The following is a 1,153,433-nucleotide window of genomic DNA, read 5'->3' as shown; positions in this document are numbered from 1 at the left end:
CATATAGACAACTTCCACAGCTCTACTTTCATCAATCACTATTGTCACCTCCTTGAACTACTCAATCAAGTTAGTAAACATGACTTGCCCTGCACAAAGCAATGCTGACTGTCCCTAATTAGGTCACCGTTTTCCAAATGCAATTTATGCATGTATATTTATTTTCATTTCAAGACTATCTCCTTCTGTATATTGTTTACTTGCCATTTTTAAGTTATATTTGTATTGGTGTAAGTGTTGTTTACCAGTGACTGGTGAGATCAGCCTCACCTTAAAAAATATCATGTGGCAATTGTATTGGATGCAACATCACATTTGCTAAAGTATTGGATAAAAAAATTTCTGATAAATATTTCAGATAAAGATGCTTGTAATCCATTTTGGTTTATTTGTCTATTTCCCCTATTCTTAGCTTGAGAGCTAGAAAGACATACCAACACAAATGTGAGAATGTTGAAAGTTCCTTTCAAAGGGCTGAATTACTTCTTCCTGTGTTATATTGCTCTACCATTTGAAATACATCAGATACAAGGTTATCACAATCAAAGTACAAGCTTAAATCAAACACCTTGAGAGAGTAAACATCAAGGAGATAGATAGATTGACAGTAGGGATTGGATCTCATGGTAAATGTCCCTCAAAGTACATAGAGGTTGTGAAAATACTACAAAATATGGAATTTATTTTATTTTTAAGTTTGTCTTTGATTACAGCACAAATGAAACTTGAGAATGCATAGTAAATATTTAATCATAAAAAAGTGGAGACTGTCCAGTTAATGATATTTTAACAATTTAATGACAATTACTTGCAGTACTGTCATTACTTTGAGTTGTCAAAAAGATTGAACCAAAATTGTTGTTAAGTGCTAATCTAATATTAGCTCAATAGAACCAAGTAAAAGTAAACACATTCTACTCTCAAAATTTGAGTCATTGTTGAACAGGATTTTCATTTCTTTCTGTCATGAATTAGCTTTCGTTTCTCAAGAGTTTACTAATCCTAAGTTCAAGAGGTTAATGGAACAAAGCTGTTCATTGTCTTCAGTGTGGGAATCAACTGACAGGTACAGGAAATTGCCTTTTTTTAATCAAATTCTTATCACGAATAAAGTGGGTTGAGGCATATAACCAGGCAAAGAGCAGTGTTGGATACATCTCATGAAAATGTTACCATAAAAATGTGATTTACTTGTCCTCTGTGTTCCGAGTTATGGGTCTAATGACAGACTCATAATTGAAGTACATCTGTCTAATAATAAATTCTATTTTTAGAAAATTCAACATGGGATTGTACTGTATTGAGTGCTTCTTCTACTGTACTACGTTAGCTTATATACTATGCTGCATCAGCTTATATAAGCATGAAGCATTAGAGAACACAATGCATGCACAATGACTGCACTGACCCAAGACGTGGGGCATGAGAATGCCAGTGCTCTTTCAGGACTATAATTCACATTTCTGAGACTGGCCTTGCATTTCTTGTATGCTGTCCATTGCAAGTCCAAGACTCATCTTTCTGCAATAACTTAGGAAGAAGAATTAAGGCGATGGTAATTTGAGGTAAAACTTAAACATATTATTGGAGCAACGTAAGGAAAGCTCAGCCCTCTGTAATGTTATTTGGTTCCCTCACATTCAATACTGTGGCCACATTCTCTTGCACTGATCTCAGTGCTTATTTACAAGTTTGAGGTCCAAGTATATTCTCTGGCTCTGCAGGAAAGTGCATTTGCTTCACTTCAAATGAACATTATGATGTTGCACCCTCTTGAGTGTTTATTTTAACATTTTAGATGCTCCTGCTTGGTCTTCGTCACAACTAATATAGCACACTGGTTGTTTCCTGCAATATTTTCCAGACTGATTTCAACCTATATGGCACCTTGTGTCAATGGTTATTTATAACTTAATCACATTGATGGTTTTAAAATTGCTGCAGACTTCCATTTGCCTGCCAGCAGCTGGGCAGATGCCACTGCTGTGAACACCCTCTCATCTGCCTTCAGTTCACAATAGTTAGAGTGCGCCTACATGACCACTTGCACCAATAGCCACAGGAGACTTTCCCACCTCTCAGTTATATGTGACCTGTTGGTTTCCTGCCTATAGAATCCTTTGAACATTCACAAGATCAGGTCCCAATGAGGAAGATGATAACGATATCATTGCTGCATCTGCAGCCCTTGGGTCCCTGCACTCTGTACTGACTGAAATTCCCTGTCCTTCTTCAGTGCCTTCTCCATTTCAACAGCATATTGTTATGTTTTGGTGAAATTGGGGTCCGATCTGCCTAAAAGCTCCACTTGTCAATGAGTCCGCACACCAGTCTGTCCCTCAACAAAGACCCAGGAATGTTCCAAAATTACACTGTTTCATTGAGTCTCTCAAATTCACAATGTGCACACTATTTGCCTCCTCTGGCATCTGATTAAATGTACCAGATTTGTAGCTTTGAAATATTTCAAATGGTGCTGGATCAAAATGAGTCTTTAATGTCTGATTCACCTCATTAGATGGGACATCAACCATTGTGCATGACGTCAGTAAGTTGGCTGATGTCTTGTTAGTATCCGAGCTAACTTCTACTAATAATATGGCATTCTTTTGCTCAGTGTGTTTTATTCTTCAGCATTTTAATCTGTAAAATGTTATTTGCTTCAAAGAATATATGCAATGATTCAAGTCAAATGTCAAAAGACTCTTGCATTTGAGCATAATTACTGAGTTTTTCATGAGCCTCTTCTGTGTCATTTTTGCCATCTTATCTTGAGTGCCATTTACACATGCCATGGCTTACTCTAGCAATACACAATCTGCTGGTAGGTTTCCATTCTTGACACCAGTGTAATGAGTTCTTCTCGTACTGTAATGTGGATTACTACACAACTCACTTAGATTTGGAGCATTAGGAAATACTATTTTTTCTTGTGGCAGCCTATTTGCTGCAAATTTGAAGCATGGTGAACATAAAGTTGCAAAAGTTAACCACATGAACAATTTTCTTCAAGTGATAGTGATCAATGTTAAAGCAAGGCTGAGAGACATGGAAAAGGAGGTTAACACTGACATCAGCACTTGATAAGCTCAATACCATCATGTCTGTTTGGCTTATATTTTGCCTGCTCTCCCACCAGTGCACAATGTTTGGAATAAGAATCTTCTATAAGAAGTGCTTCAGCAATTCACTAAGGCATCTTCAACAGCAGTTTCCAATCCTGCAATCTCTTCCACCAAGAAGGATAAGGAAATATATGAGAACACCCACCACCCCACGGCTATGCCTGCAGACCCAGTGTTGTGTTTGTGCATGTGCCTCACTCAAACTTGCTATTTGAAGCACAGTTCTTCCCAGATTCCAGTTATTTTATTATAGGGTGATTCAAGGTGATGGGCAGGGGAAGGGAGATAGGTGATGTGGAAGGAGCAGTTCTTCAAACTCAAAGAAGGTGGGGACTTTAGTATTTTGTTATCCCTGGATGGGTCCCTTTTGTTTATTTTCCAACATAAAGAGGCTGAGTGTCAGATTTGGAAAAAAAGAAAGGGGTAATACCAACAGGCAGAAGAATGTTGAAGTAGGATCTCAGAGGGTGTTTGGTGGCATAATTACAGGAGTGAAAGTTTGAACCAAGAAAGACTTCTGTCAAGGGAATTCTAGAAGGGGACGAGGATGATGTTGTAGAAAAGCCAGTAAGAGTGCCAGTGGAGGGATTGGATAACATTGATCCCAGTGAAGATGAGGCAAAGGAGGAGGAAGTGCTGGAGGAAAAGGAGCAGTGGAAGAAGAGAGCTAGAAGAGGAGGAGGAGGGGAAGAGGAGGAAGGGTAGCAAGAGAGGAGCAGCTGTGGCTTGGGATGTGCAAAGGAATGGACCAGGATTGTTGTAAATTTGGTCACAGTGAAGTGTCAGGAGTTACCATGGTATGAGGAATTAGGGAGATTGTCACTCAGGCAGCGGAGGTGAACCACAACAAAACCTATTGAACAGGGAAATTAGAGACACCAAACATCAGAGATACCCAAGAACTGGTAGCTACAGAAGGTTACAGGCAGCAGGTGGATCCTTAGGGAACAATGGTAGGGGTAAGAGGGGAGAATCTGCATAATGTTCACTGGCTAGATGACTTTTTCATCACTCCACAGATGCTGCCTGACTTACTAAGAATTTCCTATATCCTCTTTTTATTTCATTTTTGATTTTTTGAGATGATCATCTTAGTTTTAATTGATGTGAATGGATGAAGTAGTTGGCCCACCTGGTGTGTTTGCAAGACATATTCTGGTAGCTGGAGGTTTATAGCACTGGCCAGCCAGATTTATTTCTTCAGATACTGACTAGACTATTGCTCTGAGGAATCAAGGAAGTTCTTCCCTTGTCTTTGGCTAATTTATACTGAAATTAATATCGTCTTGCAAAGTGGAACTGCAGTCCTGATGCAGGGTCTCAATCAGCTATTCTTTTGCCTCCACATATGCTGCCAGACTTGTTTTCTTCCAGCAGCTTGTTTTTTTTTATTTAAATAAACTATTTATTAAAAGAGAAACAAAGCATCATATCAATTTATAAATCTTACAGTTTTATTCATAATAGTCAAATCATTTGCATGGTGTTTCAAAATATTGCACCACATGACAGAATTTCAAGGCCACTATCTTTTTATACTTCAATGGATGAGAAGGCTACATTCATGCACAATACACCTTCTGGAGGTGTTTGCAACACCTTCAGCCAAAAAAATTAAGTGGATAATTCATCTTGGCTCTCTTCTAAAGTCCCCATCATCACAGAAACCAGTCTTCAGCCAATTTGATTCACTTCATCTGATATAAAGAAATGGTAGGAGCACCAGATACAAGAAAAGCCATGGGACCAGACAACATCCTGGCTGCAGTACTGAAGACTTGAACCCCAGAACTATCAAACCTTTTCCAGCACAGGACAACACTAGCATTTGCCCAACCATGTAGAAAATCGTCCAGTTTATAGTGTCCACAAATCTAGTCTTGCCACCAACTCATAATTCTATCTTAACTCATCAACAAAGTGATGGAGGATGCCATTGACAGTGCTATCAGTTACTACTTACTCAAAGCTGTCTCAGCAAAATCCTCTAAATCCACTGGCAGTATAAGCAAGCCCACATCAGTTTCATCACTTAAGCTAACATTCCCAACATGAAGAAGTTAATTATAGACAGTCTGATCCACTGAACAGGTCATGTTACTCATTTGCCTGACACTAGACTCCTGAAACAAACATTCGATTTTGACCTCTTAATAGAAAGAAATTACCAGGCATGTAAAGGAAAAGATTTAAGAATGTGTTCAAAGTCTCCTTGAAAAAATGCCTCCTTCCGACTGATTCTCGGGAGCCTCTGGACCATGACCATTCAAAGTGGAGAAGGAACATATGGGACGATACTGAGAACCCTGAGTCCATGCGATGGAAGTACACAGAAGCCCTGTATAAATGGCAGAAGGAGCCTACTACCTCACCAACTACAGACCTGCGCACCCTGCTGGGTACCATCTGTGGCAGTCGGAAGTTCCCACAGTGGCCTTATCAAGTCAGAACCCACAGAATCAGAATGGAAGCAAGTCATCCTCGAGGAACTGATCAAGAAGAAAAAAATCACCAATAACCTGCTTTGTTTCATTTTTTTCCAGGATTACTTGACTCCCAACCCATTATAGTCTGAACAGACAAGGTGAGAGTGTCACCAAGAAGAATTTGAATGAGTTTGATCCAAAGTCATGGCATCTCAATGCTTCAATTTTCTTGACAACTCAAGAACAGGGCAACAGATTTTTTTTTTCTAATATCGAAAGCTAAATCCTGTATGTTGTGCATTTGCACCAAGGAAATTAGTTATTTTTAGCTTTGGTACATAATGAAAAAGTTGGCACAATTCAGCCGTCTCCAAGGGATTTAACTCCAGTAAAATTAATCTTTCTTAATCTGCTCCCATAGTCAGTGCTCTTTACAGTTAAACATGGACAGATTTATTTGTGAAGTTCAAAGTTCAGACCAAAGCCTCCTGTTTCATAACCCATGTAAAATGGATGCCAAAAGCAGTTTTCGTGGGAATTGGCAATCTCTGAACAAACTCATTAAAAACCTCTTTGCATTGACAAGCAAGCTGCTGCATTGATACAGGACCAGACCAAATGGAAATTTCTCAGCATATTCAAATTTTATATGGTCATAGAGGACATTTTGTGTGATAGCTAGTGAGTCAAGGCCATCCCATGTTAAAGGAACTCACCCATTTTGATGAGGCTGTTTATAAGTTTACCAACAACATGAAACTGGGTGGGATTGTGAGTTCGGAGGCAATTGTGAGCAAGGCAATTTAGACAAGTTGACTGAGTGGACAGTTTGGTGGCATTTGCAGTATAATGTGGAACCCAGTTCAGTAGGAAAACCAAAAAGGCAGGGTATTCTTTGAATATTGATAGATTGGGAATTGTTGATGTACAAAGGAATCTGGGTGTCCTTGCACTCCAGTCACTGAAAGCAAACATGCAGGTGCAGCAAGCACTGAAGAAGGCAAGTAATATGTTGGTTTTCCTTGAAAGAGGTTTCAAATAAAAAAGTAAGGATGTCTTGCTTCAATTGTGGAGGGGTCTGGTGAGATTACACTTGGAATATTATGTGCAGGTTTGGTCTCATCATAAAGTGATTTTTTTATTATCTGTATTTTCTGTGGAGGCTACTGAAGAATTAGGCCAAGAAATATGCACAAAAGGGAGTCACAATAGTTAATATGATTAGTCTTAAGTCTTTAGAATTTTCTTTGTGAATGCTCTGATTTTAATATATATATATTTTTGATAATGAAGCCATTACTATTTACTTTTGTGGCTTGTGCTGCAGAGGTTCTCAGAGGTAGCCACTGACAGGAGCAGGGGAACTGAGTCAGCATGTGGTTTAATGTTCAGAAGTAATTGGGAAAGCTTAGAACATCATGCCATCGCCATCACCTTGGTAATTTTCCATATACTGCTGTGAAGACAGTGACTTGGTGCCCTGTTGGTGTTATTCCATATACTAATATAATTCCAATAAGCTCATAGAGTGGAAAATGGCCATCATCAAGTTCTTAAATATCAACTGAAGTTAGGGCAACTTCCATCTGATATAGATGTTTGTGCCATGTGCTAGATGGTTGCTATTGTACCTTGTGACTGCAAATTCAAAAGCCACATGGTACCATGGTCGGGATTCATTAACTATGAAAATGCCTCCCTGCCTGGGAGCAGAATCAGTAGAGTGGGGACCTCAAGAGAATCTCTGGGCTATGTAGAACATGCCAAGCACAATCAAAAAGGACATATCTCCCTCATCATCTGCTAACATGGTCTTCCTACCCCTTCTCCTCCTCTTCCTTCTGCTGTGACTCTATCCTCAGTATGAACAGATTGTGGAGTGCACACCAAACAAACATTAAGTATAAAACTCTCTATGGAGACGACTAAAGGAAACCTCCCATATCTATCCTCTTACTGAAACTTTATCTCAATAATCCATAAGGCCTCTTGGACCTCTGCAATGAGATCAGGACCCTGCATATGAACGAGGACCCAAGTAAGGACGGAGGGGGTAATCTTTGTCCCCAGGAGCTAGATCTCTCTTAGGTGAATATGATGGCCACTGTGGATGGCATGAAGATGAAAGATTCACTTGATTAACCTGGATACATGGCATCATTCATGAGGATCTTTGCCTTGCATTTGGAGAGGAACTGTATTTTCAGGGACTGATGGCCTTTGTGCATCCCAGTTGGGACATCAGGTGAAGACAGTCTCAATCCCTGAATCTTCAGGGAACCCACACTCCTGGTAAATTCAACAACACCCACCAGTCTCTACCCAAGGGGAGTGGTGCACTGCAAGCTGGACTATCACCTGGAAGTGGTTCAGCCAGCTGGCACAACCCAGAGGATATGAACTTCAGGGTGACAGTGATCTGCTTCTCTACAGGCAGAGCAGCCTAGGCATTTGAGTGTGCCTGGAGCTGTTACTGCAGATCAGATCTCCATCACCACAAACATAGAAAACCTTAGCCTTTAGATGGAATGCTCTTGGGTGACTCTCCTCTCTCAGTACAAACCTGCCTTGGCTCTGGGCTCTTCTGTTTCTCCTGTTTGTGCAGCATAACCAGCAAATAAACCACCGAAGCACCCATGGCAAAAAAGGTGATGCTGTGAAATGTTGTTCAATGCAAGCCAATACTCCCAGTGCAGTTGCTGTGAGATTCTTGTTGCCCCCAAAATATCTAACATGAGACATAGTTAATTAAGTAATCACAAAACACAATAGGAGGTCCTTGTTGTGAAGTCGGGATTTGAGTGCAGATGTCAATGTGTTTGTCCTCCTTAACTTCCTAGGTTTATGATCATTCCAGACAGCCATGGCTGACCTATGCCATACATTAGGGGGGCCTTTGATGCTCTAAACTCAGGAGACAAAACTTGACTGAAATACTGTTTCTTAGTCAGGAATGTAGAGTCCAATTTCAGTGGGGAGGTGGTGATTCATGTCCATCTGTGTACTCCCTTCACTTCCTCTGTTAGCTCATCACACACCAGGAGATGCCAGCAATACTTCTTCGCACTGTTTGAAGCATGCTCTTGTAACTTTGTTGAATTTCCATGCCATTCTGTTATTTCATGAGTTGACTCATGATGGTGTTAGTAGTTGCACAGCAAAGGAAACTAATGTTTTAAAACTGTGGTGAAAAGGCAATATTTCAGGTCGGAGACCCTTTGTCAGAACTGGAGCATCTGTGGAAAGAGAAACAGAGTCTGAGAAGGGGATTGTCACTTGAAACATTGATTCTGTTTCTCTTCCCACAGATGTGGCCAACCTGTTGAGTATTTTCAGCATTTTCTGATTTTGTTTTAGTATAGATAGGGACTTGATGGTCAGCATGGACATGGGGGGAATTGGGGTCTTGTTGCTGAAGGACCTGTTTCTGTGCTGTATGATTCTATGTCTCTCTATGACTTTAAAATTGTCCAAGAGAGTAATGAAGGCTTGAAGGCATTTGATTAAACTAGGACTGTTCCCAATTATAGTAAACTTGAAGACAAGAAGGGTTGGTTTTGTTGGTTTATAGTTCAATTAATGATTAAATTATTGCAAGAAACACAATCTGTCTTGTGGTATGTATGTTTGAGATTTCATAATTAGTCATCACATTGAAATGTGACTCACAAAGACAGTGCTTGCAATTTGAACATTTTGGTAATGATAAAATTAAGGAAGGGGATTATCTGGTTAATGATATTGGTAGCCAAGGCACTGAATTTTGTTGCAATGTTTCCCCTTTGCCCTTCATCTATTTTTCCAAAACAACCTGACTTGATATATTTGTCAGATAAATATCCTAAATAAGTAAACTTGTGGTGCCCGTTTGCACAGTAAACACTGGAACCAGTTCAATGTGTTACATACATACATGTCAAAGTATCATCTTCCAAATGAAAGGAATCCAATTTCTGTGGCCTATTATCCCACATAACCGCCACAACAGTTCCCATACATCTGAAGTACATTTTTCAAACCATTCAAAAATATTGGCAGCAACAACAACGATAAAATAAAATGACCAGTTGGATAGATAAAGCAGTTAATTTTATTCAAAGCTTCTTTCATGAACTTAGAACATCAGTGGCCTCCCCAATATACAGCACAGATCATTCATTGCTGATTGGAATGAATCTAGACTAGGATGTTGAGAGTGACAGACACTTTGACCTCTACAGTCAAGTACTGCCTTCATACAGAGGACTTACTATTGTCATGTAACACTACCCTCAAGCTAAATGGGTCAGAATTGATCTGGCAACTCAAAACTGGTACGACTCAATACGTAACTGTGGATCACAATCAGCAGCAGAAGCATATATAATCAGTGACCTTATGGCCTGACATATCCCTCACAACCATTACAATCAAGCCAGGGGATCTGGTCCAGTGAGGAGTTCTGAAGGGCATGCAGGGAGCAGCATAAGCATACCTGAAAATTAGGTGCTCATCTGTTGAAGCTGAAGCTCAGGATTTGACTTAATATTTAAGACTAGCTACATCTTTAGCCAAGCAGGTCCAATACAGTAATAAAACTGACATCTATCCAACAATGTGGAAACTTACCCAAGTACATTCTGTTCACAAAAAATGGGACAAATCCAATCTGGTTATTTACCACCCAATCAGTCCACTCTCAATCATCAAGGAAGTAATGGAAGGTTTTTCCAGCAATGCCAACAGGTAATACTTCTTCACAATAACCTACTTACCGATTGCAAATTGGACAAAAGAAATGAATATTGAGGTAGGAGATCACTTGACATTAAATGTTAATTAAGCAGCCCTGATAATACTGAAGTCGATCAACTTCAAAGAGAAAAGACTCAATTGTTGGAGTGCCTCAGGACATTGTCCTAGGCCCTGTTATCTTTAGCAACTTCTTCTTTCCATCATTGTGTGTGACTTCATGGAACTCCCTCAGTTGTGCCTCTATGTGGCCAGATAGCACATTTCAACAAATGATTTGCAGTCAACAGGGGAACTGATGATACTGAGACATAGCTAAAGTTCCCCTTAAATGCATTCCACCTCACAGGAGGGTACTGAAAGGGCACTTTATTGCTGGAAGGCTAAAGGATCAGGATATCACACAATGTATCATGTGACTAGGAACAACACTTCAGTCATGCACTGAACACTTTTGTTGCTATGAAACCAAATCACTGTCTAGAATTTGCTTTGCAAATCAAAAAGATAGCCCACAGAGCATGGCTAAGGAAGTTTGATCGCTGAAAGGGTTCTTAAAAAAATATAGTTCCACCTAGAGTGAACCCACAGCGGCTGCAGTCACTGGCATTTTGCGTCCAGCAAAGCCCATTGCTTCATTGGGATAAAGTGTTGCCATCAAGGGATCTTAAGCTATCACATCAATCTCGCACTGATCAATAAACAGCTCTGAGAGGACCTTCTCTGAAAGATGACTGATTTCTTGCAAATGCCCATCACTGATTTTCATTGATATGGTGAGTCGTGAGATTCAGTTAATGCAATTGCTCTTTTTACTGCCAACTGAAAGCAAGTATGCAACAAATGATTTGGTTGAAAGGCCAATCCCAACAATGATAATATTTTTCTCACAAATCAAATGGCACTCCACCTTGTACAAAGATCTCTGTGAAATTAATCCCATTTGTGTTGTCCCTTTCTCATTCCTGGTTCAGAACTCTTGTTCTCTATCCCGATCAGTGTCAGGGAGGGAGAAGGACAGCTTTCATCAAACCTTGATCACTGCACTCAGCCTCTTAGAGAATAGCATTGTTAATACCAATTCATTGCAGTGCCTTGAGGATGTTAATACTTTTACAGTATCTTGTTTGATGGATGAATGTGGATGGGGGTCATCAGACTTAGAACCTCAAGTATTTAAAATGTGCCAGCGGCCATTATTGTGTATAGATTGGGGTTGAATTTCCTCTGAGTAACAAACTTCAAAGTAACTAAACCCACAGTCAGATTAAACTGTTGCTGCTCATACCAGAGATCCACATAGTTGATGTAGATATGTAAAATGGGATGAAATAACCAATGATGAATGACCAACCTTGAAGATATCAACAATGGCATCATTTGGCAAAGGCAGATGTGATACAATGTGATGGTACAAGTCATCACATGACTTTGATGCCCTTCAATCCATGGTATAATGAGATGATGAGCAGAGGAAATACTTTCCCCAGTTTGGTTGAGAATAGAAATATTATTTTCATGTGGCACCTACTCGACTATAACAAGGCCTGATCATATTTCTGATGGAAAGGTGGTCAGTTAGCTCTTGTATAATATTTATTTGGGCTTATCTTTCAAAATATAAAACCACAAGCAAGCATTTGAATGACAGGCAAATGTGATGTTCTGGGTGCTCTTATACAATTCAATAGTTACTCTCATTGATATCCTTTTTTGTATCTGGCTTTTTTGTGTTGTTGCAAGTACTATCACTTAGACTAGACAGCTGAAAACAGAATCCTTTTTCTGGGGCCAGTTGCTCTCAACTAAACAGCAAAAGCTGTCATAGTCATACAGTATCTGTGTAGTAGACTCATGTAAAGATGCACTACACTACTTCCACATTTTAATAAAGTAATAAATCTATAAAAAGAAAACTATCAACTTATTAAGTACATAAAATTATACCATTGTTTAATTATTTACAGCTGAAATTATGTAATTAATTATTTAGAGATATACATAAAAAAACACAAAGGAAATCAGGGTCTTAGTTTTCCCAACTGCAATACTCTTATGAATTGTATGTATCATGCCTGAAGTATCATTCCAGATATAGATAATTCCAGTAAATCACTCTGTATTATTGTTCTTGTATACATTTGTTCTCGCATTCTGTTCTCTTGTTGTAGCGGTGTAATTTGTCCATAAGTTTAAACACACTACTTATTCTAGATCATTACCTTTTGGTGTCAGCTGCATGTAATTCGTAAGCCTTAATATGGACACATAATAACTTTCATAACTATATCAAATACAATATCTTTTGAATGCTATTGAATCTCATGAACGTAGTGATAAGAGACTACTTTTGCTGCATTTTGAATACACTCTGTCTTTTTGCCTCTGTTGTCATGCCATCTTGCTTCCTCTTCCAATTCCTAATCTGCATATCTCTCTATTCCTTTCTCTTACCCCTTGCTTTTAAGGCAATATTTTGGCCCTCCTGTAATGGGGCTTCAACACATTGAGAGGACCCATGATAGGATGGTTGCTCAGTGCTTCATCCTTTAATGCCCAATCAATGAATAAAATTACCAGTCCATTCTGCTTGTGGATTAAGTGTTCTCAAGTAATATGATAATACATACGTGACAAGTAACTTGAATGATAGTAGTGACAGTCCATGATCTCTTTAAACTACGCTTTCTCATTGTTTGTCTCTTCCTTACACCAGTCTTTATCATTAACATCCTTCCCACACTGACATTATGTTATAGACTTCATTCAAGTCCTGGGTGTACTACATATCTGTACTTATTTGAGTCTTGATTGCTTTTAGACCACTTTTGGCCATGACTTGTGGTCACCTTCAGCACCTCTGCCTCTGCTTCCATCTGGTGCTGTGCATGTTTATGTTCAACATCCCAAACTCAGTGACATTATGGATTCTGTGGGTTTCTTTGGTTTGGCTTCAAGTACCATCACTAGGCTAAGGTAGAACTAACAACAGAATATGGAGAGACAAATCTGGAGCAACCATCAGCTGGAGGAACTCAATGGGTCGAGCAGCATCTGTGGGGTAAAGGAATTGTCAACATTTCCAGTCGTCGACAATGCTGCTTGACCTGCTGAGTTCCTCTAGCGGTTTGTTTGTAACAACAGAACGTCCTTTTGCTGAGGGCAGTCATTCTGAATCTAAACAACAGTGTTTGGTGCAATAATTTATCAAGGAAAGGCTACCTGGAACACAGTCCTTTAAAGTTAACTACATTCTTAATTACTTTGATGAAACAGATAATAATCAATAGAATTTTTAATGTTTATATTTCACTTTTTATTCATATGGATTAACTTAGACATCTTAACATAGATTTCCTTTGCACATGATGTATACATGTAATGTTTGTACATAATTACTAAACATCCTGGTGCCCTTTGTATTCCAGCTTGGAGGAGCAACACCTTATGTTCTGCCTGGGTAGTCTACAATCCAGTGGTGTGAATATTTAGTTTTCCAATTTTAAGTAACACCCTCCCCCTTTTCATTTTTTTTCCCTCTCCACCCCACCTTCCTCCACTACTTCTGATCCTCTGGTCCTCCCAGTTTTGCCTCCCTTTCCACCTCCCCGCCAGCCCCCATTCACCCATCTTTGTACCCTTCCCTGTCCTGGCTCCACCCACTTCACACACAGTTCCCCACCCCACCCCATCGGGTTCCAACTGTTGTTCACCTCTCCCCATTGGGTCTCAATCTCACCTCCTTTACTTATCTGAATCCAACTCTGGTAGTGCTGTGTTCCTGCTTATCTCCCTCCAGTAGCCGTCTCCCATCTTCACACTCCCCTCCCCCCACCTTGCTCCATCTGTTGTTTTTTCTTTTTCCTCTCTCTTTGTCTGCCTCCATCTATCGTTCACCTGCCACAGTCTTCCAACTCCACCACCTCTCACCTCCCCTACCTGGCTCTACCTGCCTGTCATCTTATATCCCTCAGTCCACCAATCGCCTCAGAATCCTTTCTTGCCACTCCCCTTCCCGTCTCTATGCTGGCCATCTCGCCTCTTCACCCTCAGTCCTGATGCAGGGTTTTGACCTGAAATGTTGACAGTTTCTTTCCTCCCACAGATGCTGCATGACCCGCTGAGTTCCTCCAGCACATTGTTTGTTGATATCTGAGCAGTACTTCACTTGTCCCCACTCTCAGCTGCCTAGGGTGCAAAAGTTGCCTGCATGGTGCACATAGAGGAATGTTCCAACATAATGTAAAGTGACTTACTTCATAACTGGGTAAATTGATGTGGAGTTCTGCTTATCCAGTTTCCCCTGTTTTGGTAGAGATGTGGGCTGAGATGCTGTGATGGCTTCCTCAGAATGAGAATGCTGCCTCACCGCAAATATTGAACATGTTTACCATAGAACAGTACAGCACAATACAGGCCCTTCGGCTCACCATGTTGTGCTGACCTTTAAACCACGCCTAAGACTATCTAACCCCTTCCTCCCACATATCCCCCTATTTTAAGTTCCTCCATATGCTTATCTAACAATCTCTTGAATTTGACCGATGTATCTGCCTCCACCACTACCCCAGGTAGTACCCACTTACTTGAAGTATACAAAAGAAACAATTCATTTCAGTCAACCAATTATTTTACTAAATTGCTGGCCCCTTGTATGGGTTGCTGCTATGAGTGAGAGAGAGTATTCTTGAGTGTTGAGAGCTCCGATACTTGGGTTGAAGTACTGGAGCTCTCACCAAGATGTTTCTTGTGTGGTGTGATAGCTTTTTTCCTGTATTACTCCTTGCACCTCGGAGTCTGACTCTTAGGGATCATGTGTCCATAACCTTCTGCCAATCTCTCATGGTAGTAGCTTATGAGGACCTCCTGGTCCTTGGACATAGGACCTCCCTCCTGGCCTGCACCTCACTGACCAGCATTTCAGGTTTGCAGTCTGTGAATCTTGATGCTTGCTCTCTTTACTCTTCTGCCTTTCTCTCCTTCATGGCAGCCATGGTATCTTTTGCTTCTGGTCTTCAAAGTCCACCATAGAAGATGTCACTTTATGAGTAGAAACCCTGCCATAATTGCTGTCTGGTTAACTGTCTGCATGAAACTTATGACTAGTGTTGACCTTGGCACTGTTTGCCACATATGCAAGTATTGCTCAAGAAAAGGAATACACTTGTTCTGTTGCACTATGTACACAATCATGAAGCACAGAATTTTTTCAGCATGGAGACACTGAGTAATGATTATTAATGCTCCAAAACTGGAACTAGTGAATTTCTTTGTAGATATATTTTCATGAGATCGGGAACACTATTTCAACGCAGTTTGGCTCATTTTAAACACTAAGTGATTATATCACTCCTAATTCTTGCATTGATGTTGTGTTGCTTCAGCAAGAAATATATAATAAAAGCATAAGAACATTTAGGCCATAATAAAAGATACATTTAGTAACAAATTTATAACTGTGCTTGAAATAATGATTTAACAGCAATTTATTAAGCATATCCTGCAAACTACTCCTCAGTCTACATTTTCCCTGAATAAAGTGCTTGGAAAGCATCACATATTTTGCTCACATCTGCAATCCTGAACATAAATCCTGTCAGGAAATTGGAATGAAGCAATTTAGGTCACTCAGAGAAGTGAAGTTTACTCTCTCACTCACTGCAAGTATAATCAATGAATGAATAATTGTAATAATCTAATTGAAAACATTTGTAAAAAGCGAACATGAAGTCATTCATCCCATCTTAAACAGAGCTTCCGTTTCGGTGCAGTCAGCAGCCTTGATTTAATTTATGCCTAAAATCAAATTAGTTGGAGGTTTCTTGTTCTCAAGTTTTCACTGAAGTCACTTCTGTTTGACCAAATATAAAATCTGTCATGAATCAACAGGGGCAAAAGAAGAAGATGAGGCAACCTGAAGACATTTTGATCTCCATTATCTTTGGCTTTATTTACCCCTTCATGGTCCTGATCCCGTTTACCTCTCCAATCCCAATATCTTTTGGCCACATTTTCCTGGATCTTGCCCACAGACCCACATGGCCTTCTCTTTGGCAGACATGGACGTCAAAAAAAAATGATATTCTTACAGCAAGACAATTTTGCTTAAAATCATATTCTGAAACATGTATCTTGAGCATAATTTGAACCCAGGCTGCTGACTGCACCAAAACAGAAACTCTGTTTGATATGAGGGTGAATGCTTTCTAAGGTTCAAAGAGATGAGAAAATATATCTGTTGAGCAATGAGCCAGCAACTAACTAGAGAGTAAAATCTGATATCAAGATGACCTAAAGAGCATTTTGCCAGTTCAAGAAACTTCCACAAGAAAAAGTGGAAGATACAAAATTTGTAATAGTTTTTTTGTAATAGTTTTTATTTGAAAAAGAAAAGAACACAAAGATGTGGAAAGTAATACAGAGGAATGATACTCATTAAACAGTTGTCAGAGATACGTGATAGGTCTGTATGTAAGAAATTTTGACTGTAGGGCTGTGAAGAAGTTCACAGTGCAGATTCTCCACTTTGTTAAAGCTGCCCTACACAACTCAAAGCCAGCCTGAGTTATGGATGTAGATGACACTCTATAACTGAAGATGACCTGGAAAATATTCACAATATGAAAGCAGGCTCCAAGTCCTTCCATGGAGACCTGGTGAAGAGGAGGTGAGATGTTCTGCTTCCACAGATAACCAGGGGAACCTCGACCCGCTGCAATTCACCTACTGCTAAAATAAGTCTACAGCAGACACCATCTCCCTGGCTCTACACTCATCTCTGGAGCATCTGGACAGTAAAGACTTCGATGTTAGACTATTGTTTGTTGACTACAGCTCCACCTTCAATACTATAATTCCAGGCAAACTCATCTTCAAACTCCTAGACCTGGGACTCAACACCTCCCTTTGCAATTGGATCCTTGACTTCCTGACCAACAGATCGCAATCAGTAAGGATAGGCAGCAACATCTCTGCCACAATTATTCTCAGCACTGGTGCCCCACAAAACTGCGTCTTCAGCCCCCTACTCTGCTCCCTATACACTCACGACTGTGTGCCAGATTGTGCTTTAACTCCATCTACAAGTTTGTAGATGATACCAACATAGTCAGCTGTATCTCAAGTAACAATGAGATGGAGTACAGGAAGGAGCCTTGTGATATGGTGTCATGACAACAACCTATGTTTCAGTGTCAGCAAAACAAAAGACCTGGTCTTTGACTTCAGGAAGGGAGGCAGTGCACATGCTCCCATCTACATCAATGTTGCTGAGGTTGAGAGGGTTGAGAGCTTCAAGTTCCTAGGAGTGAACATCACTAATGGCCTGTCCTGGTCCAACCACATAGATGCCATGGCCAAGAAAGCTCATCAGTTCCTTTACTTCCTCAGGAGGCTGAAGAAATTTGGCATATCCCCTTTAACCCTCACCAATTTTTATCGATGCACCATAGAAAGCATCCTATCTGGATGCATCATGAGCTGGTATGGCAATTGCTTTGTCCGTGACCACAAGAAACTGCAGAGAGTTGTGGACACAGCTCACCACATCACAGAAACCAGCCTCCCCTCCATAGACTCTGTCTACACTTCTTGCTGTCTCGGTAAAGCATCCAACATAATCAAAGATCCCACCCACCCCAGACATTCTCCCTTCTCCTCCCTCCCATCGGGCAGAAGATACAAAATCCTGGAATAAAATACCACCAGGCTCGAAGACCAGCTCCTATCCCACTGTTGTATGACTATTGAACAGTCCCCTAGTACGATAAGATAGACTCTTCTCCTCACAATCTACCTTGTTATGGCCTTGCACCTGCATTTTACCTGCACTGCATTTTCTCTAACTGTAACGGTTTATTCTGCATTCTGTTAGTGTTTTACCTTGTACTACCTCAAAGCACTATCATAGTGAAATGATCTGTATGAACGGTATGCAAGACAAATTTTTGACTGTACCTCGGTACGTGCCAATAATAAACCAATTTACCAATTGAACATTTAGAAGTCTGTGGGAGGAGGTAAGTCATGTCGGGACTTAAGCCCTGAGAACCTGGATGACTTGTTGTAAAGGTTCAATGACTACATACTGTTCAAATTAATGAATGCATTTTCAAGGTTTCTGTGTCACCAACTGCATGATTGGACTTAAGCAGCACTTAATGCATCACACCACACTACCATTACTCACTCACCAACAGTCAATGTGGCTTTGTACCTGACATTCATCTGCCCGGTCGCACAAGTCACCTTGTCACTGAGGGATTATGATCCTTCATAGTTGCATTGCATCTCCTGAGTTGATATGACATATGCAAAATGATATGCCTTTAGTGAAAGATACCTGGCATCATGGTGATGCTTGCAATCCTTATCAATTCTTCTTCCACGTGCCTCTACTAGCTGACGTAAATGTACTCAGCTTTCTTGTAAAGTTACATGAAATAAATTAGGCTTATGTTGCCTCTCATTCCTGCAATCTTATTTTCAGTGAATACTGTCACCTGAATTATTAAATTGCAGGGAAACAGATCTTTATTTATACCAGTATTCTCCTTAAATTTAGATTTTACTAAAAAGACATGAAGTGTTGTTTAGTTTATACATGTCCAATTCCATTACATAGGTGCAAACATTCAGAAGCAGTTGACTTAGTTTAGACTGTTTACATGTAAAGCAGGGACTGACATAGCATAGAAGCAACTCTGTTATGAAGCCATTCGCCTTTTGGCATTATTGTCAGATACCAGCTGTTGCTTTCCATTCAGGGAAAATGTATTTGGAATGATTTAAATGCTTTGCATATGGTGAGACCACTGCATTTGTGACTCATAGGAAATCATCTCCTTCCATGTATTTCCTTTTTTTTATCTAATTGGAATTGTGTAAATTGGTTGGCAGTGATGACTTGAGAGTCTGCAGTCTCTTTTTAATCTAAATTTCCAAATGAGAATCTACCTTTTTAAATTATTAATGTACCTTTTAATTGATCTATGTGTTCTGAAGTGCAGAAAAATGGATTTTCATGATAAATTACGAGGAGCTCAGATGATTCATAAGCTACAAAAGCAGAAGGTGAGTGTTATGGGCCGATAGCTGGAAGTTTGAGTGAGGTAAACTTTTCACTGAATTCGAGGGACATATTCAGGGCCCATTGTGTAAAATACCACCAGGTTGGAGAGTTAAGGCTAATGGCTGATATCTTTGCCCCTGATTTTTTGCCAGTTTACCATCATAAATTCAGAGGTCAGGACCAAGCATTCTGTCAGATTGTGGGAATTACTATAATTACACTGAATCATATGACTTTACATCATAGAGAGAGTCAGTTCAGTCTGTAGTCCAGAGGAGACACAAGAGACTGCAGATGCTGGAATCTGGAGCAACAAACAAACTGCTGGAGGAACTCAGCAGGTTGAGCAGCATCTGTGAGGGGAAAGGAATTGTCAACAGTTTGGGTTGAGACCCTGTGTCAAGACAATAAAATGCTTGTAGCTGGAATTTGTTATGCTTATTAACAACCTACACTCCAAATACTAATAACTGCCAACACCAACATCACTTTAGGAAATAGACATCCTTTAATGTTTGAAATCCTTCAGGGAAAATAAAGATGTCATTTATTCAGATGATTAATCCATCCAATATCAATAAATATTTATCTGTACACAAATGATTGCAATACAGTTCCTATAACCAATTCTTTTTAATTACCACATCTGAATTTATCTAAACATCAGATATTTTGTTTTACTGTAATCCCAATTATCTATATGCATCTGTTTCCACTTGTTCTGACCGGTTGTAATTACTAAGGGCTGACAACTACCGGTACTGTCTGTTCCTGAGGCTTTATTATTTTTGTTTGGCATCTGGCCAATTATGATGCACAAAGTCATGGTTCACAATGATATCTCAAATGCTTTTTCTCTACTTTGAGTGGTTGTGGGACAAGAATTCCCAGGATTAAATGGGGATGATTTTTTTCATGGAGGCTTTGAGAACATCCTCAGATCTTTTCTTCTGTCCACCTGGTAAACTCTCCCCGAGGCAAGAGCTCAGAATAGAGTGTCTGGTTTGGGAACCTGGTGTTCGGCAAGCAAATGACTTGGCCTGCCCATTGAACCATAAGAGTGGTATCTCTTTAGCATCTTGAGGTGCCTGATCTAGAGAGCCAAATCTCAGAAGTACATAGGAGCACAGAGATCATTGCTGCCTGGTAGACCATCAGTATTGTGCCAGGTTTGAAATCCTAATCTTCAAGTGTGCTGTGCTAGTGCCCTGATGGTGGTGGCGAATTTCATTGATCTCTGTCTTCATTGACAGGTGGATCCAGAGATGTACAAAGTGATTCCCAATTTTCAGCGTCTTCCTGTGAACATTCATTTTCAAGGGTTGCTGTTGCAAGTTGGTAGCACACCTTTGACTGGCAGACATTGAGTACAAAGCCCATCCTCTTCCAGTTGTTGGTGAATGAGTCGGTGATGAGTTACAGTTCAACTCTGGAACGTGCAGCTCAACTACAGAAGTTGTGGTGACCTTGGTTCAGGAGTGAAGGCAATGTAGATGAACAGTTTTCTATTAGTCCTGTAGATCAACTCTACTATAGCGTGAAGTTTGCGGGAGGTGGGTGCAGAATTGAGGCAGGAAAGGTTACAAATTAGAGCAATGATGCAAACTCTGTTTGACATGTTATTGCACTAGGAAAAATTCATGTTAATGAGTCAAAGTCACGTAGTTTTGTGAAAAGGAAATCATGTTTGACCAATTTATTGTAAGTCGTTGAAGTAACATGTACTGTGGTTAAAGGGAAACTGATGGATGTGCTATGCTTAGATTTTCTGAAACCTTCTGAAAAAGTGCTGGATCAGTGGTTATTGGAGAAAATATTTCATGGTGTTGGAGGCAACGTATTGGCAGGGACAGAAAATTGGCTGGCTAATAGGAAACGCTTAATTGGTCTTTTTTCTGGTTGCCACAGGGATTGGTGCCATCCCCTGAAAGATCAGTAGGAAGCTAAGTTGTGAAGAGCACATAAGGGGGATTTGAGATAATATAGTTAACAGAGTGGGCAAAGTAAATAGAGTATAATAAGACAAAATATGAAATTGCCCATGTGGTCAGAAAAATTAAAAACAAAAGTACATTGAGCGATTACAGAACTCTGTAATGTAGATGAATTTACTGTCCAGTGTACGATTTGCAAAAGACTAGAATGTAGGTGAAGTAAGTGATTAGGAAAGGTAACATAATATATCATTTATTCCTAAGGTAAATTAGTACAAAAGTAGGGAGTTTATGCTTCATTTATGTCGGGCATTGGTGAGATCATCTATGAAGTACTGTCTCTGGTACTTGTGTCCTTATCGAAGGGAAGTTGTCAATGGATTGGAAGCAGTACAGAGAAGATGTACTAGGCTGGTACCTTGAATGGGTGGATTGCCCTATGTGGAAAGGTTGGACAGGGTGGACTTGCATCCACTGTATTGAACAGTAAGAGTGGATTTGATTGAAGGATTCAAAAGATTCTGATGGGTATTGACTAGGTGGATGTGGAGATTACGTTGCTTGTTGTAGAACAATCGAGAACCAAGGCTCAGTGTTTAAAATTAAGCGGTGGCCTATTTTAGACAAAGGCAAGACAATTTTTTTTGACTCTTTGGATCTCTCTTCCTCATTGGATGGTGGATCCAGAGTCTTTTAATATTTTTAAGACAGAGATAGATATATTGTTAATAAGCAAGAGAGTGAAAGTTACCGTGCGAATGCAGGAATGCATATTTGAAGTTACATTCATGCTAACAATAATCTTATTAATTGGACAAGCTGGCTCAAAGGGCCAAATGGCTACTTCTGTTCCTAATTCATATGTTCATATGTATGTTCAGTCTACACTGAGATTAATTCTGTTGTGGGCCCACTGATTAGGATCATGACCACTTAAACGTAAGAAGATTTTTAAAGTTTTTCATAGATTAAATGCTCAGATTATTTTTGTTCAGGAGGCTCACATCAGGAAGAAAGATAATCAACGTTTTTTTAGATTTTGGAGGGGTCAACAGTTCCATTCGAGTTCACAGGCAAAGGTGAAAGGAGTTTCTATTTTTATAGACTCCTCAATTTCGTTTGTTCATCATGAGACAATATCAGACCCAAATGGTAGATTTTTATTAATTACTGGTCTGCTTCATAATAAAAAAGTTGTTATGGTTAATGTTTATGCACCCAGTGTAGATCACCCTGAATTTTTTAAACATCTATTTGCATTTTTTCCTAAGTTAAATGAATACACTTTGATTATGGGTGGAGATTTTAACTGTTGTCTAAAACCTTCCATGGATAGATGTGTCAAATCCTGCACTTCCAAACAAATCTGCTGTCTTTATTAATTCCTTTTTAGTTGAATCTGGAATTTTAGATGCTTCGAGATTTCTACACCGATATGATAAAGAATTTTCATTCTTTTCTCACGTTTACCATAACTACTCGAGGATTGATTATTTTTTTATTGATGCTAGGTTAGTTCCACTTACTATGGACTGTAAATACGATGCAATTGCCATTTCTGATCATGCACCATTCACTTTATCAATTAAATTACCAGATGTATCCTTTGATGTCAGACAATGGCGATTTAATCCTTCTCTATTACAAGACCCGGATTTTGTCCAATTTATCAAAGAACAGATTTCATTTTTCTTTTTAACTAATTTTACTGAAAAAATTTCCAGTGGGATAATATGGGATACTTTTAAAGCATATATCCGTGATCAAATTATTTCATATTCCGCTGGTTTGAAAAAACAAACCAATAATGAAATACGTATATTGGTTGACAAGATTAAAGAAATCAGTAAAAAATATTCTGATACTCCGAATCTGGAGTTTTTTTTGAAAAGAGAATAGAACTCCAATTGCAACATAGTTTATTATTAACATCTTCAATTGAAAATCTACTACTTAAAAACAAAAGTCAATTTTATATACATGGTGACAAATCCAGTAAATTATTGGCCAACCAATTGAAAGCTACTTTATCTAAACGTCAGATTAATAAAATTCATAAATCAGATGATACCTACACGATATATCCTGTTCAAATCAACAAATCCTTTCAAGAATTTTATTCTTCTTTATACCAATCAGAATCCCCTGAGGATCCTACATTAATGTATGAATTTTTAAGAGATCTGAAGATACCCCAACTATCTTTAAATGAATGCTCTACATTAGATGCTCCCATTTCGGAGGAAGAAGTAAAGAAAGTAATATTTTCAATGAATTCGAGTAAAGCACCCGACCCTGATGGATATACAGCTGAATTTTTAAAATCCTTTTCTGATATTCTTGCTCCCTGGTTAGCCAAAATTTTTAAAGATGCCCTATCAGTGGGTAAACTACCACAATCTTTCTATGAAGCAACTATTTCTTTAATTCTTAAAAAGGATAAAGATCCCACTGATTGTGCATCTTATAGACCTATTTCTTTATTAAATGTAGATTCAAAAATATTTTCCAAAATATTGGCCTTTAGACTGGAAAAGGTTCTCCCACAAATTATCTCTGAAGACCAGACAGGATTTATTCAGAATCGTTATTTACATTTTAATATTAGGAGATTAGTGAATATTATATATACCCCTTCATCCCAAATTCCAGAATGTTTTGTTTCACTAGATGCTGAAAAGGCGTTTGACAGAGGCGAATGGGAATATCTATTCACTACACTTCAAAAATTTAATTTTAGCCCTAAATTTATATCTGCGATTAAAATGATTTATTATACACCTATGGCTTCAATACTTACTAATAATCAAAGATCTCCTTTGTTTAGACTTTTTCGAGGTACTAGACAAGGTTGCCCGTTAAGCCCTTTATTATTTGCTATTGCTTTAGAACCCTTGGCTATTGCACTTCGGGACTCTTCAAATGTATGTGGCATTACTCGCAGACAGTTGATTCATAAGATATCTCTCTACACAGATGGCCTGTTATTTTATATTTATAATCCGGACGAATCTATCCCTGCAGTACTATCACTACTAGATCAGTTTAGTGTTTTTTCTGGCTATAGATTAAATCTTAATAAGAGCGAACTTTTTCTATTGAATATGCAAACCCCAATTTATAGCCAATTACCTTTTAGATTGGTTAATGACTATTTTATGTATTTAGGTGTTAAAATTACCAAGAAACATAAGGATTTATTTAAAGCTAATCTATTGCCTTTAATTGACCATGTTAAACAATTATTTACTAAGTGGTCTCCACTGTCTTTATCATTGGTAGGCTGAATTAATGCGATTAAGATGAATATTTCACCAAAATTTTTATATTTATTTCAAGCGATTTCAATTTTTGTCCTGAAATCTTTTTTTGACACTATTGGTTCTAAAATTCTTTCATATATTTGGCAGAATAAAAACCCAAGGTTAAGTAAGAAATATTTACAAAAGCTAAAAAAAGATGGTGGTTTGGCCTTGCCTAATTTTAGATTATATTATTGGTCAATTAATATCAGATATTTAATTTTTTGGATACAAGATTCTGATGTAATTCAATGCCCCAAATGGGTATGCCTTGAGCACCAATCAGTTCTTGAATTTTCATTAGTTTCTATTTTAGGTGCTTCACTCCCTTTTGCACTTACCAAATTAAGTAAACATACAACTAACCCAATTGTTAAACATACAATAGGAATATGGTTTCAATTTCGTAAATTTTTTGGATTGAATAAATTTAATTTGTCAAGTCCCATTCAATCTAATTTTTTCTTTCATCCATCCAGAGCTCTGGAAGGGAATAGTATGTTTTCGTGATCTATTCATTAATGACTGCTTTTCATCTTTTGAACAATTGCCTAATAAATATAATTTGCCTAGATCACACTTTTTTCGATATTTGCAGATAAGAAATTTTTTTAAAAACTACTATACCCTCTTTTCCGACACCTTACAAAATTGAAACTACGGAAAAAATTTTAGGCCTTAATCCTTATCAGAAGGGCTTGATAGAAATAATTTACAATTTAATTATGAAAATACGTCTAGAATCATTAGACAAAATTAAGAATGAATGGGAAAGTGAACTCCAGACATCTATACCTATAGAGACTTGGAAGAAAATTCTTCATTTAGTCAATGTGTGCCAGACACTCGTTGTTACAGTTTAAGGTAGTCCACAGGACCCATATGTCCAAAGATAAGTTAGCTCGTTTTTATAACCATATACATCCTATATGTGATAGATGTAAATCGAATGTGGCTTCTTTGACACATATGTTTTGGTCCTGTCCTCTTCTGGAAAAATATTGTAAAGACATTTTTAACATTATTTCAAACGTATTGAAGATTGATTTACAACCTCACCCTATCACTGCAATTTTTGGATTACCAAGGATAGAGTCTGGCCATTTATCTGATTCCGCTAACCGTATGATTGCCTTTGTTACATTGATGGCCAAACGATCCATTTTGCTTAAATGGAAGGATCCAATACCCCCTACTACTTTTCAATGGTTTTCCAAACTATATCATTGTTTAAACTTGGAAAAAATTAGGAGTGGTACTGTTGATCCTTCACTTAAATTTGAAGATATTTGGAGTCCATTTATTCAATATTTTCACATGATGTAGATGCCCTTTCAATAACTTTCCAACTTGGAGGAATGGACTTGACAACATAATACTGCTCTGTTTCTACTGAGAAATTTTAGCCCAGTTTTTTTGTTCTTTTTTTTGGTTGTTTTTTTTTTAAAAATAATTTTTTTGTTTAGTTTATATTGTTTACAATTGTTCTTACTGATTTGGTTTTTTTTTAAAATTTATATAATAAATCTTTTTCTTTCCTTTCTTTTACATTATATTTATTTACTAAGAGAGCATTGGATCTACAGATTTTTTAATATATTTTATTGTTCTGTATGATTATCTATGCTATGATTGTTATCCTGATCTCTTTGTATTACATGTATAAATATTGATGCTATATATCAATCTGTATTAATTTGAAAACTGATAAAAAGATTGAAAAGGAAAGAAAGGATCATGATAATCCTAATGCTATCATGAAGCAAATATAACATTGAGATGAATTTCTGCAGGCAGCCAAATATGTGGAGGGTTCCCCATCATTGCTTCCAGCTGATAGAGTCAAAGGCTTTAATAGGGTCTATAAAGGCCATGTACAATGGATGGTGCAGTTCCCTGAATTTGCCTTGGAATTGTCACACGGTAAAGATGTCTGCTCATCCTCTTGATGGATGGAATCCACATTGTGATTCAGACAGCAGTTCTTCAGCCACTGGCAGTAGGTGGCTGAGGAGGATCCTGGTGATGACTTTTCCTTGGAGGACAGCAGGGAAACCCCTCAAGGTGGACTTGTTTCCTTTCTTGAAATGGTGATGGGTATACTTCTTCTGGAGGGCAAACTGGAAAAACAACACTGTCTCCATGGAGTGGATTTCGCTGAGAATAAGCTGGTCTGACATCTCAGTGTCTCCCTCACAGAATCATTAAGCACCTCATGACTATTTGACTCCATCTAACGTAGAATCAACACACTATGGTCATTCAGTCCATTCACCGCAACCCTCAAATCCAGTTGAGGACAAGGAGGACTTATACTCTGCTCTTGAAAGAACTCTGTTCCACATTACAGAGCCAGGCAAAATAAGTCATCTGGGCAAAATCAGTGCCAGGGTGTTTAGGGACACAACCCTCTGGCTAGGTGTGATTGGCAAGGAAGGACTCCAATGGGGTCTTTCTCGTAAAACACAGTCTTGTCAAACACAACATCCTGTTTCATCAGAAAAACAAGAACTGCTTGATTGTGTGGCGACATTACCCATTAGACTATAACGTTGTGTGAGCAGAGGACTGGAAGGAATGTGGCTGTAAGAAAAACTATGTCAAAGCTCTCAAGGACCCTACAATGGTAACTTTCCTTAGAAAGCACCTCACAGACAACTGTTGACTCCCAGCCAACTGGAGCTGCAGAAGGTCTACATTGCCTGAAGTGCCTTGAAATCAACCATAATTTGTACCTGTGAGAAGATTCTTGACTTCCCCTTTGAGTAAAAACAGGACTAACTTGTTCAGAATGACCAGGAAATACAGGAAGTAATTAACCCCAACAAAAGACATTGCTGGATTGGAGGCTCCACCATTTCTCAAAGGAAAAGAAACAGTTCTAAGGCAGAAAAGTCCAGCAGAAAACTTTTGACCTAAAGAACAGGTGATGGGTGGAAAGAATGCATGAACTCATGATATATATAGGTTTTTCAGCACCATCAAGGCCACCTGCTGCCCAAATGCCCAAGGCCTCACCCCACTGTGAACCAAAAATAGATGTGAACTTATGAAGTAACAAGCAACAGCCATTGCCACTGAAAGAAACACTTCAAATATCTCCTTAATTGTGATTCTGTCCTTGACATGAGCACCCTTGACTTCATCCCACAGCAACCTATTCTGTCCAACCTTGTCATCACTCTTTAACTGACAAGAAATTGAAAAGGCCAAATTCCAACTAAGAAAACAACACCACCTCAAAATCATAGAGCATCCATCATGAAGTTCTAAAACTCAACTGTGAGGAACTTCACCTGGGAAAAGGAGAATGTACAGAGGACCCCAGAGATGAGACTAGCCAATAATATGCAGTCTAATACCTTCTATTCAATCAATGGTTCCAGAGTACATTGCCATTGCTTGTTTCACATCATCCAACTCTGCTTCAGATTTACATATTTCTCTGGTGATTGGACGTAATCTAAATCAGGAGACTGAAATTCAGAAAATAAATCTAAAGAGTGTTTCTGTATGAGCTAAGCATGGCATATATTTGTGAAATTTTGGGTTAATATGGAGCCTATAATTCTTGTAAGTTAATGAAATGGAATTTATGTTAGCAAGCGTCAGTTTTGTTTGGTATGATAGAATAATAAGAGCCAGAGTTAGAGAATGGATGTTAGACTGACTAAGTAATCTGTTTTGGTGGTGTTGATTCAGGAGTAAATATTGGCCAGACAATAACTCCCTTCTTGCTCTTCAAAACATTGGTGTGGAATCTTTTATTTTCACCTTAGACAGGAGATGGGGATTTGATTTGTCCTTTCAGCTGAAAGACCATCTCCTGAGTATGGATAAGAGCATTAACCTCAAGGCCTCAAATTTTGTCTTAAACCCAGAACACTCTGATTTAGAGACTAAAATCCTATCAAGTAAACCTTACAGGACATTCTGTTAGAGATCTTGGGGCTAATTGTTGTCTACTCCTCCTAGTTTCTGGCCAATTCAACTAATTTAGAAATCAAAATGACAACCATCTGATTGATGAGTTTCTTCCACACCTGTACTTGTCTCAATTTGACTAATGTGGGAGCCCGAGATAATTATTTTCCAAGATAATTGTACATTTCAGTACATGTAATAAACTTGTATTTGGGGTCTTCACACTGGTTCTAAGACTTAAGATGAACATCATAGAACAAACATTCTCTTCATTAGACTGAAGTGGACAATCTGCGATACATTTTTTCTATATTTGGGGAGAGGAGTCATGCCCCCTTGTTATAGTAGTCAGAACATGTATATTGTTCATTTAGCTATTGTTCATTAAGCATGTAATCTGTGCTTCTCAACAGATTACATGGATCAAACATTTTAGGTTCAATCCTTGAGAACTGTATTAATTACCACACCCATTATTTCCAACTCATTTAGTCTGATGACTATGTACTTAATCTAGCATCCCAATTGAAAGTCTGAATCAACATCCCTATTTGGAATGATCAAGATGTAATTTCACAACAGTATTATAACAGAGGTTAATCTCAAAATCACTGTGAAGTCAACTATTTAAATATCTTCAAATTTAGTACATACTGAAATAGAGTATTAGATAAATATCTCTAGTCATTACTAGAATTGAGCTCAAAGGTTGCCTGCAATTTAATAGGATTTCTAATCAACCTTTTTGAGTGCTACCTGATAGAATGACATCAATGACTCTGCAGTCAGTATGATTAACATAATTAGCAATCTTTGTTTGACAAGAACCAAGCCTAACACTTAGATTGGAAACCTTGACTCATGAGGCCACACTATATGTTTCTGTAGGTCTTGACAACTAATATTTATCAACTCTGTGCCAAACCAGCTAAAACTAATCCTTAACAAAGACAAGAAGGTCTCAACAAAACTATTGACGTTGTCTTAAGCACTGGCATCATTTTGAGCTGAAAATGAAGAAAATTTAATAATCAAAAACTTTTGTATTTCCATTAACAAAAACAAATGCACCATGAACATGAGTGTGTTAATTAAAAACAGTAACTACATAGAGAAACTGAGTTGGTATCAAGAAACTCCTTTTAATTTGCTTTATTAAAAAAATAACATTTAGGAAATGGACACTGGACAATGAAACTGTTCAAATCTAATCATATTGAATTCTACATGAATCTATTCTTATAATTCAGATTATTTTAAAATAGTTCATAACATTCACTTTACTATTTATTTTAAAGTTTTTTTAAATGATTACTCATAAGATTGTAAATTTTAAGCTTAATGAGAGGTCACTGATAAAATATGGTATGAAGCCAAATGTTTTTAGTCAATTCATTGTTTTGCTAGAGTCCATATTAAGTACGGTACACCACTGTGCCCACCTATCACAAAATGAAAGTGGCTCAATTATTAAAGCAATAAATTTGAATTACTTCAGCTGCTGGGTCCCTTAAATGAGCACTGCCCACGCCATCAGGTGCGAGTAAAATTCTCTTCCATTTTCTTTCATGTGCTGAATCTCTGTGACTGAGGCCAGATCCTGATGGTGTGGGGAGCAAAATCAGTGGTCAGGATTGGGGTCACATTGGAGTCTCAATTGGAGATCAACGAGATTTTGTTTGGGGGTCGGAGACTGGGTTAGATTTTTGGGGCTGCCTCGGGAGTCAGTGATCTGGGCTATGTTCGAGGCTGTGAGTACTTGGATGGCAATTGGGAGATTAGGGGCAAATGGGTGATTTGGGGAATTGGAGTTGGTGCTTGATTGGCATTTTGGGGTGGGTGGCATCATTGGGTGACTGGGGAGTGTCAGGGCCAGGGTTGGAGGACATCCTTTGATTTGGTGGGTTAGTATTGCCATGCAGAAAGGGGTAGTACTTTGGTGAGAGAAGGTAGCAAGGAATAGGACTCCAAAAGAGAAGAGTGACCTTGTCTGAGTGAAGTGGTCAGACTTAATTTGGGACCTGCTCAGGGAACAATGCTGTTAAATTGTGATTGTTTTACCAATGACAGGTACACTTTGGAAAAACATGACGAAAAGAAACTTTGCTGGAGACAGGCATAATTGAAAATTGCATTGCTGGTGCAAATGCAATTAACAATCAGATGTGATCAGCTGAATTTTTGGAGGGCTGCAATTTGACTTGAGAATCATCACATTTGTTTTATGCTCTGGAAATTAGAAATTTTTCAAATGTGAAAAGGTGATAAAACAGTTCCTTGAGCATTGACTTTATGTAATGTACCTGTCAGCTGAAAATCATTGACACATTGAGAAAAGGTTCAGTGGTTCTGCAGCATAAAAAAAATCATTCATTAATTGCTGTCCTCAGCACTGTGAATCTCAGCTTTACTTTCAAGCTGTCAGTTTTGTGCCTTTGTATTGGAAGTCTAACACAGAAAGCTAGTATTTTGCCCAATAAGCTGAAATTAGACTCTCTTCAATATCATGCAACATTGTTTAAACATCATCATTTGAGAGAAATCTTTAAAACTCCAGTTTAAGGTGTGAGGTCTAGATAGCTATGCTCCATGTGGATCTTTGATAGTACCCATTCACAGCTTGTAATCCATATAATGTTAATTGATGTTTCCAGTAGGAACACTTCTTGGTAGCACACTCTTTGCTCTCATTTATACTTATTATTGTACCACTTCCTTAATTTCTTGGTGCTGGTGAGCCATTTCCCATAAAGGACTTGGTAGCAGGGAACCTCTAGACAGCACTCTCAGGCAGGTTGAATTGCTAAGAATGAATCTCCTCCCCCTCCTTCAATTGTCCTGAAATTCCACGTGGACTTCCCTTGATAACAAAGCAAATTTGTTAAAATTGGAACCCTGTGCCTGAACCGTGACAGTCTCTTGGCTCGCAGTATCAGACTTCCAATACACAACAAAAAGGCACAAAACTGACAGCTTAAATGCAAAGCTAAGATTCACAGTGCTGAGGGACAGCAAACTAATGAATGATTTTTTTATGCCACAGATATACTGAACCTTTTTTCAACGTGTCAATATTTTTCAGCTGACAGATTACATAAAGTCCATACTGAAGTTATTTTTCCATATCGAATGGTGATTCATACACCATGTCATTCAGTGGTAGTTAATTTTTCCACAAGCTATTGTCAAGAAGAAAGTACCTTAAAAGAATATCTAAGACCAATAAATTGTTTTAGAAAACAACTAGAAGATACAAGAAATTCCTATGGATTTCCAGCCCACCCAATTTCTGTCTTTGGCACATCCACAGTTAGAATCCTGACAGTCTGACAGGCTATAGGGTGTTCTTATTAGTTGAGAGTGAAAAAAGTTTTTCACCTGTTACATACTTACTTTATCCTAATGTAAGTTTGGAGCCATGTGTCACAACCAAAATAGCACATGTCATAAACAAGATTAGTAACAGGTGCAAAGTTTAGCTTAATGTACTATCCTGTTTATCCCACATTAAGCTTTTTGTGTAAGTTTTTAACTCAAAAGTTTTTTCATTGTTTTCTTTCCCCTAGCCAAATGCCAGAGAACATACGAAATAGAAGCAAGAATAGGCCACAAGGCTCATCATGCCTGTTCTGCCTTTCAATAGGATTATGATGAATATTTTACCCCAGCACCACTTTCCTGCATTAACTCCATATCCCTCCATTCCCATAATATTCAAAAATCTATAAGTTTCTTTTCTGCCCCTACGTGCAATTCAAAGATGAGAAATTTTAGGAAGGGCATTGTACAGAGATTTTAAATCACTTTAACCTCAGCAAATCCCATGCTGCTGTGGCCAATCCTGCCACCTTGTGTTGTGGAGGGTCATGGCTGTCACGTGACAACACTGACCCCATCTGGTCGGATGACAGCACTGCTCATCACCTGGTCGGAAGACACACCACTGTCAATCAAGGTTTGGCTCCACCCCTGCCCCTCAGGGCACACCTGACGATTGGTCACTTTAAACACCTTGGTACCTGGCCTCGGGTGATTGGCCTGTTTGAACTACCTGGGCTGGACCCCCCACCCCAGCCCTCCAGCAGTATAAAGGGTGCCACATGCTCGGTTCTGTCTCTTTTTTTTTGTCTCCAAGGGATGCCGAGGCAAGCTGCGCACTGCTTAACAGAAGTTAGTTAGGATATTCCTCGAGCGTAGATCCGTGCCTGCATTGAATCAAGGGGTGGCAGGTATATTGACTGTTCCTTTATTGTATGTACCCAGTTTGTTGTGTGTGTTTGTGTGTGTATCTTACCCTTGTTGCGATTCTCCATGCTCGCTATCACCGGTGCGCGTGTGTGTGTTGCCCCCGCTACCTTTTCCCTGCATTTCTCTTTGTAAATAAATCATTTTAACTCCAAAGGTTGTGTCCAGAGTCCTTGCCCTTCAGACCTTTCGAACTTGTTTCACAACACACCTTTCCTGACATCTGATAACTTTGCATAAACAAGAGACTAAATCAAGAACTTTTCTGATTTGCACAGTCCCAAATGGAGCAGACCTTAATAAAATAGGTGAGTGAGAGGAGATCAATCAACTTAATATAAAAGGGACTGGATTTCCTTAGTAACTAAGGCAGAGGTCATGTTCTTTCATTTTTGGCCAGATTAGGATCTTAGGGTGACTCAAGTGAACTGCTGGGTGCTACGACAGTCTGTGCTGTCAGATTAATGGCAAGTGTCATTGAGACCCCCTTGCAGGTTTGGACATCCCGATTCCAATATATAGATGACCCAGTCCCTCTCCACTCACATGGCTGCAATCCAAGTTTGAAGAAGAAATTGACTTCTACCAATGAATCACCAACTTAGATCCTCCAGAGATAAAAGGTATACTTTTGGGCCATTGCTCCAATTTGGGGAAATTTATAGGTGAAATTGAAATACTATTGTTTATAAATCTTAACTGGGAGCAGGACGAAGCTATGTGATGAAACTTGTAAAGCTCAGTCTGAATCGAAGTTATCAACATATCTTTTTGTACAAGTGATGTGGCCTGACCTTGTGCAAGGAAAGTAGTGCCTGGAAATCACAGTCAGAGAGTCATACAGCACAGAAACAGGCCCTCCTGTCCACCATGTCCATGCTAACCATGAAGTAGCTATCTATGATATTCCCTTTTAACTATCCTTCGTCCATGGCCTTCTATGCTTTGGTGATTCTAGTGCTTATTTAGATACTTAACTGGTTCCATCACCCACTCAGGATGTGTGTTCCAGGACCCTGCTACAGTTCTCTGACTGGTGATCAAGGGATTCCAAAGGATTTTAGGACTGCCTTGTTTAATGTTTTTCCCATTAACCAGTCACACACATAAAACAAAGGTACAAGGTGTGTGTCAGCAAATTGTGTTGAACTGCTTTTTATTAACCTCACTTAAAGGGAGTTTTCAAAATTGATACTTGTTGCAGTCCTTATCAAAGGTCAAAGGTTACAGGTGTATTGTCCCAAATCTATTTTAGGACAGTGTAAATATACGTGAGATGATAGACTGTTTCCATTCCTTACTAATAAGAACACCCTACAAGCCAGTCAGATCTGTCAGGATTTTGACTGTGGATGTGCCAAAAATGGAAATTGGGTGGTATGGAGATTCATAGGAATTTCTTCCATCTTCAAGTTCTCAAAAATACTGCCTTGATTTTCTTTTAAAGCATTTTCTCCTTGCCAATAACATATCACTCACAAACTAAAGGAAGTAAAAAAAAAGTAAAGGCAACTCCAAGGTATAATGATAAACCTGAAATGTTCATTGTTTCTCTTTCCACAGATGCTGCCCGATCTGATGAGTTTTTCCAGCATGTTTTGCTCTTATTTCAATGGGAAAATGTCGTAAATGAACTTTTGTATAAGTGTTTTACATTTCTAATTCCATTTACGTTCCACATTAACCTGTATAATCTTAAATACTCTGATGTACCATCATCATCATGGTGCCATTTATCATGGGTTCTATTATTACCTCTATCTCCACTTAGCTTTAACTCAGCATAGAACCTTTGCTTTAATCAGAAAGGCTATTAGATTAAAAGGAATTGTAGATGAGATGGGCAGTTGGGAAAGGTGTAAATATGCCAGTTATCACATGCCAACTAATATCGTTTTAAGAAACAACTTGAATTCACATTTTTTCCTCCAGTGTGTTCTCTCACTTTTCTAGGGTTAACCCAGTCCTTGGGTTGATGTTCTGGGACAGCTGGTTACCTTCTGTTAACTAGTCCAAGTTGCTGTCATTTATATCTGAGCTTTGAATGTGAGTTAGCAGAATTTTCATTGATGGAGAAAAGCAAAGCTCTATGCTACCATACCCAAGTCCACATACACATCCTTCCGGCATTCTCAGCAATGTCAATGTTATCAAAGAACGTCTCAGCAATGTCAATGCACATTCTACTGCCGACCCCTAGAAAGGTAAAGTTGGACAACGTGGCAAAAGGAGCCTGTGATTAAACGGCAGTGATGAGCATCTGTTAAAGGAAACTTGGCATGTCTACCTGAAGATTTGGATGTAAAAGAGAGGCAGCTTGAATTGCTTGTCAGAATCAGTCCTCCTCTCTCAATTACACAAACTGAATATGTCACATATGATTATACTTGAGTCATATCCAACCCAGCAGAAGTTGGAATATGAGAATGATTACAGTGGCACATTTAACATAAGTCCATGTGCGAATTGCATTTCCACCCATGTACAGGTAAAGTAAGCCACCTGTGCCCACTGCTGAAAGGAAAGACTAGGAATGGAAAGAGTGGAATTTTTTGAATGTCAACACAAAGGAAGATATAGACATGGAAGCCACAAGGCAAGTGGGTTTTGTTTGCAAAACGTGAGCTTATCTCTTGGTAATTACTCTGAAACTAGAATTTTCAATGCACCCAGAATTTTATTTGCAATGTTATGAATTTTGAGCAGCAAAGGTAAGCACAGTGATTCCTAGGATCTCATCCTTTACCTGTCAGCCATCCTGTTTATTATTTATTAACTTTTAAAGCAAAGGTTTATTTGATTAATTGAACGGATTCAGGATTTCAAAGCAGATGCAAGAGCTTGTACAAATTCCCAATAGATGCGAGCCTTGAGCTGAGTGATCATGTGTTTCAACAAGTGAAGTGACCAAAGCTGCCTGCTGTTGCCTGAGCTGTTGACTCCCTTGTGACACCCCAGTTTGCCAACTGAGAGAAAGTACAATCAGCTCCTTGTGTCTGATGGGCCCATAAATTAAAGGTCTCATTAGCCATCTTAAGCAATGCATCCAATGTTCATAGGACAGGATAGAGACATACTGCAATACTGAAAAATCTCCAGATCATTGATGTTTGTTGTTAGTACAGTGGAACTTATCTGGACCTAGCAAGAGACTAAAGGAAAGAAACTACTGTCTGCTAAGCAAAAGTCAGAGAAGACAGCCTGTCAGACTAAGCTAAGCAAGCTAAGCAACACATGTTGTCATAATTGCAGATACCTATGCTTCAGCAACAATTAAAATTTGTTTCCCTCTTCACATCATCCTTTTTCCTACTTCTGAATGAAGGTGAAACATTATCAGAATGCTATTTGTAACATTGTTCCCAACAGTCCTATAAGTATACATATCCACGCACTGTGCGTGAAGCCATCCACCATGTTGCTGTACCTGTTGCCTACTGTACTTGTCCAAGCAGATGACAAATGATGTTTTTGGCTGCCTAATCTCATGTTTCTCTCAGGGAAGCCCGAAAACATCTGTCAATTAGGTCTTTAAGATAGCCACCTGTGACCATGGAAACTCTTCATTTCTGTCAGCGTGATCTTGCCTCCTTTTCTGATGTAATTCTCCAAGGTAATGGAAGTGTCAGGAGCATCATCCGCTGTGCTGTCCATCCAGCTCCAGCCAGAACTTAAGCCTCGATGTGGCTGTCTGTAGGTGTGCAGATGAAAAGGAGGCATTGTGACCCTGAGACTGTTAAAGATATTTTTCATTAAACCAAGCTGCTTGAACAATCTGTTTTACAGGACGTAACATTGCAAGCCAAGGCCTGAATGGAAGCAAACAAAGCATTCAGGAGAAATGTAAAGGTATGTACAATCATTGCTACAAAATTCTAAGCTGGCAAGATATCTCAACAGATGCTGTTCACTCAAGGATATTACATATTTATGAAATTTTACATTTGCATACTTTGGAATCCTCTACACTCACCTCTGTCCCTTGCAAGTGCCTCCACAATGACTGTGGCTCATATGTATTCAAGAAGCATCATCTTTCTTCCAAATGGAGAGCCCAGTTACCAACCATAACTCAAAGTGGTTCTTCTTCCTCTTCACGCATCTATGTTTTGTGGCACAGTCTTTGTTACCTTTAAACTTTTCACAGGAAAATTTGACTTCCTCTTCATTTCTCCCAACATATCTTCAGCCCTCAATGCAGAGTAACTACTTCTCCCTGTAGCGCAGCTGGACAACACCCAGCTTTGTTCTTCCTAATGGAAGAGAATAATAAATGCTGGAAGAGATGTATTTTCATACAGAGCTCAAGCAAGGATTCAAATGTGTGGACACAAAGGTAAACTGTACACTGCTGGAGTTAAAAGAAAACCTTGGAACAAAGACAGACATACACCTTTGTAAGCAGGAAGTCTCGCTTGGGGTGAAAACATATGCCAGTGGAATGTTTGATAAGTTCCTTTTAAGGCTATCAAAGGGTTATGGAGTGAGACAATAAAATGGAGCTTAGATGCAAAACCACCATAATCTAATTGAATGGCAGGGGTGGCTGAGGAACTGAAGAGCTTGTTCCTGTTCCCACATTCCACAGATGCCACATGCACCTGCAATACAACAACCCTAATCACTCTGACTCAGAAGAAAGAGCGTGTTCAATGTTCATCCAGTAGAATACACCTCTAGTGCACTGACCTGATGTGCATTCAGCCCAGGCTCAAGTGTGTTAGCGCTGGATACAAATATCGACAGACAATACGGTGTTAGAGAAGAGTGACTGCAGAATAATTTGGAGAAGCTGTGAAAATTTCATGAATTAAAGCTCAAATGGCACTTGTTTCATGTCTGAATATCAATCTAATTAATCATCGCTGTCTGCCTATATTACATAGCTTTTTATGACAGAACTTTACACATAGGATGGCAGTAGAATTAAATTAGGGACTGTCATCTGATTGTTTCATCAATCATACCTTTTGATAAAACTCCAGGAAAAATGACACAAATCTGTTCAATATCCATTCAGTGTGGTTACAAATTAATCAGAACTAATGTGAACATGCCAGCTTTAAAAGTAACTGATACGTCTCTTGTCATGAAAGGCAACTAAATGATTGGTGACTTAGATTTTAAATTTAATAAAGATGAACAGAGTAAAGTCAACTTGATGCAGATTTTCTTTGAAAAGTTTTTGGTGACACTTTGTCAAAGGACATCAATAGAGAATTGAACTCCTTATAACAAATCAAGCTATAGGCATCAACTTCATGCATCTCTGAAACAGCTAGAACATGAGCAAGGTGTAGGTTAAAGCTCCCTGAACTTTGTACCAACAGTATTCTTTAACTGTAACCTTAGAACTGTTAGGAAATACTGGGTTAACACACACTTCTTAGACAAAATCCTAATTCTCATTATCCCAGCAACATTAAGGCTGATTTGGACAAACATGGGTGAAGCTGCACCAACATTTACAGTCAAATGCCTGCTCCTTTTGTTGAATAGGATACAGGCAGAGGAATGGAGGAACGTAGTCTGCTGGATACGTGCTGTGGACTCCAAACCTTGACAAAGGAGCAATTTCTTGATGAGCTGCAGCTGGTTAAAAGAGCAGAATTGATAGTGGTGGGAAAGTGTGAACTAATTGTTCACGGTAGCAAAGCTGCCTTGAGAAGTATATGATTCCTTTACTATTTAACATGACCTTGGCAGTGAAGGGCATTGCCAAACTTGTTCAGTAGCATTAGTTAGTCCCTTGTAATGTTGTCTTACATATCTCATTTTGGAGATGGTCTCAACCCTTTGTTCTCCAAGAACCTTTCTTATTTTTTGGGAGATATTGTATAAAAGCCAGCAAAAACCAGAGTTAATAAAAGTATCAGTGAGTAACTCAAAAGTGCAAAAGTGGAAGTGCAACTGTAAAAACACAAAAAAAAATTGGATGTATGGACAGCTAACAGTACCTGAAAAAGACAGGAATAAGCACTTCTCTAAATTAAGTCCCAGAATCCGCATGATTCTGGGACTCTTCCTGCATTGTGTCCCAGTACCAGCCAATAATTAGCCACAATATTTGCATATAACTTATTCATCAGAAAACAGAATGCACCACAACATGAGAATACATACATCATTTCTCTATCCAGATTCATCTGCGCTGTCCCTCAAAATATCATCCATAGATCTGTCTCTAACAATAAGAACTCTATTCCAGAGGATGTAATAGATGTGGCATGAACTTCACATTATTTCAAACACGGGCTACAGGGATAACTGATGTAGAAGTATGTTGTAGGTATTGTTAAAGCATTTGTTGGATCAGTGTACAGGGAATTTTACACTGCATCCAACACATATGGCATTCATTCATCATGGCATCCTTACTTAAAGCGTAATGACTGCTAGTTCCTTGAATACCTTTACTGAGAAATAATGTGGTCAGTTGGTAGATAATTTCCTACAGGCCCGTTTATTTATTTATCTTCTATCTCACCCTGCAGGTACTGAGATATGCAGGACACAATGTTTCTAATGCACTCTCAGCCTTGCTTATGCCTAATAATTTCCATATGAGTATCAGGAGTATCTGAGTGTTGATTTTGTGTCTGAGCCTAAAGGTTCCCTCTTGCAATGCAGGCCAAGAACTTGCAATAAGTAGTTATAGACCTGCTATAATGTTGTTGCATTGTACAGCAACAACCTGAGTCATGGACCTGCTATTCCAAACTTCATGGTGTCCTTGGCCTCAGGTGCTGCTGAATCTGCTTTATATTTTTTTCTTTTCAGTGAGATGCACCATCCAGGACTAAGCCCAGGTAAGGGGGAGATTAAAAACCGGCAGCTGAGGTGTGAGTGCAGATTGGAGCTTCCATCAGGGATATTGGATAGTTGAGTCATTCGGATCTTGGGACATTAGAAGATTAGTACATCAAGGCAATTGGAGAATGGAGGATTGGTTGTTTTGGGTTTACACCTAGGCTGATTGTGGAGATTATGCATGTTGGTACAATGGTGAGGGATAGAAGTGTGGTTGAGAGAATGGTGAGGGCAGCATAGAAAATAAATATGGAATTATGAGTCAGACCTTCATGGGGTTCATTCTGATACAAGGAAAATAAGGTTGCCCAGGAAGTGATCAATGCTGGTTGTTTACAGGCCAATGTGGACAGCATTGGTCTAAGACAACCATTGTGCAGTGATGACATCGCTTGATGTACCTCTGACACTTAACTGCACTAGACTGAGCGAGCTAGGGCTTTTCTCTTTGGAGAGAAGGAGGATGAGAGGTGACTTGATAGAGGTCTACAAGATGATAAGAGGCACAGATCAAGTGAAAGCCAGAGACTTCTTCCCAGGGTGACAATGGCTAACATAAGGGGACATAATTTTAAGGTGATTGGAGGAAGGTATAAGGGGGATGTCAGGGGTAAGCTTTTTACACAGAGAGTGGTGGGTACGTGGAACGCACTGCCGGCAGAGGTTGTGGGGGCAGATACGTTAGGGACATTTAAGAGACTCTTAGATAGACACATGAATGATAGAAAAATAGTGGGAGGGAAGGGTTAGATAGATCTTAGAGCAGGATAAAATGTCGGCACAACATCGTGGGCCGAAGGGCCTGTACTGTGCTGTAGTGTTCTATGTTCACTCCATCCAGTGCACTTGAAATCATATCTCACTAAAAGAAACTGCACAAAGCAAGCACATTTTTATGACACACAGTTTTCATTATGCATGATAATTTACAGTGAAGGAAGCGGTTTTCGGGTTATACTTCCTACCCCTGAGGAAACCATACCTCTTAAATGTGCCTTTGTAGGCAGTACCTGGACATAGGGCCAGCTTCAGCTAAAATTGGCCCTGATACATTTTATGCTTCGAAAACTCACAAGCCCTAATTCTCAGGTCATGAATAATAAGTGTGAAGCATAAGAGAACTGCCTGCATACATGGAACAATATTCCCAGTGTGAGTTCATGTCTTCGGTAGAAGAGGATTCAAAGATTGAAGGAAAAAAGTTAGTACAATAGCCTCCCTAGATATTTGGTAACTCATTCACTGTGTCTTTTGATTCTGTTGTGAGATCATTACCTGTTTGCGCACTCCATAGCCAATTATCCCAACATGCTTCTGTAGTGGACAGTGCTTGTCTTCTCTTTTAGAGTAGTTTACACTTGGCACAGAGTACAGGTATCGATCTTTAACAGGAGAAAGCTTTGTTTGTTTAGATGTAGATGTTTAGCTTTATTGTTTAGCTTATTTATCAGTTCAGCTTATTGAAAACTTTTTTGATCAGCAGCAAAGGTGACAATGCTTATTGCTGATCACAAAGAAACCATTTGCAAGAATGATTCGGCTCTGCAGCATGAATGTCATCTTTTCCAACTGTATTTGGTACCCGTTGGAGATTCATGGGTGTCAGCAACAGTAATGTCATTAGGCAAGCAGGGCAACCAATCAGATTGAATGCTTAACACAGCTGAACTCCAGGAGCTAAAACACCATTAATTTTATTTTAAAGTTTTAGACATTTTGCAGAATGTGAGATATAGATTTGAATGTACTCATGGGATTAAGGTAGAAACTGAAATGTCATATACAAATTGAAAACAAAATATTATTTTATTAACTACAGAATTTATTAAATTTTATTCTGTAGGTATGACAGCCATGTGTAAAATTAATTAAACGGCTAGAGAGCTTTTTTTTGTTATCAGAAAATATGTCATAGCTTGTATAAAAATCAGTTGCACTTCATTCAATATTGCTTAACGTTGCAGTTTTACAGTGAAAATAATGCATTAAAAGTTGAAATCAAAATTGTTCATTAAAACTTTTTACCACTTGCCCCTTTGTTCTCTCTCTTAATCCTATCTGCATTTCTCAATCTTTATTTTGCTTTGTGTATTATTTGAATATAAGTTATATTTCCTGTTCTTCATGGTTCAGAGATGATCCTTCAATCTGATTGCTTAAAGAACCTTGTCAAAGATCCCCTGTCTAGGGTGGTGTATTGGAGCAGATGCTGATGACAGGAAGTGTATAGACTAAGCCTGGTCTAATTTTTTGTGGGCAGGTGCCAGTAAGTGAAACATGAACCACAATCCTTTGCCACTAAATGCAAAATTAAGTCCCCTCAGAACATGAAACTGCTTTTTCCGGTGCCAAGTGCTCCATGCACTGGAAGTCTGCCTCTGACTGATGCACTTCAATCTCTGGTGGCGTACCAGTGCCCTCTTTACCTCCAGCTCAGAGACAGAGATTCAGGTAAGTGCTTGCACTGTCAAGGTAGTAGGCCTGACCCCAGTCTGTGTAAACCAGAGAAGCAGCAGCAAATGCTGAGACAACTCCTAATTTTATAGTTTATCAATGAGGAAAAAAAAACTTCAATGAGAATTTTATTTGGTCAGAGAGTTATACTGCACAGAAACACCCCTTCAGCCCACTGCATCTGTGCCGACCATCAAGTAATATCTTAATTAATCCTACGTTAACCCCAACTTTCCTCTTGCATTCCCATCAGCTTTCTCCCCCCCCCCCCACCCCCCGCCCCCCACCTCCATTCTCCTGCCTCCCACCTGCACTAATGGCAATTTACAGGGGTCAATTAACCTACCCACCAGCATCTCTTTGGGATGTGGGAGGAAACTCGAGCACTGGGGGGAAATCCACTTGGCCACAGCAGAACGTACAAACTCCATGTAGTTGCGGCAGAGGTCAGGATTGAATTTGGGTTGCTGGAGCTGTGAGGCAGCAGCACTAACAGCTGCACTACTGCACTGCTCATTCTGGTTTTCAGAATGCCAGTTTTGGAATTAGGTATATATATATACCTATGTTATTCTATCATTCGGTTATTATAAGGTTACAATAATATGTTTCTAAAAATTGATTAATGAGTTTGCTGATTTAAATGATCCTGGATTCACATAATTCTTTTAAAACATAAGCATCAGAAACAGGGGCAGTAATGAGCCCATGTAGTCCCTCAAATTTAGCTAATCTTCTGCAACTCTACTTGGTCATCTAATCTATACCTTTTGATTCCCTTAGTGCCCAAAACTGTCAATCTCAGTCTTGAATTTACCCCAGTACAAGGTATCCACAATTCTACAGATATAGAATTCCAAAGGAAACTTTTCAATGCTTTATTCATAGAAACTGTTTTTATTAATATTTACCATTATTTTGTTTTGTGAGTGCAACATAACTTTTCCATTATTAATACCTGAGGGAATTGTTCTCAAGGAAATAAATATTTATTCATCCTTTCATTACTTCTTTGACTTTTGTCACTATTCCAGCTTCATTTTGGAGAACATGACAGTAGATGTGTTTTCCTAATTCCATAAAGAATATTCAGCATGGACCATATTCTGCAAACATGGCACATGCATCTCCTCATTAATCAAAATCTTTTATAAAATCAAATACTAAGTCCAGCAGTTTAAAAAGTTGAATATAGGGTTCTCAATAAGAGTGAACTGTTCCCTGGGTCAGTTTTTATGTTGGTTTTTGTTTGCCCCAGTTTGACTGTTATTTTAGGTTTCATGTATTGGGAGAAGATCAGTCAGGAAGATAGGTTAGTAAAAAGAATAACCCAGAGATATACAGTCTTAAACCGTCTTATTGCTCACTGAGCTTCACAATTTTTGTTAGCACAAATTAAATTTTTGGTCACCAGTTAAACTAATGAACTTGAATCAGTAACACATTTTAAATATGTCTGTATGGCAAATATATACTCAAGAATTTGCTTGGAGGAGAAAATAGATGAATCCTGAAAGTAAGCGTGCTGCACACACAGTGTGCTTGTTGTGTTGCGGCCCAATCTTGATCCATTGAAAGCTCATATAGTCATTTACAGAATTGTCTCATGTATTCATCTGCCTATTTTCAGACTCAGTCCATCCTTTTGAAGCTTTTTCTCATACAATACTTATTTATCAAGAGACCTTCTTCTGTCTTCTCCACTATCTCCTTGCCATAAGTTGAAAATCCTTATCTACCACTCTCATTGTGAAGACCATATTTTCATATCCTGCTTCTGAATTCTCATGTGTTAAATTTGACTACACATTTGCAATAACATTTTACATTGAAATTCTATTTTTAATGATATTGAGATAAGGGAGTGGGTCACCTTTTCATCTTCAATGCAGCCATTGTCAGAAGTGTTGACTCAGGACCAAGAGTTGCTAAGAAAGGCCTGTGGTTTGGACCAAAGTCAAAGCTTTGCCCAATAGGAATACATGGGATTTTCTCAATTCCTAATTCTACTTTTTTTTCAACTTAAGCTTTGTTTCAGTGCATGTGATTTTCATTACATCGCCTTGCAACATACACAAAAAGTGCTGGAGGAACTCAGCAGATCAGGCAGCATCTATGGAAAGTAGTTTCCAACCTGACAGCCTCAACATCGATTTCTCTAACTTCTGGTAACCTCTCCCCTTTTCTCCCCCGCGCCCTTTTATTCTCCCTTTTTTTATCCCCCCCCCCCCCCACTTTGTCTTCCCTCATTCCTGTGGCCCCCTCCCCCTTTATCTTTCCCCTTCCCCTGTCCTCATGACCTGCCCATCTATTCCCCACCTCCTTCCCTTTATTCCATGGTCCACTGCCTTCTCCTACTGGATTCCTTCTTCTTCAGCATTTTAACTCTTATACCTATCGCCTCTCAGCTTATTACATCTCCCCCCCCCTCCCCCACCCAACTACCTTCCCCCTCTCACCTGGACTCACCTATCACCTGAACTCACCTATCACCTGCCTGTGTGTGCTTCCTCCCCCTCCCACCACCCCCCCCCCCCGACCTTCTTATTCTGGCTTCTGCCCTCTTCCTTTCCAGTCTTGATGAAGGGTCTCAACCTGAAACATCGACTGTTTATTTCTCTCCGTAGATGCTATCTCTCCTGCTGAGTTCCTCCAGCATGTTTTGTGTGTTTTGCTTCATAATGATTTCACACCATAAAGGAGTAAAAACTCTTATGTATGTGAATTGTCAAATATTTCTGACTTGCTCATCCACACTTAGCAGCACATATACATGTGACAGGTACAACTTCATGAAAAACTGCTTCTGACAACTCTGCATATAGCTCCTGTGAAGTGGGCAAAGGATACTGTTCATCAACAGCTTGTTTCAATGTTACCATATAAACATCACAAAGTCAAACAGTTTTGTCTGCCTTTTAGGAACTATTGCAATTGATGTTGCGCAGTCATACTGGTTTGCCTTCACTGGAAGTCTATTCCATTCTATTTTGTCTAACTCTTCCTAAGAGCATGTCTAAATGTGGATTTGAAGCATCCATTCTGAACATCACTTTCCAGCCTGGCTTAATATTTAAAAGTCAATCTTTGTCCATCAATGTTGGACAATCACTGTAACAGCTCCAGTCATTGATTATTCCACTAAACATTTCACTGTACCCTTCATTGGAGGTGCTTGGCTGAATAGATATAGATTTGTGTCCTTGCCCATAATTGAGCAATCTGTTGCCATATGGATGCTCACGTTGATGCTTTGACCGTTTAATCATACTTTTGTTTTTAAGCTGTTCTGCTTTCCGCCATTGCTGTAGATGGTGTAAATATTACAGTCCAATTCACTTTGGGTTCAGTTCCAGATAGATATTCTCCCTGTGGCTGCTTGTTGTGAAAACCACCATTTTGTGAAAATAATACTTTACTAGAATTATTTTGATTCATTTGACTACCTTTAGACTGACATGCTAAGCATATACGACCTTTTATCTGACAGTTAAAACATTTTAAATCAACGTGCCTGTGATAGATGGCTTCTGTTAAACCTCTAACAGCCAGTCTCACCCATCTGCTTCTAATTCTTATCTTGAACTCCGGCCTTCACTTACACTCTATGAACGTAACGTACCATTGTACAGATCTTGCACTGGTTGAAATCCAATGTAAGTGGCCCAGAAGGACATTTCCAGCTACAAGCTACAACATGGGGGGGCATGCATTGAACGGGCTCAGATGAAAGGAGCCTTCTAGAAATAGAGCCAGTTAAATAGTTTAATTGGTAAGACTCACTAAGTTCAAATATCAACAGGTTTCTCATGCCAAGTATTTTGTTATGTCCTCCTGAGGGATGGCACAGCATAGGCTGCACAAGCAGTATCATACCATAATTACATCCTCTGAAGTGCAATTCTGCCACTACTGGAAAACACTATAATGTTAATTACATGGAAATCAATTTCCCATGCAATGCAAATTCCTGCAAAATTTCACATGCAAGATTTGAGATACATTGTGCAAGAACAAACAGAATATGGCCATTTACATATGTGTAAAATGTCCAGCATTAATCTCATTGTGAGACTTGTGGTGTCTATCGATTCTGAGGAATTTCATTAGTTTTTTTATTGTCCTTCTATTGTTTTCCCCTTGATCAACCATGAAGCCAAATAACAGCACTATATTGTCTTTTGTGAGCTCTTTTGTGTGAAATGTATATATTTCTCAAACTTCTCTGCAAGATTTTTCCAAGGGATCATTAATATCTTTGCATCAAATGGTGACATCAACCACGGCAACTTCTTAATCTTTTATGAAGATAAAGTCAGGTTTCCATAACATCCCAACAGGTAATGGGTTCTACAAATGTGGTCCATCTATACTTGGTGACCTTTTCTATTAGACAGTCACCAATTTTGCTGTACATTTAATATAGGTGTTTTAAAATCTCACACAGCTGCCTAATATATAGCCCAGAATTTCATTACTAAAATTACATCATCTACTGATTCTAGGTGAGTTTCTCTGGCATAGCTGGTCTGCATTTAATTGAATAAAGGTTGCATTTCAATGGAAGTATGTTAATAAACTTCTAGGACTTATATTTATTCCTATAATTCATCCTGGAATTTGAGAGCCTGACAAAAGAGAAGTGCTTAATCCTGGAGCACTGGCATGATAATTTTACCATTTCTGGAACTCCAAGTACTTCCACTACCATTTAGGTTAATGGGTTTTGGTCAATCTTGCACATAGCTTGTTACTCAGTTACGTACATGTGGTAGTTATGAGCTGTTTTGTTTTTGATTTCTTCAGAATTCCTTGATGTCACAGAAAACTTTTAAGCCTCTCAGATGCCTGATGTTATTTTTATTATTGCTGCCATACTACTGGAATGCCTGTAAGAACACAACTTTAGAATTTTCCAGGGATCAAGTTTCTTGATGATGACCGAGGAGATCAATATCTCCAATTTGGGCAAGTCCAGCCCCAATCATGTTTCCTTCTGAGATGCTACTGTTGATCTTTTCATTTGGAAGGTGGAGGATCTCCTCTACTGGAATCCTTGTAAGAACACAACTTTAGAATTTTTCAAGGATCAAGTTTCTTGATGATGACCGAGGAGATCAGTATCTCCAATCTGGGCAAGTCCAGCCCCAATCATGTTTCCTTCCGAGAGGCTACTATCAATCTTTTCATTAAGAAGGTGGAGGATCTCCTTTACTGCATCCTTGATAGAACTGCCTACCTCTCTCAAACAATTCCAGAGTGTGCCTCTCAGAATCAGATGATTATATACATAGGGAATCATATGTATATTGCGAACCTTGATCTGATGGGGTTTGAGCTTGACCACCTTCAGACTAATAAGCTGTTTCCCAGTCTTCTCACACTAATTTTCTTTAGCAATCCCCATCCAAAGTTCAATAAGGGCTTCCAGATACTTCTGGAGATACCTTGTTTAGTTCAGTTGACTATTCCAAATGTAGGTTTAAAAGTTACTGATCCTATGAGACCCACTTGGTTTGCTTGATATTAATTTTGAGGCCAGTTTTCTCACAGAAGGTCTGCATAATAATCATATTTCCCACCATCCTAGTGTAGGAGTCACTGATGATCGTAAAAACTAGTGCAGTACAGTATACTGGGAGGTGGGGGGGACATCAGATTGAAGTCAAACACCCATTTTGAGGGCAGGTAAGGGATTCTATGGTCATATTGAACAAGGTAGGCATGAATGTATCACCCTAATTTACTCCCCATTTCATTGAAATATGATCTGTCTTTTCTTTCCCAATCTCTATAACTGTGGTTGTATCATTATGTAAATCTTCCACCAGGTGGATAAATGTCCCCGACATTCTTCTGCTGTCTCCATTGATGTTGCAATTTGGATGCAAAATTAAATGTGAGATTCAATCTATTTAATAATTTGGATCAAATTTGTTCATCTATTAAGCTAAAAACAAGGTGCTGTAAGACATCAAATTTGCAGTGTCGACCCAGATCGTATAATAAGACAATGTGCTCACTGATGGTTTTGCCTGACTTCTGATTACAAGTTCCGAATTTGTAGCTGTCTACAATTTCTGACAGCTTAGCATCAAAAAGATCTTCTTGCTACTGGGCTATTTTTCTAAATGAAAGATCTTTTCCTTTCTGCGGTGTTAAATGATTTTCTAACGTAGTTTATGTTTCAGGGCCCATTTAAGATAGAAGGCTGGTTTTCTTGGTCTCCCATATAACATGCTGTATGCCTGTGTGCACTCAACATTGCTGTTATTTAATGTTTAAAAAAATATTGCATGTGTTCCATGTATGAAGTGAGGATCATGCACACAATCATACACAAAAGACTTCCTATGTATCTAAGCAATCGATTTTGTTCCATCCTGCTCCTGTCCCAGCTAAACTGATGATATCACACCAGAGAGAATGAAGTTTTCTTGCTTTTTGTTTAATTAGGCTAACCACAATGCTTTTCCCACGTGATCCCCACACTATTGGAACCACTGTTGCACACAGGCATTAGTTGGATACATCCAACCTGCTTTGTTATTCTCAGCAAGAATTGTGCCAGTCCTTGGCCAAAACACTTGCTAAGGAGCCTCTCAAGTTGCGGTGTTGCTTTTGTACTAATACCTACAAGAAGACTCGTTACTAAGACTACACAAACAGGACCAGGCGGCTGTACAGTAAGTGGAAGTCCACAATCCCAGAAGTCGACCAAAAGTGTGGCACCCACCCACCTCCCCCTGCACCCCATCCTTTCAGAGAACCAAGGTTCTGTGAAATGTACAGAACTATGAGAATAGAGGTGGAGGGGTGGGCATTGCAGAAAGAGAGTATGTCTGGATGTCTGGCTCCCTGTGGTTTTTGACTGTTCACAGAGTTATTACTATCCCAATATTGTCATAAAATAGGCTGCAAATTGTCAAAAACTATTGTTAGGAGCTTTTAAGAGAATAAGAAGCCCTCAGTAAGAGCACTTAAGTTATGCAAACAAACAGAACTGCTGTATTGAAGCTGTGTGTATGAATACACGCTACGAGTTTTCTCTTCCTGGAATGTACCCCATTTTAAAGGTGCAATTCCTTCAAAACTGTCCTTAAACTTGGAAACCCTATTAAGTAAAAAGTATAATCCCATTGAAATAGTGTTTGACTACCTGGAATATAACTCAGAAATAATGATTTTGTAAAATTAATAATTGTAATGAACAGTTGACCCAGAAACCCAAGGAAGGGAAATGAGCTGTAGCTTGTATGGTTAGGCCAGGTTGGGAAGCAGAGAATGCAAAACTTAAACCAAAATGAAAGCTGCAATTTCAATCATTTGTGGCCAGGGGAATTTTACCTTAAAAGTAAGACATTTCAGCCACAAGGGTGAACTGCACTCAGGAAAGATGTCCTGATCAGTCCTGGAAACCATGCTTGGTAACTAGTTTATTATGGTCGCAAGTACCAAGGTACTGTGAAAAACTTTGTTTTGCATGCCATCTATACAGGTCATTTCATCACATGAGTACATCGAGTTAGCAATATCAGAATGCAGAATATAGTGTTACAGTTACAGAGAACAGAGAAAGTGTAGTGCAGCAGACAATAAGGTGCAAGGACCATGACAAGGTAGATTGTCATCTTATCATACAAGAGGTTTGTTCAATCGTCTTATAACAGCGGGATAGACGCTGTCCTTGAGCCTGGTGGTATGTGCTTTCAGCCTTTTGTATCTTCTGCCTAATGGGAGTGGGGAGAAGAGAGAATGTCCAGAGGTGGAAGGAGTCTTTGATTATGTTGACTGCTTTACCGAAGCAGAGAGAAGTATAGACAGAGTCCATGAAGGGGAGGCTGGATTTCATGATGTGCTGAGTTGTGTTCACAACTTATTGTTGTTTCTTGCGATCTCGGGCAGAGCAGTTGCCATACCAAGTTGTGATGCATCCAGATGGGATGCTTTCTGTGGTACATCAATAAAAATTGGTGAGGGCCAATGTGGACATGTCAAATTTCCTTAGCTTCCTGAGCAAGTAGAGGCACTGGTGTACTTTCTTGGCCATGGAATCCACATGGTTGGGGCAGGACAGGCTGTTGATCATGTACACTCCAAAGAACTTGAAGTTCTCAACCATCTTGACCGCAACACCGTTCATGAAACCTGGAGTATGTGCACTGCCCCGCTTCCTGAAGTTAATGACCATCTTTTTTGTTTTGCTGACATTGAGGCAAAGGTTGTTGTCATGACACCATGCCACTATGCTCTCTATTGTATTGCTTCATTGTATTGTCAGCATATTGATTCCTGTGATGGTCTTGAGTGTGCGCAGACTTCAGCATACAGGACAGAGAGGTAGAAAAAAGGATGGGTATCTGAGTATCCACTGTTGTATTAAACTTGCTAATCTATAAAATAATATATATAAAAAATAAAATAATAAGCTATAAAATAATAGTATTTCACCACAGAATAAGAAATTTTGGTCTTTTGTCATTTACTGAGAGTTCTAACTCAGGATTTGTGCTCAGCGGGTGGGAATTGCATTGTAAATGTAGATAGGCAGGATTTTGTTGGTATTTTTTCATGCCTTCACTTACTGGTACATGCTCAGGGTTAGGCACTGCATATAAATTGAATTAAAACTAAATGCTGGAAATAGTAGGTCAGGAAGTATATATGAAGAGAAAAACAGAGTCAGTGTTTCATATTGATGACCTTTTAAGTTGAAGCTGTGAAAAGCAGCTTGTGAGTGAGGAAAGAGATGGGTCGAAGAGTGGACTAGAGGATCATGCCCATGGTGAACACAGGATGAGTCAGCTGTCCAGTAGGTGGCAGTCTGTACTCCACAATCCCAGAAATTGACCAAAAGCAGGTAATGTGCTAGCTACATTGAATCATGAAAGAATGTTGCCATAGAAGTGAGTCACAGAAGACAGGCTAAGGACAAGAACACAATGGTTAACTCCATTAAAGGGCAAGGAGAGGTCAAATGGTAGAAGACATTCCTCAGGCAGATCAATCATAATATAATTAGAATCTTCAACTAAAGGATTTGGTACTTCAGAAAAGAAGCCTGTGATAACCTGGTGAGGAGTGTGAATTATGGTTGAGCTATTTAGAGTTAGATGATAGGGATGGTGTTGGGGAGGGGAGGCATATGGTTGGTTATGGTACCTTAAATATGGAGTGAACAGAGAACAGGATTTAAAAGCAGAAAAGTTATGTTAACCTTGCATGGAAATGTTAAGACACATTTGGCTTGAGTGGCACAGTGGCCGAGGTTTGATCCTGAACTGTTTGTGAGGAGTTTGCATATTCTCCCTGTGACTGCCTGGGTTTCCCCTAAGTCTGCCAGTTACTCCCACTCTGTGCTGGTTGGTAGGTTAATTTGCCACAGTAAATTGCTCCAGTGTGTGGGTGAGTCATAGAATTTTGTGGAGGGAGGGGGGAGCTGATGGGAATGTGGGGAGAATAAAATTGGGCTGAATGTAAAATTAATGTAAATGGGTGCATAATGGTCACCGCAGGCTAAATTGGCTGAAGGACCTGTTTCCATGCTGTGCAACTCTTTATGACTCGATGGTGTACTGCAAACTGTTCTTTCCCTCTATTAAAAAAAAGGATATAGAAGCACTGAAGGAAGGATCTGCTAGAATGACATTTGAACTAAGATTAAGAAACCTGGTTTTCCTTTCTTTTGAGAAGAGTTCTGAGTAGTTGTGGGCATGGGGTGATGAGAAGTGGCAGTGGCTGAAGAGGTGTTTGCAGGCTGTGAAAAAAAAGTCAGATGATTTTTCTACAGAGGTGAGACCTGAAGAAACAGCCATAAGTGTGAAATAGTCACAGTGTTCCCTCCTTCACAATACTCGCTCCATTGGTCTTGTGACTCAGCATCAACCGAGTGGTTGAAATTAAGTCGGGCGTCTTCATTACAGCTAATGAAGAGATGGGTTCAATTAATGGACAAGTGTCACCGTTATTCTTTCTTCCATTTAGATTTTACAGTGACTGCCGCAATACACAAATGCAGGACAAGCCTGATTCAGCTGATTTAATTGCACCTCTGCCGTTACTAAAATAGCCAGGCTTATATTCTCTCTGCTGACAGTAGTTACATGACTGTCTTACATGCTGACAGGCTCTTAAGTGAATATTTTTTTAATATCTTGCTCCTAGTTTTCTTGTTTCTATCACAGGCATGTTCTGCCTTTTGATGATTTGTTGAGTAGATTACATGCTTGTTTCTCAGTACAGCAATGGAGAGGTATTGTTACTAGGCCATCAACAAGAGATCATAAGTTCAAATTATACCTTGTCAAGCTATGACACTGATTGCAGTAAGAACTATCCAAATGTCATAATATTCCAGCCATAGAGAAAGAAATACATTGGCCTTGTTCTCTGGCATTAGAGCTGTGATGTACAACTAGTGGGAATCTGTACTGCTGCCCTTAAAAAAGTGTAAGTGAAAGGCTCCTGGATTTATGTTTTACTTCACTATATGAGGATTTCAATCTCTGCAGAGGCATTGGACAAAGGGGTTGATAGAGTGAAGGCTTGTTTTTTCTAGCCTCAAACACATGGCCTATTTTTGAAAGAACTCTCAATTCTCTTACAAAGAATATTGCTTTTGACAATGTTGTAGCTCATCTGAGATCCGTCTGAGATCAACCCTACTGCCTCCCCAAGGCTCATCCAATGTGGAAGCCAGATAATATCTCTGCTGGACTGGTGAGCAGAAGTGTGATACCCTGTTGGTTTCTACCACAGACCAGCAAAATATTAATAAGGACAAGTCTTCAAAATGATCTGGTCTCACTCTAACACCAATGGCCTTTACATCTGTTTTGGACACTTTATAAAAATCAACTTCATTGGTCGTAGGATTTGTCATTACCTAGTTTTATGTTAATGAAGGTTCCTCCTTATAATGGTCTTTAGGAAGATAGGTAGCTGTGACTTGCTGACTCATATAAAATGGGCACACACTGCCTCTTCATTAGGAATTTCTTGTCAATGGGCTTTGTTGTCTTTGTTACATCTCCTACTAACTCTATTTTCTCTTCTTCATTGTGTACCTTCCTGCTCCTCAGTAGCAGACTCATCTCTTATCTGCAAGTATGGCCATAATGTTTTCAATTCAAGTGCAAGATCACGACAGGGCCTCTGTTTAATGTCCTTCCCTTGCTTGCAACCTTCTCCAAATTGTTGTAAAGCAGATGGAGGCAAGAAGGAAGGGTGAGGGTAGATAAGTTCTGTCAAAGTTGTGGAGGGAATTTTTCAATATTCACTTGTATTATAAGCATTTAAAAATATAGTAAACGTGCAGGATTTGCAACTGCAGCCAAAGTTTACAAGGTCAGGCAAGATACAGTTAAACTACATGCAATTAATTGGTGTTATGATCAAAACCTGTTTAAATAAGTTTTCATTGTTGTTCTAACAAGCTACGCATTGTCAGAAGAATGCAGTGTAATAAGAATTAGGTTGAGGTTTCCAAACCTAATTTCACTAAGGACCTTGACATAACCCTGGAGTAGTGATATCCTCAACAATTTTAACCAGATCATAAAGTATTATGGAAAACTGGTTACAGCAGTGTAGTGGAAAATATTTCCCGCCCTCCCTCAGCTATCAACTTCCAAAAATATAATTTAAGTAGCCAGCTTCCCTGTGTTGCCCATTTAGATTAAATAGGATGTTTTTGTTAAGTCTCATTTTCAGTAATGAGTGAAATAAAACTTATGTCAATTGGGGGCATTCTGAACCAAGTGTTATTATTATCTTGCAGTGAAAATGAGATGAATAGTTGTGGCAGCACCTTTAGGGTTGTCATCGCAACAGTGCTTCTCGGGTAGGAGGACTCAGCAATTGTTTTTACATTTTCAGTGCAGCATTTTTGCAATTAAAATGAGGTGTGTCAGAAGTACGCTTGTGCCCATGACTCACTGTATTAAGATCTCAATTTCTTACAAGCTTTGAGAGTACATGCAGAGTTTCAGGGGGAGCTGGGCACACCCTTTCATATTCAATCATTCCAAACTTGTATAGAAACAATATATAAAAAAATTGATGAAGATAGGGCAGTGAATGTTGTATCCATGGACTTCAGTAAAGCATTTGACAAGGTCCCTCAAGGTAGGCTGATCCAGAAGATTAAGATACATGGGATCCATGGTGAATTGGTAAGTTGGATACAAAATTGGTTTGGTCATAGAATCATAGAAGACAGGGAAATGGGGTATTTCTCTGACAGAAGGTCTGTGTCCAGTGGTGTTCTGCAAGGATCAGTGCTGGGACCTCTGTATTATATGTATATATAAATGTTCTGGATAAGAATGTAAGTGGTCTGATTAATAAGTTTTCAGAGGATCAAAAATTGGTGGTGCTGTGGATATTGAGGAAGGTTGTCAAAGGATACAGCAGGATATAGATCAGTTGAAAATTTGGGCAGAGAAATGGCAGATGGGGTTTAATCCTTACAAGTGTGAGGTGTTGCTCTTTGGGATGTCAGATCCAAGAGGAAATGGCAGGACACTTAGGAGCATTGATCTCCAGAGGGATCTTGGGGTGAAAGTCCTTAACTTCCTGAAAGTGGCAACACAAGTAGATGGGGTGGTAAAGAAAACGCCCGGCATGCTTGCCTTCATCATTTGGGTCACCGAGTATAAAGGTTGGGAAGTCATGTTGCAGCTGCATAAAGCTTTAGTGTGGCCCCATTTGGAGTAATGTGTACAATTCTGGTCGCCACATTAAAGGAAGGATTTGGAGGCTTTGGAGAGGGTGCCAAAGAGGTTCACCAGAATATTCCCTGTATTAGCTATAAGGACAGGTTAGACAAACTTCGATTGTTTTCTCTGGTGCATCAGAGGCTGATGGGTCACAAGAGATTCTGCAGAATCTGGAGCAACACACAAAATGTTGGAGGAACTCAGCAGATCAGGCAGCATCTATGGAGGGAAATAAAGAGTCGGCGTTTTGGGTCGAGACCCTTCATTGGAACTTGATGTGATGTAATGTAATGTAATGTATTAATGTAATGGAAGATAAAGGCCCCAACATCAATCTCTGGGGATCACCACTATTCACTATCCTTTAGTCTGAAAATTAAACCATTCACCACAACTCTCTGTTGATTGTTACTTAACGAACTTCATATACATGCCATCAATTTCCATTTTAGGCCGTGTGCTTCAACTTTGCTAATGAGCTTGTTGAGCAGAATATTATAAAAATACTTCTGGTATTCCATGTACACCATGTCGACTGCATTACCTTCATCAACTCTATCCATTACCTCATCAAATTTTTTTTTATCAAATTGGTTAAATAGAATTAATAAAATAAATCTGTGCTGGTTTGACTTAATTAATCCATGATCCTCCAGGTTCATGGATATCTGGGACTGTTAATTCTAACCGAGATCAATGTTTCTAAAATCTTTCCCACAACTCAGATTAAATTGACTGGCTTGTAGTTGCTGGGCTTTTTGAACAAAGGAGGAACATTTGCTACTCTTCAGTCCTCTGGCACCACCCCATATCCAAAGAGTATTGGAAGATTATAGTCTGTACCTCTATAATATCCTCCTGTATTTCCCTCCAAATTCTAGAATGTATCCCATCCAGTCCTGGTGATTTACCTAATTTAAGTTCAGGCAACTTTTCTAATAGCTCAATGCTATCAACTTTTAAAGTATCCAGTGTCTCAACTATCTTCCCCTTAATTATTATTTTGGAAGCATCCTCTTCCCTGGTGAAGACAGACACAAAGTACTCATTTTGTACCTTAACCATATCCTCAGCATCTATGCACATGTTCCCATGTTTATCATTCATGGGACTGTGTTAAACCCTCCTCCCAACCCACCCTCTGGCATCTTTGGCTTCCAGCTTTCCTGAGGCCTGACAAGCAAGGCATGTTATGCATTGATTAAAAATGAAATTTAAATCTGAGGAATGTTGTCATGGTTATTATATTAATACCAGACTGTTTCATGGGAGTGGATTAGATGTTTAGCAGATCCCTACCTTTTCCTGTCTCTGAAATCCATCCAGTCTCCGTTTAAAAAGGAATACAGGTTTGTATTGGGATCGTTTTAATATTTTAACACCCACCTGAAGGGATCCACGTGTTTTGTGACTTAACATGCCCTATTAATGTCTGCTGAGCAACCTGAATTATCCAGTTGTCTCTGCATGGTTTCCCGAATGGGTGAGCCTCTCGTACTCCCGTTAACCTTGCTTGCTGAGTACAACTAGGAAACTGATACATGTCACAGAGCACAGATTGCAACAGTGGTTGAGTGAGCCTCAGATTTAACATCTGATAACCCAGGACTCCAACATCCAAGGCAACATGGTGTTTTGTGCATGGGCCCATGGGTTGTTGAACAGAGTGAATTGTATTTACATTTTTTTCATTGGATTTTGCATCCAATGAAATAGTTTTGAAGGGTCATTGCTGTTCTCATAGAATCATAGAGTTATATAGCACAAGAACAGGCTGCTTGGCCCACTAAATCCACACAAACTATCAAACACTCATTTACACCAATCCTATACTAATCCCATTTATTCTTCCTACATTCCTATCAACTCCCCACAAACTCTACTGCTCATCTACACACTCATGGCAATTTACAGTAACCAATTAACCTCCCAACCCGCATGTCTTTGGGATGTGGGAGGAAACTGGAGCACCTTGAGGAAACCTACACTGACACATGCAAACTCCACATAAGAACACAAGATAATAAGAGCAGGAGTAGGCCACTCAGCCCCTCAAGCCTGTGCTGCCACTCAGTATGATCATGGCTAATCTATATTTTCCTCAACTCCTTTGCCAATCCCCATAATTCTTAATTCTCGAACTTTTGAATATTTATCTCCCTCCACCTTAAAAATATCTAATGATCTGACCTCCACCACCCTCAAGGACAGAGAATTCCAGAGATATACCACCATCTGAGAGAAGAACAGGCAGCACCGGAGGTCAGGATTGAACCCCAGTCACTGGAGGTGTGAGGCAGCTCCTCTATCAGTTGTGTTACTGTGCCACCTGTTCTAGTATTCAAATCTGCAAGCAGCAAGGAACCAGAACCAGTAATGATAAGCAGGTGGAAAACACTATGATGCTGAAGGAACTCAGCAGGCCAGGCAGCATCCGTGGAGAAAAGCAGGTAGTCAACTTGTCGGGTCAGGACCCTTTTTCAGAACTGAAGATAGGAAAAGGGGAAGCCCAATATATAGGAGGGAAAAGCAGAGCAGTGATAGGTGGACAAAAGACAGGAGGCAGGGTGGGTGCAAGGTGGTGGTAGGTAGGTGCAGGTAAGAGATAGTGGTAGGCAGGTGTGAGGGAGGGGAGAGCAGATCCACCGGGGGATGGGTCAAAGGTAAGGAGAGAAAGGAAAAAAAGGTTGAATAAAGGAGGCAAGGAAAGGGAAGAAGAAAAGAAGCATGGTGCGGGGGGGGGGGGGAGGGCAGGGTGTTGTGGAGAAGGCAGGTGGGGATTACTTAAAGTGGGAGAATTCAATGTTCATGCCGTTAGGCTGCAAGGTTCCATGATGGAAAATGAGGTGCTGTTCCTTCAGCTTGCGCTTGGAATTCTCCTGGCAGTGGAGGAGGCCAAGGACTGTCAAATCAGTGATAGTGTGGGAGAAGGAGTTGAAGTGACTGGCACGGGGAGATGCAGATCGTGGTTATGGACAGAGTGCAGATGTTCTGCGAAACGGTCAGCTACTTTGCGCAGGTAATCTATTCTAGTGATATTAATGGATCTCTCAAATCAGCTTGAGCAAGCAAAAGGGGTTTCCATTCAACATCTCAGCACATCCGACAGGGCAGTATTTCCTCAATATTGAGCGGCGGTCTGTTCATGTCTCTGGAGAGGAATTTGAACCCTCAATTTTCGGACTCGGGCAAAAGTACTATTTGCTAAACTACAAACCTGAGGCAAAGGAATAGGATAGGGTACAAGGAAAAATATGGAACATGGTCAACAGTCCAGTTAAGGGTAGATTATGTCTCAAATGTGAGATCCTTGATTCAGCATTTAAGCACCATCAATGGAGAAGCTAGGCAAATGACCCTCAGATTACCACTTCCTGTGAGCATATCTTCAAACAAGTCAGCCCTTGTTCAGGAGTATGAATTCAGATGCCCGAGCCTGTAATGCAGATCATCTTTAAAAAATTTTGAAAGACATCTGCAAAATACTCTGAATTTTTTGTCCTCTCATAATGCTATTTCTCAATGTTTCTATAAAATGATTCAAATATTAGCAACGCATCTAATTTGCCTGTTTTGCATATTATTTAAGACAGTGGACAGCAATGTAATATACCAGACTTTGTGGAAGCATTGTCTGTGTCCTCTGCTGTCTTTACTATGTATTAAAGATGAGTTCCATTTTCCATTCCATAGAGGTCAAGGTTTTACCATTGGAGGATGCTATGACATATGGCCTTCATTGTCAGAGTGTCCAAAAAATGCATGTCCGTGAGTTGAATGGGAACAAAAATTATTTCTATCATCCACTATTACATAAAATGAACAACTACCCTGATTTTTGTGTGTGGGGGGGGGGTGGGGTCAAGGATTGGGCTGCAGTGCAGAAAAGGGGGATTTGGTTAATTTAATAATTTTCTTCACCAGAATTTGCTATTATTTTGATAGGAAACTTGTTAAACTTTTTGTTTCACTAAGACTATAAAGCTGTCAAGTTCAAGCTTGGGATAAGTGATTTCCTGTTGCTTGCTTTCACTCTCCCCAAGGGATTAACGTCATAGTTCTTTCAAAGTCTAAGTTAGACAAATCTCCTTCCACTTAGATTTTTAGTAGCTTGGTGGAGTTTTGATTTGGTCTAACCAGACTGTTTAACACTGTTTACTATACATAGTAGACAATGCTTTCAATAACATCTGAGCCTGCCAACAATAGAAATTACACCATTTAAAAAGAGATAAACCCTGAGCTGAGTTATAGAACTATGAGTTCTAATGGTGGGAGTCAGGGAAATTGAGGTTGTGTTCGCCTACCACTTTTCCTTGACAGCTTGAACCCTCAAAGTCTGCACCTGAGTCTTCTGCAGCGGGGTCAGGCCACACTTTTGGGTCAGCTGGCCTTGGTTTTGGTATGGGAATTGTATTGGCATTCTAACGCATGCCCTTGATCCTAAACACTTGCAACTGTTGACTGTCTGCATGAGGAGCTCTCCTTTTTCTAAATCTTTAAATTATACGTAGTGCTAAACTCTGACTGAGCGCTTCATGTTTCCTTTCAGAAAGGCTGTCACGTGTTGATAATGGGAAGATGTGGCTGAGAACTCAGTTCCCAGAAGAGGCTCCAACATGGGGCTATACTATCTACTTGGACTTATCATTTACATCTTATTGGTATCACTATCTATACGAGGTCAGAGAATTGCCACATCAGATTGTTAATAGAGAAGTTAAGGAAGTTGATCTCCCCTCTCTACTCTCAGTCGTGATGCAAGGTTTCAACCTGAGACATCAGAAATCCCTTGCCTCTCACAGATACCGCTCGACCTGCTGAATTCCTCCAGCAGATGGTCTGTGGCTTGAGGAAACCTGTTTAAGCTGGTTCTTAAAAATTATACTATCCCTTTTAATCATCATGATCCATAGCTTTGGTTCTGTATCATACGATATTTCACATTTACAGAAGCTCTAATTGTAATATAAATTATAACTGCTCTATTAAACCTGTAGTTCTGTAAATTTTAGCAGATTTTTAAAAAATTGTGGAATATCTGATTCAGCTACAATGATGAACTTTCAACCAAATTGATTTAGTGGTGTTCAAAAGAATAGGACGACTTGTTCAAATGAGTCCTTTCCCTTTACAATTGTCTTAACATTATGTATTCGCCAATGTAAATGTTTCCATGAGTATGTGCTGTGTAGAGCAATGATGAATGCCCTAAGTATTGCAATAAGGACAGTGTTAATAAACTGCTGCCATTGGCTAATGTTCCACTGTTAATAGTAAGTCTGTAGAATGTGACAGAGCACAAATTAAAAATATATTGACTAAACCAAAGAATGACTGCAAGATGAACATAAAATGAAAAATATCAAGAACAAGTAGATGGAGTTCAATCAGAATATAAGACAGAAGTAAAATATTCAACTGCTTCAATTATTAATCAGGTTCATGTGCTGGATGTGGTTTTTAGATTTTCCCAAGCTTTATATCCCTCATTAGTTGATGCCATTTGTCAGCAATAAGTGCAATTATCCAAATTCTCCATAGACTCCAACACAGGAAGTTCCATACCAGAGAGAGAAGTTCTGTCCTCAATTTGAGTAATCACGCATCTCCTCTTCTCAGTTCTGGGATGATTTTCACAAAAACCAAACTTCTGCAGGTTCTTAGAACAACGGAAAAGACAAGAAGCTCTCAATGGGTCAATCGGCATCTGTGCAGAGGGAAACAGAGTTAATGGTCTACCCCGTTGAACTCTTGTTAGAAAAGTAAAACATTCTTACATCACCTCAAGTTCAGTTCAGCCCACATTTAGTGCAAAATGCATTTTGCATGAAATTCAAGGTTGCCCCAAGTTCTACTCCCTGATACCTGACTGGCTCTTCAAATGGGTGTCAACACCTGTTAAGGAGGTAGCACAGAATTATGAAGGTTGTTTTTTTTCCCTGAATCCATCTCCCACTATCAGCCAGCTGAATGGGAATAAATAAGGCATAGATGAGGATCTCAAATGCTACTAAAAGGCACTCTCATCACTTCATATTTATTAAGTGCACCTCTGAAATACTTTGGGAGCCCTAGGCCATTATGACAAGATATCAATAATGCTCAAGCAATATTTATTTGGGAATTCTCTTTAAACTTTACATAAAAGGAGTCTTCAGCCTTAATATGAGTAGCCAGGAAAGATGGGAGTGCTTGATCACAGCAGAATAATCCGGCACGGTAGTGTAGCGGTTAGCATAACGCTTTACAGTGCCAGACACCCGGGTTCAATTCCGGCCACTGTCTGTAAGGAATTTGTACGTTCTCCCCGTGTCTGCATGGGTTTCCTCCAGGTACTCCAGTTTCCTCCCACATTCAAAAGACGCACAGGTTAGGAAGTTGTGGGCATGCTATGTTGGCGCCAGAAGCATGGCGACACTTGCGGGCTGCCCTCAAAACACTCTACGCAAAAGATGTATTTCACTGTGTGTTCCGATGTACATGTGACTAATAAAGATTTTATCTTATCTAATAACATTTGCTACAAAAGAGAGGAACTTGGGTATATCTTGTCAGTCTAGGATACCTCTTCTCCTCCCAGACCTTTAGTGGACCAAGAACCTACATACATTCTTAAAAATGGACCAAAAGTAATCCATCTGGCCCTTCGAGCCTGCTCTGCAGATCATTAAGGTCATGGCTGATCTTCTACCTCAGCACCATTTTCCAGCACTGTCTCCTTAGCCCTTGATTCCCTGAATGTCCAAAAAATCTGTCAATCTCTGATTTGAATGAACATAATAACTGACCTTCCATAGCTCTCTGGGGTGGAAAATTTTAAAGACTCTTCACTGTCTGGGTGAAGACATTCTTCCTCATTTAAGTCCAAAGTGGCCTACCACTTACCCTGAAATTATGGCCTGGCCCTAGACCCCTCAGTCAAGGGAAACATCCTCCTTACATCTAGCCCTTTAAGAATTTTTTATGTTTTTTTCTCATTTTTCTAAAGGCTAGAGAATATGGTGCAAGTCAACTCAATCTCTACCCACACAGTAAAGCTGCCGTCCCTGGAATCAGTCTAGTGAATCTTTGCTACGCTCCCTCCGTGGTACATATATAGAAACATAGAAAAACCTACAGCACAATTCAGGCCCTTCGGCCCACAAAGCTGTGCCGAACATGTCCCTACCCTAGAAATTACTAGGCTTACCTATAGCCCTCTATTTTTCTCATCTCCATGTACCTATCCAACAGCCTCTTAAAAGACCTTCTCGTATCCACCTCCACCACCATTGCTGCCAGCCCATTCCACACACTCACCACTCTCTGAGTAAAAACTTACCCCTGACATCTCCTCTATACCTACTCACCAGCACCTTAAACCTATGTCCTCTTGTGGCCACCATTTCAGCCCTGGGGAAAAGCCTCTGACTATCCACCTGATCATCTTCTTATATACCTCTATCAGGTCCCCCCCTCATCCTCCTTTGCTCCAAGGAGAAAAGGCCAAGTTCCCTCAACCTGCTTTCATAAGGCATGCTCCGCATTCCAGGCAGCGTCCTTGTAAATCTCCTCTGCACCCTTTCTATGGCTTCTACATCCTTCCTGTAGTGAGGCGACCAGAACTGAGCACAGTACTCCAAGTGGGGTCTGACCAGGGTCCTATATAGCTGCAACAATACCTCCCAGCTCCTAAATTCAATTCCACGATTGATGAAGGACCATATGCCTTCTTAACCACAGAGTCAACCTGCGCAGCCACTTTGAGCGTCCTATGGACTTGGACCCCAAGATCCCTCTGATCCTCCACACTGCCAAGAGTCGTACCATTAATACTATATTCCTTCAACATATTTGACCTACCAAAATGAACCACTTCACACTTATCTGGGTTGAACTGCATCTGCCACTTCTCAGCCCAACTTTGTATCCTGTCTATGTCCCGCTGTAACCTCTGACAACCCTCTATACTATCCACAACACATCCAACCTTTGTGTCATCCGCAAACTTACTAACCCATCCTTCCACTTCCTCATCCAGGTCGTTTATAAAAATCACAAAGAATAAGGGTTCCAGAAGAGATCCCTGAGGTACACCACTGGTCACTGACCTCCATGCAGACTACGACCCCTCAACAACCACTCTTTGCCTTCTGTGAGCTAGCCAGTTCTGGATCCACATTGCAATGTCCCCTTGGATCCCATACCTCCTTACTTTCTCAATAAGCCTTGCATGGGGTACCTTATCAAATGCCTTGCTGAAATCCGTATACACTACATCTACTGCTCTCCCTTCATCGATGTGTTTAGTCACATCCTCAGAAAATTCAATCAGGCTCGTAAGGCAGGACCTGCCCTTGACAAAGCCATGTTGACTATTCCTAATCATATTACTTCTCTCAAAATGTTCATAAATCCTGCCTCTCAGGATCTTCTCCATCAGCATACCAACCACTGAGGTAAGACTCACTGGTCTATAATTTCCTCAGCTATCTCTACTCCCTTTCTTGAATAAGGGAACAACATCCGCAACCCTCCAATCTTCTGGAACCTCTCCCGTCTCCATCAATGATGCAAAGATCATCATCAGAGGCTTTGCAATCTCCTCCCTCACCTCCCACAGCAGCCTGGGATACATCCCATCTGGCCCCGGCGACTTATCCAACTTGATGCTTTCCAAAAGTTTCAGCACTGCCTCTTTCCTAATATCTACATGCTCAAGCTTTTCAGCCTGCTGCAAGGCCACACTACAATCCCCCAGATCTTTTTCCATAGTGAATACTGATGAAAAGTATTCATTAAATACCTTCGCTATTTCTTCCAGATCCATACACACTTTCCCACTGCTGCACTTGATAGGCCCTATTCTTTCGCACCTTATCCTCTTGCTCTTCACATATTTGTAGAATGCCTTGGGGTTTTCCTTAATCCTGCCCGCCAAGACCTTCTCATGTCCCCTCCTGGCTCTCCTAATTTCCTTCTTAAGCTCCTTCCTGTTAGCCTTATACTCTTCCAGATCTCTAACATTACTTAGCTCTCTGTACCTTTTGTAAGCTTTTCTTTTTCTTTTGACTAGATTTATTATAGCCTTTGTACACCATGGTTCCTGTATCCTCTTGTGACTCCCCTGTCTCATTGGAACATGCCTATGCAGAACTCCACACAAATATCCCCTGAATATTTGCCACATTTCTTCTGTACTTTTCCCTGAGAACATCTGTTCCCAATTTAAGCTTCCAATTTCCTGCCTGAGAGCCTCATAATTCCCTTTACCCCAAGTAAATGCCTTTCTAGTCTGTCTGTTCTTATCTCTCTCCAGTGCTATAAAGGAGATAGAATTATGATCACTATCACCAAAATGCTCACCCACTGAGAGGTCTGACACCTGACCAGGTTCATTTCCCAATACCAAATCAAGCACAACCTCTCCTCTTGTAAGCCTATCTATATATTGTGTCAAGAATCTTTTCTGAACACACTTAACAAACTCCACCCCATCCAAACCCCTCACTGTCTGGAGATGCCAATCGATGTTTGGGAAATTAAAATCTATCACAACAACTCTGTTATTATCACATCTTTCTAGGATCTGCTTCCCTATCTGCTCCTCAATATCCCTGTTACTATTGGGTGGCCTACAAAAACACCCAGTAAAGTTATTGACCCTTTCCTGTTCCTAGCCTCCACCCACAGAGACTCCGTAGACAGTTCCTCCATGACGTCTACCTTTTCTGCAGCCGTGACACTATCTCTGATTGACTGTGCCACTCCCCCACCTCTTTTGCCTCCCTCCCTGTCCTTTCTGAAACATCTAAAACCATATATTTTCTATGGGAAGGAGATATTGTACACAAAACATCAGTTGCATTAAGACTTCCTTATTTCTGTATTCAAATTCTCCCAGAATACAGCCTGACAAACCATTTACCCTTTTAATCGCTTGCTATATCTACATTATGTCCTTCAGTGATTTGTACAAGAACACCTAGTTCCTTTTGAGCATCCAATCTTTCACTATTTAAGAAGTAAATCTCAATCTGTAAAACGCACCAAGTGGATATCTCTGTACTACATCTTTACATCTGAAAGTCCAAGTGTCGGGCAATGAGAAATGAGCAAGTATACAAAACTTAACTCTCCGTCCAATCAAACACCAACCAGCCAGTAAGTCAATAAGGATCCAGCATGCATTTGCAAATCAGCCCTACCATAGCAACTGGGGCATGACTCAAACATGTCATGTTAAAAACATGTTTCATACATGAAATAAGAAGTAAACCAGAACCCGTAGATTTGAAAGATAAGGAGCCCAGTGACACTGGACACAATTTCACAATTAAGCATCTTTAACCTGTGTCTGATCCATCAACTGTAACTCTTTGTTAATTAACTAAAGCAAAGTGGGGCCATGTCATTTACTGATTAAATTGGTGTTCAATAGTTGGCCTCTTTGTAAATATAACTTCTTAAAAAATATTAAAAATTTTTAAGAAGAACCACAAAGAACCACAAAGCAGGTTAATGTTGATTAAATCATTTAGCATGTGAGGCATTCATGTAGAATTTCACTAGATCTAACCTGTGCTTGAAATTCCTTTCCCTTTACTCCAGTTTGGTGATTTCTCACCGTAATGATTTCCACTTAGGGCAGCAAGCAGACTTGAGAAACAGCGCACGATAAAATAATGTTTTCCTAACTGTTTTTTTTCTTGTTGGCTATTTATAAATTAAATCTCTGTCAGATAAGATATAATTTGAAAGTATATTTTCATGCTTCTTCCTTGTCTGACTTTCTCTGCCACTTTCTTACTGAAGCAGTTCCTTTTTTTTCAACCAAGAAATTGACATGATTGTTTTCTAATCCGGATATTATCACCTCTCCAAGAATCAAGGTTTGTTTCCCTTTTCTTCCTCACTTATCTGCTGACCCTTAGCAACATACAGAAATTGTGAGGTTGGCTTTCACATTTACACATGTGACACCAAGCTCTATCTATCGCTTCCTCTGCATTGTCAAATTGTTCTCAAACATCCAACCTTACTTGAGCTACAATCCGCTTCAGTTATGCATTAAGTCAATGAAAGCCTTTGGGTCTTTCTACAAACTCCAAGGAGTAGAAACTCATCCTTGGTTGCATATATAAAATAAGTCAATGGAATTGAATTCCAGATGTGCGCAAGGCGCGTGTAGGTGTTTAGGGGTGCCACTGAGAATAACACTTTATCCACGTCTCATCCAATAATCACCCACCCCTGCCACCACCTACCTCACCTACAGATGCACACCGCCAACGTCACATTCACCTACCAGTGGTAGTTACATCTTCACCTAACAAAGCCACTGCAATTTAGAACTTCCTCCTTTTAAGTTCCTTGAGGTGACTTTCCACAGCAAAGGCATGATTAGAATGCAAATTATTCTTGTTAAGTTAAAAACACATCAGACCAAGAGTTAATGTCCTGACCTGTCATAAGTGTACAGTCAAATGAACACATCATTATCATCTTCATCATCATCATCATCATCATCATCATCATCACCACCACTTGGGGAAAACAATTTTACCTGGAAATAATAGTTCTCTCTCCTAGCTCAATGTGCAAGTGTGCATATGCATGCATTCCTTGATTAATTGAGATGATTTCACTCTTGAAATGTGCTCTGGAAAGCAGTGCCCTGTAAAAATGTAATGCAGCAATGTCATTTCTACCTCAATAATGTGTTTTGCTTTGAAGCATATTACATCACTGGATTGTGAAAATAGCCTTGTATTAATTGTATATTGCAGAGTGATGGATGATATAATCTCCCTTCCCAGCTTTTTTATTAAGATTGGTCACAATTATTAATGTTCTAAATTGCATCCGTTCTGGAGATCAGCAAGTGTGTATAATTCAAGGAAGAAGAGTAACTTTCCATTGGGTAAAATTGTTTATTATAGTTTGAAATTTTACAGTGGTATTCATCTATTTTTCTCTTGTCTTGAAAAGATGCATATGCATGAATAGTTATCATTGGGCACCAATTTTTGATGTGAACTGTAATCTGAATGTCAATGAGGTCATGGAAATATATATGAATAAGCAGTTATTCAGAAATGTCATTTATTGATAAAGCTTCAGTTTATTAAACCTGTTTAATACCTCCTATGAAAGTTGTGTCATTTCCAGCCAAATGCCAGTTTAACAAATATGCCTATAATGGATTAAAAATAATCTCTTGCTGATGGTTGAATAATAAGATTCATAAACTGCATTGCTTATGGAAAAATATTTCTCAATGCTGTTTAAAAGATATTCTCTGTTGTCTAAAGACAGGTTTGATATGATACTTTTTTTGGTTTACCTTCAATATTTATGCCATGAATATAATCATGTAATTCACTTTCTCTTAACCATCATGCAGTTTTAAACCAGATAGGTTGATTATTTGCAAACATAATTAAAGATTTTACTAGTCCCTGTACATAGGCACACCAGATGTAATTATATAAACCAATCAGCACTTTTCCGAAAGAAACAGATCACATTTTTTGAGTGTGATCCTGATAACTACCTACAGCCCGTACAGAGTGTGAAAAGAATTACTGGAAAGGTTCCAGGGATGATGAATTGCAGCTGGAAAATTGGTATTGGACACAGAGTCATAGAGTCATAGAAAGAAACAGCACGGAAACAGGCACTCATTTTTACACCAATCCTACCCTGACCCATTTTATTTTCCCCACATTTGCATCAAATTCCATTTAGGTGCTACCACTCACCTACACACTTGGGGCAATTTACAGTGGTCAATTAATCAACTGACTTATATGTTTTGGGATGTGAGGACAAACCAGAACACCTGGAGGAAATCCATGCAGTCATAGGGAGAATGTACCAGATCCAAGTAGACAGCATCAGAGATTAGGATTGAACCTGGGTTGCTGGAGCTGGGTGCAGCATCTCTACTGGCTGCACCACTCAGTTCTCCTTGGATCAAAGAAGGTTGAGTGGAGGTTTGATGGAGGAGTACTGGATTGGGGAAGCTGTTCCCATTTGTGGATGGTTCAAGACCAAGAGACATTTTAAGTTTTAGGGAGAAGGTTCAAGTGGGATGCAGGGAAATACTTCTACATTCACTAATTATAATCAGGATGGAATTTACAGTTTGTAAGGATGGTGGAAACAGAGTTAACCTGGCCTATCAAAGGGGATTTGGGAAGGTAACTGAGGGGAAATAATTTCCAAGGCAATGGGGAAAGAAATCAATGGAATGGAACTTCTGCAGAATTATTGCTTTAGGAACTGGCACAGACTCATTGGCCCAAATGTCCTCCTGTATCACAACACCTACATAATTCAATTCCAGCACCATTTCAAAGACAAGTGAATAGTGCCTGCAAAGTTATGAAATAGGAGCTGGTTGGCCACTCAGCCCCTCAAGTCTATTCCATCATTTAATCAATTATAGCTGAACATAGCAATCAACATCAAACTGCAGACTAACATTCAATAAGATTGATGCTTCTGACCCATTATTCTGACAACTGACATTTATTCTGAAAGGATACCAAAACTACCAAAGTGTGAGGCTGTTCTGGAGATCATTCCTTATGGCAATGAATTGTTTAAGATGGGTAATGCACATCCAAACATGAAAAAGAACCAATTGTAATTGTTTGCCAATGTGATCAGCACTGACTTAAACGTTACCACCTGATCACTATTCTGAATGCATCATTAAGGGCCTTAATGACTATTGCCTGGTGGCTCTGACTTCCACCATCATGAAGTGCTACGAGAGGCTGGTCATGGCATGCATTAACTCCAGCCTTCCAGATAACCTCAACCCACTGCAATTCTCCTATTACCAAAACAGGTCTATAGTGGATGCCATGTCCCTGGCCCTATACTTACCTCTGGAGCACCTGGACAGTAAAGATACCTCTGTTGGACTATTGTTTATTGACTACAGCTCTGCCCTCAGTGCTGTAATTTCAAGGAAACTCATCACCAAACTGGAGACCTGGGACTCAACACCTCCCTTTGCAACTGGGTCCTTGACTTCCTGACCAACAGACCACAATCAGTAAGGATAGGCAGCAACACCTCCGCCACGATTATCCTCAACACTGATGCCCCACAAGGCTGCGCCCTCAGCCCGCTACTCTACTCCCTATATATTCATGATTGCGTGGCCAGATTCTGCTGTAACTCCATCTAAAAGTTTGGAGATGATACCACTGTTTTAGGCCACATTTCAAATAACAATGAGTCGGAGTACAGGAAGGAGATAGAGAGCTTAGTGACATGGTGTTATGACACCCACCTTTCCCTCAATGTCAGCAAAACAAAAGAGCAGGTCATTGACTTCAGGAAGGGGGGTGGTGCACAGGCTCCTGTCTACATCAACGCTGCTGAGGTTGAAGGGTTGAAAGCTTCAAGTTCCTGGGTAGGAGTGAACATCACCAAAGTCTGTCTTAGTCCAACTACATAGATGCTAAAGCCAACAAAGCTCACCAGTGCCTATACTTCCTAAGGAGGCTGAAGAAATTTGGCATGTTCCCTTTGGTGCTCATCAATTTTTATCGATGCACCATAGAAAGCATCCTATCCAGATGCATCATGGCTTGGTATGACAACTGTTCTGCCTAGTACCGCAAGAAACTGCAGAGAATTGTGGACACAGCTCAGCACATCATGGAAACTAGCCTCCCCTCCATGGACTCCGTCTATATTTCTCACCGTCTTGGTAAAGCTGCCAGCATAAACTAAGACCCCACCCACCCCAGACATGCTCTCTTCTCCCCCCTCCCATCAGGCAGAAGATACAAAAGCCTGAAAGCACGTAGCACCAGGTTCAAGGACAGTTTCTATCCTGCTGTTATAAGGCTATTGAGTGGTTCCCTAGTATGATAACTCTTGATCTCATAATCTACCTCCTTATGACTTTGCACCTTATTGTCTACCTGCACTGTAATTTCTCAGTAACTGCTACGCTTTATTCTGCATTCTGTATTGTTTTACCTTGTACCACCTCAATGCACTGTCTAATGAATTGATCTGTATGAATGGTATGCAAGACAAGTTTTTCACTGTGTACAAGTAACAATGATAATAAACTAATTCCAATTCCATATAAACCCAGAAACATTCTGTCTAAGCAGCGATGGAAACGAAACAGAAAAAAGCCTACATTGTCTTATAATCAGTTAACCTTTATGTAGTCTTGTGATGAAATGGCATCAGGAGGCAGATAAGTATTTTGGATTTTTAGCAGAGATGAACAAAAGAGGTTATGCTGCAGCGATAAAGTATTTGTACTCAAGGAAATGGTAACGAAATGTCAACCACAGTTTTAACCAACAAGACAGATTTGACAATGATTTATGTGGATCAGATCAGCTTTCGTGGCTCAGGGGCACCTCTCAGCTCTCTCAGCAGTGCTGAGTTTTAGACAGGAGCTGGGAACTTGCTTTGCTGAAGTGTTGGCAGGCTCAGGAAGTTTGGTTATTTTGGTTCATCCTTTGCTTTTTATCTGTTGCTTCAAACCACATCCTCCAGTAACTGAATTATGAAGTATCGAATATCAGGGTATGATGGTGGCACAATGGTTAAATTGCTGGGCCAGTCATCCAGAGACACGTGTTCAAAACTCATCATCGCAGCTGTATGATATAAATTTAGTTAACGATTGGTAATTAAATGAAACTAGTCTTTAATAATGATGACTTATGTTCACTAATGTCCTTCAGGAGTAGAAATCTACTATCCTTTCCTGGGCTGGCATTCATGTGACTGCAAAGCCACCAATATGGCTTAATCATAAGTGCCCCTTGGAATGGTTCACATTAGGGATGGACAATAAATGATGGTCCTTCCAGCTGTGCCCAGAACCTGAAAGTGGACAAATAACAAACATGATTTTTATCATGTTTGTTTACTAGTAAAAAAATGCACTATCAACCTTATAAACAACTCACTGCCTTAAGGAATGCTCCATAATCAGACTGACACACTGCAGGAAAGGTTGATTTAAAAAGAAGTTTTGTGGTGGAAAAGACCATAAGACATAGGAGCAGAACTAAGCCATTTGGCCCATCGAGTCTGTTCCACCATTTGATCATGGATGATTTATTTTTCACTCTCAAGCCCATTCTCCTGCCTTCTCCCCGTAACCTTTGATGCCCTGACTACTCAAGAGCCTATCAACCTCCTCTTTAAATATACCTGATTACTTGGCCTCCACAGCTGTCTGTGGCAATGAATTCCACAGATTCACCACCATCTGGCTAAAGAAATTCCTCCTCATCTCTGTTCTAAAGGAATGTCCTTCTATTCTGAGGCTATGTCCTCTGGTCCTAGACACTCCCACTACTAGAAACATTGCCTCCACATCCACTATATCCAGGCCTTTCAATATTCCTGTTTGATAACCCTTTCATTCCTGGGATCATTCTTGTAAACCTCCTCTGGACCCTCTCCAATGCCAGCACATCCTTCCTTAGATATGGGGCCCAAAACTGCTCACAATACTCCAAATGTGGTCTGACTAATGCCTTATGAAGCCTCAGCATTACATCCTTGATTTTATATTCTAGTCCTCTCGAAATGAATGCTAACGTTGCATTTGCCTTCCTTACTGTCGACTCAACCTGCAAGTTAACCTTTAGGGAATCCCGCACTAGGACTCCCAAGTCCCTTTGCACCTCAAATTTCTGAATTTGCTTCCTGTTTAGAAAATAATCTCTGCCTTTATTCCTTCTACCAAAGTGCATGACCATACTCTTCTCTGCCCTGTATTCCATCTGCCACTTCTTTGCCCATTCTCCCAACCTGTCCAAGTCCTTCTGCTTCCTCAGCACTATCTGCCCCTCCACCTATCTTTGTATCATCCACAAACTTGGCCACAAGCCATCAATTCCATCATCCAGATCATTAACATATAACTCGAAAAGTAGTGGACCCAACACCGACCCCTGCGGAACACCACGAGTCACTGGCAGGCAACCAGAAAAGGTCCCCTTTATTCCCACTCTTTGCCTTCTGCCAGTCAGCCAATCTTCTATCCATGCTAGTATCTTTCCTTTAATACCATGAGGTCCTATCTTGTTTAGCAGCCTCATGTGTGGCACCTTGTCAAAGGCGTTCTGAAAATCTAAGTAAACAATATCTACTGATTCTCCTTTGTCTATCCTGCCTATTACTTCTTCAAAGAATTCCAACAGATTTGTCAGACAAGATTTCCCCTGAAGGAAACCATGCTGACTTCGGCTTATTTTATCATGTGCTTCCAAGTACCCCGAAACCTCATCCTTAATAATGCATCTTACCAACCACTGAAGTCGGGCTAACTGGTCTATAATTTCCTGTCTTTTGCCTCGCTCCCTTCTTAAAGAGTAGAGTGACATTTGCGATTTTCCAGTCCTCCGGAACCAATCTTAAATCTAGTGGTTCTTGAAAGATCACTATTATTGCCTCCACAATATCTTCAGCTACCTCTTTCAGAACCCTGGAGTGTCCAGGTGAGTTATCCAACTTCAGACCTTTCAGCTTCCCAATCACCTTCTCCTTAGTTACAGCGACTACACTCACTTCTGCCCCCGGACTCTCTCAAATTTCTGGCATGTTGCTGGTGTCTTCCACAGTGAAGGCTGATGTAAAATACTTATTCAGTTTGTCCGCCATTTCTTTGTTCCCCATTACTACCTTTCCAGTATCATTTTCCAGCAGTCTGATGTCCAGTCTTGCCTTTCTTTTACTCTTTATATATCTGAAAAAACTTTTGATATCTTATATTATTGGTTAGCTTACCTTCATATTTCATCATTTCTCTCCGTATTGCTTTTTTAGTTGCCTTCCATTGGTTTTTAAAAGCTTCCTAATCCTCTAGCTTCCCACTAATTTTTGCAATATTGTATGCCCTCTATTTTGCTTTTATGCTGTCTTTAACTTCCCTTGTCAGCCACTGTTGCCTCATCCTCCCTTTAGGATGTTTCTTCTTTGGGATGAAATGATCCTGCGTCTTCCAAATTACTCTCAGAAACTCCCGCCATTGCTAGTCTACTGTCATCTCTGCTAGAGTCTCCTTCCAATCAGCTTTGGCCAGCTCCTCTCTCATGCCTCTGTAGTAACCTTCACATAGAAACATAGAAATATAGAAAACCTACAGCACAATTCAGGCTCTTCGGCCCACAAAGCTGTGCCGAACATGTCCCTACCTTAGAAATTACTGGGCTTACCTATAACCCTCTATTTTTCTCAGCTCCATGTACCTATCCAAAAGTCTCCTAAAAGACCCTATCGTAAGGGTCCCAGAACAGATCCCTGAGGTACACCACTGGTCACCACCATTGCCAGCAGGCCATTCCATGCACTCACCACTCTCTGAGTAAAAAACTTACCCCTGACATCTCCTCTATACCTACTCCCCAGCACCTTGAACCTATGTCCTCTTGTGGCAACCATATCAGCCCTGGGAAAAAACCTCTGACTATCTACATGATCAATGCCTCTCATCATCTTATACACGTCTGTCAGGTTCCCCCCTCATCCTCCGTCGCTCCAAGGAGAAAAGGCCGAATTCCCTCAACCTGCTTTCATAAGGCATGCTCCCAAATCCAGGCAGCATCGTTGTAAATCTCTGCACCTTTTCTATGGCTTCCACATTCTTCCTGTAGTGAGGTGACCAGAACTGAGCACAGTACTCCAAGTGGGGTCTGACCAGGGTCCTATATAGCTGCAACATTACCTCTCAGCTCCGAAATTCAATTCCACGATTGATGAAGGACAATACACCATATGCCTTCCTAACCACAGAGTCAACCTGTGCAGCCGCTTTGAGCGTCCTGTGGACTCAGACCCCAATATCCCTCTGATCCTCCATACTGCCAAGAGTCCTACCATTAATACTATACTCTGCCATCATATTTGACCTACCAAAATGAACCACTTCACACTTATCTGGGTTGAACTCCATCTGCCACTTCTCAGCCCAGCTTTGCATCCTATTTATGTCTCGCTGTAACCTCTGACAGCCCTCCATACTACTCACAATACCTCCAACCTTTGTGTCATCCGCAAACTTACTAACCCATCCCTCCACTTCCTCATCCAGGTCGTTTATAAAAATCACAAAGAATAAGGGTCCCAGAACAGATCCCTGAGGTACACCACTGGTCACCAACCTCCATGCAGAATATGACCCTTCAACAACCACTCTTTGCTTTTGTGGGACAGCCAGTTCTGGATCCAGAAAGCAATGCCCCTTGGATGCCATACCTCCTTACTTTCTCAATAAGTCTTGCCTGGGGTACCTTATCAAATGCTTTGCTGAAATCCATATACACTACGTCTATTGCTCTCCCTTCATCGATGTGTTTAGTCACATCCTCAAAAAATTCAATCAGGCTCTTAAGGCACGACCTGCCCTTGACAAAGCCATGCTGACTATTCCTAATCATATTATACCACTCCAAATGTTATAAATCCTGCCTCTCAGGATCTTCTCCATCAGCTTACCAACCACTGAAGTAAGACTCACTGGTCTATAATTTCCTGGGCCATCTCTACTCCCTTTCTTGAATAAGAGAACAACACCTGCAACCCTTCAATCCTCCGGAACCTCTCCTGTCTCCACTGATGATGCAAAGGTCATCGGCAAAGGCTCCGCAATCTCCTCCCTCGTCTCCCACAGCAGCCTGGGATACATCTCATCTGGTCCCAGCGACTTATCCAACTTGATGCTTTCCAAAATTTCCAGCACCTTGTCTTTTTTAATATCTGCATGCTCAAGCTTTTCAGCCTGCTGCAAGACCTCACTACAATCACTAAAATCTTTTTCCGTAGTGAATACTGATGTAAAGTATTCATTAAGTACCTCTGCTATTTCTTCTGGATCCACACACACTTTCCCACTGTTGCACTTGATAGGTCCTATTCTTTCGACTGTAACACCGATACATCTGATTTTAGCTTCTCCCTCTCAAACTGCAGGGTGAATTCTATCATATTATGATCACTGCCTCCAAAGGTTCCTTTACCTTAACTTCCCTAATCAAATCTGATTCATTGCACAACACCAAATCCAGAATTGCCTTTTCCCTAGTGGCCTCAACCACAAGCTGCTCTAAAAAGCCATCTTGTAGGCATTCTACAAATTCCTTCTCTTGAGATCAATTACCAACCTGATTTTCCCAATCTACCTACATATTGAAATCCCCCATGACCACCGTAATATTGCCTTTTTTACATGCCTTTTCTATCTCCTGTTGTAATTTGTACCCCACATCCTGGCTACCATTGTATATAACTCCCAACAGGGTCTTTTTACCCTTGCAGTTTCTTAACTCTACCCACAAGGATTCTACATCTTCTGATCCTATGTCACTTCTTTCTAAGGATTTGATTTCATTTTTTTACCAACAGAGCCACCCCAACTCCTCTGCCCACCTGCCTGTCTTTTCAATAGGATGTGTATTCGTGGATGTTTAGCTCCCAGCTGTGATCTTCTTTCAACAACATCTCTGTGATGTTCACAACGTCACACCTACCAATTTCTGACTGCACTATAAGCTAATTTACCTTATTTCGTATATTGCGTACATTCAAATATAACACCTTCAGTCCTGTATTCACTACCCTTCTTCTCAAATTTGTCTCCATGTTGCCTGAAGTTAAATTCTTATTCCTTTCTAAACTTTCTGTCTTATTCTTTATTCTGGAGACTTTAGTAACCTCTCCTGCACTCTCCTTGGAGATGAATCCTTGGAGCTTATCTTTGCATTCCAAGTAAATCTGATCACCTGGGAGCTCTGACAGTTCTTGATATCCCACTTGATCAACTGGCAATGAGAGCTGAGGAATTTAAATCAATTTTCTCTAATCTGCAGGATTCATCATTTATAATTTATATGTAATTTATAATTAATAGAAAACTAACAGATTTGATCTACTTATAAATCACTCTAGGCTCTTTTTATGGTTGGACTAATGACAGTATACTATAATGACTTTCAGATTCATTAACAGTAATTTATAAGGATCCATCCACCTGTCTCGACAGCTTGACATCAATTCATTGGTGATTTACAACAACCTTAGACTAGCACTAATCTTATCAAATGGCTTTACATTCTGCTTCCTACACCCAGTTGTAACTGACTGTCACTGTCCCTCTTTACATTTCATTCCAGAATTTAAGTTCACCTCAGAACAAGGGAATTGACATCCACAAACCTGTTGTCGATGATTCCATCGACATTGTGGTATGATGGAGATGGGCATGAAGGGCACTAGTATCTTTGCTCTTACTGATAAAGCTTCATTGCCTGGATATATCCAGTTTACCCTACTCGGACTGCTTTGATAATGAAGCCTTTATCTTGGAATGATACCTTGGTTTGTATCCTGACCCCTACTGCATCTACTTCAAGCATCTAGCCTTGTTCCATCTTTCACACCCTTCATTTAAAATATTCAGGCTAGAAATTATTGGGCTCCTGAAAGAGTGTTTCAATTTGAATGTCATGTTGGACATTGGAGTGGGGGGGGGCAAGGTCAGCCTTTAAATCAGGTTGTGGAGGTGATTCAATTTAGGTTATTTCCACCTGAAGTGGGTTCAAGCCCCAACTTCCATGGACTGAAGAAGATGGGAACCCAGGTGGAAAATGGTGGAATTCACACGCCATGAGGTAGTGATCTCAATGATCTGATCTTCCTTAACAAAAACTTGTTTGGAGAAATTCAGTCACATGGCACTTATAAACATTGTCATTATGCTGTTTCTGATAAATCACACCCATACACTCACTTTAATATTCCTAATACCTGTTCCCTGTTAAAATTACTCCCTTTACTCATATCATATTTTTCCCATTTTATATCTCTCAACTCTGTTCCCTTAAGTGCAAAGATGGTAAATTTGAAGGTAAAAAATTAGTTTAACAATCATTGCCAGATGTAGGTAAACATTTTTGGAATATGCTCTCCATTGTTTAAAGCTGATCACTAATTAAAGCTTACCCAGAAATGTAAAGAAAAGTTCTAAGTTTTCATCTCCATCACAAGTCTCCCTTTTGAATCAACCTTTCAACCTTTTGTGCTACTTGCCATCTCCACCCTCAAGTCCAACAGCAAGTGCAAGTCGATCATGGCTTTTTTTTATCAGAAAGATCAAGGTATCCATTTAGTTGCCTCTGCCACTTCCGTCTCTGTCCCCTCACCACTGGGCCAACCTTCCTATGTTCTCTGTTGTCTTGGATCTGAAATCACATCTACCTCCAGATTCTCTTCTATATCCATCCCAACTCCCTTCAACCTCATCATGTTGTTGAGTCTCATATCCTGGTCACTTGCTCCAAGTAATTTTTAACCCAATTATCAATGTCACAAATATATGTTATTTGGAATCTTGACTGTGATAAACCATCCCTCCTTGTCCATAAACACCTACAATTCTGCCTTTGATACAGTTAGCCACTCTACCTCCTCTCTTTTTTAATCCTCCTTTTGGCCCCATTCTTACTTACTGTGGCCTGAAATGACTCCCCATCCCAATCCCAAGACATTACTTCTGGAGTTCCCGAGAATTTTTCCCCAGACCCCTTCTATTCTTCATATACATTGATGTTCCTTCTTAACATATGATGATATCATTCAAAGGAACATCATTAAGTTCCAAGTGTACATTGTTGACATTCAAATCTTATATCATTCCATGAGAGGCACGACATGAATAAGACGTTTTTGTTGTGCAAGTGTGTGGGAACATCAATGTTCTTGAAGAACAATGTCATGAACCATCATTCACTTGTTTTGAGACCACAAAATAAAATTCTGTTTAAGATGTTCCAGAACAGATCTGGGAGTTTGATTATAGGATGAAGGATTCAAAAGAAACAGAAAAAACTTCATGAATACTTCAAGGTGGTTTTCCAGGCTTTTAATGGGAATCACATTAAATACTTTGGAGGTCCGCACAACATAAGAAGGGAAAGGCTGAATTTTCCCCCATGAAAATGCAGTTTGTGCAAACTCAATAGCATTGCTTTCATTGATTTCTGTATGTCGCTTAATTTTTGCCTCATGAGAATCTGGTGAGGGAACTGGAAGCAATAGGAGTAATTAATCAAATCTATGGACTTTATTGAGAATCGACAGACTCCACTTTTTGTGTTGGGGAGGATTATTATTACCTCATGGCAGAGTGGACATGTGTTAATTCAGCCTGGGTACAGTCCTTTAGAACCAAAATGAAGCTAATAGCAGTTTAAACCATCATTCCATGAGAGAGGAAAATATTACAAATGTTATTTTTCAGATTAATCTGTGGTCCTGTTCTTTAGTTTCCATTTCTGATATGCTGCTTGCAGCAATCTTATCTCCAGGTCAAAGGATTTGAGTTTAAGCCAAACTCAAGATTTGAGTATTTGGCCCAGCCTCATCCTCCGGTCCAGTACAATGTTCAGAAAAATTAAACTGAGGTTCTAATAGTTCATGAGGATGAATGTGATGATGTGCACGGCACTATTTGATGAGAAGCTGGGAGTTCTAAAGTTGCTCTGACCAACATTGATCAGCTCCATCAAAAACTAAGTAGGTATTTTCCCCATTTGCTGTTGGTGAGACATTGTTTTGCAGAGAAATAGCTGTTAGAAATGTCTAAATTTAAAAGTAAAAATAATTCATTGAACGTGAAGCTCTCTGCAATGTCCCAAGGACTTGTTTGCAGTATCTTCATAAATGCATTATGATACATAATATAGTTTTCCAAAGAGGTCGTGATTTGTTTGAACTTCACTTTATTCACATGCATGTTCCAGTCAGCATCATTGTTACAATGCAGTTGCTTTACATGATTCTTCTGTTCAGCAGAATCACAGTAATTCCACATGCACAGATATGCAGAAGATAATATGACTTTTCATATAGATACACTACACTACACTAATCCCTCTTTAAGAAAGGACCATTACCCCTTTTACACTTCTAACAGTGTAGTGTAAATAACATTCCATTATGCACATTGTTTATTGACTACAATACCATCTTCAATGCTATCATTCCAAGCAAACTCATCTCCAAACTCCTAAACCTGGGACTCAACACCTCTCTTTGCAACTGGTTCCTTGACTTCCTGACCAGCAGACTGCAATCAGTAAGGATAGGCAGCAACACCTCCGCCATGATTATTTTCAACACTCGTGCCCACAAGGCTGCGTCCTCAGCCACCTACTCTACTCCCTATACACTCACGACTGTGTGGCCAGATTCTGCTCTAACTCCATCTACAAGTTTGCAGATAATATCACCATAGTAGGCCGAATCTCAAATAATGATGAGTCGGAGTACAGGAAGGATTTAGTGAGCCTAGTGGCATGGTGTCATGACAACCTTTCCCTTAATGTCAGCAAAATGAAAGAGCTGTTCAATGACTTCAGGAATGGGGTGGTACACATGCCCCCGGTTACGTCAACGGTACTGAGGTCAAGAGTGTTGAGAGTTTCAAGTTCCCAGGAGTGAACGTCACCAAGAGCATGTCCTGGTCCAACCATATTGACACCACAGGCAAGAAAGCTCACCAGTGCCTCTACATCCTCAGGAGGCTGAAGAAATTTGGCATGTCCCCATTGACCCTCACCAATTTTTATTTATGCTCCATAGAAGTCATCCTGTCTGGATGCATCACAGCTTGGTATGGCAACTGATCTGCCCATGACCATAAGAAACTGCAGAGAGTTGTGGACACAGCTCAGCACATCACAAAAACCAACCTGCCCTCCATGGACTCTGTCTACACTTCTCGCTATCTTGGTAATGGTATCGGCAGCATGGTAGTGTAGCAGCTTAACAGTATTACAGTGCCAGCAACCCAGGTTCAATTCCTATCACTGTCTGTGAGGAATTTGTATGTTCTCCCCGTGTCTGCATGGGTTTCCTGTGGGTGCTTCGATTTCCTCCCACATTCTAAGAGACATACCAGTTAGGAGTTGTGGGCATGCTTTGTTGGCACAGGAAGAGTGGTGACACTTGCGGGCTGCCCCCAGCATATTCTCAGTAACACAGAAAGACTGTGTGTTTTGATGTACATGTCACTGATAAATAAATATCTTATCTTATATATTAAAGCAGCCAGCATAATCAAAGATCCCACCCACCCCAGACATTCTCTCTTTTTCCCCCTACCATCTGGCAGAAGATACAAAAACCTGAAAGCACATACCACGAGGCTCAAGGACAGCTTCAACAATAGCTGTTATAAGACTATTGAAGGTTCTCTAGTACAATAAGATGGACTCTTGACCTCATAATCTACCTCATTGTGACCTTGCACCTTACGGTCTACCTGCACTTTCTCGATACTGTAACATTTTGTTCTGCACTCTGTTATTGTTTTTACCTTGTGCTACCTCAATGCACTATTGTAATGAATTGATCCGTATGCAAGACACATTTTTCACTGTACCCGGGCACATGGGACAATAATAAACCAATTTACCAATTTACTAATTTACATTCACATAATTATAACTGATTTTCTCTTTTAAATCTACCAAGCTCTCATGCAACCTTTAAATATCACTGTGAGTATCAAGGGTATTATGCCATTTATTATATTATATGTGAATTTCCTGAGGTATTGCCTCTGGCTTTTTCCTACCTGTCAGTCATTGTCATAGTGCCTTCTTTTCTCTCACTTTCCCTTGTTCTTTGCTCAACCAGATCCCTTCTTTATTTTCTTCTTCCTGCTGCCTCTGATTTCCTCACTTTGTCTTGTACTTTTGAATGGGAGGTGGTGAGTGAAATGGGAAGGGATGGACTGCACTAAGAGTGAGCAGATGCTTTTTGTCAATGCTCGGTGTTTGAATAAATGAATTAAATAATAAATTAGAAAGCAGAAAATTAACAATTATAACAAGTACCTATTTATGGCATTTAAACAAAAGCACAGGGATTAAAGTTTACGTCGTGAGAGGAATACGTTCCACAAATAGAGTGATGGAGTGGTGCAGCAGATAGTGCAGCTGCCTAACAGCTCCAGTGTCTTGAGTCGTAGAGTCAGAGAGAGACACAATACAGGAGCAGGCCCTCTGGCCATCCAAATCTGTACAATCACCACACACCTATTTTTATACCAATCCTACTCTAATCAATTTTATCCTCCTCACATTCCCATCAACTCCCCATCAAATTCTACAATTCATCTAGACACCAGAGACAATTTACAGTGGCCAATTAACCTACCAACCTGCACATTTTTGGGATGTGGGAGGAAACCAGAGTATCCAGAGGAAACCCATATGGTCACAGGGAGAACATGCAAACACCACATTGACAGTACCTGAGGTCAGGGTTAAACCTGGAGCTGTGAGGGAGCAACTCTCCTCGCTATGCCACTGTTCCACCAGGGTTCAATCCTGATCTTGGGGTGCTGTCAGTGTGAAGTCTACATGTTCTCTCTGTGACTGAGTGGGTTACTCCTCTGGGTGCTCTAGTTTCTCCCCACATCCCAAAGACATACTGGTTTATAGATTAATTGGTATTGCAGGTGGGTGGTTGGAGAATTGGAGGGAGGAGATGGGGGCTGGAGATGTTGATCAACATCTGAGAGACAATAGGTAACGGGGATATTAGTAGAGGAATGGGATTGATGGGACCGACCTGAGAGCTGGCATAGACTCGATGGACCAAATGACCTCCTCATAAGAAATATGAGCAAAATGTTTCCTTTTTCTGAGTAGTTGAGTATTTCCAATGTTTTTTTTGTTCTTCTATTTTCTGTTTATACTTTCTGTTTTCCCAATGTTTTCTGCTTTTATTCTCATTTCATTGTGTTTGTATCCCTAAATTAGGGGGAATTATTAATATAAGGCATAGCCAGAAGACGAAGAAGGAAGAACTAAAATAATTTCTGTCCAAATTTTTGTGTTTTTAAGAATGCATTTAAAGTACCAGGAAACATATTTTGGATGCCATAAGAAGTGCGAGAAGGTAAGAGGGGCCTTGGACCTGGGGTTCAGCTGGAGTCCCTGGTGCCTCGGTGAATTTTGCAAATGCCTGAGAGTTCCCAGGTATGATGTACATTACCAAAAACTGATCATTTAGAGTCATAGAGATATACAGCATGGAAACAGGTCCTTCAGCCCATTGAATCCACGCTGATCATCAACTATGTTCACTCTAGATTAATCCCACATTCTCATCGACACCCCCCACACTCTACCACTTGCATACAAACTAAGGGCAATTTACAGTGGTCAATTAGCCAGCGCATCAACATGTCTTTGGAAACTGGAGCATCCAGAGGAAATCCACATAATCACAGAGAGAACATGCAAGCTGCTCACAGACAGCAACTGAGGTCAGGATTGAACCTAGGTCTCTGGCACAGTGAGGCTCAAGCTCTACCAGCTGCACAACCGTGCCATCCCAGCTCTTGCTCCTAATTTCTTCTTGCTGCATATTGAACCTTGACCTGTACTGTAATCCCTCAGTATGATAACAGTGACTGCAAAAGTAATTGCAAACATAATTTTGTTACTATAAGGCACTTTGGCATTTTCTATTAAGAAATATGCTAAATAACAACAGCAAAACCTTATATGGCAAATTTAATAGAGCAAAACATGTCAAGGTGCTTCATAGGAGGGTTAACAAAGAAAATATGATACTGAACCATATAGAAAAATTAGGACAGATAATCAAAGGCTTACTCAAAGGGTTAAGTGTTAAGGAGTGCCTTAAAAAAGGAAAGAAAATTAAAGAAGCAGAGAGGCTTAGGAAGGGAATTCCAGAGTTTAAGAGTTTGGAAGCAGAATGCATGGTCACAATGGCAGGGCAATTAAATGTTGGGATGATCTAGAGTTTGGACCTATAGAAATCTTGGAGGGTCATAGGAGTGCAGGAGATTATGAAGATGGGGAGGAGTGATGTCAAGGATGCATTTAAAAACATAGAAGCAAAGTAAAATAAGTAATCACCAATCCCAGCAACAGTGCAACATTAAGGTCTTACATTAAAATATTATAACTTACCATTCATGGAAAATATCGGCCAAATGAGGGAAATATTACCAATACCCTTTTTAGCTTTCCAAAACATTGAAGACCAATACAGAGCATGTCTTATTGATAATAGTTTGCGTCTTATATCTGTTTACTGTTATCGCCATGTCTCTCAAGGTTATACTTAGATTCATATTAAACTATAAAACTTTATTTATACAGCACGGTAACAGGCCCTTCCAGCCCAATGAGCCTGTGCCACCCAATTACACCCATGTTAATGTACTAACCCGCATGTCTTTTCTTTGGAGCTCAGAAGAATGAGAGGCAATCTCATTGAAACAAATCAAATTCTGAAGATGCTTTATAGGGTAGATGTTGAAAGGTTTCCACAAGTGGGAAAATCTTGAAGGAAGGGAGTTAATTACAAGATTAGGGGTGTTCATTTAAAAAACTTAGGAGTATAGGAACTTCATATTGCAGAGGATGGTGAATCCCTGAAATTCTCTTGAAGATGAGTTCCTGAAGAAGGGTCCTGACCCGAAACGTTGACTGCCTGCTTTTCTCCACGGATGGTGTCCCTCCAGCATCATTGTGTTTTTCATCTAGATTCCAGCATCTGCAGTCCTTTGTTTCTCTGGAATTCTCTTCCCTAGAGGGTTGTGGAGGTTAGATCATGAGGGCTATTTAAAGAGAAAGTGGATATTCTTCCTCTTTAAGAAGATATAGTAGAAAGTTCTGGGAATTGAGAATTATGGGGAAGTGGAACAAAAAAGAAGATGAGGTCTGGGACAGATATTGATGGTGGAGCAGGCTAAAGGAGCCAAGCAGCTATTTTCTGACATACATCTAGAGTAAGCCATTTTCTTTTGAGGATCAGACCAGCAAAAACTTTGAACAGCCTGACCACAGTTTAGTTAAAGAAATCTCCTGAATCAATATAATGTTATTTACTGGAATGTGTCATAATAGGCTACATAAAAAAATAGCATCCATGCAAAATGTCAACCACATTAGGGAAATATTACCGATACTCATTTTAGGTATCAGCTACAAATAAGGTCTATATTGAGCACGTCTTGGCAATAATAGTTAACATCTTATTCCTGTTTACTGTTTTCTCAATGACTCTCAGAGCTATACTTGGAAATCATTATGCATGCCACTTTGTGACTTTCACTTAACCAACTCTCCTTCCAAGTTTGAAGCCACCACAACTGCAATTTAGTTGGCATTCAGTGTGAAAAATAATGCTTATTTCTTTCAATAAGTAAGCATTTTTTGAATTTCAGACCCCCAAACCATCTGATAAGTATATGGTAAAACTGTTTAAATTCCCAGGACTGACATTAAGCATCTCATACTTATCATCTGGCTGAAGTTTTATAATGGTTTTGCAAGCACTGCAAATTCTCTTGGCAAATCAATGAAGCAGCACTGTTGAAATCTGTACAGATTTAAATAGCAAATCCAGAGTCTAATTTTAATTTTTCCTATTTTTTTAACTTGTCTAACTTTCCCTAGTTCTGATAAAAAGACATTGACCTGAATCATTAACTCTTTTCTCCCCTCCACAGATGCTGCCTGATCTGCTGAGTGCTTCCAGCATTTTCTGTCTTTATTTTGGATTTCTAACATTTGCATTTTCTTTTTACATTTTGATCTCAAGAATCTAATCATTATAACTAGCGAATAGTCTTAATTTAAAGACTACTTTGGAAGTAAACAAAGAAAACCAAGAGGATAATAAAACTTTTTTTTCCAATTGTTATGCATCTGAGAGCCATTATCCATTAATGTTGGCTCAGCTCTTAACCTCAGGAGTACAGTTTGCACTCCTTTCTTATAATAATTTAAATATAGGTTGAAGCATAGTGGTTTAAGTATTCAGAGGCCCAGACAATTGGTCTTGGACAATGAGCTTGAATCTCATATTGGCAGTTTAGGAATTTATTTGATGAAGTAATTAAATACATCTGAAATTGAAACCTGGTGCCAGAAAGAATGAAACCTCCTGATTGTTATAAAGAAACCAACAGGTTCAATACTTTCCTTCGGGAAAAGAATTCAGCTGTCCTTAACTTGATTGGTTTATATATGATGCCAGATCTATCAATGACACTTGATTCTTAGCTTTCATCTGAAATGCAGATTACAAAATTAGATTACAATGCAGCCTTGTGCTGCAGCAAAATCAGTTGCTTGTTTTGAGGCAAGAGCAGAAGTAGTCATTGGCAATGATTTTTGAGAGATTGTTGAAATATCTTTATGGCTAGATGCAGAAGTATACCAGTGCTTCATCAATGGAACTTGAATGCAAATAATTGACTCATTTAATTCTATCCAAAGGCACATGGAGATAACTCTTCACAGTGCTGTAATCCAAAGTACCGATTTTATCCTTTGCACCCCAATATTCATACTGGTACAGTAACTCTTCTGGTATCCACAAGTGCTCTGGTGGTTCTACTCCATGAAACTCCCGAAGATTCCTCTACTTCTTGCCTTTGACACTTGATTCTTAACTTTCTGAAATGACTAAGTTCAAAAGGCAATAAAGGATGAACAATAATTACTGGATTTGCTGGTGCCATCTACATCACATGAAAGAAAAACAAAATCACCATCTGGGTAAAATCTAAATATGGCTGAACAACTGCTGTACAACAGTTAGGCAAAGCCTTAAGTCAAAGTCAAAGTGGAGTTTATTGTCATATGCACAAGTACATGTATGCACAGGTGCAATGAAAAACTTACTTGCAGCAGCATCACAGGCACATAACATCATATAAGTAGCATTCACAAGAAAAACATAAATTAAACATAAATTATACACAATTTTTACAAGAAAGAACACAAATAGAATTAAAAAATACAAAGTCCATTTTAGTTCAAAGTGATCAAAGAGATCATAGTTTTGCTAAACCATAGTAATTAGGGTTGTGCTGTTTGGTTCAAGAAACAAATGGTTGAAGGGAAGTAGCTATTCTTGAACCTGGTGGTGTGGGACTTCAGGCTTCTGTACCACCTGCCCGATGGTAGCAGTGAGAAGATGGTGTGGCCTGGATGGTGGGGATCTTTGATGATGAATGTTGCCTTCTTGAGGCAATGCCTCCTGTAGATACTACTGATGGTGGGGAGGGATGTGTTTGTGATATATTGGGCTGAGTCCACTACTCCCTTTAGCTTCCTATCTTCCTGCGCATTCAAATTGCTGTACCAAACCATGATGCAACCAGTCAGGATAGTTTCAACAGTACATCTGGTGAAGTTTGTTGGAGTGTTTAGTGACAAGCCAAACTTCCTTAACCTCCTAGGAAAATAAAGATGCTGCCGCACCTTCCTTGTGATTGCATCTATGTTCTGGGCCCAGGACAGGTCATCCGATGTGTTAATGCCCAGGAATTTAAAGCTGCTGACTCTCTCCACCACTGATCCCCCAATGTAGAGTGGCGCATGTTCGCCCTCCTTCCCCTTCCTGAAGTCAACAATCAGCTCTTTAGTTTTACTGACATTGACCGAGAGGTTGATGTTGTGGTGTCCTATCTCACTCTATCACCACCTGTGAATCCTCCAACAACAGTGGTGTCATCAGAGAATTTGTATATGGCATTGGAGCTGTGCTTAGCCACACAGTCTTGTGTGTATAGAGAGCAGAGCAGGGGGCTAAGCATGCAGCTTTGAGGTACACTTGTGTGGATGGTCAGTGAGGAGCAACACACAAAACACTGGAGGAAATCAGCAGGTCAGCAGCATCTATGGAGGGAAAAGGACAGTCAATGTTTCAGGTCGAGACCCTTCATCTGGTCTGGACCCTATCATAAATTCCATCATTTTCTATGTTTGTTTTGGATATCCAGTGCCTGCAGTTGCTATGCTATGTCTGACAAATTCCTAAATTCATAAAGCTGGTGGATCTTCTCGACACCTCCTGCAGTTCCAAAGCCAATGTCACCTGTTTAAAAAGCAGAAAAGAACAGAATCAAACATGGAGTAAACAACTGCAGCCACTGGAAATCTGAAACAAAAATAAAAGATGCTGGAAGCACACAGCAGGTCAGGCAGCACCTGTGGGGAGACAAACAGAGTCGATACTTTGGGCCAAAGACCTTACAGGAAGGGTGTTTTAAGCTGCAGTGAAGGGAGGAGGTGGAGGGAACAGAGAAACAGAATTTGTGATTGGATCCAGGCCAAAGTTGTCAAGGTAACAATTCCTTTAAAAAGTGGCTATTAGGACAGAAGAAAATAAAGAAAGAAACAAATTGAAACAGAAAGATACAGCCACATCAATGGAGGTAGAAAGAAATACAGGGGTGGTTACATAAAATTGTTAAATTCAGTATTATATCCCCATGCAATGTTCCTGGACAGACGATGAGGAGCAGTTATGTTGTGTTATCAGCTTTCAGCTCTGAACAGAACAGTGAGTAGTGCTGAAGACAAGCCACAGACACTATAAAAGGCATAATTTCACATTAGGAATGCCCAGGCAAACATTCAGACTCATTTTCACACAAACTATATCTAGATTCCCTTTACTCAAAATCTTCATGTTAAATCTATTTCCAAATCGGGTTGTAATTTTAACTTTCATTTTGACTTTCAGCATTCTCTGGCAAAATGTTCCTTCCCACATCAAATAAGGGGCTAACTTTCAATGTCCTCTGCCATTTCTGGAAGCTGTGGATAAACTCTTATATTTTGCACTGTAAATCATAAACATTATTTCTACCCTTTTTTTTCTCTCTCCTCTTCCACACCTCTCTTAATTAATGTACCATCTTCCACAAATCCTTTTAGATAAGACTCTTCGCCTGACAAATGTCCTGTCCCCATCCCCTTTATAAATTTATGTTCCTGGCACAGTTATTTGTTATTCACTAAGAAGTTGATTTACCTGATTTAGGGGTGCTGTCAGTTGCTGTTACTTGTCTTAAAACACATGGTCCTTTTGGTGTCGCCAAATTCTACAGGAACTGAGTTTTTCCAAACCTTGTGTCCTTTAAAGGAATTCAGCTTTGTGATTCACTTCAAGACACATATCTTGGATCCCTTAACTATTCTTTCAAGGTTGTCTATTATATCTTGTACAAGCACTATTAATAGTTTTCCTGCTATTAAAAATTGCTATTCTACTTTAAGATAACTTAAATTATTCCACAACTTTACAGGTAATTGCTGTGTGTGAGTATTCATTAGATAGTCAATCTGTACTGAACATAGTTTCTCCTGCCCAGGCTGGCTCCTCCCCTGACTTCAGTTCAGCAGCTGCTGACACTGCACTACTGATATTCATACCTTTCTTCTCTTTATCCTTGTTACTTACTGCAGTGTATGATCATAATGAGGTTATGCCCTCCTGGTGCTTGATTGACCATTCATCATGACTACCTTGTCAAGTAGACCTAGGCTGTTAGCTTCTGTGAAGAGCTTTGTCTTCAATAAATTCATGGGCCCAGCTTAATCAGTGAAACCTTTCTATGTGCATTGTAAATTGTCTCTCAAGCAGATTCTGTGTCCTATTTGGGGTACTTTTTACCCCATTTTTATCCATTTAACCATTTGTAGCAGTAAAGATAATTTCAAAATATGATATGGGAAATTCTACACTGTGGAGAAGTAAAAAAAAACTGATGTTTGTCAATGTTGTTGCACTTTGAATTCTTTACAAGCAATGAAGACCTCTGACTTTCTTTTCCGAACTGTATTAGATCATTAATGTAAGAAGCAGATGTAAAATCTCTGGAATAAGGAAAAAAAGCATTGGTCAGGAACAAAGCAAACCTCTTCAGATGACAGTAATTGGTATATCTTAATTTATGAAATTTAACCTCCTTAATCAAATTTTAAGTTGTTTACCTTTTATCTCAGTGTAGGTCTAATGTTTTATTGCTAAACATGCTGTGGCCTAGAAGTTTGATCACTTTTCATTGGTATGTTTGGAGTTGCACTGACCAAGGCAAATGGAGAATATACTTTTGGAATACAGAATTGTGTCCTGCAAATGGTGGAAAAATTTTGTGGTCAGGGCATGAGTCATAATCTGACTAAAATTAAATAGAATTGAAACTCTGATTTAAAAAAAATGTATGCCAATCAACTAATCTATGACCCAGGGAATTTTCTTTCTTTGCCAGATTTTCACTGTTTCTCTCACATTCCATGGGATTCGTTTACATATCCTCTAGATCCATCTTTTACTTCTTTACTTCTTCCATTGTCACCACATTTTACCTTGTACAATTATCGTTTTCATCATTAATCATTCCTGCGCTTCACCCTCTTACATTCTCTTTTCTTCCTTGTCTGCATGCAGATTTTTTATGGCCCTGTATTTGCTTAAAAACTGTTTATCTAAAATGACTTACAGTTCTGATGAATGCTCACTGGCCTGAAATGTCAACTCCTGAGGCAGCACTCATGATTTATTTAGTTTACGACATATTAATAGTCTGAGTTATTGGATGGATGATTTTTAAAAATAGCCCCCATAGTTACCTTCTTCAGTCTTGACTCAAGTTAATTTTATAACAGCCACAAACATCAGGTGAATCCAACTCCCAAAAGGCCCATGCAGCCACTAGGATCAAAATATTTTACAAGCAAACTTTACAGATGCTTAGCAGATTACAAAATTGTATTACAATGCAGCCTTGTTGGGCAGCTACATCACTTGTGTGTTATGAGGCAAGAGCAGTGGAAGCCGTTGTCATTGATCCTCAAGATAATGTTGAAATATCTTTACAGGAAGATGCATAAGTATACTGGTGCTTCATTAATGAGACTCTGATGCAAATAAGTGACTCATTCAAGTCTATCCAAATGCACATGGTGATAACTCTTTGCAGTACTGTAATCCAATGTACCAGATTTGTCCTTTGCACTGCAGTATTCAAACTGACACAGTAACTCTTCTGGTATCCAGAAGTGCTCTGGTGGTTCTACTCCATGAAACCCCTGAGGATTCCTCTACATCTTGCCTATTGCCTGTTGCCAAAGCCCATGCTTGTTTTAGGAAAATGCCTTGTTTCAGACCATAATGGGAATTGTTATTCCCTTGCCTCAGCCCAGAAGCCACTTGCCATTACTGGAGTAGAAGGGATGTAACTGCCTGATACACAGTAAAGATAAGGGTAATGTAATGGTGTTCAGTATAAGAGGTTGATCTATAGGCTATTAAACAGTGGAGAAAGGGAAGACAAATGTGAAGCTTGTAATTTGGGGACAGCTTTACTCTCTGCTTGAAGTTAAAGTAGACAGGAGTAAGGTCAGAGACAGGACATTGTACAACCTGCATTCAGTGAGTTTATGCATCAGAAGCAAAGAATACCCATGTGATCATGAGAGGGAGGGGCTTCCTGCCAGCTGTGTGAATGGCTGTAGATTCTTTGTTAAGTTGTTCAGAGATAAGGTTAACATCTGGTTACATATAACCAGTGAGGTTACTCCATGAGGAGTTGGAGTATCATATAGTATTGCAGTTATGGACCTCAGAATTAATGTGAATAAAAGATTCTTGAAATAAGAAATATCATAGGAAGACAGAGAGAATCAAGTTCAATCAATAGTTTACTGATGGGAACTGAAAACAGTTTTCTAGATTCACAGTGCACATCTGGTTAAACCAAAACCAACACTTTTGAAAAAAATAATGATGATGCAGCTTGTTTCAATGTGAGGATCTTCCTGAAATTCCTACTAGATCAGCACTTTGCTGAGGTGAGAATATAACCAGTCATTAGGAATTGCTGATCGTGCTAAAAACTCAGGCTTTTGAAGCAAAAACTTGGCATTAGAATAATTTATGTGAAATTGGCTCCCTTCTCACATATGCACAGATGGAGTTTTATTCTCTATGCTGACCCTGACCACATGCTTCACTGGACAGTCAAAATTAGTCTGCAGCATTTAACATTTGCTCTATTTGTGTACACTGTGCTTGGATAACTAAATTTGAAAGAGTTTTACATTATATCTAGTTCAGGTTGTTTGATCCTGAAGATACATGATCAGGTGAGAGGGCCATTGATCTGCAGCGAATCTATTCTGTGTGTGATCTGGGGTAGAGTAGCTGGAGCTTTCTTTATTCAGTTTTCAAATGTGTTCTGTCTGACCAAAGAAAGTTTGACATGGCAGATCAGAGGAACTTCATTATAGCTCAAGATAGAAATTAAAGCTAAAATGGTTACAGTATTTGATACCCCTGATTATTCCTTCATGTTGCATGTGACATCCTTTTTTGGTAGAGAGAATATAGACTGGTTTTGAAGCATACCGTGATGGAAATATCACTGACGACCTCAGAACATCTTTCCTCAAATGCCCCATGCTGCTAGAGCTATAAAGAGAGGTTGGACAAACTTGGATTGTTTTCTCTGGAATGTCAGAGGCTGAAGAGAGACTTGATAGAAGTTTATAAAGTTATCAGAGGCATAGGGAGGGTAGACAGTCAAAGCCTTTTTCCCAGGGTAGAAATATCAAAGGGGGAAAGATTAAAGGAAGTGTACAGGGCAAGTTTTTTACACAGAGAGTGGTAGGTGCCTGGAATGCACTGTCCGGGCTGGTGGTGGAAGCAGATACGATAGTGGCGTTTAAATGGCTTTTTGATAAGCACATGAATATGCAGGGAGTGGAGGGGTATGGATCATGTGCAGGCAGATGCGATTAGTTTAATTTGGCATCATGTTCGGCACTGTCATCATGGGCCAAAGACCTGTGCTATGTATAAAAGTTGCTTAATTAAAATAAGGAGAAAATTTCCTTGTGTATAGAATAGGGGGGAAATTGACTAGTGTGACTTCATTGTTAGCAGATGGAAAAGAGGATTTCCAATTGCTAATTTTGGGAGCTTCCTGCCTGGACTTTAAGTGGATGGGAGTGGGTTCTGAGACAGCACTGGTTATACATCCTATGTTCTTGCTCCAGCTGCACATCGGGAAAAAATCCTGTCATGTGACCATGTAATTATGTTATAAAGCTTCAGCTACTTTATGACAGATCCTTTCTGTTTTGTAATAGGTTCTGTTCACTTTGTGATGTCAGTTGAATATGGATATGTCCTTGTTCACACACAATCAGAGGAATGATGTGCAAGCATATGGGGTTGGCAGCCAAGAGGGTGAATGATCTTAATCTATTTAAACAAGGGGAAGGGAAAAGAATAATTGGGTAAAAAAGCAGGTAATTCAATCAAAAATTATTAGTGACAAAATATTCAAATGAAACATTATCATAGTCACAAAAGCAGGTCTGAGAAAGATGGAGAAAGAGAGAGACGTCATGTTATCAAGAGAGAATGAACAAAGCTCAATGAGTTCACGGGTTTAAACTTATAAAAGAGGCTATGTTAATGAAGCAAAGGTAAGGAATGTTACTGAAATTACCATCCTGCCATGATGTTGCCGAGGTGCAATGTGACACGTTGCTGCAATTTCCTCAATAAAATCCATGAGATTCATGTTTTGATCAGATAATTTGGTATGTAAAACCATTTCATACATCAGCTAGGTGTGTTTGACACCAAAACATACAAGGATTTATGTTCTGTTTTCAACCCATGCTCAACCCAAGCTGGTGTAGTTTAATGGTGACAGAAGAGCTCTGTTCTAGTTAATATGTATTTATTGGCTTGGCCATGTTTGTTTAACTAATAAAGAATTAACTTTACGCTGGTTCTGACTCATGATGTCCCTGCTCTGTATGTGATTGACTGAACAGAATAAATGAACTGTTGCTTTGTTTCAAAGCCTTGGATATGTGTCCTGGAATTATCCAATTGCATAATGTGGAGATGACTTTACGAATTATTGACAATAATTAACACTCTTGCGGCTTCAGAACTTCTGTGACGTTAGTTGTGGTTGTTGTATGACTGGCTTCTTTGTGATGTCACAGAGCCACAGATTTAAGCCTCCGGTTACTCATAATCAGTGGGGATACTGCAGAGGAGCAGACAATGTGAGTGACTTCAGTCCATTTAAAAGAGAATTGGATTGAAAAGACAGATCTAATTTTAAAATATAATTAGAAATAATTATATTCAAATTGAACGGAATTATAGTCACCAAAATAATGATAGATGCTTGAATTAATATTAATCACTTTCATATTAAAAGATCTTTGAAGTGAATAGTGCCTCAGGAAAGTGGTGAAATAGGGGTTGCATGATTACTGCACTAATAAAGAATGGTCACTGGGTTCACACAGCACATCTGGTTGGACAAGGCCCCCAGATTTAAAGCTGAGTTAAAATCATTCACCTCTGTCATTGTGAAGGTGAGGAACATTACTGTGAATTCCTTAAAGATGACCATTTTGTCACCAAAGAGATACTAGCTACTAAAGAGACAGAGTCAGAACAAATAGGTGTTCTTCAGGTTGCAAGGACGTAATGACTTGTGTGTTCCAGAAGTCAGTTCTTGGCCCTAAATTATTTATATTAATGGACTGGAAGAGGCGGCAAAATGTAATGTGTCCAAGTTTGCTGAAGACATGAAAATAGGTGGAAGGGCATGTTGTGAATACAGTGAATATGCAACAGGATATAAATAGGTTAGGTGAGTGATCAGAAGTTTGGCAAATGGAGTTTAATATGGGAAAGTGGGAGGTCCTGCACTTCAATAAGTAGAATCAAATGGCAGACAATTATCTTACTGGGATGAGATTGCAAAAGAATGAAGCACAGAGGGATCTAGGTGTTCTTGTGTATAAATCACAAAGGTTAACACACAGGTACAAGAAGCAGTTAAGAAGGCAAACAGCATATTGGCTTTTACTGCAAGGGGGTTGGAGTTTAGAAATAAGGAAGTATTGTTACAGTTGTACAGAAAGTCGGTGAGACCACACCTGGAGTACACAGTTTTGGTCTCCTTATTTAATAGAAGATATGGTAGCATTGGAGGCCATCCAAAGGAGATTCACCAGGCTAATTCCTAGGAATGAGTGGATAGTCCAGTCACAAGAGGCCAAAAAAGTTGGAGGTAAAAGAATGAGGGGTTATTTGTTATTGAAACATGTAAGGGGGTATGACAGGGTAGATGTTGGGTGAGACTGTTATGCGATGGGACATATATGTACAAGATTTGGAGGTGATCACTTAAAACGGTGGTATGTAGAAATTTCTTGTGGGGTAATGAACCTCTGGAATTATCCAAACTGGAGGGTCATGAAGACAAGATCACTGGAGGTATTTAAAGTGGAGGTAAATCATTTTTTGAAAGATCAGGAAATTGATGACTATGTAGAACTGGCAGAGAACAGGAGTTAAGGCTTGGAGCAGAACAGCCATGATCATATTGAATGGTGGGGAAGACTTGAGGGACCAGGTGGCCAACTCCTGCTCCTATTTTTGTGTGTTCTTGTATACTGTTCTTTAGGTTCTGTCTCAGATGTGACAACATGTTTAATAATTTACTTTGTATGTTTACTGATCTGACTTTAATGAGTGTCAACAAATCAATGCACTGCTGTCAACGTTATACATTAAGAGAACCAGTTTAATTAGGGGTTTACATTGTGTCTAACATCTTGACTCTTACCTATTTGAGGTGTCAGGAAAGAGGAAAGTTGTTTTGATGGGATAATTAAGTTATAACTAATCCTTGCTGTATCTGTCCTCAGAATATTTGATGGGATAGTGTAGTTGGAGATATATCCCATCATGATCCCTGCTACTATGTTAAGAACTGTACTTGGGAGCACAGTGGCACAATTATAGAGTCACTGCCTCATGGGTCCAATGACCTGAGTTCAATCCTGACCTTCAGTGCTGTTTGTGTGGAGTTTGCATGTTTTCCCTGTGACCACATGGGTTTCTCTTGAGTGCGCTAGTTTCCTCCTACATCTCAAAGATGTGCAAGCTGGTAGATTAATTGGCCACTGTAAATTGCCCAGGATGTGCAGATGAGTGATAGAATCTTGGGGGAAGTTGGTCGGAATGTGCAGAGAATGAAATTGGTTGGGGTATGATTAGTGTAAAAATGGATGCTTGACTGACTCGCTGGGCTGAAGGACCTGCTTCCATGCTGTCTCTCTCTATGACTCTAAGAACAGGTAGGAAACTCGATATCACCAAGTCATCCTTTACACTATTCCCTGAAAGTATTTCTAATTTGCAGAGCAAATGGAATACAAACAATCTGATACAGGCTGTCATTAATAACACAAGAAGTGTTCATGGGATATATGGTATGGTAAAATCTTCCATCTGAAGGATGAGAGACAGAAGTTATTTGATCCTTGCTGGCAACTTCAGTCCAAGACTGTGCAAGCCAATGAGAATGCGCATCAAGTAAAGAGACTGACCAAATGACCACCTAACCTCTTGAATGAAGTCTTGACAGGCAATTATCAGTAAATGACAAAAACGCAGAATTTCTTATTCTGTTGTGAAAAACCTTTCCTTGATGTTGAGAGATTACAATAACCTTAATGCAACAGTTGTCAATTAGAAACTTTTTCATTTCTCTCCACTCTTCCATCTGTCAGCTGAACCCAGCATATACTCACAGCTGCCTCAGGCATTCCTGCAAGCATTGCTCCAGTTTCATTTAACAAATGTTGAACTGTGTGGAGAAACAACACTGAGGGCATGTTTATTGGATGTAGTCCATGCTAGTCCTCACCTGTCTGGTGGGACAGATGAGTGAATTTTAATCTGTATCCTATCCTTGCTTCTGGACTTGTTTGATGGGACTGTGTAATTGGAGCATTCTACAGCTTAGTATCATGGAATTATAGAGTTATACAGCACAGCAAAAGGCCCCATGGCCCACCACATGCATGCTGACCACTATACTTATCCACACTTGTACCATTTACTTGCACTTGGTCAATAGCTTTCTATGCCTTCAAGCGCTTGTCAAGATGCTTGTTAAGTATTGTGAGGGTACCGTCTCGACCATGTCCTCAGGCAATGCAGTCCAGATTCCAACCACTCGTTGTGTGAAAAGAAAATTCCCCTCAGAACTGCTCCTCTGTCTCATTTATAACTATGTCCTCTTGTTTTAGACACACTCTGGGTAAAAGATTCTTAATAAGAAACCCTTCATAATCTTGTCACTCCTCAGCCTCTTCTGCTCGAGAGAAAACAAATCCAGCCTATCCAATCTCTCTTTATAACTGAAATGCTCCAATCCAGGCAACATCCTGGTGAATCTCCTCTACACCCTGTCTAGAGCATTCACATTTTTCCTATAGTGTGGCAACCATAACTATACACAATACTCCAGGTGTGGCCTAACCAGTGGTTTAAAAAGTTGTAAAATGATGTCTGTGCTTTTATGTTCTGTGCTATGGCTGATGAAAGCTCGCATCTCAGATGTCTTCTTCACCACCCTATCTCTCTATGCTGTCACTTTGAGGGATCTTTAGACTTGTACCCCAAGTTCCTTCTGTTCATCAACACTCCCTCGGACCCTACCATTTATGTTTCTGTTCTACCAGTATTTGACCCTCCAAAATACATCACTTTGCACTTCTCAAGATTAAATTCCACCTGCATTTCTGAACTGCCTTAGGAATATTTGATGAAACAGCCTAGGACACCCCAATCTTGTCCATACAGTTCCTGCCGATTTATGCTTGAATGATCACATTCTCTGTTGCATTTGGAGACCCGTTCACTTACTATCTCTACAACCCCTTACAGCTACAGTAAACAGAGCAGAAAGGAAATTGTGATATCACCAGCTCATCCTCTGAAATATTCCCTAAACCTACTTCTCGCTGTTGCAGCAGATGGAACTCAAACAGACTGATATAGACTTGCTGGTATACAACACAAGGGAGGACAGTGAAGTGCGAGATCTCAAGTTGGAGGATGGAATTGATAACTTAAATGATTATTATGATTGTCCAATCTCTCTTCTGTACCTTTCAGTACAAGGGGGCAGTGTTGGGAACAGGACAGCCTGTGCTCATTTCCAATGGGAGTGCACATCAACACCTTAAGCCTGACCTCGTGACCATTTGGGAGGAGCTCCTCTTTGTGACATCATCCTGGCTCCATTGTGACTGGCTTGTGGCAGCTTTGCGAGGTTACACAAGGACAGGTTTAAACTCCTGGTTACCTGATCAGCAGAGTTAACTTGGAAAGAGCTGGATCTGGCAGTGGGCAGAGTAAGGTTAGTCCAGGTAAATTGGGACAGCGGACAGAAAGGAACAGTTTATCATCAAAAGATATCATCCAAACAGATACCATTTGATACAATTGTAATATTAAAATGGTCACACCATTACTGTTAGGGATTCTAGAAATAATCATTTATATGGTTAGAAAGATCCTTGAAGTGAATGGCAGGTAGGGTGAGAAAAACAGAGTGGCCATAGCATTGAATGAGACTAAAGGAAGCTCTTTGGATTCATAGCACAGCTGGTTGGACCAAAAACCTGCTTCAGAGAAAAGATTGTAAATACAAAGAACTTTACTGAGATTCCTGTTGGTCAAGGGTCTTGCTGAGATGAGATTATAATCAGCTGGTGGGAGCAGGAAGGTCAGCTGCAATTAGTTTTGATCATTAATGCAACGATTTGACATTAACTGAACTCCTGTACATAGCGAGCTCCTACTTCACTTGTAGAATGATTGTTATTCTGTTTCTTTACTTTCCTGCACCTGAACTATATATTTTATTTAAAAGCATCAGTGAGATGGTACATTTCTTGTAACGTATATTGTATCTGAGTTGGGTCTGTATTGTTTCTCAGGCATGCGGTTCCTTGTTGGTATTTGATAAGAGTAAGCTTTAATCTGCATTTATTCCATGCTATGTTGTCCTGAACTTGTTTGGTGGGACATTGTAGGGGGAGTTTTAGTCACTCCTATACAATTGTTTTAGATTGGGAATATTTCATGGGGCAGCTAGAATAGTTTTATTTAATTATTACCATTGGTGGTCCTGTCAATTAACTTTTTATCCCTGTTGATACTAAATATTGCTTCAAAATCCCTTGCTCTTACAGGAAGAGATTGGTTTTAGAATGCAAAGATAATTGAAATATAGCTAACTCACCCCATATATTCTTTCCGTAAACTGACTTGCTCTGTAATAATTGAATGTGAGAATACATAGCCAGTTGATGGTAGGAAGAATTCATAAATGGTAATTGTTTCTGACACACGTTGTTCCTTGTTTGTGGGTATTTGATGAGGATAAGCTTTCATCTGTATTTATTCCATGGTACTTTGTTCTGAAATGGCAATGGAATGTCTGTTCTCTCTGCCTAGAGTTTGGGAACACAGGAGTGGAGATGGAGAGAGGATTAATTGTACATGTGCAGAGAGATTGTCCACCATGAACAAATCTGGTCACCTGACACCTCAAGTGTGGATGGCTTGCTTTGTGACATGATTCCTAGTTCCCTTGTTATGTCACCTGATGAGTTTTACATCCCTGGTTGCAAAAATATTTGAAGTAACTGCAGGGCTGACAGTTGTGAGTGGCTTTGATCCAAATTTAAAAGAATAATTTAATATTAAGCAAAATCAAAAGTTATTAATTACAATTATATTCAAAATAAATACCTACTCAATTTAAAAAGTCTCACTGAACTTCAGTTAGAGATTCCAGAATTAATTTTACATATTTTTTTTAAATGTTGAATTGAACAATGTCTCAGGAAGATCGCAAGAAAGAGGACAAATTATCTGAAGAAATTATCTGAAGAGGTCAAATTCTCTGAAGAACTCATGCTGTGATAAACTGGGGCAGAAATGATTTGCTCACAAAAAAAAATCTGCCATTATGCTTGTCATGGTTCTATTCTATGCAGTTTCCCCCAATGTTAAATAACTATATTCTCTCAGGCAGCTTTGTGCCTCACTTACTCAGAGTTAGTTATCTTTTTTCATGTTTGATAAAACCACAGTAATGTCTAGAACTAAGTTGTCTTGGCAGAAGCCAAATCTGATGTCCATTTGATGAAGCCTGAGAGTAGACTGAAGGTGCGCCATTGGGCTAGCCGGATTGGTTCTGCTTTCTGTGGTGAGAGCTGATGGGACCAAGATCCCCAGTCACAAAGATGGAACAAAACAATTCACTTCAGCTATGATTGTGAAGGTGTGAAATTTTACTGAAATTCCCCAGCACCCCAGATATTACCAAGGTGAGAGAGTAACCAAAAATTGGAAACTCAAGCCTCACTATTTGATATATAATATGGAAAAGTTAATAGATATGAACTCTTATGCAAAGCTGGAAGAGGAGAGGCTGATTAAGGATGAAAGTAATTTACTGGGAGAAATATCAAGCATTTAGAAATAAAAGGACTGTGGATAACTTTGGGAAGTTGATGTGTAGAAAGACACAAAAGAATATCTTCAGTTTCTGAAGGATATAACTACATGAAACACAATCATAGGAAATAGACAGTTGTCATAAATGGGTCTTTTTCTGGTTCGCAAGATGTAACAAGCGGCATGTGTGCCGCAGGGATCAGTGTTATGGCCACAACTATTTACAATTTATATAACTGACTTGGATGAAGGCACCTAAGTTATGGTTGCTAAGTTTGCTAATGACACAAATCTAAATAGGAAAGTAAGTTCTGTCACGAACCAGCAACAAAAGAAACACACTGAGCATGATTCAGTGTTAAAAACTATTTTATTAATCACTACTTATGATAATACATAAAATAAAAGTTAAAAAAAATGTTAGTATGTTAGAATTCAAGAATGTTAAACCTCGAACGTTAACCCCAAAACTAAACTCTTCGTGTGTGTGTGTGACAAAGTCCAAAACTCCCAGTTCCAGAATGGTTCTTAAAGTTCAGTTCCGCAAGCCATAAGGTGAAACATGAGCAAGGGCTTCTTCAACAACCACCGTTGTCTGAAGATAAGATGTAGATGTAGAAAAACATAGAGAGAGTACATACGAAATCCAAATGTTCCACGATAGAACCCAAACGACACTTCAGTGTTTACTCTGTAGTGACTTCCTCACCCCGAAAAGCATCCGAACCGTGGTCGTCCACACACACATACCTGTTTCCTTCTACAGGTCAGCAACAAAGTGAACTCCACCGGATTACTTCGAACTTCCATACATGGATTTCTATGGCAAACACAGTTATTGTTTCTCATCCATCGATAGAGAAAACAAGCAGGCTGGTGTCTCTCTCCCTTCTCTCTCTCTCTCCTTCTTCTTCTTCTTACTTCTTCAACAACGTCATTACGTCCTTTATCTTCTATTGACGTAAGCACGCCCCACACACATTCACACACACTCTCTATCTTAAAGGGACTTTCACTGAGTCCATAACACCTCCCACCTAAAAAAAAATTTTCCCAAGAAAATTTTAACCGCGCATACAGTTAGTAATGTTAATAATTATCATGCTACACAACTACAGACTATCAGATTAGTACAGATACATGTTTCCCATTTAACATCGAGAAAGACAATCAGCAATCACATTATCTTTGCCTTTAATGTGAGTTATCCTGAGATCAAACTCTTGCAAAATTAAACTCCAGTTTAACAGCCTTCTGTTCTTGTTTTTGACTCGGCTCAGAAACACCAATGGGTTATGATCTGTATACACAGTCAATGGTTTCTGAGCGGTGCAAACATATACACTGAAATGTTGCAAGGCTAAAACAAGCGACAGTAATTCTTTCTCTATGGTGGAATAATTCTTTTGATGCTCATTAAATTTCTTTGAAAAGTAAGCTACAGGATGGTCAATCTTTGTAAGAAATTTTGCCTTTCCCACTCTGTCTATGCAATCATCCACCCTAGGAATAGGGTAAGCATCTGACTTTGTTACAGCATTCACTTTCCTGTAATCTGTGCAAAATCTAACAGTTCCATCAGGTTTAGGTACAATAACACAGGGCGAACTCCAATTTGAAGTAGAATGTCTAATAATATCATTTTCCAACATGTATTTTATTTCCTGATCAACAAGTTTACTTTTTTCCACATTCATTCGATATGGGTGTTGTTTGATTGGTTTTGCATCCCCAACATCAACATCATGGGTAATTATCGATGTTCTGTTTGGAACATCTGGGAACAGATTTTTAAATTTTAAAATTAATTCTCTCATCTGTTGTTTTTGTGAAACTTGTAAATGGTCCAACTTCGTTTCAAGGTTCTCCAGGATATTTTGGTTTTTTAGTTTCGATGGAACAATATTTGGTCTAAATTGGCCTTCCTCAACATCAACATCAGGCATTCTAGAAACAACCTTTACATCATCCACCAAGGCCACCACTGAATCCCTCTCATAATAAGGTTTTAGCATGTTTACGTGACAGAGTTGTGTTTTCTTGCGTCTATCTGGTGTTTTGATTATATATGTTAGATCAGTCACTCGAGATTCAATAACATAGGGTCCAGAAAAACGAGATTGCAAGGGATTATTTTGGCTAGGGAAAAATACCAACACCTTTTGCCCCACTGCGAATGTCCTAGGCCGAGCACGTCTATCAAAATATGTCTTCATTCTTATCTGGCTAGTTTTCAAATTCTCTCTAGCTAGCTGGCAGACTCTCTCCAACCGAGTTTTAAATTTTTTTTTGGACATGGGGAGGTCTCCATTTCCTCATTAACACTCCATTTTTGACATAGTATCCAGTTGGCACCTTTTCAATCTCCTCACATGAGAGAGCTTTTTCTTTCAATTCTGTCAATTCAGGGTCCCTTGTCTGTTCCACCATAAAATCCTTCCTTGACAAAGACAAATCTTTAAATTCAGGCTCACTATAAGGATGTTGATCCTCCAGTGAAGACAGAAAAGTCTCAGATAAGGCATCATAATTTTCTTCCTGTTTAGGACTGTCACAAGGAACTACATCAGACTGCACCGGACTGTCTGTCTTGGCTAATTCTTTAGCTCTAGCTCGAGTCACCGCACATGATGGGTAAACATCTGGATCATCCTCAGACTCATCAATCCTTGATTTGGTTGTTAACCGTACCACAGGAACAATTTCTCCATCTGCAAGGTCATTTCCCAATAACAAAGAAACTCCTTCCACTGGCAAACTAGGTCTTATCCCTATCTCGACTGGTCCTTCTACGAACTTTGACTTTAAAATCACCCTGTGAAAAGGGACAGACATGGTCTCACCTGTAACACCTCGTACTAGATTTACTTCACCAGTGTCACTTTCTTCACCAAAATTTAAAACACTGTCCAGCAAGAGAGATTGACTAGCCCCAGTATCTCTAAGAATTTTCACTGGCACCTGGGGTGACTCATCATTCAGTGAAACAAAACCCTCTGATACATACGAACGGAATTCTTTTCTCACCTCCTCCAACTTTTCCGCTTTTCCCTCTTGCAAGGACTGATCTTTAACAGCATCTCCTAAACCTTTTTGATTTTTAATTGCCTGAAAGCAAGCATTGGGCCCAGCTTCCTTCTTTTTCTTCAAAAGGGCACAATTAGATATCACGTGGCCAGGTTTCCTACAGTAATTACAAGTACGCTCAACAGGTTTCTCCAGCCCTGGCTTCTTTTCATCTTTTCCTTTTTGATTACCTCCCAATTTAATCTCTGGTTTACCTGGATTGTCTTTGTAACTCTTTTGAAAGGTTTTAGGTTGTCCCCATTTGGATTTATGGGTTAAAGCATAATCATCTGCCAACCTAGCAGTTTCTTGTAAAGTTTCCACTGCCTTTTCATTTAAATATGTTGTTAATTCAGCTGGAACACATCTTTTAAAGTCTTCCACCAGTATCAATTCTGTCAATTTATCGTAATCCCCATCTACATTTTTAGCCAGGCACCATCGTTCAAAACATATTCTCTTTCCATTGGCAAATTCCATATAAGTCTGATCTGCAGATTTCCTCAAGTCTCTGAATTTTTGTCTATAAGCCTCAGGGACCAATTCATAGGCCTTCAAAATAGCTTGTTTTACCTTGGTATAATCAGCTGCATCCTCAGCAGACAAAGCAGAATAAGCTTTTTGAGCTTTACCTTTAATCACACTCTGTACCATAAGAGCCCATCCTTTCCTTGGCCAGTTTGAACTCACAGCAACCTTTTCAAAATGTTGGAAATACTGATCAACCTGATCTTCTTCAAAAGGAGGGACTAATCGAACCTCTCTGCTGGCTGAAAAACCATCTTCAGAATCAGATTCCAAACTCCTACGCTTCATTTGTAACTCATGCTGCCTCTGTTTCTCCTTTTCCTCACTATCCAGCTCCATCCTCTTCAATTCCATCTGCTTCATTGCTAGATCAGCCTCTATCTTCATCTGAGTTAGCTTTTGTTCGGCCTGTAATTTCTCTCGCTCTCGTTCAGCTTCTAATTTCTTTTGTTCTCGTTCAGCCTCTATCTTTAACTGGGTTTGCTCTCGTTCAGCCTCTATCTTTAACTGGGTTTGTTCTCGTTCAGCTTCTATCTTTGCCAGCTGCACCTGTGCCTCAGAAATTGCTATTTCACTGCTAGGAAACTGTTTTAACACTTCCTTCTCAAACACCTTCTTTTCCACATAATGGCCAGCTATCAGTCTCTGAATATCTGCCTTTCTCATAGACTGCTTTACTTCTGTAAGGTTTAGCCTTGTAGCAATCTTTATCAAATCATCCTTTTTCGCCACCTCCAATCCCTTTTGGGTTGGTGACTCCAAAAATGCCTTAATATCCATTGCTGCTGGTTTCCACACACACAAGCCAATTAAAAAGAATTTATCAGACCTTCCTCAAAAATCTTTGGATTGAATCCCGAACAAATCTCGTCAATCTGGGGTACAATCCCAGACGACACTCGTTAACCTTGGGAACTATCCCGGACGAGCCCCCAATTTTGGCACGAACCAGCAACAAAAGAAACACACTGAGCATGATTCAGTGTTAAAAACTATTTTATTAATCACTACTTATGATAATACGTAAAATAAAAGTTAAAAAAAATGTTAGTATGTTAGAATTCAAGAATGTTAAACCTCGAACGTTAACCCCAAAACTAAACTCTTCGTGTGTGTGTGTGACAAAGTCCAAAACTCCCAGTTCCGGAATGGTTCTTAAAGTTCAGTTCCGCAAGCCATAAGGTGAAACATGAGCAAGGGCTTCTTCAACAACCACCATTGTCTGAAGATAAGATGTAGATGTAGAAAAACATAGAGAGAGTACATACGAAATCCAAATGTTCCACGATGGAACCCAAACGACACTTCAGTGTTTACTCGGTAGTGACTTCCTCACCCCGAAAAGCATCCGAACCGTGGTCGTCCACACACACATACCTGTTTCCTTCTACAGGTCAGCAACAAAGTGAACTCCACCGGATTACTTCGAACTTCCATACATGGATTTCTATGGCAAACACAGTTATTGTTTCTCATCCATCGATAGAGAAAACAAGCAGGCTGGTGTCTCTCTCCCTTCTCTCTCTCTCTCCTTCTTCTTCTTCTTACTTCTTCAACAACGTCATTACGTCCTTTATCTTCTATTGACGTAAGCACGCCCCACACACACATACACACACACTCTCTATCTTAAAGGGACTTTCACTGAGTCCATAACAGTTCTGAGGAGCATATAAGGCAGATACAAAATAAGCAATAGTCTGGCAAATGGAGTATAATGTGGGAAAGTGGGGAATTATCCATTTTAGCAGGAAAGTAAGAAAAGGAAGCATATTACCCAAATGGTAAGAGAATGCAGAGCTATGAGATGCAGAAGGATCTGAGTGTCCTAGAGCATGATTCGCAAAAGGCAAGTATATCAAGTAATTAGGAAAGCTAACAAATGTTATTGTTTGAAGGAGGGAATTAAAAACAAGAGTAGGGTGGTTATGCTTAAATCGTGTAGGAAATTGGTGAGATCACATCTGGAGTACTGTATACATTATTGTTTATCTTATGGAAGGATGTTAATACTTTGGAAGCAGTTCAGAGAAGGTTTACTGGACTGACACTTGGAACGGCAGGACGTCCTGTGAGGAAATGTTGGTTAAGCTAGGTTTATATCCGCTGAAGTTTAGAAGATTGAAAGGGGACTTGATTGAAACATATAAGATTGAGATGGGTCTTGACAGATTGAGTGTGGGGACAATATTTTATCTTGTGGAAAAATCTAGAACTAAGTGTCACTGTTTGAAAGTAAAGAGTTACCCATTTATTCTCTGTCTTAAGAACTGAGCTTAACTGTGGCATCACAGGTATTTATTTTCATATCGTCTAAGGCAGTGATTATAAATCTGATCCTGATACAAATAAATATCACTATTTCCAGCCTTTACATGGAGGGAAGGCTGTTAATAAGGCAATTGAAGATTGTTCCTCAGGCACTGCTCTAAAGAACTTGTGCTGTGATACCCTGGGGCAGAAATGATTTGCTCACACAAAAAAAGAACTTCCTTTATGCTTGGCATGGCTCGATCCTGTGCAGTGTCCCCTGATGTTAAATAACTATATTCTCTCAGGCAGCTTTGTGCTCCACTTGCTCAGTTAGTTATCTTTTTTTATGTTTGGATAAGGCCAGAGTATTGTCTGGAACTAAGTTGTCTTGGCAGAAGCCAAATCTGACGTCCACTAGATGAAGCCTGAGAGTAGACTGAAGGTATGCCATTGGGCCAGCCGGATTGGTTTTGCTTTCTGTGGTGAGGCTATTCCTTTTCAATTTTCCACATAAAGGCTAGTTATTTAACTTAAACAGATCACCTCAACTAGTTCTGAGCACACCTTCAGATTTCTAAGCACAGTATCGTCATGCATCCAGGGCACCTAACTATTTATTGAGTTATGAACAAAGGGACACTGTTACAAAATAAGGGGCCAGTCATTTAAAACTGAGGTGTCTGGAAATATCTTCTCTGAGGGTAGTGAATCTCTGGAATTCTCTGCCCTGGGTGGGGGCCAGATCATGAGATTTTTGTTTTCTTTTTCAATCTTTTTATTAATTTTCAAATTAATACAAATTACTACATATAACATTGTTAATTATACACGTAGTACAAAGAGATCAGGAGGACAATCATGGCGTATATAGTCATAAAGAATAAAAATATATTCTAGGCCCCATGGTTTCTTAGTAAACGAATATATTACAAAAAAAATTCAAGAAGAGAAAGAAAAAGATTTATTATATTTAAAAAAACCCAAATTGAAAAAAAATATAATAAAATGAAACAAACTTAAAAAAAAATTTCAAAAGAAAAAAAAACTGGACTGACATTTCTCGATGAACAAAGAGCATTATTATGTCATCAACTCTGCTCCTCTGAGTTCAAAGATTATTGAAAAGGGATCTATATCATATGAAAATATTGAATGAATGGACTCCAAACTTCCTCAAATTTAAGCGAAGAATCAACAGTGCCATTCCTAATTTTTTCCAAGTTTAAACATGATATAGTTTGAGAAAACTATTGAAAAGTAGTGGGAGGTATTGGATCCTTCCATTTAAACAAAATGGATCGCTTGGCCATGAAATATGTTTAAGATGGAGAGAGATAAATATTTGAAAGTTTCATGAATTGAAGGTTATGGGGAACTGGTATATATAAGGGATTGAGGTCAGTATAAATCAGCCATGATCACATTGAATGGCAGGGCAGGCTTGTAGGGCCCGGTGGCCTATTCCTGCTCCTGTTTTCTTCATAGGATATGGATATGTTGAAGGCTGGCACCTTTGCTGATGAGGGTCCTTGAGAAGAGGATGCTGAGACTGATGATAAACCCTACACTTCTGGTTAAAAATGGTTGCAAATATTTAATGCTTTTCTTTAGCAATCATTTGCCAAGCTTTGGTGTCAGTCATAATGATTGTGGAGCTTTCTGATCCCGCCAGTTGTTAAACTGGCCATTGGATTAACTCAGGATTATTTGTGGCAAGACTGATGACCCATATTGTCTTATAGGTGTCCAATTTTCAGCTTTAGATTTGTTCTTAATCTCTTGATTTAACACAGTGCCAGTCTCACACAACTAGATGGGCAATGTCCTCAGTGTGAAGATGGAATTTTGACTCCACTAGGACTGTATAATGACCAGTACAATCACGGTTGCATTGGCAGCAGGTTGGAAATCAAAAATACTGCAGATGCCAAAAATCTGAAATAGAAACACAAAATGCCTGCAACATACAGCAAGTCAAGCAGTGTCCGTAGAAAGAAAAGCAGCTAATGTTTCAGATCCGAGACCTTTAGTCAAAAACTGGGAAAGAGAAAAAGAACGAAAGTTAATTTTCAGTGGCAGGGAAGTTGGGAGAGGAATGGATAGAACAAAAGGGGAACATCTCTGATACAGTGGAAACACATATGTTATTGTAGCAGTTGGAAGCACATTATATTTATTTGTGTTATCTGTTGCTAATAATGCCATCCCAAATTCCCTATGTGACTCTCACACTGATCTACTTGTCTGTGATCTCCAGCACTGTTACAATGAGGTCCAATGCAAACTTGAGGAACAACATCTCATCTTCTGTCTGGGGATTTTGCAGCCTTCCAGACTCAATATCAAATTTTCTATCTTTAAATAACCCGCTCTTTCTTTATGTCTGAAAGAACTGCAGGGAATGAAAGTCACTTTCAGTAGAATATCCAGCTTTTGATTAGCCTTTCCAGCTATGGTTATTCTATGGTTATTCCACAATAATTATTCTATGGTTAGCTTAATTAATTTCTATCCATACTGATGCCCAGATCTGAAGAAATGCCATTGCTGTGGTGAGCCCATGACTAATTCTATGAAACTGAGTAATCTTCTTTTGCCTATGATAGATGAAGAAACTTAATCTAATCCCAGCTGCTACATTTACCCATTTGGTCTCACTGTGTCAAAAATATTCCCTTTGTTCTGGCCATCCATTTCCCACTACGTCTACTATGAAAACAAGCCTATTTTCTGTCTTTCCCAGTTCTGATGAAGGGTCCTGGACCTGAAATGTTAACTGATTCTTCTTCCACAGATACTGTCTGACTTGCTGAGTGTTTCCAACATTTTTTGTTTTTATTGCAGATTTCCAGCATCTACAGATTTTTTTGATTTTCTTCCATAAAAAGCTCTATTACTTTCTAAATTAAACATGAACATGTAGATTAAGAGTAGAAGGAAATTCTTCCTCATGTACTTGGCTTCCTCCAGCCTTTAAGGAAGAGTATTCCAAAGAATCACATGGCTCTTAGGGGTCAAAAAGTCCTCTCATCTCCTCCTTAATGGGGTGATCCCTCGTTTTTAGTTCTTCCACAAAGGAAATATCCTCTCCTCATTGATCCCATCAGCTATTGTGCTGGCAAATTTACTAGTGCTCTACTGAGGTAAGAGGACTGTTTGTAGTTAAACATCCACCAGTGTGCATCCATCCGTATTAATCCCATCTCCAGCACTTGGCCCGTAGCCTTCCACTTAGAAGGGATCTGAGGTCCTCCTATTATCCTCTAGTTTTATCTAACCCTGATATGGAGAAAAGTTTTCTGGAATCTATCCTATCCATACCCCTCCTGACTTTATATACATCAACCATCACCCCTCTTAACTCTTCTGCTCTAGGAAAAACAGACCTAGCCTCTTCAGCCTCTCATTATTAACTGGTGAACTTCCTCTGGACCGCCTTCAGCACTATCATATCCTTCCTATACCTTGGCTGCAGACAGTATTCCAGCTGAGGTTTGACCAATGTTGGAGCATTACCTCCCTGCTCTTGTATTTCTTGCCCTGACTAATGAAGGTAAGAGTCTCATATGCCTTCTTAAGAAAATTAAAACTGCATTGCCACATTCAAGGATCTGTTAACCTATTTGTGAACTCAGTGATCCTTATTTAGAGAATACAATGTATAAGTTGACAGTACCAAGACTTGCGATGGGGAAGTGGGTCTGGAGGGAATGGAGGTGATGGTGATGTGAGGAAAAGAATGAGGGGAGTGGTGTTTTTACAGCACGTCAGACAAAAGGAAATTTGGAGGGTTCTGACTTTTCAACTTGAACATGATTTTTTTCATGGTCAGGGTATTGAGCAACCACAATTACAAAGCAAGTTAAGATTAAGTACAGGGTTGGTGAGGATGGAAAAGTTGTACTGTGTAAAAAAAAAGTTCGATTTAATTTGTAAAGCAGGGGTATGAACCCAGTTTTTTATAAAAGGCTTAAAATGATTTCAAGCAAATTATACTGTCAGGCTTACAAAGTCACATTATAATACCCTGGATTTTAATTAATGTTTGGGAGCAATAGGAGTAGAAACTGTTGATAATTTATAGCATTTTGTATTTTCATATATATTATTAATAATATAAATAGCTAAGTATGTATAATTAAAAGTTTTAAGTGTGAGGCCCTCAGAAGTGAATAGTTGTTAATCCGGCCTCCAACCAAAAGAAATGTGCACTACTGGTGTGCAGAGTAAGAGGAGCAAATATACAATAACAAACAAGGATCTCAGAAAGAATTCCCATCCAACAGGTGCTATGTATTTGGTGTTTGCAAGGATAGTCATAAGGTGAGTCAGAGTGGCTCCCTGAATGCTAACCATGATATCTTGAAGTGTGAAACTGCCCAAGGGAGGAGGATAGTGAGAAGTGAAATGTCATAGTTCTAAGAGAGTTTATGCTTAAAGGGACAGAAGATACCATCCTTTACAAGCAAAGTAATGCCTTTGCTTGGATGGTTGCTGGTGCCAGAGTGAGATACCCTCTCCAACTGGTTTGAAAGCTTATTGGATAACTGGGGAAGAGAATTCAGCAGTCGTGGCTCATGTTGGGACTAACATCATAGGAATGAAAAGGCAAGAGGTCCTGCCTGGAGAATACCAGGAACCACAATCTAGATTAAAGGGACCCCAAGGGCAATAATCCCCAGAATATCATCCAACCAATAGATAAATGGGTTTAAGTACAGGATGGTAGCTGAGAGCATTAAATTGAGTAATCATTTGTTTTAATTTTGAATTTCTGGCTTCTTTTTTCACTTTACAATTGTTGGTTACCTAAAAGAAGAAAGGTACACATAAGGCTTCTGATGGGTGTTTAAGAAGTTCATATTTACAGTAACTGGTGCATATTTACAGGAACTGCAGCTTTCAAATGAGTAGAGATTGTGGGACGTAAGAAAGAAGATTATCTATGAAGGTGATTTCAATTTTAGTGACTTCATCTCTGTCACTGGTTGTCGAATCGATATGGGTTCGCCACTGACCAACAGGGTTCCATCCAAGTAATGGAACTTTGGTTTGACTACCTAGATCAAATATCTCAAGGTTCTGGAAAGATATCACCATTACTTCTTCCGTAAAATCCTCCAAATCCATGACAAGACCCTGGAAGATGTGGACTGCTTCCAATAAGAGATAAGGTAAGATATCTTTATTAATCACATGTACATCAAAACACGCAGTGAAATGGGGGCAGACCGCAAGCGTCGCCACGCTTCCAGCACCAACATAGCATATCCACAACTTCCTAACTCGTACATCTTTGGAATGTGGGAGGAAACCGGAGCACCCAGAGGAAACACACACAGACATGGGGGGAATGTACAAACTTCTTACAGACAGCAACTGGAATTGAACCTGGGTCACTGGAACTGCAATAATGTTAGCTGACCGCTACACTACTGTGTCTCAGGAGCTAACTCTTAGCAAATGTGGATATTGGAGATGAAATTCACATGGCCTTTAGTGTGACAGCACAGACTTGGAATAATTGAGGAAAAATGTGTTTGAAGATCAAATCTCAAACCTGGCACAAAACTCGTGCTGTACCAAGCATGATGAAGGATCCTGATGAAGGGTCTCAACTTGAAACATTGACTGTTTATTTTCCTCCATAGATGCTGTCTGACCTGCTGAGTTCCTCCAGCATTTTGTGTATACTATACCAAACAACAGTGATCCCTGCCCTCCTATATGCTTTTGAGATCTAGACTACCTACAGTAGACATCTCAGAGTAGTGGAAAGATACCACCAATCTTGCTTCTCCAAATTCTGTCAAACCCACTTGAGGATAAGTGAATCAATGTCATTGTGCTGTCTCAGGCCTGGGAATGTCTAGCCCATAACTGATGAAAATGGAGAAGGAGCAATCAGGGTGCTATTGAGAACCTTGAGTCCGTGCATTTGGAATACACAGAAGCCCTACATAAGTTGCGGAAGGAGCGCAATACCTCACATGTTACCTGTCTCCCTGCTGTGTCAGGTACCTTCTGCTCCATCATGAAGAGTCTACAGTTTCCACACTGTCCTCATCAGTCATTTCAGAACCCACAAAACCAGAGTGGAAGCAAGTCATCCTCCATCCTGAGAGGCTGCCTAGGAAGAAGATAATCAAATGGATAATCGAATCAACAGGAGGTTGGACCCATGTCCCTCCCATCTCTCTTACCCTCAGTCACACAGTTTCACTGCTTGTATAATTCACAGAACCTGGGTTATTGTTAACATACACTGAGATCCAGCACTTTTGGTCAGTTTTTGGGATTTGGGGGAATAAATGCTCTCGTATTGTATAGTGTCTTCACAGCTGCTCTGTCCTATTCGTCACTTTTTCAGCCAGCGTGGATACAGTACCTTAATCAGAAGGATAATAAATACTGGCCTTGCCACATCATGTGACTGTTTTCTTTCAATAGTATTATGTTTAAATGTTGGATGGGGGGATTGTTACGCAGTTTCGGTGAGTAACTGCGGTGTATTTTGGTCACAATAATACAAGAGGTAGACAAAGGTAAATATATACAATATCCAATGGTGGGTAAATTTTGCAAACACCATAAAAAAAGGTTATAGAGACCTATCAAATGTACAGACCGAAAAAGAACTCTTTGCAGGTCAGGCAGCATCCTTCATCAACATCTGTGTTTTTTTTATTTTCATGAACTGTTAAGCATGGAAGTTAGGGAGATAACACACTGATGAAGAGTTTTTTGCTAAAATTAGTTACTGCTGAGCAGGACGGGCACTGGACCAGTGAAAGGTAAAATGTTTTAAGTCATTACTGTGGTGTCAGAAACAGCAGGGAACTCCATGGGAGATACAATCACTCAATTGCTAACCCTCAGCCAATTCTATTTCCCCTTCCCATCACTAACTTAAGTTTAATTGCTGGTAAGGTAGATGACCTTGATATAAATCTTTGTTCATATCCAATGGACTTCTGTCATTGGTAACTTTGCTGGTGTGAGCAATTCCATTTAATATAAATCGGGAGCAAGGGGAGTTGAAATAGTGCTGCTTGCTCACATCTTTCTGACATGCCAGAAAAATCAAAGTGCAGCAGATGGGGGCACTTTTGCAATGAATTATAGCTTTAGCTACACAAACAAGCTATCATTAATAACATTGAGTCCACCCTGAACAGCAGAATATTATTGGAACTGAAGGCAAAAGCCAAGTCCCACGAAACAACTGTCATTGATCATCAACAGAATCGCGAACAAAATCTTTAAAGGGACCTTTCGTGGTAACAATGTGAGATCTAACCCAGCCCCAGGTTGGCCTATAACTAGGCCAAACCAGGAAGGGATGGCAGATTTGCTTTCCTGAAGGAGATTGGTAAACCAGATGAGTTTATAACAACAATCTAGTAACTCTGTCATCATCTTTACTAATGACTAGTTTGGTATTGGTATTTGTATTGGTTTATTATTGTCACTTGTACCGAGGTACAGTGAAAAACTTGTTTTGCATACTGATTGTACAGGTCAATTCATTACACAGTGCAGTTACATTGAGTTAGTACAGAGTCCATTGATGTAGTATAGGTAAAAACAATAACAGTACAGAATAAAGTGTCACAGCTACTGAGAAAGTGCAGTGCAATAAGGTGCGAAGTCATTACAAGGTAGATCATGAGGTCATAGTCCATCTCATTGTATAAGGGAACCATTCAATAGTCTTATCACAGTGGGGTAGAAGCTGTCCTTAAGTCTGGTGGTACGTGCCCTGAGGCTCCTATATCTTCTACCTGATGGAAGAGGAGAGAAGAGAGAATGACCCGGCTGGGTGTGGTATTTGATTATGCTGGCTGCTACACCAACACAGCGAGAGGTAAAGACAGAGTCCAAGGAGGGGAGGCTGGTGTCCGTGATGTGCTGGGCTGTGTCCACAACTCTCTGCAGTTTCTTGTGGTCCAGGGCAGAGCAGTTGCCGTACCAAGCCGTGAGACATCCAGATAGGATGCTTTCTATGGTGCATCGGTAAAAGTTGGTGAGAGTCACAGGGGACAAACCAAATTTCTTTAGCCTCCTGAGGAAGTAGAGGTGCTGGTGAGCTTTCTTGGCCGTGGCATCTATGTGATTTGACCAGGACAGGACCAGTTCACTCCCAGGAACTTGAAGCTCTCGACCCTCTCGACCTCAGTACCATTGATGTAGACAGGTGCATGTACACTGCCCTCTTTCCTGAAGTCAATGACCAGCTCTTTTGTTTTGTTGACATTGAGGGAAAGGTTGTTGTCATGACACCATTCCACTAAGCTCTCTATCTCCTTCCTGTACTCCGACTCATCGCTGTTTGAGATACGGCCTACAACGGTGGTATCATCTGCAAACTTGTAGATGGAGTTAGAGCAGAATCTGGCCATGCAGTCATGAGTGTATAGGGAGTAGAGCAGAGGGCTGATGACGCACCCTTGTGGGGCACCAGTGTTGAGAATAATCGTGCTGGAGGTATTGCTGCCTATCCTCACTGATTGCAGTCTGTTGGTTAGAAAGTGAAGGATCCAGTTACTGAGGGAGGTGTTGAGTCCCAGGTCTCAGAGTTTGGTGACAAGCTTGCTTGGGATTATTGTATTGAAGGCAGAGCTGTAGTCAATAAACAATAGTCTAACGTAGGTGTCTTTACTGTCCAGATGCTCCAGAGCTGAGTGTAGAGCCAGGGAGATGGTGTCCACTGTAGACCTGTTTAGGCGATAGGCAAATTGCAGTGGGTCAAGGTTGTCTGGGAGGCTGGAGTTGATGTGTGCCATGACCAACCTCTCAAAACACTTCATGATGTTGGATGTCAGAGCCACTGGTCAGTAGTCATTGAGGCATGTTACCTTGCTTTTCTTTGGTACTGGGATGATAGTGGTCTTCTTAAAACAGGTGGGAACCTGAGATTGAAGCAGGGAGAGGTTAAATATGTCTGCAAATACTTTGGCCAGCTGATCAGCACAAGATCTGAGCACACGGCCAGGGACACCATCTGGGCCAGGTACTTTCCTCGTGTTCACTCTCCGAAAGACTGATCTTACGTCCTCAATGGTGATCACAGGTTCAGTTGCATTGGAGGCTGTCAGGGTGGGTGGTGACAATCCACTTCCCTTCTGTTCAAAATGAGCATGGAATGTGTTAAGTTCATCAGGAAGGGATGCGCTGTTGTTAACTATGCAGCCCGTCTTCGTCTTGTAGCCTGTTATGGCATGTAAGCCCTGCCATAACTGATGCTGTTCTGGGACTCTATTTTGAGTTGGTAATTCCTCTTTGCATCCCTGATAGCTTTCCGTAAGTTATATCTCGATTCTTCTCTAAACTGCAGATTATTAGCTGAATTTCAACTCAGCCTAGGTGGGACTGGAACTCATGTCACTGGGTTATAAATCTATTAACTAGACTCCACTCTAATCTTTAAAGACCATCATAAGAAGATAGTAAAGCAAAGACAAGGGTATCCGGAAGTTAGCAAGCAGAAACTGAGGAGTATCAGTCAATGCAGTGGACATCAATGATGGAGGCCAATGTGTATGTAGCAACTAAGTACTATGCATCAGTGTTGGCCAGGGCAGCCAGAATTGTCTTACTGATGCCTGTCGTTATAATGCGATGCATCACTGGAAGACTTCAGTCCACTCCAACACAAGATTCTGTTCTGGCAAGTGGTGTTCCTACTTCCATACACTGTGAGCTGCGAAATCCAGCAAACTGGAAATAAAGCATCCATCTGCCCATTCACAAATACCTCACCAATGCCCAAGCAATACGCTTGAAATTCTACAAGCCCTTCTAGATCCCTGCATTCAATCTCCAGCAAGATTATTCCAATCTTGGTGAGGCTCAGGCAGCTGAATGGAGCTCGCAAAATGCCAAAAATAAACATCTTGGGTTTAAAATCCAGTACAGAGACCCTGGATTTGATGTCCCATATGGTGTACTGTCATTTTTAAATCACATCAACACAAATTATGCCAATTATGACAACTGAAGTAGAAACGTAAATTAGAAGATTCTCCAATATGTGACTGTGGCATTCAATAACAGACTGTAGAATAGATAACAACCCAGCATGCAATCCGTTGATGTAAAGGAGGAATCACAGCAATACACTCTGCAAACCACATATAATTAACTGGCTTCAGAGTCTCAGTACAAAATGGTAGCAGTTGTCCTGCAGTTACAGCAGATAGCTGTGCAAAACACAGAGAGAGTACTAGATTTCACCCAAAGGACACCTGAGAATTTCTCTACAAAAGTGTGTTTGAGGTTATTCAAACCACAGTCTGTAAGCTTCAGTTAATACAACTTGCTCCTCCTGATGTCAGGTGTACATCAAATGGAACCTGTGACTCTAATAGTATGGGTGATCATAGATCATCTGAGGTCATGTATGCATGAAACTGTGATAGTTCAGGTGTGCATGGGCGGGTCTGGATTCAGAAGATAATGTGGTTAATAACAATGTCCCCAGAGACTGGCATTTTCAGAATTTTTGAAACTCCAGGACAATGCTGGAGATTTTCCGAGATACTCAGTCAATCCTTGCAGAATTCTCATTTAGTTCAGTCTTAAAAGAAAACGGAAGTACCAGTACTGGCCCAGATTTTGCAAACAGCGGGCAGCCACCCACAGTTGTCTTTGCCCTATGACAAATGAGTGCCTCATATTGTCCCCTGGTGGGAACTTGCTGAGAGATGCTAGCTGCAACTGTTGCAGAGAACTCTGCACAGCAACATCACTCTATATGAAATAAATGGAATTCCTGTGGGATGGTGGAAATTTTGGAAGTCAGCTCAAGCCATGCCAATGCAAATAAAACTTTGATAAGCAACTAAGTCATTGCCCTGGCATAATTAGGCCAAAATTCAAAGCTGTCAAAATTCAAAAATGTATAAAAACTCTGTTCCAAATGACATCTTTAAAAAAATTAAAATTTAAGAATTTTAACCATTTTTTAAATATTAAGCTATTAAATCAACTTAAACAATTGAAAAAGTGTTAACAGCACTTTAGTTCCTAGCAGCCATTCTTCACTGAAGGCAGAAACTCGCTCTGTTCCAGGACTATGAAGCAAGTTATTTCAGTGGATTCTCACTATAAATTACATCAACTTCTTGCCCTCATATTGTACTCCATTAGAAGTACATTTCTAGATCATAAAGAATACCACAAACAGTTGATGGCAACATCCAAACATCTGCACCCAGTGAAAAACTCCAGTTGCCATGAGTTAAGCCAGAGATGTCAGCATATAGGTGGACGAATGTCAAAGAATCCCTTGCTTAACTTGGCCATTGTAGTTTGAACGCCACTAAATTGTAGTGTGTAGATCTTTTCAATTAACAATCTTATTTTGTTCCTTTCTTGTGAGTTCCCACTCCTGAACAATGAATGTTCTCATTTTTTGGAGGAAGTGGTTATTAAGCCAAATAAGGGTGAGCAGGAAAATGAGTCCTACTGAATCTGGTTCAGTCCATATTTGATGTTTGTTTTGAAATGTCAAATATATATTTAGTGTAGCCTGATAACACAGCTGTGGGAGTCAAACAACTATTATGGCTGTTGGCTCATTTGCAAAAAAATTTAGTTACTAACAGAGGCCAGGGCTCTCACTGGAGAGGACTGGGAGTTTCACATCTTCCGGGTGAGATATCTACCATCCAGTTCTGCTCTCCTGAAGTCAAGCTCAGAATATAGTTGATCACACAGCTGGAAAGGGGGGAAGGGAGTGAGGACCAAAACCCATACTTCAGAGGGGAATTCATATCAGGAGCTGGGAAGGTTCCCACGTTGCTATGGTGAGTTGGGGGGGGGGGGGTAAAAACAAAAATATGAACCAGCAGGTTACATGTGGGACCTGGGGGAGGGCATAGTCAGAGGCCAGGTAATTGTTATGGGGAGGGAGGTGGAAATTAGAAGCCAGGAAGTAGTGAGTGGGATATTAGATGTCAGGATTGCCTAAAATTGTATGAGTGTGGTTGAGGATTATGGACTTTGTCAGATTCATAAGTAGGGTTTGGAAACAGGAACAAAGAGTTGCTGGTCATGGGGTTGGGAGTGGAATCGTGAGGTCAGTGGGGTCTGCAGATCAACTGGTCAGGGCAAGCACCTGAAGACAGAGTGTTTTTAGTGTTTTAATGGGCAGAGGGCCCAGGGATGAAATCTACATTCCTTACACAAAAACCAGATTTTTGCAGTCATTTGAAGTCCATGTTGACCTGGGAGTGCCCTATGACAGGGTCCCTACAACAACTTGGACCAGCTTTCTCTGCAATGCTTCAAAAAGAGCAAGGCAATGGGAAGGGCTTGGCTGAAATTTCTCAGTGGTGTAAAACAATCTGGAAAAAAATTAACCTTCATCTGCATGACAGTGAAAATTAGAAATGTTATGTTATTTCTCCATGGTAAAAACAAAGGAGAGATATTCTTTGAGACCCTCACCCATCTCAAGCAGCTCCACACATGTCCACTAGGTAGATAAAAAAGATTCTTGGATGCTACTTCAAAAAAACAGTACCAGAGTTATCTCTGGTGTAATGGCCAACATTTATTCCTCAATCTCATCACTTCAGAATTGAAAGAATGATCAGAATAATCAAATTGTTATTTTAAGTTTGCTACTTTCCCAAAAATAGAATGATATCTACATATAAAAAAAGTGCATCTTTGCCAATAAAATGTGTAGGGACATCTTGAAAAGGTATGCTTTCTTAGTATATCATTTTTTGAGGTGAATTCAGGTAGTTAATTCCGCCTGAGAAATACGATGCTGCTATACTACAATTGGAAAAGTGCAACCAGCTGAAATGCTGTAAAGCTTAATTAGGATGGTTAAATCTCAAATCATTGGTAGTGAGTTCACAATGTGGGTGTTGTTTTCCTTAGCTGTGTTCTGTTACTGTGGAGAACACAGTTCTTAAAAAGCAATCACACTCTGTTTCAACAAAAATCAGTGCCAGTTCTGCAACAACAGACTATAATCCAGATTGAAGTTACTGAATTGATGTTGATGAGCATATTAACAACCCTTGGGAAAAGTAGCCTGCTACCTTTCAGTCTCTACACCAGTGGGGTTTTGAATATGGTTGTTTTCAATGCTGTTGCCTTATGGGTTTGGAAGGATTCACAGAATGATTTCAATTCTTTTCCCTTTCTTCTGACTTTATAGGATAGAAATATTAAACTACTTGCAATTTTTATTCAACAAACATCCTCGTTACATGAAGAATGACACAAGAAATTCAAGAAAATATTAAAGTTTCAGGTCTACAGTTTACCCCATGAGTGAAAATCAATTGGAAAAAAAAGCACTCTGCTGCAATGTGGATGTTCTACATCTGAAGACTGATACTACACTACAAATAAAGACAGGTAAAATTGACTCTCATTTTAAAATGGAAATATTATCTTATGTTTCTGGATGTTTCACATTCTGCTGTGTTGAAGCAATCTAACAGAATCCACTAAGGAATACCTTTTTCACCAGTTACATCCCAAATGTTCTTCTGCACCAGAATGCGGACAATATGTTGGGCCTTGTACCTTCATTGTTAGTTTGTCCAATTAGTTAGTTGGTTAGCTATCTTAATTGTTAAGACTGTATAACTTAATTGTTAGTTTATCACCATCATGCAATGCTTCTGAAATGTGCTGACACTGAAAGAGTTATAAAATCCTAACCAACATTTATATCTGTTATTGATAATTATATCTGTAAAAACGTGCTCCTTACCAATTTAACAGGTCTATATTTTTCAGTTTAGAACAAATACTTCCACAATGCTTTACATTGCTACTCTCTCACCCCATGATTCACCAAGACAAATCGAAAACATTCACACCACCTTCAATTAGATTACACTGAAATTGAACGATGGTAACTGCAACTTGGGCTATTAAATTGAGCATTTTTGAGTTTTCAGATCATCCTTCTTGAAAGGAGATCTGAAAGAGCTGAGCTGGGACCAACATTCTTGCAAAGGGGTTTGCAAGTGCAATGGGGGACGGTTTAACCTACCTTGGCAAGGGGATGGGAACTTCGCTGAGAATTCAGAAGAGAGTAAAGTGGGGTGGGAAAATTTGAAAAGTAGTAAGTGAAATAAATAGATGCAAAAGCAGCCAAGCAGCAAAGGGGGTCAAAGTACAGAAAAGTGTTGAAATTACAAAACTAAAGGCTCTGTATCCAAATGCCTGCAGCATCTGTAACAAGGTAAATGAATTAATGGCCTAAACAGAAGTAAATGGGTATGATTTTATTGCCCTCACAGAAAGATGGCTGCAGGGTGACCAAAGCTGGGATCTAAGTGTTCAAGGTGAAATTGTGTCTGTGATGTGGAATTCTCATTGGTGATCCAAGGATGACTAACAATGGTAAGTGGACAAGAATATGCAGAAGTAATATAATATTGAAAAATGTGAGATCATACATTTTGGTTCACATAAAGAGGAGTTTTGATAAATGCTGAGAGATTGGATAGAGTTGATATTCAAAGGGACCTAGGTGTGCTAGTACATGAATCACTGAAAGCCAACATGAAGGTGCAGCAAGCATTTAAGAGGGTAAATAATATCTTAGTCTTTATTATGAGAGAATTTAAATACAGGAGCAGGGAAGTCTCATTACAACTGTCCAGGGCCTCAGTTAGACTGCAAATAGAGTATTAATAGAGTTTTGTCTATGAAAGGATATACTTGCCCTCGAAGAAGTGCAGCAAAATTTCACTGGACTGATTCCAGGAATGGTGGGTTTGCCATATAAGGAAAGACTGAGTGTGATTCCATACTCCAGAGCTTAGAAGAATATGAGGGTATCTCATCAAGATTATTGAAGGGTTTGACAGGCTATATGCAGAGAAGATATTTCGCTGGCATTATTTCAGAAGAATGGGAATGCCCTTTTGATGAGATGAGGGGAAATTTCTTCAGAGGGCAGTGGACATTTGTGATTATCCATGAAGGCTCATTCATTGTGTTCATTTAAAACAGAGATCAACACGTTTTAAAGAAATCAAGGGATATGTGGATAGTGCTGGAGAATGGTGCTGAGGTAGAAGATCAGTAATGATATTAATGATTGATGGAGGAGGCTTGATGGGCCAGGTGACTTACTGCTGCTCCAAATTCTTATCTTGTTTGGTTCTTAAATTGTAAGTGCACAAATGCCTTCTTACTCAAGATTAAAACGGGCCCATGCAATTTTATATAATGCTGATGATTTGCCTTTTGAGAAGAGTGTTCTTAAAAAGTTTCTATTTTTGCAGTTTTCAAAGTCTGGAATGATGTTGGTCTGGAAAATCATTCCTTTCACACTATGCTCCTATCTATTGAAACAAATTTTGATGGCATTTATGCTAATCATGGAATCATAATCATCCTGTGTGTGTAAATAAAAATCCACGCAGACCTTCCAGGTACATTACATGCTTTCCCATCCAAGAGGTTAGGCAGGTAAGCACATTTATAGTGATATCATTCTTTGTATGATGCTCTTTTAGAGCATTTGCAGCTAAAATGTCGTAGTGTTCCTAACATACCATTTACTCCTGCTGTGCTGTTAAAAGAGCTGTTCAGTAAAGCAAAGCAGCCTGGGGACTTGCAAGGCTGTTACCCGTTGTCTCAGACACTCTGGATGAGATGAAAAGTTATTTCTGCAGTTATCATCTCTTTGTCATTTAGGAGGCAAGGCAAATACACTCGAAGATCATGGAAGAGATGTGAGAAGAAGGGACATATCCCCAAATGTATAAAAGAAGCCATGCTCTTTCTGCAGCTCTCTGAGGAACAACGTACCTGAATGCTAAGGTGTTCTGAGCCAGTGGTGACAGAGGCCTTTGACTTTCCACAGGCAGAGTTCCAGTTAGCTACATGTGCCAGGACTACTCTGCCAGAGGAGGTTAAGGTTGCCTGAACTCCATGGTCTCTGGATCACACCAGGTGGCAGAAGCCAATCAATGGTATATATCCTAGTTTGTTGTTTGTTCCAGCATTAGGGAGACCACTGGTGTTATCTTCTCTAAGTAAAAGGATTTTACCTAATTTTCCTTCAGGAGCAACTATTCAGCAAGATAGTTCTGTGAATTTGTGAGTGTTACAGCTTATCAAATGTTCATGGAGTTTTGGGCTGCGTCTGTGGCACTGACCTCCCTTTCGTAGTGCAGAGCTCTCCACAAATCATAAGGGCTAGCATTCTGTAAATGTTCAAATCCTATGCAAGCTAGCAAACAAAACCTCATGTGTTTCCACTGAGTTCACATCCATTTCTTCTCAGACAGTCTGCATGACCCACAATTTCTCATCTGAGTTCCACTTGACTGGCCAGATATCAGAAGGCAAGGTCTATTCCTTCTTTCCTGTGCTTCTGAATTCTGTCCCTATTCTGGTTAGTACCATGGAGTAGCAGAGGCATTGTGGAGAATGCCATTACGGTCCTCAAGTTGCTCTGCAGGCATCCTGCATCACCATGCAAATAGGATTGGACATTTTATCATTCCCTCCTGCATGCTTCATGACCTTACCAATTTGGGTGGCTCATCCTTTGAGGAAGCAGAAAACTGTCATTTGAATGTACGAGTTGGACAATATGCCAACGTCTTGCAGTGATGTAGTTCAGTGGACAGGTGCTCCTGATGACCTGGAACTTTGTATCAATTATTACATTAATAGACTAGCAGGTCTGCAGTATTGCAGTGCTGCTCATGATTAACTATGCATCATAGCAAAGAGCACAGTCACTTTCACTGGGATTGCAATGAACAACTACATCCCATCTTGACACTACTGATGTCTGTGTGGAACACCCAAGCCTATTTTGGAGAGCATGTCCATCACGTACATGTGCAATATTCTGCTAAAGCTGGTCCAAGCTGACCAGGCAAGCATCCACTCCCTGTCCAGCATGTAAGTGATCACATCCCTGAGCAGTGCAAGGCCGTCAGAAATCTTCCTGTCTGATATAGTGCAGGTATGTTCTGGTGGACCATCTGACCCAGAGCAGACTTGACTTTTTTCAGCAATGATTTTGGTCTGAATCTTATAATTTACATTGAACAATGGGAATTGATGAGTCAGGAGAAGGGTTGCCAATTTCTGATCTCCTCCCTCTTTCCCCTTCTGCTTGTAGATGAAAGTGGTGTTACTCTTCCTCATAGATTCTGCACTGCTGCTTGCCAGAAGCAGGAATACATCCAGCAGCTCTGGGCTCATGCACTCCCACTGAGCCCTATGCATAGGACTTTTCATCCACCCTAGAATCCACAGAACTGGAGTAGAAGCAAGTTATCCTTGACCCTAAAGGACTGCTTAAAGTGCTCATTTTTCAGTAAGAGTGAATTTCTGGGCTATTGTTCTTTGAAATGTGTACCCCTATGATGAGACACCTTGTATTTCAAGCATTAAAAATAGCTGATTTTGCACTAGTGCAAATAAGAGTTTTAGAGAATGGTATTTCAAAAAGTAACATACTTCAGTTGCAAAAGATAAACTGCTGAAAGAAGTTAGCAGACCAAGCAGCATCTGTGGAAGCAAAGGGATGTTTGACGTTTCGGGTTGAGACCATACTTGTCTCAACTCAAAACATTGACCATCCCTTTGCTTCCACAGATGGTGCCTGACCCGCTAAGTTCTTCCAGCTGTTTATCTTTTGCTCTAGATTCCAGCATCTACCATCTCTTGTGTCTCCATACTTCAGTAGTAATGCACCAAAATGAAGATCTAACATAGTGCATTACAAAGAGACATACGTGGATTTGGAACAAAATAGAAAATGCCGGAAAAACTCAGCAGGTCAGGCAGCATCTGTGGAAAGAGAAACAGTCAACATTTCTGGTCTGTGACCTTTCATCAGAACTGAGCTCAACCATGAAGGGTAGCAGACTCGAAACATTGACTGTTTCTCCTTCCACAGATGCTACCTAATGTGCTGAGTTTTTCCAGCATTTTCTGGTTTGTTTCAGATTTCCAGCATCTGCATTTTTGTTTGATTTTTATATAGATGGACATGTGCCTGAAATTCTCTAGAGCTGCTGAAAAAAGCAATGTCATCATTGGAAGACTCCACACAACGGTCAATCCATGACCATTTGAAAAGATGAAACATCAAGAGGAAATGCTCTTTGGATTAGCCTTGGTTATCTCCAATCTATAGAGAGCCATGAGCAAGGTGGCTACCCTTGGGCATGAAATGGGAACAGGCATAGACAGGATTTTTTTGATATCAGTATATCTTGGACTGAATTGGGAAGGATACCAAATTCCCAGACTGCTCCAATTTTCTCAAGATAAATGAGATAAACAGACTTCTGGAGAGAAGCAGGGGGAAAACACAGAATAAAGATGAAAGTATTTGAAGATCAAAAAAAAACCCTGCAGGTATAGGATATCTAAAATAAAAACAGAGCCCTCTGAAAATACTCAGCAGGTCAGGCTTCATCTTTGGGAAGAGAAACAGTTAGCATTTCAGGTCAAAGACCCTTCGTCACAACGCATACTTGTTTTGCTGGTTCCCCTTTTACCACATATTCTAGGCACTAATTAAATTAAATGGCTTTCAAATTGCTTTTAGCAGTGTTACTAATTGAATCCTTAAAATCCCTCTCCCCACTATTTTAACATATTTACTTGGCCTGAGTTGACATTATTGTTAAAAAAGCAAGGCGGGCAAACATATTATATTCAATCACTGCTTTGGCTAACAGCAATTTCTAGACTTAACCATTCTTTTGCTTTAGTCATTTCCTAAATAAAAGAAATCAAGTGAAATTAATATCCTAGAAATTGTTGTATTAGAGCAGTAGTTGCACATCAGCGATTAAATACATGGAATGGACTGATGCTCACATAACACAAGAGTGAACTCACTTGACTTGAAGTAATTAATTATCCAAACTGACCTATTAAAGACTAAATCGGACTGTTGTGGTAAACTTACTGCCACGTTATTATCCCACGCAGGTTGTAAAGATGATATCTTGTCACAGCACAGCAAAAGACTTCCATAAAATTCTGCTTTCCCAGGAATTAAAATTATTTATTGCAACCTAATTTTGCCATTTTGGACTTGATTACTATTTGTAGTGCTAAGGAAGAATAAAACCAAACATTTATTTATTCTTATTGTGCACATATTATGTGACTCATGCCTTTCTCATCAGCTCCCACTACAATAATTTGTACTGTTCTTATTTGACTGGAGATGACTGTTATGCAATGATGCATCAAATCTGGGGTAATCTGACTGAGGTGCTCAACATGTCAAAAGGGATGAGTAAGGTAGATGCAGAGAAACTATTTTCTCTGTGATATAATCAAAAATGAAATGCCTTAAAATTAAAGCCAGGTCACTCAAGAACATTTATTCATAGAAAGTAGAGTCAATGCTTGGAAATCATATGTCAAAACAAACCCTGAAGATTGTAATGAAACCTTGGATTTAGCTGACCCTGAGTTTAATGAAAAACAAAAACAAGTTTGCACAGTATTCTATCGCTTTTTGGAGACACAAGAGACTGCAGATGCTGGAATCTGGAGCAAAAAAGCAAGATGTAGCGAGTCAGGCAGCATCTATAGAGAGAAATGACAGTCAGTGTTTCAGGTCAAGCCTCTTCATCTGGACTGAAAGATAGAGGGGAGATAGCCAGTATAAAAAGGCGAAGGGAAGGGGTAGCACAAGAGCTGGCAAGCGATAGATAGATCCAGGCGAGGAGGGGTCATAGGCAGATGGAGGAGGGGAGAATGGAGAGTTTTTTTCTACAGCATTTTTCTTGTTTAGGGTGTACTTGCACAAAGATGTTGACAAAATAATACTAATACTTACAGTTTACTGCGGTCTGAAGTGGAATGTGATAATATCACTCTTCCTCATTTGGTTTCTTCTGGTGCTCTGGATGTTGCTGCAGTGGGCAATGAGTGCACATCAGTTGTACTGAACTGGGAAACACGGAAGATTTGAATGTTGCTGGCTAATGGGTTTCTCTCATTTAATGCATATCTCCTTAGCCTACCTTGTACGTCAGGTGAAAAAGATGTTACAGAAGCATTATGACTTAACTCACAGCATGGAAACAAATCAATTAAAAAATTGTTGAGAATTCACCTGCAGTGACCTTGGTTTCATATCCCAGTCAGTTTATACATTATTGGAGACTTGGGAGCACTGCAGTAAAGAGTGGACCTTTCTGGTTTATGCACATCTGCAATGGGTTTAGCTTGTATTTACTATAAAACACAGCCACGTCTTAACAGCCAAGGCATCTCAATATTTAGGCAGACAATGAGATGGAGTTTTTTTTCCCAAATCTAACAGTGGAGCACCACAACTTCTCGAAATTGGACTTAAATGTAGATATGCTCCTTGATTAAAATTGCTATGTCATTTGTCCACAAATAATGCTGAAGATCAGTAGCCTCATCCAGAACTTAGCCCAGTGATTTCAAAATGGTGGTGATAGAGGAAAACTTCGTGAGCACCTCTGGATTGTTCACACATGAATATTTGACCACAGACATGCTGTTATATGGGGCAGAAGGTGAAGATGTGGTCCTTTCAGCGACATTAAAACCAAAAGTATTATTAGGCTGTTATTGAAGGGATAGTAACTTGGTTATATTTTCTGTATTGAATGCAGAATCTGCACAGCACCTTTGTTTTGTTCAAGTCACAGCCAAATCCATTCTCTTCACCAACTCAAAAACAACGTGCTGCAGATATTGGAACTCTGAAATAACAAAAATACTGGAAATTTGCAGCGTTTGGCAGCATCTGTAGAGAGTGAAACATTTTCATCAGAGCCTGATGAAAGGTAATCAACCAGGAATGTTTACTCAGTTTCTCTCTCCACAGATGCTGTCTGTCCTGCTGACTATTTCAGCTTTTTATTCTTAACTGCTTGTTCAACTTCTGTTCAACCAGTTTGAGCTTGCTCACTATGGTCACAATGTTTTGTGTCCTTGGTGCTTAAATAGGTGTCTGGCATGCCCACCTGAAGATTGATGAAGGGGATAGGATTCTTTTATCCACAGGGCACAGTCATTCTCCCCAAGCCAGGGGAACTCTGGTGCATTTCATAAACTGCTAGAGACTCTGGGACAAATGTGTAGAGACCCCTGGCCTTTGCAACAGGTCTGAAAGACTGAATAACCTTCAGGTTATTCAGGTTCAATTCTTAATTTGCTGATGTGCAATCGGATTCATATGAAGACAGAATGCTCAACATAAATTGGTTGCAAACAGCTGTGAAATTACAAAAGTGTGTTCTGCCATGGGTTCAGATCAGAAAAACTAAACAATGCACATTAACTCTTCTCAACACACAATATCTTCGGAAACTTGCAGCTTTGTTGCTTTTCACTGTTTAAATCCCCTCCCCTCAAAGTGCCAAATTGTTAACAGAAGTCTCAGTTTTCCTTTTTCCATAACATGACATCAAAATTGTTGAGTTAAGAGCCAGACTTGCTTTCTCACTGCTATTCCAGTCTCATGGGTGATAGGTTGCAAATCAGCTCTTACAAGGCCATTGATGGAAGAGGGACTGACTCTTCAGCCTGAACTCCCTTGGTTGACAGTTCTAGCCGGCCAACCATTTATGGATGGGCGAAGATTCTTGGGTCATCGGCATTTAGCAGTTAGATACCCTGCTGGAATGTTCCCTGCCTATGCCAACAAATGTTTGCCAAATTTTTGACCCCTTCACCACAGCACTGTCCAGATATGCTTCCCATCCACACAAAGCCACTTCCCCATGTTATTCTGAAAACCTCATGAATTTGGTACAGGTCAATTCATTATGCAGTGCAGTTGAGATAGTAGAGGTAAGAACAATAACAGTACAGAGCAAAGTGTCACAACTACAGAGAAAGTGCAGTGCAATAAGGTGTAAGGTCACAACAAGGTAGATCGTGAGGTCAGAGTCCATCTCATCGTATAAGGGAACCGTTCAATAGTCTTATCACAGTGGGGTAGAAGCTGTCCTTAAGCCTGGTGGTATGTGCCCTCAGGGTCCTGTATTTTCTACCCGATGGAAAAGGAGAGAAGAGAGAATGACTCGAGTCATAAGGCAGCGAGAAGTATAGACAGAGTCCAAGGAGGGGAGGCTGGTTTCCGTGACGTGCTGGGCTGTGTCCACAACTCTCTGCAGTTTCTTGCGGTCCTGGGCAGAGCAGTTGCCATACCAAGCCGTGATGCATCCAGATAGGATGCTTTCAATGGTGCATCGATAAAGGTTGGTGAGTGTCAAAAGGGACATGCCAGATTTGTTTAGCCTCCTGAAGAAGTAGAGGCGCTGGTGAGCTTTCTTGGCCGTGGCATCTACGTGGTTGGACCAGGACAGGCTATTGGTGTTGTTCACTCCCAGGAACTTGAAGTTCTTAACCCTCTTGACCTCAGCACCATTGATGTAGACAGGAGCATGTACACCGCCCCCTTTCCTGAAGTCAATGACCAGCTCTTTTGTTTTGCTGACATTGAGGGAAAGGTAGTTGTCATGACACCATGTCACTAAGCTCTCTATGTCCTTCCCGTACTCCGACTCATCGTTGTTTGAGACATGGCCTACAATGGTGGTATCATCTGCAAATTTGTAGATGGAATTAGAGCAGAATCTGGCAATGCAGTCGTGAGTGTATAGGGAGTAGAGTAGAGGGCTGATGACATGGCCTTGTGGGGCACCAGTGTTGAGAATAATCATGCCGGAGGTATTGCTGCCTATCCTCACTGATTGCGTTCTTTTGGTCAGTAAGTCAAGGATCCAATTACAGAGGGAGGTGTTGAGTCCTCGGTCTCGGAGTTTGGTGATGAGTTTGCTTGGGATTATAGTATTGAAGGCAGAGCTGTTTATGGGTAGGAAATTACATTTGCACAATTAAGGCTGGAGTAAAGAAAACTGGCCAGAAATTGAATCACCCTGTTGGCATGGAGTAGGTTTCCATGGAGGCAGGGAGTCTCAAGCGCTTCTAATCAGATCTCACTTGTTGTCTCAAGGGATGACTTGTACTCACTAATTTTGGAGATGCTACCCTGGAATAGATTTTTGCAACCTGGTGTTGACCAGAAGGATTAAAATCTCCAAATCAGCTAAGTGAAATGAGCCAAAGACAGTGGAAGCAGACAAACTAAATATCTTTGTTCTTGCCACGTGGTCAAAGATATGGAGGCTGCCGTTTTGTGAGACTGTTCTTGCAGCCACCATTTTGTGAACTGTTTTGTGAACTGGTTCTTGCTCAGGAATGATCAGAGCAATTGAAATTGGACACAGTGAGGTCCCTGACAATGATCTGCTAAACCTGAGATCATTTTCAAATAAGAAGATACTAGTTTGATTACGTAGAAATGGCAGTCTTTTGGAAAGAACAGCCTGTGACCTGAAGTAACTTGAGCCCAGTGTTTGGCTGACCTGGCTAAAGTGGTTTGAACTGGTCTGACTCAGGGAGAACAAAGAAAGTGACATGAGGCACAAGTCTGGTGGAAGGGCAATAAAATAATACTGCTTGTAGCCTTGGGCCAGAGCCAAAGAAAAGCTGACACACGTGAGCCAGATAGGCCAGAGCCAACAAAATCGAAGCACAACAGTCTGAACTGATAAGGAAAGAGAATAAGAATGAGGGTCTTTGGATGCAAAGCAGTGAAAGCTCTGGAGACCAACCATTGCAGAAGTGGATGACCCCATGATGGAAATGTGGAGATTACATCAGGATCAAGAAGAATGCCTGGCCAGAGTAAACTCCTATTCCTGGGTATTACCCTTTCTATTCTTTGACTGTTCAGGGAGGGTCAGAGAAACCTAGTGGGTGTGCACACAGATATTTTGTATGACTTGCATGTTTGTTGTTAACCAAACCAATAAAGGTATTTGTCAGTTAATACAGTTTCTCTCTGTGCTTCATGAATTATTGTTGTTGAGGGTGAATACCTGCAACACTGGCAACAGACTGTTCTTCAAGGCTAGAGCATACAGTTATCCCCAGAGAGCAGACTGCTGCTAGGTAGAAGTTGATTGCCTGCATTAGAACAAGACATTAGAACATTGTCCACCACTGGGAGTTGCGCTGACACTAGAGTGGGAAAGTACTGTCCTTTCTCAGTATTAGAGTACTTGTCCTCCCACTACTATCCCTCAGGCAATTCCCTCACAGTGCCCCACAGCTATATCCCTTATGCTTCAATTCCGTGGTGAAGTCACCAAACCAGTCCCACCAAGGTAAAACTTGGTTGTGGTTATCCATTCACAGGCATCTGCAATGTACTTAGCTATAAGGAAGAAACTTTCCACAGTCCTGGACAGAGCCATAATTGTGGGCATTGTGTCAAGAGATAGGCCTAGCAAGCTTACCTGAAAGAGTCTCTTTAGCAGAAAATACGAGAGTGATTAGATTTTACCAATGCACAGATTGTAAGTTTCCTTTGCATTATTGTTTGATCACAATTATTCATTAAACATTTTAGTTAATTCATTCTTTTGGAACTTCCATGAAAAGTGAAGATGGAGTGACTGGGCAGAATTCTGAAAGATGGAATGATACATGCTCCAATGAAGTCAGCAGTCAATTTCTCAGTCAATTTCTCAGATGCTGGAATCTGGACCAATACACAAAAAGTGCTGGAGGAACTCAGCAGCTCAGGCAGCATCTATGGAGGGAAATAAACAGCTGACGTTTTGGGTCAAGACCCTTCATTAGGACTGGAAAGGAAGAGGGCAGAAGCCAGAATAAGAAGGTCAGAGGAGGGAGAGGAGCACACGCAGGCAGGTGATAAGTGAGTTCAGGTGCTAGGTGAGTCCAGGTGACAGGGGGAGGTAGGCGGGTGGGGGAGGGGGGAGATGTAAGAAGCTGAGAGGTGATAGGTGGAAGAGGCAAAGGGCTGAAAAAGAAGGAATCTGGTAAGAGAGGGCAGTGGACCATGGAATAAAGGGAAGGAGGTGGGCAGTAGATGAGCAGGTCATGAGGGAAAGAGAAGGGGGAGGGGCCACAGGAATGAGGGAAGATAAAAGAGGGGGGGGGGCGAGAGAGGGAGAAAAAAAGGAGGGCAGGGGTTACCGGAAGTTAGAGAATGATGCCTCAAGTCATTGGGTGGCCTGGTTCAATGTAGAGGGCTATATTTCCTTGTTAGTCTCCTTCAAGCCTTCATAAAGTCATGATGCAGATTGATAATACTGACCCGAATTCATGAAGTTGATCGTAAATATGGATGAGTGTGTCTAAATACTTGCATCACTGGCATTGATGAGCTATGTGAGGCAGAGGGTCCATTTGAAAGCAAGAAGGTTGTACACACATCTTCTTGTTATCAACACTACGTAGGAGATCAAGGAATGCTCTGTTTCTTGGTAGATAGCCCATGATCATGGTCAGCTTCATACATGCTTGTTGTGCATTTCACTGTGGATCAGAGCTAAGGCTTTCTGGAAAGCTTGAAGGGGAGGTCATCTGCAGTTGAAATTCAGAGTGCTGGTGGAGCAGTTATCATGGTACCTTGAAAACTGAAGGCTGGGTTTGTTTTATCATTTCCACATTTACAGTATAACCTCCCTGCCTGTGTGTGGCTCCCACAGAACAGAATCCTTAAATGGACCTGTAGCTAATTAGAGTTAGGTGTAACATTACATCAGAAGAAGGCCTCATCTCTGAGTACTGTTGGTGTCCTTTATTCCACTCTTGTGTATCACCAACTGCAGCTGATCCTGATTTTCCTCCCTCCTTCCTGGAGGACCTCAGTTCTCCTGATGAGCAAGCTTGTGCAACAGTGAGCAGATATGAAAGACTCTCTAGAGGCTACTGCAGGGTGCCCCAGACACTGGGACACAGAAAAGGATCCTTAAATATGAAAGCCTTTCTTGAGTGTATTGCAGGGTGCTGCAGACATCAAAACATGAGGGTCCTTAATAGAATCTGTAGTTTGATTGGTCCTGACTGCATATCAAGAGTGACACTGCCAGGCTCCTGGTCATCCAGTGACAGCAGTTGTAATGGTTCCCAGTTTCACAATCTGGAACATGGGCAGAGTTGGAAGCCAAGGAGCAAGAGGATAGTTCTTCCCATGAGATCCAATCCTTGGACTGGTGCAAGGGTTAAAGTGCAGCAGACAACATAGGCAGCTGAAGGACAAGTCCTGGATTTACGGCACTGATGCTGAGGAATTTCTTCTTTGATCAACTATGACCTGTACATTCAGGGAGTGCCAGTCGTTGTGATCTATGGATTCTCAAAGTACACAGGAAGGCAGCATCACATTGATCACAGTCTTCCAACCCTGAATCTTTGGGTAGAATGCAATGCTCACAGATCTGTGCACCCACTCACTGATGGTTTCTGCTCAAGGACGAGTAATTTCCTTGAACTGAGATATTCAGTGACATCTCCAACACTCTACACTATACCAAATATCAGCCTGAATCATCTGAAATGATAGGTGACTACAAAGCCTACGGTTACAGTGACCTTGACCACTACGGTCATGGCAGTCCAACCAAGGGTGACAGATGCTTGTCATCTAAACCTTGGTCTTCAGAAACATTGCCTCATGAATTCTCTTGGAGGATAAGACCTACAGGCTTGAGTCCTTCATTGCCATCTCCCTCAGGGTCTTGGGCATGCCTCTGACTCCTGCCCTGATGCTCCATCTCATGCAAAACACTCAGCTGGACTGCCAGGGAAGCAGTCACATTAAGGAGGCAATGAGGCCAAAATTCTGCTGGCAGATGGAATCTTGGAATCAGCCTGGGCACCACAAAGTCCTGCAGAATCCCCAGATCTCAGGCTGGGAACTCAGCTGCTGAGCTGTCGCCAGGTAAGAACTGGCTCCCATATAGCAAGCCCACTGAAGGGAATGGGGAAATTGCTTATTGCAGAGCAAAGTACAGTTTCATATTTGATTTAGATATATTAGTTTAAATGTATTAAAATACATTTTTAGTTTGTATTACTTTTGCAAAAATTCATAGATGTAAAGCCAGCCCATTTACACTTGGAGAGACTGCACTGTACTAGAGTGGGTGAGATTCTACACTGTACTACAGTGGGTGAGGCTCTGCACTGTACTACACTGGGAGAGACTGCACTGTACTACACTGGACAAGGCTAAGTCAACATGGTTTCATAAAAGGCAAATCATGTTCAAGAAATTTGGTCAATTTAGGATTTGAGGACTGGGTGTAATATAGAAGACAGAGAGTCAGAATAAATGGGTCTTTTTCAAATTGAAAAGATATAACTAGTGAGGTATTTCAATAACCAACCTGGCCCTCAATTATTTACTACCTTTGAAGCAACATATCCAAGTTTGCTGATAAAACAAAAATAGAATCATGGTCATTGTGTTATACAGCACAGAAACAGGCCCTTTGGCCCAACTCATCCATGCCAACCAAGGTGCCGATTTAAGCTAGTCCCATTTGCCTACATTTGGCTCATGTCCCTCTGAACCATTCTTATTCATGTATCTCTCATGTACCCTTTAAACATTGCAATTGTAACCACTATTACCATCTATCCTGGTAGCTCGTTCCATATCCCCATCACCCTCTGAAAATCTTGCCGCTCAGGTCCCTTTTAAATCTTTCCCCTCTTACCTTAAACCTATGCCCTCTGGTTTTTGATTTCCTTTCCCTGGGAAAAATATGGTGTGCATTCCCCATATCTATGTCCTTCAAGATTTTATAAGGTCACCTGCAGATGATAAGGCATATGCTATAATGAGGATATTTGGACTCTGCTACAGGATATAACAGGTTGAGTGAGTGGTCCAAAAATTGCCAAAAGTAATTGAATGTAGGAAAGTATGGAGCCATGCACTTCAGAAGGAGGAATCCAAAGGTAGAGTATTATCTAAATGAAGAGAAACTGAAATGAGCAGAATACCGAGGGATTGAGGTATTCTCATGCATGCATGAAACTCAGAAAGTTAGCACGCAGAGGAGCAAATAATTAAGAAAGTGAGTTGGAATTGGTTTATTATTGTTACATGTACAGAGGTACAGTGAAAAACTTGTCTTGCATGCCATTCATACAGATCAATTCATTACACAGAGCAACGAGGTAGTACAAGATAAAATAACAATGCAGGATATAGTGTAACAGCTACAGAGAAAGTGCAGTGCAGGTACACAATAAGATGTAAGATCATAACGAGTTAGATTGTGAGGTCAAGAGTCCATTTTGTTGTACTAGGCATATTAGTCTTTGTTGCTGGAGGATTGGAGTTTAAAAATAGAGAAGTATTACTAAAATTACACAGGACATTAGTAAGATGACACCTGAAGTTTTGGTCCCCTTATTTAGGAAAAGATATACTCATGTTGGAGGCAGTCCAGAAGGGATCCACCTGGCTAATTCCTGGTATGAAAAGCTTGTCCTATCACAAACAGCTATAAAAGTTAGACCTGTATTCATTACAGTTTACAAGAATGAGGGGTGATCTTATTAAAATATGTAAGATCCTAAGTGAGCATGACATGGTAGATGTTGAGATGTTCTGCCACTGGGCCAATCTCAAATGAGAGGACGTGGTTACAAGAGTAGAAGGTCTTTCCAGAACTGAGGTGCATAGGAATTTCTTCTCACAGGTGACGAGTCTGTGAAGGTTTCTACCCTGGAGGGTTGTGGAGGCTAGATCATTGGAGGGTATTTTTAAGACAAAGTGCATACATTTTTGAAAGATCAGAGAATTGAGAGCAATGTGGGAACTGGCACAGAAGAGGAGATGGAACCTGGGGTAGATCAACCATGATCACATTGAATGGTGGGACAGGCTTGAGGGGCAGAGTGGCCTACCCTTGCTCCTTTTTTTATGAATAGTTCTAGCAAAACCCAAACTGGGCGTAATGAACAGGTCATTGTTGAGTAAGTACCACTGGATAACACTGTCACTGATGGCTTCCATTCCTTTGCTGATGATTGAGAATAGACTGATGTGGTGGTAATTATTGGGATTGGATTTGTCCTGCTTTTGGCTAACAGGAGATTCCTGGGCAATATTCCACACTGTCAGGTAGATGCAATTGCTGTAACTGTACTGGAACAGTTTGGCTAGAGGCAGAGGTAGTTCTGGAGCATAGGTCTTCAGTACTACCACTGGGATGTTGTCTGGTCCCATAGCCTTTGCTGTGTGCAGTGCTCTGTGCCAACTCAGTTTACTCCATGTGACATCAAGAAATGGATGAGACATCATAGAAGCTTCTATGATGTGGCAATCTCAGAAAGAATCCAGGATGTATTATTGATTTGGCACTTCTGGCTGAGCATGGTTGCATTACACCGGGAGAGGTCTTCGGCTGTATAACACTGTGTCACACTTTGTTAGTAAGTTGGGAGTAGGTACCTGGACTGTCAAAAAAGCTGCAGATGCTGGAAATAGAAAATAAAAATAGAAAATGCTGGAAACACACAGGTCAGGTTGCACCTGTGGGAAGAGAAACAGAATTATTGTTAACTCTATTTCTCTTCCCACAGTTGCGGTCTGAGCTGCTGGGTATTTCCAGCATTTTCTAACTGTACCAGAGACCACGCCTGGAAAAACTACATGGTCCAAGTTTAGGCTCTCAGCAATCTTGTTACAGCAATAATCCACCACAAGAAATGGAGTTCTTCTTACAAAGTTCACTGCAGCCATTAGTGTCAGCCTCCAGAGAGGCCTGCAGCAAGCAATAGGTGAGTGTCAGTAATGTGGGTAGCCCTTTAAATTGTGTTTTATCAGTGAATGGTGTACTATGCAAATTGAGTTCCTATGAGTGACTGACAACTTGTCTAAGTGGAACTATAGGACATAGTTTGTTCCAATGATGACCGTTACACAAGGGATAACATCACTCTGCAATTCCTTCTTGCACAAGATCACAACTGGAAGTACTTGGTTGAAATTTCTTGACCTATACAATTGTCAATTAACTAATTTTGCATTCTGTATCACAGCAAGATGCCATACCATGCGATCTAGTCAAATATCCTTGCAAAATGTTAAATACTGTATGTAAGCAACAATGTGCCGTTCTGCAGTCAGTGGGAGTTATGTGCTTTCACATATCATCCATGTGGGATTTCTGCAATCTCTTCACACGAGATTTTAACTTACTGTGCAGTAAATTAGTTTCATAATCACTGCACAAGAGTAATAATTCTATTTTAACACCTAAGCAAGCAGGAAATGATGCACTTTGTCCTTGTAAATGAAGCAGGAATCATGACAAGAAGCCCCATTATAGTAAATAGCTGATTACAGAGAGGGATTTATTGCCACCGGGAGGGAATGATAATGGAAAAATGAAAATAATTGGCACCAGAGGAAGAAGTTTAGATTTCACAGGGTTATCTCTACGTATTGAGCTTTAATGAGCAATAAATGATAGTGTGGTGTTCGTTTGGGCTCATACAACTTTAGCTTATAGTTAGCTTTTAGTGAGGTGGATTATGGTAATATTTTGAAGGAGACATCTATATAAGAACCTGTGTATCTTGCTGTTGTGGGTTTCCATTGTTGGTCAGGAGTGCAGATAGTACTGTGGATGAGGTGATGGGTTGGTAGTCAGGTGGAGGGGATGGTGGTCAGACTTATCCCCCTTCTTGAAGATGTTCATGATTATGGCATCTCTCATATCCCCTGGCATTCTCTTCCCTTCCCAGATGAGGGACAACAGTATGAATTCTTGGCTTTTCTATCAGGAAATAAAACAAAAATGACTCGGAGATCCAGGAACTAATTAACTGCATGCACAAGGCATTCTTGGATTGGAGACATCATTATATCTCAAGGGGAGGGAAATCAGATCTACAGACTTCTGTAGCCCAAAGTCCAACAAAAAAAAACTTGTAACCTAAAGAGCAAATGCTTAGGGGATAGAGTGCAGGAGATCCAGCTACTCACTGAAACCATGATATGTGTGAATTCTTCATTGCTGAGGTGCAGGCACCCAAGGTCCCACCCAACTGAGAGCCAAGAGTACAGGAGAGCTTATCAAGCAGAGATAACAGTCAGCATAGATAACTAAAAAAAGTATCTCAGAGATCTCCTTAATTGAGACTGTCTTTGACAAGAGTGTCATTGAAATACAACCTCTGCTACAACCTCTGTGCTACATCAGTCAACCACAGATTGAAAGGCTGATCCAAAGATAAAAAACAGTAAAGCCTCTGGAATAGATGAAATCCCTGCTGGAGTTTTAAAACATGGTGGAGATTAACCTCCGATATGAATTCATGTCTCAACTCCCTCATTTGGGAAGAGGGGAGCATGCCAGGAGATTTCAGTGACACTCTAAGTGTGTCTGTCCAACTTGAAGAAAGGCTCTGTCTGACTGTTATTTACAGAGGGGTCATGTCTGCCATGGGGAAAATCATCACAAGGATCCATCTTAACCATCTCCAACTGGTGATTGCAGAGCTCCTTCCAGAGTCACAATGCAAATCGCACCTATAAAGAAATACAATGGTCGTTATTTTATTATGCAACAAATTCAAGAAAAGTGCTGAGAGCAGCACTAACCACTATAGAAGGTCTTTGTCAACCTAGCAAAAGCTTTCCTTTCCACCAACTGGGAAAATACTTCTTGGTTGACCTCAAAAATCCACTACACAATAACATTCAAACCATAATCCTAACCAATAAGTCCAGCAAAACTCAGTCAAGAAAGGCAATAGCCAATCCACCAACCTTCTTCCCAATCTTTCTCAGTCCAGTAGTGCACCTCATCTCCAACAAGTTTCTCACTGAATTGGAGGTAACCTACCGGACAAAGGGAAAACTGTTCAGTTATTGTTATCTGCACTCCGGAACCAAGTTCACCCCAACCTGGTTCATTCACTTACGGTATGTAATGATATGTGAACATTTGGAGGCCAAGCTCCAAATAGTCATTATGTTCTTCATTGAAGCAGTCAATGGATGGGTCTTACACTTAGTATCCAAAAGACAACAATTTTCTGCCAACTTGCTCCAGTCAGAAACACCACCATCCCCACCTCTCAACCAAAATCAAGACAAGACCCTGAAACACATGGACAACCTCCCATATCTCATGAGCGTCTTTCAATAAAGGCAGATATCAATGATGAAAATCCCCCTCACCTCTAATGCACCTGGACAACCTTTGGCCAGCTGAGGAAAAGAGTTGAGTCTTTGACGGACAAAACTTCAAACCTGATACCAAGTTCACCATCTACGTGGCCACAGTGATCCCTGACATCCTCTATTGATCAGGGCTTGGACTAACTACAGCAGGCATCTCAAGGCACTGAAGAAATACCGTCAATGCTGCTTCTGCAAAATCCACATACAATGACTGGATAAGTGAACCAATGTCAGCAGCCTCTCCCAGACACATGTATCAGTATCAAGGCTCTGACTACACTCAGCCATATGTGTTGGGCAAGTAACTTCACCCTCATGGCTAACGCCAGCCTCCTGAACACAGACAGTGTAATCCAATCTTGTCAAGAGATTTATGAGGAGAACAAAGAAATACTTCAAGGACATTCCCATCATCACCCTGAAAAACTGTAACATTTCACAAATTCATAGGAATCCAAGGCTGTGTCCACTGATAATGGAGGAGGAGAACCTGGGGACATCTGGAGACTTTGCAATGAGAGCAAATGAAGATCATGCTCAAACACCCCACCCATTCCTTCAACCACCGCCTACCCTACCTGTACCATGGTCAGTAGATCCCAGGCAGCACCCTCAGCCTTCTCAGAACTTACAGAGCTGGAGGTGAAGCAAGTCACCCTCAACCCCAACAGACTGTCTAAGGTGAAGCAGGAGTAGACTGATAGCAAGCTAAGATTGATAGAGCTAGAGGGAACTATCGCAGCAGCCATGCCCCACCCCCACCCGTCCCCGGCACACAGGCAGGACTCGAATGGCAACCATCTTAGGGATTCCACCGTTCTCATCTCCTTTCAGCTGCCAAGTTTCCCAAAGCCCAAAACAGAAATTAAAAGTAGAGTGACTGTTAAAATGAAAACAGGTAAACGTCATTATAATCTTCAAGTAAACAACCATCTCTTGTGAATGTCCTGACCATGGAGCCTATCTGATTGCCAGTCCTGCTAGCACCATTCACAAAGTATACAAAAAGCACTGCAGTTACGTACTCTACACAATCTGTGTACCATGAAGACTTGTAGTGGGTTGGATTCCTGTTTTAAACTTCTATCATTATAAAATTCTCACCTGAAGAAAGCCCAACTACAGGTTTTATAATTGCCCTTCAACATTCAATAATATTAGAAAACCAACAATAAAATATATTGCTTAAAAGCTTTCTATTTTTCCATTTATTTCTCTGGTGTGTCTATGGTTTAGGAATATCTCTTTATTATCATTCATGATTTTCTTTTTTGTTGATTCATATGTAGGGTATCTGGATGTCACGGACAAGGCCAATATTAATTTCTGTTGAGTGGATAATGGTGAGCCACCTTCTTGAAATGCTGTGATCCTTCTGGTAAAGGTTCTCCACAATGCTGATGGGTAGAGAGTTCTATGACTGAGGCTCAATGGTAATGAAGGACTAGTCATATACTTCCAAAATCTGTGCATCTTGAAGAGGAACTTACAGGTTGGTGTGTTCCCAAGTGCCTGCTGCCCTGGTCCATCTCGATAGTGGAAGTTACACATTTGGGAGGTGCTGTCGGATTATGTAGAGTATGTTACTGCAATGTATTTTGTATATGTAGTGAATGGTGCTTGAAGGACTGGCATCAGATAGATTTCCAGGGCCAGGACATGAACACTCCAGCTTTGACCCCAACAACCTATTACATAACTGATCCTTTTATTGCATGCAGCTGTATTATCATTAGTCAAGGTACAATTTGTGTCAGAATAACTTAGTATTATACTTCATAATCTTTAAAATCTGCACTTATCCTTCCTTGATGAGGTTAAGAGACATATTGGTCTGTTGCTTGTAAAAGCTGTGCAATCAGCTTTCCATTAACAGCACAATACTGCTTGCAATAAGTCACCCACACAGATTAAAGGGGTAATTCTCTGTCTCTATGTATCTTGTGGAATGGCCTACAGAGGGAGTAATGGTTGACAAATCACAGTCTCTCCTTTTCCAACCACATTGAAACATCTTTGCTGTGAGCATTAATCATCTCTAGAAAAACCTATTTGATCTCATTCTTGCCTGTCTACCTGTCACAGAAGTAAAGCCCATGATAGTTTTGGTAGGAGTGACCTCCGTACAATGCTTGTGGAGATGAAAGTCCTGTCTTCACAGTGAAAATACACTTCACTATGTCCTGTGGCAATACCACCATGCTAAATGAGGCAGACTGCAAACAGATTTAGCAGCTCAGGACTGGGCATCCATGGGCACTGTGGGCCATCAGCAGCAGCAGAATTGTACTACACCACAGTCTGCAACCTCAAGACCCAGCATATTCCTCCCTACTATCACCATCAAACCAGGGGATCCACCTTGGTTCAATGAAGAGTGCAGGAGGGCATGCCAGCTGCAGTACTAGGTATACCTCAGAATGAGGAATCAACCAGGTGAAGCTACATGACAGGACTATTTGTATACCAAGCAACATAAACAGCATGTTCCACAACTTGCTGCATCCTTGGCCAAGCTGTTCTAGTACAGCTACAACACTGGCATCTGCCTGACCATGCAAAATATTGCCCATGTATGTCTTTACCACAAGAAGCAGAACAAATCCAATCTGACCAATTAGTCTACTATCGATCATCAGCTAAGTGATGAAAGGGATAATCGATAGTACCAACAAGAGGCACTTGCTGAGCAACAATCTACTCACAGAAGCTCAGTTTGGGTCCCATTCACTCAGATCCTGACCTCATCACAGCCATGGACAATAGAGCTGGACTCCAGAGGTGAAGTGATTGTAACTTTCCTTGACATCAAGGCAGCATTTGATGGAGCGTGCCATCAAGGAGCCCTATCTAAACTGGAGTCAATGGGAATCGGGGAAAACCCTCCACTTTGGAATCATACCTAGTGTAAAGGAAGATGGTTGTGGTGGTTGGAGGTCAATCATCTCAGCCGCCGGACATCTCTACAAAAGTTCCTCAGGGTGGTTTCCTGTGCCCAACCATCTGCAACTGCTTCATCAATGACCTTCCTTCAATGGTAAGGTCAGAATTAGTGATGTTCACTGATGATTGCACAATGTTCAGCACCATTCGTGACACCTCAGATAATGAAGCAGTCCACAACCAAACCCAGCAAGACTTGGACAACATCCTGACCTGGGCTGATAGGTGGCAAGTAAAATTTGTACCACACAAGTGCCAGGCAATGGCAATATACAAGAGAAAATCCAGCTATCACCTCCTGACATTCAATGACATTACCATTACTGAACCCCCTACTATTAATATCCTAGGGTTTACCATTGACCAGAAACTAAACTGTTGTTGCCATATACACAATGTAGATACAAGAGCAGGTGAGAGGCTAGGAATCCTGTGACAAGTAATTCACCTCCTTACTCCTCTAAGCCTATCCACCATCCACAAGGCTCAAGTGAGGAGTGTGATGAAATCCTCTCCACTTGCCTGGATGAGTGCAGCTTCAACAATATTCAAGGAGCTCAACACCATACTGGACATAACAGCCCACTTTATAGGCACTCCATCCACAATTATCCATCCACTCCACTACCAATGCATAGATGCAGCAGTTTGTACCATCTTCAGAATGCATTGCAGTCACTTACCAAGACTCCTTAGACAGTACCTTCCAAGTCCATTACCTCCACCAGCAAGAAGGACAAGGGCAGCCAAAGAATGGGAACACTGCAACCTGGTAGTTGCCCTCCAAGCCACACAGCTTCCTGACTTGGAAATATATCGCTGTTCCTTCACCATTGCTGGGTCAAAATCCTGGAACTCTCTCCCTAACAGCATTGTGGGTATATCCACACCTCAAGGACTGCAGTGGTTCAAGAAGGCAGCTTGCCAAGGGCAACTTATGGATGGGCAATTAAATGCTGGCTCAGTCTGAGGAGCCCATTTCCCTTGAATCAATAAAAAAAATGAATTCCATGATTGGGTAATTAATCTTCAAAGATTAACCAGTTTTCTCTATAAAAGGAAATATCACATGGTTGCAATTAAGTCATATTTGAGCCATAAATGTGAATACCTCTAAAATTATCAAATTCTGTCCTTGTCTCAGGTCATCTGTTGCTGAAATCCTCATCCAATGCACAAATCCTCATCCAATCCTTTTCCAATGCACTTTGTGCTGGCTCACTTCTTATACCCTGCATAAGGCTGAGATCAGCCAAAGCTCTGCAGCTTGTGCCTGAGCTTGCACCAAGATCCATTTACCTCTCACCCCTGTTCTGGCTACTCCTGGTTAAGCAACAAGTTCACTTAAAGACAATTTCACCTCAGCTTTCAAATCCGTCCTCAGGCTCACTTTTTCCTTAGTCTTGTGACCTCCCATAACCATTTGGGATATGCAAGCTTCTACAATTCTAGTCTAATGTGCACATCTGATTTCAACTGCTTCACAATTGTTAGGTGTTTCATCGTCTGCCAAGATCTGTGGAATTTTTCCCTAAATTTTTTTCATTTTCTATGAGATGCTCCATAAAACATACCTCTGACAAAATTTTGATCATCAACCCTGTCTCAGTCAAATTTGATTTGATAATCCTCTGCTGAAGCCTCCCATGCAGAAAGTGTTAAGTGAGTAAAATTTATTATGGTTGTGGGTCCTTTTGTTAGGGTGAAACAGGTTGTCCTCTGCTGCATCTTTGGAATATCTTTGTCAACACCTGGTCTGATGAAAAATATTAGTTATTCAATGGCTTAGCCTGTTCTACACAGTGGGGGCAATTTTAGACCTGTGAGTCGGAAGGGGTGGCAGATGGGCAATCAATCTCTCCCTGCAGAACATATTTTCATTTTAACCACCTATTTATTTTATGCGGCCATTTTGGCCAAGTTTTCTGGGGTCTCGGTAAACCCAGTGCATTAGTGGATGCAAGAAGTATTGGGTTCTTCAGGAGGAGTGGGTCTGCGTGTTCTCCACACCCTACTCTTGCTTCTGATCTCCCTCTACCTCCCATACTTGTCCCCTTTATCATGACAACTCTACCCAAGATCACCATCTCTCCCTCAAAATAATCACCCTTCTGCTGTCCCTCAGCCCAGGCACAATCCTTGCCCTCATCCGACTACAAACTCATACTCCCTCAACCATGATCAATCCTCTTCACCACATCCTTTGCTGCCCCACTTCTCAACAGGATCACTTCCCTCCCACTTCCATACTGATCCCACTGGCCCCACCACAACCATGTCTCCTGACCACCATCCTTTCACATGTACATGATCTCCATTGCCTCTCACCACTGAGCACAGTCTCCTTCCCTTCCATTATCTCCCCCACAACTCCCTCCCTCATCATTGCTCCCATTCCTCTGTGCAGCCCTGGGCCACAGGCCCTGCCCCATAGCCTTGCAATCTGTAAATCAGGTTGGTTGTCTTTTTGGAAGATTGGTGAAAAAAATTAAAATACCTCCATCTGGTTTTCCCAGATGGAAATCATCCTGTTCCCTTTCTGCCTCACATTTAATTTTTGGGAGTTAATATTTCTTTTTGGTGTTTAAATCTTCAAAGGGGTGTTACCATATATATTTGGTGTCAAACCATGTAAGCTAATTCGCCTCCTTGAAGCCATCATCCAAAATAACTCAACCAGAATAGTATACCCTTTGATTCAACTTACTGTGAGAAAGTATTCAGCTTGTGCTTGACATAAATCCACTGATAAGGCATTAATTATCAATTTGGAGGTGGGACATCAGAGATAGCTTGCCCCCTGTTTTTTGATCCATTAAAAGATATTTAATCAATTTCTTTCTTTTGTCCTTGGCATTTTAAATTGACTGCACTGCATAACTAAATTATTTCCTGCAATTCTGTACTGTTCCAGTTAAAACAGACTCTGTTCCAAAGGGATTCACTTATGTCAGTCATGCTGCAAATGGATCACTTTCTTACATTAAAAGCAAATGGAAATTTGTGCATTTTAATCTAATTTCATAGCAGTGTAGTTTCCCCTTTGTTCCATACATCTTAAATTAAATCTGCATGGGTGAAGCTATTACACAAAGACATTTCCATTTCACATAGGAGAGGTACCAATATGCTCAATCCTCGAGTTTGGGGATAAGTTCTGAATGAGACATTAGGATTTAGTGGGGAAGGGAAAAATTAACTTGAATTTAGTCTCAATTTGACTGATCACCATTCAGACTTTTGTAGTCTTGTGCTTCATTTGCCAAAACAAATCCGGTAAGTTCTCAATGGCCTAATGTTTAGCTAATTTGGTAGCTTTATTCAAATTATATTGTTTTTAAAATGGCAGTAAAGTTAGGAAGAAGTCTAAAACTTGTCTAATGACAGAGAGCCCTAGTTTCTATCAACAGGACTGCGAGGGTGGATTTATTTTTCCAGCCTGTCTCTTCTTCATCTTATGACCACAGGGTGCGCTCTCTCTCTCTCTCTCTCTCTCTCTCTCTCTCATCCCCAAAGAGTTATAAAACTTTAGACCATGAATTGAATCCTGTCTGCCACTACTGCTGCTGAAGTCACTGTTTGCACCATGTAGGCATACTTGGAAAAGTAAGGTTAGAAAACGTCCAGTGCACATGGGTCTTTAGCTTACGTTATTTTAACTCATGAATGTTATTTGTTGACATCATTTCCCAGTCTTGCATATTTTGGTTACTGCCTGGCTTTCAACCTGGGTGGAATTGTGAGCCATGGATTAACACAAAGCAATAGGAGGGATATGCATTGCAAGCATGACTGTTTACAGGATTGGCTTGCACTGCAGTAAAGAGCGTGACTCTGAACTCTCCAGCTTGTGTTTCCTGTAGACTTGACCCCTTGACCCTTGTGAAGAGTGCAGCTCTCCACCACAATGTCAGGGTCTTCGAGCGGTGCATATTGGAAAGGCAGACCTGTCAAGGTGGCTAAAGTGCATCTTCAGCATGTCAATGGTTTGTTCAATGGCACGTCTGGTTGTCATTTGGCTTTGTTTGAACTGCCCCAGGCTTCTTTGGTTACATTTGTCATCAGTGCTGTTTTGAACATATTTTGCTTGTCTGTTGCTGCCTGACACAACACCTGTAGCCTCCTGAGAGACTATCACTCAAACATATTGAAGGTTACCCTCTGTCTACTCCATATCCAGCACATACTGATGAGAACAGTGCCAGTATAATGATTCCTTTCCTCCTGCATAACTAGTAGTGATAAGCAGTCTGTGACATTTCCTGAGGCCCTTGCTAGTAATTGGTCTAAGTTCCAAAGTATTGGAGTGTAACATTGTATAGAGACACCCATGCTAATGTGGTTATAAAGATCTACAAAATATAGTTCTCGTTTTCATCCCCAAAGGTTGGAAACTTAGCTGTAATTTTGCTCCAAAGTTTTCTAAATAACCTCCCACCACAATTTTTGAGGACAGAGCATATCACAGTCACTCACATAAGCAGCTGTGGGATTGGAATAATTAGTGCAAGATTTGTGCGTTAATGCCTCAGATCCTTCTGATATGGCCATGATCTCATCTTGTGTTTCCAGTGAAACTAGTGTGTCCAGGAAGCCTGAGAAACCATCTGTTCTTTCTTCCTTTTACTGGCATCCAATTATATTTCCTTTTCATTTCATCTAATCACTCTATCTTACTTTATCTTCATATCCCTACCTCAGCTATTAGTCTCCAATTTTCCCCACACCTTCTACCCAAAGTCAGCGACTAACATGCAGAACAAGTCTGGTATCTTCACTCAGTGCTCTTAGAACTAATGGCCAGGGTCGCTGATCATATCCTACTACTAATACATAATTTCCTGAAACAAGTATCCATTAAGAAGAATGAGTGTACTGAAGTGACTCACAGCACTCAGCAGTATGGAATTCTAGTCTATGACCAATGATAGTTCTTGAAGCAGAAAGGATGTCAAAACAAATGACTGTGTAGGCAATTAGGAGGCATATTTTACGAGATTATGTTCTCACATAAATTGGTTGAATGAACATAACCAGCTAACCTGTTGAGTAGTCCTTTGTTAGTGTCAGACCCTTCATTGACAGTATATTCTGAAGGGTTAACTGTTTCTCTTTCTACAGGTACTCCCTGGCCAGCTGAGTCTTTCCTGTGTCTTCTGTTGTACTTTCACATTTCCAGCAACTTTTGTTTTCCTTCTAATTTTCATGTGACATACAAAAAAATTCATGGGTTTGCAATCTAAATACCTTAGGCAGTTTGAAATGGATTGTCACCAGGAAATTTTACATTGCAACATGCAAATATTTTTGATACATTATCCTGACTCTCTTAATTGTACTCACAGTTATTGGGTTAGAGAAGCATAGAGATTTGGAGTATAGAAACATGGTTGGAACAGGCTTTTTTTGATTTGTTTTGCTAATGATTGGGTATAATTTGGATCCTTTTAAGTTGAAGAAATGGTATGGTAACCGTTTTGTAATAGAATGGTCAATGCGTAAATTTGCCTCGGTTGCAGACACTTAATAATTAAAGGTTACAAATCTAGTTTACAATGAAAGACAAAGAAATTATGAAATTATGGCAATAGACATCAGAGGGGTTGGTTTAGACATTCTCATGACATTGTGTGTATGGGAAGGGTTTTGGGAAGTTTAGTGAGGCAATTTAGAAAACAAAAATAACAGTCGTTAAAGATAAGGAGAACTGATAACTTATTATTCAGCAATGCACAAGGCTTTTGTGGAGCTACAAACAACCAGACTAGGTCCAAGGAAGGCTGTGCTGCAGAATTGTAGCTTCAAGAGGAATATATATTTCATATCAAAGCTGCTGACTGATGAAGGGCCTCACTAAATGATAGAGAACCAGCCTGAAACAGACTGTGATTGAAGAATCAGATCAGTCAAGAGGAAGTAGTCACTGTGGATGTATGGACACATTGTCACCAACATTTATAATCCAGTCTGGTCTGGTTACATTTTTCTGTCTGACTGACGTGTGTGCTTTAATTTGATGTATGTGTTATAAAACGGACCCGTTATTTGAATATACCAGTTCCAAGGATTTCTTCTCCACAAGTTGGTTTTCACTTCCAATTATTTTAGAAGCTAACAGCACAAACCACTAGAGTGGAAACATGGGTTAATCAGGGTATAAATAAAGCAAAGCAAACATTGTAGTTCATCTCTAGAGGGATAGAATTGAAAAACAGTACTTATGTTAAACTTGTATCTAACCTTAGAATGTGAACTGTGTATTTGTATTACAAAGAAAATGATAGCGACATTGTAAAAAGGCCCAAAACATTTTGCAAGGATGGTAGCAGAATTTGGAATATATACATTTCAAGAACAGCTGAATAGGTAAAGTGTAGCGGTTGCTACCGCAGAATAAAACAAGGCTCTACTCGGAGGATTGCCAAACAGAACTGGTTTATTTTCCCACCTTGTGCGGGCCCTTTAAGGGAGAATGTTCCCGCCCAAAACAACCGGCAATGACGAAAGTCCTACGTCATCAGGACTTGCCCGCGTGCGGGTTCTCCCCGTCGCTAGGAAAGACGAGGCCCTCCGCCATCTTGGGCCTCGTCACTCCGACGCCGCGCGACCCGACTGCCGAGCCAGTTCGCCCGACTAGACGGTGAGTCGCCACACAACCCCCCCCAGAACCGGCGAGACAGTCCCCAAGGTCCGTGGGCTGTGCCAGCTGCCGCTTAGGGGGGCGGCCTCTGCGTCGCGGCGTGGCAACCTCGACAGGCTGTTGCAGATCCAAATGGGCCGGTTTGAGGCGGTCCGCCGTGAAAACCTGTTCCCTGCCTCCAATGTCCAAAATAAAAGTGGATCCGTTATTCCGTATGACTCGGAACGGTCCCTCATATGGTCGTTGCAATGGCGCCCGAGGTGTGCCCCTGCGAACGAAAACAAACTTACAGTCCCGTAGTTCCTTGGGCTGGCAGGATGGGGCTTGACCGTGCCGTGAGGTGGGAATCGGGGCCAAGGCGCCAAGCTTCTCGCGCAGTCTTTGTAGGACTGCTGGGGGTTGTTCCCCTTGGTCCCGAAGGGCAGGTATGAAATCCCCGGGGACAACTAGTGGCGCCCCGTATACAAGCTCAGCTGATGAAGTGCGGAGGTCTTCTTTGGGGGCAGTGCGTATGCCGAGCAGGACCCAAGGCAGCTCGTCAACCCAGTTAGGACCCTTCAGGCGGGCCATCAAGGCCGATTTCAGATGGCGGTGAAAACGTTCCACCAACCCATTTGATTGAGGATGGTAGGCCGTGGTGGTGTGCAGCTGCGTCCCTAGCAGGTTCGCTAATGCAGCCCAGAGACTGGAAGTGAATTGGGCGCCTCTGTCTGAAGTGATGTGGGCCGGAACGCCAAAACGTGATACCCAAGTTGTGAGCAGCGCCCGGGCGCAGGAATCAGTTGTGATGTGAGCCAGGGGGGTTGCCTCAGGCCACCTCGTGAACCGGTCCACGATGGTAAGGAGGTACCGGGCTCCTCTTGAAACCGGCAGAGGGCCCACGAGGTCGACGTGTATGTGGTCGAACCTCCTACGGGTAGGCTCGAACTGCTGTGGTGGGACCTTGGTGTGTCGCTGGATTTTTGACGTCTGGCAGTGCGGACAAGTCCTGGCCCACTCACCGACCTGTTTGCGCAGGCCATGCCAGACAAACTTGCTGGCGACCAGTCGGACAGTAGATCTGATGGACGGGTGCGCCAACCCATGTACCAAGTCAAAAATGCGTCTCCGCCAGGCTGCAGGGACTATAGGGCGGGGCTGACCAGTCGCAACGTCGCAAAGTAGGGTCCTCTGACCTGGACCAACCAAGAAATCTCGGAGCTGCAGACCCGAGACTGCAGTTCTGTAGCTGGGCAGTTCGTCGTCGGCTTGCTGTGCGTCAGCTAGGGCCGTGTAGTCGACACCCAAGGATAAGTTGTGGATGGTTGGTCTGGAAAGTGCATCAGCAACGACATTATCCTTTCCGGAGACATGTTGGATGTCAGTTGTGAACTCGGAAATGTAGGATAAATGTCTCTGCTGACGAGCTGACCAGGGATCGGAGACTTTGGAGAAGGCAAAGGACAGAGGCTTATGATCGGTGAAAGCGGTGAAAGGCCTGCCTTCTAGAAAGTATCAGAAATGCCGGACCGCCAGATACAGCGCTAGAAGTTCCCGATCAAAAGCGCTGTACTTCAGTTCGGGTGGTCTAAGGTGCTTGCTGAAAAATGCCAAGGGTTGCCAGCGGCCTTCGAGTAGCTGTTCCAGTACCCCACCCACCGCGGTGTTGGACGCGTCTACCGTGAGGGCAGTCGGGACGTCAGTCCTGGGGTGTACCAGCATCGTGGCGTCTGCCAGGGCGTCTTTGGTCTTAACGAAAGCAGCCGCAGCCTCGTCAGTCCAGGTGATGTCCTTGCCCTTACCAGCCAGCAGCGAGAACAGAGAGCGCATGATATGGACTGCTGCAGGGATGAAACGATGGTAAAAGTTGACCATCCCAAGGAATTCCTGTAGGCTTTTGACTGTGTCGGGGCGGGCAAAATGGCGGATAGCATCCACCTTGGCGGGTAGGGGTGTTGTCCCGTCGCTGGTGATTTTGTGGCCGAGGAAATCGATAGAGTCAAGTCCGAATTGGCACTTGGACGGGTTGATCGTGAGGCCGAAATTGCGGAGGCGGGAATACAGCTGGCGGAGGTGGGAAAGGTGTTCCTGGCGGTTACGGCTGGCGATCAGTATGTCGTCCAAGTAAATGAACACGAAGTCCAGGTCTCGGCCTACCACGTCCATCAGCCGCTGGAAGGTCTGCGCGGCGTTCTTAAGGCCGAACAGCATCCGAAGGAATTCGAACAGGCCGAATGGGGTGATAATCGCAGTTTTGGGGACGTCATCCGGATGGACTGGGATTTGGTGGTATCCCCTAACGAGGTCCACTTTGGAAAAGATGCGGGCCCCGTGTAAGTTCGCTGCGAAGTCCTGGATGTGAGGGATGGGATAGCGGTCCGGGTTGGTGGCGTCATTCAGCCTGCGGTAGTCGCCGCAGGGCCTCCACCCTCCGGTGGCTTTGGGGACCATGTGCAGGGGGGAGGCCCAGGGGCTGTCTGACCTGCGAACAATCCCCAGCTCCTCCATGTGACGGAACTCTTCCTTTGCCAGGCGGAGCTTGTCTGGAGGTAATCGTCGTGCTCGGGCATGAAGGGGTGGCCCTGTGGTAATGATGTGGTGTCGTACCCCGTGTGTGGGCCTAGAATTTGTAAACGAAGGTGCCAAAATCGATGGGAATTCGGCTACGAGCTTGGCGAAATCATCGCTAGAAAGGGAAATGGAGTCCAGGCGCGGGGCTGGTGGGCTGATTTCTCCCAGGGGATAGGTCCGGAGAGTGCTAGAGTGGACTAACCGCTTCCTTTGCAGGTCGACTAACAGGTTGTGGGCCCGAAGGAAATCGGCTCCTAGGAGTGGTCGGGCGACGGTGGCAAGGGTAAAGGTCCAGGTAAAACGGCTGCCGCCAAAGTGTAATTGAAACGTACGGGTGCCGAAAGACCGTATCGTTGTACCGTTGGCGGCATTGAGTAGAGGACCTGGTGGCCTGTCACGAGTGTCGCGGCCTGTTGGGGGCAAAATACTGACCTCCGCTCCAGTATCAACGAGGAAACGCCGTCCAGATTTCTTGTCCTGAACGAAGAGGAGGCTCTGTCGGCGGCCAGCCGCCGTAGCCATCAGCGGTGGCTGGCCCTGGCGTTTCCCTGAAACTTGCAGGGTGGGCGGCATCGACGGGCCTCCGCACCCCACCTCTGATGGTAGAAGCACAGCTGGTCACCCATGTCGTCGTCTGCATTCCTGGGGCGTGGCTGCTCAGTTGCTGGGGCCGGGCGAGGTGGGCGTTGGGCTCGCGGCCTGGTGATTTGACTGACGGATGAACCGCTCTTGTGCTTGGCCTTCCACAGGACATCTGCCCGGGCGGCCACCTCACTGGGGTTGCTGAAGTCAGCGTCAGCTAACAACAAGTGGATGTCATCGGGGAGCTGTTCGAGGAAGGCCTGTTCGAACATCAGGCATGGCTTGTGTCCCTCGGCCAATGCCAGCATCTCATTCATTAGGGCGGATGGGGATCTGTCCCCCAGGCCATCCAGATGAAGCAGGCGGGTGGCGCGCTCACGACGGGAGAGGCCGAAGGTCCGGATCAAAAGGTCTTTGAAAGCCAGGTACTTATCTTCCTCCGGAGGCAACTGGATGAAGTCTCCAACCTGGGCGGCTGTCTCCTGGTCCAGAGAGCTAACCACATGGTAGTACTTCGTGGAGTCGGAGGTGATCTGCCGAAGGTGGAATTGCGCTTCGGCCTGGTCAAACCAGACGCTGGGCCGAAGTGTCCAAAAGGTGGGCAGCTTGAGGGCCACTGCGTTGGCTGCTGCGCTGTCGTCCATTTCGCGGGTCCAAAAGCCGTTTGGACCGTCGGGGTCACCAATGTAGCGGTTGCTACCGCGGAATAAAACAAGACTCTACTCGGAGGATTGCCAAACAGAACTGGTTTATTTTCCCGCCTTGCGCGGGCCCTTTAAGGGAGAATGTTCCCGCCCAAAACAACCGGCAATGACGTAAGTCCTACGTCATCAGGACTTACCTGTGCGCGGGTTCTCCCCGTCGCTTGGAAAGACGAGGCCCGCTGCCATCTTGGGCCTCGTCGCTCCGACGCCGTGCGACCCGACTGCCGAGCCGGTTCGCCCGACTAGACGGTGAGTCGCCACAAAAGGTTCTTTTCTCTACTAAAGAAAAGATGAAGGTCAACCTTTAAAGTCTTTTAAGATAATGACAGATCGTGTTTGATAAGGCAAACCCATGTGATAGACTTCCAACCTAAGTGTAATAACTAAAATATAAACTGCAATAAATTCTCACTGGAATTCAGGAATGCAGTTATATTAGCCAAAGAGTGGTAAGAACCTGGAAAGTATGACCACAAGTAGTAGGCAAATAGCATAAGAGAAGAAACTAGCAAGAACATGAGAAAGATGAAGCAGAGTCAGAGGAGGATCTTATTGAGTATAATAGACAACACTGAACAATTGGGCTGAATGGTCTTTTTAAGTGCTTTACACACAACCTAACATGACATAGTTGATTTTGGGATTGAAATATGGCAAACTATTCAAATTGCAGGCTTGGGAACACAACATTGCCATTGCACCAGTGATTTAGGAACCGTTATAATCCAGAGACACAAGAGATTCTGCAGATGCTGGAATCTGGAGCAACACACACAAAATGCTGGAGGAACTCAGCAGGTCAGACCTTTCATCAGGACACTCAACCCAAAACATCAACAGTTTATTTCCCTCCATAGATGCTGCCTGACCTGCTGAGTTCCTCCAGCATTTTGTGTGTGTTGTACCATTATAATCCATCCTATATGCTTATAACATTCAATAACATTATTAATACCGAGCTAATCATTAGATATGACAGCAAATGATTTAAATTTAGAAATAAGTCATTAGTTGGCTTTGTATCATTCTTTTTTGGAAAAAAAATGCTCAGTGTGTTTAAATAGGTTGATCTTTAAAACTCAAAGTTTCTTCACGTCTCTGTCTAACTAAACCTGTTCTCAACCTTTTCTTTTTAAATTAAGTTCATCAGCACTAGAGTTAATTGCTTCTGCTGGGAAGCTATTCCACAGATCCAGTGCTCTGTGAAAGGTCAGATAACCTTTTCCAATGCATTCTCCAGAAATTTGATGGTTTTTTTCCTTGCTGTTTCTACTCATACAATTCATGGAGTTTTCAAAGAAGTGTCTCAAGCTGCTTGAACCACTGAAATGTTATCTGTGAGAGGCAATTACTTTGAATAATGGATAGAAAGTAAAATATGCAAAACATGTCTTAAAATTTTCTGTTGGTAATTTGGAGCATACAGACATGCAAATCAAAAGCAGGAGTAGGCTACCTGGTCCATGGAGCCTGGACCACCATTCAACAAGATCATGGCTGAGCTTAAGATAACCTCAAATTTGTATTGCCACCTACCCATGGTAACCTTTTATTCCTTCACTTATCAAGTACCTTTGCACCTCTGCCTTAAAAATATTCACTATTCTTTGAGGAGAGAGAATAAGATTACTCTGCTGAGAGACAGCATGGGCCTGATGGGCCAAATGACTTACTCCTGTGACAGAGAAAGTAAGTAATTAAAAGTTTCAAAGACTCTCAACCCTGTGAGAGAAAAGATTTTGCCTCATCTCTGTTTTAAGTGGGTGGTTCCCTTGGTTCTAGATTCTCTGATGAAAGGAAACATCCTCTCCAAATCCACCCGCAGATATATTTCAACTGAGTCGCTTTTGACTTTTCTAAACCCCAGCAAGATTTTCCCTTGGATAGGACCTGTCAAATGGTGAATCATGGGTGGACTGCAGATTGACATTAGGCCAGAAATTCCTTCACGTAGTATGGTGACTTTGATCACAACGTGAATAAATTTTATCTAAAACCCGATTAGTAAATGGGATTTAGTTCTTGGTGCATGGCTGTGTGCCAACAGACATTTGTTCCGGGTCTCCCATGCTCAGGGTGGATGAAAACACAAAGCCTGGCAGGCAGGCACAGTGAAATGAATCTTCACATCGCCATGTGCAAAATTTTCTTGCCCTTTTGAGAGCTTTTTTGATATGCAGACCACTCACCCTGGAGGGTTGATGCCTGTTTAGTCTCAGGCCATTCCACTGCCTTGGAGCCTGAGGTGTTGAATTTCTTGCAGGTGGGTCTACCTTTAATTATTTTACTTAGTGTTTGCTCCCTCCCATCTCCCCCCCACCCCCACCAACAGTGCCTAGCTCCTATTCATCTTCAGCTAATGCCCCCTCAATGGACCATGGTCTGATCATGTGTCTGACTCCCCCCACTCCATCCCTGACTTCCAGTGCCTCTGCTCCCAATTCTTCTCCCTCTGCCTAAAAAAATCCCTATAAAAAAATCACCACAGTTAAGAGGGGCTTGGATGGGCACATGAATGAGAAGAAAATGGAGGGATATGGGCATTCTGTAGGTAGGAGGGATTAGCTACGTTGGCACAGCATTGCAGGCCAAAGGGCCTGTTCTGTGCTGTACTGTTGTATGTTCTATGTTCTAATTCCATGCCCAGTGCTCTCTACACCTTTCACTCACCCTACCGTGAGATAGAATTTAATTTCCAGGTGGTCGTACAGAAAACGGGCTCAATTTCTAGGCCCTATTTTCTTTCATTGTTAACACTTTATGTGTTCTCATTAAAATGGAGCTATTAGTACAGGCAAAGAGAAAAGGAGATGATTTTGTTGCTGGGTTTCCAAATCAAGAACTCCTAATGTGTACAGTATGAGTTAAATATCAAGCACTGCTCCATCTGTGCAGACAATATGGTATAGCTCCAGCCTCTGAGTGCTCCAGTCATCCTTGAAAGAGGTTGCCAATTTCTTCTGGAAGTGGGCTGAAATTACTAAAACTTAACTAATTTAAGATAGTTTCCAATAAGAAAAGGCTTTTATCCCACCAGCACGGGTTAGATTATACCCAAAATCCACTGTTAAAAGGATAAAGCACCAATAACTCAGGACACCACTCAAGCTGCTATATTGGTCAGAATATTCATTGGGTGCCATGACAGCTGAGCCACTCAGACAATGAACGCCCCAAGTTAATTCACCACACTGTGTTGATTAAGTTCACCTGAAGCAAATCAGTGACAAGGGGACTACAATTGGTTTTGATGTCTCTCAGTTCAGGGAAACAAAATAGGCAAGGTTCTTGTCCTGCAGTACAATTCAGTTGCTTGGAAATTAATTCCCCATCAGTAGTTCTAAGTGCATTGAATGGTCACATCAAGACATTGTCGTCTACCCCTGAAATTTGTTCCATTGACTGTACAGCACATATAGGCCCACCAAATAGGGCTGAATATCCAGGCTTGTCACCCCCACACTCCCCTGAGTGAAATAAGACATGAAGAAAAACTTGCTTATTGAGCATATTTCCCGACCTTAGAAAGTCTCATTGAACTTCACAACCTATGGGACAATTTTAAGTGTGATCACAGTTGTAAATACAGTAGCTTATTTTGCCCGTAGCAAGCTCTGACAAACAGCAAAGAACTAAGGCATGTAATATGCTTTAGGTGTTGGTTAAGGAACAAATATTAACAAGGACACCTCTTCATTGTGCAGTGCCTTGGCTCAAGTAGATGAGGAATGGGGGTCTTGATTTAACATCTCATCTGAAAGATGGCATATCTAGCAAAATGTGGAGATTCAATCACTGAGTTTATTCAAGACAGGGATCAATAGGTTTTTAGTTATTAAGGAAATTAAGGGATATGGGGTCATTGCTGGAAAGTAGAAGATCAGTCATCTTATCAAATGGAAATAAGGTACAAAGGGCTGAATGGCCTACTGGTACTCTTATGTTCTCTATTATAAAGCACAGATATTTCAGCTTAGCTAATAGCATGAACCCACAACTTGCTGATTCAGACACAAAACTGCTATGGCTTTTGAATTAAAGCATCTCTCTGTGATGTGATTAAATGAGGGCAAAATCATGTTCATTGCAATATTCCCTATATTAACTTACTAAAGATCGGCTTGATTTAGACCAAAAGATTACTGGTGTTTATTCAATCATACCCCAGTAAGGAGTAATCACCCTCAGGAGAGGAGGAGAAATCAATGCCTTCAGGAAAAAGGAAAGAGCGAGGGAAACAGAAGTGACTGTAGCCTTTGTCATATCGTCTGTAGCTAATTATAAGCTGTAAATAGTGAAATTTCAAGTGCCTGAAAATCAACAAAGTGCAGGTGCTGAAATCTGAAATAAATATAGAAAACGTTGACACACTCGGCAGGGCAGGCAGCATCTGTGGAAGCAGAAACTATTAACGTTTCAAGTCGAAGAACTTCATCAGAACTGGAGAAGTGAGAAAAGAAGTTCATTTTAATATGCAGATGGACTGGGGAGGAGTAAATAGGACAAAGGGAATGTCTCTGAAAGGGTGAGGCAGGTTTGTTCAGGTGATCCCAATGCTAACAGAAGTATCCAGGTAATAGCTTAATGAGGGCAGTCAGAGAGAGAAAGAAAAACAGGGAAGTGTTAAAGATTTGTGTGGCAGTTCAGATCTCTTGCTGAAACCTGAAAACAAGAGAATGGTGGAAATGCCCAGAAGATTAGGCAGTGTCCGTGGAGAGAGAAAATAGAGTTAAGGTTATAGGTGAGTGACTTTGCCTCAGAATTGGCCAGGAAAGTCTGGTTAGCTGCAATTGTTGAATTCAATAATGAGTCCTGAGGTTTGTAACATGGAGCAGTATAGGATACCACAGCAGATAGGTCAGAGTTGACGTACTGTAAGCTCAGGATCACCCTTACCAGAACAAAACAAACAACAAAACAAAGTCTAATTTATTGTCATATGCACAAGTACATGTATGCAATGAAAAACTTGCAGCAGCATCACAGGCACATGACATCAGATAAGCAGCATTCACAAGAAAGTATAAATTAAACATAAATTATACACAATTTTTACAAGAAAGAACACAATTAGAGCACAAGAAAACAAAACCTGTCGTAGTGCAAGGTGGTCGTAGTGTTGCCATGCTGACATAGTGATTAAGGTTGTGCCGGTTGGTTCAAGAACCGAATGGTTGAAGGGAAGTAGCTGTCCTTGAAGCTGGTGGTGTGCGACTTCAGGCTTCTGTACCTCCTGCCCGACAGTAGCTGTGAGAAGATGGTATGGCCCGGATGGTGGGGATCTTCGATGATAGGTGTTGCATTTTTGAGGTAGCGCCTCATTTCGATACTACCTTAGAGACTGAACAGAGGTGTTCTCCAAGTATTCACCCAATACAACATAGAGAAGATGATATCATGAGCACCTAATTCAGTACATTGGATTAGAAGAGGTGCAGTGGATCACTGATTCACATTTCTGGATGGTTTGAAAGAACGAGGTGAAAGAGTAAGTATTTCACCTTCTGAGCTTGTGTGGGAAAGTGTTAAGGGAAGGGGAGAGGTGGGTGGAGATGGAAAGATGGATCAGGGTGTGAGAAGGGGAATGGTCAGAATTCCAAAAGAGGAGAGGAGGGGGAGATGTGTCTGGTAGTGGAATCCTGTTAAAAGTGGAAATTGTGAATAAGGAGACTGGTGGGTGGAAGATAAGAATCTTCCTTGCTCTGGCCAGGACAGAGGGTGAAAATTGAAACACAGGAAATACATGAACTGCAGTAGAGGGCTCTGTCAGTCACGGTAGAGGGAAAGCCACAGTTATGGAACAGGATAACACCTCACATGCATTTTTGTGGAAGTCTCATCATCAGAGTCCACATGATGGAAACAGAGATTGGAATGGAGTCCTTGCAGCAGGCAGGGTGGGAGGAAATATAATTGAGGTAGTAGTGTGGCTTTTAGTAAGTATTGTTTGTGAACCTATCTCGAGATAAAGACACTGGAAGGGAAGAGAAGATTCAGAGATAGGCCCTGGAAAAGTAAAAGCTGGAGGAAACGGACAGCAAAAGTGAAGATTTAAGAAGAATTATGAGTGCAGGAAGCAGCATGAATATAGTTGCTGATGTATCAGAAAAAGAGTTGAGGGAGGTGGCTCAAAGACTGTTCCACATATCCCACAAAGGAACGGGAGTACATTGTGCTCACGCAAATTCCCATAGTTAACACCATTGACCTGAAGAAAGTGAGTGGTGTTAAAGGACAAGTTGTTCAATATAAGAGCAGAGGAATTGATTGGGCCTTTGTTCAATAAAGAAGCAGAGGGCCCTCTTGATGTAAGGTGGAGTAGAAGGGTTATACATCCAAGGTGAAGATGAACTGCTTGGAACCAGGAAGTTGGAAACTGTCAAAGTGGCAGAGGGCATCAGAGGTGTTACAGATGTAAGTGAGGAGAGCCTGGACCTGAAGAAAATGGATGGAGTCAAGGCAGGAAGAAATAAATTCAGTGGAGCAAGAGCAGGCTGAAATAACAGGTCTACCTGGACACTCCTGTTTGTGAATCTCAGGCAGAAGATAACAGAAGCTCGGACATTACAAGGCTACAAAATGTGGAAGATTTCTCGAGGAAAAGAGGTCAGTGGCTTTGGTTGCTCTGTGGCTACTGGCAACTGCCAGCTACCCATTGCCCTAAGATGTACAGTGATGTTTAGGAGGGAGATACATATTCACAGTGTGTTGTCCATTTCACTAAACCCCACAACTCATGAAAATCAGTTGGCAAGAGTCTACGTACTTTAGTCATGATGGAAATGACAAGGGCAATTTGGCTATCTGACCCTTCAGATTTTCAATCATAATTTCAATATAGAAATCCTATTGCTACAGTATAAACGGGCAATCAAATTATTTCATCCAATCAAAGGTTAGAAAGAAACATGTTAAAATGTTGCAGAGTTTTTTTTTGTTTACTCGTGGGATGTGGGTATCACTGGAAAGACCAGCATCTATTACCCATTTCTAATTGGGTTTTGGGAAGGTGGTAGTGAGCTACCTTCTAGAGTTGCTGCATTTCATGTGGTGACAGTGCTGTTGGATATGGAGCTCCACAATCTTGGTCCGATAATGACGAAGAAATGAGAATATATTCCCAACTCTGGGTGGTGCACAACTTTGGGGGAAAACCTGCAGATGGCAGCATTCCCTTGTGCCAACTGTCCTTGTCCTGTATGGTGGGTTCAAGAGGTGCTGTTGCAGAACCCTTGGTGTGTTACTGTAGTGTATTTTTTAAACAGTGCAGACCACAGCCATGGTGTGCTGGTGAGGCTGTGAGTGAATGATTGGGGTAGTGAATGGAATGCCAATCAAGCAGACTGTCTTGTATTAAATGGGTTTGCATTTCATAAATAATATTGCAGCTACACCCAATAGGATGATGGATTAAGTCTAAGGTTATAAATTGATTGGATTAATTGCTGAATGATTATTAATTCCGATTTTGGGATCATACTAACCATGGTTGAAGCAGAAACTAATTAAGATTTATCCCATGACACATTAGGGGATCTTATTTTAATAGTTTCACCAAGGAAAAGGATTAATTGTTGATTGGGTTAGAAGCTGAATGAGTCAGAGCATTATCGGAACATCTGGTGGTCCAAATTTGCTGTGAAAGCTGATTTGGAGGAAGTAAGCTTCAGAATAAGGGAAAGTAAATTTGTGACAAAGAAAGACAAATGAAGAGCTGGTGGGGAATATTTTTAATGTTGATCAATTACAGAAGAAATATATTTCTTGTAATAACAGGAACAAACTAACGTTCATATTAGTGAATGAAGGCAAAAGGATAAAACAGAGACTGAAGTATTTTCTAAGTACAATAAAGGATGAAAGATAGAATTCAAGATATGAAATCCAGACAAAGCAAAGAACTATTAAATTAAAATACCAAAAAAGAAAAAAATGAAATCGTTTAAAAGTACATTTATTACAAGATCAAAATCAAGAAAGGGATCAATATAAACTAACCTCACAAGTCAGGGCAGAAACTTTGCAGAAATATTGTATTTTGTATTTTGCCAGGGAGACAAATCAAGTGGGCATGACATTAGAAAAAAAATAAAATAAAAATTCAGACAGAATGGAGTGCGGTAATTGATAATGAATTGTAACTACACTCATGTAAATAAACTATGAAAGAGATAGTCGGGGCACTAATGCACTATCCCCAATATCCTTGGAAAGGATTACTGGACTGGAGGGCAGTTAATATGAATATAAATGCTAGGATGAACCTTGATTGTTACTGATGTCCATATTAAACTCTGATGAGATCTAATTTTCTTTGGAGAACGTATTTTAGATAGGACCTTAAGAATGCCTCTTCTGCATTTTGACAAGTGCAACATAAAGGAATACGTGCTGTTCTCTGCATTTTTCTCTTGCGATCACGGTGCCAAGGACGCTTCAAATGGAGAACATCAGATCTGGTACCCAGTTGGACTCTGAACAAGAATATGAAATCTTTTAAGCAAAACCTTCCCCATAACCTTTACACCTACACTGAGCAATGATCAACAATATCCTGCAATATTTCACCGTTCTTCTTTATTTTTATATAACTATCTTTCCCTCCTTCAATTCTTATTCTTCCAAATGCATTGAGAGTAAAGCTGTTGTCTCCAAGATTTTGCCTCCTGTCTCTAAAAGAGCTCTGGTGGATTTTGGATATCTCCTGCCGCTTCATTGTTCAATTTCTTTAATACATCTTGCACAATCATTGTCTGATCTAACTGGTGCAGTTTTTGGATATGCGCGGTGTTTTTCTTCAACTCTAGACCCCAATAATGTCCCATTCATCTACCAAATTATTATTGACTATCTTTATAGTACTCTTTTTATTTTTAAAATTTGCAATCTTTTTGGAAGTTGGTCTCAGTACCTCTTTTATGCCTCTTGAAAGTTCTGCAAAGAACATCTATTTTAAGCTGGCTTTGTACTTTGCTGCAGAGATCATCAAGGCTTTTTTGACTGTCGCCTTAGCATTTAAGTTTATAAGACAAATGTTGAAATAAGGCTAAACAAGCTTGCTTTATTCTTTCCTATGAGTGGAAGTGGCAAAGATTCAGATGCAGTGAACTAGTCAAGTTGTTTCTTTGTAGCTGTTCCAAATGTGGCTTTGACTGCTGACAGTTTCTGCTTTAAACCTTTCCCAATATAGCGTCACAGTGCACCTCAGTAGCTGATGAATTCCAGAGTCCAATTCTAGTGCACGTTTCCAAATACTTTATGCTGTGATTTTGAGATGAGGCATTTTTGTTTAGCATGATACCTAAATTAGTGCAGTTGTAACTTGCTCCAAAAGAGATCAGAATCAGTATACCAATCTGCACTATTCATTGAGCAAGCATGTAGTATATAACAGATATTGCCATAAGAAGATGAGGTCAAGCTGATGTCAATGTCCCTCATGAGGAAGCTTCCAGGTGATTTTTCCTGGAAAGCAGTTGGAACACATTACTCAAGGCCAGGCTGACCATTAGTGTTGAGGGCAATTGTTGGCAATCTTTGCCAATACCCAGAACAACAGGCTTGTATGGGAGGATATGTATAGAGGAGAAACACTGAATAACTTGTTCATGTGCTGTTGATGCATGGGCTACATCTGGTGTACTGATCTTTGCAATGACAATGCTGGCATCAAATTGGCTTACTCTGTTTACTTCCAGGCTTATCTTCTGCCCAGTTGGTATCTGATGCAACTTGAGCCATAAATATGTGTCCATGCACCAGATGCCATCTTGAAATCAATATGACACTTGTAGCACACACAAGCTCACAACATAGAGCTAAATTTTCCAGACAATTTCTATACTCCAGAAAATTCCGATACTGAAATTACAATCATGTTGCTCTTAAGCACAATTGATAGATTAAAATATTCTACAAAAACAATAAAATGTGTTACTTTAAAATGGGTGCCGAATAACATTGATACACCCCTGATGATCATACCCTGATCTCTCACTTCTCTTGTTTCATTTCCCAATCCGAAATATTGCAGGAGATCAAACGTATTCGTAATCTTGCTGCACGATGGTAAGAAACTAAAAATGACCTGAACAGGGTATTGCAAACAATCTGCTGCAAGAACTCAGTGGGTCGAGCAGCATCTGTTTGGGGAAAGGAATTGTCAACATTTCAGGACAGGATGTAGTCCTCATGATGGTTCTGACCCGAAACGTCGACAATTCATTTCCTCCTACAGATGCTGCTCGACCCCCTGAGTTAGGGCAGGCACGGTAGTGTAGCGGTTAGCATAACGTGATGACAGCGCCAGCAACCCGGTTTCAATTCCGACTGCTTACTGTTAGGAGTATGTACATTCTCCCCATGACTGCATGGGTTTCCTCTGGGCGCTCTGGTTTCCTCCCACATTCCAAAGAAATACGGGTTAGGAAGTTGGGGATATGCTATATTGGTGCTGGAAGCTTGGCGACACTTGCAGGCCGCCCCACTCTACGAAAGATGCATTTCACTGTGTGTTTCATGTACATATGCCTAGTAAAGATATCTTATCTTATCTTCCAACAGATTGTTTGTCGCTCCAGATTCCACCATCTGCAGTCTCTTGTGTCTCCGGGGTATTGCAAACATCCTGTACATTGTTTTGGAACACATGGTTAACTAAAAGTGTTCTATTAGTACAATTAAACCTTTGCTATTGAGAAAAGCAATAAAATGCCAGCATCGCACAATTTGAGGGATAAATAGAAGACTCTGACTCTTATTTGGAATGGTTTGGATGATGGTTGATGGCAAATGACATCACAGAAGAGACCAATGCAAATATATTTGACATTATTTTGAATTCCATTGATTATTGAAACTTTGGTGCACCGAAGAAAAAGGATGGATATATCATACAGAATTTATTGAAATATGGTAAAAGCATTTCAAGCCCAAGACAATTCTCACCACAAAACCTTTTCAGATTTCAGCATTGGCACCAGGAGGAAGGAGTTGTTGCTGATTACATCATTGCAGTGAAGTATCTAGCCGGCTCCTGTGATCATGGTGTGATCCTCGATGATGTCCCCCAAAATCAGCTTACACTTAGTCTCCGAAAGGAAGCTTTTCACGGCAGCTGTTCTCATCAGAGGATTAGACTTTTAAACCAACCTGTGATTTTGCACTGGCTTTGGAATTTACCTTTAAGGATACCAAGGAATTAGCCTGCCATCTTGACCCAAACAGGTACAGTTCAAAGAATCTACACAGCAGCAAGAGGCAACGTAAGTGCTAAAACATGAAGTGGGCCTCCTCCAAATTATCAGCAAATACAAAGTACTTTTGAAGTATGCTCCTCAAACAATTGCCAAGTGACCCAAGCAAGCAATGCCATTCTGGAAACCACCAACAAATTTCAGAAAACATGCAACAATTGTGAAAAAAAGTAGATGACTTACAGAGAAGCTGCAAAAATGCCAAACAACACTGCTCATACACAGTGTGTGATTGATGTCAAAGAGGACACTGAACCAGAGCAGGAGCAACCTGGGCCATTAACTGTCCATAAGACTCAAGGGAATGGAGGCGGAACTCACCTCCAGATGGATCCTGGCAGGAAAATAAGTGAGCATTTGGATAAACATGGTGTTAAGAGGCATATCAGCAACGCAAACACAGGCTTCTGAATAGTAAGTGGCTAGCACACTATGCTACAGAGAAACCTCTAAGACTAGCTTGTGATGCATCCCCATAAGAAGTCAATGTATCGCCTTCATGTGTATTGCCTTCAGATGTAGAACAGCCCATTGCCTTTATTTCCAGGACCCTGACACCAAATAAGTAAAATTATGCACAATTTGAAAAAGAAGCATTTGGTATAATTGTTGGGGTCAAGAGATTTCACAAATACTTGTATGGTTGACAGTTCAGCTTACTGACAACACAAATCTCTCTTAACCAAACTTGAACTAAAGTCAGCAACAGCAACCCTTGGAACATTGAAACTGCAGCACTGGCTTCTGACCTGTTTTGGCCTCTAACTACAAAATCGAGTACCGATGCCCTCAGGACCATGCAAATGATAATGCACTCTCTCAACTGCCATGCAAACATCATGGAGGGACCGATGATGAAGCAGTATTTCAAGTATTCCATATTGGGGACCTACCTCTGTCATCAAGTGATATGTGACAGAAACAAGAGGGGATCCTGTCTTTCCATAGGTCTTAGAATTAACCTTGATTGCCTAGGCCACAGATGCAACAATGCGTTCTTCCTTTGATAAAATGGACCATGGATCAAGGCTGTATTCTACGGGGTTCCAGAATCATAATGCCTCAATTTCAGACTAACTGAACCTGGCTGACCTTAATCAGTGTCGCTTTTGCCCTGGGTTACCTTAGCGGCCAGAGTGGATCAAGACATACAGAATTTTGTGAATCGGTGTGTGACTTGTGCCTACATCGTCATCTGTGCCTCTGGAACACTACACCATGGGAGCATATTCATGTTGACTATGCTGAAGTGAATAAACAGCATTTTCTGGTTATTACTGACATCCATGCAAAATGGCTGGACATGCTTCCCATACAACTGACCACTACTGATGGTACTGTTCATCTTCTGAGGCATTTCCTTCCACCTTATTTTTAAAAAGTAGTTGTTCATGACTGCCAAAAAGACAATGTTAAATATTTATAAACATTATCTTTACCTATTCAATCATCTTGTTTAAAACCATTCGTCTGAGTGCTTTACAGAGAAAAGCACTGGAGATATTACATTTTATACATTTTAGAAAATTGCATACTTAAGGATTAGACATCGATTTAGGAAGAATGTTTAAAATGTCTTTTTTAGATTGAAGATGGAAAATAGTTTAATTTATGTAAAAGTCCTTGTTATAATAATATGGAGAGAGACTAAGCAATGTGCTATTCATCTGGATATAGCCAGTGGTCCTCAGTTTGTTGAAAATAAATTTGGGCTCTTCCTGGAATGAAATGGAGTTGGCCATATTTTGTCCCCACTGGATCCTCCTTCATCTAGGGTGCAGCTAAGTGATCTGAACAAACCTTCAAGGATGCCTGGAAAGACAGGATTCTTAGTCTGATCCCACTTTCCAGTTCTTACCGGAACACATCTCTTGTGGTGACCTACAGCCAACTTGTTCTTAAAATGTCAACTTTGCACTCAACTGGCCTTATTCAAGACTGATCTGTCCTCCACAGTTTCCAAACATCAACCGTAGCAATTGAGAGCTCATGAAAAGATGGCACGGTCTGTCTGAATGTTGTACTCTGGAGATAGGGTAACACACAAAAAGCTGGAGGAACTCAGCAGATGACAATCAACATTTCGGGTCAAGACTCTTCATCTCGACTGAAAGATAGAGGGGTGGTAGCCAGTATAAAAAGGTAAAGAGAAGGGGTGGAGCTAGAGCTGGCAGGCGATAGGTGGATCCAGGTGGGGGGTGGGACGGGTGATAGGTAGATGAGGGAGGGGAGAGTGGGAATAGTCTCAGAAGCTGGGAGGTGATAGGTGGAAGTGACAAAGGGCTGAAGATGATGGAATATGATAGGAGGGGAAGGTGGTGCTTGGAATTCTAGGAGGGAGGTGGGGAGTGCAGAGGGGATCAGCAGGGGAGGGGAATCAGTGGGAGGAGTATGTGGGTGATGGGCAAATGGAGTGAGTGGGTGAAGGGGGAAGAAACAGGATGACAGGGACCAGGTGGATCAGAAGGAGAGAGAAAAGAGAAAAGGAGCAGAGGGGGAGCAGTTACCAGAAGTTGGAGCATTCAGTGTTCATGCCACCGGGTTGTAGGCTATTCAGGCGGAACATGAGGTGCTGTTCCCCTAGTTTGTGTTTAGCCTCAACTCGGCACTGGAGGAGGCTGAAGACAGACATTTCGGAGTGGGAATGGGGAGGAGAATTAAAATGGCTGGTAACTGGGAAATCCAGAAGGCCACGGTGGATAGAGCGAAGGTGCTTGGCGAAGTGGTCGCCCAGTTTGCGTCTGGTCTCACCGATGTAGAGGAGGCCACAATGGGAGCACCGGATGCAATAAATAATGCCGGAGGACTGGCATACGCCTCACCTGGAAGGGCTGTTTAGGGCCCTGGATGGTGGTGAGGGAGGAGGTGTAGGGACCATGTTACACTTCTTGTGATCACAGGGGAGGGAGGGAGACGGGTGGGGAGGAATAAGCAGACCAGAGCGTCACAGGGAGAGTGATCCCTGTGGAAAGTGGAAAGGGGAAGGGAAAATGTGGTTGGTGGTGGGATCCTGTTATAAAGGCAGAAGTTGCAAAGAACGTTATGCCAGATGCATAGGCTGGTGGGGTGATAGGTGAAAACCTATCTTTGTTCTGCCCTGGGGTGGGGGAGGGGGAGCAGATGAGGTAAAGGCAGAAGTGTGGGAAATAGAGAAAATGAGGCTTAGGGCTCCACCAATAACAATGGGGGTGGGGAGCCCCGTTTTCTGAAAACGGAAGACATCTCGGATGACCTACAGTGGAAGGCCTCATCCTGAGAACAGATGTGGTGGAGATGGAGGAACTGAGAAGACGGAATGGTGCCCTTTCAGGTGGTAGGGTGGGTGAAGGTGTAGTCCAGGTAGCTGTGGGAGTCAGTGGCTTTGTAGTAGATGTCAGTGGATACTCTGTCTCTTGAGATGGAGACAGTGAGATCAAGAGAGGGGAGAGAGGGATCAGAGATGGACCATGTGAATTTGAGGGCAGGGTGGAAGTTGGTACTGAAGTTGATAAAATGACAAGTTCTGCATAGGTGCAGGAAGCAGCACCAATGCAGTCGTTAATGTAGTGGAGAAAGCATTGGGGAGTGGTGCCTGTTATGTTTGTTCTTCATCAAGAGACAAACTTTGTGTGGGTTTAACATCTGTACATTTTATTAACCAACCTCAGAGTGGCTTGCTTTCCCTCTCTTTTTACAGCCACTTCTTGTTCCCCCATGTGACCCCTTGCATTGCCTACTGGGAACTGTAGTTCTTTATTATAACTACATAACAACACATAATAACCCATCTTCCCCCTTTAAAGAAAAACAAACATAATACTTTGTCCTTATAAACCTGCCAAGAACCCTTGTCCACTCAGCAGCTTTCAATCAGTCTCTGAGGTGGTTTAATTGTCCTTTTTGGTCTGATACTTGTTTTCGCAGGTGCGTTGCTTTCATTTGCTGCATTACTATTGGTGTTTTCCTGGGAACTCTGGTCCACATGTTCATTTTCTCCATATGTTGACCCCTTTGGTGTCCTGACAGGGGAAGGGTCACAGCCATGAGTTGGAGCTTGTGGTCGTAGATCCACGTGGTTCCTCCTCAGAGATGTTCCTCGCTTTCTCTGGATCTGGTATGAATATGGATTTACTTCCCCTTGCACAACTCCTTGCATGAACCATGTGCCAGAATCATGATCTCGGATTCGCACTTGATTCTCAGGCTTCAGAACTGGTAGGCTTTTCACTGTCTTATCATGAATCTGTTTCTGTTTTGCTTTCCCTTCCTCTTTAGCCTGTTTGACCTTGTGTGCTCCTTCAGGTGTCAACATGTTTTCATGTATTGGAAAATTAGTGTGTGTACATTGACCCATCAACATTTGGGCTGGTGAAAGGCCATTCTGCAGTGGCACACTTCTGTAAATCATTAGACTTCTGTGGAAATCCTCTCATCCATCTTGTGCTTTCTTCATGAGGCTCTTCACCACCTTAACTGAACTCTCTGCTAGGCCATTAGATTTTGGGTGATGTGGGCTTGAGGTTATATGCCAAAACCCCCAAACATTGGCAAAGGATTCAAATTCACAGCTCGAAAATTGTGGACCATTGTCTGATACTACTTCACATGGAACTCCATGCCTCGCAAACACAGTTTTCAGGAACGTGATAACTGCTTTGCTGGATGTTGATTGCAGTGTCGCAACCTCTGGGTAATTGGAAATGTAGTCTGTTACAACAATATGGCTCTTCCCATTACAGTCAAACAAATCCACTCCAACTTTGAAATACGGCCTGTCTGGTACAGGGTGTGGTGTAAATGGTTCTGCTTGCTGCTTTGGTCTGTAGGTAAAGCAGTGGTCCGGCTGATGTCTTGGTTCATTCTTGACAAGTACATCACGTCACGTGCTCTACGTTTACGTTTTTCCTCCCCAGGATGCCCTTCACGTATCTTCTGGAGCATCTCCTTGCATATTGACACTGGGATCACAAACCTGTTCCCTTTGAAGACCATATCTTTCACTACTGACAGTTCAGCTCTGCATGCCCAATAATCCCGAATACACATTGGACAGTCATCCTTTGCTGCTGGCCATCCTTTCCGTATTGTATGATTGAGTACTTTCATTGTTTCATCTGCCTCTGCTGTTTTCCTAATCTGCACTGTTCTATTTGGATATACTGGAAGAGAAGTGACAATCATGTCAACATAGGTCTGTATATCTGCATTAAACGGTTGGTCACTATTTTCTGTCTTGTCAACTGCTCGAGACAGCACATCAGCAGCAAACATATATTTTCCCGGTGTGTAGATCATCTTCACATCATATTTCTGCAGCCTTATCAACATGCGCTGTATACTCATGGGGCTGTCATTCAGTGGTTTAGACATAATTGAGACCAATGGTTTATGGTCTGTCTCCACTTCAATAGCTTGCCCATAGATGTACCGTTGGAACCTTTCACATGCATATGTACTGGCGAGAAGCTCTTTCTCTATCTGTGCATAGCTGGCTTCCATACACTCGTTAAAGCCCTTGATGCATAGGCCACAGGTTGCCATGTGCCATCATGCTGCTGAAGTAGTACTGATCCAAGGCTGTGCAGGGGCACATCAGCTGATATCCTGATACACCTTTCCGGATCATAAAACTTCAGCACGGGCTCTTCAGTTAGAACCCTTTTCAATGTCTGGAAACACTCTTCTTCCTCGTGACCAAATCCATTCATTTTGTCGCTCAAGGAGTGCCCTAAGTGGTGCTGACACTGTTGACAGTCGTGGGATGAACTTAGCCAGGTAAGTCAACATCCCTAAGAAACGTCTCACCTCCTCTTTGTTTTGAGGCTTCTCCATGTTTTCAATAGCTGATGTCTTTCTTGGGTCAGGCTTCACTCAGTCTTCAGATATGACATCTCCTATAAAGATCAGTGTCTTAACACCAAACTCATATTTCTCTTTATTTAATTTCAAACAGACTTTTCTTGTCACGTCGAGCACTTGTCTCAGTCGAGTATCATGTTCCTCCTTGGTGGACCCCCAGACAATGATGTCATCCATCATGGTCTTGACACCAGGTATGCCCTCAAAAATTATATAGATGGTCTTATGGTAGACTTCTGGTGCGGACAGGATCCCATACGGCAGCCGAAGATAGCGATATCTTCCCTGTGGTGTGTTAAAAGTACACAGTCTTGAACTTGCCTCATCAAGCTTCATCTGCCAAAACCCAGACGATGCATCGAGCTTGCTAAACCATTTGGCACCTGAAAACCAGGACTTGATCTCCTCCCGTGTTGGCAATTTAAAATTCTCTCTCTTGATGGCTTTATTTAGATCTCTTGGGTCTAGAAATATCCGCAATGCTCCATTTTTCTTTTGCATAATGACCAGTGAACTCACCCAATCTGTTGGTTCTTCAATTTTCTGTATGACATTCATTCGTTCCATGCATGTAGTTCTTGTTTAAGTTTATCTCTAAGTTGAAATGGAACTTTCCTGCATGCATGGACAATAGGAGACTCTGCCTCATCTATGTGAATTTTGTGTACACCAGGTAAGCATCTGAGCCCCTCAAAGACATTTGCATACTCTTCCATGAGTGTTGTGTGGTCATCTTTGGTATGTGAAGCTACTATGAAAACACTTTTCACTAGGTTGAGCTTTTCACATGCACTCAGACCTAATATTGGCTGTACTCTCTTTTCTACAACCAGTAGCTGTGATTTTAAATGCTGCCCTTTGTGCTTAATGGTCACCATACAGCCCCCTTTTACTTGAACTTTCTCTCCAGTGTAGCCTGTCACTTTTAACTTCACAGGGTAAATCTTACTCTTTACCGTGAGAGTCTTATAATCATCTATGGATAACAGATTCACCTGAGCTCCAGTGTCAAGCTTGAATAGAATTACTGTCTCATTCACAGTTACTGGAACAATCCACTCTATTTTACCAGCAGCCACAGTCTGTAAAGAATCCACAAAGAACTCCTCCATTTCTAAAGACGTATGGGTAGGTTAATTTGGAGTTTAAAATGGGTGGTGTGGACTCGTTGAGTCAGAAGGGCCTGTTACCACGCTGTAAATAAAATTTTTTTAAAAATTAATTTCCTCATCAACTGTGTGCACCTTTCTCTTGTTAGCCCCAGCTTTGCAGCACCTTGCAAAATGATTCTTCTTCCCACAGCTATTAGAGAACTTCCCATAAGCAAGACACCTCTTTGGAATGTGTCTAACTCCACATCTACTGCATTTGCTGTTTGAGCTTTCCTCTTTGCTTTGCTATAGTTTTCAGAAATGCCTTCGTACTGCTTCTCTGTTTTCACAGCATGCACTGTTGTGTCTGCCCTGTGCAGCTCCTTAGCTTGTGCTCGTGTGGTTTCTGCTGACCTACGCATAATCACTGCCTTTTCCAGGGTCCAATCTTTTTCATGCAACAGTCTTTCTCTGAGTCCATTATCTGGAATTCCACAAACTATTCTGTCTTTAATTAGCGAGTTTCTCAAATCTCCAAACTCACAAGACTTACTCAATGTGTGAAGCTCAGCTAAGTATTGGTCAAAGATAACACCTTGTTTCTGGTCACAGGTAAAAAAATTATATCTCCTAAATGTGATGTTTTTACTTGGGATGAAATACTCCTCAAATTTTTTCAACGAAGTGCTCAACTCAAAAGCTGTCTCATCAATTTGAAAGCTGTTATAGAAGTCCAAAGCATCTTCGCCAATCATGTGCAGAAAAATAGATGCTTCCAATTTTTCATTGTTCCCTCCCGCTCCACTAGCATCTAAATATATGTTAAATCGCTGTTTGAAGTGTTTCCAATTATCGGTTAAATTGCCAGTAAACTGTATAGGTGTGGGAGGACTTAGCTTATCCATAATGGGAACCCTCAGTCTCTCACCGGAATCTCTCTTAGCAGATCCAGTGACTGCTGAACTTCAGGAACAATATGCTCCCTCGCCACGCCAGCCAGCTTTTTCTCCATCTTATTACAGCTTTTCTTTCGTACTCACTGAGTCTCTTTCTCAATTGCACACAGTATTCATCTACTCTCCCTGTTCAGATCTCATACCAACTTCTGACACCATGTTATGTTTGTTCTTCATCAAGAGACAAACTTCGCGTGGATTTAACATCTGCGCAATTTATTAACCAACCTCAGAATGGCTTGCTTTCCCTCTCTTTTTACAGCCACTCCCTGTTCCCCCATGTGACCCCTTGCATTGCCTACTGGGAACTGTAGTTATTTATTATAACTACATAATAACATAGTGCACAGATAGGTTTGGAACATAGACTGTTCCACATAGCCAACAAGAAGGCAGGCATAACTGGGATTCATGTGAGTGCCCATGGCTTTGATTTGGAGAATGTGGGAGAAGCCAACAGAGAAGTTGTTGAGGGTAAGCACAAGTTCTGCCAGATGGGGGAGGATGTTGGTGGAGGGGAATTGGTTGAGTCTGTGTTGCAAAAAGGAACAGAGAGCCCTAAGGCCTTCCTGATGGGGAATAATCTCCAAATTTCTTAAAGCTTAATCTAAGGAGTAGGAGTGTAGAATAATGAGTTGTGCAATTCTTTGTGTGTGCCTGACTTTGGGTTAATGTGGTGTTGACTTTGCCAGCAAGGGGAGTCTGGAGGGGGGGGGGGGAAATAAAACAAAAGTGGCTACACCCAGATGAACAGCACATTGCTCAGTCTCTCTCCATATTACTATAACAAAGGATTTTACAAAATTAAACTATTTTCCATCTTCAATCTAACAAAGTTTTTTAAACATTCTTCCTAAATCGATGTCTAATCCTTAAGTATGCCACTTCCTAAAATGTATAAAATGTAATCTGTCATTGACCATTTTCCAGCGTTTTTCTCTGTGAAGCACTCAGCAACTGGTTTTAAACAATATGATGGAGTAGGTAAGGATAATGTTTATAAATATTTAACATTGTCTTTTTGGCAGTCATGAACATCTACTTTCTAAAAATGTCTTGTAGCTACTTCATTGAGCTGAAGACATTATTTATTTCAGGTACCTAACTCACCTTAAACTTGCATCTTGGTTGGGTGGGTTTTGATCATGTTTTGCTTATAGTAATTAATTATTGTTCTGATTCATTCAATTTTTAGTTGAATTTGAATACATTTCTACAAGGCTGAGGACAGATGTGGTTCTGACAACATCAGGTACACTGAGCTATTAAAATACAGTACAGTGAAGACTGATGCAATAGAATTGACTTATCTGCCATTTCTTTGTTTTTTTGTTATTAATTCACTGGCCTTGTTCTCTAGCCACCACATCTACCTTAGCCACCTTATTCCTATTTATACATCATAGAAATTCTTACTATTTGTTTCTGAGCTCAGAAAAGCCACTTGCCACTGCATATTTGTGAAATTTCCATTTCACGAGAGCAAACCACTCCCATTGATTTTCTGTGAACCCTGAAGTCAGAATTAGAGCTATTTTGATACTGTTTGACCCAATCAAATGGGAAACAATATGGACCTATTAAAACTCACTTCACATCAAAATGTGTCACGCTGACCGATATCATTAGTCGAAGCTAGATTCAAATGTAAGTCCCACAAATGAAGCTTCTGGCCGTGCACTGTGATGGCAAATGTGAGATATCACAGTCACCACCTCATTGAAGTGGCATTTTCTTGCAACTCGCTGAAGTGGATAACTGCTCCCAAAAGTCATTGGGTGCTCAGAGCGTCTTGCTGGGATCCCTTTGCTCTCTCCGCCTCCATCCCTTTCTACTAAGTTTCCTGCTCAGCAGCATCCCTCATCATTTCTCTCTGTCATGCTGCAGACCCAGAGGGACATCCATCACTGCCCCTGTTTCTGGCAGAAACAAATTTAAACTAAAGCGCAAATCTAATACAAGCCACCATTAGGACTCCAAAGTTATCCGAACAGCATATTTCTAGAACCTCCTCTTCTTCCATTCATTTACCAACAGACCTGCATGCTGTTGGCAATCGCTTTAAATAGTGCAAGTGTGGACATTCTTGTTGCTGCCATTAGATGAGTTTTCAATGTGGGCAAAGTGTGTCATGCTAACTGGAATATCAAGGTCCCATTTGCCAGTGCTGGTGTCAATTTAATTTGTCTTCCTCAATTTGGCAATTATAAATATATTCAGATTTGTTTTGTAAAATTCCAGCTAAACTTTCACCTGGGGCATACAAACAATGAATATTTTGAGCCCAATTCTATTGCTTCAGTCGCATGTACCTTCCAGTTGTCTAAGTGTTGCACTCTGTTTTCCTAAGTTTGTTAAATGTTTACGTGCAGATTATCCACTTCTCTTGACAGTTTAAATACCTGAAACTTGTCTTGCTTCAACCTGCTTTCTGCTAGTGAAAATAAGTTCAGGAATGAGCCTTCAGCATTTTAAATATGTTTGGTACTGTTCATTGAGCTCTGTCCAATCTGGTTAACTCCCTATTGAAGTTAGAATATTAGACCTCAAACTATATTGAAAAGACTGTTTTGCTTCAGTGTTTATATGCAATGATCAACAGCTGGGCAATGCAAGAGTGTATTGATCCAATGTATCTTTAAAACTCTGTGGTAAAGGCTTGCAAACTTTAACTCTGGCTTTCCAAGAGGGATTATTAAGAATTCTTTGCACCTTCCTTGTAAGTTTAAGACTATTATCTGTGCATATTGTGTTGCGAAATGTCTAGTCATGTAGTTCCTTTATAGAAAAAGTTCCAGTCAAAAAACAGTAATGAGTGGTTTTTCAGTACCCCACCCAGACTGTAAGCATTTCAAAAGAGGTAAATAAATGTTTGTAATTGGTCAGGAATGGGCTTAAGTTCATAAATAGGGCTAAGGGGAGGGATGGTGGGAAGAATGAGAAATTTGGGAGATGAAACCTTGTTGTTTAGACATTAGATGAGGTGGGGGATATTTGAACCACAATTTATGAACAGGAAATTTCACGGCAAGTTTGAAGCAATGGTAGAACCAGCTGCTGTAGAGCAAGGACCCTTCCTGCGTGATCTTTCTGCTTCCATTGCTCTCAATGCTCCAGCTGAAAGGACCATAAATGCTTGGACAACCTCAACCAGTGTTAACTAACAGATATTATTTTATTTAAGAGGGATTATTCTTAAAATCTAAGATTTCCTATTTGATCAGGGACAGCAGAACCATTTACCACTGCTTCTTCTACAACAACTTTTACCTTTCAGGTGTACAAGAGATCTTCACTTGTACTGTACAACTTAGCAGGAGGAATGTTAGAGGTCATAAAGTATATTGTGACCACACCACACATCACTAAACATAATGCTTAACTGCAAATAGTCTGATATTTGTGAGACATAAAAAATTCTGCAGATGTTGGAACCTGGAGAAATACACAGAAAGTGCTGGAGGAACTCAGCAGGTCAGGCAGCATCCATGGAGGGAAATAAACAGTCGATATTTGGGAAATGTGATTAAAGGCAGCCAGCTTGGATGCAATTCGTTGTGTGAAAGATGGGTTCATTCGGAATTGCTATTTCAGCCATAAAAGGTCTTACAAATGGTACGTTCCAGAAGTCAACACCTTCATCCCATGAAAAAAGAATATTGACCCAACTACATATCTGTAAAGGTGGGGTTCTGTAAACTCTAAGCATTATTAATCACAAACTTCAGCCATTTGATATACCTAACTGGTTAGTGATATCCACCAGGATACTTGCTCCAGATAACTGTTCAATTGCCTCTATTTATGCATTGTTGTTATTAAAGGACAGTGATTAGACTTAGCTGTAATAGACCACTGACCAGAGAGTGCTTTCATCCTAAACCCCTACATTCATTTTTGGTGGTTGATGAAGGTGCAAGTTCCAAAATGGATCTGGAGCTCAAAACAGTTATCAGCATTGTTTCATTTCTGTGAAGTGCCTAAACACTTGAGTTTGGTGTACTGTTTAAATAGTGAATGGCTGATGTAACTAATCTACTCTGAACATCCTCTATTTTAACACATAACCTGAGCCATATGGCTATATTTTGGCATTAATTGCCCATCCTTAGCAGTCCTTGAGGAAGTGTGATGGGTCTTTTGGGACTTTTGCAGGCCTTATGGAAATGATCCCCTTGCAAGGCTGGTAAGGAAGGAGTTCCAGGACTTTGACCTACTCACAATGAGATGAGAATGAGAAATATAAAGTTAGGTTGGAGAGGAACTGGGAAGTTTGGAAGAAGAAGACCTTTAGTTTAACAGAGACTATTATTGCTACCAAAGATAAGGTATTTCTCTGCAGTTGTGTGACCAGCTGTGGTAATCAAGAGACACTTGGACTCAGTGTGTACTATTGTACTGAAAATGAATAAGTAATTGCATTTGAAACAGCACCATCTAGTATGCTGGAGGGCTACTCCGTTATAATAAAGAAGGCCGCACATGTCAGACCATCTTACATTGAAATGGGATGTGTTGTTTCCAGGCATCAATTGAATGTTCCCCTTCTAAACCTTGTCACAGGCTCATCCCCTTTGTGTGAATCATGTCCAAGTAGTCAGAATTGAACCAAGAACTTTCAGGATCATCAGCTCCACATTTATAAATATTCTCCCATACCCCATTCTTATAATGTAACCTGACATTTTAATAAAATGACCTAAACAAATACAAATGAATTGGGCAGATCATCAAGTGGTTACTTAAGGACCCAAATCAATGATTTTACCAATTAATTGATTAGATGTTTATAATTAATTTCCTAATACTCAACTCAACTCAACTGACAAACTGACAATTGCAGAAGATCATGTGATTATGTTTGCTGTGTGCTTTTCATTCTGAATCTCAAAGGGACCCCCAATGAATTGATGTTAATTTGTGTGGAAACAGACACTGGGAAGCAGTGAGATTATAAACTCCCCTGCTGTGAGCTTCAGCACACTACATGGAATCACAGCGAATGTATTGCACAGCTTCAGGCCATTCCACCCAGCCGACCTGTTCTACGTGTGTCCTCTGCCACCCTACTTTATCTAAACTTCTCAGGATATCTTTCCACAGCTTTCTCTCCAATGTTATCCCCCTTAATGAAACTGTGAACCTGAAAACTGTTCAATAGTTTACCACTAAGGAGAGGTTTTTCCTGAGTACTTGTTGGATTTATTGTGACTATCTTATAATTTGATGCATTAGTTTTGAGGCTGTCGCACAAGTGCAAAAACCTTCTGTGTACCTGACTAAGCCCTTACACAAGTTTAGAACTTAATTAGGCCAGGTTGATAGGTATATGGACTGAGCTGGTAGAGACACATATGATTACAATGTTTAAAAGATATTTAGAAAGGTACATGGAAGGTTTAGAGGGATATGGGCCAAACGCAGGCAAATGCAACTAGGTGGGCACCTTGATTGGCATGGAGGAGTTGGGCCCAGGTGCCTGTTTCCATCCAGTGTAACCCTATGACTCTTGACTCTATCTCATCATCCCCTTGCTAGGGAAAGGAGCCCTAGGCTGTTCAGCAATTCTTAATACCTTTTCAGTTTTGGGAACGCTTTGATGCAGTCCTGTACATTATGTTCCCTGTCTTCCAGAGCACCACTGATTATATGCATACAAACTAAACCTTGAAGTAATTGAATTGAAGCTTTGATTAAGATGTGGAAATTTATGTTCCCAGAAGTGACATGCAATAAAATTGACAGTGCTTCAAGTGCCAGTGATTGGGGAGTTCAGATTGTTTTTGATATTTCCAAATATTTGAGAGGAGGCTCCTCTTCAGAAGTTAATTAATCTGCTTGTAGTTAGTAGCCTTCTGAAAATATCAGGGGTGATGAGATCATTGAGAACATCCTGTCCCTAAACATAGCCCTTACCTTTTTATTGATTCATCTAGGACTTGTGTGGCAAATCAGGTATATGAAACCACTGATTAGGAGCAGTTGCTGGAGTTATATCCATGAGCTCAATTTGCTCATTCACTTCACAGAGACTATATCCTAAATAGATTCTTTGAACTATTGATTTCAAAGAAATAAACAGTTCATTTACAGTCTATTTTAAAAATAGTAATGTGAACTGTTGTGGACAGAACTCATGACTGAAATTATAGAAACTTCTGATTTTAAAAAATATGTGATTTTTCAAGCAATACAATGTGGAAGATAATTGAATAATGCCAGTTACAGGCACATAACCAGTCTGTCACTTTATTAGGCATATTAAGTGGAAAATTTTCATCCATTTAGGGAACACTATACATAAGTGAATGTATGTTATGGATTAAAATTAAGGATATGCTTAGCAATTCTTTGATATAAGTTATATGATATTCTCTCTTAGAATACCACTGGAGTATTTTTTTTTCTTTTTATCATTCTTCTTGACTTTAATTTCCCAACTATTGGAAACATTCCATTAGTTTTTGGTCCCTTTACCTAAAAAGAAGCAGTAACATTGGAGGCAGTACAAAGGAGATGTACCAGGCTAATTTCTGGGATGAAAGGGTTTCCCTACCAAGAGAATCTACACAATTTGGGCCTGTATTCTTTGGAGTTGAGAAGGATGAGGGGTGACCTTATTCAAACATATAAGATCCAAAAGGGGCTTGGCAAGGTCGATGTTGGGATGTTTTCATCAGTGGGAGAGTCTCTAACAAAGGGATATAACTACAAAATAAGGGACCAGTCATTTAAAACAGAGGTATGTAGAAATTTCTTTTCACAGAGACTGGTGAATCTCTGGAATTATCAGCCCTGCAGGCGATGGAAGCTGAATCATTAGAAGTATTAAGGTGGAGGTTGATAAATATTTGATAGATTGAGGAACTGAGGGGTATGGAGAAATGGCACAGAAGGGGAGTTTGAGGCCAGCATAGATCAGCCATGATCATATTTAATGGTGGGGCAGGCTTGAAGGGCCTGATGGTCTACTCCTGCTTCTATTTTCTCCTATCTTGGTGCAAGAAGTGTATGGGAATATCTTGTGTTGTGGAGGGCCCAGAAGACCACCTAGTTCTGAGCTGAAGCAGCAGTGCTTGGAGATCATCAGAGAGACCAATGTCCTTTCCCTGAGAAGCTGGTCCCCATGCCCAAAGAAAAATTGACAACCTCACATGTGGCCAAGATCGTGCGGAGCATCAAAAAATGCCATCCACTATGACTGATTTCCACTCCACTGAAAAATATGTAGCTATGGGAACCCATTGTACTTGTCTTTTTATAGCAGTAATAGAACTTTCCTTCTTGCAGTCTTACTTGTGTCCCTTTCCTCACCTCTTTACATATGTTGATGCTGGTCTTGGTGTCTCTTCACCTCACATAAGGCAGACTCTTCCTTGCCGTTCTCAACTTTATGACCTCCATTTCCACTTCCTGCTCATAGACGCCCACAGCTACATTAACTGCACTGCTGCCATCCTGATTCCTGTGAGGATTCCATTCATTGGGGCGTCGCAGTGGTGCAGCTGGTAGAGCCGCTGCCTCACAATGCCAGGGACCCATTTTCAATTCTGCCCTCGGGTACTATCTGTGTGGAGTTTGCATGTTCCCCCTGCTACCGGTGGGGTTCCTCTGGGTGCTCCAGTTTCCTCCCGCATCCTAAATTACATGCTGATTGGTATGTTAATTATACAATGTAAATTGCCCCTAGTATCTAAGTGAGTGGCAAAGTGTGGAGACTGTTTACGGGAATGTGAGGAGAATAAAATTGGACTAATGTAGGGTTGGTGGAAATGGGTGGTCGATGATCAGTGTGGACATGGTGGGCTGAGGAGCCTGTATCTATGCCGTATCTCTCTATGACTGTGATTCTAATTCTCCCATTTTCTCTGTTACATGCTGATGGCTCTATCCTCCACATTGGTCCTGTGACTGTCTTCCTTTTTTTCTCTAATGTGGTTTCTCCTCAACGTACTGTCCTATCAACCATAGTTGACACGGTTCCCAACTGCATCAGTCCCATTTCCCACAATTCGGCTCTTGTATCTTCTCCCCCCCACCCGGAAGAAAGACAGGGTTCTCCCTGTCCTCGCCTTCCACTCACCTGCCTCTAGAAGTACCGGAATGTTTAAGGAGAAGCAGTAACTTACTTGCACCATTTGGTGCTCGTGGTGTGGTCTCCTCCATACATTGGGAAACCAATTTGCAGATCGGGTGACCACTTTACAGAGCAGCTCTATTCAGTTTGCAGCATGATCCCAAGCTTCTAGTTGCTTGCCAGTTAGATTGTCCATCCCATTTGCATGCTTTGCCAGTCAGTTAGCCCTGTTGGTGAGGGCATTGTTCTGATAATGCCAACGGTTCCATACCCATATTGTGCTGCCTGCTCTTATCATGAGGCAGCCCTGATGTTTAAGGAGGTGCAGAGATGGAAAATTCCTGGATCAAATTGTAGATAATTATTGAAATGATTTTACAATGAGTCGGTCGTTGCACTTTCATTGAGAAATAAATATTTCACAAGAAGGATGATCCATCCTTGGTCAACTAAGGAAGAAAAGAATGGTATCAGATTAAAAGAAAAGACATAACATTGTGAAGATTAATGTTAGGTCAGAGGATTGGACAAATTTTACAAACCAGCAAAAAATGATTGACTATAAAGATAATAAAGAGAGAAAAAATCAATAAGACCAAATTAGTAAGAAAGATTAAAGACAGAAAATTAAAGCTTCCACAAATATATAAAAAGGGATATCAGTTAAGCTAAGCATTTGTCCCTTGAGAATGAGACTTGGAAATCAGTAATAGGAAATGAGGAAATGGCAGAGACTTGGAACAGATATTTTGTTTCCATCTGCACAACAGAAGGTCCTATAAGTGTCCTAGTAACAGAAAATCAGGTGGTAAAAGTAGGGTTGTGGAAAAAGAACTTAAAACAATGACTTTCATTTGGAAGTGTGCACTAAATTAACTAGCAGAACTAAAGGCTGACAAGATCCCTGGACCTGATGGCAAGTGTCCTCTGGACTTAAAGAAAGTGGCTGTGGATTAAGTTGATGCATTTATTATGATCTTTCAAAGTTCCCTAAACCATGGAAATGTCCCAGAGGACTGGGAAACTTTAAATGTAACACGCCTTGTCAAGAAAGTTATGGGGGAATTGCTGGTGGGCTGTAGGAGAAACCAGATACATTGGCTTAATTGGAATCATTGTGAAAATGTTGAAATCCATTTTAAAGGTGCAGCAGCAGGACATTTGGAAAACCATAATACAACTGAACAGAGTCATCATAGTTTTGTGATAAGGAAATTGTAGTTGATAAATTTACTAGAGTTATTTTAGGATTTAAAGGTGATAAAGGGGAAGCAGCAGTGTTTTTGAATTTCCAAATGGCATTCAACTAGTTACCACGCATGGTAAAAACTCATTGTATTGAATAATATCAACACAGAAAGAGGCTGTAGGGTGGGTTGCCATGGTGATCAATGCTTGGGCCTCAACCATTTGCAAATTAGTGACTTAAAGGATCCTTGTGCATCAAAGCCAGATTTGTTGCTAGTACAACAATAGGTGGAAAACAAAGCTTTGAGGAGGACACAGAATATTTAAAGGAGTGTAGGTAGATTAAATAAGTGAACAAGACTTTGGTAGATGGAGTATAACTGTGGTTGTCCACCTTGGATGGAATATCAGGAAAGAAAAGTATTGTTTAAATGAAGACAGACCAAGGAATTCTGCTGTACAAAGTGATCTGATGTCCATCTACAACCATTCCAGTCCATGGGATCAGTACCAATTTGGACTGAACCCATGAAGGGGAGCATGTAGAAGGCAGGTAATAATAGAATCAAGGCCAGGACAGGATTGATTAGTCATGGACTGTATAGTGTTGATATTGACTAAATAATTAAAAATATATGTTTGGGTGCTTCGTTCAGCTGCTTGGTCCTGGCTTCCATGATTTCATAGAGTAAGACAACACAGAAACAGGTCCTTCAGCCCAATGTATCCATGCCAACTATTAAGCATCCACTTACGCTAATCCAATACTAATTCCATTTTATTCTCCTATATTCCTATCAACCATCCCCAGATTCTACCACTCACACATAAAGTCGGGGAAATTTACAGTATCCAATTAACTTACCAACCCATATGTGCTTGGGTTAGTGCACCTGGGGGAAGTCCACACAGTCACAGGGAGAACCTATGAACTTCACATGGAGAGCACTGATGGTCAGGATTGAACCCGGGATCACTGGAGCTGCATCACTCTGCTAGCCACCTATGCAGAAAAGAATATTGAGATGATAACAAGTATGCTGCTGTGCAGATTTAAATATCTTTTTAACCATTGCTGCTTGGAGGTGGTGGGGCAGCTGGGAGGTCAGAATTCACTACTTATCCCTCATTGCTATTGAGAGGAGAAAAGACCTCACTTCCTGACCCACTGAGGTGCTTGCACTAAGGGAAGTCCAATGTTGCTGTCAAAGGGGCATCTACAGCCCAGTCAATGAATGCACACACCCTGTTTGGCTCCTGCCACCTCCCGTTGGAAAATGGGGCACACCTCGGACATGGCTTGGTTGGTTCATAGGGTTGGCAGTGCAGTGGACATCCTCGTACTGAGTGAGATCAAACATTGTCCATCGTTGGGAAAAGTATAGAGATTTCTTTAGCATTTTAGATGGTGAAATCACCTGGGGATGTAAGAAGCTTAGACTTTCACTGGAATTTGCAGATCTTCAAATGCTTTTCCAGTCCAGAAATTAATTACCTGACATGGTAATTTTATGGTCAATGGTGATTTTCAGGATATTTCAATCAGGCATTAGTAATGCCATTAAGTGTCAAGGAGAAATGGTGAAACTCTTGATGGAGATAGGCATTGATGTGTATTAATGAGGGTAAAGACACTTAAATATTCTTATGATTCCAGTCCATATATTGTCAAGGTTTTACTGCATTCAGGAAAAGCCTGAATTGAGGGTGGGTGGGTGGGTGGCTGGGGGTGTTGGGGTGGGGGAAGGAGATTGTTGATGGGAATGTGAAGAGAATGAAATAGGATTAATAGAGGGTTGTTGTAACTGGTTGCTTGAAGATCAGCACAGACCTGGTGTGCCCGAAGGGCCTGCTTCTGTGCTGTATGACTCCTAAAATATTCGTGATAAACAGATATTCTGGCTACCCCAGGTTCTGCAGTGACCAGATTGAACAGGTGACTTGCAGTTAAGTCTTGCCTACCTGTGTGATCCACAGTTTCACAGGCAGCTGGCAGCTGGGCATTGCAGAGAGGTTGATGACACCTGTGTTTGTGCTACTTGCTGTGTGTAGTGAGGTCATGTGGCAACTGCCTACTGATGTTACAATACTGCAACACATGCAAAGTTAATTGCAAAACCAATATTGCAAAATTTCAAAGCCATGCAATACAATTGACTTTAGTTGGTAAAATTGATTATATAACACTTAAAAACATGTGTTATGTAATAGAACCTCTACCACTTGGTCTCTTCAAACAGAACAGCTGTGACTGATTAACTAATAAGGAATCAACGTTTACTGGTTGTGTAAACAGACTGATTAGTATAAATGTGTTGATTACAAATTGTGGTTCACTGTACTTCATTGCCAGAGTTGACATTCACATTAAAGAAAAGCTAGCCTCCAATTGGAGCTCATATTTTAGGTTGCAGTGAATTGTGTGAATGTGGTAATCTTGTAGGCCCAAGCTGACAAAAATGCAACAATTCATTTCATCCATATTGAAGAGCACTAATGGTGATTCCAATGGTATTCTGCTAAATAATCTAGAAACAGGTGACCTGCACAAACATGTAAGTGGGTCATGTACTGTTTTCTTTGCACTTTTCTACCAGGCAAGTTTTTCACACGGGGTGGTGGGTATATGGAATGAACTGCCAGAGGAAGTGGTTGAGGCAGGTACAGTTACGGCATTTAAAAATTCATTTGGACAGTTACATGAATAGAAAAGTTTAAAGGGATATGGGCCAAATGCAGGCAAATAGCCCTTGGTCAGCAAAGATAAGTTGGCCCAAAAGTCTTGTTCTGTACCGTATAGCTCTTGACTCTATGAAAAGAACAGGGCTCATTATAGAAGTAGTAATCTGTCCATAGACCCTGAGGACTGACATGAAGACTTAAATGAGAGAATATGGGGGTGGTGGAAACTACAACTTGCCATCATTTCTTTAAAACACTTCTAGTTATTGTCTGAAGTTCTTGAGTTCCATTAGTCCAAGTAAAAGTTAAAGGCAGCCCAAATATAATTGTTTGTTTCATGTTATGGCTTAATCTGGAATAAAGAACTACTTATTTTTGCCTGCTGGATATTGAATGGACTGTGACATTTTTAGTAATCACTTATGGATATTTCCATTCCAGTTCACAGGAGACTGATAAGACAATGCGAGAACCACAAACGCCCTCACAGTTGGGGGAGAAGGTGTCTAACAATATACTGCCTGACAGGATTTACTGGCATTGGAGGCAGTCCAAAAGGCATTCACTGGGCTAACTCCTGGGTGAGAGGACTGTCCTGTCACAAGCAGCTAAAGCAATTAGATCTATATTAGGGTTTAGAAGAATGAGGAGTGATCCTATTGAAAAATATAAGATACTAAGGAGGCATGACAGGGTAGATACTGAGATGTTTCCACTAGTGGGAGAGTCTCAACTATGGTCATTTAAAGCTGAAGTGTGTTTGAAATTCTTTTTGAAGAGGGTGGTGGATCTTTAGAATTCTCAACCCCAAAAGGCTGTGGAGGCTAGATGGTCGGGGTGTTTAAAGAGGAACTAGAAAATTTTCTTATTGAAAAGGGGACTGGTGCAGAATAGGAGATAAGGCCTGGGGCAGATCAGCCAGGAGCATATTGACTAGGGTAGGGGGGGGGTCAAGTTTGAGGTGCTGAATGGCCTATTCGTATTCTTATGGGATGGGTGGTTTGCAAGGTGGTGCACTCCTTCTGCCACTTACCCAAGGCTTCTGTGTTCTTCTGATCCATGGACTTAATTTCCTCAATGCCATCCCAAATGTTCCTTCTCCACTTTGAGTAGTCGTGTGCCAGGGATTCCTAAGAGTGAGTGGGGATGTTGCATTTATTCAAGGAGTCTTTGAGTATTGGTATTGGTATTGGTTTATTATTGTCACTTGTACCAAGGTACAGTGAAAAGCTTGTCTTACAAACCGATCGTACATCCTTGAATCTTTTCAACTGCCTACGTGGCTATCTCTACCCATGATAGAGCTCAGAACAGTCTGTTTCAGTTTGATGTCAGGCTTGCAAACAGCATGACCTGCCCAACGTGGCTGACTGAGTGCATTTAGGACCTCTGTGCTGGGGATGTTGGCCAGGAAGAGGCCATTAGTGTTGGACTTGTAGGCCAACATCATCCTAATTGTCACTAGGGACATGCAGCAAACCTGCAGCTTTGTGAACTTGAATCATTTAAGAGATGGGTAGCTGTCAGCTTTTGATTAAAAATTGAACCACAAGGGATTTTGGAAAGGAATCCAAAAGGCTGTACAATGTCACCTTGAAACCCTGCCTGTAAGTAGATTTATCCATTCAATATCAACACTTCTTTCTCAGGATGTTTCTAAAACCATTTATTTTTTATGTTAACTGCAGTTGAATTGAGAAGTTTATGGGAACCACACACTAAATATGTTTACTGGAATGAGTTCCAAAATTTCTGGTCACCTTTGGGATTATAGCACCAAATATCTAAAATAGATGTTGTGACACTCAGAAATTCTTGGAAAGAATGCAAGAGTGCATGATGTATTTTCTCAGAGGTTTGGCAGTCATTTTTTGTTTTGTTTTTGTAATTTTTGTTCAGCTTGCTAGTCACCAGCTAATTGAGAAGAGAGGTGTTAGCAGGGAAGAATTTTTGGCTTGGTCATGAAGAGAAACAATTTAATAGCTCAGCATTCAAGTCTAGGATTAATAATAAGTGAATTTGCCTTAAAATTAGTTCATGTAGCAATTTTTTTTAGTGATATAAATTTAACTTTGATGTGGTACATTTAAATTGTAAAACAAAATGCTTGTCCTGTGTGAATCACGCAGTTGAACATAAATGTTGTTCTCTTTGGTATGGAGAAGGAGCATTGCTGGCAAACTGCTCTCCCCTTCTTGCCCTTGTAGGTGGGGGTGAGATTCCACCTTGAACCACTGTGGTTGTTATGAAAGTACTCTCACAATGCTTTGGGTAGGGAGTTCCAGTACTGTGAGGAGAGTAGTAACAGAGATATAGGCAGGCTGCTGGAATAAGAGAACAGGTAGCAGAAGAAATTTCATGGTGAAAAATGTGAAGAGTTATGTTGCAGTTGGAGAAATGAGAAGAAATCATAATAACCAGAGCATAGTTTTAAAAGGTGTGCAAGAATAAGGAAATCGATGTGCAAGAATAAGCAAACTTCATTGAAAGGAGCAAGGCAAGTTGAGAAAGTGGTTAGAGACAAAGAGTACAAAAACAAAGAAATAATAAAACTGGTTCAGCCACAGCTGGACTACTGTGTCCAGTTCTGGGTACCGCATGTTTGGAACAATCTAAAGGCTTTAGAAAGGATAGAGCAGGCATTGACTAAGGTGGTTCCAGGGATGAGGGACTTTGCAGAGGAGATTCACTGTGGCCATTGTGGGGTTTGGTGCATTCCAGAGAGATGTGGTAAGCTGGGTTTGTTTTCTTTGGAACAGAGGAGGCTAAGGGTTATACCGAATTGAGGGTCATAAATGGGGTAGATGGTAGGAAATGTTTGCCATAGCAGAGGTGTCTCAAATGACCAAGCCTAGGTTTAGAGTAAGGTGTAGGATAAAAAAAGAAAAAATATTTAGTGGAGATTTGAAGAATTTTTTCACCTTGAGGGTGGTTGGAATTTGGAATGAATTGCCTGAGTGGCTGGTGGAAGCATGTGCTCCTGGAACATTTTAAGAAATATTGCCAAGCTATAGAAGTCTAGAGACCAAGTGCTGGTAAATGAGATTAGTAAAGATAGGTACTTGATGGTCAGTTTGGACATGATGGGCCAAAGGGCCTGATTCTGTGCTGTATGACCCCATGAATGAATGTTAAGCATGGTAAATGGTGTGCCAATCAAGTGGACTGCTTTATCCTGAACGGTGTCGAGCTTCTTGAGTGTTGTTGGAGCTTTGTCTCAAATTTATGCATGGGATAACAGGGTGTCCCAGACAGTTATCTGTCCACATACTTGTCTTAGTCACAACTGTTTGAGTTAAACTTGATGGACCAGCCTGTTTTTCCTGTCATTTTTTTTTTCCGAATCTGTTTTTTTTTAAAACTGAGCAAGTGACTTGTGTGAAAGGTCCTGACATTATCCAAATTGCTATACCCTTGAATACCCTGCAAATACCACCAGTCTGCCAGATATTGGAGCATTGTGGTGCCTCAGTGCATACATACAAAAACTTACTCGTGAAATTTGGTAACTTAACTATTTTTAGACTAACATGCTATGGACACTTGGAGCCAAAATTCCCTTTGGCAACGCATTCAGCAAACCAAGTGCAAATTCCTCCCAAGGTTTCTGCTCAAGCTCATTTCTATCTTACCAAATGTGTAAATGGGCAGTGTTTAAGAAATTTTCATAAGTAAAACAATCAAAAATCATTACTTGATGTATCCATGATTAGTAACCTGCTGTGTTTGATTAATGCAGCTGAAACTGAGTTTCACAAAATGCAATAAAACTCAGTTTGTGTGTGACCAGATTTTTAAATGACACATTCCAAAATAATATATCATGTCATTTAATTGTTGTGCAAAATTAGTTCTAAAAATTCTATAATGTGTATGTCAGTGCTCTTGCATTTAAAAAAAAGAACACATTTTGCAGATCTCCTGAAGGCCTGCAAATGAATGCAATCATGTCATGCTTGTTAGTGCAATATGAGAACATAGACAGTTTTCCAGGTAGGCTTAGCTTCTTGTGCTTTTTTTAAAATAAGGACAAAGAATTGTGGAAACTTAAACTATGTACGTTTAATGCTTAAAATCCTTTGAAATTTTGTACTGAATTTTTGTGATGGACTTTGCATTGGTTGGATCCTTGTAAATGGCAATATCATTGAGCAGATGCACCTTTACTAAGGCAATACTTTCTTCGAACATTGAACATAGAACAGTATAGCACAGTACATGCCCTTCAGCCCACAATGTTGGGCCAACTGATATAAACACCTACTCTATGATCAATCTAACCCTTCCCTCCTAAAAAAGCTGATTTCCCTCCATTTTTCTTGCATCCATGTGCTTATCTATGAGTCTTTTAAATTTCTCTATTGTCTCAGCCTCTATCACCATCTCCAGCAGTGCTTTTCAGGCACCCAGCACTCTGCATCTTATTTTTCAAAAAAAACACCTCTGACATCTCCCCAAAACTTTCCTCCTCTGACCTTAAACTGATGTCCTCTGGTATTGGCCATTGCTGCCCTGGGGAAAAGGTGCTGGCTGTCCACTCTATGCCCCTTATAATCTTATACTCCTTGACAAGCCGCCTCTCATCCTGCATTGTTCCAAAGAGAAAAGCCCTAGCTCGCTCAACCTTTCCTCATAAGACGTGTTCTCTAATCCAGGCAGCATCCTGGTAAATCTCCTCTGCACCCTCTCTCAAGCTTCCACAATCCTTCGTGTAATGAGGCAACCAGAACTGAACACAATACTCCAAGTGTGATCTAACCAGAGTTTTATAGAGCTGCAACATTACCTCGCAGCTCTTGAACTCAATCCCCTGACTAATGAAGGCCAGCACACCATACGTCTTCTTAACCACACTATCAACTTGTGCAGCAACATTGAGGGATCTATAGACTTTGACCACAAGATCCTCCACACTGCTAAGAATCCTGCCATTAACCTTGTACTCCGCCTTCAAGTTTGTTCTTCCAAAGTGTATCACTTCACACTTTTCTGGGTTGAATCCATTAAATTCTTAATATAGAGAAATGGATTCTATATTGGATTGACTATGTGCACTTAAAGTACGCTATTTTTAGCAGAATATATGATGAAAAAAATAGCAGAATTTACAACAAAGATCACTCTTGATGCAAAATAAAAGAGTTGACATACCTACATTAAAATTAGAACATAAGTGTTAACCATTCCACATTCAGAAGTAACTGAATAAACCACAATACAACCTGAACATAGAGTATGTGTTGTACTTTAATACCAGTGATGAAGTGTTAATCAGATTGTTGGCTTAGTTAAATGCAGATTTGGTTTTGTATATCCTGAAGCCTGACTTGAAGATCAAATTCTTTTTCTTCAGTTGCTATTGCATTAGATTGCCTTCTCCAGTTCAGTTTTGCACTAAGATAACAGTAGCAGTGCGCCACAATCATTCTAGTTAGCTCTCGGCTAAGTTGGTTGAGATGTATTGGAAAGTAGATGGAATCCCCATGACTGAATTTGAACAATTCACTTTCTCAGAGATGAAATAACTCTTGGTGGGTATTCACAATTGATGAAAGGCTAACTATATAAATGGAGAGCTGGAAGACTTGGTATATTCATAATGAACTGATTGAATGCAGATCCCCCAAGAACTTGTGGCAGTTTTAAGTTTGGGGATGCAATCCAGGCAAGATGGAGCAATATAAGGTTTGAGAGCATGAGGACACAAGAAGTAGAGAGAATGTTAACTGGGGAATAAGATTGGGTTCCATGACAATATTGATAGGCATTGTAATATTTGCAACTGTATTTCTGAGCCTGGCTGAGTGGAAGCAAGATTGGCTAGGAGAAAAATCTTTATTAATGGTAACAATATGTTTACATTAGAGCAACAGACTAAAAATAACAAAAGCTAAAATAACTGCACAGACAATTTATGAAGGAAGGTAGGTCATCACTACATTTTATGTGAAGCACAGAAGGTATCCGTTGTTAATCCTGACCCTATCTTTATATATTTCTTATTTTTAATTGCATCTAGTGGCAACTGGTAAATCATTTTACCGAGCATTAATGTTAAAATGAAATGTATTTTTTTTCTCTTGATCACCAGCTGAGGTAGCAGGAAACCTTATCTGATCAATTACCAGGTCAAAGCAGGAGGCTGCTTGTTTGCCTGACTGGACTTGTGCACATTGTGTAATCTTTGACATGTTCAGATATGCCAAAACTGCATGTTTTCCCTTGACAGTCAGCAGTTGCCTGAATTTGAGAATAAAATAACACATTTTTAATGGCCCTATATTTTGGTTCATAGTTCATTTACTTGTACTTCAACTTCACAGTTGTCCATGAAGGCAGAAATGCTCACTATCAAGAACAGAAGGAAGATCATCAAACATCGTAATGTAGGAAGGAGGCTCAACAAAGTTAGTCATTGGAGCTTGTCAGTAGTGTGGGAGAAGTCTGATCAAGCAGCAAACCTTCCCATAATGACTATAGGTCACCTCAGTAGATGGAGACTGGAGCACACTCTGCTTCCTGCATCATCTTCAGTCTGTGGCTTGAGTGTTCTGTTGCCTCCCTGAGATGACAGAGCTTGTCTTGGATGTAGCTTCTCCAGGGTGAGTGGTTATAAGTGTTGGTGGGAATGCTGTACTTCCTGAGATCTTTTTACTTTATTACTCTGTTGGAGCTTTGTTGGATAGTTCTTGATGAGATGAGATTTCTTTATTAGTCACGTGTATGTCGAAACACACAGTGAAATGCATCTTTTGCGTAAAGTGTTCTGGTGGCAGCCTGCAAGTGTCGCCACGCTTCTGGCGCCAACATAGCACACCCACAACTTCCTAACCCATTCATCTTTGGAATGTGGGAGGAAATCCACACAGACACGGGGAGAACATACAAACTCCTTACACACAGCAGCTGGAATTGAACCTGGGTTGCTGGTGCTGTAATAGCATTATGCTAACTGCTACGCTACTGTGCCTGCAAGTGTCCAATGTGACCTGCCTGTACTGTAGGCTAGTCCTCTCATGGATCTCCAGAATGGCGATTTGTTGGTGATAATTGTCCATGGATATTTCTGAGACAATGATACTGGAAGCTATTCAATCTCTATTACTGCTTGGGTCCATGATCAAGCTATTGCAACCACAATGCATGCTACTGAAGATGAAAACCTGACAGAGAGGCATGTTTTTTTTATCAGAGCTTGCTAGCTGATTGTTCCAGATACACAAGGTACATTTCCCAAAGTTGATCAAAGGCTTGCTGATTTTCCTACCAAGTTATCAATCAAGGTGCAATATAACTGAGAAGAGTTAAGATGAGAGAGTAGAACTAATCCATAGTGTCCACACACTCATTGATGTCACTTTTGTGCATTGGTGCACTGTGGAAATTAATACTGATTGCTGTTCTGAATAGAGTTACGCAGCACAGAAGTGGCCCTTCAGCCCACTAAGTCCATGCCAACCATAAAGCACCCACTTGCACTAATCCCATTTTATTTTCCCCAAATCAACTCTTATCAACTCCTCCCAGATTCTACCACTCACCCATACACTAAGGGGCAATTTACAGTGGCCAATTAACCTACCAACCCAACCATTTTTCCCAGATGAGGGAGGCAATTGTAGCCCCAGGGGAATCCCACATGGTCACAAAGAGAACAGGTCAGAACTGAACTCTTGTTGTCGGATGTGAGGCAGTAGCTGCACCACTGTGCCGCCCAATGTACTGCGTGATTATGTAAGCTTTTTCAACATGCTCCACAGGATTTCAGGTGTGTTTGGAACAAATTGCAGGTCATATGGGAGGACCAGATCCTGAAGAGTGAGTTAGGTGTTGTACTTTTTGGATGTTAGTCTGATGATGAATTAGCTGCCTCCATCCCTGATTCAATTGGTATGCCAGATCGATCGTTTCAAATAGGCACAACAGTAAAGTTGGTAAAGCTGTTACCTCACAGATTCAGCAACGTAGGCTTGATCCTAACTTCTGGCAATGACTCTGTGGAGTTTGCACCTTCTCTCAATGAACACGTGGGTTTCCTCTGGATGCTGTATGTTTCTCCCACACTCCAAAGACTTGTTTGGTTATTTGGTTAATTGTTTACTGTCAGTTATCTCCAGTTTAGGTGGATAGCAGGAGAATCTGGGTGGTTGTGGACACAGCTCAGCACAACATGAAAACCAACCTCCCCTCCATGGACTCTATCTACACTTCTCGCTGCCTCAGCAAAGTAGCTAACATAACCAGATCCCTCACACCCAGACATTCTCTCTTCTTCTTTGCCCCCCATCCCCCCCCCCCCCCCCCATGGGGCAGAAGGTACAAAAGGCTGAAAACACGTACCACCAGACTCAAGGACAGCTTCTATCCTGCTGTTATAAGACAATTGAACAGACTTCTTTTATGATAAGATGACAATCTATATTGTCGTGATCCTCATACATTATTGTCTGCTGCACTGCTCTCTTTGTTCTCTGTAACTGTAACACTATATTCTGCATTCTGATATTGCTTTTCTCGTATTACCTCATGTTCTGATGTGGTGGAATGATCTGTATGGACTGTGTGCAAAACAATGTTTTATTTTTCACTATACCTCAGAATGCGTGACAATAATAAACTAATTTACCAATGAAGGCTAACCCAAAGTTCACCTCCACCTCCTTAACCTGAAAGACTCTTGCTCTTGTACAATATCTCAATGTTCTAAAACATGTTTCTAAAATGATCAACTGGATGCTCATGATTTGTGCTATATGACTCAAACCTGCTTTAAAAGGACCCTGGTATCAATGATGGAATCAAAGAGACTCTCAGTCTAATTTGTAAACTGACTGCAAACCTGAAATCAAAAGGTGTTACAATGGTGTTGGCTATTGCATATTGCTCACAACAAGTTAAGAGCCCTAGTTAAGATTTAAAAATCAGTGAGTCATTTTGTTATCTGTAGAAAACTGGTTACCTGCAGAAAAATAATATTTTTTTTTGCTTTTGCATAATTTCCTCAAAACTCAAAGCACAGAACATACTTTAATATGACCTACACTGAGATTTCAATTATGAGGAAAGATTGGATAAGCTGGGTTTGTTTTCCTTGAAGGAGAGGAGGTTGAGGGGGGCCTGATGGAGCTGTACAAAATTATGAGAGGCATAGATAAGGTTGATAATATCAAACTTTTCCCCATGGCAGAGGTGCCTAAGATCAGAGGGTATAGGTTTAAGGTGAGGAATAAGAGATTTAGAGAAGGTAGTGGAACTAGGTACTTTTGCAACATTTAGGAAGGTCTGTACAAATACTTGAAATCACCAAGTTTACAGACCAACAGCTGGTAAATGGGATTAATATAAATAAAAACTTGATAGTCATTATGTACAAGGTGGGCCAAAGGGCCTGCTTCTTTGCCATTTGTTTCTATGACTCCAGATGGGGTGGGGGGAGAGTGAAAACAGCAACAGATTTTGAGGAGAAATAAGAATGATGAAGCCTTGAGGATTTTGTTTTCCGGTGCAATTGTCAATCGTAGCTCGATACAAGATATTTGCTAAAATTAGGATGTTTACTGAGAAAGATAAGCAAGGGAACTTTATTCTTTGAGTGCTTTCCTCATCTATATCTGGTGCTGCCATCTTGGTCATAGTTCTTGGAAATATGCCAATAGCCAATCCCAGACCTTAAATGAAAGTAACACAACTGATGACTTTAGCATCTGCTGATCTTCCACAAAATAAAATTAATGTGATAGGTCAACTTTCCTTGACTACTCCTGTTTCCTGAACATTGCATCTCTCTGCAAAAAATCTCCCGACCATTGTAAATCATCTTAAGGACTTGGTAAAATTTTTATCATTTAAAAGGACATTTAGGTGTACGTCAACCAGCAATTCACCCCCTCTACCATTTTCTAACAATGACAATCTACATTAAAACTTCTAGCACACTCGGGACTTTGGTGGTAGATTTTCTGAATTATTGGATGCTATTCTATTAATACCCCACACGCATTTAATTCACTTTTCTGCAGAAGATACACAGTAGGACAGTAAATTTTCCAATGAACCTGGTAAGTTTAAACCCAGGAGTGTGGGGGAATGGGGACTCCTGTGAGTTTCAAGGAAGCACAGGAAATGGGACAGAGTGAACCAGATGACAAACCATTAGGATTTCTGGAAAAAATTGGATGGCAAGTTATCAAAGTTTTACTGCACATGCAACTGAACCTAAAGCTGTTACCCAAGGAAAACTTTTCTGCGATTCAGCAACTGATTTGGATGTATCCATTACAAACATCATCTCTGTTTATAGAAAATCTGAGGTATTGAGTAAGAAGTCAGATTTGTATCCACCAGAAAATTAAAATCAAAGTACATCGTGAAAGCCTGACAACAAGATGAACATTTCAAACCCTGCAGCTAATTCCATGTACAATCCTCTGCATTTTGTGCTGAGACAGAATAATCAATAAGAAAGACATGTCAGCAACTAATACTCGAGAGTGGAAATAATGAACCAGAATTTGCAGTTGTAATGACAATGAACCTGTCAGGATTCTAAGCCAGTACATTGTGAAACTGACAGAATTTCTGACACCTGTACATAGAAAGTTAAACATGGAAATCAGGAAATCCTGGCCAGTACTGCTGCCAACAGGATGCTTTGCTGCAGACTTCATCACTGCAATCAGCACAGAATTGTTGGTTTGACGTGAACCTTTTATGTCACTCAGTTTTTTTTTCAATCTTTTTTTTATTAGTAGCTTCCAAATTAATACAGATTAATATATAACATCGATGTTTGTAGATGTAATACAAAGAGATCAGGAGAACAATCATAGCATAGATAATCATAGAGAGCAATAAAATATAGAAAAAAAATCTGTAGATCCCACGATCTCTTTGTAAATGAATATAATATAAAAGAAAGGAAAGAAAAAGATTTATTATGTATATAAAAGAAAAGAAAAAAAACAAATCAATAAGAAAAATTATAAACAATATATCAAACCAAACTAAACCTAAAAATTTCAAAAGAAAAACAAAAAAAGAAAAAAAACCGGACTGAAATTTCTCAGTAGAAACAGAGCAATATTATGTCATCAACTCCGTTCCTCTAAATTGGAAAGTTATTGAAAAGGGATTTACATCATGTGAAAATATTGAATAAATGGACTCCAAATATCTTCAAATTTAAGCGAAGGATCAACAGTACCACTCCTAATTTTTTCCAAGTTTAAACATGATATAGTTTGAGAAAACCATTGAAAAGTAGTAGGGGGTATTGGATCCTTCCATTTAAGCAAAGTGGATCATTTGTCCATTAATATCACAAAGGCAATCATACGGTAAGTGGAAGCAGATAGAAGGCCAGACTCTATCCTTGGTAATCCAAAAATTGCTGTGATAGGGTGAGGTTAAAAATGTCTTTCCAATATTTTTCCAAAAGAGGACAGGATCAAAACATATGTGTCAAAGAAGCCACATTCGATTTACATCTGTCACATATAGGATTTATATGGTGGTAAAAACGGGCTAGCTTATCTTTTGACATATGGGTCCTGTGAACTACCTTAAACTGTATCAAAGAGTGTCTGGCACACATTGAAGATGTATTAACTAAATGAAGAATTTTCTTCCAAGTCTCTGTAGGTAAAGATGTCTGGAGTTCACTTTCCCATTCATTCTAAATTTTGTCCAGTGATTCTGGACGTATTTTCATAATTAAATCATAGATTATTGCTATCAAGCCCTTCTGATAAGGATTGAGACCTAAAATTTTTTCCGGAATTTCAGTTTTGTAAGGTGTCGGAAAAGAGGGTATAGTAGCTTTTAAAAAATTTCTAATCTGCAAATATCGAAAAAAGTGTGATCTAGGCAAATTGTATTTGTTAGACAATTGTTCAAAAGATGAAAAACAGTCATCAATGAATAAATCACGAAAACATACTATTCCCTTCCTTTTCCATATGGAAAAAGCTAAGTCAACTCTGGATGGATGAAAGAAAAAATTAGATTGAATGCGACTTGACAAGTTAAATTTATTCAATCCAAAAAATTTACAAAATTGAAACCATATTCGTATTGTATGTTTAACAATCGGGTTAATCATATGTTTACTTAATTTGGTAAGTGATGTCACTCAGTTTTTAATGTCACACTAAGCCTTCTATTACTGCTCAACAACTTATCTAGCATTGTACTTCTGTGAGTGAAACCTTTTTCTTTCAGAATACTGATTATCATAATTCCCCGGGTTTTATCATTAAAAAAAATCTTGCCTGCTATTTTAGTCTGTGTATGCCTCAGGTTTTATTTCATCTTTATGGAATGTTTAAAGAATGTTATAAACAAAACCTGGTTTGCTGTCAGGCAGAATTCTTCAACCTGATTGGCTCGACAACTTAATAATGTTGATGTTGCTGGATATCACAGAGCCCTTCCAATGACACGAGAAAACACTTTGTGTAAAAAGATGTGGTGTTGTTCCTTCTGCATTGAATGAAAACCCAGACTGTTAATCATGATGCTCAGCAATAATGGGGCAGTTTTCATTTATTTATTTGAATCTGAGCATTGTTGGCCAGGCTAGAATTAAGCTGAGTGGTCTGTTGGACCACTTAAGAGCCAATTGCATTGGTGGGTCTGGAGTCACAGAGCCCAGACAAGGTAAACGATAGCAGATTTCACTGCCTGAATGATATTTGTGAACTGGATAAGTTTATATCAGAGAAGAAGGAACTGAGTTTAAATGCCATTATGGGATTTGAACTTGGATCTCTGGATGACTAGTCCACTAACTTGACCTCTGTGTCATGACTGTAGCCCAGTTTATTAATAATGAACAACACCGGTTTATCTTTGCAACCTATTACAGGGACACAAGCAATCAGGGTATTGGATTTGAGAAAGGGATGCTGAGAGACTGCTGTATTCTGACAGAGACATATAATACAAGAAAAGTGATGCATAAGCTGTAAAACATGACAAAAGAAGTTTAGGACATCATCTGTGGAAACTAACAGAAAAGTGGGGGGGAGGAGGGAAGAGTACTATGAATTAAATGTTCAGTTCTGCCCTCCAATCCCAATCCTTGAACTGGTCACAAATATCGTATTTTTTGCAAGAGGCCATTGATATTGTTCTCACTCACCACTATCCATTGCACGTGGTTACAAAGCTGTCATTGTGTTGTCTGTATTAACTATGGGTTCTTACCTTTTGGAACATTCCCCTGTGTAGGATCTTATCGGATGCCTTGCTGAAGTCCACATAGACTACATCAACTGCACTACTCTCATTAGCATACTTTGCCACATCCTCATAATGTTCATTCAAATTAATATCAGAGGTCTTCCCATAACAAAGCCATGATGACTATACTTAATTCCTGTCTCTCCAAGTGCAGATTAATCTAGACCCTCAGAAATTTTCCGGTAATTTCTATAAAACACGTGTTAAACTTGCTGTCCTTCTTTATCTAAAGGTACCATATTTGCTGTCCTTCAGTCATCTGCACCTCTTCTTTGACCAGAGAAGATTTGAAAACTTCTGTCAGAACCCTTGCAATCTCTTCCTTCTTTTCCTATAGCAATTTAGGATACGTTTCCTCAGGCCCTGGGGATGTATCCAACTTTAATTCCAGTAAGATATCTGATATCCTTTTCGCTGGTAATTTGTTCTGGAATTCCCCCATCCCCCTCCCTGAAATATCCAACTACAATATGCTTCTCCATAGTGAATACAGACGAGAAGTATTCATTGAAGATTTCATCTCAATGCTCTAGCTCATCACACAGATTGCCACTTTTGTCCTTAATGGGGCCCACTCTTTCCCTTGTTGCATCTTGCCCTCAGTATGCTTGTAAAATGCTTTAGGATTGTCCTTAATCTCTCCCACCAAGACTATTTCATGCTGTCTCTTTGCCCTCCTAATTTTTAAAAAAAATATCCCCCTACACTTCTGCTCTCCTGTCAGGTCTCTCCTGGTTTTGGTTCTCTATAATTGTAATGAGCGACCTTTCTTTTTTCTTAATCATTACCTAATACTCATGTCTCTTGACATCCAGACTTCTTTGAACTTTTTGGCTTGCCTTCCACCATTATGGGAACTTGCTGGCCCTCAACTCTCTCAATTTTATTTTTCAGTGACTCCCACTGGTCACATGGACTTCTACCTCACGTTATTTCTCCCAATCCCCTTTTGTCAGATCCTGTCTTGTATTGAAATAAACCCTTCCCAGTAAAGACATTATTTTCCAGTCTGTGCTGTCACCAAACAGTTCTCCCACTGACATTTCCTCCACTTGGCTGGCTGTATTCCCTACGATTACATCCTGTGCCACCCCTTTTCTTACAGGGATACCTAGGTACTGTATCAAAAAGCTCTCCTGGATGACCTTTAAAAGTTCTGTCCTCTAAACCATTGTCATGGAGTTATAGAAAGATACAACACAGAAACAGGCCCATCAGCCCACTGAATCTGTGCCAATCTTTAACCACTCCTTTATGCTAATCCTACAGTAATCCTTACTTTCATTCCCTCCCTATTCCCACCAACTCCCCCCAGATTTACCATTAACCTGCGCACCAGAAGCAATTTACAGTAGCCATTTAATCTACCATGAACATTGTGGGTGCTCATTTTCTTCAGTCAGATTAAGATTTTAGTTTGATAAGCCATTGACCTGAAATGTTAACTTTATTTCTCACTCCAAAGATGTTCATTTGACTGCTGAGAAGTACCAGCATTTTCTGTTTTTAAGGTTTTGTTTTACCATCTAGAAATTTGGTTCACCAACAGACTGTATGTGAAGCTGTTTACAGATTTATTCAAAACAGCACTTCCGCACCCACTGAGACCAGCTTGAGTGATGACTGTGTACTGACAGGCTAGCAGAACATCCAAAAGCTGCATCTAATCTGTCTACTAAAGACTGCTAACAATCTCTAAGGCTTTCTTTGCAATTAAACTCCAATGTTGAAATTCTTTCTTTCATTAGAATAATTACTTCTATTCTTTTTTAATTGGTCATTTAAAAAATTAATTAGGGCATCTCAGCTGTTTCATTTTTATTTGGTCACAGTGGTCTGTGCACCATTGTGACTGAGATTATATTTTTCCTCTTTTTATGTAAACAATTTGGCAGAAGTCCTTCTGTCCTTTCCAGTTTTCCTGTTTGCTATCCTCTTCCCTCTTTCCCATGAGTCTAAATTTCTTTATCTGAACACACTCCTTGATATTGGAATGTTCACTGAGACATAAAAGAAAATTGGATGATTTTGCCATTGGGGAGTGCCATTGATGAACTCTGGACATCTCAAAGTGCTTGACAGTCAAATAATTACTTTTAAAGTGTAGTCACTGTTGTAGGAAATGTAACAGATCAACTTGTGTTCAGCTATGCTCCATAAAACAGCAAAGAGACAATGACCACATTATCTGTCTTAATATTTTTTTGAGAGGTAGATGTTGGCAAGGACACTTGAAAGACTCCTCCTGCTTTTCCATGGATTCTTCAGTGCCTGCTTGGGAAGCCAATTATGATTTTGGTTTAACATCTGTTTCAAAAGCAGAACTTCCAACAGGCCATCACTCTGCTAGCCTGTGTCAGCCTAGATTTGTGCTCAAGTCTTCAGAATGTTGAGCTTCAAGGTGAGAGTGCTGTCTCTAAAAAGCCTTTCTTTACAGATGGAGGGCCTTCTCTGTCAACCAAAGGTCGGCTGCACTCTGTTGCTATGCAGTTTTCTTATTGGAAAAGAGGAGGTATCAAAAACATTTAAGGCAAAGAGCTATACCTTTTTATAATGCACTTGGTTTACTGTGTTTATAAAATGGATGCACAAATTGGGGAGTAGATAACCCATGCAGTCATGAAGGTTTCAGCTTTGACACCCATTCTTTGCTGGGATGCATGAGCGAGCAGAAGATAGTACCATTGGACCTATCTCTTTAGGTTAGGGAAGAGGGACATTGCTCAGTGTTTCTACTTCTGAACAATGCCGCTAGAGTATCTGTGCATTTCTAATGGAAGGGGAGAGAGGAGACAACAGTGTTTTCATGCTCCACTATTATCAATCTATATTCACTATGCAAGTTGGCAAATGCATATTGCGCACTTAAGAGTTGAATATTTCGCTTCCATATCCTAAGAGCAAAGAGTTGACATCCCCAGAGGAAAAAGTGGAATGGTTAGGGAAAAAGCTGAAGGGAAGAGAAACAAATTAATCCTGCTATACCAGGCCTGACAACCACTTCAGCAGCTGGGCTTCTCTTTAGAAAATGAGAAATTAATCTTTGCCCAACTTTGTCAGCTTTTGAAGTTATTGTCAAACCTTTTGCTAATTTCATTATGTATTGACTCATCAGTAACAGTGGTAGATTATGTCTAGAAAAGGAAGAATCCCCAGCGTATAAAGTGGAATTGAAGCATGCTTCAATACCCAGGAGTAACATTCCTGTCAGACTTTGAATTTTTGATATATGTGCAGATTCTGACATATTTCTTCATTAACCTTGATTTGGGTTACATGGAAGCGTCAAAGTGAAACCCATTTTAACAAGGAAATTATTCAAAGCATTTAAATTCAGATAATACTGCAAAACAAAAACAGTGGAAGCCAAGTTGTCAAGTATAACTTGGAGTAATTGAAAATGCTGGAATTTGATTTAAGCATCTGGAACTAAGTGTAATGTTTTGTCACTGCCTGTCTTCCCTTGCCAAAGGAGGTGAGATGGTAATTTTCATCAGTAAAAATGACGAACAAGAATTTTCTGACAAAGTTACTCAACCTGTGACAACTTAAGACAAAGAAAAATTAGAAATAGCTAAATATTGCTAGTTATATCATAATTGATCCAGCCTTTAATAAAGAAAAGGCCATTTTTATTGGCATGCTGTTACACAAAGCCCAGGAATTGCCAACCACCAATTTAAAAATTCATTTTTCACACATGACATTGCAATAAAATGCCAGCCTTGCATACAATTCTTGGTTAGCTTAGGATGTAGTAGTGAGTTGCAGCCCTGAATTCTTCATGTCAATGTACTGAGGGTTCTACCATGATGCTGTCAGGGAGGGGATTCCAGGATTATGAGAGATAATGAAGGAAAAGCATTGTACATCCAAGAGAGGATGATTTTCAGTTTACAGGAGAATATTACAGGAGAGGTGACAGAATTTCAGTGCTTTTGCTGCTCTTGTTTCTCTGGGCAGTAGAGATCAAGGATATGGAGGTGTTGCCAAGGGATCAAGATTTAGGCAGTTCATCTGAGAGTGGAGGTGCTGAATGAAATTCCAATTAAGTCTATTCCTTAGTCTTCAGAGACCTTTGACTTTTTAGTCTAACACCTATTGCATTGTTTTAACTGCACAGAACTAAACTGTCCAGCCCAACAGCTTTGTGTCAGTGAAGTTTGGGGTGGGACTATCACCATCAGTAAGAACAGAATGACTGAAAGCTTCAACAGATATATTACCAGAGATGGCCTACATGAATTTGTATTGGCCAAATCATGTCCAAGAAACCCAGCTGCATTTTGGTGCAGTTCACGAGCAAGGCAGATGAGTGTCTATGGATGTCATTTTAGGATGTTTAGTTGGCTTTCAGTAAGATTTGATGCAAGAGGCTTATCAGCAATAATGAAAATGCATGGAGCTGAGGGCAACTGTTGGTAATTAGTTTATTATTGTCACATGTACTAAGGTACAATGAAAAACTTTGTTTTGCATGCCATCCATACAGATCATTTCATCACAACAATGCATTGAGGGAGTACAGGGGAAAACAATAACAGAATGCAGAATAAAGAGAAAGTGCTGTGCAGACAGACAAGGTGCAAGGCTATAACAAGGGAGATTGTGAGGTCAAGAATCCAGCTTATCATTCTAGGGAACCATTCAATAGTTTAATAACAGTGGGATAGAAGCTGTCCTCGAGCCTGTTGGTATGTGCTTTCAGGCTTTTACCTGCTCATGGCAGTGGGGGGGGGGGGGGGGGCGGGGGGAGGGGGACTAGAAGAGAGAATGTCTGGGATGGATGGGTTCTTTGATTGTGTTGACTGCTTTACCAAGGCAGTGAGAAGTGTAGACAGAGTCCATGGAGGGGAAGCCTGGTTTCTGTGATGTGCTGAGCTGTGTCCACCACTCTTTGCAGTTTCTTGCAGTTTTGAGCAAGGCATTTGCCATACCAAGCCACAAATCATCCGGATAGGATGTTTTCTATGGTCCGTTCATAATAATTGGTGAGGGTCAAAGTAGACTTGGCAAATTTCTTTAGCCTCCTGAGGAAGTAGAGGTGCTGGTGAACCTTTTTTGACCATGGTGTCTATGTGGTTGGACCAGGACAGGCTATTGGTGATGTTAAAGCTCTCAGCCCTCTCGACCTCAGCACCGTTGATTTAAACAGGAGCATGTTCACCATTCCCCTTCCCGTTGTCATTGACAACCTCATTTGTTTTGTTGACATTGAGGGAAAGGTTGTTGTCATTGACACCGTGCTACTAGGCTCTCTAGTTCTTTCCTGTACTCCGACTCATCATTATTTGCAATTCACTCCACTATAGTTCTGTCATTTGCAAACTTGCAGATGGAGTTAGAGCAAAATCTGGCCATGCACTCGTGAGTGTATTGTGAGTAAATTAGGTGGGCTAAGGACTCTTGCCTTGTGGGGCACCAGTGCTGAGGACAATCTTGGCAGAGCTGTTGCTGCATATCCTTGCTGATTGCAGTTTGTTGGTCGGGAAGTCAAGGATCCATTTGCAAAGGGAGTTGTTGAGTCCCAGGTCTAGGAGTTTGGAGATGAGTTTGCTTGGAATTATAGTATTGAAGGCAGAGCTGTAGTCAACAAACAATAGTCTAATGTTGTTGTCTTTACTGTCCAGATGCACTAGAGATGAGTGTAGGGCCAGGGAGATGGCATCTGCTGTGGACCTGTTTCAGCGGTAGGCGAATTGCAATGGATCGAAGTTGTCTTGGAGGCTGGAGTTAATGCGTGCCATGACCAACCTCCTGAAGCACTTCATGATGGTGGATGTCAGAGCCACAGGGCAGTAGTCGTTAAGGTACGTTCCCTTATTTTTCTTGGGTACCAGGATGAAAGTGGTCTTCTTAAAGCAGGTGGGAACCTCAGAATGAAGTAGGGAGAAATGTCTGCAAATACCCCCACCAACTGATCAGCGCAGGATCTGAGGACACAGCCAGGACTCCATCCGAGCCAGATGCTTTCTGCGGATTTGTACTTCGGAAGACTGATCTGACATCTGCAATGGTGACTGTGGGTTCAGGTGCCTTGAAGGCTGTTGGAGCAAGTGGTGACATTTTGTTCCCCTTCTGTTCAAAATGTGCATAGAATGCATTGAGCTCATCAGGAAGAGATGTTCTGTTGTAAAGAGAACAAAATAAAGCTTGTGTATTCCAAATGGAAGTGGTCCCCTCAGGATCTGTAGCGGGGCCTCAGCTTTTCACTGCAAGTAACTTGGCTGAAATAATAGGGAATCAGACATCAACCCTTGTTGAAAATACCAAGCTAGATAACAGGGAAGCAGAAAACTGGAAAACAATAATGAATAGAGATGATAGTGACAGATAGGACTCAGTGTGGGAAGTGCAAAGTAAATACTTGGAGCTCAAGAAATAAAACATTTTGCTGAATTGTGAGAAGCTTTTATTCTGTGTGTGCAGAGAAATATAGATATCCCTGTAAAGAAATAACTAAAAACAATTGGAGATTGAAATACTAATTCAAAAGGCGAGTATAATGTTAGTATTTATTTCAAGGAGGTTGTAACACTCTGTAAATCAGAAGCCCAGTACAAATCACAGGTAACACCACTACTTCTCTCCCATCATTCCTTCTCTCTGCCTCCTACATCAAATTCTTTTCCATGTTAAAGTATTGCTTCTGTAGTACTGTGTGTTCAGTCCAAGTCAGGTTGCATGGACTTGCTTGTATCCCCTCAAGTATCAAAGATTAAATGGTGCAGTGATCTAAATGATGTGGTGAAGGTGATTAATGAATATGAAAAGTTAGGCAGAGAGAAGCTACTTCCTCTACTGATGAATAACTAGAACTGGATCATTTGATGCTGATGTCAGTATAAGAACATCGAACAATACTAGTTAGGCCAGAATGCAGTATTAGTTACACCACAGGTTGCAATCTGTGTACAATTCTGAGCTGATGAAGAAAGTTTTCTTCTATCAAAGTGTAGTAGAAATCTTGAACTCAGTGGCTTATCAGTCAAGGTTGGGTGAGGTGGAAACCCCCATCACATTTGAACAGTACTCAGATATGTGCTTGGATAGCTGTGACCTGCAGGTCTACAGACCCAGTGCTGGGAGGTCAGATTAGCTTTGACTGTCAGGCACATGATGGCATTGTGATTTTTCTATAATTCTATAAGGTGATGATGCCGATCACTGAGCCCCTCAAGCCTGCTCTGCCATTCAATAACATCATGACTGAGCTGATCTTGGCCTCTGCTCCACTTTCCTGCCTATTCCCATTGCCCTCGACACTCACATTGCTCTCAACTCCCTCACTGATCAAAAAGACTAAAAGTTATACCCCTTAGTTCTAGATTCCCCTCTCCTCCCACTTCCAGTGAGAGAAAGATCCTCCTCAGCATCTGCCTTCCCAAGCCCTCTCAGAATCTTATGTGTTTCAAAAAGATCATCTCCAATAACTCCAGTGATTATACAGTAACTTGCTCAACTCTTCCTCAGAAGATAACCCTTTCATCCTGGGAATTGACCTTCTCCTAACTGCCTACAATGCAAATATAACTCTTAAAAAGATGGCCAAAACTGTACACTGCATTCCAGCTGTGGTCTCACCAATGCCAAGTACAGTTGTAGCAAGAATTGCATACTGTTATATTCAGTTTCCTTCTCAGAAATGACCAATATTATGTCAATATTTTGGAGGAGCTACATGGGGCCCAACACATTGATGCAATCAAGAATATGGCACATCAGTGGCTGTACTGCATTAGGAGTTTGAGCAGATTCAGTATGTCACCAAAGACTCTTACAAATGTCCATAGATGTACAGTAGAGAGCATCCTGACTGGTTGCATCACAGCCTGATATGAAGGCTCCAACACACAGGATCGCAAGAGGCTGCAGAGGGTTCCAGACTCATCCAGCTCCATCACAGACACAACCCTTCCCACCATCAAGGATGACTTCAAGACCACTATCATCCCGTTACCAAAGAAAAGCAAGGTAACATGCCTCAATGACTACTGACCAGTGGCTCTGACATCCACCATCATGAAGTGCTTTAAGAGGTTGGTCATGGCACGCATCAGCTCCAGCCTCCCAGACAACCTGGACCCATTGCAATACTATCACGTAAACAGGTCTACAGCAGATGCCATCTCCCTGGCCCTACACTCAGCTCTGGAGCATCTGGGCAGTAAAGACTACAATAAACTATTGTTTATTGACGACAGCTCTGTCTTCAATACAATAATCCCAAGCAAGCTTGTCACCAAACTCCGAGATCTAGGACTCAACACCTCCCTCTGTAACTGGATCCTTGACTTTCTAACAAACAGACCACAATCAATGAGGATAGGCAGCAATACCTCCAGCACGATTATTCTCAACACTGGTGCCCCACAAGGCTGTGCCCTCAGCCCTCTACTCTACTCCCTATACACTCATGACTGTGTGGCCTGATTCTGCTCTAACTCTATCTACAAGTTTGCAGATGATACCACTGTTGTAGACCATATCTCAAACAGCAATGAGTTGGAGTACAGGAAAGAGATAGAGAGCTTAGTGGAATAGTGTCATGACAACAACCTTTCCCTCAATCTCAACAAAACAAAAGAGCTGGTCATTGACTTCAGGAAAGGGGGCGGTGTATATGCACCTGTCCACGTCAATCGTGCTGAAGTAGAGAGGGTTGAGAGTTTCAAGTTCCTGGGAGTGAACATCACCAACAGCCTGTCCTGGTCAAATCACGTAGATGCCACCGCCAAGAAAGCTCAGCAGTGCCTCTACTTCCTCAGGAGGTTAAAGATATTTGGTTTGTCCCCTCTGACCCTCAGTAACTTCTACCGATGCACTATAGAAAGGATCCTATCTGGATGTATCACGGCTTGGTATGGCAACTGCTCTGCCCAGGACCGCAAGAAACTGCAGAGAGTTGTGGACACAGCCCAGCGCATCACGGACACCAGCCTCCCCTCCTTAGACTCTGTCTTTACCTCTCATTGTCTTGGTGTAGCAGCCAGCATAATCAAAGACCCCACCCACCCGGGACATTCTCTCTTCTCTCCTCTTCCATCGGGTAGAAGATACAGGAGCCTGAGGGCACGTACCACCAGACTTAAGGACAGCTTCTACCCACTGTGATAAGACTATTGAATGGTTCCCTTATACAATGAGATAGACTATGACCTCACGATCTACTTTGTGTGACCATTCACCTTATTGCACTGCACTTTCTCTGTAGCTGTGACACTTTACTCTGTACTGTTATTGTTTTTACCTGTACTGCCTCAATGCACTCTGTACTAATTCAATGTAACTGCACTGTGTAATGAATTGACCTGTATGATCGGTTTGCAAGACAAGTTTTTCACTGTACCTCAGTACAAGTGACAATAATAAACCAATACCAATACCAAGAGGCAGTGGCTCAAAGATGGCATCCATCACTAAGGACCCTCTCCATCTGGGACAGGCCCTCTTCTCGTTACTACCTGCGGGGAGGAGGTACAGGAGCCTGAAGACTCACGCTCAATGATTCAGAAACAACTTCTTCCCCTCCACCATCAGATTTCTGAATGGTCCATGAACACTACCTTGTTATTCCTTTTTTGCACTATTTATTTTTGTAATTTATAGTAATTTTGTGTATTTCCACTGTACCGCTACTGTAAAACAACAAATTTCACGTCATATGTCAGTGATAATAAATCTGATTCTGACTCTATTGCATTTGCCTTCTTTATTACTTGCCATACTTAACATACGCTGCATATAATAGAATGCCTAGGCCCTTCTGTACTGCGGCCTTCCTATCATCTTGCTTCATTTAAACAATAATTCTGCTTTTCTTCTTGGCTGAAGTGGATAGCCTCACATTTTCATATATCATTCTCCATCTCCCATTTATTTGTTGCCTTGCTTAACCTATCTGTTTGTTTGCAGAGTCCTTTGAACTTCCTCACAACTCTATTTCCTAACTAATTCTGTACAGTCAGCACATTTAGCTGCAATAACTGTGGCTTCTTATTTGTTGTTCATATATGAATTGTTGAGGCCCCAGCATTGACCCTTGCAGCACCCCTTTAGTTATGGCTTGCCAGCCTGGAAATGATTGACTTATCCCAAATCTGTCTTCTGTTCATAAGCCAATCCTCAATCAATGTTAATATATTACTCAATGCATGAGGTCTTACCATGTATTGCAATTCAGCCAATCTATGTTATGTTCTTGTGTCCAAATATCATCATCGCAGTATGCAATCCCACCTATTTTTGTGTCATCAGTTTGCCCCTTTCTCCAAGTCATTAACATGGAAAATAAATGATTGAGAGCCAAGGACTCATCCTTGGGGCACTCAACTAGTTATATCTTTCCAATATGAAAAAGACCCATTTATTCTGACTCCCTATCTTCTAGATGCCAATCGGTCTTCAGTCCATGTTAACCCACTTTCCCGATCCCATGAGCTCTTTTATACAGCACTTTATTGAATGCCTACTGGAAGCATGAATACATTCATCTAACTGGTTGGCCTCTATCTACTCTGCCCATTACAGCCTCAAAGCACTCAAATAAATTTATCAAATATGATTGCCTTCTCATGAAAACATTTTGTCTCTACTTCATTATGGTATGATTTTCTAAATAATGTGTGAATACTTCCTTAAAAATGGAAACAGTCAAAAGACACATCTTCAGATGAATCATGTGGAAGTTGGGGATCCTCCTACAATGATAAATTAATTATTGGACTTGATTAATTGGAAATTTTACTGAAATTGTTGGAATTTTGTTAGGTAAACTCCACAGCACCCACAACATTCTTGCTAAGGCCAGATGTCTATATTGTGCACAGGGTCCTGACCATTTGTATTTGCATAAGCTTCAGTAATAAAGATAACAACTAGACCAAACTAATGGTCGTGCATGCCAATCATTTTAATCAGTCTAACTACCAACGGGTCACAAATTGTCTTCTTATTCACCCTATTAAATCCTCTAAGATTTTGCATCCCTCTTTCAAATTTCCTCAAGACTTTCTCTTGGAAGGACAACCAAAGTTTCAATTGTCCTTGTTTCCCAAAGTGTGTATCGTAACCCTGAATGAGGTCACAATGTCAGCTGATGAGGTTGAAGATCTCATGAACCACTCCTTTTTCATTATCTAATACCAAAGGAAAAGCTGCAGTATGTTTGTGCATCATTAATCAACCTTCATCAATTTCACACCCAGTATCTGGCAGCCTAAAGAATTTCCCTAAGACTTTGTTGGTCTTGGTCTGTTGGTACTTGAGGCATTAATCTCACTTTGTGCCACAGAATAGACGGAGGCCTCGAGGAAAGACTTTTACACTGTAAATCTCCATCTGATTTGACTCCTCGCAAATATCTCCTGACTATGTTTTCTAAACCAACTATCTGGGGCAGGATTTTCCACCCAGCTGAAGCTTTTGTAAAACTGGCTATGATTTCCTAAGTTTATTTGCCACAGTCACCTTTTAGAGACCCATTTGAGGGGATGAAGAGCCTTCCAGGCATGTTCTTTTGGAGCAATTAGTGCATCTTTTATGCTGTGGATTTTTGATTACGAGGAAGTAGTGCAGCATGTATAAATTATCTGCTTGAAGCCTTACTTTCATAGCATCACCAAAATCACAGCTTAGAAATTCACAGCCCCCCACAGATCACTCAATCCATTATGTTTATGGTCATCAAAATAAAAAATCTGGGCTAATCCCATTTGCCAGCTCTTAATAGAGAGCCTTGTAGGGTACAGCTAATCCAGGTGGTTTTGCAGATGGAACAAATGTTTCATTCTCCACTGCCCCATTTAAGCAATAAGTTCCAGACCTCCTACTATTCTTCTGGAAAAAAAAACCTTCAACTCTCCCCTAATCTTTCAATGACTTCTAGTAACGGACTTCCAGTAAAAATATTGTTTAGTGGCATTCCTTTTCGGTATCACACCATGGTCAAGCACACCCTGTCGAGAACTCTCTCCTCAAGATATTTAAAAGTGGATTAAATATTGATCAAGAGATTTTAAAAAAACTGGTGGAGGAACTCAGCCAGTTGAGCAGCATCTGTGGAGGGTGGGGGGGTGGGGAGAGAAATTCTTGATGTTTTAGGTCAAGACCCTGCTTCAGGGCATTTTGGCCTCAAGGGACTTCCCCAACAGCTGAGCCAACCTCTCCTCATGGTTAAGGTGCTTCAGCCCTGGCAAACCTCAAACATGATTGCAAGGGGCAATTACATTTTTGTTCCATTTTTTTACATGGTGAAAGGAAACTCCCTTTTAATTAGTCTTGTTGATGCACTGTGTGTTATATTTATTGTAGAAATTGGTAACAGCAGACTGTGTGATTAATCCAATCTCTTGGAGGCAGATTTTGCTCCCTGCTGTTTTCACTAAATTGATTTAATACTTTTGCAGAAATTCCATTTTGTTATTTTAATTGTATTAGCTATGATCTGTGTGGTAGCCTGCAGGTTACAGCACTAGACTGGCAAATTGCACAAGTTGAGGCATTAAATATAATAATTGTGATATTTTAGTTTGTGAGCTAACAGCAGGGAAAAATGAACATGGTAGAAATTCAGTCACTCTACCCAATGACCCTTGGCCCTGTTGCCATGTTGCTTTATAGGGTATGCAAATTAGTTGCCAAATTTTCTATGTCCCGGGGTGACCACACTTGATTGACTCTAAGCTACTACAGGACTTCCTTGAATAGTCAAAAGGCTCTATATAACTAAGTTTTATTTTACTATTTGAAGTTATTTTTCCCCTCACTTACACAACATTGAATGGGAAATTTGCCAGGAGTCAGTGTAAGTGTTTATTTATTTTAGAAGTATCCTGTGCTATATGTAAAGGAGCATTTGGTGAAAGTGGGTTATCACAAAATGACATTTATTTAGTGGTGTCTATTTGTTGTCTGTGGGTAACTCAATCTTAAATAGAAGTTACTAATAATTTTAAGATCTTAAGTGGACACAACTAGCATGGTGATTAATCTAAACTATGGAAAATCTGGTTTTTGAGGACAAGGTCATCTCCCAAGGCAAAAAATGGAAAATATCTTGCTTTGCATTGGATGTACCTAGCATTTGGAATTCTGTGTCATTTTGGAATCACTCAGCTGATTTAAGATGAATTGCAAAGACAAAGACAATGCTTCCAGCACCAATTCCAGGCCAAAGCTTTGACTCTATTTTAACTTTTACAAGCAACCTGAAATCTTTAAACCTGCAATGGTGTAACACTGAACATCCTGTCTAGCATAGCATCTATTTACAAATCTCCTTACATAGTCAGGGAAGTGGTAAATTCTTAATCATTGATCAGCGTTTCATAAAAATGTATTTGAAAGTGGTAGCTCATAACTAAACTAGAATGGAAATTTGGTTTTCACTGAAATTAAATTGTATGGTGCACAAAATGTGGTGCAATGCAATTTAATTTCTAGGCAATGATGTTTCAATTAGAAGTACAGTCACGGTTATAATATAGGCAAAAATCATTGCTGTGCATGAATTTGAAACAGCAAATCCCACGATGAACTGATAAGTGACTGATAACTCTGTTTTTGCTGGTATTGGTTAATGGATGAATGGTGGAAAGGTTCCTGGTGCAACTGCCTGCTCTCCTTCAGATAGAATCATTGAATCATTTAATGTCTAAAACAGATAGACAGGTCTTAAGTTCAACATTTTTATCTGGGGGGAAAGAAAGCATTACAGCAGTCCTTTGAAATATCCCCACAGAATACATGTAGACAGAACCATTGGACTCGCTGGTGAGAATGCTATTTCTTCCAAGCTGACAATTGATGTGTCCAACATTAGCTAAACTGTGAAAAAAAGAAAAGTCTAAGCAAATACCAAATGTAAAAATTGTAGCTGTTTCATAGTATATTCGAACATTTATCTATGCAAAGTTAATAATGAAATTGATGTCACAAAGTAAAGTTGCAGATCTGACAATGTTGTGATAAATTTGTCAATGGATTGGCATCAGAACGAAATGTCACCCTGCAGCATTCTGTAGGTCATTACTAATTAATCCATATGAAAGGTGCTGCTTTAAGATATATTGATTGTAATTATATGGCCTTGTTTCAAATAAGAATTTTTCATAGTTAAATCATGCTGGCATTGTAGCTAATTGCATTCTGCTTTATCCAAGTATTTTGGGTTTATTTACACAGTTTTGTGTATTGGTACTAATAATATTTCCCTGAAAGCAACCCACCAAAGTTTTACCTTCCCTTCAAAGGAACAAAATGAGTCTTCTCTACTTTATCGATAGAAAATGTGGCACAGCAGCTGCCTCATGGCTCCAGGTAACTGGGTTCAGTCCTGACCTTGACTGCTGCCTGTGTGGAGAGTGCACGTTCTCCCTGTGACTGTGTGGGTTTCCTGCAGGTGCTCTGGTTTCCTCCCACATCCCAAAGATCTGCTAGTAAGTTATTCCTCTGTTGAAAATGACCCCTTATTGCAGGTATGAGGCAAAATAATCAAAGGGGAATTAATGGGCACGTGAGAAAGAACAAGTTACAAAGATACAAGGAAAATGAGGAGCAGACGAGCTAAGTGGTCTGCCATGTTTTAATGAGTAAGTAAAAGAAACACTGTGAATTTCATTTTATTAGTATGTTTTCCCCGGCAGATTCATCCATAACCTTTTGATTAGTAAGCATTTCCTTGATTGTTTATAGGTTGCAAGAACTCTCAAATCTGCCTTTTTGTCTTTTTTGCCTGTAAACTGTATGAATGTTTACTTATTGACTACTTGTAACCTGTATTAGTCATGCCAGGAGTATGAGTGAGCTGACTTAAGCAGGCTATCAGCCATTTCAGGTAGGTCAGTCCCAAGCTTATGTGCACCAATTAAGTGCGAGACATGTTGAGTGACAAGACACCAGCACATCCAATATTCTGCTCTATTGTTTAATTCCATGAGGAATCCAGTAGCAGAATCTGATCGTGGAAAGCTTCTGTGTTTCAAGATGCATAATAAGTATTGCTTCTAATTTCACAGTAACACTGTAAATTTCAGTACAGTATCAATGCACACTAGTGATAATTAGCCAGAACCCATGCAATACAAGGCACATAATCCTCATCGTTTGATGGGGAGTATTTTGTGCCATCAACACAGCTTCAGCTCTGGTTTCTGAGTACTTAAAATGAAATTACTGTCTTGAAATAACCTAAGATCAACAATCATGAATCAGTGACGCCATGATCCTTTGCTTCAGATTGCATCCTGTGACTTGTTATCAGGTGTCTGTAATCTCTTCTGCAAGATCTAATACTTACTGTGATGTTTCACTACAAAACCCAATGATAATCTTTAAGCAGCAAGTGGAAAGTTTCAAATTGATTTCCAAGAATATCTTCAGCAAAATTATTCTTTTTATACACACACACACACACACACACACACACACACACACACACACACACACACACACACACACACACACATATATATATATATATATATATATATATATATATATATATATACACATAGCCAATTACATTAAAACTTCAGGATTTGCTTTTTGTTTGCTTTATTTGGGGAAGGAAGGGTGGGGGGGAAGCTTTATGTAGCTAGATTGCTGAAATTTATTCCCAAAGAAGTAAAATTGTACTGACTGCTGCCAGCTGAGTTGCTTTGTACTAGTTTCATGGTGAGATTTTAGTTGGACTTAAATGTAAAAACCAGGGTTTATAAGAATTTAAAAAACAGGGTTTATAGGAATTAAAAGTGAATCTTTCCATCATGTACATTTTTTCTCTGTTCTGATAAGCATTTATTGACTGATTACTGTTGTACTTGCATAACAAAACCAACAGTTGAGTACCTAAAATAAGCAACGTATTCTGATACTCAATAATTACTTCTAACTTTTGCTGCTGAGACAAGCCAGGATAGTTCACTATACAATAATTGTGATGCAAAGTTTTTATTTTATTTGGTTTCATTTTGATATCAAATTAGCAACTTTGCTGCTGATGTCAAATTTTCCACTTTCAATCTTTAAAACAAACTGGCCAATCAAATGCAAGCTTATTTTATTTACACAATGAATAAGGATAAGTAAAAATATGTCACATTGGAATAATCAATGTTGATTGATTGAGAAATAGCAATTTCCCTACATCATTTCTGTCAGACAATTTCTGCCTTCTCAGGGTATATTTTAATATAATACTTTCAAAAAGTGACCCTGAAGGAAGCAATGGACAAAGGACACGACCAACAATCTAAGAAATAGAGGAGAAAATCCACATTGTGTTCCACACCAGCTTCAAGTATGCTGTGTTTAACCACCTCCCATCAACAGTGTTAGCATCGCTACATTCCTCAATATCAACATCCTGGGGGTCGCTACCGCCAGAAACCTAACAAGATGAGCTGCAGGAAAACTGTGACGACAAGAGCAGATCAGAGGCTGGGTGTCCTTTGGTGAATCACTTGCTATTTGTTTCTCCAAAGCCTATCCACCATTGACAAAGCAGAAATCAGGAGTGTGATGGAGTGGTCTCCATCTGCTTGGATGAATGCAGCTTCAAAAATATTCAAGAAGCTTGACACCACCTGGGACAAAGAAACTCAATGTTAATCTTGATGTATTATGTTTAGGCAGCAAGTGGAAAGTTTCAAACTGATTTCCAAGATTGACAACCAAACCACCACACTAAATATTCACTCCCTCCATTTGTGTTCTATGTTACTACTTCCAAATGCATTGCAATTATTCACCTTGGCTTCTGTTACTGGACCTTGCAAACCCATGACCTCTGCCACTCAGGACAAGGTGCCTGGGAAAGCCACTACTTACAGGGTCCACTCCAAGTTGTACATTATCCTGTCTTGGAAATATAACACCAATCTATTATCGTCACTGGGTCCAAATCCCTCAACATCTGCAAGAGGGTCTTCTCTGGAAGAATGGTTCCAGATAAAGATGGCAGTCTACCAAGGCAATAAGGATGGTAAATAAACACTCAATTTTCCAGTGGGTTCATACACTTCATAAATGCATTAAAAATGGAGAGGACACCTTGCTCTTTAATATTAACTTATCCAGGCTTCCCTTACAACTCATCCATTGTAATCAGCTAAATCAATCAAGCTCCTAGCTGCTGATTGGCATTCAGTAACTTAATAATGAAAAAAGTTAATGTATGAAAATCATGTGAGAACTGAATACAATTTAAAAAAAAGAAAAAGCTTGAAACTCAACACAGAAAGCAGCATCAGACCAAAACAAAATGTTTTCAGTTTCCAAAACAGCAGAGTGATGAAGATTGCTGACACGTAAATTAAATTTTGGACAATTTGTAAGGGATAAAATCTCTCACAGATAGAAGCTGATCCACCTTCTCATTGTTTGGATCAATCTTAGAATATACCAGAAGTGTGAGAGGCAGGATCAAAAACTGAGCATCTTCCTTTGGGCCTTTCTGAAATCATTACGTTCTTAGCATGACCTCTTTGACTCTGGTCAGCATGTACTTGACCAAGTGCTCATTCACTCTGAGCTGGATTTTCATGGGTTGGGAGCAGGCGAAGGAGCAAAGGGGTTAAAACTGGAAATTGCCTCCAACTTTTGCATTTAACTGCAGCAGGTCAGATTGCATATGAGCATACCCTGAAACCAGGCAAGTTATCAATTTCAATATGTTAATCACTCAATTACAGTCAGCTTACAATTTAACTGTGATTGTAGGTTCCCAGAAACCTGCAGCTAAAAAGCAAGGCGATAAAACTATAGCAATTCATTGCTCCAAAGACATTCTTCTAAACTTGACAGAGTATAGGCCCAGTCTGCTTAATCTCTCATCATACAACAAACATTCCACCCCAGAAATTAATCTGGTGAACCTTGCTGCACTGCCTTTATCTCATTATAACCTTGCTCAGGTAGGGAGACCAGATCAGTACACATTAGTTCATTTGTAAGGCAGTTTCCTAAAATGGGCATGAAGGAAAAGTGGTAGGAAAAAGTAGTATTTATGTGACTCAAGTATAAAACCAAAATTTGCCAATCTAACACTGTAACACACCCCTTGAAAGTGAAAATCATTACTCTTCCTTGTTGAAAGCACTTCTGTATTGTTCATTCTCATTGGTATGAACAAAGGCAGAGGCAGGCAGATCCCAGCTCAGTCTGCAGAAAGCTTCTGGCCAAAGCCTTTTAAATTCATGACATGGGTTTGATTGGCCAGTCTTCTGAGATTTTTAAGGCAACTTGCATTATTCCACCTTCATTAGACACAAAGCTAGAATAGGTATTAATCAGGAGCAACATGGGAACAAAAATTTGACACCAATATTTTCGGCATTGTACCCATCTTTGGGTGTTACTGGGAGCAGGGCCAATATGAGCCAGTTAACTAGTTCAGTATGTGGCCTTCATGATAGTTGAAATAAAGAAGAATGTAATTAGGAAAATTGTCTTCCTCTGTGTGCAGATGGTGCGAGGGCAGATAATTGACCAGGCTGGAGCTCTAACTAAACTACCGATACAAATTATCAGCACCACATACACAAGCCACCGAGGACATAGTCCATACAAGCTCCATCAGGATTGTAACCTGAAAATTTTAACAGAGCATTCTCTCCTGAGATTGTGATAAATCTAATTTATTCGATAGGAAATAGGTTTTTGTCCTGCCTCTCTATTGAATGCAATTGACTCTGTAAATACTTTAGAAACCAAGACATCACTCCTAACTAATCTGGAACATTCATTTATTGTATAATTCAGGAATGATCAATTTGTCTGGTGTTTCAATGCTAAATTTTTCTCTTGAATAACAATTTAATTTCTGAATTAATAATCTTGCTTTTCACCAAACAGAAAGAAAAATAATCAATTTTGCAATCAATTTTAAAAGTTTACACCCCAAGAAATAGGATTCATAGGCTTAGAAGTTTATATTAATGATGAACTGCTGTTCTCAATACACGTTAACACAAAACACCGAACCTTGTTTCTGCCTATCTCATACATAGTATAAATAGTGAATGTCCCAGCTATATTAACAGATTTATCCTGAGCACAACTATGAACATATGCTGTCTGGAGAAATTATTTAAGATATTTATATAATATATTGTTATTATTGGCAAAAGGTTCCAGGTGTAAATATCCAAAGTAAATAATATTTGCTCAACCTATTTTTGCTCAGTTTTCATTCATTTCTTTTTTTTCCTTGGCATAATTTGATATTCACCATTTCCTTCTCCTGAACAAAACACAAGCAGCCAATTATTTTGTTCCTAGCCCTTTGCTAACAGAGATCACGTGGATTCTAGGATTTAATCTTAAATTATTTCATCCAACGTTATCTCCACCCTCTACATCCTTTCTCACCCTCATTCCAGCACCTGAGGGGGACTGACAGGGTGGATGTCAAGAGGAGATCTACACTCATGAGGATATAATTGAACTATGGGGCATTGTTTCAAAATAAGTGGTAATCCATTTTCAGCAGACTTGAGGGGGAATTTCTTCTCTCAGACAGTCGTGACTTTTTGGAATTCTCTAACTCAGAGAACTGTGTGGGTGCAGAGGTATTGAAGGTGGAGATTGATGGATATTTGAATTACAAGGGATTTAAGAGGTATGTGGGAGAGCAGGAAAGTGGTACTGAGGCCAAGACTGGATCAGCAGCGACCTTTATTTAATGATGGAAGAGGCTTGAAAGATCAATTGGCTAGCTGCTGCTCCTGTTTCTTGTGTTCTTTTCTGACACTCCCGAATGAATGTAGCATGCCAAAATGTACCAATTGCCATTTGGGGATGAGTACATATTTAAGAATTTCAGATTCAGATTAGTTTCCTGTCATATACACCAGGGTGCAATGAAATTCCTTGCTCGAGTGAAGGTCACAGAGTAGACAGTATGCATGATAATAAATACAGTGACAAGTGCAAAAACAGAAGAATGGTGCAAAGATTGTAGTGCAAACTGAAGCAGTGCAAAAAGAAATGCTGAAGTGACAATAACTGAACAATTGTGAGAGGGAGAATTAAGAGGTTGAGAATGTGGCAGCAACTCCGGAAAGGGGGTGTGAAAGAGGTGATTGGTTCAGAAATTTGATAGCAATGGGGAAGAAGCTGTTCTTGAGTCTGGGTATCTGGGCTTTCAATCTCCTGTGTCTTCTCCCAGATGGTAGAAGAGGAAACAGAATGGCCAGGGTGGCAGGCATCCTTGACAATACTATTAGCCTTCCATGGACTCAGCAGTGTTTATCACTCTCTGCAGGTTCAGTCGCTCAAGACCAGAGCACTGAAATGCAACCTGTCAGGGTATATTCTATAGCATATATGTAAAGTTCAAGAGAATCCTCATGGACAAGCCAAATCTTCTCAGGCACCTAGGAAAGTGCATGTACTAATGGGCTTTTTTTTAATTACCACATCAGTATGGAGGGACCAGGTGAAGTTACTGGTGATATGGATGCCTAAGAATATAAAACTCTCGACCATCTCTACATAGAACATAGAACATAGAACAATTACAGCACAATTCAGGCCCTTCGGCCCACAAAGTTGTGCCGAACATGTCCTTACCCTAGAAATTACTAGGCTTACCCATAGCCCTCTATTTTACTCAGCTCCATATACCGATCTAACAGTCTCTTGAAAGACCCTACTGCCTCAAAGCTCCAGTGACCTGGGTTCAATCCTGACCTTGGGTATCGCTTGTGTGGACTTTGCACATTTTTCCTGTGACTACGTGGGCTTCCTCTGGGTGCTCTTGTTTCTTCCCACCTCTCAAAGACTTGTGTGTTAGTAGGTTAACTGGCCACTGTAAATTGCCTCTGGTGTGTAGGTGAGTGGTAGAATCTCGGGGGAGTTGACAAAAATATGTGGAGAATAAGATGGAATTAGAGTAGGATTAGTGTAAGTAGATGCTTGATGGTCAGTGTGTTGGTGGTGGGCCAAAGGCCTATTTCTGTGCTGTAGGACTGTATGATTGTATGACACTTTCTTGAATGTATTCTTGACCAGAGAACTCCAAAGACTCTCTACACTCTGGATGAAGACATTCCTTTTCACCTCCAACCTAAATGGCCAACCTTGTTTTGTTTCTGTAACCCCTGGTTTTTGATACCCCAACCAGGAATAATAACCATCCCCACCCTCTTCACCCCATAAGAATTTTGTACATTTCAATGAGATAACCTCTCATTTTTATACAACAAATCCAACATACTTAGAATCAATGGGTGAACCTTCACAACACTCTCTCGTTTGCAATTCAATCCTTCTTTTGGGTGGGGAGACCAGACCCTCCTTACCTAAAGCTCAGCAACAAAGCTGTGTCCGTGATTGGCCCACCACACACATTGGTAAATACTGGGTTGGATCAAGCTGACCGATTGGTGGTGGTTCCAAAGAGTATTGCCAGCTATCTGCTTTTCCTGCCCCGGGAGTTTCAGATTTCTTCACCTGCATGGTCAAACCTGTGAAGCCAAAACTTCCCAATGATCAGATGCTGCCACATTTGCCTATTTTTTCAGTCACTGGAGTCCCCATGGAGCTCAGCATCAGAGCAAAGAATCCCTGAAGAGAAGGTCCAGATGCTCACCACTGTCCTGTCTTCAGCTTCATGCCAGGGAGAACTGTAAAAGGAGTAGCATGATAAACTGGGTGGGTAAATGCTAATTTTATTTTGATATCAGCAAGGTCTGCCCTCTGGCTCCTAAAAAATTTAGTATTGGCTGATGGAGAATGTAGGAGACAAGTGCGAGCAGTGGGCCTAGCCCAGAAAGATCCAACATAGTCATTCCCTTCTCCAGTGCTGTCCTGCAGCAACTCACCAGGGTTTCTTCATCACTCTCCCCCAGACTGATGATGTTTACCACCTGGAACCACAAGTGGATATGGGAAAGCTGCCAACTCAGAATTCCCCTCCAAGTCAAACACAACCTAACTTTAAAATATACTGCTGTTCTTTCATCGCTGTTGGGGATAAATTTTGGAACTTTCAAACAAACAGCTCCTTCAGAAGGAGTGCAGTGGTTCAAAAAGATGGTTATCACCAACCCCTCAAGGGCAGTGGGGAATGGGCAATAAGTGTTGACTCCGCCAATGATATCTGCATTTTAAATGAGAACAAAGAAATGTAAAAGCAAATATTGTACAAGAAATGTAGGAAATATAGGTAGGTTCCTTTGTTTGCCCAACTAATTGAGTGAAGTTAGCCACCTAAAGATTGGGGGAGAAGTAAAGCATTTGGCAAGGTCCCACATGGTAGGCTGGTCCAGAAGGTTAAGGCACATAATTAGATCCAAAACTGGCTTGGTGACAGCAGGAAGAGGAGTGGTGGAGGGATATTTTCAGATTGGAAGTCTGTGACCAGTGACGTACCACAGGGATCAGTTGTTTGTGATATATATTAGCAGCTTGGATGTGAATGTAGGAGGTATGATCAGTAAGTTTGCAGATAACACAAAAATTGATGGTGCTGTGGATGACGAGGAAAGTTGTCTAAAGTTACTGCAGTATATAGATCAGATGGAAAGTAGGGTGAAGCATTGACAGGTGGAATTTAATCCTGACAACTGCAAGGTGATGCATTTTGTGCAGTCAAATTCTGGTTGGACTCATACAGTAAATGTTCGGGCACTAAGGAATATTGATGAACAGAGAGACCTCAGAGTTCAAGTCCCTGAAAGTAGCAACACAGGTAGATAGGATGGTGAAGAAGGCATATGGTGTGCTTGCCTTCATAGGTCAAGGCATAGGATATAAAAGTTGGGATATTATATTGCAAATCTACAAAACGCAGGGTCGGCGCACTTTGTGTATAATGTACAGTTCTGGTCACCACACTAAAGGAAAGGTGTGATTGTACTAGAGGGAGTGCAGAAGAGATTTTCCAGAATGTTACCTGGATTAGAGGATTTTAATTGTGGGGAGAGATTGGATAGGCTGGGTTTGTTTTCCCTGGAGCAAAGAAGGCTGAGTGTTGACATGATACAGGTACACAAAATTATGAGAGACATAGATAGGGTAGATAGTATGAATTCTTTTCCTATGGTAGAGGTATCAAAAACAAAAGGGCATAGATTTAAGATGAGAGAAAGGAGTTTTAAAGGGGGTTTGGGGGTGAAGTTTTTTTTACATAGACTGTGGTTGATATCTTGAAACCACTGCCAGAGGAGGTTGGAGGTTGTGAAATCAGATACAATCACTGTGTTTAAGAGACATTTAGACAAGCATTTAAATAGGCAAGTGCCAGGCATAGAAGGATACAGAACTAATGTGCTGAAGTTAGCTTAGACGGTGGGCCAAAGTTCCCTTTTCTGTGCTGTACAACTCAATGACTCTATGACTCTAGGTTAGTCTTTGGGTACTAAAAGCACACAAAACTATCAGCTTTTTGTCAGTACATCTTCCCCAAAATCAAAGTACCTCAAACAAAAAAATCAAGAAATGGTAAGCAAAATTTATATTCAGCATAACTTGAGTTTCTACCATCTTTCGCATTACTTTGTGACAGGTTGCACTCAAAGCCACTCTCACCCACAAAACTGGAAGGCCTGATCACCACTGGGTGCTTCCACTAACAATGTTCCTTTGTAGGTCTTAGAGGAGACTCTCAAAATTAAAATGGTTCTTTTGAATGACAAGAATAAACTCATAAACAAACTTCTCAAAATGAGCAGTCTGTGCTTCAGTAGCACCAGGCTGCTGATTGTTCTAAAAGAAACTAAGTAACTTCTCCACCCTAGAACCTTGCTGGTCCCACCACCACCACTACCCATTCTGGGATTTCCCCGGCCATCCACCCCTGGGCCTCAGGCACACTTTGCAAACAAAACTGTGGCAAGCCAGCTATCTTTCAATCTCTTGCCAGCTTCTCCCAACGTAATATATAAAAAGTTGGTTGCATCATGGAATTTTCCTTTTACATCTGTGATGAGTCTATGCATCTTCTATATTCATTAGAGAAAATACATGGTGCAGCATTTTTAAAAATCTGCAATATATAATTTTTGTAATTTCTCAGCAAATTATATGGTGAGAAAAGCTGCGTCATGGGAAAATGATGACTTCACACATTTTTCTTTTATCAATTAAGTATTTAATAAATACTTTCTCCAGAATGGACTGCTATTGCAAGACAAATAACAACAGGGACTTGTATACCTTTCACAAAACAATATTTTTTTTATTATTTGTCCACAATTTTCTTGTGGGACAATATTGTCTTTCTGTGATGTGGAAATGAGGAAATACAACAAATTAAATAATTTCTCCATGTCTCATGAGGATGATGTCTAATATAATGTGAAGTTCAACTAATCAACAAAATGCAGTAAAGACAGCTTCAACTCTACTATCCTTCAACCTCCAAACTCTCTGAGTCAAGTCCTGTAACTCTCATATTATGAGTCATCATAGCTGTTCCTAGAGGATATATGTAATGTTGTATCCAATTTCAAAATGTTTTTAATCTTTTCAGCATTCAATTTTGGCTGATTAAATCCTTGTGTTAAAAGGGGAGTTATTCTGCTTCTAATACATACTAATATACAGTGTATATATTACACAGTATATATATATATATATATATATATATATGTGTGTGTGTGTGTGTGTGTGTGTGTATGTATATATATATATAGATATATATATACATACACACACATATATATATATCTATATATATATATACATACACACTCACACACACACATATATATATATATATATATATATATATATATAAAAATAATAATAATATAATAATGTAATGTGAAATGGACATTAGATCCCAGACTTTATAGTTTAAAGTATCGGGAAAGACTGGTTGTTTTTCACTTTAACACAAACCCTGAATTAAATGTTCTCCTAATCCCAACACTGAATGCCAATTCAGGGGCTGTTGTGTCTGTACAACTACTGTGGCTTTTCCCAACTGTTTTCTAGCAATCTCCATCCCTTTATTTTTATTTGGAATCCAATCATTCCTGTGCTCCTGGCAGGAAACTATAATCCTTAATTAGATCTGCTCCATACTAAGCAGCTATAACTTGCTCAGTTGGTTTGCTCTGCCTACTTATCAAATGTAACGCCAATAAAATAGACCAGAATAATTCAAACAGGCAAGGCACAAAAACAAAGGCCCAAAACACTTGAGGATCTGGGAAGTTGAAGAATTTTCATTAATCTTTCAAGTGTTAGCAAATTGCCTCTGAATTTATTCTTGAGCCCTTTATTAAAAACATTGTAATCAATAACATGCTGGAGCATTTCTTAAAACACATTAACAGCTGCCCAATGTGCCACCCTCTCATTATGCCCATTTCACAGCCAAGCCTCGTAAACAGCAGTAGATGGTTGAATGTTTATGATCCCTATGATGCTTTTTCATTAATTTAATGAAAGAAAATAATGTTTTTAATTTGATAGGGACAATGGTAGCCTCTGAACTCAGAGCTAAAAGAGTATTATCTTAAATTAAGCTACAAGCAAAAAATAAGGACACACAGATGGTAGTGGGATCCATGAGTGGCAGCTGTGTTCATTCAAATTAGTTCCAGGAGGAATTCCAAAGGCTGAGATGTAAAGGGGTGGAAAACATACAGGAATCCTAATGCGTGATTAACCTGTGTCAGTTTGAGCCAGTGCAGGTCACAGAGAAACCTTTTACTCTTATCGTTATGGTTTCAGCATCCAGTCATTGTTGACAGTCGATTGTAGCATTTAATCAAAGATGCTGAAAATTTGAAATAAAAACAAAAAAATGCTGGTAATATTCAGTGGGTCAGGCAGCATCTGTGGAGAGAGAAACAATTAAGATTTCAAATCTTGCATCAGACTTAAGAAACATTAGAAATTAGGGATATTTTAAATTGTAGAGAAGGGTAAGAGGTGAGGAGGACAAAGGGAATGTCTGGGATAGGGTGGAGACCAAGAGAGACTGCTGACACAGATGATGGTGCTGGTTGAGAGAAGGTGAAGAAGGCTTGCTAACTGCAGATGATCTGTCTGGAGGGGTGTAAATAGGAGGATATGAATGAAAACGGATATGGAAAAAGGAAAAAATAACAGTGTTGGGAGCTTTGAGATAAAATTAGTTGAAGAAACGGTGAGCTCTGATGTAAACTGGAAATGCTGTTTATCTGAGTCCCAAGGGCTTTAACAGGCCTGGAAAGAAGATGAGACACTCCTCAAGTTTGCGTTGAGCACCAGAGGCCAAAGATACAAAGGTCAGAGCAGAGAAGAGTGAAGAATTAAAGTGATAGGCAACTGGAAGGTTATGGTCTCCCTTGCAGACTGAATGGTGATGTTCTGCAAATCAGTCTCTCAATCTGTATTGGGTTTCTGCAACATGGAGGATTCAACACCAAATAGGGTGCATTCAATTGGAAGAGATGCAAATAGATCACTGTTTTGCCAGCTGCTTCAACAACATTGTATATTAACTTCATGCTTGCCCCCAGGCTCAATTTCATGAACAGTGTGTACCATTTGAAGCCAGACTGGCAGATGTTGAAGCCATATCTCCACCTATTATAACAGAGGTGCTTTGTGGCTGACGAGTGGGAAAGATGATTGAAAGTTTATTGGAGGCTATGACAGAAGATGGAGGCATCCAAAATTTCTGATTGTAGATGGTGGTGCCTTGCTCAACGATATAAGGAAAAGATGAGAGGTTCTCTACCCAGGGAAACTCAGGAGACCCTCCAGACAGATCACCAATTGGCAATGGAAGGAGATCACGAGTGAGCTCAATGCCAGGAGTAAAGACCCAGGGACACAGAATATCACAAAAATTTAAAAACCACGCAAGCTTGGTCCAGGTTTGTAAGTATCATCAAATTGCACTCCCTTGCATACAGCTTCGTGTATTATATCCACACCACTTGCTTAACAATGATCTCTATCAGTCTGGGCCCTCACTTAACATTTATGCATCGCTCCTCTCTTTTGCAAGCAACCAATTCTACAAGCTTCCTATGCATCTCTCACAGTTTCTGCACACTTCCAGTACTTCAGCAATGGCAGACCCATCACTCGTTACATTACAAAACACTCAGTTACACACTTCCCCCTCTCTTGCTGGAGCAGATCTAAGTTAACTAGTACCAGCAGAAGCAACCCATGGAGGATAAGCCTGTATCCTTACAGCATAAGTAGACAGTATTAGCCATTACTGAAAGTCAAAAAAAAACTGCAGATGTTGGAAATCTGAAATAAAAGCATAGAAAATAAAACACTCAACAGGTTGACCATCAGTGGAAAGAGAAACAGAGTTAAAGTTTCATTTCCATGATCTTTTGTCAGAACTGAAAAAGAGAGAAACAAAGTTAATTTTCATTTGTTTTGATGGTGGGGGAAGGATGGGTAGAGCAAAGTTAATATCTCCGATAAGACAAGACTAAATGTGTTAATGAGACAGTTAGAAGCACGTTATGACTCTTTATTTGTGTTTTGTGTTGTTAATAGCTAGGTTGTGGGATGTGCTCAGAAGGACAGGCTATACTAATGGAGAGAGAAAAATTGAGCCAAAGTCATAGATGGATGATGAGAAGAAATGGCCAGTTCCGATACAGTCAGAAGGAAAGGACAACTTATCTAAAGTTGGATAATTCACTCTTGAGTGTGGAAGACTACAATGTGCCCAGATGAAAGATGAGGTGTTGTTTCTCATGACTTGCACTGGGCCTTATTCTAACTGCGTGCGACTCTAGACAAATAGTCAATGAGATAGAGGATTACAATAACAGGCAATGGCAAACTTGGGGTCACTCCTGTGGACTGAATGCAGGTGCTCTGCAAAGTTATCACTCAATCTGCATTTAGTTTCTCCAAAGCAGAGGAGACCTCATTGTGAACAACAGATGTACTACACTAGATTGGAAGGAGTGCAAGTGAATTGCTCCTTCACCTGGAAACTGTTTGGGTCTCTGAAAGGCGGAAAGGGAAGAGGTGAAAGGATAGGTGTTGTCTCTCCTGTGAATGCACGAGGAGGTGCCGTGTAATGTGGAATGGTTGTGGGGATGGAAGAGCAGACCAGGGAGTCACAAAGGGAGTGATCCCCTTGAAATGAGGGAAGTATATGTCCAGTGGTGGAACGTTGTTGGAGCTGGTGGAACTGGCCATTTTTGTAGTGGTTGCTGCAGATACTGCCCACCAGCAGTGCACACATCATTGAAGATAACAGTAAACCCATATCAAATCTTCTCACAATACACTTCACCTTCGCTCCATTATCTCAGCTGATTTATAAACTGCGAATGGTGTGAGTATGCTCCTCTAACCTATGCCCCACACCTCTCAGTTATCCCAACTTTCTACCCTACTTCTTTCAGATTGCTAAGAAGGCCCATCTGATCAGTGGACATCAAAGCAGCATGCAATTGAAGGTCAAGGTATTACTCAATTTAACACTCACAGCCACCAGCTCAGATACTAACATCTTGTGTACTGTAGTCAGTAGCTTTCGGGGCAAGGACTGACTTACCAGGCAGGGGGAAAGGGTGGCCCAGGTGTGAGGACTGAAGCAGTAGGATCATGCCCAAATTCTGCTTCAGAGATGAGGATTTAATGGGGCAGCCTCCAAACGAATGATGATATGCATGCATAATGAAGCATTTGCCATTGGCAAGCTTGCCTGAAAGTATGTATTGAATGTCAGGAGCATCGGGAGAGTTCAGGTTCCTACAGCTTTTGTGATGGACATAGAGCCAACTCTTTCCACCATGGCTCAGTATGAACTCAGTGGGCCGAAGGTCCTGTTTCCGTGCTGTGTGGTTCTTTCACTCTGTGACTCGATGACCATGAAGTGGAAACTAGCTACATTTTGGCACTTGTTTTTGGCACAACCATCCAGCACCCAATGCCTTTGCTTCCATTACAGCCCAAGTAGCATGGCAAGCTCAGACTGCCTGAACCATGGTTCTGGGTACAATTGTTAATGTGGGGGTTTGAAGATTTCAGGCACTCCAGTAATCTGTCCTCCAACTGGGAACATTGAGGAGCTGTTGGGTGCTATCCATTGTCAGGATGTCAACATTTTGATCTCATCACTACCATTTCACTGGCTCTTGTTTGACAGCAGGTCAGCTAGGCCAGTTGGTGAGTGGGTCAGGGCTGAAGTCACGCCTTGTAACCCAAAACCACTCAAGGACATTATGCAATGAAATGTGCAGCTTCCTCCACTGCAGCCCAAAACTCTTCATGCTGCAACTTGTGGGAGACCACTGCACAAGACCAGGCACAGGAAAGGGTTGAACTATGCAGGTATTGAGTGTCTTCGTATGGGTAATGAATTGATATTTATGTATTTTTTGATTGCATGCATAAATGTTATCTGAAAAAATGATTTGTTATAGATCCGTTTTGGTTATAATACTCTTTGTGCTGATCAGTAAGAAGGGAAATAAAACAGGAACTGTGGCAGTATAAGAAACTTTTTTGGTTGGAAATTAGATCTATTGCTGTTCATTTTAAATGAGAATATAGTGCACAAAAGCAATTTAACTCAGGTTAGAATATTTTAGCAATCATTTCCGCATTAAATCACATCTTTCAGTAAATTCTGTGCTTTATTGTCCTTTGCTCAGTATTCTAAGCATCAGTTGCACAACTGGTGATGTCACAAGTCATTGCACCATGCATTTCATTCATTGCAGGCTTAAATTGGAGCTTTTGAGTGCAACTTACCATTTTTGATCACTTACAAGAAAACCAGGAGTACAATTGCCAATGGTATGTCAATTAACCTGTCTCCATGTCTTGTGCACAACATCTGCCAGTCTCAGTTCGCAATGCTCAGAAACCTCCTGAACAGTCCATAACTGACTGCAGCTTTTTCTATCAAGCACATCAGAGCTACAAGATTGATGCACCTCCTGATTGATCACCCCTCACTTCAGAGTGACCTTGACACACTCAGCATGGAAATCAATCAAGGCACATGACTGGCTTGTGGGTACACGGACACACTGTAGATTGTGGCCTAGCCCTTCCCTGGTGTTTTCCCTCACCTGTGGTGGTAATGTGGAGAGATCCTTAAAGGTCGGACCTATTTCCCAGTGATCAGCATGTCAGACATGGCAGCTGGAAGTTTTCATGAAATTCCTATGTTGGTGCTGTTTTAGCACAAGATTTTGAATGTAAACCACCACTATTCTCAATGTATTTTCGGCAACATTTATGATGATTGGTAAGACATCCAATAGGTATTATTACCATATATAACTCATAGGACCTTAAAAGTGAGAACTGCAATTTCTAAAAATGTTTCTTCAGAATTATTCACTCACGTGGTGTGGGTGTTACTGGCAGTTCAGCAATTAGACATCATCCCTTGAGAAGGTGGTTACCTTCTTGAGCCACTGCAGTTCTTTATAATGAAGGTTATCCTACTGTGCTGTTAGATATGGAGTAGCATGGGTTTGATCTGGCAATGATGGTGGGGTAGTCAGGATAGTGCGTGACTTGGAATGTAAACCTGTAGGTGGTGGATTCCCATGAACTTACGACCTTGTCTATTTAGGTGGTAGAACCTTGGTGTTTGGCCTAGTGGTGCTGAAGGAGTCATGGTGTATTGTAGCCATGCATCTTAAGTGCACCAGTGGTGTGAGAAGTTAACATTAGGGGTTGTGGACACCAGTCAGGGGAGCTGCTTTGTCCTGAACATGTCAAGTTTCCTGAGCTTTGATCAAACTGCAGTCATGCAGCTAAGTGGAGAGTGTTCCACCGCACCTGATTTGGGTCTTGTAGATGGTGGAAAGGAGTTGTGAAGTCATGAGTCAAGTCACTCACCACAAGATACCCAGAGTCTTATCCATTCTTGCAGCCACAGTATTTACGTGGCTAGTCCAGTTGAGTTTCTGATCAATGGCAACTCCAAGGATGTTGGAGGTGGGAGAGGGAGCAATGGGAATGCCACTGAATTACTTTTTTTTTGCTGGAGGTGGTCACTGCCAGCACTTGTGTTTTATCAATGTTACTTACCACTTATCAGCCCATATCTGAATGTCGTCCCAGTCTTGCACTTGCAGGTGTGGTCTACTTCATTATCCAAGGAGCAGGGATTCAGCTCAAGATTCCCCTCATGATTGCTCAGTCATAAAGGGTCTTCTCAATATTGTCCCTCCCTCTCCTGCTCCTCCTCTTCCTCCTCTGTACCACAGACAGCAGCCGACAACATATGATCACAAGTTTCTGGAGGATGCAGACAGTGGCAGGGCTGTGAGACCCCCCCAGATCTACTGTAGCAGCAGAAGAGAGGCTTGAACCCATTGACAGTGTCCTTGGTTACAGTGTAGATGCCAGAATGATATTGAAGGAACATTCTCCTCTTACGTGGGAGTTGGTTAGGGAGCCAGGAGCCAGCTGCACTGAGACTAGCCATGTGCACAAGAAGATATTCATTGTTCTATATATTGCTTGCTGCTGTCTGCACAAAGAGGGGAGAGAGGGAGAGGGACATACATATATACATACAGCAGTACAACAGGTAGTAGATCTCGGTCACCACCTCCTTCCTGAAGTAGCACAGACAAAATGCTGGAGGAACTCAGCAGGTCAGGCAGCATCTATGGAGGGAAATAACCAGTTGATGTTTCAGGTCGAGACCCTTCATCAGGACAGGAAAGGAAGATGGCAGAAGCCAGAATGAAAAGGTCAGCCCTTTGCCTCTTCCACCTATCACTTCTCAGCTTCTTACATCATCCCCTTTCATTCCCCCTCCCCCACCCCCTACCTTCCCCCTCTCACCTGGACTCACCTATCACCTGCCAGCTTGTGCTCCTCCCCTTCCCCTGAAGTTTTTTATTCTGGCTTCTGCCGCTTCCTTTCCAGTCTTGATGAAGGGTCTTGACCTGAAATGTCGACTGTTTATTTCCTTCCATAGACACTGCCTGACCTCTTGAGTTCCTCCAGCATTTTGTGTGTTGCTCCAGATTCCAGCATCTGCAGAATCTCATGTGTCTTCTTCCTGAAGTGGAGTTTTTGCTAAATGTGTTACTTATTGAGATGCAAATAGCACATCTGCTCTGCAGTCCCTACTCCTATCATGTTGAAAACACCAATGCATCCATTTCTGACAGGAAAAGGGTGTAGTGAGAGGATACAAGGAGGGACAAGCCCAGCCACACCTACGTTACTTTCTGAAGAGACTTCTGACAATCAGAATTCCCAAACCTTCTTCTTACCCCAAATCAGCCTTTTTTTTTGCTCCCAGTTGATTGTCAACAACCAGTCTGGACCCCTCAGACAAGGGTCGGTGACAAAATCTGCCAACTCTGCCTGCTCTTGGTGTGATTGAGTAATGCAGGTGCTAGGGTTAATAGTACTGTATTTGGAGGTAGTCTGCGAACCAGCCTTAAAGTGCTTGGAATTTCTAACAATAATTATGGCCAAAGATCTGAAGGACATGTGTAGTTTATTCAGACTAATAACAACCAGTTGTGCATACATTACATGTATGATGATGATGTTATGTGACATATGCCCATGGTTTATCAATGTGTTTACATACAAATATATTTCACAACCATCTCTTCCAAACCATGGCAACAGTGAGAGTAAAAAGGTTTTTTTTTCTTTGGATTGGAGTTTATTTCTGAGCCCACTAACCCAAGATTAACACTCAATCATTCCATTAACTGTCCAGTCATAACTCATTGAAAGAAAGTTTATTAATCAAGTAACACAGTGACATACTCCATCTTGTGGCACAGCAGGTTATTCTTCTGTGATGATATAACAAGTGGTTCCCTTGCTAATTAACAAAATAAGAACGTAACGAACAGAAGTGGGAGTATGCCATATGACCTCTCAAGCCTTTTCCACTATTCAGTGGGATCATGGTTGAATTTGTACATTCACTCTCTTTCCCAGGTCTTCTCCACATCCTTTTTTCTTTTTAGTTAGAGCTATGGCACAGTTACTTTGGTGCAATTTTAATGACCAACTTCTGCAGTCTGAGATCTATTTTTGCCTATGGTTGCAAGTATTTCTTCTTAGGGGTACTAGGATTCATTACTCCATCAGCTTGATGATGGTATCTAATAGTAACTCAACGGAACGGCCCCAGTGGTGATAGATTCAAATACGGTTGTAGACAGGATGATCATGCAAGTTCGATGGTGCAAGTTTTTGGCTGAGATTGAGTTAAAAAATGTAAGGACTTTCTCAAACATCGGCAACAGTATTGGTGCCAAGATCAAACCTAAATCATATATAGTTTATTTGTTTAAAAAGTAATAATAACTAATGGCCATCAAAGCAATTCACACACACACATTGAAAACAGGTCTGAGAGAATAGCAGCAATTATTCAGTGTTTCATTTTCTAATGTTTTTCCCCCAGAAAAAAAATGATATTATACAAAGAACATTGGGAAAATGCTAAAATATTATTCAATTTCTGAATGAATCTAGATAGATGCTTTCCTTCTAATTTCAGTAATGTTATTGCAGATTCCTGACTTTGATTTATTGTTAGTGTTCTGTGAATCACTTCCCAGCAAACTACAAATTAATTCTCCTTAACCCATCTGCCTCCATCTCACTGTGGTGATATTCAACAGTGTGACAACTTCCTGGAGAAGAGACTGTGGTTTGCCGTCTCAATATCAACAAATAGTGGGCATTACATTGGACAACCACCCAAAACAAATAAGCACGGGGATAGAGGTACTTGATTAACCCATGTCTATTCATTGTGTTTCTAGCAGCACACTAAATACAAGGTGCTTTAAATAATTGTTGTATGCAGCCATTGTTACCCACTGGCTACATGGAGCCCAATATCTTAGATGGCCAGTGTTACCTAAAGGCAGCTTGTATCTCTCAAATAAAAGGTATAATTTTGTTTTGAAGACAAGGAATTCATCTGGCTCTCTTACTTTGAGAAATGGCTGAATGTGTAAGAGAACAAGGAACAGTTTCTAATAATGCACTGAAGGACTTGGTCCAAGATCTGGAGAGAATGACGCAATGGGAAGAAATAATTTAATAACAGATTTGTTGCTTCAAGACCATGGATCCTATATAGCAAGCTACTGAGCAATATGACAAGAGCTGTCAAGGTGAGTTCATCCTCAAGTGACATGTAATACCATTTGTCATACCAGCTTCATCTATTGCTCAATTCACTGCAGCACCATGAAACAGCACACAATAATCTCTTCACATCTGCACTCAGCTCTCCAGTTCATATGTTTTACCCAACACCAATACATTTAGCACTGTTTCAAAACTCACCCGCAACTAACAGCTTGTAGTTACTAAAAGCTTTCCAATCTTGACACCCACATCACCCAGACATCTTGCGGGAACCTCGCTGACACATTTCCTGTCGTCTTAGAGAAAATAACAGGAGGCAGCAGGAAAGGCATGGAGGAGGACAAGGGCACCTGTATGTTTTAGCCTCATGGAGGGGATAGCATTGGCTATTGTGAGCAACAGCTCCACGAGAGCGATTGTTAGCCATAAAGTCATGGAGTCATAGTGAGATACTGCACCAAGTCCACATCAACTATCAACCACCTATTAGCACTAATACTACATTAATCCCATTTTTATTTTATTCTCCTCACATTTTCATCAATTCTCCCAGATTCTACCACTTGCTTACACACAAGGAACTGTTTACAGTGGCCAATTAACCTACCATCCTGCATGTCTTTGGAATGTGGGTGGAAACCCGAACACCTGGAGGAAACCCACAAGTTCATAGGGAGAACATGCAAACTCCACCCAGACAGGACCCAGCATCTGGCAGCCAGCACCCTCACTCAGCAAACCATTAGGGATGGACAGTTAATACCAGTCTTGCCTATGCTATCCACATCCTGTGAATGAAGAAATGAAAAGAAATGCTGCTTAAATCTCCAGAGACAGCCTGAAGAATGTCAAGCACATCAACACTGTAGATGAAGACCACAATCACAGTGTTGTTATTGACTTGTTGTGGGGCAACATTCACAGTGCAGCAGATTTTACTCTCTTTTGTGAAGATGACATCTGGTGCATTGAAGGTGATTCAAGAAAAATCAATCTCTGAAGCTCCTCAGCAGACTTGGCCTCCTCTTAGCAGCTTGTCTTGGTCTGCAAAGCATCTCTTCAGTTTTCCAGTCATGTTTGGTTCCAGGAGGAAATATTAATGGGCCATTTGTGTGTGGAAGCAATTTGCTTCAGCACTAGCTTTTAAATAAACCAAAGATTACTTCACCACCAGCCAGACCAATTATTCAAGGATATCCAAACATATTGAAAGTTTGAGAAACATGTACGGTTGTACCAGTAGCCTGAAACACAAAAGTTCAGCAATTGACCCACCACAGAGTTCATTTTAAATAGCATTGATGGGAATACCTTTATTCCATGTATCGTTTTGTTCCACTGAGCAAGGTTAAGACAAGAGCATTGGCTGAAGTGTTTATCTTGAACAATATACTATATGGTTTCAAATCAATTTGCGGAGTTATTGACATCCCAATTTTCCTACTTGGTCTGTTGCTTGTGGTCACTGGGAGAACACAGGGAAATTCTTTAGCAAGAAGGCATCCTTTTTCCTACTCCATGGAAGTGTGTGCCCACATTTGGGACCTCATTTCCAAGATTTAGGATTACGCTTAGTGCGTAAAAGCAGGTCCTTCAGGGCCCAGTCTCTCCCTCTCACACACTCACAGATTAAAACCTGTGTTAGGAAACATTACAGCACCGGGTAGCAACAAAAAAAGTGCAAGCTAAGAGTAGAGCTGAACAACCTTCTGAAAGTCATTTGAAGTCTATGGTGTAAAGAAGATGAAAGGAGATAGTCTATTGAAGAACATTAATAAGTCCCCAGGGCCTGATGGGATCTTTCCCAGTTTTTGAGAGACAAGAGAGGAGATTACTGTGGCCTTGACAAAGATCTTTGTATCCTCGCTAGCTCAGGCGAGGTCCCATTAGACTGAAGTAGCTAGTGTTGTTCCTTCATTTAAGGAGGGTAATAGGGATAATCCAGGAATCTAAAGGCCAGTGAACCTCACCCAAGTAGTAGGGAAGCTATTGGAGAGTGTTCTTAGGGATAGGATTTACTCACATTTGGAAAATCATGGGCCTATTAAAGATTGTCAGCATGGCTTTGTGCTGGGCAGGTCATGTCTTATGAACTTAACTGAGTTATTTTGATGAGGTGATGAAGATGATGAGAGTAGAGCAGTGGATGTTGTCTACATGGACTTTAGTAAGGCATTTGATGAAGTACCTTGTGGTAGGCTGATCCAGAAGATGAAGATGCATGGGATTCACAATGACTTGATAGATTGGATTCAAAATTGGGTTGGCCACAGAAGACAGAAGGTAGTGGTGGAGGAGTGTTATTCTGACTGGAGGTCTGTGGCCAGTGGTGTTTTACAGGGATTAGTGCTTGGACCTCTATTGATAAGGGCAAAAATGTGGATGGGCTGATTAGTAAGTTTGCAGACAATACAAAAATTAGATTTGTGGCTAGTGAGGAAGGTTGTCAAGGGGTACAGCGGGACATAGATCAGTTGTAGATATGAGCAGAGAAATGGCAGATGGAGTTTAATCTGGGCAAGTGAGGTGTTGCGCTTTGGGGTGGGTCAAATGCAAGGAGAAAATACATAGTAAATGGCAGGACTCTTAAGAGCATTGATGTGCAGAGGGATCTTGGGGTCCAAGTCTACAGCTCCCTGAAAGTGGCAACATAAGTAGAGATGGTGGTAAAGGCAGTTTATGGCATGCTTGCCTTCATTGGTCAGGGTATTAAGTACAAGAGTCAGGAAGTCACGTTGCAGTTGTCTAAAATTTTGGTTAGGTTGCATTTGGAGTTCTGTGTCCAGTTCTGGTCTCTCCATTACAGGAAGGATGTGAAGGCTTTTGAGAGGGTGCAGAAGAGGTTCTTCAGGATGCTGCCTGGATTAGAACCTGGTCAAACTTGGATTGTTTTCTCTGGAGCATCAGAGGCCAAGGGAAGACCTGATAGAAGCATATAAAATTATGAGAGACATGGTCAGGTTCTTTTTCCCATTGTCAAATACTAGAGGGTGTAGCTTTAAGGTGAGAGGGGGAATATTTAGAGATGATGTGCAGGGAAAGTTTTTTTTTAATATACAGAGGTAGATGTCTGGAATGCACTGCCAGGAGTAGTGGTGGAAGCAGACATGATAGTGACATTTCAGAGGCTTTTAGACAGACACATGAAGATCAAGGAATGGAAGCATATGAATCATTTGGCATCATGGTTGGCACAGATATCATGAGCTGAAGGGCAAGTTCCTGTGTTATACCATATGCCCTAATATAGAACAGAGAACATGATGCAACCTGGTGCCACAGATTATATGGATGTACAGATAACTGAAGGGGATTATGAAGGCAAGCTGAAATGAGACAATGGATGGATCTTGGTCAGTTTGATTTTAAAAAATGACATGATAGTAGATTAAAAAGCAAAAAATGCAGTTGAATGGGTGGGTTAGTAAATTTGCAGATGTCAAAGATTGGCGGTGTTGTGGATAGCATAGGAGGTTGACAAAGGACACAGCTGGATAGAGGTCAGTTGCAGATGTGGGCAGAAAAATGGCAGATGGAGCTTAATCCAGGCAAGTATGAGGTGTTGCACTTTGGGAGATCAAATGTAAAGGGAAAGAACACAGTTAATGGCAGGACACTTAACAGCATTGATGTACAAAGGGATCTTGAGGTTCAAGTCCATAGCTCCCTGAAAGTGGCCACACTAATTGATAAGATCAATATTATAATATTTAAATACTACAATTCCAAGCAATTCACTTCCAAACTCCTAGATCTTGAACTTAACACCTCCCTTTGCAACTGGATTCTTGACTTCCTGACCAACAGACTGCAATTAGTAAGGATAGTCAGCAACACCTCCGCCACAATTAGTCTCAAAACTGGTGCCCCACAAGGCAGCGTCATCAGCCCCCTACTCTTCTCCCTATATGCTCACGACTACGTGGCCAGATTCTGCTCTAACTCCATCCACAAGTTTGCAGATGATACCACCGTAGTGGGCCATATCTCAAATAACGATGAGTTGAAGTACAGGAAGAAGATAGAGAGCCTAGTGATGTGGTGTCATGATAACAACCTTTCCCATAATGTCAACAAAACAAAAGAGCTGGTCATTGACATCAGGAAGGGGGGGGGGGGGTGGTGCACATGCACCTGTCTACATCAATGGTGCTGAGGTTGAGAGGGTTGAGAGCTTCAAGTTCCTAGGAGTGAACATCACCAATAGCCTGTGCTGGTCCAACCATGTAGACGCCACGGCCAAGAAAGCTCACCAACACCTCTACTTCCTCAGGAGGCTAAAGAAATTTGGTATGTCCCCTTTGACCCTCACCAATTTTTATCAATGCACCATTAAAAACATCCTATCAGGATGATTCATGGCTTGGTATGGCAACTGCCCTGCACAAAACTGCAAGAAACTGCAAAGACTGGTGGACACAGCTCAGCACATCATGGAAACCAGTCTCCCCCTCCATGGATTCAGTCTATACTTCTCGCTGCCTCGGTAAAGCAGCCAGCATAATCAAAGACCCCACCCAGGACATTTTCTCTTCTCCCCCCCCCTCCTATTGGGAGAAGATACAAAAGCCTGAAAGGACCTACCACCAGGCTCAAAGACAGCTTCTATCCCACTTAAAAGACTATTGAACAGTTTCCTAGTACAATAAAATGGACTCTTGACCTCACAATCTACCTCATTATGACCTTTCACCTTATGGTCTACCTGCACTCCATTTTCTCTGTAACTCTATTCTGCATTCTGTTATTGTTTTATCTTGTATTACCTCAATGCACTTTGTAATGAATTGATCTGTATGAACTGTATGCAAGACAAGTTTTTCACGTACCTCAGTACATGTGACAATAATAAACCAATTTACCAAGATAGTAAAGGTGTATGGCATGCTTGCCTTCTTTAGTCGAGGCATGGAGTTCAAGAGTCAGGATGTTGTATTGCAGCTTTATAAAACTCTGGTTAGGCCGCATCTGTAATATTGCATTCAATTCTGGTCACCTCATTATTAGGAAGGATGTGGAGGCTATGGAGTGGGTGCAGAAGAGATTTACCAGGATGCTGCCTAGATTAGAGGGCATATGCTATGAGGAGGGTTAGGACAAACTAAGGTTGTTTGCTCTGGAGTGGCGGAGGCTGAGGGGAGACATGATAGAAGTTTATAAAATTGTGAGAGGCATAAATAGACAGCTGGTATCTCTTCCCCAGGGTCAAAATGTCTAATACTAGAGGGTATTATTTAAGGTGAGGGGGTAAAGTTCAAAGGAGATATGTGGGGCAGGTTTTATCTCCCACCATAGAGAGTGGTGGGTGCTTGGCATGTGTTGTCAGGGGTGGTGGTGGAAGCAGATACAATCAAGATGTTTAAGGAGATCTTAGGTAGGCACACGAATATGCAAGGAATGAAGGGATATGGATCATGTGCAGGCAGAAGGGATTAGATGTCATAAGCTTAATTAGTTTGGCACAACACTGAGGGCTGACAGGCCTGTTCCTGTGCTGTACTCTATGTTCTATTTAGCAGATCAGGTAGTTTCCACAGAGAAAGAAGTGTAAGAATTAGTTCAAGGAGATGACCTGTCATTAGAACTTCGGGTGAAATCTCATCTACCAGAAACATTTTGTTCTGTTTCTGTCTCCACAGGTACCATGTAACCTGCTCAGAAACCTTAGCATTTGTTGTTTTTATTTCAGGCAGGATGTAGATCTACAAAATGAAAGGGTTATTTCAACACAAGGGGATGCAGGAGAAAATACTGGTCATGATGTACTGAATGAGTTCGAATCTGTAGAGACTGAATACAAAAAAGCCTTTGAAAAACATCATAAATGTAGTTGTTAGCATGATTTACAAATATAAAATTAATTGCTTTGGTTATTTTTAGATAATGGGTTATTTAGCTGCTCACTCAATGCCAAGAGGAAAAATTATAACCCAACAATTTAAGTAATATTACTGGGAAGTGCTTTACCATAATAAATGTTTAATGCAGTCAACCAGGAACATTAACTAATTAACTCTGGCAGATGAAAGTCTCAGTTGTGATCACTAGTTTTTGCCTACTTTCATCCTACAGGAATTGATGGAACCATTGTAGTCATCTCAATGACTGTGTGGTGGGGAGGAGGAAAATATTCAGGAACTGCATGAGTATAAGTATCAGAAGAGAATCAGGCAGAAAAGTAATAACTCTCCCACTACCACCATCCCTTCAGCTCTTCCCACACTGCTTCAGGGAAAAAAAGGACAATGCTGTTTTCTTTATCAAGTCATACAGCATAGAAACAAGCACTTCAGACCAAGTTCACAGCAACCATCAAGTACCCATTTACAGGCCATCCCTGGTTACAAACACCCGACGTATGGATACCTCTCCAAACAAATGAGCTCCCATAATACTATTAAATTCAAAAGTCCAATATACGTACGTGCATTCATTCCTTTGAACAGCAGAACTAGATTCCTTTTTCGCCACTTTTAGTGATTGCTCTTTCTTATCAGCCTTATGCGCTTTTGATGCCATTCATTACAATACTGTGGAGATATGGTTAGCATATCAAGTGATTTTGTGTATTTTCTGACTTATGGTGGAAATCAATTTATGGACATCTGTATAAACTTAACCTATTCATTACCAGGGACGGCATGTACGCTGATCTTACACTAATCCCATTTTTATACTTCTAACACTCCAATCATCTCCACCACACACCAGAGGCAATATACAATGGCCAATTAACCTGCAAATCTTTAGGATGTGGGAGGAAACTGGAGCTCCTAGACAAATCTATGCAGTCAGAGGGAGAAAGTGCAAACTCCACACAGGCAGCACCAGAGGTTAGTGTTGAACTCAAGTCATTAGTACTGAGGCAGTAGCTCTACTAGCTTATCTACTGAAGTCTATTGAAGCTTAAAACCCTTGTTATGAGCATAATGAGTTGCATTGAAACCAGCCTTTACGATCAACATTTAGCCAAGCATAGTGTATTGGTGGGCACCTCCGAGACATCCTGTAGCAACATCTGTAAGGCAAACAAACATAAGCACAAGGCAAGGCCAGCTAATGTAGAGTGTACTCTTCGTACACAATCCCTCAGAGTGGGAGATGATTTACTTCCACTCCAGATCGATGGCGTCTGAGGTGACTGATGAAGCTAATGTGGGACCTGCAGATTCCACCACAGGTTGGGGCAGGAAATGCTCTAGGGGATGGGCAGGTAGGTTGTTCCTTCTGTCATGTACACTGAGCTCCTGTGTGGTCCTGATGTATGGTTTCAACAGTCTCAGGGCCATCCTGAATGCTCTTTCTCCACTTCAAGCAGTCCTGGGCAAAGGAATCCCAGGAATCAGTGGGAATGTTGAATATTTTTTCCAGGATGCTGACAACATTGTTGAATCTTTTCCTGTCTTTCTGGTAATGTCTTCCCCTCACAGAATTCAGAATGGAGCATCTGTTTCAAGAGTCTGGTGTCAGGCACGTAATTGACTGTTGTTTGCCACTCTGTCTCTAAAATGGAAACTTTTCCCTAAGTTTTCTAGAGTCAGGGTTTAGTTTACTGACTCCCATGAGCCTAATGATCCAGTTTTATTGAGTCCACTCCTATTTCACAAGCAGTCTTGTCATTACTAATAATACCAGTGATTTAGAGGATCATTGTACTTAACTCATTCTGATACAAACCAATGGCTGTTCTTTCCCTTTTTGTAATCAGGTGGCTCATCTTGCTGCAGGCTTGTAGACCTATTGGATTGTGAAATACTTAATTGGTCTCCACTGATGTGTGCCAGCTTCTTGTCCTGCAGCAAGGTGGTACAGGACAAGTGGCAGATGAAGACATTGGACTGTGATAGTGTGATGATTGCTGACTCTACTTTCTCTAGCTTGTCTTCTCAGCCAACTGAGTTTTCTATTTCTCCCCACCCCTTCTGATGCCTTTGTGGACAATCAGCTCACAGAAGTCTTGACCATTGGTGGGTATCTCCCAATTTTTCTGTGTTGATCTTTGCATGCCTCTTGCAGTTCTCCTTGTAGTTGAGGGATGCAGTAGGTAGTGACCCTATGGTCAGTTCATCATAGCAAATGTCCCTGGGATTATGGCCACCATTCAATTTATGAATGCAGCCAATTCAGCATAGCTAATCCCACACAAATGTTTTGTCTTATTAATGAAGGAATGCTGATGGATTTAGCACACTCCAGAACTCTAGCTGATGACGTTGTCTAGACAGAAGATGCCTTGGGCGTTTCAGTGGTCATTGGCATGTGGAATGACTTTGGAGAATATTTTTATTGCACTTGGGACTTTCAAACAGCTGGTATTAAAAAAAGTTAGACATAATTTCTGTAAATAAGCTAGCAGGCTTGATAGTATGAATAATAGCAAATAAAGAACACTGGAATATTCTCTTAAAGCAAGAAATTCACAGGATTGTAATAATGCCTATAGCACTGGAACTGTTACCTAAAATTTCCTATAATGTTACCTAAAATTCCTAACTAGCCTAACTGTCTTTTGCCTCCCTCCCTTCTTAAAGAGGAGAGTGACATTTGTGATTTTCCAGTCCACTGGAACCATTCCTGAATCTAGTGATTCTTGAAAGATCACTATTAATGCTTTCACAATCTCTTCAGCTAATTCTTTCAGAACCTTGGGATGTAGTCCATCTGGTCCAGGTGACTTATCTTCGGACCTTTCAGCTTCCCAAGCACCTTCTCCTTAGTAATGACGACTACACTCACTTCTGCCCCGACTCTCAAATTTCTGCAATGTTGCTGATGTCTTCCACAGTGAAGACTGATGCAAAATACTTATTCAGTTCATCTGCCATTTCTTTGTTCCCAATACTATCTCTCCAGCATCATTTTCCAGCAATCCAATGTCCACTTTTGCCTGTGTTTTACTCTTTATATGTCTGAAAAAAACTTTTGGTATCCTCTTATATTATTAGCTAGCTTACCTTCATTTTTCATCTTTTCTCCCCTTATTGCTTTTTAGTTGCCTTCTGTTGGTTTTTAAAAGCTTCCCAATCCCCTAGCTTCCTACTAATTTTTGCAATATTATATGCCCTCTTTTGCTTTTTCTGACTTCCTTTATCAGCCACAGTTGCCTCCTCCTCCCTTTAGAACTCTTCTTCTTTGGGTTGAACTGATCCTGCATCTTCCAAATTACTCCCAGAAACTCCTGCTATTGCTGCTCTGCCATCATCCCTGCTAGGGTCCCCTTCCAATCAACTTTGGCCAGCTCCTCTCTCATGCAACTGTAATACCAAAATATCAGATTTTAGCTTCTCCTCTTAAACTGCAGGGTGAATTCTATCATATTATGATCACTGCCTCCAAAGGGTTCCTTTACCTTTACCTTCTTAATCAAATCTGGTTCATTGCACAACACCAAATCCAGAATGGCCTTTTCCTTATTGTTACGTGGGCTCAACCACAAGCTGCTGTAAAAAACCATCTTGTAGGCATTCTACAAATTCCTTCTCTTGGGATCCAGTGCCAATCTGATTTCCGCAATCTACCTGCATGTTGAAATCCCCCATGACCACCGTAACATTGCCCTTTTTACATGCCTTTATCTCCTGTTGTAATTTGTACTCAACATCCTGGCTACTATTCGGAGGCCTGTATACAACTCCCATCTGGGTTTTTTTTTTATCCTTGCAGTTTCTTAACTCTACCCACAAGGATTCTACATCTTCTGATCCTATGTCACTTCTTACTATGGATTTAATTCATTTTTTGCCAACAGAGCCACCCCACCCCCTCTGCCCACTTGCCTGTCTTTTCAGTAGGATGTGTATCCTTGGATGTTTAGCTCGCAGCTGTAATCTTCTTTCAGCCACGACTCTGATGCCCACAATGTCATACCTGCCAAATTCTAATTGCGCTATAAGCTCATCTACCTTGTTTCGTAATAGAACACCTTCAGTCTTGTATTCATAACCCTTCTTATTAAATTTGTCTCCATGTTGCCTGAAGTTAAATCCTTATCCCTTTCCAAATTTTCTTATTATTATTTTGGAGAATTCAGTAACCTCTCCTGAACTCTCCTTCCCTTTTACTTTATCCATACTTTTCCAATCTGTTGAACCCACTTCCCTACTACTTAGTTTAAAGCCCTATCTGCAGCTCTAGTTATGCAATTCACCAGGACCCTGGTCCCAGCATGGTTCAAGTGGAGCCCATCCCATTGGAACAGCTCCATCCTTCCCAATACTGGTGGGAATGTCCCACAAATTCAAACCTACTTCTCCCACACCAATCTTTGAGCCACATATTTAACTCTGATCTTATTGACCATGTGCCAATTTGCTAATGACTCAGGTAGCAGTCCAGAGATTATTACTTTTTTGGTTCTGCTTTTTAATTTAGTCCCCACTGCTCAAATTCCCTCAGCACGACCTCTTTCATTGTTACCTACATGGACCATGACAACTAGATCTTTCGCCTCCCATTCCAAATTCCTCTGCAGGTCAGATGAGATATCCTGAACCCAGGCAGCAGGTAGACAACACAGCCTACAGGACTCCCAATCTTTGTGACAGAGAATTTTGTCTATTCCCCGAATCTACTATCCCCAATTTTGCTCAAGATTCCAGAATCTGCAGAATTTCTTTTGTCCCCAGTTACAACTACATTTCTCTTCTCTCCTCCCTCTTGAATGGCTCCCTGAACCACAGTTCAGTTTTTCATCCTACAGCCCCCACTCTCATCCACAGAGAGAGAATCTCAAACCAGTTGAACAAGCTCAAGGGCTGATGTTCCTCCAGCACCTCTTGGATCCCTCTACCTGCCTCACTCACAGTCACACCCTCTTATCCCTGGTCATAGACTGAATTTGTAGTTAATCTAATGGGTGTGATGGCCTCCTGAAACACAATATCCAGGTAACTCTCCCCCTCTCTGATGTGTTGCAGTGTTTGAAGCTCAGATTCAAGGTCATCGACATTGAGCCCAAGTTCTTTAAGCAACCAACACTTACTGCAGGAACCACAATGGGGTCTATCAGCTCCCACATCATGCAGCTACAGTACATCACCTGATCCTGCATCCTTACTTCATTTAATTAGTTGTAATTTGGTGTATTTTTATTTAACTACTATAAAAACCTAACCTGCAGCTCCTCACCAAAGCCTCAGATTCCCACTCGTGAACTGACCCACTCCAAAATGGCTGCTCCACTTTACCCTACCTTCCTTTTATTGGCTGAGTTGCCACATACTTAGCCAATCAGACAACTTTAAAAATAAAGCTGCTAGCTCCTCCCCTCTGCTGCTCCAGCTGCTACAACTGGAGAAAACTGGTAGACTTCAGTGGTTAGTAAGATGTTATTAAGTCCATTATTAAGGATGAGGTTTTTGGATACTTGGAAGCATATGACAAAATAGGCCGAAGTCAGCATGGTTTCCTTGAGGGGAGATCTTGCATGACAGATCTGTTGGAATTCTTTGAGGAAGTAACAGGCAGGATAGACAAAGGAGAGTCAGTGAATGTTGTTTACTTGGATTTTCAGAAGGCCTTTTACAAGGTAGTGCACATGAGGCTGATAAACAAGATAGGAGCCCATGGTATTACAGGAAAGGTACAAGCCTGGATAGAAGATTGGCTGACTGACACAAGGCAAAGAGTGGGAATAAAGGGGGCCTTTTCTTATTGGCTGCCGGTGACTAGTGGTGATCCGCATGGTTCGGTGTTGAGTCCGCTACTTTTCACGTTATATGTTAATGATCTGGATAACATAATTGATGGCTTTGTGGCCATGTTTGTGGATGATACAAAGACAGGTGGAGGGGCAGGTAGTGTTGAGGAAGCAGGGAGTCTGCAGAAGGACTTGGGCAGCTTAGGAGAACAGGCAAAGAAGTAGCAGATGGAATACAGTCCAGGGAAGTGTATGGTCATGCACTTTGGTAGGAGGAATATAGGTGTAGACTATTTTCTAAACAGGGAGTGGATTCAGAAACTGGAGTTGCAAAGGGATTTGGGAGTCCTACTGCAGGATTCCCTAAAGGTTAACTTGCAGGCTGAGTCGGTAGTAAGTAAGGAAGGCAAATGCAATGTTAACATTCATTTCAAGAGGACAAGAATATAAAATCAAGGATGTAATGCTGAGGCTTTATAAGGTGTTGGTCAGACCACATTTGGAGTATTGTGAGCAGTTTTGGGCCCCATACCTAAGGATGTGCTGGTGTTGGAGAGGGTCCAGAGGAGGTTTATGAGAATGATCCCAGGGTTGGAAGAGTTAACATATGAGGAGCATTTGATGGCTCTGGGCCTGTAATCGCTGGAGTTTAGAAGGATAAGGGGTGATCTCATCAAAACCTACTGAATATTGAAAGACCTGGATAGAGTAGATGTGGAGGAGATGTTTCCAGTATTGGGAGAGTCTAGGACCGGAGAGTACAGACTCAGAATAGAAGGATGTCCCTTTGGAACAGAGATGAGGAGGAATTTATTTAGCCAGGAGTGGTGAATCTGTGGAATTCATTGCCACAGGTGGCTGTGGAGCCCAAGTCATTGAGTATATTTAAAGCAGAGGTTGATAGGTTCTTGATTAGTAAGGGTATCAAAGGTTACAGGGAGAAGGCAGGAGAATGGGGCTGAGAGAGAAAAATAAATCAGCCATGATCGAATGGCAGAGCAGACTCGAAGGGCCAGATGGCCTAATTCTGCTCCTGTCTTATGGTCTAAAGATGGACAAATTACAGAACAGCCACAAGGTATAAACAGAGATAAAGAGGCCACAAGCTTGCTTCCAAAGCAATTAACCTCTGCAGGAAAGCAGAGAGAAGGGATAGATTTATGAACATATAATCAGCAGAGGGAATGTGGCTACTAATAATGGACCTACTGAGTAAAAGTGACCTTTGGAGGGATATGACATTGATTGAATCAAAGGGATGTTTTGTTATGATTGGATATTGACCAGAGTCAGGAGTTTCTTTGAGTTGGTCAAGAAGTAATAGTTAAATGTCTATACAATGTTCAAGAAGATGCTAATCACTCAGATTTTCTTATGGCATAAAGGGAGACCATTTGGGCCATCGAGCCTATGCCATCTCTCAGAGCAACCCTATCAATGCTATTCTTCTGCTTATTTCCCTGCAAGCTATTTCTTCACACATCCTCATCAACTCCCTGTCTCTCCTGCAATCCACTTACCCTTGGGGTTAGAAAACAGCAGCTAATTGACTACCAACCCCGTCAACCTCCCCCACATGTTTTTGTGATGTGGGAAAACCCACAGTCATTGGGAGAATGTGCAAACTCCACACAGGTAACACTGGAGATTAGGATCTAAGACAAGCTATAGAGCCGTTAGGCAGCAGCGTTACCTGCTCTGCCACAGTGTTGTCTCATCTGTACCACCTTATCTCAGATACAGGTATGATACAGATCAAGTGTAACCATGTTTAGGATATAATAATCACTGAATGAGTTGGGATTTTTAAGTAATTCTGAAACTCTTTATCTGAGTGCTTTCTTGTATATGCTCAAATGAAGTCATTACAGCCAGGTGTGGAGCAGATAAAAAACACTCAACAATTGACTGAGTGGCAGGTTTTGCAAGACCCATTTTAAGGTTGGAACAATGACCCACTTCAGACTAGAAGGTTGGTTAAAAAAAAAGACAAATTTGGACAGAATCAGAGAGACACAAGTTGGGTGAATCTCAAGAAGTGAAAGCCCTAAGTGCATGGAAAGATCAAATGAAAGCAAGGAATAAATGTAGCAGAGAAGGTAGAACTCAAGATCATAGAGAAACAGGGAAAATGGGGAAAAATGTCTCCTAACCTCACTCATAAACATAGAATCCATTCTGGCTTGTCTAAGAACTCACAGAGTTAACATCACATTTAAAATTATTTCTCCAACTGTGGCTTTCTAAATCAATAATCCTCTGTCTTTGCTGTTCCAGTCTTTGTTTGGTCACCATTAACTCTTTTTCCAGTAAGTCCAGCCTGCGATCTCTTTGCCAGCTTGATCCAGTTCAACAATTAATTGCTGTTGTTTAGCACTCTCTTGTACGAGTGTGGTCTGTCTGTCTTCGATATCTTTTAACAGCGTTTCCAAAGTGGCAAATCTCCAATCAAGCTTTTTATCCAGTTTAGAGATGCTTCCAAAGCGAGTTGAGGGTCTCCGTTACCCTTGCTATCAGCTCCAGCCTTAGCTCTGGTATTCAATCAGACACTTAGAAGTCAAAATCAATCTTGTAAAAGTATTATAAAAGTCTTATCAAAGGGTGGTGCATAAGGAGTTAAAAGGTAAGTGGAGCAGAGCCAAGATACGACCTACTCATGTAGTGCCACCAAAAGACTCCCATATTTAAAATTAAACAAGTTGAACAGAAGAACCATCAGTGGCAAAGATTAACTTCTCTCAAGGTGTATCTAATTTGACAGTATTTCAATGTATGGAGTATGGGTGGAGATAGAGAGATGGAAACAGAAGTTTGACGTAAAGGAGTCTGGAACTCAAGATTGCCAAATGAGAGATCTCCATTCCACAATTAAACATCTCCCTGAAGTGTGCACGATTGTGTTTCAAACCATCTTGTCTGTTTAACCTCTAAGTGTAAGTTAAGTTTTGTTTCTGATCTCATGGATGCTCTGTCAGACTTTAAATGTTGCAAGGAGCTTGGCAACTTTAGAGTTACACAAGAGTGTGTGTGAGAGAGTGAAGACTATTGGCACTTGTTAAGTTTATGTGGAAAGGAAACTTGAGTTAATCTTATGTCTTCTCTAGATAGAAATGGAAAACGTTGCAAAGTGTTTGAGTATGATGTGCTGTGTTTTGAAGGAACTGCATGACTATGAGAGCAGTGTGACATTCCACCTGTCTGCAGCTTAAGTTCAGAATCAATCATGACCTTGCTGAGCACTGATAGCTGTCAATACTTTTTGTAACAAAAACAAAGCATGTTGGAAAGTCTCAGCATTCATAGAGTTATAGAGACATACAGCATGGAAACAGGACCAATAAACAAACCACTGGAGGAACTCTGGGTCAAGCAACATCTGTGGAGGCAAAGGGACAGTTGACATTTTGGATCAATACCCTGTATCAGGACTGAAAGTGTAGAGGGAGATAGCCAGTATAAAGAGGTGAGACTGTCTCATCCCTCCTTATCACCTCCTTATACTGGCTGTCTCCCTTTTGCATTCTCTGTCCTGATGCAGTGTCTCGACCTGAAACATTAACTACCCCTTTATCTCCACAGATGCTGCTTGTCCTGCGGAGTTCCTCCAGCAATTTTTTTTTCCCTGATCCAGATTCCAGTATCTGCAGTCTTTTGCGTCTCCATGAAAACAGGCCCATCAACCCACTGAGTCAGCGCTGACAATCACCCACCTGTTGGCCAGTCGGATAGCTTCCGTGGAAAAGAAATGGTTATTGTTTCAAGTCCAGGTCCCTTCATCAGAACTGAAATCCCTGTAGTTGTTTTTTTGAAGTGTTCTCTTTTATCTTTCTTCTACAAGGTTGTGAATTATTTTCTTTCTAGTTATAAGTTACTTTTTTTTCCCAGTTACCGGAAGAAATCCAAAGGCACCTGAAGAGAGATGAGCAGTAGTTGTTATTTTCTGGGTTTTTCCTCTCTGCATCTACCTTCTTTTTCATTGACCTTAATCAACATTGGATGAATTATCATCAAAATTCCACAAGCATCATGCACAATTCAGTTCAACGTTGTGAGTTATGTGAGAATCTCTAACTCTGGAAATGACATTTTCCATTTCCATTTTAAAAATGGCAATTAGTGAATAATTTGAATGTGCATTTTGTGCAAAGTTTGGAACAATTGAGATGTGATCTTCCTTAAGGAGGATGCTTTCTTTCCCTCAGTTGACAAAGGTACTGTGGTCTTTGATGCTCTGTTTGACTTTGGATCCTTAACACAAACAGCAAGTTGTAAAAATCAAAAGGGATTATAAATAAATGGGTTTATTGTAACTACCCTCACTTCATAAATTGAAATGCTGCCAGAGAGAATAAATTTGCAGAGATGTTAATCTTTTCCACTGATTGTTCTTATAAAATAAATATTATAACTTTAAAGGTGATAAATTAACCCCTGGGTTTTTAAACTAAGCCATACTGGATTCTATTCTTTTTAAACAAATGACAATGACTTCTGAACTGCAAGAGGTGCAGCAACTTCAAGGATTTAAGAACTTGTCTACAAACATTGTGTTACTTTGGAAGTTAATAAAAAACTTGGTGGGGATTGCATGCTCTATTCTGAAACAAGATACACAAAGAGAAATTTATCTTAAATCTAAAAGAATGACTAATACAGAGAGATGTTCATTTTGGGATTTTGCTGCATATTTGTAATAAAATTTTAATGGGAAAACAGAGCTGAAATTTAACAGATCTAGAAAAAGTTGTTTATTTAGAAATGGGAAAACTGAACAAAGCACAACATACAGAGATATTTTTAGACGTCTTTAGGACTTAATAATCAAGGAACACTGCCAAATATTATGTGATTTTAAAGTTAAAGTCAGGAAAGGTATAGTTAAGTATAATTAATTATTCTCTTTCTTGGAGATGTTCTTGCCTTTGAGCATTTTAAGAGAACGGCATTTAATAACCTGACCACTGCCTGAGACCTTGTGAGAAAAGCCTTGATTTCCAGGCGCCATGTGTCATAGAACAGCACAGGAACAGGTCCTTCAGCCCACAATGTTGTGCTGAACTAATTACATTAGTAATAAAAATGCCCAACTGAACTAATCCCTTCTGCCTGCACTATGTCCATATCCTACCATTTCCCTCACACTCATGTGCCAATCAAAGAGCTCTTGAACACATCTATCATATTGGCCTCCACCACCACCCCAAGCAGCACTTTCCAGGCACCCACCACTCTGTGTAAAAGAAAAACTTACCCCCCATCACCTTAAATGCATGCCCTCTGGTAGTAGACATTTCAACCCTGGGAAAAAGATACTGGCTGTCTACTCTATCTATGCCTCTCATAATCTTATAAACCTCTATCAGATCTCCCCTCAGCCTTTGCTGCTCCGGAGAGAACAACCCAAGTTTGTCCAACCTATCCTCATAGCACATACCCTCTAATCCAGGCAGCATCTTGGTAAACCTCTTCTGTACCCTCTCCAAAGCTTTGACATCCTTCCTATAATGGGGTGACCAGAATTGAATCCAATACTCCGGATGCAGCCAAACTAAAGATTTATAAAGCTGCAGCATAACTTCCTGAGTCTTGAACTCAAGTGCCTTGACTAATGAAGGCAAACATACTATATACCTTCTTTACTGCCCTGTCAACCTGTGTATCTACTTTCAGAGAGCTGTGAACTTAGACCCAAAGATCCCTCTGTTCATCAACACTGTTAAGGGTCTTGCCATTAACAGTGTACTCTTTTTACATTTGATCTCCCAAGAGGCAACACTTCACATTTGGCCGGGTTGAACTCCATCTGCCATTTCTCCACCCATATCTGCAGCTGATCTACATCCTGCTGTATCCTTTGCCAGCCTTCTACGCTATCCACACCACCACCAATCTTCATATCATCTGCAAATTTACTAACACACTCATCTACATTTTCATCCAGGTCATTTAAATACATCACAACGAGCAGAGGTCCCAGTACAGATCCCTGAGGAACACCACTAGTCACAGACCTCCCCTAGAATAAATCCCATCGACTACCACCCTCTGCCTTCTTCAGAGCAAGCCAGTTCTGAATCTAAATGGCCAATTCACTGTGTATCCCATGCAACTTAATCGTCTGGGTGAGCCTCCCATGAGGGACCTTGTCAAACTCCTTTTTAAAATTCATGTAGACAACATCTACAGCTCTACCTTCATCAATCACCCTTGTCACCTCGTCAAAAAACTCGATCAAGTTAGTAAGGCACGACTTGCCTGCACAAAGCCATGCAGACTGTCCCTAATTAGGCCATGGTTTTCCAAACGCTCAGAAATGCTATCACTAAGAATCCTCTCCAGTAATTTCCCTACCGCTGACGCGAGACTCACCAATCTATATTTACTAGGATTATCCCTGTTTCCCTTCTTGAATAATGGAAGGGCATTAGCTACTTGCCAGTCCTCCAGGACCTCACCTGTGGCGAGAAAGGACAAAGATATTGGTCAAGGCCCCAGCAATCTCATCTCTTGCCTCTCTCAATAACCTGGGGTATATCCCATCAGGACCTGGGGACTTATCCACCTTAATGTTCTTTAAGATACCCAACACCATCTCCTTCTTTATCTTGAAATGCCCCAGCATATTAACATACTCCACACTGATCTCCCTATCCTTGGTAAATACTGATGCAAAATACTCATTAACGACCTCACCCACATCCTCCGCTTCCAAGCACATGTTCCCTCTTTTATCCTTGAATGGTCCTACCCTCTCTCTAGTTATCCTCTTACTCTTGATGTATGTATAGAATGCCTTGGGATTCTCTTTAATCCTACTTGCCAAGGACTTTTCATGGCCCCTCCTAGCTTTCCTAATTCCCTTCGAGTTTTTTTTCTGGCTTCTTTATAATCTTCAAGTGCTCTGTTTGATCCTAGCTTCCTAAGCATTACATAGTTTTCCTTTTTTTTCTTGACTAAATTCGCTGCGTTTCTCAACATCCAAGGTTCTCTTACCCTGCCATCCTTATTCTTCCTTCTTACTGTAACATACTTGTCCTGTACTCTGTGCACTTTGTCTTTAAACACCCTCCACATTTCAGATGTGGACTTGACCAAAAACAGCTCTTCCCAATTAATTCTCCCTAGTTCCTGCCTAATGCTCTCATAATTTCACAAGATCACAAGACAAGGGAGCAGAAGTAGGCCATTTGGCCCATCTGCCCTGCTCCAATTTTAATACTCTCCCGCAAGATCCTTACTTATCCTTATCTACAGCTGTCTTAAAACTCAAGGACTTGTGGTCAATGTTCCCTAACAGCTCTCCCACTGAAAGGTCAGTCACGTTGCCAGGCTCGTTACCCAACACCAGGTCCAGTACAGCCCCTCCTTATGTTGGACTATCTACATATTGATTTAAGAAACCCTCCTGGATGCACCTAAAAAATTCTGCCTCATCTAAACCTTTTACACTAAGGAGGTCCCATTTAAATTAGGGAAGTTGAAGTCCTCCATGACAACAACCCTATTAGTTTTACACCTTTCCCTAATCTGCCTGCATATCTGTTCCTCAATGTTCTATTGGCTATTGGGGGGTTCTGAAGTATAATCTATCAGAGATTGCACCTTTCTTATTTTTGAGTTCTACCCATATAGACTCAGTTGACAAGTCCTCCATTGTGTCCCCTCTGAGTGCAGCTGTAATATTGTCCCTGATTAGTAGTGCAATTTCCCCCCCTCCCCCCTCTTTTACCTCCCTATCTTTTTCTGAAACATTGACACCCTGGAACGTTAAGCACCCATTCCTGTCCCTCTCTCAACCAACTCTCTGTTATGGCCACAACATCATAGTTCCATGTACTGATCCATGCTCTAAGTTCATCACCCTTACCCATAATACTCCTAGCATTCAAATACACACACTTCAAACTGTCTGTCCCATCATGTCTAATACTTTGTTCCTGCTTGTGTTTACTGGCCCTGATATCTGCCTTCCTCTCAATCCCTCCACTTTCTGACCCAGTGCTCTAGTTCCCATCCCCCCTGCCAAACTAGTTTAAACCCTCCCAAGTAGCACCAAGTAAACCTCCTGGCCAGGATATTAGTTCCCCTCCAGTTGAGGTACAACCCATCCTTCTTGTATAGGTCACCACCATTGAAAGAGGTTCCAATGATCCAAGAACATGAAACCCTACCCCCTGCATCAGTTCCTCAGCCACTTATTTATCTGTTCTATCATCCTATTCCTGCCCTGACTAGCACGTGGCACCGGGAGTAATCCAAAGATTACTACCTTGGAGGTCCTGCTCTTCAGCCTCTTTCCTAAGTCACTATACTTACTGCACAGAACCTCTTCCCCCTCTCTATTTATGTAGTTGGTGCCAACATGCGCCATGACCTCTGGCTGCTCACCCTCCCCCTTCAGACTATTCAGCAGCCGCTCTGAGACATCCTCAACCCTAGCCCCTGGGAGGCAACATACCATCATGGTGTCTCTTTCACGGCCATAGAATCTTCTGTCTTTCCCCCTAACTATCGAGTCTCCTATCTCTATTGCTCTGCCTGACTTTACCCTTCCCTGCTGAGCCACAGAGCCAGCCACAGTGCTACTGACCTGGCTGCTACTGCTATGCCCTGATAGGTCATTCCCCCACCCCCAGCATTATCCAAAGGAGTATACCTGTTGCTGAGGGGTATGGCCACAGGAGTACCCTTCATTGACTGCTACCTCCCCTTACTTCTCCTGGTGTACCCTGGGTGTGACCACCTCAGTAAAAGTCTCACCTATGAGGTTTTCAGCTTCCTGTATGGTCCTGAGTACATCCAACTCCAGCTCCATTTCCTTGACCTGGTCTGTCAGGAGCTGCAGCTGGGTGCACTTCCTGCAGATGCAGTCATCAGGGAGACCATGAGGTTCCCTGACATTCCACATCTTACAGGAGGAGCATTCCACTGCCCTAACTGCCATCCTGCCTACACTGAATCAAGGTCTAAGGATTTACAGACAACAAAACAAAGACCTTACCTGCACCTTCTTACTGAAACCTTTTTGTTTAAAGAGCTGCTCACACTCCCCTCACCTAAGTCACTTACTCAGCGTCTTCTCACCAAAGCCTCAGTTCCCTACTCTAACACTGAACCATTCACACAATGGCCACTGCAAATTAGCTGCTCTGCTTAACCCTAGCTTCTTTCTATTGGCTATTGCCAATGATCTAATCAGCCAGTTATTACTAACAATATGCTAGTGTGCTCCTTTAAGGGTCCTGCTCATTGAAAATGGACACCAAGCACAGAGACTCACCTCTTTTGAAAACTTCCACCTCTCCTTCCAAGTCCCGGCATCCTTTTGGATTTCAGGTGATCCTCAAAGCCTGATTTGCACTGGATGAGAGGTGTGGCATGATGTTGGGGTACCTCAGTGAATGTGCAAATGTGATTAGTTGCGAGAGGGGCAACCTGCTGTGGAAATGCATGGTGACTTTTCACTGAAGAACGAAAGAACAGGTCTCAGACATGCACAGGTACTCGACAACAAAATGTCATGAAATAGTTAACATGGCACAGGAGAGAGATAACTGCCTGAACCATTGAGTTACTCACTGACAGATATCCCACAGAGAAACTGATTTTGGAGCAATTAAGCTATTATTGCAGAAGATGAGACTGGGCAAGTAATAAATCAAACATAAATGTATTTTTGAAAGGAATGAGCTTAAGAAACTTGGGAATTGCTATTTAGAAGGCAAGATCTAACAGAAGCATAAATGGCTGAGTGTAGCTTTACAGAATGTAGTGGCATTCATTGGGGGTGGGTTAAGGATAAGAAATGGAAGCTAGATAGATCAATGAATTTGATGACATTTTCTGCCACATCTTGTGTGGTTTCCTTTGCTCAGGATGTAAGGAATCGGATTGAACTTCTGCAGCACCTAGTGATCTAGGCCTCTGTGATTATGTGCCAACAGTGTATAAATATGGTTCAAGCAGGCTCGGTGATGCAGAATCCCAAGAAAGCCAGACATTGGCCAACGATAATGAATGCCTCACTAGGCCATTAGAAGATCTATGAGGAGTGTTAAGGGAAGCCCTCCAGCTCCCTCAAAGACAGATGGGGGTAATATGAGTTCAGGTTATGTCTGCATTCCTCAGAACAGTGTACCCAATCATCATTATGGGTCAGAGGAATCAGGGCGGAACTAGTTAGTGTTTATGTAGGCAAGTTGACAAGAACCAGAGGGGGATTTGTAGGGTTATAGGTTATTTTTGGAGAATACTTTTATGATATTTGGGACTTTTTACTTAGCTGGCAGAAAGCATGTTGTATCGCTCTTCTATGAAACAAATCAGACCTGGTTTCTGTCATTGAGCTAGCTGGCTTGGCAGTACAATAACAGCAAATGAGGCGTCCAGTCCCTGTACACTTCCATCCCCCATAAGGAAGGCCTCAAGGCTCTCCACTTCTTTCTTGATAATAGACCTAACCATTTCCCCTCCACCGCCATCCTCCTCTGTCTGGCAGAACTGGTCCTCACCCTTAACAATTTCTCATTTGGCTCCTCCCACTTTCTCCAGACCAAAGGTGTAGCCATAGGCACTCGCATGGGCCCCAACTATGCCTGCCTTTTCATTAGCTATGTGGAAAAATCTATGTTCAAAACTTACTCTGGTAATGATCCCCAACTCTTTCACCGCTACATTGACGACTGCATTGGTGCCGCTTCCTGCACCCGTGCTGAGCTCGTCAATTTCATCAACTTTGCCACCAACCTCCACCCGCCCTCAAATTCACTTGGTCCATCTCTGACACCTCTCTCCCCTTTCTTGATCTCACTGTCTCCATCTCCAGAGACAGATTATCCACCGACATCTTCTACAAACCCACTGACCACCACGGTTACCTTAATTACACCTCTTCCCAACCTGTCACTTGCAAGGATGCTATTCCCGTCTCTCAGTTCCTCTGTCTCCACTGCATCTGGTCGCATGATGAGGCTTTCAATTCCAAGACATCTGAGATGTCCTCTTTTTTTCAGAAAACGGGGTTTCCCTTCCACCACTATCAATGCAGCCCTCACCCGCATCTCCTCCATTTCCTGCACGTCTGCCCTCACACCATCCCCCCCACTGATATAACGAAGATAGGTTTCCCCTTGTCCTCATCCACCACCCCATGAGTCTCCATATCCAACATATCATTCTCTGCAACTTCCGCCACCTCCAACGGGATCCCACCACCAGACACACCTTCCCCTCACCCTCCCTCTCCACCTTCCGCAGGGATCGATCTCTCCGTGACTCCTTTGTCTGCTCATCACTCACCATCGATCCCCCTCCAGGTACTTATCCCTGCAACCGTGCTAAGTGTTACACCTGCTCCAACACCTCCTCCCTCACCACCATTCAGGGCCCTAAACAGTCCTTCCAGGTGAGGCAGTACTTCACCTGTGAATCCATCAGGGTCACTTATTGCATCCGGTGCTCCTGGTGTGGCCTCCTCTACATCGCTGAGACCCGACGCAGATTGGATGACCACTTCGTCGAGCACTTTCGCTCCGTCTGCTGCAATAGCCAGGATCTCCGGTGGCCAGCCATTTCAATTCCACTTCCCATTCGCACACTGACATTTCTGTACACGGCCTCCTCTACTGCCAAGCTGAGGCCAAACGCAGACTAAAGGAACAGCACCTGACATTTCGTCTTGGTAGTCTCCAACCTGATGGTGTCAACATCGATTTCTTTAACTTCTGGTAACCACTTCCCCTCATTTCTTCTTCCCACCACCCCCCCACCCCTCCCCTTCAGTTTTCCCTTCTCCCTATGACTCTTCACCTACACCTTCCTCCCTCAAGTTCCCCACCTCCTCCTCTTTATTCCATGGTCTACTGTCCTTACCTATTAGATTCCATCTTGTTCAGCCCTTTGCCTCTTCCAGCTTCTCACATCATTCCCACTTCCCCCCCTTCCCCCACCTGCCTACCTTCCCCCCTCATCTGTGTTCACCTATCACCTACCAGCTTGTGATCCTTCCCCTTCCCGCACCCACCCCTTTTATTCTGGCTTCTGCCCTCTTTCTTCCCAGCCCAAAACATCGACTGTTCATTGCCCTCCAATAGATGCTGCCCAACTCGCTGAATTCCTCCAGCATTTCGTATGTGTTGCTACAAATAAACCACCCACTGGAATTTTCTCTTCAAAATAACAACATCACAAGATTGCTTGTGATTGTAGTAATTGTAGTAATGTCCATAGGAATTGATCTGTTGGCTCCGACGAAAGAAATAGAGAGATCACAGGCTTGTTCCGAAAGCAATTAACCTCTGCAGGAATAGAGGGAGAGGTAGGGAGAGGTAGTGAGAGGAGGCGAAATGTGGCTACTAATAACTGGCCTGTTGAGTACAAATGACCTTTGGAGGGATGTGGCATTGATCGACTGAATCATAGGGATTGTTTGGTATGATCAGGTAGTGACCAGGTTTGATTAAGAACTATCAGTCAAGAAAATATTCATCTATGAATTGGATGATGCAGGTCACATGTAATATGCTTAGGATATAATGCTTACTGTCTTCAGCTGCAGTTTTTAAATCAACTCAGAATCTGCATCTGTGTATACTCAGATAAACTGATGAGGAAAGGAATTGGAGTTTTAGTTGATTAATGCAGGGTATGGAGGATAATTGAAATCACACAACAGGATTGATGGTAGAAACAGTTGATATATGTCTAACGTCTGGTGCCCACCTAATGGTCAGAGTGCCATTATAAGGCTAAATATAGAGCTGAGGTTAAGTTTTGCATTCAACTGGAATGATGTTAAACTAATCTAATCTCAGAGTTGCATTGCTATTGCCATATATACCAGAGTGCAATGAAATTCCTTGTTCGCAAGAAGCTGACAGGGTAAACAGTATACAAGCTAATAATAAATACAACAATAAATACAAAGACGAGCACAAAACAGCAGAATGGTGCAAAGATTGTAGTGTAATCTGAGGTAATGCAAAAAGAAATGGTAATGTGACAGAAATGGAATAACTGAGAGAGGTAGAGTTAAGAGTATGACATTGTAGCAGCACCACTTGGAAGGGGATGTGAAAGAGGTGATTGGTTCAGGAGTCTGATAGCAGTGGGGAAGAAGCTGTTCTTAAGTCTGGATGTCCGGGCTTTCAAGCTCCTGTATCTTGTCCCAGAATGTAGAGGAGAGAAAAGGGGGTGGCAGGCATCCTTGACGATACCGTTAGCCTTCCTAAAGCAACGCACCCTGAAGATGGTCTGGATGGAAGGAAGTGACGAGACTGTGATGAACTGGGCAGTGTTGATCACTCTCTGCAGGTTCGGTCAGTCAAGAGCAGAGCAGTTACCACAACAGGCTGAGATGCAACTCATCAGGATACTTTCTATAGCGCATCTTTAGAAGTTTGAGAGAACCCTCATGGACATGCCAAATCTTCTCAAATGTCTAAGAAAGTACACATGCTGATGTGCTTGCTTGATCACTGTATCAGTATGAAGGGACCAGGAGAGGTTGCTGGTGATATGGATGCCAAGGAACTTGAAGCTGCCGATCATATCTACAGCAGCTCTGTTGATGAGGCCAGGGTTTTGTTCACCTCTCCTCCCGCACCTCCCCCTCACCACCCGCCCCCCCCCAACACTTCCTTAAGTCAACAACCAACTCTTGTCTTGTATTCCATCATATCATTGCTGTTGATCCAGCCGACAACAGCGGTATGATCGTCGAACTTATAGATCGAGTTGGCACTGAACCTGGCCACACTGTCATGGGTATACAGGGAGTAGAACAGAGGACTGAGTGCACAACCCTGAGGAGCACTAATGTTGAGGGTCATGGTGGATGAAATGTTACGACCAATTCTAACCGACTGAGGTCTGCAGGTCAAGAAGTCTAAAAGCCATTTGCAGATGGTGGGCCCCCAAGGCCAAAGTCCAGGAGTTTAGAGATGAGCCTGTGGAAAATGCACAATCAATTGCAAGAACTATTTTGATTTTGTGATACTTTAGCAAGATTTAACCCATTACAAAGAACAGATGAGACTGCAAAGTACTGTTAGCATTTCTAACTGTACTGTCGAAATGCTGAATATTAATTAAAGGTCAAATATCAATATGTTATGTAAACCAGGTGTTGTCTTACTTATTCACAAGATATGGGCAAACGAGATTGCCCTTAGCATTTTGTGCTTTAATTATAAGCACATTTTGTTGGTTGTTTTAGACCAGAAAAATAATATGCTGGCTGACTTTAAGTTTCCTATCGTCACCTTCCCGCTTTGAAACCAGTGGGTTTGCAATCAGCAGGGTATTTGACCTGTTTAGTTTGTCATATCCCTTCCTCTTCCTCTTTGTCCTCTCCTTCCATATCCTTCTCAGCTCCTAGCCACATAACTAGTTGAAAAGGATGTGCCCTTGTGATAAGGTTGCACAGTTCAATATAAAATTGCACACTTGTTCTACACAGTCCTCCTGAGCTGCCTAAGCCAATGACCTGCTCTAAGATTCTTCATCCAGCAGCATGGCGCTTATGTGCTTGGGTTGCACACTGGATTCATCGGTCACGTTGTTTATATCCACGGGTATGGAAGTGGCAGGGAGCTCTTATCAACCTGAGTGCCATGGTACTCCTTTGCAAACATTGCAGACGTCCCATGGTCTGGAATGCTAATGAAAACATGCACATTTCTTTGAGGAGCCCACCTGTCAACCCTGCCTTGTACTGGGTCCAAATAAGTCCCACTATCACAGTGCCTATGTGGTGTGTGACTGTAGATAATGAAGCACTCAGGTCAATTCTCAGAGCCCCGAGTGCAGTCTTGATTCCTTCTACAATCCAAAGTGACACTAAGGTGCATATTCTCTCCATGGCGGTCTCAGGCAACAGAGAGTACAACATGGTCGTTCCTCTTTAGGGAGAGAAACATAAAAATGTAATAAATAAATCCTCTGTTCAAAACTTAATCAACTTCAGCCATAAATCTACTTAATGGACTGCCCCCTGAGGTACAGAAGCCCAAAAAATTATATCACACAGTGAAGAATTTCATCCTCATCTCATTTATTGATGATTGGAGCCATTATCCTAAGATTATGCCCCATATTCTAGAGTCTCTTGCAACAATAAATAATATCTTTGCATTTGCTCTGAGAAGCTTTCTCAGAATCTTAAGCTTCAGTGACATCACCTACGACTTCTTCTAAATTTTATACAATACTAGTCTATCTTCTTAATTCCATCCTTTCTAATTCCTCTTCAGAAGATAAATCCCTTTTCCGAGGAATCAACACAGTGAACTTTCACAGCGCCGTCTCTAAGACAAGTATATCCTTTTTTTGGCACAAAGCCAAACTGCAAATGGCAATCCAAGTATGGACAACTCATAGCTCTGAGCAAATGCACATTCCTCACACCTGGAGTCTGATACATTAGCTTTCATAATTGCTTTCTATGTTCCATGTACAAGGATACCTGAATCCCACAATATTATTTAGCAGTTTCTCACAATTCAAAAAGCATTACATTTCTATTGTATTAATAAGCCCATATTTCTCCACCTTTTCTTCCACTTGTTATCAGTTTTCTTAACATAAGTTTATCCCTCCCCCAACATTCTCCCACTAGCGTTGCAACATCGGCAAACTTGGATACATTAAATCCAGCCTCTATGTTTAAATGATTGGCCTGGATTTTGCTGGGCACTGCCAACAATTCTACCACTGAAATTCTGGTATTTACATGTCATAAGAGTCAGGAAGTAGCTTGGCAGGGTAGACTTTGAGATGGTTTTACTAGTTGGAGAGTCTTGAATATGGATTTGTCTTTGATTGCATCTTTGTTTTGTTTTGCACTAATTTCTTGCTTTTGCACAGTCTTTTTTTTGACTGTATGCAGTAATTTTGCAAGTCTGTCATTGTACCATTGTACCTCATCGTACTTATGCACATGACGTTAAACTTGACTTGAACAAGAAGACAATTACAAGGTAAGGGGCTGATCATTTAAAGCTGCGGTGCATAGGAATTTCTTCAATGAAGATGGCGAATCTCTGCAATTCTCTGTCCCAGAGGGTGGTGGAGGCAAGATTATTAGATATATTAAATAAATATTAGAAACTTTGAAGGATGTGGGGAACTGGTGCAAAAGAGGAATTGAGACCAGCATAGATCAGCTGTGATCATTTTGAATGGTGGGACAGGCTTGAGGGACTGTGTGGCCTACTCCTCCTATTTTCTGGTGTTCTTGTGCAAATGTAAAAAGTCACAAATTCGCTGCCTGAGCTAGACCCTGATGTTGAACCCTGCAAGAAACATGTCAGCTGAATGTGCTCCAGGTTAGAACTGGAGAAGGATAATTAATGTATCGAGTATAGTTCTGGTTGCCACACGATAGGATGGATGTGATTGCACTAGAGAGTGCAGAGGAGATTCACCAAGATGTTGCCTGCATTGGAGGACTTTAGTTCTAGAGAGATAGTCTGGGCTCGTTTTCCCTGGAGTGAAGGGAGCTGAGGGATATCCTGATAGAGGTAGACAAAGTTATAAGAGACATAGATAGAATAGGGTATCAAAAATAAGAGGGCATAGGTTTAAGGTGAGAGGTGAGGTGAAAGTTTTTTACACAGAGTGATTGATAACTGGAACGTGTTGCCAGGGGAGGTGATGGAATGAGATACAATCAATATGTTTAAGAGACATTTGGACAGATACTTGAATGGCAAGGCATAGAAAGATACGGACAAAAGGGATTAGCATAGTTGGACAAAAAATACATGGCTATTTCTGTGCTGTACTACTCTATGACTTTATGATAAGATTATAATTATTATTAGGTCAGGCATCATCTGTGGAAAGAGAAACATAGTTAATGTTTTAGGTTGAAGATTCTTCATCAGATAAAAGATTTTTAAACCGAAACTAACTGTTTCTCTTTCAACAGAAGTTGCATGTTTTGAGCACTTCCAGCTTTTATTTCAGATTTCTGGCATGTGCGATTTTCTGTTATTCTCATAACAATTAACATCTTTTTGAATTAAAAACATTTGTTCTAATATTTCTAACTGCTCAATATTAAGTGACGTAACTTTTTTCCTATTTTTAAAAATGTTTAACAAACTTGTTTAGCTGTTTAATTGATTTTATTGTTTTTTGAATGTTTATGAATATCAACTTGACACATTGGCATTTGGCAAAGGATGTGGACATGGCTTAGACAGCTGTCAAAGTTTTATTCACTTGTTTCAGGGGTGTCTTTTTCTCTCTCCCACCCATGTGATAACATTAATCCATGCCAGAAATGCTGCTGCCATTTAGTGTCAGGGACAAACTTACTAGCCAGTTGATGATGGCTGACCCCTAAAAGTAAATCTACAGTTGGTTTGTGTGCTGTGGGCAGCCCACTGCTGGTAACAAATCCTGGCCAATTATTAAAACTGAGAGCCCAGAGCCCAGCACTCCCACCTGCAAAAGTATGTTGAACCGAAAATGAGCCATTTATGCCAACTCTTTATTTTCTGTCTTTTAACCAATTCATTATCATTGCTTATATATTATTTTGTAGTGTTGATGTTATCTTTATGCTATGTTTGCTTTTTAAGAACACTCTATGTATTTCGTCTTTAAGACTGTGTCGAGTAATGGAGTTGACGACATATTATTGCTGTTTCTATTGAGAAATTTCAGTCCAGTTTTTTTTTCTTTTTTTTTGTCTTCTTTTTTAAATTTTCTCTTTAGTTTGTTTTACAATTTTTTATTGATTTGGGGATTTTTTTTCTTTTATATACACAATAAATCTTTTCTTTCTTTCATATTATATTCGTCTACTAAGAGATCATGAGATCTAAAGATTTTTTTTTATATTTTATTATTTTTTATGATTATACATGCCATGATTGTTCTCTTGATATTACATGTACAATCATCAATGTTATATATTAATCTGTATTAATTTGGAAACTAATAAAAAGATTGAAAAAGAAAGAAAGAAAGACTATGCATTGTTCTGAGCGTAGCTAATATCTCAAAGTGGAAATAAAGAAAGGAACTATTCTTTACCTGATGCACATGAGTGAGTCTGTGTAAGTAATTAGGTCAAACCATCACAGTTTACAGTGGCAATGAGAAGGAAGGACCTGGGAATGTGGTTGCAATCAGTTTAAACGGTTTGTGTGTGTGTGTGTGTGTGTGTGTGTGTGTGTGTGTGTGTGTGTGTGTGTGTGTGTGTGTGTGTGTGTGTGTGTGTGTGTGTGTGTGTGTGTGTGTGTGTGTGTGCGCGCGCGCACACGCGCGCGCATGTGACTTCTACGTGAAATTAACCTTTGTTTTCAATATTACATTCTTGGAGCTATGTCTGTAACTTAGTCAGTCTACCATTTAACATTGTGTCCATATCCTTCCATTTCCTGCCCATGCATGTGCCCATCTAAGAAGGGATTAGTTCATTTGGCCATTTGATTACTAATTTAATTAGTTCAGCACAACATTGTGGGCCGAACTGTTCCTGTGTTGTACTGTTCTGTGTTCTATGTTATTTGGTGTACAAACCAAGCCATCCTTGGATAAAGCAGCTGTGCATGTTTAAAGGAGCAGTGACAGGATTTGGGAGCACAGATGACATGTTAAAAAGCAATCCTATTACATTATGGTGATAAAGCATCATAGGCTATTTATGAAAAATTACTACCTACAGCTGAAGACTGCATAGTAGAACAAACTGCACTGGCTGCATATTTCACTCCACAGCAGAATGTAGTGTAAGAGACCATCATACAAGTTAATTTGGTAAATTGGTTAATTATTGTCACATGTACTGAGGTACAGTGAAAAACTTTGTTTTGCATGCCATCGTACAGATCATTTCAGCACATCAGTGCATTAAGGTAGTATAAGGGAAAACAACAAAGGAATGCAGAATAAAGTATTACAGTTACAGAGAAGTTGTCTGCCTGCACTGCACTAAGGTGCAAGATCATAATGAGGTAGATTTTGAGGTCAAGAGTCTATCTTATTGTACTAGGGGACCATTCAATAGTTTTGTAAAAGTGGGATAGAAGCTGTCCTTGAGTCCAGTGGTACATGCTTTCAGGCTTTTCTATCTTCTGCACAATGAGAGAGTGAAGGAGAGAGAATGTCCGGGGTGGGTTGGGTCTTTAATTATGTTGGCTGCTTTACCGAGGCAGCGAGAAGTGTAGACAGAGTCCATGGATAGGAGGTTGGTTTCCATAATGTGCTGAGCTGTGTCTACAACCCTCTGCAGTTTCTCGCTGTCTCAGGCAGAGCAGTTGCCGTATCAAGCTGTGATGCATCCTAATAGGATGTTTTCTTTGGTGCATTGATATAAATTGGTGAGGGTTGACAGGAACATGCCAAATTTCTTTAGCCTCCTGAGGAAGTAGAGGCACTGGTGAGCTTTCTTGGTCATGGTGTCTACGTGGTTGGACCAGGACAGGCTATTGGTTATGTTTGCTCCTGGAAACTTGAAGCTTTCAACCCTCTTGATCTCAGCGCCATTGATGTAAACAGGAACGTGTGCATCGCTCCCCTTCCTGAAGTCAATGACCAGCTCTTTTGTTTCGCTGGCATGGAGGGAAAGGTTGTTGTCATGACACCATGTCACTAGGCTCTCTATCTTCTTCCTGTACTCCAACTCATCATTATTTAAGATTCAGCCCACTACTGTGTTGTCATCTACAAACTTGTAGATGGAGTTATAGCAGATTCTGGCCATGCAGTCATGAGTGTATAGGGTGTAAAGTAAGAGGCTGAGGACTCTGCCTTGTGGGGCACCAGTGATGAGGATAATCATGGTGGAGGTGTTGCTGCCTATCCTTACTGATTGTAGTCTGTTGGTCAGGAAATAAAGGTTCCAGTTGCAAAGGGAGGTGTTGAGTCCCAGGTCTAGGAGCTTGGAGAAGAGTTTGCTTGGAATTATAGCTGTAGTCAATATGCAATCATCTAATGTAGATGTCTTTACTGTCCAGATGCTCCAACGATGAGGATAGGACCAGGGAGATGGCATCCACCATGGACCTGTTTCAGCAGTAGGCGAATTACAGTGGATTGAGGTTGTTTGGGAGACTGGAATTAATGTGTGCCATGACCAGTTAAGAAGAAAACGAAACAATTAATCAATACGGCACACATCTGAGACAACTCATTGCAGACTTTCTGATCTTGAGCGAGAGCTAAAAAAAACACGTCATTGAAGGATCAAGCCCTTGGAAAGAAGATCAAACTGTTCCGGCCAGCATAATCATTGTCACTCAAGGGTTTGCAGCAGTAGATATGATAGCATTACAAGCTACTCCCATGAGTGAAATCATAGGAGAAAATAAATACCAGGGCAGAATGTTTGGCTGGAAACCATTAACAGAGAACAATCAACAGGATCAGTGAAAAGAGCAGAGCTCAAAACATTGTTATTTTTGTAGTAATACACAAGAAGTGCTGGAGGAACTCAGCGGGTCAGGCAGCATCTATGGAGAGAAATAAACAGTCGACATTTCGGGCTGAGACCTTTCATCAGGACCGGAGAGGAAGAGGGCTGAAGCCAGAATTAGAAGGTGGGGGGAGGGGGAGGAGGACAAGCAGGTGATAGGTGAGTTCAGGTGAGAGGGGGAAGGGTGAGGGAAGGGGAGATGAAATAAGCTGAGAGGTGGTAGGTAGAGGAGGCAAATGGCTGAAGAAGAATGAATCCCTTAGGAGAGGGCAGTGGACCGTGGAATAAAGGATGGAGGAGGGGAGAAGAGGAGATGGGCAGGTCATCAAGGTGGGGGAAGGGAGCCACAGGAATAAGAGAAGACAAAGGAGTGGGGGGAAGGGGGAGAAAAAGAAGGGGAGGGGTTACGGGAAGTTAGAGAAACCAATGTTGAGGCCATCAGGTTGGAGACTCCCAAGGCGGAATATGAGGTGTTGTTCCTCCAACCTACGTCTGGCCTCAACGTGGCAGTAGAGGAGACCATGAATGGACATGTCAGTATGGGAGTGGAATGTGGAATTGAAGTGGGTGGCCACCAGGAGGTCCTGGCTGTTGTGGTGGATGAAGCAAAGGTGCTCGACGAAGCAGTCAGCCAATCTGCGTCGGGTCTCACAGATGTACAGGAGGCCACACCGGGAGCACCAAATGCAATAAATACCACCCTTGGACTCACAGGTAAAATGCTGCCTCACCTGGTAGGATGGTCTGGGACCCTGAATGGTGGTGAGGGAGGACATGTAGGGACAGGTGTAGCACTTGGTGCGACTGCAGAGATAAGTGCCAGGGGGGTTATCAGTGGGAAGGGACGAGTGGACACTCCATTGTCTTCTCTTATTCCTGTGGCTCCCTTCCCCCACCTTGATGACCTGCCCATCTCACCTCCTCCCCTCCCCCATCCTTTATTCCATAGTCCACTGCCCTCTCCTACTGGATTCCTTCTTCCTCAGCCCTTTGCCTCTTCTACCTACCACCTCTCAGCTTATTACATCTTCCCCCCCCCCACCCACTTACCTCTCTCTCACCTGGACTCGCCTATCACCTGAATTCACCTATCACCTGCCTGCTTGTGCTACTCCCCCTCCCCCTCCCCCACCTTCTTATTCTGGGCTTCTGCTCTCTTCCTTTCCAGTTCTGATGAAGGGTCTCGGACCGAAACGTCAACTGTTTATTTCCCTCCATGGATACTGCCTGACCTGCTGAGTTCCTCCAGCACTTTTTGTGTATTGCTCCAGATTCCAGCATCTGCAGAATTTCTTGTGTCGCTATTTTTGTCGTGATGCTTCTCATCACAAAAGCAGAATGTCCTGCTTTGGGAAAGCAACAGAAGTTGTGTGGATAACTGAACCACTTTGCAAAAGTTTGTTATTCAGCAAACCCAGTGCATCAGAACTCATCAAAGTGCAGTGCGTGTTTAAATTAAAAAAATGAACAAAACTTCTGGTGATACTGAAGCAACAAACAGTCTGCTGGAAGAACTCAGTGGGTCAAGCAGCAGCTTCTGTGGGGGGACAGGAATTGTCGACGTCTGTCACTAATGATTTTGAGTGTGCATTTGTTATTGCTCAGAGCACTCAGCCAAGGTTAAAAGTGAACATTTGCAGCTTGTGAATTGGTGTACACTGGTACCTCATTTAACAACCACGACACATTCTCAGGAAGAAAGTCACTTGTGAAATCAGTGCTGAAAGGGGTCATTATAGAATTGTGCCTAGAGGTGCTGGGAACCTGGCATCAATCCTTGCCCTCTGCTGGTGCTCTCCCCAGAGCAATGCATCTTTCCACAGTTCAGTTTGGAGAGGCTGCCTCTGAGAGCTGGTGTTGACTGGGTGTTAAGAGTGAGAAGACAGATTCAGGGGATCTCAAAAGTAAAGGACTCTGAACACAGTCTGGCAGGGAAGGATTTTATTTACAAAGACAAACAAGGGAAAATCGTAACGGGAATAACACACACACGCACAGTTTATAGTGAGCATGGGAAAATCGCAACAGGGGTAAAATACACACACACACACACACACACACACACACACACACACACACACACACACACAACGAACTGGGTACATACAATCAAGGAAAAGTCAATACGATACCCACCACCCCTTGACTCAGTGCAGGCACGGCTCTATGCTACTAGGGACACTAACTAAGATGCTCCCAACCCTTTTAACAGTGCACACCTCACCAATGATTTCTCCAGTGCCACCCCACGGTCCGCGACCTGGAATGAAGCAGGGTGAATCCCTCGGAGCAGACAAAGAGGCCGAGCCAAGCACATGTGGCACTGTTTATAGTGCTGGAGGGCTGGGGGGTCCAGCTCAGGTAATTTTAAAAGGTCAATGGCCAGGTGTGCACTGATGGGTGGGGTGGGGCCAAACCTGGATTGGCAGTGGTGTGTCTTCCGACCAGGTAGGAGCAGTGCTCTCATCCAACCAGGTAGGGGCAGTGTTGTCACGTGACAGCCATGACCCTCCACAATACAGTGGGTCAAAGTGAGTGGTGAGATGTGGGGCTCATGCCTGCACCCCGGCCAGTACAGTAACCGTGGGCCACTGCAGGGGACTGGCAGCAACTGTTTCATGTGTTGGCATCACACAGCACAGATCTCTCCAGCCTGGAGTTTTCTCTGTGGTAACAAGCTCAATGACTCTTGAACTTGTTACCATGGAGAAATCTCGCGGCTGGAGAGAGCAGCAGAGCCAAAGAAAGTGGTGTGGGGGGCACAGTCGGTGGGTGGGGGGTGCGTTTCTATCACGTCGTTCCAGGAGGGGGGTGAGACCAGTGGTTGGGCAAGGTGAAAATACATGAAGCAGCCACCGCTGGTCTCCAGCAATGACCCACACTCACTGGGCTGGCCATGGTGCAGTCTGAGCCCCATATCTCTGTGCTGGGTGACCACACCACTCACCCCAGCCTGCCCAACACCATCTCCCACAGGTAAGTTGCTCCACATAGCACCATGGGCAACTCTTCTTTGCTGTGGGATTACCAGAGGGATTTGCACTGGTTCCCAGCATCTAAATTCTCCTCGTTCTTTGAAAGAATGTCACAGTCCACAAGTGAATAGACTTTTGTCGCTGTCTCATCAGCATAGAGAGGTGATGCATGGTGAAGTAATCAGTGCCCATTCTAGGGATCAGAGCAGTCCAGTAAATTGTCCTCCAGTAGAATTTCAGGGTTGCTGATGTAACTCCTGATGATTGTCCATGTGACCAGGAAGGAAAGGTGTTCCTGGCACAGCAACATGCAGCTCAAGCAGGTATTCTCTTCAAATTTCAGAGAGGTGTGTGTATGGACTAGACCAACAGCTCAATAGTGAATCACTGCTCTGGGTTGAATCACTTAGTGGGGTATGACTCCACTGGTTCATTTGGGTGCATCCGTCAATGCGACAAGAGAACAAACCTCCAACCATCACCCTCTCTAACCTAGTGAAGCAGTGCTAGTGTATTTCCTATCTTTGAAGGTCCTGGATACATTTTCATTGAACAGAATATTCACTGTAATCTCAGGAAATTGTGATTCCTCATTTCAATTCAGTGCCAGCTCTTCCCCGATGTAGAGATCACGTGCAATGCCTGCAACCAACCTCAACAGCACAAAGGAAAGGTCACAGAACTGTATATCAACCATGTAAGGTGGTGATAATGAGTGAAAGCAAAGCTGCAATGAAGCAAGGTGGTGTTCTAGTACTGTGCATGGCAGCAATTCAGTCACAGTAATGTGGACGGGGCTGCAGAGAACCATGGTGCTGTTCTGATATAGAAAACGTGGATTTGGAATGGCCTAGATAATAGCTTGGACTAGCCAGCTGGGAAGGACGTTGGTAACATCCAAAGGCAGAAAGACAAATGGTGCCATCCTGAGAGAGAACTGTGGGTTTCTGCTCCACAGAGCGATGGACAATCATCAACCCTGAAAATCGACTGGAGGACAATTTACTGGACTGCTCTAATCCCTAGAATGGGCACTGATTACTTCACCATGCATCACCTCTCTGTGCTGATTAGACAGCAGCAAAAGTCTATTCACTTCTGGACAGTGACGTTCTTTCAAAGAACGAGGAGAACTATTTTAGTAACTAAAGTGATAATAAATGGCACTTCAATCTAATTCAGCAAAAGTGCATGGTATAAGATGATTTGCGATTTGGCAGTTTCTCAAATGTCAGTCACGTAGAGGCACACAGCTTCCTGTATCCACAATGATTTCACAGTATCGCCTCAGCTATTTCCTTTTCTCAGACAAGTCGGTGATAAGAGTAACGTATGTATGAGAAGGGTGTGTTACAAGGCAATTACTTACGTCCAGATACTCAGCCATTGGTTTAAAATGCAGACTCAGCTTGACGACATTAAATTTTAACAAGAAGTGAGTTGCTTCTCCATTAAATGTGTGAGTTCAACACCCAGCTAAAAACCAGCTTTAAAGAGGAAATGCAGAGATATTAGAATCAGGATCATATTTATTATCACCGACTGAGATGACATAAAATTTGTTGTTTTATAGCAGCAGTATAGCGCAAAGACTTAACGTTACTATAAATTACAAAAATAAATAAATAGCACAAAGGAAAGGAATAATGAGTTCATGAACCAATAATGGTTCATGGGTTCATGGACCATTCAGAAATCTGATGGAGGAGGGGAAGAAGCTGTTCCTACATCATTGAGTGTGAGTCTTCAGGCTCCTGTACATCCTCCCCATTGGTAGTAACAAGAAGAGAGCATGTCGCGGATGGTGAAGGTCCTTAGTGATGGATGCTGCCTTCTTGAGGCGCTGCCTTCTTGAAGATGTCCTCTGGTGGAGAGGGTTGTGCCCATGATGGAGCCACCTCAACATCAAATAAATCAAATAAAAAAATTCAGAAGCAAAGAAATGACCAGTGCTCTTTGGGTTCCAATTTCAGTCTCTTTGATGTCATGAATCATCATTGGGGAAATGCTATTTTAAGACTTGAGTTGTAACCTGATTTGTTTGAAATGGGGCTCAGAAGCTGTTGTTGTCAAGTACACAAGACTTGGAAGAAGCAAAGACTGATGCTGATGTTACACAGGAATATCATGCAGGAAATTTGAAAGTTGAAAATTACAACCAAACTCAACCTTGCTGAATCTTCAGCAGTCCACATTAATGCATTCTGAAACTCTGAACTTTAATATGCTAGATCCCATTGGATCAATTGACTTTGCTTTTGGCAATACTTGGCAAAAAATATTTCTCTCTACGTGCAAAGTGTGTGATCCAATAAAACCTATTCGGTAGGGACCAATTCAGGCCCTGTTTTACTTCAATGTAGAAGCTTAGTAACTCATGAGTAATTTAAAATATGTTTACAATTGTTATTTTTGCTGCAAATTGAATTGGAAATAAATTCATAAATTATGATTTTGTTTTCTAAAGAAGAGTTGGAATTTTCTGTACATTATGGGAAACTGTACTCTCAGCAGGAGGGAGGCTTTTTATTAACAAGGCATGAGAGTTTTATTTTTGCGCTGAGAATTAGATATTGGTTGAATCTCTGTATTCCCTCGAAGGGCTTGACATCTTCTTATGAATATTTTTTTTCTCTATTGAATGATGCAAACAAGAAAAAGCTTGAGATAAGCATGAAAGAGAGAGGAATAAAAGGACATATTCATTGAAAGGCGATAGGAGATTGGTATAGAGTATAAACACTACTGTGTATCAGTTGTCAAGAATAGCATATTTCTGCAAAATTCTACCTAATACTATTTAACCCTTTTTTTAAAATCTGTGAAGCTCAAATGTGGTAAACTGGTAAATTATCATAGGTTTCTGGGTTGGAAATCCTTTGCACTATCTCACCTTTACTAGCTGGATACATCAGGCTGCTATTTATCGATTACCACTCAGCATCCAATACCTTCATCCACTCAGTATTAATCAACAAGATTCAAAACCTGGGCCTCTATACCTCCCTCTGCAACTGGATCCTCGACTTCCTTATCGGGAGACCACAGTTAGTACAGAGCAGTAATAACATCTCCTCCTCGCTGACAATCAACACAGGTGCACCTCAAGGATGTGTGCTCAGCCCACTGCTCTACTGTCTCTACACTCATGTCTGTGTGGCTAAGTACAACTCAAACGCCATCTATCAATTTGGTGATGACACTATTGTTGGTAGAATTTCAGATGACAACAAGGAGGCGTACAGGAGTGAGATAGATCAGCTGGTTGAGTGGTGTCACAACATAAACATGCACCAACTCAGCTTCAGCAAGGCCAAGGAATTGATTGTGGACTTCAGAAAGGGAAGGTTGGGAGAACATGCACCAGTCCTCATTAAGGGGTCAGTGGTGGAAAGGGTGAGCAGCTTTAAGTTCCTGGCTGTCAACATCTCTATCCTGGGCCCAACACGTTGGTGCAATCATGAAGAAGGCACGCCAACAGCTCTACTTCGTTCAGAGTTTGGGGAGATTTGGTATGTCACCAAAGACTCTTGCAAGTTTCTGTAGATGTATGGTGGAGAGCATTCTGACTGGTTGCATCACAGCCTAGTATGGAGACTCCAATGCACAGGATTGCAAAAGGCTGCAGAGGGTTGTGGACTCAGCCAGCTCCATCATGGGCACAACTCTCCCCACCATTGAGGACATCTTCAAGAAGTGGTGCCTCAAGAAGGCGGCATCCATCACTAAGGACCCTCACCATCTGGGACATGCCCTCTTCTCTTTACTACCATCGAGGAAGAGGCACAGGAACCTAAACCTGATGCTGATTCCGATTCTGATTCAGTATATCCTTCAAGTGGCTGGTTGAATGGTAGTGCTGTTACCTGTGTCAGAAGATCATGGGTTTGAAACCTACTTGGAGCCATAAGTACAAAGTCTGGCAATCTTGTGCTGTAATGAAAAAGTGCTGCACTGTCAGGAGTGTGAAGTGTTAACCCGAGGCCGCCTCTGCACTTGAAGGTGAATGTAAAGGAGCCACATCCTATTTCAAAGGAAAGAAGTGGAGTTCTTCCTAGAATCCTGTTAAACATCCCTTTAAAAGCGCAGATTATTTGGTCATGATTATGTGGTTCGTGACACAAATTGGTTTTGTCATCTCTTACATTAATGGTACTGCTTTTCAAAGGAACTTCACAGTATGTTACACACTCTGGATTCTGATATTGTGAATGAAGCATTGAAAGTGCTTTACTTTCTTTTTATTTGAGGCTATTGTTGATATGTATAGCCACTGCTTTGTTTCACTTTCTGATTCCTTCCACATTTCCTCTTGTGTTCACCAACAAGTGGAAGATTGTTTGTTAAATGAAGGTAGTTTGTTAAATGTTAAATTATACTACACCACCACTTCACAATTCAGCTTCACACTTAATATTAAAGAACTATTTTAATCACTGTACGTTCAGAAATGCAGCCACTGGCAGGTTTCGGTGACAGCTGGTTTGAGACATACCTAGGACCTCTAGGTTGTGAAGTACCATTTTTGTCTGTTTTTAGATAATTATAAATCCTGTAGGTTAATAGTTAGATTTCTCTAATAGGTTCAAATTTCTTTAATGGAAGGAGAAAACAGATTTAATTATGTTTTGGAAAGGATCTAGTGTCCCTTTGTTGTTGCTGCTGTGCTTCATTCAAGCAAGTCAAAAATCTATGCTTCAGCTGCTCTGAGCTCACAAGACCTGTGGTACTTGGCTTCAGGTAAAACAAATTGGAATTTATGCTTGAATGCCCCTACATGTAGTCATAATGTGCATAACACTGCACCAAAAGATGTCCACTCGTGTTTGAGGAGCCAAAAATGCTCCTTTATTTCCCTGTGCAGTTATCTCACTGATCAGTCAACGGGTTAATCTATAGCAGAAAAAAAAACAAAGGAAGTGGACACTGTAATACTTTTTCTGAGAATAATTGCAATAAAGGGAAGGTTACACCTGTGATTTGGGAACTGTAAATGTACTCCTTTCTCTTCCACGTGAATACCAAGTTCCCAAATACTATTTTACCAACAATTTATGTCTCCACTTTAATCTTTCCCACTTTTTAAACATCACAATTCTGGAACAAAAGGAAGATCTGGAGCACCAGCTTTTTTTCTCTATCAAGATCTTGAATCTGAGTGGATCTCACTCTCTACACTCACAGCTCACATTCTCGTTCCTCTGCACGTACCTCCTCTGGATCTAGAAGCCTGTTGACACAGGGATTCCTGGAGCTGAGCATCCTCCAAAGATGTAACTGAATTAAGTGAAGGATCAGAACAAGCCCCACCCATAAAACTCCAGTGGCAACTTTCTTTGGATCCCCTAGCCTTGCCATCTGTCAAAGGTATGAAAGCTTTTCATTATTTCTGCAAGTCCCTGACGTTCAGAAATATTTAAAAATTATTAAAATGAAATGAACATTAAATAATTAGATAATACAAAAATATTAAAAATCATTAAAGCAATTTTCAATCATTAAAAAATTAAGCAAAAGACTGTCATTTAATAAATGTAACTTACAGTATTCTTTCCTTTCTTACCCTCAACCGTATAGTTCTAATTCAGCTTATTAATCTTGCGTTGGGTTTGTTGATGTGGATCCAAGAGCAGGTTCTCATCATAAATGCTGGGGAACCTCAGCAAGATGTTGCTCTACTTGATGACTCCATGGGGAGACCAGTGGCAGAATGCAACTTGAAAGTTATCAGCTGAGGTCATCCAATAAGTGTGGGACTTCTGCATTGTTCCAATAATTTCCTATCCTTGTGCTGAGACAGCCCAATGTTTCTATGTATGAAATTTCCAACAACATCAGGCCTTTATATGCCGGTCTCTCGCATCAGTTTTGCTGCCATCCTTTAGCCACCTGGCCAGGTGGTATAAAGGTGAACGCCTTGTTGTTTCATTTGATCTGCAAGAGTGCGGTGACTTTCCTTCCTTCCAATCTTGCTCTTTGCCCTTTTCCCATCCAGACCTTCTCTCCCTCCACCAGCCCCCTCCACCACCTCTCTGACACCCAGCCCATACCTATCTTCCCCAATTTCCTTCCAATTCAATCTTCCAGCACTGCAAACAAAATCTCCAATTGGATGCAAGAAGGAAAGAACTTCACAATTGGAATTAATATAATGAGTAGCCCAATTGAGAATTCACTAAGCTAATTGGTGACATAAATTAGCACAATGGGTGAAGACTCCAGTATTGTTTGTTGTGCTTAAAAAGCTCTTTTCCTAACATTTTTTGTTGTGGTTTTAATAAGTTCCCATTTTCATACTGCAGTCCTTCTGAAACCATGCATACAAATTCCCAGCACACTCTGGGGAGAAAAATTCTGCAGACACATACCTGCGGTTTCCAGTTCGTTTCTTCACTTTCCTCTGGTTTTTCGTCCTCTGCAATTGGAGCAAAGAACTGCAGATGCTAGAAATCCAAAAGAGAAACAGAAAATGATGGAAACTCCTGCACTTCTAGTCTCACCCCCTCTCCTCCCTGACACAAGTATCGGGTTCTCCCACCCACCTCACCAGCCTCCACACTCATCAGATCATCTTCCATAATGTCCAACATCTCCAACCCAACGCCAGCACCAGACTCATCTTCGCAACTCCTCCACTCCACTTTCAGCATTCCACGGGGATCATTCACTCTGTAATTCCCTGGTTCTCTCTTCCACCTCCACCAACCACTCCCCTCCCCACAGCACTTTCCCCTGTAACCCCAGGAGATGCAAAATCTTCCTTTTACCTCTTCCCTACTCACCATCCATGGACCCAAACAGCTGAAGCAGCAATTGACTTGCAATTATGCCAATTTAGTTTATTGCATTCGGTGCTCATAATGTAGTCTTCTCAACACTGGAGAAACCAAGCATGTATTACTTTGCTGCAGAGCACCTCCATTCAATCTGCAACTGTGACACAGCTTCCTGTCAACTGTCACTTGCATTTTCTGTCCCACTCTCACCTTGACCTCCCTGTCTTTGATCTCCACATTGTTCTTTAGCCAAGTTACTTCTGAAGCAACGTCAACAAATATTTCCCTCGGCCCAAAGCTTCAGCATTCACATTCTGCTTCACGTTGTATCAGACTCCCTACTGCGTCCTTGACAAATTCAGCGGGTCTCCTATTCCTCATGGCAATGAGTTCAACATCATAATCTGCAGACCAGTTCATGGTGTTGCCCTTCCCTACCTCGACAACCTCCTGTCCAGTCTGTGTACCCCCCACAGTTCCTGCTCTGATCCTGTTGCATTGTGTTCTTCACAATCCTTCTTTAATGCCAGGGCCTCGTCCTGTCTCAGTCCCAGAAGCTGAAACACTCTCCTCAAGTTCTTCATGTTGCTGCACAATTCCATTCGTAAAAAGCCTTGTCTAAACCTTCCTCCTCAATGATACCTGTTCTAAACCTTCTCCAGCTAAAGCTCAGTGTCTGCTGTTGTACTTCTACTAACCAGCTAGAAAGAATTTGCTACATTAAAGATCCTGTCTAAGCACAAACAATTATTGCTGCTGGGTTGTTCCCTCATCTTGCATTGGAAGGCATTCAATACCTCCACCTTTACAGCATGCTGAGATCTTTACCCTGCAACACCCAGATCTTTAACTAAGCACATCGATGAAGGGAGATCAGTAGATGTAGTGTATATGGATTTCAGCAAGGAGTTTGATAAGGTACCCCATGCGAGGCTTATGGAGAAGGTGAGGAGACATGGGACATTGCAGTGTGGATCCAGAACTGGCTGGCCCACAGAAGGCAAAGAGTGGTTGTTGAAGGGTCGTATTCTGCATGGAGGTTGGTGACCAGTGGTGTACCTCAGGGATCTGTACTGGGACCCTTACTCTTAGTGATTTTTATAAACGACCTGGATGAAGAAGTGGAGGGGGGGGTTAGTAAGTTTGCAGATGACATGAAGGTTGGGGGTGTTGTGGATAGTTTGGAGGGCTGTCAGAGGTTACAGAGGGACATAGATAGGATGCAGAGTTGGGCTGAGAAGTGGCAGATGCAGTTCAACCCAGATAAGTGTGAAGTGGTTCATTTTGGTAGGTCAAATATGTTGGCGGAATATAGTATTAATGGTAGGACTGTTGGCAGTTTGGAGGATCAGAGGGACCTTGGGGTCTGAGTCCATAGGATGCTCAAAGCGGCTGCGCAAGTTGACTCTGTGGTTAAGAAGGCATATGGTATATTGTCCTTCATCAATTGGGGAATTGAATTTAGGAGCTGTGAGGTATTGTTGCAGCTATATAGGTCCCTGGTCAGAACCCACTTGGAGTACTGTGCTCAGTTCTGGTTGCCTCACTACAGGAAAGATGTGGAAGCCATAGAGAGGGTGCAGAGGAGATTTACAAGGACGCTGCCTGGAATGCGGAGCATGCCTTATGAAAGCAGGTTGAGGGAACTCGGCCTTTTCTCCTTGGAGCGACGGAGGATGAGGGGGGACATGATTGAGGTGTATTAGATGATGAGAGGTATTGATAGGGTAGATAGTCAGAGGCTTTTCCCCAGGGCTGAAATGGTGGCCACAAGAGGACATAGGTTTAAGGTGCTGGGGAGTAGATATAGAGGAGATGTCAGGGGTAAGTTTTTTACTCAGAGAGTGGTGAGTGCATGGAATGGGCTGCCGGAAACGGTGGTGGAAGCTGATCCGATAGGGTCTTTCAAGAGACTGTTAGATAGGTACATGGAGCTGAGTAAAATAGAGGGCTATGGGTAAGCCTAGTAATTTCTAGGGTAGGGACATGTTTGGCACAGCTTTGTGGGCCAAAAGGCCTGAACTGTGCTGTAGTTTTTTCTGTGTTCTATGTTCTAAAACCTACTTAGACTCAAAACTTCAGATTGGATGTTCAGATCTGAACCCGGAGGTGATCCTTGCAGAACCAAGGATTGGTGTGTGGAAGGGGAGGTTGGGGAAGGCAGTACTTGTATTAAGATGCAGGTTAGACAAGATCTAATTGAATGCTAGAACAGGTTTGAGGGACTGAATGGCCCAATCCAATTAGGAAAAATACTGCCACCTTCTGGCAAAAACTAGCATAAAAGGCATTTCCATCAAAGAGCATCATGGACTCTACTAATCTCTGCCTGAATTTGAAATCTCATTAACATATCATAAACTGGGGAACTGCACTGTGAAAGTACTGAGCTTTATGTCAAAGTAAGCTTGAATAACCTCCTCTTCAAAGCTACAGATGGGTAAAATGTAAGTTATGGATGAGAACTGTGAGCTAAGAATACTCACATTAATCTTCAAAACAAAATTATTTTGAATAACTTGGGAATGAAGCATCAATGTCTACATTCTCCACCAATTTCCAAACTGTCCAACCATTTTTAGCAAAGGTAGAACAATCCCATTGTAAGGAATTTTAGGCATTCAGACACTCGCTTGGACACAAAGGTGCTGATCTTTCCTTTGAGTGTTCTGAGATAAAAACAGAAATTGCCAAGAATACTCAGAATGCCAGGCAGTATCTATGGAGAAAGAAACAGAGTTAACATTTCAAGTTGAAATCTCCATTCATAAGTGTGCCTCTACAGCCTGTGATTCACTATGAATAGTGAAATCAATTGGGTCTCGCAACAGGATTCCTTCCATTCTTAACTCAATATTGCATCTTATGAATGTGAATATTTCTAATTTTCTTCAATGGCAACTGAAAGATTTTGTGAGACAAGGCCAAATGTGCATGATTAAACTGCTATATTTAAGACAGCAGGTGAATGTGCATAGTAACAATTAAAAAAATCCACTTACATAGTTCAATCTCTCCCCCTCTTATAAAATGGCAAAATATAACTACTGCATGGCTAGTCACAAAAACGAAATGCTGAAATCAAAAATAGAGAATGCTGGAAATACTCAGTAGGTCAGACAACATCTATGGAGAGTGAAACAGAGTCAATGTTTCAGGTGGATGACCTTTCATTAGAAGTGGAATAAGGTGTAGAAAAGGAGCTAGACATTCTTCAGTCTGTGTTTTCAGATGCTGAAGATGAGCTAACAGGGGAGCAATGGGAAGTTGAAGGGGTCAGATGAGAAGTTCAGGGATATGGGTCAGTAAAAAGATTAGGAAGCCCATAGAAGGTCAAGGGGTACCAACCAGAAGATCATGGAGATGGAAGTGTCTGGGGTTAGGAAGTTGTGAGCATGCTATGTTGGTGCCGGAAGCGTGACGACACTTGTGGGCTGCCCCCAGAACACTCTATGCAAACGATGTATTTCACTGTGTGTTTCAACGTACATATGACTAATAAAGAAATCATCATCATCATCATCATCAAAGAATCATGTGACCAATCTTCCAGTGAGGCTTGCTACAATACTTGAAGCCCTGGCCATTCATGAAATGCAGGTGTGCAGGTAGAAGTCTTTGAGCATATGTGGACTCTCATTGGAGACCAAAGTCAGAGAGATCAGGGTGGGAAAATGACACAACATTAAAGTGACAGGCGAGCAGAAACTTGGGATCTCACTTGCAGACTGAACAAAGGTGTTCCCCAAAATGATCACCTGATTGCATTTGGTCTCGTACATGTAGAAAAACCAGTAATGATTCTGCTTCTACTGTTTAAAGCTCCTCTGGATATTTTTGTCTTCAGGTTCTGCAAGTTGCCTCCTTCTTTTTAACAAATCCTTCCTGCCAGTTAACGAGTTTTACCTTTCTCCTGTCCATCATTTCCCATGGGAAGTAAAACGGCAGCAACTCTGATGCCTCTCCTTTTGGTTATTTTGCCATTTTTTCTTCATGGAAACATTCTGGGTTAAGTTATACTTTGTAAAGTTTTAAACAGAATGAATTTGCACAAGCTACTAGTTGCACAAGCTACTAATTATCAATAAACCTTGAAGAGATGCACTAAAAGCAAATGTATCAAAGAATAAGGCCTATCAATAAAATTACTTAGCTGGCTTAGCTTCTGAGGGCATGGGTTTAAATATTGTCCAGTTTACTCAGCTGATGGGCTTGAGGTCATAACAGTTGACCTATGACATTACAGATATTTGGCTCATTTGCTTTCAGTGCACCTCTTCGATGTCTGTCAATTCATAGTAAAGAAAATGCTGTACAAATTAGCTTTGCTTAAAACTTTATCAAGCAAAGCTCCACCTAAAAGTGATTTCATGAAGAAAAAGTTATTTAATCTCAAACCATAACGTCCCAATCTCATCTATACCAAATATTTCACAAGACCAGTCAGAATAAAGGAGCTGAAGAGTTTTCTCTATGATATTGCCACTAGGAAACAGCCTGTGACTATTGAATTCTGCCTGAGGCTTAGATGTAATTGATACACAAATTGTTTATATCACTTGCCATTGATTGTGATCATTTCATTTTGAAACAGAATTGTTTGAATAATGTTTAGCAATGATAGATTTGGGAGAGAGGTGAAATTGTTATATGAGTGTAAATTGGAAGCAAAAGCAATAGGTTATTTTGGTTGATGAGGAAAGGTTCTTCAAGTAATTTCCTTGATTAAACTCCACTACTTCTTGCTGCTCTTGGGACTGTTAAATTTAATTTTACAGCATTTGTTTTAAGTTTAAGTATGTCCCTGTTGAAGAGTGGATTTATTGCCATTCATTTCCATCTGCAATCAACAAGCTGTAAATATTTCAAAATATAATTAAGAATCAACTCCATTTCTTATTTTTTCTTTGATTATTTATAACTTTTAATAAATTATTAAAGTGAAGTGAATGTTGGAATTAAGTGAATGGCAAAGTAATACTCATCCTGATACCCAGGCTGAGTCATAACCCCATCTCTGTAATAATGCCTGCTTCACCAGCAAGTGGACTAATTTGCTGATGGAACTCTCATTCATGCTATTATTGCCTCTGTGCTTAAATATTCCAATACTTTCCAAGCTATCCTTCAGAAATCTCAACTGCCAATACACTCCTCTCTATGCTACGATTCTAGGTTAAATTCCTTCATGGCTTTATCATTCCCTTTCCTTAACTCCATAATCTCCTCTATGCGTACAGCTACCCAAGAATTAGGGGCAGCACAGTGGCACAGCTCATAGAGAGGCTGCCTCACAGTCCCAGTGACCTGGGTTCAATCCCGACTTCCAGTGCTGTCTGCGTGGAGTCTGCATGTTCTCCCTGTGACTGCATGGGTTACCGCTGAGTGCACCGGTTTCCTCCCACATGACAACAACGTGCAGGTTGGTAGGTTGATTGGCCTCTCTAAATTGCCCCTAGTTTGTACATTCTCCCCGTGTCTGCATGGGTTTCCTCCGGGTTCTCCGTTTTCCTCTCACATTCCAAAGGCGTACAGGTTAGGAAGTTGTGGGCATGCTATGTTGGCGCTGGAAGCGTGGTGACACTTGCGGGCTGCCCCCCAGAACACTACGCAAAAAATGCATTTCACTGTGTGTTTCAATGTACATGTGACTAATAAAGATCTTATCTTCTCTTATCTTTATGTAGATAAGTGGTGGAACCAGGAGGGAGTTGATAGAAATGTGTGGAGGATAAAATGGGGTAAGGATTATGAGGTAGGATTAGTGTTAAAACAGGTCCTTTGTGGTTGGCATGGGCCGAAGGGCCTATTTCAGGGCTGTATCTCTCTGAGTGTATAACTCGATGAATTCAGTGAGGTAGAAAATTTAAAATGAAGACACAAGAGACTTGAATCTGGGCCAAAGAAAAAACTGATGGAGGAACTCAGTGGATCAGACTGTATCTGTGGAGGGAAATGGATGGTTGATGTTTCAGGTCGAGACCCTTCATCTGGACTCACAGTTAAAGTGTTATATGAGTAATTTATAGCATAAATGTAAGCGTACAAAAATTGGTTCAGTTAAGGTCAAAAGTTTTGCATTGGGTTCATCAAACAAAAATAAACAGGGAATAAGATAAGCTGACACAGTAAATTACTTGTCAATTACTTCACATCTTTTGTTTTGGAACTTTGCAGTATAAAATATTTTGCTTCATCATTTGCCTCCATTGCAAAAGTGGCTTTACTTAAAGTACATTATTGGTTTGAAGTGCTCTGGGACATTCTGAGTTTCTGAGAGCCAGAAGGTAGACGGCTTTTCCCTTTCTCCTATATTACTCTTTTGCCACCTTTAACTCCTTCTCTGCTTCTGCCTTTCTGTCCTTACCTGCCTTGCCATCATATGCATAAACCTGCTCACAGTGGCGGCACAGGTAATGCTACTGCCTCACAGCTTCAGGTCCCGAGTTCCATTCTGACTCCAGCTGCTCTCTGTGTGGAACTCACACTGAGCTCTCCCTGTGACTGAGTTCATCGCCACCTGCTCCAGTTTCCCTCATCCTAAAGATTTGCTGGTAGAGGTAACTGGCCATTGCAAAAAAAAAATCCAAGGGGAATCGATGGGCGCGTGTGAGAGAAAATAAGTAGCAGGGCTTAAGGGAAATAAGGAGATGGCAATAGGACTGATGGTATTGCTCTACAGGGAGCTAGCATGAAGCTGATGGGTCAAAGGCCCCTTTTGTGTTGTCATTAATAAAAGAAAGTTGTTCCTACCTATGAGGTAGTTGCTGAGCTAATTAATTTTGACAGGAGTTCCACGGTGCTTTAATAACACAACTAGCACCTACATGTTGCCTTCAACATAGCAAAGTGTTGCAAGGAATTCAGGTTATTATTCATGAACAAAATTTGGCACATTTAGGACTGGTGACCAAATAGAATGCCTTAAAATAGAGAGAGCTTGGAAGAGAATTCCAGATCTTAGCTTCTAATCACCTGAAGGAACAGTTGTTGAGGTGGTTAAAATCAGGCATATGCATAAGGTTATAGAGTCTGAGAGCACGGATACAGGCCCTTTGGCCCATCAAGTCCATGCTGACCATCTCCCCTCATTCCAGTCAGCTTTCCCTGCGATTCTAACACTCACCTACACACGAGGGGCAATTTACAGTGACCAATTAACCTACTAACCTGCTTGTCTTTAGGATGTGGGAGTTAACCAGAGCAACCTGAAGGAAACACACACGGTCACAGGGAGAATATTAAACTCTACACAGACAGCACCAAAGGCCAAGATTGAACCTAGGTTGCTGGAGTTATGAGATAACAGTTCTACCAGGTGCACCACTGCCAGAACTAGAGAACTGCAAAAACTCTGTGTTTTGGAAGTAGTATTTTTACAGTGTAGTTTAAGAGTGTAAAGTGGCAGGAGGAAGTTATGGAGATGTGGTGTAGAGATAATCAATAGACGGATCTGAAGACAAAGGTGAGCACCTTAAAATCTCTTGCCCTTGAATCTGCAGGGAACTGCCATGAACTCCTTTTTTAACCATTGCCATTTCCTTGGCTAAATGCCAACAAGTTTGGGCTTTCCATATTTGCATGTGGAAACATGTCACTCCCAAATGTTGAGACAGTTGTCTGCCCAGGAATCTTCAATGTACTTCAATAATGGACGCTTCATAGAGCTCAGTGGCGGAGTGTGAGGTAGTGGCAATTCCCCACCATTTACCATAGGGAATCTGCACGAATATCCTCCACAATTAGACCTGGTTCAGGAGCAGCCTCTTCATTCAAATGAATGAAAGCAAGGACTTTGAGGGACTAAGATGAGTATTAGCGGATTTGCAAAGATCTGAATTGTTTACGTTTACTTAATGCTCTTTTTTTACATATCTTGTTTCTTTGATTTTTAATGCTTTTTTCAAAAAATATAAACAGTTTGAATATTTATAATAATCTTGGTATGTCTTTGAATGTCAGTATCATTAAAAGCTTTTGGTTGCTGGCTAAACTAGATAGTGGGGGCTGGTGATGAATGGGAGGAGGATATGGTTGGCCGCCTGTCAAAGTGGCATCAGACCATGTCTCAAGAGGTAGCACTGTCTTTGTCCAGCAGCTTGCCCTCATATGCTCACACCAGAGTAAACTAGGTAAGGACTTAGTGTGGAAGGCAGAGTCAAGCACTGTTGCTCACTGCCATCTGCATATTCTGAGCCTGAGAGCTGTTACATCGTAATGAATCCCCCAGCAACTTGAATTACTCATGTTTCTCCTGGAATACCCTGCAGGCTTATATCATGTACTTTATTATGTTTGGAAATAAAGTTTTCAGCCACTTTGCCTTAATGGCACGATGCTTCTAAGATCCCAACATAACGCTCAGAGACAGATTGACAATTTTCAATGCAGAATTCTGTCCTTGGTGTGCCTGCATCATTAAAATTGTCCAGTGGAAGGATTAACAAACACAAAGAAAAATGCCTAAAAGCACTGTTTAGTAACATTCTATTTTATTTTAGACACCAGCTACTTTACAGTTAATGTTTCAGGTCAGGACAAACAATTGACTTGGAGCGATAAACTTTCCCATCTTCACAGATGCTGTCTGCCCTGCTGAGTACTTCCCATATTTTCTGTTTATATTTTGAATTTCTAGCTTCTGGAATATTTTGTTTGTATTGTTATAATGGAGATGAGGGTGAAGGGGGTTGTGGGGGGAGTCAGCGGTCTCTTGAAATGAAGGAGAAAGTGGGAGGTAGCTGAAGGTACATATATGTGTGTCTCTGTGTGTGTCTGTGTCTGTGTTTCTCTATGGCTGATTATTGGCAGCTATCTTAGATGTCCTTGCCATTGGACCAAGACATTGTTCTGTAAAGTACAGTCCTCCCCAGGTTACGGCAAGTTTCCATTCCTGTGAACTGTTCGTAAGCCAAAGAGTTTGCAAGTCTGAAATGTGGCTGTGAACTGAGTTCCCACATAGCAGAAGATGCCTGTAGCCCCACTGCAGCCAGCAAATCAAAATTACTATGTACAGGCTGTACACAAGTCAGACGTTTGTAACCTGGGGAGGATCTGCAGCTTGCATGCACCAGCCACTCTGTGTTAAACTCTTCACACACAGGCATCTTCCTCTCCTCAGAATTGTCATTGGAAGAAAGTCATCCTCAACCCAAAGTGATTGTCTCAGAATAGAAGCAGAATGTTGTTGTATCAAGCATTTCTGATTTCCTCATCGAGTCATGGAGTCAAACAACGCAGAACCAGATCTTTCAGCCCACTGTATCCCATGCCAGTCATCAAGTAGTGATCTACCCAAATCATATTTTCCTCCACTCAGCTCAAGTGCTGAAGTATTAAGTGCTAAGTACTGAAATGCTGTGAGCACACCTTCCTCCACCACTTCCTCAAGCAGTGTATTTCAGGTTCCAACCACCCTCTGGGTGAAAAGAGTTCTTCCTCAAATCCCCTCTAATCCCCTACCTCATATCAGAAAACAATGCACTCTGGTTATTGATGCTTCTGCTAAGGGAAAAGAATTCTCACAGTCTATTTCCCTCGTAATATTATATTTCCCATTCAGACTCCCCCCTTAGTCTTCTCAAAACAAAGTCCAGTGTCCAGTGTCTCCTCATAGCCAAAACATTCCATCCCAAGCAACATCCTGGTGAATCTCCACTGCACTCAATCCAATGCAGCTTCATTCTTCCTGTGGTGTGGTGAACAGAAGTGCACACAGTGTGGCCTAACTGATGTTTTATGTCATTGTAGCATAACCTCCTTGTTCCTATATTCTGTGCCTCAGCTACTGAAGACAAGTATCGCATCAGCCTTTTAGCCACCTTATCTACCTGTGCTGCTGCCTTCGGAGATAATTGGACATGTACACCAAAGTTCCACTTATTCCTCAGTAATTCCAAGGGTTATTGTGTATTTTATAGTCTTATTACTCCTGCCAAGCTGCATCATCTCATTTTTCAGATTTAAATTTCATCTGCTATTTCTCTGCCCATCGACAAACTCATCAATTACATTCTGTAGCCAAAGACTACCCTCCTTACCATCAATAATAGCAATTTTTATGTCAGCAGCAAACTTACCAATAATATCTCCTACATTTACTCCAGAATGGTAATGTATATAACAAGTACTATGTCAGCAAGTACGTAGAGGACTGTGTACCAAAGAGGTCAATCTCGGTGTTCCCAAACCGGAAACCATGGATGAACCGGGAGATCCACTCCCCACTGGAGTTCAGGACTGCAGCGTTCAAGTTGGGTAACCCTGACCTATACAAGAAATGGAGATACGACCTTCATAAAGCTGTCAGGGATGCCAAGAGACAAGAGTCAAGTCCCAGATCAGCTGTCAGTTGTGGCAGGGCTCACATGCTATAACGGGCTACAAAACAAAGTTGGGCAGCATCGCCAACAACAGCACAATCCTTCCTGATGAGCTTGATGCATTCTATGCATGTTTTGAACAGAAGGAGAATGGAATGTCACCACCCACCTCGACAGTCTTCAATGGAACTGTGCTCACAGTCACCATTGCAGACATTAGATCTGTCTTCCGGAGAGTGAATCCACAGAAAACATCTGGCCCAGATGGAGTCCCAGCTGTGTCCTTAGATTTTGTGCAGATCAGCTGGCAGGGGTATTTGCAGACATTTTTTACCTCTCCCTCCTTCAATCTGAGGTCCCCACCTGCTTTAAGAAGACCACTATCACCTCGGTAGCTAAGAAAAATAAAGTAACATGCCTTAATGACTACCACCCAGTGGCTCTAACATTCACTATCATGAAGTGCTTCAAGAGGCTGGTCATGGGACGCATTAACTCCAGCCTCCCAGACAACCTCGACCCATTGCAGTTCAGCTACCACCAAAGCAGGTCCGCAGCAGACACCATCTCCCTGGCCCTACACTCATCTCTGGAGCATCTGGACAGTAAAGACACCTATGTTAGACTATTGGTTATTGACTACAGCTCCACCTTTAATACTATAATTCTAAGCAAACTCATCTCCAAACTTCTAGACCTGGGACTCAACACCTCCATTTGCAACTGGATCCTTGAATTTCCTGACCAACTGACCACAATCAGTAAGGAAAAGCAGCAACACTTCCACCACAATTATTCTCTGGTTCCCCTACAAGTTTACAAATGCCACCACCATAGTGGGCCAAATCTCAAATAACAATGAGTCAGAATACAGGAAGGAGATAGTGAGCCTAGTGGCATGGTGTCATGACAACAACCTCTCCCTCAATGTCAGCAAAACAAAAGAGCTGGTCATTGACTTCAGGAAGGGGGGCAGTGCACATGCTCTTGTGTACATCAATGATGCTGAGGTCAACAGGGTTGAGAGCTTCAAGTTCCAAGGAGTGAATATCACCAATAGTCTGTCCTGGTCCAACCATGTTGATGCCACAGCCAAGAAAGCTCACCAGTGCCTCTACTTCCTCAGGAGGATAAAGAAATTTGGCATGTCCCCTTTGACCCTCACCATAGCAAGCATCCTATCAGGATGCATCACAACTTGACAATGGCAACTGCTCTGCCCAAGACTGTAAGAAACTGCAGAGAGTTGTGAGCACATCTCAGCACATCATGGAAACCAGCCTCCCCTCCATCGAATCTGTCTACTCTTCTCACTGCCTTGGTAAAGCATCCAACGTAATCAAAGACCCCACCCACCCCAGACATCCTCTCTTCTCCACCCCTCCCATCGGACAGAAGATACAAAAGTCTGAAAGCACGTACCACCAGGCTCAAGGACAGCTTCTATCCCGCTGTTATAAGACTATTGAACTGTTCCCTTGTACGATAAGATAGACTCTTGACCTCACAATCTACTTCATTATGGCCTTGTACCCTATTGTCTGCCTGCACTGCACTTTCTCTGTAACTGTAACACTAATTTGCATTCTGTTATTGCTTTTCCCATGTACTGTATGGATAGGATGCAAAACAAAGCTTTTCACTGTACCTCAATACATGTGACAATAATAAACCAACTTACGGTTTATAATCTACAAGTAACAAGCACTGATCCCTGCAGTACTCCACTGGTCACAGGCTTCCAATTTCAAAAATAACTCTCCACCATCACTCTCTGCTTCCTATCAGGAAGCCGGCTTTGGATCCACCTTGGCAAATTGCCCAGGATTCCCTGGGCTGTTACTTTTTCCTCAGTAACTATTTACATAATTTTTTTCTCTTTTGGTATCTTTTCATTACCCCACTCCACAGAGTGTCCTCTTCACTCTAATTTTTAATTAACCCATTAAACTATATCTCTTCCATTTCAACCTTTTACATTTTTAAAGATTTTTTCCCAGTTCACATATTTTCTAGTTTCGCCTCTGTAGAGAGCTCATAGCCAGAAATGTTTAGGTTTTTCTTTCAGTTTGCAGTTCTGGATGTACTTGTGAAATCCCAAATTTCCAGAATTTGTGCTTCCTTTTTAATTTATCACACCTATTGAAAATAGGAAAGGGTTAACAACATCTTCCTTCAAGCTTCTCTGAGAAGCAGATAGAGAACAAAGTGTCTATGATGGAGATGTATTAATATATACTTTAAACCTAAAGCCAAGAAGAGAGGGAGGCTAAACCATTCCATTAGTCAAAATGTTAGTGACACCTTTGGACAGCTTTGTGACTCATAACTTACTTCAGCATCGTTTTTATTCCCTCCAGGTTGAAATCTGCAGCTTTCCTGAGAGCATGTCACTCTCTGTGCAGTTTAGTTAAGTGTTGCAATGACTCTTTAATTGGAGAAAATCTGTATGAATGCAACAACGTAACCTGAAGTTAACAACAATGTACACTGCTTGTCAAAGAAAATTGGATGGAAAATGTTAACATTTTTTAAATATGCCTTGGGCTTTGCATGCAGCCAGTTTTCCTGAGGAGAACACTGCACTAATGTTCCGTCATCAACGTCAGTGCCTTGAAAGCTGCAGGAGAAGGATCCACAAGTCACCTGTTCCACTTGAAACCCCATTATTGGTGCAGTTACCTGGAAGTGTCTATTTAAAATATTTCAAATCAAGCAAACTCTAATACATCAAATGAATGCCTCTCTGTCACAGTGCCTCTGGACAAAATTAGATTGTTTTTTTGATGAACCTTATTTCAACATTCTCCTAAGAATTAATCATAAATATATCTGCAGCGTGCACTCACACACACACACACACACACACACAGACACACACACACACACACACACACAGACACACACACACACACACACACACACACACACACACACACACAGAGCAGCCATTCATGTGCATCTGTGCATACATTTGTAGACTTAAGGATCCCTCTGTGGCAGAAATAAAAACAAATGCTGGAGACAGTCCGCAGTCAGATTGCATCTGTGGAAAGAGAAAAAAACTTTCACATTCCAGGTCTGAAGGTTCTATTTCTTTTTGCACAGATGCTGCCTGACCAGTTGACCATTTCCAGAATTTTCTGTTTTTGGTTTAGATTTCCAGCATCTACACTTTGCTTGATTTTCCCTCTATAGCAGGCTACCTTAATGCTAGTTTACATTCCCCATCAAAAAAACTGTTATCATATTCTCACTGTTGCACATCTTTAAAAATAAGAACATGGAGAGTGTATCAGAATCACTTCACAAATATTAACAGCATTGCTTGGAGATCAGGAACACTGTTCAAACAGGCTATGATGACAAGGGTTTTGTATGTCTCCTCCACAGAGATATTATAAAAGTACTTAAATATATGTGGTAGCAAATGACAGCACATCCAGAGGAATCTCCTCTTTTGAGCAGGAAATTCATATAAGCTTGTTGGTCCCATCCACTTTACTTGATGCCTGCCACTTTAACTCTCCTTCACACTCCCACTCTGTCTGTGACTTCTTACAACACACCTTTCATCTTTGCGGGCTCAATACTGAATTCTCCAACTTCTGTGAACTTGTTTTCTATCAGAACTAGCCACTTCTGCTGTAAGTCGTCAGTGTGTGACATTGGTCCATCTTTTTTTCCCTCTCCATTAAGACAACCTGACCTGCAACATTATCCTCTAACCATAGACATTAACAACTCATCCAGACCATTGTACCATTTTATTAATCCCACTATGTAATCCCACCTAATTGCTTTTCACAACAATTCTGGGGGTCTCACAAAAATCTGGAATAAACTCTACCTTTAGCTCTTCATGTACACCAAAGTACACTGTATTTTCTTTCAAGGATTCAACATGAAAGCATTGCAACAACATACAATTAATTAATATCTTTAAAACATCCCATGAAACTTTACAAGAACATGATCTGATCTGAAAGTTAACTGCTTTTATTCAGAGGAAAATGGATATAATAAGTCATAAATTCTTAGAAACACATATGATTGAATCTTAAATAGAATGTACTATCAAAACAGAAAATGCCAGTACTGATGAAGAGTCTTCGACCTGAAACGTTAACTGTTTGTCTTTCCACTGATGTTGCCTGACCTGTTGAGATTTTCCAGCATTTTTTTTCTGTTTTTATTTCATATTTCCAGCATCTGCAGCTTTTTTTATGTTTAAACAGAATGATCTTCAGCGCCCATCTGCACAATCCGTAAGGTGAATAGATTCCTGAGCAAAGCCCACAATCTGCCCTGCCATTTGCCACCATGGAAGTGTACATGAAAATACCAGAACTAACTCTCATTTAAACTTTCATAATGAATTATGACTATAGCAAGGGTCATTGTATCATTGGAACAGATTGTTCCATCATGCACAGAAAACAACTAAAGTTCTCCAGCTTACCATGTCACATCTGCTGTCTTATCTTGTCCAACTGTTTTATTCTCACAAGTGACAAGTCATTCCTTGGATTTATTGCTGTAACCACCTGCCAGTAAAACAAATGTTGAACTATTTTACAAATGACAAGAAATCTAACAAGCTGCACTTTTAAGATAACAATACTCACAATAAGAGAGACAGGTGTATGAAGGGTACTTGACACGAGTCAATCAGACAATATGCAATGTGTTAATGTACAAAATGGGTATCACAGGTAGCATGAAACTAAATGAATAATCTTTTCATGGAGCCAGAGGTATGAATTCATCCTTGATCTTGGGTTCTGAGTGTGTGGAGTTTGCACATTTTCCCTATGATCCCATGAATTTCCTCTGCATTCTCCAGTTTCCTCCCATATCCCAAAGATGTGCAGGTTGGTAGGTTAATTGGCCACTGTAAGTTGCCCCTACTGTGTAGACGAGTGTAGAATCTAGAGGGAGTTGATGAAAATGTAGAGACCATAAAAAATGGGATCAATGTGGGAGGAGCATAAAAGGTGACTGATGGTCGACATGGACTCAGTGGGTCAAAGGGCTTGTTTCTGTGCTCTATCTCTCTATGACTCTATAACTGTCCAAATATTAACATACTTATTAAAAGGCAACAGAACATTCCCATCTTTAACAATTACTCCACTATTTTCCCCAGTGCTTTTGCTCTAACTCTATGGGAATCCAATGAATTCATAGAGTCGCCGATCCAAAACCAAGACGGAAGGCTTTATGACTATTAGTCATCTTTTTCCCTAACTCCCATAGAACTCATTTATTCCTGGATGTTCAATGATTAAACACAAACAAAGCAAATATCAACAGTAATTGTTAGATGGGGAAATGACCTGAGACGCATAAATTAACTCCGAAGTGCAACTTCAAAATTCAGAGATGATTGTCATAGAGTCATAGAGTACTACAGCACAGAAACAGGCCCTTCAGCCCATTTAGTCCATGCCGACCTGATCTTCTGCCTCGTCCCATCTACCTGCACCTGGACCATATACCTCCAAACCCTTCCCATCCATGTACCTATCCAAACTTCTCTTAAATGTTACAATTGAACCCGCATCTACCACTTCTGCTGGCAGCTCATTCCACCATCCTCTGAGTGAAGAAGTTTCCCCTCAGATTCCTCTTAAATATTTCACTGTTCACCCTAAACCTATGTCTTCTAGTTCTAGTTTCACCCAACCTTAGGGGAAAGGGCCTGCATGCATTCACCCTATCTCTACCTTTTATAATTTTATATACCTCTGTAAGATCTCCCCTCATTCTCCTGTGCTCCAGGGAATAAAGTCCTAACCTATTCAACCTTTCCCTATAACTCAGGTCCTCAAGTCCAGGCAACATCCTTGTAAATCTTCTCTGCACTGTTGCAAGCTTATTGATATCTTTCCTGCAGGTAAGTGACCAGAACTGCACACAATACTTTAAATTTGGCCTCACCGTCTTGTACAACTTCAACATAACATCCCAACTCCTGTACTCAATGCCCTGATTTATGAAAGGCAAAGTGCCAAAAGCTTTCTTTTTGACCCTATCTATCTGTGATGCCACTTTCAAGGAACTATGGACCTGTATTCCTAGATCCCTTTGTTCTACCGCACACCTCAGTGCCCTACCATTTACTGTTGTCCTCCCAAAGTGCAACACCTCACACTTGTCTGCATTAAATTCCATCTGCCATTTTTCAGCCCATTTTCCTAGCTGGTCAAGATCACGCTGCAAGCTTTGATAGCCTTCTTCGCTGTCCACTATGCCCCCAGCCTTGGTGTCATCTGCAAATTTGCTGATCCAGTTTACTACATTATCATCTAAATCATTAATATAGATGATAAACAACAACGGACCCAGCACTGATCCCTGCGGCACACCACTAGTCACAGGCCTCCAGACAGAGAGACAACCATCTACTATCACTCTCTGGCTTTTCCTGCTGAGCCAATGTTGAATCCAATTGGCTAGTTCATCCTGGCTGCCAAGCGACTTAACCTTCTGGACCAGTCTCCCATGCAGGACTTTGTCAAAGGCCTTCCTAATGTCCATTAGACAACGTCTACTGCCTTTACCTTATCGACCTTCTTAATAACCTCCTCGAAAATCCCTATAAGATTGGTTAGACATGACCTACCGTGCACAAAGCCATGTTGACTATCCCTAATCAAGTCCTGTCTATCCAAATACTTATATATCCTGTCCCTTAGAATACCCTCCAATAATTTACCCACGACTGACATCAGGCATCATAATTTCCCGGCTTATTCTTAGAGTTTTTCTTGAACAACGGAACATTAGCTATCCTCCAGTCTTCCGGCACCTCACCCTTGGCTAAGGATGTTTTAAATATCTCTGCCAGGACCCCTGAAATTTCTGAACTAGCCTCCCGCAAGGTCCAAGGGGACACCTTGTCAGGCCCTAGGGATTTATCCACCTTCATTAGCCTCAAGACAGCCAGCTCCTCCTCTTCTGTAATCTGGATATGGTCCATGACCTCACTACTCTTTTGCCTCAGTTCGATAGACTCTGTGTCTGTCTGCAGAGTAAATACGGATGCAAATATTAATTTAAGATCTCTCCATCTCTTTCAGCTCCATGCATAGATGACCACATCAATCTTCAAGAGGACCAATTTTGTCCCTTTTGCTCTCAATATAGCAATAGAAACCCTTGGGATTCTCCTTCACCCTGTCTGCCAGAGCAACCTTGTGTCCTCTTTTTGCCCTCCTGATTTCCCTCTTAAGTGTTCTCTTGCATTTCTTATACTCCTCAAGCGCCTCACTTGATCCTATCTGCCTATACCTTACATGTACCACCTTCTTTTTCTTTACCAGGGCCTCAATATCCCTCGATAACCAAAGTTCTCTAAACCTGCTAGCCTTGCCTTTTATTCTAACAGGAACATACAGTTCCTGTACTCTCAATATTTTACTTTTGAAAGCCTCCCACTTACCAAGCATCTCTTTGCCGGAAAACAGCCTATCCCAATCCACGCCTGCCAGATCCCTTCTGATGCCATCAAAATTGGCCTTACTCCAACTTAGAATCCCAACCCAAGGACCAATACTATCCTTCTCCATACTTATCTTGAAACTAATGGAATTATGATCACCAGATCCAGTGTTGCCCTACACACACTTCCATCACCTGCCCTGTCTCATTCCCTAAGAGGAGATCTAGCATCGCATTCTCTCTAGTTGGGACATCTACGTATTGATTAAGGAAACTTTCCTGAACACATTTGACAAACCCTATTCCATCCAATCCCTTTACAGTATGGGAGTCCCAGTCAATATGTGGAAAGTTAAAATTACCTACTTTCACAAATTTGTTCCTCTGAATCCCACACTGACTATTGGGACGTTTGTAATATAGTCCTATTAATGTGTTATCCCTTTCTTATTCCTCGGTTCCACCCATATTGCTTCAGTAGACGAGCCCTCCAGTATGTCCTCTCTGATCACTGCCGTGACATTTTCCCTGATGAGTAATGCCACCCCTCCCCCTTTAATACCTCCCTCTCTATCATGCCCAAAACATCAGAACCCTGGAATGTTAAGCTGCCAGTCCTGTCCCTCCTGCAGAAAATGTCTCACTAATGGCTACAACATCATAATTACACGTGTCGATCCATGCTCTAAGTTCATCTCCCTTATATACAATATCCCTTGCATTGAAATTGATGCACCTCAGAACATTATTCCCACCATGTTCATCAACCAGTCGATTTCTGTCTTTGATTGGGTGTTTTTAAGATTGTTTTGCAATGATGATTTTGAGACTGAAGTTGGGGACTGCAGAGGAAGAGTGTAGTTCTGACCCAGGTTTACTGGCAGTATTTAAGTGCATCCTGTATAAGTGGAATACTGGGGTGGAACGTGAGCAGCTAGAATGGCATTGGCGTTTCCACCTTACGTTTGTTTCTCCTCTTTGGATATGGCCATACACCATGAGTACACTGGGCCTTGCTCTTCCTGTAGATTCAACCTTGCCAGTGTGCAATAGTGCATACAGTGCAGCCTGCAATTCTGGTGCATACTTGAAGGTACCTCCGGATCTGTGCAAGCCCCTGAAGCATAATTTCAGCGAGCTGTTGGCCTGTTTGACCACTAACCTGCTGGTTATCTGGCATTGTCCAAAGTGCCCTGAGCTTCATTGGCCAGGTTTCAACTGAAGAGATAGCTAAGGTTATCTCTCATCTTCTATTGGCCATTTCTTTTGATCTGCTTACTAGTCCAAAGACAACAGAGAGATGGACATCACAACAACTCTGTGGTTACTTTGTAAACACCAACAGAAATACCTTCCATGCAATTGCACAACAGTTATACATGGAGTGTCACCACTTACGAGTAATGAACACTCCTTGTCGATCTGGGGGTCCCTGATTTGTCACTTGTAGGTAGGGATGATGCGTCTCACCAACAGGATGCCACCCCGAGACCCTGGCCTGTGCACCCACCCACTTTGACCAGCATTATTGTATTTAACCTTCAGATTTCCACCAATGCTCACAAGCAATCCATCAATTATGCACTTTCACACCTCTGCCTGATTGAACAGCAGGTCTATAACTCAGAAGAATCAGGATACAAACGAGATGAAAGTCATAGCCACTTCAACAGTCAATGGTAATTCACTCACAATAACATCAGATCCAGCAAGGAGCAGGACTTTTCACAGTGGGCTGCAAATATCTGCCACCAGCAGGTGTGACCACCTAAACATCTGGAAGGGCTGGTGTTCCATCAACTTAAGGAAAATCAACCTCAGCCTTAGGCACTGTCTTAAAAACAAAAAATGCTGGAAAAACTCAGCAGGTCAAACAGCATCTGTAGAAACAGAAACTTTCTCCTTCTACAGATGTTGCCTGACCTGCTGAGTTTTTTCGTCATTTTCTGCTTTTGTTTCAGATTTCCAGCCTCTGCAGTATGTTTTTTGATTTTCTTTGATCCTGTTTCACAGGTGATGTTCCCTCTGAGCTCTGTCCCTCTCCTGCCCCACTCCTCAAAAGCAGGTTGCTGCTAGTGCTGGTCACATTGATCCACATCTGATCTTAATTCCATGGTGTCCTTCATCCTTATCTGTTTGTGAAGACCTCCAGAATGTATTCCTAGCAAAACTACTGTGAGCATATGCTTTTCTACCAGCAGGTAATGGAGCAGTTGTATTTACTGAGTATTGTTACAATATTTGAAAGGGATCCAACCAGCCCTATAAATTGTTGAACTGTACTCACCTTGCTCTCAGTGGTGAGCTTCAGGAAGCCAGAAACCCCCAAATGCACCAATATAGTTGGGAGTGTATTAGAACAGCTCTCCAACTGAGGAATTAGCAAATATTAATCTGAGGGGTGTGTATACATGGGAATTGATGGATTGCAAACAGCTCACATTGTTACTTGGTTTTAGTACTCAAATTCACATGGTCTATCCATATTAAAATCAATATATCTATTCATAGTGATTGATGATTGGAAATGCAATTGAGTGTGTTCTTGGCTGCTTCCTGACTCACATATGGTCACATATTCACATATTAATCAGAATAGTGAGAAAAAAAATATAAGATCTTACCTGCCCTAATCTTGGTCCACATGTGATGTGACTGCATGAATAAATGTTATAAACTGACATGAAATAACTGTTAGCATTATACAGGAAATTCAATGTCATTGTATATTACTAGAGGTTCAGTACACTCAGCTGAAATCATATGTTGTTTACATCCATAATTCAGTAAAAAGAGATAGATCCAATTTAACTGTGTAAAAAGCAATCAAACATCCAAAAATATTCAGGTGTGAACAGCAATGATAACTGAATTTCCTGTTGCCTGTTGCAGTGGACAGGACTTCAACAAGAAGTGGCACAAATTCTTCAGAACAGGCAAAACATGCCTTTTATGTGAGAATATTAAAAAAAACAGTAACTGAAAGGTCCAATTTCCAAGCATTCAGTGCCTACTGTGAATTGCTAGGCTTTATTATCAGTACAATTGCACCTTTTCTCATTGAATAATGATATCTACTGATTGGAACTATATGTTGCTGTGTTTGGTTTTCAATACCATGATGCAGTGCTGCATTCTTTAGTGATTAATACTACTGTATATTGATATTGTTTTATATTTTAAAGCATCCTTGAGCTACATACATTCTTAACTTTATGAATGTTTGTATTCTCAGAAGGGAATTAGTAACCTAATATATCATTGTTATCAGTGCTGGAGTGCAGAAGAAAATAAGAGCATAGGAAATAGGTGCAGGAACAGGCCATTTGGCCCCTGAAGCCTGCACCACCATTCAATAAGATCTTGATCTGATCTACACCTCAGCTCTACTTCCTGCTTATTCCCCACCACCCTTACCTCCACACAGTTCAAAATCTACTTCAGCCTTGAATCAGGTTCCACAGTTTGCTGGGATAGGGAATTCTAAAGGTTCATGTCCTTTAAGAAATTCCTCCTCATCACCATTTTAAATGGGTGATCCCTTATTCTAAAACTATCACTCCCAGTTCTGGCTTTCTCCATCCTATCCGAAACTACCTCATTACAAGTTTCAAGCTGGATAGCCTCTCATTCTTCTAAGTTCCATGAACATCAGCTCATTAGACAACTCCTTCATCCCAGGGGAATCAATTTAGTGAATCTTTTCTGAACTGTGCAGTGGAAGTATGTTCCTTCTTAAATAGGGAGAGAAAATTGTGCACTGTACTCCAGCTGTGGTCTCACCAATGCTCTTCTCTACTTCTCTAAAAGTTCATCCCCTTTGAAATAAATGCCCATACTCTATTTGCCTTTCTAATTACTTGTTGTACCTGCATACAACTTTGTGTTTCATATATAAGGACTTCCAGATTCCTCTGTACTGCAGCATTCTGCTATCTTTCACCATTGAAATGATGTTCTGCTATTCTATTCTTCCCATTTGACAATACATCCTTGATACTTAATAACATTAAATTTAACTATGATAGAAAACTCCCACTGTTCTTTGTGGTTATTGGGACATCAGACTGCATTCGGTTTTATTGCCAGTCATTGAGCATCTCATTCATTGTAAGCATAACTTATTTTTGAAGGCAGGAAAATGAGGAAAGTGTTACTAATGACAAGTAATTGCTATCCAATGTCAGGGAGAATGATGGATAAAAAGATTTTGATAGTTTCTGCCAAATGTCAACGTCCTCCAATGAACTGCAACTTGTATTTGCAGTGCGATAAATTTTTAATCATGTTTAAAATGTACTGAAACAAAATACACACAATCACAGAGCAAATGATATCCTGTCAGAGAAAATAAACATTGGTTAAGCAAGAATATTTTCAGAATGTTTAACCCTCTCCACCGGTGTAGGTAGCAAAGCTTTCTAGTGCAGTTGCCAACACAATAGCAGATACTTTTAACCCAATCTATTCATGATCCATGGGACACAAAGGGCTTGAATATCCACAGCATTAAAGTGATACTGAGTGGCGGAGCCACTGCAGATTTGTACAAGGGCCACACATTCCCTCCACCTGCCCTGATAGTGAAATTCTACCACATAATACAAGGATCAGGAAATCATTCACACTAGATCAGCTAGGATCAGGAGTCAGAGTGGTTCATCTCAGGTTGGATATGGGGTGTTTTTTTATTTATTCATTTTTGGGGATCTGAGTGCTGCCAGCAAGATCAGCATTTGTTGTCCATTCCTAGCTGCCCTTGAGATGGAGGTGAGCTGTCTTGTTAAATCACTGCAATCCTTTTGATGCAGATACTGTACAGTGAGGCTAAGGAGGGAGTGCCAGGACTTAAACCCAACAGTGATGTTTTTTCCAAGTCAGGTTAACATGGGACGTAGAGGCAAATCTGCCAGCAGTGATGTTCCCACGCACATGGAGCCCTTGTTCTTCTTGGTGATGGAGGTCATGTGGTAAAGTAGCTGAGGTAGTTCATATTATGGATGATATGCACCACAGCCATGGTACACAAGTGGTGGAGGGAATGAATAGTTATGTGGGGTGGATGAGGTGCTACAAAGTGGGTGGGTTTGTTCTAGATGATGTTGAGCTTCTTCAGTGCCATTTAGCACCATACTCATCCAGGCAAGTGGACAGTATTTCATCATATGCCATGTTCTTTATAGATGGTGGAGAGGGTTTGGGATGTCAGAGGATGAGTCACTCACCACAGAATACACAGCCTCTGAAATGCTCTTGTAGCATTTATGCGACTGGTCCAGTTCAGTTTCTTGTCAATGTGCAGAAAAAAAATTACTAGGATGTTGCCTGGACTTGTGGGCCTGAGTCACAAGGAGAGGTTGTGTAGACTAGAACTTTATTTCCTGGAATGTAGAAGATTGAGGGATGACCTGATAGGGGGATATGAGGTCATAAGGGGCATAGACAGGGTGAAAGCACATAGTCTTTTTCTCAGGGAGAGGGTGCTAAAAACAAGATAACATAGGTTTAAGATCAGAGGCCAGAGATTTAAAAGGGACATCTATTTGTTTTTGGAATGAGCTGCCAGAAATAATGGTGGGCACATTAGCAACACTTAAAAGCCATCTAGATAGGTACATGGATAGGAGAGGTTTAGAGGGCAGCTAGGATCAAATGCGGGCAGATGAGGACTAGCTCGCTGGGCAACAGAATCAGCATGGACAAGTTGGGCTGAAGGGCCTGCTCCCATGCTGTATGACTCCATGACTATGACCCCAGGGATGTTTATTGTCAAGGATTAGGTGAAGGTAATACCATTGAGTGTCCAGGTTATGTGGTTAGACCCTTTCATATTAGAGTCAGTCATTGTCAGGCACTTAGGCACAAATGTTACTTGCCATTTATCAGCCTAGGCATGAATGTTGTCTAGCCTTGTAGCATCCTACATGGACCATTTCATTTGCTGGTGAATTGCAAAGGGAATTGAAAACAAATACAATGCAGATGCTGGAATCCGAAACAAAAACAGAAATGCTGGAAGAACTCAGCCAATCAACTAGCATCAGTGGAAAGAGAAACCAGCTAATGGTTTGGGTCAGGGACCCTTCCTCAGAATAGAACCAAGCATTGCGAAGCCATCAGCAAACATCCCCACTTCTGACTTTGTTGTGGAAGAAAGATCATTGTTGATTCAGCTGAAGAGGGTTGGGACTAGGACACCACTCTGAGGAACTCCTGCAGTGATATCCTGGGGCTGCGATGATCTCCTTAGTGCCACACTTGGTCAAATGCTGCCTTAATATCCTCCCATTGGGCAGAAAATACAAAAGCCTGAAAGCACATACCACCAGGCTCAAGGACGGCTTTTATCCCACTGTTATAAGACTATTGAACAGTCCCCTTGTATGATAAGATGGACTCTTGACCTCAAAGTCTACCTCATTATGCCCTTGCATCTTATTGTCTTCCTGCTCTCTGTAACTGTAACACGTTATTCTGCATTCTGTTATTGTTTTCCTTGGACTACTTCAATGAACTTATGTGATGAAATGATCTGTATGGATGGAATGCAAAACACAGTTTTTCACTGTACCTCGGTATATGTGATAATAATAAACCAATTTTTATCAATTTAGTGAGGAAGATCAGGATGGAGCACACATCATGAAAGCAAAAAATGGTGGACGTACTTAGGTGAGGATCATTGCTTGAACTCCACAACAATAGTCCAAATGATGTCGAGACTCTCTTAACAAAAGGCTGAAGCACTCTTCTACTCTCCACTTAAGGTCTACCATCCATACAGCTTATAGGCCTCCAGAAGAGTCAAGAGTTTTAAGCAAGTGACATAAGAGTATGTGTTGCATATCAGTCAACATCACTGAATGAATCGGGCAGTGTCCATGTTTGTGTGCATCATATCAACAGGTGGGCAGGAGGTGTGCTACCTGCAGCTAATTACCAAACCACTTTTGAAAAAATTCAATCACACTGTGCACAAGTACATTGTACTCCTTCTGGGCCCAGTATTTTAAAGGTCACTTCTTCCCATAATCATAGGTTTGGAAAACATGAATTGAGTTTGCAGAACAATACCCCCATGTAGCAATCTGATTTCAGATAGCATTTTCAAAATAATTTCTAGGTCATAGGCTTTTTAAGATAAGGTTTCTTTATTAGTCACATGTACATCGAAACACACAGTGTAATGCATCTTTTGCATAAAGTGTACTGGGGGGCAGCCTGCAAGTGTCGCCACACTTCTGGCGCCAAAATAGCATGCCCACAACTCCTAACCTGTACGTCTTTAGAATGTGGGAGGAAACCGGAGCACCCAGAGGAAACCCACTTAGACATGGGGAGAACGTACAAACCATTTACAGACAGCAGCCAGAATTGAACCCAGGACACTGGTGTTGTAATAGCATTATACTAACCACTACACTACCATGCCCGTCCTATACACTACCGTGCCTGCAGTGATTTGTCTATTTTGTATTGCTTAAATAAATCACTGAAGTACAGTTCAAAGTAGTTCATTGAACATGATGCATTTGAGACCTTGTTGGGAGATGTGAGCTGCTACGATCAATTTTTGTATGAACAAAATCAGTTTAGATAAAAAAAACAGAAAATGCTGGAAATACTCAGCAAGTTAGGCATCACCTGTGGGGAGTGAAACACAGTTAGTGTTTCTGGTCGAAGACCCATTCTGACAAAGGTTTTTCGACCTGAAACATTAACTCTGTTTCTCTTCCCACGGATGTGACCTGATCTGCTGGGTAGTTCCAGCATTTTCTGTTTAAGTTTCAGATTTCCAGCATCTGCAATTTTTTTTAATATTCATTATTTTAAATATATTGAGGTGTAATGGAGATTTTGATTTAAATCTGTGTTTGTTGACCAACATCTCCCTGTTCCATCAACTCTTCCCCTGTAGGTGGTAACTTATCTTCATGAGTCATAAATACTAAAAACTTGTGAGGATTTTCTTTACACATGATCTTATAAATAATGATGAGCAAGTTCCTGAAGCATTATAGCATCACAGTAATGAACCTTTCCTACTGGACTTTCTCAGGCTCCTGCATTTCCCATCTGGGAGAGATCAACAAAAGAAGCCCAGTCAAGTTCTCCCCTCCCTTCCCTAAGCTCTTCCTTTTAAAGTACCAGATTCACTGTCATCATGTTGTCGATAACCGCTTTGCTGTGTGCTGCCTCTCAGAATGCTTGTTAGCAATAGCTACAGCTTCCAGATATGCATTTGACCTACAATGTTTTTGCATTATCTGGCACCAGCTCAATGTTGTGCAGTCGCTTCAAAGACCTTAATGTCTGAATTTAAAACCACATGAAATATCAAAATTCCATAAAGACCTTTTCTCTATTTCCTTATGTCCAAGCATGTTCACTGATTAGGGCTTCCAAGGCTGTTCATTGACTAGGGCTTCCTATTGGCTGAATGGGCAATATCTTGTTGTATTCCTACTTTGCATCAGTTCACAGGCAATAGTTTCCACCTGCACAACGGCACTGTAAGTACAACTATGTCAGACACAGCCAGGAGCTGTCTATCTCTTGCCCCGTCTAAGGTAACAATGCTTCTGGAAGAGAGTTGTTCTAACGGTCAAACATGAGGGCCAGATGGCCATCTCCTACTTGTTAACTCTATGGGGAGTTTGCAACAGCTTTCTGGGAGTACTTCCCACCAAGCAAGTCAGGGGTTGGTGATGCACTTTCCCTACCAGTGAAACCTAATGGTGGATAATGAGTGACAATGTGAATCAATCAGTTGCACTTTTGGGGTTAGGTCATTTCAATTCTAAACCCTCTTTGCTAGAAAGTGTTGGTGTGACTAAGGTCAAATGTTATGAGAGTTACAATACAGAATGTATTATCATTGCATTGTGACTACCTTGTTTGACTAGGTCCATACATAAAAGGGTGGGTCTTCCAGGGTGGTGCAGTCGAAGCCCCTGCCCACCTGTAAAGCATGTTATCAAATGCATTCTTTATACGACACCTATTGCATTCCCCTTTCAGTGACTTCAATGACCACAATCGCTCATCATCTCAACCCCCAATCCAGCTATTGAATGAATCTGGGGTAATGCTCCACTGTGAATCAGAAACTGAGAAAACGGGGTAAAATGCAATGTTTGACATAACTAGTATGAACTTTGTAGTGTTGTTTCTATAACCATAGGGTTCTTTTTTTTCTCCCCAGTGTTTTTGGCATTGAGTAAGAATGGAAGGTTGGATTTGGAAAATACAGGACATCATTTGCTTGTTATTTCATTTTTCTCAGCTATGTTTGGTTCCATTTCTTCCCATCAAGTATCTTTGTGAACAGATATCGAGCCATGCACACTCATCCCTTGGCACCATGCACCAGTAAGTTTGCACAAGTAACATATGCTAATTATTACAACAAATTGACTTTGTAAGCTGTTCTGATGTAACTTCATATGCTACTTGCATGCCAGGCCTACATGCACTGTAATGCAGCCAACCCTTTGTCAAAACCATGGTAATTGACCCACAGCCATATCGACTGCATATCCCTCATCCATTACTTTTATCAACATCTCAAAAATTCCGGTAGATTCATGAGCCATGACCTATTACTTCTGAAACCATGGTTGTTCTCCTTTATGGCCTCTTGCACTTTCAGATAAACATAGATTGTTTTGAAGAGTACTTAACAGCTAACTGAGTCATAGTCCATTCTATCATTTTTAAGTTTACTCCAGTCCTCAGTGTCTGGCACGGTAGTGCAGTGGTTAGTGTAACGTTATTACAGCGCCGGCGACCCGGGTTCAATTCTGGCCACTGTCTGTAAGGAGTTTGTATGTTCTCCCCGTGACTACGTGGGTTTCTGCTGGGTGCTCCGGTTTCCTCTCACATTCCAAAGACGTACAGGTTAGGAGGTTATGGGCGTGATATGTTGGCATCGGGAGTGGCGACACTTGCGGGCTGCCCCCAGAACACTTTATGCAAAAGGTGCATTTTACTGTGTGTTTCGACGTACATGTGACTAATAAAGATATGTTAAATTGTAAACATGAAATCCCTGTAAGTATTAATTGCGATGTGTTTTGTGTAGCTTCTTTCATGCAATATGAACAGCTTATAAAGATACTCTGCACTTTTAGTGAGTAATAGAGTCAAAGAGCATGGCAAAAGGTTCTTTGACCCACCAATAAGCGCCAACTATCAAACACCAGTTTTCACTAATGTCATTTTATTCTGCCCACACTCCATCAACTCCTTCAGATTTTATTACTTACCTACATACTAAGGGTGATATACAATGGGGAATAAAGAAACTAACCTGAACATTTTTGGAACGTGGAAGGAAACCAGAGCACTCAGATGGGTCCAACATAATCAAACTCCACAAGGAATTGATCCCAGGTCACCGGAGTTGCAAGGCACCACAGTGCTGCCCTCTAGAGTCTTTCCAGATAAGTTTGGGACATGGTGAAATCAAATCCATCCTTCCACCTGTGCATGGGAACTTGTGGCCCATAAGAAATCAGAACAATAGTAAACTTGTAATTAAAGTTGGAAGGAGAGGGAGATAAAGATGAAGTTTAAATGTGCGCTTAAAATAAAGTTGGTTCATCTTCTATCATAATCTTGGAGTTGAACCAAAAGAAGCCATCTGTACCTACACTGTGGATATGTCTTTATGGCTAAATATTAACGCCAAGGAATAAAAGTATTTCTCCATGATCCATGCAGCAGAATTTGCTTCTATTTGCTTCTGATTTATAAAATCGTATTAATTGTCTTCTGCAAGGGAGAATTTTTAGAGATATTAAAGTCACTGAAGAACCTGCTGCAAAAAGTTTAACAAGTGCCACTAAGCTGTAGCCACAAAAAGGAGGATTCTTCAAAATTATCAATAATTTATCTTCCTATAGAATGGTGTCCAATGTGGAAGTTAAACGAGGAAGTGAAAGGATGTACATGCAGAAGCACTAGCGACTAAGAAGTTAGGGAGTGAGAGAGCAAGGTGATGTAGTGCAGAGAACAATTGCAAACACACAAGCCATAGTGGTTATAAAAATTAACTTCTGCTAATAAAACAGAGGACAGGATAATGACAGGTGAACCTAACCGTCAGCACTTCAGCACAGCCAGGAGGACCACAATCACAGGTGGAAACTCAAATACTTTTTCCCCTTTTATGCATTTCTTATCCTCAGTTGTTGTATCTAATGAAATCATGAATGAAAACTGCAGTTTCTTACTCTGTAACTCTTGATGAATCATGAGCAAAGAAATATCTACTTTGCTACATAAAATGTGTTTGACTTTTACAGTGTCTTTCAAGAGCACTTCAGAGTTAATCTTCCTTTTGAAGTCTCGCCATCGCTGTTTTGAGAAGAATTGACCAGTTAATCCCCTCTGGCAGTGTTGGTTGAGGATGAATGGTGTGGAGCTGTCAAGAGAACTTGCTCCTCCTTGGTAAAGTGCCATGGCACCTCTCGCATCGTTTGAGCACCAGATGGGGTATTAATTTACCATCTCATCTGAAAAAAGCACCTGTGGCAAAACAGCCCAATTCTCAGTGCTGCATAAAAGTCGATTAAATGTTCACAGAATATAACACTCAACTAACTGGCTCAAGGGTCACTGAACTAACCCTAGATAATATGATGTACTTCAGATGTTATCTCCAACTTTGGCTCAAAAGCCTTGAATGCTTAATTTGTGCTTTGCCCTAAGTCTACTATTGCTTCTCACTTTATCATTCAGTCGATGCTCCTCGACAAATTCTTTGAGTGATATTTATATGTAATAAAATAGATAGAATAGAAACCTTAAACTTTCAAGAAATCTATATTTTAGAAAATTCTCAGTCGATTTCAGTGCCAGGAGGTAAATTGACTTTAACAAAAAGGAACATTTTGGGGCATGGAATGAGGAGGAGAACCATAATGACCAGTTTTCTGCCTTGTAATGTAAGTTAAAATCTACGCTCTGCTGCGGTCGCTGAATTTTATATTCGACTGATCTGCTGGGACTAGACAGAATTATCCTAATGACTTCTCCTTGTAGTGCTGTTGCTTACAGATAAGGGACCATAAGTTCAAAAGATATTTTGTTGAATCCAAGTCCAATTGAGTAAAACTTCTACAGTTAACTTGAAGTCTGATGGTAGCCACAGTGGTAAAAGAGAAAGCTCTAAGGCTGCTGGGGAGGAAAGGGGTGAGTGGATGAGAGAGTGCAGATTCTTATGAGGATAAGAATGTGGGCTCCAATATACAGACCACATAAATGGACAGGATATTATGGTTAAGCAAAAGGTCTTTCTCTCTATTCCTCTGTGCATCATGTTTTTTTTTAGTTGGGAATAATGCCAAACTGTCAAGCAATCTGCTGAAAGCATGTTTTCAGCTCCCACTCTGGGCTTCCCATGAGGGTAGCTGAAAGCAGTAGCAGAATTTATTTTTTGAACAGTGACCAAGATGATTCAGGGCTTTAGGCTTTTAAAGTTCTCAGTAAGCAAAGTCCTGCTACGTGGTGACAGTGAGACACAATTGCCTTCTTTCCTTTAATGTATTCCAACATAAGAAATTGACATTACATTAAATAACAATATTGAAGCACATTTAATGGATGTTAATAAATGTTGCCAAGTGGAATATTGAAGAAGCTGAATTAGTGAAAACAGTTTGAGCTGGAAAAAGAGACAAGGGAAATTGCGCACACATCACAAATTAGAAGGTTTATGCTCATTCAAATTAATGCCGGGACAATGTGCAGAGTGCTGGAGTACACCAGTCTCTTCTAGAGTCTTTGTTGCCTGAAGAATGCTTTTAATGCATAGGAGGTGATGTAAATATACTTTGATACATTATTGGTTGGCTAATGTGGAGCACCTGGAGCAGGAATATGGCCACACTTAATGAGCAGCACAACAGAAGATGGGAGGTTTCTAATGTTATCTATGCTAAGGATTTTCAGCACTGGAGAGGGAGATTGGTCGCATGGACAATTTCAATATCAAAATCCCATAAAAAACCATGTGTGCCTGACCACCTCTGGTTTGGTTATGTTTTTCAACTGAATCTAAAAATAAATTGGTTTAAAAACCTAAATTAGTTCAAACTATCTTGGCATCAGGATGTCGTAAGGAGCTTTACGGCAAATTAAGTACTTGAGAAGTGTAACAACTGTTGTAATGCAGCTGGAACTGATGAGATATTAATACTTCATTTATACTGAAATGTTGGTTATGGAGACAACATTGTGATGTTCTCTGGTCCTCTGGAATTCTTGGATGAACTAAAAATTACTGACTATTTTCAGGACTAGAATGGCCGATGTAAATTAATGCAGTTCTTGGCTAAGTTGTGGGCTATGACAGCAGAATTAGGCCATTCGACCCATTGAGTCTGCTCCGCCATTCAGTCATGGCTGATTTTTTTTTCAATCCCATTCTCTCATCTTCTCCCCATAATCCTTAACCCCCCCCCCCCCCCCTTACCAATCAAGAACCTATCAATCTAACTTGGCCTCCACAGCCCTCTGTGGCAACGAATTCCACAGATTCACCACCCGTTGGCTGAAGAAATTCCTCCTCACTTCAGTTTTAAAGGGGTATCCCGTTATTCTGAGGCTGTGCTCTTAGATCCTAGACTGCCTACTAATGGAAACATCCTCTCCACATCCATTCTATCCAGACCTTTTAGTATCCGGTAGGTTTCAGTGAGATCCTCCCTCATACTTCTGAACTCCATCGAGTACAAGCCCAGATAGACATGTTAATAATGTTGTCTTTACTGCATGAGGAAGAAAAATGGACGGTTAATTGAACATTCATTGTATGACCACCAATATTCTCACATTTGGCAGGTAGTTGTGTTCATGGGACTCCAGTATTCATGTTTCAACGTGATAACTGAACATGTTCCTAGAATAACCTTGTGAGCACTGACAGACTTAAAGTACATACAGTCTACCATTTGAACTATTAATGTTTTTAATTTGAGATGACATTTCAGGAATTTAGCTGATCTATTCAAAATCTTACACATCCAGTTTGTCGAACCTGATGTGTCTTGTCTTAAATTGGCCCTAATATATCTTCCACTCCTCTCTCAAGCAGAGCCTGAAGTGGACCATTAAAGAATGGCATACATAGTGACTAACAAACTGCAATCCTTTTAATAGAAAATACATTCTGCAGATAACATCAAGGAAGATATTTCCACACTTGTTGGCATCACTAATGTGCCCATGTAACCATGTAAAACTGCTGTCTGGAGGCATTTTTAAAGCTGGCATTTTGCATATTCTGCTCTCGTGTGAACCTCTTGTGATATGCTCAGCTTGCTGGTTGTATTCAATCTCCCATAAATATCTGGCTTTGGTCTTCTAACCATCAGTTTCAAATTAAAACAAGGGATAACTGAGAGATACTAATAACAAAACAGTTTTGTTTCTTTTATAGAATGTATATTAAGGGAAAATTAGTATAATTCCCACCTGAAAATTTAAATTGTGCAGCAGAAAATTAGAGGTGACAGAGATAGAAAAATTGCTGATTGTACTCATCCATACACATTGGCAGAGATTAAAGCCTGAAATTAATAAAATTGCGAAACCTCCTTTAGATCATCAATTACTGAAGACAATTGTCTGCTCCTGTTAATTAACAGAAACTACTTTTTCAGTCAACTATGCTTATCTATCATGTTTACAATTTCTGTACAAAGACCTAATTGTATTCCAAGATGTTTTGTAAAGCTAAAAGTAGCTTGCCAAAAATGTGAGTCATGCATACTGTACACAGCAGAGGTAGCAATTGAATATTTCATTTGCACAAACATATTATAGATAATAATTAGATTTTCAAATATTGCTGTTTTCTTTCAGTGTGATTGAATTTGTCACATATCAAAGATAAAAAATTAGGAATTTTGTGCTGGGGTTAAGGTTATTTTCTTGCATTAGAAAAGCTTAAATCAGATCTACCCTTTAAATGCATAACAACAGGGAGGTGAATAGTTAAATGGATAAGTTGACGGAAATGATCACATGAAAAGAATCATAAACAGGCCTGCAGATAGAGAGGTGGATATCTATATTGGGTGGACACTCAGCCAAGCTGTTAAAGAATGAGGAAGCAAAGCAAATGAGAAATAAACGCAGATTGGCTGATGGATTGAATGGTAAATATCGAAGACAAGAATGGTAAGCAAATACAGTATCCACCTATAAGGTAATGCACTACAAATATGCAACAATCTTCCACAACATGTTGCTGAGGTTACTTACCAATTGCATGGTGATAGGAAGCACAGTCATTTTGATGGTGAAGGACAAGCTGAAAGTGAAATGAAAGTCCCCATCACTGCACAGGCAACATGAGAATAACCCTTTTTTTTTAAAAGGAATTGTTTACTCTGTTGCAATGTCAACAACAATTATTGGTTCATAAACCCACTCTAAATGTGGAACACTGCTGTGAAGGCAGCTTCGCGCAATTTCAGACTGCTTCAGTAATTCCACAGTCAGTTGTAGATCAACTGTCCATGACAAATTAAATCTCATCCAGTGCTTAGTTAAACTCTCCTAATCCAATGGTGAGTCATGAGTACAACTACCAAGATTTTCAATGTTCAAGCATTAGATGCATTCATCAAACTGGACACATTTTAGTTTTTGCTTAAACCACTTGCAAAAAACAAACAAGTTATCTGTAAGCTTTCATTTCACTGGTTTCCATCAAACATTCAGGACTTAATTGTCATGTTGCTTTCCTTTCTATGTTACAGTTTAATATGAATTAATCAACAGTTTCAGCCATTGTCAGATCTTTGAATCTGCTAATTCAAGTCTCCAACTATTGCACCATGATACATGTTCCACAGTGTTCCCAATGGAGACTGCTTTCTTACATCCCTAGTCACAGGGTAGGAGCAAGGTCACTTTTATAGCTAAAATATTATGACATATTAACAACTTCCCTAAAATATTGTCATATGACAAGCCTGCCATAATGCAGTTGTCTTACAAAATATTGGCTTTATCTCTTTTTTCAATAATTTAGTCCACCATTTCCAGCCCCTTCACAGTACCCAAGGCACTATCTATGTCTGATCTCTCAGAGGAACTGTGGCAATCTAAAAATTGCTTACAAAAAATTGTAAAACAAGTAAAAGAAACTATATTTACCCTCTCAGTAAACCTTAATCCTCTTTGAGGATGATAACTGGCAAAAAATAATTTTAGTTTTGGAGGATTAACAGGATTTATGTCATACTGTTGCTGAACTCACTGGAGAAAAACCAGAAGTGCTTTTAGAATTCTGCAGTATATTTATGATCATTCAATACATAGAATGTTAACACATAGAAATGGGCCACTCAGACTGAAACTTTTAGGCTAGTAGTTGTGTTACATACGAACCACTTACATTGTGCTTCATCTCACTTCATCAACATTTCTTTACATTTCCTATTTTCTTCCGTTCTTACTTAACCTCCTCTTAAATGAATCAGCAATATTGATTTCAGCCATTACACATTCCAACCACTCTCTTAGTAAAAATATTTCACTTTAATTCACTTTGAATTTATTTTGCATATTTTGCATACTTCAATCACTTTGTAGATTATTTTGCTTTTACAACTGAGTTCCTTGTGAAAGTGTATGAAAGGTATTGTCCCTTTGTGAATGGAAGTGCACTGCACAGTTGGGAAGTTTAGTGGATTGACGGGTTTGTTTTGTTCAGGTTGGAATCTTTTAGACAAAGAGGAAGCAAAGCACCAATAGGCACTGTATTGTATTCATCTAGATTTAGAGCACTTATATGGTTGAGCTCAGCAGAAAAATAAGTTATTGTGGTCATCAAATGTTTCTTTTGCAAAGCTGTGCATAGGTAAAACTGTTTCTGAAGAACTTGTAATAATTAACAGTACCTATTCAAGACAATTTGAAGTAAAAGAATTGGCAAATATGAAAACCTGTAGAAAAAGGATGCGGCCTATACTACTTTCAATGGCAATATTCTGATTTTAAAATCAAGTTGTGACATTAGGATCCATTCACCCTTTTACTTTTTACTCCAGAAAACATATTCTTGTTTGGGACATTGCTAAATGCAATCACATTTCATTTATAACCTCTGCAACAACTACAGTGTAACTTTCATATAATGTGCCTCGTTATATCGCAAATACGTTTGTGTTCCCCAGGACGGATATATTGTTATGTCTTTAGCGTTATTAACGTTATTGTATTGTATTGGGTTTACAAAGAGAAATGAACGGATTAAATTACTGTGCAGAGCTATGGCAAATGGATTTTAATACAGGCAAATCTGTTTATGGGGCCTGTACCCCAGTGAGAGTCAGTGTCTGGAACTGTACCCCAGTGAGGGTCAGTGTCTGGAACTGTACCCCAGTGAGGGTCAGTGTCTGTGAGACCCATACCCCAATGAAAGTCAGTATGTGGAACTGTAGTCTAATGAGAATCGGTGTCCCTGAGACCCATACCCCCGTGAGAGTCATTGAGTGGAACTGTAGCCCAGTGAAAGTAAGTGTGTGGAACACTACTTATCTACCTATGAACTCTACCTCTACCCTACTGTTAGTTTCGCTTTTCACGTGGATATTAAAGTCGTGCCCCAAAACCCGTATTAGATCGAGGTTCGCACTGTAGTAAGAAAGTGAATGGTCATCCGATATAGAACTACAGCGGGACAGTTTGCAGTCCAGAAACTGTGCTCTGCAATAGTATTCCGTCGAAACTTACTATATTTATATCAAATAACTTAGTCAATTTTGAAAAGTCATTAACCTGAGACCTAAAAACGCAATATTAAAATACTTGGGCAATATTGTACAGCATAATAATTAGCGTAATGATTTCTGTTTTACCATAAAATTTAAAAGGAAACATGAAAACTCTACGTAGTTAATGTTTATCCCTTGCAAATGACCTGATATCAGACACAATCTATACACACATCTTCAAAAAACATACTCATTGGTTCCGACATCTGTTTTTTTGAGCTGCATGACTGAACCCAAAACTCTGTAAATCCATTTCATCGCAAATGCCATTTCCTAGCAGACCGGCTCGTTCTGGTTCTACACTCCCTATCCTAGAATATCCGGCAAATATAAACACAGCATTGAGAGAAATTGTTTATCCGGGATTAAATGGCAATTTGCATTGCGTGAATCTACCTCAGATGCCATTTGAAGGTTCGAGTTGTTTGCTCTCCGAGCAACTACACATCTGGTGACACAACGCCAAACACCAAACGTCACCATTACTGCGATCAGAGAGCTTGCGGCCCTTTCCACGACCCCCACCAAAACTCAAACCGTTTTTTTTATAAACAAATTGTGCAATAAGTTTTCCATGTCAGTATTTCTATTAAACAATTTTAAATAAATATCTCAATTTTGCTCTTTTTCGAAGAAGAAAGAAAAAATCCAAATGAGACTTTAGGAGCAAATTTATCCCACAATGGCTTTTATTTTCTTTTTACATTAGCTTTAAACGTTTAAATATGGACAGCAAAATATCACAACAGCAGCACACATTAAGACAAGACATCCGATTTACATACAGTTACAAAGTACGCTTGTTCGTTTTAAAAATGATTTTCTTGAAGGCCTTCCTGAAGTCCCTGTTGAAGATTGTGTAGATGATTGGGTTCAGAGAACTGTTGCAGTAACCGATCCAGAAGAAAAAGTTGAAGAGGGGGTCGGGGATGGAGCAGCTGTCTCTACAGAGCGCCTTCAAGCTGTAAGTGAAGAAAAACGGAAACCAGCAAACCACAAAGACACCGATCACCACCGCCAGCACGAAGGTGAAGCGCTTCTCCCTCAGCTGGGCGACTTTGCTTTTGGTCAGGTTTGAGACGGGCCGTTTCCTCTGCTCGAAGAGCTGAGAAGCTTGGTTGTTGCTCCAAGACAAACGGTTCTGCAGCGCCGCGGGGCAGTAGCCGGGAGGTTGCAGTTTCCTTGGGTTGGACCCCCGGGAGTTTCTCGCCTTGGTCTCGGAGGAGAAGCTCTCCTCCAGGTCGATGTCCTCCAGCTCCTCCTGCCTCTGGTTGCTACAGGAACTCTGGCTGCTGGGACTCTCCGGGTCAACCTTCCCCTTGGAGGCGAAACAAGTCTCAGTTTGGGAAGGTCTCCCGTCCGACCCGTTCTTGGCCACCGACACCACAGACGTCCGCTGTTTAGCCACCCTGTAGATTCGGAAGTAGACCAAGATCATGATCACACACGGAGCAAAGAAAGACACTATGCAAGATGAGAGGATGTACCAGGTATCATCGTTGAGTTCACAGCATCCCTGCTTGCTACGATCAGTGTCCATAGTAACCAAAGGCGGGAAAGAGATGATTGCTGATATTAGCCACACTATGGCAATCATGCACTTAATTCGTTTGGGGGTCCTTTTTAGGTTATATTCTACCGCGCGAGTCACTGACCAGTATCTGTCCAAACTGATAGCACACAGGTGGACAATGGAAGAGGTGCAGAAGAGCACGTCAAGAGCTAGATAGATCCCGCACCAAACGCTCCCAAAGTACCAATAGCCCATCACCTCGTTGGCGAGGGAGAAGGGAATGACCAGGGCGGCCACCAGGATATCAGCCGAGGCGAGTGACACCAGGAACAGGTTCTGAGGTGGCCGCAGAGCCCTGCTGGTGAAAACGGCCACCACCACCAGGATGTTGCCCACGATGGTGAGGAGGATGATGAAGGTGACCACCAAACTGACCAGGGCGGTGGCGGCCGGGGTGTAGTGAGGGGCCAACTTCTGAGACTCGGTTCCGTTTGCCCCTTCGGATCGGTTCAGGTCAGGCTGGCCGCAGTGCTCCATGGCGATCACATCCTCAGCCCCAAACTTGCAGGCTTGTCGCTTGATCAAAGTACTGTCGGGACTCACCGATCAACCCTTCTGACTTCGGAGCATCTTGTCGCTCGCTCCCGTCCTTGCAGTCTCAGGCTCCGGCGAGAATGATCATCAATGCACCTCTCGAGCCAACGCGGCTGAAGCAAGCAATTGTGAACTGTGTCTGTCCGAGGGAGAGCGGTGCTTGGTGAAGTGAGAACGTCCGCACACCGTGCGCCCCAACCACCAGGGCGAACTCTCTGAAGTGTTCTTCCCTCAACCTTTACAAAGGTCCCAGACTTTGACGTCAACCCGCCGCCCAGCCACTCAGCGTTCGAGCTCTGCTGGGCTGTCCCAACACAACGTGCAAGCGGAGAGGGCAAGTCGGCCAGGACAAGTGTCCCCGGGTTCCGGCTCACACCCAAAGTTCAGCCGTACCGTGAGAGGCGCCTGGTGTTACAACAGCAAGTTATTTCTTTTTTTTTGGGGGGGGGGGGTTGTTTTATTTCGCCTGCAGAGCTGAACAAATGCACAGCACAAACATTTGGCACCAACTTTAATCACGCAAGGGTAAATGTCTTCAGAGCCAGCACCCACTCTTATGGACCCTGCTCACGACTTATTTCGGAGTGGTGGGCATATGTTAACTACGTCCAGCAGAAAGCTTGGTCTGTGTGTTTTGAATCTTGGGGTAGGAGGTGGGTGTCACGCTGCCCCGTGTCCGCTGCAGTCGGTGAAGTAGAATGGGGCTTGCTTTAGTTTACTAACAATCTTGCAGCGCTTGCATTAGTTAAACGTGGGCATTGGATTTGGACTGTTTCTAATAGTCTCGGGACAAGTACAAAGTCTCTCCGCGATATTTCTATTAACAGTGACAGAGTAGGAAGAAGAAAGAGACCAGCTTTGATGCAAAACAAAAGCCGTGGCAATATTAATTCATCTCGGACTGGAGCTTTGGTTAAAGGCTCAGTGCATCGACCTTCCCTTATAAACAACAAAAAGTGTTTATGTTTCTAACCCATTTCCGTAGATTCTCTGAAACCAGAAAGGTCACTCTTGTAATCTGAAAACAGGCAGTGCTGCGATATACAAAAGTCTTTCTTTAGATCAAACTCCAGGCGGATGCACCACTGAATGCATGATTTCCTCAGCAGCCGATTCCATTCGATTCCATCTGGAAAACGTGTTTGGTAACAATCTGTACGCCATCGCAAGGAAAGGATGTAACAACTGGAATTTTTGCAGTAGCTTTGGTCCAACCGGTGACCCTAATGGACCTCAAATTGTCCAAAAACACGAACCGAATAGGTTTGTTTTGGTAGGGGCTGGGGGAGAAAATAGAAAGAGGCAAGTTTTGATGAGGGCTACAGCGGAGAGAGTGCAGGGTTCGGTTGGATTAAATCAGATGAAGCGTGATGTTGGAGATACGAGTAGGAGCTGGAACCAAGAGTTCCAGAGGTGGGATCGAGGTGAGGATATTCCAGTCGGCTTTGTAAGCACAAAGGAGCATGGATTCTGAAGTCACCGCATTTGGGAACACGGCATCAGCGGCGAGTGCCAAATCTCGGGAAGAGGAGCGAACGCTCAGGACATGTCTCGCAGCACGGGACGGTGGTGATGGAGATTTAGGAATGTGTGGAAGTCGAAGCTTGGGAGACGGGCGGAGGGGTCTGTGGAGGGGGACAAGGGTGGGCAAGGCAGTGGAATTAGTCTGGGTGTTACTGTGGGATTGAAGCTGAAGTTAGACACAGAGTGTTCCGCAGGCTGAAACCGGAGACCGGGGGAAGGATGGGACGGAGCTTTCTCTTGTAGAAAAACGATGGCACTTCGTGGTTTCTTAGAAGCGCTGTTCAAGCAGGGATAAATAATGCATGAGAATGGGCTGCGACTCAAGAATAGCTGTCAGGTCGGAAAGGGAGGAGGTAAGTGAGCAAAGCTGGGTCTGGGTTGTGTGAAACTGTGAAACTATCAGATAGTAAGCAGGGCAGCCACCGAACATTAACCCCCACTGTCAAGGTTCAGTTCTGTTAACTGAAAACTGTTTCACTTTGTAAGGAACGACATTTCGGACTGAACAACCGTGTGAATAAAGTAGGAGCTGGTGGTAGATTAGTTCCTATATCCTGTTCCCCCAACAGTGAAGAGTCCAGATGCCTGTTCACAGCCTGACATCGGGGCTACCTGCTTCCGGAGGCTTGTTTAACCCCATCATGCATGATTTTGAGTCCCGCAGAGGGTCTAAGATCATAGTCTCTCCCCGTCGGATACCTTACCGTGATCAGTTGCCTCTCGTCCGGTTCGGTCGGGTGATGAACGGCGCTGTCGGACGTTGCCTGCTCCTGAACCCGCAGATCTCAATACCATCAAATTATTGGAAAATTGACGAGCGGCCAAACGGCCAGGCATTTGCGCCTTCGGCCACCGCCCGTTCACTCCCGCAGGTTCAGAAGTAGGTGCCAGAACCGGCGTGGTTTTCGGCGATTTAGCCGGCAATGTTAGATGGGGGCTCACGTCATCCCAAAGGCCAAATAAATGCACTTAACGACTTCAACCATCATTTTATTTCAAATTAAAGGTCTAGAAAAAAACTGTTTACAGGGCGATTCTTCTGTAAATACACACTGATAGTTCCTCATTAAGATTTTCTTTATAAATGCTACACCAACCAACGCCTTGTTATAACTTCCATTTTCTTACCCTATGCTGGTTTAAGATTATATTACTTTACTCCCTTCGGCCACGCTGCCCCGGTTTACAATGTCAGTTCCCAGTCCTTCCGAACCACCCACTTTACCCAATATAACAATCATCAGTATAGCCAGTTATCTACCCAATTCCTGCCTTCTCTCCTCCATGAACAAGGATGCATGTCGCATGGCCCTGGATTCGATGCAAAAGCTTTACATTTTATTTCCCCCTGTGGGTAGCTCATCCCACCATAAGGACTTCTTCAATGTAATTTGTCGGATTATACCAGCCTTTAGTTTATTATGTTCAGCCATCACTAGAGGTCATGTAAGGGGTCTCTGTGAGTATTTCCAAAAAAGGTTCATGAACAATTCAAATGTTCCATTGTCAACATAGGTTACACTTGAATGGTTATAAATGGAGCCAGCAGTAATCAAAGTTAAAGTCGAGTTTATTGTCATAGGCACAAGTAGATGAAAAACTTACTTGCAGCAGCATCACAGGCACATAACATCATATAAGCGGCATTCACAAGAAGAACATTACATTAGTACACAATTTTTACAGGAAAGGACACAATTAGAACAAAAGAAGTTCATTTTAGTGCAAAGTGATCAAAGAGGTCATAGTGTTGCTAAACTGTAGTGATTAGGGTTGTGCTGGTTGGTTCAAGAACCAACTGGTTGAAGGGAAGTAGCTGTTCATGAACCTGGTGGTGTGGGACTTCAAGGTTCTGTACCTCCTGCCCAGTGGTAGCTGCGAGAAGATGGCATGGCCTGGATGGTGAGGATCTTTGATGATGGAAAAATTATATGGTAATATAAATGGAACAATTACTACATTATCAATTCATTGTCATATTACTCCACTCCTTCACTTGAGCTCCAGAAAGATGGCTACACAATCTTTGACAATTTAACAATTTAATTTTTATTCATATGTACTAAGTTCCTTCTTCTGGGATGAACACTATTTTCAGAAATTCTTTGACATCTACCTATCACATATGTTTTCAGTTTCAGAATTCCCAATTTGTTCCAGCATTTGGATAAAAAATATTTACATGTGTAGGGTTGTGTAATCTCTTTAAAACTTTAACTCTGCCAATATTCGTGCTTTATCTTGTCTTGTTGAGAATCACATCTACATAAAGCAAACCAAGAAGCCTCCATAGAATTTTCTTCCATTTCAGGCACTATTGTGAAAATACATAATAATTATTATTCTCTTAATCACTTCCTGCTAGATCTTTAAGAAAATAGTTGCATTTTTGTAACCCCTAAGGACTTCTCAAAGTGACTTTCAATGAAATAATTTCTGAAGAGTAAACACTGTTGTCATGGTGACAAATACAGCAATTATTTTTTTTTCAGCAGACATCTACCATTAAATAAAAGATGATACAATCAAGTTATGATGGCATTAAGTCAGGGAGGAATATTGGACAAGACACCAGGAAACATCTGTTGTTGACAGTATTGTTAGAAATAACCGGTGCACAGTCCTTGTGGAGTAGAAGTCTCATTTTGACACAGAGGACACCACCTATTGCATTGTGTGATGTTACCATTGTGCCAAGATTTCAATCTGGCAATGCAAACTGGGCATCAGCAGAACCTTATCCCATCAGAACTCTAATCTTGTGGCCCGGAAAATCCCTCACTGCACTATTTCCATTAAACCAGTTATCAACCCTAGTTCAATGAGAAGTGTACAAGAGAATCTTAGATGTGGAGCTTAAAAATGAGCTGTCAACCTGGCTTTGCTGCAGCACATGACTATGTGTGTGCTAAACAGCAAAAGCAGCTCAAAATCCCACAACTACTGGATTAGGTCAGACGCTGCAGCCCTGCTGCTTGTGAAAGGTAGTTTGCAATCAAATAGCTATCAGGATGATGAGGATCCAAGAATATCTCCATCCTCAGAGATGGCAGAGACCAACAATGACAGCAAAAGACAAGGTTGATGTGTTTGTTTACACCTTCATCCAGAAGTGCCAAAAGGATGATATATCTTGGCTGTTTCTTGACGTCCTCAGCATAACAAGCCAGTTGGCAGCTAATTTAATTCACTACATATGAAATCAAGAGCACTGGATATATAAAAGGTTCTGGGAGCAGACATCATAGTAGTGGTACTCATGTGCTCTGGAATTAACCTGTAGTTTTAGAGTAGCTGCAGCTCGAACATCTACCTCAAAAAGTTATCCTGACCACAAAAATCTAAACAAATCAAATCCAGCCACTGACCACCTCGTCATTCTCCTCTCAATGATCAACAAGTAACCAAAGTGTATTGCTGCTATCAAGCTGTACTTGCTCACTGATGCTCAGTTTTGGTTTTGGCAGGTTCATCTGGTTCCAGATTTCATTACAGCAGTGGTCCAAACATGGACAGAGGAACTGAATTCCAGAGGTGATGTGAAAGCTACACCCTTAGGATCAAGGCAGCGTTTGGTCGAGTGTGCCATCAAGGAACCCTGGTAAAACTGAAGTCAGTGGGCATCAAGGGCAAGTCATGAAGGAAAATGTTCAACAGTAATTCAGAAAGTCTTCTTTGAGAATGCCTCTCAAACAAGCTTCTTCTGAAAAATCCTCTGTAACCCTTGACCCAGCACAATCTTAAACCATGACCTCCTCATATAGTACAACCAAAAAGCTATGAGCTCAGTAACACAGCAGGTAGAACTGCTGCCTCACAGCTCCGGAGACTTGTGTTCGATCCTGACCTTGGGTGCTACCTGTGAGAAGTTTGCAGATCCTCTCTATGAATGCATGGGTCCCCCCAGATGCTTCAGTTCACATGCTGGTTGTTATCCCAGTAGAGATGAGTGGCAAGAGAGTTGAGGTGAATTGATGGGAATGCAAGAAGAAAAAAATAGGATTAGTGTAGAATTAGTCTAAATGAGCATTTGATCGTTGGCATGGAAACAATGGACTGAAAGTCATATTCCATGCTTTATGACTCTATGACCATCATTATCAAGAAGTATTGGAGATGGAGCAGCAATATGTTTTGGATAGAACTTAATTCCATCATTAGAATAGTAATAAGATGGACACTTGAAGATGGGAAAATAAAGCCATCCTAAAACAACATGGTGAAGAGCTGTGGAAGCTAAGCTGAACAATTTGGGACAGGGGTGGAAGAGTTCAGCACCGTGCTAAATACCAGAAGAGCAATGGATAAAATATAAGAAAGTATTACAGAGATTGAATTTTGCAAGTTTTAAAATATTTATTTTGAAATGGACTCTTAGACTGGAAATGGCCATAAAACCCACTATTCTTCATTCTGTTGGAACAATATACTCTGTCAAAGAACAACCTGGCACATTTTTTATAATTTATCAGAGCACTGAATTTCTTCAAAGTATGTGAGATTTATATAAGTAACAAATTAAATGCCATTTCATTGAATATGAAATCTAAATATTTTTGAAAACATGTTTAAAATGTTTAAAACAGCCAAGTGGTTCATTAAAGGATTAGGAGAGAGTCAATGGCATAAGATATCTAAGACTACAACTGGCCAAAAAGGATCAGAGAGCTTCTAGAACAGTGTGGGCAATGGCTTGGTAGCATCACTCTTGTCTCTGATTAAGAAGGACGTGAGTTCACTCACACTGCAGGGATGTAAACAAGTAGTCCCTGCCGCCAATTTAACATAGTACTGCAGAAATACCTCACTGTTAGATGCATAATTATTCAGTTCAGACCTTAGAATGAGGTGACATCTACTCTGTCAGCTGGATTAAAAAATCCATGGCATTATTTCATAGAAGAGCAGAGGAATTCTTCCTGATGCTCTGAACCAATATTTATTCTCCATCAACATCATTAAAACAGATGCAGTAAACCCTGTACTTTCATGGAGGACAATTTTCAGAAATGGTTACAATTCATGAAAACCACAAATGCCATTTCCAGGCGATAATTTTATGGGGAGAACCCAATAAGAGCTTCATTTGCTGCAGGATTTGCTCTGATGCCTCTCAAGGTGGTAAGTTGTGTGGGTACAGGGATTAGCTACCAATCCTGGGTCATAGTGGGACATTTAATACTTTACTAGTCGTGGAATACCTGGGTGGGGAGGAATTCTGGTCCTCCTTGGTCAAAAATTTCACACATAAAAATAAAGGAGAATTCTTTCACCCAGCATTCTTTCAGGAACAAGCCTCCTTTGTTCACCTGACAGAGCAACAGTGTTTCCAGAGGCTATGGTTTTCAAAGGTTGCAGCAACACCTTCTTGAGCCAGGGTTCCAGCCTCAGAGTCATTCCTAAACGTCTGTGTCAGTGGCAACAGAGGTGTTAGCCTCAGGTAACTGTCTATGCAGCAGCAATGGGTGATATATGGTACTTGTCTTGTGGCAGCCCAGCTCTGCATTTGAGACTTCACAGAAGCTTACTACTCAGGGAGAGAGGAATTAACTTCTTCATTTTGCAAAGCATGCACAATCTGATTTATCCAGATAGTGGGCTTCTGGAAGTAATAGTGAAGCCATAGTGGGCTAACTGTTTCATGTAGCCAGCAAAACCTAAGCAAAAAGGTTATCCCTTCCTGAACATGGAATGGTGCAGAGACAATGGTCAGGATCCTCAAGCAGTACTTCAAATATTTGTATTGGGCTTGTAATTCCTTCCAACACAATCCAGAGACTGTCTTCCACTTTGTCTTTGTATGCTGCATACTTCATAAGAACATAAGAAAATAGTAGCAGGAATAGGCCAATTGGTCCCTCAAGTCTGCCCTGCCATTCAATGTGGTTGTGGCTGATCTGCCCCTGGCCTCAACTCCTCTTCCATGCCAGTTCCCAATAGCCCTCAATTCCCTGATCATTCAAAAATGTATGTACCTCCCCTTTAAATGCCCCCAATGATCTAGCTTCCACTCTAGAATTCCAGAGGTTCACAACCCTCTGCGAGAAGATATACATACACACCTCAGATTTAAATGATTGTCCCCTTATCTGTAACTATGTCCCTTTGTTTGAGACACTCCCACTTGTGAAAACATTTCAACATCTACCCTGTCATGTCCCCTTTAGGATCTTCTCAACTTCAGAGAATATGTCTAATTTTTTAACTGCTCATGATAGACAACCCTCTCAGCTCACGAATTAGTTCAGTGAGTCTATTTTGGATTGCCTCATATTCCATTGTGTCTTAAATAAGTGGACCACAACTGTGCACAGCAGCCCAGTTGTGGCCTCACCAATATCCTGTACAACTGTAACATTTCCCTATTTTGAAGATTTGACCTTCATGCAGACACAGTCCTTACTCACCGCAATTTGAGGAGATGGAGGAGGAAGATGAACATGAAGATGGCAGGCACAGTAGTGTACTGGTTAGCGTAATGCTTTACAGTGCCAGCGAGCCAGGTTCAATTCCAGCCACTGTCTGTAAGGAGTTTGTACGTTCTCCCCATCTCTGCATGAGTTTCCTCTAGGTGCTCCGGTTTCCTCCCACATTCCAAAGACATAACAAGTTAGGAAGTTGTGGGCATGCTATATTGGCGCCAGAAGCGTGGCAACACTTGCGGGCAGCCCCCAACACACTATGCAGAAGATGCATTTCACTGTGTGTTTCGATATACATGTGACTAATAAGGGTATCTTATCTTAAGATGAAAAGTAAAGCAGGATGTTACAATGAAGAATCCTGGACAATGTAAAATTGTTTTTCCTGCAAGTAGTTAAAGCAGCAAACAGAATGTTCTTGTTTATTGTTAAGGGAATTGAATACATAAGTAGGAATGTTGTTCTTCAGTTATAAAGGGCATTGGTGATACCACACCTAGAGCACTATGTACGTAATTGTTTCCCTGAAGGAAGGATGTTAATAAGTTGGGAGCAGTTCACAGAAGGCTCATTAGACTGATACCTGGCATGGGAGGATTGTCTTTTGAAAAAATTTTGGGCTGGCTCAACTTGTATGTGCTATAGTTCGGAAAAATGAAAGAGGACTTGATTGAATCGTAAGATCTTGAGGGGCTTTGACAGGGTGGATGTGGAGAGGATGTTTCTTCTTGTGGGAGAATCTAGAACAACGAATCACCCATTTGAGGCAAACTTTTTCTCTCTTTCCCAGTTCTGATGAGACATGAAATCCATTTCATTTTCCACAAATTCTGCCTGACCTGCTGAGAATTTCAAATATTTTCTGCTTTTGCTGCAGTATTTTGTTTTTATTTTCCTTTTCCTCTCCTGACTGTTCTCTCTACTTCTGCCTTACTCAACTTCTGACCAAGAAAGTCCTGAGGAGACCAAATGAACGCCTGTGTTGTCGCCACTCAATGTCTGCCCACAGATAGGCTTTCCTGACATGTCTCAATGGCTCAGGAACTTTGTCATCTTCCTGAAAGAAGGAATGTTGAGGCCACAATAGCACCTTCCTAATGCCCGTGTTCAGATCAGCCATTTTGTACTTATCTGCCTGCAAGCTCGAAGCTTTTCTCATTTGAGTGGTTCATCTAGACACAAAGGCTTAGGAGCACAATTTTATAGTCTCAATTCAATCCCCCTTTAAGTATAGACAAGGATGGATTTTAATTAGACACATGCTCTCCTTTTTAACAAAAAATACACAGATTCTATTGACATGGCCTATATTTTCAAAGAACAGCATTAAAACCTGGAAGACAGATCTTCAAATAATATTTCTGCATGTTGTTTTTAAAGATTTTTGAGGAATGAATCAGTGGTGATCAATAGCTGACAAACTGAAGGTTGCTGTCTAAATTGGTCCTTGATGTAGGATGGAAATTCATCATCAAGCTGTCGTGGACCCATGCCATGGAAAGAGGTTAAAGTTATTGTCAGACAAGCCATCAACTCTTGTTTATTGAGTTCATATGAATTCCAAGTTTTTCTCAGTGAACTGGGTCAGGACAACATGTGGCTAAACAATGCAAATGGTGCATTAAGAAAGCTGGAACTACTACCATCAATTTCCATTTGACAACTGGAAATGCTTAACACCAGTGACATTTCAAACCTATTGTTGGAGTGGGTGATGTCAGAAGCAATAGATCAGCACATGATTGATATTGGGAGCTGCGCGGTGCCAGTGTTAGGATTCAACTGATGCAGATCTCCTCCTCCTGAGGCACCAGTTGAATGGATCACACTCAGGGTAAGGATTGGGATCCAGATCCTAAAGCTCTCGGTTTCTGCCTCAGTAAAGCTTTGCCAAGAATTCCACTTACAGTCAAGTGAGCAATTCTTTCACGCATTTGCAGCATATCTAGAAGTTCTTTGGCAGTGTGCTGGACTAATCTTCCCCACCCATTACTTTGTCATGAGACCCAGTGGAACTCACTCCTGCTGAAAGCTAGGCTCTTAAGAAGGTCAAAGCCAGATCCTGGTGAAGTAGTGAATTATATATAAAGACCAGAATAGGTTTCCTTACAGGGAAATGAACTCCTGGTGCACTACAATTAAAAATTATCCAACATTAAATATGATTGATAAAGCTCTTCCAGAAATGCTATCTGGTCTTTTGTAACCCTTGACACGCACAGTGATGGCAAATGGCATTCAACACATTTAGATGACACTCAGTTTTCAAGTACACACAAGGATTTGATTGATGTGGGAACACTCATATTGAAGATGAATTTAAATAGAGGTGGGAAACCTACTCCGTGGTTAGTTGAAGATGCTCTACCTTAGTTGGTCCATTGTCAGAAACACTAAAATAGCCATCCTCCCCTTGTGGGTCTTCCTTTGAGTAGCTTTCCATTACCTTCCCCTTCAGTCACTGCTCATATACTCAGTGCCCAAAATGGCAAGTGACCCCCGTCCTGGACCCCGATTGCAGTCCCAATTAGAACATAGAACACTACAGCACAGTACAGGCCCTTCAGCCCACAATATTGTGCTGACATTTTATCCTAAGATCTATCTAAGCCTTCCTTCCCACATAGCCCTCTATTTTTCTATCGTTCATGTGTCTATCTAAGAGTCTCTTCAATGTCCTCTGCCAGCACTGCGTTCCATGCACCCACCACTCTGTAAAAAAAACTTACCCCTGACATCCCCCTTATACCTTCCTCCAATCACCTTAAAATTATGTCCCCTCTTATTAGCCATTGTCACCCTGGGAAAGTCTCTGACTGTCCACTCAATCTATGCCTCTTATCATCTTGTTCACCTCTATCAAGTTACCTCTCATCCTCTCTCTCCAAATAGAAAAGCCCTAGCTCACTCAACCTATCCTCATAAGACATGCTCTCCAATCCAGGCAACATCCTGGTAAATCTCCTCTGCACCTTCTCTGAAGCTTTCACATCCTTTCTATAATGAGGCAACCAGAACTGAACACAATACTCCAAGTGTGGTCTGACCACAGATCTATAGAGCTGCAACATCACCTCGCAGCTCTTAAACTCAATACCCCGACTAATGAAGGCCAACACTCCATACGCCTTCTTAACAACCCCATCGACCTGCGTGGCAACCTTGAGGGATCTATGGACGTGGACCACAAGATCCCTCTGTTCCTCCACACTGCTAAGAGTCCTGCCATTAACCTTGTATTCTGCCTTCAAATTTGATCTCCCAAAGTGTATCACTTCACACTTATCTGGGTTGAACTCCATCTGTCACTTCTCAGCCCAGCTCTGCATTCTATCAATATCCTGTTGTAATCTACAGCAACCTTCTACACTATCCGCAACACCACCAACCTTTGTATCATCAGCAAACTTACTAACTCACCCTTCGACATCCTCATCCCAGTCATTTATAACAATCACAAAGAACAGGGATCCCAGAACAGATCCCTGCAGAACACCACTGTCACCAACCTCCAGGCAGAATATACTCCATCTACAACCACCCTCTGTCTTCTATGGGCGAGCCAATTCTGAATCCACACAGCCAAGTTTCCCTGGATCCCATGCCTCCTGACTTTCTGAATGAGTCTTCCATGAGGAACCTTATCAAACACCTTACTAAAATCCATGTACGCCACATCCACTGCTCTACCTTCATCAATGTGCTTTGTCACATCCTCAAAGAATTCATTCAGGCTCGTGAGGCACGACCTGCCCCTCAGAAAGCCATGCTGACTGTCCCTAATCACCCTATGCTTCTCTAAATGCCCATTAATCCTGTCTCTAAGAATCTTCTCCAGTAATTTGCCCACCACTGAAGTAAGATTCACTGGTCTGTAATTCCCAGGGTTATCCCTACTTCTTTTCTTAAACAAGGGAACAACATTTGCCACTCTCCAATCATCCGGCACTACTTGTGTGGCCAGTGAGGACACAAAGATCGTTGCCAAAGGCACAGTAATCTCTTCTCCAGCTTCCAGTAATAACCTTGGATATATCCCGTCCAGCCCTGGTGATTTATCTATTCTAATGTTTTTCGATAGTTCCAGCACATCTTCCTTCCTCACATCGACATACCCCAGCATATCAGTCTGTCATACACCATCCTCACAAACTTCAAGGTCTCTCTCTCTCTGGTGAATACTGAAGCAAAGTATTCATTAAGGACCTCCCCTTTTATCCCTGATCGGTCTTACCTTCGCTCTAGTCATCCGCTTATTCTTCACATACTTGCAGAATGCCTTGGGGTTTTCCTTGATCCTACTCACCAAGGATTTCTCATGCCTCTTTCTAGCCCTCCTAAGTCCATCCTTAAGCTCCCTCCTGGCTACCTTGTAACTCTCCAGAGCCCTGTCTGATCCATGCTTTCTAAACCTGAGGTAAGCTTCTCCCTCTTGACAAGATATTCTACATCTTGTGTCAACCACGGTTCCTTCACTCCACCATCCTTACCCTGCCTCAATGGGACAAACTTATCCAGACCCCCATGCAAGTACTCCCTAAACAACCTCCACATTTCCACTGTGCACTTCCCCAAGAACATCTGTTCCCAATTTACGCTCCCAAGTTCCTTCTTAATAGTATCATAATTCCCCCTCCCCCAGTTAAAGACTTTCCCATATCATCTGCTTCTATCCTTCTCCAAGGCTATGGTAAAGGTCAAGGAGTTATGGTCACTATCTCCAAAATGCTCTCCCACTGAGAGATCTGAAACCTGATCAGGCTCATTGCCTAGTACCAGGTCCAGTATGGCTTCTCGTCTAGTTGGCCTGTCCACATATTGTGTCAGGAATCCTTCCTGTACACACCAAACAAACTCTGTCCCATCTATCACCTTTACATAAGGAGGTGCCAATCAATATTAGGGAAGTTGAAATCACCCATGACAACAGCACTGTTATTTTTGCACCTCTCCAAAATCTGCCTCCCAATCTGCTCCTCAGCATCTCTGCTGCTATTGGGGGGGCTGTAGAATACTCCCAATAGAGTGATCGTTCCCTTTCTGTTTCTGACTTCCACCCACACAGTGGACGATTCCTCCAGGACGTCCTCCATTTCTACAGCTGTGACACTGTCCCTGATCAGCAAAATCATTTCCCCACGTCTTTTACCTCAGCTCCTGTCCCTTTTGAAACATCTAAACCCGGAATATCCAGCAGCCATTCCTGCCCTTGCGACAACCAAGTCTCTGTAATGGCCACCACATCATAGTTCCATGTACTTAACCGCACCCTAAGTTCATCACCCTTGTTCCTGATACTTGTCGCATCAAAGTAGACACACTTCAGCCCATCCAACTGACTGCAATTTTGCCCTTTCAAGTGCCAAACCTTCCTCACAGTCTTTCTACACTCTGCATCTATTTGTACAGTAAATGAACCAAGCTCTGACCTATCACTCTGGTTCCCATCCCCCTGCCAAACTAGTTTAAACGCTCCCCAACAGTTCTAGCAAACCTGCCTGCAGGAATATTGGTCCCCCTCCAGTTCAGGTGTAACCCATCCCTTTTGTACAGGTCATACCTTCCTCAGAAGAGATCCCAATGATCAATAAATCTGAAAGCCTGCCCCCTGCACCAATTTCTCAGCCATGCATTCATCTCCAAATCATTCTATTCTTACCCTCACTGGCACGTGGTACAGGCAGCAATCCAGAGATTACTACCCTTGAGGTCCTGCTTTTCAGCTTCCCACCTAACTCCCTTTAATTCCCTTTTCAGGACCTCATCTCTTTTCCTACCTATGTCATTGGTACCAATATGTACCACGACCTCTGGCTGTTCACCCTCCCCTTTCAGAATGCTGTGGACCCGATCCGAGACGTCCCTGACCCTGGCACCAGGGCGGCAACATACCATTCGGGAGTCTCTTTCATGTCCACAGAATCCCCTATCACTATTGCTCTCCCCTTCTCCCCCTTCCCTTCTGTGCCACACGACCAGGCTCAGTGCCAGAGACCTGGTCACTGCAGCTTTCCTCTGGTAGACCATCCCCCCCCCCCCCCCCCAACAGTATCCAATGTGGTATACCTGTTATTGAGGGGAACAGCCACAGGGGTACTCTGCACTATCTGCCTATTCTCCGTTCTTCTCCTGACAGTCACCCAGCTACCTGCCTCCTGCAGCCTCGGAGTGACTGCCTCCCTGTAGCTCTTGTCTTTGTAATCCTCGGTATCCTGTAGGAGCCGAAGGTCATCCAGCTGCAGCTCCAGTTCTCTAACATGGTCTGTAAGGAGCTGCAGCTGGATGCACCTCATGCAGATGTAGTTATCAGGGAGACTGGATATCTCCCAGAACTCCCACATCTCACAAGCTGAACACACCACTGACCCTGGAACCATTACCCCAACCCCCCTCCCACCAATTACACATCTAATTGACTCCAAATCCTTCAGTCATATACAACAATCACCATAGCCAACCCCAGAAGTCTGATCCTATTTTTGACCAACTTCTCAGAATACCAATCCTCTTTGTAACCAACACTCCAGTGTTTTGACTTTACAGAACCCCCGGTTCCAAGCTCAATCCTCACTACTCCCAACCTCTCTCCAGCACCATCCAACCCCCACAGTCTGAGCCCAGTCATCCATGTCCCCTCACTGCAAAATGACACAGCAAGAAGAGGAACCACCTTTGTATGCAATCAGTGCACATAGCCTATTCTAGAATTTTGCCATTGGGATGCCTCCCAAAGAAGTGGTGCTAGTCTGCTGTTACGGACTCAGTAAAAGTCCCTTTAAGATAGAGAGTGTGTGTGTATGTGTGTGGGGCGTGCTTACGTCAATAGAAGATAAAGGACGTAATGATGTTGTTGAAGAAGAAGAAGGAGAAGAAGGAGAGAGAGAGAGAAGGGAGAGAGACACCAGCCTGCTTGTTTTCTCTATCGATGGATGAGAAACAATAACTGTGTTTGCCACTGAAATCCATGTATGGAAGTTGGAAGTAATCCGGTGGAGTTCACTTTGTTGCTGACCTGTAGAAGGAAACAGGTATTTGTGTGTGGACGACCACGGTTCGGATGCTTTTCGGGGTGAGGAAGTCACTACCGAGTAAACACTGAAGTGTCGTTTGGGTTCCATCGTGGAACATTTGGATTTCGTATGTACTCTCTCTATGTTTTTCTACATCTACATCTTATCTTCAGACAACGGTGGTTGTTGAAGAAGCCCTTGCTCATGTTTCACCTTATGGCTTGCGGAACTGAACTTTAAGAACCATTCCGGAACTGGGAGTTTTGGACTTTGTCACACACACACACGAAGAGTTTAGTTTTGGGGTTAACGTTCGAGGTTTAACATTTTTGAATTCTAACATACTAACATTTTTTTTACTTTTATTTTACGTATTATCATAAGTAGTGATTAATAAAATAGTTTTTAACACTGAATCATGCTCAGTGTGTTTCTTTTGTTGCTGGTTTGTGACAAAATTGGGGGCTCGTCCCAAGGTTAACGAGATTCATCCAGGATCCAATCCAAAGATTTTTGAGGGAGGTCTGATAAATTCTTTTTAATTAGCTTGTGTGTGTGGAAACCAGCAGCAATGGATATTAAGGCATTTTTGGAGTCACCAACCCAAAAGGGATTGGAGGTGGCGAAAAAGGATGATTTGATAAAGATTGCTACAAGGCTAAACCTTACAGAAGTAAAGCAGTCTATGAGAAAGGCAGATATTCAGAGACTGATAGCTGGCCATTATGTGGAAAAGAAGGTGTTTGAGAAGGAAGTGTTAAAACAGTTTCCTGGCAGTGAAATAGCAATGTCTGAGGCACAGGTGCAGCTGGCAAAGATAGAGGCTGAACGAGAACAAACCCAGTTAAAGATAGAGGCTGAACGAGAGCAAAAGAGATTAGAGGCCAAACAAGAGGAAAAGAGATTAGAGGCCGAACAAAAGAAATTAGAGACTGAACAAAATATAACTCAGATGAAGTTAGAGGCTGAACGGGAACGGGAGCTAATTCGGTTAAAGTTTGAGGCAGAGGAGAAGGAAAAACAGAGGCAGCATGAGTTACAAATGAAGCGTAGGAGTTTGGAATCTGATTCTGAAGATGGTTTTTCAGCCAGCAGGGAGGTTCGATTAGTCCCTCCGTTTGAAGAAGATCAGGTTGATCAGTATTTCCAACATTTTGAAAAGGTTGCTGAGAGTTCAAACTGGCCAAGGAAAGGATGGGCTCTTATGGTACAGAGTGTGATTAAAGGTAAAGCTCAAAAAGCTTATTCTGCTTTGTCTGCTGAGGATGCAGCTGATTATATCAAGGTAAAACAAGCTATATTGAAGGCCTATGAATTGGTCCCTGAGGCTTATAGACAAAAATTCAGAGACTTGAGGAAATCTGCAGATCAGACTTATATGGAATTTGCCAATGGAAAGAGAATATGTTTTGAACGATGGTGCCTGGCTAAAAATGTAGATGGGGATTATGATAAATTGACAGAATTGATACTAGTGGAAGACTTTAAAAGATGTGTTCCAGCTGAATTAACAACATATTTAAATGAAAAGGCAGTGGAAACTTTACAAGAAACTGCTAGGTTGGCAGATGATTATGCTTTAACCCATAAATCCAAATGGGGACAACCTAAAACCTTTCAAAAGAGTTACAAAGACAATCCAGGTAAACCAGAGATTAAATTGGGAGGTAATCAAAAAGGAAAAGATGAAACGAAGCCAGGGCTGGAGAAACCTGTTGAGCGTACTTGTTATTACTGTAGGAAACCTGGCCATGTGATATCTAATTGTGCCCTTTTGAAGAAAAAGAAGGAAGCTGTGCCCAATGCTTGCTTTCAGGCAATTAAAAATCAAAAAGGTTTAGGAGATGCAAGTTCTTGCAAGAAAGACCAGTTCTTGCAAGAGGGAAAAGCGGAAAAGTTGGAGGAGGTGAGAAAAGAATTCCGTTCGTATGTATCAGAGGGTTTTGTTTCACTGAATGATGAGTCACCCCAGGTGCCAGTGAAAATTCTTAGAGATACTGGGGCTAGTCAATCTCTCTTGCTGGACAGTGTTTTAAATTTTGGTGAAGAAAGTGACACTGGTGAAGTAAATCTAGTACGAGGCGTTACAGGTGAGACCATGTCTGTCCCTTTTCACAGGGTGATTTTAAAGTCAAAGTTCGTAGAAGGACCAGTCGAGATAGGGATAAGACCTAGTTTGCCAGTGGAAGGAGTTTCTTTGTTATTGGGAAATGACCTTGCAGATGGAGAAAGTGTTCCTGTGGTACGGTTAACAACCAAACCAAGGATTGATGAGTCTGAGAATGATCCAGATGTTTACCCATCATGTGCGGTGACTCGAGCTAGAGCTAAAGAATTAGCCAAGACAGACAGTCCGGTGCAGTCTGATGTGGTTCCTTGTGACAGTCCTAAACAGGAAGAAAATTATGATGCCTTATCTGAGACTTTTCTGTCTTCACTGGAGGATCAACATCCTTGTAGGGAGCCTGAATTTAAAGATTTGTCTTTGTCGAGGAAGGATTTTATGGTGGAACAGACAAAGGACCCTGAGTTGACAGAATTGAAAGAAAAAGCACTCTCATGTGAGGAGATTGAAAAAGTGCCAATTGGATACTATGTCAAAAATGGAGTGTTAATGAGGAAATGGAGACCTCCTCATGTTCCTGTTAATGAGGAATGGGAAGTTATTCATCAGGTTGTTGTTCCAAAAGTTTATAGGGATGAGATTTTAAACCTGGCCCACAGTATGCCTTTGGGTCGTCATTTTGGGGTGAATAAAACTGTAGGGAAGATCTTGAAACAATTCTATTGGCCTGGTTTGAGAAAAGATGTGGTGATGTTTTGTCGAACCTGCCACACATGTCAGATGGTCGGTAAACCAAATCAAAAACCCCCTGTGGCTCCTTTGAAGCCAATTCCTGCTTTTGGTGAACCCTTTTCGAAGGTGATTGTGGACTGTGTTGGCCCCTTACCAAAGTCTAAGACTGGAAATCAGTATTTGTTAACCATCATGTGTGCCACTTCTAGATTTCCAGAGGCAATACCCCTTAGAAATATTAAGGCCAAGACAGTGTCAAAGGCTCTTTTAAAATTTTTTACCTTGTTTGGTTTGCCAAAAGAAATCCAATCTGATCAAGGTAGTAATTTTATGTCAAAAATTTTTCAACAAATAGTCTATGAGCTGGGAGCAAAGCAGATTGTATCATCTGCATATCACCCAGAATCTCAAGGAGCTCTGGAGAGATTTCATTCTACTCTCAAAAATATGCTGAAGACTTATTGCTTTGAAAACACCAAGGATTGGGACGAAGGTATCCATTTACTTTTGTTTGCCGTTAGAGAATCAATCCAGGAGTCAATAGGATTTAGTCCGTTTGAGCTTGTATTTGGACATAGGGTGAGAGGACCTTTGGAGTTGTTAAAAGAGCAATGGGTTAATGAGGAAGTGCACTTGAGTCTGTTGGACTATGTCCAAAAATTTAAAAGTCGGTTGGAGAGAGTCTGCCAGCTAGCGAGAGAGAATTTGAAAACAAGCCAGATAAGAATGAAGACATATTTTGATAGACGTGCTCGGCCTAGGACATTCGCAGTGGGGCAAAAGGTGTTGGTATTTTTCCCTAGCCAAAATAATCCCTTGCAATCTCGTTTTTCTGGACCCTATGTTATTGAATCTCGAGTGACTGATCTAACATATATAATCAAAACACCAGATAGAGGCAAGAAAACACAACTCTGTCATGTAAACATGCTAAAACCTTATTATGAGAGGGATTCAGTTGTGGCCTTGGTGGATGGTGTAAAGGTTGTTTCTAGAATGCCTGATGTTGATGTTGAGGAAGGCCAATTTAGACCAAATATTGTTCCATCGAAACTAAAAAACCAAAATATCCTGGAGAACCTTGAAACGAAGTTGGACCATTTACAAGTTTCACAAAAACAACAGATGAGAGAATTAATTTTAAAATTTAAAAATCTGTTCCCAGATGTTCCAAACAGAACATCGATAATTACCCATGATGTTGATGTTGGGGATGCAAAACCAATCAAACAACACCCATATCGAATGAATGTGGAAAAAAGTAAACTTGTTGATCAGGAAATAAAATACATGTTGGAAAATGATATTATTAGACATTCTACTTCAAATTGGAGTTCACCCTGTGTTATTGTACCTAAACCTGATGGAACTGTTAGATTTTGCGCAGATTACAGGAAAGTGAATGCTGTAACAAAGTCAGATGCTTACCCTATTCCTAGGGTGGATGATTGCATAGACAGAGTGGGAAAGGCAAAATTTCTTACAAAGATTGACCTATTAAAAGGGTACTGGTGTGTTCCATTAACAGATAGAGGAAGGGAAATTTCAGCCTTTGTAACCCCTTCTGGATTGTATGAATACAATGTTTTACCATTTGGAATGAAAAATGCTCTGGCAACATTTCAAAGAATGATTAATTCAGTGATTCATGGGTTAAAACATACAGATGCCTACATTGACAACTTAGTGACTGGGAATGATACTTGGGAAGATCACATCTCTGCGTTAGAAAGGTTGTTTGAAAGACTTTCCAAGGCTAACCTTACAGTTAACTTGGCTAAAAGTGAATTTGGCCATGCCACTGTGACGTATCTTGGTTATGTTGTAGGTCAAGGCAAGCAAGCTCCTGTTCAGGCAAAAGTTCAAGCAGTATCTGAGTTCCCTATTCCCACAGGTATGAGGACTGTTAGAAGATTTTTGGGAATGGTTGGATATTATCGAAAATTTTGTAAAAATTTTGCTGGTATTGCTCTTCCCCTAACTAATCTTCTGAAGAAGGGAGTAAAGTTTGTTTGGACAGATTCTTGTCAAGAAGCATTTGAGAAGCTGAAAGCCATTTTATGCTACCATCCTGTGCTCAAAACACCTGACTTTGAAAAGCCATTTTCATTAGCAGTAGATGCCAGTGATGAAGCTGCAGGAGCTGTGTTGTTGCAGAAGGGTGACCTTGATGATATTGACCATCCTGTAGCTTACTTTTCAAAGAAATTTAATGAGCATCAAAAGAATTATTCCACCATAGAGAAAGAATTACTGTCGCTTGTTTTAGCCTTGCAACATTTCAGTGTATATGTTTGCACCGCTCAGAAACCATTGACTGTGTATACAGATCATAACCCATTAGTGTTTCTGAGCCGAGTCAAAAACAAGAACAGAAGGCTGTTAAACTGGAGTTTAATTTTGCAAGAGTGTGATCTCATGATAACTCACATTAAAGGCAAAGATAATGTGATTGCTGATTGTCTTTCTCGATGTTAAATGGGAAACATGTATCTGTACTAATCTGATAGTCTGTAGTTGTGTAGCATGATAATTATTAACATTACTAACTGTATGCGCGGTTAAAATTTTCTTGGGAAAATTTTTTTTTAGGTGGGAGGTGTTACGGACTCAGTAAAAGTCCCTTTAAGATAGAGAGTGTGTGTGTATGTGTGTGGGGCGTGCTTACGTCAATAGAAGATAAAGGACGTAATGACGTTGTTGAAGAAGAAGAAGGAGAAGAAGGAGAGAGAGAGAGAAGGGAGAGAGACACCAGCCTGCTTGTTTTCTCTATCGATGGATGAGAAACAATAACTGTGTTTGCCACTGAAATCCATGTATGGAAGTTGGAAGTAATCCGGTGGAGTTCACTTTGTTGCTGACCTGTAGAAGGAAACAGGTATTTGTGTGTGGACGACCACGGTTCGGATGCTTTTCGGGGTGAGGAAGTCACTACCGAGTAAACACTGAAGTGTCGTTTGGGTTCCATCGTGGAACATTTGGATTTCGTATGTACTCTCTCTATGTTTTTCTACATCTACATCTTATCTTCAGACAATGGTGGTTGTTGAAGAAGCCCTTGCTCATGTTTCACCTTATGGCTTGCGGAACTGAACTTTAAGAACCATTCCGGAACTGGGAGTTTTGGACTTTGTCACACACACACACACGAAGAGTTTAGTTTTGGGGTTAACGTTCGAGGTTTAACATTTTTGAATTCTAACATACTAACATTTTTTTAACTTTTATTTTACGTATTATCATAAGTAGTGATTAATAAAATAGTTTTTAACACTGAATCATGCTCAGTGTGTTTCTTTTGTTGCTGGTTTGTGACACTGCTGATTAACAGGGGTTGTGGAATATCTAACCAATTTAGTCCCATTGAGGGTCTCTGGTTCTCCCCTCAGAGCTATCAGGGGCTGTTCTAACTTCCTCGCTTCTTTGGCTAAGTTCCATTTCTTAACAAGGTGAACCACCTTTAACTATTAATCAAGTGAGTCCATCCTTGATGGTCAAAGCAAAAACCTACTCTACAGTGCTATCTCAAATGGAATTGGATAGGAAGAACATAAAAAAGATAGATGACACAGGAGAGGAAACTGAAATCAGTTCTAGATGAGGGAATATTCTCCTTTGTGACATTTTTGATGTCTTATCAATTGTTTTGGTACTAGGGGCAAGCTTACCATTTCACAAATTATCAATACATTTCAAAGTATCATTTAAATTTCAGTTTAGGTAAGCTTATAAGTGTTTAAGTACAATCTTAATGAAATTAACATGCAAAAATAAATAGGTAGAGTAATATTACAAATTTAACAATTAGTTCCAATAGACTGAGCACAAATTATATTGTTATGATTTAATGAATCCCCTTAAACAGCTGACTAGTGGCAGAACTACCAGAGATATAACAAGTTTTTATAACTTTCTCCTCTTTAACATTTCCATCTCCCGCACCTGCAACACAAGAACATTTTTCAGATGAGATAATGAAAAGATAATGTAGAAAACAGTAAAAAGTCTGGGTTGTGGATTTTGCTGTCCATGGGTCTTCAGAGGTAAAGGAGTTCTGCATGCAAGCCACAGGTTGTTCTGTATGAACAGGACAATGCTGCGTGCCAGCAGATTGCTACCCTGCATGAGCACAGAAATGCCATATATGAGCAGATCTCCCTGCTCCAAGAGCAGAGATATAACAGGTAGGAGCCCATCTCTCTTCTGCAGGAGCAAAGCCATACCCCTGTCCCCACACTCGTAACCCATAAGCCAAGTCCTATTCAGATTGTGCAGAGATCTTGTGTCTGAGGAGAGGAGTGAGAAGACCAGGGACCAGACCTTTATCATTTAGGGTCTGTAAGAGGGATCTGCTCCATCTCTGAAGGTTGAAGCAGTGGTGGAGTGGACTGAGTGCCAGCAGACCATTTCTACCCATTCCATGGGAGGTTACCTGGTATGCAGGTTCAGGGCATTGACATCCCCACAAGGTGTTGTGAGTGAGAAAATAGGTTCAAAGGGTCTCAAAAGCAAGGACTCTGAATACGGTCTGGCAGTAAATGATTTATTTACAAAAGACAAGCATGGGAAAATAGTAATGGGAATAACACACACACAAGTGCACAGTTTATAGCGAGTGTGGGAAATTTGCACTGGGGATAAAACACACACACAAAACAAACTAGGCACACACAATCAAGGAAAAACAATACGATACCCACCACCCCTTGACTCAGTGCAGGCACGGCTCTATGCTACTAGGGACACTAATTAAAATGCTCCCAACCCTTTAACAGTGCACACCTCACCAACGATTTCTCCAGCGCCATTCCAGTACTCGGCCTGGAGTAAAGCAGGGTGGTCCCTTGAAGATGGCAAAGAGAGTAAGCTGAGCACCCATGGTGCCCTTTATAGTGCTGGAGGACTGGGGGGGGGGGGGGTCCAGCCCAGGTAATTTACAGGGGACCAATGGCTCGGTGCCAGCAAGGACTAATCGATTACAAAGGCCAATGGCCCAAGGCCAAGTACTTAAAGGGGCCAATGATCAGGTGTGCGCCGATGGGTGGGCAGGGCCAAACCTTGATTGGCAGTGGTGTGTCTTCCAACCAGGTAGTGGACAGTGCTGTCATGTGACAGACAAGACCCTGCACAATACACAAGGGCAACAATTCACCTCCCACTACAGCATCACAGCAACTTACCAGTCAGCCACCCCAAAGCTCTCCTTCAATCGGCCATGGTAAGCAGTCTAAAGCCAACCCATCCAAAGCAAGAGCTTTTGTGGGTCATTAAGGGTATCTGTGGGCACCTGTCTTCCAGCAGCCAGACCACAGCCATGGGGGGACACAAAAATTCAGCACAGGGACATTAAAACCCACATAGACAATTGTAAAATGGGTGTTAAAGTTCTGCTCCAAATATTTTTATTTTTGAGTTTCATGTTTTTTTTGTTATAACTGATTCTGAAAGCACAGTCACTATTCAAATGTGTCCTCAATCAGTCAGATTACATTATTCATTGTGGAGAGATAAGTGACACTGGTATGGCAGCTGCTGGCATTGCTGCTGATCTTGGCTTGCCTCACCTGAAAAGATTGCAAATGGGATTCACGCTGAGGTGATCTTTGAATGAAATTATCAGCAGCTAAATACTCGAGAAAATGCTTCCTTTTAGCTGCAGCATACTGGGCTTTGGAAGGTGTTTGGACAGCTCCCTGTCAGCTCTGAAGCTGTCCAATCAGGTCAGCTATTATCAACAGAGTATATATAATATTGGCCATGAAAAGTAATTGTTGCTTTAAAGCTGTTACACATTACAAATTGTTTCATGTAACTGTTTTCTGGGCCACAGAGATGCTTATAGAAAATTTCAGGTCTGTGAAAAGCCCATGCTTAATTATGACCAATTTGTGCAAAAATTGATTTATCCCAAAGTTGATTAATTATTTCCAAGTGAAATCAACTGTACGTGCTTCGTTTAATCTCCTTGCGTCTTATGCACAGATGTCTGTACAAACTGTAGCGTGCCTTGTTATAAGTTAGGAAACTCACCGAGCACACAGACCTCACCATCAAAATAACAATAAAAGCAACAAGAAAGCATGATGAGCTCCTGGCTGTACTGAGATGGTTTCATGACAGTCATAGGTTGCAGCTTCAATTTCCAATTCATGATGGTAAGAGCAGAAAATTCTGTTGCCTGAATTGCAAAGTTAGTAAATAAGCCTGCGATGCTGGATGAACATCAGGTGTATTAACATAAATAGTACAGAGAGTGTCCAATCCAATTTTGTGTTCAGTATGAGTTCACTTGGAAATAAATGCTAGCATACTTTGGGTTAAATCATTTTTGTGCAATTTGTGCATAATTAAAAGAGGACTAGTTGATCCATTTTCTAGGCTAATACCTGTAAGGTTGCAGATCTGCAGGTGAATATACAGTATCTTGCATTTAACTTCCCCTTACTGTGAAATTTCTAGTGCTGTGTGATTACCTTTGGAAGGTATGTGGGACAGTGATGTGGGTGGGGGGACAGTTGGATGGCCAGCATGTGCTCTCACCATGTTTAAGGTTGTTACATCGAGTATATGAGAGAAGTATCTGCCCCATTTGTCTGATGAGGTGCATGAGACGAACCTTGATCCTTTCTTTGCATCCTTTCCTTAACAGGAATTCTGGTCTCTGAACATCCAGTGTGCTGTTTATGCTTGATGGGAGCAGAGGGGAATGGCAACCTCCGAACAACCCCAACTCCCCAACACCCTCAGTACATTTCACCCAGTGGTTTCCCTCGTCAGTAATGGAGTCAAGCTAATGACTAGACCATATGGGAAGAGACTTCACTGAACAAACAACCCCAAACCTAGTAAAGCTGTGGAGGAGATAGGTCATTCATGTTCCATTAAGGCTGGGATAGAAGGACAATGAGGAATGCACAATCTCTCCTTTTAAACAAGAGCACTTACTCAAGACTGGAGAGTGTAACTTGGTAGTTATGAAACTTGTATCTATTAGTCCGGCTTCCACCTCAATGCTAAACCTGGTATGAAATTCAAAATTAAAGGTGACTAGTTGTGCAACATGGATAAAAGTCCAATGTAGTCCTTATGTTGAACATTGTCCATTACCACCATCGTCTCTTAGTAGTTCTGCCATTATTCAGCTGTTTAAGGGGATTCATTAAATCATAACAATATAATTTGTGCTCAGTTTATTGCAAGTAATTGTTAAATTAGTAATATTACTCTACCTATTTATTTTTGCATGGTAATTTCATTAAGATTGTATTTAAACATTTATAAACTTAACTAAACTGAAACCTTGTTATATTTTCTTTCTCATGACTTGGATTTGTTTTATCTTCACTTTGGATCAATTACTCAAAGGAAATGTAAATCATACTTTGAAATGTGTTGATAACTTGTAAAATGGGCAGCTTGCCTCCAGTATCAAAATAATTGATCAGGCATCAAAGATGTCATGAAAGAGAATATCCCTCATCTAGAACTGATTTCAATTTCCTCTCCTGTGTCATCTATCTTTTTTATGTTCTTCCTATCCAATTCCATTTGAGATAGCACTGTAGAGTAGGTTTTTGCTTGGACCAGCTGGATGCTACACATCACCTAAAATGGGTGCAGAATAGGAACTTGTGTTGGGAAAGTTCTCAGGTTTCCAGTGGAGCTTGCAAGTTTTCCTGCCCTTGGTAGAGAGGTCAACAACAATGTGATTCAACAGACTTATTGATGGACGGATTGTAGGAGAGTTGAGGAAATTTCTTTTTCAGCAAAGATGTTGGGTTCTGGAACTCATACCTGAAAGGGCAATGGAGGACAAGTCTCCTTCACTTAAATAGAGTCTAGATGAGAACTTGGGGAGCCACTGCCTGCATGTTCGCAACCCAAGCTACTGGCAATGTAGGATTGGTGTAAGATAGATGGTTGATGGTGTGGAAGTTAGGTGAGTTATCAGGAGAGACTGGATAGACTGGCACTGTTTTCCCAGGAGCAAAGGAGGCTGAGGGGTGACCTTTTAGGGGTACATAAAATGATGCGGGGCATAGATAGGGTCGGTAATTATAATCTTTTTGCCAGGAGAGGACAGTCTAAATCTAGACGGCACTGGTTTAAGGAGAGAGAGGAAAGATTTAAAGGGGACCCAAGGGGCAAGTTTTTCACATAAAAGGTGATGGGTATGTGGAACGAGCTGCCAGGGGAAGTGGTAGAGGGCAGGTACAATTACAGTGTTTAAAAGACATTTGGACAGGTTGATGAATAAGAAAGGTTTAGAGGGATATGGGCCAAATGCAGGCAAATGGGACTTGCTCAGTTAGGCACTTAATCGGCATGGATGAGTTGGGTCAATGGGCCTGTTTCCGTGCTGTATAACTTTATGCTTCTTTGCTTTGTTCACTATTCAAGTCTTGTCAAAGAAAGACCTCAAAATTATCTCTTTACAGATCACTTTAACACGTCCCAGTATCTCAAAATGCCACAAGCACTCAGTATCCTGAAATACAGTGATTGCTATATTGACGAAGATAGCCACTATTCTGTGTACAGCAAGATCCCACAGAATTGCAATGAGACAAATAACCAGTCTGTTTCTTGGGGCTGCTTGCTGTGGAAGGGCACATGAAGAATTTCTTTCTCTTCTTTGAATAGTGCCTTGAGGTTTTCCTCATTGTCAGAAGTTGGTGTTTTAATGTCAGGTTTTCTTATCTTTGTATACTGTGTCTTTTCACTTTCTGCACCAAAACAAGTTTGCATAACACAAATGTTTTGCCTTCTATAATCTCTGTTAGGCAATTTGCAATTGTTCTGTTTTTTGATAACCATACCAAAATACTCAACCATCTACTGAGTAGATCAGCCATGATCTCAGTGAATCTTTAAACTGGAAAGAGTGCAGAGAAGATTTACGAGGATGCTGTCAGGACTCAAGGGCCTGAGTTATGGGGAGAGGTTGGGCAGGTGAAGACTTTGTTCTTTGGAATGTAGGAGATTGAGGGGTGACCTTATAAAGGTGTATAAAATCATGAAAGACATAGATAGGGTGCAAGTCTTTCTTCCCAGGGAGGGGGAACTAAAAAATAGTGGGCATAGGTTTAAGGTGAGAGGTGAAAGATTTAAAAGGAACCTTGAGGGACAACTCCTTCACGCAGATGGTGTGTGTATATGGAACGACCTGCCAGAGGAAGTGGTTGGGACAGGTGAAACAACAACATTTAAAAGACATTTGGATAAGTACATGGATAGGAGGGGTTTAGAGGGATATGGGCCAAACACGGGCAAATGGGACTAGCTTGGTGGGCACCATGGTTGACATTGATGAGTTGGGCTGAAGGGCCTGTTTCCATGCTGCACCTCTCTATGCCAACACTGTATAGTTTAAACATAGAACTTGATAACTCTCAAATGGTCATTCTCACTGCATATACAATAGTATAACCAAAAATGCATGGCTTGGAAATCACAAACATAATCTAATTATATTTTTCCCAAGAATGTAAATTATTCATAAAATGTAGTTATACATGTGAGGCATTGCATTGTCTTCATTTACCTTACTAAGCATATTCACTTACAATGTGTAATATATATGTCAACCTGTCATCAATTTTTCAGTCCCAAACACAAACTTCGAAAACTGTAGGAACCATAGAGCCACTGAAACTATTTGAGTAGGGTTGCAGCTTTTCATTGACTTAAATATTGGGAATTAATTTTCAATCAAGCACTTTGTAACATATTGAAATGGAAAAGACTCTTTAATATATTTCGCAAGTGGATTTCTCTTGTCAGGTACTCGATCTAGATTCAGTTGTGAAATACATGTCAGTCGGGTTCACAGATCATAAAACAGACAAAGGTAGGGTGCTAAACTGAGATAAAGTGGTTAAGCAACTTACAGCAGCCAACAAAATGTGATAAGTTTACTCTAAGATGAGCTACCAGTAAGAGTCCAGCAATGTTTCAATGTGGCCTTTGCCTCTTAATGGGTCTAGCTGGAGTCTATGCAATATTGCACCATAGCAACATCATTGAAATTAGAAAGAGGAGATGAAAGATCACATTGAAATGCTCAACTTTGAAGTACTTTCAACTGTTGCAACCCCTCGGCAGCTGAATAATCTTACTTTATGTTGAAAATCACATGGTAGTGCTCACAACATAGGCAGACAGATGGTAATTTGGAACTATTGCCACTAAACTTTGCATCTCTCTTTTTCAGTAGTTAGTGCAGCAATATTGTTGAACTGGGGAAATTTCAGGTAGGCTAAGCTACAAAAAGAACCCAATCCAGCATTCCACTGAAATGCACAACCTTGGTCACCAGGTTAAATTAATGCACATTTCAGTAATATCACTAAAACATTCTTTAAACAATAAATAAGTGTAATATGCTATGATGAAATCATTTCAGTTGGTAGAGTACCACTTGACAATGTCTCCTTAAATTGATAGTGTTACAGTGTGAAATGTGCTCTTATCTGACTAGTTATGCATGGACTCCAGGTTTTTCAAAATAAAAATGTTGTCTCTTCCTTAACAGAATGCATTTTTTTGATGTAAACATTTGATGTTAATCTTGTCAGCTCTTAATCAGAAAAAGAAGCTTCTGATAAGAGTTTAATATTGAACAGAGTCATAATCCCTTACAGAACACATCTGTCTATATATAGCATTGAATTTATTATGTTTTCAGTCAGGTTGTATCATCCACATTTAAGTAGCATTTCCTGAAACCAAAAGCTTACCAAACCTTTTATTATGTGAGAAAGAAGAACCATAAATTACACTGATATACATTGTACATTGGAAGTATATTTTCTGAGATCTATGTTTGTATGTTGTGTACTCAAATAGATATGGTAAAGATCAGAATCAGGTTTATTATCACTGCCTTAGGTGTCGTGATTTTTTTTGTTTTGCTGCAGCAGTGCAGTGCAAAGACATAAAAATTACTGTAAATTACAAAATAAGTAAATGGTGCAAAAAGAAGAATAATGAGGTAGTGTTCATGGGTTCATGGACCGTTCAGAAATTTGATAGCAGAGGGGAAGAAGCTGTTCCTAAATCATTGAGCACGGGTCTTCAGGCTCCTGTACCTCCTCCCCAATGGTAGTAATGTGAAGAGGGCATGTCCCGGGTGGTAAGGGTCCTTGGTGATGAATACCGCTTTCTTAAGGCACCGGCTCTTGAAGATGTCCTTGATGGTGGAATTGAAATTGGAATTGGCTTGTTTTGCATACCATTCATACACATCAATTCATTACAGTGCATTGAGGTAGTACAAGGTAAAACAATAACAGAATTCAGAATAAAGTGTAACAGCTACAGAGAAAGAGCAGTGCAGGTAGACAATAAGGTGCAAGGTCATAACGAGGTAGATTGTGAGGTCAAGTGTCCATCTTGTCGTACTAGGGAACTGTTCAATAGTCTCATAACAGGGTGGGGAGGGTTGTGCCTGTGATGAAGATAGCTGTGTCTATAACCCTCTGCAGCATCTTGTGATCCTGTGCATTGGAGCCTCCATACCAGGCTGTGATGCAACAAGTCAGAATGCTCTCCACCATATATCTACAGAAATTTGCAAGAGTCTTTGGTGACATACAAAATCTACTCAAACTCCTAAGGAAGTAGAGCTGCTGGTATTCCTTCTTCATGACTGCCTCAATGTGTTAGGCCCAGGATAGATCCTTCAAGATGTGGATGCCTAGGAACTTAAAGCAGCTCACCCTTTCCACCACTGATGCCTCAATGAGGACTGGTGTGCGTTCTCCTGCACACCAATCCCCACAACGTCCAGCGACCCTGTGATCTCTGTCTCAGAGGCTGACGTCAGAACATCATTCAAGAGTATGAACCCTCACAAGCCATGAGGCCCCAACAGTGTACCTGGCCAGGTACTGAATGCCGAGCTGTAATCGATAAACAGCAGCCTGACTTATATTTTGCTGTTGTCTAGATGCTCCAGAGCTGAGTGGAGAGCCAGTGAGATTGTGTCTGCTGTAGACCTGTTATGGCTGTAGGACAAGTTGCAGCAGGTCCAGGTCCTTGCTCAGGTAGGAGTTAATTCTAGCCATAACCAACCTCTCAAAGGACTTCGTCACAGTAGATGTGAGTGCTACTGGGTGATAGTCATTGAGGCAGCTCACCCTGCTCTTCTTGGGCACCGGTATGATTGGTGCCCTTTTGAAACAGTTGGGAACCTCAGACCGCAGCAGTGAGAGGTTGAAGATGTTCTTGAACACTCCAGCCAATTGGTCTACACAAGTTTTCAGTACCCGGCCAAGTACACCATCAGGGCCTGATGCCTTGCGAGGGTTCACACTCTTGAATGATGTTCTGACATCGGTCTCTGAGACAGAGATCACAAGGTCACTGGATGTTGTGGGGATTGGCTCAAGTGTTGTGTTATTCTCCCTTTCAAAGCGTGCATAAAAGGCGTTGAGTTCATCGGGGAGTGAAGCATCACTGCCATTTATGCTGTTAGGTTTTGCCTTATTGGAAAGTAATGGCATGCAAACCCTGCCACAGCTGTTGTGCATCCGATTGTGTCTTCACACAGTCGGATGCACACTACACACAGAATTGCCTTTTTGCTCGCACGGTGGCCTTCCGTAGTTCGTATCTGGACTTCTTGTAGATCTTCCGCAAGCACAGTTCTCTCTAACGTTTTCTGTTTTATCTCTTTTAGTGGAAATGATTGTGAATTTAGTTCCATATATCAACATCACATTCAATGAGCAAATTAATAAAGAATGTTAAAGCATTGTTTAGGTTGCAGGATCAACTAGTCAGCTCACTTTCAAGAAGTCTAAATATAGAGAATATAGTCAAATCCCATGCAATTGTCACAAAAGGGAAGAAATACAAAGACTGACATTACACAACAATCACACCCACATAAACTCACTCCACACTCCACACCTTAAACCCCTGGCTCTATTCCAAGCAGCATTGAAGGAAGAGAAGGAACAGAGGTATTCTATACAATTCACACTCTGACTTCAACACATTCAAACCACTTGGGTGGGGGAAGAAATGGTATGAAAAAGATACTGTGCCCTCTACTTAGTTTATTTTCACTGGTGCAATTGGACAGAATTGTTGTGTTTCAAGGAATAATTATGAGCAAAACTTGCTAGTTAGCATGATTTATTTAGTCTTACACGTTTTGCAAAGACTTGTCAAACATTTACCCCCCTCCCTCCCCCCAATTGAGTGAATATCTTTCTAAAGCATGAGATGGCATCCAGTGAAAGACTGCGGAGGTAGGTGGGGCAGCTAAGAGAGTCCGCTCCACCTACCTCCGGTGGTTTGAGTTGAACATGAAGTTTATCATAAGACTAAAACCTCCCTGGACAAGAAAATCAGCCCATTATCCTCACCATTTTAGTCTTTTATCTTCCTAGCCTACCCTCTTATAACAAATGAACCTTTCAAATACCATTACATTCACCACTTTAGCTGGCAAATCACTTGAAGTTTTTTTTTTGCCAGACATGTAATGACATGTTTGGGCTGCAGCCTATCTAACTTTAAACTTCTGAGGTAATCTGATCCATTTAAAATATCCAAATACTTAAATTAGATTGCTCCAAGAACACTTGGCCTCAGATCTCATTACACCCCTAGTCCACACATTGTTAGAGAAGCTGAATTTCAAAGATGAACTGAAAATGTGTGGCCCCTTGACATTAAAGTAGTATGTGTCTGAGGGAGGTGTCCAGGTGACCTCATAATACTGAAGTCAACCAAATGCTGGGCCAATTTCTCCACTGACTGGAGTCATACCCAACACAAAAGAAATGATTAAGGTTGGAGGCCAATCAGCCCACTCATAGAAAATCACTGCTGTAGTTCATCAGGGCAGTGTCCTAGGCTCAGTCACCTTCAGCTGCTTTGTCAATGACCTATCCACACTGGAAGGTTAGAATTGTCCGCTGTTGCAGTGCTCTGTTACAGTCATAATTCATTGGATCATGAGGCAGTGAAAGGTTATGGGATTGACAGGAAGAGGTTACAGTCAGATCAACCACAATCCTATTGAGTGACAGAATGGGCTCTAGGGTAAGAGTAGTCTTCTTCTGCTCCTAATTCATTTGTTCATAGCCCATGCCCACCAGCAGCAAGACCCGGACAACTTTCAAGCATATCTGTACCACACAGGTGCCAGGCAATGACCACCTCCAACACGGGAGAATCTACCTTGACATTTAACAGTATCACCATCGCCAAATTCTGGTGGTAAGGGTGGGGGAGTCACATTTGACCAGGTGCTTAAATACTGGTCTCCCCACTCCCCCCCCACCCCGATTTGCAAACATTCTCTTAACAAATCTTTGTCACAACAAAGGGTTTTATTTAACTTGTCACTTAATGAAGGTTATAATCAATGTAATCATAGGTATGGAACACATTTGGAGACACCTGTCTTTCAGAGACAGGTCCGGGAGAACCAGTAAAATTTAACAGTCTTTTTGACCGGGTTAATTGGACAGAGCTGTGAAATAAACAAGTGATTTGAGATGAGCACCTGCTCGCTTCCATCAGGCAACAATGGCCATTGGATGCACAAGATTCTGCAGATGCTGAAATCTGGAGCAACACACACAAAGAGCTGGAGGAACAGCAGGTCAGGCAGCACCTATGGGGGAAAATAAACAGTCGGCATTTTGGGTCGAGACCCTTCATCGGGACTCGTAAGGAAGAGGGCAGAAGCCAGAATAAAAAGATCGGGGGAGGGAGAAGAGTACAAGCTGACAGGTGATAGGTGAGTCCAGGTGAGAGGGGGAAGCAGGGGGTGGGGGAGGGGGAATGAAAGGGAGTGGTGTAAAAAGGTGAGAGGTGATAAGTAGAAGAGGCAAAGGGCTGAAGAAGAAGGAATCCTGTAGGAGAGGACAGCAGACCAGGGAATAAAGGGAAGGAGGTGGGGAATAAGTGGGCAGATCATGAGGGCAGGCGAGGGGAAAAAGAAGGGGGGAGGGGGCCACAGGAATGAGGGAAAACAAAAGTTGGGGGGTAAGGAATAAAAGGGGGGTGAAGAGGGGAAGCCATTGGATGAAACACGTTAATTTAAGCATGTCACGACACATGCTGTTTGCTCTCAATTTCTGCATCCTTACTAGGAGGAGATTGACTAGCTTCTGACTTCTTTTCTTATCGTCCACGGCAACTAGTCATACAGTCATGAAGTCATACAACAGAGAAACAGGCACTTCGTCCCACTGTGTCCACACCAGCCATGAAGCACCCACCTACACTAATCCTAAACCAATCCCGTTTCATTCTCCCCACGTTTTGGCATCCCCTGTGAAAGTTAAAGGTTTACTGTTCCTCTCATGATACACATTTTCATACTTTGTTAATCAAGGGAGACCTGTACTGTGAATTGTAGGACAGGTTGGACCTGATTTCTGATTCAACTTCTGACTCACTACCTTCCCCACAAAAGTTTTCCACCAGGTTTAAGATGAAAATCAGGAGTGTGATGGGATACCCTCCATTTGCCCGGAAGTGTGCAGCTCCATCAACAGTTTAGAATCTCCACATTATCTACAATAAAACAGCCAGTTTGATTAGCGCCCTGTCCAACATTCACTTGCTCCAATAGAGGCTTAGCAGAAATACAGTTTGTGCCATCCACAAAATGCACTTTAGGAGCTTGCCTTGTGTCTTCAACAACACCTCCCAAACCTGCAACTTCTACCCCCTGGAAAGAAAAGGGCAGCAGGCAGGTGGAAACTTTCCTTTCAAGTCACACACTATCCTGGCTATTAGCATTCCCTCATTATCCCTGGTTCAAAAGCTCAGTACTCTGCCCAACAACAATGTGGGAGTACTTCCAATGAAAGCATTGCAGGGGTTCAGGAAGGCAACCCACAACTCACCACCTGCTTCTCATACCTATTATGGATGGGCAATGCTGGACAGTCTTTGAGTGGGCAAAATTCAGTAGGTGGGAGTATAGAGTGGGGAAGTATGAAGCTCTTCCCTTTGAGAGCAAGAATAGAAAAACAGAACATTGTTCAAATGGAGAAAGACTGCAAAATGTGGGTGTACAGAGGGATCTGAAATAAAAACATAAAGTGCTGGAAGTACTCAGCAGCTCAGGCCACATCTGTGGGAAGAGAAACAGACTTAATGTTTCAGGTTGGAGACCATCCGTCAGAATTACAATTGAAATGTTAATTTTGATTCTCTTCCCACAGATGCAACCTGGCCTGCTGAGTATTTCCAGCATTTTATGTTTTTTGTTTTATATTTTCAGCATCTGCAGATTTTTGATTTTCATTTTCAGAGGGATCTAGATGTCTCTACACATGAAATACAAAAAGGCACCGTGCAGGTACAGTGTCCAAGTAGAAAGGTTAATGGCCTCTATTACGAAGGGGATTGAGTAGTGAAGAAGGGAAGTCTTACTTAAACTGTACAAGGTCACAGCTGAAGAGCTCAGTTTTAGTCTTATTTAAGGAAGGGATATACTTACGTTGGCAGCAGTTTGGAGAGGGATCACTTGGCTGATACTGGGATGAAGGAGTTGACTTATGAGGAAAGATCGAATAGATTGGAAATGTAGTCATTGGAGTTTAGAAGAATGAGTGATGATCTGATTGAAATATATAAGATTCTAAAGGGGCTTGTGGTAGCTAAGAGGATCGTTCCCCTGATGGGGATATCTCGAGGTAGGGAGGGCATAGTTTTGGAATAAGGGGCCATCCGTTTGAAGCAGAGATGAGAAGGAATTTCTTCTCATAGTGTTGTGAATCTCTCTCTATCCCTGATACCTGTGGACGCGAAATCATTGAAAATATTCATGATTGAGTTAGGTATAGGTATAGGTTTCGGTATAGGTATAGATATAGGTTTATTATTGTCACTTGTACCGAGGTACAGTGAAAAGCTTGTCTTACAAACCGATTGTACAGGTCAATTCATTACACGGTGCAGTTACATTGAGTTAGTACAGAGTGCATTGATGTAGTACAGGTAAAAATAACAGTACAGAGTAAAGTGTCACAGCTACAAAGAAAGTGCAGTGCAATAAGGTGCAAGGTCACAACAAGGTAGATCGTGAGGTCATAGTCCATCTCATTGTATAAGGGAACTGTTCAATAGTCTTATCACAGACAAAGTTTTGGCTATAGGAGAGTCAAAGATCATGGGGAAAGATAGGAAAGTGGGGCTCAGGCCAAGATCAGGACACCCAGGATCTTAATGAATGGCAGGGCAAGCTGCTACATCCCTATGACCTACTCTTGTTCTTATTTATTTTGATCTCATGTTGTTAAGTTCTGTCCTGGGAGACCAAAGTGATGGCCTCTCTCATGATCCAGGTTTCCTGGTGATGTTCCAAAGCAGCATTGCATGGAGAATAATTGAATCCTGATCAGCCCCAATGTGCCTGGAAGCTCCCACCAGTTTCTGGAGTGACAAAAGAGAATCTGAAAATAATCATCATTGCCTTTCACTCTGGAAAAAACAACAATTTTTTTGGTTGCATGTTACTGAAAGAAACTACATTTCTGAGCATCTTTACAATTGAAGCAAGTCTTGTTTAATCTCAGCATAATAAAATCTCAGCTAAATTTATTTAATCATTTTTTAGAATGAAGTGTGCCATTGACAAAGCTCTTTCCTACATAGCTGACCCATTATATTCCCTCTTGAGCTGTTTGTCAGTGACTGTTTGTTCCTGACCACCTCTGTATAATGAACTGATTTCCTGTTCCTGACCTGCCGCTCCCAATCTACTTCTGTTCTTGAGTAGGCTTGGAGCCTGAGAAAATAGATGAACTGTGTTTGTAGAAACTGTGTGTCCATTAAGAATTAGGAAAGCACTTCCTTGTGTAAAAAAATAAGAAGAACATAGTGCAATCACCTGCCACAGTCTTTCAACTCCACCCCCGCTCACCTCCCCTACCTAGCACTACCTGCCTGTCATCTTACACCCTCCCCCCCACCCCCCCCAGTCCACCAATTGCCTCGGCATCCATTCTTGCTGCTCCCCTTCTCCTCTCTAAGGTGGCCATCTCACCTCACCACTCTCAGTCCTGATACAGGGTTTCGACCTGAAACGTTGATAATTTCTTTCCTCGCAAGGATGCTGCTGGGCCCACTGAGTTCCTGCAGCAGATTGTTTGTTGATGCAATTGTATACGTTGGAAGCAAATCATTTCTTGAAATCTAAAGCAAAAACAGGAAGAAGCTTTTGCTCTTTTATTATTTAATCATGTATTGAAACGTGTGACTGCATCAGTGACAATGAGATACCATATAGACAGTGCTGAACAATGAAAAAAAGGGGAGAGTGCCCCAGAAAAATAAACTGTCCAGGAATCATGGCTTCTTAAGGGTATCTGCTGGATTTACTGGATGATCTACTATTAATATCTGTGCATGTGCTTGCACAGGATAGTTAGAATGTGATTTTTCCTTTCAAATCATGTTCTTTTAAGGTGAGAGGGGTAAGTTCAAAGGAGATGTGTGGGCAAGTTTTTTACACAGAGAGTGGTGGGTGCCTGGAATGCGTTGCCAGAGAGGGTGGTGGAGGCAGATACAATAGAGGCATTTAAGAGGATCTTAGGTAGGCACATGAATATTCAGAGAATGGAGGGATATGGACCACGTGCAGGCAGCAGGGATTAGATTTAATTAGGCATCACTGGCTCAATTAATTCGGCACAACATTGTGGGCAGAAGGGCCTGTTCCTTAGCTTTACTGTTCTATCGCTTGTGGTTTGTTCTCATTGTCATCAGTGCTGGAACCACTTTGAAGAGTGCACTTGCTTATGATGGACGCTTGGTGTTGAGTTGCCTTCTGAGGATTCAGTCTGAAGAGATTCCAAGGCACATTTATTCTTCACCTTTGTTGGATTATTTTTCAAGCATCAGGCTCAGAAATAATCCTTATTGATATGTAGTCATTTTGAACGTTTTCTCTAATGTCTTGAAAGAATTACTTCTGTGGCTATTGCAATGTCATTAGTGTTTATTAATTCTGTGTAATATTATCAAAGGGACATCACTACTATTTGCATTGAAAGGAAGAAGAGAAAGAATAGGTTTCTGGGGGGAGAATGTCATTGAGTACAGAGAGTCAGATCCTGACCTAACTCTGGACCAGACAGCGAGGGGTCTCCAAAGACAGAAATGAAAACTTAAAAAACCTGCAAAAGCTGGAAATCCAAAACAAGAACAGAAAATGGTGGAACACTCAACAGGTCCAGTGGGATTTTAAACTGAGTGCATCCAATGTTTTCTGTTTTCGACTCTAAATCAGGAAGTTTAACTCTGGTCTACCCTAGTCTGTGCAAGCCTCAACTCCCAGAGTGGACCCAAAGAATTTGCACTCGATCAAAGCCAAAATTGCTTTAAATTGACTCTGAAATATTTGTGTGAATGTACAAATAAATCCATTCACATCTGTCAGTTTTTAAAAGTACTGTTTGTGAACATAATTTTTTCAATCTTGTTCCACATAATTTCTATTTCTTTAGCAGCAGAACTTTTCCCTGTATCTTTAAACTAGGATTGTGAGTAAGACTTCTAATGCCTTGTTAAGGATAGGTCAGTCAGGAAACTAAAAATCAACCCTAATCATATCATTAAGAACACCTTCACTGAGATTTGACTGATTGGTTACTCAGTATCCATGGTGTCTGGGTTAAGGCCTCTAATTCGATCCTTGACATTGCCTGCTGTCAGAAGTGTTCAGTTCCTTCAGCACACTAAAAGCCAAGTTAATAGAGAGGCCAGATTTGTGACTGCCTCCCTTTCATCTTCATTAGTCCTATCCCTGCAACCTTGGTCATTTGCTTTCTTTAACAAACATTTCCAAGAAAAGACAGTCAGCTTTTAAGTATAAGTATGTGACCACCTATGAAGACAGGAAATAAATTAGATTTAGTTGAAGACTTTCCTATGTGCTGCAACCTTTTAAACAATCACTATTTAATTTCTCTTCTCAGTCATTTTAACTTGTCCATTCTTGAAAGCTTGATTTGTGCTGTGAAGGCTCCCATTGACATTTCTGAGGATCCATACAAGAGGCATTTTTTTTTGTGTTAGTCATAACTGTGTGCATAAAGTGACTTGGAAATGGGTAGCAGTGAGGCATGAATGTCCAGAGTTATATGTTCTTAAGTAGGATTCACTGATCAGAAATGATGATCAGGCTGCGGTTCTGTGCAGTTCTGGTCGCCGCATTACAGGAAGGTTGTGGAGACTTTAGAGAGGGTGCAGAAGAAGGTCACCAGGATGTTGCCTGGATTAGAGAGTATTAGCTATAGGGAAAGGTTAGACAGACTTGGATTGTTTTCTTTAGAGTGTTGGAGGCTAAGGAGCAACCTGATAGAAGTATGTAAAACTATGAGAGGCATAGATAGGGTAGAGAGAGTCTTTTTTCCCAGGATGGAAATGTCAAATACTGGAGGGCAGAGATTTAAGGTGAGAAGGGAAAAGTTTAAATATTTATGAGGCAAGTTTTTTACAAGGAGGGTGGTAGGTACATTGAACATGCTGCTAGAAGAAGTGATGGAGGCAGATACAATAACAACGTTTAAGAGGCGTTTAGACAGGCATGTGAACATGCAGGGAATGGGAGGGGTATGAGCCATGTACAGGCAGATGGGATTAGTTAGATTGGCATCATGACTGGCACAGAAATGGTGGGCTGAAGGGCCTGTTCCTGTTCTATGTTCTATGTCATCGTGGCATGGCATGGCAGCAATCCAGGTTCAATCCTGACCTTGGAGTTGCACGTTCTCCTTCAGGTGCTGCGACTTCCTCCCACATCTCAAAGATGTGCCGGTTAGTAAATGAATTGGCCTCTTTAAGTTGCTCCTAGTGTGTAGGTGAGAGATTGAATCTGGGGCTATGTTGTGAGAAATCCACATGGCTGTCACGTGACAGTAATGACACTGATCCCCGCTGACCGGAGGACAGCATTGCTCCTCTGAGCGGAAGTGATACTAATGTCAATCAAGGTGCGGCTCCACCCACCCCTCAGGTGTGAGAGTACCTTTTGCCTCTGAACCTGCCTGACCAGTATCCTTTGTCTGTGAACCTGCCTGACCATTGGCTGTGGCAGGAACCTTTGTCTTTGACTTCCACACCATTGGCTCATTTAAACCACAACAGTGAGGTTCCACCCAGCCTCCTAGCACCATAAAAAGGGCTGCTTCCCCTAACCCTTCCTCTTTTGATGACCCCAGGAGTAGTGAGACAATGCTGCAGAGATCATTGGTAAGAGTGCACCACCACATGGTCAGGGAATGTTTCACTCAGACTCAGGGAGCGTTAAGGGCCAATGCTAGTGTAGGACGGGCATTGAAGTGTTATATCCTGAAGCTGTACATTGTTATTGTGTGCTTGTTTGTATCAGTGTGTGTGTGTGAGTGTATTTTACCCCAGTTGCGATTTCCCTCTCGTGTTCGTGGTATCCTGTGCGTGAGTGAGCGTGTGTCTGTTCCCATCCATCCTGTCCCACGTTTGCCTTTGTGATTAAACTAGTTTTGGTCTACAAAGCTCAAGTCCAGAGTCCTTGATCCTTAAGACAGTTAAAAGAATGATTTCACACAACAGGGTAGTTGATGGGTGTATGAGGATAATAAAATGAGAGTGGTATAGAATTGGTGTAAATAGGTACTTGAGAGCCAGTATAGACTCGGCAGGCTGAAGGGCCTGTTTCTGTGCTGTATGACTCTATGATCTCTGGCTAGTATTTTCCTCCATATCCAAGGGTGAAAGTAAGCCAGTATGGTCCACTGGAGTGCAACAGTAGGGAAGTAGCTGATGCAATTAGTACAAAAGGGTTACATCAGTAATAACTATACCTGTAAGAAATTTAGGTTACTTTCACCCGTCTATGACTCACTTTACTGAACCAAACTACAACCATTAGCTGACTCATCAGACTTCACCCATGAGACCTGGGACTTCACTGCCCGCATCACTGAATGCATTTATGAATGCTGCCTTTACCATCTGGGCCATTAGCAGAACACACCCAGTATTTACATATTCACTTTTGGAATAGTGCAATTTGTTCATGAATTGAATGGTGTCAAGCTGCAGTTACAGGAAGGTCGAGTGGAGATTTAGTGCCCTGCAGTGCTGCCTGATTTTTATTTCTGTACTTCAATTTATTACTAATTCTTTCTCAGGATATGGACATCTCTAGCAAATTTATTGCTCATTCATAGTTAATTGAGTAGCTGGTGTTGGACCTTATTAAACTGTAGCAGTTCTTCAATATTAGTTTGAGACATCTAAAAGCTGAACATGATAGTTTAAGGGTCAACTAATTCCTCTCGCTTTCTACAGACCAATGGTATATCTATGGGCATTTGCATGGGCACCAGCTATGCCTGCCTCTTTGTTGGATACATTGAACAGTCTCTGTTCCAAGCCTACTCCGGCCCCATTCCTAAACTCTTTCTCTGCTATTTTGACGACTGTATTGGTGCCACCTCTTGTACCCGTGCAGAACTTGACAGTTTCATAAATTTCACCACAAATTTTCACCCTGCTCGCCAATTCACTTGGACTATCTCTGACACCTTTCTCTCCTTCCTTGATCTTTCAATCTCCATCTCAGGAGATTCCTTATCCTGCAATATCTTCTACAAACTCATTGACGCCCACAGCTACCTTGATTACAGCTCATCCCACCCTGTCTCTTGCAAGGATGCTATCCCTTTTTCTCAATTTCTCCACCTCTGCTGCATCTGCTGCCATGATGACGGTTTCCACCCCAGGACATCCGAGGTGTCCAACTTCTTTTCTAACCGGGGCTTCCCCCCGATAGTGGTTGTGAGAACTCGCACCCGTATCTCTGCCATTTCCTGCACCTCTGCCCTCACCCCCACCCCTCCCAGAACCAACAGGGATAGGGTCCCCCTTGTCCTCACATTTCATCCTACCAGCCTACTTATCCAACACATCATTCTCCACCACTTCCGCCATTTGCAACGGGACCCCACCACCAAGCATATCTTCCCCTCTCCACACCCTTCTGCCTTTCGCAGGGACCGCGTTCTCCACGATTCCCTTGTTCACTCCTCCCCCCCCCCCCAACCCATCCTGCTCTCACCCCAGGAGCTTTCCACTACACCTGCCCCTACACCACCTCCATCACCTCCATCCAGGGACCTAAACAGTCCTTTTAGGTGAGACAGAGATTCACCTGCACCTCCCTTAATATCATCTACTGCATTCGGTGCTCCAAGTGTGGCCTCCTCTACATTGGCAAGAGCAAACACAGCCTAGGCGACCATTTCACAGAACTCCTGCGCTCCGTCCGTAACCGCGACCTGCATCTCCCCTTTGCCAATCACTTCAACTCCCGCTCCCACACTATCACTGACAAGTCAGTCCTTGGCCTCCTCCACTGCCAGGAGAATTCCAAGCGCAAACTGGAGGAACAGCACCTCATTTTCCATCTTGGAACCCTGCAGTCTAATGGCATGAATATTGAATTCTCCCACTTTAAGTAATCCCCACACCCCTTCCACCCCCACCCCACAACCCCCCAACCATGCATCTTCTTTTCTTCCCTTTTCTAGCATATGTCTCTTTTTTCAACCCCCTTTTTCCCCTTTCTCTCCTTATCTTTGACCCATCCCCTGTGGATCTGCTCTCCCCTCCCCCCCCTACACCTGCCTATCACTATCTCTTGCCTGCATCTACCTATCACCACCTTGTGCCCACCCTGCCTCCCCTTTTTTGTCCACCTATCACTGCTCTGCTTTTCCATCCTATATATTGGGCTTCCCCTTTTCCTATCTGCAGTCCTGAAGAAGAGTCCTGACCCAAAACATTGACTGGCTGCTTTTCTCCACGGATGTTGCCTGGCCTGCTGAGTTCCTCCAGCATCATCGTATTTTTCAACTAATTTCCTGCAGCACTGGATTCACAAATTCAATGTGTTCCCACCACAGAGCTCAGTTATGTGCCATACAGTGTGATGGGTCATTGGAGGATATTTGTGTTGCTTTACTCCCAGAATTTCAGCCAAGTTTCAGGCAGAAGAAATGAGACAAATGCTGATTTATTTCAGTAACTTGGAGAGGACAGAGTGCAATGTATCCAGTTTTTGCCAGGGATATAAAGCTGTGAGGTGTTGACAGGTTAAGTGAGTGAGTGAGAGAGGTTGGAAATCAGAGTGTAATCTGCAGAAATGAAATAAATGTTTACTCTGATGGGAAGATTAAGATTTTTTAAAATGTGAGAGACTTATAACTTTTGTCTGTAGAAGTATTTTGATGCCTATATATAAATCAGCAATAAATTTGGAAAACAGACAGTACATCAGCCCTTGCTGAGGATAACTTTTGTGTACAAGAGTAAGGAAGCATTGCTGGAATTCTTCAGGGATTTGACAAGATCTTACCTGGAATATAGTCTGCAGCATTGTCTCCTTGTTTTAGAGTGAGTTCTGTGAAACTCATTAGATTTGATTCCTGGACTTGGCGCTTGAGGACAGATGGAGCAGCCGTTACTCTGTACTGTTACTGTTTTTACCTGTACTACATCAATGAACTCTGTGCTAGCTCAGTGTAACTGCACTGTGTAATGAATTGACCTGTACGATCGGTATACAAGACAAGTTTTTCACTGTACCTCGGTACAAGGGACAATAATAAACCAATACCAATACCAGTTCTCTGGAGTTAGAGAAATAAGAAAGGATCACATTGAAGAACATAAAATACTTGGAGGACCTAACTGGAAAGACACCAGGATGGTGTATCTTATGGCTGAAGAATATCAAACCTGGCCATTGTTAGAGACATGGACAGGAATTTAAATAGGTCTGTTTTTGGAAGGATGGAATAACATATGCATATTGTACACATATGAACGTGTGTGCATGTCTTTTGTGCATTTAGTGGTGGGGGTTGGAGGGTGCTGGTGTTCCTAGCTCCATCCACTTTCACTTGTCTGCACCTGGTTACAGTTTCAGGATGAAAATCAAAAATCTGCAGATGCTGGAAATGTGAAATAAATACAGAACATGATGGAAGCACTCAGCAGGGCAAACAGCATCTATGGAAAGTTATAGTTTTCGGACAATGGGTTGGGCATTTAGGTCCAAGATGAAGATTACTTCACGAAGATTGTTGGGTAGGAAAACCTGAAGGTAGAAAATCAACCACCACCTTATTAAATGGTAGAGAAGGTTCAATGGACCATATATGGTAATCCTGCTTCTAGTGGCCATGTTTTTATGCAAATCAGAATCAGGTTTATTATCACTGCCTTACATGTCGTGAAATTTGTTGTTTTGCAGCGGCAGTACAGTGCAATGACACAAAAAATTACTATAAATTACAAAATAAGTAAATAATGCAAGAGAAGGAATAACGAGGGTCATGGACTGTTCAGAAATCTGGTGGCAGAGGGGAAGAAGAAGTCCTTCCTAAATAATTGAGTGTGGATCTTCAGGCTCCTGTACCTCCTCCCTGATGGTAGTAATGAGAAGTGGGTATGTCCTGGATGTGAGGGTCCTTAGAGATGGATACCGCCTTCTTGAGGTGCCGCCTTCTTGAGGCACCGCCTCTTGAAGATGTCCTCGATGATGGAATTGGAATTGGAATTGGCTTGCCCTGCATACCATTCATACAGATCAATTCATTACAGTGCATCGAGGTAGTACAAGGTAAAACAATAACAGAATTCAGAATAAAGTGTAACAGCTACAGAGAAAGAGCAGTCCAGGTAGACAATAAGGTGCAAGGTCATAACGAGGTAGATTGTGAGGCCAAGTCTACAACCCCCTGCAGCCTCTTGCAATCCTGTGCATTGGAGCCTCCATACCAGGTGGTGATGCAACCAGTCAGAATGCTCTCAACCATACATCTGTAGAAATTGCAAGAGTCTTTGGTCACATATCAAATCTCCTCAAACTCCAAATGAAGTAGAGCCACTGGCGTGCCTTCTTTGTGATTGCATCAATATGTTGGGCCCAGGATAGATCCTCTGAGATGTTGATGCCCAGGAACTTGAAGCTGCTCACCCTTTCCACTGCTGACCCCTCAATGAGGACTGGTGTGTGTTCTCCTGACTTCCTTCCCCTTCCTGAAGTCCACAGTCAATTCCTTGGTCTTGCTGATGTTGAATGCAAGTTGTTGCTGTGACACCACTCAACCAGCCAATCTATTTCACTCCTGTACACCTCCTCTTTGCCATCTGAGATTCTACCAACAACAGTGGTGTCATCAGCGAATATATTGATGGCACTTGAGCTGTGCTTAGCTATGAATGTAGAAAGAATAGAGCAGTGGGCTAAGCACACATCCTTGGAGTCCGCCTGTGTTTATTGTCAATGAAGAGGAGAGTTTATTACCAATCTGCATTGACTGTGGTGTCCCGATAAGGAAGTTGAGGATTCAGTTGCAGGGGGAGGCACAGAGGCCCAGGTTTTGAAGCTTGTTGATTAATACTGAGGGGATGCTGGTGTTGAACACCGAGCTGTAATTGATAAGCAGCAGCCTGACGTATTATACATGTTATATTATCTCAGAGAACTCTGTAATTTATTAGAACTTAAATATGACCATATCGGTAATGTTTAAGTGTTTATTGAGGGACAATGTTATCCATTGGGCATATTTCCCTGTTCATCATCAGATGAGGTATTTTACATTGATTTAAGAGAGCGTTTAAAGGTCTCAGATGAATGTTTGGTATAAAAGACTGCACCACCCACATTGTATGATGGGCCTGGTCGTCATCAGGAGTGGAGTTTCAGCTTCCCACCTTCTGACTCACAGGTGAAGAATAAATAGAAACATCAGTATTGGTGATGCCAGCATGGATCTTACAAGCCTCATTGTTTAGGGGCGAAGGTAAGATCAGCAAAGGAATTCCACACATTGGAGGTTTTGAGAAAGAATGACTGTTTGGGAGTATTCTGGAGTTATGAAATTATGAATAGCAGATATTAATTAAAACGAGGACACCAGAGACTGTAGAACCTGTCTTTGGGAAATAAAACCTGTTCACAATTTAACTTTAACTGATGCTTTAGGGTCATCAAAACCAATTGTTGGGCATGGAGCATTCTGATTCTGTACCATTGAAACTATGCAGGGGAAGACAATAGATGAATGTTCCTGTTAATTGGTAGTAATTGAAAACTTCAGGATGAGATCAGGGAAGGCATTAAGTGGTCATCTCCTGTATTAACACATCATTAAAGACATATCCCTGCCAGTAAATGCACAGTTCAAGGCAGGTCTATTTTGTCACTTAATATTCTGGCGAGTTCAGAGTCATCCCTCAACATTGTAGCAACAGATGTATATTTTGGGTGTCTGGAGTTTGTGCTCAGAAGCTCTTGGACCAACTACTAGTGTTTGAATATTCAAAGTAATTCTGCTAATTCAGATGTGCTCCCATTGTAAATATGTAGTAATAACCACGTAGATGCCATGGCCAAGGAAGCTCACCAGTACCTCTACTTCCTCAGGATGCTAAAGCAATTTGGTATGTTCCCTTTGACACTCACCAGCTTTTATCAATGCACCATAGAAAGCATCCCACCTGGATGCATCACGGCTTGGTATGGCAACTGTTTTGCTCGTGATCGCAAGAAGCTGCAGAGAGTTGTGAACACAGCTCAGCACATCACAGAAACCAGCCTCCCCTCCATGGACTCTGTCTATACTTCTTGCTGCCTCGGTAAAGCAGCCAGCATTATCAAAGACCCCACCCACCCCGAATATTCACTTTTCTCCCCTCTGCCATCGGCCAGAAGATACAAAAGCCTGGAAGCACCTACCACCATAACTTAAGGATAGCTTCTATCTTACTGTTATAAGACTATTGAAGGTTCCCTGGTATGATAAGATGGACTCTTGACTTCACAAGCTACCTCGTTGTGGCCTTGCATCTTATTGTCTACCTGTACTGCTACTTTCTCTGTAGCCGTTACACTTTATTCTGCATTCTGTATTGTTTTACCTTGTATTACCTCAATACACTGTGTAATGAGTTGATCTGTACGAACAGTATGAAAGACAAGTTTTCACTGTACCTCAGTACATGTGACAATAATAAACCTATTCCAATTCCTAATATATAATTCTGCACAGTTACCTGTCTGCATTCAAAATGTTAAAGTTAAGTAGGCGATTATAGGCATTGAAACTGTAGTTAATCGTTTATTGTTATCTTTGTGTTCATAAAGTATAAAACATTGTGTGAGGAGAGCTACATTTTCTCCCGTACATCTGCTGTGTGAATAAGGATTTTTATATTTCCCAGTTACAGCTTCCATGTGGCTCAATTTAGTCAGTCACAACAATGACTTGGGGTACAGAATGTTCAACAAGAATCCAGGAGGAAGAAGGTTCTGCTGGAGGCATCTTAGTTCAGAGCACCAACAATTATCTTCTTCATATGCAGCCTATTAAGATCAGGGATGACTTCCTTCAACTTTAGTTTTGTCGATTCAGAAATGACTGGTAAGACCAAAGTGGGAACTGCAAATTCTTCTACTGAAGTACCTGGAGGGTGGTTAGTTTCTGGGGTGGGGCCTCCTTCTGCCTTTTATTGAGGGTTTCTGTTTGCTATCACTGTGCGGACTTGAGGTTCTCAATAAAACCAAATGTTCCTTCCCCACTTTGAGCAGTCATGGGACATGGACTCTCAAGAGTCGGTTGGGATTTTAAAATTGTCAAGCAGCACATCCCTGAATCTATTCCTCTGGTTGCCTGCTCATCTTTGCCTAGGACAGAGCATGGAATCTGTATCAGGAATCTCGTGTCAGGTGTGTGAACAACTTGGCCTGCCCGATGAAACCATAGTAATTTTAAGAAAATAAAACCAAGGGTAATTGTATTTGGAAGTCAGAGGGAAGAGAGATTGTTCATGTATTTACAGCAGAATATCCTTGTTAAATCTGTAAAGAGAATTTGTTTTTGCTGAATTAAATACATGATGAATGTCTTTCACATTATTTCCTGTTATCGTCATAACTCCCTGTTCCCAATAGAAGTGACTGTTCTATTATGATTTCTGAATATTTTCCATTCAGAACATTTAAAGGGATTCAGTAAAGAAAAATGTTTCAAAAATCTTTTAAAATTTATTGGCAAGGATTGTGAAATACTAATTGACTGACATTCAATAGATTTATAATTTGATCATAGCTGGAAAAGGTTAATGAGACGGATTCAATTCTCAGTCAGTTCTTATCACTAATTGCTTGTTTTGACAAAACGCACTCAGCCTCTTGATGCCGGAGTTCATTGGTTCTGTGATCTGCCATTCAGGATGCCAGTTACTCAAACCCTTAGCTAATAATACACTGCTCGTGATTCACTGCAGATTGATTGTGGTTTAAGTTGAAGAGTTTGTGTGACAGGATACAGAAAATCCTTTACTTCCAGGGAGGACAAACCAGAAATAACGGCTCATCCTGAAAACCATGAATTTCACTTTTACATTAGTATGGTGGACAAGAAAACGTAAGTATGTATGCAAAGTGTAATAAATAGTAATGTAATGCTGTTAATAAACTTGCTTAATATACAACAATGATCCATTATGGTTACTGCTCTTCGGCCAGGTCATCTACATCAGCAGTCGAGGCAGGAGAAGTAAGTGGGGGAGATGACTCCTGAGATAATAGTGAGGTGCATCTTGGAGGAAGAGAGAAGGCTGAAGATTTGGTATTGAAATTGGTATTGGAATTGGTTTACTATTGTCATATGTATCGAGGTACAGTGAAAAACTTGTCTTGCATATTGTTCATACAGATCAATTCATTACACGGTGCATTAAGGTAAAGTAATAACAGGATGCAGAATAAAATGTAATAGCTACAGAGAAAGTGCAGTACAGGTAGACAATAAAGTGCAAGGCCATAACGAGATAGATTGTGAAGTCAACAGTCCATCTTATCATACTAGGGAACCACTCAATAGTTTTATAACAGTGGGATAGAAGCTGTCCTTGAGTCTGGTGGTACGTGCTTTCAGGCTTTTGTATCTTCTGCCCAATAGGAGAGGTGAGAAGAGAGAGTGTCTGAAGTGGGTGTCGTCTTTGATTAGGCTGATTGCTTTACCGAGGCAGCGAGAGGTATAGACAAGAGTCCAGGAAGGGGAGACTGGTTTCCATGATGTGCTGAGCTGTGAACACGACTCTCTGTAGCTTCTTGCAGTCACGGGCAAAGCAGTTGCCATACCAAGCCGTGATGCATCCAGATATGATACTTCCTACAGCGCATTAATAAAAATTGGTGAGGGTCGATGGGGACATGCCAAATTTCTTTAGCGTCTTGAGGAAGTAGAGGCATTAGTGAGCTTTCTTGGCTGTGCCATTTATGTGGTTGGACCAGCACAAACTATTGGTGATGTTCACTCCCAGGAACTTGAAGCTCTCAACCTCCTCGAACTCAAAACCGTTGATGTAGACAGGAGCATATGCACCGCACTCCCCCATCCCCTCCCCTTCCTGAAGTCAATGATCTGTTCTTTTGTTTTGCTGACACTGAGGGAAAGGTTGTTGTCATGACACCATGTTACTAAGTTCCCTATCTCCTTCCTGTACTCCGACTCATCGTTATTTGAGGTATGGCCTACTACAGTGGAATCTTCTGCAAACTTGTTGATTGAGTTAGAGTAGAATCTGGCCACGTAGTCATGAGTGTATAGGGAGTAGAGTAGACTACTGAGGACATAGCTTTGTGGGGCACCAGTGTTAAGACTGCCTATCCTCACTGATTGTGGTTGGTTGGTCAGGAAGTCAAGGATCCAGTTGCAAAGGGCAGTGTTGAGTCCCAGGTCTCAGAGTTTGGAACATCGTGAAAGGCTGCTGTTTTCTCTTTCTCCAAAACTCTTTAAATATTTCTTGGTATGGGGACAGTGCATGATCTGTTCTGCTGCCGCCAATCAGTGGCCTCATCAGGAGTAGAAGGCACAGTGGGCAGCTAGTGGATCCACTGCCTCACAGCTGTGGTGCCCCAAGTTCAATCCTGACCTCCGCTCCTGTCTGTGTGAACTGTACACATTCTTCCTGTGATTACATAGGTTTCCCCTAGGTGCTCCAATTTCCTCCCTCACCTCACAGTTGTGCAGATTGATAGGTTAATTGGCCACTGTAAATTGCTCTAGTATGTAGGTGAGTGGTAGAATCTGGGGGGGTAGGAGTGATGGGAATGTGGGGAGAATAAAATGGGATCAGTGTACGATTAACTCAGATTTAGATTAGTTTATTGTCATATACACCAGTGTGCAATGAAATTCCTTGCTCAGGTGAAGCTCACACTGTAAGCAGTGTACATGGTAATCATAAATTCAACAATAAATAGTGATGAGCGTAGAACAACAGAACGGTGCAAAGAAAGTAGTGTAACCTGAAGCAATGCAAAAAGAAACGCTAAAGTGTGATCGCTGGCATAGACTCAGTGGGCTGAAGGGTCTTTTCTATGTCATATGACTTTATGACTTCAATGAATATTGTACTGGTAGGTTTTGAACCACGAATGTGTGAAACTAGGAAAGTTAAAATTTGAAGGTTTACTGTATTCAGAATCGATGGGTTTGTTTTGTTGCTTCAGAGTATAATCTGTTATTTCTGCCTTAGTTTTCTGCCTGGTTCAAAATAATTGCTGCAAGTCTAGACATCAGTCCTTTGAGCTGTCTGGCCTCTCCCCAGTTGTCTAATTTGATTAACAGCTTCCTTGAATGTGGAGAACATCTAAAGGAAGATCTGAAAAGCTTGTTGACCATACTAAATTAGATGGATATGCATAATTGAAGAAGTGTTGAAACATATGTTTAAGTCTTTATTCAAGCTTAAATTTTAGTTTTTAATATTTGTCAGAAATCACTATCTCATATGAAGTTAATGGAAACCCAAAATAAAGGATTAAAAACAGATTCAATGTTTAAGGGTAGCATAATGGCCTAATGGGGCAGCAATTAACACCACTCCTGTTCAGCTCCAGAGACCTGGGTTTGGTCCTGACTTTGGGTGCTGTTGGTGAGGAGTTTGCACGTTTTCACCCTGAATACATGGATTTCTGTTCGGTACTCCGGTTTCCTCCCACATCCCAAAAGCATGCTGGTTAGTGATGGAAAATTACCCCTAGGTGAAGATAAGTGTTCAATATATTATATGCCCATGAAAATGAGTTGCAGAGGTACAGGGTAAAAAGAAGGGCAGTGGGACTGATAGGATTGGTTCGTTAGGCCGAATAGTTTCCTGGTGTGGTAAATACAGTAAAATTCCAATAATTTGCTGTCTGATTTTTCAGAAATCCTGATGGTTCCACATCTGCCTCAGTCATTAGTCCAGAGTGTGAGCCAAGTGTCCGGTATGATGCTGGAGCTGGGATTAGGACTGGAGCCAACTGTGGACTGAGGTCAGGTTGAGGAACGTGGGTAGGTCTGGAGCCAGGGCTGGGGTCTGGATGGCTTCTTTTGAGGAGTTGAAGCATATAAGCTGAAACTCCTCAGGTTTTTGTCCTTTAAGCTCACTGGATTCTACTGAAGGAATTGTTATACTATTGTGTAACAGGTAAAAAAAAGTATCATTAAAGTATGTTGTAGTATCAATAAGATTAATATTCAATAGTACGGAAAAATCAGCAATTCGTGCACTTCCAACGTCCCAAGGGCACCAGATTATCTGAGTTTCATTGTAAGTGACAGGCAGATAGATGGTATGCAGGTGGAAGACAGTTCGGATGCTCAGCAAAATCAGCATGCACCAGCAGGAGTGGGTATGAGGAGGACTACCCAACCTCGCCCAGGGAACATATTGTAGTGAGTGCTGGCGCTAACCAACCTCACTGTCACCTTCATTGCCTGGGAACGGACACATAAGACAACACACACACACACACATCTAGAGGAATTGCCAAGGAAGAGCTACCTAACACCAGACGGAGGTTGGGGGAACAACACCCCGTATTCCACCTTGATAGTCTCCAACCTGATGACCTCAACATCGATTCCTCTAACTTCCAGTAACCCCTCCCTCCTCTCCCCCCTTATTTCTCCTTCCTTCCCCCCCTCCTTTGTCTTCCCTCATTCCAGAGGCCCCTCCCCCTTCTCTTTCCCCTCCCCCGTCCTCATGACCTGCCCATCTATTCCCCACCTCCTTCCCTTTATTCCATGGTCCACTACAATCTCCTACTGGAGAAGCAGTGTAGAAGCAGTTTGAGGGTTTGGCACTGACTAACCTTGGGATCCAGAGCTAACCCAGAAACTGTAAGAAGGAAACTACTGCTCTATGTATGCAGTTATCTTGCAATCTTATGGTGGCCCACACTATTGCAATAATTAATAAGTTAATCCTCTTTGATTGGTGCCTTTTCCTATGTCTAGGAAGAGGAGAACAGAGCAAGAGATATTCGAGATGCCATAATTGTGACTCAACACACACAAAAAGTGCTGGAGGAACTCAGCAGTTCAGGCAGCATCTATGGAGAGAAATAAACAGTTGACGTTTTGGGTCAAGACCTTTCATCAGAACTGGAAAGGAAGAGGGCAGAAGCCAGAATAAGAAAATTCAGGGGAGGGGGAGGAGCACAAGCAGGCAGGTGATAGGTGAGTTCAGGTGAGTGGTGGAAGGTAGGTGGAGGGGGGAGATGTAAGAAGCTGAGGGGTGATAGATAGAGGAGGCAAAGGGCTGAAGAAGAAGGAATCCGGTAGGAGAGGGTAGTGGACCACAGAATAAAGGGAAGGAGGTGGGGAATAGATGGGCAGGTCATGAGGACAGGGGAAGGGAAAGAGAAGGGGGAAGGGGCCTCTGGAATGAGGGAAGACAAAGGAGGAGGAAGGAGGGTGAAATAAGGGGGGAGAAGAGGGGAGGGGTTACTGGAAGTTAGAGGAATCGATGTTGAGGCCATCAGGTTGAAGACTACCAAGGCAGAATATGGGGTGTTGTTCCCCCAACCTGTGTCTGGCCTCAAAGTGGCAGTAGAGGAGGCCGTGGATAGACATGTCAGTATGGAAGTGGGATGTGGAATTGAAGCTGCCTGACTTGCCGAGTTCCTGCTGCACTTTTTGTGTGTGTTGGTCCAGATTCCAGCATCTGCAGAATCTCTTGTGTCTCCATAATTGTGACTGTCCTCTGGAAAGGAGACAAACATGACTACTGTAACTACAGAGGGGTCTCCCTGCAGTCTGCCATAGGGAAGCTCAGTTACATAATTTAGAGGCAAAGTGGACATAACCTTCATCACACAATAACCCCAGAGAAATGCAGGGAGCAGGACCAATCACTGCACACGGCCTTTCTTGACCTTATTAAAGTTTTTAACTCCATCAATCAAGGCAAACTGTGGAATGCCCTCCTCAAATTTGGCTGCCCACAGAAATTCATCTCCATCTTATTTCACAGTGGCAAACAAGCCATGATATTAACCAAAGAATCCACAATAGTTTCAGTCTTGGTGCAAACTGGTGTCAACAATGCTAATTCATTGCCCCAGCACTTTTCTCAATCTCTTTTGCTGCAATGTTGCACTTCACCTCCAACAAGCTTTTCAGCTGAGTGAAGCTATTCTACAGGACAAATGGGAAACTGTTCAACTGATGTCATCTCCACTGCAGAACTAAGGTCACCAGACCTGAAGACTTTTTGTGCAGATAATGCTTGTGTTACACACCTTCAGAGACAAGCTCCAAGTTAATATAAACATGTCCATTGAAGCATATGGAAAAACAGGCCTTATACTTAACACCCACAAAACATAGGTCCCCTCCCAACCACGCCCACTGCACAACACTGCCCTCAAGATTCACGACAAGACCCTGGGAAATGTGGGATGATTCCCATAATTCAGGAGCTAATTCTCAGCGAAGGCAAACATCAATGCTGAAATTCATCAACACCTACAGTGTGTTAGCACAGCCTTTAGCTATCTACGGAAAAGGGTGTCTGAAGATCAGGATCTCAAACATAGGACATAACTCATAGCCTATCAGGCAGCAGTGATTTCCTATCATCTTGTATGCTTCTGAGACTTGAACTATAGAACAGCAGCTCAAGCTACTTGAGATATACCCCCAAATCCACTGGCATGATAAGTGAGCCAGCATCAATGTCCTCTCCCAAGTAACATCCCCAGTACTGGGATCCAAATTACACTCAGTCAGCTAATATGGGCAGGCCACATTGTTTGTTTCCCTGATACCAGATTCCCAAAGCAGACAATCTATTGCAGGCTTTGTCACTACGATAGATTACTGGATGCACAGAGGAAAATACTTAAGGATGTTCTCAAAAACTCCTTGAAAAAAAGCAACATCTCCACTGACTTCTGGGAATCCATGGCCCCAAAGTTTTTTACACAGAGTGGTGGGTGCATGGAATGCCTTACCTGCAGAAGTTGTGAGGGCAGATACGTTAGGGACATTTAAGAAACTCCTAGATAGACACATGAGTGATAGAAAAATACAGGGCTATGTGGGAGGGAAGGGTTATCTTAGAGCAGGATAAAATGTTGGCACAACATTGTGGGCCAAAGGGCCTGTACTGTGCTGTAGTGTTCTATGTTATCTATGTTATGTAAAGTGTACAAGGAGGCTTTGGGATGGCACTTTGAGTCCACATAGCAGGAGCAGACAGAATACCAATGCAATTGCAGAAAAGGTACACCACCTCCCAAAGTAATGCTTCTCCAGCTGTGGGAGAGTCTGCTGGGGCCCACGTTCATCCTATTAACCAACCCAGAACCCACAAAACCCAAGTGGAAGCAAGTCACCCTCAACTCTGACGAATGGCCCAGGAAGAAGTAGTGAAGTCTACTGTTTGAAAGATAAAACTGGTAAATTATTGGCTAATCAATTAAAAACCTCTATAGCTAGACGGCAAATCAAAGAAGTTCACAAAGCCAATGGACAAAGGACAACAGATCATTTAGAAATAAATGATACTTTTAGAGAATTCTATTCTAAACTTTATAGTTCTGATTCCCCTAAAGAAGATACTGTAATGAACAACATTTTCGACCAATTAAATATTCCTCCACTCTCTGCTGATAACCGAAAACAATTAGTTAAATTTATTACTCATGAGGAAATCACCGAGGCTATACAATCAATGCACTCTGGAAAGACACCAGGCCCTGATGGATTTCCGGGAGAATTCTATAAGGCTTTCTCTTCATTGCTTATACCTTATTTAAGTTCTGTTTTTTTGGATTCTTTTAAATTGGGAAGGTTACCACAATCCTTTTATGAAGCTACTATTTCACTTATTCTCAAGAAGACTAAAAACCCAACAGAATATTCTTCATATAGACCAATTTCCTTAACAAATGTTGATGTTAAAATTTTAACTAAAGTTTTGGCTCGTAGATTAGAAAATATTTTACCATTAATTATATCCGACAATCAGACGGGGTTTATCAAAAACCGTTATTCCCATTTTAATATTCGTCATTTATTGAATATTATTTATTCTCCTTCTAACGAAATAACGGAATGTGTGATCTCTCTAGATGCTAAGAAGACCTTTGACCGGGTCGATTGGAGTTACCTATTTAAAACTTTAGAGGAATTTAATTTTGGGCCCAATCTTATTCAATGGATTAAATTACTTTATTTATCTCCTTCTGCCCGTGTTCTTACTAATTTTCAACTTCCTGAACCTTTTAAACTTCAACGCAGAACTAGACAGGGATGCCCTTTGAGCCCTCTGCTATTTGACCTAGTCCTAGAACCTTTAGCTATTGCTCTTCGAGAATCTACAGAGATTGCCGGTATCTCTAGGAGAGGTACCATCCATAAAGTTTCGCTCTATGCTAATGATTTACTGCTCTTCATTTCTAATGTTGACACTTCATTACCTTCTATGCTTTCTTTACTTTCCTGTTTTAGCCAATTTTCAGGATATAAATTGAATTTACACAAGAGCGAACTTTTCCCTTTGAACAATCTGATACCATTCGATATTAATCTTCCTTTTAAAACTGTAAGAAACCATTTTACCTATTTGGGTGTAACTATTACTAAGAATTATAAACATTTATTTAAAGAGAACTTTCTTGCCTTATTGAATTATGTGAAAAGGATCTTACCAAATTGGTCACCCCTCTCTATATCGCTGATTGGTCGCATTAATTCTATTAAAATGAATATTTTACCTAAATTTATGTATTTATTTCAGGCTTCACCTGTTTTTATTCCCAAGTCTTTTTTTGATTCTCTTGACTCAATTATCTCTTCTTACATATGGGAAAATAAACATCCTAGGTTAAATAAAGTTCATTTGCAGAAAGCTAAACCTAATTTTAGGTTATATTACTGGGCAGTCAATATACGAAATCTTACTTTTTGGTTACATTATATTAATCACGAAGCCTGTCCAGTATGGGTCTCTTTGGAAGTTAATTCTGTTAAAAAGATTTCTATTATTTCTTTGTTTGGCTCTTCACTTCCTTTATCAATAAATAAATTAACTGATAATTTGGTAGTTAAACATGCTTTAAGGATTTGGTTACTATTTAGAAAATACTATGGTTTATAGAATTTTTCTTTGTCTAGTCCCATTTTTGCTCATTTTTTCTTTAAACCTTCTATATGACTGATATAGTTTTTAAAGAATGGGATAGATTGGGTATTACTCATTTTCAGGATCTGTTTGTTGGAGGAAATTTCTTAACGTTTGAACAATTGGCAACTAAATATAATTTGCCAAAAACTCACTTTTTTCGATATTTGCAAATTAGAGGTCCCTTTAAACAAAATTAAAACAGCTTGGGAACGTGATCTGCAGATTTCAATTTCTGAGGAAACTTGGAATCAAATTTTTAAATTGGTTAATACTTCATCTTTATATGCACGTCACTCCCTCCTTCAATTTAAAGTGGTCCATAGAGTCCACCTGTCCAAAGACACGTTATCGCGTTTCTGTTCAGATATATCTCCTTATTGTGACAAATGCAATAATGGAGAGGCTTCCTTAATCTATATGTTTTGGTCATATCTGTGTTTGGAAAAATTCTGGATAGAGGTATTTCAAACTTTTTCTGTACTTTTTAAAATAAATATTAAGCCAAATCCTTTAACTGCGTCATTCGGGATTGTTGGAGAAAAAGATATAATTCTGGAGACTTCCGACTTACACATATTGGCCTTCCATTTTTCTTATAGCCAGGAGGGCTGTATTGCTTAAATGGAAGGAAACTATTCCCCCTACTCGTGCTCAATAGTTATGGGATGTTATGTCATATCTAAATTTAGAGAAGATCCATTGCTCTATTTTTGGATCTATTCTGAACTTTCAAATATTATGGGGACCTTTTTTGAACTACTTTCAAAACCACTGATTTGGTGCTAAATGTACATATATTGGCCAATACTACTATGTCTTTAGGATGTTACTAAACAGCTTTGGTTTTGGTAATGGGGTTAGATTTTTTTTAATAAAATTATTCCAATTTATCAATATCAATTGATTTTTTTGTTTATCAATATGAAGCATTGTGATTTCTTCTGTGATTCAATATAATCTATTTTGTAACATTTTCTTTTTTTCCTTTGTTTCATGCATTTTGTACTTCTTATTTGAAATTAATAAAAATATTGACAAAGAAAGAAAGCTGCCAGGAGCCTTGTGAAGGATATGCAAACTGATTATGTAAATTTGAGTGAGATGCACAATTATTTTCTTTAAATTATTGCCTCTTTGCCATAAGGTTAGGGTTAGTGATGGTCCTGTTGTGTATGCTGTAGAATGTCCTACAGCATGAACATGAGAAACCAATAGAAGCACTGTCAGTAATGAAGCCAGTGTATTGAAGAGATTTCTTTGTACTGTGAAATCAGCTCACTCAATTGTCATCCACAATATAAGTTCCTTTCCTTCTGCACAAACAACAAGTAAGGGAAAGGAAATAGGATACTGCTAGTTTACATATAATGCAAGCAAGGTCACTTCCATGTTATGACTGGTATCACATACATACATTAACTAAAGGCTAAAGGGTCCATACAATGCAAAAGAACCATATTTGCTGAGCTTTATCAACACCCCTGATGTCCATACCATTAGGGAGAGGACTCAGCAAACTGTATTAGGGCATACAAAAATGATGTAAAGTCTGTGGATTGTAGAAGGGAGGCCAGTGGTTGCAAAAATATTCCATGATTTATGATGCTGAGAAAGTACAATACTTGATTTCAAAAGAATAAAAATGCAGAATGTGAGAGAGGTATTTGAGAGATACAGGGAAAGTTAAAAACAAACTTCCTGCAGACAATCTCAGGAGTACAAATAGCCAAGTGACAGAGATTTCATCTGTTCTTTGTGGATGATTAAGAATTACCAGCAAGGTAAATGAGATTCTAGGCATGAAGACACTGCGAATCATGTTCCCTGAAGCAACTTGACTATCTCAGCAAAGCCTGACACATCAATCACAAGATTAAGAAACTAATAGATAGGAAACCTTTTTAAAACATTTTTCTAAAGCTCTGGCTAAAGAAAAGATGAAGAGGAATTATCATCCTAAGAGGTTGGTAATAAATGTTAGAGAAAAGTAGGAAGCAAATGGAAACACTCTAAACAGCAGCCAAGAACTTGATCTTAAAATCAAGCCTGACACTTCAGTGGATCAAAAGCTACATTACCAAAGGTAATGTCTTAAAGAGATGTCAAACTGAGGCCCAAGCTGTCAGTTAAGGTAGATGTGGAGGGCCCAAATCAGAGCAAGGAATGGTAACAGTGTCCTGCCTAATATTTATCTGTCATTCATTTTGAGGGAGTTGCAAGGATGAGGCAAGTGGAAGTCAACATTCACAGATTCTTCAAGGTGAAACGTCAAATTGATTAGGCAGGCAAGAAAGCATATGGAATACTTGGCTTTGTGAACAGGAGAATTAAATACAAAAATAAAACAGGGAATCCATGCCAACATTTTACAGGGGCAAGCTGGAATGTTGTGGGGAGTTCTGGACTACAGACTTTGGGATGGTGAAGCCTTGGAGAAGTTTAAAAATGTAGTGTATTTTAAGAACAGACAAGCTATTCTATGTGCGTCTTCATTACTGGACAGCAGAGTTCTGTGGTGTGTTTTCTTTGCCACACATTGTCACAAATATTCAGTCTGCTAGCTTCAAGTCTCACTTAAATAGAAAATGGAGTACATAGTGCAATGCAATTAACAGCAAGAACAGCAACCTATTACTGTAGCAAGCACTGAAGACAGGCCACCTTTAATGGAGAAGGACTGGCTGAGACAACTCAAGCTAGATTCCAAGAATGTTTTCGGTGTTGACTCTTCAACATCACACTCATCTAACAGGGTATAATGTGCACAATTGCAATAGACCAGGTGAAAAGTCAGTTTAATATAAGTCCAGATCAATATGCATGCTATAAAGAGTCCTGTTGAGAAATGGATTAGCCAAAATAAAATGACATGCTTGTGAACACCAACCAGACAAAAGCTTGCCTTTGTGTGGAGATCACAGTGTCACACTAAACTGAGCCAAAGACAATGAACAATATTAGTACCCATTTCACAAGACTTGCATGCAGAGCTAGTAGGGTTTATAGAATTGGATCTTTCCCATGCTCAAACATGACTGAATGTTGGGAAAGGTGTTCAGTGGTACCTGACCATTGACATGCATGGCGGGTTCTACTTAGAAGTTACCCTGTGAGGTGAGCTTTTCAGCCAGGATTTTTTTTTAATGGAAAAGCAGGGAGGAAGATGGACTTGGGCACACAGGAGGCGAGTGTCCTGATATTGGAGGAAGTGTTCAAAAGATTACATGAACACAATGTGAAGATGAACTTTTTGCATCTATCAGTGGGGTGCCTTAATTTGACAGCTTGTGACATGCAGCCATGGAGGAGGGAATGGAAGCCATTACCAAAGTTCCAAAGCCTGAAAATACAGCAGAGCTGAGATCATTCCTTGGCTTGGTGCAGTATTACGCATGATTCCTTTCTGATCTTGCGATAATACCATTGCTTTGCTAATTAGTGAATTTGAAATGGATATGGATAAAGGAGGAACATATGATGAATGCAAGACATGTTAGCAGGTGAAGCTCTTGTTCATTACATTACACTGTATGTTGAAGTTAGGATGTGATACATAGTGAAGATTCAGCTGCAGTGAAAACCACAGAGTGGATGAAGAAAAAGAGAAACCCATCACTTTTATGTGTTGCACTCTCACAAGGAGTGAATGCAATCATACACCAATTCAGAAGGAAACTCAGAATCAAGAAGTGAAATCAGTTTTTATTAGGCAGATCCTTTACCCTAGTAACCTCAAAGTCCAAATCATTGAACTATACTATGGTACATCAAATGTGCAAAGATGGGCAAGTCCTTCAGTCACAGTTTCATTGTTCAATCCAAGATAGGAACTGTGATTAGAATGATGTTGTGGAGACTCTGCCATGGCCAATGCATGAGAACTCTGATGTTGGAAATGGAACTCACATATTCAATGTAGTGGATGAAATCACAGACAACACTCAGAAGGACTCAGTGTTGAAAAGGATCCATGAATGGACATTGAAAAGATAGATGGAACCTAACTAATGTACAAATAGGAAACAAACTGCTCCACAACTGTCCCAGTGAGTTGTCACGTGAACAGCAGATGCATCAAGTGTACCTGTGACTTCGAGATAAAGATTTTGGAGGAACTTTGTTCTAAACATACAGGAATAATCAGTGCAAAGGCAGCAAAAGCAATCTTTCTTTACTGGTCCTATTTGGGCAGTAACCTTGAATCATCAGGAAACAAATACAGTATTTGCTAAAGCTGTTGGAACAAGCCACCAACAATTGCTTTGCAGTCATGGTCATGGTCATGGTCTGCTAACCTTTTTAGAGTGTGCTTGTGGACTTTGTGGAAAAGGGAATGGCATCTTCCAGGTACTGACAGATAGTCGCTTAATGTGCATTGAAGTGAATGTGTGTGTTCATGTACCACCACTGAACATACTGTGGATGAACCAATGTATATAATTGCATGTTATGGCTTGCAATGACAAGCTTGTTTCCTGACTGACCCTTAGTTTTGATCTATGCTGTTCTCAGACTTTATGAAATGGAATGTGATCTCTTCAATTAGAGCAGATGAGATGGTAGTTAGGATAGTTACACAAAGCTCTCCAGAAACAAGTGTCACTGGGATATTCAAAACTCAGCACTAACCATCACTTGCCTGACTTCACACTGATGGACAGTACAAATCTACATGCTAGCATGGAATACGCACCTGCAGAACTCCTGTTGAAGAGAAGATTGAGAACACACTTGAACTTTATTGAACCAAATTTTACTCCAAGATTTAAATGGAAGCAGTTGAGTCAAAAAACTATGACACTAACCAGAAAGAGTGCAGTTCAAGCAAAATGAGTGGTCATGTTCTGAACCCTGTCCCCTACCCTAGGCAAGTTAAAATCACACAAGTGGGAGATGGGAGTGGAAGATGGGAGTGGGAGTGGGGTTTGCCACAGTGGGAGTGGCAAAAGGGTGATAAATCATATGGTCAGTGCAATACAGCATTAAGAAAACTCATCAAAAGTTGTGAGTTTCATATAGTGATGCTAGATGAAGTACCCAGAGACAGACTGGTGTTTGGAAATACAGTCTCAAGCATGCAAGAACAATTGATTTGAGAGACTAGACTAGCCTGCGAAAACAGATGAAATTTTTCAAATGGCCGAAAGCATAGAGACTTAACTTAAAGTAATTAGTGAATCAATAAGACAGAAGGTGACCCTGTACGAGGACGAAGAGAATTTAATGAGTGTGACCAGAAGTGTCCTGCTCCAAGTGAAGCAACCAGCCCTGCGACACAGGTTTGACTCCCTGCAGAACGTAAACCCAAAGAAATCTCTATGGGTGACAAAGAAGAGCTGTAAGCTAAAACTGTAATAAACTCTAAAGACTTAAGAGTGTTGGAACTGCAAAAAGAAACATGAGTTCCATAGGAGAGAACTGAATCCTGTTTTTGATACAATACATAACGAGTGCAAAAGGAACATTCATTTTGTGAAGAAATGCTGTGGAAAACCATCAACTGCACAGAAATAGAGAGTCAGAACAATTGATAAGAAGCCAGCTTCAACCATTTTTGTTATTGTGAAGGTGTGCATCTTTGAAATTCTCTACCTAAGAGAAAAGTAGAGGCTTATTTGCAAAGTATGTTTAAGACAGAGATTGATAGAATTTTAGACATTAAATGAATCAATGGATATGGGATTAGTACAGGAAAGTGGTATTGAGGTAAAAGATCTTATTGAATGGCAGAGCAGGCACGAGGAGCAGAATGGCCCATTGCTGCTTCTATTTCTCATGTTCATGTCAATGAGGTCAATATTTCTGTTTGGATGACAATGTAGGGTGGTGCAGTGGCACAGCTAGTTAGTTGCTGCCTCCCAGCACCAGTGAGCTGAGTTCAATCCTGACCTCTGGTGCCATCCTTGTGAAGTTTGCACTTTCTCCCTTTGACAGTTGTGTGTTTTCTCTGGGTGCTCTGGTTTCTTCCCATATTCCAACAATGTGCAGGTTGGTGGGTTAATTGGCCACAGTAGATTGCACCTGGTGTGTAGGTGAATGGTAGAATCTGGGGGGAGTTGGGAATGTGGGGAGAATAGGTAACAGGGAAAAATCAGTTGGGAAATGGGATTGCTTTGTAAACCAGCATAAAATTGATGTACTTAATGGCCTCCTTCTATGTCCCATGGTCAAACGGAATAACAAATGGAATGAGGTCTGTGTTTGCATTTAGATTGCAAATACATATGGGAGACAATGTAATATAATTCTGTTCTCTTTTACAAGGAAACACCCAAAGATTTTAAATCTGCAGAGGTCGAATCACTTGAATCTGTGATTGTAGCTCATGGTGAAGCTCATCTCCCTGTTCAAGGAGGGGTTCAGGGTGGTATCTCTAAATGTAAGCTGAACCCAAAGTTTGTATAAAGTATATAGGGCAGAAAGGCATGTATGAGCATGGGTATTATCACATTTCATCCCCAGCAGCAGCGTAACAGAGGATTCTCTGATCTATGGGCTGTTCCCGGGGACACACACAGAGACGGACATCAACTGCTGCTGGAAGGTCATCAACTCGATGAAAGATGCCCTTTGGTCTGCCCGAAAACTGTTGGTTTCCCAGCACTGTGAGATGTCCGTAGGGGAATGCTGCCGACTGGCACATTCCAGGCTGCAGGAGTACGTGCTGAGGGACGCACTGAAGCTGGGTGCAGCCAGTGCGAGGGCTCGGTGGGGAAGGACGACAGTTTAGGGTTCTTCTGCCACAGGAGAAGGAGGGGCGGGGTCAGGCGAGGAAGCGGCTCAAATGTTGTAAATATGGGATTGGGGTATCACCCCAGGGAGCCACACATGTGGCATCGGTGCTGTGTTTTTTATATATAAAAAGGTAACACTAAGAATTGAACTGTACACGAATGTAAAGGTTTGAACAGTTTTAATATTGTATATAGTTTCTTTTATTATGAATAAAGTTTATTTTGAATAAAAAAATGGGTATTATCAACTATAATGATGATAAGGCAAGTAATAAAACACCATTTGCTGGAGTCATACTATGTGTGTTACCTAACCACAAGATTTTATCCAAAGAGTGTTTAATATAGAAATATCCTCCAAGGGTTTAGAGGTGGAATCTGACACCTTAAAGGAGAACACTAAATCATGACAAAGCCATCAATACAGTGCATTGTGCACTTCATCAGATGCCAGTGACTTTAAGGGATAAACTAATAGGAACATTAGAAGATCTGGTCTGACAGGCTATTCCAGTTCCAGTAACCCCGACAGCTTGGTTCAATGGTTGCATTATCAAAGAAAGATGACTCACTGTGTAGGGTATACAGGATGTTTAGATTCTAAAAAAATGACTAAAATTTGCTAACGATAACAGCTCACCTGCTGCTAAGATTTTCCATGACTTTGGATGAGTTTTAGCACCTGTGTTTGGATAAATTGTCATTATATGCAACCACTATTCTTTTAGGAAGTATGGTTGGAATGTGTGCCATTTGGGATCAGCTCTGCACTTAATGTTTTCCAAAGGGAAATATATGAGTTGGGGAAATAGAAGTCTTTACTGATTGCTTGTGACTGTAGGTTTTGGAGAATGGCTGGGATGCCTGATGTTAGACCAGCACTCTGGCACTTAGGTAGCCCCATATGGTCTTGCTAACTGTTGCTCTGTTGACATGACTAAACCTCCAGCATGTTCCTGGCTCAGTGCTGGTGTCCAGAATGCTGTTGTGTACAATGCAGCCAGCTGGCAGCTCTCTACAAACCAGTTAACCAGCCGTCAATGCAATCCTACCCATTCTCTTTCTGCTATACAATGGTTAAACAGCTTCATTCATCACATTGGACTACTTTTACGAGACAAGTTCATCGGACCTCTCACTCCGCCCCCAGACTCACTGTTGATTCCAAGAGCGTCCTGTTTGTTGCTGAATCATAGTTGCATTTTCATATCTGGCCCATTCATTTGGCTCTTTTATCATGGGCCTATGTATTTGAATAGGGCTGTTGACAATTATACAGTGGAGAATTAAAAAGGTAAGCCTTTTAGTTATATTTCTTTATTTCTATGTATGTTTATGTTTTAATTCACTTTTAGCAGTTTCATGCATTTTCAAGTAGATTTATCATCTTTAAAATTTTTAAAAAATATTTTATTCTTTTAACTATTTAACCTTTTTCTTGCTGTTTCTAAATGTCTCCGAACATTATAGAGATGTGGAAACAGTGGGAAGGCCTTTGGACTGCAGGAGCTGTCAGAGAGACAACAGGCTGGTGTGTGGTGGGGCTTCAGTTCCCAAAAATGTACTGAAAATCTCTGGCAGATTACTGCTGTTTTTCTTACTGTCTGTGGAATTCAGAACAGTCACCACAAACGGTCGACATTGGAAATGTTATGACTGGGTCCCGTATATGAATTAACCATGAGATTGCAGCCCGGGATCTAAAGTTTCAGGAACAATGCCATGACCTAGCGGGGTTGGTCAACGGAGGAATGTCAAATCTCTTCTCACTCTCAAGTAACAGTAGAGTGTTATGGATGAGAAGCTGCCTAAATCCCTTCCGAGACGCCAGAACAATATGCTGCAACGTATTCTCCATTGGGCCACATTAACAACTCCACAAAATTTCAATGAAATGACTGTTTTGCCTCTGTTCTAACTTGCCCCATCATCCATGTGCTTGCTGACCTACCTTCGTTTCTGGATCTCATGCCTCAAATTTAAAATTATTTTCCATATGTTTAAAACTCTCCCCAACTTTGACCCTCCATACCAGAGTAACATCCTTCAGCCCCACACTTCTCTGGCTTCCTGAGCATCTGTACCTCAGCTGACCCTCAGTGGTGGTGATCATGACTTCTTTCCTCCCACACCCAAACTCACGAATCCCCTTCTCTTTCAATGCTTCACCTCTCTCTTCCTTGGTATGTACATGCATGTTGTTATGTTATTGCTGTTGTGCCCAATGTTAAAGCCATGAATCAATCCAATTAACAACATCTCACTAACCACTTGTATGTACAGGTCTTCCCTGGGTTACGAACACTTGACTTATGGACACCCCATACCTACAAATGAGTATTTGGCAGACCGGCAGGATGGATGGGAATGGATTTATCGGCTGCTGCGGAACTGCAGGCATCTTCTGCCAGGTGGGAATGGGCCATTTCCATGTTCCTTCCCTCCCCACTCACCCCCTCCCGACGAGCCACAACAGACAGGGACTGGTTCGAACCAAGCAGAGCTGGGAGCGCTGAGCAGACTCACTCGCTCTCTCACTGGTCAGTGAGGCCAGTTGGCGTCTGCTCTCCCTGTGCCTGCTTGCTCTCCCTTCACAGCTGTTTCTGTGAATCTCTCCCACACATTGCTTCTGTTCGTTTCTGACTTACGAACAGTTCGGGTTACGAACAGAAGGAATGGAATCCTGTTGTAACCTGGGGACAGCCTGTGTTGCAGTCTCCTGGTATGGAGTTTCACCAATCTGCAGCAAATGAAAATTGTCTATGTACAGTATATCATAAACTACATACATGCATGGGTAATCACTCTGAAATATTTAAGTGTACATAGTTCATTTGATTCCTTGCCTTCTTGTAATTGTAAGTAGAAACTCGGCTTCGGCATTCAATGAGATTACCATAAAGCTTAATATTAGAGCACCAAACTTCCCTGCAGACACTCTAAATTAATGATGTTCCAGTATATTAGTACACTGGCTTAGCTGCTCCTTGACATTCAAACTTAACAAATATGTAAACAGCTCATTATTTTCTTATGAACTTTGGTAAACATTGAATGTTGGATTATATTAAAGAGAGCATGTCAGAATTCTCCCAAAATTCATCACAACTTCCTGCCAGAGCCCAGTAAATCTCGTCAGGATGAGCTGGAGGTCAGAAAGCTGCCTTTCATTGATTTATCATTACTTAGAGTCATAGAGTCATCCAGCATGGAAACAGGCCCTTCAACCCAATCAATCCATGCCAACCACAGATGCCCATCCAAGCAAGTCCCATTTGCTCACATTTGGCCCATAACCTTCTAAAACTTCTATCCATGTACCTGTCCAACTGTCTTTTAAAAGTTATTATTATACCTGCCTCAACCACTTCCTCTGGCAGCTCATCCCATATACGTACCACCTTCTGTGTAAAAAAAAATTGCCCCTCAAGTTCCTATTAAATCTTTCCCATCTCACCTTAAACATATGTCCTCTAGTTCTTTATTCCACAGCCCTGGAAAAAGACTGAGTGCATTCACCCTATCTATGCCCCTCATAATTGTATACACCTCTGCAAAATCATCTCTCAATCTCCTACAGTCCAAGGAATAAAGTCCTAGCCTGTCCTACCTCTCCCTATAACACAGTCCCTCAAGTCCTGACAGTATCATTGTAAATCTCTTCTGCACTCTTTCCAGTTTATTAACATCTTTCTGCATGTGTGTGCTCCTCCCCCTCCCCCCACCACCTCATTCTGGCTCCTGCCCTCTTCCCTTCCAGCCCTGATGAAGGGTCTCGGTCCAAAACATTGACTGTTTATTTCCCTCCATGGATGCTGCCTGACCTGCTGAGTTCCTCCAGCACTTTTTGTGTATTGCTCCATATTCCAGCATCTGCAGAACCTCTTGTGTCTCCACAATACTCCAAGTGTGGCCTCACCAGCAACTTATACAACTGCAACATAACCTCCCAACTTGTAGGATAGTTTTGGTACAGCTTTTGAAATGTTTCAGTCAGCAAGATGACAGATGGAAGAATAGGCTCGCAGGAGTTGGAGAAGCAGCTGCTGGTAGAAGAAGTGTGAGGGTCAAATGTTGCTTATCAAGGAAGAAGCACCCACCTAACCAGTTTTCAATATTAAACCGATGTTTGAGGAAATATGGTATTAGTATTCAGTGCACTCTCCACTATAAGAAATAGAGTCTAATGCAGAAATATGTTTGGTGTTCTCATGAGAAAAGTCAAAGATCTGGTGCCAATGCACTTGATGGAAAGTGCTTTTTATGTCTTCAGGACTTCCCAAAGCCAGTCATAGCCAATTACTTTTGAAGTAGAATCACTACTGAGGTGAAAGTACATTGGTTGTCTCTGTAGTATCTCTTCTTTCTAATCCTGATCCAAGTTAGCCATTTGCACACTCAGAGGGTGGCCTGTATGATAGCAGCTGCAGGGGCAAGTGCTGGAACAAGATTGCTTCTGTTGAATGTATTTAGCAAAAAACGTTCTCAGATTTAGAAGCAGCAAAAAATAAAGAAATGCCTATTATAATGCACAGAAATCAGACTGGCTTCTGGGTTTGGGTACTCCCGGGGTGGAAGAATTGAGAATAGAATTTCTCAACTATTGTAGAAATTCTTCCCTTTTGCACAGGGAAACTATACCAGTTGGGTGCAAGGCTGTGATGATATTCTATTGCACATGAAATACCTAGCCAACAAATCCCAGCTGCCTTGTATGAATTGAGTAGTCTCCATAATCTCCCACCTCTAGCTTTCTCTCTGTTACCCTTATCTCCTTCTCATCCTTCCTCAAATTTTTCATCAACCCACCTGCATATCTTCGCACTCCCTGATCATCTTCAATCCCCACTCTTCTATCCAATCCTCCAGTCTTCTGCTCAGTACGTTCTAACTATCCTTTGGCATGATCTTCCTCTATTTCTTGATCTTCTCCGTCATCGCCCACAATCTTCCCCCCTACTCATTCCTCCCTGTCACTACAATACCCCTCCCAACCTCTTCCCATCACACCCTCCCAAACATCTTTGCACAATCTTCCTCCTCCCTGTGATCTCATGATGATCATTTCCCCTCCCTTAACCTTCTTGGTGAGTCAAAGGCACTGAAGCCAGTTGCCCCATACCATGGCCCCATGAAGTGATGGATCATTTTCCGAGTGTGATACCTGGGAAAAAGTATTTGAAGGATTATCAAAGTCTCTTCCAACAGATTCTAGAGAACATCTGCTTTCTGAGAGCAGTAAATGTACTTTTAGAGCTGTTACTACTTGCAGTATTACTCAACTACTGATTGTAAATAGTATTAGTCATTTTACTGATATGGTATTAAAATGGAGGAGGTAGGAAGGAAAGATGCAGGCTTTTGGGAGGTGTGCTGAGTGAGACTGTTGTAGAGCTTGTCAGTACTGCATTAAATAAACTGTAGATGACAAGTGGAGCTTCAGAGCACGTCAGCTTTTTAATTGAAGGCTAGCTCCAAACTACCACCTATGCTTACATCACACATACAATTATGTCATTATGTTACATGTAATGACTCATTTACATATTTATATACACTGCTTCTACTCTGTACAGAAATTACAGGTTAGGCTTTTGACTGTCTTTGTTGTATATTTGTCAGCTAATACTGGGTCGGCACCTTTTTAAGACTTGCCCTTGTGAGCAACTACTCTCTACATATTGTGACGGAGTAAATGTTGAATGGGCTGGAACTGGTTTGATGTCTAGTAGTGGGCACTCAAGAAAGAATAGTCTCTCTTGGTTCCTTTGCTTAATAAGCCACTTTGTCAGGTTAACCTACCAGCCATTTGTCAGTATCTTAGACAGGGATACTGATACAATTTGGACTTTTTAAATCTGAAGTTCTGGTGTTGAAGTTACTGCTTGATCTGAAGAATGTATGATATTCACTGTCTACTTATATCTCCTCTTGTTTCTATATCCACTTCTGCAATAAATTCATCATCATATATTTGTTCAATATGAGCTGGTATATCATTTGCGACAAACATTTGGTCAATGCAGACTCTTCTGACTTTTCCTCCAAATCAAACAGGGCATCATTTTGATTTCCATCAATATCCCACTTCTGCATGTCATACTTGTTGGTTGGTCATATCACTCTCATCTGCGCTTTGCCTTTCCAATGAGTTGTTAGGATGCAAGTCATGCTTTTGCATTTATTTCAACTGCCTTCCTCCAAGCTGAGCTGTTCTAAATTAAACACGTTTAAAATCTACAAAGCATTGGCAGCTCCACTGGGTTGAAACTTGTGGTGGAATGTGGCATTGTACAATACATGAATAGGAAATTAGTTAAACAATAGTTCGTGATTAGACTCAAACTTGGAAAACTTATCTCTTTATAGCTTTCTTCAGAATGCATGCAGACCACTGGACCTACAGTGCCAGGGTGGTACGGGGAATTGACTAGAACTTGATACAGTTCCTCCGCTAAAGCGTTCAAACAGATATGACCTGAATTAAGGCCAACTGACACCAGCTACACCTTGAGTTCTGAAAATCACTCTCAGGTCCTCGTTTGTATGTTCTGCTGTTGTGCTCGATCCCACGTACAGAACTTTGATCCCTTTAGATTGAGTGTTGTTAAGATCTGAAATGTTATCCATTGAGTGCCTCCTTGAGATTGTCTTCCTCAGTAATGGAGACAATAAGAAGGCCATCCTAGTTACATAGGCAATTGTCAATGCTTGACATAAGACATAACAAATACAAGAAGGAGTGGGCTATATGGTTCCCATGTCTGCTTTGCCATTCAATAAAATGATAGCAGATCTGATCTTGACCTCAACTCCACTTTTCTACCTTTTCCCCATAAGTTTGACCTTTTGCTCCCCATAAACTAAGAATCTGTCTGTACCTTGCAGGATTTTGTCTATAGTTAACTGGAAAATTTTCAGTGATAGCTCAACTTCTAAAGGCAAGTTTGTGTAAGAGTATTGACCCTTTCGTGTAATGTTAATTCTCTTGGTTTACATTCATCTGAACATACATGTGCAAGAAGTCAGCCTTTGTGAGGAATTTGACTCTTGCCAGTTCTAACTTGTAAATTGATAAGTTAGTTTATTATTGTCACATGTGCTAAGGTACAGCGAAAAACTTTGTTTTGCATGCCATCCATACAGATCATTTCATCACATCAGTACACTGAGGTAGTACAAGGGAAAAGGAATAACAGGATGCAGAATAGTGTTACAGTTACAGAGAAAATGCAGTGGAGGCGGACAATAAGGTGCAAGACCATGACGAGGTAGATTGCAAGGTCAAGGGTTTGTCTTACATGGGGACTGTCCAAGAGTCTTATAACAGTGGGATAGAAGCTGTCCTTGAGCTTCTTGTCCTTGGTATGTGCTTTCAGGCTTTTGTATATTCTGCCCAATGGGAGGGAGGGGGAGGAGAGTGAATGTCTGGGGTGGGTGGGGTCTTTGATTATGTTGGCTGCTTTACCAAGGCAACAAGAAGTATAGACAATCATCTGTCAAGATCTTGTGCTGTCAGTAATGGGTACTGCTTAACATTAGTTGCCTGGTTAGGGGTTTCTTTAGCTGTTTTGTCAGTCTTCGGCGCTATGATGAAAGGGGTGTCTATTGACTTTGAGTCATTTTTCCTGAGGCTTTGTTCTTTTCTAGCTTGTCCAATTCTTCTTCCACCTTCTTGAAAATATATTATTGGTTAAAATTTAGAGTTTTGATGCAGATGTGTTCCCTATAGCCAGTTGCCAGTATAAGTACCCTGAAAGATTTAGAGTCATAGAGTCATACAGCACAGAAACAGGCCATTTGGCCCAGCAAGCCAAAACTGACCATCAACCACCCATTTAAACTAATCCTACATTAATCCACTTTTGCTCTTCCTACATTCTCATTAACGCCATCCCACATACAACCACTAACCCACATGCTAGGGGCAATTTACAGTGGCCAGTTAACCTACTAACCCATATGTCTTTGGGATGTGGGGGAAAACCCACATAATCACAGGGAGAAAGTGCAAGCTCCACACAGACAGCACCGGAGGTCAGGATTGAACCCAGGTCACTGGAATTGTGAGGTAGCAGCTCTACTGGCTGAACAACCATGTGGCTTCATATCTGTGTAACAGCATTTTCAAGTGTGGTTTTAGAACACCTACATGGATATAAAGTAATTCCCCAAATTATGTTTAATTCTTTAGTCATTCCCTCCCTAAAAATGTTGGTTGTTCAGTAAGTTAGCCATGGTTATTGGCAATTCCAACTATTGATCCTGATAACGCAGAACTTGGCTTACTACCTCAATATTTGCCTTGAAAGTATGTCACAAAATATGACTCAAGGTTAACTATAGTTTTGGTCAAAAGTAAATAGTTGAATTTCCTTGTGTTGGTATTCTCTACCCATGATGGGCAGTGCCCTGCTGTACCAATGTTCATGTCTACAGGCTGGTTGTCTGTTGTATCTTGATCTTAAAATCTTGCTGCTCCTCCCACTTCCCCTTGTGGTGTGATGCTACACAAGGTGAGTTCTGTTCTCTCTGAATCAAATTTTATGTTAAGGAGTCCCCCTCTTTCTATTTTCTAGTTGGATAAATTTGCTCCCTATGAGCGCTGCCCTGGTTACCCGTTTCAATTTTGGATTGACATGTCATTGCTATAGATCCCTTCTTCTGACGCAAATGCCTCCTTGAAGGAACAGATGTGTTGATTAGTGGCTACCAATATATCTGAAGCAAGGAAGCATGCTGCATTCCATCTGCCTGAAGCAGAATTTTGTTACAGAAATTGAGCTGTTGTTGCTGGCTCCTTGCAAGAATCCACAGCCATTCTTGTGCCTGATGAGGTACAAAACTCCTTGGCATTTTTTGATGCTATTTCCATCAAGGTTGCACTTTTATAACTCAGGTCAAATGTGGAATTATGTTTGCTTAGCAATTTTAACTGAATCTGCTGGTTGTTTAAGCGACAAACAAATATATCCTGCAGCACAATTTAGAATTCACTACAGCTGCAATGTCTAGGTAAATCCTTTAATCCTATGATATATTCGTGACTTTCTCCAGTTGTTCTCCTGCTGTTTGACTCCTTGTGCCAAATTTGTAACCTCCTCCATTTCAAGTGGCTGTGAACTGAGCTAATTGTACAACTTCTGCAGCATTCCAGTCAGTAGTACTTTAGTCCACAGCCAAGCAGGGACAGAAAATACTCAGCAGGTTAGACCCTTCATCTTTGACTTGAGCTGTTAACTCTGCTTTTCTTCCCACAGATGTGGCCTGACCTGCTGAGTATTTCCAGCATTTTCTGTTTTTATTTTAGATATCCAGCGTCTGCAGTTTTTTAAATAATTTTTGTCAGAGAGGGACATGTTTTCAGAGGATATGGTTATATCTCCCTCCCCCTACCCTATCTCTCAATATTGATCAGTTCCTGTGCTCTGCGTGGTCCCAAGACACTTGAGACATTAGCGCATTGGCCTGTAGTGATCATGGTATGTTTGAATCCTGAGATCATGAGCATTCACCACAATCACTTTCTGTGGGTCTCAGTAGCAGCGGCATAGCCACTACGCTGTCCACAAGCAGCTGCCTCTGGGAATTGCACAGGTTCTGTTTTAACACAGAAAAATTTAGCAAAGATACCCTTTCAAAGATAAATTTCAACAATATGCTACATTGACAATGAACACAGCACCCATTCAACACACCAGTTAAGAGTGAAATTCAATTACATTCAATTACAAGGCAACTGTGTCTTTATGAAGACATTCCAGACAGGTTGTGTGAACTCATTCATGGTGAGGGACTGGAAAACTTGGGATTATTCTCCTTAAAGTAGGGATGTTTATGGTTAAAAACTAATGGATAAATTCATAAATAAACATTGTTTTTTCAATGTATGGAGCTGGTCACAACTCAGTCATGGATAAAACAGCAGTGCCCTGTCTGCTTGTCAAATTTCTGCATATGCCATGTTTTATTAGAAGTTAAAATGTAGGCTGTCAAGTGTACAACCTTGTTCCAATTTCTAATGAAAAGGCAGAAGAAGTAAGCTTTGCATGTGTTTATGACATCATCACATATGCTATTGACACTGACTCTTGCGCTAAGGTGAGTCAGAACTGGAGGCATTCGGTCTGATTTCCCAATGGGTGGGATTTCAACTAGAAATGCTGTAGATCTAAATCATGCACAAAATGAATTTTATGCTTATTTTTGCATAAAACAGGTGCAAGTAGTTCCAATTTGTCAGCGAAAAGAGGTCATGAATTATATGCCAGACATCGGACTTAAACTACATACTGTCATGAACCAGCAACAAAAGAAACACACTGAGCATGATTCAGTGTTAAAAACTATTTTATTAATCACTACTTATGATAATACGTAAAATAAAAGTAAAAATGTTAGTATGTTAGAATTCAAGAATGTTAAACCTCGAACGTTAACCCCAAAACTAAACTCGTCGTGTGTGTGTGTGACAAAGTCCAAAACTCCCAGTTCCTGAATGGTTCTTAAAGTTCAGTTCCGCAAGCCATAAGGTGAAACATGAGCAAGGGCTTCTTCAACAACCACCGTTGTCTGAAGATAAGATATAGATGTAGAAAAACATAGAGAGAGTACATACGAAATCCAAATGTTCCACGATGGAACCCAAACGACACTTCAGTGTTTACTCGGTAGTGACTTCCTCACCCCGAAAAGCATCCGAACCGTGGTCGTCCACTCACAAATACCTGTTTCCTTCTACAGGTCAGCAACAAAGTGAACTCCACCGGATTACTTCCAACTTCCATACATGGATTTCAGTGGTAAACACAGTTATTGTTTCTCATCCATCGATAGAGAAAACAAGCAGGCTGGTGTCTCTCTCCCTTCTCTCTCTCTCTTCTTCTTCTTCTTCAACAACGTCATTACGTCCTTTATCTTCTATTGACGTAAGCACGCCCCACACACACATACACACACACTCTCTATCTTAAAGGGACTTTTACTGAGTCCGTAACACCTCCCACCTAAAAAAAAAATTTTCCCAAGAAAATTTTAACCGCGCATAGTTAGTAATGTTAATAATTATCATGCTACACAACTACAGACTATCAGATTAGTACAGATACATGTTTCCCATTTAACATCGGGAAAGACAATCAGCAATCACATTATCTTTGCCTTTAATGTGAGTTATCATGAGATCAAACTCTTGCAAAATTAAACTCCAGTTTAACAGCCTTCTGTTCTTGTTTTTGACTCGGCTCAGAAACACCAATGGGTTATGATCTGTATACACAGTCAATGGTTTCTGAGCGGTGCAAACATATACACTGAAATGTTGCAAGGCTAAAACAAGCGACAGTAATTCTTTCTCTATGGTGGAATAATTCTTTTGATGCTCATTAAATTTCTTTGAAAAGTAAGCCACAGGATAGTCAATATCATCAAGGTCACCCTTCTGCAACAACACAGCTCCTGCAGCTTCATCACTGGCATCTACTGCTAATGAAAATGGCTTTTCAAAGTCAGGTGTTCTGAGCACAGGATGGTAGCATAAAATGGCTTTCAGCTTCTCAAATGCTTCTTGACAAGAATCTGTCCAAACAAACTTTACTCCCTTCTTCTGAAGATTAGTTAGGGGAAGAGCAATATCAGCAAAATTTTTACAAAATTTTCGATAATATCCAACCATTCCCAAAAATCTTCCAACAGTCCTCGTACCTGTGGGAATAGGGAACTCAGATATTGCTTGAACTTTTGCCTGAACAGGAGCTTGCTTGCCTTGACCTACAACATAACCAAGATACGTCACAGTGGCATGGCCAAATTCACTTTTAGCCAAGTTAACTGTAAGGTTAGCCTTGGAAAGTCTTTCAAACAACCTTTCTAACGCAGAGATGTGATCTTCCCAAGTATCATTCCCAGTCACTAAGTCGTCAATGTAGGCATCTGTATGTTTTAACCCATGAATTATCGATGTTCTGTTTGGAACATCTGGGAACAGATTTTTAAATTTTAAAATTAATTCTCTCATCTGTTGTTTTTGTGAAACTTGTAAATGGTCCAACTTCGTTTCAAGGTTCTCCATGATATTTTGGTTTTTCAGTTTCGATGGAACAATATTTGGTCTAAATTGGCCTTCCTCAACATCAACATCAGGCATTCTAGAAACAACCTTTTCACCATCCACCAAGGCCACAACTGAATCCCTCTCATAATAAGGTTTTAGCATGTTTACATGACAGAGTTGTGTTTTCTTGCGTCTATCTGGTGTTTTGATTATATATGTTAGATCAGTCACTCGAGATTCAATAACATAGGGTCCAGAAAAACGAGCTTGCAAGGGATTATTTTGGCTAGGGAAAAATACCAATACCTTTTGCCCCACTGCGAATGTCCTAGGCCGAGCACGTCTATCAAAATATGTCTTCATTCTTATCTGGCTTGTTTTCAGATTCTCTCTCGCTAGCTGGCAGACTCTCTCCAACCGACTTTTAAATTTTTGGACATAGTCCAACAGACTCAAGTGAACTTCCTCATTAACCCATTGCTCTCTTAACAAATCCAAAGGTCCTCTCACCCTATGTCCAAACACAAGCTCAAACGGACTAAATCCGATTGACTCCTGAATCGATTCTCTAACGGCAAACAAAAGTAAATGGATACCTTCGTCCCAATCCTTTGTGTTTTCAAAGCAATAAGTCTTCAGCATATTTTTGAGAGTAGAATGAAATCTCTCCAGAGCTCCTTGAGATTCTGGGTGATATGCAGATGATACAATCTGCTTTGCTCCCAGCTCATAGACTATTTGTTGAAAAATTTTTGACATAAAATTACTACCTTGATCAGATTGGATTTCTTTTGGCAAACCAAACAAGGTAAAACATTTTACAAGAACCTTTGACACCGTCTTGGCCTTAATATTTCTAAGGGGTATTGCCTCTGGAAATCTAGAAGTGGCACACATGATGGTTAACAAATACTGATTTCCAGTCTTAGACTTTGGTAAGGGGCCAACACAGTCCACAATCACCTTCGAAAAGGGTTCACCAAAAGCAGGAATTGGTTTCAAAGGAGCCACAGGGGGTTTTTGATTTGGTTTACCGACCATCTGACATGTGTGGCAGGTTCGACAAAACATCACCACATCTTTTCTCAAACCAGGCCAATAGAATTGTTTCAAGATCTTCCCTACAGTTTTATTCACACCAAAATGACCACCCAAAGGCATACTGTGGGCCAGGTTTAAAATCTCATCCCTATAAACTTTTGGAACAACAACCTGATGAATAACTTCCCATTCCTCAGTAACAGGAACATGAGGAGGTCTCCATTTCCTCATTAACACTCCATTTTTGACATAGTATCCAGTTGGCACCTTTTCAATCTCCTCACATGAGAGAGCTTTTTCTTTCAATTCTGTCAACTCAGGGTCCTTTGTCTGTTCCACCATAAAATCCTTCCTCGACAAAGACAAATCTTTAAATTCAAGCTCACTGTAAGGATGTTGATCCTCCAGTGAAGACAGAAAAGTCTCAGATAAGGCATCAAAATTTTCTTCCTGTTTAGGACTGTCACAAGGAACTACATCAGACTGCACCGGACTGTCTGTCTTGGCTAATTCTTTAGCTCTAGCTCGAGTCACCGCACATGATGGGTAAACATCTGAATCATCCTCAGACTCATCAATCCTTGGTTTGGTTGTTAACCGTACCACAGGATCACTTTCTCCATTTGCAAGGTCATTTCCCAATAACAAAGAAACTCCTTCCACTGGCAAACTAGGTCTTATCCCTATCTCGACTGGTCCTTCTACGAACTTTGACTTTAAAATCACCCTGTGAAAAGGGACAGACATGGTCTCACCTGTAACGCCTCGTACTAGATTTACTTCACCAGTGTCACTTTCTTCACCAAAATTTAAAACACTGTCCAGCAAGAGAGATTGACTAGCCCCAGTATCTCTAAGAATTTTCACTGGCACCTGGGGTGACTCATCATTCAGTGAAACAAAACCCTCTGATACATACGAACGGAATTCCTTTCTCACCTCCTCCAACTTTTCCGCTTTTCCCTCTTGCAAGGACTGATCTTTAACAGCATCTCCTAAACCTTTTTGATTTTTAATTGCCTGAAAGCAAGCATTGGGCCCAGCTTCCTTCTTTTTCTTCAAAAGGGCACAATTAGATATCACGTGGCCAGGTTTCCTACAGTAATAACAAGTACGCTCAACAGGTTTCTCCAGCCCTGGCTTCGTTTCATCTTTTCCTTTTTGATTACCTCCCAATTTAATCTCTGGTTTACCTGGATTGTCTTTGTAACTCTTTTGAAAGGTTTTAGGTTGTCCCCATTTGGATTTATGGGTTAAAGCATAATCATCTGCCAACCTAGCAGTTTCTTGTAAAGTTTCCACTGCCTTTTCATTTAAATATGTTGTTAATTCAGCTGGAACACATCTTTTAAAGTCTTCCACCAGTATCAATTCTGTCAATTTATCGTAATCCCCATCTACATTTTTAGCCAGGCACCATCGTTCAAAACATATTCTCTTTCCATTGGCAAATTCCATATAAGTCTGATCTGCAGATTTCCTCAAGTCTCTGAATTTTTGTCTATAAGCCTCAGGGACCAATTCATAGGCCTTCAAAATAGCTTGTTTTACCTTGGTATAATCAGCTGCATCCTCAACAGACAAAGCAGAATAAGCTTTTTGAGCTTTACCTTTAATCACACTCTGTACCATAAGAGCCCATCCTTTCCTTGGCCAGTTTGAACTCACAGCAACCTTTTCAAAATGTTGGAAATACTGATCAACCTGATCTTCTTCAAACGGAGGGACTAATCGAACCTCCCTGCTGGCTGAAAAACCATCATCAGAATCAGATTCCGAACTCCTACGCTTCATTTGTAACTCATGCTGCCTCTGTTTCTCCTTCTCCTCACTATCCAGCTCCATCCTCTTCAATTCCATCTGCTTCATTGCTAGATCAGCCTCTATCTTCATCTGAGTTAGCTTTTGTTCAGTCTCTAATTTCTTTTGTTCGGCCTCTAATCTCTTTTCCTCTCGTTCAGCTTCTATCTTTAACTGGGTTTGCTCGCGTTCAGCTTCTATCTTTAACTGGGTTTGCTCTCGTTCAGCTTCTATCTTTAACTGGGTTTGTTCTCGTTCAGCCTCTATCTTTGCCAGCTGCACCTGTGCCTCAGAAATTGCTATTTCACTGCCAGGAAACTGTTTTAACACTTCCTTCTCAAACACCTTCTTTTCCGCATAATGGCCAGCTATCAGTCTCTGAATATCTGCCTTTCTCATAGACTGCTTTACTTCTGTAAGGTTTAGCCTTGTAGCAATCTTTATCAGATCATCCTTTTTCGCCACCTCCAATCCCTTTTGGGTTGGTGACTCCAAAAATGCCTTAATATCCATTGCTGCTGGTTTCCACACACACAAGCCAATTAAAAAGAATTTATCAGACCTCCCTCAAAATCTTTGGATTGAATCCCGAACAAATCTCGTCAATCTGGGGTACAATCCCAGACGACACTCGTTAACCTTGGGAACTATCCCGGACGAGCCCCCAATTTTGTCATGAACCAGCAACAAAAGAAACACACTGAGCATGATTCAGTGTTAAAAACTATTTTATTAATCACTACTTATGATAATACGTAAAATAAAAGTAAAAATGTTAGTATGTTAGAATTCAAGAATGTTAAACCTCGAACGTTAACCCCAAAACTAAACTCGTCGTGTGTGTGTGTGACAAAGTCCAAAACTCCCAGTTCCTGAATGGTTCTTAAAGTTCAGTTCCGCAAGCCATAAGGTGAAACATGAGCAAGGGCTTCTTCAACAACCACCGTTGTCTGAAGATAAGATATAGATGTAGAAAAACATAGAGAGAGTACATACGAAATCCAAATGTTCCACGATGGAACCCAAACGACACTTCAGTGTTTACTCGGTAGTGACTTCCTCACCCCGAAAAGCATCCGAACCGTGGTCGTCCACTCACAAATACCTGTTTCCTTCTACAGGTCAGCAACAAAGTGAACTCCACCGGATTACTTCCAACTTCCATACATGGATTTCAGTGGTAAACACAGTTATTGTTTCTCATCCATCGATAGAGAAAACAAGCAGGCTGGTGTCTCTCTCCCTTCTCTCTCTCTCTTCTTCTTCTTCTTCAACAACGTCATTACGTCCTTTATCTTCTATTGACGTAAGCACGCCCCACACACACATACACACACACTCTCTATCTTAAAGGGACTTTCACTGAGTCCGTAACAATACATGTTGATTCGTTAAGCCGACACATTGAATCTCTGACAGTGCAACGTTGCTGTAAAACAGGCATGTCACACATGTCATCTGTCCAATCTGGATGACAATATGAACTCACACATGGATACTGAGAGAACAATACATCTGTGCTTACATATATCCTGTTCCCTGTTCTTTTTTAACAACAGCTTTGAGGTACAAATTATTTACCAATCTACCCAAAAATTTCATGAAAACTATTAATCTAATCTAGTAAATGATTTCTGGAGTCTTCCTGATTTCCTTAAAGGTTTTGGTTTGGAATCAACTTTCAGACAGATTCTGGAACTGAACTCAGAGAAGGTTCTGTTTCTTGTCTGACATGCTTGGATTTAGTTCTTCACTTCCAAAAATCTGCATGGATACAACTTCATGATCAATTCTAGCAGAAATTACTTGATCCACTCTACATGAACAATTTAGATTCTGTCTCCAAATATCCCTTGGTTCCATAAGCCCCTATTATGGTCCCTATATTGATTTCTGTTTAGTTATAAGTTTAGTCACGAGTTGTCACAAAAGAGAAATTGATTTTATTTTAAGTAAAATGAAGCATCTACATTAAACTCTGGGAAACAAACACCTTTGCGGATTGCTTTGTGCTTGCTGCTTGACACACAGAGGTGCATTCAAAATCTTTCTGGAACAATGTAAACAAACAAACCTACTCATGTGATCTCACTGAGCACTGCAAAGGTGTTTACGATAAGGTCAAACATTTCACTCTAGGTCTCACCCCTGAAAAAATAAATTTCACTATTTAACCTAAACTAAACAGACATTCACAATAGATATTTAAAAAAAGGACATTGTGCTTGGTGCTTTCATGTTGATGATCAGTGACTTTTTTTAATACACAGCTCAGGTGATTCTCTTATTCTGATGAGTGAACAAGTATTTTCCTTAGTGGAATATCAAGACAAGGTATCTGTTGTAGGATGTCTTATCTTGTACCTCCAACCCATTAGTCTCTGTACACTGTTCTCATTCCTTCCCTTGGAGTATTGCACCAGTTCAGCAATGTTAAAAGTTCAGATCTACCACACTATCTGCATTTTGTGAAAAATCTCAGTGGAGTTTTGATAGGATTCTCAGCTTTACCAGTTGATTTTGGATATAAAGATAATGAAGACACATGCCAAAAGCTCCATGTCTTTACAAACCCTGCAGATTCTACAGATGCAACTTCTGGCCCATTATCAGTAACTGAGTTTTTTATTTGAAATAAAACAGAAGTTGCTGCAAATACTCAAGAGGTTAGGCAGCATCTGTGGAGAAAAAAATGTTATTTGAGGTTCTTTCAAAACACAGTTAGTAGCATTTGTCTAGCCACTTCAGTGAACATACTGTAATAATCACACACAAGTAGAGAAGTAAAGTATGATTGCGTTACACTTAAAGATCAGCACTAACCTTCACCATGTCTGATTAACGAAGGAGAACTTGTGCAGATATTGAGAAAGAACCAACAAACAGTGGATCCCTTCCACACTTGTGGGTGTAGGGACCTCTTAATTCATTCCAACTTTGATTGGATCTGCACAGAATCTGTGGCGTAAAGTAATCCATCCAATAAAACTTGTCTCTGACGTTTCATTTTAACTTTATTTATCACAACTACATCTTTGAAGAAATTCATGTAAATGTTTCTCATGGTCTCAAATTGCTTCACAGTTAACATTCTGGTGCATGAAGTTGTCAGGACTAATGGAAGATGGTACAAATAGGGTTAAAAAAATTAATACAACAAAGATATTATTTTAGCTTTTCTATTTCATCAACTCTTGAATACCATCAGAAGAAATCCAGCTTATAAGCATAAACACCTGGTCTGCAAGTAATTTGCCCGACTTTCATCACCCCTCAAGATGTTGGCTTTGTGAAGAATGCATGATTTATCGTGTCATCTGATTCAAATCTGGCAACAAAACATTGATCCAAAATCAAGATCAAATTCCTTCTAAAGGCTGAAATACAACATAATGCTGAAATTTGACATTTAGATATGAGATCAAAGGTTTAATATCTCAACGGTGTCCCCTTGAGAGGAATACTTCTCTGTTGAGACATAAGTGATACATTGATCAGATGTGGCTCACTGGTAACACTTTTACCTCAGAGGCTGGATGTTCTGGGTTTAAGTCCTGCTTCAGAGACTGGAGCATATTATACAGGATAACACTTCAATGCTCTGCTGAAGGGATGTTGCATTGCTGGAGATGTTGGCCTGGAAACTTGGTTGCATAGCACAATATTTTTGTATGTAACCCAATGGAATTTTATTAAACACAGATTCCTAAACACAATCGAGAACTCCAACCCATTTCTTGTAGGATATCAAATTTCTTCAGGGTCTTCTGTGAACGTGGCGGACTTATAGAGGAGCATGGATTTGCACAGCAGGATCCCACATTCTTCAGTCCCTGTGTGGCCTTTCAATGCCAAGGGCCATTCATGCAAATGCAAATTTTTAGAGTGCATGTGAGACCTGATTTAGTGCCATTTAAAGGGGAGGTACCTCATGTAGTCTGTCACCAAGGATCTTGCAGCTGGATCATCTTGTAGCTTTATTAATTTAATCTATCCTTTGCACCGATCCCTGCTCACTGTGGTTTCTCTTGGGCCCCCTGAATCAGACCAATCCCAGACCACCCCACTTCTGCATCTGAATACAACCTTCTCCCACTCCCCCAATCAATCATAATCCCCACTCCCCTATGCCCTAACCCAATTCTCAAGCTCCCAGTCCCTCAATGCTACCAGTGGAAGCTCTGACCTCCCTATCCTCCATCCAGGCTCTTTCCTCCAATGTCCCCTAATCCCTAACCTCATGACTCTTGACTCACAACCTGACACCTGCCTGAGTTCCTCCGTTGGGTCAGAAATAATGAAACAAAGAGAAGAAAAGATAATTATACATGGTTCAATCCTTCAGTGCCATTGAATATCATTGACCAAGGTGTACAAAATGTTGTCCACCAGTTACTTGTCTTAGAGGTTCGACTGCACGTCACGCCACTTGCCAAACCCTCGTCAGCCCTGATGAACTCTCAAGAGCATGAGAGTTCGTGTGACCAGGCTTCTTGCCCACTGACCATGCCAGCATTATTCGCAGCTCAAGAGAGTGTGGGTGCAGACAAGAGAGGCCAAATCAAAAACAGGCAGTTAATTCAGGAGACTCCAAAGGACACCCTGGAATTGGAATTGGTTCATTATTGTCACATGTACCGAGGTACAGTGAAAAGCTTTAGTTTGCATTCCATCCAGATGGATCATTCCATACTCTACTGATGGAGAGAGGTTTTCCCTGAGGAATGTAACCAGCACAATAATTGGAAACAGAATCAGCAATCATTTTCACAGGTGTCGATGGACTAGAGAAAGCCAGCATCAATTTGTTAAAGCAAATCATGTCTCACTAACTTGATGGAGCTTTTTAATGAAGTAACAGAAAGGCAGTGGTTGTGGAACACATGGACTTCCAAAGGTATTTGATAAGGCATCACATAATAGGCTTGGTGTCAAGACCTGAAGGGCATGGAATAAAAGGGGCTGAGATGGCATAGAAAATTGTTTAATTAACTGGAAACAAAGAGTAGCAGAGGTATGTTTATTGGGGACTGGAGGGAGATGTGTAGTGGAATTCTCTGAGGTGGATACTGACAAAACTTTTTTTTTAATACGTATTAATAATTTGGACTTGGCACAATTTCCAAATTTTCAGATTGATACAATAATTCAAAGTACAATGATCTGTGAGGAGAATAACAACGGACTTCAAGGAGATAGAGAAAGACTGGTGCAAAAGGCAGAGAGGTGGCAGATGAAGTTTAATGCTGAGAAATGCAAACTGTTCTGTAGGCAGAATGAGAAGAAGTGATTTACTCTAGAGGGCACAATTTTAAAAGAGGTATAAGGACAGAAGAATATGAGCATATTTCAATAAAAGTGGCAAGGCAGGTCAAGAATGTGGTTAGAAAAGTATATGGGATCCTGGATTTTATAAATAGAGGCGTAGTATACAAGAGCAAGGAAGTCATGATGGACCTGTATAAAACACTGGTTTTACACACTACTGTAGGAAAAATGAGAAGCTTTGGAGAGGTTGTAAAAGAGATCCACTAAAATGATTCCAGGGATGAGTACTTAAATTATGTGGACAGACTGGAGAAACTGGGATTGTTCTCCATGAAAAAGAGGAGATTGTGAAGGGATCTGATGGTGGTATTTAAAATCATAAAGGGTATAGATAGAGAAGAGAGAAACCATTCTTGTGGGTGGTGGTCAGGAACGGGGGAACACAGAACAAAAATAATTAGCAAAAGAGCAAAAAAGTGCTGAGGAACTTGGGGGATTAGGGTTTGGAATGCAGTTCCAGAAGGTCTAGTAGTGGAAGAACCACTAGTAACATTCAAGAGATGGCTGGATAAGTGTAGACAGAAAGAATCCACACAGAATCCGGAGTTTACCTTCAGTACAAACTTTCTCTTTATTACATGCAACGTCAACAGGGGAGTCCCTCATCTTGGACAAATACTCCCCTATCTAAAGATTCCATCAATCTTATACAATTTCTTATTTACTTTTTCCCCCAATATATCTACCCTGCATGCACTGTGTATACATAGAGTGAGGTAAGCCTTTTGCAGTGCCAAGCTTCAGCACCTATGTGCTTCGTGAGCTGTCCAACTTGAACACCTCGTGTGCTACATGAGCCATGAACAGTTCTGTCTTTGCCTTATATGTACAATGGCAAGCTTCTGTCCTGGAGTTTATGGGATTGTTGTAAGGCTGGTAACCAGACATAGGTTTACCACAGTTTGTCTTAGCCTGCAGTTTGTGGTTCGCGTCAGTTTGAACTGGTTCCAGACTTTCTCTGCCTGATACCAACCCTGCAGAGTCCCCCTTTATCTCTCTGCTACATGATCATGCACCCTGTTCTCTACTACAGTGATACAGACATTTCAGTATTCCCTACCACAATAAGTATCAGAAAAGAAAGAGCTTACAGGACTTTGGGGAGACAATGGGGGAGACAGACTACCTGAATTGCCGTTATATAGATCCAGTATAGACTTGATAGGCCAAATGGCCTCCTTCTGCATTGTGATCATCTCGCGATTCTCTAAAGACATCCCACCCCACCACACCCCAGCAAAAAAAAAACAGCTTTTCAGCCTCACAGGCACTGACAGCTGATTTCAACATATCATTATTGCTAATGGTATGACACTTCCCTTAACAAATCAATTAATTCACTCTGAACTCCACCAATTCACAGCAGCAGGGACAGCAGTGCAGACAAGTAGGTCACTTCTCGGGTAAGCTGGGGCCTGAATCCAAGTCAGTTTCTGCTCCAGCACTGTCGGTGGCAAAACATCAAAAGGAGACAGACACGGAGCAGAAAATAAACAAAATTAAATATTAATATTAGGCATATTTTAAACAAAGATATAGCCCTTTGCTTAAAAGGGAGGGGTCGTAGACAAAGCGCGATTGATGTGGCATTTGTAAATAGTCTCGTGAGCAACTAAACATCAAATAATACATCACTGAAAAACATCTTACACTGTCCTGGAAAATCCTTTGGCCCTCTTGGTGGTGTCAGACCACTAAATACAATGTGAAGAGATTCTGTGCTGTGCCGTGCACCAGACGAAACTGACCTCCAGTTGGGGGAACAGTAACCCATTTATTATTTCATTATTATTATTAGTAATTGCCTCTTTGTGTATTGAAGTGAAATGAAACTGTGATGATTGTATCAAGCCTTGTCTGATTTGCCATACACCAGTGCTCCCAGAAGAGCTGACAGATCTTGTAATCATCTAACCCACCTTCTTGCCATGAGCCTTGGTTGAATCAACCCTTTTTATTTAATGTCGAGTTTCATTTATTCAGCATGCTGTTCTCTTTCCCTGCCCTCTGCAGTTTCTTCAAGCTATGTTCTGCTTCATTTGCCGCAATCAAATCAATCTGCTCGCAGGCTTCTCAGGGCTCCACCAGCACCACTTTGTAGTCAGATTGAAGCGAGCAAATTGGATTATTCAGGCTGGGGAAGGGTGCCATTCTCTGAGTTTTTCCTCACTTCTGAAAACACCTAGCCAGGGACAGTGAGGTAGTTGTAATGTAAAATGTATTAAATGAACATAATAAAATGAGACTCATCTTCAGTGAGTGATTTAAGTAATTGGTCTACACAATGGTCAGCTGTAGAGAACTGAAATTAGAAGGTTTACTCATACTTGGAATAAGCAGGTTGTCTTGTGAGGAAAGGCTGGGCAGGTTAGGCTTGCATCCACTGGAGTTTCGAAGGGTGAGAGATGACTTGATGAAAGCATATAAGATTTTGAGGGATCTTGATGGGGTGCCTGTGGAGAGGATGTCTCCTTTTGTGGGAGAACCTAATGTTGGGTGTCACTGTTCAAATATAAAAACTCAGACAGAGATGAAGGGTTTTTTCTCTCTCGGAGGTTTGTCAGTGTTTTGAATTCTCTTCCTGAAAGAGCAGTAGTAGCAGTCTTTGAATGTCTTCGAGGCAGAGGTAGGTACATTCTTGATAACAAGGGGGTGGAAGGTTACCCTAGATGGGCAAGTTGAGAATTGAAGTTACAATCACCTGGCCAGCCTTGGTCTTATGGAATGCGAAGGAGGCTAGTGGGGTTGAGTGGCCTACTCCTGCTCCTAATTTAGATTGTTCAGATGAAATTTGTATTGGTATTGGTATTGGTTTATCATTATCACTTGTACAGAGGTACAGTGAAAGACTTGTCTTGCATATCGATCATACAAATCAATTCATTACACAGTGCAGTTACATTGGGTTGGTACAGAGTGCATTGAGGTAGTACAGGTAAAAACAATAACAGTACAGAGTAAAGTGTCACAGCTACAAAGGAAGCGCAGTGCAATAAGGTGCAAGGTCACAACAAGGTAGATCGTGAGGTCATGAGGACATAGGTCATAGTCCACCTCATTGTATAAGCGAACCTTTCAATAGTCTTATCACATTGGGGTAGGAGCTGTCCTTAAGTCTGGTGGTACGTGCCCTCAGGCTCCTGTATCTTCTACCTGATGGAAGAGGAGAGAAGAGATAATGACATGGGTGGGTGGGGTCTTTGATTAAGCTGGCTGCTTCACCAAGGCAGTGACTTTAAGTATAACAGTGATAGATTCAGAGAGCCATACAGCATGGAAACAGGCCATTCAGCCCACTGTGCCCAAGCTGACCAGTGGGCACTCATCTGTATTAATCCCAGCTTCCAGCACTTGGCCTGCAACCTTCTATGACTGAACAATGTAACTGTTCATCTAGACACCTTTTAAATGGTGTCAGCAACTCTGCTTCCATCACTCTCTCAGGCAGTGTATTCCACATACTCATCACTCTGAGTGAAAAGGTCACCCACAAAATCTCTTACCCCTTGCCCTAGATCTAAGTCCTTTAGTTTTGTTCACCTCTGTTAAGGGGAAAAGTTTCCTGCAGCCTATCTATACCACTCATAATTTTGTATACCGTAATTATATTCCCCTCTTAGCCTCCTCCTATCCAGGGAAAACAGACCTAGCCTCTCCAGTCTTTCCTCATAACTCAAATTCTCCATCCCAGGCACATTCTGATGAATCTCCTTTGCATCCTCTCCAGCAGTAACACACATTTCCTATAGCATGGTGAGCAGAACTGCATACAGACACTAGCTGAGGTCTGACCAATGTTTTATAAAGTTGGATCATAATCCCGCCTGCTTTTATATTCAATGCCCTGATTAATGAAGGCTGGTATCTCATATGCTTTCTTAACTACTTTATCTACCTGCACTGCCACCTTCAAGAATCTTTGAACTTGCACGCGAATGTCCCTCTGTTGCTCAATACTCCTTAGGACCAGACTATTTATGGTATATGTCCTAGTTTCATTAGTACTACAGCAAGCATAATCAAAGACCCCACCCACCCATGTCATTCTCTCTTCTCTCCTCTTTCATCGGGTAGAAGATACAGGAGCCTGAGGGCACATACCACCAGACTTAAGGACAGCTTCTACCCCACTGTGATAAGACTATTGAACAGTTCCCTTATACGATGAGATGGACTATGACCTCACGATCTACCTTGTTGTGACCTTGCACCTTATTGCACTGCACTTTCTCTGTAGCTGTGACACTTTACTCTGTACTGTTATTGTTTTTACCTGTACTACATCAATGCACTCTGTACTAACCTAATGTAATTGCACTGTGTAATGAATTGACCTGTACGATCGGTATGCAAGACAAGTTTTTCACTGTACTCGGTATAAGTGACAATAATAAACTAATACCAATACGAATACATTTGTCTCAATTAAATTTCATCTGCCATTTCTCAGCGCATTTCACCAACACATCAATATCACCCTGCAGCCTTAAACTACCCTCCCCACTGTCAACAACTCCACCAGTCTTCTCGTCCTATGCTAACTTACTGATCATGCCTCCTACATCCACACTCTAATGCATATTACAATCAGCAAGGGTCCCAGTACTGATCCCTGTAAAACATCACTGGTCACAGACATCCAATAACAGAAACAACCATTTGGATCACCCACTGTCTCCAATTTTGGATCCAATTTGCAAATTTGCCCTGGATCCCATGGGCCCTAAACTTTTGTACCAGTCTCCCATGTGAAATCTTGACGAAGGCTATACTGAAGTCCATGTAAACCACATCCACTGCACTGCCCTCATCAGTACACTTTGTTACATTCTCAAAAAATTCAATCAGATTGGTTAGACAAGATCTGCCCTTGACAAAACCATGTTGGCTTTCTCTGATTTGTCCCTGCCTTTCCAAGTAATCATTAATCCTGTCCCTCAGAATTTTTTCCAATAAGTTCCCTCCTACATATGCTAGGTTCACAGGTCTCTAATTACCAGGCTTTTCCCAGCTACCCTTCTTGAAAATGGGGGCCGCATTTGCCATCCTCCAATCATCCAGTACCTTCCTTGTGGCCAGCAAATATTTGAAAATCTCAGCCAGAGCCCAGAAATCTTTTCCCTTGCTTCCCAGAGCAGCCCAAGATAAATCTCATTTGGCTCTGGGGATTTATGCACTTTATAGCCCACTCAGGCATTCAGTACCTCCTCTTTATTTATGGATACTTGCACTAGAATTTCACGTTCCTCTTCACTGAGTTCTCCAACTACAAAGTCTGTTTCCTTCGTGAAAATCCATGAAAAGGACCTCACCTATACCTTCTGGCTCCACACACAGATTGCCTCTGTTGTCCCCAATGGACCATACTCTTTCCCTGGTTGTTCTTTTGTGCTTAATACACTTATAAGATGCCTTCAGATTTAACTTATCCTGTCTCAGCAATATTTTGTGACCTCTTATTGTCTTGCTAATTTCCTTTAAGCATCATCCTACACTTTTTATACTCTTGACAGGCCTCTCCATTTTTAGTTCTCTGTACTTACTATACGCTTCAGTTTTTCTATTAATGCAACCCTTGATATCTCTCAACATCCGAGGTTTTCTGTACTTGTTACCTTTGGCTTTCACCCTCACAGGAACATGTTAGAGTCACAGAGTCATAGAGTACTATAGCACAGAAAAAGGCCCATCGGCCCATCTAGTTTTCTGCCTAGTCCCATCTACCTGCACCCAGACAATAGCCCTCCATACGTCTCTCATTCATATACCTATCCAAACTTCTCTGAAATGTTACAACTGAACCTGCATCCACCACTTCTGCTGGCAGCTCGTTCCACACTCGCACCATCCTCTGAGTGAAGTAGTTCCCCCTCAGATTCACCTTAAATATTTCACCTTTCACCTGAAACCTATGACCTCTAGTTCTAGTCTAACCCAACCTGAGGGGAAAAAGCCTGCATGCATTCACCCTATCTATACCCCTCAGAATTTTGTGTACTTCTATAAGATCTCCCCTCATTCTCCTGTGCTCTAGGGAATAATGTCCTAACCTATTCAACCTATCCCTAGAACTCAGGTCCTCAAGTCCCGGCAACATCTGTATAAATTTTCTCTGCACTCTTTCAAGCTTATTAATATCTTTCCTGTAGGTAGGTGACCAGAACTTCACACAATACTCAAAATTTGGCCTCACCAACATCTTATACAACTTCAACATAACATCCCAACTCCTGTTCTCAATGCCCTGATTTATGAAGGTCAATGTGCCAAAAGCTCTCTTTACAACCCTATCTACCTGCAATGCCACTTTCAAGGAACTATGTATGGATCTGTATTCCCAGGTCTCTTTGTTCTACTGCACACCCCAGAGCCCTACCATTCACTGTGTAAGTCTTACCCTGGGTTGTCCTCCCAAAGTGCAACACCTCACATTTGTCTGCATTAAATTCTACCTGCCATTTTTCAGCCCATTTTCTCACTGGTCCAGATCACTTTGCAAGCTTTGATAGCCTTCCTCGCTGTCCACTACGCCCCCAATCTTGGCGTCATCCACAAATTTGCTGCTCCAGTTTACCATATTATCATCTAAATCATTAAATATAGATGATAAACAACAACAGACCTAGCACCAATCCCCGCAGCACACCACTAGTCACAGGACTCCAATCAGAGAGACAACCATCTACTACCACTCTCTGGCTTCTCCTGTTAAGCCAATATTGAATCCAATTGGAGAAACAAAGGATTGCAGATGCTGGAATCCAGATGAATTAAAACTATGATGCTAGAGGAACTCAGCAGACCAGGAAGTATCTGTGGAGAAAAGCAGGCGGTCAACGTTTTGGGTCAGGACCCTTCTTCAGGACTGAAGATAGGGAAAGGGGAAGCCCAATATATAGGACGGAAAAGCAGAGCAGTGATTGGACAAAAGAGGGGACGTGGGGTGGGCACAAGGTAGTGATGGGTAGATGCAGGTAAAAGATAGTAATAGATAGGTATGAGGGAGGAGGGGAGAGCTGATCCACTGGGGGATGGGTCAAAAGCAAGGAGAGGAAGAAAAGGAGTTAGAAAAAAGAGAGATAGGCTAGGAAAGGGAAGAAAAGAAGAGGCATGGTTGTGGGGGGGGGGGTGGGAGATGGGGTGTGGGGATTACTTAAAGTGGGAGAATTCAATGTTCATTCCATTAGGCTGCAAGATGGAAAATGAGGTGCCGTTCCTCCAGTTTGCGTTTGGAATTCTCCTGGCAGTGGAAGAGGCCGAGGACTGACATATCAGTGATAGTGTGGGAGGGGGAGTTGAAGTGACTGGCAACGGGGAGATGCAGATCGTGGTTATGGACATCACGATGGTAAATTGGTTTACTATTGTCACATGTACTGACGTACAGTGCGAAACATTGTTTTGCATGTCATCCATACAGATCATTTCATCACATCAGTGTATTGAGGTAGTACAAGGGAAAACAATAACATAATGCAGAATTAAGTGTTAGAATGACAGAAAAGTGCAGTGCAGGCAGACATTAAGGTACAAGGCCATAGCAAGGTAGATTATGAGGTCAAGAGTCCATCTTATCATACTAGGGGACCATTCAATAGTCTTATAACAGCGGGATAGAAGCTGTCCTTGAGCATGGCGGTACATGCTTTCAGGATTTTGTATCTTCTGCCCATTACAAAAGGGGGGAAAAGAGAGAACGTTTGGGGTGGGAGGGGTCTTTGATTACGTTGGCTGCTTCACCGAGGCAGCGAGAATTGTAGACAGTGTCCATGGAGAAGAGGCTGGTTTCCGTGATGTGCTGATCTGTGTCCTTGACTCTCCGATGTTTCTTGCAATCCTGGGCAGAGCAGTTGTCGTACCAAGCTGTGATGCATCTGGATAGGATACTTTCTATGGTGCATCTATAAAAATTGTTGAGTGTCAAAGGGGATATGACAAATTTTTTTAGTCTCCCAAGGAAGTAGAGGTACTGGTAGGCTTTCTTGGCCATGGCATCTATGTGGTTGGACCAGGACAGGCTATTGGTGATGTTCACTCTTAGGAACTTGAAGCTCTCAACCCTCTCGACCTCAGCACCGGCAACAACCTTTCGCTCAATGTCAGCAAAACAAAAGAGCTGGTCATTGACTTCAGGATGGGGAGTGGTACACGTGCTCCCTGTTTATATCAACAAGGTCCAGTAAGCTCCTTCCCCCATTGGTCTACCTACACACCGCGTCAAAAAGCTCTCCTGGACACACATCAAGAATTTCGCCCCCTCTGAGCTTTCTATGCTGGTGCAATCCCAGTTAATATTTGGCAAAATTGAATTTATATAATGTTATTGCAGTCAAAACACCAAATAGCACTGCTTTATGTTAATTTAGCCTTTTATCACAGCCAAAACATTCAGTGAGCTTCCACTAATTATTTGTGTATTCTGGGAAAAAGAATATTCCTTTTAAAGTTTTTTTTTCCCCATCAGATCACAACACGATGAATACATCCATTTTTAAATACACGTCATTGTTTAATTTTGGCTTTTTTGGCTGCTTCTTATTTGATGAGAGATGTCAATGGCCTGGAGAGAGAACAGCAGAGTGCATTGATGTTGCCAGGAATGAGAAATTTTTGTTATGAGAAGATTTTTTTAACAAGGTGTTGCCTTTCATTAGGACAATTTAATAATAAACCAGAGATGGAGTAAATAAGTACAATGCATCTTCAAAAAATAAGCTGAATCAGGAGTAAATCAGAATGACACAGTGATGCAGCAAGTAGAGCTGGTGTCTCACAACTCCAGCAACCCAGATTCATTCCTTACCTCCAGCTGTCTGTGTGAAGATTGCACATTCCCCCTATGACCATACAGTTTTCCTTCAGATGCTCCAGTTTCCTCTCACATCTCAAAGACAAGCAGGTTAGTAGGTCAATTGCCCCTAGTGTGGTAGTGGTAGAGCCTGGGCGAACATAACATGAGTTAGTTCAGGATGATCCCAGATGATCCAAGGGCAGGTCTGTTCCAGAAAAATCCAGGGGCAGGCCTGGTCCAGGATGATCTAGCACATTATTCTCTTGTTTGTGGGAAATTGCTGGAAATCTCAGCATCTCGTTTTGCACAATGCAATGACTAATTCATTGTAAAGTGCTCTGAAATCATCCAATAATGCCATTTAATTGCAAGCCGTGCTGTCTTTAATTTGATTTCCCTTTCGATGCTCTCCACACACACTTCACCTCACTGGGAACATTCAATCTTGCAGTCAGCTCTGAAAATTAAAATTAAAATTAAAATTATTTTATTGGTCCAAGAGGCAATGGCAGTATAGTACAAAATTAACTAAGGGACAGAGAGCAGAGTGGAGTGGTAAACAGTTGTTTATTATGTTGGTAGAAAGTACAGCTGGTCTCTCTGGGGATCAGTAATAGAGCCAAAGTGTGTTTTGATATATAATAGCAACCAGCACTAGGGTAGTCAGGGCGTAATTTCAATGTCCGCAGGTGTCATAAGCCTGAGAAACTGTGATATAGATCAAGAGGATGGAGGTGGCCTGATGGAAGGTGCAAGCAAAAGGCAGATTAAACTGAATTGAGAAGCATGAAATGATGGATTTTGGAAGGGTGAGTGAGGAGAGGAAGTACAAATTAAATGGAACAGCTTTAAAAATGATGCAGGCCAGAGAGACCCCTGGGGGTTTACATTCACAAGCCTTTGAAAGTGGCTTGACAATTGATAAAATTGTTAAAGAAGAAGCACACAGGATCCTTGGATTTTCCCTGAGGAATAGAGAACAAAAAGCAGGAAGATGTACTAAACCTTCGTAAGTCATTGGTCCAGCACTGGCTGCAGTGTTCAGTTCTGGTTAACCAATTTTAGAGTCATAGAGCCACAGAGAGATACAGCACAGAAACAGACCCCTCAGCCCAATGAGTCTGCACCGAAATAGTACTTTTATACCAATCCTACCTTAGCACATCTTATTCTCCCCAACATTCCCATCAATGCCTTCCAAGATTCTACCATTCATCTGTACACCAGGAGCAATTTACAGTGGCTGATTAACCTTCTAAACTGCACATCTTTGGGATGTGGGAAGAAAAAAAATCAGAGCACCTGGAGGAAATCCATGCAGTCACAAGGAAAATGTGCAAACTCGACACAGACTCAAGGTCAGAATTGAACCCAGGTTGCTGGAGTTGTGAGGCAGCAGTTCTACCTATCACACCACTGAGACAAATTTTAAAACCTTGATAGGACACGAAAGGGATTCACTTGGCTGAGGGAATGAAGTCGTGAAAATTAGGGGGGAGATCCAATAGGGATGGCCAAAATGATGAAAGATTTTGAGAGAATAGGCATATAGTACCCTGTCTACCAACAAGCGGATCGTCAATCAGAGATCATGGGCTTAAAACAACTTGCATCAGAACCAAGAGGGATAATGGAAAGCAATTCAATTGTGATTTTTTTAAAGAGGCTTGTGTGCATACTGGAAATGAAACTGCAGAACTCTGGAGAAAGACCAATTGGATGGTCTAAATGGATAGAGCTTGCACTGTTCCAATGGGCAGAATAGTCTCTTTCAATGACATGCATATCACAGCTTCTTGCTTTGGTTTAGGTTGCAAGGAATACACTTTGTAACTTTATTTTTAAACAAACTGTGCTTTATTGTTTGTATTCTTAAGAAGAATATCCAAGTCTTTTTTTTTGCTTTGTTGCAATAGAAGGGAAAGTTGGCATTAGGGCAGGAAAGTCAAATCTGTAAACAATGAAACCCTAAAATTTGGAGATAGGGAACACCTCACAGTCTCTTGGTAGTTATTGTCCTTCATTATTCTCAGCCTCCTTTACACCATCATGGACTAAAATTTGTGAATGCTTTGCCTCTGTGTTTCACAAAAGAGAAGTGCACAAGGGAGCATCCTGTCTAACAGTCTGATTAGTTCCTCTCAACCTGTGTGCTCCTCACTTTGAGATCACTCATCATGTGTTGTGTTACGGGATGAAGAGAGCTGCAAGGAAACTCCAGTTGGGAGACTTTGGTGCTTATAAAAGAAACATTAGAATTCCTTTCCATTAAACTTGATGGAAAGAACATCCAGTGGGTTCCATCAGGATTGACTAAACTTTCCCTCCAATGCTTGTGCGCTCCACCCCGGAATTCTGGTAATTTGCATGTCATGTGACAACAGCCAAGATTCTAGTTTTCAGGGGCAACATCCCTGAAAGGATTGGTGCAGAATATGATGTGAGAGAGGTTGACCGTGTTTGATGGTGTGGGGGCACAGGCCTGTAAACTCCTGCACAGTGGATACCCCTGAATGAACAAAGAATGTTTTCTGAGCAAATGTGGAAATAGCTTAGCTGAGTTACAGGAAGAGGCTACTTGTATGTGTTTCATTCATTTGCAAAAAGCACAGACTCAATGCAAATATTCATCTGTTGACAATTATTTTCAATAGAAAGTGTGCTGGTCAACACAAAGTCGAGTGATGAAATAACTATAAATTAGGATGACCATTGAAAATTGATGTAACAAGACCAATGACTCACAGTTAACACAGTTAAGCATCCTAAGCTTCTTCTCAGAAGCATTACAAAGTAAAATTTCATATCCACATTAAAAAAAGCAGATTTTAAGGCATGTCTCAGAAGAAGAGAGAAATGGAAAGGTTTAGGGAGGAATTTCTACAACTTAGGGCCTCAGCAGCTGAATGCACGGCACTGGTTGTGAAATGATTAAGATTGGGCATTGCCAGGACAAAAGAATTAGAAAAATGTGGAGACCTGTAGGGCTGGAGTGGATTACAGAGCTATGAAGAAGTGAAGCCTTGGAGAGTTCTAAAAACCAGGTCGAGAATTTTAAACTCGAAGCATTGCTTAACTAAAAGCCTGTGTGGGTCAACAATCAGAAGGGCTATAGGCTTGGAGCAAGTAGAGTTAGGGAGACATCAGGTTTACAGAAGGTGGAACAGGGCAGGCAACATAGAATAGGTATACTTGTACCTAGAGGCAGCAAGAGCACGGATGAGGGTTTTAGCAGTAAGTAAACTGAGATACAGTGAAGTTGGATGATACTACATTAATGGTAATAATTAGAGATGAAGTTATCTTTTCTGACATCTTTTATATGTAACATTCCAAGATTAAGGGGTGGTTTTATTGAGCTGTATAAGATAATTAAATATTAGGTTGGGTAGATAGAGGGAAATTATTTTCTCTGTTGATCTAAAGCAGAGGTCTCCAAAGTATGGCCTGCAGGCCAAATGCAGCCCAGTTTTTCTAACCACCCCTCCCACCTCACCTCCAGCCTCCAACATAGACTTAAAAGTAATTGACGGTCAATTTTATAAGCATTAAGGTACAACCCATGGAAATGGAAGAAAGAGTTGACCATGTACTGCCACTATCGTCATCCAACAATGACCTAAACTTGGGGATCCATTTACAGTCCTCAGTCCCCTCTCTTCCATACTCCTTCTACCCTCCCCAGCCCCCTCTCTCCTACACACACAAGACATTCTATACATACATCAATAGCAAGAGGATAACTAGAGAGAGGATAAGACCGCTCAAAGATAAAGGAGGGAACAAGTGTTTGGTAAACAGAGGATGCGGGCGAGGTCCTAAATGAGTACCTTGCATTGATATTTACCAAGGAGAAGGACATGGAGGATAATGAGATTAGTGTGGAGCATGATAATATGCTAGGGCATTCTGAGATAAAGAAAGCAGTGGTGTTGGGTCCCTTGAAGAACATTGAGGTGAATAAATCCTCAGGACCTGATGCAATATATCTCAGGTTATTGAGAGCGGCAAGAGATGAGATTGCTGGGGCCTTGACCATGATCATTGTGTCCTCTCTAGACACAGGGAAATAGGGATAATCCTGGAAATTATAGATCTCTCCAATAGATCCCTCTCCACGTGAGTCTCACATAGGGAAGTTATTGGAGAGGATTCTTAGGGACAGGATTTATGAGCATTTGGAAAACCATGGCCTAATTAGGGACAGTCAGCATGGCTTTGTGTGGGGCAGGTCATGTCTTACTAACTTGACTGAATTTTTTGAGGAGGTGACAAAGGTGATCAATGAAGGTAGAGAAGAGGATGTTGTCTACATGGATTTAGTAAGGCATTCAACCAGGTCCCTCATGGTAGGCTCATCTAGAAGATTAAGGTGCATGAGATCCACGGTGACTTAGCTATTTGGATTCAGAATTGGCTTGCCTATAGAAGACAGAGGGTAGTGGCCGATGGGTTCTATTCTGGCTGGAAGTCCGTGACTAGTGGTGTTCTATAGGGATCCATACTGGGATCTTTGCCGTCTGTGATATATGTAAATGATTTGGATGAAAACATGGATGGGCGGGTTAGTAAGTTTGTAGATGACGCAAAGATTGGTGGTGTGAATAGTGTAGAAGCTTGCCAAAGGATACAACGGGATATAGATCAGTTGCAAATATAGGCAGAGAAATGGCAGATGGATCTTAATCCGGACAAGAGCAAAGTATTGACAGAGTCCACAGAGGAGAGGCTGGTTTCCGTGATGTGCTGAGCTGCGTCCACGACCCTCTGTAGTTTCTTGCGGTCATGGGCAGAGCAGTTGCCATACCAAGCCGTGATGCATCCAGATAGGATGCTTTTTATGGTGCATTGATAAAAGTTGGTGAATGTCAAGGGGGACATGCCAAATTTCTTTAGTCTCCTGAGGAAGTAGAGGCAATGGTGAGCTTTCTTGGCCATGGCATCTACGTGGTTGGACCAGGACAGGCTATTGGTGATGTTCACTCCAGGGAACTTGAAACTCTCAACCTTCTCGACCTCAACACCATTAATGTAGACAGATGCATGTGCACCACCCCACTTCCTGAAGTTAATGACCAGCTCTTTTGTTTTTCTATTAAATGACCGGCTACTTATCTTGTAGTTATGTTCCTTTGTTCAAGCCTCTCCCACTGATGAAAACATCCCAACAACTGCCATGTCAGTCTCCTTAGGATCTTAGATGTTTGAATAAGTTCACCATTCATTCTTCTAAACTGCAAGGAATACAAGCCCAAACTATTTAGCCTCTCATGTAGGACAACCCTCTCATTGCAGGAATTAGCCTGGTGAATTTCCTTTGTACTGCCTCGTACAAAGGGACGGTAGTGTAGCAGCTAGCATAACGCTTTACAGCGCCAGCGAACTGAGTTCAATTCCAGCCACTGTCTGTAAGGAGTTTGTACATTCTCCTCATCTCTGCGTGGGTTTCCTCTGGGCGTTCCAGTTTCCTCCCACATTCCAAAGACATATGGGTTAGGAAGTAGTGGGCATGCTATGTTGGCGCCGGAAGTGTGGTGACACTTGCAGGCTGTCCCCAGAACCCTATGCAAAAAAGATGCATTTCACTGTGTGTTTCAATGTACATGTGACTAATAAAGATATCTTCTCTTATCTTATCTTATGTTGCTATATCTTTTGTTTACAAAACTGTGTGCAGTACTCCAGGTGAAGCCTCACCAAAATCCTGTACAAGTGCGACAAAACCTCTCTCTATTTTTAACTCCAACCCCTTTGCAATGAAGGCCAAAATGCCATTTACATTTTTAACCATTTGTTGTACCTGCCTGCTAGCTTCCTGTAATTGATGCTCTAGAACACCTGGATCCCTCTGCACTTCACTCACTTGCAGTCTCACTCCATTAGATAATAATCTGCCTTTTGATTTCTCTTACCAGAGTGCATGATCTCACAGTTCCCCATATGAAACTCAATTTGCCAATCTTTTGCCCACTTAATCTATCTTTGTCCCATTGCAGAATCACAGTAACCTTATCACAACATGCCCTTTCACCAGTTTTTGATTCATTGGCAAATTTGGAAACTTATATGCTGCTTCTTCCTCCAAGTGCAGGCCAGGGGCAGGCACAGTTCAATTCTGGCCACTGTCTGTAAGGAGTTTGTATGTTCTCCCCGTGTCTGTGTGGGTTTCCTCCAGGTGCTCCGGTTTCCTCCCACATTCCAAAGACGTACGGGTTAGGAAGTTGTGGGCACGCTATGTTGGCGTCGGAAGCGTGGCGACACTTGCAGGCTGCACCCAGAGCACCACGCAAAAGATGTATTTCACTGTGTGTTTCGATGTACATGTGACTAATAAAGATATCTTATCTTATCTTAAGAAATACCCACCTAACCAGTTTTCAATATTAAACCTATGTTTGAGGGAATGTGGTATTAGTATTCAGTGCAATCTCCACTATAAGAAATAGAGTCTAATGCAGAAACACGTTTGGTGTTCTCATGAGATAAGTCAAATGTTTTGATGTACATGTGACTAATAAAGATAACTTAAAAAATCTTAAGAACTGACACTTGCGGTACTCCACTAGTTACCTCCTTCCAGGTGAATATTTTTGTGTCACTCACTTAGATGAAATTATTTTCATGATACGTTAAGAACCCATTGCTGAAAAGAACCCATTTATTCCAACGGAGACACAAAAAATTCTGCAGCTGGTGGAATCCGGAGCAATACACAAAAAGTGCTGGAGGAACTCAGGTCAGGCAGCATCCATGTAGAGAAATAAACAATCAATGTTTCAGGCCGAGACCCTGAATCAGGACTGGTGAAGGGTCTCGGCCCAAAACGTCAACTGTTGATTTCCGTCCATGGACGCTGCCTGACCTGTTGAGTTTCTCCAGCACTTTTTGTGTATTGTGCCATTTATTGCAACTCTCTGTTTTCCATGAGAAGCCAGTTTTCAATCCATACTAACACACTTCTTCTGATACCATGGGCTTTTATTTTATGCACCAGTGTGGCACCTTGTCAAATGCCCTTTGGAAATCTAAATACACTACATCTACAAGTTCCCCTCTATCAACTCTCCCTCTTACATCCTCAAAGGATTCGAGAAAATTTGTCAAACATGATTTACCATTCATAAAACCATGTTGAAGAGGTTTAATTCTATTCAACTTTCCTAAAATGATTAGCTATTTCATCTTTAATTATTGACTCTCGCATCCTTCCAATAAAGGCTGTTAAACTAACTGGCCTGTAGTTCCCTTCCTTCAGTGTTTGTACTTATGTTTAACGAGGTAGTCACTTTGGAAGGTCTCCAATCTTCTGCTATCCTCTCAGAGCTTAGCAAGGTATTGGCCAACCAATGGGTCCAATATCCCTGCAGCCACTTCCTTTAAAACCATAGTGTGCTGTCATTCAGGTCTTGGCAACTGGTCCACCTTTAGCCCCCTGTGTTTTTCTAATACTTTATCCTTTGTAAATGAGATTTTTGTAAGTTCTACCATGTTATTTGAAATTGACCTGTCTGATATCTTCGTGATATTAGCACAGTCTTCCACAGTGAAGACTGATACAAATAATTTCTTCTACTTACTCCTTCTCTCCCCCCTGGGCCCTTCTCTCCCATATTCCTCCTATACTTCCCTCTCCCCTCTCCCCAGCAATCCAGTCATGTCCAAGAAAGAATTTGATACAGTATGTTGCAACTTTAGTGAAAAGTGGGAAGGTAATTATTGTTTGTGTCTCTCACTAAAATTATTTTCATGATACGCAAATAAAGCATTGCTCTTTACAAGGAATATAACATTAGAAGGCACTGCAAGACAAAACTCCAGGACAGCTCTCTGAATATGTGGGTCCATGCAGAAGGAAAAGTTTGAGCAGATGAAAAAGTCCTCTCAGGTGGGAGAAAACTCTTCAGAAGAAAATTTGAGGAAACCCTTGCCACTATTGAAGCCAGCTAACAAGTGTCTCAGATAATAGCAGTAGGCGGCAAGCCTTTTACAGAGGGAGAGTTACAAGTCATAAAATCATTGAGTCATGGAGTTGTACAGCACTGAAATAGGCTCTTCGGCCCACCACATCCATGCTGACCTTTTTGCCCATCTAGAGTAATCAAGGATATACACCCAAAAAAAATGAGATGTCTTCGATGCAGTTAGTCTGTCAGCTGTTAGCTATTAGAAGAGTGTGTGACCTGTTATACAATTGCAATGCTATGTACAAATCTCGAGCTTATTCCCATTGATTTGGAAAGAATAATGGAAGTGTAGACATATCTCAGTTGCTAGTAGTATTGACAAGTTGCTCAACGCTACCCAGGAATTCACAGGGCTGCAAAGTATGGAAGACACTACTCCATGGCTAGACATTTTTATGAGCTGCCTGTAAAATAAGTGAGTGCCTGAATTTAAATCTGAATTGTGTTACCACTGAAGGGGCAAGAAACATGATGGGGAGTAATGCTGAGTTAATGGGCAGAATTAAGAGCTATAAAGAAGCAACAAGCAGAGCAAAAGGAATTGGTTACATTGCATTATCCATCAACTATTATTTTATGGAAAAGCACAGAGCTTTGATGAGGTTATGAAAGTCATAGTGTCAACAGTAAATTTCAACGATTCTCCTGCAGACAATCACAGACATTTCCAAAGTTTTTTTTTGGAAGAAACTGATGCACTGTACAGTGACACATTCTACCACAGGAACTGTGACTCAGTTGCAATAGAGTGAACAAAAGATTTTTGTAACCGTGGACCAGAATTAACATGCCCCAACTGAAAAAGGAAGGCCTGTGAAAGAATCTTTTGATAGCCTGTGGCTCTGGAAGCTCACTTCTCTAACTGATCTGACTCAGCACATAAATGATCTCAACATTAAGTTGCAGGGCAGAGGGAAGCTAATCTGTGATTTATATAGCTGTGTGAAAGGGTTCGTGATAGAACTACAGCTGATTAATAAGCAGTTAGCTGAAGGCAAACTCAATTGTTTTCCAGCTTGTACAATTCTCAAACAGAGCTAAACTCTGGAACAGGATTTCCAAGGGACAAAGGGTTGCATTGCTACAGCAGCAGTTTTCCGAGAGGTTTCAAAATTTTCACCAACGTGCTGCTGACAAGTGGCTATTTGAAAATCCGTTTACTGTCAGTATTGATTCAGCACCAGAAACTCTACAACTGGATCTCATTGATCTCCAGACAAACATTGCTTTGAATTATAAATCAATGAAAGTGATTTGATTGCATTTCTGCAAGCATCTCCCAAGTGACAATCTTTCACGTCTGTAAGGAATTACATGGGGCTTCATTATATGTTTGTCAGCATATACATTCACGAACAAATATTTTCAGTGGTAAGCATTACTAATTCAAGGTATAGATCAAGGCTATCCAATGATTATCTACATGCTGGAGAGTGCATTCTTGTCTCGAATATGTCCCCAGATATTGACTGCTAAATCAATGAGAAGCAAGCATTGAGGGTTTCAGAGAACCTTCTCACCATCGGGCCCAAGAAGATGAGTACATGTTTGGTAAAGACCCTTTGGTAAAAAGTTCAGGAACCCCTGGTCTGGAGCAAGAAGACATAAACTTAACTTCAGAGCCAGTCCACACAGGGTGATGTCAGAAGGTCTTTCTCACACAGTGGCTGGTGGAAGTCTGATTCTTCTCTCTCAGTGTTGAGACTGGACAGCCTGTTACAAACAATCAACAATTTATAACATTGTTTTAATATTCATTCAAGGGATGTGGACTCCGCAGCTGTGCCAGCATTTAATTAGCCATCCTGAGTTGCACTTGAGAAGGTGGTGGTGAGCTGCCCTCTTGCTGCTGTAGTCCTTGAGGTGTGGATATACCCACAATGCTATTAAGAAGGGAGTTCCAGGATCTTCCCCTAGAAACAACGCTATATTTCCAAGTCAGGATGGTGTGTGGCTTGGAGGACAACTTCCAGGTGGTGGTGCTCGCATGTTTTTACTGCCCTTGTACTTCTAGCTGGTAGAGGTCATGAGTTTGGAAGGTGCTGTCTAAAGAGTCTTGGTGAGTTGCTGCAAGTGCATCCCGTAGTTGGTACAAACTGCTGCTACTGTGCGTCGGTGTGGAGTGAGTGAATGATTGTGGATGGGTGTGACTGTATGGTATCAAGCTTCCTGAGTGTTGTTGAAGCTGCACTCATTCAGGCAAGTGGAGGGTATTCCAACACACTCCTGACTTGAGCCTTGTAGATGGTGGACAGGCTTTAGGGAGTCAGGAGGTGAGTTACTCACCGCAGGATTCCTAGCCTCTGACCTGCTCTTGTAGCCACATTGTGTATATGGCTACTCCAGTTCAATCCCTGGTCAATGGTAACCCCCAGAATATTGATAGTAGGGGATTCAGTGATGATAATGTCATTGAATGTCAGGAGGTGATAGCTGGATTTCCTCTTCTTGCATATCATCATTGCCTGGCACTTGTGTGGCTCAAATGTTACTTGCCGTCTATCATCCCAGGTCTGCATATTGTCCTGGTCTTGCTGCGATATCTGAGGAGTCATGAATGGTGCTGAATATTGTGAAGCCATTACCAAACATCTCTACTTCTAACCTCACTATTGAAGGAAGGCCATCAATGAAACAGTTGAAGATGGTTGGGTCCAGGACACTATCCTGAGGAACTTCTGCAGAGATGTCCTGTTGCAGAGATGATTGACCTCCAACCACTACAACTACCTTCCTTTGTGTTAGGTATAATTCCGACCAGCGGAAAGTTTTCCCCCTTAACTTCTATTGACTCCAGTTTAGTCAGGGCTCCTTGATGCCATACTCGATCAAGGGCAGTCACTCTCACTCCACCTCTGGAATTCAGCTCTTTTGTCTATGTTTGGACCAAGGCTGTAATGAGGTCAGGAGCTGAGTGAATTAGTTGTGACCAATTAAATAAAATATCTTACTGCTGGCTCCAAAATCAAACCATTTTATTGCACAACAGATAATCTTCTAATAAATTGCCAGTGAGACAATTTATGTTGGATTTAGTTTCATCATTACCTTAACAAAAGGAAAAGTGCTCAGGGATTATCTTGCATCTGGATGAAGGGCCATTGGCAGTAACTGGAAATACTACGATTTGATCCATACAGTTGGATAGTTAAGAGATCTGCTAAGAAAACTAATGTATTGATCTGTGGTAGCTTACCTAAAGACAAAAAGAACTTAGATAAATGCAGATATTATTTAGATATTGGTATTTAGCTCAATTGAAGGATTATGCTACTGTGTGTCTGTTTTGTGGATTCAGTCCAGCCCAGACTGATGGTACTAAAGTGATTTTTCTGTGCCATCTGTGGGAAGGGATAAGAGAATCAAGAGTGATAGAGTCAAGGAATCTTTGCCTTGCAGCAAACCCCTATTATGTTGGATTCTGTAGGCAAATATTTTCACTTTGTTTTCAAATTTACAAATAGATATATAGTATTTTCTTAAATATATGTCTGGTATTTACTGTTGGACAAATGTTTTATTTAAAACAGGTAATATGTTTAACAAAATAACAAATACAGGAATGAATATGGAAAGCAGTCATCTAAAATTGGTGACAATAATCACTAGCTTTAGGTGTATAATTGCATCATATCATTAAAAGTATCAAGAACATGTCAAGTCACCATGCGCCATCATATAGGAACAAAGAAAAAGTTCTCATGTTATTGGCCAGTAAATCACCCTAAAAACTTGCATGCAATGGGTTTGATGGCATGGAATTCAAATTAATCTTCCTTTGGACTGCCCGGTTAAAGGCTGCCAGGGTAGCTATTGGTTGGGTTAGATACTGACCAAATCTTTTCCTCAACACCCTATAACATTTTGCTTCAATCACAACTAATTCTCTAGTGTTTTTATTAAATCTTTATAGACTGGTGTTTTTTGGAACTCTATGCTCAGCAATGGGACCTCAAACATTGAGCAGGACATTTCAATATTGTGTGTACTGAATGGAGTATTGAAACTGCACATCGATAAACTACCAAATTTGGTATAGGAGTTTCAGAAATTCCTCCCTCTTCTATTGACACATAATGCAACTGAGAGGATCAAGGACATTTTAGAACAATGGAAGCCTTTTAACCATGAAAGCACGTGCATTTATTCAGCGCCTTTCAAAGTACTTTGCAGCCAATTAGGTACTTTTGTCATGGTTGTTATGTAGGATATACAACAGCCAATTTACAAATGGAACCATTGAATTCATTTCCTACAGAAATTTATATTGTGTAAAGGAGACCATTTGTTCCATCGTATCCTTGCTAGCCAATCAAAAATCTATTTAGGTTAATCCCTGCTCTTGATCCACAGACTTGTATATTGCGATTTTCCATTTAATTTTTTAAAACATGTTGAGGATTTCTGCCTCACCATCTTTCAAAACTAGTGAATTCCAGAACTCCACTACTACATGGATGAAAACAAAATCCATCAACTCTCCTCTGACCCTTAAATACTAAAGTGCGTCTCCTCTTATTATTAACCTCCCTGCTGTCCCACTTACATCATCTGGGCCTCTCATATCGCTGCAAGGATCCACAGATGACAATAATCAACTAGTCTGATTTAGTGATGTCAACACAAGAATGAATATTAACCAGGAACTGTTAATGGTCTCTGCAAAAAACAGTATGAGCCAAGGCCATTATCAGGAATGCAGTTGCACATGATTCTGTCCCACATTCTGATGTTTGTTAATATGATTGGATGGAAAATTGTAAACCCACAAATTGAGGATAAGTCAATTGAATTCTTCATATGCACTGCTGGCAGACTTGTTCTACAATGGAAAGACAAGGAATGGAAAATTATCTCTGGGTCAATTTTAAGGAGACAAGATGACTTCTAGAAAATTGCAAGCAGAAAGCAAAGGAGCATTAATCTCAAAACTCAGTTGCTTAGGAGGAGGTTGTTGGTCTTCACTGTCAGCAAGTATTTAAAATGCAGATTCAAAATGACACCAATAAAGGAAAAAGGAGCTCATTGTCTTTGCTTGTTAACTGTCAATTGGTCTATTATGCAGCCCCTTGCAAATTGGTTGAGTCAGTTAAAGATACTCAGCAAGCAAAAATCAGTTATCTGAGAATGCAATAAAGACTGATATTACAAAATCAATTGAGACAGCAATGGCTGTGACTCTGAAACTTGATTTATGTTCATGTTGACTAACCATCTGATTTACAACTGTCAAATGGATCCTTACAGCTGAGCCTATCACGAGGCCAGAAAAAAGGTAAGAGCTTGAATTTGATGGCTTGCACAAATGACAATATATGTTCAGAATTCATGTGTTGTTCCATTCAAGAACATAAGTGAAAAATATGTTTGTGACCTGCTGACAGCAACAAATTAGTTGTTTGAAAGGTATTTGACAAGGTGCTGCACATGAGGCTGCTAAATAAAATAGGAGCCCACGGTATTACAGGAAAGGTACTAGAATGGATAGAAGATTGGCTAACTGGCAGAAGGCAAAGAGTGTGAATAAAGGGGGCCTTTTCTGGTTGGCTGCTGGTGACTAGTGGTGTTCTGCAGGAGTCAGTGTTGGGTCTGCTACTTTTCATGTTATATGTTAATTATCTGGATGATGGAATTGATGGCTTTGTGGTCAAGTTTGTGGATGATACAAAGATAGGTGGAGGGGCAGGTAGTGTTGAGGAAGCAGGGAGTCTGCAGAAGGACTTGGACAGGTTGGGAGAATGGGCAAAGTAGCAGATGGAATACAGCCTAGAGAAGTGTATGGTCATGCACTCTGGTAGAAGGAATATAGGTGTAGACTATTTTCTAAACAGGGAGTGGATTTAGAAAGCGGAGGTGCAAAGGGACTTGGGAATCCTAGTGAAGGATTCCCTAAAAGCACATTGCTGAAGGTAGAGCAGTGGGTGTGGTGTACATGGATTTTTAGTAAGGTGCTTGATAAGGTTCTGCATGGAAGGATCATTCAGAAAGTCCAGAGGCATAGGATCCAGGGAAACTTGGCTGTGTGGATTCAGAATTGACTTGCCCATGGAAGACAAAGGATGGTGGTAGATGGAGCATATTCTGCCTGGAGGTTGGTGATCAGCAGCGTTCTGCAGCGATCTGTTCTGGGACCCCTGCGTTTTGTGATTTTTTTTATATAAATGACTTGGATGAGGATGTGGAAGGGTGGGTTAGTAAGTTTGCTGATGATACGAAGGTTGGTGTTGTGGATAGTGTAGAAGGTTGCTGTAAATTATAACAGGATATTGATAGAATGCAGAGCTGGGCTGAGAAGTGGCAGATGGAGTTCAACCTGGCTAAGTGTGAAGTGATGCATTTCGGGAGATCAAATTTTAATACAAGGTTAATGGCAGGACTCTTGGCAGTGTGGAGAAACAGAGAGATCTTGGGGTCCATGTCCCAAGATCTCTGTTTCTGTTAAGAAGACGTATGGAGTGTTGGCCTTCATTAGTCAGGGTATTGAGTTCAAAAGCTGCAAGGTGATGTTGCAGCTCTATAGAACTCTGGTCAGACTACACTTGGAGTATTGTGTTCCGTTCTGGTTGCCTCAATATAGGAAGGATGTGGAAGCTTTAGAGAGGGTGCAGAAGAGATTTACCAGGATGTTGCCTAGATTGGAGAGCATGTCTTTTGAGGGTAGGTTGAGTGAGCTAGGGCTTTTCTCTTTGGAGAGGAGGAGGATGAGAGGTGACTTGACAGAGGTGTACAAGATGATAAGAGGCATAGATCAAGTGGACAGTCAGAGACTTTTTCCCAGTGCAACAATGGCTAAAATGAGGGGACATAATTTTAAGGTGATTGGAGGAAGGTATAAGGGGGATGTCAGGGGTAAGTTTTTTTTAGAGTGGTGGGTGTGTGGAATGCACTGCCGGCAGAGGTTGTGGGGGCAGATACATTAGGGACATAAAAGAGACTCTTGGCCCCCTATTTTTCTCTCATTCATGTGCCTATGTGGGAGGGAAGGGTTAGATAGATCTTAGAGCAGGATAAAATGTTGACACAACATTGTGGGCTGAAGGGCCTGTACTGTGCTGTAGTGTTCTGTTCTAAAGGTTAACTTGCAGGTTGAGTCAGTAGTAAAGAAGGCAAATGCAATGTTAGCATTCATTTCAAGAGGACTAGAATATAAAATTAAGAATGTAATGCTGAGACTTTGTAAGGCATTTGTGAGACCACGTATGGAGTATTGTGAGCAGTTTTGGGCTCCATATCTAAGGAAGGATGTGCTGGTGTTGGAGAGGGTCCAGAGGAGGTTTACAAGAATAATCCTGGGAATGAAAAGGTTAGCATATGAGGAGTGTTTGCTGGCTCTGGGCCAGTACTTGCTGGAGTTTAGGAAGATGGGGGAATCTCATTGAAACCTACCGAATATTGAATGGCCTGGATAGAGTGGATGTGGAAAGGATGTTTCTAGTAGTGGGAGAGTTTAGGACCAGAGGGCACACCCTCAGAATAGAAGGGTGTCCCTTTAGAACAGAGATGAGGAGGAATTTGTTTCTCCAAGTGTGTTCTAACCAGAGTAATACAGAGCTGTAATATTACCTTGTGGCTCTTGAACTCAATACCCTGACTAATAAAAGCCAATACGCCATACACCTTCTTAACAACCCTATTGACCTGCATTTAAAGTGGAGGTTGGTAGGTTCTTGATTGGTAAGGGCATCAAAGGTTACAGGGAGAAAGCAGGAGTATGGTGTTGAGAGGGAAAAATAAATCAACCATGATTGAATGCCAGAGCAGACGTGATGGGCTGAATGGCCTAATTCTGCTCCTGTCTATTGGTCTAGATGCCACCAACATTAACATATAGGCATAACTGTATTCTGTCTCACTCTTGGTATTGGGTTATTGTCACTTGTACCATGGTACAGTGAAAAGCTTGTCTTACAACCCAATCGTACAGGTCAATTCATTACACAGTGCAGTTACATTGAGTTAGTACAAAGTGCATTGATGCACATCTCGTCTCTTAAGTGGACGCAACTGATTCTGTGGCCCATTTCTGAAGAAAATCTGCTGAGTTCTCCCTGTTGTTCTGGCCAATATCTGTCCATCAACAAACATAGTGAAAACAGATGAGCTGATCGATAATATGTTACTGTTTGTGGGAAATTGTTCTGTGGGAATTGTTGCATTTTAGTACATTATAACAATGTCTGCATTTCAACTATTGTATAATTTTCCAATTGTAAACTCTGTTCAATGTACACAGCACTGCAAATACATTTACAGAATGAATTGAACAAATCTTCGCATGACCCTATTGAATTTTCAAGATGGTCTAAGTTCCTTATTTTTGAAAGTATTTGCCCAGTTCCATTAACTGTTTTCCCCACTGTAAGTTCCTATGCCTAGAAAATGCTTGCTCCTTGTAAAGGCACATCAGGCTGAGTGTCTGTGGCATGTCAGTGCACATTTTATTTGAAGAGAATGCTGGAAAATTCAGTGGTACAGTGTTCAAAGGCCATGTCTGTGGAAGAAGCTATATACAGTACATCTAAGGGTCTTCCTTAACATGCTCCAGCATTGCAGAGCATATGTAAAATCAGGACTGGGTTGTAACTGAATGCTGGGTGGAAAGGCTGTGTCTAAGTCCTAGGGGAGAAGGAATCTAGGGATATGCAGGAAAGTGTTTTACGAGATCAGCCAGGATCTTGTTGATTGGTGAATCAAACATGAGGGATTGAACACCTATATCTGCTTCAGTTTCTTGTGTTCTAACATATGTTCTTAGAATGGAAGGTGCAGCAATAGTTAAGATATCTTTATTAGTCACATGTACAGTACATCGAAACACAGTGACATGCATCCTTGCGTAAAGTGTTCTGGGGGCAGCCTGCAAGTGTCGCCATGCTTCTGACGTCAACAAAGTATGCCCACAACTTCCTAACCCATACATCTTTGGAATGTGGGAGGAAACTGGAACATCCGGAGGAAACCCATGCAGACATGGGGAGAACGTACAAACTCCTTACAGACAGCAGCCTGAATTGAACCCGGGTCACTGGTGCTGTAATTGTGTTACACTAACTGCTACACTACTGTGCCTGCCCAACAGTAGGGGCTTTGAAGTAACTGTTAGAGAGTGATTATCCACTGCTGGGTAGAATCGGTAGTGGAGTCCAGGCTTTGAGTAGGATAGATAGCAGAGGCTCAGTTTTTGGGTAGGATTGAGTAGGGGTATAGGTTAAGCAAGTCAAGGGGTTAGGTTTTGTAGTAGGCAAAACTGTTTTTTTTTCTAATAAGACATTTCTAATTGTGTTCTTGTCCAATTTTGTATAATTTGTTTTTCTTGTGAATGTTGTGTCTCATGCCATGTGTGTGATGCTGCTGCAAGTAAGTTTTCCATTGCACCTGTGCATACATGCATTTGTGCATACGACAGTAAACTCGACTTTGACTTTGACTTTGACTGTGAATGTGACTGCAGGATGGGGAGATTTAATCAGTAGCTTCAGCAGCACAGCTAGATAAACGTTGAGCCCCATACCCTTTTTGTATCAGTTGCATCCCGACATCACTTGATACCCCAATAAATGAATCTGATCAGCTGCTGTGGTGGTGGAGACTTCAGGGGGAGCTCAAGGTGGATCAACAACTCAGTAATGCTGCCTGAATATGATTGGTAACACCTCAGCCTTGTCTTTTGTGTTTGCTGTCTGTGCTGTGCTATCATTGAGGATGTTCCAGAGGCCGCCTCCTCCTTCACTTTATTATTTACTTGTTCACCTAAATTCATGACTGCATGTGGCAGGATCACAGAACTTTCATTGGGTGTAGGATCACATGGCTATTGAGTGTATTTTAGCTTAACCAGACTTTCTGGTAGCCCTGAGCTTTAGTAACAGTTGGGGCCATATGAGGCCTTAATAGTATTAGGTAACATTCTTGAAGTTTGATAAAACTCTGGTGGAACTCAAGGAGCTTGGCTGTTGCATGGATTTCATAAAAGAGAATAAGTAAGAAGAATTTTTAAGTTAAAAACTATCTTGAGTCCTATTTTTCTGTAATGCACACTCCCTGGTTGTCAGTGTTATCAGAAATGCCACTTCTATCACTTTCTTTCTCACTATGAACAATAATATTTGAAAACTGACTGATGTTAACAAGGGAGTACATATTTCAAAGACTGTTGTTTGAACTGCAAATTACTTGAATGAAATAGCAATTATTTTCTTAGCTAATTGAAACTGGAAAGATGCAGATCAATTTGGTCATTCTAATACCCTGTTTGAGAAGTATTTAAAAATACCCAGTTCTCCTGTGTATTGTGCACAATAAGCTGTTAGCAGTGACAATGTGTCATTCTTATTGTTTTCATGATGTGATGAGCCAAAGGACAGAGCTCATATTGTATACATTGAATTGATTTTTAATAACAAATCACTATCTTAAACTCACTACAGGGAATCTGTTGTAGAATAGTCATTGAGTTGTACAGCATGGAACCAGGCCATTCAGCCTACTATGTCTATGCTCACTATTGTACCTATCTATACTGACCTGCATTAGGTCCAAGCTTTTTCCATTTGGCGATTCAAGTGTGAACTACTTGTATGTGGAAGTTGACTTTGATGGTGATGCAAAAGTACAATGAAGATTGTGATGGAGAGGTTAGATCTATGTAGGGTCATGTTTGGTCAGACATCTTCACCCATTACAACACAGATGGCACCTGAAAATGTACTGTGGTTTAAACTTAGAAAAAATTAGGAGTGGTACTGTTGATCCTTCGCTTAAATTTGAGGAAGTTTGGAGTCCATTTATTCAATACTTCCATATGATATAAGCTGACCTTTTTCAGATCCCTTTCAATAACCCTTGAATACAGAGGAGCGGAGTTGATGACATAATAATGTTTTTTTTTCTTTTTAATTGAAGAAATAATAGTCCTGTTTTTTTTGAAGTTTTTGGGTTTTTTGGTTTATTTTCAATTTTTTTTTGATTTGGGGGTTCTTTCATATCATTAAATTTCATTTCTTTTCAATCTTTCCTTTTGTATTTGTTCACTTAAGAGAACAGGAGGTCTAGATTACTTTTTTTACTCCTTGTGATTTTATATAAATATTAACTGTTATTGTTATCCTGATCTCTGCACCATATGTATCATTACTAATGTTTTTTTTAGATTTTATTTACAGCGTGGTAACAGGCCCTTCTGGCCCAATGAGTCTGTGCCGCCCATTTTAAACCCAAATTAACCTACCTGTACGTCTTTGCAATGTGGGAGGAAACCGAAGCACCCGGAGGAAACCCACGCAGACATGGGAGAACGTACAAACTCCTTACAGACAGCGACGGAAATCAAACCCCGATCGCTGGTGCTGTAATAGCGATTTGGAGTACATTCCAGTACTCCAAATGATATAGGTTTAAGTACTAGCAATCTGTGTAAAGTTTCTGTATGGATGGACATACTGAACTCTCTGTATTTTTGTTTGTGGACATACTGTAATCCTGTTGGACAAAGGAGTGATTGGAACACTTAAGTCTGTAGCGGGAGCCTAAAGACACAACATGGATTTGAGTGTTCTGTCTTTGATCCTGTGGCTTCATGCATTTGTGAAGATATTCCCACCAGTCCAGGTCAGATTCCATTGAAAATGGTTCATATTCATACAACTAGTAGGAAAGTGAAGAGTTACTCTGAACCTTTCAAGTCCAGCACCCACAGTCATGTGTGTCAAATGTTACTGCATCAAAATGTAGCATGCAGCACCTACTCTTCATCCAACTTGTGCACAGGTAGATCTCACAGAAAGCTATATGATGAATGACCAGTGAATATCTTCATGGTAGTGCTGCCTCAGGTAAACATAAGTATGAATAAATAACTTGCTATTCTATAAATAATGCAGTCAGATTGTTGGCGTTTGCCTGAGAATCTTGATTTACTTTTATATTTCCTTTTTACATGTGTACAAAATAAATCATAATTACAGCCTCTCATAGGTTCAGACATATTCTGTTAAGGCCATCTAGTTGGTTGAAATTGTTATCCTCAGGGTCAATATATCATCCAACATTATATATTTGATCTACTTTGGAATCCTTATTTGCTAGTTAAAGAGAGAGGTTATTGACAGGAGCCAGAATATTTTCCCTCTGAAATGCCAAGTGTCAGTACAAGACATTTTCAATTGGTTCTAGCATTCCGCCTCAACAAGTAGCCTCAGCTATAACTGAAGAGGAACACTCACAGACCCTGTGTGAATATTCTCCATTTGCCTTCCCAGCTACCTTCTGCCTCTTTGAATGAAATTTCCAATTTATCACTAATTTAGAAAGCTGGGCACAGGTTTTGTTTTGTGAACTCATGTCACAAAGAAATGATTGAGGCTGTGTAAACACATAAATTTTACTGTTTATATCTAATTTGATTTCATATCTGTATGACAGCTATGTTTTACTCATAGTGAACCTGTTAGGTTCCAAAGTCTCCTGTGTTTTTCAATCCCCTATAATCCAACTGATCCCAATTATCAAATTCCATCAAATCTATTAATGCATCAACACAAGTTTGCCTTCAGAATGTAATTTACAGTGAATGAAAGTGAATACCCTGAATACATAATAAAGATTTTATATACTATGTTTCATTTAGCTCTTGTCACAACCATATGAACTAGGATGGTTAAAGATTAGTGAGGGACACTGAAATGTATCTGGTGAAAGAGGATTGATGCTCATTTCCACCCCTCCCCCCCCCACCAATCCTTTTTTTCTCTCTGCATCTTCAAATCAAATCAGGCATGTACTCACTTTAAGCAAACTCTAGATGCAAACAAGCTGTAAACTATTTCAGCACATTACCACCTTCCTGTGTCTTCTAAGGGAATTCCTTTTTTTATTGCCGATTCTCAGAAAGTGTTATCATAATTCTGCATGCTCGCCAGTGTCTGTGAGAAGGCTCCTGCTAATGAGACTTAGCCTTCCTTAAAACAGATAACACACAAGTGAGCATTTTGATTTAATGTTCTAATCTCTGGTTTCTTAATCTGGAAAGACAGCTGGATAAGTGCTGTTTATCAGTGTGTCTTGTGCCTAATATAATTTATCATCTATGTACCTCTTATATTCAAATAAGTCAGAATATTAGAAGAACAGAGTTTTGATTCTGTAGCCCCCTGGACATTGAGAGCAGGAGACTAGTGACAATCATGGCTTTGTTGGGGAAACCAGCAGAACTTGGGCTATCAGGTGGGAGACTAATGCCAGTGTCAAATTATTGGTCAGATCAATAATTAAGTCAGAAAGCTGGTGGAAATTGCAAAATCCTCCAACTTCAGTGGAGGGCTATGTGAACCAATGTCTGCATCCTCTCTCCAGCCAACAACCCCAACACTGAAGCCCCAGTTACATTGTCACTACACTGAATAGGCTCCCGTTCACATGCCTTACATCAAACTCCTCAAACGGACTTCTATTCCAAGCTCTGTCACTGGAAGAGATTAGCAGACAAGATACTTAAAGAACAATATAAAATAGTCACACAGCACAGAAACAGGCCCTTCAGTCCACCACATCCATGCCATCAAGTGCTCATCTATTCTAATCCCATTTACCAGCACTTGATCTGTAGCCGCCTAAACCTCAGTGATTTATAACATACTTAAGGAGAGTAAAAGCTTCAAGGACGTGTTCAAAGGCACTTTGAACAAATGCAAAATCTCATTGACTCCTTGGAATCTCTTGTGCATGCATAGGGAAAACTCAGAAGCCCTGCATCAACAACAGAAGGAGCACATCTCCCTCACAAACTACCTACCCACCCACCCACCCAACCTACTGAAGCTGTGGGGGGAAAGAAATCTATAGCCATCAGCCACCTCAGAACTCAAAACCAGAGTGGAAGGAAGTCACCCTCGATCCTGAGGGGCTGCTTTAAAGAGAAAAAAATGAAGTTGAGGCCTTAGGACCTGGACTTGAGGAAAGAATAATGCATGGTATTGCCACTTCACCAAATGCAGTGCACCTGGGTAATAGTTGCAACCTCTGATGGGAAACAAAGCAGCATTATTAACCCATTCAGCACATTCAAAGAGCCAGGAAGCACAGAACTTCGACAAGTTGTCTGATTGAGATGCAATGAATGCACGATTGACTTTGCACTCTGTAACTGGGCGTAATTTCAGACAGCAGTGTGCACGGAACTGCCCGGGGGCGTGCACACCCGACCGCGAGGATGGGATCCATCAATCCCAAAGAGATTGGGTCCTGATCATCTAATGCCAGTGGCTGCGGGAAGAAACCCTGTATGTCCTGACTTTGGGAGAGTCATTCTGCAACGGAATTTAGAAGGGAAGTGAAGATGTTGCTGAAGTAGAAATATACATAAATAAAGTGGGGGAGGGGGAAGGTGGTGGTGGAGGGGAAGGGGGTGGGAGAGGGAGGAATTTTAAAGGCATGAAACTGCCACTTGGAAACTGTCTTCCCCAGCAATTCAGCAATGATGTTCTTAGTTTGCTTGATTTTCGGCACAAATAAACAATTGTCTCAATGTTTTATCTTTGAAGAAATAATCCCAGAAACATTTGGGAAAAAATAAGAAAGGCATCAGGCTCATTTTCAAAATCTGCCCAAGCCTGATACTTGGGAAACGAAGATTTCTTCTCCATAATCACCATTCGTCTGCTGGTGGAAGAGGGCAAGAGGTTCACTTGCACTTGAGAACGGTGAGAATGGGAAAGGAGAGGAATGCAAATGCCCTGTCTTCCATCTATGGGCATTCTCTATCCTTATCGCAGAGCTGTGTATCTATCCTCATTCAAAAATGAACACATGAAGTTTTAAGACAGAAGCCCATTCAACCAATTGGAAATCAGCAAATGGGAGCAGCAGCGCGCAGCTGCTGGTTTGGAATTATTCTGCATGTGTTTCAGCTGAACTGGAGCTGGGATAAAAGTCACAGGCTGCCATCCAAGCCACTGAACTAGTGGGAAGGTTATGTGGGTAACACGGATGTGGTTACTGCATCAAAATAAACTACTTGACATTTAAATTTTAACAAGAAGAAATCAACTACCAACTGCTGCCTGAAATGGTGCAGAACTGAAAATCTTCTGGGATATTTTGTAAATGCTCCTAATCTTTGCTGGTTTTAAGGATATTGATAGCAGGAAGATGCAGAAGAGATGGGTCAAAGATGGAGAAAGGTGGGTTGCTGTATTCTTTCCTTTTAATTGGTATTGCAGTAATTGAAGGATTGTTGATCATAAGGCTGTCTATCAGACTAAGAGGTCCACCATCTCAAGCAAGGGTCACTGCGATGTTATTAGCAGATGTGCTTCTCAATCAAGAGGATCTGTCAAAGTCAAGTTTATTGTCATATGCATGTACATCTATGCCCAGGTACAATGAAAAACTAACTTGCAGCAGCATCACAGGCACATAGCATTAGATATACAACATTCACAAGAAAAAACATAAATTAAGCTAAGTTGTACACAATTTTTATAAGAAAGAACACAATTAGAACAAAAGAAACATCCAGAATATTGCAAAGTGATCATCGTGTTGCTCTACTGAGGTAGTGATTAGAGTTGTACAGGTTGGTTCAGAATGGTTGAAGAGAAGTAGCTGTTCTTGAACCTAGTGGTGTGGGACTTCAGACTTCTGTACTTGCTGCTTGATGGTAGCTGTGAGAAGAGGGCATGGCCCGGATGGCTGGGATCTTTGATGATAGATGTTGCCTTCTTGAGGCAGTGACTCATGTAGATACTACTGATGGTGGGGAGGTATGTGTCCCTGATGTACTGGGCTGAGTCCACTACTCTCTGCAGTTTCTTATGTTCCTGTGCATTCAAGTTGCCACACCAGACCAAGATGCAACCAGTCAGGATACATTCAACAATACATCTGCAGAAGTTTGAGTGTTCGATGACATGCTGAACCACCTTAACCTTCCAAGAAAGTAAAATGTTGTTCATGAAGTTAGCCATGGCAGCCACATTATCCCAGATCTGAAAGTGCTGTGGCCTGGTAACGTCAGACCGAGTTGTTCACCGTTTCTTTCAGCTTTTAATTTGCATGGATAAATAATGAAAGATTGCTTTTATTGATTAACAAAATAACATGTTTCTTACACAGAGCTGTTATGAAAGGTCATTTTTGGCAAATGGTTCTTGACACAGAGACTCTGATATGAATTCCACTTGCATTTGAGATAAAAACAAGACAATGGAGAAGAGCTATGGGAATAGCATCAGAGCACTGTAGATGGTTTCACTTGAAGACTCGTCTATTCTAACCCTACCTGGCATGATGTACTTCTTTTATGAACTCAGAGTACTCTAAATTGATACCTAAGGTCTGATCTTCTGTTTGTAGAAGATTTGAATTGACACTTCTGTGCAGTAGGAATGTAAGATCTGTACTCTGCCCCATCTCTGTCCTTTCCAGGATCCCAAGTTATGGAATCCCTGCCTGCTTTGGTCTTGCCTTCCTTCTAACCAATTAGAAGCTCTCGCACTGGATGGTTTTGCTGCTCGTTGAATGACGTAGTTTTCTCTTTTACTCTGATGCCTTGACCCTTCATTGGAGGCTAAGTTAAAGTACAGTTAGAAGTTTGATCTGTATCTCCTGAACAATTGGAATTGGAAAATTTATTGATGAGGACACAGTTGATTGTAGCAGCTTTTGCCACGTCAAATCTTCCCAGCTTCAGTAAGTGGTCTCTTGTGAGGGATTTCACATCGTAATAATTAACATCCATAGATGTTTTTAAGATGATTCAGTCAAACTAAAATTCAATCAGATAATCAAATTGAATCTAAGAATTGGTGCTTGATTGCTGTCATCTGAGTATAGTTTTATTTAATGATATCTATGTGACCTTTGAGAAGATTATTGGGCTATACAGCTTTTTCAGCAATTGAACAAGAACTGCCAAGATTGAGGGTCAATGTTAATTCCTATTGTTGACTTTAACTGAATATTAATAGCATTAAAATGGAGTTCGGAAGTTTTCTACCCTGCAAACACCAGCAAAGAGGCTTGTGAAACTTTCACAGAAGCCTGCTGCACAGTGCACAACTGTTTCTAGTGGTAGATGAAGGGCTTCAACCCAAAGCATCCACTGTCCATTTCTCTCCATAGATGTTGCCTGATCCACTGAGTTCCTCTAGCTTTTTGAGTATTGTTTCCAGTGGTACTTGCCTTCTAATATTTCAGGTTACAATTCCTACTGTGAGTCGGAAATGGTTGGAGTCAGTGTCCCGTGCATAGTCTGACCAGCTCTGTAAATAACCAGTTGTTAAGTCCTGTAAATGCCAACTCTAGAGCTGGCACTAGATACTGTTCAGGAGTGCAGCAAGATAATTTGCTCCACTCTACTTGTTCTATGGGAATCCAGAAACAGTCTGGTTAAACTAAACGGACACTTGGATTGCAATGTCACCAATATTATAAATTTAGCATGGAGTACAAGGCCAGTGACTCCAAATTGAGACTTTCTAAAATATGTATAACTTTATGTACATTATTCATGCACAGATAGTATACTTAAGACACATGATCAAACAATGTTAAACTAGGGCCCTACTCCAATATATTCCCCGTGTTCCTGCCACTTGCTAAGCTGTTAGTGACTTTTCAACATTGTGAGGAAGCATCATGGCAACATGACAGTGGACTGTTGGGCAGAGGCAAGGAAGGTGGAGTCCATCCATATCTGGATGATTGAATCATAGCATCAGAGGGTAATACAGCATAGAAACAGGCCAAACTTGACCATGTCGACCAAGATGCCCAACTAAGCTAGTCCCATTTGCCTGCGTTTGGTCTATATACCTCTAAACTTTTCCTGAAATCCACTCTGAATCTCTTACCCTTTATCTTTTATCTATGCCTTCTATTTATCCTATATAATCCCCTTATAATATAGTATACTTCAATCAGTTTCTCCCTCAGCCTTTGCTACTCCAAGAAAAACAAACCTAACTCATGCAGATTCTCTTCGTAGCTGATCCTTGAAGAGAACAATGTCAAAGGACCATTGTAGGATGGAAGGGTTAAATAGATCTTAGAGCAGGATAAAATGTCAGCACAACATCGTGAGCCAAAGGGCCTGTACTGTGCTGTAACATTCTATTAGGTGACCAGTATGAGTCTCAGTTTTTGAGAGATTTTTAAAAAAATCTCTCAACCACAGAAGAATAGATGAAACTTTAAATCAATTTATTATTGGTATATTTTAACATGAATGTCTGTGAATTTTAACATGCCCTATCTTGTCAATGAGGTCACATCACTGTTCTGGTTTGTAAAAGCAGGAGACTAGGTACTTCAGCAGTCAACCTTGGTAGAAATGATTATCACAGAACCTGTGTAATACGCCAGACACAGAGACAGGAATGAGGACAGACTCATGAAGACACTGATACAGGGACAACCAGACACTAAAGTGTTATTATGATATTATGAACGTAAAGGTATTTTTTTTAAACGTTCTTGGGATCCATGTGTGTGGGCAAGGCCAGCATTTATCATCCATCCCTAATTGCCCCTAAGAGGTGGTTGGGTGCTGCCTTTTTGTATTGTTGTAGTCTCTGTGTTGAACATTCACTGCTCCATGTGAGAAAATTCCAGGATTCTGACTTAAAGGAAGAAGTCCAAATACAGTGCAACTTGGAGGGAATGGAGAAGTGGTGGTGACTTGTGCGTCTGCTGGAGAGGTGGCTTTGGTAGAGGTTTCTAATTTGTCTTCAAGGATTCTCTTTTATTGAGGGAGAGCGAGTGGCTATATGATTGAGGCATGATCATCAGTGCACAGAAGAGAGTTTTATGGAGTTCTTCCACTAACAAGAACTGTTTGTTCCCCATTTGTGTCCAAATAATACAAATTGCAAAGGTGTTGTTGTGAAGGGGATAGGGGTGTGGTGGTTATTCAACATGTTCTGAAACAGCAAAACGTATCTTTAATTTAAAAAGACCATTGGTTTCTCAATTGTATTTTCTTCAAAGAACCTGGACCACCAAACCATTGTGAAGGACCTCTATTCCTGATCTTCATTCAGTGATATTAAAGAAAAATTGGGTACAATTACAATTGGCTACTACTTACATAAAGCATGCACATTAATCATCAAGAACTGAAAAAAAAATTGGATGAAATTTAGGGACAGCAGAATCTCAGTGTAGATCTGAGGAGGTGGGGGAGCTGGTGAAAATTAGCATCCATGCATTAGATCTGTACTTTGGAAACTTTTTGGGAAAATGTATCATTATCTCTGCTGATGTTAATCCAGTTCCTTTATATTTTTGCATACATTAACAGACAAACAAAGTCCTGTGTTAATATTAGCCTACCTATCAATGTAAGTTAGTTAACACAGGACATTCAGCTCACTCATAATGGACATTTCATGTGGATCAGGGCAAATTGGGTGATTGTTGTAAGTTGGTTCAGGTGAGGTGGGGAAACCTCTGTGTCACCTCAAGTATTTAATTACTTTTTAAAATATCTATAATAATGGAATATGCTACACTCCTGGGAAATTGATACAGGAAGTAATTCTGGGCAATTTGATGGGTTGACCTTTTGAGATTTGTCTATCTCAGTATGTTGTAAATGAGATGAGTCCCCTTGGAGATGGGTGCTCTAGACAGGGCACAGAATATACAGGGTCACATCTATAGGGTTGAAAACCGACATTTACCTTGCTCCCTTGGAATCAGGACTAGTTGAGACAGATGTCAGCTTGGCCCAGATTCTGTTTTCCTTAGTAGGTAATGACTTATTTTCCTGAGGCTGAATGCAACAAGGTTATATTAGAAAATAGAACAGTACGGCACTGGACAGGCTATTTGGCCCAATGATGTTGTGCCCTGGTAACCCATCCCAGACCACTCTCTGCCTTAAAAAAAACTTCCCCCTCACATTGCCTTTAAACTTCCCCCATCTAACCTAAAACCATGTCTTCTGGTGTTTGACATTTCTACACTGGGGAAAAGATTCTGACTGTCTACCCTATCTATGCCTCTCCATAATTTTAAAATCCTCTATCAGGTCTCCCCTCAGCCTCTGACGCTCTAGGGAGAACAACCCAACCTTTTCTTATCGCTCATGCCCTCTAATCCAGGCAGCATCCTGGTAAACCTCTTCTGCACCCTCTCCACAGTCTCCCTATACTTCCTATAATAGGGTGACCAGAACTGCACACAATACTCCAAGTGCAGTCTGACTAAAGTTATATATAGCTGCAGCATGACTTCCTTACTCTTATACTCAACACCCCTACCAATGATGACAAGCATGCCATACGCCTTCTTTACCACCTTATCCACTTGCATAGTCACTCTCAGTGAACTGTGGACCTGGACTCCAAGATTCCTCTGTACCTCAGTGCTATTAAGGGGCCTACCATTAACTGTATGCTTTCTCTTTTCACTTGACCTACCAAAGTGCAACACCTCACACTTGCCCAGATTAAACTCCATCTGCCACTTCTCTGCAAATATATGTAACTGATCTATATCCCGCTGTATTATTTGATAGTCCTTTACATTGTCCACGGTGCCACCAATCTTGGTGTCATCTGAAAATTTGCTAATCCACCCATTTACATTTTCATCCAAATCATTGATATAGATCACAAACCACAGAGGTTCCAGCACCAATCGTTGTGGAACACCACTGGTCACGGACCTCCAGCCAGAATAACAGCCTTCCACCCCTACTCTCCGTCTTCTATGGGCAAGCCAATTCCAAGTGCAAACTTGCGCTACATCCTGGATCCCATGTGTCTTTATCTTCTGAATCAATGTTCCATGAGGGAACTTAACAAATGCTTTACTAAAGTCCATGTAGATAACGTCCACTGCTTTACCCTCATAAGCACCTTGGTCACGCCCTCAAAAAAACTCAATCAAGTTTGTAAGGCATGACCTGCCCTGCACAAAGCCATGCTGACTGTCCCTAAGCAGGCTCTGCCTTTCCAAATGCGTAAAAATCCTATCCCTCAATATCCTCTCCAATAGCTTCCTTACCAACATTGTTGGGCTTTACAGAACAACGAAGGCTGCAGCAGCAGCACCACGTCCTCCTTCCCCATACCTTCCAACCGAGAGGAATCCTCCATTGTTCGTTGGTGGAGTGACCCAGATCAGGCATGTTCTCAGACCAACACAAAGCTTGTGCAGCACTCAAAATGGATTGAGCCTCCCGCAACTGGTTGGTTGCCTGAAATTCACTATCTTTAATGCATGCTCCTTGCCAACTTGTCAGGTCAGCTTTACAGTAAATCTATTCAATGAATTCAATAGAGAATTCAATATCTGCTGTGTTAGCCCAGAGAATTCTGATGGAAATTATTAAACAGATTCTTTTATCCATTTTTGAGATGTGGGTGCTGTATTAGTTTCTTTGTTCTTTGCATTTATATTCAAATATCATATCCCAAATCACACAATTCTAGACACAATATATTTAATATATAAAGTGACTATTAATGCAGCATGTTTGTTCTGCAAATGAGCATGACTTAATTTGAAATATAACGTGTTTCATTTTACATCTAGTCTTTTCATTTGTTGGAGAACATTACTTTGGGAAGGGAGCAATGGAGGGTCAGAAGACAGGTTCCCCATTACAATCTTTTTAATAGTCTTAGAGAGGCTTAGAATTTGATCTGTATCTCAGAGAAGCGTAAACCCAAGAAGGATTTAATCAATGTTTCTTTAAAAAAAATGGAGAGACCACACTTGATTTATGTGGACCAAATGATTTCAACTGGATAGTTTAGGGAAGCCCAATGTTTGTGTATGAATTATAGATGGAATTAGGCAGTTTTTTCATCTTTCAGAAAAAGGTGTTAACTCATGCAATTCACTGAATTCCATCAAAACAGCTGGGCTTGTCTCTGCTTAGGGCAGAGATCACCTTGCACAAGAGGATGGATAACCTGGTATATAAGTCAGGATCTATATATGATCTCCTGGACTTGTGATTACCTAAAAGACCTAGCAAGAATGCTTGCAGATTTCTTACACCAATTGTCTTTTTCTTATTATTGTTGGCATTATCTCATCCTTGTGACGTGCCTGGATGTTGCTTTGAGCCACTGATGATATTCTGAATAGAGCTTCTGAAATGGTTTTTAAATCTGATTATAATATTCATCCCTCCACTATACAATGCATTACTATGCCCAGCTCTTTTAAATGTACACTTTATGATTCACAGCTGCAGCAAAGTGAGTTGTGGATTACAATCCTGCATTGAAATGCAAGCCATGTATCTTAAAATGGATTTTTCAGCATAAAATAAATTAGTTCAGAATGGATTAATATAAAAAAAAACTTCCTTTGCGCTCATAAACCCAAACATACAATTAGAGAGAGAAAGCAGCTTGCAATCACTTTTTGTCCAAACTATTGAAATGAAATGATCACCAATTTCATTTTGACTGATGTCTTTTCATATCAAGCTCCATCTGTCAGTTCTGCCTTTGCTACACTTTAAATCACAGATTTGAACTGACACCCTTTTCATATGTAGGCTTTTTACTGTTGTGCATAAGCTATACATATTCTTTTGTGACCTTTTGCAGAGGTTGAAACTGGCAGAATTTGTCTTTCAGGAGAGGTCATCAAAGGACTTGGAGTATCTTTTTTCTTTCCTGTGCAATACATTAGAGTTTTGTGTTGTGTTACCACCCTGCTTCCGGAAGGCATTATTTGTGGGCTTAGCACTTCCAATTTCTGGTGTAAGTGGCCTTCTATCAGTGATGAATTCTCACAGCATAGGAAGGATTTGTGATTCCTGAGAGAACTGTTAACAGGGTGGTTACGCTATTGGAATAGAATTGAGGAAGCAGGACTAATGTGTTCAAATCTCAGCAAGAAAATTAAAATCAAAATTCTTAGATTAAAAGCAATCTGGAATGAAGAGACGGAATGAGTGAAAGAGAAACTATCTCCTCTATTGCTTGGGTTATGTGGAATATAGACATTGAGGGTTAGTTGCCCAATATTATATTACTTATATTGTTGAGCAAAATTAACCCATTATAAAGCCTACAACTTAACTTTCATTCTAGACTCTGCTAAGGATTTTCTCAGAAGTATAAAAATATAGGTTAGCTCTAAACAAGCAGAGTTGGCTGAAGCACTAAGCTTCTGAAGTACTTTCTACCTAGCTATAAAAAAATGAATGTGCAGAGATGAACTATAGCTAGCTGCTTATCACTCGGAGTACTGTGGAGCAGTGTATTTTCAGAGAAGATGAAATTAAATGAAAGATGAATCTTTTTCTGTTTTAATGTTGCTGTGTAGATCTCTCTCTCAACTCCATGTAAGCTACTTCACTGCAAGTTTATGCGTGGTCTTCTGCAATTAAAAATTATACAAAAGAGAGAGACTACACAAGGTGAAATTATGTGGGAGATATTTCCCACATTGTGCAAAACCTTATAACTGTGTTCTTTCTCTATTATCTAGCACCTTCCACAACTTCAGAATATCCTAAAGTGCTTTGAATTCCTGTCATTATTGTAACACAAGACAAATTTTATTGTACAGCCCTTCACCAAAGCTATTGACTTAAACGTAATTTCATACCCAGCCAGTGCTTGATCAGTTACCTAGAATCCTGGAATCACTAAAGTATGGAAGGAGACCAAGTGCCAACTCTTTGAGAAGCAATCCAATCAATTCCTTTCCTATGGACTTTCCTTCATCCCTGCTAATATTTCACCTTTAAATATTTATCGAATTCCATTTTGAAATTCGCAATCGAATCTACAAGCACATTACTTTCAGGTAGTGCACTGCAGGTCATAAGTACCCTGTACATCGACCAGCTTTTCCTCCCTTCACCCCTGGATCTGCTGCCAATGGCTTTACATCAGTGCCCTCTGGCCATGAGAACAGATTCACATGCCTACCATTTCAAAACTATGCCATCTCTGCCCATAAGATTTTTATCACAGAGCCAGTTCTTCCCGGAGCTCAGTGCTGTGCCCTCTTTATCCACCATGGCAGATCCCTATGGATCTCTCTCTCTCAGCAGTGGTAAGACACACATTCACTGTAGCTCACTTGTTCTTGGTACTTGGAGAGGGGCTTTTGTCCATGGGGTATGCTTAGAACATAGAACAGTGCAGCACAGGAACAGGCAGCCCACCATATCTGCTTCAACCATGATGCCAATCTAACTAATCCCAACTGCCCACACATGGTCTAATATCACTCTATTTCCTGCCTGTTCATTTGTCTGTCCAAATGCCTCTTAAGCAACACTATCGTATCCGTTTCTACCACTTCCTCTGGCAGCATGTTCCAGGAACTTACTGCTCTCTGGGTTTAAAAACAGAAAAAATATTTGCCTCGCAAATCTCCTTTAAACTTTATCCCTCTCACCTTAAAACTATGACCACTAGTATGACACTTCCACCCTGGGGAGAAAGACTGACTATCTGCCCTATCTACACCTGTCATAATTTTATATACTCCTATCAGGTGGCCCCTCAGCCTCTTCATCTGTTAGCTACCCAGTCCTTTAACACCTTTTCTTGAAACTCTTAGAGAAACCATAATTAAGGACAAATTAATCACTATTACATATAGCAAATCTGGAATTTTTAGAGAGTGTTTTTTTGCAGCTGTCCAGACATAATTCAGTAAATATCCCTTTTTGAAAGTTGAGGAGATTAATTGAAGCTTGCAATTATATCTAGGTGTCAGCTCCTCATACCCTTCATTTCTGGAAACCAGCAATATGATGTAACTAGATGGCCCCACTCTTGAATTATATGAATTCCTAAGATCTTCTAAAACATGTGTTGCTTACGTTGTGAATGTCTACCTAGACTGTCCCTTGGGTGTCAGTGTGCAGAACAAAATGCTTGAAATAGACTGGTGGCATAAAACTTGCATGTAGTCAGCATTTTCCCAGGGCAAATACCTTGGTGACATGTCTCCTTGCCACAAACTTGGCAGATTCCCAATTTATCTCCAGCCTCTTTGGTGAGGCACATTCTGCTCTCTACATAATATGCTGGTGGTTCTTTGCTAAACTTCTGGCTCCATACAATCCCATGCATATTATGGTTGTGGATCTTGTTACTCTTTGCTATGTGCATAACTGGATGCCATGACACACTGGTATATGCAATGTTATAGAGACTTCTTAAGACATTATAGTAATTGTAATGGTAATTATGACATTAGCTGGTAGTTATGACATTAGCTGGTAGTTACAGATATGAAAACAAAATAGTACAGTGATTCAAAAACGAGGGCATAGGTTTAAGGTGAGGTGAAGGAATTTTATAAGGGATCTAAGAGATAAAATTTTATTTTTACATAGACTTGTTGATGTCGGCAACGCACTACCAGAGGAGATGGTGGAATTGGATATAATTATTACCTTTTAAGGGGCATTTAGACAGACGCTTAAATGGACAAGTCAAAGAAGGATACAATTCTAACATTAGCAAATAGGATTAGTGTAAATGGGTAAAAAGGTCAGCATGGACATGGTGGGCCAAAGGGCCCGTTTCTGTGCAATATGGCTCTAGTAACTGAGGGAAGAAAAAGTCGGCTTGTTATTTTTAGTGAGCTATTTTCATGAGCACATCTGCAATGTGCATCTTTTCCATTGTTGGTTTATCACATTGTTTTGTTGAACCAATACAGAAATATTGCCTTTTAAGAGAAAAAGCAATTATACAGTATCTTCCACAGCCATTTGAAGTCCCAAAGTGCTGAAGTACTTTGTAAGTTCACTTACTGCTGTAAAGAAAGGAAACACTGCAAGATCCTTCAAATAGCATGAAGATCATTAACAATAAGTGATGTTGACTGAAGAATACATTGTTCAGGGAAACAGCGTATTCCTTTGTTCCTCCATAAATATTCTCAGGGAATCTTTTAACTCCAGGTGAAAGGCAAATGGAGCCTCAGCTTTTAATGTACAATTTGAAAGGCAAACTTCTTACAGTATAGTACTGAAGATTCGACCTAGATTATGTGTTCATGTCTCTGGAGATGGGGCTGACATACACATATCATTTGGTCTTCATTTATAACTGTGCAAGCTTGTTCTTTTAAGCTGCACAGCATCAAATGGTGAATTCTCCAAAGTATGCAGGAGAACAGCTACTTTGTAACTTTAATGTGTCGATAGCCACTGAAGGGAGAATATTGAGCTCCAATCCAGGAGAATCCCTGACCAATTAAAGCACAAACAATTCGATTCAGGATTTAAAGACAATTCCTTGCAATGCACTTAAAAGAAACCATCAGAAGTTATTTCTCATGATGGAATAAAGCAGTCTCGGTACAAACATTGCATGGTATCCTTTGCCTTCTCCTTCTGTTGTATGCTTTTGCTGTTACTAATATGTAACAGATCTGGCTCTCCAGCCATGTCAACCATGAAGACAAACTTAAAAGCTGAAGAATTTATATTTGTTGAATATTTCCAAAGTATATAAATCTGTCTGGTGGTTCAATGGACTCAAAAAAAACTTTGATTTTTTTTTTGTGTATCTGAAGATATTCTGTGGAAATCCAAATAAATTGAATGAGTGTTAATATTTTTGATGGCACTGGTAGAAAGAGAAAGCATGGCCCTGAAAATTCCCTGTCCTTCAGATAATGCCGTGGGATCTTTATTAAGCCTAAAGAGCAGATTTGTTTTACCCCTCTACATGAAATCTCATTCAACCTTTTCTTAATGCATGAAAGCATATTATCTACCAAATAAAATAATGACAAGTGTTCATCCTGATGTAAAAATGAACCACAGGATTCAGGAAGTTTGAAAGCAAGTCCATAGTCACTCCTGAGTTAGCTGGTTGAATGTGGGGTTTCAGTGGGGTGCTACAATTGGTCTCAATACTGAAGAGAATGGAAGATTCATCTTTCAGATTTTTTATTTTTCGTCACAGTTGTAAGAGTTATACAGCACAGAAACAGGCCCTTCTTCCCAACTCATCCATGCAGTCCGAGATGTATGTATGAACTAGTCCCATTTGCCTGCATTTGGCCAATAACCCTCCTTAACTTTTTCTATCTATGCATATCCAAATGTTTTTTAAATGTTGTAATTGTACCTGCCTTTACCACCTCCTCCAGCAGTTCATTCCATATACCCACCGCCCCCGTGTGGGGAAAAAAAAATTTCCCCTCAAGTTCCCTTTAAATTTTTCCCATCTCAGCTTCAACCTATGTCCTCCAGTTTTAGACTTCCCCACCCTGGAAAAAAATCTGTGACCATCCACCTACACTCCAGGGAAAAATTCCCCAGCCTATCCAGCCTCTCCTTATAACTCAAGCCCTCCAGTCCCAGTAACATCCTCATGAATCTTTTCTGCACCCTTTCCAGCTTAACGATGTCCTTCCTATAGCTAAGCCACCAGAACTGAGCACAGTACTCCAAGTGTGGTCTCACCAATGACTTGTATAGTTGCAACGTGACATCCCAACTCCTATTCTCAGTGACCAGCCTGATGAAGGCAAGCATACTATATGCCTTCTTCACCATCCTGTCTGCCTGTGTGTTGTCACTTTCAGGGAACTATGCACCAGTACCCCCAAGGTCTCTTGTCCTACAACACTCCCCAGGGCCCTATCATTTACTGTGCAAGTCCTGCCCTGGTTTAACTTACCAAAATGCAACACTTCACATTTGCCTGAGTTAAATTCTATCTGCTATTTCTTGGCCCACTTCCCTAGTTCATCTAGATCCTGTTGTCCTGGTTGATATCTAGTTATAAAATGCAGGTAGGAATTTTAAAGCAGCCGCAAAACCGTGCTAGACATGAATGAGGGCACCAAATCTATTCTCTCCTCAGGCATTCTCTTAGGGGTTGAGGATGACTTGCTTCCTCTCCAGTTCTGTGGGTTCTGAGGTGACCAATGTAGGACCCACATTTTCTGCCATTGGTGAGACATGCACTTTACATAGCAGATGGGTGAATGTCAAGAAGGTGTACACCAGGCTTTTGTATACTCCTGATGAAAAGACTTGATGAGTCAGTGGTGATGTTAGACTTTCTCAAGGAGGGTTTGAGGATATCCTTGAATTGTTATCTCGCTCCACCTAGTAATCTCTTAGTGTAATCTGTAATGAGTGAATGTTTCATGATCGTCCATCCACTGTTATCAGTGCATCCTCCCCAGCTCCAAAAGCTATGGGTGAAGATACTTATTCCAACCTCGAAGATAATACTGGCCCATATCATAGAGAGAAATAAGCTGGTGCTCCTGGGCAGTATGGTTCCATCCTGAAACCCCATACTCTATCTAAAGAACAGAAATGAATTCAGGGACGAACCTATCCCAGTTAGATCAACTAACTCAGTGTTGTCCAAAGTTTGTACATGACCAAAATGGTTCCAGGCTACATCTGACCTCACCATTATGCACTAGAGCATCAAGGGTGCTATAATTTAGCAATTCAAATGTAGTATATAATGTTGGCCTCTTTATATTTTCATTAGATAGTAAATTCTAATGTTGTATAAAAGAACAGAGCTTTTAGATCCTGTACACAGTATAGAATAGCAGACCTTTTCCACTTTGTAAAATGTAAGAGCAGTTCCAAAATGTAGGACAGAATAATATGTAGTATGTAATAACAGATTCATTATGTTTATCATGGACACAGTACAAAAATTAAGTTACACTGGACCAAGAGCTATTGAAAATCCTTAATTCTGCAACAACCTTTGAAAAACACATTCAACTTTTCATATTAATCAACATTTTGTGCAGTGTACATTAGAATTGAGATGTCTGGCAAGCGATATTCATGCTCTGACTCCAATGTACAAGGCATGTGCAGTGTAACACATCAAATAAGTAACCAGGTCATTTCACATTAAGTCTCATTACTAGTGGACTGTCAATACTCTAATCCTCATCAACTGTTGAAAATGAGCTTAAAATCATTTGAGGATCAAATGGGATTTTACACAATGACTTTAAGAAGTTATTTTGCTCAAATTGCAGGAACTATTGATTCTGTGAAAGAGTTTTAAAAGTTGACAGCAGCTGATGAAAGAACATACAGTTCAGCCGGATGATGTGAATTAGAACTTCCACTGTGCAAGCAATATTGGCGGGTCTGGAGTTCCATGAAAGCAATGAAACTGATACATTAATCAGTGTACTTAAGTCTTATTCACTGGGGCTGGAGGTTGATCCCTGACCTACGTCACCCGCAGTAGTTGCTCTTGTGTTCAGCTGTCTTTACTCTTCATCATTCTCCCCATAAATTTATGTTGAGCAATGAAGGGAGATTAGACTCTATTAAAAAATGAAACGCTGGAGTCACAGAGTCAAAGGTGCACACCGACCATCAACCACCTGTTTACACTAATCCTACATTAATCCCATCTTTTTAAATTCTCCCCTCATTCCCATCTACTTCCCCCCCCACCCCCAAACCCCCCTCCCAGATTCTACCACTCTCCTACACACTAAGGACAACTTACAGTGGCCAATTAACCTTCCAACTTACATATCTTTGTGATGTGGGAGAAAACCAGGGCACCTAGAGGAAACCCATAAAATCACAGGGAGAACATGCAAACTCCACACAGACAGCACCTGAGGTCAGGACTGAACCTGGATCTCCAGTGTTGTGACGCAGTGGCTCTACAAACTGCACCCACTTGTGACTAAACCTGTTTTATTTGGGATCTGGGCAAACTGTTGTAGTCCTTCTTGTGAAATTTCTCCCACACTACTATGGAGGAAGGGGAGTTCCAGAATTTAGATTCAGAGATGCTGAGGGACTGGTGATTATATTTCCAAGTCAGTTTGGTGTATAACTTGGAGAAGAACTTGGTGGCGGTGGTGTTTCCATGCACTTGCTACCCTTGCACTTCTGGTTGGTAGATATCACAGGTTTGGAAGGTGCTGTCAGAGCACACTCTGCAGCTTATATGCATCAGTGGTGGAGGGGATGAATGTTTAGGTTAGTTAATGAGGTGCCAATCAAGTGGGCTGCTTTACATTGAATGCTGCTGAGCATTTTGAGAGTTAGTGGTGCTGCACTCACATGGGCAAGTGCAGAGTATTTCACCACCATGCTGATTTGATGGAAAGACCTTGAGATATCCAGAGCTGAATCACTTGCTGCAGATTACTGAGCCTCTGACCTGTTCTTGTAGCTACAGCATTTATGTGGCTGCTCCAGATGAGTTGTTGGTCAATGGTGGTTCCCCTGGATGTTGATGGTAGGTGATTCAATGATAGTAATGCCATTGAATGTCAAGAGTAGGTGGTTAGACACTTCCTTGTTGGATATAGTCATTGCCAGGCACCTTTGTAGCAAGAATGTTACTAGTTGCTAATCTATCCATAAATCTTGCTCCATACAAGCATGGATTGCTTTTGCTAAGGAATTGCAGATAGAACATCCCTATTTCCGATCTTACTTTGGAAAGTCATTGATGCAACAGCTGAAGATGATTGGCCTAGGACATACTTTGAGGAACTCCTGTAGTGATGTCCTGGGACTGGGATTATTGAGATTGGAGATTATAGAAATATTAGTTATAATCAGAGCTGTTGAGTGATTTATTTAATTAATTGCTGTTTTAATTGCACTGTTAAACAATAACAACCAATGGGCTGGATTATACCCACCTTGGGTCTGTGGTTTTATAAACCACTTGCTACATTGTCTTCGGTGTATCTGACCTCCTTTCCACCTTTGGATTTGGCATCAAGTCCAATGGTTTAAAACTGACTTGCTGAGTTAAGGGCTCACAATCTACTCTGATTTGCAGGAGGAATTTTGGATGTGGAGGGTTGGCTCTGCCAGCCCTCTGTATTCTGATCAGGGCCCCGTAGGCTTGGACACTGGGCTAGATCCAGCACGATTCTGGCCAATATCTTTGAATGTCTGGTAGGGAATTACTGCCTGGTATCTCCAAATTTTCCAATGGAAAATGCTTTGAAAGTGCTTTGCAACCTTCAACGATAAGGAATTTCCTAGCCCAAAGATAAAGAGTTGCTGGGGGTTATTTAGAATTTCTCAAAACTGGGTGAGGGCATCAAACAAGCCAACAAGGCCAAATAAAGTTGAAGTATATGCTAGTTGTGATCTAGCTGAATTGTAGAGCAGGCTTAAGTTACTGAATATCTCGCTGTAATCCTTGCATAGCTGAAGGCATCTGCTTCCCACGCTGTTCTTCCCACAAGTATGCCTTTTTCAAGCTCCAGTATTTTTCTATATGAGATCACGTTAACTTTGAGTTGGGTGAGTTCAGCTCATGTAGATGTAGGAATACAATAAATGGTCTTGTAATCTCTCAGTGAAGATGGGAATAAAGTCACACAGGGTTCCAGGAAACCTTTGCCATGTGAATGTTGGTCTAGGACCAGAGCTTGGCCTTAATGATGTCTGATGACCTTTCTCCACATCACACTTGCTTGAAGAATGGCCTCTGGGACAGAGCAATGACAGGACAGGTCAAACTGCATTCCCGCATTTATTCAGAGTCTGTCAGAACAGGAGTACAAATTATGGAAGGAAACATGAAGGGAAACCATTAATTTCTCTCATAGCTTTTGTGGTCTAATTGCAATCTGATGGAGAAAGTCACTGTAATTTGGTTGCTTATAATGATTATAATAATTATCAATGTTTTGAATAATTACTATTGTCAGTGTGGGGTGGAGAAGTGTTGCTAATGGTTTCCTATTTCCACTCTGAGCTATGAGATGAAATATGACATGCTTAATCTTTGAAATATGGCAAAGTCATAGTCACACAGCACAGAAAGGGCTCTTCAGCCCACCGAGCCCACACTGATCATCAAGCACTCCGTTTCCAGCACCCCATGGCCGGTTGACAATACCATCTCTCGTGTCTTTGCCACGTGAGAGGAAACCAGAACACGCCGGGGAAACCCACATGGTCGCAGGAAGAACGCGCAAACGCCGCACAGGACCTGAGGTGAGGTTTGAACCTGGGTCTCTGAAACCGTGAGACAGCAGCTCTACTAGCTGCACTTCGGAGTATTGTGGAAGGGTGTGTTAGTAAGTTTACAGATGACATGAACGTTGGTGGTGGTGTGGATAGTGTAGAAGGTTGTCGAGGGTTACAATGGGACATTGATAAGATGCAAAGCTGGGCTGAGAAGTGGCAGATGGAGTTCAACCCGGAGAAGTATGAAGTGATTCACTTTGGAAGGTCAAATTTGAAGGCAGAATACAGGGTTAATGGCAGGATTCTTAGCCGTGTGGAGAAACAGAAGGATCTTGGGGTCCAAGTTCATTGCTCCCTCAAAGTTGCCGTGCAAGTTGATAGGGTTGTTAAGAAGGCGTATGGCGTGTTGGCCTTCATTAGTTGGGGGAATTGAGTTCAAGAACCATGAGGTAATGTTGCAGCCCTATAAAACCCTGGTTAGACCACACTTGGAATATTGTGTTCAGTTCTGGTCGCCTCACTATAGGAAGGATGTGGAAGCTTTAGAAAGGGTGCAGAGGAGATTTACCAGGATGCTACCTGGATTGGAGAGCATGTCTTATGAGGATAGGTTGGGCGAGCTAGGGCTTTTCTCTTTGGAGTGAAGGAGGATGAGAGATGACCTGATAGAAGTGTAGAAGACGATAAGAGGCATAGATCGAGTGGACACTCAGGGCGGGAATGGCTAACAAGAGGGGGCATAATTTTAAGGTGATTGGAGGAAAATACAGGGGGGATATCAGTTTTTTACACAAGAGTTGTGGGTGCGTGGAACGCACTGCCCGGCGTGCTGGTAGAGGCAGCTACATTAGGGACATTTAGGAGGCTCTTAGATAGGCACATGGATGATAGAAAAATGGAGGGGTATGTGGGAGGGAAGGGTTAGATTGATCTTGGAGTAGGTTAAATGGTCAGCACAACATTGTGGGCTGAAGGGCCTGTACTGTGCTGTAATGTTCTACGTTCTACTATGTCATTCACTAAGCTCCTTGGGGACCAATCATATTTGAAAACCAAAAATTAGATGTGTATTTAAAGGCAGGTTTATTGGATCAAATCTTTCTGGAGCAGAACATTTCACACTGTGAGCTGGGAGACTTCTTCTTGTTCCCTTCAGCTGTTAAGAACAATTAACCACCAGGACAAGTGAGATCCACAGCTTCAGTTGTTCAGTTTTTGGACCAGTCATAGAGTTGTACACTACAGAAACAGGCCCTTTGGCCCAACTCATTTATGCTGACCAAGATGTCTACTTGAGCTAGTTGCATTTCCCCACCTTTGGCCCATATCCCTCTAAACATTTCCTATCCATGTGCCTGTCTAAATGTCTTTTAAACATTATAATTGATTATCATTGCATTCCTATTTATCCCAAATTAGAAAGGTATTAACATTATTAGTTATTAAAGTTTGTGGCAAGGTTTCAGGCCAATGTTTTCCTGTAAGGGTGAAAGGTACAGATGGCAAGTCCAGGGAAACCTGGTTACCAAAGGATTTCAAGGGTTTGGTAATGGGGAGAAAAGGAAGCACATGGCAGGTATAGAGTACTGAAAACCAGTGAGGACCTTAAGGAGTATAGGATGTGTAGGGGGGTGCTTAAAAAAGAAAAGAAGTTAGGTGAAGAGGAGGCTTAAAATATCACTGGCAGATAAGATTAAGAAAAATCCCCAGGCACTTCATATGTATGTTAATCAAGGAAGGAACAGGCCTGTAAGGGACAAAAGGGGCAACAAGTGTATTGAGTTGGAGGACGTGGGTGAGGTCTTAAATGAACCTTTCTCGTCTGCGTTTACTAAGGAGAAAGACATTGTAGTTACAGATTTCAGGGTGGTGGATGAAAATATTCTAGAGTGTGTTAACATTTAAAAAAAGAGGATATATTAGATGTCTTAGGAGGCAGAAAGGTGGATGAATCTCCAGACCCTGATGGGATATGTCAGGCTGCTAGGGGAAGCAAAAAGGAGGATACTGTTGAGGCAACAGACTTTTAAATCTTTGCTGGCCCAGAGGTAAGGTACAAGATGACTGCAGGATAGCAAATATGGTACTTGGATTCAAAAAAGGCAGCAGGGATAAGCCAAGTAATTATGGCTAGTGATGGGAGAGTTATTGGAAAAAATTCAGAGGGACAGGATTAATCTACACTAGGAAAGGCAAGGGTTGATCAGGTATAGTTCTCACAGCTACGTTGGCAGGAGATCTTGTCTGACTAATTTGATTGTGTTCATTGAAGAAGTAACAAGATATATTGATGAGGGTGAGATTGACGTGATTTATGTGAACTTCATTACGGCCTTTGATTTAAATCCCACTTGGAAGGTTGGTCCAAAAGGTTAGCACCCATGGGACCAGAGTAAGTTTGATTCAAAGTTAGCTTGGTAAAGTGAGACAAAGAGTGATAGTGCAGGTTTGCTTTTGTGATTGGAAGACAGTGACCAGTGGTGTACTACAGTGATTGGTGCTGGGAATCTTGCTGTCCATCATGTACATTAATAGTTTGGAAATCAATGCAGGACGTATGATTACTAGGTTTGCAGATGACCCAAAAAACTGTTGTTGATGGTGAGAAGGATAGTCTTAGGTTAAAAATTATATCGATCAGCTGGTAAATTGGTGGAATGGAATTGGCAAATGGAATTTAATCCCGATAACTGTGAGCTGGGGTACTCTGGGAGGACTAATGAGATTAGTACATACACCATGAATGATAGGGTCCTGGGAGTACTGAGGAACTTGAGCAATCTTGGTGTACAAATCCACAGATCTTAGAAGGTGGCAGCACAGGTAGATGAGGTGGTGTTGAATGTGTGTGGGATGCTTGCCTTCATTAGCCAGGGTATAGAGAAGAATAGCAGGGAATACAGTTTTCTAAAGCATTGGTTAGGTCGCAGCTGGAATACTGTGTGCAGTTCTGGCTGCCACACTATAGGAGGGATTGATTGTGCTAGAGAGGGTGCAGAGGAGATTCATCAGGATGCTGCCTGGGATGGAATGTTTCAGTTGTGAGGAAAGACTCGATTACACTGGGCTTGTTCTTGTTGGAGTGGAGGAGGCCGAGAGGGGACCTGATGAAGGTATACAAAATTATGAGGGGCATAGAGAGGGTAGATAAAAACTTTCCCCCATAACAAAGATGTGTGACATGAGAGAACACAGGTTTAAGGTGGTGGATAAGAAGGAATCTGAGGAAAAATATCTCCCCCAGAGAGTGGTTACAATCTGGAACAGACTGCCTGAGAAGTGGTGGAGGTAGGTACTCTCGCAACATTTTTAGAAATATCTGGATGAGTACTTGAGTCACGGCATAGAAGGCTGTGGAACAACTGCTGGTAAGTGGGATTAGTGTAGATGGGTACCTGATGCTTGGCACGGCCACAGTGGGTGAAGGGTCTGCTGCTCTGCTGTATGATCCTGACTATGAATTCAAGATGCACAAAGTTCACAGTAACAGAAATCAGCCAGGCTGGCCAACGTGAATGAACTTAGTTGAATGGACAATGAATACGCAAATCAGTTTGTTCTTATAAACCATTGGGAGCTAAAAATGGAAAAAATTGTATAAAGCAAATGGCCTAGAGACTCTCTTCATCCTTTAAACTCATTAGCCAATTTGTATATGAACACCTGGACCATTCATAACACCATTATTCACACATTATTATTTTCCCAGCAAGCTCAGAAGCATTGTGCCCTTGCACAGAAAGAGAAACCATATATTAAGAACATTGCTGCTTCAATATAAACAGCTGACCATTGTGGTGCAGAGCTGGAAGGCCAGTTTCTTCAAACAGGGCTGTGGCCTCAAACTCTATTTCTAACCTTGTTCAGCTCTCCAAACAAACTAGAACAAAGTGTTGCCTCGTCAAAAGTCTTGAAGGTTACTTTGAAAAAGGGCTGTAGAATTTCCCTGGTGACCTGATCGTTGCTTAATGACCAACTATCTGTTTGGTTACTGCAATTTGTGGTATCGTGTGTACACAAGTTCAGCCAAGTGAGCTACATTATAAACGTGACCGTACTCTAGACACATGTCATGAGGTAGAAACTATTTTTGATCTGTGGCTGTTAAAAGTACTTTTGACTGTTTTTTCATTGTATATATCGGTTACCATTTGTAGGCAATACATTTTGGGTATTTGTGCTGAATATTTGCTTGTTATACATTTTATGGGAAAGCTTTTCTTTCAGTCCAAAGACACTATTGCTACTATAATTAATTTCAGAAGCATTTAAATATCTGGTGTTTTTTGCAAGATTTGAAATACTTGACAAGTTTTTTCCAGCTTTTTAATTTCTGGAGAATTTCTTTGTAAAAACCTTTGCTAATTATAGAAAGTCATATGCTGGCCATTCCAAATTCCAGATAACTCATCACCTGGAGGAAAGTTTCTCTGCTTGTCTTTTTGTATTAATAATCTGTATCAATATTAAAAGCTGTGCCTTGGACAGACCATTGTCGAAAATGGTGATGCATTTGTCTGACAGTTATTTGGGGATTCAGTTGGTCAGCCTATGAAGACATACATATGTAAGGAACACAAAGTGTGATTAACCTGTGTCCACTTAGTGTTATGCAGGTGCAGACCAGCTTTACGCTGTCTGCTAATTATGAAAGTTTCTGCATCCTGCCGGTGTTAACTCTGCCGTTTGCCAGCTGCACAACAAGTGGGGGGTGGGGGGGGGGGTCACCATGGATACAGTTTTACACTCCTTGAAGAGAGGTTGCATGGCATAAAGGAGACGTGTATTGTTGCTGCTGGGTAGCACCGTGGCACCACTAGTAGAACTGCTACCTAACTGATCCAGTGATCCAGGTTCATTCCTGACTTCGGGCACTTTCTCTGTGGAGTTCACATGTTCTTGTGACTGCAAAGTTTCCCTCTGATTCTCTCCCACATCCCACTGTAAATTGTGTGTGGGTGAATGGAAGAATCTGGACGGAATTGAGAATGTGGGGAGAATAACACGGGATTAGTGTAAAATGGGTGCTCGCCAGTCAGCATGGACTCAGTGGGCTGAAGGGCCTGAGATCAGTGGAAGTTGTGTGCTGTGCAACAATTATCAGGAGAAAGTTTCCAGCCACTGCACTGGAAGTCCAAGTGGAAGATGTTGAACGGAAGCAACTATTTGCATCAGCAGAGGAAGTAGTGTGTGGGATGTGAGGAGGAGGGGAGCAAAGGAACATGCTCACAAGTCACCAGCAAGAGATGGAAGGAAGAAATTGCCACAGGAATACAATATTGAATAGGGGAGAGGTGCATATGATCAGGCTCTGGGGTTTTATCCACCTTTTTGTGCTTTAAGTTTGACAACACTTTCTCTGTTGTAATGTGGATATCTTTAAAGACATCACTATCCTCTTCCTTGAATTGCTTAGCTTCCATGACCTTCTCTATGGTAACAGAGACACAAAATATTCATTTAAGACCTTGCCCGTGGCTCCACATATAGACAACCACATTGATCCTTAGGGGGCCCTATTCTCTCTCTAGTTACCCTTTTCCTCTTAATATACATAGAATCTCTTTGGATTCTCCTTTCCCTGTATCTGCCAAAGCTATATCATGTCCTTCTTTTTCCCTCCTGATTTCCCTCTTAAATGTACTGCTACATCTCTTGTACTCAAGGGATTCGCTTGATCCCAGCTACCTATACTTGTCATAAGCCTCCTCGTTCCTCATCAGAGCCTCAATATTCCTCATCATCCAGGGTTCCCTGATCCTGCCAGCCTTGCCCTTCACTCTAACAGGAACATGCTGGCCCTGAATCCTCCCTATTGAAAGCCTTGCCCCAATTTTAGGACTTTAACTTGTGGACCAATGCTATCTCGTTCTATAACTCTTTTAAAATCAATAGAATTACGGTCACTAGTCCCAAAGTGCTCCCCCACTGACACTCCAGGCACTTGCCCAGCCTCATTTCCCAATGGGCGGTCTGGTGTTGCCCCCTCTCTAACAGGGACATCCACATATTGCTAGAGATAACTTTCTTGGACACATTTAACAAATATCGCCTTAGCATTATGGCAGTCCCCGTCAATATTAGGGAAGTTAAAATCATCTACTATTGCAATCCTATTATTCTTACAGCTATCTGCGATCTCCCTACATATTTGCTCCTCTAATTCCTGCTGACTTATTGGGCCTAGAGTACAATCCCTTCAAAGTGATCACCCTTTTTTTCTTTGAGTTCTGCCCATATGGCCTCATTGGACGATCCACCAGGAATATCCTCTTGAAGTATTGCCGTGATGTTCTCCTTAATCAAAGAAAGCTACTTCCCCCTCCTCTCTTACTCCAACTCTATCATGCCTGTAACATCTGTACCCTGGAACATTGAGCTGCCAGTCCTGCCCATCCCTCAACCATGTTCCTTCTCATGACCTCCTCCTTCTCAACTTATGTTCCTTGGAAATGCTTTGTGCACTTATCCAGTGACCTCAGCAGTCCAATTTAAAGATTAATTGTAATTAGCTTCTGTTTTTCAATCTACGTTTGTGTCTTCTTGCTCCCATTCCACACCGTACTTCAGATTTGGTGCCGAATGAAACAACAAAAGTGAGGAAATGCCTCCCTCTGGTGGATATGGGTAAAATTACTGATTGTGCTAATTTTTGCTGCCTGGAGTACTAGTGGACTTGCATACATGAAACCATTCAACTATATTGGAAAAGAAATGGAATGAGAATGGAGTTAGTTTGCACCCAATGTTTCAAATTTCAGGTAACAGTCTCTTTAATCCCAAATAATAGTGTCAAGTGAACCTATTTGTAGTTGTAGTTTGCAGCCCTGTAAAAGAAACAACATTCTCCACAGAGATGCATATCTATTTCAGGATGTTTAATCATTTAAATTAGGAAGCTTTGATTTGTATAGATTTGTGCCTGAGGATTCTAGGATGCAGTGTGTGTTTTCAAGGAATACGTTCAGAGATATTAGCTTTGGCAATTCATTATTTTGTTGAGATTTGCATGGTTGTACTTCATGTAAGGAACGGTGCTGCTGGCTAGCTTTTCTCTACCCTACCCTCCTTTTGATCAATTCAAAGTTGGGCACCAGCAATGAACAAATTTTCAAGTCGTGTTCCAATGAGAAGTATTTTAACAGAAGCTGCTAATTGGTTTATTTTAAGTTGATGAAAAATAAAGTTTGTTGTGCATTCACAGATCCAGGCAATAGCAGGTCAGCCCAACATGCTTACAGACAAGTGTTTGCTGGGGCGCTGGCAGATATTTGTATCATCTCCAAGACTAAAGTTAATTTTAATGCAGTTTTAGAAGATTCTTTGTTGTCGGGGTAAGAGAGGGCTCATGTGGAGCACCAGCTCTGATAGAGACAAATTGGAACAAGTAGTCTATTTTCTTTCTGAGATTCTGTTGATGTTTGTGAACAGTGAACAGTTTTGATGCTCTGTCCCTGAGCTTTTTACACCTTGACAGTATCTTGAACCTTTGCCCATCACTCTAGTTGGCCAATTTAAATAGTGGTTTGGATTCTGTTTAAAACTACTGGACTAAATGGATATTGTGAGTTGTGTCCCACTTGTCCATATCTACCTAGTGGACTGCTTGTCCAAACCTCTCACACAGCACTTCCATTCCTCAGATTTTTTTTAAGGAAGTGTGTTTATGTGGATACAATAGATCTGGATTTTGATTTAATTTGCGGCTGTGGGAAATTAATATTCCCCAGGTCACAAACCTTGGATCAATTTTTCCCAAATATACTTCATTTCTAGTGTTAAATTCAGGCCACTGAACCTGCTTTTCATTTAATCTTGGCAATTCGCTCAGAGGTTGTCTTGTGACAAACAGTACAATTTTACAAGTCTGACAGACAGCCTCATCTTCCCTAGTGACACAGTTTAGTATTTTCTTATGAAATGCCTTGTGGCAGCAGGCTAATGTACTCACAATGGTCTGTAAATGTTCCTTTAACCCCTGTGAAAGCAGCCAGCGGGTGGTATTTAACAAGTTGAAGAAATAGTGTGCCTGCACTCATAAGGCAAGAATGTCATTTGCAGACTTATCTGTAGTGCTCCTAGTCACAAGGAATGGCTCACATTTGTGCTTTAATTTTTTAAAAATTTTATTTACAGCGTGGTAACGGGCCCTTCCGGCCCAACGAGTCCACGCCGCCCATTTTAAACCCAAATTAACCTACCCGTACGTCTTTGGAATGTGGGAGGAAACCCACGCAGACACGGGAGAACATACAAACTCCTTACAGACGGCGACGGGAATCGAACCCCAATCGCTGGCGGTGTAATAGTGTTGCACTAACTGCTACGCTACCGTGCCGCTTTGTGTACTTCACTGAAGTATTGGGCTGTAGTTAACATCTACAAATTTTCGTGACACCTCTTAATGATAAGAAGGCTATTTGGCTGCAGAATGAGATGAACAAAGGAATACCTATTAAGCAGTAAATTAACAGTAAGCTTGTTTGAAACAAAGCAATCCAGCACTTGTTTTTTGCCTTTTGAACTCTATCTGCAAAAATCAATATGAAATTTGCAACATCAAATTTGCCCAAATCAATATTTACGGAGTGAAGGTCCCATTTTTTGCTGCAATCTCATTCGCTAAAGTCTTTTTACTGTGATAGTAACTTTATTTCTGAATAGGGATTTGATCTCCCACTGGGGTGAAAGCAAAAAAAAATTCAGCTGGAGGAATCCTTGCATAACTAACTAGATTATCAGATCTGGCAACTTTTGAATCATGGGGAGTACTGTAATACAGAGGGACCTGGGAGTACATGGTTCCCTGAAAGTGGCATCGCAGGTAGACTGGGTGGTGAAGAAGGCTTTTGGCATGCTAGCCTTCAGTCAGGTCATTGAGTACAGAAGTTGGGCTGTTATGTTGCAGTTGTACAAGATGTCGGTGAGGCTGCATTTGGAATATTGCATTCAGGTTTGGTTACCCTGCTATAATAAAAAAAAATGGCATTAAGCTGGAAAGAGTGCAGAGGAGATTCACAGGGATGTTACTGGGACTGTTATGGAGAGGGTTGAATATGTTGGTTCTCTTTTCATTGGCACATAGGAGAATGAGTGATTTTATTGAGGTGTATAATAAAATCACAAGGGGCATAGATAGAATGAATGTGTAGTCTTTTTCCCAGGGTTGGGGTATCAAGAACTAGAAGGCACAGGTTTAAGGTGAGAGATTTAATAGGAACCTGAAGGGGAACTTTTTCATCCAGAGTGGTCAGTATATGGAATGAGCAGCCAGAGGAAGTGGTTGAGGCAGGGATATGGCCCAAATGCAGGCAAATGGGACTAGCTTAGATGGGAATCTTGGTCAGCATGGACCAGTTGGGCTGAAGGACCTATTTCTCTGCTGTATGACCAAGTCAGCTTGCTGAGGAAGCAAGATTAAAGGAACATAGTCTTGCTTTATCCTGGGCAACCTTCTTCCAACCAACATCAGTAAGAAGCAGATGAACTAATCATTGCAATGCGTATACAATAGCTGTGGCAATTTTTTAAATTCAGTTTCCAAGATATGACAACATCTGGAGGACATAATAAAGATTCACATCAACACACACTAAACCTTCTGCAACTTTTTATTTAGTAAACTCAATGTTTATTATCACTGGTTGCAGATCCTGGTGGCCTTCCTATGCAACGTATACAAGACCAACTCCATAACATTCTTTGGAGTTGATTCATTTTGGTACTGAAATGTCTCGTCCATCAAAATGGCAGGTTGAAGTCTTTCCTTTACAGTTTGTCAACAAAGAAATGGCAGCATTTGCCCATGTAGTAATTGTGTGCATTTATTTCAAGTAGCCTATCACTGGGTGGGAACAGGCAAACATATTTGAGCTTGTGTATTAATGTTCCATTCAAGCCTTCCTTCTCTGTTCCCCCTCCCCCTTCACTAAAGCTTGACACATCTCTCTAATCTTTCTCCCTCGTGCATCACTAGCTTCCCTGGGTTTATTAATAACTGACTTACTTTTATTTATCATTTTCATTCTACCCAATGAGAAAACCTCTTCCACACACCTCAGACTTGTAGAGGAAGGACCACCAGTGTTTAACCTCTTAGTTCTCGATTCATACTTGCAAATTTCATTTTTACAACTTCACTGTTCTCTTGTTTGTAAGATGAAGACCAGATCTGTGGACTATACAGTCCAAGTGATCTAACCAAAGTTCATGTTCCACATCCCTCTTGAAACCATGGTGCTCTACTTGCACTTTTGATAGTTTTGTTAATCTTTGATGATTTGTGAACCTGTATAACATATAGCCTCTTGTTCACGAGCCTGATCAAGGGGCTTTGGATATCATATGGGAGCCTTTTAATAGTCCGCAATATTGCATCAGCCTCTTCATCATCAGAATTCAACAAAATTTGTCTAGCATGACATTTCTGCAGGAGAGAGGGAGGTATTCTATGAATAAACCCCACCTACACAGCCAAGGAAGCAGCAGAGACTATGCACTAGTATATTTCTTAGTATTGACACCACAAAGCAAATCCAGAAGCCAACACGAATTGTTGAATTATTGAGAAGTTTTTAAACTAAGAATAAATGGGATACTGCCTGGTTCTTGTGATTTAAAGGATTAAAATAGTAATGCAAGCCAACAGATCTTATGAACTTAGTTTAAACTTTGTGGAGACAGTCCCCAAGCATTTACAAGAAAACATTTTTTGGTACTTACAACTTGAACACAGAGCAGCCTAAATATTAGTGTAATATTTTACAGTTGAAAGTCTGTGATGCCCAGTAACTTCACTGGGTTGTTTAAAGATGTTTTGTAACTTTCCTTGAATCAAATTAATATCAACAAATTAATGTGTGTTCATTTTAAAAAATTGGTTATCTGTGCCCTGTGAAATAATTTTGCTTCCCTAAGTACTCATCACACATGACCTAATATTCTAGAAAGCTGGATCTGGAACATTAATCTATCAAATATAAAGTTAGTTATCCACCTTAATTTCAACCAGGAAATCAAACAAAAAAACTCTTGTGGAACAAACAGGGTACAGAAGCCCAATCATTTCACTTTTAACTTTTATTAAAAAGAAATCACAAGGCTGGGTTTACTCAATAGTTTGTTGGAATTTAGTTACAACTTGGTACAATTAACAACTGGCAGCAGGAGTGCCATAAATACTCACTCTCTCTACTCTGCCACTCCCTCCCACCTACACTTCAACATTAGAGATAGAAGAATGAAATCAAACCTAAAAAAAAATCAAGAATTTACTCTGCATATAACTGATTGGATCATAAACAACTATTTGAAAGTGCCTGCATCTTTATCATCATTTCAGTGTAACAACTGTGTCTGATGCAACAGAGCCGAGATGGTATTTTGTCAGCCTTTTCAGTTAAACAGATCACTAGTAAACATCATTGTGTGTCACTTGAAGAAGCTGGATATTGACCAAGAGATGGTGCTGGTAATGAACAAATTACATGATAAAAGTGAAAAAGTTATTTTTAAGCCAGTCACCATCCAGCTGAAAGATGTGCAAGTTCATTTTAGTTGCTAAGGGCTCCCATAAATAATCTTAACAGGTTATACACAAATCTTTTTCCTTCAGATATTGGACTATTCGCTGTAGTTTTTATTTCAAGCATTAATAAGCCTTCTCTTTTGTGCAGAAGTCCTAAAACATTATTCTCCAGATTTATTCAAACAAGTGCTACTACCCATTTTACAGCTGGTGCCGTGAACAAAATGGTCTTCCATTACCAAACCAACCTGCTTACAAATTAAGACAGAAGCCAATGGACTACTGTATTTCACTGCCATTCCCCAAATAAAAGGAATTTACCATATGCTGCAAATTACAATCTGGCTGTCAACCAAAAGTTTATTTATTCTACCAGTCTGGCCCTTAGAGATGCATTTCTTACAACAAAGTAAATTAAGTCACAGGAATGACAAACCTGACATTTGTTAAAATGCAGACTCAATGCTGATACTATTACCTTAGAAAGCAAAACTATGTATAGGATACTGCAAAAACACAGTACAAGAATGAATATCGTGCAAATTCGCTCAGGAAGAAATTTTTGGCTGGTTCTGCTGCTCCCAAGCTTATGTCCCCTTGCCAGTTCATTATAGCAATTTCTACAAGGCCTTTTATTGTTTCTCTTCTTTCTTGTCACCACTTTCTGCATTTTCTGTGCTTCCCGAGCTCTCCCTCTCAGATGCCATCTGGAAATTAACAATTAAGCAGTTAAGTATGCATTTTTCCAAATTCTGTTCAGAGTTGTAACAAACTAGACTAGCTCCTTGTACAACTTCAGCATACAGAATTCAAATTAAGATTACATTGGATACCAAATATTAACCATCCTTTTGCCATATCTCAACTGTGTAGTGAACTTTAAAAATGTCAAGCCTTACCTTCTTGTATGCAATCTCAAAGAGCTTCAGTGAAGCCTGCTGTAGATTGGATGCTGCTGCTTTGATGGTTTCACCTGTCTCAGAATCCTTGCGTGCCAAGAGGTCCTTCACTTTGGTAATCTCTTCTCTCAATTTATCACACTAGGTTATATAAGACAACAGTCACAAACTGTTTTCAACTAAAAAAAGTTGTACATTTTTGACTTTTGCTTTGAGATTTAGTCCTTTTAGCAGCAGCCTAAAAAAAGTCATACCTCCTCTTTTGGAAGCTGATCCTTGAACTCTTCCATTTTAGACTCTGTATCATGAATAATTCCTTCAGCAGTGTTTACTGCTTCAACAGTTTCCTGTAAGGAAAAGCAACAGAATAAAACACCTTTCCACAACAACTCCAACCATTAATTAATTAACTGGTTATAGTTGAAATGCAAGGTACTGCAGGACAGAGTTTGCCCCTGTTACATTCATTTTTAGTTATCAAAATTATTCAGAAATAACCTAACTTTAAATGTACATTGTGAATAACTAATGAATGGGCTTTGTTAATTTAATTGAGAGTCTTGCCCCAGGTTCTGGTAGTCAGTTTTAAACATTTTAAATAGAAGGTAACTTATGCAAGAAATAGCTTTAAATTCAACACAAAATCATGTCGGCCTGTTGATTTTGTGCTGGTTCAGAGTAGACCTATCCCATTCCTCCAGCTCTTTGCCTTCAAACTGTTCTGTCCCAACTAGCTTCCATTTCCCTTTTGAAGTCAGCAATTGATTGGATTTCCACTCAAGTAAACTATTTTGAATAAAAGTCCCCACCCCCTCCCTCCAGGCTCAAGGGGCCTGGTTCTATTCCCAGTTCATCTGCCTCATCTACAATTTTGGAAATTCTACCTTCTACCCCATGACTAATGCAATGACTCTTGTGGAAAGCTATGGTCCTACCATTCTCTTAAGAAATCACTACTAGTTTTCTGCCTTCAGCCAAATTCCTCTCCATATTGTTATGACCCTTCAATTCCTTACACATCAAATTTTACCAACTTGCTTTTTGAACCACTTTAAAAATCTCTGTAGAACACATCAAATGCATTCATATCATCAACTTTATCCATAATCCCATCAAAAGATTCCATCATGGTAATCAAACACAATTTGCCTTCACTGAACAGGTGCTGCTGGCTCTTTCTTTGTCCATTCAAACTTTTCCAACTGCTTCTTTATTTCTCCAATAAAGAACTGGGAAATTATGGCAAGCCCTTCCACAATCTCCACCTTATCTCCCTAAGCAACCCAGGATGTATCCCATCAACAACCTAATGACTTGTTTGCTTCAAGCATAGCCAACCTTTCTAGTACCTTCTTGTCAACTTTCACATTATCTATGCCATCTCCCTTTCTAAGATTTTGGAGCTATTCTCTTGGCAAGGACTGATACAAAGTACTTGTTTGCAATTCCACCAAGCCTTCTGTCTTTGTGTGTAGTTCACAGGTCTTATTCATTTGGCTATCTTATCTTTACCCCTTGCAGAGAATCTCCCTGAAACATGCTTGTAAAATGGTCATCCATTGTTCTTTCAGTCTCACCCATTAATACTTAATTACAATTTTTTTTATTCAAGTTGGTCCTCCTATTTAATACTGCTATTTCCTGTCCTTCTCCATTACTTATCTAAACCTCGAGTCCACTTAGCTTACCTCAGAACCTAGAACTAGGTGGAACAATATCTCCTTTGCTGGATTGAAGACTTACTGATGACCGAAATTCTCCTTCAATTTTGATAAAAGGGATAAAGTAGCACCCAAATATCACCACTCAACAGCTCTTATTCAATACTCTGATATCCTTACAGATTTTCTTTTCTCTCTTACTAGATGGTGTCCTGTAGAACATATAGGGCCTGTTCTTTGGCCCACGATGCCAAATTAAACTAATCTGATCTGCCTGCACATGATCCATATCCCTCCATTCAATGCATGTTCATGTGCTTGTCTAAATTGCCCTACGCATCTGCTTTAAACCTTTCACTTCTCACCTTAAAGCTATGCGCTCCAGTCTTTGACATTTCTACCCTGGGAAAAAGATTATCTACCCTATCTATGCCTCTCATAATTTTATATAGTTCTATCAGGTCTCCCCTCAGCCTCTGATGCTCCAGAAAACAATCCAAGATTGTCCAATCTCTCTTTATAGCACATACTCTCTAATCCAGGCAGTTTCCTGGTGAACCTTTTCTGCACCCTCTCCAAAGCCTCCACATCCTTCCTGTAATGCTCTAAGTGCAACCTAACTGAAGTATTATAGCAAAGTAATTTTTTTGCTTTTCAATTAAATGGATTCCATATCTTTTCTCTCAATGACATCCTCTTCCCAGCACTGTAACATCTTCAATTGGTGCTACCACCTCACCACTTTACCTTTTACAATCAGAATCCTCTTCATTTCTAAGTGCCAAATTATAAAACTGTCTTACCTTCCTCCTCCTGTCTGCTTCAGCATATTTCTCTGCATTCTTGATCATGTTCTCAATCTCATCTTTGCTCAGTCCACCAGAAGACTGGATGACAACTGGAATGGAAAATAATTTTCAATATTTCCATTAGAAAAGTTGCAAGTTGTCCAAGATTAGTAAGACAATGACTTCATAGATAGTTCCCATTAATTCAAAAACTAAGTATGCAAATAGCCTATAAAATAACTCAATGCCCAAAAGATCTTTATTTCTTTGCATTCTTTACAGGTTTCTTCACTAGAAAAATGAATGATATGCTTCCCTTTGATACTTCTTTCTTAAGATGAAAAGACTAAAAAGTTAAATCAAATATTTAGGACTTCAGGTCTCATTTATTCCTCTGCATACATCCAATCTTACTTACTTTGCTGTTCGCGGCCTGTGCCCTTGTCCCTTGCAGAAACATGGACAATACCATTGGCATCAATATCAAATGTAACTTCAATTTGAGGAACTCCACGGGGTGCTGGGGGCATTCCAACCTAGCAAAACAAAAATGTTACCACTTCTAAATCAAGGAAATTTGAGGTCACTAACCCTCAAAAGCCCCAAAACATGTATCTAGCTTGAGCCGTAGAAGAATCCTCAGAAGGCTTTCAGGTACCGGTCCATCAATCGCAGTGTCTAAGTATCTTCAATGTAAAATGCATCGGCAAGGCTTTCTTGGCAGCATCCCCCAATCTGCAACCTCCGCTGCTTTGAACAAGGTCAGTATTCCTAACATGAACAACAATTTCCCTTTCAAATCAGAAACCATCCTAACATGAAAATATTTCTCCATTAGACAATACTATTGGCATTAATATCAAAGGGACTCCAAGGAACTCCTGACTCACAGCACCATAGAAGTGCCCTCAACTGGAGCAGTTCCATCATTCAGGATAATTAGGGATGGATGCTGGAGATCCACAACTTCTAAGAGGAAACAGTTTTAAAATAATTCTTCAGAACTCTTGTTACAGAAATACATAAGGAATTTTGACTGTATTTTCAGTACTAAGGCCAAACAAATTCTTCATGTAAATATATCAAAATGTTTTAGTTTAAAAGGGATTTTAACCTACACAACTTTTTTTTAAACCAAGTTCTCAACACAAGGTGATAAGAAATTACTGATAATGGATACCAGCAAAACTCACCAAGGTGAACTGCCCTAGAAGCTTGTTGTCAGCTGCCATCTCTCGCTCTCCCTGGAACACTTTGATCTCGACCTGCGTCTGTCCATCAGCAGCCGTAGAAAAGATCTGCCAAGCACATGAACAGCCGATACAAGACGCATTTAAATTCAGGTTTCCATATCTTAAAGCAAAAGCTAGATTTTTAAAAAAATATTTACGGTTTGACATGAGTTCACTATGTTAACACAGCAATCAACTACATGGAATGGAGAGTCTGGAATGATCAAAGTCATATTGCAATAAGCACGCAAATAATTATCCAGCCAGAAAATATTACACTTCATATTCCCCTTTCCAAGTATGATTATGAAGTACAGGTGTCCCTATTTATTATCTTGAAAATTTACTAAATTATTTAGTTTTGTCTTATGTACATATTCTGTGACATAGCAAGATTACTAAGCATGAAGCTAGACTGAAAACCAAAGATCTAAAAATCGGTATTTTTTTCTCCACTAACAGAAGCCAATGAATTTCTCATTGTACCTCTGACCAAATTAAGGTTCCTTATTTGTGAATGACCAACTTAATTCTCAGTGATACCAGTAAATTCATAAACATTTCTGAACAAAGTTGATTTATGTTGGAGTGAACATAAGGACTTTATGGCAGAGAAATAAACACATCTACATAATGCAAGTGGCTACTCAAATGTTACACAGGGACAAATCAAAAAAAACTATAGCTGCTCAAAAACACAAAACACTGGAAATACTCAGCAGGTCAGACCGCAACTGTGGAAAGAGAAACAGAGTTAACATTTCCAGTTGAAGACCCTTCGTCAGAACTGGGAAGTAGACAAAAGAAGCTTGTTAAGCTGCAGGGAGGGGAATGTCTCTGATGGGGTAAAACCAAGGTGACCATTATCTGGTCAATGCAGAGCAGACTCAATGGGCTGAATGGCCCAATTCTGCTCCTATGTCTTATGAGTGAATGGGAGCAGTTAAAGTGAGAACATAGATGCTCCCCATAATTTTAGGTCAGAATGTGTAGAGTATTACAACACAGTGTAATTTCAGACCACAATATTTAACATACTCCATTTCCCAAATAAAACTGACTTTTGCTCAACTACATACCTGGCCTTTCTTTGTTGGAATTGTAGTGTTCCTGTTGATGAGCTTGGTGAAAACACCACCCAAGGTTTCAATACCCAGTGACAAAGGTGTAACATCAAGCAGCAACACATCTGTGACATCACCAGCAAGCACCCCACCTTGGATGGCAGCACCGACAGCTACAGCTTCATCTGGATTCACTGACTTACTGGGGGAACGACCAAAGAGCTCTTGAACTGTTGCCTGAACCTGGAGAAGGGAACAAATTAAAGATTACAAACATTCTTAGCACAGAAAAATAATACAAATTAAGGCAGCTGCATCTGAACATAAAAATAACTTCAAAACAGAGCTTGAAATTTTGTTAAATTTTTCTCATCTTAAGTTGCGTCCATTCTTACCTGAAGACATTGACTTATGGTTCCACTGTCAACCGCTCAACTCAAATAGCCACCCTTTACATGAAAGACTAGATATCTTGAGCAAGTACCCCCCACCCCCCCCCCCAACAACAGAGTCCAACCTAGCACCTGCATATTTTTCAGCAATGGAAGACCTGTCTAACTTTCCCTCCAAACTGAAAGGTATGTTTCTTATAGTTACCATGACTCAGATCACCAAAATAAACACCAGATTTCTTCTGTCCAGAGGAATAATAAATTATAATCACAGAATTGATAGGGATTTAAACACTGTGCTCAGTTATCCAAGATTCTCCCCATAAGTTTAGGTCAGAATGATGTGTTTGTAGAACATCATGACACAGTGTAATTTCAGACCACAATACCCAACCCCTTCCTCTCTCTCAATGGGCCTCAAACTGGTTTTAATCTCTTAATGACACTCACCTTTGGCATTCTGCTCATTCCACCCACAAGAATGACCTCACCAATATCACTTTTGTTGACCTCAGCATCTTGCATTGCTTTCTGGCAAGGTTTAACAGTCCTCTTAATTAGATCAGCAACAATGTTCTCAAATTGAGCACGAGTAATTTTAATATTTAAGTGTTTTGGTCCAGATGCATCCATTGTCAAATAAGGAAGATTGATGTCAGTCTATTAAAACATAAGAGAGACACTTAATAGTAAATTACTAGAAAAATACAAATATATATTTTAAGACATTCTGCTAATCACTGAAGTAAGATCACATACTGACTGAGTGCAGATGCCCAGGTTTAAGAAATTATTGGAATAACAATTAGAATTTGTTGGTGACAATGATAGATTAGTGAAGACTAATAGAATACAGGAAATGATGAATGCTGAAATAGCAACCAATTTTTTTTCTAATTCATCTTAAACCAAACCGGGGGGAGCATTTGCCACTACATGTACAATTAGCTGTTTACAAGTCCACTTTCCTACTCAATCTTCATGTACCTTGTAACATAAAATTTAAATGACTCAGGCATGAATGCACTCAATGACTAAACATACAAAGAGGTAGAAAATTTTAAAAAATAACAATGCTGAGCAAACAAATTTTTCATTTTAGTCCAAAGTGGTTAAGAAATTTATCGTTAAACCTATCCCAGTTTAAGACTTTTTAGCTTGAGGAAAGCAACCTCTTGGCAAACACCTCATTCTTCTGAACTCCAGAAAATATACTGTATGCTCTTTTATGCAATCTTTCCTCACTGTACAACCCCCTCCCTCCACAAATTGATTCAGCCATACGAAACTGCGCTGCATCTGAAGTTTATCCTCCCTTGGATGCAGAAATAAAAATGGTCTTTAGCATGGTCTCATCAAGGTCTAATACAAACAGTGCAATATCATTAGTTAGCCCTGAACTCGAGTCCTCTTATAACAAAGGGCAATACATCCTTCGCCGTCCTACTTGCCTGAACTACCTGCAGTGTTAACTTAGTGAAGGAAAGACAAGATACAAAACTCCTCATGAAAAGTTACAGGCAGTTATTCCTGGGACAAACATACTGACCTGAAGGGATGAAGACAGCTCACACTTGGCTTTCTCTGCTGCTTCTCTTACACGCTGTAGAGCCATGTTGTCTTTGGTGAGGTCCACACCAGACTAAAGATTAAATAAGACTCTCAATACAACATAGTAGGTGACAATCTTTATCGACACTAAATTTATTAGCTAATAAATCACATGCAGATACATACACAAATATGGGCAAATCAAGTATGAACAACAAAGGTAAGCAAATAAACTCCTTTTTGCAAGGAAAGAATTATGGGGAGGTGGGAAGATAGAGGCCCAAGACCCTTTGCAAGAAATTGAAACAGAACAGGCATAAGAGCTGCCCAGCTCTTCCTTGCTGCCTCTAGATATAAGCAGCTCACCACGTACCTTTGGCAAGACATAGATGTTATTGGTTAGGAGTCCCAAGACTTTGCAATGTGATAAAGAAATGGCAATGTATATGCAATCTGAAATGGCATGATCCTGAATGAAGTGGGCCAATATATCTACAGCTCAAAAAGTAAGAGAGGTCTTGTATCTGAGGCTTTGTTAAAAGACTTGTGTGAACTGCTGCAGCACACCGTCAAGATGATACATGGGCTGTAGATATAACGGGCCAGTTGTGCAGCGAAAGTGCACGTTAAGTGATGGATGGGACGTACAACAAGTCAGCAGTCCCCTTCTGTCAACTGAACTCAATCAGACAATGTGCAGTATTTTGTCCCACATCAACCCAATCCATCTTGGAGCTGATAGAAAGGCATCGAGATTCAGGAGGCACATTCCTTGTGGCACAATATCAGGCACTGATACCACAAATCATATTTTTGGTCAATAAACCTTAATTCCAGCAATTGTCCCCCATTGATGCTGGCAGTGAGAAATTTGGCAATAGTAATGCTATTGATTCAACATGCTGGAGATAGTCACTGCCTAGTGCTTCTATGACTGCTCACTGAACACATGACAAACCACATTTGAATTGCCAATGGAATGTTGTACATGCTGACAACTGCACTGGTCTAACTGGTCTTATATTGGATGTAAGGATATTGATGAAGCAGATCAGGCCTAGTATAATCCATGAAATTTTTAAAGCAATTTTCTGGGATGGAGATGACAACCACTAAAAGACACATAACCTAGCTGCAATCCTTGTCCTTTGGACACATGCATATAATGCCTTGTTCAAAATAGTGATTTTCATGTAGCCCATAACTAGTCAGTTGTAGAAATGTCCAACATAATTTATGACTGGATGTGGCAGGATAGCACAAGTTTGAACCAATCTGTTAGTTGTGGAATTAATCAGCTCCGAAGCGTTTTGCTTCGGGTGTTCTGCAAGCATAAAGTTCTTCTTGGTTCATCAGGCTGCCACAGATACAACAATCTGCTGGAGGAACTCAGTGGGTCAAGCAGCATCTGTGGGAGGAAAAGGAATTGTCGAGATTTTGGGTCAAAACCAGTATTGATGCAGGGGTTTGACTCAAAATGTCAACAATTCCTCCCCCCCCACCCCCACTCCTCAGATGCTGCTTGCCCCTCTGAGTTCCTCTAGCAAATTGTTTGTTGCTCCAGATTCCAGTATCTGCAGTCTCTTCTGTCACTGCAGATACAAGCTTGGTGCTGCTTCTGCACTCCTCATTGATCTAGGGTTAATTCTCATGCTCTTTCATACAATTATGAAAATGGAAGTAACATTACCTTTCAGTGCAAAAATGTTATACAATGAAACCCAAATAATTTAAAATGCATGCTTCCCTTCTCCCAGTTTCAAGATAAACACAAACCTCTCTCTTGAATTCCTTGATGATGTGCTTGAGCAACGCCTGGTCAAAGTCCTCACCTCCCAAAAAAGTATCCCCATTTGTAGATTTTACTTCAAAGACTCCCTTCTGAATCTCCAGAACAGAGATATCAAAGGTGCCACCACCCAGATCATAGACAGCAACACTAAACAAGGCAGAAACCAATCAAGTTTAGTGAAACAATAACAGAGATACAATTACATTAGATGCAGTTCATTGCATACTTTAGAAGCACCATCTCAATCTCTCATTAATTGCAGTTGATCTGTACAACTCAGTTGCCTATTTTTGCTCCATATCCCGCTACCTTCACCTTACAAAAACCTATTCGGCTCAGTCTTGAGTTTTAATTGACCATTGCCTTAAGGAATCTTGCCTCGGCTTTCTCCTATATTTGTGGAAAAACTTCTTGATTCCAGTCCTAAACAGTTCAGCTTTAACTGTATTAAGCCATCTGCCAGAGAATCTATAGCACATTTAGTTCATTCAACTCAATAGTTGTGCTCAGCAGTCTCATAGAAACATAGAAAACCTACAGCACAATTCAGGCCCTTCGGCCCACAAAGCTGTGCCGAACATGTCCCTGCCTTAGAAATTACTAGGCTTACCCATAGCCCTCTATTTGGCTTAGATCCATGTACCTATCCAAAAGTCTCTTAAAAGATCCTATCGTATCCGCCTCCACCACCATTGCCAGCAGCCCATTCCACGCACTCACCACTCTGAGTAAAAAAAACTTACCCCTGACATCTCCTCTGTACCTACTCCCCAGCACCTTAAACCTGTGTCCTCTTGTGGCAACTATTTCAGCCCTGGGAAAAAGCCTCCGACTATCCACACGATCAATGCCTTTCATCATCTTATACACTTCTATCAGGTCACCTCTCACCCTCCGTCACTCCAAGGAGAAAAGGCCAAATTCACTCAGCCCGTTTTCATAAGGCATGCTCCCCAATCCAGGCAACATCCTTGTAAATCTCCCCTGCACCCTTTCTATGGCTTCTACATCCTTCCTGTAGTGAGGCGACCAGAACTGAGCACAGTACTCTAAGTGGAGTCTAACCAGGGTCCTATATAGCTGCAACATTACCCCTCGGCTCTTAAATTCAATTCCATGATTGATGAAGGACAAAAACACCGTATGCCTTCTTAACCACAGAGTCAACCTGTGCAGCTGCTTTGAGCGTCCTATGGACTCGGACCCCAAGATCCCGCTGATCCTCCACAATTATCTGGGTTGAACTCCATCTGCCACTTCTCAGCCCAGTTTTGCATCCTATCTATGTCCTGCTGTAACCTCTGACAGCCCTCCACACTATCCACAACACCTCCAACCTTTGTGTCATCAGCAAATTTACTAACCCATCCTTCCACTTCCTCACCCAGGTCATTTATAAAACTCATGAAGAGCAAGGGTCCCAGAACAGATCCCTGAGGCACACCACTGGTTACCGAACTCCATGCAGAATATGACCTGTCAACAACCACTCTTTGCCTTCTGTGGGCAAGCCAGTTCTGCATCCACAAAGCAATGTCCCCTTGGATCTCATGCCTCCTTACTTTCTCAATAAGCCTTGCCTGGGGTACCTTATCAAATGCCTTGCTGAAATCCATATACACTACATCTACTGCTCTTCCTTCAATGTGTTTAGTCACATCCTCAAAAAAAATTAAATCAGGCTTGTAAGTCCCCTTCTACTATCTTTTGTCATCCAGTCAACATAATATTCTTTTGCTTAATGTATTTACTAACCCTTCCATAATTGCACAAATGCTCTTTGCCTCAACTAATCCAATTGGTTGCAAGTTCCATATTTTAATCATTATTTAAATAGAGTTTCTCCTAACTTCCCTATGAATGAATTGATGACAAATTAATATTTATGACCAAGCTTTGGCCTGTCCCATAAGTGGAAACATATTTTCCACATATAGCTTATTAAAACCCAAAATTTTAAAGACCTCTATTGGATCAGCCATTAGCATTCGTTTTTCTTAGAAGGACACAACCTATGCAGTCCTTCAACATTGCAGAATTGGGCAGGGGGTGGTGGGGTTCATAACTAAATATCATGCACTAGATTTAAATCACCATAGGTGATTTATGATGATCAGTCATTTCATTAAATGCTTGTAAGACATTTACACTTTTCAAGGTTTGATCGTAAAACTGCAACAGAGTACCTCAGATGGCATCTCACCAAAGTATTTTGATCCCTTTGTATAAACGATTGATAAAGTTTGCAATTTGTTCCCTAAATTTAATTGAGACTTGAAATTATGTAGTCAAAGCTACAATCCCTGTCCCAAGCACCTTGGACAATACATTTTACAGTGTCCTCACTTTTGTTTAATACATGGAGGTGGAAGTCATGAGTTTCAAGAGTTTTACTATTCAGAGTGCAACTATTTTCTCCTTCCCAGCTATTACACTGATATCACTGAAAAATGTAACAGTGTAGCAGTTAACGTAATGCTATTTATAGCGCCAGCAATTGGAATTCAATTCCCGCCGCTGCCTGTAAGGAGTTTGTACGTTCTCCGTGACTGCGTGGGTTTCCTCCGGGTGCTCCGGTTTCCTCCCACATTCCAAAGACGTACAGGTTAGTAGGTTAATGTGGGTGTAATTGGGCAGTGCAGGTTCGTTGGGCCGAAAGGCCATGTTACCGTGCTGTATAAAGTTTTAACATATTCAGGAATACACAAATGGAATTCAGATTCAAACGTGTTTTGTTTTCGATAAAACAGAAACTTCTTTATGAATTAGAAGTTTTACTTTACATACATTTTGTCTTCAGATTTGTCCAATCCATATGCTAGAGCTGCTGCAGTAGGTTCATTAATGACTCGTAGAACATTCAATCCAGATATTTGTCCAGCATCTTTTGTAGCCTATAAGGACACAATCAAATATTTTCAAGGTATAAACTAACTTGTTTTTGTTTCAAATATCACTTCAGCTGGAATTAACAGAGCATTACTTTCTAAATCTTGAATAAGAAGCACTTATGGTTCCCAGAATTAACTTGCATGACCAAGTCATTTCTGTTATATTGACACCATAATGTTGATCACTTTGTATATTTGGATAATTGTCTTAGGTCCACATTAACTTGTTTCATAATGCACTGGGACAAGACACTTAACACTTGAAATATGATAGTGAGGATTATTCCTACTGCAGTGAAATAGAATTAAGTATCTAACATCATTTCCCTATATAGTCAATGCAGACATGTGGCTGACTACCTACTAACAATAAACTTATGGACTGTAAATGCATCAGCAAAAACAAATTTGCATTTTGTTTTACCTGTCTTTGGGAATCATTGAAATATGCAGGCACCGTGATAACTGCATTCTTCACAGATTGTCCCAGGTAGTTTTCTACAAACAACAAGGTTATTATCAGAATACTTGAATGCTAAATATGACATATGTTGATTGAGTAGCATTACAAAGGAAAGAAAAACTTTAAATCAGATTTGAATGATTAAACTGATTTCTAATTAAGTCATTATTTACCATGATTAACATGAACAATTCATATCCAAATTGATCAAAAAATAAAAATTGAGGAAAAGTCCTAGATCTTTTGTTGATTTTGTAATTTCCTGCAATCTCCTAACCCTTGAGATAATAAGGTTCAAAAATACTTCTGCTATGATTGTACGAACCTGCTGTTTCTTTCATCTTCATCAGGACGAATGCCCCGACTTGGCTTGGAGAGTACATCTTCCCATGAGCTTCCACCCATGCATCACCATTAGAGGCACGAACAATTTTATATGACACATTTTGGCTGTGAACATTTATTAAGAAAAAAGAAAAATAGTTTTATCGTTGGGTAATCAAAATTTCGATCGAAAATAAAATTATTTTTGATTAAAACTAGAATTCAAACTTACATATCTTTCTGTACTTCAGTATCATCAAAACGTCGCCCAATCAAGCGTTTAGTGGCATATAAAGTGTTCTTAGGGTTAGTTACTGCTTGTCGTTTCGCTGGCATCCCAACTAAACGTTCTCCATCTGCTGTAAAGGCAACTACAGAGGGAGTTGTTCTGGCGCCTTCTGAATTTTCAAGTACCTTGAATACAAAGCAATGGTTAACAAGACTGTTCAAGCACCAGGCAACAGATAGGTGGGCAATGCAATTCTTCTCTTTTCAGAATGAATCCTCGAACATAGATAATATACCATTTCAAATTTATTAGTGTGTTGTCTCATACACCACTGAAAGATTAAACTTGGGACAAAATCTTAAAAGCAGAAATACTGGCAAACCATATTAAACAGGCTAGGCCTTTAATGTTAGTAGAAATATACCATCCCCACTAGATACTATGCTCAAGAACCAGCTTTTCTCAAACTGAAGTCTCAATGTGTGATTAATGAGACTTACAAGTTCACTAACTCACCTTGTTTCTGAAACCCATCACACACTGTTACTTGCACATCTGGTTTCTTTCAACCAAAATTTTCCTCCCAACTCTAATTTTTGCCATCATCTATCACTACAGAAACAATCTCCAACATTCTCCAATAACAGGCTTTTTAATCAATTAACAAACTATTTCAATTATTTCATTCTACAGCAGAAGATACTGTAATTCCAGTCATTTAAAATAATGGATGATGCTAGAAATACTCAAGTTTGCAGAGATAGAAAAAGATGCCTAACATTTTGAAACCAATATATTAATTAATGAGTACTTCCAGCATTTTCTGGATTGGTAACAGCAACCTACCTTTGCTTGCTTGCCTTCCATCACAGCAACACAGGAGTTAGTTGTGCCCAGATCAATACCAATAACAGCACCTTTAATAGCTTCAGACCTGAGAAATGCAGTTATTACAGATATTGACTTTTATATCCATTTCAAACTATTTAATAACTGAAACTTCTGATCACAACTTGAATATACCATATTAACAATATTTATGAATGCTAACAACATAATCCACTCCATTTGTCCTAAAATGCTAAATTATTTAGGACCACACTATTGCACATGAGAAGTATCATTGTTGTAACTTGACTGTTATTCTTAAGAATAAAAGCTCAATGGCAAATTGTGATATTTTTCTTCAGTTTAAAAGAAAAATAGAAATAAATGGCACCAGTGACAGTGTCACTAAAGGAGATAGCCTGCAACAAAAATTCCAAAAGTTCATGATGTCCCCAATGTCCTCACATAATCCAGCTTCAATGTAACTCTAGTTGCACATCAATATGGTCAACTCTTGCCTGCCCCAAAAAGGGTTGTGATTCAAGGTGATGGTAAACAATAAGTGCCAAATATATTAGGAATATCCAAATCCTGAGAATGGATTGAAGAACTGCGAAAATATCCTACCATTTGAAGCTTTAGGGTTTGATAAATGCAGTAAAACCCAAAAGTGATTACAAAGCCACTGAAGCAAGCATTCCATGGTCAAACAAAGATCGCACCGAAAGAGGCAACAGGCAAGGCACAAAACTGTAAACAAACAAAACGGAGATCCTCACCTTCTGCAATATCCTTAATCCAAAGCTTCAGCTTTTGAATAAGGATTTGGGACCTTTAACAGGAGTTTAAGCAACCTACATACATATAAAAGAACACAATGGTTCCAAGCTACCAGATTATTTAGACATCATACTGTACATAAATGCTCAAAAACTGACTGATTGGCAATAACAAGATTATTCCCGCTATTGTGATTAATAAAAACACTTACGCATAATTACGTCTTGTCAATGTCCGAAGTACATCCTGGCTCAATCCATTCCAATGACCCTGGAAAGCAAACATCTTACTGTTAACGTTTTTCTACTATTTGTGCTGCTCATTTCATTAACTACGCCACTGTGGTGAGAAGAGATTGTAGACAACTACAACCCACACCATTCTGTACTCTTATCCAAGGCTTGAAACATCTCAAAACAAGCATTCAAATATGTTTCAATGTTTTCAGAAGATGTAATCTCTAGAAAAATTGATCCAATATGTGGAATATAAATATCCCCAGATTTGCCCATGTCTGCCACTATGCACTTTTCCACGCAAGGGCAAAAGATGCAACACCTATCCTTTCACTTCTTCGATTCCCACAATGCAAGCACCCAAAAAGTCCTTCCAAGTGAAGCTACAATTCCTTATCGCATTTAGCATTCATAAATTGGTCTCATCTACAATGGAGAAACGAAACAGCAGATGGGTGATCACTTTGCAGAGCACCTGCATTCAGTTCATAGGGACAACTCAGAGCTCACTGCTGCCTGCCACTTTAATTCCCCATCCCACTCAGACCTGTCCGTGGCCTTCTGCACTGTTATAACAAAGGCTAGCATATGCTTGCAGAACAGCAACTCATCTTCCACCTGAGCACCTTACAACCTTTCAAATTCAATACTGAATTCTCAAGTAATTTGCTTTCCCCATATGCACCAGTTTCTTCCCACCCCCCCCCCCCCCCCCCCCCCCCCCCCGTCCATTAGAAGGGAATACAACCACAGATGTTACACCCATCTAGGGTGAAGCAGAAATTTGCCAGCACATGCTGGGTATGTCCAACAGCCCTGCCTTTCACAACATTCCTGTTTGTGTTTCTGCTCTTTAACAACCCAAGTTTGAGAACTTTTACTCATTTTTCTTAACTCCCTCCATTAACCCATCAACCAGATGATGTTTATTATTCCCACAGTAACCCAAGCCTCACCATATCAGAGGTACTCCCTTTGTCCTATGCACCCCTCCCCCACACCTCCACGCTTTCTGCAACTTAAAATCAACTGTTTTCTCTCTCATTCCGATGAAAGGTCTTCAGTCTGAAGTATTAACTGTTTCTCTTTCTACAGATGCTACATGGTCTGATGAAGCATGTACAACTCAGAGTGGTGGAAGTTGATTTGTTCACCTTTCTCCAGAAGAACTGGATAGATGAAGAATGATCAACTACTTCAAAAGAACCAGAAATGTTGGGAACAACAATAACGCACAGAGGATATCTTTTGTGGATCATTTCTCCACGGACAGCAACCAGTGTCTGCATAAAATTGCCAATTTACATGCAAATACATTCAGTGGATCAATAAATGGACATTTGAATAGCTGTAAGCCCTGTTTAATTAGATCAGGGATGCCAAAAACATTTTGCACCTGGGGGCTACTTTCAGGTTGAAGGAGAGAACTTTGACAAAATTGGTGCTTACACTTTCATACACGTGATACACTAACACAGGCTGGTTGAGTGTGCAACATGATATCAAATGACTGTCCCCACTTGTTTTATGCCACCTGCACAAAATTTTAACAAACACCAAGTGGTTGAGTTATGATTATAGGCAACATTAGAGTCATAGAGTTGTACAGCATAGAAACAGGCTGTTTGGCCCACTGTGTCTATGCTATCTATCATGTCTACCTATACTAATCCCACCTGACTGTATATCCCTCTGTGCTCATTCAAGTACCGGTCTAGGTGCCTCTTAAATGTTGTTACTGTTCCTGGCTCCACTATTTCCTCTAACGGCTCATACCAGATACCACCACCAAATTGTGAAAATTTTATCCCTGGGATCCCCTTTAAACCTTCTCCTCACCTTAAATCTATACCCTCTAGTTTTAGGGGCACCTACCATGGGAAACAGACACTGGCCATCTACCCAATCTATGCCCCTCATAATTTTACACACCCAAATTGTAAAGTGAATCCAAACAGAACCTTATACAACATACTATCCAGTCCTCTTCATGCAAGGGTCAACATTCATTAGGCTTACAAAAATCATTTTTGTACCCAGTCTCTAGCTCTTTGTTTGATGATGTTTCTGTCAAGTATCATGATGTTTTACATTCAAGGCATTTGACAAATAAGTTGTTTGTGTTTTTGCATTAATTGCTTACCTTGTATAACACGTATTGAACTGTAAAGCTTAAAAAGTGTAGGAAGATCTGGACAGTCAAATTTCCTGAGAGGATGAGATTGGAGGCCAAAATATAGACCAGGAGCACTATTGTCACATGCCAATTAGACCACATGTCTATCATCTCTCAACAGTGTCCCTAACCTCTTAACTATTATCAAAACACATTGAAAGATTGTTTGCAATCCATACGTTCATTTTACTAAATTTCTGTGCAGGACCAAAACAAATTCCTTTTCTGGATGTCCATATAGATTAAAAATTCCTTTATACATCTTTCAATGAAGTACATCCCAAGGATCATCACAGGAGTGCTATCAAGTTAACAAAAAGTGACAGAGCTACATAAAGAAATATTATAACAAATAACAAAGAGCTTGATTAAAAAGATACATTTTAAGGGGTGTCTGAAATAAAATAAAGGTAAAGACATTTAGAAAATTCTACAGTTCAATTTGGTGGGTTGAAGGCATGGCCACAAGAGTGCCTAATGTCAGGAATACTCAAGCTCAGAACTGGGAAATATGATAGGGTCATAAAGCTAGAAAAGATTGCAGAGAAAGGAGAGAACACCCTTTTTTGCCACATTGGAACAAGGTCCCTTGAAGGGGAAGCATACTCATTCTTTTTGAAGCTCCTGGTGTTTCCAGGGAAAACGCCACTCAGGGTCCCAGCACACAGCCAAACATTGACCCATAACCTTCATGCTTAGCAAGCAAAACATCCAAGATTATCAGTGCAAAATGATGTATAACTAATATGCCAGTGATGGTATTTCCAGGTTGAAGAACTGGGAGAAAGAGCTTGTTTACTTATTAATGATAATTGTAAATTCTATAGTACACAAGGAAGTATAAATCTGCTGTGTGCTTATTGGGAGAAAAAAGGTTGTTTTCAAGCTGAGAGTGTTGAAAATTTAAAGTGAAATAGTTCTGAATGTGATACCATACATGCTGGCAAGTTTTAGAAACATTTTTGTTCAAAATTAACAAGAAGCATTAAAGTGCAGGGTCACCAGCAATTTGTGATAAACAAATGAGCAAGTTTTCCACTTTTGGTACATAATGGCTTTAGAAGTGGACAGCAGACCAGAAGAGTGAAAATATGGTTAGAGTTGGCTAACAAACCTTTTGTGCAGAAAGAAAGCATGGGAAATTGAACATGGAGTCACTGCTGATATCAAGCAGCAACTACAAATTCTGGCCATTTTCACCAAAGTACAACAACAAACAGTAGAAACCAAAAAGTACATTCCAAGTGGACTGAAAGGAAAACTCCACTGCTGCACTCTAAGCTGTATATATGTAACTTTACATGGACAACAGAGGGAACTTGAAAGAGTTGCTAAACATATTGCTTTGAACTGGTTACATTTTGTGTCCTTATTACATATTGTGGAAACATCATGGGTTTAGTAGTCTAAATGCATTCCCAGCAGGGTTTCATAACAAATGACCACTCTTGTCCATTTACAATGAAAAGACAACTTTTCCAGAATTAGAAAAGAGTACATTGAGAACATTATAAAACTGTTAAGCAATTTTGTTTGGGCCCATACATACCCAAAGATGAACATGGAAATTTTACAGTGAAGTATAAACTCTGATAAATGGCACCTGACTTCAGAAATCCTGATAGGTCGGCACTGGCTCACCTATTAGTTCAGAATGCAAGCCAGGGTTCTGGAGAGTTCCTGGGGCCAGGCTCAGACTGTGGGCAAGGTGTGTGTGTGGCCAAAGCTGGGGTCGGTAGATTTGCAGCTGGAGCCAAGGCCCAGAGTGATTTCCCACTACATTGCATGTTTCCCACTCCCTTTCTCCTCAGAGCTCACTGGAAAATTTATTATACTACTATCTAACATGCAAGAAAAGTGATTTAAAAGTGTGTTTGGGTGGGTATTGATACAATGTCAAGAAATTCTGCTAGCCCAGAACTACCAAAGTCCCAAGGCTGCTGGACTATCAGTTTTACTGTATTCGTTAAGTGAGCTTGACTATAAGCAACTTTAAAACAAAACTAGTGAAATGTATGAGTTTATTTAGTAAGCAGACTCCTAATGATAAAAGGAGACAAGAGACTGAAGATGCTGGAATCTGGAGCAACATAAAAGGCACTGGAGGATCTCAGCGGGTCAGGCAACATCTATGGAGGGAAACGGACAGATGACATTTTGCGTCGAGATTCTTCATCAGTCCAGATGAAGGGTCTCGACCAGAAACATCAACCGTCCACATAGATGCTGCCTGACCTGCTGAGTTCCTCCAGTGACTTTTGTGTTGCTCCTAATGTCAAACCATTTTTTAAAAAAATGTTCATATTACCATTTCTGTCCTTGCCTCAGCCCTCGAAAGACACCCTTAATCCTGCTTTTGCTATCTTCTAAGAAACCCATCATCTTCCACCACTAATACTTCAGTTTATCAAAAGTTAGCTGTTCATATCCTAACTCTCACCAAACCATATTTACCAGTTTCTAAATGATTTGGTTTTAGGTATAACAATGCCCTTATTGTAAAATTCTGTTTTTCATATCACCCCATGACATCCCAGCTCTATAACCACTTTCAGCCCTGTGACACTCATAACACTGTTTCTTGCTGATTCCCCACTTTGGTCCACCGGTGATAATTGTGTCCTCAGTCGTAAAGGCCCACATTCTGGAAATTCCTTCCAAACTCTCCTATAAATTGCTCTGTAAATCCTCTGTTTTCTTACTTTGCCTGGCAACGTGTCCTAATAGCTCCTACTTTAACTCAGACAATTACACTCTTGCAAAATCCTTGTGGACATTTTACTATGTTAACGGCAGAAAATATTGAATGGCACAAAACCCAGCATTTTATTAATTGCATCAAAGAAAGTCATTCTGAGTCTGTGTTAAGTCTTCCAGAAGCCAAGACATGCTCATCTACCCCATTTTCTTGTGTATTCTCAGACCCACGTGTATTTCCCATTTGAAATATTTATGTTCCTTCTTTAGAAGATGCACACCTCTACTCAACAATGCCTGTTGCAAACCAATCCTTGCCCCAACTATAAAAATCTTCCTGTACAATTTTAAGTTGGTGGCCCTTTAACAGAGACCCCATTCAAAGAGTATAGATTTTCATTGTCCTATCAAAGCTATTGCAATTTCAAAAACACTACTACAGCAGCTTCCTCATAATCTAGTTATTCGACTGTGGCCATTAACGCAAACGAGACCCAGCCTTCGAAATGTTTTCAAACGTAACCCAAGATTTAATTGGTCACGAAATTACAAAGCAAACTGTGAAAACAATTAGCACTGTCTGTGAAGAGAGCATGCTGCCAGCTCAAAGTAGAAGGCCATTTACGAGATATAGTTTGGAAACTGATATGGCTAGGAGACACTCTCATGTGCTTTAGCTATACGTAGAGACAAGAGGGCTATGTTAATTGGCCCATATTGAACCAGGCATCAGGCATCTTATGCTAAAGTATTTTGTGCCACTGTGCAAGATGCAGGAAGGTTCCAGATTGGCTATTTTGCCACTTCGCACATCAAACATGGTCACAGGCATATTTGTTTTCTCAATCAATACTTGGGATGTTTGCAAATCCAGAGAGACATCTCTCACAATACTGAGGTAAAAGTATATTTTGGATGTCTGGAGTTTTGTCCTCAAAAGCTTTTAGACTATTGATGCGAATTACTTTGTCCCCAAAAAAGTGCCTAAAGGTTCAGAGTTGCTCTTGTCAGTTAAGGTTTGTTCCCACCGTAAATATGTACGGAACCAATTGATTACTTCAAAGTATTGGAGTAAACCATGTAATTGTAATTGCTGAAATTGTATTCAATCACCTCCCGTTATCTTTGTATTAAAGAGTATAAAATCTTGATGTACCCAAAGTTCAGAAATTTTCCTACAAGGTCTCCTTCCTGGCTTGTGTTGAATAAAAGTCTATAGAATCTCCAGCTCTGGTCTCCATGTGACTCAAAGTCACAACAAATACAACATAAAAAGTAACAGGAGGAGAGTATACAGCCCCCAAAACCTGCTCTACCATTCAATAAGATGATGACAAAATGGATCTTTAACCTCAATTCTACTTCCCTGCTCTTCCTTCATATTTCGATTCCTTGTACTCCAAAATTCTATTGAGCTTAGTTCTGAATATACTTAATGAGTTATTATTCACAACTTTCTGGGGTAGAGACCTCCAAAGACGTACAAACTGCAGAGGAGAAATTCATAACTTAACTCTGCTTTAAGGGACTTCTTTGCATTTTCTTAGCAAATATAATACATTCTTCATCTTCTTAAAGACATGCTTTTAGAATCACAAGGAAAAGCAGGCTGTAGTCAGACAGTCACATGGCACAGAAGCAAGTCCTTCAGCTCAATGAGTCTGCATTGAGCATCATTTGATACTTATACTAATTGTGTAGAGTGAGTAATTTACACTCAGCCTACACTAAGTGAAAATTGCAGATGCTGGAAATCTGACCAAAAAACAAAGTGGTGGAAGCATTCAGCAGGCCAGGTAGTATCTGTAGAAAGAGAAACAAGTTATGCTTCAGGCCCGGGACCCTTCATCAGAACCCAGATTCCTACACTAACCCTATTTTATTCTCTCCATATTCCCATCAATTCCCCCAAATTCTCCCACTCACATGCACACTACAGGCCTTTTGCAGTGGCTGATGAACAACCAACCCATACATCATTAGGAAGTAGGAGGAAGCTAGACCCACATGAAAACCCATGAGGTCACAGGGAGAAATGTGCCCCTCCAAACCAAAACATTCAGTCCCTCAAGCCCATTCCATTACTGGGAAATTGCTATGAACTTCAGCTCAACTTCATCTCATAACATTTTCGGTCTGACAAAATTCTGTCAGTTTCATATATGAAATTAACAAATAGCTACCTGTTCGTTGGCAGCACTTTTCCCCCCCTGATCTAGACGATCATTAACTAAATGAACAAAAAAAAATCAACCTGCCTGACCTGTAGCATTCCTCTAGCGGTTTATTTTTTTTTGCTTTAGATTCCAGCATCTGCAGTCACTTTTGTACCTCCGTTAGATTGGCGAAAATTATCAACATACAACATGGAGACACAAGAGACAGCAGATGCAGGAATCAGGAGCAGGAAACAAACTGCTGGAGGAACTCAGCGGGTCGAGTAGCACCTGTGGAGTGGGAAGGAACGGTCCACATTTCGGGCTGAGATCGAATCTTTGGCGGGCTATCTACATGCAAGGGCACCGAGGGACGTTGAGAGCTGCAAACAGCACGGAGACTCCCAACAGGTGTGCGAATAAAACGCTCGGCGTTTCATAACGCGGCTTTTATCAGTTCCCCGGAGGAAGTCGGTGTTGCATAAGCGGGAGGCGGTAAGCGCCGGGCTTGGGGATGGGTCTCCACCGACATCACCGAACCAGGGCCGGCCGGCCAGCCAGCCTCTGACAGCAGATGCTGGAAGCAGCCGGCCGGCGTCCGTGGGGACCGAAACATCCCCAGACAGTACCGGGGAGGGAGCCGGAGACCGGCCGCCGCTTCCATCAACCCGACGCCGCCGAAAGGAAGGGGCTGAAGGTCACTCGCTCGCTCCCGGCGGCAGCGTGGGGGTGGGCGAGGCCCGGGACTCGCGGCCTACACCCTCCCTTCCTTAGACAACGCGAGGCCCGGGCTTCGCGGCCTGTACCCTCAGTCCAACGGTTAGACGGGGCGAAGGGGGGGGCTCGGATCACGGGCCGGCCGCGCTCTACTCACCGCGGCGGCGGCCAGGCGCCGAGAGGCCGAGCGCACCAGGTAGATCATGGCGACGGCGGGTTGCTAGGGGCTGTCCGTGCGGGAAAGGGCTCCGCGTGCGGCGGGGGGAGGGGGGTTCCGAGGTCCGGCTCCGTGTGCGGCGGCGGGGTGGAGGGAGTGGTCCGAGGTCCGGCTCCGTGTGCGGCCGCGGTGCGGGGGGGGGGTGGGATCCGACGTCCGGCTCCGTGTGCGGGGGATGGGATCCGAGGTCCGGCTCCGGGCTCCGACCGACGACGCTCCGCTCGCGCTGCTTCTGGAAAACTCCGCTGGCCGCACGTGCTCCGGGCGGGTGATGTCGTCAGAGCCCCGCAGCGAGGACCCCGAGCCGCCTCGCCCACGCTGCGCCTGAACGGAGAGAGATTTTTTTTTAAAAAAATTGCATCCCTCATTTCTTGTGGAGCAGGCAGAGGCGGTCTCTGAGATTTAAAATAAAATATTCAAGCAGAAATCGCAGGCCACCGAACGCGCGCCTCGCGTTGCGTTTTGAGGGAGGAATGCCGGAGTTGCACAGACCACCCTAGATCTGGGTCCTCGTCCCTGAAGGTCAGGCTGTTGCAGGGACTTTCATCAGCTGGGGTCAAAGGTCAGTGAGACTGTGGGGGGGGCGAGGGCAGGGGAGGGGAGAGGGCGGCAGGGGAGGGGAGGGGAGGCTGTGCGTGGGGGGGGCAGGTCTGCACCCCCCCCCCCTCCAGTAACATGGGGAGAGGGTGGCAGGGGTGGAGCAGCTGCCCCCTGAGGGGAGACTGTGCAGTCTGGACATCTGCGACACCTCCCGCCCCCCTGTCTGGATCTCCCTGCCTCCATCCCGTGACAGATTAACCAACGACATCTTCTACAAACCCACTGACTCCCACTGACACCTCCTCCCACCTTGTCGCTTGCAAGGATGCCATCCCTTTCTCCCAGTTCCTCCGCCGCATCTGTTCCCACGATGAGGTTTTCCACTCCAAGGCATCCAAGACGTCCTCCTTCAGTAAACGGGGTTCCCTTCCACCGCCACCATCAATGCAGTCCTCACACGCATCTCCTCCATGTCCTGCACGTCTGCCTTTACCCCATTTCACCCCAACATAACAGGGACAGGGTTCCCCTTGTCCTCACCTACCACCCCAAGGGCCTCCGCATTGAGCACATCATTCTCCGCAACTTCTGCCACCTCCAATGGGATCCACCACTATGAACATCTTCCCCACCCCCCACCCGTTTTCCGTAGGGATCGCTGTCTCTGCAACTTGCTTCTCCACTCGTCCCTCCCAGCACTTATCTCTGCAACCGCACTAGGTGCTACACCTGCCCCTGCACCTCCTCCCTCACCACCATTCAGGGCCCAAGATGGTTCTTCCAGGTGAGGCAGCGCTTCAACCTGTGAATCAGAGGGTGTCATTTATTGCATCCAGTGCAGCCTCCTCTACATCGGTGAGACCCGAGGCAGATTGGGTGACTACTTTGTCGAGCAACTTTGCTCCATCTGCCACAAAAGCCAGGACCTCCCAGTGGCCATCCACTTCAATTCCACATCCCACTCCCATACCAACATGTCTATCCATGGCCTCTTCTACTGCCACATTGAGGCCAGATGGATCTTAGAGGAACATCTCATATTTCACCTTGGTAGTCTCCAACCTGACAGCCTCAACATTGATTTCTCCAACTTCTGGTAACCCCTCTCCTTCCCCTTTTTTTTTCCTCCTTTATCTTCCCTCATGACCTGCCCATCTATTCCCCACCTCCTTTATTCCATGGACCATTGCTCTATCCTACTGGAATTCTCCTTCAGCCCTTTGCCTCTTTTACCTATTACCTCTCAGCTTCTTAGATCCTCTCCCTTCCCTCCTACCTCCCCCCTCACCCAGACTCACCTGTCTCCATGTACTTCTTCCCTGACCTTATTCCAGCTTCTGCCCTCTTCCTGTCCAGTCCTGATGAAGGGTCTCAACCCAAAACATTGACTATTTATTTCCCTCCATAGATGCTGCCTAACCTGCTGAGTTCCTCCAGCATTTTGTGTTGCTCCAGATTCCAGCATCTACAGAATGTCACGTCTGTGTTTTCTCCACAGGTTGGGAACATCGTTGAAATGTGCACAATTGTTAGAGGGTAGATATAGGGAAGATTAAAACAAAACAAAACAAAATTGTAGCTGCTGGAAACACATGAGAAAGGCTGCAGATGCAGGAACCTGGAGCAAAATGCCCTGGAATGTAGGAAATTGAGGGGTAATCTGATAGAGGTAAACAAGATCATGAAGGGCATAGACAGGGTGAAAACAGTCTTTTTCCCCCTGGAGGGCAGTGCTAAAAACAAGAGGGCATAGGTTTAAGATCAGAGATGAGAGATTTAAAAACATCAGGGGCAGCTTCTTCACAAAGGGCTATGCATATTTTGATTGAGCTTCCAGAAATAGTGGTTGAGGTGGGCACATGAGCAACATTTAAAAGCCATCTCGATAAGTACATGGATGGGAGAGGTTTACAGGGCTATGGGCTAAACACAGGCAGATGGGACTAGCTCACCTTGCAACACAGTTGGTATGGACGAGTTAGGCCAAAGGGCCTGTTTCCATGCTGTATGACTCTGAAATATAAACTGCTGGTCAAGTAGGATCTGTTGAGGCAGAGGGGTGGTTGTTATTTCAAGTCAAGACCCTGCATCAGGCCTCATGCAATCCTGATGTAGGGTCTCCATCTGAAGCATTGACTACCCCTTTGCCTCCATAGATGTCCCCCAACTTGCTGAGTTCCTCCAGCAGTTTGTTTCTTTTTGGTTGCAGATGTTGGAAATCTGATTAAAATAGAAAATGCTGGAAACACAGCTAGTCAGGCAGCATCTGTGGAGAGAAACGACCAATGTTTCGGGTCTCCAAGTCAAAACATTGACTTTTTTTTTTCATTTCTTTCCACAGATGCTGTCCTACCTGCTGAGAATTTTAGCACCCCATCCCCAACATTTTATGTTCCAACCCCCACCCAAGAAGTCTAGAACTATGAGTCACAGTCACAAGGGGTAGACCAGTTAGTTTAGAAACAATAAATCTTTTCACTCAATTGGCAAGTCTTTGGAATTCTCTCCCTTGGAGGCTTGGTTATCAATTCTATTCACAACTGAGATAGATAGATTTCTGGGCTTTGGGGAATTCAGGGGAAGAGCCAGTTTTAAATCAAATGGAATGTTATGTCGACCAGTTTAAGAACAATATCCAGCCTTTTATAAAGCCATCTACCAAACAATCACAGATCCAAAACATGCCACAGGACTTCTAATATTTTCTGTTTTATTTCAGATTTCCAACATCTAAAGAATTTTTTTTGATTTTGATTTACCAGGTAGAGGTTCTCCAAAAAAAGATCAATACAATAACACTGCTGTTAATGAAATACATCATACCATGGTTTTCTTTTGTTCAGCTGAAACAAATACCCTTCTATTCAAATATCAACCTTAAATAGTGTTATGAAGCACTTCATATGAAGCTTTTGACCACATTTAAATTTATTTGGTTTGGATAGAAAAAATTGAAAAAATGCTGCATCTGATTTTGTATTACCCTTGACAATGGGGGGGAAAAAAATGTGTTTTCAGTAGTATGGCATTTAAAATAAACTTGTTGAAAGTGATTAAAAATAAAAGTACTGTATATTAAAATTGCAGAAGTTGCTGAACTTTAAAACATTCTCAAACATTATTTTCCAGGAGTCAATTAGACATTAATACACCATCACTAGTGATCAATTGTTTTAAGTCACCAGTTAACTTTTAAAAGTGAGCAAGAGCAGCATTCGACTTCAGCAACTTTTACTAACCAAAATAGTTCATATGAATAGTACAGATCAGATGTGAATTATAGTGTCCATATCTGGTGTCGTACTTCTGCTGATTTCATAAATAAATATTATCTTGAGAATAGATCAAAAATCAGGATTTAAAGTGAGGTATAAAGCTTCAGAATCAGTTGACACTAAGGGATTGTCAAATACTTAATTTACTTGATAGTACTGTATAAATTATACATTAGACTCAAAGCCAAATGCACAACAGATAAACCCAACTGTATAAGGCACATCAGTACAACCCAAATAGGTATCCAATGTTCACTTTTGCCTCAAGTGCAGGGAGCAAACCTTTCAGAATATTGCCACAAGTTTTTCTTTGAAAAGTTCAAGTTGGAAGCACTTCTAATACCAATCATCCTAGTTTCTGAATGATGCTATTGACAGAGTTCAAGAGTCCCAGGAAATAACCATCTTGGTCCCCTTCTCTCTGCTCTTCAGCAGCCAGGTTCTCATACTCTGATCGGAGCATGATTAGTGAAGCAGTCAGGTCCTGCAAAGCCTGGTACTCATCCCTGCAGGCAGCCATCATAAGATTCATGGTCTTTAACACCTTCTCTCTTGTATCATGTTCAGCAGATGTCAAGAGCTTTGGAACCAGTACACACCAGCCCTGTTCCAGCATGGGTGGCAGCAAGTTAACCTCATCATATTGACGGCATTTCTCCTTATGTTGTGCACTACTATCTTTATCTTCTTGGATGAGCTTCTGTGAATAACCAAAAAAAACTCAGTAATATAATTTTCCAGCTAACATCCAAGTCTCTGAATTTACTGCCTTATTTTTCCAAATCTCATGTTTCAGGTACCCATATTAAAAGACATCTAATACAGGAAACAAATGAGGCAGTAGATTGCATGCAGATTAAGACCTCCAGCAGTAACCAGCTGTCCTTGGTGGGTTAGTTTTACTTTAGGGCCACTGGCTAAACAACTGACTAGCAGCTACAATTTTGTGCCCCATTATCTGCTTGAGCACAATCTATTCCACAATTTTCATACTGATATTTAAAAATGAACTCATCTGCAATGAAATATCTGTAGAGGAAAATTTGGGGGGGGGGCATGGAATTGTGCTGAGATATTTAATAATTGCCACAGTAAGGCAATCAATACTACTCATTACACATCTGCTTTGGAAATTTTCCCAGGTGCAATCCAAACAAGTCTCACACCTGTTACAGGCACAAGATTTACTTAGCTGTCTATTTATGATAGCACAACTTGTAGGCAAACAAAAAAGGTAAAAATTGTGTGAAAGCAATGGTCACAATAAGGATGGCATGCTGACTGTAGAATGGTCTAAAGTAATTCACACCCAAGTCTTTATTTGGGACTATTTCCTCACCTTCTCCATGACCATGTCATATAGCAGAGTCATCACTCGAACATGCAGGGACTCTGTTCCCCTTGCCTGAAAAAGTTGCCGTAGTACTTGCAGGCCACCAAGTTTTAGAAACTGCTGCTGTGCAAAGGGAAAGTGGCGCAATATCGATGCCAATGCAAAGAGAGCCTGAAAAGTAAAGTGAAGAATAAATGGGGATATGCCCAATTGTACACCACTTAAAAATACAATACCCCTCCCTATTTCTCCAAAATTACAGCCTTCAACTGCTTTGGTCCATAGCTCCATCGTTTTACTTAAATATCAACTATCACAGATTTGCCTTTTTATCAATGTCATGAAGCTACAGTTCAGTTTTAAAGTTTTCTCCATTAAAGAGGACTCCAAGATCCAAATGAGTGAATAGGCAAAATTCAGCACTGGAAGCTCAATATAGGGAGGTATGACATTATCCATAATCAATTCAAAATGTTTTTCAGAAGTCTAAAAAGGAAAGAAACCTTCAGATGAATAAATAGGAAAACCTGGTAATATTCAGCAGTATGCTGGACCTCCTGAGTATTTCCAACATTTTCTGTTTTTATTTCAGTACGTTCTTGAAAGGAAGGAAATTTGCAATTATGGACCAGCTAGGAGATTTAGAAAGTCCAATTACACAGATGAGCATAACTAATGGACAGACTCAAAAGACAATAGAATTTCAGTCTTAATCTTACAAGGGCTGGAAAAGAAAAGGGAGAAAGTTTTGTTTGGAAAACCTTGGTCAGGCCTAATATATCCATTTTGGCCACAACATCTCAAAGAGATTTACTGGCCATGGAAGTTTTTATTGAAATATACAAGATGCTAAAAGTGTATGCCAAGATAGATACTGAAATTTCTCCACTAGTGGAAGTCTTGAACAAGGGAACACAAATTAAACAAAGGGGTGGTAATTAAAGCCCAAGGTTCATGGAAATTTCTTTTTGCAGATGATAGTAAGTCTCTGGAATTCTTTTTCTCAGAGGAAAAAAAATCATTCAGGATATTTAAAGAGGGAGCAGAAAAATTATTTAAAGATAAAGGAATTGAGGGCTGTGTAGCACAGATGCAGAGTTGAAGCCTGGGGCAGATCAGCCAAGTTCATATTAGAGTCATACAGCACAAAAACTGGCCCTTTAGCCCACCGTGCCAGCAATCAAGTACCAATCTATACTAATCACATTTACTAGCACTTGATCCGTAACCTACTATGCCTTGACAATTCAAGTGCTTGTCCAGATGCTCAAATATTGAGTATCTGGCTCCACCATATCCTTAAGCAGTGTGTTCCATATTGTAACCTCTCTACATGAAAAGAATTCTTCCTCAGAACCCCTCTAAACTTCTTCCTCCTTACCTTAAACCTATGCCATCTCTTCTTCAACACTTCTGCCACAGGGGAAAGTTTCCTACCAGCTATGCCTCTAATTTCGTATGTTTCTATTGAGTCCTGCCTCAGCCTCCTCTGCTCCATGGAATACAAACCCAGCCTATCCAGCCTCTACTCAAACTGAAACACTCCATCCCAGGGGCATCCTGGTGAATCTTTTCTGCATCTTTTACAGGGCAATCACATTCCTCCTGTAGTGTAACATCCAGAACTGCACATTGTATTCTAGCTATCATCTGAGCAATGTTTTACAAAGTTATATAAAGGCCTCCTTGCTCTTTTACTCTATGCCCTGACTAATGAAGGCAAGGATCCCACATGGCTTCTTCACCACCTTATCTACCTGTACTGCCACCCTCAGCGATCTTTGAATTTGTACAGCAAGGTCCATTTGTTCCTCAATGCTTCCGAGGGCCCTACTATTCATGCTACAGGTGATCCTGTGTAACAGCCGATCAGGTAATAGAATTCACCCTTACAGAATTCGCAAATCACTACCCAAGAACTTGAAATACAGAATAAAACTCACATGCAATTTGTGTGAAATAAAGTACAAAAATAAGCATTCTTTCAACTCATTTCTTGATGCATGTACAGATTATGCAGCTTTGCATTACGAAAAAATGCACAATAATGATGATTTTCTAGGAACTCAACCCCTGTCCTCCATAATGTGGGGGTCACCTGTATATGCCCTACCCTTAAACTCCCCAAAATACCATTTATCAGGATTAAATTCCATCTGTCCAACTTACCAGCTGATCAATATCATTCTGAAGCACGACTACCTTTTCTATAAGCACCACCACTTTGTCTCATCTACAAACTTACCAATTGCATCCCCTACTTTCACATCCAAATTGTTAATGTGTATTGTACACAGAAAGGGTCCCAACACCAATCCCTGTGATACACAGTTAGTCAACAGGCTTTCAATCATGATAGAAACCCTCAACCATCACCCTCTATCTCCTATTATGAAGCTAATTTTGGATCTAATTTGCCTTAGATCACATAGGTTTTAATCTTTTGGACCAGCCTTCCATTTGGGGCCTTCTCAAAGGTCTAACTGAAGTCCATGTAAACCATATCAACCATGCTGCCATCAATACACCAGGAACTCCAAGTGACAAGTCTATGCTGATCAATCCCAGCCTTTCCAAGTGTGGATTAATGCTGTCCCTCAGGACTTTTTCCAATAATTTCCCTATCACTGACATTAGGTTCTCTGGCCCATAATTACCCAGCTTATCCCTGCTACCCTTCTTGAACAAGGGTACCACATTTGCCATTTTCCAGTCATATGGTGCCTCAGCTGTACCCAGTAAAGAATTAAACATTTTCGTCTGGGCCCCAGCAATCTCCTCCCTTGCTTTCCATAGCAGCCTGGGAGCTATCTCATTGAATGGCAAGGAAGCTTAGAGGAGCCAAGTGGCCTACTCCTGTTTGTACTTTATTCTTAGCATAGGTTCAGCAGAATTATGTCAGGACTAAAGGATTAGATGAGTAGTAAGCCTACTTTTATGCAAACATTTCCTCAAGTTTAATTCATTTAGTCAGCCTCCTGAAGTACTAACACAGTGATATATTTGACAGAAAACCTTCACTTGATGAGCTATATCTTCCTCAAATGGTGATGAGACAAGTGAAAATTGATACTTTTAAATCAGGCAGAAGTTGAAATCAGGCAGATCAGCTTTGGGGGTGGGGGGGGGGGGGGGGGCGGTGGTGTCCATGGCCTCCTCTTCTTTTCTTACAAGAGGGTGAATAGCCTCCCTCCATTCTAAACTTCAGTAAACTGTCCATCAAAATAACAGAGTGCATAGGCCATAATCTACATGTTGTAAAATTGAGCTATTACCACAATCCATGCTGCTTTAAAGTCCATTGTAATATTTAAAAGGTGCTGAGTGCAGGCCATACCCAGGTAATGAACAGGTTCCATTTTTACATTCACAAGTCAAAAAAAATACACAAAAATCACTTAACATGGTAACCATATCTCTGCAGTAGTGTAGTGAATGGCACTAAAAGCACCCAAGACTGATAAGAACAATTGCTAAGAGTGGAGAAAGGAAACTAGTTCTGCCATTCACAGGAACAAATGTATGTCAGATTTCCAAACTTCATAATATTATGGTAGCTCATTCATATGTAGGGATGTCCACAAGTCAGGTGTTCGTAACCTGGGGACAGCACGTACAACAGCACGATGGTAATCAATTACGTTTTCTTGGGAATTACAGATGACTTGTCTTCCCCTCGTATCTGTATACTTCATTACTTTCAGAAGAAACAAGAGGCTCAAATGTATATTTTCTAAATATTAAAAAAAGTTTCATGAATTAGAATCCGAGTGCACAACTTTTACCACTATTCATCTTTGAACTAGTTGCCAAAATAAAGTAATCTTTCGTTACAAACAACTCGCTATTTGGGAAATCAGAAAAACATTGCAGATGCTGAAAATCTGAAATAAAAGCAGAAAATCCTGGAAAAATTCAGGTCAGCCAGATTCTGTGAAAAGAGAAATTTAATGTTTCAGATGGAAGATGCTGCTTGACCTGCTGATTCCACCTCCCCACCCCCCCGCCCCCCCACCAACTATTTTCAGTTTTTAGACCCACTATTATGGTTCTAGCAGCCACCTGGAATTTGCTTCTCCCTCCGACCCAGAGGAGGAGGTTTACTTTTCATTTTCTTTGTCATTTCCACCAACTACAATGAGATCCCACCACCAGCCAAACCTTCTCCTCCCCACCCCTTTCTACCTTCCACAGGGACCATTCCCTTCAACTCCCTAGTCTGTTGATCCCTCTACACTCATCCCTCCCTTACTCCAGCACCTTCCCCTGCCTTCTCTGTTGATGTCCTTACACCTCCTCCCTCACCACCATCCAGAAACCTAAAGAGTCCTTCCAGGTGAGGCAAAGGTTCACATGCATCTCCTCCAATCTTGTCTACTGCAACTGGTGCTCCCAATGTGGCCTCCTCTACATCAATGAGACCAAGCACAGACTCGGCGACCATTTCACAGAACACCTACGCTCAGTCACAATGGCCATCCTGAGCTCCCAGTTGCAGACCATTTCAACTCCCCTTCCCATTCCCACACTGACCTGTCCATCCTTGGCCTTCTCTACTGCCAGGATGAAGCCCAATGCAAACTGGAGGAGCAACACCTTGTATTCCACCCAGGTAGTCTACAACCCAATGGCATGAGTTATCCAGTTTTCCTTTCTCTTCCCCCCCTCCCCCCTTCTGATCCTCCAGTCCTCCCACATTTGTTCCCTTTCCCTTGCTCCCTCCACACCCCCTTCACCCATCTTTGTCCCTGTCGCCCATCTGGCTCCAATCACCCACTTTCCACACAGATTCCACCCCCCCACCCCCACCCCCCCAACACCAGTTCCAAGAATCATACACCAGTTCCAAGAACCACTAGGGGAGGTGGTTCCCATTCTCACCTTTCCTTTTCCCGAGTAAAGGAGGTGAGAATGTGTTCCTACTTATCTCCCTCTTATCTTCACACTCCCCTCCCCCCACCTTGCTCCATCTGTTTTCTTTTCCTCAGATCTATCATTCACCTGCCACAGTCTTCCAACTCCACCCCTGTTCACCTCCCCTACCTGCTTGTCATCTTGCATCCTTCCCAATCACCCCAGAATCCTTTGGCTACCTTGCCTCTCCACGCTCAGTTGTGATGCAGAGTTTTGACCCGAAACATGGATAATTTCTTTCCTCCCACAGATGCTGCATGACCTGCTGAGTTCCTCCAGCAGATTGTTACTTTTCATCCATACCTTTTTCTTTACAGCCACAGGATGGTCAGTAGCCAACAATACTAATAATTTCTGCAAACTCCCAGCTTCCATTGCTTCGATCTGAACTTTTGGATTTCTAGGGAATAAAGAGAGAACTTAACTTGTAGTGATGTTTCAAACTTTTCCAGAAAATTCTCTCTTGGCATTATTAAAGTAATCACACACAATAAATCAATGGCAAAGTTATAAGCTACACTCTTGTCAAATTGTTCCACATAGATAAGTCTAGGATCAAAGAATTGAAAGTGAAAAAAAAGTAAAGTTTCATTTATATACTACTTTTCATAATTGTGTGGTCAGAAAATGGTCTGTAACTAAGTCTGAAATGCAGTCACTTCTAAAACATAGGTAAATAGTCAACATACATACAGAAAAATTCTACAGACAGGAGCAGTAACAGCTAGAATATCTACACTAATATTGCAGACAAACAGATATATAATGGCAGGGTATTAGCAAGACCTCACCTGTTCTTCCACAAATAGTACCATGGGATCTTTAACTTCCACTGGTTTAATATCTCATCCAAAAGATTACATTATTAACAGTGCCGTAGTTCTCTTGTACTGATCAAATATCAGCTCCGACTATGTGCTCAGAGCTATGGAGGTGCAATTGATCCCACAACATGGTAACTCAGGACACTATATTGCTGTAAATTTCCATTTAAAAACAAACCCAGAAGACTATTAAAACTATGGTATCGGTATATTATTGTCACTTGTACTGAGGTACAGTGGAAAACTTGTCTTGCATACCGTTCGCAGAGATCAATTCATTACACAATGCATTGAGGTAGGACAATGTATTGAAGTAGTACAGGGTAAAAACAATAACAGAATACAGAGTAAAGTGTCACAGCTACAGGGAAGTACATCGCAGGTACAGTGGCATGCAAAAGTTTGGACACCCTGGTCAAAATTTTTGTTACTGTGAATAGCTGAGTAAAAGATGATCTCATTTCCAAAAGGCATAAAGTTAAAGATGATACATTTCTTTAATATTTTAAGTATGATTACATTTTTATTTCCATCTTTTACAGTTTCAAAATAACTAAAAAGGAAAAAAGGCCCAAAGTAAAAGTTTGGGCACCCTGCGTGTTAAGTACTTAGTAACACCCCCTTTGGCAAGTATCACAGCTTTTTGTGAAATGTCTTCCAATTCTTGTTTTTGGGATTTTCGCCGATTCTTCCTTGCAAAAGCCTTCTAGTTCCGAGAGATTCTTGGGCCGTCTTGCACACACTGCTCTTGAGGTCTATCCACAGATTTTCAATGATGTTTAGGTCAGGGGACTGCGAGGGCCATGGCAAAACCTTCAGCTTGTGCCTCTTGAGGTAGTCCATTGTGGATTGAGGTGCATTTAGGATCATTATCCTTTTGTAGAAGCCATCCTCTTTTCATCTTCAGCTTTTTTTTTTAAACAGACGGTGTGATGTTTGCTTCCAGAATTTGCTGGTATTTAATTGAATTCATTCTTCCCTCTACCAGTGAAATGTTCCCCTGGCCACTGGCTGCAACACAAGCCTAAAGCATGATCGATCCACCCCCATGCTTAACACTTGGAGTGGTGTTCTTTTCATGAAATTCTGCACCCTTTTTTCTCCAAACATACCTTTGCTCATTGCAGCCAAAAAGTTCTATTTTAACTTCATCAGTCCACAGGACTTGTTTCCAAAATGCATCAAGCTTGTTTAGATGTTCCTTTGCAAACTTCTGACGCTGAATTTTGTGGTGAGGATGCAGGAAAGGCTTTTTTCTGATGACTCTTCCAACGAAGGTCATATTTGTGCAGATGTCGCTGCACAGTAGAACAGCGCACCACCATTCCAGAGCCTGCTAAATCTTCCTGAAGGTCTTTTGCAGTCAAACAGGGGTTTTGATTTGCCTTTCTAGCAATCCTATGAGCAGTTCTCTTGGAAAGTTTACTTGGTCTTCCAGACCTTAACTTGACCTCCACCATTTCTGTTAACTGCCATTTCTTAATTACAATACGAACCGAGGAAACAGCTACCTGAAAACGCTTTGCTATCTTCTTATAGCCTTCTCCTGCTTTGTGGGCATCATTTATTTTAATTTTCAGAGTGCTAGGCAGCTGCTTAGAGGAGCCCATGGCTGCTGATTGTTGGGACAAGGTTTGAGTCAGGGTATTTATAAAGCTTTGAAATTTGCATCACCTGGCCTTTCTTAACAATGACTGTGAACAAGCCACAGCCCTAACAAGCTAATGAAGGTCTGAGACCTTGGTAAAAGTTAGAGCTCAAATCTGTTGTGGTGCCCCAACTTTTGCATGGTGCTCCTTTCCTTTTTTCAATCTAAAATTGTACAAAACAAAAATAATACACTAATCTTGTTTAAAAATGTTGAAAAGAATGTTTCATCTTTAATTTTATGACTTTTGGAGATCAGTTCATCTTCTACTCACTTAACTATTCACAGTAACAGAAATTTTGACCAGGGGTGCCCAAACTTTTGCATGCCACTGTAGACAATAAGGGTGCAAGGTAGATTGTGAGGTCAAGAGTCCATCTCATCGTATAAGGGAACTGTTCAATAGTCTTATCACAGTGGGATAGAAGCTGTCCTTGAGCCTGGTGGTATGTGCCCTCAGGCTCCTGTATCTTCTGCCTGATGGGAGAGAAGAGAATGACTCAGGTGGGCAGGGTCTTTAATTACGCTGGCTGCTTCACCAAGGCAGCGGGAGGCGTAGACATGGAGGGGAGGCTGGTTTCTGTGTTCACTGGGCTGGGCACCTCAACCAAGGCCAACCTAATTATTATTGACACCCACATTACCAACGTAGCTCAATGACATCAGATGAGACAACTGATCGTAATATGAAGATAAAAGGCTGGAATAATCTTGGAAGCTTCTAAAAAGAGTAATTATTCTCTCCTGCTGGAATTTATTAATAAATTGCCAGTGTATTGTCAGCCTTGGCAATGAGTCAAATGTCCATACAACACTGGGTTATTTGCCAATGTGCCAATCTGTGATGGGGAGAGATACCTAGTGAATTTTTCACTATCAGCTTCCCTGTGGATCCCAAGAAATTACTGCATTTGAGCTATTAAAGCAAATAAAAGTAGTCACAGAAACTTATGGTGGGAACTTAACACTCCAAGGACCTTCATAAATGATGAGATTTAAGTTTCAAGATGCCACTTAATTGTGAAGGTCCAGAAAGAAAACTACTTGAAAAATGAGTTTTAAGATTTTGTACTTTTCATTCCTGCTATTTTCTATGCATCAATCCAATTTGTCTCTGATTTAATTCTAATTCACCGCATTTCCTTCACCATTCATTTCTTTCCCAGTCCTCAAATCATTGGTTCAAGAGATAGACCATATTCGCAAAAGGTCCCTGATGCTCCATCAACTTTCAACAATTTGCAGCTCAAAAATTAGCTGAAAATGGAGGAAAGTACAAAATTGCCAAGCATGAGAAGGTAGCATTTCCAACATTTTTGGTTGGTATTGATAAACCATTATGCTGAGGTCAGCCTCCACTAATGACAGATCAGACATTACCCTTACATCAGTAATCACATTCTTTATGCATTGTACTGAAAACCCCTCTCCCAGCTTGAAGAAAATCAAACAAGTTGTTACCCTGAAAGTGTGGATCCCAGAACAAAGGCAGCATATTCCTGAATCAGGGGTTCGGTGGCATTTAAGGCATTGATCACAAGTTGCAGCCCACCAGTGGACACCAGGTGCTTGGCATTGTCCACCTATGAACAAGTATAAAGAAGTTATGCCTTACCACTAACTCCCAGCAGTTATCTAGCTCATGAAACAAAAGTTTGCCTGTACCTGATGGACATAATATTCCAGGTCATAAAGAGCTCCAATTTTCTCCTCTAGTGTTGCACTGGTGCTGTTGAATTTGTCAATGAGTTTATTGATTATTTCCATATCAGTCTCCATCATCACATTCATTGCTTCAAAATCTTTCATCAACTCCTTTATTGGGCGGAAGGTCTTCCTCACTTTCTCCTGATGGTCCTGGATGAAAACAAACAAGAGGCCAAAGTTGATTTTTCTGCCATTCGAAGCTCTGGAACTCTCACTCTAAACCTCTTGCCATAAGCCTTCATACACCTGTCCCAAATGATATACTTTGGGACTTCCTATATTGTTAGGCTCACAAGTTGAATACATGATTCTGATTTCTACACCACAAATTCTCGGCATATAAGGGGCTTCAATCATTATATCACTTCCATCTAAAGCCCCTTTGTAACGATACTTTCACAGGCACCATAATCCTTTATGTTCACAGTTTTCAAGTAGGGTTCTGTTTATATACAAATCCAGAAGTCTATTAAACCTGTGGGGATACTTCAACCAAGAGACAACAGATCATTTTATTACCACATTGCCAACAGGGCTCAATGACCTTTGGAGATGAGGTCGGGCAAGACAACTCACAGCGTGAAGGTCAAACCATGAATTATCCTGTGCATCAGAGGAGGCTTCTGATTGGAGCACATGTTGATATCTCCTATTTTTCTTTTGTGATGAGCAAGATACCATAGTAGAGAATTTTTACTTAATTTTGACTAGCTGGTTCACATGATAGAAGTAACTTTGCTCCCTTAGAAATAATCTGACTCGCGGCCTACAAATTAGATCTGATAATTGCACCCTGATTTGGATGATGCTATTATTGTGGACAAGCACCCTCATGGCTAACGAAGCTTAGCAGCAAATCATAGACCTCAGTGTAAATTTTCATCATTAAATTTCAGCAGAAATTATGAACAAAGCCAAATACAAAGCATGCTGGAGATCAGAAATAAAAACAACAGAAAATGTTCTTATCCGATGAAAGGTCAATCGGAGACATCAACTCCATTTCTCTCCTCTAACCTTGCCCAATCTGTTAACATTTTCATCATTGTTTTTATTCCACAAATTTACTATGTGCAGGACCAACAGGAGAAAAGGGTGGGAACAAGAACAAACTTGCATTTATACAAATCCTTTTACAGCCACAGCACATTTCAATCCTTTAGATCCAGTGGACCACTTTTGAAGTGAATTCACTGTTGAAAGCAATCACACCAAGTAGTGTGATGGCAAAAAAGATGCTTGTAGTATTAATGGGTATTTCACAATAACAAGTTACTGAAGACACCTTAACCCTTAATCCAAAAATCAGAGTTTCAATTCCCTGCTTTTAGAAAAAGTCTCCTTGAGGGTCATTATTTGCCAGAGACTCATTAGTAAAGGTTCTGGAATAACGAAACTGCAAATAGTCTTTCACGTTAATCTGACTGACAGTTCACATTCAATAAAAAGGTTTTGTTAATTTTTAGTATGCCGTTTCTGCTGCTCTGCATAAGATTGGATAAATATGAATAATTAGCTTTAAAGATCAATGTACTTTGAGGCTCTGGACAATTTGTTAGAAACCTCATTATTCCATAGAGCAAAGTGTTGCAGTTAGTGGCAAGTTTACTGTTGAAACTGGGTAAGCTAGACATCATATAGACAAACAAAAACTCATTGAAGCAAATCTGCCCCTGAAATTTGCTTATAAAGAGAAAGCACATGGTGCAAAATAACCCAAATTATAGTAACTTGATCTTTCCAATATAGTCCACGTAAACAGAGCTCATCAATAACTGATTCTTAATTGGATGTATCTCCAAAAAAAATCCCAGACCAACAGATTCTTAAGTTGGCCCTTGTTAACTGTAGTAAGCAATCCAGCACCTCAAGTGTATTCCAATCATTTTAACTGCAACATAGCTCATATTTATACAAGCTCCTCAATTCCCTTGTCCAATAACCCTAAATATCCTTCTTCAATGAAAAAAGTTGACTTTTTCCCCCCCAAAAATGACAAATACAAAAGTAAATGAAAGGGTTAATAATTATTCAATTCCCAGCAAAACTTAAGTGAATTAGCAGTACATGGAAGGAAGTTTGATGTTACGGCTGTCAGTTTAATTCAGCACTTAAGTTAATAGTGGCAAATCATATTTCATTAAAACAAAATTACTTTAACATTTTACTTTTTTCCCTCCTTAATAAAGTAGGTGCCTTCAAATTAAAGGTCATGGGGGCAGGGAGGGTAAGATGCAGACTGCAGATATAGAGGCAGTTGGAAGGCGAAATATTTTTCTGCACCCTGCTCTCTGATGATCCAGGACAATGGCTCGAAACAGAGACTAAAATTTCAGGTTACTAGAAGGGTAATTCACAATGTCACATCAGCTGTGAGCTCCACAGAATTTATATCCTTTTGTAGTAGCGTGAAAGAAAACTGATTACAACAAAAAATGCTTAAGGGAAAGATCACAGGTATTCTTGTAACTTGCAGAATTACACAACAGTTTCATCATCAAGGCAAATTACTTCCACCAATTTCTGCAAGCAGCAGGCTTTGTTCTTCAAAATTCAGGGCAATCCCTTTCTAAAGGCACTTTACCTCCTCAACCTCTATGTTGCCTTCTTGTTTCATTAACTTCAAGGCCCTTTTCAGCTCCTCAGCTGTGAAAGATTTGGAGTTCGTATTCACCATTCCCTGCCTAAAAGGGATAAATCAAATCAGTGACCAGGAGTCCCAATGATGTCATCTTCTATACGGATGAAATAGCCACATTCAATTCCTGCAATTAAATCTGAGCTTGAACTTGCAGAATTTAAGAATGGCATTTGCTGGATGTTCAGTTGAATTCACATTAAGCCTTCGTATTAAACTGGTTTCAGCCTAAAGTTTAATTCACCACCAGGTTTCCCCCATCCTCACACTGTCTGGCCTAAAGATAATATGCTTTTAAATAAAAGGTTTTTAAAACGCTTTGCTGAGGGGCACATTTGAGACGTTAAAATACATAAATCTTTCTGATCATTTTGTCTGTGTAAAATATCCAATAGAACCCAGTACCCAACCCAAGCTTGATGGGACCCAAACTCGTGTCGAGTTGAGATCATGAATCAGAAAGGTTGAGTCCTCAGACTTGATTTAGGTAAAAAAAATAAAATCACCACTTGTTCAGCGTGACAGTGGGGAATATCTGTCAAGTGGTAAATAGCTGGTAAATTGTACTGACAAAGGTGTTTCATCACACACAGAGAGACTCACATATACAGACAACTAGTGTGATCAAGTGGCACACTAAATACTATATTAGATCTAGAGAGTTGTACAATATTGTACAAATCTTAGAAGTACACACAGGGCCCCTCAGATTCAGAGTTAAAGGATGGGTCTACTATTATCAAGAAAAAAAAAATCATCATGGTAACCACAAAGCCCCTTCAATCCTCTCTTCTTATTGCCCCAGAGATTTGGGGGGGGGGGGGGGGGGGGGGGGGGGGGGGTGGTTTTAAGGTCTCAATCACAATCCCCAGTCCCCTAGAGCAATCGATTCCAAGCTCTTGCCAAAGGTGAGCAACATTCAACTCTCATCCCTAGGCTAATAAATGGTAAGATTGGAGGAGCTTTACAGTCACTGACTGTTCCTCCATGACTCTTGTGCCTGCACACCCCCCTCCAGGAGCTCCTGCAGTCCATCTCCTCAACACCCTTTCATCCCAATCCACCAGCTAGATTGACAAGGCACAACTGCATACAAGAGGTCAAGTCATGATCGGGTTTCAGTTTTATACTGGAGCGGATATCTAACACAGAAGGATACCTTCTTCCTTGTTTCCAGTACTTCAGTCCACTATTTCCTCTTTCATCATCTGGGATCTTTGCTTCATTTTTTCCGGTCTCCAAGTTTAACCGAACATGTAGACCTGCAGGAATTGCTTGACCTGTAGAGAGAAAAACAGCAAACATCGTTGCCAAATAATTGGAGCAGGTGAGAGATGACAGTGGACAGGATTTAGTTGCTGTTGGGAGTGTTGTTTCCTTGGCTTGATGAAAGAGGCAGAGCAAGCAATGTGTTGATTGTGAGATGATAGATTATGATGGAAACCAACACTGCTGCTCCTGACAGACCACAGTGTCTGTTTCTCAGATACACAAAGTAGTTGTTACCTGGTTTAACTGTTTGCCATTCACTCGTTGGGTAAAAGACCTCCATGTCTTCAGGGTCCAGATCATCCTCCACTGTTCCATCCTCTACTTTTCCAACATCATCTTCTGTCTGTTCCAGCACCGTAAGAGCAGACGCTTTCTGGAGACACATGGACAGAATAAATATCAAAAGCATTAAAACAATTCTTCAATTTTCCCAGAGTTTTACAAAACTTGTTGACAAGTACCGAGTTAGCCTAACTAAACTAAACCTGGCATTGTTGCTGGGTTTCAAAATGTACAGAAGCTCTCTCAGTTACACCCTTGCATTCAATTCATAAGTATACTTGTGGAATGGGCAATACTTGACTAGTTACAGTTGTAAGTTTGCCTTGCACTGACTCTGATGCACCCTTAGACTTTCACCTCAATGCTACAGTTCCTTTCAAAGTTGGCAGCACCGAACAAAAGACATTGCACCTCCATAGAGGATGATCCAGCACCTCTAAGAGAAACATCATTGCAGAAAGCAAGTTATGCAGAGAGGAAAAGTACATTTTAAAATATGACAGGGAACCATTATTGAGCAGATTGGCTTTCCTTAGGTCTTCAAAATCAACTAGAATAAAATTTAAGAGATTCCAGTAGGAAGTCACAACTTCAAAGTTTTATAGTAGTGCATTTTCAAAAAAGGGCACCTTTAAGTTGAAACTCCACAGCAACTGGTCAACTTCACCACAAACATTCACTGCATTTCAACTGAATAAACAGTTTGGGATATGCTGAGAAATAAATTTATTTCTCTTTTTTGTGCAGACTTAATTTCTCATGTCTCTCTTTCTGTAACACAAGGATTACATTTTGATGAGGTTGACTGTACATTGACATAGATGTCCTGTCACTACAATTCAAGTTATCTATTTACTGTATATGTGCCAAGAATCTACATTATGTTTAGATACTTGGCAAACAAAGGCATTTTATACAGCACATAAACTCTAATTTTCAGGGTTTTGACGTTCCAATAAATGTTTTGCTACATGTGCATTCCATTCCAACAAAGTATGATTGCCATTGCTCCCATTCTATCCCCTTCTGCAACACCTCTCCCAACTACTCACCGGCTGTTGGCTAACATCACTCAAGCTGGAAGTGAAACACTGCGCAGAAATCAGCAGCAACACCAGGCTCAAATGCAAAAGTTCCATTGTCAGAATTTCCACAACCTATAATACAATTAGTGCAGTGTTGTGAAAATGTACAAATGCAGAACACTGAAGCAGTCTTTACTTTCTTAGGAGGTTCCATTTGTCACTGAACACTAACACACTTCTGCAGATGTACTGTTGAAAGTATCCTGACATCGTCTGGCACAGCAATTCAAATACACAAGAATGTAAAAACCTGCAAAGAGTAGTGGACTCTGCCCAATACATCACGGGCACATTCCTCTCCACTATCAGTAGTATCTACAGGAGGCATTGCCTCAATATCCATCAAAGAATCCCATCATCCAGATTATGCCATCTTCTTGCAACTACTATTGGGCAGGAGGTACAGAAGCCTGAAATTCCACACCACCAGGTTCAAGAACAGCTACTTCCCTTCAACCATTCAGTTCTTGAACCAACCGGCAAAACCCTAATCACTACAGTTTAGCAACACTATGGCCACTTTGCATTAAAATGGAATTTGTTCTTTTTGTTCAAATTGTGTTCTTTCTTGTAAAAATAGTGTATAATTTTTGTTTTTCTTGTGATTGCTGCTTATATGGTTCTACATGCCTGTGATGCTGCTGCAAGTTTTTCATTGCACCTGTGAATACATGTAATTGTGCATACAAACTCAACTTCGATTTTGAATTATCAAACCATAATCGCATATTTACAGTAGCTGCCACATTTATCATACTGCAAGTTTTTTTTTGCTTTCATGTTAGGAAAGTTGCATATTTGTTGCCTGTCCATTGATGCTCCCAGGAAATTGGTGATATAACCAAGTGACCTGTTAGGCCAATTCATAGGCTAACCATGCAATTGTGGGGCTAGAGTCATACACAGACCAGACAACAGAAGGACTGCAGTGAACATTACATTGACTGGATGGAACTTGTCAATATTTTATGACTACTTTTTTGATTATATTCATTATTTTTATATGAATTCCACAGAAGCTCTGGTTTCTGGATTACTGGTGCTCCAGATTACTCTTGGTTATACAGCACGGAAACACGCCCTTCAGCCCAACTGATTCTTCTGTACCCTCTGTGTTTCATGGTTATACTATGATCAATAGGCTGAGCAATGGGCCAATTATCATAAGAAAAGAGCCAAATCATTAAACAAAGATTCACTTTTATCATTTACACACAGAATGCAAGCTTCAATGGCTTGGCCAGCAGTTATTGCCCAACTTCTTTGGAGACAGTGACTCTGAGTGCTTCTTGAACCACTGCAGAATGTGCTGATCTCTTATCCTTTTAATACTCCAACTAAAATACTATTTGAGAAGCCTTGGTTTTAGCAGGTATTGGCTCCTCCCACTAGAGACCTGAAGACTCAACAGAAAGTGATTGTAATAGGAATCTTCAAATCTGATATATGCTCCAAATCAAAACAATATCCCACTTTGGCAGCTCAATCACATTATATAAACTGCTACTTCAATAAAGTACTGAAGGAGTGCTCTACTATGCTCACAGTCTGGTCTCCTTAACTGCACATTCATAATTCCATGACAGTGTTCAAAGCAATTTCAAAGCAAATTACTTAATCCTCAAAAAAAAAACAAAGCATGATCTAATTACAGTATTTATTGCATTGGAGGATCCCTTGAACAATGCAAAAGAAAAATTGGCCACCTTGTACTCAACATTACAAGTTGTTACACTTCAGTGTTTTACACTGTAAAGCTCTGGACTTGTTAGGTTCTCAACAGCATTTACCAGGCACCACGATGAAAGATCATGCATGTCCCAATGCCAAACTCAAAAGCTCTACAACTCCTGATACACTTGCTTTGAAGCTGACAGGCCTACATCACAAGTGTTATGGCCAGTTAATTACCCAGTTACACACTTACTGAAAAACACTCAGAGCTGAGTCACTCTCCCTTGTTTACTTTCTACACACCTAAAATAAAAGTTGTGTTTAACATCTTAATTCTTTTTTTTACTCAATTTGTAAAATTAACCTGCACATCTTAACCTCACTAGTTCAGAACCTTTGACAAGACTGGGACATCTCACATGTTCTCAACCCCAAAGTCTATTCCACAGTCCAGGATTTCCTCCCTGCCCACCAGTCCTCCATCCAGCAATCTCCTTTAAACCTCATCACCCCCCACCCCTCACTCCACAGCAAACCCCACCACCCACCCCTCATCCAACACACCCCTCCCTCCACAGTAAGCCCCACCACCCACCCCTCGTCCAACACACCATTCCCTCCACAGCAGGCCCCACCGCCCACCCCTTGTCCAACACAGACCTCCCTCCACCCACCCCTCATCCAACACACCCCTCCCTCCACAGCAGACCCCACCACCCACCCTCATCCAGCATAGCCCTCCCTCCACCCACCCCTCATCCAACAACTCCTCCCTCCACAGCACACGCCACCACCCCCCCTCGTCCAACACAGCCCTCCCTCCACAGCAAACCCCACCAACCACCCCTCATCCAACAGACCCCTCCCTCCCTAGAGAACCACACCACCCACCCCTCATTCAACAGACCCCTCCCTCCCTCGACAGGCAAGATGAGATATCTTTATTAGTCACATGTACATCAAAACACACAGTGAAATACATGTTTTGCATAGAGTGTTCTGGGGCGGGGGGCAGCCCACAAATGTCGCCACACTTCTAGCATCAACATAGCATGCCCACAACTTCCTAACCTGTAGGTCTTTGGAACGTGAGAGGAAACCCACACAGACACGGGGAGAACATACAAACTCCTCCCAGACAGTGGCCAGAATTGAACCTGGGTCGCTGGCGCTGTAATAGCATTAGGCTAACTGCTACACTACCTCGCCTCTATGACTACGGTCACTCCAAAACCCCTCCCTCTGCAGCAACCTCAATCTCAACCCCCGGACCCACCTCCCATCCAATTTACCCCTCGCTCGCTCCTTCCCTCCACAACCAACCCCAACCTCTACCTCTACCTCTACCCCAACCCCAACCCCAACCCCTACCCCTACCCCTACCCCTACCCCTACCCCTACCCCTACCCCAACCCCTACCCCTACCCCAACCCCTACCGTCCCTGAGCCTGCTCTCCAGTGCAGGAAAGCCCGCTGTGTACCCACACTGACTGCCGGCGGGTCGGTCTATCCCTGATCCACTCCCCGGACACTCGCAGCGACCCACGCCGCTGACTTGCCTTCCTCTCCTGTCTCCACGTCACTTTGTTACTCTACGCCGCTCAGCCAATCGCAGCGCTCTCGGCTCATGATGCAACAATTTAAAGAGACAGCGACCCGAAGCCGGCAAACCGCGATTAAGGGGCCACTGCACATAAACCCGAGCCGGCTGGAAACACTCAGCAGGCCTGGCAGCAGTTGCTGTGAAAGGGGAACTAGAATTAATGCACCAGGTGGAAGACCCTTCATCAGCATTCACTGCACAAATAGCTTCTAATAGTGTTGTTGTGGGTGCAGTTCTTTAGCAGAGGGGGAGAGCCCAGAACACTTCTGAATCTCCCAGAATAACACTACTAAAGAAACAACACCCTTCTAGGAATAGGAATTAATCCAAAAAAAAAGAAAACATGGATTTTTACTGCGTCTTTTGCAAGAGTTGCAGAGCTCTTTGGATCTGGGCATGTAGAGAAGCGACCAACGGCATGCATTCAAGAGTCTGGATGCTCCTTCTGCAGAGTCAAACTTGCACAGCCCATAATTGCGCCAGTGTTTATGCAGGAGCAGGCCTTCAGAAATGAAAGTGGGGGCTTCGTCTGTGGGGCTTAAATGGGAACTGCCTCACCAGGTCAAATGCTTGGAGCCACCCACAGGTTTGTCCCCGTTAAACAAAGTACCTATCCCCACCCCCCCCCCCCCCCGCCCCACTGCTTATAGTTACTACTATACTCGACAAGATCATGATCCCAGAAACCCCTCCTCCACCCCCAACACCAGATTTTGCCACCAACCCCCACCCAGTCTGTAATAGATGTAGAAAGGGGCTGTGAGGCACACTTGTGATGTTGGTAGGTATCATCTACAATAATTTCTAAACAATACCAGGACCTTCAGTGCATGGATATAGACTAACCACAACTACGTGTGGCTGGTTCCATTTTCACTGCTGAAATAAGTTCTTCAACATGTCACTGCAAATATTTTGTCAACATAGACTGATCTTTTCTCCAATCACACAAGATCTTGTTCAGTATTGCAGTCTTTTGCTACCTCACTTGTGCCTACTTCTCCACGTCCGACTCATTTGTCATCTGAATATTCTCACTAGCCTCAACTGCTTCTCCTTGTGTCTTTCCAAGGAATTGTTAGAATGTGAATTGTGATTTCACTTTTGTTTCAACTGCTGTGTCCCCATTTTCCCTCTCTCCTCCATGCTGTGCTGAAGTAAACTCAGGTGCATTTGGAGTCTACAATGCATAATGGCTCCCTGCAGTGGATCTGTGGTGGAATGCAGCATTGTGTGATACTTGTTCAAGAAGTTAGCTGAACAATGATACATGGTTGAACTGGAGCAACCTTAAGATATCTTTATTAGTCACATGTACATAGAAACACACAGTGTTTTTGCGTAGTGTCCTGGGGGCAGCCCACAAGTGTCGCCACGCTTCCAGCGCCAACATAGCATGCCCATAACTTCCTAACCTGTACGTCTTTGGAATGTGGGAGGAAACCGGAGCACCCGGAGGAAATTCACACAGACACGGGGATAATGTACAAACTCCTTACAGACAGCAGCCGGAATTGAACCGAGGTTGCTGGCGCTGTAAAGCATTATGCTAACCGCTACACTACCATGCCTTTTGCCGCATCATCAGAGACTGATGGCATGGTGGAATTAATGAACGCTTGCTACCATTGTACTTCATGAAACAGTCAAATAGATATGACATATACTGAGGCCCATTATCCGATGCCAACTCTTCAGGTATACCATAGGTGGACAAAATTCAATCCTCAATTGCATGTTCTGCTGCCGTGCATGATCCCACCTATCTTGCACTCAATGTCAGCAAGACCAAGGAATTGATTGTGGTCTTCAGGAAGGGGAAGTTGGGAGAACATACACCAGACTTTATTGAGGAGTCAACATTGGAAAGGGTGAGCAGCGTCAAGTTCCTAGGTGTCAACATCTCAGAGGATCTATCTTGGGCCCAACACATTGATGCAGTCACGAAGAAGGCACGCCAGCAGCTCTACTTCATTAGGACTTTGAGGAGATTTGGTATGTCACCAAAGACTCTTGCAAATTTCTATAGATATACAGTGGAGAGCATTCTGACTGCAATATGCAGGATCGAAAGAGGCTGCAGAGGGTTGTAGACTCAGCCAGCTCCATCACCGGCACAACCCTCCCCGCCATCAAGGACATCTTTAAGAGACGATGCCTCAAGAAGACAGCATCCATCATTAAGGACCCTCACCACCTGGACATGCCCTCCTCATGTTACTACCATCGGGGAGGAGGTACAGGAGCCTGAAGACACTCAATGTTTCAGGAACAGCTTCTTCCCCTCCACCATCAGATTTCTGAATGGTCCATGGTCATTATTCCTCTTTTGCACTATTTATTTAGTTTTGTAACTTATAGTAATTTTTATGTCTTGCACTGCACTGCTGTCACAAAGCAACAAATTTCACAATATATGTCAGTGATAATAAATCTGATTCTGATTATACCACTCCCTTTAGTATAAGTGTCAATAGGACTAGAAATTATCGTTATCTTTTTGATCTGAAATTGTTGTGTTGGCCAATTAGTGGTGAATTTGTTCTGCATTTTTCACTGCTTACATGTGTTGCCATTAAATCACTCGTACCTTTGTCATCATCTGGCCAGTAAGCAAGGCTTCTGATGGTAAACATCCTATTTGTAGTGCCTGTATATTCTGAGAGTTATTTAGTTAACGTGCAACTTCTCAGCATATTGGGGATAATTATTCTGTGTCCCCTTGCCATATTTGATCAGCAGGCAATTCAAACCTTCTGTTATAAAATGGTTGCCTTTCAACATTTGTACTCTGAGTTGATTCGATCTTTGTATGAGAGTTCATAAACTCATTTCAGAACTGACATCCCAATGATTTCTGCAACTGTGACTGGAAAGTCATCATCCAGTTGCTGTAAGGTAAACATTGTGCCATCACTAATTATGTCAGAAACCTCAAGTGGTTGGTCAGGATGGAGCACCTGCTTGAAGAGTAAACATGTCTGCCTAATTAGTCTCCAGTTTTAGCCAAATTTTACCTAGTAATTGAAATCAAAAATTGGATTGAATATCAGAGGTATTCCCTTTCAGCTATCCATTCCTCCCCCACCTTCCCCACAACTTAAAACTAAGTGGTTTTCTCTCTTACCAGGTTCTGACAAAGGTTCCTCAACCTGTAATAGTAACTCTTTTTTCTCTTTCACAGATGCTACTTGACCTGCTGAGTGTTTCCAGCATTTTCTGTTTTTATTTGTCTAATAATGTTGGTCATTCTATGTAATTGGTAACAGCTATTGCCAATTCTCATTGTTGGCTATTGCAATATACAACCCATTGCTTTTGACCTATAATTTTGGTGATTCACCAAACTATGTCTTGAGCCTAACTGTACTGTTTGTCAAAGGTAGATGGCTGAATTTCCTGCTGTAAGTATCTCTATTTACGATAGAACAATCCACTACTATATCCATCACTGCTTCTACAGTGAGCTCATTTATTTGTACTTTTATCTTGAAACCTTGCTGCTTCGCATCATTTCCACTCATATACAAGTCTATTCCTGCTCTGTCAGAATCAGCTTCAATGTTTTTGCAGACTCTCTGTATTTCCTGTTGTATAAAGTTATTTTCTGTGCAGTGGTCACATTATGGCACTACTCCGAGAATTAGAATCAGATTTGTTATCACTGACATCTGATTAGTTGTTCTCTGTTTGGATTTACACATTGCTACTGTACATCCAATCTTCCGACAGACTCTCCCACCTTAAAGGAACTGACATGTTGTGAGTGGCTGCTATTGTGAAAAATCACACTGCTTGTATTCTTGTGGTGGGGACGTTGTTACCAGAGCAGAGCGTCAGCTGTGTGCCAGGAAAGGGTCACTGCGGACTGGCGCCCTGATTCAGGAAAATAATCCCAGGTCCTCAGTTGTTTGGTCAAATTTAGCGCTGAAAACCTCAAACACCATCTAACAACACTGGCACTGCCACACAGACACACAGACACACACACACACACACACCACTCACACACACACACACCACACACACACACACAGACCACTCACACAAGCACACACACAAACATAAACTCTTTCTCACAAACACACGCTCTTTCCTCTTTCCCACACACACGCACACACTCTTTCCTACACACATGACTCACTCATGCACACACACAATCATAGAGTCTTTTTCACACACAAGCACACACTACTGCTGCAACACTGACATGTCTTATGCCCTGATAACACTGTTATTCCACCACGACAGTGATCACTTTCTCTGTGCACAAGTGTATGCACATACACAGGCACCTCCTGTCAAAACATGGGGAATTAATTGTCTTTTCACATGCAGGGTGAAGTTGCAAGTGATTATCACCTTGCTCAGCAGACAGAAAGGAACACCTTGCCAGACAGGAAGAGTGTGCGTACTGGCCACTATGGGACAGAACCAGTAATCCATGCAGCACCCACGCTCATAGTGGGTGTTAGCATGCAAGTAACAACCATGAGAAATGTCATTTCATGGTCACCAAGCATTTGGTTATTTAGGCTATGATAGTCCTTGAGATTCATGGAAAGCTCTGAGTTCACACTGGGAGTCCAAAGCATGATTTGAATACAGTTAGTCACTGCATGAACATTCAGCAAAGCCAGCAATACTCCCACTCTGACTGATTGTCTCTGCTCAATCCGCCCCCTTTGAATAATGAGCACTGGTGATGTTTCAAGTACAGCCGTGAGCTGTAACAATTACATGGATCAGCTGCTGCTGCTTGGAATTATCTGGGCGCTTGGGAGTTCAGTGTGATACAGGCAAAGAATTTCAGGTGCAGATCTGAGGCTGGAGCTCTGCTTCAAACCTGACTGATCTTTGTAACCATTGCCTTCGAACTGCTTAGCCACTGAATGCATTGATACTAGCGGGGTGGGGATAGGGGCATGGCTTCCTGTAGATTCTTCCATGATTCCCTTGCTTACTCCTTTGAGGTCCACTGTCCATGCTTTGAGCCCCCTCCATCACCCCACCCCTATCCTGCAGCTCCCACACCCACAGCACACCCATAGGGGAGAGGCAATCACCTTCTGTACTCACCAACGGCTGGTTTGCAGACTCCCCTGTGACGCATCAAACTTTCAAAGTCAAGCACAACTGACATGAAGAGTGAACGTTGATAGAAGAGTGGTGCAGTGGTGCAGCAGGTGGTGCATTGCTGCTTCAGGGACCTGGGTTTGATCATGATCTCCAGTGCTCTCTGTGTGGACTTTGCATGCTATGACCATGCAGGTTTCCACTAGAGGCTCTGGTATCCTCCCACATCCCAAAGGTGTGTGGGTGGGTGGAAGGAGAATCAGCACGGTAGCGTAGCGGTTAGTGCAACGCTATTACAGTGCCAGCGATCGGGGTTCGATTCCCGTCGCTGTCTGTAAGGAGTCCGATTCCCGTCACTGTTTCTAGGGAGTTTGTACATTCTCCCGTGTCTGCGTGGGTTTCCTCCAGGTTTTCCGGTTTCCTCCTACATTGCAAAGACGTACGGGTAGGTTAATTTGGGTTTAAAATGGGCGGCGCGGACTCGTTGGGCCTGAAGGGCCTGTTACCACGCTGTAAATAAAATTACAAAAAAAAATAGGCATGTGAAGAGAATGAGTTACAGGGAAAATAATTAGGGAGATGGGATTAATTGAATTGTTCTGAGAGCTGGAATAGACTCAGTGGGCTGAATGGCCTTCTTTTCCAACATAAGGAAAATGATTGTTTTCTTAAATAGTTTAAGTGATGTACATGGAGATGTTAAATAAAAGCATAGTGTAGAAGGTAACATCGACATGGATAGAAGATTGTCTGGATAACAGGAAGCAGACAGCAGGCATTAATGGGCCTTTTTATGGTTGCAAGGTGTAACAAGAAGTATGGCATCGGGACTGTTGCTGTGGTATCAACCGTTTACAATTTAAATAAGTGATGGACGAAGGGACTGAAGGAATGAAGACACAAAGATAGATAGGAAAGGGAGACAAAAGGAGGCTACGAATGGAAATAGGTAAAGTGAGTGGACCGAATCTGGCAAATGGTGTCTAATGTGGGAGTATGTAAAATGGTCCATTTTGGCAGGAAGAATAAAAAGGAATGATATTATCTAAATGGTGAGAGAACTCAGAGGTGCCGAGGGATCCGGACATCTAGTGAATGGTTAATGAAAGGCTAGTATGCAGGTACAGCAAGCAATTAGGAGAACTAACAGTGCATCTGGAGTACTGTCAACAGTATTGGAGTTTTGATTAAGGAAGGAGGTTAATGCAACAGAAGCAGTTCAGAAAATGCTAACCAGACCTGGAGTAGGCAGGTTCGTAAAAAGAAATGTTGGACAGGCTAGGCTTGTATCCAATGAGTGAAGATTTGATTGAAACTTAAAAGATCCAGAGGTGTCCTGACAGGGTGGATGTAGGGATGATTTTTACTTTTGTGGGAGAATCTAAATATAGGGTGCCATTGTTTAGAAATAAAGGGTCACCCATTTAAGATAGAGATGAAGCTATTGTTTTCTACCCAGGGGGTCATGAGTCTTTGGGACTCTCTTCCTCAAAGAATAGTGGAAACAGAGTCTTTGAGTATTTTTCAGGCAAAGGTAGATAGATCCTTGATCAGCAATGGGGTAGATGGGATTGTGGAGATAAGGTTACAGATCAGCCGTTAAAAGTATTAAATGGTGGACAGTCTCAAAGGGCTGAGAGGCTTAATTCCTGATCCTAATTTACTTGTTTGTGTGTACCTTGATATGCTATTCCCTAGTCAGATCAACAACGCAGTTTCAGCTGAAAGCGTCAGGAAGTGTTGTAGGAGAATTGTAAGAAAGTGTCAGCAAGAATTTTGAATGTTGTGTAACTTCTGCAGCTTCCGCAGCACAACCTACATGCCAAAATGCAACAATTCAATTGCGCAGTACACACAAATGCAGCAGTATGCAATAGAATTCGTAATCCACAAGGATTTTCACTGTATCTCGGTTCATGTGACAATAATAAACCAATTATCAATTTTAATACTCATGATCTTATTCCCCAGTTGCTCCCAAAGATGTCCTGGGGTTCAGACATTAGTTTCTGGAGGTTTCAGACCATTCTAGGAGGGTTAGTAACTTAATCATAACCTATTACCTAATGTTGAGAGAGCTACAGCATTGTCAATATTTCTAATGCTGTGATAATGAAGTCTGGATGGCATCGGGTTTTGGTGCAGGGCCACCTTGTGGCTCTGAATTAAGTTGCAGCAAATGTGTGTTAGTTTGGCACTGCTTACAATTATAAGATAAAAACAGAAAGTGCTGGAAATGCTCAGCAGGTCAGGTCACTTCTGTGGGAAGAGAAACAGAGTTAACATTTCAGGTCAGTGATGACCTGCTGATTATTTTCAGCATTTTCTGCTTTTATTTTAGATTTCCAGAATATGCAGTTTTTTTAGATTTTGGTTTACAATTATAACATGCCCACTCCAGTGGTGAGAGGCTGCCGTACTCCCCTTCATTTCTTTGTTAATACTATCGCTTCAACATACCTCAAGGCCAGAAGAATTCTGTAAACACAAAGGTTGGACTGGCCAATCTCTTTGCCAATAAACACAGAACATTCTGGAAGTACTCAGCAGGTTAAGCAGTTTATGAAGAAAAAGAAACAGCTTTGGAACTGTGACCAACCCTCCCAGTGTGTCCTGCAGTCTTCAAGAATTAATAACTAACCTCTAGAATGCTGCTGGAGAACAGTCAATGGGGATTTCAAACATTGTCTATTTCAATGTTTGACCACCTCTGTTTATTACCTATTAGTACTGAAGATGGGGATAAAAGGCTGGGTGAATTGACAGTGAAGAATTACCAATCAAATCATGATGATTGTTTTTGATCATCCTTTGCTGCTTTCTAAAATTCTCCAACTTCCAGTCTTACTAGTCATATTAGTAATATTATAAGCTTCCATTAATTGAATAGCTTCCGTAGCCTCTATAATGGGTGGTTTACTCTACCTGTATTTTATTTGTTTTTACTGTGTATCTACTGAAAATTACAAACTACTTTTAATGTTTATCATTGTTTATTACAGGCATACCTTTTAATCTAATTTCTTTGCCTAACTTACATTACCTTACATACATGTAAAGGGATTTAAGGTAATAACTTATATTGGTCTCAAAATCAGTATAAAATCTTATCCTGTTATGATCACTTTTCACTCAAGTATACCATGAAATTAAAGATCTGATGTTATTATTAGAAATTATTGCCTGTTACCATCCTTTGGCTAAAATAACATCTTCGGAATAGTTTAAATTCCATTTGTATGAGAGAATGGAAAAAGTAAAAGTACTAGAGAGATGAGCTTCAATCCCTCATGGGTTTATAGCTCAAACTTAACAGTTATGTTTCTCAATACTCTGAGGCTTTAACATGATATCTGGAACTCTAGAAAGTGATTAATTGAGATTGATGATTCTACAACATATAGTGCACAGTAATTTTAAATTTTAAGCATGGACTTTATTGAAATGAGCCATTTGGGAAAACCACAGATTTGACTTCAATCAGATTCGGTTGGTCCAAACCCAACTTAACAGTGGGAGTAAAACAATAAACACTCAGCTCATACATCTCAAACATGGATCCCACTATGGTCAGACTTTCATAACTCTCCCAATGATTTAACTTTTTCAATTTGTTCATTGTCCATATAGTTCCCCAGTTTACAAAATATTAAAACCATTCACTGTCCTTTTTAGCCTCTGTAGCAGTTTCTGCACCAGTAACTTTCACTTGTTTCATTATACCCTCTTTATTGTTGTAAGTCATATAAATGAGATGCTCACCTTTCCCCAGGTGTCTCGTTGTAGTTCCAACTGAATCAATTTGGAGTTAATACTGACCCATTAAAAAAATGTACCCTCGATTTTAATGGTTAATCTCTACAGGTGTGTTACATCATTTAATATCAATTGAGCATTCACTATTCCTGCAAAGACCTGATCCTGGGGACCTTGGCCTGGGTAAACTGGCAAGTCAGTATTTGTGAAATTATCACTGAACTTGTATGGAATTAACACTTCAATAATATAGATTGAGGAACCGGGATAGCACTTCATTAGTATAGGTACAGCAATACTCCTTAACTCAGAATATTATGAAGGGTTGAGATCTGTGTCAATTCTTGGGACAGAGGTATCTGCAAAAACAACTGACCGGTCTCCTTGAACATTGTCTGTTCTTTCCCAGCTTTGTTCATCACTGCTGTTTAAATTCGAGATATTCACTTTAAAATGAACCCACTGTCTGTCGAGAATCAATAGCAATAAGTACAGGCTATCAATGTCAGCACAACATCGTAGTAATGTCTACAGATTAATCACTGTTGCTACAGGATCAATTTCAATAACTATAGATTTACCAGTATCTATGCAGTGTGAATGCTAAATGAGCACAGACCAACCTGTCAGTCCAACCTTGCCACTGTTGTCAAGGCAAGTTCAATACTGGTTCAATATTGAATCAATACAAGTTCAATACTGGTTCAGCATATCAGGAAAATGGATCCTACTTTACTGAGGGAGGTGGAGGAGATTGCAGAAGGCTTCCTTAATTTTTCAACCCTCCCTAGACACAAGGAAATGGAAAATGGCAAATATAATACTCTTGTTAGAGTGCAAGAATATTTAGTGCAAGGACAGCCAGACGGTTGAACCCCATGTTATGGAGAATGTCAATCAGAGAAAAATAATTGTCACTTTGCATAAGTTTATGAAGATAGCCAGCCAATTTGTTAAAGGGACATTATGTTCAATTCACCAGAATGATTATTTTGATGACCTAATGTTGATGAAGGAAATGCAGTAAATGCCATCCAGATGCTTGAAGAAGTCCCACACAAAGGGCTAGCTATAGAAAATGAGATTCAAGGAATTAATTGGAACTAATAGTATTGCCAGGAAATTGGCTTAAAGGGAGAAAGCATGTTAGTAATAGGTGATTGTTTTTCAAACTGGATGATAGTAGACAATAATGTTCACTAGGGGTCAGTGCTGGGATCACTGCCTTTTTAAAACATTTAAATGTCTTGCGATTAGACAACAGAATAGAAGCAGGAGTAGGCTACTCGACCCCTCATGATTGTTCCACTGATCAATAAGATCATGGATGATCTTTTATTTCAGCAACACTTTCCTGCACTAACCCCATATGTCTTAATGAAAAGAAGAGCAACATTTCTAAATTTGAAGATGACACCAAGCTTGGAGGTGGGAGGAGGATAGCAAGAGACCGCAAGCTAGGCAGACAAGTGAAAGAGCTAATTTAATAGTGAATTGTGAAGTGATATATTTTGGCAGAAAGTAGAAAGAAGAAACAGAGACAATATAGACTAAATGGCAGAGTTCCAAAAGATGTTCAGGAAATATATTTGCATAAATCTATGAAAGTGGCAGGACGTCCTAAGAGATTGGTTAGTAAGGCATGCATAATCCTGGACTTCATACATATAGGTTTAGAATATGGAGGCACTGAGATTACATTGAATCTTCATAAAACAATGGTTGGGCCACAGCTGGAGTATTACATACAATTCTGATCTCCTAACAATAAAAGGATGTGAAGATCCTAGACAGCGTACAGAAAGATTTACTAGAATGGTTCTGGAGATGAAAGATTTCAGCTACAAGGTTAGTTGAGGCTGTTCTCCTTGGAGCAAAGAAAGTCAAGCGGAGAATTGATAGGAATATAAACAATTTTCACTGGTTTATACAGGGTAAATGGAGGGAATTTGTTCCCATTAGCAGATGGTTCAAGGATAGGGGGCAAAACCTAGTTTTGAGCAGAAGGTACAGAGAGTATATGAGGAAAAAAATGCCTCAGGGTGGTGGAAGCAGATGTCAGTCTCAAAAGAGATTTCAATACTCAGTTGTTGTGGCAATAAAAAGGGGTTGGTGTGACTTTCTCCACAAGAAGCTAGTGAAGAGTCAATGGCTGAATAGCTTGCTTTCGTGCTGTAACAATTCTATGATTCTTTGAGAACACAGTACTGACACAAACCATCTTCAATGCAGAATGAGTAGACTCAATATGGAATCATTATACACTAATCTCTTTCTCAACTCGGTGCTGAGTCAATAGGGTTCAATTCTGAGCATGTTTCTTATTGAATCCATGCAAGCTCAGCATTAAACTATTTCTAGTTTATTAGAGAACCATTAGAGATTCAGTATCAAATCAGTACTGGCTCAATATGGAACTAGCAAGAAGTCAATTCTGAACCAGGATAGACTCCAATCCAAATCTGATCAGCGTCATTAATAAATCATTATAAAAATCAGTATGGACTCAATACAAATTTTTTAATTCAAGACTGACTCCATTGAATGCTCAAAACTGAATCAATATAGGTTCCTCACTCTGAATATAGGTTTAATATTGAATCATTTTGATATCAATGGACTACAAAATTGTATTAGGTAGGGCTTCAAAAGTAAAATTGGAACCAGTTCAATGCTAATATATCATAAGCTTAGTAAATCATGATTGTAGATTAATAGCAAATCAGTTTCAGTTATGGGCAAACTTCAAATTTCACTGGTTTAAAGCTGACCCAAATTAAAGAAAATAATTTTCTGTCAATTTCTTGGTGCAAACACTTTAATTTTTTTTGTACAAGACATAGTAGCATTTCACAAAATATATAACATAAAAATGTACATATTTTTGTAAAACAAAGAATAAAGGGTTAAGCACCTGCAATTTGTAAAATGGCCAGAGGCTTATTTCCTTGAATACATTGTCATACAGAGAGAATCAGAGTCAGGGTTTTCACACAAACTTTCTGCAGCACCTCTTCTCTACAGGCTTAAGTTTTGTCACTACATACAGATAATATATTGTGGGCAAACCAGTAAGGAAACTGGAAAAATATGTCCTTCATGTTTTCTTACCATACTGTAACCAGACTTCCACGAAAGAATAGAATGGAAGCTATTCTTCACAAAGCCTATAAACACCTCGATGTTTGTTTGCCATTGGGATGAATCAAAACCCACCTCAATTCCCTTGGTTTCTGAGTCTCGAGACATTATTTACTGCTTACAGAAGTGATGTAAAGGTATGCATTTATCATGTACCAATGAACTTTTAGACCATGGCATTCTGCCAATTGGGAATCAGCTTAATACAAGAAGTATTGGGTTCACTGAGAGTAGGTAAGCTGATGTCTGTCCCCTTCAGTGATGCAGAATCAATGTACAGTACCATGTCCATACCTCCCTCTTGAGCATTCGAGGTGTTTTATTATGTGAAGGTACTGAGGTTAATGTATGTGGCATTCATTTGACCTAAGACCCTCAGTTTAATTTATAAGGCATTGGGTTGACTGCAAAGCCCTCAGGTTAATAGATGAGGTACTTGTGAAGCCCCTGTGTTTACGTATAAAACATTCAATGAACTAGAAGGCCTTGAGCTATTATATAGTGCATTGGGTTGACTAAGGACTTCAGATTAATGTTCATATTCAGATCCTCAGGGAAGCATTCAATTGAATGCAATGTCCTTGGGTTAATGTGTAAGGCATGTGGTTGACTTAAGGCACTTGGGTCAATGCAGCAAAAGTGGGCGAAATGTTAAGCACTTGGGTAAACACTGCAGTTATCAGATAAACATAAGGCACCAAGTGAATCCAGCATTGTTTTGTTTTCCTTTTCCCATTATATGTTTTGTCATTTTTTTCAAACAATGTGGAGAAACCCAGAGACCCACTCACCCTGTGATAGATGGCACTCCACGTGGGCAGTTGTGTTTGTTGGAGGGCTGTGATGTCTTGTCTCAATTGACACAGAGCTCAAGACTCAAGAGTAATGATCTCCCTTTTGGCTGTTGATAGAACAATCACTGGGTAAACCACAGCTATGGACAAGTCTAGAATTGAGTGCCTTCCATCAAAGGAAGGCTTTGTATAGAAGAATCCTGTAAGGGGACAAAAATATATGGGGGAGAATGAAATGGAAGTTCTCCCACTTTAGTCCTTTCCTGTGCCTAATTTATTACTTATTCTCTTAACAAACTCCTGGAGAAAATTCAACACCTGTTTATCATCCATCACTTTCTGTGCCCATGCGTCAAGTCACATTGTTCAATGTTCCTCCCATGGTGCACCTCTCCACTTAAATACTTATGCTCAGCATTTTCTAAATCACTGCCTTGGAGAGCTGAATTCTCCTTGATGAGCAATAAATCTTCTTCATCTGAGAACTTAAATATCAGACATTCAAATTCTCAAGAGAAGATATTTGGAAGCGGGGTTGGCACATGGGAGACATTTTGGATACCAGACTTGGGGGAGGCATTGTCAGACAGAAGATCAACAAATACCTCAGACATCACAGAATATAATTCAGTTCTATATTGCTTTAGTGCATGCTGTAGAAGAAGCCAAATCCTATTTCAGTGCAGATAATGCGTAATTTCCTTCTGTGGTGTGTGCAATATGGTCATCAGAATTAAGAGTTGTCATGTGTTTCCTAGAAGGTGTGAGCTAATGATCTAATACTGTCTCACGGATAAAAAGAGTTTCCATCTGCTGAAGGACCATTTGAGCTGTGACAGGAGCCTCAAGTCTAGACATTCTGTCATGCACGTCAGAGATGAAAAGCTGATGATTAAATGGCTTTAGGAGGAACAGAAAACATCTCTCAGGTGGTGTTCGAGCCTGCACGGTGCCAGACCCTAATATAGAAGCATGCATATGGTAACCGGCAAACCACTTAAGATGCAAATGCAGTCTTATTTGTGGCTATGTTTCTTATTTCAAGGTTTGTCTTGTTTTGGTTATGTGGTGGGTGGAAATTTCTAACATAAACTCTATTGTGAGACAGAGCATGTTACTGCTTCCAGTAGTCTAACTGAATATTACACAGATTTTTGCAGATCCTGTACAACGTTCCATCAGTGGTATCTGGTACTGGGTGCTACAGGATACATTACATTGTGTGTAACATTTTCTAGTGCAGAATTAGATGCCTGAGCTAATGCTGTTGTATCATTGGGGTTGTGCAATGCACTCAACCCGATTATCAAAGTTATTGGTACACTTCTGGGATTCTGCAGATACTTTGTAACATGTTCAGGACAATGATGTGTAACTACAGTGTGCTTTTCACACTATGCACACATTAGTGGGTACCTGCTGGGTTCTCCCCAGTCTTGTTATTAACAGTGCGTTGTTGGGCATCTGGAGAGTACTAATTGCAATATGTTGATTGTGACATGTTGGATCCTCAACATGGAGTCCAGAGGTGGCAACTAAGGTTGCAGTGAAACCAAAAGCCAACTGGTGTTTGGTGATGTTCCTCTTGACATTTTGGTTGTCACCAATGTTTCAACTTCCTCAAAAGCTAAAACCTCCTAAGGCAAAAATACAGGGCAAACTTTGATGGAGGGAAAACAGCCCCTTGAAACATCTTCACAACAACCAAAGGGACAAGCTTTCTCTGAATTCTTCTGTTAGGTTAATAACATGGTTAAGAAAAAAATCTTGCACAGGGAACACAGTATGATACATATACCCAGGTGATGTGATATATTTAGTAATAACTGAAGAAAATAGTCCTTTTTTAATAATAAAAATAGGTTCTATTTGTTATCTTACAATATATTTCCATTTCTTTTGGTCCACTATGAGAGTTAATGGGTCCAACTCTGCTGCAGGCGCTTGCTGCTCTTAATCCTTCTTCTCTTTCTTTGGGTCCCTACGAGGAACAACTCCCACAGCCACAGTCAACAACCCGCTCCACATCTTCCACGAAGGAGGAGCCATCCGTGCATTGGAAGACGTATTTCCGTCGCTTGCTCCGAAGCGGCACACAGCACTCACTGTTGCCACAGCTCCCTTTGCACTCCAGTCGGGGCACTTTAACCGTGGTCTGGCATGAGGCGTATCCTTGCTGTTTGCGATAGACGTCTCGGACCATTTCCTTTTGACAAAGGAGCTCTGTGAACAAAATGGAGAAGTCCACATTTGCATTGCCGTCTGCTTTAACCAGTGTTTTTGGCTCTCCCAGGAGACTGTGTAGCTTTCAGGGGTGATTAATATTAATTTGCATATATCATGCATACATAATAACTTCAGTCTGAGGTTGGGATTCATCTGCTGGTGAGATGATGTTGCAAGGTAAACCAATAACAGCCCTTTCCAACCCGGCCACCCCGTGGGATTCAAACAGAACTAACCAGGGAACTAGAATTGTGGGCCTGGTACAATCTTGGACTTCCTGGAGAGGACTACAAAAAGATAAGGTTGAACCTTTGGATGATACCATTATTAAAGAGAATTTACAGCGCAGAAAATGACTAGTTGGCCCAGTAAGTCCAGGTCAGTGTAACTGATCCACATGGGTCTCCTACCACCCTATTTAATCTCATTCCTATCAGCATATCTTGTTCATTTCCATTTCACGTACTTAACCATTTTGCTCTTCACAGTTCTGACAAAGGGTCTTTGACCTGAAATCTTAGCTCTGTTTTACTTCCCCCAGATACGGTCTGACCTGCTGATTGCCTCCAGCATTTTATGTTTTTATTTTAGATATCCAGCATCTGCAGAGTTTTTGATTTTCCCTTCACTGGAATCATGTCAGGTTGTCTGAATTATTCCATGTAGTAGCAAGTTCCATATTCTACTCTCTATTTGGTAAAGCTGTTTCTCTAGGGTCCTTTAATGGATTTGTTAATGACTATCTTAGATATAAACATTCTGGATTGACAAGTAATGCCACCTTATTTATCTATCAACTCCCTTTAGCTTAAAGACCTCTTGGCCCCTCGATCAACTTGGCCTTCTCTTTCTCTAGAAAATGGTGTAAGGTTGTCCCATATGTTGATAACCTTTCATTTCTAGTATCATTTTTGGAAGTTAAGGTGCTAAAGGGATCTAGGAAATTGAAATAAATAGCAAGTAAAATTTTGTATGAATAAATACAAAGCAAAAATTGGGCATCTGTCAATATTGTGAAAGTGACCATTAACAACTGGGCCACATGTGCTCTCAATAGGCTGTCTCCCTCAACTAGGATGTCCATTCAGTGTAACTAAATGTGTGAAGGCACTTCACAGATGTGAATCAAACATAAGTTGATGCCATGCTACATAAAGAAATTCCAGTGCAGATAATCAAAAACTTAGCCATGGGTGTGAATTTTAAATCTTTTGGCAGAGTGGTTTATAGAGGGAACTCCAGAGCTGATGGAGTGATTAAATTCAGGTATGTCCAAGGGGCCAATATTGGGGGAGGTGAGCACTCCTTGCAGGATGACAGGGATGGAGTAAATCACAGAGAGAAAGATGAGGTGACACCATGGAGAGACTGGAAAATAAAAGGGAGAATTTAGAATAAAAGGAAATGTGGGTTAGAAGACAGGGACTTTCCGCGCTGAAACCCGCCGCGTGGATTGGGTGTTGTATTATCAATCATTGAATTCATTTACCATGATTTTATTCCTTTAATCTCCAGCCCTGTTCATAATCCAGCCCATCAACAATCATGAGATGTTGAGATTCATAAGTTTGCTGCTGTTTTGGCAATATTAGCAATTTAAAAAAATAATATAAAACAGGGTTCATGCTGAAATGGGTGTTTATATAGGTTTAAGAACAATTTGTGTCAAGTGGTATGACATTTGCTACACTAGCCACACTGAGTGTTGTTCAATAAAGGATGTTTGCTTAGAAGCTCTATCTTGCTTTGTTAGACAGCAATGTAAAAGGACCCATGGGCGCTACTTTGGCAACATGTGGCCAGATTCTGCTCTAACTCCATCTACAAGTTTGCAGCTCATACCACCGTTGTAGGCCGTATCTCAAACAGCGATGAGTCAGAGTACAGGAAGGAGACAGAGAGCTTAGTGGAATGGTGTCATGACAACAACCTTTCCCTCAATGTCAACAAAACTAAAGAGCTGGTCATTGACTTCAGGAAAGGGGGCGGTGTACATGCACCTGTCTACATCAATGGTGCTGAGGTCGAGAGGGTTGAGAGCTTCAAGTTCCTGCGAGTGAACATCACCAACAGCCTGTTCTGGTCAAATCATGTAGATGCCATGGCAAAGAAAGCTCACCAGCGCCTCTACTTCCTCAGGAGGCTAAAGAAATTTGGTTTGTCCCCTTTGACTCTCACCAACTTTTACCGATGCACCATAGAAAGCATCCTATCTGGATGTATCATGGCTTGGTATGGCAACTGCTCTGCCCAGGACTGCAAGAAACTGCAGAGAGTTGTGGACACAGCCCAGCGCATCACTGACACCAGCCTCCCCTCCTTGGACTCTGTCTTTACCTCTCATTGTCTTGGTGAAGCAGCCAGCATAATCAAAGACCCACACACCCGGGACATTCTCTCTTCTCTCTTCTTCCATCGGGTAGAAGATACAGAAGCCTGAGGGCACGTACCACCAGACTTAAGGACAGCTTCTACCCCACTGTGATAAGACTATTGAACGGTTCCCTTATACAATGAGATGGACTATCACCTCATGATCTACCTTGTTGTGATCTTGCACCTTATTGCACTGCACTTTCTCTGTAGCTGTGACACTTTACTCTGTACTGTTACTGTTTTTACCTGTACTACATCAATGCATTTTCTACTAACTCAATGTAACTGCACTGTGTAATGAATTGACCTGTACGATCAGTTTGTAAGACAAGCTTTTCACTGTACCTTGGTACAAGTGACAATAATAAACCAATACCAATACATGTTTGAGGTATTGCTGAAGGGAAAGTAGCAAGGTAGCAATCAAATGTGAGGTCATAGAGAACAGGGTTCTTGACATAGAGCAGTAATGATGGCAGTCGGTGGGTGTAGGGGATACATCGTCAAGCTGGAAAAGAATGAAAATTTGTAGAATTGACTTCTGAGTCAGGAAGGCTGCAATGTGCCCAGGTCGGGGATGAGGTGCTATTCCTTGAGTTTGCTTTGGGCTTAGTTATAACAATGAGGGGACCGCATTGTGAACACCAGATTGGAAGAAGTGTCAGTGGTGCTTCACCATGAAGAAATGTTTGGGTGTCTGGATAGTGGGAGATGTTTCAAGATCTTCTCAGATTGGGCCCAGGGGGATAGATTGGGATGTAGATTGTTGATGAGAGATTTTAGCCTGAGCCATTTGATACAGAAGGTTTGACTTCTGATGAAATAAGCAAGACGGTCTCCAAAATGGAGATGGCATTCAAGAATGTGAGGCAACTTTGCTTGGGGTGTAATTCTGGAGATAGGTGTTTGCCTTGTGATAGGAGAAGTAGTGGTGGTGGCTCCTTCTTTGTCCAGTATTGTGTCCTGTGGTCACGAGAAATGTCTTTATTAAGAATTCTTTGGGTCATGAGGGCTCAAGAGAGAGCAACAAGCTGGACAACTATGGAGCAAATTACTCCAAGTACACAAGGCAGTCTCAGAAGTAGGAAGAATAGTGCCACAGCTGAGGAGATCACAGAGCTTCTGGATACCTATAAATCAATTAAATTTACAGATGTCAACTGTGTAGCTGACCGATGTATATGTATATATAAATAATTAATTACCAATGTGATGTAAGATACTTAGATAGTAAATGTTATTATGGGCTTGTTACTTTTTTAAAGGGAGACACTTGATATACACCAAGTGCCTGTATACCTTTAAGAAGAATGTGTATTATTTTTGATACATTCTGGTATCAGCTGCTGTTGTTAGTTGATGAAAATCAAAAAACCTAGAGATACTGAAATTCCAAAATAAAGGCAGAAAACGCTGGAAATGTTCAGCAGGTCAGACATCATCTGTGAGAAGAGGAACTGAGTGAACATTTTGGGATGAAGTCCTTTCCTTAGAACTCAGCAGGTGCTGCCTGACCTGCTAAGTATTTCCAGCACTTTCTGTTTTTATTGCCGCTGGTTGTCTGCTGTTTGCCTTCAATAGAGAAGGTCTTGCTCTGTCTTGCTATTTGCCTTACCCAAAAGCCCTGTGGAAGAACCTGTGGGCCCCACACATACCAGCTGGCCAAAGAAAATGAGCACCATTAACACCCCAGTCCTTCTTCTTCTCTTACCTATTTCACAAGTTTCGCCCGTGAAGTTGGTATCACACTCACAGTACGGCTCCCCCTGTGCAGAGATCTTACAATGGCCATGGTCACATTTTAGATTCTGGCAATTGACCGTCAGCTTGTCCTTGTCACAGAACCTGCCAACATAACCTTCCTTGCACACGCAGCGGTAGGTGGAATCGGATGCTATGCACGTACCGTGAACACATCTGGGAAGAGGCACAAGAGAAAATGCCAGTTATGATCTGAATGATGATGGCAGAACAGAGGGGAGTAAGTAAGTGAGGTTTCTTACACCAATAGAAGGTGGGTAACGCTGTTGAGACAACTGCTATTGCTTCTTTCTCCATACATGCTGCTTGGTCTTCTGAGTGTTCCCAGCATTCTCTGTCTTAATATCATATTGGAAGGGGTGGGGGAGTATAATAAATAATGTGGAGAACTGTACCAGGATGCAAAAAGAAAATGAGCTGTGAGGGATTTATTTCAATGGCTGGATGGTTGGTGCAGCAGTTAGCTCTGCTGCCTCACAACTCCACACACACAGGTTCGATTCTGACCTTAGTTGCTGTCCGTGTTGAATTTGCACATTCTCCCTGTGACTACGAGGGCTTCCTTCCACATCCCAAAGATTTTGTCATTCACCTACCCTGAGGCTACTGCAAATGACCCCTCAGTGTAGGTACATGACTAAAGAATCAAAAGGGTAGTTGATGGCCATGTGACGGAGATTAAGTTGCAGGGATACAGAGAAATAAGACTAATGCGATTGTTCTGTTGGGAGCTGGTATGGCCTCGATGGGCTGAATGGCTCGTTCTGAGTTGGAGAAGGCAAGTTAAATGGATGAAGTATGTATTTACAAATCTCAAAGAATGTTTTGACACCATATAAAGAATACAAACAAACCACCTTGCATTCAACAAGAAAATAGTACACCAAAATATATTTTGACAGGCTACAAGGTGTATTCTGCATCTTCTAGTCTCCAAACTACAAAAAGAAAACTGCAGCATTTAAGAAAAAATATGGAAACTGAGAGGATGTAACTATCAGGAATGACTGGCCAGGCCACAACCTTTTTACTCGGAAAAGAGAAAGCCCCTGTGTGGCTTCTGCAGTGGAAGGGATGGCCCAGGTGACAGTGTCGCTCTCCGTGAAAGGGTTGGAGTTTACTCACAGCAGATGGCACTGTTGTCTGTCGACCCATTCATCCATTTGCAACACAAGGGGAAATGGCCCCCTCTGTTGGTCAAACAGTCTGTGTTTTGTAACAAAAACCTTGGCCTGCTGAATAAATTGAAGGGCACAGGAAATCCAGAATACAAGTCCATTTCTTCACTATTTTAATGGTGAATTTATATGGCCATGATTCTTGTTCCATTATTATCAGCTAATTCCATTTCTTTGTATGCCCGTCAGGTGCCAACCAAACCCTTTACTCACTTGTTGCTGGCGCAGAGGTCTCGGATTTCCTGGTCACACAGAGGCCCCGTCCATCCGGTGTGGCAGTCACACGTGATGCTGGACTGGTCAATAGAGCGACACAGGCCGTGTTTGCAGATGTTGCATGACCTGCACCCTGGAGAGACGCCCAGGGGCATCTGCGGCAAGCTCCTGAAATCCTGCAGCTCGTTGTTGATCCTTACATCGTGAATGCAGCCATGGAAGCCATTGAGATTCCGTTCGGGACCCTGGCGGAGTCCTGCTACCCCTGACACTGGAGGGATTCCTTTAACAACAAACAATTGGCACAAGTGTAGAGGAGGTTGGCAACATACCCACTGCCTGCTTGGTGAACCAGATGGTTTTGTTCTGGTGTCAGCCTTGGCTCAGTGGTAGCACAGTCAGGAGTCATGGAGTAATAAAGATGTATAGCAGGAAAACAGGCCCTTCGTCCCATCGAGTCCATGCAGCCATCAACTGCCCATTTACAATAACCTTACGTTAATCCCATCTTTTTATTCTCTCCACATTTCTATCAGCTCCGCCCAGACTCTCCCATTCTTGTACACAATGGGGGCAATATATAGCTGACAATTAACCAATAACGAGCAATCTTTCGGATGTGGGAGGAAACCAGAGCACCCGGAGGAAGCCCACCCAGACACAGGGAGAATGTGCAAACTCCTAGACTGAGGGTTGAACCCCCCACTTCCACAGAGTCTTCAGCACATTGGCCAAGCTGACCCTTCAGTACAACCCACTCATGAGCACCCCCTTAGAATGAAAGGTTACACTGAGGCCCAGTCCGTTCTCTCAGGTGGACTTTCTCATATAAAATCCGATGGGGTCTCCTCAGCGCTCTGACCAATATTTATCCCTGACACTAGAGATGAAAGTAAGCCAGTATGGGCCAGTACACTGTACTGGGGTTCAGTGCAAGTGAGTTAAATCAATAATGTCAGTGATACAACTGTAATGGTAAGAACATTGAGCTGCATTCAACCCTGTTTCTACTAGAACTGTTAAAAGCAGATTGTTGAGACATATCCCATTGCTTTGGTGGGTGTTGACTTTGTATAAATCTGACTACTGTGCTTCTAACATTATATTAGTGATTACATTTCAGGAGTAATTTGTTAGCTGTGAAACCACAAAGTTAATGCAAGTCTTTTGCTTTCTTGAACAGACAGATTAATTTGGAGGAAGATAATTGATAGCGACTGTTGGGGGAATTGTGGCATTTTAAGCACAACTGCAAAATGAATGGCCGGTGAGAAAATACCTTGGTGGGGTTGGGGTGGGGGGGGGTGGGTGCATGAGGGAGCTGATTGCATTCGTGTAAAAATATTCCCTGCCCATGCACGGACAGGATTAGAACTGGATGGAACGCGTGACCAAGGATGAGGAAGTGATGGAGAGAAGTGAAATGGAGCAACAAACTCACCTCCGATGTAGAGCGGGGAGTTCAGGCTCAGTGTCGGCTGTTTCTGGAGCTTCCCCAGACTCCTGGGGGTTCCTTTGTCCACCACCAGACTTAGTGATTGGTTCATCATCATCAGCTCGACGGTGTGGTACTGCCCGTCATTGATCGTTTCCACACTGAATGGAGGAGGAGAAAAAACAGAATGAGGTGTCTGACAGAAACAGTTCCTGGGTGCTGAGTGACATGTGAAGAGGAAAGGCCTGGTAAAAGGGTAACATAGCAGATGATCTGGCCATTACCATACTGCTGTTTGTGGTGCCTTCTAACACAAAATAGGTCCTGTATTTCTCACATACCAACTGACTGTACTTTATTGATGTAAAGTATCATTGGCTGACCCAAGGATGGGCAGGGTGTGATATAAATGTGTGGACTTTCTTACTGTGTACTTGTTAATCAGGATTCAGTGAGAGAAAGGGGGACACGTGGTGGGAGTTCACTGAATTAGAATAAAAGAACAAAGGTGTCAGCCAACTATCCCAACAAGTCTGCTGTGCCATTCCTCAAGATCATGGCTGATCTTCTACGTCAACGCCATGTTCTTGCACTGTTTCCATATCCCTTGATACCCTGAATATCCAGAAGTCTAGTGATCTCTGTTTTGAATGAACTCAATGGCTGAGCCTCCATGTCTCTCCAAAATAGAGAATTCCAAAGCTTCAACACCTTCTGAATGAAAAAAAAGTCTCTTCATCTCAGCCCTACATGGCCTACCCTTGTTTTGGGACTGTAACCCTTGGTTCTAGGCACCTCACTTGGGGAAGTATCCTCCCCCCATCCACCTGGTGAACCCCAATAAGTTTTAACGATGTCAGCTCTCATCGTTCTAAACTCTAGAGAACACAGGCTTTACCTACTCAACCTCTCTCCTCATAAGGTGAGAGTAACATGGCTTCATTTTCCAAACTAAAATCACTTCGGGTTTGGCTCTCTACCAACGGCAGGGCCTTTCCATGGATGTACGGATAAGACCACAAGGAGGGTTAATCCTTCCCACTGGGAATAATTGGGAAGAGCCTGAGAAAAGGAATTAAGGCCTGGAGGTGGGAGTAGGATCACACAGTTACAGGGAAGAGAAATTGTTTGAGTAACTGGAAATCAGAAGTTTCAAACTATGAAGCCTAGACAGAATTGCTCCTTTTTAATTATAGAGTCATAGAGGATGGAAACAGACCCTTCAGCCCACCATGTCTGCACCAGCTATCAAGCACCTATTTACTCTACACTAATCCTACACTAATCCCATTTTATTGTCCCTACGTTCCCACCAACCTCCCCCCAGATTCTACCACTCATCCACACATAAAGGCAACTTACAGCAGCCAATTAACCTACCAACCTGTATGTCTTTGGGACGTAGGAGGAATCCGGAGCACCCAGAGGAAGCACACACAGTCACAGGGAGAACGTGCTAACTCCACACACACAGGTCAGGATCAAACTCAGGTCACTGGAGCTGTGCAGCAGCAGCTCCACCAACTGCGCCCGTGTACCCCTGCGAAGCCCAGTTAAATATACTGCATGCACACACACAAGCTCAGTAGGGGTTCAGTAGCCTTATCAATAGCAGTTTTACAGGAAAGCAGACCTCCGGGTATATATCATCATTCCAAATGCAAAAACCAATTGACACTAGCAATGATGAATGAGAAAATGATGTGGCACAGCCTTTCACAGTGGGCTGTGGGCTTTCATATTGGTGGATTGCATACTACGTGCCATTTGAATTTAATGCTACGCACACAGAGAGAGCATACATACAAATAATGTACAGCCTCTCTCAAGGTGCTGGGCAAAGTGCATGCACAGCTTATGTTAAGCCACAATCTAACTTTTATTCTGCCAGATGGTTTCACTTTATGGGTAATTGTTGGGAGGTGACTTGACCACAGGCAGCCTGGCAGCACAGGGTGCAATGGCAGTGAAATGTTTAATGATGACTTGCATGTGACGTCATTTAAATATCGTCTGTCAGGAAACTGTGGCACTGCCTCGAACTTCAAATTCTTTGCAACATGGCAGTCAGGATAAGAAGTTGGGTGGTCAGCAATTTTTGGATTATACAGTTGAGGGAGCCAGAGGGAGTTCTTGTGGACAAGAGGACAACATAAGGGAGGTAGGAGAGGAAACTAGAGAAAGCTGTAAGTTCGGGCTCAGGTTGAGGGGGACTTTAGAAGTTTGGTTCTGTGGGTCATGAACCAATTCTCTGATCTACGGGCTGTTCCCAGGGACACACACAGAGACGGACATCAACTGCTGCTGGAAGGTCATCAACTCGTTGAAAGACACTCTTTGGTCTGCCCGAAACTTGTTGGTCTCCCAGCACTGTGAGATGTCCATAGGGGAATGCTGCCAGCTGGCACATTCCAGGCTGCAGGAGTATGTGCTGAGGGACGCACTGAAGCTGGGTGCAGCCAACGCAAAGGCTCGGTGGGGAAGGACTACAGCTTAGGGTTCTTCTGCCACTGGAGAGGGAGGGGTGGGGTCAGGCAAGAAAGCCCCTAAATATTGTAAATACGGGACCGGGTAGTTTCCAGGGAGCCACACGTGTGGCATCGGTGCTGTTTTCTGTATAAAAAGGTAACACTAATGAATGATCTGTACAAGAATGTAAAGGCTTGCACTGTTTTGTGATTGTATATAGTTTGTCTTTTATTAAGAATAAAGTTTATTTTATAGAAAAAAAGAACCAAAACAAAATTGATCAACAGCACCTCATCTTCTGTCTGGGCATGTTGCAGCTGTCCAGACTCAATATCATATTCGCCAACTTTAAGTAACTTATTTTCTCAGACTGTATCAGAACTGCCCATTCCTGCCATTCTTCCACGTGTGGTATTGCCTCAGCACTTTTCCCTCTGTTCGTACAGCTTGACCTACAGGGCATGTCACATAGCCCTGCTATTACCAACTCATAACACAGACAAAGAATCATAATCGTCATCTAATTAACCCCTTTAACCTGACCTCACCCTATCACACATATCCCCTTTGTCCTATCCATTTTCCCCCCTACTTTCTCTGCAACTTAAAACTAATCCGCTTTTCTCTCTTTCCCAATTCTGCTGAAGGGTCTCTCCACAGATGTTGGCTGACCTGCTGTGTGTTTCAAGCACTTTCTGTTTTTGTTTCAGACTTCCAGCATCTGCAGTTTTTTTCTCTATTTTCATTTATAATGATCCCTATAGGGTCTCCTACCAAGTGCTTCAATCTGCCTTTGAATGATTGGAATATGTGAGGTTGACTTAAGAATCACTTGGAACATGTACTGTGCACCACGCACGACTATGTTGCTGTATTGTCAGGTGTCAAGCAGCGTTGATGCACTCCTCTTTACGAGATCTGCGACCTTTGCTTGATTAACCCAGAACCTTTGGATCTGAGAGATTATCTAAAGCCAACACAAAGCTTGTAACACCCAGCAAGAAGTGACACCTCTGGGCTGTTGGAGATTTCCAGCCGAACCACAAACCAGGGTACTGCGATTCTGCTGATTTACTGCTGTGTTATTCATTTTTACTGAGCTTACACAGATGTGAGAGGTAGAAAGACTGCCAAACATAGCTAGCATTGCAAAATTCCATGCAAAAGAAGCAAGCAAATAGCCCCACAGAGTGACATAAGAATTGTTCTCAAGAGACTCTGATTAATCTAAGCATTGAGACACAAGTTCCCCCTTTTTTTAATGCACATATCTCCAATTTCCATGGATAGCTTGCAGATTTCACTGTCTTGTTCAGACAGAGTCCATTCTTGGAATTGCTGATAAATCTCCATGTTCTCAGACAGACAGAGACAGTGGCTTGGCACTGGGTGAAGGGGAGTCAACCAATATTTTCTCTTTATTTCATTGCATTCACCCTGACATAATGACAGACACCAAACAGCATATCCTTCTCAGCTGAGCCGTTAAACCTGCTGTTTAAGCCTTTCAAGTCACTGGATTCTCACAGAATATACAACTAAATTACATGAACCACCCACCCAAACCAGTCATTGGTTCTGGACTAAACTTTGAAAACAAACATGGTTTGCCTTCAAGCTGTGCTTTGTGTTTGTTTTCCAGGTCATCAGATGCAACATGCTACCTCTGAGGAGAGGTTTTTCAAATATTATTGAAGGACACTATCAGTGATTCTCAGCAACTCCTTGACCTAATGTGCAAAGATACTTGACAGTGTGACAACGAGTAGGTTCAACCCTCAGTTTACACTAAGATAATTAATGTCAGCAGACAACATCTGGGACATTTCAAGGTCAGTTGTATCCACCAATGCTACATCACATTTAAGGATAAGATAACATAGTGGTTATTTCTCCATGCCAGTCATGTAGAAATTTGGCCAAATAACCTTGAGTTCAAAATCCACAGACATTCAAATCTTAACCTGTCAGCTGGAGATTTTAAGTTTGGTTCATTAAATAGCTCTGGAATAAAGAGCTAGTGTCAGTAACCATGTCACTGTTGAGATTATTGTAAAAGTTTTTCTGCAAACCTACAATAATTATTCCCTCTGGTGTACATGTGACTCCAAACCCCAATATTGTGGTTGCTTGCTCTCAGAAAAAACCTGGCAAGCCACTCGTTCAAAGCCAATTAGGGATGGCCAACAACTCAAGGAACCATAGTCTTTAACTGGCTATTTGATCCATCATGTCTATCTCAGCCAAAAAAATCTACAGCCCTGTAGACTACATCACATGAAGGGTCCTCCAGAAACATGTTAAATGTGAGGAGAAGTTCCCTACTTTAGCATCCTTTTAGGGAATTGCCCTAGCTTTATACCCCCTAATTAATTACCCCTCATCTAAGGCAAATAAATACCTGTTACTTTCCCTATATAGGGCTCCCATAAGTCTCCATTTCAGAAAAGAATTCCACAGCCTAGTAATTCTCTTCTCATCACTAGTCTTCTAGTTCTGACAGGATTCTTGTAAATCTTTGCCCCCATCTTTCCTGTAATGTAGCAACCACAACCTAATGCAATATTTGAGCTGTGATCCAACTGATGTTTTAGTCTGTTCTGATTTGACTTACTTGCTCTTATATTCTGTTCCTCAGCTAAGAAAGGCAAGTATCCCACATGCTTTCTTAACCATTTTAAGTACCTGTCTTGCAGCCTTATCATATCTGTGGCCATGCACAAGATCCATTTGATCCACTCTTCATTGTATCTTACCATCATTTGTGAATTTTCATGCCTTGCTTTTCCTCTCCAAGTGGAAAACCTTATACTTGTCCAGGGTAAATTACATTTGCCATGTTTCTATAGCTTTTTTTTATAACTATCATCCACCTACTCAGTTTTAGTATCAATTGCAAAGTTCTTAATCACAGTTTTTACATTAGAATATAAATCATCAATATATGCCACAAAAAGTAAGAAACTTAGTGCAGAGCCCTGTGGAACCCCATTGAAAACAGTATTCCAATCATCAGATATACATCAAGCATCCATTCAGTGCTACCCTCCACTTTTATTGCTGAGTTAGTTTTGGATCACCCCCAACTATTAGTTTTCCAGTCAGTGGGATCTTGTTGGATGTTGCGCTAAAATCCATGTAAACCTCATCCAATGCCCAACCATTATCAACCCAATGTGTCACTTCCTCAAATAAATTAATTCAAGATATCAAACAAGGACTTCTCTTAATAATACCGGGTGCTGATCTTGTCATAGACATATTTCGTGAATGAGTAAAAACAAACTTTTTTGGGCTGGGGCATTATGGAACTGACTTATCCTTTGCCAAGATCCATTGCATTATTGCACTTGGGGAAGGCAACAAGTGACAGAACAAAAATGGCAACATTTTCATAGAAAAGCACTCAGTCAAGTTCTACCCATTCCCCTCTATTTATCTCCCAGCACAGGATGCATTGGCAGAAGTTGAGTTTACTTTTAGGGGATATTAGCAACTCGCTAGGATCTTACCAGGGTCAGAGTGCAGGTCTTACAAGCCAGCTAGCAATACTGGTCGTGGAGAAGAGCAAAAGCATCTCACCCCAGCACCGTGGTAAGACTGTCATCACATGCTTGAGAAACAGCATAATTTGCAAATTTGTAGCTGCATCATGGGAAGCTGATGCGAGGAGGACAAAATCACACCCCACATGTAGGTCTACAAAACCACTGAACACTGCACACCTCAATGGTCAGGAGGAGCCTGTGAGAAGATGGCTGATCACCCTACCCACCCTAATGCACCCACTCCCACGCCCCCACTGATGGGAATTGGGTTGGAGTGCTGAAACTGATACTAATCGAGTGGATTGAAAATCTTTTTTAGAGGACTTTTAAGAGTCAAGCACATTGCTTTGGGTCTGGAGATACACATGGACCAGACTGAGTAAGACTGGCAGATTTTCTTCCCTGAAGGACACTCATGAACCAGATGGGGTTTTATGGTAATCATGTGGTTTCAAGTTTACCATTGTTGGTCCTACTTTGGTTTGTGTGTTCTGAGAGGTACTCCAGATGCAGATGTCTCACCTGAAATTTCACTGCGGCACTGAAAATTGCTTCACTGGATAAAACATCTTCTGAGTAAGCCTTCAAACTAAGGGTCCATGAGGCTTTTCAGGTAGTGTTAAAATCTGCTTCTCCTATACTTCCCATTCAAAACATTCTCAGCTTTGAATTGAATCTTCCATTACACTTATTCACACCTCAAGCCACACCCACACGTGAATAAATATTAGTATTACAGCTTGGCAATAAGATTGGGGTTGGGGTTTTCATGGTGATATTTTGATGGAGTATTGGCTAGAGATTTAATTGATTTGAGGGTGGGACATCTCTTCTTCTGTAATAGATCACAGCTAAGCTCAGAGTTTTGAACAGGGTGCACATTTCTGAGCATCATATAAGGACATCAGAGGAATAAATTTCTGGGAGTGAAGTTAGAATTCTTTAGGACAGCATCCTTCGAGAGAGATGTCACCAACCAATCAGAAGTCACCTTGGACCTGCATGAAGCCAGGTTGTACGAGTTAACTGTATAATTGTAATAGTCACTGCACTTTTGTTGTTCCAGTAATAAACTTGCATTTGGACCACATGCATGAGTGCAGACTACAGGGAATCACTTAATTATGTTTAAAGAGAATTCCTTAAAAAAAACATGTAAAATATCCCTTGGCACTATTTCAGAGAGAAGAAGGGAATTGTCCCCCATGTCCTGATCAATACTTATCCCTCACTCAATATTATTAAAAGCACATTCCCTGGGCAATGAAAAATTGCTGCTTGTGGGAGCTTGCTGTGTGCAATTTGGCTGCTGTGTTTGCTACATTGTAACAGTGACTACAATTCAAAAGGACATTGGCTTCAAAGCACTTTGAACATACTGAAAGTGAAGTTCAGGTCTCTTTTAAATAAAAATATATGTATAGGGTCGTGTCCCTTAACAAATTTAAAGAAAATTGGCCAAATATATTTTCAGGAAGACTTTGTCCCTTTTAGTAAAAATATGCTTTTTCATCAGTCAGTTGTACATGTTGAAAGCAGAATGGCTTTTGACCTATTTCATGCCTCAATTACGGTTTTCAATACTACAGCATTATTATACAGCCGACAATACTGTCATATGCAATCAATGTTATATATTCTGGTTATGTCAACTAACCATTAACCGTACTTACCACTGCCACAACATTCGGTTTCTGTCAAACATCGTGGCCTTATTAATTTTACTAATGGCTAATTTAATAAGGATTTACTTCTTTGATTTCTGCTTTTAATTTTTTTTCAGACAGTTCTGCTTTATGTAGAATAAGCTCCATAAACTGATGATGATTTAGACAGACTCTTTAGATTTACATTAATAGAGCACTTTGTCACAGTCCTCAGACATAGTTCACCACTGTTTGTGGTGGCCTGAGTTATAGGGAGAGATTGAGCAGGCTAGGAGTTTATTCCTTGGAGCGTAGGAAACTAAGGGGTGACATTATAGAGGTGTGTAAAATCATGGGTGGCATAGATAGGGTGAATATACAGTCTTTATCCCAGGGAAGGCGAATCAAAAACTAGAGGGCATAGATTTAAGGTGAGAGGGGAAAGATTTAAAAGGGACCTGACAGGCAACCTCTTCATGGAGGTAGCTGGGTATATGGAACAAGTTGCCAGAGGAAGTGGTTGAGGTAGGTACAATAACAACATTTAAAAGACATTTGGACAGGTACATGGACAGGAAAGGTTTAGAGGGATATGGGCCAAACATGGGCAAATGGGACTAGATGAGATGGGCATCTTGGTGGTCATGGACCAGTTGGGCTGGAGGGTCTGTTTCCATGCTGTATGACTATGAGTCTATAACCTTCACATAGAATGAATTTCTTGTAAGCAGCATGGCTTCAGTTACATAGGAAATAGTGCAGGTGGTTGGTACATAGTAAGATCCCACAAAGAGAAATTTGACAAAACGTCAGCCAGTCTGTGTTGATGTTGGTTGAAGGAACAATGTAGGCCAGGATAACCGAAATATTTTCTGCTCTTCTTCATATACAACTCCAGGATCCTTAACTTCACCTTGAACCTCCAGAATAGTCAAATCTCATTTCATCTCAAGGATTACAACTCTGAGAACCTAGCACTTCTTCTGCACTGCGTGGATTGTCCTGAAGCCCTCTATTTGATTCCAAGGCTCACTTTTCCTAAAGAAGTATGTGAGTAGCATTGCAGCTCACAGAAATGCTGCCATAAACACTGAACAGTCTGAATCATTGCACCAGGCCAATGCTAAGCATCCCAGACCATAACAGAATGGAGTAAAACCCACCCAAGAATGAACATTGCAGACTACTATGGAGCTAGAACTTAGCACCCCATCACTGAACAGTTCACATTATTACAGAGTGAGAGTACACCAGTTTAATGTGGACTATCTTTTATCATTATAGAGTGTCCCATTGACTTTGAATGGATTCAGACTGATTTAATGCCGGCAGTATAATGGCTTAAGGAGGGTAGTGTCTCTTAACATGGAGCCTGAAGGAGGTGAACAGCACCTTCATGTCAGATGATGAGAGAGGATGGTGCACTGAATAAAACTCAAGGCTATGGCAAAGTCAACTAGTGTTAAGAAACTATACACAAGTCTGCAGAACTCTGTATATACCCTTAAGTAATTATTCAATGTAACCTTTCACGTGCTGTTTTCTAAGAATGTATGTAAGCATTTACTCAAATTGAAAATAACCTTTTGACATGAAACTGGGTGTCCTAATTTAATGTAAAGCTTTCTCAAACCTGCCTTTTGGGAGCTGCTTATTTAAGATATATGCCCAAGCTTGGGGAAATCTGATAACTGATTGCCTTTCTTCCAGTTCTGATTTAATTTGACTCAGATATTTAAACCCTGCATCATCTCTCTCACTGTGCTAATAAGATAATGGTGTGACATTTAATAAAAGGGTAATGCATTAACCGATGGAATTAATATCAGCAGCAAAGGTTCAGTGCATGTATGGAACAATTAATCTTATGGTAATGAAACGCCATTGTGAATGACGACCTCCTTCTTTATCAATATAATTAGAGCTCATGAAGCGTTTGTCCTGCTCTGAGTCTACAGATGTGGGCAATCTATAAAAGCCATCTGATCAAGCAGTGAATGGCTGTCATTGTGACATTTACTAATCGATTGATGGGGGCAGATGTCCATACAAAGTGTCACCTTTGAGCCAGCTCCTGCATAATAAGCAGAGTTGATGTAATTGATATTAATGGCATGCTTGCATAATGTTACACAAAGCACTGCATTTACATATAGTGTGCTTCATATACAGAATATTATAGTGTGCTGATTCTTTTAGTTTAGCAGCTACAGTTTGGATGCAATTAGAAATTAGTGCTCAATTTCAGAAGTTACATCCACCCGTGATTTTGGGACCTTTAAGATCATTAAGCTTTGCTTCTTTTGGCAGGGAGAATGAACAATATATGTAATGTTGTGCACCAGGAGCTACATGGTGACTACCTGTGCCCAAGAATGCTTGATTCAAAGGTCCACTGCCACAATATTCAACCTTTATACACTAATGAATAGTCTTTCCATGGGGAAAGGCCTCTCCTATGTCCACTTTGCCAATGAGGAGTGCACATAAGACGTCGAGTCTTGGCCCTGCTCAAGTGGGGTGTTGGGCCGAGGAGCTGGAGGGTAAGGGTCAGGGTTTAAGATCAGGAGTGGGTGGGAAGGCCAAGGGATTTGTAGGGGGAGGGTCTGCAGGGATATTGGCGGCCAAGAGCAGTTGGTACTGAGATGGAGGCAGGGTGAACTGCCGAGCTTTGTTGGGCAGGGAGGTGAAAGCCAACAGGTATGTAAGGGTGGGGAGTTTGGGTTGCATTTGACAGATTGATTGTGGTCAGCAGATCGGTATTTGGGGGAAGAGAGGATCAGATTGACAGACTGGAATTCAAGAGGAGAAGCAGGACTGTTGTTGGTGGTAAGATCAGAGGCTGGCTCTGTGCAGATCAGCAGAACAGTGGCTGGGGTGGGTTGGGTGAAAGGTCAGGTGAAAGTCATAAGCTGGGGGTGGCGGAGAATGACGTGAGGGCCCCAAGGGAGGCCCATCGCAGGTGCTGGACCCTGAGGCTTGGACCTGGGAGTGCTGCAAAGGCTCACTTCTGCACGAGCAGCCTGTGCCTTCTGTAAGTTGCACACATGTGGGCTGAAGAGCAGGATGTGCCACCCAGATGTTTGCTACTCACAGCTGGATGTTCAGACTCCACCATGCATTGGCTTATCAGATGTACAGAGGACTCAGAAGGAAGATCGTGGACTCATTGTAACTTGCTGAATTTTCCTTTACGACTGATTTTTCACTGAAAATAAATTGTGTAGAGCACAAAAATACAGCATAATGCAATACAATGTCTTGTTCTCAGCTGCAGTTCGATCTCCACTATGCAGCATGGAGAGTCCAAGGTACAGATATGCTGGGTCAGCTGCCCATGTCTATTGCCATGAAATGTGAACCTGATCCCACCACTGGCACAATCAGCAGTTCAATGTTACCTTCCATCTGGACTAGTCCCAGGCTCTCATTCAATGGCAAAAGGAAAGAGCAGCTTCACCTTTGTCAAGTGAAACACACTTCGATGCTTCTTGCTTAGTGACTTACAACCCAGTTGGGAACTCTTTATGAATAATTCTGCCCTCCTTAGACAAACTACGACTGGCAACCTGAAATCAACAGACAAATACTGGGTGAGGGGGAACTCACCTGTACACAGTGGTAGGTGGATAACTTGATGCATCGTATATGAGTCGAACATGCCCCTGATAAAGTTCTAGAGCCAAGGGATCGTTGTCACCTTTGTAGAGTAATAAACCATTGTCCTTGTCAGTTGCAACCTAGCCACATGGAAAGAGGATATGTTAGAACATAGAACATAGAACAGTACAGCACAGGAACAGGTCCTTTGGCCCATGATGTTGTGCACCAAAGGGCCTGTTCCTGAGCTGTACATTAGACCATGTTTAGCAGGTCCTGACACTTACTCTCACTTACATCTCTGATCTATTTATTTCAGCTTCTATTTATTACTTTCCCAGTTTACTGGTCACCTGCTCACTGACTCACACATTCACAGAGTCATACTGCAGGAAAACAGTCTCTTTAGCCCTGATGGTGCACTGATCATCATTCATATCAATTCTACACTAATCTCAATATCCCCAGAGGAAAGGATTGACAACAATCTTGGTTGTCAGTGGTGCCCAATATCTCTAGTACTCCAAGTAGGATTGTGCAAAGAGAGTTTTATTCAATATCTAACTTAGATTGTAACTTATCTAGGAGTGTCTGATGAAATATCATAGAGGGTGGGTTATACGACATCCATCTCAAGGTATACCTAGCCTGGGTCTGTGCACCAAGAGTTTTGGTTAATAAATTGATGAGGCAGACAAGAAGTGCTCTCTGCCAGCACTGAGAGATGATTTTCCCGGATGCTGGAGGTGCTAAAGAACCTCATATGGTCAAGAGGTGTTCTTGAGCTACAATGCTAGCTCAGGTTTTTATAAGTGTAAGGTGACATCTTAATAAATGAGTTCAAGTATGTACAAAGGATGGTCAGTAAGAGCATTGTTAAGGCTCTGATTGACAATTGAGTTGCTAGCCCCCATTATAACATTCATGTTCTATCTTGGTTGCTGGTACTTCAGTAACATTATAAATATAAACAGTAAAGGAGCCTTTGTTGAAGGTTGCAATGCTTCTGATTAATGCTAAAAACTTCCACTGTTGTCTTGCTGATGGAGATTGATTGTGTTTGAAGAGAAGAGGACTCTACCAACATTTGTTCTGGAAATTATCTGAGAACTTTGTCTTAAAAAGAGCCCTGTGATACTCTGCCTTATTAGATGGCTTATGCAATTACATTGAGAGTGCTTGGTAATGGGGATCCCACAAGTGACCCCTTGGTGTGGAAGAAGAATGGGAAGAGGCCACAAAATAAGGCAGAGCAACGCCAGCTGCGCAGAGCGAGAGAGAGAGAGAGAGAGAGAGAGAGAGAGAGAGAGAGAGAGAGAGAGAGAGAGAGAGAGAACAAGCAATATTGGACTGTAAGATGCAAAAAATGCAAATCTGAGATGAAAGAGGTTACTTCATATACTTAGCTGGTCAGGTACTGTTACCAGGTGTTGAGTGGTCCAGTTCCAGGGTCTCACTGTCACACTACTCCATTCTCCCAACCCCTTCCTCCATTCCTCATGTCTCACTATCAGTGTCTCTTTCCCCATCATGTTTATCTGTTATCTGCCCATTCCAGGGTGAGACTCACAGCCCCAACTTTGTTCCCTGCTTATCTAATGATCTCACAGAGGGAGTCCCCCTGCCGGGAGAGTTCCATGTTTCAGCGAACAACATGCTACCTGAGACTGATGAGCAAAGCATTAAGTGCCAGCAGATATACTTGTCCCCGTTGGTTGGCCCCTGGAAGGTATGGCTCCTTCAGCATCATCGGGCCAATGAATCTGTTTTTAATGTCTGCTGCAATCATTCAGATCCAGCACAGGATCTCTGTAATATTGGGTGCAGAATCTGAGGCTGACACCACACGTCCCCAGCACATGATCTGCAGCTGCTCAGGACTTGGACCTGTGCACAAGGCACCTGCACACTCCAGAAGTTACCTAACCAAAAGGCCTTCTCATTGTCCACCCGAGTCACCTGAGCAGTTCTCCAGACAGAAAGCAGCCTTCAATCTGTGTAGCAACTTGTTACACAAATAAAGAAGCATGATGGGCTTCCAAGTGTCACATTAAGTCATTTAGTTATCCTTTCTGAGATATTCTTTTTGTTCTACCCATCCCTCCCCTGCCTTCACTACTACTGAAAACTGATTTGTTTTCTCTCTTTCTCAATTCTGACAAAGGATCCATTATCTGTTTCTTTTTCTACAGATGCCTCCTGACCTGCTGATTTCAATCCGTGCAAGTGGGCAATGCACTGTCCAATAGAGAACACTGTTACTCCACACTCCACCCTCCTGTGGGTCTCCAATGGTTATATTCTTGAATAGCGGAATTTGCACCTCATCAATCAACAGAACAAAATGGCAGCAATCTGCAGAAAGTGAGTTCCTTCTAACCTGACTCTTGTTCCTGCGGAACAATGTGATCTTCTTTGAATGCTGAGTGTGATGTGACAAAAGCACTGACAAGTTGATTCAATTAAATAGAGTCTGTATTATTGGGCATAGTCTGCTTGTGGTGAGCTGGAGCACTGACCATGCCCTATGTTTAACTAGTCCCATATCCCAATTTGGAAAACCATGCTGTTGAACTACCTACCTGAAGTGAGATGTTTGCTTGCGGGCGGACTTGGGAGGCTGACAACACCACGTAAGAGTCTTTCCCGACAAAGTTGACGGTGACAAGTTTCTCGCACCTCTGCCCTGCAAAGCCAGCTAAGCACCGGCAGACGGGCTCGTTTTGTACCTCGATGCACTGAGCTCCATTCTGGCAGTCGTAGTTGTCACAGGGACTGGTGCGGGGCAGAACCATGGGAGGGTGGATCTCACAGAATAGTCCACTGGAAAAACAGATCAGAGCACAAATACCCATTGTGAGTGTGAGTAAACACAGAATGGTAATCAATGGGAACCAATGGGGGATAGCAGTAGAAGTTTTGTTTTTTGCAAACAGCAATGAAATTGCCGAGATAACATTTTGTGATGGACCTACTTACAGCAGGTGACGAGCAATATGCATCTTATTCTTCTGAAAATTAATAACTGAAGCCATACCAGTACATGGGATAGTACGGATATGGAAGGAGCAACTATGTGCAGAAGTTTGTTAGCACTTCTGGTGTTCTTAGCTGGAAGCACAAGTGCTTGCCTGCTCACTCTCTGAACACCAGACCACATAGGTTAAAGGCCAGTGAATATACCAAGTGCTCTTCTCTGCAAATGTAGACTGACATTGATATTCAACTCCTGCTCAAGATGGTCGAAAAATTTCTGCCAAGTAGCAGGGAAAGGACAGTGACATCTGACTAGTTCTTCTCAGTGTCTTGGACACTGGAAATGTAGTGATGGCTGTGGTAGTGTGGAGCCGGGCTAGCAAAATGGCTTAGAAGACGAAATTACAGCCATCTGAAATTTGGAAATGTTCCAACCTTCCACACAAGTATAGGAGAGGCACAAAATGGAAGAAATAAAGCAAAGGTGAAAGTATTTGTCTCAAAGAAACCCTCAAATGAACAGTGAAAACTTAGCCCAGCACATGATTCTTATAGAGTCCAAGACAGTCCCACATTCAACCCCAAATTCAATCCCAAATTTCTGTTGACCTGGTGAGATGGACTATTAAAGGCTTAAAGGTGTCTTTGTTATCATCGGATTTGGTTCTGATGCTACACACATGCACGCGAGCGTGCGTGCACGCGCGCACACACACACACACGCACACACACACACACACACACACATCATTGTCAATGCTGGACATTGAAGCCCATGTTTCTATGAAGACTGGTCTTTGGAGGTGCTCCTGAGTGTGTCAGAGATAGCAGCTCTTGGAAAGAAACACACTTATGTGCACTCTGGCAGGTGGACACAATAGAAATAAACCACATAAAAAAAATGCAAGGCAAACATTTTGTCACAACATACCACTGAAATAAAACATTACAGGATAATTCCTTTGAATACTGCATGCTTTTTGGAACCAGCTGCAAATAAAGTCTTTGTTATTGCAATTGAGATCAACAACAAAATGTAAATGTTAATATTTTTTCTGACAATAGGAGCAAGAAAATGAACTAATTACAATAAGTGATATAATTTGCTCTAATTTTTCCTTTTTCCATCAGTTCCCCAGCAGAAAAATTCTTTGCTTACCTGAAACCGGTAGGACAGACACAGGTATAACCATTAATGGCATCAACGCACTGTGCACCATGTCGACACTTATTTTCCACACAGTCATCATAATCTGTTTGGCAATTCTGGCCGGTGTAACCAGGCAAACACTCACACCTGTTGGAAGTAATAAAGGCTGGAGAATTAACCAAATTTACAAAGCATGCCACAATATGCAAAATGGTTGGTTCCTGATAACCTACCATAACTCACCTCTAGATCCATACACAATCTGAGGGGATACATATAGGTTTTGAATGGAGGGGTGGTAGAACACCCTGAGGTGAAACAAGGTGGAGTGACGAAGGAAATTGGACAGAGCATTATCTTGGGTTGTTCCTGCATGCTTCTAAATGACTTATGGTAAAGGTGAGGGAGGGAGGAGATTAGAAAAATGTTAAGCAGCAGGGCACCTTGGAATACTAGAATTCTGGTCTCATCCTACGTTGTACTGACTTCTGATTTCTAGACAACTGCCAAGCAGAGAATTCTTCTCTTTTGTGTAGATGAGGGAGGAGATTTGAAGGGAAGGCTTCATTGGATTTCTTTTTGTCTCTCTTGATGGATGGCATTGGATGGTGATACACTTTGTACATGGCTAGATCTCTCATGAGCAGGCTTGGGAAGAGTGAAAACTCTTGCCATCCATAAGCTAACTGTAAATGATTCCATTGACAATATGATCTGAACAGAAACTTGGTTGAAGGCCAAAGAGACCTTCCCAAGAAATAAATTTCTTCTTGTTCTTCCTCTTAGGTAATCCCCTGATTCAAAGAATGATGTGCTGCATCTCCATGTCAGAGTCGCAGAAGATGCCTTTGCATGATCTTTTTTAATGTGGAGAGCCTGTTGTATACCAGCTTCCATCTGGTATTCCCCAATGGCAAAGAGATTGAAGATGACTGGAAACTGGTCTCTGCTGCACTGAAATAAAGCCTCTCCCCTTGGCTGTACATTCTACCACTTTTCTCCTCCAGACACTGATGTGACAAGTCATCACTAAATACAGCCTGGCTTTTCTTCCCAGTTCTCTGGCACACTCCCCTATCAATAATCATGACAGCTCCTGTTGATCTTGCCATTTCATGAGGCTTTGTTATTCCCATTGTGCCATTCATGTGCAAGGCTATCTCTGATCACTTTGCTCATTCTATACCCACTTTGTTCTGTGTTCACCCCCTGAAAAACATTGAATTCACTTAAAAAAATTCCTTGCAAAATCTGAACAGTCCAGCTTCTGACCCATGATATTTCTACAACAACCAATATTCACCTATCACAATTGAGACCCCATTAAAATTATTACAGAAGCCATTCTCTGCTGATGCAAGTTCAAGCAATGCCGCTTTGATTGAAACATTCACTATCAGATCTGACTGAACATTATGAAGATTATAAACGTTATCAGGCTCAACATTCTTCCACCTTGATGTACTTATGTTTTGAAATGATCTGTATGGATGGCATGCAAAACTAAGATTTTCACTGTATCTTGCTACATGCGACAATAATAAACCAATTCCAATTCCAATTCCAATTCCAGCAGCTTCCTGGAGTGCAAATTTAACTCCCATCATCTTTTCTTACTGGAAATCACGTTCCTAAAAAACTCATCCCTGTCTCCTCCACTGTCAGATCCTCAAAAGTGTTTGGAGTTCATGGACGTCTTTTGCTCAGTAAGATTGAGACCATCCATTCAGCTGCCTCCCTGTGGCACCTCATTATTCACAGCCTCGTTTCCTGAAAATTATCAGTTTATTCCTACTCTCTGTCTTCTGTTGTTTAACCAGTCCTCATTCCATGCCTTCCCTTTGCACTCTAATTTTGTTCAGTAATTTTTTTGTGTGGCATTTTACCAAAGGCTTTCTGAAAATCCAAATACATTATACCAACTAGTTCATCCTTTTCTTTACTGTTTGTTGCAACCTCAAAAAGCTCTGGCAGGTCAAATATAAATTTCCTATCATAGATTTACAGTGTCACAGCTAGTAGAGCTGCTGCCTCACTGCTCTAGCAATGTGGGTTCAATCCTGACCTCCGGTGCTGTCTGTATAGAGTTTGCATGTTCTCTGTGTGACTGTGTGAGTTTCCTCTGGGTGCTCTCGTTTCCTTCCACACCCTGTGTTAGTAGGTTGAATGGCTGTTGTAAATTGCCCCTGGTGGGTATTGAGTTGGAGAATCTGGAAGGAGTTGATGGGAATATGGAAAGAATAAAATAGGCTTAACGTCGGATTGGTGTAAAAGGGTGCTTGATGGTATGCACTGACTTGATGGGCCAAAGGGTCTGTTTCCATGATTCCATGGCTCTAGAATCATGATGGCTCAGCCCAACCCCAGTATTTTCTAAGTCCACTATTATCACTTTTTAAATAATAGAGTCGAGTATTTTCTCTATTGCTGATGACAAGCTAACTCATTTATAGTTCCCTGTTTTCTTTCTCCATCCTCTTTTAAATTGTAGGGTCACATTTTTCATCTTGGCCCTGTGTTCTAGGGAGAAAAAAAAGCAGCAAGGGAAGTAGCTAAATAAATGGTGTCAATCTACCAGCTGTTCATAATTTATATCAATGATTCCAATGGGAGCATTAAGTGTGATGCATCCATGTTTTCTGGTGATATGAAGCTAGGTGGCAGTATGGGCTGTGAGAAGGATGCAGAGAGGCTTCAGGGGATATGGACAGGCAAGGTGAATGGGAAAGAACATGACTGATGGAATATGATGTGGGAAAAATGTGAGGTCATCCATTTTGGTAGAAAAAAAGGCAGAGCATGTTTTAAATGGTGAAAGATATTGATGTTCAGAGGAACCTTGATGTCATTATACACAAATCTATGCTCATTAACATGAAGGCACATCAAGCCATTAGGAAAGCAAACAATAATCAGCCTTAATTGCAAGAGGACTTGAGTACAAGAAAAAAGATTTCTTGCTCTATGTAGACCACGTGTGTTGGTCTTGTCTCCCTATCTAAGGAAGGAAATATATACCACAGAGAGAAAGCAGCAAAGGTTCACCTGATTGATACCTGGGATGGCAGGTTTATCATTGAAGAGAAATTTAGCAGAATGTGTATTTACTCTCTTGAGTTTAGAAGAATGAGATGTGATCTCATTGGAAAGTATAAAATTCTTATGGAGTTTGACAAGGTAGACACGGGCATGATGTCCTCTGACTGGTGTGTCTAGAATCAGGGATCACAATCTAAAAATAAGAAGTAGGCCATTAGGGTAGAGATCAGGAGAAATTTCTTCATTCAGAGGACAGTGAGTCTTTGGAGATAGACGCAGATAAACAGATTTTGAGATACTAAGTGAAAGTGGTACTGAGGTAAAAGATCAGCCATGATATTATTGAATAACAGGGGCCTAATAGCTTACTCCTGCCTCTATTTCTTATGTTCTTCCAAAGCTCCCCCTATCCTGACATTGATCTCTCATCTTTCTTTCATCTCCTGTCATTCCTGCTCTTGAACTTATTTTGCCCTCCATCTGTTTCAAGTCAACTCCCACTAAACTGCTGACCATCCAACTCCCCTCCTGACTCTGATGTTGGTTGATATCGTTAATAGTTCTCTTTTCTCGGGCACTTTCTCCTTTCCTTCCTATCTGCTGGCACCATCCCTTTCCTCAAAGGCAATAATGGACTTCTCTCCCCTTCTAAACTAATGCCTCATCTTCAACCTCCCTTTCCTTTCAACTCCTTGAAAATGTAGTTGACTCCAAAATCCATGCCCTTGTTTCTGGAATTCCATTATCAAATCTTTTCAATCGTATACATCTTCCATAGTACTGACCAAAATTGCAAATGGCATTGTACCTGATTGTGACCATGGTAAACTCTCTCTATGAGACCCTCTCAAACTTCTGCAGTGCGACTGTTAACCACATCATCCTCCTCCAGTGGGACATCCTTCTAGTGGGACTATTAGCACTGGAATCTATCCTTGCCCCTCTCCTTCTTCTCAGTTGTTCCTTGCTGACATCTGAAACATGACAGTTCCACACCGTATGTTCGTGATGTTCAGCTCTTCCCCATCACTTCAGCACAGTCTTTAAATATTCACTCTACTGTTCAACATGTAGCACTGGATAAGAAGAAATTTTCCTCAACTATCGAGCTTATTTTTCCCTGCAAATTCTTTTTCCTTAGCACCACCTCCATGATGACTGCCCAAAGCTGAATCTTTGTTTGCAATCTCACATTGATTCCAGGTTAAGTTTGTGACCATATGTTGTTGCCATCAATAATATCAACTATTTCCAGCACTGTAACTTCCCTCGACACTGCCCTTGCTTCACATGATCTGCTGCTGAAACCATCACCCATGCTAATGTGATCGCTAGATTTGATTATACCAATACACTCCAGTCTAGCCATTCTTGCTCCTCCCCCTTAAGTTTGAAGTCAACCAAAACTCTTGTGCCTATGTTCTCACTTCACTCTGTTCCCTCATTAACTTGTGTTTGCTGATCTACACTGGCTCCCAGTTCAATAAATGCATTGATTTTAAAATTCTTATCCTTGTTTTCACATTTTTCATGTCCTTTCCCTTTTCTGCACCTAATCTCTTCCAGCCCTTCAACCCTCTAAGATAGTGACTACACAAAATACAAAATATGAAACAAAAGCAAAATAGTATGGATACTGGAAATCTGAAAGAAGAAAAGAAAATGCTAGGAATACTCAGCTGATCAGGCAACATCTGTGGAGAGAGAAACAATGTTAACCTTTCAGGAGAAAGAGGGTTGAGTATAGAAGTTGGGATGTTATGTTGCAGTTGTACAAGATGTTGGTGAGGCTGCATTTGGAATATTGTGCTCAGTTTTGGTTACCCTGCTATAGGAAAGATGACATTAAGCTGGAAAGACTGCAATTACAAGGATGTTACCAGGACTCGAGGGACTTGAGTTATGGAGAAAGACTGAGCATGCTGGGACTCTATTCATTAGAGCAGAGGAGAATGAGAGGTGATATTATAGAGGTGCAAAAAATCACAAGGGGCATATATAGAGTGAATGCACACAGTCTTTTTATCGGGGTTGGGAATCAAGAATGAAGACATAGGTTTAGGGTGACAGGGGAGAGATTTAATAGGAACCTGTGGGTCAATTATTCACCCAGAGGATGGTCAGTATATGGAATGACTGCTGGAAGTTGAGGCAGGTATATTAACAACATTTGAAAGACATTTGGACAGGTACATAGATAGGAAAGGTTTAGAGGGATAGGGGCCAAACGTGGGCAAATGGGACTAGCTTAGATGGAAACCTTGGTTGGTGTGGATGGGTTGGGCCGAAAGGCCTGTTTCCATGCTGTATGACCCTGTGACTCTATTACATTGGTGACTGTGCCTTCAGCTGCCAAGGTCATTATCTCTGAAATTCTCTCTCTAGACCTTTCCTTTCTCATCATCTTTCTCACAAGACGTTCCTTAAAACCTGACTCATCTGCTCTCTTTAAGTCACAGGCTGTCAGATTTTTATTTACAAGACTTAATGAAGCACCTTGAGCTATCTTACTTAGGTAAATGTGCCATGCAAAAACTTTTTTTTTGTGAAGGGAAGATGAGACTGGTAGAGGACAAAAATTAGGTGGTGGGGAAATTTAGAAACGTTATGGTGAAATCAGACTTAGCCAGGGAATCATAAGAGACCTGATTGTTTTAGTCATCCATTAAATCACATGTTCAACGTTTAAATGTCTTCACATTGGTCACAGTAATGGTCCTGATCTCAGAATAAAAGGGGTAATCTTCCCCAAAAATATCAATGAAAAATCATAGTGAAGGTTACTCTGAGCTACTGTAATCTAATCTGCCACATATTGTTCATGCTTATGTGAATGTAACAGAGTGGACACAGAGCAGCATGGTCAGAGGTTTGAAGACAAGCTCCTCCCGATCAGTGAGGTACATGGGGAAATAATCCAAACTGATACTTCAACACAGTCCTAACAGAGATTTCAGAGGTGCCATCCTTTGATCCCAGATGTTAAACTGAGATACTACTTGCCAATTAAACCCCCCCCCGGCACTATTTAAAAAAGTAAGCAATTTTTGAGGGCCTTACCGATTATGTATTCCCCAAGCATCATCACCATAAAAGCATATTCTCTAATCTTTCTCCTCATTTCTTGTCTGGACATCTTGTAACTGACAGATAGCTTGCCATCTTTGCCTGAAGTACTTCAATGACAGTGAAGCCATTTAATACCTCTGGTGACTCAGAAAAATGCTACATAAATGTTCTGTTTTTGAGGCTGGGAGGGAAAATATGAGATGGACCAAGGTAATAGAGGATTTTGTTTTCTTTAAAAAAAGTGTTGTGGAGTTGGTCCATATGATCCAGAATAGTTTAATTGAATGACAAGTGTACAGTACTCACCTGTACTTCCTGTCCTTTGAGATGCATTTGGAGCCATGCTGGCAGGGGTTGAACTTTGGGATACAGTAATCCACAACCTCTTCACAAAGCTCACCTATGGATAAAGAGGTAGAAGATCAATGAGCTATCAGAACACCATTGGTCAGAAATTACCCACCAGCTTCTGGTGAGGAAGGAATATGTCCCAATCTGTGGATTATTTCTCTTGCTCCACCATCAGCCTCACATAAGCATTTGCCCATTTGCCCGCCATCATCCACCCCCTGGACTTCTGCACTGCACGTGCACGGTAATTCCAAATGAACTTTGCCACAGGAAGTTAGGTGTGGTACTTAACAGCATCAGGAACCCAATAATGATGAAAGTTGCAACAGCTCACAAATCTGATATAATCTCACCCAATGATAGAACATAGTAGAGCACAGGAACAGGCCCTTTAGCCCACCGTGTTGTGCTGAACTAACTAAACTAGTAATTAAATGTGCAACTAAACTAATCCCTTCTGCCTGCACAGAAGTCCATATTTCTCCATTCCTTGCAGATTCATGTATCGATCTAAGAGCCTCTTAAATGCCTCTATCATATTTGCCTCCACTACCACCCCTGACAGCACATTCCAGGCACACACCACTCCATGTAAAAAAAACTTGCCCTGCACATCTCCTTTGAATTTACCCCCTCTTACCCCCTCTCACTTTAAATGCATGTCCTCTAGTATTAGACATTTTGACCCTGGGAAAAAGCTACTGTCTGTCTACTCTATCTATGCCTCTCATAATCTTATAAACCTCTATCAGGTTGCCCCTCAGTCTCCACCGTTCTGGAGAAAACACCCCAAGTTTGTCAAACCTCTCCTTATAGCACATGCTGTCTAATCCTTCTGCACCCTCTCCAAAGCGTCCACATACTTCCTATAATGGGGTAAACCAAAACTGAATACAGTACTCCAGATGTGGCCAAAGCCAGAGTTTAATAAAGCTGCAACATAACTTCCTGTCTCTTGAACTCAGTGCCTCAACTAATAAAGGCATAATCCTATAATTCTGCCACCCTATCAACCTGTGCAGACACTTGCCACTTGCAGGGAGCTATATATTTGGCCCCTAGATCCCTCTGTGTATCAACACTGTTAAGAATCTTGCCATTAACTATGTACTGTCCCTTTACATTTCATATCCCAAAGTGCAACATCTCACACTGGCTGGATTAAACTCCATCTGCGATTTCTCCGCCCATATCTCCAACTGATTTCTATCCCGCCGTATCCTTTGGCAATCTTCTACACTGTCCACATTGCCACCAATCTTTGTATCATCTGCAAACTTACTAACCCACCCACTCACATTTTCATCCAAGTCATTTATACATATCACAAACAGCAGAGGTCCCAGTACAGATCCCTGCAGAACACCACTAGTCACAGACTTCAAAGCCAGTATAAGTCCCATCGACCTTAACTTCTGTTTTCCATAATGACCTGTCAACTACTACTCTCTGCCTTCTAAAATACTCAAGTACTGATCTAACAATTTTGAAAAGTTGCCATTCATGTGGAAATATCATGGCATATTCTTTGACTATTCCATTGAAATACAATGTCATTTAATTTTCAAAATTATCCTGGGAGTAAGTTAATCACTTGAGATCTGATATTTTCACTGATAATCTCATTGCAAACTCAGATAAGTTGATTGACACAAATTGGACAACCCAAGTGGGTTCTGATTTTTGGTGTTTTGCCAACACTATAAATATATCTGGAGACCCTTCCGAGAGAATGGATTATTATCTTCTTCTTCTTAGGCAGTCCCTCAGGATTGAGGATGATTGGCTTCTACCTGAGTTCTGTGGGATCTAAGGTGGTAAGATCACTGTGGGAACCACAGACTATGTCACAGGTGAAGCAGGAGGTTCTTGATGGGGCAGGTGGGTGAGTACTTTGAGAAGTGCTACAGTCCTTGAGTCTGTTACCCTGGGCTTCCTTGTGCTCCTAACAAAGGGACTCAAAGTTCTCAATGCCATCCTCAAAGCTCCTTCTCCATTTTGAGTGGCATGACAGAGCTGGAGTAGAATGTCTGTTTTGGGAGTCTCAGTTTGGGCATACACACAATGTGACCTACCCATCAGAGCTGATCTGACCTCATACCTGGAGACATTGGCCTGAGAGAGGATGCTAACATTGATTCACTTTTCCTATCAGAGGAACTGGAGGATTTTGCAGAGACATTGTTGCTTAGTAGCAGATGATGTTTTCGACATATCTCATTGCATACTGCAGCTCAGATACTGAGGTTGAGATGATCTTGGTTCTGGGGCAGAGACAACACAAGTTGTAGATTAGCTCCACTCCAGCAGGAAGCCTGCTGGAGGTGAAGTGCAATATTACAGTGTGAAAAATGTTGGGCTGAAGTTTGTACAAAGAACGAGCCTGGAGTAGAACAATTATGTAAGATCAGGCTGGTGTGGTATTATTTAGCAGATGTAAGATGGAGACAAATTTCTACAAACAACCAAATTTGGGAAGCAGTCCCTCTTGATTAAAAGAGTCAAAGGCTTTTGTGAGGCTAAAAGGCCACATTGTGGTTGGTATTGCTTCCTGTATTTCTACAGGAGTGGAAGCACATTAAAGATCATGTTTATCATGCTGTGAAGCTAGACTGGATAGGTTGCTGTGCAATGGAGTCAAGGGCACTCATCAAAGACAGAGTCACAGTTTAGGAGTTCTTCATGGTGTTTCTTTCAGTTAGTGCTGACTCCCTCTCTGTCCTTGATTAATTCACTCTGTTTTTGGCTCTCAGCAGGACATGACCTTGCGTATTTGGGCCTCGACAGTGCTGAACAATCCCCAACATCATAATTGTCAGAGATTTGCTGCATCTCCTGTGCTCTTTCCTTTCACTACCTGATCCTTAGGTTACGGAGCTGTTTTGTTGGACCATAGTGTTCAGGTGCCTGTGGAGCTGTTTCTTTTGTTTTGAAGAATGGTAGAGCTTCCAATCCAAAAACACCATTAATTTGTGGCTTTTTTAGCTCCTGGATCTCCTGGCCATTCCCATCAAACAAGTCCTGGGAGTGACTTCTCTATCAATACTAGAATCTCTTCACAGCTGCTAATTATGGTGGACTTCAAGGCAGTCCAGACCTTGTGGATGCTCTGCAGATCCTGTTGGATGGAAGGTCTGTGAAGAGCTTCCCTTGCGGAAGTCCTGATACCTATAATGTTGATTCTATTGTGGCAACTTTTCTTTTGCGTCCATTGCTTTGTAGCCACGGTGAGGGAGAACAGATTAAGCAGATTAGGCAGTCATCATTCAAGCAGTACCTATCATATCTCCCTCGCTTCCAGGGTTGGGGCATATGTCTGTGACTGTAGCATTCTGGTTACCTGTTAGAGTGAGCCAGAGGGTGAAGAGGCAGTCACTTATCACAAAGGGAGTTCCTGAGATGCCACACTCGCTCGTTCTTGGCAGTAAAGCCAACCCCATGAAGACAGCATTTCTCTTCTGGTGTGCCCTAGCAGAAGGTGACCCACCACCTTGATCGTTGAGTTGGTCATCTCATGTCTCACTCAGGACAATGATATTGGTGTCAAAGTGTTTGAGTTCCTGGGCCTATGATACTGAAACAACATTCAGGTGTTTGGTTAGTGGGACGGTATATAGGGGCATGATGTCCCAGGTCATATTGAGGTGTCGAAGTTACCTGTGAACGACTTCACAGACAATGACTGCACACTAGCTACCCCACAGACCTAACAGAGTAAGGTCTTGGTCTAATTGCAAAGAGGACCAGGATGAAGAGAAACTAGGTTCTGCTGAATGGACATTAACACACACACACACACACACACACACACACACACACACACACACACACGCGCGCACACGCACACACACGCACACACAGAGACACATTCAGATGTCAGTGAGTATGCATGCCCTCATGCACATAGGTGGGTTCAGGCACAGACTCTCTTAACCACTGCCTCCTCTTTGCTTCTCACCTACCCATTCCTTACTGACCTCCCTCACCTTCAAGTCTCCCTGTCCCTGAATCACTTCTCATTCAGTGGAGAAACAAGAGACTGCAGATACCAGAATCTGGAGCAGTTTAGTGAAGGAACTCAGTACCGGAGGAACAGTGGGTCGAACAGCATTAGTTGATGCAGGGTTTTGACCCAAAACATCCACAATTCCTTTCCCCCCCACAGACCAGCTGAGTTCCTCCAGCAAATTGTTTGTTGCTCTTCTCATTCAGTGTCCCCTATCCTCTCCCTCCCCCCAAATACGCATCCTCCAAGCCTTACTCGCCACTCCCTCTCTCTTGCCCCTTCCTTCTTTCCCTGCACTGGCCACCCCTCCCCCTCTCTGGCCTTCTATTCCCTCGCCTCTGTATCTGGTCTCCACACCCCTCACTCTTTGCCCTACCTGTACACATTCTCCTATTTTCTCGCTCATGCTCCAGCCCTGAGAAAAAACCCATGCATCATTACCGAGCAACGTTACCTCAGCCACGGGCTAGGCTTGGTGCGGTGTGACCAGTGTCACAACGCAGCAGACAGGCACTGTGGTGAGCCCCAGGTGCACCGACACAATCAGACTAGTGCTTGTCATACATTCCCAATCCCTTCCAAGTTTGTAGAGTGCCCAGTCAGTTCAATTGAGCAGCAGTTTAGGTCAATGGTTAATACACTTCTCTTATTCACATCGTTATGGACTTAAGTAGCATTCCAGGAGATGATCCCATTATTTGTGTTGGCATTGAGGGCAGGGTGTTCCATATTAAGTGCACCAGGACATTTGTATGTTTTAAGATAAGATAAGATTTCTTTATTAGTCACATATACATCAAAACACACAGTGAAATGCATCTTTGCGTTGAGTGTTCTGGGGACAGCCTGCAAGTGTCACCACGCTTCCAGTGCCAACATAGCATGCCCACAACTTCCTAACCCCTACGTCTTTGGAATGTGGGAGGAAACCAGAGCACCTGGAGAAAACCCACGCAGACACAGGGAGAACATGCAAACTCCTTACAGTCAGTGGCCGGAATTGAACCCGGGTCACTGGCACTTGTAATAGCATTATGCTAACCGCTACACTACCGTGCCTGCCCAATATTTCCTAAGTTGCTCATTATATATCCCATCCAGTATCCAGTTCCAATATCAGGAGGTATGTATGATCAATGACACAGCATCTACATTGTAATATTCCCAGCTGAATTTCTGCTCTGCCATCCTTGAGAAGAAACATTTATTTGACGGTCCATTTGCCTGTTAAGGTGGATGTGACAATCTTACACTTGAAGAACAGTGTCCCACCCTCAGTCTACACCTGTATAAGCAGGTTAATTGATCAATTATTGTTTATGGTTGTTGTGTTTGCCTCTGAAAAGACTGGCTGAATTAATACCATTTCTTGGTACAAAGCTTTTTGAAATGTCTGAAGAATTTAATATAGGCTCCTATTTAATGTAGATATAAGCCCCTATTTAAACAATCATGAAAAGTAAAAGTTAAGACTTATGGCAAGTATTTAAATCCACTTTTCCTTAACACTTCAGCGATGGATCAGGGAATTCTCTAAATATGCTCAGCATCAATTTATCAGTAAGGGAGGTTAAAATTAGGAGCAGTATTCACTAAGCCAAACCAATGACTGCTTTCTATCTGAAACTCATCTTATTTAGGGAAAAACTGAACTAATTTAGAATAAAGAACATGCCTAAAAGTTCAAGGGCATTTACACACAAAGCCATCCATGTCACTGTGAAACAAGGCAACCTTTGGAGCATTTGGGCTCCTTATCATGGAATGTACATCAGTTTACCAAGGGGAATATATTTTATACATGTGTTCATGGGCAGATGTGATAAGACTCCCTGTGGAGTTTGGATTGTGTCTGATCTGTTTAGAATTAGGAAAATCCCAATCATTTGACTTCTGATTTTAATCCTTTTTATAGACTCCATCCTTTGTGGTTTAGATTGGAGTTAATCCTTGCCTGGGAACCACATGCCTTTGCTTGAAGATGAAAAGGATCAACACATGTGGGGTGCATTGTGAAAGCTTAGAAATCACAGAACACCCTGGAGAGAAGTTTAAAGAGCTGCCTTGAAAGCTCCAATGCTTTCTTTGAATTCGTATTTTATTACAATCTTTTTCTTATGTTTGAGGCCTTTTCTACAAGGTAGAACTATCCGTTTGGTGAGGTGATGGTGTCAGGTTTACCTAACTTGGTTAATATCTCAGGATTTAACAAAGTATATATTTTATTACCTGATGGCTTACCATGTAGAGGTGTCAATCATATTAATCCCATTTCATAACAACCAGGAAAGTTCTTGATTTGAGCTGTTTTAGCAAACTCATTTGGTGAAACAGTGGATGCGACAATTGGTGTTGGGAGCATCAGGCAAGAAGTTGGGTAAGGAGCTAAAGTGTTAGGGAAAAGAAACATGGAGTGCTTGTCTCAGCTGACAATTAAACATCTGCCCTGGGTGAAAATAGGATTTCTACAATCAAACTATTAGCTGTCCATGCATATTGCTGAAGACCTTATTGAAGATTGCACTAAGACTTGAAGGAAGCTATTTCTGTGGATTGTGTCACCAAATAATACAAAGCCTGAGACAGAACAAAGAGATGTAACTTGTCTTTGCAATGTTCCTTACATCCAGCACAAACAGAGCAACCAGTAGGTAATGTTTTACTCATTTCCAACATCACCAAACTATGTCATGCTTCTTACTGAGATTGCTAAACTAGTTCAATTTAGTGCTGAACTCTGAACAGTTTCTCTTGTAAAGGAAGGTTGACCCAGTACTCCTTGGAGTTAGGTAAATGAGAGATGATCCAATTGAACACTTAAGGTTTCGAGGGAGCATGCCAAGAGGATGATTCCCCCAGCGGGGATATCTGGAACTAGTTTCAGAATAAGGGTTGATAAAATAAGACAAAGATGAAGAGGAATTTCTCCTCTCAGAAGCTTGTGGATGTGGGATTTTCTACCTCAGAGAGCTGTGGTGGCAGAGTCATTGAAATACTGAAGGTTAAGATAGGTTAAGATACCAGTTTATGGGAATCAGGAAGGAAAGTGGAGCTGAGGCAAAGATCATATTAGCCTTGATCTTATTGAATGGCAGAGCAGGCTTGAGAGGCTGTGTGGCACTCTCCTGCTTTTTTTTGTTCTGTGAAAAAAGGAAGACTAGAGAAGAAACTCTTCAGAAGACCAAAAGAGTGAAAAGTTGAATCAGAAGGAGTTGTCTTACTTTTATCTTCCCTCTTTATACTCAAGGAGCATTGCTACCTGTCTATTCCTCGTGTGGGGATTGGCAATGCAATTCTATAAGTTATTCAGTTTAAGGAGATCACACAAAGCCTACACCCAACTCCAATTCTCAATGATACATTTTCAAATAGAGGACACTGTAGAGAGCTCGGAACCTGGCCAATGTGCCCCTCCTCCTGCACTCGGGGCAACTGAAAACACCCTATTCTGAGAATCTCTGGTCCATGTGACGATATATCCAGGCAGAGGACAGGTCCTGAGGTAAGTGCAGCATGGTGGGGGGGCGGAGTGGGAGAAGTGGGACAAGAAGCAGCCCCCAATAATTATTCAATAAAAAAACCTGTTGTTATGGATGAACCGGGACATATTCCCCTCACCCCTTCTACTATTAAGAATGTTAAAGTACACACTCAAAAAGCCTGCAAATTGACTATTTTGCATTAAGCTCTGACCTTAAGTTTTGATCCAGATAACAATATCCTGTCAGAGAACCAATATGTTATGTTCAATACCTGTGTAATTGGGTGGGCAAAGGCAGGCATAGTTGTTGATTCCATCTATGCACGTGGAGTTATTTTCACAGTCATTATCGTCACAGTCATCGGGATTTACTTCACACAGCTGTCCCTCGAAGCCTGCAGGGCAGAGGCACCTGCAACAATGGAGGAAAAATGAAAAGAAGATGTTATAAAGTGAAGCTTCCATTGAATAACTACCAAGTAACAATGAGACCGGGCTCAGGGATCTGTGAGAACATGACGACAAATATATCCCATTCACATTGCTCTCCTTCTCCTTTGAAATCACAGTCTCTGAACCCTTTCTCTCTGTCAGCCCACTTTCCAGCTGATAGTTGAACTGTTCCCCCCAGTGATTCTCTGTGTCTTTGGATTCGAAATCAGACCAGAGGATGGAGACCTGTTATAAGTGTCAGGTCCTCCCTATGTACTTCCTGAGAATTAGCATCGATATTCTCTCCTGTAAAACAATCGTGTTTCCCCTACTATCAGGAGTTTATTTATTTATTTTTCCATATGCAGGGCCAGCAGTTATTTTGCCCTTCCTTCCAAAGGTGGTGGTGAGCTGCATACTTGAACCACTACGGTCCTTCTAGTGCAGGTGATCACACAGTGCCATTAAGGAGGGAACTCCAGAACTTAGACCCAGGGACAATGAAGGACTGACAATATATTTCTAAGCAAGGGTTGTGTGGAACTTGGAAGGGAACCTGCAGGTGGGTGGTCAGCTTCCCAGACACATTCTTCCTTTGTCCTCCTTGGTGTTAGAGGTCATGGTTTCAGGAGGTACTGTTGGAGTGGGCATGTAACTGAAGTGCATTTTGCAAATGGTGCACACTGCAGCCATTGGTGGTGGAGGGAATGAATGTTTAGGATGGAGCTAAAGGAGTCATTCAAGCGTCTTGGTTTGTGTAGAGTTCCTTGAAAGCTGTTGGAGCTGCACTCATCCAGAAAAGTGGAGAGTATTCCATCACACTCCCATCTTGCGCCTGGTAGATGGTGAAAAATTCTGGAATGTTAGGAGGTGAGTCACTCGCTGCCTTTGAATTATTCTTCTAGCCACAATATTTGAGCTTCCAGTCAATGGTAGCCCCCAGGATATTGAGAATGGGAGACTCAGTGATGACAAGGTCATTAAATGTCAAGGGCAGGCTGTTAGATTCTCTCTTGCTGGTGATGCTCATAGCCTGGCAGTTTTGGGTGTGAAGGTTACTCACCCCATGACTGAATGTTGTCAAAGTACTGCTTCTGCTGGTATGGACTCTTTCATTTGCTGTGGAGCTGTGAATGAAACTGAACATTGAGCAAATATAAATTAATATCCACACTTCTGACAATTTGATGGAAAGAAGGTTAATGATGAAGCAACTAAAGGTGGTTGAGCTTTGAACACTGCCCCAGGGAGCTCCTTTCTATGAGGTATGACTCCAGGTATTGAAGTGTTTTCCCACTGAGGTCCATTGACTTCAGTTTTACTTGGACTCTTTTATCCAATTCTTGATCAAATGTCTTGATGTCAAGGGCAGCCACTCTCACATCACCTCTGGAATTCAACTCTTCGGATCAAGGCTGTGATGAGGTATGAAGCTGAGTGGTGCTGACAAAACCCAAACAGAGTGTCAGATAGCAGGTTATTGCTGAGAAAGTTCTGCGATAGCACTGCTGATGACATTATCCCTCTTGATGTTGATCGAGAGTAGACCGATTAGGCAGTAATTTGTTGCATTGGATTTGCCCTTTTTTTTGTGTGAAGAGGACATATCTAGGCAATTTTTCATGTTGCCAGGGAAATGCTACTGTTGTAACCATTCTGGAACAACTCAGTTAAATGTGCAGCCAGTTCCAGGAGGCAGGTTTTCAGTGCTGCAGCTGAAGTGTTATCTGCTCCCTCAGACTTTCCTGTATCCAGTGCTCTCACTTGTTTCTTGATATCACATGGACTGAATCAAATTAGCTGAAGACTGGCTTCTAAGATGGCAGGGATCTCAGGAGGAGGCCCAGATGGATCACTTTCTCAGCTTTTCTGGCTGATCACGGTTGTAGAATGCTTCAGTCTTGTTGATTTAGCACTCACATGCTGGGCCTTGCCATTGATGAAGAATGGGTGTTCTTGGAGGGTCCTCCTCATATTAACTGTTTTTTCCATCCACCATCATTCATGACTAGTGCTGACAGGACTATAAGAGCTTCAATCTAATTTGGTGGTCATGGCATTACTTAATCCTCTCTACTGCATGCTGTGTTTGCTGATGGGATACATATAGTCCTGTGTTGCAGCTTCACCAAGGGGTGAGGCTGATTCTGCTCCCAACGTGCCCTTCTGCAGTCTTATTGGACCAGTGATGATCTGCTGGTTTGATTTAATGTGAAAATACAAATTAGGAGCACAAGTAAGCCATTCAGCCCCTCAAGTGTGCTCCACCACTTAAGAAGATCCTGGCTGACCTGACTGTGGCATTCATGTCTACCCAGGGTAACCTTCACCCCCTTGCATAGCAAAAATTACAACCATTAGGACTTCGTTGGAGCTTGTGTAGGATCCTTACGGTTCTCCAGCAGTGGAATTAAAGTTCTAGAGAAGTACATGCTAACTCACTGCACCTCCCGGTCACTTTAACGTTTTAATGTTTATTCCCTCATGTCCCAATGAAAGAAAATACTGAAACATCCAAACTTTAACAGGAGAATAAGTTTGCTTTTATAGGTCCCTAAACTATCAATAAATATTTTGAAAGTTGAGATTCAGAGTAGCTCTGGATCAAATGTCTCAGGGGTAGAAATTCAGCTCAGGCTGTTGCATTAAACAGGATCAGAGAGTATCAGCCACCCACTGTTCTTCCCTCCACCGAGAGCCAGTTTCATTGATTTCAGTGGAACTGGAGGTGATTACAGCTTATTGCTAGGGATCAAAGGTTAATTTCTACCCCCTGGAGTTTTGATTATTAGCATCCTAGAGAAACTTCAGAGACTAATTTAGAATTGGTGAACTGTTATTCAAAAGTGAGATTGCCTACTTGGTGACCTTCACTGATGGTGGAGAGACCACAATTGAGTCTGATCCGGTGCCCCCATTTTGGAATTTATTGTGGTAAATCACATGATATTATCACTAATGTCACTCAGATTGATGACTCCACAGCTGTTTATGACAACACTGTTGGAGGAAGAAGAGATCCAAGTTTTTACCCTGAAATAAATGCTGGAAAGGAAATTGCATGAAACTGTTTTTTTCAGTATTATACAATTAAACATTGTGTTTTTTTCTCATGAATAAAACAGGCAATGACTGTCTCTGGGCTATTCACCCCTCTCCAAAATTTCACCAAGGCATTTCCAGGCTTGTGGTCCCATGTGTAATAATGCACATTCGGGGTGCATGTGATGACACCACTTCTGGTGTAAACTTCCCTTGGAGCGCTGCAGGGGAAGTTGTCCATATTGTCCTGGTGTGCCCATTACCAGGCACTCCTGGGACGATATGGTCTGAGTCTCATAGTCATGGAAGCTATGGCTAGGAAATCTAGCCAAGGGCATCTGGAAGCCAGGCAGGGAGGCTGCTGTGGACATCAGGGCAGGGAGGCAAGCCAATGAGCTCAGGGATGGGTGACTGGCCGGGAATGGTACAGTGGTGCAGCTAGTAGAGCTGCTACCTCACAGCTCCAGCTACTTGGGTTCAATCCCGACCTCCGGTGTTGTCTGTGTGGAATTTGAATGTTCTCCCTGTGACCACATGGGTTACCTCAGGATGCTCCAGTTTCCTCCCGCATCCCAATGACTTGAGAGTTGGTAGGTTAAATGACCACTGTCAATTGCCTCTAGTACCAAGGTAAGTGATGGAATCCAGGTGGACTGAAAGGGAATGTGGGGAGAATAAAATAGTTTAAGTGTAAATGCTTGCTTTACTGTCTGTATGGACTCAATCAGCTGTGTAACTCTATGTCTCTGGGAGGTTTAGTAAACAGGGGAAATCAAGGAAAGGGAAAAGCATGGAGATTGGTATTAATCATTGAGGGGGGAAAGGTCTGACCTCAGAAAAGTGGGTTTGAAAGTGGTAGCAGAGTGGGAGAGAGAAAAATCAGGGGACAGTCATAGATTAGGGTTGTGGGCCGGGGTGGGCAAAGGATCAGTTTTATTGGGATGGTGCTGTTCAGTCTGAGGAGTCGGAGAAGGAATGACATATAGTAAACGTTTCTTGCTATCTGCAAACCTCTAGTTTGGTACTGTGGGATTAGGCCCATGTTTTTCTAGGACTGCTCTACAATAGATACCCCCAGGATACCAAGATCCAAACACAAAAAAGGGATGCTGTACATGGAATGATATCATCGCATGCAGAATTAACATGGAAATCATGCCAGATGTGCAATGGAGTGTCTGGTCAAATTTCCTGATTGGTGTGGTTTGACCCAGAAAAAGTCACAAGCATTTAAACATACAATCAGCTGGATTTATTCCAATTTAAATTGATTTTCAATTATAAAATGCTGTAAAAGAATGGCATGCGATTGCATTTTTAGGCAATTATACCAAATAATGCACATCTCAGAAAGGCAGGCGGGAGTACTCGACAATATTTGACCTGGTGCTGAGGAGAAACAACCATCAATTTTTATTGACTCTGACTAAGAGCTAGAAGTATGAGCAGCTGCTGACAGAAAGTTATGGTGCTTACCCATTCTCCTTTCACAAACCTTCAGTGAGATCAAAGCTGTGTGTTCAAGACAAGTCAAACTGTTACAGACATCCAAAGGTCAAAAATATGAATTTTATTGGACATTTTCAGATTATATTCATCATTACATTGGACCTCTGGACCCTGTCCAGAATAAATAAAGGCATCTCAGCAGGGGTTATTGATGGACTAGGCCAAATTTAGGGTGACATCTTTATTTGTGAACTTGTGCATGAGGTGTAGGAAATTCAAGGGATGCTTGATCACATTCTTTACACAGAAATAACATTTCAAAAGGCGCAATCACTCAAGCACAACAAATTCCCAACTACATTAATTCATTTCCAAGGACATTTCCAGATACTATCAACTTTTAGAGTGAGGTTTTCATTTTTGCCTCAGGTAATGAGGAAAGCATTTTCAAAGATAACAGATCTGTAAAATCTGACATGACAGCAAAACGCATGAATCTGTCATGATCTTTTCAACCTTGACTCCACTTTGGAATATTTTTAAGCAGTAAGTTTGAGTGCTGTTTCACCTTTTTAGGCTAATGTAATGCCACTTTAACCATCCTTCCTCCGAATTATTGTGACCGATCATAAAGGTGTAATTTTCTCATTGAATTAAAACCAGCAGCCAAACACTTGCTTTGTAAATAAGAATCTCCCTTTAGCTGAAAAAAAATCACTTCTTCCCCATCAAGAAAAAAGTTCATCATTGGTTGCTAGACCTAACTGCACATGTGAGTATCTATTGAAGTCAATTTAACCAAATGCAAGGAGGCAAGTACAACTGGCTGCCAATATTCTCACATACACTTAGGCTAATTTCTTCCCTAGGGTTTTATTCAAGAGCACTCTCCAGTTAACTGTTCCCTAGGTGCAGATAATATATCCATAATTATCTTTAAATCTACAAAATAGTGTTCAATGATCAGTACATAAACATAACATGTATGAGTAGTGACTGTAAAGTCTAGCAAGATTCCAAAAACCATTTGGTCACCTTCTCTGCCAAATACCTCACCTCTTGCTTCCTGATCTACTTCACATTTTTGCTGTCTCTTTGGGCATTTCATTCCACATATTAACCATTCTTTTAGAAAATTGAAACACTTTTCTAATTAGTTGTGAAGTTTCTGATCGCCTCGATGATATTATCCTAGTTTAATTAATTGATAGTCTTGGAATATTTTGATAGCACACCCACTAATAACTATCTGCTTCTAAAACCTTGTCTCCAGTGTATAAACATTTCCAGTTTCTATAGTCCTTCAATTCTCTTGGTGGATTCAAAGTTTCAATTTACCTCCTGCTCACTGTGCCCTCTTTCCCACTGTTTCTACTGCACAATTTTCCATTGTAAATGCTTCAACTTTTTAGCCGTCAAAGTTCTCCTGTTCCTTATGTCCCAGAAACTTCAACACTTTATGTAGTCCGGTGATATAACACTGCACGTCTCCTCTTTGTAAGTGAACAGTTTTTCTTTTTCAAACAGGTTACCCTTTTAAGTATTATCTGCCACACTTTTATTAAACAGCACAAAGCAACAATTTCACTTTTGCTACAAAATTGCAGTGATGCCAAAACTGACTGCCTATACATTCATATGAATTAAGATTTGCTTTTATGTTTCTTGTATTCAATTATTTAAATGAACACCTGAATCCACGTTTGTCTCCCTCAGTGAGATGGCAGGTTCCTCCATTTTGGCACTTGTTGTTGATACAGGCATTGATGGGAATGGCACAGTCCTGGCCCTATGAATATGAAAAAATGGTTAGTGATAATCCATCAAAGGGGCAACATCAGTGGTTCACATCCTAACAGAGCTAGAGGCAATTTCTCTCAACCCCTTCGATTAACTCCTTTCCTGTTGCAGAGATAATATACATTGGGCTGCAACTCCAGTAGGACCTGTTATCTTTTAGTCCAATATATTGATGGTCACTCATCATTTCTGAGGCTGGGCAACTTTTGTTTCCTATTTAGGGGTACAAGACATCAGAGCTGAGCTTTAGTCTTTGTCCGTACACATATACATATATATATACCACCAGGGATTACTTAAAAGTGTTCAGGAACAGAATCCCAGGGTGATTTCTCCTTTTCCAAGTTAATTGGAGTTTTTGCCAGCTTTTCACAATCTGTGGCACAGTATCACAGCTCCAGCGGCCTGTGTTCAATCCTAACCTCTGCTGCTGCCTGTGTGGAGTTCGCATAGTCTCCCTGTAACTGAGTGGGTTTCCTCCAGGTACTCCATTTTCTTCCCATATCCTAAAGATGTAGGGGTTGGTATGTTAATTGGCCACTGGAAGTTGTCTCTGGTGTGTAGGTGAGGGGTAGAATCAGAGGGGTTTAATGGGAATGTGGGGAGAATAAAATGGAATTATCATAGGACTAATGTCCATGGGTGCTTGATGGATGGGGTGGACTCAGTGGGCCAGTTTCTCTGCCGTATAACTCTATGTCCTGGTGATGGTACCTGAACACCACACGGTACGGGCAGCACGGTAGCGTAGCGGTTAGCGCAACGCTATTACAGCGCCAGCGATCGGGGTTCGATTCCCATTGCTGTCTGTAAGGAGTTTGTGGGTTCTCCTGTGTCTGCGTGGGTTTCCTCTGGGTGCTCCGGTTTCTTCCCACATTCTAAAAGACGTACAGGTAGGTTAATTTGGGGGTTTAAAATGGGCAGCGCGGACTCGTTGGGCCGGAAGGGCCTGTTACCACGCTGTAAATAAAATTTAAAAAAAAATTAAACTCAAATTAAGAAGTAAATGTAGTTCATCTGGTTTATTTTCTCACTGAGCAGGAGGAATAATTTATAAGGCTACTGAGCCTGTGCAAAACCCTGGCATAATTAATATTACCTTTTTTCATCATAAGCAGAGTTGAACATGATCAAATATCAGATGTTTGACTCGAATACATATCATCCAATTTACATGTAAGGCTAAAAGAATTAACATGAACTGGTGCCTTTCACCCTGTGTGAAGGGCACATTGCAGGAGGTGTCTTAAGGATCCTATACAATAAAAGAGAGCAGTGAATATGATTTGTGTTCAGCAGTTCCTCAGGTCTCATGAGCCAGATAGTAGCCAATAGGTGTACACAGGAATGGGAGAGAAGCAGGTAGGAAGAATTGTTTCCTTCACGTCAGTGACAGCACTAGAAACTGATTACACATAGGCTTTTCTACCATAGGGGAACCTGAACATGTTCTCAACATAATTAAAAGCAGAAAATGCTTTCCATACTCAGCAGTCAAGCAGGTCGATGACCTTTCAACTGATGCTGTGTTATCTGCTGAGTATTTCTAGCAATTTCGGTTTTCATTTCAGATTCCCAGCATTAGGGCTACCTTGATTTTGGATTATATTCTCAACTGAAGTGCATGCATGTGCATTTCTAAGTGAGTATCATTGCATCACAGTCATGAATAACCAGAAGTGTATTGTGAGATGTATGACTGAATGTCTATGAATCTGTGATTGGTGAGCTCAAGCTTCAATCCAGGATCTGAACATAAAACAAGGGCTAATATTCCAGGCATGATTAGTAAGTTTTCAGGTGACCACCAAAATTGGTAGCATAGTGGATAATAAAAAAGGTTGTCTAAGGTTACAATAGGATCTAGATCAACTGGGAAAGTGGACAAAGGAATGGCAGATGGAATTTAACTCAGACAAGTGCAAAATGATGCACTTTGGGAAGTTAAACAAGGGGAGGAGATACACAGTGAATGGTAGGGCCCTGGGGAGTATTGTAGAACAGAGAGACCTAGGGGTACACGTACATAGTTCTGTGAAAGTGATGACACAAGTAGACAGGGTGGTTAAGAAAGCATATGGCATGCTTGCTTTCATTGGTCAGGCATTATGCACAAGAGTTAGGACATCATGTTATAGCGGTACAAGATATTGGTGAGACCACAGATGGAACATTGTGTGCAGTTCTAGTCACCATGCTATAGGAATGATATGACTAAGCTAGAGAGGGTGCAGAAAAGATTCTCAAGGATGCTGTCAGGACTGGAGGGCTTAAGTTATAAGGAGAGACCAGATAGGCTGGGACTGGTTTCCCTGGAGTGAAGGAGGCTGAAGGGTGATCTTACAAAGGTTTATAAAATCATGAGAAGTATTGATGGGATAGATAGTCACAGTCTTTTTACCAGGGAAGAGGCATTTAAAAAAGAGGGCATAGGCTTAAGGTGAGAAAGGAAAGATTTAAAAGGGACCTGAGGGTCAAGTTTTTCCACACAGAGGGTGGTGGATAAATGGAACAAGCTGCCAGAGGAAGTGGTAGAGGCAGGTACAATTACAATGTTTAAAAGACATTTGGATTGGTAAATAGATAGGAAAAATTTAGAGAGATATGGACAAATTTGACTAGCTCAGGTAGCACCTTGGTTGACATGGATGGGTTGGGCCAGAGGGCCTGTTTCGTGCTGTATAACTCTTTGATTCAATGACAGCATTGCATGAATTTTGCTTGCTGGAAACATCATACTTCAGAGCATTAAATGGAAGCCTCATCAACCTGCTTGGATGGACATTAAAGATGTGGTATTTTTTCCAGAGCATCCCCTCATTCAAAATGACCAAGACATGGTTTAAAAAAAATGACATTTTATGTGGGATCTTGCTATGCATAAATATACCTGGTCCTCTTTTACCTACGTATTTATGTGATAAAGTATCTGGTGAATTTTTTATGAATGACCATTATTTCTCCCCTGTGAAATGCTTTGGGGCACTTGCTATATTAATGTTAATGAAGTACCAAGTAGATACTTACATGATGGAGAATTCAGGTGAATAAAAACAGATTGGGAACTTGAGAAGGAAAGACTAACAAATTCTTGCATCTTGACAAACAATTGAGAATTAGGTTTTATTGTCAGTACAAGAAGGAAGTTACGGATATTCCAATGTCTTTGGAACATGGGAGGAAAGGAGTGGTGAGGATAGAGAGATGGGTATTAGGAGCAGAATTTATTGAAGACTGTAATCGTCCAAGGCCCAATAGGTTTGATGAGGGAGCATCCGAGCCATACATGATAGGCCATCACAGAATCAGATCCCAAGTTAATATTGCAGCTGGGTTTTGACTTCTAATTATTATCCAGGGATTGCACTGAATGTGTTCTTCTGTGGATATCAGAGGGAAGACCGGAACAAGTCATCATCAACTGCTCCTGTTTCAACTTCCTCTCTTACACAAACAACTTCACAATAGTTGCTATTAAGGGCCACGCTTAATGGCTGCTTGTGAAATAGTCCTACATGCTAGCAAAATGAAGCTGCAGAAAACAATGCCTTCAGGAGAGATGGGTAAATTGACAAGAAAGTAAAAATGTCATCCTGTTCGTGCATAGGGAGCTTCTCTTTGAGGTTAATGCTAAAATAAAAATTTGTTTTCAAAACCAAATGACAAAGCACATTGTAATTCAATTGCATGTGACGTGACTACTCTAAGCACAATTTCTTTCAATTACACTGTACTCCAAACAAGATTTTCTCAAAGTCTACATCAAAACAGAACAAACAAAAGCTTTAAGGACCAAATTGAACTGAATCATAAAAGTTAGGAAATGGATAGCAGATGTAGAGAGATGTCCTTTTCCGATTACCAGAGAAAAATTCCGGTGCTATTGTTGCTTGAGGTCCCTGGGGTAAGAGCGTATGAGAAGATATTATTTTCCATGTGGCAAATATCTGAGCCTATTAAAGAGCTTTTCAGTGTGAAATTCCTTCTGTTGAGAAACTAAGCACCATTTTGAATTTTCTACAATATTTGTAGTGAAACTACTTACAGGAGTAATCTTATCATCTAGATGAAGGATTTGGATATTTTCTGCAAGATTCTTACCTTAAACCCATAGGGACAGGTACATCTGTAGAACTCAACTGGGTCATTGTTACAGGTTCCATTGTTTTTGCAAGGGCTGGACAGGCATGGGTTGCACTTGGCTGTTATTGCAATGTTCAGTGGGTCTGTAAAATTAAGAGAATGAGATGTTTCTGGGAGTCCCATATACACTGGTTAACCCTGCTGAAATGACAGGAACAGACAGCAAATCTCCCATGCTTTACAGTGTAAAATCTTGAGTCTGGAACTATCACCAAGGGAGGATGATTCAGGAGGGTGCTTTGTACTCTTGTCAGAAAAGATGTTTAAAAGAACAACCAAGTCAGAAATTCAACATAAATCAATTTGTTTTTCCAACATAGTGATGGATTTTCATTATGTCTCTTTATTAAGAAATAATTTTAAAAATGGGCAAACCATGTGTCCTTTCTTCATAAAGGAGGTTACAGGCCGCATAGAGGTGGGATTTACTAGAGTTCATGTACACTGATTAGCACGTGCAGCTTGGCAAGATTAAATTGTTGGAACCTTGACCTGAGTGCCCTTGACTGTCCTTGGCTCTTCCCAGCCTGGATAGAGGTTGAAAAGGTCATTAAAAGGCATAAAACAAGAAGGCCAGGTGAAGAGGCAATAATCCTGCTAAAGTACTAAAACGTGACAATGGAAGATTTCTGGTGCAACTCATGGTTTCATACCCTCACCTGGGAAGAGCAGGGCATCTTAGAGGTGCTGTGAGAGAAGATGTGTGATTGTGATAATGACAGAGGGGATTTGCTACCGTTAGCCACAGGGAAACTCAACACAAGGATCTGCCTCAACTCCTGCTCTTAGTAGCTAAGGTGCTACTCCCAGAGTTGTTGTGCATATTCTACCTATCAAGAGGTACAACAGACATTCACCACATGACAAATCCAGGAAAAGTATAGGGAGTAATGCTGACTACACTCCTGCATGTAGCTTTCTTCAATCTCACATAAACCTCCAAGTCAACCAATCAGGAGAGATGATGGGGAATCCTTCTCAAATTTGGCTGACCTCAGAAATGCATTGCCATTTTATGTCTGCTATCTGATGATATTCAAACTTGATCCTGAGGAATCAGTCCATTACAGACTCAGATCAAGCAAAGATTTGTCATCATTCGAACCCTCTTCTTAATCTTCCTCACAGAGAACCGCACCTAATCTCCTACAAGTATAGAAGATTTAATCTATGGAACAAACAAACTACTCAACCTTTGTTCTCATCATTCTGGACATCCCAACCTTGGCCATCACTTTACAGTATGCATATATGTGCAGATTTGGAGGCTGAGCTCCAATTCTTTGTTGGCCCCTTCAGAAGTAGACAAAATGGGCCTTACATTGAACATCTAGAAAATGAAGGTCATCTATCAACCTGCCCCCTCAGTGTAACACTGCTCCTCTACAATCAAGATCCATGGCAAGGCCCTGGTAAATGAGGATCATTTTCCACTGCTAGAGAGCCATTCTCAGTGAAGGCAGGCCTTGATGAAATTCACTGTTCATGGGATACAAGCTCAATTTTTGGCTGACTGAGGAAAGTGCATGAAGAACAAGATTTCATTAACTTGGTCTGCACTGAGGATAAGAGTCAGTGCATGAAGAACAAGATTTCATTCCCAGCATCAACTCATGGTCTACCAAGCAGGCAATGATCCCTGCCCTCTTGTATACTTCAGAGTCATGGACAACCTATGGCAGGGGCCTAAAAGCACTGGAGAGGTTCCGCCAATTTAGACTCTGCAGAATCATCCAGATTCATTGACAAAATACTCTTCACCTGTCAGTGTCTTCTCCCTGAAAAACATCTCCAGCTCTGGTCATACTCAACCAACTCCAGAGGTTTTCCACTGCCTGACACCAGACTCCTGAAAGAAGTACTCTAGTCCAAGCTCCATCTTAACAAATGATTTCCAGGATGAAATTAAATGCACTTCAAACCCTCCTTGAGAAAATGTAATATCATTGCTGATTCATGAGAATCCCTGGGGGACTGCTTAAAATGGAGATAGAGCTGCCAGGAAGATGATGGGAGCACAGGGGGGCAAACAACAGAGGAGGCACACAGGATCCCAAACATCCCACCCCACTTGTAGCAGAGTCTGCTAGGCCAGAAAGAGAGTCTTTAGCCACCTCAGATCCCACAGGAGAGTAGTGGAAACTCTGAGGGACTGCCTGAGAAGAAGAAAAGTAGGGAATCATGTTGAAATCTTGGCGGTTGGGGAAACAGATTGAAGAATTAAACATAGGAGACTTCATCAGTCCTGATGAAAGGACTCTGACTTGACATGTTAACTCAGTTTCTCCAACCACAGGTGCTGCTGAATACTTACAGCATTTTCTCTTTTTATTTCAGATTTTCAACTTCCACAATTTTTAAAAAATTTTCATAAACACAGGAACCATTGCTTTTTTTTGCACATTGAATTTTAACTTCAATGAACAACTGGAAAATGTAAAAGTTCATATTAGGCTGTCTGATCTCTGTACCTAATTTTCCAAACTGTGCTGGCAGTATAGACGTACCAAACTGACCCTACATTTCTTATCAACAGTGTCCTTCTTTAATTAATGATGCTGACACCACGATAAGTGGTGGTTGTTTGTGCCTTCCTTTGTGTGATCCAAAACCACATACCCTTGCAATGGAACTTGTTTGTGGGTGTTGTCAGGAGAAGTTTTTCATTCATGTCCTCTGGTCCTGTGCAGCGGGCAATACCTGGCTCCTTGTAACCTGTCTTCACCCACTCGGACAGCCAGCGCAGGTTACAATCACAGTACAGAGGGTTTGCCCCAAGAGCTCTGGGGACAGAGAGAAAATGAACAAAGAGTCATGCAAATGTCTAGTGAATCATTCAGACCCATCTCAGCAAATGTTATACCCAGGGGATACAACTGCCCCTTGACTTTAGTCAAGAGCAAAATTGGTTAGGATGCAAAACCAGCAGTGTCCCTGATCACAGAAACACATGGAAGGAAGACATTTGGCCCATCAAGTCCATGCAGCTCTATTTAAGAGCAATCCAACTAGTTCCATTCCATTAATGGCCCCGTCTCCCACCTCACAGCCTGCATTTCATTTTCTTTTTGGATGTTTATCCAGTTCCCTTTAGAATGCCGTGATTGAATCTGTGTCCACTACCTTCTCTGGCATTCTGAGCTTGATGCAAAACAAAGGATCCTCTTTCATTTCATAATATGCTCCCTTGAAATAAATAATGCAGAAAGCAAATTATGAAAATGGATAGTTTATAAAATGTATAATATGGGTTCTTTATTACAAACTGTACTATAATATATGCACATTTTTATCAGAGCTGGCTCAGTGGAGACTCTTGTTTAATAAGCAAATGATAATGCTAGGCATACATTATAAATTCTCTTAACTACAACAGTTAAGACTCCAATAGAACATATTTGTGCAATAATCCCTTATGAACACATTAATTTTGATCAGCACCTTATCTCTTAATCCTGTTTATAATCCGGGCATCTAAACAGCAGTTGGGTATGGTTCATTTTTACTTGTAGCCAACTTGAAAAAAACTTTTGATTATTTCTGAATTAGTTACTTATTGTTAAATTAAAAGTCAGCTGCTCTTTACATCACAATCCAACTACATTGTCTTATTTAGAGTTGGTTACGTTAACTATATATTAAGTTGTACCCTTAATTAAATCCATGAATGTCTGCTCATTGTTTTACTGTTTAAAGACAAATTACACTTGCTTTGAAATATGTTCCCAGCCTCTTTGGTAGCAGTAGGACAGTACACCATGCCTCTAAAATTCAACAATGGTACTGACTGGGGATGAACTCTTACATTATTTGTCTTCAATCTTTAACATTTACTTGGGAAGGGAGACAAGCGTCAATTAAGTGTTCAGCTGAAAAAGACACTTCTTCTGTTTCATTACTGCACACACAGCTTTAACATAAATTTTGTGCTTAAGACTCTGAAGTGGGTCTTGAATGTGCAGAATGGGTCTTGAAAGCTCAGAGCTGAGAGCAGTTCCACTCATTCATAATAGACACTAAATGCATACTAAACAAGCAAGTTATAGTTAAATAATTCAAAGTGTTCTCTGCAAATTGTAACTGTAGCCACGTATTACTTGGTGGAGACTCTTCAACACTATGCCTATTTAATTATCCCTTTAGTGGATATTGATGTACAAGAATGTCATTTTTCAGTCACAGTTTGCACTGTGCCAAGACACAAATTGATACTGAAGGCAGAGTGAGTGACTTTGAGATAGGACAGGTAGAAAAGAGACATTTAATGGTTAGACTAAATGGCCAAAGGTGTGAAAAAAATGAAGAACTGAGCAAATGAATAACAAGTATAGCTTCCCTGTAGAATGCAACAAATGTACTGAAATGTGGATGATGCACAAATCCAAAGTTACCCAAGTGAAACCAACAGCAGAGGTTGCAAAACTGACCAAACAGCTGTGTGCACCAATTCCCACCTCCTGACTACAACAGCAAATATGAAAGTCTGCCAACAACTAAACTTAAATATGTGACTTTGGTAAGATTTCCAAACACTTTATTTTATCAATGTCCAACAGAAGGCAGAGAAAATGTTCAAACTGAACAAAACTTAAAGAAAATGGATAGGAGATATCTCCAAATCCAGCTGGATGGTAGAAAAACCAGCAACAGTATTATTTTATGGGACATGCAGAACAGTGACTGCTCAATCCAAAAAGTGTCCACCACAACTCCCCCATGATCAAATGAAGCAAGAGATGTAAATGGCATCCACCAGCACTGAGAGGGCACATACCCCATCAAAATTAAACCACCATGCTGCCTGGTCAACCATGTCACAGCAAAATGGCAAGAAACATAACAAAGGTTAAAATGAGATTTCCAACTGGTTTGCAAAAAAAAATCCCTGAAGTTAATTTAAGAAGGAATTGCGTGTTTTCAGTATGGTTGCTTGTGCTGTTGTAGAAAGCACATCTTCTACAATGTGGGAAGCTGCAGTGACCAGACTTAGAAGGGTTCTTCGCTTTAATCAGCATTGAAAGTCTAAATTCACAAATCTTCAGCTGAGGCTGTGGCATTACTTCCACACAATTCCTCAGAATTCCCAAGGTAGGATCCTTTTATTAAACCAAGTTATTTTAAGATCTACCAAGAACACAACAGATTTTTAAATTCTGATCTGAAATATTACCCCTTTTGCTCTCCGCTGTAATTAGCTGATCTACAGAGTATTTACCATTTTTAATTCATATGTTTAAGGAAAATTTTCAGAAGAATTTTTTAATGTGTAGGAAATGATGCTTCATTTACTTACAGGTGAGAGAGTGATGTGAGACCACTAAATGCTCCATTGGGAATGGTGGAGATATCGTTACCATGTAAAGTCCTATTTTAAAACAAAAATTAAAAATATATCACTAGCAATAGGCAAAATCTCTGTACAATACTAGATAGAGTAGTCTTATACATTTAAAGAATTTAATACATTAATGCAATTGGACTTTATGGAAAGTGTCAATTGATCCCAGTTGGCAGAATATCAAATGGATTTAAACAAGAAGTGATGGGTGAAATTGTTTTGTTTTCATCTAACAGGATAGCACACAGGGTAAGCTATCATATTACATTCAGCATCACACACAAGATAATGTACAGTTCACAATGCATCACACACACCAAATAACACATAGGTCACAGTGTGTCACTCACAAGAAAATGCAATAGAGCAGTGTATTATACACAGGATAACCCACTGGTTGCAATATGTCATACACAGTATAATGCACAAAGCACAACGAATTACCTATCAAATAATACATTAATGTGCAAAAGCAAATAGCCATGAACAATAACACAGGATAAGACTCAGGGTCCAGACTATTACAGAAAAGGAAGCACAATGTGTGCCAGATAGGATATTACACACGACAACTAATTCATCAGGCTATTCATACTCCATGCTACCAATGCATCAGATCATTCAGTTACAATTGCCCATTCCACCATTAATCTTTACTCCAGTTTATTTGCCTGCTTTTGTTCAGTATCTATTTATATCCTTCACATAACAAAAAACAATCAGTCTCCAGTTTTGAGGTCCAATTGACAAAGATTCAATCATTTTATATATAGGGCAGGTTACAGAGATTCCAGGCTTCCATTACACTAAATGTGGAAAAAAATGCTTCCTGCCTTTATACTTACATGAAGGAGCTCTAGTTTAAGATTATGCCCCCTTGTTAGTGCTCCCCTGCCTAAGAGTATAGTTTTTTTCTCTATTAACCCAAACAAGTTGCTTCATAATCTAAAACATTTCAATTAGATAAACCCATGGAACTTTGGAGAAACAAATTATTTGCTGGAGGAACTCAATGGGTTGAGCAGCATTTGTGGGAGGAAAGGAATTGACTAGGAGTGGTACTGTTGATCCTTCGCTTAAATTTGAAGATATTTGGAGTCCATTTATTCAATAGTTTCACATGATGTAGATCCCCTTTCAATAACTTTCCAACTTGGAGGAACGGACTTGACGACATAATATTGCTCTGTTTCTACTGAGAAATTTTAGCCCAGTTTTTTTCTTTTTTTTTGTTGTTTGTTTTTCTTTTAAAAAGTTCTTTTTTGTTTAGTTTATATTGTTTATAATTTTTTTTATTGATTTGTTTTTTTAAAATTTATATAATAAATCTTTTTCTTTCCTTTCTTTTATATTATATTCATTTACTAAGAGATCATTGGATCTACAGAGTTTTTTTATATTTTATTGTTCTTTATGATTATATAAGCTATGATTGTTATCCTGATCTCTTTGTATTACATGTATAAATATTGATGCTATATATCAATCTGTATTAATTTGAAAACTGATAAAAAGATTGAAAAGGAAAGGAATTGTCGACATTTAGGTCTGAAACCCTGCATTAGGGCCTGATTTTGACCCAAAATGTTGACCAATTTGGAAACAGGTCACCATTCCTTCAATATCACAGGCAGTTAATTCTGGAACCTTCAACCTGACAACATCACAGTGTATCTACACCAGTGATTCAAGAAGATGGTTCATCAGCACCTTCTCAACAAGGATAGATAACAATTGCTGGCCTTTTGTGTGATGCCCACATACTTTCAGCAAGGAAGTAACTGCAACAGTTACCATATCAATACTAACCCAATGTTCAAAAATCATCTTGATCTTATCCCTTTGCTTTTGCTGGTCAGACTGAAATGAACCTCAAGCATAGTGAACCAAGGCTCTCACTGGGAATTCTCATATTACTGAGTGAGTCTGTCAGGGAAATTACGTCCATCTCAGTGGAGAATGTAACAGGAAACCATGTCACATACAGGTCCTTCCCACCTTAAAAATGTCAGACTTATGTACAGCCCATACACATGAATGAGCATTTGGAAGACTAGTGGGATGGATTTGTATTGATTTTGCACCATCAGGTACTCCTGCAGGATTTTGCTATGTGAGGAACGTGTGCTAACATTATCCCTTTTATTAAATATTTTTATTCTCATTGACCTCAGGATGATGTTACAGCCATGCAGTTTATCATAAGATGAACGAGGCTTCTCTATTTTTCCCAGTACGTCCACAGTTATCTAGTGATTATGGTACGGACTAGGTGATGCAGAGGTTGTAGATTTCAAACAATACCAGAATCTAACACTTGCAAAGACTTGATTTGTTTGCTAGTATTCTTTGGAAAAGGAAATTAACAATTCCTATTTGGCCTGGACTAGATGGGCGACTTTGAGGAAATAGTTGCCAATAGCGACGCCACCCAAAAACAAAATTATAAAAAAGAACAGTATGTCTTACAGTTGAAGAATGGCATGGAGACAGCAAGAAAGGGTTGGAATGGGGGAAGGGAGAAAGAAAGGGATGACTGAGGTGAGGGGGGACAGGTACTGAGATGTGAGTTTGTTCCCCAGCAGTACCAAAGACCCAAAAACCCAGTTGTTCTTCAATCCTCAATGACCCAAAGCTTCTTTCAATTGACACCTTACTTTATACTCACAATAATCGTAACGACTTCAAACCATCAAAAGCGTGGACTGGAATGCACCTCAGCCGGTTGTAGCTCAAGATCCTGAAAAGAAAAGCCATTAAGAAGAATGATTATGGGCTGGTGGTGAGCAGAGCACAGAGAGGGCTTGTCAAGGTGGGAAGGAAGCAGTAGGTGGTGTGGGGAAGGAGATGTATTCAAAAGGGAGGGGGAGGAGGAGAAGGTGGTGAAAGGATTCTAAAAATATTAAACATTAGATATTTTATGCTGAAATGTCATTTCCCTCTACCCACTAATGAATATTTGGGATCAGTAATGTCCCTATTCCTTTTTTGCTGGGCTAGTTCCAATTACTATTAGCAGATGAAAGACAACTGTTAATGCAGTGTTGGCTGGCAGCTGAGTCATGCCTGCTCTGCTCTCAAAACAATGTGGAAGCAAGCTCACTTTACAGTCAGCCAGAGAAACCGCCAAACCTCTCAGTAAATCTAGGTTAAACTTGGAGCCTGAATCAAAGAAATAGAAGTGCCACAAGGCTCTAGAAAAATAAATTAAAAATGTTTTTTTAATCTCACATATCATGGCAACCTATGCTGTTTCATATGCTTACCTAAAATTATTAGCAGTAACACATCCTTTTATCAGCAACAAAAGGTATTTATTGAGATAAGATATTTATTTATTCGTCACATGTACATCAAAAGATGTGCATCTTTTTGCATTACTGAGAATGTGCTGGGGGCAGCCCGCAAGTGTTGCCATTCTTCTGGCGCCAACATAGCATGCTCACAAGCTCCTAACCTGTACACCTTTGGAATGCGGGAGGAAACCGGAGCATCCGGAGGAAACCCACACAGACACGGGGAGAATGTACAAACTCCTTACAGACAGCGGCCGGAATTGAACCTGGGTCACTGGGACTGTAATAGCATTACACTAACCACTACACTATAGAAGTATAGACATCCGATAACAACTGTAGGAACCGTATTTATATTAATAGAGTCAGATTTTAATACTGTTAGTAACTTAAACATCAGTAGCAAAAAACCCTTTCAAATAATAATGGTAATTTGTACATTATTTACAAAATTAACACTCAAGGGCATTATCAATAAAACACACACATCCACAGACCGGTTCCATAAACAGGATAATATACAAATTGGTGATGATATAATGTTGAAAGTGTTGGGAGGCTGGTGCTGATACTCACAGTGTTGAGAGGTGCGACATGTTGCTGAAGCTGGAATTACTGAGCATACTGATACTGTTGTTGCTCAAATCTCTGCAAAATGGACACAACACATGTCAATTTCTATCCAAACTAGCTTTGTGACAGCAAACCAACAACAGATTGCTAATCACTTCAAGGCCTTCTCGAGACAATGATAACACTGACAGCCCATCAAAAGACAAGGAGACGGAAGCAATTTTTAACCCACTATTTTGCTCTAAGCTTCTGTCTAAGTGTTGCCAAAAATAGGGGAAACTTGCAGTGCACATTGTTATGAATGTTTAAATCAACCCCACAAGTTCAGGTAAAGAAGAGTAACATCATGAATGGAGAATTGTCATGAGTTGCTGACTGATTTATATCATTTACCATTTATCTCACACATAATTGCACTTGACAACCTGCACTTTATTTTTAAGGAAGGATTGCATTTGTACAATTAACTCATCACTGAAAGTTAGGGCTTAATCTTATCAGTGCAAATCCTTTCCAACAATGTGACAATTATTAGTACAAGGCTAATTCATCTCTCCAGCCTAAATAGGGAACAATTTAAACTATTAAGTCTCTTCTTACATGTAACAAATTCTCAGAGGTCTGGAAAATTTCAAATTTTTAGTTTTTTTTGTATTTTTATATTTTATCTGTCTCTTAATCTAGTCTTTCATCCCTTCCATAACTTCCCCACCACACACCTAATTTAACTCCAATTCATCCAATCTCCATTTCCATCACTCTATGTCTTGTTTCTCCCCCCGATCCTTGAATCTCAGGGGATGGACTGTTAATCCTACCATTCATTAGAGTCTCAGATTCATGTTTATTAGCTTGCATTCACAGCAATTTATAGGACGGAAGGTGAGAAAGTAAAAGTTTAACTAATACCGCATGTTGGGAGACACCCTCCCCTGGCAAGGTTCAGGCCAATTTCTTTTCTAAATATACAGAACTGCAAACGAGCCTGGATTCAATTCTCCAGTGGTCATTAGATACAAGAAGCCCTGAAGACTAATATCCCTTACAACATCCTAGATTCTGGGTGACATGTGAACTGCATTCACCTTGAAACACTGCTCACGTAGAACAGGAAGTGTAAACCTTGAAATTCATTACCTTGTGTATAAAGTTTCAATGCACTGGTAATCAACAATGTGAGGCTAGGGAAAGGAATAGCAGTCTAATAGTTTTGTATGGGAAAATATTCATCTGTTTCAGTTAATTAAGGGCAATGGGGAATACAGCCTAATGGGTAATGCAAATCAAACCTTACTCTTCCATTACACTGTTAAATATTACAACAATAAACATTAGGCTGCCTCACCACATAGTCAGCAATTTATCCCCAGGGTGGAAGAATTCCTCTGTGTAGTGTTAACAAAATCATAAAACTGCCTCATTTGAAATGTGTTTATGATCCTGTTACATGCAATGCTTAGATAAAAATCTTCCACTGATCTATGAGCTGGAGAATGTTTTTGATCTTAGCATGAATAATTAAAAACAATGACTAGAAATAAAAAGGGCTTTAATCCCCGTAATCCTGGATTAAAGTTTTAATTAAAGAAACTAATCAAGGTGTTATGGAGAAGACTGATTTTTATAATCCAGACTGGGTACTTTGCTGTGTTGGGTCTCTGTTGGCAGCTGATGCTGTTATTTTGATAAATGGTGATTTTAAAAATATGCCCTTCAAAGAAAAGGACATCACATTTTACATCCGTTTGGAGTGGGCAGCGGAGTGAGAGGGAGCAGAGTGGTTGGGCTTTGGCTCAACGGGTTTAGGTGAGAACGGGTGAGAGGCGAGATTTATAGAGCCGGGGGTACGTTACTAGTTTATTTATTGTAGTTGCATTAGACAGTGCCATAGCAGTATGCATCTGGGATTAGTGTTATGTTTGGAGTGTTAGATGTGGGGACCCTGGGAGACTACCAGCCTCCCCGAGGACTACATCTGCACAAAGTGCATTGAGATGCGGCTCCTCAAGGAACGTGTTGAGATTCTGGAGCAGCAGCTCGATGACCTTTGACTGATTAGGGAGAGTGAGCAGGAGATAGACAGAAGCTATAAAGAATATGTAGAGAGTACCTCTCTGGCAGTCCCCCTCAAAAATTGGTATCTTATTTTAGATTCTGTTGGAGAGGAAGACCATGGCAAACAGGAGTTTGGCACTGTACCTGGTGCCGTGGTCCAGCGGGCAAAAGAAATGCAGTGGTCATTGGGAATTCTATAGTGAGGGGAACAGATAAGTGATTCTGCGAACCTGACAACAATACCCGGATGGTGTGTTGCCTCCCTGGTGCCAGGGTACGGGATGTCTCGGACCGGGTCCAGAATATTCTGAGGGCAGAGGGCAATCAGCCAGAAGTCTTGTTACATGTAGGTACCAATGACATAGGTAGAAAAAGAGAGGAGGTCCTGAAGGAAGAATACAGGGAGCTAGGAAGAAGGTTGAGAAGCAGGACCTCCAGGGTAGTAATCTCAGGATTACTACCTGAGCCACGTGCTAATGACAGTAAGAATAGAAAGACCTGGCAGATGAATGCGTGGCTGAGTGATTGGTGCAGGGGGCAGGGCTTCAGATTCTTGGATCATTGGGACCTTTTTAGGGAGAGGTATGACCTATTCACAAAGTATGGGTTACACCTGAACTCCAAGGGGTCCAATATCCTGGCAAAAATGCTTAATTTTGCTGTTGGGGAAGGTTTAAACTAATTTGGCAGGGGGAAGGAAACCAGGATGTTAGGATAGAGGAAGAGGTATATAGCAGCAAGTCCAAGACAGTGTGCAGTGAAGATGGAAAGAAGGACAAACAGGTGAGAAGACAGGATAATTTGCTGAACAATAGAAATACAACAAAGTCGGCAGCAGATACTGGTCTAAATGTACTATATTTAAATGCACGTAGCATTAGAAATAGGGTGGATGACCTAGTGGCACAGTAACAGATTAAAAAATATGACATTGTGGCAATCACCGAGTCGTAGCTTAAGGAAGGCTGTGAGTGAGAACTAAATGTCCGGGGGTACACAGTTTATAGGAAAGATAGGTAGGTAGGCAGAGGGGGTGGTGTGGCCCTGATGGTTAGCAATGATATAAGATCAATAGGGAGAAGGGACATAGGGTCAGAAGAAGTGGAATCTTTATGAGTGGAACTAAGAAATGGCAAGGGTAAAAGAACAACAATAGCAGTGATATATAGGCCCCCTAACAGCAGCCAGGATGTGTACTATAAGTTACAGCTAGAAATAGAAAAAGCATGTCAGAGAGACAACGTCAAGATAATTATGGGGGATTTTAACATGAAGGTGGATTGGGAAAGCCAGGAAGGCTGTGGATCTCAGGAGAGTTGAATTTGCGGAATTTCTACGGGATGGCTCTTTGGAGCAACTTGTTGATGAGCCCACCAGGGGATCGGCTGTTTTGGATTGGGTGCTGTGTAACAAACTGGAGGTGATTAAGGAAACTAAAGGTAAAGGAACCATTAGGAAGTAGTGATCACAATATGATTGAGTTCAGTTTCAAATTTGAAAAGAAGCTGATATCAGGTGTGTCAATATTTCAGTGGAACAAAAGAAATTACAGTGGCATGAGAGAGGAACCGGCCCAAATTTATTGGAAAAGTAAGCTAGTTGGAGGGACGGCAGAGCAGTAACGGATGGAATTTCTACAAGAAATGAGGAAAATGCTGGGTAGATATACTGTATTCCAAGAAAAAAGGTTATGAATGGAAAAATGGCACAAATGTGGATAACGAGAGAGGTGAACGCTAAAATAAAAGCAAAAGGGAGGGCAAAAATTAGTGGGAAAACAGAAGACTGGGAAACTTTTAAAAACTTACAGAAAGAAACTAAGAAGGTCATTAGGAAAGAAAAGATGAATTATGAAAGGAAGTTGGCAGACAACATTCAAAAAGATACCAAGAGTTTTTTTAAATATATGAAGAGTAAAAGAGAGACACAGGTTGATATAGGACCAATTGAAAACAGTGCAGGAGAGATTATAATGGATAACAAAGAGATGGCAGAGGAATTAAATGAGTATTTTGCATTGATCTTCACTGTGGAGGACATCAGCAATATACCTGATAGTCAGGGGTCTCAGGGGACAGAACTGAATTCAGTTAAGATTACTAGAGAGAAGGTGCTCGGGAAGCTAAATGGACTAAAGACAGATAAGTCTCCTGGACCGGATGAGGTGCACCCCCGGGTTCTGAAGGAGGTGGCTTCAGAGATTGCGGAGGCATTGGTGATAATATTCAGGAATCAATAGATTCTGGCATGGTTCCAGAGGACTGGAAGGTCGCAAATGTAGTTCCGTTGTATAAGAAGGGTGGGAGGCAGCATAAAAGAAATTACAGACCTATTAGTCTGACATCGGTGGTGGGAAAGTTATTGGAATCGATCATCAAGGATGAGGTTATGGAATACTTAGAGGTGCAAGGCAAGGTAGGCCCAAGCCAGCATGGTTTTGTGAAGGGAAGATCCTGTCTGACCAACCTATTGGGGTTTTTTGAGGAAATCTCGGGTAGGGTGGATAAGGGAAAGGCTGTGGATGTTGTGTATTTGGACTTTCAAAAGGCCTTCGGCAAGGTACCGCACAAGAGGCTGACTAATAAGATGAGAGGTCATGGAATTACAGGTAGGATATTGGAATGGGTGGAGCATTGGCTGGTAGGCAGAAAGCAAAAGGTGGGAATAAAGGAATCCTGTTCTGGTTGGCTACCGGTTACTAGTGGTTTTCCGCAGGGGTCGTTGTTGGGGCCGCTTCTTTTTACTTTGTACATTAATGATTTGGATTATGGAGTAAATGGCTTTGTGGCTAAGTTTGCAGACGATACCAAGATGGGTGGAGGAGTAGGAAGTATTGACGAAATAGGAAGGTTGCAGAAAGACTTAGATAGTTTAGGAGAATGGGCAAAGAAATGGCAGATGAGATTCAATGTTGAGAAATGTGCTGTTGTATACTTTGGAAAAAGAAATGATTATTATCTAGATGGGGAGAAAATTCAAAGTACAAAAGTACAAAGGGACTTGGGGGTACACGTGCAGGATACCCTAAGGGTTAACCACCAGGTCGGATCGGCAGTCAAGAAAGCAAATGCCATGTTAGCATTCATTTCGAGAGGTATAAAGTATAAAAGTAAGGAAGTGTTAATGAGGCTCTATGGGGCACTGGTGAGGCCTTATTTGGAGTAATGTTCACAGTTTTGGGCCCCTTATCTTAGGAAGGATGTAATGATGTTGGAAAGGGTTCAGAAGAGATTTACGAGGATGATTCCCAGAATGAAAGGGCTTCCTTATGATGAAAATTTGTCAGCTTTTGGACTGTGTTCATTGGAGTACAGAAGAATGAGAGGGGACCTCATAGAAACATTTAGAATGTTGAAAGGACTGGACAGAGTAGATGTGGTTAAGCTGTTTCCCCTGGTGGGTGAGTCCAGGACTAGAGGGCACAATCTTAGAATTAGAGGGTACCGGTTTAAAACAGAAATGAGGAGAAATTTCTTTAGCCAGAGGGTAGTGAAATTATGGAATTCTTTGCCGCATACAGCTGTGGAGGCCCAATCATTGGGGGCATTTAAGGAGGAGATTGATAAGAATCTAATTAGTCAAGGTATCAAGGGATATGGGGATAAGGCCGGCAATTGGGGCTAGGTAGGAATAGTATTAGTTTAGCTCATGGAGCAGACTTGATGGGCCGAATGGCCTACTTCTGCTCCTTTATCTTGTGATATCATTTGGCAGCATCTAGTAACAATAAAAGAACTGTAGATGTTGGAAATAAACAGAAAATGCTGGAAGAGTTCAGCAGGTCAAGCAGCAACTGTGGAAAGAGGAACAGTTAATGTTTCAGGTCCGAGATCTATCATCAGAACTTCGAAAGAGAGAAAACAAGTTAGTTTTAGAAAGAGAGAAAACAAATTGGTTTAAAGCTAACTTGTTTTCTTTCTTCAGAAGTTCTGATGAAGGATCCCAGATCTGAAACGTTAATGCAGCATCTCGTGTTCCTGCTTCAGATATAGTGATTATAGCTTCCAGTGCCACCTCATCAGTACTCCTGAGTGTTTTGGTGAGGCAAGAGTGAGGTGCAGGGTCAAGGTGTCCCTTCATTATCCCTTTCCAAAGATGGTGCTTTAAGATGCTAAATCAAAATATTCATTCATTATCAATCTTATACAGACAAATATTTATATTATACCTGCAGTTATGTGTAAGACATGTATACAATTTGATACAAGAGTAAGTTCATTGTTTTATATTCAGCATGGGGCCATAGCAGTTGGTATCATTAGCTTCTCAGATCCAGGGTCCTGAATTTGATGCTGGCCTAGGGTACTGTCTGTCTGAAGCATTCACATTCACCCCATGATTGCATGGGTTTCCCTGGTTTCTGGTTTTCTCCCACATCCCAACGATGTGCTGGTAAGTTAATTCGCTACTGCAAATTACTCCCAGCGTAGGTAGGGGTAACAAAAGAATCGAAAGGGAGTTAATGAGCAAGTAAAAGAGAATAAGTTGCAGCGGTACAGGAAACTGAGAAGCATTGGAATTGGAGCAACACACAAAAAGCTGGGGGAACTCAGCAGGCCAGGCAATACCTATGGAGGGAAATGGACAGTCAATGTTTCAGGTTGAGACCCTTCATCTGGACATTGTTCTGTGGGAGCCAGCATGGACTTAATGGACCAAATGGCCTCCCTCTGCATTCTAATAAGTCAGTCAGTAAAGCTCGTCCATTCACCACAACAAAGTGAATGAACCCAGGTCTCAGAACATGAAATTAAAAACAGATAATGCTGGAAACACTCAGCAGGTCAGGCAGCATCAGTGGAGAGAGAACAGAGTCTTGTTTGGACCTGAAATGTTAACACTGTTTCTCTTTCCACAGATGCTGCTTGACCTGTTGAGTGTTTCCAGCATTTTTTGTTTTTATTTCAGATTTAGAGCCACTGTATTTTTTTACTTTCACTCGGAACAACATGCACTTTTATAGCAGTGTGTATTTTATATTCTATACACAACTGCACTTGTAGTTAGCTCCATTACTCAAAGGAGCCATTGTTTCTGACGTAGGAGCAGTGTTACACTAGGTGCCCAAGTTCACCACTAACTGGGAAAGGAGTTCTATAACAACAAACATTTTCTGCATTCATATCGCATCATCAATGGTCCACAAATCTTTCAGGCGGATGCTCAAACTGACATCCAAATAATTTCTAAGGACCACCCATGTGAAACGTGTTTTATTTTAAATACACTTAATCAGATAATGATATTTTTAGTCATGTTTTTGAAGCCACAAATGCTTGAGTTAATTAACAACCCACTTTTGGTTCAGTAAGCCAATAATGGTTCTTTCTTTAAAATTCATGAATCATTACTAGTAATCTTATGTGCTTGCTTGAAATCATTTTTTGCTTCCAACAATTCTGAACACTCATTAGCAGTTTGGGCCTGAATAAAAGTAACAAACCATTGTTGAATTTTAAAACATTTACTAATCTATAAATAAAGTTAAACTTTAATTATGAAAACATTACCAATTTTCCTCCCCACTTTCTTCTGACTTCTAATTTTCAAGTTATGTTTTCAGAATGTAGCTCATCGAGTTTATAAATGGCTTAATGGAAGAGTTAGGGGCTGTACAGGTTGCTTCTGGTTTTTAACAAACTAAGTCAAAGATTCAACCCCAGCAGAGAACTAGTGAACTTGCAGGTCCAACGGCCAGCTTGGGCAGCTACTTTGGAAACTTACGAACCTCATTTTCTTCCATGGAAACATCACATACTAAGTACCAAGACTTTTCCAGGAGAAGGAGCATGGTAGGGCATGTGCTTGGCGGGACTTGGAAGGAGATATGATGTGTACAGAAAATATTGAGGTTCTGACTTTTCAGCAGCTTGTAGGGTAACGGTGTCCTTTCTGTGGTCAGAGAGTCAAGTGGCCAACAAAACAAAATAAATTAACCAGCACAACAGTGTCAAGTGCAGTCACAACTTCCATTCCCATCCCAATGGTAGCATCTGCACCATATTCTGGAACAGCAGAGAGGACAGGTCCCACTCAAGCTTCCCAGAGACCTAGTGTAATATTCCAGTTTTGATCATGTGGAAAGAGCGCTGACAGATATTTTTCAATTTTTATTTTTCTTTCACCCTCCTTGCACTTGCAAAAGACCTGCTGCCTTACCATTCACTGAATCTCCAGTCAACATTGCTGATTGATGAACAATATTCATATATCACTTGAGTCTTGGTGAATGTGGTAGAGATCTTCTCCTAACTCCCACCTCTGTCTCACTAGAAACAGATCTGACAAGGTGTGGACTGACCAACCCAGCCTTTCCTGGGCCTCTGCTTGCAAACAAAATGGTGTTCATTGCACCTTAATCCAATGCTGCTGACTTTGAGTAATTACTTGGAAATGAAGAATAAGCTATAGCCATCACAAGGTCATTGAAACATGCACATATGGATGCTCTGGAATGGTCCACGTGCTTCCAACCAGAGATGACCATCCAACAATTGGAACATAGGCAGCACATCTGTTTTGTGGAAGATTACCCAATTTCATTGAAAAAACTTTGCATTTTTTTATGGATGGCTTGAAGCATGAAAAGTTGGCTTCCCACATAAAAGGAAGTGGAACCAACCAGTAGGATCTTCCACTTGACAGGTTGACAAGTCAAGAGGCTGTGGTGAGGGCCAGATAGCTAGATCTCACAGGACAGATGTTTCCCAAAGTGTGTATATTGTGCCCCAGTGACATTGCAAAGCTTCTCCTCATGTGTCAGAAACAGATTATCAAGAGGAAATGGAACTGAGCCAAATAAACAAATATTATGAGGGCACACAAAAAGATTAGTCAAAGAGGTGGGTTGCACAAAGGATCTTTAAGAATCAAAACAAGGTGGGGCGGGGCAAGGATTTAGATCACATTTAGGTGGCTGAAGGAAAGAGCTGTATAAAACCATGGGGACTACCTAAGTACAGGAGAATTCCAGGATTAGGGATGTGGGAAAAAGATCTTATCCCAAATTAATTTCAGAATGGACTACAATGACAGCCTTCAAGTGGATTAACTAAAGAATTAGGTATTAAATAGAATCATGAGGCCATATACTCATGGTCCATATACTATGATGAATTTACAATTTTCCTTCAGATAGTTTCATATTTTCATATTTCCATAAACATAGATGGAAGACATTCAGCCTATCAAATCTGTGCCAGCTTTCAGAGCAATATCATCTGTCCCCCTTTAATTTTCCTGTAACCTATGGTCTTGCACATGTTCATCAATACACTTCTAATTCTCCCACCTTCTAGAGTAATTTACAGTTTCCAATTAACCAACCAATATATCTTAGGGAAGTGGGAGAAAACCAGAGCACCTGGGGAAACCAACATGGTCACAGGGAGAACAGTCAGCACCATAGGTTAGGATTGAAACTGGGTCAGTGGAGCAGAGAAGCTGCAGCATTAATTGCTGCGCCACTGTCTCACCCCTTGGTGTGTCTGGATATAGTGTGTTTCCCCTCTCAACTGCCAAGCACGTTGCAGCATCTGAAGAGAGGCTGCCCGAGTCCTAGCTGGTTTTGAAACCAGAAAGCAGAAAATGCTAACCCACTGTGGCACTGTTGTCATTTTTGAAGTTAACTATTCCTGCTAGACAGTCTTCTTTTATGTAACATCCCAATATTACAGCACAACACCTGATCCCCAACACTGAACTGCTGAGTTCCCACAGCCGCCTACCTTGCTGCATGACACAGACGGTACTGATTATGCACCAGGATGTGCACTGTGTATGAAGAGGAAGATCAAACTGACCTTCAGGATATCAGGGCCAGGTAAATCAGAATTACTGGACCAACGCGCTTCCTGCTATGCATTATTCTACCCAATTATTATATGAAGAATAATTATTTATTATTTAATGATGTGTCATTTGACAGAATGTAACCAGAATATTAATGAAGATTTGAAGTGTCACTTACAGGAGTGATAACTGCTTGAAATTAGACAGCTCACTAGGGAATGTAGTCAGTTGGTTCCCCTCCAAGTATCTGTAAAACACAACAGTTAACAATGATGGCACCTGTCCAGTGAGATTAACTTTCCTTAATGGGAATATAAATATTACCTCCAGAAGGCAAGGGGTTCAATGATTTTGCCATAAAACTGTTGAACAATTAAACAGAGACAGGGAAGAGGAGGGAGGGAGGGAGGGAGGGAGGGAGGGAGAGGAGGAGGAGGAGGAGGAGGAGGAGGAGGAGGAGGAGGAGGAGGAGGAGGAGGAGGAGGAGGAGGAGGAGGAGGAGGAGGAGGAGGAGGAGGAGGAGGAGGAGGAGGAGGAGGAGGAGGAGGAGAGAGAGAGAGAGAGAAGAAGAGAGAGAGAGAGAGAGGGGGTAGAGAGAGAGAGAGGGGGGTAGAGAGAGAGAGAGAGGGGACAGAGAGAGAAGGGGGAGAGAGAGGGGAGAGAGAGAGAGAGAGAAACAGAGAGATCAAAGATTATTTAGTCACACCTTCTAAGACACTCAGAACATTTAGAACCCTGCTTGGTAATTTAATTTGAGTTTAAATTAGAAAGTTAAACATTTCTTTTGCGTATGGCTCTCAGAAAGTGAATGTGGGACTACTAACTTGGAGGATCCCAGAAATCACTCTCCCACCCCACACATTCATTTAATACCTGCCCATCTCACAACACAAGGGAGATTGCCTTGGAACCTTCCAAAAAGGTAAAGGAGTTGCCGAACAGGAAATTGTGACGATCCAGATACTTATGGAGAATTGGATTATTTTGGAGCAGAGGTAGAAATTTCTTTTGTCAGAGCGTTGTGAATCTCTGGAATTCTCTGCCGCTGGGGTGGGGGAGGCCAGATCATTAGATGTATTTAAGGAAGAAATAGATAAATGTTGGCTGAGGATATAGAAAGCTGTGTGTTTTTCCGCAGGCTTTTCCCTTACAGGATCGGCCCAGGAGCCATTGGAGCAGTGGGTCTCTAACAGGTAGGGGCTGAGGATTTAAAACAGAGTGTTGATTGGTTGATTAGAGGGAGTGAGTACTTGAGATAATTGGCAGGGACAAATATAAGGAGGGGTGACTGAAGAGGAGCAGCCAGTGTGTGCTTGGCTCAGGGTAGGAGTGGAGCTCTGAGGCTTTGGCTCGAGAGGCTGAAGAAGAGCTTGCTCCCAGAGAGGTAAGGCCAGTAAGTTCCTTTAATTTAACTAATTTAGGAGTAGGTAATGAAGGCAGCAGCTAGGGCAGTCGTGCGCTCCATATGCGGTATGTGGGAAGTCAGGGACAGCACACTTGTCCCTGATGACTACACCTGTAAAATGTGCATTCAGCTGCAGCTCCTGACAAACTGAGTTAGGGAACTGGAGCAGGAACTGGATGAACTTTGGATCATTCATGAGGCAGAGGTAGAAACAGACAGGAATTTCGGGGAGATAGTCCCCCCCCAAAAGTCATGAGGCAGGTAGCTGGGTGACTGTCAGGAAAGGGAAGGGGTATAGACAGAAAGAGCAGAGCACCCCTGTGGCCATTCCCATCAACAATAAGTATACCGTTTTGGATACTGCTGGTGGGGACGACCGACCAGGGAAAAGTTGTAGTGGTCACGTCTCTGGCACCAAGATGGGACCCTCAGCTCAGAAAGGAAGGAGGGAAAAGAAGAGAGCAGTAGTGATAGGGTATTCGATAGTTAGGGGGACAGATAGGAGGTTCTGTGGGAGAGATCGAGAATCCCGGATGGTCTGTTGCACCCCTGGTGCCAGGGTCTGCGATATCTCAGATTGAGTTCTCAATATTCTCAGGAGGGAGGGTGAGCAGCCAGATGCCGTGGTCCATGTAGGGACCAGTGACATGGATAGGAAGGAGGAGGAGGTCCTGCAAAGAGTTTAGAGAATTAGGTGCAAAGTTGAAGGACAGGACCTCCAAGGTCACAATCTCAGGATTGCTACCCACGCCACATGCTAGTGAGGCTAGAAATAGGAGGATCATGCAGCTAAATACGTGGCTAAGGAGATGGTGCAGGAGGGAGGGCTTCATGTTTCTGGACAATTGGGCTTTGTTCCAGGGAAGGTGGGACCTGTTCTGACAGGATGGTTTGCACCTGAACTGGAGGGGGAATAACATATTTGAGGGTAGATTTGCTAGTGCTGCTCTGGGGGTTTAAACTAGATTTGCAGGGGGAGGGGAACCAGAGTGTTAGAGCAGATAGTGAGGTGGAGGAGGAAAAAGGTTGTGCAGGGATTGCGGGTATAGACAGAAATCAAAGGTTTGTATGTGATAGAAATGTTCTCAGGTGCATCTATTTCAGTGCAAGGAGTATTGTAGGTAAGGCAGATGAGCTTAGGGTGTGGATTGGCATGTGGGATTATGGCGTTATTGCTATTAGTGAGACTTGGTTGCAGGAGGGGCAGGACTGGCAGCTTAATGTTCCGGGGTTCTGTTGTTTCAGACGTGATAGAGGGGGAGGAGTGGCATTACTAGTTAGGGAAAATATCACAGCTGTGCGTAGACAGGACAGCCTGGAGGCCTTGTCTACAGAGGCCATATGGGTAGAGCTAAAGAACAGGAAAGGTGTGGCCACACTAATAGGGTTGTATTATAGACTGCCCAATAGTCAGAGAATTGGAGGAACAAATCTGTAGAGAGATAGCAGACTGATGTAAGAAACAGGAAGTTGTAATAGTAGGGGATTTTAACTTTCCACATATTGACTGGGACTCCCACACTGTGAAAGGGCTGGATGGCTTGGAATTTGTTAAATGTGTTCAGGAAAATTTTCTAAATCAATATATAAAGGTATCAACAAGAGAGAATGCAATACTTGATCTCCTATTAGGGAACCAGACAGGTCAGGTGACAGAAGTATGTGTAGGTGAGCATTTTGGTCCAGTGACCATAATGTCATTAGTTTCAAGTTAATTATGGATAAGGATAGGTCTGGTCCTCAAGTTGAGGTTCTAAATTGGAGAAAGGCCAATTTTGTGGAAATGAGAAAGGATCTAGGAAGAGTGGAATGGGATCAGTTGTTTTCTGGTAGGACGCGTTCAGTAAGTGGAAGGCCTTCAAGGGTGAACTTCTGAGAGTGCGGAGTTTGCATGTTCCTGCCAGGATTAAAGGCAAAATTAACAAGCATAGGGAGCCTTGGTTTAAGGGATATTGGTGATCTGGTTAAGAAAGAGGTGTATAGCAGGTATAGGCAACTAGGAACAAATGAGGTACTTGAAGAGTATAGAAAATACTAAAAAAGGAAATCAGGAAGGCAAAAAAGACATGAGGTTGCTTTGGCAGATAATGTGAAGGTAAACCCGAAGGGTTTCTACAAGTATATTAAGAGTGAAAGGATAGTAAGGGACAAAATTGGTCCTTTAGAAGATCAGAGTGGCCGTCTATGTGTAGAGCCTCAGGAGATGGGGGAGATCTGAAACAGTTTTTTTGCATCATTATTTACTCAGGAAACTGGCATAGCGTATCTGGAAGGAAGGGAAACAAACAGTAGTGTCATGGAACATATAGAGATTAAAGAGGAGGAAGTGCTTGCTGTCTTACAGCGAATAAAGGTAGATAAATCCCCCGGGTCTGACAAGCTATTTCCTTGGACATTGAGAGAGACTAGTGTAGAAATTGCAGGGGCCCTGGCAGATATTTAAAATGTCCTTAGCCACGGGTGCGGTGCCGGATGACTGGAGGGTAGCTCATGTTCTGTTGTTTAAAACAGAATCTAAAAGTAAACCAGGTAATTACAGGCCAGTGAGCCTGACATCAGTAGTAGGTAAATTATTGGAAGGTGTTCTGAGGGATCGGATATCCAAGTGTCTGGACAACCAAAGGCTGATTAAGGATAGTTAGCATGGCTTTGTGTGTGGTAGACCATGTTCAATAAATCTTGTAGAGTTTGAGGAGGCTAACAAGAAAATAGATGAAGGAAAGGCTGTGGATGTTGTATTCATGGACTTTAGTAAGGCCTTTGACAAGGTTCCACATGGGAGGTTAGTTCATAAGGTTCAGACACTAGGTATCCATGGAAAGGTTGTAAACTGGATTTGAAATTGGCTGTGTGGGAGAAGACAGAGTGGTAGTGGATGATTGTTTCTCAGACTGGAGGCCTGTGACTAGTGGTGTGCCTCAGGGATCTGTGCTGGGGCCATTGTTGTTTGTTGTCTATATCAAAGATCTCAATGATAATGTGCTAAATTGGATCAGCAAGTTTGTTGATGACACTAAAATTGGAGGCATAGTGGACAGCGAGGAAGGCTTTCAAAGCTTGCAGAGGGATCTGAACCACCTGGAAAAATGGGCCAGAAAATGGCAGATGGAATTTAATGCAGACAAGTGTGAGGTGTTGCATTTTTCGAAGGACAAATCAAGGTAGGACATACACAGTAAATGGTAGGGCCCTAAGGAGCGCAGAGGAACAAAGGGATCTGGGAGTTCAGATACATAATTCCCTGAAAGTGGCATCACAGGTAGACGGGGTTGTAAAAAAGGCTTTTGGCATCCTGGCATTCATAAATCAAAGTATTGAGTATAGGAGTTGGGAATGTTATGGTAGGGTTGTATAAGACATTGGTGAGGCCAAATTTGGAGTATTGTGTGCCGTTCTGGTCACCTAACTATAGGAAGGATATCAGTAAGATTGAAAGAGTGCAGAGGAGATTTACTAGAATATTGCTGGGTCTTCAGGAGTTGAGTTACAGGGAAAGACTGAACAGGTTAGGACTTTATTCCTTGGAGCATAGAAGAATGAGGGGAGATTTGATAGAGGTTTACAAAATTATGAGGGGTATAGATAGAGTTAATGCGAGTAGGCTCTATCCACCTAGATTAGGAGAGATAAGTACGAGAGGATGTGGTTTTAGGGTGAAAGGGGGAACATTAGGGGGAACTTCACTCAGAGTGGTGGGAGTGTGGAATGGGCTGCCATCTGATGTAGTAAATGCGGGCTCACTCTTAAGTTTTAAGAATAAATTGGATAGATACATGGACAGGAGAGGTCTGGAGGGTTATGGACTAGGTGCAGGTAAATGGGACTAGTGGAATAACGCTTCAGCACAGACTAGAAGGGCCGAATGGCCTGTTTTCTGTGCTGTAGTGTTCTATGGTTTGAAAGACTGAAGAATTGAAGGTTTGTACTGAAGAGGATTTGGGGCCAGCAGAGATCAGCCATGATCATATTGAATGGCAGGGTAGGCTTGAAGGACCAAATGCCCTACTTCTGCTCCTACTTTCTAGTGTTGGGTGGAGAAAACAACAAATGAATTGTTTTTTCATTGCTGGAAAAAAAAATCCCTTGGTCTCCTTGCACCTCTTTAACTGGAGTGTGGGAGAAGAAATCAGTGAGATATTGCCAAAAGGCATCACGTTACTGGAAGTGTTGAGTGGAACATCAAGTGGTCTCAGAGTATCTGATTCCTTTGGAAACTATGCTGAACCAAATTTAAACACTTCCAGTGCTTCCCATTCATTGCATGAAAATCCATAATCTGGAATATCTGTCAATTCTATGAGAGCTGTAGTTTTTCATATTATAACTTGTTTATTTCTTTGGAATTTCAGGCTTCAGAATGATTCCATAACTCAAATAAAATTGTGATAACATCATTGTGTCATAGCCTTTGGAAACAGAAGACCAGGATTTTACTTTCATCTTTAGTTTCTTCACATTGAACTCTCAGACCTCAAAAGCACAGTGTGGTAAAGAATCACAGAACTATCATGACATATAGGAAGACTTTTCGGCCCAATGAGTCCATGCCGGTTCTATGCAGAGTCTTCCATTTAGTCACTTACCCTGGTTATTTTTCTTCAAGGCTTTTCCAAATCCCTTCAAAAGACATTATTGACTCTGTTTCCACCAACTTCATGGGCAATGAGCTCTGGTTCATCACCATTCTCAGCATAAAATGGCTTTTCCTCACAGCCATTCTTATCTTTTACCCTTTAAACTTAAATCCAAGTCTGCTGGCCCTTGAACATCCACTAATGGGAATAGCTTTCCTCTATTTATTCTGTCTATATCAATTGTGATCTTGTACACCTTAATCAAATCTCCTCCCAACTTTATTCCAAGGAGAAAAGCTCCTAACTCTAGAGCTGAAATCCCTCATCCCCGAAACTATGCCAATAAATTTCTTCTGCACTATTTCTAGGACCTTCATATTCTTTCTAAAATATGATGATGAGAATTGGATGCAATTCTCTGGTCATGGTTTATGGAGGCACAGAGTCATAGACACATACAACATGGAAACAGGCCCTTCAGTCCACTGTCCACACCAATTATCAACCACTCATTTACACTAATCTTTCATTAATCCCACTTTTTATTCTCCCCACTTCTCATCAACTCTTCCAAGATTGTACCACTCTCCTACACACAAGGGACAGTTTCCAGTGGCCAATTAAACTACCAACCTGTATCCTTGGGATATGGAGACCAGGCACCTGGAGGAAACTTGCACGGTCACAAGGAGAATGTGCAGATTCTGTACAGATAGCGCATGAGGTCAGGATTGAACCTAGGTCTTTGGCTCAGTACCACCCCTTTTTATGCCAGATTTTAAATATTTTCAACAAAAACTCCCTGCTTTTGTACTCAATGCTTCTACTAATGAATAGCAGGATCTCATGCATATTACTAACCACTCTCAACATGGACCACCATTTTCAGTGATTTATGGACCTGACCTACTAAGTTCCTGTACACCCTTTAGAACTGTGCCATTAAGCAAACCAATATTGTCTTTGTTCTTTGTCTCAAAGTGTATCCGTTCCACAATGTATTAAATTCCATCTGCCACTTGCCTGCCCATTGTCCTGGTCTATCTATGTCCTCCTGCACCCTATTACTGTCCTCCTCACCACTTATGTCTGAGCTTTGAGTCAATGAATAAAAACGTGCCTCTTTTTCCACGACAGTTGCCTTTCCAAGATAACATAAAAAATAATAAGAGATTGAAAATAAAAGCAGAGATATAAAGATGATGAGGAAGTTCTGCTCAAAGCTTTTACTCACATCTCAGTTGCATCCTTGGGAATGCCTTTAGGTAAGGTGCGGAAGCCTCTGTTACTGCACCGCACCACTGTATCAACACAATTACAGAGTTCAGGACATCGAGGGCCTGGCAGGCAGCTGCTCTCATTGTTATCTGCTGTAAGGACAAATTACAATAACTATTGGACTGACCTCTTTACCATCTGAGGCAGCAGCATAATTATTTGAGGAGGTAGCAGATTATCATTCCACAACTATATTGCCATGGGAACATACACTCAACTCACATGGCCAGCTTTGCCATCACATTGGCCACTGCAGCAATACATATACAAATTAATATACTGTAACAATGCCTTGCAAATTGTGATAATAATAGTGGAGCTATTACTCCATGAAATATAGTGCACTCACATTTAATTCTCATCAACCAGAGGATCTCTCTCACCTGACATTCCTCTATTATTGTCTCCATTAAAATTGTTGGAATTAGAATTTGATGCAAAAATTTCAAGGGCAAGAAATCAAATCTGGTAACACCCATTTCTTTGGCAAATGTGTCTGCCTTTGAACTCAAAAAATGGACACACTTCTGACACAAAACTTGTTGGCTGGCATTTAGGTAAAGTCTTCAGCAACCAGACACTTCATTTCTGTAAGTACACAGATGTGGCAGATCACATTGTTGCTCTTGCTGCTTTTTTTGCAGCTTATCACTCCTGTTGACACCTTCTCATAACATTTCCTCAGCAGGGTGAAGTTAAGCAGCTTGTCTTCATATTTAAAAGATAAGTCTGTTACAGATTAGTCGTTGGTTAATTTTTTTCAGACCACCACCACAGCTCTTTATACATAGATGCTTTCAATAGTTATTTCACATTTCACAGAGAGTGATGCGCCAGGTTGCTGAAGGACTTTTTTGATGACTTCAAGGCTTTTAGACAAATCAATTGCTCCCACGCAGAGTGCAGATGAAACTGTGGACTCATCTTGGAATGAGCTGAGCGAAAAAGCAGAACATTTCCAGAAAAGGAAGCGCTCCCAGCAAGAGGTCATATCTGCTCAGGGTCAAATTTAGCCAACAAAACATCAACTCCAGTTGAATTGGATCTCCCCCTTTAAAAGGGTGCAGGTTGGAGCCAACCAATGTACAGCTAAAAGGATTTTGAAACCCCTGCTGATGCTTCAGACAATCATCAGCACAGTGAGAGCAAGCTCATTCAGAAATCAAGCGGCCACCATAACAACAGCATGTAAATTTGGGACATGGTGCATTGTCACATCCTCACTGTCAAATTTCTTTGAGTTTTTAATTAACACTCAGTATATGATTAACATTTTTGCAGTATATAAGCTTATAATTGTAATTCCGTAATTCATAATGTGGCTGAGTGGAGGAATGGAATCCCAGAATTACCTCTCAAATGGAGTGCTGGGGTGACAGGGCCAGGTTCGTGAGACACTCCAGCTGCTATGAGTTTTGTCCCAGTTACTATGGATCCCTTCCCTAACTTGTTAGACTTTTCTCTCCTGACTGTTCAAGTTGTTCAGTAACTAGTGGTGAGGAATGCGTCTCACTAATCTTATAAAATGGACAGGCATAGTTTCCCTTGAATGGCAAAGAGGGCATCAGTTAAATCTGATGGAGCATGTCTCCCAGCTTCAATGACTGACATATGCCGGTATCCCCTAGCCCACCAACAATGGAGGCCATGCCCCTACACAACGGAAGAGAAACCAGCCACAGATTCACTTCTTACTGTCCACCCAGCCAATCCTTCCAAAAGATGTACAGATATCTTCAGAATTGGGCTCAGCTGTGAATACCTGCACAGGTAAACAGCCGTTTCAGGCGTTAACACCCAAATCACATGTCAGGGTACCTGTACTATTGAGACTGAACATGCGTTGACATAAAGATAATGAAACCATCAGAACCACATGAATCCTGTGTCATGATCTGGCACACAACAAGTTAAAACTGTATGGAACAATAAAACAACTCATGAAGAAAAGGTAAAATGAGACATGACTGGCCACCAGAACAAACAAAGGCCCATTCAGAAACCTGTGCAAGAACCACAAGTTCAGTGTACACATGTAACGCTGCTGCTTTCTCTCCTCTCCCTATAGCAGCGGCTTACACTGACTTTTGGTCCACTATATATCAACATGGTGCAGTATTCCAGCCAACTGGCCCACTTCATGTACCCACATATACAATGAATTCTGGAACACTGCTACACACTGAGCCTAGTTCTGAAGACCATCTGTGCACCACTTGGAAGGATGAGCTGGCTGGACATTAGGAAACGAATCCATGGCTGGTTTCCACCTACATTATCTAAGGGCACTGAACTGAAGTCTCCCATACCACTGAGCCAAGTGATACCTGCTCATTAGCAATGTTGCTCATATTGCAGACACATGAACTGTGGCCAATTGGCTCAAAAACCAGTTGAACACATTCCTGCTGTCATGTCTAGCATGGGTCAAACAGGAATGGGAGACTTGGTTGCTTTATTTTAATCCTCTCCTTATTGCTTCTGACTGGAATTAACTGGCTTAACAGGGATTGTGAAATGCTTCTGGATCTTTAACCGATTCCTTGGTGAGACAGACCAACTAGTGCAGTGTTTACCAGCTGAACCATATGGGAGCTAAAACAAGGAGAACAGAGCTGAATATATCCTGTGTTAAAGGAAGACTGGTGTTCTTCCTTGGAAAGGAAGACTGGTGTTCTTTGGCTGGCAGGAGTAAGTGCCAGGCAAACCCAACTGCAATGGAGTTATGGAACGTGCAACAGTGTGGTTAAGTATATCATCATTGCATCACCTGGCAGAAAACCTGGCTCAAAACTCATTGGTTACTAGTCAGCAAAGGTCTCTGCCCTCCCCTATGCTTTTAAGATGTAGACCACTCAGAAAAGGCACTGCCAGGTACAGGAAAGATACCAACAATGCTATCTCTGCAAAATCCTTCACATCCACTGGCAGGTTAAGTCAATGAATGTCAGAGCCCTCTCTCAGGGTAATACCCTCAGCATTGAGGCCTTAACCATACACAGTTGGTTCCATTGGATAGGTCATGTCATTCGTATGCCCAATACCAGATTCCCAAAACAGATACTCTATTTGGTACTCTATTACAGGAAGAAATCACCAGGCAGACAGAGGAAAATATTAAAGGATGTTCCTGGGAATCTCAGGTCCACGACTGAAAAAAGTTGAGAAGGAGCATTCAGGATGGTATTTTGAACTTCAGTTTCATGTGTCAGGAGTATATGAAAGCTCTGCATAAACTACAAGAGGAACACACCACCTCACAAAGTGCCCAATTCAGTCCAATATTTCCTGCCCCATCTGTGGAAGAATGTGAGATTCATGCATTGGCCTTGTCAGTCATCTCAGATCCCACATAAATGGGATGGTAGCATGTGATCCTCAATCCAAATAACTGCCCAAGAAAATTGCAGTTGAAACCCGCATAACAAAGACAAGGCATATCATGGGAAAAATGAGTCTTCATTTGTCAGTACCAAGTACAGGCAAGAATATTGGCTGCCAGTTGTTCTCACGGTTACACACTTCCCTCCATTTTAAGACAGTGGAATGGATACAATTTCATTTACAGTTAGTGCTAGCAATCAGAGGCAAATTTCTTCCACTGCATCTTTGAGGCAAAAAAAATTTGCTGGCAAAAAGAACAGCTTGTTTTTAAATAGCTTTTAAATAGACACCAAGCCTGTCAGGTTCATGTGAGAGAAAACACAAGTTTTGTTCCTCTTCTCATAGAGTTGTACAGAAATGGGCCCTTCAGCTCAACATATCCATGCCAACCTTTTTGCCCATCTACATCAATCCCATTTGCCCGTATTAGGACCTTATCCTTCTATGCCTTGCCTATTTAAGTGTCTGTCAAAATGCCTCTTAAATGTTCTGATGAATGTTCATTGAAATTTTAGCCTCTTCACCACTTCCCAAAGCTAAATAGAAATCAATATCTAAAATTAATTGTCAAAAACAGAATAGTTTTTAAATCTCCAGCACATTGTGCAGTGAAGCGAGTGCAGAAATTTTTTTCCATGCTGGTATTAACCTCCTCGGTAGAACACCATCTGATAATAAATTACAGTAGCTTTGCAATAGAAACAGGGGGGAATGGACATCAAAAGCATTTTCACATCTTATAATAGCTCTCAAAGGGAAGGAATAAAGGAATCAAAGGAAAGACAACCCTCGACCTCATGATACTATCCAGAAAAATAAGTCAATGAACGTAATTTATAAAAATGAGTGAGTAGGAGTTGGAAGTGGGGCTCGGATGTTTTCGTAATATGTCTTAATTTTTGTAAACAGCTGGGAGATACAAATCTGGTTACTCATGCTGTGCCGAGAATCAAGATGAAAGAATACATCAGAGGCATGAGTATGTCAAATGAATTTTTAAAGAAAAACACTGTTTGCAATCCACAAAGGTATAGCATAACACAATTATACAAAATATTTATTCTGATGATAAAATCTTTCTACTTATCTCTTAAAAGTACTAAATTATAACTGGGAACACATGGTGATTTGATTGTAGAATACATGATTTCTAGGGGTCAAAAGAAAATGACAGATTATTTCCCAGAGGGTGGCCCAGTGAGCTGATGATTAAACAGTCTAGAATTTCACAGAGGCCACATGCATTGCTGCTCCCTTACTCTTCTGTAGCAAGGAACTGCAGAACTACTAATATCAAGTGTTAATTGCTTTTATAATTTTATTTAATTTGCCAGAATTTTCCTTTCCCATTTTTTTCTCTTAATTTCTCACAGAAATTTTAATTTTATTATTATAGGTGGTCTTGTCTAATGTGCCAGGATGTCTATTTCTCATGTATGAACCTGGGCAGGCTATTTGACTGCAAAACCTTCAGAACTAAATTGTGATGCAGGGCTTGTACTGATGCAGGGTTTTGACCTGAAACATCAGCAATTCCTCTACCCCTACAGATGTTGCTCGACCCACTGAGTTCCTCCAGCAGATTGTTTCTTGCTCCAGATTCCAGCATCTGCAGCCTCTTATGTCTGCAACTAAATTAAACCCTGTCCCATATTGACATGTGTGCTTTACAATAGATGGGTCAATATTACTCCTCTTTTTGTATGTTCATAGAAACTCAGTAATTGATACATATTCCACCTATTTATTCACGGTTGTAACATTTTACCTTAGATTTGATGATTTTTCACCATTTTTCTCACAAATCCATGATTTTTTTCCAGAATTATATCTGCCTGTCCTTACCATCACAGGTGAAATCCTGAACAGCCACATCCTGAATTGGGATCTCCTTCAGGAAGAATGGTTTCTGACAACGTGGGTTTCCACTGACAATCCTTCTCCTCCTTAGCCACCTTCCCAACCAGGCCAGGTGACAATTACAGTTGAAAGGATTGGCCAGTAGGTTTCTGTGGAAGACAGACGAAATACTAATTAATAAATTCATAGATTCATATACAGCACAGAAACAGGCCTTTGGTCCAGCTTGTCCATGCCAGCCAACATACCAATCTACACTAATCCCATTTGCTTGCATTGAGCCCATGTACCTCTCAACCTTTCCAATCCATGAACCTGTCCTATCCATAGGCCCATTAAGAAAAATTATTACAGATACACATGTCAATCATAATCATTTCATTCTCCCAAGATTTCTTTCATATAAAACTGGAAATTGACCTCCCAAAAATACTTTGATATAACTGAACGTTTTAGTAACTTCTCAATACTGGGCTTTAATCTGTGACTTCTAATATATCTGAGATATTGCTTTGAAAATATGCTATTAACCCCAATGAAAAGCAAATTCCAGGAACATCTCACAGCCCAGTGGATGCTTTGTCTATGTGTCCCTGGGAACAATATTTTCTGCATTTTCTGAGCAGTAAACATTCTTTACAAGTGCGATGACATTTGTTTTTTCTGTGTATGGCATGATGATAGATTTTGTAGCCTGACTGTGACCATTAAGCAAAATGTTAATCCAACCATATTCTTTACAAATACACTGTTCTGACCTCAGGCTTTGGCAGAACTCGATGCATTTTACTTAAAAAGAATACTTCATTTTCTGAATTTAGCCTCACAACTTAAGATCTCTTCTTGGATCATTATCCTGTTGTTGAAATAGGAGTTAGTCAACATGCCATATGCTCATACCCAATTCTACATATTTTCCACTTTACATAAATCACACAATTATATCAAATTCACGGTATGTGAACAAGTATTTGGCCCAAATTATGCTGGCATTTATGTTCCACATAATCTTCCTTACACCATCTTTATCTCCCCTTGTTTATATTATGTTCTTTTTTCTTCATCTTCGTTCACTTACCTGGATGAAACATGCTCTTGCTTCAACTACTCCTTATATCAGGTAGTTCTATATTCCTATCTCTCTTTGGACAAAATGTTTTTTTCCTGAATTTCCTATTGGATATATTATCAACCATCTTACATTCTTAGCACCTAATTCTAGACTCTTTCAAATGGAGAAACATTCTTCATATCTGCCCTATCAAATTAGAAAATATAGAACACAGAAATCTTAATAGTAAGATCTGATTTAAAGTATATTAATCCTGCACTGATGTTCTATAGTTCAAAGTCTAAATTCAGAAACCTTTCCAAATAAATCAGATGGATAACCTGAAAAGGACATGACCTAGTGGAGATGAATGTGGGGTGCTTATGAAGGTCAAACATGAAGCGATGCAAGTGTAATGTTAAAAATGGTCAAGATGGAACAAGTTACCGTCAATGCAAATTTGGAATAAAATGCTGAGATCAAAGCAAATCTTACATGGTAGAGAGAGAATGGAGGGTGTTGAATGCTCCAGGAGTAATGGTGGTGACTTGGTTGTCATAGAGTGACAGCAGACGGACTGAGGTAAGGCCAGTAAAGGTGTCATTATTGACACAGCTGATCCGGTTATTCCGTAGCATCCTGCAACACAAGTTAATGAGGAAGAAAATGGAACACTTTCAGCCAGCAATAACCAGAAGAGCATTGTTTCCAACTTAAACATTTTACAGTAAAATATTAATGAATAATTCTACCCCACAGAACTGTTGAGGATATTGCATCATCAATTAAGCTTTTACCAAACACACTGACAATAACATTGATGCCTTTCCAAGTGCAGCTATAAAACGTGTCCAAGTCACACACCATCATGATTTGGAAATATGTCGCTGGCTCTTCATGTTTGCTGAATCTAAATCCCAAAACACACTTCCCAACCAATATTTTTGTTCCAGTTTCATTCCTGCTCCCATGAGAAAGCAATGAACAAAAGCTGAGGCTCTTTGAAAGGGAACAGTCTCCTCCTGAATGAGTGCTGTACTTCTCGGAGGGAATAACTTTGCAGTGGCATTGGTAAAAAAGCAAAGCAACCTCTGCACTCTCCAGGAAATGGGGAGTGTATGAGTACATGATTTCTAGTTGTTAAGGAATTTGGTGGATCTGGGTTCATCCAAGAAAGTGGTGTAAGATTAGCCATGATATATTGAATGGCGGAGCAGGCATGAGGGGCTGAATGGCTTATTTCTGCTACTTTTCTTATGTCCTAATGTTTAATGGGGAAAGTAGGCCAGGAAGAAAATACCTTTCATAGCATACAAAAAAAGAAAATCTCTCTTGTAGCTGTCTCATTAATGCCACCACACCCTCTGTCAAAAACATAGCAGAAGCTTTAATTCAATCAAGCAAGTTATAACACTGAATCAGACACTTTGAATGACAACTCTGTGACCTCACTTAACATAATCTTATCCAACAACTGGTATTGTTGGTTATAGTTTGGTCTCATGTCTTCAATGAGTCTGAATAACTCCATCCTATTAAAGCGTTTTCTTTCACTTGTTTTAGAACAATATTTCTTTGAGCCTTCTCAGCTCTCTCCATTGCTGTAAGGGAATAATCATAATCTACTATTTTCAATATACAGATCATGTTTACACTTCCTACATTTGCATTTCCATTTGGTGAACTTGACAATGCATCTGCAACCACCTTTTGTTTCAAACTTCTATATCTGGTCTTGTAATCACATTGAGATAAGAGCTTAACCTCAAAGGCTCACCTTTGCATTCTACATGCAGCCTTTATTGGTATGGTTGCTTTAAAGAATTGCTAACAAAAGTTTGTGGGCAGTATCGAAAGTCAAAACTCTGCCCAACAGGAACTAGTGGAACTTATTCATTCCAAAGATAATTCCTAAGGTCTCTGTCTCAATTTGAACTTACTCTCGCTCCTTGTCAAGGTGGCTGATACAAGCACAACTGGATTTCCTTGGCCATTCTCCTTTGCATAACTGAATCCAGCTTCTGCTCCATAATTTGAAGCATTGTGCGTAAGTTTCAATGTACGTGTTGCATCTTTGTACATAAAAGTTCACCTCCCAAATTCTTCTTGCGTGTCATCTGCCTTTGGTTATTCATTGACCCAATTCTACTTATTGTCTCTCTTCAGCCGCTGCTGTAACGATGTCAACACGGTTGCATGATCTGGCAAAAATCCAGCATCAGCCTGTACCATGCTGTTAATAACCACGATGATAAGGAATAAACTAGATCTGCAAGGTTTTCAGGCCTTTTTGCCTTCACAATTGCTTCCACTTTTTCTTTGATTGATTGCAACCCATTTGCATTGATTCTGAGTCCACGAAAAGTTATTTTGTTTTATGTGTTATTTATGTTGAATATACATTGCTTCTTTTGAGTTTTACATTGTGTTCATGCAATCTCCTAAGCAATTTTCTAATACTCAGAGATTTTCTTCTTTCAGTACTTGTGGTTATTATTATGTACTTTTAATTGAATAGACAATGATAGTATCTTGTGTATCTTGTAGTATCTTGTGCATTGAATGTACAGGATTTTCAGTACCAATTCAATTTCACACCGTAAGGTAGCTTTGTGTGGATATACAGATTTTTAAGTATATTGTCACATCGTGCTGATTTTCTTCATCCACGTTCAGCTAGGCTTATGTATGTGATGTCTAGTTTGGTAAGAACCTTAGTTCTTGCACTCTGCATAGAGAGGTTGTGAAGCAGGCAATGGGTATTCATCATTAACTGTCCGATTCAGTGTCACCTTGTAATCACCAGATATTCAAATAGTTTTGTCCACTTTAGATGCTACTGCAAAAGGTGTTGCCCAGTTCTGTGTTCATCTTCACAGGAACACCATTGAATCCTAATATATCTAACCCTTCCTCCAGCTGGTTCTTCGACATATAAAGGACAGACCAAGACTTAGAGTGGATTGGTTTTACACCTTCCTTAATGTGGATATATTTGTTTTTTCACTGCACTAAAATGGACTTTTTTTGTTCTAATTGTGTTCTTTCTTGTAAAAAAAATGTGTATAATTTATGCTTAATTTATGTTTTTCTTGTGAATGCTGCTTATATGATGCTATGTGTGTGTGATGCTGCTGAAAGTAAGTTTTTCATTGCACCATGTACCTGCGCACATGACAATAAGCTCGACTTTGACGTGGGCAGTATAATATAACTTGTTATGTAAATATAGGTTTCCTGGAATACTCCTACATACTTTTCCAATAGTATGTCTAAGCATGGTTTTGAAACATCCATCTTGAATATCTCTTTCCAATGTAGTTTCAATTTCCTGAACCAATATTTGCCTATCGGTTAGTGTAATTAGCCACAAACATTGGTAATTCTATTGGCTGACCATTCTGACTCCGAACATTTTATCTGACCTAAAAGTCTTTACATTGCTTGAAGACATTGTCAAGTTCACTGTACTTTTCACTGAATTGATTTAGATTTATGTCCTTTCCATAATTGAGCAACATTTCAATGTTAAACCATCCATTTAAGCACACTTCTGTCTAGTTCTACTTTCTGCCTTTGCTGCTGCTGATGTAAACATTGGATAAAATTGAACAGACAATTCCAATTCTCCATCATTCACAATGAGCTTCAATACAGTGTAGACTTCTCCCCCATCTCTTTCTGCTGTGAAACTTTCCCTTCTGTGAAGAAATCACAATGCTGGAGTTGCTTTGATTATCTATCTTGGCTCTAGACTTCCCCGCTGAGGGTACGTTCCCTTTTATCTGATAGTTAATGCTTTTTGCCATGCTGTATTGGCATTAATGTAGTGGATGGGTTCTGTTGCACCCATAGCAGCCACTCACACCAATTTCACCCACATGCTTCAGATTCTGTTGTTAATCTTCACTTTCCTGCTCCATAATTATGAAATTTCATTGTAATTGTACCTTGAATTGGACAAAATCATTTTGCATTCCTTGATGTTGTCCATACAGACAATTTTGCAGACAAGATCAAATGCGAGATTCTGTGTATTTAATGACTTCAATTGAATTTGCTCGTCAATTAGACCACAACAAACTTTTCATGCATGCATAGTTTAAGGTTGCAATGCTGAGATAGGTCTTTCCACAAAACAACAGACTCAGAGTCTTGCCTGATTTCGGATTCCTAGTTCCAAATTTGTAGTTGTTCATAATTTCTAAATGTTCAGGATTGAACTTATCCTGTAATTTTTGTTTTACTTCACTAAACTAGACAGAATGTTTATCTGTGGTATTAAAAATGTTGCTAATGTATTCATTGTTACAGATCTGATTTCAGCTGGAAAAATAACTTCATCGTGCTCCAGTTTAACATTGCTGATGTTGTCCCCGCCAAGACAGGTGGTGTTAAACAAGAATCCCCAAAGCTTCCCTCTTTACAGTGCATGTTCAGTTCACTAACCAGAATTTCTGAATTATGGAACCAATTACACTGTCTTTCTAGCATGGCTCCCATGCTGCCAAACTCTTCAGGAGTTTCCTTATCCTGAGTGCACACCTACTTGAAGTTACTCTACTGGCTGCTCTTCCTCTGTAAGGGTGGTGTCAGTCCTCCCCTAAAGTGCTCCATGTACAGCTGGACAAATGTATGCGACAAGTCTAGTTTGGTGAGAACATTGGCTCTTGCCAACTCCTCATATAGAGGCCCCTAAAGAAACCCCTACAACGCTCTGGCTGGTATTCTCTCCTGCACCCACTCTTGCTAGTACTCATTCAAGTTTGGGCACTGTTATGCTCAACAATGCTGGTGACGCCCTAAACACTCATTCTACTCACAAACACAACCAGTTCACAGGTTATTCTTCCTTGACACAAAGTCTCTGTCTTTTCTTGCTTGCAAGGTCCATTCTTTACATTCTCATTGCCAATTTATAATGTATATGCATGAGCACATGTAACTGAAGTGGTGCAGGTCATATCGAAAGACGTGAAATGCTGCTGGAACATTGCATGCTGGTTATTCAACTCTAACAACACCATGTATATTCACATATGGTGTGCGTTTATATACACTGCAGAAAGTGAGGAAAAGAGAGAAAAGAGAAAAAGGGAGAAACAAGCACAGATGACACAACAGTAAGAGTGAGAGACACACAGAGGAAGAGAGAAAGACAGTGGAAGAGAGAAAGAGAACAGGTCCGAGAAAGAAGAGTCATAGAGCACAGAAATGGGCCTATCAGCCCACCATGACCATGCCAACCTTTTTCCCATTTACACAAATCCCATTTGTCCGCATTAGGACTGTATCCTTCTTTGCCTTGCCAATTTCGGTGTCTGTCTAAATGCATCATAAATGTGGTAATTGCATCTGATTCCACCACCTCCTCTGGCAGCAGGTTCTGGAGAATTACCACTCTCTGTGTAAAAAAACTTACCACTCTGATCATCTTTAAAACTCCTTCATCTCACCTCAAACCTCTGTCCTCTTATTCTTGATATCCCCGCCATGGGATTAAGGTTTTGATGCTATTAATGCCTCTCATAATCTTATATACTTATATCAGGTCACCCCTCAGCCTCCATCACTCCATGGAAAATAAGCGCAGCCAATTAGTCTTTCCCCATAACTAAAGTTCTACAATCCAGGTAACATCCTGGGGAATTTCCTCTGCACTCTCTCCAGCACAATAACATCCTTCCTATAGTGTGGCAACCAGAACTACACATAATACTACAAATGTGGTCTAACCAATGTTTTATAAGGTTGCAATATAACATCCAACTCTTATATTCTATTCCCTGGCCTATGAAGGCAAGTGTACCATATGCCTTTTTCACCATCTTATTGACATTTGTTGCCACTTTCAGGGAACTCTAGATTTGGATTCTTGGGTCTCTCTGTTCATCAACATTCCTGGGAGTCATACCACTTACTATATATGTCATATCCCTATTTGACTTCCCAAAATGCATCACCTTGCACTTGTTGGGATAAAATTCCACCTGCAAGTGCTCTGCCAAACTTTCCATCTGATCTATATCCTACTATAGCCTAAGACAACCTTCCTCACTATCCACAACACCACCAATTTTCCTGTCATCCGCGAACCTACTAATCATACCTCCTGCATTCACATCCAAGTCGCTAATATATCACAAACAGCAAGTGTCCCAGCATCGATCCCTGTGGTACACCACTGGTCACAGATTTCCAATCGGAAAAGTATCCTTCCACCACCACCCTCTGTGTCAGGATACCGGAGATATGGAAAGGGAGAGAAGAAAGCAGAAGAGCAACAGTAAAACATCTAGGGCAGTCAGGATAGATCCTGGTGAAGTGTCGTTGACATTAGCACAGTTAGGGTGGAATCAACTGAAGCAGCAAAGAAGTATTGAGGAAACATCATTGAAGCATTTACGCTCAAGTTTCTGCCTTCCCAAATGCTGGTTCAAAATTAGTTTAGAAAAGTCAGGCCATGTCCACAAAACTGGATACGTGACTGTACTGAAAATGCTAATATTTTACTATTCATGCTGGTTCATGGAAGGTTCTTTGAATGATACGCATTTTCTTATAGTCACGGTATTAGCAGGTTATGTCTAACATATCAAAAAGTTCAATGAATCAAGAGTTCAACTAAAGTACGTAAATAAAATTAACAAATGGTTTAAAAAAATTATATTAAGTTATACATAGACCAAAGACTGGTAAACACCAGTTATAATAAACAGATTTTCAGCTGTATTAATAAAAATATCCACCAATCACCATTCATATATACAGTTGATTGGAAGGAATATGACCATTCACTTAAATTGCCCAAATGCACTGCTTCATTCAAGATTTTAGATTTGTGATTAAGCTTATTATTTAACTTGGGACCTAATCAATGATTAATTAGTGCAACTTTGACTGCAGTTTGAGGGCAATTTTCCACACAGAGCAGAATCAGAATTCTTCATATTTCGCTACTCTCACTTAGCAACTTACAAAATAAAGTCTCATTAAAACATACAAAATTCTGACAAAGCCAGACAGACTGGATGCAGGGAGGATGTTTCCTCTGACTGGGAGGTCCAGAACCAGGGCTCACTGTCTCAGGAGACATTAAGGACTGAGGTGAGGAGAGGTTTCTTCACTCAGTGGTGAATCTGTGGAATTCTCTGCCACAGGAGGCAGTGGAGGCCACATTGCTGAACATATTTAAAGAGGTAGACAGATTTTTGGATTCAACAGGTATCAAGAAATATGGTATTGAGATGGAGCATCAGCTATGATAGTACTCAATTCTGGAGCAGACTTGAAGGGCTGAATGGCCGATTCTTATATTCTATGTTTCTTTTTTTTCTATGTAATGCCAAATGACATCCATTGTCAATTTCAGTTAATCAGCTCAGGAAAATCAAAAGTTAGCTTTCAGAAGAACAACTTAAATTCAGAAAACAGATTTAACAGAAAATATTTGGCTTTTGATAAATGAAATCGTCTTACACCGACAGATGTGGTGATACCACGCTCTCTCCAGACATTTATGGGTTATCAGTGCTGTGTACTTACAGTGTCTTGAGCCCAGAGAGACCAGAAAACATTCGGCTGTGGACCATTTCCAGCTCATTTCCAGTCAGCAACAATTCCAATACCCCTGATGCCCCTTCAAATGCTCCCTCTCGAATATCTCGGATCTTATTGTTACTCAGGTTTCTAATGAGAGATGGTGAGAAAATTAATTCCAAGAAAAGCTAACAATGCACAAGTATATGTAGATAGCATTCTTTCCTCTATACAAAAACATTTTTTGATAAGATCATTCAACATGAATTGATTTTATAATTAGCCTTACAGTAAATTGAAAAATCAAGGAATTTAATGAAAGCAGCATTTAACAATGAGTTGATGAAAAATGAACAAATCTATAAACCATTCCTGAATTGTTAAAATACATTTTTAATTAAACTATAGGCCACATTGAATTATAATTTTAATCAGTTTATTAATGAGATGGGTGATACTGTGATCTAACAGTGTCAGGGTACTCTGTTCTTTTAGGCCTACAGTCTCGTTTCCAATCCATTTCAATCTAATCCCTACAGATGGAATGAAGTCTTCACTCATGCTCAGTTATTAAGAGTCCACTTTGGGCAGCCTCCCAGAGGAAGTTAATCCACAACACAAATCTCCTCATAATTCAGCACTAATTGGGCAATCCACCTCGAAACATTTGTGAGGATGGATGGCGGAGGAAGTGGATACGTCACATTGGTGCAAGTAAGGAGTATTTTTCCAGCATGTTACTGGGGCAATATAAAAGGAGCTGTGAACTCTGCCTAACCCCTGGTATGTTGGAACGGCCTCTGCTCAGTATAGGCAAGATTACTCCAAATGTCACCCCTGGGACTCCTCTCTTTCTTTCTCTCTCTCTCTTTGAGACACACGTACACACCCACATACACGGATATGTGCAAACACTTTTGTAAGCACATGTGGAAATGTTTGCATAGACACAGGCAACTATACCTTCAGCCACACGTGGATATAATGATACTGGGACATAGTGATATATAGACAATAGCACATGGGGACATAAGCACATAGGATGTACACAGAGTGCATGGATGCACATACAGACATGCATACATGCACTGATTCTGCATTCAATAGGTTAATAGAGAAAGTATGAATGCCAAAGCTGTGTAGTAAATATATTATTGAGAGAGGCAAGAGGAAATGTGTTGGTACATGCTCAGCAGGCACACACATAATGTTTAACTTTTATTGCATTAGGTAATTTATCAACAGATCAAATGAGTTAAGATTGGATTAGAGAGAAGACATTGAAACAAGATGCTTGCTATTATAGAGCCAGGAACTTGCAGGCTTTCCAAATTGAATTGCAGTAATCAGAAAATCCATTTACAATCTACAAAACAAGGTTGCTCCATTTCCTTCCATCTCAACTCTGTGCTGTTCTGATGCTCAAATGTTACCATGAACACTTTAATACCATGAGGTATTAACAATCTATGGTGTCTTAGCATCACAGTGGAGTGTGAAGTTCTAATGGGCAGAGAGGTATCTCATCTCAATGCCCAGTCTAAATAACATGACTGCAGAAAGCATCACAGTCAAGTCTGATTCTGTATACCTCCTGGCGTCTTCACATGAGCGCCTTTGCAATGTGCACTGGACAGAGATAAGGAATGGCAGAGAGAAGAGTGCAAGAGGCCTGAGACCACTGTAGTATAATCAGTTGGCTCGGCACACGCAAGGGATCAAATTTGAGAGCTTTGGATCTAAATGGCTATGCTGGGCCATTGGGATTTGTCATGTTGGAAGGAGCTTATGGAACTGATGTAATATGGAGAGGAAATGATTTGTCTTAACATAGTTTGATTCATTAGTGTGATATATATCTCCACGTAATTTCTGTAAAATCCAATCTGTAAGAATTGTGTGAAATCATTGAAAATTGGTATGGAAAAAAAAAGGCACAACACTTATATTGCAACTGATGCATATAGAAAGACTTGATCCATAAAAAATTTGTATATACCAGGGACAATTTTTAAGCCCCTCTCTCCCAGCAGAAATTAAGGAGCATGGTAGTAGAAATTAGGTGGTTCCACTTTCAACTCAACATTTGTCCTGCATCAGGTTTAAACTGACAAGTGAGGTGCCTGACTACCTCATATAAGAGCTTCTTGTGCTAATTGTGGTCCAGTAATGGCAGTTTAATGCTCTAACAAGTGAGGAGCCTGTTGCAGGCACACTGGTCAGTGTAAGAAACAATAGGTGACACTGTAAAATTAATGTCAACCATCTCAGCCACACACAGAGCCTTTGGGTTTATCCTTTCCTGCCTCTCTCCACATCTACCTGTGGTGATGAGTGCTCTCATTTAGTAAATGATTACAAGTGGGTTTCTTAATGACCCAATAAGATATAGCCCTCACCACATATAATGAACACACTGGTGTTAACAGAAGAATATGTACCAGTGGGTGACCATTCATTTGTGTGAAGTCGTGACCTTCTGTGAAACTGAGCATGAGGATAGAGTAGCAGCAAAACAAGAAAGGAAGTTGAGGGAAGGGGCGAACAAAACAAGTCCCAGAAGACATGATCCTGCATTCATTGCAACAGGAAAATCTGTGAAATGGATTAAGCAACAAAATCTGCCCCAGAAAACTGTTGCCCAAAGATGCTATACGAGCAGCAAAATAAATTAAGAGACTTCATAGAGCTGCACAAGGTTACAACTGGATTAAACAATTGAAGCAGAAGGAAACTGGTCCCATTCGCATATACGTCAAGGAACAAGGACATGTACTTAAAGTTTTGGACAAAAGATACACAAGAGGGATGAAAAGAAAATCATTTTTATGCAGGCAGTAGCTACGATTAGGAATTCACTGCCTGCAGCATGGTAGAGATAGAGTCAATGAGGGTTTTGAAAAGGGAATTAGATAGGCACTTGTGGAAAACAAGAAGTTGCAAGGTTTTGAAGCAAGAAGGGAGAATAGGACCTACTCTCCCACGAGACTTGATGGGCTGAATGGCCCCCTTCTGTGCTGTAATGTGTGACTCTGGGTGATAGTTTTAGCCGCCTCCTATGGTAAGAACCAATAGTCAGTGTAGTTGTCTGACCTAGGCAACAGCCCATGATCAGACTGGAAGAATGAACTGCCTATACAGACAGCAAGTGCTGCTTGCGGCATTAAAACCTGGCTCCACAAACACTGAAAACTGCAGTGTTGTGAATGAACAGTCAAATCTGAAGTTTGGCTCTGATTCGATTTGGACTTTGAGGCCTTTTTCCTCCTCCCTCCAAAGAAATCTAATAAGGTCCCTTGATGGCTGCTTTTATAAGGCCTGTTTAATTTCTCCAGGTGCAGGTTCTAAAGTTAGATAGAAATGAGAAATTCCTGTTTCTTCGTCTGAAGGACTAAACCAAACTTTTCAAACTGCACCTGGGAAAATTAAATAGGCAACTGAGTGATTAAGCCTTGGAGTGACAGGGTAAGTCTTTCCTCTTTTTCCAGTGAGGTTATAGCTTATACTGTTCATGTTTCATTGGTGTTCAGACATAATGAAAGGCAATACAGAAAAGGCAGAGGGGCAAAAGAAGCTACAAAGATGACAGGAGAAGGTGAGGTTAACCAAGGACAAATGGTAGACCAGGATAGTAGAGCCAAGATAAGATCAGCGTGAGCTGTTAAAGATCTAAGAAAAAACAAACTGGGGGTTGCTGTATGGCTACAGCAATGTGACAGACACAGACACACAAGAGACAACAGATGCTGGAATCTGGAGCACCAAAAAAGATGCTGGAGGAACTCTGCAGGTCAGATAGCATCTGTGGAGGGAAATGGACAGTTGGCATTTATTTCCCTTCACAGATGCTGCCTGACCCGCTAAGTTCTTCCAGAATCTCCTTTATTGTTACAGGCATAATATTACAAGCTCAATTATAATCTGCACAAAGTGATTGAAGGAATATGATGTGGGCCACTTCATTCATGTCCAGCTCCATGTGTGAAAGTGGTCTCACAGCCTCGAGCATCTGAAACAAGAGGAAAATCACTTCACTTTTGTCAAATGTGAAAAAGGGAGAGGATATATAAATATCGCAAAGTATATAAATTAACACATTTACTTGGCATTGTCATGTGGTGATCCATTATTTGTAGAAAGCCACGTTCTGCCCTTGGTATGCCCTGATGATTAATTTCCTGAGTTCTTTAATTCCTGGCTCTCTCCTATGTATCTAACATTCATCAATGTCATTCTTTTACTATTCACTCAGAGAAAAGCATCATGTGAATCATCCCTGATGTTATTTTTTTCTCTTGCTGCTGCCAGATCCAAAGATATTCTAATTTCCTCAGAGTGTTGGCAAGCATTTTAAAGTAAACAACAAATTGAAACAGGTGGAGCATGTGGCATTGATGCTGTCAGGTTGTTCGTACCTGCTCTGGGTGTTAAAGGCCCATTGATCAGCAGGTGCCTTCTGACCAAAATAGGTTAAATGATACTTTCATTTTTTTTTCATATTTCCTTACAAAATAAAATTTCACCCACTGAGTCTAAGCCAGTTCTCAAGGAAATCCCATCAGTCCCATTCCCCCACTTATTTCTGTGTAATGTATGCTCTCTCACATGCCCACCACTTCCTGATTCTTCTGCCACATACCTAGGGACAATTTCCAGTGGCCAATTAATCCACCAGCACATCCTTGGGATGTGGGAGGAAACTGGAGCATGGCAGGTGGGGTGAAATGCATCACAGAGGGAACATGAAAACACCATGCAGATGTCAACAGAGGGCAGGACCACGCTGCTTGGAAATTTGTTCCTCCCAATAGGAGAGATGTCCTGTTGTTCCTCCCAACAGGAGAGATCTTTGTCACGCATGCAGTATTGGCAGGGAACAACTCATATTGGTGATGCGTTTATTAACTAGAGGGTGGACTATGCCCACGTAGATGATCTCCTGCGTGACTGCTTTGAGACAGTGGACTGGTCCATGTTCAAAGACTCAGCTGCCAGCCTTGATGAGTATGCCACCACCATCACAGACTTTATCAGCAAGTGTGTGGAGGACTGTGTACCAAAGACAACAATACGAGTGTTCCCAAACAGGAAACCATGGATGAACCAGGAGATCCACTCCCTACTGAAGGCGAGGACTGCTGCATGCAAATCTGGTGATCCTGATCTGTGCAAGAAATCGAGGTATGACCTTCGGAAAGCTATCAGGGATGCCAAGAGGCAATGCCAACTCAAAAGAGAGTCCCTGACAGCCATCAGTTATGGCAGGGCTTACATGCCATAACAGGCTACAAGACGAAGTTGGGCTGCATAGTTAACAACAGCGCATCCCTTCCTGATGAACTTAACGCATTCTATGTGCCTTGTGAACAGAAGGGAAGTGGATTGTCACCATCCACCCTGACAGCTTCCAATGCATCTGTACCTGTGATCACAGTGGAGGACGTAAGATCAGTCTTCTGGAGAGTGAACACAAGGAAAGCACTTGGCCCAGATGGTGTCCCTGGCCGTGTGCTCAGATCTTGTGCTGATCAGTTGGCAGAAGTATTTGTGGACATATTTAACCTATCCATGCTTCAATCTCAGGTTTCCACCTGCTTTAAGAAGACCACTATCATCCTGGCACCGAAGAAAAGCAAGGTAACATGCCTCAGTGACTACCAACCAGTGGCTCTGACATCCACCATCATGAATTGCTTTGAGAGGATGGTCATGGCACGCATCAACTCCAGCCTCTCAGGCAACTTGGACCCACTGCAACTCGCCTATCACTGAAACAGGTCTACAGCAGATGCCATCTCCCTGGCCCTACACTCAGCCCTGGAGCATCTGGACAGTAAAGACACCTACATTGGACTATTGTTTATTGACTACAGCTCGGCCTTCAATACAATAATCCCAAGCAAACTTGTCACCAAACTCCAAGACCTAGGACTCAACACCTCCCTCTGTAACTGGATCCTTGACTTTCTAACAAACAGATCGCAATCAGTGAGGATAGGCAGCAATACCTCCGGCACGATTATTCTCAACACTGGTGCCCCACAAGGCTGCGTCCTCAGCCCTCTACTCTACTCCCCATACACTCATGACTTTGTGGCCAGATTCTGCTCTAACTCCACCTACAAGTTTGCAGCTGATACCACTGTTGTAGGCCGTATCTCAAACAGTGATGAGTCAGAGTACAGGAAGGAGATAGAGAGCTTAGTGGAATGCTGTCATGACAACAACCTTTCCCTCAAAGTCAACAAAACAAAAGAGCTGGTCATTGACTTCAGGAAAGGGGGCGGTGTACATGCACCTGTCTACATCAATGGTACTGAGGTCGAGAGGGTTGAGAGCTTCAAGTTCCTGCGAGTGAACATCACCAACAGCCTGTCCTGGTCAAATCACGTGGATGCCATGGCCAAGAAAGCTCACCAGCGCTTCTACTTCCTCAGGAGGCTAAAGAAATTTGGTTTGTCCCCTTTGACTCTCACCAACTTTTACCGATGCACCATAGGAAAGCATACTATCTGGATGTATCACGGCTTGATACAGCAACTGCTCTGCCCAGGACTTCAAGAAACTGCAGAGAGTTGTGGACACAGCCCGGCGCATCACGGACACCAGCCTCCCCTCCTTGGACTCTCTCTTTACCTCTCATTGTCTTGAAGCAATCAGCATAATTAAAGATGCCACCCACCCGGGACATTCTCTTTTCTCTCCTCTTCCATCAGGTAGAAGATACAGGAGCCTGAGGGAACATACCACCAGACCTAAGGACAGCTTCTACCCCACTGTGATAAGACTATTGAACGGTTCCCTTATACAATGAGATGGACAATGACCTCATGACCTACTTTGTTGTGACCTTGCACCTTATTGCACTGCACTTTCTCTGTAGCTGTGACACTTTACTCTGTACTGTTATTGTTTTTACCTGTACTACATCAATGGACTCTGTACTAACTCAATGTAACTGCACTGTGTAATGAATTAACCTGTATGATCGGTATGCAAGACAAGTTTTTCACTGTACCTCGGTACAAGTGACAATAATAAACCAATACCAATATCAATTTAATGTCTACACCATCAGTGTGTGAGCCTCCCCAGTGTCTATACAATCAGGTAAATTAGCCCACTTTGGTTAGGCTCTTGAGATGTGTACATTGTTAACACCCATTTGATTAGCAAACTCTTTGTTTCCTTCCACATGCATCCTGGCAGAGGTCTATTCCTGCTGAGGTTTATTTCCAAATTGCACTATTACCAGCAACCCAGTTCATGATTCCTCATATTCAAGCTAAAGATTTTGGGGAAATGATTCAACCAGACCCATGTCTCACAGTGTCCACATGTGTACGTTTTCCAGCAAGCTTCACTGGATAGCTATGAAAAGCAATGCTGGGAGTTAAGCTTGAATATCTGACCTCTGTGGCTATGTGATATAATGGATAGTATCATATCTCAGTCAACCAGTAGTATAATGGGACCAGTAATATCTATTTCAGATTTTTTTCACATTTTACACATCAAACAATCCCAGATTCTGACTTGAGAGAAATGGGGAGGGTGAACTCTGTAATCAAGAAGTTTTCCCTTGTACTACCTCGGTGTACTGATGTGATCTGTATGGATGGTGTGCAAAACACTGTACCTCTGTACATGTGAGCCAATTTACCAATTTGTAAAGCTTACTTGTTTTCAGCAATATCAATGCGAGTCAATGGAAAACACAACATGAAAACAACAGTGGCAGAACTCATGTTTCTGCTCTACCCGATGACAGATAGACCAACCTCATTGTCACCACTTTCCAATTAGTTCCCTCTTCACTCACTCTCTTAACCACCACTGCCTTCATGCAGTGATAGAATTTACATTGAGAGTAGGAGAGAGATATCCATTCAATGTCCTATTACACTGTTTTTTTGGATACACAGCCAGATATTTAGTTTATTCAGGGATTTCTGGAAATGCTCTTTATTAGGATGCAGTGGTATTTGGTATCATTTTCAGCAATGCCCTGGAAATAAAGTGAGAGAATCCTGACAGGATCTCTATTTTTTTTGGCATGTTGACTCAGCAAAGTCTTGAAGAAGATGGTGGTAGCCCTGTAGCTGCTAACTTTGAAGTGAGGCAGTCAACAAGGGCAGTGTTGCTGTTCATCAACATCCATTTTTGGATTCATTTTCTGAAGAGCAACAACTGTTGCCCCTCTCAGGTTCATAAAGCCTTTGGAGTTCTGACAACAACTCTGTGCCTGAGTTACATTGAGCACATGCCAAAGACCTAAACCAAGATATATAGATAAATTAATATCACATAAGGCAGAACATACTTAGGAGTCCTCCATTTGATCAGTGTCGAACTGCACTGAGAACTTGGCAAGGGCTTTGACTTTCCTGTGTCATTGTTAGGGATTTTTAGCTCAGGAAGAATCATTGACAATTTATATTAATGAGTTAATATTTATGCCATTTTGCAAGCTCCAATTAAATAAGATTCTGTATCACTCTATGTAGTACAGAACAATCAGTTGGTTCACTGACATTGAGATCAGATTGTGTCTTAAAGGAAGTTGGTGCCTTGATTCAATCAGCATTCTTTCTTTGAGGTTAATCTAATCAGTCTCTTTTCTTGAGAAGATTTACATATTGGATATGATTTGCAAAGTATTCAGGCCCAGATGGCCTTGATATTCATTACATTTCTAACATCTGTTTAATATAGTTAATTACTTTCCCATGTATTGATAAGTTTGTTTGTCATCCTCTATATCAAACAAGTTAACAGAACTGCCAGCTTTGACATTTAAGGGATCAAGAACAGCAAGTATGAAGCATCATAGGAATTTTTCAATCATGGTTTGATCTGAGAATCAAGGCCTGCCTGATGAAAAGAGTATGAAGGTAAAGCTGTGAGAATTTTTTTTATTGAAAATTAATCTTGAATTTAGTTGGATGCCAGTGTGTCAAACTATAATTGATGCATTACTAACTTGCTCATATTTTCTTTATACACTTAAAGTATTTGCCAATTGACAAGGTTCTTGTCTATTTATTTGCAATTATTGCAAACATGCAGTAAACTGGGCAATGTCACTAATGGGTAAAAATGACGGAAGATCAATGAAGCTATTTCAACAAAAGAATTGAATGTGATAGAATACCAGTCTAAATCCATAAATACAAGAGTTCTCCTTGTCAAAGAAAAAAAACCATAACAACCAAACAGGCAAAGAATCACATAAGATTAAGAGAAAAATGCAAAGTAGCTTACACCCCAGGATCTGGGAGAGATAAGAGGTACAACAAAAGATGGCCAAGTGATAGTAAGAGCAATAACAAGAAACTTGCAAAAATATGAAAACTAGTACAAAACTATAAAAGGAATGAAAAGATGGTCAGGAGCAATATGGGACACTTAAACTGATAATGGTGGTGTTGAACATAAAAGTAAGGAAATGATGAGTATTTGCAATTAATACTTTGCACCGATATTTATGAAAGGAGCAGAAGATATCATGCTATCAACCACACAGAAATGGATATTGAACCACTTAATTTCACATAAGCAAAGTAACCATTATGAAAAGAATAAAGGTAACAAATTCTCAGGGCCAGATAGCTTCCATCTAAGGATTTAAATGAAGTAGGTGAGAACACATTCCCTAACCAGTGTCTCAAAATGCTCTTGGTTTGGAATCCTTTCCTTTACACTGCTCTCTAATTAAGGATGAGACAGGGAAACCAGGAAATTATGGATGAGTTAACCTAACATCTGATGCTGGGAAATGACTAGGGCCTATAATTAGGATAAGGGTGGCCTTGAACATCCTGAAACCTGCAGACTGATGAGAGAGACAGACCAGCAGGAGCTTGACTTAGAATTTTAAAGAGGTGAATAACATAGGGGATGTTGACTGAAAAAGAATGTTTATCACATTGATTTCCTGAAGGCGTCTTTCATGAGAGCTTAAGCTGAACCTTGTGGAATTGAAGGCAAATTATTAGGAAACGGTCTGAATAGCAGAATTCTGAGAGCAAGAATAATGGGCAGGTGCTCTAAATGACAGGACTTGACCAGTCAACAACCAATCCTGTACATAAAGGAGTTAAGTGATAATATGGAAGACTGGATATCCAAGTTAGCAAACGACAACCATCATTGTAAACAATGTAGATGGAAGTGTAATACTACAGGATGATGTTAATAGATCAAGTGAATGGACAATACCATGAAAAATGGAATTTTATTGTAGAAATCCACTTTGAACCTAAAGAATGAACAAAGTACCTTCTAAATAGTAGTAAATTAGGAACAGGAGCTACCAAAGAAACATTGTGGTCTGTGTGCATAGATCATTAAACAATCATGGAAAGATGCAGAATATAATCAAAAGGGCTGAAGGAAGGGAGGCTCAGCAGGAAGTTATCTTACAGATATATAAATTCCTGGTTACACTAAACTATGATTTCCGTGAGCAGTTCTTGTTACCAAATCTCAGGTGGGTTCTATTGGATAGCATGGATTTACCAGAATGATACCTGGACTCCAAGGGTAAGCTACAGAAGAGATCACATGACTAAGGTTGTGCTGCTGTATTGCTTGGAATTGTATTTGAACTAAATTTTAAAGACATTGAGGCAGATCTTCCATTGCCCTGAGATTGCCGATTGTCTATGTGCTGCATTGCACAATTTCTTCCAGGGTAGTCCAGGGCAGTCTTTCCTTGGAAGGTTAACTTTCAGCACATTGGCATGTCACAAGTGAAATACAGGACCTGCGCATCATAAGAGGCCAGCTATGTGACGGATAGCATCAACAGCTGGTTAGGCCCCACCTCCAGACTCACCACTCAACTTTCCCATAGTTAGAAATGCTTGAGAATGATTCATAAACATTTAAAATCACTTGGGGTCAGTTAAAAATAAAAATGTAAATCAATATTAAAATTTTAAAAGTTGAAGCACACACACACTCTCTCTTAAAAGTAATTAATCTAAACTAATTAGTCAAATAAAAAGCCCTGCTTATTATTCTCCAGGCAACCTGAATGGTCCTGCTGCACTTGTGTCAGATTAACCTGGTGCAGGTTCAGTGGGTGCATTTCTCAGCCCAAGAGTTGGAAATCCATGGAAATTTGCACCACACTATTAAATGCCACGAGGCATCCACTAATGCAGCCCAAGTATGCATGCCTGCATTGAGTGCAAGGCTGCACTACAGCCTCTGCTTGGAAATAGCTCGGCCACATTGGTATGTGACGTAAGGAAAGCTGATATAGTAAAATGAAAATACTATTTCTGCTGGCTGGGAAGTTGTTGACCAAGGGCAATTGTCCTAAAGTTAGAACCACAACCTCTTGGAGTGAAGCTGGGAAACACTTCAGCATGCTAAGGTGAAGTTTCCCACAGTGGAAATTAATATTAATTTAAATTTGAGAATCAGATTTTAGGTAATCAGAAGTATTAATGGACATGGGCAAAAAGGACAATATATGGCCAAAATCTCACTGAGTGGAAGAACAGTCTACCCCTCTTCCCATGTTCTTAAATAAATAAATGAAAATAGTTTAAGTAGGATTTATGGCAATAATGTATGTGAGAGTTCTCCAGAATTTTCCCTGCAGGGTGGCAAAAAATATAATAGTTGGGTGGGGAGATTCCCTGTGGAAATTAATCTTCTTAACTCCTTTATTCTGAGAACTACCACAACGTGTTCTAATATTGGCACCCTTCAAAGGGAGAAGACAACGTAGCCCAAACTAAGTTAATTCCACTGAGCTGGGCTCGGTGAGGTAATCATAAGTCTCAAGTACACAACTCTGTGCCAATGGAATGTCAGAAAGGTACAGTTTGCAAAGCACAGGGGAACAGAGTCTGCCTTGAGGCTGTTAATTGACAGGTAGGGAAATCCTAGAACTATAACAGCATCCTTGAGAACAAAGAAAGCTTTTGGGAACAGGAAAAGATCTTTATGACTACTGCTAGACATCTATTCATTGTAGAAGGGATCTCTTTCATTGAAACCGTTCCTTTACTCATAACTTGATAATGCTCAAAACAAACGTGTAAGCTTTAGTTGATATACAATGCACCCAGTGAATCACATTCAAAGACTAAAGTGTACCTCCATAGAAGGCTGGCTAACCCACTCACCCACAGAGCCATTGACAGGTGATTGGCAGGTGGGAGTAAATTCCATATATCCTTGGCAAAAGCAAAAATTGAAGAAAAAAAGATCACAATGACCCAGTACATATTTGTTATTCTTCTACAGTGATCAATATGAATTATTGTGGTGCAAAATAATCAAATCATGGGTCAGATTTGTGGGGTAAATAGAAAAAATTTTCTTGAAATGCTGTTCATCAGTGAACACAGAGAGATTTCTTTATGCAATAATTAGAATGACAGAAATATTAAATCGTACATGACAGTAAGGGGCCCTTCTGGCCCAACTGAGATGTTTATCTTCACTAATCCCATCCATCTGCATCAGGTCCATATCCCTCTACACCTTTCCTATCCTTGTACCTCTCCAAATGCCTTTTAAATGTTGTAATTGTGTCTACATCTACCACCTCTGGCAGCTCATTCCAGATTTTAACCACCCTCTCTGTGAATAATTTACCCCTCAGATCTCCTTTAAATTTCTCCCCTCTCACCTGTGCTCTCTAGTTCTGGACTGTCTTACTCAAGGAAAAAGACTTTGACTATATTTCCTCTCTATAACCTTCATAATTTTGTAAATCTCTGTAAAGTCACTCTTCAGCCTCCTATATTCCAACGAGATTAAGCTCAGCCTATCCAGGCTCTCCTTATAACTACAGCCCTCCATTCCAGGCAACATCCTGATGAATCTCTTCTGCAGTCTCTCCACTGCTACCACATCCGTCCTGCAGTGTGGCAACCAGAACTGCACACAAAACTCCAAGAATTAGAAGACGTTATTCAGAGGGGGAGCCTCAACAACCCTTCACTGGGATTTACTGTAACTTACGAATCATGGAAAACTTGAGATTGATGCGCTAATTTGGTAAACTTACATTTTACGGAGGTTGGGGAGCTTCTTGAAGATGCCTGTTGCCTCCAGGATGGTTAATTCATTGTCATTCAACCGCCTGAGTCAATCAAAAGAAAGAAATTAAAGGGGATAAAGACTGGATGTGCCAAAGAATTGTGAAAAAACACCAGAATGATTAACCACTTATAAATGGAACTTTAGATCAAATGTTAGTGTACAATGGTTGAAGGAAACCAACTGTAAATTTTTTTTTGCACAAGAAAGGTTCGTAAAAATAGCCAGTCAGTCTCATCGGCATTATTTGGTCTGTTTTTTGGACCCCTGGTTCAAACAGTTTCCATTCTTTACCACCTTTGAGAGATTGTTACCACTTCAATCCCTGCAGAATCTGGAATCTGCCTCACTGTCTTTTTAATTAAGCCTGCAGTCACTGTGCTTCAAGTAGTCTCCTCAATAATTTAAACAGATATTCACATGGCGTAGTTGAATCACAATGCACATTCAGCTTGAACGAACAGGATGCAGAAAGGATCTTACTGGTCTTATTTCCTGAGCAGTCATTGCCATCCCAATCTCTAAACAATCTCTGCTCTCAATTTTTAGTTTCCCCAATTGCCTCTGGTTTCTCCCTCATCCTTCCTTGAACACCAGGGTTTAACTTTATCGATATAAGGTATTCAAGTGTTTATTATTTTTGCACGCAAATGTTGGAAGGTTATTTGGCTCACATGTGAGCTCACACTCTGTCCTTGTCCAGGGGCTATACAGATGCTCCATCCAGGGCTGGTCACTGGAATGGAATTGGAAGCAGAGCTCATTGTTGCTCAACACACAAAGGAGCTAGAGGAACTCAGTGAGTCAGGCAGCATCAGTCCTGATGAAGGTTGACCTGAAACGTTGACTGTCCATTTCCCTCCATCGATGCTGCCTGACTTGCTGAGTTCCTCCATTTCCTTTGTATGTTGCTCCAGTCTTGTGTCTCCATTCATTCTTGCCTTTCCCCTCTCTATACAGGGGACATGAGGGTAATAGTAGCATTCCAGACTGCTGTCTGGTTGAGATCAGCTGGCTGACACCTTTAGGTGAACCCTTGTGGTTCAGATCACATGGTACAATGTCTACAATGCTTCAAGATGCAGTGATTTTATATCCACCAATAAGGTTTCAACAGTCAGTATTCATTTTTATCTGCGTGAAAGGAATGCACCATTACATTAAAGTTAATGTTTAGTTGAAAGGGTGACGTTCTTTATCTGTACAAGCAGAAGACATTTGACCTTACAGCCAGACTTACAGTTCAGTGGTGTACTCCGGGAGATGACTGGGGATCCTGGAGAGCTTCTGATTGGAGCAGTCCACAACAGTGCCCTCACAGCGGCATTTCTCAGGACAAACCAGGTCCATGAAGCAGTCACTGCTCAGCTTAGTTCGGTAGTCCTCTGAGCCTGTGCATAACAGTGAGCACAACTAATTAGGAGTATTATTGATAACGTTCCTCATTCCCATGCAAACTTGCCTTGATAGAATCTCCATATATTTGCCTTGTGTGTAAACACAGCCAAAGAGCATCCACCCAGACTGCCATGGCAGCATAGTGTGGCAGATCACGAACAGTTGTGAGCTGGAACTTGACTGGCATCCATGTCCATCAATGGCCAGATGGTGACTTTTCAAAGACATATGAACTTATAAAAAGATAACAAACAGGTGAAGACTCACTGGTCCATCCAGGCTGCACAGCAATTCATCCCAACAGTACTGTGCTGCCTCTGCACTTGATGATTAGTGGAAGGAGAGAAAAAAATTGACTGCAACATTCCTGCTGATTACCCTGAATATCTCCTCATAGCTGATTATAAGATGGCATTGAAAAAGATTCTCCATTTATTGTTCAACAGACATGAAAAGGCCATTCTGTGATCTCGGCCTTGTTCTGATTTATGTCTTGGCCCTAGACATTTTTATGCCTGATCATTCCACTCCTGTGATCTTAATTGAGCTTAAATATCAGAATGAATAAGAAATGGGATTTGGTCTTCCTGTTGTTTGCTCACAGCCTGGTCCTTCTTTCTGTTACAGTTAAAGTAGGGTACAGGAGAACCATAGCTTTGAATCTGTATTGGCAGCCCAGAGATTACATGTTCAAATGGAAAACTGCAGGACAGACCACTCTGTTGAATTGGCATTCACCACTGGATTCAAGATCTGCTTAGACCATCAGCAATTCACTGCGGCTGCAGAATGTACTGACTGCAGGATGACACCTTAACAATACTTCCCTGTCCTGTGATCTCTAGCACTAAACATGAGCAAGGCTGCTTATATTCTCTTATAGAATCCTTCTCAAAATTGGCTGTTCTCAGAAATACGCCATCCTTCTCATGTCTGCTACATACATGATGATCTTAACCAGCTGGTCCATTGAGCTCTACAGACCCAATCTCTGCACAGAATGGGGTCAACTAAAACCATGACAACTCACCAATCTTTCTTCCTGCAATACGGTACATCACTTCCAACAAATGTCCCCCTCTAGTTGAGTCAATCTACAGGATGACCAGGAAATGATTCAACCTTCCTCCTTGTCACTGCAGAACCAGAGTCATCCTAGTTTCAGTTATTGATTTACAGTACATAGATGAAGCATGCATGTGTGCACATTCAGAGGCCAAGCTCAAAATCACCATTGATTGCTTCCCTGAAAAATCAGAGCAAATGGGCCCGACCACAAGATAAAGGTCCTCCACCAACCTGCCCCCTCCTCACGCCATCCCTGGATAATCAAGACCCACAAGTGGCTGCAGAAAATGTGGATCAGAAAATGAATTGTCTACAAGAGGATTTGGGCACAAGAGTAGAGAATTTTTGTTCAAATGACATAGGGCTCTGGTGAGACCACATCTGGAATCTTGTGCACAGTTCTGGTCTTCCTCTATACTTGAAGGAGAGCAACAAATGTTCACAAGATTGATTCCTGTGAAGGTGATGTTGTCCTGTCAGGAGACCTTAAGCAGACTAGGGCTATCACCTCCAGAATTTAGAAGAGAGGTGACCTCATTGAAACATATGGGTAACGTTTCTCGCAGCTGGGATGTCTGGAACCTGGGATCATGGATTGAAAATAAGGGTTTAGCCATTCAGGACAGAGATGAGAGAAAATATCTTCACCAAGGGGTTGGTGAATCTTTGGAACTCTCTACCCAGTTTCTCTGTAACTGTGAAACTTCATTCTTCATTCTGTTATTGTTTTCCCTTGTACTACCTCAATGCACTGATGTGATGAAGTGATCCGTTTGGATGGCATGCAAAACAACGTTTTTCATTTTACCTCAATACATATGATAATAATAAACCAATTTACCAATTTAAGGTGGCTGTGGAACCTCAGCTAATGAGCATTTTCAAGACAGATCTATTGCTTTTCAGATATTAAGGGAATCAAATGATGTGGGGATACCACGAGAAGATGTGTGGAGGCAAAAGACCAACAATGATCTTACTGAATAGTGGAGTAGGCCCAATGGGATGAATGGCCTCCTCCTGTTTCTGTTTTAATGTTCTTATGTTGCTGACAGCCACTCATTTGTAAAAACAATTGCTCAGTTCAAGACAGAGGCTATCCATCTATTCAGAACATCAGGGCAATTAAATGAAAATGAACTTTCCCACATCACCAATAACCCAAATAACAACTTGCAGAAAACATACCTAGGTCTGCTTATATTTTCTTTCTGGAACATCTCTTGCTTCATTAGAGACATTTGCTGCACAGCATGTGATTTTCTATTCTGATGCACATCGGTGGAGAGCATTCTGACTGGTTGCATCACCACCTGGTATGGAGGCTCCAATATGCAGGATCAAAAGAGGCTGCAGAGAATTGTAGACTCAGCCAGCACCATCACGGGCACAACTCTCCCCACCATCAAGGGCATTTTCAAGAGGCGGTGCCTCAAGAAGGTGGCATCCATCACTTGAGGACACTCACCACCTGGACATGCCCTCTTTTCATTACTACCTTTGGGGAGGAGGTACAGGTTCCTGAAGACCCAATCTCAACATAGAACATAAGAAATAGGAGCAAGAGTAGGCCATTTGGTCTGTTGAGCCTGCTTCACCATTCAATCAGATCATGGTAGATCTGGCTATAGACTCAGATCTACCTACCTGCCTTTTCCCCATAACCCTTAATTCCCCTACTATGCAAAAATCTATCTAATTGTGTCTTAAATATATTTAATGAGGTAGCCTCTACTGCTTGCTGGGGCAGAGAATTCCACAGATTCACTACTCTCTGGGAAAAGCAGTTTCTCCTCATCTCCATCCTAAATCTATTCCCCTGAACCTTGAGGCTATGTCCCCTAGTTCTAGTCTCACCTACCAGTGGAAATAGCTTTTCTGCCTCTATCTTAGCTATCCCTTTCATAATTTTATATGTTTCTATGAGATCCCCTCTCATTCTTCTGAATTCCAGTGAGTATAGTCCCAGGAGACTCAATCTCTTCTCATAGGCTAACCCCCTCATCTCCGGAATCAACCTGGTGAAATTCCTCTGCACTGCCTCCAAAACCAGAATATCTTTCCTCAAGTAAGGAGACCAGAACTGCACGTACTCCAGGTGCGATCTCACCAGTACCCTGAACAGTTGCAGCATAACATCCCTGCTCTTAAATTCAATCCCTCTAGTAATGAAGGCCAACATTCCATTTGCCTTCTTGATAACCTGCTGCACCTGCAAACCAACCTTTGCGATTCATGCACCAGCACTCCCAAGTCCCTCTGCACAACAGCATGCTGCAATCTTTCATCATTTAAATAGTAATCTGATCTTCTATTTTTCCTTCCAAAGTGGATGACCTCACCTTTACCAACATTGATCTCCATCTGCCAGACCCATGCCCACTCACTTAATCTATCTACATTTCTCTGCAGACTCTCCGCATCCTCTGCACAATTTGCTTTTCCACTCAATTTAGTGTCATCAGCAAACTTAGATATGCTATACTCGGTCCTGTCTTCCAAACCATCAATGTATATCATGAAGAGCTGTGGGCCCAGCACTGACCTCTGAGGCACCTCACTCACCACTGATTGTCAACCAGGGAAACACCTATTTATCCTAATTCTCTGCCTGCTATTGGTTAACAAATCCTTTATTCATGCTAATACATTACTGCCAACTCCATGCATCCTTATCTTATGGACAAGTCTTTTATTTGGCACGTTATCGAACACCTCCTGGAAATCCAAATATACAACACCGACCTGTTCCCCTCTATCCACTGCGCTCATCATATCCTCAAAGAACTCCAGTAAGATTGTCAAACAGGACCTGCCCTTCCTGAATCCATGCTGTGTCTGCCTGATGGAACCACTTCTATCCAGATATCTCGCTATTTCTTCCTTCATGATAGCTTCAAGCATTTTCCCGACTATAGACTTTAAGTTGACTGGTCTATAGTTATTTGTCTTTTGCCTATATCCTTTTTTAAACAGTGGCATGACATTCGCTGTTTTCTAATCCGCTGGGACCTGCCCAGAGTCCAGAGAATTTTGGTAAATTATCACAAATGCCTCTACTATAACTTTGCCATTTCTTTCAGCACCCTGGGATGCTTCCCATCAGGACCAGGGGACCTGACTACCTTTAGGCCCACTAATTTGCTCAGCACTACCTCTTTAGTGACAGCGATTGCATAGAGGTCCTCACCTCCCATCGCATCCATAACATCTCTCTTTGGCATGTCAGACATGTCCTCCACCATGAAGACCGACACAGAATAGTCATTCAAGGCTTCGTCCATTTCCACATTACCCAACATTAATTCCCCCTTCTCATCTTCCAAGGGACCTTCGTTCACTTTAGCCACCCTTTTCCGCTTTATATAATTATAGAAACTTTTACTGTCTGTTTTTATATTTTGTGCTAGTTTACTTTCATAGTCTGTCTTCCCTTTCCTTATTGCTTGCTTAGTGGTTCTTTGCTGCTTTTTAAAATTTTCCTAATCTTCCAGTTTCCCACTACTCTTGGTAACTTTATACACATGAGCTTTTAGCTTGATGCCTTCTTTTATTTCCTTAGTTATCCAAGGCTGGATCTCCCCACCCTTACTGTCCTTGCTTTTAACTGGAATATACTTTTGTTGAACACTGTGAAAAACCTCTTTAGAAGTCGTCCACTGTTCCTCAACTGTCCCACCATATAGCCTGTGTTCCCAGTCTACACTAGTCAACTCCTCCCTCATCCCATTGTAGTCTCCCTTGTTCAGGCATAGTACACTGGTTTTAGATTGACTATTGCACCCTCCATTTGTATGAGAAATTCAATCATACTATGATCACTCTTTCCAAGAGGATCCCTAACTACAAGATCGTTAACTTTACCTGTCTCATTGCACAGGACCAGATGTAAGGCAGCATTTTCCCTTGGAGGTTCACTAACATGCTGTTCAAGAAAGCTATCACGGGTGCATTCTATGAAGTCCTCCTCAAGTCTGCCTCGACTAACTTGATTCACCCAATCTATGCGGAAGTTAAAGTCCCCCATGACAACTGCCGTTCCATTCTAACATGCATCAAATATTTTTTGGTTTATTGCCTGTGCCACAGCAATGTTATTATTCGGTGGCCTATAGACAACTCCCACCAGTGACTTTTTTTTCCCCCTTTATTATTCCTAATCTCTACTCAGGTGGACTCAACATTCTTCTTCTTAGATCTTGCATTGTCTCTCACTAACACCCTGATCTCATCCTTAATTAAGAGCGCTACCCCACCTTCCTTTCCTTCCATATTACCTGATACCCTTGGATATTTAATTCCCAATCATCTCCATCCTGCAACCACGTTTCTGTAATAGCCACTAAATCATACCTCTTTGTATTGATTTGTGCCACAAGTTCACTGACCTTCTTTCGAATACTACCAGCATTCAGATAAAGTGTACTTACACTCATTGTCCTTGTTGAATCTAGTAACCTTTGTGTCCTTTGCTTTTGACTTTTCTGTACTCCACTCTTACTTTTCTAGCTTTTCTGGTCTCTGCTTTGCTGCGCTCTGTCTTTCTGCATGGATTCTCATTCCCCTGCCATATTAGTCTAAACCCTCCCCAGCAGCACAAGCAAACAATCCCCCTCAGACATCGATCCCAGTCCTGCCCAGGTGTAGACTGTCCGGTTTGTACTGGTTCCACCTCCCCCAGAACTGGTTCTAATGCCCCAGGAATCTGAAACCCTCCCTCCTGCACCACTGCTCAGGCCACATATTCATCCTAACTCTACTGCTCAACCTGCTATTTTCCTATATCATTGGTACCTACATGCACCACAACAACTGGCTGGTCACCCTCCTCTTTCATAATGCCCTGCAGCTGCTCTGAGACATCCCTGACCTTTGCACCTCGGAGGCAACACACCAACCGGGAGTCCCGTTTGCGGACGCAGCAGCTCCTGTCTATTCCCCTTACCATGGAATCCCATACCACTATTGCTCTGCCAGTCTTCTTCCTGCCCTCCTGTGCAGCAGAACCACTCATGGTGCCATGATTCTGGCTACTGCTGCCTTCCCCTGATGAGCCATATGCCCCAACAGTATCCTGAGTGGTATATCTGTTTTGGAGGGAGATGACTGCAGGGGACTCCTGCACCACCTTTCTGCTACTGCTCTGCCTGTTGGTCACCCATTCCCCATCTTTCCCTGGGCCTTTAAACTGCGGTGTGACCAACTCACTAAATGTGCTATCTACTACTTTCTCAGCATCGCAGATGCTCCAAAGTGAAATCGTGCACAGCTCCAGTGCCATCATGCGGTCTGTCAGGAGCTGCAGCTGGACACACTTCCTGCACACGTAGTCATCAGGGACACCGTCAGCCTCCCTGAGTTCCCACATTATGCAGGAGGAGCATGATATGGGTCTGCGCTCACCTGCCATGATTAAAATGCTTTGAGGGAAAATAAGGAGACAGAAAAAAAGAATAAGAACCTACCCTCACCTTACCTTAGTGTTGCTCGCCCTCCTCACTAAAGCCTGGTATTCAGCAAAGCCCACATTAAGACAACCAGCTGCACTTTGACTAGTCACCAGTCCCTCTCAAAATGGTTGCTCTACTCGATCCTAACTTCTTTTTATTAGCTGCTGATAATTAGCTAATTAGCCAATCACCTATTAACTAACAATTCGCTGACTTACCTCTTAAATTCCTGCAAGTGAAACTCACAAGCAAGCAAGGAGATTCACTTCTTTTCAATTCTCCAGCTCTTGCTCCAAGTCGCCAACTCCTTAGCCTCCGCCTCTTCTCGCCAAAGCCTCTTGAGCCAAAGCCTCAGCTCCCTGTTCTAACACTGGCACATTCACACAATGGCTGCTCCAAAATGGCCACTTCGCTTGACCCTTACTTCTTTTTATTAGCTGCTGTTAACTAGCCAATAAGCCAACCAACTATTAACAACTTGCAAATGTGCCTTTTTTTAGATTCTTGCAAGGTGAACCTCCCAAGCATAAGCACAGAGACTCACCTGTTTTCAAATCTCCCGCTCCAAATCTCGCCCCTCTGCCATCAGATTTCTGAATGTTCCATGAACCCATGAATACTTCCTCATTATTCCTCTTTTGCAAAATTTATTTATTTTTTTTTGTAACTCAATAATTTTTATGTCTTACACCATACTGCTGTCTCAAAACAAGAAGTTTCATGACATATGTCCGTGATAATAAACCTGATTCTGATGTCCTTGCACTATTCTATCAAAGCCTCAGATCACTTTGCAATGATTTGCACCTGAATTTAATTTGTTTTCATTCTTAATTCTTGCATATTATTTTACACAACATTACATTAATGTTTTAATCTTTGAAACTGAAGTTTAGGGCACATAGAGAAATTAGCACTAATTTGTGATTCAGCCATCTGCCACCTGTGGCACTGGTTAACATGCTCCTGTTATATTTTTGTTGATGAAAATTTCTTTGTTTCTTTTCTAATGAACAATTATGCAATTTATCACAGTGACAGTATTTAGTGCTGCACTGAAACACTTCAAAATTTGGCTAGTGATGTAGCCTCTACATCTATCAGCAGTATCTGTTCATCTGTTTAAAGCCTTCATGTCTCTCTTAATAGGGCTATGTTTGCAGTCTAAAATAAAAATGAGTTGTGATTGAAAAGTGGAAAGTGCTGCTCAGCAAAGGCAGACATCAATGATAAAATCCGTCACAACCTTCAAAGTGCCAGAACAGCGTTTGGTTGATTGGCAACTGTGGTATTTGAAGATCAGGCCTGGCATAAACTCATTGTCACCGGTAATTCCTGTCCTCCTATATGCTTCTGAGACCCAGACTACCTACAGCAGTCATCTCAAGGCTCTGGAAAAATACTACCAGTGCTGTCTTGGCAAAATCCTCCAAATTCACTGGAAGGGTAAGCAAACCTCTTTCAGACCAACATCCCAGCATTGGAGCTCTGATTTTTCACTTTTTTTGCCTGATTAGATTACGTTTTACCTCTCATTAGTTTTAATGGGTGAAGAAAAAAAAACACTGAAGGCTGGTGAACTTGGAATTAGAAAATCCTGGCCCTTACAACATTCACATTCCCTCATTAAAAGGTCTGGGTGACATTTAGCCAGGTTTCCATCATTTCCACTTGAAAGGTGTATGACCTACTCTCCAATATGGCACCAATCTCTGCATAGCAGTGTTCCTCCTGCTCAGCTAAGGAGTTACTGTGTAGGGAAAAAAGCCATAAGTTGCAACATACAGTGCAGCAGTATAACAATCTATCAGTGGTTTACAATCTATCTCAATCTACTCTCTCACCAATAATTTTCAGAGCAAAGATTAGACAAAAACCCAGAGTGCTTTCCAAGCCCATTGTAAAGAGTTATCATTTTAATGATTAAAAGGAGAGATGTAAATTTTAGATGAAAGATTTTTGGTGATGCAATGTTTCAGAATGGAGGAGGAGGAGGAGGAGGTCGATGTGGGGGTTTATCTGTTAAATTTCAGACACAAAGGTAGATTGATAGAGTTATTCTGGGACAGAAGGAGGACCCTCTGCCCATCAAGTCCAGCTGTGCTATGTACTTGAAAGAAGTTAGTTCCACGAGAATGGAGGAGCTCCTGATCTCAAGCAAAATACTATGAGTAGGTGTCCATTTAAGGCAAAGTGTTTCCTTACTGGGAGTGAAGTATCCTTGATCCCCAGCAGAATGATCTTGGTTGCTAAATATATTGTAATTTTTTAAAAAAGATTCCTTGATATTGCCATGCCTCAGCTCATCTCTGCTGATCCCCTCAAATAAGACCTTGTCATTTTTACTTGACCATCCCATAACTCCCTGGCCTGAGTTCTATCTTCCTTTATCAATAAGTAAGCATATAATGCGCTATCACACACACAGTCTTGCAGCAGCCAATATCCCCATGCTCACTGATCCACTTTAACCACTCCTTGGTAACTGCACAATTTTAAAATTCTTTTCAAATCCCTGTCTCCCACCATATTCCCCATCATCTCTCTAAACCTGTCCCCTACCTCTTCCAGCACTATGAGATTTCTGAACTTCTCCACTTTTGGCCTCCTGTGCATCCACAATTATCATCACACTTCCAACGGCAGCCATGCCTTCAGCTGACCAGCACCTAAGCTCTGTAATTGCCTCCTTGAACCTCTCCACCTCCATCTAATCTCTCCTCCTGTGGGACACTCCCTGAAACCTAAATCTTCAACCAAGCTTTTCAGCATTTGGCCTTGATTTTTTCATGTGGTTGTTGACAAGTTTTATTCTAAAGAAGCATTTGTGAAGTCCCCTGGGCCTTAATTGGAACAGAAAAGAATGAAAAAAAGATCCATAAACATACTTAATGCGTTACCATTTCTGATTCTCAGGAAAGAAAGAAAATAAATGGTTGTTTCACGCATGAGTGATTACCCAAAGTCATGATATTTCTCTACGGAGTACTTTTTTTTGTCTTCATTGTCATATTTGAATCAACATTTGATCATCCTTTGATGATACCCTATCCAATCACCTTGGCCTTTTCATTACAACACTCAATATTTATTGTTTTTTCAACTTCTAATTATGTTTTGCATGGCTTAATAGAATATTTCCTCAACCTATTTCCATTTGGGGCTATGGTAAAACAAGTTTCCTCCTATATTATTCCAGGGAAGCACCTTAGTTAATATTAGAACAGGTCTTTTGGCCCACTGATTCAGCACCATTCACACATCCCACATTAATTCCTTTTTAAAAATGTTATTCTTGTCACATTCCCATCAACTGCCCCCAGATTATACCACTCACCTACACACCAGAGACAATTTACAGTGGCCAATTAACCTACTGACTGCACATCTTTGGGATGTGGGAGGAAAACAGAGCTCCCAGAGGAAACCCACGTAGTTAAGGGGAAAACGTGCAAACTCCACACAAGGACCCAGGTCTCTAGTGCTGTGAGGTAGTGGCTCTACTAGCTGCACCACTGTGTGGCCAGTTCTGCTCAAACTCACTTCATTTGAGACCTAAATAACCAACAGTGACGTTTAGATTCACTTGTCATCAGCGAAGCAGCCACCTCTAATGTATTATGTCATCTGGGAATAGGAGAAGACCACTGGTTCACTCAGACCCTTTTCACCATTTCAATTCGTCATGGCTGATCTTTATCCTGGCAACACTACCTGTCTGTTTCCTCAAAATTTCAATGGATTTCTCACATTCACTGCCTTCTAAAGCAACAAGTTCTATATTTCTACAGCACTTTGTGTGAAAGAGTGCTTTCTGATTTTACACAAATGCCTTAGCTGTAACTTTAAAGTTAATCCTTTTCCTAGATTCTCTCATCAGAGGAAGCAGCATCTCTGTATCCACTCTGTCAAATCCTTTAATCATTGTAAATACCCTTGTTTGGATCACCTTGCAATCTTCTAATCTCAAGTGAATACAGGATTAGATAATGCAAACTGTGCTCATAACTTAACCCTTTATGTCCTGATATAGTCCCAATAAATTTGTGCCTTCAGCCCAATGTGAAGAAATCCTTCTTAACTACATGGGTCCAAAAATGGAGAGTGGTAATACAGAAGGAGTTAAGTTTAAAGGATAAGAACATAAGAAAGTGGAGCAGGAGTAAGCCTGTCTGCTCCTTTAAGCCTACTCTGCCATCACTGAGATCATGACTGATCCAATCTTGACCTCAGCACCACTTTCCTGTGCTCCTTGACTCCCTTTCAATTTAAGTATCTGTCAATCTAATTCCTGAATATTTTCAGTGACTCCATCTCCACAGCTCTCCAAGTAGAAAATTCCAAATATTTGTGACTCTCTGAGAGAAGCAATTCCTTCATAATTTAATTGGAAATAGGTAACTTGTTGTTCTAAGACTATGTTCTTTAGTTCCAGTCACACTCATCAGGTGCAACATCTCAACAACCACCTTGTCATCACCTTCAGAATCTTGTATCAGTAAGATCACCTCTTATTATTCTGTCTTCCAATGAGCATACACCCGATCTGCTCAACCTTTCTTCATACATCATCCCTTCATCCCAGGAATCAACTTGGAAAACCTTCTCTGCACTTCTTCCAATGCAAGCACATCCTTTCATAAATATAGAAACCAAAACTGTACACAGTACTCCACGTGCGGCCTCACCAGTATCATGTAAAGGTATATCAAAACTTCCCTAATTTTATATTCCATAACCTTTTCTATAAAGACCAACAATCAATTAGTTTTCCTCATTACTTGCTTTACTGCATGCACATTTTTGTTTCAGGTTTCCATATACCACAACATTTTGGAGTCCCATTCCCTTTAGATAATAATTTGTTTTTTCATTTTTCCTTCCAAATTGCATAACCTCACAGTTCCCCACAATGTGCTCCATGTACCAACTTTTTGCCCATTCATATCCCTTTACAGGCTTGTTGTGTCCTTCTCAAAATTGCTAATCCATCTGTCTTTGCATTGTCAGCAAATTTGGCTACAAATACTTAACCCCTTCATCCAACTCATTAATAAACCCCACTCATTACTGACTGCCAATTCAAAAATGACCCACGTCCCAATTCCACGGGCACTTTCCAAACCCATGACTTCTACCAGCTAGAAGGACAAGGGTAGCAAAAGTGTGGAACACCACAACCTAGAAGTTGCCCTCCAAGCTGCACACCACCTGACTTGGAAATATTTTGGCATTCATTTACCGTTGCTGGGTTAAAATCCCGGATCTCTCTCCCTAAGATCATTGTGGGTATACCCACACCTCAAGGACTGCAGTGTTTCAAGAAGGCAGCTCACCACCACCTTCTCAAGGGCAACTAGGGATGGGCAATTAAACGTGAAGCCCACATCCTTTGAATAAATATATAAAAACAAACACTGTTTTCTATTTGTTAGTCCCAATCCATAATATATCTAACCTGTGTGCTCTTATCTTGAGCAGTAACCTTTCATGTGACACCATGCCAAATTCCATCTGGAAATCCCAATACACTTCATCTACTGGTTCTCCTTTACCCAACCTGTTTGGTACATGCTCAAAGAACTCTATTACATTTATAGAGTCATAGAGTTGTTGAGCAGAGGAACAGGCCCTTCTGCCCATCATGTCGATGGTGATATTTTTGCCCATCTACACTAATCCCATTTGCCTGCATTAGGACCATATCCTTCTTTGCCTTGCCTATTTAGGTACCACCTCTTCTGGTACCACATTACGGATATCAAATACTCTCTGTTACACTGTCAAACACAAAACTGTCAAATACAATTTTCCTTTCATGAAATCATGTTGACTGCCTGATTGTCTTAAGGTTATCCAAATGTCCTGCTGGTACCTTCTTAGTAATGGATTCCAGCATTCCCTCAATCACAGATAATAGGTTAACTGGCCTACAGTGTCCTGCTTTCTGCCTGCCCTCTTTCTTCAGTGATGGTGTTACATTTGGAGTTTTCTCATCCTCTGAGTCCTCTTCAGAATTCAGTGAAGTTAAATAGGTTGCAACCAACGCAGCCACTTTCTCTGCACCATTCCCCACTTTTGTACTCCAACTAACCGGAGAAAAAGGGGAACTCTACATTAGCCCTTCGATTGTTTTGTGTCTGTGCACTTACTTTTGTGCACATATTTAATCCTTAATGACGCACCATGCCTCAAGATAAATAAAACATTTTAATTAGTCTTTTAATCCATGATATCATACCAATCCAGAGAGAAATTCGTATTCTTTCGATTTTCCCATTCACTCAGTCCAAATTGACCAACTTGAAGCAGAGAAAAGAAAGGCAGACAAATATGGAAAGAGCAAGCTTTTGGTAAAGGGAAAAAAATATATCCTTTTGTGTTCCCAGGAGGTAATATCATTGCCTGGGATGATAGAGTTACATGTTATACATTCATGGCACCAGCCAGGAGCTTAGAAACTGAATTTATTTTAAACCCCAATTGTTATATTTTGGAGATCTGGATAACGTAAGAGACTGCAGGTGCAGCAATGCTACAGTAAAAGCATCTGTTATTTGTCTTATTGTAACTTCAAGACAGAATTAATCTAATCCCTTATTTGTTGTGTTCATTGGATACAAGATGTTAGTGTTGGGAAATGGAGCTCCACAAATTTCAAATTCCCAGCATCAGATTCAAAGCAAACCAGGTCCCAGCTAAATTCAGAACAAAACTCCCTTTCCTCTGCCTCAATTCCAGCCTCATGAGGAACATTTGTTTGATGTTTATACCATGCACCACACGTATCATCTTGTGGCATCTCATTGTAATGTCCAAAGTTAGTGTAAAATTAAGGACAGAATTTGCAATAGACCTAAACCTGCTGGAGATGAATTGAGGCTGTCCAAGCCAACAGTTGTTCTGAAGCTTTCTTCCCATCACCATAGACCCAGATTAAGCCAGTTTTTCAGGTGAGGTGTCCAATGTAAGGTTGTACAGGAGCTCAGTAATGCAGGAATAACCAATGGTATTCGGTAATAGGAATGATTAATTCCAATTTAATACCAGCTGAATGATAAACTTGGATGTGACACAAATAAAATTAGCTTTGATCTAGAACCAGCAGAGCCAGTACTGATCTACTGTAGATAGCAATATATCTGATCTAACCATGGAAACCAGCTCTGAACTGATCCACTCACAACCAGATCTGATTTAGTACCGGGAAGTCACACAGCCAAAGCACATTAACAAACATTCCAGTGGCAGTAGTTGATATGCTTGAATGTTGAGTGGATATTATGAGACATTTCCAGGCAACACAACTGAAGTATTGTGTTCATTTCTAGTTGTCACACTTACAGAAAGGACGAGGTTGCACTGAACAGGGTGGAGAGGAGACTTATCATTGCCTGGGATAGAATGTTTCAGTTATGAGGACAGACTGGATAGACTGGGTTTGTTTTCCTTGGAGTGGAAGAGGCTGTTCCCCGATTGATGAATATAGAACTATGAAGGCCTTAGATAGGGTAGATAGTAGGAAACTTTTCCAAATAGCGGAGGTGACCATAACCAGAGGACATAAGTTTAGGGTAAGGGGTAAGAGGTTTAGAGGGCTTTTGAGGAAGGATTTTTCACCCGGAGTGTGGATGGAGCTTGGAATGCATTGCCTGAATGGATGGTGGAGGCAGGTGGTCTCATAACATTTAAGAAGTATCTGGACAAGCACTTGAATCACCAAGTAATAGAAGACAATGGACCAAGTGCTGGTGAATAGGAATAGTGTAGATGGGTACTTGCCGGTTGGCATGGACATGGTGGGCTGAAGGACCTGTTTCTGTGCTATGTAACTCTATAACATCACCGGGTATGAAAGCAATATGTGAAGCTTTTTACAGGTGATCTCGTGAAGAGAAAACACAAAAATAATTGTTTCCACTTTTGACTGTCACAGGTAATGAGTCTCTGGAGAAGGAGTAAAGAGAACAACCAAAATTATACCCAGATTTGGGACTATTAACCAACAAATTGGGAATTAGTGCTTGAGTTATGAGGCAAGCAAATTGTTAGAATATACAGTAATTGACTGAAGTATTTAAAAAGATGATTTCATAAAATCAAGATAATAGAAAAAGCCATTACCCCCACATCAAAGTCTGTGTTAGGTCTTTGAGAGAGCTATCCAATTCGTCCCACTCTTCTGGTCCATTTTTTTAATCCTACAAATTTATTCAATTCCCTTTCAAAGTGTACCGCCAGATTTGCTTCTACTACCACCTGAAGTAGTGCATCCCAGTCCATTAAAAACACACGGGGCAAAAATAAAATCTCACCCTCTGATTTATTTTGCCAATTACTTTAAATTTGTGACCTCTGGATGTTTGTTCTTTGGCTAGTTAAAACAGTTTTTCTCCATCCACTCTATCAAAATCCTTCATCATTTTAAACACCTCCAATAAATTTTCCCTTAACCTTCTAGCCTCTGAGGACATCTACCCCAACATCTTCAGTCCTCTCACGTAACTCTCAAGGAAAGACTGGCAATTATGTGGAGTCTTTCATAATCTTAGGATGTCCCAAAGCGCTTTAGAAACAATAAAGTACTTTTTGACATGTAGTCACTGGTTTTAATACAGCAAAAATAGCCAGACAAGTTTTACACACCAAGCTGCTACAAAACAATAAAATAATGATAAGAAAGTCCATTTTTATGAAGTTGATTGATGGATACGTTTTGGCCAAGACACCAGGGACAACCTCACTGCTCTCCTTTGAAATAATTGAAAGTGATTTCTTTTACATCTATCAGTGGCTGGAATCTCTTTTTAATCTCTTATCCAAAATTCAGCACCACTGATGGTGCAGCATTTTCTAAGCACCACGTTAGAATGTCAGCCTACACTTCTGTACTCAGCTAACCAGAGAGAGGTCTTCTGACTGAAGAGGTGAAAGAATCGCATTTGACCTCAAGGTCTCCCTGTTTGATTGCCTTTATTACATGATAAGGAATTTCCTTTCTAACTTGGCCAGAGGTGCTTTCAGGTGACTGCATGATTAGGAGCTGGCTGTAAAAGAGTGGACAGCCTAATGATGCATCAGGCTCTATCACAGGATTGGTAGACTACCAAGTCTTCTGTTATTTTTTTCTTACATATATTCATTTGTTTGCATAAATGCCAACATCTCCTTACCAGTTGATCCCAAATTCTGCTTCTTTCAGTTCAATCTTGAATGGTTATACTGGCCATCATAAAAATGTCCCCTGCCCTAGGCTTTGTCATGTGACTGCATCAACGTTGATAGACACAGTTAGCTTGTAAGGGGAACATAAGAACATAAGAAAGAGAAACAAGTGTAGGCCATTCAGCCTTTTAAGCCTGCTCTACCATTTGACAATATCATGGCTAATCTTCTACTTTAAACACTGTGTCCCTACCCTATTCCCACATCCCTTGATTCCTTCACTATCCAGAAATCTATTGATCTCTGCTTTGGATGTAATCATTGACTGAGCCCTGCATCCATCCAGGGTAGCGGATTCCAATGATTCACTATCCTCTGAGTGAAGTCTTAAATGGCTCAGCCTTTATTTTGAGTTCTGGAGCCCTCAGCCAGGGGAAATAAACATTCCCCATGCCTCTACCCAGACAAGCCCTCTAAGAGTCCTATATGCTTTAATGAGGTCACCTGTCATCCTTGTAAGCTCTGGAGAATAAAGGCCTAACCTACGCAACCTTTCCTCGTGTTACACACCCGCCATCTCAGGAACCATTCTGGTGCACTCCTTCCACAGCAATTATATTCTTTATGAGGAGACCAAACTTCACACGAGGTCTCACTGAGGTCTTATATAATTGAAGTAAAACATTGTTACTCTTGCATTAAATACTCTAGCAAAGGCCGTCATACCCTTTGTATGCCTAATTGCTTGCAACAATAAAAATGAAGATAAAATTTGACTTTAAAATGTTCAATTACTCATCTTCATATAAATGAATTTTACATCGTATCCAGCATTGTTTTGACTCTGAAGTCCTTGACTTCCCCCCACCCCCATCTCTATTTGTTGTGCCTGCAATAAAACTATGGTAACTGTCGCTATGGTTTGGAGGAGTTAGAGAAAAGACAAGCTTTGAACAATCTTTGATCTACCTGCACGATGCCAGTGCAAATAGCTGGATTCAAGATTTAGATCTTTGAATTTTTGTCTTTCCCTCTGTCAGCACTATTAACATCCCCAGCTTGTTGGAGTAAATTAGGAGAGGCTTGTCATGCTGCAGAAAGACACGAGGCGTGCCATGGTGCTTGACGAAACCATGTTTTACTCATAGCTTGGAACCACATGGTTAGATCAAGCACAACAGAACACCACGCTTAGAATCAGAGCCAGGGTTAGACAATGCCAAGGAGAGCAGAAAGGCAAGAGAGGACGAAGAAGACTGGGTGAGAGCAATCTGGCAGCTCAACTGGCAGTCAATGATTTATCCATGCATGAAGAAACACTGTGGTGTCAAATCATCCAATTAGAACAAGCTGTTATCTAGCAATACCAGGCAGGAAGACTCTGATACCGATACATAACCCAGGTAGAGATTACCTGACTCAGCGATGAAACTCATAACCAGTTAATAGATAGAAAAAGCTGGGAAAACCATCAATAAACTTTAGCCTTAAAGCACAGAGGAGCCTGGGGGTAAACAAATTTCCATATAGTTTAAGTAAGCAGATCGATATTGCTCTGTTGAATTGCAAAATTCAATAAAAACATATGCCATAGGAGATTCTTGTTTCATATGCAACTGTTACAAATACAAGGTTCAGGCAAAGTAATTAGTCAACAGCCTTTGACATCCGAGTACTGTGAAGCACCCCTGCCCAGCAACATTACCTCACCCAGCTATGGTGGTGAAAAAGATTATTTTATGGGTTGCCACAAGTTTATAATTGCAACAAACAGAGATTTTAAAGAAAGCTGCTTTCAGAAATCTGGTGCACATAATAACAGCAACATGGGATTATGTACTGTCTTTTATGTAGTAAGATATTCCAAGGCATTTTACTTGGGTAGGCATGGTAGTTTAGTGGTTAGTGCCAGCGACCTGGGTTCAATTTCCGCTGCTGTCTATAAGGAGTTTGTATGTTCTCCCCGTGTCTGCGTGGGTTTCCTCCGGGTGCTCTGGTTTCCTTCCACATTCCAAAGACATATGGGTTAGGAAGTTGTGGGCATGCTATGTTGGCGCCGGAAGCGTGGCAACACTTGCAGGCTGCCCCCAGAACACTCTATGCAAAAGGTGCATTTCACTGTGTGTTTCAATGTACATGTGACTAATAAAGATATCTTCTCTTAGCTTAAGAATGATCACACAAAATACAATTGACCGAAAGCTGGGCAGTATTAGCTCAGCCATCAACTTCAGTTCTGACTAGCCTGTCCATTCACTTTCTCAGCCTCTTCATTGCCTAGCATCTCACAATCCCAAATCTGGACCATCAAGGTTGTCAAGATCCCATTGTGCAAGCTAACTACCCACAGGAAGGATGTTTTGTGGTGCAATTAAAGCAAGTGACACTGTACCTTTCATCATTCCCCTTGACTCAGATTCCCCAGTCCCCAGCCCCACCTTGCCAGTAGCAGCTGCTGATCACCTGCTGAGTGCTTCTACTGCCTGTTATATTGTGTTAGCTCACAGAGAGGCAACACCTGCCCTGCACAGGAGATTGACATTCCCAACAAACTGTAGCGTCTGGATGCCTCACTAACCATGGTACATGACTTGCTTTTTATATAGTACCTTTAGCATAACATCAATGTCCCAAAGCACATCATGCAAGTGTTTAATAACAAAGATCAATAATGAGCCCCACAAGAAGACACTGGGGGAGATGAATGAAAGCTTGGTCTTTTCCTGGTTGACAAGACATAACATGTGGTGTACCAATCATTGCTGGGGCCTCAACTCTTTATAATCCATATATATGACTCAGATGAAGGCAGGAACGAAATGGTCACTAAATACATTGATGAAACAAAGGTAAGTAGAAAAGTAAGTTGTGGAGAGGACATAAAGGAGCCTACAAAGTTTATAGGTTGAGTGGGCAAAGGTATGGCAATCAGAATACAATCTGGGTAAAAGTGAAAATGTATGCATTTTGGCATGAAAAGTGAAAATGAAGCATACTATCTAAATGGTGAGAGATTGTAGCACTCTGATCTGCAGAGGAATCTGTGTGCCCTGGTGCATGATTCACAAAATGTCAGTACAAGGGGTTAGCAAGCAACAAAATGTTATCATTTACTGCAAGGAGTAGTGATTACAAAGATGAGCTTAGGTTTCTGTTCTATAGGACGCTGGTGAAACCTCAATTGGATACTGTGTGGTATCGGCTCCTTTTTTTAATAAGGATGTTAATGCATTGAAAACTGTTCAGAGAAGGCTCACTAGATTGATACCAGGAATGGGTGGTTTATCTTATAAGGAAAGTTGAAAAGGATATGTGTAGTGGTTCCTACCGCAATGTGAAAGCAAGACACTAGTCGGTGGGCTGCAGAACAAAAACTGATTTATTTTCCCGCCTTGTGCGGGCCTTTTAAGAGGAACGGTTCCCGCCCACCAAAAACGGAAATGACGTATGCGTTTCGTCATCAAACTTTTCCCGTGCACAGTTTCTCCCCGTCGCTCGGGGAAGACGAAGGCCCAACACCATCTTGGGCCTCGCCGCTCCGACAAGGCGCGACCCGACCGCCGAGCCGGTTCACTTGCTCGGACAGTGAGTCGCTACATATGCTTTTATCTGCTGCAGTTGATTTGACTGAAACACAAAAGATCCTGAGGGGTTTTCACAGGGTGGAAATGGAGACGATGTTTCCCCTTGTGGGAGAATCCAGGACTAGGTATCACCATTTGCAAATAAGAGACTACCCGTTTAAAATGTAGGTGAGGCAGAACTTTTTCTCCCAGAGGGTCACGATTCTTTGGAACTCTGTTCCCCAAAGGGCAGTGAAAGCTGAGCCTTTGAAGAGATTCAAGGCAGAGATAGATACACACAGAGGTAAAACATTACTGGGAGTAGATTGGAATACAGCCACAATCAGATGAGCTATGATCTCCTTAAATGGCAGCTTTAAGGGGCCGCATGGCCTACTCTGGTCCTAATTAATATCTTTGCATGTTTAAGGGGGCGAGTAATAAGTAATGTCCTCAAGATGGAAGTAGAGGCAGAGAAGGTTTGGGAGGGAAATACAGATCTTATATGCTGGGGCAGCTGAAGGCATGGTTGCCAAGTGGCCAGAGTTAGAAGAGCAGATATCTCAGAGGCTCATAGTGCTGGAGCAAGTTACTCAGTGCATTAAACATTAAAGATGTATCATAACAATACAGGCAGTTACTATTTGTACTCTAATTGATACTTGTCGAAATACTGTTGATCTATTTTGCTGTCTTGTCTCTGTTATTACCAACAATGTAGATCTTGATATTGAGCTCATTGGTGGAAGTGGCAAAGCAGACAGTAAATATTTGAAGGCAGAAGCTGAAACAGTAACAGTCTGTCAACTAAAGTAAAAATTCAAATTTACAAGTTTTGTTTTATCCATTTTCCATGTGGTTCTGAAACGTGGACAGCAATAGGTTCAAAAGGCTAATCAGATTTTAGATCAGATCTCTGCATACAATTCTTGGATGGCAAGACAGGGTGACAAATGTGGAATTCTTACATTGCAGTGGTTTATCATTGCTGGGAATGCTGACTTTTGGTCCCTTACTGAAGGGCAGATGTACTTGCATCAGAGGTTGTTACAAAAAGGTTGACATTTGTATGAAATGGTAGTTCCATGAGAAGAGATTGAGTAGATGCAACAGAGATGAAAATAAGTTATTTTTATCCCTGAAAATGAGGCTAAATTTACATTTAGAAAAATATGATGTGATCTCTATTCGAGAGAAGAGAGCCATAGTGAGAGGGTATTTTTATAGGCAATGATTGATTCCTCAACATGTCCAGGTATATATGATATAGTTGTTCAGTATTTGGACAGAACAAATGTGACATGACCCTAAAGCATTCTGGGATGATTGGTCAAATATGCAGGGAACATAATAGGCCACATGGAGACAATGAGACAAAGGTCAGTGTTAGGTGAATTCCAATCAATTCCTTGAAAGACACATCAAAACTCCAAGCCACAATACACTGATAAAGGAGAACAATGGAGCAAAGTGCAATAGAGAGATGTGAAATGTAGCAGGTGGCTGAGAACCATTGATAGGGGGAAACAATGGATGAATGGGCCAGGCATTAGAACCACTGGAAATTTTGGAGTTGATTTTTTTTGCCACACTATTGAAACACAAGGTCCTAAATGGCTCATTGGCTACTAGCCTCACCAAAAATGGTCATGGGCATATTTGATGGGCTGCTAATCAATTATCTCGTAGCAGAGTCATAGAGTTCTACAGCATAGAAACAGCCCCTCTGGCTCACCACATCCATGCCAATCTTTTTGCCTATCTATACTAATGACATTTTTCCGCTTTAGATCCGTATCCTTCTATGCCTTGCCTATTTAAATGCCTGTCTAAATGTCATTTAAACATAGTAATTGTATCTGATTCCAACACAGTGAGTTCCAGTTATCAACCACTCTATGTAAAAAAACATTTTCCTTCAAATCCCCTTTAAAAATCCTTTCTCTCATCTTATACTTGTTTTTGATACCCCTGCTATGGGAAAAAATATTCTGACTACCTGTCTTATCTATGTCTCTTATAATCTTATATACCTCTATCAGGTCACCCCTTGCCCTCCTTAGCTCCATGGAAAACCATCCTAGCTGATCCAATCTCTCCCATCCAATGGAGACAACACCTTGTTGAATCTCCTCTGTAGTCTCTCAAGCACAACCACATCCTTCCTTTATCATGGTGACCAGAACTGCACACAATACTCCAAGTGTGGTCTAACCAGTGTTTTGAAAAGTTGCAACATAACATCTCGACTTTTATATCCTATGCCCTGACATGAAGGCAAGCATGCCATGTGCCTTCTTCACCACCTCATCAACCTGTGTTGTCACTTTTGGGGAACTGTGGACTTGGATTCCTACATCTCTCTGTTCATCGACATTCCTTAGCACCCTATCATTTGCTGTGAATGTCCATCTTCTATGTGACTTCCCAAAATGCATCACCTTGCACTTGTCAGGATTAAGTTTCATCTTTATTGCTCAGTCCAACTTTCCATCTGATCTATGTCCTGCTGCAACCTGAGAATCTTTCCTCACAATCCACAACACCACCAATTATGATTAGTTAGCTTGCAGCCATCTGCAAACAAACTAATCATACCTCCTTCATTCACATCCAAATCCTTAATATATATAACAAACAACAAGGGTCCCAGCACTGATCCCTGTGATATATCACTGGTCACAAACTTCCAGTCAGAAAAACATTACCACCACTACTGTCCTATTACCAAGTCCATTTTGGATCCAATTAGCCAGCTCACCTGACATCACCTGGCTTATCCTCGCTGCCCTTCCTAAATAAAGGAACAACATTAGCTGCCGTACAGTCTCTGGCACCTCACATGTGGCTATCGAAGATGCAACTATCTCTGTCAGGGCTCCAGCCATCTTCTCCCTTGCTTCCCATAGCAACCTGGGATAGATCTCATCTGGCCCTGGTGATTAATAAACCCCCATGTATCACATAACATCCAACACCTCCTCTCTCTTAATACTGACCTGCTCCAGATTATCCACAAAACCCTTCCCAAAGTCACTATCTTCCATGAAATTCTCCTTGGTGAATACAGATGAGAGTATTCATTTAGGATTTCACCCACGTCACCTGGCTCCAGGCATAAATTCCCTCCTGTTACGGAACGTGCTGACACTGATGAATTCCCTTATGTGAATTCACTTCACCATTAGTCCAGTAAAGTAGGGCACTAGTAACTAATTTTACCTTCTCTTGTCATCAAACTGATCTTCTTTGTAAAATAAATGATGCTTTCAACTCTTAAATATATGGAAAAATGAAAGTAGTCGAAATATCCATGGCAAATTCACACATGGCAGAGGGGTACATTGATGACTGTGTACATCTCAGTTACACCAATCTCAGAAGAACAATTTGCACAATATACTCCTACTTTATCATTCCCTGAAAGATCAGACTTTTATTCCAATAATCTTGAATATTACAACCTTCCTATCACAGTACCTGATAGTACTTGTCCATCACTGTGGTAATCCAACATAACACATCTTCACTCAAACATGTGGAGCAAAAAATTGCAGGTGCTGGAATTCCAAAATAAAATTAGAAAGCTTGAAGCACTCAGCAGATCAAGAACCAGCTTATGCTTTTCTTTTGTTTTATTCTAACATTCCTTGATATATCAGACCTCACTGTAACAATCTGGCACAATACAACCTTGCTGTAGGTGGTATTACATATCCATTAATGAAGCATTTTAGTAAAACGCATGTTTATTATAACATCCCATGATATTTCCTGTAGTAGGGATATCTAAAACTAGACGGTATAGGTTTAAGGTGAGGAGGTTTAAAGGAGATCTGTGGAGCAAATGTTTCACACAAAGAGTAATTGGTATCTGGTATGAGCTGTTAGAAGAGGTAATGGTGGCAGGAACAGTAGCAACATTTAAGGGGTTTGGCAGTTACTTGAATGAGCAAGGCATAGAGAGATATGGGGCTAATGCAGGCAAGTGGGATTAGGATAGATTGGCAGGATGGTAGCCATAGATTTGGTGGCCTGAAGGGCCTGTTTCTATGCTAAACAACTCTATGACTATGACTTTGATACATCCATCTCACTAACAACCTGTTATAATATAACCTTACTATAACACTCCCACTACAAAACATCTCTCACTGTGATGATCAAATGCATGCCTCACTGTAACAATCTAGTATAATACATGTTTACAATAACATTTCCTGATATAAGACATCCCTCACTGTAACAGCCTGGTTTTATTCATCCTTGCTACAGCATCCTCGGATACAAAACATCTTTTACTGCAGTGAAATGGTCTAATGCACTCCTGGTAACACTGATTGTTATGTATTGAAGAGTGTCAGAGTGTCAAGTACATTAATTATTTATGATTACCTCAATACAAAAATAAAGTAAACATAAAATGCAGCCTTTTTCTAACAGTTTTTGGATAAAGAAAGCAGTGGCTCAATGTGCAATCTACACAAATCCAAATTCAGATAGACATGAACTATTCAATGCCTCTTAAAGATTATAGTTCCTTTGTTGTAGGTAATATTTTCCTTGAAACAACTCAATATTATGGAAAGAGGAACTTCAATGCAATTGGGTTTTGCAAAGACACCCTTGGTGTTTATAAATGGATTGTTTTTAAGGACAGAACACGACAGTACAATCTGTTCAGGAGAAACGTTCGGATTTCAGGAGTGATGTCAGGAGCAGGTTGTTTAAGCAAATGTTGAAAATTAATGCTATGAAACAGCTGGGATAATCATGTGACCAGTCACCATTGGAATAAATTTTAAAATAAATCACTGCATCCTGTCCATCTGTTTGTATTTGTGTCAATGACTGTATTTAAGACAAGTGGCTGCAGGATCTCACTTATACAGAAGGCATTGGTTAAATTAAGTTCAACAAGTTATAAAGTGAGCTAGTTTTTCAGAAAAATTTAGATTCAGATACAGTTAACATTTTATTCCACATTTAAGGTGGCATTGTAATGTGCAATAAATAGTTTTCCTGGGAGGGTTTTAAATAACTTCCAACTCTTGTGCCTGAGTACCATTGGAGCCTCAATCAAATGGCCCCTGGTTTAGAGTTTTGGGAGCTTCAATTGCAGAGAGCTAAAACCTTCATCCAAAAGAGCAGAGTTCTAATTCCAACTTTAACATTATGGACTGTGGAGTGCTGAATCCCCTGCAAAGAGGCCCACTTGAATTCCAATTATTCTGGGCTTCTCAACGGGTGGCTCTGAATTCAAATTTCATCCTTGACTTGCATTTCAATTCAACTGCTCTCAGTGGGCGAGTTGCAACCAAAACAACTTGTACGAATGGAAATACCAGAAATCTCTTGCCATGATCCACCAAGTATCAGTTATTCACTATGCTTCCAGGGTGTGACAGGGAGAATGGCACCTGACTGAAAACACATTATCCTGAGTGTGCGTTTTTTTAATAAAAGGGACAGCTGTGGAGTACCCAAAGAGATTTGAATTGGGCCAAAGTTGAGTATTTGAAAATAAACACCACATGGCTCAGTTTCAATAAATTTGCAATTCATTTTGAAAAGAACAATCTAAACTTCTCCACATAACCGATATTCCATATCCCGTGCATTGTTCTGAGAAATTACCTCTGCACCTTCCCAAAGGTTCTGATGTCTTTCCTAAAGTGGGGTGTCCTAAATTTGACAGGCTAAAAATTTGACAGGCAAATTTGACAACTAACTGGTAATAAGTGATGTCAATCATAGCTTTTGTACCCTGTGCCTTATGGCATTGTTTAATGGTATGACATGTTAATCCATGTGTTATTTGTTAATATATTTCTGTTTTGTTTTAATAACCACCAGAACAACAAGGGATGGCACAGTGGTGCAGCTAGTAGAGCTGCTGCCTCACAGCTCCAGCGACCTGGGTTCAATCCTGACCTCGGCTGCTGTCTGAGTGGAGTTTACATGTTACCCTGTGATTGTGTCAGTTTCCTTTGGTTTCCTCCCACATCCCAAAGATGAATTGATAAAGTGACCACTGCAAATTATCCCTAATGTATAGGTGAATGGCAGAATTTGGGAGAAGATTTTTGAGAATGTAGGTTACATGGAAAAATAATGAGGAATGGGATTGTTTTCTGCACCAGCATGGTATCAATGGGTCAAAATAGCTCCTTCTATGTTGTTTGGAAATATGATAAACAAGGTAAACATTACGTCATTCACATTTTCCTTTAGTAGGTAAGAAGCTTCATAAATAGGTAATTGCTTTTCAACTATGAGTTTTATGGTAGTTGATTTTCCAGCTTTATGAACAATGTGCATTCATATACCATCAAAAATACATGTATATGTTTTCACTACACCATCAGTGGCACAGGAAAAATGGATGCTACAAAAAGGAAGCGATCAATCTGGATGACTGCAAGTCTCCAATCGTAAACATGACTTAGGAGGAGGAGGAGGAGGAGCAGGAGAAGCAAGGAAATGTAAAAATAAAGTGGTACCTAGTTGGCTGAAGGTGGAGTAAATACTTGGAATTTAGGAATCAGAAGCAATGGATGCTCAGTTATAAAATGTGAAGCTATTCCAGAGATGGGAGGATGGATCTGTGGATTGACTTAAAGACAATGGAAAGCAGACAAGCCTCAGCAGTGTTCATTCTATGATAGCTCAGTAAGTAAATTCACCAGTCATGTGCTACTGAATGCTGAAGATCAGAGGGCTCCCTAATCTTCATTCATTGTCTTTTGAAAGTGCTCAGTGTGTCAGAGACAAGGAATGTAAAATACTCTCCCTGATACCTGCTCTCAATTAAACTTCAGTGAGCCTTGACAGATTGGCACATGCGTAAGTGCAAAGGAAGGACAGGCAAGAAATCAGCTGAACAATCTGCAAATCCTAACCATCTAGGCTCACACATGAAGAATTGTCCCATGCCAGGAGTTGAAGGGTTGTTAGGAGCAGTTAAATAATGTTCATGATTTTAGGGGCGGGAGGGGATTGTTATAAAGAACAAAATCACTGAATGGTGATACGAGAGACTACAGATGCTGGAATCTGGAGCATCAAACAAAATGCTAGAGGAACTCAGCGGGGTTAGGCAGCATCCATGGAGGAAAATGGACAACAGACATTTTGGGTTGAAACCCTTCAGCTGGACTCACTGAGTGATGTGTCTGCAACTAATGTCAATTCAACTCTAAAACAGCACTCAATGGAATGGGCAAACTTCCATTTGACACCAAGACCAGTATTTGGCTGCATATCCGCATGCTCTCTCTTTCACCTTGGTCTTATTAGTGTGAGACAATCCTGTTTTATCTTCTCTCAAAATATTTCAAATAATTATTTCTTTCTTTGAGTCATTTTTCTCTTCTCTAGGCTAAATTGTAAAATCATAATTTAATACAAGCAACCAATCAACCTTTCAAGCCAAGCTTGACATCTGGAGCCTTCTGATTATATCCACAATGACAAGCTTTGCAATTTCATGTCAAAATGAGCCTGTGGTTTCTAAGCCCAGGTGATTTGAAGGGTTTGTCTGAAACTCTACCATGTCTTGCCCCAGTCCCTAGAGTACGGTATGCTACTCAGGCTGGAGAGTATAACGCAGGACAACAGAGGAACAGTCAGTTTTCATTTGCCTTCTGTACGTGGTCACACTATTTGGGAGTCAGGATGCTTAATCTGGGAAAAGAAAATTTAACTACATCCGCATTGCAACAGTTTACCAAGAGGAGCTTCAATCTGTCTACCAAAGGAGTAAATTTTCCATATATCCACTGACACAAGTCCTCAAAACACAGGGTAAACTGGAGAATACGCAAAGTGAACAACACATCTTCTATATCCTCCTCAACTTCTCCTCTTCTCCACTCTCAAGTCACAACCTACACTGGGTACAGTTCCAATATATCTTGCTACTTTACCCAATGACTGCAGCCAGGACCCCAACACTTGGTCATTATCCAGAAATGAAAACTAAATGTGAATGATGTGGATGTACTGTGATAAAGAGGCTGACTAGGAGCAGTGTAAAATGCATTGGCAGAGAAAAATATCTGTATCAAACAAGTGCAAGGTTGGATATAAACCTCTGGTAAGTAAAAACAATATTATACTGACTGTAGAGTGGTGCACATTCTTATGCTTTATAGTGGATGATACTTTTCATGATTACATTTATTACAATTCAAATTAGATCCCAGTAGTCTTGCTCACTCAAAGAAAGAGCTTCCATCACTACATCTGCACTTCCTCTGCAGTGAAACCCAATCTTACATACAAAATATCTGGGATAGTAATGTGAAAGCATAAAAATTTAATGCTTTTGCTCTTAAGGGGATGTTTTGGAAGTAATATTAATCTATCCATTCAATCTGTGCTTTGGAAATTTGAATGCACAGAAGCCAGTGTGCAGTCCGACCACAGGATTCAGGCTAAAATCCAATTGTCCTTTATCAAGAAGTAAAATTACACAGAAGCAAAAGTAAATTGCCTGATTACATAATGCATTCCTTAACTCTCCCCATAAAATCTGTTTCATTCAAACCAAAGTAATAAAGTTATTTTGGGCCACATTTTAAAATATGTACTCTGTCCTGTGATGAAAATATACAACTAAAATAAAGGAAGAAAATGTTGCTCTCTTTGTCCCCAGAATCTAATAAACTCTAACTGTACAGATGGGAAATGTGCTAGAGTTGAAAGATGACTTCTAGCCAGGATACCAGCCTTGAACAATTCCTGCAGTTCCACACCTGGCAGAATTTCATTATAGATAATGGCAAGCATGCAGTAGGTATTAGCAAAGGCTCGATGCCTATCTGTAGTCAATCATTTGAGGCATGGAATAATTGCAAGTGCAGTGGGCATGAAATATGGGAATTGACCAATCAATGCTACATCCTATCAAGAGCTGTGATCAGGCTTGTCATCTCTTTGCACTGTCTGGCACAACAAATGGTTCAGTCCTAAGTGAGCATATACTGTTGAGAGGAAACTATTAAAACAACTCATCAATCAATTCACTCATTTTTATCAATGATCTATATTTTGAGGAAGTATAGACTAAAAAATAATCACAGGAATATTTCAAAAAAATTACAGCCAAGATGGAATTCTGTCTGAAATTCAATGCCATTGTGGCTGTAGACAAAGGCATTTGACAGCAAAACCACTGTCCGAGCCAAAATATATCTGACTGGGTAATTTAACTTCCCCTGCACTAATATAAATCATTGGGACTGATTTTACATACATAAACTGTTACTATCCTGGACTCATTGCATTTTGCTGGAGAAATCCATACCATTTTTATCAAACAAAGTTCTGCCATGTCTGAGTTCAGTTTGCTGCAGTTTGTTAGAGACTCATTTTACAATTTTTCTGTGAATAAACTGCTTGCTTTGATGTTGCTTCCTTAGATCAAAGTTTGTGATAAATGGGGTAGCAAGGATAGTCCACAAATTGTGATTTCTAAACCTATCCATATTTCAGACCTGAAAATTTGATTATATCTGAGTGGTAAAGTTTACTGCACTGAGCAGTCTGTATTATTTGCAAAGAACTTTGCAGATCATTTATCTGTCTGTTCTGAAATTAATCACTGTTGCAAGCAGAGTGATGCAAAAAACAGCTGTCCGACAGCACACTTGATATACAAACTCACCTGGCCTTCAGTGATTCACCATGTTAAGTTGAAACTTTTTAAAAAGCTTTTATTGAACTCATAAATATTCCATCTTTTCTATGGAAATCCACCCCAGGCTTTTACCAAACTAAAGTTTTATGAATGAATGATCTTATAAAATCATTGACAGCTTAACGGAAATTGTGGAAAACAAAAAGATTATGGCATGACAGCCTTTTGCTTTATCATGAGATGATCACACTGATGGAAACAAAGCAAGTTTGCAATTAGCACTTTATATCATCATAGTAGATGTTATTCCCTTCACTTCATCAGAGGTACAGGTAAGCGAGGAGAGGGTGTTGCCTTTTCGATAAGGGAGGACGTGACAGCAGTACTTAGAGATGACATCCTTGGTGAATTGTCCAGTAAGGCCATTTGGGTAGAACTTAAAAACAAGGAGGAGAGGGTCATTCTAGTGGAGCTGTATTATAGACACCCCCCGCGCCCCCCCCCCCCCCGAATAGTCAGCAGGAACTTGAGGAGCAGGCATGTAGAGAAATTGTTGGTGAAGTTCCAGAAGACTGAAAGGTGGTTCTGTTATTTAAGAAGGGTAGCAAGGACAAGCCAGGGAACTACAGGCTACTCAGCCTGACATCACCAGTGGGGAAGTTACTGGAGGGAATTCCGAGGGACAGGATCTACCAGCATTTGGATAGACAGAGTCTGATTTGGAGGAATCAGCATGGTTTTGTGTGTAAAAAGTCATGCTTAATGAACCTTTTAGAGTTTTTTGAAGAGGTAATCAAAAAGATAGATGAGGATAGGGCAGTGGATGTTGTCTGTTTGGACTTTAGCAAGGCCTTTGACAAGGTCCTGCACGGTTGGCTGGTCTGGAACGTTAGGTCCCATGGAATTCAGGGAGAGCTAGTTAAGTGCACCAAAATTGGCTTGGAAGTAGGAAGCAGAGGGTAGTGGTTGAAGGTTATTTCTCAGAATGGAGGCCGGTGACCAGTGGTTTGCCGCAGGGGTCAGTGTTGGGACCCTTGCTATTTGTTATTTATATAAATGATTTGGATGCGAATGCAAAGGTTTGATCAGTAAGTATGCAGATAACACAAAATTAGAAGGTGTTGTTGATAGCGAAGAAGATTACAGGGATTACATAGATTACAGGGGGATCTTGATAAGTTAGGGAAATGGAGTGGCAAATGGATTTCAAACCGATAAGTGTGAGGTGATGCATTTTGGAAAGTCAAACCAGCATAGGACTTGTACTATGAATGGTATGGCACTAGGGAGTGTAATGGAACAGAGAGACCTGGGAGTACAAGCGCATAGTTCATTGAAAGCGGTGTCACAGATAGACAAGGTGGTGAATACGACGTTTAGCACACTGGCCTTCATCAGTCAGGGCACTGAGTATTGGAGCTGGGGCATTATGTTGCAGTTGTATAAGTGGTTGGTGAGGCTGCACTTGGAGTACTGTGTACATTTTTGGTCAGCCTGTTATAGGAAAGACGTGATTAAACTGGAAAGAGTACAGAAAAGATTTACAATGATGTTGCTGGGACTAGAGGGCCTGAGTTATAAGGACAGGTTGGCCAGGCTAGGTCTTTATTTCTTGGAATGTAGAAGAATGAGGGGCAATCTTATAGAAATGTTTAAAATTATGAGAGGCATAGATAAGGTGGATGTTAACAGTCTTTTCTCCAGGGTGGGGGAGTTCAAAGCTAGGGGGCATAGATTTAGGGTGAGGGGGAAAAATTTAAAAGGGACCTGAGGGGCAATGTTTTCATGCAGAGGGTGGTGAGTATATGGAATGAGCTGCCAGAGGAAGTTGTTGAGGCAGGTACTATAGTACCATTTAAGAAGCACTTGGATAGGTATTGGAATTGGAATTGGTTTATTATTGTCACTTGTACCAAGGTACAGTGAAAGGTACAAGGATCAATTCATTACACAGTGCACTGAGGTAGTATAAAGTAAAACAATACAGAATGTACAATAAAGTTTCACAGCTACTGAGAAAGCACAGATCAGGTAGACAATAAGGTGCAAGGTCATAATGAGATAGATTTTGAGGTCAAGAGTCCATCTTATTGTATTAGGGAACCATTCAATAGTCTTTTAACAGTGGGATAGAAGCTGTCCTTGAGTCTGACGGTACATGCTTTAAGGCTTTTGTATCTTCTGCCCAATGGGAGAGGGGAAAATAGAGAATGTCCAGGGTGGGTGGGGTCTTTGATTATGCTGGCTGCTTTACTGAGGCAGCGAGAAGTATAGACAGAGAATGGAGGGGAGACTGGTTTCCGTGATGTGCTGAGTGGTGTCCACAACTCTCTGCAGTTTCTTGTGGTCCCAGACAGAGCAGTTGCCATACCAAGCCGTGATGCATCCAGATAGAATGCTTTCTATGGTGCATCGATAAAAACTGGTGTCAAAAGGGAAATGCCAAATTTCTTTTGCTTCCTGAGGAAGTAGAGGCACTGGTGAGCTTTCTTGGCCGTGGCACCTACGTGGTTAGACGAGGACAGCTATTGGTGTTGTTCACTCCAAGGAACTTGAAGTTCTCAACCATCTCAACCTCAGCATTGTTGACGTAAACAGGAACATGTACACTGCCCCCCCCCTTCCTGAAGTCAATGACCAGCTCTTTTGTTGACATTGAGGGAAAAGTTGCTGTTATGACACCATGTTACTGAGCTCTCTATCTCCTTCCTGTATTCCAACTCATCGTTATTTGAGATACAACCCACTATGGTGGTATTATCTGCAAATTTGTAGATGGAGTTAGAGGTACATGCAGGGTTGGGGCTTAGAAGGATATAGGCCAAATGCAGGAAATTGGGACTAGCTGTGTGGGCACCATGGTAGGCATAGACACGTTGGGCCAAAGGGCCTGTATCTGTGCTATATTGCTCTACGACTCTATATAGATAGGAGTGTAAAATATATCTTTATTTTCCAGAATAACCCATTTCTCTATTTTGGAGGAAATATAAATCTATCCTGATTGGTGTATTAATGTTACTTGTTTACACTTAAAGAAATAGCTAGCTGAGCCTTAGTAGTGGCTTTTCCAGCAAGGGACCAGGCAATCATTCTATGCACATATATGCATCACACTGGGAAAATCTGTCAGACAGTTGCTGTGCAGTTGAACTTCTTAATTGTCAGTAGTGCATAACTGGGTAAACTCCTATTGTGCCAGCTACTGCCTTGATTCAGTTTGAACTTCAAAGGAAAACAAGTATAATTGGTACCCAATATTAAGATTTCCTCAGCTGCACATTGTCTACAATACAACAATAACTGCAATTCAAATCGGCTGCAAAGTGGTTTTCAATATTAAGATGTGGAAAGCTCTCTATAAAAGGCAGCTATTCATTTATTTGCCAGGCAGAGAACAAGATGGGTGTGGAGAACACACTAATGACATATTGCTTTATTGGTTGAACTCATAATGCAGATAGATCCTAACTATGGTGTTATTTTTGATCTAACAAAGCTTCAAAAACAGACATCGGCCAGAAACAATAATTCTGCTTCTCCCTCCAATGGCACTGCTTGAGGTGTTGAGTATGTCCAGAATTTCCTGCTGTAATTTAAAGCATTTCATTGTTTTGTAGAAGACTCTCATAAATTCAGGGACATTAGCTTAGTAATTCTTTTTTCAGGTGAAATGCTTATGTGTGTTACATGATATAGACTTTTATTGAAACATCCATCACTAAAAGCAATTAGGTTTTTATATTAATCTTTTGAAAAATTTGCCAGATTTTTCCTGGGTCCCCTGCATACCCGCACTTCAGTATCTGGGCAAGTTCAGTGGTATCTGATGGCACACAATACAAGTCACTTCCACAAAATTCATTTGTCCTTCTGTGGCCCATGCAGAAGTAAGCTTTCACATAAATGCAAGGCCTGCTTTCATGTGGATAAACGCTGGGACACCTGCCTGAACAGGCTTGTCAGTGCTAGGAACCAGGTATAGCTAAGTCTTCTTTAAGTTCTGCATTGATTTCTTGTGGCAGGACTCCTTCAGGATCCCTATCACCATTGTCTAAAACTAGGATTATCTCCCCACCCTACCACCTGACTGCAATCCCAAATGTGCCACCACTATCATCGTGTGGCCCCAATCCCCATCCTCCAGCAGTCCAATGTGATAGCCCCTCCCCCCCATCCACCACAACCTCACTTTACCCACACCCGACCCTTGAGATCTAAATTCCCCTGCTGATGTGGATCTGACACTGTCAGACATCTCTCCACCTCAGTCCCCTTTTCCATGACCTACATGAGCTCCTCCACTTACTCTATGCTCAACGTAATTGTGCAACAGGGAGCCAAGTGCAAAAATATGCATTGGCCCTCCGCATCGTTGATTTAGCATTCATTACCTAGCATAGAACAATTTCTTGGCCAATGTAACTTGTTTTTGTCTCACAGTATAACTTCAGCCATTTTCCCTCCCAATAAAACGAGTCAGCATAACGGTTAAAAGTAAGGAAAGAATAAATAAATATTTTACTTCTAGTATTGACCTTTGAAAGGTTTTGTGTTCCAAAAGGGTCTGATTGTAAAAGAGAAAGAAGAAATGCCACTTTAAATTCTATCTGTAGAATAAAGCCATTAACCTTGATTATTATCCGCTGTCCTTCCCGTCATTCTTCCTTTAACTTAATAATGTTTCCTGAATTTAATTTGTGAAGATGGTCCTGCTTCCTAATTACTCTTGTCCCAGACAAATTTAATTTGACAATCTCGGTAATTCTATTTTTTCTAATAAATATGTATTTCAACACACAATAACAACTCTCAGTGAAAGCAAAGCACACTCTGAGAAGATGAAGTTGCCAAAGATCATTGGAACTTACCTTTCTGTGACTTCCACTTGTCCCTGTTTCTGACTGTGGCAGGCTAGTGCGGCAGACACAGCTGCATTCTATGCTGACTTCCAACCCTTGGCGCCAATTTGAATTGTGAAGGATATGCCCCCATTTATGGATCTGATTTGGATGTGCAGTTAACTTCTTGAACTGGGGTTTACCTGAGCAGCGAAACTTCTTTGCCTTGATCTGGTTGATGCGTTTGTTGGCCAGGCGGCGTGGGTTGCTACAGCGGGCACCGCTGGTTTCAATCGGGTTGTTATGGAGATATTCACTCAACCACCTCAGATGGCAGTCACAGACAAATGGGTTCTGAGCCAAGTGGCTGCAATTGAATAGACCGAGGGAAAAATAATTTTAAAACCAAGGAAGTAAAATGGTTTATAGTTCTATGCATTTCTTTTCAGTCATTACTGGAGCATGAGCTGAGCCTACCATTTCACAGGAATCTTGCTTTTCCACATGAAAGCTATTTCCAAACGTTTGAGCTTATAGAGTTACTTGGGACAGAAACAAGTCTACGCCCACCATCAAGCATCCATTTACACTGATCCTTCTTTTATAAGTTCTCCCCACATTCCTATCAACTCCACAGTCGCATAGTGGGCAACGTGGTGTTATTACAGCGCCAGTGACCCGGGTTCAATTCTGGCGGCTGTCTGTAAGGAGTTTGCATGTTCTCCCTGTGACTGCGTGGGTTTCCCCTGGATGCTCCGGTTTCCTCCCACATTCCAAAGACGTACGGGTTAGGAGTTGTGGCCACGCCATGTTTGAACCAGAAACATGGTGACACTTGTGGGCTGGCCCCAGAGCATTCTGCGCAAAAGGTGTATTTCACTGTGTGTTTTGATGTACATGTGACTAATAAAGATATCTTATATCTTATTTTACCACTCACCTACACACTAGGGGCAATTTACAGTGGCTTGTTAACCAAATGACCCACATATCTTTGGGATGTGAGAGATAACGGGATCACCAAGAAGAAACCCCAGTGGTTACAGGGAGACTGTGCAAACTCCACACAGACAGCACCGAAGGTTAGGGTCTACTAGTTCTGCTGGCTGAAAATCCAAAAAAAAAAAGTGCAGGTGCTGGAAATCTGGGATAAGAACAGAAAATGCTCAAAACACTCAGCAGGTCAGACAGCATCTGTGAAAAGAGAAACAGCGTTAACCTTTCAGGTCCGTGATCCTTTGTCAACTCCACCAGCTGTGCCACTGCATCACCCTGTTCTTCCAACAATTTTTATTTCAAGTTCGAATAACATGAGGGAGATCAATTACAATCTGTGGAAATGCAATCAATAATATGGGGCACCATTTAGGTAGTCGCTAATTCTGAGAGAGGCAAATTAACAACAGTCAAGATGCAGCCAATGTTTAGCACAGCATGTTGGCTTGGAGGGGTTGTTGAACTTGACAGGGTGAAGCAGCTCGACCAGCATCAGTGGAATCAGAAAATGCTGAATTGGCAGGGGTTGTTAATGGTGATTTTAATTTGGTAAAAAGATCAATTTTGTGCTCATTTAAAGCCCTCAAATGCTATGTATGTAGGATCTGGCACAGATGATATTGAGATTGAAGGAGAATATAAAGATTATATATACGAAAATAAAACCCTAGAATGACAAGATGCATGGACTAAATTGAAAATTAAATGTAGTTATCTCAAGAAAGGTACATTGAAGACATTGGAGACTAGCTTGGATGGACCAGTTGGGCCAAAGGGCCTTTTTCTGTACTGTATGACTCTACTACTATGACTTTGACATGCTGATCCTTGAAGTAATAAGAGATGGTCCGATCTGTGATAGCAAAATAGGCTTGGATTTACAGTATATAACACTGTTCATGACCTCACAGTGTCTCAAAATGCCTTGTTGTCAATGAAATACTTTCCAAAGTGGCAAATGTAGGAATTACACCGTTCAGTCTGGGTTGAGTCATTGCTGGGTGAAGAAAGCAGATCAAGATTCTGAAGGATTGGCACTGGCCAGATGGAACATCGGAGTCTTCCGGTGGTAACTTGAGGAGAAAATGGCCTATGTTACAGTGACTCCATTGCGGAGCCAAATGAACTTGATACATAACCCAACAATCCACAGGTACATCAATGGCCAGAGGCAAAGGCAATGAATGATGAGACCGTGATCACTCCTCAGAAATGCTGCAGAGGTTTGTCCATGACTGAGATTGGTAAATTTTTGCTTGGCTTTTATTAAGCAAGGGTATGAATAGTCACAGAATCAAATTAAGTTACAAATGCTAACCAGCCATGGGATAACTAAATGGCAGTACAGGGCCAAGGGCTCAAATGTTTACTCTGGTCCCTATGTTCTATAACTTTGGGAGAAAGATAACACTGCGAACTGGGGAGACGTGTCATGGTAAAGGAAGCAGGAATGAAGATAGTGATGTGATTGGAGATAGTTACGAGGGACTAACTAAAAGTTGCAAGGCAAAATAACAAGTAAACTGAGAAAACAAAGTACTCTCTAATGTATAATGTACAGATTCATAATGGCTTTATCCAGTTTGACATTAACACTACATCTGCCCTGAGTCATATAAATTCATCATGCCTTAAAGACAACAGCATAACCATGACATTTTGTCAAAATTTTTAGATCTCTGCTTCCATACTTCACTTCAAGAGAAGTTCACAGCCTTTGGTGTTTCAACAACATCTGGTTTAGTACTATGCAGTAAATTTCAATGATCCATTCGCAGACATTAAACTAAGGCTAAAAAATGACTCTTGCCATTCTGTTTTAGTTTCCCTGACACCCTCAATTGTATTGCTGCCTGCTACCTTATCCAGAGGTGTGTACTGGTCCTCTGATTATTGGTTTGGTGATAAGAGGCAGAGGATGATGGTTATGGGTAGTTTTTACAGCTAAGAGATTATAAGCAGTGGTGTACCCCAGGGATGGATGCTGGTTCTATATGTCAATGATCTGAATGTAAATGTAAGAGATATGATTGGTAAGTTCACAGATGATGCAAAAATTGGTGGTGTTGATGGTGGGGAGGGTAGTCTTAGGCCTCAGGACAATACTGATGAATTGATAAGATGGGCAGAACAATGGTAGATGGAATTTAACCCTGAGAGTGGGGGAAGTCTGGAACACACTGCCTGGTGGGTGGGGGTGTGTGGAGGAAGATACTTTCATCACATTTCGCAGGCACGGTAGTGTAGCAGTTAGCATAACGCTTTACAGCGCCAGCTACCCGGGTCCAAATCCGGCCGCTGTCTGTAAGGAGTTTGTACGTTCTCCCCGTGTCTGCATGGGTTTCCTCCGGGTGCTCCGGTTTCCTCCCACATTCCAAACCCGTACGGGTTAGGAAGTTGTGGGCATACTATGTTGGCGCCGGAAGCGTGGCGACACTTGTGGGCTGCCCCCAGAACACTATGCAAAAAGATGTACTTCACTGTGTGTTTTGATGTACATGTGACTAATAAAGATATCTTATCTTATAAGGTGAATATACGAAAAGTTATGTCATAGAAGGCTAAGGACCAAGTGCTAGAAAGTAGGATTAGTAAAGGTAGATATTTGTTTGCAGGCACAGATGTAGTGGCCAAAGGGCCTGTTTCTATACTAAATACTCCATCGAATTGCTGCAATATTTTTAGGGGTAGGGGTGGGGAGGGGAGATGAATATTTTATTAGTGGCATCCACTGTTGGCTTGCCCGACTCCCTCAAATGTATCTTCTGTACCTGACCTTCTCTCTGGCATCACTGATATCCAACTCTACTAATAATGATAAACTTTTGTTTGGCTTTCATTAATCAAGGCTGTCACATTTGGGGAACCAAGTTAAGATACAGATGCAGATCAGCCATAATATAACTGAATAGCAGGATGTGCACCACAGTCAGAATGGCCATTTCAGTTCAGTAGGAATCTTACGAGACAGGTGATCTCATGAACTGTGGAGAATGGAAGCAGGAATGATGATAGCGATGTGATCAGAGATTGTTACCAACATCTCACAGAATCATACAGCATAGAAACAGACCCTTCAGCCCACTGAGCCTGCACTGACCATCAAGCTCTCATTTACACTAATCCTGCACCAATCCTATTATATTCTCCCTGCATTCCCACCAACTCCCCCCAGATTCTACCACTCACCTATACACTGGGGGCAATTTACCCACTCACCTCTATTATAATCCCACCAATTTTCTCGTCCATAATCTTAACTGTTCCATGTTTAATTTAATACATTGTGCCTTTGGCTACAGTTATAACAACTGTGCCTTCAGTCGCATCTGTATCAAACAGTCTCTTTTGCTAGAAAATGGCAGTTGCATTACCTCCCAGAATAGAATACATACAGTGTCTGAATGGATCGGAGAGGTGTAAACAGTCCTTTAGCGATGGTCTGTAGCTTGTTGTCATATAGTGAAAGGAGGTTGAGGTTCTGCAAGTCCTGGAAGGTATTCACTCTCAAACAGTTAATCTTGTTGGCATTTAGAAGTCTGGGGAGTGAAGGCAGAAATGAACACAATTAGATCCTATTTAATGTATTATTGTGTTACCCGTACTTACAAAGGCATCATCACAGTACCATTTCTGTTACAGCTCCAACACTACATCATTGTCAATCCAATTATGTATACAAGGGTTAACTAGTGCAAGTACTGGATCTGAACTGTGCAATTAACTACATAAGTACTATACCAATCTTGTACCTGTACTGTAAGCAATAATGCAAATTTTATAGGTTAATCATGGCAAATTGCCTTTTAGCAGATCAGCATACACTTATGAAAAGAGGTCAATTCCTATCTACAGTCAGTTCTTTTTTTCTGTGCGGGAGGTAAACTAAGGCTTTATTGACCAATGTTGGAATACATCCAGTTATTACTTCTTCTTGACTTCAAGACAATTTCTCAATCTTAAATTTTTCCAAACTATTTGGTGAGATCACAGTTCATCTACATTTCACAAAATAAAATCTCACATCTCTGAAAAGCCATTTTATTCTAACCCAAGGTTTTGCTGGTGAACAAGATGTTATTTGAGTCACTCAGAAGACCTCCTTGATCAAGAACTTCAATGACATTTCTGAAAAAATATCTGTTATATTGTGCTTATTCTCTCAAAATTCAAATAGCAGATGGCAATCATTTTTGCAAATGTGTAGATTCTGCTTTCAGTTTGACTCACTCATATTGTGGTGCTCCTACACAGTAATGACGAAGATGAAAGATTTTCTGCTTGATGCAATGTACAAGTTGAACCTTCTGTATATAGAGTCACTCCTGGTAAATCTGAGATACAGGAGCTAAGTCTTTTGTGGATACCATGTGCTCTGCATTTCACTATCCAGCTGTTGCATTTGAATTTATCGAGCAGCTGGAATTTTTGAAGTATAACTACCTTGCTGGTAAGATAAAATTTGCCAGTGGTTGCTAAGTGATTCATGTTTCTGCAGCTCTCATCTGTGTGAAAATGGGTGGCACAGTGGTGCTACCAGTAGAACTGCTGCCTCACAGCTGTAGTGACTCAGGATCAGAATCAGAATCAGATTTATTATCACTGACGTATGACGTGACCTCAGGTGCTGTCTGTGTGGATGTTGCACTTTCTCCCTCTGACTCTGTGGATTTCCTTTGGGTGCTCCCACATCCTAAAAAACATGCGGGTTGGTAGGTTAAATGGCTACTGTAAATTACCCCTTGTGTGTAGGCAAGTATTAGAATCTGGGAGGGGGGAGTGGGGGGAGTTGATGGGAATGTGGATTGCAGGAAAAACTGGTGGGGAAATGGCAATGCAATCTGGAAACCTTTCACACTTTCTTTACATAGATTAGGCGAAATATTGTGAAAAGTACTTCATTGTGGAGACATCCCTCTTTATAAGTCAGATGGTCTGCCATTTGAAAGTGTTAAACTCAAAAGTCCTTTTTAATTGTAACTTTTAATTTGCACACATTGGGACAAAGCAACATAGATGATAACAATAATCTGTATTTATTATGACACACAACAAGGCCATTTGGCCCATCAGGTCTATAGTTACTACCAGCAGAGCAATCCGATCAGTCTCATTCCCTTCTAATTTTTCTGTAGCCCTGCAACACATTCTCTTTCACATCCCCATCTACTCCCCTTTCTTCTGAGACTTACTTACACCAGGGGCAATTTACAGTAGCCAATTAACTTACCAAAATGTCTTTGGGAATGTGGAGGGAAACTGAAGTAACTGGTAGAAGATGTTACAGTCACAGAAAGAATGTGCAAACTCCACACAGACAGCTCGTAAGGTCAAGATCATTGGAAAAGCATCATAGCAGGACTAACAGATGTGCTTTTATGTGGTAATATGGTTCATTTATTTTCTCATTTTCTTATTTAGACTGACTAACAATGTACTTTGATTCAATGCAGTTTAAGGGTGTTTCAAACTAGGAAGCTTGCTTTTATTCCATTTATGGCTCAGATGGATTGAAAAGTTGAAAGCTCTAGCAAGGATAGCTAACATGGAGTCACAGTTTAGCTAGTTTTATTTCCAATGGATGTCACCATATCCAATCTATTGAATCATTTTGAACAGGCAGCCAATTACAGTAGACCTAACATTGCACAGAGTGCTGCAGGTCTGTTTAACTTTACGAATGAAACCAAAATGGAATGGTACTTACAGCAGCTGAATCGATATCAGTCCGTCGAAGAGGCCCTTGGGGAGTTCAGTAATCTTGTTTCCATAGAGGACACTGAAAACCACAAGAAAGAAAACATCCATGAGGCATAAAGAACTCTTCAAAAATAAACTGATTTATTCTGGATTAACCATGAAAGTTATGGATGGCACATCTTCAATAACAACCTTCATTTTTATAACCTGAACTTGCATTTATACAGCAGGTTTGACATAGAAATGTATGCCAAGTAATACATGGAGAAACAGGAGCTAAGCTGAGATGGAAAACAAATGGGAATTTAGTCAAACTGGATCAGTTTTAAAGATGATGTTAAAGGGGAACTGGGAAATGGCGGAGGGGTGGTATGGAATAGCTGTGGTATAGTTGGTGGACTGTGAGTCGGTGGGTTCAAGGCTGACCCCAGTGACCTGAGCATCCTTCGGCTGACGTTCTAGCTCTTGTTTGAGAATTTAAACCAAGGATCGATCCACTCTCTCATCTGGATCATGAAGATCCCATGATGCCATTTCAAAGAGAGTAGAGTAGTTGTTCCCATTGTCAAGACAATACTTATCCCTCAAAAGAGACTAGTTAAACAGATTAACTCATTATTATTATGGCATTGCTCTTTATGGAACTATTACTTTGTTCAAATTGGCTATCATGTTTCCTGGATTACAACTATTAACTTTGAAAGTATTTCAATTGTTGCAAAGCTATTTGAAACAAATTAGGTTACTGAAAGTTTTATTCCAAAGGAAGTCTGTTTGGACGGGAAAGAATTTTGGAGAGATGAGGTGGGGGTTGGGGGGAATCCAGAGCTAGTTTATAAAAGTTTGGAAGCTGCCAGGGAATAAATCTGCAGACACAAGAGAATGCAGGAGCTGGAATCAGGAGCAACAGACAATCTGCTGGAAAAACTCAGTGGGTTGAGCAGTATCTGCGGGGGAATCGGAATTGTTGATGTTTCGGGTTGAAACCCTACATCAGGACTGCATCAAGGAATAACTATCTGGAGACTACATGAATGTGAGCTTTAGGAGCAGAAGGTTCAAATAAAGGTGGAGGCAGGCAATGTTACAATTTTAGAAACGTAACAGAGACTTTATGATTGGAAACTGAACCCAGGCCACATACATCAATGTAGTCTTAAGGACAGAATATATGATGGGCTTTCACTGGGAACCACTCCTGCATGTGGAACTGTACTCATTATTCACTTGAACTAATTCCATTCCCTGCTGACGTCATGGGAAAAGTGTCTGTTCCTTGCGATCACTGTAATCATAATTATGTGGTGTCTAGATGCAGATCTGATACAAGATATCTATCCTGCTGCAGACTAGACTCAGACTAGAGTTGTAAACATTCATTCGACCTTGACTTGATGGAGTCCATTTACTCCTATGCCAATGCTTACAGTTCATTATATCCAGCTGGACATCATGTTCATCAAAAAAAGAAACAATATCTATTGGAAAAAAATGCTCTTTAAACACAGAGTTAATCAGTACAGAGTGTATCAGTTTAAAAGTAGGTAAATATAAAGGCAAAGTTATAAAACTTAACAGAATAATTGATGACAAAATAGGAAGATGAAGCTGAATTAAATATTTATCTGAGGACTCTATGTTGTTTAATGAACTGTGGATCACAAAGAACAAGTTTAATGATGCATGTGCCAAGATCCAAGAATGGAGAGGTTGTGTCACCAAATGCTGAAAGCCCAGCCAGAATCTACAACAATAATGAAGCTCTGGTCAATGTGGATCACCTTGGATCAACTCCAATCAGCTCACTTATCCTCGACAGACAAATCAATGTGAAAACTGGCAAAGCCTCTGTTATCTTTGTCAAAGCTATCTCACTTTTATAGAACAACTAAGCATAAACCATGAACAAAAAGGCATGTCGTCGTCAGGCTGGTGTCCTCAGGACCCTTCTTTGTGACTGTGTAAGTTGGGTCAAGTACACTAAGCAGGAGCAGAGATTGAGCAGCTTCAACCATTGCTGCTTCAAAATAACCCTAGCACATCATCAGTGGAGAGATTGTTGAGGAAAATGGCCTTCAGTCTCTGGATGTTTTTGGGAGTCGCTGACTGGGGTGTGTAGAATGAATGCATTAAGATTATCTGCTGAATTCCATGGTCCATGGCCAATTTAAAACCCAGCTAAATCTTTGATAGAACAACAAAGTCAAGCAAGGTCTCAAGAAATTCAGCATCCTGTAGCAATTGCCCATGACTGCTCAATTGAGAGGGGCTGGGTCTAGGCTAGTGCAGCTGATGCTGAGGCTAGGAGATAAGCCGGGAAGCAGAGTGTACTCCAAACTCCAGCTAGGAAGGTTTGTGGCTCACTCATCTCCCACACCATGTCTTTCTTTATCTCTCAAGATGCTGGGTGGTCTTAATTAGTTTTAGTGTTGCCATGTTCCATAAATTATTCAATATTGAAATGGTGCTTCTTTTGCTGAGTTCTCCGAAAGCAAAAATGTAAGGGTGATAAGAAAAAGCACAAGTAGTCTAATAACAAGCTTTGAATATCTGAACAGAGGAGAAGCTGAAGAGACTGAACTGATTATTCAGAAGGAGAGATGTTGCAGTGGAGATATTGTTCATGGTTATTAAAAGAACAGGTGGCTACAAATAAGGTAGAAATACTTAATGCAAAAGGTGGTGAACATATGGCACAGAACGTCTCTCAAGCAAAATGAAGGAGAATAATGGAGAAAAACGCAAGACTTATTATATGAGGGAACGTGTGTCTGAGAAGTGTTAGTTTTTGATGCAGGCTTGGTGAATTATTGAGTCTTTTCCATTCCTGTAATTTTCCTTGTTGTGTGAGGCGACTACAGATCATCAGTGTGTGCAAATAGCTCACACTGAAAGATTAATGACCAATCCAGCAGGTTATCCTTGTTCTTTAACTAAACACCACTGGTAGCAGCATCTCTGTCAGTTTAAATTTTTCTTTGATAGTTAGAGTGCTTGGTTAGTATGCTGCAGGTAGACTGCATTCAAGTCTGTTGCTGTAGTATTGGTTGTGAACATTGATTGTTACTTTAAGGCTGTCACCCTTTTAAAGATTGAGTCATGTGACCAACTGCTCCCTGGGTTGCAACAATATTTTATAGAAGGGAGGCAGTCTGTGAAGGGCCCTTGTGTGAACTACACACACATTGTTTGAGCTCTGCAGGTCTCCTGTGTGTCATTCTGCATATTCTGCAACGGACTTTATGAGGTTAAAAACCCACTGAGCACACTGGCAATGTGGATATAAAGTTGCTCTGAATGGCAAGTGACTGTAGAAAAAAATAGGAGCAGGGATAGGCCATTTGGCCCTTTGAGACTGCTCTGCTATTCGATACAATCATGGCTGATCTACCTCAATACATATCCCTGCTGTATCCCCACATCCCTTGATGCTTTTTGCATTGACGTGACTCCATTGGTGAGGTGAAGTTTGTGAAACACAGGATAAGCCTGACTCAAGCACGAGGAAAGATGAAAGGCAGCACCTGCAAAACTGAAGTTGGATAAAGTGTCAATTCTGTTAGCTAATGAAGTAGCAGACAGTACAAAATATCAGGACAATCACAGACTGGTTATAACAAAATGTTGATGGGAATCCTTCAATTTATACACCGGAAGGATGGAAATGTATTTTCGGGTGAACAGTATTGTTGAAGTAACGGGTGAGGATAAAGATGATTAGAACGAAGCCATATACAAATTCAAGAAGGCCATCTGTTTAGTAGAAATAGAACCAGGTGTTTCTGCAATGTTGGCAAATTTACTTGCCAAATGTTGTCTATTTAACAAGGTAACAGAGAGATTACAAAATCATTTCAACCAATGGCTCTCAGAGATTGTGGGAAGTTATAAGTTTGGAATCCATAATCAGAGATCAATAAATGATCATTTAGCTGTTCTAACAAAGAGTGTTCAACCTGAACCTTTAGCGCTGTATCTCTTCCCACAGATGCGGCCTGGCCTGCTGAGTATTTCCAGCATTTTCTGTTTTTATTTCAGATTTCCAGCATCTGCAGTTTTCTTGGAGACACAGGACACTGCAGATCCTGGAATCTGAAGCAACATACAAAACGCTGGAGGAACTTAGTGGGTCAGGCAGCATCCGTGAAGGGAAATGGACTGTCGACATTTCGGGTCAAGACCCTTCATCAGGACTCGGATGCCGCTTTTTCTGATTTCCGCCAGTTGGTCACTATAGGTTGCTCTGGAAGATGTACTGAGGCATTGTAACTTCAGTGCATTTCTGGACCATGTGTTAAGAGGTAAGTTTGTTTGTGGACTAATGGACGGACATATCCAGTCCCTGTTACTTATCTCCCAGGGTTTAAATTGAGAAAGTTGCTGCATCAATGAAATGGCCTCTAAAAATGCAATGAAATTTAGACTGGTACAGAACATTGACTTAAGCATGATATACAGACCAGCAGCTAGATCATTGGCATGAACTCTTACATTGTCTGGTTGAGTGGTGCAAAAAGCAGGTCTGGTGGGAAAACTCCCTGCTATGCCCTGAGCAATTATGCATTTCAGAGCAGGACAATACTTCACTTGTAGAAAGTAAGGTACATAGTCTCTGCGTGCAAAGCAAAATGGAGTAAAGGTTGCCTGAGCAGTGTCTGTCAAGTAATGTCCCAACTGATAGAAAGCAACTGCAGTTAAAGAAAACTCAGAAGGGTTTACACATCATCGAGGCCAATGAGCAATGTGGGAAGTGAATTTTACATCACATTTACCCCTCCAGTTATGATAAAAAGAAAAACAAGCATTTAAAATTAGTGATCATTAACATTAAGGATCATTAACATGAATATTGACGTGTCTACAAATTGATACATAAAGGGAGGGGAAAAGTATATGCAGAAGGTTAGTAAAGTACCAGGAGCCAGAAGCACATTAAAATTTAGGATGTACTTCAAAGAGACCCTGAAGATTATTAAGACAAATGAGATGTGTAGTCTTCTATAAGGGGAAGAGGCAAGATTGCTGATTATAGAGGCTGATAATGGCAACAGAATGACTCTGCTAGGAAGAGATGAGTTGCAAGACTTGAGGATAGACTGGCAAAATGTATTTGGTGTGAATGCATCACAACTATATTTAAGCAAGCTTCTGGAATAATATGAAGAGATGTTCAGGGATTCATACAGGGGCATCATAAATCAGACCCCAAGCCAAACTATTGTCAACTCAGGCCAGTAGGTATGCACCAGAAGGAGACCTAAGGAGACTTGAGTGCCATTGAGTATTGCTGAATGTAAGCAGACCCCACATATCCAGATGACCCTGTAATTTCAGTCCCTTAGGCTGACGTCTGGGCATCCTTCAAGAGGATGTATCTATGAAAGATGTCTGGTTCGGACTGCGTACCTGGCCAAGTACTAAAGATCTATGTGGACTAACTGGCTGGAGTATTTACGGACATATTCAACCTCTCACTTCTGTGGTCTGAAGTTCCCACCTGCTTCAAAAAGGCACCTACAGTATTATACTAGTGCCCAAGAAGAGTATGGTGACCTGCCTCAATGACTACTGTCTGGTGGCACTAACATCAAGCGTGACGAAGTGCTTCGAGAGTTTGGTTATGGTGTGAATCAATTCCTGCCCAGAGATGACCTGGATCCACTCCAATATGCCTACCGCCACAACAGGTCGACAGCAGATGTGATTTCTCTGGCTCTTCACCCTGCTCTGGACCATCTGGACAACAGGAACTCGTACCTCAGGCTGTTGTTCAATGACTACAGCTCAACGTTCAACAAAATCATCATCAAGCTTCAAGACCTGGGCTTCTGTACCTCCCTCTGCAACTGGATACTCGACTTCTTCATCGGCAGACCTCAATCAATGAGGATTGGCAACAATATCTCCTCCTCGCGGATCATCAACATAGGAGTACCTCAAGGCTGCCTGCTTAGTCCCCTGCTCTGCTCTCTATACACACATGACTGTGTGACTAAGCACAGCTCCAATGCCATTTTCAAATCTGCTAAAGACACTACTGTTGTTGGATGAATCACAGGTGGCAATAAGTCAGCTTACCGGAGCGAGATAGGACATCTGGTTGAGTGGTGCCACAAAAACAACCTCTTGCTCGACGTCAGCAAAACTAAAGAACTCATTGTTGACTTCAGGAAGGGGAAGGAGGGTGAACATGCACCAGTCTACATTGGGGAATCGGCGGTGGAGAGGATCAGCAGCTTTAAATTCCTGGGCGTTAACATATCGGATGACCTGTCCTGGGCCCAGCACGTAGATGCAATCATAAGGAAAATGCACCAGCATCCTTACTTGGTTAGGAGGTTCGGCTTGTCACTGAACACTCTAAGAAACTTCTACAGATGTACTGTTGAAAGTATCCTGACTGGCTGTATCATGGTCTGGTACAGCAATTCAAATGCGCTGGAATGTAAGAAACTGCAGAGAGTAATGGACTGTGCCAAATACATCATGGGCACATCCCTCCCCACCACTGGTAGCAACTACAAGAAGCGCCTCCCCAAGAAGGCAACATCCATCATCAAAGATCCCCACCATCGGGGCCATGCCATCTTTTCACATAGCTACCATTGGGCAGGAGGTACAGAAGCCTGAAGTCCCACACCACCAGCTTCAAGAACAGCTACTTCCCTTCAACCATTCAGTTTTTGAACCAACCGGCAAAACCCTAATCACTACAGTTTAACAACACTATGACCACTTCGACCACTTTGCACTAAAATTGACTTATTTTTTTGTTCTAATTGTGTTCTTCTTGTACAAATTGTGTATAATTTATGTTTAATTATATTTTTCTTGTGAATGCTGCTTATATGATGCTATGTGCCTGTGATTCTGCTGCAAGTAAGTTTTTCATTGCCCTTGTGCATATGACAATAAACTTGACTTTGACTTTGACTTTGAGAGTGACTGGATGTGCCCAAAATTATGGTACTTAAGGCTGGTAAGACCATCTGGCTTTGTGAAGACTCTAAAAATATTGATTTAAGAGTAGATGAATAACAGTAGCATCTGCCCAAATCCTGAGAGTTAAATGTTTCATTGGCAGGAGTGAAAATCTTCACTAAACTAGATCTGACCCCATGCTTATACCCAACTCAATGTCAGCAAAATGAGTTGAGACTACTTAACAATAAGCACCCACTTCTGGTGATACACATTCCTTCCCATTATGGATCAGTCTCCAGCCATTTCACGTAGCCTTAACTCCTGCACTCATATACCAAGTTGCCATGGGGGCAAGTTCTGCATCTAAAACATTTCAAGCAACAATGGATAAGGTGCTGTGGGACTCTGGAACTGTTTGTACAATCAGGATGACTCGCTAATTAGAGTGACCACAGAGGAAGAAAACCTTCAGGTACTTGAGGAGGTATTTAGAAGAATCATCAAAATAATGTGAAGATTAAGAATCAGTAAATGTACGTTTGCACCAATGGAAGTGATTTATTTCAGTCTGAGAGTGGTTGGGAGCGGGCTGCAGTCAGTTAACAAGAAAGTTAAGGCCATTATCAGAACCTGAAAAGTGGGAATGCCACTGATTTTGGGCCATTTCTAGGGTGATTCAACATCGTGCTGGATTCCCACCAGACCGTGCCACGGTGCTGACTCCAGTTCACCAACTGTTAAAAAAAGATGAGCTATGGCAGTGGTATGAAGATCAGAACAAAGCACAAGAACTGTTCAAGCAAATCCTTAGCTGTCAATGATTTTTGATGCACTACACCATGAGCCACGTGCTAAAATGGGCTTACTTTGCTTTCAGCTATGGCAGTGGCGCAATGAAGGACAATGGCCAGGAGAAGCCCATTTCTTAAATATCATGCACATCTACCAGGAGTGAATAAAATTATCCTCAGAGAGAAGAGCTGGTGCTCACAGCTATACTTGGAATTACAAAGTTTCAGCATTTCCTGCTGGGAAGACCATTTATGCTTGTCACTGACCGCAAGCCATTGTTGGCAATTTCCAGAATGGCAGCATCAAGGACGCAGGTGTGCATCATCTTCCTGTCTCAGTACAACAATGATAATAAACACAGAGCATCCAAGCAAAATACAGAGGTTAATGCCTTCCTGAGATAATCCTGGAAAGAAACCACAATGAATGCAGAAAACTAAAGTTACCACTGCCACATTCTACAGCCTCTACACTCCCATTATCTGGTTCCGTAGTTTCTGCTTTTCTAGTGCCACATTCTATTGTTTCTGAACCTTTACAGTACCACATTCCACAGCATCTACACGTCCAGTACCATGTCCCACAGTCTCCGCACTCCCAGTACCATGTTTCATTGTCTCTGCATTCCCAGTACCACATTCTACAGTCTCTGTGACATTCTACTAGCAACAATCAATGGACCTCCCAGTACAATGTTCAACAATCCTTGCAGCGCTTAGTACACCGTTTACAATTTAAACACCTCCCAGTGCAACCTTCTACATTATTTGGATCTTACAATACCAGATTCTCCATTGTTTGAGTCTCTCCAGGTCAACTTTCTACAGAAGAAGAACCTTCTTTTAATATGTTCAGGTGAGTTTCAGCACCTCCCAGATCTCAAATGTAATTATCCACATTGATAACACTGTGCAGTTTGTGCTCAAATAACTTTGAGAGATGCAGCCTCAAAAATGCTACCAGTTAGCAATGAATCTGGGAACCTCACATGAATTGTGAATGTCGGCAGATCTTTTTGTTTAGCAGTTGTGTACGTGAACCAAGCAGTACAGTGTAATAAATTGTCAAGTAGATCACTGGTAAATATCAGCAATATAAAAGCAGAGTCTATTATTTTTGGAAAGAGGAACTAACTTTTAACATTGCAGTTGGCTGACTTGTGCAATGTAATGGCTCTTTCAACTCAAACTACATAGACACTTGTGACATCTGGTTTCAATCTTATAGGGCCCAATAGTTCAAAACTGCTGCTGTGTTTGATTGGAAGAGGAAAGGGAGGATTTAGCATTGGGCTGGGGCGTGGCATGATGCCACACAGAAACTGGGAGATGAGGAATGAACTGGAATTGAAAAGCAGTAACATGAAAATAATACTCGCAATCGGGGCTCCTCCATGTAATGGAAAGTTATTCTGAAACATAATGACTCGTGCAACAATATGGATGCAACAGAGTTAACATCCACCTCTTATACCAACGCCTGTATTTAGTTTAAAGCTTAAAAGTAAATTTATTGGGTTAATCACCTTCCCTGCCTGGGTGGTTCTTCAATGCCACAAGTACTGGAGGGCAGCAGTAAGAGTTTTATTACCTTTGTAGTGTACCAAGGAGCAACAGATTTTCTTTTACGAGGGCCCTTGAGGTTAAATAGGATAACACCCACCAAAGGAGCAAGGATCATGATGTGCGATCAATCCCATGCTTGCTGGCTGCTCCGCTGGCAGTGTTCCAACTTCGCACTCCCTGCTCACTTCCATAATTTCTGCAGGAAGCCTTTGCTTCTCATGTTGTTCATTGACTGTAGGTATCAGCAGGGTGTCCAGAGTGAATGGCTAGTGTTACTTAAAATTACCTTGCATCTCTTAAAGGAGTAGCACACTGTGGCAGTTTGTGGAGCTGACATCATTCCAAATGCTGTGCTGCGGGAGAATCGGTGACAGTTGACCCAGGGAGAGTGTGTGCACCGAGATTTTTGGATGTCACATTGTAGGTCTTGGTGGAGGTGGAGTTGGAGGGATGTCCTATACTCACAGGGCGGTAGTACACATGTACGGGTGGGCGGAATGTGGTCACAGTCCTCCGACCACACTCTTAGAAAGAGTGGAAATAGAGTAACAAGGGATAGCGGAGAAGGTCATTGTCAAAGTTTAGCAGCAAGGAGCTGGATGAAGCGCAGGAAAAAATGTAATGATCACACATAAGTTCTCAAGGTCAGGGACTGCACCTTTGAATGCCATATTCTACGAATTACCCTAGTAATCTGCCAATTACACTAACAATATCATTTACAACTGACTTCCTTACCACACCTCCATATCACTCATGAAGTGACAATCTCTACCAATTAAGATTCACAGTTAATATTCATTTGCTTTCCTTTGGTCTCATTTCTTAACATTACCACAAGCCAGATAAATTGCACAACTGTCTCTGATAAAATTCTGTATTTTGGTAGGGCAAGGTAACACACAACAGGAAATAGCAGGAATGAACAGGAGGGAAACAGGTCAGCCTGCATGTTTTAACACCTTAGAAGCAAAAGCAATGGCTGTTACAAGAAGGGCCATTGCTGAGAACATGACCCATGGTGGAATTAAAGCCATTGAAAGTCAGGGTATCCACTAAATCCTTGTCTTTCCATCATACCTGTCCCTCATCCCTCAGTACACTCTGATTTACAAGATGCAGGTGGTGTCTCCACCATAACTCAACTTCGCTCTTTTGTTTTACTCTTGAATTGTCTCAAAGTTCAGGCTGTGAAAGAAAGAGCAAAAAAAAAATGATGAAAGGGCCTCACCCAGTCATCAGCTCAGATATTGACAGTGTGTGTATCTTAGAAGATATGATAGTGGCAGGATTGCAAGTGGTGAGACATTGGGTGATTAAGACAAGGCTGAAGACTATACAAGTGGCAGCTCATTGGGAGGAGAGATTGCAAACTAGCACTGCTACAGAAGAATCGGATGAGCTGTTCCATGGGTCAATCTATAGAAGGAGAATGATGTAGATTGCCATCCACACACTTGGTGATCTGAAAGCCTGAAAGAAAGCCTAGGACCCCTGTATAGAAGCATGGGTCTGAGGAGGAAACAATATGAGGTTGGACTTAGAATGAAGTTTGGAGCCGACACCCTTCACATAAAACAGGTACCTAACAGACATCAACAAATAGTTTGAACCTTGATGAAGTGCCTGGTTTCTCAGTTTCCATTCCAGTCAATGCTCTGTCTCAAAATAACACATCAATAGGCACCATGGAAACTCACGTTAGATCTGGACACCGGCATTTAAAAGGGCTTTTGTGATGTCAAAGCACTCCAATAACCTGTTATCCAACAGGTTATTGTCAACATGTGCTTCAGGGAAGTGGAGTGGCTCTGTAGGTGAACCAATAGCTCTCTTTCTCAAATTAAGAAGTTTGTGCTCCCATCCTTTCCTCTTGGCTGTCAATTAGTCAAGTTGCTGTGCCACTCTTGGGCCAAGAGTTGGTTCAGTCTTCATCCAAGCCAAGAGATGGTTCATTCTTCAGCTGGGACAAGAGATGGTTCAGTCTTCAGCTGAGAAAAGTGATGGTTCAGTCTTCAACTGGGACAAGAGATTGTTCATCTGGGACAAGAGATGCTTCAGTCCTTAACCAGGCCAAGCTGGTTGAGACCAATTTCTAAGGCCACCTCCAGCCTTCTCCACTGAAAGCCACCAGCTTTCCACCAGCAATGCTGCAGCCAGTGGGAAGCACATCCTGAGACCTTTAAAGCAGGCAAACATATTGAAATGCATAAAGGTAAGTCATTTACAGTTGGTGAATAGGGAACTGGGTTATCAATTGCAGGTATTCACATCATTTATTCACATGGAGCACACGAAGGAAGGAAGTGGTATAGTTTCAGGCTCCCTTCCTCTTCCAACTCTTCTCCTGTCTTCTACTTACTCCTTTAATGATTGGATTACTGCTTGTAGCTCTTGCTCATTTTGTCACTCACAGTCAATGCCAAGGGAAAGCCCTGTTGGGTCACCCATGTCTGGTTATGACAGGTTTGTGTACAATCATTTGTCACCAATACAAGTACCTCAGCACTAATCAGATCATTCCCCGTCAAAATATTTTTTACAGATATGGAAAAGCACAAAAAATACATAGAATTGCAATAACTGCCATAACAAATAACCCAACCTTTTTTTGATTCATCCCTGTGGCTGGCAAGGCCAATTTTTATTTCTCACACTCCATTGTCCCTGAGAAGGCATTGGTGACCAGACTTCTTGAATGGCTGTAGTCTGTTTGGAGAAGACAGTCCAATGGAGATGTTGACTGGGAAGCTCCAGAATTTTGACCCAGTGGCAAAGAAAGATCAGCAATATATTTCTAAGTCAAGATGGTCTACAACAGAGCAGAATTTTCAGGTAATGGTCTTCCCAAACATTTACTGGACTTGACCTCCTAGGTGCTAGACTGCAGGTTTGTGAGCAGCTGTCAAGGAAACCTCGACAAGTCCATGCAGTACATTTTAGAAATGGTATATGCTGAGTTATGATACACGTGGTGATGGACAGAATGATGGTGTAAGTTGATGGTGGTGTGTCAATCAAATGGGCTACTTGGATGATGTTAATCTTTGTGAGTGTTACTTGAGTTTCATTCATCCAGACAAAAAAAAAGAAGAATATTGGGCACAGAGTTTGGCCCAGTGGGGCAGTTGGTAGAGCTGCAGGTTGGCAGGTAAATTGGCCAATGTAAATTGACCCTGGTGTGTAAGTGATGGGCAGAATCAGGAGGTGTTGGGGGAGAGGGTTGGTGGGAATGTGGGGAGAATAAAAATGGGTTAGGGTAGGATTGGTGCAGAAATGGATGCTTGATGGTCAGCACAGACTTGACGGGGCAAAGGGCATGTTTCTGAGCTGTATCCCTCTGTGACTAAAACTATACTCCTGACTTGTAGCTGATGGGAACACATTAGGACATCAGCAAGTGAGTCATGCATCACAGTTCTCTGGACTGCTCTTATGCCTGATGTATTAGTGTGGCTGGACTGGTTAAGTTTCTGTTTAACTATTGAACATCAAGGGGAACTTGTTAATTGCCTGAATGTAATCATGCTCTCTTTAAATAAGTATTGTGAGGGTGTGGTTTTCCATACCATTTAATATCATGCTCAGCTGTGCAGGCTGAAGATAGGATGTAGGGTGCGGCATTAATTGGTGACTCTATTTGCTAGTTACATCATGACCTGCCTGCTTTGCATGCTGTTGGCTGTCATAAGGCTTATGCATGCAAATCTCTCAGTAAAGAAATTTGGTGCTCTTGCCATTGGAAGAACATACCAGGTCACAGATGTTACTCAATTGGCCTTGTAGCATACAAAAAAGTAGTGCTACAGAAAACAACTTTGCCCCTTCTGTCTATATGTTCACACTCTATTAGCTAATTCATTGATTTAGAGACCAGGATCTTGTATTGATCTTGCATGCTAGTAGTTCTACTGCCTGTGGGTGGTCATATAGACTAAAACACAACTGGATATTTTGGGCACCCATGGCATCCTTCAAGAAATTCTGTTCTGGGCTTCCACACACATGGAAAACATAAGCACAGATATTGCCAGGTGTGTGCAAGAGCATCACTTGATGTCCAATGCACAACTGGCTACATTTATAGAAGTTTTTTCCATGCATGAGTTGCTTACCAATGGTGTGGCTATGGACACAGAAGCAGGTGAATGAAGGTTTGTTCCAGAAGTACTTAAAGGAGTATTCCTTGCCTGAGCAGAGGTCATAGAGTCATACAGCACGGCAACAGGTTCTTGAATTTCCGGTGTAGCAATGCCTTCAATCAAGCTGGTTGCTTCCAAGGTCATCATTCTTATGTTAACTGAATCAACTGTTTTAGCTGAAGTGCTCTATGACCACTATGGTTCCTGACCTGGGTGCTCATCATCAACAGGTCAATGTCTTTTTGGATGTTGGAAGTATATAGTGACAGGCCCCCATAACACACTTCCCTCTGCCCTGCCAGTCTAAGGGAAATTTGCTCCAACTGCCTGTCCAAATGGAATGGCTATTTCCAGCACGGTAGGGTAGCACAGTGGCACAGCTGATAGTGTTGGTGTTCCAACAACCCAAGTTCGATCCTGACCTTCTGTACAGTCTCTACGGACCTTGTTTGTCCTCCCTGTGACTGCGTGGATTTCCCTGGGGTGTTCAATTTCCTCCCAAATCCTGAAGCTGTGCTGATAGGTTAGTTGATTACTGTAAATAGCCCCTATTGTTGGTAGGTGGTAGGATGAAGTTGATGAGCATATGACGGAGAATAAGCTATGGGACTATAAGAGGGGGAATGGGTCAGAGGGAGCTCTAAGAGACTCAGTGGACTAAATAGTGTCTTTATATGTTACTGGAGGATATGAGAATATGAGTTTGGGCAGTCAAGATCAGATTTTGTGTGAAACTTTGCTGCGAATGCCTACTTTATGTGCGATTAACCTTCAAGGGCCTGGAATTCACAATCCTATGACACCATACATGGTAGAATGTTACTTCTCCAAAGTGTTAAAGGGCAAAGAAATTCTAGCTAAAAGTAAGACAGGGAACTGGCTGGCTGGAATTACTCAGCCTGACAGCATGAAGGAACAAAATTAACACCAGAAGACATTAACTGTAGAATATCAATATCAGTTGTGTGTGTTATTTTAGCTCCTTCACAGTGTCAGGCTCAATAATTCTTCTAAACCAATGTAACTGCTTTAGTCATCAGAAATTTGTACACAATCACAATCTCTTTCAAAAAGTAGTCAGAGGGAACAGAAAAAAAAGAGCACAAAAGAATAGAAAAAACACAAAAGAATAGAGGGGAAGGGAGATTGGAATTATGGTCATTAACTGTACCTTTTAGGGTCAAATGATGAGATGATAAAGCATCTTGAACTTATTATACAGTCATACAATGAATAACCTCTTTATGAGTCTCCATACTTACAGTGAGGTCAGAGATCGCAGTCCTTGAAATGCATCAGCTGCAATTTCCGAGATCTGGTTCTTACTCAGGTCTCTGTTGGGAGAAATAAAATGTGGCATAAGTTTTATTCTTAAAAAATACTAGTTGCAGGAATGGCAGAAGTTGGTTACCCAGCAGTGAATGGAGTGAATTTGGTCGTTTTCCCTCACCCCACAGATTGTATTATTTTCTGCTCACAAAGTTATGGAAATACGAATTGATAACTGGGGTCATCAGAACATCTGGGGACATCAAATTAAAGGGTCTGTCTTCTTAACTAATTACATTTAAGTGTAGATTGATGGAACAGGTGGTTGGTGCAGGAAGAGCTTATCACAAGTAAGACAAACAAACAAATGCAGTGCACACACATGAACACCACGAGAGGATCAGTCTTAATTACCATGTCACCTCAAGGCAAAATAAAGATGTGTAGTATTGCTTATATTACTCAATCAGTAATCTAGCTGAGGTAACTTCAAATCCCAACATAGCACTTTTGGAATTTAAGTTGTTTAGTATTAAATATCACATTTTCCTGTGGGATTTGTGTAAATGCATGGTTGACGATTGGCACGGACTCGGTGATCCAAGTGGTCTGTTTCTGTGCTGTATGACTCTATCACTCCACTGATTTCAATGAGGATCATGCGGCGACAGAGAAGAAAGCAAAGGAGAAGGAACATTACTTTCTTTATAATTATTTAAATTTCATTTATTTTCAGAAATTTCTTATAAATGTATTTTAGGAAATTATGTATTTTGAACTATATTTCTTAAAAATTATTAATTTCATTTAGTTTGTAAATGTCTCTGAATCTGAGGCATTCAGAGATATTAAGTCATTGGAGACATGGAAACAGGCCCCTTGGTCCACTCAGTCCATGCCGACCATCAAACACCATTTACACTAGTCCTATTTTATTCTTCTACATTCCCATCAACTTCCCAGATTCTACCACTCACCTATACACCAGGGGCAACTTATAGTGGTCAACTAATCCACCAACCCACATCCTTGGCATATGGGTAGGACCCAGAGGACCCAGGGAAAACTCACTTGGTCACAAGGACCATGCACAAATTCCATTTATTCAGCACCAGACAGCAGGCTTGAACCCAAGATTGCTGGAGCTATGAGACAACAACTCTACTAGCTGCACTACTATACCGCCCAATGACATTGTAGACCCTATGCTCCACAGGTTACGGCAGGGTCCCATTCCTCTGTTCTGTTCGTAACCCGAACAGTTTGCAAGTCAAAAATTCAGCCGCGAACTGAGTTCCCAGGTGGCAGAAGATGCCTGCAGCCCCACAGGCTGCCGGCAACTTCATCCTGCCAGTCTCCCAAACACTTTTTTGTATATACAGACTGTACATAAGTCGGGCATTTGTAACCAGGTAAGGACCTGTATTATAAATGCTGGAGAATCTGAACATGTTTGAGCTCTGGCAGTGGACTCCATGGGAGGCCAACTACAATGTGCCCTGAGAGATACACCACCCAGTATTGTTTTCAGCAGGTGAGGAAAATATGGCAAGCAACACAGGTGATGTAAAGTTTCATTTACATTGTGTGGTGTTGATAGGTAATCAACAATCTAAGTTTAGAGGGCACTATATCAGCAAGCCAGTTTATTGCCAGAAACGCAAAGGCAAAATTTGCACTCAAGGTAAAATCCATTCCAGATGTGCACATGATGTGTGCAGCTGGCCTGAGTATTGTTGGGTTTCTTCTTTCGTTACACCACCATCTCTGCTTTGATGCTGGCCATGACCAAAATAAAAGCACCAGGCTTTCTCTGGCTCAGAACATTAGTGAGCTCTGAACCTGAAAGTAGTCAAATGCAATGGATGTATTTCTATTGGGAGCAAGATGCCAGCTGTTTAGATTAATTGCACCAAAGACTCTAATTATTATTATTGCAATTTTATCAGATATGTTAAGAAGACACTTAATTAAGAAATTACTCCTCGAGACTGAAAGATCTGATCATAACTGGCTGGTGAAACCAGGGGAGGCTATCATAGAAAAAACACAGGCAGAATAAATTCAAAAATCTGCAGTTCCAACATCACTATTTCTTTTGGGTGTCCCACACTTCTTTTCAAATCTGTTTATTGATTTTCTGAATGAAATAGTGAAAATATATGATGTCATTACTGATTGTGTGATCAGTTTCAATTATTGGAAAAGGTTTGAACCCAGCGTAGAATGTTGTACTCTCAAAGCAATAGTTAAAGACTCGTCAAGTTCATCAATCTAGTCCATTTATTTAGTATCTGGATGTCTTAGGAGAAAATGTGGTCTTGCAGGTTTGCTGTGCAGACATTACTGTGGAAATTACTTGTACGAAATTCCTCAGGTTTCCTGGAGTTGCTCACCATTCTAAAATAATAGTTGATACCTCAGTTAATATTGAGGAATCATATAAGTGTGTTCATTATTAAAAATCTAATTAAGGTAAAAAGTAAATAGGACCGTTCAATGTGAATATCAGTTCAAGTATATTGTGGTTAAAACAATATTCACACTTCACTGCTGATGAAGAACCATAATAATGGCTGGGGCAGTTGAAGGCAAATACATTGGCGTAGAGTTTCTACAGTTGCGAAGTACCCTTGCGGATATTTAATAATAATGTGCCAACATCTGAAACACTTGGCTTATCATCAGTGCCATTTTATTAAAGTTCCAACTTCCCCATGCACAAATTTCTCTTCTTCCAGTAATCTATCTCTCCTACTCCGACTAATTATTCAGTCTTTGGTTTGGTTCCTTAGTTAGCCACTGCTGTGCCGAGGTAACTATTTTTCTGTATGTACAGTGGTTGATCATCTTCTCCTGAGTGTTGTGTGTCTTGGTTGGAGAATAATAGCAGCGGGCTTTTATGACTCTGGATGCTATCTCACTTCCACCACCCTGATTTCTTAAGCAGGATGTGAAGCACAGAGCAAGATTATTCCTGTGATCCCAGTGAGTGGAAGCTGGGGATACAAGGGACAGCAGATGCTGGAATCTGGAACAAAAAACAAAATGCTGGAGAAACTCAGCAGGTCAAACAGCATCTATGGAGGTAAAGGGATGGTCGATGCTTCAGGTTGAGACCCTGCATTAGTTCCTCTAGCATTTTGATTTTTGCATGAGTGGAAGCTGGGGTTATCCTTTAGATTTGGAAAGGAGCATTGGGCTCTGACCTCTTTTATGTGTCTTCCATTCTTTAATTCGGAAGGCACACATGGAAGGCTTAGAGACTATGGTTGCTACTTCTGTTGACAGGAAAAAATGGCTAAAGAAATAGATTGGAAAATAGAAAAAGGCATTTGGAAGAGGAAAGTCAGATGAAACCAGGACCAAAAAGAAGTGAATGAATGAGAACAGGCAGATGAAGAAACAGAGAGAAAAAGACATAGGTGAACAGGTTGGCAGGAGAGATCGCTAGAGAATGAGAAGAACAGACATAGATAGGAACTTAACCAATGTGGTGAGTTCTCACTTTAATCAAAGAATGTCCTATTAGACATTGCAGTATGGACTGGAACCAAACATAAAGAATCCTACCTTCAACTGACATCTCCACCTTTATAGGTTTCATTTGCAAGCCCGTTTGGTTAGCCAGTCACTAACAATACCCTGCAGACCTGTTTACCTGGGGTATCAGTTTATCAGGTCATAGATTCACAGAAGCATACAGCACAGAAACAGGCCCTTCAGCCCACCAATTCCAGATCAATCATCAAGCAGTCATTTCTACTAATCCCACTTTATCTGATTTGGGTTCTCAAATAATTTTCTCTATATGGCAGCTGCTTCATCATCAAACAGATCCCTTCTCTTTACCCATAAGGAAAGCAACCACTAGTTGTTCAAATGGTAGACATAGATTTGAACCCTCACAAAGTAGATAACAAGTATAAGAAAGGAATTCCTTGAATCTAGAATGTGCACAGATTGGAAGGCAGCAAATATAAGCTCACTATTTATAAAAGGAGGGAAAGAAAACAGGGAACTGCAGATCAATTAGCCTGACATCAGCAGTAGGAAAAAGTGCTGGAATCTCATATCAAGGATGTTGTGACAGGGCATTTAAAAAATAATAGGATTGGGTAGAATCAATATTGATTGTTGAAAGGGAGATCGTGTTTGACAAAACCTGTTGGAGTTTTATGAGATTATATCAGTGAATATATCAGTGGAAACTAGTGAAAGTGGTACGTTTAGACTTTCAAAAGTCCTTTGGTAAGGTGTCACACGAGATTATTGAACAAAGTTAGAGTGGACTCTATCGGGTGTAATATGGACTGGAACCAAACATAAAGAATCCTACCTCCAAGTGACATCTTCACCTTCATTGGTTTCATGGGTTGAGGGTTGATCAATGGGCAAAAAATAGAAAGCAGGAAAAAAAGTTATCTGGATTGGGAGGCTGAGACGGATGAGCTGTCACAGGGATTGGACCTGTTTCAGCTGTTCATAATCTTTACGAATGAATTAGACGAGAGGACCATGTGTAATTATCTAGATTTGTTGATGACATAAAGCTAGGTGCCAGTATGGTTATGAGGAGGATGCAGGGGGACAGAGATAGGATAAGTGAATAGACAGGGACATGGCAGATGAATATAATGGAAAAATATTAAGCCATTTACTTTGATAGAACAATACATAAAGCAGAGTATATTTTAAATAGTGAGAACTGAAAGGTACTAGTGTTCAAAGAGACCAGGGGGCCCTTATACGTGAATCACTGAAAGTTACCATGTAGGTACAGCAAGCATTAGGAAGGCAAACAGTATGCTGGGCTTCAGTGCAAGAACATCTGAGTAGAAGAATAAAGACTTCCTACTACAATCATATAGGATCCATACACAATATTCCAAGAGACTGCACCTGGGATGAAGTGGGGTGGGTTAGTCCTATGAGAAAAGATTAAGGAGTTTCGGACAATCTTAAATTTAGAAGAAAGAGAGGTGATTTCATTGAAATGAACAGTGTTTGCCAGGATATATGCAGGGATGATGTTTCCCCTGGCTAAGGTGTCTCGAACCAGGGGTCATGCTCTCAGAACTAGTGATCAGCCGTTCAGGACTGAGATGAGGAGAAATTCCTTCACCCAGAGTGCAGTGAATCTTGGAACTCTTGTATCCAAGAGATAGCTATGCAGGCTCAGTCACTGATTATATTCAGGACAGATCAATATATTTTTGGATATTATGGAAATCAAGGTATATGTGGTCAGTGCTAGAAAATAATGCTGAGGTAAAAGATCAGCCACGATCTTATTGATTGGTGGAACAGATACTTCTATTTCTTACGTTGTTACACATGTGACATGGAGAGGATCACAACTAATCAGGAATTTTAGATCTTCATGTTGATTCAATTCAGATGAAGATCCCCACTCTCTGAGGAATCTCCTTTCCTTAAAGACATATCGGTTTGATTCAACTTCTGACATGCTTGGTCTGTTTACTGCTGAACTCAGGAAAGGCTAAGATGGGGAAGCCACTAAGCAAAACCAAAAGGAATGAATTCCCTATGTCTCTGCGGTGATTTTTCCATCAATGCATGACTACAGCTCTGCCTTCAACACTATAATTCCAAGCAAACTCACCACTAAACTCCAAGACCTGGGACTCAACACCTCCCTCTGCAACTGGATCCTTGACTTTCTGACCAATAGACTGCAATCAGTGAGGATAGGCAGCAACACCTCCAGTACGATTATTCTCAACGCTGGTACCCCACAAGGCTGCGTCCTTAGCCCCCTACTCTACTCCCCATATACTCATGATTGCGTGGCCAGATTCTGCTCTAACTCCATCTGTAAGTTTGCAGATGATACCACCGTAGTGGGCCGTATCTCAAATAATGTTGAGTCAAAGTACAGGAAGGAGATAGAGAGCTTAGTGACATGGTATTATGACAACAACCTTTCCCTCAATGCCAGCAAAACAAAAGAGCTGATCATTGACTTCAGGAAGGGGGGGGGGCGCGGTGTACATGCACCTGTCTACATGAATGGTGCTGTGGTTGAGAGGGTTGAGAGCTTCAAGTTCCTAGAAGTGAACATCACCAATAGCCTGTCCTGGTCCAATCACGTAGATGCCACGGCCAAGAAAGCTCACCAGTGCCTCTACTTCCTCAGGAGGCTAAAGAAATCTGGCATGTCCCCTTTGACACTCACCAACTTTTATCGACGCACCATAGAAAGCATCCTATCTGGATGCATCATGGCTTGATATGGCAACTGTTCTGGACGCAGCCTAGCACATCACGGAAACCAGCCTCCCCCCCCATGCACTTCTTGCTGCCTCGGTAAAGCAGTCAGCATAATCAAAGACCCCTCCCACCCCGGACATTCTCCCTTCTCCCCTCTCCCATTAGGCAGAAGATACAAAATCCTGAAAGCATCAGGCTCAAGGACAGTTTCTAACCCACTGTTTTAAGACTATTGAACGGTTCCCTTATACGATAAGATAGACTCCTGACCTTACAATCTACCTCGTTATGACGTTGCACTTTATTGTCTACCTGCACTGCACTTCCTCTGTAGCCGTGACACTTTACTATGTATTCTATTATTGTTTTACCCTGTACTACCTCAATGCACTGTGTAATGAATTGATCTGTATGAATGGTATGCAAGACAAGTTTTTCACTGTACCTCGGTACGAGTGACAATAATAAACCAATACCAATACCCTGCAGCCCAGCTTTCAATAAGCCCTTGTTTACTCACATGCGCTTGAGCTTCTTATATTGAGTGAATGCTCCGGCTCCCACAGTCTTGATCAAATTTTGTTCCAGTCGTCTGCAGAATTAAAGAATAAATAGAATATATAACATATGAGCAACAGAATCCAAAACATGCTGATACTTCACCTGTAGTGTCTGAGGCAAAATTAATATCAACGAGTTGGGTAGGGCATGCAACGGGATCATAATAACATCATGGTGTGGTGGACATTGGTTCTGGGAAGGGAGGAGATCTCAAGGTGAAGGCAAACTAGATCTGAGAATAGCGTCTTCTCCCCACTATGCTGAACACTCCGTACCCTTTGCTCTGGGCACTCTGCTCCACCAGTGCAGACACAACCCATCATGCTGCTCTTGTCTGCTCTCCTCCATATTCTGTGTACTCTGCCAGCCATCCCACTGTGTGTATCATTTTATTTTACCGCTTCCGAATTGCGTGTCTGCAGAGATTTTGCAAATATAAAGCAGGTGTTGAAATGATCTATGGTCAGCTGCTAAGCACAGAAAATCAATTCTGAACCAACTGCAGATCTTGTGTTGTTCTCCAGTGCCTCTCTTCACATTCACACGCACACACCTTACGACAGACTGCAACCCAGGCCAGCCTGGGATTAAACATTATTTGTGCAGCATCCCTAGGCTCTGACAATGAACTCTGTGCTTACCAAGATGGCAGATGGCATCTTTGAGAAACTGTGCACCAGCAAATAAAACACATCTAATCTGTGCCACAATCCTGACCTTGATCGAGCAAATAAAATGATCTTACACTTGTCTCATGGAACACTTCATCACTAAGTGTTCCTTCTCTCAAAGGCCTAACTCTTCTTTTTCATTTTCCTTGCTGATTTAGCAGTGAAACAGGGGATTAATGCTCCTTATTCTCACCTTTCGCTCACTCTCTAAATTAGGTAGCTTTATGCTGCTATTATTCTGCTTGACATACTTTCCCCCCGTGGAAAGCAGTCTTACAGTGAGGAGGTTAAGTACACACATTAACACCCCTCTGGGATTCTGTCACATCAGCTGATGAAATACCCAGTGAGGGCCAGGAGAAAATCCTGAAATTAATGTTTGATGTTTGAGTTGTACACGTAATATAGAATCTTGTTTTTAATGTCAGTTAGTTGACAGAGGCCATTATTCTCCTTTGTGCATTTGCTTTAGTTAATCTGTAGATAAATTCGTGAGTGACACACATGTGTATTGATGAAAGCTGCAGCCGGAGAACATGTATGGGGTTACTGAATTCCTGTTGTAAGTACAAGGTTTGACTTTAGATAAAGTGCCATGAACAACAAGCACATAGTGTCTCCATTCTATGCAGAAGCGACTACCTGACTGGTGAGGCAGCACTAGGATGTTTCATACTATGTTGCTGCTCACATAGAAAACCATAGACTAATGTTAACTTCACCATGCCCACTCCCTCCCACCTGTTACTCCACAGTCTTGGGGGGTTTATAAATGCAAGGGACACAACCCTTGACCAATATAGGGGTTCAATCATGCTTTTACAACAGTGGGCCCTGAGCTTCTCATGCAGAAAGTAGGGCACTTTATTTTCATGTTTATATCAGGGCATTGCAGCAGATCACGTACATGGACCTTTGTGACAACCAAATGAATTGTAGATTTTTCTTATCTTTATATGCTTACTGAAAATGGCAATTTGTTAATGGAAAACTTTGGCTGTTGGGGGAGAACATTCATCAACATTAACAATTTAACAAATTATATCTCCAGGATGTCCACTTCATGAACATCTAACAGTGGACTTTGCATTGAATAGAACTACTGGCTGCCATCTACCAGGCATACCAGAGCTCCAGACAACCTGTTGGAGGAACTCAATGAGTTGAGTAGCATTTCACTCCGCTGTTCAACCCACTGAGTTCCTCCAGCAGATTGCCTGTTGCTCTAGATTCCAGCATCTGCAGTCTCTCGAGTCTCCATTCCAGAGTTCCACACAGTTTGGTTTTAGATGAGCTGTGTCAACAAAACCAGCAACAAAGCCCCATTAGAAACAGTTTGAGTAAAGCCTGTTAATTAAAAATCACTTAAGCCTGATGCTGGAGTTTTGTATTCAAGAAGATTTGAACTAAATTGGTGTGAGAGAAGCTGACTTAAATTGGTAACCAGCATTTACCTCAGTAAAGAGAGTGTTGTAGAGAAGGAGTGAATGGAAGAGGGCTGATTGGTCAGAAGCAATAAAAGACAAGGATCAGTTTCAAATAAATTAATCTAAGTAGAGTTCAGCAACTCGTGAAGGCTAAACTCTAACCTAATTCGGTCTTTGTGAACTGTCCAAAATTCATGTACAGTCTGTAAAGACCCTGCATGCTACAGAAGTTGAATCATCACAGATGTTATGGTGGAAGTAAAAGAACAAAATTATTGAACACAATATATTTTTACAGCTTAACAAATATACTACAAAGACAAAAGAAGTGTGCATATGATTTGGTCACACTTTTGAAACACATCTGACTGCTGTATATAAGTGAGACAATAACAGATTCACGAGCACCATTGTGATGGTCACTGAGCAACCACCAGTCATGCATGATATGGGCAAGCACTGTGGATGTTGGGGTGTAGCCCCTGGAATCCAGCAGGATTGTCTCACTGTGACTCCTTTTTGGATTCTTTTCAATTGTTTCATATGTTTCCATTGTGTCACAATTGCAGGGCTCCTTGTGAGAGGTTAACAATGCAGTGGGATGGACAGTCACCGGCAGCTCGCTAGCAGATGTGCTCAGTTGTCAGGAAGCGTTCTTCCTGAATTTAAAGCTACATTATATGCAAACATAATGGGAAACAACTGCCATCAATGTCACAGAACAAGGCAGCTCAATCCGTTTATAAATGCTTAATACCATAGGGAGCAGAATGATTCCTCCAACTTTCAGAAAGGATGGGATTTATTTTAGTATTATTAGCAAAATTAAGTAATTCTATCAAAGAGCACTTCGGGAAATGCAACATATTAACTAGATCAGCTACAACTGTAAACCATTTTCAACTGAGGCTCCAAATTCCTTTGTATTCCAAAGTCAGCTTGTGCACGAAGGACATTGTAAGAGAGCAGAAAAGATTCACTAGGATGAAGAAGGTGCAGAAGGGAGTCCACCAGGATGTTGTCTGGATTGGAGTGTACTAACAATAAGGTGAAGTTGGTCAAACTTCAATTGTTTTCTCTGGAGCATTGGAGGCTGAGGGATGACTTGATAGAAGCAGAAAAAATTATGAGAGGCATAGATAAGGTAGATAATCAGTCTTTTTCCCAGGATGGAAACATCAAATGCTGTTCTATGTTCTACATGTAAATCTAAGGGAGAATAAATCAGATTTTCAGTAATTTGCAAAGCATGGAAATACTAACATCTAGGAGACTCCAATCTACAAAATGTCAAACACAGAATTAAATTTGCTTGATCGGGCATGTTTTATAATCAGGGATCCTCTGGGGGCCTTGCTTATCCTGGGATACTGTGTCTTATTCAGTAACTAATCCTGGGAATGGGGATATATGGCCACCCTACAACAAACTGCTCAATGTGAAGTTTTGTCTGCAAGTCCTTGCTGAAATAATTTGAGATAGTGAGTTTCACGTTGTGCTGAATCCATTTGGAGAACATAAATTTGGCCTCAGTCACATTTAGTCTGATTGTAAACAGAAAAATAAACAATGATGGTTCCTGGACCAAAGCACTGGTTGGACACTATGTGCAAAGCCATTCCGTGTAACTGATTAAAAGGATCCAACAGTCATGATAGGCAGCAACATTTACTAATCGTCTATTGACCTGTTTCACCCCATATTCAAATGATGCTGTGGGAGCAGGGGTATAAATATTGACCAGTATACTAGTTGGAGAGTGTTGGCCGGGGGTGATAGACAACATGTATATTTTGCTTATTTCTTTTCTTTACTTTTTGGTGCTGAAACCTTTAACTTCATGGGTTAAAGATAAAGCTCTCTCTGGTATTACTGGCAATGCTGCTTTATGATCAGATAACAGTTGGCATCTTAAAGAAAGTCTGCACAATACCAACTTTAAACCCCTCACTCAATTTGGTAGAGTCTCAGGAAGTACAGCTGGCAAGAGCTAAACTAGTCCTTTGTTGGAGATGGCTTGACTTGGTTTAAAATAGATCAATGTAAATAGATTCACCAAATGAATTGTTGTAAATAAAACAGAACTAAAGCCATTAATGTTTGCAGCCTTCATTCAATGGCAGCTCCTTCAAACTCTGAATCAGAATTCAAGCTCCACACCAGAAGTATCTTCAAGAAGAACAGAATCCCTCTCACTCTCCTGGCTAACATTTAACCTTCAGCTAATATAATTTACACACATTGTCTGATCATTTCTCAATGCATCTTTGGCAACTTACTGATTGCAAATTGGCTGCTATGTTTCTCCTCATTGCACCAGTGACTTCAGTCCAAACATAATTGACTGAGGGTGAAAGCAACATGTGTGCAGGTTCTACCTTTTTTTGTTTCCTGCGCAGACTGTATTTTAAAGCAGAGTAATTGAAATATAGATGGATGCTACTCCCATCCCTCCATTTCCTCACATATTTTTTCTTTTCATTAGAAACAGTAGTTGAAATGCTTTGCCATTCATTAAGATTATGGTTCAACTTCTATTTCAACTCTAACTCTACACTATTGTCATTGTTTATCTTACTATCCAAGAACCTAGCCATCCCTCCATTGAAGACACTCAATGCTTGAAAACCCAGAGCCCTCCAGAACAGTGAATTATAAGGATCCTCAAATGTTAAGTGCAGATGCTTCTCCAACTCAGTTTTAAATTGCTGATTCCTTATTCTGAAACTATGAATCTTAGCTTCAACAGAAACATTCTCCCAGCATTTATAAGACCATAAGATCACCAGATATAGGGGCAGGATTAGGTCATTCGGGCCATCGAGTCTGCTCCACCATTCAATCATGGCTGATTTCTTCTTAACTATATTCTCCCCCCTTCTCCCCATAACCCTTAACCCCCTTACCAATCAAGAACCTATCAATATTTGCCTTAAATACACCCAGTGATTTGGTCTCCACAGCCCTCCATAGCAATAAGTTTCAAAGATTCACCACCATCTGGCTGCAAAACTCCTCATCTCAGTTATAAAGGGACATCCCTTTACTCTGAGGTAGTGCCATCGGATCCTGGACCCTCCTACTTATGGAAATATCTTCTCCACATCCACTCTATCCAGGCCTTTCAGTATCCCGTAGGCTTCTGTGAGATCCACCCCCCCCCCCCCCCCATCCTTCTGAACTCCATCGAGTACAGGCCCAGAGACATCAAACACTTCTAATACTTTCAAGTCCCTGGAGAATATAATACTTCAAGGAGATGACCTTTTATTCTCCCACTCTGTAAGGAGTTTAAGCCCAGTATATTCCATCTCTCCTACTAGGAAAGTGCCCCTGCTCCAGGACAATCTGGTGAATGTATGCTGTAATCTCTCCAAAGAAGTCTGTCTTTTTTGTCAATAAAAATAGTAGTTTCAGCAAGGGCCCATACAGTTAGTGTAAGATTTCTTAATTCTGACACTCCAATTCCTTTGAAATAAAGGCTTACAATACCATATGTCATCCTAATTGTCCACAGTATGAAATCTTTGTGATTTAGGTATAAGGTCTCTGAATATGAAAATCTTTCAGTGCTTTGCTATTAAAAATACAATCTGTTCTTCTATTTTTCAAAACAAAGTCAGTAACTTCACCTTTCTTCATCACCGCATACTTTTCTCCCTATCCTGTCCCCTCACCAGATTTGTCAGTAAAATGGAATGTATTAGACTCTACATATTCATCTAGTTTATTAATAGTTCATAAATATCTGTGGGCCCTGTACTGATCAATTTGGCACCTCAATAGTCTACCATCTTAAAAAAGACCCATTTATTCCTACTTTTACATTTATCCATTTCCAATTCTCTGTCTATACTAATATATCACACATTCCTCTATCATATCAACCCAATAACCATGTTTTATACAATTTTTTTAAAAATCTAAAATACATGTGTTCCTGTTTAATAACTTCAAAAACCTCAAATAGATTTGTCAAACTCAATTTTCTTTCCACAAATCTATTCTGACTCTACCCATTCATATTATGGTTTTTTACATGACCTGCATTGTCCCTCATAATAGATTCAAATATTTCCCCCATCTCTGATGGCAGGCTAATTGGCTGAAGTTTCCTGTTTCCAATAGTGACCTTACATTTGCTACTTTCTTAACAGCAGCAGTCATTCTAAAATCAAAAATACTGTTTCTGCAGCAATATATGTTGAAACCCAGGAATGTGAGCTGCCAGGTTCATTTGAATTATCATCTTTTAGTTCCATTAATCTGTCCAGTACTAACTCACAACAAATTAGTATTTTCTCTAAAATTCCTCCTTCTCACCAGACTCATGATTATCCATGTTTCTGGATTGTTATCAGTAGCTTTACCGAGTATTTACTCGGTTCTGCCGTTACACCATTATAATTTCTCCCGTCTCTTCCTATGAGCAACCTATAATAACTACTGCCAATAACTACAGCCAATTCTTCCTTTTTAAACATAGATAGAAATGCTTACAAACTATTTTTGCCTCTCTTCCTACTTTCTGTTCACATTATATTTTTTCTCTCTTTAGCAATTTCTCAGCCATCTTTTCATCAATTACAAATCTACTTCAGTTCTTAGCCTTAGCATCAGAGAACATGGAAACAGACCCTATAACCCACCAAGTCTACATCTACCATCAAGTCCCCATTTACATTCATCCCATTCTCCCCATAGTCCCATCAACTCTCTCCAGATTTCACCACATGTTAGAGGCAAATTACTGTGGCCAATTAAGCTACCAACTGACCAATTCATTGGTTTCCTACTTTTTAAAAAATCATTACAAGACTTTCCAGTAATCTAAGAAAATGACCAAACAGAGATGGATTTCACCGGTTGACTGGACACTGTCCTGGATTCCAACTGGCTGGTATTTACCAGGACCAAAACCAGATCCAGAGGCAGTCAAGCTACTTCTCTGTAAATGGGAGGCATTTGTTGAGGTGCAATGTAGCAACCAGTCTAAAGACAGAATTGCTGAGGCACCGGTTAAGGAACACCCTGAAAGCATTTGATAGGAGGGAAAGCTGGTGATAGAGCTTTGTCTGTCTCAGCTGGGAGGCTTTTATTGATTTGGATATGAAGAGGCATTTAAAAACTATCAATAACTTTTTGAATAATTAGAAAAATAAAAACTATTTTAAAATAGTTAAAATATATTAAATAGCACTTTATCGAAACATTAATTCATAATCTCAAAAATAGCATAAATAACTTATTTTTTTCCAGTAATTTCCAGCCCAGAAACAAGGCATGGCTGGAACAGGATGCTGCAGATCCCAGCACAGACAGGCTCCACCTTTAGACTCCATGTGGAGTCCATCAGTAGAGTGGAATGACAGATGTGCCGTTACCTGTGAATCAGCACATGCTAGGCTTAAATCGGGGAATGTGAAACCATCTACTCATGACTAATCTGAGTCTGGAGACTATTATATTGATCCTTAAAGTGCAGAACCTCAAAGGTAATAATTGTTGTCTTACCTGTGTGCAAACTGGCTTGAGGGTGAATGGGTTCGAAGGCTAATTACTGAGATAGTGGTAGTTGGATTCCCTCCCACTCCAAGCTCTCCCTCATTAGAACATGCCTTGTACTGGATGCCTCAAAATCCTTGGCACTCCTGTCAGAGCTGTGGAGAAGTGCCACGGAATGTGGTGGTGCTAATAGGCAGCACTATCATGGTTCCTTCAGCTCCAGTTTCCCTTATCACTACCACATTCCTTTTCAATTCTCCCAGTCGCATGGGCTCCTGTATTACAATTCCAGTATTTTAATCTTCATGTACCATTTGAGATGGGGCAAGGTTCATGTTCCACCCCACTGCACTCAGTGCCTCATTACCCACCTGAATGGTATTTGCTTCTTTTTTTTTAACATTACAAACCTTTCCATTAATCTAAGACTACGACCAAACAGAGCTGGATGTTGCCTGTTGCCTGGGTCTGAAAGTCACATCTCTCCATCAGAAGCAGGAGATGCCATGGTATTATTCACTCAATGAGCAGGGGCAGTCCTCTGAGACTAATAGTGAGTGCTCCTCCACCAAAATCACTGTAAACGTCTTTATCGGAGCTTAGTTTGCACAAAGTGGCTGCGGCAATTTCCCTCATTACAACTGTAACTAAACTCCAAACAGATTGTGTAAACTGTAAGTGGTTCTGCAGCTTTTAGTGCTTGTGAAAGGCACTGTATATAAGTGCCTGTTTTATTGTTGCAATTGCTTTCCCACAGGCCCAACATTTTACAAAAGACATTCTGCCCTGCTGATATCAGAGCATAGCCTATTTAAAGCTGGAGCCTTGGTTCCTGGGTGGGATTGGTGTGTGTGTGTGTGTGTGTGTGTGTGTGTGTGTGTGTGTGTGTGTGTGTGTGTGTGTGTGTGTGTGTGTGTGTGTGGAGGGGGGAGGGGTGGGAGGGGTGGGAAGGTGTGGAGTGGATTAAAGCTGTAGGCAGGTGGATTGGTGCAAGGCATCAACAAGTGTGTTTTATGGATGATTTTAAACAGCCTGCTTAGTTTGTTCAGATAGGCAAGATTAAAGTCAACCTTTTGTTGTGCTCCCTCGTCTTTTTACAAGAATAGCTTTCTCCCATACAAGTTTGCATCTCTGCTACTTAGATGAGGGACAACCTGTTCCCAGACTTCAGAAAAATCCTCCTTCGGCTGACAATGAGGTAGCAGTGTGGCAACCTTTCTGTCTAGGAAGACATCACAACAGGGTTCTTGAGCAAGTCCTTGACTGAGGGGAATGGTGAGGTTGGGTCTCCAAGCGGTGGCTGTTTTGGGATCATGGATTGATCATGGATTGATACTGTGCCTGTTCCTTTACTCTCACACTCTCTGGCAGGTTTATACTCCAAAAAAATGTCACGTATGGAACACATGTTTATAATAAGTAGAGACTACTTTCAATATTGAAAGGAATGTTAATGCTTCAAAGATATTATGCTTTGTCAGAAATGAATTCAAGATCAATGTGATTATATTACTGCTAAGGGAGCAAAACAAAGAAGTTAAAATCCTGATTGTTTAATAATTCTTGGTTAAGACCTACATTGAACTGATCTTCAGAAATTAAAACACAACCATTTCGGTCCCATTTCTTTTTGAACTGTTTTCTCAACATCAGTTTGAAATTAAATGGCACAGAGTTCTCCCCACATCTCTTAATAAAAGTGCTTCCTTTATCCTGTGTTTTTCCTGTCTCATTCAATCAATGCAGCCTTGAACCAATTCTGACAGTTTATGTAATTTAATTACTAAAACTGGGTTGGAGCGGGAAATAGAAGTCAAGGAGATGGAGCCAGATGAAGACTGCATCCAACTTCAAATCGAGATAAAACTGTGGTTTTACCCAGTGTAAAGCCATTCAAAATTGGTTCCTTCTCTAGTAGGAAAAGGTACATTGCTGACTGCAGAGAAATATTGAAGACTGACTCATTTTATAAATGTGCAACTAACAGCAATAAATTATATATCATTTACCTTTTACAATAAATCTTAAGGTGAAAGGGAGAGAGACAGCAACAAAAGGATACAGGAAAATAGGAAGAGTAGGCCATTTGGCCCCTCAAGCCTGCCCCGCCATTCAGTGTGATCATGGACAATCTGCTTCAGGCCTCATCTCCTCTTCCATGTCAGTTCTACATGGCCCTTGATTCCCTGATCTTTCAAAAAATGATCTCCCTTGTCTATCTCTATCCATCTACCTGGCACACCAATTAGTTTCTCTGTTTCCTAGCTTTCTGCTTTTGTTTGATGAGTCCAACTATTCTCTGGTACCTTGGCCAAATACACACGTATATGCAAGAATGTTGAGTGTCAGCTTTCTACTCCATCAGGATACTACAGCGAATTGTATTTTTTGCATGTGAGCTAGTTCCCAGTAGAAGTCACAGGACAGTGACTTGGAATAGGAACCTTGTCTATCTTTCTTCCTCCTTGGCTCAGGGATCCTAGGCTAGCCTTCAACACAGCAGCTTTTAATAGGAGACAGTTTCTAAAGTCACCTACTTTGCTTATCTGTAAGTCATTTAGGCATCCTCACATTAATTACAATCTATCTTATTTTCCATTGTGGCATTTTCAATTCTAAGTTACATCTACAAAAACTCAATTTAGAGCTCTATGGTTTCCTGAAATTTTATTCAAGTCCAGAAATGAAATTTGGACAGATCATAAACCTCTAGTCTAATGACCAGTAAAGTTTTCACTGGGAATTCCTCCAAAGATGGGCATAACCACAAAACCACAGCAAGGGCATGGATACATGGACAGCCAAAGCCAGACAGACTTCGACTGTGGCTAGCAAGGGATTGCATTGTAACAAACTCCAATGCTTCATTACGTGTGCCATGATCATACACAAGTGGGTAAATTTTCAGAACATATTACACTTAGTAATGTGAGGTCATTGGTTTAATGGGCAGGAAAATCATCCATCAAAGGATCTCAGATTCATCATTTTTGGTAGCTGTGTTAACTTGGCTGAAGTCTTTGTTGATAAATTAATGGGTATAAAACGATATACTGTGCCACTGAGATCTACAAACCTGCTCACTTCAGCTGTAAAGTCAATTATAACTTTGTTAGTTGTGGCTTAGACTTCCTGATTCTGACCAATCAGGGTGCTCCTTTTGTAAATCATGTGACTACCTGATCAGGAGAGGTGTGGACAATCCCATTCTGAAAAGCCCAGCCTCTCCCTGCCCAGATTGACACCATTTTTTTTAATCAGATTTTTATCTCACAAGGATGACAACGCATCACCCAAAAGCAAAATATTGCAGGTGCTGGAAAGGCCAGGTGGCATCTGTGAAGAAAGAAACAGAGATACTGGTTCAGATTGATAACTCTTCATCAGAACTGATGAAATACCTGAAACATTGGCTCTTTTTCTTCCTACACAGATGCTGCCTGGCCTACTGAACATTTCCAAAACATTCTGAAAACCCATCAACATGTTTAAAGGCCTCCAATCCAAGTAGAGATATGAATAACTTTTATTTTCCTGTCATAGATACCATACTCTTTCATTGTAAACATAAATTAAGTCCCATATACCATTCCTCATCCAGTTCCAGACACACTCTCCCATGAACTATTTTCCTAAATGCAGAATTTTTTGAAGAAATAACATTGTGCTGTTCCTTCACTAATTAGCACTAACTGTGTGAGGAACTTCAGACACAAATGCATGTGTGCTTTTAAGATATGGGGGAATTTCTCACATTCTCATGACAAAGAAGGAGGCCATTTGGCTCATCAAGTCTATGCCACTTCTCAGAACAATTTTATCAGTCCCTTAATTCCCTGTAACCTGTTCTCTCTCATATGCCTATCAATTCTCTGCCGATTTTCCTGACTCATATCTACACTAGCAGCAATTTACAGCAGCCAATTAGACTACCAGAAAGTCTTTGGAATGTGGGAGGAAAACAACACCCTCAGGGGAAATCCATACAGTTCACAGAGAGAATGTGCATTTTCCACACGGACAGAACCGGAGGACAGGATTGAACACAGGTCACTGGAGTTGTGTAGCAGCAGATTTACCTGCTGCGCTACTATGCCATCCTTATTTTATAATGCCAGTTCCGCAAACTATCCATCAAAACCCTCTGTTGTTAGTTAACATAGTTCTGGACTCATTAGAAAAATATTGTGAGGGCAGATAACTCCTGAAAGCTGGTTCAACTAAGCAATGTACTTGTTGGCTTAGCTTTTCTCCCAGTGCCTAAAGGGTGCGTTCTGCATCTATAAACCTTGGGTCTCGCTGGATACTAATCACATGTATGTTTTTGTTTCTCACAGTCAGGAAGGGAAGAACTTACTCAGTGCTTTGTCTAACCTCACACTAGGTTGGTCTACACCCAGCACCGGAGTCCTCTTCAACTTACAGATCCCTCATTTAAAATCCTCCTTCGTCCATTCAAGCTGCAAAATTTCCACCCTAATCATTTCCATTTCTTTTCCCCCTCTAAGATGCTCTTTAAAATCTACCTCTTTGACCAAACCTTTGGTCATCTGCTTTACCATCTCCTCATGAGGCTATTTGTCAAAGTTGTCTGATAGTTGCTCATGTTGGGATACTTTGGTATATTAAAGGGGCTGTCTAAATCCAGGTTACAGCTGCTGTTATGATGTGTTTTTATTTTATTCTGTTGCTCAGTGGGCAGTGGGCAGGAATGCCATCTGGAACTATTGAGTCTCTTCCCTGCAGCTCGCCCATTCCCAGATGCAGCTATGCATGAGCAGGAGGTCTGAGAAAATCTGGCTACAAGATTTAATGGGCACTGACCACATTTGCATTTTAAGAACTCCATGATGTGGTTCCCTAAAATGAGGCAGTCTTGCTTTGCGGTTTGGAGGCCTCTTGTTTTGAACTCACTCAGTTCCTTTAATAAAGTGAAGTTTTAGAAGATGGTAGGGCTTTGTTGATACGTCACTGGCTGATTTGTTCCCCATTTTGCACGCAAGGCTCCATATCTCCTTATTTAGTCACTCAAGCTGATGTTGCGAATTTGGAACTCTCTCCCTGACAGCGTTGTGGGCATACCCACACCTCAGGGACTGCAGTGGTCCAAGAAGGCATCTTGCCAAGGGCAACTTATGGATGGGCAATTAAATGCTGATTCAGACTGTGAAGTCCACGTCACTTAAAAAAAAGACAGTGAAGCACTAATTTCACAATCAGACTGCAAAGTTCAAAGAACAATAAAATAGTTTGGTTCAGTTTGGCTCAATGATTCGACTGAGGGATCAAATATCACATTTCCAAGTTGCTGACATTACTAAACTAGGTATGGGAAAGGATGTAAAGAAGCTTAAAGGGGATATGGACAAATTGAGTGACAGGGAGAGAACATGCAAATGGAATATAATGTGGAAAAATGTGAAGTTGTCCACTTTGGTGCAGAAAACAGAAAAGTAGAGTATTTGTTAAATGGTGAGAGGTTGGGTAGTGTGGATGTTTGAAGGGTCTTGGATATCCTAGTACACAAGTCGCTGAAGGTCAATATGCATGTGCAGCGAGCAATTAAGATGACAAATGCTGACTTAAGCTTTCTTCTGAAGGGATTTGAAAACAGAAGTCAGGAGGTTTTAGTGTAGTTGTATGGGGCCTTGTTGAGATTGCACTTGGAGTATTGTGTGCAGTTTTATTCTCTTTACCTAAGAAAAGACGTATTTGCCATTGAGGAAGTGCATCAAAGATTCACTGGACAGGTTCCGGGGATGACAGGTTTGCCATCAGACATGAGGTAACTTAAACTGTTTTCTCTAGAGCTTTGAGGAATGAAAAGAGATCTCATTGCAACATACTAAGTTCTTAAAGGGTTTGGCAGGCTGGATGTAGGAGGAGTATCTCACCTGGAAGAGGAACCTAGAACTAGGTGGCACAGTCTCAGCATAAGTGGTAGACTAGTTATTACTGAGATGAAGAGAAATCTCCTCACTAGGAGGTTGAAGAACCTTCGGAATTCTCTAACTGTTGGGCTCTGGAAGCTCAGTTGTTGTGTTCGTTCAAACCACAGATCAATACATTTCTTTCATTCAGGGAATCTCTGGATATGGGGATAGGGCAGAAAAATCATGCTGAGGTAGAAAATGATACAGCCATGATCAAGACCAAGACCAAGAAGGTACAGCCATGATCTTAATGAATGGCAGAGGCATCAAAGGGCTGAATAGTCTAATCCTGCTCATATTTCTAATGTTATGTGCCGCATTTTTTTTTAGGGATAAAAAGACTTGATTCTGATTTTCAATACATTTGAGCCTAAAAAAGGAACTATGTCCAGTTCCAGCCTTAGAGTGTTGTTTTAGGTTGAAGTTTTATTTTGCTCTGACTAAGATTCACACAGATCCATTGTGCTCACACTGTTGGCACCTCCCCAGAATCCAGTGGCTATCTGTTTGAGAATGCAGCCATTGCCAAGCCATTCCAATGATCCATCAGCAGACCATATGGTACCTCCACTCTTTGGGCTCTCCTTAAATAGAACGCTGCACTTCATCTGATCAAAGTAGCTTGCATTTAGCTATTAGTGAATATGATTTGAGTCTTGCGATGGGCAAAGTTAAATGATGACTTTGGTAGCTCTGGAAACTAAAAGGAACCTAATGTCACCTTTCAACATCCAGGCTAGGAACGTGTATCACTTACATTTCCACAATGTTTTCTGGAAGGTTGACTGGGATTTCGGTCAGCCCTTTCCCACGACAATCCACAATATTGTTGCTGCATACGCACGCTGGTGGACATGACGTAGAATGGGCACTGCATGACTGAGTTTCTGAGGACTGAGGACCTGGAAGGACACAAGAGCAACAGAGTCATAGAGGTGTATAGAGATACAAGTTCTAGCCTTAAGAGTGTTGTCCCAATTTAGATTGAAGTTCTTCAACCCTTCATCCCATCGAGTCCGCATCGACCATCAACTTCCATTTACACTAATCTTACATTAATTCCATTTTTTATTCTCCCTACATTCTCCCTACCACTCACCCACACACTAGGGGCAATTTATAGTGGCCAATTAACCCACAAACCTACGGGTCTTAGGGATGTGGGAGGAAAATGGAGCACCTGGGAGAAAGCCATACAGTTAGAGGCAAAATGTGCAAACTCCACATAGAGAACAGAGTTGAACCCAGGTCTCCGGTAGTCTGAAGCAGTGACTCCAGGAGCAGTGCCACTGTGCAATCTTATTCAGAACCACAAAAAATACACTGTCAGCATGCAGCATTGATGGAGTGACTAAGACATGCATTCTTTGGTGAGAATCTTTCCTGAGGGAAACAGTTCCTGAAGAACTTGCTTTCAAGCAAAATACATCTTCTGTTTTATATGTCTGGATCAACGTCAATGTTCTTATAGTATGACTAATTGACCAAAAGGTAATCAAATCAACTTCAATTGTGTTAACCTACATTTACTAGGTAAATGACATAATTGGCTCAATATGTAATCTTTTGTTTCATATAAACTTGCTTCCATAATTCGAGTTAGGGAGAAATACAGCGCAAAAACATCCAGTCCTGATGCAGGGTTTCAACCTGAAAAGTCGACAATTCCTCTCCCCTCACAGATGCTGCTCAACCCCCTGAGTTCTTCCAGCAGATTGTTTGCTGCTTCAACACAGAAACAGGCCCTATGGCCCACTGAGTCCACATCGACCATCAAGCACCCATTTTGTTTTATATTAATCCTATCCTAACCTATTTTATTCTCCCTGCATTCCCATCAACTCCCCCCACCCCCACATTCCATGACTCACTTACACATAGACCAATTATCTGTCTATTATCTGACCAACCTGTATTTTGGATATGGGAGGTAACCAGAGCACCTGGGTGAAACACATGCAATCACAGGGAGAACGTGAAAACTCCACACAGACAGGTCAGGATTTAATTCTGAATCACTAAAGTTGTGCGGCAGCAGCTTGACGACACCACTGCGCCTCTCCTTTTTTGAAAGATAATTCTGGATCTTCACACAAAGCCTGCCTTTTTTCTAGGGTGCCTTATACGTTTAGGAAGCTAAAGATTTTCATTCTGAGACATCTGTTTGTGGTGGGAGTGAGACACAGACCATGCGATGAAATCACTGGCAATTTCACCCCGGCCTGCTGGTCCAGAGAGGACCATCCCAGCAAACTGTATTGTTGTAGTCAAGAGGTACAAACTTCCAGCCTTGTCAACATAGTAATTTGACCTTCCATACTCTGCCATGCAAGAGGGTTTTATTTGATGATCTGAATGGAAAGTATTAGTCACCTTGCAACTGATTACATCACTTTTAAATTAGTTTTACAATCCTTGGCAATAGCTATGAAACCATCAAAAGAATATCCCTGGATCTTCATGGCAGCCTAAACAATGAGCTTTAAAGGTTTTGGGGTTGCTCCAGTCTAATCAGCAAAATATCCTCCTTCAACAGTACAGAGAGTCATCACAGGCACCGAGTGGTCCCAATGGTCAGTGGGCATTACCAGTTCAGACAGTGATTTACAGACAGTTCCCAAGGCATTGCGTGACTCCACAGTTGGCTGCTTACTGAGTTCCAAGCACAGGAGCTCCAACAGTTTCTGACTTTCTTTTGCTGTGGCGTTTTGTCATAAACCCATCGCTCAAACAATGATGCGCGTTGGATAGTTTTTGACTTTTCACACTTTCCACAGGTTGTCTGGCTCAATATAAAATAAAAACAATCTCGACTAGATTATTTTATTGACAAATAAGCTTCCCTATAAGGTCCTGACAATTGCAGGAAGCTTCTCTTTTATCGGTGTTAGTGAGGAAAGCTGCTGATTCAGTCAGATCATCGACTTTCCTCACCCCCTCCCATGTCCTTCACCACACCTCCCTTACTAATTTGGACTCTAGAAATCCAGTAATCTTCTTGCTTTGCACTCAAAGAACTAAATCTTCTTTGCAAATCTTGTTTATATGAAAGACATGAAAGATTAGATCATTGGAAGCATTTAGGAGACACAAGAGGACAGGAGCAGGTTGGAGGAACAACACCTCATATTCCACATTGGGAGTCTCCAACCTGATGGACTCAACATCGATTACTCTGACTTCCAGTAACCCCACCCCTTCTTTTTCTTTCCCCCCCACCACTCCTTTGTCTTCCCTTATTCCTGTGGCTCCCTTCCCCCGCCTTGATGACCTGCCCATCTCCTCTCATCCCTTCCCCATCCTTTATTCCATGGTCCTTTGCCCTCTCCTGCCGGATTCCTTCTTCTTCAGCCCTTTGCCTCTTCTACCTATCACCTCTAAGCTTATTACATCTTCTCCCCCCACCCCACCCACGACCTTCCCCCTTTCACCTGAACTCACCTATCACCTGAACTCACCTATCCCCTGCCTGTGTGGTCTCCATCTCCTCCCCCTCCCCCCACCTTCTTATTCTGGCTTCTGCCCTCTTCCTTTCCAGTCCTGATGAAGGGCCTCGGCCCAAAACATCAACAGTTTATTTCCCTCCATGGATACTGCCTGACCTACTGAGTTCCTCCAGCATTCTTTGTGTATCGGAAGCATTTAAATAGGTACATAAATTTTTGAAAGATTGAAGAAATCAGGACTGTGGGAACTGGCACAGAAGAGGAGATGAAGACTGGGGCAGATCATCCATGATTATATTGGACAGCAGAACAGGCCTGAGGGGCCAGGTGGTCTATTTCTCCTCTCATTTTCTTATGTTCTTGAGCTCGTGTCCATGAGTAACAAAAGGAATTGATGTTCTTGCTGAAGTACTGAGACAGAGTGAGGTGGAAGGAGCATGACCCCGATGGGCTTGGACTTGTGTGACTGAATGGCTTGTCAGATGCTGCAAGGTTCTCCACAATTCTGTAACAACCCTGTTGGAAATTTGGCAGCAAGCAGCATGCAGTTAATAGACCATTCAAATTTTCTCACACATCAAGTGCTATGTTTCTACTCTGCATTTTAAGCTGTGAAGTCTCCAGCTTAAAGCTAGAAGTTTGTTAAAGGGCCTTCTCTGCTTCATACAGCACCCTCAGATCAGGGTAAATTGCCCAAAGAGAGGTATCCTGGATTAACCTGCAGTGGAGATAATTTTCCCAACAATATCTCAAGCTTACTCCACTGGTGGTGCTTGCTAACAGGGCCTCTACAACTCATCTCATTCATTACCAAATTTCATCACAAACTGAAAAAGCGACCAGACCCTTTTTTTTGCTTAACAGACAGCTATCAGCAAACAATGTAATGGCTAGATATCCTCCATGAATTTCAAAGTGTATTCCAGACAGAAATAACTTGAATAAACAAAGGTTCTTCCGCCAGGAGAATTCTCAATAGGCAAGGCAACCATTCAAAAGCAAAATGCAAGAGATGTTGAAAATCTGAAATAAAAACAGAATATGCTGGAAACACTCAGCAGGCTAAGCAGCATCAGTGGAGAAGGAGAAATAGAATTAGTGAGCTGGAACATGGTTGACCAGGCCTCCACCTACCACTCACCCCAGATGTAATCCCTGGAGCCACACTAACTTTTGGGTCCAGTAGAGCCCCTGTGAGTTGGAACAGGCTGCAAAGGGTGACCAGGACTCAGGAGATAGATCCTGAGGCTCTGCCTGTTTGCTGCTGTCAAAGGCATGAATAAATTTTTTTAAAAGTGGTGATCAAAGAATGAACATTCAATCTGCAGTCTTTGTGAACTGTTCCACAGCACTGCAGCTTACACTTAAAACTGAGCTTTCATTGCAGCTTCAATGACCTGGAATTTGTCTATCCCCAACAAGTGTGCTGGATGGCATGGAGACAGACTGTCAGGGATAGTGTGGGCAAACACAAAGACCATGAGGGCCAAGGCACAGGAGGGCACATCACCCAAAATCTTATCCAGTCAAAGTTTACTGGCTCCCATACTAACTGGGGCCCTGATGTATGAAAGGCAGCATGGGAACTGGGGCCTCGGTGTACGAAATGAAGGAGAAGAACCAGGACCATGGTGAGCCAACTGCTGAACCGTCAGGACTTCTGAATAATCAGGTGGTGGATTACTGAAGTTTTACTGTCGCAGGTTTCCTCATTACAAACAGTGATGGGCAAAATCAGACCATCCTTCAATGACCTATCTAAGAACTAGATCTCATGCATAACAAAAACATTTGGAAAAATTGAGAGTGAAGTTTGCAAAGAATTGAGCAGATTAATTGTTCAATACATGATTTAACAATATATTACACTCTTCACCTGCACTAAGGCCACCTCAAGAAGCATGTTCGTTCTGTGTGCCTTTCGTCTATTTGCACATCACTGAATGGATAGAGATTGAAGGAAACAAGCACTCAGTTTCCTGCTCCAGCTGTCACAGAGGCTACAACATTTACAAATACATGGCTTGCAATTCTCAGGAGTTTTGTTGACATTTCATTAACTGAAGCCATGACTCCCTGCAGAAATGCATGACTACGACTTGTCCTTTTCAGCACATATCAATCTATCTCAAACAGCTGTTCCACTGGGTTTTTGGGATTATTCTTGTGGGATTAGTAAAACTGCACAAGTAAACTGATGGATTATCCTTTCCTTTCCCTTGACTTTCCAATACTTGTTTCTATCCTTTTTCCTTGAGCATGGAAAAACTTGCTTTTGCTCCCAGTTAGTTGGAATTTCCTTTTAATTCTTGGCAAATATGGTTGCTGATGAACTGATTCTTTTACCCACTAAAATACAACTGTCCATTAGCACACAATTTCACACTTAACAGTCCCATCAAAAGCTAATATAGCAGATTTATCCAAAGATTATTTATATTTCATTTAGATAAACATAGAAAGAATGAACTAGAGAAATTATTACATAAGGTGATCACTTTGGACCTTTAACTTTAACTTAGGTGGCATCTACAAACTACTTCAAGGTTCATTCAACAACTAACCATGGGCATTATTATGAGCTTTGAGGTAAAAGTGGGGGCAACACGGTGGTGCAGCAGTTAGTGCTGTTGCCTCACAGCTCCAGGGATCTGGGTTCAATCCTTACCTTGGGTGCTGTCAGTGTGGAGTTTTGTATGTTCACCCTGTGAATGTATGAGTTTCTTCCCACATCCCAAAGAGGTACTAATAGGTTAACTGGACACATTAAGTGATCCCTTGGTGTAGGTAAGTGGCAAAAGAATCAAAGGGGAATTGATGGCCATCTGAGAGAGAAGTTGCAGGACGATAGGAACACTAAGCTAACCTCATTGCCTTTTGGTTTGGAGTGAGGGGAAATCTGCCTTGGTGAAGACTGAAAAATACGCATGTGACCATTTAAGTCAGGCAAAGAATGAGTTTCAACTGTGATTCCCCCACTGTATTTGAAACGTGGGTCCTTGAGTAAGGTATCAGAACTCTGTGAGCCATCATTACTGATGAACTAAAGACTTCAAAATTAAAGTGACATTATTTTGGGATACCACATTTTGGAAAATGCCTATGTTAATTTGTGTTTATATTCTTTATGAATGATTCCATAGGTAATTTGTTGTTGTCAAATATGATGTATAAAGCTTGTAAAATACATACACAAGCTAAACAAAATGTTCTGAAATTTATAGTGAGGTAGGGAGATAAGACAAAAAAATACTAGAGCTTTGAAACTATTCACCTGCTTACTATGGCCAGATTCCAAGGTTTTCTAGTGAGCGTCTGTGTGTTTCGTACAGAACATGCTAACCGAGGCAGCTGAGGACTAGTAATAATCAGACCCTCCGTCTGCAGATTCATTCATGATGCCATTATGGTATCTTTTGCATTTTTTCTGGAATATGCAACTTAAGACAGCTGAGGACTGATTAGAATGAGGTCCCTTGACAATGGATCATCCATAGTCTCATTACCCTTGATGCTCTGTGAATTTTATTTAATGCAAGCTCACCAAGGTTTATTTACTATTGTACTGTCAGGGGAATATCCCAGTGATATAGATTTTGTGTACTTGGAAAATAAAGAAAATAAAACAGAAAACCAATAGACATTATTTACCAACAGGGAGTGGCCTCCCTGGATTAGATTGGGACATTTCCAATTTGTTGGCATATGCAGTTTCAGGTGACTGCACATCATTGTAAATGAGCAACTCCGTTTTTATTCTTCTCTAGCCTTTTTTCACCTATTCTTTCTTCCAAGCACTTCTCTGTCACTTGGTGTCTTGCCTCCATTGGCCTCCTGTTCATCCATTTACTTCTGTTCCCTTTTCCCTCTGTGTCATCCGCTTGCCCTCCATCTTTTCTCTCCTAGACCCCATGACACCTGGCCCATCCTTGTGTGCACTGCTCCCGGTAAGTTGCAGCAGGCTTCCCTCAGCTAAGCATTGCTCTGTGGTGTTATTACTAATGAGAGGGTTCTAGAGCTTGGCAGAAGTTACTACTTGCAGACCTGCTGGTTTCTAATATTACCAGTAGCCACACTCAGTGAACAGTATTGAGGAGGAAATTCCATTCTAGCTTTTTTGCAAAAGTATTTGGTGGTTGACTTCAAGTCCATTGCCTTGACCTTTTCCTAGATCTCTTATGAATGTGTTCTTCATAGAGTCATAGAATTATACAGCACAGGCACAGGCCCTTTGACCCCTCAAATCCAAGCTGATCGTCAGGTACTTATCTGTCCTAATCCCACTTACCAGCACTTGGTCTGTAGCCTTCTAAGTCTTGGCAATTCAAGTGACAATTCGGTTGAATTATAACCAGTACAATAATGGACTAATTAAAACATGACTCTTGTAATTAGATAAAGATTAGAGCCAGAAGTGAAAGTAATGTGGTAGAGAAGTAGCCAACCTATGCTCATACCAGTAAAAAATTTACCTGGCCATGGTTACTTTTATCTCTGATTTGAGCTGTCTGCCAGGGACAGTCATTGGAATTTAAATGTGAGTGCAGTAAGAGGGATGCATTATACACCTTCACATTATATGTGTACCTAGGTGTCCTTAACATAGTTAATAATCAATTGAGACACAAGAGACTGCAGATGCTGGAATCTGGAGCAACAAACAATCTGCTGGAGGAACTCAGTGGGTCGAGCAGCATCTGTGGGGGGAAAGGAATTGTCCTTCCTTTCCCCCAACAGATACTGCTCAAGCTGCTGATTTCCTCCAGCATATTATTTATTGCTTAATAGTCAATCATTTGGGGAGGAAGAAGCGCGCACTGCTGAATCTCCTCTTCCACCTTGCAGACCTTCTGTTGATGTTGCATACTTCCATGTGTTTTTGAGAGGGGAGCAAGTTTTACACAGTGGGTCGATTTCACCAACTTCAACTTGCAGAGCATCAACTTAATTCAAAGTAAATATTAATTATAAAGAATTTTGTTCCGTCTATAGACCTTCCACGCTGGTCACCTTTCCTGGACTAAGTAATGTCTAGCCATCCCTCCTCCCTCCAACCCTGTCCATTTGTCTTCTGGCAAGGAATGGATTCCCTTTCTATCCTTGTGTGGGAAAGGTAGTAAGTCCACGTTATAGTACAAGTTACACCAGTTCTTATTTGTACAGCTTGCTTTCCTTCAGAAAACCTCACACCTTTGCTGTTGATGCAGGAGATGTAGGAGATACATTTTGAGGAAGAGGAAATAATTTTTAAAAAGAGTGTGCTATTGTCATGAGGAATAAAAATGGCTAGCCATAGCCAGGAGAGCAGTGTTGTACCAGCGATAACAATTGCTCACGAGAAGATGCACTAAAAGCTCATCTGACTGATTGTAAAAGCCAGAATCTTTGTGACCAGCTGGTGCACAGCACAAACTGTGCAAAATGTGATCCTCAGTCCACAGGTTACCACAGAAACGAGTAAATAATTTAATGCTACAGCTACACTTTATGTTGTTTACAGCAGGGAAACCAGAAACAGATGGAAAGAATACAAATGAACGGCCTCCTCAGGTTTACAGCTTAAACACTGGTTTTATAAAATAGAAAGTGGGGCAGAAAGCAGACAGTAATTAAAAATCCAATTACTTCCTCAATAATTGAAACAGGGTAAATCCAACTTCATCCTGGGAATCTGTAATTATTTATCCTAATTAAAAGCACACTGTAGATATCCGACTCAGACATGGCTCCAGTAAATTAATTGTTTTTATAGTACAAGTTGCACTAGTTCCTATTTGTGACTCAGTGTTTTGAGCCACATGGGACATATTTATATAGAGACAACAGTCCTATTTAATTACATTCTTTCTGTCACAAGAAGGTCTGCTTCATTGAAATTTTTATTTACAGCCCTAGTGATTGATGGAAAAAATATGTATTTTAATGAGTTATTTCTCATAAATATCAGAAATTTGGTTTTAGACCTATTTTGATTCTTAATGTTTTGCTTCAATTGTTTGGGAGTTTTTTTAGAGGAAGCATTGGAGTTATAGGAGGTCATATGACTTGCTCTATGGCTTTCAATGGCCATAAAGCCTTGTGGTTCATCTTAGATTATGACTACTTCTAGGAGACCTGTTTTCCTAACAGCTGAATATTGCCTCTTCACTAAATTGATCAATCTCCATAGCCTGACTATTTCACTTTTCTACATTTCAACCAACATTACACCTGACACAAAGATAAGTAAACTTTACTCCTTCCAGTCCAATCCAACAGTTTCAGACTTAAATGCCAAAGCAGTTCATCCAATCCAACTGCATCAGAGTTAAACCCTGAAACTTCCTCATCCATTCTAACCCCATCAGAATTAGATACTAAAGCCTCTCATCCGATCCAACAGCATCAGGATCAAACCTCGATGTTTCTTATCCAATCCAACACCCCTTAGCCACCAAAGATTAGTTATGAGAACCATGAAATTGTTGCATGAATTAGTTAACCAAAATCCTTCAGGACATTGTTTATTTCTTTCCCCAATGCTCATGGAAGTCTCTTCATGCATTCCGTGCAACCAAAGGTGGACAATAAATATTGCCTTGTCAGTGCTGCCCATTTGACTAAAAAAATTATCATTCATAAGAACATAAGAAATAAGAGCAGGAAATGTCTATTCGCTGCCTTGGTTGATCTGATCTCAGTCTATCTAATATATTCTGGATATTCTCCATAACTCTTGATTCCACTCTATTTATTCCAGCTTTGGAGACACTTAACACTTTGCTGACCCTCAGAGAACTCGGTGTTCTGATTACGACCTTATCTACTGATGGTGCAATAACCCTAGAGGTAGACCTATCAAAATATCCAAACACAGCATAATTCAAATGTCAAAGTTTATGAAATCATAATAGACCCATTCTCACGTTTTACACACACAACCATGAGCAATGCCTTCATTCCAAACTTTGTTATTTATTCCTGCCTCATCCCTGAACCTTTCCATTTGCAATCCCAGATATCCCTGTGACATGTTGCGGTACAGCATCAATTGACTGGCTGTTTATGCTGAATGTAAAATTTCATTCTTTGCATATGCAGATCACTGGCAATACTAGCATTTATTGATCATCCCAAATTGGCTTTGAGAAGGCAGTGAGGGTGGGTCGCTGATTGTTAGGGGATTCCAGGATTTTGACCCAGCAATAACAAAGAGATGATGCTACATGTCCCAGTCAGGATGGAGGCTGACTTGGAGAGGATGATTTCTGGCTGTCATTCGTGCTGAATATGAACACAAGAACAGGACACAGAATACGCAAATTCATTGTACATAAGAATTGGTATAGCCAACAGAGAGCAGAATAACATGGGCTTGGATATGAGTTCAGATGTGTTGAAGACCCATTCGTGAGAGACAATTAAAATCACCTCAGTTATTTCCACTGGAGTCTTGGCAGTGAAGTAAGGTTATACACTGGCATTTAATCCTCATAACCTGGATTTGAATGTCCCATCAGACTGACAAAATACTATCTCTCTTGATCGTAACTATCCTCCAAGTCAAGTCAATCCAGTTCCCACGATTACATTGGATGATTACAAAGACGTGAAACTCCTCCTAATTTGGCACTAAGAAGGCTAATGCATGGTCAGTAGAGGGTCCTAGCCCTCCCAGAGGAGCACCAGAGCAGGACAAGACAGATTTGAGTCATTAATCTGAACCATTAACTCTCTTTCTCTCTCCACAGATACCACCTGACATGTTGAATATTTCCAGCATTCTTACTTTATTTCTGTTTTCTTGCAGCTGCAGTTTTTTTTGCTTTCGGATACTGATATGCAAAATGCTTCATTTCCTAACACAAGTCTCCTGTAGTTGTAAATCACAGAAGAATAACAACTAAAACCTGAAACCTTTCCATGGAAACGGAAACTATCAAATAAATCTCACAGTTCCGGGAACATTTTCAAAATAATTATAGCTGCTTTTGGTAAAAAAAAAGGAATTAAAATGCAAGTCCAAGTTATGTCATTCTGCGCAACTCACTGTGGGAAGGGATAATGTTCACTGGTAAAAAAATACTAAGCTTCTTAATGCCCGTAATAGGATTTCTTACCATTGCAGACATATTCCTTCTTCGGAACATCAGCGATGTAAAGGCCCCTCAGATGAGAGGGGCCCGTGCATTGGGCATATTGACCGATGGGACGTCGTTGGCGTAACCAGTCAGACAGCCAGGCCAGATGACAGTTACAGATCAGATTGTTGGAATGAAGCCGTCTGCGGGAAGGTGAGGAGACAAGGTAAGGAAAAGTTAATGAAGTATAGACCTCCGTGCGTACACATACAAAAAAAAAACCCAGCCAGCTGAGTGGTGTAAATTCTAATCCATCTGATATCCGAAGAATATTTTAAATTCATAAGTTACGTACTTACTTTTAATTGCAACTCCCACAAAAAAGATAAAGATGCAATGGTTACCAAACCATAGTGCTGAGATCCCACAGACCCACAGATCGGATCTTTCCCTTCATGCTGCTCCAAAGGAAAAGGTAAATCCCTTCATTCTTATAACTCAAGAGATAGCTGGAAATATGTTCCTTTTGCATCCGACAGGGAAAAAAACTGACAGAAAAATCCTCTGATAACCACACATTTTTTTCTTTTCACTGACACTTGTGTTCAGAGTGTTGAATGCTCCACTCAAAATATTCAAACCTCTCTGTTCTACAGTCAGACGGCTTTCACTAGACTCGGTAGGAAGGGAGGTTGGGGAGGGAGGGAGGGGGTTGGTGGGGAGGTGGGAAGGAGGGGGAAGGGGGGGTGATGATAATGACTGAAGTCAAGTGGCTGTTGTCATGCCAACCTACAAACAGACGCATTTCCTTTGTAAAAACTGCTATTTGTCATTTACCTCTGCAGTCCCTCTCATCCATATAAATGTCATTCTCCTTTCTTTCCACTTATTTATGTTGCAGGCACAACTGATGAGCATTTATACAAAATACCTTCCAGATTTTTTCCCATTACCTTCCCACAGAAGCTAAAAATGCAATGAGTTTATTACCTGGGGGATGAGTATCGAAGGAAATAATTTTCTTTTTAAATAAGAAATTCAGAAAGCTAGCTGATTCAGATAGAAACAGGGCAATCTCAACTTCAGCGTCTTCCCCCATGACTGTGCTCCATTGTATTTCTGGCATAACGTTCCAACAGCTGGCTCATCCCGTTCAGCTCGACAGTCAGCCTGCCACTACACTGCTCGCTGGATTGCCTGCTTTGCATTGTTTAAAGAGCAAGTATGTTTCAGAACTCCCCATAATTTAATAAAGAGCAACAAAGAACTCCAATTCCCTTCCACATCTTTCCTATAATATTGGGTTACTTAAAAATGTGTTGCTTATTTTGTACACAGCACCCTCCACCCACCCACCTCCCACCTGCATCTTTTCCTGAAGGTGCTTAGTCTTTGCTAGGTATTGAGTCTCAGAGGCCAGTTAACCAAGGGGGGGGGGGCATCACAGTCTGCTCAATATAGCCAACATCTACACATAACTACTTTCCAATAGCTCTCACTGTTTATTTGTTAGGAGTGAGTGTCTTGCTTTGTCTTTTTCATTCTCCCACATGAGAGCACTGAGGTCAATTGCGGAGACCCAACCAGCAATCAAGTCCAAATTAGATTGATCCTGTAATGTTGATTACCTTGATGACGTAAAGGTTGTAATAACAAGACTCAGCAAGATATTGTGTTCAGGTTGACATTCACTGGTTGAAATCCAGTTCCCCTTTGATGCGGAGTTTTGGTCCCCTGTCCTAACTCAGTGTCCAATTTTGTCTCAGGGTATGTCCAGTACGATTTGAAATTGGATTTTTAAGCAAAATTATAGCTCTCCATTATGCACACATACACTATTCACCAGTATTTCTTCCCATTTGCTAGTTAGAACATAAACCAAAAAAATCTGAAGAATAGCTTACAATATACACATAAATGGAAATCAAGTCAAAACTGCCTAGATATGTAATTACCTAACTGTACTATTCAGGTAAACAACTGAAAATTGATTTTTTTTTCCCAGAGTGAAACTAAACAACATTTCTGTGTCATCGTGTGCCTCCTTGGAAATCTGTTAGGCACTTCTGGATGTGATGTGCTTTCTTCTTAGGGTCACATGGGATGACATCATTCAGTCTTCCTTTCTGAACAATGCAGGGGAACTTGGAATATCAGCGTACCTGCTGTTGGCCATTTCTGGGACAATATGATCTTCCCCATGCAGTGTTGGATACCTGTCAAGCAGGCCAATGACTTGCCTTCATTTTTGGGTTCCCTCCTCAACCTGGCTCTCCCACCTCACTCCCTCTCCTGCCCTACCACCAATACCCAGCCTGTCCTTGCACCCACAATTCCAAGGCCCCAATCCCTCCTCCCACTTTGTAATTCCTGAGTCCCAGACCTACTTCTCCACCAATCGCAAGGGACCACTCACTACCCCAAGCCCCATGACCCCACCATCTAAACCTTATCATTTCCCAATACCCATCACACAATCACCACCAACAACCACTTTCTAAAATGTGCCGGTTCCTTTACTTCACTCCCCACCATCAATATAAACCTTGCCCACCCTCTAATTCAACCCACATGTACCACACACCAGCTCCGTCATCCAAAGCATATTGGTCTCAAGGACTACCACCATCACTGCCCTTTCCTTGGGGCTGAGACCCATATTCAGGGCTCTAGAATTTCCAGGCACATATTTCTGTGTGGGGCAGGCAGGAGACTACACTGATCAGTGAACAGAGGACACCTGTTATGAGACAATACTGCAAACTCATTAAAACATCTGTGTGTAAATTCACACAAGCCCTGAGGTAATATCAGAGAATAACCAAAGCCAAAACACAGACAGATGATTTACACACCAACAAACTCAATCAAAGTACATAAATTAGATATCACATTAAATTTTTTATTTCAGTTAATATAAAATAAATAATATTATATTAAGCTAGGGCTGGATTGGCATTGTCTCTGTGCATTTTAAATTAAAACAAACAATTTCTGAGATTTTGTCTTGCAGTTTTAACTTGCCCAATTCTCAAAGAGAGTCCAAGGCTGGTCTTTAGGTTGTACAGAAGCCAAGGATTTATTCTCTGAAGTACTTTCGTCTCAGAGCTACTCAGATGCCATATCAGGGCACTATCCAAGCATTGCTAGTGTTTGCAAAGCCAGTTGGGCTTCTGTGATGAAGGATTATTCCTGCAACTGTAGAATTCTGAACTGTGTTCACTTGGTAAAGAAACAAGTTACATTGACTAGAAATGGATCTGTTGACAGCTGAAAGCGTTCATATAAACACGGTTTTACCTACTTTGGGATGTAGGCTTCCAACCCAGCAGAGCAAAGCTTCTGACTGTGGTAGAATATGTGGATATATATGCTTATTAATTGTGCTCTGTGCCTGACCTTGAGAAGGTGATAGTCAAACTTCTGTTGGGACTGCTGTCATTCATACAATAGGGCAGCATAGATGGCAGTCCCACTCCACTCTGTCAAAACTGTCTCTTTCTAAGTTCAGTGTATTACTCCTTCCCTTTTGTCCTTTTAAGTATTTATCCAACTCCCTTTTGAAAGCTGCTATTGAATCTGTATCACCACCTTCTCAGGAGCACATTCCAGTTCCTAATAACTTAGCCCTTAACAAATATCTGAAATCCTGCTAAGCTGAACTATTTTTAATTTGATAGGTAAAATAACAGGAAGCTCAAACTGCTAGAACATAAACCAAATAAGCTGTAAAAAAAATCAATAGCAACAGAGAGAATCACATCCTCATACTAAAAAATCATTCTTATTCCTTCAACCTAGCCTGTGTTACAAGTTCCTAAACCTACTACCATTGCAAAGCATGCTTTCACATCCATTATTATTTCTCCTGCAGTACAGCTGATAGAATATTTGCTGGACTTGTGTATTATGCAAAGCCTCGCCAACACCGTGCTTTCTTCATAATATAACCATTTCTCTTCAAATATGCAAAGGCTGGATAAACAACAAGTCTTCTTGCAATGTGTTTTATTTAAAGTTTTAAGTAACAATTCACATTATGAAATTATTAAACTGTTCAGACTTGGGCCCGATATTTGCAGGGAGGTGGAGAGGGGAGAGGGAAAGACATCAGGGAACCAAGAAATCTGGAAACAAGAGGTCCTGCCAAATTTAATCACAGCATTGCACCTGAATTTTCTTCACACCATTTCATGCATGACAGCCATCTATCCAAATTAAGAAGTTGGCCAATGGCCATGCAGGATGTCTTGCTGTATAGATCACAATGGACAACAGAGAAAGAAGGAAGTGAGGAGCAGAGAGACAAAGTTTGGGTGTTGAGGTAAAAGACTGTGGCAAAGAATGAGGAAAATCAATGCGCAAGTCTAGGGAAGAACCTTTTATAGCAGAGGTTTAAAGTATGGTTTATGGGGAGATATTTCTGGAGAGATAGCAATTTTACTCTGGTGCATTCAGAAGCCAAATGACTCTACAATCCTTATTGTAGAGTCATTTGGCTTCTGAATGCACCAGCTCCCACTTTCCTTTATCTGGTGGGTTTCCTGGGCTCTGGAAAACTCAACCCACATCCATTAAACCCAATTAACTCATGAAATCCAAGGTATACAGCTTCATTTAAATGTTGTAATTTCTGACTTGTCTCTCCCTTGCCCTAATTAAATGGCTTGTTGCAGAATAAAATTGGGACTCCAACTTTAAGAAGTTATGATCCACTTACCCCAAGGCCCCCACTCCCCTGTACATAGGGAGGGTTATGTCTGCACAGCTGCAGTGACCTAGGTTCAATCCTAAACTTGGTGCTGTCTGTGTGGAGTTTGCAATGTATTCTCTGTGACTGCATGGGTTTCCCCATGGTGTTCTGGTTTTTTCCTACATCCCAAAGATGTGCAAGTTGGCAGGTTAATTGGCTGCTGTAAATTACACCTAGAGTGCAGGTGAGTGCTAGAACCTCTATTAGAATTTCTACTTGCTACACAACTGAGCCGGCTCTTGCCCCTTTGCAGTGGCTGCACCAAGATTCAGTGCATTCTGCAACATGTACTCCTGCACCTTAGAGTGTGCCAGTCAACAGCGTTCAGTTGCAGACATCTCCTTGCACTGGAAGACCAACACGTTTCAAGCAGACCTAAGTGTGTCTTTCATTGTTGATGATCTTCCAGCAGCAGTCAATGTTTACCTCAGTATGCAAAATAGATAATGCAAAGCAAATAAACTTTTTTTTGGTGCTGAATGGGAAAAATTGAAACCATTGAGTCTCATTCTTGCATAATATAGTTAGAAACAACGGGCAGCCCTTGAAACCAAGCAATATCGGACAGTGAGTGTTGGGATGTTTACAGTCTGAAGCAAATGAAGAAGACTTTCACTGTGCTTTTAAAAAATGCTTTTGTTTATTTGGGAGCCCTTTGTAGTGCAAAAGGGCTGAGTTAATTTTAACAGAGTAATTAAAAATAAAAAGAAATATAAAGTTGAGCTGGACACAGCAAACTTTGTTACATCTCTGTTTGTATAATAAACAACCATTTGTACTCTGTTGGAATTGGAAGCTCTCAATAAATTTTAAATTTTATTTAAATTTTATTCACAGCGTGGTAACAGGCCCTTCCGCCCAAGGAGTCCACGCCGCCCATTTTAAACCCAAATTAACCTACCCGTACATCTTGGAATGTGGGAGGAAACTGGAGCACCCGGAGGAAACCCACGCAGACACGGGAGAATGTACAAACTCCTTACAGGACAGCGACGGGAATCGAACCCCGATCGCTGGTGCTGTAATAGCGTCGCGCTAACCACTACGCTACTGTGCCGCCTTCCTCTGAATAATTTTTGTATTTAAACAATAGCTTTTAAAATTAAAATTAGACAAATTTAAATAGGTAAAAATGTAGTTTAATCTATGAGCTGTAATCTAAGGTTTCAAGCAGTGGTACTGTGAAATCCGCATCATCACACTACTTTGTTTGTACACGAGTCACCCTGAAGCTAAAAGCCAGTTGTTCCTTAAGCCACTTGACTAAAGAAAGGAGACAGAAGATATTCATCACTCCCAGCCCCACCATTAAAAAAACTTAGTCAAACCAAGCCAGGGATAAAAAGAGTCAAATATGTCCAGGGAGAGATTATATTTATAGATACAAGCAGGTTCCCTGAGCTGTCATTATGTCTTTTCTTTCTATCACAAATGCTGATTTGTGCAGGTAAGTGTTCAATCTCATTGAATCATCAAGATTAGCAAAGGAGGGAAAGCAGAAGTATAAAAGCGGTCGTACCACATCAAGCGAGTCGACAGAGGACAGACAGCAGAGCCTTTACCAAGATTGCCTTTATTGGCCAGCATTGAATTAAATCCCCAGCAAACTCTTTTTTTAGGCTGAGGTCACCACTTTGTACTGAACATGACAGGGGGAATTCAATCTGAAATGGCCCATTCTAATCCCCTTTTATGATTTCCTTCCTTTGCACATTTAATTACAGAAAGGAGATTAGGCAGCTCTGCTCCCTTGAGAGTCAGACATTAAACAACCTCTGAAATTAAAAAAAACACAGGCAAGAATGGGATTCTGCTGATCTGCCTGGAAGAGATCGATAACAAGCAGTGGGAGATTGATTGCAAACAGCCAGCAGACTATAAGAGTAGCTATAAAACTTCTACCTAATCAGGTAAATTAGCCTGCACTAACATTAATGTTTTCAAATTCAAGGACGGATCTGAGCTGCTGTCAATCCTGAGGACTGTCACCGTCCCTACACCCCACTATCCACTTCTCTCCCCCCACTGTTGCCATGGCATATTTCTGTTTTGCCACCATGCTATGTTTAAATTCTACGCATTTCAGTGAATGAGCTTAAGAGTTTCTTGTTTACCAATTCTCTGTTGACTAGCCACGTGTTGTAGAAATATAGGAACAGGTGTAAGTCATTCAGCTGCTCAAGCCTACTCTCCCATACAATTAGATCAGGGCTGATCAGTATTCGTCTCCATTTTCCTGCATTTGATCCACATCCCTCAATATCCTCAAAGGACGAAATAGCGTGAAGCTTGCAAGAATTATTTTTTGAGGCCAGCAAGGGTCTACCCCAACCAATCTTGTAGTCTGCAGCACCAGTGTTTTATTGATGCGTCCAGCTACATTTAGAAGAAAATCCAACTTAAGAACTCAGAATTTTAAAGCATAATAGTATTTCATTTTTTTTCTCATTATGTGGATATATCTAAAATTAGTTCAGATGTTTAATTGATTTTCGTCAAAGGATAATCAAATATCATGACCTAACCCCTACAGTTCATTTGGCACCCTGTCCATCCTCACCTCATCCTGCCTGCTTAAGCACACAGTAAGTAATGGGAAAACACAATACTTGACAATTTCTGGGATTGAAGATACCTTAGAAAGAAGCTGGACAAAGTCTAGGTAGGTATCCCAAGGAACAGGAGAAACTTAGCTTTCCAAACTTTTAATTCAGCAATAATATAAAACTATTTTTTCCCAGAATCTCAAATTGAGCAATCCCTCAACTTACTAAAGGTTCCCTCTTTTCTGTAGTAATGAAATTTTTAAAAGTCATTGCTTCTAGGTTTAAAAAATCATAGAAACCATTTACAAGACAGAAGGAGGACATTTGGTTCATAGTCCCCATGCCAAAATCTAATCGGCCTAGTCCTACCTTCCTACATTGGGTCCATAGCCCTGCAGTTCACAACTCTTCAGGTACACATCCAAGTACTGTTTAAATGTGATTAGGGTTTCTGCATCTACCACTCTTTCAGGCAGAGTTTCTGACTCCTACCATCATCTGGATGAATTTTATTTTTCCTCAGATCCGCTCTTAACATTCTATAAGTTACCTTAAACCTACACTCTTTGGTTTGTGACCCTTCTGTAGGGGAAACAGGTCTTTCCAATTTATGTCATCTAGGGCCCTCATAACTTTATATATCTCAACTGAGTCTCCTCTCAGCCACCTCCATTCCAGTTTACTTCATCTTCACTTGTACTCTCTATATCTTGTCTGGTCTGGACTCTTCAAATAGCTTTAATGACTGGAAGCAGAAAGGTATGAATCTAATATTCTCAAAGTCAACATCTGAAACTCACGGCACAGTGCATTGCCATACCTACATAGTCTGATTACCATCAGAATATTAGAACCTCACAGGCATTTGGCCCACTTAACCTGTACCAATTCCTTCCAAGACCTCTTCACTTACACCCATTTACTTTTTACCATCCTTTACCTATATGCTTCTACAGATCCTCTTTATCTGCAAGGGATAGGGGTATGGGATTCCCGCGAATAACAAAACAATGCAGGTGTTATGAAGGCCCTTTCCTTTATACTCAATATAAATATACCCTCTAAACAAACATAAATATGTCCAATAATGTTCTAAGAGCATTAACATGAATGAATAGACATATTAGAATGTTTAAGTGCCTAGAAGGAAATGATAACAGTGAACAAACTACAGTCATTGAAACTTACAAGCAGTGATCTGTGAATCACAGGTGCAGCTGTGTAAACAAAGACCATTCTCTATTAGATCAGGGCACAACAGAGAGCCACTTGACACAAGTGGTCTGGAATATGATCCCCATTTAAAAAAAGACAATGATTTCTTTCTCAATGTGTACATGTATATAGATATATTTGTTGGAGAAATTGTGAGATGTATTTTGGAGCCAGCTTTGCAGGATCGTGGATCTGTAGACAGTAAATCAGCGGGTAACGTGAATGGAGTACATTTCCATCTTTGTAGATTTTCCTGCCACCACTGTTTCTAGCTGGCCATTCCACGTTTGAACAAGCTGCACATAAAAGATTCTTCTGGCCTCTATTTTTGTATGCACTCATATTGAAGCACTCAAAATTGACTCCTTAGCTTTTGAAAGATTGCAAAGTACATCACAAATACTTACAAGGTCCTCAGCTTTGGCATGTGGTTGAAACTGGTCAATGGGATGAGACTGATGTTGTTATTGTTGAGGGTACTGAAAGACAAAGGAAGAAATTCAACTTAATCACAAGCATATTATAGCAAAAACAAAGACAACTTTACTGATAATATTGACATGTGGGTGGGAATGGAAGAGAGGGCATTAACTTTAATTTTAAAATGTTTCTTCTCTTGTTGCTAATTCTTTGGCCAAGCAAGGTTCTTGATCAAGAAGCCAAACAACTGAGATAATACTGAGCCTTTGCCTTGCTTTCCTGTAATGGATGCTCAGGTGAAGCGTGAGAGGAGCCTGGATGAAATGTCATTCCATTCCTCATTGCAGAGAAGTCCCTGCCCACATACACTGATGAATTTAACAGATTTAACATTCCACTTTCCTGCCCAAGGTTGTTTAGTGGAAGTTGTTGACCAACCAGTTATTGCTAAGGTGACATTGTTGCAGCATTAATTTTAGTTGAGAACACTCACATAATACAGTTAAACATATCTGATGCATATGTTTATTAAACGAGTACTGCCCAACCTTCTACAACCAAGAAAATTAGACATCCAAAAATCTTTAACAACCATTCATACATTCTGCTTTTTGTTTTATCTTTTTGCAAATACACAAATGCATACACAATCTGTATGGGTATGAGTAAAAAGATAATGCACCCAAAAATAGTGCTTATTACTCAATATCTAATTGGTAATTAGAAATCCATTTAGCCATTCCTAGATTTCCAATATAGCACATTAATAGTATTTTAGATATACACTGAGAGGTGCATATATCACACTGTTCATATTCCCCATTGGGTGAGATGCTATGCTGAAGGAGTTAAATGTTTCTAACCCTGCCAGAAGTCAGTGGTTTCCTTCTTTACTGAGGTCTATCCAGTCTTGATTACATTGATATTCCCCAAAGCAGTTTTAATGGGTGCCCTGAAAATGGAAGGCACCATGGCTTTCCTGTTGGGTGAAAATGGGGTGAAGAAGACCAGGAGTCATCAAAAGCTGAAGGAAGGTGAGAAGTAGTTTGGGTTCTCCAGAACTGACAGGGAAAGGTTGGACCTCTTCTGCCCCAGATCCGTGTCCTGCTGTCCCAAACACAAGCCCGTCATTCCACTTACCTGTTGTCAGTGGGCGGCTACTGAAATGCAAAGTTTTTGATTGCTGACCCTCAAACAGACAGAAATCCATCCTCGTAAAACAAATAACTTCGGGAAAACAGTTTGATCTTTTCATGATGATATAAAGAACCCAAGCAGGTAAAACAATCAGGATTCACCCAGGCATTAATACTGCACCAGATGCACCTTCTGTTGCTTTTACTCACAGCACCTCCCACGTTATTTGTAGTTTCTGCGACACACACACGCACACACACTTTCACGGAGTGCAGTGCCGTGCAACCACATCTATACTGCTCCACTGAGGAGCAGGCTTACCTAAAATTCACAAACTGGCTTCCCTCTGTTCCATAATCTCGATGGGTTTTCGATTAAATACTTAACCAGCAATTTAATATTTTGCTCCCATTTTAAATACATGCATTTGAATGATCTACCATGGTGGGGGGGATGGGGGGCATTACAGGTGGAGATTGTGTGACAGGGGAGTACTTGATGCAGGTAGATCTTTTACATGCTAACATAAGCATAAAAAAATAGACAAAAAATATTTGGTTCTTGGTTTTACACATTTTTTTTCTGAACTCAAACCAACAATGCGCTCTAATAAAACTGACATTTCCCTCTGTCACTTGTCAGGTGACCAGTACATCAATCCTCTGCTTGTCTCTGTGCTTGTAAGCTTTGTTGTGTGTCCACGCTAGCATGTAATTACTTTAACACAATGATGTTACATTTAGCATGCAAAAGCCATTTGTGGTCATCAGGCATCTCCTGACTGCGAAACTGCTTCAAGTAATCCAAGGGAAATTACTGCAGTTACTGTTTAACAACAGTTTAGTGCAATTTTGTCTGCTTTAAGGATAATTTCACAATTAAGATTATTTCACAGTTATGATTATTTTTCTGTTTTTATTGTTACTGCATTCAAAAAGTAAAATATTGTTTTCCTGCCACCCGGTCATGATGAGGCTTGCTATATTTCTCGAAGGATAACCATTTCTTCACTGCGACAATATTATCAGATTCAGGGCAGAATAGGAGTATTAATTCCCTAACTTGTAACCTGGATTCACTATGTAACAGAAGCACCATTACATCCTCAGATACAAATATATGCAAACAATTAAGAATGATCTACTTTTTCATAGCCTACTAACTCATGTAAAATGATTGCCTATATGGTGTAGGTTGGTTTCATCAAAATGCTTGGCACCTTTCATTATTGATTTTAGAGTTTCATTCTGCATACTTTTATATCTGCTCATCTTCATTTGTATTGGCTCATTGTTTTTGATGACATTGTACTTTTAGTATTACAAGGCTTTTGTTTCAAGAAGGGAAAGGGGTTCTTGAAGGGACAAATGTGCAGGTTGAACTACCCTTCAGCTGATATCAACAACATTTACTTGATTTTCTCTGCTTTGTTTGTTAAGTCATCCACATCACATACCACACACATTTGGGTTCCACTAGAGATTACAACTTAGGTCCCCATTATTGACTGCTGACTCACATCTATTTACGCAGGCTACCTATCCTGGGCTGGTGATGGGTGAAATGACTTCAGGTCCCTTGCCTTGCAAGAATTATGTCACAGACCTCTACAAGATTCCAAGCCTACAGTCAACCTCTGTCATAGAGACATCATTGAAGATTTAAGCTTTTGAATTGTTCCAAGGCTTTACTCACCTGATTACAGATATATGAAGTAATTGACAGACATGCATTCCTTCATTAGTGGATAGCAGAGATTAATACATCAGGTCACACAACAGCTCTCTGATAGCATGGATTTCAAGGGTGCAAGATATTAGAGATTGCACCCGTTTAATCATCTGAGCCTCTGACATCAACCCCATGAGTGTTGTGAAAGGGTTTCTGCCCTATTGAAGGCCTGATGGTGTTTAGATTTTCTGTAACCCAGTCTCGCCAATTAATATCCAATAACCTGGAAGTGTAGATGATGACTTCATTTTGAAACAATTTAGCATGGCATGTTTCATTGAAGGAATATATAATCTGATTGATAATCTATCCAACAAACCCCAAAATACCAGTTAAGTGAATGCACAACAATGTGTATCTATACATGAGAATTAATATATACCATAGATATCCTGAAGTAATGCAGAGAATGAGTCATGGTTAGAGAGAGATGAGTCCTGCTCAGTAGGGAAAAGTCTCCAATCCACTGCATTATGTATAATTTTGCAAAGGGCAGTTTCATTAAGCAGAAGGATGAGAAAGGCTAGGGTCAACCTGAATGCAGGGCATACTGAGGAATGTGTGAATGAGGAAGATTTGTAATTGGAAGATTTAGGGTGCCTTTCCAAGACACTAACACAACTAGTCCTACCCAAGTACTTGTCATGGAGTGACTGAGTGGCATTCATTCTGATCAACTGTGCCGGGGTAGCACAGTGGCACAGCTAGTAGAGCCGCTACCTCACAACACTAGAGATCCGGGTTCAGTCCTGACCTCTGGAGCTCCTGTGTGGAGTTTGCATGTTCTCCTTGTGACTGTGTGGATTTCCCCTGGGTGCTCCAGTTTCCTCCCACTCCCCAAATATACGTGGGTAATATGTCAACTGGCTAACTTGCTCCTAGTGTCCAGATGAATGATACAGTCTGGGCAAAGTTGATGGGAATATAATGAAAATAAACTAGATTAATGTCAGATTTGTGGAAAAGGGTGCTTGATGATCAGCATGGACTTGGTGGCTCAAGGGCCTGTTTCAATGCCATGTGACTCTGTGACTCCATCTCTTCCTTAAGAACTTTGACTGGCCAGATGGGTATCTGTTTTTCTCATGAATGTGGACCTTCTGTCAGTAACTTTGCAGTGAAGTGAAACCCAGTGAAACAAATGCCCCCCACCAACTGAGGAATGTCAACATTTTCCATCCAGGTGTTTCCCTTTGCTGAACCTTTATGGTCTGGTTTGTCAACTGCTGCCCACTTCTAAGTGATAACATTGTGTGTTACAATTAGTGCATTGCTCAAGCCTAGTGACAACCTACAAAACACCTAAGGGAGCTTCATAACATGCATCTTTCCAGTGTGGTCTCAAGATGGCTCTGCTGTATTTGATAAAATGGGGACAGTCAGATCCTCAATACTATCCAGCCCTTTGAGGGCAAACGCCAAATGTGTCAGCACCCAAGGGATAGTTAATGTATCTATGCTACATTCAGCCAGAATTCTCTCCTCAAATGTGATTAGTGTAACATTAGTGTAAATGCTTGCTTGATGGTTGGCACAGACTGTGGGCTAAAGGGTCTGTTTCTGTGCTGTATGACATTATGACTCTATTAGGAGGGGTCCCAGCAAAGAGGGAAAATACATGCTGCATCACTATTGGTTCTATGAAGGATGAGGTGTGGGGGGACGTATTGTGGTGGGAAGTCACAAATGGCAAAGGGCTTCCCGCTGTCTCTCAGTTGCTTGCTTTGTTTGATCTTTTATAATACTGAAGGAAACAAGACAAATCAAATGGTTCACTCAAAGTGTCTCCTCGTGTGCTACAAGAAATGGGTTGCAGTCTTCTTTCATGTGGTCTCTGGATAAGAATATTGTCTTCACATCAGAAAAGCTCTGTACAAATGCTTGCATCTAACAAGCTGCTTCAATATAAGGCAATAAAGGGATCCTAGACAACAGTCAGTCTCGAGATTTTTCTGACACATCAGAAGACTGCTGTGGTTGTCAGAGACAAATTATTACAGTCCAGGGACATCACAGTCAGACTTATCTAGGAAAGCATGACTCGGCCTAAACATCTTTATCTATTTCCAGCCTCTCCTCTGTCATAGTCCGAAGATGGAAGTTGTTTACTGATGACTCTTCAACACTCTGCTCCATTCACAACATCCCCAGGAATAAAGCAGCTCAAGTCTGCCTGTAACAGGACATCAATGTCAACTCCAGGTTTGGTCTGACCAGGCAGTAAAAATATTTATCTCCCAGCAATAATCATCATCAGCAAGAAAAAGTACAGACATTCAGCTCTTAACTTCAAATGTACCATCACCATTGACAAGAAACTTAATTGTTTGGGCTGTGTCTTCATTGTGTTTCTGGCTTAAGGCAGAACTAGCTATGCTGCAAGGGGTGGATCCATCTCCTGACCATTTTGCATTTCTTTACGGAATGAGGGTGTTGCAGGGAAGGCCAGAGTTCAGTGTCCACCCTGCATGGCCTCCGAGAAGATGGTAGTGAGCCACCTTCTGGAACCACTGCAGTCTATTTTTGTGAGGAGCACCTTGCAATGTTGTTGAGGAGTGAGTTCTAGCATTTATACCAAGATGAGGAAAGGACAGTGACACATTTTCAAATCAGGATGGTGTGTGACTTTGAGGAGAAACTCCAGGTGGTGGCATTCTTATGCTCTCATTGCCTTTTCCTTCTTGGTGGTAGAGGCTCTGGATTTCGGAGGTGATGTCAGATTAGTTTAACCAAGTAACTAAAATGCATATTTATATGGTGTACACTGTAGCCATGGTGGACTGGTCATGGAGGGAATTAATGTTTAAGGGGGTGAAAGGATCATCACAAAAGTGGGCTGCTTAGTCCAAGATTGTACATAGTTTCCTGAATGTGTTAGAACCGCACTTAACCAAACACAGGGAGAGCAATCTACCATACTCCGCACTTGCGCATTGTAGATGGTGAAACAATCTTGAGGTGTCAATAAGTGGATTGCATATTGGAGGATACCTTGCCTCTGACCTGTTCTCATATTACTGTGGATGTTGGTGGTAGGGGTTAGGGGTAGATGATTAAACTGTGCCTTGTTAGTGATGCCTTTCCTTAATACTTAGGTGGCACAAATGTTTCCTGCATCTAGCTCATATCTGCATGTTATCTCTGTTCTTGCTGCACGCAGGCATGGACTGTTTCATTAGGTGAGGAGTCGCAAATGGAATTGAACATTGTGCAGTTATCAGCATATATCTCCATCTCTGGCCTTATTATGAAGGAAAGTTTTTAATGAAGCAGTTGAAGATAGTTGGGTCTAGGCACTGCACTGAAGAACTCCTGCTGTGATATTCCGAGACTTCCAACAACCATAACCATCTTCCTTTGTGCAACGTATGACCCCACTGTTGGAGGGGTTTCCCTCTGATGCCCATTGAATTCAGCTTTACCAGTGTTCCTTCATGCCACACTTGATCAAATACTGCTTGATGTCAAAAGCAGTCACACTCACTTCACCTCTTGAATTCAGCTCTTACATCTAGGTTTGAAACAGGATTGCAATGAGTCTGGAGTTAAATGGTTCTACCAAAGCCTGAAATGTATTTCAGTGAACTTATATCACTTGATAGGACTGCCAATGTCAATGCCAATGCCAATGCCATTGTCAATTCGCTGATGGTGCATGGTAAACTGATTGGACAGTTAGTGACAGGATAGGATTTGTCTTACTTTTTGTGGATCGGATGTAGGTGAGCAATTTAAAATTCTTAGGTAGATGCTGCAGTTGTAACTGCACTAACTCAGTATAGCTATGGACACAGCTAGCTCCAGAGAATGAAGCTACAGTCCTACAATGGGGATTCTGTCTTTTCCCATTGCTTTTACTAGGGCCAGTGCTCTCTGCTGTTTCATTATATCTTTTGTAAATTGAATTGGCTAAGAATTTACTTCCATCATGGTGAAAGTTTCAGGAGGAAGTCAAGATAGAGCATCTACTCAGCACTTCAGATGGATGTATTCTTGGAGCTTCATCCTCCTGTCTACTATTATTTATGATTCGATTTGTCAAGGATTCAGAGCTTTGATCTGATCCATTGGTGGTGGGATCATTTAGTTCTATCAACTGCATGTAGTTTTTGTCAAATACTTTTGTTTCCTTGTAACTACTCTACTTAAAGGGCCAACATTCAAACCAAAACTCATAGGAAACTATTCAATCATAGAACATTTACAACATAAAAGAAGGCCTTTCCCAGCTTCCAGCAACAGTTCTGTAGCTTTACAGGTCATCCAAGTGTTTTATACATCTGGTGTGCCAACCTTTCAGACAACAGGCTCCAGATCCTCTGGAAGAAAAAGATCCTCATCTCCCCTCTAACTCTTCTACTAATTACTGTAAGTCTCTGCCCCCTGCACACCCCCCATTTTTGACCCCTCTGCTAAAGGAAATATTTTCCATCAATGTGCTCTCTGCAGTCCCCTCATAATCTTCTGCATTTCAATTACATCTCCCCTCAGCCTGTGCTGTTCCAAAGAAAACATCCCTAGTTTATCTAATCTTTCTTTATAATTAATCCAGGTAGACGGCATCACACATACTACCATCATCAACCCTCCTCATCACTGTGCACTATCCTTGATTAATATCTGCCATTCTAAATAAAGGTTTTTCCCTCAGACTTGATTACAATAATTTGCTCATTACTGAAGTTAAACTAGCTGTCTTTAATTATTTGGTTTAAACCTTCCTTCCTTTTTAAACAAAGGCACAGCATTAGCAGTTCCCCAAACCTCTGGCATCAACCTCATAGCCATGGAGGATTGAAACATATTGTTCAGAATCTCCTGAATTTCCTCACTTCCTTTTTTTAAAACCTTGGGGTATATTTCATCTGGATCTGGTTATTTATCCACTTTCAAGGATGCAAAATCCATTACAACTATTTCTTTCTTTATCCGTCCAATATTTCACACAACTATAACTTAGGGTAGATGGTGGAAAACTTTTTACCAGAGCAGAGGTATCTAAAACAGGAGAGCATAGGTTTAGAGTAAGTGGTAAGAAGTTTAGAAGGCAACTGAGGAAGAACTTTTCCACCTAGAAGGTGGTTGAAAACTGGAATGCACTGCTGGAGTGGGTAGTGGAGGCAGAGACTCTCACAACATTTCAAAAGTATCTAGAAAAGTACTTGAATTGAGAATGCATGGCAGACTAGTGCTAGTAAATGGGCTTTGTATAGAATAGGTACAATGATCAGCATGGACATGGTGGGCTGAAGTGTCTGTTTCAGTGCAGTATGAGTTCATGACCTTATGACTAACATCCTCTCCCTTTTATGTAAAGACAGCTGCAGAGTTTTTATTAAGACCTGGACCCACATCTTCTGCCACCACACAAAGGTTATCTTTTTGTTTTCTAATAGCTCCTCCTCTTTCCTTACTTTTCCTTGTCCTCTTCATATTTTTAAGACATATTTGGATTTTCTTCTCCCAGTATCTTTTCACATCTACTTTTTTGCATTCCCGATTTCCCTTTTAATTTCATCCTTGCCCTTTCCATGTTCTTCTCAGTTTTCTGTAGTATTAAGTTCTTGTATTTAACATAAACTTCCCTTTGATGCTATCCTATCTTCTATGGACCTTCTCTTTTGAACGCTTTAGATATGGAAACCTGCTATACTTCTTTATGGGAACATTTTTAACCTGAACCTCTTGAATGCTTTCAATTAACCAGAGACTGACTTACTGTTAAGTAAGCTCTGGCTGGTTGGCATCTCATTTTTTTGGTAAGAACAGTGCTGAACTGCAAACCTCATTGAAACACCATCAGTAATATTGTAATTAATAAATAACTAGAATTACCATAAGTAACTGGCTTAATAGTAATATTGAAGTGACAGATATGTTGGGACATAACGTGACGGCTTGGGGTAGCATACAGTCCTACTGCTGTGGTTGCACTTGATGAATGCCTAGTCGATCCCATTGAGTTCAATGGTAATGTCTCACTACATGGTGGAAGATATCTTCAGTGAGAAAATAATACACTGTCTCCACAAAGACTGAACAGTGTCACTGCTACTAATGGTGTCACAGACAATAATATCATCCACAGGTAGATCATTCTAGTTGTAGTAGGTTTTTTCCTCATGCCTCATCACCTGTCTGGCAGTCAAGTCCTTCAGGACTCAGCCAATTTTGTCAGTGAGTTACTCTTGACAATGGACATTGAAGTGTCCCATGCAGTGTATATTTTGTGTTCTGGGTACTCTTAGTACTTCTTCTAACCCATGTTCAATGTGGAGGAGCATACCAGCTAAGAATGATGGGTGAAAATGAAGAAGTAGTTTCCTTGTGAATGGTTGACCTGACACCTTGGGACCTCATGGGGTCCGGAGACAATGTTGAGGATACAAGCATCACTCCTTCCCACTTGTATATCGCTTTGCCATTATCTCTGATGGATCCATTCTTCTGGTGGAACAGGACAAACCCAAGGAGGAGTCTGGCACTGTTGCTGATGTATGCCCACAAGAATATTCTATGGAGGAGATGATTGATGTTGAATAATCATAACCAAAGCTCAAGTGAGGAATGAAGTGCAATCTTCACCATTGGACTGAATATTGAAGAAGTCCAAAATTATTTGACTGGTGTCCACATCTTTACACGCTGTATCAAAGTCCCACAGCTTGTAATTATTTCTTAATTCATTTGACATATCGAAATACAATGTGACTCCTGATGGCTTGGAGTTTGCTGAATGATTACAATGGTAAATCATGCTGTGCCTCTGATGTGGGTTTGAAGGATTACGTCAGTGAATAGAGGTGGGGCACAGAAAGAACAGACACCTAAATATTTGATCTGCTTCTTCAGCACTGTATGTATGAAAATCAATATTTCCCCTGAGTGGAACACAATGAAAATTGTTTCTTGTTTGATTCCTGCCACTCTGGATATTCGACCAGGCACTTGCATTTGTAAATTGCACTTGCATAGAAAACACACTTTTTGTTCCAATGAAATTTATTTGGAGTGCAACATTTGACTAGGCAGGAAAAGTTAGTCCAAATGGCTCTAAAGCTCACCTATTGTTAGGCAATTTCAGTCCACATTGGCTTAAATAGAAATATTTCTTTGGCGGCATTGCTATTTTAAGTCAGGGCCCAACCCAACACTGGGAATGATGCTCAGATGATTTTCTTTTTCTTTATTTATTTACCATTCTCCATCCAACATTCCCCAGCATCATTCCCCACATCCTTCCCAAGTTCATTCTCTTTACCTGAAACCCATACCCACAAATCTCACAATCCCAGGTCCTGATCACTCAACGCCCAGGTCCACATCAAATAACCAGATCCCTTACAGTGGACTCAGCATCCCCCACCTTGACTCTGTGAGCTTTCTATGACTCAACTTTCCAAAGAAGGAAACTATGCTTTCCTTATGGGTACTGCAACAAAGGTTCACAAGAATGGTTCTAGGGTTAAGGGGACTGGCCTATTACGAGACACGAATAGTCTTGGCATATAGAGCCCTGAGTTTAGAAGAATGAATGGTGTCATTAATAAAACAAATAAAATTCTTTGCAGACTGGATGACATAAACGATGAGAGAATATTTTCCTTCGTTGGAGAGACTGGAATTAGGTCATTGAAACTTCAGACTGACGAGGCTATTTGGTACCAATAATGAGGAGAAAGGTTTCTGAACTTTTAGAATTGTCTGACCTGGAGGGCTCCAGTTTGGATACATGAGAGGCACATCAGTAGAGTTTTGGAGTCAAAGGGAATTGAGAAATAAGGGATTCTGTGTGGGAAGGAAACTGAGGAATGAATTTATTGAAAAGCAAGGCTGACCTACAGATCCAAAAAATCTATTCACGTGACCATTTCTTATACATGACAGGAAGTGTGAGTGTCAGAGACAGTGAGTATGGCAACATAAGGGTTATGTGTAAAGGAGGAATCTATGAGTAAGCTCTGACTGCGCAAGTGTAAAATACTCACTTCAGAAATAGACTGCTTTGAAATTAAATTGAAAGAATATTTCAGTTTAATAATTCACGTCACTTGAGATCAAGAGGAATTTAAGTTTGAAAAAAATTTACAACTTTGAACAAATACCATACGAAAAAGGAGAAACTTGCTATTCCCAGCCACTGTAAATGCACATGCCAGAATCACACTCACTCGAGGAATGAAAGGTGCAAATGAGGGGATTTAGAATATTAAAATTCAGTCCAAGTGCTGCCCTTAGTCCTTCCAACATTTGCAAACTTTCAATTAATTGCATCCAGCATTTGATGGCTGTCATCTTTCTTAGTCAGAATCCAACCTCAGTTGTAAACATATATTGTCCATCTGCTCCTTCATAACCTTCTGCTCAAAATTTGTCTGATTTAAATTCTGTGAGCAGCACAGTGATGCAGAGAAAGGATGCAAACTGGTCCACTGTGGCATACGAAGGAGCTCGAGTCATAGGAAATCTCAGAAAACTTACAATGTGGATGGAGGCCATTTGGGCCATTATGTCTGTGCTAGTTGAAACAGACTACCAAAGTTTGATGTGTAGCCCTGCAGGTTATGGTTCTTCAAGCTCACATCTAAGTGCTGTTTAAATGTATTTAGGATTTCTGCTATGAGTTTCAGACTCTGACTTAGTGAAAAGTTCTTCCTTATCTTCTCCCTAATCCTTTCATGTTATTTTTAAATCTATACTCACTGGCCCTCCGTCAGGGGAAACAGGTCTTTCCTTTGTACTATATATGTAGGTCCCTCATCATTTTATAAATTTTCAATTAAATTTCCCCACAGCCTTCTTTGCTCCAAAGTAAACAACTCAAGATCAGCCAGACTTTCTACATAGCTAAAGTTTTTCAGTCCCAGGAACATCTTTGGAAATTTTCTCTGTACCATTTCCAGTGCTTTTCTGTCCTATATCTTTCCTGTAATTTGGTGATCAGAACTATACACAATATCCAGAGTATGATCTGACTAGTATAATAGACAGTTTGAGTATGATCTCCCTCCTCTTATTTCCTAAGCCTCTCCTAATAAAGCACAGTAGCCCTTTTCATTTTTGAACATTTTAGTAACTTGTGCTGCTACCCTAAAGATCAGTAAACATACATCCCATGGTGCCTCTGTTTCTGCACAACTCTTAATAATATTGAATGTATTGTAAATTCCATTGGCTTGTTCCGCCGTCATAATTTCAATGGATTAAGTGCCATTTGTCATTGTTCTGCCCAAATGACCAGATCGTCTATCTCTTTGTGAACCTAAAAGCTTTCTTTTTCTCCGTTAACTACACTACCAAGTTTGTACAATCCACAAACTGTTTTAATATTCCTCCAACATACAGATCTAAGTCACTAATATATATTGCCGAAAAGAAAGGAGGGAGTGCTGAGCCCTGTAGAACCTCACTGGGAACAGCATTTCAGTTGCAAAAACATCCATCAACCTTCACCCTTTATTTTCTGCCACTGAGCCAGCTTTTGATGAAATTTGCCACTCTCTTTCAAATCTTGTTTTTTTTTCATTTTTATAAATTATGTGCCATGTGGGACCTGGTCAAAAGCCTCACTAAAATCTATATAGACCATACCAAATGCATTTGCTTCTTCAAACCTCTTTATTACTTCCTCAAAGAATTCAGTCAAATTATTTGGACTCCAACCTCCTTTAATAGGTCCATGCTGTCTGTCCCTAATTAATCTGTGGTTTCCTAAATGAAGGTTTATATTGTTCACCAGAATCAATTCTAATGATTTGCAGGCTACCAAATTTAAATTAACTAGCCTCTGATATGCCTACTCCCCTTTCTAAACAATGGTACAATGTTATCGGTCCTCCAGAGCCACTCTTATCATCAGAGAAGTTTGAAAAATTGCAGTCAGAGCCTCTGAAATTCCACCCCTCCCCCTCAAACCCTGCCCCCCACTTCTATCAGTAGCCTGGGGTATATTTCATCTAGGCCCAGCAACTTATCTATTTTCATAGATGATAAACTCCCTAATACTTCCTCTTTTACCAAAGAAATAGCATAGTGTGTGCTTAAAAATACGAGCGCACCAAAGAGAGGATGCAAAGGGAACAACTGAGATCATTCACCTTGCAGCAACAAAATTGATGCCCATCAATATTACTCACTTGATATTTTGCTACGTTGTCTATATATGTGAGAATAGATCAATAGAGGAGAGATAAATGGTTCTTTATAAAAAAAGAAAATATGTTGAGAATGTTTTGTGTAGCTTCCCATATTCTTCTTCGTAACCTGTGCTGTAAACGTACATTCCCCCCTACCCTCCTCTCCAACACTATTTTTTATTACCTCATATAGTATTAGACGTATGTAGTTATAGTAGTAGAGGCACACGTGTCCAATTTAAGAATGCAGTGCAGTTATTAACATTAGCAGAGATGCAGTCAGTGACGAAGGGTGTTGGGAGGAGTTATTCAGCCTGATGACATTAAGGAGATGAGTTAACATTCTGCACAGAGGACTGTGTTGAAAAGTTCTGTTGCAACCGTGGGCTCCAAAACTACAGTCAGCCAATTTCACAAGCTATGTCATGAGCACTCACTGCTAAAGCTATCATACTGTCAACGGTGTGCCACAGAGCAGTAACACATTAGGTGATAGAGATGAATCATAAATTTTACAAGGTACTTAATCAATGCAACCTCAACCCAAATTGAAGGACGTTACATTTGGTACTGATTATAAAGTAAGAAAAGATTAAAATTTTTCTCTCAGTGACTATTTCATTTTGTTGATGGAAATCTCAGAATGAGTTTTTTTGCACTCAAATCATCAAGTTCCAAACTTTTTCTCTCAATTATTTCATCTCTGTTCTTACTGAGAAACAGCTGACAGACCTCACCCTTGATGCCTTTCACATTGCATGAGCCATTGTCTGTCTCTGGAAGGCTTCAGGGTTGGATTTGATTTGCTTGCAGTTGTTCACATGTACGCTCTTTCAGGTGGATCACTGTGTACCGCACAGGAGCAGGGAGTGTTGGCTGTCTGTTTCCCCCCATACCAGAGTTACACTGATACCACTGCAGCATCCCTTCCACTGGTCTAGTTAGGGTTGGCTGCAGAGAAAACATCTGGTCTATGCAGCTTAATGTAATGGCTGGGCATTACTGCAGGTACCAGGACACGATGAAAAAGGGATAGGATAAAAAAAAGCCAAATCTTTTACAAGATATGCAACAATTCAAAAAAGTGCTTTAAAAACTCAACTGAGGCTCATTTTGCCAGTCTTGAGGAGTGAACAACAAGGAAATGATCGCAGCATCACTGCATTGCCAAACAGTACAATGGCTGCTCAAATCCACAGTAAAGGAAAACAATAGGAAACTGGCAGCCCTTCAATTTGATTATTTGCAAAATTTTGAATGCCATTGAATAAGACTTCTCAATACAAGTGAAAAAATAATTATCCTTCTTTCAAATAATATATTATGCATTGCATATGATTACCATTAGCATATTAGTATAATACAATAGTCTTTGCCTGCACTGAAGTAGCTGAGCCAATTATCAATTTGCTTCTTGGAACGCATCAACTAAACAAAAATTGCAACAAAACTGATAATATTTAACCAAGCTGGACCAATTTAAATAACGTGGGATCTGCAGGAAGGAGTCTACGTCCTTCAGCTGTGAACCCCAATTCTTAGAAGGAGCATGCAGACAGTAAATAAAAGAAATAAACCTTGGTTAATTCCGCATTTTGGATCAGCTGTACAAATGGAACATGCACCCACGAAACTACTTCAAAACTCACAGGTTAAGGACCAACCTAAATTTCCTGGAGCAACGTACCTCTCCTGGCAATAGGATTCCTGTAAATGCACACTGTTTAGGGAGCGAGGAGATCAAGGAAGTGTGGTCAATCTGGAAAACTGAGGTTTTTCTTTTTGTTGTATCAGCGCATTGCTTTCCTTGCAGCCGCTTCCCCTTTGGTCGCTCAGCGTTTATCCCTCCCAAGTCCCGAGTGCGGAGATTTATGCCAGGCCGAGCGTGCTGACATCAGGGCGATCGTTGCTGATTAATCACTGCGGTAAAATAACACTGAGCTTTTTTTTACCGCAGCAATTTGAGGAGGAGAGGTGGGGTGAGAGTTACGTATGGCTGCACTGGTTCACAACAGCTTTACGTATACCACCATTAAATGGGGAGGAGGAGGAAGCAATAGTGGGATTATGCAGATAACACGGTGTCTGCAGCCACATCCCAAAGCTCTGCGTCCGCACCTTTCGGCCAGCGCTCAGTATGTTGGGGCAAAGCACGGACTTAAGGCAATGGGGAAAAGTGACATCCACAGAGAATGCTGTTGGTTGTGTGGCTCATGAAACTGGTGTGTGTTGTATGGTTCCTGTGTTGGGTATGTAGTGTGCTTGGGAACCGTTAGGTTTGCTGCCTTTGATATCAGGGTCACCTCACTTCAGCAGTCTGTAGCTTTATAGTTTCTAAGGTAAAAACATCTTTTTTCCATCAAACAATAAAATGGACCGAGGGACCAATAGCGCTACTTTTATGAAAGCATTAGCAGGAATTGAAAGTGTTTATTGATCCAAAGCAAAAAAGAAAAATGACAACTTCTGCAGCCTACACCTGGATGGAGAGAAGAAAACTAAAAGCAAGCACTTAGCACCATAAAGTTTGATCAATCCCTTATGTTAATAAATTAGTATCTCCTACTCAGGTGATTCTCTGAGACAAACACCATGGGTTTAAGGAGTAGTTGTCAGTAGATTGCATCTATCTCCTTAAGTGAGCATTCATCTCAGGTGAAACCTCAGTGTTCCATTAGCTGCTTTAATTTTCCATAGTTAGCCGATGAAGTCAGGTTGCCATAACTGTATCTTTGGCACCACGCCAAAGTCCACTTTCACATTCCTTCCTCCTTGCCACGTAAATCTTTCTTACCACTTTACCAGTGTAGGAAGGAAGATCAATATCTCAGAATTCACACACTTACTTTATCTGACTTATTCTCCTTGCTTCATCCCTATATTTAGAATTATCCAGTTAAATATATAAACTTAAAATTATTATGTCTGTGAAGAAACTTCAAAAATTCCAGTAGAAAACTCCAGACAGATTTCCTTCCTCATAAAAGGAAGTCACTGGTGGAAGACTAATCCACAGTAAAGAAAGATAAAGTAGCTAGTGTGAGTGCTATACTTTCTTTCACACCTGAAAGCAGGAAAACCCTTTCACCTTTATAGGGTCTCCATGTCCCAAACACATATGCTCTATCTTAATTTGTGTCTTCATAATTGTGAAGTGTACGGAAAACTATCTGCAAAGCACAGAAACTGGGAGATGCTTCTGCCTTGACTCTTCCAAGATGTGATGGACGAAGCTCTCGGTTTTCCAACTTGTGTAGGAGCTCCCACACAAGCTCCTACTAGGGTGAGGCATGGTAAAGTTAGAAGGGGAGAACAATCATAAAAGTAAATTATAAAGGATAACTGAAGGGACCCAGGGTAAGAAAGCAAATCTCTCCGAAATGGGGCATGGCAAAATAAAGTGGAGACCTTTGGGTGAAGCTATATTAAAAATAATCTAAGCAGTAATATTGTAGGCAACATTGAAATAATGTATGGCTCTCTGACCTCTTCTTTCCTTCACAAAAATTGACCCTTTGACCTAAGTGGTCCACGCTTATGCAAATGCTCCACACAAGCTTCCTCTTGAATTTCATCAAACCCTATCTGCATAACCTCCTATTCACTTTTCTCTCATGCACTATCCAGACCTTCCTTAAATGCATCCATATCCTTTGGCATAACCATTCCGTGTACTTCAAGTTCGACATTCTAACCAAATTCTGGTTAAAAAAAATCTGAATTCCTCAGCAGATATATATTTATGGCTTGTAGTTTTAGATTCTCCTCAAATGGAACCACTTTCACTATAATGTACCCCATCAAATACCTTCAAAGTTTTAAGGAACCCTGTTATGTCACCCCTCAACCTTCTCATTTCTAGAGAAAAGAGCTGCTGTCAATTCAGCTTTCCTGATAGTCAGATTTCTCAAGCTAAGTACTAGTGAGTGATTTTCCTATGCTTTTTATTGAGGAATGCTCCTACATAAGAAACAGCAAACATTGCACTGAGTTTTTTTTTGGAAAAGGTTTGGGATAACATGATTACCAAATCTGATGGTTATGAAACAGAAATATTCTCAATTTACAGACAGTTAGCAAATAGACTCCAATACAAAATACATAACCTAGAGTGCAGGCATCAGAAATACTGGACTATTTCAAATAGGAAGAGTCAGATTTAAGGTTTATAATCAAATGATTATTAGATTGACATTGAACAGCCTACTCCTGGCCAGTGCTGTTCCACTTACTAACCATAACCTTCTGGATTGCAACAGAACACTGAATGATTATTGTTCAGGATTATGATTGAAATGGTAGGGTTTAAGAAATATACAATATTTTAAATATATTTGTTCAAAGTTCCCCTCAAGAGCACTCTATTCTGAATGTCTCAGTACCTCTGATCAAGCTTTGCATAGTATATATTTGTTATCACAATGGCAGCAATATCTTGCCAGATGAATGAAAATGATGGCTGGTCTGCCATTACCGCATTTCCCTCCCATTCACACAGCATCAGCAAAACCCAGTGTATTTTAGAACACAGGAGTTCAACTAATTGTATAAAAGCCCCCAGTCTGTCCAATATGTGACCAACATGAAAAATCCAAAGTCAATATGTGCCCAGAAACCCTTCTGAAGATCTTGTGAGTAGAAGAGGGGTGTGTGCTGACTTCTTTGGAATTTCTAATATTAGCAATCAGAACTGAGATACAGTCATCATTTGTGCAAGGATAATGATTCCTATCTCACACCTACATGTGCGCGCGCACACACACACACACACACACACACACAGACACAGACACACACACACACACACAGAGACACAGACACAGACACACACACACACACAAAGAGTTTGCTTAACTACAGACCTAAAGGATCCAAAAACAAAACTTGGACCCATATCTTCCTCGTAAAATAGTACATCCACATATAATGAATACATTATTAAAAGTGTAATTCGTACACAAGTTATAGCAGGATATGGGGATTATTTATTCACATAAAACATCAGGATGTAATTATCAATAAAAAAAAATGATGTAGTTGCCAATGGCTTAAGCTCTCTTCAGTCTCCATTCTACAATTTTGGACATTTTTTTTCTTCACCTGCATCTTTCAGTACTATGCAACTTGTGAATTTAACCCATTTGTATTACATCCACTTTTAGACAAATTTTTTGAATGTTTTTCTTTTGTGAGTTGAATTATCTCATGTATATCTCTTTGCTGGATTGCTACATGCTGTGAAGATTTATTAAATGCAAGTGAAGAGAGAAGAGAGTATCACGTTAGCAGTCTCAGTAATGGGTCGCTGCCTGGTTGACTGTGTTCAGCTCCAGCACACGCAGCCAGTCTGCCAACTAGGAATGGGTTAATGGATGGCAATATTAGAGACAAACTGCAGGCACAGGGTAAGGAGGAGGGAAAAAAGAGAGACGAGGTCCACTTACAGGATCTCCAAGTCACGTAAGGCTCTGAAGGTTCCATCCTCGATACAACTTATGTGATTGTTGTCCAGCTGCCTGTTAAACAAATAAAAAACAAAGAAACGCATCAGAGGGGCAGCGAGAAGACAAAGCCACCTTTCTCAGCAGGCAAGGGTCCCGGAACATCCTCGCCACCCTTCACTAGAAAAACTGAGCCTGACACCCAGAAACATTAGGCTGCCTCTGGCCTTGCACTCCACACTGCTTTTCCCCTCCACCGAATGAAAAACCTCGCAGTGAGCACAGAAGCCTATCAGCTCTCCGTAAATATTAATTGCGCAGTTTTTTAAAGGCAGAGGGAGTAATTTCATTACATTAGGTGGCCTAATCCATTACAGGCTTTTACTGTCCTGTCATTGAAACCATTTCATTAAAAGTAAAGGCTTCTAAATCACTCGAGGTCACACAGTTGCCCTCGACGACCTACCAGAATTTTTTTCATTCCCTTCTATTCTCCTGGTTTTGGAGGCTGTCTCGAAGTCTGCCTGACAAGTCCTTGACACAATGCTGAGTACTCAGTCACTGCACTGATCTGTCAGGGTGCACACAGAGTACACTGCACTCCAAATTAAGCAGAACAATTCTCATTTGATATTCACTAATTATGCTGTGCACCAAAAGCATACTACATTGCCCTGAGAGTGAACCATCAACTCCTTCCCCTCAGTAAAGGGTTTACTCTTCGAATGAAAGTAGGAGGTTTTTCGGGGGGGGGGGGGCATCAGTTCCTGTTTTAACGTGCCATTGTCGACATGTGAACATCATGAATGAACAAGTGGAAAGAACAGGTTGACCAACACTCGCACAATGATCAAGATCGTATAAAGTGCAAAATTCTCCCATATGTGAATGTAATCAATTGAGTGGGTAGAGTGGGCAGTGGTCGGGGAGTGGAGTGTGGAGTGAGATAGCCATGGGATTGCAAAGCATTCCTTTTAGGGTGGCACGATGGCACAGCTTGTAGAGCTGCCATCTCGCACTGCTAGAGACTCAGGTTCGATCCTGACCTAGGGTGCTGTCAGTGTGCAGTTTGCACGTTCTACCTATGCCCACCTGTGTTTCCTCTGGGTGCTCCGGTTTCCTCCCACGTCCCAAAGATGTGCAGATTGGTAGATTAATTGGCCAATGTAAATTGTCCCTTGTGTGCAGGTGAATGATAAAATCTGGGGGTGGGGGGGGGGAGGAGTTGATGAGAATGTCAGGAGAAAAATAGGATCTTTGATGGTCAGTGTGGACTTGATGGGCCATGAAATAAAAGATCTGCTCCATGCAAAGTGATGCAGAAATTCCTAAGAACACAAGCGATAAACCCAGTGCTCTTACTTCTTATGCTTTGTTATTCATGAAGTCTGGCTTAAAGCTTAAAGTCTGGAAATAATTGGAAGACACCCAGTGGTATGAGATAGGGTCATAGAATGAACTGTGAACATTGGGAAAGGGGAATATGGAGGGAAGATATGGGGAACACATGCATTCTTACAGCCAACATACACTAGCGTGGTCAAGGCAGAGAAGGCTACCGAACCAAGTGCTGGTAAATTGGATTAAAATAGACGTGTATATGATGGTCTGCATGGACATGGTGGGCCAAAGGACCTCTTTCTGTGATGTTTGAATCTATGACCATAACATCACACTGAGAAGGATATGCATGAATTGGAGAGAGATGTTTGAGGACCAGGGAAAATTTGAAGTGGTTGGCTATTAAATCTTTGGAAGTACAGGGAACAGACTATGGTTACGGGGAAGGTAGCTGGAACCATTAGGAGGAGGAGATATTTGCTTTGTGGGCAGAGAAGGTGGTTGGAGTAAGGAGTGAGAACCAACTATTCAACACTTGGAATCCACTCTTCTTCACTTGTCTGGGTAGGGATTAGGTACTGACAAAACAGCATCTGCTGGGATGCTACAGGTGTGTTTGCTTTCCAAAAGTTGTCATGTAGGAAAATATATCCAAAGCCAAGGTTTATGGGACTGGCTGAGCTCTTGAATTAAAGGGAGTAATCAAATAATCAATTACGATATACAGTGTGAATTTTGATCCTTCGTTTTATCTACTATTTGTTATGAATAATGCTGAGGAATAATGGAACCATAACTTTATTTAAAAACATTTTTTTAGTGATTTGATTAGTTTATCAAAAAATTATGACAATAATCATTCATAAAGATGAAACTGGCCTCCTCTACTCCCTTTGTAACAAGCGAACAAGTAGCAATGAATGATAGCTTTGTCAGTTGTCTCTCACGTAGCGGTTAGTAAAGAGGCATGAAATTCACAGAAAAACAAAACAAAAATAAAAGCATATTTAGCAAAATGTAATCACTGACGACAAGATTTTTAAACATTTTGCCAAAACAATTTACTTGTTCAAAAAAGGGTTTCCCTGCAGCATGGAATGTCCCATCTCATTGCCGCTAATTTAAGTTCTGCATTTTCTGTGGTGAATGCCTAATGTAGCAGTGTGACATGAGATTCACTTTATTCCAGCCTGTGTAATATTGACCAGAAGCAGAATGATGTTGCATGAGTGTGTTGAGAACAAAAATATTATGGGGACCAACCTAACGCAGTATGAATAAGACAACGCATTGCAACTTGTTGATCAGAAAAATAAAAACTGTTTGAAAAGTCGATGTTATAAATTATAGAATCATGGATCATTCAGCATTTGGTGCATTGTACCAATGCCAGCTCTTTGAAAAAAACATATAAATAATTTCACTCAGTAGATTTTTAGCATAGCCCCAAACAAAATGCTCAGAACTTTGTTCTCAAAGCAGTAAAAAGATAGGTTTAACTTGGAATAGAGCAAAATGACAAACATTTTTAGATCTCTTAGTGCGAGAGAGGAAATTTGCTTCCTGTTTTTTAGTTTGTCCTGGAAATGTGGATCTGGTGCGAAATTTGGCCCACTGATCTCAACAAAAGGGTGGTACTTGTTTTCAGCCTTCCAGCATGATTGTCAAGCTCACTGGTCTAAAGGAAGACAGTCATTGCTTTCTCATGGAATGACCTGATCTAACCGGACATGCACAGTAAATGGGCACTAAGGAATGACAGAGGGACCTTAGGGTTCAAGCCCACAGAACGTGGTAACATGGAGAGATAGGGTGATGAAGGTATATGTCATCTTGGAGACACAGGAGACTGCAGATGCTGTAATTTGGAGCAATAACAAGCTGCTGGAGGAACTCAGTGGGTTGAGCAGCATCTGTGGAGGCAAAGGGAGAGTTGATGCCTCGGGTCCAAACCTTGCATCAGAAGATCAGGTATATGGCATGCTTGCCTTCGTAGGTTAGGGCATAGAATATGAAAGCTTGGATGTTACATTGCAACTTCACAAAGCATAGGTTAGACTGCACTTGGAGTATTATGTGTAGTTCTGGTCGCCAAGCTAGAGGAAAGATGTGATTGTGCTGCAGAGAGTGCAGAGGAGATTCCCCAGGATGTTGCCTGGGTTGGAGGACTGTTATGGGGAGGGACTGGTTAAGTGGTATTGCTTTCCCTCGAGTGCAGGAGGCTGAGATGTGACCTGATAGTGGTATATAAAATTATGAGAGGCATAGAACGGGTACATGGTCAGAATTGTTTTCCTGTGACAGGGGCATCAAAAACAAGAAGGCATAGGTTTAAGATGAGAGGAAAGAGTATTAAAAGAGATCTGAGAGATACTTTTTTACGCAAAGAGTGATTGATATCTGGAACTTGCTCTCCAAGGAAATGATGGAGTCAGATACAATCAATATGTTTAAGAGACATTTAGACAGGCACTGCAATGCATAGAAGGATATGAACCTAATAGAGACAAATAGGATTATTGTAGATGGGCAAAAAAGTTGTCATGGATGTGGTGGACTGAAGGGCCTGTTTCTGTGTGTACAACTCTCTGACTCCATGCTGTTTCTCCAGGAACTCTATTGTTTCAAAGGCATATCACACTCAACCCACGTTGACTCTACCTCCAGACTTCTGCACAGCAGTGTGGCCTTACCACTTATTCTACATACCCCTCACGTGTAATACTGTGCCTTTCTTACACCATCAACTATAGTTCGAGACTCAGAACTTACTTATGATGGGTAGTTGTTGACCCCTGACACTCCTCTGTTTGGGGGATGTGCCAGAGGCACCAAAGGCAGACATGGGGACCATGTAGAAGGTAACAGAGGAGGGCTCATTATCCAAGATCTTAATCACCCAGAGTTTGTGGGACCCACATGTACCCAGACCTCTTTGAGCAGCAATGTCAATACAGGGAATTGTTCACCAAAGCAGTCCTTGCTGAGACCTGTGATCTCCTCTGACCTCAAATAAAACTTCACACATGAGACTGGATTGCTCTCACAGTTGGTTGGCATCATGCATACATAAGAAGGTAGGAGCAGTAATTGGCCACTCGGCCCCTCAAACCTGATCTGCCATTCAGTGATGCGCCAGGCCTCATCACCTCTTCTGTGGCATCCCCACAGCCCTCAATTTGCTGATTTTTCAAAATGGATCCACCTCCTCTTTAAATAGCCCCAGTGATCCAGCCTCTACAGCCCTCCAGGAAAGAGAATCCCAGAGATTCACCACTCTCTGCAAAAAGTTCCTACTCACCTTAATTCTAGATGACTTCCTCCTAATCTTGTAACTACACCCCTCATTTGAGATCTTTCCACTGGTGAAAACATCTTGGCATCTAATCTGCCATGTTTCCTAAGGATCTTACTTGCTTTAATAAGATCATCCCTCATTCTTCAAACTTCAAAGAATATAGATATAATTTCTTTAGCCACTCATGATAGGACAACCCTCTCATCCCAGAAATTGGGAATCTTATTTGGATTGCTTCCGATGCCAGAATATCCTTTCTTAAATAAGCGCTCCAAACTTGTGCATACTTCTCCAGGTGTGTCCTTACATTGCAGAGTGAAGCCAGTTGTCACAATCAGGTCTTGAACCTCAATTCAGCTATGGTTCCACATCCTCTGCCAATTGTCTAGATGAAACCTCCCAAGTTTTTTATATTTTTAGCCACAAACCAAAAAGGGGTTCCTGAAAATCAGGAAAATCTCAATTGCTTTTGGGGACCCTTGATAATGGACAGAGATGTCTTTGCAAGGCCTGGGTTTAACTCTGATGATTGCATGACATTGCTGTTTCAAGCCACTGGTGATACGAGTTTGATGACTTTTGTGAGTGAAATTATCTGGTTACTCATGTTCTGTCAAGTCTAAAATCACCTTGCTCCTTGGATGATGTAATGACATGGATTTTTGAAGCAACATCCTTTTTAGCAGCTATACATAATACACTGGCATGATATCGGCTGGCAGTTTATTGTTAGGTCAGCAGCTGCTCTTCTCCATTTTGGGTCATTAATGATGAACTTTGGGTGTTGCTGCAACATGTGCACCTGGTCACAGGTATGCACGTCGGTAATGGTGTGTGCCGTTTAGTTCCGGGAAGGCTGACCCAGGATCTTCAGCCCAGGATGCTCAGGAATTCTGGGGAGACCCTGTCTGAGCTTCCAATTTTGTCAGATTGAGCAAGTGCCAGAGGCTTGCCTGCTTCTGCTCTGTTGAGCAGCCTTCCAAAAAATACTTGGGAAAAAGAATGAGGCAACGTTTTTAATTTTCAAATATAATGGTGTGCCATTGGTTCTGAAAGCTTGAGAGTACTATGGCTGTGAAACCTGGAGACCTATTCTGAGATAGATTGGTGCCACAAAGACTACTGAGAAGTTATCTGTCTTGTCTGCACAGTCATTAATACCTATGGTCTGAAGGTCTTCTTGACTATGGATCTCCTGTAATAAAATTCAGTGAGTTAAAGTATCAGGTATCAGCAGCAGGGTTGCAGTGATTCCTGTCATCATATGTGGTTCTGAGACTACTAGCAGCCAGCAATTTGGGCTCAGGTATACCACCAACATTGTCACTGCAAGCTCCTCTAAGTCCACTGGAAGGAAAAGTGAACCGTCTGTGACCTCTCCCAAGCCAAAATACCCAGCAATGAGGTCCTAATCACAACCAGTCAGCTCTGATCGGCAGAGACCTGAGTTCAATCCTGAGGTTGGGTGCTGTCTATGTGGAGTTTGCATGTTCTCCCCGTGATTGTGTGGGATTCCTCTGGCTGCTCTGGTTTCCTCCCACATCCCACAAACACACGGGTTGGTAGGTTAAGTGTCCCTTGTGTGTAGGTGAGTGGGAGGATCTGGGGACAGATGATGAGAATGTAGGGAGATAAAGGTATAGGATTAATGTAGGATTAGTGTAAATGGGTGGTTGATGGTTGGTACTGATTCAGTGAACTGAAGGGCCTGTCTCTGTACTGTATCTTTCTATAACTCGATGATTCTTTGACTCTGCTAAGAAGTGTAGCAAGGACAGAGCTGAGGACAATGCAGGGTGTAATGCAGATTAAAAGACAAGATATGAGAGGAGCATTGATGTACAGAGGGATCTTAGGGTGCAGGTCCCATAGCTCCTGAAAGTGCCAACACAAGTGCACAGGATGGTAAAGAAGGCATATGGCATGCTTGCCTTCATTGGTTGGGGCATTGAATACAAAAGACAGAAAGTCATGTTGCAACTGCATAAAACTTTGGTTAGGCTACATTTGGAGTATTGTGTGCATTTCTGGTCACCATCATCCAGGAAGGGGTTGGGGGCTTTGAAGAGGGTGCAGAAGTGGTTCACCGGATGTTGCCTGCACTGGAGAATATTAGCTGTAAGGAGAGGTTGGACAAACTTGGATTATTATATCTGGAGCATCAGAGACTGAGGGGTGACCTAAAGAAGTTTGCAAAATTATGAGAGGCATAGGTAAGGTCGATTGTCAGAGTCTTTTTCCCAGCGTAGAATTGTCAAATACTGGAGGGCATAGATTTAAGCTGAGAGGGGAAAATTTGGAAGGAGATTTGCAAGGCAAGTTTTTGTTTACACAGAGAGTTGGTAGAAATAGATACAATAGCAATGTTTAAGAGGTATTTATACACATGAAAAGGCAGGGAATGGAAAGATATGGACTACATACCGGCAGATGGGATTAGTTAGAGTGGCATCTTGGTCAGCATAGACATAGTGGGCAGAAGGGGCTGTTGCTCTGCTGTACGGCTCTACGTTCTATGAGTTTCAGGAACTAATGGAAGGTTGATGTCTGAAAGTCAAGGGAAAGAGCTCTAGACAAATTTTGCTGATAAAAACACGGCAATATAAGGGAAGAACTCACAACTATACAGAACCTTTCCCAGACTTTGACTGTTCCAAAGTACTTGAAGTTGATTGCTGAGCTGTATGGTTAATTTGCAACCAACTTATACACTGAAAGGACCTGCAATGAGATGAATGAGCTATTCTAGTTTTGGTGATGTTGATGGAGCTGGCCAAGGGACAGGAAGAACTTCCAACCTTCTTCACTTCTCAATGGTGTGTCAATCAGTGTTGGATTATAAGTGTTTACAACAGTGACCAATTCCCACTCTAAGTCCCCAAAGTCCAATTCCACTGAGGAGGTTTGCTGTTTGGACTGATACTGATTTACTCAGCTGCCATAAGTGAAAGACCACCACCATTCATGCCCAGGTACTTCATGCCATGATATCTGCAACAGGGAATCCTTCTCTTAAACTCAGTTCCAATAGAAAACAATTCCGTTGAAAGGTTGGAGAAGAAAAAAGATGCAGCCTTCCAAAAGGTTGGAAGCAACTGAATAATAAAATGGATGTGAAAGAGAGGGCATTATCAAAATGACATATTCAGAGTTCATGGCTTCAATAAAGCTGCTGGAAAGAGTAATTAAGAATTACAATATATTGTATGATAAATTAGCTCTCTCTTGTGCCTAACTGCATGCATTCCTTGAAACATTTACTCAATAAATATAAATCACCGCAACCACTTCACTTAGCCTTGTAAGAAAAAGCAATATTTGATCTTGCAACCAACTTAGGCTTCTTTTTAAGCTTACGCCAGTGAGATTAATTCATTGGGGGAATCTGTAAATTGCAATATTCTTGTTTTGGAAATTAAGAAAAGGAAATATGACATAAATTTATACACTTTTCTGACTCTAGTTATAAAGATTCATCTGGAAAAGCCCAAGTTTAATTATTATGAATGAAACACATTTGGATACATGGATTTTGTTCAGTTCACTTCTGTCCAAGTCTTGGAAGTACTCTGCTCCCAAGAACAAAAGAACACAGGAATTTTAGTTCTGTATAAAATTGCACCTTTCCTGACAGCATCTAACATCATTGTCTTTAAAGTGCTGCGGAAAATTCAACCAAAAACACAAAGCCACTGCATATGAGGCCAATGTTTCAAATTTTCTTCATCTTCACTTGCTTTACAGATCCTCTTTTCCCTTCTGCCTCATGGTCATCCTTGGCCACTGCAGCGACAAGGGGGCACGCAACCCCAGAAAACAGCAGACTGAAAGGGAAAACTGGCCTCAGAAGAGCAGATGAGGCCTGGGGAAGATCAGACAGGAAAATATTGAATAGTGGGGCAGGCTTGAGGGGCCAGGTGATAGACTCCTGTTTTTATTTTCTTGTTCTTATGTATTTAAGAGGTTGTTCACGCGTTACAGTGTAATATACAGTCATGCTAAATTGATCAATACAACAGGCTCAACTGATCATTTAATTCCAGGAAAATATGCGTTACAGGTTTGATCATTTAATTCCAGGTTTGATCATTTAATTCCAGGAAAATATGCGTTACAGGTTTGAATCAACCATAATAAGCAAATAATTGCAATGATTAAAAACCAAATCCAAAGCTTCTTTTCAAATTTATATTTCTGGCTACTTTTCTCAACTTAAGATGATAGGTGCAAGTGGGGAAGAAAAGCCAACTCTTTAATTATATACTAATATCAATTTCAGAATCAACAAGCTCAAATTAGATGTTGTGTAATCTTTTCAGTGCCCTCCCAGGTCAGGTACAGGATAGATAGGAAGAAAGGATAAACATCACTCTGTACAAATCCCCAAGAATTAAACATTTAAACTTAGAAGATTATTTTCATTTCAACAAAGACATTTTCAAGAGTAAATGAAAGTAAAAAAAAAACTCCAGGTGCAGGAAATCTGAAATAAAAGCAGAAAATCCTGAAAACACTCAAACAGTCAGACAGCATCTATGGAGTGAGAAAAAGGTTCATTGCTTCAGGCCAATAACCATTCTGATGAAAAGTCTTCAACTTGAAATATTGACCCTGTTTCTCACTCCACAGATGCTGCCTGAGCTGTTGAGTGTTTCCAGCATTTTCTGTTTTTATTATAAAATGTTTTCAAGTTGTGACCTCCTGGATCAGGAATGTTACTTGATTCTTTACAAAATGACTCACACACACCATGTTGAGGCAAAGGAATTCTTTCACTGTTGTGAGCTACCTGTTTAAGGATTTTTGGGCTTGTTGCAACCAAGGTTTCAGAATGCAAAACAAGATATGACACCACACACAAATTTTTGATTACACTCTAGTATCAATTTCAAATTCACGACACTTTGCAAAAAATTATGACACTGCTCACAAATGTTTGATGTCATCAATACTCACAAATTTTTGATGTCAACAATCCCACGGAAAGCCTTCCTGGGAAGAGCTGGAATCCGGTTTTCACTCAGATCACTGTAAATAAGAAATACTAGATTTACTATCGGAATTCAAGATAGCAGAAGGAAATTGCAACAAAAGGGAGAGTGTGTGTTACATTGAAGGGGAGCTTCTCCATCAATTGACAAGTAGCTGGGCAAATGGCTTAGAACAAAGTGTGATTATTTCATGCGTTGAAAAGAAATTCAAATCTTCAGGCACACTTGGCTTTTACAGAATTTAAACCACAATAATTGACTAAACATTTAATTAATCTATTTAGAATTTCATTAACAGGATCATTTAAAAATAGCACAATGTTTGCAATTGTTTAAGTTGGCATTCTGCTTAAAGTTTATTAACGAAAACTGATTTTCATTTTCTCAGTTTTGTTTTAATTCGGTTTTGGCAACATTTGTCCAAGGGGGAAGAAGGCCAATCAATGCTCATTCTCATGGGATTTTCATCCAACAACAGTAGTAGTCATGGAACAGACAGCCAGGGAGAGGAAGAAATGCATTTTCAGACACTTTGAAATACACATACAAAGAAGACAGAAAGAGGGAGACAAAGACAGAAACGGAAAGGGACTGGGTGAATCGCACAAAAGTAGAGGCATACATACTAGCTGATGAGAGTAAGGGATAGATAGAGAGGTGAATGGAGATGTTGTTTAACTGCATATAGCCCATAATAAAGGAAAGTATAAAACAAGAAGAGAAGCAGAGAGCAAGAAAAACAGCCACAGGGACAAAATGAGGAATGGAATATGGGTGATGCAGAGGGAGAGAAAGATGAGGAAGAAGAGACAGCAAAAGAGAAGAGTAGTGAAGGGTCACAATGCAGGAAGGATGCAAAGAAGGTTACGAGAGGATGGAAGTGAGAGGAGAAGAAATTGTAAGGAAAACAGAGAGGAATAACTTGGGAAAACAGAGATATGTAGGATAGAAGTCAGAGAGGGAATCTTGGAGAAGGAAGCTAAAAGACAGACAAAAAGAGACATTTTGTAAGAAAATCAATCCTATCAGCCACATTGAATAGCTCTGATCTTTTGCCTGTTTGTGTAGATGATGTAATTTAAATTGACAGGTCTCATTAACTGATGCTTCCTTTCAAAAAATAAGTGTGTGAGAGGTACAGAGAGTACAACCCATTCAATGGATTTAACAGAGAGTTCTTCATTTGGTTTTAATATTCAGAAAACTTAACTAGAGTTCCAGTATTTTCACTTTTCAAACTGTTGACTTTAATTCTTTAACCATTCCAGTAACATTCATCTTTAGACACAAATGTGTTAAATCTTTGAGGGGAAAAATATTTTGACAGGAGCCCGTTGTGAACTTGATAAAAATGCATTTCCACAAAAAAAAAGCTTCTCCAAGAGCTAATATTTTAAATGCTTCAGCTTGTATCATCTTTGTCCAAAGCAGGGGCAGTGAGCACATTAACATGGTCTGGGTTCAAAATTCCAAGACAGCTCCAAATTTGGATACAGTAGAGAGGAATCTTTTTACACGGATGGCCTCACCCTCCACAGCATCAGAGGAAAGCAGCATTTGTTCCTTGGTCCCAATCTGGCTTCACCCAGAATGGATTGTGCTGGATATCACTTCTGGGTGAAATCATGCCAGATATGAAATTGGACTGGACACTTATAGGTACTATTCATATTAACACATCTGATATTATCCTGATACAGCGAAATATGTCAATATTCCTGTAATACCAAGTTATATTGGAGCAGAAAATTCCACACTATGACTTCATTGACAGTTTCAGTAGAACTGGAACCACAAAACATTAGTTTCTTGCTTTTACCACTATTTAAAAGGGCACTCTGTTGACATTTGAGAAGAAAAGGTTTCCTCTATTTTGATCTTAATAAGCAACATCTCGGGTGCCGTGATTGGCCAGCATTGCTGACTACCCCTCCCCTCTCCCCCAATTGCAGGCAGCCATGGATACACTCACATGTCCACAAGTACTCTTTTTATGTGGTAGCTTTTTTTTATGGAAGGGAAAGGTTTGCACTCTCTCAATGTGCAGGTAATTATGGACATCATAAGAAATTCCTGGCACACACTGTGTTTCCAGGAAGCAAACATGACTCCTTAATCCTGAAGGAGTTTGTGCTGCTACACATGTAAAATGCCTGGCACTGCCCAGAAGGATGGATCCTGGGGCTGATGGCTACCCAGTACTTTCCTGGCACTCACATCTGTGCGCCTTCAACCACAGCAGCTGAGTGCAGCTCTAACACGGGCTGTGTATAGACCAGTATAAATTTAAATTTTTTTTTAATTTTTAAAAAATTTTACTTACAGCGTGGTAACAGGCCCTTCTGGCCCAACGAGTCCGCGCCGCCCATTTTAAACCCAATTAACCTACCCGTACGTAGGAAGATGAAATCTTGATGCCTGCATTGGTCTGGGGTGCCTTACACCAGCTGGGAAAGAGTTCATCCACATGTGCTACATGCTGGTGAACCATTGATAACAGCCTGTACCTGAGGAACAACACTAAACAGACTCAGAGGCTGAAGCCCTTGGGGTGGGGTCCTGAGAGAAGTCAGTGCAAAAGCTGCAGGAGGAAGGGGAAGGTTCCTAGGGCAATGTCCCTGCATCCAGAACTGAGTAGAGGAGGTAGGCATTGGTTACAGAGGGCTGAAGGGACTCCCAGACAGAGATATGGTTTTCACAAGGACCCTGAAAAATAACCAAGAGACTGTCTCCACATCACAATCTTCAACACCTATGTAGTACAACAGAGGCAATAAACTCCCCTCACATCCTTTCGTGCAAGTCCTCCTACACTGACTTTAACACATGAATCAATGATTCCCTTCTCCAATTTCTTTAATGGCCGATACGTCTCAGTATTTCCTGAAGAGTGGCATTGCACTTAGACAGCACAGATCCCCCTGCATAAGAATGTTTTCCATTCTGCAGAGCCAAATAATGATGTGTAGCTAATGTCGCAAACCTTATGAGGACATGAGATTGCTTACAGTATTTTCCCATTGTGTGGGGATTGTCACTTCTGGAAGAAATGATCGCAGCCACCTCCAACCAGGATCTGCTATGGTGGTCCTGGCAGGTGTCCTGGCACCCCGATGCCCGGGGCTTCCTTCCTGGTTTGTATCTCATTGACCAGGACTTCCATGGCCCTTTGAGTGATCGTGAGAGCTCTCCAGCATCCCCTTCTTCCTCCAAGACAGCCAAAGGGTGCATTGCTGCTGTGTGACTGATGAGGGGTATGTTCTTAAGAGCTGATTACCTTCCCTGAATCCTACGCAGCAAAGACTAGCGAGGTAAGGTCCTATCAGGAATCATGTGGTCCTGTCTTAGGTTTGCTTATGGGTATGAACCACTCTAACACCATTTCAATCTGGATTTTGTCCACTTTCTTGAGGACTCAACAAACAGGATGCTGGAGGAACTCAAAGAATCAGGCAGCATCTATGAAGGGAAATGGACCCCAAAACACCAACTGTTCATTTCCCTTCATAGATGCTGCCTGTCCCATTAAGTTCCTCCAGCATCCTGTTTGTTGCTCCAGATTCCAGCTTCTACAGTCTCTCGTGTCTCCATTTCACAAGGATTCAATTGGGTGATGGCACACAGCCAAGGTTAGCTCACCAAAAATGGTGATCATAAAATTTCCAGGCAGTATTTGAAAAACATTGTCACCTAGAGCCTGATAATGTTTTGTTCACTATATGTTCAAGCAAGCCTGGAAGCATCACCGAAACACAGAGTGGTCCTATCTGTATTTAATAGTGGATTGGTGAGGCTGTTCCAGAAATGGAGCAAAAGCCTGACTTCAGTTGCTGTGGACCACACAAACTTTCTGCACCAACCCAGCCCCATTCTTCCAAACTGCCTCCTCATCCTCAAGGTTTAATTTCCAGCTTGATTCCACAGAAAAGCATGCAAATTTCCTTCCTCCACCCTCTCCACAACTGGTGACCTGCCCATCATCAGTTGCCAACTGCAGCTGACCGAGCAGGTTCTAATGAGGCATGGCATGAAACTGGTTTGAGCTTCTCGTCTCACTGGCCATCTGGTGTGCACTGAGATCACTCCTCCCAGTACATGTCTGATTATTGTCAAGATCCAGCATTGGTGAGCACCAGAAGGCAGATCATTATATTCTTTCGGCATATCTTGACTTAAAAATGTATAGAAATTTGCCTCATATTAATGATAATGTAGAATTATTACTAGTAATAATTATCAGTATGAATCCAACCCTGGATTGACACTGAATGGGGTGGATCTGTGTTCAAGCATAAAATAAAACAACCGCAGCGTGAATGCAGAAGCTCAAATATTGCTCCCCTCTCTCTCCCACAACACAGACACAATATATTCTTGTTCCAACAGCTGTTATCATTAAACTTACACCAAACTGCAATGAGCTCAAGAAATGAAAAGTTAATTAAACTGATGTAGACATTGAGGTGACTTCATAGACACTGATCGGGCTGAACTGCACACCTGTTGATACGTTATTGGAGCTTGACAGATTGGGGAGGAGCAAGGAGCACAAGTTTAGACTATACAAACTTACTATGTTGGGAAGCTTTTCTTTCGGAGTATTGGAACGTAGTGTTAACTGGCAGTGTGTGTATTGTTTCTCTGTATGCCTTCAAGACAGACTGGCCTGATTCATGGTTGGACACAGATCATATAGAGGCAAGTAGTGAATTGGTTAAGATCCTGTGACTTTGTGCTGGGTTTGAGGGCTTGGTTTCCAAACACCCTTTGGGCCAAAGGCTGTGCTGGCACATGGAAGGCTGTGGTAAGTTTTATCATCAATGTCTGCCCTCACTGAGAGGTGGCAGCAAAGATATGGGAAGTGGTCCACATTTTCCATGGTCTTGCCACGGAGCTTTATTGTTGGAGGATGGTGTCATACAGGTTGTACAGGTTAGCACCTTTATTTGTGGAGATCGACTGTGAGCCCGTTCTCTTGTATGTTTCAATGAACAAGTTAATGGTGACTTAGAGCTTGCTCTGGAACCTAATAGAAGTGTCATCAGTTACTGCAGCTCAACTTGTAGGGTTGGGTTGATCTTGGTTATTGAGTGGAGGTAATATAGGTTGAACAGTGTCCTATTAGTCCTGTAGATTAGCTCCACTCCAGCAAGAAGCTTGTTAGAGGTGAACTGCTGTGCCTCAGACCATGGTCTATCAGGCAGCAGTCATCCCTGCTCTCCTCTATACTTCTAAGATTTGAACTACCCACAGCTGGCACTGCAAAGCATTGGAGAGATACCACCAAAGCTGTCCATGCAAATCCTCTTCATTCAGTGGCAAGATGATCAACCAACATCAGTGTCCTCTTCCAAGGTAATGTGCCCAACAATAAGGACCTAATTACACTCAGTTGGCTTCAATGGGCAGACTTCATTGTTTGCATACCCAAGACAAGATTCCCAACATAGACACCCCATTCTGAATTGTGTCATGGCAAGAGATTACCATGCAAACAAGCAAAACAATTCAAGGATATTCCCAGATCCCTCTTGAGAAAAATGCAACATCCTCATTGATTCCTGGTAATTACTAGCCCATGACCCCTCAAAATTCAGTGCAGCACTGAGAACCTCCTACCATACTATGGGAGCACACAGAAGCTGAATTTACATTGTGGAACCAACACCTCCTGTCCCAACTGTGGTAGAGCCTGTTATTTCTACGTTGACCTCATTAGTCACCTTGGAAGCCACAGAAATGGAGTGGAAGCAAGTCATTCTCAATTCCAAAGCACCGCCAAGAAAAGAAATATCCATGGATCTTGTGATCTTCCGGACTGGTTTTAATCATCGGATGAGGTCAAATAAGACTTCCCAAGAGATTGTTTTCTGGTCCAGAGATCTTCTTTAGGTTGTGGCCGCACTGAGAAATCAAATATCTCAGTGGTAGGATGTGCCAGGTCATGAGGACCCAGCCATTATAGCTTGCTTGACAGGTGTATTCTTCCTACCCATCATTTTCACCTGTTTATATGAATTTCAGTGAACTAGATTTGGTCGGACATAAATAAACTAAAATACCATTCTTCAATGGCAGCCTGTCAATTGCTATTTTGAATACTTAAGTGGCGTCTCTTTTCGGCAGCTTCCTACCCTCTCACTTTGTGTTCCATTTTCTTTATGCATAAAACCCAATGTCAATTAAGAATATGGATGGCAGCATAAGTTAAAAAATAATCTGATTCTTGACTACCAAGAAATATTTTTACTCACATTTTATACAGAGAACTATTATAGTTAAAACATAGATGTCCACAGTCAGCAAAATAAATCATTGATATGCATCCATGCATGTCCACTATGTACAGATTGCATAACTAAGCAACCCACAAGAAAAGTTTGATAACAGGGTCCAATTCTGACTGCTCTAACCCAATCAGAAACAGTAAATGAAGGCGAACACCATAACTTTGGTTAAACAAATAAAGGTAGTTTTAGTCCAGTTGATGGTAGGATTTCTCTCCTCAGAAGGCAGTGAGCTGCTGGGGGTGTGTGTGTGTGTGTGTGTGTGTGTGTGTGTGTGTGTGTGTGTGTGTGTGTGTGTGTGTGTGTGTGTGTGTGTGTGTGTGTGTGTGTGCATGTGTGTGTGTGTGTGTGTGTGTGTGTGTGTGTTTGTGTTTGTGCTGTCTTACCCTGGGCCTTCTAAAGGGAGTTTGACCAGTTCCTGACCATAGAAGACATTGAATCACATTCACATACAAGGTCAGTCTTTATAGGAAACACCTGGTCTATGTGATCTCCAGCATTGGAGAAGTTAGCACAACTTTTCCCTGTTCATTCTTTTCTCCCCTCTCTTTCTAGCCTTTCTATCCAGAGATCTCCCATGTGACCAGTTTGCTGTCTTGCAATACCCTGCCTTTGGCACTGCAGTCAGATCTGCCCAGAACACTGGGAGTGAAGAGGCAGCACAGCTGATTTAAAGACGTTCCAGGTCACTTGCATGCTCAAGTATCAAGCTTGTTGCATCCAACAGACCATGTACAATTTACTTTACAATCAACTCTACTTAATGCAGTTAATCCCCTCAGGAAGGGGAATAACTTCAGGTTAAAGTACCATGAAGATAAATCCTACGAAACTTCTCTTAAATTGTTAACAGTAATCAAGCCAACTCCAGGTTGTCAGTGTAACATTGCAATCTGCATTACTCAACCCAGTCCTGTAAGTGTTCTATACACAACATCCCAAGGTCCCATGAGGATTGAAACTACTATGTTTTGTAGATAATTGCATCATGCATCCAGATTCATTCTTATAACAATCAATTGTGAAGAACTGGAGAGAAAAATCTAGCAAGGAATTATGATATTTACAAGTGATTCTGTACTTTGTGGTGATGCCAAAATCTTTGGTCACATGAACGTGAGGAGATGTAATGATGATGAGGAATAAGTGGAAACAGAAGGCTGCAAGGATCTCTAGTCAAACTCTTATTCATGTTCCTTGCAGCCTAATAAATGAAGGGACCACCTGGTTTATTACAAAAGTCACACAGACCAGAAACTCCAAGGTTTGTTTCTTGCTCCCTAATGAGTTGGCTACATCCAGACTCAGGCCATAAAGCTGGCCTTCATTGAGTGAAACTGCAGGAAATGTATTAAACAAGCTTCCCACACCCAGCTTTAATCAGATTTCATCATCTGCAGCCCTTCGTTTCCTCCACCATCACCTCTCAGCCTCTTGTCGCTATTTCCACCTTTCCCTCCTCCGTCTGCCAATCATACCTGCTCACAAGGATCCTCCTATTGCTTACCAACTCTTGCCCCACCCTTTCCCCTCACCTCTTTACACTGGCTATCTCCTCTCTACCCTTTCAGTACTGGTGAAGGGCCTCAACCCAAAATGTGAGCTATCCATTTCCCTCTACAGATGCTGCCTGACATGCTGTTCCTCCAGCAGTTTGTTTTTGCTCCAGATTTAATGCAGTTGTTTGCATGGACATTAGGTGGAAAAAAGAAATCTGAATCAACCACAATGTCCTTTCATATTCAAGATGACATTCATATATATAGCATCTCTATTGGAAAACCTTCCCCAGATACTCCACAGGCAAAAAATGGGCACTAAGCCAAGGCAACAGTTGTTAGGAAGAGCATCCAAAATCAAGGTCAAATTTGGTAGCTTTTGAATCCAGTACTATTGGAGGAAATGCAAGGCAGAGGAGTTGAGAAAAGAAATTCCAGATTTGATGAGCTCGGTGGCTGAAAGTACAAACACTGACTGATGTGTTAAAACATGTGGACAAAAGAGCAGAGATTGAGCAATGAAGAATCTTGTGGATGCAGAAAGCTAAAGATAAAATGAGGCAAGGCCAAATGCAACCCATACATAAGAATGAAAATTTAAAATTTAGGGCATTAAGGAATAGGAAGACTCCAAGTGTCCATGTAGCTGCTCTCCAATAAGAACAAAAGATCTTGGAAGAATAGAAGAGGAAAATATGAGAAGATAGTAAATATTTTAAGATGTCTAATATTTCTAATAGGATTTCCAGATGCAAGTAAATCCCACCTCTAATATCCATTGTTCAGCAGTTAGTGACAATGAGGCATATTCTTGCCAGGTACTTCTTTAGTATTAATTTGATCTGGAGCTGAATAAAAGTCAGAACCAAGTTAATGTTTTTTGTCTTTGATTCCATCATTGTATGTATTTCTGTCCAGCAGGCAGAGACACAGGAATGTCCCTGTCCCTCTCAATCTGCATGATGTAATTGTAGGTTGGGTTTGAGAATATTAAATATTCATTTATATATTTACACAATTCTCAGACCCTGTGTGATCAGAACTATTTTGGCATGCTGCCCAGAAATTTGGAGTGGGCACAGCTAAAGGGGTTGCAGAAACATGCTGTAATTTACGAAAGAATAATGTTTTTGACTGTTTGATATAAACACTTTACATATGAAGGTCACCCTTTTGAAATGAATTAGAAGGAATGGCAGCAGGCACACATTCTCACCACCCTTTTTAATTGTCCTCCTCTAAAAGGACTGTAACTATGGTAACCTGATGGTTAACTTGAATTGTTTCCATAATCAAACTGCCTTTCTGAGTTTCTCAAAAGGGTGACAGTTCCTTTCCAAATGATGAACAAATTAAATAGCTTCCAGTACTCAACATATAGATAATTCTTTGATGGGCAGAGAAGCAAGATTACATCAGCTGATTTGGTTATTAAAACCTCTTCATGTAACTTTGTTTTGGTAAAAAGGTAACTATTGCATTTGTCAGTAATTAACAGTTCATTATCACTTGATACACTTATGGATATCATTTTACAATTCTTCATCTTCGTGTGACTGTTGTCATGTACAATCAAAGAGGAGCACACTGAAAGTCATTATCATCTATAAACAGAGGTTGAATCAAATCAAACCACCTTCATAAATTTCATTCAAAGGAAGTGATTGTAAAGCAATAACCCTAACACAGGCTGAGGTGACAGGCATGCACTACTTGAATTTTTCTCAGGTGGCTTATGACATGATTGGAATCTTTGATGAGATAACTGGCTTGCCATTCCATCATCTCACCCATGATCTGTGTAATCACTCTTGGGTTTCTATTGTTCCCTTGTAAGAAAAGGCACTGAAGTTTAACGAGCAACAGGAAGATTTGACATTGGATAATTTTCTACCTATGCTCTGTTTCATTTTCAACCACCTTCAATGAGAGACGAAAGCATTTTTCCAGGAACTTGGGCATTAATTTATACCCAACAGTGGAACTGATCTGATAGTAATAAGCTGCTGTCCTTTCATTGCAAGGTATGGTGTCAAATGCTTCACAAATTTGGAATTCTACATTCACAGACTCATCAAAGATAGCAGATTGACTACCTTGTTTAAATCCACTTTGGTCTCAGTGCAGAAAGCATCACAAGGAACACATGCTGATACTTGGGTCTAATGCATCAGCTTTGTAGCTATCTCTTGGTCTGATTGATGCTGCCTTGCATAATTCAGCTTCAATTTGTTGGACATCATGGGCACTTCCCCTCTCCCAACTCCTCATCATGCTCAGCAATTAAGTTCAGGCAGCAGACAAAGCAGAATTGTATTTTAATTAAACCAAGTTAATGCAAAAACAACTTCCCAGCCCTGAGCAGTTGGTAGGTATTTTTCCACATATTACAAGATGACGACTCTTAATTTTCCATTCCATTTGTAGAAGGTCCTGTTCTCCTCTTGTTAACTCCCACTGTGAGAACCTAGCATGTGAGAGATGTGCAGGCACTTATCCCACATCCTAACATTCAGCAGCACAATGTGTTACTGTGCCTACATGCTGTGTTACTAAAACAACTGTTTGCAACTGAAATTCAATGCTCTGCTTCAACTTTGTGTAATTAGAATTTAATATGCCTCTCAAATGAAATGGTGAGTAGATATTTCTGTAAATCCCTGCCACTGAACTCCCAGCCAAAGTAGAGTGATGATATTTTTATTTTTAAAAATCAGATAAGCCAATACTTCCAGAGTATGGAACTTAATTTCTTATTGGTACATTGATGGAATGTCAACTTACACTTTGAAAAATTATCCACTGCTGTTTATCTACTGAAAACAGTTTACAAACTTCATAACAAAGAATCAAATATTGAAACTAAAGAAGAAAATACTGCAACAAATTTTTGCATGGAAAAAAAAGATTTGAATCAATCTATGAATCAGTGTTGAGAAGTCAGGGACTTCAAACAAACAGGCTCATTTTTTATATGTGAACCAGATTTCCACTCCTTTCAGCAAGCCCTCCAACAAGAGCAGATGAATCAATATGCTAGCTGCCTTCTTTCTTCCTGTCACTATCTCCTTCTCCACAGTCTTTAATAGTGAAACAGATTTGGCTGTTTTATGCCATTGTCCCAAGGACAAAGATCCATATCATAATATAGCATTAAAAATGATAGCAGCATGTTTTTGAGAAGAAAAGTTACAAAATGAAGTTGCATTAAGAACACACAAAGAAAGATTTGTTTCTCTGGAGATTAACATGTGAAACCTTTAGTGAAGGCCGCTCAGCTATACACCTGGAAGCGTATGTAGTTCCCAAATTGGCCTCATCAGTGACCACAGGACCCATGGAACTGGAGTGGAAGCAGGTTATCCCTGATCCCAAGGGTTTGCTCAAGAAGCAGGAGATGAGAAACAGTTTAATGATTGGAGGACATGACCTTGAGAAATCTAGTTCTGTTGAAGGCAAAACCCCTAGGCCTCCGATTATGTCATACTAACGGCAGCTAAACCATTGACACTTGGCTTTATTTTTCTGGGGACTTACAGAAATTTGGTGCACATGATGCAGAAAACTCAAAGTTTCTTCAGCAGTCCAGTGCATCTTCAGTGGCTGCCCTGCTTTCTAGGCTTCTCCACTGCAATCATGTTGTAATTATTTAAACTGGTATGAATTTCAGGGTACTTATGACATGGTATCCATACAACAACCCTGAAAACCTTGGGTTTAGTTGCACAAATTTTTAATGTTGTACTAAACTGTGATTATTGCACTAGTAGAGCTGATTTAATGTATACTTATTATAGTTTCCTTTCATAAATACCTCAAAATTAAGGGATTTTTAAGCAATTATAAGGTTAGATTTAATATTTTAATTTCTACTCCAGTCATATTCATGTCCCAAACTCTTTCTAGCATTCGAAAATTTTAAGTTTAATTAAATATTGCTTACCAATTTCTTGTGAGAATTTCTGTGATTGGCTGCTCAGCCAGCTGGATGACATCACAGTGATTGAGAGACAGAGAGCCCCTTGAACTGATGCTTGTCAGCAGCAAATGTAGAAAGAAGGGGTTGTTCTCACCATTGAGATCATTAAATCTTTGTGGGAACCTTTCTTTGAAGAGAGTGGGAAGTAGCATTTGTTTGCCACTGACCATAAACTTTGGGTCATGGGTCGAGAAATTTATCTTTGGTCGTATGATGGCAGCTGCATGTTGTGCTTCATTTTGAAGTCACTGGAACTGAATTTCAGAAGCAGAATACAATGTACCATATTGCACATTTAGTGCAAGCAACCTGTTTAATTTGTTTCACCCTATGTAATATAAGCAGCGACATTCCCCAGATTGAGAAGCAAATAAAAACAAAGTCTATGAGAAATGCTCTGTAAGGGCTCTGTAGATTAAAATAGGAACACAAAATGCTATTGTCAGTTCAAACAGATCACTAAGATGTAATTAGCCTCACTAAAATTGAAGCGATTTGATGCCCAGGCCCTGAGAGAGCAATCCATGCTTTTATCAGAAAACAATCTATGATATTGATTTCTTTCTTCCCACCATTGTCTGGCGGTACTATTTACCAGCTTGGCTGCCTTTACTACACATTTCTTACCCTGCTCCAACTTTCTCCATTCACCCCTGTTGCCCAAATGGCAACAGGCCAATTTAACATGGCTCTCCATAGCCACTGGCTGGTCTCCCATGACTTGGCCAAAGGTACGTATGAACATCAGAAAGTCATCATATTTAAGCCTGATTATGTCCATACCAAAATGTTTCCAATCAGAAATCACAGCCTTATAAGTAAATTGTGCACAATAATTTTGTGTATTTGAGTATTTATGTCTCAATGTGCTTTTAATAAATACGAGGTATGGTATTCCACAGAAATGGAGGGTTTGAAATTTACTGGGCTTATTGTGGCTCAGTTGGTAATACTCCTGCTTTGAGCCAGAAGATGCTGGGTGTAGGCCTCACACCACAAATCTGAGGATAGAAATTTAGGTTGACTCCACAGCGGATTTTCAAAGAAGTGCTGCATTGTTTAGAGGTGCTGTTTTTCAGCTGAAATGTTAAACAAAAGAATAAAAATAGAAAATTGTGAAAATACTCAGAAGGTCAGGCGGCATCTGTGAATGGAGAAAGAGAGTTAATGGTTCAGGCTGGTGACCTACTATAAAAACTGGGAAAAGTTAGAATCAAGCAGTGATGAGAGAGGAATGTGTGGGACAAAGAGGATATCTGTGCAAGGCGAGAGACCAGGAAAGATTGATCTACACAAGTGGTAGTGGCGCTGGCTGAGAGAGGGTGGGAGAGGCTCATTAATCTCAATTGATCTGTCTGGAGGAGACGTAGGTGGAGAGAGATGAATGAGAATGGAGGAGAGAGAGAAAAGAACGTTGCTGGAACTGAGATACAAAACTGTACAGCTACTGGATACCTGAAATAAAAGAGAACACAGGAACTACTTGGTAGGTAAGGTAGCACCTGAAGAGAAAGAAGTACAGAGTAAATGTTACCAGTTTGATACCAAGAAGGAAGGATTGTTATTTGAAATAGTTGAATTCACTGTTAAGTCTTGTGTGGACCAGGTAGCTGAAATCCTGTCTGCTCTCTCAGATAGATGTAAAATATCCCTGGCACTATTATGAAGGGGAGGGAATTTATCTTTAATGCCTTGGCCAATAGCTATCCCCAAACCAACATCATTAAAACAGACAATCATTACAACATCTGGTCATCATTACAAACTTGTTTGTGGGAGAGGGCCATAGCCAATATAACAGGGATGTCATCACCTTTTTTTGTTGTGTTTGAAGCATAGTGAGACATCCTGAAGAAGACATGGACAAGAGCTTGCAAATATTTCTTCCTTTTTTAAATAATGTATGTTGTTTGTAGCTTCAACATTGGCTCAGTGATAACCTTCTGGCATTTGAACTGAAGATTGTAGGAACAACTCCCATCCCAAGGACATTGAAGTATCAATGGGAGTGTGACATTATTGGAGGACCCTCCTTCTAAATGAGATATTAAACTGAAACCTCACTTGCCCATTCAGATGGACAACAGTGCCCAATGTCACTTATTCAAAAAGGACCAGTGGAGTTGACCATGATGTCTTGACCAGTAGCATATTGCTCAATCAACAGTGCTGAAGTTCATTTGGTCAGTATTTTGCTTTTGTGGAACCTTGCTGTATACAAATCAGATCTCACATTTCCTGTATTAAAAATGAAATGTCTTTTCTTTAGGCTGATATCAGCAGCAAACACACCAAAATGTTTCTGATTTAAGCAAGAGAACTCCTAAAGCCCTGATTCACTAGTGTATGTTAATCGCATTTAACCCATTTTGATTAATCGAATCTCTACAAAGAAATAAAATTATTTTTGACTTCTGTAGACCCAGAACATTTTTGATGCATTACACCCCTACCCCTCCCCTTTACTGTCAACTCCTAATAAGATGAGGAACTGTCCCTGTCACTATTGTTGTGATAATCGCCAGTGGGTGTCCCTCACCTTGGATATATACTCAGTGGATTGTTGTAACACAGAAAGAAAAGAAAACGTGTGTTTACTTTCCCCCAATAATTCTTCACCCTTCCCCTGAATGTTAGATTCAAGATCCTTTTTCATTGTGAGTGTGGAGAGTGAAGTTGAGTGAAGTTGCTGCCAAAATTCATATCAATTCACAGTGGGATTAATGGATAATGATTCCAAGCAAGAATCCTGTCTTATTTGCCTCTTTGCTAACTAGTAGAATTACCTGCAGTTTCTTATCTTATTTCATACTTATGATGATGTAAAAGGAAGCCATTTATTTCCTGCTGGCTCCCAGAGTAGGAATTCCATCAGTGCTATTAACTGTCTTGCTATTTGTCAGCACTCTCTCTTTGCCTGCCTCTCAACCCCCATCTTGCCTCTTTTCACAAGGAGTTTAACCTACACTGAGGAGTGACCTACAGTAAAAATATTTAATCTACCAGCATGTCTTTTGGATGTGGGAGGAAACCAGAACATCCGGTGGAAATCCATGCCATCGTAGGGAAAATCCACACGTATAGTACCCATGGTCAGGACTGAACCAGAGGTGCTGGAGGTAGCAGCATTAAATGCTGTGCCATCATGCCGATTTGATCATCCTTGTCAGTACCCCAGCTTAGGGCAGGTAACTCTGTATCCCAGTGTCATCTCGCAAGGAAATAGGCCCTTTGGACCACCAAGTCCGCACCAACTTTCAAGCACCCATTTGCACTAATCCCATTTTATTCTCCCCATATTCCCATCATTTTTCCTCCAGATTTCAGCACTGACCTGCACACTGGGGGTAAGTTACAGTGGCCAATTCGCCTACCAACCTCAATGCTTTTCAGACATAGGGAAACCAGAGTGTCTGGGGGAATCCCATGCAGTCGCATGGAGAACATGTAAACTCCACACAGACAGCACTCTAGGTCAGGATTGAACCCAGGTCACAGGAGCTGTGAAGCGGCAGCTCCACTGCACCTCCCTAAACTCAGAACAGATTGGGTATGGAACCAAGAATCTTTGAGGTTGTTGAGTTAGTTGCTTACTGCTTCCTTCTGAGAAGCCATCTGGAGACATGCAAGTGTTTTATGCAAGGGGAACTCTACTTAGAGGTATTAAAGTTCTAGCGTTAAAGCCACAACTTCCCAATATGCATTAGCCTTTTGCTCAGTGGCATCCAATGCAATGCCTGAGAGGAAAACCTTCTGCAAACTTTTCAGTGAGCGCATCTTGGAGGAATTTGTTGAGATTTTTATTTTATGATTACATGGTTTGATAGATGAAGTCACAGTGGTTCCCTGGATAAACACACTGCAGTGCATTGCCTGAACTACATAAACAAGATGGTAAATGTCTTTAAAATAGCAAATTAGAAAGCTGTTATCCCAACCACTTGTCTGGGCCAATTTCCAAATATATATAAAGGGAAAACCTGTTGAGGGAAAGAAGAATAAAACAGAAAATGCTAAAAACAAAAGGACATTAAAATAAGCAATTACTTGCATTCCATTTTAAAAAGAATTCTTCATGACATTCACATTCCTATTAAAGGTTTTAAATAATGAGGCCTAACAGCCAGAATGGGAACAACCCTGTGTGGAGAGAGCTATGAAGGGAACAGGAGGCTAGCTTCTCATTCCTGATTGAATCTACACAGAAGGACAATGGGTGAAGCCTGGTCTTGACCATTGATGCCTTCCACGATCAGCTTTTCAGCAGCAGTGGAGTTTAGATGAGCGCAATGAATGAGTTTCTTGCAAGGCGGCAGGTGTCTGTAAACCATATTCTTATGTATCACAGAATCGTAGAGTTGTATAGCAGAGAAATGAGCCCTTCAGCCCACCATGTCCATGCTGACCTTTTTGCCCATCTACACTAATCCCAGTACTCTCATTAGGGCTGTATCCCTCTATGCCTTGCCTATAAATGCCTGTCTAAATTCCTCTCAAACATAGTACTTGTATCTGATTCCACCACCTCCTCTGGCAATGTGTTTCAAATATCATTCACCCTCTTCAGAAAAGGTAGGTAAAACATTGAAAAGAAAAGGATGAGTGGATGCCAAACCATGGATTGAAAGCTCAATTTGTCTCAAAAAGCTCAAAACAACCTGGGACTCTAAATTTCCCAATATTTTGCTGTATCACTCGTCACTTTTAGGAGGCAGTCAAGAAACATCAAAGTGCAGGCAAAGAGCGTCGCGAATCGGACTGAGTCCGAGCACCCACCCTTGATATTCAATGCCATTACCATTGCCAAGTCTCCGACCACTAACATCCTGAGGATGAGCATTGATCAGATAATCAACAGGACCATTATGTGAATATTGTAGGTACAGCGGGAGGTCTAAGGCTGGGTATCCTGGAATAAATGACTGACTTTCTAACACTCCAAAGCCTTTCCACCAACTACAGGACACAAGTTCCTGCTTTGGAATACTCCCCACATCACTGGATGATTGCAATTCCAACAAATTCAAGAAACTCTATGCTATGCAGGATGAAGAAGACAGCGAGATAGGCATCCTGCCCACCATCGTAAACATTCATTCCCTCTACAACAACCTCACCAAGGCTATGCAACAGCACTCCACAAACTCATAATCTTTGCCCTGAAATCGGATAAGGGCAGCAGGTATGGGAACAACAACACTGGCGGGTCCACTTCAAGTTGCACACCATCTTGACCTGGAAATATGTCATCAGTCCTTTATTGTTGCTGAGTCTAAACCCTAGGACTCAACAGCACTGTAGGAGAGTCTACACCACAAGGACTGCAACATTTCAAGATGGCTCACCACCACTTTAGTGTCACAGAGTTGTACAGCACAGAAATGGATCCTCGGCCCACCACGTCCATTGCCAATCTTTGTTCCCATCTACATTAAGCCCATTTGCCTGCATTAGGTCCATATCCTTTTATGCCTTGTCTATTCAAGTGCCTCTCTAAGTGTCTTAAAAGTAGTGATTGCATCTGATTCCACCACCTCCTTTGGCAGTGAGTTCCAGATATCAACCAACCTCTGTAAAAAAAAAACTCCCTCCTCTCATCTTGTGCCTTCTTGTTTTGAAACCCCTACCACAGACAAAAGATTCTGATGATCTACCATATCTATTCCTCTTATAATTTTACATACCACTACCAGGTCAGCCTCACTCCAGGGTAAACAAACCCAGCTTATCCCATTTCTCCCCATAATTAAAGCACTCCAATCCAGGCAACATTCTGGCAAACACTCTCTCCAGCGCAATCACATCCTTCCTATAGTATGGCATAGTCAAGGATAGTTAGGGATGTTCAATGAATCCTGGCCTACATCTCAAAAAATGAATAAATAATAAATAAAGGCTTGTGAAACTGTTTTATAAACATGTTCAGGTATAAGATCATCTCGTTACATTGTGCAATGGCATCAGCTATGGTAAAAAAATGTGAACCACAATGCCTGCTCACAACATTCTTATGACAATCATCTCTCTTCCTTCCTGCCAGTGCAACAGGAAACTATTAAGTAATGATCCTGCTTCATGTAAAATATAATCCAAGCTATTTATACAAGGTTGCTGAAATATTTCAGGCATTAGAACCATTATTGTTCTTGTTCTTCAGCAGACCTCTGAAGTTAGTCAGCTGAAGCTAAGTAAGATTTGATTGAACCCATCACTCTATACATTAACTGACTGTTCAGTGAAATATCTTAATGATTCATTTTTCCAATATGACATAGGAGGCCTTTGGCCCATCGAGCCTATGCTGGCTCACAGAGTTTCCCCTTCTCCGCACAGATTTTCCATCTAACCTATTCCCAGACCCACTCTTCTATCCTCCCAAATTCTGCCACCTACCTATATCGGTGGCCAATTAACCTCTCAGTCCGCATGTGTTTGGGATGTGGGTGGAAACCAGAGCACCTGGAGGAAACCCACACAGTCACAGGGACAACGTGCAAACTCAACACAGGTGGCATAAAAGGTCATGGTTGAATCCAGGTCAGTGAAACAGTGAGGCAGCAGCTCTACAACTGCACCCTTATGCCACCCTAATGTTAGCTGTTGTAAAGATTGAAGGAATACATACAGGGCTGCATGATAGAAACATGTGAGATGTGGTTCAACTAAGAGGGAGAAACATCTGGGCACACTTCAGAATGCAAAATGATTGGATTATTGACATGAGTGATCAATACTGCTCTACTCAGGATATTCTCTAAAGCAGCCCTAATCTAAAGGAGATTGAAAGCTTGGATGATAACAGCAAAATGCTGAAAAAAATAATTAAGAAAGGGCTTGAATATCGCTGATGTTACCTTGCCTTTTCATGACCTACCACCTACATATTATTGCTGTATGAACATTACTAAAGCCTGACATTCCTCGTATCAGAACTGCTGGAAGATGGTCTGGCCTCCAGGTCAATATTTAACTGAAGTGGTCACCAGTTTAAGAGGGGATACATGCACTGAAATTGCTTCCACCTCTAAGAAAGATGCTGGGCAGAGTTGCAGTGTGACAAATCTGTCCACTTCCAGTTATCATCTGTTCCAGGTAGACCACAGGATTGAACAGTTGCACAGCAGGATTTCGTTGTTTGGAAAACACAACAGAAATGAAAAGACAATAGAACTGAACATATTTAAAGACTTCAATGATCCATTCCACATCTCTTAAACGATGCTCGTATGGTCTTCAAGTTTTTGGAAAATTTGAGCCTTGCTCCCTATAAAAACCTGCATAGAAATTTGATTAACCTTGTTCTCCTTTGTGGAGGGTTGTTCTGACTCAGATGTACACAATTATAAATCTTCAGTGGACGGCAGAAAGGAAATAGTTTGTGCTGAAGGTGAACAGTTTGATGGCCCTGCTGCAGTTGATGTATATTATGCCCTTTTCTAAAATAACAGGTGTGATAAAATATGATGACAGCAGAACAGAAATGTGTAGTATGACCTGTAGGTCATGCTGACCAGAAACATACCCAGGCTGTGCTGAGCAAGCTTCTTCCTTCATTGCAATTGCCCTGGGCTTGATGGGAAATAGGGGGAGCTTAAATTCCTAATCCTGATTGTTGACATTTGAAACTATACCCACAGTCAAATAATGTAGACCCTAGATTCATAAATGAAGTGAAAGAAAATAGTGGAGGAGAAGTAATAATTTGCCCAGACCAAAATTAATTTTCAGCCACAAACTTTTCTCCCTCTGCATTAATTAGTGCAGCAGGACGTTTGCCTAGCATTTATCCATAGTTACTGGAGCTTGATATTGAGTGAAAAAGCATAGGAGCACGTTTGCAATGGTTTGCAAGTTTTTAGTCCAAGCATTTATATTTATTTGACATTATTAACAAATTATCATACAACAGAAAAGATTGTTCCTGATAGGACATTGCTTCTTGTCAGATGTGGCCTGGGAATAGCAATCATGACATGGGCAGTTAAATCCTAAAATATTTCAGGTTCCTGCAATAATATCCTTCACTCAAAAAGAAAATTTTCTCTGATGTTCATCTCCAGTGAGACAATGTGTCAAGATTCCTGAGATATAGGTAGAAATGATGGGCTTTGGAAATCTCAGTATAGCTCAGAAATCAGCAATGGCCTATGTAGAGAATTCCAAATCCTAGTTGTGATTTGTATATAAGTATCTTTTCCGCTGCTCTCTTTTAGGGATGTTAACAGTAGCATAGCAGTTACCGCGACGCTAGTACAGCGCCAGCGATTGGGGTTCGATCCCCGTCGCTGTCTGTAAGGAGTTTGTATGTTCTCCCGTGTCTGTGTGGGTTTCCTCCCACATTCTAAAGACGTACGGGTAGGTTAATATGGGGGTTTAAAATGGGCAGCGCGGACTCGTTGGGCTGCAAGGGCCTGTTACCTTGCTGTAAATAAAATTTAATTTAATTTAATCCACTTGAAATACATGGGTCAGTCCCTGCGTCAGATAGTTGACAAAGAAATACTGTACAAAATGTTAGATTGAATTTAAGAGAAAATTAAGACTTTTGCAAACAAAATGTGAAATTCACTTCCATGAACATCGATATGGACAAAGAAAGCTATTTAACACCGTTCAGTTCATCCAACAATAAGTTTTGCAAAAATTCCCCATATATGCACCTAATTGCTTCTTAAAAGATGTTACAATTCCACCCAGACTACTGCTCACTGAAATCTGTGCTACACAATTATTAATCTTGTTATAAAGAAAAAAATCTTGACAATGCTCAAATTTACCCATTATCGGTTTAATTCTGAGTTTCTCTGTCCTACTCTAGGACTGAAACTAAAATTTCATGCTATTTACCACATTTATCATCGAGGACTGGGCCATCAACATGATGATGTGGTAGTCAAAGGGTTAAAAACAACTACTGAAGAACAGAGGAATGATTAGTTTTTCAGTTTGAATAAGCACTTGGAGTCTGTCACATATAAGGATGGATAATGATCCAAAAAGTTCTCTGAGAATGCTAAGGAATTACCAACAAGGAACAAAACACGACTTAATCACAGAATAAATCAGTCCAGCATGAGACAAAGGACAACCAGAGGCCAGATAAGATACAAACAAAAATATTCGTATGTCAAGGTTTGTATGCCAATGATATCCAGGACTTCGACAGCAGCAAGAAGAACCAAGGTCTTTGAACTGTCAGGAGAAATCAATCTTATGCTTTCGTGTGCTTGATTGACTCACTACTAACAATTAAAATGCTTCACAGTGGAGACGGAAATGGCAATGTAATATCCAATAGTCCAGTAGTAACAGGACTAAGATGACTGAAGTGGGTCGGACAAGGACTGGACTATTGATGTGGTATCATCTCATTGGAGGAGAGCAGAAGGAATAGATTTTGAAAGCAGTATTTAACTCCTCACCAAACACTGGTGTGTGTGAGAACCTAGGACCAATACTCAGAAGAAAGAGCCCAAAGTTCAAGACTCAGAGAAGACTACAACTCATCAGAGTGAGTCTGGCCAGTTCATCTCAGATGGGAATTATTTCAATATTGAGAACATTTGTGATGTTACTCAAATCAATGCTGTTAGAATAATAATGAAAAGATATTGAGATTTAATTGCTTAAAGCTGTGTTTTAAGTGGACAAAGTACTAATAAAGACTGAAGAAAAGCAAGTAGAAGATGAAGCTAGTGAAATTAGCTATATAAACAGCCACTTAAAGTGTTAAAGTAATAATAAAATTGAGTTGTATTAAACTTAGTTGAATTGTCTTTTGTCCATCACATCAGTTGACACTCTATAAAGGTACTAAGTTTATCAATGGATATTGTAAAGCCTCTGGGTGATGAAGGCCAATTTATGATCAGTATGTACAACACACACATCACACATGTGGCTCGCAACAAAAAGCAGATTATGCCTGAAGCAGTCGGGTCAGGCAGCATCTGCAGAGAGAGAAATAGAGTCAACATTTTGACTCAAGAACCCTTCATCAGAACCGGAAAAGTGAGAAAACAAGCATATTTTCAGTTGCAAAGAAGGGGACAGATGGAGAGAACAGTGGGAATGTTTGTGATAATGTACACACCAAAGTAACAATCATTTTAAATATCAACACTTAGAGACAGAGAAGCAGAGAAGATAATAACCTGTAGAATAAACTGAAAGCTGAAATATCCACCAAGAAAAAGAAGCTGATTGATTGAAATTGATAAATTTAATTGAGTTCCAAAGGGTAGAATGTGACGAGATGGACCATGAGGTGGTGTTCTCTGAACTTACGTTGGGCATCATTGGAACTATTGGAGGCCTTACTCTGACTCTGCTTCTCTTTGATGACTTCCAGATGATCATTCCAGGTAACATGAACTGTGGTGTCACAAGTGGTGTGTGATGCCACGTAACTTTTTTTGTGTCTGTTGCCCATGTTCTACCATCAATGCCACAAGCCGTTAAGTTAATTTTGTGCATGTCTTTCTGCCTCTTTTTCAGATCTCATTTGTAGCATTGTTCTTGCTAATATTGACCATACAGCAGATTTTTGGAACTCTCAAAATCCTGCACTTGTTTGACAGGGCCAACCTGTGTTCCTATACAGAAATATGCATCACTTCGATATTTGTCATGTTGTACATCTCAAGAACAAGCAAACAGAGTTGTATTTTGCCTTTTCTTCTGTATTATTCTTCAAAGGCAGCTCATTTGAATCCACCACATTTCAAAATGTGGTATTGATGAATAAACCAAGTCTTGTAGCCATACAGTAATGAAAACACTGCAGCAGTCTGGTAGGCATTAGACATAAGCAAAGCTCATGGTATAGAATGCTTCTGAGAAAGCAAAACAATTACTGCTTGCAATTCATGAACTTGACAGTAAGTAAAACATAAAGACTGAAACACAACTGTGGGTTTCTTCAATTATCTCACATGCCAAAGTCACTTTTTGAATATTTTCTTTTTACAACTTCACTTCTCTCCTGATTTCCTCAACAAGCTACCAAATCTTGAAATCAGCCTTGTGACTCTGCCCAGCACCATCTCCCAAACTTGAATGCCATCACTGTCTCTTGGTGACAAGAAATGCAGATATTTTCAAGGTGTGGGCTGGATAAACTGCTGCATCATCTCAAACAAGTACTTCTGACCAGTAATTAGAAAGGAAATCAAAATCAAACACTGCAGATGCTGTAAATCTGAAATTAAAAAAAAACAGAAAATGCCAGAAAAATTCAGCAGGTCAAGCAGTAAGAGAAACAATTAATATTTCAGGTCTGGGGCCATTCATCAGAACTAAGAAAGAGGCTAGCCAACAAGATTAAACCAACATGGTTTTGTTGATTGTGGCTCTGTGGTGATTGACAGGTTCAGCATTGTGCGCCAGGCTCTTTGGCTTCCTTCAACCATATCATCAGTTATTTCAACTTACTCATGTAATCAACACCCTTGTGTTTCAGTGTCTAATGTTTAATATGAATATTTGAATGAAAATGAGTCCAAACATCTCCCTAAAAGTGAGCTGCAAACTTGATTGTGAAGGAGGAATATTACATTATAAGGGGAACTAGCAGAAGTGCAGAAATAGTACAAAGAGAGAGAAACTCTGGGGAAGACTTGACACCTGGATTAGTTTCTTGTTGTGCTGCTAATGCTCTGTGATTCACTAAAGGTGATAGGGGATCATTTGGTAATATTGCCAACAGCATATAAATGCTTACATCCATACCATCATTAATGTAACGTGATTATAAGAAGCATCAACACCCCACAATCCTCAATAATCAGGAGAGAAGAGAAAAAACGAAAAACAATTTAAAATCCAGAAGTTTTAAAAAATACAAAATATTGCAAAAGATTGGAGTCTAAGGGAGTTCAAATTAAAATACCAAAACTCTCTTATATGAATCGAAAGCAGTGCTGGCTAAAATAGAACCTTGCTCTGAAGCTGTACATGCTTGAAAGTTTCATGAGACCACCTATTCAAGAGGCTATACTCATTAATTTTTATTTGACTACAACGTTGGCAAATGTAACTCATTTGTTGAACAAGAAAACCACACAGAGTCAGCAAAAGAAGCAACCTTGCAGATGACTTGCAAATAGAGACTGTGCTGTTTGCATACCAATGGAATTAGTTCAATAAAGTCTCAAAGGGAATGGGATGTTGTGACAAATAATCCAGAACGCTGTCTTTACAATCCAGACACCAAAATTCTAATCTTCCCATGCAGACTGGAAAATTAAGTTAAATTAATGAAGCAAATAAGGAATGAAAAAATCCAGCACAAACTATAAGGCTGACCAAGAAACTACCAGATTGTTTGAAAAATCCTTTTGGTTTGCTCATCATTATTTGGTCTGGCCTATCATTGACACCAGACCTGCACCCGTGTGGCTAAATAACTGCCCTCTAAAATGGATGAGCAAGTCACCTTGTTCTTTAAATTCTGCAAAACTAGACAAAGAGACATAATAGGATGAATCAACACTCATCAACATAGGTACCTGGCATGGCAAGGACACCCCTAAGCCAGTCAACCTTACAATGTACTCCTGATTTACATCAATAAGGTAATAACTAAGGGTGGTACGCAATTTTCCTACCATGCCTTATGGATGTATAGTTTTGAATGAGCTAGATCAGTTCCAAGTCTATTTCATTTATATGGTTTCTCACAACCAAATGGAAGGTGCTCTCAATTTCAAGCCAGGACTTCGTCTCAATGAGGATTGTTCAAGAAAGTGGGGGTTGTGGGGGACGGTGGGGAAGAGGGATGAAAGGTTATTGGGGGTAGGTAGGTTCTGATAGTTATAATCAGATCAGACACAATCTTACTGAATGGCAGAGTAGGCACAAGGGGTTGAGTGGCTTACCCTTGCTCTTAATTCATCTGCATATTTATATGTGCAACTACGTGACGGTATCTCTCACTTTCAAAGACAGGGTGCATTCGTGACAAATTTTAACTAGGTTTTTCCCTCTTCTTGGTCCCCTTGCAACCAGCTTCTGGCCTAGTCCTGCAGCTATCTGCATTTGGGCTTATTCCATAATGGAGCTTTGGAGCCATTCCTGACAGTGGATGTTGAGATGTCCCACCCAGAGAGCATTCATTGCCATTGTTACCCTCAGTGGTTTTCAGTGGTGTCCAACATGGAATAGTAGCATTCATTAGCTGAGGGAGGGTGAATGGTGGCAATCACCGTGGACTGTCAATGTTAGAACTCCCAGGTCTATTCATACTCTTCTGTGGACAACTTGCTGTTGTATCACAGCCTCAGGTGTGACTGTCCTGATGGAACAGGGCACTCATGGAACTTGGTGATGATGCCTGGGATGTTGACAGTGACATCTGTGCTAAAATTGGGAAAGTTATTCTACAGATTAAGGCGGCAATGCCTAGTAGCGACATGGAGACACAAGAGGTTGCAGATGCCAGAACGTGGATTAAAGAAAACAAACTGCTAAAGAAACTCAGCAGGCCAAGCAGCATCTGTGGAGACAACGGTATAGTCAACATTTCAGGTTGAAACCCTCCATCAACATACTCAGGGAATCATGTGTTTCAGCCAACACACCATTGCGGTCTCCATCAAGATCCCTCAGTATCCTGTTCCACCAGAAGGAAGATACACCTGAGGTAGTGATGCAATAGCACACAATAGGAAATAAATGTCCCTCGGAGCCCTCAACCTTGAGTCCAGGCCACCTGACAGGATCTAAACATCTGCATTCTCAATGGTGGCGCAGCCCAGTATATGACATCAAAAAACAGCTGAGTGCATTAGATACAGCAAAGACTTTGGGTCTTGATCATATCACAGCAAATGACATGCACTAGGACCAGCTGCATGTTCATCTAACGTTCCTCCAGTGCAGCCAGTCACGTCCACCTGATAACGTGGAAGATGATCTAGGTATGTCCTCTCCACAAAAAGCAGGTACTGAGCTAATTACTCCATCTTTACTCTACTTTCAGCCATCAGTAAGGTGATGAAAACAAAGAACAACCATACCATCAAGTACTATCATAGGACACTTAATTACCAGCAACCTATTCACTCACACACAACTTATGTCCCACCAAGACTATGTGGTTCCTGAACTCATTGCACCCTTGGTTCAAGCATGGAGAAAAGATCTGGATTCCCAGAGTGACCTCTTGAGCATTTTACTGGCTGTGACATCAAGGTGCCCTTGAAAAATTGCAATCCAAAGGAATTAGCAGGAAGACCACTTGTGAGAACTTGCTGTGCACAAATTGGCTACCACATTTCCTACATTACAACAGTAGTTATACTATAAAAATATTTAATTGTCTGTTAAACACTTCGGGATTGTCTGATGCTGGGAACAGTAATGAATAAAATCCAAGACTCTCTCTGGTTACAAACTGGTCGAGAATACCGAAAACAAAGGACAAGATGAAAAATTATAGTACTGCAGCCATTCTGGAAACTTCTATGGGGATGATGTCACTTTATTTTCTGCCAGATATTTCCAAAGTGCTGTTAAAAATCTCTTAAAAAATTGACAGTAAAAAGGCAACTGAGCTAACTAGCCCTATAAAAAACGGTTTGGGAATCCTACTCCTATTCCATCCTGCCTGATTTACCCACGAGTCAATCTGATTTAATTAACCCCGAGTTTTATTAATATAAATATTCCCATATTGATTGCTGGAGATGACGCATTCATGACTCAGTCATAAATCAAAGCCACTTAACGGAGCTGCATTTGCTCTTCGCTATTAAATCAATTTTAATGATAAAAAATTACTTACTGGGCTGTCAGTAGTGAATGCCCAACAATTTGCTAGCCTGTAGGATGTTGAGAAGAATACAAGCTCAGTTGTCAGGCATACAGACCCACTGTTCAACCCAAAGACACTATGGGTAACCAGGTGATTCCATATGCAAAGGATGTAGGAGGATGTTATGGGCGTTTGGAGGAATTGGTTTGTCGATGCTCCCAGGATTGTCCAAGAGTCTCCTGGAATTAAAGATTAACCTTCTTTACTTCTGATCACTCGCACTGTAAGAAGGATGTGATTAGACTGGAGATGGTATAGTGAATGTTGCTTGGGATGGAATGTTTCAGTTCTGAGGAGACACTGGATAGGCTGGGTTTGTTTTCCTTCATGGAGGCTGAGGTGGGGCCTGACAGACATTGACAAAATTATGAAAGGCACAGTTAGGGTGGATAAGAGGAAACTTTACCCTGTGACAAAGGTATCCAAAACCAGAGGGCATAGGTTTAAGGTGAAGAGTAAGAGGTTTCGAGGGGATATTAGGAAGAATTATTTCACCCAATGCTTGCAATCTGGAACACACTGCCTAAGTAGATGGTGGAGGCAAAGACTCTCAAAACACTTTAGAAGTATGTGGACTTGCACTTGCATCACCGAGACAGAGTAGGCTATGGACCAAGTGCTGGTGAGTGGAATTAGTATAGATATGTATTTGATGGTCAGCATAGTCAGGATGGGCCAAAGGGCCTATATCTGTGCTGTATGACTCTATAATTTTATTAACCATCCTACCTTACTGCAAGCACTCTGAAGAGAAAACTCACAGAAGTCTGGAATAAAGTGGAGTTTGGAGGTAAAGGCTGTTTGACCAAGTGAGGTCATTGGATGCTACGAGTCTTTTGATGACACCTCCAGGAACACAGGCTGACTTTAACAGAGAATTGGGATGGGAGTAGACAGAATCATCATCCATTATAAGATGCAGACTTAGTAAATCTGTCCTCCTCAATTTCCTGCAGGGCTTCCGCTTGAGAATTTAACATATCCCATTACCAGGCCATGTCATTTGAAAGTGTAGTGTTTTATATTGCAAGGCAGCTGATCAATCACTCTATTGATGCATTGGAAAGTGGTTGTGGAAATGATGTAAAGGTGTGCTGTGGGGTGGTTCTGTAAACTCTAAACCAACCATTATCATGCATTATATTTAATTCTCACCCTGGGTTGCAACCTCACCGTGATGGAAATGCTTCACGTACCAAAGACTCTGAGAACGATACCATCAGGACTCTTGCACAGTTCAACACAAAAACATCACTGGGCAAAGTGGGAAGACGTAGCAGGGTTAACCTCTCAATGGCCACGCACATGAATGAAGCTGGGGATGAAAGAGAAATTCTTGGTTGTCTTGGACAATCCTACCTCCTTCACCAAGTCTTTTGCTGGTGTATAATGGTTCCTCCACATTAAGCTACTTGTAGGCTTCTTCCACAATAAGAGATTCCCCCACGTCCACACTACCGCCCTCAAAATCCCCTGATGATAGCTGAATAGTGATAGGGAGTTCTTAGTCGCACATCTCCACACAGGTGGTAACCTAAAGATGGTTGTTCATGTGTACATCATGGACTGAATAGGGAAGCAATTTTAGCAGCTGCAGTTTTGTCTAAGTAACTGTGTCCAATGGCACCACTCCAAGTGTGATTGGAAAACAAAATGTTTTTTACAACTTGGAATGCCTGACCACAATGGAAGATTCAGAAGAGGAAAGACCCAACATCAGGACAGTGATTTTTGCCTGAGAGCATTGACATTGCTGCCCTTAGCAAGTCAAGATTTGCAGATGATCCAGTTTTGATCCTGACTTCAGGTGCAAGACTCCTATGGTGTATGCAAGTTCTTCCTGTGACCACTTGGTTTCTGCCTGGTGTTCTGGTTTCCTCTCACATCCCAAAGACGTTTTGGTGTATTAATTGGCCACTGTAAGTTGCCTCTAGTGTAGATGGGTGGTAGGAGATTCAGGGAAGAGCTGATGGGCACATCAGAGAGTAGGTTACAGGAAAATAAGTGGGGGAATGGCATTGATGGAAATGTTCTTCTGGTAAATTAATTGGCCACCATAAGTCATTCCTTTGAATGGATTAATTGCAAAAAGAATCAAAGGGGAGTTTATGCCAAATTGGCATGTTGGCACCCAATCACTGCACCATTTTTCATGCAGATTTGAAAATAGCCATCCAACCCTGTCTGGGGAATTAAAGCAACATCAGATACAATAATCAAACTTTGGTAGGCGGATGCTCATGCAAAGGTGGACCTACAAACAGATCTTAATTACTTCTCCAAAGCTTACAATTAGCTAAGGGTTAACCTTGAACAGCAGCAGAACAAACTTTCTCCACTAGCTTGCTCCCAGTCAATCATCAGACCCGGCAAAGAAGATCTACACTGACAGTGAGGAACCGGGAAACATAAAACACTCTGCCTACCTTGGCAGCCATCTCTCCCAGGGGCAAACAGAGATGTCAAGATTCAGCACAAAATCCGCTGTGTCAGCATTGCCTTTGGCAGACTGTCTCGCCGAGTGTTCAATAACTACAGCATCAGAATACATACCAGATTTTTTAGTTTACAAAGCGCTAGTAATCCCAATTATCCTCTACAACTGAGAAACGTGGGTGACCTACAAAAAAGGCCTGAAAATCCTGTTGTTAGAAACTCCTCAACGCAAACTGGCAGCAACATCACACTAACATCAATGATGTTACAGAGGACATCTTCAGTTTTGAGAGCCTGATGATCTAGTACCAACTAAGGTGGAGGTGGCACTATGTTCAAATGCCTGAGACCCACCTATCAAAACAATTGCTGAAGTCCAACTTGCCAAGGGAGAGAGGTGGCATCAGGCCAGAAGAAAGGCATTAAAGACACCCTCAAGAGATGTGTTTTTCACATCAGTGAGACAGTGTTTCAAGACAAGGCTATCTGGTGAAGATTTGACCAAGAAGGAGTTAACAGCCTTTGAGGAAAATTGTCTCATCCTAGTCTCAAAAGAACACCAGTAAAAGAAAGACCTAAAGCAGTCTCATAACAACGGCAACCTAATCCTGCCTTTAACACCTTGTACAACATCTGGCTAAACGTCTGTAGCCTTTCAGATCAACTCCTCTGTGACCTAAGGGCCCACTAAAAAATAAAGCTAGCAAGGGAGATCATCCTGAACCCAAGGGATTGCAGTCACTCTTGTTTTAATTCCTACTCAAACATTCCCCTCTATTAAGAGAGATGTATCTACACTGAAACTCTATAGCACATAATGAGAAGCTTATTATGTTACTATGTAACACACTCTGTCTGATACCCTCAATTGCACCGATAATCTGTTTCCTTACACCTTCTTTGACGTATATCTCAATATTCGGCAATGTGTAACACATCCTGGCTAGGAATGGAATCATAAGAATTGGAGAGTGGCAGATGTCAGAAGATGAGGGAGTTAACTCCTTACATTACCCAGTCTCTCCCCCCTGAAAACATTACAATGTTATCCTTTCATTTGCACTTACTTGACCCTCAAACACAAGATGCATAAGGCTTGATACTGAAGATGGTGAAGCCATTCTTAATGGCATTGCAGGCACACATGTGCACACACATGCACTCCTTCAGCAAGAATTCCATAAACTGGCTGTAACAAATCACTGGTCTTGGCAAACCACTAGATGTAACTCATCTGTATTTATCATGGAAAGGGTCATGGAAGCTAGTGAGCTCAGGGAAGAGAATCTTGATTGTATTTACCATAGAGAAGGTCATGGAAGCTAGTGAGCTCATGAAAGATAACAGTGATGTCCTGAAACATTGTGACATTATGAAAGAGGAGGTGTTGGCTGTATTGAAGTGCATAAAAGGGGGATAAATCCCCAGGACATGACCAAATGTACCCTGGGACATTGTGGGAAGCAAGGGAAGAAATTGCTAGGGCCATGGCAGAGATTTTTGTGTCTTCTTTAGCCATGGGCGAGATACCAGAAGACTGGAGGGTGGCTGATGGTGTGCCTTTATTTAAGAAAGGTTGCAAGGACAAGCCAGGAAGCCACAGGCCAGTGAGACTAACAACAGTGATGGGAAAGTTACTGGAGGGGATTCTGAGAGAAAGGATCTATCTGCATTTGGAAAGGCAAGGACTGATTTGGGGCAGTCAGTATGGCGTTGTGCATGGGAAATCATGCCTCACAAGTTTGAATGATTTCTTTCAAAAGGTGACCAAGAGGATAGATGAGGGCAGGATGGTAGAAGTTGTCCACATGGACTTCAGCAAGGCCTTTGAAAAGGTTCTGGATTGTAGGCTAATCCAGATGGTTAGATCGCATGGTGAGCTAGCTAACTGGATATACAATTGGCTTGGTGCTAGGAGTCAGAGGGTGGTAGTGGATGGTTGTTTTTTTTAGAATGGAGGCCTGTGATCGGTGATGTGCCACAGGAATCATGCTGAGTCCCCTGTTGTTTGTTGTGTATATTAACGATTTAGATGAGAATGTGGGTGGCACGATCAATAAGTTTGTGGACAACACCAAAATTGGTGGTGTTGTGGACATTGAAGAAGGTTGTCTGAGATTACAACAGGATCTAGACCAACTGGAAAAATAGGCAAAGGATGGCAGATGCGATTTAACTCAGACATGTACAAAGTGATGCATTTTGTGAAGTTAAACCAAGGCAGGACATCCAGAGTGAACGGCAGGGACCTGGGGAGTATTGTAGAACAGAGATGAAGGGGTACAATACATAATTCTCTGAAAGTGACAACACATTTGGACAGGGTGATGAAGAAGACAAAAGGCACACTTTCCTTCATTAGTCAGGGCATCGAGTACAGGAATTGGGACATCACGTTACAGCTGTACAAGCTGCACTTGGAGTATCGTGTGCTGTTCTGGTCACCATACTATAGGAAGTATGTGACTGAGCTAGAGAGGGAGCGGAGAAGATTCACAAGGATGTCGCTGGGACTGGATAGGTTAAGACTGTTTTTCACGGAGAGAAGGGGGCTGCGGGGTGACCTCAGAGATGTTTATAAAATTATGAGGGGCCTAAATAAGATGGATGGTCACAATCTTTTTTCCAAGGTGGGGAAGTCTGAAACTAGAGGGATTGGGTTTAAGGTGAAAAGGGAAAGATTTAACAGGAACCTGAGGGGCAAGTATTTCACACAGAGGGTGGTGGGTATGTGGAACAAGCTACCAAAGGAAATGGTAATGGTGGGTACAATTACAATGTTTAAAGGACATCTGGACAAGTACATGGATAGGAAAGCTTCAGTGGGATATGGGCCAAATGCAGGCAAATGGGACTAGCTCAGGTGGGCATCTTGGTCAGCATGTTGGGCTGTAGGGCCTGTTTCTGAAATGTATAATTCTATGACGCTACATAACATGCTATTGAACAGGTACCATAAGACCATTAAATGGCTAATCCTTTACCTCAGCACTACTTTCTAGTACTAATTTCATATCCTTTAATTCCCTCAATATCCAAAAGGATCATGGTTAATCTTTTACCACAATGCTACTTTCTTGCATTAACTCCAGCTCCCTTGATTCCCTTAATATCTAAAAATGTATCAACCACTTCCTTGAATATACTCTGACCGAGCCTCCACAGCCCTCTTGCGCAGAAAATTCCAAAGATTTCCTCCTGCTGGGTGAAGGAATATCTTGCGAAGACAAGCCCTTGTTTGGAAACAGTGATCCCTCATTCTAGACATCCCAGCGAGAAGAAACATTAACACCCTAAGAATTTTGTATCACCACACATTTGTTTAAACTTATTATCTCCTCATACAACAAACCTCATTCAAGGAGTCAATCTGGTGAACTTTCATTGCCCTACATCTATCACAAGCATATCCTTCTTACGGTAGAGAATGGATTACACACAATATTTCAAATATGGTTTCAACATATACGTAAATGGAGCAAGATTTTTATACTCAAATTCTCTTGCAATAAAGGCCTATCAGACCTCAATTTGTCTGCAAAAATTGTAAGTCAATATCAAACTGGTTAACAGGTAGGGGTCTCTAGCAGGTAGGGGCTGAGTATTTAAAAAGCTGTGTGTTTCTCCGTGGGCTTTTCCCTAAGAGGATCGGCCCAGGAGCCGTTGGAGCAGCGTGCCTCTAACAGGTAAGGGCTGAGGAGTTAAAAAGCTGTGTGTTTTTCTGCAGGCTTTTCCCTTACAGGATCGGCCCAGGAGCCGTTGGAGCAGCGTGCCTCTAACAGGTAGGGGCTGAGGATTTAAAACAGAGTGTTGATTGGTTGATTAGAGGGAGTGAGTACTTGAGATAATTGGCAGGGACAAATATAAGGAGGGGTAACTGAAGAGGAGTGGCCAGTATGTGCTTGGCTCAGGGTAGGAGTGGAGCTCTGAGGCTTTGGCTCGAGAGGCTTCGGCAAGCAGAGGCTGAGGAAGAGCTTGCTCCCAGAGAGGTAAGGCCGGTAAGTTCCTTTAATTTAATTAACTTAGGAGTAGTAATGAAGGCAGCAGTTAGGGTAGTCGTGTGCTCCATATGCAGTATGTGGGAAGTCAGGGACAGCACACTTGTCCCTGATGACTACACCTGTAAAAGGTGCATCCAGCTGCAGCTCCTGACAAACCAAGTTAGGGAACTGGAGCAGGAACTGGATGAACTTTGGATCATTCGTGAGACAGAGGCAGACATAGACAGGAGTTTCAGGGAGATAGTCACCCCTAAAAGTCATGAGGCAGGCAGCTGGGTGACTGTCAGGAAAGGGAAGGGGTATAGACAGAAAGAGCAGAGCATCCCTGTGGCTGTTCCCATCAACGATAAGTATACTGTTTTGGATACTGCTGGTGGGGACGACCTACCAGGGACAAGTTGTAATGGTCGCATCTCTGGCACCGAGACGGGACCCTCAGCTCAGAAAGGAAGGAGGGAAAAGAAGAGAGCAGTAGTGATAGGGGATTCGATAGTTAGGGGGACAGATAGGAGGTTCTGTGGGAGTGATCGAGAATCCTGGATGGTCTGTTGCCTCCCTGGTGCCAGGGTCCATGATATCTCGGATCAAGTTCTCGATATTCTCAGGAGGGAGGGTGAGCAGCCAGATGTCGTGGTCCATGTAGGGACCAATGGCGTGGATAGGAAGGAGGAGGAGGTCCTGCAAAGAGGGTTTAAAGAATTAGGTGCAAAGTTGAAGGACAGGACCTCTAAGGTTGCAATCTCAGGATTGCTACCCATGCCACATGCTAGTGAGGCTAGAAACAGGAGGATTATGCAGCTAAATACATGGCTAAGGAGATGGTGCAGGAGGGAGGGCTTCACGTTTCTGGACAATTAGGATTCCTTCCAGGGAAGGTGGAACCTGTTCTGACGGGACTGTTTGCACCTGAACTGGAGGGGGACTAACATACTTGCGGGTAGGTTTGCCAGTGCTGCTCCGGGGGGGGGGTTTAAACTAGATTTGCAGGGGGAGGGGAACCAGAGTGTTAGAGCAGATAGTGAGGTGGAGGAGGAAAAATTTCATGCGAGAACTGCAGGTATAGACAGAAATCAAAGGTTTGTATGTGATAGAAATGTTCTCAGGTGCATCTATTTCAATGCAAAGAGTATGGTAGGTAAAGCAGATGATCTTAGGGCGTGGATTGGCACTTGGGATTATGACATTATTGCTATTAGTGAGACTTGGTTGCAGGACTGGCAGCTTAATGTTCCGGGGTTCTGTTATTTCGGACATGATAGAGGGGGAGGGATGAAGGAGGGAGGAGTGGCATTACTAGTTAGGGAAAATATCACAGCTGTGCGTAGACAGGACAGCCCGGAGGGCTTGTCTACAGAGGCCATATGGGTAGAGCTAAAGAACAGGAAAGGTGTGGCCACACTAATAGGGTTGTATTATAGACTGCCCAATAGTCAGACAGAATTGGAGGAACAAATCTGTAGAGATAGCAGACTGATGTAAGAAACAGAAAGTTGTAATAGTAGGGGATTTTAACTTTCCACATATTGACTGGGACTCCCACACTGTGAAAGGGCTGGATGGCTTGGAATTTGTCAAATGTGTTCAGGAAAGTTTTCTAAATCGATATACAGAGGTACCAATAAGAGAGAATGCAATACTTGATCTCCTATTAGGGAACCAGACAGGTCAGGTGACAGATGTATGTGTAGGTGAGCAATTTGGGTCCAGTGACCATAACGTCATTAGTTTCAAGTTACCTATGGATAAGAATAGGTCCGGTCCTCAAGTTGAGGTTCTAAATTGGAGAAAGGCCAATTTTGTGGAAATGAGAAAGGATCTAGGAAGAGTGAATTAGGATAAGTTGTCTTCTGGCAAGGATGTGTTCAGTAAGTGGAAGGCCTTCAAGGGCGAAATCTTGAGAGTGCAGAGTTTACATGTTCCTGCCAGGATTAAAGGCAAAGTTAACAAGCATAGGGAACCTTGGTTTTCAAGGGATATTGGCGATCTGGTTAAGAATAAGAGAGGTGTATAGCAGGTATAGGCAACTAGGAACAAATGAGGTACTTGAAGAGTATATAAAATGTAAGAAAATACTGAAAAAGGAAATCAGGAAGGTGAAAAGATGACATGAGGCTGCTTTGGCAAATAATGTGAAGGTCAACCGGAAGGGTTTCTACAAGTATATTAAGAGTAAAACGATAGTAAGGAACAAAATTGGTCCTCTAGAAGATCAGAGTGGTCGTCTATGTGTGGAGCCTCAGGAGATGGGGGAGATCTGAAACAGTTTTTTTGCATCATCATTTACTCAGGAAACTGGCATAGTGTATCTGGAAGGAAGGGAAACAAACAGTAGTGTCATGGAACATATAGAGATTAAAGAGGAGGAAGTGCTTGCTGCCTTACAGCGAATAAAGATAGATAAATCCCCAGGGCCTGACAAGATATTTCCTTGGACATTGAGAGAGACTAGTGTAGAAATTGCAGGGGTCCTGGCAGATATATTTAAAATGTCCTTAGCCATGGGTGCGGTGCCGGAGGACTGGAGGGCAGATCATGTTCCGTTGTTTAAAAAAGGATCTAAAAGTGAACCAGGTAATTACAGGCCGGTGAGACTGACATCAGTAGTAGGTAAATTATTGGAAGGTGTTCTGAGAGATCAGATATACAAGTATCTGGACAGCCAAGGGCTGATTAAGGATAGTCAGCATAGCTCTGTGCGTGGTAGATCATGTTTAACAAATCTTGTAGAGTTTTTCGAGGAGGTTACCAAGAAAGTAGAAGAAGGAAAGGCTGTGGATGTTGTATTCATGGACTTTAGTAAGGCCTTTGACAAGGTTCCACATGGGAGGTTAGTTCATAAGGTTCAGACACTAGGTATCCATGGAAAGGTTGTAAACTGGATTTGAAATTGGCTGTGTGGGAGAAGACAGTGGTAGTGGATGATTGTTTCTCAGACTGGAGGCCTGTGACTAGTGGTGTGCCTCAGGGATCTGTGCTGGGGCCATTGTTGTTTGTTGTCTATATCAAAGATCTCAATGATAATGTGCTAAATTGGATCAGCAAGTTTGTTGATGACACTAAAATTGGAGGCATAGTGGACAGCGAGGAAGGCTTTCAAAGCTTGCAGAGGGATCTGAACCAACTGGAAAAATGGGCCAGAAAATGGCAGATGGAATTTAATGCAGACAAGTGTGAGGTGTTGCATTTTTCGAAGGACAAATCAAGGTAGGACATACACAGTAAATGGTAGGGCCCTAAGGAGCGCAGAGGAACAAAGGGATCTGGGAGTTCAGATACATAATTCCCTGAAAGTGGCATCACAGGTAGACGGGGTTGTAAAAAAGGCTTTTGGCATCCTGGCATTCATAAATCAAAGTATTGAGTATAGGAGTTGGGAATGTTATGGTGAGGTTGTATAAGACATTGGTGAGGCCAAATTTGGAGTATTGTGTCGTTCTGGTCACCTAACTATAGGAAGGATATCAGTAAGATTGAAAGAGTGCAGAGGAGATTTACTAGAATGTTGCTGGGTCTTCAGGAGTTGAGTTATAGGGAAAGATTGAACAGGTTAAGACTTTACTCCTTGGAGCAGAGAAGAATGAGGGGAGATTTGGTAGAGTTTACAAAGTTATGAGGGGTATAGACAGAGTTAATGCGAGTAGGCTCTTTCCATCTAGATTAGGAGAGATAAGTACAAGAGGACATGGGTTTAGGGTGATAGGGGAAAGGTTTAGGGGGAACTTCTTCACTCAGAGTGGTGGGAGTGTGGAACGGGCTGCCATCTGATGTAGTAAATGCAGGCTCACTCTTGAGTTTTAAGAGTAAATTGGATAGATACATGGACAGGAGTGGTCTGGAGGGTTATGGACTGGGTGCAGGAAATGAGACGAGCGGAATAACGTTTCGGCACAGATGAGAAGGGCCGAATGGCCTGTTTTCTGTGCTGTAGTGTTCTATGGTTCTAAATTCTGAGTCAGTAAATTACTGCTCAATATTAACTGTCTGCCCAGCTGTTTTTTGCTTGGTGGATGGAGTTAAAGTTATCACAATTGCTTCTATTATGATGATGCAAAGAAACATGTTATCTGGAAATGTTTTCCTTTGGGGAAAATGATAACTTGCAAGGGGTCTTCAGGAAAGTGGCAATATTCACAAGGATTTCCACATATTGAAATGTTTAAAAACCACCAGCCCTCATGAATAAAATGAATTCTATGCTTTCCAGCTTAAGTAAAATGAAAACAAAAAGCCTGTGGTCACTGATCAGGATAATCACCACAGCTCTATGTGCCAGAGGATGACATCATTGAGGGCAGAACATGAGTGAAGGCCAAGGATTCAAACTAGGGGATCTGCAGAAGGGACTGTGTGGGAGAGAGAAAAGAAATATTTGCTGGAGATGCATCACTGGCAGGAATGGAAACATGCAAGGGCAGCCCCAAGGAATAATATGTTGGAGGAAGCTCAGCGTCAAATGCTGGAGAGTGTCCATGGCAACCAAGGACAGTAATGGACTGAATTGTGTTTGACATGGTCAGTGCTTTTTTGTCACCTCACAACTCCCCTACTCCTGACCCTCATGACCACATTAAACACACACAGTTTTTCAGGAGGACACACTAGACTGGAGCCTTTACTTGGTGGGTCACCCCAAGGCAGAGTGGGCTGCACATGATGACCAAGCCTTAGGAGGTGGAACCTGAGTCCCCATCTCCTAGCTCACTAACAAGGGCATGGCTTACACTTTTTAAACATCTCATATTAAAACACTTTAATTAATTAAATACATACCTATAAAGTGAAATAAAGAAAAGTAAACATAAAACTTAACCTGAAACCTTTTTATTGAAGATTAGTGACACTATGCAAAGAAATGAGATCTCCTTTGTACTCCTGCTGCTCGTTCAAAGTGCACCAAATCAGATTAGCGAATGACACTGATGAAACACCAATGTATACCCACGTTAGTACTGTGCATGACTTGAAAGGAAACCTAGTGGTGATAATGTTCTCAGGTGCCTACTGTCCTTCCAGGTGACAGAGTCATGGGGTTGGAAGACACTCTGAAAAAATTCTTGGGAGCCAGTGATAGGTTTAAGATGGGAGGGAAGTTGGAAAGGTGAATAAGTGGCTGGAATCAGATGGACAAAGCTTGTGTAGCCAATGTATAAACCAAGTGGGATTTAAGGATGAGGAGAAGTTTAAGTTTGTGGTGATGGAGAACTGCAGATCAGCAAGGGCCATGATAAAGGTTGACTGGATTCCAATACGGGAGAGGATATGGGTGGCAATGTTCTGGATCAGAAGATACGTGTGCAAGATGAAGATGGAAGACTGTTAGTGGATGCGTTGGAACAGTCAAAGTGCTGTAGGACAAACTTATATCACTCTCCCCAAAACACAGGCTGACAGAGTGACGCACCAGGAAGAGCTGCTGCCACACAGCTCAACGGGCTCAGTCCTGACCTCTGCTATTGTCTGTGGAGTTTGTATGTTCTCCCTGTGACCATTCCGGTCTCCTCCAGGTGCTTTGGTTTCCTCCCTCATCCCAAAGATGAGCCAGTATGTTAACTGGAAATTGTAAATACTCTAGTGCAGATATATTGCAGGAGAAACAGAAGATTTGATGGACATGAGAGACAGAAAAGGTTACAGGGAAATAAAAGAGGGAATAGGATTAATGGGAATGCTCTGAGAGCATTCAATGTTGGAAGAAAATATGGTAACATGTCCCTATAAAACACCTACCTGTTTCAGGCAGAAAATTCCTGATTTCAAAGATTCCTAATCTGCGTACAGCAGTGGGTCAGTAGAAGTTGCCACCAAACCTCTAACTCTCTTCCAATCCATAAACTGGTGATCAAGAAACACAACCGGAATAAGTATGACTCCCCAGTGCTCTTGTTGTGGCTGATAAAGTTTCATCAATACCCTTAATGACTAAAGTGTCTACATTATAAAATTCAGGAACAGGAAAAAAAAATCAAAGCTTTAACATAAAAACTACATTTCTGCTAACCAGTTTACATTTTCACATCTGCAAAGCTCACTCAAAACCAGTACTGTTGTACATCAGACAAAGACAGATGTTCTCTTTTCATGATAGCTATAGATTCTACTCTTATTATTTACATTAGAGTTCCTGGTTAGATCTACTTTATCCTGAACAGTACTATCGTATTTGCAAACTCCATTTCAATATAACACGTTATACTCATAATTTTGTGTTTTCTGCTATTTTTTTATACTGGTTTACAATTCCCAAATTGCCCTTGTGGAAATTGAGGTTTTGCCAGTTGTGCAGATTTGAAAGGCTGTTCAAATTTTACTTATTTTCTTAACTGCACAGGCAATAATGGGCACATTGTAAGTAATCAGCAGGATGTTCTGAAGTTCAGAAAAGAACCATAAGGCTGCATTATTTTGTTTCTTTTCTAAACATAATTAGTTTACCATTGCACTGAAACATGCAAGTTTCTTCAGTGTTTTAAATCAGGTTACTCACAGGTGGAGGTCTGAACATGTTTGTTGGAACACTTATTTGTGGTGATAAATCCATTTTCAACTGCATTAATAAAATTCTGAAAAGTTACTCCTCTTATATGCATTGAGGAATACATCTTAATAGAATACTTTTTTTAAAAAAAATCTGCTTTGTTATGTTGGTTCCTAGAACATTTTGTGACATTCGAAATAAAATTTATTGGAAACTGAAACTTTAACCTAATTAGCATTTTATGCAAAATTTCTCAATTGAATACAAAGCAGAAAATTTATTACAAAATTTTCTTTTGGTATCTTCCTGTGGCAAAATCACTGAGATTGGGACCTTAGGATGTTGTGGGAAATCAATGGAATTAATCTATTTTCCAATGCCTTATAGTTTAGCACACTGGTGCTTTAGAATATAATCAAATAGTACATTTCAAAACAAAACTGGTATACACTTTCTAGTGAGAAGGTGATGCCAGAATGCAAACATTCTCCAATTAACAGAATAAATTGGATGCTGAATTCCTGCTCTCTCTACTGAAAGGCTGCAGGATTTGGGCAGATTGCATTTAAAAGTTACAAGGGTTCTAAGTGACAATAGGTAATGATGTAATTGTAATTGTGGTGGCATTTCTTAATTAAACATGTCATTACTACTACACTATAACTAAAGACATTTTCCTCTAGAGCAGGAAAACAAGAAGCTCATTTTCTATAGCTAATCCATCTCTTTCATGCCCATTCATTGCCATGGTTACTTTAGGACTCATGGAACTGGACCTAATTAGCACAGCGGGTCTAATTGGTTACATGATAATAGTTACCAAGCACAAAGTATTTATTCAGTACATGCCAGTTTACAAGGCAGGATTAGTCAGTGATCCTGCCTTCTATTATCTCCATGTATATCTGAAATCATCTCATGAAGCAACTGGGGAGCAGCATAATTGTAATGCCATGTCAGTTTTGCCCCATTCAAATGTCCATATCTAACTTTTCCAATCTTTTTGTCAAATTATCATAAGAAATAGAGGAAATTTATCTCTGGTGCTGAGAACCACTCCTAAGACTTTTAAAGTATACTTTCTTGGAGATTCATTCTGCCTCAGTGTCATTTCTGTTAATTCAAGAGACTCAAACAAACGGGAAACAGACTCAGAATTGTTGAATAATAACTTGACGCTGTTGCAACTTGTGGCTTGGACAAACAGGGCACAGGTTCTTCTTAGTGATTTTGTATGTAGTAAAGTTTCCAGCTTGTGTTAAAGCCTGAGGGGAAGTGGGGAAAGATCCACAGTAAAAGGCACTAAGTACTTGCTGTGAAGCAGAAAGTGCCAATCCCCCTGGACAGCTCCTGAAAGATAAATTAGCATGGAATTATCAGATGGTGCAACAAGGCCCTTGGGAAGTGATTCATTAATCCTTCCACTTTTCTACATCATAAAAGCTTGGGAAACTGTGGTTGTCTATTGTATTGAAAATATAGCTGTGATCATGTCTTGACTTTATCTTGTGCCATTCAGAGTTTCTACTGTCCAGGCTGTTGTTCCAGGATGTACAGGCATTTTATAAGATAAGCAACAAACAATCTACTGGAAGAACTCAGTAGGTCATGCAGCATCTGTGGGAGGAAAGGAATTGTCCATGTTTTGGGTCAAAACCTTGCATCAGGACTGAGATTGGAGAAGGGAGATAGCCAGTATAAAAAGGAGTGGTTAGACAGGACTGAGGAGGGGTGAAGGATGATGGGCAGAAACATAAACTGGACCTTCTTTCAAAACAAGTTCAACTTTAATTTCCTCCGCCCACTCTTCAGTGTTGCACTCCTGAGGCATTTACTGTTAAGGTTATTGTAACCTCTTGTTAATTTATCAGCATCAAGTAGCATCTGTTTATTTTTGTCTTCAGCATTTTGTCCTCAAACTCTCTGACCAATGTGTGAATCAGCCAAGTACACTCCACGAGACAATAGGGACCCAGGGATTTCTCCAGACTAGTTGAAAACAGTTGTCGATCTTCCTAAGGCTATTCCATATGTTTTCCATATTTCCTTTTGATATAGGAGATTATGTGGTGCATTGAGTCTGCTGGCTCACAGAACAATCCTATTTGTGATGGAGGCGCCATCATTAGAAATATTTAAAGTGGAGATGGATAAATATTTGAAAGGTTGAGTGCATTGGGGAGGTTGCACAGAAGAGGAGTTGAGGCCAGTATAGATCAGCCATAGTGATACAAGAAACTGCAGATACTAGAATTTGGAACAAAAAAAACAAGATGCTGGGGGAACTCATCTGGTCAGGTAGCATCGGTGGATGGAAATGGACAGTCGATGTTTTGGATCAAGCACCCCTTTAATTGAACATGATTATACTGAATGGCAGGGCAGGCTTGAGGGGCCTGGTGGTCTACTTCTGCTCCTGTTTTCTTGTGTTCTTGTATCCCCCCCCCACTAATTTTCCATTTAACTGATTCTACCCACAATCCCATCAACTTTTCCCAGATTCTATCACTTTCCTACACACCAGGGGCAATTTACAGTAGTGAAGTGACCTACCAACCTGCATTTGTTTGGGATATGGGAGGAAACCAAATCTTCTGGGGGAAACCCACGTGGTCACAGTGAGACCATGCAAACTCCACACTGACAGCACCCAAGATCAGGATTGAACCCATGTCATTGGAACTGTGAGGCAGCAGTACTCCTAGCAGAGCCACTATGGTGCCTCCTGTCACTGTGCTATTTGTGAAAATCATGCAAAGAATGACAACTTCAAATGTCTGGCTGGCAGAGCAGCATTGCGGGTTCCATGTATAAAGCTGTGCTTAAACACACATTGACGACTTCAGTGTGACATTCCCTATTAGTGTGATGCAGCTTCTCGCAGTTCTGACAACAGAACCCAACAAGGTGCAATGTTTCAGGTAGCAGGTGAAGTGACAAGCCACTGTGCAAGCAAACTTCCAACCACAAGGAAGTGTTGCTGCTGAATGAATGGGTGTTTTAAGGAGTGAGAGAGGGGTGGGAGAGTTCATCCAGGAACTCAGAGGGACATGGGCAAAATGACGAAGTGCAGTGTGTGCAGGATGCTTGTTCTTTGCTCAAGGAAACCACTGATGCCTTCCAGGGTCACAGTGAGGGGTTCCTGGGAGGAGGTTAGCTCAGCTGGGCTCTGTAAGGACTTCTTATAACGACACAGGAGGAGGACATTCAGCCCATTCGGTCCTTGCCAGCTCCCAGGGTAACAACCCCATCAAACCGATTTTTTATTTCCCCCCCCCCCCTTATCTCCCTGTTCCCCCAACCCTTTCTCTCTCACACATGTCCAGAAACATCCCTTGGAATCCTTTTGCCATCACCCTAACTTGCAGCAGTTAATTAACCCTCCAGCATGCTTTTGGGAAATGGGAGGAAGCTAAAGAATCCGGAGGAAACCTGCATAGTTACAGAGAAAACCTCCAAGCTCCACTCCAACAGCACTCGATCAGAATCGAACCAGAGTCCTTGGAGCTGTGAGCTGTGAGCACCTACTGGTGTGCCACCATACCACCCATGGGTTCAGTCTATCATTGCCTGCACTTTAGGGAAGTTTGCAATGCAGGCAAATCCCTGTGCCCACTTTGCCAGCTCCTGTGGGTTATGGGTAAAGTAGATGAGGCCTCCGATCCTTGAACATGGAGCCTGGGTGACCTCCCTAATGCAACAATGAGCAGCAAAAATGAAGTGTGACAGTGGTGGAATAATCCTGTAGCTCAGAAACTGGGATTAACCATGATTCTGATTTCCACAGGCAAAACAATCCAAGCACATATGTGAGCTATATTTGAGGTCATGGATCTCAGCGAGGACAAACAATGTACTTAGATTCCAGCATCTGCAGTCCTTTGTTTCTCATTTTGAATGTTGGCCCTTTGGATGCAGGGGATATACCATTCATAAAGCCTGGTTGCAAATCCAAAAAATTCCAGGTGCTGGAAATTGGAAATAAAAACAGAAAATGCTTGAAGCACTCAGCAAGTCAAGCAGCAACTGTGGAAAGAGATCATTTTTTCAGGTCTGGGATGCTTTGTCAGAACTGGGAAAGAAGAAAAACTAGTTTTCAGTAGCAGAGAAGGTGGGGAGGGGATGAGTAGAACAAAGGGAATATTTCTATTTGATGAGACCTGCTGAATCTTTTCAGTATTTTCTGTTTTCATTATAGCAAACCCTGGTTTTTCTGTGATTAAGAACTGTCATATTCCAGACCAGTACAGTTGGAAATCTCACTGATGAAATTTTCAGGTGTTGTTATTTGGGGGAGTATTCCCACACAAAAAAAGTGAGAGGAAGAATGGAAATCCCTCCCAAAAAAAAGGAACAAGTTTCAGGATAAGTGCTGTTATACCCAGAAATATGTGCAAAATTTCCGATTTTTAGCACAGTGTTTTGAGGGGGCTATGTGAACAAACTTGTGGTCCACTGACTCCAATGTGGCATGAAGCTGGGGGAGTGTTTTAATGTTCATAATGCACACATCTTCCATGCAACTTGAACCAGGGTTCCTATCCATGTCACTATCACCTGCACTGCAAGGGTTTCACCCCCATTCTAAACATCACGTTTCTTAATTATTAGTATAATGTGGTCTATGCCTATACAAGGCCCTGAACAAAAATAAATAAAACTCTATTTAAAAGCAAATCAGAATGTTTCTAACATGTTCTGTTTTTATGTCAGATTTCCAACATCTACAGGCTTTTTTGATTTTAATCATTAGCAATTCGCTCTCAACAGGAAAAAAAGTTCTTCAGAAACACTCAACAAAAAGTTTATAATTTACTCAAAAGTAACTAAACCTCAAAAATATACTGCTCTCTCCAATGCTTGGCACCGTTCAGGCTATAATTAATCTACATAGAAATAAAAACAAACCATTAGGGAAGGGAATATTTACTGCCTTAGCCCATCCTCTGTATTAACTGTTATACTTGGATCAAGCATTCTGTACAATGGGACAGAATGGGAAATGATTCAGGATGCCCAGGTTGTGTGCTTGGACCAGAGATGCCTTTACTCAGAGCTGCTTGCAGCTCCAATCCACAGTGCATGACCATGTGTCCATTCCACATCAATTAGTCACAGTGACAATAAATAGAAGGATCTATATATTTCAATCCCTGCAGAAAGACAACTGAATTTTTGCACTGCTTCTTCATTCCATTTGTTAGTTTTGTGCCATTTGCAGACACACTGTTGGCACTGGACAATCATTGGTACAGTTTTCAAATAGTGATTATCAATGCAGCATGGACACACACTGGTGATCACCAAGGGTTGCTGGTGCTCATAATGGAAAAAAGATGTGTATGCATTCAAGTTTCTGCCTCTATTAACACTGGTAATTATAGTGCTAATTGATCCTCCCAATTGTTATAAGCTTCTTCCGTTATCCTGTCCTTATTGTATATACCCCATGCCACATGCTACTCACCAGTTGTACAGCAAATATACTGAGTGGATGGTTTTCCTGGTCATTCAACCCCTGTGCACTTGAGTCTGTCATTAAAGTCTGGACAAAAATGGACAGAGAGCAGGCACCACTACACCTTGATGACCTGCCCTCATTATAATTGTGTGAATGCCCCTCACAATGGCTTAAAATATTTTGCTTTCCTCCTTGTCCCAACACAGGGGCAAACTACAACTGATAGTGAGTGGGGCATTCACAGTCACATAGGGTTAAACATCACAATCTGTAGAACAATGACTGATGGTGTGTGTCAGTGCTGTGCAGTGAGTTCCTATCAGGCAAGAAGGTTTGATAAATGCAATTCCACATCTAACAAGGTACAGTATTCCTGCAGGAAACAAGAGCCTGGAAAACAGAATGCTTCTCATGTCATGGCTAATAAGGTGATATTACTTCAGGAGAAGCAATCATAATGAATGTGGAGTGTTTAAGTTTGACATTATACTGTGCATGAAGCTAATAGCATAATCAATGAGTCACCTGCAGAGGCAGCCTGGATATTGCTCCAGGATGATTTATTCGCTTACCATTTTGGGTGCTGGGCTGGCACTAAAGCACTTTCTGTTTCTACATTAATGCTAATGGAATGTGATTGCAGATGGCTGGTTCATAAATAAATAAATAAAACTAAACACAGGGCCTTCTGGAAAAGACACAGTAGGGTTTACATCTTGTCAAGAAATTGTTCTCTTCACATTTTTAACTTCTGGGCTTTGATAAGTTAAAGATGTTTCTATTTTTTGACATGGGTGTTGGGTTCAAGGGGCCAATGGGATTTAATACATGGAGCAAGCAGATGAGGAAAAAAATGTAACTTCAAGATCTTTCTCACATCCAACTTGGCATCTGGATCAATCTGACATGGCTGAGGCTTTAGGCATTTCAGTAGCATTAGAGACTTGTTAAGGTATAGAAGAAGGCCGCTCAGCCCGTCAGTGCTCCACCTGCTCGTGGAAGAGCAATCCTGTCAGTCCCAGGTCAATGTTCTTGGTACCAGAGGTAGCACTTTCTCCACTAAACCAGGCAGTGGTGGCCTCAAGTCCCACTCTTCAGATTACACAGACAAAGATGTTTAATGTTGTGCTAACTGTTACTCTAACTGCCCCCCTGCATCCATTTGATCTCATCCTATCAGAGATATTCCCTTTGTTCTATCTATTCCTCCCCCACCTTCTTTGTTTCTGAAAACTAACTCATTTTTCTCTCTCTCTGACGAGGGGTGCTGGACCTGAAACGTTAATTGTTTCTCCTTCCACAGATGCTGCCTGGCCTGCTGAATGTTTCCAGCATTTTCCGTTTTGATCTCACTCCTCATAATCCTGAGTACATAAAATCGGTGGATACTCCAAACCAATGCTAAGGAGCAACTGAGTTGTTGGGGGTCACACTTTTCATTAAACTGCGGCCTTTCATTTGACTATAACACATTCTATGGCACAATTTCAAAGAATAACAAAAGTGTTTTTCCATAGTCCTGGCTAATATTTATTCTTCAGCCATCATTGCTGGGACAAGTAATCAGAGTTGATTGTGGGAGCTGCTATTTACAACTTGGCTGCCGTGTTTCCTTCATTACAACAGAGATCAGGCTTCAAAAGTAGTTCATACGGAGATCAAGAAAGGTTTTTTGTAAATGGGCTTCTTTTCCGAGATCCTGCTTAACACAGACAATGAGTAGTTTTGGGTAAACATCAAGTCAAGTCAAGTTTATTGTCATATGCACAAGTACATTATGTACAGGTACAATAAAGAACTCCACCTTACCCTTTCACACCCAGCAATGAAGGGCTGAAGGGTGTTTTCCCATGCTGTGCAACTCTATGACACTGCTGTAAGACATACCATCACTATCACATAACACAAATGCATATTCAACACAAATTAGCACACTCCCCTCTCTCTCTTGTAGGAGGGGGAGGTGCATTAATGCTGCCCATAGCAGCCAATTAGTGGGGGACAGGTATTATTGTATCACTCTGTCCACATGCAGGAGACAATGCTCACCATCAAACAAGCAGCCAGTATTGAGTCTGTTGCTAGTTGTGTGGGCATGTGTGGAAACCAAAGAATTTCACTTGGATGCCTTTGGGATGCGAGACGAAACTGGAGCACCCAAAGGAAACACACGCAGTCATATGGAGAAAATGAAAACTCCCCAAGGACAGCACGCAAGGCCGGGATCGAACCCAGGTCACTAGAGCTGTGAGGCAGCAGCACTAATCGCTGAACTACTGCCCCACCCAACTAACTGGGCTCAATACTTAATCTGGGAGGGGATGATTTACTTCCAATTACTGCACTTGAATGACATGTTTGGGATTGTTAAGTATAAATTTGACGATTGGATCAGGTTTACGTTGGTAGAAGTCAGGTTGGGTTTGGGTCAGATTTTAATTTTATGCCGAAGCAGACCTCCAGTGGAAATCACCATGGCTCCTTTTCAAAGCTCAGGTACAATGGTGTGAAAGTTAATCCCTGGTTAGTGGCATGAAACACCAGCATCACCACCTTGTAATCTTTCTACCAAGATTCAGTTCCATTGAAGCTGGTCAATAGGCTGTTATATTTTATCAAACTTACGGCTCCAACATATTCTGACCCTGAGTTACAGTTAATACTTCTGGAGTACAGATGCGGGGACTTGACCTGAAAGATCGACCATCCCTCTGCCTCCACAAATGCTGCCTGACCCGCTGAGCTACTCCAGCAGTTTGTTTTTTTTGTTACAATTAATACTTCTGTTTAACTCTGTTACCGAATATTTCCAAAAGACTTATCCAGTCACCACTGTAACATGTACTGTGAAAGGCAATGAAACAGAAAGCAAGATTGGAGACTTCTCTGCCAAAACATCCTATCCTGTACTGCCCATGACTGGGACAAAGTCAAGGTGACGTGCCAGTCCTTTAAACATGCATATTTACCCAGCTATAAGGTATGGAAGAAAGACACAAATTGCAGTTACGTAGCTCTTTCCACAGCTTCTGCAACCTCTAAATTGTTCCACAGCCAGCAACATAACTTTGTATACAGTCAATGTTGCCGAGTTGGAGATGTACCAATCTAATAATCAGCAGCAAAAGAGAAATGATTTCTGTCAGTGGTGTTGGGTAAGACATCAGCAGTTTCCTGCTGTGATAAAGAAAGATTTGCATTTATACAGTGCCTTTTATATCATTGCTGGGACTCTCTAAATGCATTGTAACCAATGACAAATTTTCAAAATGTAGTCATGGTTGTAATTTTGGTAATATGACAGGCAACGTGCCCATAGTGAGCACAAACAGCAATGTGATAATGAGCAGATCATCTATTTCACAGATGCTGACTGAAGCTAAACATTGCCCGGTACACCTTGGAAAATTCCTATCATCTTCTTCAAGACAGTGCCATGAGATCTTTTACATCCTCCTGAACCTCAGTTTATCATCTTATCTGAAAGAGGGGACCTCCAATAGAGCACCACACCCTTAGTAATGCCAGGAAATGTCAACCTAAACTTTCATGCTCAAATCTGTGGACTGTGACTTGAACCCACAACCTTCTGATTCAGATGTGTGTGTGAGCCACACCTGTAATAGAAATCTGTACATCACCTGAAGGGGAGAAGGGATGAGGGAAAGAAATGCGGTTTGTTCTGATATTTTCTTGATTGGTCAATACAAGAAATCAGATTGTTTCAAAATCTAGTTTATTGTGATGTGCACAAGTACGCACAAGTGCAATGAAAAACTTATTTGCAGCAGCATCACAGGCACATAGCATCATATAAGCAGCAGTTATATGAAAAACAAAATTTAAACATAAATAAAACACATTTTTGACAAGGAAGAACACAATTAGAACTGGGACTGGCTGTAGGAGATCTTATGATCAAATCTCCCAGAATACATCCAACTAGAATTGGTATAACCAACAAAGCTTGCATTCATAACCTTTGGACCAATAAGTGACAATGCTCCTCAATAGACTGACATTATTGAAAGTGAATTGAGTGGATAATTATGTCCAATTTATTTTTGAAGAAGTTCATGTACTGTAAGAAAGATGCAGGATAAAACTTCATCTCCTTTACCTCATTACAAATTAACACAGCAACCCCTTATTACACAATGAATGTTCATTTCCATTCCAACCTCCGAGTTAGGTGGTTAGTTTAATGTGATACGGACAGTTATCATGGCATTGACACTCAGTCATTAGAAATAAGCCTAGGGCTGTTCCAAATTCGAAACCCATACCAATGAATCAGTACCAATGAGAGAAGTCTTTATTCCATCTGGATAGGCTAGATTACAATTTGGGTCCCAGAAGTAGAAGCCAAGAGGTTGATTTTCAATCCAGCTACACAATTATATTGAGGTTTAGCCAACAGTTGCAACGAGCACTTTTAATTCCAATTCACCATCAGTGATTAGTTCCAATCCACTATCAGGGGTTAGTGATTGGCGTTCATTGCTTTGGTCATCACATTGTTACAGCCACACAAAGCATCACTCTAATGCTTTGTAAATCTAAAAATATTTTAAGGAAAAGAAAAGCATTACGATTGCACTTCAAACTATCATGTTGTCATTCTAATAAGGGTCACCACTGAAACAGTTAAGAGATTGAAAGTCATGTCAATGGGATTTTCTTTTAACACAAAGGATCTGAGAGGGGCTGGTTGGAGAGGGGATGGGTGGGGGTAGGGTATGTAAAGGAAGTCCAGTTTAGTACAAACACTAAAAAGATTATTGTATCTTTTTACAAGGGCTCTTGGGAGATTTTAAACTGCATGTCACTGCAATAAAAAAAAGTCACGGTTCGATTTAATTAAAGGAGACCACATACTGAGCATTACAAATATAATGAGATGCAGGCAGTGAATGAAAATGCATATTAAAGTTGTAATATATCAGATTAAAATATCAATGCTTGCCTTTCCCTTCTAGCCCAGCTTTATAATATCCCTTAACCCTTTCAAGAACTGGAGTAGGGCAGTGAATTCCAAATACTGCAATCTTGCCAGCTTGCATTTTTTTTAAACATACATTGGGGATTTTTTTGTTTTTTCCTGCCTGGTGTGTTTCATGGTCATCCTGCAATTCTCCGATTGCTTGATGATGTTTCCAACAGACTCAGATCAAGTGAGAAATGGCTGCACAATCCATTGACAATGCAGTATTCTACAACATGTAAATCATCTATCACTGGTCTCTGAACCCTGCTCTATCCTGACCCTATTCAGTATGTGCTTCCTTTCTCTCGTCCATCTTCCCACTTACACTCCCCATAAACTCATCCCATCTCTTTCCTCCCTCTGCACTTTCCCCACTGCCTCCTCTGCTGCCTGCCACCTGCCAAACCCCTCACAATCCCACCTCCTCCCATCGTGTAGATCTAGGCACAAAACCATAGCAACCACTTTATTACTTTTGAGGGAGTGTAAAAGAAGCAGCAAACATGATTCAGGAATTTAAGTTATGATGAAACCTATAAACTTCAGTTCAGCTTCTATAGAGCTGTCAAAACTTTGGGATGACCCAATAAAAGTTTGTTGTGAGAAGTAGCATGAGGACTGGGAGGCCAGGGAATTTTTTTCTTTATTTTAAACCTACTGCATCTTATGGAACAAATTATTTTATGAGATCAATAAAACAGAGCATTGAGTAGGTCCAAGAAGCAAATATGTGCTTTGGAAAAGAGGAAACATTTCAGGGGTTAATACGACCAAACAGCAAGTGAAACTGAAATTTACTGATTGAGAAAATAGACTTGAATCTGGTGCTCTGTATCTAGTTGCCCTGGTTCTCTTAAAAGCTAGTAGATGGAAAGGCAGACAAAAGACAGAAAATTGAAGATTTCTGATTGGTATGGACTGGCAAAGAATTTGTTTGAGAAGCGAACTGTGCAAAACAATCTCAATTTCAACACCAAGAAATGAGGAAGGATTCTGTGTGATGGCACCCTTTGAATATTTGGAGAAAGATCAGAGCAGTGGTCACTGATGTGATAACCCTAGACAATGGAGCTGGAGAGCAGAGATGACTGAGGAAGGGGTCTGTAGGGTGGCACATTTTGAAAATGGGAGAGTGATCAGAGAATCAGTGTTCATTGATATAATAACACCAGACGACAGAGTTGGAGACCAGAGATAAAACAACAAGCTTTGTCTCGGATCACAGCCAGCAGTAAGAGATTGCGGTTTGGAGCATCCCAGAAAGAGGAGCATTATTCAAACCTTGGAAGGATTTCAGCTTTAAAGACAGACCTGTCAAGTGTCACTTATTTTGGCTTACAACTGTCTTATTTTGATACAGCTTAGTTTGAAAAATAAAATTAGCTCCAGATGGCAGATTCATATGTTTAAACATGTTTTTATTCTAACCTTCCTTAATGACAACACTCGGTTCCTAATCAGTTCCCTGATGGTGATGTTCACAGACAGTTAAGAACTGTTGAGAGATCCAGGAGTGTTTGGAGATGGTTTTAACATTCCATTTGTGACTTTACATCAGCACTTCTCACCAAATAAATTGGTTGTTGTCTCTCTTTGCTTTCTTAAAGACCAAGCCACTAAATTTCATGTTGCAGCCAGTGATATTCAACCACTTGTATTAAGCCATCAAGACCAGCAGAGTAACCATGTGAAGTCAACACAAGACGTAGTGGACTCTGCTTCAGATACAGGGAAGTTGTGAAAATTCCAACTCTAAATCCCAATGGATCTCTAAAAGGTAACATGAAAAGGGATCCATGTAACGGGGGCATGATTTTAATGGTCTGAATCGAGTTGGCTAACAGTTGCAAGGGCCAGCAGTCAGCCACTCGCTGCGTGCTTTCTTGACCAAACGCAGGAGTCAGAAAGGATCTGGAGGTCAGATAAAAATGCATTTAGCTTCTCACTCTACCCAAGGGCTTGAGCCCAGTGACATTGTCACGCTGCAGAATGGGGCTGGATGTTTGCAGATCCAGCCCTTCAGCTTTATACCAGTGCTGACTGGAGTGCAGACATTCATTTGAATGGGGTGAATGATCCTATGGAAGAACGTAGGTGTTTGAATGATTGACTGCTTTCTTTTAATGTTTCTAATTATATTTCAGTATTTTGTGGTGCTTTTAATTAATCTTTATATTTTAAGCTATTTTAATAATTGCTTAAATTATTTGAATTGTTTTTAATGTCTCTTATCATCAAAAATATTCAAAACAGTTCAATATTGTTTGTCAGGCTTTGGGGCTTTCTGGGGAGGGTGTATGTGTATGTGGTAGGGGGGGGGGGACCTCAGGATCGAGCCCGAGGTCCAGTGACCTCATGGAGCCCCAGGGATGCGGAGAGGCAGGTGACTGAGTCCTCAATGTCCAGAAAAGTTAAGTGCTGATGGGCAATAGATCCAATGTGATTTGGCCTATTGACTGGATGGACAGACATTAAGAAAAATATTTAAATGCCATTGTTTTAGCTAATCTGAAAGTTAGTCCAAGAAACACAAGCAGGCAAGGTGCTACTACTATACCTGTCTGTAGCAGTTGCTAAAATTAAGGATCCTTTCCACTGTCCTCCTCACCATTCCACACCCACACCCTGTCCCACCAACACCCACATCCCAGTGTGTCCCAAGCTCCACATTGGGAAACACCTGGATTCAGCTCATGACATTGCTGACTTTGTGCAGTCATAGAACTCTGTCTAATTAAAATCAAATATTAGACAGATTCAATGCATTAAGTTTTTATGCGCCACGCCAATTCTAATGGCTCCAGCTGCACAGAAACCTCAACACCATCATAACAGTCCCGTTATTGAGTCAGTGCAACAGATGTATTTACTCCAGAATGCCCTGTATTTGTGTATTGTGCAGATGTTGCAAGAAGTTGCAAGAAGCAGCAGCCATGCAGTTTCTGTGCAGAACTCTTTCTCCAAACTGAACACTGTGCAGCGAATCCCCAAACTACAGATGCTGTCGGCCTGAATCCCAGGGTATTGTACCTTTCCATTCACACCACCACCAGCCAGCACAGTAGTCTGTGATGACACAGTGTTAGCTATTAAGGGAGGAGGGGGTTTCCCAAATCCCCACTGCTTGCTTGCCTTCAGTGATGGAATACAATTCCCCTCCACCACCAAATTCAGAAGAGGATCTGCTTTGTGTCATTGACTCCAATTGTCAGCGCTCTGGTGAGACTGTCAGCCATAATTTGACACTTACTGTCCCCTTGGGAAATGCTTTTGAGTTTGCTGGAGAGATTAGTTCAGCTGTTAAAGGCTGCACATACCAATATTATCTCTTGAGCTGACGCAAAATATTAACTCCATCCTGCTAAAGGTAGAGGATTGGCTAGAGATGGGAGATGGGCAGTTGGCAGGGAATTAGTTCAGAGATGGCCAGTGCTTTGGGAATTTTATTGGATCTGAAACATATGCACAAATTCCAACTCTGCATCTTTACCTTTGTCTATGTGCTGTCATTTTATTTGTTTTTGCACAACTATTTAGCACTTTATTAAAGAATAAATATTCCATTTCATTGCCATTATAGAGCCGTGGTTTGGATGCTGCTTTCAGCTATCCTTTACTTGTCCTCTTTTCTTTTCTCTCCTCAGGAGAGTCACAACACTTCCTGAAAAATAGCCCTGTGGGCTCCAATATTTTGCCCAGGCAGCTAATGTTTATTTTTGAATCCAGACTGTGTACCTACTGACTACATCACTAAGGAGGACATTGTAATTTACCTCTGGTTTATTTTAGTTGAGGCCCCAATGCTTGTGGTTCCTAATAAAGTCACTGAACAGCAATGAGGATCAGGACCTAGGATAAAAATATTTACCTGGTCCAACAGTAGCCTATCTGAGATCAGCTAGCTGAGCAGAGCAGTGAATCCCAAACATTATGATTAGTTCCACACCAGCCACTGTAGTCATCCAAGACACCACTAAAGGAGCCAAGACCTCCATTTCCTCCTCATCTTGTCCAAGGCCAATGTTACAGGAATCTAGATTCTTCAAACAATTCCAAAAAATGTACAGTGCAGTTGAAATGGAACATGGAACAGAGCACCAGTCAGGAAACTCAACTCCTGACTTTTTTGGTGAAAGTCTTACTTCTTCTGGTAACTTTTTTTCTGGTACAAAACTCCCCCAAGATGCAGTGCTTCAATGGAACAGATTGCAAAATTTGTCTACAGTGAAATTTTCAACCTTGCTAGTCTAACAGGGTTCAATTTTCATTCACTCACAGAACAACAAGTTTTCACGCTCCCTACTTCCCTGAAACAATGTTATTTGAAGGATCCACACTCAAAATGCATTCTTTGTCCACACTGATATCTCTGACCTCCTGCAACCATGAACGCTGCCTCATACACGTGTTCCTGGACTGCTTTGCCAATGGATGTTGCAGTCACGGTCAATCTCTGCTTCTAAGTCTCAAGACTATTTCAGCTGTTGCCGCTGATTTCTGCCATATCACACAGTTTTCTGCTCACTGCTACTTTAGGGAGGTCACCCAAACTCCATACCCAAGGAGAGGAGACTTCATCTATGGTCCTTCAGCCTAAAGGAGCAGGGAAAACAGGAATGGGCATTTGTTATTACTGCAGGCTTCCCCAAAGTGCAAGCATCAAATACACATCCTTACAGCGACCTCTCTGGCAATCTCCTTCCAGGAGCACCTGGTTGTTGCTCTAGAGAATTTTCACAACCCTCATTGAACGAAGGACATACCTTGAGTAGGCACTGTTCTTCACCAGTCTGTCCAGGTTCCCCTGGCCCATATGAGTACTCTACCTTCTCACCTCCTACCAGTATCTATCCATTCAGTAGCTGGAAAAGTGTTGTTTACATTGTGGTATGTCCCTTTAAGAACTGGCTGCAAAGAATGAACCTGAGAGTTTAAATGACAACAGCCATGAGAACATGACACACATCAATCGGGAACACCAGGCTGAAATTGACAACCTCACTTTCTGTACGGTATTACACTAGTAAACCCAGCAATATTGCTCAGTAAAATACATTCTTGAACATTTCACTCCTTATGTAATTTTCACAAAAAGTTCAGCTATTCTGCAGCATTGTTTTAATTCCATTCAAGTATGGGAATGCAACTTCTGGCCCTTTCTGTCTCAAAATTATTTTATTTTGTTGTTTATATTGTAACAATCCTTCATGTTGAATTGTGCCAAGCAATGGCTACTAATTTACTTTGCAACCTCGGAAGGTTATTGGCACAGGAAACATGCACACACATCTTACCAAAAGTATGCCAGCTGCCAGAGAACATGGCAAACAAAAGAAACGAGTTAACCATGCCTAAAGCAGGTGGTAGGTGCTTTGGATTTGAATGGTCTCCAAAGCCCAGCTGACTCCTCCAATCCCTGCGATATGACCTGACCACTCAGCCATATAGCCTCCTACAAAGGTCTACCAACATAGTAACATGTTCCAAGGCCCAAAATCCAATATGTCCCAAATCTCTCAATTTGTATACAACAGTGCTCTGGAATTTAACCATCCCTTTGCGTGATGGTTCAGGATGTATCCAGGGATATTCTTCCTTCCCAGTTTCCTGACAAAATGGGCCTGAATGGGATTGAATTGTTTGGGGAGTGGGCATCAAAGGTAATGCTGTTCTGTGATAGGCTACCATGAGAGACCTACTGAATTAATTCTTCCTCACTTTGCCTCCCTCCCACTTACCTTCGCAGAACAGATGCAATCCCACCTTCCTGTAGAGTATAGTCTTTAAAGACAGGTAACAATCATCTTCTGCTATTTTGCCCACTAGCCCTGGGTTCAGGCGGCTCCAAGTGTCACTCCTACCTCACTGTCTGACAGATGGCAAAATGAGTCAATAAATTGGACCACATTACACAAAGGACAGGAATCCCTGAAATGGAGTTGCTAACAATACTTCACTTACTTACCTACACTGTCCCTCTCTCCCAGCAATGGTTCAGATTTACCAAGGTCATCCCAGTTGGAATGGATTATAGAATTTTGGAACTGAAACATATCAGCCCGCCATATGTTTGCGATTAAAACAATTATAAATTCTGATCCATCAGGAAGATACGAAAGGCAGCAAGAATGTGGTTCTAACTACATTTTCAGATGCCAAAGTGATTTCCAGAATCTGCCCATAATTTTTTACAGAACTGAAGAATTGCTGGAAAATAAGTTGCTTTTAATGCATGTTAGTCAGATCCTAATATAATCAGGATCATAACATAATCACATCTTAAAAGTGCACTGCAAAACAGGTATTGAAAGGATTCTGTTGGGAGTCTGCTGAGTAAAGCCCATACCTGAATTCTGGTTATTTTAAAGAATTCCATTCTTAGCCAGCAATCGAACAGTCTGAGGAGACACAACAAATGATTCTTCCAGCCACTGCCAATCTGCCCTTTGGCCTTACATTGGAGCTCAGCCTCGGGCAAACAGGCTCATTAGGCTATGGTCTATATAGAGGGTTAATCTATTCAGTAATGACTCTAATCCAGTTAGTGAGGAAAAATGCATCAGAGCTGCAAAAGACAGTTGATCTGGTGTCATTAGTATCCCATGGGAGCTACTTTCTGAGCCAGACCTTCATTAGCAAACAAACTTCTGCTGTCATGCCCTTATTTTCAGTTAGCTGGGACTCCTGAATATGTTAAATGATCAAAATGCATCTCCACACTATACATCCTCTAGTTGGTAGGTTTCTGAAGCTCAAACACAAGAGCATAAGAAAAAAGGAGCAGGAGTAAGCCAGCTGAACCCTCAAACCTGCCTCACATTCAATATGATCATGGCTGATCTACCCCAGGCTTCAACTCCTCCTCTGTGCCCTCCCCTGATCTCTCAAAAATTTATCTACCACCACTTTAATTCTTCGAACGATCCAGCCTCCACAATTCAATGGCCAGAGAATTCCAGAGATTTACCACCCTCTGCAAGAAAAAATTTCTATGCGTCTCAGTTTTAAATAATTGGACCCTTATCTTGAAACTATGTCCCCTCATTCAAGACTCTCCCACTAGTGGAAACATCTGTCAAGCCCCTTTAGGATCTTATGTGTTTCAACAGGATCACTTCTCATTCTCTGAACTTTAAGGAATACAGACCAACCTGTTTAGCTTCTCTTGTCACTGTGGTATTCCTATGTAAGAAAACTCGAAGTAGCAAACATCTACGGTCAATGAGAAATGGCAATAAACACTGGTCCTGCAGGAAATGCCTAGATCCTGAAAAATGAATAAATAAAAAATCCTCTCTTGATTGATAAACCCAGGTAGATAGTTTGAAAGGAGTTACAAGATACTGCAGATGCTGGAATCTGGAGCAACAAACAATCTTCTGTAGGAACTCAGCACGTTAAGCTGCATTTGTGGAAGAAAAAGAGTTGTCAATGTTTCGGGTCGAAACCCTGCATCAGGTCTGAGGGGAGAGAGAGAAGGAAAACTTCTTTGGAAGTCTTGGATAGTTTGAAAGAATGTATTGGAGCCAACCAAATATTGACCCCATATATTAACATCTCAGAGTGGTAAGGTAAGGCTGGAGTACTCCTTCCAATACAACATCTACAAAGCAATGGTCTAGAGCCAAGTGGTCCTAGTGAAATCCAAACTGGGCAATGGTGAGCAGATCATTGGAGTGTAAATGTCCCCTGGTTGCCCTGTTAATGACCACTGCCATCACTTTGCTGACTGCAAGTAGAATAATTCGGTGATAATTATCAGAATGGATGTTCCTGCTTTTGTGAACAGGACATAACTGGACAATATTCCAATTGTTGGCGAGGTTCCAGTGTTGTAACTGTACTGAAATAGCTTGGCAAGAGGCACAGCTAGTGCTGGAGCAAAGCTTGTCTCATCCCATAGCCTTTGCCATATCCAGTGCTTTCAGTTGTTTCTTAATATGATGTGGACTGAATCAAATTGGCTTGAGACTGACTTCTGTGATTGTGGGGATCTCAGGGGGAAACCCAGATGGTTCATTCACTTGGCACTTCTGGCTAAGCACAAGTTGCCAATGCTTCAGCCTTGTAGTACTCAAATGCTGGGCTCCATCACAATTGAGGATGGGGATATTCTTGTATTAATTTTCCATCACTATTCATTGATTAGATGCAACAAGAGTACAAGGCATTGATCTGATCCATTTGTAGTGGAATCACATAGCTCTCCCTATTGTATGCTCTTTTTGCTGTTCAGCATGCATGTAGTCCTGTATTGCAGCTTTACCAGGTTGGCATCTCACGTTTAACTAAGCCTGGGTGCTACTCTCAGCATGCCCTTCTGTACTCTTCAGTGAACTAGGTGCCTTAAAGGGACAGCTCACACTGCCGGAGAGGGTGCAGACGAGATTGACCAGGATGTTGTTTGGATGAAGCACTTCAGTAATGAGCAAGACTAGAGAGGCTGGGTCTGTTTTCCCTGGAGCAAAGGAGGTTAAGAGAGAACATGACTGAGGTATATAAAATTATGAGGCGTATGGACAGGGTAAACTGCAGCAAACTAATCCCTATATCAAAGGTAGATTAAAATAGAAAACAGAATTAGGGCAAGGGGTAAGAGATTTAGAGTGGATCTATTGTGTGCAGTTCTGGTCACTGAATTTCAGGAAGGATGTGGAGGTTTTGGAGAGGGTGAAAATGAGGTTCACCAGGATGTTGCCTGGATTAGTGAGTATTGGCTATTAGGAGAGGTTAGACAAACTTGGATTGTTTTCTCTGGAGCTTCAGAGGCTAAGGGGCGACCAGATAGAAGTATATGACATTATGAGAGGCATAGATAGGATAGATGGTCGGAGTCTTCTTCCCAGGGTGGAAATGTCAAATACTAGAGGGCACAGTTTTAAGGTGGGAAGGGAAAAGTTTAAAGGAGATTTGCGAGGCATGGTTTTTAAACAGAGAGTGTAGTAGCTATCTGGAACAAGCTTCCCAGGATGGCAATGGAAAGAGGTATGATAGCAACATTTAAGAGGCATTTAGCAGGCACATGAACAGGCAGGGAATGGAGGGATATGGACCATATGCAGGCAGATGGGATTAGTTTAATTGACATCATTGTCACCACAAACATCATTGTCGAAAGGGCCTGTTCCTGAGCTGTATTGTTCTATGTTCTAAGGGTGACCTTTTTCACCCGGAGAGTGGTAAGTACCTGGAATACACTGCCTGAGAGAGTGAGTTGCTGACAGCACTTAAGAAATATCGAAATGAGCACTTAAGTCACTGAGGTATGGAAGGCCATGGACCAAATGTTGCAAGATGGGATTAATATGGGAGGGTCCCCACTCCCCATGTATGTGCTGGAACCAATGGCCTTTTCATGTTCTATGTTTCAACCTGAGCCACCTAAAGAGCAACACAATAGGGCATACCTACTGCTGTATAATGCATTGAGATACTGTATCCATAATACAGTCATACATTCTGAACAATAAACCAAAAGGTGTCAATTAGATGTGCACGACAGGCAAAATGGAGGAAAAATTACAGTTGACTACCATGTATATCAAGTTAAATTAGATAAACTTGGCCACTCAGCTCATAGCTGTGCATCCCAGCTATTCATTAAGGATGCACATGGGGAGGTCAAAACACACCATTCGAGTTTATAACAGTTAACTTTGGATGGAAATTTGTGTTAGATTGCAAACTCCTTGCTGAAGTTTCCGTCTTGCTCTTCCATCAAAACTCTCTCCAAGAGCATTACCTCAGAAAATCTACATGCTGTGTACAGTAGTTTATAAATCAACGTATGTCTCCTTTTTTATGTGCATCTTTAAGTATAACATATAATAATACTACATGCCGCATTTTCTATTATATGGCTCATTGGATAGCATAATTTCTAATATACTTACTGCTGATGCAAATTATTCAGTTCATATGGAAGGCACAAGCTGGTAATTTAAATGCTATTTAAACAATTCATTCAAATTTGGTAAATGGAGCTAAATCCTTGGATGTTCCCCTGAGCTTTGTATTGAACATTCCCAATTTCTGGTAGCCTTTTTTCACAGTTGACAGCCTAATCCCAAAGATTCCCAGGACAGTCCTCAATCAGTGTTGAATTAACTGATTTCAGCTGCTTAAATACCAAATGAATACACGGCATTTTCATAAAGGAGCTGCATTTGCTGATGAAATTCCCACTCCTTAATTCCATTCCCACTCAGGTCTGTTGCTAATGGGTTGGATTGATACCTATACCAATGTGAAAGGAAATACTTCGAAATACTGATGTAATGTAGATGGTGTTTTTGATCAGAATTAGGAAGGGCTCTAATGGGAGAACAGCCTTAACTATAAGCAGTTAGAAAAGGCATGAGGTAAAATGAGAGGGAAATGAGGATGTAAGAGTGGACAGCAGCGGAAATAGGAGGGAAATCTACAACCAATACATATCCCTCTAAGACACAAAAACCCAGCAGGAAATATGGTCCAACTGTAGCTGAGAAAATAAGTTAGTTCAAAGAAAAGAGCTGACAATGATGTCAAAAAGAACAGTAATCACGAGTAATGGGAAGATTTCAGGATTCAGCAAAAGAGGACCGAAAAATTGATAAAGAAGGGGAAAGCAGAATATGAGAGTAATCTTATGGGAATCATAAAATATACTGCAAAGATACGTATCAACATGAGTGGAAGTTAATGTGGGTCCCATACAGACCAAAACAGGAGAAATTATTACAGGAATTAGGGAAATTGCAGGGAATTCAAACAAATATCCTTGTCTGTGACTGTGGAAGAAGACTCAAATAAAACCTTTTGGATGTAGTGGGGAACAACAGAAGGCTGAAGAGCTAAAGAAAATTAGTGGGAGTAAAAAATAACAAAGAACTTAATGGGACTGAAAGCCAATAAACTACTAGGGTCAAATGACCTGGATCATTGGGTTTTGATTGAGATGGAGATGATGAAGCTTCCAAAATCTGACGTATCCTAGAATGGTTCCAAGAGATGAGAATGTAGCAAATGTAGCCCCATTACTTAAGGAAGGAGGGAGAGAGAAAATAGGGAACTGCAGACCAATTAGCCTGACAAGAGTGGTAGGGAAATTGCTAAAATCCTTCAATAAGGAAGTGATAATAAGCCCTTCTAAAATAATAATAGGATTGGGAAAGTCTGCGTGGATTTATGAAAGGAAAATCATGTTTTGGCTTTAACTAGAAGAAGAAATAAAGGGAAGCCATTGGATGTGGTTTACTTCAGAAGGTCTTTGCTATGGTGCCACATAAGATGTTTATTAGCAAAATTAGCACACATGAGATTGGGGCAATAAATTGGAATGGATTGATTAATAGACAGAAAGCAGAGAGCATGAATAAGTCTATCCAAAGGAAGGAAATGTTTGAGGTGGAAGATAAGCCATGACCTTGTTGAATAGCGGAGTGAGCTTAAGTGGCAAATGGCCTACTCCTGTTCCTATTTTTTTTAAGTTCTTATGCAGTGTCACCAGAGCTGGCAGATAGTTTCCTGTAGCCCAGCTGATAGGAACCCGTCACTCACCCCAAAGCAAGGCTGCAATGTGGGGTTCCTGCCGCCATCCACCACCTTGGAAAACCATTGCCAGAAGACCTCAAGAGAATAAGTGTTTTAGGCAAAATTAAACGAATACTTGGCAGAAAGTACAATTTGGAACTAGGTCCATCCTTCTGTGAAGAGGTTCTGCATGTCAATGGTGCCACTTGAGGTGTAAAACATGCCCTACCCATAAAACTAATGGCACCTCTTTTCTTTTACAGCAGGTATCCCACTTGTTCTGTTTGTAAAGGTGGTTACCTCAGCTTTAATGAAGGGGCAGTGGTCTGTAGAGGAAGGGTATCCACCATTCTACGGAGAAAAAGAAACTAAGGAGAAAACCCACATCTTTTACTGGATGGAGTGTGGGGAAGGTTTAACACTGGGTATGGGGTGGCGGGATGGAGATGAATGTCACCATGAACTGGAGGAGAAGAAAGCATCCTTGAGAATGAAGTTGAATGCAGAGAACTGTCTCTGAATTGAGTCTGGAGCACGAAAAGTATACTTGCGCTGAGTCAGAGGATAAACTGTGAGTGCACAAGTGTGGAAGTAATTTTTGGAGAAATTATTTTGATGGTTTAGTGGTTATATCGACATCCCAAATGTCAGGATCTGTGTAAAAGTACTTGAATGGAACTGGAATGCATCCTCTGCAATGCAACAACCCCAAGGGATAGGTTTTCTCAGAACTTTTAGAAATGTACTTCTAATATTGTGCATTCAACAGTTTAGTTTCCCCTTAAGGTTTTTTCTAGATTTAGATTATGTTCCCTGCAGTCAAATGAAGTATTGTTGGGTAAACCTACAAATAAAAGCAGCAAATATCCATTCTTTATAAAATAAATGGACTTCTTATCGAGACTGTATTTCAGTTTTCAGATTTTGGGGGGCCGTCAGCTTTCATTGACATCATAATTGGGCTACACTGAAATATGGCCCCACACCCCCTAAATCATTTAAATCATCTAAAAAAACATTCCTCTCAAGGGAATGTCCACTTGGTGAGGCAATTAAAAGGGCACTACTGGGGACTATTTACTACATTGGTGTAGGACTAAGGAACAATACTGTCTGGAAGCATAATTAACATATCGTGCCCTGGAAAGCATGGAAGACTAACATGGTAGCAGCGGTTAAATGAATAAAAGTAATAGAAATCTCTGCTACATGAACCACATGAATGCTGAATTAAAAATAAATCAACTCTAGTTTATGGTGACTGTGGATGAAAAATGGCTACAATCTCTTCATGACAGCAACCTATAATGGACTGGGAAGCTGGTGATGTTATGAAGGTGTCCAGAAAACTTTTTTAAAAAGCTGACATTCAGTAGTTTTCTGAAAAGTATGAATAATGAAGACAATGCCAGTTATATCCTTCTGTGGACAGGAGAGGAAAGATTAGATCTTTTCAGTGCTTGAGAAATATGCGACGACAAAAGTAAAAATCCTGATGCGATGGTGGAAATGTTCGGCGCATATTTCAGGCTGTGATTGAGTGACTGGATATATGGATACAAATTCTAAAGCCTGAGGCAACTGTTAATGATTTCTTTCCAGGACTTAGAAGCACAGCTAGTAAAGTAGACTGAGGGAAACAGGTAAAACTTAGTGGACCAACTCGTATACCTAAACACTGTGGTGCAAACTATAGATACAGGAAGCTGCAAGGAGACAAATGGAAGTGCTGAAATACTCAAGCATTCTACATCCTGAGCAGTCATGGGAAAGAAAACAAAGTTGATGCAATTCAATAACAGAATCAAAAGAATAAAGAGCTGATTAAAAGAAGGCTGCAGAGCAGATGTAGATGACTAGATGAACTCACAGAGAGAAGCACGTGCCTTACATGTGGATTGATCTGCAGGTTTTGTAGCAAGCTCAAACATTGGGAAAGGATGTGCAAATCAAAAATGAAATACTGAGAACATGGAGGAACAAGAGCAAAAAGATCAGTACAAAAGATTCAAACCTAGAACATCTGTATTGTGGAAAATGTAGAGTCCAAACACAGACTAAGTATTGGAACCATACATCTACATAGAGTGATTATGTGTGGTAGTTATCAGAGGAATTACATTCAACACTCCCCTTCCCCTCCACCCAGATCCGAAAAGGCATAAGAAGCAAACCCACCACTGTAAACCTAATGCAAAAATCTGGATACCGAAATCCAAGGTAACATCATCTGGCTGGTTTTACTGGAAGGTCTTCCCTGAAAACCTGAAAAAAGATGGGTATGCTAAATATAATATCTTGAAACAAAACAACATCAGTCCAGATGAAGGGTCTCGACCCATAATGTCAGCTGTCCATTTCCTCTCATAGATGCTGCCTGACTCACTGAGTTCTCCCTGCATCATCTTTTTGGATCATACTGGCAATGCTTGGAATAGGTAGAATTCCAAAACTTGGACAACCCAACGGTGGCATGCACAAAGGGCATGATGTTAACTGTGTGCTGTATGTCTCAGAAACAGAAGGACCTGTTATCCTGAGTCTGGGAAGTTGTGAAGAACTATGGTTGATCTCAATAACCCAGGAGATGGACAATACAACAATGAAAATTGAAAGTACAATGCCAACTGACGAGCAAAGTAGACGCAACCCAAACTATTGGATGATTTGAAAATGTTGATATCTTATCACTATTGATCCTTAAGCTAAACCAATAATACACCTGCAATTTGTGGAACCAATTAAGCTGAAGAGGAAGCTTGAAAGGAACTCCAAAAGCTGGAGAAGAAACCGGTAATGGCTAAAGTCACTAAACTACAGACTAGATGAATTCCATTGTGCTGAGAAATCATATGGATAACTAAGGATATGGTCAGATCTAAATGGTCTGAATCAAGCATTCAAAAGGGATCACTACCCAACCCTGAATCTAGGAGAAATCAAGCCAGCATCGGCAGAGACCAATATATTCAACAAACTCAATGCCAGAAATGTGTACTTGATTGTGAAGCTAAGTGAAGAGTTTTCACTGCCGACAACATCTAACACCATTTGGATGATCCACATTTAAATATCTACATTTTAGCCTTCAAGTAGGCCAGAATGGTATTGCAGTGCTCAGCTTTGATGAAAAATCACCAGCTTGAAACAGTCACTCTGTTTCTCTCTCCACAGATGCTGTCTGACCAGCATTTTTTGTTTTTAGCACAGAGAATAAGATGTTGCTATTGGACGATCAGAAATTGGAGGATGGTGTTCTAAAAGTTGCAAGATCCACTTCAGAAGATACAATAAGGCCACACAGGTACAGAGAAATGCAAACCGAGAGCTAGGTCAGCTGTATACTTGAAATGACATCTACAAAGATACACAAAGAATGTTCTATGCACAGTACGCCAGACACAGAGAAATACACAACAGAAAGATGACGGCTACGGGATACCACCAAGGCTCCAGTAGACAATGGGAACTGATTTGTTCACAGACAAGCAACAATGGCATCTCATAGTTGTAGATGTCTGCTCCACACTCCCATGAATCAGAAGAATGAAAGATTTAAGAGTGAGAAGCTTTTTTTGTAAAACATGGGATTCCCGGTAACAAAACTCAATTCACCTTGAGGGAACTCAGAGAGTGCACAGGGAAGTGCCAGTTTATCATTGTGACCTCAGCACCATATCATCCAAGAGGACACAGTTCATTGAAACATGTCTAAACAGTCAAGAAGATCTTAATCAAATGCAGAGGGAAATGGCCAGCAAGGCTACTGCATGACAGAAAATACAAGACAATATCTTTTTCCACAAGACTGACCGAAATGATACATGCACATATGAAAGAAAGCCAACACTAAAACGACGACGTTATATCATCACCTAAGAGGACGTGCAGTCTATCTACAAGATCCAATTATGAAAACGTGGAACAAAGATAAGGTCATCAAAAGAGCTGATATCCCAAGATCGTATATCGTCAAGACTGAGACAGGTCAACAGATGAGATGGCATTGAATCCCCCTCCAGTCTGCATCAAAACTGATGGAACAAGAACCATTGACAGCAACAACATCAGGACAAACAGCAGAACTGAGTATAACTTTTCCAGTAACTGGAAGAACAAACACCATGTTATCAAAATAGCACACCAGCTCATCACTGGAAGCAATGATTACGACCAAGTCAATAAAATGGAGGTGTAACATTTTACCACTCCAGTTAAAATGGGGAATAGCTTTTAAGTTTAAAATAAATCATCCAAGAAGAAAAAGTATTAAAAAGGAATAGCAATGTTATCTTATTGTAAGGGACAAAGTTGTTAAGTATATTTAATATATCTATATAAATCACTGGGATACTATATTCTGTGTAATGAATATATATTGTATTTTTCAGCAAGCATGGAACTGCAAGGAATGTTGAAGCACGCATCTTAGTCTAGAAGTCTAATTATCGAACAGCACACGCGAAAACAATAATATGCAAATACACAAATACCACAGTGAGATGTGCCCTTGTAGAAAGGAGAAGCAAATGCATGCTAGATGAAAAGTTTAACAGTAAGCAGAAGTGCATATAATGTGAACTTGCAGTCAAAGCCCATCAAACCCGTTGTTCCATGCAGACACTGCTTCTCATATGAGTTTGTAATTCTACATATGATTACATTTTTGCATCTTCCTTGTAAAGATGAATTACCAGGATAATGCTGCCTGTTAAATTATGCATCACATAAAGGTTAACAAAAATTAGCGATAGCGTAAAATAATGGATTTTATTTCAACTATAAAATGTAAATGAAGGAGAATAGTCTTTCCTTGCCTTGCCATCCCTGAGAACCAAGCATTAGAAAAGCAAATACCAGTTGTCACTCCTCAGGATGTTGATCTTGCTTGCAAACAGGCTTGGAGAATGCAGTGAATAAGACTGAGTGACAATCTGTCATGTTGCAAACTCAATCTCTCGATAAATAAATCTACCGTCTACTGTCTCAACACACTGCAACACGGTGTCAGAATAACCCCTTCAATGCTAAGTGGGACTCACTCTTTAGCATGAAGTGGATGCTGAAGGAGAAACCCCACTTAAGTTCCAAGAGGAAATAATCCTTTCAATATAAAATGGGACTAATCTGTACAATACCATCTGAGAGAGGAATTGACTCCTCCTGTACCAACTGGAATTAAACTATTTTTCCCAATCCTCTCTGGAGAAAAATGATTGAAATAATCCTGAAGGTAGATGGAACCTTATTTCGAATTTTAATCGTTATCTAGTTAACTGGACTCAATCGTTAACCTGATACCAGGTAGACATACTCTGCTTTTCTGCACTCTTCCTCTTCTCTTATTGAATTAGTCTCATATTTCCTTATGACAGAAGAAATCCATTCAGCCCATCAAATCCATGCCAGCTCACAGAGCAAACCCATTCCTTTATTTATTTCTGTGACTTAATTCCTCTAACATGCTTAATAACTCTGTCCTGATTCTCCACCTTCTCAGTGTCATGGTAACCAATTAACCCACCAACCAGCACACCTCTGGGATGTGAGTGGAAACCAGAGCAGCTGGTAAATTCCATGAAGTCACAGAGAGAATGTGCAAACTCCACACACACACACACACACACACACACACACAGCACCGGAGGTCAGGATCAAAGTTGGGATGCTGGAGCTGCGAGACACCTCTTTTTAAGCCCCTCATCTCCCACCTCCACCCAGGTCCACTCCTCCAACCCTTCCATTAGTAGCCTTGCTTTCACCAGCAAAGGTCCTTTGCTCTGGATTTTACTCCATCAGCCTCTTCATTGTTCCTTCTGCCTTTAAAATATTCCTTAAAACCTACCTCTGACGAAGTTTCTTAATATTTCCTTGTGTAGCTCAATTTTGTTTAATAACTCTCCTGCAAATTGTTTTCGGAAGTTTTCTTACACTAAAGCCATTGTTTAAGTGCCGTTTTCCCCTTTGCAATTACTGGCTGCGATTGAGAGTTAAGGTTGGGGCACCACCTCATTGGGTTGGATCCTCCCTACAAACGCATTCCACAGCCCGCCTTTTCAATGCTCTTGTGACATCTAAGGAGAATAGCAGAGTGAGGACAGGAGTTGCCACTGGTAACCACATTGCACCAATATGTGGCACAAAGAACAGTGTTAAGTGAGAGGAATAATAAGACCCAATCTACTATTAGTGATTCATTTGCCTTCTATCACAGGAGCAGCTGCCTGCTGGTTACAAACCCAGTGAGGAAAGCAATTGAGCTGCTTTCAACTTGGGAGATCAGCAGGGCTGGGACCACCACTAGTCTAACCTATTTCATTGCTTATTCTGTGATGAATTACATGTCGACAGGCATTCAAGCATCCTGAGGCCCCTAATGTAGGAAAATATTAGTTACAGATTAATGCTCTATGGGGTGGCTTTGTAGTCAGCAATAGAAATTCCAAATGTAGTCCTTTTGATTTTACAGCCTCATACTTGTTTATCAATGACTTCCTTAGCTGTTCACACCATCGACAGCAAACTAATCTGCAATCCCCAGCATTTCCTTTTGGGTCTGGGGTCCATTTCTATCTCAGTAATATTATCTAACTGTGTCGCTGATTCACATCAATTATGTTGAAGCTCTCACCCACACTCTTCTTAACTCAAGATTTGACAATTGTAAAGAACTCCTGGCCAGCATCTCTTGATCTATCCTCTAAATACATGACCATGCTAAACTCTGGTGTCCACTCTTAACTTGAGCTAAGTCCTGCAAACATATTACCCATGATTGATAACCTATGATCGTTTCTGATTAAACAAGAACTTGATGTTACAACTCTCATCCGTGTTTTCAAATTCCTGCATGGCCTCATCCTTCCCTTACTTTAATCAACAGCCTGACAACGCCCTAAAATATTGGCATTCCTCCAATTTTGGCTTCTAGAACATTTTTGGTTTTGCTGCCAAGCCCCTAAGTTCTGAAATACCTTCCCTAAAAGCCTTTACCTCTCTAAAAATCTGTAAACTGTTCCATACTATCTATTTCTTTAACTAAGCATTTGGTCATCTGCCCTTATATCTTCTTTGTGGCTTTGTTTGACGAAACTCTTGTGTAACTTCTTGGGAAGTTTTGCTCCATTAGATTTGCTACTTAAGTGCAACTAAGAGTTGGTGGTTGGTGTCAGTACGTGTGAGTACAATGGATCCCCACCCTTCCCCAGAAAATTAATTTACAGAAACAGTTAGCTCTCAAAAAATCCATTCCATGCAAATTCACTGACATATCTCCCTGGTGATCCCCAAACAAAGCACCAAGACCTCACTTGGCTGGCAGGAAAAGGGGGAGGCACAATCAGAGTCTCACTCCCACCATCGAGACAGCTGCGGTGCTGATGAGGCAATCGTCCATCTCTTTGTGGACTGTGCCTTTGCCAAGAAGGCCTGGTAAAGGATGCAAGGTTCACCCCATACAGCTGCATATCAGGGGCTCTGTGATATATGGGCTGTTCTCAGTGACGTACACTGACACAAACTGCTTCTGGAAGGTCATTAGCTCAGCGAAAGAGCTTGTCGGTCTTCCAGTTTAAGGAGAGGTCCATAAGTGAATGCAGCTTACAGGCAAATTCCAAAGTGCAGGAGTCTGTGCTGAGGGACACAAATGAACTTCGGTTCAGCCACCACAAAGGCTCTGGGTTGAAGGACCAAAGTCTAGTGTACTGCCATCACTGGATACTGAGGGACTGTGCTCTGTGTAACACCCCTCCAACACTTCATAGATGTATTGTTCAAGGAGGAAATATGAACAGTATTGATGCACTGTAACAGAATGTATTGCATTGATGGTATGAATGTAGAGGAACATGTCTAGTGAATTTATTTACTCTATAAATTATGAATAACATATTTTTGAATTAAAAAAATCTTTTCCCTGGTGAATCATTTCCTGTATGTTGAACTACTGACTGAGTTGACAGAGCTTTCCAGTCACACACCATTGGGAGAACCCTGTTTCTTCTAGTGTGTTCCTGGGTCCATTTTCCTGAGGGGAGAAGAATCTCCTGGTGATTAAGGAGGTCCATCCAGTGCAGGGCCTTTCCAACCTGAAAGGGCCAACTCGACCTCTGAATGGCATTGACAGTCAATGAGCCCCCAACCACTGCCAGATAAACTGCTCCCTCAGGTCCATAAGATCCAGTTCCCAATAGGGGACTGGAGTGCAGGATGGTACAGTTCTCCATCCCAGGCTTGGCTGTTAACTTTCTCCCAACCCAATGCGGACAATGGGCTTCAAATCACAATAGAATTCTAGCAGTTACCTCTCTGGTACTATGGGGCAACTAGTCTAGTGGAGGGAAACCAGGAGACTGTTCACTGTTGCTCACTACCACTATAAAACATAAGGTACAAGCTCCTCAGGGAAGCTGGCACAGCTGAGATTGTTTTGTGCCCCTGAGAATAAGATGAAACTAATCACTGCTAAAATTTTCACTAATCTGGCTTAATGACCTGGATTTCCTTCGTAGTGGGATGAGCCAACTTCAAATGCAATTAGCTCCATTAAATTTACTGAAATTATCGGATCATAGGAAATTTCCAACACACAAGGAGACCGTTAGACCTGTCGTTATTCTGCTCATTGAAAAAAAGTGACTCAAATTACTCCCACCTTCCAGCCTTTGATCCTTGCCATAGCTTTTCAATGCATATCCAGACACTTTTTAAATATGATTAGGGTTTCCGCCTCGAACTCCCTTTCGGGCCATGAGTTCCAGACCCTCATCTTCCTCTGGGTGAAAATATGTTTCTTCATTCCTCCTCTAATCTTTTTACCAACTACTTGCCAAAGGGAACTAGTTCTTCCTATTTAATCTAACTTGGCTCCTCATAATTTAGAAACCATGTTTAAGTCTACCCACAGCCTCCTCTGTTGCTAAAGAAGCAACCCCATCTTATCCGATCTCTCCTCATAGCTACAATTTTCTAGTCCTGGCAACATCCTCATAAATTTGTAACTGTTGGAGTTTATTAAAAAAAATCATATATAAATATTGAAAACATTTAGAACTACAGTTTTGTGCATTTAGTTTTGATACTGCAATGAATAGGAATCAATATTGTATATTATTTTACTTTCTATATTATATGCAATTTGTACTTGTACCCATTAGTCACTGTCACAATCTACACCACATAGAGACCAATGGCATATGGCCTACAGTTTGAAAGAAAACATGATGTAAACCACAGATTTGAATCTGTTGATTTGAAAAGTTAATTATGAAACAGAGCTCTGGCAATCTGTTTTATCACAAATTAGTAACAACAATAGTACCAACGTCAGTCAGCAGTCCAAACTCATGTAGGCACAGCCTCGATTGCCACAAACAAGGTCACCACCAACACAAGTGCCAGGAGATTTTACTGTGAAGCTGAAGTCTGTGGAGAAGTCAGCATTGCAGTAGAACCCTTGCTGGATTGATGGGAAGTTTGGCGGAGGAACATGCTTGCCTGTTTGCTCATCTTCCCATAAGAAAAGCCAGTTCAGGAGTAACTGTAGTCAGATCATCAAAAGATATGCCTCATACTCTTCTCCCTAAAGTAAACACAGTTCCCAAGGAGGGGAGGTTAACAGCATTGACCCAGGATATTTTATTCTGAAATAGATTCATGACAATGTTATACTATAAGGGTCAGTTATTCCTCTGTGCAGTCAGTTTAAATGCATTCCATGAATATTTTGTCATCTTCTCCATGAAAAACTCATTAAAGCATTAACATATTATTAAAAGCAACAGATGACAATAAAATATCTCAGTTGCTAACTTTCTTCCACAGAATTGGTGGCCTATTCCAGTGAATGGGATTATGCTCCATATGTCAGATTCTCAATGTAAAGTGGGGGGTCATGGGTGGGAGGGTGGTTAGCTTGTGTGCAAATGTGAAGTGCAGCCAGTTCCTCTCCTCCATGTTTCACTGATGGTCTTAATGACTAGTCTGTTGGATGAGTGGGACTTTAGATACACAGGCATCTGGCTTCCAGCTCATTTCATGTTCCAGTGTATTCACACAGTCTGAACAATGAACAATTGATAGTCAACAGTTTCCAAAGGTACCACTGACATCATTTCCAAACTCAATGATCTCCTATTGAGCGGGATTTGAATTGAACTCTCCCTCTAGGTTCTAGAGTCACTCCTCATTCTAAAACTCTTGCTGGTATAAATTAGCTGGGCAGTCTTTGCTTTTAAACCTTATACTTGCACTTGGGCTGCAGTTGGCAATCTGCAGTGAAACTGGCCACATAAATATCACCACCTGGATTGAATTTAAGCATCCTCTCCCTCCAGCTTGGCCACAGGAAGTCCTACTCACAGAATACATCACAGTGATCCATCAAGGTTTCTGAAACAGCACATCCCTAATCAATAGCCTCAACCATCAAGATGAACAATGGTGAAAGGTGAATTAGAATGCCATCCAAGTCCTAAATCACATGCCTGACTTGGATATATATCACTGTTACTTCATCATTGTAGCGTCAGATGTCCTGTCACCGCCTACCTTACAGAACCCAGAGAATACCTTCATGACATGGATTGCAGGGGTTCAAGAAAACACTTCACCACCATCTTCTCAAGAGCAAGTCATATCTTCTACTTCTTTAAGAAGGAGGCCATTTTGCCAATCGAGTCTGCTTTGAGAGTGTTCCCATCAGTCCCACTCCCCTCTTATTTCCCTGCAGCTATTCACACTCGCGTATCAATCAACTCCACCCTCAATCTCCTACCACCCACTTCCACCAGTGGTAATCTGCAGTAACAAATTAACTCAGTGCATGACATGGCTGGAAACTGGAGCCCTGGAGGAAACCCACAAAGTCGCAGGGAGAACATGAAAACTCCACACAGACAGCACTCCAGGTCAGGACTGAACCTAGGTTGCTGGAGCTGTGAGACAAGAGCTCTACTTGCCATGTCAGCAACATGTACATCCCAAAAGTGAATTAAGAGAAATCTCTAGTTTATTATATAAAGGCTTTATTCCTAATTATTATACCTTTCGTGTTATTGAACTTGGAAGTGCACTTTCAGCACTTTGTAACTTGATTTTTGACAGGGAAGCTAGGAAACTCATTGTTTTATGTAAATATATAAATAGCATTTGGAGCTAAATCTGGAAGTCCCTACCTCACACCAAAAGGATCGTAACATTTCAAGGAGGCAGTCCACCACCTGATGATGATCTTATCAGCTATTGCTCAACAATAAAACCAGGAGAACTTCCTATGTTTATTTCTGCTTCCAGCAGGCGTTGTTGGCTTACATCTCAGTAGTGGTCCTTTGTCAGTTTGCAGTGAGCAAACAATGCGCAAAGATCAATGGATCCGTGCAAGGTTGTATTTCATGTTTGAATGAAATTAACACTCAGATAAATCCAAGGGTTCATGATTCTCTGACAAGTCTTGGCATCTGTCAATGGCATGTAAATGATAACTTTCGAAAATGCAGGGAGGAGAACATATAGCCAACTGAACCGGTTCATGAGAGACGCAAATACTTCCCAATGATTGATCAATGCATCCATAGAGCCTAATACTTCATCAAGCCAGTCAAATAGTTATCTGTCAAAGACAGAGCACACAGAGCTTGCATTTCTGTAATATCTTAATGTAGAAGAACTTCCCAAGATGATTCACAGGAAAAGAATGATACATCTATAGGCCTCCAGCTTGAATTACCTACCCCAGAATGGGCTGGTGAATGAATCTGGGATCCTCTCATTCTGTTATCAAGTGCCTTAAAGTACTAGCCAGTTGGGAAATCAACATATGTCTAATTTTATAAACATTTGTATGAAAAAAATATACTGGTGCTGTTTAAAAGAAACACCAGGGTTTTGTAAGACTTAGTTGGCATTCTATACTGTGATCTGGTAACTGTTTAAGCTATTAGAGTTGCACAATCCAAGGTCTGCATTAGGAAGCCAAAGTAAACAATAAATGTGGAAAACTAATTTCAGTTCTGAACAGCTGTGGTTTCTAATCCTGTGACAAGCAAGAGCTGCACAAAAGAGAGGCTGGTAATCAAGAATGCTTCCATCCTGATGTGAGTCTATGATCACTTCCTCCAGAGAACCTTAACGTTGCTTCTTCTGCAGCTGAAGCCAGACAGTAAAATAAAATGTCAAACAAATGTGAGAGAGAAAAAAACACTGAGGTTCAAAAACTAAGCATTGCATGAGAGAAAGCTATTCAGTATAACAAGCCCATTGCTTCAGCAGGCCATAATTTGGTCTATCTTGGCCTCTGGCCAATCCATCTAACCTCTCTAGGGGTTGAATGCTCTGCATCTTTCTCTCAGCCACTCGCCACACTGTTTTATTCCCAGAAATAACTTGATCTTAGTTTTAGTATTTTATTTACAGGCTTTGGAAGACTTTTAACACAGATTTTAATTCCCTCTCCTCTCGATGCATATATTAAAATTGGATTTGACTTTTAATCTTGTAAAAAAAAAGCTCTCAATATTTTGTTCCTACTTTGAAGACTTTTTTGTTTCAAAATTATCAGTTATTAGATTTCTCACAGGCCTCTTAGAAATGTTGAAAATAATAAATTGAGTTTTGAAACAGTTGAGTTATTATTCAAGATCTGTTTTAAAAACATGAGTCACTGATAACTGTTGTCTTCATTGAGACACAGCTTTTGTTGCTACGTGGCAGTTTTGCCACCCTTTCTCTCATTCTCACTGTGGGGAAATTGAACTTCATCCCTAGAGTAGTGCTCTTCATTGCAAGACCTGTGAGCTAGTGACACCTCGTGTTGATCTTGAGTGCAAGACCCACGGGAGTAGGGTGCCGGAATGTAGCCAGGAACATGGCCAGGATCAGGAGGCAGTGGTTGGTGCCTGGCCAGGAATGGGGATATGTGTGCAGCTGGGGGCTGGAGCATGGCAGGTAATGGGATCCAGGGGTCGGAGTGTGGCTGGGATCAGGAGTCAGAGGGTGAGAGGGTGGCCAACAACATGGGAATCAATGCACAGGGATGAAACTGTGCGTTTCTTTCTAAATAGTGCTCAACTGGATAATTCCAAGTTTCTGAAGAAATGCCAGACCCATTCTGACCTTTTGCTCCACTAACCCATTAGGTACACTGTCGAGGCCTGACACCTTGCAAGGGTTCACCCTCCTGAAGGATGTTCTGACATCAGCTTCCAAGACAGAGATCACAGGGACACCAGATGTTGTGGGCACTCAAGCAGGTGTAGTGTTATTGTCCCTTTCAAAGCATTCAAAAAGGGCCGGGTACTGAAAACCTGCGCCGACCAACCAGGTGGAGTGTTCAAAGACATCTTCAAACTTCCACTGCTGCAGTCTGAGGTTCCAGCCTGCTTCAAAAGGGCAGCAATCATACCGGTGCCCAAGAAGAGCAGGGTGAGCTGCCTCAAGGACTATCACCCGGTAGCACTCACATCTACCATGATGAAGTGCTTTAAGAGGTTGGCTCTGGCTAGAATTAACTCCTGCCTGAGCAAGGACCTGGACCTGCTGCAATTTGCCTACTGCCACAACAGGTCTACAGCGGACACAATCTCACTGACTCTCCGCTCTGCTTTGGAGCGCCTAGACAACAGCAAAACATACATCAGACTGCAGTTTATTGATTTAAGCTCACTGTTCAACACCATCATCCCCTGAGTATTAATCAACAAGCTTCAAAATCTAGGCCTCTGTACCTCCCTCTGCAACTGGATCCTCGATTTCCTTATCGGGAGACCACAGTCAGCATGGATCAATAATAACATCTCCTCCCTGCTTACAGTCACAGGTGCACCTCAAGGACACGTGCTTGGCCCACTACTCTACTCCCTCTACACTTATGACTGTGACTAGGCACAGCTCAAACACCATCTATAAATCTGCAGATGACATCACTGTTGTTGGTAAAATCTCTGATGGCAACAAGCAGGTGTACAGGAGTGAGATAGATCGGTTATTGTGGTATTGCAACAACAACCTTGCACTCAACGTCAGCAAGACCAAGGAATTGATCGTGGAATTCAGGAAGGGGAAGTTGGGAGAGCACAAACCAGTCCTCATTGAGGGATCAGCGGTGGAAAGGGTGAGCAGCTTCAAGTTCCTGGGTGTCAACACCTTGGAGGATCTATCTTGGGCACAACACATTGATGCAATCATGAAGAAGGCATGCCAGTAGCTCTACTTCATTAGGAGTTTGAGGAGATTTGGTATGTCACCAAGGACTCTTGCAAATTCCTATAGATGTATGGTGGAGAGCATTCTGACTGGTTGAATCACAGCCTGGTATGAAGGCTCCAATGTAAGAAAGGGAGAGAGGAAGAGGGGGAGGAAAATGGTGGGTCAGTCTGAGGGGGACAAGGAGGAACAAAATGGAGATACAAGAGACTGCAGATGCTGGAATCTGGAGCAACACACGTTTGAGGAACTCAGCAGGTTAGGCAGCATCTGTGGAGGCAAATGGGCAGTTGACTGAGAAAAAACAATTTCAAAGGCAGGGAAAAAGAAAAAGAGAGAAAAAACAGGAAGAATATGTTAGGGCACATAAAGATAAAAATAAAAATAAAATATATGTAGGCAAAAGTGGAGAAAGGAAAAAAAGAAAAATATACATACACACCCACTCACACATTGTAGGACAGTGACATGAAGGGAAAGACACTGAGCAAAAAAGTGTTGAGTGAGAGAGATGGAGAGAGGGCAGGCAGGGAATACGCACACTGAGCAGCAAAACAGAGAAAATTAGACAAACAGAAGTTCAGAAAGTGGCACCCACTCATGTACCCACATACACAGAAAGGAAGAGAGGAGAGAAAGCAAGAGATGGATAAAGAGGGAGTGAGACAAAGAATATAGAAGGCATTGAAGTTGAAAGACAGATGATGACAGTGAATGGGAGTGGAGAGAAAGTGGGATAGATTCATAGAAAGTGAAAGAGGGAGCAAGAGTACCAAAACAAAGTGTGACTAAGTGAGATGAAAAGACAGAGAATGAAAGAATTAAAATAAGAGAAGGGAAAAATGCAAGACAGAAGACTATATAAGTAGATAAAGGAGGGAGACAGTGAGAGCAACAGAATGAGCAACAGAGAGCAGCACGCAAATGCAGAAGAAAGACACAGGAAGAAAGATATTGAGAAAGGGATGAGACTGGATCAGAGCAATATCAGGGAGTGATGGAGTAAGAGAGACAGTCAAACAATTAATAGACACACAGGGACAGAATGACAGAAAAACAGATAAACTGAGACAAAGAATTAACTGCAGGAGAGAGATTTGAGATAAAATCAGTGCAACTGGGCAAGAAACAAAGCAGAGAGGAGTGGGCAAGAGTGAAAAGTAACAGAAGTACAGAAGGAAAGATGCCAAGAAATGAGGGAGGAAATAAGAGAATAAAATGAGTGGATGGAGAGAATGAGAGGGTCGAGAGGGAGAGAGAGAGAGAGCAATATATTAAGAGAGGGGTAGGGAAAGAGAGATAGAATGAGAAGTAGAATGAAGAAGTACAAGAGGAAGAGAGAGAGCACGCCACTAACAAATTTTTTTTTTACAGATACACTGTGGAAAGTATCCTGACTGGTTGCATCATGGGCTGGTATGGCAATTCCAATGCACAGGAATGCAAGAGGCTGCAGAGCGTAGTGGACACAGCCCAGTCCAGCACAGGGACAACCCTCCTCACCATCAAAAGCATCTACAGGAAGAACTGCCTCAAGAAGGTGGCATCTATCATCTAGGATCCCCACTATCCGGGCCATGCCCTTTTCTCACTGCTACTGTCGGGCAGGCAGCACAGAAGCCTGAAGTCCTACAACACCAGGGGTCAGAAACAGCTACTTTCCTACAATCAACAGGCTTTTGAACTGACCTGCACAACCCTAAACCTACCTCAGCAATGGAACACGATGGACCACCTCTTGCACTACCATGGACTTGCTCCTAATTGTGTTTTTACACTAATGTCTTGTTTTGCACAGTTTTTTCTTCAGTCTTGTATAATTTATGTAAAATTTATGTTCTCTGTGTTGTCTGAATCTCCGATGCTGCTGCAAGCAGGTTTTTCATTGTACCTGTGCCTCACTGTACTTGTGCATATGACAATAAACTTGACCTGACAAGTAGTAAGCAAAGTGATAATTTTGTAGTTAACATAACTCTCACCTTCAATGTATTTTGCCAAAGCGGCCTTGGCTCAAAAAAATAGTGAAGACAGCGACACAGAACATGAAATGTTAGATCAAGTGACCAAAAGCTCCCTCAGAGGGATAAATTTTAAGTATAGTCTTCAAGGAAGAGAAAGAGAGAGGAAAAAAGGCAGTAAGGTTCAAGAAGCAAGTTTCAGATCTCAACGCTTTGACGTCTGAAGACAGAGCCACCAAAGGACCAAAGTTAGTGAAAGCTGGAGGGGCTGCAGGGTTCTTGAAACTATTAAAAGCTTTATTCATGATTAGAGTTATTTACAGGAGGAAGTGTTGAGCAGTACAAATAGAGCAGTTTACAAAGGTTCACAGGGTTAATTTAAATCCAGCCCAACAAGAGCCCTAGAAAATTACTTGCAGAATTTGATGAATGCCTCTCGGAAACAAATAACAATTTTGTTCCTCATCAAAAAACAAGCTTTTCTTCCCCCCCCCCACCAAAGAATTCCCCATAGAGTAACATCCTCTATGATTAATTCCAGACACTAACAATATCCTAAAGTACCAGTATTATCATCTTTAGCTAGCTCTACCAGAAACTGCCTATTCAGCATATTCCCATTGCAATATCACGAGGTTGCCCACAGAAATGTGGTCACACTTTGGCAGTAAATATATCCGCTGCAGACCATTATCATCTTTGTCATTAAAATCCTTAAGTGGTTCAAATCATCTGATGTTCTGAGTGCAATGGTGACACTGCCCTTTCTGACTTTCCTTTTGGCATGTGATGCAATAAGGTACTACCTTGTTCATCTCTCCAACACATGGTCAAATACAAAAGCTGGATCTACTGGATGCCTGATTATAGAGTTACACATCCAGCTAAAAGGGAGGAGGGAAGAGGAAGGGACGACAAACTAAACTTTCTCAGAAGGTGCACAACACGTGCCTTTAGAAATTAAAACACAGCCAGAAATTCTGCTTCTGCTCGAGATGACCAGATTAGATTACCATTGGCTATTATTAGTTTCTATCAAAAGGGGGAACCAAAATACAGAAACCAGAATAGCAGATGTGAAGGCCACACCTTATCTGCTTGAAAACATCAAAATTGCTGCCAGCAGCTCAAACGGGAGAATGTGAGGCATTTGTTAGAGTCACTGCTAAGTGTGGAGTGATGTATCTGCTGGAATCATTTATTAATGCCACTCGTATGTCTCATTTGTTTTAGTTTCTGTCATGAAGGGCCTTGTAAACTAAGAGACAAAGGATGCTGTTCGGATGTTAGTAAGTAGACTGAAAAACATGGTTTTCTTTCCTGTGATGCTCACTTTCACTCTCATCACAATTTTGAATGAATTCTAAAACTCAGACTAAGCTGAAAGCAAATCTGGAAAATGGTCTTCAGGTGAAAGTGTTGCACATTACACTGGCTTATTTTAAAAAGCACATTGTCAAAGTCAAAATACCATTCTAATTCCAGCAAAGGCGTACCCATTTGCACACAGCAAATAGTAACTTAGTAGAATCATTAGTTCATCAGTTCGTAGTCTTGCTGTTTGTGGCAACACAGGCAAAGACTTGGGAAAGCATTCTACAAAGAGTTCCATGGGATCTTTTATACCCTCCCAGATAGGCCATGGCTAAATGTCTGATGCGATGGGAAACACTCTCAGTTCTATGCTGGAGAGTTGCCCCAGATTGTGTGAGAGCCTTGGAGTACTACTCAAGCCATTCTGAAACAACAGGCAAATTGCATTAAACAATGAAGGTAAATAGTAATTGAAACCTGACGAGCAAGTATTTGACACTGAAAAAGTAATAGAGGACAATATCTGCTTTGGCATTCCCAACAGTTGCATATTTGTACCTATTCATTTTAATTAACAAAGTCTCATAGACCCATTAAGAGATACAGCACAGAAATAGGCCCTTCAGCCCACCAAGTCTGTGCTAGCCATGATTTGTCCATTTACACAAATCCTACACTGCCTATTCTTTATTCTTCCCACATACTCATTAATTTCCCTCAGATTTTACCACTCACTGACACACTGACCTACCTACTGGCATATTTTTGGGATGTGGGAGGAAACCCATGTGGTCAAAGGGGTGACTGTGCAAATTCCATACAGACAGCACCTAAGGTCAGGATCGAATCCAGGTCTCTGGTGTCCCTGCTAAACATAATCTTAAGAACATCGGAAATAGGAGCAGGAATAGGCTATCCACCTCTTTGTGCTTGCTCATTAAAATCAGCACCATTTTCTAGCAAGATCTTGGTAATCCTCGATTTCCAGAAATCTATCAATCTCGGTTTTGAATGATCACAGTGACTAAGCCTCCACAGCACTCCAGAGTGGAAAATTTCAAATGTTCACCATCACCCTCAGTGAAGAAATTCATCCTCAACTCAGTCCTAAACAGCCTGCCTCTTATTTTGGAACTGTGCTCCCTGGTCCTCAGCTCTTCAGCCAGGGGAAGCATTCTCTCTGCAGTCAGACAAGCACTTGATGGGTTGAGTAGCCCATAATCTTAAATCCAAACCTGCAGGGTGTTAGAAAAGAAACAGCATAAATAAACTCCAACCAGGCAACGTGAAGCCTATTATATAGTTCTGTATTGTCAGCTTTAAATATATCACAGGTAAATCCAGTTAAAAGCTGAAGGCTAAATTATCTCAATCCAGTGTAAAAAATAGCTGTACTGATTATTCACTGAGAAAACCCACTCAGACGTGAGTCATGGAGTCATACTGCACGGAAAGAGGCCCTTCAGCCCCTCGAGTCTGTGCCAACTGTCACATTAATCCTAAAATAGCACCAATTTATACTCGCCATATTCCCATCAACTCTCCCTAGATACATGAGGATTACAAGTGCAAGGTCTGGTGATGGTAGCAATTTCTTTCAAATGGCATTAGCAGAATGCAAGGAAAATGTAGATGGGGAGAAAACAGTTTCTACTAAATATTCAAATCTCAATCTGATAAAAAAGAACCCACACTGAACAGCATTCATGTAAACATGGCTTTGTTTCTCTCTCTGATAGTTATGAACCACTCAAACTTCACACCTGTGATGTAATTCCAGTCTGTAACTCACTCCCAGATTTCTTTTTAATCGATACTTCAACTTCTCAATTATACTACAGCTGAATACAAACTCCTAGGTATTCATCTATGCACATAAAAATCATCTGAATCCCTCGATTAGATTCCAGTCTGTAACTTGACTCCCAGATGGCTATTATTTTTCATTGGCTACAAAGCGTTTCGAGACATACTGAGGTCATTAAAGGTGCTGTATAACTTGAAATTCTTTCCTTAGATGCATGCATATATGCATGCAAACTCTGAGCAGGAGGGCTCAAAGAGACAAAGCCCAATTCTTGCAGAGCACAAGCCTGAATAACATTGACAGAGGGCAATGGAATATTTCACCCCAAAGAAATTACTTTTATTGGCTTTTAGTCCCCTCAAAATGATGAAGAATTTGAAATGAGTATGCAACAACGGAGCTTTTGATAGGACTAATGGCTTTTTTCCATTTCATAGCACTGACTATGGTAAACACAGGGTTAAACTAAAGCAAATTTCAGAATTAGCATAGTCATTTATTCTTATCCATTAATGCTGACATGTCATTCATTACGCACTATAAATCCAGTGACAGCATGGAATGAACAATCCTTAAAAAGCCTTCACTTGATTTCAAAATGGTCCTTTCCTTTACCTCCCCTTTGACAGTCAATTTAATGCCTGACAGATTAATAAATGAGATGGAAGCGTGTCATAATTGACCATTGCATTGTTCCCTTCAAAAGGAAGCTCTCACGAAAAGTGGAAATACTTCCAATTTGTAACACTTATGCAGATGGAGGTCCTGATAGATTTTTGTTTTCTGAAGGAAAACAGTACATCTTATACTTATATTAGTGTCATTGAGTCATACAGCAATGAAGCAGGCCATTCAGCCCACTGTCCGTGCTGACCATCAAGCACCCATTTACACTAATCCCCATTTTTGTTCACCCCACATTTCCATCATCTCCCCCCAGTTTCTACCACTCACTCAGACTGTGGCTCAATTTATATTGGCAAATTAACCTACCAACTCACATGCCTTTGGAATGTGGAAGGAAGCTTGAGTACTCGGGGAAAATTCAGGCAGTCACAGAAAGAAGATGCAAACTCCATGCAACCTGTATTGGACTGAACCTGGCTCACTTGATCTGTGAGGCAATAGCTCTACTAGCTGCGCCATAGTGCCACCAATAAAGATATAATATTACCCCTTGCAACTCTTGCCAAGTTATCATTTGAACTTCAGCCCTTGAAAAACTGTTACAGGGTCAGAAGGGTTAGCTAGGCTTATCACTGTTGGAGATCCTCACCAAGCTGTTTAGAAAATAAAGATTCCGTATGGTGTTGAAGCACAGAACCAGAGTCGATCAGAAATCAGCCTAATGGGAATAGAGTGAAGAAAGCAGCCTGCTGTGTTTTACACCTTTAAAAATTGTTTATCCTTTTCTAGTATTCTTATCACATCTTCTCCGCTGGTGTCAGCCATGGGTCGGCAGTAACACTCTTGCCTCTGACTCAGGTGGCTCTGACTTCAGCATACCAGAGAATCGAGTCAAACAACAAAGAAACAGGCCCTTTGGCCCACCAAGTCTATGCCACCCATCGTACCTATCTAAACAAATCAATTTACCAGCACTTGATCTCGTCTTCTAAGCCTTGACAAATTAAAGCGCTCATCTAGATACTTCTAAAATGTTGTGAGAGCTTCCGCCTCCACCATCCCTTCAAGCAATGTGCTCCAGATTCTAACTGCCCTCAGGCTCGAAAAAATCTTCCGCAGATCTCCTCTAAACCTTTTACTCCTTACTTGAAATCTATGCCCTCCAGTTTAGACACTTCTGCTTTGGGGAAAAGTGGCTCACTGTCTCCCCTATCTACACCCCTCAAAGCCATCTAGACTAACATTCCAGTGAAGGCCTGAGGGATTGGATGTTTAAACGGGGACTGGTTAAATCAAGAAAGATCCTGTTATTTGGGAAAAATAAGAGCAGGGAATCCTCGTCAAGCTTGTCACAAAAACAATAAATTACAAACAGTTTTGGATTCTGCCACCCAGAGGTCCTGAGATCTTCTGTGTTCCACTGGCTCCCCCCCCCCCCCCCCCCCATCTGTCCCATCAATTTACTTCAGTAGTAGCCGAATAGCTTCCCTGTCACTCAGTAGTGGGCCACTCAAATCAGCCTCCATCTACCTGAGACCCACCCATTAAAATACACCAGTCCTCTTACTACAGCAATGGCCTGATCCAGTGATCAGCAGGCTGACCAACTAGGTGTTAAAATTTCACCTGATCTTTCAATATTCTCCCTTCCTCCAAATGTTTCTTTTCCTTTGATAGTAAGAGCATGTTATACTGGACACAAAGAAAAACTTATTTCACCTCTGTAACGAACAGGTTTTTATTTCCATAAAGCAGCTCATCAACCTCACCAAGTGACCTCGGCCTTCTGTTAACTTGCTCAGCCTTTGGAAAGATGGAAGGATTGCAGTTACCATTGACAAAGTGGTCTTTCATTTACTCCTGTCACGTCCTGCTATTGCTACTGGACAGGCGAATGGGAGTCACGGCAGGTCAATATACTAGCCTAATGGAACAAGTGACAGCATTGAAATGGATTTGAATACTACAATAGATTTAGAACAGGTATGCTATGAGGAAGTGGGGAACTGTGGAGAGGGCCAGAGCACTGTTTCTTACCCATCCTCGATTGCCCTTGAGAAAGTGAAGATGAACTGCCACACTCTGGCTGGTGAAGGGGCACTGTTCCATTGAAACCTCTATAATTTTCACACAGAAAAGCAAAGAAACAGCAATCTATTGGGATCACTGCCTTGGAGAGACTGGCAGTGATCCCATACCCTATTATTCAAGGAAGTTCAAGGGTGATATCAGAGGAAAGTTTTTTTACCCAGAGGGTGGTTGCAGCATGGAATGCGCTGCCTGGGGCGGTGGTGGAGGGAGGTACATTGGTCAAATTCAAGAGCTTACTAGATAAGTATATGGAGGAATTTAAAATAGGGGGATATGTGGGAGGAAGGGGTTAGATAGTCTTAGGCAAGGTTTAAAGGTCGGCACAACATTGTGGGCCGAAGGGCCTGTATTGTGCTGTACTGTTCTATGTTCTATCCGTCTAGATGGTATACAATGGAGGTTTGAGGGGTATGCTCAAATAAGCAAGTTGCTGTTATGAATTTTGTAGATGCTGCAAATCACAACTATGGCACAATGTTGGTGGAGGGGGGGAAGAGTTAGGGTGTTGGATGGGTGCCAATCCAGTGAACTGTTTTACCCTGAATGGTGTTCAGTCTTGTTGGAGCTGTACACTTTCATGCTGGAGGGGGTTATTGGACTTGTCCAATAGATGTTGGAAAGGCTTCAGGGAGTTCAAGGGCTGGTTACTTGCTGCAGGATACTAGTCTCTGACCTGCTGTTGTAGCCACAGTATTTTTGTGGATGATCCAGTTAAGATTCTGGTCAGGGTTAGCTGCTCCCCCTCCCACACTTGCATCCCACTTACCCCTAGAGGATGATAGTAGGGAGCCTGGTAATGGTAATAATATTTGAGGCTGGTTAGCGTCTCCCTTGTCGGATATGGTCTTTGCCTGGCACTTGTGCAGCAGGACTCTTACTTGCCATTTATCAGCCCTTGCCTGAATGTTGATTAGGTTTTGCTGAATGCAGGCATGGACTGATACATTTACAGAGGAGTTACAAATTCAATTAAACATAGTGCATCAATATTGAAGAGCTCCACTCTGACCTTATGATGGAAGCAAGGTCATCGGTGAAGAAGCTGAAGACGGTTGGCCTGGGACACTTTCCTGAAGAAATTCTGCAACAATGTCCTTGGGCTAGGATGATTGACCTCCAACAACCACATCCCTTGTGCAAGGTATAACTCCAACCAATTTTACCAGGCCTCCTTGCTGTTATATGCAGCCTTGATGTGAGGGCAGACATTAACCTCACCTCTGGAACAACACACATGAAATGCTGGAGGAACTCAGCAAGATTCAGCTGCTGTCCATTCTTTGGATCAAGGCAAAATCAGGCCAAGAACTAAGTCATCTGGCAGTCTGAGTGGAGCACTTATAAGCAGGTTATTGGTGAGTAAGTGCCACTTAATAGTACTGTTGAATGCATCTTCCATCACTTTGTTAATGATAGAGAGAAGGCTGATTGGGTGGTAATTAACTGGATTGCAATTGTCCTGTCTTTTCTGAACGGGACATGCCTGGACAAATTTCCAGATGATTTGGTAGATGCCAGTGTTGTAACTGTACTGGAACAAGCTTGGCTAGAAGCGCAAATAGTTCTGGAGCCAGGTCTTCAGTACTACAGCCAGGACATTGTCTAATCCCACAGCCTTTGCTGTATCCAGGCTCTCAGCTGCTTTCTGCTAACACATGAAGAAAATGGAACTGACTTCTACAATGGCATGGATCATAAGGAGAAGGCAAGACATACTGTCCAACTGGCATTTCAACTGAACATGGTTTCAAATGCTTCAGTTAAGTCTTTGGCACTTACACATGGGGTCTATCGTTGGGATTTGAGATTTTCTAGTACCCTCCCTCATCCACTAGTTCAAATTCAAAATTGATTTTATTATCATATTCACAAGTACATGTATGCACAGGTGCAATGAAAAACTTACTTGCAGCAGCACCACAGGCACATAGCATCATTTAAGCTGCATTCATAAGAAAAACATAAATTATACACAATTTTTTGTAAGAAAGAACACGATTAGAACAAAAAAAAGTCCATTTTAGTGCAAAGTGATCAAATAGTCATAGTGTTGCTAAACTACTGTGATTAGGGTTGTGCTGGTTAGTTCAAGAACCAAATGGTTGAATGGAAGTAGCTGTTCTTGAACCTGGTGGCATGGGACTTCAGGCTTCTGTAGTTATTGAATTCCCCACCACCATTCACAACTAGAGGTTGGAGGATTGCAGAACTTTGAATTGATCCATTCTTTGTGGCCCTGACAAAACCCAAACTGAGCATTAGTGAGCAGTGAATAAGGAAAATTGTCTATCATTGAAAGTAGGTTAGTCAGGTGGTAATAGCAAGATTGAATTTGTCCTGCTTTTTAATGGTTTCAAGAAACCTTAAAGGAAGAAGTTATCACTGCTTAGAATAAAAATATATTTAGGCAAACTGATTTCACATTGAATGAGCTATGACATAATCAGCAGCTATACAATACCTCAATCACAATCAGACAGTGCTTCATAATTCTGTGTAAATTCTTATCTTGTGAGTAAAAAAAAGTTTTGATCGCTTTCAAAGGGCATGTGGATGCATTTGTCTGTTTATGAAAGGGACCTTTAAAACAGATGCAATTTGTTCATATTAATATACGAACAAACACACCTCCCTTTAACGTGCTGATGACTAACAGCGCAACAGGTCCAACTGCACCGTTGTCCCCAACCCAGGGATAACCCTGTATATATCCACCAACAGCCTGTGTTTCAGACTTTGTGGCCTTGGGAGTCAGTGAACTTACTGGAATTAAACCATGTGGCATTATAACACTTTCCAGGCCAAACTAAGAATCAAGAGGAAGTGCATGCAGGAACTGGGGGTGGGGAGAAAACAGACCACACCTCCTATCCCATTCCCACCCCCACGATGGTTATTGGTCAATGCACCAGGGGATAAAACAACATTTCAGTTGCAGATTCTACTGGGCAAATTGCAGTAGCCTGTAACCTAAAGCATTGCAGATTTCTGCATTGTCCTGTGTAGTTAAGAGGTCCAGTCTGAGGATTCAGTGGGGAGAGTGAGCTGGCATGCAAAGGCCAAGTAAGGGACTTACCGTACATGCGTCCCATCCTGTGCTCCAGTGTTAAAACAAGGTAGTCCCAGGAGTGCTCAGAAAGGGTCGTTCCCTGGACAACTTGGTCCAGTTTTTCCCAAAATGCTCCAGAAAGATCATTGCATGAGGAACAGCATCACCCCGTGCATGACAGATGCAGAAATCGCAAGGAGGAACCACTCTGGGAAGTGCCTTGTCAAATTTCTGGAGTGACACAATGTGGCCCAGAAATGGTCCCCATTTCACTCTTCACAAAGTCCATTTCCAATTGCACAAGGCCGGCAAAAGAAAAACATTATGTAATTGAATTTCTAGTCCTCTGTCTCCTGATGTTAATCCAGCTCCATCAGTTTCAAACTCAGTAACTGCTCCCAGTCAACATCCTGTGTGGGTGACTGTGTTTATAATGATGCTAATGGAGCTCTCTCACACTGTCAGGCTCAATAACTCCTCCCAGTGAGTGTCCTGTGTTAATGAATGCATTTCTATTGATGTTAATGAAGCTGTATCAGGCTCAATAACACCTTCTAAAATGCTTCTATTGTCATTACCAGTAATCATCATTAAAAAGTTGCAAATGGAAGGATCTTATTAATGATAACTTTTTGCAGTGTTTGACCTTTCAAAAAGAACTGAACAGCAAGGATCCCTCCAGTGTGTATCACAAGCAAAAGGTACAGATGTGTATATCACAATGCTATAGTGCTGGTTTTAAATATTAAGAACGAAACCTTGAAAAGGAACTGCACAAGCCTTTTTCCTTAATGCCTCACAATGAAATGATTCTGTGCATCCCTGAAGGGCATTATATTAATTAAGTAGTGTTAAAGCAGCCATTTCCACTTGTTTATAATAAACAGGCAATGATGCAAATCAAAACAACGTGGCATTATTGCCATAGATATGGTCCTGCCTCTTTTAGCTCTCCCCCTCCTGTTAGGAGAGCTTTGCCAAAATGAAAATTCTGAACTATTCTTTTGAAGCTGATTGTTTTCTCTTTTCTAATGTTACCCAGACCATGCACCACAAGGAGGGGCTATTCAGCAGTATATTATCATTCATCTCTGTCTGAAAGTGCTCCCTCTCCAATCCTGCCTATTCTGTAGCATACTAGAACAGCCTTCGCACACAGGAAAAACCACTCGTTCACCAGTTGGCCACTACTGAGTTCTAAGCTGTCTTCTTGTTCCTTTAAAATGTGTTTTAGTATTTTTAAGTAGAGTTTATTGTCATGTGCACAGTAAGGTTAAGTACAGGTACAATGATAAACTTGCTTGCAGCAGCATCACAGGCACGTAGGTACAGACAACATAGTGCATAAATTATAAATAAAACATATTTATGTACCTTTCCAAAGCATGTTTGATTTGTTTTTATTATTTTAAAAAATCTGCAAACCTGGCATTGCATGAAAACAAATACCTATTTCTTTCATGCAATAGGTAGCAATTTATAGAGGATTTGGAACCAGGTTACTGTGTGTGGCATGCTATGTAAATATCAACCATGTGTTATGGAAAAGATCAGAGAGAGCAGTTTATGATGAGATGTCCCATTGGTTGACTTTCTTTCCTACAGTCGTAATAGGATTTGATGTGAGTTTCCATCAGAGTAAAAGTTGGTCACATCTTCCTTGCCCAGCATGTATCCAGACCGTATGCTGATTAGAAGGGCTTGTACAAAGCTTTTGAACCATAGGGAAGATGATAAGATCTTTTCTTGGGATGTTGTTCTGTTGAGACCTCTATTTTTCCTTGCGGTTCAACAAGGTATATTGTTGGAACTCAATAAAGGCAGCTTTTGTTCAAGAAAATAGATCTTACAGTTTAAGAAAAGTAAATACAATTGAAGGAATTAAATGAGAAAACTAACTTAAATGGGAAAAATAACTACATGTCCATGCTTGATTTTGTTTTATTTAGAAATATTTCAGCTTGCAAAGAAAAGAATTGGCAAGTTAATAGCGTCAAATATTAGAAGTGCTGAAGATAGATTGAGGCTATGCATCATTTGAGTTGGATCTACCATTTTGATTCTGCTCATTTGTGTACTGAACTCTCAACCCATTCTTCATTCACTTCGGCTATTGCTGGCCTGTGCAGTCATTTCTCCAATGCTGGGGATCTCCATGGTCAGAAAGAAAAGACTGAAATATCATTTTGTGAGTAGGCGCCTACTATCTCAGACTACAATTGCAACTGTTCTGTGTAGCCAAACATCTTCCCCCAGAATTATTTGTGAAGGATAGCAATTGGTCACCAAACATAATTGGAACAATCAGGAACCTGAATGTGCCGTGTCAGCAGTCTCCAGACTTCCTTGGCTAAGCAAGAACACGCTGGAGGTTGGATGTGGGTGCATCTGACCTCTTGCTCCACCAAAGAGTTCAAAGGCATTCAGCTGACCTGAGGAGCAGGGTACATTTTTTATTACATTAATTATTACAGTGACCCTTCAGCTTTACTCCAGTCATGGCAGGCAAATTTGGACTGCCTCATTCATTTGAATAAGTTTGCTGACCTTCAGTAAAAAGGTAAGTAAATGTAAGGGTTTTTTTTCTCCTGTCGTTATTTAATGTTAATGTTTTAGTTAATTTACATGTGTTTAAGTGAATTCATAATTTTTAAAAAATTTAATAAATGTTATTAATTATTTACGAGCTTTTTACATGTTTCTAATCAGAGACATTGAAAGGTAATGTAAAAGGCCTCTGACAATATAAGGAGTCAGAAGACTATTGGGCCAGTCAGCAGCTGAGTCATCATTTGTCAAGTGCCCCATGCTGGATCAGCCATAATAGCGAGGTTGACAGGTCAATAGGAGCTGCGCAACCACCAAAGGCAAGTGTGACAACTGGCATTCTACCAGAAACAAAAACATGAGACACACCGTGAGTCAAACACCATCTGGACCAACATGATCCTATCATAAAAAGTTGCAACTTCACACAAGGAATGGTTCATATGGCAGTGGGATGTGATTTGCTGGCATGGTGGACAATGAAGTCACCATTCTTCTGGTGGGCCTTATCTGATCAGTATCTTAAAGTGGTTTGTATTCATGGTCCTCATTAACAGCCATTGGCTGGCAAGGTTTTTTAAAAGTATTCTCATCTGAAGAGAAAATGTCCCCTTATAGCCTTTCTTTCTGTTCATGGGAAAGGGAGGATCACCATCAGTACAAGCAATCTCTTCATTTACAAGATGTGCCATATCTAGCATTTTCACTTTGACAACAGTAATTACTTTGCTCCTCTTTTAGTGATTTTCTTCCCTCACCTTGCCAGCCAATGGCTGTTAATGAGGACCATGAATACAAACCACTTTAAGATACTTAAGATACTGATCAGATAAGGCCCACCAGGAGAGTTGGTTGGCTCTCTCCAGGAAAGTAACCTGCCAGCATTCTCTTAAAAATCCCATCCATTCATCCCTGGCTCAAAGACCCAGGCAGCAGTCAAAGACATTTGCAAATGCTTGACATGCTTTCAGTAGTTCTCTTCACTTGCCACACCTTTTCATTTAGTCAAGCTCTCAGACTCCAACCAGCCTCCCCCCAAAGCGCACACACCTCCTCCAGAGCAACAGAGGGGGCTTTCTAAAGAGATATACTTGGCACCATTCGTTTTATATAATCAATGACCTGCTTGATCTGTTAAAATTCTGATTGCCACAATGTCTCCTGGGCCAGCCATGTCCACAACACTTAATGCAGGAGTCTGGGATAATATGGCACAACTTAACTGTGAGCAAATTTGTCAAGGTGGATTGCTGCTGGAAAAAGAAGTTGGTAAGCAAAGTGAGATGAATAGGTGTTTTAATTCACCTTTTCCCATCATCACCCTGCTGGCCATTTCAATTCATACAAAACTCCCCTGCTAATGTGCTATCCCACAGCTTTCCTAAACTCTGTAACTCCTCCACCCTAACTTTTTCTTCCAAAAATATATTTAATTTAATATATACAGTAAATACAATTGGGACAGTCTTCCTCAACATTCATTGTACCATCAATTCAATACATAATTCATCAACTTGACTCATGTTTCCTCTTTAAACAATGCATCTGTGAAGTGTGAACCCCCATCCCTATTCTTCCATCCCTCACAGACCCATACCCATCTTCTCCCTTCTATCCTTTAAGAAGATTTTTGGCTGAGCTTATTCATAATGCCCCATTGTTATCTCAGTGACCATTTTACTGATACACCTCCATTATCCAGTGTCATATGATTATCCAAAGCTATCTTATGTGGTTGGTTGTTGTGAGTGAGCATACCAGTTCTCAACAAAGAGCAGGCAGGCTCCCTAATGTCCTGACTAAAAGCTCCCCATAATCAAGATCCAAAAATAAACAAGCAATCAATCAATTTCTATATGTGAGAATCATACTTTAGGCAACTCAATTGCACTGTTTATCAACTGTTTTGGGTATCCAAAGGAAATGAAAGGTGTTGATCTAATATTATTTATTTCTTTCTAAATAAGCTATATATGGTATCAATATATTTATTGAGAAGCTTTATGTTCCCTTTCACACTTCAAAGTGAGAGGCATTTGAGGTGAGTTTTCCTGACCTACAGTTGGAAATTTTTAACAGTTCAATCTGCAAGCTTTTCTCATCAATCAGCAATAAAAGTGTCTCTGGTCTCTATCTGTATTACCTCTAGAATTTAAATCCTCAATCCAGTTCCACCTTGAGAGCAAAATAATACATGACGTAATGTCCGTGGAATAATGCAACAGTCTGAAAAATGTCTTTTCAGTGCATGGTGTCAAATAAGATTTGCTAAAATACCTCAGAAGCATTGGTTATTAGTGCATGGAAATTGGTCACATTACAATAGGTATAGAGTTGTTTGAAGCATTCAGGAAAAAAAATCCTCATTGAATATAGATAGATATAGTATTGATATCAAGGCAGGAAAGAGATGAAAACAGTTCAAGATGCTCCCCCGTGTGTACCTAAATGAATTGGATGCACTGAACAGTTTACCGAGAAGTGAACTGCAATGAATCCCCATACCTACATTAGTATACAATGTTCCCTGCTGTAATTCTGGGACCTCTTGACCATGCAATCTTTGATAGGTTATAAAAAGCATCTCTGCAGTAAGAGTAAAAGTGCATGGGAACGGAGAATGGGGAGTGAAAGTCGTTTCTTGTTTCCTGCATTTTTTCATTGGTCTATAGGTCTATTTCTGCACCAATACTCTGCACCAACTTTGGGGTTTTCCTCTCAAATGTTATGGCCTCCACAAAGGTGTTTTTATTTTACCTTGAATCTTAAATCCATACCTTGTCAGGAAAAAGGTCCAAAATGAAGCAAAGTATTTCCACCATAACTCAATGTGTTGACAGGGTGAGATGGAGGAGGAGGAGGCTCATGTGGAACATAAACACTGGTGGAGACCTGTAGGACCCAATGGCCTGGTTCTGTCCTATTATTCTACTTAAATCACAGACACCCTGCCGTCAAATGACTGGCGGTGTAAGTTTTAGATAGCTCAGTTGTATCAGCACCAAACAAAAGGCATTGTTCCATGTGGCTGACAGTCTTCAACCAACAGGCAATGAGTTGCAAGGGAAAGTCTGCAGGCAGGCTGCTGTCACCTGTAATAAAATGAGCACTGAGCAGGGCCAAATCCTGCATTCTCTGCAGAACGCAGCAAAAGGCAAATGTTGTTTTCATGGGGACGAGGCTGGGGGGGGGAGATTTTAAATTGTGATAATCAGGCTAGCTTATGTTGGAAGTTAGTGAATCTCTCTGGTTGGTTCAGGGAAGTTTTTTTTCAAAAATTGGCCAGATCCTCTTTAACCTAGCCTGCCAACCAAAGTTTTGCACAGCCATAGATCCCACTTATTGACCCGCACCTGAGCCAGGAATGGAGGGACTAAAAAGAAGTGGGTGAGAACACTTCAGTTGTCTTAATCAAAATTTTCCAGAGTTTTCTTGATTCAGGAATCGAATGTTCACACTAGGAGATTATACTGTCACTCTGCGAAGAAAGGGGAGAGATGCCAACCAAAAATTCCAAGTTAAAAAATTGGCCTAATTTCTGTAATCAGGAAATTACTAGACACTACAGTTAAGGAAAGAATAGCTAAACATCTGGAACTCTTGCAGCATATCAGGGATAGCATGCATTTAAAAATGTCAGCTCATATTACTCATACAAACTTCCGAGAATGCATCTGAGAAAGGCCCATATAAAGCTATTAACAAAACCTGAAGCTCATGGGATTAAATGCAAATTATTGACTTTTTAGATAATTGGCTGTGCAATTTGTGACAGGGAGTCGGGATAGTTGGAAAGTTTGCTAACCAGCCACGTGTCATCAGTCATGTCCCGCAAAGATCTGTGCTGGTGAACTATTCACAGCACTTATTAATGACTTAGATGGTAGGCTTGAAAGTCACATCCAACCTTGTCAATATGACAAATGTAGGCAGCATGACAAGCAGGACAGTATTAATAGATTAAATGATCACAAAGAGTTTTGGCCAATGGATTTCATTATAATCAAATGTGAAGTCATATATTTTGGACCTAAAGAAGACAGAACAGAATAATTTATTGACGATGTAAAAAAGCTAGAAAATGTGGAGGTCCAAAGAAATTACGAATCCAGGATCATTAACAAATCAAAGAGGCACAAAAAGGTTAATGGAACTGTAACTTTTCCATTCAGGGGGCAGATTTAAACAGAGGTAGAAGCTATGCTACAGCTAGATAGAGTCTTGATATGACAGCAACTGGAATATTTAGAGAAGCTTTGACACAAGGGCTTAAGAAGGACATGATGGCTTTAGATAAGGTAGATTTGCCTGGATACTACTTGGACTGAAGGGTTAATTTATAAGGAGACATGACATAAACTTAGAAAGTTAAAGGGTGATTTAATCAAGGTGTTCAAGACATTAAGAGGACCTGATAGGTGGATGGAGAGAAATATCTCCAGTGGTCGGAGAATCTAGCTCCAGAGGTTTTAGTTCTAGACAGAGGGCGGTAGGAGTTTGAAATGCCTTTCTGCAAACAGCAATTCTTTTTCAGACAATTGTTAATTTAAAATTGAGATTGGTAGATTTCTGTGACTAAAGGTATTAATCAACATAGAGCAAAGACTGACATATTGTGCAAAGTCACTGATTTGCTATGATCTCGTTAAATGGTGGAACAAACTTGTGAGAGGGAATGGAGTATTCCAGGCTCTAAATTTCCAAGAGCGTACAGTAATAAAAATAACAACACATTTGTAGGGCATAAAATTACAAACAAAACACCAGAGAGCATTTCTAGGTGGATATAATTGAAAAAGCAGAGAAGTAATGTTAAACTTGTGCAGAACCTTGGCTGGACCACTTTTGGAATACTTCAGACCAAGGGTTCTATAGTATGAATAGGATAGTGAGACACTGGAAAATGTGAAAAATAGGTTTACCAGAACATAAAGGAACAGGGTCAGTAAGATCATGGCTGATCCAATCTTAGCCTCCACTTTCTCACCCTCTCTGCACTCTCCTTCATTCCTTTGTAGTTTCAACGTCCGTCAGTCTCCACCTTGAACATATTCAATGGCTCAGCCTCCACAGCTGTCTGAGGTAGACAATTCCAAAAATTCATAACCTTCCGAGAGATGAAAATCCTCTTCTCCTTATTCTTGAAACTCATCCTCCTCTTTCTAGATATCACGAACCAGAGGAAACATCCTCTCAACATCCACCCTGTCAATCCCCCTCAGATCCTTGCATGCTTCAATAAGATCACGGACATCAGAACAAAAAGGTTGTAGCTATCGAAAACAATTAAAGAGCCTGGGGATCTTTTCCCAGAAAGGAGATCAAGAGGTGACCTCTCAGAGATCATGAAGATTGTGAAAATAGGGTAGACAGACAGAATATGAATCCACTTGCAGTAGAAACTATACAATGGAACCATTAAGAAATGTCACAGGGTCCTCAGCTTTTCACAATCTTTATTACTGACTTGACGAAAAGACGTTTATCAACACACAACTGTATTAGATGCCTAATTCCACATGTCCTGATAATAAAATGCCGCAGGGGAAATTGAACTGAAAGGAACATGCAAAAAGTCTGCAAAAGGAAAGGGACAGATTAAGCAAGTGGGCAAGAAAGTGCCATATGAAGTGCAATAATTAAGCTCTTTAGTTGGTAAAATAAGAGAAACAGAATATTTTTTAAATGGTGAGAAACTTGTAAATGTCAGTGTACACAGGGGTCTGGGTGTGCTAGTTCATTAGATGCAAGAACTAAGCAAACATACAGCAAGTAATTGGAAAGGCATATTATATATTGGCCTTTGCTAGAAGAAGGTTGGAGAGTGAAAGGAAGAAAGTCTTGCTGAGATTGCACAGGGCTTTGCTGAGAGTTCTTTTGAAGTACTATGCACAGATTCACTCTCTTTACCTGAGGGCAGACATATTTGCATCAGGTTAAGTGCAATGTAGATCCATTGTATTAAGTTTTGGGTGAGGGGGGCTTATTTTAGGAGGAGAGACAGTAAGATTGGCCTCTGCAACTGGAGGCTGATTTTAATGTGGCGTGCAGACTCAGAGAGAGAATGACAGGTTAGATTCTGAGAGACTGTTTCCTCAACCCATAGAATCTAGAATATAGTGACAGGATACATTTAGGATTGGGATGAAGGGAAATATTTTTATACAGGCTGTACAGCTTTGGCATTTCCAAACTGGTTGTTCAGTCATTATGTATGGTCAAGTCTAAGCGATAGATTTTTGTATACCAAGGGAGTCAAAGGAAACGAAGAACAGGCAAGAGAGTGGACAAGCTATTGGATCAGTCATAATCCCATTGAAAAGCAAAGCAGTCGAGGGACTGAATGGCCTGTTCCTCTATTTCATATGTTTTTCCTGTGCATTGAGCCAGATAGAAATTGGGTTGTGAAATTCATCAAAACAGTCAGTGAGGCCACCAGTTTAGTTGTTTTCAAGGAGAAGTTACTTATGAACATGAGGAGTAGGAGGTTATGTTGGTGGTATTAGACAGTAAGAGTCAAGGGTAGTCTTCTTTGAAGCAGTGTATGAACCTATTGTCTGGAGGTGTAAGTACCTAAGTTGTGGAGGCAAAGTAAATTTGTGAGAATAATAACAGACATTTATCAACACACAACTGTGTTAGATGCCTAATTTCATTGGCTTCATACTCAGTGCATATTTTTTTTACCACAACATGGGCAGGATTCTTTTCTGCTCTTGCATAAATGTTTTAGCAATTAAAGCGTGTCACAAGCTACAAAGTCAACATGATATTTTGAATCTGCTGCAGTAAGAAGCCCTGTACCAACCAAACTATCTGGACTCGGAATTAATTTCACATAACCACACTGTATAACCTGACAATAACAGTAATCTCTCCTTTGTTATCTGGGCACCAAAATGGAAATCACAGTAAGTGATACTACTGCCCGCACACATAACTTAAGAAGACATGAGAGTGAAGAGGACTTGGGTATGTTGAAAGAGACACAGTCAAGTTATAATTTATTGTGCTTTCTGGCAATAAAACATGGAAGCAGTACTTAACTTGGAGCCACTTAATGTAACACAGGAATTCTAATAACATAAACTCTATCTGGCTACTTAATGCAAACACTTCTCTATCTCCACTGTCTTAGAATGGTCTTTGAGGTATTTTCCTACCCTCCACTACCACCTCCCCTGCCACCACCCACAAATAATTTGTGTCTTTCCAAGCAGGTCAGCGTCACTTTATAGAAGATATCTGTTTCTAATTTGCGGCCATAGTTTTGATAGTTGACTCAGTTGAGAGAAAATTTGAAACATATGACTGCTTTGCCACTGAGCTATTTTTCATCATTTTTAATTGTCATTGAATATCTCTGAGAGAAAAAGTATGCATTTTATTATGAAAATCAAACAAATGTGCATTTGTCAGATTTGCTGATTAACTGTTAAACTCAGAACATTTCAGTCCAATGTGGATAATCAACAATCATAGTTTAAAGAGTATATACACTCTTCCAGGTTAAAAAAAAGTCAGAATGTTTTATTGCTATTACCAGACTATTAATGCATAATCAGCTGTCAATAGCTCAGAGGCATTGTATTTGCCCCTATTGCAATGTATTCAGCCATTAACTGAACCCTCATCAGAAATGGCAAAAATACTGGACTGACAACATGAAAATCAAGATTTCAAACCTCACAATAGAAACATTTGTGGGATAAAATTATCATGAAAATCACTGAACTGTAAATATGTAACTGGTTCACAAGCTTACTTCAGGACAGCTTATTCTTCCTACATACTTTGGCCTACATGTGACTCCAACCCTACACTAAATCACTGATTAATGTCCTCTGATGTGGCCTGGTAAGTCACTCAACTGGATAAATAATTGCAATCCTACCATTGACTTGGGCCAATAAATGAAAATTTATAATTGTAATCTACATCCCCAAAATAAATACCATATGAACTATTTCTATAAACAGCTAATTTTCAGAGTCCCTACACCTATACAGGCAGACCCAATCAGTACCGAACTGCAATACACTTGTCCTCACACTCCTACTCCCTTTTTGCAGATTATCCTATCTGCAGCAGCAGGACATACAGAAGCCCTCTCCTCATCCATACTGATCAATGTCACTCCACGAGGAGCTGGACAAAAACTACATTGATTCCCTCACCCAGGTTTTCAGGTGTCAGACTCAACAATGATGCTATTAGACTTTATGGTGTATGTCCATCAGCTACTAAGGAAAGTGCTACCGTGACGGGCTGCTAACTTCTTAAGAGACCGTCATCTTGCTATATCTTATATTGCTTGTACCATGCCTGTTCTGTTCAAGACCAACTGCCACTGTTAACAGCAATGTTTACTTGATGCTAAAGTGACTAAATGAGTATAGTTATACTTAGGTCTTGACCAGTTCAAAGGACACACTGCACACCACACTGAAAACAATGATGGGAGGAATACAAATGTCAGGCTGCAGGAAGCAAGGCAGGGTGAGCTTGCAGATTTACAAAAGCACGGAAAACCAGAAGACATTCTCTGAAGCTAAAATAAGATTGGCAAGTGCGAAGGGGGAACTCAAGACGAGATGGGTCTCCATTACAAAACCCAGGTGGTACTTGGCACCCACTTAGACAATGCAAAGCAATCCTTTCTGGATATTACATCATATGGATAACAGAAGGTGATATCAGGCAAAATAATGCAGTAATACACAGCATAACAGAGACATTCTTTTGGGAGCAATTAGGCTGAGGAACTTAATCTGGTAGCATTACACAGGACAATGGGTGTCACTTTTGATAATATTATTGAAATCCCACGGGACCATTTTGTTTCAAAACGAATAGTGTGCAAATCCATGGATGCGGCAATGGTATTCTCTGCAAGTTCTTCAACAGGACTGGGTCACCTGGGTGAAACGAAGGTTTTGAGCACAGCAGCAGGCCAAATGGACTCAAAGAGTAAGGATATCCAACATCATGATGAGGGCAGAGAGTATTCTGCAAGTATAGGCAATGACAGTCCATGAAGATCCCAAAAAGCAAACAGGAGAATCTGTGACATGATCCTGGAGAGAATCCCTGAATTTGATTGAAGTGGCAGAACCACTGGAGCTGTTGCCTCACAGCTCCAGTGAACTGGATTTAATCCTGACCTTCAGTGTTGTCTGGGTGGAGTTTGCACGTTCTCCCTGTGAATCTATGGGTTTCCTCCAGGTGTTCCAGTTTCCTCCCACTTCCCAAATTTGTGCATTTTGGTCAGTCAATTGGGTATTGTAAATTGTCCCCTGTATGTAGGTAAATAGTAAAATCTGGGGTCGGGGTGGGGGAGTGGGGAGTTGATGGGAATGTGGGAAGAATAAAAATGAGATTAGAGTAAATGGGTGCCTGATGAGCAACACAGATTCAGTGGACCAAATGTCCTATTTCTGTACTATAAGAGTTAATGATCCTAATAAAAATCTGGAGCAATTTATGCTGACGAGCAGTTTGTTATAGGTGGCAACATTGTAGAAGACAGCAAGTCTCCAACTCCACCTCTGACAATGGTGAGGGCAACCCAGGAACTAGACAACCTAATGCCCTGAGGAGCAGCAGAGGGAACCAACTGGAAGGAAAGAGACAGATCTGAAAATTAGGGAGAAACACAATATCTGAAGGATGAAAATGACTGCTTTCAGCAGCAGATCAGATCTAGTTCAGAGAGAAGAATTGAAACTGAAAATGCAAGTTCAAAAATTTGAATGGATCCACTGAAGTCAGAAAAGAAGTGATCAGCAGAACTGAGTGAAGAAAATTGAGCAAAGTTGTCAAAAACTAAACATTCTAGAGAATCAAACAGTGTTGTAAGATGCTGAACTAGATGGTATACCAGAGGCAGTCGATGAAAACAAGCGAGTTGACTGTTCAGGAAACTTCTAAGACAATCCAGTGCAAAGCACCTCAAAGAATAAGGAGCACTGGCATCAAATGTGAAACAGCAAGTTGTTACAAGTCAGAGGGACTGGATGAATTGAAATTTTGGTCATTTTATTTTGAGTAACAGTTAATTGAATTTAGGCCAGCACAGTGGTGCAGCAGTGAGTAATACTGCCTCACAGCTCCAGCGAGCTGGGTTCAATGCTGAACTTGGGTGCTGTCTGCATGGAGTTTGCATTTCTCTCACTGTGTGCATGGTTTTCCCTGGTGGTTCTGGATTTCTCCCACATCCCAAAGACATGATGGTTGGTAGGTTAATTGGCTACTGTGAATTACCCCTTGCATGGGTAAACAATAGGGGAGTAAGGGTAGTGTTGATGGGCACACAAGTGAAAAAATTGGATTATATATGGGTCGTTAATGGTTGGTGTGGATACACTGGAGTGAGGGGCCTGTCTGTTTTCATATTGTATGACTCTATGACTGTTAAATCACAATAGGTTAGAGGCTGCATGTTTAAAACTACACAAGAGTATCCAAGACCTGAAATATTCAAAAATGATTGATGTTGCAATTCATGGGATCCATAGAGAGGTGACCATTTGGTACCCATGGTGTTATGGGATTTCCAAGGGTCATGCTTACAGCTGTGCTATTTGTACAGAGTGCACTGTAATCTGTACCACAACTGTTGATTGTCCTGAGGTACCGATTTCTACTTTCAGCCATTGAGTGAGGCACTTATTGGCTTGTTACCTATAAAAGCAAGATAAACCTAACAGTCTAGGGCAAAACTTGATGTAAATTGATTTCCAGATTAGTGCTCCAGTCATCAGCTTTTTAAGAAATCTTTTATTACAAGTGTTGAAATACTTCAAAATCTATTGATGAGAGGAATTACAAACAGCTCCGTACTTCCATTGTAATCATTAAAATGACCAGACCAACCCAAGCAGTATACATTTAAAGCATTGATTTTTACTTGAAATAATTCCTTATAAAAATCTATTTTACTGATCTGATCTTGTTGATACACTGAGAGTGTTGCCACTTTGAGACATGATCCCCAAGTAGGAGATCGCATATCACTTGGTAAGACAGTGTTATTAAAAGTGAGAAAGGAATAGTGAACAGAACATTTGGAACAACTGGTATAGAATTATTGTATCAATGCCCAAAGTATTTCATTTATATTTAGTATTTTTCATGACATATTTCCTTACAACAAAGGATGCCATTCATTCTACACCAGATCAAAGAGCATGCCATCAATCTCCTCTCTCTCACACATGCCCATTACTTTCTCCCTGCCACACACCAACAGTAATTTATAGTAGCCAATTAAACCAATGACCAGTCTTTGAGATGTGGGAGAAAACCGGAGCACACAGAGGAAACCCACTTGATTACAGGATGGACGTGAAAACTCCACACAGACAACACTGGAGGTCAGTATTGAATTGGGACGGATGGAACTGTGAGGCAGCGGCATTAAGTGCTGCATCATTGCGCACCCACCCACCCTCCCTCCAAGCATATCCAAGAATATTCAGTCCAAGGCTTTCCTGCCACTTTAATTATCCATCCCACTTTTATCTGTCTGTGGCTTCTTCTACAATTATGAGGTCGAAATCAAGTTTAAGGAATAGCACCTTATCGTATGTCTGGGTTTGTTGCACCTTCCACTTTAATAAGGAATTCTACAAATTCAAGTAACTTGCTTTCACTTGTATTAGAACTGGCCATTTCTGCTGTAAGACAACTATCTGTAATATTACCAGATTTTCTCTCTCCTTTAGCACAGTCTGATCTGCTGGGTATAACCTGCAGCTCTAGTTTTACAACCTTTATGTTCCCTTGCCTGTTTTCTCACTCTCTAACTACCCTCATGCCATTGATTTTGTTCATTTTCTCCATAACAGCTCCCATTAACTCACTGAAAAGAAGACCTCTACAACTTATTCACATGGCAATCCAGGCTTCACCCAGAGAGATTTCATTTGTACTATCTTTCTTTTCCCCATCTTCTCTACCACTTAAAACTAACTTGTTTTCTTTCTTTTGCTATTTCTGATGATGAATTTTTCACCTGAAATGTTAACTCATTCTATAGATGCTGTCTGGCCTGCTGAACATTTCCAGCATTTTCTGTTTTTTATTTCAGATTTACAGTACCTGCAGTTTTTTAAAATTTTTATTCAAGAATATTGGTTTAGAGTGGAAGTGCCGAGAAGACATAGTAAAATCAATGCTTGGCAAAGGATCTGAAGAAAACAACACTCTGCCTGGAAATAAATTGGCACAAGTTAGAAAATACTATGTAAGCGCTAGCCTGAAAATCCTGAGAATGCTCCACATTTGTTAAATATTCCTGAATCCTGCCCACCTGCTTTTTCTGCGGTAGGAATTTGGAGCTTGGAAATTACACCGTATAAATGTTAAACATTTTTGTATGTAATTTCTATGCCTGCTACATTAAAGAAGGTCTTGATGCTTTGTAGATAAAAGAATTTCACATAAATGCATTGAACCATTATAGACTAGTATTCATTTAATATTATCATAAGGTCAGAATTTGTTTTTGTCAGCACTTGCTTTTTACATTTCAAATGTGAATGGAAGGGCAGTTCTGTGCATTAATGCAATGCGTATTGTAGTACATTGGCACTGGGACCAGGAATATGAAGTTTCTCAGTTGAGTTGGTTGGAAGCATTTTAATTAGTCTCAGTGTGCCTTTGCATTGTAGAAAAAGGAAAAATCTAAATATTTGAATCATAGCACTTTCAATGACCTCAAAATCTCCAATAAGTTCCTTCATTGTCACTAGGTCAAAATCTTAAAACTCTCTCCTTGACAACATTGTGGGTATACCCACACCTCAAGGACTTCTGCGATTCAAGAAGGCAGCTCACCACCACCTTCTCAAGGGCAATTAAAAGCTGGCTCAGCCTGTGAAGCCTACATCCCTTGAATGAATAAAAAAAATAGCATTGGAAAACAATGAAGAACACATGAAGTATGCTCACTTTTACAGTGTTAGAAATGCAGCAGTCAACTCAGAGAAACACAATGTGATAATAAACATCATTTTAGTGATATTAAATGAAGGATAAATATTGGCCAGGATATCCACATCACCTCACATGCTCTTCAAAATAGTGCCTTTGACACCATACAATAATGGGGTGAATCGAGCTGGCATTAGCTCTAACCTATCTACCTGTTACAGATACTTCAACCTATGACTACAATGGTAGGAGTGATTTCTGCAAGGTCCTTGTGGAAGTGAAGACCAGTGGTCACATTGAGGCTATTCTCCACTCTATTATGTGGCAAATGTGACAGCTCTAAACCTGGGATCCACGAGGCGCTGAGGGCCTTCAGCAGCAGTGGAACTGTATTCCACTGTGATCTGTGACCTCATGGAGTGGTATATCCTTCACACCACCATTACCAGTAAGTCAGGGTCAATGAGGAGTGTAGAAGGATGTCAGAAGTAGCACCAGGTGTACATAAAAATAAGATTCCAGTTTGATGAAGCTACATCACAGGACCAAATGCTGCATGACAGCTGATGGAGCATGCGATGGAACATAGTTAATTGATGGAATAACCAGGGAATCAGATCAAAGCTCTACTGTCCAGTCACATCCAGTTGTGAATGGTAATGAATGTTTAAATAACTGATGGGAAGTGCGAACTAATGAACATCCTCAATAACTGTGGAACAAAATGGAGTGAATGATTTACTTCAATCTCCTTCTGAGCAACAAACTATCACAGAAACCAATCAGCAATCAAACTAATGCATTCCATTTGATAAAGCAAAGACAATGGGCCCCATCAAGATCCCATGCGTGCTCTTATCCCTGTGAAATCTTGATTCCCTTAGGGTCCAAGTATCCATTAGAACCTTGAATATGGCAGATGCTACTGCCTTAGCATCTGAAGCACTCCATTTGCAATTCCTCCTGGCATTCAGCAGGGTGTTCAGGGTAAGCTAAGTGGCAAGTAAACTTACTCTGCTAAAATGCCAGGCAGTTCCCATCTTCAACAAGGGGAAAAATCTAACTTCTTTCCTTTGGCACTCAACATCATTACCATCACAAAATCCCCTTAAAACAACATACTGTGTAATAAACACTGAGGAGGTCAGGCAACATCTGTGGAAAGAGCAACAGTGCCGATGTTTCTAGCCAAAGATGAAGAGTTAACCTTTCATGTCACAGACTCTTCATCTTTAGCCAGAAATGTTAACTCTATTTCTCTTTCCACAGATGCTGCCTGACCTACTGAGTGCTTCCAGAATTTTCTGTTGTTTCTTTATTTCAGATTTCCAGTTCTTTTTTTGATTTTCAACAACATTTCACACATTGTTAATCAGGCGACAAGTTATGGTCGTGCACAAGTTGCTGACACATTCTCGGATGGATCTGTTTTAATAATCGGCAGCATCATGAATGCACCATCACTTTCCAGCAAGATTTGAGCCAAGGTCTTTTCCTGAGGGTCTAATTAATCAGGAAGAAATACTGAACTGGAACGAGAGGATGGTTGCCCATTGACGCCACGTCCATTCCAAATCTGTATGTGATTATTCCATCATGAACTCCATTCCCAGTTCCTCCTCTTGTTCTCTTTTCCAAAAATAACATTAATTGAATCATAAAACTATGAGGTGGAGAAAGTGGTTTTATGTAAAATTGAATTGAGTGTGAATTTGTATAATGGATGGATGTCAGCAGATTACAGAAGTACTGCCCTTAATGTCCTCTTGAAGATCAATTTCCAGTTGTGGTTTACATTACAATGTTTTATTTGTGCTGCCTTGTTTGTGCTGTCAATGAGCAATTAGCTACCTGGTTTCAAGCTATTCCCCACATCACCGCAAAGCATGCCTCTGCCCAGTGTATTAAATTGCTTAAGTTTCTCCATTTTGCTTGTTGTAAACACCTTCTGCCTCTTCCTTCATTCTTTGGTTTTTTCACCCTTTATACAACCTTTCCCATCCTTCCATTCAGAGTTTTACTCTTTTTCTTTTTCATTCCTCCTTTTCTGAGTTGAGCGCTTTTTGAGAGATCAGTGTTGCTGCATTTTCCAGTAAATCAGAGAAATCCTGCAGTGCCTGCCTTCACTAACCCCTAACACAATTCTTTGTAACTGTGATAGGCCTGTAATTTGATATTTTTGACTGGTACAGCAGAGCTAAAAGGAAATGAATGGGTGCCCTGTAAGCTTGTAACGCAATAAGCACAGTGAGCAGGAGAAATAATTGGTAGTAGAGGATTCTGCTTGACAGCCTTGTCTTCTGAACTGCTTCCAACCTGTCCTTTCCTTTCAGCCTACCCCTTGGAATTTTCCTATTCTTCTATCAGGAGACAAGCTGAAGATATCAGAGGAACTTAATTCACTCTTTCGTGACACTAGTTGGAAAGCTACATGTGTGGTAATGTGAAATGTGTCGTTAACAGAGCCAGGTGGTAATACAAATAATTTCCTCTTCAGTTACTGCCACACATGGGTGCTAATTGCACAAATGCTGACAGAAGAGAGTGAAGTTAGTTTAGCAAACGAGGTGGGTTCAGCTCTGTGCAGATTCTACTTCTTTCAAAAAATATCAAGGGTTGGAATTAAGGTGGTCCAATGCATTTCATGAGTGTGAATGTTCTTCTTACTACAGGACAGGAGGATGTCATTCAGCCCCCAGTTGAACAAGTCCATTAGTCCCATTCTACTTCCCTTTTCCCCTGTAGTCCTGCAATTTATCTTCTCTCATATGCCCATCAACTCCTCTTTGAAGTTTTTATCATTTACCTACAGTAAGTGGAAATTTACAGTTGCCAATTAACCTACGAGCATGTCTTTAGGAATGTAATAAAGTAAAACCTGAGTACCCAACAGAAACACAAGCTCCATCTCCTTGGAAGCCTGCTGTAGGTTGGGTGTGTTGACTTAGAACATAGAAAAACTACAGCACAATTCAGGCCCTTTGCCCACAAAGCTGTGCTGAACATGTCCCTACCCTAGAAATTACTAGGCTTACCCATAGTCCTCTATTTTACTCAGCTCCATATACCTATCTAACAGTCTCTTGAAAGACCTTATCTTATCCACCTCCACCACCATTTCCGGCAGCCCATTCCACGCACTCACTACTCTGAGTAAAAAACTTACCCCTGACATCTCCTCTATATCTACTCCCCAGCACCTTAAACCTATGTCCTCTTGTGGCCACCAATTCAGCCCTGGGGAAAAGCCTCTGACTATCTACCCGATCAATACCTCTCATCATCTTATACACCTCTATCAAGTCCCCCCTCATCCTCTGTCTCTCCAAGGAGAAAAGGCCAAGTTCCCTCAACCTGCTTTCATAAAGCATGCTCCACATTCCAGGCAGCATCCTTGTAAATCTCCTCTGCACCCTCTCTATGGCTTCCACATCTTTCCTGTAGTGAGGCGACCAGAACTGAACACAATACTCCAAGTGGGGTTTGACCAGGGACCTATATAACTGCAACAATACCTCACGGCTCCTAAATTCAATTCCCTAATTGAAGGATAATACACCATATACCTTCTTAACCACAGAGTCAACCTGTGCAGCCGCTTTGAGCGTCCTATGGACTCGGACCCCAAGATCCCTCTGATCCTCCACACTGCCAAGAGTCCTACCATTAAGACTATATTCCGCCAACATATTTGACCTACCAAAATGAACCACTTCACACCTATCTGGGTTGAACTGCATCTGCCACTTCTCAGCCCAACTCTGCATCCTATCTATGTCCCTCTGTAACCTTTGACAGCCCTCCAAACTATCCACAACACCCCCAACTTTCGTGTCATCCACAAACTTACTAACCCACACCTCCACTTCCTCATCCGGTCGTTTATAAAAATCACAAAGAGTAAGGGTCCCAGTACAGATCCCTGAGGTACACCACTGGTCACCAACCTCCACTCAGAATACGACCCTCCAACGACCACTCTTTGCCTTCTGTGTGCCAGCCAGTGCTTGTCGAAGCATTGGGTTGTTCATGATATAGCTTTTACTTAAGCAAATGCCCTTCTTTTAATTAAGTATATCCTTCTGATTTTTGAAACAAGAACAGAATATTTACACAAGTGTGGACACAGAGGTGGTCTTGGCTTTGCCCATGCTTGCTTTTCTGAAAGAAGTGTTGGGCTTTTGAAGCCTCAGGTATTCATTACTTTTAATAACTACCTGAAGTCTGCCAATTGATAACTCAGTCCCAGGTCTCTACTATCACATTTCATTTTGCCCACATTGCTATGTTGCCTTGTTTATACACACATCCAAGTGGGTCTTAGAGGGTGGAAAGTATATTGTTCAAGTCAAAAGGACAATTTACAGTGATACCTTGGTGATTTAACATTACCCAGTGTAGTATTGCATCAAATCCCAGAATACTTCTGGCTACAAACTGGTGTTGAGTCTGCAGATATGAGCTCCATACAGAAGGAGAGCTGTTATATACCCTCCCGGATATAGGGAGAACAATGCAGCCAGCATCCCTGCTTCTGATTCCCATCCATAAGCTCTGCTGGGAATCATACACGTTGGATAAGTGCAGACAGGACTAGGCTCAGCTGTGATACTCTTGGTGTCCGTGGTATATTGTAGGTTCCAATAGTTCCGAGCTTTTTGTAAAAGGTGACTGCTTTTGGGAGCACGGGGACCTAAAATCTCTGGATCTGGATAGCCAAATAAATTCTCCAGATTACATTGACTTGTACAAAATAATTTTCATTTTCTGAGATGATGCTGTCAGGTGGTTGTATTCTCTTTTGCAATATCTTGCTCATTGTCCACAGAATACGTTCCCTCTCCTGCTCCTTCAGGAACAAGTATATTTTTAATTTTTTTTTATTTACAGCATGGTAACAGGTCCTTCTGGCCCAATGAGTCCGTGCCGCCCATTTTAAACCCAAATTAACCTACCCGTACGTCTTTGAAATGTGGGAGGAAACCGGAGCACCTGGAGGAAACCCACGTAGACACGGGAGAACGTACAAACTCCTTACAGACAGCGACGGGAACTGAACCCTGATCGCTGTTGCTGTAATAGCATCGCGCTAACTGCTACGCTACCGTGCCACCATGTTTAGTCCGTTCTCCTATAATCTTCAACATGGAGGACAGTTCCAATCAGACTAGCCACCACTATTCTAGCTCATTTTCAAGGTTCCCATCCGGAGGAGGTCGACACTTTGGTCTCAGGATACATCGTTTCAGGAGCTCTATGATCTCTTGATTGTATTCCAGCAGGCCAAGGCAAAGCCCAAGGCCAGGTACACAGGATAGTATGAGCATCCTCACATAGCTGACCATATGAGAAATAGGAGCAGGAGTAGGCAATACAGCCCATTGAGCCTACATTGCCCTTCATTAAAATCATGGCTGATGTGACTGTTGGCCTCAGCTCCACTTTCCCCAAAACTCCAGACCCCCTCATTACCCAGATTCATCCTCATTTTAAATATATTCAAACATTTTCAATAACTCAGCAGCCACATTTCTCTGGCAAAGAGAATTTCAAAGCTCCTCAACACTCAGAGAAGAAATTCTTTCTCATCTCAACTTTAAAAGGGCAACTGTTTATCCTGAGATTATGCTCCCTAGTTCTAGATTCCCCTCCATGGAAAACATCCTCACAGAATCAGGAATTTTGAATGAAGAAAACATTGAAACCAATTGCTGGGGAAATTATAGAAGGAATTATAGAAGGAAGGTGTGAATATGGTACCATAGTGCTACCATCCAGATTGACTCAATGTGCCGAATGGCCCAATTCTGCTCCTATGTCTTATGGTCAGACAGTGTCTTCCATGCATAAAGATCCTTTATTCATTCTCAATTTTCCTTATCCAAAGTTATTATAGCACAAGGTCCATGATATATACCTTTTGATCTAATATGCTGTTTGCTTTGGAGACACATTGTTCCTTTCCACCATCGCTAGAAATTTCTCAAGGTTATAGGGTTGGACCACGTGTTTGCACAGTGATGTCGTACATTAGCACCAAAATGACCCTTGCATACAGCAGTGCAGATACCAGCCCCTTGTCATTGAGGCAGAGGGAGGCACTGGATGAAGCACAACTTACAAGTAAAGATGGGTTAGCAGAAGAGGAAGAATAATAGATCTCAGTGGCACAGCAGATAGTGCATAGCTTCAGTGACCCAGTTTCAATACTGAATTCTGGTGCTGAGTCTGTAGGATTCACACATTCTCCCTATGATGGTGTGGTTTCCCCTGGGAGGTTTCCAGTTTCCTCCCACATCCCAAAGATACATTTGGTAGGTTAAGTGGCTTCTGTAAATTACCCAAAATGTAGGTAGAGTTGATGGGCACCTGAGAGAATAATTTACAGGGGTACAGGTTGGGGAATGGTATTGATGGGCTAGATGGGACTAAATGAGCTAGATTGACTTAAATGACTGCTAGATGGACTAAATGAGCCAAATGGCCTTCTTCTATGTCATAAGGAAATGTGTGAATATGAGAAAATTTGAGTGGCTCAGATTGCTTGCATATTCTTTTAGTATACAACTGGGTCTGCATACTGAGAGCAGGAGCCCAGATATTTGTGGCATCTATTTTGACCTTCACAAGTAGTCTACAGTAGAGGACTTTGGGATCCTACTGACTGGACCCTATTGGAAAGAGTGTGGAAATGGATGGCAGTCTACACTCCTACTAGAATCCTCTGTCAAAGTACTGTCCACTGGATGCTGAAGGGTACAGTGTGACAATGGCCTGATCTTTCCTGGTGACCTCACACCATCCCATCCCAGCCAGGTATTGCAAAGAACTGGGGACTGCCACCTGAGACTCAAGACTGGTGAGCTGCTGACTATCGTTCATGTTGTGAAGGAGCCAGACCAGAAACAATTCAGGGGGGTTTCAGCACCCAGCACTCACTGCATTGCAATGGTTCCATATACCAGCAAATAGCCCAAACAAAGAAACCAGATGTGGTCGTCAAGAGCAGATAAAAAATCTACCCATTTTTACACTCATTGTTCTTTGGATTGTAACCATTTATGGGAGGCTGAAAAGTACCAGTCCCTTCTAGGTAGAACAAATGTGCAGGTTCCACAATGACCAGAAAATCACACATGCCAACTCAGTTCAAATTTTCTCTTGCAAAATCCACCAGTTGATGCTTCCTTTCAAGAGGCCACATTTTGATGCCGCTCTCCCATTTAGTGATCAAAGCATTCAGGAACTTAAAGGTACCAAACATTATGTGCATTTTGTCTTTCAAAACTACATTCTGAACAATGAACATACAATCATGAACAATAAGCATTTAGTCATAGCTTGGAATTCACGAGGAATTTAATGGTTTTAATAATTATGCAGTGCTGGTGCTTGTCAAGGGTTTGAAATCAATATTGCTATTCCAGTGACCCAGCTGTTACTATGGCAATGACTTATCAACCCTGGGAACTGTTGCCCTGCTGCACTGTAATATAAAACGAGCCACTTCTGATCTTATCAAACCAGCAGCCGCATAGAACCCAGCCTCACACTCGTGAACTTAAATCAATTGAACATCACACATTGCCGCTCTCGTCTGTTGGTTACTTTATTTCTGCCTTGCTGAAATGGACAAATATATACAGTAAAACTCAGATTGTTTGGACATCCTGGTCTGGCATCTGGCTCACTCATTGGTCTGGAATGTGAGCTGGGGGTCCAGAGTGCAAGCAGGGCATGTGGTCAAAGCCAAGGTACCTGGGTAGGCTTGCAGCTGGAGCCGGGATCCTAAATGTGTGTATATCTCCTTCTCCCTTTAAACTCACAAGGTTCATTGAAAAACTTATGTGTAACATGATAAAAAAAAGTGAAATAAAAGTGTTTTTTGGGTTTTAATGGAAGTAACATCCAATAGTCTGGAAAATCTGGTAGTCCAGCACCACCAAAGTCCTAAGCGTACCAGATTATCAGAGTTTTACTGTACAGTCTATCCTCATGTAGGGAGTAGTTTTATGTTAATTACAGTAAGTTGAGCATAGGACATTATAATGGGAGCATGAAGGGAAGAAGTGGTTTAGGTTCGGATGGAATGTCACTTTATGATTAAATTAATTCTAGATGATTTACCATACCTTGCCCTGCTTTTGTGTTTGTTTCTCTGCAAGTTTCTCTTCTGGAAATACCAGCCCTCTGAGAAATGTTTCAAAGTGTTTCAAGCATAGTGAGTTACTTTGAAAGGTAATGGGTATTGCTGTGTAGGAATATATGGCACAGAGAGCAAAGATGTGAATCACCAGACATTTATTGAGGCCACATTGTCAAAATTTGTGGATGACCAAAGGAGGCGCAATTAAATGGGAGAAGCTTAAATTATAAATCTCAGAGATATAATAGTGTTATTATCAGAAGAAATTTAATGCAGGAAAATGTGAGCTAGTATATACTGAGAGAAAGATTAAGAACATAAATGTGCTGAAAGGTGAAAGGAAGTGTATTGGTTTTGGGTTAAGAAATTGTGATTTGAACGGAGAAGACTAATTAAGTGGAAGAAAAGGAGGATTCAGGGATTCTGGATTTGAGTGGAAACTAAAGAAAGTCAGATATCGGATGGAATGCAAGAGATTTGGGGAAAGGTATTGGACAAAGAGAGTTTGGAAGCTGTGGAATTCAATCCTTGAGCTGTGATTGAAATTGAGACCTGATCAACAATTAAAAATGTGTTGGAGAGCTAGCTGAAAGAAAGAAGGATAAAGGGATCTGGGGATAGAGTGAACAGAAGGGATATGGATTACTGTTCAAAGAGTAAACAGACACTGATGTAGAATAACTTGGACCAGATTGTTGGTGCTGTGTTTTCAATATATTAGTACAAAGACGCATATGTCCTCACTAGGTAAATATTGTTGGTCAAAGAGGTTGTACAAGTGATTTTTTTTTTATTTCTAGTTCTGATGAAAGGTTATTTACCCGAAACACTGACTCCGTTTCTCTCTCCACAGGTGCTGCTGAGCATTTCCAGCATTTTCTGTTTTTATTTTATTTCAGATTTCCAGCATCTGCAGATTTTTGATTTTCAAATGTCTTTGTTTGGTCTCCCTGAATTTAAAGTAGTTACCTTATTTTAACTAAAAGGCAATGTTTCTTTGTAACAAAGTTAGACTAAGCTTATAACTAGAAAAGAATAAATACAATTAGATTGAAGAATTGATGTTCATAATTATATAAGCATCACTGGTGATGTTCAAAATCATAATGCATGGTAATAAGAAAAAGTAGGGAATAGGTAAGGTACTATATGGTGTTAGTTAACTTTAGTACAAGCATAGAGAAAGACTTTTATAAACATAGCCTCAAAAATAAGCTTACATTCGATTTCCAGCATCTGTAGTCTCTTGCATCTCTGTTTTTACCATTCCTTTGACTGCTTTTTCAGTGGTTTTTAAGATCTCCTGGCAAGGCTACTTAACAGGTGGTCCAAATGAGTGAGAATTGAGCTTGTAGAATTGGTACAATTCCATATTGCAGCTGGAAACAGTAGATGTGCTGCTCTCTCATTTACACAGTGTTACTGAAGTGAACTAGATGCACCTGCACCATAACTCACTTCCCTCACCAGCACCGAAACAGCCACAGCCTCAAGTCACCACTGGAATATCCCGCCAGGAACAATGTTGGAAGCAAATCTAACATAAGTTTTAGCTTGAAGAAGAAAAATTAAAAATCACATGAGGAAAGGTCGGGCTAGAAATACAAAATTGCTGAAATGGGCCACCCCTTGTAATTTTGAATATCTCCAGTGGGTTCTTACATAATTGTAAACATTGATTCTCACATCTAATTGTATTCATTCCTTTCTAATTATAAGCTTCATCTAAATTTGTTACAAAGAAAATTGTTGTCACAAGGGCAGCACAGTGGTGCTACTGGTAGAGTTGCTGCTTCAGTGCCAGAGACCAGGGTTTTATCCTGACCTCGTGTGCTGTTGTGTGGATTTGGACGCTCTCCCTGACTGTGCGAGTTTCTCCCAAGGTGCTCTGGTTTTCTCCAACATCCCAAAGACGTGCAGGTTGGTAGGTTAATTGAATACTGTAAACAATCGGGAGGTGAGTGGTAGAATCTGTGGGGAATTGATTAGGATGTGGGGAGAATTAAAAATGGGATTAATGTAGGATTAGCGTAAATGGGTATGTGATGGTTGTCATGGACTTAGTTAGCCGAAGGGCCTCTTTCTGTATTGTACCTCCATAACTGTACAACCCTATGACAATTCAGTGTGTAATGAACCACAGTGATGGATTGATGTGGCCTTGGTGTAAGATTCCAGCAGACCGCGCCTTCGACAATACAGCACTAAGTAGCAGGCTGCAAAGTATCGGTGTGCGGCTCCTGGAGTGAGGGCTGAGCTCACAACCTTCAGGCTGAGGAGGTGAAAGTGCAGCCATCACCAGCAGAGGTTGGAATATTGAGCAGCAGAGGGAGAATTAATTTCCACAAGAATCTGTACTCCTTCTGCCAAGACAAATAACATAATTACAACAGCCTGCAGTGAGTTGCAAGATGGTAACTCAATCAAGCCAGCTGATAGCGTCGTAGACTGCAAAAGCAAAGCTCTCCGGTAACTGTCAGATCTCCCCCACTTATTCACTGCCCTCTCTACTGAACAGTGACTCCTCCTCACTTGATATTATGCAAAGGCTTTGAGTTCTTCAGTCGAGAACCGATATTTATCCGAATATTTGAAACAATATTGAATTTGACAGACAACTTGGGATGGTAATGTGCACTTGGGCACCCGGTATTACATATGGCATTGTTTAGACTCTAATTTCACTACTTCAAAAAGATGCTAAAGTTGCAGTTTAATAACAGAGTTAATTCCCAATTTGAGTGGTCTGAGAGAACTCTGGGAGGACAACTTCCCATAATCTCAAATGGAGACAAGAGACTGCAGATGCTGGATTTGCAGCAAAAAAAAACAAATTGGTGGAGGAACTCAGCGGGTCAGGCAGCATCTGTGGAGGATGTTTCGGGTTGAGACCTTCATCTGGACTGAAAGAGTAGAGGGGAGATGGCCAGTATAAAGAGGTGAGGGGAAGGGGTGGAGCAAGAGCTGGCAAGTGATTGGTGGATCCAGGTGAGAAGAGGTGATATGTAACTTAAGTTGCACCAAGTATTTTTAAAAATTTTATTTACAGCGTGGTAACAGGCCATTCCGGCCCAACAAGTCCGCGCCGCCCATTTTAAACCCAAGTTAACCTACCCGTACGTCTTTGGAAGTACTACTATCCCACCATCTTGTCCTCACTGTATCCCCTCCACTTCTGTCTCTAAGCTCCTCCAAATCTGCGTTCCTCCAGCACAGCTTCTTCCACCCCATACTTGGCAACCATCTGGATCCAGATCTCTATAATAACCTCATTAGACCTGTCCACCACATTCTTCTTCTTGACCCCTATCTTTGTCAGAGCCATTTATCATCTGTCCTGATATCCATTCAGTGACATTATCAGCTTCTCGCTGGTGATGCTCCTGTGAGTCACCTTCAAACATTTTATTCTCTTAAAGGTGCCATTTAAGTGCAAATTATGTTGGGAATCTTGTTGCGATGCAGCAAAGTAACAGAATAATAAGTTTTTTGGTTTAAAGAGTCCATTCACACTATGCAATCTATGGTCAGGAGGCTACACAGAATCTTCTCATGAACTGAAGATATTCTGTGTTAATGGGACTGTTGTTGCTGCAGTGTGAGGAAATCAAACACAATTCCAGTGTGAACTGATGAGTTTATACAAAATGACGCCATTTCTTGCCTCATGTCCCATCATTAGATTAGGTTTGAGGTTACAGATATAGGAGAAAAGGGGTATCAGGGATATATATGGAATATAGAATTAGTGCAGACATAAGAGACTGCAGATGTTGGGATCTAGAGCAAAAAAGCTGCTGGAGGGACTTAGCAGGTCAGGCATCATCTGTGGAGGCAAAGGGATAGTCGATGTTTCAGGTCGAGACCCTACATCAGTAGAAGTAATGCAATTCAGTTTTGAATAGAAGAGGAGGCACAAAGCATTGTACAGCCTCCTCATGCTATTAATTCTTTTGTTCTTCTTCCTATATTCCCTTACAATACAGAGGGAAGCCATTCAGCTCATCAATCTCATTCCCTAGCTCATTTTCCCTATAACCTATTCTCTCACGCATGCCCACTAACACCACACCCCGCGGCACCCCCCCCCCCCCCCCCCAACACTGATTTTCCCAGTCACCTGCATTAGGGGCAATTCATAACGGTCAATTAATCTACCAACCAACATTTCTTGAGGATGTGGGAGGAAACCTACATAGTCACAGGGAGAATGTACAAACACCCCACAGACAGCACCGGAAGTCAGAATCTAACCCAAGTCACTGAAGCTGTGAGACAGCTGCACTACCTGCAACATCACTGTGCCACTGATTCCAAAGGCTTTCCTCATGTTCATGTTATGTCCACATTTCACGCTCATTTAAAGAGCAAATTTTCCGCCTACCACCACTGCAACATTTCGACTCCCTCTCCGATTTCAGGGTCAGCTAATGCGGATGGTAGGATCTCTCCTCTCCCTGTGTCAAATGACTGCCAGTTGGGCTGCCTTTGCTTTAAACCTACATTGTCAGTGGAGGGGAAAACTTTCTACTCCGGCAAAAATAGTACTGCCGCCTATATCCTTTGAGATATTGCCCTCCATTAAGGGAATGCTGGAGATCCACCACATTTCCATGTATTCATGAACAGCTTGCACCTCAAAATGAGAAATTAGTCCAGTTTTAATTCATTGATTCAAAAAAGTGGAAGGAATCACAGTGGCAGAAATGTGAAACAAGATTGCACACTGGCCTGTCCCTTCCCAACTTTGGATCCAGTTCCTCCATCCTTCAAGCCCTTCACGTGGACTAATTTGGTGCCAAGTTAAAATGAATCTGAATCGACAGCAACCAAACTCAGAACTGTATCAGTTCGCTCAATTGAATTAGTCAAACATGCAGATAATTCTGACTCCAGAGTTACAGTTTCAGATAACTATCAATCATGCACATGATATAAATATGTAATTACTTTGGAGCTGAACACAACTCCAAGGCACAGCAGCCTGGACTGAGGGTTACAGTTGTGGGAGCCCCTGACCCCTTTCAATCTGTGCCATAGGTTTTTCCAGAGCAACTTACACTTCTATATTAAAAACACATGTAGGACTGAATAGGGATATTAACTGAATTGGTGCCCTTACCACAGAACACAGTGATAATGATTCATTGTAGCCATCACACTCCAGCTATGAGCACTTTGTGATGTATAGCCTGTGTATCGCATTCTCTGGACATAACTATATTCTGTATGTCGCACTCTGTGATTTACACTGTGTATTGCGGCCTTCAGACTGTGTTTTACTCTGCAGCCTGCGCTGTGCTCTGCGTGTGAAACTCTCCAACCTGTGCATTACCTTGCAGATTGCACTGCCCATACAGCACCTTACCATGTGGTCATACTCTACAGCCTGTGTTTACCCAGTCTATCACTCCAGCCTGTGCTTCATCCTGCATGCCACCTGTGCTTTACACTGTCTCTCACACTCTGTAGCCTGCACTTTACTCTGCACGAAGCACCCTCCAGCCTGAGCTCAAGAGTTGCACTCTGCAGCCTGCATTTTATCCTGTTTATTGCTCTCTCTAGCCTGTGCTTTATCCTGCACATTGCATTCTGCAGTCTGTACTTTACTCTGCCTCTTGTACACTGTAGTCTGCACTTTGCACTGTGTGTCACATTCTGCAGTCTGCATGTTAGACTATGTGTATCCCTCTGTATCTTCAGCTTTACTCTACAACGCCCCGTCAAATAGTGCTTTATTCTGTATGTCCCTCTCCCCAGCCTGTGCTTAACCTTATGCTGAGTTTTATCCTGTGTGAAGCTTTCTTCCTGCTTGCCGCCCTCCCAAAGCTGCTCTATGCTGTGTGTCTGATTCTCTCTTACATGCTCTTAAGTCAGTGAGAAATCACCCTCAATATGCACTCTGTCCTGTGTGTACCACTTGCAACCTGCACTTTAGCCAATATATTAGTATTGTACAACATTTCAGTACGCACAACTATTTCCAGCATATTTGCTGTCCAGTGCATGGTGGTTTCCAAACCACTGCGGTACCTTGTGTACAGCACCACTCCTCAGGATGCTGGCATCTTTAAAATAGTGGGAGCTACAAAGAGATATACTGTGCTATAAGCAAGAAATGTTTTCCGTTCATAGAGAACCTTTCACAGCTCAGGTCTTCCCAAAGCACTTTAAAACCAATTGAACTCCTTGTGAAGTCTAGCCACTGGTGTAAATGTAGGAAACGCAACAGGCAATTTGTTCACAGCAAGTGCCAAAACAGTGATGTGATAATGAAGAGATAATCTCTTTCAGTGATGTTGCAGGAGGGATAAGTGTTGGCTGGGACCCTGGAGAGAATACTTCCTCACTGAAATGTCAACCCTGGATTTTGTGCACAAGGCTCGGGGGTCCCTTGGGTCTTGAACCCACAACTTTATGTCTCAGAGGGTGCAAAACCAATACAGTAAGCAGGGCAGGTTGATGGGGGGGGGGCAAATTTGGTTACAGACAAAGTCTGAGAAGAGTTATTAGTAGGGGACATTCATGTAGGTTGTGCCGCTGAACAGAATGGGGTATGTTCTTCTCTGTGGTCTCCCTTTTGGGAGGGTGCATGGTGGGTGAATGTGGCACACATATTCGCTAGTGTAATTGAGGGATACCAGGGCATTAGAAGGGAAGAATTTGTTATTCTGTTGAATCCTCCCAGTGCCCCGTTCAGAACTGACTGATGTGATTGTGGGCTGAAGCCAAGGGGTGAAGCCACTGAATGGTGGTCAGGGTAACTCTGAATCACTGTAGACATCTAATAACAAAAAAGACAAACAGAGGGGAGCTGATGGATGGAATTAGTTCAAGAAGAAATTGTCTGTGTTTCTTCACCCACTGACATGCTTTGAGAGAAAATCGCAAAGAAAAATAAAAGAAATCAAACCAGCTGTATAAACAGGGCTTAAAGCTGAGGGTTTTTCTAAAAAAAAGAGCAGGAAACAGTTCAGTGTCCTGCCAACATTTCTCCCAGCAGGCCCTTTCAGTCCTGCTCGTGTCTGAAGTGCAGATCACTCTGCATCACTCCAGTCATAAAGTGTGCTGTCTGGTCACACATTTTGGACTGGTGTCAGGCAGCTGGAGGGTTTGTGGCCAGTCTCAGATCACTGGAGTCAGCAAGCTGCCAAGAGCTGGAGGCTGCTTCTAACCACTGAGCTGACCAATGTCTGTGGTGGGGAGAGGAAACAGCATCATGTTCAGTCATCTACATCTCCCCAGTCATTTACAGTGTGGATCGTATTCTATTCCAGTGAGTGCTCCCACATCAGCCACAGATCAGGAACAAAGCTCCCTCTGCCTTGTATCGTCTAGTACCCAGCTGGTGCAAGGTGAAGCTTCCTCTGCATGAGGCTGTATGAAAGTTCACCGGCCTGTTCTCCGACCATTTTTCTCTCTCCTCAGCTGCCATTTGATGGGTAAGGATTTCTAGCCATTAATGAAGATCAGAACTGCAGATGCTGGAAATTTGAATCAAAAACAGAAACTGCTACAAAAACTCAGCAAGTCAGGGCCCAAATTTTTGACCATTTCTCTCTCTACAGATGCTGCCTGACCTGAGTTTTTCTGGCATGTTCTGTTTTTGTTTCATTTTTAGCAGTTCTTACTTTACTACGTAAGCAGTTTTAAATTGCATTGAACTGCTTCATGGGACAGAACAAAAGATGGGGTAGAATTTAATGTTGCCTGTAACTGGTGCTAGACTGGGCTAGGAAATTTCTGGGCAATGCTGAGAGAACAGTATTCTGCATCTGCAATCTACTGTACCTGACATGGAAGTGATAGATGTTGAGGCTGGAGACAGCTGCTAACGGTATCTGGACAGGTTTGTGCTAAAGTGGAGGAATTGCATTTCAAATATGTGACAAATCAATGAAACAAATTGTCGGCTGAGAGCAGGAGCAAAATGAGAGGACAAGCATAGATAAACCTCAGCTGTCATCACCCTCAAGAATAGGAAGCAGCCCCTTTAAAAGGACAATACAAGGTTTAAAATAAAGAATCACTAAACCATTCCCTTTCAAAAGCGAGATGATGATTTAACACATGGATTCATCATAATTACTTCTCATTGCAGAGGCTCACTAATTATTGTAAACTAGCACTTCAGAATATGAATGTTTAAACATTACAGACTAATGTGGAAAATACAGCTCTAGGGCTTTGTTTACGTAAATAAACGACACACAGCTGGAGAATTATGGAGCCAACAGCACTAATTTAGCAGCTTCAGTATCAATAAAACCAGTGGAGTAGAAATCTTGCTGCCCCTGACCCAGAATGGAATGGGAATGCAGTGAGCAGTTTTGAGTCTGGCATCGGCACAGGAAAAGAAAAACAGTTTGCTTACCCAGTGTGAGAGCTTATGACAAATATTCTGCAACCATCAGAGTCTCTACAGTCCCTTGGCTGTGTGCAAGACCCCTTCACAAAAGAGGACACTAGGCTACCTAAACATCACTGGTTTGCGATATTGCTGCACACAATGACAGTAGAAGTTCTGATCCTGGACATTTTTTCCTCACCCTGCATTCCACATCCTCGAAAGCTATCATCCCAGAAACACCCAGTGCTTCCAGTGCTCGTGGTGTTTCAGCTCCCGGTGCTCTGGGCCATCCTCACCCCTCTGAAAGCTTGGACAAACTTGGAATGTTTTCTCTGGAGCATCAGGAGCTGAGGGAGGACCTGATAGAAGTTTATAAGAGGCACAGATAGACAGTCAGAATTTTTTTTCCCAGGGTAGAAATGTCAAATACTGTAGGACATTCATTTCAGGTGAGATGGGGAAAGTTTAAAGGAGATGTGCGGGGCAAGTTTTTTTCAACACAGAGTGGCAAGTACATGGAATTGGCTGCCGGGGTGGTGGTGGAAGCAGATATAACAGTGGCATTTAAGAGGCTATTAGATAGAGACATGAATATGCAGGGAATGGAGGGATACTGATCGTGTTCAGGCAGAAGAGATTTGGCATTGTGTTCAGCGTAGACATTGTGGGATGAAGGGCCTGTTCCTGTGCTGTACTGTTCTATGTTCTACATTCTAAGGTGAGAGATTCTGAAACTGCTGTGAATCTACCTATGACAACAACAGAGAAATAGAGCACTTGGACAAACTGCAAGTACAGGTGTTTATCTGGCACACAAATAGTTTTGTTATATCCAGGTAACAGAAGCAGAATATGTTGAAAACACTCAGCAGATCAGGCAGCATCTGTGGATGGAGAAATAGAGTTCAAGTTTCAGGTCAAAATTCTGCAGAAGCTGCCTTCAACCTGAAACGTTAACTCTGCTTCTCTCTTCACAGATGCTGCCTGACCTGCTGAGTGTTTCCAGCATTTTTGTGTTTTTATTTTAGATTTCCAACATTGGCAGCTTTTTTTATTTTTAATTTACAGATGAAGCCGTGGGCCTACTTTTTTCTTCAACAATGAAATGTATTTTTACACTTCACTCATTAAAGTGCAAATGTGTTCATCCATAACAGAATTTCTCTTTACACATTAGCCTCCACAGCACAGGAAAATAGTGGGAGCCATGCACTACACAGCCTCACAGGGGAACAGTGCATTGCACAGTTTCACAACCTTCTGTGTAACAAATCTTCTCCTGCTCCCCGTGCTTCACCTCGTACATTTAATCTTTTACATTTGATCATTTTTCAGGATGTGGGTGTCACTGACTCGGCGAGCATTTGTTGCCCATCCCTAAGTGTCTTTGAGAAAGTCCTGGTGAGCCACCTTCTTGAACCACTACAGTGGTGCTTATGATAGAACAGAATGGATTGCTCACCTATTTCAGTAGGCAGTTAGGAGTCAGTCGCATTACTGATTGCCTTTCCTACACAATAATAATAAATAAGATGGGTTTCAATAATATTCCAGCACTAGCTTTAAAAGTTGATTTTTTAAAAATTTCCAGATTATTTCATTGGATTCGATAGATGCAATGGTGGGATTTGAACTCGCATCTCTGTTTTACTAGTCATCTAACTTAACCACTGCACCACCATGTGTAGAACATCGAACCAATGGGAGTGAACTTAATGAGTTCGATCAGTATTGTTGAGACCACAGCCGAGACAGTCCCTATGAATGGAGACCAGAGGATTCCCTGGAATTATTGATAAATGTCTGGAACCTGATGTGACAATAAATATTACTCCTTACCCCACCCCCTTCACCGTCTCCTGAACACGTGCGGGAGGGTGGGAGGGATTCTTCAACTTCAGTGGTTGCTTGGTTGAATTCCAAAATTCAAAAACCGTGAAGAGCAGAACAGGAAATTACCTCAGCTGCTATTCCCTAGAAAATGGCTCAAGGATGGATCAGTCCTCTCACGAGTTATGAGCAGTCTGATTCTACTCTATCCCATTCCTGCGTACTTTTTAAACACCCTGACATGGTGTCCTGTACTGACAGCTCCACATTTTCTCCTACATGTGAGACAATATTGTGCATTTCTCAGAACCTCAACAACATCACATCACCACGCAGCTTTATCGCAGTTACACATTCTAGCATGAAACAGTTGTGTTGCACTTCACTTGCTCCAACCCATGCCTATCCCAGATAACAAATGGTGCATGGTATACCATCCACGCCAGATCTGAACAGAATGCAATACCTCACTAGCTTTAGCCTTTGCACTTTGCCCTTTATATCAGTGGCCCATTCAACTCTTCACATGCAATACAAAATATGCTCCTAATTAACTTGCAAGAAGATGCATGTAGAAAGATTAGGAGGGAAGCAACAGGTTGCTTATTGCAACTGAACCTAAATTCCTGCAAACTTTTATTTCATCCAAAATATAATCACCACGCAAATACAGACATAATTTGCTTCAATTAGAACAAACTTCTTAAATTTTTGGTAGAATCTACTCAAACTCAGCGCCACATGGTCTCGCTCATATTTCAACAACCTTGATGGTTTTTATTCACAATAATGATCACCTTGTCACATAGACACAGTCCTCATTGTCTATCAAAATTCTTACCAGTTAACAGTTAGGAAATTGTAAATTATACGTTCACTGGGCAAGGAAGCATGACAGGAATACAGAGAACAAAAGAACACTATTTAGGTAGCACCTCAACAAGTCTCTCGGAAACATCCCAAGTACTTGAGATTCAATGAATTACCCATACAGGAGTCCTCTTCCTGTGAGAGAGTCAGAGACATTTGTATCAGGTCATCAGAAGTGTCACACTCAAACAGCAAGGGATACATAGAAAGGGGCCATTCGATCCATCAAGTCCATGCCAGCTCTCAGGGCAATCCCATCAATTCCAGTCCCAATCCCATTTATTTCCTAAAACCTATTCTCTCACACATGCCCATCAATACAACTCCCCCCCCCCCCACCCACCCCCCATTCTCCCACCAGCCAACTGCATTAAGAGTAATTTACGGGGTAGCTTAATAACTAAATAATTTGCACAGCTTTGGAATGTGGGTGGAAACCAGAGCACTTAGGGGAAACCCACACAGTAATGGGGTGAAGAAATTACTTTGTGCCGTGTGGAACAAGCTTTGAAAGGAACTCATGACAAAATCTCAACTTGCACCTAAGTTTTGGCTCTGCTCAGTGACATGCTTTGGGAAGAGGGTTGGTAACAAGGAGGCAAAAATTCAGCATTGGCACAGAAAGCATAAAAGAGCAGGCAAGAAGGATTATTTGCCAAGAACTCCTAGGATATGGTGAATAGAGATGCAGCATGGAAACAGACCCTTGGGCCCATCAAGTCAATATCGAAAATCAAGCACTTGTTTTTACACTAATTTTATCCTAACCTATTTTATTCTCCCCACATTCCCATCAACAACCCTGCAGATTCTACCCCTCTCTTACACACTAAGAGCAATTTTAAGTAGTCAATCAACCTACCAACCTGCACATTTTTGGGATGCAAGAAGAAACCCTAGCTCCTAGAGGAAACTCACCCAATCACAAGAGAACAGGTGAACTTCATACAGATAGCACCGGAGGTCAGGATTGAACTCTGGTCACTGGAGCTGTGAGGCAGCAGCTCTACCAACTGCACCACTGTGCCACCCTAAATGTTTGATGCCATGTGGATATTGAAATAAAGTTAATGACAACATTTAGAATGGAACCTGATAAATACTTACAGAAGAAAGACATTACAGAGAAAGAGCAAGGAATGGGATTAGATGAGGTGTTTCCAGATGGAGAGCAAGCAACATATTAGATATAATTGCTTGCATGAAATAAAGAACCAGACTTTATATCCTAGACTTTATATCTAAAAGCACATTTTGGATGACCAATGAAATCAATGAATGTGTTGGAAAATTGGCAGCCTTAGTGCTGAGTGCAAGCTCCCACAAATATCAATGTGTTAGTGAACAGACAATCAGTTTTGGTGATGCTGATTGAGAAACAAAGCTTTAGCGAGGTCACTGAGAGAGACCCTGCTGCTCTCCATGGGAATGAAGTTCTCAAACTCCCAGTGCATTATTGTTCGGTGTTTTTCTACAGGCCCCTAAGTTACTAGCTCAGTATGATTGCTACTGTGCTTCCATTCCCTCCTAACTGACCTTGAGAGAAAAGAGGAGCATTTTTAAATAAAAAATTAAAACAGATTTGCAATTATGTATCATAATCCATGACCTCAGGATGCTCCAGTATGTTACAGCCAGTTATAAATTTGAAGTGTGGTGACTATTATAAATAAAGTTTGACCTCAGGAATGTGCATAGGATGGAGGGGTGGGAGGAGGAAGACGAGCAGTATGCTCGTCACCACCCACCCCCTCCCCACTCAGTAATCATTAACCTGTTGTGTATGATGTGCATTTGTTTAAAGTATGACCCTGAAGGCAATTAAATTTAATTCCTGCTCACACCCCTAGGTGGCCTGAAAGGACTCACAATCACAACGTGGTAATGGACAGATGCCCTGTTTACAGGTAGAACCAATCAGCTTGCCTTCCAACTAATGCCACAGGATCTAATATCTCATCTGAGAAGACACTTTAACATCTCATTCAAAAGGCTGCACTTACGTCAACCTTGCATTCCTTTGATACTGATCTGGATTATCACCCTTAAATTTTGTGCTCACTTCTCAAGAGTGAGCATGGAGCACACAATAGTCCAGCTCATAGCTGGGAGAACCACCATCTGAGATATGACTCAGTTGGTGGCCTCCTACCGGACACTTCGCTTCTCTTTCTATTAGAGTTATAGAGTCATACAACGCAAAAGCAGGACCTTTGGCCCACCATGTCTATGCCAACCATCAAATATCCCATCTACAGTAATTCCATTTGCTGGCACTTGGTCTGTAGCTTCCTCTGCCTTGGCTTGTCTAGATACTTCCTAAATGTTATGAGAGTACCTGCTTCTATCAGCCTCTGCGTGAAAAGTTTTTTCTTCACATCCCATCTGAACCTCTTCACTCTTACCTTAAGCTCTCAATAGCAAAATTAGGAAAGACCGTGGCGGGAGGCGGTGCAGAAGAAATGTTGCTGAACACCTGAGAGAGTATTGGCTACTGGTAGAACTCATCTCTTACTATCTTGTTCTACTCAAGTTGATGGAACTGAATTTCAGAAGGTGAGTACAACCTCACAGACTGGCAGCCTGTCATAGAGCCATAGAGTTATACAGCACTGAAACAGGCCCTCGGATATGCCAATCAAGTTGTCTGCTTGTGCTGGTCCCATTTCCCACTGTTTAGCCCATATCCCGCTAAACCTTTCCTATCCATGTACCTGTCTAAATGTCTTTTAACTGTGTAATCGTACCATCTCTACCACTTCTTCTGGCAGCTTGTTCCATATGCCCACCACTGAAGGGCAACATGCAAAAATGTTGTCCTTCAGTTCCCCTTTAAATTTTTTTCCCTTTCACCTTAAACCTATGCCCTCTAGTTTTAGACTCCCTACCTTGGGAGAAAGACTGTGACCATTCACCTTAACTATGTCCCTCATGATTTTATAGACCTCTATAAGGCCACCTCTCAGCCTTCTACGCTCCAGGGAAAAAGTCCCAGCATATCCAGTTGCTCTTTATAACTCAAGCCCTTCAGTCCCAGTAAAATCCTCATGAAAATTTTCACCCCAGACTTTATTATGAAATGCCTTCTGTCTAGATCAAGGTACCAAACTGTGAAGCATCTATTGAGAGAAGGTTGTGGAAACGGGGAGGTCCCAATGGAGGAATTGTTCGTCAGCAGAGTTACTGTCTATTACAATGCTAGGCCACAGGCATTTTTTATTATGAAATACAAGTATTTTTATTGTGAAATGCAAAACTATTTTTTATTGGTTCATGGGATGCGAGCATTGCTGGCAACAGTGGCATTTATTGCTCATCCCTAATTGCCCTTAAAGTGAACTCTTACCAAGTTAAGAGTCAATTACATTTCAGTGTAGTTTAATCACATATGTACAGTGCAGATCATGTTAAAATGATAGAGTTCCTACCTTATAGAGTATGAAAATCAGATAGATTTTTCATGACAATCCAGTCATTTCAAGGTCATCATTACAGGCTTTTTATTCCAAATTTATTTAATTACTTGAATTTACATTCCCTAGTTGCAGTGTTGGCTTTAGTGATTAACACAAGCAACTCCAGACGTGAAGTAAAGATGTTAGGTGTGCATGGGCACGTGTGTGAAATAAAAATCAAGCTTTTATTTTCGCAATGGACTCTCCAGTAAATCAAATTAACAAGCTGTACTCCCAACTGGAAAGCCACAAAACTTGTACCAGAGAATAAACTCAATGCTGAAGTTTCTCTGCACTCTATTCTTGTTACAATGGAGTGCATACTGCAACAAAAAGAATGTGTAAGTTCCTTCCATTATGAAAATCTGAGATGCAAAACTATGCTATGAAGATAAAATAAGAAAGCTATTGTAATATCACTCCAATATTTAAGGTAGTCAAAAGAAAATGCTCATTAAAACTAAAAGAATAAATTACTATAGTCACATTGTTTGCCTAATGTTTTGCAGCTTTTTAAACAAAACCTGCAATAAATAATTGTCGCTGAAGAAGGTTTTGCACAATAGGGGAATAAAAGAACAGTGAGATTAATTTTTTAAGCAAAGATTTGGGTACACATTGAATGCAGCAAATGACTTCCTGCTGCAATGTAAGCTCTTGCCAAGAAAAAAAGCAAATGACATGAAAGGCAACATTTTAATTTGTGCATTCAATATAAATTCAGAAGTAGAGCATCTGAACTGCTGGGGAGTCAGTGGTCCTCCTTCCCAGACCCTGCAACGGACTGTTCAGAATGCTGATTTTCTTCTTCTTAACATGTTTCTCTGGCCAGGAAACACATTAATCTCAGAAAGAGCAGATAGTATACTTTCAGACACACCTTTCAATGAATTGGAATGGAAAGCAACTGGATATAATAATAAAATTATAACCCATTGTGCATTGAATGAAGCAAAGGCATTTCAAGGCACTTTGCAGGAGCATGATCAAACAATGAAAGTGACGGCAAGCCACATAACTAAAGGAGGGGTGACAAAAGGCTTGGTCAAAGAGTTGGGTTTTAAGGAGCATTTAGAGGAGGAAGGGAAGAAAGAGAAGAAGACAGGCTTGGGGAGGGAATTCCAGAGTTTGCACTGGCAGCAGAAGGCACAGTGCCAAAGGTAGAGTGACTGAAGTCATAGTCATAGAGTTATACAGCATGGAAAGGCCCTTTGGCCCAAATCATCCATGCCGACCGAGTGGCCAACCTGAGCTAGTCCCATTTGCCTGTGTTTGGCCTATATATCTCTGAACATTTCATATCCATGTACCTGTCCAAATGGTTTTAAAACATTGTAATAGTACCCATCTCTACCACTTCTTCTGGCAGCTTGTTCCATGTACCCATCACCTTCTGTGTGAAAATGTTGTCCCTTGGGTCCCCTTTAAATTTTTCACCTCTCACCTTAAACCTCTGCACTCTATTTTTAGACACCCCTACCCTGAGAAAATGACTGTGCCCATTCACCTTATCTCTGCCTCTCATGAGGCGCACAAAAACAAACACTGAACTAAATTCAGGGATGCTCAGAAGTCCAGAACCGGAGTAGCATGGATAGCTCAGAGAGCTAGAAGGTTGGAGTGGATTACAGAGATGAGGGCATGTGAGACCATGGAGCAATTTAAAAATAAGGACACAAGAGTAATTGAGTGTGATGGATGTGGGAGACTGCCTGTGAGGTAGGACATAGGCAACAGAGCTTTGGATGTCCTCAAATATACAGAGAATAAGATTAAAAGAGGGTAACAAGGAATACATTGGAAGAGATAGGGTTTGACGGTTTCCAAGGGTTGGAGGCTTTCCTGTTGTTATAGAGTCAACCTTTGTTGCCTCCAGCCAGACTCTGCCGGCCAGCCTCTTTCATTTGGTAAGCTTGAGGATATCCAAAGCTCTGCTGCCCATGTGGACAAGGGTTTTGGCAGCAGACTGTTCTTCAGTAAAAATAAGGAACTGATTGTTGACTTCAGGAAGGGGAAGGAGGGCGAACGTGTTCCAGTCTATATTGGGGGAAATCGGCAGTGGAGAGGGTCAACAGCTTTAAATTCCTAAACATATTGGATGATCTGCCCTGGGCGCAGCACATAGGTACAATCACAAGGAAGGCATGCCAGCATCTTTACTTTCTTAGAAGGTTAAGGAGGTTCGGCATGTCACCAAACACTTAAACTTCTACAGAAGCACTGTTGAAAGTATCCTGACTAGTGGAATCATGGTCTGGTACAGCAATTCGAAAGTGCAGTAATGTAAGAAGCTGCAAAGAGTAGTGGATTCTGCCCAATACATCATGGGCACATCCCTCCTCACCATTACAATGCACTATAATGGACTTTGTTTCCTTTGTTCTAATTGTGTCCTTTCTTGTAAAAAGTGTGCATCATTTATGTTTAATTTATGTTTTTCTTGTGAATGTTGTGTCTCTGATGCTATGTGCCTGTGATGCCGCTGCATGTAAGTTTTTCATTGCACCTGTGCATACATGTACTTATGCATATGACAATGACAATGCACTCGCACTCAAATTCAGAAATTGCCACAAGGCAATGATATCAAGGCCTTAGAGATGACATGGAGATGAGGTCCAAAGTCCAATACTGAGGTTTTGCACGATCTGGTTAAGATTCAAGCAGCTGCCATGGAGAGGAATAAATTCAGTGGCAAGGTAACAGGTTTGTGATGAGACAAGAATAATGGTTTTGCCTTCCCAATGTTTAATTGGAAGAAATTTCTGTTCATCCTCTACCGGAAGTCAAAGAAACAGTCTGACTGTTAAGAAATGGCAGCCAGATCAAGAGATAAAGAAGGGTGTTATGTACATCTTTCATCACCTCAGACCATTCGCAGTCAATGGACTTTTTGAAGTGCAGATATTGCTTTAACATAGGGAAGACAACAGCCAATGTCCGCACAGTAAGACCCCATGATCAGTAACGAGATAATGAATAGACGGGGAATGAATGGAGCTCTCGCTGTTATCTTTGTGCTGAGTTTTATGGTGAGGTTTTTAAGGATTTAAGTGATAACCAGCAGCTCTTGCTTCCTCCCACTCTCCCATGGGACAGCAGACAGTCTTTAATTTAATTACCACGGGCTGAACATGTGTCAGGGCCAACTCCTGAGTAGAATGAAGCAGAAGAGCATGACCTGACCTCCCCTCACCATGACCTGCAGACTCAGCTTTCAAAGGTTTTTCTATAGCTGCTGAGTAATCTACAACCAGCTTTGAGGATTGAGTTACATAGACAGCAGCCTCTTGATGTTTCACTAACAGGCCCACGGTATGTGAGCAGTGAGCTGTGAGCGGGGCAAGAACATGGAGCCTGAATCACTAACAACCTGACAAGTAACACACAGACACAGAGACAATCACCTCCACAGACATCAAAGCAAGTGGTGGGAAGATTGCTCTCAAGGCTGGTACGATCCATTTGTCAGAACAACCAGCTCATGCTAGCAATGCCCATCCTTAACAGTGAAAGTTACTCAAGCTGCTTATGCTGGATTTCAGCTTTAAAATGCTTTTGATTTTAATCACAAGTAATTAGTTCTGCTGTCTGCTAACATTATTAATTCTAAGAACCACTCACTGTGATGAGCTGAGCAGTTATGAGGGCATTAAAACAGACTATGAATGCAGTACTGTGCTTTATAATCTTCATTACATCAACTTGTGAAATAAAGACCTGTCCAAAGACAGAAAGAATCCAAACTTACATGCCTTGAGTAGCACATGATGATTTACAAAAAATTATAATATTGATGATGCATCAGTGATTCATGACAGCTTAATTATCACTGGAAACCTAACTGCAAATTTGCAAATATAAACAGTTTGGTATTGGAAAGGCATAGATTCTCAGACATTTTCAGCAAACCTTTGAACAACTAGCCTGAACTCATGATTTTTGTTACATTGTCCCATGATTTTCTCGTGTCTTGCATTGAAACTGCATGGGCTTATTGAACTTTGGGCACAAGAGCAGTGACCTAAGTCCCAAACCCTCCAGTAACGCTCCTTCTTCAAGAACATGTCAAAACAGTATAGTCAGCTGGGTGCTTGATTGTGTAAAAAAGCAACATAGACCTGGATTCTGTCCAGACTCAATGTTCAAACAAGCACACTTTTGAAATAGTGTGTGGGGATCAGGAACAAGGTAGTATACTGTTCTCTCATATATTTTTACTCTCTTTCCCAAGGACACTGATCTCAATTATGGAGTAAAAATTAGTTAGCTCAGTATAGTCCAAGGTCTGAACCAAGATCACCTTGGTGTGCCTGCATTGTGCATTCATGATTTAAATCATCAAAGGACCTGATGGAGCAATGGTTAAATGTGGCCACTGCTGCAACACATGGAGATGTTGTGCAAACCATCACTAACTAGCACCTACCTATCCATTGGATCCTCTCTGACCTTTCTAGCTCACCAAACGGTTTCAAGAAACCCACTGTGGTCCTGCTTCCCCCGTCCGGTCAATATTTACAATGACAAATGTATATACTCTGGACTGAAAAGACTGCATGAATCAAGGAGCTCATTCAAAACCCAAAGGCAAGGCTCCTTGGGCTTCACTGGCCTTAAGAGACATGAGTAGTCTTAAACAGGATCTGCATGGGACATGAACAATGAGGGACTTGATAAATCAAACTCTCTCCTGCCTGTGAATATCGTAATCTGAATCAAACAACAGGTCATATTATCACACCCTGCCCTCAATACAAATTCGGTGGTGATATTCAGATAAACTCCCTCCCGACAAAGGCTGTACAGTGGTTTACAAAACTCATACTTAATTTATAAATTTTGGTCCAGCCATGTGAAACAAAATGATGTCCATGGGAAAAAAAGCACAAGAATCATAGATTCATACAGTCATAGAGTTATAAAGCATGGAAACAGCTCCTTTGGCCCAACCTATCCATTCCAAACAAGATGTCTATCTATGCCTGTATTTGGTCCATATCTCTCTAAACCCTACCTATCTATGTACCTTTCCAAATGTCTCCTAAGTGTTGTAACTGAACCTGCATCTAGTACCTCCTTTGGCAGCTCATTCCATATACCTACCACTCTCTGTATGAAAAACTTGCTCCTCAGATGCCCTTTAAATTTTTCCCCTCCTGTCTTAGACTTCCCTACCCTGGGAGAAAGATGTGACTATCTATCTATGCCTCACATAATGTTATAAACCTCCACAAGTTCACCCCTCAGCCCCCTTCGCTACACGGAAAACAGTCGCAGCCTATCCAATCTCTCCTCATAACTCAAGCCCTCCAGTCCAGGCAATATTCCTGTGAATCTTTTCTGCACCCTCTCTAACTTAATTACATTTACTCTATAGTGTGGAGACCAGAACTGCACACAATACTCCAACTGCAACCTCACCAACAATTTGAACAACTGTAACATGACATCCCAACTCCTATACTCAATGCCTCGACCAGTGAAGACAAGCCTACCATAACCTTCTTCAGCACTCTTTCTACCTGTGATGCCACTTTCAGGGAACTCTGTACTTGGACCCCAATGTCTCGCTGTTCAATAACATTCCCCAGGGCCCTTACATTTACAATGTATATCCTGGCCTGGTTTAACTTGCAAAAATGCATCGCTTCGCACTTGTCTAAGTTAACTTCTATCAGCCATTCCTTTGCCCATTTTCTATATTGATCTGGATCCTGTTGTAAGCTGCTTGACTGTCCACTATACCACCAATTTTGGTGTTGCCTGCAAACTTACCAATCCTGCCACCTATATTCTTTTTGATTGTTAATATACATGATAAACAATAAAGGACCCAGTATCAATCCCTGCGGCACACTACTGGTCACAGGACTCCAAGCTGAAAAGCAATCCTCACTACCACCCTCTGTCTCTTACCACCAAGCCAATTTTGGATCCAATTTTTTACCTTACCATGGATCCCATGTATTCCAACCAAATGGACTAGCTACCCATGTGGGATCTTGTCAAAGGCCTTACTAAAAATCCCTGTGGACAATGTCTACTGCCCTGCCCTCATCTATCCTCTTGGTCACCTCTGCAAAACACTCAATCAAATTTGAGAGACATGATCTCCCATGAACAGCGCCATGTTGACCATTTCTAATCAGTCCTTGCCTTTCCAAGTGCAAATAAATCCTGTCCTTCAGAATCCCTTCCAGTAACTTTCCCACCACTTCTGTAAGGCTCATTGGTCTGTCATTCCATAACTTGCATTTGTAGCCTTTCTTAAGTAAAGGCACAACGTTAGCATTCCTCCAGTCTTCCGGTACCTCATCTGTGGCTAACGAAGATATAGAAGTCTCTACCAGGGCCCCAGCGATCTCCTCACTTGCCTCCCACAATGTCCTAGTATACATCTGGTCATGTGCCAGGGACTTATCCAACTTAGTGCACTTCAAGACCACCAACACCTCTTCCATCATAATGTTGATATGCATCAGTATATCACTGTTCTCTTCCCTTAATACACCAGCTTCCATGTCCATCTCCACAGTAAATACAGACAAGAAAAAGGTCACCAAGATAGATAATGGAGTTCAATAGAAAGCAGGAATTCACTCTGTAAGAAGGGCAGCTTGTCAGACCACTCACTAATTACAAGGGCATTGTGGAAAAGTCATTTATACAATCAACCTGGTTGATTGTATAAATGACTGTCCTGTCCATTGATTGCAAGACTGTGAAGTCATTTGCTAAAAAACCACAGACCCTCAGCATCAAAGAGGAGTCACACTGAGGTTCTAGAGTGGCTTGTTGATCAGTGTCCCAAACTGAGGCCGACTTATGCCAAAATGATGTGAATGTATTTTTTTTCCCCCCAAAGACAAAAGTCTCTTTCATTCTGAAAGATACTTGCCTAGAAACTTGACCACATAGCACTGTTTGTTGCTACGTGTTTGAAAACAGACACTTCCTGGAGTGAATCATGATCACTTCCAGGTTCTTTCGTGTCACTTGAGAAGGTGAACTAAGCACTTCCTGGTGTCAGTCACACTTGCATGTCTGAAGGTATTATCACATTAACCACATGACAAGAGATGTCATTTGCCTTATAGCAGTCCTTTTGCAGCGTCACAGTGTAAATTCTGAGGAGCAACTATCATTGGTCACTCCCAGGACATCTAGGTTTTAATAGCAGTGCACAGTCTGAAATCACTCCAAAGCAAATCCTATTACTTAGCTTCTATTCATCTTTGCCACCTGCACAATAACAACTCTGGTCCACCCACTGATCTTATCCTTTCTGACATCCAAACCCCATCACCAACTCTCCAATTGCCCTTAGCTCTGACTCTGCTTCATGAGGCTGCCCTCTCTTCCACACAACCCTTCCCTGGACCTGGCTTCAGTCTCAGACGCTGAATTTTCCTCTGTGTGCTCCTCAGAGACCATAGAAATTGGTATGTCATGCAATAACAAAATGCCAGGCATTAAGTGGCACAAGATAACATTCAGGCCAGTAAAATTTAAAACTGCGCAAAATGAGCAGAAAGGTGGTAGGGAACGTGAAAAATTATGCTCAATAGGATTCTTTAAATTACATAATTCTCCCAAGCTATTACAGTAATTATTACTTACATTAAAAGCTCCAGGCTATCTTCTACATTGACGCAAGGCAATTCAGGATAGTTTTGTATTAGTAGATTCGTCCAAAGTTCAGGTTATTGATTTTATCTGTTGGCCGGAATAGCAAGCAAAGCATTTAACATAACTGTGTCCATTCAAAATGCCATATTAGCTTGTGACAATGAGAGAGGTGATTTGCAAATTCCAAGCAAATTTGCATCTACAATGAATTAAGTTAACTCATTTAATGCAGCAGCAAGCTCAGCTAAATAGAATACACTGTTTTCACAGCTTCCATGTAGAGGAGTTCCTTCATCAGTGTGGTAGTTTTGATCAAAAACTTGGTAATTCAATCTCAACAAGGATCAGTGTTCATGCGTTTGCTTGTGCTCAGCAGAAAAAGACGGTCTTCGAAGGATAGCATCAGCAAAAATCCAAAGGAGACAGAAGAGCCTCATTTTCTATTCAGTAGTGGACATACAAAATGAGGCATGCCCCTTGGGAAAGTAGACAGTATTTTGGATATACAAGGGGTAGTAAAGAAAATAGAAAACTTTATGTTGTGTATTTTCTCTAAAATAATTAAAGGAAATGTGTAAAGGAAATACAGTATTTTTGCTAATATGTTTGTTTCCTTTCTGGATAAATTTACATAAAGGCACATATAAGAACAGCACGTATGGTATCTTAGCATCACATATCTTCAAAATCAATAACTTTCTTTTCAAGAAGGTTTTGGGGAGGAAGCATATCCTGAACTTAGGGACCATTGGGTCCATTTATGGGTGTGACTAGTGATGCTGAGCTGAAAGAGCAGACCTGAAATACATAACTCCATTGTATAAAGGGATATTTTTACTTGGACGCCATGCAAGGAGATACAAAACCCTTGGGAACTCAGGCCCTGAGCTGCTTGAAGCTCACATGGCAGTCAGTGTCATATGCAACTGCTTTTAAATACAGAAAAGTTATTATTGTTTTGACACAAAATATTTTGGCCAAATGAGCTTGCCAATAAAATAATCATTCTGCTCTCCTTTGCTTGAAATGTGTAACGAGGGAACAGAAGACTTACTGCCAGTTATTTCTAAACATTTAGAAGGTGCCATGAGGATTATAAAGTTTTTTAAAAAATATTTATCTTATTGGGGTATTTCTGTATAAATGTGACTTGCTTGCAACATCTCTAGTGTAAGCAAATGGCAAGAGTTGCTGCAAGTGACATTTATAGCACAAAAATTAAGTGCAGAGGGAGAACAGACAAAAACTAAAGTGGAAACCAGAGGCACATTTGCCTATTTTCTACCATTGCTTGTTCAGCCTGTAGTATGGGGAAATAGTACCCCTATCTGAAACTGGAGGACGTATTCTCTGCCTTATCTATACTGGGAAGAACGACATGGTCGCCAACATTTCAAAGAAGGATTTCTAACACAACACATTCCAGCTCCTCCTCCTCTCTTAGTTGATTGAACCATAGGTAGGACCAACACTTCCTTAGACCTGAATTAGGAAATGTGTTGCAATCAGTGGTAAAGCCTTGAAGAATGTTGTGAAATTCCTCAGAAATTAGTTCTTGCCCCGAACCTTTCGTACTTGTATGTCAGAAGTCAATTACGCTTGACCCCTTGTGACTGTTAACCTTCAATATTCTACAGCCCTGTTTATAGGTGCACATGAAACTCTAACTGACATATTCATTTCCGTGCACATTCATCCTCTTTTTACACAGGTTGGGCAAGCTGGTGTGAGTAAAACAAGAGTCCAATTCTGCCACTGGTTTACAGACTCTGCTACATCTGGCTTCCAGCTGCTTCTCAATCAATTTCCCTTTAATTCCCCAATGGGACAGGTTTTATTGATGTACACAGAGAAACATCACAATGTCATCTTAAAAACCTCAGAGGACAAGGCATAGCCTGACCTGAATCACACTTATAATCAATGAGAAGAAACAGAGGTTCCAAAGCAATGTGGAAACTATCACAAGCTTCCAAACACCCTCAAAATATGCTGCTGTAAATGGCTTGTATACAAGTGTTCAAAACCTCATTTCTTGCCAGAATTTAAATTGGTCATCTCATTTTTTTCCCTTCAACATAGAGGGAGGCCATTTGACCCAGCAAGTCCATGCCAGCTCCAAGAGCATTCCCACCAATTCCATTCCCCCACTATTACCCTCTAACCTACACTCTTCCGCATGCCCATCAACTCCACCCCCACCTACACTAAAAAGTCATTTACAGCAGCCAATTAACCTACCATCCAGCTTGTCCTAGGTACACAGGAGGAAACACAGGGAGAACAGCACTTGCGATCAAAATTGAACATGGGTCACCAGAGCTGTGCAGTAGCAGCACCAACCACTGCATCACTCTGAAGCCCTCAGTCTCATTCAACACTGGTGTGGCAAGTGTTTGACCCCCAATGTTATATTCTGTAATGTGTTTGCATATCTATTCAGAAGGAAAATTGGGGATAAAATTGGACACGTTTCCATGCTTCCTCTGTGCCTGAATTTTCATTGAATTTCAACAACCAAAGTTTGGACAACCCTGTGCCCTTTTCAAAAATTTGAGCCAGTATTCACTTTCTTTTAATTATTCCGTCACACCCCTTCTATCTTTATCCAGTTGCTTGGCATTCAGAGAGTGGTGGGTAAATTTTCACATGGAGCGTGGCGGGTATATGGAACGAGCTGCCAAAGTAAGTGGTAGAGGCGGGTACAATCACAACATTTAAATGACATTTAGACAGGTCCACAAATAGGAAAGGTTAAAAGGATGTGGGCCAAATGGGACTAGCTCAGGTAGACAACTTGATCGCCATGGATGAGTTGGGCTGAAGGTCCTGTTTCCATGCTGTATAACTCTATAACTCTCTTCACTGCTTTGTCATCCATTAATTTCAGAACATTTTGAGACAAATCCTAAACTGTCTGACAATTAGAAATAATCTTGGTACTGGTTGATCTCCTATGCTATTGGAGAATGTGTGCCCCATATGGTATTCAGGTCAAACAAGGTTGGGAGGAAGGAAAGAATGAGAGTGGGGTATGCTGACAGTAAAAAAAAAATCAATAAAAGGTCATTTCTATTGTAGATGTGGACAAAGGATTTTATGTGTAAATATATAAATAAGGGCTGAATATATGGGCAGGGGGTTATTTCCTCCAGTTGTTTTAGATAGCAATGGACAAGAGGGCTGTTAAGGTAAAATACTTGTTCAGCATGTCTTGGTTGGGCCAGGAACAGGTACTGGAGCTGAGCTAATCAATTAGTTGTTAATGAATCTTCTTGATTGAGCTCACTGAGGAGATGGCTTTGCATTTTGGTGGGCCATGTTTTACCAAGTACTTGACCTTCAATGATGGCCAGTTGATTGGGAATAAACTAGTTACTGAGTGTTTTGAGCATTACTGTTGAGCTTTGGTGCATCCCATTTACAAAAAGCAAGACAAATCCTGCTCTTCACCATCTCAAATATCAGTGAAAATGCAGGTGGAGCAGACATCAAAAACAATGTTGATCAGCATTTACTCATCAATAATTTGCTTCATCACTCAGTTGGTATCTACCAGAGCCACAGAGCTCCAGACTTCACCACAGCTCTGGGCTAAACTCAGACAAAAGATCTAAAGTGAGAGTGTCTGCCCATGGCTTCAAGGAAGAATTTGCCCAGACGAGGCACCAAAGAGCCACAGTAAAACTACCAGTGTGAATCAAGGGAAAACTCTCCACCAGCGGAGACAAGAGAAGATGGTTGTGGTTGTTGTGGGTAACTCATCTTGGTTCCACTTCATTGCTGCTGGAGTTTCCTCAGGGCACCATCTTAGACCGAGCAACTGATTGTTCAATGACCTGCCTTCCAGCATAAAATCAAAGGTTCTCCAGCACACCACCCTGCTTGGAAATGTATCACTATCATCCCAATGTCAAAATCCTAGAACTTCCAATCATAAAATTATCCTTGGCTCATTCACAGTTTTCTCCCAAGACGCTTAAACAAGATATATTATGTATGATAATACACAAGATCAATTGCCAAACAGTTCTCTGTATCCAATGGTGGAGCTACTTTGGAACAACCTACAAGGGATCCTATCAAAAATCATCTCCAAAAAGTCAGATTCTAATCACTTACATTTGACACTTAATGGGATTACCATCAGTGAATTCCCCACCATCAACATTTTGAGGTGCATCATTGACCAGAAATTTAACAGGACCAGCCACTTAAATACAGTGACTGCAAAGCAGGTCCCCTGGCATATCCTCCTCTTCCCAGATCTGGGAGATGAAGTCTTAAATTTGGGCCTGAAGGTTCTTTGTGTTGCATCTTAGAACTTCAGGACCGATATCATCTATTCCCAAGGCTTATTGTTTATGAGTTGACATCTGGCCTTGTCAACTTCCTGTCAGCCTAGGGTGATGGTGAAGCTGGATTGAATAGTCTGGAGGATGGAGCCAAAGGGGCTCACGTCAAGTACTAAGTCATAGCTGCAGAGTTATTCCAAAGTGTTCCTTCCACCAAATGCTAACTCCCTCTCTATCCCTGATAAGCTCTTCTCTGTTCTTGGATCCTATCAGGGTTTTCCCTGGGTGTGTGGGCCAAAGGTTGTCTTGAATTCACATGTCCAGTAATCAATGAGTTGCTCTATCTACTGCACTCTTACCACTCTCAATCTACATTCTAGGTCAAGGTGTTTTGGTTGGACCTGGTTTTCAGGCACCTGTAGAATTGTTTCGTTTTCCTTAAAGCGTGTTTGATTTTGAATTTTTCTCAGTTGTGATGAAAGGTCATCATCTGTTCCTCTCTGATGCTGCCTGATCTGCTGTGTTTCTAGTGGGTTTTTTTGTTTTTATTTCAGATTTCCAACATCTTCAGTTCTTTGCAGTTGGAAGCAATCCATAGATATTAGGCTGAGGGGAGATTTCATATAAAATAAGATACTGAAGGTTCTGGACAGAATGGATAGTGGCAGGCTATTTTGTTTAGAGGTGGTGTTGAAGATTATAGGTCACAGATATTAAAAGAAGTGACATGAGGGAAAACTTTTTTTATGCATGTGGCTGGAATCTGAAATACACTGCCTGCAAATGTAGTGGGGGCAAGTTCCATTGTGGCCTTCAAGAGGGAATTGGATAAATGTATGATGAAAACAGAGCAACAGGGAAAGGGTTCAGGGGGACCTAGTGACTCTCACTGGTCAAGGACTGGCATGGACACAATGGGCCAAAGGACCTCTTTCTGTGCTGTAACCATTCTATGATATTAGACAAAGCGCTCCTTCAATCTTCAAAGCAGTAACAGCTCACTGATGCTGATTCTCCAGATCAGTACAGCAGCAAAAGTTGTATCAAAGTAGCTGATTCATGAAGAGGGAAATTGTTTCGAAAGGGAAAAGTGACACTTGCAAGGAATTCAGTGACTGAGCTAAGGGATGACAGATGGGTTTTAATGATGGCAATGTCAGGCGACGTGGTATTGAAGCAGGAAACATGAAACACGTGCATGCAGTAAAGAACGGCCCCTCAGCAAAAGTAGGAAAGAAATCAATTCAGGTTTGAGAAATGCTCAGTGACTGAATGTTTGCTTTCAAACTTTGACAGGATGTAAAGCAGTGGTGAACCACGAATGGGATGCATCCCGAGGGCAACCGACTACAGGACAAAAACTTACTCCCTCTGCACTGATCATCAGTGAGGCATTGTTTGGAATACGTTTGTTGTTCTAGCCTTCACAAAAAGGACATGAATCCATTAGAGATGGTTCACGGAATTACAAACAGGATTTTGAGCTTTAACTGACAGAGACTCTCAGAGTTCAACCTTCCCTTGAAGAAACAGCAATGGAAAGTGCAATGAAGCAACTCTTTGACATGATTAAATGATGCTATTGCAAGGTTATTTAACTTGAATTGATTGCAGAGACAAGCAACACAAGTAGAAAATTAGTCAGACCAGATTTTAGGCAGAATTCTCCATCCTCCATGTCTGAAGCAGTCTCCTATAAAGTCCACCGTCAGTGCTGAACTGATTAACTCCACTTGGATAAATATCTGGTTAGGAAAAGGATTAGAGATTTGTGGTGGGAAGGTGAGGGGAGGGGGGGTTGGTTGTGGTGATACAGACACAAGCAATTTTACTGTTATTCAATACATAACCACACGAACAGCATATCAAACAAAGCTCCAGGATATTTATTATTTTGTACAGATAAATCATCCAAGTTCTTTGATAAGATGTAAATCGCTCGTATTTGTTAATCCATAAAGGATATTTTAATGCTGAATGACAATTACCTATCCAGATGCAGACTTGGTTAAAATTTGATGACCTAAATTCTAGTTGAGTTGTGCAATTTGTGTTATTCCAGCTCCTCAAAAAGCCCTTTCTTTCGTGATAAATATCTGCTACTGACTTGAAGTGGTGACATTTTCAAAGACAAAATCTGAATTTCTGTAATTCGTGCAAAAACAGTTTATTAAATAATAATGAGAGAGGGTGTTGGGGTGGTTCCAAGGAGTTAATTCTGGCGTTTGCAAATGAGCTCCACAAAACCTAACAATCACTCATTAAATTTGCAGACTCACACAACTGGTGTAAATATTTCCCTGACACATTACAGAAGTAAATTTATTCATCCTTTGCCCTAAAGGAGGGAAGGGAAGGAAGGGAAAGACCAAAGGTCAAAAAATGAGTTCAAGTAAAATCTTTAATCTTCCTGTTCGATCATCAATATGTTTAACACACCCCAGGCCCATTCAGTTGCATTGCACTGCAATCGCTTGTTGTGTTGCCTCGGGCTTTACAGAATGTGCCTGTCAAGACTGGTTACACACAGTAGGATTCTTCAAATGTCAGTGGTGTCCTTCGAGAGAGGAAATTTCTGTCAAGAGTCCTGCAGAGAACGGTTAACCACATTCCGAAAAAGAAATGAGAGAAACCATTACACAGTCATATCATCTCCACCATGGTTCCTTCAGCAATAGTAGGTCGAAGGAGACCACTTCAGAATGCAGACATCCCAATATTACCTCAGTATTATATCAGGTATTATAATTTTTATCCTCTAAAGCTCAAGAATTGTAGAGAGTTCACTGTTCACACAAAGTAAAGCCTGTACTGCACAATATCTCCCCACAACTTTTCAGAGATTTCAAGCTCCTCTGTGTAAGTAACTCAAAAGTAATTTCAAAGGTTTCCTCTGTTAAGCAAAATATTTCAAAAGATCCTTGCAAGTTTGCTAGAAGTATTCAGAACAAATACTGAGAAACACTACTCCTAAAACAAAACTTTAATATTTAAACTTCAATATCTATAATTTCATTACCTCTGATAGACGTGATTTAGTATTTTGTTTGTGTCCTGGAATTTGCAATATTGACAGCAAGATACCTGGCTTGGTAACTCATTGTGGGCCATGTACTATTTATTTTAGTTGCTTCTTAATGTATCATCGCTGCACACTATTCAAAAAATATGGGTTTGGCTGCCACAGAACATTGCTTAAAAGTTGCTTCTTGTGCTGGGTAGTGACTATTATCCTACTCTTTGCAAGTCCATTTCAAAGAGTAGTGAATTAGAATTAATTCGCAGTTATCATTTGGGCTCTATTCCCCCAATGCCCTCAATAATTTAGCAAAATATTTCAACACTGGCAATATATTATTACCATGCATTTTATCTGATATTAATAATATACAGGATAAGGAAGACCAACAAGCAATTATGTACAGATCTCTCAATAATTAATTGGAGCAAAGGGCATTGAATCTGGTGATCACTTAATGCATTTTGGAAGTGGCCAACTTTCAGTACAATGTAAAGGATAAGAGTGAGAATCTCTCATTGGAATAGGTCTCCTGCCCATATTGATGGGGGGGGGGGGGGATTTTGAGAAGTTATCCGTTTCTCTGAGATAAAGTATATTACAAAGGTGTGTCAGAGCACCATCTCAAAAGTAAGGTGCAAGCAATCTTGTGGCATTAGCTTGAAGAAAACAAGATGTGATTTTGTTAATTTTACATCCTGTCATACCCAATTGAGTAGGAGGGGAAAAAAAACATCGCTTCATTTCTAAGAAACTTCTTCCTGTTTCTAAGCACCCATTTCCTATCTTACCTCTGCCATCACTGTTCTATTCCTGGAGTAATACAACCACAGCTCTGAACTGAAAATTGCCAGTATTGGTAGGCTGAAGAGTTAAGGCAGCAACCTGGAATTGCTTACATTCCTTTAATCAGTGGTATGTGCACTTTACCCAAAGTTAAACTGGACTCTGGGTTATTGTTCTTCACAAGGAAGATGGAGATGGCAAAATTACAACTGGAAAAATTAAATGCAATACTGGAAAGAAAAAAATGAAATGGAAAGAAATAGGAATGGAATGACTCAAAACTAAGGCTAGGAAATTAGCCAAGCTGCTTGAAAGAAAAGAGCATATGCAGAACATGAGAAGGCCTTTCAGGGATAAATTCCACTAGACCCAGCAAAAACCATCATGTTCTTCTTCTTGATATTGTTATTACCATGGACAAAATGAAGCTACATGAAGATTTTATTTCCTAACCTTCAAAGATAATTAGCAAAATTCTGGGTTCTCAACGTTACGTTATTGAAGCCAGGCCAGTTGCAGTCCGCAGATGACATTCCCTTGGGCCCAGCTGCACATTCCATAGTATTTGATCATCTGTGTCCACACATTCTTAGAACCTTCAATTCCATTCCTCTACGTATATTTAAAAAGAACTACATAATCAACACAACATTAATTATACTTGATGGAGCCTGTTCCAAATTTTCACTTCCCTGTGGGAAATTCAAATCCCTCAACTCACTTGAATCTCATTAATATTGCATTCATGCCCTCTAATTCTGTTATTGCAGGCCAAGTTAAATTGCTTGTTTATATCTGCATTAACTGTACCTCTCAACACTTGAATGATCTGGATCATGTCCCCTATAATTCATCTAACCTCCAACGAAAACAAATTCAGTTCTGTGAGGCTTTGTTCATAATTTGAAAGTTTAAGGCTTGAATCATTCCAGTTGCTCTTCTTTGAACTCTCCATCAAATCAGTTTGTTTTTGAAGTTAGTGTGCGTAACAATAAAATCATAGATTTAGCTTTCTCATGTTCACAGTGGGGAGCCATAGGCTGCAAAATGAGCACCGCCGTATGGTAACCCCATTCCTGACCCCTGGTCTCATTGGATATAGTATCCTGCTGAGTGTACGAGGCCAATGAACTTACTCTGATGTTTCAAATATGACCTTTTCAATGTGGTCAGCATGGCTAAATTAATTTACTCTAATTCTAAAAACTATCGCATTTTGGAATACCACATTAAACTGATGCATTGCTTGACATCTCAAATTGACATCCAGTTTCCAAAGATGATGGGATTTCCAATTTTTAATACCACAATAAACTCTCAGACATTTGTCTCATTGCTGTGTGCAGAACCTGGAGGTGTAGAAATTTGTTTCTACATCACAGTGGTGAAAACACCTGAAAAGTTCATTTGGTTCTGAAGACCTTCAGACATCTTGAGGTTGTTAAAAGGTAGAATATATTAAAGTTCCTACTTCCTCAGCAGAATGAGAAAAACAAATTAAAATGAAAGGACAAGAGGTGTGAATCATTAAAATTGCATAGACCAACTTTATCATTGTAATGAGGAATTGAAAAATTAATAGATTGAATTACTCGCTTAAGATGATGCTGTACTAGATTGGCATTGATGATGGTATTGGGCTACCCAACAGTAGGGTTAAGATTTGTTCAGGGGAAACATAAATGGTGATGTACAGATGGACCTTATCAGTTTGTCCCTACGGTTGGCCTGCCTAACTCAATGATTAGTAAATCTAAGCAGAATCAATTACATTGCGTTACGCTTTAACGCTGGAAGTAATTTCAGGAGTCCTACACACCCGCTGAAAGCAGCTTGCAGTGATTGACATCATGCTGAAGCTAGTGAGATCAATAACTATAACCACTGCTGCAAGTGATAGTGCGACTTGAAGAGAACTCTTCTGAAGAATGACGAGGCAGACAAGAGAACAGCCACCTCTTTACCCTTTAGCCATTGGGAATTTGTGAGAAATCCTGATAATAAAGATGGGAATGCTAAGAAAAGCTGCTTCCAGAAAGCCTTCCATTTCATGAATAAGGAGAAAACAGGAGGAAGCTCAAAACAAAAACAGAATATATGTTGGAAATACTCAGCAGGTCAGGCTGCATCTGTGGGAAAAGAAACCTGCTGGTCTTGTCCTCCTGCTCTGTATTTCACAACTCCCTCATTCTTTTGTCTATATTTTCACCCTCTTGCTGCTCCCATTCACTGATTGGCCAGATAACTTGGCTTGTAGCTTATCCACTTGGTCATCCTGGTTTTACTCGATCAAAGACAACCCCCTCACCCACCTTCCCTGCAGCTTTACATGCTTCTTTTGTCTCCTTTATAGTTTAGATGAATGGTTTCCAACCCGACTCTGTTTCTCTTCCCACAGATGCTGAGTATTTCCAGCATTTTCTGTTTTTTGTTTTAGATTCAGCATTTGCAGTTTTTTGATGATCCACAGGAAGAGATTGCTAGAGAGGTCAATGCACTGATCAATTTGCTTAGGGCCTGGTGTCAATGCTGAAAGAAGTTTAATCACCTCTTAGGATCAGGATCAATGAATATATAAACACAGTCTCATCTGGTGCAACTGTACCATTTGCCCCTCACATTGATCCTTATGCCACAGCTTTACCATTCATCAAGTGATCATCTCTACCAATCTACACCACTATCCACCAATCATACGTTTAAGTTAGACCACACTTGGAGTATTGTGTTCAGTTCTGGTCACCACATTATAGGAAGGAAGTGGAAGCTTTAAAGAGGGTCAGAGGAGATATACCAGGATACTGCCAGGATTGGAAAGCATGTCTTATGAGGATAGGTTGAGTGAGCTAGGGCTTTTCTCTTTGGAGAGAAGGAGGATGAGAGGTGACTTGATAGAGGTGTACAAGATAAGAGACATAGATCAAATGGACAGTCAGAGGCATTTTGCCAGGGAGAAAATGGCTAACATGAGGGGGTATTATTTTGCAGATTGGAGGAAGGTATGGGGGGGGGGATTCAGAGGTAAGTTTTTTTTATATACAAAGAGTGGTGGGTGCGTGGAACGCAATGCCGGCTGTGGTTGTGGAGGCAGATACATTAGGGACATTTTAAAAGCTTTTAGATAGGCACATGAATGATAGAAAAATGGACAGCTATGTGGGAGGGAAGGGTTAGATAGATCTTAGAGCACGATAAAATGTCGGCACAACATCGTGGGCTGAAGGGCCTGTACTGTGCTGTTATGATCTATGTTCTAAGACCAAATGCAGATAGACAGTTGGGAAAGTATTGGACAGCAGTGAATGCTCTTAATGATAAATATAGGTGACCTTACAGTGAGCATTTTTCCTGAATGATTTATAGTTTCTTAATTTTCTTTGTGCTTCATCAGGCAAGTAGAGAATGTTCCTGATTTCTGCTTTGTAGTTTGGTGGAGACTTCGTGAAGCAAAGTCTCACACTGTGGAATACACAGCCTCCAATGTGTTTTTAGTCTTCATGGGTTGTCCAGGATTCTTCCTATGCAGGATATTGATGGTGTGGATATACGTCTTATTAATAATAGTGAATGCCTAGAGAAAGTGGTTGCCTTTGTTTTGATGGAGCTTGTCGTGCTTGCAGGGTTGTGTGGCACAGTGGAGACGTGCCACTTACCATCACAATTCCAAGTTTCTGCAAGGTCTGGATACTTGCAAATACCTTCTGCCTGCCGCTCTCTACTGCAGGAGGAGATATAGATGACTTACCCTCTCCTTGAACAGAAAGCCTCTGAAGCTGTAAATGAGGGCTGAGCTATCAGCTGCAAGATGTGGCAGATATCAACTGCCCGCACCTGGAATGACGTGAAGATCAACAAGCTCAGAATCTATCTGATCTTCACAACCACAAGCAGAATAGATCAGGTCTGTGGTCAGCAAGTGACAGGTTTTATTGACCCTTTGCTTTGAAAGTCTTAGCCTCTGGCTGCATTGCTGCTCTTGTTCATGCATGTAGAAATTGAAGTGTTGCTCCTGGAAGACTTTCTACCCAAAACCCCTTTTCTCCTGTATCCCAAGTCTCCACATATAAAAAAAGTCTTGCCTTCTGACACTCGTCCTGCATTTAGTTGTGCTGGCAGTCCATTATTAAAGTAACCATATGACATAAAAAACGTAACAGCCAATACCACAATAGGCAAAAAAGGATTCGGTGACCCTGGGAGCTCCAAAGTGCAGCCCCGAGAGTACTGCAAGGTCTGCTTCAAGTCAATCCTCAATGAACCTGCAAGTCATTAAGGTTCCTTTTAAATAGCACAGATGCAGGGTTTTTGTCTGCAGTTCAGACCTAACTTCCTGTGCATGGACCGCACTGTGCATTGGGTGCATGTATGTATTCAGCCCAATTTAACAGGGCAAGTGGTAAAATTAGCACTGTACTATGACTGACATTGCAGCCAAATATCCTGTGTGTTTCAAGTGTACAGGCAGCAATCAATTTCAATCTTACTCATTGCGTGAAAGTTCACATTTCTGTGCAAATCTTGAATCCCAATCCAAACTATGCACTGATTAAGACCCGTAGGACTTAAAAAAACAATTACTATTTGAAAGAAATCTCACCCCTATCAATTCAGAATTTAAGAGCAAGGATTATAAAAGCTCTGCCACTGGGCTGAAATGCCAACAAAAAAAGGGATAAAAAGACAGTGTTCTCCAGAACAACAACCATGTGACAGTTAAAGCAATTGAGAGGCACTCCACTTTCAAAAGGGCTTCACAGGATTGATGAAGGGAGGATGTTTCCCAGGCTGAGGAGTATAAGACAAGGGGGCACAGTTTGAAAACGAAGACTAAGATGGGGATGGTGAACCTTTGGAATTCTCTACCCTGTAAGGCTGTGGAGGGTCAGTCATTGTGTTCATTCAAAACACATGTTGATTGAGATGGGGTGCTGAGATCATGGGGATAGTGCAGGAAAATGATGCTGATGTAGAAAAACAGCCATGATCTTCATCAAAGTCTTAAAGGGCTAGGTGACCTACTTCTGCTCCTATTCCTTATATCCTTAACAAGTCAGAGTCATATAGCAGGGATACTGGCTTACTGAGTGGCTGTCAACCATCAAGTACTCATCTACATTCATTCCGCATGAATCCCTTAGTACTTAGCTTACCTTTATAATAAAATTTCTTGATTCTGGTGTGAATATTTGCTTACTTTCTTCATGACTAATATCCTTCACAGAATGGAGTGTCCATAACAGGAGGCAATATACTCACTGTAGTCTAACACTAAAACACCTAATATGAATCCTTGCTTTTGTCTTCATCTTATTAATGTACAAAGGATGAATCTGCTGAAGTTCAGATGCAGGATCTTCAACCTAAAACATTAACTCAGTTTCTCTTCCCACACATGCGGCCTGACCTTCTGAGTATTTCCAGCATTTTCTGTTTTATTTTAGATTTCCAGTATCTACAGTTTTTATTTTGATTTTCAAACACAAAATCTCATTTGTTTTAATCCAACTTGAATAATCTATGTAATTTACACTCTTGATCACTCTTCTTCCACAATGTTAGAAATCATAATTATGATATAGTTCACTTTACCATTTTTAAAAAAAATCTGTATGGTTTTGTATTTCGCCACGCTGCACTGTAGATGCCTAGCTATTCTAGGTTCTATGCATTAAACTTTATGGCTGGAAGCCAGGTCAACCCCAGTTTCCTATATTAAGCTGCACTGGTTGAAGCCAAGCATACTAGGTTTCATGTACTGAATTGTATGGCTAGAAGACATGCCATCCTAGATTCTGTACATTATACATTGAGTTCTGCACATTACACCACACAGATGAAGTCCAGTATCTGGGTTCCATGCATTGAACTGCATGGGCAGAAAACAAATGATTCTTGGTTATGTACATTGATAAAACTATATGGGTGGCAAACAGACTATTTAAGGTTCCCTGCTTTAAACTGAGTGGACATAAGCACAGCCATCTTATTTATTGATATTGAACTGTTTGGCAGATGAATGCTAAAGCATCCTTGTTCTCAGAGGTAAAATATACAGCCAGACTATTCTGGGTCCCTTGATTTGATTCATGCATTTGAGACAAAATTGTTGTGAGTTCCTCAATAGTGGAGTTTGCAAGTGATGGTCTTTTGCAAAGGAAATTTGTGGTGGTAGAGATAGCAAATCAAGGTGCTGTTAATGGAATGGTCCAGCAACATAACTAGAGTTACCTGATACATTGAAAGTCAATGAAACTCTCATACTTAACAGCAATTCGTTAACATTGGCCCCAAGTTATGTCAAAACCATCCACCTCCAGCTCCACCCACCACCAATGATTGAAATGTTAAACCATAGAACAATACAGGCCCTTCGGCCCACCATGTTGTGCCGCCCTTCAAACCACACCTAAGACTATCTAACCCCTTCCTCCCACATATCCCTCTAACTTAAATTCCTCCATAAGCTTATTTAACAATCTCTTGAACTTATCCAATGTATCAGCCTCCACCACCACCTCAGGCAGCGCATTCCAAGCACCAACCACCCTCTGGGTGAAAAACCTCCCTCTGACATCACCCTTGAACTTCCCACCCAATACCTTAAAGCCATGTCCTCCTGTTTTGAGCATTGGCACCCTGGGAAAGAGGCGCTGGCTGTCCACTCTATCTATTCCTCTTGATATCTTGTATACCTCTATCATGTCTCCTCATCCTCCTTCTCTCCAATGAGAACAGCCCTAGCTCCCTTAGTCTCTCCTCATAATCCATACTCTCTAATCCAGGTAGCATCCTGGTAAATATCCTCTGCACCCTTTCCAACACCTCCACATCCTTCCTATAATGAGGTGACCAGAACTGGACACAGTGCTCTAAGTATGGCCTAACCAGAGTTTTGTAAAGCTGCATCATCACTTCGCAGCTCTTAAACTCAATCCCGCGACTTATGAAAGCTAACATCCCACAAGCTTTCTTAACTACCCTATCCACTTGTGAGGCAACTTTCAATGATCTGTGGAAATGAACACCCAGATCCCTCCACTCCTCTACACTGCCCAGAATCCTGCCATTTACCTTGTACTCTGCCTTGGAGTTTGTCCTTCCAAAGTGTATTACCTCACACTTCTCTGAATTGAACTCCATCTGCCACTTCCCAGCCCAGCTCTGTATCCTATCAATATCCCTCTGCAAGATTCTACAGCCCTCCACACTATCCACAACACCACCAATCTTTGTGTCATCTGCAAACTTGCTTACCCAGCCTTCCACCCCCTCACCTAAGTCGTTAATAAATATCACAAAAAGTAGAGGTCCCAGAACCGATCCCTGCGGGACACCACTAGTCACAGCCCTCCAATCCAAATGCACTCCCTCCATCACAACCCTCTGCTTTCTACAGGCAAGCCAATTCTGAATCCACACAGCCAAGCTTCCCCGGATCCCTTGGCCTCTGACCTTCTGAAGAAGCCTACCATGCGGAACCTTGTCAAACGCCTTATTAAAATCCATGTAGACCACATCCACTGCACTACCCTCAATCTTCTTGGTCACCTCCTCAAAGAACCCTATCAGGCTTGTGAGGCAAGATCTTCCCTTCACAAAGCCATGTTTCTCCAAATGTTCATAGATCATATCTCTTAGAATCCTTTCCAACAGCTTACCCACCACAGATGTAGGGCTCACTGGTGTGTAATTCCCTGAACTATCCCTACTACCTTTCTTCACTACCCTCCAATCCTCCGGTACCATCCCCATTGACAACGAGGACTCAAAGATCCTAACCAACGGTTCAGCATCTCCTCCCTTACCTCACGAAGCAGCCTGGGGAATATTCCGTCAGGCCCCGGGGACTTATCTGTCCTAATATTTTCTAACTCCTCCAACACATCCTCTCTCTTAATATCCACATACTCTAGAACATTACCCTCACCTACACTGTTCTCAGCACCATCAAGACCCCTATCCTTGGTGAATATTGAAGAGAAGTATTCATTGAGGACCTCGCCCACTTCCACAGCTTCCAGGCACATCCTCCCACCTTTGTCTCTAATCAGTCCTACCTTTACTCTAGCCATCCTTCTGCTCTTTACGTACAAGAAAAAAGCCTTGGGATTCTGCTTAACCCTACTCGCCAAAGCCTTTTCATGTCCCCTTCTCACTCTCCTCAGCCCTTTAAGCTCCTTCCTTGCTACTCTATATTCCTCACGAGCCCTGTCCAATCCTTGCTGCTTACACCTTATGTATGCTGCCCTCTTCTTCCTAACTAGTTGTTCCACCTCTCTCGTCACCCACAGTTCCTTCACCCTACCATTCCTTCTCTACCTCACTGGGACAAATTTATCCCTAACATCCTGCAAAAGATCTCTGAACATCGACCACATCTCCATAGTACATTTCCCTTCAAAAATGTCACCCCAATTTACACTCCCAAGTTCTCGCCTTATAGCCTCATAATTCGCCTTCCCCCAATTAAATATCTTCCTGTCCTCTTTGCTCCTATCCATCTTTGTGACATTAGACTGCTGAATGAAACAATTAATAACTGGTTAAAATTATAGAAGAAAATAGAGGTGAGTGCCACTTGCTTCTGGGGTGGAAATCATACTGGGAGACCCAGCTTACCAAGTACTGCTTTGAACAATGTAGACCAGCCTACCCATTTGACTGGGTGGGTTGCAAAGGTTTAAGTATACAGGCAAAACAGGCTAGCAGATAATTATCAAAGAAGCAAAAGAGTGGAAGATAGTTAAAATGACACATGTAATCAATAATTTGAGGAGGAATGATTTAATTTTGGTTCAGTTGACCAGAATTATCTCCACATAACTCACCCAGACCCATGTTCCACACCTATTTCTCAGATATTCAATTTCCTGTCAAAGCAAGCATAGACTAGTAAGAAAATCACAAGGAGTTCATACAGTAAAATGCTCAGTTTGTAAAACTGGGAAGGTCTGGGAGGTCACAACAGCCATTTCTCCCTGGGGCCAGATGAGTGTTTAACAGAATGGCATGAAAAGATGCTATTAGGCACTGCCACCTACTTAAGTGAACACCTGTCAAAGTTTAGCTTCCATTTATTTGCCAGACCACAAACTGAGTTGATGATTTTTCAAGCACTCAGTAAACTAGCCTCAGGTGCACTTGAAGTAATCATCATTTGCACATTCCCCTGGCTACTTGCACAGAAAGTGAAAAATGTTAAAGCTGAAAATTCCACAGGACTTTGAATTTCTACCAGTTTACAAATGCTTTTCAGGATCAAAATCAACCATAAAACTACTCATATCACCATTTTTTAATGACATCCCAAGTAGTGAAAATCCAGAGGACCTTAGTGAAGCAGGTACTAATTTTCACACAGAAGACATGTGGACAATTACTTGGTGGAGTTTTCTACTGGACTTTATTAAATGTGCATAGGTTGTGTAAGAGTTCTGGGAAAGAACTGGTGATGTGTAAAAGTAATGGTCAATCCCAACACTTTAGTTGTTTCATGTAAGTGCCACAAATACTATTAAATATAAAAGTCAAACATTCCTTACATAAATGTTCCATTTAATGGTATCAATACTCTGCAAAGTTCAGGTAATGCATTCAAATCACCAGTGGGGTGGATGTCTGTTCATTTTACAATACCATTTACTGAATTTTCTTTTATATTTTGTGTGTGGAGGAATGACAGAGCTAGACACTGAAGGAAATGCTTCACAACTTGCCAGTGTGGCATGCCAGTAAAATTAGTTAATGATTTAGACTTAACTTAGATGGTCTAAAAGTTCCCAGTGTTTGGCTACCTGATCCATTACATGGAACCTATATGCCATTCAGTCGGACGGTCTACTATCGCATAAGGATGAGATCAGCCTCCTACCAATTTGACTCCTATCTCACAAAATTCAGTGCATTGTCCCATATGCCTCTGTATTGATCCTCACGTTGCCCTGTACTGCTCGGGTATCCCTCTGTATTCCCCTATTACCTCTATATCCTTCTAAAGTGCTGCTGTATCCCTTCAAACCACCTCTATATCCCTCTATACTACTGCAACATCCCTCTATACTGCCCCATATCCCTCTATACTTTCCTCAATACTTACATCTGTACCCCCGACGTCCCTCTACACTATTTCTGCATCATTCTCTACTTCCCTCTATACCACCTCATGTCCCTGTATGTATTTCTCTGTACCTTCCTCTACTTAACCCATGCCCTCTGTAACTCCTTTGCTGTCCCTCCATAATTAACCCAGTTTCCCATGTCCCTCTATATCTATCTCACTTGCCTCACTATCTCCCACTATACTTCCTTCTATTCCATATCCATGTTCCTCTACACCTCCTCTATACTACTCCATGTCCCTCTATACCTCCCTTTATACCACCTCCACATCCTTCTATTCTTCCCTTTGTATCTCATGTGCCTCTACACCTCCCTCTGAACTGCCCCCACGCCTCTGATATCACCCCCATGTCCCACTAGACCTCTTTCATCTGCCTCACTTGCTTCTCCACCTCACACTATCCCACCCCCATGTCTCACTGAAACCCCATCTATACTTTCCCCGTTTCCATTATACCTCTTGCTATGTTGCCCCCATGTCTGTCTTTCTACACCTACTTTCCATCTTAACTATCACATCCAGCAAAACGATCCACATTCCCATCATTACCTCTGTAAATAAATTCTTCCTAAATTCTTTATTTGATGACATGGTGACTATATTACACATTATCATTCTTTTGTTCTGGAGTCATCCAGAAGTGAAGATAGTTTCTCCACACCAATCCTACTGAACCCTTAATGATTTTAAAGCCTTCATTCAGGTTTCCTTTTGAATCCAATTTCCAAAGAAAAGAAATCCCACTATTAAAGACATGACAAAATAGAATGTTAGTGTACAATCTTGCATCCAACTTCAACTTGTGTATATTTATCATCACAGTGCTTATTCACACTATTCATCATAGTTAACCTTGTAATTCAAGGTTACTTTCCTGCATGATCTCCCCATCCCATATGGAGTGCTCCTTTTTCTTTGCTTTAGGTTAACCACGAACAACAGCCACATTTTATGGAGACATAGGAGAATGCAGATGCTGGGATCTGGAACATGAAACAAACTGCTGGAGGAACTCAGAGGTTCAGGCAGCATCTGTGGAGGCAAAGGGATGGTCAACATTTCAGGTCAAGACCCTGCAGGACCCTGTCTCCACAGATGCTGTCTGACCCATTGATTTCCTCCAGTAGTTTGTTTTTAAAGAGCCATATTTAATCATTATACAAACTGAATGACACCTTTAAGGATCATGGTTACCCAATGCTTTATTCTTAGAACTGTAGATGAATAGGCTGTGTTCTCAATGTTGAATCTATCTTGCAATGTTAAAATGTCCAAATTTTTGTGACTCCACAGAATGGCCTCTGAAAATAATTCAGGGTTGTTGTTTAAATTAGCTAGGCACAATGTTGACTTTATTTAATAATGAATCGGAAATTAAATCCGGCTGCTGATTTGCCAGTACTTGTTTTACACTCGTACTTAAAATTTAAATTACCACAACTATGCTTTGACTTGCCTTGTTTTTTTAATCCCATTTCATGATTTTTTTCAAACTTTTTTTATTTTCACTTATTTCCTCAGAATTTACCCAGTTTTGTTTGAGGGGTCCATTTTTTCCCTCCCATGTCTCCCAGTTTTTGGCACCAAATGGAGAAACAAAAAAGCTCAGGTCTTAACATCACAAATTAAAGCACTATTGACCCTTAATGAGGTAATAGTCAGAATTACAAGACAAGGACAAGAATTTGATGACAGTTAACAACCTTGATGATAGAAAATGCATCAATAATAATATAACTCTGTTCATTTCATTAACCCCTGGCACTTTTATTAATTCCTTTTTGTATTTTAATCTGCTACATTTGTCCATAGTCTTATGAAGCCTAACCAGATTAAAATCATTAGTGTATGCACTATTGAACAGATTCAAGAGTAGAAAAAGAATGGGCTGATTTTGCTGAACGGAGACTACATATCATTAACCACATCAGGCATTTTCACAACTTCTCGGAGTGAAACTGTTAACTTTAGGGCAATTTGTTACTTTTAGCACACTGCCAATTTGTTTTGAGTGGAGTCTGGCCAAACTAGTTCAGTTTGGGGACCCCAGCCAGGAGGGGAGACTTCTGTCCCATGAGCCTGTTGGATTACAGACCTCTTCTGAAAGCCAGCATTCAGCCTATCAAGTCTTATTTTTCCAATAACCAATGATCAAAGCCAATGGAGTTATAGTGTCAGGATAAGTCCAGCAGGAATTCTTTACTCCATATACTCAATTATTGAGTTTGTTTTCCAAGACAGATTGGTAGATCAAAGAACGAGCTGCTGGAGGAACTCAGTGGGTCAGGTAGCATCTGTAAAAGGCATGGACAGTGATGTTTCAGGTCAAACTTCACTAATCCAGGTGAAGAGTCTCGACCCAAAGTGTTGACTGTCCATTTCCCTATACTCTTCACTTCCCTGCACAGATGCTGCCTGACCCACTGAGTTCCTCCAGCAGCTCGTTTATTTTGCTCTAGATTTCAGTATCTGCAGTCTCTTGTGTCTCTGAGATTGGTAGATGTTTGAGCACAAAGTAAGGGATATGGAGACTGAGCAAGAAATAATGCTCGAGTATAACACCAGCCACCTTATTAGAAAGCAGAGCAGGCTAAAAGGCCTTCCTCCTGCTCCTCATTTTTACATTCTTGCAATCTCCTTTATAAATTGTTATCACCCACTCATCCATGTGAATGGGAAGTAGGGTGAGATGCATAACAGGAAGCAGATCTGCTCCCTTCTGTCTTACGTCTCTGCCAAATGCTGAATTTTACTTTAGCAAGAAGTGATTCAGATTTATAAACTCTGCAGTACATGTGGAGTTAACAGGAATTACATACGGCTGTGAGAGCTCCTTCAAGTACTTTCTAAGGCTAAAATGCATGCACTGCAGAAAAGCATTTACACAGTTAAAAAGACCAAAATTTCCCCACAGCCCAAAACAGAAGGGATTACTGAGGTTTAATGCATTTAATTGAATTCTAATCCACACCTTCTCTAGCACGAAGCTGACTACAGCCCTGATAAATATCAGTGCCTTCAGCAAGGAGCACCAGTCAAAATATAGCAATGAAAAGATAGCAAGAGTCATTGTGCCTACCCTGGTTAGATCCATCTTATTTGGATAAATCAAGATAACTTGAAACAGCACACATTCGAGTGTGTCCATCACTCTCTCAAAAACACACACAAAATAAATTTCAAGTTTTTCAACTGACAAAGGGGTTTTCCTGCATATTTTTTTAAGATTTTATACATCTGCTCCATAATATAACTGCGGGCAAATAAATCTGAGCACAAAAGCAGGAAAATACAGTGCAATTAAAAGGGGAGAGGTTGGCCAAATTTTGTCTTATCAGACGTAATTTGGTGAGGTAAACCGTTCTACTTGCATGTGGCATTACAGCACTGGAAATAGCATCAACTCTTGTGGCCTTTCTTCTCAAAAGTCTTTTTTTTGCACCAGCAGGGCCTCTTTGACCAACCAGCATTTTATTTTTGAAAAGTGAAAAATGACAGATGTCTGAAATCTAATCTCTATTTCTCTCTCCACAGATGCAGCCTAACCTGCTGAGTATTTCTAGCAGTTTATTTTATTTTCCTATTCACATTCAATTCAGAGGCACTTTATGAAATAAGTATCCAGTAAGCTCTAGGTAAGAATCATCAAAGCCTGGCATCATTTCACTCATAATTGAACGATACCAACTGATGTGTTTTGACAATAGTGGTATGTCTTTCCTTCTTGCCTTTTCATAAAACATATAAAAGATCTGCCAAATGCATCAGTATACAGATAGCACACTTTAAAATAAATTACTGTAACTGTACTCTTCTCCTGTAGTCATCCATATCAAATCATACATTTGTGTAAACACAGGTTCTTCATACCCCTGTATTCTTGGTTACACAAACCATGCATGCAAAATTTTCCTGTCATCCATATCAATTGGAAGGGGCTTCAAATATGAGTAGATCCAATTCTGATTTGGTCTTTATTCTAGCGTCATCCCCTGTTCATCTATTGACAATCCTGCACTCTCCTGACTTCAACTGAATCACAATTTCTGTCATTGGAACTAATACTAATCAAACACCCACAGATCAAGACTTCCTCCAGTGCTACCAAATTAGTATGGCAGCTGAGTCTCTAAAAACAGGAGAAAGTCAATAAGCAAAAGGTCCAAAATAATGAACGGGTAATTTGCAAGGTACATCAATTAAGATCTCACATCCCAGAGATAAGATCCCTCAGATCTTAGACTAACTGAAGGAGCCTGACAGAGAGAGTTTCTGTTGTGAATTATGATTCAGTGACAAAATGAATCAGGTTTCTTTTGAGGTAGTTGGTAATAGGTGGGACAGAAGGAGATGATACTACCTTGGGTTCAATGTCTTCAGGTTAGGGGACAGTATTGTTCCTGCTAATTACTGACCAATGTTGGAAAATGTGGATGCATATAGATGGATCAGGCACAGGTGTGATACCTTTTGTGGTCAACCAGCTCAATGCTGCCTAATCTTGTGTGTGGTAGTTCCTAGGCAAGCAAAATCAGCATTTGAGGAATCAAAAGCAATGTAAAACAGGCTAAGTCTGAGGAAAATAAAGAACAAACAGATACAAAGAGACATGTGTGTCACCACATCCCACCAGAGCTCACCGTGAAGCAAGATTCCACTGTTAGAAGTCAACAGGCCTCACAGATTAATCGCAGCAGAACGTTGAAATTTGCTCTCCACCACAGAGGGAAAAGGAAAGCTTTAATGTCAGTAAATAACTTTCTCCATGGGAACTGAGCTCTCCTTGTTAGGGTAAACATTTGTTTTTCATTCCCATTGATGTTCCACAGCAGGGTTACTGCTTCAGTCTATTCATCAGTAGAATTGTTCTTTGTAGATTACGCATTCTCCATTTTAAGGCATATTTTAAAAATTAATAATACAGCACTCAAATAATTAAATATGGATCACAAAAAAAGTGCTCACCAACCCATCCTGCCCATACATATGGGCATGCATTGTCTGTAAAAAAAACGACTGAGCAATAGGTTACGCAACAGCAAGATAAGACAGCAAACAATACAAAGTGTTACAGGAAAGGGGATGGTCCTGCTTTAGGAAACCCACCAGCTACCACAGTGATGCAACAAGTTCAAGGAAACTGAAGGAGAATGTGAATAGCAGATTTTGCGGGTCCTGACATCTAAAGTCCCTGGGGTGAAATTAAACCCTTAACGGCAGTGCAAACTAGGGGACAGTACATCAGTAGCCAGGGCTAGGCATGTAAAGTGAGTATTTGTTTCCTTTTCTACCCTGTTCATTTACACCCCAAGATGAGTTTCATACCCCTGCTTCACTTTCTAAAGGAGAATATCTGATTATAAAGATAGAAACATACAATCATCACATTGTTCTGACCCCGTCTACCAGTAAACTATTTCACTGGATCACATTTTTCACCAACTGTACATTATGAGGTTTAGCTCCAAGATATATTTTAATAGAATCATCAGACAGAAACCGGAAGGAATAGTAATAGAGGACAAAACAAGTTTTCTATCTCTCGGTCTACAAGAAGGCATCCTGAGGTTTATACTATATGTTCTACCTTTTGGTACCATTTTTGGATCCTCTTATAATGCCAGACTGTAGAATCACAATAATATCAACAGAATAGAGGAATTTGGACTTGATTAAGAACTTATCTGGAAGATCAATGGAAATCACCAGTTTAATGGCAGAATTTAATTTTACAAGGAGGGTGGGGAAGAATAGTTTAAAACTTGTGCCCTCTCCCTAACAGAATAAATTGCACACTACGTACCAACTTTAGAACCCTATAACCAAAACATCAAAACCAGTGAAGTAAAACTATATCCAAGGAAATACAAGAGATTACAGATGCTAAAATCTGGAGCAGCAAACAATCTGTTGGAGGAACTCAGCAGGTCGAGCAGCATTTGTAGAGAGAAAGGAACTGTCAATGTTTTGGGTCAAGACCCTGCATCAGGACTGAGTGTGGAGAGGGAAGACAGCCAATATAAAGAGGAGAGGGGGAGGGATGAGACAGTAGGTGATTGGTGGACCTAGGATGGGTGAAGGTGGATGGGCGAAGGTGGATGGGCAGATGGAGCCAGGTTGGGGAGGACGAGGGGTGGAGTTAGCAGACAGAGGCCGGTGGATGATAGGTGGAGGCAGGCCATTTACTCTCCTTGGCATTCCCACACCAACCCATCTGTCCTCGGCCTTCCACTGCCAGGGTGAGGCCCAATGCAAATTAGAGGAACAACACCTCATATTCTGCCTGGGTAGTCTACAACCCTTGGTATGAACATTGGCTTTCCCAGTTTCAGGTAACCTTTACCTCCTGTATTTCCCTCCAACCCCTCCTCTTTCTCTCTCCCCTTTTGATTCACTATTCCTGCCACTTTTCCCCCCCCTTTCTTTCATACCATCCCTCCAGCCCACCCATCACCCATTTTAGACCCCCTCCTGGTTACATCCACCTACCACCCACACATTTTTACCCACTGGATCCACCCCCTCCCCCATTTGGTTCTATCTGCCTTCCTCTCCACTGATGGTTCCCATTATCATCTTCCTTACTTAGCACGTTGTGTTCCCACTTATCGCCCGTCAGCAGCCGACTCCAACTTCACCCTCCCACCCCAGCTCCATCCGCCTATCATCCACCTGCCTCCATCTGATATCTCCACCCCTTGTCCTCCCCAACTTGGCTCCAGCTGTCTGTCATCCACCACCCATCCTTGGCCCACCAATCATCTACTGGTCTCTGTCTCACCCCTCCCCCTCTCCTCTTTATACTGGCCATCTGGCATCCTGGCATATACTGAGAGTTTGATGGTTCTGATTCTGGGCCTGTACTTGCTGGAGTTTAGAAGGATGAGGGGGGATCTCATTGAAACCTACTGAATATTGAAAGGCCTGGATAGAATGGACGTGGAGAGCATGTTTCCAGTAGTGGGAGAGTCTAGGACCAGAGGGCACAGCCTCAGAATGGAAGGATGTCCCTTTAGAGCAGAGATGAGAAGGAATTTCTTTAGCCAGAGAGTGATGCATCTGTGGAATTTATTGCCACAGATGGCTGTGGAGGCCAAGTCATTGGGTACATTTAAAGCAGAGGTTGATAGGTTCTTGATTAGTAAGGGTGTCAAAGGTTACAGGAAGAAGGCAGGAAAATGGGGCGCAGAGGGGAAAAATAAATCAACTATGATCAAATGGCAGAGCAGACTTGAAGGGCTGAATGGTCCAATTCTGCTCCTATGTCTTATGTTCCCTCTCCACAGTCAGTCCTGATGCAGGGTTTCCACCCAAAATGTCGACAATTCCTCTTGCGCTTCCCCCCCCCCCCCACCCACCAATGCTGCTCAGCCCATTGTGCTCCTCCAGCAGATTGTTTGTTGTACTAAAAGTGTATCTAACTTCTGTCTGCATTTTGGATGCCACGTGAAGACAACAGCAACTGCACTTTAAATGTAATTTTCGGTTTGTGACACTCTTTATATGTTTCAAAAATATGAAAGATGTGTGTGCTATAGAAATACAAATTCTCTCTCTACTGTCTTACCTATAGCGGTCCAAATATTGAGGGCAAGATATTTTCTTCCCCCTTAAAATAGAGCTATTTCATTAAAAAAAAGTTTGATTCCCATATATGTGAACTGAAATACATCAGCTTTTTTATGGGCTGTATTATTTAACACATTATAAACTGCTGAAGCATGCAGATATTAGTATCCAGTTGAGTGAACTGGAAGAATCAGTTCCCAGTGCAGCTGTAAAACTTCTATAAATTCACAATTTTGCTTTTGAACTGAATTGAGTTTACAATCATCCACATTGGATTCTTAACCACCGAGTCTCACTCAAGTGAGAAAACTCATTTTGGGGATAATAAAATCGAAGCCTTAAAATTTACATTGTGGGCCAAAAGAAGCCATTTTTAAGGCTGATTGGCCCTCCAGACTATCATTTTTGACTGAGCAGATTTTATAGAAGCAACAATGGACTGGAAGTGTAATTAAGGGACCAGGCATGAAGTAGAGAGTGCAGAAGATCTATTTTAAGCTAAAGTATTAGTAACTATTAGGAGTGGAATGATGATATTCCATAATGCCTGTTTTTTCTTTGAAGATGGATAGAGACAAGGATAAAATCAAAAGTGGAAAAATCACTGATGCACAGAATACCTGATAACTCACAATTTGTTGCAGTTTTATCTCAGTGCCATAATCTGACATTATAAATATCTGAGCAAAAGCATTTTTATAATGCATCCTTTGTTGCAAATCTCCAGAGAAAGGTCTTCAAAAACTTCTTTAAGAATAGAAAAGTCAATAAATTGCAGATGTTGGAAATCTGAAATAAGAACAGAAAATGCTGGAAACACTCAGCAGGTCAGGCAGTATCTATGGAAAGATAAACAGAGCTAATATTTCAGGTTGAAGACCCTCCATCAAAGCTGGGTAAATGAGAAAACAATTTCTGATGTTGGTTCTACAGCCTGAAACATTAACTGATTCCCTTTCCATAGATGCTGCCTGACCTGCTGAGTGTTTCCAGAATTTTCTGCTTTTATTTGTGAGAAAACAAGTTAGTATTAAGTGGCAGAGAGGGTGGGGGAGGGATGGATAGGACAAATGGAATACCTCTGTCAAGGTGAGGCCAGAGTTGCAAAGCTATCAGTTTGATGGATTAACGAGGCAGTTAGAGAGAGGGGAAACAAAGAGACGACTAAAATATGTAAAATGTGGGTCAGAGCTGCTGAAACCAGAAGGAAAACACTGAAAATGCCCAGCAGATCAGGTAGTGTCTGTGGGGAGTAACACGCTGAGATCATATTACAGATGAAATTATTAAGAGTATATTTTGCATGTCAAGGGAAGAGTCAGCAGCAGTGTAAATATAAACACAGAGCTTGAAACTCCATTGTAAGAGAAGTCTCACTGCTAGACCTTGGTAGAGACAAAACAAAAGGAAGTGTACTGAAGTTCCACCAGTGGAACTAAAAACAACCTGCAGCCTGTGCTGAATTAGTTAATGTACAAGAGCCCCTGGAAGGAGAGCTTAAATGAGTTTCAGTTACTTTGAAATGGGAAAGGAGAATGTATCAAGGTCTCCAACTCCTCAGCATTAACCACCCAACCATTTTGGTAACAAGCAATGTGAACAATGGATGAAGATAGGATCAAATTGGGTTGCATTTTCCTTCATTATTGTCACCTGGTCATAGTTTATAGGCATTGACTAGAACCTCCATATGACATCTCAAGTGATCACAGAAGATCATATGCAATATTTTAAAGAAAAGCAGAAGAATGATCCTTTGTATCCTAGCCAGTGTTTATCTTGCACTCAAAGTAAACAAAAATATTGCTTATTCATGAACATATTGTTTCTAGGAGCTTGTTGTGTACGACACAAGAAAATAGGAACAGGAGTAGGCCACCGGGACCATCAAGCCTGGCTGACATTTGCTGTTCTCAACTCTTCTTCTGGAAACCTTACATTTCATTCCCCCCCACCCCCAGGTCATTAATGTAAATGGTAAACAATTGAGAGCAAAGAACCGAACCCTGGGGTACTCTACTAGTTACATCCTTCCAGTCTGAAACGGACCCATTTATTCCAACTCTTGTTTTTTTTTATATGGTGGCTAGTTTTCAATCACTCTAACACACCTCCTCCAATACTTTGGGCTCTTAATTTATACACCAGTCTCTTATGTGGCCCTTTCTCAAATGCATTTTGGAAATCTAATTACACATCATCAACAGGTTTCTCTCTATGAACTCCATCTGTCACATCCTCAAAGAATTTAAGCAAATATGTCAAATCTGACTTGCCTTTCCAAAAACTATATTGACTAGTTTTGATTATATTCAGATTTCCTAAACAACCAATTATTTTCTCTTTGATTATTGACTCTAGCACTATGCCAAGAATAGATGTTACACTAACTGGCCCATAGTTTGCCACCTTCTGTCTTCCTCCCTTTTTGAGCAAAAAGACACATTGACTGTTTTCCAAACTTCTGCTACCCTCCCTGAATTTACAGGGTTCTGAAAATTTTCAACCAATGGGCTCACTATCTCTGCAGCCACTTCTTTTAAAACCCTTCAGTGGAAGCCATTGGGTCCTGGCAATTTGTCTGCCTCCAGCCCTGTGAGTTTCTCTAACATTTTATCCTTTGTGGTTGGGATTTGTACACATTCCTCCATGTTATTTGAAATTAATCAATTACCAGCAGTATCCTCCATGGTGAAGAGCAATGCAACAAATGATTTAGTATATCTGTCATTTCTTTGTTTCCTGTTATTAATTTACTAGCTTCATTCTCTAGAGCTCCCACACATACCTTAGCTGCCTTCTTCCTATTTACATACCCACAGAAACTCTTACCATTTGTTTTGACATTACACACATTTTCCCTCAAAATCAATTTTCTCTCTCCTTATGAGCTTTTTAGTCTTTCGCTGCTGGGTCCTAAAAACTTCCCAGTCCTTTTATTCCCCCAAAAGAGACCTTGCCACTTTGTATGCTTTACTTCTTAATTCAAAATTATCCTTGACTTCCTTTGTTAACCACGAATTGTGCCTCTTTCTCATGGAATCCCTCTTTCTAATTGGGATAAATTCCTGCTGGGTATTATGGACCAACTGTTTGAAGATCTGCCACTGTTCATCCATTCAGCAATTCTTAGCTCGTTTACCCAGTTCACCTGAGAACACTCCACCTTCATACCATTATATTTGCCCTTATTAAAGTTGAAGACATTGATTTTGGTCCTGTGGTGTCCAAGCTCAAATTGAATCTGGAATTCCTTCAAATTATGGTCACAACTTACACTAGGAGATCTTTAACCACAAGATCTCTTATTAATCCATCCTCATTACAATGACCAAATCTAACAGTTTGCCACTGGGTGGATTCTGTAACATACTGCTCTAAGAAGCAATCCTTGACACACTCCATGGATTCTTCCTCTATGATACCCATGCCAGTCTGATTTGTTCAATCAATATGTAGATTAAAATTTCCTATTCAAACACACTTTAAATATTTCCCCATAGGCTGCAGTGATTCCAATATTAGAATGGTGATTAAATATCAAAAGTAGTTCACTGACTGCAAAGCACATAGGATATCTCAAATGAAACATGGAAGGTGTTGTTATAATGCAAGTCTTTCTTTTACATTACATGAACAGTATTGGACATATGCCAGATACTTCCATGATTCTGTGAAAACAAATGTCTACTTCACCAATGTACCGCATGGCAAGAGATTTCGAAGAAACCTTCCCATTGAACCAAAGTGAAATGGGGAAAATGAAAATTCTAGTATCAATGAAAGAGAACTAGCCTTTCTGACTGGTATAGGGCCAGCTCATAGTTGACAACATAACTCAACCAATGCTTAGGACTGAAACAAGAAGTCTATTCAGCATTTCATACTATCCTTCTGCAACGTCTCTCGTCTCTCCGCCATTGTCCAACTGAATGGGACTTCACATATCTAGTTCTCTTTTTACCTACCCTAGTGCAGCCAGAAAATCATGAGTAAGGACTTCTCTTCCTCTATGTGCCTCATTATCTTTGGTGGCTCCACCAAGATCCCATCCAGGGCTTCCTCCTTATTTAATATATCTGAAAACTCAGCATCTATTTCCACCTGCACATTATCGACATCCAGCCTTGCTTCCTCTGATCCCTGCACCCTCTCTAAATAATCAGATTGTTTGGTAAATATAAACACTGGGAAAACTGAAGCCAGCACCTTTCAGCTTTATCACAAATTTGTGTTACCTGGCCACATTCATCTCTCAGGCAGTCATCTGAAACTGAAAATGACTATTTGCAACCCTGATGTCATGTTTGACTCTGATTTGAGTCATAACCAAGCCATCTGTAAGACTAGAAAATAAAAACACAAAACTGCAGGTGTTGGAAATCTGAAATAAAAACATAAAAGGCTAGAAGCACTCAGTAGCTCAGGCAGCATCTGTGGCAAGAGAAACAGTCAATGTTTCAGGTCTGGGACTCTTCATCAGATCTTGAAAGGATAGAAAAATCAAGGTAGTTTTCAGTATGAGAGAAGGTAGAGGAAGGATAGTAGAAGAAAAGGAATACTTTTGATAGGCTAAATCCATATGGGTTAATTGAGGCAGTCAGAAGCACATCATTTGGCTTAGTTTCTTATTCTATTTGATCGGTCTGACCTGCTATGCACATCCAATCATTAACAACACATTGCACAGACAAAGAAGCTTAATGTTCTTCTATCTGCCCCAATTAACCCATTTGCTCTCAAGCTATCAGAGACAGAATGTAGAATAGTACAGTACAGGAGTAGGCCCTTCAGCCCACAATGTGTGTGCTGACCATGATGCCAAATTAAACTAAACATATCTGCCTGCATGTGATCCATATTCCTCCATTCCCTGCATGTTCACATGCCTTTCTAAATGCACTCTTAAACACTACTATCATGTCTACTTCCACCACCACCCCTGGCAGCCTGTTCCAGGCACCTACCACTCTCTGTGTAAAAAAACCTTCCCCCGCACATCTCCTTTAACCTTTCCCCTTTGTCCTACCCACCCCTTCCCCACCTTCTCTCTTACTGAAAACTAACTTGTTTTCTCTTGTTCCCAATTCTGATGAAAGAACTTGAACCTGAAATGTTAACTGTTTCTCTTTCCACAGATGCTTCCAGACCTGCTGAGTGTTTCCAGAATTTTCTGCTTTTATTCCATTCATAAAACTATTTATTTTTCCCTCTGTAACATAGTCCAACTCTATTGCTGCCTCATCTTCTGCTGAACCCCTCTTCCATATCTTTGCTACCTTCAGGTAACTACTCCAACTGAGTCCTGACTGGCTTCCTGCTCTCCACACACTTGAGGCCCTCCAAAACTCTACTACCCATGTCCACATCCAATCCTTCACTCATCACCCTGAGCTCACTGATTTACACTGACTCAGAGTTAATCAACACATCAGTAGTAAAATTCTCAGCCTGGTTTTCAAATCACTCTATTGTTAATCCTCCAACTCTTATCTCTTCCAGCCCTGTAACCCTCCTGCACTTCTCAGATTCCAGCTTCTTGCATGTCTCTATTTGTGCCTTCAGTCACCAAGAACCAAAACTATGGAATTCTCTCCCAATACCTCTCTATCCCTTTGCATCTTTTCCCTCTTTAAAACCCACCCCTTGGGTGAGGTTTTGGTGACCTACTAGCATCTCATAATGAGGCTTGTCATTATTAATTTATTTGATAATGCTCCAATGAAATGCATTGGGATCCTTTTGTTATATAAAAGTGCTATATAAATGGAAGAGGTTACATTTGTGGTAAACTGATGTACAAGTAGCTTCCAGTGGTAACCAAGCCAGAATTTACTAACATTGGCAGATGAAATCAGAAACTAAGAAATCTCACTGCCTTTTTGAGCAACATGGTGAGGTTATATTGCTTGTGTCCAGGAAAGGGGAAAAAGTGGAGAGTGGGACCCATCAGCATAATACATGGCCAAAAAGAGAGAGGTATTTCCTACTTAATCACAAGAGATGTGCTTATTTCTAAAAATGACACACACTAACATGAATGGCACCTTCAAGCCAAAGCAACTGCTAGGCAATAAGTCTGTCAATACATCAGTCAAAAGTGCTGCTTTATCCAACTGCAGGTCAACAATAAAGATTAACAAATCCTCTCTCTAGAAATGATATAGTGGTTATACAGTACTCTGTCAGAGCATGAAACACCAAACATTTAACACAGAGTGACAAATATGCTCTCCATGTGCGAGAATAGGAAGCAGCGGAGAATGCATTTATAGTACAGAACCTTAGCTGGTACAGAATTAGGGACCACAGAGGCTGGATCAGGAATTGGTACTCAAGTGTTGGATCTGGATCAGTAGAATCATGTGCTTATCTGAAGTCAACCATACGTAGGACTTGAAGCTCTGAAAGCCACAATTGGCTGAGAGACATTGGTCCATTATACAAGCTTTTATAATCCAAACAATTAGATGATATTAAGCACATGACTGGGGTAGGGATTAAAAGGTTATATGTCACCGGTGAGACTGTGTTAGCAGGTTCTTTATTGAAAACATCTGAAACAGTGATAGGATGTCTGGGGGTTGGGAGGGATGGCTGCTTGTTCAAAACTGAGATGCAGACATTTCTTTCAGTGCATTTTACTATTAAATTTGTGTATCACTCTGTTACAACATTGTAATCTCTTTGTCAATAAATTCTTTAAATTCATTCATCCAAGCAGTGAAATTGAATTGGTATTGTTTATGTATCCAGCCAGGACGATGTTTAACTGTTAAATGCTGAGACTATAGCAACAAAGAAAAAAAATGGAGCAGTGTAAAATTCTGCTTAATTTTAATGGCAGGGAGGAGGAGAGCAAACGTCGGTGAGTTTAAATGCAAGAGTGCATGGTGTCTATATGTACATTCATCAATTATCTGCTGCTGAGAAAGTGGTGACTTGGGCTGGAATTGAAGTCACTAGAATCGGTCCATCCTCCAAAACCTCATCCAGGTGAGTATTCCTCTAGTATAAGCTGAGTTAGCTTCTTCTGCAGGCTATCCAATGTCAAACCACAATAATACAATTTGTCTATACCTTATCCAATATCCACACAAGTGACTATTCCAGTATTCAAGGATTAGTGATGATGTTCACTAATTCATGACTGCAGTGTACAATAGTCTGTCTTCTAACTCCCAAACATAAGGATGGAAGTTGGACCTTTCTAATCTCAATGCTCTAGTGTCTTGTAACTGTAGATTTAAACACTGAGATCTCTCACCAGAGTTGAAAGGTGGAATTTTATAAATAAGTTCATAGCTCTGACCACAGCAGAGACTGGGATGATGTTTGCCATTGTTGGTGAGAGGAATTGGTAGGAGAGAGGAATTGGTGGAAAGAAGGACTCTGTTAATGGAGGAGGTTTGCTTTAACCCACACAGTCAGTGAGCAGACAAACCGTCCTGACTTAAATTGTGACAACTATTTCTGTCACGTAATCTAGAGCAATTTTGGAATTTTTAAAATGGTTTCTTTAAAAAAAAGCTGCTTAATATGTGTAGTTGATATTGAGAAGGAAAACTTTAGACTCTAGGAAGATGCAGACAAATGGTTACCTGGACAGAAAAATGGCAAATGGAGCTTTATCCAGAGAAGTATGAGGTATTGCATTTGTGGAGGTGTGACAATACAAGGCGATGTACAAAAAATGGGAAGATATTAAGTAGTAGGGTGGAGCAGAGGGATACTTAAAGACAGCAGGACAGGTTAATAAGGTGGGTTAAAAGGCAGAATCACAGAGACATAGTGCCTTATAGCACATGGAAACAGGCCCTTCGGCCCACTGTGTGGGTGTTGACCATCAGGGTGCTGACAAAGCCAGTGCTGCAAGGTGGGTTTAGGGTGGTAGTTCTTTTACGACCAGTATGGACATGATGGGCTGAAGTATTCCCATGTCCATGTCTGGTCCAGAACCACCTCTGGGATTACTCTCGACTTTGAAATGAACACATTGCACACCAGGGGACATAGTTACAAGATAAGGGGTGCTTATTTAAAATGGAAGTGTGTGGAAATTTCTTTTTGCAGAGGGTGGAGAACCTGTAGAGGTTTGTTCATTATATTTCTAACCATAGATTATATATGTCTCTAAATTCCAGTACATTCTATGGTATACATTGGAATGCCATGGATTAGGTAGGATAACAACTATTTTGGTCATTGTCCACTGTATCAAAACTCAGTTGCCTCCAACTTCCACAAGTTACCAGTCATTGCACATGTTCCCTCAAGAAAAGTGCCACTTTGTCCTATTCCAGATTTCTCACAGGTACAATCAGACTTTGGATCAAGTGCTTACCACTCAGGGACTCAATGAATGGCTGTGGCTGCAAAGATGAGGGGTGGGAGAGAGAGAAGGTGGTGGAAATCATGGGGTCTGGGGGCTTCGGTTTAAGGCTGACGGGCTCACTCTGAGTGTTGCGTGTACGTTTGAGAGGTTGTTTTACTGCTGAGTATGGAGTGCCCATAGATGGAGGTAAGTACTTATCTGGCAGACCTTCCAAAGGGACACTGCAGGAATACCCAATGACAGGCACCCTAGGACAATATAGACCAATTTTCCCTGCAATGTTCCTGACATGGAAATCACAGTGGGGTCATAAGGGTTACTTACAAAAGGAAATTCCTGATCTAATTTCCCGAATGGCATGGTCACAAAAGTGATTTACTCCAGGTTAAATTAAATTTTAATTACAATGCAATGAAAGAAACAGCACTCCAATTTCTAGCCAATGGACCTCTGTTCTTTAATAACATTTTGCGTAGGGGAAAAAAGCTCTTTCATCGAATTTCTATCAATAATCCTGAACCTATGCCACCTAGTTGCTGGTTTGCCAACTTGAAAATTACCTTTATAAACCTACTCTTGTAAAACCATTCATAATTTTGAAAACCTCCTTTAGCTCTTGATTATAGTGAAAAAGTCACAATACTTAAGTCTGTCTTTGTAACAATAACCTTTCACTGGTGAAATTGCTTAAAAGCGGATGGGCCAAGGCATCTTCCCCGAGGAACTCAGATAATTATATCCTGTGATCACTGGCCTCCCACAGACACAACTTAAGTATTGTTGGTCCAGTGATGCCTTCATGTTAAAGGTAACCACCCTTACCTCTTCTCTAGCATTCAGTTTCTAGTTTTTAAAACTCTAATTAATTCTGAATCCATGAAGTTCTGGCAGAATGCAAACCCAGAGTCTACAGTTAATGACAATTAAAAAAACCTGCAGATGCTAAAAACAGAAAATGCTGGAAAAATCAGCAGGTCAGGCAGCATCTGTGGAAACAGAAACAGTTAACTTTTCAAGTCCAAGACCCTTCATCAGAACTAGGAAAATGAATTAGTTTTCGGTAACCTCGAACTTGGGGGCGGCATGGGTTGAACAAAGGGATTATCTCTGATGGGGTGAGACCAAATGATTTAACATGGCAGCCAGAAGCCTATTATGCTGCTTTCACTGTACTATGTACTGCTAATAGCAAGACTGAGGGACATTAATAGAAATTTTATACATTAATAGGTGACAGAAAGGAGAAACACTGAACCAAAATGACTAAAGGCAGAAATCGCCTGTTCTGATACAGATGGAAAGAAAAAGTGAGTTACATGAAGTTGTTAAATTTGACATTGACAAGCCCAGGTGGAAGATAAGTCTACAATTAATACTGCTTACAAATAACCTGCTTGCTTACACTCCACTCAACATCAGCCTGACTGCATCAGACTTGTCCATTTGGGAATAGTCCCTACTGAAGCATGCAATCACTTGGATCAAATTTATGAATTGAATTAATTGATCTTGGACCTGTTCCATTGAGCCATAGTTGGTGACTCATTCTTAGTCAAAGTTAATGAAAGAGTCCAATATAATCATTTCAGACTCTGATAACGTTGAAGATTTTGTATGAATGTTACATACACAAAATATTAAGATACCCTGCATCAGACTGTTAAGATAGGAACATGATTATACACTTCTACAACTCATTAAAAATGAAAGATGTATTTTACATTTTACTTTTAAGCATGCAACAATTATCAGAGACAATAGTAAACCAATTCCAATTCCACCCTATTTTATGGGCACATCAGTTTTAACGTCCATATAAAGATTACTTTGCATCATAAATCGAGTAGTAATAAACAACTCCATAAGTAACAAATGCAGAGAGGGTAAATTGTGTAACCTGCTTGTATTTCAGTGACAGACGCTCATAAGGGCAACTTGTTTGAAGGACCAGATGATGCTGAAAAAGCGTGGGGTGAGGTTCAATGCAAGGGGGTTACGTCAAGGGAAAGGGGCACTTTTTATTCAGACAGAACGATTGCATGTCTCAGAATAGGTGCAGAGCAAAGCTCACCTAATTAATAAAGGTACAGTTTGAACATTTCTTTCACAAAAGGAATGCTCAGGCTGTGAGTCAGGGTGGCTTGCTTAATCTAACCTACATTCCAGGTGATTGATGTGATTGATTAGATGCCCAGTTTCACTTTCCCTTTGAAGTAAAGGGTGGAGTGTAAAAACAGACAACCAATCTGATGCTATCAGTTTCACAGCAGGCAGGTTAGGCTGAAATTAATCAAGTGTTTGTCATGCAGTAGTGGTTGACCTTAAAATCCAGGATAATCAAACCAATCTTGATTTACTGAGACAATAATGGTCCACAGCAGAATTCTTCATTAGCTTAATGAGTTGGAGAATTGCTGAATATATCAAATGCAACCTAAACAGCCACACTGCTACAATTGGCCTTATCTGGCCAATGGCAATAATTCTTGATTGCTATTCAGTGCCCTTTTTGGAAAAGTGGAATTTTCAACATTGGAAGAGGATCAGATATGATACAATTGTGTTGGTACCTACTGTTAAATAGCTAGTGAAAGTTCCCTGTGTAGACACATCTGGAGGAGTGTACCTTACAAATCCTCAACTCACCTTTGGCTTAGATATTCAATTGTTCTGCAAATGGGCAATAAAATAGAACTACACCCATTTGGTCTGGTGCCACATTTGTTGACATTCTTGTGCATGTCTCACGCAATGGTCCAAGTGATTAAGCAGCACAATGATACCATTCGTCACATTAGTGTATAGCAGTGCACATTAATTTCAGGAGACTATGCTGATTGTAGAACACAACCATGCCCCACCTCGTGGCTGATCTGATTGACCCCAGTTCCCCTTTTCTGCTGATCACCTTAATCTTTGACTCCCTTATGGATCAAAAATCTACCTGCATCTCTTAAAAGAGAGAGACTTACTTCCTCAAACAGTGCTGAAGTCTTTGCACAACCTGAGGAGTACTCACCATTACCATGTCAAGTCGGAGACTGGACAGCAGAGGTTGATAGGGGGTGAGAGTCCTGCATGCTGGGGACAGAGAAGGAAGTCCCATTGGAAGGAGGCTGATGAGATAGGACCAACACAGGGATCAGCTCCCAGTGCTGCAGGAAGGTTAACGGCCTCACCACAAGCACAGCCAGTCTGGGGTTCAGGGGAACTAGTCACCCACCCCACCCCAGATCCTAAATTAAACTTTGAGGGTCCCATGCACAGCCTGAAGTGATGTAAATTTTAAGTCTGCTGTTGTAACACACTGGGCATGCATATTAAAATTTGCCCCAGAGATATTGGACTTATGGTTAAGGTCAGTGAACACATCAGCAAAAGCCATCTACCAGCAACTCCAAACACTTCATGCACACGCCTCTAACATCCGTGCAACAACCTCTATCAATCTGACATTCACAATTTATCTCTAATCAGCAGACTCTGAGTTCACCAAATCTGTCAGCTTTCCCAAGTGGAAATTCTTTGTACACAAGCCAGGATGAAACCAATTTTCTCCCTCCTCAAACTGAGAAGATGATGCTAATTTTAGTGCTCCACTGATAGCCTAAATGGGATGGTGGCTGTAAAAAGAATTCAAATTTTGTAGCTTTTATGTTTGTTTCAGTTTGTTTTCTTTTGTCATCAAATTGGCTATATTCCATTAATAATAAAACTTCTGTCAAGAGATGCCTCAACCAAGATAAAGCAGGCCATGGACTTAATGCGAGCAAATGGAATTAGTGAAGGTAGGTACAATGGGAAGTATGGACATGCTGGACCAAAGGGTCTGTTTCTCTGCTACATGACTCTGTGACCCTACAACTTTCCATCTCGATAAAGCATAACTGAATTAAAACTGATAGTAGTAACAATATTTCCACATCACATCAACATTAAAATTTACCACTACCTGCCATCTCACCATTGGCCAGTGCATCCCATAAACAAATATGACTAATCATTAAAGTATTTGCACATTTTTTTGTGGCATTCTGAAAGTATAAGGAATCAAATGTAAATACTGCACCTTGACATTTATTGCCAGCATCGAGAGTCATTGGCAAAAAAAAAGCAGTTTTTCCAAGTAGGCCTTCTAGGGCGTTTTTTTTGGATTTTATTTCTGAAAATACAGATAGGGACATGTAATGTAGCAGTTAAGTTAAGGCAGAGTTCTGGGCCAATGATTTGAATCTCACCAAAGCAAATGGGGAATTTAAATTCAAGTAATTAAATAAATCTGGAACTAAAAGTATTCACAGTAACAGTAATATAAGATATCTTTATTAGTCACATGTACATCGAAACATACAGTGAAATGCATCTTTTGCGTAGAGTGTTCTGGGGGCAGCCCACAAGTGTCGCCACGCTTCCGGCACCAACATAGCATGCCCACAACTTCATAACGTGTACGCCTTTGGAATGCGGGAGGAAACCGAGCAAACGGAAGAAACCCACGCAGACACGGAGAGAATGTACAAGCTCCTTACAGATAGCGGCCAGAATTGAACCCAGGTCGCTGGCGCTGTAATAGCATTATGCTAACCGCTACACTACTGAATATGGTTCACTAATATTCTTCAGGGAAGGAAACCTGCCATCCTTACCCGGTCTGACCTCTAGACTCTAAATCGACTTTTTAGTTCAAGGGCAGTTAGGAATGGGTGATAAATGCTGGCATTGCCGGTGCCTTCCACATCCTGTGCATGAATGTATAAACCAAAACACAAACAGTGTCCTAGAAGGTCATAGAATGAGAGAGTCAGTGTAAGATGGAGAGATACAGGTCCTTCAGCCCACCAAGTCCAGGCTGATCATCAACCACCCATTTACACTAATTCTATGTTAATCCCAATTTTTTTAAATTCTCTCCACATTCTCATCAACTCCCTCCAAATTCTACCACTCACCTACACAGTTGAGGCAATTTACAGTGGCCAATTGACTTTCCAAGCCACATGTCTTTAGGATGTGGGAGGAAATTAGAGCATGGTGGAGAAAGCCCATGTAGTCAGTGGCAGAACTTGCAAGCTCCACACAGGTAGAATCCAGGATTGAACCTGGGTCTCTGGCAGTAGTTCCACAAGCTGCACCACTTTGCTGCCCTGGATTGAACTGAGAACCTCCCTGATGCACATTACACAGTACAACAGTACATGTGAACATAACTCGACTATTCAGCTCCTTGAGTCAGTTCCACCATTCAAGGAACCATGTGACCCAACCTCACATATCCACCTTTTCCCTTTGTCCTGCAAATTAAAAATTAACAATTGGCCTGGCAGCAGTTGCATTTTGCACTTGATTGTTCCTAAATTTCATCATCCTCTGCTGTAGAAATTTTTTAACATCATCCTGGAAGGACTGGCTCTACATTCAAAACTAGGTGTCCTAGTCTTAGACTTCCAAATTAGCAGGAATAGTCGTAGAGTGATACAGCATGGAAAAAGGCCCTTCAACCCACTGAGTTAGCACTGACCCTCAAGCACCTGTTTACATTAATCCCACACTAATCCCATTTTATTTTCTCCACTTTCCCACTGGCTCCCCTCAAATTCTGCTACTCATCTACACAGTAAGGGCAATTTGCATTGGCCAATTAACCTCACAATGTGCGAAGAAATCAGAGCACTCAGGGGAAACCCATGTGGTCACATAAAGAATGTGAAAGTTTCACACAGCCAATACAGGACATCAAGATTGAACCCAGGTCACTGGGGCTGTGAGGCAACAGCTCCACTCGCTGTACCATTGTGCAGTTCTAAATATCTTTTTATCTACCCCTTCAGTCTCACTGCAACCCTGTCCCCCCGCGCAGATTCCTCCATCCACCCCTCCCACCCTCACCCTATTAGAACCAAATCCTTTCTCGGTATTCTCAGCAGAATTTTCATTACAACAAAGAGGTGAAATTAAACATTACAATTAGACTGAAACTGTAAGTTTGGAGGATACACGTTCTCTTCAGTCAGTTCATCATACTTGATCAGCCAGAATGACACCACTCAATGACATCAAGATAAGAGCCCAAACCAAACCTCTCAACCTTCTTTCTACTGGCTATCTCCCCTCCATTCTTTCAGTCCAGATGGAGGTTCTCGACCCGAAACATCGACTGTCCCCTTCCATCTCCAGATGTTGCCTGACCCACTGAGTTCCCCCAGCAGCTCGTTTTTTTGCTCTACCTTCCATCATCTTAAGCCTCTTGTGTCTCCTCTCAACCCTAACTTGTCCCAGTATGATCTTGTTACAAATTAAACATGTTATTTTGTGGTCAGGAGTAAATAAAATTTACTGAGTAAACTTACAGTAATGGAAAGATTTCTGGAGCAGGGTCCATGGTTGTTCTCCACTGAAACCTTCTCAGGGTAGCAAAGGTTACATCAGAATAGCTTCTAAAGTGGTCCAACAGATGTTGCTGCAAATCTATTATGGCAAAAATTTCCTTAGGGAATTTTTTTTATTCTATATAGTTTAAAGTAGGTTAAATGGTCCCTCTTCGGTCATATAGGACAGCAGACATTTACTCTGCATGAGACAGACAGCTGATAGAAAAGATTTTCCTGATGGCTGAGTAGTAAGTTGTTGTATTCAGCTTACTAGATGGAGGTGTTATCTCTGTGCAACTTAATACATGTACATAAAGCACAGGTAATGGAGCACATCATCCCATGCAATGTTAAAAGTATTGATTGATTTCTGCAAAGACCTGCTGTGGTTTATCATTTTCTTCTCTGTATATGTATATGTGGAAGGGGTTGAATAGTCCTCTACAAGTCTTCAATACACTGCCCTTCTAAAGGATTTTTCAGTGAGAAATATTCGACTGTATCTTATATTTATAACGACACAGATGGAGGCCAGTTGAACCTTTGGGACAAATCCAGCTAATGGGGCAGCAATACTATTAGCCCCATTCCCCCCTTCCTATCTCTTTGTACCTTATTCTCACTCACACATGCTCATCAACTCCCATTTGATCCATTTTTGTTATTAACCTACACTAAGGGGTAACTCACAGCAGCCAATTAACCTACTCACGTGTCTTTTGGTGTGTAGGAGGAAAATGGAGCACTCAGAGGAATCTCGCACAGTCAAAGAGTGAGCCTGCAAACTCCACAATAGGAATTGTTGTTTTAAAAAATGATCTAAGCTGTGGTGCAAATTTAAATCTTGTAGGATGCATTACCCATGTAATTTTTTTCTCTGTTATGTTAATCATGAAATTGTCTTAGTTCATGAACAATTATTTAATTATTTATTATTTACTGCCTTCAAAGTAATAGGGGAAGATTTTGGTAATCAGGTATTCTCCTGAGAGTAACTTACCACAATCAGGATAAATATTAGATTGAGCTGTGCTGGCTCATGTATATCAAAGTATAAAGAATGTCTTAGTTCTTGTGGTCTCAGCCTCAACAATCTGTAAAGATGACTAAGTGGTACATGAACAAAGCATGAACATTCATTGCCAAGTGTACTATATCACATGATAAATTGGGCTTCAGATTAAGGAATACTCAATCATGAAGCTTGAAAACAAAGACTTAGCACTTCTCAATGTCCACTGGGAGCTTCACCAGAAGCATGGTAACAAAATTCCCTGCAAGTGAGGATCAGTACAAGTGTAACAATTAACTTGTGGATGTTCAAACATGATTAAGAACATACAGGTCCAAAAGAGGCAATTTCTAGAAAGGATGGCCAACAACTACTTGTTCCCTAAACCAAGTGAATTTCTGAGGAATGGTCACTTCAGCAAGGTACCAGACTGTACCTAACAAGCTGTATCTCAACAGTAATCAGCATTCAAAGAGGGAAGAGAGAAAACTTCACCATCAGAAGAAAGATTTAATTATTGAAAGGTTTACCTCTGAATTCGCCCATCAAATTATCCTTAATAATACCTGGTCATAGAAAGATACAACATGGAAACAGGCCCGCCAAGTTCATAGCGACCATCAACCACCCATTTACAGCAACCCTACACTAATCTAATTTTATTTTCCCGCATCCCCATCAACTACCCCAGATTCTGTATTGGGTACATAACGTTATGAGGGGTATAGATAGGATAGACTGCAGGAAACTTTTCCCCCTATTAGAGGTAGATAAAACTGAAGGGTGTAGCTTCAGAGTAAGGAGTAAGAGATTTAGAGGAGATATGAGACGGACTGTCTTAAGATAAGGTAAGATAAGATATCTTTATTAGTCACATGTACATTGAAACACACAGTGAAATGCATTTTTTGTGTAGAGTATTCTGGAGGCAGCCCACAAGTGTCACCATTCTTCTGGCACCAACATAGCATGCCCACAACTTCCTAACCTGTACATCTTTGGACTGTGGGAGGAAACCAGAGCACCCAGAGGAAACCCACACAGACACGCGGAGAACGCACAAACCCCTTACAGACAGTGGCGGGAATTGAACCCGGGTCACTGGCTAACCGCTACACTATCATGCCTGCCCTAGAGTGTTCTTCTTCACCCAGAGAGTGTAAGTACCTGGAATGCATCGTCTGAGACAGTGATGGAAGCAGGGTCACTGGCAGCATTCAAGAAGCATTTAGATGAGCACTTGAATAACTTAGGCATGGAGAGCCATGAACCAAGTGCTGGGTGATGTGATTAATACAGAATGGTGCCCACTGGTTGGCGTAGATGAGTTTGGTTGAATGGTTTGTTTCCATGTCATATGATTCTATGATTCTCCAACTCACCTACACACTAGGGACAACTTACAATGGCTAATTAACCTAGCAACCTGCATGTCGTTGGGATGTGGTAGGAAGCCAGACCTTCTTTGGCATATTGCTCATTATCTTAATACATGAACACCTTTAAATTTAAACCACATCATCTTAATTGTACAACATTCTTGCAAGCTATGTATCTAGAGATGAGCTAAACAATGCCAGAGCAACTTGTCATACATGCCAAAATCTAAAGAAGATCATCACAATAGGCTAAAAAAAAGACATCCAAAGTGAGCAAAAGAAGCTGATTATTCCATAAATTTTGGATTATTTCTGATAAAACAACTTTTACGTCCATAACCTGTTGCCTACCCTTTCAGTGACTCTTACTGCACCTTACCACCAAATAAAGTATCCTTTAAATGTAGTCACTATAGTAACATTAGAAATGAAAAAGAAAGATTGCACACCCCCTCATTACATACCACAAAAACGTCTTGAAACATGTCCTGCAGATTGAATTACCTGTGAGTATAATAACAAAATGATACCCATTTTGCCCACAAGATTCCAGAATTAAAAATGAGCTAGCAATTGCAGAAAGCAACTATTTCTCACTGCAGTAGAACTCTACATAATTCTTCTGAGCCCCCAACTCACAGCAGGCTTTTACCAATTCCAACAGTAAGTGAGATCCCCACATAGATAAATACTATTGCTCAGAAGTAGATGTTTAATGTGTCGATAATAGGAGTGTTGAAGCAGCCCTATAGCAGACACAAACATGCTGCTCTAGAGGTATCATGCCGAGCAGAGGGTTCAAAACTCTGAGTGTTAACTACCAAAGTCAGAGACATAACACTTCATAAATCTCCTTGCTGGGGTCTTTATTGGTTTTAACATAATGCTTCCACAGCACATTTCAACAGCACTCAGCCAACTGAAAAGTTGCCTTTTTGTTTAAACAGAGGTGTTATAACAACTGAACTTAACTATATTTTCCCTTTAGGTCTTGAAAGTCTCTTTGTCTCCATTGAACATATTACAACTCAAAGTCAAAGCACAAAATAAAGTTTAACATCAATTCTATGCACTGGTCTGGGTCAGTGACTTATTTCTTAATTAAGGGACACTGTATTAATGTGAGCAAACTTTGCTCCAATGATTGAAAAATCCATTCATTTCAGCATTATATCAGGACAAAAATATTTCATGGACCTTCTCCTTAAAAGAGGAAGTTTATTCAATATGTTCCTCTCTGAATGTGTTATTCCTGAAAGCAGATTGCCACCACCTCAAAGGGAGATGTGTTAATATTCCTCCAGGTAATTAGTATCACTGCACTGTAATAATGTCAGCACATTGCACATTAACATGCTGAAGTAGATCCATCCACCTTTCATGGGGCAATAATGCTTCTTCAGAGACCATTGTTATTCTCTTGATCTGAATAGCTAGAGATTTTGCCATGATCACAAATGAGGAATTTTAAATCACAGTCCTACCGTGTTATGCAGCAAATCCACCAGCTGTACTGGTCACAAACCGAAGCTTTTTGCATAAAGTGAAAGTTGGTTTGGTGGAAAGTTTACTTCTTTCCTTAGTAAGTGGTTGGAAGCCTCGGGAGACCAAGCAAATTGAGCAGAGAATAGCCTCTGTAAAACTCCTTACTTGTTATTACTGTTGTAATGAAATGATCTGGATGGATGGCATGCAAAACAAGTTTTTCACTGTACCTTGGTCCACGTGACAATAATAAACCAAATTTACCAATTTGTTATCTTCTCTACTGCGGTTAGTCTCAGTCCATGATGACAACTTTTCTGTAGATGAGCCACACCTCAGTAGTCATGTTTTGTGTGGTGCTGGCTATAATGCTGTGTTGCATTGTTACGGCAAAGATGGCACACCAGGCCCTCACCACTAAAATGCATTGTCTCACCAATTTCAAAGCATTTATTAGCTCCAGAAACGATGCAAGCAGTCAGCAAAATCCAGATATAAAATGGGTCTTCCCCTGCCCTCTGTACAAAGTTACAATGCAACAACTTCCCATGTGAAGACCAATGCTAAGGGAGCCTAGGGGGCTATAAGCAATGTAAAAGAGCTGATATTTCCATGAATTCCTTTGCCATTCTTATCTCTGGTCCAAACACACTTTGGGTAACCCAAAGCATTCTTGCAGGCTGGCTGGAGACTACAGCAGGCAAAGAGATGTTCCTGTTTACATCTTTGTGGTAAATGTGAAAAGCTCCGTTTGATGTGCCTGGTGAAGGGATCTGTCTATTTTAATTAGTCACCCTCATGATTAATGGAGGAATGAAGATAACGAGTAAGGGGTTTTACAGAGGCTATTCTCTGGACAATGTGTATGTTATGTCAATTCCTTAAATGAGGACAGTGAGAATAGTCAGACTGTGAAACATCTAATGTTCCTCCCACACTCAACATTTTGTGAAGAAGTTTGGCATAAAGATGTCCTTTAGACTTGTTAGCTCTATTTATTAATGGAAGTTCTGGTTTTGGAAGCGCAATTAAACACACAAAACATTAAGGATCCCTTAAATGAAGCTAGGTGCTGGACCTTCACATTCAAACTGCACTCAATAACCAGAACCTAAAAATTATCCTGGAACATCAATGACTAGCTGCTAAATACATTTGCCCGACATTTCTTCTGGTATTATTATGAGATAGCATTATCCTGATGACAGGTCATCAACCTGAAATATTAACTCCATTTCTCTTTCCACAGAATCTTTATGACGTACTCAATATTCCTGGACTTACTGCTTTTATTTCAGATTTCCAGCATTCACAGTATTTTGCTTTTGGATTATTGAAAGAAATTAATATTGCTGGTTAGCCACCAGAGAAAAGAGAAGCAGAGTGAAGCACTAAACATTCACAAGCCCCCAGGGAATCATGCTTAAAACTCTTGTTACTGACCTGACATCGACTCAATCCTTTCACTCATTGATTTTGAGCACGCAACTATTGACATTCAGTGGTTTGCCTGTTAAAATGGGTGATCAAAAACTACACAATGGGATTTTTGTTGCATTGGAGTTTGAGATGAGTCTCCCATTTACAGAAATGCACTTTCTCAAACCGACTATTGACTGGAACCACCTTGCTGTTCAGGTTTGTTGTTGTATGAAAACTGTTGGATAAGTCTAACAAACTGCATTTGATGGTCTGTGTAATGTAATTGTAAATTCCATTCAAGCTGCAGACAGTAGTGGACTCAGCCCCAGACGTCATGGGCACATTTCTCCCCACCATTGGTAGCATCTACATGAGGTGCTGCCTCAAGAAGGCAATATCTATCATCAAAGATCCCCACCATCCAGGCCATGCCATCTTCTTGCAGCTACCATTGGGCAGAAATTGGGTCTGAAGTCCCACACCACCAGGTTCCAGAACAGCTACTTCCCTCCAACCATTCGGTTCTTGAACCAACCAGCACAAACCTACATTGTAGCAACACTGACCAGCTTGATCACTCTGCACAAAATGGACCTTTTTCTCATTTTAATTGTGTTCTTTATTGTAAAAATTGTGTATAATTTATGTTCAATTTATGCTTTTCTTGTAATGTTGCTTGTCTGATGCCATGTGCCTGTGATGCCGCTGCAAGTAAGTTTTTCATTGCACCTGTGCATGCATGGACTTGTGCATATGACAATAAGCTCGACTTTGGACTTTGAACTCTGTAGATGAGGGATAGGGGGGACTCAGAAAGCAGGTAGGAAACTTTATGGAGATCAATCCTCTTCTTAGCTGTCATTTGCCCCCTTCTTCAGCTTTCTGGTTACATGCTACCTCCATTTGTTTTCATCACATTTTCTCTTTATCCTCTCCTTTATCCTCTCGCCATGTTCTCTCACTATCTTGAGCCCCGCCATTGGCACCATCATGAACAAGGCACACCAGGCAGGATTTCAGTTGCAAACAGACACAGTCTTTGTGCAGAGGCAGAAGGAATTTGTTCGATCGGAATCTCTTCTTGATGACAGCGTTTCAGTGAAGCAAGGAGAGAAAAAAGCAACACACCTGCATGAGTGTGCAGGTGGACCCTCTCAGTTCGCTCCCTGGAGGTCAAAGGTGAAGTACAGGGACATCAGTGCCTGGCAACCAGGAATGTTGGGTTCAGGAATGTATGACAGATTGCACTTCACTTCTTAGCTGAAAGCATGGATCAGTGATGGAGGTGAAACTGTTTTCAGGTTTGTAGGTGAGGGCACAAATCATGGGTGTGCCTGCATGGGCAGATATGCACTCCTGCCTGTGTTGCTTTGCACGCAAGTGAATAGGAGTATCTGTTCACAGAGAAGGCCACGTTGTTCAAAGGTCATTGACATTTTTTTCTATAACAGAATTTTCGATTACAGGTTCACCTCCCCAGGTTGTGACAGGGTTCCATTCCTGAGAACTGCTTCTTACCCAAACAATTTGCAAATCAGAAATGCAGCCATGATCCAAATTTCCACATGACAGAAGATGCCTGCAATGCTGCAACAGCCGACGAATCCATTCCTCCACCCACCCACCCCGGTTTCCCAAACGCTCGTTCACTGTATGGGCTGTAAGTAAGTCGGGCATTCATAAGCTGAGGAGGACCTGTATACTAAAATACTGACAACAGCCTTTTAATATTTACTTCAAAATTAAATACATGCTTTGAAAGAGAGGATGCAATAAATCTTTTCAAACCTGTCTACTTAAAAGAGCAATCCCATTTCAGCATATTTAGACCGTAGAGGAGGTTTGAAAAATGAGAGCTCCGAAAGTAGAGCTTGGTGAGAAGGGAGGACAAAATGGAAGTTTGGGTGTGGCAGTCACCAACCACATATACCACCTTTTAAAAATGCGCTCCTGTTGTATGAAGCTGAGTTAATAAAATTAACCCCACAGTGTACACTTTATCTATTGGCAACAAGTCTACTTGTCAATTAACCTTCAGTTCACGCAGATCAAAACTGAAGCAACTGAAATTAATTTAGAGACTTTCAAATCTTAGCACTAAGGATATTTGAATCAATCATCTAATCAAATGACAAACTACGTTCGAATATGAAATATATTACAGCCTTTTCTCACACCACTGGGTTACCACATAGATTATTGTGACGGTGATTGGCTGAATATTAACATTTGGGAGCAACAACCAGGCTTTCTGATGTGATGGTATTTGGATCATAAAAAATGACCAGCCCATATTTAATGCTTGCCCCAACACTGACCTGACCTACCCAGCTAAACTCCAATAAAAAAAGTTATTCAAACGCATTTTTCTTGTCCCCAAACATAAATCAGTCACAATGTTCAGATCTTATATTCTTCACATATTTTTGATGAGTTGCCTTCTTTGCTTTAACATTTACAAGACCCAGTAGGTCAGAAAATACATTACATAACACATTTAAAAAATGTTACATAAAAGTTTTTCATTCCCAAGTCTGAAATAACTCCAATTTTTTCTTTAAAGTGCTATTAATTAACAGAATTAACTTTTACTTTGGAATCCAAATTGAATCAAAGTTTTAGAGTCATACAATACGGAAACAGACCATTTGGTCCACCAAGTCCGTACCGACCACCAACCATCCATTTTTACTCTAATTCAACCCTAATCCATTTTATTCTCCCAACATTCCCATGAACTAACTCCCAGATTCTACCCCTTATTTACACAATTGGGGCAACTTACAATGGCCAATTAACCTACCAAACTGCATGTCTTTGGGATGTGAGAGGAAACTGGGGGAAACCCACATAGTCACCGGGAGAACATGCAAACTCCACACAGTCAGCACCTAAGGTCAGGATTGAATGCAGGTCTCTGGTGCTGTGAGGCAGTGACTCTACAAACTATGCCACAGTGCTGGATGTTGGACTAAAGGGTCACCTTTCAATGGATTACTAGGTTTCTACTGGTGTGTCTTCTTACAGTATAGTGGTGCATTTATACTGGCCTTTCTGCTTACAGTGTAGTGCTGGGGTGTGTAGTGGTCTGTTTCTTTGCAGCAGTGTTTGTAATTATACTGGTCTCTTTCATTACAGTACAGTTCTGCAGTCTCTAATGTTCTGTCTCCATACAGTAAATTGTTGGAGGTTGTACAGATCTGTCTCCTTAGATTACAGTGCTGGGACTGTTTTGTTGTTCCATTGTTTAAGAAGGGTAGCAATGACAAGCCATGGAACTACAGACCGGTCAGCCTGACATCAGCAGTAGGGTAGTAACTGGAGGAAATTCTGAAGGACAGGATCTACCAGCATTTAGATAGACAGGATCTGATTAGGAGGAGTCAGCATGGCTTTGTGCGTGGAAAGTTGTGCTTGACGAATCTTTTAGAGTTTTTCTGAAGAGGTAACCAAAAGGGTAGATGAGAGAAGGGCAATGGATGTTGTCTATTTGGACTTTAGCAAGACCTTTGACAAGGTCTCACATGGTAGGTTAGACTGGAAGGTTAGGTCCCATGGAATCCAGGGAGAGCTGGTTAGGTGGATTCAAAATTAGCTCAGAGGCAGGAAGCAGAGGGTGGTGGTTGAAGGTTGTTTCTCGGAATAGAGGCCGGTGACTAGCGGTGTGGTGCAGGGGTCGGTGTTGAGACCCTTGTTATTCATTATTTAAATAAATGATTTGGATGCAAATGCACAAAGCTTGATCAGCAAGTTTACAGATGGCATGAAATTAGGAAGTGTTGTTGATAGTGAAGAAGGTTATCATAGATTACAGGGGGAAGCGGGCCAAGGAGTGGCAAATGGATTTCAATAGAGATAAGTGTGAGGTGATGCATTTTGGAAAGTCAAACCAGCATAGGACTTGGACTATGAATGGCAGGGAACTAGGGAGTGTAATGGAACAGAGACACCTAGGAGTACAAGTGCAGAGTTCATTGAAAGTGGCATCACAGGTAGACAGGGTGGTGAAAAAGGCATTTAGCATGCTGGTTTTCATCAGACAGGGCACTGAGTATAGGAGTTGGGACATTATGTTGCAGTTACATAAGCCATTGGTGAGGCCGCACTTGGATTACCGTGTACAGTTTTGGTCACCCTGTTATAGGAAAGATGTGGTTAAACTGAAAAGAGTGCAGAAAAGATTTATGAGGATGTTGACAGGATTATAGGGAAAGGTTGGCCAGGCTAGATCTTTATTCCTTAGAACGTAGGAGAATGAGGGGCAACCTTATAGAAATGCTTAAAATTATGAGAGGCACAGATAAGGTGGATGGTAACAGTCTTTTCCCCAGGGTGAAGGACTCCAAAACTCGGGGGCATAGGTTTAGGGTGAGAGAGGAAAGATTTAAAAGAGACCTGAGGGGCAACTTTTAAAAGCAGGGGGTGGTGAGTATATGGAATGAGCTGCCAGAGGAAGTGGTTAAGGCAGGTACAATAGTAACATTTAAGAAGCATTTGGATAGATACATGGAGGGGCAGGCCTTCAAGGTATCTGGACCAAACGCAGGAAATTGGGACTAGTTGGGTGGCAGCATGGTTGGCATGGACTGGTTGGGCTGAAGGGCCTGTATCTATGCTGTATTGCTCTATGAATCTATGGTCTGCATCCTTACTGTACAATGCCAATATTTTACTGGCATGTAACATTACACCGCTGCTTGTTGTTCTGATCTGTCTCCCCACAGTACAGTGCTGGTGTTGTTCCAGTTTCTGGAGCTCAGCAATGACTGACATCACTGCAGTCCAACTGTGCTGCTAATTGTTTCATGGAAAACACATTTCAAGTGGAGGTCATCCTGCAGCTCAAGAGAGTCCAGGAACAGAGGGACTGGGTAACTACCAAACAGACCAAAAATAGCAGTCAGCTAGTTACATAGACCTGAGGACATCTTACTTTCCATTGCATAAAGAATCATAGAAAAATATAGCATGGATAAAGGTCCTTCAGTGCATCAAGTCCCCGATGACCATCAAGCTGCCATTTTTACACTAATCCTATCTTAATCCATGTTATTCTCCCCACATTCCCATCAATTCCCCCTGGCCAGATTCTACCAGTCACCTACACCGTAGGGCCAATTTGCAATATGGAGTCATAGAGTTGGACAGCACAGAAACAGGTCCTTTAGCCCACTATGCCTGTGCCAATCTTTTTGCCTATCCACACTAATCCTGTTTGCCCACCAATTAACCTACCAACCCTCACATTTTTGGGACATGGGAGGAAAATGGAGGATCTGGGGGAAACCCAGACAGTCACAGGGAGAATGTGCAAACTCCACATGGACAGCACCAGAGGTCAGGATTGAAGCCAGATCACTAGAATCCGTGAGGCAGCAACTCTACCAGCTGTCCCATTGTGGGCCCTTAGTACCAATTCTGAGTTCTGAGAGGTTTCACTGTGGACTGCAGCCAGAACCAAAACCATTGCACTTTGGGTTGTTCAACTCTCCTGAAAGGAGGAGGACAGTCAAGAGAACAATAGAGGATTCTAGAAAGAAAAAATTGCAGCTGCTGTTAATCTGGAATAAAAAGTAGAAATACTTCGGAGGTCATTGACCTGAAAAGTTAACTCTATTTCTCTCTCCATTAATGCTGACTGACCTGCTGAGTATTTTCAGCATTTTTTATTTTAATTATATGGGGTTCTGTGGTTAGGAGAGGAGACAGGGATTTCTATGATTGTGGATGCAATTCCAGGACGCTGCTTGATCTTCTTATGCCGGGGTTAAAGATATCACTTGGTGGCTGCAGGTTGTTGTTTATAGTTGTACCAGTGGCATCAATGAAAAAGGGGTGGGGTCCTGCAAACAGATTTTAAAGAGTTAGGAGAGAGGTTTAGAAGCAAGACCTCAAAGATGGCAATGTCCAGCTTACTCCCTGTGTCACACATCAGTCAGTATAGAAATAGGAGGATAAAAAGATGGTGCAGGAAGGAGGGCTTTAGATCCCTGGGGCAATTGGAGCAGTTCCTGGTGGAAGGCTGACCTCTGAGGATGGGCAGATTGCACCTCAGAAAAAGTTAGTATCAGTATCTTCTCAGGAAGGCTTGCTAGTGCTGTGGGGGGAGGATTACATTAATTGCCAAGGACTGGGCTTGAAAAGGAACAAAAAGGATTAGGGGAGATAACAGCAAAGGAATAAAAACTAGTTGCTTTTAGACAGGAAATGTTTACAGTGCATGTATAGAAATGTAAGAAGCATAATGAACAATGCTGGTTAGCTGCAGGCACAAATGGCCACACAGGATTACAATGTTGTGGCAATAAACGGGGTTTAAATATTTCTGGTGTTCAGGAAAGATGGGGAAAGGAAGAAGTGAAGAGATGTGGCAGCAATGCCGAAGGAGAATATTGGAATGCCGGGGAGATAGGATTTCCTGGAACAATCAAGGGGGAATCTATCTGTTTAGGATTAATAAACAATTGAGGTTGAATACACTATTGGGACTATTCTATAGGCTATCAACTAATGAGAAGGGAATTGGGGAGCAAACTTGCAGGGAAATTGCAGAAACCACGCGGGATAATGGAAAACTTAAATGATCCAAAAATAGAATGCCATAGCAATTACATAAAAGGAAAAGAAGGGGAAGAGTTTGTGAAGAGCATGCAGAAAAAACATTCATGGTCAGTACGTCTTTGACCCAGTGAGGAAGATGTGGACTTGGTTTTTGAAATAAATTAGGCCAAGTGGAGCAACTGTCAGTGAGGGAACATCTAGGAGACAGCAATCATAAAGTCTTATGTTTTAGAATATTTACAAAAAGGGATTCAAGGTAAAAACAGTCAATTGCAGAAGGTCCAATTTTAATGGAGTGAAGGTGCATTTGGCCTCAGTAACTTGGAATCTAAACTTGGCAGGAAAAGCTGTGATTGAACAGAAAGGAGAATAGGAGGCAAAGGGCATGACTAAGGTGCTGAATGATCACTTCACATTAGTCTCCAGATAAAAACCCATTTGGGATCATGAGCTTTATAAATAGAGTTTAAAGAGTACCGGAGCAAGGAAAATATAACTGACATCCTGGCTGGGTTAAAAACTGATACTAGGAAGGCCAGCTGCAACTTCAAGTGAATAAATCACCTGGTTTAAAGATGGCAAGTGCAGAGACTCTGATCATAATTTTCCAATCATTCATAGATTCAAGGGTGGTGTTTGAGGACGGAAAAATTGCAAACATTACATCCTTGTACAAAAGAGTGTGTAGGAGTAAACCTTGTAACTACAGATTAGTCAGTTTTACTTCGATGGTGGGGAATGCTCCAGAAACAGTCATCAGGGACAGTCTTCACTTGCAGCAACACATGAGAATAGACAGGCAACATTTCGGGTCGAGACCCTCTATCTGGATTATGACGAGAGGAGGAAAACTTCTTTGAAGTCAGCATACCTTGAAGGGACTTTGCAGTGGAGTCGCAAAATGGAGACACAAGAGACTGCAGATGCTGGAATCTGGAGCAATGTTCACTTGGCCTGGTATGGATTGATTGGAGAAAGTCAGTGCGGATTAGTTGATCAAAAATCATGCCTAAATAGCATGATGGAATATTTTGATGAAGTAACAAAAAGGGCTGATGAAGGAAATGCGGTTGATGTGGAATACATGGACTTACAAAAGGCACTTGATAAGTTGCCACACAATATGTTTGGTACCAAGTCTAAAAGCTATGGGATAAAAGAGTGTGTAGCAGCATGGGTACACAAAGGCTAAGTAAGAGGAAACAGATGGTAGTAGTGAAAGATTGCTTTTCAGACTGGAGGGAAGTATACAATGGTATTCCTCAGGGGTTGGTACAAGGACTACTGCTTTTCTTGATATATATCTTAATGATATGTACTTGGCTGTATGAGGTACAACTTAAAATTTGCAGGTCAACACAAAACTTGAGGGCAAAGTGAACTGCGATTGGGAAAGTAATAGACTTCAGGAGAAATAGGCTGATGGGATGGCAGATGAAATTTAATGCTGAGAAATGCCATGTGTTACATTTGGGAGCAAGAATAAGAAGAGGTAATGTAAATCAGAGGTATATTTCTGAAAAGGTTAAAAGCAGTTTGGGGGTATATGTGCGTAGTTTGGAAGTGGCAGACCTTGTCAAGAAAGTAGAAAGAAAAGGTATGGAATCCTGAGCTTTATAAATACAGGCATAGAGTATAAGAGCAAGGAAGTCATTTGCAAGAAAGATGAACCTTTATGCAAACAATGGCTCAACCATAACTGGAATATTGTGTCCAGTTCTGGGTACCATATTTTGGGAAAAAAATGTAAAGCCTTTAGAGAGAATGCAGAAGAGATTTACCAAAATGATTCCAGGGATGAGGGATGTTCATGGATAGAGAAGTGCGGTTTGTTCTTATTGGAAAGGTAGTTGCAAGGAGACCAGGTAGAGGCATTTGAAATCATGATGGACATAGACAGAATAGACAGAAAGAAACTGTTTCCATTGGTAGAGAGGTCAGAAATTATGGGGCATAGAATGAAGGAAATTTGCAAAAGGACCAGAGATGAAATAAAGAGTTGGCTTTTCACACAATGGGTTTCTGAATACATAGTCAAGGATAAGAGTAGAGGCACATTCAATTGCACTATTCAAAATCAAGCTGGAATAGGTATCTGAAAAGGAAAGAAATTGCAGGGCTGTGGGGAGAAGGTGGAGGAGTGGGACCAGTCAGATCACTCTATTGTCTTTCTTCGTGCTGGAATCATTCTGTGATTCTGTAGGCATAATAATTCTATTTAATCAGAAACATTGCTCAGGACTCATTAATTTTTGAGTCATGCATTCCAGTGCTGCATTCATTGTCAAAGTTAGATTATCTTGATAAATATCAATTGCTCTGAGTATTCTAAAATCTTACTTCTTCCAGCCTGAGTCAATAACATTCAGGGACACTCACACTCACAGATACACACACTCAGTGACACACACACACACACACACACACACACACACACACACACACACACACACACACACACACACACACACACACACACAATCATGCTGCAATTCTGATGGCACAGTTAATGGTATTCTCGACCTGTGAATCCATTCAGTGAAGTTCATTGAGCAGTTTCATTCTTGGGGCACACGATTGAGCATTTTTGTCTACCACCAAGTCAATGCCATCTTAGAAACTGCTCTCTCACTCTGTCAATAGGCAAATATACTTTATACAAACTACTCCTCCTCCACTGGAAGGAAAAATTGTTTTTATTTTTGTGAGAAGCACCAACTGTGCAAGACCCATTCTCCAGGCAGCCAATCTGTCATCAAGTGCTGCTGAAATTGAAAAGCATTCCTTCTAGATTCAAATTAACAATTAATACCACTTTTAAATGTCCTTTGTGAGATGCAATTAGTCAGAAGGATCCTTTTAAAAAAAATCAATACCACTAACCAAATTTGGCTCAGAAGTGAAAAGATTTCAGAGGTAACGCAACTGAATGTCCATTATTTCAGCATAACAGCCTGAAGTTTATATCACACATGAATGCATTAAGGCTGAAATGTCACCACACTTAGCTTCCCAGCAGGTATTTCCTGGTTCAGCTCTTGCATTTAACACATTGCTTTCTGCAACTTTCTTTAGAAGGCAAGAAAACCTCACACAGACTTAAGTAATTTTGCAATGTACCAGGTGGCTCAGAGACACAACAGTGACTGGACAAGGGAAGAGTGAGGTTGCTGTGGTAGTGCAGAAGTGATACATTGGTACAGACACTTTTTCCCCTCAAGTGATGAATTCCCTTGAGTTCCTGGGTATCATGAGTGAATAGTACAGATTCATTAACCCTCAATTACCCAGGGTCATGTTTTGTTCATGCACCTCAATTCAGACGGCTATTCCATAGTAAAGCATTTCCCCAAAGAGGAGGAGCAGAAATACAATGAGTAATCAGTGTGTACAGAGACTGTGGGGGAATAAACAAAGAGGAATGTGTATCTTTCATGACCTTACATTCAAGATATTTAAGCACGTGAAATACTTTTTTTGAAATGGACTTGTTGGAAACAGAAAGGTGCTGTGCTTGAAAGTGAAGCTTAGTGACAGAGGATAAAATAATTTTAATGAGTTTGTCACGCACACAACTATGAACGTAAGATGTAGAAACAGGAGTAGGCCATTTGGCCTCTTGTGCCTGCTCCACCACGCAATAAAAGCATGGCTGGAATTTTACATCAGCATCACTTACCTGCATCTGATTCCCTCAATATCCAAAAAATCTATCAGACGCCCCATTGAGGGAAACATCTTCCCTACATCTCCTTTGTCCAGTCTTGTATGTTTCACGGACATCACATCATTCTTTTAAATTCTACAGAGCACAGGCATAGTCGGTTCAATCTCTCCACATATGGCAGGAATCAATGTGGTGAACCTTAGTTGCACTCCTTCTTTTACAAGTATATCCTTCCCTAGGTAGGGAGACCTGACCTGTTTGCAATATTCCAGATCCTGTCTCACCGTGAACCCATATAATTGATGCAAGACATCTCTATTTTTGTGCTCAAATCCGCTTACAGTAACAGCTACACACACTTAGTCTTCCCAACTGATTGCTGAACCTGCATGTTAACTTTCACTGATTTTTATACAAGGTCTTCCAGCTCCCTTTGAATACCAACACATTTCATTCTTCTACTATTTGAAAAGTACTCCGCTTTTCTATTTATTTTACTACCAAAGAGGATCAGCTCATATTTTCTGCCATGTCATTGCTCTTTACTTAGCCTGTCTATACACTCCTGTAGTCTTACTGCATCCTCTCCAGAGACCACACTGCCACTTAGTTTTGCATTATCAGCAAACTTGGATATAACAAACTTGACCCCCCATTTAAATTGTTGCCATAGATTGTGAATATCTGGAGCCCCAGCACCGATCCCTGTGGCACTCTAATACTTACAACTCCCCAACTTGAAAATGACCCATTTATTCCAACTCTCTCATGTCTGTCCGCTGAGCAATCCTTAGTCCATGCCTGCATATTGCCATCAGTACTGTACACTCTAATTTTGTTAACTAACGTCATGAGTGGAACCTTTACTGAAGGCTTTTAAATGTCCAAACACACAGAGATTTGCCCTTATTCTGTGAGTTACAATCTTAAAAAATGGTAACAGATTTGTCAAACGTGATTTCCTCTTCATAAATCCTTGTTGACTGCCCAATCCTATTATTATTGTCTAAATGCTCTGTTACCACTTCCTTAATAATAGGTTCCAGCTCGAAGATGCCAGGGCACAGTTATTTTCCCTGGTATTAATATACCAACCAAATTTCAGGACAATCTGGTAATGAGACTCAACTCCCACTGAACTGCAGCTGAGGAAGCTCGATGTAATTTGGTTCAGAATGGAAACCCTGTGAATAAAATGATAAAAGTTCCCATCGCAGCAATTTTCAGAGTTGAAAATATTCCTTTGATACAAAACATTACCAAATTCATCACAACCAGAGATTGGCGCCATCAATCAAGTCACAAAGAGAGGTGGAAAATGAAATATAGCCTTGCATAAGTCAGTCATGGTTCTCGGACTGCCCATTACCCCTACTACAATTGGCGAAGTGGAACTGGAATGAAGCCAGAGCAACTCGATTAATCTCACTGGTGGTTCAGCCAGAAGAGTGGGTTCACACCAAACCACTGACCAAAAACAAGTCAACATCACTTAGCTTCACATAGCTGCAACATGGCAACCGACTCTAGAGTTCTCTCAACAGAGGTTAAGACAGTTATGACTCCTGCCACCATCTTTCAGTTTTTTTTAATCAATTAAATGTTTAAATACACGTTTTGCACCCTGAGTTGCTTTGAATGAAATTAAAAGGGTCTTTTGGATTAAGTGGCTCATTAGTGGCTTTGTTTCCTTGTTAGACAGCACTGGAACACATCATTTGCAGAGCCTCACAATAGCTTCCAGCTATTTCTCTACATCATTGAGAAAAGGAGGCTCATTTAGCTTTTGGAAGGAATGCAGCGATTGGCATCAGCGATGACCGAGTAACAGCTCATCTCCTGGACTGTAAACACTTAACCATTTACTGCAAAAAATGCCTAAAGCAATTGATTCATCTGCTTGTCAGTGAGGTTGTTTTAATCTCACTTAACAAATTCAGTAAAAAAAAAGGATCTGGAGGCTACAAACACTTTATAGATTCCTGGCTGGCTCCATAGACGTAAATTCTTCACTGACACTTTATCTGAATTTCTCCCATCAATCCCTGTCCTAATTATCAAGCATTCTACATAGGAATTTTTTGAAAGAGTATCCAGATCTAGCTGGCTGAAAACTATTTACTTGAAAGTAACGTGCTGTGAGGGACCTCTTCCTTCATCCCAACAGTGTCTGTAGACAATAACTGGGAACATGCCTTTTACCCTTCAGTAATATGATCAAACAGCTTATATTATCTTCCCATTTCTGGCACTATATAGTTTTGAAAGATTGAATTTGCATTATATTGGGCAAAAACATAAAGAGTAGTGGCCAGCATGCACAGGCACCTTCCACTCCACAAGATCATGTTAGGGGCACGGACACTAATGGACAGTCTCAACAGTGACAGACCTAAACGCTGTTCCACCATCATAGCTCAGGACTTAATATGCATTGGCTAAGAGATATGGAGTCGTAGAGCACAGAAACAGGCCTTTCAGCCCACCAAGACCATACTAACCATCAAGCACCTATTTACACTAATCCACACTAATCCTATTTCATTCTCCCCACATTCCCATCAACTTTCTCCCAACCCCAGATTCTTCCACTCAGCTAATCGCCAAGGAAAATTTACAGTGACCAACCAACAGGGTCTTTGAGGTATGGAAGGAAACTGAAGCACCTGGGAAAACCCACACAGTTACGGGCAGAATGTGCAAACTCCACATGGACAGCACCGAAGGTCAGGATTGAACCCGAATCTGTGGTTCCTGCATTATCTCATTAGTCACTTTAGAATTCACAAAACCAGACTGGAAGTAAGACATCCTCAATCCCGAGGGGCTGCCTAAGAAGAAGATGCATCACTACTACCTCACATTTAGACGTCAATGAGAATAGATCATATGTGGAACTCCTATTGTTAAATCACAAGTTCTCATCTAATCCACTCTCATTTTCTCTCCCAGCCCTCTCTAACTATTGCAGCTTCTCCTTTTCTCTACCCTCCAGACCATGCAAGTGATAATTTTACACCAGCTCAGGATGCCTACAGGATTGATTAGTTTCCTTATTTACACACTGCCCAGAGAGTAGAAATATTTGTCGTTTATACTGTGGGCCAGAGCTAACTCCACCAGTTTCTCACCATATTGGTTACGTTAAAATTACCTACTTATTCCCTTATTCACACAGGGAGCTCTGCGACCCACAGCCTTAATGAAGAGCATCTGTCAATAATGTCCTTGCTGTCTGACATATTGAGGATCTGCAAATCCTTCTATGCCAGAGCTTCCTTTCCACTATTGTAGAGGTTTTAGATGAGAGCAAGTGGGACAGTCTGGGCTGCCCACTAAACCTGGACAAACTAACTCTGCTTATCTATTGTCCTGTTGGGACTGGAAGGGCCCAGAGCTGCTGGAAGTGAAAGAAGAATTGATTTCATGCTGATATAAAATAAATACTGTTAGCAATTTGAGTGCTATGTCCTCTACTGTAAATGATGGCATATAAATGTACTGCATTATATATTATGAATAAAGTATATTTCTGGAGAAAAAAAAATATTTGTTTCCTTTTTTTCTCCCTGTCTCTTCTCGTTCTCCTTTTCCTTTCTTTACCAGCTGTTCTATATATGTGTGTCAGATTTCTGGTCTCTCTATCTGGTCAGTTACAAATGAGAGAATATTATATAATAGAGAAACAAGGAGGAGGAAGGGAGAGGTGGGATGAAGGGAAAGAAAAAGAGTCTCATTTATTTGGATCAGTGATCTTCTACACCACATGAGATCTGTGCTCCTCGGAATCTGGCCTCTTGATTATCCATTGCCTACCATAGTTCCGACCTCTGAAATTCTTACACTGTACCATACTACCTCTTTTATCTTCTTTTACAGAATCTACCTCCTTAGATCACCCACCCAAATATCTCTTCTCGCAGCTTGCTGTCAAATTCAGTTAGGTATCTCTCCTGTAACATGCCTTGAAATGCTTTTGCAGCATTAAGAAATGTTATGTAAATGGAAGTTGTTGTTGTAGAGAAGTGCACATCTGGAGAGTTATTTAACAACATGTAGACTATACAGTCATGCCATAATGGCATTGTTCATCACATCATCTCATTCTACATGCTGTTTTGGATTAATACATTGTTTAAGTAAATAAAGAAATATCTTAAAACTGGCAGGATCCATTGACTATTATCCATTGAGCAGTCCTGTCAGAATACATCCACGATATGTATCCTCTGGTGTAATGCAGTCTGCAAAACATATAAATTATTTGCCAACTGTCAGGGCTTTTACTTTAATTCTAGGCCATAATGTGGGAGCTTTTTCCACAAGAAGACAAGGTGTACCACTGGTGGAATGAATGGGTATTTTGGGAATATGAAAATAAATATTTCCTCATGTTTCTGTCAAGAGTGACAAACATTAATTAAATGCTACGTGTTATGTCCAACAAAGCAAGCCCTATGTCGTGGCAGAGCTTTTAGTTGATGAACACAACTGAGTGAGTAGACAAATTTACCCTTTTATTGGTCTGCTACTAACCCTGATGTAAAAGATGCTGATGCACATTGTCTGGATAAAGTGTTGGACTGGCTGCCCCTGACTCCCCACTGAGTTGCTTCAAAAGAAGTTGGGGTACAGGAGGAGGCTTCTCTGATTTCTCCAGGCTTGCAAATTTGCTGATTGTTCCAATAAGATGGAAACTGCTGGGTTTTGCGACAATGGTTGCCATGCTTCTATTGTTGCAGGGTTGCTCTGCTGCCAAGTGCCATGTTCAGCCATGAGAAGCAAGAAACCTTCTACCCACAGGGCTCCAACAATGCCTTCTGAAACCCAGTGCTGCAAGGTCATTACAGCAGCCAGTCTCTCCATCTGATTTGTTCTCTGTGCTAGAGAGATGTTGCCTGGCTTTCTGAGGGTAGCCTCATCTGTCAGAAACAAACTATTCCTGTCTTTGTCTCTGTTCTATGTGACAAGGAATGCTACTTTATATTATCTTGGAGGGAATTCCCAAAGGACATTAAAGCTACTGGTCTTTCTGAGGAGATATATCTGCACTTTATCTGAAAAAACAGAAAGGGAAGGCCAGTAATCTACAGTTGTAGAGCCATAGAAAGATGCAGCACGGAAACAGCCTTTTCGGCCCGCTGAGTCCAAACCAATCATCAACCACCCACTTACACAAATCCTGCATTAATACAATTTTCTTGAAGTTACCATGATGCATCCATTCAATGATTTGCATCATTCTTTTCATTTGGCATTCCACTGCAATCATAAATCCAATGATGAAGCCTTATGTGGGTGCAGAAGTGGTTAAAATTCAACAGTGTAACCAATAATGGGAAATAGTATTCTGCCCTCCAGTTAAAGTGTTTGCCCTCTAACTCTCTGCCTTTCAAAGATAACGGATCTGGTGTTAAGGGGTCAATTTGTTTTTACTTAAAACAGTAACTGCATCAGGAAGGTTCACGCTGCTGATTGAACAAGTTCACTTGTACAACATCTGAACTTCCTGAGCAAGGGACAGTGTGTGCAGTCTATTCAGGTTACTTGGTACAATATCTCTTGAGAAGCAAAGGATCTGAACTTCACTCCAAGAATGCAAAATTATTGACGTAAAATTATCCAGATTGGGACAGTGTGCTAGAGGTGGAGACAACCTTTGGGAGAGCTTCCAGTGAAAGAAGCTACTTCACAACAATGTGGTTGGAAGGAAAATGTTGCTTTGTTGTAATTTCACAAGCTTTTTAACAGTGGCACATGGAACATGTCGGAATAGGAATATATCATAACTGACCCACATCTACTCCCCAGCCTTCTAAATCTAAAATTTCCTAACGTGGTCCTCTAGCCCCAGCAAAGGAAGAAGAATAAGTGTTGAAATCAAAAATAAAAGGAGATTACAAGGAGAGGCACAGCGGCACAGCCAGTAGAGTGGTGCCTTGTAGATCCCGTTACCCGGGTTCAATCCTAACCTCTGGTGCTGTCTGTGTGAAGTTTACATGCTCTCCTTGTGACCATATGGGTTTTCTCTGGGTACTCTGATTTCCTCACACATCCCAAAGACATTCAGGTTGGTAGCTTAATCGGCCACTGTAAATTGCCCCATATGTGTAAATGAGGAATAGAATCTAGTGGGTAGTTGATGGGAATGTTGGGAAAATAAAATGAGTTAGGATAGAATTAGAGTAAAATTGGGTGGTTGATGGTCGGCATGGTCTCGGTGGGCCAAAGGGCAAGTTTCCATGCTGTATGACTCTATGACTCTGACTCAGTTCATGTGTCATGTAGATTCCAAAGTAAAGCAGTTAATTGTTAATTATTTCTGCTGATTACCACCATCTCCCTCAATTTTCTTTCAAATTCCTGTTACGGTTGTCTTTAGTGCATTCTGTTGGCTCACTTGATGTAAGCATTGGCTGGCTCTGTAGTGTTGCTGCCTCATTCTTCCAGCTCCATCCTGACCTCCGGCGCTGTCTGTATGGAGTTCGCACATCATCACTGTGGCCATGTGGGTTTCCTCTGAGACCTCCGGTCTCCCACATCCCAAAGGTGTGGAGCTTGGTAGGTTCATTGGCCACTGTAAATTGCCCCTGGTATGTAGGTGTCTGGTAGAATCTGGAGGTAGTTCATGGAAATTTGGGGAGAATAAAATTAGTATAAAATTAGAGTAAGATTAGTGTACCATGAGGATCAGTATACTTGATGGTCAGAAAGAACTCAAAAAACCTGTTTGGGCCAAAAGACCTGTTTCTATGCTGCAGGATTCTAAGACAACTAAATATCCCCTTAATATATTGAAATAAAAGGAGGCAATTCATTATTAGACGTCAGGCCATAATCCTGTGGAGAGCAATATTTACCATCTAATTCCAACTGTTATTATTGAATGAGTTTTGTCCTGTGGAGAAGATTTTGATTATGAACTCCTCCAACTGTGGGGCATTATCTCCAAATCTGGCATGTGTTCTCCATGTACTAAATGGAGCGAGTCGAGTGTGACGTATTTTGTTCTTAAACAACACTCAGCTGCTGTCATAGAAAAGCCCAGAGAGAGGAACTTTTTTTCCCCAGGCAGCATTAACTAATGGATTTCAGGATTATCAGCTTAGCCTCTTAAAGAGTCAGTGCTTTTGGGAATCTTGGAAGGGCCAGGATCCTTTGTCTGATTGACAGCGCAAACAAGCATGCTGATTGGCATGCATCTAAAAGTCTGGCAATGCAGAGACAGCTGATGAAACAATTACTTTCAAAGTATAATCTCCAGGCCTCATCCTGTCAATCAATAAACTTTATTAGCATCCTTTCAACTTCCCAGAGTTATGAATGCGAGAGTCTACACAACCCAACTATAGGAAGGAAGTTGTAGTGAAATGTGTGAGAGATGAAGGGGAAGCAATTAGACACAGCTGTTATACACCCAAGGTCAACTTTGCTCATGATCTTCACTGACATAACTTGTCCTCCAGCCTTCATGCAAATGAAATCATTCATGTGTTATCCATGACCATGAGCACCAGAAGGCTAGTTGACCCTGGGGTACACCCTAACTAAGTTCAATCTTTGTCTCCAACCAAAAACTCACAAAAGCATACCATCTTTACTAGCTGGAAATCTGTCTTTTTGTTTGCCTAATGCAGGCGCTGTTGTAGCCAGATCTAGTCACCCAAATGGCAATCAGTTAACTCAGCACAAAGGAAGGACTGCTCTATATAGCTTGAAACCACACTAGCAACAACTACAGCAATCAGGAAGCCCCAGTGTTTACATTTTTACACTCAACGCAATTGCAAAAAGCAGGCAGATTTTCTTTCAAAGGACTGGAGTTGCACTTTGTACAGCTAAAACATATCACATTTTGAGAATTACCATTTCCTTTTTGAAATTCATCTTCAGTCACAAAGACATCCTCCAAGCTCTTCAAATTGCCAACGTTTATAAAAAGCAAACTCCGGGGAATAAAAAGCACAAACATCAAAGCCTACTGCAAATTACTCTTACTCAACAAATCCTTCAAGCCACAAACAAGCAGCACAGCAGGAAACAGAGATTAAAATAAACACACTCACATTACAAATAGGACTCCTTTCCTGGAATACCCACATGTCCAGAAGGAAGCTTTGAATGGTTTGGAAAGTGCTTCTTTCTTTATTCTTTATCTTTCATTTGTAGTCATCATTAAAGTTTACACATCAACACATGAATGTTATGGCAACAGTTAAAGGCTGTTCCAGAAGATAGGTGGCAATCACATCACTGTGTGCTTGCTTTAGCTAACTGCAAGAACCTGATTAAACTAGGCATCTGAATCTCCTGTGCTGACTAAGGATAAAAAATTGTGTGGACTCTTGCAAGAAGTCAGGATTCTGTTGTCGGGGGCTATCTAATATCTTCAAACAGTACAATGTGTCACTTGGGTAATTGAGTATATATAAAATAACTGCAATATGTTTTATGCATATTATGTTGATTTGGCATATTTCAGTGTGCATGTGAACACAGGATTACTCCTACTTAGTCTGCATCTATTTCCATGTATATGTTTATATTTTGATATTAATATGCAGACGTGTATTTATATTTGGACTGTTTTTGTTATGAAATGTTAACTCTATTTTTCTCCCCACAGATGGTGCCTGACCTGTTGAGTATTTCCAGCAGTTTCTGTGCTTATTTCAGATTTCCAGCTTCCTCGATCTTTTGATTTTCATTTGCTGTTTGATATTCAGTGCTGTATGAACAGAAATTTCTGTCAAATAAATGCAGAAATGACTAAAACCACTGTCTTTAGTCCTAGACGCAAACTCTATTCAAAAACCACAGATCCCATCCCACTCCCTGGCAACGATCTATATCTGAACCAGACTGTTGGTAATCTTGATTTCATACTTGACTGCAAGCTAATTTCGGACCACATATCCATCACCAACCCATCCAGTGTCCTCCTCCATAACACTGCTGACCTGCTCCTGTCTCAGCTCATTTTCTAGTGAAGTTCTCCTCTACCCCTTGTTGTCTCTAGTTTCAATTACTGCAGTACTTTCTGGATGAAAGATGGAGTCATTCAAAACTCTGCTGCCTCCACCTTAACTCACAACAAGTTTGCTTCACCTTCCTCCTGTGCTTGCTATCCTACACTGGCTCTGTTAAGTCTCAATTATAAACGTTCTTCTTTTTGAATCCCCCATGACTTTGCTAAGCTCTTTCCCAAATTCCCTCTAACCTTACAAATACTTGATTACAAATACTTGAGATTTCTGTCCCTTTTCATTCTACTTCAAGCATTCCTAAATTCAACTGCCTTATCACACAGCTCAGCATACTGCCAGCGCATCTCTAAGCCCTAGGATTCCCACCCTAAATCTTTCAGTGATTTTGCATCTTCTTCTTACTTTAAGACAAAATTTTTGATTATCTGCCCAACGTGTGAGGTAATGCAATCAGAAAGATGGAACAAGGCAAAGGAATACCCAATAATTGGAAGAATATTAAGAGGACAGGGGAAGAGATGGAGTGTATGTCCATGGCAGGATAGGTGAATAAGATGGTTAAAAGGTGCATGATACAGTTTCCTTTATGAAATAAAATATTATGAAAAATTAAGAAATATAAGGCTTTTCCACAGTTCAGACCACAGTTTGAGTACTATGGACAGTTCAGGTCCCCAAATCACAGGAAAGATGTGATTGCACTGCAGACGGTGCAGAGGAGATTCGAGACTAGAAAACTGAGGAAAGACAGGATCTGGTGGGTTGTTTTCTTTTGAACAGAGGAGGTTAAGGAGAGGGAGATGTGGATGATGAGGAACTTAATTCAGGTGAATAAAATTATGAGCCTAGGTAGAATAAATAGGGAGGACCAATTTCTTTAGCAGAAGGGTTAAAAAGCAGAAAGAACAGATTTATGGAGGGTCTGCCCAGATGAACGGTCTTGAACCGAAACATTGACTGTATATTTCCCTCCACGGATGCTGCCTAACCCACTGAGATCCTCCAGAATTATGTTTGTTGCTCCAGATTCCAGCAACTGCAGTCCCACAGATTTAAAGCAATTGATAGAAGGAACAAAGAAGAGAGGAAAAAGATTTACCCAAAGACTTGCACAGGTGTGCAACTCATTGCCTGAAAGGGTGACAAAGCCGGAAACCTTCATCACTTTTAAACAGAGCTGGTATGGGAACTGGAAGATCTGTGACTTGCAGGGCCATGGGTCTAGTGCTGAAAGGTGGGATTAGGTTAACTGGCTCTTTATTGATTGGCATAGACATGAAAGGATGAACAGCCTCTTTCTACAGACCATAAATCCACAAGATATAGGAGCAGAATTAGGCCATTCAGCCCATCAAATCTGCTCCACCATTCAATCATGGCTAAATTCTTTTCAACCCCATTCTCCTACCTTCTCCCCATAACCCTCTACCAATCAAAATTCTGTGTCATAAATTTTCTAACTTTTTCTTAAATAGCTTGCCATTATTTTCTCTTTAATAACACTCATATCAAGACTTGAGATTATCTTGCTACATTAATGGTGCTGTGTAAATTGTTCCAATTTATCTTTATTCTCCCGTGCAGCTGCACTGCCTTGGGTTATTGATATGCATTGACTATGTGGTTAAGTTAATATAAGCATAGAGAAGGGCCAGTCATGTCCTATGAAAATTAGTAATAAATAACCATGTGCCTCCGAACAGCCAATGGAAACATTAGTGAGAAAAATTTTAATGGAATCAAATGATATGTCGCCAATTCTACATTAATTGTGATATAAACCCAATTTTTCCAACAATCATATTGAAAACAGGGACAGAGGAATATTAGCCAAGGCATTAACTGGTTATTCACTGTAATGATCTTCAGGAATTGATATCAACATCAAGTCTTAAGATCTGCACACTCATTCTTCCAAATATCATTACAGGAGCAGTCACAGCACTTCATAAAGTAACTCAATGCTTTGAGCTGTTTGATCAGTGGCGTATGACTGTAAAGCAGATGTGGATATCTGAACTAAGGTTCTGTAATTGGAGAATGAAAACTCATGGTACAATACAGCACAACAGTGAGCATGGGGAGCAAGTAAGAGAGTTGCAAAGGTGCATGTCACAAAGAGGGTGATACAAAGGCACACACTCAAAATCCAGTGAAAATTAACTTGTTTATGTAAAGCACAATGTTCGTGGGTTGGAAGTTGTCAAGAGAGGTACACCATTTCTATTCTGCCCACCCTACTGAAGTAGAACAGGCAACAAATGATATCAGATCTAAAGAAGGATTACCTCTTCAAGCGATAGTTGACTATATCTATGTATGCATGTAGGGTTAATACTTAATAGGAAAAATGCAGCAGTCCTCCAAGGTAGTGATCCGGCTTGGTCTATTCACATAAAGCCAGGAGAGTTATCTTGGCAACTAAGAAATGCATGCAGCAGGAATCGAACAAGAATCTCACCCAGCAGGAACATGCATGGGTTTATTTTGAGTTCACACACTAGTAAAAATTAACTGGACTCTAGAACTGGAGTCACCAGCTGCCAATCCACTATTACATAAACTATAAACTGTTTATACCTACAGACCTCAGGGTGGGGGAGAGAGTTGCAAAAATAAATGAAACACTGGCCAGATAAAGTCTATAAACAAACTGTTCGAGCTGTTGAGATTCCCAGAAGCTCTAAAGATGTTCTTTTTCTCCAGAACAAATTATTTTCCATCTGGAGAAGTCCTTTAACGTTGAACTTACTGTCCAATGCACAACTCAACAGAGTCTGAATTACCTGGTTACATTTGAGAGCCTCTGCCTGCTGAGGAAAATGACCCCTTCTGTGAGAAATAAAAGACTGCATTCTGCTTCTGGCACTCAAGCCTACTGAACATCATTATTCATGCAAGGTGACACAGAACTTCCATTCTTAGTGAAGATGGAGTGTGTGTGTGTGTGTGTGTGTGTGTGTGTGTGTGTGTGTGTGTGTGTGTGTGTGTGTGTGTGTGTGTGTGTGTGTGTGTGTGTGTGTGTGCATGTAAGAGTGAGATATGTGCGTGCATACACATACATGTGTATGAGTGTGTGAGTGTCTGGGTTCGTGTGTGCATAGATATGTGTGTTGGCAATATGCATGTTCACAAATGTTTGTCTGCCCATGTGTGGGATTATGTGTGCACATGACTATGTGTGTGCAGGAGTATGTATGCATGTGTGTGTCTGTGAGATATGTGTGTGCGTGAGATGTGTGTATATGCATGAGTGAGTGTATGTCTCAGTCGGAGTGCATGTGATGTGTGTGCAAGATTATGTGTGTTTGTGTGGGCCCGTGTGCGTTTGTATGTGTCAGTTTGTATAAGGTCAAGATTCATATGCAATATTTCTTCAGTAGATGATGATTCATTGATGTACAGGAAGTTCTTATAAACATTTCCTGTAGAAAGCTCACTAATGTTTAATTTGATTGCATAATGCACATAATATTTATTCTTTAATTGATGTCAATAGTTAAGAGGGGGTTTTCCCAAATAATTTAATGGGAATTCCAAGAACTTGATTTTCACATTTTGGAACCAGGGCCAAGAGACTTTCTGCTTGCTTAAGGTAATTTCTGTGCTCCCAGCACTGAAAGTTAGTGGTTGAGTCTCCAGAAGATTGGTTGCTCACTTGAAGAAGCTGGGCTTACTTCTTTCAAGAGGTGGGGGGGGGGATTAATTAGCAAAGCATAGTGTAGCTGTGCACAATTTGCAATAATGCAGATTTAACAAACAATTCAAACTAGTGCACTTAGTTCCTTGACCTGTAAGCACTAAATTTGCTATTCCGGGTTGGTTTCATGAAATTCCAATATGTCCAAAAAACACAAGTGAATGGAATGAATATTACCAGAACCCAATCATGCACAGGTAATAGGTTAACAACATTGTCTACTCTGGTATAAACTCACTTGGTCCTCACTATTGGTCTCCCTTTCAGTTGTTCAAAATGCACCATATGACTTGCCTTCACGTCAATGTGGCAACATTGCTGATATCAATACCTTAGATAATATAACATCCAAACACATTCTGCCCCAAGTTTGGCACCAACATTAGGTGACACAACAGATGCAACCCCAATTATCCCTGAATCAGTTGGCTCCTCTGGTTCAGGGGAATTTTAGAAGTGAGGTTATTATATATCATTTACAGTATAAATTCTTTGGGATGTCATCAGAATCTTTTGAATTTTGACACAATTAACTGTGGCTTTCAACATTTTGGAATGTACTTTTTATATGTAAATACATTTTTCATGTGTTCACATATTCACAACAGTACCTACTCTCTAAGCTATACTGGAAACTACAATAGTCAATCATGTACACAATGGTTATCAATTGTTAACAAAACAATCCATTTCTTCCTTGACTCTGATGTTTGTTATCGCTCACCTCTCCCTTTGTTTTTTTTCAGTCTACAAATGACCTCTGGTAATATTAGTCATTCAATATCCCTCAGATACCTGAGCAGGTTTCATCCGTTACATACAAAATGGGCCAACATCTCAGTTAAGAATACAAGCCAAGGGTTGATAGATTGTAGCGTGACCATCCTTCCTCAAGGGTCCCTGGGGAATTTTAAGAGGTCAGTGTTATTGTTCTAGCCTTGAGTTAAAGAGCCATGGGGTCAAGACCCATTTCAAGCTTATAGCCTAGCTTGCCATTTGGGGCAGTGCAGAGGGAGTGCAGGACTATATGATGTGCTTCCTTTCCAGTAAAACTTGAATCTGGTGGATACAAAGATATACCAGGCCAACATCAGATGAAGAACTTAGGGATTCTACAAATTCAGGCCAACATTTGCATTTCATATAACATCACATCAATAGATTATCACAATGGGGGTCCTTACAGTATACAAATCAGTTGCCACACTAGATCAGTGACAAATCCTTATGAGTAATTAATGAGTCATGAAACTCTTTGGGACATTCTAGGTTGTAGACAGTGCTGTGTAAATCCAAAATTTTCTTTGCATGTTAAAACAAAAACTACAATTAAATTAAACAAGGTTCCCAAGAAGTCAAGTTTACACCACGGCAATGCAGGAAGCCAGCGGCATTCTCGTGCTGGGTGTAATTGAGGGGAAAATTTTACTCAAGGGCCCACTGTTACATAGCAGACTTTTAACCTTAGGCAGTTGAGATCAGCTCACTAACCTCAATTTTGAGACTGGGTGGGGTGACTGAATCCTCTGGGGCTATTTGTGCTAGGATGAGGTTTCAGAAAGTGCCTAAACTGATGAGCTTTAGACCATGAGGCCTAGTTTGAATATTCCACTAAAATGAGATAACTCAAGACATCTGAACCCAACAGGGGTATTTGCCAAGGGCCATCTGGTGAGATTTAAATTTCTGGGATAAGGACATGAGGAAAAAAATGTGTTTAGAGTCAAATAGGCCCAACAAAAATGTGTGGGGAACAGTGGCACAGCTAGTGGAGCTGCTGTCTCACAGCTTCAATGATCTGGGTTTGATCCAGACCTCTGGTGCTCTATATGTGGAGTTAGAAAATTGTCCCTTTAACTGTGTGGGTTTCCTCCAGCAGCTCTGGTTTCCTCCCACATGCCAAGGACATGTGGGTTAGTAGATTAATTGGACACTGTAAATTGCCCCTAGATACTGGGATTGTACTGTGAGCTGGAGATAGATTCAATGGGCCAAAATTTCTATGTCATATGGAGATGTGCAATCTGAGCTAGGAATTAGTATACAGCAATTTGATTTCCTGAGCTCTAAGTTACTTTCAAAGTAAATAAAACTCAAAGTGAATATTCCAGTTTTCTGTTGTTATTAGAGGTGTTCTTGGAGAAGTCTTAAAAAGTCTGGAATTGCTATTTTCATTCAGTTGGATATATTCTCCAAAACAATCCAGTAATTTGGTATATCATCTACCTCATCTTACAACAGTTTTCATCAGTTTGATCAGAAAAATTCAGACTGCGGAACAAGTGAGTTAACGACGCAAGTGGTCACATTACTACAACCCCTGAAATGTGCAAGTAGAATAGGTAAAGGAGGTCAAATTAGACTCAAGAGCAACAGAGTCTAGAATTTGGTCTCAAAATGAGTTTCAACAATAAGACAGGCCAGAGGACCTTCTCTTGTTCATTGTGTTTACATCTGCACAATAGTATTGCATACAAAATAACTTGTTACATTGACTGCAACAGTCCTACAAAGTTTAGTGGAAGATTGCTAACCATTTGAAGGGGCATCATTTTCTATCCTGCAGTATAAGGCAGTGCATTATCCTACTTGGATGTCCTTAATGTTCACTCCAGTGTTTTAAAACCACCTTAAATCATATCAGGCAAGAAACATCACAATTACTGCTTTGAAAACTGAATGCAAAAGCGTGTATTACACAAACTCTATGGCAACAGTGAAAACATGGTTTTCAACCTTGTTGCTTGTTATGATAAATATGGAGGTCATTGGCCCAAAGGGTCCATGACAGCTCCTAGCAGAGTAACCCCATCAGTGTCATTCTAGTAATTGTAACATTATCAACTTATTCTCTCTCATATGTCTATTAACTTCCCCTTTGATTCTTTTGACAGTTAGCTACATTAAGGGCAGAGATGGTGAATCTTTAGAAGTCTCTTTTCTGGAGGGCTGCAGAGAGTAAAGCATCGAGGGTACTTAAAGAGGAAATAGATAAACTTTCAAAAGATTGGGGAATGGAGGGTGATGGGGAACTGGCACAGAAGAAGGGCTGAGGCTTGGGGCACATCAGCCATGATCACAATGAAAGGTGATGCAGGCTTGAGGAGCCGAGTGGCCTACTTCTGGAGATATAGAATCATAGAGCTATACAGCATGGAAACAGGCCCTTCAGCTCAACTTATCCACGTCGACCATGTTGCCTAACTGAGTTAGTCCTACTTGCCTGTGTTTAGCTCGTATCCCTCTAAACCATTCCTGTCCATGTAACTGCCCAAATGCCTTTTAAATATCGTAATTGTACCTGCCTCAACCACTTCCCTCTGGCAGCTCATTCCATATACTCACCACTCCCTGTGTGTAAAAGTTGCATCCCAGGGCTATCTAGTTTTGGACTCCCCTGTCCTGGGAAAAAGACTTCGGCTATTTACCTTATCTATGCCCCTCATGATTTTATAAACCTCTATAAGGTCACAGGCTCCTGTTTCTATTTTCTTATCTTCTTATAATTTATAGTGGCCAATTAACATGCCAACCAGTATGTCTTTAGGGTGTGGGAGGAAACCAAGCCACCAGGAGGAAACCCATGTGGTCATGGGAGGAGCATGCAAACTCCATGCAGACAGCATCAGAGGTTAGGGTCAAATCTGGGCTCCAGGAGATGTGAGACAGCAGCACTGCCACCCATGCTTGGTGTGTTTAAACAAAATCACAGTTTTCTGTTTCAAGATTGTAATTAGCACATTACCAACAAAGAATTTCAAAGATGAATTGCTACTCTGCACAACAGTACAATAATTAGAGGAGCTGCAATTATAGACAGTGGAAAGAGCTTTGTAATTTACAATCATCTAAAATGCAAATCAATAGAGACCTACATAGTAGTCAGTGAATTGAAATGCTCCATTAACTTATTGTTATTAAAACTTGCCTGCAGTTACTCATTTCACATTTAATTCTTGCTTTTGATACTATCTCTTTACATCTGGCTTCAACTCAAAAGAGCAATCACTTACCCTACCGTCAGAGAAGTCTGATGAAGCAAATGGCTGGAAATAGTCATAGCCTTATCGTGGAGTTCTGTCGTTGTGGGACACCAATACTAAGGTATAATCTGTGTGCTGTCATCTGAGGTTTCCATTGTTCTTTGCTTCTGCTTTTTAGTGAAGTTGTGGGAAGCTAATTTAAAAACTGAGACCCAGTCTCTTGGAGGTAGATGTCAGTAATGTTAAGGACATTAGATAGAATCTCTCCATCAATTCCACTATGATGTAGAGTTAAGAAAGGACTTTGATTTATTTAGCGCTCTGTGTGACTTCAGAATTTCTCAAAGCACTTCACTGCCATTCAGCTACTCACCAAATGTGGGCACATCTGCTGTGCTGGGAAACATGGCAGCTACTTCTTTCATAGCAGAAGCTCCCAAGCAGCAATGAAATGAATGACTAGATTTCAGTCATTTTAAATAAGGGGCAGATGATGTCCAGGATGCTAGCAGAAGCCTTTGTTGACATGACATCATAGATTTTGTGGTCAAGTCCTGAACTGAGGGTTGACCACATTTTCCTCTGAATGAGGGGCAAGAGTCCTATCGCTAAGTCAAAGTTACCATCTCAGCTAAGGGGTTCCCTTGACGCAATAAACTCTCACAGGACTTACAGTGAAAATAACACACCTGCCCTCCTCAAGTTCTTCAACATATGTTTCTTAATCCACCTGGACTGAATATAACTGATGGGCGTTGGACTGGTAAAATCCCAGCAGGGAGACAGTCACCATCATATCTCCAGAACAGGCTGAGTTCAGTTCACCTACATCACAGTAAAATTAATGCTTTCAATTTGGTGCATCCTGTAAATAGGTCCAAGCCTGTAATTGCAATGCCAATGATTACATGCTAGAAAATTCCCTTAAAAAATATAACATTGGCAAAAAAGGGTGTTGCAGAAGATTACCAGACAAAGTAGCAGCACATTGAACTGTGTTTGAGTTGTGCTATTTCCATTTCAACTCTCTGTGTTTTTCCAGTAACAGGTATTGAGCTCAGATGATCATTTGAAGGGAGAGTTATGAAAATGATTGCTCAGACAACTACAGCTTTGGCCATGGTTCCCCACAGACTAATGGGAACAGAGTCTAAATGAAGTTATCAACAGAGAAGTTGTCAATGCTGTTTGCTGCAATGCAATATTCAGTGACTAGAGCTCACACATGTTTCACCTCCTTAGCTTCCACACGGTCCTTTCAGAAGCAAATAGAATGTCATAAGCAACAGGGTAATGTATTCTTGATGTTACTAGATTGTGCTAGTGTTCCCAAAACTTTGCCTACACTCTGCCTTTTACTCTAACATTTACACTGGTGAGCAAAAGATTAAAGATTCATAGGCTTCTAGTTTGGAACAGATTCGTAGGATGCTCCAGGACTAAGAAACAGCTTTATTTTCCCTAAGTGCAAAGCAATGGACACTAAGAACAATTGTCCAGTCAATAATGTTCTTCCAATTATTTTTCAATTAAAAAAACTTTTTTAAAAATGGGATGCACGTTCTATTCTGCAGTGCAGAAATAAATCCTCACGTGTGAGATCTGTAAGAATGGAAATAAAACAAGATCTGCAAGGAATGTGGGAGGGGTAGGAGAGGTAGAGCGGACACAAGCCATAATCACTGAAATAACCTGAGGGTTTTTCATTTAAACAAAACCAGACTATTTTCTCCTCACAAATAAGTAGTCCATTTTATCCATTAGTCTACAATTTCTGTTCAATAAGGAGTATAAACTGCTCTCCCTCGTTCTCCAGTTACTCAATTTCCTGCCCAGCTCTTTTCGTTCCCAGTTCCATTCTTTTCCCTCTATGTAAGTAAAATAATGATCTCAGTCCATTTGTTGCTCTTATTCCCACAAGCCGCCCACTCTGCATGGCTGAGATGCAGGTTGAATCTCCCTGCATATTTTGTTTCTTCCAAATAAATAACCTATGTCCAACTGCTGAAAGTCTAAGAGGAAAGAAAGACACATTTAAATGTGTTTTCTTCTGAAGTCTCCAGTGCAAAGGGGATTAAACAGGTGCAGGAATCCAGAACCTTAGTCTTTTCCAGTGGTTATAACATTGCCCATTCGAAAGGGTGACAAGCACAGCTAGAGGCAATGTATGAGTTTCATTCATCAGTGCCCTTTTGATGGCATGGCTGTCTTCTGGAACTCACCATGACCAATATAAATGGAGAGCAGCTGGGTAACTGCTTTATCCCTTTTTCAGATGATGTTGCAAGGGAATGCGAATCAATGTTCTCAGCAGTCTGCACTGGAATCAACTCATCATTCTATAGGTTACTCATTTTGGTACTAAATCGCTACCTCATCATATGAGCCAGCTTTTAAAGAGATGAAATATGAGATGGTGTACTACAAACAACCCATAGTGAAGAGAAGCACAAATCTTCCATCTGTTGGCCTGTAGTGTTTACATGTCCTCAACTCAGAGCCCAGATTTATTCTCCAGATGTCCTTAATATTGGAATGATCATATTGTTCAGCTTAATTGCCCTGAGGTGGTGGCACTGGTACTTCTCCTTGAACCATTGTGGTCCTTGTAGTGATGATATCAGGTAGGACGTTCCAGGATATTGATCCAGAGTCAAGGAATAATGTTATGTGCTCAAAGGAGGACTAGATGTAACACAGGGTGGAACTCATGACCTTCTGCTTTTGTTCTTCTCAGCGAATGAGGCTTGTTGGCCACAGGAGGAAGTACTGAACCTTGCATTAAGTTAGCAACTTAACTGTAAGGGGCCATGGATTGGATTGTTTTGGAAATGGAAGTGGAAGGAGAGGGAAGATTGAAGATAACATTTCAATGGAAGTTGTATGGTGGAAATGAGCTTATTTTGATGTCGCCACGGTTGAACAGTCCACTGAGATCCAACCTTCTGTGGCAATGAAACAGAAACAGAAATTTTGGTGTGCTTTAAGATGGCAGTTTACCACCACTTTCCCAAGGGGAATTGGGGGTGGGGGGCAGGGTAAGAAATACTGGCTGTCCAGGCATGTCCTTTTCATGTGGAAATGATAGTAACAATCCTTGGTTGTTTAGCAGAGCCTACAATCCATGGACCAGGAGAGGGCAAACACATAAGAGAAAGAAGGTAGAAGGGGAAATAGAAATATATAGAGCAGGGGAGGGAGAGAGTAGAAAATGTTTGAAAATGAGCTTCCCTGATTTTTGCAATGTCATTTCCTGTAATTTGCGCAGTGATAGCATTTTTTTGCATTTAATTGTAAGTCTTTTTGCTCTACTGTGAAATTATCTGATAAAGAAATCGGATGGAAAAATAAACTACTGCAAACATCTTTCAAAGACTCAGCTGGGGTATGACCAGGGTCAGAGCAAGCTGGCACAGGAGGAAATGGCTCTTTAGAGTGAAATACTGCCAACGAATATGTGTGTTGATAATCTTATGTTCTCTTGAACTCTGGCACTGACCCAGTCTCCCTTTAATCAACCTCCTTGGTCTGATCAGTTCCCATGACACTATTGAAATTCTCTCTCCACCAATCCACCCCAACCCCCAACAGTCCCCCAACAGAATCCTTTAAATCCAGCTACCAGGCCATACTGAAGCCATTTTCTGTCTCCCGGGCCTTAGCCCTGACACCATACACACACTTACGTTGAATGCAGCTGTGCAGAACACAACTGTCAAGAGAATGAGTAAGAGCCCAACACTCAGCGTAAAGCAGGGGACAAAGGAAAAATCCTAAATTGTGCAGTTGAAGGGAGGAATAGAAGAAATTGTTACATAGGATCCCAGTTCCATCATAAAGTTATGCTTAAAGACAAACAACTGACAACACAATGCCAGACTGGAAACCACTATCAAGTAGGCACACCCAACCCATTGCACTGCACCAATCCCCACCCTCATCCTCCTGATGTTATAACTGACTCCCCAACCAGAAGCAAAAGCCCCAGTCATCCAACCCTACGAGCAACCAAATGCCGCAATCCACTTCAGGCCCCCAGACTCCAACCGCTTCCCGGAAACTACCTCAATCTTATTTCCCCACCCTCTCCTGACCACAGCGTATGCCCAATCCTTCTTCCCACCTACCCCACTCCAGCCAGAACATAGTAAAGGCACACCTCATCCTCAACCTGCCCAAACCTGTCTTTCCCCCTGACTCCCAGGCAATCAAACTTTACAGTGGCAGGGGTCAACTTCTAATTGGTTGTTAGAGGTCCACTCTACCACCCAATTAACACACTTCTTTGAGTGCACTAAAATTACTATGCCATGGATATGAATGTGTGCATAGTAGATCCCACAAAAACTGATGCAATCAGTAACAAATTTTGGTAGTATTGGTTGAGGACAGCGGGGAGACTTTCCCTAATTTCCTCAGAGTAATGTGGTGGCAGCATTCGAAGTGGGTGGAATCTGAATTTAACATTGCATCTGACCATGCAGTTCCCCTTCAGAATTACAGGAAGTGATGATCTTTAATCGGTAATCAGACTACTACTACACAGTACAGTTCAGAAAAGCACATCCAAGTGATTAGTCAGTGATTTCTTCCAGTGCTTTGTCCAAGTCCATAATGGAAATGAATGTTAATCAATCTAATTTTAATTAACTTCATTTGTGCTTTCAAAAAAATTTCCTTCTCTCTTCACTGAAGTGCTGACTCTTGCTTATCGGGGAATTGATTCCAAGAGCTGCCCTTTGATATCTCACCCAAGCCTTTCTGTTTTCAGAAGTCAGTCGAGTAATGAATGTCACCAGGATATTCAGCAATAGTAATGCTCAATTAAACCAAGTTTTAAAGTACTTGTCAAAAGAGGGTTTAGCAAAAAATTATGATACCAAGCCAATCAATGAGGTACCTGGGCAGGTGAATGAGTACTTGATCAAAGAGATAGATTCTGAGAAATGTCATAAATCAAGAAAGAGTAGAGAGATAGAAAAAATTTAAAGGTGGAACCTAAGTGCTAACAGCAAGGCAGGTAAAATTACAACTATCAGTGGTGGAATGAACAAGAATCCACTGAAAGTCAATACGAGAGGATCATAGAGATCTCAGTGGGCTAGGAGGCTGACAAAGCTTACAGAGGTAGGGAGAGGCAAGATCAGTAACCAATGGGAATTTTAATTGAGGCACTATGAAACCAAAAGCCAAGGGTGTTGGATGAAGGAGGCTTGGTGCAAGGTGCAGGCCGCAGAGTTTTGTATGTGACCAAGTTTATGGAGGGTAGAATACGGAACAGTCAAGTCTAAAGATAACAAAGTTATAGATGAGGGTGGTTTTAGCAGTGGAAGTAGAAGCAGAGATAGGCAATGTTACGGAAGTGTCATACAACACAGAAACTTGTGAGCATGAAGTAACCAAATATACTAATGCCACTTACCAGCACTTGGACTGTAGCCTTCCATGCATGGATGATTCAAGTGCTTGTCTACATACTTCTTAAATGTTGTGAGAGTATCTGCCTTCACCACATGCTCAGGGTGGATGTAAGTGGTTTTATTAGAACCTCATCTCTGGGTGAAAGATTGCAAATGGCCTGTTGCAGTCTCGGATACCAGGGTGAGAGATGGACCTGATGGCTAGAAAACCATCAAATTCAATTCTACCCACACCCACCATGTACTCCTTCGGCAGAAATGATGACAGAAAAATTAGGAACTGGAACACTGGATGATTTCCACCGCCATCCCTGCATCCAACTGCCCACCCACTCATCGAATTAAGATGAAGGACCTCTAATGGGGCTGAGCCTGATATCAACAAGAACAGCACTCACCGAGGATTGAACGTGCAATCTTCTAGTCTACAGACAACCCTCACAAAGCATAGCTCATCAATCCAGTGATTAAGCAACCCTAGTGTACTGTGTAACAAATACCAACCATGCAATGAACCAGCACAATATTCTGAGCCCTAACTGTGTTGCATGCAAAGAAAAACCTTCATATGCTTCCTAATGGACACATCAAACATTGACATAGATATGGGGATGGGAAAACATATGAAATCAATCAGAAATAGAATCCCAATTTCAGATTTGCAGAGTTCCGAAGTGAAATAAAAAACAGATTACCTGATGAGATGTTCAGTCCACCATCTGACAGTGACAGTAAATAAAAAGGAAGGGTGGATAAAAATTCCATCAAGGAAAGGAGTTCAGAGGTCACCAACCCCAACCCCAAACCTCCACTTAGGGAAGATTTCTCTTTGTTCTCAAGATGCTTTCTCTGGAGAGATTCAAGGAATATTCTGTGTAATGAAGTCATTACCAGATCAAGAAGCAGACGCCAGACCTGAATCAGTCCCCAGCAGAATCTGCCTGGCTCCACTAGATGTTCCTCGTTTAGCATTTGGTCCTTGCCTGGTAAGGAAGTTTGAGTCACACCTTCTGGTGGGAGCTCCCCTGTTTGGACATGAGGAAGATTTAAGTGCCAGCTTTTTCTTACATGAGCTTAAATGTAACAAATTAGAAGTGGAAAAGGGAAGGAATGAGAAAATAAGTACATAATTTTTTAATATAGTTTTGAATACAATAAATAATTTTAAAACAATTTTCACTCTTTTTGGAGCTCACTTTGTTTCTGGGGTTGCTGTGAAGTGAACTTTATTGTGGAGCATTAGCAGTGGTCTCAAGAAAGGTCTAGCAATTAGGAAGCAGCTAGGCATGATAATTAACCTTAATGCCTTTGGGTCAAGGAGGACTGGAGATTGCACAGATAAGGGTCCTTCAGCCCATCATGTCAATGCTGACCATCAAGCACCCACTCATCAATGCTAATCCCTTTTTTACCAGCATTTGATCCATAGCCTTTTGTTCCTTGGCAATTGAAATGCTTGTTCAGACACTTATTAAATGTTGCAAGAGTCTATGCCTCCATCACCCTGTCAGGCAGTGCATTCCAGATTCCAACCACCCTCTAGGTTAAAACAAAATCCTCAGGTACTTTCTAACCCTTTGGCCTCTAACCTTAAATTTACGGTCTCTAATTTTACACACCTCTGTTAAGGGGAAAAGGACTTTTACTATCAGCCTTATCTATGCCCCTTGTAATTTTGTGCAATAGGAAGGTAGGGTGCTGGGAAAAACTGGCCAAATGCATTTAGTTTTTAACAATCTGGAATGTTCTGCTTGAAAGATTCAGTAATAACTTTCAAAAGGGAATTGGATAAATACTTAAAAAGGAAACATTTGTAGGGCTCAGGGGAAAGTTCACGGGGGTCCATCTAATTGAATAGTTCTTTCAAAAAATCTGAAGAGGCACGATGGGTTAATGGTTTCCTTCTGTGCTGCAAGGTTCCATTTTGCTATGATTACTCTCCAGGAATCCTGATGGGAAAGGCTTATGTGGACAATGGCCAAGGGCAGGATGAGGTGATTGTGACGTGCAAACTGATGTCATTGGCTGACAACACCCACTGTCCATCTAAGTAGACAAATGCCTGGCTGAAGCACTGTCAGAGGGACTTTGCTTGCAGAACTGCTCCCCCAAAAAAGTCATCCCCTTCGGCATACATGGGAACAGAACTGGAAAATATGAAACCTTCTCACTGCTGATGCCAGTCTTTAAAAGTCACCACCAGCGTGATAAATAATTCTCAGAGTTTTTCCTGGGATGAAGCCAGATAAAACTTTCACTAGGGTGATGCAGAGAAGAAAATCATTCCAAATTAGATCAAAATCAAAGGGCTGAATTCAAGCAGGCTAAGGCAAGGAAACTGTCTTCATTGAAGAGAATTTAAGAAAAAAATTACTTGGAACTGGAATTGGTTTATTATTGTCACATGCACCAAGGTACAGTGAAATGCTTTTGTCTGTGTGCCATCCGGACAGATCATGTCCTACATAAGTACATTGAGGTAGTAAAAAGAGAAACAGAATGCAGAATATAGTTTTGCAGTTATGGAGACAGTGCAGTGCAGGTAGACAAGTAAAGTGCAAGGACCATGACAAGGTAGACTGGGAGATCAAGAGTTCATCTTTCAGCATACAAGAGGTCTGTTCAAGAGTCAGAGAGAAGCTGTCCTCAAGCCTGGTGGTACGTGCTCTCAAGCTTTTGTATCTTCCGCCTGACAGGAAAGAAGAGAGACCGCCTGGGGTGGGAGGGGTCTTTGATTATGTCAGCTGCTTTCCTGAGGCAGCAGGAAGTATAGCTGGACTTTAAAGTAGGCAAAACATGGAAAGGTACAACACAGGGCCCAGTCTACATAAAGAGTTATTAGCTCATAAGACCAAAGGCATGGTCAACACAGTAGGGTTTAAAAGGAGGAAAAGGTATTAGAAGATTTGGAGAGGGATATCAAGCCTGGGGTCTTTGCTGTTGAAAGTACACCCACCGGTGATGAATTGTTGCAAGGCCCAGAAACAAAGGAGTAAAGTATTATCGGCCATGAAGTATTGCTGGCATGTAGTGCAGTGAGACGACAAAGGGATCTGAAAAAAAGAATGCAATTTTGAAATGTAGACCAACAAAAACAAGGGTGCTGATTGAACAGGACTTCTTGTGTTAGGACATGGGCTGACCTCAAGTTTACAAAGGCCAGAACAAGGAATGTCAAATGGGGGTGCATTGAAATCACTAAAGTTGGATATAATCAAGGCGCGTTAGAGAGCGCGAGCAGCAAATGGACTGAGGCAAGGTCAGCAAATAGAAAATGTTACAAGATGGCATGAACATGAGGATCTGAGGAAAGAGAATCCAAACTAACATCTCCTCTCTCTATCCCTCTCCCTCTCCCTCTACCTCTTTCTTTGAGCGAAGAAAGTCCTATTGTGAGGCTGTGACTCTGGGGCCAGAGTTCTCAGTCAGGGGAAAGCATCTTCCATGCATCTACCCTGTCAAGCCTTTTGAGAATTTTGTAAGCTTCCACGAGATCTGCCCTGAGTCCTCAAAATCTCTAGAATGTCATCCCAATCTATTCCACCCTTGGAACCAGCCTAATGTATCTTCACTTATTGCCTCTATGGGAATTATGTCCTTTCTTAGGTAAGGAAACCAAAACTGTACATAATACTCCAGGTGCGGTCTCACCAAGGCCCTGTGCAATTGCAATAAGACTTCCTTACTCCTGGATTCAAATTCTCTCATAATAAAGGCTAACATTTGCACTCATAACTACTTGCTGCACCTCCTTGTCAATTTTCAGTGACTTGAGTACAAGCACCCCCATGTCCCTTTGAATATCAAGATTGCCCAGTTTAGTTCCTCACCATTTAACAAATACTCTGCTTTTCTGTAATGCATACCAAAGTGAATAACTTCAGACGTCGCCTGGCTTTAATCATTAGCAATTACAAACCAACTTCCTTCGTATTATGTAAATAGCCAGTTCCTGCAAAATCATTTCATTATTGAGATATTAGTTCTGCATGAGTTTTCATTGAAAGAGCAAGATGGTCACTCATCAAACACCTAGAATAGTTAGTTAAATGCACGAGACCTTTCCCAAACTCAATAGATTCATGTTTGCCTGCATGTGAGACTAAATATCTGTTACAGAGACTCCTGCTGCAAATGCAGGTATATAATTTGCACTGCTATAACACTCAGCATGCACAAAAAGGCATCTCTTTACTTTGGGGCTGCTGAGTAGAAGGTAAAGAGGCAGGAAGCTGAAAAGGACATCAGAGGACAGGAAGCAGCCAGCAAGAACAGAGGATTTGGGATGAAATGTAATCATAAAATAAAAAGTAATTGATAACAGAGTGGAAAAAAACAGGGACGATCTCTGAGCCAGTTCTTGGAGTGAAGGGTATAGATGAATCTATGGTGAATTATAAAATTACCCATTGTCTCAGTGCTGGAATACCAGACACAGCACTGAGTCTACTAATTTCAGATAATGATTCTACTATTGCTATTTACACCTCTACTAGACTCATCATGTGTTTCATTTGTTCAATTACCATCCCCTTCCTTTTACTTTGCATTTAGTTCATCTAATCCCTTCTGCCTTTCACCCCATCACAGAATATCCTTTTTTTTCCTTCCTTTCCTACTGTCCCTACATCTGAAAAATTGATACATCTGTAGATATTTTTACTTTTTTAATGAAAGGTCATTAACTCTTCCCATCTCTACAGGTACTACCTGACTTGAGCATGTCCAACATATCCTGCCTTTATTTCACATCTCCAGTATTCACAGCATTTTGCTTTTGTGTGCCTGAAATATTGCAGTCAGGAAATTGCATTGACAAAGGTCATTACAGTTACAGTGAAGAACTCAATGGGATATTTGGAAGGGCTGGCAAGGTGGACCAATTATCTTCTCTTGTGCAAAACATATTCAAGTTAAGTCAGAAGGTCTTTGTTCCTGATCAGGAAATTAGTGAGAATGAATGCATTTCAATAATCAAAAAGTGGAGATCATTTAACAGGTTGTATGATTTAACATTGATACTTTGAGGAGCACGGATCACAGCACCCTTCTGGCAGGCAGCATCTCCCAGATTTAAAGAAAAGCAGGGGAAAGGAAATGAAAATGCAGCAAGATAATATCAGCTCTTTAATTAGTTATAGAACAACTTCCATCAACCTGAGCTGAGTTTTGTGTTTAAAATTCTCAATGCTTTAATGCAGCATTAAACCTTTTAATTATCAGACAATCCTTGTTACAGACTTGTTGCTGTACAACACACACACACACACACACACACACACACACACACACACACACACACACACACACACACACACACACACACACACACACACACACACACACACACACACACACTGCAATTACACTCACACACTTTGAACTGAGATTGATTTTGCCAACTTGAGATGCGGCGACAGCGTGGCCAAACAAACAAACAGGGCTGTCCTCCTCCCTTCCCTTGCAAGCTCTTTCATCTCCATGTCACAAGATGCAAGGCGGCACAGATCTGATAATGTGCTTGTTGGGATTAAAACATCCAAAAAGCTCTCCCTGACAATTTACTTGTCAGTTTTTAGCCTTGGCTAAGTGCTTTGCAAGCAATAAAATGAGTGGAAAAAGTACACACTGAGAAAGAGGAAAAAATCTGAAAATGTGGCTCATAGTTAACATGTAATCAAATCAAGAGAAATGACGATATATTTAAAAAAAAAGTAATTATCCTCCATTCCTTATTACAGCTGGCACAATCTTGACAATAATCTGGATCACACACATTGCACACAGGGATTGCAACCAACATAGTTGATGAGGAACAAGATCACAAATGAGTCAGACAAGGGCTGGCTGCCATTCAAACCTACTCCACCAACATTGAGATTATTTCTTCCTCTCAGACGGTTCCTCAGGTTCAAGGATGACTTGCATCCACTACAGCTGGAAGGCTTCTAAGGTGCCGATGAGTCTAATGGAGGATCCCTCGAACTTGTGAGAACTTTGAAGTATTTCTTTTCTACATCTTTCACCCTCTACAAGCAACTCTAAACACGGGAACTCAATATTCCTTCAGAAAGACAAAGATTGACTTGTTCTGGAGCAAAGGAAGCAACACATCTCAAACATCCTACAGAAAAGAGGAAGTAGACCTGCAGCTTTGTTAGATGCTGAAGCAGGCCACAGGGTGATCCAACAACATGTACTGTGCCTTCAATGCAAAATCATTGCACAATGTTGCATGGCAGAGTCCCAAGCAACATAAGCGACACCACAGTATTTCCAAAATCCACCTTCCCTTCCAAAAGGTTGATTGCAATGGTTTCTTAACATTTAACAGTGCTCCAACCTCAGCCCACCTGCACACCAGAGTGTTGGATTTTATGCAAGAGGTTTCAGATCAACAACTTCAGGCATGCAAGAAGTCTCCTTAGTTCAATCTTTATGGTGAAGCCATAATGAAGTATGTACAGAGGCTGCAGGCTACATGATGATGTGTAGCTGTCATTGTTTCTTGTAAATGCTCTTGAACCCAAAATAATACTTCTCAAACCATGTCAGATGAAAACTCACTGACCACAGATTTGTAGCACAAGGGCCTCACATTGTTTGTGGAACGATGATTCCTCACTTACCCATGCCTCCCTGAGGGAGGCTATATTTTTCTCCTCTTTCGTCTTAGTTCCCTTAAGTTATGACAGGAGTGTAGGAGGCAAATTTAAGGTTTCTTGTACACAGATGAAATATTACCTTCAGTTCTTGTCCATCCGTTGATTCAGACATTTCAGAGAAATTCTAATCGTTTCTCTCTGACAATTCAAACTCCGGATAATATTAAAACACTTTACTTAGTTCACAGTTTATAAGATTTTCAGCTTAAAATGGACATGTCAAAGAATTAAATGACATTTAGCATTTTCATAGTTGATCTTTTTCCCCAGAAGTTGCTTGCCTGGGCTGTTAGTTGCAACCTCCTCTTCCCACTGACTCATCCCCAACTCTCACCTTATCTGAAATATCACTGCCCTCCCATCCCTGCACAGATACTGCCTTCTTCTTGCAGAGGGTGGTGAATATCTGGAATTTTCTATCCTGGAGGGTTGTGCAGGCCAAATCTTTGAGGCTATTTAAAGAGGAAATAGATAGAATTTTGAAAGATCAGGGAACGGAGGTCTATGTCAAACTGGCACGGAAGAGGAGATGAGGCCTGGGGCAGATTAGCCCTGATCATATTGAATGGTGGGATAGGCTAGGACCGAGTGGCCTAACTCCTGCTCCCATTTTCTTATTCTTTTTTCATGCTCCCCTCTAAGTCCACGGACATAACCTTCTATTCTAACTCCTTTGCCACGTACATAGGCATTACTCACTCACACTATCACTCCAGTCACAGAGCACTTTCTTTCTCCATTTCCTCTCCCTAATCACATTCCCCCTGCTGCACCCAGCCCTAATCAACATAATGAATCTCTCTTCTCATTATCATGCGTTGTCAACACAGACACTTCTCCCTTGCTATTCCAGTTGCAGAAGTACTCTCTCGCTCCCAGCCATATCCCTTGCTCTCTGACACACTTTCTCCCTCCTGTACCCATCTCTTGTTAATACAAGCACTCTCACCCTTGTCTTCCTGCCCCAGATTGACCAAAGGTACCCTTCCTCTCATACCTATTCCTAGTTAATACAGGGATTCTCTCCTTCCTATACCACACCAAGTTTACACATACATTATTTCCTTCCTCCAGTCCTTAGGGAGGAGGTACAGAAGCCTGAAGCCCCACACCACCAGGTTCAGGAACAGTCACTTTCCTCCAATCATTGAGTTCTTGAACCGACCTGTACAACCCTAACCCTACCTCAGCAATGGAACACTACAAACCACCTCTTGCACTACCAAGGACTTGTCTCTGAATGCATTTTTTTGCACAATGTCTTGTTTTGCACAGTCTTCTTTTTCTCTTCACTGCCTTATACAATTTATGTATGATTTTTATTCTGTGTGTTGAATGTACCTACATGTCTGTGATACTGCTACAAGCAAGTTTTTCATTGTACCTGTACCTCACCATACTTGTACACATGACAATAACCTTGACTTGACTAAAGGTAACTCTTTCCTCTCAAATGACCGGCCACCTCAAAATACTAGAATTGTGGGACACTTAAAGGCCCATCGTGATGATCGAAGGGTGATAGAAGCTCCAACATTCCAAACTTGGCAGCCAAGCCTGGTACAATGAAAGCAATTCTGGGCAATGATTTTATAAATAAATAAATAAAGGTCTGTGTTTCTGTAAGTAAAATAATTGCTCTCATCTTCTGAACCATGAAAACACTGCAAAAGGAAGTGGATGTCAGAATACAAACCAAATGCTACCTCATCAACAAGCTCATAACTATTCCAGGCTTCTAAGCAATCACTGAACTCACATTGTAGGTGATTAATCAAATGAAGGCCTAGAGGCCTGGTCAGGGTAAATTATCCTCATGAAGGGGAAATGATATCCAGGGATTCAATACCCTGGAGATGAGATTCCAGGAGCAGGTTCAAATGGAATCGGTCTGCCTCACAGATATGGAGCTTCAGCAACCTCTAATTTTTAAAGAAATCCAGATAGGAAAATAATCTATATAGACTATATGATCCTGCAGAGGTTTTGCTCCTTATGATAAAAAGAAAAGGAAGAAAAAAAATGCATTCTGGAATGAGCAAAGTGATGCCTGGATTCCGATGAGAAGCAGATTGTTCCCGACAACCACACAGCTTTGCTTTCAATCACTGTGCTGACAAGCTCACCTCAGATGAAAGATGGAGTCACAACCTAAGGTTTCCATGGCTCCTTTTGGGACCTGTTTTATTGATCTATCAAGTTTGTAAAATTCTTTTGAACCTCAATAGTAAGAACTTTTTTTTAAAAAAATGTCACACGCATAGCAGTAACAAATGATGGGGGAATAATAGCCACTACACTTTACAGGTTTAAGCTAGATATAATTTCATGTGGGAGTCATGCAGAGACACATGGCTTGGCTTCTGGTAAGAGGTGCTAAATCGGTTTTGTTCCAGTGAGAATACCAGCTCTTCAAATAGAGCCATTGACATACTGTAAAGGTATTTGTTATCCAAACATTTAAATGTTATTGTTGTTTCATTACACTTGATTTCATCTGGCCTCCTGCAGGAAAATTAGAACCAGCAAAGTTTTGGATTATTTTTATACCCAAGCATATCAATTTTTCCCCTTCAGTTATTGATATATTTCAGGTGTGTGTTCATTCTTGTCCATTAATTTCATAAATTGGCTTGTCTGTTCTGTGAGGAAGCCTGCCAGTTTTTGAGAAGCTTTTTATACTGAGCAGAGGTCAACTGCATTCAAACTCACGTGGGCCAGAGGATGGTGAAATTCGTCCCATTTTAAATATTTCTGATATCTCCTCATGACACAGAAGTTGGTCATTCAGCCCTGTGCCGACTTTCAGCCCTGTGCCAGCATCCCCTGACCTCTTTCTATACAATCCGTTCTCTCTCCCACCACCCACCAACACTACAGTGACCAATTAACCCATCAGTCAGCATGTCTTTCAGATCCTGGAAGAGACCAGAGCACCCAGGGAAAACCCACACAGTCACAGGAATGATGTGTGAACTCCACACAGACAGCACTGGAGGTCAGGATGGAGCTAGAAATATTGAGGGAATGACATCACTGTGCTAAGCCAATGATTATATCAAGTGATCCAACAGCATTTACTAAAGACAACTGTGACAGGCAACTGAAAGAAAAATGAGAGAGATAGTGGTAATCAGCAGAAATATTGGCAGAAGATAAGGAGGAGTGCCTCTGTATTGCCCGACAAACTTACCCCTTGGGCTTAAGACCAAACAACTGGCCCTGTTTCAGCAAATGTGCATTGATAGGATTGAAGTACAGACAGAAAATGTTGAAGATACTCAGCAGGCCAGGCAGCATGTGTGGAGAGAGAAACAAAGTCAATGTCTCAAGTTAATGACCTTTCATTCAAACAGCCACAGAAAGATCATTAAAGTAGTAACTCTGCTCCTCTTTCAACAGTCGCTGCTTGATCCGCTGAGTATTTCCAGCATTTTCTGTTTTATTTCAGATTTCCAGATCTGCAATATTAAGCTTTTTGTGGTGATATATTGAAACTTGCTGTTACGTGCAAAATTTGAACAGTTTGGCACTGTTTCAAGAATAACTCTTTACCTGTATTGTGTTTCTGTCCTTTTCTAACATTTCCACATTAATAATTAGTAATTGGATCTATGGTTCCTAAAACTCTCTGTTGACTTCACATCATGTCTGGGACTTTTGTGGACTAATTGATAAGAGGTTGATGTTATAATTGCTCAACAACTCCATTATTTTTGTGTCAGAGATAATCATGTAGATAGACCTTCCCCTATGATCTGCTGAAATGTAATAGTACAACCTGATGAATCAGTGTAAATGAAAATTTAATGCATTCATTTTTGTGGACCAGGAAGAACTATCGTGAATAGCATGAAAACTGTTACCTAACTTTATTGAGGGAAATCAGTAGGCTCTTTTAATCCTATCCATTGACGGTATAGGGCTATTTTACCCATTAGTTGTTCCAAGGGACAGGAACACATTAAGGATTTCTGTCAGGTGGTGTTAAGGGAAAGGGAAATTGTGTTAGGTCTGCTAGTTCCTGCTTCAGAATCTCCAATCTATGCTCCCATTACATGAAGCTTTATACCAATTTATATAACCTACCCTCATTCTGGTGTATGTCTAAAGCTGCTCAGGGACGTGCACCTTAATGTTGGTCAGTTTCTAACACCTTAAAAGACCATGTTGCATTGTTATTTCTTGGTTACATTGCTTGGTTCATTTGAAGATCAACTACCATCAAGAAAGACTGTATTTGCATGAAGTTCCATATTTAATTGAGCAAAAGTTACACTGCTCTAAACACCAGTCCAAATGGACCCACAATACACTATACCCATGGCTTTCAGTATACATGCTTATATTATTTCTAGGTAACATGGAGATTAAAAGATAGCCAGACGTTTGCAGTTGGCTGTTACCTAACTGGAAGTAATCTTATATCACAAAGTGACTTACCCTGTTTTAATAACACTAGGCATAAGTAGAAATTAGTCAGGTGAGAGAAAGTGTTAGTGAGTGTGTCAGGCATATACATCTCAGGTATTCTGAAGTAATCCCTATATCCAGCTCCAATGTAAGTGTTTTTTTTGTTCTAATTGTGTTCTTTCTTGTAAAACTTGTGTAGAATTTATGTTTAATTTACATTTTTCTTGTGAATGCTGCTTATATGATGCTATGTGCCTGTAATGTTGCTGCAAGTAGGTTTATCAATGCCCCCATGCATACATGTACTTGTGCATATGACAATAAACTCGAATTTGACTTTGACTTTGAGTTTCCACAAGCATGCAGATCAGAAAGGCTCATACAGCATTGCAAATATCCACCAGTAGCAGATTTCTAAAGCATGAATTCCAATAGTGACCTGCCAGGGCAGGACATCAGAATGGCATGTAGTGAATGGTAACCCCTGAAGAACAGATCAAAGCTGGAACAGGATTGGATGCAACAGCATGATGTTTGTTTTAACCTCTGAGGTGTGATGGTCCACGTTATAAAACATGGAAATAATAGGGGCAATTTATTTAGTTTGACGAACAGTTCACAATTGAGAAAACTTGTATGCAGTTTACTCAAAAGTCAAACAAGTTGTAAACCTCAACAGCCTTCCTGGGCCAGATCAGCCAAGCAATCAATACCACAGGCCTCTGTCAGTGCCAGCATGGAGTGGCGCAAGAGGTAGGGTAACAGCAGCCAGAGATGACTGAAGTGGTGCCTCAGCCTGGCAGGGAACTCCCCTATGAGCAAGCATAGCAGTTCAGGATGCTTCTAAAAGCACGCAGTCTCCATTTCCTGTTTCTTTCAGGAGCAGAACACCAACAATGAGGGAAAATATTCACATCTAGATTGTGACTTGCTTTAAGATAGATTCCAGATAAAATGATTTTATTCAGGAAAACTTGGACAAACAGGGTAATAAAATGTCAGCAACACACACAAAATGCTGGAGGAACCCAGCAGGTCAGGCAGCATCTATTGGAGGGAAATAAACAGTCGATGTTTCGGGTCGAGACTTGATAAAGGTTCTCGACCCAAAATGTCAGCTGTTTATTTCCCTCCTTAGATGCTGCCTGACCTGCTCAATTCCTCTAGCATTTTGTGGGTGTTGCTCCAGATTTCAGCATCTGTAGAATCTCTTGTGTCCTAATAAAATGTCAGGGTGTTATAGATTGCTGAGTCAGAAATTAGCCTTGTTAGAACTGTACGAATTCACTCTGAGCTGTTGCTTCTCTCCCCCCTTTACCCTATAACTTCTGGAACAAGCAGCAATTCCAGCAGAGTAGATACATGGGTGGGCTGACAGGCTGCTGCCAGCACCACTCTTCCAACAGCTACCAGGAGGCTTAAGGAGCTGCCAGGTAGTAACTCTTGCTCTAATTTTTATTTCCCTTCCAATAGAGAAAGTTGGGCCTCTGCTTGGCACCTTGCCACCATGCCCTGGCAGAGTCAAGAACAGGGAATATTGCAAGATTAGTTCCTTGGGCTATTGCCATAAGTTTCTGCTCCAACAAGGCACTGACAGCAACAACAGTGTAATACATTAGTAAAGATTTTCCTTGTTTTGTGATTCTTTTTCAATGGCAACATGCATTAACAAGGACATCAAAAGGCTGCAGATGCCGAGAATCTGAGATAAAAATAGAAAATGCTAGAAATGCACAGCAAGTCAAGCAGCATTTGTGAAGAAAGAAAAGCATTAACATTTCAGGCCACAGTTGCTTCCTTAGAGCTTTGACCTAAAGCATTAACTCTGTTTCCCTTTCTACAGATGATGCCTGAACTGCTGAGAGTTTCCAGCATTTTCTGTTTTTATTATGCACTTACGTGGCAATTTCAATGTAAAATTAGCCCAAGAGTGCGTGCCAAGAGAAAATCAAAATGAGCTCAGAAAAAAAACAAGGATATATTACAAAAACAAGGAGCTTGGTTAAACAAGGTTACGATCTTGTTTTAGAAAGATTGAATATGCACATTAGATTTATAACATTTCTGCGCACATCAGAACTTTAAACTATCCTCTTTTCTGTATCTACTGGAGTTTTGAAGAGTGAGAGGGTACTTTATTGAAACATAACAGATCCTGAAGGGTCTCGACAGGGTGGACATGGAGAGGATGATTTCTCTTGTGGGAGAATAGAAAACTAGAGTTCGCTGTTTAAAAATAAGGGGTCACTCAATTAAGGTGAAACATTTTCTTACAGGAGTATCATGAGGTTTGAGATACTCCTTCTCAAAGCAGTGAAAGCAGAGTTTTTGAATACTTGTAGAGGAGAGGTAGGCGGATTCTAGATAAGGAAAAGGGTGAAAGATTACCAAGGATGGATGGGAATGTAGAGCTGAGGATACAATCACATTGGGCATGATGCCAGAGCAGACTTGAGAGGACAATTGGGCTATTCCTGCTCCTAATTTGTATGTAAGTTCACTAATTCTTAAATCAAAATATTACACAATGATGCATGCAGTATTGATAAGGCTTTATCTCAGCTCTTTACCTTTAAAGACTGTCAAGTTTCACAAACTACCTATCTCAGCAGGAAAAGCAAAGGCACCAAGGAAATGGATAACACAGAGAAAATTAAATGGAAATTAAAAAGAGAATCCTCATCAGGGATACGTCCTGTTAGAGGCCGGGAGTTTGTAAAAAGGATTTGGTAAGTCTTTTAACACTCGTCACAACTAAAGGTGCTTTGTTTTAAAGATAAGTTACACAAAACAAGAGGAGATCATCTGCACTGGTAGCACGCCCTATCCAGTTTAGCAGGGTGGGACTCTACCAATAAGTAAAATAATTGACTACATGCCAGCTAGTAAAATCCTGCTTCACATGCAGCAGCTGTAATCTACATTAGTATATAAATCAGGTAAAGCAACTCAAATAAAACAAAGAACCATTCATGGCCCTCTTGAGGGCTTAAACACATTCTTTTTCCTAATAGAAAAACTCCAATTGTTTAACCAATATATCTGAGACAGACAGTTGTCACTTGCTGAAGGAGAATCCAAAAGCAGACATGATTTTTGCAGCCTCGATTCAAAGAAATGTATTAGCAAAGAACAAAAGGACAAAATAATACATCTGCAAAACATTATTTCTCATGGCGATGAAAGAGTCTGTTTAACCTAACTCAGTAAATGCCTTTGCTCAAGGATACACATTTTAATTATCATAAAGTACCAACTTGCAACATTGTTTAAGGGAATGGCTGATTTTGTATTTTAAAATCTGCTCCTACACTTTGACATTGAAAAGAATGGAGAGAAACTTATTTTTAAAAGTACACAAATTAATATCCTGAACTTTCCTGAAACATCCAGGTCAAGTCAATAGCGCAAACAAACTCTCCCTTGATTGGACAATTATTCAAACAACTTGAGTAAGCAGTTTCCTAATTAGATGACAGACCAACCAACTCAAACAAACAAGGCATTGATTGATCAATTGACCTGAAACATTGTAGATATTTTTTTCCCACTGCACAGCTATTTTGTAAATTAAATTGATTCAAAAAGACAATTCTTTATAAAACGGGAATGAAGAACCTGAATGAAGCCATAAACTTTTGGTTACTCACAGTCGGGAGAGCTTTGGAGTGCCCTGGAAGAGCAGTTCAGGAAGGACTTGAAGTTTATTCTTGTTGAGTCGCCTGATAAAGAAATTTAGAACAAAAAACAATCAACATACATGTGATGTACACAGATCAAGCACAGTACCAGTGACAAGTCCTAATTATTTCACTGCTCCACATTCCAAATACAGAACTTTTCAACCTTTTCCAATAATGTGTTGTTGTTGCTTATTCCAACATATCTTTTAATAATTTAGTATTGCAGTATATCCTGTATTGTACTAACATCAAATTAAATCTGTGAGGTATACACTACAATACACCAAACCAACATTAGTTTACAAGTTAGTGCATTATCCAGCATATAAATGTAATCAATCTTGATAGGTTGCCTGGAATCTATAGAACATTGAACTACACCAAGCTGCAGTCAGCTGTACTCTAGAAAGTCCCCTATAATGCTTTAGTGTGTTAAATACTCACAAAATTCTCCTTATACAATATAGAAAGTGGCACTATGGATTATACAATACTCTATAAGGTACTGAATTTACAATGCAGTGCACTCTGTAGAGTGCAGCAAGGTGAATCATATACTTGTTATTAAATACCAATTCAGATATAAAGTTACTGTGTATACTTTTGAAAGGTGATATCTGTCATTGAGGCAAAAAATTATCACCAGTTCACAGCATCCACATCCTACTATCAGCAAGAAGTTGAATTACTAATATTTTGGGGTCCAAGATTTGCATTGGTCTTGTTTAGCATGAACCAAAACCCCAGTTTAAATCGTCTTTGAACATTATTAAAGCAGCTTCAACAGCCGTTGAACCACAGGACTAAAAGACAAGCACAGGGTTAACATAGAAAATATCAGGAAGGCCAGGAAAGCCACCTTAAGAACCCAAGCTTGGGTTGAAGAGTACCAACCTGTGGCGCTATTAGTCAGAATCAACAACAATCCCAGTGGGTTGGAGTGGAAAATTGAAGAGGCTGTTGCAGTACCCAAGGGACCAGTCTCTGGTGGTTGAATGCTGAGATGGGCACCAAGGGATGCTGTTACCCACAGGTGTTGGTGCAGGATGACATTGGGGAGGGGGGAGGCCAAGGCTGGTGTGAGGCCTTTGCTGGCCCCTCTGTTGCCTGCCACTGGGGTTCCTTGCTGGCTTTGGTTCTGTATGAGCTACCCATTTTCTCCAGTTAGAACTGTGTCCTGGACCAGATAGCATGTGCATGTTAAGTAGTTTATGGCTCCTTGGAGGTGGTAGTCTTCCGACGCTGACAACTCTGGCAGTGATTGGACAAAAGTGTTGCTCAACTCGCTCACCACTGTGTTAAATAATGGCTCGCAATTGGTTTAGCACTTCTTCAATAATATAGTCCCCAGGCCAAATACCACTCCATCAGTGCTGTGATAAAGCTGCACAATGGTGCAGCAGCTGGCTCCAGTGTAGAGTTTGTGCGTTATCCCTATAACCCTGTGGGTTTCTGCCAGGTGCTTCAGTCTCCTCCCACATCTCAGTGATGTGCTGTTAGGTTAACTGGCTAATGTAAATTACCCCAAATGTGGGTAAGTGGGAAAAGAATCAAAGGGGAGTTGATGGGCATGTAAGAGAGAGAAATTGCAGTGCCATGGGGAGGTAAGGAGAAAGGAAATGGGCTGCCCCCAGCACATTCTCAGTAACATAAGAGGACAAATTTCACTGTGCGTTTCAATATATTTGATGAAATTCTTCTGCTTGGAGCTGGCATGCATCTAATGGGGTGAATGGCCTCCTTCTGTCAAGCAAATGTGCTTAGATAGAGTCACCAGGGGCATCTCGTAGAGCTGCTGCCTCACAGCTCCAGTGACCCGGGTTTGATTCTGACTTCTGGTGCTGTCTGTGTGGAGTTTGCAGTTTATCTCTGTGACCATGTGGGTTTTTTCTCTGGGTGCACTGGTTTCCTCCTACATCCCAAAACACGTGGGTTAGTATGTTAATTGGCCACTGTAACTTGCCCCTGGTGTATAGATGAGTGGTAGAATCTGCAGGGAGTTGATAGGAATATGGAGAGAATAAAATGTGATTAGTGTAGGATGGAGGTACTTGAAGGTTGGGGTGGCTTTGGTGGGCACAAGGGCCTTTTTCTGTGGTGTGCTATTCTACAACTCTTTGAGAGTCTTGAAACCAAGCCTTCTGCTGTGGTGAAAGTGCTACAAACTGAGGGCAGGTGACAGCAGCTGAACTCTCACAAGGTTGCACTTTAAAATACACCAAATGTATATATTCACACTATATTTGATTAAAATCAGCAGGGATGCAATCAGCAGTAGAGGGTGCTGTCAAGGCACAGTTTTTGAGCTTCACAATTTGAGGCAGCTGGATTATCAGTGGCATAAACTTAGCTAAGCAACATTATATTTTCTGACTGTATCTATACTGATGTTAACCCAGCTCCACCACATTTATTAGGCCTGGCAACAGATGCAAAATTCTGCCCAATTATGTCAACATTCCCTACCATTTAAGCAAAAGTATATTAAACAAGTTGACAGGAAATATATCAATTCTAATAATAATCATATGTACTGTTACTAAAATGGTAGCAACAAGCTAGTAGATGACCATATTTCTGAAATAGCAGCTTCTGTTGAATTAACATGTTATTTGAAATTCATTTGATCAGAAAATGTACTGAGTTTCTCTAATTCCCAGGGAATTGCTCAGTAAAGCTTTTCAAAATAAAATTAGCATGGTTAAGTTTATTTTCTTTATTTTTCAATGATAATTACATTGAAATGAATTTCAATTATTCTGTTACTGGAAGTTGAGCTAAGGAAAGAATTGCCCTTTTACCTCTGTCCTCTATAAAAGTAGTGTGAAACATTGTCCTGAATATTTTAAAGGGTTACCACCTTTTCTCTGGAGTCCCTGAGAAATCTTTCTCTCCCAGTTTGTGAACACATCTTTCAATGCCCCAAACCAATGTGAATTCAAAGGGCAAGGCTGCCTTATGTGCACGTCTCCCGTCACTGTAAAAACGTTCTGAGTATATCTGCACAGAGCCCCTTTGAGATCTGGGCAAAGAATAGATCTGTTTTTGCTTCATGCTTCTGCGCACTAATGAGGTGACACATAATCACACAGAATTGAATCCTGCCTGTTTGCCTGCATCCACAGAAGATCAAACCCTCATCTCTGACATTAGCCAAAGGAACATCCATCTTTAATTAATAGAGTGGGTAAACTACAGTGCACTCATCAAGGTCTTTGCATGTCACGGGGATCTGAGACTTTTATTTTCCTTTGATAAATTGAGGCATATTTCTATAAGCCTTAAACACGTATTACCTGACTCATTTTGCTTGGACATACATCAAAATTGGTAAGAATGGGAAAAGTGTTTGCTCATACAGTGTTCTCAGAACTCAGGTGCTGTATTTCTTTCACCAGATACCAGAAAGATGGACAAAAGCATTTTGCAGATATTGGCTTACCAATTTTCCCATCCCCATTCATGGAGATTCTGTCTTTTAACTCACCACCTTCCTCAATAATTTCAGACCTCAAATGGCACCTGTTGAGACTCCAACATACCCACACATTTGCCCTGCTGCCTTGACCTCCACCCTGCCCACACTACTGCTCCACCACCACACAAAGTCTGAACTTTCCTTCAAGATTTAAGTAAGGTTGCATTTTATACATTAATTTTATTAAAATTTGCTTTTAGAAGTAACCCCTTCAATAATTCATGGACTAGGTTAAGTTTAGCTTTTTTAACTATCACATGTTTAACATAATAACATAGAAATAGTGATATAAGATAAGATATCTTTATTAGTCACACGTACATCGAAACACACAGTGAAATACATCTTTTGCATAGAGTGTTCTGGGGGCAGCCCGCAAGTGTCATCACACTTCCAGCGCCAACACAGCATACCCACAACTTCCTAACCCGTACATCTTTGGAATGTGGGAGGAAACCAGAGCACCCGGAGGAAACCCACGCAGACGTGGGGAGAACGTACAAACTCCTTACAGACAGTGACCGGAATTGAACCCGGGTCGCTGCCGTTATAATAGCGTTGCACTAACTGCTACACTATCGTTATATATTTCATTGATTGTTCCTTGTCTACTATTTACGCCCAAATGCTAATTATCTATTGAGAGACATTTTTTACTTTCAGAAATCAAATGTAATAACAGTACCATTCTTATTTACCTTAATATTATCAATTAGAAATGATATTTGTTTAAGTCTGGTGGAGCCAACCTGGAGTTGTAGCCCAAGCTGCCCTGTTTCTGTGTGCAATGAAAACATAGTTCTGGCTAAGAAGTTCCGACTATAATGTGGTGAGATTGGGGCAAAGTAGAAGAGCAGAATGCCAGGTTAACTGAAGAGGAAGGGGAGAGTATTTCACATGGAACTGAGATGGGAGAAGGAGGGAAAGAGGAGTGCAAGTGACGAGGAAATGGACCACATACTATCACAGCTCTCAAAGGTATCAGCATAAAAGTTGCCAAAATCAGCTGAAAGAGAATAGTGTCAATGGAGTAGAGGTGGGAGGAAAATGTTAATGTTACCTGAAGCAGAAAAAAGAAGTAAATGAATAACGGAAAGTACTAATGGCTATGGGGTCCAGGACCTGGAAGAAATCAGTACATTGTAAATGTGTTCCTTAGTGCTTTGATTTTAATTTTTACTAGATGGATTAGTTGTTTTGAAGTTTATTAGTTATAACAGCGGGAAGCAGCCAACAAGAATCCTCCGGCAATAATGCTCATTTAAACTGGGCAAGTAACAGGCAAGATTAATAATCTAGTTCCAGAGAATGGGAATAACTTAAAAAAACCTGCAGATGTTGGAAAACTGAAAAAAAACTGTAAATATTCAAGAGGTCAAGCAGCATCTGTGTTGGAACTGACAAAGGATTTTTGACCTGTAATGTTAACTCTGTTTCTCTTTGTACAGATGCTGCCTGACCTGCTGTGTTTTCCAGTGTTTTCCAATTCCAGAGATTGGGAAACTAGAGAAAAGCAATGCATCTGAACAGAGTCTATGTGAAACAGATGGTTGAATTTCTATGAAAAAAGGTTTGGTAAGGAATGGATGGTAAAGCAGATGGGCCCATACTGAAGATATGAGGCCTGGTTTGTCACAGATTAAATAGACACGGTCTGTGGTCAGCATATCTGATTGTAGAATTCCTCTTTAGGAAGGCTCTTGCAACTGCTTTCCCTTCACTCACCAAATCCATCATCCCTGCCTAACCATCCAACCCTCATGCCACACCCACCCTCCACCCTGCTGGCTTTCATACCCCTTCATAACATCTCCTCTCTCAACCCTATCACAGAACAAACCCTCACACTCTCAACCTGATTCCCTGACACTCTCACACACTCCCATCCCTCTGGACCAACACAACAGCCTGACCCACTATCCAGATTTATACCTACTCGATCTTTTTTGTTTGCTCTGCAACAGCAGGTGCCCGATGGAAAGGCCTTTCTGCACATTAAGTGTTCAAGACATATTCCTCAGCACTTAATAGTTTGGGCTTCATGCACTATTGATGTTTGTAATGGAGGGCCCTCAGAATAAACAGTTGTTGAGCCACCTTGGACTGCATGCTTAACTTTTCTTGTATCAAACGATTTCTGGGCTCACACCTCAACAAGCCAGTTCACTGTTCTACAGATCCATGGCCTCTGAACCAAATTATCCCATTGTTCTTATGTTTAATTACAATTTAAACCATGTCACTGTGTACTGCTTATACTGAAAATTATATTTCAGTCAATGACATTGATTAAATCAGTGATACAAAATACTAATTGCAGAACAAAGCTGCAGAAATGTTCAGCTCCTTCACAATAGAAATGGCTGAAGGTAGGATTGGAGCTGCCTTTCACCTTTTAATTCCCTCCAGTGGAAAATTGGCCCCTTTTCTTTCCCCTGAATGCTGATTAACAAACCTTTTATAAGATTTCTACACGAAACTGCAGATGTAACAAGTTCACTCCTCAATTTAAAACACATTCTTCTGCATTCTTTAAGAGTTCCACATTAGGTCCATCGCACTCTGGTGCTCAGTCCTCCTGGACTTGGAAATCTGTTGCCATTCCTTCACGGCTAATGGTATAAACCCCTGGGACACTCCACACAACAACTTTGTAGGAGTACCTTAACATCCTTCTCAAGGACAATAGTTCCTGACCTTGCCACCAAAATACCTCTATCAATGAATTTAAAAAAGAGATATCGGGTGCCCAAAGTCAAATAATACAAGGGCTCACAAACATTGGACTTTAAGGAACCCTAGTGGGCCATTGAAGGAAGTTTTGCTTGCTGGTTCTCATGGCACATGGGGCAAAGCAGTTGGGTCTTCTGTGTCATAAGTTTTATGCAGTATTGTCCAGTTCCCCCACTCCAACACCGTATGTAAACTTAAGTGGTTAATTCCTTCTCTCTTAAATGATTGTTTCTGGATTGAATTTTAATCATCCTCAACAAAGCAGTGAGTCAGGCAGTAGGATCACAGTTTTCTACCATTCATCTTGTAATCACCTAACAATGAAGTTCGCAGAAACTACTTCATAGAAGTAAATGTCATGAAGTAGATGAATGCCACAAGCATCATGAAAAGGTGCTGGTCACCCATTATGAAATGGGAACCCTCCAATGGCCACCCAATATGAAATGTGGATCTCACTATCTTTAAGAGGTTAATGGTTATGGTGTTGGGAGGTAGGAAGTGATGAAAGCTCTTGTTCCTCTCTTGAATAAAGTGCAAGATTACTCTGTGATCATGGGCTGTTCCCAGGATGCACACTGAGGCAAATGTCAACTATAGCTGAAGGATCATCAGCTTGGTGGAGGACGTACTTTGGTCATCCCAAAACTTGTTGCTGTTCCAGCAAAAGACGTCTGCAAGGAAATACTGCTGATTGGCACATTCCAAGATGCAGGAGTATATACTTAGGGATGCAATGAAGTGCAGTGCAGCAACCACAAAGGCTCTGTGGGGAAGGATCACAGTTTAAGGTCCTGCTGCCACTGGACACTGAGGGGCTGGGCCCTGTGTAATCACCTCTCAAACATTTAAGGAGGAAACATGAGTAGCACTGAAGAGAATGTATGGAATTGATAGTACAACAAAGTAGATAAATTCATATCCCAATTGTATTTATATATTATGAATAAAACATACTTTTGAAATATAAAAAAAAAGATCAAAGGTAAATCACATACAGCATCGAGGCATACTTGTAGATCAACACGGCTATTCTGCAGACCCCCTTTGAGCCCATCAATGTGTCTACCCAATATCAGTGATCATTAGAAACCACCAAGAATAAGCATTGGAGTGTTAGTATTTACTTGAAAAAATACCCATTAGCTTGTCACTTTCCCTACTGTGGATTACCCACAGTCTCAGTGATTACAGGAAATGCAAGTGTTTCAAAGTCTCCATATTCACAGCACAGTGTGCACATTCACGGTTATAAATTTGCAGCAGTTTAGGATTAAGGATCCCTGGGTCACCCCACTGTGATGACAGGCAGTTGCTGCAGTAACATTAACAGGATTCGACCAGACCTAACTGCCCGACACAAATATATTCATGTGGGTTCATGTGTCATTGTTCTCTCAAAGCAGCTTTGGGGGAGTTTTAAACCAACAATTATCCTGGAGGTAAAGGATATTGCTTAACTGGGTTTGCTTTAAAAATCTGAATCACCTTCTATTCGTCATACACAAAGAATCAGAAAATTATGTGATAAGAGGCTGTTTGGCCCATTGTGTCCATGCCAGTCAAAATGATCAACCCAACTCAATCCCAGTATCCAGCACTGGGTCTGCTGCCTCGCAGGGCATGGCTCTTCAACTATACATCCAATTGCTTTTACCTCTAATACCCTTTCAGGCTGAGTTCCTCTGGGGAAATCTTTTATTCCCTAATCTCCCCCATAATCCCGCTACCAATTATTAGGGTATTTGAATCATGGAGTTATACAGCACTGAAACAGGCCCTTCGGCTCAAATCATCCCTGCTGACCAGGATGTCTATCCAAGCTGGTCCCATTTGCCTTCATTTGGCCCATATTCCTCAAAGACTTTTCTATCCATATTTTTAAATCTGTGCCCCTGGCTTTTGATTCCTTTCCTGGAGAAATACAGCACAGAAGGAGACATTTCAGCCCACCAAGTGGGCCCCGACCAACAAGCCCCCATCTACACTAATCACATTTTATTCTCCCCATATTCCCAGATTCACCACATACCTACACTAGGAGCAATTGACGATGCCAAATTAACCTACCAATTTGCATATCTTTGGGATGTGGGAGGAAACTGGAGAACCAAGGGGAAACCCACATAGTCACAGGGAGAATGTGGAAACTCCCCACAGACGGTGGTGGAGGTCAGGATTGAACCCTGATCCCTGGAGCTGTGAGGCAACAGCTCTACCTGCTGCCTTACTGTGCCAAGAGGAAACAATGAGACAAACAACCAATCATCCTTGATCAGGTGCAACCCTGATCAAATGTTCAGCAAAGCTCAAGTTATGTCCATTTAGCATTGGCCTCTGTGTCTGACACAGAGGCCAATCTAATAAACAACAGCAGCAAAGTAAATATGACTGTGACATCCAGGTTCAGAACGCAAGCTACAACATTGATGCTGTATTCTTTATATATTCCTCTGCCATCTGTTGTGTGCTAAATGACACTGGGACAAGAAAAAACCTCGTGCATTTAGGTTCTTTGTTTTGCAATGGACTGGAGAAGATGGATGATGTGTACTTAGATGGATTGGAAATTATAGTATGGGGTAAATAAATGTTGGCAGATCACAAATTCCCTCCAATTTTCCCGTCAAGTCCTCTTATGTTTGCTAATCGTGAGGATTTATGGAAAAAAAGGCAGCTTCCTGTCCTCCCTTCTTAAAACACAATGGCACACTATAATAAAAAATAATTCGTTATCTATTGTTATGACATAGAAGGAGGCCATTCAGCCCATTGAGTCTATGCTAGTTTACAGGGTAATCCCATTCCACCACTAATTTTCCCTGCAAACTATTCTCCCACATTCTCATCAACTCTACCCAACCCCCCTCCCCACCCCCACCCACCACCCCATCTACCTTTCACCCACAAACTAGTGGTTAATTAACCACAGGTCTTTGAAATATGAGAAGGAACCAGAGCACCCAAAGGGAAACCTACACAGTCACAGAGAGAACATGCAAACTTCTCACAGACTGTACTGGAGGTCAGGATTGAACCTGGGTGGCTGGAGATATGAGGCAATAGATTTACCAGCTGTGGCACTGTGCCACCCTATATATGAATGTGAGTGAGGTGAAAACTAACCCAATTATTTATGCAGAGACAGCTGCAGGAATGAAGCAGAAGATCTGGCCAGCCCTTACACCAGCTGGCAATATGAGGAAGGTCAAACAATGGCATGAAAACAAGATTCAAAATGTAAAAGTAAATGCAACAAGTAGTATATGTACACAGCAAAGCATGGAACTTAATGACTGGAAGATTGTAAATAAAATTTAATTCATACATCAGAATGAATGCTTCCCTCTCCAAATGGGATAATGAAAGCCACTCACCCATCCTGAACACATTTTAAAACCAATTAAAATCAACTTTACAGATGAATTCCAATCTGGTGCTGCCTGCTCCATTTAGTCTTGAATTATTTTGTAGGAGACTCTGGCTCCAAAGATTCTGTGCACAGTACACTGGAATCTCTGTGTAAACCTGCAGTTTTAAACAAGGTTTAAAAGGTCAGAACTGATATGTCTAAAGCCTGGAGTAAACTGGGATTCTGTGCCAGTTTTGCAAAGAGCTGGAAGATGTGATGACAGGTTCATTGTTTCTGAATTATGCAGGTACACAAACTTCCCGATGGTTGAAAGAAATGTCAGGAAAAGCTTATCAGGGAAATACGAAATACCATGTCTGGGTGGAAATCTGAGGGCAGGAGGAGGAAATTATCAGTTCTTTAAAACAGTTTAAGCTTTCATTCAGCTAGTTCTTAAGGAAGGTTTGGCTATAGTACTTCAGAGTGAGTGACCTATGCTGCACTGTTCAGGTCTGCTTGATCAGTTCAGGTCTAGGTATAAAGCCATAGGAATTTAGGGACCTCAAAAATGCACTTTGCTCATTGTAACTAACACATTGAAGGTTCATGCTTGCTTGAATATGGATTCTATCCAAGCCAATTCACCTCATGAGGAATAACGCTGCAAAGAAATTTGTGATCAACCAATAATGGCAGTTTCAGCAGCTGAGAGTGTTCTGCCTCAAGATCCCAGCTCTAAGTTTACTAATCTGGCACTCAAGGGCAATATTGAGGTAGTCTATTGTGGGGTATGCAATTCATTTAATCAAATGTTAAACTTAGGACCATTCTGGTAGATCAAATGCACTTTAAAGGTCTCTTGGCAGTAGTTAAAGAACAATGGGTTGTGCTGAGGGTGAGCAGTAGGGGCACAGAGTCCCTAATAATCATTAAAATCATCAAGGATGCTGGTGCATGCAACATACATCTGTTAAACATGCCCCTCCAATAGCGGTCAAAGTTAAATGCCTGCGCACTCCCCTACATGGAGAGTTTGGCAAAGTTTGAGAGACAGAAGACAGTGAATGTTTCTTTATTTATTCTTGTGACACTTAACCAAGTTACTGCAACGTGGTCACCAGATGAGAAGCAAGGGCTGTGATTTTGGGCAAATGAAAATTCACCCCATCTCACGCCAGCAATGCTCAGATTAGCGAGACATAACTCGCTCAACAGTATCAGAACCAGAATCAGAACCATTATAGGGAGGATACAAGGAAAACCACCTGTGGCTGTTCATGGCATTTGTGTTTTTACTTTCCATTGCAAAGACTCCAAAAAGTCTACAAAGTTAAATCAGATGCCAGAAACAGACACAAGTATGTTTGACAAGGAGCTTTGCTTCTTAGTAAAAGTGTTATGTTTTTGGTATTGGAACACATGTAGTCTCCATGGAGTCTACACAGCACAAACCAAAATGAAATCACTGACAGTCTAATGTGATTGCAGCAAAGACTAATGGACGGGGACAAACACTGCAGATCAATGCCATTACAGAGTGTCATGTATGTGTTGAAGCAGCTTTATGTCTCTTGAACTAAGGCAGAAGATAAAATCCACAATAAGTATCATATTTACAGATTCCAAACCTTGCTTGTTTGTTGATCTTCTCTACATAGAGTAAAATGTATGTGAAATGGGAAGGTGGGGGTGGGGAATAGAATTTGACAAGTCTGAGAAGCAAAGACCCTATTTCAAAGCTAAATGCAGCAAAAAATCAATTAGGAGCAGCCATTAATGAAAGAGGAGGGAGCTCATTGGACTGACTGTCAAAACTATGCTACAATGTAGATAAATCAAATATCACCAGCAGTAATTTATAAAACCTTGAAATATTGTGAAATCACAACATCGTCAGATACACATAGTGATAGAGTTAATTAATTCTTTCATTATTTTCAAAGAGAACAAGAACTTTTGCAGAAGTGGCAAAGGTTTTTGACCAAAAATATCTCAACAATTTGCAGACTTTACAGCAGGTCATATTTAGTAGGTTTGTCAATATAAAGGCTTGGCTGATAAATGTATGCTCTCATAAAAATTACAGCAGACATTGTATTACCTGAAGAGCTTTTACTATTGAAACAACCAAAGCAGATGACATCATTGGTGGAAATTATCTGAATGGACTACTGTATCTGACAAAAAAATTGGATTAGGATTAGTGGAGGTAGTTACACACAATCTACAGTAGGAATGACTGATTTTGAAAGTGTGAGGGAGCTGGATTAGCATCAGTAGAGATACAGGGAGTAGCAGATAAAGCTAGACTGAGAGGACTTAGTGACTGATAGCAAGGCAACAGGATAAGCATCAGCAGGGATTATAATAAAGTGGAAGCTGGTCAAAAGTCCTTACTGAAATATAAAGGTCAATTTTAACCCAAGTCATTCAGCAGGAGAGGTGTAGGTTAGGGGAAGGCTAAGGTGGCATTGTGGCTTTCCAACATCTCCCCATCCCACCTATAAACCTCTCAGACACAGTGCTTTCTCCAAGGAACCTGAGGCATAAATGTATTGAGAATATTGCAAGCTAACCATACTATAGCTATTTTAACTCCAATCTAATTAAGTCTCTTACTGACTAACAGAAACTGGATATAAGAATTCTGCCAACAGAGACTGAAGTAATTAAATGGGATTTTAATTTTTTTATACCATATCCTACAGAGCATTATGCCACGCAACCCCTGACTCCCCAATCCTCCTGATCACAAGGATTTAAATCCCACACCAAGTCTTTATCTATCAGCTGCAGCCTGAGTCCGCCTTCGATTTTGCTTGCTCTCTTTTCCAGCAGCTACAAGCAGGAGTCAGGAGGGTGGACAGGAGGGCAGTGGATGAATCACCGCTGAGTAAGTTTGTGGTGGGAAGAGGCTGGTGGCAATTTATAAATAAGCTATTAATAAGCAGAAGGAATTAGCCATGGCTTTGCGTTTCTCTGTTACGGAAAGGGAAGGGATTCGTAGGTGAACCTCTATCCTGCAGTTCAAAGTCACACTGCACAGAAATAGGCCCCTCAGCCCACTGTATCTGCACTAACCATCTCTAATGCTACACTAATCTCATTTCATTTTCCCTACTTTCTCATCAACTCCCTCCAGGTTCTACCATTCACCTACACACTGTGCGTAGTTTATAGTGGCCAATTAACCTACCAACCTATATATTTTTCGGATGTGGGAGGAAATTAGAGCATCCGGAGGAAACCTATGTGGTCACAGGGAAAACATGCTAACTCCGCAAGGACATTGGAGGTCAGGATTGAACCTGGATCACTGGTACTATGAGTTAGTGGCTCAGCTAGCTGTGTCACTATGCCGCCCAGATTTGAGTACACAGTTTCATTTCATTTGACTTAAACTGGATCAGCCAGATAAATAAGGAGATAATGGTTGTCCTGGGTGATGGAAGATTGCTTTTATAGGATTCGACCTGCAATGCTCACATTTAAAATTTTTTAAGTAATTGAAGGAAAATGGAGAATAGTAACACGTGAAAGAATTGGAAGAACCCTGCCCTATCTTTGGCAGATGTGTGATGCAAGGTGGCTCCCATCACTGGAGTATAGAAAGAGTCTCTGAAGGCTTCCCAGTATCAGCTTCTGGTTTAGTGCCACTGCACTACATAAGCCTGCAAAGGAATGTCCACTCAGGCGGCTGATTAAAGGAGAGGTACAGACAGGCACGATTGGACACAGACACAGTATAGTAATGTGATCAGACACGCTTTCATTACTGCACATTCCCATGGTGCTGACACTAAATACATTAATTTACACACAGGACAGAGAATTTACAACGACAGCACTCATGGACTGGAAAGGAACAGGTACTGAGCAGAAGAGAGTAATCAAGACAAAAGCAGGAGTTTGTATTCACCTTATACCAACTCTCCAAAACCTTGGGCTGTGCTGCATTAAATTTGTCAACGATTGTTTGTTTAAGTGCCTAGCTCTCTTTTCTCTTCCTCTAAGGGTGCTGAGTTTTTTCCTCAATGCCCTGGCTAATGTTTCCACTTTGACTACCACCACCATCAGCAAAGATGGATTAACCAGGCATACTTCTTACGGCTATGTGTGGGATTCTGCTGTGAAAGAAATAGCTGCCAGGTTTGCCTTTAATTGCATCTGAAGGTTTGGATCATTTTCAAGTGATACACTGAGATGCTGCACAAATGTTCTTCATTTCCATTGACAATTGGCGCACTGAGACTTGAGCCATGACAACAATGGTACAAGATATTTCAGTACCACTTTATTGACCTTTGTTTTAGGTCTACATTCTTTCAGATTTACCTTCTATAATCAAATGTAGGATGCTTGATTTCACATTCCTTCACCTTAATAGGTTGCTAATACACATTCAACTACTCCTACAGAGTCATAGACAAAATCAGCCAAGTTACTCAGACCCAACAAATAAGCCTGGGAACAGGTGAAAGGGGCCCTCCCAGTCAGATCCTTCCTGTATGGTTGGAACCTCACTCCCAGCGCGTACTGCCCCCAGGAGGACTGCGCTGGGGATGAGACGGTCGCCAACCTCTTTGCGGGCTGTGGGTTTGTGAGAGGGTGTGGCGAAAGATGCAAGGGTCCTTGTTACGGTTCATCCCCAGCAGCTGCACAACAGAGGATTCTCTGATCTACAGGCTTTTCCCAGGGACACACACAGAGACGGACATCAACTGCTGCTGGAAGGTCATCAACTCGGTGAAAGGCGCCCTTTGGTCTGCCCGAAACTTGTTGGTCTTCCAGCACTGCGAGATGTCCGTAGGAGAATGCTACCGACTGGCACATTCCAGGCTGCAGGAGTACGTGTTGAGGGACGTACTGAAGTTGGGTGCAGCCAACGCAAAGGCTCGGTGGGGAAGGACTACAGTTTAGGGTTCTTCTGCCACTGGAGAGGGAGGGGTGGGGTCAGGCAAGAAAGCCCCTTAAATATTGTAAATACGGGACTGGGTAGCCCCTGGGGAGCCACACGTGTCGCATCGGTGCTGTTTTTTATATAAAGAGGTAACACTAATGAATGATGTGTACAAGAATGTAAAGGCTTGCACTGTTTTATAATTGTATATAGTTTGTCTTTTATTATGAATAAAGTTTATTTTGGAATAAAAAAAACACTTGCCTTATATAAGTTATGTGGTCTCAGATGAATGCGTTTACCCAGTGGACCATTGGCAGTACTTCAGAGATGGAGTTTAAATAACACTCCCCCTATCTACCTGGAAGCTATACACTAGTGAGACTGAGATTCCTGAAATTGTTTCATTCAGGTTCATTGATGTGGTGGGTCTTTTCTCTGGCAGGATGCCAGCTCGTGCAGAAGATCACCCATGCATAATGTTATGAACCACAGTCACTCAGTCATGCCAGGCAGTAACCAAAGGACCCTCATGAATAGGGGAAGGGTATTAAGACATAATTATTCTTGTAATGAAGGAAACATGGAAATTAATTTGCACAGAACAAGATCACACAAGCTGCAATAAAAGAAATAGCCAGCTTATTTGACATGCACCTTTTGGGAACTCCAATAGACCAAGCAGCCTTAACCAGGAGAAGCAATAAACCATTTACTTTAATGTTAGACGATGCCATATCACTGAAGCCCAGTAGTCCAAAGTGGCGACTTTTCCTGTCATTAGCAGTAAGTGGCAAGAAGGCAGCCAAGAGAAAGAGAAAAATATTTTAAAACAAATGCAGTGCAGTGAATGTATATTTCTTCTTTGTATGGAGGGTCGAGGACAACTTGCTTTCACTCCACTTGTGTGGGTTCTGAGGTGGATGTTGAAGCTAATCTGAGACCTGCAGCTCCTGCTACAGGCAGAACAGCAGGTGGCTGAGAGGGCAGGAAGCTGTGTAGTTCGGGGAGTGGTGTGCCTCTTCTGCCACTTATACTGGGCTTCTGTGCTCCTGAAGAATGGGCTTGAGGTTCTCAATGTCGACCGGAATGCTCTACCTGAATCTGAATAGGTACTGGCCAGGGATTCCCATGAGCCTGTGGGGTTACATTCTTTTAAGGAAGTTTTGAGAACATCCTTGAACCATTACCTTTGTCCACTTGGTAATCTCTCGTTTTGACAGAGCTCAGAATCGAGTGCTTGTTTCAAGAATCTGATGTTGGGCATGTAAACGATGTGACCAACCCATCAAAGCCATTTGAGTATAATTAGGACTGGGGATGTTGGCCTGGGAAAGAATACTGTTCACACAGCCAGCCAGTAGATTTCAAGGACTTTGTAGAGGCAGCATTAATGAAATTTCTCCAGAGCTCTGAGGTGCCTGATGCAGTCGCCCATGTCTCAGAAACGTACAAGATGGCAGGGATCACTGCTGCCTCGTAGACTATGAGCTTTATGCCACATTTGAGGTCTGGATCCTCAAATATCCTTTTCTTAGATGGGTAAATGATATACTGGTACACTGAAGGCAATGGTGACTTTCATCATCAATGTCTGCCTTCATGGCTCCCAAGATATGGGAAGTGGTCCATGTTTTCCCATGGACCTTTATTGTGTGGGAGTAGGAGTGTCGGATGCCGTGGGCAGTTTGGTAGAGGACCTTTGTTATGCAGTTGTTACATGGAAGGCCCATTCTCTGTTATGTTTAAGTGAATGAGTCTTGGACCCAGCTGCTTCCTGTCACATATACCACACTTCTGGCAAGGGCAGAAGAAACCTATTAGTAGATCACTGCAGTTGCGTGTGGCATTGAAGAACATCTGTCTACAAGACCACGTTGGCTTCAAATATCTCCCCACCTGACCTGATGCATGAAATACTGAATAGTGATGAGGAACAGAAATCTTGGTGTTTTTTTTAAAATAATCACCTTACTTTGAGGAGCTGAGACTAGAAGTGCTGTCCACACTGCAGCTGCGATTGAGATCAGGGCGAAGGATAAAACCAGGGAAGTTGCTAATCTACAAGATGTTACTTTACATCAGGAGATGCACCTAATCATCAAATCTGATTTGCATTGCAATGGAATGGAATAAATCAGATCAGATGCTGGGTGGATGAGAAGAATATACTTTTAAAAAGGCCGTCAATGCTACAATAGAATATTTTGCAAAGCACATTACCATGCTGAGTACAGATATCATCAAGTTGCTGCTCATTTCAGATTCTGTAGTCTATTTTCATTCTACATTGTGGGAAATCATGTCCAGGTGTCAGAATTATTTTGTTGGGGAATAGGACAGGCAAGAGATAGTTCATTGCTTGGAAATGAAGAAATGCAAATGAAAATGGCTCACTAAAAGTGGGAAAGCTGAACAAGCAAAGCTGACAGGTGTGTGACTTTCTGTGAAGAAAATTACTAATGACGCTTGTCCTTGACGAGGAAGGTTGTCTAAGGTTAAATCAGGATATGGATCAGTTGGAAAGTTGGGCAAATGGAATTTAATCCCATCACATGCGAGATGATGCATTTTGCATTTTGGGTTAGTCATATAGAAAGCCATATACGATAAATGGTAAGGTGCTAAGGAATGTTGATAACCAGAGGGACCTTGGAGTTCAAGTCCATAGTTCCCTGGAAGTGACAAAACAAGTAAATAGGGTGGTGAAGAAGGCATGTGACATGTGGCAGGCTTGCCTTCTTAGGTTGCTGCATAGAATATAAAAGTTGGGACATTATGTGACTACTTGGTTCACTCATCCCTCCCCACCCATCCCTCCCCATCCCCTGGCACCTTCGCCTGAAGCAGTAGGAGATGCAACAACTGTCCCTACACCGCTTCCCTCACCACCACCCAGGGACCTAAGCAGCCAATCCAGGTGAGGCCGAGATTCACATGCGTCTCCTCCAACCTTGTCTATTGCATTTGATGCTCTTGATGTGGCCTCCTCTACTCTGGCAAGATTAAGCATAAACCAGGCGGCCACTTTGTCGAGCACTTACGCTCTGTCCGCAATGGCCAACTTTGGCTCCCGGTTGCATGCCATTTCAACTCCCCTTCCCATTTCCACACCGACCCGTCTGTCCTTGGCCTACTCCACTGCCAGAGTGAGGCCAAACGCAAACTAGAAGAACACCACCTCATATTCCGCCTGGGTAGTCTGCAATCCAATGACATAAACATTGGATTCTCCAGTTTCAGGTAACCACACCCCATGTGTTCCTTTCTCTTTCCAACAAGATTGTCTCACCTCTCCCCTTCTTTCTAACCCCACTCAATCCAGCCCCCTGTTACTCAGTGTCTTTCCCCTCCCCCATTTGGTTCCATCTTCCCATCAACCCTCCTTTATCTACTTCCACTTATCACCATCTCCACTTAACAGGTTCTGGAATCTGCAGCCCCTTGTTGTCTCCACATCACCTCCCTTCCTCTCTCCTCCCCCCCACCTGGCTCCATCTGCCCATCAACTCACCTGCTTGCCAGCTTCTCTCTCACCCCTCTCCTTCACCTCTTTATATTGGCTATCTCCCCTCTACACTCTCAGTCCTGATGCAAGGCCTCACCCTGAATTATAAGAGGCATAAATAGAGTAGATAGTCAGAATCTTTATCCCATCATAGGGAAATAAAGAACAAGACAACACAGGTTTATAGTGAAAGGAAGGAGTTTTAGAGCGAATTTACATAGATAATGGTTGACATCTAGAACTCGCTGCTAGAGGAGGTGGTAGAATCAGATACAATCACTGTTTAAGAGACACTTTGACAGCTACTTGAATAGGCAAGGCATAGAAAGATATAGACCTAATGCAGGCAAATAGGATTAGAGTAGATGGGCAGAAAGGTTGGCATGAATGTGGTGGGCTGAAGGGCCTGTTTCTGTACTGTATAACTCTAAGTCCACCAACTTCCCTTCTCAAGCAAAAGGTGAATAAATAACACAATACAACAGAGTGAAGCAATTGAATCGAACTTATTTGCTGATGAACCAATATAATAACAAAGCCTACATAGCTTATACTAGTCTGACTGGTTCAAGTGATACACTGAAGCATACAAATTATAAATAGGAGAGTGCTACTTGACCTCTCAATCCTGCTCCATTGTTTAATAAGATCATCGCTGGTCTGTTTATACACTCAACTTTGTGTTCCCATTACCCTGGTAATCTTTCAACCCTTGTTTATGAAGAGTTTATCTACATCTGCCTTAAAATTATTTAACAACTCCACTTCCATAGTTCTTTTTACTTTCAATGCATTCATATCCTTAGTTAAATAAGGAGATTAATAGCATACACAATACTCCAGATGTGGTCTCATCAATGGCGAATGTAACTGAAGCATAATCTCTATATATTTAATTCCAATGATACTCAGTCCTTGTGATAAACAATAACATTCCACTAGATGTTTCTTTTTAATTGTGTGCCAGGACAACCCAATCCCCCTGCATCCTCAAAACTCTGTGATCTCTCACCATTGAGATATTATACTTCTTTTGTATTTTCAATTTTTCCCACATTAGATCCAGTTTGCAAAACCTACACCCACTCACATAACCAACCTATCTATATTCCTCTGTAGCCTCCTACTGTCCTCTTTGCAACTTTCGTTCTTACCTGTTTTTGTGTCATCAGCATATTTAGCAACCATACATTTGGTGCTTTCATCAAAGCATATAAATTGTAAAAAGTTGAGGCTCTAGCTTTAGTCCCTGTGGGAAACCAATTATTACATCTTGCCATGAAGAAGAAAGCTCTCTTTTTCTTGCCAACCTTCTATAAAATGAAAGAGCATAGAATTCTACATTTTTTCTTCAAAAATTCTTCAGTGTTCCAATCTCCAATGGCATATTACAGTTATAAAGGATGATTCCTCCCAAGGCTCAGTTTGGTAAATGTTAATAAAATGATGATTAGGGAATTGAAGACCTTTACTGTTATCAGGAATACGAGGGTCACATTTATTTCCTGACAGAATAGTGGTGAATTGAGATTCTTGGTTTCCTCACACATTCCCAAAGGAATTTCACCTAACCCATGACTAGAAATTATAACCTCTTATGTACAGTGATTCGCAGATTAGTACGTAAATTAACTTCTGTAATTCAATCTATTCTGGACCAAAGCTTACTGGTCTCCAATAGAAAATTGCCTAACAGCCTTTCTACTAGTCCACGTAAAGATAAGGGTTCCACATTAGAATTACCACAATTTATATTTAGGCTGATAAGTTTGGCAAGTCAGAAAAAAAATAGTACTGCAGGGACAAAAATCACCATAACATAGAATTAACCAATTTTGTGTATGTTTCTGGGAGCATTAGTACCAGTAGCTAATAGAGTATGAAGTTCTTAATAATTTTCTGGGTCCAGCTCATTCTAATGATAACAGTTGGAACTTAATACCCAAAATGTGCATTTGGTGAGGTTCTGCACCGTGTTGGTCTTAATAGCGAATGGCACTCTTCACTCCTGGAAAAATCTAATTTTAGTAATACTGAAAACTGAAGCCAGACATGAGTTAAAGTGTCAGACACATTGCAGAGTGCTGTACAACCATGTGTCAAACAAACTTCAGGTACACCGACCCAAACTAGGATCCAGGCAACACACCCCTAGGTGGTTGCACCAGGTATCCTCTCAAAGTTAAGTGGCTAGAAATGCAGAAATGCCTACAAAAGTAACTCAGGTTCATCTGATCCAAAATGAATAAAAAAATCTGAAAAAGCGGTCATGCCTGAAACCTTCTCTAATAAGGCTACAGAAGAAGGCACCTTCTAATTAACAGTTCCTGTGGAAGCGATGTTGGTGCAGGCTACCCTTCCACAAGGTAATCCTAACTCACATCAGTGACCTCTGAAGATCTCTAATAGAAAATGCCTGCACTGATCCCAAAGTTAAAGTCAGGGTCACCCGCATTCTCAAAAACCTTGCTTCAGCATCCTTGCAAGCTGTCCCTGAAGAATTATGCCATATATGACTCTGTTGTTCACTGCTGCACTGCAGAAGATAAAAGAATGGTAAAGTGTGGAACTTTCCATTTTGTAGTCACATCTAGAAGGGACATTTTGCTGTGGTGTAGGGTTCACAAATGTGGAGGTGTTCATAGCAGCTGCACATACCTTTACCTGGTAACCTTATGGCATGAATGCCCTTCACATAGGGAAGTTGCCTGCTATGTGCCAGGTTCTTTGCTCCCTTGGTAGGATTCTGCCATCCCTCCTATCATTGAAGCATGTAGCATTCCTTGCCAACACTCTCCAGTGGGTGAAAGTCATTGTGTACCACTTGTTGTATTGTGCTCTGACCCTTTGATGACTACTTCATCACTGAGAGCTCTGAGGGAAGGTGCCACTGACACCTGAAATTTGACCCCAAATGCCTGGTATCCCTGAGACATAGTTGCCCAAGCAGCCTCCATTTCTGATTTTAGATCTGGTGTCAAGGAATTTCAAGGAACTTTTTAAAAACAGCATATGAGAGATTGCTAATGCCACTTTAATGCTGGGGAAAGGATGAACTTGTTGGCTATGGAATGTACATCACACTCACAGCAAAAAAAATATACTTTTGCATAACCAAATTAGTTTATATACTCCCTTTAAAACTCTTTGATCAGATCTAAGGATTCCCAGACAAAACAAGCCCAGTATTCTTAACCTCCTCTTAAAAAGTGCAGAAAGTTGGTTCTCAACCATTGTACTCCATGAGGAGTCAAGTCTCACAGCAGTTTTAGCATGACAATGGCAAAGAACTCTCTGTAAATTCTGGACTTGCTTGTTTGTGTCGGGGCCCTGAAGAAGTGGTGCACAATGCCACTCTGCCTCTCCCCTCAAACAGGCTTTGCACCATTTCATGAAATGTTGATCAAGAGAGGGAACTTTTGATGGTTCTCCTCCAGCATTAGAAGATTCTGAAGTACCCCAATTACCTCTGCTGTGATTGACTCCCCCAGTGTTGTCTTGGGACAAAGGTTAAAGCTTTCCCTGTCAATATGGTTCAGATCTACACCATGTGCTGCAGTTTTCATAGAACCATCGGGGGGACATGGAACAATTTTTCAAAATTAGTTATTCAATCATGTGATGTGGCCTGCCATTAGCAAGGCCAGTGTTTATTGCCCGCACCTCCTTTCCTCTAAACTGGGCCATTTCAGAAGGCAGGAATGAGTCAACCACATTGTTCGATCTTGAGTTATATACAATCCAGTGGCAGTTTTCCTTCCCAGAAGAACATTGGAAAACCAGATGAAATTTTAATAACAATCCTGAAGTTCTACAGCCACCATTACTGATACTAGCCTTAATGTGTAGGGCATTCTTTTCTGCATAGCTACATATGCCTGCCACAAGCTGTATGTAGATTATTTCATAGGTAATTCATCTGCTTTAAGAGGATATAAAAATACACCAAGAACATAGCAGTACAATAAAATGAAACTTAAAGCAGAGCAAGAAATGGTGAGAGCTTGGAAATGGAGAAAGAAAAACTAGAAAAAGTGATCCATTCTAACCTGGGTTCAGTCCTGACCTCCTGTGTTATCTGCGTGGAGTTTGCACATTCTCCATGTGAGCCCATGGGTTTCCCCCAACTGCTCTGGTTTCTTCCCACATTGCAAAGACATGCGGTTAGGCAAGATATCTGGCAACTGTAAATTGTCCCTAGCGTGCAGATGACTGATATAATCTGGGGGAAGTTGATGAATGTATGGGGAAAATAAATGGGATTACTGTAGTGTAAATGGTTGTTGATGGTTGGCATGGACTTGGTGGGGTGAAGGCCCTATTTCTGTACTGTATGTCTCTGAAAGACCAAACGAGGATGGTAAGACAGCAATGAATAACTGCACACAGTCATGTGAATGGTTTGCATAAATTGTTCTGATTCGTTGTCACAAAGTCCACATGCTCTCCAGGATAGGTAACAGGCACTGGCACTGATTTATTCTCACTCCAGCCACAGCACACTAATTTCAATGTTCCAAACCACATTTCTATTTGAGCACTGAAGGTGGGCCTTTTTATTTTAAGTTTGAATATCCAAGCAGCATCTCTGCAACAGCCAGTGATTTTAATTAAAATAAACTCGTTTTCTCCAAAAGGACTGAGGCACTGAAAGTTTTCAATATGAGGCCACATCCTAGAAGCAGCCAACAATGCTATCTCTTTTCATTTTTACCAGATAAGGTTCCTGTAAACAATGTGCACAATGTTCCAGCTCTGGCGCTATGTAATTCAGAGTTTACCACCACTAGGTTAGGTCTGCTGTGCATCACAGTCCATGCAGAACATCAGGAGCTCAGCACTGATGGCTTATGCTTCCAGACCAGTCTGCTAAATGCCTCTTGTAAACAAGAAGAAGGAATGAAAACATGGGACAGAGTCAGAAACTATGAAATTCCTGCTCTTCAGAGGTCGAGTAGAACACAACTCTCAATCAGGAACACTCATAGGAGCATGCTTTTATGCAAATTTATAAAGTGGAATTTAATGCAAATTTCTTAAGTGGGATCATCAATAGCCAGTTTTGAACAGACAGTGCAGATTCTGGGTGTATACGGGCATATTGCATGACCCATCAGTGTGTGTGAATATGGGAACGTGTTTAATGCCAGGTCTGGCTGGAAAAGGAAAACAGAACTTAAGTCAATCAAATATTCAAATGCACATTTAAGTGTGATGAATGCATTTGATGCATTTATATCAGCCATTATTAAATAAGAACAGGCTTGATATTGGCCTGCCCATGTTTCTATGTCTTTGATACTGTGTCTTCTGTGGTACTCATTCAGTCTGGAATCTGCAGTATGTCTGTGATCGTTTGTTATATTTAACCTGTCCAATGCTATCAATGCTACAGTTGAAAATACTTATGGAAACATGGTCTAAGTAAGCAATTCAGTTAATTAAGCTGAGAACATTTTGAGGTTAATGGTAGCCATTATATATTTTGTACTTTAAGTCAATAAAACCCATTTGGACCTTCCTCCTCATTATTAAGACTGTTTTTGCAACTCCAGCAAGCCGTGGTAGTTTGGAGTTTGACACCCACGTGGACTCCGGAGGGTGAAGGAATCAAAATATCAAGAAAAAGTGAATCGCCCACAATGTGGCTTATTCTAGTTTGGAGGAAATGGGAGTCAGTGGAAGGAAATGTGATGACAAAGATCTACTTTCATTGCCTGTCCAATATAGATCCCATCTAAGGGAATGAAAACTAGAATGGCTCTGTAATGAGTAGTGAGCTCCTTGACTAGATCACTATCAGTTCATTCTGTGGTGATTACAACACAGAATGAATTAATCTGGTATTGAGTCAGATCTGCATGTAATTTAGTATGTTCTTTGTAGGAAATAGATTCTAACCATAGTAAATAATAATAGTAACAACCTCAAAGGCAATTAGAGGTGGACAATAAATGCTGGCCTTGCTAGCAATGCCAAGTTTCCCAACCTTTAGGAAATGTTATGCAAATATTTTACAGAAATTTAGCAATTTAATTAATGTAGAATTGTCCATTGTAGCAATTCAGGACATACATATCTGAATCACACAAACTGGGCTATATTAAGTCAATAATCAGCAACTTCTATTTATAATGCTACATATAAAATACTTTATATATTTTGTAAATATGTATCGTACACAGTATATTATGAACAATGTGAAGCATATAATATGGTATTGATTATAAAGCTGATTATTATCTAATTTATTATGAACACTGCACAATTGCACTTTTGTGTATGATTCTGGTGATGGTAAAATGGTACCATGCATCTTCAGTGTTTTACAAAAATTGATATTTATTACGTATAACCATCTACCTCTGCCAAAAAAGAAAGCAGCATTAAAAAATCAAGTGCATATTAAGAAGATAAGGGCAATAGAACCTCAATTATCCACACTGCCATTATTCACACTTTCAATTATTTGTGAGAGTTTCAGAGGGAATTGGAGGCTGGGCTTTGCTTTGCAATTGGGAATCTTGAATTGATTTTCACAGTTTCTAGATTTCTGATGCTACGGAATAAGTTGCTGCTGTCTCAATGTGCAGTGCCTGATGGAATTCGGTACCTTACATCATTGATCCTTGGTGTTAAGTTGTGAGGCTAGTGAGAGGACTGTCTTGGAAACACAGTACTTTTCTTTCTCAAGAACTTTAGAAATAGAAAATGAAAGCTGAGAGCATGTTCACGTATTCGAAACAAAACCATCAGAAACTAAAAATCTCACCCATACGGGGGGCTCAATCATCTCCCAATTTGCATGATCCATCAGGAGGAGGTCTGTTTCATTATCACAGATAACAGAGACAGCCCTGTCAAATTGACATTATATTTTCAATTTGATAATAAATGGCTGGGAGGGATTCAGTTGTTACAATGCTTTACTGCTACATATTCTCCCACCAGCTGTCTATCATGCTATATTTAAGTTCAAACAACAGGGCTGGAAGATAGTAGAATCAGTATTTATTAATTCTGTCATAAAAATAATAAAGAATTAATTAGCAAATCTTCATAAAGCTGTCAGAATCTCAACCACACATTACATTTTGACGACTTGAGTTTTTTTTAGAATAGTTCCAAAAAATTTCATAGAATCACAGAACTTTGAAAAGTATATAGGCATTAGGAGGGACTGGTATTCAAGAGATCCTAGAACCACAAAGCAGAAACATGATTGCAGTGACTCAGTGTGTGAGCTGCCTACTTCTTTGTTTTATTCCCCACAGCTCTGGAATACCATCCCTCTCAAGGGTCTATCCAACTCCATTTTGTGCATTAAAACTGCACAAGTTTCAATAAGTGTATTCAAGGTCAAAACACTTCTGCTGGTGAAAAAAAAATTGATACCCTTGGGTTAGCTTTGTGTTTTCTGTCAGTAGAAAAAATCTTTGTTATCAGAACATTAAATATCATCATCAAATCTTAATCTTTTCAAACCTAAGGAGGTTCTTCACATAATTAAATCTCACTGATCCTGATAAGCAACCCTTGAATTCTCACTGACACCCAATACTCCAAGGCTCCAACTGGTCTCAGATTCCTTAACATCTTTGCTTCGAAGGGAAATAGCAACAATACAAAAGCGTAAAGGACACAGAGCTCACACAAATTTGCTACTGAGCTTGTATCATGTTCACTGGGTCCTTAGTGAAGAGAAAATATCACAAAAGACCTTTTTCCCTTGTGTGTGAGAGTATAGCAAGTGGCCAAAAATATAAGATAGTCATCAATAAATCCATCAAGGAATTCAAAGGAAACTATTCTACCCAGTCGGGAGGTGGTTGTTAGCATATGGAATTTGCTCCCACAGGTAATGCTTGGGACAGATAGTATAGATGCACTTAAGGAAATGGATGGTGGATAAATAATTGAAGAAAGGACAAAAGGAATGTGTTGATGGGTTTGATGAAGCAAGATGGAAGGTTTCCATGAAACTAAAACACCAGCATGAACTTAGTCATAGAGTTATAGAGACATACAGCATGAAAACAGGCTCTTTCGCCCACTGTGATGGCACCAACCATCAACCACTCATTTACACTAACCCTACATTAATCCTTTTTTAAAATTCTCTCCACATTGTCTTCAGCTCCTCTCAGGTTCTACTGCTCACCCACACACTAGTGCAACTTATAGTAACCAATTAACCTACCAACCCGCATGTCTTTGGGAATGGGAGGAAACCGAAGCACCCAGAGGAAACCCATGAGGTCCCAGGGAGAATGTGAAAACTCCACACAGACAGTACCCGAGATCAGGACTGAACCCAGGTTTCAGGCGCTGTGAGGCAATGGTTCTATGAGCTGTGCCATTGTGCCACTTGTGTATTTTCTGCGTTGTAAATTTTCTGTTAGATTTTGTTTGTATAATCATTGAACACTATGAATTCCCAATTCCACTTTAATAATTGCCAGTCCACAATGTGCATGGATTAAAAAAGATTATAATGGACTTTCTGGCATGAGGAATAGAAATGGAAATGTCTTAATCAACCAGGAGGAAAATATACACTGGAATTCTCATCACAAGAAGAGCGTTAAGTGTTTTAATTTATTAAGCAGTAAACTAGACTCCCTTAGTGTCCCATTAATAGCTGTTTTGTCATTAGATGGGGGTCACAACATCTCTAATGTACATTAATGTGGACTCAAAACTTCAATTTGAAACAAATTGGGTTATTTCCACTAGGTATTTCCTGAATAATCTACTGTGCAGTAGAAAGTTTACTCAGTGCAACAATCAATTTCAAACCTCAATCTCAGGTCTCAAAAACAGACCATTTTTATTCAAGAATGCACTCATGGGTTCCCGGTACAGTTTTGTAGCTCTTCCACTGTCAATGCTTCATGAAAAACAAAGTTAAGTGAAATAATTGAAAGAGATTCCCTTCTGATAAAATAATCTGTTTATAATTTAAATTATACTTAGACCTGATGACCAGATCAGACATAGTGGAATTTTAAACAGGATTGCAGCTGAACTTCCATTTAAGACCAATTTGGCACCTAACTTAAAGTTTGGGTGTATTTGACAACAAACGTCACAAAAAAAACATTGACCAGTGAAAATCAATCAATAATTTGGTCAGAGGAAGAACTAGATTATTTGGTGAGCTAGTGTCAAAAGGACATGAAAGGGTACCAATGGGATGAGGTCACAGAGACTAACATAACAGGGGGATGCAGAAACATACTGAAGATTCACACTGTCCTGTGGAGCAGCAACAAGCGTAATGTCAATCACACAAGAATGAGATTCTGAGCCCATATAGCAGAGACTAGATCAGGCCTGTGATGGTTCAGAGATTGCTGTGACATGGGAGCAATTAATCTAGTAAATTGTAGCTCATACTTCATTCCCCAGACTTTCAGCAGCACCTCCTGCTATCTTCCCTACCTCAGGAACGAACACTCTAGGACATGCAAGGAGCTGAAAAGTTTAGTGTAAGCTATGAAGTATGTGCCAAGGGGCAATTCATCAGTGAGCATGTGCAAAATAACTTACAGTCTTTCTAACTGCTTCAGATCCTGGAAAGCTCCTCTTTCAATGATGTTGATCTGATTCTCCTCAAGGTGCCTGCAACAAAATATATGAAATTAGATTTTTATTTCTTTCTGTTTTTTCCTCCAAAAGGAGGGATGACATGATTCAAAATTTAAGTAATTTATATCATTGTGCTGTTAGCTAGCAATATCTCCAGTATAACAGCTAAACCAGAACCATATAAAAGGGGCTCAACATGCTTGAACCAAAATGGCAACAATACTAATCTGAAAACAAAACACTGCAGTTGTTGGAAAACTGAAATAAGACAGAAAATTCGGGAGATGCTCAGCAGGTCAGGCAGCATCTGTAGAGAGGGAAGCAGAGTTCATGTTGTAAAATAGTCTGGTAAGAGGTCAGCAACCTGATGAGTATTTCCAACACTGTCTGCTTGCGGCAGTACTAACATGGTAGTGTCAACGTTTTCAATGTTGTGCTCCTAGAGTTAACACCAAGCACGGCAACTGTGCCTTAATTCCAACTTGTAACCTTAACTGTCAGTTGATGTAAATCTGTGTGGGTTTGGCTAGGACAGAACATGTATTTAGTGTATTAGTGTGAAATGTATTTAACAATCAGAACTAATAGGGAAGACTTCTATAAAACCCGATGACTCCCATAGGTACCTCAATCCTACCTCCTCCCACCTTGCCTCCTGTGAGGATGCCTTCTGCTCTCAGGGTTCTGAAATGTCCTCTTTCTTCCAGAGACATGCCATCTTCTCTGCCACAGTTGATGGAGAGATCACCCACATTTCCTCCATTTCCTGCACATCTACTCTGACTCCCCCACCCCCAGTGCCCCAGGAAGAACAGCAATAGGGTTCCCTAGGTCCTCAACTTTCTCCCCACCAGCCTCCGCCTCCAAATTATCATCCTCCTCCTTCTCCGCCAGCCTTAACTTGATCCCACCACCAGTCACATCTTTCTCTCTCCCCCTCCCTTACTGCTTTCCACAATATCTGCTCATCTCTCTCCATTCACCCTTCCCCATTCCTGGCATTTTTCTCTACAATCAAAGGAGGTGTAACACTTGTCTTCTTCCCTTCCCACCTCACCACGATCCAGGGTCTTAAACAGCCTTTCCAGGTGAGGCAGAGGTACATCTGCACCTCTTCCAACATGGTCTACTGCATTCAGTGCTCATGATCTGGCCTCCTCTACATTGGTGAAACCAAGTGTAGATTAAGCAACCATTTGTGGAGCACCTACTCTTTATTCGCATTGGCCATCTCGAACTTCTGGATGCATGTCAGTTAAACTCTCCTTTCCACTTCTACACTGACCTGTCTGTATTTGCTTTCTCCATTCCTATGGAGGGGGCAAACGCAAAAATTGGAAGGACAACATCTAATATTCTGCTTGGATAGCTTACAACCCATCGTTCATTATATTTAACCTATCATTATAACATTCAAATGGCATGAACATTGAATTTTCCAATTTCAGGTAACCCACATTCCTGGTGCTCTCCTCCAACACACTCACCTGTCTACCTGGTTTTCTTCTCCCCTTGTTCATCCCTCCCATTCCACCCCCCTCACCTGATTCCATCTGCTCATCATCCCCTCCCCATCTGGCTCCAGCTTTCACCAACCAGCCTCCAACCCACCCAACACCCCTGTTCCCTCTCAGTTGTGATGCATTGACTTATACCTTTTACCTTCACAGATGCTGCTTGGCCCATTGATTATTCCAGTGTTCTTTTTTTGTTCTGGGTTCCAACATCTGCAGTCTCTTTGGTCTAATAGGGATGGCATTCTCAATCCCTCCTCTCCAAACAAAAATGACAAAAGCTAAACAATTAATATTTTGAAACCAATGGCTTGCTTAATATTTCCACCACAGGTATCATGGCGCGAATGAAGGTGATGTGTTATCCTTAAGAAGTGATAATGATGACAGTGGTAGTGCCACTTTAAGCCTCATTTCTATGGAAATATTAACGATGATTAGGAGACTGTTCAATTTGCATGTTTTCAAACTTTTTTTTAAAGCTCTCAACAAAGATTCATGATAGCCTTGCGCTTAATATTGCATGGAAGTAAAAGAAAACATAAGATCCAGAAAACCATATGTTTGAATCCCACTCTGTGCTAAGCTAACTGAACTCCATAAATTTAAAGTAGGGGCATTATAACTGGGGTCATGATTCTGTATGAAGAAGACATTGAATTAGCTTTCTAAGTTTCTAAATCTGAGCTGCTGGAAATTGCCTCTGAGGAAAAACAATGGCCTTTAACATAAGATGGCTATCACACTGTACATTCCTCTGGAGATATAAAGACCCTTCTCTGGCAATTAACAAAGATAGTGGGTGATAAAGTTTCTACCCTCTTAGCACATTATGTTATTGGTCAGCTGTGCAAACTTGATCTCATAATTAATAGCAGCACAAAAAATGGGGAAAATATGAGAGAAAAGGCAGCACAATTTTGTCTCGTAGCAATTCTAAGATAACATGGTGTGGGGTCCAACTCCAGCTGGATTTCACTTACAAAACTCTGAGATTCTTTAGCCCAACAAAGTCAGTCTTGGAGATGCGAGTGATGTTGTTCTTGTCCAGGTCACTGCAAAAAAAAGAGGATTTGTTAAAAAAAACAGACATGTTCTCTTGAAGGGGCACCGTCAACATTACTTAGCATTCTTAAACAAGGACAACTTTGCCAAATACAGACATATTACATAAAATGCATCACTGAGGCAGGACAGATGTGCCATGTAGCTGCTCTCTCCTTGCCAAACAACAAACTGTTTGCCAGATGTTTTTCATAAAGTCTTTGTCCCCTGAAATGTTCTTTAATAGTGTATCCCATGGCAATGAACCACTACACTGTCTGAACTTGTTTCACTGTACTTCTACCAGAATCAATGTAATAGGAAAAGATATTAAACCATTTAGTGTGTCAAGGTTTACAAAGAACAAACAGCCATTGAATATGCTTATGACAGCATAATCAATCCTGAAGTTCAGTTGATGTTCATATTGCAGTTAGTCTTTACTTTCAGATTATGAATTAAAATTGAATTAGGGCAAGCCAATTTCTCCCAACCATCCATTATCCTTCAAGTGAGGGTAGCAATGTGGGTTGCAATGATTTGGTCAAGAAAGAAGCAATTTAGCTGATTGATGTATTCAGTTATTTTCTTGAGCTCGGTCTCTTTACACAGCAGCTTCTTTGTATTTGCGTCCAGTGTTCCAAAGGCTCAATTCTCATGCTTTGTAGTGTTACACACCTCCATCCTCCTACCATTGTTTGAAGAATGTTGAGCCTTTGCCACTTTAGCAAGGCTGTGATTGAAAACGTTTAAGAAACTAGAAGGCATCCTCAAATAAGAGACTCTTTAAAAATTGTGTATCAGTAGCCTTGATGAAAAACCCTGAGTGGGGTAATATTGTGTCTCCTGGAGAAGAGCCTGAAAATGCCCAGCATTGCAAACGCCAAGAGTCATAGAATTATATAGCACAGAAATAGACCATTCAAGCCACAATGACCATCTATTTACACTAACTTCATTTTATTCTCTCTACATTCACATTAACTCCCCCCAGATACTCCCATTACCACAACATTTACTCACGCACCAGGGGCAATTTAAAGTGATGTATTCACCTTCACATCTTTAGGATGTGGGAGGAAAATGGAGCACCCAAGGGAAACCCATGCAGTCACAGGGAGAACTTGCAAACTTCACACAGCCAGCTCCAAAGATCAGGATTGAACCTGGATCTGTGGAAATGTGAGGAAGCATCAAAGTATTGACTGGCATAAGCTACATACAAATGATATGCATCCATCAACCCCATTGTGTCCTATGGAGTTTGGACCTTTCTCTAAAACAAATCATAGTCAGATCCTATTGGTCATATCTCTCTTTTAACAGCTCTCATTTAAAAAAAAATTAGCATGGTGGTCACACTCTTGATTCTGATTCAGAAGGTTGAACTCCAAAAGTCTGAGCACGTTATTAGTAATGGAGTGTTGCACTGTAGTAAGTACAGGCTCTGGACAAAACAATGGGCTGGATCATGCTGACACCTAGGCTGCAGCTTCATGGAGAATCATTGGCTGGATGAAGTGTATATGTTAGCAAACACCAGAATTCTGTGCCTGTGTGCTCTAGCTCAGAAGTACTGGAACATGCTGGAAGTTCGTTGTGAGCCTGTCTGACTTCCCACTGTCCCTAGACTCACCAATGAGCCCTGGGGTGTTTGAATCCTGAGCCAAATGGCCATGTACACTTCATATCTGCCTCAGCTTTATGCCAGTTACTGTTGCTGCATCTAGCACAATCCCATTCATTAATGTTTGAATTAATTTACATCGGTTAATTATTTGAATTAGGTTAATTAGGTTGAAATGGTTAATGGTCTGAATTCCTCTGAAAAATGAAATTCTAAGGGACAATCTAAGTTGCAGGAAAAAATTCATAAAGTTGTCACTGAGTTGCAGGTAAAATTGCAGAGAGTAATGTTGGCCTTTCATTAGAAGCAGTATCTTGCAAAAGTCAGCAGGCATATTAGTTTTGGAGAAAAACAAAAAAATGCACAAATGCCTTTTAAAACATTTTATTAATGATGTTGTCTTGTGGCTCCTGTTGTGAACTAACTGCTGTCCTTCCTTAGCCAACGGTCCTCATTCTTCACCCAGGACTGAGGGGTGAGGGGGTCACACTTGGCATTGGTGGTCCAAATATGGAATCGGTTGGGAGGAAGGAAGGCTGCTGGTTCTCACCCTCTCATACCTGGGCTGGCTGAAGTGCAACTCGACACTTGGTCTGATCCAGCCTGGAACAGAGAAGTCACACCAGATGGCCAACTGGTGAGATTGGCTGGCTTCCTGGAATCTTTGCAGGTTGCCCACCTTGCCCACCATTTTTTGGGCCCATGCCACCAACCCTTCTGCAATTTCCTTCTTTAGATCACCACTTCTGGCTCTCCCTCATCATCCTTCTTTTCAAACCAGGTATCCAGAACAGAGTGAGTCTGTGTTTGAGAGAGAGGGAGAGAGAGAGAAAGAGAGAGGAGAGAGAGAGAGAAGAGAGAGTCTCATACACAGTCTCTCTATCTCTCTCTCTCTTCTCCTCTCTCTCTCCTCTCTCTTTCTCTCTGTGTATAAGAGAGATAGAGTGTCAGAGAGAGTGTGAGAAAGAGAGAGTGTGATAGAAAGTGAGAGAGTGTGATAGAAAGAATACATGTGTGAGTGAGTGTGAGAGCATGAATGAGTGGAGTTGGGAAGTGAGGGTCTCGCTGATGGCCAAACCAAAAAATGGCAGTCAAAACCTAATTTTGCTGAATATGCAATTTCCACAATATCTCAACTGAGCTGGGGTCTTAAGAATGCATGTTTTGATTAATATTTCTTTTTTTAAAGGATTTAATTTCTTTCCAATTGTTTCTTGATGTCTCTAATCAACAGATGTATTTGAAAGCAGCGAATAGATCTTCCGATTGCACGAGCTATCAGAATACTTTGAGTGCCGTCCATGGGCTTCACGGCAACTGCTTGAGGTCTAGTTGCTGCTCGCTGCCTGCTGCTCTTCGAGGAATGACAGTGATGGAAAGTCCTAGAATTTGCTGGGAGTTGGGTGGCCACAAAACAGGGCCATGGGGTGGAAGACATTCCCACCCAGTCAATCAAAGTGAGATGGCCTTAAAGGATCCCATAATGCTTTCCAAAGAAGAGCTGAGAGTTTGACTTTATGTGCTGGCCAATACGTTTTCCTCTCAATCAACACCATTAGATAATCATTATCACATTATTGTTTGTGAAAGTTTGCAGTGTGTAAATTAGCTGCCACATTTCTGACATTACAGAAGAGATTGCACTTCAAAAATACTTAGTTGGCTGTAAAGTGCATTGGGATTTCTTGAGGTCATAGTATGTCTATAGAAATGCAAGCACTTACTTCCCTGCTGCTTGTTTCTGTTTGGATCACGTTCTCTGTTGCAGAAAGTATACTCTGCACTTTGCTGAACTGTGGAGAATCAATTACATGGATCCCAGGCTGCACGTCTGTATCCCCACCCCACCCCACCGAGGTCTGTGTAACTCCTAACCTGGGGAGTGTTTCAACAGATGGGGAGTGAGCACTTTGAAACTTTAGCCACACAGAACAAAGCTTTTGAAATATGGCATTCCTGATTAACCACAGTGATCAGTGTAATTACGTGAATTGCTCTCCATCTTGAGCACAGGCCAACTCTTCCCTGGGTAAACATGGGAGATCCACGACAAAGGATTCTACTTTTTCTAATCGAAGTCTATTTCTCAATCACTCTTTTTTCCTCAGGATGTGGATTCTGCATTTCAATCTGGATGGTTCACACTTCAAATATTCTTCATGTATCATTAATCACATTATTATTGTTTGTATGTGCATGAGGTCTCTCAGTGAAACATTTTTGCTGTTAAAATCTATTGAATTGCACTCCCTTACATCTACAGGCTAAGAGAGGGAAACAGGAATAATCCGTCTGGAACCATCATTCAGAGGCAGCAACAAAATATTATGACTAAAGGACTCAGCAGAAAAAAAATTGGGTTTTAAGTGTAATTCATAGCTGAAATTGAGGATGGATTTAACCATTTTTATTCTTTTCTCAAAATGACTAATTGAGGCCAATTGATAGGTAGAGGCAGCTTTGCTTTGCTAACCTATTCTTTAATTGACACTGATATATCATGCAAATTCTGGTACAATCCTTGCATGTCCCTTGTATGGATAAATAAAAACTGTTAGATTGAAAAAAAATTGCCTCATCATGATTTTGTCTCCTATTAAACCCCTTCAAATTACAGCCACCTTAATTTGTCATCTTGCATAACAGATTGCCATTACAATCTGTTGTCATGAACCGGGATTAGTCAAAGTCACAGTGGGAAGAGACTGCCCCAATTCCAGCGGTGTTAAGATTTGTCTTAGATTTTGATGACAAGTGAAAATACTTCAAAGAGAAAAGGCACCAAGTGACATAATAAAGCTTATCATCTCAACAAAAGGAAAATTATAGGTTAGCAATAAACAAGAAGCCTATCCTTTTACTTCAAGACTACACATGGATAAAGTTCCATGGAAAACACTCCATGCTGAGCTTCTCCTGCAAGGAATACAATATTGATAAATTCACTGGAGGCACCATACAGATGTTTAGTGACAAGGAAGCCCAGGGTTAATTTCTGAATCAATACTAAGGTAGCAGCTCTGTCAGAATAGTAGACTTTAGAGTTAGGGTTAATGCTGTAGACCAAGGAGGAAAAAGGAAAATTAAAGTTTTCTACTTCAAGTCAGGGAAGACGTAGAACTGCCTCCACAATTGTATATCAATATTCAAAGCCCACACATGTGAAATGGAAAGTTGGCAGACGGGTGACTGGGAGGAATGAGCTGCAGTTGCTGCAGTCAAAGAAATGGGGCAAGGCAACTGATATATTCAGCATACCAAAAGATGAGGAGACGTATCTGGACCCACAAATCATGAAATAAACTCTTTTGCCGAATAAACTCAACTATTTGCACTTTTTTTTAATAAAAAGGAATTGTATTTGAAAATGCTAATATAGTCTTATGTTGTTATTCCATAACTTCAAATGAAGTGCCACTCCACCCTGTTCCAATAGATTATAATAATAACAATCATATTTGTTTGACCTTAAGGACAAACCTTTGGCAATTGCTCTGAACAGTGTAGCGCAATGCTGTTGAGTTAATCATGATTTTACACACTCAGTCTGTGTCTTTCCTCACCTAATTGCATTTTCCCCACTTGGAGCACACATTGTGTCCCCTAAGGCTATCTTTCAGACTCAGCAATTTAAACCAAGATTTGCCCTGGATTAACTCTTTATAATTCATCTAACCACAGTGAAAATAAACAGACACATTCTCAAGTGTGGCTGCACTGATAATGTTCACACCTGCTACAACTTGGAAGTACGTAGAACCTTAAACCTAGAAAATATCTCAAACTGCTTTACTCCTATGTAATTGATCTTTAAAAATGCACAAGTCAAAAAAGAACAGCACCAGGAAATAAAGTCAAAAGTTTGGTCAAAGAGAGGAAACTTTGAAAATGGAAGTTGGAAAGCCCAGGAGGTTCAGAAGGGCATCAGTTCAGACACTGAAGCTGATGTGGTTGAGGAGGGTTGGCTGGAAGCTAGAGTTGGAGGAGAGGAGAATTATTAGAAGTTTGCACAGCCACTCTATTTTAGAGAGATTGGTAAAGGCCATAAAAAGATTTAAACAAGATTTAAACTGAAAAGTGATGGGTGGGTAGGCTTTGGACAGGAAATAGGAAGTATAGCTTTGATGAGTTGGGTTGTACAGGGCATGGAGTCTGGCAGGCAAGGGACATTCTGACAATAGAAAGGCACAAGGAAGAGATTTGTATAATATTGAAGCAGGTGAGCAGCCAAACAATAAACACGCCGCTGACAACAGCACTGGGAAAGACAGCAATTTAATATTAAATAAAAATAAATGATCAGTACTTTGACATGAATAGTGATGTAGCCATTAACTGCTTGATCGTGGGCAGAGGTATGTATATCAAATAGTTCAGCAAGGTGCCAATAGAAAAGAGCACACTGAGTAGAGACACAGAGTCATTAAGACATATAGCACAGAAACAGGTCCCTTGGCCCACTGAGTCCACATACAACCACGAACCATTTACACTAGTCCTACTTAAATCCCATTTTTTTCAAATTGTTTTATTTTTATATGCTAAAAGGTGGAATCACCAATCATATTGACTAACTATTTTATAGACCAACTGTGTTAGAGGAAGATCCTCAGGAATTAAAGATAGATTGGAAAAACATACAAGTTATCCATAACTACACTTGGGGAAGTTTCTGGAACAACATGCAGAATTGTGAAAAAGATTTGAAAACGTGTATTACGAGGCACAAGACCACATTTGCATCAATCCAGATGCCAAGATAATTCACAGTAGGCCGAGACCAGTGTGCAATGCATTGAAGATTTAGGTATGGGATTGAACCAAGTCTATCAACGGAGTGTTGGAACCTGCACAGGACGAGTTGGTGGCACCACTGCTTTGCAACCCAAAGCAGATTAAGCTGTCCAGTTTTGTGAGAATTAGAAGGTAATCCCTGACTGAGCCGTGGTTACTGAACAATACTCGTCGTCCATGTCACAGGATCTGCATCCTGAATGGGATGAGGCCAAGGTCTTTTCCACTGTACTCTGCACAATTCAATATGGATAAAGAAAGCCAACACTAACTAACAAACAAGATCTGTAGGTGGTTTTACTCATATAACAAGCTGTCTTATAGCATGAAATTATTCCTCAGAATATTTCAGGCCACCAGAATCTAGATGCTAAAATTAATCAAACAATGAAACCAAACCTATATCTTAACTGTAACATCAGAGAGGAAGAAATATTAGAAGGGGTATTCAGGAAGCTTTGACTTAATGTTAAACTCCAGATTAGCAAATACATTCTTGGGAAGGAAGAGGACATTTTTTGGACCCCAGCATATTACAATCGCACAAGATGGTTGAGGCCATTGGAAAACCTGAAAATTGACTGAGCTTCGATCCTTCTTCAGCATGGTCTAATGCCATTCCAGGTTTCTGATGGGCCTTGCATAGGTATGGACAACTGTGCATCAACTGTTCAGGAAGGATAAGGCATGGCAGTGTAAGAGGAAACAACCCATGCAAGAGAAGTCTCAGCAGTGAGCAATTCGTGGTACACTACGGCACCACCTGTTCCCTGAAGCTTGGTCATGTTGCCATTGGTGAGAATCCCCATTTTGGATACTGGCCAGGAAAGTGCCACTGTATGCACATTAACAAAGAGAGAGGAAAGATATGTCCAGATTGAAAAAAGAGGTTCTGGCAATGACATTCCTGATTATGAAGCTCCACTGGTTTCTGTTGGGAAGCCCATTCCCATTGGTTACTGGCCACAAAATTCTAGCAAAAAGCAAAAAGAAACTACAGATGCTGGAAATCTGAAATACTTCTTTTGTGCAATTTGTCCAATTTGTTTACAGGCATACAATCAATGGCATATCACTCAACAAAAAAAATGTGAACAAATAATTATTACTGCAATTACAGATGTTTCCACAACAAACGTAACATCTGTATAAACCATAAAAATTGGCAACAGTGTGGAAATATTTTCAGGTCACATGAGTCCAAAGGTAAACATTTCTGCAAGATTGGAGCCAATTAAATATGAATTTTATATAATATTGGCTTTCCTCCTAATTTAATTATTATAAAGTATGTATAGCACTAAATCAAGCTTTTCAGTACATCAAATACTTACACTCCTCCCAATCTTCTTCATCCAACCTTTTAACATGTCCTTCAATGCCTTTCTCCGTTACATTGATTCTTCCCGATTTGAAGCCCTTTACTACCCAGTCTGCTACTTGCCTACAGCGGCCGTTTCTACTTACACTTGTCATTAAGCACACAAGCATCCAATAACTCATGTCTGCCCTGCACTGCTTAGCTCCACAGGAATGTCTAAAGACTTTGCTCGGCTGTCCCCTGGAGAAGTCTCCAGGACAGCACTGAGCACTAGGAGTCTATATCTTTTAAGGACTTCTGGAGACTGTTTCTTCTCCTCAAGGTGTCCCTTGGTGTTGAGGACGACAGGCTTCCACTACAGTTCTGAGAGGAGTCCAGTGGGGGTGGAGCAGGTGGTGCATGACGAGGCAGGTGGTTAGGTTGATTGGAAGGCTGTGTCCTCCCCCACTGTGCCTGGCCTCTCCACATTCTCACAGGACAGACTCCCTGGAGGTTTCTTCTCCATTTCAAGGCCATAGATTATAAAAGGCAAGAAGTTGGAGCAACAGTCAGCCATTCAGCCCCTCAAGCCTGCTCCATATTAAATAAGATCATGGCTAATCTAGTCTTGGCCTGATTCAATTTTTTTTGCCTTTTTCCATTTTACTGTCGATCAAAGGTATGGCTATCACAACTGTAAATAAAGAGTCATAGAGTAATACAGCACAGAAATTGGCCCTTCAGCCCAACTCATCCATGCCACCCAAGATGCCTACCCAAGCTAGTCCCATTTACCTGCATTTGGCCCATATCCCTCTAAAGCTTTCCTATCTACGTACCTGTCCAAATGTCTCTAAATGTTGTTATTGCACCTGCCTCAACCACTTCCTCTGGCACCTTGTTCCATATATACGCATCACCCTCCGCGTGAAGAAGTTGCCCCTCAGATTCCTACCCTTCCCCTCTCACATTAAACATGCCTTCTAGTTCTTGATTCCCCAACCCTAGGAAAAAGGCTGTGTATCTCATGATTTTATACACCGTTTTATTGTAGATCAAAATTTGTCCATCACATCCTTAAATATATTCAATGATTTAACCTTCACAGGTCTAAAGAACTCCAGCAGGAAATATGTTGGAGGTGAGGTGCAGAGATTGAGAAGGGTTTTGATGTAATGACAGCTTAACCCCAATCTATGTGATGATAGTCCCTTTCGTTAAGATCAAGTTTGTATGACATTGTGTGGAATATGTAGAATTGTAATGAACTTCTGAGGACAGACAAATTTGAAAAGGATTCTCCAGAATTCCTCTTTGTTAATGGAAAAAATAAAGCTGTGGACAATGTTTGAAGCTACTCTCTATATTATTCTTGGATCTGTTACATTGTGAAAATCACATCCATTCCACTTCTTGATAGATGGAATTAGCAGTCTAGATCTGGGAGGAACTCAATGACCACTGGGAGGAGGTGGTTGAGAGGATTCCTGCAATGATTTTCCCTGAGGCAGACAGCAGGAAGACTCATCTGTAATTACTGCAGTCAGAATTACTTCCTTTCTTGAAGATTGTCATGATTAAAGCATTGCTGGGATCCTTGGCAAGCTCTCCTCTTCCCAGATGAGGGAAATGAGGTCATGAATTTGTGCCAGAAATAGGGAGTTTGCTTCATGCTCATTACCAATGCCTGCAACATCGAGGTTGTAAGTTTTGCCTTTTGACATGTGCGATCTGTATCAGGACACTTGCACAATAGGGTTGCCGAGTTGTGTGGATCAGTAAGTCAGCTGCTTCGAATGGGACAATCATATTCCAGGCAAAATAATAGGAATAGAATAGCTCCATTGTCATGTTTGAATAGGGGGGGCTCCACGTGTTATGAGAACACATTTCCACAATAGGCTGCCACATTTGTAAACCTGACCTTGGCAGAAGAGCTGGGTAAACCCAAAGAAAACACTTAAATTGTGCTTTATTTCAATGTTTTCATACCTTGTCCACCTAGCTAACATTGTAAGAGCAGGAGAAAGCCCCAAAGAAGTTTACCCTGCAAATATCCAACATATACTTTTCAGTTACCCCGCTCAGTACTAAGTCTTTCATTAGGCTGTAATTCCATAGCTGCTGGTCAGCCTCCATTATGTCACCCAATTGGTCAATATTCTCATGACAGACAGTTCACATAAGCAATGGAGATATGGAGGAGGTCACAGTCCTGCCGAATGCACACACATAAATGTCCAGGAATTAAATTCTACTCTTGTGCTTGGGAGTAATAATCCTTCCTTGGTCTTCACCACTCTGAGCTGAGGCACTGTCCTTGACTGCTATCGGCTAACTAAGCAAAGGTGGGAACTTGGCTTGGCATTCCCCGTGTTCTGTATAGTTTGGAGAGAGACACTGTGACCTGGATTTTCTGATCCGACAAGATCGTTATTGTTCCAGCTGCCAATCAACTATGTCCTAGATCTTCTGCATTCGAGGCTTCTTTGAATCTTATTGGTTGACTGATGGTTCTTTTTAATCATCAGCAAGATGTGGGCAATAATGAGACAAACATTTATTACCTAGCTCTAACTGCCCATGAGAAAGTGGTGGTAAAGCACCTTCTTGAACAGCTGCAGTCCTGAAGGAAACTCTCCTATTATGTAGTTGGGTCGAAAGTTCCAGGATTTTTGGACCTTTATATGTTACAGAGATAGTGCGTGAGCTGGAGGGGAACCTGTACGTGGTGACATTCCCAAGCACCTCCTACCCTTATCCTAACTAGTGGTGGAAGTCACAGGTTTAGAAGGTAATACTTTTGATTTCATACATCTCCTCCATCAAATGGAGAAATAATACAGAATGGAAGAGTGGAATGGTGGAGAGAAAGGGGTGATATCAAGCTTGCAGTAACTTTTTCATAAAACTACAATACAAAAGCAAGCTTCCCAAATACACCTGTTTGATTGGCCACTCTGTTGCCAACTGCACTGTGCTTGGCATGCTTTCCAATTTTGACCAGCCAGATAAGTAGAAAATGCCACAATTTCCTGGTCAGAAACTGGTCAGAGTTCAAAGTGAAGGACCTTAAACAAAACCAAAATTATCTACCCACTTCTGACTCAGTTTTTCCAGCAGTTCTGTGGGGAGTTATCCCAGTGAGTACCTGCTTGCTTTGGGAGTCTCACATCTATGCAAAATTCCTGGTCTTGCTGCTGGTGATTTTCCAAGTATGTTCCAGCACTGGAATTCTCTGGTGCATTGGAGGCTGAGGGGAGACCTGATGGAATTCTATAAAATTATGAGAGGCACAGATAAGGTAGACAGAATCTTTCTCCCAAGGTAGAAATGTTAAATAGTAGAGGACATTATTTGTGAGAGGGGGAAAGTTTAAAGGAGATGTGCAGTTCAAGTATTTTTACACTGGAACGGGCTGCCAGAGGTAATGGTGCATGTAGATATGGTGGTGGTGTTTAAGAGGCTTTTAGATAGGCACATGAAAATGCTGGGAATGGAGAGATATGGATTATGTACAGGCAGAAGAGATTTAGTTTAATTTGGCATTGTGTTTGGCGCAAACATTGTGGGCCAAAGTGTCTGTTCCTGTGCTGTGCTGTTCTATGTTCTATGACTGTAAGGAAAAGCAGCAAGAATTAGGCGAATTACATTTTTAAAAAATATTTATGATTATGTTATTGTGTTCAATTATTTGAACATGCTTTAATTATCTTCAGGTGATACTATTTTTTTAAAAAATAAGAGCAAAAAATAATTTTTAATCATTTTTAAATGATTTTGAAAAGTCTGTTCAGATGTGATACGCTGCAAAGCTGTCTCTCTGTCAAAGGCATCCAGAGGAGTTTCATGAGTGGGGATAGTCCTGGCCCACCCATACAATCTAGGTAGATTGTCCGAGCCCATGCATCACAAAGAGCTTTGTCACAAGGATGCCGGCAAGCGTAGCCAGCAGTAGAGTCAGGCACACAGATATTGATCAAGTAGATTGAGAGATTGCAAGTGGCGAGGGTGGACCAGTTAGCAAAACCTGCGCCGTCATTTTGCCAAGAGAAGAAAAACAGAGTTAGTGACAACACTAACTGAAACATGGATAAAAAATACACACATTGCAGGAGTCCCAATGGATACAAGTATTAAACAATAAAGGAAGAAAATTAAACCAATAGTGTTAAAGATTTCAGCCATTGGCTATGTATGACCAAAAAACCATGGTCATGTCATATGATGCCTTAAAATTAGCATGAAGTGTGGCAGCATGAAAGCACAGAATAGATCCAGGCATGTGTAAGATACGCATTGAAGGGTGGAATGTCCTATCGGGTGTACAGAAAAGGAAACATTGAAAAGTACATGCTTGTTTAACATATGCCTTATGATGTCTGGCATACATCCCACAGAAGGTTACGCTGCTAATGATTACAACCCTCTCATCAGAAAAATCAAACTTCACAAAAAAAAGTGAGCATGAATGATTTATGGTTCTGTTTGGACAGTGAATGCAGACATCAGAGAGATTAATCGTACAGGATGCTACTTCATCAAAACGGCCTGAAGTGCTTCGTGCTATGAATTACTATCAAGGTGCAGACTATGTTGTTCTCACTACAGCAAAATTTGGCAACCTTCCCGAACCACAGCATCATGTGGAAAAAAGAGGGATGAATGAGCAGCTTATCTGGTTTTAATGGCATTGGTGAAGGGAAGACTGTTAACCAAGACTTTGGGGCAAGCAATGTTGCAGTCTTCTTTTAATTGTGCCATAAAATCCTTAACAAGTGATCAGTGAAAGAGCACCCAGATCTCACAAGAAAACTGGGAGTAATTTTTAATGGCAAGAATGATGTGAGGATAAGATTTAAAGAATTTGAAAACTGAAAACAACTCACCTTTTTTTTTCTGGTTTGAACAGAAACAAAATGGCAGATGGCTGGGGAACCAATCTATTCTCAAGAGGTCTTTTCATCATATAAATATTCCAAAGAGGCTATATGACTAGGAATTTGTATGTTTCCTGGCTTTTTGTTTTTCTGTTTTCAGACAGGTTCCTGGCCTTTAGGGAACTGGTAATTGAAGGGTCCTGAGATTGGGAGGTGAACAGGAGGAAAAACAGTGCCCTTCTTCCAAGTTCCCCTCTTAAAATTCCCATGATCAGATCCCCCTCCCCTGGCCCTCATCCGCAATCTGATACCCTTCACTATGTGATTTTACCCATGGAACTCCCCATCCCAACAATGATCTTCCCTCCTCCCCAAATTTCTCTGGGCCCACCAATAATGTATATCCTGACCTCCATCTGCCCATGCTCCCCCCTCCCCCACAGCTCTTAGTTCCCCAAGATTTCCTGTTGATGTTCAACCAGGACCCTAATCTCTCCAAACAACCTCAATCAAGATACTCCTTTGGGCATCTTCACTTTAAAGAATGATTTTCATGATTTACATGCTTTAAAAAACATTAAAACCTGAGCTATATGTTTTATAGATGCCACCACAAGCCAGGTAAGCAATAGCAATAGCATTCTCACGTGTCCTCCATGAAAGAGTCCTGCCCCAGGCTGACATGAAGATAAGACATGAAGAAGTGGTCCTTAGCCCCAGCCATAAGTTGCAGCATTGGGTCACAGATCAATAGATCTGTAACTGCACCAACTAAGGAAGCTTTATCATGGACTTCCAGGAACAGAAAAATGACAGGAGAGGATTTTCAACAGGTAAAGATGATATCCTGGGCTGGTGGAGGGGGTCACTTTAAATCACACTTTCATTACATTCAGCATGATGGGTTCATTGTTCACTTGTGTGTTAGAAACCCAAGTTGCAAATCAAGGTCATTGAATCCAATCTCTTCCATTGAGTAAACAACACGGTCTGTACATGTTGACTCCATTGTTACCAATAGAGTCAGAGAGTACTACTGCACAGAAACAGGCACTTCGGCCCATCTAGTCCATGCCAACCTGATCTTCTGCCTAGTCCCATCTACCTGCACCTGGACCATATCCCTCCAAACCCCTCCCATCCATGTACCTATCCAAACTTCTCTTAAGTGTTACAATTGAACCCGCATCTACCACTTCTGCTGGCAGCACATTCCATGCTCACACCACTCTTTGAGTGAAGAAGTCCTCCCTCAGATTCTCCCGATATATTTCACCTTTCACCCTAACCGTATGTCCTCTAGTTCTAGTCTCACCCAACCTTACGGGAAAGAGCCTGCATGCATTCACCCTATCTATACCCCTCATAATTTTGTATACCTCTATAAGATCTCCCCTCATTCTCTTGCACTCCATGGAGTAAAGTCCTAACCTATTTAACCTTTCCCTATAACTCAGGTCCTCAAGTCCCAGCAACATCCTTGTAAGTTTTCTCTGCACTCTTTCAAGCTTATTGATATCTTTCCTGTAGGTAGGTGACCAGAACTACACACAAAACTCCAAATTCAGCCTCACCAACGTCTTGTCTAACTTCAATGTAAAGTATAACAGGGAAACGACAACACAGTTCGGGTGAACTGTGCCGGAAATGCCCAATCCAATTTCCCAATGGGTGGGACATCAACAGTTTAAGCACTGCAAAACATGCACAAAATTTACACATACAGAAAGTGCAAATGGATTTTTCTCCAATCTAATCTATGGACTTGTATCTCATCAACTCATTATATTTCTACATCATCCTGGAGGTCTGATGGAGTCATGAGTTTTCTCTCTTGACTGAGGTTAGTTCAGCTCCCAAGTGGGAATAGGCTGTTCACCACAAACATATTTACATTGTTTCAAAGTGGCTACAATGGACCAAAAGCAAAGCAGCAAAACTACCTGGAAGACAACTGAGGCTAAATTCATGCTCTAGAGTCCTTGATCCTGTTCACCAGGCCTAATTTTTCCAGAAAAGCTTGTGGATTGTGACTGCAGACTCATCAATGGGATTGGATTCGCAAGAAACTGCAGATACTGGAATCTGGAGCAACACACAAAATGCTGGAGGAACTCAGTGGGACTCACCCAGTCCAGGTGAAGGGTCCTGACCCAAAATGTTGACTGTCCGTTTCTCTCCATAGATGCCGCCTGACCCGCTGAGATCCCCCAGCATTTTGTGTGTTTCTCATCAATGAGATTGACTCTTAACTGCCTCCCCAGTTCAGAAATAATAAGGGATGGACAATAAACGTTGGCATTGCTGATGATATCCACTGTACATGAAATAAATAAGGTCATTTAGGCTTCAAGTCAATTGTACATTCTACTCTGACATGGACTCTGCCCAGCTGTGAAAAGGATCAGCATACACTCTACTGCATCTCCAAAAACTGTGAAATGAAATATCATGATACCCATCTATTAGCACAAATAAATAGTGATTTATAGATATTACATATAATGTAACAGCAACCACCACAACCCTACAATTCAAGTTCAAGTTTATCTCATAGGCATACGGGGTATAAATACTATGAAAATTAGCTTTTTTCAGCAGCAGCACAGAACATTACAAACATGACAAACATATGTTAGCATAAATTAGCATAAATCAACATAAATTATATATAACTTGAACGACAAATAAACAAAATAAACATAACAACATTAGTGCAAGTTGAGAGAGAGAAATAAAGAAATATAGTCTGAGGTAATGTTAGGGTTTTTCAGGTCGGTTCAAGATCCTGATGGTAGTGGGGAAGAACCTTGAGGTGTGGGTCTTCAGGCTCCTGTACCTCCTGCCTGATGGCAGCATCGAGAAGAGGGCATGGCCTGGTTGGCAGGGGTCCTTTAATGAGTATAGTTACCAGTATTAATACCATTATGTTTCAACATAAGTTTGACCACCTACGACCACACCAAAGCAAAACAAGCTGCAATCTTATTTCTTAATGTGATCTCCATTTGTTAACTTTTGAGCCTCTGCCATGAGAGATGTAAAGATACCAGCTGATTGAGGAATGCATGGGCCCCACAGAGAGAAAGCAGTCTCATACACAATGGTGATCAACTGTTGTGAAACTTAGCAGAGGGGTTTGACATTCCGCAAGCTTTCCCATTGGTCCATTGTAACCTTGGCAGAAGAAAACTCAGCTATTTTTCTGTGGCTTTCAGCAGAAATTATAGTGGGCGTGCAAAAGAAACCACAGAAATTTACCTCCACATGCCACCTCCATATTCAGTCATTGGCCCAACAAGTATGATTCTGAAGCATATAGGTAGGGGGAGACCTTGGCCTGTAATTCATGGCCTGTGGCAATAACAAAAGGGGCTTTATAATTTGGATTGTGCATGTATGCGTGCTTGCCAGATCAAACAAAATTATTTCAAAAGGTTTATTTTGCAAACAGAAATTTCATAATTAAGTTTAAATGGGAATGTTATTACTTCCATAAATCAAAGATTTCAAATAAGAAGAAAAATTAGTCTGCATGAACAGGAACAAACATTCTAGAGCATGAAGTCCCATCGCTGATCATGCATTGCTGGTGAAAATCTGGAAGTGAAACCCAAACACATTGTTGTTCAGTGATTGCATTGCAGATAACTTGCTCTGGCTGATCATTTGTTATTTTTAGTGATTCTTTCTTTAAAAAAATAATTTTATGGGATCTGGACATTTGGGCACCAGCTCATCCCCAATGACTCTTGAGAAGGTATTGGTAAGCTATTCTCACGAACTGCTGCACTGCTTCTGGTGAAGGTACTCCCCCAGTGTTGTTGGGAAAGGAGTACTAGGATTCAGCAATAACAAAGAAATGGTTATGCATTTCCAAGTCAGGAGAGAATCGTGATGATTTGAAATATAACCACATTATAAAAGAGGAGGTGCTGAAGGTCATAAAGCACATAAAGGTGAATAAATTCCCAGGGCCTGACCAATGTATTTTAGGACATTGTAGGAAGCTAGGGAAGAAATTGCAGGGGCCCTGGTAGAGATATTTGCATCTTCTTTAGGTGAGGTACCAGAAGAATGGAAAGTGGCTAATGTTGCACCTTTATTTAAGAAGGGCTGCAAGGATGAGACAGGGAACTACAGGCTAGTGAGCCTAAAATGTCAGTGGTCGGAAAGTTACTGGATGGGATTCCAAGAGATAGGATCTACCTGAATTTGGAAAGGCAAGGACTGATTAAGGATAATCAACATGGCTTTATGTGTGGGAAATTGTGTCTCACAAATTTTACTGAGTTTTTTGAAGAGGTGAGCAAGGGGATTGACAATGTTGACTACATGGACTTCAGCAAGGTCTTTGACAAGTTTCTGCATGGTAGGCTGGTCCAGAAGGTTAAATCACATGGGATCCCATAGATCATAGATAGAGTGGACAGCCAACACCTTTTCCCCAGGGCGGCAATGGTCAATACCAGAGGATGTCAGTTTAAGGTCAGAGGAGGAAAGTTTAGGGGACATGTCAGAGGTAGGTTATTTTTTACACAGAGAGTGGTGGGTGCCTGGAATGCACTGCTAGGGGTGGTAGTAGTGGCTGATACAAGGGGGACATTTAAAAGACTCTTAGATAGGCACATGGAAGTAAGTAAAATGGAGGGTTATGGGCTGTGTAGGAGGGAAGGGTTAGATTGATCAGGGAGGAGGTGTTTATATAGGTCGGCACAACATCATGAGCTGAAGGGCCCATATTGTGCTGTACTGTTCTATGTTCTATGTTCTATGGATCCAGGGTGAGCTAGCCAATTTGATACAATGGCTTGGTAGTAAGAACCAGAGGGTTGTTTTTCAGAATGGAGGCCTGTGACAAGTGGTGTGCCACAGGGATTGGTGGAGGGTCCACTGTTGTTTGCACCTATATGAACAATTTGGATGAGAATGTAGGTGGCATGGTTAGTAAGTTTGCAGATGACACCAAAATTGGCAATATAGTCAACAGTGAAGAAGGTTATTTAAGATTGCAAAAGGACCTAGATCAACTGGGAAAGTGGCCCAAGGAATAGCAGATGGAATTTAACTGGGACATGTGTGAAGTGTTGCATTTTGATTTGTTAAACCAGGACTGGACTTACCCAGTAAATGGCAGGGCCCTGGAGAGTGTTGTAGAACAGAGATATCTAGGGGTACAAGTACATCTTTCCCTGAAAGTGGAAACATAGGTGGACAGGATGATGAACAAGGCGTTTGGCACACTTGTCTTCATCAGTCAGGGCACTGAGTACAAGAGTTGGGACAACATGTTACAACCATACAAGACGTTGGTGAGACCACACTTGGAGTAACATGTGTAGTTCTGGTTGTCTAGCTATAGGAAGGATGTCATTCAGCTGGTAAGAGTATAGAAAAGATTCACAAGGATGTTACCGGGACTGGAGGGCTTGAGTTATAAGGAGAGGTTGGAAAGGCTGCAGCTTTTTCCCTGGAGCATAGGAGGCCGAGGGGTGACCTTAAAGAGGTATATAAAATCATGAGGGACATAGATAAGGTGTATGGTGAAAGTCTTTTGCCCATGGTTGGGGAGCCTAAAACTAGAGGACATAGATTTAAGGTGAGAGGAGAAAGATTTAAAGGGGACCTGAGTTGCAACTTTTTCACACAGATGGTGGTGGGTAGGTGGAACAAGCTGCCAGAGGAAATGGTAGAAGCAAGTATAATTACCATGTTTAAAAGACATTTGGACAGGTACATGGATAGGAAAGGTTTAGAGGCATATGAGCCAAACACAGGTAAATGGGACCAGCTCAGATAGGCAACTTGGTCAGCATGGACGAGTTGGACTGAAGGGTCTGCTTTCATGCGAAAAAGCTCTGACTCTATGAGTGTAAGTGTATGAGTGTGTGTAATTGTTTGTATGTGTGTTTGTGTGTGTGTGTTTGTGTGTTTTGCAGATGAACCCGTAGGTGGTGATCAAAGCAACCTTTATTTGAGAGAAAAATAGCCTGAGAAGATAAATGTGAATATTTCCAATACAGGCCCTCCCCAGGTTACGACAGGGTCCCATTCCTGTGAACTGTTCATAACCTAATCAGTTCATAAGTTGGCAATATGGCCGTGAACCGAGTTCCCAGGCAGCAGAAGATGTCTGCAGCCCTGCAGCAGCCAGCAAATCCATCCTGCTGGTCTCCCAAATGCTTGTTCATTTGTTTGAGCTGTACATAAGTCAAGCATTCGTAACCTGGGGAGGACCTGTAGCGTTCAAATATCTTTGATATCTCTCTTTTACCACACCCATAACCTCTGGTCAACTTTGCAGCTGCTGAAAAGAGTTGTTATAAATGGCCTCAGAAAAGAGAGATGGGTCTCTGGATTTTGATATGACTCCATTAAGTAAATGTAATGGTCTCTTGAAAACTTCCATAACTAGATAGCCTGGCAAAGGTCATCACCTATAAATACATGATAAATCATCATCTAAGGTTGTGAGCACACTTCCAGCAACAATACCTGGCAATAATTAGCACCATTAGAAGAGGGGCAAAATATCATCAAATCTCCACTCTAATATGACCATGCAACAATATTACCAAGGCACTGCCCGTACTAGTCGGTAGTACGTAGGAGCTTTCTCCAAACATCTTTGCCGATCTATTGGAACAGATTGCCTGCCATTAAGGGATCTTCCTGATTTTCATTCCATTGATTTCAGTAGAATGAAATTCAGGTCAACTTTACTTTGGATGGGTGACCTATTTAGAGAAGTTTTACCCTCATAAAACTGAATGTATGCAAGATTTGGAATTTGTTGAAATAAAAACTAAAACAGGACTCTAAGTCCTGGATAGTCAGGAAGCATTAATGGTAAAAACAAATTTAATATTTTAGGCCTCCTTATTTAAGAAAGGATATACTAGCAATGGAAGAAATCCAGAAGAGATTCACTAGGCTACTTTCTGGGATGAGAGAGCTGTCCTATCATCAGCAGCTAAGGAAATTAGATCTATATTCTTTGGAGTTTAGAAGAATGAGGAATAATTATATTGAAACATAAGATTCTGAGGAGCTATGACAGGGTAGTCATTGAAATGCTTCCATGAGTGACAGAGACTTGAATGAGGGGACATTGTTGCAAGATAAGGCGGCAGTCATTTAAAATCGAGGTGAATAGGATCATCTTCTCATAGATGGTGGTGAATTTCTGGAATTCTCTACCTCGGAGAATTGGAGGTAGTTAAGGGGGAGTTAGATAAGTTTTGAAAGCTCCAGGAATTGAGGGCTCTGGCACAGATGAGAAGATGAAGACTGGAGCAGATCAGCCATGATCATGTTGAATGGCATAGAAGCGAGAGGCCAGGTGGCCTACTCCTGCTCTTTTTTCTTATGTTCTAATGACGACCTTTCATCAGAACAGGTAAAAGTTAGTAGGCTACAGTACGGAATTAGGTGGACTCAGAAGGGAAGTTGTCACTGTGGGAACATGTTCAGCTGGTGAAGCAAGGTATTGATGGCTGTGGAAGACTGGCTGGGCATCTAATCAAGAAAAAAAGAGGAGGCCTCTAAGGTTTTCTAGATGGGGAATGGATGTGCAGCATCCATGGTGAAAAAGGTAGAGTCAGAGCGAGGAAATTAAAACTGATCGAAGTCAAGATAAGCACAAGAAAGTTGTAGGTATAAGGGGGAAGAGTCTGAACAGAGGGTGGAGGAGGGGGCAAAGTCTTGAGATAGGAAGAAAAAAATTCCATGGGAGAAAGAACAGATTATAACAATGGATAGTTTATGGATCTTGAGAAGGAAGTAGAAACAGCTTTGTGCAGTTGGGGGAGTGTGAAGTTGGAGGCCACTGTGAAATGGTCTCCAATGGTCATATGGTGAGTAATAGTCTGGAAAAGGACAATGGGAGAATAACGTGTGGGATCACCAGAAGTTTAAAGCTGGATCTATTTCTTCAGGAAAATTGCCCATTTCAGATCAATGTTTTATCTGATGAAAAGTCTTTCTCTCCTCATATTTACTCTCTGACCTGTTGAGCATTTCCAGCATTTTCTGTTTTACTTTTAATAATTCAGACAATCTGTTCCTAATTCATATTTGGAGCAAAGATGTCTTTGAAGTTTAAGTTGCCCATGGGATTTCTTCAGGAATGATTCTCACTGAGATGAGCAATTGACATTTTGATTTGTCTGCGTAGTTTATTTCCATCTTTGCAATAAAAGTGTTAGCTCAAGTATACTTTTTTCCCCATATTTCATGATCTAATATACATAAATCACCTGTAAATGAATGTGATGCATTCCCCTGTTTTTTTTTCTGCAGCAAGAATGAAGATTGGATAAATCATGCAAGTAGGAGAACAGTAAGGGTTTAGGAGACTTTTTTCTGAAAGTCACTACACGCACTTTCCCTATTACACTGGATTGAATGACATGTTAAGCATTCTTTCAATCATGGACCTCATGGTTCGCTGTACTTGTGAACTGCAGGAACTTATGAACTGTGTAATAGAGTTATCAGCTCTGACTTAATGTCACATCCATCATCTCCAGCAAGCCAAATGTAGAATTTGCTATCTCTTTCAAATGCACTGGGCAAAACAACAGGGCTGACCCTGACTAGTCACCATTTACATGTATCATAATAACGTTTACAAGTCATTTGCGTAGTCAATGAATGAATGTTTTCTCTTTATCTGGGAAGATTCAAAGTAAATGCACAGGTACCTAGTAAATTTAAAAGTCCAGCAACTGCACAAAAGCTTTATTAAGTAGATTCTGACTATTTTGGGAAAGATATGAATCTATATGCTCTCACTTATCATAACTCACATCATTTAATTTTATTCCTATTTATTGTTTGGCATATATATAGACAATGTGATGGCAAAAGTGCAATAACAATTAATTCGACACGGTAATCTCCTTTTCAATTCTATCAGCCTCTAAATACAGTCAGCTACGATAGACAGCATGATGCTCATTATTGCCCTGGAGCTGGTAAGAAGGCTGCAAAACAGAAAATCAGCACGATAATGACTTTCACAGCTACTAGTAATGCAGCAACTGTCACGTATCTAATTGCACATGTCAGAGTGCAGAACTCTGCAGAATTAATAGCAATGTAAACACTGAGAAATAGTTGGTTCTTTGCCCATAAATTCTTCTGACAGAAAGATACTTCATCCCCTAAATTCTCTTTCTTCTGCCTTTGTTCTACTACCGCTATAGGGCACAGAGAACATGCTGCAAATAGAATATATTGCTACGATACACTAATAAAATCAATGGAATCTCTCTGCAGATGGTACCTAATCCGACTTCAAAGTTGACTCACGACATTGCAATGTTTAAAAAAATCCATCTGTGCTGGCCCAATTACCAGGAGCATCTTATGGAATGTGGCACAGTCATTTCGTAAAATAAGCTCTCAATCTTACTGTGGCAGGCACAGGAACATCTTGCCCAGAAAACTTTGCTGCAACATATTTAACAGGGGGAATCACAAAATCCATTCAGCAGCTGGCTGATACTCAGCATAAAAGGTGAAGTTCTGGTCAGTGAAGCATGAAGAAGATTTTGCAGCTTTTGAACAAATTCAATAAAGATCAACCAAAATGAATAAAAGGATGAAGGGATTAGAGTATGAGGAGCAAACACATGCATTTGGCATCTTCTTACAGAAAACAAGGACTAAGAGGTGATATGATTGTTGTTTATAGGATTTGAAAAGGGCTAGACATGATAAATCATAACAAGATATTTCATCTGGTAAAGGACAGTGGAACCAAAAGGTGTGACCTCTGCCGTGTGACCTGTGCTTTAAAATTCATCTCAGAAATCATTTGGGGCAATTTAATAAGCTCATAGCTGATCTGACTGTAACTTTGATCTGCTTCTTAAAGCAGATTCCCACCTGCTTTAAGAAGACCACTATCATCCTGGTGCCAAAGAAAAATAAGACAACGTGCATTAATGACTATTGCCCAGTGCCTCTGACATCCACCATCATGAAGTTCTTAGAAAGGCTGGTCGTGGCACACATCAATTGCAGCCTCCCAGAAAACCTTGAGCCACTGCAATTCACCTACTGCAAAAGCAGGTCCATGGCAGATGCCATCTCCCTGGCCTTATACTTATCTCTGGAACATCTGAAAAACAAAGACACCTACATCAGACTCCTATTTATTGACTACAGCTCTGCCTTCAATACCATAATTCCAGCCAAACTCGTCTCCAAACTCCAAGACCTGGGACTCAACACCTCCCGTTGCAAGTGGATCCTTGACCTCCTGACCAACCAACCGCAATCAGTAAGGATAGGCAGCAACATCTCTGCCACAATTATCAACACTGGTGCTCTGTAAGGCTGCATCCTCAGCACCCTACTTTACTCCCTATACACTCATGACTGTGTGGCCAGATTCTGCTCTAACTCCATCTATAGGTTCATAGATGACATCACCATAGTGGGCCAGATCTCAAATAATGATGAGGTGGAGTGCAGGAAGGAGATAGAGAGCCTAGTGGCATGATGTCAAGACAACAAACTTTTCCTCAATGTTAGCAAAACAAAAAAGCTGGTCATTGACTTCAGGAAGTGGGGCAGAGCACATGCCCCTATATGTATCAATGGAGCTGAGGTGGAGATAGTTGAAAGCTTCAAGTTCCTAAGTGTAAAATGTCACCAATAGCTTGTCGTGGTCCAACCACATTGACACCATAGCCAGGAAAAACACCAGCACCTCTACTTCATCAGAAGGGTAAGGAAATTCGGCATGTCCCCGTTGACCCTCACTAATTTTTATAGATGCACCATTGAAAGCATCCTATCTGGTTGCATCACAGCTTGGAAGAGCAACCGCTATGCCCAAGACCACAAGAAATTGCAGAGAGTGTGGACACAGCTCAATCCATCATGAAAGTCAACCTCCCCTCCATGGATTCTATCCATACTTCTCACTGCCTCAGTAAAGCAGCCAATGTAATCAAAGACCCCATCCATGCCAGACATTCTCTCCTCCCCCTTCCATTGGGCAGAAGATACAAAAGCTTGAAAACACATACCACCAGGCTCAAGGACAGCTTCTATCCCGCTGTTATAAGTTTCTTGAACTGACCTCTTGTACATTAAAGATGAACTCTTGACCTCACAATCTACCCCGTCATGGCCCTTGTACCTTATCTGCCTGCACTGCATTTTCTCTGTAACTGTAACACTATATTCTGCATTCTGTTATTGCTTTTCCCTTGTACTACCTTGATGTACTGATGATTTGAAATGATCTGTATGGACGGCATACAAAACAAAGTTTATCACGATATCTCAGTACATGAGACAACAATGAACCAAATACCAATTCTTGCCTATCTATCTCTGACGTAAATACATTCAGACTCTGCTTCTTCTGCCCTTTTGAGGAAGAGAGTTCCAAAGACTCACAACTGTCTGAGAGAAAAAAAATTTCTTTATCTGTCTTAATGAGGCAACCATTATTTTTAAACATTGACCCATGGTTCTAGATGTTTCCTTGTGCAGAATCTAGAACCAGGGGTCAATATTTAAAAATAAGGGCTACCCACTTAAGACAGAAGCAAGAAGGCAGATAAATTATGGACTATTGATAACTGATGAAAAACGTGATGATGCTGGAGGAACTCAGCAGGCCAGGCAGCATCTGTGAGAAAAGCAGGTGGTCAACGTTTCGGGTCAGGACCCTTCTTCAGGACTGAAGATAGGAAAAGGGGAAGCCTAATACATAGGAGGGAAAAGCAGAGCAGTGATAGGTGGACAAAAGAGGGGAGGCGGGGTGAGCACAAGGTGGTGAAAGGTAGATGCAGGTAAGAGATAGTGAGAGGCAGGTGCGGGGGAGGAGGGGAGAGCAGATCCACTGGGGGATGGGTCAAAGTTAAGGAGAGAAAAAAAAGGGGGTAGAAAAGAGATAGGCTAGGAAAGGGAAGAAAAGAAGAATCATGGTTGGGGGGAGTGTGGGGAAAGGGTGTGGGGATTAGTTAAAGTGGGAGAATTCAATGTTCATGCCGTTAAGCTGCAAGGTTCCAAGACCCATCCCCTGGTGGATCTGCTCTCCCCACCTCCCCCACACCTGCCTATCACTATCTCTTACTTGCATCTACCTATCACCACCTTCTGCCCACCCCGCCTCCCCTCTTTTGTCCACCTATCACTGCTCTGCTTTTCCCTCCTATATACTGGGCTTCCCCTTTTCCTATCTTCAGTCCTGAAGAAGGGTCCTGACCCGAAGCGTTGACCACCTGCTTTCCACCACGGATGCTTCCTGGCCTGCTGAGTTCCTCCAACATCATTGTGTTTTTCATCTAGATCCCAGCATCTGCAGTCCTTTGTTTCTCTGTTGATGACCGAATTGGGTTAAGCTTTCTGAAATACCAGTTGGATGGATTCCTCACGGACTTACTGAGAATAAAAAGCCTATTTGGGTTATCTCTTCCCTTCATGCTTTTCTTTCCTTACTCCTACTCATGCTGCTCAGTGCTTTGCAGATGGCAAAAGTTGTCCACTCACATGAGAAAAATTACATAACAAATATTTCATTTGCCCCAGTGATTAATCAAATTCCCATCATTTGCTCTGCGCCCTTTGCTTGCTCACCCAGCCGGGCTCTATTCATGCATGCCTGCTGATGCACCCATGACTGCTGGTAACTGAGCTGCCCAAAAGCCTTGAAGGAAGCTAAATAAAAGTCCATCAGCACTTGATGACTCAGAGGAAGAAGAAGGGAAGAGGCAACCTCAACAGGCACTTTGTTCTCAGTAAGTCCATGACTGCTATTCCAGAAAGCTTAACCCAATTCCCCACTCATCAGCAGTCCATAATTCTGCAGACTTTTCCAATATGTAACAGTCATAGAAAGAACCAAACACTGGCAGATTATAACAACAGATAGAAGAATTCAGTCAACTACTAATCCACATGTGGTTGATGATCGATTTAAATTGTGTGGGTGGGGGTTCCTTCCCAGTGTTGAATATGGTCCAGCAGTGCAGAGTTAAGAGAGGGCGTTAGCTGGACCACCGAGGTCCCAAGTGACAATAATGACATCAAACAGAACTGTACTCATCAAATTTTAAGCCACCACCTTATTCACAACATAACAAAATAAAAAGTTGTTTGATCTTAATTGACCTGAAGCAAATCTTACTGTCATTAATTTGGAAATCCCAGAAAAAGCCCCTCCTTTCACTCAGTTACGTTAAGACTTGTCTTGCAATGATAGCGTGGGATACAGCTTGCACTTCATACATTGAAAGACGCACAGAGTGATCTGTGATAATCTTTCAAGGCCACCTAATTGCCTCAGAGCATGCCAACAAGCAATAAGCATTAAAAAAAAAGCACCCCTCCTGCCTTCTCCACAGAAATCTAATACAATAAACGAGTACGAAAGAGTGGACCAAAAAAAAGGAAAAATCCAAACATCTGGTTCAGTTTTTAGCAGATCAGTTAGACTTTGCATAATCCATTCTTTTCTGGTCATTAACATCTCACTGATGTGACAGGTATCGTATCTAACATATAATATGTACATTCTTGAGTGTTTGTGTGGGTTAGGGTTTAAACATCATATTAGTGACAACAAGGATGAAAAAACATTGTAAGGTATTACTTTCAGCTGTGAGACGCAGCCATCTCTCATAATCTTACCCTGGGAAAAAAACCCTTAGCCTTCAAAGAGCTCAGTATTTATGATAATTTTATGCAAGGGAAATAAACTTCAATATATTTGCCAATTGCCCCAGGCCCTCCTATTTATATGCAAATACTCATGCCAGCTCCCACATAAAGTGAAGAAATGCTGGCAGACTTGTAAAGTTGAAGGTTTGCTCTAAGAGTTTCTCTACTCTCCTCCACACATCAATTTTAAGATTTTGAGCAACCATTTTCATGAATGTACACTTCAATTGAGCAAACTTCTTATTACTGAAAGTTTGAGAGAAAGGTTAAGTGGAATATTCAGAGACAAAACAAATTGTTAGCTTTTGAGGAAACTTTTGAAGAGGATTTAAAGGGACATTTCAGAGTGCATTTGCTTAATTAGTCTGTGTTATATTGCCTGGAAACTTGACCCAAGCCTAATGAAACTGGGCTGTTTGTCGAGTTCAGGTAAGGTCAAGTACCAAAATAGTTTTAATACTCTGGCTTGGGTTGTAAATAAATGCACTGAGGCACCATATTATATTTCCTTATGACACAGAAGGGGACCACTTTGGCCCATCGAGTTTAAACAAGCTCAGTGCTGTGGGTGGCAGTAGTACTGACTGCTGCAAAGGGCCAGCAATGTAGGGCAGTTCCAAACTGTCAATGTATGGTTTCACTGCAGAGCATGGTTATTCAGCCCCAGTCTGATAGAGTTGAATTCGGGTCAGTTATCTAAAGAATTTGCAAATCCTCAGGCTTGGCCTGAATTTTGATTGATCATGATTAGGTTGGGTTTCATACCTGGGTAAACTCTGGTGTGCCAGACCTTGAGTATTTGTGCGCAGGGAAACACATGGCATCCCAGAGACTTACATGAATGACCCGTAGTATAAAGCCCAAGGTTTCAGAAGACTAAATGCAGTAGCAAGCACACGAGGCCAATCTTTGGTTTTAAAGGACTGCAGACTTTAGCACTATGGAAAGATGGGGATAAAAGGGGGCTCCACAGTTTGAAGGTCCAGTACAGAACAACTTACAACAAGAAGCAATGCAGTAATATTTAAAACGTTGTTTTCAAATAATCATAAACAGTTATTTCATACTAATTCATACAGAAGTCTTCATGGTATGGTGCAGTAATTTTTGATGTTGCAATGCATGCATGCACATATAAACGCGCGCGCACGCGCACACACACACACACAGATCATGTCACACACACACACACACACACACACACACACACACACACACACACACACACACACACACACACACACACACACACACAAAGATCATGTCTATTCTCATTTGTGTTTCTTCCTGCTTAGAAGGAGTGGAGAATGATAACAGTCCACTCTCCATTTTCAGGATAGAAACCTCAAATCTTCCAATCAGCATAGTCCAGTCATTCATTTATTTTATCCACTGAGCTGTGAGAAGATATCAAGCACTTTTCCTTATACAAATCTGTGCTCAGCAATGCAAAGAATGCTGGTGGTAAAACTGGGACACTGAGCTCCCAGTACCAGTGTGAGATGTTCCCTAGTTAATTAAGATGAGATGTCTCAAACTTTCAGCTGCACCAGTGTCACATTTTTTTCCATTTCCCTTGCATTGAGATTGATAACTTAGTGCCAATTTGTTCTGAATTATGGATAGTTTTGTGATGTGCCCAGCAAGAAATGAGGCAGCTCAAATCAGTATGAATATTATGCCCTCGAGTTAAGAACAATACTTGTAATCACAATAGGCTTGAGGTGGAAAAATTGCACTCTCACTGGAACAAAGGCCTAGACGCTAATTTGTGTAACACCCAAAAAATTATCTTTTCCAATTTTTTGCATATTTCTGAATGAGCCAACGCCAGTCACTAACAAGATGTGGACTTCTTGGTGCAAGATTTTTGTGAAGCCTGGCACAATTTGTCCAAAAGATGTCAATAGTTATGCAACACGGAAAATTAACTTCTGGTGAAATTTATAACCATGTTGGTCTTATTACCAATTGATACTGTTCCCTCACAGAACAGCCAATTTTTAATAATGTTGAATGCTCAAACTGAGTCTTGATTAAAGTGTCAGACACATCCCTCCTGAAGCTGTGGATAGAGTGGTACACAATTTTCTGCCACACAAACCTCAAACTGACTAACCTAGACTGGGATCCCAATCACTACACTCCACCAGGCCCCTCAAATTAAGTGGCCGGAAATACCATAAAAAGTCCTAGCCGAGAGGAAGTAGTTTCATGTTCATCAGTACAGAAATAAGAAAAAAAATAACTTGGAGAGAAAGATCTGAGAAAAAAGGGTGGCACTTGTGACAGAAAATTGTCAAGGAATCATCTGTAAGGGCCTGAGTTTCCTCTATGAATGCCTGTGCCTTTTGAGAGCCTTGCACTGCATCCAAATGCCCCTTCCAAGTGTGACTGCAATAATTGCATTTGTTGACAACAGAAGGTTCCCCACTTGCCAGTTGAGCTTTCTTGCCACCATGAGCCGCAAAGTATCACATGGCATGTCGCTGCAGAGACAGCTTGCTAGGTTTCTGAGGCAAGGTTTCTGGGTGTGAAGGAGCCTCTAACTTTGAGAACCGTGAAGGCACATTTTTGTTTCCTGCATGAAATTTGTCCAGCTGTGGCTGTACTGCTACGAGTCACCTTGGCTCAGGATCCTTACAGGCTTTCTCTGCTGCTATATATCACGTGTCAAGGGAAGCCCAACTATCAAAGTGGGGAACCATCCAGTTTTGTTGTATCCAAATTTGCAGCAACACCTGGAAGGGGAATTTGCCTGCAGTGCAGGGCTTCCAAACACTCACATATTCGTAAAGACCCATGCCCTTATAATTACTTCCATGGCAACTTCCTCCCATGAGCACAAATAAGTTGCCTCATATGTGTACTGTTCTTCAGAAGCCTGAATAAGGTTTCCCTGCTCCACTGGGAAGACTCTGCCAGCCCTCCCATTATTGTAGCATGCCCACATTTCTTGCCAACACTCCCCAGTACCTGAAAGAGAGCTGAAAGTGTTGTGGCGTGACTCTTTAAGGGCTACTTCCTCAGGTCAGAGCTATAAGGAAAGGCGAAAATAAAAGAAACTGTAGATGCTAGAAATCTGAACTAAAATCAGAATGTGCTGACAAAAACGCAGCAGGTTAGGCAGCATCTGTGGAGAGGAAAACAGTTAACGGTTCAGGTCTACAATCCTTTGTCAGAGCTGAGAACTGTAACGAAAGTGTTGATAACTTGGGGAATTCAACCCTCACTTTCCACTGCGCCTGAAGCAAGGGACTGTTACATTAAGGACTAAACTGGCATTGATTTGGAGTTGACATAAGTGAATTTTGCAATTTTTTAAAAAGCTGTGAATCATAAGGATATTGTTAATAATGTTTAAAATGAGACAGACAAATTTCTGGGTGAAATAAACCTCCTCAGAAACTGGGACTCCCTTTCTATTACTTTTCTGGCCCTTTTAAACCATTGTAAAATAGTTCAATAACAAATCCCAAATCTCAGTGCTTCAATTTGCCTCAGTCTTGCAGGAAAACCTTCTGGCTAACCATTTCAGTTTACAAAGCTCAGTCAGACAGTACAATCCTTTTAGTAGCTCATATCCAGAAAAGCCTTAGTAAACACATTGATAAAATCTGATCCCTGATCTGTTTCTTTGAGACAAAGAAAATGAGATCCATGTCCCATCTATGGATCTCAACGTTGGATTGCACTGCCTGATGCCTCCCACATTGATTCCTGAGGTAAGCTATTTTATGAAATCATTACTTAATGGGCTTTTGTATGTTCTCCAAAAACTGAGCCAGCCTCAGAGCTCTGGAATATGGGAACACAATTCTCTTTAAACCTCTAAATAATCACTACTCGCTCTTTCCCACGCCACAGCCAGAGACATTACATTGCGTGATGGTGTCCTTAAACAATCTAACTGGCTATATATCAAAAATGAAATTAGACGTCTCACTGATTACTGGTACCTTCAGCTGGCTAGCAAAGAGTAATATGAACAAAATCAAAAATTGCCCCAACGAGAAAGCAGTGCATCAATTTAGCCTTTTTGACCTTAGGGCCAGAAGATTACTCAATCCCTTATTGTGTTCCAAAGGAAGAAAAGAGAATTCAGGTAACAGTTAGCTTGAATAGCAATAAACTCTGTTTGTGATTCTGTATATTGCTGTGACATAGACATGGCTAGTACTGTCACTCATCTGATATCTCTGTTCTCTTGTGTCTTCTACCTAGTATTTGCATTAGTCTACATATATAGCCTGTGGCTACCCCAGACAAGTGAGCTCGTGAGGATGCAAAGCCCACATGAAGTTATAGCTTGTTATTAACCTTCTTTCCATGGTTACACTGAATCACAAGCTTTTAACACTCTAATCCTATATGTATTCTCCTTTGTTCTGCCCTGGCAGTCCCTCAGGTCGAGATGCTTCCACTCCAGTTCTGAGCAGTGGAAGGTGCCTGTACTTGAACTCTTTTAATGTGACATACCCACTGAACTTCAGCTGACAGAGAGATCAAGGATGCCCAAGATTATTGGAGACCAGCTCTGTTGCACAACCCCAGTCTCTTCCAAATAAGCATGCACACAATATCTGTTTAGACACAAATGCTCTTGTCCACACCCTATTCCTTACCCCTTCTCCCTCAACCACCATACCCTATTCCATCCACTCCTTCAGTGCCTCCCACTCATTATTCCCTCTCATCACCTCTTCTTCTCCCTCCAACCCTCCACTCACCCTCACAGCACACTCCACTCTCCCTCCCCTCTCTCAGCACTCTCCCCTTACAACTATGCTAACAGACTCATTGCACTAACACACATTCCTGCTAAATCCAATGATAAAAATGTACAAAACAGCTCAAAGTACAAACCACGTCTTTCCCAGTATTTCTTTCTTCACTAACCCTACTAGAAATAGGCTAATGTCTCTATTTTGTTGGTTATTGAATTTTTCTATCTAGCTTCATTCACCTACTTCAATGTTTTAAACATCCTGGGGCATCCATTCATGCCCCCAGCTTCAACAGACTGAATTGCTTGCCCCTCGGGAAACAGCTGCCATCATTGTGAAATGTGTGCTTTTTTTGTCGGTGAACAGTGAAGCAAAACAGTTTTAAATAGCTGCTGATAAAAAAGAGATGCTACAAAGCTGCTGATGAAAGGGCATGTGCTATAGTGAGCAATATGTTAAATGCTAAAGTGAATGTTACAGTGGGTCGTGTGTTAAGTACCAGAAAGAGCATCTGTTATATTGAGGCAGGTAGAGTGGCGAGTGGTACAGTATATTGTAGCACATGTTAAATACCAGAGGTGTGGAGGTGCTGAGCAGAGGTGGGGTGAGGGCGGTGAGATAGGTAGTGCTGCTGCCTCATAGTGCCAATGACCTGGGTTCCACCCTGACCTTGGGTGCTGTCTGTCTGGAGTTTGCACATTCTCCCTGGGACCTCATGAGTTTCCTCTGGTTGCTCCAGTTTCCACCCATTCTCAAAGACATACAGGTTGGTAGGTTTATTGGCCACTGTAAATTGCCCCTAGTATGTAGGTGAGTGGTAGAATCTGGTGGGAGTTGATCAGAAAGTGGGGAGAATAAAGTGTGGGATTAATGTTGAATTATTATAAGTGATTGGTTGATGGTTGGCTCGAACTCCATCCTGTCTCTCTCTATGACAGTATATTTTATTGGGATGGGTTAAATACATGAGTCCCTCATTTTCCACATGAAGGAATGGTATATTGAGCCAATTGATAAATACTAGAGGCATGTGCAGAAACATGCAGAAAGTGGGAATAACCAGATGCACAGGACACCCAATGTTCAATTAAAAAACGTATACATCTGTGAAATAGTGGACACTTGCACTCTTGTGCCCCCTTATAACATTGAGGGTCCTTTTGCATGCCCCTCCAAAAATAATCAGTACTTAAGTTCCTGAGGGGGTGGGGGGCACAAATGCTACAGTGTGTCTGCAGATAGGAGGAGTATTACACTAATGTGCATGTTAAATGTCACAGGGTATGAGTGCTATACTGAAATATGTTAAGTAGGAAGTCTTGGAAATGAGTACATAGAATGTCAAAGTCAACAAACTGATAAAGATTAAGACAAAATCCAGATAAATGTAAAAATCCAAATATAATTTCAATTTGAGACATTGGGGTCATGAGGACACAAGCTATTGGTTAGTGTTGACCCCCAGGAAGTGCAGTAGTGGTTATCTACATTATTCATTGCCAATCTAGGGGAGTACATTTAGCAGCAAAGAACTAGTTACTCTAAGTGGAGATCTAATAGGGATATAAATACTAGTGAAGATGTTATCTTCATGATTTACTACTGAACAGAGTGAAGGGTCCCTCAGCTTACTTATTTTTTCAGAATTTAGATTAGGAGGAAACCGAACCCAGTCCAAGATCTAAATGTACTTGAAGACTTATCTCTCGAGTATATTATTTTATAATGTCTATTAATGAGAAAGCCATAAGAAATGTTTGTTATATCAGATGTTGTGGTCTATCAGGATAGCTTATGTAAGAAGGGTCTAATACATTAACAAACTCAAGTTGCGATGTGCCGGACATATACAATTACACTTTTGAATTATGTACTGTCTTATCTTGGGCCTTGGCCAAACCCACAGACTGGAACTCTTTAAAACTCTCAGAATACAGACTTCAAAGAGAACAGGTCTCTTGTAAGAACATATGTAGTTTGGACACTGATTCATCGAAAATCTAAATTGACGAAGTTCAATAATTTGGTCCAATTGTCTCTTGGCCCACTGAACTTCAAGAGATATGTATCACACAGACACAAGGGGTTTCAGTCAAATTTACCATTCATCAGAGCAAGAATGCAGCTGTACCCTTTCCTCCAGTGATACTGGTCTGTTGTTGCCAGAAAACCTTGAGTATCTTACCCATGACCATCCGTCATATGTGAACTCTAACCCTGGGGGAGAAAAAGGAGGATTGGGAGGCCGCACGGTGATGGCTGACAATCTACGCGAGTCCAGGTCTGTACCAGATGTCCATATTCATCCTATATTTTAATCACAATCACAGTTCAAAGCAAAAACCCACCTTACTTTCTCCTCACCCAAACCACAGGTGCAAAAGCCTGTATTCAACAAAGACTGAGATGCAAAGCAAAGTTGAGAGCAGTCACAAAGATATTCAACCTCTGATCTATAAACCTTGGGAGGAAGTGTAACCATTTACTCCACATGACAGATGGAGTTCAGTGCAATGGCAAGAGGCGTTTTCCCAATGGGAGTTGACAAAATGGGACCCATCTCTAACCACTCTTTTGCACAACTCTTCAAATGCCAATGTGCACATCCTTCACTAACCTCTCAATTTTAATTGTGTTTTCCTGGTTGTGGCTCTGATCTGAATTTGCTGATATGAGTCTTTGAATATGGGATCATTTACCAGAAGAATTTATTCTTCTTGGAATATACTGAAGTTACATATTTCTTTCAAACTTCACAGCTCATGATTACTTTTTATAACTCACTTTAATACAATGCCCATTCACAAACAACATTAAACATGGCTCTAATGAATCAGCTAGCAAATGTAATGCCCATTGCAGTACCTAATCACATAGTTTAGGACAGGTCCAAGTTTGACTCTTGGCCCGCTTTGGGTTAACAGTTGAATGGACCTGTCATGAAATGTTCCATTACAAGTTAAGGACTGGCTTCTGGCCAGTGCAAACCTCAGCCCTTGCCAATGAACTGGGTCCACCTGCATTAGCCTCCTCCTGCTCACGGCCTCACCCCTGGAGTGTTTTCAGCCTTGCAGTTTGGATTCTGTTTTGGGTAATTTTGCGATTGATGGATGTTACTGCTGAGGAATTAAACCCTTTTTTCCCTTCCACTTTTGGCACTGAGCACATTCTGGTCAGAAATCACAAGGGTTAACCGCTCCAAACCAGCTGCCTGCAGTCCTTTTAAATGTCCCGATTTCATTTTCTGTTTTGCAAAATGTATTGGAGCTATTTTGATTCAAACACTGGAGGTTAGCAGGTGATCTGATAGAGGTGTTTGAGGTGAAGAAGGGATGAGAATGCAAACAGTCAATGTTCAGTGACTTATGGCAAATAAAACATCTGGATCTCATAATGTGAAATTCAGAAGATTGAACAAAATAATCTGTTGGTGTATTGCACTTTAAAATCTGCTGACTAGATATCCAGATAAAAATGCAAAACATGTCAACTATCACCTTCCAAATTTGTTACAGAAGAGGGATTATAACCAGCCACCCTTGGCATTCAGTGGCACTGGTGTCACCGAGTCCCCCACTATTAAGATGCTGGGGATCACCATTGAACCAAAACTCAACCACACCAGCCATATAAAAACTGTGGTCACTAGAACAGGTCAGAAGCTGGATATCCTGTGGTGAGTGACTCATCTCCAGACATCCCAAAACATTTCCACCACCTGCAAGGCAGGAGCATGATGGAATGCTCGCTGCTTGCCTGGATGAGTGTTGCTCTAACAACTCTCAAAAAGTCCTACTCCATGCAGGATAAGGCAACCCACTTGATTGGTACCCTATCCACCAACTTAAATACGGTGGCTGCAGCATGCACACATCTACACCATACAATGCAATGCAATTATTCACTCAGGCTACTCTAACCGCACCTCCCAAGCCCATGATCTCTAGCACCAAGAAGGACAAGGGAGTCAGGTGCATAGAAACACCAGCAGCCACAGGTTCCCCTCCGAGTCACTCCATTCTAACTTGGAACTATATCACCAGTCCTTCATTGTCACTGGATATAAATCCTGGGACTGCCTACCCAACAGCACTGTGGGAGTACCTTCAGTGCAGCTGCAGCCACCCACAGCCATCTTCTCAAGGGCAGTTAAGGCCTTGACCAGATCCTGAAACACGAATAAATAAAAAAAGAATCTTCTGACTTGGTATCTGAAACTTAAAAGCTATTTGCTGATTTCTAATTTATTCAACAATTTTTCCCAAAGAAATAAAATTCCCCAGATTCTCATAGTGAGTAACTGGGTGCCAAACTTAAAGAGACAGGTCAGGTTGATAGAATATTGTTGTTACATTTCTATAAGTAATATCACAGGAGGACATACTCCAGACATCATACTCTAAGTGCCCAGAGTATTATATAAAAATTAATGCTGATCTGCAGCCAGAAGTTTCCAAACACTTAGTGAATAGTGCATAAACTCTGATTAATCACAGGGCCTGTCCAGAACACACGGTATACTTCATGTGGGCAGGCTGCCCCAGACCACAGACGACGTGAGCAACTCCAGCTAATTAATATATGGAACTCATCAACATATTTTTTAAAGTATTGATGTTAGGGCCACACAATCCTCTGGAAATAAAAACAGTTGTTGCCTTCTATAACTGAAACCAACCATCTTTTTGATGGTATTGGTGCCAATTAATCTTTATTAGATCATTATGTTAGACATTTACTTTGGTATCACTGGACGGCTTACCTTATATCCTCTAAGCCAAGAACATTCACAATCTACCTCATCATGGCTCTTGCACCTTATTGTTTACCTGCACTTTCTCTGTAACTGTAACACTATATTCTGCATTCTGTTATTACTTTTCCCTTGTTGTACCTTGATGGACCTATGTTTTTAAATGATCCGTATGGGTGGCATATAAAACAAAGTTTTTCACTGTACAGGTGACAATAATAAACCAACACCAATTACCGTCACATCTAATATTTTGGTCAATGCAGGAAGACTTAGGGATCAGAGAGAGAGAAACCACCTTACTCCACCATAACCACAGGAAATCATGGGCCACTACAAAGGAGACATAGTTTTGATGCAGGGTTTCAATCCAAAAGGTCAACAATTCCTTTCCTCCCACAGACGCTGCTTGACCCACTGGGCTCTTCCAGTAGATTGCTTGATGGACCACTACAACATGTCTCCAAATTTGTGAAAGTTGAAGAACCCACGTGCTGTCAGAGCTAGGAATGCCAGCTCTATCCAACCATTACTGCCCCTTTAATCCCAGCTTCGGGTCTTTCATAAGATGTCTCCACCTTCCAATGTCCCCATTCCCCTTACTTATTTGCAGTCCTAGCTCTTTACAACACCAGGAGGGAGATGTCAAATCAGGGGTTTCTTTCAGCATGATGGAGTGGGTGCTGACAGAAAGTTTTAAATATGGTTATCTCCTGGGCAGCAAACAACTGAGCTTGGGAGAGCCGTGTCCCATTGCAAGAGACTTCCAGGGAATCTGGAAAGATTGGCAAACTTGAGCAGACCCTGACTCAGGCAGTAAATCAACTGATTGTATGGATTTTTTGCACTCCTTCACATTTAAAACATATCAAATGATCAGTTAGCAAGGTCTTCAGACACCAGCAATGTGCTACAAAAAATGTAAGATACATTTTGTGCAATATACAAGGATAAATTGTGCTATTATCAATCAACAAAAGTATCCAAGATCCTTCACAGAGACACAAGTCAAAACAAATCATCTCATGCCAAAATGAAGCTATTAGAAAGGGTGACCAGAAGTATGGTGAAGGAGCAGTAACTCCAGTGGAAAATCCCCACCTGGTATTTTTGCTGAAATTATGATTTTTGCTAACTTGCCAGAAGAGGGAAAACTTCTCAGGTGCCTCTCTTCATATAAAACTGAAATGAGACATTTTGTTGCTTTCATTCACTTCCTAACTATAGAAACACTACTCGTTGTACTATATCTTGTAATGAATACAAAGCTATCAGACCAAAGACCCTCATAGACATAAAGCTAGATATAAAGTTGATGAGCAATCCATAATCATCAAGTGTACAAAAGCCTCAATTAAACTGAGCAGCCACATTCACTTAAGCTGATTGTAGCAACAAATCCTTCAAGAGCAAGGCTTTCTGCACTGTATCTACCTGTACCCCATCCTGAAGTGAAAATATTAACCAGCCTATATACAGTGGCATGCAAAAGTTTGGGCACCCCTGGTCAAAATTTCTGTTACTGTGAATAGCTAAGCGAGTAAAAGATGACCTAATTTCCAAAAGGCATAAAGTTAAAGATGACACATTTCTTTAATATTTTAAGTAATATTACTTTTTTATTTCCATCTTTTACAATTTCAAACTAACAAAAAAGGAAAAGGGTCCGAAGCAAAAGTTTAGGCACCCTGCATGGTCAGTACTTAGTAACACCCCCTTTGGCAAGTATCACAGCTTGTAAACCCTTTCTGTAGCCAGATAAGAGTCTTCCAATTCTTGTTTGGGGGATTTTCACCCATTCTTCCTTGCAAAAGGCTTCTAGTTCTGTGAGATTCTTGGGTCGTCTTGCATGTACTGCTCTTTTGAGGTCTATGCACAGATTTTCGATGATGTTTAGGTCAGGGGACTGTGAGGCCCATAGCAAAGCCTTCAGCTTGTGCCTCTTGAGGTAGTCCATTGTGGATTTTGAGGTGTGGTTAGGATCGTTATCCTGTTGTAGAAGCCATCCTCTTTTCATCTTCAGCTTTTTTACAGATGGTGTGATGTTTGCTTCCAGAATTTGCTGGTATTTAATTGAATTAATTCTTCCCTCTACCAGTGAAATGTTCCCCGTGTCACTGGCTGCAACACAAGCCCAAAGCATGATCGATCCACCCCCGTGCTTAACAGTTGGAGAGGTGTTCTTTTCATGAAATTCCAAACTTTCCTGCGTCCTCACCACAAAATTCAGCATCAGAAGTTTGCAAAGGAACATCTAAACATGCCTGATGCATTTTGGAAACAAGTCCTGTGGACTGATGAAGTTAAAATAGAACTTTTTGGCCGCAATGAGCAAAGGTATGTTTGGAGAAAAAAGGGTGCAGAATTTCATGAAAAGAACACCTCTCCAACTGTTAAGCATGGGGGTGGATCGATCATGCTTTGGGCTTGTGTTGCAGCCAGTGGCACGGGGAACATTTCACTGGGAGAGGGAAGAATTAATTCAATTAAATACCAGCAAATTCTGGAAGCAAACATCACACCGTCTGTAAAAAAGCTGAAGAAGAAAAGAGGATGGCTTCTTCAACAGAATAACGATCCTAAACACACCTCAAAATCCACAATGGACTACCTCAAGAGGCACAAGCTGAAGGTTTTGCCATGGCCCTCACAGTCCCCTGACCTAAACATCATCGAAAATCTGTGGATAGACCTCAGAAAAGCAGTGCATGCAAGATGGCCCAAGAATCTCGCAGAACTAGAAGCCTTTTGCAAAGAAGAATGGGTGAAAATCCCCCAAACAAGAATTGAAAGATTCTTATCTGGCTACAGAAAGCATTTACAAGCTGTGATATTTGCCAAAGGGGGTGTTACTAAGTACTGACCATGCAGGGTGCCCAAACTTTTGCTTCGGGCCCTTTTCCTTCTTTGTTATTTTGAAACTGTAAAAGATGGAAATAAAGAAGTAATCTTGCTTAAGATATTAAAGAAATGTGTCATCTTTAACTTTATGCCTTTTGGAAATCAGGTCATCTTTTACTCGCTTAGCTATTCATAGTAACAGAAATTTTGACCAGGGGTGCCCAAACTTTTGCATGCCACTTTATACATAAAATTTGCAAAGTTTGTAGAACCTGTTGGAACTGTGCAGATAGATACCAATAAAAAAATTATTACAGGCAAAATCATCATTTTTACCTCAAGGTTTGTCCCAGTAGTTCATGAAAGTTTTTTTTTCTGATGAAAGGTCATTTACCTGTTTCTGTTGTTGTCATTGAGGGTTTCCCATTTAAGTAATATGAGGTAGAAATTCCAATTGGCAAACTTCATGAACAGATGTTTAATGCACTTGTACTACTTTTCCTGTGTGTATTATTTTACACAGGCTGTTTAGAATCAATGGTTTAATGTCCATGTAAAAACAGCACACTCAGGAATGTAGTACAAGTGCATTAAGCAGTTGTACATTGAGTGTCCTAATTGGAATGCCTGTCTCTAATACCAAAGAACCCTGTGCACAGGGGGATGAAGTTCCTGCCCCTTTTGTGGCATTATTAGCAACCAACCATCATTTAATAGAAAAATTGGATTTAGTTGTTACCACTATTGTCATAACAATACAGTGGTGACATTAGTATTAGTACTGACTCCAGGTGCTTCTGCCCTGCAGTGGAGCTTAACCTTTATTGGAGAGATACCAGCCTTCACCCCAGCCACTAAAAGGGACACATGGGACTAAGCCATCACAAAGACAACAGAACATAAGGCAAAACACGGAGTTCCCGAAAGCTTATATTCCAACCTTTTCTTCCTGCCTTGTCAGCTCTGGCTGAATGAGAGCACTCTTCTGTCTCAGGTAGAAGATAGTTGATTTATGTTTTAGTATTGAGCCCCCATAATCTGACCAGGCAAAGCGAGGGAATGATGCACTGCCACGTGTAACTTTAGACCATGTCTCTGTTTCCCCTTTAGGGTGCATGTTAAAGGCCTGTAACATTATATTGGAAAAGAGCAAGCAAATTCTCTCCTGTCCTAAACAATATTTATCCAAGAAAGAAAACCACCAAAACTGATTGTCTGCACACTTCCTCAGAGCTGCTGTAGAAATTAGCTGCTACATTGCCTCCATTGCAACAATGCTTACACTTCAAAGCACTTCATTTATCTTTCTTAATAATGTAAAATAACCCAAGGCATATACTAATAATTCAAAGAATGGAAAACAACTCAACACACACACTGATAATTTAAGCAATGGAAAGTAAAGCACACTGCTATGGCATGCTAATAGCTTACAACATTGGAAAGTAAATCACAGAACATGCTAATAAACAGTAACAGTGAAATTGTACACATCACTTGCTGGTATTTACTAGACTGTAAAAATAAACCACTACACACACTAATAATGCACTAGAAAGACAATGTCATGCAAGCCAATAATACACAATGTAAAATAATCCATATCACATGTAAATTCACTACAATGTAAAATAATGCAAAGGACATGCTAACAAATCACCAGAAAAGCAAAAGAAAACCCTTGCACACTGATAACTCAACGACTGATACATGGAAAATTACATACACGGCACACAGACAATTCACCACAATGAAAAGCTACCAATTGCACACACTAACAATTCACTGCATTGTAAAATAATCCATAGGAGCTCTAATAATTCACAAATGGAAAATTGTGGCAAAATGTTTGGAACATGATATTGTCAAAACCAACACTCTGTTTCATCAGAGGAGAGGCAGAAGACTTCATGGCAACGTTCCTAATTCAGGCAAAGGCAACTGTATGTTATGTTATCATGCAAGCAAGAGACCACAGGATCTCTGTATAACCCATGCATTTCAAGTATTAGGGACTTCAGTGAGGATTACTGGATTGTTTACACCTAATCAATTTTTTTTTATCTCCATTAACCTGGCCCCAAAACAACAGTAGTGACAGAAACATTGTCACAAGAAAATCAATGCTGAAGTTCTCAAGGTTCCCTCGAAGCTCCCTTGTAATGATTCATTGCAATAGAAGATAATGCCACTACACAATATCAACAATTCACAATAGTGTAAAATAACCCACATCACATACTAACAATTTTCAATGGAAAGTAACATACTGCACACATTAACAATTCACAATGTAAAATAATCCACCAAGTCATAATTCAGAATGTAGAATAACTCACAACACACACTGATAATTCACAGTGCAAAATAACTCACTGCACACACAAATAATTCACCATGGAAAATAACCCACAGCATACTCTAATAATTCACAACAATGTAAAATGACTCACTATATGCACTAATTGTTCACAATATATTCATTGCACACACTAATAATTCAGTGCACAAGAAGCCAGAGTAAACACTATTAATGCTTGTCTTTGTTGATCGGGGCATTGAGTATAAAAGTTGGGAAGTCATGTTGCAGCTGTATAAAAGTTTTGTTCGGCCACTTTTGGAGTATTGTGTGCAGTTCTGGTTACCACATTTAAGAAAAGGATGTGGAGACTTTGGAGAAGGTGCAGAAGAGGTTCACCAGGATGATGCCTGGATTGGAGTGTACTTGTTTTATGAAGAGGTTGGACAAACATGGATTGTTTTCGGAGGCTGAGGGGAGACCTGATAAAGGTATATAAAGTTATGAGACATATAGATAGGGTAGATAGAGTCTTTTTCCCAGTGCAGAAATGTCAAATACTGGAGGCACAGATTTAGGGTGAAAGGGGGAAAGTTTAAAAGAGATTTCCGAGGCAATGTGTAAAAGGCATTTGGACAGGCAGGGAATAGAGGGATACTGATCATGTGCAGACAGATGGGATTAGTTTAGATTGGCATCATGGTCGGCACAGACAAGCTGAAGGGCCTGTTCTTGTGCTGTTCCGTTCTATCTTCTATGTTCACAATATAAAATAACTCAAGGCACACACTGATGATTTATAATGTAAAATAATCCAAGGCAGACACCGATAATTCACAGCACTGAAAATAATTCACAGCACCCACCAATAATACACAATGTAAAATAATCCACTGTACATGGTAATAATTTACAATGTAAAATAACCCACAGCACATACTAACAATTCACAATGAAAAGTAACCCAAGGCACACACTAATAATTCACAATGTAAAATAATTCATTATGGTCATTAATAGCTCACTACTAAATATAAGGCACACCATGCACGAACAATTCACACTATAAAATAACCTATAGATTAAAAATTCACAGAGTAAGATAATCCACAGCACACACTAATAATTTGCAATGCTGTAAAAGAAAATACAGCACATACCAATAATTCAACATTCTTTAAAATACCCCACAGCACACATTAAAATTCACCATACAGTAAAATAACCCACTTATACCACTAATAATTCACAATACTGTAAAATAACATAGAGCAGACAAAAATAATTCACCATTCTGTAAAATAACACAGCACACACTATTAATTCACTATGGAAAGAATCTCACAGTATCCACTAATAATTCATAGAAATGTAAAACAAAAAGAGTAACTTTATTTATGCTCACTGTCGTCTTAAGTATTGGAAGTATTCTAAAATGGGTAACACATGTTAGCATGGCACTGTTGTAAATCTTCCAGTGTGTTAACACAATGCATGTTGCACAACTGGATCTTACAGGTCAGAAAGTCACAGGTTCACTCCCTTGTTTAGGTTAACTGGAGTGTGAGTGGGCTCAGTACAGTTGCTGCCACTGATCACTTGTCACTGACCCCTGCTGGAAGGTCAATGCATGGAGCTGCTGGTAAGGGCAGAATTGATTCTCAATTCTCAATGTACAGGCTAATTTTCAAAGAAAGACTGTGTAACCAAGGTATTGGAAGAAGAATGAAACAACAGTCATTGCCCCACACTTACAACAGACAAAGAATTCACAACAAGGAATTTTGGAGACACTTTTCTTCAGTGGGTAGAGAGATCCCTCCTTCACTGCTCAAAACATTTGTATGGTGAATCTTACGTACATAACCTGGAAACTTCTCTCTACAAATAATTAGGCCCATGCAAAGCTGGTCTTGGACAATCTATTTTTTTTATAAAATAAACTTTATTCATAATAAAAGACAAACTATATACGATTACAAAACAGGACAATCAATTGAGCACATCAAGTAAGAAAAGGAGTAAATGCAATATTTCACCCCACTCTGATCCTTCGCTTAGCTCTGGATATCACCCTTTATACTTGCTCTGGCTGCAGCACAATCACAATCCCTTCTTTAGGTCTCTTCAGCCACTTTCTGCACAGATCCCACCAACTCAATGCCCTGTGGGGCTCAGGATGTCTCTAGAATAAACCAGGGTGCATACCCAGTCTGAAAGTTTAATGCTTTATATTGGCTTGCATTTCAAGCAGCTTGGGTCTTCAATGGCAGTAATAAACGACTCATGCTTCATTTTTGAGCACTGTGTTCTGACTTGGACTGTCTTTGATATTCACACTTGGATATTTTATTTAAGAAACAAAACTGAATAGGTGAAGCATCCTGTGAAAAGGAACAGTCCCAGACAGCTTGCTCCACGTGTCCATGCATTACACTTGTCAGTACCCAAAACAATGGCATTGTCCGCTCCTACGTCATGTGCCCATCTGTGCCAGGCTGCGAAGTGCTTCAGGACGTTTCAAAAGAACATGAGACATTGAACTTTTATCTGCTGGGTTTTGCCCTAATTAAAACATTGATACTCCTTTCCGTCCTGTCCTTGACGACACGTTCTAAGGAGGCGTGTTTTTGAAATGGTCTATAGTGGGGTCACGGTCTAATTATCGCTCAGTGGAAGCGTTGCAACTGTGGTTAGATGGCAAGATGTGTAACTACATTCGTTTAACTTGTTACCTTCCTGGCAAGGCAAATAATTCACCATATTTATTGCACAGACTTCGTTGTGATTTAAAACCCGGCACTTTCCATTTAAAACGGAGATGGTCATAACATTCAGTTTTTAATGCAGATTCCCTGAAGTACATTTATTTACGTTTTATGTTGAAAGTTGGGCTATTATGAGTAAAATACGTGTCATTATTGTAATTTGCGTTTACTTACAGTCTCTCGGTGTTCCTGGGTATTCCTCTCGGAACAGCCTTTAATCCCAAATGATGGCAATCCACATTGGATCCAGAGCAGATACAGCGGCTGGGGCACGCATGAATGCAAACCCCAGAAATTACCAGAGTCAGCAGGACAAACCCTGCCAAACTGTCTCTCAATCTAGCCATTAAAGAGGATGAAGAAAAGAAATAGGAGGGAGGAGAAGAGAGAGAGAGAGAGAGAGAGCACGGGAGTTCAAAGACTGAGGAAAAGGGACGGAGTTCAGCTTTCTTTCCTCTGATCAGCTTAAAGTTTTCCACAGCCTCAGACAGTCGGTTCAGCCTTTAGCTCTGGTGACTCCCGGTGAGAGAGATCTTAAACATCCAATCTTCAGGAGACCATTACACAGAGAAGTTACCGGCCCCTCTCTTGCCTATATTCTGAAACTCCAAGTAATCCTGCAAACTATTGTCACAACAAATTCCAGCCTAGATTCCTTCAACTTCCCCCACCCACCCCCACACAACCAACTTTCTTTCACTTTAAAAACTCCTGACGGTCAGAAAGAGGAGATTCAGAACAGCGTGCAAGTATAGATTCTTCACAAAAGCAGGAGGAAGAAATTCCAGCTGACAGGCTTCTTACTGAATTGTACTCCTGATCCCTCGCCCCAGCCTTAAAAAAATTCAACTCTTGATTGGAAGAGGAGAAATATGACCAAAAGCTTCAGGCAAAACCAGAGTAGCCTCTCTTGATGGTCTAAACATCCATCAAATCTCTCAGCACAATCCCACACTCCTGTCACCAAATCTTAGGTGATCTATACCTCCAACTCCAGCAGATTTCTGTACAAACTATTAAGCCACACACTTTGAGGGGTGGGATCTTGGTTTTGTTTCTCTTGCCTATGCTAAAGCCTCTCACAAAATTTTCTCCTTCCTGATGTTGCTGTGGATGTGATTATTGTAAAATCCTGGAGTTGCTCCTTTCATGTCCCAGCTCTGCACTCTGGAGGGTAAGGGTGATTTTAGTTGCAATAAAAGTTCTTATCCTCGCCCTAAATTCCCAGCTGAAGTTTCTACTGGCTCCCTCTTTGCTGATGTCACTCAACATGTTAGAATGAAAGAGTTCTCCCTTTCACACAGGCACATGCACACACTTACAGGCACACTCTCTCCCCACACAAATGCACACCTCTCACAATTACCCCTCTCACTCACACACACACACACACACATGTACACTTCTTAAGCACATTCTTTTCTTTCATACAGTATTGTTTTCCTTCTTATTCCCATTTTCATCCAAATTCTTTTTCATGTGTACACTTTCATATTTATACTTTTTATTCCCTCTCATAAACATACGCATTTCTCACACATAAATGTGCACAAAGCCATGATCTGCCACCTTAAATCCATTACTATCCATATTTTTCTCACACATACCCACCCCCCCACACACACACCACACAGACCTTTCCCCCACCCACATACTGAATTATTCATGTCACTCTCAAGCACAAACTGATATGTGACTTACTATCTCTTCTCTACATGCTCATTCTCTATTGCCCCCCTCTCTTCCTCAGATATACACTTACACATGCATACCTTTATTCAAAAAAGTTCCTTAGGGATGTCTGGCATTCTATTGCTGCAGTTCTAGAAGGCAGTCAGCAGAACTTAGCTGGAACTACGCATGGTGTCTATCCTTTTTGTGAATTTCTTCCCCTTCTCTGTTTTTAAGGGATATGAGAGCAAAGGGCTGACAAGTGCAGGAGGAGCCTCTGTTACCCAGGTTCAGTTGGAATTCAGTTTCACAGTCAATACAGTGAAGATAGTGAGGAGTACCAGCCTCCATATGGACACGAGATAACCACCTTGGGTTAGAATAAGGTAGGAACTTGGATCTCCACTTCTAACAATCTTTATAATGGAATGGGACTCTTACTAAGACTAGTTGGGGGAGTCAACAGGTTTAGAAAACCCTTTTCTCGATGCATGGGCATGCATTAGTCTGCAGGTAGACAGATCTGACCATAATAGAATGTGCCTGATGTTCTATGAAGCTTAGTGTCTCCAGTTGCCAAGGGACTGGAGCTACGGTCACTAGTTGCCACAATCTTGGGCTAATTGCCAGCAATGCAACCTGTAGATTTTGTTTCTGTCTTATGTACACCTCCTGAAATATCCATAAGTATGCACACACACTTTTGTCACACAAGTACTCTCCTTTATTTTCTAGCTCTTTTTTTTAATCTTTCACTTTGGACATGAATTACGAGATTTTTCTGAACTTCCTGGTAAAACTCATGGTGAATGATTGGGAAAATCTTTGAGGAAATATGGTTACATAATTTCAGTCATTTCACATTTCTCTTTCATACATACAGTCATACACACTCTCTCTTGTTCTCACACATATTCACGATTTTGTGTACTTCCATTAATTATCTGCTATCAATGTTTCATAATATATTATGTAGAGAAGTAAATTATTTTTTAGTAAGATCACAAGTTTGTAGAAACTTTCTTAAAGAAAATCTCATATTCAATTAGGGGATTTTGTAAGATCAGGACATTCCAAAGCTACTGAAGTACATTTGACACCTGGTCACTGTGTTATCAACAGTAACATGGCAGTGAATTTGAACACAGCAGGATCTCATGATAGGTGATGAGGTTTGAAAGTGGTGGTGTTGGTCAAGGGATGAGTATCAGTCAGGTGATGGGGAGAACTCTGCTCTTGAAGTAGTACAGTGGGTTGTTTACTCGACAAAACCTCATGGCAGGAGCCTCAGCTAAAGTCCATCGTGAAAGATGATATGCACCTCTCTTTCTTTACTGTTATGGAACGCAGATGGAACTGTGCAGGGGAATCCTTAAATTTTGCAGTAACTAGAGATGTTGCCTGTGGACCTCACATGCCAACGACTGCTCACCACATTAATTGAGGAAGACGTCTGGCTGAAGAGATTTTATCTGCTCTGAGTGCATTTAAACAGCTCTGCGTAAGGAAACTCCACTTAGATTTCTCCCTCCTTTCTTGTCAGGAACATTTGGCTTCAATGGTCACCTCAGTGAATGGTTGGGATTGGAAGAGAAGGGATAGTGCCATGCAGCATAGCAACAGGCTCTTCAGTCCACTGAGTCTGCACTGAGCAGCAAGCATCCCTTTATACTCATCCTTCACCTATCCCATTTCTTTCCTTCCCATCAACTCTCTTGAGATTCTACTATTCATCTGCAGTGGCCAATTAACTACCAATGCCTGACTGATACTCATCCCTCAACCAACACAACCACTTTCATACCTTATAGCATTTTGTGGGATCTTGTTGTGTGCAAATTCACAACCACGTTTCTGTTGATAACACAGCGGCCAGGCCTCAAACGTACTTTAGTGGCTTTGGAATGTCCTAATCTTGTGAAATTCCCTAATTACATGCAATACTTTCTTTAAGAAAGTTTCTACAAGCTTGATATCTTATTCTAAAAGATAGTTTACTTCTTTATATACTATATTATGACAGGTTGGTAAGATAATGAGGGGGACTCTGATCCGTGGGAGAAAACTGGGGCACCTGGAGGAAACTATGCAAATTCCACACAGACAGAACTGGAGGTCAGCATTGAACCTGGATTGTGGAGCTGTGAGGCAGCAGCTTTACCAGTTGGGTTACCATGCGGCCCTTGTTCACAGTGAGGCAGGAAACTATACCTCTGAACTCTTGGCAATGGGTTTAATTTCAAGTATATATAAAGGGTATAGATAGCCACTTTAATAACAATGTTCACTAAAGGTTAATGAAATTTTCCATCTAGTATGAAAAATGCATGCCATTCCAATTTAAGGGATTGCCATCTTTACTGAGAAGTGCCAGCTGGCTTTTTTTTGATTTGTGAACTATTTCATGCTACAGTGTCACAAAACCATCACTTTGCTCTCTGTGATGCCTTCACAGTTGGCGCTATGCAATTGTTGCTGTTACTTATCCACTGTTGATACCAGTTGTTTCTTTAAATAAATCTGCAAGGAAGACTTTGTCAAATCAACACAAAACATTAAGAGAGATCTATAGGGTTACAGGCTTTGTGATTTACTACAAATCCCTGATTTTCCCAAGATCCTTATTTTTCAATCTTTACAGCAGTCTTGATAAAACTAAGTTCTTTATAAACTATTTACTTGGGTCACTCACCATACAAGTGAGGGACTGGAGTCAACAGACAACCTAGAAATTTTAACACACATATGTGCTGAACACATGCTATGATGATGCTTCGCATGGGGCCTGTGCCAATTTCTTGTGGAACAGCAGGGGTGATTTCTTTTTGCATAAAACAAGCATGGTATTGTACTTTTTACGTTCCAAATTCTCATGTGGTAGTTTGAAAACCTGGGCAAGAATTGCAGATTTTCCTTCCATGAAGAACACTTGTAAACCAGTTGGATATCCGTGACAATCTCACAACTTCACTGTCCCCCAACTGATACCAGCCTACTATTGCGGTGGGATTTGAACCACTTTTTTCTGGAATGCCAGTCCATGTCTTTTTGCATTAATAATTCTAATGCACTGTTATAAGATGCTATTAATACCTAGAAACCAGCAGGAAATATCACCCCTTGAGTGAACTGGGTTTATTTCTATTGCAGCTTTTAATTTTTACAACTAATAAAATGGTAGCGTGCATGGTCATAATGAATGGAGCAGAGAAAGAATACAGATATGCAAAAGGATATTTTTGCCCATTAAATATCCTGTCTGAGAACTATGTAGGTTTCCCTTCAAATCACCTTGTCCCTTCATGTGATTCTAAAGCATAAGGCAAACCACATTGACCACAGTATGAGTAACTACTGATGAATGACACAAACTATGGAGGAAACATATAAAAGGAAATACTCACTTAATTTAAAATTGATGGGACACTTGACTGGAGCAGACGAAAACATACAGACCAGAAGATCCCAGGTAGTGTGCAGTGTTTTAGATAAAGTGCCTGTGGGATTGAAGCAAGGAAAATTCAGCTCGTAATCTATTCCACAGTGTAATTCTATACAATTCTTCAACATGAATTGTTCCTACATTTATTATAACCAAGTGATGAAAAGAGGATTTTCTCAATGACTTTTGCACAAGTTCAATTTAATTTGAAATGGCTTAACAAAAATGTCTACAAACAATAGATGAGCTATCTGACAGGATTTCAACAAGAAAAGGTATGCAAGGTGGCAGAGAGAATGTTGCCTTGAATTCAGAACCAGTTGAAGCTCCTCCACAGTTGCAATGCCCCCTGCTGGATTTTGCTTGAGCAGCAATATTGTACTTTTTTTTTGTTTTCATGGACAGTGAGAATTTGTTCTGCAAGAAGTTTTTGTTATTTGGTTGGAATTGTGTGGGACTAAAAGAACTGTGTCTTCACAATGCTAGACTAAAGACTGGAGTTCAGGGAGGACTCCCTTTCAGCTCTAGTCTGCGCTGTGATCCAGTTTCACCCAGGTTGGTGGTGGTGTGGAAATATGGAAAACAGCAGCAGCATTAGGTCTTTCTGTATGACCCTGGCTGATCAGGTTGAACGGTGGTGTCAGTTTCAAGGGCCAAAGGGCCTTCTCGTGTTTCTATTTTTATCATTTCTGTGTCCCACCAACAAATGATCATTTCAGTGTCATTTTCCTGCCTTCTCCCCAAATTTCTCTTGATTCCTTCAACATTAAAGAAACATATCAACCTCATTCTTGAATATATTTAATGACTTGGTCTCCACTGCATGAAGTGGAGAAGACCACAGATTCACCACCCACTGTTTGAAGAAATTTCTCTTGATCTTGGTTCTAAATAGCATACGCCCATATCCTGAGGCTGACACCCCCTGATTCTGCAATCTCCAGCCATCGAGAACATTCTCCCTGCATCCAGTCTGAGTCTGTCAGCATCAATCCCAGTGCTCCCAGAAAAAAATGGCCAACCTTTCCATGGACAATGGTTTTCCAGTTGTCACCATTAAAAATTGTGTGAAAGATAGGAAATAACCCCCACCCCAGGAGAAGAGGGGAAAGCAATAAAAACTGAGGAAAGAAATAAAAATGAATAAGATTATTTTATCTAAATGTAGAGGTACACCTGGGTAGCAAAAGCAGATGGTTGTAATTATTCTTGTTATTTGACCCCTTTATCACCTCTACCATCATTTTTTGCTGTCCTTTACCAGTGTCCAAAAGGCAGGTAGACAGCCCTCGATGCTCAGTGGCTGGCTCCTGGGATTGGCAGGAAGTTTGCCTATATTCACCAACACCCTCTGATTTTGCCACTTTTCCTGGACTTGCAATCAATGCTGCCCACACACTACTGAGGATTCAATAAAGGTCAGTTCCAGCTCGCATTCGATCACCACCAGGAAACATCAATGAACTCTGCTGTCAGGTCATTCTATCAACCTTCAGGTATTGGAATTAATCATAAGGAGCCAGGAACAGTTGACAACGCTTGATGGATAACGTTTTTCATTGCTGAATATGGAAGTGAAGACTTCCACAACATTTAAGAGGTATCTTAGACCATAAGATATAGGAACAGAACTAGGCCATTTGGCCCATCGAGTCTGCTCCACCATTCAATCACAGGTAATTTGCTTTCAACCCCATTTTCCCACCTTCTCCCCATAAGCTTTATCCCCCTTACCAATCAAGAACCTATCAATCTCTGCTTTAAGTACACCCAATGACTTGGCCGCCACGGCCCTCTGTGGCAACAAATTCACCCTCTGGGTGAAGAAATTTCTCCTCACCTCAGTTTTAAAGGAATGTCCCTTTATTCTGAGGCCTCCTTGATGGGTATTTGAATCATCGCAGCAAAGAAGATAATGGATCAAGTGTTAGTAAATGGGATTAGTATAGATGGGTACTTGATGGTTGGCATACTGCATTAAATAACCCCCAAAGGGTCAGTTTCTGTTCTGTATCATTCTATGATATATTGATAACACCTGATAAATGGAGGTAAATGGTGTGTCCCAGGAGCACAATGCATTGATATTTTCCAGCATGACAGGAAGTGGCAAGTAACATTCATTCCACGAAAGTGCTGACAAGAGAGAGTCTAATCACCTATCCTTGACATTCAGTGACATTACCACCACTGAGTCCCCCAGCAACCTGGAGTTCAAACCCAACCAGAAACTCAACATACTGTCACCACAGACTTGGTAGGCTGAAGGGCCTGTTACTGTGCTGTGTGGCTGTATGATAGTGGCTGCAAGAGAAGATCAGGGGCTGGGTATCCTGCACTGAGTGACTCACCTCCTGACATGCCAAAGCCTTTCCGCCATCTACGTGGCACAAGTAAAGAGCATGATGGAATACTCTCCACTTGCCTGTATGTGTGTATCTTCAACAACTCTCAAGAAGCTCATCACCATCCCAGACAAAGCAGCCACTTGATTGGCACCTCACTAACCACCCTAAACATTCATTCCCTCCATCACCAGTGCACAGTGACTGCAGTGTGTACCAGCTCCAAAGTGTACTGCAGCTACTCACCCAGGCTCCTTTAACAGCACCTCCCAAACCCACAACCTCTCCAACCAACACAGACAAGGGCAGAAGCACATGGACATTTTACCACCTGCAGGTTCCCCTCCAAGTTGGATACCATCCTGACTTGGAAATACATGGCCAGTCCTTCAAAGTAGCTGGGTCTAAATCATAGAACCCACTACCCAAAAACATTGTGAGAGTGTCTCTAGAAGAAGGACTGCAGTGGTTCAAGAAGGTAGCTCCCCACCACATTCTCAAGAGCAATTAATAAATGCAGGCCTTTTCAGCATTGTCCAAATCTCAAAAATGAATTTTAAAAAATGTAAGGAGTATTTAAATGAAAGTTATACAGCACATCCTGGGCAAATGGGAGGACCTATGGATTACACATTGATCAGTAAATAGTTATACTGTAAGCCTCTGTGTAACAGTAAGAGCTTTATAAGCAGCAGGATCACTCTGTAGTAAAAATTAACAAGTAACATTCTATACTGCAGATAGAGGCAAATGAAGAGGACAGTTAGTTAGAGCAGCAAAAGACAACCCATTTCTTCCACCTGCTTCTATCCAGAGCAAAATTTCTGACTTCAGTCAGAAGAACATTTTGTGTTTTAGCTGGCAGCCTGTCCAAGGTTATCTTTACATTAGCATCTATAGCAAAAGTCATTTTTACACGGGCGGTTCATGACATGGAGGATGTGTGTGCTGGCCTACAGTTGGCTCCTGCTTGGCTTAGATGGCCCTATCCCACCAACAATGCTCTCAGAGGAGCAACACAGCTTTTGTGTCACATCAAGGAGTATTCTCTACTGAAGGACTGAGTAGGTGGCGACACTTATACATTAGCCAGGGTCAAGGAGTAGTTCAGCCTTTAGAAAATATGTTCAGTTCAGAGGTTTTGGTTGTTAACTGAAAGGTTATGCTCAATAACAGCAATGACAAACTTGATCCTAGATGGAAATACGTCATATAGCTCTGCTGAAAATAAACCAGTGGAATAAATTCCAAGAGCTTTCGTTTGATGAGGTTTGATGAAGCAAACATTGACCCCTCAGACAGCATTCCTCCAGGTTACTGGTGCTGAATATAACTGCTGCTGAAATGTCAATAAAAATGAATTTTCTGGGCAAAACTAATTTCCTGTAAAGTTGTTTTTAAAAACTTGTTGAGAAGACAATGGGATTTTTGTTCCTTTCATTTTCTGGTGCACATGGTGGAATTCTGGCAGAAGTATTAGTGAGGGTTGGCTATTTTTTAACCAAACTGTTAAAGCTTGCTAGTGTGCACATACTTTGTTTAGAATAAAAGACATGAAACTTGGAGTCATTTTCCATGTGGAACACTCACCCTTGGATTTTATGCTGGATCGGATTCTAACTTCCTTCAGCCAACTCCCAGATGCAAGACAAAGCGGACTTTTGGCCAGCGATTAGAAGCAGAAGAGGAACAATTCTTTGGGCTACAGTTAAAGGAGGAAGTCAAAATTCATCAGTCAGAGTTCAAGTAAACCACAATGGTCTTTGAATAATGGCATAATTATGTTTGTAAAGTTTTCATTTTTTTTATAAATATAAACCATAAACATATTCTGAAAGAAAGGAGAAAACCTTCAAATACTTATTATGTTACAACTCATGGCAACCAGAGGCATTCTCACCCAACTTCTATTCCAAAATCTGGGAAGACTCAATTTCTAAAGGTATTCTTGAGGGAAAGCCAAATTCCAAACATCCCTTTAAATTATAGTGAGTATAGCTATTTTAAACTATGATCTGTAAAATTACTGAAAAAATGAAATCTGAGGGTGGAAAATTCAAAGTATTTCTGAGATATTTTAATGATTCTGCTTATCCATAGATGTTGTAGGCTAGATAATTTAGAAGCAATAAGTGGAATTCTTTGAAGAGCCGATGAAGGATAGTTTATGATCATAATTGTTTGGATTATTTGAAGAAATATGAGTTTATAGAATGAATGACAAATTAGTTGGTCGAAAGAAAACACCAGTCAGATTATATCTGGAAAGCATTGAGGAGTGTGGTCCAACAGACAATGAATGAAGTTTTATGTTATCTAAGTGATTCACAAATAGCATGATAGGCAAACTATTAAAATTCAAAGAGATCTAGATAGATTGAGTGGATTGGGTAAGGATTGACAGATGGAACTTAATGTAGATATAAACCTAATGTAATGCATGTTGATACAGGAAACATAAAACAGGTGTATGTCAGAAGAACTCTATTTCAGTTTCGTCAGGGGGACTTTGGAATCGTGGGAAGCCCAACCCTACTGCCATTCATCAAATGCCATCTGTACGGAACAACACTATAAAAAATTATAGGGAACAGTGGGATATCCTGAAGGCTCTTGATCTGTGTTAGTCCACTTTAAGGGCAGAGCAAAATAAAAATCTTACCCCATTGGTACACTGTCAAATCATTTCCTTTAAAATACCAACTAAAATTACAGGGAAAGATGGCATAGATTGAAGTCCTATTTTTACCTAAACCAATCTATGTGGTGAACGAACATTATGATCCTAAAATTTCCCAAATAAGTCTCCTTTTCCTGTTCCAACCCATCTATTTAAGCAATGACACTGTTAAATTAAAAGGCAAAGTAGAATACAATGGAAGATGAAGAAAATTTGCCTGCAGCAACTCAGTGAAAGTATTCAGTCAGTTTTATCAGATAATTTTGACTCTTGGCTGAAGATGAAGAGGGTTGAAACTCTCGTACAGGTTGTAGATAGGATGTATTGACCAATGTACCAAAGTTTCTACTCTGTGCTCCCCTCTTTTGAAGCATTACTGGGCAGTGCTAATTAAGAAAATTTCTCTCCACTGGGTTTCCTGCACATTCAGATACTGTATACCAATCTCAGCAGTGCCTACCAAATAGGACTATGCAAGGTTTTCAGATTTATTATTACCAGTTTAAGCAATGGCTCAAGAATATGGCAGCAGGTGCAATATAATTTGTTGTTCAGTTATGCATGCTTTATCGTACTTTCAAACTCTAATAGATTCATGAGCATGTAGTAGAGCATTATTTTTTTATTCCCTTACAACACAGAAGGCAGCATTTGGCCCATTGAGTCTATGCCAGCTCCTCAAACAATCCCATGAATCTCATACACCCACTTATTTCCTTGTAAGCTATGCTCTCATATATGCTCATTAACACTTTCCAATTCTCCCATCAGCTACCAACTCAAGAGGTAATTTAGAACAGCCAATTAACGTACCAGCAAGTCTTTGGGATGTGGGAGGAAACCAGAGCTACTGGGAAAATCCGCATGGTCACAAGGTCAATGTGCAAGCTCCTCGACAAGACCAAACCCAAGTCACTGGGGCCTTGAGCCAACTATGTTACCTGCATTACAAGTAGTGTAACATAACAGCATCGCAGCATAGACATGACAATCTACTTGTTTTTTCTCATTCATTTTTGGGATGTCACTAGCAAGGTCAGCATTTGCTCAGTTCTAACTTCCCTCAAGATGATAGCAGTGAGCCACCTTCTTCACTCATAGTAAGATATAAGATATCTTTATTAGTCACATGTACATCGAAACACACAGTGAAATACATCTTTCTGCGCAGTGTTCTCGGGGCAGCCCGCAAGTGTCGCCACGCTTCTGGCGCCAACATAGCACGCCCACAACTTCCAAACCTGTACGTCTTTGGAATGGGTGTGTGGAGAGGATGCTCCCACAGTGCGGTTGTGTGGTAACAGTGAAGGAACAGCAATACATTTCCAGGTCAGGAAAATGTGAGACTTAGAGGGGAATCTGAAGGTGAAGATGTTCTTAGGTATCTGCTGCCCTTGTCATTTCTTGTGGTTTGGGAAGTGCTATGGGAAAAGCCTTGGTGAATTGTTGCGGTTATTTATATGGTTTATACTGCAGTTATACTGCAGTTATACGATGCAGGAAGTAAATATTCAGGGTGGGCCACCTTAGCACTAGCCAGGCAGCAACTCTGTTCCAGAATGACATCAGAATTCCTAAGTGTTGGAGTTTTGGGAAGTACTCCATCCTGTCTTGTAGATGGTGGAATTGCTTTGGGGATTTATTAGGTGACTCACTTCCTGGAGGATATCAAGCTTCTGTTCAAATGTTGTGGAGTCAGTGGTTAAGTGGTTATGTCAATGGTGATCCCCAAGTAATTGATGGTATCGATGGTAGGCATTGTGGCTTTTGCTCTGGTGTTGCTATTGAGTGTCAATGGAAAGTGTTTAGACATTCTTACTGGAGATGGTCATTGTCTGGAATAGGTATGGCACAAATGTAATTTGCCACTTCTCAGTCCATACCTGAATGTTGTCTAGGATTTGGTGTGGGCAGGCAGGGACTTGATTATCTGAGACGTTCCAAATGCAATTAATCTGTATAATCATCAGCAAGCATCCCCATTTCTGACCTTATCATGAAGGGAAGATCAATGATAAGGCAGCTGAACATAATTGGGCCAGGATACTGGCAGGTCTCCCATGGTACTGCTCACCATAGATATAGATTTCACAGTGACAAGCAAATTACGCCATGCAATGCATCATTTGTTGCTAGACTTGTGAGGCAGAGCTGTATTTTGTCTTGCCTTTTTGTTTTTTCTTTGGTCACAGATTCTCACTGTTGCAAACAAACCTTGATTCATTAGTTGGCAATTATGAGGAAGTTTTGCAAATTAATAGCAGCTTGTAATTTTCTGGTTCCTGGTCAGAGAAAATCAGTATGGAATGTTTTGTTTTTAAATTTTGTTTAATGCTCCTGGCATTGTGCAGTCCAATGGGTAAAGTGGAATGGAAACATTGCTGATCTCACCAGCAGATCACAAGTCAATGACTAGTAGTTTTTCAACATCATTGGTATGTTGATTTCTTCTGGTGAGCTTGAAACACAATATTTCAAATATGCACTGGGTGCTGGCTACCGTCTCACCCAGACATCTGAACTTTCAGGCAATGTCTGGCCTCAAGTGGAAAGAATGGTCAGCAATGAGCAGGATCAGATCAACTCATGGTAATTCTACTGCATCATAAACACAATGAAATGTGACTGTGAACATGAAGTTCAATCTATGAATCTATTTCTCCACCTCTGTTCAATCCATTCTTTCCACCGATTAATATAAAAAAATGAAATAATTCCTAACACATTAATAAGGATAACATCTTAAATGTCACCTTTAATCATTACAAATCACCAAGCCTTATGAAAGAAGAAATGTAATGGACCATTTCAAAGTTTTTATCTACATTGTACAGAGACTTAATTCTAGCCAGCTGTGAGGCTTTTATCTACAACATTAATCACCAATGTTTATTTTAGGTTGAAACATGTTATTTTTAATGTTGTTTAATTTATTTGTGTGACCATTTTAGATCATGTGCATTCCAACCATTCTAATTTCAAAGGGATGTTAGCAGAACCGACACAGTTCAGAGAAGATAAAATGACATAGAGTGTTTCACTGGATAATGAACAATTGACAGATTATTAATTCAAGTCCCTAAAAACTGATATGGAAAGAAGTAAAATATTTAACTGCAACTGAAATGGCAGAGCTGAGAAACACCAGTAACGATTTGTCTTTTATTGGTGTTTCTCAGTAAAACTAAGAAACAGAAACTACCAGTGATCACAATTCCCAGCTAGTGATCATCAATTCCTATCAGTATTATCTTGATTAATTCCTTAAACTATTTGATTGCACATCTAGTTTAAGGACAGAAGATTATGGGGGAAAGATCCCTACATCATTCTCTTTTGCTCACACTTTGCTTCTCTGTTTTGGCAGTTGGTGACCAGTCCACTCTAAACACCCTGCACCACAGAGAAAAAATGTTTGCCTGATCCTCTTCAAACACTTTTACTTTGATCAGCTCCAAGTTACTTGGCTCCATACTCATGTCCTTATGTGCTACTTCACTCTACAATTTTGCATTACTGACCAACCAGAGAACTCCTTTTCCTAAAAAGAGTGTGCATCAGTGCTCCTTGGTCTACCAAATAAGGGAACATACAGTGTAGAATTCTTTGATCTGTGTTGATGGTTTGAAGAGACAGTGATGATAGCTGGGTGAACCGTGAGGCCTGATGCTCTCCAGGACTCCGCCGCCTTGGTACCAGAGGTACTTCTGCTTCTCAAAGATTCTAAGATTTTAGTACAATTCACTGAGGCATACCTTTGCTTCAACTCTAATAGACCATGAAAATTCCATGACATGAGATTAAGTCAAATGTAAATATAAACTTGGAGTGAAGTTTCAATCATTGTAGCTTGGGATCAAAGAATCATTTCTCAAAGCTTAACTTCTTACAAGATTTTGTGATGAGTTATCCAGCTTCTTGCAGCAAACTAAGGTCAAGAAATCACTGCCAGCACCAGCAGAAATGGATTGCTGTGAACAATCATTTTAGAAATGCCAATTTGTGCACATTGGGTTACCATAGCTGTAGAAGTCCAGTCTGTGACCCTGGCTGTCAGTGAGTGAAGAGTGTTCTGCTACCAGTGTTCATATCAGCTTTGTGCAAGCCATGGGCTGAAGAAAATGAGGATAGTCCATGCTACAGACAGAATAGTTAACCATCATAACACCAGCATCTTGAAGTACACTAAGTTCTCATTGTTCATGAGGAACAGGGGCATAAACGTACTGAAGTTAACAAAAATACAGATGGCTCTAAGGCCACTGACAAGGACACTAAGGCTACAATGGTATATAGTGATCAACACTTCCATGGATATATCAACTTCTATGTAAGTTTCAGCTTATATGTAAAGTTACCTACTGTATGTTCCCGATCCCAGGTGTTCCCAATACCAACCCTGACCCCAGCTCCAGTTTCAGCCGTTCATCCAGCCCACACTCTGGAATCTGATTCCAGCCACAAACCTATCCATGTTTCTGCCCTTCAGTGTTTCTGACCAGTATCTCATGTGTATACAGATCTGTGGATAGTAAATCAATGAATAACATGGACTTTGCACAGTAATTTTGATATCTTGACAGATAAAGGTAGCTTACGGTATAGCCGCTCACTCTCATGCTTTCACACCCAAAGTATAAAGAATAATTGAGAAGCAAAACACTACAAATGCTGGAAATCTGAAATAAGTATGGAAAAGTGCTGGAGATACTGAGCAGCAAAGACAGCATCTGTAGAGAAAGGAACGGGGTTAATGTTAAGGTCAAAAAGCTTTCATCAGAACTGATCTGCTGTGTATTTCAGTATTTTTTGTTTTTGTAATGAATAATTGTAATCTTCTCCATGTTCATTAACTTCAGTTTGGAATGCATACTTGAATGGTAATATACAGACATGGAAGCACGGACAGTGATGCTTAAATACTAAGTAAGCAGCACAGAAAGAAATTTAGACCAGTCACTTCTCATGTCTGCCCCACCCTCACAAATATACACATACATAATGATATTTGCACATAGTTAGCATGCAAAAAATGGTCTGTGGATACTGAAATCCACTGAGAAACAATCAGGAGAATCTTGACAACCATAAATACTTTTGATAATCTTATATAGGAGTGAGAGAAATCACAATGCAGAACAGAGTGAGAACATAGAACTTAGGACAGTACAGCACAGGAACTGGCCCTTCTGCCCACAATGTCTGTGCTGACCTCAGTGCCAATTTAAACTAATCTCATCTGCCTGCACATGGTCCTTATCCTTCCATTCCCTGCCTATACATCTGTCTGTGCAAATACCTTTTAAACATTGCTATCATAACTGCTTCCACCACCTGCCCTGGCCGTATGGTCCAGGCACCTCTCACCCTCTGCACAAAAAAACTTGCCTCCTAAATCTCCTTTTAAATTTCCCCCTCTCACCTAAAAGCTATTCCCTCCAGTATTTGATATTTCCATCCTGGGAAAAGATTCCAACTATCTACCCTATCTCTGCCTCTCATAATTTTAGATACTTCTATCAGGTCACCCCTCAGCTTCCACTGCTCTGAGAAAATAATCCAAGTTTATCCAACCTCTCTTATTCCATTCCATTCCATTCCATTCCATTCCATTCCATTCCATTCCAGTGAATCTCTTCTGCACCTCCTCTAAAGCCTCCACATGCCTTCTGTAAAGCAAAATGCATGCTATACTTCAAATGAGGCCAAACCAAAGTTTTATACAGCTGCAACACGACTTCCCAACTTTTATACTCATTTCCCCTACCAATGAAGGCAAGCATGTTGTACAGCTTTTTTACCACCCTATCTACTTGTGTTATCACTTTCAGGAAGCTATGGACTTGCACCCCAGGATCCCTCTGTACATCAATGCTCCTAAGGGCCCTGTCATTTACTTTATACTTTCCTCTTACATTTGACCTCCCAAAGTGCAACACCTCACAACTGTCCAGATTAAACTCCATTTGCTGTGTCTCTGCCCATATTTCCATCTGATCTATATCTTGCAGTATCCTTTGACAACCTTTCTCACTATCCACAACTCTGCCAATTTTTGTGTTGTCTGCAGACTTACTAATCAGACCACCTACATTTTTGTGTGTATTATATATATCACAAACAACAGAAGGACCAGCACTGATCCCTGTAGAACACCAGTGGTCATAGACTTCCAGTCAGAATAACACCCTTCCACCACTACACTCTGTCTTCTATGGCCAAGCCAATTTTGAATCCAGTCTACCAACACACTGTGGATCCCATGTGTCTCAATGCTTTGGATTAGCCTACCATGAGGAACTTTGTTGAATGCCTTACTAAAATCCGCGTAGACAACATCCACTGCTCTACTCATAAGAACATACGAACATAAGAAATAGGAGCAGGCGTAGGCCATCTGGCCCGTCGAGCTTGCTCTGCCATTCGATAAGATCATAGCTGATCTGGCCGTGGACTCAGCTCCACCTACCTGCCTTTTCCCCATAACCCTTAATTCCCCTACTATGCAAAAATCTATCTAACTGTGTCTTAAATATATCTCATGAGGTAGCCTCTTCTGCTTCCCTGGGCAGAGAATTCCACAGATTCACTACTTTCTGGGAAAAGCAGTTCCTCCTGATCTCCATGCTTATCAATCATCTTCTTCACCTCCTCAAAATACTCAATCGTTTGTAAGACATGACTTCCCCTGCACAAAGTCATGCTGACTAGGACAGGCACAGTTGTGTAGCCATTAGCGTAATGCCATTACAGCGTCAGCAACCTGGGTTCAATTCCAGCCACTGTTTGTACGTTCTCCCTTTGTCTGCGTGGGTTTCCTCCGGGTGCTCCAGTTTCCTCCCACATTCCAAAGATGTACAGGTTAGGAAGTTGTGGGCGTGCTATAATGGCACCAGAAGGGTGGCAACATTTGCGGGCTGCCCCCAGAACACTCTATGCAAAAGATGCATTTCACTGTGTGTTTTGATGTACGTGTGACTAATAAAGATATCTTATCTTATATCGCTAATAAGTCCATGCTTTTCCAGATGTGAGTCATGGCTATCCCTCGAGGTCAATGATGATGATCTTCGTTCCGTTGATCAGAAGTAGCCCACAGAGCGAAGATGCCTGTGCGTGTATTTGTTTAACGTGCACTTGATGTTGCACTGCAAAAAGCACACGATACTTCACAAATCAACCAACTGATTCCAATGGCATGGAAACCACGACAATTGGAGCTGATGGATTTATTGCAGCCTTCATCCGCCTTCACAGCTGTTGAGTTTGAAATAACTTCGTCCACCTGTTCCACCGTTGAGGTCTTGGTTGGATTGTTCTTTGTCAGGGACCTCATCATCGACCTTACCGCCATGGGTGACCCTACCAGAAGCATAGCTCCAGACAGCATCACTCTCTGGATCTCAGGACCACATAAGCTTCTCCACCACGACAAGGTGACAATCCACGGAGAAGCCAGATGTGAGTAGATCCTATCCTTTCAAATCTTCTCCAATAATTTCTCAACCACTGATGTAAAGTTCACCAGCCTATAATTTGCTGGAATGCCGCCCTCATCCCCATTTAGACAAAGGAACAACACTTGCTATTCTCCTCTGAGACCTTGCCTGAGCAGAAGAACCAAGACAAGAAACAGCAAAGAGAGAAACAAGCAATACAAAGAACAAACAAGAAAGAAGTCATGAAAGAAATGGAAGTTATTTGTGATAATGTGCAATGCTCTAAGATTTTCAAAAGTCAAGCTTGTGTACTGAGAATACCAGAATGGACAAAGTCTTGATGCTTCTCACTTGTGACAGGAAAACTAAATAACAACTGGAGTACATCAGGCTTGGAGAACAGAGAGTGAGTACAGGATGATTTCGGTCATCAGACAGCTGGGTAAACCCTGAAGTGAGCAAATTGTTTAACTGCAAGTTCAGAAGACAGCAAATGGAGTTACAAGAGATCAATCCAAATTTTCACAGCCCTGCGATGGTTATTTGCCCATGCCCTGAACCACGCTGTGTTCTATAGAGATACCCATGGCAGCTAGTCTGTCAGAATGGCCTTGACACTGGAGAGCTCTGCCCCCTCAAGGCCCCACAGCCAACACAGCTCCCAGGTAAATTTAACAGTCAAAATCATTGAGGACCTGTGTTAAAAAAATAAAATTATTTAAAATCCCAGAAGTTCAGAGCCTAAAAATACTCATTTAAAAACAACTTAATTTAATTAAATCAGATGCAAAGTTTTTTAGAAAGTCATAGAGTTATACAGTGTGGAAACAGGCCCTTTGGGTACCTATCTGAGCTGGTCCCATTTGCTTGCATTTGGCCCATATCCCTCTAGTCCGTTCCTATCCATGTACCTGTCCAAAAGTCTTTTAAACATTGTAATTATCCCTGCCTCTACCACTTCCTCAAGCAGCTCATTCCACATACGCACCACTCTCTTGTGTGAAAAAGTTGCCCCTCAGGTCCCCTTTAACTCTTTCCCTTCTCACCTTATAACCTATGCCCTCTAGTTTTAGACTCCCTTACCCTGGGAAAAAGACCGTGACCATCCACCTTATCTATGTCTTCACTTATCTTTCTCCAGACAGCTGATTTCTCCCATTTGTTTAGTACTTGGGAAATCAGTGGAAATACATGATGCCCTGTTGACTCCGTGATATGCTGTAGCTGGCATTCAGTTGGGTAAAAGGCTGTCTCACAACCTCCATCCTGGAATAGTCTAGTTGTGGGCACACCTCCAGTAGGTCTGGCAGAACTGCCGTCAGTAAGTCATTGGGAGACAAACCAACTAAAGAGGGGAGCCCAATTTTAGAGTATTGTTCATCACTCAGAGTGACCACAATGTGCAGGCAGTGCCATCAACACATAAGTGCCAACTTCCATTAGGTATCATCCAATACACAAATGGCACGAATAAGGATTACAGACCAATACCTCGGGACAGATGAGCAAAATGGATTAATATTTATGAAGAGACTGCATGTGCTGTAATCTGAAGCAAAATAAAAGCTGCTGAAGGAACTCAGCAGGTCAGGCAGCATCTGTGGTGGGAAAGGGAAGATTGACATTTCGGGTCAAGACCCTTCATCAGGATTAATATTCATCGTCAATTTGTTGCTCATGTGCTAATCACATGACCCCTATATCTACCATATGATCAACACATGAGATCACTGAACACGCTCATCACATCTAGCAGGCTGTCAACACAGAGCAACTCCTAACCATAAGATTTTCATGTGCGATCATGCCTGAGCAGTGCATCACAGCAAGCAGACATAGCCCAACAGTAGCAAGCTGCATTGACTGAACAGCTAGAAGTAGCCCATCACACTTTCTTCTGAGCTCATTTTCTTTTAGTGCATACGTTCTACTATAGATTGATCCACTGATGAGATGTAGATTAACAGGGAGGCAGAAGAGGATATACACAGAGAATGTGAGGCCTTGACTGGCATATAAAAAATGCCAATGTACAGTACAAAGGAGCTAAGCTGTTAAAGTTTTAGCAAGCTTGAACTGCCTGCCCTACATCATTCACAATTTAATAGCTTAAAATAAAAAGGACAAATTGACTTGTCAGCTTCATCAACAATCACTTTGCAAATGGAAGGCTGATGAGGAGACCCTTGCCTGTGTTTGAACACCGTTCATAGATCATTACTCTCCCAAACCTCACAATATGAGCAGCTAACAAAATAGCTCTTATGGCACCACATGGAAATAGAAACAAGAAACAGCCAAGGAGATCATTCGGCCTATCACTCCTGTTGCAACTCTCTGAAGTGAGCCACTAAGGGCCATTTTTCCTGTCCTTTTATATTTTTGTACTTCACACTTTGAGAGCAACATTGCTCTGATTGTGGGATCCTTAGAGTGTGGTCTTTGGTGAAGAAGGGGGCTTTGGTCAGGTCAGGACAATGATGGTAGGAGCAACTCAAGCACTGACATTGGTTTGAAAGTGTGACACCGCAGCCCAGTAGTGACATTTGCAGAAGGTAGACTACCTAGGCAGAATATGAAGTGTTGTTGTTCTGGTTTGTATTGGGCCTCACTCTGGCAGTGGAGAAGACAGATTTCTCCAACAAATTTCTGTTTTATAATTCTCAGTAAAGGTGAGGCATGGCAGGGCAGTTCATCCAAGTGGCATATGCATCCAGTGCTATGTGAGATGTCAATGGATGCTTCCAATGACTGAAACATCCACATGTATATGAACTGTCTAAAGATGCAGCAGATTGAACTCCAGGTTTTGGAGCTGGAGCAGTGGCTGGAGCCACAATGGCACATCTGCGAGGCTGAAAATTTCTTGCAAAGCATATTTAGTGTCACACCACAGTTCAAGACAGAGAGAGGGAATGGGTGATCACCAAGCACACATGGAGAACCAGGCAGATGGTGTGGGAGACCCCTGAGTCCACTTTGATGACTAATAGATTTTACCTTTTGCATACTGGTGGACATAATGTTTCCTCAAAGGAGTGCATCCAGAGCCAGAGCATGACACCCCAAGTAGCTCGGCTGTACAAGAGAGGGGGAGAAGAATGTGAGAATCATGGTGATAGGGTATTCAAGTATTCGAAGCTGTGCTCCACATTGCACCAACGGCAAAGGTGGAAGGAAGGACGAGGTCCTGTAAGTAGAGTTTATTAAGCTGGAAGGAGACAAATGCAGGTTCTCACAGGTAGAAATCTCAGGATTAATCACAATACTGTGTATTAACAGGTACAGGATAAGAGGATACAGCAAATAAATGTGTGGCTGGAGAAATGGAGGAAGGAGGGCTTTCAATTTCTGAGACTTTGAGACTGTTTCTGGGTGAGGTGAGATCCGTACAAGATCAGGGCTGGGACTGTTACCTTCGCAGGGAGAGTTGTTGGTGCTTTTGGGCAGGCTTCAACCGACTTGGCAGGGGAGACACAAGAGTGCAGATGCTGGAAACCAGAGCCCTTCCCATTCCTACACCAAGCTTTCTGTCCTTCGCCTTCTCCACTGCCAGGGTGAGGCCCAGAGCAAAGTTAAAGAACAAGACCTCATATTCTGCCTGGGTAGTCTACAACTCAATAGTATTAAAATTGAATTTTCCAGTTTCAGGTAACCCTTACTTCCTGTGTCCCCGCCCCCCCCCCCTTCTCTCTCCTTCTGATCGACTGCCAGTCCTCCCATTTTCCCCCTCCAGCCCCCATCACCCATTTTCATCCCCATTCCCCTCCTGGTTCCATCCACCTACTACTCATAGACTTCGCCCACCGGATCCCCTCCCCCATCTTTTTCCATCTGCCCTTCATCTCTCCTTTAGAGGCTTCCATTATCACCTTCCTTATTTATCAGATCCCAGCACTTGGAGCCTTTGCACCTCTGCTTATCACCTTCCAGCCTCCGTCTCCACCTTCACACTCTCTCCCCTCACCTGGCTCCATCTGCCTCTTTTTTCTCTTTGTCTATATCTACCTGTCACCGACCTGCCTCTTTTCTTCTAAAGCCACCCTTCCCCCGCCTGTGGCTCCTTCTATATGTCATCCTTCACTCCTCCTCGGTCCACCTATCACCCAGTGGTCCCTGTCTCACCCCTCCCCACCTCTTCGCTGGCTACCCTCCCTCTCCACTCTCAAGCCTGATGCAGGGTTTTGACCCAAAACATCAACAATTCCTCTCCTCCCAGAGATGACACTCAACTTGCTGAGTTCCTCCAGCAGTTTGTTTTCAGCTTGGCAGGGGTATGGGTATCTGGTAATTATAGAGATAATGGATGGGTTGGTTATCATCTTAAACAATTCTGTCGATTCTGGAATGATTGCTACAGGTCAGAAGATGACAAATGGGATCCAAATATTCAAGAGGGAGGGAGAAAGCAGGGAATTGCCTGACATTGGGAATGGGAAAATATTGAAATTTATAAAAATGGACATGATATCAAGACTTTAAAAATAATAGTATGATTGAGTAGGTTCAACATGGATTAATGAAAGGGATATCTTCCTTGATTAATCTACTGCAGTTCTTTGAGAAGGTATCCATTAGAGTAGATGAGGGGGAACCAGTGGATGTGGTGCAGTTACATGTTCAGAACACTTTCAATAACAGGTTGTTAGAGAACAAGGTTAGATCGCGTGGAATGGAGGTAACATATTGTATGGATGGAGAGTTGACTGATAAGAAGGTTTATGAGAACGTTGCCAAAACTCCAGAGCCTGAGTTACAGGGAGAAACTCAGGCTTGGACTTTATTCCTTGGAGCATAGGAGACTAAGGGGTGACCTTACAGAGGTGTATAAAATCATGAGGGGAATAGATAGGGTGAATGCACACCGTCTTTTTCCCAGGGAAGAGGAATCAAAAGCTTTAGGGCATAAAGTGATTGAGGCATGTACAGTAACATCAGTTAAAAAACTGTTAGACAAGTACATGGTTAGGAAAGGTTTACTGGGACATGGGCCAAACACAGGCAAATGGGATTAACTTAGATGGGCATTTTGATTGGCATGGATGAGTTGAGCCCTAGAGTCTGTTTCCAAGCTGTATGACTCTATGATAGAAAAGGAAAAGTAGGAACAAACGGGTCCTACTCAGGTTTGTTGTCTGTGACTAGTGAGGTATCATGGGGTCGGTACTTATGCCCCAGATATTCACAATTTATCTCAACAATTTGGCTGAAAGAGATGAATGCAATATTTCCAGTTTTGCTGACAATACAAAACTGAGTGGGAATGTGAGTAGTGATGAGAATGCAAAGAGGCTGCAAGGAAATATTGACAAGCTAAGTGAATGGGAAATAAAACATGGCAGATGGAGTACAATATAGAAAAATGTGAAGTTAACCACTTTGGTACCTACACACAGAAGTGCTGAGTATTTTTTCAATCATGAACATTTGGGAAATGTTGATGTTCAAAGGGGTTCAGGTGTCCTTGTACACAAGTCACTAAAACTAACAGGGACATGCAGCAAGCAATTAGGAAAGCACATGACACATTGGCCTTTACTGCAAGAGGATTTTGAGTACAAGAGTGGTGTTGTCTCAGTACAATTTTATAGGGCCAACTGTACCTGTTGTATTATGTACAATTTTGGTCTCCTTACCTAAAAAGATACTATATTTGCTAGAGAGGGAGAACAGCAAAAATTCACCAGATTGGTTCCTATGATGGCAGATCTGTTGTATGAGGAGAGACTGAATTGGCTAGGCCTTTGATCACTAGAGTTTAGAAGGAGAGATGACCTTATCAAAAGATACAAAATTCTTAGAGAGATCAACTGGGTAGATGCAAGGAGGATGTTTCCTCAAGCCAAGGAGTCTAGAACTAGGTATTAGCATCTCAAAATAAGGAGTAGGTCATATAGGATAGAAAAGAGGAGAAATTTCTTCTGTTGGAGGGTAGTGATGAATCTTTGGAATTCTCTACCCAGGAGGGCTGTGGCAGATCAGTCTGTGATTGGATTCATAGCAGAGATCCAGAGAATTTTTTTACTAAGGGACAGGGCATAGGGCAGGAAATGGTTCATGAGATGGAAAATCAAGTATGACTTTGTTGAGTAGTGGTGAAGCTCAAGAGACAGAATTGCCTACTCCTGCTCCAAAGGCTTACACCCTTATGTTCTTGTGTATTTATCCATTTCCTGTTTAATAATACTGAAGAACAATTCCAGTCAAGCATTTCGTACCCAAAGGATTTTACCCTTAGAAGTATTCTCCTAATCCCTCAAGTTTTATTGCAATAATCATAAATGTATGCCTCCTAATGACAATGTCCAAACTCTTGATAATTGTGAAAACATCTTCTTTTCTGCAGTGAATAGCAAGCTAATTTATCCATTCTGTCTTCCTGTCATTCTGTCTATGAACTATCTTCCCTCGGTCATCCTGTTCATTGCCTTGACATCATTGATCAAACAGGTATCCAAAGCTGGACACATTAATATGGGAAGAATAAAATGGGATTAGTGCAGGATTAGTGTAAATGGTTGCTTGATAGTTAGTGCACACTTGGAGGGCTGAGGGCCTGTTTCCATGCTGTATAACAATGGTTATTCTAAACATCAGGGTAATGTTAGCATGGCATTGATGCTTTGAGATCCTCACCCGCCCACCCCCACTTGCACTTTCCCACCCGTCCCTACTCCCTGGCCCTCGGCTATGCTCTAATGACCTCTTCCATTCTTTATTGATAGGTAGAATGGATGAAGGAGAGATGTTCTAGCAGCTTTGAAACAAATATCCCAGCAAGAGTCAGCACCCCTTCGAAGAAGCAAGAAAAATAAGCCATTAAAATGTGTTAATTTAAAAAAAATCTTAACTCGAAAGCTTCAAGGGAAAAAGAAGTAATGATTTACAGTGGTTTAGTATAATGCTTTGCTGATTATCAGCCTCATTAACGTTGAGTTGCATGCAGACAGACAGCAACCTTGATGTAAGCAGATCCTCGGGTCCTGAATAAAGAAACACATGGAATCTTTTACATCACTCTGGCTGGTGAGCAAGCTTTAGTCTCTTTGAAAAGTAGACATGTTAAATTAAATATATGTTACAGTGTATTTATCCTTCTTGTCTAAGATTATGATTGCACATTTCCCCATTTACTTGCATTTTAAATGCACCGTCAATTCAGCCTGAAGGGCTCGCTGTCGATTCTTGCCATTTTATGTCTGGTTTGCATTAAAAGCTTCCCTTTAAATTAGGAGCAGATTTCCCCAAACTGCAACATCTGCAACTTAAAAAAAAATGGTTGACCAGTTATTTTTCACTGGGGCTTCTGCTAATTATTATTGTTGTCTTTGACATTGAAACCACAGGAAGAGAACAAGGCATCATTGTTAAAACATTATGTATTTTCTCCTTTACTGACGTAATGTTCCTTCTTTCAAAAATAGCTCACTTGATAGTGTTCCAATAACTGAATATTCATTCTCCTTCCCTGTAATGTGCCCAAGTATCCCAGAACATTCCTCGGATTTCTTTTTCTGAATGAAATGGCCCCTCTAATTATTTCCTGTTAAATTGTTAACTTGCTCCAGAGAAATGCATGGAAGTGATCCAGCTGTCTTTCTACAGTCCCTCTATTATACAGCACTTGGCCTTTTACTTCCCCTCATCTTGGACACCCTTCCTTTTCTCTTGTGTTACTTATTGAAATGACGACAATTCCATTGAGGCAAAGAAGACACAAGGTGTTGATGGTGGTGTATACTGTGAGTAGACCTTAGATTCTGAGTTCTATCTAGCTGAGGAAAGCAAGCCAGTGCAATCCCCTGAACAGTGGGATTAAGTGTCTGGTGGCCAATGCATTTGTTCATATTTCCAAGATTGGATTATCATTCCTATAACCACAAATTCAATTCACTAAATTTGGTTCCAATTTTTTTGCAGTGATTGTTTTCTATAAGTAGAATAGTGTGTTTGTTCTAAAAGGATGTATAATTATGATCCTCTGTGCAGCAAGAGATTAAACTGATTTGGTCTTTTAATAACGCGCTCTGTAGCCCACAATCCTTTACTGTATGTACCTAGAGGGTCACTAGCACTTATGTCATTCTTCATTTGTACAAATTAATATTCGAAGACATTGCTCGTAAACAAACACACAAAGTAAGTGTCAATCAGCTCATACTATATCTGTCCCTGTAATTCTCTTTCTCATGCTCTAAATCTTATGTTTTTCTTTCACATTGGATTCCTTCCACATAGCTCAAATACACTTTCTCTCCTAGAGCTATTGTGGGCAAGGACGGGAGGGAGTGAACATCAGCTGAAAGACTAGGATTTTGCATGGCTGGGAAGGATGCATGACCTAGAATGAGGCAAAAACTAAACAGTGCAAGTCAAATGGCTAAGGCAGTGTCCTAATAATAGAGAATGCAGGGACTTTGCATGCATCCAAAACTAATTGAAAGTCACTCCCCAATGATCTTTCTGTCTTACAAGGTTGAGCTTAATACTTGCGTGTTTCCTTGGGGAACCACAATGGAAAAGAGCATGGTTTGAATTCAGGATTCAGTCATTTAATTTTTGGTTTGTATTACCTCATCTACAATGTTAGAGGTGCACTACTGTCAAATATTACGGTATTTGAGGGTGGTACGGTGGGCAGCTAGAGGAGCTCACAGCACCAGCAACCTTGGTTCAGTCTTGACCTACACTTCTGACTATGGAGTTTGCACATTCTTCCTGTGACTACACGTATTTCCTCCAGATGTTCTGGTTTCCTCCCACACTCGAAAGATGTGTGGATTGGGATGTTAATTGTCCACTGTAAATTACTCCCAGCGTATGGGTGTGTGGTGGTATCTGGGAGGGAGTGAGGCAGGGATTGGTGGGAATGTGAGGAAATAAAATAGGTTAGAGTAGGATTAGTGTGAAAATGGATGCTTCTTGGTTGTTTCCATGCTCTATCTCTCTTTAGCATTTCAGCCATAGTACATACAATACAGACTCACAGCTAGCTATTGTATTAAAATTTCAGACCAGCACAATCTCACTCATTCAGACCCAGATTTTGATATGAAGATTTTTCACATAATTATTTTGTCAGAAGGCTAGATCTTTACCACTAGGTGGATGTGGACTTGATGAAATAACCCTGAAATTTGCTTAAATTGTACATTATTTATGTACAGAGGTACAAAGTAAATTTGTTGCAAATATGAGAAATAGAAGCAAGAGTCGGCCATTTGGCCCTTGTAACACCTCTGTCATTCAATAAGATTACCTTGGACCACCTGCACTAATCCCATATCACTTAATATCTAAAAATGTGTCAACCTCTGGATTAGAAAGCAATTTTTGATTAGTTTCAAGATTGCACATTTAAACTGCCAAAATATTTTCATTATTATTTACGCTTTTATTTCATTCTCAATATGAAATGGGATATGTTTGAATAGAGGCGAGCAACATGTCATTACTAGCTATTTCACCTTGACAGTGATTCTTTTTCTTCTTTATTCATTTCTTACCACAACCCTTCTCTCTTCAATCAATCTAGAACAATCTTCTCCAACCTTATATCAAAGCTCTTCTCCCACACCCCCACCTAAAGATTGTAGTTTATCTCTACTGCTCCAAGATAAAACTATGCACTTTGACTCCCTATAACCCTACTCTTAAAGTCAAAATCCAGTTTATTGTCATATGCACTAGTACAAGAATGCACAGGTGTAATGAAAAACTCACTTACAGTAGCATCATTGGCACATAGCATTGGAGACACATTCACAAGAAAAACATAAATTATACATTAATTATGAAAATTTATACAACAAAGATACAATTAGAATAAAAAAATGAAGTGCATTGTAGTGCAAAGTGGTCAAAATGGTTATAGTGTTGATGTACTGAGGTAGTGACTAGGGTTGTGCAGGTTGGTTCAAAAAACGAATGGTTGAAGGGAAGTAGCTGTTCTTAAATCTGGTGGTGTGGTGTGGTGTGGAACTTCAGACTTCTATACTTCCTGCCCGAAGGCAGCTGCGAGAAGATGGCATCACCTCAGTTCCTCTCTCCCTCCCTTCAACAGTTTATGAAAGAAAACCTCTCAATAGAAACCTCAAATACCCTCCTCTTTTTGATCTTTTATTTTAAGACCTGGAGGTAACTGGCAAAGCCAGTGCTTATTTATGAAATTAGTATCAAAAGCCAAACACAAAAAAGGCATTTTTGGCATTGAGTGTGCAATCATTGCCAAATAAAGTGTAACTTCGATATATTAAAAACATGGCATCTGAACAAAATACTGCAAAACAGTACTCCTTATGGTAGGTACAGTAACTATGAAATACAAAGCTGAATGCAATGTATGCTGTCACTGACAAAATACTGAGAGGGTACCCCACTTACTGCTAGCCCACATAGTATTGATTCATTTTAGGCATTCATGGTCCTGGAGTCAAAATAATTGGGTTTGCTATCAGAGGGAAATCTCTGGTTTGGAAGATTCACTCTTCACCACAATGCAGCCAAGTAAAGAGGGGGAAATAGCAGCTTTCATCACATCCAACAGACTTGATGTACGTACACTGTGAGTTCATGACTGACTGACTGATCCAAGTGACCAGCTCCATCAGGTTACCCTGCTGCTGAACTCCTCATCAATGGGGCCCAGACTTGTTGAGATTTCCCAACATTACACTGTGAAATTACACCTCAGCTGTTGTGCCAATTAAACTTGCCGCAGGATCAGACACCCTTTTGGTTTTAATGGGGATTCTATCGGTCATGAATTACCAATGGAAAGGTAACTACTCTCACTTTTAATTATATTCTGGTTTTTAATGAGTTCTAAGTTGCTTCTTTTTGTAATTAACTTTTTTTACATTTTACTTAATGACCTTTATGTTTTTTAAATTAATTACTTCAAATTTAATCACTTTTAAATGTCCCTGAATGCGGCACAGCTTGGACGGAAGACAAAAGTTTGCCCATATTTGCATCTGTCAGGTGTCCTCTGAAGTGTGGGGTGAAGTGGAGTGAATTTGGGAGAGGTTGCATGGGACATTTGCACTAGGTAAGCCAAGGATTAGTCACAGTTCACTCAATGTTGTCTGATTCAAGGATGCAGGTTGCCAGTGAGATGAATCCTCTTCATCCCACCCAGTTATGCGTGACCATGCAGGGACAACCAGAGATTCTAGGTAGCAGGCCAAGTCCAGCATGATCCACTCCAGCAAATACTCAGAGCTGCACTCCTACCTACTTGTGCAAAAGTATTTACTCACAGAACTTGCAGAGAGGGGTTGCTTTAGGGGTCTCTTCTAAACTGGAACTGTAATTTGATCCTCTAGATCAGCATGGCGACTGTGTCCTCGGTGTTAGATTGCTCCTCAAATGAAGTCTAACAAGACCAGAATTAACATCAACATCTGCAGACCTGTAAAGTGTGCAATCAAAGATCCGAGGATTTTAAAGGAAGTGGCTGCAGAGATGGTGAAGCCATTGGTTTAAGTTATTCAAAACTCACTAAGCTCCAGGAAGCTCTCAGTGGGCTGGAAAATGTTGAACATGACTCCATTATTCAAGAAGGGAGGAAGACAAAAAAACAGGCTTGTTAACTCAACGTCAGTTGTTGGCAAAATGCTAGAGTCCATAACCAATAAAGAAATAGCTAGTCATTCAGTGAAGATAATGTAATCAAACCAAGTCAACTTGTTTTTTTTTAATCAAGTTTTCTACAGATCTTTGAGGATATAAACTAGCAGAGCTGACAGTGAGGAACCTGCAGATTAAGTGTATTTTAGATGTCCAGAAGGCATTTGATAAGGTGCAATATAAAAGCCTGATGCACAAGGTATTGGAGGCAATGTGCAAGCAGGGATTGAAGACTTGTAATCACATAGAAGATAGAGAGTCAGAATAAACATGTCATGTTCTTCGGTAAGAAGAACCCAAAGGCAGACTATTATCTTAATGGAGAAAGATTGCAGGTGAGCCAAATACAAAGGTTTTCTTCTGCACAAATTGCAAAAAATCAACAGGCATGTGCAGCAAATGGCTAGGAAGGGAAATGGCACATTGTATTTTTATTGCAAAAGGGTTGGAGTTTAGAAACAAGGAAGTATTGTTGCAGTTACTGTGATTCATTAGTTGTTGTAACATTGACTGAAGTTCTGCACAAACGCCATCCATTCACCACAAGCAAACAACACTGTTGCACCAACTTTGCCTCCAGTGCCCACTAATTCAATGCAATCTAGCAAGCAACCAGGCATTCCTTACCTGTTGTAAGCCATAAATTAATGTCTTTGCATTAAGGTCACAAGAGGAAAAGCTATTTGCTAGCCAGCACCCATGAAAGCAAAAAGAGATTGTGTTGCAAAAGAAAATTTATGTTTCCAAATGGACAACAGAAACTTAAAAATGCAACAATTTGTAACACACTTAAGTGCATACCCTTGCACAACCACAAATCTTTACTTTTCCTTTTCAAAACATCTCTACATGGTGCATACTGAGACTCCAGCAAAAGTAGAGGCAGGTGAAATAATCACCTGTCTCAGGCAGACATGCTGACCTAGCCATTAATCAACATGTGGGATACCAACTATGGGGCTTTGAATTAAGCCCCCACTTCCTTGTTCCCTTTTATCAATGTTCTTCGTAGTGTTGTCACCTCACAACACTACCAGCTGGAGGACAATTTCCTGCAGATCAGTGTTCACCCAGTAGAAGTAGACTATCATTCATCATGTATCGGGTCATTAATAGAGTGCAAGTCATTGATGAAGACCTGTAAGCACTCACACTATTGACATATTTGATACTCCATGCAGCTGGCCACCTGATCCATGGAAGAAGAAATCAAAATAAAATCCTTATACATGAGGTCAATTCTTCCAATCTGTCTGCAAAAATGCAAAATGCACTGCAAACACCATAATTGTCCTGATGGAGGATCTGTGGCTTCAGGCTATTAATTTCATCAGTCAGATGAAAATACCCCTCCCACTTCCTCACTTCATGAGTAAGGATCCACAGTTAATATTGGCGAAAGACCTGGGTCTCTCAGCTTTTGAGATTCAGTTCCAAGGGCATAAAATGATATTCAAAGTTTTGTTGCCAACAAGCAACATGTAAATGATACTGAAGGGCATCTTGGCTCTTCAGCTAAAAATAGCTAAAATTAAAAGGAATTCTGTGTATTTAATTTAACTTTGATTTATATTGCAATAATAATGATTGGGAAAGTTTCCAACAATTCAATAAATGATGAACCATTTTGTATAAAAATACTGGACCAGGCAATAATCATTTGAGAAGCATTTGTTCAATCAGAAATCTATTGATTTCTAAATGCTGTATTTGGGGAATGCCAAGTACTTTACAATATCCCATGAATCTTCATAATGGCAACAATTTAATCGCTTTTAGCAATTATGCTGTCCAAAGATACTCAGTTCTGATCCAATATATTCTTCATTCAGTTTTTAACATTAACACTTACAGAAAGCTTCAAGATACTGATATTTTGCTTGAAAAATAATGCAGCTTTAATATTCCTAAAGCAAGCTTGCAATTCTCTTCCATCCTGCATGGAATAATAATTGTCCTAGGCTTTTAAGCAAATTTAATCATCGCTCAGTCCTAATTGTAGTTCCAGGCGACTTTCTGTATATTACTCTCCAGGTTTGGTTGGCAATGTTAAACTAATCTCCCTCTCTGTCTCTCCATAGTTCTGACCCTTAACCAATGAATTTCATGTATGTCTCTATTCTTTGCCTAATTTCTCCCTTTTTTCTCCCCGTATTTCTCATTACATCTTGTTCACCATCGTCTCATCTCAATTTATGCAAGGCCATGAGGAATGCAAACAGGAATAGGCCATTCAGCCCCTTGAACCTGTTCCACCATTTGATGAGATCATAGCTAATCTTTTACCTCAGCGCCATTTCCCTGCACTAACCTCACATCCCTTGTTTATCTTAATATTAAAAAATCTATCAATCTCTTGAATACACTCAGTGGCTAAGCCTCCACAGCACATGGGTAGAGAATTCCAAAGATTTACTCCCCTCTAGGAGAAGAAATTTCTTCTCATCTCTGTCCTGAATGGCCAACCTCCTTGTTTTGTGTCTGTGATCCCTGGTTCTAGATGCCCCACCAAGGGAAATATCATCCTTCATCTACACAGACAAGGTACAGAAACATTCCGCATGTTTCAATGAGATCACCTCTAATTCTTTAAAACTCTAGAAGAAATTACGGAGAGTGTAGATTCTATCTACTTAATATCTACTCATAAAACAAATCTCCTTACCCAGGAATTAATCCAGCCACCCTTTTTGCACTCCAAACCTCTCCACAATATTCCTGAGGTGATCTTGCCAGACAAGTAACAGTTCAAATGATCTGATTACCAGTTAAATTTCAGCAATTTTATCTATGTTGTTTACATTGCCCAATTTAAAACAAATGGATAATTGCCTTGTATGTGTCATTACTAAACCAGCCTTGTACTTTGTCAAGCCTGCCCCCTTACTACCTCACTGTCTAACCTACTTTATCATTTTTCTCTCTATATATAGTTACTGTTCTCAGGTAGTCCCTTGGGATTGAGGATAACTAGCCTCCTCCCCAGTTTTGTGGCTTCTGAGGTGACTGATGAAGCCAATATGAGGACCGCATACTCTTCTGCAGATTGCGCAGGAGGTTCCTGATGGGTTTGGTTGATGGGTAGTTGTGGGATGGTGACCTCATTCTACCATTTGTATTGGCTTCTGTGTGCTTCCAATGCATTGACTTAAGGTTCTTAATCCCACTTTCAAATGCTCCCCCCTCCAAATGTCCCTCCTCCACTTTAAGTAGTCATGGGCAGGGATTCCAAGGAGTCAGTGGGGATGTTGCTCTTTTCAAAGAGGCTTTGAAAACATCCTTAAATATTTTCCTCTGTCCAGCCAGTCTCTTCCTATGACAGATCTCATATGAACATTCATGTGAACATATGAATTTGAAGAAGGAATATGCCAGATTGACCCCTTTATCCTGGTCTGCCACTCAATAATATCATGGCTGATCTGATTTTAATCTCAACTTCACATTCCCATCTGCTCACTGTAACCTTTCCCCACACCCCCGCTTATCAAGAACCTATCTCTGCATTAAAATCTATTCTAAGAACTTGCTTCCAACGTTCTTTAAGGAAGAGAGTTTCAGAGATTCATGATCTTCTGAGAGCTCAGAATAGAATGATCTGTTCCAGGGTGTAAACAAATTGACCTGCCCAATAGAACTGACTGAGTGGAATTAGGGCCTCCGTGCTGGGGATGTTGGCCGAGGACAGGACACTGATAGCGTTTCACTTATCCTTCCAGTGAATTTGGAGGAGTTCGCAGAGTCAGTATTGGTGCTATTTTTTCAGTGCTTTGAGGTACCTGCTGTAGGTAGTCCATTACTGAATAGCATATTGGAGGGCTGGATACTGTTGACCATTAAGATCATGTGCTTTATGTCAGTCTGAGGCTTCGATCTTCAAATACCCTTTTCCTCAGTTGGTTAAAGGCTGTGCTAGTGAAGTGAAGTGAAGCGAAGATGATGATTTTCATCATTGATATCAGCCTTGGCTGAGCAGTGGCTTCTGAAAATGGGAAGTGGTCCACTTACTAAAAACTTTTAGTGCTGGAAGAGACAAGTTGTTAGAGGACCTTTCTCTTGCTGAGTGTAATGCCTGCTTTTTGGTTAGCTTCATTTAATAATTTGTCTATGAAAAGGAGCTCGTCCTCTGAATATGCATAAGCATATGTCATTTTCATACTGCAGCTTGACTACTGAGGTTGGGGTGACATTGGTTCTGAAGTGTCAGAGTCATAAAATGAAAAGTTTCCCACTGATTTCAAAAATAAGTGCTCACTTGGACTGAAGCCTGTTGAATTACAACTCTTCGCCTCTCTTCTACACATACTCTCCCTCTCTTTCCATCAACTCTGTCATTCTTCCAATCACACATTCAACAAATTCAGCACCAAGGAAGTGCTACATTGATGCAAATTACATTCTTCAGGTAAGACATTAAGCTAAAGCTCCCTTTAGCTCTTCCAAATTTCAAACCTGACTCTAGTGGTGAAAGAGAGCTGGTTGGTCATATTTCTGGAGGTTTTGTGACATGTTTCCCTACCAATTGCACAGACTTGCCAATCTCCTTCATCTCCAATCTTTTTACAGCTAATGGACGAAAATAGTCAAAGAGAACAATAAAGTACGTAACTCGTCCATGATTTGGCATTTATGCCGATAAAATGACACAGTGGCACAGCTGCCTCTCAGCTCCAGCGACCCAGGTTCAATCCTCACCTCTGGTGCTGTATGTGTGGAGTTTGCATGTTTTTTCAGTAACTGTGTGGGTTTTCTCCTGGTGCTCCAGTTTCCTCCCACATCCCAGAGATGTGTGGATTTGTAGGTTAATTGCCCTGAGTGTGTGGGTGAGGGATAGAATCTGAAGGAAGTTGATGAGAATGTGGGGAGGATAATTTGCAAGGAAAATTAGTGAAGAACTGCATTGCTCTGAGTCAGCCTAAAATCCATGAGCCAAAATAGCCTCCTTTTATGTCATAAGGAAATATGGAAACATGGACTCTATTTTTTTCTCCTGGGTTCCTTCCGGATGACTTGGAGATTATTGTTCATTCCTGGAAACTCCAGAGCATTTCTGGAAGATCAATAACCTATTTCCCTTGCCAGCCTATTTATCATATAAAATGAAAGGAACAGCATTCCACTGCCTATTATCCACTTTGTTCTCATTAGATGAGCCATTTTGAACCTGTTCCACATATTGGGTTTGCTCCTTGTTTTTTTTCCTGGATTTAATGTCAATTGTCTCTCCTGTTGGTAGAGCTCATGTCCCCAGTGATCGAGGGTTTCAGTTTACTGGCCAGTACCTAGTCATCCAATAATGTGACTCAACAGTCAATACAATGAAATTTCTCATCCCCATTCCTCCATCCTCCAGAAAGTAAACTGATGTTTACTGCAGTGAGAGTGGGCAAAAGGTAAAGTGGAAACCTAACAGAGCAACACGTAAACTGACAAGCTGATTTTATACACAATATGGGAAGCAACATAATAACGCTTACAGCATTTTTTTCCACTTAATAACAGTCCTTGTAATATATATATTAAAATATGTCACACAATCCCAGTGGGCAGGCTAAATCTTATATTGCTGGTGAGTAAACCTTTGAAACTGGCCAGGACTAAACTTAGGAAGAGAATTTTCAGCTGTATCTGTTTTCCCAGCCAGATTACTGCAGGTAACTGATCTCCACCAGATGGGATGCCAAAAGCTTAACATCTGACCTTTCCCAACTCTGGGGAACTTTAGTGCCACCCATTCATTGGGACATTGATTGGATTGGATGCTGCTCTGGTTTTATATCCAACCTGATATTTCACTCTCCACTGAGACTGAAATTAGACAGGACATAAATCCAGTTTTCACCAGCTCCCATCAGCTTTCCAATGGCCAGTTTAGATTAAAATGACTTCATCAGTGTCTAGGGATTGGGTAGTTAAGCCAAAAATGGCTTTGAGTTGTGGATTTACCTGCCAGTCACCACTGTGAGGTTCACGTGAATGAAGCCATTCAAACATTACACTCAATTTCCTATCAGGAGTCTTTTAATAAATCTCATTTTCTCAGTCTGTTCTGCTGTGTGGCAAACACCATTATGCACAAATGTTTCGACTGAATCTGTTTCACATGCCCAGGATATACACTCCAGTGGATCTAATTCCTGGATAGCAATATATTCATACAAATACCCTGATATAAAAACTTCGAACTGCAACAGTTTTTTTGTCAACTTTTTAAGCTGAGAGCTTACTATGTATTACATATTTTATATGTTATTGTTTCCAATCAGGTTTTGGATGGAAAATTCATTTTTGGAGCGGTTTGAGGTTTTTTTTCCTTGAACATTTGTACTCATTCACTACAATCAGCTCGCTTGCCAGGATAGTTAAGGGTCAACCACACTGGCTTGGGACCAGGGTCACTTCCAGGCAGGATCAGGTAAGAACATTGGACTTCCCTCTCCACACAACATCTAAATCCATTGGGATTTTACAAAACCTTATCATTAGTAATATCTTGAACTGAATTCAAATTCTCAAATTGTCACTGGAGGACTTGAGTGCCTGCTTTCTGAATTATGAATTCAAATATCTGGATTCATAATTCAGAAAGTCCAGTCCAGTAACATAACCACAATCATACCATATTGTAGTTGACTGGATGGTCTAGATGTCGTAAGGGTTTGAGTGGTGTACAAAGTAATGCATAAAGCCTTTGACAGTTTAAGTCTTGATCCAGCCCTGTAACATTAGGCAACACAGAAGATCTCAGGGTTTCAATGTGACCCAAAAGGCCTTGCACATTGTCAGAGTAGTCAGTGGCCTTGGATGTGATTGGGAGCTGGTCAGGAGGGTGAGAAGAAATTGTGAAGGAGGATTGTTGGTTGTTGGCAGTGTGGGAGGTCAGATCTGGGTACCAAGGAAAGTACCATCTAAAGGAATCTCTCTAGTACAGTGTCATTAAAACACAGCTATTCCTGACCATTGCTTAATGGAAAACCTTGATTCAATTTCCCACACAATGTTCCATAAGGATCATTATGCACAAAATGCTGATATCGAAGGATGCCAATCAAGAAAGCGGCTCATCATTGGCTTGTCAAGAGAAGTGAGGGAGAGGCAATAAATGTTGACCTTTCCAGCAATGCCCAGGTCCTAAAAACAATTTAAAAATGACTGGTGCCAGGATGAAATACAGCCAGAAATACCTGGCCAAATATTTTGGTGCAAGGTTAAATGGGACAAAAAAGATCACAATGCCATTTTGTGACTTACCCATCCGTCACAGGTCCCATTATGCTGATAAGAATTGGGGGGAGCTAGCATCTATTTTTATATTCATATTTGGCAAAAATGTGTTTCTTAATATGAAGGTTCATGTTCCATTTCCTTTTGTGCCTCATGAGATGGAATATTAATTAATGAGGTTATTAAAATTCAGGAAGAGTAAACCATAAGACTCACATTAAGATCTTATTCCCTTGGAAATCCTTAGTGTTCTGCAAGATGCACACTGGGATAGCCCAGCTGCTCGAAGCTGTTCCCAAATGGTGATTCTGGTAAAACGAGGAAGTAAAGGTCAATTAGATTGTTCTCTTCTTTAAAAGAAACACTTCATATAATACTATTCAAACAGATTTCTGCCTTGATTTTAATTGTGTCCTTTTCTTAGGTGGCATTGTAAATTCTCAAAGGCCACAAAATGTCAGGCAATAGTCTTCGCCATTAGTCTGAGTTAAATGCACTTGGAGTTGACGTACACAAGGCTTCTAAAATATAGCCCAAAGGGACCAGCACAAATCTGAAATTAAGAAATTGGTGAAGAAACTTGCTTGTTTATATCATTAAACTCAGACTCTATTGGGTTTTCAAGCTTCAACACAGTAAAACTGCAGAATTAAAGTACATCTATAATAATAAGACTGTAATAAAGTGCGTAAACAAAGCATAGTGCTCCCAAGTTTTGTCCAGTTACATTCAACTGGACATATTCTTAGGACTGTTTTTCTGTGGAATCAGCACTCTATTTTAACAAGGTAACACAGTATGTATCTGGTGTCAAGGGAACTACTGCTATTACATGGGGTTAATTTGTCCTGAATGTGAGAAAGAACTTGCATTTCTATAGCACTTTCATGATCTCAGCGTGTCCCAAGGAGCTTTACAATCGATGAAGTACTTTTGATGGTGGCAACTATTGTGATGTGAGAAACACAGAGCTCAGCTGCATCCTGACAAGGTTAGACCTCCACTTAGCAGCAATCACACCATGCTCTCCCCCCACCCCCCTCAATGAATTAAGCAGAGTAAAGCTGGGATTTTAAGTGAGCACATTAATAAAACAGAGGAAATGAAAGCTTATTTAATGTGAAACCTATGGAGAAGTAATTCGACAAAATCCCACCACACTATGAGCTCAGAATGGAAAATAGTCCAGAAAGAACAGTGAGGCCATCAGCACCCACTAGTAGGAGCACTTTGAAAACCTCCCTAACTAGGACTCTATTCCACAGTATGGTACCCACTACAACCTTGTTGTACACCAGCTGCGCAAGAGGTTGAAAAACAAACAAGGATCTGGAGCTAACAAAATCCCTCCTCAAATACTAAAGAATGATAGAGAAGTACTTTTGTTATGGATCCACATCTCATCTTGCTCATCCTTGAAGAGAATAGCATATCAGTGGAGCACAGAGACACTGTGATTGTGACCATCAGTGGGTAAGGAGACAAGTCTGATTAAAGTAATTACAGAGGATATTTCCTGTTGACTACCATTGGTAAAGTCATCACAAGGGTCCTCTGCAACCACCCCCTCCTACTGGTCAAGAAGCTTCTCCCAGATTCCACTCATCAAGAAGTACAACAAACATGATCCTCACCACGTGACAAATCCAAGAAAGGTATAGGGATCAACATTGACCATTGCTCCATGATGATGCACAAGGCATCACAGACCCAATCCCACTGTAAAACAATATCAAGCAAGGTTATCACATTGTACCAAACCTCTTCTCAACCCTCCTCACTGCAGTACTTCACCTCACCTCCAACATGATTCACAGTGGAGTGGAGTTATTCTGTTGACAAAACCTTTGTAACCCTCTTTTGGATGATGGAATTCATCACTACTTCCAGTGCTGCAGGACAACCTTTGACTGTTGTGGGAAAAGTACTCAAAGACTGCTCGAAGAGTCCAAAACATGGGGGTAAACATTGGTGTGTTGGTTGTGTGGAGCAACATTATAAATGCACATGTGAAGACCTATCTTATCATTGTTGTACTAAAATCATGAAAAATTTGTGATGAAAGCAAGTTTGTGATTTAATTGGAAATGCTGAGCAAAGGATTTCCTCCTGTGGCTGCAGAAGGCAATTCCCACAGAGAGAGAGGAGAAAGGAATCACAGGTGAAGCACAGTAACAGATCAATTAGGCAGTCAGTCTATGCTGGCATTAATTCTTCACTTGAACCTTCCCTTTTGTTCCTCATCTAAATCTATTGGTAAACCCCTCTCTTCCTTCTCCTCCAAAGCTGATACAATTTCTTCAATTCCCATCGCTCTCAGGTACAGAAATTCTTTTTGATTACTTGGAAACTATTGTTTACTAATGGCTGCTTTTCCTGACAAATGGAGTATTCATTCTATGTACGCTCCATTGAACATTTGTTAACTTTAATGATCTTGATTAGGTCACCCCTCAGCCTTCTCTTTTTAAAATATAAAGGACCCAGTCTATTCCTCCTTTCCTGATAGGTGTAACTTGCAGCTCTGGTATCAACCTTTTAAATCTTTTTGCTCCTTCTCTGGTATATCTTTGTCCATTTTATAAAGTGGCAATCAGAATTGAATCAATTTGTCAAGTGTAATTTAATTGAAATTCAGCATAATCTCTAGTTTCCAATTATACACAGCAGAAATAAATTATACTGTTTGCTTTAACTTTGTTATGGTTTTATTAATATACATTACAACTTTTATTGATCTGCATATTTTTACTTTTCTAGCCCATGTAGATTAGTTTCCATGTAATATGCAAACTTGTTTTTCTTACTGAAATATAATACCTCACATATTTAAGAATATTAAAATTCATTTCCCAATCACATGCCAGTGCTGTGAGTTTTTAATGTCCTGTAATTTGATACTGTTACATTGTTGACTGTCACTCCAAAATTCGGAATCATCAATTGAGACTAAATCATTAATTGCACAAGTTTAACTTCTAGTTTGTGAAATCAGTGGAACCCAACAACCAAGATTCTTCTGTTATGAATGATTTCTCCATATCTCTACTCTTTGATATTTGTCTTTCAGCCTGGGAGCTATCCATTCTGTCAATTGACCCTTACATTTGAAAGCTCTGATCCTATCTACAAGTCTATTATGCATAAATTTATGACGGAACTGGAAAAGGTGGAGCATGCTGATAGAGTGAAGAATGAGGAAAGACTCATTTGGAGCATAAATGACTAGTTGGGCCAAATGACCTATTTCTGTGCTTTCCCTTTGATGCCTTTCTCTCTGTCTCTCTGTAGGAATTGCTTTGATCATGGCATTGCAACACTGCAAACTCATTCATGAAGATTTTCTTTGTTCAATGTTTTTAATGGGATCATAAAAGTGCTTTCTTTATAAGTTGTTCACCTTTCCAGTGAAATAATGACCAGACAGATTGCCCAATTCATATTTTCAAATAATATCTTGAGAATTTGAAAAGGTTATGACAGCCCACCTCAAGACCATGAAACAAGATTTTCTCTTTTGAAATCTATGTTGACTTTTTTATATACTTGGTTTCTATATAGTTTTGTTTTCAGGTTTATAAGGGATCCCATTATTCTTCCTACTGCCTCTGTTACTGACTGACCTCCATTTCCCAAACATGCTCCATCTCCCTTCTAAAATATACTATAAAATTAATTAACCATTTTTTAAATACCTTCGAGACAAAGAGGTGATGGACTTGATTCTCCATATTTTATACAGTGGGACTCTAATATCAGTCAGATATCTAACTGCTTCTCCACAAGTGAAAAAAAAATGAAAAAAAGGAACATCAAACCAGACTGTTGTTAAGCAACCAACAAGATGCTGGAGGAACTCAGGGGATCAAGCAGCATCTATGGAGGGAAATGGATAGTCAATGTTTCAAGTCGAGACCCTTCATTTGGGTCTCAATCCAAAACATCAACTGTCCATTTCCCCCCACAGATGCTGCCTGACCCAATGAATTTCTGCAGCATCTTGTTTGTTGTTTCAGATTCCAGTATCTACAGTCTCTTGTGTTTCTATGCTGTTGTTCACTTAGTCCCTAAAAACAGGGACCAGGATGATGATCTCCAATCAGAAAACATTAAAAAAAACGAAGGCAAGGAAAATAATTTCCCTTCACTATGCAATTGCATTAATTTTGATCAGTGTATTGTTGCTCCTAAATGACAACGAACTTCAGGACACAGACTTTTTTATGTTATTGACCTGATGGGTTGGGAATGGGAAGATATTTTTTAGCCTGTTCATTCATCAAAGACTTCTCACCTGATTCAACTAGATTTTCAATAGAGAAAAGGAAATGAAAAGTAAAGGATTCTAACCCGTTGTATCACTCAGCCTTCTTTACAGGGGAAATGGTATGATTTGATTGGAAAAGGTCTCTTTCACCCATGATAACAAACTCAGTGCTTGGGACAGGGACACACTATTTGGCCTCTCAAACCCATTCCATCCATATGTGTCCATTCTGTTTTATGAACATTATCTTTTTAACTCATTCACAGTTTTTTTTTCTGAGCTCCTCAGCATTGTGCAAAACTTTACAATGCTCAAATCTTCACTATTCAACCTTTAGTCTATTGCCCTCCACAGATAACCCCTCATGGTGAAGGAAGGACCCTTTAGCCTCTCTCCAGTAAAAGAATCTCAGATCAACAGATCAGTGTGCAGCTATAGTTACACTCCAGTTACCAAGTCCAACTACCACAAGTTTTTTTTTAATAAACCACAGATGCCATCATTATTTTCTTCTCTAATCTCTGCCTACATCTGCTGTTTACTTTTTTGTCAATGATGGAGACAAGAGAGATTTTCAGTTAGATACTAAAGTTTTTTTTTGTGTGTAGGGGTGAGATGCATGTGATGGCCTTGGTCCAAGACTTGAGCCTTTGAAGATTTTGTTGGAGTTAGCACATTCTGCCACAGAAGACCTAGACTGTGGCATGTGTGCACATATGGCCTTTGTTTTTGCTGGAGTCAAAGTTTGCAGGAAACAATCATCCATTTACACTGTGTAAACAAGAAAACCACAACACAGGCACCATGACCACAAGCTGCATTGATAATAACATGATTCAAAAGTCCGCGTTAGCCAAGTAGCTCACTTCCGGAGCTCTCCACTCTCAGCTGTCTGATGTGATGACTCTGAGCCCCCACATCACAACCACAGTCAATGATGCCAGATACTACTCGATACCATTTCAGAATGACTGATCAAAATAGAAGAGCATCCAGGATGATTCTAAGAACCTCATGTCTCTTCATTGGGAGCATGTAGAAGCCCAGAGAAAATGGCACGAGGAATGTAAGGCCTCTTGATCTACCCACTTTTTTTTCCTTATAAAGCACTTCCTGCCCCATCTCTGGCAGAGCTCACAGGTTCCACAGTCACCTTATCAGCCACCTCAGAGTCCATAAAAGTGTCATCCTCAGTCCCTAAAGGCTTCCTAAGAAGATGGTTACCATCCTTCAGTGTATCCTGTTTAGACCAATAGAGGTAGTGCAACTCAAGTTAGGGAATCGGAATCTGCCTGGATGTGTACATTCAGACCAGAAAGAGAATGCTGAATTAGTGATCTCAGTGCAGTACAGTAGGGGAACGTAACTACACCAATTACCCACTGGTGAAAAAGAAAAGGGAATTAGCTAGGTTCCTCTTATGTAGTTTCAAGATAAGGTGCTGATTGTTTAAAACCAAGGTATGTAGAAATTTCTTCTGGCAGAGGGTAGTGAATCCCTGGAATTCTCTATCCCAGAGAGTTGTGAAGGATGGATCATTAGAAGTATTTAAAGTGGAGGCAGATAAATCTTTGAAAGATAAGGGGACTGAGGGAAATGGGGATCTGGCACAAGGGAGGAGTTGGGGTAGATCAGCCATGATCAAATTGAATGGTGGGGCAGGCTTGAGGGGCTGAGTGGCCAACTCCTGCTCTGATTTTCTTGTGTTCTTACGAAGACGTTTCAGTACTTCCATGATCTCTGCAAAAAATGAATAACTCTATCGATGTCAGTGAAAAGCAGAGTGATCTTTATTCATGTGCAGTCTACTTGGCCTACCTCATTACTCATAACCAGAAGCAGCAAAGCTTCCTTCTTCATTGGGACAAAAGCATACCCCAACAGACCGACAGATTGGTGCGCAGCTACAGTTGCACTCCTGTTACCAGGGCCACCTCAAGTTTTATTTTAATAAAGCGTAGATGCCATCATTATTCCCTTCTCTATTCTCTGCCTTCATCTGTTGAGTACTTTTTGTCTATGGTGGAAACAAGAGAGATTGTTAGTTAGATATTGAAGCTTTTTTTTACAGGTGAGATACTTTGGTGCAAAGACTTGAATCTGAATTCTTCTGGATACATTTCAGAAACTTCTCCCTTTCTTTTCCTTTACTAAAGTACAAAATTCTATCCTTAACAGTAGGTAATAGTTGATGAGTAGTTCATAGACCTAGGTCTCTGGAGCCTTTTGCACACAGGTGATGTGGTCTTAAGTCTGTTCGCCTCTTTCTTATCTTCACATGTGGTTCTTAAGTCTGTGTGAAGAATCTTTCTGTCAGAAGAAAGATTCACACAAGAGCCTCCCAATCAATGTCCAGAAATGGCCCTTGACAGGGTTCATGACTTCATTGGGTCTAGCAGCCATTGAAGACCCCAGGCAATCTTTTACTTCACCCAGACCAGAACCTCATATTAGTCTGACCATTGTTTACAATCCTCCCACCATCATTTAAATCCATTCCTACTCCATTCTTCTTGTAGAACTTCAATCTTGTGAATAATTCTCATACTCCCTTAGCTCCTCCAACTTAATGACCGTACAGGTTTAGTCTGGTTCTCCTTTTTTCACAATCTTTCCAAATAACTGACAGGATCTGAAGCATCTCCTCAGGTAATTACAAAACCAAAGATCCTTATCATATTTAACAGAAACAACAGCAGATGTGAATATATCAGCTAAAAAATTATTTAACTCTTGGCTAGGCTTTCTATCATGCCCCACAATTACAATTTTACAATTATTCAGAAATAAAAAAATCAAGGGTTTGATTGCTACTCCACACAGCACTCCACACACAATAGACCAATTCCGACATGGTCATCAAACCCGCTGACAAGGTTGGTGATGTTGATGCTTTAAGAACTGACCTCTATCATACAGAGGATAAGTGCCAGTCCTCTGACACCTTCTCATACCTCCCACTTGACCACACACTCACCATTGATCATCAGTCTGGCCTATATCTCTCTAAACTTTTCCTATCTATGTACTTGTCCAAGTGTCTTTTGTATGTTGTTTTTGTACCTGCCTCAACCACTTCCTCTGGCAGCTCGTTCCATATACGTACCACCCTCTGCGTGAAGAAGTCGGCCCTCAGGTCCCTTTTAAATCTCTCCTCTCTCACCTTAAACCTATGCCCTCTAGTTTTTGATTCCCCTTCCCCGGGAAAAAGACTGTGTGCATTCACCCTATCAATGACCATCATGATTTTATACACCTCTATAAGATCACCCCTCAGTCTCCTATGCTCCAATGAATGAAGTCTTAACCTGTTCAACCTCTTCCTATAGCATGGGCCCTCAAGCACTAGCAACGTTCTCGTAAATCTTCTTTACACTCCTTCCAGCTTAAAGGAGATATTCCCTCCACAGCCTCCATCCTGTCCAACGTAACACTGTCCAGTGACACTGGGTAACACTGTCTAATGACACAATAGGTAACACTGCCCAGTACCATGATAGAAAATCTCATCCAAGTTTACTTAAGAAAAGGGGACAATGAAGAACAAGAATGTAAAGCCAGGAAAGAGGAAAAGTACAAGAAGCTGAAGCATTCAGAGTCCAGAAAGCTTATGTTCAAGATAGATTTTCATCTAGTACAGTCTGTTCCTTATAATTTTAAGTTTCTCAGCTAAACCATATTTAATTATTCAACAATATAAATTTAGTGCTTGTAACGTGAAATATCAGATAATTGGAATGAAGCAATTTTAAATGTTGTAGTCTCCATATAAAATAATTGTTGGTTCAGTCGGGACAAACCTCTTGGTATTACTTAATAATACTTACAATAATAATGTATGGAATTAGAGAATGTAAATAAAAAAAACTAGTATTTAAACAGATCTATATCAGAAAAAGCTTCTTCAGTCACAGACAGAGGAATATTAGCATTACCTAACAATCAAATTTTAGAGGCAGAAACACTCTGGTTATTCACAACTAAGAGTCATGAGTTGAGTTAATCTGACAGAGGAATGAGCTTCAAGGGACTAAGGGATTTTCTCACCATTAACTTTTCCCATGTCCTTATAAATAGAGTAACAATAGGGAGACATGGTATACAATTTATGTCCCACGAATGAGCTGACCTTTAACTCATTGCCAGCATGGTTTAACACAAGATGATTTGTTTTCTAATTTAGAGCTGCTTACAAAGGACCATACAGCATGACTGTACGTCACTTGTCATTAAACTATCATCGGTCCATTTAGATTTGTGCAGGCTATGCTACTGTTGAGAAGAGACCAGGTTTACATAACATAAGCTCTCAACTATTTGGATTTGTTTGTCTCTGTATATTTAATGGTCCATATTGACCTGTTTACATGTTTAATGGTCTGTGATCTTCTGTTTGTGCACTAAATACACCACATTCTTCTTTTAGTGCATTAATAATCTGTGTTCCACTGTTCTATTGCATAGTTGAACCAAACATTAATGGTCCCAAAGGAGTTTGTGGCACCAGCATGAAACGTTCAAGTTTCTGTATTGGTTAAACTCAGGCATACATTTTGTTCTTTTGCACTTGAGTGTCTGGACATTTTGACCCAATCAAGTCAGTCTGAATATCGAGAGCAAGACCACTGGCTAGCCACGATAATTGGCTATCCATTTCTTCTTCTTCGAGAGTGGAACAAATACATTCTCAACCTTTGCATGTTCTTTTGAGTGCATATCTAACTGTTATCAGTCTATGAGCATCATGGTGTCTCCTCCTAAGATGTCTGACTATATTTTTTTCCAGTTCTGTCCCTCAGGAGTAGAGGTGTGCACAGTGGTGTGAGTTGGTGGAGACTAGGGGCACACGGAAGAGAGTAGAGAAAGAAACAGGAGGTAACCACAGGACATGGGACTCTCTCAATAACTCTTAAGCACATTAAGGTGTCATAACTTTTATTAAACAGTTGTGTTTAATAATATGTTATTTTAAATTGCTCCACAAAAGCAACTACATTTAAGTTCCTGCACTAGTCACAACCCAGAGGTGACCCATAATATGGATATAATTTTCCTTACCCTTTCCTAAACTTTATCTGTCTTCTGGACTCAATATCAAATTCTCAACTTCTCATAACTCACTTTCTCTGTCTCAGTCAGAACAGGCAATTTCTGATGTGTCATTCAACTGTGATATTGACAGGTTTTTTTTTCCCTTCTCTATTAGCATCACACTGATGCATCACGCTTCTTTGTGCTCTGCTCACTGCCCACTTAAGCAGAGTGACATAACGAGTAGAACTGTTGCTCATGGCTAGAGCAACCTAGGTCCAATCCTGACCTTGGGTGCTGTCTGTGTGGAGCTTGCACGTTCTCTGTGTGACGGTGTGGGTTTCTCCGGTTGCTTCAGTTTCCTCCCACATACGAAGGATGTACAGATTGGTAGGTTGATTGGAGACTGTAAATTGTCCCTGATGTGCAAGTGGGTGGTAGGTTCTGGAGGGAGTTCATGGGAATGTGGGAGTAATAAAAAGGGACTACTATAAATAGGTAGTTGATATTGGGCCAAAGGGCCTGGTTCCATACTGTATAATTAGGCACAGGAACATGCTGTATAACTAGTCCCTTCACCTGCAATCAAGGGATTTGTTAACAATGGTAGAGGGGAAGCCATGGTTTAGGAAGAAGGAAGACATTTCAGAGATTCTGTGACTCTAAGTCATCTCCACAGCAACCTGGGCTCAATCCATCACATATATTCCCTTTGTTCTATCCATCCCTCCCCCACTTTCTCTGCAACGTAAAACTAACATGCTTCTTTCTTTCCCAGTTTTGATGTAGGACCTTTGACTTGAAATTTTAATTCTGTTTCTCTCTCCCAACAACTGCCTGACTAGCTGAGTGTTTCCAGCATTTTTTGTTTTTGTTTCAGATTTCCAATATCTGCAGATTTTGTTGACATTCATCTGACTGTCATTTTGTATAGGAAGCACACCAAATCTACAGTTAACTTCTACTTTAAGTTCCAGTGGAAATCCCTTTGGTTGCATTTGTGGTTTATTCCAAACCTTCAACCAGATATTCATGACCTATTCCATTTAGTAATATCTTGGCTGCCTGAACTGTGCTCCCCACCTTCTATTCTAAGTGATATTGCTCATCTGGCATTTAATACCTGCTCTTCAGTTGTTTGAAGAAAATGTTATCAATATTAGAAGCATTCTTCTCAGAGGATTGCTAACAATCTTCCTCCTGCTTCATTTTGTATCCCTATACTCTGTAATTGTTGGTTCTTCTACCTGTCCAAATTTTGTATGGCAGTCTCCAATAGGGAAACAAAACTTACGAAGCCATTGCAAGCCTACCGAGTCCCATAGCTATCTCGAATACTATTCATCCCACCCTGCCTTCTGTTCCATTCCCCCAGTTCCTTCGACTCCGTCGTACTTGCTTCAATGATAAGATTTTCCATATAGGTGCTTCTGAACTTTCTTCCTTCTTCCTGAACTGTGGCTTCCTCTCTACCATTGTTAACAAAGCCCTTAACTGCATCCCATCCATTTTCCGTGCCTCTGTTCCCAACCCCACTCTTCTGAGACAGAAGACAAGGGTAGACTTCCTTTGGTCCTCACCTTCCACTCCAGCAGCCTCTGCATTTAAACAAATCACTCTCCATAATTCCTTCCACCTGCAAAAAGATTCTACCACCAGGCACACCTTGCTCTCTCCTCCTTTTCAACTCTCTGATCCACTCTTCATCTCCACCAAACATTCCTCTTCTTACTGCACTTTCCCTTTCAACCATTGGCAATGCTACACTTGTCCCTTTATCTCTTCCTTTCCCACCATCCAGGCATCAAAACGGTTTTTGCTCCAGATTTCAGAATCTGCAGTCTCTTGTGTAAACAAAACAGTCTTTCCGGATGAAGCAGTGCTTCACTTGCACTTCTCCTGTTCTAGTGCATTGAATTTGGTGTTCACAATGTGCTTTCCTCTACAATGGAGAAACTAAATGCAGATTGGGCGTCCACTTTGCAGAGCACCTTGTTCAGTTCACAGGGGTGACTACGAGCTTCCTGTTGCCTGCCACTTTAATTCCTCATCCCACTCCCATTTTGACCTATCAGACTCAGTCCTTCTGTATTGTTAAATGAGGCCCAATGCAATCTTAAGGAATAGCACTTCATCTTCAGTCTGGGCATGTTACAGCCTTTTGGTCTCAGTATCGAATTCTGTATCTTCAGATAACTCTCTGACTGTATCAGTCACCCATATTAGCTCAGGTTGTTTGTTCTTTTTTGCCCTTTTTCCTTTCTTCTTTTTTTCTCTGGGAGTGGAAATGCTCACCCTTACCTGCCAGGCATGTCTTCATGCTCTGCATTTCCCAACTCCTACATTTTTTGCTCTTTTGTCTATGTTCTCAGTCTTGAACTGCTTCCATTCACTCATTGACCAGATAACCTTGTTTACAGCTTATCCCCATGGCCATCCCAGTTTACCCTATCAGAGACATCACACCCTCTCCTCCCTACTCTCCCTGCAGCTTAAGTAGCTTCTTTTCTCTCCTTCTCCTTCTGAAATATTAGCTCTGTTTCTTTTCCCATAGATGCAGACTGACCTGTTGAATATTTACAGCATTTTCTCTTTTTACTTAAGACAAAGAAACCATTCAAGAAGAACAAAATAGTTACACTCGGTTCTTGTTATTCACTGACTATTCTGCCATCCTTCCTGGTTGCATCATGGTCTGGTACAGCAATTTAAATGTGCAGGAATGTAAGAAGCTGCAGAGAATAGTGGACTCTGCCCAATACATCCCTCCCCACCATCAGTGGCATCTACAGGAGGCGCTGCCTCAAGAAAGCAACATTCATTATCAAAGATCTCCACCATCCGGACCATGCCATCTTCTTGCAGCTACCAACAGGCAGGAGGTACAGAAACCTGAAGTCACCAGGTTCAAGAACAGCTACTTCACTTCAACCATTCAGTTCTTGAACCAACTGGCAAAACCCTAATCACTGCAGTTGAGCAACACTATGACCACTTTGATCACTTTGCACTAAAATGGACTTTGATTTTTTGCTCTAATTGCCTTCATTCTTGTAAAAATTGTGTATAATCTATGTTTAACTTATGTTTTTCTTGTGAATGCTGCTTATATGATGTTATGTGCCTGCGATGATGCTGCAAGTAAGTTTTTTATTGCACCCATGCCTGCATGTACTTGTGCATATGACAATAAACTCACCTTTGACTTTGACTGATTTGCCATCTGTGGATACGTCCATGTGCAAGGTCAGCCCTATATCCTGTCTCAGGTTGTTCAGAGGCCTTGCTCCAAAAAGTTCAAAAGGCCTCCAAAAGAGCAGGAATGGCATAGATGTATCCTTCCTCCTGCACCATATGATTATGAGCATCCACATCGCTACGTCTCATCCAGTCCAAATGCAGACTGTCTCGGAAAACATCTCAGAGTCCTTTGCAGTCTAATTTTAGCATTTTGAAGTATTAATTCACTGGTAAAAATACCGAATTGCAAATCAACGTGCCATGTTTTCTTTTTAGGTATTTAGACATTTTAATATGTTTATTCATGGGAACCTTTCACTGTGCTGTTGCTTGGTGCGCTTTATGACTGTGTACTCTGCATAATCTAATGTTAGGCCCAATTTACAATTTTGTAATCTACTTGAATAAATCTTTCCATTTATAATACAGCATAATAAAATCAGTTAGATTCTCCCTAAAGTGTCAACAGGTCAGCTGATATTCTTAAATACAAGTAACCCTACCACACAGACTGGACATGACTTTGATCCCACACTACACAGCTGCCTCTGATGTTCTGTTAAAGAGTCACTGACCTGAAATGTTAACTCTGTTTCTCTCTCCACAGACGTTGAGTATTTCCACCACTTAGCTTTTATTTCATATTTCCAATATAAGACCATAAGACAGAGGAGCAGAATTAGGCCATTCGGCCCATCGAGTCTGCTCCACAACTCAATCATGGCTGATTTTTTTTGAGCCCGTTCTCTCGTCTTCTCCCTGTAACCCTTAACCCCCTTACCAATCAAGAACCTATCAATCTCCGCCTTAAGTACTTGGCCTCCACAGCCCTTTGTGGCAACGAATTCCACAGGTTCAACACCATCTGGTTGAAGAAATTCCTCCTTATCTCAGTTTTAAAGGGACTCCCCTTTATTCTGAGGCTGTGTTCTCAGATCCTCGAATCTCCTACTAATGGAAACATCCTCTCCACATCCACTCTATCCAGGCCTTTCAGTATCCGATAGGTTTCAATGAGGTTCCCCCCTTGTCCTTCTGAACTCCATTGAGCACAGGCCCAGAGACATCAGACACTCCACATATGTTAAGCTTTTCCTGGGATCATTCTTTGGAACCTCCTCTGGACCCTCTCCAGAGCCAGCATATCCTTCCTTAGTTATGGGGCCCAAGAACATCTGCAGGTTTTGATTTTTAATACCAGATTATACTTGTTTCAAATCATTTTGCCACTATTCCATAATAAAAGCTTTCACATAATTAGTTATAATCAGTTCATTTATTCAACAAATTCAATTGGATCTTCACAATTTCACATGAAGATGATATAAAACCTAAACTGCCTCCAGTAGATTTCCTTGCTTGACGTAAACAGGTTAATGTTTTGCATTCTACTTTAACAATCTGCCTTTTCTGAAGTCTTTCTACCCTAACATCTATCCTTGGCAAGGGGTTAATACAGTGTTTTACTTCCTCACAGTGAACAGTAGGAAAAATGGCTGAACACCTTCCAATACAAGAAAAGTGCTTTATCGGTTAACGAGGCATGCCACAGATTTCCTTGTTTATTTTTATTATTATGAGTATGCAGTATCAGAATATATTACCTTTTTCAAATACATTAAAAATGTTTCTTTCCAAAATTCTTTCCCTGGAAAAATTAAGTCAAACAAATATAAAGGTTTGAATGGAATCTTTCATAATATCCAGATGAATCAAAGAGTTTTCCAGCCAATGAAATACTTTTAGTGTAGTTAATTGTAATCATGTTGCAAGCTGGAAATTGCAGCAGTCAATTTGCACACAGCAAGTTCCCACAAAAAAAACAAGGACATAATGATCTGATAATTTGTATGAGCAATTCTTACTGAAGGATAAATGCTGGTGAGGAGAAAAGTTCCATTCTTTGAAATATTCCCAATTGAGATCAAATATATCCATTTGTGAGAGTAAATAGCACTTCAGTTTAATGTCACCTCCCAAAGACAACACCTTTAAGAGGACAGATATTTCTCATTGGAAGGTAAACTTAGATTTTTGTGATCATGCTTCTGGAATGGGGCTTAAATCATAATCCTGACATTCATTTTGACACTTTTAAGCTATCACACAGAAATATGCTTGTCCACCAGGCAGCGTGATAACCGTACCTGAAGTGTGAAGGATGGAATGTGTTTAGAAAGATTGATTGTAAGCAAATGTATAACCTCAAGGAAGGCAATGTGAGATTTTTGTTTGAGTTGTGCTTTAAGTTCCAGCTGATTAGCTCAATTACCTTATTTTTTTTACTATACCTTCAGGACTTGTGGAGATTTTTACCTTTTAAAACTAACAGGACACAAGAGGACATAGAACCTGATTATTATTCCTTTTCTGGCAGTCGTACTTGAATTAGAATATTGCTAGATTGTCTCATTTTTTGCTGAATCAGTCTATCCATTGTGTGGCTGCTTGATATTTGGCATGTCTAAGTGTCAGCTAATTTCGAAAAGAATTCTGCAGAGTATAATCATTTTTGTTTAATCCATCTTTGACATCCTTCCCAGAACCAGACACTACCAGACATGCAATAAATCCTTTGTATACCTTACCCAGGAGCAATGGAATTGAAACTCAGCTGTGCCCTTGTCTTGATCCCAGCTCAACTGAACTATACCTGCAACTTAACATAAAACCAGTGAACATCATATAAATTCCCTTCACCTTGTGACTACTATTTCAAAGATATTGAACTATTTATGGTAACAGCCTGTGCTTTTTTGTCCTATAGATCATCCTTGAATTCTCACTCTTGACTTGGCCAAGAGCCAAGTCTGGGCTCTGGATCAGATTGTGGGTTCAAGCTGTACCCCATGTCTGGATAATTATTGTGAAGTTATGCTTCATAATTGATGAAGTACCACACTATCAGAGCTACCGTATACTGAGTAGGCAATCACAATACTGGAACAAGGCACGCCACAATTGGCATGATGTTGACTGTAACCAACATAAACTTGGCTTGTACTCAGCTTTGGGATTTATGGGGACCACTATATCTCAAGTGACTTATAGATACAGAGAACAATTATGGACATGCTGAGGATGTGAAGCAGTATTATATGGATGTGAATCCTTTCCTTCTTATAAATGTCATCAGATATTATGGATCAGTCAATAAAGGCAAGAAGCAATAGAGATCTGAACAGTGCCAGGTTCAGCTTGGTTCATGATGGGTTTGTTGATTTCAGCCAGTTGCTGTAATACAATTGATGTCGGCACTCCTGTGTTCTGCAAAGAAAACTCAGACAGAGTTTGTGCTCCTGACCATGGTCTAGCAGTTACTAATGGAAGGTGCAGATATATGGATGCTGTGGTTCAGTTGCAATTTTCTCTAGAATTAAATCTATTATAGTACAACTCTAATAACTTTGGGACTTCAGTGATGCCAGACTAGCAGTTGTTCTGGGCTATTATACATTACTAATTTTAAACCCCAATACATTTTAATTTGCTTCTTTTGATCTTACAGAGTATTATTATAAGTTTTCTAGGGAATCCAGTAAGTTGAAAGAGACCATGGGGACTGGGACAGTGAGTCATTTGGGAGTGTGGGAGCCAGGGTCCCAAGGAATTGAAAGGGATCCTGGCAAACATCACCCAGTGAGCCAGATGCTGAACCATAGGGATTTATAACTAGTCAGATAACAGGTTATTGAAGTTTTACTGTGCTACTTTGATAGTATCTTCCAAACCGGTAATACCTAAAACTAGAAGGACAAAGGCAGACGTGTCATGGGAGCACCAGAGCAAGCAGGGCTAACAACTCTGCATTTCAAAACTAAAAGGACAATGTTACAAGTATGTTGCTGTTATTGTTATAATTGCCACCTTTAACATCAGGCTGGTGGGGTGACAGGGCTTAGCTGGTTGACGAAATATCTTGAAGGCAGGGCTTGTTTTGCCTCACATAAAGTATTTGTTCCAATGAGAGGATCACTGTACATTAAGCTTAATTTTATTACAGAGCTCAGCAATGGGCCAAGAGTACCAAAGTCCTGGGCCATTATGTCAATTTAACGACTCTGAATATTTCTGCCTTATGGACATTCAGCTCAGGATTGGCACAGCACCTAATCTTCACAGGTTAAGTTGTTGGATGAGAAAAGGTACTTGGGCAGAAAGGCATACAAGGTAGTCAATACTGAAGATCAACCTGCAAGTCACACATTATTCTGACTTGGAAATGAATTTCATTTCTCAGCATCACTGGGTCTAAATCCTGGAGCTGCCAACCCAACTGTACTGCAGTAACACCAAAAGGCAGTTCCCTGCCACCTTTTCAAGGAAAATTATGAACAGACAAATAATACTGATCTTGCCAATGGCATATCCCACAAATGAATGAAGGTACTTACTGACTGGGCTCACTTGAATGGGGAATTGGAAGACAAGCAGCAAAAATAAGATCAGCATCTTCTGTAAAGAATGAAAGATAGTTTGAAGAAAAAGCATTAGGAGAAAATCTCTTTAAGGACCATGATGTTTCAACAGTTCCAGCTGTTAAATTAGATTTTGCAGTACTGCATTCCACTATTAAAGTGAGCCAATCATTCTAATGTTAAATAGTTGGTTGATATATCATGGAAAGGATTGCACCCTCATTACAAATGATTGATAGTCCAAAATAACTCTAAGGACAGATTGTCTAGGACCCCAAAAAAATGATTTCAGAAGGTTACCTTCCATTCTCGTGTATTTTCTCACTAACAGGAGACTCTTGTCATCACCAATTTACTGTGTGGAAATTTTGGACTCATTGGAGTTTACTTTTGCTCTGCAATGCACTGGTTTTTGTATACATGGTCATTTCCTTCCTGGAATATTTTAGTTCAATCATTAACACATATGAAATAAACTGTTTGATTAGCACACAAAGAAATGTTATATAGTCACTTCAATCTGCGCAATCCCAGGGGAAATTAGCCCCTCTTTATGCAACATTTACAGACGTACATTGGTAGAGATATTCTGATTACCCAGATTTTAGATCTCAGCTTTGCATTGTAATGGACTTGAGAACAATCATGAGAAGTATTAGATAATTGATACCTTATTGTCCCAATCAGAAAACTTCTGCTATAGTGTGTATTTAGTGTGTGTGCCAGTTCTTGGTATTCCTGGGTTAGTAGTTAGGCAAATGAATAGAAACAAGATTGAGTTGGAACCAGCTGCAGCGACCACAATACATTAGACAGAGCTCACCAGTTGCCTCTAAGACAGGACAGTGTTCAAACCCACATTCACAGTTTCACCAATGCATAATGTATTTCCAGAAGTATGTTTGTCTGCACTTTATGTAAACAGATTTCTGTGGTCCCCAAGGAATGGTGTCAAAAATTCCAATTGTTTTCTTTTAACTGGAACATCTAATTTAAACCAGATAAATATGAGAAGGGAAAGGATATGGCTGCCTTGTCAATCCACTGTGTGACTATCTCAGGACAATTGGAACTGAGCGTCTGAACATAAACATGCTTCTTTACTTCACTCTGTTTATTTAACTGATCAAGAAGCACAGTTCAGTCACTCTGAATGATATGGAATGAATCACCGGCAATAAGCACAAATGAAAATGGTATTGGAATCTTGGTTTGGTGTTCAGGCTCATTAGCTTCAGTCTGCCAGAGGTGCCTAACTACAGGGCCAATAAAATTCAGCTCCATATTGTCTATCACTTGGATAACACTGGTGCCCAGTTGATTCTAATATGGCAACCAGTGTCTACACATTTGTAACACATATCATTTTGGCCGCCATTTGGTAAAGGTGCTTAGCATGTACACCCTTTTGCCCACAGGCACAGTCCAATGTAGTTGGGTCAGCATATAATGGTAATTTGATGGCACCACTCCTCACAATTTTCTTAACCAAATAAAAAGAGAAAATGCTGGAAACACTCAGCAGATCAAGTAGCATTTGTGGAAAAATAGAGTTAATTTTTCATCTCTGAGACCCTTTATCAGAACTGGAACTCTTAAGAATGCATAAATATACAGAACCAGGGTTGTTACGAAACTTTGGAAGCAATATAGGTTGTTATATCTCTCATACTCTTCTAATATTTTGCACTCATGGAAATTCCCAGAATGGCCTCTCATATGACCTTGATTTGGCTTCATACAACAGAAGCCCACAATCAATAATGGTTAATAAATGTTAATGAAAATTACTTATTGTTGTGGTCCCACTACCTGATTTCGTCTACCCTTCGAGAAATGAAATTTTCACAGAGTAAATGCAGACTGGATGTAGTCTATTATTAGAAGACAGGACCATCTCACTTCACCACTGGAGCACAACAGCTGGAGAGGCATAAAAATATACAGGGAGGAGTTCTTATGGTGAACTATGTTAATTAGTACTTTCATCTTTGGGTTTGTCTGGTGAAATGTAGGGACCAGTTTGAACAAATTCCAACACTAGAAACTGTTTTCCTCTAAAGCTTCTTTCCAAGTTTGACAGGCCAAGAGCTCCTTACTCTCAGCTTCATTCTAAGACCCCTTATTCACCTCAAAACCACTGAAGGAAAAATGAAAGACCACTTTGCAATGTACATTTTTTTATATAGATGACTGTGTTGAACACTTCAAAAAATGACCAGTTCCAGGATCCCATTCCTGAAGCTATAGAATAATGATTAAAAACAGATTGTTTTGTAAAATGAAAATTCTAATTTAACCACACGGGATGTACTCAACTCTATCAGGGATAGATTTTGCAGCAGTCAAGAATGTCAATAATGCAGTGCTTATATAGCCTTTACATGTAGCTTGAATTATAAACTAAAAGAATGAGGTATAAAGAAGATAAAGTAAATCTTTGGAAGCCCTTTTTCCCATTGTTGTTTGGGAAAGGAATGTACCTCAGAATGAATGTGTCAGTTTTGCTACAACATCATTCCCTTCAGGCTTCATATGGGGTTGTCAGCTTCTTCATTTATTAAGGGGATCAGAACTAAGCCCCATCATGTTGTTAACTCAATGTCCACAAATGCTTGTTTGCAACAGGGGTCAGTGGAGAGTGATCTCAAGCAGTTTTTCCTCCCTAATACAGAGATGCTGAAATCAATCCCAAGTATCTCAACAATAAACCATACAGCAAGACAAAAGTAATACATTTTTACAATGCAAAGGAAATTTCTAATGAGGTATCTCACATGAAGTATATGTGTGACTCAGTGATACAGGGGATACTGCTGCTGTCTCACAGCTCAAGGGACTGTTGGATCTGGTTATTTTCAAATTTGCAGGTTCTTTCAGGCCAAGAATGAGTTGAAAACAACTTGGTGCTTCACAAAGTTTTATGGAAAAGTTTAAAACAAAGAAACAGTCACAGAGCACATGGCATTAGCTTTACTACTCGGAGATGAGCCAAGAAAAAGGAACTAAAATGAGCTCTAGCCAGGGGGGAAGAGAACAAGAGAGAGATTAACAAAAAATGACACCTTTTATACCTGAGGTAAGAGGTACTCCTTAGCTAATGATAGTCCAATCAGAAATCTTATTAGATGCCTGTGGCAAAACCAACCAATGAGAAAACACGTATTCATCTGATAAGATAAGATATCTTTATTAGTCACATGTATATCAAAACACACAGTGAAATGCATATTTTGCGTAGAGTGTTCTGGGGGCAGCCCACAAGTGTTGCCGCACTTCCGGCGCCAACATATCTTGCCCTCAACTTCCTAACCCATACGTCTTTGGATGGATGAACCAAAAGCTAAAAAGTGGTTATACCTTGTACATCCACTTGAGGTGTATTAAACACTATACATGTTAAAAAAATCTACTTAAAACAGTCGGATCTGTGTTATTATGTGTTGTTATGTAGTTATAATAAAGAACTACAGTTCCCAGTAGGCATTGCAAGGGGTCACATGGGGGAACAGGAAGTGGCTGTGAAAGAGCGGGAAAGCCAGCCTGTCTGTTGCAGTCTGTGTGGTTGTTGTTGTTTCAATAAATGTTCAGATGTTAAACCCACACCAACTTTGTCCCTTGATGAAGAACAAACGTAACAGGATCCAACAGGACCCAGGTTCGATCCTGACCTCTGGCACGATGTGGAGTTTGTACGTTCCCTCTGTGGTTTTCCCAGATGCTCTCACATCCCAAAGACATTCTGGTAGATTAATTAGCTACTTTAACTTACCCCTTAGTGTGGGCTAACGGCAAAGGGAATGAAAGGGGAGATGATGAGCATTCATGAGACGTAATAATTTACAGGGCTGAGGGGAATAAGGATAGGGGGGATGTGTCTAAGAAGACTGATCCCTTGGGAATTGACATGGACCTGATGGGCCTCTTCTGTTGGGAAAACTAAGTGGTTACAGACAGAGGGAGAAAGCTTATTTGACGAGTTTTCAGGGCTGGAAGAAGGTTTTTTTTTAAATGGACATGACCTGAATATGCCAGTGAACTAAGATTTAATGTGCCTTTACTACCTTTGGAGAAAATTGAAAGAGATTTGCTATCAGCTATCTCATTCAGCTCGAAATGTTTGCATAAGTTAATAACATTTTTGAAGGGGAGATAAATTGAGCATGGACCTATTCAGGACGAGGAAACTTGGTGTTTGGTCAGAAGCATTGTATCCCGATTTTCCCTAAATAACAAGGCTGTGAGTGAAACAGAGAGGTGATGTTGGTTGTGTCTCACTTTGCAAAATCATCAACACATTGGACACAAGTACTTCATCACTGTGAAGTGGATTTCAGTGCTTCAGTTTCATGGAAGAAATCTCCCGCCACCCCCCCCCCCCACCCAAAATTAAACTCCAAAGCAACAAATATAGATTTATGCCAAAAGATTTCTCAAAGAATTTCATGTTTTGCAGTTGTTGTTAAGTAAAAGCATCAGCTATTTTGCAAAAAGTCTTATAAACAGCAGTGAGCAGAGTGCCCAGTACATCTGTTGCCTGAAAGAAAAGGAATATTGGCCAGGATACTATTTGTTTTCAAAATGTGTTTTAAAATTCACCAAAATCATTGCAGCAGGCAGACAGATCTTTGGTTTGACAGCATGAAATTGGTGGCACTCTGCCAACAGAGCACTCCCACAACACTGCTAGAGTGTCAGTCGAGATTAAGTGCTCAAGTCTGGAGTGAGGTCTGATCCCATGACCCAGTGAAAGTGCTACCAACTGAGCCAGAATGATGAGATCTTTGATACGTGAGGGCAAGGGGATGGGAAATTGTGTTTTCCCAAGTCCTAAGGAGGATATTCATAAAATTTCATTCTTGAGCTGTAGCAGTTTGTATTTCATGAAATAAAATTTGAGGCAGCACTGTGGGAGTGTTTCACAGTTGTTTAGACCCCTGCTGTGAGGAATGCTTCAAATCATTCCAGTGGCAATTGAAATGTTTTTTTATGAAGTTTGAATATGGACATGCAATGCCTTATGATTTTTGAAATAACTGCTTCCAAACAAAGCACAGCATGTCCGTAATTCACTAGCTGTGCAGATTCACCATGTCTGTGATTTGGAATTCCAAGCTCAGACAGTGGGATGGCATGCCATGCCATGCCAGCAGTTAATGAGTCTGCCTTTTGAATCAACCTGTCTCCAAACATCTTTCCTACAAAAGGTTGCAATTAATGAGTCTTACTGAAGGTCTCTTTCATTTGATGCAATGCCTGGAAAACATGCAGGGAACATCCATTTTGTTTCAAGCTTAATTTCAAAACCTGATACTCCTTTGTGTTACAACACCACTTCTGCAAGAATTTCATCCAAGCAAAAACTTCACGTTTTCAAGGATTACGCCTTACAAACTCAGGAAAGATGCTCCCCTACCTTCAGGACCTATTGCCACAGCCTCCTTGGCACAAAGAAGATGAATCAAGCCTCATTGCATTGTGTCTAACGCAGATCCTCAAAGCTGTGGAATTCCTTATGTGTCAGCCATCCATTGCTTCAGCAGTCGCAGCCCTTTGTACTGGACTAGGATTCCTTGATCATGATGACTTGGTTTATCTAACTACTTTCATTCTTTGTAACTTTGCTGGTGTCCTGTTCCATGGACCCAGATTTTTCAACTCTATTTATCAAGAAGAAAGTCCAAGCAAATTTACCAAGAAGGATTTAACAGCTTCCCTGATCTTATCTTTATTTTCTTTCCATGTAAAGGAATACAGCTAGGGCAAAGTTGCTTCCAGTGAAGAGTGACTTTTAAACTCTGAAGATAATTAATAATTTAGCGAGATATAAGATGATTATTCAATCAAGACTGTTAAAGTCACAGGCATACAAATATCAGGGTGAAAAAAGAATTGGCCATGTGGTTGAAAGTGGGAAGGTCAACTTTCGACTACAAGATGAGAATGACCTGCAGGGCAGCAGAAAGTGGGATTAGGCTGGATAGTTGTTTTTCTACTGGGATAGACATGATGGGCCAAATGGCCTCTTTCTGCATCATTGACTTTCCATTATTCTTTCATATTTGTCTTTGCTGATGGTTCAGAAGCAGGTTTTACTGATATTTCCTGATATTTCTTCCAGTGCTCTGGATACCAGTTCTTTGAAAGCTTTTAATACCTCTGGGATAAATCAATTTTACCCCGATATGTTCTAAGCAACACATGGCATTTTAGCAGAAGGTATTGTATTTTCATTGCTGCCTGCAAAGATTAAGAGAAGATTACAGTGTCAGATGCAGACCTTTCTCCAGAGTGGTATCTGGCCTTTGCTGAGATAGTGGATTGTAACCATGGCAATAGTAGGACCATTGTATTTGATTTTGATTTTTGGATGCAATATAGTGAAAGTGCTACATCCAGGCAGAGATGAATGGATGATTTCCTCTGTCAAACAGGCTTGCTGGTCACATCGACTTTATGCACATAATTTATATAACTGTCATTCATTCTCTACGTTATTAGAATTTAATATTGTTGTTATTTGCCCTTTGAATGGCCAATTTTCAAACAAACTGACTCTGTCTGTTGTACAATAGATGGCTCCTCATGAGTTACATACCCTGTGCCACCTACAGTTCATTCCCTGATGCAGTGTGGTCAATTTATTCTCAATTGAATGATTAATAGAGTAAGAGAAAAATATAACGCTTCCGATTCCTTGTTATGCACTTGGGTGGGCAGGGAAACATCAGCTTGACAGTAATACCTACCCTGCACGCCACACTCCCCCCTCCACCTTTACAGTCTCCAAATAAATGTCAGCCAACACTCACTGAATAAGCTCGCTTGAGACATAATAGCTGAAATACTGGAGTGATGCTAGAGCTGTTGAAACTGTACTTGAGCAAGCCTATCACTGGATCATTTGGAAATGAACTGAAGGTATAAAGGTAGATGCAAGAGATTATTACATACTATAAACATCATTACTTTTGAAGCACTAGGAATTGGAAGGAGCCAAAGAAAAAAAGTCAATTTTTTTTACTAAGGGCTATCTGTCTACACTTCACTGCCTGGGAAAGCAACAAATGCAAAGACCCCCCACCCAGTCTTCTTTCTTCTCCCCCTTCCATTGGGCAGAAAATATAAAAGCTTGAGAACACATACACCAGGATCAAAGGACAGCTTCTATTGCACTGTTATAAGACTCTTAAATGGACTCTTGTATGAGAAGAACTCCTGATCCCCAATCTATCTCATGATGGCTTTTGCACTTTATTGTCTACCTGCACTGCACTTTCTCTGTAACTGTAACTATATTCTACATTCTGTTATGTTTTTCCCTTTGTGCTACCTCCAGTAGTTAAGTATGGAATGATCTGTTTGGATGGCATGCAAACAAAGCTTTTCGCTGTATCTTGGTACATGTGACAATAATAAGCCAATTACCAATTACCAATACCATCGTGATAAATTTAAAAATGTTATGCATTTTTGGCATCTGGCAACTCCTATCCATTAAGAAAAGCAATAAACATCTGTATGGCTACATTGGGCAAACCATTTCTTTCTCAGGCCTGACACCAGATTCCTGAAATAGGCACTCCATTCCAAGCTCTGGGACAAGAATACTAGGAAGCAAAAGAAAAGATTCAAGATCGGCTCAAAGTCTCCTTGAAGAAATGCAGCATCCCCACTGACTCCTGGAAATCTCTCACCCACTACTGCCTAAAGTGGAGAAGGAGCAATGGGATAATATTGAGAACCTCGAGATGGTGAACTGAATGGCCCTGCATAAATCACAGAAGGAGCAGGCCAGATCACAAACTATACACCCACCCGTCTCAAACAGCCACCAACTGTCCAACCTGTGGAAGAACCTGCAATTCCCACATTGACCTCATTAACTACTGTAGTGCAAGTCTGAAGAAGATGGCCAAATAACCAGAAGTACTGTAAGCCAGGAAAATGATGACTCCACTGCACATGCACAATTTGATTATGATCCCTCCCCAGAGCTGGGCAGCTGTCCATAACTGAGAAAAACGTTAGTCACAAATATAAATTATTCATTACATGTGTGAAACTCATAATTATTCACAAGTATAATTTGAATGTGAAATTAAGCAAGTCGTATCACCTTAAGAGCATCCAATATTTTACAGAAAGGCTTAACAAAGAATCATTTCTGCTCACCCTAAGCTGTGAGAGAGTTTGTATGAGTTGTAGGTAGCAGGCATAAATGTTCTGTTTCGTCTATTCATACTCTACAGCTGTTCAGCTAATGTCCCAGAGTTCTACAGTACGGAAAGAACTCTTGTTAAAGGACTCCCAGCGATGCAGAACACATTATTCAAGCAAGTAGAATCTTCCACTTGCTTTAATAAATCAAGAACTCAAATAGTCATCACATTATTCATCATTATATGTTGCATGCATGCAGTCAATGTACTAGAATATTTATAATACCATGACACATTTACAGAAATATAATATATATGATGAAAAGTTCTGATGAAAAGTTAAATCTGTTTCTCCCTCCACAGATGCTGCTTGAATGTGAGTATTTCCACCATTTTCTGCTTTAATCAGAGTATCTATGATTTCGTTTTTAGCATCTAATTGGTTGTGTATTGCCATTTGCATTTTCAAGCTTTTCTATCCTTTTTAAAGAAGCAATTATAATTTTTTTGGTAACATTATATTGTATTTATGATAGAACTTTATCATAAGCTTAGGTTGGTCCCAAATGTTTCATAAGAAATGAATTACTTCTGAAAGTACAACCACTATTGTTGTCATGCAGGTAAATGCAGGACTTAATTTACTTGCAAACACCCTCAAAGAGTAAACCGGGTGAAGACCTGATGTGGATCTGGCTTTGAGAGAAAAATAATGTCCAGAATTTTAGGAGTTAAATAAAAAGAATACATTGCCAAGTGTCAGAGCCAATCAAAGAGAACCAACGAGACAGATAGATTTCTCTGTCAGACATAGGCTATCAAAACATGACAGTATTTTTTAAAATTTTATTTTTTTTCCCAGTATGATTATTTTATTTATATCCAGCCAATACATTAACCACATTCATTTGTATTCAAGGAATCACTTGAAGTCAGATCAGCACCACAATACTACTGATGTGATAAAGTTATCCATAAAAGTTTTTACCACTGAAATACTGAAATTACTAAACATTTGAGACAGTGGAAAATCCTTGAACAATATGATCTCAATTTAAGTATAAACTCCATGAGAAAAGAAAAAATATAGTTACAATCCAATTTTACGTATTGTTTGATGAAGGCTTGTTATTTTAATAGCAAAACCAAGTTATTTTAACTCTCACCATCGACATTCAAACATGGCCAGAATCAGGTTCTGAATTCATGATTTTATTTTACAATCAATTATCTTTCCTATCTTGAAAGCATTGTCTGCCTGGGAGCTGCTGTCTTCTGGTACCAAGCCTTTGTGCTCATAATTCATGCAAAAACCTTGGCTGTGAGGTTAGACAAGCTGTCTGATCATCCGTCCAGTCACGTCTGCACCCACCTCCATTATACCAACAAGATTACTGAGCAACATGGCATCTGGGTTCACATCAGCAAACACAGCGCAAAGCAAATATCATTCTTGGCCCTGTATGACTCAATCTCTGCTGGATAAGCTGACTGAGCTGTTGGGAAATCTTGTGATTTATTAGGAATGTTTCACAAAAGCTGTTGTCTCACTAACATTAAATGTAAATGAGAAAGAAAGATGGTTCAATCTGAAGTATCAGTGACCTGAGCAAATCAGTGCATAATGGTCTGATTTAAAATGAAATCTCTTTAGGAGTAAAAGCCCACTAATCTTTCAAGTGCATTAGTACATTTGCTCAATGCTTATTTGTCATGGTTGCAGTACAGTCTCCCCTGCAACATTCACAGTGATGTTTCAATTTAAATGAAGTTATGACATCACAGGCATATGTTGGTGATTAAAGTAGATTATGGTTCCTGATAAGTTTAATATACAATTTGAACACAACCGCAATGATAAAGCAGTGTCGGTTAAGGATACAAAATAGATCCAAGAACTCCAACCTTGATATTTCCATCTTTCCTTTAATCTGGAAGTCATTTGTCTGTATAAACGGATTGCTGGTAAGATATTACACTGACCACAAGATTTGGATTGCAATATAACAGAAATTGGAAAATGTCAGATATGGAAGTTATTCATGGAAAGTTGCAAAATAGGAGGAAAAATAATGGAAGCAGCCACAAAAGGCAGCTTCAATTAATAAGAATTTATTTCATAGTTGGTTGCCATCTCATAGGTTTTTTTGTTAATCCTTCCTCAAACTGACCCATCAGATTGAAGGGACTTGATCCTCTCCACTCTCACTAGTTCTCCACTCTCCACTTCCAGGAGAGTGTTGCTGGAACAAGCAACAACCCATGATCAATTCAAGTTCAGAGGATTTAAACATAAATTGAAAGATGCACCGCTGTGAGTTATGGTGAATAATCTAATCAAGAGATTCAGTTTTTATCGCCTATTTTGCAATTGGATTATTAGGTGAATTCTGAGCTAATGATTGATCAGAAAAAGAGCAGCTCCAGAGAACTCTATCAGGATGACATTTTAATTCTTCACAGCCGATGGTCCTGCAGGTGATTAAGTGAGATTACCAATTTATGTTGAATGATGGCCAGTTTCAAGCTGGGAGCCCATCCTTACTTGGACGTGCTGAGACCATCAAAACTCTTTCCGCATGGATTATTAAAGGTATGAGGGAGAGCAACTTTCCAGCATGGAAAGAATTATATTGCCTGTCTCAAAGGTGAATCAACAGTTTGCCACCTGATTGCACCACCCAGTCCCACTACCCAAACACCTAATTCCTAAAGGCAAAATCTGAAGCCTTTCTGGACTCTTGACTATATTTGGAAGAGTTAGTAACTTTGCAACATTTGGAGAGAAGATGGGAGGAGGGGAATGAGGACTCAGGTATCTTTAAGTTTAGGATATATTGCAACACTACATATTGTGCATATCTGTTAAACATTAAATGTGAAGTATTTACAAATTGAGTCAAAATACAATTGATGTTTCTTATGCAGTAGTAAATTTTAGAAATATCTTTTCAGTGAATGCTGGCCTCACAATATACAGAATGTTTTTCTGACTGGTGTCACAAACAGAAAAGTAAGCCTGCCAAGAGAATGTTTTGGAAATGTAGAACAAGCTTTATAAAATATTGAAGGCACGAGTAGACAGGTAGCTAATGTTTATTTCAGCACATTATTGGAACTGTGGGAGGAGGGGACTGGGTATGGTCATCATCCACTAAAACCATAGACACTTTTGTCAAATGATTTTCAAGAAGAAAGGCAAGGATCGGAAAAGTTCATGCAATTATTTACAGCTTATTGTAAAATTTACTAGACTTTAATATTTTTGGTTACTTTTTTCTCAATATGTTGCATCTATTAGCTCACCTGGTATTGATATCCATTCATAAAATATTATTAAACAATACCACAACCTGCCTTTTATCAAACTTTCAGTGTCCCAGCTTTTGTATCTCATGATCTTGCCCACAATTATTGATAGAGTGACAAATTAGAATGCTTCAATCATGGCAACAAACCTACCAATGGAAACAAAACCAAAGACAGATCCAATCAAATCACGTGAAATTTTCAAAGTTTTTCTGCCATAAAGTATCAGAACTAAACAAATATCAAAAGTGACAAAATTCTATCACGCCCTTTTTTCCCCCCACAAAACAAGTTATCAACCATCTTTTTTTTCTTAGACAAACATTCAAAACAAGGCCAGAGAATATTGGAAATGCTCAGCAGGTCAGACAGTATCTGTGGAGAGAGAAACATTTAATGTTTCAGGTCAAAGAACCTTCATCAGATGCTCCAAACTTCCAGCATGCTGCCTGATGTGCTGTGTGTTTCTGATTAAAGCCAATTACTAATTCAGCAACTATAGGATTAAGTTTACTTACAAATGTATACTTTGTAACTGAGCATCTCTGTTAACTTGGGGACTTTGGCAAATGTCAAAGGCTTGCTCTTTAGTAGAAGTTTTCCTCAAAGCTCTCTCTTTCAGCCTTATACTGCTATCCTAAACTCCCAAGATGCTGCAGGCTGCGAAGTGAAGTGTTTTCAGATACACCTCACCTTCTTTTCTCGGCATGTAAGTGTTTATTTCCCCTATACTGTTGACACTTTTTGTTTTCCAAATAATTTGAAAACTAATGCAGTGGTGAAAACTTGTTTTTTGGACTTGAGAGAAGTGCACAGAGGTCATCCAGAGGTCTCTAACAGAAACTGCTTTTCTTAGTATATATTCATGGTTTGGACCTGGTTGTATAGAGCAATATCTTCCAGTCTGCAGATGACACAATACTTGGAGGTAAGGTGAACTGTCAGACGAATTATAATAGATTTCACAGAAATATAGGGAGTCTGGTGGGGTGGGTGGAGAGGTAGCAGATGAAATGTAATGCTGAGAAATGCAAAATGCTACATTTTGATTTGAAGAATGGAAAGAGGTATCATAAATTAAAGAGCACTATTCTAAAGGGGCAATACAACAGAGAGGTCTGAGGGTACATGTGCATAGTTCGTTGAAAGTGTCATGACAGCTGAAAAAAGTGGTGAAGAAAGTGCATAGAATCCTGGGCTTTATGAATAAAGACATGGAATACAAGGAAAAGAAGTCCTGATTAAATTTTATAAAAAAAAAACTGGTTCAGGCACAACTGGAGTAGTGTGTCCAGTTCTGGATGTCGCAGTTTAGGAAAAATGTAAAGGCTTTAGAGAGGATGTGGAAGACATTTACTGAAATGATTACAGGGATGAGGGACTTTACTTATATTGCTTGAATGGAGAAACTGTGAAGGTTCTCCACAGAACAGAGGATGTTGCGAGGAGATAAAGCTATTTAAATTTTGAAGGGTCTTTCTAGAACGGTTCCCATTGGCAGAGGGGTCAGGAGCCAGAGAACAAAGAATGAGGATAATTGACAAAAGAACCAAAAGAGACATGAAGATAAACAAGATCTGCCAGGGTCAATATTGGAGGCCGATTTGAGAGAAGAGGTCAAAAGGGAGCTGGATAGAAACAGATTTGCAGGAGCTATGAGGAGAAGGTGGGGATTGAGATTAGCTGGATTGCCCTTAGATTGAGCTGTTATGGACTCAATGGACCAAATAGCCTCCTTCTATGCCAGAACTATTCTATGATTCTGTGAAGCAAATAGCCAAACTAATTTATGATGTTTTCTCACATGAAGTCCAGATTTAAGCTATTTTCAAGTTCTAAAGGTTTATTTTAAAGACTGAGAGAAAAAAAAGCGATGCTTTGTTTGTTCTGAAAATATTAAAACTGGAATTCTTCACAAGTAGCATGTTCATTTTCCTCAGTACAAATGTCACCCAATACTTTTTGAGTTTGGTTTTCATCAGCATTTTAAAATTAAAATGGAAAGTGAATTTTAGGTGCAGTGATTAAAAATTTCACTTGAAAATTATCACGTGCTCATTTTTCTAACTCAGATAGGATGCAGCTCAGATATTATGAGAGAGGGATAATTACATCAGCTGTTTTTTTTAAAAACTGAGAATTAAAATTAATCTATTATGGAAGACTGAGTTTTCAACCATACCAACTGAGTAGGCAACCTTGTAGAATCCAGAGACTCAAACTATTAATTATTTTCCAGCAGCCAGACTAAAAGTTGCTGCTTTTGGCAGAAATTCCTACAAACTCTTTCTTAAATTTTCTCACTCAAAAGATACATCCTTCTAAAACATATCTCTCCTCCTGCTCCTTTCCTATAACCATAGGCTGTGAGCCATGCCACTGGGGAACACCGCTTCAGAATAAGCCACAATTTCAGGATAGTGCACAGAGTACAAACTGGTGAAACTACATTCAGGACTGATGCCAAGAATCACTTCTTCAAGTAATAAGAAGTGATGGACTTTGGGAGTAATAATAGAAATAAAAATTTAGGAGGGAGAAATTCATCTGTGGTCCTTTGCATTTGGTGGGTGTATTTGGCAATGAATGTGCTCAATTACTACATATTTACAGAAAATGCTGGGGATACTCGGCAGGTCAGGCAGCATCTGAATGTGCAACTGAAATACAATAGAATATTCTGTTGCACGGAAGTCAATAGAAGCACATGCCATCAATGGAATATTATTGCAAGCATTTAATGCTAGCTGCCAGGTGTCCTTCAAGAGGCAAATAGATGTTGGATAGATTATTAGTTTCAGTGGAAGATTGAGACAGATGGACTTCATTTATACTTAATTTTCTGAAAGGATTTTTATATTTCTTTGGGGATTGTGCTAAAAGTGCAAATTACAACATTTGCTTTATTTATATTTGATAATATGTTCAATTAAATTTCAAAATCATTTTATTCTTCATATTTTCAAAAACTAGCTGGAGTTGAACTAACGTCGCCAATTTATTTCAAAAGAAAAATGCAAGCAATGTGACCGTGCATATCTATTGCTATTTCATGGACTGTTGGAATGTGGATCCATGCCAGTATGTATCACACATATATTTTGTTAGAAATAAATTTATTAGATTAAGATGAAAGAGCACTGGCTCATGTCTGACTGACCAAAGATAGCTTGTAACATAGCAGGATATTCAAACAGGCAGACCAACCACCACAAGATTAAATGTTAAGCTTCAGAGTGTACCGGGAAAAGTCCAATGATTTAAACAAACAATTTCAGAGGCCCCCTTAAAAAAAAGGTTCCACAAACTCTGAAGTTGTGATGGAAACTATAATCATATATGACAGTTACCATGAACGGCCCTCAAGTTATGTTTATTCCAACAGTTCCCGTCCTGCCTATGACTCCCTAATATATACCTCAGCCAATATATTAGAAATTTCAATGTTGACTGCTCCAGCTGCCCACCCTCACCATTTGTGGGCGGTCACCTCTGAAGAAACTGACAGATGGAGGAGGAAGAGGTCTAACTTGCTCCCCACCCAATTTTCCTTTCCTTTATGAGGTACTTATTTCCTTGTTGCCATGTAATACATACTAGGATGAATCCACATCCCACCAGCACATGAAGCAGCTTTGATTAAGTGCTATTATATTGCATGCATTTTCTTTTGAAGTGATTGGTGACATTAGATGTTCAACTCCAACCAGTTTTTCTGCCTTCATGTCTCAGCACAGAATCAGAGCCCAGTGCTGACAACATAATTCTTCAGATATTATTTGTTAAAAGTGCCTTCTATATTCAAAAGCTTGGTTGCAGTTGAATCCAGAATTTGACCTGTACCCTATATAAATGGTCCTTTTAATTCCATTGACAAACTAGGCCTTGAATCAGGAGAAACTTTATCTACAATTTTCTTGTTATATTTTATTTGAAGAATAGACAGTTTCTCTTTCGCAAAGCTAGATTGCAACCAGATTATCATTGCAGTTACTCATGAGCTCCAATCATTAATCATCTCAATTTATTGAACGGTTTCAATACCCAAATTGTGTACAGTTGTGTACAAAAAATCCTCCATGTTAGCAGAAAGCTGGCATGATACTTTTGTCATTAGCAATACTATTCTCTGCAAGAAAGAGAATAATGGGAGATTGCATGCTGGTACCAAAACATATCCTTGCTCCCACAATCCTACCTGGAACACCAGCAAAGATGTATTATAGTGAGGGATGTGGCTCTACCAGAGGAGTGATTGATGCCTGCTTCTGATAGGATGATATGTTCTGGATTGCTTGTTCTACATAATTAAAGCATGCTGTTACCTGCACAACTTTGAAATCCAAGGAAGATTGCTAGTTCTAAAGAAGTAGCAGGGAGATCATCCTGAATTTATATAGAAGCTTGTTAAACCATACATGAAATATTGTGTATAATTCTGGTTATCATTCTATAAAAAAAGTTATTGAATCACTGGAGAAAAGAATCAAAGGAGAATTATAAAAATAAATTTGTGTTAATATGGCATTTCACGTCTCTTTCAGGAGATCCCAAATAGCTTTCTGAAACACAGTCCCAGTCGCAATATGGGAAACCTGTCATCCAATTTCTGCAGAGCAAGTTACAAGAACATTAATAAAGTATTAAGCAATTTATCTGCTTTGAAATATTAGTTGAAGGATAGATGTTGAACAAGACCCCAGGAGCAGCCCCCCTGCTTTTCTTCAAAATATTGCCATTGTATCTCACTCAATAGATTAGATAGAATCTCTATTTAACCCTTGGTTTCATCTGAAAAATGGCACTTCTCTCAGTGTTGCATTCTTGTTGTTCTAAAGCATTGGCTTAAACGTTTTGGTGTTCAAGTAGACCCAGAATCCCTATTAACTATGTCAAACTGACACAATAAATGAGGTTTAAAAGGGTGCAACCATCTCCACAAACTGAGTAACCTGAAGTTCTTTGTTCTGAAAGAGAACAAAATGGGAACTGACAGTGGTCTTTAACATTGTGAGAGAGTTCCAAAGGTTGGATTTTGGAAAATGATTTCCAAATATTGCTGATTCCAAAACAAGGGGCATAAGCAACCACAAGTGATCAAATAAAGAATTTAAGAGGAAATTCTCTACATAGAGAGTGATTAGATTATGAATTTCAGAGTCGCATGGTACTATTGAAACAGAAAGCTTTAATGCATTTAAAGACAGGCTTGATATGGAAGGGGGTCACAGCAATGCAGGGTCACTGTGCAAAGAGTGCAAGGTGGTGTATGTGCAGTGTACACACCAGTATCAACCAGAATGCCTTTTTATTGTACTGTAAATGATCTGTAATTTGACATTTCTGTGGACATGTCACAGCATTAAAGTCACAGCTGGATGCAGGGAAACATCAGGGAAATTGTCACTGCAAGGGCTTAGGAAGACTGGGTAGAACTGGGTTTAACTTTAACACAAATCACTAACTCCTTTTATCCATCTGACTTTCAAATGGATTAAACTACTTTGACAACTTAAATAGCTGTTAATAGTGTGAGGCTTAAATATTATATTAAATAAATAAGCATAAATAAGTGCCCTATGTGATGATAATCTCCACTAATCACTGAGAGTGAAGTAAGTGAACTATCTCCTTTATCACAATCAAGACCAAAGTGCCCAAAATAGTCTTACTGCAGTTTACTTTTGCTGAGTGTTTCTAGTGTTTTCCTGAGATGCAACTTGTGAGTCAGGACAGATAGAAGAGTTTGGATTGTTCTTTGCTGCAAAATGTTCACGCCACATCAAAAGTGACATTCATACAGAAAATCAGCTTCCCATTCCCTCTCCAACTAATTAGCACTCAAATGATGCACGCCCAACACACAACTGAACTGAATCGCCAATATTTGCTATTTCCGATTGTTTACAAATGCCTTGGTATCACAGCCTCTGTGTTGTCTCTTGCTGGAGCTGAAAGCTTAGAAAGATAGTCAGAAATGTAGCTGTTTTTGAGGATTTCAGAGGCAGTGGTAACACTTGCCAGTGACAGAGATTTCTGCCCATTATCTAAAAAGAGCAGTCAAAGGCACCTGCCCAGTCACTATGTTATTAGTCCCAATGGAAAGTTATAGACAGTTTTCACCTGATGTCACTCAAGCCCCACGCAATACCTGAAGAGGAAAATAATGAAGTGAGCACTGGGTCACCTCCTTGAATAAGAGCTTTGATGAGTTCACCTGCTGACAGTACAAGGGTTCAATTACTCAGATGAGAAGACTACAATTCCTTGAGTAATACTAATCCAGATCACCTATCTATTGATTATTTTCTTCCCTCTGCTTTACAAATGTTAATTGAGTCATCACTACTGGAAAGTTAGCCACGAAGTCCATCACTTGCATGTGGTGTTTGTGGATTGAAGCAAGGCACTCTCCCATGACTCTCAATCCTTCCCAATGACTCTCAATCCTTCCCACATAAAAGAAAAAATTCTGAGAGTACTTTGGGGAAGACAACAAAGGAAGATGATAGAATTGTATTCTTCAGGCCTTACCCAAAAGTTTTGTAAACTTGCCATGGGAATGAGTCAGAGAAATAATTACCTGAAAAGAATAGACCAAATCTATATGCACAAGACTGAAAAATATTGAATTCCCTTTCACTTTCCTCAAGCATCAACATCGAAAAAAAAACTCATTTTAGGAGAAAGGCTGCATCACAAAAATGGAATCAGGGAATTAAAAAAAAATTTGAACTTCAGCCCAGTTTGGTCTCCATGCATTTGTATGAATCTTATCTCTTTGTTTACAAAGCAGGCTCATATTTCTTGTGGGCCTTCTTGAATTCCCATCCAATCCATTCATGCCAACAACCCTTTGTCAAGTAAGAGCACCAAGTGATGCAGACCACAATATCCCTGAGCACATTCCTGATCAGTCAGAACTGAACAGATCACAGAGCTGTTCTATTTGATTCGTGAGGGGTGGAGAAGAAAACACCAGGAATCACTTTTAGTGCTTCCTGTTGAAACAGTGCAAGCACATGAATACTGGTCAGGAAAGAACCAGGCTTAGCCATGATGCCCCTCAAAGTTGAATAACTTGTTGATAATCACCATCTGGTTGACACATAAAGAATGGGGAGAGGTGCCAGAGCAGCATCATGTTTGCTATGGACTTGTTTAAATTTGGTTATGAATGAGTCAGCCTCATCAGGAGGATGTTAATTGGCCAAAGGCAAATATATAGGATAATAGAGCCATTTACTTCAGGGGTAGAAGGACAAGAAACCAAACTATTGGAAATCCTTTGCTCATTTTAAAACCACATGTATGCCTCTGCCAAACTCTAGGAGTTTGTGGTCCAGCTTTTGATAGCTGGTTTGTATAGAGTTGACCAAACTGGCAACTTTGGATCTCCATCTCAAAGCAGCTGACATGAGATTATAAATTGCCTGGAAGTTGTCTGCTCAAGAAACCTATCGGTGCTTTCAGGTTGTTCCAATTGGCTGCACAAAAGCAACATCTTCCAATAAAGCATCCAGACAACTCTGTTATTAAGAAATGAGGAAGGCTGTGGGGAAGCCAAGAAATTCTCATTTTTTATGTGCTTAAAATTGGCAGAAATCCGACCAACTGGGACTGAATATATATCAAAGTAGTTCTTTTGTTTATTTAAAGAGAACCAGTTTATATCAAATGTCTCCAGGGCCTAAGAGGCAGCTGAGTACAAATCTAGATACTGTCTTGTTAAATATTGAATTGCAGATATAAAGATGTATGGAGCTCTCTTGTGCTATTGCTTATTGAAAGTAAGAGGGCCCTGTGTTTTATAAAAGCAGGATATGTCAGGCAGAAGATAACATTCGGGTCACAGACTACAGTAACTTAGTCAAATTTTGTTCCTACATTATGCTACTCTGAGATATTTACTGGAGCCTCCTGAATTAAATTCACTTCTGTCCATTAGTCTGCAACAATTGCAAACGGATGGCCTTAACTATTTTGCTTCTCCATTTTTCTATTTATGTACAGACGTTATCAGATATTTAGAGCAGATGATACACATATAGATGGAACATCCATCAGTATAGAAATCTTCTGAAGGCAGTCAAATTGGGAGGAGTTTGGAGGGAGATCGCATTGTTAAGACTAGTTCATCTTTGCATTTTTTCTGGGGAAGACATTAATTGGAACAAAAGGGAGATTCTCAGTTTTTCAGTCCACCACAAAACTAAGAAAGATATTCGAGCTCTTGAATTCTCATTTAACAGAGAGTGTGGTACTCTCAATTTCCCCCATTCCGGTTACATCGAATCATTGAATTATTATGACACAGCCTAAGACCAATTGGACCATCCAAGTCTATGATGGCTTTTTGTAGAGCAATCCAGTTAGTTAGTCCCATTCCCCAGCCCTTTCCCAGTAGACCAGCAAAATATTTTCTCTCCACTACAGCTCCCTTTTGAAAGCCCTGTTTTCACCAGCTGCACAAGCAATGAGTTGCAGATACAAGCAATCTCTGCTTAAAGGACTTTTTCCTCACATTCTTCCTCTATCTTCAGCTCATCACATTAAATTTCTGTCCCTGGTCATTGAACCAGTTGTTAACAGGAAGAGAGCTCTCTATTCACCCTTTTTTTTCTTATCAGTCTGAATTTACTCAACAAACACTCTGCATTCATATCTGCATCAGTACATTAAACCAAACTAAATGCTGAACATGGTGACCGCGGAAAGCTATAGAAAATTATTTTTACAGATATAGCGATCAAAACATTGTGTACATGTTAAATTACTAACAACTGTATTCCCTACCCTTGCTGCTCCAGTGTTGTAAATTAATAAAACCTGTATTGGTTGAGTGAATTCACTTTAATATCTGTCCACAGGCCTACAGAATACACAAGCTTCTGTTTTCTCAATGACAGATTTTCATGAGCTGTTTAAGTGCAAAGGTCATTGTAGTGCTCTACAGGATATTAGAAACTGTTCAAACTGACTTCACTCTCTGAATAAACTTGAACATTTACTTTCTTTGCCCAGACAAAATCATTTTTCAAAGAAACTTTTTTTTTGACTCTCCCTGTCAGAGAGGTGTGATCGGTTTATTTTCCTCGAGAGCTTTCCCTGCTGGCTTTCTTCAATTTCCCTGAAAATTCTGGTCCTTTGGAAATGGATTACCATCATTTTTAAACCTCTTAGTTTGTAGTATGGTTATGCCATGAAGAAGTGGGGAGCCGCAGGACAGTCAGCAAATTCAACTCATTAGCTGGAGCGAAATATTTGATTTTCCAACCATAAGCCTTCAAAGCAACCACACATTAACTTTGCAATTTGCTGGACGGCAGAGAGAGCTGCTCTTTATGTTACTGTGCCAGTTCGACATAATCAGACATACGGTTGTCATTATCCAATAATATCTCACGTTTTATAGGAACCAGATTTTAAATATCTAGTCCGCCTTAAGTGGTATCCATATTTTACTGACAATTTAACATAACAAAAATAAATAGATACACACACTGGGGTCTTGATGAAATATAATATTTATCCATTGACCAAACTGTCAAACAACTTCCAGCTCCAAAGGAAAGTACATGCTGATAATCAGGCAATTCTTTTTGATGTACTTTTTCCACCTCACAGCCTCTGATTTGTTTTGTTTCACTTCAGGAAATGGTTGTGAGTAGTCTTTTGGTGGGCATGGGTAGAAATTACTAGTTAGCACCTCACGCCCAGAACAAGGCTTCACACAACATGCACTCATCCAAAGAAATCAATCAGAGGACAGAAGATGTTACATTAGGCTTGTAAAGTCATGTAGACTGGGTCTATGTTTCCAATACTTGATCCATTGTGCACACATGCGTGCCAGCAGCACAAATTTGTGAAATCTGTCTCAGAATTTTCAACCTCCAAAATTCGGCTCCTGCCAGCTGGGAATTTGCTGATTTGCTTCAAGTTTACTACATGGTGTGCACTGGTGTAGCAGGGTGGTGTTGCCCCACCTGCCGCATTAGGAAGGGCAGCAGCACAGGTGGCTCTCTTGCACATCAGAAGTGGTTGATTGTGGCATCAATGACTACGCAATGCTGGTTTGACACATCTCCCTCTCTCCACACGTCTCTGTCTTTCCACCTGTGCTGCCAAATTGTATCTCAATCTTATAGCATGCAAAATAGCGCAGAAATTTAGAGTGCTCTAGAGCATATACTAGGTGGGCAGAGCCTCAGGGCATTGCTGACCACTTCAGTCTTTGGGCCTCTGGTGAAAAGTTCTTTTGTGGAACCAATAATGTGTTGCCCTGCACTGCTCCCGGAGTCTAACATTGGGCATGGGGAGGGACGTTTCAGTGACCAAGTGCTCAATCAGGCTTGTGCTGTGACTTGGAGTGAGGAAGTTTGGCAGGTTTTGAAAGGTTGTGGGTGGGTAAGGAAACAATTAAGACCATAAGATACAGGAGCAGAAATATGCCATTTGGCCCATCGAGTCTACTCTGCCATTCAATCATAGCTGATTTTGTTTTAACCCCATTCTCTCGCTTTCTCCTCATAATCCTTTACCAATCACAAACCAAACAATTTCTGCCTTAAATATACCTAATGACGGCCTCCATTGCCCTCTGTGGCAACAAATTCCACAGATTCACCACCCACTGGCTGAAGAGATTCCTCCTCATTTCAGTTTTAAAGGGATGTACCTCTATTCTGAAGTTGTACCCTTGGATCTTAGACTCTCCTACTAATGGAAACATCCTCTCCACGTCCAGTCTATCCAGACCTTTCTGCATTCAATAGGTTTAAATGAAATCCCTCCTCGTCCTTCTGAACTCCATCGAGTAAAGGATCAGAGCCATCATACACTCCTCATACTTTAAGCCTTTCAGTCCTGAGAACATTTTTGTGAACCTAGTCTGGACCCTCTCCAGGGCCAGCACAATTTTCCATAGATAAGTGGCCCAAAATTGCTCATAATATTCCAAATGCAGTCTGACCAATGCTTTATAAAGCCTCAGCAGTACATCCTTGCTTTTATATTCTAGTCTCCTCAAAATGAATGCTAATCAAGTCTGGCAGTTTGGAGCAAGCTGGAGAAGATATCAGAAAACTGGCAATGTAGAAGGAGGAGAGGGAAAGCAGGAGCATATCAGTTCAGGAGGGATGTGGAGAGGATGGGTTGGCTTCAGCAGTTTGACTGGGGGAGTATCACAGGGGTGACAGGCAGTGGATTAAGAAGTCAGGGCCTCATAGAGGTCAGGGAAGGGTGGGATTACAGAATTTTTTTTTATTAATTTTATTTACAGTGTGGTAACAGGCCCTTCCAGCCCAACGAGTCCGCGCCGCCTATCTTAAACCCAAATTAACCTACCCATACGTCTTCGCAATGTGGGAAGAAACCGGAGCACCTGGAGGAAACCCACGCAGACACAGGAGAATGAAAGATTAAACAAAATATTACTTGGCAGGTCAGAGACTGGGAAGGATCCATCATCATCATGTTTTGTTTTCTGCCACCAAGCCAATCTTTAATGCGATTTTTGCTTGGATCCTATGGGCTTTTACTCTTTTGATCAATCTGCTTTGAAAGACTGTGTAAAATACCACGCCCATTATTGCACTGTGTCAAGTAGTCTACTGTCATCAACACTCCATGTTACCTCCTCAAGAAGTTCAGTTAATTGAGGCAGACATGACCTTCCTTCAACAAATCCATGCTGATTGTCCTTGGTTAACCTGTCCCCTCTAAATACTGGTTTATCACAAGCTTCGGAATTTCTCCTCAACCATTTGCACATTGTCTACATCAAACTGACCAGCCTGTGCTTACTCAGTCTCTATCATTCCTTCTTCTTTAACAACCGATCAGATCACACTGGTTAAGGCCTTCATTGGATACTCATGGTCACACTTTTTATATGTGCCCTTCTCCCAATGTCTTGCTGACTTCGCTGCTGTGCCCCTTTCTACAAGGTGGAGCAGGTGGGGAGAAACAACCAGCTGCAGGAGATTAAAACAAAGGCCCTGCCTACAGACTGCCTTGGTAGCCTTCTCACAACTTATGGCGTCAGGTGGCTTTTCCACTGTATCTAAATATCTCCAATCCTGAGACTTTTAAAAACAGTTGAAAAACATAGAAATAATCAAAATAAATAAATTCAGTTAAAAGCAAATTACATAAATTAAATATTAATACTTTATTAAAGTTAAAAGACAGAGCGAACCATTTATATTTCTAATGAAGGTTGGTGAGCTGATCCAAATGCATCATCCATGGCTGGCATAAAGTTGAGGCACCAGATGCGAATTGTATCCAGCCTCTCATCTCAACCCAGTATATCACTGAATGCCTTTCATTTTACTTACTCATTTTTCAGGATGTATCACTGGAAAGGCCAGAATCACTGGTAAGCAGATACGATAGAGACATTTAAGAGGCTCTTAGATAGGCACATTAAATATGCAGAGAATGGAGGGATATTGTCCATGTGCAAACAGAAGGGATTAGTTTAATTAGGCATCATTAACTTAATTAGTTTGGCACAATATTGTGACCTGTTACTGTGCTATACTGTTCTAGATTCTACGTTCCATGTTCTTAATTTATTGTTCATCCCTAAATGGCCTCGGGGGTGCTGGTGGGGAGGGGCGGCGATGAATGGTCTTCTTCAACCTTTGGATTCCTTGTGGACTCAGTGGTGGGTTCAGGGGCAGGGCAGAAGGTCAGTTGCCAGCTCAGTTTCCCTGTGATTCATCTTGTCCTTCCACACTGAGGTCCGGAATGCACTAACAACTGTCCAGCAGTGAGTGGTGCTCTATGGAAACCACTAGCTAGCCATCAGTATGATCTGGCCCAAAGAATCTGACAGGTAAAATATACACGAGCAGTGTGATGAAGAAGGAGTAAGACGGTGAGAGATCTCATCATCTGCAACTTGTAACCAGAAGAGACTATGGGAAGATTGGGAATTGAAAAGTAAGAAAGACCATTATACTTGAGCATTAGGCCTGAGCTCACCCCATCAACACATCCCCTGCTCCTTTGTTCTTAATTAATTTATTTAGCCTTCCCTTAAACACACCTTTGTTAACTGTCTCAACCATTCCATGTGGGAGTGAGCTCGATATTCTCACAACTCAGAGAATAAAATGTTGGCCTTTCATTATTATTGACTTTCAAATCATCATTTTTTTAAACTCCCAGTTTTGGACTACAGGTCCTCTCCAGATTACAAATGTCCAATTTATGCACAGCCTGTACATACTATCGAGCTTCTGGGAGGCTGGCAGGTTGGATTTGCCAGCTGCTGCAGAGCTCCAGGCATCTTCTGCCGCCTGGGAACTTGGTTCGCGGCCACATTTCTGACTTGCAAACTGTCTGGGTTACACGCCCTACTGTAAACTGGAAAGAACCAGCACCCGGAAAAGGAGACACAAGAGATTGGAGGTGCTGGAAGTCCAGAGGAACACACAAAGGAGCTGGAGGAACTCAGCAGGTCAGGCAGCATCTATGGAGGGAAATGGACAGGTTTTTTTTTTTCCCTGATCCCACTGGTTCCCATCATTTTATCTCCTACCCTTCCCCCACCCTCTCCATCTGCCCATCACCCACACACTCCTCCCACTGGTTCCCTCCCCACCTGCTTCCCTTTATTCCATGGTCCACTGTCCTCTCCTATCAGATTCCATCTTCTTCAGCCCTTTGTCACTTCCACCTTTCACCTCCCAGCTTCTTACATCATTCCCGCTCTCCTGCTTCCCTCACCTCCCTATCACCCCCTCACCTGGATGTTCCTACCACCTGCCAGCTCCTGCTCCACACTTTCCCCCCACCTTTTTTACTGGCTATCTCCCCTCTTTCTTTCCAGTCCTGATGAAGGGTTTCGACCCAAAAAAGGAAACTTTTTCTTCAAATCTGTCCCGAAATTCATTCTGACTTCTGACAACTTCCATCTGGTTACCTCTCAGACTTCCCTTCCAGAGAAAAGAGAACATGTTTATCCATCCTTTAGTTGTATCATTTCAGCTCCAGTTTTATACTTGCCAATTTTTAATTCAGAAAATTCTGAACGTTAAGAAACCCAGATGTGCCATGAGAACAGTGTCCAATTTAATGATTATAAATTCCACTAGCCTACCTGGAAATGTTTAGCCGGTCACTTTCATGATACTTGATTTTTTTGGGACTTTGAACAATTACTTTTTTGCCCTATCATGACATGATTTGAGGTAATGGTTCCAATTTAACAATTCAAAGTCATTATATAACTCTATGAAGTGCTTCCTTACAAACTGAAGAGCTGTGGTTTGTTATAATTTACTCAGTTATGGTGACTATCAGTGACTGTATGCACAGCAGATTTAGCTCAGATATAAACAATTATCACAATGTGAAAACCAAAAATGTAGATGCTGGAAATATGAAATAAAAGCAGAAAATGTTGGAAGCATTCAACAGGCCAGGCAGTATCAGTGGAAAGAGAAACATATTTAATACAGGAAGTCCCCGGGTTATGAACGGGTTCCGTTTTTGAGACTGTTCGTAACCCGATTTTGTATGCAACTCGGAACAGGTCTGCGCATGAGCACTTGGCCTGGGGATCGCAGCCGCGCATGTGCACTTGGGCCGGGGATCGTGGCCGCACATGGCCCCAGCCGCACATACACACTTGGCCTGGGGTTCCCCAGCTGCACATGGCACTTGGCAAAGAAGGTGTACTGCCACCGTGGTAGGATTGGGGGCCAGGCCCGCTTACGAACCGACCACGAAGGTCGGTTCTTAAGTATGCACGTTCGTAAGTCGGGCGTTCGTAAGTCAGGGACTTCCTGTATTTCCGATCGGAGACCTTTCACCAGCATCTGTGACTTGAAATGTTAACTCTGTTTCTCTTTCCACAATAAAGACGATGTGCCAGTCAACATTCTCTCGTCTCCCTCTTCCCATTGGGCAGAAGATACAGAAGCCTGAAAGCACCTACCACCAGGCTCAAGGACAGCTTCTATCCCACTGTTATAAGACTATTGAATGAACCCCTAGTAAGATAAGATGGACTCTTGACCTCACAATCTACCTTGTTACGGCCTTGCACCTTATTGTCCACTGCACTACACTTTCTCTGACACTTTATTCTGCATTCTGTTAAATAAAGGTAGTTTTTCCATTGTACTACTTCAATGTACTGATGTGATGAAATGATCTGTATGGAAGGCAGGCAAAACAAAGTTTTTCACTGTACCTTGGTACATGTGACAATAATAAACCAATTTACCAGTTAAGCCTCAAGGTAAGCACTCTAAGGTAAAAATGAACAATCCACAGAGTCATAAAGTCATAGATTAAACAGCTCGGAAATAGGCCTTTTGGCCCAACTGGTCCATGCCGACTACAGTGTCCTCCCTGCTAGTCCCAGTTGCCCGTGATCAGCCCATAACCTCCAAGCCCCTCCCTTCCATGTACCTATCCAAATGCCTCTTAAATGTTGCAATTGTGCCTGCCATGACCACTTCCTCTGGCAGCTCATTCCAGGTACTCACTACCCTCTGTGTAAAGAAGTTACCTCTCAGGTGTCTTTTAAATCTCTCCCCTCTTATCTTGTGTTTGTGCCCTCTAGTTTTGGACTCCCCAACCCTGGGGAAAAGACTACGACTGTCCACCTTATCCATACCCCACATGATTTTATAAATTTCTACCCCCCCACTGCCCCCCCCCCATTCTCCTATGCTCCAAGGAATAAAGATCCAGCATGGCCAACCTCTCCCTATAACTCAGGCCTTTCAGTCCAGGCAGCATCATCATAAATCTCTTCTGCACCCTCTCAGCTTGACAATGTCTTTCCTATAACAGGGTGACCAAAACTGTACACAATACTCCAAGTGCGGCCTCACCAATGACTTATATAATGCAGCATAATGTCCCTACTCTTAAACTCAGTGCCCTGACTGATGAAGGCCAGCATGCTAAACGCCTTCCCTCACCACCCTGTCTACTTGCGCAGCTGCTTTCAGTGAACTGTTGCACTCATACTCCCAGGTCCCCCTGTTCCACAACACTTGTCAGTACCCTGCCATTCACTGACCTAATGCTTAGAATCTGAAAATATAGAATCAGCACAGATCTTAAAAGGAAGTTTCAAGCACACAAAACATGTTTGAGGCTTTTTGCAGAATGATTTGAGGGAAGGTCGGAACGGTTGATGGTACGGAGTTCAAGATTAGTGATGGAATAGATAAATGGATGAAAACTCAGTTCAGGCCAAACACAACAACAAAGTTACATGTATTTTGCACAGCTTAGAATTTTCAACAATGGAAATAGTGGCCAGACTGAAGTTGTGTAGGAGAGGGGGAGGGAACAAAGACAAAGACTTCAGTCTTCTTAATATTCACTTGCAGGAAATTTTTGCTCATTAATTGTTGAGTAATAGACAGTTTGACAATTCTGACACAGTGGAGTGGTGGTGGTGAGAAAGAGTTCAATGTTATCAGATATAAGAGCCATGGTAGTGTAGCAGTTAGTGTAATGCTATTACAGAGCCAGCAACCTGGGTTCAATTCCTGCCGCTATCTCTAAGGAGTTTGTACGTTCTCCCTGCGTGTCTGTATGGGTTTCCTCTGGGTGCTCCGGTTTCCTCCCACGTTCCAAAATGATGTACAGGTTAGGAGTTGTGGGCATGCTATGTTGGCGCCAGAAGAGTGGTGACACTTGCGGGCTGCCCCCCAGCACATTCTCAGTAACGCAAAAAAATGCATTTCACTGTGTGTTTCGATGTGTATGTGACTAATAAATAAATATCTTATAATACAACATATAGTCATTAGGAAATTCAATAGGTAAATCAAGAAAATTGTCTTTAGTTTGGAAGTGGTCAGAAAACAGAACTTGCTGCACAGGGTGCAGTTGAAGACAGCAGAATAGAGCTAACAGTGAGCTGACTAAAATTGAGGAAGAAAGGAACAGAAAGATTTGAAGTAGAAGGTTTGTGGGGAGCAGAAACACTGGCATGGACTAACTGTACTGAATATCTCATTTCTGTGCTGTAAATTCTATGTAAACGTATCATGTAGTTGTTGGCTTACTGTACAATAAGTTATAAAACTCTTCTTGATAAATGAACCTACACTTTTACTGGACAAAATGGATGAAGAAAATCTTGCCCGGTTCTCTCCTCTGATAGAATGCACATTTGTAATGGCTCATTTTCTAAGGAGGGTCTAGATAACTCACTTTGGAACAAATTTTTTTGGTGGCTCCCAATCCAAACTTTAAAGTGGAAGGGTTTGCACTGCAATCACTTCACAACAACAACTTGCATTTGTATAGTTCACTTAACATTAGAAATCATCACAACATGTTTTGCAAGGTGTTAGCAAATAAAAAACTAAAGAGCTCTTAAGTTCTACTAAATCTACCTGTGCTACACTTTTTCTGTAGCTGTTACACTACCTTCTGCATTCTGTTTTCTTTTTACCACCTCAATGTACTTACGTAAGGAATGATCTGTCTGGGAGACACACAAACAAAAGTTTTTCACTATATCTCAGTACACGTAACGATAATAAACCAATTACCAATGTTAAATAGTTGGATTTATTTCTTGTTATCTTTATTCCCCTCCTCCTTTCTCTTTCCTGCCTTGGACCCTTAAGATTAATATCTTTCCACACCTCAAAGTGCAGATGCAATAACTTGACCAATAATTTAACTAATCAACTGAAGTTCTAACCAACACTTGTGATCAAAGTAAAAATAATTTATCCTTTGTTTTTAGCTTTCTTACCTACCTGGTGTCCTTTAAAGACTGTTTATTTGAATACTATTGACTTAAGAAAATTGTTCCCACCATGCATGTCACAACTACAAATCATGATAATGTCATGCTGTTGGAAAGGTGCCAGAAACAGATGTTAGACCTCAAACCAACAGCTGATTCAGGAAGGCACCCCAGTTCACCAGAAGGTACCCAAACTGAAGCAGTATGTGGTGCACAACTAACACATCATGTTGGATTCCTTGGCATCTGTTTTACTACATGAAAAAGCAGGCACTGTATAGTCCAATTTAGAAGCCAGCATTTTACAACCCTTTTATTAACAATCTGGTAAATACAGAGGATGGGAAAGTGGGAAATTATCCCTTTACTAGCTCATTGTCAGTTCAAATAATTGTGCTTGACAATTCATTTGTTGCTCTTTGCAGTGATATAGTCCAGCCGTTTAGTATTCGTACCACGCTGCATATGTTGGGTAGCATATTCTCATTTTAATGTTATTCAGCTTTATTTCAAGGAAATGGAAGACTTTACAGGCATTAAATATTTGTGAATGAAATGGCTAATGCCTATCATTGTCTATCATAAACTTAAATTCCCTCATTTGAGTTTCCTCATGCATGACTCCATGTTTATGAAACTAGTTTAATGCTTGTGTCATCTGCCTGGTGCTTCCATACTCAGGTTGGACAGGTACATGCATGGGAAAGATTTAGAAGGATATGGGACAAACATGGGCAAATGGAACTAACTTAGATGGGCATCTTGGTCGGCATGAAAGAGTTGGGACGAGGGTCTTGCTTCTGTGCTGTATTACTCCATTACTCTCAGCTGGGTATTTACCACAAGGCTTACATAGGTGTAAATTTTTCATAGAGGGAAGATTTATATTACAAAGACATACAATGTGGATTTGTATCAAGCAGAATTATAGTGCATTATGGCAGCTGGAACCTGGTAAAGTGAGCTCTGGGAGGTATGATAGAGTACAGCTATGAAAGATCTAGGCAAAGCAAAGTGTTGTAGTGTGGGGGAAATTTTTTACACAGAGCATGATTTCCACATTTACAAATTGTTTTGACCACTTGTCCACAAAAGCAACTTAAAAACCAAATGTGTTGTGGGGTTAGGACATCAGAGAGGGTTACAGTGGAGTTCACACCAGAAAGATGTACTGATGTTTGAGTATCATGGAGTACCAAAGTACACTGTGACTCTGAGAGTACTGAGCGTTTGTGCACCGTGTACTGTATACACGGGTTTGTGCAGTCCAGTGGCTGTGGATGATTATGAGCGATGACAATGAGGGTAGTGGGTGTGTGGTATGGTAGGTGAAATGATTGTGAATTGTCACTCTGTGGGCAATGATTGTCTGTGTCAGTCTTGCAGTGGGTAGTGAATCTCTGGAATTCCCGACTCCAGAGGGTTGTGAAGACTGGACCACTGAAGGTGTTTGATGATTTGGCCATAAAGTTTTGAAAGATTGGGGGATTGGGGATTTGGCACAGAAGAGGAGTTGAGGACTGTGGTAGATCAGCCATGATTATATTGAATGGCGGGACAAGCTTGAGGGGCCAGGTGGCCTACTTCTGCTCCTCTTCTCTGGTGTTCTTGTTTTCTTTTGTTTGTGAACCATGATATGACTGCTGTGGGGGTCTATCATTGTGAGGGCAGTACATGTCTATGACTATGAAGCTTGGCAGTCAACACAGTGTTCTTCAGGTGTGTGTGGTTGTGATGGTGAATGCAGCATTCGTGCCATTTTGTGCATCTCTGTCAACTGGCATGGGACTAGTATTGGAAACAATAATCTACTTTTAACAAGTTCCTTTGTGCCAACATTATACTGTGGAGCAAAACCAGTTAAATTGGGTGAATACCTTTACTGAAAACCATGAAGTGTACGGCTACAGTATTCATGTCAGCACCTTCTGTGCTATTGTGGATAAGCCTGTAAGGTCCAGGAATGTCTGAATCTTTTCTTTGGGGGTGGTGGGGGGGGGAGGGGGTCAAAACCTGGTGCATGCATATATAACTGACAGCCATGAAAGATTGTCTAAAATCAATTTCAATCAGACCTTAAATAGTTTTGAAAGAGTGGAGACATTGTTTACCAGTAAGACTGCCTCTTAATTTAATTCTGAAAGGTGGAAGTGTTTCTCTCTCTCTAACTCAGTCCTGGTCTGTTTACCTTGCTGAGACCAAACCAACCTTTTCAAAGAGCAGTTCACTTTTACAGCCTGTTAAGTTTGTCTTCAAAAATCCCAAGGACTATGCCCCTCAAGCTGTGAGCCTGCCTGTCACTCAGACATGCACATTACAAGTGCAAGTACATTCTAATGCAAGTTATTAGTTTGCAAATGGACCAAAAAACTGTTCCCGAAGACAATCATTATAAAGCAGACAAAATAGATCACTGCATTTCACCTTAGGAGACCAGAACCACAGCATTAATTGGTGTCCCTTCCCACAATACATATTTTTCTGTGAACTATTTACATCCTTGGCTCCTTCCATGAAAAGATCCGAAATATATTTATCCCTTTCTGTCCTAAACTCTCATTTCTATGCTGTACATACCTTGGTAAATTTAACGGTAAATTTGATTAATTGTACACAGATATACCATGGAGCATTTGTGATGAATGTTTTATTTTTGTACCTGTCATAGTTACACAACCCGTGATTAATGTCCTAGTTACAGAAAGTGAATGGCCATTTTTCATAATCTTTCTCAAAGATCACTAACACATGAATACAATACTCTGGGCTTCCTTCTGTGCTGAGTGCACACCCTTGATAAAGTCAATACTTCCTTCGCTCATTGAATGCACGTGCTTTTCATAATCTGAACTTCCTGTCTCTTTTGATGTCAAAGGGATATATTGTCAGCTCAAAACCAAGGGAATACTCTCTGCATGTGAGAATGGTCTTGTACCTCTTTTGTCAATATTAATCAATGGATAGGATTCAGGAAAACTGTTCCAAAAATGAGCCATGGATATTTGGATTTGAATTGTTTTATTCCTTTCCTCTGGCACCAGTAACACTTCTCATCTGTCTGGCCGTTTCTAATGAAGAGAAGCCTAAAAGTTTCACATTCTTCAGGCAAATGTTTTGAGATCTGATTCACCATGCTGTGGTAACCAGGAGGACATTAGAAATGTTAAAAAAAAGAGCAATGCCATTAAATTAACAACTTACGCTGAAAAAATAGAGGGAGAAAATAACTGGCAAATAGTGAATCCTGCATTGGGATATGAATGATTCATTCATTCAAATAGGATGAGAGCTATTTCATTCAAGCCACCTCTTGTAAACTAAAACTAATGAACGTGATAATTTTGCTCAAAGTACTTACTGACCAAAACAAAACATTGCATTTGATGTAGTTGGGCCAACCTTATGGTTACTGTAAGTACAACACATAATACAAATAAATAAATGGAAAGCAAAAAAAAAGACTAGATGCTGGATAGCTGAAATAAAGATAAAATACTCATCAGGTCAGGCAGCATCTGTCGAGAGAGAACCATAAAGGTTGATGACCTTTCATCTGCATTCTGATTTTTTTTTTGTAAAACCTTGATGTATGGAATGATCTGTATGGATGGCACACAAACAAAAGCTCTTCACTGTATCATGGTACATGTGACAATAACAAACCATTCTCAAGTAGGAAACAGTAGAAATCAAAAATGTTTTAAGTTGCAGGGAAGGGAGAGGTGAAGAGAAGTAAGGGAATGTCTGCGGTAGGGCAGATTTAATGTTATCACTCTCTAACTTCACATCAAAATGGATGAACAGCAAAAAATAACAACTAGCCCAAGAGCCCATATCACTCTCACGACACCTGGAGCATTACATCCAGATACTCACTCCCTGCAGCTACCATCCACCCACAGCCATGCAACATTGTGGGAAAGACAAAATAAAACAGAAAGAAAGAACCAGGCAAGGAAAAAGACGTGAGTAAATTCTTTTCATGAGCAATTTGTAAACAAGAATTAGTCCAGAAATACACTTTACGTTTCTATTAATGCAAGGACCTTCTCTATCAGCCGAAAGCTGGTTCAGCTTCTTATCGCGGGCATGTAGAAAGTCAGCATGTATCTGAATATTTAGAGGCAATGCTCTTTTTATTTCAATTTTACCTGCAGCACACAGGAAAAAAGCTGCAGTAAGAAGCCATTAAAGTGAATCATGCCTGGGGTTTAGTACCTGTGGTTTACAGGCCACACATAACTTAAAGCATTTACAGCACACACACCTGACCTCAGCTTCTGTTCTGTGAGTTTATTGCCACTCATTTCTCTCCAGCTGCATGTTCTGTATTGTTTTATCATATGATTCCTTCCATGTGCAAATACATTTTTTATTGCAATCTCTCCAACTGCTCTGATTACCACTTATTGACTTCAATTTCAGTTTGATTTTTGAAAAAGCCCCCAAGTTCACAATTATTTGAATATTCAATGTAGCACATTTTCCACAAAATCAGCTTACTTTGGTTCTGATTCTGCTGAATGGGAACACCATAAAAATCATTGCTAACCAAAAAAACAAACCACATGATGCAAAAGGAAAAGGCTGTTTATGGGCTCATAACAATACAAAGGGAGATCATTAGTGGGCTGTCTCTGGGTAAAGAACTAAAGAGGCAATGGCATTATGGTGAAAATTCATGCATAGAATTTTCATATGTTTAAGAATACCTGTTGCTAAAAGAGTTCTGGTTGTATTATGATGTGATCCATTCAGGGTTACATGCTGAGATCGGAGAAAGGTGCCACAAATGTGGGAAATTCAACCCCACAATGCCTGCTCTCCCTGAAACCCAGTAGCAGTATTTCAGGGAACAATATTTTGGAACTAGCATAAATAAATTTCCTGATTTTTTTCCCCCCAAGAGCTTATTGAAATGGCATTAGGGAGATTGCCAATGCTGCTTTAATGCCAAAATAGCAGTGCAGAGAAATTTCCAGCTCTCTAACTATAAAGTTCTCAGAGTCTGTACATACAGTCCTGCATGATGTGAATATCTACTACAAACCTTGTAACTCTGCAGTTCTCCATAATCTTCTATATGCTGAATGTTTCAGTAACCTTGGAACACTGGGTAAAGATGAGCAACCATCTGACCAAAGTTTGTTCTGATGTGTACACCATTTCTTCATAACTATTAGATCAATAAGAGTCATGATTTAGCTGATCATTAATCAGAATAGTAATCACTCTACCAAACCTCATTTTTTGCATGAATTCTTACAAATTTGCATGCATCCATCTTTACCTACACTTTAAAAAGTTGCTGCTCCTGTACATTTCTTTCCTACTTATTAGACCTCCAACATCACATGTTAATGTCAGACTTTGTCATTGTGCCTTAGTGACACAATTCCTGACAACAACCTTTTCTGCCCCTGAATTGTGAAAGTTAAGGGCAGTGGCCTCCGAGGGAACAGCTAGTGTTTGGCCTTTGTCCATGAAGCAAGTACCAGGCTTGGGATGGGCCCACTGCAAGTCCAGGTCATGCAGAGTGACAGATGCCAGCACAGACTCTTTCTGCTCCATTGCTGAATTCTACATGGCATACAATGGTGGATCTCATCATGCTGGAATTCCCCAGCATCACACTGGACTATCCATCTCTCCAATCCTACTCCACCCAGACCTGGCATGCAGTGGGAATTTCCATTCATTTGACTGGGGATTCCCAACCTACAGATTACAAGGAAATGTAAGTTGTTTAGCTTTTTCCTCATCCAAGTTTAATAATTTCAAATATTTATGAATGCTTTCAGGAATTATTTTCTAATTTATATTTTTTAGAATATATCAGAGTCATTAAGAAAGAATCACAGGTTGTGACATGAGGCAAAACTATTTTCCCAACTTTGCCTCCTTGTAAATGTTAGCCAAGGGCCGGGCTTCAGCAGTGGCTCACCTGAGGCCTACTGGCTCCTAGGTCCTGGCCAGGCCTCCCCTAGAAGTAGAGGGTTAGTTGGATCAGTCCTCTGCATCTAGCCCAGGTAAGTGCAGATAGAGTCCATGCCCAAATCCAGCTCAATCTGACCCAGTAAAACAGGAAAAGTTTTTGTTACTTTGACCTATGCAGATGGGGGTAAAGATCATCAATACATGGAATCAGAAGCTGCTGCATCAAAAGAAATAATCAAATAAAAGCAGGAAATACTCCATTGGCTTGGCAGCAAATGTGGGACACAAAAAACCTGAAAGACTGGCTCTGTTTCTCTCTTCTCAGGTGCTGACTGACCTGGTGAGTATTGCCAGTTTTCTTTTTATTTCAGGTTTCCAGCAATCACAGTATTTTTAATTTGAACTGAAATGCCACTTTAACCACCAGAAACTTACATTCATCAATTGAAGAATTGAAAATCTATCATTTATAAAGACAAAAACTATAAATTTTAATTTCTCTTTTCCTTTCTCTCAAAATCTAGCAAGCTTTTAGAACATTTCTAGCAAAATAAAAATATTCAACATTAAATATTTCACAAATAATATTGCTAATCATCAATAAAATGATGTATCGTGGCCTTCATTGATACTTTTAGTCAGAGGCCTCAATCTTTCCCCAACCTACCAGCATGTCACAATCTGAGCATGTGCAGTGAGTCTCTCCCAACATTCATCATTACAGTGCAGCTGTTGCAAGCATGCTTTTTCATTAATCATAACAATATTTTTGGTGAACTTGAAATAAGAATGGATTACAAACCTTTAAAGAGCTACAGGTCAGCATTTGCACAATTAACTATTACTTAGAATTGTTCTTTTATTTTAGAGTTAGGCTATCCACCAACATCAGTAGCACAGAGACAAATGATGAATGTACTAAAAACAGGGAATGCTGGAAATGACCTGAAATGTTATCTCTGCTCCTCTCTCCACAGGCGCTACCTGACTTGCAGAATGTTTGCAGCATTTTCTGTTTTTTAATCACAGATCTCCAGCCTCTGCAGGGTTTTATTTTTGCTTTTCATCGAGTGTTATTTTGTTTTTAGACCGAGAATTCCAATAGTTTACTATCCTCAGGTTAAAACTGAGACTGGTTCCTATTTTAGGAGGCTGATCCTAACCACTGTTCTTGTTTAAAAGGGGCAAGTGATAAAAATTAGGAATGTTGTCCCCAAATATAGTTAGTTAAAGCCATTAATTTATTATGTTTAAATAATGAAAACAATAATAGCTGCAGTGTATTGAAAGATGGTCTGTGAAGCACAATGGCAGACTTGATAAAAAAAACTGCATTAAATAAGCTCTGGTAGACACTATGAACTTCAGATTGAAGACTAAATGCCACAGGTGTTTATGCCACATGACTCACTTATATATCTGAATAAAGATATACCATTCCAACATAATAAAAAAATTCACTTTAGCTTAAATGATTTCTAAATGGGGCTCCAACTGTCTAACTTATCAGCAGAATTTTCTATTATTGGTCTTGCAATGCCAATATTCATGGCTATATTGTGTTTTTTGTGACTAATTCTTACAATTGCTGTCAATAAACCTTTGCACATCTTCCTGAGAAGGCTGATTCTTATAAAATATTTTGCCTCTCCCTGTTGGGCATGTTCCTCTTCATTTTGTGAATTACTTTGCCACCATCTGGTTGTTTCATCTCGTGTTTCTTTGGTTAATCCTGAACTTTTCATGTCTCTTGGGATTCTAGTTGTGGTCTGCCAATATGCTTCTTCTCAGATGAAACACCCTTGCATGTCATTAGAGATTCAGTCACTGCCCAATCTAATGATTGTCCCAACCATCTCAGGTGACATGGGTTCAATGTGGTAATAATGCTGGGTTGTTGGGCACCCTCCAGAATTTCAGTATTTGTCACAAAAGTAGGAAATGCTGGACATACTCTGGTCAGGCAACATCTGTGGAGAGAGAATTAGAGTTAACATTCCAGGTCAATGATCCTTGTCCATTCCCTTCTTCAGGTTATTGACCTGAAACATTAATACCATTTCTCTCTCCACAGATGCTGCATGATCTGCTGAGTATTTCCAATATTTTCTGGTTTTATTTCAGATTTCCAGAAAATGGAGTTTTTCTTAAGCTTTGGATTTCAATTTTTGTCACTGTGGTCATACCAGTTAGGATTCAGCCTTGGCAAGGCACTTGGAAGCAGTTGATCTTTCTCTCTTGCTTTTTGTAAGCTATCCATGATTCAGTTCCTTAGAGCAGAGTATACAAAGTACAGACTTGCATTATCATGTTAATATTAGCTCTTGCTTCTTCCAAATGTTTTGATTAACTTTTTTAAAACATTGCATCTTCACAATGCTTGAGTTGATCTTGGTGTAAAGTGAGAAGTTGGCAATGGTGGTTAAGCTAAGGTTGGTGAACCTTTGCAAAATCTAGAGCATAGTCATCACATTTATTTTGAGAGAATTCTGTGTTCTGTCCAAGAATATGTGTTTTCTTCAGATTTATGGCAAACCCATATTTACTGCATGCCAACAAGAACCTGTCATTGAGGGTTTGGACATCACTCTCATTATGCAGTAAAAACTTCCATAAAACATATCCTTAACAAGGATGTGGAGGATTTTTATTTGCTCTTGCAACAAACCAGGTAGTACATCTTCCCATGTAGAGATATGTACCTTTGGTTGCATTGGTGAAAACATGTCAGAGAGAAAGGAGAAAAATATGTTGGGCTCTCTCCAGGCACTTAACTTTGTTCACCCTGCTTTGGACCTTGAGGGACCTTGACATTGATCTATTGTGCTGCATCATTCTCTATGTGTTGAGTGAATGGCAGTGATAATATTCAGTCATCTCAGGGGATGTCTAGTCTTTTGTAGAATCATAAAGAGGTCTTCTCTTTTGACTGGGTCAATTGTCTTTGTTAGGTCAATAATAGTGAGCTATGGTGTTTTCCTTTGTGTTCTCTACATTTCTCCTGGGGCTAATTTATGAAAATATCATGTCTTCTGTTGACCTTTTCCTATAAACCCAGACTGAGACTTTGCCACTGTCTGTATTTAATAGCATTTCAGTAAACTACGTTTCTATGATGTTTGGTATGGAGAAAGTGCATAGAGCTGTGTGTGACTCCTCTTGCTTTGGTGTTGGCATCTCACATGACTTGTGGCACTGAGCCTTTGCTCCACCATAGAAGAAATAATTCAAGTACCTCTGACGGTGACACCTCTTGTCCACATTGATAACTTTGGCCTGGTTACCATCCCTGCCTGGTGCTTGTTATCCACAAGGATATTAAGGTTTTATTCAGTTCTTCCATGCCAGGTTCAGATTTGAGATAGCTTAGTTCAACCACTCTTCCAGTGGCATCTAGCAATGTTGGTGTCAACACTTCATGTGGGTGGTATCCCACAGATCATTCTGTTTATATATTTTTGACCATGAGTATTTCCCTAATTTTGATATCTCCTGTGAAGTGACTAAGAATGTTTTACTGTGTTAAAGGTGCTATATAAATGCAAGCTGTTGTTGGTATTGTTGTGTGGCTAGGCACATGGCTCCAGTTGATTCCAGACAAAGTATAAAATTCCCCAGAGTGAAGAATGAATCAATTGCTCTTCAACAAATTCATTCCTGCAGGGTTTTTTAAACATTACAGCATAGTATGCCAGCCCTCAGTAACTTTGAATGCTGATAACATGCTGATGTTAGTTTTATCTAACATTGTTTTCAATAACAAGCACAATATCTGCTCTAACACCTGGTAAAACAAAATCAGCACAAGATGATGTTCTGGAGAAATGACTCCTTGCTCAATTGCTCAGCTTTCTATCCCTGCATACATGTGCCAAAAACCCAGAGCTATATTGTTGCTGAGGAAGTTCTTCATTAGAACCAGTGCAGAGAAATGCCTTTTAACTCATTCTTGTGCCAATTCTTTGACTGATCATTCCAAAACTAATCCCAGTGCCTGCTCTCTCTTGAGCCCTGTATCAACTGTTCATCCAATTGTTGCTTGAAAAATGTAATCATTTCAACATCAACTTCTGAAACCAGTTTCATGCTCTGACAAATGTGTGTGAAGAATTTTGTTTTCTCATCTCTCTACCCTTTCTTGTCTGATTTGTGATGGATGAAACCATTTTCATTGACCACGAACTAGACAAAGAAGTTATATCTTATACTACATATCAAAGATCCTTTATAAACCAGCACTAAAGGGTGGACGTCCACTGAGTCAGTGTGGGTGGAAGTCAGAAACAGAAAGGGAGCGATCACTCTATTGGGAGTATTCTACAGGCCCCCTAGTAGCAGCAGAGATGCTGAGGAGCAGATCGGGAGGCAGATTTTGGAGAGGTGCAAGAATAACAGGGTTGTTATCATGGGTGATTTCAACTTCCCTAATATTGATTAGCACCTCCTTACTGTAAAGGGGATAGATGGGACGGAGTTTGTTAGGTGCGTACAGGAAGGATTCCTGACACAGTGCGTGGACAGACCGACTAGAGAGGCCATACTGGACCTGGCGCGAGGTAATGAGCCTGATCAGGTTTCCGATCTCTCAGTGGGAAGCATTTTGGAGATAGTGACCATAGCTCCTTGACCTTTACCATAGCCTTGGAGAGGGATAGGAGCAGACGATATGGGAAAGTATTTAACTGGGGGAGGGGAAATTATGATGCTATTAGGCAGGAACTTGGGAGTGTAAATTGGGAACAGATGTTCTTGGGAAAGTGCACAGTGGAAATGTGGAGGTTGTTTAAGGAATACTTGCATGGGGTTCTGGATAGGTTTGTTCCGTTGAGGCAGGGTAAGGATAGTAGAGTGAAGGAACCACGGTTGACAAGAGACATACAATATCTTGTCAAGAGGAAGAAAGAAGTTCAACTAAGGTTTAGAAAAGAAGGATTAGACAGGGCCCTGGAGAGTTACAAGGTAGCCAGGAGGGAGCTTAAGAATGCACTTAGGAGAGCTAGAGGGGACATGAGAAGGCCTTGGCGAGTAGAATTAAGGAAAATCCCAAGGCGTTCTACACGTATGTGAAGAATAGGAGGATAACTGGAGTGAGGGGAGGACCAATCAGGGATAAGAGAGGAAACATGTGCCTGGAGTCGGAAGAGGTAGGGGAGGTCCTTAATGAATACTTTGCCTCAGTATTCACCAGAGAGTGAGAGACCTTGACGTTTGTGAGGATGGTGTATGACAGGCTAATATGCTGGGGCATGTCGATGTGAGGGAAGAGGATGTGCTGGAATTTTTGAAAAACATTAGGATAGCTAAGTCACCGGGACCGGATAGGATATATCCAAGGTTATTGCGGGAAGCGAGGGAAGAGATTGCTGCGCCTTTGGCGATGATCTTTGCATCCTCACTGGCCACGGGAGTAGTGCCAGATGATTGGAGGGTGGCAAATATCGTTCCTTTGTTTAAGAAAGGGAGTAGGAATAACCCTGGGAATTACAGGCCAGTGAGTCTTACTTCAGTGGTGGGCAAATTACTGGAGAAGATTCTTAGAGATAAGATTTATGGGCATTTGGGGAAGCATAGGATGTGGAAGCTTTAGAGAGGGTGCAGAGGAGATTTACGAGGACGTTGCCTGGATTGGAGAGCATGTTTTATGAAGATAGGTTGAGTGAGTTAGGGCTTTTCTCTTTGGAGAGAAGGAGGATGAGCGGTGACTTGATAGAGGTGTACAAGATGATAAAAGGCATAGATCGAGTGGACAGTCAGAGACTTTTTCCCAGGGCGACAATGGCTAACACGAGGGGACATAATTTTAAGGTGATTGGAGGAGGGTAAGTTTTTTACACAGAGAGTGGTGGGTGCATGGAATGCACTGCCTGCAGAATTTGTGGGGGTAGATACATTAGGGGTATTTAAGAGACTCTTAGATACATATATGAATGACAGAGAAATGGGGGGCGATGTGGGAGGGAAGGGTTAGATAGATCTTAGAGCAGCATAAAATGTCAGCACAACATTGTGGGGTGAAGGGCCTGTACTGTGCTGTAGTGTTCTATGTAATCTTAGCCTTCTCTTGTGGAGTCAATCCCAAAGCTGCTGTGTCCAGTGAAGTCCTGTAAACGCACCAGTAATCCTGCTCCAGAGGAGTAGACCAATTGGCCACTCGCACGTGTTCTGCCATTCAGTAAGACAGCAGCAGATTTTTACTGAAGCACCAATTTCCTCCCCTAATGCCATGATTCTTGATGCATTTACTAGCCGATAAAAAACCTATTAATCTCTGATATGAATGTACTCAGCAAATGAGAATCCATAGCCCTTTTGGGAAAATAATTCTAAAGATAAATAATTTAAATGCAAATGGATATTACTTTGTTTTGTTATTAATTTCAAAGATGTAGTTGCCAATGGCAAAGTCTACATTTATTGCGCAACTCCTTAGCTGTTTTTGAGAAGGCAATGCGCGTCACTTTCTTGAGTCACTGCAGTTGGAATCATGAAATTACCACTATGGTTAGGAAGAAAGTTAAAAATTTTAAACACAAACACAGCAAGGATAGAGGAACAACGATATATTTCCAAGTGAGGGCAGTGCGTGATTTGGACGGCAGTCTGCAAATGATAATGGTCATAGAGATGTATGGCACAGAAATGAGCCCTTCGGTCCATCATGAACATAGAGCCATAGAACCATAGAACACTACGGCACAGAAAACAGGCTATTCAGCCCTTCTAGTCTGTGCCAAAACTTTATTCCGCTAGTCCCATTCACCTGCACCCAGTCTGTAACCCTCCAGACCTCTCCTGTCCATGTATCTATCCAATTTATTCTTAAAACTTAAGAGTGAGCCCACATTTACGTCAGATGGCAGCTCATTCCACACTCCCACCACTCTCTGAGTGAAGAATTTCCCCCTGATGTTCCCCCTAAACCTTTCCCCTTTCTCCCTAAAGCCATGTCCTCTCGTACTTATCTCTCCTAATCTAGGTGGAAAGAGCCTGCTCGCATTTACTCTGTCTATACCCCTCATAATTTTGTAAACCTCTATCAGATCTCCCCTCATTCTTCGATGCTCCAAGGAGTAAAGTCCTAACCTGTTCAATCTTTCCCTGTAACTCAACTCCTGAAGACCCGGCAATATTCTAATAAATCTTCTCTGCACTCTTTCAATCTTACTGATATCCTTCCTATAGTTAGGTGACCAGAACTGCACACAATTCAGACCATTCAGACTTTTTTGTCCTTCTACAATAATCCCATTTACCTGCATTATGTCCGTATCCTTTGATGCATTGCCTATTTAATTGCCTATCTAAAATTTTCTTAAACATAATAATTGTATTTGATTCCACCACCTCCTCTGGCAGTGAGTTCCAGATATCAATCACTCTCTGTGTAATAAAAAAAAACATTACCATGAAAAACAGATTCTGACTATCAACCCTATTTGATATTCCTCTTATAATTTTATATACTTCTGTCAGGTCATTCCTCAACCTCCTTTACTGCAGAGAAGACAAGCCCAGCCTACCCAATCTCTCCCCATAATTAAAGTCCCTCAATCCAGGCAACATCCTGGTGAATCTCCTCTGCAATCTCTCCAGGGCAACGATATCCATGCTGTATTAGATACATCTGATCAGAATTGCACACAATACTCCAAGTGCAGCCTAAGTAATATTTTGTAAAGTTACAATATTACATCCCAACTTTTGTATTCTATGCCCTGACCTATGAAGGCAAGCATGCAATATGCCTTCTTCACCATCTTATCTACCTGTGTTGCCGGTTCAGGAACCTGTGGACTTGAACCCCAAGATTGCTCTGTTGATCAACATTCCTTAGCACCCAACCACTGTGTTTGTCCTACCCCTATCTGACTTCCCAAAATGCATCCTGGGATTGAGTTCCATCAGCCAACACTTTGTGTCTGAATATATACTGCTGTAGCCATAGACAATTTTCTTTGTTATCCACAACACCAGCAACCTTTGTGTCATCTGCAAGTTTACTAATCATAACTTCAACATTCACATCCATATTCACAAACAACAAGGGTCCCAACACTGATCCTTACAGTAAACCACTGGTCACAGACTTTCAAGCAGAAAAGTACCCTTCCATCACCTTCCTCTGTCTCCTGTCACCAATCCGACTTTGGATCCAATTAACCAGCTCACCTTGGATCCCTTGTGTCTTGATCTTCTGGACCAGTTTACCATGTAGGACCTTGTCAAATGCCTTACTCCAGTAATTTCTCTACCTCGGGCATAAGCCTCACGGGCCTGTAGTCACATGACTTTTCCCTGCTGCCCTTCTGAAATAAAGGAACAATATTAGCTATCCTCCAGTCATCTGGAAACTTACCTATGGTTAAAGAGGATTCATAGATTTCCGTCAAGGCCTCATCTATCTCCTCCCTTGCTTCTCATAGCAACCTGTTATGGATCTCATCAGCTCTGGGAATTTATCAACCCATATGTATCCCATGACATCTAACACCTTGTGGCGACTCACCGTCTAGTCGGGCGAACTGGCTCGGCAGTCGGGTCGTGCGGCGTCGGAGCGACGAGGCCCAAGATGGCGGCGGGCCTCATCTTTCCGAGCGACGGGGGGAACCCACGCGCGGGAAAGTCCTGATGACGTAGGACTTACATCATTGCCGGTTGTTTTGGGCGGGAACATTCTCCCTTAAAGGGCCCGCGCAAGGCGGGAAAATAAACCAGTTCTGTTTGGCAATCCTCCGAGTAGAGTCTTGTTTTATTCCACGGTAGCAACCGCTACATTGGTGACCCCGACGGTCCAAACGGCTTTTGGACCCGCGAAGTGGATGACAGCGCAGCAGCCAACGCAGTGGCCCTCAAGCTGCCCACTTTTTGGACACTTCGGCCCAGCGTCTGGTTTGACCAGGCCGAAGCACAATTCCACCTTCGGCAGATCACCTCCAACTCCACGAAGTACTACCATGTGGTTAGCTCTCTGGACCAGGAGACAGCCGTCCAGGTTGGAGACTTCATCCAGTCGCCTCCGGAGGAAGATAAGTACCCGGCTTTCAAAGACCTTTTGATCCGGACCTTCGGCCTCTCCCGTCGTGAGCGCGCCGCCCGCCTGCTTCATCTGGATGGCCTGGGGGACAGGTCCCCATCCGCCCTAATGAATGAGATGCTGGCATTGGCCGAGGGACACAAGCCATGCCTGATGTTCGAACAGGCCTTCCTCGAACAGCTCCCCGATGACATCCACTTGTTGTTAGCTGACGCCGACTTCAGCAACCCCTGTGAGGTGGCCGCCTGGGCAGATGTCCTGTGGAGGGCCAAGCGCGAGAGCGGTTCGTCCGTCAGTCAAATCACCAGGCCGCGAGCCCAACGCCCGCCTCGCCCGGCCCCAGCAACCGAGCAGCCACGCCCCAGGAACGCAGACGACGACACGGGTGACCAGCTGTGCTTCTACCATCAGAGGTGGGGTGCGGAGGCCCGTTGATGCCACCCACCCTGCAAGTTTCAGGGAAACGCCAGGGCCAGCCGCCGCTGATGGCTACGGCGGCTGGCCGCCGACAGAGCCTCCTCTTCGTTCAGGACAAGAAATCTGGACAGCGTTTCCTCGTTGATACTGGAGCGGAGGTCAGTATTTTGCCCCCGACAGGCCGCGACACTCGTGACAGGCCACCAGGTCCTCTACTCAATGCCGCCAACGGTACAACGATACGGTCTTTCGGCACCCGTACGCTTCAATTACACTTTGGCAGCAGCCTTTTTACCTGGACCTTTACCCTTGCCACCGTCGCCCAACCACCCCTAGGAGCCGATTTCCTTCGGGCCCACAACCTGTTAGTCGACCTGCGAAGGAAGCGGTTAGTCCACTCTAGCACTCTCCGGACCTATCCCCTGGGAGAAATCAGCCCACCAGCCCCGCGCCTGGACTTCATTTCCCTTTCTGGCGACGATTTCGCCAAGCTCCTAGCCGAATTCCCATCGATTTTGGCACCTTCGTTTACAAATTCTAGGCCCACACACGGGGTACGACACCACATCATTACCACAGGGCCACCCCTTCATGCCCAAGCACGACGATTACCTCCAGACAAGCTCCGCCTGGCAAAGGAAGAGTTCCGACACATGGAGGAGCTGGGGATTGTTCGCAGGTCAGACAGCCCCTGGGTCTCCCCCCTGCACATGGTCCCCAAAGCCACCGGAGGGTGGAAGCCCTGCGGTGACTACCGCAGGCTGAATGATGCCACCACCCCGGACCGCTATCCCATCCCTCACATCCAGGACTTCGCAGCGAACTTACACGGGGCCCGCATCTTTTCCAAAGTGGACCTCGTTAGGGGATACCACCAAATCCTGGTCCATCCGGATGACGTCCCCAAAACTGCGATTATCACCCCATTCGGCCTGTTCGAATTCCTTCGGATGCCGTTCGGCCTTAAGAATGCCGTGCAGACCTTCCAGCGGCTGATGGACGCGGTAGGCCGAGACCTGGACTTGGTGTTCACTTACTTGGGCGACATACTGATCGCCAGCCATAACCGCCAGGAACACCTTTTCCACCTCCGCCAGCTGTATTCCCGCCTCCGCGATTTCGGCCTCACGATTAACCCGTCCAAGTGCCAATTCGGACTTGACTCTATCGATTTCCTCGGCCACAAAATCACCAGCGACAGGGCAACACCCCTACCCGCCAAGGTGGATGCTATCCGCCATTTTGCCCGCCCCGACACAGTCAAAGGCCTACAGGAATTCCTTGGGATGGTCAACTTTTACCATCGTTTCATCCCTGCAGCAGCCCGTATCATGCACCCTCTGTTCTCGCTGCTGGCTGGTAAGGGCAAGGACATCACCTGGACTGACGAGGCTGCGGCTGCTTTCATTAAGGCCAAAGACGCCCTGGCAGACGCCACGATGCTGGTACACCCCAGGACTGATGTCCCGACTGCCCTCACGGTAGACGCGTCCAACACCGCGGTGGGTGGGGTACTGGAACAGCTACTCGAAGGCCGCTGGCAACCCTTGGCATTTTTCAGCAAGCACCTTAGACCGCCCGAACTGAAGTACAGCACTTTTGATCGGGAACTTCTAGCGCTGTATCTGGCGGTCCGGCATTTCCGATACTTTCTAGAAGGCAGGCCTTTCACCGCTTTCACCGATCATAAGCCTCTGTCCTTTGCCTTCTCCAAAGTCTCCGATCCCTGGTCAGCTCGTCAGCAGAGACATTTATCCTACATTTCCGAGTTCACAACTGACATCCAACATGTCTCCGGAAAGGATAATGTCGTTGCTGATGCACTTTCCAGACCAACCATCCACAACCTATCCTTGCGTGTCGACTACACGGCCCTAGCTGACGCACAGCAAGCCGACGACGAACTGCCCAGCTACAGAACCGCAGTCTCGGGTCTGCAGCTCCGAGATTTCTTGGTTGGTCCAGGTCAGCGGACCCTACTTTGCGACGTTACGACTGGTCAGCCCCGCCCTATAGTCCCTGCAGCCTGGCAGAGACGCGTTTTTGACTCGGTACATGGGTTGGCGCACCCATCCATCAGATCTACTGTCCGACTGGTCGCCAGCAAGTTTGTCTGGCATGGCCTGCGCAAACAGGTCAGTGAGTGGGCCAGGACTTGTCCGCACTGCCAGACGTCAAAAATCCAGCGACACACCAAGGTCCCACCACAGCAGTTCGAGCCTACCCGTAGGAGGTTCGACCACATACATGTCGACCTCGTGGGCCCTCTGCCGGTTTCAAGAAGAGCCCGGTACCTCCTTACCATCGTGGACCAGTTCATGAGGTGGCCTGAGGCAACCCCCCTGGCTGACATCACAACTGATTGCTGCGCCCGGGCGCTGCTCACAACTTGGGTCTCACGTTTTGGCATTCGGCCCACATCACTTCAGACAGAGGCACCCAATTCACTTCCAGTCTCTGGGCTGCATTAGCGAACCTGCTAGGGACGCAGCTGCACACCACCACGGCCTACCACCCTCAATCAAACGGGTTGGTGGAACGTTTTCACCGCCATCTGAAATCGGCCTTGATGGCCCGCCTGAAGGGTCCTAACTGGGTTGACAAGCTGCCTTGGGTCCTGCTCGGCATACGCACTGCCCCCAAAGAAGACCTCCGCACTTCATCAGCTGAGCTTGTATACGGGGCGCCACTAGTTGTCCCCGGGGATTTCATACCTGCCCTTCGGGACCAAGGGGAACAACCCCCAGCAGTCCTACAAAGACTGCGCGAGAAGCTTGGCGCCTTGGCCCCGATTCCCACCTCACGGCACGGTCAAGCCCCATCCTGCCAGCCCAAGGAACTACGGGACTGTAAGTTTGTTTTCGTTCGCAGGGGCACACCTCGGGCGCCATTGCAACGACCATATGAGGGACCGTTCCGAGTCATACGGAATAACGGATCCACTTTTATTTTGGACATTGGAGGCAGGGAACAGGTTTTCACGGCGGACCGCCTCAAACCGGCCCATTTGGATCTGCAACAGCCTGTCGAGGTTGCCACGCCGCGACGCAGAGGCCGCCCCCCTAAGCGGCAGCTGGCACAGCCCATGGACCTTGGGGACTGTCTCGCCGGTTCTGGGGGGGGTTGTGTGGCGACTCACTGTCTAGTCGGGCGAATCGGCTCGGCAGTCGGGTCGTGCGGCGTCGGAGCGACGAGGCCCAAGATGGCGGCGGGCCTCGTTTTTCTGAGCGACGGGGAGAACCCGCACGCGGGAAAGTCCTGATGACATAGGACTTACGTCATTGCCGGTTGTTTTGGGTGGGAACATTCTCCCTTAAAGGGCCCGCGCAAGGCGGGAAAATAAACCAGTTCTGTTTGGCAATCCTCCGAGTAGAGTCTTGTTTTATTCCCCAGTAGCAACCGCTACAACCTCCTCTTTCTTAATACTAACTTGCTCCATGTTATCCAAGTAACCCCTCTACCCCTCCCTAAAGGACCAAATCTTTCCCTGGCTACCCTCTTCCTCTTGGTATCCTTATGTTAGGATTCTCCTTAATTATATCTGTCAAGGATATTTCATGACCCCCTTTTGCCTTGATAATCTTTCTCTTAAAGTTCTCTCTTACCCCCACAATACTCCTCAAGAGACTCTCTTAATTCCAATTGTCTATACTTGTCATGTGCTTCTTTTTTTTCCTGATCAAACTTTCAATATCTTTGCCATTCAAGGTTCCCTAATCTTGCCATCTCTGCCTTTCATTTTTACCAGAACATGCTGGCCCTGAACTCTTACTTTCTTTTAAAGGACTCCCGTGTGTCAGCTGTCATTTTCCCCCAAGCATCTGCTCCCAGTCCTCCCGGTCCTCACTTATGTTATGGAAATCTGCTGCACTGCTACTATGTTTCCCATCACCCTGCCAAATTAGTTTAAATTTTCCAGAGTAATGTGAGCAAACCTCCCTGCAAGCATATTAGCCCCCTTCCAGTTCAGGTACAACCCATCCTTCTTGTACAGGTTCCACCTAACCTAGAGGAAAATACGTAGAGTCCTCCCTTCTGCACCAGATCTTCAGCCATGCTTTCATCTGTCCTAGCTTCCTATTTCTACCCTCACTAGCACATGGCACAGGGAATAATCCTGAGATTACAAGCCGAGAGGTTCTACTTTTTACTCTTCTGCCCAACTCCCTAAGGTCACTTTTGCAGGACCTCATACCCTCTTTCTATCTGTGTCATTAGTACCAATGTGTACCACAACCTCTGACTGTTCTCCCCCCCTCCTTCAGAATGCATCTGTACCCCACTGGTACCAGAGAGGTAACAGACCATTCTGGATTCTTGATCTCACCACAGAAATGCCTCTCTGTTCCCCTCACTAACGAATACCCCACCACTACTGCTTACCTGGACTTTTCCCTCCCCAGCTGTGCATCAGAGCAAACTGTGGCACCATAAGTCACATGCGCCTATCGCCTTGTGATAGATATTGTGCATTAGGAAGTGCAATTGAAGAGCCCTCAATGATTGGTGCAGAGAATCTTGTAGAGGGCACAATCTGCCAGTAATAGAACATAGAACAGTACAGCACAGAACAGGCCCTTCGGCCCACAATGTTGTGCCAACATAGCTATTCCCTCCTGCCTACAGAATGCTCATATCCCTCTATTTTCCTCCCATTCATGTGCCCATCCAAGCCTTTCTTGAAAGCCCTCATGAGTTTGCCGCCACCACCTTATCAGGCAACGCATTCCAGGCATCCACCACTCTCTCAGTAAAAAAAAGTACCCCTCACGTGTGTTCTGAACCTACTACCTCCTATTGAACACAAATTCCAACCTCACTACTGAATACAAGTTCTAACCTCCAAAGTTCTCAGCCAAATTGGGAAAAGTTGAAAGTGCATCAAAGTTGAGTCTTTCCTGTTCTGACAGTACACAGATGGCTTAGAGGCAAACGTTCCTTTGCCCACCACATCAATGATATTGCAGAACTGGAAATTTTAGGTAATTCCAGGGCTAGAAGAAAGTCCTGGGGGTAAGCAGAGAGACCGAGCCAACACTCAGGGGCTCAATTACAGCATAGGGTCCAGACACTGCTTGGATCAGAAAGATAGGTCTCGGTACATGCCAGCGTTGAGATTGACTTAGAAAGACTGGAATGTCAGAGCCTTGATTGGAGAGGGTGGGAGTGAGAACGTACATCAATCAGAGGGAATGGGAAGCTGGGACAATTGGGGATCAAGGACAAATTTGGGAATGGCTGCAATGTTTTGATTCAGAGGCAATAGGGTGTAGTACCATGGTGGTGGTAGGAAGAGTGCAAGGGAAGAGAGGATGGGGTTGGTATCCAAGGATGGATACCTGTGGGATTAGAGATTTACCTGAGTATGGCTTTCAGCTCTAAGCCAAAACCTACTGGAGGAGTAGTGCTATTGTTTCTTGAGAGTGCTCAATATCAGGCACCTACCACCTGCATTCCCTTGCGCACTTTCCCAGGTGATCCAGATCCTGTTGTAACTTTAGACAATGTTCTTCACTGTCCACCACACCACCAATATAGGTGTCATCAGCAAACTAACTAATCATGCCACCTATATTCTCATTTAAATTTTTTATATATATGTAAGATTTTTAAGATTTAAGATTTCTTTATTAGTCACATGTACATCAAAACACACAGTGAAATGCATCCTTTTGCATAGAGTGTTCTGGGGGCAGCCCACAAGTGTCGCCACATTTCCGGCACCAGCACAGCATGCCCACGACTTCCTAGCCCGTACGTCTTTTGGTAAGTGGGAGGAAACCGGAGCACCCAGAGGAAACCCACGCAGACACAGGGAGAACATACAAACTCCTTACAGACAGCGGCCAGAATTGAACCCGGGTTGCTGGTACTGTAAAGCATTATGCTAACCACTGCCCGCAATATATGACAAACAGCAGGGGACCCAGCATCGATCTCTACAGCACACCACGGATCACAGGCCTATAATCTGAACAACAGCTTTCCAGAGGGTCTCAACCTGAAACATTGACTGTCCCTCCACGGATGCTGCCTGATATGCTGAATTCCTCTAGCTTCTTACTTATTCCTCCACTACCATCTTCTGACTCCTTTCACCAAGCCAATTTTATATCCAACTGGCTAGCTCACTCTGGATCCCATGTGATCTCACCTTCCAAACTACCCTACAGTGAGACCTTGTCAAAAGCATTGCTAAAGTGCACATAGACAACATCTTCCGCCCTGTCCTCATCCATCTGACTGGTTGTATCACAGCTTGGTATGGAAACTCTCAGAATGCCCTCCAGTAACTCACCTACTACTGATGTTAATCTCACTGATGTTAAGTTCCCTGACTTGTCCCTGAAGCCCTTCTTAAGGCACAACATTAACCACCATCCAGTCTTCTGGTACCTCACCCATGACGAAGGAACCTCTGCCAGGATCCTGCAAATTGTCTTGCTTCTGACAACTCCATACGGTTAACTTTGTCAGACCCCAGAGATTTATCCACCTTTATGTGCCTCAAAACTACCAACATCTCTTTTGTGATATCAATATTTTTCAGGACATCACTTATCTCTTCCCTGAATTCCCTAGCTTCCATGGAAGGAAGGAATGTGTAAGGTGGCAGTAGGCTGCTAATGAAGCACAGTGTTTTGTCCTGGGTGCCATCAAGCTTCCTGAGTGCTGTTGGAGCTGCACTCATCCAGGCGACTGGAAAGTGTTCCATCACAGCCCTAATTTGTGCCTTAGATGACGGAAAGATTTTGGAGTGTCAGGCAATGAATCACTTGATGCAGGATGCACTGCCTCATGTAAAAGAAATTCCAGTGGCATTATTTGACAAAGAATAAGAAACTTCTGATGCCCAAACTAACATCTGTACTTCAAACAATATCCCAATCACAGAACATCTGGTTGTTCTTCTCCTCACCCTTTGTGGTACCCTACTGCTTTAAAATTGGCAGCTGTGTTTCCATACTTAAAATGGTTTATGCACTCCAGTTCTCAATCATTTTGAGAAGTGTTGAGCAGACCTGAGCACTTTTCCAGTGAGCTGACCTCAAGCCCTTTCAGCCCGTAGGCTTTATTTAGTACATGTGGACCTGATATTGAGTGTGTCTTTGCCAGTGGACGTCATAGATGGTTAGTCCTAGGTCAGGGGCACTTACTAGCTGGACTTGTGATCTGCAGTGACCTGGAATTCTCTCTGAAGTCCCTAAATCCCAGAACTTATTGAGACTGTGGATCAAATCTGCAGTATGTTCCCGAGGCCTGAACAAAACTCTTTTTAACAGCTTCATTTTAATTCAGAAAGAACATATGCCATAATGCTTGTCAACTGGAGAGAGAGCGACAGAGAGAGGAAGTGGCTTCCCACCACCTCTCGTTTCTCTCTCTTAGATGGAGAACATTTTCATCTTCATTGAGAGAAATTTATCATCTGAAAACAATGATAGTAGAATATTTTAGCTAACTGAATATTTTGCTTTACATTTCCCAATGTTTTGCTTTGTGCTCTCAAGTAATTTCCATGCTTTACTTTTGAATGAAAACACAGCTAGAATTGAATACTTGAACGCTTTTATAACTGGGCACTTACTGATTATCGGCAGCTGTGCCTTGTTCATACTTTCAGATTGAAGCCAATTTAATACATGCAGCTTATAAATAAAGGAAAGCAGAGTCTGGAATTTTATAAACTTTGGAGAAAAAGAATGCTTCAAGTGAAAATATATCACCTATAACTGAAGCTCTGCCAGCCCCAGATCGCCGTTTCTGTTCACCTAAAGTTTCCTGATCTAAGATGCAGAATTTTTATGGATTCTCCACACGTTGACTATTTGACTCTGGCATGCTTCTGCCCCTAGCCCCATGATGTTACATTATGACTTCTGGGGGGGTTTTGATCAGGTCAGCTTATTACAATTTACTTATTCAAGCTTTTGATTACATTTCAACCAAAAAGTAATGCGGCTCCAATGCCAGTTATAAAATTCATTTCTTGTACAGGACCATCTGTTACTCAGCAGCATAAACAATGGTCATTGAAGGATATCCCAACATTGAAATGGGTGATTTTAAATTATTTATTCTATAGGTTTTGGGGTGCAACTTTCCCTTCCAGGATCCATCTCACCTTCCGACCCTCAACCAAGTTGAGTGACACATTCATGCCAATTCCTTATTCTCCCACAACTGTGAGTTGTGTGAAGAAGGGTGTGGGGATGACAGTAGTGGTGTTTACCTTTCTGGTGATCACAGTTCACTCTCAACAGTTAAAGAGCCCCTCAAACACAAAAGTGCTGCAGCTCTTTTTTGCTATGACCTTGCTGGTCAGTCAGCTATTTTGCTGACTTTGTGGCCATTATGGATGGATGTTGAATTTTTCAACTTGAGAGTATGTAGTCCAGGTTAACTCTGCTCCTGGTGTGAAACTGAGTGAGCACCAGACTGCCCAATGTTTGCCTTTCCAGTGAGATATTTTAAAAAAAGATGATTCTCTGCCAGTTCAGGCCAAAGTTAATGAACCCATTTCACCTTTCTGCTGAGCAGAATTCTCATGATCAATAATACAGTGTCAATTAAAATTACTAAAATCAGATTGACATCCCACTTGCTATTTTTTTTGGATCTTGCTGTGCCAACATTGGCTGATGCATTTGCCTGCATAACAGTGTCTAAGATTTAACAAGTATCTCATTACAAATAAAGAGAGCTATGAACTCTTGAGAATGAATAGAGAAGCCACTTAATTGCAAGTCATTTCCTCATTCTCCAAACGTTACCCAGATTTGACTGCTTTTGCTTGGAGTACATTCCTTATACCTTTGCTTCTGTGAGAAAAATTGTACAGTATTGGAGGCTTGTAATAGAATATGGCAAAGAGAAGAATTGAGCAATGTACTTTAAGCACTCCCTCAGTTCCACACCAGGAACACAGTTAGCCTAGACTATGCACTCTCTATATTCTTAATCTTATTCTGTGATTTGACCCTGACTGGGCTCCTTAAGTCTGTTGCTTTTCCCCTAATGTAGGAAGAAGTTATCTCATTATTTGCTCACCTAAGTAACTGAATAACTTGACTTGTTTTCTTTAGCAAGGGCTACTTACCTGTTACCAAGGAAAGGAATGAATATTGGGTCTAGGAAACAGATTATGAAGAAGATGCTTTTTGGTGAGAATACAAAATCTTCAGTGCAGAATTGGTGAATCTGAGATCCATCAGAAAGATCTTCTTGGATCTTTCTCTGTTTCCTATGAAAAGCCTATGTAATGGTAAGTAAAATGTGAAAACCTGGCATCAATCATGGAGAAACTTCCAGAGAGTTTAGCAGGATTATTCATCCTCAAAACAAATACTCAAAAACAGATTTCTCCATATTTAATCCAATAAACACAAGTAGGATCAGATCCAATAAACCTTATTCTAACTGCTGCTTTAGGTTTGAATGGATTGTTGTGGTGATAGTTCAGACTTATCATGAGAAAGTAATCCCACAATTTCAAAGAGAATGATAACTACTTGTGAAAAGGAAGTCAAAATATTTGTCTTTCTAATTCATCCTTCACACTTTTCCACCTATTTCTTTTCCCACTGGTCTCCTTTGCTAAGTCCTGTCTACAAACATCACCTGCAATGCAAGATCTCCTCATATTTCTCTGTATTTTCATCTTTAGTCAGCTGATTTGGGAACAGCACAATGACACAGCTAGTAGAGCTGTGACCATGCTAGTGACCTGAGTTCAATCCTGACCTCCAGTGCTGTCTGCATGGACCTTGCATGTTCTTCCTGTGGATTTTCCTAGGATGCTCTAGTTTACTTTCATATCTCAAAGACATCCAGGTTGGTAGGTTATTTGTCTATTATAAATTGCCCTTAGTATGTAGGTAAGTGGTAGAATCTCAATGGAGTTAATGGGAATGTAGGGTGGATAGGTTACAGAAAAATTAGTAGGAATCTGCAATTGCTCTGAGAGTGAGCGTACACTCATTGGGCCAAAACAGCCTCCTCCCATGTCTATAGAAGTATGAATATACAACCCCTTTGTAGTGAAATCTACAAGAACTCTCACTGATACTCCAATAAGTTACAGCGAGGAGTTGGTTGATCTGGAGAATACTTTGCTCATTATATAGTTAATGCTTCAGTATTTTAGTTTTGCTGCAGCTTGGGGATGCTCTTTCCGGTTATCACCATTATTTGGCAAAATGTTATTTTAAGTTATCAAAAATATTTTAGCCAAATCCATCAAGTTTTGGATTCATTAAAAAAAAGTTTTAATCAAATTGGTAACAACAAAAACCAATGCCTGCACATTTAAGCAAAGCAGTGCGTTCAAGTTTTGATTATTCTGTGTTTTCGCTGCTGGGTCCCCCATTCATCTTACAACAGATTAAACAAATGTGAATGTAATAAAAAAGTAATTAAGAATTAATTACTTACATGGATCTATGGTGGATTTACGTGGATTTATCAATGAAAAACAAAAGAATCAAGTCATATATATGGCACATTTTATATGTATGAGGGTTGGAGTTTGATACTGGGAGTTCCAGGAATTGATGCTAATGATGTTTTCAGGGGTGGTAATCCACATGTGTAAAGGTCTCCTGATAACTGGATAATTCATTTGTTTTTTACAAACTAACTAATGCCCATGCAAACTATTTATCGGACTTAAAATGGGTTTGTGGGAAAGAGTTTCACAGTTAAAATATAGTTAATGTGGTAGATAGCCTATAATTTTGTTGAGTTTGATGAGCGACCAGCTTATCTACATCTATTTTGCAATTGCAAGCATTGCTGGTAATTGGCACAGTATTTTCATCAGTGCTATATAGTGCTGGGATTTGAGTTTGCACATCTAATCTCCCCAAACCAAGATTCCTGATCCCAGTTGCACCAAATGTACAAGTTTCAGTTTACAGTGGTCTTTTAATAATATTTGTCCCAGCAGGCAGAGATTAGGAAGAAACACATCACACTTCCCACTTCCCACCAGTCAACTCAGAAAGTTGTTGGTTGAGCAATCTCTTCCAATTACAAAACATGTGTGGCAATGAAAAGCCAGAAAATCAGTGGTATTCTTTTTTTCCCAGAAAGATTAAGTTGGTATAGCTCAACATGAGGAACATCCTGCCTTTAGTTTCACTGTTCCTGGTTTGAGGGAGAGTCAGAGAATCCTTTTGCTGATCATCATCCAGTTAATCACATACTACAAATTGTACACACATGGGGTGTCAGTGCAGAACAGGATCCTGTGATATTACCCCCTCCTCAAACCACACCATCTCACGAAGTAACAGTCTGCTTTCTTGTCCAGATTCAGGCAGGAAGAAACACTGAAGACCACTTGGTGCCAGTGAAAGAACACCTCAGCATGGCATGGTGCCTGGAAGCAAGAACAGGACAAAATACTGTTAACAAAAGACAATTGGTATAAAAATTAGTAGCAATAATTCAATGCTGAAAAAATCAGAAACTCTGCTCTCTGTGTTTAATGTCTGTCAAGCCTGTCAAAACAGATGCTGTTTACCAGGTGTTTAATAAAATACCACTGCTCAGATTGTGCAAGCCCAGCTGTTTTAGCTTGCTTCTGTCCCAGGAAGACAGCATGTGGTACAGAGTATCAGAGGGAAGATGAGTTGATAAGGTCACCTCAACAGAGCCAGGTCAGAGCTAATGTTTTTCTCTTTTCACTTTCTGTCTTTTGGGCTTCAAAGAATTTAAGAGTTGCCTCGGCTATTTCCCCACGCTACAGCATGGGTTTAAAGTAAAACAGAATATTTTAAGTTAGTTGTTTCTGGAAACTTAACAGAATACAGATGAGTGCATTGACCATAGCTGAGAGGTTGACACCATGAAGTTGTCAAACACAGGTAAGGACCAGATCCTGCTACCAATTTTCTCCATTCTGAATAATAAAGGCCAGGTTTTTATTCTGTAATAGTTTATTTATACAAATACCATATTTTTGGAATGTTTTCTAGGAATTAAAAACACCCCCAACAGCCCCCTCCCATGTCCTCAGCAAAACTTCAGGTACTTTTCCAGCAGCCTGGAAAACTGTGTTGAACTCCCATATTAAATAAAGAAGTTATTCCAAGTTTAATTTGCTTCAATAGGCTACTCAGGACATATTCACATCCAAGATTTCTAGTAGGGCTCATATCTGTAGTCCGGTGATTTACTTCATATTTTCATGAATCCCAAGACCTCAGACATTATTACTTAAGTTCCACGTGTATCATAGTCCAGGGATTCAACTATACAGCTCCTCTGATCCACGTACTGGCTCTTTTTACAAATATCTAAATGATGTGTTCCACTTCTTTGTGGATTCCCTGTTTGTTCCATGCAATTACCTTCACCAGAATAGTTACTGCACATCAAAATCTATCCATCTTATTTGAGGTGCTCCAAAAGACATCATAATTTACTAAATAAAATCAAGCTGACTATACAAAATCCAGTGACAATCATTGAGACTTTTGTTCCTTCCACCTTCCCCTCTTTTGTCTCAGAGAGATTAGGAATAAGTGAGTCACTTTCAAATTGGGAGGCTGCAACTGTTGGGGGTGGTGCAGGGATTAGTGCTGGGTTTCCAGCTGTTCAGAGTATATATGAATGATATGAATAAGAGGATCAAGTGTAAGTTTGCTGATTATACAAAACTCGGTAGCAGCATGGGCTGTGAAGAGAATGCAGGAAGCTGTGAGGGATATAGACAGGCTGACTGAATGGGTAAAGAAACAACAGGTGGAATATAATGTGAAAAGCACAAGGTCATCCAATCTAATAGAAAAGATTATTTTTTAAATGGTGAGAGTTTGAAAGAAATTGATGTTCAGTGGGAGCTGATTTGCTTACACATGAATAATTGAAAATTAACATGCATGTAAGGCAAACAATTAGGAAGGTAAATGATGCCTTGGCCTTAATTGCAGAAGGATTTGAGTGCAAAAGGAGAGATTTTGTTGCATTTATATGGGACTCTGATGAGACTGCATCTGGAATAGTGTAGGGGTCCAATCTGCCTAGGTAAGGAGGCATATTCGTGCAATAGGTGAACTGAAATATAGAGAAACAACAGACTGCAGTTGCTGGAATCCGGAGCAAAAAAAACAAATTGCTGGAGGAACTCAGCAGGTCAGGCAGCAACTGTGGAGGGAAATGGATAGTTGATATTTTGGGTCAAGACCCTTCACCTGGACTGTCATATGAAGGGTCTTGACCCAAAACGTCAACTGTCCATTTCCCTTCATATTTTTTGCCTGATCCGCTGAGTTCCTCCAGCAATTTGTTTCTTTGCTTGAAGTGAAATATAGATTTACTGGAGTGATTTCAGAGTTCTAGCACCTGCAGTTTTTCATTTCTCATGCACCAGATTTTTTCTTGGGATGGCAAGTTTGTCTCAAAGAGATATTAAGTTGATTAGGCCTATGAGCTCTTGAGTTTAGAAGAAAGAGTGGAGATCTCAATGAAATATACAAAACTCTTACAGACAGGGTGAAAAAGATGTTTCTCCTTGCTGTGGTGTCTAGAATCAGGGTCACATTTTCAAAATGTGAGGACAGCCATTCAGGACTGAGCCGAAAATAAATTTCTTTACATAGATAATAGTGAATCTTTGGAATTCTCTACCCAAAAATATATTCAAGAAAGAGATTAATTGATTCATTCACTCATTCAAGGGAAATGAGGGAATTAGGGTTAATGCAGGAAAGGGACACTGAAGTAAAAGATCAGCCATGATCTTATTGAATAGTGGACCAGGCAGAAGTGCCATATGACAGACTCCTATTTCTATCTCTAACGTTCTTATATTCTTCTGACAACATCCATCTCCTTTCTTGGTTAGTTCCATGTGGCCTAGTACCTTGCCCAACAAAAATATCCATTTTTGAGGCCTGGCAGCAAGTAGCAAGGTTCTGTAGATAACTTGCTCTCAAGTCCAAATCTCTGCTTACCTAATGACAACACAAGCAAACCTCCAGTTGTATGTGTTGGAAAGAATCCTGCTCAAATCTAAGCCAGAATCCTGGTTGAATTTTGTTTTTCCAAGAAATAGCATAGCAGCCAAATGAGGTTTTTCTATGATTCTTCTGCTGAACAACCAACAGACCAAAGGCAGGGAACTAAATGCTTCCAATCTGCATCGATCAGAAAGAGATCTTTATCTATAGATCATCAGAGAGCCCATAGCTTATTTATATTGATCTCTGCAAAATGAAAATCAAGCACACTTGGAAGGAATTCCTGAAAATAATTACCTCGCTCTTAATTAAAAAAAAGTTAATTCACACAATATTAACTGGTTTTGATAGAAGACTTGTCTACAATCCAATGACTGGGGAAAACTATTTAGTCTAATCCTCAGCCTCATTTGAAGCATTAAATTTAATCATTGCCAAGTGTAAGGAGTTTATGGGTTTCTTCATTTTAGATTAGCTCCATGCGCATAGCTCCCTTTACCCCTTCCTCCCTTTCCACAGCTCCCTGGGTCCTGGCCTTGGTCTACTCATTGAGATTTCTCCATCTTCCCCATCTGCAGCGCTTTTCCTGGCCATCCCACTTTAACCCTTTCATTCCCTGGAACTTGCATGGCTAGAAAGCACTGGTGCACTCGGCTTTATTGATAAGTTTCCAAATTCACACTACAAACCCAGCAGTTACATGGTTTGACAGAATCTTAACAACCATCTCCCAGTCAGTAATCTGATATTAGTTTGAGGTAACTGGTCTAATCCTTCTGGTTTCAGTTCATTCTGCCCTGCTAATCCAATTCAACAGATGTTCTACTTTTCATTATCCCTATCTTGGATAACCAGGTTTGGGGAAAAAAAATCTCTTTCATGTGTGTTACTGTCAGTCTCCCGATTAGAAGCAACCTGGAGCACCACCTACAAACACACCTTATCTAATGGGCTGGTTGCCCTGTGTTGATTAATTTTTGCAGTGCTGTACTTTCAAAAAAAGACCTTGATGCAAAACCAGTCGCCAAATCATTTTCATTCTCCATATTGTGTGACAAAACAACGCCAACACCATAAGGACAGGAGAGTGGTAATGACTTTGCTAGATCATAAGGAACACAAGGCTGTGAATTCAAAGAAAAACTGCTTTGACTCATAGAACACAGCTTTTTTGTTCTTTGTCCACTTCCACATTGCCTTGTGATTCAACAGCTCATGTAGAGTTTCTAACACTTTGCTTAAAAATGGCTGGAAACATCCTTAGCGGTTGAGCAGACCGAATTTGACCTTCAACTTCTGGAAAGATTTGGGCCTAAGTGTAAGTTACCTGCATACAGAACCTTGGTCTTCAATGTCTGGCCTCATGTAGCAATGATGTACTAATGAGGTCGTACCTGCAGGAGAGGTGTCTGACTTTACCTACATTAACAGGCTGGATGGTTGTACAGGAAGCTATACAATAAAGTCAATTTGTGGCTCACAAACACAAATATTGAGCAAAAATCAAGCCTAAGAGAACCTGTCTCTGTGAACGTATAAGCTGTGAATGCAGTGAAAGAGTCATAGAGTCATACAGCATGGAAACAGGCCCTTCAGCCCATCTTGTCCATGCTGACCAAGTTACCTACTAGTGCTAGTCCCATTTGTCTACATTTGGCCCATATCCCTCTAACTTATCTAAATGTCTTTTAAATGTTGTATTTATAAATATACCCACCACCCTCTACGTGAAAAAGTTGCCCCTCAGGTCACCTCTAAATCTTTCCCCTCTCACTTTAAACCCATGCCCTCTAGTTTTAGACTCCCCTACCTTGGGAAAAAGACTGCAACCATCCATCTTATCTATAACCTTGATGATTTTATAAACCCCTATGAGGTCATCCCTCTGTCTCCTTCTCTCCAGGGAAAAAAAGTCCCAGCCAATCCAGTCTCTCATTATAACCCAAGTCCTCTAGTCCTACTAACACCCTGATGAATCTTTTATGCACAATTTCTAGATTAATGACATCTTCCTTATAGCTAGGTGACCAGAACTGTGATCAATACTCCAAGTGCATTCTCAGCAACCTCTTAAACAGCTGTAATATGACGTTCCCACTCTTGTACTTAATGCCCTGACCAATGAAGGAAAATGTGTCTCACACCTTCTTCACCACCCTGTCACATGTAGAGAAAGTTTTTGATTCCACATAGAGCTATAATAGCCGCAATACTGTTGTAAGATAGAGGCTCCATGTCTGACTTCTGTTCTTGAACTTTTTATTCATGCTGATGTGTAGGATTTGTTTGTTTACACATGGCATTGCTTGGTTAGCTTGGTTTGAATAGGGAGCAGATGCTTACAAAGTTTTAAAGTCTGCATTCTTCTCTGAAACTCAAACCCATTATGAATAGGCAATTGAATTGAAACTGGCTTGATACCTGAAATTCTATTGATATGAAATAACTCTTTGCAACCATTGAAATTGTGTTTGACCAACTAGAATGTAATCAAGAATTATGAATTTGCAGCATATTGAAAGTCATATCAAGCAGCTGACACAGATACCAAACAGAAGAAATAGAGGGAGATGAAACCCTGTTTACTCAAGCCAGAAGTGAAGGACCAGTGTGAGACTAAGTGTATTTTCAAAGGGAAAGATGGAATTACAAATGTTTATGGCCTGCGGAGGATTTGCCTTAAATGTAAGACCTCTCAGTCATGAAGGTATTGGTATTGCTTTATTATTGTCACCTATATCGAGGTACAGTGAAAAACTTGTCTTGCATACCATTCGTACAAATCAATTCATTACACAGTGCATTGAGGTAGTACAGAGTGCTTTGAGGTAGTGCAGGGTAAAAACAATAACAGAATACAGAGTAAAAGTACTGCAGTCAGGTAGGGTAGTCTGGTCAATCACCAGAGGTTGTCCCTCTTTGGATTGATCCCCAGGATAGTGATGAGTATGTGCATGCTTCAGTTTATACCATTGAGGGGTAGAGAGAAAGGGAAGGGGATCATAATGTCAGCTGTTATATTAAGATTCCTGTAATCTTTCAACATCAGGTAAAGGCATTCCAGCAAAGAATAAAGAATCTTGGTCTTTTGTAATTTACTGAAAATGCACCACCAGGACTTCTGCAAAGCTGGTGATAATTCAAATGCCACCCAGCTGTAAACATAATAAGGCAGGGGAGACACCAGTCCTACACTAAGTACATCCAGCACTACTTTAAACCACTTTATCTTCAAATGGGCAGAGCTTTTCAGCATTATAACCAATTTAGACCAAGATACCTTTGTCTTTCTGTAACCATACTTGTTCCTCTCAGAATTAAAGTACACCTTCTAGACCCTCCTTAAGACACCAAGACATCATCCAGATAGCCTATAAAACCTGGCAGACCTTGGAGCAAAGTATGTATGGGTTAGGAAGTTGTGGGCATGCTATGTTGGTGCCAGAAGTGTGGTGACAATTGTGGGGTACCCCCAGTACACTCTACACAATGATGTATTTCACTGTGTTTTAATGTATATGTGACTAATAAAGATATCTCATTTCAAAGGATCCATTTTTCTCCGAAAAATGCCTAGAGCTGATTGTATATTGGATGGAAGTCTGTTGTGTCAGAATACTCTTAAGGTGAATAATAAGCATGAATACTCCTTTGAATCTTTGTTGAAATGGATTTTTTGGTAAGCAAGTACTACGTCAAAGGTTGTGGAGATCTATTCTCCTCCTGGCCGAGCAAACAAATCATTAGTTGGAAGAAGGGGTATATGTCCATGCCTCCTACTCTGTTGTTTATCTTATTATCTCCACAGATTCCAATGATGTCACCTGTCATCACCACAGGTACAACTGGAGCACCCCAGTTGGTCCATTGATACCTGCTTCATGTAGTCTCTTCAAATCTTCCTCAGCTTTCCCTTCAGGCTGTGAAATACAGTTCATACTTTGAAGGAGCAAGATGCAGCATTCTCCTAAGGAGAACCTTGTCTTGCATACCTTGAATGCCAAGTTCATCAAAAAAATCCTCAGGTTATTTGTCAAGCACAGCTGACACAAACAATTCCTCCTTGCTCTTGATCTCTCCCTGACTTTGCTTTATGTTTCATATCCATTTCAAATTGGATCCTTATTCTGGAGCAATCAGAAGAGGGAGGTTTGTTTCACTCTCACCACTCGTCACTCTAGTTTCACACTTTCCCAGCACTTTGATCCTTTCTCCAGTGTAGATACCAGAGAAGGCTATTGATTCCTTGAGCTTCATTATGCCATATAACAACGTTGCTTGAGCTCTTGCAATGCATCACTAAGACTCCAGCACCACATCAATTTCCATTACCATTCTCTTTCCTTCAATGTATATTGTTGTACAAGAAGTTTCATAAAATTTTGACTTAGTGTGAACAGTTTATTTGATCCATCTAGGTCCCCACCTTATTCATCTAATTCACGTGTGTGATGCCCTTTATTATCCTTGTGATATTTGATTGCTTGAGTTGCCATAGTATTGCCTTGCTTTCAAGCAGACTGTTGACAGATGGCCCATGAAGCAAAAATTATGGCAAATTTGTAACTTGTGTAATTTGTAATAAATCAATTTTACTGTTTCTGTGCTCATGAGCTCAATGCCCTGTGCTGCCACAACAATAACCTTTCCCCTTTAGGTTGTTCTTCCCTATTCCTGAAGATGTTGTAGAACTGGGTCTCAATTTGTTAATGCTCCGAGCCTTCTCTGAAAGATGTTACAAATCCTGAGCTTACTTGATCTCTATCTCCATTAACTGGGCAATATCAACTGCCTGCTTTGAAATGTCTTCTCTTTGAGTAGCATCCGTTGAGTAAGCACATTTTAGATTCAACAGGCTATGTGATCCACAACATGTCCTCCAAACTTGTGCCCTACTCACAATGTTCAGTAATCTGTCTCAAATCAGCAAATAGTTTCAACTGGCCTTCAGACTTGTACAATTGATCTGAACATATGGCAGTTTAACTAGTTTAACCAATGCTTCAAATGTTCTGTCTCCTTGGTCGGCTGAAGTCAGCAGGATTTTATCCACTTGTGTGTCTCAGCACCTCCAGAAGTGCGCAAAATGGATATCTTTCTTTCTGCAATGTTATGTGCAGTGAAAAAAATTGTTCTATCTTTTCTACTTATTCAATCTTTCATTCAACCTAACTGTTGAAAGGAGCTAAAGTACAACCTGGATTCATTTTGACTTAACCATACCACAACAAAGCTGACGCAAACAAAATATGATTAAATCAATGAAATTCACTTTGTTCTTATTAAACAATGTTCTTTACAGTTCCAGAGAGAGAAGCCCCAGAACCTCAGGAAAAGCAAGCAATGCTTACTCCTGAAAATATCTTGGTTAATCTTCT

General features: G+C 41.1%; 4 protein-coding genes, 1 long non-coding RNA gene and 1 other non-coding gene across 7 annotated transcripts; 1 reads left to right on the top strand and 5 right to left on the bottom strand.

The window, feature by feature from the left end:
- Window positions 1–306,684: 306,684 nt before the first annotated feature.
- On the bottom strand, window positions 306,685–308,275 carry LOC127569720 (alpha-2Db adrenergic receptor-like). The gene has a single exon (XM_052014531.1). It carries the CDS (start codon window positions 308,065–308,067, stop codon window positions 306,805–306,807), a length of 1,263 nt encoding a protein of 420 aa, XP_051870491.1. The 5' UTR covers window positions 308,068–308,275; the 3' UTR covers window positions 306,685–306,804.
- Window positions 308,276–448,601: 140,326 nt separating this feature from the next.
- Window positions 448,602–473,899, bottom strand: hspa9 (heat shock protein 9). The gene is made up of 17 exons (XM_052014312.1): window positions 473,569–473,899; window positions 465,641–465,699; window positions 464,668–464,755; window positions 463,825–464,006; window positions 463,594–463,718; window positions 463,230–463,303; window positions 462,702–462,808; window positions 459,899–460,061; window positions 458,121–458,213; window positions 457,022–457,231; window positions 456,195–456,422; window positions 455,077–455,181; window positions 454,302–454,419; window positions 453,899–453,993; window positions 451,689–451,781; window positions 451,435–451,575; window positions 448,602–451,242 (listed from the first exon to the last, which is right to left on the bottom strand). The coding sequence occupies exons 1-17, from the start codon at window positions 473,614–473,616 to the stop codon at window positions 451,168–451,170; spliced, it is 2,004 nt and encodes a 667-aa protein (XP_051870272.1). The 5' UTR covers window positions 473,617–473,899; the 3' UTR covers window positions 448,602–451,167.
- LOC127570100 (small nucleolar RNA SNORD63) lies at window positions 456,867–456,937 on the bottom strand. Its single transcript, XR_007956303.1, has one exon. It is a non-coding gene; the product is annotated as a small nucleolar RNA SNORD63 (small nucleolar RNA).
- Window positions 473,900–476,856: 2,957 nt separating the features above from the next.
- Window positions 476,857–496,423, bottom strand: sil1 (SIL1 nucleotide exchange factor). 2 transcript variants are annotated; one of them, XM_052014315.1, is made up of 10 exons: window positions 496,306–496,423; window positions 493,114–493,218; window positions 492,014–492,152; window positions 491,667–491,787; window positions 490,454–490,553; window positions 487,828–488,019; window positions 487,624–487,745; window positions 483,994–484,090; window positions 478,783–478,947; window positions 476,857–478,143 (listed from the first exon to the last, which is right to left on the bottom strand). In XM_052014315.1, the coding sequence occupies exons 2-10, from the start codon at window positions 493,198–493,200 to the stop codon at window positions 477,790–477,792; spliced, it is 1,377 nt and encodes a 458-aa protein (XP_051870275.1). In that variant the 5' UTR covers window positions 493,201–493,218; window positions 496,306–496,423; the 3' UTR covers window positions 476,857–477,789. The 2 variants fall into 2 exon arrangements, with proteins under 2 accessions (XP_051870275.1, XP_051870274.1); XM_052014314.1 differs by lacking the exon at window positions 496,306–496,423 and adding an exon at window positions 495,892–495,992 and having other exon boundaries at window positions 476,870–478,143.
- Window positions 496,424–508,061: 11,638 nt separating this feature from the next.
- LOC127569354 (slit homolog 3 protein-like) lies at window positions 508,062–1,037,224 on the bottom strand. Its single transcript, XM_052013912.1, has 36 exons — window positions 1,036,267–1,037,224; window positions 992,354–992,425; window positions 989,818–989,889; window positions 962,262–962,333; window positions 737,123–737,194; window positions 727,531–727,602; window positions 709,070–709,141; window positions 700,188–700,351; window positions 689,400–689,544; window positions 675,066–675,137; window positions 668,305–668,376; window positions 653,627–653,698; window positions 651,315–651,458; window positions 647,127–647,290; window positions 613,036–613,186; window positions 611,764–611,838; window positions 598,734–598,877; window positions 591,684–591,827; window positions 590,123–590,286; window positions 584,850–584,985; window positions 577,815–577,883; window positions 567,794–567,865; window positions 566,590–566,661; window positions 563,877–563,948; window positions 561,203–561,366; window positions 558,542–558,666; window positions 554,332–554,429; window positions 547,990–548,129; window positions 540,186–540,279; window positions 533,781–533,918; window positions 532,228–532,468; window positions 529,655–529,785; window positions 518,389–518,543; window positions 516,945–517,230; window positions 515,504–515,709; window positions 508,062–511,413 (listed from the first exon to the last, which is right to left on the bottom strand). The coding sequence occupies exons 1-36, from the start codon at window positions 1,036,437–1,036,439 to the stop codon at window positions 511,172–511,174; spliced, it is 4,557 nt and encodes a 1,518-aa protein (XP_051869872.1). The 5' UTR covers window positions 1,036,440–1,037,224; the 3' UTR covers window positions 508,062–511,171.
- An 87,061-nt stretch (window positions 1,037,225–1,124,285) lies between these two features.
- On the top strand, window positions 1,124,286–1,145,580 carry LOC127569870 (uncharacterized). Its single transcript, XR_007956255.1, has 3 exons — window positions 1,124,286–1,124,437; window positions 1,143,175–1,143,353; window positions 1,145,403–1,145,580. It is a non-coding gene; the product is annotated as an uncharacterized LOC127569870 (long non-coding RNA).
- Window positions 1,145,581–1,153,433: the final 7,853 nt, after the last annotated feature.

The sequence above is a fragment of the Pristis pectinata genome, chromosome 4, assembly GCF_009764475.1.
Source record: "Pristis pectinata isolate sPriPec2 chromosome 4, sPriPec2.1.pri, whole genome shotgun sequence".
NCBI classification, from domain to species: domain Eukaryota; kingdom Metazoa; phylum Chordata; class Chondrichthyes; order Rhinopristiformes; family Pristidae; genus Pristis; species Pristis pectinata.
The sequence above is the reverse complement of the archived record's forward strand: the minus strand, read 5'-3'. Positions and strand labels throughout refer to the sequence as shown.

Excerpts from the sequence above, each read along its gene's own strand:
- hspa9 (XM_052014312.1), bottom strand. The coding sequence starts at position 473,616 with ATGATCTACCTGGTGCGCTCGGCCTCTCGGCGCCTGGCCGCCGCCGCG. Across the intron at positions 465,700-473,568 it reads GGCGCCTGGCCGCCGCCGCG|GGTCATTGGAATGGATTGAG; the intron begins GTGAGTAGAGCG and ends TTTGCTTTCCAG. Across the intron at positions 451,782-453,898 it reads AAGCAGACAGGAGGAGGAAG|GAAACTGTTGAAGCAGTAAA; the intron begins GTAAGACAGTTT and ends TTTTCCTTACAG.
- LOC127569354 (XM_052013912.1), bottom strand. The coding sequence starts at position 1,036,439 with ATGGCTAGATTGAGAGACAGTTTGGCAGGGTTTGTCCTGCTGACTCTG. Across the intron at positions 989,890-992,353 it reads CTAAAGAATCTCAGAGTTTT|GCACCTTGAGGAGAATCAGA; the intron begins GTAAGTGAAATC and ends ATTTTGTTGCAG. Across the intron at positions 554,430-558,541 it reads CCTGTCCCTATGGGTTTAAG|GGCCAGGACTGTGCCATTCC; the intron begins GTAAGAATCTTG and ends TCATATTCATAG.
- LOC127569720 (XM_052014531.1), bottom strand. The coding sequence starts at position 308,067 with ATGGAGCACTGCGGCCAGCCTGACCTGAACCGATCCGAAGGGGCAAAC.
- sil1 (XM_052014315.1), bottom strand. The coding sequence starts at position 493,200 with ATGGAACTTTTGCATTTGAGCCTGGTGTTGCTGCTGATTTCTGCGCAG. Across the intron at positions 487,746-487,827 it reads TGGAATATTATGTCCATCAG|GTGGACAATGCCAAGCACCT; the intron begins GTACAGGCAAAC and ends ACTTGTTCATAG. Across the intron at positions 478,144-478,782 it reads ATGACATGGTCATGGAGAAG|AAGCTCATCCAAGAAGATAA; the intron begins GTGAGGAAATAG and ends GGTTATTCACAG.